This window comes from Aotus nancymaae, unplaced genomic scaffold (genome assembly GCF_030222135.1).
Source record: "Aotus nancymaae isolate 86718 unplaced genomic scaffold, 86718_ANA_hifiasm-v0.15.2.pri h1tg000077l, whole genome shotgun sequence".
Taxonomy (NCBI): domain Eukaryota; kingdom Metazoa; phylum Chordata; class Mammalia; order Primates; family Aotidae; genus Aotus; species Aotus nancymaae.
In genome coordinates, this window is record NW_026988492.1 from 10,243,192 (window position 1) to 11,396,624 (window position 1,153,433).

The following is a 1,153,433-nucleotide window of genomic DNA, read 5'->3' on the forward strand; positions in this document are numbered from 1 at the left end:
CTAAAACCTATTGTTTCACCAAATCTCTGACCGGAACTGCCAACCAGGAGCCGAAGGACTAAGTTTGGCCCCCTTTCCTTTCTCTTGCCCTCCCTCTGGTGGGCAGTGTCCAGGATGGGCTGCTAAAGAGAATTCCAACGGCTTCCACCTTCCATCAATTACGCCAATTAGCCTTTGGAATGGAGAAAGACTGGCTGTGGGCCTCCTCTTTCCGGATGCCTAGGGGTGCCACACCCACATTTTGGTCTGAACAGAAAGCATCCAAATGATGACCAGGCACAGTGGCTCATGCCTGTAATCCCAGCACTTTGGGAGGCCGAGGCGGGTGGATCACGAGGTCAAAAGATCGAGACCATCCTGGTCAACATGGTGAAACCCCGTCTCTACTAATACAAAAAATTAGCTGGGCACAGTGGCGCGTGCCTGTAATCCCAGCTACTCAGGAGGCTGAGGCAGGAGAATTGCCTGAACCCAGGAAGCGGAGATTGCGGTGAGCCGAGATCGCGCCATTGCGCTCCAGCCTGGGTATCAAGAGCGAAACTCCGTCTCAAAAAAAAAAAAAAAAAAGAAAAAAGAAAAAAGAAAAATTAGCCAGGCGTGCTGGTGTGTGCCTGTAGTTCCAGCTACTCAGGAAGCTGAGGTGCAAGAATCCCTTGAGCCTGGAGGGCAGAGGTTGCAGTGAGCTGAGACTGTGCCACTGCACTCCAGCCTGGCTACAGGGTGAGACCCTGTTAAAAAAAAAAAAAAAAAATCCAAATGAGAGCTCATATTAAATATTCTTGTTCATGGCTTCAGAAAGGAATAGACCTAATTTGTAATGGGGTTCATATATTCCTAAAGAGTATCAATAAAATGTTATAAACAGTAGGGTTCCTGTTGGCGAAATAGTAAACTTCTGCTTCATAATAATATTTTATTTTTTGAGATGGAGTCTGGCTCTGTCGCCCAGGCTGGAGCACAGTGGTTCAGTCTTGGCCCACTGCAACCTCTGCCTCACAGGTTCAAGCAATTCTCATGCCTCAGCCTCTCAAGCAGCTGAGATTATAGGCTCGTGCCATCACACCAGGCTAATTTTTGTATATTTAGTAGAGGCGGTCTTTCACCATGTTGCCCAGGTTGGTCTCAAACTCCTCAAGTGATCCACCTGCCTTGGCCTCCCAAAGTGCTGGGATTACAGACATGAGCCACTGCACTCAGCCCATAAGAATATTTTAATTTAAATAATGTTTTTTACATTTTAAAAGCTTCTTCTGTTGCCCAGGCTGGAGTGCGCTGGCATGAACACAACTCACTGCAGCTTTGACCTCCTGGGATCAAGTGATCCTCCCACCTGAGCCTCCTGAATAGCTGGGACCACAGGCATTGGCCACCACACCTAATTTTTAAATTTTTTTTATAGAGATAGAGTCCCATTATGTTTACCAGGCTTCTGGAACTCGTGGGCTCAAGTGGTCTTCCTGCCTGGGCCTGCCAAAGTGCTGAGATTACAGGCATAAGCCACCGCACCTGGCCTTAAATGTCTTCACATCTATTATCTCATTTGATTCTCACAACAGTCCAGCAAGATAGGGAAGGTGCTGTTACAACTCAGAGGCCCAGTAGAAGCCCAGGACACAGGTTTTCTAAATCTTAGCTACGTGCCTTTTGCACTTCTTCGTCCAGATAGCCTAATACACTTAAGATACCTAAGATAGTAACTTACAGCAGTTCTTAAAAACAGTTCCCAATTTTGGAACATCACAATTATATCTGTCCCAGGAAGAGTTAAATTGGCACTCAAAGACCACAATAATTAACACATAGTTAAGTGTTGTTATTATTAAAAACCCAAATTAAGAGGTAGTATAGTGTTATCTTTTTTTTTTTTTTTTTTTGATACACAGTCTGGCTCTGTTGCCCCAGCTGGAGTGCCACACTTGGACACGGCTCACTGCAGCCTTGAACTCCTGGGCTCAAGCCATACTCCTGCCTCACAGCCTCCCGAGTAGCTGGGACTACAGGCGCATGCCAGCATGCCCAGTTAACTTTTTGTTTGTAGAGGCGGGTCTTCCTATGTTGCCCATGCTGGTCTCAAACTCTTGGACTCAAGCGATCCTCCCACGTCAGCCTCCCAAAGGACTGGGATTACAGGCATGAGCCACTGCACCCAGTCTAGTATAGCGCTGTGAATAAAAGAATGGACTCTGAAGCCAAATCCCCTGGGCTTGAATCCTTGCTTCACCATCCACCTATCTCATTATGTTGTGAGTAAATACCTAGCAGGTGGCAGTTAATTTGATAGCTCTAGTACTTAGACACATAAAGAATAATTTGCCCTAAGTTATGAGGTAAATGATGGAGTTGGATTGTAATCTTGATTCTTACGTCTTATTACCTCTTATAGAAATATTGCCTCTCTAGATTATTTTTCCATAATTCTTAAAATGTGTTTTCCTTCCTTTTCCTTCTCCTTTCATGGCCACATTTTACTCTCTTTTATTAAACTGAAAACCTTTTTCATAATCAACATTTACAAAAATTTCTAGTGCAAAAATTATAACTCAAATGTCCTCAGCTGTTAGGTACTTCGTTTATGCTATGCATGCACATTTGCACGTGTAAGTTGTTTTGTGCTGTAAATTGTTTTTCCCTTCTGGACATAGCTCACTAGCGGTGAGCTACTTGAACCTTGAATTTCCATTCATTTCTTGTTAATTTACTTAATAGTATCTCGCACTGGATACAGCTGTAACCAGTGGGTTATTCAGTAAATTACCAACTGACTGGCAGTCCCTCCTTGTGTTTTATTCTATGTTTCTTTTCTTGATTATTAGCTGACTTGTTTGGTGAGGGGCTGTCAAGAACATGCAAATTTCACAGCCGTATAAAAATTACCTCGTCAACGTCTTTCCTTGAATTGAAGCAGAGGATTTAGTTGTAGATTTGGTTTGGCACCTTCCACTCTAAGGAAGATGTAAAAACTAAGGCGCAGGTACTCCGGCTGCGGGGAGTTTTTGCCCCCGCTACCCTGTCCCCCATAAAGAAACAGGACCTCAGGTGGTGGGCGGGCGTGGGAGGAGAAGGGGTGTCTTTAAGTCTACAGGGGGGAGTGTAGCAAGAAAGAAGGAAAAGGTAAGCGGACTCTACAGCTTCTAGGTTTTGTTCCCTTTTTTTTCCCTCTGGACGGTGGTACGGTGGTAGCAGCTCATCAGACACAATAGCTGGCAGTCCCCCACCGAAGTGAGGATAAAAATGACCCTCAACAGCACCAGCAGGAGCACTGAGGAGGGGAGGGGAGTGTGTACGGAAGGGGGCGAGGATGAGAGTGACAAGGTGACAAATGTTGCCGCCGACCGCGAGCAACTCCCCTCCAGCCCCGCGAGGCTTGGAGTCGGGGAGCCACCTCCCCGGAGCGGGGCGGGGTGGGAAGGGGAGGCCGAGGGGGCGGCGGCCTTCACCCGGGGGCGGGGCAGAGGGCGGAGGGAAGCTTGATTTATCGGCCTCTGATTGGCTCCAGTTCTCTCATCGCGTCTCCCGATTGGGCAATTTGCAGCGGGAGATGTTGTGAGGCGCGGCGGGGCGGAGCGAGCTGTCCGGGGTCTGTGACAAGGCCCGGGAGCCGGGTGGGGAGGGCGGCGGTTGTACCGCGGCTTCGGAGCCTCTGTGACCTGGAGTGTGGCGGACAGAGAAGCGCAGCCGCCTCTCCACAGTTCCGTTAGCCGCGCCAAATTTGCTCAGCCGTTCTGCAGAATTTATACAAGGGAAAGAACCGAAAGAGCAACGTTTCGCTAACTCCCCCCCTTCCCACCGCGGGAAGAGATTTTGCTGTGGGGCGTGAGGGGACACTCCCTTATCTGGAAGTCCCACGTCTCGTCACAGCTTCATTGCCTTCCCGCTGTTAAAAAAGGGGTGGGAGCACAATTCACCAAGCCCTGTCCCGCGGTCTAGGACCTTTGATCCCTCGAGTTTGCAGATATCGCTGTTCTAGGCTTGTCCCCCTCTCCACCCCTGACGCCGGCCACCAGGTCTCCCTTCCGCGGGAGCAAGCCCATCCTTGGCCGCTGCCGCTCAGCGCTCGGGAGTCTGCAGGGGCGGGGAGGGTTGTGTGTGCCTGGTTTTGGGGTGCTGGGGAGGGGCGAGGGCTTGTAGGTCCCGCGACGCACGGGGAGGGGGCAGGCGGGCACCCCCCTCCAGCCCCCGGCTAATCCCTCTTCTCCAGTGTCGGTTCCCCGGGCCCGTGTTATTCAAGACAGAAAATATTCAGCCCCAGAGCCTCCCCTGGGGAGGGGAGGGGAAGGAGGTGGAGTGGGAGGAGGTGGATCCAGGGAGGAAGAAGCGAGAAATCCGCCCCCGGGAAACAGCTCCGTGCGGTCGCGGAGCGAGGCGCTTCTGTCACTTGGCGTTCGCGGGCGCCGGAGCGGGGCCCCGGCCCGGCCCGGCGAGGCGAGGGGAGAGTCCGGCGGCCGCCGCCCCGCCCCACGCCCTCCCGCGGCGGCCGAGAGCCCGGGGCCGGCCGGGGCAGGTCGTGGCGGTGCCTGGGAGCGGCCGGCCGGGGGCGGCGGCCTCGGAGCGCGGCGGCGGCGGCGGCGGCGGGCAGCGCGGGATCGTCCTCCTGCGGGGTCCGACTCGCGCTGGGCGGGCGGGGCGCGCTGTCCTGGAGCCGGCCAGCCCCGTGCGGATCCACTCGTCCCGCTTCCTCTGGTGCGTGTCTGGTTTCTGTTCCGTCTCAGCCGGGAGGGCGCCGCGCTCGCGGGCCGTGGAGAGCCCGGCTTGCCGCGGGCTTCCTCCCTTCCCGCCACCTCAGGCCACCCGGCCCGGCGCTGGCTCGGGGCCGGAGGGAGCCCGCGGCGGGCGCCCGGCGGGGGCGGAGGGGCGCGCCAGCGTGTGCAGAGCGAGGGCGGGCGGCGGGGCGGAGGAAAGGGCACAAAGGCCGGCGGCGGGCGCTGGGGTCCGGCCGGCCGGCCGACCGGCCGTGGAGGAGGGGCGCCCGGGGCCGCTCATGAATATTAACCGAGCCTGCGGCCTAGCGCGTCCCGGCCGGGCCCGGCGCCCGGACCGCGTCCCCGCTCCAGCTCGCCGCCGCGCCTCGGCCGCCCGGCCCGAGAGGGCGGGAAGGGTAAGGCCCCCTGTTTTGTCTCGTCCCGGGACTCCCCGCACCTTTGAGAAAGTCCTTATTGGGGCCGCTCTACCCGGGAGCTCCCGGTCCCCGACCCGCCTCAGGAAGGGGCGGGGGAATCGTGGGGAGGTGGGTGGTGGTTTGCTTTTTCCTCGTTTTTTTCCCCCTAGGTGGCCACAGGGCAAACGGTGTCGAGTTGTAGTTGGGGAAGCAGCCGCGACTTCAGAGTTGCTCGGGTGTAGCTCCGGAATCATGCCCCGGAGCGGGAGCGGCGCCCGCGTCGCGCCCGCGTCCCACCCGCGGCCGCGCACGCCTCCCCGGCCGTCCCCTGCCGTCCCCACCCAGCCCCGCCGCGGGCCAAGGAAAACAGCCGCCTCCTCGGGGACGCCGGCCGGGGCGGAGGGGTGGAGGGGCGGCGCCCGAGTCACCCGGAGACGCCGTCGAGCCCACGCCGGCCCCAGCCAGGCTGGCTTTGTGCTTGCGTTTTTGGGGAGCGGAGAGGAGCGAGGAGGGGGCTCGAAAAGTGATCCCATTTCAGCCTGTTGGGGGAGAAAACTTCCCCGAAGTGTCCCTGTCTGGGTGATGCAGAAAGGAGCATATACACCCCTCTGCTCTGCCCAGGAAAGACATGAATTAAAATGCACTTGAATGGGGAACGTTTTTTCTTGAAGGCTGCAGAACAGCCAGGTGTGTTTGACGCAACCGCTGGGCATTTCTGAGGTTTCTCGTTTTTAACGCCCCCTCGGATTTATAGGCTTTTTGTTTGTTTGTTTACTGTAATTTTTTGTTTGTTTCGCACGGGAGGAAACGCGAATTTGGTGTGGACATGTGGGCTGGACAGTGATAGGCGCCTGGAGAAAGTTCATGACCTTTAACTTCTCCTTTTTCTAGGATCTCTTTGGGAGCTGACACTCGAGCCTTCACGACCCATTCGGATTTTTCCAGGACTCAGGAGTGGCACTGGGAAGCAGGGGACCGCTTTCTGCCATCGGCCTCGACACTGGTTGCTAAGAAGACCTGTCGCCTTTGTTTTTAAGTCTCCAGAAATGGAAGAAGAAGGCGAAGTCAGTTGAAGTCACGAGAAATCAGCGAGGCATTTGAAGGCGCTTCCGGAAAACCTTCATTCCCTGGCACGTTGTCTGTGTCACCAGCCCTGCCCCTCCTCTGAGCCCTGCTGCAGAATTCTTCTCCTTCGGGTGTGTGGTGGCATTTCCCCCCACCTCCAATGTGGACTCCAAAGGATTTGTCCCTTCTTTGTCATTTGAAATGAAATGATGGCCACGCGTCGGACTGGTCTGCCTGAGGGAGATAGTGACAAGCTCAAGGCTTGCGAGGTAAGCGCGGAGCCAGCGTCCCTGGCCGGCAGGGCGGTGGCCTGTGTCTTCAGCGTACTGCAAGTTGGGGGTCACTGGCCACCGGGCCTCACCAGGGCTTTGAGCTGGTTGGTGGGAGCGCCCCAGCTTAGCCAGTAGCGAGGTGAAGCCAGGCCTCGTCTGTTTCCAGACCCCGTGATTCTTTTGCAAGAACATGTCCCACATTTTGGAATGTCCTCATCTTGGTCACCCTTTCTCAGAACCAGGAATTCTCCCATCTCTGTGGCTGTGGATACTACAGGCCTGAGAATGGGCACCTCTGTATCCGTTTTCTTTCAGCCTCCTTCCAAGATATTTGGAGTAGAGCTGGTTGGGGGTGGCTTTGAGCGTTTTGTGTGTCTGTGTCCAGGATTTGCCCTCCCAGGTGCAGAGAGGGCAGCTAGTATGGTTTTGCACCTGGAACTTTGTCTTCTTTGGTACTGACGTGGGAGGCGGGGCCGGGCTGCTATTGCTGCAGATCTCTACTTTGGGTAGAAAAAGAAGTGTATTTCCGTGAACAGCTGAAGCACAGCCTTGGAAAACGACCTTAAAGAGTCTTAATTCCCACTCCCTGAAAAATCTTTACTGTTCTCTCATTTATACCCTCCTTTCACTGCTCTGAAGTTCTGTGAGCTGCTCTGGGGTGTCAGGTGGGTTGCATTGCTGGTTAGGGTAGCATCTACCATCTTTCCAAGGGCCCAGAGATTTTACTTCACCCTTCTGAAAGTTTTTGAGCAGGCAGGACAGAAATCATAGAAAATACATTGATTTATGACATCCATATCTCCTGTTGCCTGTCCCCTTTTTTTTTTCTTCCTTGTGTTTGGAGATTGAAGTATTTGGAGTTTACCTCTATTATGAATATACTGTTTATTATTGGCAGTTTCTGTAATTTGTTCTTTAAATGGACTGCATATTGTTATCCTTTAAATTTTACTTTTGATATGCCTATGTTTTCATTGAAGGGTTGAGGATTTCTTTAGACAATAACATACCCAAATGCACCCTCATTCACTATCTCATTTTCTTTTGCACCGCGTGTTAAATTTTACCTTTCCAGCCCTTGAAACAAAGTCTGGCCTTAAGTGTGTGAGTTTTGGCATTTTAGTAAAAATGAATCAGAAGTTAAATTTTGGTTCATAAAGCATGCAGCGAAACTTGCTTCATGCAGCTTACTTCATGCTGAATTAGAAAGTTTATGCAGAAAACGCTGTGAGGTACAGTGTGCTATTACTGTACAATTTATTGGGCAGAACTATAGGTTTACATTTAGAATCAGTGTTTTACTTTTTGACATCTGTAAACACCTGCTTGCAGGGAAAAGCATGATTTAAGTAGAGCACCACAATCCTCTGATCACGGTAAACCATAATAACTCCTTTTGGAAGGCCTACCTGCAACCTGGTGATTGCTTAATGTGTATTGCAGTTACATAATAATACGTATTGTGGTCCTGAAGCCTTATTTGTCATTGTCTTGTGAATACTTTAATTAGCATTGTATTTGCATTCTATTTGCAAGAACTAATGTTATTTGATTTTTTTTTTTTTTTAGTCATTTAAGAGATGCCCTGAAACCAAGAATTTAGACATATCTTGTCCTTGGCTAGCAAGCAGTGTTTCCAGTTTGTTGCACACTTGGCTTTTATTAACAATGACAGTTATGTATTTTTTAACGGCTGTGAAATTTGTTTTCATTTGGACCTTACTGCTGGCGTGAATATATTGTTTCTAGTTTGGGAATGAAGAAAACACAGTATCATCGGTGTTTCGCTCATGTGAAATATATACACAATACTTAGGTTTGGTATTAAACTACAGTATTATTTGACTTTCTAAAGAATAGGTATTTTGCTTAGATTCTATGTGGAAGTGGAAATAAAGGGTCTACATACTGTCCTCATAAAACGTTTTAAAAACTCAGGGTTGGTAATGAAGAGAACTTGTGTACTTATTGCCTGTGTTTAGTTGTGACATGTTTTTATCGCTGATTTATGCTTCTGATACACATTAAATCTTGTGAATATTTTTTAGTAATAGAGAGTTGCCAGTGAAATACTTTGGGTTGATATTTAGGTTTTTGAAGACTGCACTTAATTTTTGTCCTCAATTTTATTAGAAGCACTACATTCTACAGTGGTACTATTATTCTTTAAAAAATTTTTAGAATCGATAATGTGTTTGAATAATACATTTATTATTGCGTTTTTAACAAAGAGATGAGCATTCATGTCTTAATAGTAATGCTGTCAGTCAAGAAAACCTAACTTTGTAAGACAGAAGATATCAATGTAGTGAATTAATAGTAGTCTCCGTTTCATGCTTTATCTAATTAGCCAACTCCACTATCTCTGATTAAGGCCTTGTGCTTTGTTGAAAAACAGTCAGAGATTTCTTGATCATCTGAAGCATTACAATTTAATTGTGTTGATATATGTATACATTTAGGCCTCCCCACCCCAGGATATATGGGAAGGTTCAAAACAAACAGTTCTCTTCAAATAAGATATTAGGACAGTTCAGTAGAATATGTCTTGGCATTATACACTTAGGGATGGTCCAGATTGTAGTCACACGAATTAATGTACTTTATACATCTCAAGGTGTATTTTTAAAACTTGATTTCACTCAGTCTGAACCTCTTAAGTGATTTTTGGGGAGTGTGTGTGTGTTTGTCGTCTATGAAGTCCTCTGACACCAGTATCCTTGAGAACTTTGGTCACAAAAATCACTTTATATAGATTCTTCTGTTGAATCCTCTGTGATATTATCACCCCTTTTCATATCATCCATATAGCTTCATCTTTTAAGGTTTAACTTTTTTTTTAGCCAAAGAAGAGGAAACTTTCCCTCAGCTTTCTAAATCAATGATTTTTTCCCCCATTTCTATAATTTATTTCACTTTTTATCTGTAGTCCATACTATTGTCCAGTAATAGGATTTTTGACCCTTTCACTGTTTACTATTAAACTTTTTACTAATGCAAATGAACTTATTTTTGTTTTGCTTCTTCACCTGGGCTAAGATTATCCATAATTGAAATGTATTATGCTGATGAAATACACTTGTTGGTTGATTTTGGAATAGTGTAAACAATATGATAAGACGTTTTTCTGGGTACAAGTTTGTATGAATCCATGCATTGATTCTTCCTTCTGGAATGCTGGACAGTTTGCTTTTGCTTTTATCCCAGACTCCCTGGTTCCATCTTGGGCTCTCCCTTTTCTCCTCCCTTCCTTTCTATCTTCTTTTCCATCTGCCTCTTTTGTAGGGTTTTTGTTCTTCTTCTTGTCCCATTGTTGGTTTTATCCAGAGCCGAGCTCTTTCCATTCCTTTATTCTCTTTTTCACTCCCTGGGTTTTATTTTGCACTCTCCTGTGTGCTGGTGACTCCCTATCTACACCTCTGTCTCATGCTTTATGGTTGACCTCTAGACCTTTTCAGCCAGTTGCCTATTTACCGAACATTTTAGGGGGATATTCCCCAGGCATTGCAAACTCATCAGATTTCACCCCTACCACTGACCTTCCCTCTTCCTGTGCACCTTCTTTCAGTGAGTAGCCCTACCATCTATTTATTGGTCCAAGTGAAAAACTAGGTCAGTATCCTTGACTCTTGTGACTCATCATTCCTCATATGCAAAGTCTTGTGGAGTCCACATTCCCAATACCCACTGCTCCCACCTGAGTTCACATCATCACTGCCTCTCTGATGAACCACAGAAATAGACTCCCTGTGGAGCATCCCAATAACCTAGCCTTGTCCTCCTACACAGCTCTTTCCTACCATAATCAGAATGATCTTCCTGATGGGCAGATCACTTGAGGTCAGGAGTTCTAGAACAGCCTGAGCAACATGGTGAAACCCTGTCTCTACTAAAAATACAAAGATTAGCTGGGTGTGGTGGTGCACGCCTGTAGTCCCAGCTGTTTGTGAGGCTAAGGTATGAGAATCCTTGAACTCAAGAGGCAGAGGTTGCAGTGAGCTGAAATCGGGCTACTGCACTCCAGTTGATCATTCTATTACCTCCTGTAAGACAGTTTTCTGTCTTCCTATCTCCTCTGAAATAACGGTAATTTGGCCCCACCCTTCTGTCTCACCTGTTACTTCTTTTTGTTCTTCCTAGATTGAACTCCCTTCAGGCCCTTTCTTTCACCCTTCCCTCCACTCTCCCCTGCTCCTCCTTCCTCCACTCCATGGCTGATTTTTACTCATAATTCTGGTCTTTTCTTCAATACTCTTTCCTTAGGAAAGCCTTCCCTGACCCTGCAAGACTGTTTGAGTTGCCCCTAGTGTATTCTCTCAAAACACCCTGTGCTTTCAGGAATACCAGTTAGAAGTTTATCTATGTCTCCTTTGGATTGCAGTCCCCATAAGAGCAGGGACCATGTTTGTTTCTACAGTGACTGACACATAGTAAGTGTTGAGTGATTTTTTTTGAATGAATAAATGAATATACAGGAAAGGCTTTACATTTTATTCAGTGTTCATTTAGATTCCAGGACATTATACTCTCTTAATTATCTTCCTACCTCGTTGTCACCTCCTTTTGTCTCTTTGAAGTTTCCTCAACATCCTGATCTGCTAAACCTTCCTGCACCTCAAGGCTCGGTTAACCCTCTTTTCTTCTCCCAATACTGTTTCATGGTTTTAAATATGTATATGCAGGTAATTGACACACACACACCCACTTATAAAGATACATATTTCTTTATGTGTACATCTACTGCTGACCTGCCTCCCTCTCTCTCAAATTCAAATTTCTATATCCAACTGACCTGACTGCCTAGAATCTCCATTTGGATAGTAAATAGGTATATCTAAAATCACAGTCCTGACTCTGCCTCCATTCCCCTAGTCCACCTTCCCAAGTCTGCTGCTTCCAGTCTTCCTCAATCTTAAGTAGTAGCAATCCCACCCTTCCAGGCCAGGCATCTTGGAGTGATGTTTGATGTCTCTCTTTTTTCTCATACATGACATGTGGATTCGGTTGACTGATTTCTCCACTTCAGTCCTTGCCAGCCTGAAGTCTGTTCTCCACACAGTAATCAGGACAGTTTATAAATCAAATTATGTCATTCCTTTGCTCAAATTCCTCAAATGGCTTCTCCTTTCTCTGAAGGCCAAAGTTCTTGCAGTGACCTGCAAAGGCCTGTAGAATTGGTCTTACCCCCTTCCTGAGCGCACCTCCTGTGCCTCTTCCCTCCTCACTCTGTGCTAACCATTTCTGGTCTCTTGCTTTTCTGCGTGCACAAAAACATGGGAGTCCCCAGAGCCTTCCCACTCACTGAACCCTCCTCTTAGAACACTCTTCCCTACCCCGTCTCTGCACAGCTTGCTTCCTTGGCTCCTTCGGGCTTTTGCTTAGAGGTCACCTTCTGAGTGAAGCTTTGCCAACCACTCCCTTAATTGAATGCCCCTCCCCTGCTCCCTCTGCCATACTCTGCCTTCCTTCTTTGCTTTATCTCTCTGTCACTTAGTCTCCACCTGGCATGCCTATGCATTAGATTTTGCTTGTTTATTTGAAACAGGTAATATATCTAGAATGCAGGCGTTAAGAGTGCAGTTTGTCTGTTTTGTTCACATTGTATTTCTTGTGCCTAGAAGAGTGCCTACCACATAATAGGTTCTCAATAAATTTTTTTTTGAATGAATAAATGAAGACTTAGAAAAATTCCAAAATGTTACTGAGCTTGCATTTGGACATGTAGTATGTGAATTCTTAGTTTATTTTCTTTTTGAGACAGAGCATTGCTTTGCTGCCCATGCTGGAGTGCAGTGGCGCAATCTCGGCTCACTATAACCTCTGCCTCCCAAGATCAAGCAATTCTCCTGCCTCATCCTCCTGAATAGTTGGGATTACAGGCATGCACTGGCATGCCTGGTTAATTTTTGTATTTTTAGTAGAGATGGGGTTTCGCCGTGTTGCCCAGGCTGATCTTGAACTCCTGATGGCAAAGTGATCTGCCCACCTTGGCCTCCCAAAGTGCTGGAATTACAGGTGTGAGCCACTGCGCTCGGCTGAATACTTATTTCACTTTATACAAAATATGTACAGTGTGAAGTATGTTCTTCCTTAGACTTCCTGCCCACCTTAAATTCCATTCCATTTCTGCTGTTAAAATTTTTGGTGCCTTTTTTCTTTGTACCTTTTTTACCTTTGGGAAACTGGTAACCAAGTAACAGTAACCAAGACAATGTGTAGTACAAATGTATGAAACAATTTCCACTAAGAGATGAGATCATAATAATTAAGACTAGCAAAAGCGCAATCAGACTGGTCGATAAGAGAAAATAAAAAGATCATCTGTCTGTCTGGATGACGTTTTATTTCTTCAAATGGCTAGTATATCAGTGTTTCTTATTACATGTTTTTATTTTTTCATGTCCTAAATATTTCATAACCAGTCACAAACATTGACTGTGACAAAATGTTAACAGTTGTTAATTCTGAATGATGAGGATATGAGGATTATATTATTTTTACATTTTCTCTTTTTTATTAACAAAACAACAAAAGAATACTATATAGACTTTAAAAATAGGTACAATGTTATCAGTCTTGTGTGAAAATTTGATTATAGAAAACCTACACTGCTTAAAACAATACTTAAAAAGCATATACACTGTTCAAAACAATACTTAACAATTTTTGAAAAGCATGTTTCTTCATTGGAGGCATAGGATTCATTCTAGGCTAATGATAGTACGGTATAACTCTGTTATTTAATTTTAATTGTGTGTTTCTTTATATATTTGAATTTGTGTCAGAATACTGTTCCATGCTAAAAGCTTTATGCTGCAAGTTAGGGTTAAAGGTAAAAACTGTTAGACTTGAGAAGGGTGGCAGTAGCAGCAGCAGGTATCATTAAGTGGCGTTTCAGCAGAAGCCTGGATTTGAATGTATCGAGGGGCCTATCTCTAGATAAGAGCCATCAGCAAAGTGAGTACCCAGATCTGAAGAATTTCTCCATAAATTGTTAGTGTTCCTTTGCATTCATTTCTTCCAAGTTAAGCATTTTATGAAGTTTGTTGTGCCTTGATGTTCTTCATTTCTTTAGTTGCTACCAGGTCAAGTAATCTAGCACAAAAATAAGACTCAGTTTCTTTTGTTCTTTGCTTTGTGAAGTGTCCTGCCATCTTATTATAGTTAACAATATGCTGATTTAAGTATGGGCAATGCTAGCGTTGATAAGATGCACAGATGCTGTTATTCAATGCAACTATTTTCTGTTACAGAAAGACCATATGGTAGGCACTTGTTTTTCTGTCTGGTTGATGTGATTAGATTACTAAAACGAAAGGTTATTGGACTTAAAAATTGTCCTACTATTTTATCTAATTTTAATTGACTGTAAGTAATTAAATGTGTTAAAACATTATAAGCCTTCCATATATTCTCTGGTTTGAGGTAGAAAGATATCTAATGCAAAAAACTCAGTTTTGGATTGCTTTCACCAAAATAGTTTTATAGTTTAAGTTGCCATATTCTCATAAAATTGAGTATTATGCAAATATTTTATTTCACAATATAATCTGGATAAGGGGATTTTGTGCTTCTCAAATAATCTGAAAGACAAATGGATATACTGTACTATAGGGTTAAGAAACCTGATGTGGGGCGGGCATGGTGGTTCACGCCTGTTATCCCAGCATTTTGGGAGGTTGAGGTGGGAGGAGTGCTTGAGCCCAGGAGTTCGAGACCAGCCTGGACAAAATAGGGAGACCCCTACCTCTTAAAAAGAAAAAGAAAAAAAGAAATTTGATGTGATGGAAATGTTTTCTAAGTCCTCTTATTTCTAGGTATCCATTTAATGTGCAAGAATTTCCACTGTGTAGATTTGTGAATAAAAGAATAGATTGAGAATCCAAATTTGATATTTCTGAATATTCATCTATTTTGGGGAAAGTAGACAGATCAGAAGAAACTGTTTATTGTTGTAAAAAAAAAAAAAAAAACAGGGAAGTTAAACACTTTATTTACTTTTCCCTGGTAACTAGCTACTGTTGAGTTTTCTAGTTGATAGAAAACTCATATTTTTTGATTCAGAATTGGTTACCTACTGCCTTTCCCCCTGTTGCTTATCTCTGTTCTGAAGAAAGCTCTGGCATAGTCAGGAGTAGTGCTTTGTATGCAGAACTGTTTATAATCCCACAACTTCTTTGCCCTTCATACAACCTAAGGAAGACACTCTCTTGACTTCTATTTTTTTGTTCATTGCACTAATCATTAATATATTGAGAAGACATATTCTTAAAAGTATATGTCCTGATTTTCTTCTTACAATGTAGAGTGTCCTCAAATATCAGTAGATACAAAACTGGATTTATGATTATATTTAGACATTTCTTCTGGATATGGCATAGCTAGTATGATCTTGGGGATTAATAGGCACCATTTTTCTTTTTAACCTTGAGTTATTTATACGTCTGTAATACCTAGTATTTTCCTAGTAAATACAGATTGTATATTTAAAAGAACTTGTATAAACCTGATCAGTGAGACCTACTTTCTTCTCTGGGTTCTGCATATTGACTTCTGGAAACATTATATGCTAGTTGATGTGAGGGGAAGGAAAGGCTCTGGGCATCCCGTTTAAATCAGATTGTTACTCAAATCTTTTTAGGAAATTGTTTACTGTTTTTTATTTTATTTAATCGTATATCATAGACACCCTTCTCTGTCCATAGATTGTCTAAACAGCCCCCTGAATCCAGGGGGTTGCACATCCGTGGATTTAACTAACTGTGGATGAAAAATATTTGGGCAAAAAAATTCTGTCTGTGCTGAGCAAGTACAGACTTCTTGTTCCTGTCATTATTTCCTAAACTACAGCGTAACAACCATTTATGTGGTATTCACATTGTGTTAGGTATTGTAAGTAATTTAGAGATGATCTACTGCAGGATGTGTGTTAGGTGATATGCAAATATTACTTCATTTTATATTAGGAATGTGAGCATGCATGGTTTTTGGTATCTACAGGAGATCTTGGAACCAATCTCCCATGGATATTGAAGGACCACAGTATAGATCTTCTACTATTTTGTGGCAACATAGCTCCAGTCTCTGCCTGTCTATACATGGTCTTCTCTACTGCTTGCCCAAGTCTCCCTTTGCCTGTCTTTTGTAAGGTCTTATGTCATTGGATTTAGGTAATTCTCAAGATCCTTAACTTGACCAGGCATGGTGTCTCATGTCTGTAATGCCAGCACTTTGGGGAGCTGAGGCAGGCAGATAACTTGAGGTCCGGAGTTTGAGACGATCTTGGTCAACATGGCAAAACCATATCTCTGCTAAAAATACAAAACATTAGCCGGGTGTGCTGGTGTGTGTGTAATTCCAGCTACTTGGGAGCCTGAGGCATGATAATTGCTTGAATCCAAGTGTTGGAGGTTGCAGTGAGCCCAGACGGAGCCACTGCACTCCAGCCTGGGTGATGGAGTGAAACTCTGTCTCAAAAAAAAAAAAAGAGTCAAAGTCCATAACTTAATTACATCTGCAAAGAGGCTTTTTCTTTTTTTCTTTTTCTTTTTTTTTTTTTTGATATGGAGTTTCACTTTTGTTGCCCAGGCTGGAGTGCAATGGCACGATCTTGGCTCATGGCAATCTTCACTTCCCGGGTTCAAGTGATTATCCTGCCTCAGCCTCTCGAGTAGCTGGGACTACAGGCATGTGCCACCACAGCTGGCTAATTTTGTATTTTTTAGTAGAGACGGAATTTCTCCATGTTGATCAGGCTGGTCTTGAACTCCCAACCCCAGGTGATCCGCCCGCCTCTGTATTCCAGAGTGCTGGGATTACAGGTGTGAGCCATTGAGCCCGGCCCTCTTTATTAAAATAAGGCCACACCCATACGTTCTAGGTGGACATACCCTTTTAGGGGGATTACTGTTCAAACCTTGACACTAGGGTTTCTTCTGTTTGGTCACATGCTCAGGTGTTTCTCTTTGCCCCTTTCCACCTGCTGATGCTATGCACAACGTACAGATGTTTTTAGTGATTTGCCTCTACTCATGTCTGTTTTGGGGTTTGTAGGGATGCCTTTATACCTAGTTTTGTTGTAAATACTGCCCACTTGTTTTTATCATTGCTGTTGGCTTGCTATCAGGCTGCACTATCTTTTTTTTGAGGGGAGAAGGGAATTCAGGGAGATTGCCATGTTGATTCTTAAATAAGGAAAAGATAGATAGTTATGTGAATATTATCCTTCATGTGAAACTGGTTTTCTCTCTTTTTTTTTTTTTTTGTTTGAGACAGAATCTTGCTCTGTTGCCCAGGCTGGAGTACAGTGGCACGATCTCGGCTCACTGCAACCTCTGCCTCCTGGGTTCAAGTGATTCTCCTGCCTCAGCTTCCTGAGTAGCTGGGATTACAGGCACGTACCACCATGTCTGGCTAATTTTTGTATTTTGATTAGAGATGGGGTTTTACCATGTTGGTGAGGCTGGTCTTGAACTCCTGACCTCGTGATCTGCCCACCTTAGCCTCCCAAAGTACTGAGATTACAGGCATGAGCCACCGTACTCGGTGGTGTACTGTTTTTCTAAAGGATTTTACAGATGAAGATGTTCCCATGTGGGGAGTAAAGATAGGAAAAGTAGACTATATTTAGGAATGATTTATAAAAGCTTGATTATAGTTGGGCCTTTAGTCTCTGAGTATTTTTTTTTTTTTTTTGTCTTTTTTGGTATGAACTTTTGTTTAGTGGTTCTTGACTAATAAGGTTTACCAGGCATACCTGGGAACTTTTGAAAGTCAGATGCCTGAAACCCTTCCTTTCCTTCTATAATTTGTTAGCATCTTATGGGATGGAATAGTATCAGTTGTTAGGTATGCAGTGAGTTTTCTAGAAGCCCAAGTGCTCCAAATACTTTATTTCTTTCCTTTGTTTTTTTTGAGATGGAGTCTCTCTCTGTCACCTAGGCTGGAGTGCAGTGGCGCAGTCTTGGCACACTGCAACCTCTGCCTCTCGGGTTCAAGCAATTAACCTGCCTCAGCCTCCAAGTAGCTGGGACTATAGGCACCTGCCACCGTGCTCAGCTGTTTTTGTATATTTAGTAGGGACGGGGTTTTGTCATGTTGGCCAGGCTGTTCTCGAACTCCTGACCTCAGATGAACCACCAGCCTTGACCTCCCAAAGTGCTGGGATTACAGGCAGGAATCACTGCACCCAGCACCAACTACTTGTTTTGTGAGACTGAGGAAGGAAGCAACTCATATTTTGCATACAACTGGTGACAATGACCCTTTTGTTCCCAAGATAAAAGTTAATTGTAAAATGATTCAGATTTGATCTAGTGCCAGACTTTCCTGTTATATTTAGAAGTATCCTTCCACATTTATTAACGAATTCAACAGATATTTATTGAGCTCCTTCTAAGTGCCAGACACTGAGGGTACGGCAGTATAAAAATAGAGACATAGTCTGACTCCTACCTTCATGGATATACATGGGCAATGGGAAGTACAGACAATTGATCAAGTACTTATAGTACAGTTACAATAAATAGGATTTCAGGAGAAGAGTAAGGAGCTATGAAAACATATAGCAGGCCAACCTCTTGTAGGGATCAGAGAAGGCAACCTGTTGTAGAGATCAGATAAAGCCTTTCTGGGAAGATTGTGCCTGAGCTAACTCAGGAAGGAGTTAACTAGGTATAAAGCAGAGAAGAATGTTGTGGCAGAGGGAACAACTTTAGTTTCTGAATATGCTACAGCTAGGGGGAATATCTAGTATCTTACTAGGTACTCTATATCTAGAGATGCTACATATAGTATATCAAGAATATGTATATCTAGAGATATTGGATATTCTCCCTAGCTGTAGCATATTTAGCTACAAGACCAGGAAGGGAAAAATACAGAAGGAGCAACAGCCTTTATTGAGTATTTTCAATGTACTCAAGTTAGTTTTCATAGAACAACTCTTGTTTTTACCTGTATTTCATCAGTTTCTATACTGTCTACATTACATTATTACAGTAACACAAATAGACATAAATAAATTTGTGCAAAAATACAACTGACTGTGTTAAGCGTGAATGTCACTTGTTGGGAGCAGAAATGAGTGTCTAGACTATCTTCCCAGACATAAGAGTTGAGCTTGCAGTGCTGTTGGATTCGGTTTGGTAGTATTTTGTGGAGGATTTTTGTGTCTGTGTGCATCAGGAATATTGGTCTGTAGGGTTTTGTTGTTGTGTCCTTGTCTGGATTGGTTTTTGTTTTTGTTTTTTAGAGAGAAAGTTTTGCTCTGTCACCCACCCTCGACCTGCTGACCTCAAGCAATCGTTCTGCCTAGTCTTCTGAGTAGCTGGGACTACAGGCATGCACCGCCACGCCTGTCTAATTTTTAAATTCTTTTTTTGTAGAGATGGGGTCTCACTGTGTTGCCCGAGCTGGTATTGAATTCCTGAGCTCAAGTGATCCTGTCGTCAGCCTCCCAGAGTGCTGAGATTACAGGCATGAGACGTTGTACCTGGCCCTTTTTCCAGTTTTGGTACCAGGGTGATACTGGCCTCATAGAATGGGATAGGAAGAATTCCTTTTCCCTTGATTTCTTAGAACAGTTTCAGGAGGATTGTTATTAGTTCTTTTTAGTTCTTTGCATGTTTGATAGAATTTGGCTGTGAATCCATGTGGTCTTGGGCTTTTCTTTGTTGGGAGTTTTTTTTTTTTTTAATTACTGATTGAGCCTTGCTACTTGTTATTGGTGTGTTCAGGTTTTCTGTTTCTTCTTGGTTCAATCTTGAGTGGTTATATGCTTCTAGGAATTTATCCATTTCCTCTAGGTTTTCTAGTTTGTGAGCATAATTTGCTGTTCATAATAGTCTGTGATGATCTTTTGTATTTCTGTGGTATCAGTTGTAATGCCTCGTTTTTCATATCTGATTTTGTTTATTTGGGTCTTCTCTCTTCTCTTCTTTGTTACAACCTCTATGGAAAACAGTGTGGAGATTTCTCAAAGAAGTAAAACTAGAAGGCCTGGCATGGTGGCTCACGCCTATAATCCCAGCACTGTGGGAGGCTGAGGCGGGTGGATCCCCTGACGTTGGGAGTTCTAGACCAGCCTGACCAACATGGAGAAACTCTGTCTCTACTAAAAATACAAAATTAGCCGGGCGTGGTGGCCATGCTTGCAATCCCATTTACTCAGGGGGCTGTGGCAGGAGAATTGCTTGAATCCTGGAGGCAGAGGTTGCAGTGAGCTGAGATGGTGCCACTGCATTCCAACTTGGGTGACAAGGCGAGACTCTGTCTCAGGAGAAAAAAAAAAAGTAAAAATAGAACTACCTGGAAATCTATTCAAAGGAAAAGAAATCATTTATCAGAAAGATATCTGCTCTTGTATGTTTGTTGCAGCACTATTCACAGTCGCAAAGATAGGGAATCAACCTAAGTGTCCATCAGTGGAGGAACAGATAAAGACAGTGTGGTATATTTGGAATGGAAGACTTCATGGACTACTATTCGGCCATAAGAAAGAATGAAATAATGTCTTTTGAAGCAATATGGATGGAAGTGGAGGACATTATCTTTTTTCCCCCACCTAACCAGTGTGCTAAGACATTATCTTAAATGAAACAAGCTAAGCACAGAAAGTTGAGTATTACATGCTCTTATTCATAAATGGGTGCTAAAAATGTGTACATGTGGTTGTAGAGAGTGGAAGGATAGGCAATGGAGACTCAGAAGGATGACAGAGTGAGAGGGGGTAAATGATGAGAAATTAATTAATGGGTAGAGTGTGTGTTATTCAGGTGATAAATATACTAAAAGCCAACTTGACCACTACATAATCTATGCAAATAAAAAAATTACATATGATACCCCATACATTTATACAAATAATAATAATAATAATAGAGTTGAGCTTGCCATGGGATCAGCCAGTATTCAAGAACTAGCCAGGGAATCAAGAATTTTGGTTGGTCTGGCAAATTAGGCAAAGTTCAATTAAGCCAGCATCTATGGTAATTACAGTTGTGTGAATTTGTGAGGCCATTGAGGGAGAGAAGAGGGTGAAAGGCCAGAACCTGAGGGAACACCACCAATTAAGGGACAGACAGAGGCAGACAAACCAGCCAGTGATTTCAAGATGAGCTAGTTAAAAACAAGCTTTTTCAGTAGCCTCAGTTTTCAGATTTTGAGGACTTTGAATTTGATCTTTATATTTAGCCTTTGCCAAGCTTCCAGCAGCAGCATTGTTTAACCTAGCTTCTCTCAAACTTATTTTGCTATTGAAGACTTTATTCATTTAACTGTAATTTATATTCTGCATCCTATAAAACAAGTAGGAGCATACTTTGGGAAGCACTGCTGTATGTAGGAAGAAAGGAGCAACAGAAGGAATTTAGGCAGGGTAGTCATATGATTAGCTTTTGGTTTAAAAGATGCTTTTGTTAGTCCTGCACAGACAAGATTCCAGAGAGGAGTGACAGGATGTTTGGGAGACCAACTAGAAGCCCTGTGATAATCCAGGAGAAAGTTGATGGGGGTCTGAATTTAGGCAGTGCCAATGGAATGGAAAAAGGACAGTTCAGTGTATGTTTTAGGAGAAGTGACAGAGTTTGGTAGCTGAATATGAGAGGTAAGGAAGAAGTCTAAGATCACTGATTTCTGTTTGGGTAACTAGGGGGATGAGTTGTGCAGCCACTATGCAGATTAAGAGATACAGGAGGTAGTGCAGGTTTGGAGGGAAGGTGATGAATTCAGTTTTGGACATGTAGTATGAAGGTATATGTGCTTAGCAAGAGTTTAGTCATGCAGATTTGGAGCTTGGGAGAAAGGGTGGCATTGAAGAGGGGTTTAGAAGTAATTCATAGTTAAAATCATGGGTTGAGGCGATGACATCACCTATGGAAGTGTAAGAAATTAGAGGGAGGTCAGGGATAGAATTCTGATTTAGAATTTATCTAAAGGGGTGATAACCTTAAAACTATTAATCATTTATTAGATATCTGTTAGACACTGTTTTAAGCATGTTACAGATGTTATTTAATATTAAAAACTTTTTGAAGGTATGTGTTACTGTCTCCATTTTACAGATGAATAATTTGAAGCTCAAAGGATAAGCCTTTAGCCTCCTTGGTCATACATCTGTCTTACTAAGATCTAGGCTTTTCTCGTTTTTTTTTTGTTTTGTTTTTATTTTCTGATCTAGACTTTTCTCACACTGCTCCATTGCCTTTTGCAAAGAAGTAATAGTTAAATAGTAAGAGAACAAAGAGAGTGGAACTGTGGTACCCAGGATAACAGACATTGAAGGAGTTGTTAGTTGTGTGAGGCGCTACTGAGAGGTTAAGAAAGGACCGAATACCCTTTCGTACCCTTGGGATTGAGTCAGTATGAGTGTCATTGAGGATAGCGCAGCCTTGTGTTGGAATTTGTTTGCTGTGGACCGGAGCCAGCATGGTTGATTTATTTATATACCACCTCCCCACGTTGTGTTTTCATGGAATAAATAAAGATGCCCAGAAAAGAAGGAAAAAGCAATAACCTTTTAAAAATTAAATTATGTTGAGTGGCGGAGAGAGATCCAAGATGGCTGACCACTAGCAGCTCGGGCTCGTAGTTCCCAGTGAAAGCGCAGAGAACGAGAGGACGCCACACTTTCAGACGAATATTTGTTGCTCACGGACCAGGAGATTCCCAGCAGAGGAGCTCCACGGGTCGCCAGGGCGACTCTTGCGGCCGGCACGGCGGTTTTGCTGGTGCCTTAGCGCGCCAGTTTTTGGTGCAGAGTCCGGAGATTCCTGGACAGAAAAGCACCATCAATCTTAACACCGCTATTTTGGCCGGCGCGGTGGACTGCTCAGATTTCGGCTCTGGGAATCAACAAGTTGGACGTCTGCTCAGAGACCTAGTTAGAAAGTCGGTAATTACAAAGACAACAGACGGATAAATATATAATGAAGGGAAGAAATCAGCGTAAAAAGGCAGAGAATACTCAAAATCAGAATGCCTCTCCCTCTACAGGGGATCGCAATTCCTCATCAGTAACAGAACAAGGCTTAATAGATTACGAGTGTGTTCCAATAACAGAAGCAGGCTTCAAAACGTGGGTGATAAGAAACTTCTGTGAATTAAAAGAACTTGTTCTAACCCAATGCAAAGAAACTAAGAACCTTGAAAAAAGGTTTGACGAAATGTTAACGAGAATGGACAATTTAGAGAGGAATATAAGTGAATTGATGGAGCTGAAAAACACAACACGAGAACTTCACGAGGTATGCACAAGTTTAAACAGTCGAATTGATCAAGTAGAAGAAAGGATATCAGAAGTCGAGGACCAGCTCAGTGAAATGAAACGAGAAGACAAGATTGGAGAAAAAAGGATAAAAAGGAATGAGCAAAGTCTCCAGGAAATATGGGACTATGTGAAAAGACCTAATTTACGATTGCTAGGTGTACCTGAATGTGATGAAGAGAATGAATCCAAGTTGGAAAATACTCTTCAGGATATCATTCAGGAAAACTTTCCCAACCTGGCAAGGCAGGGTAATATTCAACTCCAGGTAATACAGAGAACACCACAAAGATATTCTTCAAGAAGACCAACCCCAAGGCACATAATTGCCAGATTTATTAGGGTTGAAATGAAGGAGAAAATACTAAGGGCAGCCAGAGAGAAAGGTCAGGTTACCCATAAAGGGAAACCTATCAGACTTATAGCAGATCTCTCAGCAGAAACCCTACAAGCCAGAAAAGAGTGGGGACCAATATTTAACATCCTTAAAGAAAAGAACTTTCAACCCAGAATTTCCTATCCAGCCAAACTAAGCTTTATAATCGAAGGAAAAATTAAATCCTTTGCGAACAAACAAGTACTTAGAGAGTTCACCACCACCAGGCCTGCTTTACAAGAGCTTCTGAAAGAAGCACTATACATATAAAGGAACAACCAATATCAGCCTTTCCAAAAATATATCAAAAAGAAAAGAACATTAACACAACGAAAAATTTACACTAACTAATGGGCAAAACAGCCAGCTAGCATCAAATGCCAGTATTAAAATTATATATATTCTAATCGGATAAAAAGCCAAAACCCATTGGTATGCTGCATCCAGACCCATCTCACATGCAACGATACACAAAGACTCAAAACAAAGAGGAGGAAGATTTATCAACCAATCAGAGAGTAAAAATAAACAAATAAATAAAAAGCAGGAGATGCAACTCTCGCCTCTGATAAAGTAGACTTTAAAGCAACAAAGAGCAAAAGAGGCAAAGAAGGACATTACATAATGGCAAAAGGATCAACGTAACAAGAAGAGCTAACGATTCTATAGATCAACGAGACAGAAAATTAACAAGGACATCCAGGACTTGAACTCAGACCCGGAACAAGTAAACTTAATAAACATTTATAGAACTCTCCACTTCAAATACATAAAACATACATTACCACCTCACACCTATTCCAAAAGTGATGACATAATTGGAAGTAAATCACTCCTCAGTAATCGCATAGCATTTCATAGGTTTAAGTGAAATATTGGTTGGCTGCTCATTTGTTATTTTCTTCCCTTTTTCCTTCCTGTTTACATCAAGTATAATTATTGGTATAAAAGAGGTTTTCAATACCGATTACTAAACTGCATTCTAGCCTGGGCAAGAAAGCAATACTCCCATTCTCTCTCTCTCTTTCTCTTCCTTTTTCCTCCTCTTCTTTATTCTTTTTCTTTCTTTAAAAAAAAAAAATTATGTTAAATACTGAATAAGAATTTATGAAAACTTTCCTTCATGATCAGATAATTTAAATGTACTGGTGGGAAGAACCTTTGGGAAGATGATGTCGTTCTGCCAGTTAGCTACTGCTGCTTAGACAGGAAAGGGAGGGGAAGATCTTACTTGTGGACCACATCACTGCAGAGCTCTGGTAACCCGCTGCTGTGCTGACAAAAGCTGAGTCAGAGAAGAGATGCAGACTGCGCTATAGGCAGTCATGGCCCAGTTCAGGATTTTAGACTGCATGATCAACCACAATTGGAGTTTGTTGTGCAATCTGTATTGTGCATGGAGTGGTCAGGTTTGTTTCATAAATGTGTATGTATATATTTGCTTTTTAATTCAAAACTTCTATGATGTATAAAGTGAAAGTAAATCAGGATATGAAAACACTGTCTTCCTGTAAGAGTAGGAAAGTAATCTTTTAGACTTTTTTTTTTGTCGAAATACTTGTTTAATCTGATAAATCTAATGATCTGAATTTAAAAGAATTAAGTTAATTCTTAATGGCACAGATGAAACTATTTGTAGAGCTTTTAAGTGGTGGAGGAGGGGAAGCTAGAATGAATTACTTAAAACTAGCAAAAATTAAAGCAATATAATTGTAACATAGGTAAATGTTACGTATTTTTGAAGGCATTTGACATTGTATTTATAAGAAGGTAGGCAAGATTTTGGAATGAGTTGCTTTTTAGTTAGTTTTCAGTTTTAGTGAAATATGGTTCTTGAGTTCTTTCACAGTGGGATCAAATGGAAGTACTTTTAAAAACTTTTTCTATTACTAGATAGTTTGTTTAGAAAATGGTTATTTTGCAGTAAAGAAAATGTGCTACAATAGCCATCATCTGCTTTTGAGTGTTCTTCCCTAAGAAGCAAAAACTCTTATTTTTCCCCTTTATCCCTCGATCAACATTGTTATTATCAGGTTGTTATTAGCAGATTGTTGCTGTTAATCGTAAATGATATTGTACATATTCAGCATAATGGCTTCTTTTACAGAATAGAAAGAAACCTGGTTGACAGCTTTTGTTCCAGTTATGAATGAATCTTTAAAAACTATGAATTATTTACCTCATAAGTTATTCATCACTTTGTGGGTATTTGTTTTTCTTATTAGAAACAAGTTATTTAATATTGTTTGAAATTTAAAAGGAAAAGAGTTGAAAATGTTATTGAATGCGATGAGTGATAAATAAAGCACACTGACCATGCTTGCCCCAGCCCCACCATTTCTCAGTTCTTCCATAGCTGTGATGTGAGCTTCTTTGTTTATGATGTGGAATTAGTTCCCAGTGGGACTTCAGTACTTTTCTTTATGTCCCGTCTTCTCCATTCTGGAATGGTGAGAAAATATTTTCATAGTTTAGGCTGGGCATAATAGACTAATGTATCAGAGAAATCAGGGATGGAGAAGGTCATTTAGTCTCTGTTTGTTTTAGCATAAGATTGATCCCTCAATGCACTTTCTAATTCTGTCCCTAATGGATTTACATTACCGTAAAAAATATGGATTTTGAATGGCTACTAAGAGAATAAAAGAAGATAGATACTGCAATTATCTTAACATGTAAAATTCATAATATCGGAAGCCTAACAAAGCTGAGATTTAAAATTTTTTATTGTTTAGTAACTAGTCTGCAGCTATTACTAAACTCACTAGTTAGTCTCATCATCAGAAAACTTTCTACTTTGAGGTTGAGACCTTTTTAAGACTTCTTCATTTTGAGTAATTCCAAAGGAATTATATTTGAGTTGCAATAGAATCTAGATGTTCATTAATGCAGTAAGCCAGCGATGGCAAGTGCTTTTAGATGTGCCTTGGCCTGGGGTTTTGCTAGGATTGTTGTTGCTCCAATCCTTGTGGTTTAGGTCTGATAATTGGCAATTTAGTTGCTAATGTCTATGAGAAGAAGAGTTTGTAGGCCAGGCATTATGACTCATGCCTATAATACCAGCACCCTGAAAGGATCACTTGAGCCTAGGAGTTCGAGACCAGCCTGGCCAATGTGGAGAAACCCTGTCTCTACCAAAAATAGAAAAATTACCTCTGGGCGTGGTGGCTCACACCTGTAATCCTAGCACTTTGGGAGGCCAAGGTGGGCGAATTGCTTGAGCCCAGGAGTTCGAGACCAGCCTGGCTAACGTGGAGAAACCCTGTCTCTACCAAAAATAGAAAAATTACCTCTGGGCGTGGTGGCTCACACCTGTAATCCTAGCACTTTGGGAGGCCAAGGTGGGTGAATTGCTTGAGCTCAGGAGTTCGAGACCAGCCTGGGCAACATGGCAGAAACCCTATCTCTATTAAAAATACAAAAAAAAAATTAGCCAGGCTTGGTGGTGTGCACCTAATAATCCCAGCTGCTTGAGAGGCTGAGGCATGAGAATCGCTTGAACCTGGGAAGCAGAGGTTGCAGTGAACTGAGATTGTGCCACTGCACTCCCACCTGGGCAATGGAGCAAGACTCTGTCTCAAAAAAAAAACCAAAAAGTCAGGCATCGTTGTGCACCTGTATAGTCCTAGCTACTTGGGAGGCTGAGATGGGAGGATCACCTGAGCCTGGGATGTTGAGGTTGCAGTGAGCTGAGATCAGGACACTGCACTGCAGCCTCGGCCACAGAGTGAGACCCTGTCTCAAAAAAAAAAAAAAAAAAAAAGCTTGTAGAACTTAGCATAAAGTTAAAAATGGCATATGGCAACATCTCCTGTGGTTGCTGTGCCACCACTTAAAAGTATTCGGTGAAGGTCACAAAATCAGTGCTTTGGGGGCCAGGCAGTTGAAGAGTACAGAAAGTGAGTGGATCACAGTCAGGTGTTAGACAATAGAGGCTAGTGGAGACTATGGATAACTAGAGATTCAGTTTTAGGAGATTGCTGTCATTTTGTACCCACTGTTGTCAGATCGTTTAGTTTCCAAGAGAAGCTGAAAATTTGGATTTTTATGTGAACTTGTCCTGATTTTTAATGTTGATGACTAATTCAAGATTTTCAAAATAGTGAGATTTTAACAAAATACATCTCCTGGCCAGATGTGGCTTAGGTATCTAGTGCGTAACTTCTTGTTTGTAGGAAGACTTAGGGCAGCACTTGGTTTCTTTGAGTTTCACTGTTGAAGCTAAGCAGTGATCAAGGATGCCCCTGGACACCCTTGGAAAGCTTATGGTATAGGACAGAAGAAGCATAGGTGAAAGAAAAGAAGTCACAGAAAATTGGGAGGCCTAGGCGGGTGGATCACGAGGTCAAGAGATCGAGACCATCCTGGTCAACATGGTGAAACCCCGTCTCTACTAAAAATACAAAAAATTAGCTGGGCATGGTGGCACGTGCCTGTAATCCCAGCTACTCAGGAGGCTGAGGCAGGAGAATTGCCTCAACCCAGGAGGCGGAGGTTGCGGTGAGCCGAGATCGCGCCATTGACTCCAGCCTGGGTAACAAGAGCGAAACTCCGTCTCAAAAAAAAAGAAGTCACAGAAAAAGCAGGATGAGGAAGGAGACAGAACAACTGAAGGAGATAGACCAAAGAAATGATATCATGGTAAGTGGGAGAGTGTACCCATCATGTCTCTCAGGTGGCATATTGAGAATTCTGCAGGGTTACTTTACTTATTAAATATTCCCACTGTTTTAGGGAGGCAGTATAGTGTTACAGTTCAAAGTGCAGAGTTTAGTGCCCAAGAACTGAATTCAAGGCCTGGAGCTGTTTCTGGCTCTCTGTCAATGGTATGGCTTGAGTGTTACTTGCCTTCTCCCCTCTGATAGTATCTACATCAGGGATTGTCGTGAAGATTAAAATGAGATAACCTGGATATAGCATTTAACGTAGTGCTGGGATGCTGAGTGCCTAATACATTGCTTATAATTATTATTAATATATTCTAGGTTGGTATAGGTGATGTTATATGAGGTTTATATAAAAACTAAAGAGATGATAGTAAAAGTTCCATTACTGTAATTTTCAACATTAAAATGCATGGTCACTTGTAAAAACTGGAAGATATAAATTAAAATTGGTTTACATAATTAAATCCTTCAAATTCAACTCCTGTTAATATGGTGATACTGTCATTTTTTCCTCCAGTGTGTCTAGTTTGTGTGTGTAAGTTGGAATCATATTACGTACATTTTTCCATTTTAGGACATCATTTTTAATGCCTATATAATATGAGTGTATAGTACAGTGTATAATATTATATACTGTAATATAAACTATTATGTGTGTTTATATACTTAAACCATTTATTCGTTGAATACTTAAATTGCTTCCAGTGTCTTACTGTTATAACATATGGTGACTATCTTTGTGTTTTAAACTGTTTCCTGTTTAGGATTATTTTTATAGGATATAAAAGTCTTAGAAGTGAAATTATTGGGTCATAGTGATATTATTTTTAGGACATAATTTTAATAACAGCCTGGGCAGTATAGCGAGACCTCATCTTTACAAAAAAAATTAGCTGAGTATAGTGGTGCACAGCCATAGTTCCAGATATTTGGGAGGCTAGGTGGGATAATTGCTTGAGCCTGGGAAGTGAAAGTTTCATTGAGCTGAGATCGTGCCACTGCACTCTAGCCTGGGCGACAGAGCAAGACCTTGTCTCAAAAAACCACTTAAAAAAATACATTTCTGTGTTCAGAAGATCTTAGAGAGGTGATTGTTCTTGGGCTTCTTGACAGATGAGTGAATTAAATAAAGTTATAGATTACAACACTGGTTAAGTATTGTAATCTATACCACCATTAAGAATGGAGGTATTTTCTCCCTCCCACCCCCACCCACCTAAGTGTTGTGATACATTTCAAATGTTCCAATCAGTATTTAGAAATAGAGGTTGAATGTTTGGTAATACTAGAGCCAGATACGAGAAGTTGTACGTTAAGGTTTCATATCTATGACATATCCCATCCTTCAAGTCCAATGACAGCTGTTATTACATAGCCATATACTTAGGGAACTCAAAAGGAATACGGGGGAGCATCAAGCATGGGAGATCCTGGTATTATCACTTCTGTAGATACTTGTATACAGCCTGTGGTCTATTTTCAGGCCAGCATCCAATATGATCCTTTTAAACATCCTTAGAACATGAATATAGTGTTCTACCAGAGCCCACCAAAGGCTGTCCATATTACTTAGCATAAAAGCCAAGGGCCTTAAGAGATTTCGTTCCCTCCTCTCATTATCTCCAGTACCCTCTTTCCACTTACTTCTCAAACTCTAGTCATTCTTCTCTAACCACACTGGCCTCCTTTGCTGTTCATCTCAGGGCCTTTGTACTCATCGTTCCCACTTCCTGAAATGCCTTCATTTCAGATCTCTGCACAGCATGCTGCTTTGCTTTTGTTTTGTTTCATTGAGACAGATTCTTGCTCTTGTCACCAGGCTGGAGTGCAGTGGCACCCTCTGACTCCCTGGTTCAAGCGATTCTTCTGCCTCTGCCTCCCAAGTAGCTGGGATTATGGGCATGTGCCACCATAGCCAGCTAATTTTTGTGTTTTTAGTAGAGACAGGTTTCACCATGTTGGCCAGGATGGTCTCAATATCCTGACCTCATGGTCAGCCCACCTCGGCCTCCCAGAATGCTGGGATTACAGGCATGAGCCACTGTACCCTGCCTGCTTTGCTTTGTTTAGGGTTTTATTCACCTGTTCCCTTCTCAGAGAAATGTTCTGTTCCAATTCGTTTTAAGATGTTACAAAGGGAAAAAATAACCATGCCATTAAAGAAGGCACTTTTTTTTTTCTTTGAAAGAAGGTTGTAAAATGGTTGGAAATTCTTGTTATTTAATGGAAATCTCAGTTTGTATAAGTCCATTTCAGGAAAGAAGAGCTGGAGGAATTCTGGATTGGATCCTTCAAACTGGAAACAACAAGGAGATAGGCACACCAAAGAGGCCCCAAGTGTAGTGAGGTTCCCTCTCCCCCTGGGGAAACCAAATGGAAGAGGGAAAGAGAGGCTGCCTGGAGCATTTTTTAAAAAAGTTTTATTGCTTTCTCCCTGAAGCTCCTTCCTGTTCTCCCTCACCCCCTCCTTTTTGTTAAGAAACAGTTGGTAGCCTAGGTCTCTGTTCCTCAGAGCTGTTAAAATCAGCAGCTGCTTCTAACACTAGTAGAAGGAGGCTTTATGTTGACAAGCTAGGAAATTGGAAGTAGGTCTTTTGACATGTTGGTACCTTAAATTCTTGGTACTTTAAGTGTGGCTTATGAACCAACCAGTAGTATCTACACTCCTGGAAGCTCCTATGAAATGCAGACATTCAGGTCTCACTCTAGACTTTAGGGAATCAGAATTTGCATTTTAACAAGACCCTCAGGTGATTCTCCCGCACATTAAAGTTCTGCCTTTAATGACCAAAAGAGAGTTAAAGGTTATTTTTGAGAGGTGCTTAATTTGTTTTTCTTTAAAAATTACTTTACATTGTATCATCCTTTTAAAAATTAAGACAAATGCAAAGTATTTTGTGTTACCCCTTACCATATTATGTAAATAATTATGTAGAAAAATTCTAAGTGGCTAAATCCCACCTCTCTCATTTTTGCAACCACTGGATAAGATCCCAAATTAATTTTTATTATTTTAATCAGCTAGGGAGCCTGAAAATTGGACTTCAGGTTAAGATCCCCTAGGGTTTTTGCCTTGCTTAGGTATAATACTTTAAATTGACTTTTTTCCTGGCTTGACCTCCAGGCCAGCCCTCTGTAGCGTTGTGGCATTGTGGGTGTGCTTTGTGAGTGTTCTCTCTGCACATGCTTGCTGCGCACTTCCAGACTCATGGCCTTGTGTGGGAGACATCAGCTGGAAGTGGCACAGGGAAACCTTGCTAGTGGGCAGGATGCATATGGGATGAGCAGAGACACTAATATGTGTGGGGACACAACTGGCATTGTCAAAATGCACAGATGGCTGGTTTTCCACAGGTGGAGTTTGCAGGTGAGAGCAAGGGGATGTGAATTAAGGCACAGAAGCCTATTAACAATCGTTAGGAGAAATCCAGCCAGACCGCTTTTATATTTCACCAGCAGTATTTGAGAACCATTGATCTAAGCGTCATAATTGTAGCTGTCACAACTATTGGCCTTAAGCAGGGGAGGAAAAAAAATACAACCACCTCTCTCTGCCCATCACAGCAAGCCTCTAAAATGATGAAAAATGCCATAGGAACTTTAGTGGAATATTTTGTGAGTGATGAAGAATAGGTAATATTTAGTGAGTACTTAACTATGTGTCAGACTATTTAACAACTCTGCAGAGATGCTATGAATATCACATTCCTATTTTACAGATGAAGAAGCTGATAAACAAGGGCTTAACACTCTTGTCAGGGCCACACAGCTAAGAAGCTGCAGAGCCGGACTCAAGCCCAGGGAGTGGGACTCCAAAGCCTGGGCACTTAATGTCTTCTCTTTACCAAAGTATATAATGTAGTGTTCTAGTCATCAGCTTTTAAAACTAGTAATTCTCAAGATATTTCAGACATCTAGAGTAAATAATAAAATTATATGGATATAATATGCAAATATGTGTATAAATTGTTTATCTCCCTCCCATTCCCAATTGCTGGCCAATTTAGGGAGAAGTGGAGAGAGGTAGACTGAAAAAGAGATAATGGGAGCCAGAAAGGGAAGAAAAGATGAGAGGAATGTCTGGAATGATAGTAGTGAAGAGCTAAAGGTTGAAGAGCAAAGCTAAGGTAGGAAAACACTTTCAAAGGGCAAATCAGGTTTTGCAGTAACTACTAGTGGCTGTGAGTTTTAGATGCCTTTTGTAGTGTTTATTAGTTGATGTTCTTCCTCTGCTCTGTTACTGAATGAAACCTTTAGTATGCTGATATATATGTACAAATATATTGTGAGTTGGTGAATGTGTTATGTAAGCAATATAATTATAAACATTGAGCAATATAATTATAAACATTGAATTCTACGTGAGCAGAATTCAGTGTTGAAATTTGGAAAAAGTGGAATCATTATTGTCCTTTAACAATACCTGTAATTGCTTTTAGCTGGAAAGTGGTTATGTTTAGATTGTAAGCAATTTACTTTAATTCTGGTTCACATTGATGGTTAATAGCAAGCCAGCTGCTTCTGGATCTGTAACTTAGAAGACCTATTAGGTACTTGGCCAGAATACCCTAGTAGGGTGTTCTGCCTGAGAGCTCTGGTTGATGGGTGAAATCTGGTTTAAACGAACAAGAAAGGGAAAATGGAAATCTTTGAAGGAAAAGGAAGAATTTAAAGGAACGGTCTAAATGGTATGTGGGTGAATGGATGGCAGACCTATTTGTCTTGGCTTCTTGATGACAGTTGGACTTAATTGCAAAGAGAAAAGCACTTGAAAGTGCTACCTCCTCCCCAGCTTTGGGGAAAACAGTTTGCTTGAGAGAAGAGGCACCTACTCACTAGTCTCTTCGCTGCTGCTTGGTTGTGTGACTGAGCAAGTCTGTTAATGCTCTGGATTTTAGTTTTCCTATGTTGTAAACTGATTAGATGATTTCCTGGGCTTCTTAATTCCAGTTGTAACAAAAAGTGATTCTTAGAACAGCAGGATATATTTTTACATTGTACTGTATATTTTAGAAATAAATTTTTAATGCCTGTGTTGTACCATGTTTAATTCATGATTGATGGGGAAAGTTTCTAGTGCAGGATCTCATTCATGGTGACTTTCAATTTAGAGGATGAATGGGAAAATCCTTCATTTAATACAAACTATACAATAGGTCCATTAAAGAATGTAGTACTTAACTCTTTCTTTCTTTCTTTTCTTTCTTTTCATTCTTTTTTTGACAGGAGTCTTGCTTTGTCACCCAGGCTGGTGACAATCACATTGCACCAAGATGGTGCAATGGCACAATCTTGGCTCACTGCAGCCTCCGCCTCCCGGGTTCAAGCGATTCTTCCACCTCAGCCTCCCAAGTAGCTGGGATTACAGGCATGTGCCACCACACCCAGCTAACTTTTGTATTTTTGTAGAGATGGGGTTTCACCATGTTGGCTAGGCTGGTGCTCTGTCACCCACGCTCGATTGCAGTGGTGCGATCTGGGCTCACTGCAACCTCTGCCTCCCAGGATCAAGTAATCCCTCTGCCTCTCAGGGATTACAGGTGTATGCCACCATGCCTGGCTAATTTTTTGTATTTTTTCAGCAGAGACAGGGTTTCACCGTGTTGGCCAGGGTGGTTTTGAACTCCTGACCTCAAGTGATCCACCCACTTTGGCCTCCCAAAGTGCTGGGATTAGAGAGGCATGAGCCACTGCGCCCAGCCATCCCATCAGGTTTTAAAATAGAAATTATAAATTTCTGTACAAAATATATAAAAAAAGCATCCTTTAAATTGATGGCCCATTTAGGGAGTAGTGGAGAAAATGTGAACTGAAAGGGAATGATGGGAACTGGGAGAAAAAGAAAAGATGGGATAGGAAAGTGGGAGAGGGAACATACTAGACCAAAAGGTGTCTCTTTATTTTCTTTCTTGCTTTCTTTCTCTTTGTCTCTTTTTGCTGCTGAAATGTATCCCTTTATTTGTCATGTTGTCCTCATACCCCTCAGCCCTTCATACAGACCCCCTTTACAAAGCCATTTCACCTGTTTCTCAGCAGCTAATACCTCCAACGGCTCTGTTCCTATGGATGGTTTCCCTTGGCTTAATGAGTTTTGCCCCATCTGGGACATCATTCTTACCTTTCCCAGGGGTGGGTGAGAGCCAGTGAAGGGCCACCCCTAGGAAATGTTTTGTTACCCATCTCTATAGATTCTGGATCGGGCCTCTGGATGCCATCCTGATTTTGATACTCATTCCTGCATTTCACCTTGACTTTGAATGTTAAATGCTGCTTCCTGGCCTTTGCTGTTCTCTGATCCTAACATCCTCACTAGTCCTTAAGAAGCCCAGACCTGTAGCATTATCTTCTGTCAGTGCTGGCCAGAGGAGGACAGAGAGCTGGCACTGCCTCCATCAGCACATTCAGTGTTGCTGTGAACATAGAGTATCCTGCGAGCCCTCCCAAAGGTTGCTGTTAGCTGGTTAGTTTTCCTATGTGACGTGTAGCACATAGACCTGTTGTAGCAGGCCCGATTCTCTGAGCCTTCAGATCTCTTCTGCCACGGTCTGTCATAGCAGTTCTGGCATCTCTACTTCATTTATTGTGGGCTATCACTTTTTCCAAATTTCCTTGAGCCATCCTAGTAGTATATTAGAGCCACTACTGAGCCCTTGCCTCCACGTTAATCCTGTGTTAGGTCACAGTGCCTCATTTCAACCTTCAGCCAGCGTTACATTCTACCCGCTTTAACACCCTTAGAAGCACTCCGCAGGCATGCTCTCTCTTACACCAGTGTGTTAGCCAGCTCCTGCAGCCCTTTGGGGATATTATCCCTTTAGTTTTTTTCTCATTTTGGTCTTGTTTCTCAGCTTTATTAGGTGAGACAAGATCAGCTTTAGTGTAGTGCTAATTTTGCCCCACTACAGAGGTGCAGTACCCTTCTGAGTACTTAACCGACTGCCCCTGAGTGGTGAGGTTTTTCCCACTCATTGGCGAAAATGGGCTCTCTTCCTCGTCCTGTGTGAGTTTCAGGGATTGCGCCTGTAACTTTTTCAGGAGATTCTTTTCACTCATCAGTGTTCAGCTGAAGACTGGGGTTGGGGAGGACCTCTGCAGATTCTCAGAGCTTCCTGTCTCTCTGGGCCACTTTCTTCTCCAGGACTCTGTGCTGTGAACTTGAGCCGCCCTGCCTGGTTCCCCTGCCCTGTGCCAAGGCCCTGAAACTTTCTGTGTAGTAAGCTAAGGCACCCATAGGGCCCACTGTTTGCGTCCTCTTTCTGAGGGATCACTGTCCTTTGTGGCCTGATGTGTCCAATTCCTGGAAACCATTGTCTGGCTTTTTAGTTGTTTTTGGTGGTAAAGCATGTCAGTTCAGTTATGTATTTCTGAGTAATAGATTACCCTTAAAACTTAGTGACTAAAACAATATTTATTATCATCTCAGTTTCTCTGGAGTGTCAGGAGTCCAGGTGTGGCTTACCTGGGTCCTCTGGCTCAAGGTGTCTTTCGAGGCTGTCATCACGGCATCAGCCAGAACTGCAGTCATCTTGAGACTTGCCTGGGGAAGGGTCTGCTTCCAGGCTCACTCATGGGGTTGCCAGTGGGATTTAGCTCCCTGCAGGCGCTTGCACTGAGGGCCTCAGTTCTTAAGCTGGCTGTTGGCCAAGGCTGCCCTCAGTTTCTTGACACGTAGGTCTCTCCAGAGGGCAGCTAACTATAGGGGAGCTGGCTTCATAAGAAGAAATGATGGAAGAGAGCCAGAGAGAGTGCAGACGAGACAGGTCAGTCCTTAGTAACCTAATCTTGAAAGTGACACCCATCACATTTGCCAAATTCTATTTATTTATTTATTTTTTTGACAGAGTCTCACTCCGTCACCCAGGCTGGAATGCAGTGGGGTGATCTCAGCTCACTGCAACCTCTGCCTCCCAGGTTTAAGTGATTCTTGCCCCTCAGCCTCTGGAATAGCTGGAATTACAGGTGCACGCCACCACGCCTGGCTAATTTTTGTATTTTTAGTAGAGATGAGGTTTTGCCACATTGGCAAGGCTGGTCTTGAATCATGACTTCAAGTGATCCACCTGCCCTGGCCTCCCAAAATGCTGGGATTACAGGTGTGAGTCACCACACCCAGCCTCAATTCTAATCACTAGAAGCAAATCACTAGATCTAGCCCATACTCAAGGGTAGGGGATGACATATAGCACAAATATTGCAAGGTGGGTATCATGGTTTTCTTCTTTTTTTCTATCACTGTGATTGATGATAATCCATTTAGGAATTGGGAGATAATGTTCAGGGAGTTTATTTATTTTGCTGAAACTGAGTTTTGCTCCGTCACCTAGGCTGCAGTGCAGTGGCGCCATCTCAGCTCACTGCAACCTTCATCTCTTGGGTTCAAGTGATTTTCCTGCCCCAGCCTCCCGAGTAGCTGGGATTATAGGTGCCTGACAGCTCGCACAGCGTATTTTTGTATTTTTAGTAGATTTGGGGTTTCACCATGTTGGCCAGGCTGGTCTCAGTTTCCAGGCTCAGGAGATCCACACACCTCTGCCTCCCAAAGTGCTGGGATTACAGTAGGCATGAGCCACCGTGCCTGGCCATGGTTCATTTATTTTCTAGGAGGACTTAGAGGATTCAGCGTAAAGTAGTATGCAGCTGTGATGTATTATAGTGAAAGAATACAAAAGCAAAGCGAAAAGGTTTATGGGACAAAGTTCAGAGGAAACTACCCACAAGCTTCTAAGAGTCCTTTTTCAGTGGAGCCACACAGGATATGCTTAATTTTCCAGCAGGAGGTTGTTAAAATATGTGTGAAATGTTGCCTACCAGGGAAGCTCATTCAAGACAAGATGTTTATTGGGGCGAGGTCACATAGGTACCTTCTGTCTAGCACATATCAACATTGTAGACTCCCAGAGGGAAAGGAAATGTTCGGCATAAACCACATTGTTTGCACAGTCTAGGCACGGGGAGCCACTATTATCATTAAGGAATGATGGGAACCCTCTTGAAATTCAGGTTGCCAAACACCAACAGAGGGCTGCCTCGCAAACTGGCCTTTCTAAGGATAGCAGTCAGGCCTCCTGTGTTAATTCTTTCTTGTACAATAGGGAATGGAAATTTATGTTAAGCTTACCACAAACAATAGTGACCAGTCAAGATATTTTGTTAAATTTGATGATTTTGGGCCTGAGCATAAGAGGGTATGGGTGGGTTGAATGGTACTTCCGGGGGCCTAGAGATCAAAGGAATGTAATTTGGGCAGTAATCCTAACATTTAGATCTTAGCTTGGTGTTACATTGTATACTTGTGGTGAATTTAGAAAAAAATAGAGGTTTCAGTGAGCCATTGGTGTATATCTTAAGCACCTGATTTTGTCGTGACCACTCTGCTGGGTATAGGCTATAAAATGGAATATATGTATGTCTGTGTTCCTGAAGATTGTAGTCTAGTGGAGGAGACACATTAATGAACACAGAAATAAAAATATAATTACAAAAATAAAACTCTTTTACAGGAAAATAAAACACTCATTTTTTACTCAATATGTTTTTTTTTTTTTTTTTTTCACATACTTGCTTTACGGTAGTAAAGCCCCTAAGATGAGACAGAGCTTGGATAGTGAGCTTTGAGGCAGCCGGGAGATTTGTGTGGCAGGAGCCAGTGAATGGGAGAGAGGGTTGAGGGAATTAGGTTAGAGTCAATCCCTCTGCAATAGAAGGTTTTAGATTTCCTTCCCAGTGTGATGGGAATTCTACTGTTGATTTTTTAGCATGACAATGACCATCAGATTCATGTTTGTTTTTGTAAATGTTTTAAATGGAAATAAGCAGGACATAAAATGCATAAATCATAAATACATAGCTTGGTGAATTTTGCACCATGAACATGCCTGTGTCATTGGCCACCCAGATATAGAGCATGAACAGCACTTCAGAAGCCTCTGTTATGCCCTTGGCAGTCATTATTTTCTCCTTCAAAGATCATCCCTCTCCAGACTTCATCACCATATACTGGTTTTGCCTGTTTGAACTTTCCTATGAACATTATCATACTGTATGCACCCTTTTGTGTCTGACTTTTTCCACTCAGCATTATCTTTGAAATGTATCCATGTTGTTGCATTAGCTGTAAATTGTCTAAAAATTTATTTATGGTAGTTTATTGTATGAATAAACAATAGTTTATCCAGTCTACTCTTTTTCTTTTTTTTTTTTTTCTTTGAGACAGAGTTTCACTCTTGTTGCCCAGGCTTGAGTGCAGTGACGCCATCTCTGCACACTGCAACTTATACCTCCTGAGTTCAAGTGACTTTCCTGCCTCAGCCTCCTGAGTAGCTGGGATTACAGACACCTGCCACCACACTCAGCTAATTTTTGTATTTTTAGTAGAGATGGGGTTTTACTATGTTGGCCAGGCTAGTCTTGAACTCCTGACCTCAGGTGATCTGCCCGTCTCGGCCTCGCAAAGTGCTGGGATTATAGGCATGAACCACGGCACCTGGCCTATCCATTCTACTCTTAATGGACCTTTAGGTTGTTTCTAACTTTTGGCTGTTACAGTTTCCAAAATATAGGGCTGATTTATAAGAAAACAGACTCCTAGAAATGGTTTCTTCTTGTGAAAATTAAAATCACTTAAGCTAATTTTGTATTAAATATTTTATATAATTTAGTGAGAAGAATTGTACCAACTTTCCCCCCATAGTCTGCATTCTTTCCATGGATGTTTTCATTCACTGTGTGCCTGTAGGTATCATATCATAGACTGACTGATGATTCCCAAACCTCAGATCACTCTCCTGAGCTTAGATTCATTTGTTTAACTACTGAATATCTTCACTGGCACCTTACAGGTGCTTTAGGCCCATATCACAGACTAAACTTATGTCCTTCACTACCAACACCATTCCTCTCCATCTACTAGACTTCAGTAATAACAACAATATCAACAATATTTTTTGTGTTTTTCTCTGCTCACTGCAGCCTCTGCCTCTTGGGTTCAAACGATTCTCCTGCCTCAGCTTCCCAAGTAGCTGGAACTACAGGCACACCTCACCATGCCTGGCTAATTTTTGTATTTTTGGTAGAGATGGGGTTTCGCCGTGTTGATCAGGCTGGTCTTGAACTCCCGACCTCAGGTGATCTGCGTGCCTCAGCCTCTAAAAGTGCTGGGATTGCAGATGTGATATTGTTGGGAACAATATTCTCTGTAATATTTTGTTCAGAACAGTATTCTCAACAAAAATCTGAGAATTTGTTTGGTCTAGCAAGCTAGTATTTAAAGATGTGCCCTGTGGCATCGAATGGAGCCATGAACACCTGCACTATTAGTAAAGCGGTATTACTGCCCTTCTTGTAACAGAGAATTCCATTCTGTCTGTTGAGGCTGATCTGGGCGATTCATGTTTCTTATTTCTAGCTTATACATTTTTAGTAAAATTTATGGTATATTGGATTTTTATTTTTTGTGAGTATTGTATGCACTTTTATAATGTTTTAAGATTCTCTTTGTATAATATATAGCGTATATATTTATGCTTAAAAATCATACCAGTTTGCCCTAGTAAATGGCTTTGGAGGTTTCTAATTGTTCAATCTTTGCTGGTATTATTGGGCTTCTCTGGTATTGTTGGGTCATTTCTGTGTTTTAGCCAATTAAAGCATTCTGTGTAAAAATACTGCTTATTAAAATAATCCATTTTATAATGTTTCCAGAAATACCTTATGTTGAAAGGCAGTTGTATTTATAGGACATAAATTATGAAGTGATTAAAACAATTTATTACTTTCCTCCAGGGTTTTTAAATAGTAAGTTCCACCAATGCCTCTAAAATGTATCTAAAATACTTTTTGATATTTAATCATAACTTTTCATGAACAAGAGATAAAACAAATACCTTCTACATTCAGGATTTTTTACTTTGCTGGTTTTTTGAAATAAGACACCATTCAGTTTGACCTCAGCGATGTATTTGAAAGAGCATGAGTGAAGTTGGACGGCAGCCTCATTGCTCCATCTCTAAGTCTTGTCTTTCCCCAGGGAACCGTGGATGCTCTTAGCTCAGCTTCATGCCATTTGCCTTTGCTGGATCCAACAACTCAAAGCTGGACCAACTTAATGTTTCCACCTAAAGTCAGGGTACATACCAGTGCTCACACTAATCAGAATGTAAGAGAGTTTGACCCTCCTACCCAGAAAGGCTTGTTATCTCCTCTCTAAGATGTGGGTTCCACCACCCCAGCCAATAACCTCTCAATTTTTGTGTATTTTAAGCTTCCTTTCCAGTCCCCAGAGATTTCGCCTTAGTTTCTACTACTTTATTTTAAGACATTCCTGTTAACCCCAATTTATAATTTTATATGGGAGCTGTGTTCTGAACACCAATGACACTATGTACTTTTGTAATTTAATCTTAAAGAAGCTGATGACTATGTTGTATCTACTTTTCTATCTGAGGTGTGTGTGTGTGTATTTTTTTTTTTTTGGAGATGGAGTCTCCCTCTGTTGCCCAGGCTGGAGTGCTGTAGTGCAGCGGCACAATCTTGGCTCACTGCAACCTCTGACTCTTGGGTTTAAATTATTTTCCCGCCTCAGCTGGAACTACAAACACATGCCACCACGCTTGGCTAATTTTTGTATTTTTAGTAGAGACAGGGTTTTGCCATGTTGACCAGGCTTGTCTCGAACTCCCAACCTCAGGTTATCCGCCTGCCTTGGCCTCCCAAAGTGCTGGGATTACAGAAGTGAGCCACCACATCCAGCATGCTTTTCTGTTATTTATATTATGGGGTACTTAGAATAGCATGTTACATGCAAAGATGTCTAGCCTTACCAGTAATGAAAGAATCAAAAAATTTGTAAGAACGATTTTCATCTTTAACATATTTGCAAAGATGGAAAAATACCCAGTGTTGGCTGGAATATGGATATAGCAGTCTCATGCTGTCAGTGGATTTGGTTCCCTGGTTTTTCTGGATGACACTTTAAAATACTGTATTTAAATCTCAAAAAGTAAATATTTGAGCCAGCAGCTCCATTCTTAGGAATTTATCCTAATGTAATTCTCAGTGGTTTTTCATAGACACTGGTCTGCAAGACAGTTGTAACTGTAGTAATAATAGTAGTAGTAATGTAGCAATACCGTGTAGATTTTAGACATTTATAAAATATTGAATAAAAAGAAATAGGTTAGAAGACGATTTTTTTGAAGTGTGTGTGTGTACGTGTACATATATTTATTTTTGAGACAAGTTCTTAGTCTGACATCCAGGCTAGAGTGCTAGATCACGACAGTACTCACTGCAGCCTCAACCTTCTGGGCTCAGATGATCCTTGCACCTTAGCCTCCTGGGTAGCTGGGACTACAAGTGCGTACCATTATGCTGGACTTATTTTTTGTATTTATCATAGAGATGGGGTTTTGCCATATTGCCCAGGCTGGTCTTGAACTCCTGGGCTCAGGCGATCCGCCCACCTTGGCCTCCCAAAGTATTGGAATTATAGGTGTGAGCCACCATGTCCAGCCGGTGTGTATGTATGAAAAAGTCTGGAAGAATATGTATATGTCTCAAAGTATTGACATAATTTTCTCTAGAGGGGGAATGACAAGTTAAATTATTTCCTTTTTGCTTAAATTTATTTTCTGGTTTATCCTTAATGAACATACTTTATGTGTTTCATAAATATAAATTAGAAAAAAAAAAGAATATGTTACCCATTAGCTATTATCTTCATATTGTTAAAACAATTTGTTAGTGGTGTGGTGGAAAAGTTCCAAGATCAGAAGACTGGAAACTTAGGTTCTAGTCCAGAGCTGTGTCACTAATTAGCTATGAGGCCATCAGCGAGTCTTTCAGGGCATCAGTGACTATATTTGTAAAATAAAGTGGCTGAACTAGATCTATGATTTTAAAAATTCTTATCAGACTGTTAGTGTTTCCAAGGAATTAGCAGAGTAGGTTTCAGTACAGACTTCCCCCAACAGAGCAGCTCTGTATACAGTATTGAATATTTATATATTGAGGTTCTGTTCAAAGCCGTCTTTCAGCAAAAGGTCTCATAGATTTGGAGTGGGAGGAAGGGAAAGAAAAAGAAAACCCCATCTGTGAGATTCAGTAACTCTAGGTATGTTTGAGGCTACTCTCTTTAAGCTTCTTTCTTCCTATTTCTGGGGCATGGGTTCTTTTAGGACAGAGCTTAACTCCTGTATCATGATGCCCTAGCTCTCCTGGAAATAGCAGACTATGACAGTTTGCCTTCATTGAGAACTAATGAGTAAATGAATGATTCGTGTCTCATATGAGAGTGCCTTCACCCTAGCTGATACATAAAGACCCAGTATTTTTGCACATGTGAAAAACCATTTCAGCATCTTCTATGAGTTATTTCCCCATGCAGTCTTGGCCCATTGGAGCAGTTACTCTTAATGGTCTGTTCTGCTTTAATTTGGATCCTAATCAATAGTTTGGTCACCAATATTTGTGTAACATTTGGCAAATCACTTAACCTCTTGGAGTGTCAGTGTTCTGTTCTATAAAATGGTGAATGACCAAATTGAATTTTTTGTTTTTTGAGACAGAGTCTTGGTCTGTCATCCAGGCTGGAGTGCTGTGGTGCGATCTCAACTCACTTCAACCTCCACCTCCCTTGGTTCAAGGAATTCTCCTGCCTCAACCTTCCAAATAGCGAGTAGGTGGGATTATAGATGCTCGCCACCACAACCAGCTAATTTTTGTATTTTTAGTTGAGACGGGGTTTTGCCATATTGACCAGGCTGGCCTCGAACTTCTAAACCTCAAGTGATCCACCCGCCTAGGCTTCCCAAAGGGCTAGGATTACAGGCGTGAGCCACCACACCTGGGTGCCAAATTGAACTCTATAATCTCTAAGTTTTCTTCTAGCTGTGAAATTCTGTGAAATTACTTAGTCTCGCAGCTGTTGCCAATGAAAATGAGTCCATCATTAACATTGGTTGCTGATGATAGTATTACGGATGACTCAAAATTAACTTATAAAAACTTAGTAATACATACATTTAATAAGATGAGTCTCTGATAATCATAGTCAAGCTAATCATAGTTCTTCAAAATAGTGAAACCACATGACAGTGTCTGACCGTCTGTCTGTACCTATATTTTCGTAGCCTGTATACATGCTTGGTATTGCTTATATCTGCTCAGAGGGGACTGCATTATTTCATTGGTAGCTAGCATGAACTGAAATTTAAGCTTGATTTTTAAGTTGGTGATTCCTGTCTACCCTAAGGAAAGGGAGGTAATTGTTTTTAAACATAAAAATGCAATCTGTTCCTTGATTCAGAGTAAACAAGATATTATTCATTTCATAAAGTAAGTAGCTTTGAAAATATATTATTTGATAAGACTTCTTTACAAGAAAACATATGTAAAAAAATAGACATGTCTGTATTTGAGTTTGTCTGTTTCTCTGTTGCTGTCTAGTTGTTGTGAAATGTGCTATATGCGCTCACTGCCTTAAATGAGAAAAATAGAGAAGTAAGGAAACAGGAGCAATTCCCCAACAAAATTTTAAAGTCTCCATTTTCTGTTATCCTTGTTTTATGTAAACTTTGCTCATTTCATATAAATTTTGTTCATTTTTGAGGTCCTACTTTCTGTCAGGTTTTGTGTGTTGGGCACTAAAGTAAGACTTGGGCCTCTTGTCACTAAGCTGCTCTGTGATTAAAAAGATAGATGTATGAACAAGCAATGATAATACTGTCAGTAAGGGCACGCTCTACAGTAGAGGGCCTGGGAAACTGCCCCCCAACCTCCCGCCTTTTTTTTTTTTTCTTTGAGACAGGGTCTCTCTCTCTCACCCAGACCTCATGGGCTCAAGAGATCCTCCTGCCTCATCCTCCTGAGTAGCTTGAACCACAGGCATGCATCACCACGCCTGGCTAAATTTTGTATTTTTTGTAGAGATGGGGTTTCACCATGTTTGCCCAGGTTGGTATCAGGATGCTCTTGCTCTCCTGGAAATAGCAGGTGAACCTCTGGGCTCAAACCATTGCCTGCCTCAGCCTTCCAAAGTGCTGGGGTTATGGATGTGAGTCATCTCACCTGGCTCAGAAACTGCTTTTAAGTATTGAAGTACACTGATTGGGAAGTTGTGCTGTAAGGCACTTTGGCAATGAGAAAGGAATAGTTTATTCAGTTAATACACAGAAAAAATGTGAAAACAGTCACAACTCTTCTGCAGGGATGTGCCACCCAATATTGCAACTGGATGTGAAAGGTAACAACTGTTTGTGTGCGTGTTCATTATAGGAAATCCATGAATTGTTTAGGAAAAAATTTAAACCGCTCCTAATTCCAAAGAGTGTGTATGTGTGATTAAAATAATTTTGATCATATTGTGGCGTTCTATGTCTTATATTTTTGCTTAACATTGTATTTGGGGCATTTTCTCATACCATTGAAAAATGTTGACAATCGTGACTTTAGGAGCTATATCATAATTTACTTACTATTCCTTTTTGTTGCTGTCAGACATTAGCATAGTTTCCAGTTTGAGTTAATTTACTTTTATTTATTTATTTATTTTGAAATGGAGTCTCACTCTGTCACCCAGGCTGAAGGGTGTGGTGCCATCATGGCTTACTGCAGCCTTGTCCTCCTAGGCTCAAGGGATCCTCCTGCCTTAGCCTTCCGTATAGCTTGGACCACGGATGCATGCTACTATGCCTGGCTGGTTTTTTAATTTTTTTGTAGAGACAAGGCCTCACCATGTTAGGCTGGTTTCAACTCCTGGGCTAAAGCAGTCCTCTTGCATCGGCCTCCCAAAGTGCTGGGATTATAGATGTGAATCACCACGTCTGGCCTAAATAGTTTCCAATTTGTGTTATTATACCTTGGAATAAATAGCTTGTAATATGACTTTTTGCCATTGTGTCTTCTTTCATTATTTACTTGCATAACAAGTATAAAATTGAACTTTCTTAATATATTGCCATGTAGGTTTACAAGAAGAATGTACTTCCAGTATAAGTATATGTGAATTCCCATTTGATTCCATCTTCTTTAACACTGTGGTACTATGTTTTTCTTGATTTGTTTTAGTGTAATATCTTTCCTTCAGTGTCCTCTGCTTACTGAAAATAGTGGGTGGGTTAACTAAACTGGAGTGCAGTGATATGATCTTGGTTCACTGCAACCTCCACTTCTCAGGTTCAAGCGATTCTCCTGGCTCAGCCTCCTGAGTAGCTGGGATTACAGGCGTCTGCCACCATGCCTGACAAATTTTTGTTTTTTTAGTAGAGTCAGGGTTTCACCAGGTTGGCCAGGCTGATCTTGAACTCCTGACCTCAAGTGATCTGCCCACCTTAGCCTCCCAAAGTGCTGGGATTACAGGTGTGAGCCACCGTACCTGGCCAAGAAGACAATTCTATCAATAAAGTATCATATTTAGAAAAGAAAGAGGTTTGTTTGTTGCTCTGAATGATGATTTCATTGCATCTTTATGATTGGTAGATGCTCTTTGGCAGGTTAACAAAGTTAGGAATGTAAATAAAATCATGATCTCTGATTTTGGTAAACATGCTTAAAAGTTAACCAACTATAAATGCTTAATAGAGCTTAGTTAGGCTTTGAGAGTAGGGGCCAAATGATTGTGCCACTATAAACTGCGAATATCTATACTGACCGGATGCTCTGTTGTTGTTTTGGGCCTATACCAAGGGTGACTGATTGCTACTAAACTCTTTTGAATATATATTTAGCAAATTATTTCTTTTCATTATTTGGCTTTCTTTCTGCCTTTAGAAAGTTGCATGGTTACTAAAATATAGGAAAACAAGCAGAAATTTGAATACTTACTACTATAGTACTGCTACATGGTTTGTTGAGGAAGAAATACATGAATGGCCAAAATTACATTTTTAGACCACAATACCCCCAATTTTAAATATATTGATTTATTCTACTGTGTTTCTTTACAAAAAAATAAACGAAAGTTTATATAAATCAAATTTAAATGATTATGGTAATCTGAATATCAGTCATTATTTGTTAAAAACCCATTCCTAGGCCAGGCACGGTGGCTCATGCCTGTAATCCCAGCACTTTGGGAGGCTGAGGGGGGCAGATCACCTGAGGTCAGGAGTTTGAGACCAGCCTGGCTAATGTGGTAAAACCCCGTCTCTACTAAAAATATAAAAATTAGCTGGGCAAGGTAGCGGGCACCTGTAATCCAAGCTATTTAGAAGGCTGAGGCAGGAGAATTGCTTGAATCCAGGAGGCGGAGGTTGCAGTTAACTGAGATCATGCCACTGCACTCCAGCCTGGGCCTGAGAGAGTAAGACCCTGTCTTAAAAAACAAAATAATTAAAAAAAAATACCCATTCCTACTTGGCTCATATGTTCAGCAGTCAAATTGATAACTCCTGGAAAGTTTTGTTTTTGACATGAATTTTTGTTTCAGCAAGATCTAAGTTATTTAAGGTTCATTTAAAAAGAAAATGCTTGAAGTATACATTTCTCTGAGCCTCATTTTAAAAAATGCAGATACTGTATATGCCTCTCAAAGTTGTAATAATAGTTAAATGTGGCAGTTGTCAGTTAAATTTTGGGGATAATTTATCCTCATTTAATTATGGTTAATATTTGAAGAGTGTTTGGGTATAGTGTTGTATCTTCAAGTTTTTTTATTTTTTCTGAGGCAGGGTCTCAGTCTGTTCTGCAGGCTGGAGTGCAGTGGCACGATCTTGGCTGACTACCACCTCTGCCTCCTTTGTTCTAGTGATTCTTGTGCCTCAGTCTCCTGAGTTCCTGGGTTGACAGGCACGCGTCACAATGCCCAGCTAATTTTTGTATTTTCAATAGAGATGGTTTCGCCACGTTGGCCAGCCTGGTCTTGAACTCCTGACCTGAAGCAATCTGCTCACCTCGGCCTCCCAAAGTCCTGAGATTACGGGTATGAGCCACCACACCTGGCCTAGCCTTTTGGTTTTTTTGGAAACCATCCTGCAGTGTATGTAGCATATACAAATTATATTTTTATTTTGTTTTTCTTTAAAACAGAAGCCATAACTGTTTCTGAAAAATGAGAAGTAGATGATTTTTAATTTTCCTGAGGAGAGCACTGAGGGGGTACAATTGAAACTTTGCAGATAAAATATTGAGTGAGGTCTGTGCATGTCCAAAGGGAAGGTGGTTTCCTAACCATGTGCCCCTCTAGGTGTAAAGGCTGACAGGGATAGAGTATGGTAGTGGCTGCCTATGGACATAGCCTAGATCAGATTTCTGAGTTATTTCTTTGCAATTTATTTATATTAGCAAGCCATCTTCTGGCATTATACTATAAAGACATACCCTAGGCTGAGGTAGGAGTATCGCTTGGACTTGGGAGGTGGAGGTTACAGTGAGCCAAGGTCACGTCACTGCACTTCAGTCTGAGTGACAGAGCAAGACTGTCTCAAAAAAATAAAATAAGGAAAAAATAAAATTGCCTTTGAAAATAAAGCAAATCAAAGAGAGAGAGAGAGACAGAGAAAAGTGCTATCCAGGTAAAAATTAAATTAAAAACCAGAACCCTGAATAGAGAAAATGCCCGTGATTCAAAAATAATCCATACATGAAACCATACAGAAACAGCAGAAAGGACTCATATCAACAGTCAGTTTATGAAACCCAGCTATATGGTATATGGTATTATCATAAATGAATGTCCAAGTAAATAATTAACTCGAACATTGAGAGTTACATTTAAAAAAATTAAGCCCAAATGTTTAATTAGAAGTATTATGGACTAATGGCATTTAGATTGTTCAGCTTCATGTGAGAGTATTACAGTTTCGATAGTCATCATCTTTTATCTTGTGAGTGTTCAATACCCACTGAAAACCAGAATTACTTTTTGGAAAAAAACATCTAGGTACATCTAGATATTGAACATCAAAGCATTTCCCATTATTGTCAACCTCTATTGGCAAAAAAAGAGAAAGAAATCTTTAAAATTGGAAAGAAACTCCATAACCAAGCTGCTTGTGAAGTTTTCAAGCATACATAGCATGTAAAAAACTTTATTCAAGAGTCTTCTATCTCAGTTGAAATTTGAACAACCCTTTAGTTTACAACATCACATTTTCACATGTTGAAAAAATTTGCAGAGAAATGCCCTGTCAAAGAACCCTAGTATGTGAGGAATAATTTATAGTAAGATTGATCTCTGTGGCATTAGGACTATGGATAGAGTAATTTAAAGATAAGCAATGTTTAAATGTTGAAAAACGTATTATTATTCCCTTCCTATTTATGGCATATAGAGGAAAGCATGGGCTAGCTCCATCACTCACTACTAGCTGTATATTTTTGACAAATTAATCACTGTAAGCCTGTTTTTCCATCATACTTGTGATATCTGCAAAGATATGCTAAAAGTTTTATGGATATTCAAGTTGTTTTTCCCTTCAGACAAAACGATATTTTATATATTGTTTTCCCAAATGTCTCAAAAGTGATATCACAATACGTTTTTGAAATAAGCTTTTATGTATCTGTGACCCCTGTGATTTTTTTTAAGTGTTTAAATAGTGCATGTACTATGTGCATGGTACTGTTGTAATCACTTTACAAACTCATTTAATCTTCATAACAAGAATATGAAGTACATTGTCATTGTCATCCACATGTTAAAGACAAGGAACCTAGGTACAGATTGTTAAGGAACTTGCTCATGAGCCACAACTTAAGAAATCAAGAATCCAGGCCCAGGCAGTCTAGGTCCAGAGTCCATGTCCTTCCCCTGGAGCACGCCATCTTCTGGTGTTACAAAAGAAAAAACGAGCCAGTTAACAATCATACTTTACTAGTTCCAACAGTTTAACTCCATACAAGAAGAAAAAGTCATGTGGCTGCACACATTCAAATCCTGTCTTATATTTTCTCAACCAATGACACCATGAAAAGGTGTTGCGTCACCATGAAACTGGCCCTAAAGTAAGGAACAAAATTTTACTCTAAGTAACTGGTATTACTGATACTGATGGTAAGATTGAAAAAAAAGAGACAAAATGCTTTCCAAGAGTCCAAAGGAGTTAGGCTTATAATCTTAGATACATGATAGAATCAGTATCAGTATCTTTTAAGAGGAACATAATATAAAATGCTTTCTTGTATTTTATTATGAATGAGTCCTGGAATATACTAGGACCCTGTTCTACTTAAAAGATAGCTTAGGACTTATATATTGTTTATATGTGCACTCTTTTGTAATTCTCTTGCATTTACTTTTGTGACAGCCCTCTCTCTCTCATCTCTGGTGAACATTCAGACTTTGTACTTTTTATCTGTAGAAACCAGATATAACGTATCTATCTAAATAACATTTTTATTTAAATATAACTTACTAATATAAGATCCATCCATTGTAAGTATACATTGCAATGGTTTTTAGCAAATTTATGCAGTTGTGAAACTTTCATCACAGTCTTTTGGAATGTTTCCGTTGTTCCAGTTTGGAATGCCGGTTTGCATTCCCTCATGTGAGGTTTTTATCACCTTTATTTGGTTTATGATTAGTGATTTTCCCTTACATTCTCTCTCACCCTTTGAGTTTGCTTTGTCTAGTTATTATATCTAATTTTTATGGAATTAGTTTTTATCCTTTATTTTGGTTTCTTTTAACCTTGAGTTATTATTCAATCAAATGACCTTGTTATGAAGCCTTATAAGGGAGTCAAATGACAGTTCTTAGTCTACAGGAATGTAACTGCTATTATTCCAGTCATGTCTTGGCTTCTTGCACTCTGATGTTACATGAATTCGCGCTCACATTAGGGAAATAACGTGTGTAGAGGGATATGTATTAGGGGTTTTCTTAGATGGAGAAATCCGTGACTGTTGGCTCCTTTACTGTGTGTGTCTATAGCTTGCCCTTGTTATAAGATCTAACAGATCAGCAGTAATGTGGGTGAGTAGAAGGAGTGAAGAGGGCACATAGTATATTTCTTTTCATCTTCTCTTTCTGTGAAGGCCCGTAGAAATATTACCCTTTAGGAGACTAGAGGAGCTTTAATGTGATGTTCTGGATGGGTGGAATGATTTAGACAACTGAGCTCTGTCACATTAAGAAATCTTAATTAGTTTGCAGAGAGCAAAAAAGAAACTGCCTACTCTGCACCCCATCTTCTGTTTATGTAAAGAGCCCAGTAAAACAGGACGTAGCAGGCTCAGTTTAGAAATGTGAAGCATGAAACCATGATCCAAAAGGGTTACCTATATGATTATAAAAAAAAAAAAAAACTTGGATAAATTTGGGAGCTGTGAGGCCAAGTCACAATAATATACTAGAAATAAATTTGATACTGTATAGTTTTTAAAGTGTTCAAATATGAATCCTACAGCAAAGGAAATTATAAAACATAATAAATTAGATCAAAAAGCTGTTAGGGGAAAGAGTTTATGTAGATTATGAAATAAAAGATGATGAAAAACAATTTAACATAGACAAAATATTTTAGCATTGAATTCAGGAGACCATTATTTTAATTCTTATTGTGATGTAAACCAGCCTACAATCTTCGATAAATCATTTAGCAAATCTGGATCTTGTGTAAAGGAATCACTTATTTAGATTAAATCTTAAAAGATTATTTTGTGCTCTAAAACTATATAATGGGATGGCAACTAAGCACATGAAAAGATATTCATTATCATTTGCCATAAGGGAAGTACAAATTAGGATCACAATGAGATATCACTATACACTTGTCACAATGGCTAAAACAAACAATAGTGGCAATACCAAGTCCTGTCAAGGGTGTGGAGAAATTGATCACTTACATACTGCTGGTGGGCATGTAAAATGGTACAACCAGTCAGGAAAACAGTTGGGCAGTTTCTTATAAAACTAAACAAGCAGTTATCATATGCTGTAATCTGAATGTCCTCCTGAAATTCATATGTTGACACCCAGACCCTCAAGGTGATGGTTTTAGGAGGATAGAGCCTTGGGAGATTATTAGGTTTTGAGGGTGGAGCGCTATGAATGGAATTCATGCTTCCATAAAAGAAGCCCCAGGAAGCTACCTTGCCCTTCTACCATGTGAGCAAGAGTGTGCTGCCTATTTAGGAAATAGGCCCTCACTGAACACTGAATCTGCTGGTGCCTTGATCCTGGACTTCCCGGCCTCTAGAACCATGACAAATAAATGTCAGTTGTTTATAAGCAACCCAGCCTATGGTATTTTGTTATAGCAGTCCAAATGTACTAAGATGAAATGTGACCTAACAATAGCACTCTTGGACATTTATTCCAGGGAAATGTAAACTGTGTTCATACAAGAACCTGTACATGAATGGTCATAGTATATTTATTCATAATAACCAAAAACTTGAAACAACTGAGGTGTCTTTTAACAGATAAATGGTTAAACAAAATGTGGTACATCCGTTCTATGGAATACAACTCAGCAGTAAAAAGGAATGCACTGTGGATACATGCAACAACCTGAGTGAATCTCCAGAGAATTATTCTAAGTGAAAAAAAGCCAATCCCAAATGGTTACTGACTGTATGATTCTATTTGCATAACATTCTTGAAACGACAAAATGATGGAAATATAGAACAAACTAATTTGGGAGACTGAGGCAGGAGGATAACATCAGTCCAGGAGTTTGAGGCCAACCTGGACAACACAGTGAGACCCTGTCTCTACAAGAAAAATAAGCAACAACCCTTAAAACAAACCAGGCATGATGGTGATGCATGCCTGCCGTCCTAGTTACTTGGGAGGCTGAGGTGAGAGGAATGCTTGATACTGGAGATTGAGGCTGCAGTGAGCGGGATTACACCACTGCACTCCAGCCTGGGCCACAGAGCGAGTCTCTGTCTCAAACAAACCCAGGAACAAAAAGAAAAACAGATTAGTGGTTGCCAAGGGTTGGGGCCCAAGTAGGAGGGAGAGAGTAGGTGTAGGTATAGTTATGAAAGGGCAACAAGAGAGATCCTTGTGGGGATGGAACAGTTCTGTATCTTGACTAGTGTGGTGGATGTATACACTTCTGTAATATTATAACCCTGCATCGAACTAAACACACAAGGAGTACAAGTAAAACTGGAGAAATATGAATAAGATGAGTGGATTGTATGTGTGTCAGTAACCTGGTTATGATATGTACTGTAGTTTTCTAAGAAGTTAACTGTTGAAGGAAACTGCATAAAGATTACATAGGATCCCTCTTTTTTTTTTTTTTTTTTTTTTTTTTGGTGGAGAATGAGGTCTCACTACGTTGCCCAGGCTGGTCTCGAACTCCTGGGCTCAAGTTGTCCTCCCACCTCTGCCTCCCTAAGTGATGGGATTACAGTCATAAGCCACCATGCCTGGCTATGTAATATTTTTTAAAACTGTCTGTGAATCTATAATTGTCTCAAAATAAGAAGCTTAATTACAAAAAGAACTAAAAATTTAATGACTATTTTATTCATCCACGTATCTACTCTGGAAAAAGGTTGGGTAAAAAGTAGGTCCTCAATACATACTCACTTACTGAATGAATGAAGAAGGAGTGTGTCAGCGAGCCAGATCAAGATCTGCATGTGCCCAGTGAACTCTAATTTGGATCTCAAAAGGAGGATCCAGTCATTATTTACAGCTTAACTGGACTATTGGGGTAATTAAGCCTAGGATAACTGTTACCTTACAAACGCTACCTAATCATATGCTTGCTTTTGCAGTCACTTAGGACTTAGCTTGAGTATCCCTTGTTATGCTCCCCTAAATCCTAGAAGTGGGGGATAAACTACAATGGATTTATGGTACATTCGTTTCAAATACACATAGTCTCTATTGATGACTTCAGAGACTCTGTTCACACAAATAGCCAAAAATAGGGAGGAAAAAGCTGTTCATCCAAGATCCAGTTTTTTCTTATTTCTTACTTACACTATTGATTGCTAACCCAGTTTTTTCCAGTGCTCCATTATTTGCTTTGATGCATCTTTCCAGTTGCATTTTACACACAAGTATGTTAAAGTATTGTGAGATACTGTGATTTAAAGAGCTATCAGAAAAAATAGATTTGAAGACAATGGTGCTTGCAGAGAAAGAATGAGGAGTTAATATTTATTAAATGATTATGTACTCAGCCCTTCACATGCATTTCACATTTAATACACATTCATTCTTTGGGAGAAGTGCTTTTATTCTTAATTTAATATGAGAAAACTGAGGCTTCGAGAGGTTAAATAATTGTCTGCTATACTACAACTAGCAAATAGCAGAGCTGGAATTAGTGCCTGATTCAGCTGACTCCAAATCTCCAAATCCTAGGTTCTTTTTTTCAAATTATGTTTATAGATGTAGGGAGTACAAGTGCAGTTTTGTTACATGGGTATATTGTGTAGTGGTGAAGTCTGGGTTTTTAGTGTAACCATCACCTGAATAGTGAACACTGTACATTTTCAACCTTATCCCCTTCCATCCTCCCCACTTTTGGAGTTTCCAGTATCTATTATTTCCCTCTGTATGTCCATGTGTACCCATTGTTTAACTCCCACTTGTAAGCGAGCATGCTAGCCTGTGTTCTGAACTGCAATGCTAAACTGAAAATTAAAATACTGGGTCATATAAAAAAAGAGAGAATCACATTCCTATCCCAGTCCTCAGCAGCATGCAATATACCTTTTTAACAAACCTGCACATGTACACCCTGAACCTACAATAAAAGTTGGAAAAAAAGAGAATCAAAATAGAATCTTGTGTTCTTGAAGAATGATAGGAGATAGGAAACAATGATTAATAAATTATTTTTTACAATGTTAAATTCTAGAATCATTTTTACTTTTTATGGTTTTTTTTTTTTTTGAGATGGAGTCTCTTGCTGTGTTGCCCAGGCTGGAGTATAGTGGCACCATCTCGGCTCACTGCAGCCTCCATCCCCCGGGTTCCAGTGATTCTCCTGCCTCAGCCTCCCAAGTAGCTGGGATTACAGGAATGTGCCACTGTGCTCAGCTAATTTTTGTGTTTTTAATAGAGACAGGCTTTCACCATGCTGGCCAGGCTGATACTGAACTCCTGGCCTCAAGTGATCCACCCGCCTCAGGCTCCCAAAGTGCTGAGATTACAGGCATAAGCTACTGCACCCAGCCTACTTTTTATATTTATATTTTCTGTATACAAAAAGATATATATATATCCTTTTGTATATCATATTGACTTTATATGATATATTAAAATGAACCCTAAGAACTCCCCACAGATTTTAACTTATAAATTATCCATGCTGTTGGAGTAATATGTGTGTTTTTCCCAGATCTCAGCCCCATGCTTCCTCATTCACACACTTCTATGCCCCCAGGATAACCACTTTCTTGAGTTTCATGATAAGCATCCTGTTGCCGCTTCTTTTGTTTAAATATCTTTATTGAGGTCTGTTTGATATATAATCAACTGAACATGTGTAAACTGTAGAGTTTGGTAAGTTTATACACAAGTATGCACCAGTGAAAACACCACAGTCAAGGTTAATTATTCACCATCCTCCACGTTTCCTCATGCCCCTTTGTAATAATCTCCATCCTTACATCCACCCAGAGCAACTGCTAATCTGGTTTCAGTCAGTATAGACTAGTTTTTGGAATTTTTCTAGGATTTATATAAATGAAACATACAGTATATACTCCTCCTCCTCTTCCTCCTCCTCTTCTTTGGTCTGGGTTCTTTAACTCAGCATAATTAACATATTGCTATGTATATCAATAGTTGATTTCATTTTATTGCTAAGTAGCATTCTATTGTTTGCCGTGTCATGGTTTAGTTATCCATTCATCTGTTATTGAAACATTTCAGTTGTTTTCCAGTTTGTGGCTATAACAAAGTTGCTATGCACATTTATGTACAAGTCTTTATATTGACATGTGCTTTCAATTTCTCTAGGAATAGAATAGCTGTGTCATATGGTAGGTGTATGTTTAACTTAAGAAACTGTCAGCCTGTTTTCCAAAGTGTACCATTTTACATTCCCACTACCAGTGTCTGATAGTTCTAGTTGCTTCACATCCTGGCCAATACTTAGTATGGTTAATCTTTATATAGCACTTCTGTTATGTGTGTAGTGGTATTTTGTTGTGGTTTTAGTTTGCATTTCCATTATTGAATTTTGAGAGTTCTTTATATATTCCAGATACAAGTTCTTTATCAGATACACAATTTTGCAAATACATTCTACTATGGCTTGCCTTTTCATTTTCATCAAAGAGTGTGTGTGTATACGTGTGTGTGTATGTATATACTTTTCATAATATATACAAATATATTTTGAGACAGGGTCTCATTCTGTAACCCAGGCTGGAGTGCAGTGGTGTGATCACGGCTCACTGTAGCTTCAACTTCCTGGGCTGAGGTGCTTCTCATGCCTTAGCCTCCTGAGTAGCAGGGACTACAGGCATGCACTACAGGCATGCACCACCACACCTGGTTAATTTTTTTTTTTTTTTTTGAGACAGAGTCTGACTCTGTTGCCTAGGCTAGAGTACAGTAGCATGATCTTGGCTCACTGCAACCTCTGCCTCTCTGGTTCAAATGATTCTCCTGCTTCAGCCTCCCGAGTAACTGGGATTACAGGCACAGGCTACCACACCTGGCTATTCTTTGTATTTTTAGTAGAGACGGGGTTTCACCATGTGGACCAGACTAGTCTTGAACTCCTGACCTTAGATGACCCTCCTGCCTCAGCCTCCCAAAGGAGGGGATTACAGGCATGAGCCACTGTGCCTGGCTACCTGACTAATTTTTAAATTTTGTGTAGAGACAGGGTCTCCCTGTGTTGCCCAGGCAGGTCTCAAACTCCTGGCTGAGATCCTCCTGCCTCAGCCTCTCAAAGTGCTGAGATTACAGGTGTGAACCACCATGACTGGCCAGGAATTGTCTTTCAAAGAGCAGAGGGTCTTAATTTTGATGAAGTTTCATTTATCTCTTTTTAAAAAAATTCATATGTTCTTCCAATGAATATTTTGTTGTTGTTAATGGATTATGCTCCTTAGGGTTATATCTAAGAAATCTTAACCTAAGTTCATAAAGATTTTCCCATTTTTTTTCCAGAAGTTTTGTAGTTTTAAGTGGTACATTTAGGTCTATGATCATTTATTTTATTGTTTTCAGACAGAGTCGCTCTGCATCCAGGCTGGAGTGTGTGGTGCAATCTTGGCTCACTGCAACCTCCACCTTCGGGGTTCAAGAGATTCCCCTGCCTCAGCCTTCCAACTAGCTGGGATTATAGGCATGTGCCATCATACCCAGCTAATTTTTGTGTTTTCAGTAGAGACAAAGTTTCACCATGTTGGCCAGACTGGTCTGGAACTCCTGTCCTCAAGTGATCCACCTGCTTTGGCCTCCCAAAGTGCTGGGATTACAGGCGTGAGCCACTGCGCCCAGCCTAGGTGTATGATCATTTGAGTTAATTTTTGTTTGTGATATGAGTTATGGATCAAAGTTCATTTCTTTTCTTGCACACAGATAGCCAGTTGTTCCAGGGTGATTTGTGTTTACAAGTATTTATATTATACTTGTACAATATTGGCATGGGCTCATGTTTCTTTTCGGTAAATACCTAGGGGTAGAATGGCAACATCATGTGGTTGTGTGTCTATAGCAGGACTCTATATTCTGTTCTGTGAATCTGTGTGTCTTGATGCCAATACTGTACTGTGTTGACTACTGTAGCTTTATAAGCCTTAAAGATTTGCAGTCTAAGTATACCAACTTTGTTCTTTTTTGAAGTTTTGGGTACTTTAGGTTCTTTGCATTATAAAGTGAATTTTAGAAATATCATAGCAGCTTCCACACAAAAATCTCCTTGGATTTTGATGGGGATTGCACTGGATTTATAGATCAATTTGGGGAGAGTTAACATTGTAACAGTACTGAGTCTTCTAAATCATGAACATGGTATATCTCTCCATTTATTTATTCTTTAATATCTCTTAATGTTTTGGAGTTTCAGTTTATAGATCTTACAAATCTTGGAAGATTTATACCTAAATATTTTATAGTTTTGAAATAAATGATAATAAAATTTTATTTTAATATAAATGCTAATTATAAATGGTAATAAAATTTTTATTTTAATATAAATGGTATTTTAAAAAATTTTAAATTTCCAGTTGCTTATTGCTAGTATGTAGAAATACTGTTGATTTGGTTTTTTTTTTTTTTTTTTTGGTATTCTGTATATTACTTTCATTAACATTCTATTTAGTAGAACTCAATCATATGGCGCGGCTACTGCAAGTTTGGCTGGGCAGTGTTGCTACCTAGCTATCTTTTCACCTTTATATGAAGCAAATTGTTGTGGCAGAGTGGATAGACTCACTGGTGGAAGATAATAAGAAATGAAATAGAAGCAAGACTATTCACATATTTGCAATTCAAAAAGTTGACCTTTCAAAAATGCCGGGATTAACTTGGAGTTGTAATTTAAAACAAAATTTTAGCAGCTATGCAGACATGTTAAGTTTAAGATACCTGTCAGGTTGGAAGAGGTTTGGGCTTGAAATACAATTTTGGGAGTCATTTGCATATAGATGGTGTTTAATGCAGGAAATGGAATGAAATCACCAAAGACAGAGTATAGCTAGAGAAGTCCGTAGACTGAGCCCTGGGTACTTCCAGGTTCAGAAACTTAGCAGATGAAAACAAAGGAGCCTGAGACAAAGTCACCTGTGAGTTGGAAGAAAAATAAGTGTGAGAAGTCAAGTGGAGAAAATTCTTCAAGGAGGAAGTAACCCCTGTGCCAATAAGGCGCACATAAGATGAAAACTGAGAATTGATCATTCAGTTTAAAATGTGGAAGTCATAGGTGACCTTGACAAGAGCAGTTTCTGGGAGTTAGGCAGATAAAAGCCTGATTTAAAAGGATTTTGGAGAAATAGAAGGAAAAGAATTGGAAACATCAAGTACAGATAACTTTTAAGTGTTAAGGAGTTTTGTTCCAAAGAGAAGCAGACAAACGAGATGATAGCTGGAGAGAGCTGTGTGTGATCAAGAGAAGATTTAGGCCAGGTGCAATGGCTCACACCTATAATCCCCTGCCACTTTGGGAGTCTGAGGCAGGAGGGTCACTTGAGTGCAGGAGCTCAAGACCAGCCTGAGGAACATAGTGAGACCTCATCTCTACAAAAATAAAATAAAATAAAATAAAATAAAATTAGCTTGATGACATTCACCTGTAGTCCAGCCTACTTGGGAGGGTAAGGTGGGAGTGCCTTCTGAGCCCGGGTGGTCCAGTCTGCAATGAACCACGATCATGCCACTGCACTCCAGCCCAGGCCACAGAGCAAGACCCTGTCTCAAAAAAAAGAAAAAAAGGATTATGTTAAGATTAAAGAAATTACAAAATACGTGTATGCAGATGGGAATGCTATATAAGTAAAGAGAGAATAGGTGATGCAAAAGAGAGAGGGGAGAATTGTTGGACCTCTATCTTTGAATAATAAGAGGGAATGGGATCTAGTCTCAACTGCTGGGACCTTGGGAGAATGGAGAGCTCATCTATCATAGCAGAAGGGAAGGTAGGGGAACATGGACACGGTTGCAGGTTGGTGGGGTGGATATGGGAAGTGATTCAGTTCTCATTTTATTGCTCCTGTTTTCTTAGTGTAATAGAAAGCAGGACTATCTGCTGCAGGTGAGGATGGGGGAAAAGGGATGAAATAGTCATCTAGGATGAATGACTGGAGAGAAATGTGTTACCATTGACTGACAACACTAATGGCTTTCTTGAGGTTAGTGGTCATGAACTTAGAATATAGCTTTGTTTTTGTTTTTCTCCACCCATGTTCCCCTGCATAGGTGCAGGAAGCCCAGAGTAGGCAGGATTGATTTATCCAGGGTTAGGTTTTGTCAGGCAGCTTTGAGGAAGTGGGAGAAGGCAAAGGAGTTGAATTGAAGCTGGCTTAAGAGGCAAGTGAGAACATGGAGTGATGAGGGACAGGGAATGGGTGGCTGGGTCAGCTCCAGATTGAAGAATTGCAAGGGTTGGGGAATGAGAGGGAATGAACTAAATAGTGAACTAATAGGTGGTGGTTCTAGGTAGGATTCTTGATTTGGGCTTGTTAAGGGGGTCTCAGTCATGACCAGGTGAAAGCTGAGAGTGGAAGAGAGGAGGTCAAAGAACAGGAAGACCAGGGTATCAGAAGGGTTATCTGTGTGGATACTGAATTTGTGCTCAGAACCTGAAGACCTTTTCTATCATTTTCTAATGTCCTTTGTTGCTGTTGGACTATCTGATAAGGTTTAGGTTTCTTTCTTGTTAAGAGTTTTATGTCTCTTTCATGCATTCTGTTTCTTAGTCCATAGTGCTCTTTAAAACTTCTTCGGTATTATCTTTCATTCCTTCTATTGCATTTCTAATTTTAGCAATTATATATCTATTTAGAGAGTTTTTTGTTGCTTCTGGCTGATTATGGCATTATTTTCTAGAAAAATATTTTAGTTTTTGATAATTGCATGCTTTGTTATAATACAGATAATTTATGCATCAGAAAATAGTTCATATTGGCACTCAGGTATTAAAACATTTTTACATAGAATTTTTTCTAGGTGAGGAAGTATATTGTGTTATGTAGTTAACTTTTAAATATTTTTTCACTTTAGGTCTCAAAAAGTAAAGATGGAAAAGAACAAAGTGAAACTGTATCACTGTCCGAAGATGAAACATTCTCCTGGCCAGGTCCCAAAACAGTTATGTTGAAAAGAACATCTCAAGGCTTTGGTTTTACATTAAGACATTTTATTGTTTATCCCCCCGAGTCTGCAATTCAGTTTTCGTATAAGGTAAGAGAAATAGTTACAGCAACTTGAGGCCATTCTTACTTCCTTCTTGTCTTTCTCTTACCCCTCCCTCTGACCTTTCTTTTCTATCTTAAAAGAATTAAGCGTTACATTTGCATTTTTATTATATTATTTTTCTTCGTTTAGGTATTTTTCCACTATCAAGAACAGAACAGAAACTTGAGTCTTCTCTGAAAGATCATAGTGATTCTAAACTCCAAATCTATATTTTTTAAAGACTCCTAATTTCAGACTTTATTCTACATTTTCTAATATGTAACCGTTTACTATCTAGAAATATAGTGAGTTTTCTGGGCTTACTATGCAGAGGAAATGGATCAATCACTAAAATATTCCAAGAGTTTTAGTGGAATTAGGACAATATATAACGTTCAGATATGTTATATGATATCATGTTAGAATTTAAAAACACAGCTTCTCATCAGAATGAATTACATTGACAGGCTTCAGTGGACAGTAACACAAACTGAAAAGGGCAGCCTGAAATATAAAATTATAAAGTGCAGTTGACACACTGAGTACTTGCTCTGTATTCCTTACCATTCATTATGAGCATTTCTTACTTTATCCACACCAGAATCCTGTGGAGCATGTGGTATTATTAGCCCCATATACCAGATATGGAAACTGATCTGAGTCATAAAACAGATAAGTAGTTGATCTGGGATTTGAACTTGACCAATATGCATGTGCTGAACAATAGTTAATTATACACAATAATATAATGGAAATGATGATATTCAGAAGAGTTATGAGATCCTGGCCAGGCCACTTCTTTTGACCTCTAGATTTCCATTTTCATTTGCAGGAACTGAAGTAGGGGATTAGAAAGTGTTTTCTAATTCTAAATCCCAAACTGTCTTTTAAAAAGTAGTGTCTGTATTTGTATCTAGGGACCACAGTTTTAAATTATATTTTTGTTAAGTGTGTCTTCCTAGTAATTTCTTACAAGATATGCTTTTTTGAAATACTGAATAGCTTTTTTATTTTTTTAAATTAATTTTTTTATATTTTTGGTTATTTGAACACTGAGATAACAGGAAACAACTGAATAGCTTTTAAGGATTGTAAAGAATTGCTACCTTTGGAGTGAAATTTGTCTGTTTGGATTTTCTGAAATGTGTATAAAACAACTGGACTAGATAAGAATCGATTTGATATTAAGAAGTCTCAAATAGTGTTACTTGTGCATTAGGTCACATATGAGAACACTGGATAATTACATTAGGATCGCATATTTTTTGTCTTTGTTTTGTTTTGAATAAGAGCTTTGGGTCATGATGAACATATAGGTAGTACAATTTTTTTTTTTTTTTGAGACGGAGTTTCGCTCTTGTTACCCAGGCTGGAGTGCAATGGCGCGATCTTGGCTCACCGCAACCTCTGCCTCCTGGGTTCAGGCAATTCTCCTGCCTCAGCCTCCTGAGTAGCTGGGATTACAGGCACGCACCACCGTGCCCAGCTAATTTTTTGTATGTTTAGTAGAGACGGGGTTTCACCCTGTTGACCAGGATGGTCTCGATCTCTTGACCTCGTGATCCACCCACCTCAGCCTCCCAAAGTGCTGGGATTACAGGCGTGAGCCACTGCGCCCGGCCTCAATTTTTTATAAGATAATTTTACCAAACTTATGTAAATATATGTGATTTTTATTGGAAAATATTTCTAGAAATTTTAGTAGCATATACGGTAAATCCTCACTTAACATTGTCAATAGATTTTTGGAAACTGCAACTTTAAGTGAAACAGATTTAAGTGATAACTGATATTACATTGGCTAGAGTTTACTGGGCATATTTCTGGTCATAAAAATATCACCGAACTTGTAAATAAAAACCAAAACACTTCCAGTGTTAAATATTGAAATAAATGTGAGGGGTTCATACGCTTAAGAAAGAGTTATAAGAAGTCTAGAATTGAGGGTGGCTGGAGCCTTTCCCGGCAGCTCATGCAGCTCAGGGCATGAGGTGGGATCTAACCCTGGACAGGATGCTGTACATCCTGTGTATAGGATGCACACACACAGCCACCCCCATTCAGACCGGGACAATGTGGACACACCTGTGCATCAAAAAGGCACAGCTTTGGGATGTGAGAGAGAACCATAGTACCTGGAGAAAACCCACACAGACAGGGGGAGGAATTAATTTTTCTTGTGAATGTTACAACAAAAGAACTTCAAATGAAATGATGTTATTCCAGGACATGCTTACAGTTGTTGATAGCATGGTCATTGGAGTCAAAAGAGCCTGGGTTTAAGCTCCATTTCTGCCTCCTATTAGATCTGTGACCTTGCGTAAGTCAACTAACAGACCTTCTTCACAGGTTGTATGATGATTGAATGATACAGTACTTGTAACATATTTAGCTTAGAAATTGACACTGTAGTTGCTCAATAAATTTTAGTTATTAATGCTATTAATACAAATGTTCTTGCAAACAGGGATCTGTCTTGTAAATTTTACATGGAAAATATATATTGGAATCTTTTCTATTTTAATTATGAAACTTTGTCAATTTACTTCAAAGGAATTAAAAATTTTAATATTTTCTAGCTTTTAGAAAATGTGTAATTAATATAACAGTGTCCTTATTTTGTCACATATCTGGCAACCTCAGTCTCAGAACAGATCTTAAAATCAGAAGAAGGAAAAAAAAAACATTTGGCCAGCCAAAGTAAATGTCAAAAAATTATGTAATAAATTATCAGCCCTTCACCCAATGTCTGTTTTTCTTTCTAAGATACATGGTAGCTCAGTATGGTAGAGACTCAGCAAATATTTGAAAAAAATGTATTTTTATACTAGCTTTTTTTGTTTTGTTTTGAGATGGGGTCTTGCTCTGTTGCCCAGGCTGGAGTGCAGTGGTATGATCTCGGCTCACTGTAACCTCTGCCTCCCAGGTTCAAGCAGTTCTTCTGCCTCAGCCTCCTGAGTAGTTTGGATTACAGGCGCATGCCACCATACCTGGCGTGCATATATATATATAATTTATTTTTTTTGAGATGGAGTCTTGCTGTGTCACCCAGGCTGGAATGCAGTGGCGCACTCTTGGCTCACCACAACCTCTGCCTCCCAGGTTCAAGCGATTCTCCTGCCTCAGCCTCCTCCTGAGTAGCTGGTATTACAGGCACAAGGCACCATGCCCAGCTAATTTTTGTATTTTTAGTAGAGATGGGGTTTCACTGTGTTGGTAAGGTTGGTCTCAAACTCCTGACCTCACGATCTGCCCACCTCGGCCTCCCAGAGTGCTAGGATTACAGATGTGAGCCACCATGCCCAGCAATTTTTGTATTTTTAGTAGAGATTGGGTTTCACCATGTTGGTCAGACTGGTCTCGAACCTTTGACCTCATGATCCGCCTGCCTTGGCCTCCCTAAGTGCTGGGATTACAGGCGTGAACCACCATGCCCGGCCTTTCTAGTTTTTAAACATTTCTTTTCTAATTTCCCAGCTAGAGGTAGATAACATGGCAGCAAGACAGCATGGTAACAGTGAAAGAGACCAAGTAGATAAACAAATTTCAAAATTGAATACAAGAACTTAAATATGTAGCAATTTGGGATGAGTCCACTTATATAGACAGCTCTGGGTCCTGTAATATCTCTAAAGGCACATTTAAGTATAGTACAGTAAGTGATGACCTGGCCTTTGCATCTGTCCAGTTGCCTATTTGACAATTTCACTTGGATATCTCTATTAGAACTCTCACACTCAAACGCCAGAAACTGAACTCCTGATGCCCTACCCTAAATTGGCTTCACCCACAGCTTTCTTATCTCTGTTTGTAAAAACTGTTATTTTTCCAGTAAAAGACACTTCCTATACTGTTACTGAAGATGGGCTATAAGTTTGCTTTTGAGCTTGCCAGTGGCTATAGAAGAGTATATGATCAATTAAGGATACTGTTAGTGAGATTGTAATTGCCACAATTTGGGGAGGTCAGTTTGAATTAAATTGAATCTTGCTGTGATTAACAAGAGTTTATAAATGTGTATTCATAAATGAATATATATATTGTTTTTATTTGTAGGATGAAGAAAATGGAAACAGAGGAGGTATGCTATAAACATTTTAATTTGTCTCTGAATCTTTGTCTACCCATTTCTTTCTGTTCTTTAAGTGATATTAAATGAGATATAATTTTTCGTGTTCAAATATATAATAGTTTTTAGGTGTGAGAGGCATAGAATTAAATGTATTTTACTGTAGACTTCAAAGTTTTATGAATTCCATTGTCTCATCTTAATTTGAACATGTAATAATTTTATTATTAATTCTATTATGTTTTGAGAAATATGTCATGATAATTCCAAGGAGAGTACTTAAGATTTTTATTTCAATTAGTAATCTTTCTAAATGAGGTGATTATTTTAATAAAGAATGCTATGTGTTTTTATCAATTAGGTTTATTGACTCCAATATTGAAAAGAGGATTTGGGTTATTCTTGTAGTTAATGTTATTGTTGATTTAAACATTATTTAATGAACTTAAAAGGATAATCAAGCTGAAGATAAATTATTTCTTAATAACTGGTTTTAAATCAACTTTAATGAGTTAAAATTCACACTCAACAAAATGCACCTATTAAAAACTTATTTCTAGATAATTTTAGAAACAAAGTTGCAAAAATAGTACAGAAAATTTTCATGTGTCTTTTATTTAACTTTCTCTAGTGTTAGAAACTTGTAATACCATGGTACAATCAACCAAACTAAGCGATTAGCATTGGTACAATACTGCTATTTAAACTACAGACTTTTATTTGGATGTTACCAGTTTTTCCACTAGTATCCTGTTCTCTTCCAGAATCCCATGTTGTATTCACTTGTCATGTCCCTTCAGTCTTTCCTTGTATTTTATGACTAGTACTGATCAGTTTTTTGTTTTGTTTTGTTTTGTTTTTTTTGAGATGGAGTCTCTTTCTGTCACCCAGGCTGGAGTCCAGTGGCGCAGTCTCGGCTCACTGCAACCTCTGCTTCCCGGGTTCAAGTGATTCTCCTGCCTCAGCCTTCTGAGTAGCTGGGATGACAGGCACCCACCGCCATGCCTGGCTAATTTTTTGTATTTTTAGTAGAAACAGGGTTTCACCGTGTTAGCCAGGATGGTCTCAATCTCCTGATTTCGTGATCCGCCCGCTTTTGCTTCTCAAAGTGCTGGAATAACAGGCATGAGCCACTGCGCCTGGCCTGATCAGTTATTTTATAGAATGTCCTTCATTTTCAGTTTATCTGACTGTTCTCATCATTAGTTAAAGGTCATGCATGTTTAACAAGAATACCACATTTTCATCTATTTTAAGTGTACAGTTTGGTAAGTTTTGATGAATGTATAACCTGTGAAATCGCTATCCCAATTAAGATGTGATATCTAAAACAACTTTTCCATCATTCCATAAAGTTCCCTTATTTTTTTTATTCTGCTGTCTTTAGATAGTCACTAATCTGATTTTTATCACTAATAGGCCAGTTTTGCCTCATCTAGATTTTTCTTTTAATAAATGAAATAATATAGCATGTACTCTTTTGTGTCTTTTGCCAGGCATAATATTCTCAACCTTCACTGTATTATATGTATGAGTACTGATAGTACTACTTTTTTTTCCTTTATATGAGTATACTACAAATTGTTTACCCACTCAACTTGTTGATGGACTTTTGTAATAACCATTTCAGGTCTTGAAAAGGTTATGGGTTAAAATGTGAAGGAAATGGCTTTTCTTTTTTTTTAAGCACTATCAAAAGTAATCAGAGGGTATAGGGCCAGGCAGCACTCTTCATAGTTGTCACTGGTACAAGATGAACCACTCCTGCATCACCATCTGTCATGCACCAGGGTTCAGGATGAATTCCAAATGTTACTTGGCATGGGTTAGAAATAAGCCTTAGTGGGGAAAGGGAAAACTCACAAAGCTGGCATCAGCAAGAGAGAAGAGGGTGGAGGTCCTTCATCTTCCTGTTGTCCTGAAGGCTGATGTGCTGATGCCTGGACAACCTACTGGACACACAGCATCTAGAATTCATGCCTCTTATGGGGGGGAAATATACTTCTAATAAATGTAGAAAGACATCATTATAAAACTTCATGCACATCATTATGTGTCTGACATAGCTCGCTGAAGTGAATGGATTTAGTTTTGTGCTTTGGCTAGGGAGAGTAAATTTGAACATTTATAAGGGAAAACTAGAAGATCTATTACAGGTTACATTCATGCTTTAGGTCCTATACTATTGAAGATGGGCTATAAGTTTGCTTTTAGGCTTGCCAGTGGCCATAGAAAAGATGAGAATATGATCAGGTAAGGTATCCTAAACTGTTTTTTAGGAATATTATTCCTAAAGAACAACATTCTGTTTGCACTGAGGTCTAAGACAGGTTTCTCCCCTGGAAAACAAAGAGTGATACAGCAGATAATATTTTCAAGACCATTTCTTCCTATGGCTGTTTTTAAAGTGGTTCCTCAATGTAAGCCAACTACAAAACCTTAAGGTCTCATTCAGCTTAAAGTGCTTCTCAGCTGGGCATGATATTGCTCTCTGGAGGGTATATGGTAATGTATCCTCTTTATACACATCTTTATCACAATTGGGAGAGGGGGAGTGTGTATTGTCATCTTGTGGATAGAGGCCAGAAGTGCTCTTGAAACAGTGCACAGGGCAGCCCCCCACAGCAAAGAATTATCTGGGTCAGGCACGGTGGCTCACTCCTGTAACCCCAGCACTTTGGAAGACTAAGGCGGGCAGGTGACTTGAGGTCAGGAGTTTGAGACTAGCCTGGCCAACATGGTGAAACCTCATCTGTACTAAAAATACAAAAATTAGCCAGGCATAGGGACACACATTTGTAATCCCAGCTACTTGGGAGGCTGAGGCAGGAGAATCTCTTGAACCCGGGAGGTGGAGGTTGCAATGAGTCAAGAACGCACCACTGCACTCCTGACAGAGCAAGACTCTGTCTGAAAATAATAATAATTATTATTGTTATTTGGCCCCAAATAGTAATAGTGCAAGAGTGAGAAACCCTGGTTTAAAGTGATGGACACCAAAGCATTGTGTTCCAAGTGTCTAGGTCCCCATGAGTCTGGCTTGATCCAGTGACAACATCCAAACCGTTTAGAAGAATGAATATTCAAGGCTGCATATCTGGTGATCTTTTGTGATTATTATCCCTTACAACTGAACTTGAGATCTGAATTGAGTTACTGCTGTAGTTTGAGGTTAAATTATCTGGTTGCTCTACTGGCATGTATGATGTTGATTAAGGGATAATCCTAAGTAAGGAAAGTTACATTGTAAGAAAATAGAGAGTCAGTATAATAACTAGAGGATAAAATGGCTAAAAGAAAAGGTTCATAAAGAATGTAAATACAGTCATCCCTTGATATACACGGGATTGGTTCCAGGACCGCCTGCATATATGCTAATCTCCACACACTCATGTCCTGTAGTAGACCCAATGGAATCCATGTATTGGAAACACAGATTTTGCATCCTTGTGTTACTGTGAATATCGTATTTTTACTGAAAAAAATCCACAGACCTATAGAGTTCAAACCCATTGTTCAAGGGACAAATGTAGTTGAAATGTAGTAAAAGTTTACTATCAGAGGTCTAACAGATTGAGGGAGAAAATAATTATAAGCAAAGTTAACAAAAAGGTAAATCAAAGTTAGTTAAAAGACTAATAAGAGATTTTTTAAAACCACATAACTAAGGCTTTAAAATGAGAGAAACAGATATTCAAGTACCTTACCTCTTCTGAAGCAAAGTTCAGCGAAGCTGCATATTAATTAAGATCCAGAAGATCTATAGTTTTTCTTCCTAAGCAAAGAAGAGTATGAAAAGGTATGAGAGTATTTGGAGAAAGTGATTTACAATATAATTGTAATATATTTGCAAAAACTGCTTGATTTTGGGGAGTAGGTTGGGAGACTGGTGGAAATCAGCATATGACTGAGAACTTAATCTCATATTTCAGGCAACATAATATATATTTTTATCTTCTTTAAACCTCAGTCTAACCCTGTGAGGTATGAGATAATATTCCTATTTTGTAGATGAGGGAACTGAGGCTGAGAAATAGCTTGCCTACAGTCAAACAACTAGTAAGTGATAGTAACTGGATTTCCACATCAGTGTCTTAAATCTTACGTCCATCTTATAACTGCCATCTTACTTCCATTGTCATTGTTTTAAGTCTCTTTCCTCGTTTCTTTAATTTTATTTTAAAAATAATTCTGGCTTAAAAAAGGGTGTGACCTATATAGTGTGAAGATTAGTAGATAAATTAAAATAAATGAAAATAAAAATAGGGTATATTTAGTATGTTATGCAATCAATTCTGTGAATTCTGCATTGACAAAAGACAAGGAGATCCCAAGTTTAGAGGCTGTGAACACTTTGCAGGAGCAACCATCACTTGTTACTCAGTTTTAGTATTTGGCCAGCAGTGAACTTGCAAAGCTTAATGAGGTTATGGAGTCTTAGTGCCCTATGTACTTTGATTGCACCTTTGCTTTCTAAGTGTGAGTTTCTTTTTGGCATCCCAATTGATAGTTGGGGTCACAGGCTATTTCACAAAGGCCTGCTTAGCCCTCAGTATAATAGTCATGATACCATTTCAGATAACCTGATCATCAATTACACCATATTGTATGTGAAAAAAATTTCTTCTAACTTCTAGACAATTATTTACAAGTCAGTTTTTAGAATGCAACCTATTCAGAGATAAACTATAAATAATTTAGTATTTTAATTCAATGGAATGTTACAATTTTTATCTTACTGTCTCATTTGCTTTGAAAACTTATTTTTGAGCATGTTGAGATCATGAAATCCTTTTATGTAGAATTTTGTGTTAGTTTAATAGAATTGGAGCTTCCAGTGTAATGATCAGAGTCAAAGCCTAGAATCACTGTAGAGAAAATAATTGCCAGGATTTTATTCAAACTCCTAAGAGATGCTGTTGTAATGCCAAAATTCTGTTAAACAGCTGAACGATTTTGGTCTTCTTTCCTTTTGACAATTTAGTGAAATCTCTTTTGCCACTTAATTTTCTTGTTTCTTTCTTAGCAACCAAGAAGTACTGAGCCATTTAATTTTCTGATTATTTTTCTTACCCATTGTTTGCATTTTGTTATGTTTCTCATATTCTTTATGTGTGCACTCTCTTATATTTTAGAAGTATTTTTTCTTGTTGGTTAGTTTTCTGTACTATGATGCAGATTTTTTATAAGTAAAAGGTTATTTAAGTAGAATAATTTTTTTTGGTGGTAATAGTTGCTTGTGGATAATGAATACCTTGCTGACATCTGTATTCCCTTAAATCTCTGGAGAATATAATAATTCATAATATATATATTTATAAAGATAATGAATATAACAATATAATTATATATAATATATAATTATATAATTATAATATAAATAATATATTTAAAATTATGACTATAAATAAAATTAGAAATGAGATATATATTCCTGTAGGTAAAAAAATAAAAACAAAAATAATTAAAAAAAAGAATAGTAGGAGGTGGCAACCAGCTTCAGTGTGTCTTTCGGCAGCCCGGACTGGTCAGATGGCCTTGAGAGAAGGGTGGTCTCGGGATGCCATCTAAAGTTGGTGGCAGCAGTCAGAGCCCTGGCTCCAGCACAGGGGCCTGAGCAGAATATCAGATACTTAGCTTCCTATGGTATACTGATGAGTAGCCCTCTTCCACTCATACATCAATTTTGATTAAGGAGATATGTGCAGGAACTTTCTTCACAATTGCTGCACCATTAATAAACCAAAGGAAATATTCAGAGAGGAGGATTTTAGGCTATTCAGTGCAGGAAATGTATGATGTTATATTGGAAATGAAGGATTACAAGCATTTCATTCCTTGGTGCAAAAAAAATCAGATATAATATGAAAGAGATCTGGATATTGTAAAAACACAATTAGAAATTGAGTTTCCACCAGTTTTGGAGTGATACTCAGCAGTAACCTTGGTGAAACCTCATTTGGTAAAGGCCTCCTGTACTAATTCAAGCATGGTTCATGATCTACGACTTTGGGTGGGGTATCAGAAGCATGTTTGGAATTGCTTTCAAAATGTAGCAGTGTTACTAACCTCCATGGATCTCTTTTTTGAATTATTTGAGAAGCATTAACCAATTTTTTTTTTTTATTTTGAGAGAGGGTGTTGCTCTGTCACCCAGGCTGGAGTGTAGTGGCATGATGATAACTTACTGTAGCCTCAAATTTGTGAGCTCAAGCGATCCTCCTGCCTTAGCTTCTTAAGTAGCTGGGACTACAGGTGTGCCCCACTGCCTCCCAGAATGATTTTTAACTATATTGACCATTTAAATGATTTGAGTTTCTCTGGTTGTTAGGTAAACATACTAATTATGTTTTTATCAACTCTTTTTTTTTTTTTTTTTTTTGAGACGGAGTTTTGCTCTTGTTACCCAGACTGGAGTGCAATGGCGCGATCTCGGCTTACCGCAACCTCCGCCTCCTGGGTTCAGGCAATTCTCCTGCCTCAGCCTCCTGAGTAGCTGGGATTACAGGCACACGCCACCACGCCCAGCTAATTTTTTGTATTTTTAGTAGAAATGGGGTTTCACCATGTTGACCAGGATGGTCTCGATCTCTTGACCTCGTGATCCACCTGCCTTGGCCTCCCAAAGTGCTGGGTATGAGCATTATTGTATGTGTACTTTTGTATACATATGTACTCATTTCTAAAGGGCATGTATATCTGGGCATTGCTAAGTCATGGGTATGCATATGGGTACATTTAGTAGATGCTGCTAAACAGTTTTCTGAGGGGACTGTGCCCATTTACATGCTCTCCCAACAGTGTATGAGAGTTCCACTTGCTCCATCTCTCACTGACACTTGGTATTGTCAGTCTTTGTAATTTTAGTCATTTCAGTGGATGTATAGTGGTGTGGACTATGACTTTAATTTGGATTTCCTGAAGACCAGTGACGTTGATTACCTTTTATTTGAATTTTACCTGTTAGTTCTTTTTTAATTATTAACTTGTAGGCATTCTTTAAATATTGTGGATGTGTACTTTGTTAGTGATATATGATTAGCAGGTAATTCAACCTATGACTTGCCATTCAGTTTCTTATTAGTAATTTTTATAAAGGGAGGTCTCTAATTTTAATATCATCTGAATTATCAGTCTTTTCTTTTATGGTTAATACTTTATGAGTTCTATTTAAGAATTATTTTTACGACTCCATGGTCATATCCTTCTGTGTTATCTTCAAGATGCATTATTCACAAGCCTAAAATTCCTAAAATTCACCTAAAATTGATTATTTTTGCATCTGGTATGGGCTCAAGATGAATTTTTTTCCTATATGGATATTTATTTGACCCACACTGTTTTGTCTAAAGTCCATACTTTCTTTATAGCTCTGTAATACCACCTTGATCATAAAGTATATATGTGTGTTTCTAGACTTGCTTCTATTCCAGGGATTGGCCCATGGCTCATTTTTGTACAGCCTCCAAGCTAAGAATAGATCTATTTTTTTATAGGGCTGTTAAAAAAAGAAGAATATGCGACAGAGATTTTATGTGTCCTACAAAGCCTAAAATATTTACTGTCTGGCTCTTTAAAGAAAAAGTTTGCCAACCTTTGTTCTATTCCATTGATCACTTTCTTTACACAAAGACAACACTATCCTAACTAATGTGGCTTTATAATAAGTGTTACTGTTATTGGGTAGAATAAGTCTTCCAGTTTTGCTTTTCAAGATTGGCTTGACTATTTTTCTCCATTTGCAGTATCATCTAAGTTTTAGAATCAAATTTTCAGTTTCTATACCCACAAGAAAAAATTCTGCTGGAATTTTGTTTGGTTTTATATTCTTTATAATATTGGAATATTTGAAATACTGAATCTTTTGATCTATGAAAGTGGTGTGTCTCTCTCACGAATGAGTGTTGAATTGGTCTGCATCTTTTGGCATAATCCTTTGATTTTTCTTCCTTAATCTCTTTATGTGGTAGATCATGTTGGTACAGTTTTCAAATGTGAAACCATCCCTGCATTACTGGACTAAACCAAGCTTGTTGACAGTATGTGATGCTTTTTATATATCACCAGATTTTGTTTTCTGTTTTATTTAGAATTTTTGCATCTCTGCTCAAGGATTGCCTTCCCCTAAAGGTGGGCCTTGGTTTTTTTGATAATTGGTGTTGAGTAGCAGACATCAAGATGGAAGCAGATACTAAGACAGGATGAGATATGCAGAGACTTATTGGGGGCAATGCCTGTAAAGGATAAAGATGAGAGCAAGAGAGGACAGGGGAAAGCTTCAGACCATGAGACAGGTCTGACCCCTGTGAAAGAAAAGAGAAAAGGAAGGAATTAGTAGGAAGGGCCCCATACTGCAGCACAGATCTAAGAAAGCCTCTGCCAGGCCAGTGAAGAGCCCCCAGGCAAACACTTGTCTTTTAGAAGAATCCTGCTTTGGGCCAGAATGGGGAAATGTGGCCTCTGTGTGGACATGGTGATGGATCTAAAGGGTGGCAGCTGGGGCTGTCAGTCACAGTCTTCCCTGCGGCAGGTTCTTCTGAAGGAAATCGGAACAGCACACTTCCATGCTTGACATGGTTGGGCTTTTTCTTTTCACCCCTGCTCACAGGCTGTATTCTTTTGGGGACCCCCAAGTGAAAACATGGTGTTTCCTAGAGCTCTTTTCCTTGGCTGGCCTTGAAGTTTCAATTTTTTTTTTTAAATCTCCCCAGCCTTTTGAGATTGATGGAAGCTCTGTGCAGCTGCTCAGTCTGTCTTTCCTATTACTCGGGAACAGGAAACGCCTCAGTTATGCAAAGCACTGGACTCACCTCTCTGGACTTCTATTGGGAAGCTTGTCCCATTAAGCCATCTCTGCCTTGGTTGCTTTCTGGTACCTTCACACAAATATGATTCTACATCGTCTAGCTTTTCTGGTTGTTGTTCATGGGTGGAAGAGTTAATTCTGTAACCAGCTAGTTCACCATAGGTAGATTTAGAAATTTTCACCTGTGTATTTAATGTAATTAATTATGTATTTATTGTTTAATCTTTACTTTTATTTTGAACTTTCTGTTGGTTCAGACATATTTTTCTCTTTTCTGAGATTAAAAAATATTTTCTCTTCTATACTTTCTACTTGAAAGATTAAATGACATTATTATGCTTCTTTTAGTGGTTATTCTAGAAATAATATGCAAGCTCACCAAAGTCTAATGCTACTTAAAATTTGGTTCTACTCTTATGCAATATACAGACCTTAGAACATGTTAACTCCATTATCGTCTTCCTACCTACATGTTGCTTTTTTTATTTTTATTTTTTAAGAGATGGGGTCTTACTATGTTGCCCATGCTGATCTTGAACTCCTGGCCTCAGGCTGTCCTTAGGCACTACCCAGAGCCTCAGTCTCCTGAGTAGTTAGGATTATAGGTATGAGCCACTGTACCTGGCTCCAACATGTTACTTATATGTTTGCGATGCACTTCTCTTTCCTTTTCCCCCTGAAATATCTGTGTTTTGCCCTCATTTTTGAAAGATATTTTTGCTGAGTATGCAATTACTCAATAATATTGAAGATAATATTTCATTCTTACTCCATCTCCCGTAGCTACTAAATTCTCTAGTTTTTATTTTTCTTCTTTTGTCTTTCTGGTCTGCATTCTAGATAATTTCTTCCAATATATCTTCAGTAAATTTCTTTTTAGTTAAGTTTTAAAGTTTGGTTCTTAGAAGTTTTTTAGGGTACTGCAGCAAATATGTTTGATCATTTCTTACAGTTTTTCACCTGTACTGCTTTTAGGTTTATCTTTTTATTTCTTCAGACATGGTAAGCAGAATTCTTTTATAATCAGTGTCTGGTCATTCTTTTATCAGGAGTCTTTGTGAGTCTGTTTTTCTTGTTTTCTCAGGTAGCTTTAGCTTAGAATATTGTTTTCCATGAATTTTTTAACTATTTTGTGTTTCTTGACCTTCAAAAATTATTACTTGGGGATTCTTTGAGCTCTAAGATGAAAAATCTCTTCTCCAAGTTGATTGGTGTTTGCTTTTCTAGGAACAGACTGTTACCTGAGTTAGCCTACAAATCCATGTCCATGTCAGTTTAGACTGTAGCCACTTCTTAGAACTGTCTTTTCTCTTCCTTCTTTTTTTTTTCTCCTACTTTGCTCAGCCCCCAAGGTAGCCTCTGGGTTGGTGGGGCATTATTTGTAGTTACTCTTCCTCTTAAGTGTGGGAGAATCCCTGACAGATTTGTAACTAGGCTTGGGCTTTTTTTTCTGATTGCTGGGTAGAAAAGTTCTTAAAATGGATGCTCATGTTCAGTGGCCTGGGCATATATTGTTTCACTGGTATCATTAGTATTTTGGGATGTAATTTTCTAGCAGCTAGGCTGTACATGTATATATACTATGGTTCAGATATAAATTACCCATCTCTTTATATTAGCCCAGTTAGCTAGTACACTGATAAGTCATTAGATAATTTGCTGCCCATGTATTTGTCCTATTAAGATGTAGTTATAATTACCAAGTTATTTGTAGTTTGCTATTATGGGTAATATTTCCCAATGTAAAATGTATAAACTCACTTATATACATGTATACACACATACACATATGCATAAATACACACAAAAGTAATAATAAGTGATTCTGTATGTTGCTAGTAACAAGGTAACTTCAAAATATTTATTTTGTTCTTCTCTAGTGGATAGGTGGGAAAATACAGGAAAGGGGATCTCCAGGGTTGTCTTTTGACTAACTAGGACATGGTTAAAACACTTGGGAACCTCAGATATAAAGGGCTGTGATGGCAAGAATATAAATATATATAATTTTTGACTTTTTTTTTTTTTTTTTTAAATGAGACAGAGTTTCGCTCTTGTTGCCCAGGAGGATGCAGTGCAATGACTCAATTTCAGCTCACTACAGCCTCTGCCTCCTGGGTTCAAACAATTCTCCTGCCTCAGCCTCCTGAGTAGCTGGGATTACAGGTGCCTGCCACCACGCACAGCTAATTTTTGTACTTTTAGTAGAGACAGGGTTTCACCATGTTGGCCAAGCTGATCTCTAATTCCTGACCTCAGGTGATGCACCACTTTGGCCTCCCAAAGTGCTGGGATTACAGGTGTGAGCCACTGCACCTGGCTGACCTATGATATGTATTTTTTAAAAAAGATTGACTTTGCTTGAAAGAGACTTGCTTGAGGAGGAAGTGATAAGCGCTTTCAAATGTTTGAAAGGATATTTTGTACAAGATGAAGTAGATTGATGTTTCACAATTTTTAAAAGCTATAGATAGACATTTTCCCTAATTCTCTACTGGAAAATTCCTACTCATATTTTGGAGACAATCTGAGTGATTGTTCATGCTATGTGGTAAACAAGTAGGAAATTTCTTCCTCCTGACATACCTGTTCTAGGGAGGTGGTGGCAGCAGCACGAACCTAATGAAGGCAAATAGAGAAACGACAGGCAAAGACTGAATATTAGAATATGCAGGCTGGGTGTGGTGGCTCAGGCCCTTGATCCCAGCACTTTGGGAGGTCGAGGTGTGTGGATCACCTGAGGTCAGGAGTTGAGGCTAGCATAGCCAACATGGTGAAACCCCGCCTCTACTAAAAATACAAAAATTAGCTGGGCGTGGTGGCGCATGCCTGTAGTCCCAGCTACTTGGGAGGCTGAAGCAGGAAAACCCCTTGAAACCAAGAGGCGGAGGTTGCAGTGAGCCAAGATTGTTCCACTGCACTCCAGTCTGGTGGACAGAGTGAGACTCTGTCTGAAGGAAAAAAGAAAGAATATGCAAAATAAACTTTCCTTATATACTTAGACTTTTAAGTATTTTTATGGAAAAGAATATTTTTTATGTATTACTTTCAGAGTAAAGATAATTAAGGATAGAAATTGTCTTTCATTGCTGAGGTTTTAATGCCTAGTAAGTACCTAGTACATATAGTAGGAGCTCAGATGTTTGCTGAGTAAATGTGTTGAATTAAGGGAGGTGCACTGGGGTCTTTCTGATGACCACCATCTTGATTTGGCACAAGCTTCTAAAATGACTACTCCCAAAGCTGCAAAATTTAGTATGTTAGATCTAACCTCTGCTGTTGAAGAAGAAAAGCATATTTCCGACTGCCCTCCTACTTTTCTTTGGTCTTTTCCCATCAACCTCTAACACAAAGTGCCAGTGACACTCTTGATTTAGAAATCAGTTTCCCATAGCTGCTATGTGTGTAAGCTAGAACAGTAATAACAAAAAAAAATGGTAATCTTGGATTTATGTAACCACTTGGACTTCCTCTTTATAAAATAAACTGGTAAAATAAGGGGGTCAAGTTAGATGAAAGATTTTAAAAAAAAAACAAAAAACCCTTTTATTTGAAGTCCCTGGAAACCTTGCTTATAGTGATCTAAAGTGCAAGGAATTCAATTGGATTAAAGAAGCATTGTCAGAAATTCCATTTCTAGGAATAGATTTTAAGAGTTTGAAAGTTAATTTGGCAGCCAAGAAAATAAATGAAGTTTTAAAAATAAAGTGAAATTTAGGATTTCAGAGAACTAATTGGAGATGCTGAACAGATAGGGCTATACAGGTAAAAACAAGAAGAAAAGTACATGACAAAGTATTAATGCTCTCCAGAATATTAATTTCTCCTCTGGAAAGAACTTCTTTATAGAAATGTTGTTCTAGAGGTAACTCTGTAATTAGGTGATTTTGAGCTTTTTTTTCCTAAATTTTTAAATTTATAATTGACAAGTATACATATTTATGAGATACAGTGTGATATTTTAATGCATGTATACATTGTATAATGATCAAGTCATTGTATAATGGTTTCTTTTTATTATTAAAAAAATTTTTTTAGAGATGATTTCTCACTATGTTGCTTAGGCTGGTCTTGAACTCCTGAGCTCAAGAGATTCGCCCACCTTGGCCTCCCAAAGTGCTAGGATTACAGGACTGAGCTACCATGCTAAGCCATTTTTTTTTTTTCTGTAAATATAGGCTCTCATTCCGTCTCCCAGGCTGGAATACAGTGGCTCAATCTCAGCTCACTGCAATCTCCACCTCAGCCTCTGGAATAGCTGGGACCACAGGCATGCACCACCATGCTTGACTAATTTTTATAATTTTTGTAGAGACAGGGTTTTGCCATGTTGCGTAGGGTGGCTTTGAACTCCTGGGCTCCTGGCTCTGCCTCCAAAGTGCTAGGATTACAGGTGTGAGCCACCACACCGGGCCAAGTTGATTTTATAGAGGTTGAGCTGTCTTTTTTAAAGCTGCTCCATAACTTAAGACCTTAATCATAGACATCCCCTAGTTGGGTAGTTCCATTTTCCTTCCTGATTGCTCTCCAGCTAGTTAGCCTACATTGAAAGTACATGATCCATAATTTAGTAAAGACTTAATTATAATATTTATAGTCCCTGTTTTTGATGTTTAACATATAATTTTTCATGTTTGCTATGAAAACAGAACAGAAATATTTACATGTAAATGTCAAATACATTAAATCAAGAAATATAATTTCTGTTTATTCCCTTAGCAAACATCTGTTGAGTCTGTCCTGTGAGCCACCCACTAAACTAATTGCTGGGAAGCAGTGTGGCCTCTAACCTCACTTCTTTCGGATAACTGTGCACATGTCACCTTTTAGAGAGGACATCCCTGACTACTTCAGAAAAACAGCCCTCCCTTTTCCTCTTCCTTTCTTTCTCACTCTGCTTATTGTTCTCCATGGCACTTACCACCATTTCTCATATTTCTTCTTGAGCATTTTTCTCCCTCATTTGGAATGTAGAGCAGAGACTTTATTCTCTTACTTTGTTTCTTAAAGCCCAGAACAGTTCCTGGCATATATACATCTAATGAATATATATGTATAGAACACAGACTCTGATTCCTTGTGCCATGATCCTGCAACAACTGCATATGCCTTTATGTAATTATTTTATACTTATACCTTCCGCCAGACTAGGAACTACCTTTTTTTTTTTTTCCCCCTGAGACGGAGCCCCTCGTTCTGTCACTCAGTTTGGAGCATAGCAGCACAGTCTTGACTCACTGGAGCTTCTGCCTCCTGGGTTCAAGTGATTATCCTGCCTGAGCCTCCTGAGTAGCTGGGACTACAGGCATGCACCACCACACCCTGCTAATTTTTATGTTTTTTAAGTAGAGATCAAGTTTCACCATGTTGGCCAGACTGGTCTTGATCTCCTGACCACAAGTGATCCACCCACCTCAGCCTCCCAAAGTGCTGGGATTACAGGTGTGAGCCTCTGCACCTGGCCAGAACTTCTTGAAGTGAGAGTTTTAACCACCAGGCAAGGGGATCTCAGGTGGGGTATCCATTGGGTTGTTGACAGATGAATAGCATTTTATCAGGAGGAAGGAAAAACGGCATTCTAGAACAGATTTCAGAGGTATTTAGAAGTTACATTTGCCCAGATTTGGTGGAAGGATTTGAGGATGGGAGTGTATGTCTCCAGTTAAAGATGCGTTTGGAGCATTATGCTTAGCTTTTCTGGCTTGAGTGACTGGTTAGATGGAGGTGTCATTAAATGAAGTATTGAAGGATATCCAAGTGAAATATCTCTCCTTCCTCTGGAGAAATGAGTTTAGTTTGGGATAAGTTGTATTTCTGATGCCTGTAGAGAGTTCACTATCTGGTTGAAAACTTGTGTCTGGAGTTCTTAAGTAAGAGGTAAGGGGTTGAAAATAGATTTGACAGTCATCATTTTATATGTTATAATTAAGTCTTAAGCATAAATGAAACCATACACAGAGAGCATAAAGACATGTAGAATGAAGATGGGACTCTAAGAAATGGTCAGAGAAAGAAGAATCAGGAAATCTGAGAATAAATAGTGGAAAGGTCTGAGGACAACCAGGAATAGTTGGTAATTTGCTTATTAGGAGGTGATAATTTTAAGTGGGGCAGGGAGTGGAAAACTTGTCCTTTGTCATAGAGAATTCATGAGGATTTGGACTAAAGGAATACAGTTGGACTGGACCTGACAAATGGCAGATTGGTAAAGTTACTGAGAACAGTTTCAGTGCAGTTTACGGAAGGGAGGAGGAAGACAAATAGGAGTGGGTTGGAACATAAACATTAGAGCATCGAAGTGTGACAAGGTCAGGGTAGGGTAGTTGGTGAGTTTGCCCCGCAGGAGGTATTTGTTAATTTCTAAGAAACCCTGAATTAGAGGCAACTGAAGGTGAGTATAGACTACGTTTGTAAGAAGTGTGAAAAACAAAGGGATAGAGATGAAGCTATGTGGAAGGGTGGAGAGAACTTTTGTTGTTTTAAGTTTGGGAATCTTTTGTATATCCATGAGATTTGGAGAGAAGACTAGGTATTGTCCCACATGAAGTTTTACATGTGAGAAGGGATAATTAGGGGGGCAAGGTCCTGAAGGAGGCTGATGACTAAATCCCTACTTGAAATAGGACCAAGGAAATGAGGACAGGCAAAGAAAAAAAAGTTGAGGATACAGCAGTTGAGTGAACTGGGAGGCAAGGTTATCCAACTAGTGTGAGGAAATCAGCATGGAACAGCAAGTTAAAGAGGGTATTGTGGCCGCGTGTGATGACTCATGCCTTTTATCCCAGCACTTTGAGTGGGAGGCCGAGGCAGGAGGATCCCTGGAAGTCAGTTTGGGATCAGCCTGGTCAACATAGCAAGACCTTGTCTCTGTAAAAAAAAAATAAAAAAGAAGGTTACTAGAAGTTTGAAACAGCAACCTTGAGGGAGCAGGAATTAAAATGCAAGCAAGAGACTTTTCTGAGCACTGTCAAGAACTGAACTGAACTTGGAAATTGTAAATCAGTGGTTGTTATGCAGTTTTATTCAGCTGTAGTAGCAGGCCAAGAACAAGAATAGAGCAGGTGTATTTTGGAATTCTCCATAGTTAGAGATTGGCAAACCAAATGCTTTGAAAGGTTAAGGGGAAAGGAAGTTGAGGGTGCTTTTGAATTTTGTTGAAATACTGATCCATGGGTAATCTTAATAGGAAAGAAAGAAGTTTTTGTTCCAATTTTAGTACATGTGTTGCTGGAGCAAGCATGAAAGTAATTTCTGGAGGGAGACTGATAATTTACAAGAATGGAGAAGGCTAAAGGGAATGGAAGGTCTTGATAAAGTCAAGCGAGGTTAATTAGTTAAAGGATTGAGAGGTGATAAAGTCAGATAGAAAGATAGTTGGTTAGAGCACCATAACAAATTTTTCTGAGTTTGCAGACAAATTAAATTCTAGCATAACAGGAATAATAGGGCTATGAATCTAGATGTGATAATATTGTTTGTGAACTGCGTGACATGTTAGGGCAAAAAACCCAATGCTACGTGAACTTCAAATACTTCGGAAGGCATATACCAGGATTCTTTGTTCATTGTAGGATAATCAACGCCTGGCACATTTGTGAGAGCCCGGTAAATATTTGTTGAATTAATAACACCTATCCAGTCTTTCTTGCCTGAATAGTTCATAATGCCAGAAAATTTTGATTCACGTCTGACACCTAGTGGTATTGTACTTAAACTGCTATTGAGTGGCAGCATTTTCCTTGAACGATTTGAGGGAAATAGTACAGATTAGTTGTAGCATAATTGCTTTGTTCCTGAAACAACTCTTCAAGTTGGTTTTGGGAATTTTTATTATTGACATTTTCCAGGGCTCTAATTTTAATTAGCAAACATTTATTGAACATCTACTATATGCCGGGCACTGTTCTGTGTGCTGGAGATTTTCATGTACTATATGTTCTTGTGCATATATGAACTCATTGAACTTGAATATATGGGTAGAGCATTTGCATTGGGAATGGGCTACTTGTTAAGAAACTTAATTTAGGATTATATTGTGATTTTTACATCTGAAACTTTTCTAAATTTATTTCATAGCCTTTGGGGCTATCATTTCTGTCATGATATACTGCTTTGTATTAATGTTAAGTAGGTATAAGGAAGATGAAAATAGAGTGGGTTTGTCAGCTTACGCTAGAAATAACATTGTGCAGAATGGTACACGCTGTGAAGAACTATTGAAGGAGTTTGTTGTCTTTCCTTGAAGAAAATGTAAAGTTCTTATCTGTTAGTGGTGTATATGGATGTATTTAAAGTATCTATGAATGAATTGATATGATTATCTGGGATTTCCATTAAAATGTTTTAAAGTGGGTAGGTTTCGATGAAACAAGATTGACAGATTTTTAATAATTATTTAAGCTGCATTCATGGGGCTTTATTGACCTCTCTACTTTTGTGTATGCTGGACATTTCTACAGTAAAATCTTTTAAAAACTAGAGGGGTGTGGGTTGAAAGAAAGGTTAGCATGATTCAGTTAGAACATGGTTTGCTTTTTTATATTAAACAGATTTTCTTATTTCATTTTTTTCTATTATTACTTGAAGATCAGGAAGTGTAGAAAGATAGTATGTTTTTATTAATAATACATATAATGTGATTGAGACCTGACAGGTGACATTCTACTGACAGTATCCAGAGATTATTGGAATTTGGGCTTGGGAGCTCATAGTAATTGCTGGATCTGCAGATTGGAGACTTGGAGATATAATTTTAAAGTGCTAGCTATCACTCTGCAAGTGAGAGCATTTTGAGTGAGAACTTGGGGAACACCTCGATTTAATAAGTTGGCACATCTTTCTTAGTGATTCTCTGCTTACCAAAAAAAAACACAAAAAACACTAACTAAAAAAGGACTAATAATCTGCCATAGCAGTCTTCTTAAATTGGATTCTGCTTAATGACTTATATAGGATGTGTTTATCATATGATACATATGGATTTTTAATGTTGGACATTTGTGTCTCTGTTAGACTCTTAGAAAAAGTATATGATACCAGTAAACCATGTCCCCAAAATAAAAGTTAGAAGCCTGTTGTCAAAATAAGAAATAATAGTTATGAAATATTTTAGGCATACAAAATATAGGAAAAAAATGTTACTTTCAAATGCTTGCCACCCATCTTTGGCAAGTGACATAAATGACTGCAAATATAATAAGGCCCTTTTGTGCCACTCCTTTCCTCTTCCCTTCCCCTAGAGGTAATTACTAGCCTAAATTTGGTGTATATTACTCCTTATTTTTTTTTTTTCTTAATAGCTCCACAGTTCCTCAATAAATTCTTCTACATGGTGTTTTTTCTGTGGCAGTCTGTTCTCCATCAAAGAGAAATGAAGATCCCTTTTTATCCCTCAGACATAACTTTGCTATGGATTTCAATGTAGATTGGAGTTTCAATTATTTTTTATCTGAAAAATAGATACTAATTTCAATATGCTGTTCATTTCCCTTAAATAACTGATGCTTGATGCCTTCATATTCTATTATGTGACATACCTCTTCAGCTTTCCACCTTTGTGGAGGATACACTTCTTCCAAGGCTTATCTGACTTTCAGATTGGAGCACAGTCTCATGTCAATGGCCTTTTGTTGCATAGGGATAGAGATTTTTCTTTGGCAACAAAGAAACCAATGGAAAAAAATACTGTTTTTTGAAATAAGTGCCATAAAAGCAGAGATGTGGTTCAATTAAAAAAATTTTCCAGTAGCAAGTTTGAGAATTCGGAGAGAGAAGAAACAAAACAAAAGCTCAATCTCGGTGATAACCATTATTTTCTTTCTTTCTTTTATATTATTTTTAAAGCCTATAGCACATGGTATTCCCAGGCAGTCTCCCATCCAAGTATTAACCAGCCCCAGTCCTGCTAAACTTCTGACATTAGACAAGATTGGGCATGTTTAAGGGGGTATGGCCATAGACGATAGCCATTATTTTCTATTGCTTTGCTCTTGATTACAATGTGGGGTAGGTTTTCTTTGTATAAAGTACATATGTTTCCAGTCTGTTAAGAAATATGTTTCTCTTGTCCTCAGAACTGTAGGATTATTTTCACCTATTATGATCTATTTTTCTATGATCTTCATTAAAGAGTTCTTTTTGTAATTGGCATAGTTCAAATTTTGTTGCTTCTTAAAAGTAATTATTTCCTTTAGTCTTTTTTTTGTATGCTTAATATTTTTAAATTTTGAATAATTTAGATGCTGCAAATGATTTTAGCATTTTCCACAGAAGGTCACTAGAGATTTAACTCATCCTTTTTGACTGACAAAGCCCCCAGGCCTATAGATGTAGCACTTTGGTTTTAGACACAATCTCTTTGAAGACAGGTGTATAGTTTGTGTCAGAGTTATTGGAAATTTTTTTACTATAATCTCTTATTACCTTTTTACTTTCTTTTCTTTCAAGTTTTCCACCCCACCCGCTCCCTGGCAGTATTCCTTGACTTCCCTATGACAGTTGAGGTGTTTGTTTGTTTGTTTGTTTGTTTTGAGATGTAGTTTTGTTCTTGTTGCCCAGGCAGGGGTATCATGGCGCAATCTCGGCTCACTGCAACCTCTGCTTACTGGGTTCAAGCAATTCTCCTGACTCAGCCTCTCGAGTAGCTGGGATTACCAGCATGTGCCACCATGCCTGCATAATTTTGTATTTTTAGTAGAGATGGGTTCCTCCATGCTGGACAGGCAGGTCTCGAACTCCTGACCTCAGGTGATCCACCCATCTCAGTCTCCCAAAGTGCTGGGATAACAGGTGTGAGCCACTACGTCCAGCTGACAGTTGAGTTTTATGGGTATCCTTTCAGCCAGTGTTTATTGCTCACTTGCGATGTGACGGGCTCTGTGTACCCAAGATCATCTCTGATCTGTTTGTAAACTTGAAAAGTTTATAATCAGGACTATCATAATAATAAGTAATACTTATATAATATCTAGCACATGCAGGTATTTATTAAGTGCTTTACTGGATTGTCTTTTTTTTTTTTTTTTTTTTTGAGATGGAGTTTCGCTCTTGTTACCCAGGCTGGAGTGCAATGGCGCGATCTCGGCTCACCGCAACCTCCGCCTCCTGGGTTCAGGCAATTCTCCTGCCTCAGCCTCCTGAGTAGCTGGGATTACAGGCACGTGCCACCGTGCCCAGCTAATTTTTTGTATTTTTAGTAGAGACGGGGTTTCACCATGTTGACCAGGATGGTCTCGATCTCTTGACCTCGTGATCCACCCGTGTCAGCCTCCCAAAGTGCTGGGATTACAAGCGTGAGCCACAGCGCCCGGCCTGGATTGTCTTTTTTAATCCTCACAACAACCTTTCCAGGTAGGAATAATTATTATCATTCCAATTTTTTCAGATCAGTAAACTGGGGGCACATAGAAATCCTTTGTCTAAAATCACTTGGATATAGGGTTATCATATGAAATACAGAATGCTCAATTAAACTTGAATTTCAGATAGACCACTACTATTTTTTAGTTTAAATATATATCAAATATTGTAAAATCTGATGACCCCACTTGGAAAATGAGTGGTAGAGCTGGGATTTAAAACCACGTAATATGGTTATTGGGCCAAAGGTCTTAACTGTTGCATTATAATGAATACAGAGAATAAGAATCATATCCACCTGGACATTCAGTATTTAGATGGCAGCTACTATCTATATATAATTAATTTTTTTACTCGAGTTATTTTTCCCCCAGCTGATCGTATTTACTTCATTGTAGACGTATGTGCATTCTTTCTGATTTCAAGTGTAATATTCAAGTTCAGGTAAATTTATATGTGCTTTGTATGTCTTCTTAAGTCAGTAATAATTATATATTAACTAATATAAAATGGGATTTTTTCTGAACGTGGTTACTTGAGCCATTCTCATCCATGTAATATAATTGTCTTTTTACCTTTTTTTCTGCAAATATAGGAAGATTTAACTATATATGTGCCAAAAACCCACACTTTTCTTTTGATAAAGTTAAGGAAATGATATTTGAATAAGGTATTTAACAGTTCTTTGAACATGTCCCATGTATTCTCAAAAAATTGAGAAGTTATAAAATGCAGATGTGGAACTGAAAGCAACTTTTACTAAGAATTGCCAAGGAAGCCATCTGGGTCTGCTAAGTAATCATACAGGAAAGTAAGGAGTCATTTTTCCTGGAGAATTAACACAACTTGGGATCAGGCTTTTAGTTCTGCATATCTAGAAATTTACTTAACAGAAAATAAAGACCTAAGAGGGCTTGTGAATAATGACACACATTTTAAATGTGATACTTTTGATTTCCAGTTCTGGCAGAATTGTGGAGTACATATCTGAAAAAGAAGATGCTCTTAAAAATTTATGAGTCAAGTGTTTAACTGAAGACATAGAGCCAAGGTGTTTAGAAACTGAAGAAAAATGTGCTTCTTAGTGAAATCTCCTTATATTTAAGGGATACTTATGGGAAATGTTTTTCTCTGTCTAGGAGGAATTGGATGGTACCTAGGTAGCAAGTCGGATTTTTGGAGAAAGTTCAGAAAGGAAAGGGAGCAAGAATTAAAAGTGCAACTCTCAGCAGATGTAACAGTGCTTGCTATAGGATTGGACTCTATTTTAATGTTCCATCTTCATATGTTTTCAGGCATAGTGTATTGAAATACTTGTCAGTGGCAAAGTATGTCTGACTTTACAATGGCAGTCATTTCAAAATTAGTATTTCTTTTATAGAATTAACACCACATTATTTTGGACCACCTCTATTCTGTGTAAGTGAAATTTTCTATCAGAATTTTCAGAAGTCACCACATTGCTACCCAGCCAACTTTTTATTATTTTGTAGAATTCATTAATAGTCATTTACATTTTGTTTTTTTTAAATATGATATAATCACCTTTGAGACACAGTGGAGTAGAAGACATTAATAGGAAAAATGTCTCTTCTCTTTTATTACATAAATCTTTCCATGAAAGCAGTGACTTGATGCAACAAAACTTACTAAGCCTTTAGATCTCTAGCCAAGAAGATACATGTTTTTCTTTAATGCCAACTGTTGTAAATATTAGACTGACCTAACCCGATCGCCAACTTCATTGGAATTCAGCATTTGCATTTTAAGTGATCTGAATTGATAAGAAAGTATTTTTCCTTTTAAATTAATTGTAAGTGGACTGTCTATTTGAATACAGTAAAGCCTGAGAAATGAATCACTTTCAGTTACTTGTGAGGTGGCATGGAATTGTCACACATGAATTCAGACTTGGGTTCAAATCCCTATGCTGCCTTTTAGCAAGTTACTGAGTCTCTTTTTCCTCTTCAGTCAAATAGCAATTTTAGGATCATAATGCCCATCTTGAGGGCTTGTGTAAGTTTAAACTAAACAAGAAATATATTAACTCATTGAATAATTATTTGTTGAATGCCTGCTCTGTGTTGTGGTATTAATGAACATGACAAAAATTCCTGCTCTTTATGTTAGTGAGAGAGACACAACAAACATGTAAGAAAATAAAAATGTAATTTTTGGTAGTGAGTTGTAAGTTTTATGAAGAAAAATAAAGCCTAGCACACATAGAAAATTTCAAGTGGCAAAGGAAGGGATTTGAATCCATGTCTACTAGCTTCTAAAACAAGCAATTTTTACTTTGCCCCATTGCCTTTGATATCTAGTCATTCATTGCTTCAGAGGTCTTCTTTCAGAATAAATAGCTAAGTATTTAAGGGGAGCTACTCATAGATGTTCCTTTATTAAGTAACTTCTTTTGAGCCATCTTGGTGCATACTCTGGTAACAATTCAGTTTTATATGGCAGTGATTATGAATTCTTTATATTTGACACTCAATCATTTTCTGCCCAGTATTGCTGTTTAACAAGTAGTATCTTGTTACTCAACACATGTATATGACTTTTTTCTCAGTTACATTCTTCTTTAAGGGTCAGGACTGTGTCTTCTACTTCAGTGATTCTCAAACTTCAGTGTGCATCACAATCACCTCAGAGTTTCTCATTCAGGAGATCTAGGGTGGGGTCCACAAATTTGCATTTCTGACATATTCCCAGGTGATACTGATGCTGCTGGTCTGGGGACCACACTTTGAGAACTACCGTGTACTTCCTTCTTCCCTAACAATACTTATCATGCTATTTATCACTTAGCTTAAATGTCCTCTCATCTGTCAATCTGTCGTTGACTTCTATTTCACTGATACGGCTAGTTGTTCTCAAAATTTAATGTGTATTAGGATCACCTGGGAAAGTTGTTGACAAAGCAGATTTCTGGTCAGACTCCGTTATCCATTTTTAGCAAGCACCTTAGATGTTAATGCCAATGATCCATGGAAAACAGCTTGTGAAATTCTGACTTACAGGATTGATCATGCTCTCCTCATTGCCATGACTGTATGTTGTATTTGTCTCTGATTGTTTTTTATACTATACTGTCATTTGTCTGTATGTCTTTCTCCTCCTACCAGAGTCCCTGAAGGGAAAAGAATATGTCTTATTCATTGTTACATTCTAATGCTTAGCACAATGCAGTATTAAAAAGCAGTAGAGGCCGGGCGCAGTGGTTCATACCTGTAATCCCAGCACTCTGGGAGGCTGAGGTGGGTGGATCATTAGGTCAGGACTTCGAGACCAGCCTGGCCAATATAGTGAAACCCTTCTCTACTAAAAACATACAAAAATTAGTGGGCGTGGTGGTGTGCGCCTGTAGTCCCAGCTACTCAGGAGGCTGAGGCAGGAGAATTGCTTGAACCCAGGAGGCAGAGGTTGCAGTGAGTTGAGATTGCACCGTTGCACTCCAGCCTGGGTGACAGAGTGAGACTTCATCTCAGAAAAAAATAGCAGTATGAGTACCACCTGTATAATCAGCTTTGACACTTGTTAGCTGTGTGACCTTGGAGACTTTATTTAATCTCTCTCAGCCTCAGTTTCCTCTTTTATGAATGGTAGTAGCAGTACTTACTTGCTATGGAAATTAGCTCTGAGATATGTACGGCATTTAGTGTGGCAGTTGACATATGGAATGTAGCCAGTAAATGGAAACCATTACAGTGTTATGGTTGTCATTATGTTTTGGAGGAAGCAAAATAAATGAATTAATGAAAACCCCTACATTACAATTTTAGCATCCAAATTCAGGGTATGTATTTAATACTTCATTAAAAATCTTTGCTTAATTGTCTCAAATGATATTTTATATTTTGGTATTTTAGTGAAGTATTGCGAAGTAAAATTATGCTTTGGGCTTCTTCTCTGTAACAGGAAAACAAAGAAACCGCTTGGAACCAATGGATACCATATTTGTTAAACAAGTTAAAGAAGGAGGACCTGCTTTTGAAGCTGGATTATGTACAGGTGCTAATATTCTTCTTTAAACAATACCTTTTAATTTCTTTTTCACTTTATTCCATATTTTGTGTGCGATATTTTTTCCTTTTCTATCTTTCTATGTGCTTCTTCCTTTCCTTCACATCTGTTGTTACTAATTTTGAGACCTAATTATGTTTCTTGATGCCTATATGGTTGGGTTTGAACAGAAATAACAATATAAATTGATACACTGTGAGCGCTTTTAATTACCACACAGATAATAGACTCTTGGAGGCTCTTTTAAGGAACATATTTTGCATGCATTGAATTTTGACAAAGGATTACAAAGTAGCAAAATGTTGAAGGTATTTATTTGATATAAGTGAAATAATCTTCTTGGATTTCCAAGTTCTAGAAATGCCTGATCTGCCAGAATTCAGTTAATTAATTTGCTGCACAAAATGTGGCTTACATCTGCAGTAAGCCTGGCTTCATCTGAAGGTGTCAGTATATGTGGTCTAATTGCCTGGATATAGTAGCTGTTTGTTCTGAAATGTTTTATGATTTTTGATTTTAATAAAACACTCTAAAATACTTTTTTCTTTTGTTTTTTAAACATTAATTTAAAATGCAAATAACTGGAAAACTATCTTTCACTGCCTTTTAAATAAAATGCTATATTTTCATCTACAAATATTAGAAAGTAGTAGACATCATTGCTAAGATTTATAGGGATGTACTGTTAATGTATTACCACCTTAGCTATTTTTTTATTATACTTTAAGCCTAATTTAAGTATCATTAATATGTATAATATGTATATTAGTGTGCATATGGAATTTCTTTACAAAGAATGTATCATCTGTCATCTTTTAAGCCTCACATGATTGAGGAGCTGAAGTGGACATATACTGTGATAAGCATACAAAAAGTACATTGTTCCCTATTTTCTTCTTTCCTCTGTCCTTTCCATCGTTCTTTGTCTCTGTCTTTTCCTTTCTACTCTGAGTTTTTCTGAGTAATCCAATGTCCTTTTCCTTAGTCAAAAGCATGCATCTACCCATTTTTAAGTTTTATAGTACAGACTAATCAATAAACCAAATAGATTTGGGAGACTACAAGGAATCAGCTGGACTAAAGTTAGAGGATACTGGGGAAATAAAGACAATCACTATTTTAAGCCTGTTGAATAATGTTCTCTATTAGAAATGACAGGGTGGGCCCGGGCGTGGTAGTACACACCTGTAATCTCAGCACTTTGGGAGGCCGAAGCTGGTGGATCACTTGAGGTCAGGAGTTCGAGACCAGCCTGGCCAACATGGTGAAACCCCGTCTCTACTAAAAATACAAAAATTATCCAGTCATGGTAGTGGGTGCCTGTAATCCCAGCTACTTGGGAGACTGAGGCAGGAGAATTGCTTGAAGCAGAGGGGCAGAGGTTGCAGTAAGCTGAAATTGTGCCACTGCACTCCAGCCTGGGCAACAAGAGTGAGACTCCTTCTCAAAAAAAAAAAAAAGAGAAAGAAATGACAGGGTAAGTGGAAGAATAATTAGTTCTGCAACTCAGGAAACAGCTGATGTGCCATAAGTAGTATAGCTCTGGTGACTATACCTTTTGAAATTTCTAAATTCAGTAATGACTGGAACTCTTACTTAGAACATGGCTAGTTTCACAAAAAGCTGGATATATTAAATTGTATTTACTTTCATAAAAGGTACTTTAAAATAATAAGCTAGGATATTCATATGTTATAATAAATATACTAATAATTATGTCACAATTCTCTATTTTATTATTTTAATATATACCACATTAAAAATAAGGACATTATTCAATAAATATTTCAAAAGTGTTCAAAAGTGACTTTCTGCAGGACTTCTCATGTGTTTTTTTTACTCCTCTTTGAAGGTGACCGAATTATAAAAGTCAATGGAGAAAGTGTTATTGGCAAAACCTATTCCCAAGTAATTGCTTTAATTCAGAACAGGTAAGAGTCTTACAGTGTTAATTTTGGCCAGAGATGGGTTTTAAAAATCAACAAAACACATAGATATAATACAGTATTCTATTCTTGTAAGAAATTGTGCTGACAAGGAGATGTGGAACTTTCCCGTAGATATAATGCATTTGAGAGTTGCCAAGGACCAGCTATCTGAGAAGAGCTTAGTTGGTGGCTTTGGTTTGGCAGATGTATCGGATTTATGATTAAAGTCATTTAGAGGCTGAGAGGCACACATTTTAGATTTACTGAGTTTCTCACTTTTATTTGAAGTGAGAAATAAATTTATTTATTTATAGAGTGACTATCCATGAGACCTCAAAAATCATTTAGTCCTACTCTCTTTCACCCACGTAACTGGAAAACTTTTCCAAATTACAAATAAAGAAGTTAGAAACCAAAGAGGTTATTACTATATTGAATTTCTGTCAAGGCTAGGCCATGGATCTGAGCCCAATCAGGTCATCACTCTGTTGTAAGAGGTTCTTAGATTCAAATACAGGAACTTTGGGATGATCTAATGGTTTCTGTTGGCTAAACTCACCTGTTTGTAATTCAATTGCAGTTCTTCATTTTCTGAAGTTTTTTTTATCAAGCTCTTCTAACCATATCTAGATCAGCTCATTCTGTAATCTAAATTATTTACAGTAATGCGCTAATACATTGTCATTTCTTACAATTAAATGACATGATCGTGATTAATTGATCTCAGAGTGTTTTCTTTAATGTTTTAATATTTAATGGGATTCTAACAGAAAACAACTCTTGAATATTGCCTCTTATGTTGATAATGAATGTAAAGCTTCTCCAAGGGATAACAGATCTACCAAATTTTTTTTGCTCAAAATAATTTAGATCATGATAAACACAACAATGTGTTTTAAATACACGATATGTTTTGTCAGCCCATAACTTAAAAGATTTTTATTGTATTTGTTAATATCTCTGCTTTAAAAACCAACTTAATCATTGTTTTCTTCAAAATCTACGTTCTTCTATTACTGGTACAGTTCATCTTTCAGAGTAATAACACTTCAACCACTAAAATCAATTTGAATAGATAAATATGTATTCATGATCTTATTTCCATTAAAAAAAATTGTGTTTCTTCTATCTGCAGCTGGTAGTAGATAGGTAATGCAGCACAAAGCCCTTGAGATTCTGCAGTGTATTAATGTAAACATATGTCCTTGCAGGCTGGGTGCAGTGGCTTATGCCTGTAATCCCAGCACTTTGGAAAGCTGAGGTGGGCAGATCACTTTAGCCCAGGAGTTTGATACCAGCCTGGGCAACATGGTGAAACCCTGTCTCTGCAAAAAATTAGCTGGGTGTGGTGGTGTGTGCCTGTTGTCCCTGCTACTTAGCAGGCTGAGATGGGAGGATCACCTGAGCCCAGGAGGTCAATCAAATGAGCCTTGATAGAGCCACTACACTCTAGCCTGGGTGACAGAGCAAGACCCTGTCTCAAAACAAAAACAACAAGAAAACAAACGTGTCCTTGTAGAAGAGTTTATCTCAGTGTTAGTATGTATTTTCTACCAACTCTAAATATTGAAATAAAAATACCTACATATTTTACTAGTTAAATTTATTTGAACCTGTGGCTCTCGTGGGTTTATCATAAACTGAGCTATGAAGCTAAACATAATGATTCAAATCTGTCAAAAAGAAACACCAGTAGAGTATTCTGGTTTTTGTTGTTGTTGTTTGATTGTTTCTTAATCTCTTGATTGCATTGGGGGGGAATCTATCTGATACTGTTAGATTAGCTGTTGAAGCACTTGGTGGAGATAGTAGCACTGCCTTTGCCCTGTCTATATGTAACTCCAGATCACGGGATTCAGTTTTGTTTACCCCTTTGAACTTTCTAAACCTAGAGAAGTTACTTAACAGGAAATTTATAGAACCAAAATAAAATAAGATTTTGAACTCTGCCTGTAAAGACACTAAAAGTAAATCATAGAGAAGAAAGCAAATAGTTGAAATGTTATATAGTTATTAAAAGTGAGTCATCTCAGTAATTGTGATGGTAAAGCGATTTCCTTCGCTTCTGAGGCCAAGGGGGAATATTGCAAAATTAAGATGTTTAATATTACTTGGCAGGGTGCAGTGGCTCATGCCTGTAATCCCAGCACTTTGGGAGGCTGAGGTGGGCAGATCACTTGAGGTCAGGAGTTTGAAACCAGCCTGGCCTATGTGGTGAGCCCCCATCTCTACTAAAAATACAAAAATTTGGCCAGGCGTGGTGGCTCACACCTGTAATCCCAGCACTTTGGGAGGCTGAGATGTGCAGATCATCTAAGGTCGGGAGTTCCAGACCAGCCTGACAACATGGAGAAACCCCATCTCTAAAAATAAAAAATTAGCCAGGCGTGTTGGCGTATGCCTCTAATTCCAGCTACTTGGGAGGCTGAGGCAGGAAAATCGCTTGAATCCAGGAGGCAGTTTGAGGTGAGCCGAGATCATGCCATTGCAGTCCAGCCTAGGCAACAAGAGTGAAACTCTGTCTTAAAAAAAAAAATACAAAAATTCATTGGGTGTCGTGGTACATGCCTTTAGTCCCACTCCTCAGGAAGCTGAGGCATGAGAATTGCTTGAACCCAGTAGGCAAAGGTTGTAGTGAGCCGAGATTGCACCACTGCACTGCAGCCTGGGTGACAGAGTGAGACTGTCTCTGTCTGTCTCTCTGCCTCTCTCTCTCTCTTTATATATATATGTATATATATACGTATATATATATATACGTATATATATATTTGAGGGTTCTTTGATGTTAATGAATTTTTAACTTGATGGACAGAATATATGACAACAATCTATAATTTGTTTTGTGACTTGAATAAAACAATAAATTATATCCTGATATTAAGAGTTTTGTCCTAGGACTATTTAATATAAGCAACATACTTTATATTTCTAAATTAGAAACATGTTATAAAGAAGACTTTACTGATTATGAATAGCACAAACATGGCAGGGGTCCTACATAGTTAACTTGTGTATACAAAGGTGACTTGTTTTCATTCTAATGATTTGGTTTTAAAACTAAAGATATAAGAATACCAAAAATAAACCTTTAAACAATTTAAAAATGCATCGAAGTTAACTGTTTTTCCTTTAAATCTCTTTAATACATTTCTGCCTCCCCTAAAATAGTATATATATTCAATTTCAGTGATACAACATTGGAACTTAGTGTTATGCCAAAAGATGAAGACATTCTCCAAGTGGTAAGTTTTATTTATTCAAATATGAGTTGTTTTACAGTTATGAATGCTAGGAAAATATTTTTGAGATGGAAGTATTAAAGATTGAATAAAGAAAAAAGATTCTAGGATTTAAAAACCCTCTGGTTCCTTTTACAGAATCTAAAATTCTCTGCATTTTACAAAAACTCGACCAAAAATACTGTTGTCAAGTTTTTGCAATTAAGTGACATGGAAATGTTTTGTTGATTCCACAGTGAACTCTTAATGTTGTCATTTAGAATGAGATTCCTAGAGTTTGTCCTCGTGTTGCTTTCTAGTTAATCCCTAGACCAGAGGCGGAGTGCAACTCTGATCTCTGCCTTTGGTCCAAGGATTAACTAGAAAGCAACACTAGGACATTAGAATCTGTTTTTTTCCTTCTCACTATGAACAGAAAAAAAAATTTTTTTTTAATACGAGGACAAATTTTATGATTGCCTTTTTCTAATTTTCCAGTAAATATTACGCCAAGCAGTATTGTATCAATTCATTCCTAAAATGTTCACAATGAGTGGAGTCCACAACTTAAGAGGAAAATATGTTAAAATCTTGAAATGAAACTTGAAAAGTTTAGCATTTAGTCTAAAATACTTTTCCGATTTATATAAAGAAATAAATTAAATGGAATGCTTAACTCCTTTATTACGCTTAAGTATTGCCAAAAGTGAGATGATAAAAATATAAATTTCATTCAAGAGAATAATACTTTCTTTCAGCTGATTTTTCAGTTCACTAGAATAAAATAGAAAACCTTTTAAACACACTGACAACTAACAGTTAGATCTAGGAAATGGCAGTGGCCACTGAAGTATTTTTTTAAATTCTTTTTGGTGAATAATTGGGTTTTTTTTCTTACTACTTATAGCTAAATTCAAGAAAAGCAGGGAGCTTATGAACTCTTTGTGGTGGTAGTGGAAATGGTGTAGTATTGTTCTTCATTTGTAAGGCTATAGTTTGGACTTAACAAAGGCCCTGAATAATCAGTAAACATTTTTTACAAAAAAATAAAATCACTAAAGCTGATTCTAATGAATCATCTTATTCACTGACATGTAAAACTGTAATTAAGTGAAACCCATGGGGATTTCACATAAGTTTTCAAGGCATGTTGATTTTATTTAGGAATGTTTTATTACTGATAACAGATTGCCCTTCTGAAGAACACAGTTTAGTTGGAGTTGGGAGGCTCAGGAAGGAAGGTACAGCTAGGTGCAGTAATTTTCCTAGACATGCATAAGTGGTTGTAGAGTTCCTACCCTGATAATTCAGCATAGTGATCATGTAGCAGATGTAATCACAGATACCAATGGCTCTGAAAATCACTAGAAATAAATAGGGAATTCTCCTCTAGTGCTCTTATAATAGGGAATTCTTCTGTAGTGCTCTTATACAGAAGATGATGTATAATAGTAGTGAAGGATTAACCTGGCTTCCTCCTTGCAATCTGAAGACTTGAAGGCAGAATCAACTTCTGCAAGTGAACTGTTTTCTGATGTTCAGTAGACCCTTTCCTTGCCAAGGTGAAGGCACTGGTTGGATGGCTCTTAGAACAGTGTTTGTTTCACAGAATGGCTGGCAAGGAAGCAGTTAAATGCAGAATCACCATCATACTGATTGATGAAGAGCAGCAAATCACTTGATGCAATGGAAGGAGTAATTTTGTAATGATATGATTAATGGAAAAACAGATTACTTAAAGAAAAATTAGGTTTTTTTCTGTTATTCATGTTCTTGAATAGTCTGTCTTGTTATATTTTATTTAAGTAAATCTAAAGTAAAATATAAAGTGTCCCAAAGACAGAAGAACCAGTTCAGTAAAATAACATGAGCATACAGATCTTCAAGACTCAGCAGTAAAGAGTTCTGGTATACTGTAACATAAAATTTATTTTTAAAACATGGTATTTGAATTACTTTAATCATAAGAAATTTAAAAGCATATGCCTTTAATCATAAAAGAAAGCTCTACTTTTAAACCTATCCTTAATTCACATTTGAATGTATTATAATTCATTAAGAATTCAAAGGAATATATAATTCTCTGTTTCTAACATATATTCCAGAGTTAAAATGTTCTTTAAGGCACCTTCAGAAGTATATATGCACATCTTAAATCTATTCAAAAGATACGCTTTTAAGAATGTATTTGTCCCCATGAGGCTGAATATTTATTTTGTAAAGAAAAGCAATGGATAGTATGAACATTTTTACAGCCACCGTAAAAATCATTTACCCATGGAAACACCTGTTGTGGTTTCTATATGTTTACCTGGGCAACAGGATTGGGTAGTGCATGGAGGTTTTTTTTTCCTCTCTTGAAGTGATAGACAGACCAAATTATTTTATAAAGTGCTCTGCTCACCTTTGAGAGGTGACCTAGAAAATTTAATTTGGTTTACCCATGCCCAGAGTTGTTTGAAAAAGAAAAAAAATATTTAATTTGGTATAAAACTTGACTGATGTAAAGACAGGTATATAATGATAGATTTCATAATTCATGGATAACAATGATAGAATGTTGAAAACCATGAAGTTAAAATTAAGAATAATTCATTTATGTTTTTAAACTAGTGCTAGTAATAGTAATCCTGTGCTTGGCAGCCTCATTTTTTAAACAAGCATATATTTTCTAGTTTAACAATAAGAATAGTATTACATTCATTTTAATCATTTGGACAGTATTTTGTTGTAATATTTTAGACTGTAGTATCTTAAGCAGGTTCATATTTATTGCATAATAAAAAAGTTTTTTATTTCATTTTCAAAAACCAAAATGATTTTGTTTCTCCATTAAACGTTATCTGTGCATGAATGAAATAGCCACACCCATGCAGTCATCTAACAATGATGCTGACTCTCTTGGTCTGTTTGGGCTGCTGTAACAAAATACCTTGGAGTGGATGGCTTATAAACAGAGAAATTTATTTCTCACATTCTTGAGGCTGGGAAGTCCAACCTCAAGTTCAGGTGTATTTGGTGACTAGTGAGGGCCCATTTTCTCATAGATAGTACCTTTCACTGTGTCTTCATTTGGTGGAAGGGCTGACACAGCTCTCTGTGGCCTTTTTTTATAAGGACACTAATATCATGCATGAGGTCCACCCTCATGACCTAATCATCTCCCAGAGGCCCCATCTCTTAACTCATTCACATTGGTGATTAGGTTTCAACATATGAATTAGGGGAGGGGAACACACAAACATTCAGACCACAGCACTGACCAGAGAGAATACTTCCCTGAGTGAAATAGTGATAGGAGAACTAGATCAGGGCATTCTTCCTGGTTCCTCACCCAAGATATTTTGTTAAGCATTTGGCTCCATTGACTCAAAAATTAAATTTTAAGTTAATTGGCTTTTATAACTCTGGAGATTCTTGGATATGTCTAATATTTGACTAGGACATTTTAAGCATACTTTGTGCTGTTCAGGGTTAAATAACGTGTGTGGTATAAGGAAGAAAGCAGATGGTATAAGGATTTGAACTCAGGCAGGTTTGAGATGGTGCCACAGTCCTCTACTGCCATTGAGTAGAGATGAATTGTTTAGGTAGCTTACCATAAGTCACCCTGCCAGTTGGTGTAGCTGTTATTCTAACCTGAAGCTCTGGATTCTGAGTCCAGCGTTCTTTTTTGCTGCTCTATGGATATGTGATATAAGTTGAAAAATGTAATTTAAACTAAGTTTTTCTTGAGGTTTATTAGAGTTACTTTTAAAATAAGCATTTGATATATTCTGTAATCAGTATAATACCCTATTTAAGATTAAGTAGCCATTTGTCAAGTGTACGTCTAGGTGGTCCTGCCTAGAGTAAGGGAAGCAAGAGTAGGAATTCTTGAGGGTACTTTCACATTTTGCAGGTTAGCAGCAGTTACTTTATTTTTTTAAATGTATTTTTAAATAATTACAAGAATAGTATTTGCTGGTTGAAATAATTTGAAATAATGCAGAAAGGTATAATAAAAAGAAAGTCCTCCATCTACACCATCCTTTTCTCCCATTCCCTATGCTGGCATGATTGGCATTTACCAGCAAACATGAAGTTATTCTTGCTTTTATCATAGGTAATGGCATTAAATTAATAAATTAACCTGTTAAAGATGAATTGAAAGGCAAGAATTTTAATGTTACCTCATTATTCTTCAGGTTTTTTTTTTCCTTGTTTTGCTTACCATTTAATAGACAGTATCATAGGTATGGTCATAGTGATTTTGATGTGACTATATAAAAAATGAACTAGAAGATTATTTTAGGATTATTTAGTTACTATTAGGCACTGTACATGTAATCAAGATCCAGGCTGTTAATATTAAGTTGTATTTAATATGTCCTTTAGAGTTCTAATTCCAAAGGAAGAATTCTTTGGATCTTCTTTCTTATTTTCTTCCTCTTTCTCCTTCCTTTTTGAGAGCTTTTTGTATCCAATAGGCAAAACAGGGTTGCTGCTATTCTGTTTTCATTAGGGAAGGCTTCAGTTTTAAAATACAAGTTATTAAACTCCTGTAAGGTGTAATACGTAAGTACAAGGGTAAAGAAAGCTCAAGAAGGAATGTAAAGTGGTGTACAAAAGGGCTGAATGGAGAAAATAGCTAAAAATGTTTTGTCATATTCTGTTGAATTCACAAGAGCTAGTCAATTGGGAAAAATATAAGTGTTGTCTAATTCCATCAAAACATCTTCATATGTTGTAAAGTATCCATTTGGGCTTAAAACATAACTAAAATTCAAAATTGTTAATACTGAACATGTAATTCTTATGACATTGGTTTCAAAAATATTCCTCCCCAAATTTGAATAAAGAAGATATCTTTAAAATGTTAGTTCCAGCTGAGCTCAGTGGCTCACGCCTGTAATCCCAATACTTTGGGAGTCCGAAGCAGGTGGATCACTTGAGGTCAGAAGTTCGAGACCAACCTGGCCAACCTAGTGGAGCCATCTCCACTAAAAATACAAAAGTTAGCTGGGCATGGTGGCACATACCTGTAATCCCAGCTACTCAGGAGGCTGAGGCAGGAGAATCACTTGAACCCAGGAGGCACAGGTTTCGGTGAGCCAAGATTGCACCACAGCACTCCAGCCTGGGCAACAAAACAAGACTTCGTCTCAAAAAAAAAAAAAGTTCTAAAACAGCACTTCCTTCCCAGGCAGATCTTCTAATTATGTTAAAACCTCTGGGGAAAAAAAATGGGTTCCCTGGCAAATAAGTTTGTACTTTTGAGTTTCACAATGCACATTTTGTCAAAAATGTTCTTGAATGAATTCATATTTTATTATCTCAACCATGTCTGCTTAGATTAGATAATAGTACTGCATGTGTGAGATATTCCATTGAGTCAGTTCACTGTTAATGCATGCATATGTATGGATTTAAGGACCCCTTGCGATAACCCAGAAGTGGGGACCTGCGACTGTAACGTAGACTACTTAGCATTTAGAATTACTATACAGGAATATTAGAGATGTCTGAAGTATGTAAAATATTTTCTCAGGTTTTGATAGTTCCAGTCATAGACTTCTATAACTAAAAGATGATATTGTTTCTCAAATTTGAATAAAGGAGTTATCTTTAAAATATTAGTTCTAGAATAGCATTTCCCAAGTAGATATTCCAATTATGTTAAGACCTCTGGAAAAAATGACCTCTATGGTGAATAAATTTATACTTTCCCTTTGAATTTCACAAAGTACATTAATGTAGTAGTGATTTTGAGAAGTCAGGAAGTTTGCCAAGTGACCCTACGTCGTCAACCATGGGGACCTCCTCTCCCCCATCCTCCTCTTCAGATGATATATAATAAAAGTACACAAGGATGCTGTGGGATATGCTGTACCAGACAGTTCAGTATTCTTTCATTTAGACACACTTTTCCTATTGCAAAAAAGTATTCGTATGGATTATAATCAGCATGGAAAAGATAGGCTTGGTGTGTCAATGCACATACTCAAAATGCATATTTGGATTAACTGGATTCCTGCCATAAAAATATTATGTAGACATGTTTTCCTTTATATGCCTAGCTTTAGTTTCTCACTGCACTCTAGTCTGTGTTCTGTAATATTTGTCATAGGTTAACAAGAATTACTCTGGAAGTAATATTTTTATGTTTATTCAGTATTTTTGCAAACTAATAAAATAGTACAAAAGGCACATTGTTGAAAGATCTTAATTTTTGAGTAAAACTTAATGAAATTCATTTCACCCCGCCCTGAATCTTAGTGTAAAGGCAGCTGCAGTCAGCTGACAGCTTGTGGTTATGTTCTGATTTACTGGGGAAGGAGGAGGTTGTACTATTTTAAATGCATAATAGAGCATTCGTTTCGTCATCTGGAAGCAGAGATGGAAGAAGCTCAGGAGAAATGAGAGGCATCACTGTTGCTCTTGTGGAGGGAAGCTTTGTAGCATGTTATCAGACAGCAGTGCATATTGAAGAAAATATGTTAGGAATGCATGTCACCAGATGTATTTTGCTTTCAAGAATGGTAGACACATCAACCAAGAACCAGATAAAAGCCTGAGAAAATGATGTTCAGAAGAATACTGGAGTTATTCTTTATGCTTCACTGCCCTTTACCTCTCTTGGTACCTTCCAGAGAAACAAGTATAGATGTATTTTTAGCTTGCCGTTTCCAGCATCAATATGACAACATGATTTTGTCTTTATATCAGTAAGCAGCTTCTATGTTTTCCTATTTTCTGCTAGCTACAATTTACAAAGGATGTCACAGCACTGGTAAGAAATACACAGTAGCCATTTCCTTGCTTTTTAAATCATGTTTTGTAGAGATTTGTAATAAGCCAATCTATTAAAACTGTTGAGTTTGCTTAGAGAAATCCCTCTATAGTGTGAATCTTACTAATTTGCAGAATGTGTTTGTGATAGATGGCTTTCCATCTTTTTTATTTTTATGTTTGGTTTTCTTTTGTATCCTTTGCATAACTGATGTTACAGCATAATATTTATCTGCATCAGTATTTTTATTTTTAAGTATCTCACCATCTTCTTTTCCCTACTACTTTGCTGTTAACGTTTGTGGGGCTGCATTTGAGCTTTGCAAGCTGTCGAATGCAAAGACAGAATATGATGATAGTTTTGAGTTAAGCTTGTTTTGATTAGGGGAAGATGTGTTACCACACCTGTCTCATATAGTGCACATAGTCCCTGTGTTGCACTGATGAGCTCTGTTTTGTAAAGTCTCTGTAGTTAATTTCTGTTATACTTAAGCCTTTAAAGAATTGCTGAATAATTTTACAAATAATTGATAAAAAACAACGAGAGCTGCATGACTGTCTGTTAGTAATAGAGAAATGTCTCCTTAAATAAGTAAGAGAGACCAAATAAATTTGTACAGTATACTTTTCATTAGCTTAAAATAAAAATATAAATTATATACAGAAACATGAATTACCTTTTCATATTTTTGTGCCTTTAATATATGTACTTTATTTCTTAAACTTGCATATTCTCTAACTTTAAATGTTAAAATACTTAGCATGGCTGCTGAGGGGCTTAATTTGTCAAAATGATTATTCTGAGGGACTCTAATGGCTAATTGACAAGATGCTTCAAATAAATTAGATTTAATTTATGATAGTATTTAAAATACATTAAAGATTTTTAATATTTTCAGCTTTTCTCTGGCAAAATATGTGCATCTTCTTTTGCTGGGATTTATTTGGCAGCCATTTAACCTGTCGACTGCTGAAAAATCAGAATGCTTGAATGGGAGAATTTTAGAAGCAATATGGGTACATCTAATTAGCTGGGTGGAAATTTGATGAGTGTCACATGTTTTGAGCAAAGAGGTGATTGTAGTTTGTATGTGTTGCAAATTCTACAATTTATTTGATTTCTGAGAGACTAGCAGTTTCTAGATTTGTAGAGTAGCCTTATGTTGTGTTTGCATGCATGCTATAGTGAATGTCACTCAGGAACGAGGTAGGGCATAGTCAGATAAAATAGTGAACTGCAAAAATGGAAATTATTCTTTTTATGAATTTCCAGTGACACCGTTCTCTCATTTCTATACAGGCATATTCTCAAGATGCCTACCTGAAAGGCAACGAAGCTTATAGCGGCAATGCCCGCAATATACCTGAACCTCCACCAATCTGCTATCCCTGGCTGCCATCTGCCCCATCAGCCATGGCACAGCCAGTTGAAATATCTCCTCCTGACTCATCATTGAGCAAACAGCAAACCAGTACACCAGTACTGACACAACCTGGCAGGGCCTATAAAATGGAAATACAAGTGCCTCCATCACCAACAGATGTTGCAAAATCAAACACAGCAGTGTGTGTTTGCAATGAAAGTGTAAGGACTGTCATTGTGCCTTCTGAGAAGGTTGTAGATTTGTTATCCAATAGAAACAACCATACAGGTCCTTCACATAGAACTGAAGAAGTGAGGTATGGCATGAATGAGCAGACCTCTTTAAAAACATTGTCAAGAACCACATCACCACCATTATCAATTCCCACCGCTCATATAATTCATCAGACTGCAGGCTCCAGATCATTGGAACCTTCTGGAATTTTACTTAAATCTGGAAATTACAGTGGACATTCTGATGGAATCTCAAGCAGCAGATCTCAAGCTGTGGAGTCTCCCTCTGTAGCTGTTAATCACTATTCACCAAATTCCCATCAGCACATAGACTGGAAAAACTATAAAACCTACAAAGAGTATATTGATAACAGACGATTGCACATAGGTTGTCGGACAATACAAGAAAGATTAGATAGTTTAAGAGCAGCATCTCAAAGCACGACGGATTATAACCAGGTTGTCCCCAGCCGCACTACTTTGCAGGGACGACGTCGAAGCACCTCTCATGATAGAGTGCCCCAGTCTGTCCAGATACGGCAACGCAGTGTGTCCCAAGAAAGACTGGAAGATTCTGTACTAATGAAGTATTGTCCAAGAAGTGCATCTCAGGGAGCACTGACGTCTCCATCTGTTAGTTTTAGTAATCATAGAACTCGTTCATGGGATTATATTGAGGGACAAGATGAAACCATAGAAAATGTCAATTCTGGAACTCCAATACCTGATTCAAATGGAGAGCGAAAACAGACTTACAAGTGGAGTGGGTTTACTGAACAGGATGATAGACGAGGTATTTATGAAAGACCTAAGCCACAAGAAATTCACAAATCTTTTCGAGGTTCCAATTTTACTGTGGCTCCAAGTGTTGTTAATTCTGATAACAGGCGTATGAGTGGTAGAGGAGTGGGATCTGTGTCGCAGTTTAAAAAAGTTCCACCAGATCTAAAGACGCTGCAGTCAAACAGAAATTTTCAGACTACTTGTGGAATGTCACTGCCTCGGGGTATTTCACAAGACAGGTCACCTCTTGTGAAAGTCCGAAGTAATTCTCAGAAAGCTCCTCCGACACATGTCACAAAACCATCATTTAGCCAGAAATCATTTGTTTCTATCAAAGACCAAAGACCAGTAAATCACTTGCATCAGAACAGTCTGCTGAATCAGCAGACATGGGTAAGGACTGACAGCACCCCCGATGAGCAAGTGGAGACTGGGAAATCCCCCTCTTTATCTGGAGCCTCTGCGAAGCCTGCCCCTCAGTCGAGTGAAAACGCTGGTACTTCAGATTTAGAACTACCTGTCAGTCAAAGGAATCAAGATTTAAGTTTACAAGAGGCTGAAATTGAGCAATCAGATACTTTAGATAATAAAGAAGCTGTCATCCTAAGGGAAAAACCTCCATCTGGACGCCAGACACCGCAGCCTTTAAGGCATCAGTCTTACATCTTGGCAGTAAATGACCAGGAGACCGGGTCAGACACTACCTGCTGGCTGCCCAATGATGCACGTCGAGAGGTCCACATAAAAAGAATGGAGGAAAGAAAAGCCTCCAGTACCAGTCCACCTGGCGATTCCTTGGCTTCCATCCCATTCATAGGTGAGCTCATTTAGAGTCATTGGCTAATACGTCAAATGTATAAGAAATCTTTCCAAAAAAGTATGATTTCTAGTTCAGTAGGCGCAGAAATCTTCCACTGTGATTTTAAAATGTTTTTAGTGAATTTCATAAGCTGTGCTTCAACCAGAGCTTTTTACCCTCCTTAAAAGTTTTCTTTTGGGAGGCTGAGGCAGGTGAATTACCTGAGGTCAGGAGTTCAAGACCAGCCTAACCAACATGGAGAAACCCTGTCTCTATTAAAAATGCAAAATTAGCTGGGTATGGTGGTGCATGCCTGTAATCCCAGCTACTCAGGAGGCTGAGGGAGGAGAATCGCTTTAACCTGGGAGGCAGAGGTTGTGGTGAGCCGAGTTTGCGCCATTGCACTCCAGTCTGGGAAACAAGAGTGAAACTCCATCTCAAAAAAAAAAAAAAAGTTATTTCTAGCACCAATTTTTCTTAAAAAACAAAACAAAACAAAACAAAAAGAGCCCTATGTATCTAGTACCCATTTCAGATTTTTATTTTGATGAAACAAAATCTTGAGATTTAGGAAATCGGCAAAGCAAAGTGTACCTAATTGTTGATTCGTGTGAATCAAAAACCAAGTGGAACAGTTTTGTTAATTAGTTATCAACCTTTCATTTAAACGGTGTCTTTTACTTTCTAAAGCATATTTCTTTGTAAATTTAATGTGTACCGAGAGAAAAGGCCTCTTTGTTATCAAGTTCATTTGCCATAGTATAAATCCTGGAATGGATTTGGAGAAGTTACTTAAATTCTAAGTGTGTGCCACAGTCACTGGCACCTGTCCTGTTGAGTATTCTGTCTGCTCCTTCCCACCCCAGATCTGTTCTCCATACAGCAGCCAGTGTGATGTTTTAAAAATGTCAGTTAGATCACACCACTCCTCTGTGCAGAACCCTCTGTTTTCTTCCTATCCATCTTATCCAAAATGGCCTGCAAAATCCTCCCATGGTCTGAAAGGCCCTCCAGGGCCTGCCTCACAGCTCCCTGTCTGATGGGGTCAGAGAGGTCCTACTTTGTCATCTCCTATGACGATCTTTCATGTCCATTCCATCTGAAGCTTCCCCAGCCTCCTTGCTGCCCTGGAACATGGCAGGCGTGCCTTGCTACAGGGACAGGTGCTGCTGATTTCCAACCCTGGATTCTGTAGATAGTCACAAGCCTCTTTCTTCCTCATGACATTTGGGTCTCTGCTCAGAGATCTTATCCAAGCTGCATTTGTGACTCACCTATCTAAAACAAGTATTCCACACACAGAAGGTGACATTCTCTTCCCCTTAAGCTTTTTTATTTATCTTCATATTACTGTTTCTACTTGACATTTTCTTTTTGTTGTTACATGTTGCTCAGTAGAACTAAAACTACTTGAGAGCAGATATTTTAAATCTTTAGTTCACTTTTGTGTCCCTAGTGTCTCAAACGCTGCCTGGCTTGAAGAATGCACTTAGTAATAAGCATTTGTTGAGATAATGGCTGAAAGACAATTTTGAAATGCTGGTTAAATGTATAGCAAAACAACAAGATAGTTCTCATCATAATTACTATGCAGCTCTAAAACATCATCTGCTAACAGGTGATGACATATGTCTTTAGTATTATCTTCATTTTATAAGTGAGAAATTTAAGGTATACAGAGGTTAAATGACCTCTAAAATCGCACAGTTAGTGACAGAGACAGGGTCTCTAGGTTTGCCTAATTCAGCCTCATCTTAGAACAGAGCTCTGGAGGGCGCCATTTATATGGAATGCCTGTGAAAGGGCGCCCCCTGGAGGCACGCGATGCAGGGGCTTTTTTATTTCGTTTTTTTGCCATCAACCGAGGCCCATGCTTCTATTTCCCCTGGTGCCCCATAGGTTTATGAAAAGAGTTCTCCAGTATTTTATAATATAATATACTTCTCTCTGAGTACTCGTTGAGTTTTTCTTTTTTTAGGGGAACATTTTTAAAGCTACTGAGGACTAACATTTTTAAAGCTATCAGTTCTTTTTTTTTTTTTTTTTGAGACGGAGTTGGCCAGCCTGGAGTGCAGTGGCATGATCTCAGCTTACTGCAACCTCCGCCTCCCAGGTTCAAGTGATTTTTCTGCCTCAGCTTCCCGAACAGCTGGGACTACAGGCACCACACCTGGCTTTTTTTTTTTTTTTCCCCCCTACATGGCATCTCTGTTGCCCAGGCTGGAGTGCAGTGGCGCGACCTTGGTTCAGTGCAACCTCCACCCCCCAGGTTCAAGCAATTCTCCTGCCTCAGCCTCTGGTATAGCTGGGATTACAAGCATTCACCACCGTCCCTGGCTAATTTTTGCATTTTTAGTAGAGACAGAGTTTCACCATGTTGGCCAGGCCAGTCTCAAACTCTTGATCTCAACTGATCCTCCCGCCTTGGCCTCCCAAAGTGCTGGGATTACAGGCGTGAGCCACCGTGCCTAGCCTGTGAGTCTTTGTTTTGCTTTCTTCATCCTCAGATACTTTTTATTCACGTGGTAGAAAAGATGGCCATTGGTAACAACTCAACAGTTAACTGATTGCTACAGTTTTTGTTCTCCAAGGAAAAGAAGAGAAAGTCCATAGTTTTCTCACTGTCAATGTATTGAATCCTGGAGATACTATTAATACAAGAGGCCCTGACTGCATGCTTCTCACCCATTGGCCAGTCTCTGTGGATTGAGAGGGATGGTTGGTTGGTCAGGCCTAGATCATGCCTGCCCACAGGAGGGTCAGCCACTCCAGTGAATCCCATTGAACCTCTGGGATAGACAGGCATAGACACACTCTCTGTAGTTATGTTGCAGAACACGAAGAGGAACAAATAGGATGAGAACATCCTAAAGCGAAAATGTTTGTCAGTTTACGAGATAAAAAAGTTATAAATCACTGTTTCATCTTGCTTTTATTTGATCATTTTAGTAATAGGTTGTCACAAGTTTTTTTTTACATTTTCATTAGGCTTTTGTATTTCTTCAATGAGTTGTCTTGTCATGTGTTTTGTTCTCTTTCCGCTGTGATTTTAGTGGTCCTTACTTACAAGAGCTCTTCATATATGAGGGCTTCCCTTCTTTCCTGCTCTGATATCTGAAAAATGATTATGTAACAGTTATGTGTGAAGTTTTGCAATATAACTGCTTAATTTTTGTACATGTCCACATTTTTCTTGATTTTGAAATCTTTGAGGTGTTTTTCTAAAATATTGATGAGCAATAAACATAATGAAAGCTTCCTATTCAGATATGAATAATCAATAGAAACATAATTTGGAATATTCTCCATTTGGAAAAAATCCAGATTGAATAATGGAGTAGATATTATCTGTGAGGTTAGTTATTTACTTTTGGAAAACATTGTTTTCCAAAGCAAAATTTTTGGACATATAGGCCTGAATTTTTTTATGAAACAATAACCACATTGAATTTTGATGTGTAGCAACTTTGGTGTCCTTCATTCATTCTTTTTATTATAAAGAGCTATGGCACTATGGGTCTTTTAGTGAAAAATGTAAATTAAGACCTTTTTTTTTTTTTTGAGACAGAGTCTTGCTCTGTCATCCAGGCTGGAGTGCAGTGGCACTGTCTAGGCTCACTGCAACTCCGCCTCCTGGGTTCAAGTGATTCTCCTGCCTCATTAGTAGCTGGGACTACAGGTGCATGCCACCATGCCCAGCTAATTTTTGTATTTTTAGTAGAGACAGGGTTTCGCCATGTTGGCCAGGGTGGTCTCAAACTCCTGACCTCAGGTGATTTGCTAGTCTCGGCCTCCCAAAATGCTGAGATCACAGGTGTGAGCCACTGTGCCTGGCTAAGACCTTATTTCTAAAGTCAGTTCTTTGATTATGTAATTTTATTTGACGTGAATGTTTATGCCACTTGATAATAACAAGTCTGTTGCCCTAGTAGTTCATAAGTATGTTTTGAATGCATTATTTAATGTCTTAATATTACATGCCTAGGATAAAGATGATTGGTTATTTTCATGTGATAGAATATATTTTATTTAAAAATTTTGAAGTCATTTGAAAGTGTGACACCATGATGCTTTTGAATATATTTGTATATGAGATAAAAAATTTTGGTTTTTCCTTTGGTCAGCTAACTAATATTTATTTTTCTACATTGGAAAATAAGCTGGAATTATTGTTTTTACATAATCTGCACATTGGTAATAATTAAAGTGTATGTGAAAATTAGAGTTTTTGAATTTGAATTATTCCTAACAAAACACAGTAATTTTAAACCAGTAGAAAAGTTTTTGTTTTCAAAGGGAATAAAGAATTAGATTGGTATAGTCTCTAAATATGAGGTGATATAATTATGTTTACTTTAAATGTATGTTTGCTTTTCCTTTTCTCCCTTTAACATACCAGTAAAAGGCATTTAGTATAGTATCTATCCTTCCACCTGTTTTTACAGACATATCTGAAACTGATTATTTTAATCTAATGTGTTTCAGAAATTTTCTCCAAAATATAGTAAGTCAGAAGAGATTGAATGAATACCACCAGGAAATCCAGGGATACAAAATTTGAAAATTGTATTTAATGCTTTGCGATAATGCTTAATCTTTGCACAATTTGGATTTCACTCTCTGGTATTTTACATATTAAAATGTTTTCAGTTACTTTTGCAAGGCATAAAATGATTCTCTTCAAAGATTTCTACCAGTATAATTAAAGATTTATTAATATTGCATGAGCCAGATACTTTCTGAAGAATACAGTATTTTCCCGTTCACATCAGTATTCATTGATCTGTAACAGAATTATGGATCAGCAGATTCTGTAAGATCAGCCTCCTTTATATCATGTATCATTTGAACAAACTTTGTTAAACATGCTAATTTAAATATCAAAATCAGTTTTAAACACGAGTTTTAGTGGAATTAAGTTTTTATCCTCATTGAATTTTTAAAACTTCAGTTATCTTGCTTTTGGAAAAAGAATTACTGCATTCTTACATGATAGTAAACTGTCATATACTTCAAAATGTCTTATTTTGCTAAAATGTAAAGAGAAAGTTGTTAAGAACAGAAAATGAGCTCAAGATAGTTAGAATTTACTGATATTGGCCATAAAATGGAAATGTTGTATTTTTGTAATATTATCAGTCCTCTTGATTAAAATCCTGATAACTGATATGGTATAGCATTCTTAGATGGTCAAAATTAAAATAGCTGGACCTTTTAAATCAAGGAATTAAAATCCTGGTCTGTCATTGTAGTATATTCTTTAATGGGTTTTATTCTGGGGGCATTTAATTTTAAGGATTATGGTTCCAGCATCCTATCGAATTACATTTCTTGGCCTCAAGTATTGGAATTTAAATCACTAATGTTTTTATAAGAGTCAGAATTTTGTACAAATAGCCCCAGAAACTTATTTTGGAAGCTATAGACTAGACTTTGTCTTTCTACAAAAAATGAGATACACTTGTGTGGGGAGAAGGGGAGATACAGTTTTAGGAATTAATGCCTTGAAAACTGAGCCTTAACCAGTCACCTTGCTTAGTTTCCTGAAGTGATAATCTGTGATACATTTAAAATTTGAAAAGTAATTCTTTCAGGGTGGTATGTTATTGCTCTGGTATGATAGGTTTAGGCTTGAAGTACCTATAAACGTGAGTACCTTGACTAGCAGTTAGTGAAGGCATTAATTGGTTGGTAAAGCAAGTTACTTAATTTTTTATACCGTACTCTCAGAATTATTTAGAATTACTAGAGTAATAACTGTAAATCAATTTTTAACAGACTGAATAGGTCATTTAGTGATGCTTTGGTGGTGAAGTGTTACAATTTTTATCAGACCCTTTTAATGATTATTGACTATGAGTTCTATTATTAATAACAATTCGGTCATTGAATATTCTACTGATTTTCTTTTTTTCTTACAGATGAACCAACTAGCCCTAGCATTGATCATGATATTGCACATATCCCTGCTTCTGCTGTTATATCAGCCTCTACCTCTCAAGTCCCCTCCATAGCAACAGTTCCTCCCAGCCTCACAACTTCAGCTCCCTTAATTCGCCGTCAACTCTCACATGACCACGGTATGTCTAAAGGGTGGTTTTGTAAACCGTATCTCATACTGTTTCCACTTAGAATAGTATGATAAACTGATCTTTCCACCATTGAAAGAATTTGGGAACCACTTGTAAATGTCTAAATACCGGATTTTGTTTAATTTCAGAGTCCGTTAGCCCACCTAGCCTGGATGCTCAGCCCACCTCAAAGACAGAAAGATCAAAATCATATGATGAGGGTCTGGATGATTACAGAGAAGATGCAAAATTGTAAGTCTTGGGTGTATTATTTTAAATATTTGTATGTGGGTGGATGTTTAGCATGACCTTAACATTTAAGTACTGAATTTAATGTCTTATGTTTTCTAACTTTGACATTAGAAATGCAAATTAAAAAATAAAGTTGTTACATGGTTACATTAAATTGAATTTAAATCAATAACATACAAACACGGTAGAAAAATATGTTAAATATTCTTACCTTTAAGACCTACAGCCATTCAGTACTAAGACATAATATTACTGTTTTCTTTTGTGTAATTCTAGAACTATTCTATACATAATCATGTATACACAACTTAAATATGCATATGTATGTATTCTAATTATTTTACAAATGACATTGATCTTAGCGATCCTTAAATGTACATAATCCTGCCTCATGCTGTTTCATGATTTTTGAATTTTCCATTGAATAGCTTATTACCATCATATACTTAACCAATATTCTATATCTATATTAATAGACGTTTATATTGATAGAATCTGATGCTATCACAATACTTCATTGACTATGTTTATACGTAGTTCAGTTAGCACATGTGCGAATAAATATAAAACAGGATTCTTACATCAAGGGGTATGTGTATTATTTATTTTTAAAATTTATTATTTTTTGAGACAGAGTTTTGCTCTTGTTACTCAGGCCAGAGTGCAGTGGCGTGATCTTGGCTCACTGCAACCTTGGCCTCCCAAATAGCTAGGATTACAGACATGCACCACCATACCTGGCTAATTTTGTGTTTTTAGTAGAGACAGGGTTTCACCATGTTGGTCAGACTGGTCTTGAACTCCTGACTCAGGTGATCTACGTGCCTCAGCCTCCCAAAGTGCTGGGATTATAGGCATGAGCCACCATGCCCAGCCATATTTTTTATTTTAATATCTATTCTTAATTGCTCTCCGTAAAAATTATACCAACTCACATTCCCACCAACAGTACACGAAAGTCTTTGCTATTATACTCTAACAGTGTATTGTTTAGCATATTATAATGGCATATTGCATTTTTAATTTGACACTTTCTTATCAGTTGAACACTATGTTCTATATTTAAGATATATTTTTTGTGAACTGGTGTTTTATATTTTTTGGCCATTTCCTATGGATTCTTCTGACTTCTGCATCCTTTTTATATAAAGGAAGCTAACATTTTTCTGTGATGTGTTGCAAGTCTTTCCTAATTCAGTATTTTTCATTTTTTTAAACCATGCAAAAATATTTAAATTTTTTCTGTGGCTATATTTAGGAAATATTTTTGTAGCCTTTGAATTTTGAGTTGTATCGAAAAATTCTGTCATTTCTCCAGAATTATAACAAAATTAGAGAAGTAAACACATTTTGTTTTTTTTATACTTATAACTTTGACTTAACTGGAATTGATTTATTCTAATTAGTGAGCTAGAGAGACAACTTTATATTCTGATATCTCTGTTGTCCCAAAAGCACCTGTTGAATGTCATCCTTTGCCACTGTTACATCATCTTTATTATATACTAAGTAGTACATATTTAATTTTATTTTGGGGCTCTATTCTGTTCAGTTGATTTATCTGTGTATTAATGTACACCAGGTTCTATTGTGGTAGTTTTATATTGTCTTTCTTATCTGATAAGGCTATTGTCCATCATTAATTTAGTTTTCAGAATTCTCCTGGCTATTTTTATTTTGGTATTTGAACCTTAAAATCAGACTTTCTAGTTCTTAAATTCTCATGTACATTTTCATTGACACAATGATTAATTTATAAATTGACATCTTTATGATATTGAACTTTGTGTCAAATAACTGTTTGTCTTTTTGGTTATCTTTGCATACAATATTCTGAGGGTTCCATTTGGTTTTTGTTTGTATTCCAATAAAATTAGTTCTTTCTGGAGCAGCTACTTGAGGGAGGTTTGTGTGAAGCTAGCAGGGCCTATATCCAGGCTAGCAGGAATTTTCCTAAAGGTACAGGTTGATTTGTGAGCTGTTTTGGCCTTTACTTCTTCCTCACTATATCAAAAACTGCCTACACCAACTACACACTGTTTCCTGCAAAGATGGCAGGAGTATGTTTCCTCATTCTTCTCTGATACTCCATGGTAATAAACGAGGCTCCTGTTACCAGCTTTAGCATGCTATTTTCCATTGTTCCAAACAAGGATGGTTGGTTTCACTCTCTCAGAAATTAGTGTACCGCACTTTTCACATCTGCAAGTAATGGTGTCCTCTTCTTTCTTCCTGTATCCATTGTTTACTTCACTGCCATTAGCCACCCTTTTTTGTATAGCATAGTTCAGAGTTATAGAGCCTCCCGATACGGTTCAAGATTGAGTTTGCATATCTGTTTGATTACATTGTTGTTGGGGAGGTGGTTTCTGAGAGAACAGTGACATCTTTGGTAACATCTTCTAAGTTTCTTAAATGAATTTTGAGTTTCAAAAAATGTATTGTTCCTTAAAAAAAGTTAAATTATTTTTGACTAATTAACATGAACCTGTCTCTTGAAGCACTAAGCCTTTCTGTGGCAACAGTTGTCCTCCTTTTTGAAAGCAATCAGAATGTGGGTTGAGCACAAGAGTGAGGGGCCAGGACTGTCCCTGACTGCGCCCTTCCTGCCACATTTCTAGTTCAGGGTATCCGCCAGCAGGATGAGTGAAGATGATAGGGGGTGTCTCCCTGAAGCTGGCTGCTGATGGCAACTGCTTACTGATCATAATTAACATCATGGAAATCCTTAATATAGCATTGCAGCTATGGTTAACTAATAATATAAAACCCAGTATAAGAAAATCCCACACTTGAAGCAGAAATAATTTTAATTACCAGATCAATTAAGAAAGTTTTAAATATTGAGTGGAAAGTTTAAGAATTTATATAATTAGCTTTTTTTCACTTCCATTGAATAATGGACATTTAACATAGTAATGAAATGTCAGATTATTATGGAAAGATTAATGGTAATATTAAAATTATTCTTACATCTTTAAGATTTTTTTTGTACTTATTGAAAATATTTTTTTCCCAACAGGTCCTTTAAACATGTATCTAGTCTGAAAGGAATCAAGGTTGGTATTAGAGTGTTTCTACTTACCTTAGTTTATCTCTTCATAGAGAAGTACTTTTATCCAGTAGACATTTAATAAATATTAAAAACTTTTATTCTGTAAGTATTGAGTGCATTTGGAAAATATTACGTATAACATGTTCTAATTTCTAAACATATTCTTCAAGTATTTAATACTCGATACACCTTGTGCTGATTTTTCTGACTTTAATCAGTTAAAGGCCAGAAATGCAACTACCCACAGTCCTTTTTGTATTCTGTTTTATGTTTTTCTATCCCGGAAATTATTTCGTGCCTTCCTCCCTACATCCCTCACCGCAGCCCACCCCGTCCTCTCTCTTCTTCCCTTCCCTTCTACCTCATTGAAAACATAGAAACTATTAGATAGGAATTTCCTTATTTACTATCTCCAAAAATATCAGTTTCCTGCTTTTTCAACCTCCACCTTCCAGGTTCAAGCAATTCTCATGCCTCAGCTTCCCAAGTAGCTGGGATTACAGGGACCCACCATGCCTGGCTTAAGTTTTGTATTTTTAGTAGAGATGAGGTTTTGCCATTTTGGCCACGTTGGTCTTGAACTCCTGACCTCAGGTGATCCGCCTACCTCGGCCTCCCAAAATGCTGGGATTACAGGTGTGAGCCACCATGACCAACCAGTCTCTTGCCTTTATACCTACACTTTCTGCCTTCCTTTGGATTCTCTTGCCTCTCACTTTCTCAGTGCACTTCTGCACAGTCACCATTTTTCCAGTGACTCGTCAGTGTTGTATGCAGCCATGTTCTATTTCCTACATTAAATAGAAACCTCCCTGGAATCCACATCCCCCTTTATTTACTACTTCTTTTCACAGCAGAACTCCTGGAAAAAAACTATAGTTTCTGCTTCTCAGCCTACACACATCAGAACGGCACTGCCATTAAGGTTCTGAAACTAATGGTTAACTTTGGTTTTTACTTACTTGAACCCTTGGTGATATTCAACACAATTTCTGGCTCCCTTCCTGAAACACTTTATTCTGCTGGCTTCCATCTTGCCACACTTTCCTGCTCTTCCTTCTGACTTGAAGACTGCTTCTCCATCCCCTTTACAGGCTCTTCTGCTCTGCCTAATATCTAAATGTTGGAAGGCCCAGAGCTTACTCTGACCCTTCTTTACCCCATTTCCTCAATGATCTTAGGCAGAGGTCTCCCAAAGTTTACATGGCTATCCTTGACCTCCTTCCTGGACTACAGCTCATGTTAGCTGCTGCTATCGTTTGGATGTTTAATCAGCAACTCAAGGTTTACGTGACAGTTAGACCCCAGTTACCCCCAGACCTCATTATCATTTAGTTTTTCCCATCTCAGTAAGTTCCCTTCCATTCACCTTCTTGATGAAGCCAGTTATCTCAGAACTAGCCTTGTTTCTTCTTTTTCACTCTCCCTTTATCAATTCCAGACTACCTGAATCTTCCTGTCTTCACCTATGCTGCTTTAATCCAGCTGCCATCATCTCCCACCTGGATTCCTGTAGTTGCAGCCCTTCTCATGTTTGTCCCTTTAGAATCCACTGTCGACAGGGTACTGAGAGTGAGCTTTGAACTGGTGTACCAGTTACTCCCCCGATTCATCACTTAATGCCTCTTTCACGCTTCCTACCACGGCCTAAAAGACCCTTAATGGTCTAGAATTAGCTGTTTGTTGATCACATTAATCAGTGAACAGTGAAAGTGATAATGATATACAGTCATTAACTAAACATTCTCCCAAACTTCTCTTCTCTCTGACCTTTCATGGCTGGCTCATTTGTCCTCCAGATTTCAGCAAAATATTTCTTCAGAGAAGCCATGCCACAGCATCACCAGTTTATAGCTGCTTCTCAGCCATTCGTTATTGCATCTTGCTGTTTTCATTCTTCAAATGACAAAAATCACCAACCATTTTCTCATTTTTCACTAAAATGTGAACTCATGAGAACAGGAAAATTATAGCATTTGTTATTTCTAATGGTTTAAAAAAATTCATTCAGATGATTTAAAAAATGATATTTCACGTTTTTTAAATGAGACAAAATTTTTAAGAATATAAAGTTACGATTTTTCAGCAATAGTCCTTCACTTGAAACATTAGAGTTTCCACAAAGCAGTTTCAATGTGTAAATATTTATAAAGGAAAATGCTGATATTGTACTGTTTCTTGGTCTATTTTGTAGATCCCAGACAGCCAAAAGTCATCAGAAGACTCTGGGTCCAGAAAAGATTCTTCCTCAGAGGTCTTCAGCGATGCTGCCAAGGAAGGGTGGCTCCATTTCCGACCCCTTGTCACTGATAAGGGCAAGGTAGTGTGTTTTCTAAGCCACTCTGAATGTCAGAAATGCAGGCCCTGACAAATAAACCATGAAGCTTGTATATATATAAAATGGCACCATATCCACATTAAAGAGTGAAAAAATCATTTATAAATATATTTTTCTACATAAAGAAATATTCCTTGAAAAAATTTTAATTATTGCTTTAATACTTTTAGTCCTGTGTATCAGTACATGTAGAATATATTGTCTTATGTTTTGGCAGTGTAAGAAAGAAAAGTATTTAAGAAGGAACTCTTGCTTTTCTTATTCATTAGCCATGGGCTATCCCAGAGTAGTCCTTTAGGAAGTGGCAATTCAGTTTCAAATTTTTATGTCTCTCTTCTCAGTTTTTTATTTTAAATTGCTTGTATAACTTTGTTTTGTTTTTAAAATACTGAGTTAAATACAAAAATAACAATATATGCATCAAGTAGATTGCAATAGAAAAAAACTTTGCCATAAAAGTGTTCTATAATATTTGAAAAGCTAGCATGTAAGAACATTTTAATCCTGTCAAAAGAGTTTAAAATTTTTAAGAAAACTCACTTTGGATGTGGATATTGTTGCTTAACCATATAAAGTTGATGAACTCTGTTAATTTGTGATTTATACAGTTGTTTGAGAACTTCTGCAGTGTTTATCATTTGTGTGCTCTAAGACTTAAGTCTTTCACTCAAAAGGTTTTTTGGACTGATTTTAAATTTTCTGTTCCCTTACTGTTTTAATATATTTTGGTACATTTATTTTCTTTGAATTGCTTTGTTTATTTTGCCTTCCAAAGTAAAGTTGGGATTTTACTGTCCTTGACTTCAATATTGCCTAACTCGGTTTACGCTCCACAATTTTTATCCTTCCTCTCCTCACAAATATGTAGTCATGTAAATCAGCCACCTGCTACCCTAGGTATATGTAAGTGCAGAGGAAAGGTGTTGCTTAATGTGCTTGCCCTGTCACAAAGATTTAGGCAAATATTGACTATTCATGAACTGTTGCATGTTTTCTAGCGAGTTGGTGGAAGTATTCGGCCATGGAAACAGATGTACGTTGTCCTTCGGGGTCATTCACTTTACTTGTATAAAGATAAAAGAGAGCAGACGACTCCATCTGAGGAAGAGCAGCCCATCAGTGTTAATGCTTGCTTGATAGACATCTCTTACAGTGAGACTAAGAGGAAAAATGTGTTTCGACTCACCACATCCGACTGTGAATGCCTGTTTCAGGCTGAAGACCGAGATGATATGTTATCTTGGATCAAGACGATCCAGGAGAGCAGCAACCTAAACGAAGAGGTGGGTGTTCAAAGGAATGCTGGAGAAATCTGACCCTTTCACAACACTTTCTTAAACAGATTGAAGGAATGTGATATATCATTTTTATAAAAAATTAGTATATGCGATTTTCATTTGAAACAGTTCATGAAAAGGAAAACTTAAACGTACCTATTTTATATTAACATATTGGAAAATTACTATCACTGAACTAGAAAGATAGGTTATTCATATATTCTGCATACCTTCTCAGAAGCAATGAACTACACACAGGATACCTACATTCCTAGTCCTGGTCCTTTGTGACCAAGTTATTGCAGGTCCGTTTCTGTTTTTCAAGGACAGGATTGTCGTAGGGCTTAAGTTACAGTAAAAATGTTTATCAGTATAAACAACTATATAAATGCAAAGTGATACTGGTGATTTTTGTTAATGGAATTGTACAGTCAAGAATATGATATAGCCTACTGTCATACAATAGTTAGTTTCTAAGAAAACTTGCATTTTCAAAAATCATGTTATAAACCAGCTTTGCTTTTTCATGCAGAAGAGTGTTTAGGGATTTGAGAGTTTCCCACTTATGATCAAGGTATTTTTACAGTAGGAATTTCAATAGTAAAGATAGTTTTTAAAGAATATATAACTTTAAAGAATATATAACTATAAACTTTATTAAGCAAATCTAGTAATGATGAAGTCAGCATTTGCTCAAGTATTTTCTTGTTTTTCTTCACTGTGTTCTCACTTTTCATGTACATTATTATAACCAAAAAAGGGGCACAAAGTTCTCTTATAGTACCCCGGAATGCCTATATTAAATGTAAACTTATGTAAATTATGTTCTAATTTGGTCATTTCCATTGTATCCAATTCAAAGTATTAAAATGTACACTATAGGAAAAGTGTGCTTTTTTCCCCTGGTAGTTTACAGTCTGCTTTATTTGTGGTTAACACCAGATCTTTATTAGTGCAACTTATGTTGTACAACTACCCTTTATAAAGAGAGCATCAGACCTGAATTTTTGCAAAATAAACAGGGAGAATAAGAACTTAGATGGTGATTACAGCTTAAATAATAGTTCAGAGGAGATCAGTGTAACAGGCACCTACTATGTGTCAGGCATTCTCTCCGGCAGTAGACTGTCATTGTTAAAACTCCTTCAGATGACTTGTTCTGTGACACATACATGGCAGTTTTTAGGATTGAATGAAATAATGCATATGAGGAATGCCTGCCAGGTAATAATACTTAATATGAGCTATTATCACCATCTAATCTTAAGACACAGGTAAACAGTATTTTTCCCAGTTTTGTAGATGAGAAAACAATAATTCACTGAGCACATAAGCATATGGCAGATACTATTTTAAACATTTTACATGTATTAATCTCAGCAACCATATGAATGTGTCCTATTATCACCACCACAATTCTACAAACAAGGAAACTGTGGCAAGGAGAGACTAAGTAATTTCCCTAAGGTCATATAGTGACTTAAGTGTCACATTTAACTCCAGACAATCTTATTCTAGATCTTAATTGTACAGTCTCTCAGCTGGTAAATTATTAGTCTATTTAACTTCAAGATCTTTTTAAATTCAAGATTACTTTACTTCTGTATTTAAAGATAGTATTCTTTGTAAACTATTATCATTCACTATAATCAAAATGAGGCAAGTTAAAAAAATTGAGAACCGAAGTCAGTATCAATGTATAATTGGAATGAATAGAAAAAAGGCATCACATTATGGTTAACTCTGGATTTACCATATAGCATTTTATACAAGCTAACTCGCAGAGCTTAAAAAAACAAGCAAATTTTGAGCTTTTCTCGTTTGATACTCTAACTGCCACTTGTGATACTAGCTGATACTTGGTTTTACTGTCTTTACAAAGTCGCCACTAACAAATTCTGGCAATCTCTTTCCATCTTTTATCCTCCTATATTATTTTTATTTTTTAAAAAAATCAATTACATGTACATTTTTAAAATGCTTATCATTGTTTCTAGTATTAGAGAAAAACTGGCTGCTTCCTAGTCATTGATTTTAAATGAACAGATCAATTCAATAAGTATTGAACACTTGTTACTTGCTGGTACTGTCCTAGGTAGTGCATGGATACAGAAAAGAAACAAAACCCTTTGGCAATGTTGGGAGGCACTTGGAACATTTGTCACATGGTGATGTTGAATAGAAGCTTTGAAACAGCTCCACTGAGAACAGATGATAGTGATGTTTATGTTGAATAAGCAAAGCAGTACAATAGAAAGCCTCAAAAAAGTAGGGATCACTTATTTATGTTTAGAATTGATTTTCTAATTTTACTTTATTTATTCTATAGGACACTGGAGTCACTAACAGGGATCTAATTAGTCGAAGAATAAAAGAATATAATAGTCTGATGAGGTGAGAATCCCACCTTACCTACAGTTTATTTGGAAATTAAATCAGTATAGTCATCCCCCCTTATTTGCAAGGATACATTCCAAGACCCCCAGTGGATGCTTGAAACCATAGTACCAAATGCTATATACACTTATATTTTTTTCCCTTATAGTAATGGGCGAATAGTGTATCCAGTGTGGATACTCTAGACGAAAGCATGATTCTCATTCTGGGCGGGACTGCATGAAATTCAAAGATTTTGAATTGTTTATTCCAAGAATTTTCCAGTTAATATTTTCAGACCATGGTTGACCACGGGTAGCTGAAACCGCAGATAAAGGGGAATTACTGTAATTGTTAAGAAATGTCATTTCCTTCAACAGCAAAGCAGAACAGTTGCCAAAAACACCTCGCCAGAGTCTCAGCATCAGGCAAACTTTGCTTGGTGCTAAATCGGAGCCAAAGACTCAGAGCCCACACTCTCCGAAGGAAGAGTCGGAAAGGAAACTTCTTAGCAAAGGTATTGATGTTAGCTTTCTAACAAATAAATAGGATGATTAAAAATTGGCATAGTAGAGGTACATTTAAGTTTTCTGTGTCATTTCTACTCACCCGGGCCCCATGTTAACTAGCTCAAAGATCATGATAGGCGTGGTCTGGGCTCATTGGGCCTTCCCTTTGTGAGGCCCAAGATACCAGTTTCATTGTAAAGACAAAATGAAGGAAAATACAAACAGTACTTAAATCAGAGACATTACAAATTTAAATGACTTGGAGGATTCAGGTCCTATCATTTTGAAATAAAACTATTTTTCCCTTTGTTGACGTCTCACTATAAAGATGACACACTCATTTTTATTTATTTATTTATTTTTTGCTGTTTTAAAGAAAATTGTAGCACACATTATAAAAGAATGAAGAAGTTATACGAAAGAGAACATAATATTTTTGGTTAATTTAGGATGTATTATTTATATTACAGGACTTGGAATTATCTAAACATTGATAGAGTGTTTTTAAAGTCCTGATTTAAACACTTGTTTTCATTTTATATGTTGTTTTATTTTGGATGGCAATCGGAAGATGATACCAGTCCCCCAAAAGACAAAGGTACATGGAGAAAAGGCATTCCAGGTATCATGAGAAAGACATTTGAGAAAAAGCCAACTGCTACAGGAACGTTCGGTGTCCGACTAGATGACTGCCCACCAGCTCATACGAATCGGGTAGGAGACACCAACCCACCGGATTTCCTAAAGTCATTACTTTGGTTGTGATTACAGTGGAATCTGAGTATACAGTCTTTCAGACAGCAGAGACTGTCAATCTATTTTTTTCCTCTTTATAACAGACCTTAGTTTCCATAAGTGTTTCTGGCCTGTAAGTGTGTGTTGCAATCTCATCTGTAATACTTCTTTTCTAATGTATTGACTCTGAAATTGAATAATTAGTCAACCATTAGGAATGTGTCTGAAATGATCGGTAAGAATTCATCTTCAAATTGTGTTTCTGCTTTTAGCATCTTAGAACAAGGACCTGATTAAGAAAGTATAATAAATGTAAATGTGTCTGCATATATTTAAAACATCCATGCTAGGATTCATATCATGAATTGATTGATGTTACTCTTTCCTCCTCTTTTCTTGACTGTCTCTTTATTCAGCTGAATGGTTTCCACATTCTCCTTACCTGTTCTTTTTTTTAGAGTGTTATCTCTCTGGGGGTCCTCCTCTTTCTATCTCAGTCTATTCATTCTCTTCTTACTGTCTCAAATATCTCTTAGAGGTTTTATCTATTCCCAGATCTGTAATGTCTGTATTCTGTATATTGCATAACAGCAATTTATGTGTTTCCTTTTAGATGAAAGGAGCATTTTAGCTGTGATATACAACTACTAAACATTTGTGCTGCATTAAATAAAATGTTTATTTCTTGTTTTGCAGTATATTCCGTTAATAGTTGACATATGTTGCAAATTAGTTGAAGAAAGAGGTCTTGAATATACAGGTATTTATAGAGTTCCTGGAAATAATGCAGCCATATCAAGTATGCAAGAAGAGCTCAACAAGGGAATGGCTGATATTGATATACAAGATGATGTAAGTTTGCTTATTTTTATTTGAATAACAGATTTTTTGCCCTTTGGTGGTACTGACTACAAAAATACTGTATTTCTATTTTGTACACCTAGAAATGGCGAGATTTGAATGTGATAAGCAGTTTACTGAAATCCTTCTTCAGAAAACTCCCTGAGCCTCTCTTCACAAATGGTGAGTTAAATCCCGTGAAAGATACCAGATGAAATGCTTCAACTTACAATTATTAGAAAATCATAGAATATTAAATTGAACCAGGAAAAAATGTCTTGGTCAAAGGAGACAGGAGGTTTTGTTTAGCTCTCCCTCATATATTAAAAACATAAGAGTTGTTTAGGTTCAGTAAAATATGTATTACCTTGTTCAGACATGTTTGCAGCCAAAGTAATATTATCGTTTCCAGTCAGAAGTCTTCCACATAAGGTGCAATAAGTAGAAAAATGTTTTTTCAGTCAAGCGAAATATTTAAATGCCATGTAAGATGCTTTACTAGATATTGTTGGAGGGTTGGGGAGGAATGGACAGGCTGTGTAAATATAGGGTGGTTCCTGCAGGGAACTTAATTTTAGAAATTTACATCTCAAAGACTTATTTAGAAATTTTTCGCACGTTGTGGTTTAAAATTGAGCCTTAAAGGGAAACAATTCATCTAAGCAATTTAAGATAAATTTGTTATGTCATTCTTGTTTTCAGATAAATATGCTGATTTTATTGAAGCCAATCGTAAAGAAGATCCTCTAGATCGTCTGAAAACATTAAAAAGACTAGTAGGTATTATTTTATATTTTGGGGATACAACTAATATTCAGTCTCTAAATCCATCGTGAAAATAATATGTTTCAGATTCACGATTTGCCCGAACATCATTACGAAACACTTAAGTTCCTTTCAGCTCATCTGAAGACAGTGGCAGAAAATTCAGAAAAAAATAAGGTATGTAAAACGCATATTGAAGAAATGTACTTTTAGTGGCTTTAGTTTAAAAGATTTACTTCATGCTAGATAGTTAACAAAAGGTGTATAATTGAGCATCAAACTGGGTAAGTCCTTCTTAAGATTGCTCTTAAAATACTTCTTTTATGGTTATCCAGTAAGAAAAATGAAAAAGAAATTTTACTTCTGATTTTTTAGCTGTATATTAGTATTTAGAAGAGGTAACATTGCATATGCTGCAACAGTCAAAAGGGAATATAGACATGAACAGATAAGTCATTTTCTTCCCTTTTAACACCACATTATTTTTGTCAAACAGAACAAAAATATATTCTTTATATTGTCTAATATTCAGTTCACATTCAGTTTTTCTATTAGAGACAGGAAATTGGCCAGACTGGTCTCAAACTTCTGGGCTCAAGCAATCCGCCTGCCTCCCAAAGTGCTGGGATTATAGGCATGAGCCACCGCACCTGCCCCATTCAGTTTTTCTTGATTGTAAAAGTGTCTCTATTTGCTTAAGTCAATATCCACACAAGGTCTACACATGTGTAGACCAAATACACATGGTATTTGGTTGATAGGTAATAGTCTTAGTTTTTTGATGATTATTGCCTAAGTCTTTTACATCATCAGGGATTGTAAAATGATGACTTTGTAACTCAAGACCATTACTTCCTAAAGTCATTTTAATTTCTGGAGAAGAAAATTGAAACACCACAAGCTCAAGAATACTGCTGACGTTCTTTTCTGAGTGATTTTTTCCTTAAAGTAGAGAAAGATTCATTCAGATCAGTTTAGTGGCTGTGCACATTCTGGAAGACAGTTGTTCACAGTTTTAGTAAGGGTGGATTATGAGAACAGTGTCAACTTCTATTACCTGCAAATCAGGAAGCTTATAGCAAGGTTACAGAACTTCCTTTAGATGCTCAATATTCTTCCTAGTGATAGGGCTACAAAATGGCTAGAAAAAAAAGAGGAAAGAAATGGTAGCCTAGACTGTTTGCAGAAGTTCATATAGTAGGAGCCAAAGAGTTCAGTATAATTTCAGCTGAAACAGTCTCTAATTTCAGTTTTTCCTAAAATCTATTACATCAGTCATTCCTCAGTTATGATGAATGTTAGTAAGAGTTACTGAGAAAAGAGTGTTTGATGGTCTAGTTCATTTTGAAGTATTTTATGGAACATCTTTCAATAAAAATAGAATTTATGAATAAACTATTTTACCAGTTTTATATAGGAACCAGCTAAAACTGTATACTCACATAACATATATACATATAAATATTAATGCATGTTATCATTAGTCTAAAAACATTCATAGACAAGAATGTAGTAGAAATTTTACATAAGGCCTTTGAGATGGTAGACTTATGTTTTCTGAGCCACCAACACCAGCATAGATTTAAGAGTAAGATGAGTACATGTTCTAGAGGGAGACCAGAAACATTTCTGTGTGCCCAGTTTTAAGTATACCTTTGCCACACATTGTTTCTTTTTACCAAGCCAACTTCTAGAAGAATTCTGACTTCAACACAATTTCTCCTTATTCCTCTGCCGTGGCGTCATTATGTATGTGCTATGCTAGTTAACATGTAGGTGTGCAGCAATTGCTTCCCCTTTTTTTCCAGTTTGGCTTTTTAAGTTCAGTGGTGATTTTTACCCGCTGGTATGTTATTAGGGTTGATTACAGTTATTTTAAAGACACTATAAGATTTAACGAAGGAAAACAAAAGATCCATCCCTTTGATAATTTTATAATTAAACAAGGAATACAGAATATGGAAATTAGTGTATAAACAGAGAAGTATACAATAGTGAGACATTCAGATCAAAGCAAACCTAACCAAAGAGTTTCACAAGATTGGTTTCAAGTAAAAATTGGTGAAAAATAGTATTTCCAAACATTGGGTTTTGACACATTAGTGATTTTGGTGTACTAGAGGGAAAATCTGGAACCTTTGATGTATCTTGAAGCACTTCTTTTACTTTTCATTTCTCAAGGGAAGAGTTTCTCTCTCTCTCTCTTTTTTTTAAGACAGGGTCTCACTCTGTCACCCAGGCTGCACCCTCAACCTGTTGGATTCAACGAATCCTCCCCCTCAGCCTCCTGAGTAGCTGGGACTATATGCACACACCATCATGCCTGGCCAACTTTTTACATTTTCAGTAGACGTCAGGTCTCACTATGTTGGCCAGGCTGGTCTTGAACTCCTAGGCTCAATCCACCTGACTCAGCCCCCCAACGTGCTGGGATTACAGGTGTGCCTATAATCTTTTGCAAGTTTTTTTCCTTTGACTGTAACATTTTTATCAGTTAATCCAGCTTTGGTAATACTCGTTTTGAACCAAATCAGTTGTTTTCAATCAAAGACTTCTTGGGAAAAAATGAATGCTAATTATGCATCACATATTACCATTAATGCAGGAAAAAAAAGTTTTGTACACATTTGCTTTGAAAATTTTACTAGGCCACCCACTTACGGTGGCTCACACTTGGGATCCTAGCACTTTGGGAAGCTGAGGCTGGAGAACTGCTTAAGGCCAGGATTTCAAGACCAGCCTTGGCAACATAGTAAGGTCCTGTCTTTACAAAAAAATTTTTAAAAACTTAGCCAGGCGTGGTGATGCACACCTGTAGTCCCAGCTACTCAGGAGGCTGAGGCAAAAGGATTGCTTGAGCTCAAGAGGTCGAGAGTGCAGTAAGCTATGATCATGCCACTGCACTCCAGCCTGGGTGCCAGTGTGAGACCCTGTATCAAAAAATTTAAAAAATTTTAAAAAACCTTGCTAGAAAGCATTATTTTTTTAATCTACATCAAAGCCAGTTTTCTGTTTATTTTATCAAAAATCTTACAATGGGAATTTCAGCCTATTTCCTTTAGAAAAATTCTGATATATCCCAATATCATCCTTTCTTTCAGATGGAACCAAGAAACTTAGCAATAGTGTTTGGTCCAACCCTTGTTCGAACATCAGAAGATAACATGACCCACATGGTCACCCACATGCCTGACCAGTACAAGATTGTAGAAACACTCATCCAGCATGTAAGTTCATGCTTCATCTCTGTAAGAAAACTCATTTTTAAGGGCAGCCACTGTTTGGTCAGATAGAATTGGTTCTAATATTTTTCCCTAAGAAAACTACCTTTTGTCTATGCCATCCTCCAAGCTCTAGATATATTTAAAGTCTTGTTTAATTTCTCTTCTCACCCTTTTTAAATTTTAGCATGACTGGTTTTTCACAGAAGAAGGTGCTGAAGAGCCTCTTGTAAGTATTGTCTGTCAGCATTTGTACTGTTTCCTTTGGGACTCTAGATCCTGGCGCACCAACAATGTCAACTTCCTGCTTTGTATGCCATTGTCCGCTTTGCACCCCGGAAGCAGGTCTCTAGCTCAGTTTCTGATCTAATGAATATACAAGTATGGTGCTTATTTTGCAGTTAATTATGCGTAAATAATGTAAAAACATTAAGCATAGGTGCTTTACTCAGTAATGTGTCTTTTACTAAATATTGTTTAAATTTTAAAGAAAGTATCTTTGAAGAGATGATGAAGAGATCTTTGTTTATTAACCATAGACAACAGTGCAGGAGGAAAGCACGGTAGACTCCCAGCCAGTGCCAAACATAGATCATTTACTCACCAACATTGGAAGGACAGGAGTCTCCCCAGGAGATGTATCAGGTAACTCTTGCCTGGGCAGTCTTGACCTCTAGGCTGAAAGCTACATTCTTACAATATGAAAGAGCAAATCAGTCATAGTGAATTGTTACTTATGATTTTTTTCTTTTTCTCTTCCTTTTACTAATAAAAAACCTTAATCTTCCTTTTCCTATTGATCTTAATTATCTTCCAGTGACTCTAATGCCATTGGCAATGCATGCAGTTGTAATGCTTGTCAGAATGGAAATATAAGGGAAATGAGCATGCAAACCACTGTTTTGTTCTTTTTTTTTTTTAATTCACAGTTTCCATGTAATAGTCATCACAAGGTAAAACAGATATATGCTACTGAATATGTGGTTGCTGTGATGGCAGAAAGTATGATCTAGGCTGTATATGTAGTTCTTGAGCCAGGGGTTCTGTTTACAAGCTGCAAGTTAAATCTGTTGAACTGGTAATGGGCACCATTTTCATAAATACAGTGTATTATCTGTCACAGTAAAAGCCAACCTATTTGACATTTATATTCTTCTGTTTCCTATTGCCACCCTAATGCTTGGTTAACTATTAGCTCTTCTAGGCTCTTTTGATGAAAACTTTCTCCTGCCAAACTGTTGCACTAATCTAGCATGTTGTTTTACACAATGTTCTCCCTTTGTCTCTAGTTCTTGTTTTAGTCCTAAAGGGTTTTTTCAGCTCTTACTGACACAGGCAAATCTATACTGATGTTGAACAGGCGAAGTGGGAGGAGTCTATCACACGGTAATGTCACTAGTGGATTCTGTGATGTCCCTGATGGACAGCTGGAACTGTAGGAAGAAGGAGGATTGTTGTCCACACTGTAGCTGCCTTGTCTGCAGAAACCCCCGATTCTTGTAAATGCAAACATAGTTGATCTGTGGTGTAAAGTTTCTCTTAAGATTATTGTAAACAGATCAATACTACTTTCTTAAAAGTTTTTCTGCTGTTTCTTGTTATTTCTGAAGCAGACCCTGAGGAGAAATAGCATGGTATGGTCTACCAGTTCTTAAAGTCATAAAGCATTTAGCCATGTGTTAAAAGGGGCGTGGCATGGGGCTCAGCTCATTAATTCTGAAAATCAATTTCCCTAAAGTTGAAAGATGAAACGTCAAAATTGGTATTATCCTGAATCTTGCTAGCCCCTTCCTACCCTCTTTATAATTGTATAATCTGAGTTTTTGCCAGACAGTAAAATTATGGTCTCCATTTTTCCATTTCCATAATAGCATTTGTTAATAGATAATTGCAAAACTGGTAGCAATTTAACCAAACTAGTCAAAAGGATCCCTGACTGCACTGCTATGGAACTGGGGTCTGAAGCACAAAGATAAACATTATTTAATATAAAACCAAAGTGACCTGGAAGCAGGATTATCCTAATGCCTCTTTTGCATCCATACCCATACAGCATACTGCTTAGAAAATTTAAGTCTGACAAAAATCAACGTAAACACACCAGTATGAGTGTCTCTATTGTATCTAGGGCGGCCAACATTCTTAAAAGTCCTACATTGTGTATCAGTTTCAGATACAGGATGTGGTACATAAAAAAAACATTCTTACACTGTCCCGAAGCTTCTTTATTGCTAGATTTACTATTTAGAGAATCTAATAAACACGAGTATTTCTGTTTTTGTTTAGTACAGGGCTCCTTTGCCATTTCTATCAATCATTGAGCTGGTTCTGCCTACAATTCACAGCATCCTTTCATGGCGGTGGCTTTCTGTGGTGCAGCTTGCATCTTTGTGAGCTCTGACTATCCACTGTGTTCTATTGTTTTGAGTTTTGCTTTCATATTTTGTTCTGTGCCTGTCTTTCCATAAGTTTTGCATTGTTTGTGGAAAGCAGTAAAGATTGACTAATACTGACCATGTTTTATTTAATTTTTCACAGATTCAGCTACTAGTGACTCAACAAAATCTAAGGTACACTGTTTCATACAATTTGAAATGTTTTAGGGGGGAATTGTTTTTTGGCTGATTGTTATGGTTGATATCCAAAAGTGTTCCTGTGTCTCAAAAAATTAATTCCTGAAACAATATATGATAGAAAAATACTGGATTTCGAGTGGAAATACGAATTCAGAAGTTCTTATTCTTCTCATTGTGCAGGTTAGCATAATACAAAGAACCAGGCCATTCTTTAATGTGAAAATTGGGTCCTAACATATACAGAAGTGAATAACTGAAAAAGAAGCTTCCCTGCTCCTTCTCTTCTCCTTCTCCAATAATTATCAGCACTCAGCCAATTCTGTTTCCTCTGCAAGCCACCTGCTTCCCTCCCTCAAGGACCATCTTTACACAAATCCCAAACATAACATCTGTAAATATTTCAGAAGTGTTATGCATTTTTATAGACAGTATAGTCTTGCCTTTTCAGCAAAATCACTAATTTTGTTTTTAGAATATTTTTACACAATCTGTTTCCTCCATTACACAACTTTTTGTGGGAAGTTTATAGTTCTTAGAGAGTTTTTTGTCAAATCAGTGTATCTAAATTTTGCTTTGTTGAGCCAGTAGCAACTAGAATTGTCAGTATTTAAAACTTTGTTATATTTTGTAACAAGATAGGAATATCACATATGTTTAAATAATAATTCTACAAAAATATTTTATCATGTCTCTATTACTTGTGATGTTCATCTTTTTGCTCAGCTTTTTATCTTGAAAATGTTAAACCTACGGAAAACCTGCTAAAGCACCCAAACCCTTTACCCTAGATTAATCAGTTGTAAATTCTGGTGTGGCTGTGTGTGTTATATATGCAAACAAACACACACTTTTTTTCTGAATCATTTGAGATTACTTGTAGAGATAACCCTACTCCTAAATACTAAAGCATGTAAGAGAACTGGGGCACTGTCCTATATAATTGCGGTGTAATTATCATTCTCAGGAAACTAAGGTAAGTACAACACGTTATCATCTAATGTGCAGTTTTATACAAATTGTCCCAGTAATATTCTTTACTTATACAGAAGGCAGTCGGGGATCATTCTTTACATTTCATTGTCAAATCTCTTTAGACTTCTTTAATCTAGAAGAGTTTCCTAAACTCTATTGCTAGCAGAGAAGATTTTAAATCAGAAAGACCTGTTTGAAATCCCTGCTTTTCCTGTCTCTAGATGCATTTTTCTTAACCTGTTACTACAATAGCCTTTTCATCTTAACCATAGTGGTGTTATACCACGCCTGAAATATAATGGATATCCCAGTAGTATAACTACTTACAACGCTTTCTGTAGAAAAGTAATTTGCTCCAACACATACATGATCATAAAGACAGCATAATATACTGCTTCTCACCACGGAATTGAGATGTTTAAAAGTGAATCACTTGCTCGTCCCGGCAAGCTAGAGAGGATGAACATCAAGGTCTCCCAATTCAGAGCCCATTCACATTATCCCCTACAGTTTTCAGTAGAATGTGGAAAAATGTAAATAACCATTAGAAATGTGTGAATAATTAAATCCTTTAAAAACAAAGTTCTATTAATCTGTAATTTCATTTTGGTGCATTCTTTTTGATTGATAGAACAGCAGCCTAAATTTTTACTTTAAGACTTTAAATAGAGCAATTTTAACTTGTCTAAGATTTTTAGGCAATGGAGAAATATACTTTCTGCTTCTCTTACTCACATACCTCCTGCTTGTCTTAGTGTGTAGTAAACCAGCAGTTATTTAGGAACAAATTAATAGATACAATCAAGAACCTATTATATCTAGGTGCAGTGGCTCATGCCTATAATCCTGGCACTTTGGGAGGCTGAGGTGGGAGGATAACTTGAGACTAAGTTCTAGATCAGCCTGGGCAGCATGGTGAAACTACATCTTTTAAAAAAAACAAACAAAAAGAAACTTTTAAAAATAACCTATTATACATAACAAGTAGCTTTCCCACTAACAGTACACTGAAGTGTTTCTGTGGTAACGATTTAATTGTACTTATGTTATTTGATCCTTTCTCCTACCTTCCTGAGATAGGAGTCTCACTCTGCCACCCAGGCTGGACTGCAGTGGTACCCTCATGGCTCGCCGCAGCCTTTACTTCCCCAAGCTCAGGTGATTCTCTGACCTTGGCCTTCCAGGTAGCCAAGACCACAGGCATGCACCACCACAGCGAGTTAATTTTTTATAGAGACAGGGCTTCACCATGGTGCCCAGCTGGTCTCAGACTTCTGGGCTCGAGCATTCTGCCCACCTCAGCCTCCCAAAAAGTGCTGGGATTACAGGCATGAGCCACCACACCTGGCATATTTTTTGAATGTTCTAATTCCGTTGTTACCTTGAGATAAATGAAGATATTACCAACCTGATTTACTTAAGGCAGATCCTTGAAGATCCAGCCTGAACTAATGGAACAACCAGACTTCCCTTATCTCAATGAGCTTATCTGATTACAGATACCACAGATATAGATACTGTTATTATTAGAAAATTGAAGGCAGTCATAAAAATTTAATAACCTATATCAGAATATGATGTTTGACCATGTCACAATATTGTTTAACCTATCTCTTCCCAGTGTTCCAAGTGAAGAATGCCTGAGCACTGTGGAAGGAGGTCAGGTGTTTGGGGGGATATTGATAGGAATTGGCACTAAGAACACACTAATTTCCCTGAAAGGCAGATGTGTATGACCCGTGGATTGGCAGCTAAATTCCACCAGGCAAGAAACTGGACTTATTAAATAAAAATTTGTCTTTGGTATAAGGTTAAAAAAAAAAAGCTAAATTGCATTGTTGATGCTTTCAGAGCTTTAGTAGCTGTAATTTGATAAATATTTTGGAGACAAGCTTGTCAGAAAATGAACTCAGCTGCGTTCTTATGCTCAGAGTCTCTCTTCTCTTTGCTTCCCAGGGTTCTTGGGGATCTGGAAAGGATCAGTATAGCAGGGAACTGCTTGTGTCCTCCATCTTTGCAGCTGCTAGTCGCAAGAGGAAGAAGCCAAAAGAAAAAGCACAGCCTAGCAGCTCAGAAGACGAACTGGACAATGTATTTTTTAAGAAGGAAAGTGTGGAACAGTGTCACAATGATACTAAAGAAGAGTCCAAAAAAGAAAGTGAGACACTGGGCAGAAAACAGAGGATCATCACTGCCAAAGAAACAGGCACTAAGAAAGACCCCAGCACAACAAAAAATGAAAAGGTATCACTCGGAAAAGAGAGCACGCCTTCCGAGGAACCCTCAACACCACACAACTCAAAACATAACAAGTCACCAACTCTTAGCTGTCGCTTTGCCATCCTAAAAGAGAGCCCCAGATCACTTCTGGCACAGAAGTCCTCCCACCTTGAAGAGACAGGCTCTGACTCTGGCACTTTGCTCAGCACATCTTCCCAGGCCTCCCTGGCAAGGTTTTCCATGAAGAAATCAACCAGTCCAGAAACTAAACATAGTGAGTTTTTGGCCAACATCAGCACCATCACCTCAGATTATTCCACCACATCATCTGCTACATACTTGACTAGCCTGGACTCCAGTCGACTGAGCCCTGAGGTACAATCCGTGGCAGAGAGCAGGGGGGACGAGGCAGACGACGAGAGAAGTGAACTGATCAGCGAAGGGCGGCCTGTGGAAACCGACAGTGAGAGCGAGTTTCCCGTTTTCCCCACTGCTTTGACTTCAGAGAGGCTCTTCCGAGGAAAACTGCAAGAAGTGACTAAGAGCAGCCGAAGAAATTCTGAAGGAAGTGAAGTAAGTTGCACCGAGGGAAGTTTAACATCAAGTTTAGATAGCCGGAGACAGCTCTTCAGTTCCCATAAACTCATTGAATGTGATACGCTCTCCAGGAAAAAATCAGCTAGATTCAAGTCAGATAGTGGAAGTCTAGGAGATGCCAAGAATGAGAAAGAAGCACCTTCCATAACTAAAGTGTTTGATGTTATGAAAAAAGGAAAGTCAACTGGGAGTTTACTGACACCAACCAGAGGTGAATCCGAAAAGCAGGAGCCCACATGGAAAACGAAAATAGCAGATCGGTTAAAACTGAGACCCAGAGCCCCTGCAGATGACATGTTTGGAGTAGGGAGTCACAAAGCAAATGCCGAGACAGCTAAAAGGAAAAGCATCCGGCGCAGACATACGCTAGGAGGGCACAGAGATGCTACTGAAATCAACATTTTGAGTTTTTGGAAAGTGCATGAGCAGAGTGCGGAGAGAGAATCTGAACTTTCAGCTGTGAACCGGTTAAAACCAAAATGCTCAGCCCAGGACCTTTCCATCTCAGACTGGCTGGCCAGGGAACGCCTACGCACCAGTACCTCTGACCTTAGCAGAGGAGAAAGCGGAGATCCCCAGACAGAGAACCCTAGCACACGAGAAATAGCCACGACCGACACACCTTTGTCTTTTCACTCCGACATAGGTAGTTCTTCCAGCACCTTGGCTTCAACAAACAGGCCCCTTCTTTCCATACCACCGCAGTCACCTGACCAAATAAATGGAGAAAGCTTCCAGAACGTGAGCAAAAATGCGAATTCTGCAGCAAATGCCCAACCTCATAAACTGTCTGAAACCCCAGGCAATAAAGCACAGTTTCATCCCTGTCTTTAAACTGGGGGGTATGTCCACTCTAGCAAGTAAAAAGCCACTGTTACACGTTCCAGTAACTATGTCAATATTTTCTTGTACCAGAATTGTTATTATTCAGCCTTCATTTGGGCTGGTTTCATCATTTTGCACTGTGAAATAGCTTTACAGTGCATTACTACAGCCAGAAGAACACATATATATATATATATATTTAAAAATATATCGGATAGTTGTATACAAATGAGCAAGGTATTTGTTGCAACTTGCTACATAGCATATACCCAAAAATCACTGAAGAAAATCGCTGGCATTAGTGTGCAGCAAATTTGTTCTTTAGGTTTCATCACTAACAAAAGTGCCTCATCATAAAAATACATTTGGTTTTTAGGGTGCCATATTGTTAAAATTAGATAACTTACATTGAAGAAATGAATGCATTTTATCTGTAACAAATTTCATTACGTTTACCAGTTTTAACACAGGTGGATACAGAACTTCCATTCTTTAGTCATTCCAGGTGGATCTGAGTTTTATATTCAAACTTTTAATACAGTTTTTGAGTTTTGTGTGACTTGAATTTTTAATCTTTCTGTAAAATACGTAACTTAAATGAACATATTAAATGTGTATCTTTTCTTCAGATACCAGATTTGATATAAATGTTGTAACATAGGTGTGTAGATAGTGGATCCTGGATGGAACTGGCTTCTTTATCAAGAAGAATATAATTCTGCATGAGGACTTACTGAATCCAAACCTGTGTCATGCCTGTGTGCATACCCAATTAAACACTGGAAATAAAAATTGTTTTGGTGAATCTTGTATGGCTTGAAACTTATTCTGATATATTTTTAGATGTCATCCATTTATAACTACCTTACGTGATTAATTGGTCCTAACTTTAAAAAGGTACCTACTGTATTTATACATTTCATCTCCTCCTCTTTTTTGCTATTGTGGGCAGATACTCTTACAAATTTACATTAGCCTAACCTCACTCTTGTAGATCAATCGTATTTAACTCTTCTAGGTAAAGTAATGTATGTTAATGACCTTTTTGTGAGTGAAACAAACATAAGTTTGGGAGTCAGTCCAACTCTATACTTCTTCTTAGATATGTGAACTTGAACACATTATTTAACGTCTCTGAATTTGTTTTCTCATATAAACAGTGACCACCTAGTATAAGGGTGATTAGTAGATTTAAATGAGATACTGTTCCCCATACAGTACCTGCCACACACTAGTTTCAAAATAGATCAAAGCTGTGGTTGGAAGTAACGGTTACAAAAAAATCTCAGACCATTAAGGCTGAGGAGGACCTTAACAGTCATCAAATCCAGAGACTCTCAACTGTCAAACCTGTTAATTTTTTCTCAAAAGTATTTTGAAATTTCCCCTTTGTCATCATAAAATGAAATTCCTAACATACTTGAACGTAACTTTATATCCAGTATGATATAGACTATAATTCCCTATTACAGTAGAAAAATGAAAGTGATTTAGAATAAATTTTTCAAAATGCGAATGCTCAGGTACAACTACATCATGAAAATAATATAATGGAACAGTCAGTTGTTTGCACCAATATATAGAATCACTAACAATGTAGTAACTACACATGGAGATGATACCATGAATAATTTGCTGCTGGTGATGAAATTTTACCAACAGTCATGCCCTGCTTTTAAAGTTTTGTTCAAAACAACACACACTTTCCTTAGTTTACATGAAGGGGAATTCTTGGAAAAGTCAGTGTATTATTAAAACTGTCAAAAACACTTCACTTACATGTTTTAAAAGTTACTTTCAAGGCTCAAATAGTTTTCTATTATTTGTTGTTGCTCCTAAGTTTATTTTCTATTTTTTTTTTTTCTTTCAAGACCGAGTCTCACTCTCACTCTATTTCCCAGGCTGGAGTGCAGTGGCATGGTCATCACAGTTCACTGCAGAGCTGGTACTACAGGCACGTGCCACCATGCTCGCCTAACTTTTTGTATTTTTTTGTACTTTAAGAAATGGGCTTTCACCATGTTGCCCACGCTCATCTTAAACTCCCAGGCTCAAGCAATCTGCCCACCCTGGCCTCCCAAAGTACTGGGATTACCAGCATGAGCTACCATGCCCAGCCTTTCTTTGGACTTAATTTGCTGGACATTTTTTTTTTTTTAAAACTTCTTGAGACGATTGCTTAGAAAATTGATTTTTAGTTGTTTTCTAAAATCTGCATTTTAAGGCTATATGCTGTGTTTATTATTATTCATTTTAAAACATTTTTTAGTTTCCATTCTGATTTTTTCAAACTGTGAGTTGAGGAATGTGTTGCTTAATTTCCAAACATTTAAAAACTTTCTAGTTATATTGACTCCAACATATTAAATTATCATTAAACATACATTTGAATTTGAGACATCCATTTTGACCCAGTATATGGTCAATTTTGAGAAATAATTACATGTCTACTTGAATATGTATTCTATCCTTATTGGATGCATTTTGGTTTATTAGGTCAAGTTTAATTACATTTTACAGATGTGTCATTATAGATTTCTTACCTGGCTCTTACCAGTTTCTGAGAAGTGGTAGAATATTATGCTATGAATGTTGATTTGTGTATCTTGTGTCAGTGTTTATTTTGAAGTTAGCTTACTTAAGTGAACATAAATTTGGAATTGTTAGGTCTTTGTGGTAAATTGACCCTTCTATCATTATGAAATGTCCTTCATAATCTCTACCAAAGCTTTTTGCCTTACAGTTATTTTATACAATATAGCTATATCAGTTACTTTTGGTTAGTATTTGCATAATACATCTTTTTCATCCATTTTAATCCTATTTTTCTCATAGCAGTATATCGATTTTCTTTAAACATAGTCTTTTAATTGGAATATGTAACCCAATTACATTTAATGTAATTATTTATGTATTTGGATTTACATCTACATCTTAACCATTTTTTGTTTCTCCATGACCAGGGCATTTTATGTACCTTTTTGTTTCTTGCCTCTTTTAGATTAATATTTCTATTATACTATTTCCCCTGTCTGTTAGCATACTTATGTGTTCTTTTAGTGACATCCTTGTCAGTCTAATTTAAATTGGATTCCAATTTTTTTGAGTGTGTTTTTTGTAGAGACCAGGTTTTGCCATGTTGCCCATGCTGGTCTCAAATGCCTCGGCTCAAGCCATTAGCCTGCCTTGGCCTCCCAAAGTGCTGGGATTACAGGTGTGAGCCACTGCACCGACCTGGCACATTTTCAGCTTTACCAGGTCTGGTCAAATTAATCTCCAGAGTTCACCAGCAGTGTATGAGGCTTCTCATCTCTTCACTTCCTCAAGGACACTAGGTACTGTCAGTGTTTAAAATTTTTGTTTTTAAGACAAAGCCGATGGGTATGAGATGATTTTTCACTGATGTGTATTTCCTGCATTACTAGGCAAGATACCATGTGTCATATGTTCGTTGGCTATTCTGGTTTCCGATTCTGAATCATGTTAATTTTTTTGTTTGTTTTTGGAGACACAGTCTTGCTCTGTCGCCAGGCTGGAGTGAAGTGGCATGATCTCAGATCACTGCAACTTTCACCTCTCGGATTCAAGTGGTTCTGCCTCAGTCTCCCAAAGAGCTGGGATTACAGCCGCATGCCATCACACCTGCGTAATTTCTGGTATTTTTAGTAGAGACGACCCCGTCTCACCATGTTGCCCAGGCTGGTCTTGAACTTCTGAGCTCAGGCAGTCCACCCCGCTCAGCCTCCCTAAGTGCTGGGATTATAGGTGTGAGCCACCGCGTCCAGCTCCGTGAACCTTTGGCCATATTCCTGTTGTCTTTTTCTCACAGATCTTTACAAGATCTGGATACTAATCTTAATTTCAAATTCCCTCTTTCAGTCTATGCTTTTTAAACTTTGTTTCAGATGTTTCTTTGCATAGTTTTAAATTTCATTTATCCAGATCAGCTTTTATATGTGTATTTTGACAACCACTAAAAAAATACTTCCCTAGCCATAGACATATGGTATATACTTTTTTTTCTAGTTAAAAAAAAAAAAAGTTGGTTTTCGTGTGCTGGGATTTATTTTGTGACTGATATTAGGTAGAATGGCAGCATTATCTTTTCCTGTGGTCGTTTTTGATGAGCTTTTTGCCACAAAATGTCAGATCCCTGAATTCCTATGCAAGATAATCAAATGTCCCTACTTGCCATTTCATGGTAGAAAGGTTAAACTGTACAACACCAACTGGGCTGCTTTAGCTGACTGATTTGTGCAACAGAGAACAGTAGGAGCCAGTTGTAACACAGGCATCTCAGCTGGCTGCCCAGGAAGGAAGGAAGGAGGGGCGCTGTACTAGGGGAAGCGCATCTGTTACACGGACCTCCCAGCATCCCTGCTATCCCTATGAGAGCTGGAACAGCATCTTAGCAGAGCAGAAGGAAATACAAAGCAGAAGGAAGCTTAGTTTTGTCCAGCCAAGAAGGTTGAGACAGTATAAGATGTAATCAAAGCTTCCAATGAAGCAGTTACAAAAGGAAAATATTGGGAATTGGAGAGAAAGATTTATCGATTGTCAAATTCATTGACCGTGGGATCCTGAGAATGACACAAAACAGATGTCTTGAAAGCTTTACTTTCTGAGAGTAGAATGAAGATGGCAGTTGTAAAAATCTACCAACAGAACAAAACAAAAAACTAGGTGCTCATATATGACATTGTCCGAATTTCACCTAGTCAGCATTAGATTTTAAGGTATGGATAAGCTTCCCCAGAAAGTGGAAACACTGTACCTCAGTTTTTGCTTATTTTGCTTTTTGAGACAGGGTCTCTGGCACCAGGCTGGAGCACAGTGGTCTCTGTACCACTCAGGCTTTCTCATCTGAACCATACAACACAGAAAATGATTTGAGAAGCTATTCTCAAAATTCTTCCAAGGATGGATGGTACCTATCCAGTACATTAGATTTGCAGAAGAAGAGTTAATTCATTACACATACCAGTGTCTTGGGATCATCACACACATGTTTAAGCAAAAGCATTTTACGGCACATTCTTCACCAAGGCAGTAAGAAAGGCAGTAGATGTAACAGTAGTTATCTGGGATTCTGAGTGCTGGCAGGCTAACTTCAGATCCTAGCTCTGACACTTAGACGTAGTAGTATCCATCAAGGATTGAATATGTCAGGGATAATAAAGTACCTGATATGCAGTAACTGCTATGCATGTCAATTATCCACAAGAATGTAAACCCTACAAGGGTGGAGGTCTTTGTTTGGTTTACTGTTGTATTCCAAATGCCTAGAACAATAGAAGGAAGAGAGCTGGCACATTGAAAATATTTGTTGAATAAATAGGGATTTTGTTGAAAGCCTAGACTAAGAAAAAGAATTACATGGTTAAGAGCAAGGCCACTGTTTAATTTATTGTCTAACACCGGACACTTGAGAATAAAGGACCTTGATCCATGTGGTATTGGTTTTTGTGTGTAATAGGAAGTGGAGATCTATACGTTTTATCCCCTGTGGTCCCAATACCCTGTACTGAAAGTACCTTGCTTCCCCACTGGTGTGCAAGGCCAGCTCTGCCATGTCACTTCCCATATGTGTGGGACTGTGTGGAGCTCACTGTTCCATTGGCCGGTTCTAGTCCATTGGTCCTAATACACACCTTATAAACCTTGATAGGAAAGCTTCCCTGACTGTTGCTTCTTATCCAGGCCATTGTGGGTCCTATGAGCTTCCACATGAATTTATTTTATATCTCAGTATGATGTTGTCTTTACTTTTTATTGGGAAGATTATTCTGTTTAATTTCTTAAGTTGAATGCTTAAGCTGAGTATCAATTATTAAAGATTATACATTTCCTTGTAAATGATATACTCTGTGTCAAACAAGATTTAATGCTAAGTATTTTAATATTTCCTATCATGATTGTCTTGACACCTGGGTTGTTTAGAAGTATGTTTTAAATTTTCCAGAGATACAGAATTTTTCTAGATTTTCTCTTGTAGTTTTCTAAACTGCATTGTGGTAGAGTATATGGTCTATGATTTGAAATTTGTTGAGGCTAGTAAGTTCTAACTAATGTTATATGTGTGTTTCAGAAAGATCTGTACTCTCCAGTTGAAAGGCACACACCACTGAGTACATGTCATTGTGATTTCAAATCCATACCTAATCTGATGGGTCAAAATCCATCTCATTTTGGGGAGTCTATCACTTACTGCCCCAGGATGGATGATGAATTTGTCACTTTCTCCTGGTTGGTCTTTTTAAATTAGTCTTACAAACTATGTCATTTAATTTCCCGCAATAATTAGTTATTTCCATTGATAGTACTTACTGATCTGTTTTCATCATCTGTTGAATAGCATTTTTGGTTTTATTTTTTCCTGTGACCCCTTTTTGGTGACATGTTTTTCATTCTTACTTTTAGATTGATTTTTCCTTCACTTTTCATTTCCTCCCTACCTAATTTCTATCCTTTTAGTGCATACCCTAGGAAATTTAATATGCGTACCAAACAAATTTAATCAATAACTGTACCTTTCTCACAAGCAACACAAAGATCTAAGCCTACTTTAAGTCCAGTCATCTTCTCCCAACTTACATACTATCATTGTTGTTTTATACAGTCAATGCCAATAGTTAGATTTAGTTACATTTTTCCCATTTTCAGTAATCACTGTTCCTTCTTGAACTGCAGACCTACCTTCTAGGATAATGTTCCTTCTGCCTAAATTGTGTGTTTCAGAAGTTTTAGTGAGAGTCATTAGGGATAAACATTGTCAGCTTTGGTTTATCTTTAAATGTAATTATTTTGCTTTCACATTGAAAGATTATTTTGCTGGATACACAAATAATTAGACAGCAATCTTTTTCCCTCAACATTTTAGAGATATTAGTCCCTTTTTCTGGGCTTCTGGTGTTGCTGTTATGAATCAGTTTTCAAACTAGGTCTGCGTATTTTTATTCTCAGACTGTTTTAAGACTGTTTCTTTGTCTTGGGTGTTCTGAGGCTTTGCTGCAATTGTGTCTAGATGTGGGTTTCTTTTTATTATTCTGCTTAGGATCGTTTGGCTTGCTGAAGCTGAGGATTGCTATCTTTCGTCAATTCTGTAAAATGTCTCAGTTACTTTTAACATTGGCTCTTCCCCTTTTGCTCTGTTATCTCCTTTAGGAGCTCCTCCTGTTAAACATATGCTTAATGAAATTACTCTATCCTCCACATTTTTTACCTTATTGGTTATATTTTACTTCTCATTTTTTCTCTGTGCTGCATTCTGGGTCAGTTCTTCAAACTATTTTCCAAGTTACTTTTTTACTTTCAGCTATGTCTAGTCTGTAGTCTAATCTGTTCAGTGAGTTTTAAATTTCACTTCTGTCTCACTTCTAGAAGTTCTATTTAGCTGTTTTTTAAAACAGCCTAGTCAATTTTGAGATCTCTTTTGCTTGCATCATATTTTATACTCTTTTATTTCTGTAAAATATAAACACATTTTATAAGAATCACAGGACCAGACTGCCTGAGTCCAGATCTAGATAGACCTTGCCATTTACAAAGTGGGTGCGTTTGGACAAGCCACCCAACTTACATGTTAGTTTTCCTCGTATGTAAAATGAGAGAAATAATAATCATCCTCTCGGTTATCTTTTCTGTTATTTTATGTTTGGATCCAATAGCTATCATACCTTTAGTTTTAGCAGGTGTGATTCTTTAATTGGATATTTCTACTGCCTGGTGCCTAAGGTGATCTGTTTTCTAGTATGGTAAAGCATGTGTTCACGGTTTATACAAATCAGGGTACTAGACTTATTTTATCATTATCATCTTTGAGCCAGAAGAGTAAACATTTGTCATGATATACATAGTTCAATATACCCCAATGGTATTTTCTGTATCTTTGAGAATACCCCAAGAGTGCTTTTTAAAGACTAAAGGGGGGAAGAATCATACAATCATATTGCTAAGTGCATATTTACGAAGTGACTTTGCAAGTCAGCATCAGATTCCTAGTAGCTCAGAGTCACACAGGAGTCTCAGGAAGGTTTTCTTAGAGGATTTCTTACCTTAATCTGAGAATAAAAGTCTATTGGTAAGTAAAACTGAGACCCGCTGTGAAGCCAGGTGACTTTATAATATTACACTCCTCTGTGGCTAACCTCAGATACCAAGAAATCAAAAACCATTAACCTGGGCAATAAGCCTTGACATTTTTAGACTATATTGTTTTAGCAAAAAAAAAAAAATCTTTATTTCATATTTCGAGCAGCCAGAGAGCCTTGCATTTCTGATTTATCATTCTCTCTCCCCGTTTTGGCCAAAGTGACGGACTTGAGAAAGCCTATTAAAGCTTTCCTTAGGCTATATTGACTTTCTTGTAACATTCCACATTTTTCCTTCTCATGAATTCTTAGGAGAAATACCCAATTATTCCCTTCCTACTTTCCATGAGAGAGCTCTTCTGGAAAGCTACATATGGCCCCACAGGACGCTTGGGCTGCGGGATAATGAGGGGAGCCACAGCTTTGATTACAGACCCTCGTGGTACCTGGTGGTTCATTATTATTGATTAGCAGACACTTCCCATCCCCGCCCTGAGAAAACATCATTCGAACAGAGTGATTTATCCTCAGTGGAAGAAGTAATGAGTAAAATAATCTTATGCTTGGAGATTTCTCATGGAGAGAAAACAGAACAAAAACTTAAATCAGGTAGTTAACCATAAAAGCAGAAATGTGACTTTTTCTTGTTTAAAAGAGTGCCGTATTATATTTCTAGTATTGATAGCATTTTAAATGTTGGAAAATAGTCATCATCCCATCCCTCCAGCCTATCAAGCAAAACTCAAGTCTTTAGAGTGTAGCTTTAGCATTTCTTTCTTCCTTGGGTTTCCTCCCCAGCTGAAAAGGGGCTGAAAACTGAAGCTCACCCCGATGTCCTTTCTTATGTAACCGTGTCCCGGAATTTTGTTATGCTCATGCCCTCCAGCTGCAGCTCCTGATAGCTTTTTCCAGCCCGCCCTCACCTAATTATTTTCATCTCATGTGGTCTTAGTGAACTGATTGCTTGCCTGTGGCCATAATGAGAAGACAGTGTTCAAGGCAAGCAAAAAGATGTCATATAAAAATCCAGATTTTTTAAAAACAGGAAGGTCTAGCAGCGCTAATCCCAGTACAGGGTGATCATCCCTTAGAGAGTGCATGTGTGCTCCCCAGTTTTCTCAGCCCCACCACCTGCCTGGACCCGCTGCACAACAGTATTGCAATCACTGCTTTAAGCCCCAAATTACTACCCTCGCTCCTGGCATGAATGAGATGTCCTTGAATTAGAAATACAACAACACTTTGGACTCTCTATCCTGCATCAATACATTCTACCCAATTCTATGTCTCTACCCAAACCAGTGACTCATCAGGGATAAGAAAGAATAGGAAAGGACAATTGAGAAGCAGTTCTCCTTTGGACATATGCATTTCCCTATTGCCAAACTGCCTGCCTCCACCACTTCCTGTGTAACAGCTAGCATTAACTGAGCACATACTGTGTGCCAGGCCCTGTCCCAAGTGTTTGATATGCATCAATACACGAGGTCTCACAACTGCCCAGTAAAACCGATTGTGACGCAGAGTCCTGGTTATTTCCCAGTACTGCTTCTTGGAGACCACACTTCTCAGCCTCTTTCGCAGCTAGGTGTGGCCATGGGACTGAGTTCGTGCCTACAGTCTAGAAGAAGTGGTTTATGTAAACTCCAGCCTCTGCCTGCACATGCAGGGGGCACGGGCTTCTACGTGTTTTCCTCTTTCCACAGACTGGACACAGTCCGGCTTCCACATCCCCTTGAAACGCAGGAATTTCAAAATGAGAGCCTTGCACGGTGGATCCCAAGTAGATGACACCGTGGGCCGCCTATCTCTGGGCTGCTTGGAGATGAAAAATCACCTTCTCTCGTTTCAGCCGTTATTACGTCAGGTTTTCTGTCATTCACATCTAAACCTAGCCCCAGCTGACACAGAAGTATAATATCCCTGTCTTATGATGAAGAAACTCAGGCATAGAGAGAAATTCAGCCATTTGTCCAAGGTTAGCCCAGGCCAATTTTAGGAATGGCAAATCTGAGATCTCCACCTAGATCAGATCCCGCCCCCACCCCCAGCATGTCCTAATGGCTAGTGATGGTGTTAGAATGTGTCAGACTGACTCTAGTGGTTCCAGTGTTCGTTCTGATAACCCAGAATTCTAGAACTTGTAAAAATTTGAGAGATTTCTACCACTTCATAATATACTAAGAACACAAAAGTAAATGGGAACATCAGGTTAGTATTATGTATTTGAGTAAAATCTAGTCCACCTGAGGATTTTATATTTTATTTTGTTTTTGAGACAGTCTCACTCTGTCACCCAGGCTGGAGTTCAGTGGCGTGATCTTGACTCACTGCAACCTCCACCTCCTGGGTTCCAGCTATTCTCATGCTTCAGTCTCCCGAGTAGCTGGGATTACAGGTGTGTACCACCACACCCAGCTAATTTTTTCTATTCTTAGCAGAGAGGGGGTTTCACTATGTTGACCAAGCTGGTCTCAAACTCCTGGCCTCAAGTGATCCGCCCACCTTGGCCTCCCAAAGTGCTGGGATTACAGGCTGAGCCACCCCCCCTGTCCTACTTGATGATTTTAGATGATGTTGTATTATTTATGTCACTTAGAAATAAGATTTTTCTGTTTTTTTTCCATGTCCCAAGTTTACAAAAAGAAATAAAGCTTTTCTAAAACAACAGAATTCACTAGGTGAAGTACATCAAAAATAGAACACATAGAAGTCTGTTTAAATGTGTTTATCTTCTCTTACACATGTAATTTAAACATGCTTTTAATTGCTAACTCGGCCATTTTCATAAGCAATCTCAGTTTCTCACAGGAAAATGAAGCTCAGAGTAAGGGCTGTGAGAAACAAAACTCCCTCAAGGAAAGATGCTTTGATTTCTTTAAATTTATTTCATTTTCTGCTACCAAAAGTCATTTCTGAGAGAGGCAAAATACTTATTTGCAATGAGTCAAGCTGAACATAATACACAGCCCAATTCCTACTTGAAATTCAAATAAAAAAGATTCTTTTCTTAAAACATCTATCAGGTCTGCAAAGATTCCGCTGCCACATTCTAGGATGATTCCAGCACTGGCTTTGCCGATGTTGCCCGCATTCTTCCTTCCCTCAGCCTCTGTTGCCTTTCTGGAGGTTCTTGGCTTCAGGAAGCCTCTCACACACCGCGGCCACTCTCCCTGACTTCAGAGCTAGGTTGCCACCGTCACATCACTCACAATGTCACTGTCTCCTCAGCACCTTCTCCTATCCCTGATGATCTCTCCCTCCTTTTCCTTGTTCCAGGCAACAATGCTACCTCCAATCAGGTGCCATTTTCCAGCCCTGTTTCCCACTGGGGAAGCCCTGAGCAGAGGTCTTGGGAGAAAGAAGCTGATTGGGTCACTTCACTTCCTCAAAGCCATGCTCAAGTCTTTTCTAATGCTGCGGCAGGAAGACAGCCTAGCAGAAAGCCATTTTTCCTCCCTGGGGCAGCCTTCCCACAGAGGCTGGCACTGAGGGGTGAAAGGAGCCAGAGCCTCAGGCAGGCCTGGAGCTGACTCCTGGGTATGGAACTCTCAGCTGGGCCACGTGCCACCTAGGTCCATCTGAGGGGACTGTGCTCTCCTTCCCAGATCAAGCTGCTGTCACCACCTCAGGGGGCACCAGAAGTGGGGTGGCATTTTCTCTCGAAGCAAAGGGGGCCGTTAAAGCCCAGGCGTGGTAGATGGTATGGCTGCACACAGGATGGGGGTGTTTGGTGGAAGCAGTTTAGCCCTTTAGACTACGGTGTGACTGCCCTTGAGACAGAAATTGAGCTAATTTTTCAAAACCTTGGTCTCCAGTTAAACCAAAAATGTAAAGATCTTGTCCATTTTTCTCAATGCCTCTACCTTGCCAGAAACACCTGACATTGCCATGGCAGAAGAATATGGGAAATGTGCCCGGCTGCCTGGTCAGTGACTGACACAATGGAATCTAGAAATGTCCCCCCAGCATCGCCCATGGGCAAGCAGCATGCTTCAATGCTGCAGAAAGTGGAGGTGGAAGGAAGGGGTGGAAAAGTGAGGCTTCGGACCAATGGGCGGCAAGTCACCCCACTCAGCTGGTTAGGCTTCGGGTGGGGTCACCACCTTGTCAGCCTCTGCCACCTGTCTTCTGCACAGCCACAAATCAGAGTTAGGAACCCCCTCCGCTTTCTTTTTATATTTTATATTTTAAGCTCTGCCACCTGAGCTTCTGCACAGCCACAAATCAGAGTTAGGAACCCCCTCCACTTTCTTTTTATATTTTATTTCATTCTTTCATTTATTTAGAGACAGGGTCTTGCTCTGTCGTGCAGGCTGGAGTGCAGTGTCATGATCATGGCTCACTACAGCCTCAACCTCCCAGTCTCAAGTAATCCTCCTGCCTTAGCCTCCTGAGTAACTGGAACTATAGGTACACACCACCACGCCTGGCCACCAATAAAAACATTTTTTTGTAGAGACAGGGTCTCTCTATGTTGCCCAGTCTGGTCTCAAGCTCCTGGGTTCCAGCAGTCCTCCTGCCTGGGCCTCCCAAAATGCTGGGATTACAGGTGTGAGCCACTACACCTGGCCCCTTTCAGCTCTTTCTGAGCTTCCACCTCCCTTTCACCACTCCCCTCACTGCTTCCAAAACGCTTTCAAAACACATTTTTCTGCTTAAAATCCACTAATACTTTCCTTTTGCCTACAAAGCAAGTTACTAACTTGGTTGCCTAGCATGGAAAGCCCTTCTTATTTTAGTTCTAACTACTCCTACGCCAAGGCTCGCTGCCCTCTAGCCTGATGACATGTGTCCTTGGCTTGCCTTAAAGTGGGCCCTCTTTCTCTGCACTTCCAGCTGCCCTGAACATTCGCACCAGCAGCACCGTGACTGTGTGTCCATTTGCTGCCTTTCCTGCTGGATTTTCAGACCCTTGGACAGGGGTGGAATGTTATCCACACTGCTGGCTAGGGAGGCACACAGGAGATCTGGTGGCACTGCCGGCTTTGTGCCCTCACAGCAGGTGAGCAGCGGGGGAGACCACACTCTCTACGGCACGGCACGGCACACAGGGCCAGCGCCACCTCCAGGGAAGAGGGCCAGAGTGACAGGGCCTGGTTGAGCTGGAGCAAATCTTTAGGCAAAGCTCCTCCAACACACAGTAGGCCCACTCCTGCACCCCGCTGGCAGCTCCCCAGAGTCCTGGTGACCAGATGGCTTGCCATCCTCGGGGATCCCTCCTCTGCCTGCCAGCTCCTTTCCTCTTCTCCCTGCCCATCAAGCTTCTGCTCAGTGACAGCTCCTCCGGGAGGCTTTCCTTCCTGCCCAGAGCACCACTTCTCTACCTCAAGGTGCCAGCATTTCTCATGCCCTTTCTTCTTGGAAGACGGGGGAGGTAGGTGAGAGATGTCAAGACCCCAGGTCACTCCTTCTAGGTGACAGTCTTGCTTTTCCAGGAATAGGGTCTCTGAGAAGTCATGAGTGCATCAGAAAGGATCTCCAATGGGGCCCTTACAGCATCGGGATGTGGCGTGTTCTTTTTGAAGCAAGAGCCCTGGATTCTCTCGAGAACAAAGCTGAGGGTACCTCAGACCTGGCCCTGGGCCTCAAAGCTGCCAGGGATGGAGCAGCACCAGGTGTGTCTGTCTCTCCCTCCCTTTCTCTCTCCCTCTCTCCTACCCCCACCCCACCCCCCAGAGGTTCTTCAGCTTCTCTGGGGACACCTGCCTTCTTCCTCTCCCTTCCTTCTGGTCCCTTCCTAACTGCAGCCAGCTCCAGGCCAACTAGGGGCCTAACTACCAGGTTTGAATGAAACTGAGTTTATCAACTTAGCTGGCAGCCTCTGTCCCCAGCAGCCAACAGAGGCCAGGACAGCAGAGCACAGCTGGAGATCCACCTGTGCGGGTCCCTCTGGGGCTGCCCGACCATCAGGGGTTGCACTGTGGGCAGGGCTTCAATGAGACTTCAAGGACAATGCAAACATTGAAGAGTTTTTAGTTCTTACAGACCCTGGGACTGGGGGGTACTTGGCACACTTGGAGGTTGCATGCACACACACACATGCACCCACACACACATGCATACACACAGAGGCCAGGGGGCACAGACAGGGAAAGAGGCCCCCTTATCTGAGCAGGGCCTTTGTTGTGTCCAGGGGATTTTTCCAAACAGGTTTCCCATGGGGATCTTTTCTTGGTGGGTTTAAGGCAGGCAGGCATAACTTCTAGAAGACCACACTGCGACCTCACAAGCAGGGAGCCCCACCTGCTACAGGGGGAGGGGAGAGGCGCCTCCAAGTTCTTATCTCTGGCCACCAGCTGGAGCCATTTGGGTGAGGCGGAGTTCTTACTGGAAACCCCGTCAGGGCAACCGAGCTCTGCTCCTGGTAGATGAAAGGTAAACTTACATTAAAAACTGGATGCTGAGCCCACATAAAATTAGAAGCACTCCCTGTACTCCCGTTTCTAAATGCTGCCTTCAGCTTCTGCCCTACTGCTGAGGGAGTATTCTTGGGTCAGCTGCCCCTCAGCCCCCAGCTGTACAGGACTCTGAAGGGTGGGTCTCAGAGCCCCAAGTTGGTGAGGGTGGCCGTGGAGGCTCTTGCCCCTGGTCCCTTTGGGGCTTGCACTCTTTTTTTTTTTTTTTTTCCCCCTCCTGAGACAGTCAGAGTCTTGGTCTGTCACCCAGGCTGGAGTGCAGTGGCGTCGTCTTGGCTCACTGCAACCTCCGCCTTCTGGGTTCAAGTGAGTTTCCTGCCTCAGCCCCCAAGTAAATGGGACTACAGGCGTGTGCCACCATGCCTGGCTAATCTTTGTATTTTTAGTAGAGACAGGGTTTTACCATGTTGGCCAGGCTGGTCTCGATGTCTTGACCTCATGATCCACCCGCCTTGGCCTCCCAAAGTGCTGGGATTACAGATGTGAGCCACAACACCCAGCCCCGCACTCCTTTTATCTTGTTTTAAATGTTTTTGAGACAAATCTCCACTCACTGCAACCTCTGCCTCCCAGGTTCAAGCAATTCTCCTGCGTCAGCCTTCCCAGTAACTGGGATTACAGGTACCCACTGCCATGCTCAGCTAATTTTTGTATTTTTAGTAGAGATGGGGTTTTGCCATGTTAACTAAGCTGGCTTTGAAGACCTGGTCTCAGGTGATTTACCCACGTCACCTTCCCAAAGTGCTGGGATTACAGGCACGAGCCACCTTGCCCAGCCAATGCTCCTTTTCTTAATCTCACCCATGCTGATCCTCTGGGGGTGCAGTCGACTTCCTGCCGATACCCTGACCCCTATGCCTGCAAGAGGGCTGCAGCCTGGCAGACATGGCGAGCTCTCTGCTGCAGAACTAATCAAAGCCTCCATGGCAGCCCTGTTCTTCAGAGTGTCCTCACAGCGATCCCAGGAAGACCTCCTTCCCACAGCTACTCTCACCCCTCTCCTCCTGCTTCCCAAACAATGAATCAACACATCTGGGGACATCAGGTCTTCGGCCTGGAGATAAGCACATGTGCATCACGGTCCCAGGCCAAGAGGAGGCAGCAGGTTGGACTCTGCAAAGTAAGATGACCTGGTATGCCAGTGTGGCTGGGAACCTGACTTTGGCAGGGCTCAAGACAATGGTACAACTGGACGTATACATACCATATGTCTACATATAGAAAAGTTACACATCAAGCTGACGTACTGCTAAACAAAATCTATCCTATGCGTCTGCCTGGATAAGTCTATTTTCATAAATTCCATCAACATCCTACCATAAACAGCCATCCCTTGGAAACCTCTCCAGCCTAGGAGTCTGTACTCCAGAGCTCTCTACCATATAGACATTAGACCTAGGGTGGAAAGCCCTTGCAGTCCCAGAGGGCAGGTTTGGGGCATTTGAGCAGAGTTCCAGGGCCCCTGCACGTGGAACATGGCCAGTATAAGTGGACAGGCGTCTGGACCACGTGTCTGTCCTCACACTCGGAGCGTGTGTGCTTACAATGGCCATGCTCCACGTGCGGGGACCCTCTTGCAGGTATCGGGCCCTGAAGATGCCTCATCTGTAGGGGCAGTGCCACCTGAGCAGGGCCCTGTGGAGCCCTCTGAAGTAGAGGCCTGGGCCCTTCTTGCTTAAATCTCAGGGCAGTTCTTTTTGCTGTCGGGTTTTAATAATCTAGGCCAGGATCTAATACTAAAAATAACAAACATTACTGAGCACATTTTAAGCTCTTTGCACATGTGACCTGATTTAGTCTCAAAACGATTTCATGAGACAGACTATGATTTATATCCCTTCTAGAGAGGGAGGAATCTTAGGAACAGAGAGTTTAAAAAAGTACCCAAGGCCTGGAAGCTGGTAGGTGGCATAACCATGTTATATCCAGGCAGCCTGTCACTGGAGCTCTGTTTTTTTTTTGAGACAGAGTCTCACTCTGTCACCCAGGCTGGATGGAGTGCAGTGGCGTGATCTCAGCTCACTGCAACCTCTGTCTCCCAGGTTCAAGTGATTCTCTGCCTCAGCCTCCCGAAAAGCTGGGACGACATGCACCCACCACACCCAGCTAATTTTTGTATTATTAGTAGAGATGGGGTTTTACCATATTGGCCAGGCTGGTCTCAAACTCTGCCTGCCTCGGCCTCCCAAAGTGCTGGGATTACAGGCATGAGCCACCGTGCCTGGCCCGGAGCTCTGTTCTTAACCACTATAGTATATACTGCTTTGTCAGTGTACCATATTAATAACTATGCCTAATCGATGTCATTAATCACATTAAGAGAAAAAAGGGGAAAAATCCGGTGGTCATCTCAATAGATATGGAAAAAGCATTTAATAAGATTTCATATTCATAAGGTGGAAGAAAAAACTAAGCAAATTGAGAATATAATCTGATAATAGAAGATAATCTTATGAAGATTATTTTAACATGGAACCTATAGCAAACTTTAAGCTTAACGCTATACATTAAGTATAAAGGTAACGGTAATGCCACCATTACCTGAAATGATACCAAAACCAGAAAAAGATATAAGAAAACTACAGACCATTACTCATGGACTTACACCCTCAAGAGTCCAACAAAATAATACAAATTAAATCAAGCAATGTATATAAAAAGAGTTACATGCCATGATCAAGTGAGGTTTATCCCAAACAATGCAAGGTGGGTTTAACATTTAAAAAAAAATCCATATAATTTACTGTATTAACAGATTAAAAGAGAAAAACCACAAGACAACTTTTCAAGGGATGTCTATTGAAAAGTTATTTGGAAGAATCCAAATTCTTGAAGGCTATTGAAAGCTGTAAACCCCTGAGAGCAGAAACAAAAAAAGGGGTAACTGCTAATGCCAATTCTATGTAGGAGAAAAGAGACAAGATACAGAGCATCAATACCGGGGACAAGAGAGGCCGTGCCGGTGCGCGTCCTACAGGTGTTAAAAGGAAATAAGGAAATAGTACGAGCACCTTTATGCCAATCAACTGGACAACTTAAGGGAAATGAAAATATTCCTTGAAAAATACTCTACTAAAGATTACTCAACAGGCCAGGCTCAGTGGCTCACATCTGTAATCCCAGCACCCTGGGAGGCCAAGGCGGGTAGATCACCTGAGGTCAGGAGTTTTAGACAAGGCTGGCCAACACGGTGAAACTTGTCTCTACTAAAAATACAAAAATTAGCCAGGTGTGGTGGTGCACGTCTGTAATCCCAACTACTTGGGAGGCTGAGGCAGAAGCATTGGTTAAACCCAGGAGGCAGAGTTTACAGTGAGCTGAGATGCGCCACTGCACTCCAACCTGGGCAACGGAGAGAGACTCTGTCTCAAACAAAACAAAACAAAACATTACTCAAGAAGTGGATAACCTGAATAGCCCTGAATCTATATAGAAATTGAAGCTGTAGTTTAAAACCATTAAACAAAGAAAAGTCTAGGTTCAGATAGTTTCACTGGTGAATTCTACAAAACATTTAAGAATATAATAAAACCATTTGATCCACGTTACTTCCAGAGTTTCCAGAAAACGGAAAAAGTAGGGATACTTCCCAGTGCATTCTAGAGGCCACTATTACCCTGAAATGATACCGAAACCAGAAAAACATATAGTAACAATACAACAGACCATTCCTCATGAACTTTTACCCCCAAGTGTCCAACAAAATAGCAAATTGAATCAAGCAACATATATATATATACATACATATATATATACACACACACATATAAATATAAATAATTATATGCCATGTTCAAGTGGGGTTTATCCCAAAAAATGCAAGGTGGGTTTAACATAAAAAAATTAATATAATTTACCGTATTAACAAATTAAAAGAGAAAAACCATATAATCATTTCAAGAGATATTAAAAAGTTATTTGGAAGAATCCAACATCCATTCCTGTAAAATATCTCAGCAAACTAGAAATACAAGGGAACATCTTCAACCTGATAAAGAACATTATGAAAAAACTTACAGCCAACATCATATTTAACGGTGAAAGACTGAATACCTTCTCCCTTAGATCAAGAACAAGAGAGGAATGTTCACTTGTACCACTTCTACTTTCCAGCGTACTGACGACTCTAGTCATTGCAATGAGATAAGAGGAAAAACACCATCCAGATTGGAAAGGAAGAGGTAAGAAGAGTCTTTATCCGAAAACATGCTTGACTGTGTAGAAAATCAAATGCATCTACAAAATGCTATTAGAACTAATAAATGTAATCAGCAAGGTTGCAGGATAAAAAGTTGATATGCAAACATAGATTGTATTTTTTTTTTTTTATTTTGAGATGGAGTCTCGCTCTGTCACCACCAGGCTGGAGTGCAGTGGTGTGATCACGGCTCACTGCCACCTCTGCCTCAAGTGATTCTTTGGCTTCAGCCTCCCAAGTAGCTGGGACTACAGACGCACACCACCACACCGAGCTAATTTTTGTATTTTTAGTAGAGGCAGGTTTCACCATATCGGCCAGGATGGTCTTGATCTCTTGACCTCATGATTCGTCCACCTCGGCCTCCCAAAGTGCTGGGATTGCAGGTGTGAGCTTTTTATTTTTTTTGAGACTGTGTCTCGCTCTATTGCCCTGGCTGGAGTGCAGTGGTGCAATCTTGGCTTACTTCAATCTCTGCCTTCCAGGTTCCAGCGATTCTCCTGCCTCAGCCTCTCAAGTAGTTGGGAGTACAAATGCACACCACCATGCCCGGCTAATTTTTGTACTTTTAGTACAGACAGGGTTTCGCCATGTTTGCCAGGCTGGTCTCAAATTCCTGACCTCAAATGGTCTGCCCGCCTCAGCCACCCAAAGTGCTGGGATTGCAGGCGTGAGCCACTGTGCCCAGCCATAGATTGTATTTCTAAATACAATTAGAAATTAGTTGAACTTTTAGAAATACCACTTATAACAGCATCAGTGCATATGAAATACTTAGGGATAAATCTGATGAAAAATATGAAAGTCCTATACACTAAAAACTATAAAAATATTGCTAAGAGAAATGAAGGAGGATCTAAATAGATGGAGAGACAAACATCTTGTTTATGAGTCAAAAGACCTAATAGGTTAAGATATCAGCTCACCCCAAACTGATCTACAGATTCAACAGAATCCCGATAAAAATTCCAGCACACTTTATCATATAAACTGACAAATTAAAAATTCATATTGAAATTCAAAAGACCTAGAATTGCCAAAACAACTTTTATTACAAAGCTACAGGAAACAAGAGTAAGTCACTGATGTAATGCTAGACAAACAGAGCAATGGGGCAGAAAGAAATCCAGAAATAGAACCACAGATATATCTTCAATTGATTTGACAAAGACCAAAGGCAATTCTATGGAGAAAAGACAGTCGTTTCAACAAACAATCCTGAAACAATTGGATATCTACACGCAAAAAATGGACTTTCATTCATACGTCACACCGTATTAAAAAAAATGCAGAATTGATCATAGACCTAAATGTAAAACTTAAACCTACAAATCTTACAGAAGAAAACATAGGCATAATTATTTTTGATCAAGAATTAATCATTTATTATCTCAAAAACACAATGTCTAAAAGAAAGAATTGATAAATTGAACTCGATTAAAATTAAAACTTTTATCTTTCAAAAGACAACATTAAAAGAACGGAGGGCTGGGCGTGGTGGCACATGCCTGTAATCTCAGCACTTTGGGAGGCTAAGGCAGGAGGATCATTTGAGTCCAGGAGTTCAAGACCAGCCTGGCCAACATGACAAAACCCTGTCTCCACTAAAAATATAAAAATTAGCTGGGTGTAGTGATGCATACCTGTATTTCCAAATAGGAGGTTGAGGTACAAGAATTAATTGAACCCAGGAGGTAGAGGTTGCAGTGAGTTGAGATTGTACCACTGCCTCCAGCATGGGCAACAAAGCAAGACTGGGTCTCAAAAAAGAAAAAAAAAATGGAAAAGACAAGCTACAGACTGGGAGAAAATGTTTTCAAAGCTTATATCTGATATAAAAAAATGAACATATATAAATAAGTTTTACAACTCAATAAAATAACAGCAGTGACTTTACAGACCCCTTACCGAAGAAAATACGTGGATGGCAAATGAGCACCAGAGAGAGGCTCTGATCATTAGTAATTTAGGAAATTTGAAAATCAAAGTGACATTGAATCACTAAACACTTACTCTAGAATGGCTAAGATTCAAAGAGACTGACCATATCAAGTGTTGATGAAGTCATAGAGGAACAGGAAATCTCAGACTGACGATGGGAACGTAAAACGTATTTAATCCAACAACTTTGGAAAGTAGTCTGGTAGCTCCTCAAAATACTAAACAGAGTTCCCATGTGATCCAGACATGTCATACCTAAGTATTTGCCCAAGAGGAGTGAAAGCATATGACCATGCAAAGACTTCTCCACAAATGTTCGTGGTACCTTTGTCGTAACCCAAACCCTGAAATAATCCATGTTTATCAACAGGTAAGTGGATAAACAAACTATGGTATGTCTCTTCAATGAACTACTACTTAGCCATAAAAAGAAATGAACTATTTATATAACATGGATGAATTTGAAAATAATTAAAATGAAAGAAGACAAAAAGTAAATACAGGGTCTAATATTCCAGTATTTAAAAATCGGGAACACTCTAACTCGCCCACAGTGACAAAAAGCAGGTCAGTGTTTGGGAAAGGGGGTACGGGAAGGGGGATTAGAAGGGAACATGAGAGAAATCTTGGAAGTGAAGAGTATGTTTGCAAGCTTTATTGTCATGATACTTTTGTGGGTGTCAAAACTTATGAAATCATACCCTATACATGTGTGCAGTTTATTGTATATCAATGTTATTCAATGTAGTAAGCAAAGTTTAAGATGCCTCTGCAGTGATCCCACCTACTGGTAGTAACAGCCTTGAGTAACCCTCTCTTCCTGAGAAACTTGTTTCTAATCAAAACGTTACCTTGATGTTAAGGGGATCACAGTTCCAAGTTTCTAACTTCCCTCTTGCTAGCTCACTCTATGCCCTGCTGGCTTTGATGATGCCAGTTGCTATATTGGGGAGGTCCACGGGGAAAGGAACTGAAGATGGCCTGTGGTCAACAGCCCACAAGGAACAAAACCCCTACCATCAACCACCTGAGCTTGGAAGCAGATCCTACCCCAGTCTAGATTCCAGGAGAGACCCCAGTTCCAACTAAAACCTTTTTTGGCAGATTTTTAAAGCAGGTAACACTGCTAAGCTTATATGGATTCCTAAGCAACATAAACTGTGTTGTTTAAAGCCACTAAGTTTGCAGTAATTTGTTTCACAGCAATAGATAACCAATATAATTTTTTTTAAAAGGAAACAAGCAAGGAACAAAATCAAAAACCTACAGTGAGCACCCACACAGCTACCGGAGGAGCTAAAATTAAATGCTGATGATACTGAATGCTTGCAAGTGAAGTAATTTGAAGTCTCATACACTGGAGTATAAACTGGTGCTGCCTTTTTGGAAAATTCTATGGTTTGGCAATTCCTCTCCTAATGATAGATCCAGCAAAAATGCAACCATATATGCACCAAAAATATATACAATAACGTTCAAAGAGTTAGTAATAGTGCCAAACTAGAAGCAAGCCCAGGTCTTATTAGCAATAAAATAGATTAATGATGATATCGTCATACAATGAAATGCTGTACAACAATGGGAAATAAGCTATGGATAAAACCAACACGTTAGACGTTGATCTCAGAACCATAATTAGGCGAAATAAGCAAAACACAAAAACACAATTAAGGTAGAAAACAAATCTAACTAATATATGGTTATAGAGTCACTAGCAAGGAAATCACATTACTTGTGAAGTCTCTCAAAGGAGGCATGGGGGTTTTGGTAACTTTCTATTTCTTGATGAGTGTGGGAGGAACACCAGATGTGTACTTTGTAAAAACCGAGTTGTAAACTTCTATGTATGTTATACTTTACAGAAACTGGACTGAAAAACTGATTCATATAAAAAACAACATACCTCATAGCTGTGTGGGATTTTAGAATTTACAAGGCACCTGGCATCCAGGCACTGCACTTTTATCTATGTTGCACTTTATAGACAATGGACTGAGAAAAAGATTTCTCACAGTTCTGGAAACTAAAAATCCAAAATCAAGACACTGAGGCTCGTGCTGGCAGATTTCTTGTCTGGTGAGGGCCCACTTCCTGGTTCATACATGTCTGTCTTCTCCCTGTGTCCTCACATGGTGGAGGGGGTAAGGGAATGCTCAGTATCACGTTCATAAAGGCTAGCTAATCCCACACCTGAGGGCTCCTCCCTCATGACCTAATTACCCCTAAGGGTCCCATGTCCTAGAACCATCACACTGAGAGTTTGGATTTCAACCTAAGAAGTTGAGGGAGACACAAACATTTAGTCCACAGCAAATGTCATTCTTTAGAAACAGGTAAACAACCTAAAAGGTGTATTTGCACATGAGAAAACTGACATGGATGTTTGGGATCTGGGATACTCCCAAGATAGTCCTTCTAATCAGAGTAATCACTGAGTATTTTTTTTAATCAAAAAATACAACTAAATCGGTCATATGAAAGCCTGTCTTCACAGTAACTCATCATCTGGGTCACCTTGGAATTAGTAATCCTGATCCTGTTAAGCAGAGCAAATGATGGGGAGGCTGTCCTCGTAGGGCTCTGAGTGAAAGAGACCTAAACACCCAACAAATAAGGTGTGGAATTAAGGCAGAGCCGCTCAGCCTGGGCACACCTGATGCCCTGAGCCAGATCATTCCTTGCTGTGGGAGTGGGGGGCTGTCCTGCAGCCCCTCTGGGCTCTATGGACTACATGTTGGTAGCACACCATCACCCCAGCTGTGAGAACCAAAAACATCGTAGACACTGTTGAAATGTCCCCCACGGGTGATGGTGGGGGCAAAATCACATCAGGTTAAGGACCTCTGAGGTACAGCTGTGGTCTCTGGAAGATGGAGGTGTCAGTTCTGCAGGGGAAATCAACAGAGGCCACAGAGAACTCAGAGCACATCTGAAATGACAAAACCCCAGGCCAGGGCCTTCACATGGTGCCAGCGTCACATGGAGTTTGAATTCCCACAAGATTCTACTTTGGATCTTCCCTCTCACACTTGGAATTCCACCACTGGACACTTGGCCCTTTGGTTAAGTTGCTGTCATCTTCCTATTGCCCTAACATGCTTGGAAGGGAGTACCAGTTTTCTAGTGTCTCAGTTTATCATTTCACTTCTCCTGAAGATAGAAACGATGGAAGGCACAGAGTTGTGAAAAGAGACCCCAAGCTGAGGACAAATGCCACCTGCCTCTCATTTTCATCTGGGGTTACAGCTGCATATGGTTGGTACGTTGTACATTTAAAATTTAACTGGCAAATAATATATATATTCATGGGACACATAGTGATGGCTTTATATATATAAGGTATAGTGATCAGATCTGGGTTAATTTATCCATCATCTTAAACATTTCTCATTTGTGTTAGGAGCGTTCAATATCCTCCTTCTGGCCATGTGCAGTAGCTCACACATGTAATCCCAGCGCTCTGGGAGGCCTAGGTGGGCGGATCACAAGGTCAGAAGTTCCAGGTCAGCATGATCAACATGGCGAACCGTCATCTCTACTAAAAATACAAAAATTAGCTGGGTATGGTGGCGGGTGCCTATAATCCCAGCTACTGAGGAGGCGGAGCAGGACAATCACTTGAACCCAGGCGGCAGAGGTTGCAGTGAGCCGAGATCACACCATTGTACTCCAGCCTGGGTGACAGAGTGGGACTCCATCTCGGGGTGGGGAGAGGGGAGGTGATCCTCCTTCTAGCTATTTGATGCTATGTAACATAGCTGCAGCAAAAACTGAGATAAGGAAAATTGAGAAAGTCAACGAGGTGCTGAAGTTCCACATGACCACCAGATGGCAGCAGGTGACCAATCTTTTCCTGAGATGCCGCAGCCTCTTAAAGGAGCCTTCAACCTCAAGTCTTAAAGAGTGTTAAATGTGGATGGCGTGAACACTAAGAACCACATGCCCCCATGCCTCCTCCTCCAGCCTGCATCCCACGGAAGAATGTGAACCTTCCTGAGTTTTTGGCAGGTCCTGCCTTGGGCTCCTCTGTGTGTAATACAGACATTGATTCCTGTACTTATTAATAATTTACTGACCCTCACTGCCTACTTCATCCTCCACCAAAGTCTGTGAAGTAGGGCGTACTCATAGCGGGCACTCTGAGATCCAGGTTTTCTGGCGTGAACAGTGTGTGAGTGGAGATCGGAAGGATAAGGAGGAGGTGAGGTGAACATTCCAGGCACAGGAAACAGCCTGTGGCTTGGGCTTGAGGAGCAGAACAAAGAACATGGTGGCTGGGCCAGAGGGAGCCACAGGGCAGGTGGATGAGATGCCCACTGAAAGACAGGGAGAACCCAGATTCATTCCGTGGGGCAGAGTTGCTGCGCTTGCCCTTGGGAGTGTCTCCCTTGAGGGATTTTACACAGAAGGGGCAGAAGGAGGTCATGGCTCCTTTCTCTGGAGTTACTCAGCGAGAAGGCACTCTTTGCAGGATGGGAAAGGTATGTCAGGCCTAGCAGGGCATCTTCCACGGTGCGATGATCATTTACATAGATCATTTATGCACAACATTCTTCAATCTCATAAATGATCTAGTTATTCCTGAACGTTTTCTTCCCTGACTCCATTTCCAGGTGAGTTAACCAACTGTTTGAGAGTCAAACACACCTTTTTGGCTTAGCTTCCTGGAGCTGTTGTCAGGTGAGAAAAGCACTTCTCCGAGAGAAGGAGAGACCTCCTTTTCTGGTGCAGAGGAGACCAGGGATGTGACGAGGCAGCGGAGGCCCCGGACTCAGACCCTGGTGTGTGTGGTCAGATGAGCGCAAAACCACAAAGGGGAGAACACTCGGGAGAGGAGACCGAACAGGTCAAAGACAAACTCTGCCTTCCTTACAGAGTTAAGAAATCTTAGCTCTCTGATGTGGTTTAGCTGTGTCCCCAATGCTGGAGGTGGGCCTGGCAGGGGGAGGTGACTGGGTCACGGGAGTAGTTTCTAATGACTCAGCACCACCCCCCAGTGCTGTCTCATGATAGAATTCTCACGAGATTTGGTTGTTTAAAAGCGGGTAGCACCTCCCGCTTTGCTGTCTCTTCTTCCTGCTCCAGCCATATATGACCTGCCTGCTTCCCCCTTGCCTTCCCTGAGGCCTCTCCAGCCGTGCCTCCGGTACAGCCTGTGGAACTGTGAGGCAATTAAACCTTTTCTTTGTACACCACCCAGTTTCAGGTACTTCTATCAATTTGAGAATGGACTAATACAGTCTCTAATCCATCTGCAATCCTCAATCTGTCTAGTGTACTATCTCAGATCCAATCTCTTTAAGGAGAGGTCCTGAACATAATTTTTAACATATTGATTTGATCAAAGTGTGATCAAATCAACATGCTGCAGAGAAGGACATAATGTGTTCTGCAGACAGGATGGCTCGACTGTCACCTCCCAACATTGGGGATCGTCTGTGTTCGTGTTGCCTGCAGAGGTGTGTTGACTGGTAAGGATGCAAGGTTGGTCCCTACTGCCCTTCATCCATAGAAAGGGGCTTTCATCTCATTTGTTCCATATAAAATACTTGTAAGTAAAGGCTTTAAATAAAGCCAAAGACAAGGAATAAAAACGTGTCCCAGGTATTGAGCTACAGAGATGTAGGTGACACTAGATGTAATCATTTCATGGTCATTCAAGTACCAGGAGAAGTAGGAGAAGCAGGAGGTGAAGACCAGGCAGGCATACAAAACAGAGAGACCGAGAAAGGACCGGGGGTGCTGAAGCAGCGCAAGCAGCCTGTCTAAATGCCGATGGGCAGGATCACCTGTCGGTGTCGGGGAGGAACTCACTCAAAGTGCAAAACCTCTGAGCAGGGAGGGACACACGAGGGCTACTGGAGAGGAGAGGAGACCTCCTGGTTTTGGCCTGGGGCTGCCTATGTTTTTAACCTGATAGGCAGGGAACTTCCACGCCCCCCTCCTGGTCTTGTCTTGCAAGGCTGAAGGCTGGGACGGGCTCTCTCCTGCCCAGGGTTCCTCTCCTGGGACCGTGAGTATTGGTTTCTTCACTCTCCTTGCAGAGTCACAGCCCTACAGGGTCGTAGGGTGTCCCCTATCGCTGTGCTGACATGTAGGATCCGAGCAGTAAAGAGACAGGACACAGAAGGGCTGGAAAAGAGCAGCGGGGCTCGGGGGCCCCCACCACCTATGAGCGGAGACAAGCGAGGCCCCAAACATCCAGGAGTGTCTATATTTATTGGGTACCAGCTAGAGGGAAGGGTAGTGAGTGAGGTCATCTTAAGGACAGTGATAGGGTCAAGACAATCACGTGGACTCACCTCACCTACCCTATCACCGTCCTTAAGATAGGGTCAAGACAATCACGTGGACCCTATCACTTAAGACATGGGTCCTTAAGACGTGGTCCACTGTCCATGTCATAAGGATCCATATCTTAAGTGCTAGGGTCAAGACAATCACGTGGACCCACATCTTAAGGTCCACTGTCCCTAAGACATAGGTCCATGTGATTGTCTTGACCCTATCACTGTCCTTAAGATGGGCTCCACCTATCTTAAGGGGTCCACCCCCATTAGGTCACCGAGGCTAGGAGGTGGGTCGTGCACAGTGAAGAGTGCAGTGTGCGCTATCTCTTAACTAGGGGCGGGCTACTTCTAAGGAATTCTATAGGAGGATTCTCGAGTCAACATAGTAGCAGAGCTGACCAGGTCCACAGCCACCTGCTGGCAGCTTCCAGTGATTTCTATAGGAGGATGCTCTGAGCAGCACAGTATCTAGAGAGCTGACAAGTTGTACAGTCATCAAGGCGTGATTATACTAGGGGGGTTTTAAGCCCTAAGAGGCTTCGGGATTGCTGGTCTGAGGGCAGCCTTCCACAAGAACTGGACGCAATGTACTACAGCTCCTTCTTCAGGAGGAGGGGCTCTTGCTCCAAGCCTGCCACACGGCGAGTATCTTTACAATACTGAACGCTGCCGCCTGGGCCGTGTTCTTGTCCTGGTATAACTATTTCCTTAAATCGTGCTCTGCACCGTGTCTGCTCTAGACGTTCCTCCGACTATAGGCAAGATATGCTTATATATGTATAACTGTTTATCCCTTGTATCATGTCTGCTGTATGCATTCCTCCAACTGTCATCTAAGATATAATTGTATATGTGTGTGTGTGTGTATACATATACATATATGTATATATATATAGGAAGATAACCGAGTAGTAGGATATTCTTCAGGCACTAATTCTATAAACTAATATATGATTACATATAAAGGAAATAACTGAGTAATAACACTATAAACTAAGATATTCTTCAGGCACTAATTGTGCCGAGGATCTGCTTAGCTCTTCTTCCCCTGTGCCCAAATGGGGGGTTACCCACACTCCTGCCCTATCCTCAGATCCCAAATCACAGCTGCGTGAGCCACCCTCCTTTAATCTCTCTCCTTCAAGGAGTGGCTCTGTGTTTCAGATTTTTGGCTTTCGCTATTGACACTATGTCCAATAGAAACCGGATGAACATTTGAAAAACATCACTAAAATGATATACACCATTAATAGGACCTCTGTAACAAATACGCATGAGATGTCTCATTCAGCCAAGTATTAGGAACTATTTTTGGGACTTCTAGAATTTCCAGAGGCGAAGGAAAGGGCTACGTCTGTACTTTCTTGAAATCTAATCCCTACTCTGAGTTCAAGGGCACTTGTATACACATTAGCTCCTGGCAAACAAAACAAGCTCCAAGCAGTTTGGAAGTTATCGAAACACAAAGCCAAACTCTAAAATGCCCAAGTGACTCTATCTAGAGGACGAAAATTAAGTCCATACATTTCAACTGTTTCTTTTAAAAACAGTTGAAAGGTTTTAAACAAATCCAGAAGTGGTGGCTGAGCCATACTTTTTCAAATGTAGATCTGTAGTTGGTAACAGTCACCTTTATTTTTATTATACTTTAAGTTCTAAGGGTACATGTGCAGAACGTGCAGGTTACATAGGTATACACGTGCCATGGTGATTTCCTGCACTCATCAACCCGTCATCTACATTAGGTATTTCTCCCAATGCTATCCCTCCCCTAATCCCCCTACTCCCCGACAGCTCTGGTGTGTGATGTTCCCCTCCCTGTGTCCATGTGTTCTCATTGTTCAACTCCCACTTACAAGTGAGAACATGCAGAGTCACCTTTATTTTTAAGAAACAGCATCTTCTCACTATCCTGGGGCTCCACCTTCTGGTGCGACACTGTGGTTCTCAGCCTTGGCTTCCCATTACGATCACCTGGGGGTATTCTAAAAGCCTCCCCTTGTTGAGGCCACACCTCTGAGCACCTGAATGAGAATCTACGGGCAGGACTCCGGTAGCAACATTTTGAAAGCCTTTTCGGGGATTGCAGTGTGCAGCTGGGCTTGAGAACCTGGAACACCAGCTGAGCCTATCCCCAGCACAGAGCCTGGCTTTCTTGGATTCCTCCTTGCAGGGGTGTACCCCACTAGTCACCACCTGTTCCCGCGGTTTCCATGTTCAGATCAGAAAGGAGATGTTGTTTGTGGCAGGATAGGGCCCTGGTTCTAAGTCCGAGGTACCAAGCTCCTCTTGCTAAGCCCAGGGCATCAGCACGCTCCCCTGACACAGCCATGCCCATTCATCTTTCCAAGATGTTCTCTTCTTCCCTACTGCCAATTGCTTAGAGATTGGGTTCCTTTCATGGTGTTTTTTTTGTGTGTGTGTGTGTGTGTGTTTGAGATGGAGTCTTGCTCTATCACTCAGGCTGGAATGTAGTGGCACAATCTTGGCTCACTGCAACCTCCACCTTGCTGGTTCAAGCAAGTCTCCTGCCTCAGCCTCCCAAGTAGCTGGGACTACAGGAATGCACCACCACACCCGGAAAACTTTAGTATTTTTTAGTAGAGATGGGGTTTTGCCACATTGGGTAGGCTGGTCTTGAACTTCTGACCTCAGATGATCCACCTGCCTTGGCCGCCCAAAGTGCTAGGATTACAGGCATGAGCCACTTCACCTGGCCTTTTCCTGGTTAATCAGTTGCTCTTCCAGGCATGAATGAAAAGCACATAAATCATAATACCAGTGTGAGCTTCCTGAAAATTCCCTGGGAGTGGCAGGTCACTGAGGTATCCCCCACCCCCCGGCTCTCCATGTGTCCCTAAGGGCTGCTCTCGCACGGGGAAGGGTCACTGGGCTGGGTACTTTGGAGGCTCCCTGTTGGAACCTTATATCCTCAGCGTTAGTCCAGATCCAACGGCAAGTCCCCTGTTCACTATTCTGTGCTGGTGGTTCTGAGTCACAGCAGTGCGGCCCTTGAGAGGGAGTTTTGGGTATTTGTGGGGAGTTTTCTAGTTGTCCCAATATTGGAGGCAAAACTGGCATTTAGTGTGTAGGGGTCAGGAATGCTGATTTAGGATGTCCTACAGTGAGCTGCTCAGGAAAAACTGTCCCCCATCCCCAGCACGACCTGGCCACGTCCCACTGGACATCTGCATAAGGGAAAACCTGCTTATAATTATCTGAGGTTTTTTTTTTTTTTTGAGACAGAATCTCGCTCTGTCTCCCAGGCTGGAGTGCAATGGCACAATCTCAGCTCACTGCAACCTCTGCCTCCCAGGTTCAAGCCATTCTTCTGCCTCAGCCTCCTGAATAGCTGAGACTACAGGTGTGTGCCACCAGGCCTGGCTAATTTTTTTTAATTTTTAGTAGAGATGGTATTTCATGTGTTAGCCAGGATGGTCTCAATCTCCCAACCTCATCATCCGCCCACCTCAGCCTCCTGAAGTGCTGGGATTACCCGCGTGTGCCACTGCACGCTGCCTAGAGGCCAATTTTATTTTACATTAAAGCCTTTTGCAGCCTAAAAATGTGCAATGAAAGTTTTCAGGAACATATAAAGTGAGGGAGAAACATTCTGCTTTGTTCAAAGATTTAAACAGAGAGCCATTTGCTATTTGGGAAAAGTCACATTACCAGCCCAGTTCACAGTACTGGAGTACCCGGTACCACTCATTTCTGAATGTGTTACTGAATTCTGCCGATGGCTGCGTGCAGGGTATGGATATACAATTTTGTTATAGTATCACTAGGGCATTGCATTTTATTTTTGAAACTAGGTGAGTAGGTAGGAGATGTCATAATGAATTTCATCTTGTACAAAATATTTGTGATTAAAAGGGGGCTTGGATCCACTGGAATTGAGACTTTTATCCTTGAGTTTCAAAGGCTCACTCTGAGAAGCTGAGATGCCTACTCACAAGTCCCTGCTGCGAAGCCGAACTTTGAGAAAACCCTTTTAGGAAGCTCTTGGGGGCCGCTTACTCCAGGTTTCCAGCAGCTCAAGTTCCCCAAGGCACCAGTGGGAGGCGCACGGTGAGGCCTCGCGGGGCGTGACCAGAGGGTGGGGTGTGGCTTAGATGGGGCAGGAAGAGGCATTGCTTGGAGGGGCGTGGCAAGGCTTGGGTGGGGCGTGACCAGAAGAGTGAGGCGTGGCTTAGCTGGGGCAGCAGGAAGAGGCATTGTGAGGGGCGTGGCAAGGCCGGGAGGAGGCGGGGCCCGATATGGGTAGGACCTAGGCTGGTCTTGGCTTGTCTGTGGTTTGGCCTTTCTAGCAGGTGAAGCCATTTTTCTGCAGTCCCAGCCCAGGGCCCTAGAGTTGTAGTTAACCACCTGGTGCTTAGGGGAAGAGGAGTCACGATCCCAGGTTCCAATCCAGATTCACCTCCTTTCCAACAGTAATACTAGATGAGGACGTTAGCCCTCTGAGTGGAGGGCACCTCTACCTATGCATCTTTTAAAAGTGAGGCAACCAAAATTTGCAATCGAATAATTCTATAAATGGATAATTTTCTGCATTGTGCTTGTTTGATCCAGGAATGAACCCTCCACCCCACCCCCCCACAGCCTTACAGCCACCTTCTTTCAAAGGGGCAAGCTGAGCAGCCCCCAAGGCAAGCAGAATGGCCGAGTGCCCAGAGGTGCATCCTGCACTTGTCCCCGCTTCCTTGTTCTTAGCATTCTACAGTGAAGCGGGGAGGGAAAAATGACAGGAGCTTTTTCAGTGTTTGTGAGGATTAAAAGGCAATAGATGCAAAACACCTTAGCATTATATGTAGCCCATAATAAGTCACAGATGGCAGTTATTGTTGATGTGTTCACAAAGATTAAGGACCACCCCATAGGTTGGACAATTAAAATAGTAAGCATTTTGTGCAAATCGAAGGCACGCACTGTAAGCTCTCCTGCCTTCTGGGCAGGGAGTGGTGAGCATAACTTAACCTTTCCGGTTCCACCAGGGTGAATATTTGCTTTTAAGGTGGGCACCTGACTTGGAGCTAGATGGGAATGCACCCTGGGAGGGTCTGGAATTCTCTTCTCAGAGGTGCTTTTGGGGTCACTTTATTCATTTGGACATTACCTCCTTAGGAGCATAGATCGAGGAATGAGTGGTTGCCTGGTGCCAGGGGTATATTTCCCTGGACAATGTCACCTGGCTGTTTTTGCAGAATTACCTTTTGAATTTTCAGCTGAAGCAGTTGTCATTTTGTTACTTCCTCCAAAAAATTTCCTGGTTGCTTCGAAATGCCTTTGTATTTACCGAGCCTTGGAGGCAGGAGGATGTTAGCTAGAGTTACAAGGTCGGGGATTCGGGAAGAGGCCAGGGTTACCTTTGAATTTGGCCTGGGTGGGGTAGGGAAGTGGCCAGACCTGCTCTCAGCTCTCAGCACCCAGTGGATGTGTCCTCCTTACCCCATGGGTCTTGCTCCTGGCACTCAAGCCCAGGAATGAGCATCATCTGGGGAATCTGGGTTGGGGTGACCTGGGAGCACATTCTCCCAAGACTGCAAATGTAACTTCACAAAAGGAACCACAATTCTGAGCCATGATTCCCAGGGCCTGGGCTTTTCTCCATCTGTGTAAATGTCTATTTTACTTCGGAAAACAATCTAGCCACAAGTATCATTAAAAGAAAACCAGCTTCTTTAAAAATGCTGTAACACTGTTAGAAGTTCTGTATTATACCCGTCAGCGCCAGGTGCCACCACTTCCGTGAAGCACGAGACAGGCCTGCTGCTCTGCACGTTTGTAGCCAACTGCCTGGACTGCTTGCCGTCCCGCGCCTGTGTCAACTGTGACTTGATCTCCCCGATATGCGTGCCACGTTTTCCACAACTAGACTGATGCAGTGTCCCAGTGGGCCCCGCAGCAGTAATAATCATCATCCTCATTAACTTTTGTTGTGTTTTTGAGATGGAGTCTCACTTGTTGCCCAGGCTGGAGAGCAGCGGCGTAATCTCAGCTCACTGCAACCTCCGCCTCCCAGGTTCAAGCAATTCTCCTGCCTCAGCCTCCTCAGTTAGCTGAGATTACAGGTGTGCGCCACCATGTTTGGCTAATTTTTTTAATACTTTTAGTAGAGACGAGTTTCACCATGTTGGCCAGGCTGGTCTCAAACTCCTGACCTCAGATCCACCCCCCTTGGCCTCCCAAAGCACTGGGATTACAGGCATGAGCCACTGCGCCCGGCCCTCATTAACTTTTGAGTGCTCCGTATGTTAGGCTCTGTCTTCAGAATTCTGTAAACATCGTATTTAATCCGCCCAATGATCCTTTTTAGTAGGTTCTGTTATTCTCTGTGAACAGGTGGAGAAGCCAAAACAAGGTGGCACAACCAGAAAGCAGCACTAATGCCATGGCCACATGCCCTCCCCATCCCACCCTATGTGCAGAAAACGCTCAGTGAGGGCTGGATGTGTAGACTGATAGATTGCTGAATGAAACTAAGAGGCTGCATGGTTTATTTCTAAGAATCTTTTTAGATGAAGGGATGAATTGAATGGTGAGCTTAAAAGACAGGTGGGTGTGATGATGCATGCTGATAATCCCAGCAACTCCAGAGGCCGAGGCAAGAGGATAGCTTGAGCCCCGGAGTTTGAGGCTGCAGTGGGGTGTGGTTGTACCACTGCACTCCAGCCTGGGGGACAGAGCAAGACCTTGTGTCTTAAAAGCGGGGAGGTGGGGAAGAGAGAGAGAGGCTATTTTGAGAGTGTCTGTTAAATGTAGTTTAACAAAATCTGAAAACCCAAGAGCTCAGCACATCCTACCCAACATCATCCACTGTAGATATTAAAAGAACCAAGGTGCTTTTGTGATTTTTGTTTCAGTTTCTTTCCAATGTGGTCTTGAGGTTTCCCTGTCGAGAGTGGCCATAAGCTGAGAGAACCCCTCTTTAGGGAAGCGCTGACGGGGTGGGGTGTAGCTAGGCTTGTATGTGCTGGTCAGGTAAGGCACAGCGAGGAGATGAAACCAAAATGCATGAAACAGAAGAAACGTCTTACTTACAGATTCCGGAGAAGGTAGGGGGTCCTGTAGGAGCCACAGGAGGTCTGGAGGTAGCAGAGCTCAACCAGCAGGTTGCGAGCCAGTAAGCGCCAGCACGCTTCCGAGGCTATGCTTTTATCAGGGTCTAGGGGCGTTACCCCTTGGGCTTTCCCTTGGAGGTTGTGGATTGGTTAGTTTCAAGAAAACACGTGAGCAGGGGAAACTTATTAACACGACTCTGGTGTTACTCATAAGGTTTTACCGCGGGCCCGCAGCTGTGGGACATGTTGGGTTTTCGGTCGATGAGATGAGGAAGGAGCCTGTGCTGTATTTTTCAAACAACCACACAGGGAGGGGAGGTTTTAATGAGGCCAGAGAGGTTGGGGTGCAACAGGGTTTCAAACAACTTAGGTCAGGCCTAAAAATGGGGACTGAGGTAGCAGCTATGTTGCACTAATTTAGACAGGCATCTTCTGGGTCTGTGCTGTAATAGGAAGTCTTTGCACACCTGACTTTGGTTTCTCCAATCCTGCTAGTTTCTCCTCCAGTTTTCTGAAGAGGCACGCAGCACTGGGCCAGATCTGAGGGCAGTGGATGGATCTATGTGGAGTCTTCCCTTATCTGGTGAATATGTTCCATCCTTCATGACATTGGCTGAAATTACCATCACCTCTGGGACCTTGCCAGAGCTCTGGGAAGTCGGAAGCTACACTGAAAAAGTGAGCCCACTATCTGATCTTTTGCTGCTTATAAAGAATTTTCAGCTTGTCCATAAATAAAAGCAAATAAATTGGCACGAAGTAGCTAGCTATGAGATATATTTATATATAAACAAATAGAATGTCATGAAGATGATTATAGGACATGATTGAAATGTTGGACACTCAATACTTTCCTAAGTGCTATCTGAAACACGTGACTGCCATTAACATCATGAGCAGAGATATGAATATTTCTGGTGAAGGCATCCTGAAATAACTAAGCCTGAAACTCAGGACACTGAACAGTTGAGTTCCAGGAATATTTGCTTTTTACATTAAATCACCAAATGAAACATTTTGGAGGTGAAAAATGCTACTAGTTTCCTGAGCTTGTTCCTGTGGTTAATTCATAATGCTGGTGTTATTTTCACTAAGTTTCCTTATTTTTATTTATTTATTTTTTTTGAGACAGGGTCTTGGTCTGTCACCCGGGCTGGAGTGCAGTGGTGTGATCATAGCTCATTGCAGCCTCTACCTCCCAGGCTCAAGCCATCCTCCCACCTCAGCCTCCTGAGTAACTGGGACTACAGGGACACAACACCATGCCTACCTAATTTAAATTTTTTTTTTTTTTGGTAGAGATGGGGTCTCACTCTATTGCCCAGGCTGGTCTGGAACTCCTGGCCTCAAAAGTGATCCTCCTGCCTCAGCTTTCCAAAGTGCTAAGATTACACACATGAGACACTGTGCCTTGCTTCTTCCCATTTTAAAAAATGAAAATATATGGTGTAATGTTAGCATATTTCCTTCTAGGCCAACAGTATATTTTTAGGTTAAGGACTCAAAAAAAAAAAAAGAGCCAAGTGATAAAGACATTTTATTTCCACTTTAATTCTACTGGATTTTTTTTTTAAAAAAGAGACAGAAAATAATAAGAGCCCCTCCAGGAACTGAGGGTAGAAACTCTGTATCCAGGATTGCTTTCTGTCATCCATACCTTGATAAGCCACAGAGAAGAGAGGGAGAGAGCCAAGAGGTCACATCCAAGGCACCACACTTGCAATTAATTTATTAGGAACTCATCATTAGTCACCCCAGAGCTTGCAGAAAAGTAGTGTCCTCTGAGTGGATGTGCTTACATCCCCCAAAGCGGAAAAACATTTAACTCGGTAACAGTAACATTTTCTTCTCTGACTAGGAAGTAGTTACAGTGACAAGGTACAAAAAATAAGCATGCAGCCCTTTATTTAGTTTTGCAAAGTCTCTGCTTATAGTTCTGTATATTACATGACTGTGTTATACAAATACATTTATTTACAAAAACACTCTAGCTGTGCAAACTTGTTGCTTTTTAAAAATGTATGGATATGTCCATTTCTGCCCGTCCCGATATATACTTTTAAAGCATGCATAAAAATTAACTTTGGTGTGGGAAAACTACTCTATGTGCTGTCACATACAGTATTTTAATGTCTATTTATATTTATATATTTACAAAAGCTTTTCGGTTTACAGAACCGTACAGAAGTGTACATTTTAAAATCCACAATGCAATAGCGTGGCTTACCAGGTCTCAGAAAACAAAAGAAGGGGTTAGATACTGCAAAGAAAACAACTAGAGAATCTCAACATGTTAAGAAAGAAAGAAAAAGAAAGGAAGGAAGAAAGAAAGAAAAGAAGCAAGCAAAGAAAACTAGCTTGCTCGGGCTAGCAAATCATTATACATACTTTTCATGGCAGTGCAATAGGTTTGATAAATTGCCTTCTACACACGCCTGTCTGTAGGGCTTGCATGGAAGTTCATTGGTTTTATAGTCTAGCACACTACTTTCAAATGTACAATGCTACAGTATCAAAATGTTTTGGCAAAAAAGATCTTGAAAGGAACCATGAAGTTTTGACAAAAATAGAAATCTGTAATAAAGCTAAATAACACTAAAATAAAAGGAAATATTATAGTATCTGTTTTACAATTTGTATAGTCACACTTGTGTAGTTCTCTGTTCACTTCTAGTCTCCGTAATGAAAAATAGTTTTATACAAAACATACTAAAATTCTGGAATCATACATGTTTTATATGCTTAAGACAATTCTTCTGTCTCACACGCACCTTTCTCTCCCACCGCAACCTCGTTTTGTAACACATGCTTACCGCATTTTATAGGTATTGAGTATAGACAGTGAACACTATAGCAACTAGGTAAAAACAAAACAAACGAGCTTTGCTGAAATCTATTTATCCAGTATTTAGCACATACTTAGCGTTAAGCCTCAAACGATACAGCAATATGTTACATTCTCTTGTGAAAACAGTTGTTGTAGACTGTTACTTTATTTTTTCAATGTAACTCCGACTTGTGCCTAATAGGATTTGACCTTTAAGAGGTTTCTTTTGCTGTGGATGGGGTGGCTTTGCTTGAACTTCCGTTCTGTGCCTTGTAGCTGGTGAGGCTGGGAGCATGGATGGTCCTGGTGCCCTTGGCACCATGAGTCAGTGAGACGGAGGAGGCGGGGGAAGGAGGGGAGGAGGAGAATGACAAAGGAGGGGGTGCTCGGCCGTTTTGACTCTGCAGTGAGAATGAAAGATGATGACCTTTACCTGTGTGAGTGAGGCTCTGAAACTTCAAAGAGCCATTAGAGACAGAAGGGATGAGGGAGGCTGAGTGAGCAGGTGGTCCTGTTTGGGGGCTGAGAGGGTTAGAAGCAATCGATGGTTTAGTAGCAGGCGGATTAGGGAGGTTAGAGCTGTCACCACTAGAAGAGGGCAGAGAACTGCTTTTCCCAGAGCTGGGAGAAAGGGCTGGAATCTTAGAAGCAGGTAAGGAGGGGGAAGTAGGCTTAAAGTCCCCACCAGATTTCTTAGCACTTCCATTAGCCTGCAAATAAAGATGGCAGGAGACATTTTGTCAGAAAGGTGGTCACATGATCAACCCACAGGGCCTGGCAACACAGCCCTTCTGAGAACAATTCAATCAAAGAAAACCAACCAAACACGATTCAAGGCCTGAGCTAAGTCTTGCTGTGCTCTACTGGACCTGGTAGAAACCCCCCACGTACATAGCAAAGGATGGACAGAAAAGGAGGAAAGGAAGATCGCATTTGTAAGAGGAGTCCCATCATTCCAGCGCTACCGTTCCCCATGTGCCAGGTGGGCCATGCGTCTGGATAATTACTGGGGTGGGGGTCGGGCCTTGTGACGGAGCGTTAATGTGCTTCTAACGCAATACAGTCAACACAGACGTTAGTAGTGGTGACGTTAAGGACAGTTCAACCACAGGTTGGTTTGTCTCTGCTTCCCGAGGTGTTCTGATGAAACACTACATTCACCAAAGAAAAGCCACCTGGTCTGGCACCGTGTGTTAAGAGTTAAAATTTTGGAGTTTGGAGTCACAAAGTAAAAGATGTTTTATTGCAAGCATGCAAAAGCGTGGTGAAAAAGTTTAACAAAGGCTTTTCCAGACTTTCTTCATGCCCCCAGATCCAGGATGTCTATGTAAACCGTTATCTTACAAAGCACAATATTTGGTATAAACTAAGTCAGTGACTTGCTTCTTAACTGAAACAGCGTCCATCCAAAATTGGGTTTAAGGTAAAACTACCTGACGATATTGGCGGGGATCCTGCAGTTTGGACTGCTTGCCGGGTTTGTCCAGGGTTCCAGGTCTGTTCTTGGCACTCATGGGGACGGGCATCCTGCTCGTCTGTGGGGCCCCGCTGGAGCCCTGTGGGAAGGACCAGCGAGAGGGGGAAGAGAAGGAGAAGCACGTGAGTAGGTCATCCGTGAGGCTGCCCCACTATGTGCAGAAAAGCTCAAGGTGAGAAGCCACAGCCCTACATGCAGGACAGATCTAGGAGACACCAACTGGGGTTAATCAGAAGAATCAAACAGAATCAACTGCTCACTACTGATCAAACGAATTTTAATGTGAGTATCAGAGCAATCATTTCAACAGCACATGGCTGACCCAGCAGCCTCGTGTTTACCCAACACCAGTCAGCAACAGAGGCAAAAACAGAATCGATTAGCTGTTAGACACCTAGTTGTTGTTGTTTTGAAGGTGAGGGAGAAAGTATGAAAGAAGGGTTTCATGGTGAACAGACAAAAAAAGCCACCTGAAAGAAAGCAATTAAGTCACAAGACACCTTTTGCTAATGGTGATTATGGCAGATTTAAGAAAGCAGCTGGGTCTTTTCATTTTCCAGCAGACCAAGATACCTTACGTGAAGCTGAAGGTATCGACGTAGGGGGCTCTAGGGCAGTGGGGACTTCATCCGGAACTAGCAAGGGTCGGGGAGAGGCCTCTTGCACTATGTGGGATGAACTTGCAACAGAATCTCTGTTGGAAGAACATGAGGTGTCAACTAGGGCTTTGGGGCTCATTTCACTGATTGTATTTTCGAGCTGTTTAATGGTCTGCTCCAGGCTGTCCAGCGTTCTGTAGGTATTTTTTCTAATTTCATCAGTTCTTGAAATCTGAGATGTACTCTCAGTGCTGGGCTGCTCTGGCCTCCTCACCACGTTTTTAGGGGTGTCTTCAGGTTGAGAACTAGTGATTTCAAAGCGCTTGGCTTCTTTGTGCTGTTTCAGGGTGCCGTCCTCTTCCTCTTCTTCATAGACTACCACTTGCAAAGTCTTCTTCCCTGTTTTAGTTCCAGTGCGAATGGCTTGAGTGAGAGCGGCGAGTTGCTTCTTAGGGAATTTGAATTTAAACTTTTTCTTGGGGCTTTCAAACTGGTCATCAGTCACGTCGTCACTCTTGCACTCTGAATTTGGAGAATCCGCATAGCTGAACTTGTTCAGCTCTGTTCTGTTCATATCCTGTCCTCCTGGGATTCTGGTCTCTGTTGCCAGGGAGCGTGGTCTCTGTTCCACCTGTTGCCCTGTTCCAAGATTGCCTGGGCCAACCTTCTTAGGAGACATCTGGGAACTGTTATTATTCTGGACTACAGAGTCTCCATTTTCCTCCTCTTCCTCCTCCTCTATCTTTTCTTCCATCATCATTCTCTCTAATTCCTCATCACATTCCTCAAAGATAGTTGAAAGTCTCTTATATGCAGACCGGATGTCCATGGGCTCATCAAAAATGATGATTACTGGTTTCTTGTCCAGGCACACGACTGGCTCCTCATTGTCAGTCCCTTCTTGTGGAGGGGTCATCTCTTTTCTGGCATCGATATTAACCGTCTGTATGTCTTCTCCCTTTTGGCTAACGATATCATGCACCTCCCCACTGGAAAGAACCTGGACAGTGGTTTTGGTAATCATGAAGGCAATATTGTCAGTGGCTGCATTTTCTTCGGTGGGAGAACTTGGACTTGATTCTCCGTCCTCATGAGGGTTCAGGTTAGCATGCCTTGGCCCCTTGAGTCTTAGAACAGCTTGGCCAAAATCTGTCATGATAACCTCTTGATCTTCTGTTTTAAAATCATGCCCACTCAATTCTGTTAATCTAGTGGGAGAGGAAATGTGACAGGCATCTGTAATTTGCTTTTCCACCTCCTTTGTCTTTCCATAATTCAGCTTCTGGTTCTCGGTGTCAGGTATAGAGTACTGCAGTCCTGAGACTTTAGACCCTTTGTTTATTTCATCTTCTAATGAACTAATGCCAGAGAAACTGAAATTGACCTTAGGCACGCTTTTCTGGGAATAGTTTCTACTGTCTCTGAGTAAACTTGTATTGGATATGGAGTTTTCCTTCATTATGATCTCAGTTTTATATTCTGATGTTCTTGATGCATCAGAAATACTATTCTCCATTCCTCTTTCCCACTTAGGAAGGTCACTAGGTCTTAGAGCCCCTGTGGTAACCTGAGAGGGAGAATGGAGGAGGGAAACCACACACATTAATCAGCAATGGATCTGCAGGTAATTAATGTGCATGGTATCGGCTGGAACACAGATCTGCTGAACTCACCTTTCGGAATTCCATTTGGGGGCCATTTTCATATTCAACATCAGATTTCCGTACATCTTCATGGAAAAATTCCAAATTCTGGTAGAATAGCGTAGGACATGTTACTCCACAAAACCATATCCCCCCAAAAAAGTTGGATTATAACTAAATCGTTCCTTTAATTACATTTCCAAGACATGCGGGCCACGCATATTTGTTACACACCAATCCAAAACCTAGAGCTGTTTACCTTGGATTGCTTTGTTCTCCAACTGCCAAAAATGCCCTGTGTTTGCACAAGATGAAAATCTCAATTAGCAAAATATTTCAAGCATTTAAAATTTTGTGGGGGAGCAGCGAAGAGAACAAAGGGACAGAGTCACTACTAACACGTCCTCTTTTCAACCTCAGATTGTCAGCTTAGCAGAATCTAAAACCTGAAGGATTATGAAAAAAGTATGATGTAGGGGCTGGCAGAAAGTTTCGATTCGAATCCAGATCTGCCACTAAACTGTGTTAGTTTAGATAAGACACTGTACTTCTCTGGCCTCAGTTTTTTTGCCTATAAACTTAGGAACCAGCCCAGGAGTTTAGTTTCTCTTACAGCTAGTCCTCTCTCTGCTTCCGTCATGAAGATTGTCCTATAAAGACATCTCCTTTGGTTGGGTTTGGCATTTTGGGATGAGAAACATCATTTTCCCCGATCAAATGACAGACTGAAATGTCCTTGCAGTTTGTACTGTGGGTGTCAAAGTATCAAAATCACTTTCACGCTCCTCGTGGCCAAGATGACCAAGTCCAAATTCATATTGATCATGCTGTTACAATATAACCTAAACATTCACAAAGCAGGTATTCGAGGTTAAATTGGTGATGGTAACATCACGACTCAGCTTTCATTCTCTATATTTTCCAGTGTAGAGTGAAGATACATTTCTCAGGGTCTCGCCAAGATTCAGGACTGAAGGACCCAGTGGTGAGGACCCACGTATTCAAAGTGCTTCATTTGGAAGCCTGGCCTTTCCCAGGGTGTATCAGTAGCCTCAGGCCCTGACATAACACTAACACTAGTGACACCTTGTCCTTTCCAAGGCACTGCTGCCCTTTCTTCTTGCTGAGGTGGTGGTTTACAGCAGGACGGAGCACAATTCCCATGAAGGTTGTTTGATTAAAGCAATGTCAACACAAAGCAGGAATACCTGGACCCAGCCAAAGTCAACCCAGAGCAACCCTATGACCTTGGTTAAGAATGGAAAGACTGTTCATACACACCCAAGAAATGACACACAAACAACGCAGTCAGTATTAATCACTTGGAAATACTGTGCAAAATACAAGGTACAGGAGCCTCTAGATACCGCCTGTTTTACTTCTGCTTGCTCCCCAGGAAGGCCCCAGACAAGTGCAATGATTCAGCTGCTACAGTGGAACCACATGACTTCTTTCATGGGATTTTAAATTTAATATATGATACAATGACTATGTCAAGTGAAAGGGCTTAAGAAAAATAAATGAGCTTCCTGTAATCCCAGCTACTGGGGAGGCTGAGGCGGGAGGATTGCTTGAGTCCAGGAGTTTGAGACCTGCCTGGGCAACACAGCAAAGACTCTATCACATACACACAAAAATAAAAAATAAAAATAGGCTGTGTGCAGTGGCTCACGCCTGTAATTCCAGCACTTTGGGAGGCCAAGGAGGGTGGATTACTTGAGATCAGAAATTCGGGACCAGCCTGGTCAACATGGTGAAACCCCATCTCTACTGAAAATACAAAAATTAGCTGGGCATGGTGGTGAGTGCCTATAATCCCAGCTATGTGGGAGGCTGAGGCAGGAGAATCGCTTTAACATGGGAGGCAGAAGTTGCAGTGAGCTGAGATGGTGCCACTGCCCTTCAGCCTCCAGAGCGACAGAACAAGAGCAAGACTCTGTCTAAAAATATATATGAGTAAAAATAAAAAAAAAATTAAAAATAAGGTTTCAGCCTAAGGTTGCAACTCCAAATATGGAGTCAGCATATCATGCTAGGACCTGAATGAGAACTTGCCCACTAAATCACGGATAGAATTGGCTTGTGATCTAAAGACACATGCGTGGCTGATGTTCCGGGGGTCCTTTTACTAGGATTTAGGGCTGGTGTCTGTTCTGGTTGGTCATGGCCCGTGCCATTCCCATCATTAAATATTTTAGGCCAAGTGTAGTGGCTGACGCCTGTAATCCCAGCACTTTGGGAGGCCGAGGCAGGAGTATCATGAAGTCAGGAGTTTGAGACCAGCCTGACCAACACGGTGAAATCCTGTCTCTACCAGCCACTCAGGAGGCTGATGCAGGAGAATCACTTGAACCCAGGAGGCGGAGGTTGCAGTGAGCTGAGATCGTACCACTGCACTCCAGCCTGAGTGACAGAGCGAGACTCGGTCTCAAAAAAAAATTTTTTTCAAAAGTCCCCTCTGTAATATATGTATTTTAAAATTGAGTAGTAGCACAAATGCTCCAATAGAAAGTCACTAGGATAAAAATGTGAAGTTTGGGTTTCACATGATCTTTTTATCACTGGGCTAGAAAAAACTGAATGTATTAAAGCAAGTGCATGAACTTGGTCATAATTGTCATGTAAACTCACAATGATTTCTTAGTCTCAGATGGTCAAGACTCTGTGTGAAAGGTAATTACATCTCTTTAACATGTATTTACAGGCCCTGAGATGTGGATTACAAAGACAATCGGAAAAGCACTCAATAGACATGAACAATAAACCAAAACGAGAGACAGGGTTACAGGAAATTGCATACAAGTGAAGAACTAGGCTGGAGTTCCAGTGAAGACAGGAGAAAAAATGCTTAAGAAAACATCTGATTTATGGAAAGGTAAATCCATAGCCCTGGAAGAGGTTAATCAGGACCAAAAATTGGGGATAAGAGAAGTCTGATACTCGTGGTCATTCTGAAGTAGTCATTCATCTACTGAGATTAATTATCCAGAATAAGCACCTGTGACTAAACCTAGTGTTGGGCACTCAGTAAAGACCTGCTTATTAGCCGATGGAGTCTCGATTGAGATAAATGAAACCAATGGGATATGACTATCTAATTATGGGGCAAGAAATCTCATGCTACTTTTTAGCCAATTAGAAATGTGCGATGGCTCATGCTTGTAATCTCAGCAGTTTGGGAGGCCGAGGCCGGCAATCACCTGAGGTCAGGAATTTAAAACCAGCCTGGCCAACAAGGTAAAACCCCATTTCTACTAAAATTACAAAAAAAATGAGCCAGATGTGGTGGCACACGCCTGTAGTCCCAGCTACTCGGGAGGCAAAGGCATGAGAACTGCTTGATCTTGGGAGGTGGAGGTCGCAGTGAACTGTGATCACACCACTGCACTCCAGCCTGGGTAACAGAGTGAGACTCAGTCTCAATTAAAAAAGTAAAGAAAAATTCTACAATGAGACAGTCACGGTCTCCAGAGGGATCTTTGAGAAATTTTAAGTTCTCAGTCAGTGTTCTAGACAGAAATGGTCACATTAGCCCAAGTATAACATGCTACACTAGGTCTTCCATGAGTTGGTTTCAATAAGCCCTCATAAAGAAATTCCATATACTGAAAAAAAGAATATATTTCCAACATGGTTTCATGGGTTCAGTTCAAAGTAGGTTTTCTTTCTTTCTTTTTTTAAATAGAGACAGGTCTCACTATATTGTCCAGGCTGGTCTTGAACTCCTGGCCTCATGTGATTTTCCCATCTTGGCCTCTCGAAGTGCTAGGATTACAGGTGTGAGCCACCGCGCCTAGCCAGGTTTTCTTCATGAGAAAGATTTACCAACAATAACCCCCCTTGTTATAGAGCGAGATTCTCTTCTCCCTATTAATGGTGTCATATGTCAGTTTATGTGGCAGAGAGTTTATACAAGGACGCCACTGTGGCTATGAGCCAGGGTTGGCCTCTTTGGCAAGGCCTCTCAGCTGTGAGCTGTGAGCCCAAAACTATGTCTCTTGAATGGTTGTGTTAGAATAGCCTTTCAATTTTGTGATACTACATCTACCTCCTTGAGCTGTCATACGTGGACCGAGGTACCCACCTGGAGCAGCTATTCTGGGCTATCTTGCATCTGATTTGTTAGACTTTATTTAAGGGAAGCTAGAATCTTTGAATTCTGAAAGATAAGTCCCTGGAGAAAAATGTTAGGACTTGAATTGGTCATTGCAAGCTTTTTATCCTGAAATTGAGATGGAGGCTTAATTCAAATAAGATGTCTCTATATTTAAAAATCATAAATGCTCTAGATGCAACTTAAAGTTTCACTTCAAACATTCAGGCGAGGGCCATTTCCCAGAGTGCTTCTACAACGTCAGCAGACTTTGTTTCAGAGCCTGGACATCTGTTTTGAAGCCACACATATATTTTAACACTAAAACTATACTGAACTTACTGTTTTGGAAGGTACACTTTAAAAATGGATAATACTTGGCAAAAATTCTATTTGGCATCCTTGGACGTTTGTGCAAATACACATTGGTATGTTTCCATGAGGTTACACCTGTGCATGGTGGCAGACACTCTACCATGCATTTACTTCCCCAAATCAAAGGTTTTTACCAATATATATATTTTTTGACACAGACTTTCACTTTTATTGCCCAGGCTGGAGTGCCGTAGAGCTATCTCGGCTCACTGCAACCTCTGCCTCGTGGGTTCAAGTGATTCTCCTGCCTCAGCCTCCCAAGTAATGGACCACCACACCAGGGTAGGCTCATTTTTCATACTTAAAGTAGAGAGGGGGTTTCACCATGTTGGAGGCTGGTCTTAAACTCCTGACCTCAGGTTATCCACCTGCCTGGACCTCCCAAAATGCTGGGATTACAGGGGTGAGCCACCACATTCGGCTGGTTTTTTACCTATTTTTAACATAGATAGTTGTTTTTCTTTTTTGCTCAAAGGAAGTTACGAATTAGAAACACTCCTAAATACTTGGTTGCAGTTTCCATATATTTCTATTTAGAGTTGTTCTAGAAAGTCCTGAAAGGTGTATACTTCTTAATTTGGAAAGACAGTGTCTAAATTCTGTATCTGCTATTGTATGCTGTGGGCTGGCACACAGTGTTTGCTCTGAAAACCTGAGCAAGAGATCTCTGATTGTAACCTATGCCTGTGTCTCCAATAGTTAAAAATAGAGAGAGAAAAAAGACAGAGGGGACAAAGGTCGAGTACAAGAGCCGTGTTAGTGTCAGAGCAAGGAAGGAAGGAGTGACCAACGGTGTGGCAAAAGTGCAGTTGCCACGTTACCTTCTTCTCCTTGGGTGGCACTGTGGCGCCCGACCTAGTGTCTTTAACGTGATTGTCAGCCCGGGATGGCTCAGCATGACTGTTTGAATTTACATCCATAAAGGAACACTTCTGGAATGCCTAAGGAATTAAAATACTGAGGTTAACGGTGATCCAAGTGTGCTAAGATAATGGAAGAAAACAGGCAGGGAACAACCAGAGGCATGGGACTCCAGCCCGGGTCCTGCACGCAGGTTTAGGCCAGGGAGGCTGCACCCTGAAATCCTGCTCCCCATGTGCTCTCATGTCAGCAAAGCTGGCTTGAAGGCTGAGCCCAGGGCAAAGACTGCCTTCCTTCCCTCTTTTCTTTCTTTCTTTTTTTATTTTTAGACAGAGTTTCACTCTGTCACCAGGCTGGAGTGCAGTGGTGCGATCTTGGCTCACTGCAACCTCTGCCTCCTGGGTTCAAGTGATTCTCCTGCCTCAGCCTCCCAAGTAGCTGGGACTACAGGCGCCCGCCATCATGCCTGGCTAATTTTTTGTATTTTCAGTAGAGTCGGGGTTTCACCATGTTAGCAGGATGCTCTAGATCTCCTGACCTTGTGATTCGCCTGCCTCGGCCTCCCAAAGTGCTGGGATTACAGGCGTTAGGCACTGCACCCGGCCGGCTGCCTTCCTTTCGGGGAATGTCAAGGTAAAGCAGACACTGCTACCTTTTCCGCCTATCTGTGGTGAACCTAAGTGGTACTTAGGAGGGCTTCTTGCTATAAGCTTTTAAAAATGCTCAATAGGTAAATAAAACAAAAATCTCTTTTTTCTTCCTCATTTTTAAAATGATCTTTATTGAAATTAGAGGAAAAAAGCTCACAGGACGTTTTAAACCTTTGAGTCTTACAATAGAAGTACTCTTTACCAATCCACTCTCTGAAACAGTAACAGGTACTACTGTGCTCTGACGTGTTCTGAGGCTCATTTAGAATAAAGTGATGCTTTTAAGCAACGATGTCATTCTGAGTGGCCTAGGAGCTGCCTGAACCCTAGAGATTTCACTCTGAAAACTAATTATAAGAGCCAACAGTTGGCTCTTGTGAACATAAGTCAGGGAGGCCAGTTGTCAGACAAAGAGAGAAAGTGTAGACACAGCATGTGTCTATGGGACTAAAAAGGAAGCAGCCATGTGGGCAATGTCCAGATGACACGATCATGAGAGAAGGAGAGACGGGCGACTCAGGGACCAGAGCCTATGGACGTGAGTGGTTCTCAACCAGGCTGTAGCTCACCCAGGTTAAAAAAAATACTGCTGTTCAGACCCCACTCAGAGAATACACACATCAGAATCTCTGAGACGTAGGAATTTTTTTTTTTTCTAACTCCCAAAGTAAATCTAATGTGCAGGTGGGATTAAAAACCACTTGCTTGCTAATTTATTTATTTATTTGAGGCAGAGTCTTGCCCTGTCACCCAGGCAGGAGTGCAGTGGTGAGATCTCAGCTCACTGCAAGCTCTGCCTCCTGGGTTCAAGAAATTCTCCTGTCTCAGCCTCCTGGGTAGCTGAGATGACAGGCATCCACCACCACGCCTGGCTGACTTTTTTTTTTTGTATTTTTAGTAGAGATGAGGTTTCACTGTGCTGGCCAGGCTGGTCTCAAACTGCTGACCTCAAGCGATCCTCCTGCCTAGGCCTCACAAAATGCTGAGATTGCAGGTGTGAGCCACTGCGCCTGGGCAAAGACCACATATTTAAATGAATCATCCTAAATAATTGCCTAGTGTTTTCTTTATGTCAAATGTCATTTGGAGATATCTCTGCAGGTAGAAAGAATAATGCACGTGCTCCTTCAGTAAACATTCCAGCAATGGGCCTAAAATCTGAAGGTGGCTGATGAGGGGCTTTCTCTGGCCTTTTTTTCCATGACTGCTTGCTCCCATGTCTCTGCTGCACCTGGCCTCCTTGCTGTTCCTCAGTCACTCCAGTACTGGCTTGCCCTGGATGTGTTTGCTTTATCCGCTTACTTAGAGCACTGCTTACAAATGCCTATTGCCATTTTCTTTAGGATATTAGGCCTTCTATTTCAGAGCCTGTGTTTTCTTCTGATGCCTGGCGATGTGGAGCACAGGAAGTGGTTCTACAACTGTCTTTAGAAGAGCCACAGCTGCTCCTTGTCCTGCCTTGAGAAGGTGCAGAAACAAGGGAATCACTTGTGGCCACTGGCCACTGACCGACTTGCTGATGTAGGAGGCTGGGTTTTCATCCCAGCCAGAGGGCCAGTAGGGTTTGGTTAAGTTGCGGTTAGAGCACTTCATTCACTATTCTTTTTTTTTTTTTTGAGACAGAGTTTTGCTCTTGTTGCCCAGACTGGAGTGTAGCAGCACGATCTCGGCTCACTGCAACCTCTGCCTCTTGGGTTCAAGCGATTCTCCTCTCTCAGCCTCCCGAGTAGCTGGGATTATAGGCACCCACCATCATATCTGGCTAATTTTTGTATTTTTAGTAGAGACGAGGTTTCACCATGTTGGCCAGGCTGGTCTCGAACTCCTGACCTCAGGTGATCTACCCGCCTCAGCCTCTCGCAGTGCTGGGATTACAGGTGTGAGCCACTGTGCCAGGCCACCACTATTATTATCTAACCACCAAGAATATGGCAAGAAGCTAGATATGCCAATGTTTGTAAAGTGGTCAAAGAGAGCATCAGGTATTTAGACTTCAATGGAGAAAACTGTCCCTTAGTGGTGAGCTGTAAGTGGCTGCAACACATTTAGTATTTGTCTTAGAGAGGTGTAAAAATTTATCCACAAGCCTAAAAGATACCAGCTTTATAAATCTGTGGTTCCTATGAAGATTATCCAAGCCTTCTAAAAACCTGCAAGTAGCCTGATTGGTTGTGGGGATGTCCCAGGCTAGTGTGAGTTTTAGTGAGGCGTGAAAGGGCTCACACATGTGACTAATCAACCAGCAGTTCTGTTTTCCCTGCAAAATCCAGGCAGCTCAATTTTGGCAGTTATTACCATGGAAACCAGAGTAGAACGAGTACAGTGAAAATAATGTGGATTGAAAGTTCTCCCTACTCCAAAGAAAAAGGAAAATTTACAGGTTGGCACAAAGCCATTGGTATGTTGGTAAAAAGGTAACACATTTTCCAGCCACAAGGTGCTGGTGTTCCAACTATTTGATCGACAGAAAAATCCTATGAGATGCACGAGTCAAATAAAATACTCTCCACACAGTTTGTTCTAGGAATTGTGTCCATGTCTCTGATGAGACAAGGTCTCAGGACACAGACCTGGGGTAGAGTCACATCCATGATGGGAATATGGGATCAGTTTTGGGCACGGCCTTGACACCCCATTCTTCATCCTATGACTGGACTATGTCGTAGTTAAAAAATAAATATCTAAAACCAATACAGTATCATTTCTCAAATAGACCAAGGAAAATGGAAAACAAATTAATTCAGTTTTTCAGAATATCTGAAAAGATGACATTGATCTTGAACAGGGACCTGGTATGGACCATAGGAGGCCAGTCATTGGCCTTGAGTCCATGATCCAAGGTCAGTGGTTCTAAGTGGTAAAGCCAAGGAATGAAACCCACCTACAGTGTGCTTCGGTCTGTCCTTATCCACACAGGACAGTGGCTGGTATTTCTAATCCTTATCTTACTTGCTTTTGAAAGGAAGCAGAGTCTCTTAAGATGGAAAGAGAGGAAAGTCAATCCTACCAGCCAGGGTTAGGACAGCGTTTGTGAAGTGGTCATTCCTTGCACATCTCACAGGCATCCTGAGAGCCTTGTTCAGCGCCATCTTGGGAAAGCAGAGGCCAAGGCCAGAAGACACAGCTTCTGTGGTCCCAGTCCATGCGCGTCCCTGGCCCTGTCACTAACAAACCTGAGAGTGCCATTGCTGGAGAGACCCAGGCGGGAGGCAGGGAGCCAACGTCAATCACCTCATCCACATACCTGGAGTTCTGCCATGATTTTTTCTCCTTCTTCTTCTTCTTCCTCCTCATCCTTTGAGGAGGAGGTAGTGACAGGGGGTGGGGATGAGGTCCAGGCTGAAGCGGGCTCCTCTGCTGGACATTTTGTGGCTCTGGTCTGTGGGTTCAGTCCCGCATCTTCACTGCTTGCCTATGGGAGATTGAAACCACAGATACTGGCTTAATATCGCCTAAGTGCTAGCAAAAAAGCAACAGATCGCATGGTCCCTCACTGCCTCAAACACTGGCTTCCTAGATCTTAGCTGAAAAGATAGCTGAAAGGCTATTTTATCCCTTTTCATTTAGTTTGGGTTTTTATTTGCGTAAGTTGTCCTTTTGGTGAATGAATTAAATAATTATTGTGACTCCTCAACATCCAGTGTCTTTGATATGGTTTGGCTGTGACCCCACCCAAATTTCATCCTGAATTGTAGCTCCCATAATTCCCACATGTCACTGGAGGGACCAGGTGGAAGGCAATTGAATCATAGGGGCAGACCTTTCCCGTGCTGTTCAGCAGTAGAGAATAAGTCTCACGATATCTGATGGTTTTATAAAGCGGAGTTCCCTGGCATGCACTCTCTCTTGCCCACTGCCATGTAAGAAATCCCTCCGGTCTTCCTTCATCTTCCGCCATGATTGTGAGGCCTCCCCAGCCATGTGGAACTAAGTGTGAGTCAGTTAAACCTCTTTTCTTTATTAACTACCTGGTCTCAGGCATGTCTTTATTAGCACCATGAGAACAGACTAATAGAGTCCTCACGAAGGGCCCGCCCATACTCCAACACCTTGGAAATTGTGTTTTACATTTAACATGAAAGCTAACACTTGGCTTGTTGAACATCTTTCTATATAGACTCCCACACCGGTGTCGGCTCACTGCAGTTACCTTTGGAAGACAATCTTTCTTTTGCTTCTCCCTTCTACCCCCATTTCCAATCTTAGGATGCCCACATGGGAAATAGCTTGTGATTTCCATTTCACATTGTTGCAGGTAAAAGTCAAATAAGGATAAAATTCCTTCATGGTCTGGGTCTAGTCCAATCACTCTGGCTGCCATTTTCCCATCTGTGGTGCTTCCTGGGGATCTGGTATGGCCGAGTTGCTACTTCTCTGCCTCGCTACTTTTTATGTTCTAACAGAGAGAACCTTGTCTAAGGGTGTCATCTGAACCCAGAGGCCAGGTTACCAGGGCTTGGCCTATCAGACCTTAGTGGTGATGTTCTCCTTTCTGCCGGTGTAGATCACATCGCCTGACCTCGTGGTGGTGAGCCCCGATCCTGGCAGGTAACTTCGCCGAGGAGGTGGGGGAGGAGGAGGGGGCGACTTTCCCCCCAGCTTTTCCAAGTCCCGTTCTGAATTTGGAGAATCTTCTGGAAAACAGTGCACCATCACAAGAATAATCTTTTTTTAAAGAAAACATCTAGAAAATCTGGTATATTGCTATAGCCTAATGCAATCTGATTTAAAAATTTTCTGTTCTCTCCACAGAGCGAGGATTAAGTGTATACATGTATAAACCCTGAAGACTGACCGGATTTAAATCCCAAAAAGACCCTACACAAGTTCTAAACCTCTCTCCATCTCAGTTTCTCATCTGTTAAATGGGTATTACATATCCTTTCCTTTAGGGTGTCATGAGGATTGAATGACTCATATGGTGAGCTTGCCTTAGTGTAAATGCTATGTAAAGTATTACCTATTATTAATATTATTAAATAGCATTCTTGTTATGCAAAAAAGTTGAGTATTACTTGGAGAGATAAAAAAAAATTGGAGCCCAAAGGCAAATCCATAGCCCCCTGCTGGGCCTCCAAAGCCTTCATCCCTCAGTCTGAAAAAATAGTGTCAGCAAGAGGGGTTTCTGCTGAAGGTCAATGTTAGAGTAGAACTGGCCTAGGGAGGGCCAGAGAAAAAATGAGATGCAAATGAGAACAAAGAACAAAGTTGGAGAGGAAGTGGATTTGATTTTTTTAATTAAAATTTTTAAATTTTTAAAATTTTTTAGGTAGGGTCTCACTGTCACCCACTCTGGAGTGCAGTGGTGTGATCACAGCTCACTGAAGCCTCAACCTCCTGGGCTCAGGTGATCCTCCCCCCTTAGCCTCCCTAGTAGCTGGCACTACAGGTATACGCCACAAAACCTAGCTCATTTTCTTTTTTTTTTTTTTTTTTTGTAGAGATGAGGTTTTGCCATGTTGCACAGGCTAGTCTTGAACTCCTGGGATCAAGCAATCTGTCTGCCTCGGCCTCCCAAAGTGCTGGGATTATAGGTGTGAGCCACTGCACCTGGCCTTTTGTTTTGTTTTGTTTTGAGACAGGGTATTGCTCTTTCACTCAGGCTGAAGTGCAGTGGCGCCATCACAGCTCACCTCAGCCTCAAACTCCTGGGCACAAGCGATCTTCCTGCCTCAGCTCGGAGTAGCTGAAACTGAAGGCGTGCACCACCATGCCCTGGTGATTCTTTAACTTTTGTAAAGATGGGGTCTCACTATGTTGCCCAGGCTGCTCTCGAAGTCCTGGCCTCAAGTGATTCCTCCTGTGTTGGCCTCCCAAAGCCCTGGGATTACAGATGTGAGCCACCATGCCCGGCCTTTATCAATTTTTGATGGCTATCCATCTTCCTCCATTATCCAAGCAGTCAGAAAATTCACACAAGGGGAAATAAAAATGGTATTTAAAACTCTACGCTTAGAAGTTTGCCTCATTAATAAACAAAAATACATTAAAAATGATAATTCTATGACAATTAAAATGATGGAAACCAATGTTCACAAGTCACGGACGCTACCCATACGCATTTCTGGTAGCCTGTCCATCACTGGACTCTTTCTGAGACCAAGTCAGAGATGCGTTAAAAAACAAAAAAACAGGCCGGGCTTGGCTCACGCCTGTAATCCCAGCACTTTGGGAGGCCGAGGCGGATGGATCACCTGAGGTCAGGAGTTCGAGACCAACCTGAACAACATGGAGAAACCCTGTCTCTACTAAAAAATACAAAATTAGCTGGGCGTGGTGGCGCATGCCTATAATCCCAGCTACTCAAGAGGCTGAGGCAAGAGAGTCACTTGAACCTAGGAGGCGGAGGTTTCAGTGAGCTGAGATCTCACTATTGCACTGCAGCTTGGGCAACAAGAGCAAAACTCCATCTTAAAAAAAAAAAAAAGGAAAAGAAAAAACAAGAACATTTTTACTAAGTAAAAATATCTTGGGGAGTAATTTTAAAAATACTTTATGCAAATTTTAAAAATCGGATAGAATCAAGAGCCAAATGAGGTAAGTGAACAGAATGTAATATGTTTTTGTTGTTCAGTCATGAGAATTTTGTTCTGCAATATATGAGACCCATATAAAACATCAAAGGACTCTATAACAAAATTAATAATGGGACAGAGAGAGCAGAATTAGGCAACATATAAATGTGATGAGCTAGTGGGGCGTGGTGACTCACACCTGTAATCCCAGCACTTTGAGAGGCCAAGGCGGGTGGATCACCTGAGGTCAGGAGTTCGAGACCAGCTGGCCAACATGGTGAACGAAACCCTGTCTCTGCTAAAGATACAAAAATTAGCTAGGCATGGTGGTGGCACCTGTAATGCTAGCTACTTGGGAGGCTGAGGCAGGAGAATTCCTTGAACCCAGGAGGCGGAGGTTGCAGTGAGCTGAGATCATGCCACTGAACTCCAACCTGGGTGACAGCAAAAGATTCAGTCTCAAAAAAAAAAAAAAAAAAGGGATGAGCTAGGGCATTTTCTCCATCAGAAATTCTCCATGGGGACTGTGGGAGAAAAGTGACTTTTGTGTGGCCCTGGCCAGGGCCCTAGACAGACCTGACACAGCTGGCAGGTGGGGAAAGGCGTAAGAAAAGCCTCTTAGCACAGACTGAGGGGGAGGGCTGCAGTGAGTGGAGCTTTAGGGGATGAAATGGATGAAAACCAGGGAAGACACAAGTGGAGTTGGTCCTCTGCATCCATGGGTTCCACATCTGTAGATTCAACCAACTGCAGATGGATAATATTAAAAAAAAATTCCCTCCACATTCCAAAAAATAAAACTTGAATTTGCCTTGAGCCAAGTACTATGTTGAAGCCACACAAATGAAGTAATGTGCAGGTATTGTATTAGGTATCATAAGTAATGCAGAGATAATTTAAAGTATATGGAGGCAGATAGCAGAATCACACAGCGGAAGCATGCTGGTCCCATAAAGTATACGGGAGCATGTGAGTAGGTTACATGCAAATACTGTGCCATTTTATACCAGGAACTGGAACATCCTCAGATATTGGTATCCAAGGGGAGAGCTGGAATCAGTCTCCCATGGACATCAAGGTATGACTATACAGTGGTTATAAATGGAATCTACTTTCGTGTTTCCTGACATGCAAACCAAGATGGGGATTCCTTTTCAAATTAGTTTCAGTTGCTGGATAAGGTACTGTGGAATGTGACACTGCTGAGACATTAGGCTGCAAGTAAAATAACACCCGGGTCCATAATTTTAAGACAGAATAAGACGCATGGCTTGTAACACATGGGCTATTTAATAGGTTGAGATTCTTAGAGGTTATATTATTATTGACATATTGACATTTAACTTCCATAGTTGAATTGGTTAAATACATATTCTAAGAATTTTGATTAAAAATGCAATTTTGCCTTATGATCTAATATCCCCTGGGAGCTATAAAAGCTACCATTTTCTTTCTGCAAGCATACAAAAAGCTCTCATCTTAAATGCAGGCCTAATATTTTTCCAGCTTATGCTGTGAAGTATCACAAATGCATAGAAAATGCAAGTGCTAGGAATTTAAATTTTCCTTTACTGGCCATTATTCTAGAATCCTAACACAGAACTCAGCTTCTCTACTGTGGCTAGGAATAAAGATGTAGCAGTGGAATCAGGTGTGGCTCAAGCCTGTAATCCTAGCTACTCTGGAAGCTGAGGCAGGAGGATCTCTTGAGGTGAGAAGTTTGAGACCAGCCAGGGCAACATAGTGAGAGACCTGTCTCCAAAAAATTTTTAAAACAATTAGACACGTGCAGTGGTGTGCACTTCTATAGCATTAGCTACTTCTTGGGAGGCTGAGGTGGGAGGATTGCTTGAGCCCAGTAGCTGGAGGTTATAGTGAGCTATGATCATACCACTACACTCCAGCCTGGGTGGCAAAGCAAGACCCCATTTCAAAAAAAAAAAAAAAAGAAAGAGATAATAGTAAAGACCTAAAGAGCACCAGAGGATCTGCTCTTCCAAGTTTTACATTTTGTATGATTTGTAAGAACCGAGACACTGGTTCTGTTGATGAGCACATGCTGTGGTGGACGGCGCCATATTTGTCCAAGGCCACGCACCTCCATGTGTACCTGCTGTGGGACTGGACCTTACCTGAAAGTTCTAGCTTGTCCACTGGGGCATCTCCTCTTGGCAGTGGGCCCGTGGCTGGCGGCATCTCCAGATTTGGTATTGACTTCATGATATTGGCCTGAGCTTCTTCTAGAAGCTTCTCAAACTCTTTCCCATTATAGTGGTCCAGATTTTGCCTTTTTTCCTCCCATTTCTTTTCTGCTTTCTGGAGGAAGATGGCAGGTAAAGAAAGTTACATGGACACAGAGAGAGGAACAACACACACTGGGGTCTCTCAGAGGGTTGGATGGTGGGAGGAGGGAGAGGATCAGGAAAAATAACTAATGGGTACTGGGCTTAATAGCTGGGTGATAAAATAATCCTCACAACAAACCCACGTGACACAAGTTTACTTATGTAGCGAACCTGTACTTGTACCATTGAACTGAAAAGTTTTTTAAAAAAGAGGGAAAAGCTAATGAATAGTTCAGAGATTTCATGTTGGGGTGAGGAAGGGACATGGCGTAATTCAAGTGTTGGTGCAATAATGTTGTGGTTTCTGTGCTGAGGGACATTTTTGCACATCAGACAAATTTTGCCAAGTCCAGGCCACCCAACCTTCTGCTGTCTGCTACACCATCTATCCTTATGCAGGCTGCCACTTAAGACCAAGTGCGATTCATTCACAGAGAAGCAAGCTTGGATATCCAAATGCATTCATTAAATTATTACTGAGCACTGACTGTATACTTCTTACCAACATTAAACAAAAAGGGACACAGAAGATGCCTTTGAAAGTATTTTTTCTACCTCCAAGATTTAGTTCTTTTGGAGGAAGGGTCTCAATCTGTCATCCAAGCTGCAGTGCAGTGGCATCATCATAGCTCACTGCAGCCTCCAACACTTGGGCTCTAGCAATCCTCCTGCTTCAGCCTCCAGAGTAACTAGAACTACATGTGTGAGCCACCACACCTGGCTGTTTTTTTTTTTTTTAAAGTAGCAATGGGGTTTGTTATGGTTGCCCAGGCTGGTCTTGAACAATTTGCCTCAAGGAATCCTTCTGCCTTGAGTGATCATGTCTCACTCGATTAAAAAAAAAAAAATTTAGGCTGGGCATGATGGCTCATGCCTATAATCGAAAGTGCTGGGATTATAGGCATGAACCACCGTGCCCAGCCTAAACTTTTTTTTTAAATTGAATTTTCATTGTAGAAGAGATGCTCAAGCAAGCAAACAAAACCCACAACACTAAGAACAAAAATCCTGTGTCTTAGTACCACGTCTATCAAAGAATTGCTATATGCCCTTCTGGGTCACACTGTCTTACTTATGAGGGAGGAGTTATTTTTTGGACGACCTATAAGCTCCTTGAAGTTCCACAACAGAGAGATACACATAAAATGCATTTTAAAACATCTGTACACTTTTTAAAAGAACATTTTTCCTGTGTTTTTGAGCTAGCACATCAATAATTCCAAGAGGGCAGAGTGGAAATTTACACCAAGATGAGTGGAACCCTATAACGTAAGAATTGGCAATGATCACTGAATCAACATTTGGTAACTTTGAGGTCCAGTGAGATGAAGATTTAATTTGCCCAAATTTTGTTACATATAAATAACAGCCACCGCCTCCACCACCCTAACCCTCTATTTTTTCTTCCTAACATTTATTACCACCTGGCATATGCTTTTTTTCTGTCCCTTCCTACAAGTAGGTAAGTTTCTTAGGGCAGAGACTCTGTCTCTTCTGTTTACCACCTTTCCTCTGAGCCTACAAGGGCCTGGCACATAAGGAGCCCAGTAATCTCTGTTGAATGAATAAAGCTCATCCCATTCATCTGTGGCAGAACTCGCAGAAAAACCCAAGCCTCTATACCTGTGGATCAGGGCATTTTCAGAGATGACTCATGTCTCCTCTCAAAGCGTAAAATACACACATCACAATGATAACCATGCCCACCAGGTTCTCAACAGAGATTTGTTAAGTAAGAGTGCCATCATACTGATATCCTTTCAATATTGAGAGGTCTAAAGTGACAAGACCTCTTAAGTGACAGATCTGCCAGTTCTCAGGAGGAAACATCTTTTCCTCCCCTGCCCTACTAGACACTGGGAATAGAATCACACTCCATCAATCACATTTCCATACCCTTGTGATACGCATTATTAAAATAGCTGACTCTGATGAGGGGCACAGCCAGGGCCCCTGGGACAGAGAGAAACCACCTGGTGTTCAGAGCCCCCGAGACCGTGACCATGGCCACGGCAGTTTTGCCAGGTGGTCTCAATATACCCAACCTGAGCTCTCCACTGATGACTTTCAGTAGAGGCAGGAGGGTTAGGACAAGGTTGCTGGGGATAAAGCAAATGAGTGGAGGAAAAGTTATGAGGCAAGAAGAAAGAGAGAAGTAGAAAAGTACCAGCCCTCGATAAAAAGAATATTTAAAAACATAGTATGTCATTTGATCTTACGTTTTTCTTAATGAAGTAATTAATTTTTTTAAAGACAAGGTCTCACTCTGTCACCCAGGCTAGAGTGCAGTGGTATGATCTTGGCTCACTGAAGGCTTGACCTCCCCGGGCTCAGGTGATCCACCTACCTCAACCCCCCGGAGTAGCTGAGGCTATAGGTATGCACCACCACGCCCAGCTAATTTTTGTATATTTTTTTGTAGAGCTGGGGTTTTTCCATGTGGCCTAGGTTAGTCTTGAACTCCTGCTCAAGTGATCCACCTGCCTCAGCCTCCCAAAGTGCTGGGATTACAGGCGTGAGCCACCAAACGTGGCCTCATGTCATTTGATCTTAAGACCTAGTTTTCTCTTTTCATTAGACTGCTCTACTGTTCATTCTTAGATGACTATAATAACAGCTCATCCAGCTCTCTTAATCCTGGACCCCACACCTCAATCAATTCTGTGTGTTGTTTCTAGATTAATTTCCATGAGATGCCATTTAAAAAACATCATGAATTAAAGCTGCATAATTTCTCTGATACCTACCAAATAAAGTCCAAACATCATGGATGGGTTTCCAAGCTCTCAGGTCAGTTTCCAGCCCATTTCCCCAGGCTTAGGTCCTCTTTCTTGTTCCACTTAGACAGGCTTAGCCATGGTTCCAGACTTTGAACCAGCATTTTTGTATCCTAAGATGCCCTCACCACCTTCCCCTGCTCATCAGGTTCCACTTATGGTCTAGATGAGTGGCAAACCCTCCTCGGGCTGCCTTCACCGCAGTGGAGTGCTTGAAGCCGGCTTGTGCTGGCCCCGGAGAGCTGATGGTCACATTTCTTCCCAACTTCAGCAGCAGCGGTGTCATGTCATAACTTGAAATCAGCCATGGTTGTGATATTTACACCATGGAAATTGGCAAATGCCACAAATAGAGCCACCCCCACCACAACCCTACCAGAGAGCTGGTTGTTAAACATTTACCAGCACACCCTTGCCTCACTTTCCTACAGGCTGAGCGTCTCACCTTTCTCTGAAACCAGATGACCCATCTCTTAACTTGGCCACTGAATCCCAATTCCACTTCAAAAAATCTATCTCTGATCCATACACGATTATATCATCATCTGGCCTATAAACGCTTTGAGGGAAAGGCCCCTGTGTCAGACTCCTTTATGGGGTTATGAGAAATGGAAATAGAACTCTACCTCGATAGACACTGCCCTGTTCTTGGCACTCGCGCTGTGGATTTCTTCAATGAACAAGCTCTGCATGGCAGACCCATTCATGGGTGTCTGTGGGGACTGAGGAGCCTGCGACGTCTGCAGGGTGGAGGTTGCTTCTGGGGGGACAGCTGGGGGGCTGGCTGCATGAGGCAAGTTCTGGGCAGGGTTCAGCAGGGCCACAGAGTGCTGGGAGGGCTGGATGACCACCGGGGAGCTCTGCGCGTGGTGAACTGTCATGCCAGACAAGGGCACCACTTCCGACTTTGCATCGCCAGGGGCTCCTGAGCAGTGAGGGGGCTGGCCGGAGGTGTGGGCTGCCTCCTCCTGGCTCTTCAGGACTTCTGCAGCTGTGGCCTTTTCCATAGCCAGGTACTGTGCGGCTTGGGCTGCGTCCGTGCCTTTCAGGAGCCCATCAGTGACATGTCTAGGAAAAACCATGCACAGCAGCATTAACCCTCGTGCCACTTTACCATTGTGTTACACTTGCAGGCTATGCCATCCCAAAGACGGTGAGAGTCACACATCCCAACGCCCAGAGTAGCAGCCTAGGGACATCTATGAAAATATCCCTTTCCGCAGGTGCTGTTGTGCTGAGACCCTTGCAACTCCATCAGTGTTTGGGGGGTGGGTAGAAAACGGACATGAGTCTGCCAGCACCCTCTCTAACTCCTCCACCCGATTCTGGCCTGTGCAGTCCTCAAATATGCTTAGTTCTAAGCCAAACGTTTCCTTAATCCCACCTCCTGTCACTGCCAAGCATCTTGGGCGGGCAGCCCGCATTCTAATGCCTTCTGTTTGCTCTTCTGTATCTCAACCTGTTGCTAACTGGCTTCCCCACCTGGATTCAAACGAGTCTTGCCTCAAGGTCAACAGTGACTCCACATCCAACAGTTGTGTTTACTCCTCAACTTCCTCTGGTTTTGGGAGTCATGTGAAGCCATATGTCCCTCCCCACCCATGATGTAGTGGAAAAGACAGGGTGTTCGCTGTCAGATCTGTGTTTGATGATCAGTTTTTTCATGTTTTATATAATGTGGAGAACATCACCTCTTTAAACCTCAGATACTTTTGCATAACATGCAATGGTGAAGATGGGGATGATGATGATGAGAATGATTTCCTCGGGGCCTGTTGTTTTAGGGTTAACATTAACATTGTAGTTAGGTGTGAGAATGCCAAACATGGTACTTGACCTCTAATTTTTAATTACTCCCTCATCCCCTTTTTATTATATTGCTTTTTTCTATTTGAAAAAAGACATTGCATTCTATAACTCTTCTGCTACTCACTTCTTTTTTTCTTTTTGCCGTTTATTTTTCTACCCCAATTCCTTAGATTCTTAAAGATCCCCAGGGATTTGTTCTCTCCTTTCCCTGTCATTCTACATTAACCATCTCCTCCATTTTCTTTTCTTTCAAGAGACTGGGCCCCGCTCTATTGCCCAGGCTGGAGTGCAGTGGCTCGGTCACAGCCCACTGTAGCCTCAAACTCTTAGGCTCAAGAGATCACCTGCCTTGGCCTCCCAAGTAGCTGAGACTACAGGCGCACACCACCCTCCCTGGCTAATTTTTAAAATAATTTGCTGTAGAGCTGGGGTCTTGCTCTGTCACCCAGGCTGGAGTACAGTGGTGTGATCATAGCTCACTGCAGCCTTGAACTCCTGGGCTCAAGTGATCCTCCCATCTCGGCCTCCTGAGTAGCTGGGATTGCCAGCATGTGCCACTGTATCCAGTGATCCTTCCCATTTTCAATACTCATCTCCATGAAGGTGACTTCCAGTTCTAAATCAGTCTTTCCTTCCTCCCTCCACATAGGCAGAGAGCCCCTCTGACTCTGTCTCCTAAACTCTAGTCCACTATTGTAAGTGCCGAGTGGGCATCTGTGTTTGGGTGCCCTTCCAACACCTCACATGAAACATGTACCACATACTTCCACGTCTTTCCAAGCCCCTAAGTCTGCTCTGATCTGTGACTGTGGCTGTGACCTGCTTTCCCTTTCCTACCTAGACAAGAGGACACATGCATGTCCCTGAGGCATGCATAATGATGACCTTCTTCCGTGAGTCTTCCACAGTGACAAGTACAGCACATTATGAACAAAAGATACAAAGACAAAATTAATTATATTAAGGCTTGTGATGGGTAGCCTAATGGTGCTAAATTTCTTTTTTTAAAAAATGTTTTATTTATTATTTATTTATTTTTTGAGACGGAGTCTCAATCTGTTGCCCAGGTTGGAGTACAGTGAGGCAATCTCAGCTCACTGCAACCTCTGCTTCCCAGGTTCAAGCGTTTCTCCTGCCTCAGCTCCCAAGTAGCTGGGATTACAGGCGCCCACCACTGTGCTCGGCTAATTTTTGTATTTTTAGTAGAGATGGGGTTTCACCATGCTGGCCATGCTGGTCTCGAACTCCTGACCTCAGGTGATTTGCCTACCTTGGCCTCCTAAAGTGCTGGGATTACAGGCATGAGCCACCATGCCTGGTCTATTTTTTATTTTTAAAGTTGCTTTACTAGCTTTATGTATCACTCTCACCACTATTTATGGAACAAAGAGTCATATAACATTTTCAAAACACACAATCTAATCTTCTTTTAGCACTTGTACTCACTGAAGACAAGGCATATGCTGGTCTTCGTCACTCTATGCTGGCTGTAAAAATATTAATACCTTTTCATGGTTTTTCAGGGAAGAGAAAGAAGAATGGGCAGTTACACCTGCCTGTTCACTATCTATTCTTGCTTACCACAAATAGATCATGTGTTTTTAGGTAAGAACTCAATGAAGAATTCTTTTGACAGATTTTTATCCTACTGGAAGAAGGCATTCATTTTGGCAACTTAAAATGTGTGAACCCACAAGAAAATGTAATACAAGTACAATTTCTTCCTGTATACAGTTAGATATGGACTCTGCATGAGGAGGCATTTAAAAAAAATCAGAATTCCTCTGGCATCCTGGAACTTATGGAAGCGACTATATAGCTGTGTTGGAATGTTATCATCTTAAAAGGGGCCATTTCTTGAAGTTATTCACTACTAGAAAAATCTAACTTGCTCCTTATGGTTAATAATTTGTCTTGAAGTTAAGTGCACACAACAGATTTCTTTTATACATCTGATCCAATGATTACAGTTAGCAATTAAAATCTCACAAGTAAGTTTTTTGTAGGTGACTTCGGTTTGTGACCTGCTCTCAAATCTGGTCCCAGATCTGAAGGGTAAACTCCTTGCAATTTCCTAGTTCTGTTAAAGAACTGAAGACTCAGGGCTGCCACTGTTGGGAAGTGGTTTATTTTTGGTCACTGTCTATAGTGTCTGTTTCCCGTGCAAGACAGCAAGTCACAGAAGGCAGGGGTCCCGTCTGTCTTGTTCATTACGGTATTTCTAATACACAGCACCAGGGCTGGCACAGAGAGGATGTCTAAATATTACCAATTGCCTGGCTTTGGAACAAGCACCAATAAAAACTCTGGAGTCAAACTGTCAGTTCATATCCCAGCTCCACCTCTGACATGCAGCGAATATCCTAAAACCTCAGATTCTACCTATAGAATATGAAAAACAGGTCTGCCCTATAGGGCTTTCTATGAAGTCTGAAGGAGCAAATAAATGCAGAGTGTTGAGTTCAGTGCCTGACACATGGAAAGAGTTCACAGGGGAAGTTATTGTTACTATCATGTTGAGAAGAAAGACATCTAACTTTAACCCAAATACAGAGCATATAATAGTATGAGATGCTATTTACAAAGGGACTTTCTTTCTTTCTTTCTTTCTTTTGAGACAAAGTCTCTCTCTATCTCCCAGGCTGGAGTGCAGTGGTACGACCTCAGCTCACTGCAGCCTCCACCTCTTGTGTTCAAGTGATTCTCCTGCCTCAGCTTCCCAAGCAGCTGGGATTACAGGTGCGCCACTGCCTGTAATTCCTGTGGGAATTCACTATGTTGGCCAGGCTGGTCTTGAACTTCTGACCTCAACTGATCCAACTGCATTGGCCTCCCACAGTGCTGGGATTACAGGCATGAACCACTATGCCTGGCCCATGAAGGCGCTTTTGACAACACAAATTTTGCATGCATATGTGTTTTCAGTGAGTGTGGAGTTCTGGAATTCTCTTTTCAATGAAAGTCCTGGATTTCTTTTGGTTTTTCCTCCACTGTGACCTCTTTGATGAGCAGGTTTATCCTTAGTAAGGGAGCCTGGCCCAGGCCACTCAAAAGGCTTTGTTTCTCTTTTCTAGGTGGGACCAACAATCTCACAGAAACTCCTTCAGCAGTTCATTTAAGAAAGACTGTTTATTTCTATTCAATTTCTTTGAACTGAAGCCATCTAAGCCCCTGAAGTGAAGGAGGCTAATAAACTATTTCAGTCCATTTTTTAACTTCGAAATGTTATTTTAAAAAATCCACCTTCAAATGATTTTTTTTTTTTTTTTTTTTTTTTTTTTTTTTTTGAGATGAAGTCTTGCTCTGTTACCCAGGCCGGAGTGCAGTGGCATGATCTCGGCTCACCACAACCTCCGCCTTCTGAGTTCAAGCAATTTTCCTGGCTTAGCCTCCTGAGTAGCTGGGATTACAGGTGCACTCCACTGCACCCGGCTACTTTATTTGTATTTTTAGTAGAGACAGGGTTTCACCATGTTGGTCAGGCTGGTCTTGAACTCGACCTCAGATGATCCACCCGCCTCAGCCTGCCAAAGTGCTAGGATCGCGCCACTGTGCCCAGCCGATTTTTTTTTTTTTTTTTTTTTTCTTTAAGAATGGAGTCTTTCTCTTTTGCCCAGGCTGGAGTGTAGTGGCTCAATCATAGCTCACTGCAGCCTCATACTCCTGGGCTCAAGGAATCCTCCTGCCTCTACCTCCTGAGTGGCCACCATGCCTGGCCTTTCAGATGATTTTAAAACAATGCTTACTGTGTCTATTAATTTGTAAACCCTAGGATGAGCTCCACCTAGCCAGCCTGTGTTGAAGAATCAGAACCTCAAGCCATGTTGCAATAAAAGTTCCAGGGTGAGGAGGACTTGTGGCTTTTCCTCAGGACACTGGAGATTGCATCACAACAAGGAGGACAGGTCCTGGGAGCATGGTGGAAGCCTGAAGTCCAAACCCTCCACTCTCACTTTCCCAGTGCGCCCCTCCACAGGCCACCCCCAGCACAATAAGGGCCCAGTCACCTCCGCAGCATGGTCAGGACGTCTGTCATGCTGCGCACACGCTTCAGGAGACTGTCCAGCTTGTGTGGCTCTTCCTTCAGAAACCGCACGGCCTCCACTTCTATGCGCAGGATTGCTCGCATCTTGTTTTGCAAGGTTGGAAATTCTCCTGCAGGCCCAAACCAGCAGGTGAATTCGAGGAGAAAAAGCCAGAACAACAACCCTCATCCCATGCTCTGATGCTGGACAGAGAGATGCCGAGTTCACAAGCCACAGGGCGGCTCACATATCTCCAGGTGGCAGTGGCTTAAGAGCACAGAAGAACACTGGACAAAGTCACCTTGGGTAAGGGCAAAGGCTCCTCTAGGCCTGTTTCCTGTCTGTGTATTTGGGATAAAGCCAATTGATGCTTAGGGTTACTATTACTTTTTCATTTGATGGATTGAAGAGGTCTTACTCTGTCATTCAGGCTGGAGTGCGGTGGCGTGATCAGAGCTCACTGGAGCCGCAAACACCTGGGCTCAAGCGATCCTCCTGCCCCAGCCTCCTGGATAGCTGGGATGATTTAGGTGCTGCACTCCACCATGCCTAGCTAATTAACTTTTTTTTTTTGAGATGGAGTCTTGCTCTGTCACCCAGGCTGGAGTGCAGTGGCACAATCTTGGCTTACTGTCACCTCTGTCTCCTGGGTTCAAGAAATTCTCCTGCCTCAGCTTCCTGAATAGCTGAGACTACAGGTGTGTGCTACTATGCCCAGCTAATTTTTGTGGAATTACAGGCATAAGCCACTGCACCTGGCAAAAAAAATCTTTTTATCTTTTTTTAGGGATGGGGCATTGTTATGTTGCCTCGGCTGGTCTTGAACTCCTGGCCTCAGGCAATTCTCCTGCCTTGACCTCCCAAAGTGCTAGGATTGCAGGTGTGAGCCACCATGCCTGGCTATAGGTTTTTTGTTTATTTTTCGGTTCTTTTTTTTTTTTTGGAGACAGGGTCTCACTCTGTCACCCAGGCTGCCAGGCCGGAGTGCAGTGGTGCAATAATGGCTCACCACAGCCTTGCCCTCCCAGGCTCAAGAGATCCTACCACTTCAGTCTCCTGAGTAGCTGGGACCACAGGCATGCACCACTATGCCCAGCTAACTTTTCTATTTTTCTTTTGTAGAGATGGGGGGTCCCTCCACGTTGCCTAGGCTGGTCTCGAACTCCTGGGCTCAAGTGATCCTCCCTCCTCGTGTTTCTGATCAGTTTGGCACAAGCGTCCCGGTGCACTGTAAGAGCCTCGCAAATAGAAACTGTTACTAGAATCATTTAGTGTGAAATCTTTTAACACCCACTATCTTATCACCTCCAAGAAGATGGAGATGTTTGCCTACTTTGTGCTGTGAGGTATCCCAAGTGTCCAGAACAATACCTGGCATGCGAAGGTGTTTAGTAAATACTTACATGAATGAATCCTTCTCTATGTGACACACTTTTAAACACCCCAGGAAAGGCAGTTCAGACTCCTCGCCCCCAGCAGAAAGCTTACCTTTCAGGGTAGCTACAGCCTCTCCCACCTGACGCAGGAGGAAAGCCCCATCTTCCACATCTTTCAGAGTAACTGCTCGGCTGGCTGATGTGGAGTCCTTCTTCAAGTCTTCAACAAAGTCTTCCAGCTCACTGCGGGGAGCAAGGACACCAGCACGTACGGGTGAACGTGAGGCCTCACAGAGGAAGTGCAGGGGCCAAGTGCCCATCTCAGCCTCTGATTCTGTACAGCGCCCCTGCCCCTCCCCTGCCTTTCACGTGGAGGGGCAGGCGCTCATCTTGGCACAGTGGCTTGATGTGGGGCAGGTACAAGGAGGGTTTTCCAGGGAATCTTCCACGTTGGCCCAAGGGACGATTGTGCCTGGCTAACAGAGGACTCAGTCTTTATATTCAGTGGACAGATAGGTGGGGTGGGGGAAGGAGAGAGGGAGAGAATGAGAGAAATAGAAAGAGAGAGAGAGAGAGAAATAGACCGACCTGCGGTGCAGCAAAACGAGCAGCCCACATTGGTTAATATCAGGTTTCTCGCCTTTGGCATTTGACATTTTGGGGCCGCGTAGTTCTTTGTTGGGGTGTGGGAACCCGTGCATGGTAGGATCTTTAGCAGCACCCTTGGCTTTCATCAACTAGATGCCAGTAGCAACCTTACCTACCCCAACTTGTGACAAACCAGAATGTCTCCAGACCCAGACTGTCCAATGTCCCTGGGGAACGGGGAGCAAAGTTGCCCCTGAATGAGAACCTCTGATTTACACTGACTGTCCCATCAACAAGGATGAACTTTCTTCTCCAAGCTTCCAAGAGAAGAATGACTGCAGAAAATAAAAATGACGACAGATGTGGTGTCTGTGGATAGAGGGGGATGCTAGCTCCAAGAGAGGAGCTCGAGGTCTCACCCTTGAGAAAACAACCATCTCCTTGCGCGCATTATTAACCCCATCCTAAACACCTATAAATCTACCAAGAGAAAATCTCTCAAGGAAACAAGGAAAAAGAACTTTCGGAAATGCAAACCACTAGGGGGCAGTAACTGAACAGCGATTCCACCTCCTGGAGCCCGGAGTGCGCAGCCAGCAGCAGCAAGAGAAAAAGAAATGCATGGTGTCATCTGCAAACAGATGGCCCTCAAAGGCCCCTTCCACTTAGGTGGGCAAGTGGATGGAGCTCTGGATCACATGGCAGCTGCGGGAGGGGTTCAGGCAGGATGCCACATGTGTTCAACAGGATCTCAGGGAAGGCGACAAATTCCTCCCCTGCAAGAAGTGGGATGGAATTTTTGGTGCTGTCTTTCATTCTGCTATGAAAAATCAACCAACATTGCTTGTGGCCATTTCAGATGAAATGATGCTACTTCAGGACCAGAGGGGGAAAGCCTCATCTGCCCACTGTCCACGTGTGTGAACTATGGAAAGGGGTCCAGTGTCCTGTGAGCACACCATGGGAAACTTCCTACAGCTAATGCATTCTTGACACGAAGAGATTGTGCTACCCCACGGAAGGGCTCTAAATATGGTAACTTCACGTGGAAAACTTCTTTTCCATTGCATAACCAAACAGAATGACTTCCCTGCATTGACCGGACACAGTGTCCAGTCCTGCAAAGCTTTGCTGGAAGAGCTAAGACCCAAATATTATCCTGGTTCCACTAACAACCAACATGTCTGTCGGTGTGTAATTAATACTTCAAGAAGCTGTCATCTGACTCAAAGTCAGTCAACCTAGAATTCTGTTGTAATCTCTTCTACACAATATGCTTCTTGGATTTAATAACCCTGCACACAGAGACTCTTAAATGTCACAGCTTTATGGAATGTACAGAAATGTATATTGACACAACTGTATACAACCACGCCACCTCTATGCAAATGTTTATGATATCTACCTTAGATAAAACATTACAAATGAAATTTGTTAATTCAAACATGTAAAAGAGACATGGGGCTAAAATGAATGCCAGAAATACATTTTTAACATGGTAATCAATAAGGCTTTTGAAATATCAACTACACTCCACAGAATGTCAAATTGTCACAGATGACAGTTGATAGTATTCTATTTGTTTAAATTGCTTTTCATCCTAGCTTTGTTAAAAAGAAGTGCATAGTTTGTTGGAATATATTTCCCCTGACTATTAGTAGAAGACCAATTATTATTTTCATGTAGAAATTATCTAGACCCCATTTCTTTTCATAGTTTTATTTTTTGCAGACAGAGTCTCTCTCTGTCACCCAGGCTGGAGTGCAGTGGCCTGATCTTAGCTCACTGCAACCTCCATCTCTCTGGATCAAGTGATTCTCTTGCCTCAGCCTCCTGAATAGTTGGGATTATAGGCGTCCACCACCATGCCTGGCCAATTTTTGTATTTTCTGTAGAGATGGGGTTTTGCCATGTTGGCCAGGCTGGTCTCGAACTTCTGACCTCAAGTTATCCACCCACCTCAGCCTCCCAAAATGTTGAGATTATAGGCGTGAACCACCGTGCCTATAATCTCAGCCCATCTCTTCATAGTTTTAGACCCAAATTTCATCTCTCTGTCTTCTGAATGGCTCACCAGTAATTCAACCTAACATGCTCCACAAGAAGACTTATATTCTAGTGCCTGGAAGAAGAAGAAGGAGCAAGAGGAGGAGGAAAAGGAGAATGAGGAGGGAGAGGGGAAGGAGAGAGAGATGTCGCTGTTCTGATATTCCAGAGTTGAAATTTCTGGCTTTTTAAAAATAAGCTCTTTTTAAATATCAATACACAACGGATGTGAAGTTTGGGGTAACTGCGATAATTTAGTACATATAATCTGTACAGATCAAATCAATGTACTTGGGATATCTGTCACCTTAAATATTTGTCTTTTCTTCATGCTGGAAACATTCTAGTTCTTCTCTTGTAGCTATTTCCACTGTCTTTTATAATCTGCTCTCTTGCCATTCAGATCTATTCATCCCATCAGTTAACCTACTTTATATCTTATAGAAGGAAAATGTACACTACTATTATTGAAAGGATAATGTACATAGATATGTTTAACCTTTTTTGAGACAGGGTTTTGCTCTGTGACCCAGGCTGAGGTGCAGTGGTGCAATCATGCAGTCTTCACCTGTCAGGCTGAAGCAATCCTCCTACCTCAGTCTCCCAAGTAGCTGGGACCACAAGTGTGTGCCACCATGCCTGGCTAGGGTTTATTTTTATTTTTAATTTTTATTTTGTAGACATGAGGTCTCCCTATGTTTCTATGTTGCCCAGGCTGGTCTTGAATTCCTGGGCTCAAGCAGTCTTCCCACCCCAGCCTCCCAAAGTGCTGGGGTTATAGGCATGAGCCACTGCACCTAGCCAAAAGGATATATATTTCAAAAGGTGTTTTAAAGAAGATTACAGGCACACATCACCATGGCCGGCTAATTTTTTTGTATTTTTAAAAGAGTCAGGGTTTCACCATGTTGGCCAGGCTAGTCTTGAACTCCTGACCTCAGGTGATCCGCCCACCTCGGCCTCCCAAAGTGCTGGGATTACAGGCGTGAGCTACTGTGCCCAGCCAGGATATGTATTTTAAAGAAGCTTTAAAGAAGAATCTGGAGACCTAGTTTTAGATAATTGGGCTGTCACAAAAACATTTCAGACAAATAACAGCCGTACCCACTCATGGTGGGTGATTAGCTCTGTCTATAAATGTGTGAACTAAGTCGAATTTTGGAAGCTATTTTGAGATGTGGATGAACAGCGGCCTAATTTAATTTATTAGGAAAATAATAACTCAAATTGATGTTTTTTCCCTCTAGACTGCTGAAAGGGACACTCTAATTTTAATCAAACACACTGAGTTGGCATCCAGGATGATACGAGCCACAGCTCCAACAGGAGAGAGGTGATAGAACTAACACTTTCCATTATGGAAGCCTCTGCTCATGTCACAAGAAGAGTTCACAAACTGCTCCCTTATAATCCCAATTTGAGAGATTTAAGTTTTCCAAGAAACAAGAGAATTATCAACACTGGAGAAAGCCCTCAAAATTGCTATTCATTATACTAAAAGGTGAGATAGTTCTATGATAAATCTTCATTGCATCACAAAACATACAATTACCATAAAAGATGTGGGACGGGGGAGTAATAAAATTCTGCTCACTTCAATAGTAGGACTTGATAGATGCTTTCAATAAGAACCTTAAATAACATTCGTAACAGCCAAGGAAGCATCTTTCATTCTGGGTCAGATACACTTTACATTTAAATTCTTCTTTTGTGATTTTAACTACGGTTGATTAATAGGAAGATAATTTTAGTGCTGTGTTATTTTGGCCATTAGTTTTAATTTACTGAGATGCAATATAGGCTTCCCATTTTTCACTGGGTTTTGCCATTTATTCCTTTTAATTTTGTGTGTTGCTGAGCCCTGGAGGAGAGTATAAAGCTGCAACTCTCTCTCTCTCTATTTTTTTAAAAGACAGGATCTCACTTTGTTACCTAGACTGGTCTCAAACTCCTGGACTCAAGCAATCCTCCCGCCTCAGCCTCCCGAGTAACTGGGACTACAGGTGTAAATGACCATGACCAGCAATGCTGCAACGTTTAAAGAAACTCAGTCACCTGAGGACCCCTGAATTTCCTGGGCCTCCATGGACAAGTGCTGAAGTGTCCACGTTTACCAGCATCAGCAGAACTCTAATTTATACACAGTAGGTGCTTAATAATGAGAGGGCAAGACCACCAACAGGGAAGAACCTCCTTCTCAGCAAGGATAGTTTTCCTTTGCAGGTGAAACAGCTCAACATGCAAGTGGCTGGCACTCACCGCAACTTCTTGACGATCTTCTCTTCCTCATGAAGATACTTCTGTCTCTCTTGCTCCACGAGAACGCGCTGTCGCTGCACGGGATCCTCCAGTCTCTTCATCGTTTCCATGACTTTGCCACTGATTTCCAGCTCAGCCTTCTTCATCATCGCCCTCAGCAGCTCCTGGTTCTGCAGCTGTGAACAGAAAAAAGTCAATCTCAGTGGGCTCTGCCTGCCTGACATCGAGGTGGCTGAATGCCTTGAAGTCTTCGGAGCGCTTTGGGTAGACAGTCCTGCAGCTGAATCTTTACTTATTTCGATGAGAAAGGAAAGGGAGCAAAGATTGTACATAATATTGCTTCTTCACCAACATCTGAGTTTTAGCAGCCAACTGACAGCCAGATTTTGCCTGCAAGACAAAGGATCCTTTTTCTACTCTGGTCAGTGCATCATGGACAACAGGTATAAGCTCTCATTGACATATCTTTACGGGGAGCAGCACAGGGCACCTGCTTTGGAGCCAAGAAGACTTTGGGTCAAATCCTGTACTCTCTCCCTGGCCCACTGTGAGACTTTGGGCCCATTATATAGACTCCCTTGGTCTTCGTTTTCTTACTTCTAAGGATGGGGAATCTACTTTCCTTGGCCATTCTTGAGGGTTACATGAAACATCACTTGGTATAGAATGGGAACTCAACACGTGGTGATTTGGCTATGAAATACATCAGTATCAGTTCATAGAAGGTCCATGTCCTTCTCATTCATATGGTTCCATGTACCAAGTACCACGAAATCACAGACCCTTAAAACACAGGACTTTGATGTTGGCAATGATAATGATTCTATGAGCCCAGGGCTCTTGGCAATTCATGAATTTCTCTAGATTGGCGGTAGGCTACCTGTATAGAGAAGCTCACAATTTCCGTACAGTTCCCAGAACATTCTTGATTCTCATCCCAGAGAATATAGGAGGTGGGAGCTTTATTCAGGCTTCACAGGAGTCTAGTTGAATACTTGAGTCCCTGGAGCTGGACAGTTTTCTAACAGCAAATCCATCAAGTGAATTCACTCAATCAGCCTTCATAACACTAACTATATTATGACTAGTGTATTATCCCTGAAGTTCCCCTGAAATATCATTTAACACGTTTCAATGCTTTCCTTTGTTTTCTGGCTTCATGGACTGGTTTACAACAAACATAAATCATCTCATAGGGGTGATGATGCCTTTGTCAACTGTCCATTATCCATGTAAATTGAGGGGAAATGCAATCTGACCATGTCACTGCCTGCTTAAAACCACATCATGCCTCCTGTTTTCCCTGAATGAAGATAAAACATTTCAACACAGGCCACAAGCAGAACCACCATTAAGTCCCAATATCAGCACTGCATGGTGATGAACTGGCCTGCGGGGAGAGACTGCCTGGGTTCAATTTCCAGTTTCACCACTTAATACATGTGTGACCATGGGCGTGTCTATCCAAAAACCTCTGTGTCTCTCCAAAAAAGGGGTAATAATATCTCATAGCTGGTAGGTTGGTCATGGAGACTCAGTGAGACAATAACATAAAGTGTCTGGCACCAATCTAGACCTCAGTATAAACCAGCCATTGCGATCAGGTAGCATGAACTAGCGGGTGGAGCCTGCGGTTTTCTCTGGGAGGGAACCACATAGAAATGTGCCACTTTTGGTTACTTTCTCTATAGGACTTATGATCATGCTCTCACACCACTTTTGCCAATGTCTTTTTATTGTGGTCTTAAAAACTGCAGTCAGTCACTATTTTGCTACAAGGTACCATTTTTTTTTTTTTTGAGAAGGAGTTTCGCTCTTGTTGCCCAGGCTGGAGTGCAATGGCGTGATCTTGGCTCACCGCAACCTCCGCCTCTTGGGTTCAAGCAATTCTTCTGCCTCAGCCTCCCATTTATAGGCATGTGCCACCATGCCTGGCTAATTTTGTATTTTTAGTGGAGACGGGGTTTCTCCATGTTGGTCAGGCTGGTCTGGAACTCCTGACCTCAGGTGATCTGCCTGCCTCTGCCTCACAAAATGCTGGGATTACAGGCATGAACCACCGTGCCTGGCCAAAAAGCACCATTTTTAGAGACAGTGCACAGGGAACAACATCCTCCCAAGTTCTCTCTGGTGACAGCCTATCCTCCAGGCCCTGGGCAGTCTGATCCCTTCCCTTGTGGCTAATCTCCTTCCCTGCATGTACCCAGAACTCTGCTCCAGCCATACAACATCATTTCAGTTCTTCTTAGGGACCAGAGGACCAGGGACCAAGCTCCAAGCTCTTTTTTTTTTTTTGAGACAAAGTCTCACTCTGTCACCCAGGCTGGAGTGCAGTGGCATGATCGCTGCTCACTGCAACCTCCACCAGAATCCTTTTTGGCAGGCCTTTGCACCTGCTCTTCCCTCCACCTTGTTAATTTCTGCATTTTACAGAGTCTCTGTGACAGTATGTCTGGCATTAGCAGAAAACTCAAAATACAGCTATTGAATGAATGAACTGAATGAATCAGTAACATTGATAAGAATGGGCAACAATGAAGAATCTAAAATTCTTCTCTAAATGGTTGAAATCTGTTGTGACCCATGGGCTCAGATACACGTTGGGATCAGCTCTCCCCGTGCCTTGTCTTGCTCTCACTGCAGGGATGTGTCAAGGGCTACAGGTCAGCACTGTTCACATAGGTCAATTAACCACACACAGCAACAGTACATGCTATCAAGATGGTACGCTCAACTTCAGTCCTTGTGTCCAGTCCCACAGAGCTCCTGCCTTTGAAGGGGAGGGGAAGTGAGTGATGACAGGTGTGTGAAGGAAAATGAGTAGATAATTAAATGGGTCTAAGAGTTACCAATGCCTGGGTTCCAACTGAGAGATTCTCATTTCACTGGTGTGGAGGTACTGTCTGGTTGCTAGAAATTTTTTAAACTCCTCAGATGATTCTGATTTGCAACCAAGGATGATTTCATGGACTAAGAAAAGGGCTTTTGAATAGACAGATGATGTCGCTATGCCATGGGCTATGGGGCACCTAACCCTCCTGCCCAAATCCTAAAACAAGCTTACATAAAGCTGGGGTCTGGTTAGATAGTGGAGATTAACAATGGATATCATGCTAGAAATCATTGCAGGAATATTTAAAATTCATAAAATTGAAAGGTGGGAAAAGTGATGCTCTGAGAAGTCAAAAGGACATGTTGAGGGTCTGCTTGGCAATTACAGGGCACAGTTAGGACTCGAACCAGGTCTCTGAATTCAACTCATCAATTTCCCCACCACCCCAAGTTGTTCTTCTATCAAGGCCGGGAGCATGCCATTTTGTTCACAGCTACAAGCACAGTTTCTGGCACATGGTAGGTACCCGACATATACAGTTGACATTGAACAACACAGGTTAGAACAACATTGAACAACAACTGCATGCATGGGTCCACTTATACGTAGATTTCCTGCCTCTTCTGCCACCACTGAGACAGCAAGACCAACCTCTTCTCTTCCTCAGTCTATTCAGTGAGAAAACGATGAGGATGAAGACCTTTATGATGATCCACTTCCACTTAATGAATAGTAAATATATTTTCCCTTCTTTATGATTTTTTTAAATAACATGTTCTTCAATTTACTTTACTGTCACAATACAGTGTATATTTGACATAGCATGCATGTGAAAAAAAAATACAGTATAAAATACATATAACATACAAAATATTGTTAATCAACTGTTTATATTATTGGTCAGGCTTCCACTCAACAGTAGGCTATTGGTAGTTAAGTTTTGGGGAACCTAAAGTTATGAATTTTTGACTGTGTGAAGGGTCAGCTGTATTTGCTGACCCCAATGTTGTTCAAGGGGCATTGTATTTGCTCTATGAATAAATTGAAATAAAACATTTCTGAGAAGGATAAGAACATATTGGAAGAATATAACTGGGCATAATGTTTAAATGCAACTAGACTTATTCCACTAGAAGAGAAGGAGAGGGAAAGGCTCTGTTTCAATTCTAGGCTTTATTAGCCTCCTGTCTAGAAAGAGGGGCTTTACAGGATCCTGCTGAGGGTACTTCCCTCTTCCACTAAAGAGGGGAGCTGTCATAACTCACCAGCTGGCACGTGGGCAATGAGGAGTGAGTCATGAAGGAGCGAGGTCTGCACAGGTTCTCCGTCCGCTTTCCCAGTTCCTCTACCCTCCCTGCCTGGTGTTCTTGCTACTGAGCACAGTGTAAAAAAAGTGCTAAAGATAGAATGTGGATCAACATCTTTCTCAAAATGCTTCAAGCAAATTAGTTATTGGAAGCTCAAATTATTAAGTTGGTTTTTGTTTAAGAGGTGCTATCTGCATTTAATAGTTAAAATCAGCTGTTTTGAGGCAGTTTAAAAACAATAAAACATATCCATCTTAAGTGCAGAGCTCAATGAGTTTTCACAAATGTATACACTGATGTAACTACTGCTGAAAAGACAGTTAAATATTTTATCACCCTAAAAAATTCCTTTGAGACCTTTTGCAATCAATCCCTACCCCTCAGCCCAAAGAAACTACCTGTCTGCTGTCATTATAGATGAGTTCTCTGTGTTCTAGAACATTATAAAAATGAAGTTATACAATATGTGTTTGTTTGTGTCCAGCTTCTTTCGTTGAGAATACTGTCTTCTGAGATCCAGCCCTGTTGCTGAGTTTTCCAGTGATTCATCCTTTTTATTGCCGAGTGGTATTTCATTGTACAAATGGATACGCCAAAATTTTCCTATTTGTGTACATTGACTTGATTCTTGTGATCTTGCTCAAGTCACTTATTTCTAGTAGCATGTTTTGTAGATTCCATTTAATGTTACATGTATACAATCATGTCATTTGTGAGTAAAGCCAACTAGACATTTTCCTTTTCCATTTGCATGCCTCTGTTTCTTTCTCTAGCCTTACTGAGCTTGCTGGGATCTTCAGTACAGTGTGAAACAGACATGAGAGTAGGTTTCTTGGCCTTGTTCCTGCTTTTATGGGGAGTGTGTTTAGTGTTTCACCATTAACTGTGTTTTCTGCAGGGCATTCACAAATGTTGTTTATCAGGGTAAGGAAGATTCCTTCTACTTCTAGAGTGCTGTTTTTTTCATTGATGTCTAATTTTGTCACATGCTTTTTCTGCATTTATTGAAATGATATGATTTTTTTCTGTTCATAAGGTCAAATACATTGATTTTTTTCATATTAAAACAATCTTGCATTCCTGGAATAAAACCCCAGGAAAATGTATTATCCTTTTTATATATTGCTGGATTCAGTTACTAATGTTTTGTTAAGGATTTGTTACATGTATTTTCATGAGGGATATTGGTTTGTGGTTTTTTTTTTCCTCATAATATCTTTGTCTGGTTTTGCTCTTAGGGTAATGCTGGCTTCATAAAATAAGTTAGGAAGTACTCTCTGTTTTCTAAAAGAGTTTCTTCCTTCCAATACTTTAAAAACGTCATTTTGTTGTCTTCTGAATTGCCTTTTATTTCTGATGAGAAGTTGGAATTAATTCTTAATTATTATTCCCTGTATGTAATGGGGTTTCTCTCCACCCCCAGCTGCTTTGAAGATTTTTCCAGTTATCCCCAGTTTTCAGCAATTTGATTACCATGTGCTTTGGCATAGTTTCCATTGTGCTTACCATTCTAGGGGTTCATTGAACTTTTTTGGTCTGTGGATTTACAGCTTTCATCAATTTGGAAAAACTTCTGTCATTACCTTTTCGAATATGTTTCTGTTTCCACTTGATCTTTTATTAATATTGTCTCACTGGTCACATTTTATTCATTTGCTTTAGTTTCTTGTCTCTGTATATACTTCAGTTTGGACAGTTTCATTGCTTTTTTCAGGTTGACTGACATTTTGTTTGGGCAGTGATTAATCTTCTGTTAAGCACATTCAGATACTGTTTTCCAGCTCTTGAAAGCTCCACTTGGATATTTTTTATATCTTCCATTTCTTGCCTCATTATGTTTACGTTTTCCTTTAAATCCTTGACAATAATTATAATAGCTGTTTTGAAGTCCTTGCTACTGATTTCATTATCGCTGCCATTTCTGGTTGGTTTCTCTTGAGAAATTTTTCTTAAGGTTATTGATCACAGTTTTCAGCATAATCACATGTCTAGTAATTTTTGAGTGGATGTTGGGCATGGAGCTTTGAATTTTGCTGTTTTCCTTTACAGATTTTGGCCTTTCTCTGGCAGACAGTCCAGTTACTCGTGGATCCACTTTGTCCTTTAAAGGCTTATTTATAAGCTCTTAGGTTGAATCTAGGGTAGTCTTTACTCTGGGGCTAATTTAGTCCTAAGACTGAGGCATAGTCTTTTTCCCATCTCTACTAAATGCCCAGGTGCTCAGCAAGGCCTCTTTACTTTTGCTTTTCAAAACCTGCACATCTCCCAGGCCTGTGTGAACTTCAGGAACTTCTGACTTACAGCCCCTCAACTTGGTTTTGCCTGGTTTAGCGGTTGCTTTCATACTGTACATGCTTGGCTTAAGATTCAATAACAGACCCATTTGTTGATGTAGTTCTTTCACTGCAGAGCTTTCTTGTATTTGGTACTCCGGTCCACCAATTCTAGCTGTGTCAGCTCTCTAAACTTTGGTCTTATCTCCTCAACTCACTGTCAGTGCCATGCTTGGGTTCTTCCTTCCTGTACCAAGATCTGAAAAGTGCCTCTAGGCAGAAAACTGGGTCAATTGTAGATTTGTTTCCATTCTCCTAAGGATCACGGTCTTGTGTTGTCTAATTTCTGAAAATACTTGTTTCATACATTTGCTTATTTTTCAGTTTTGTAGTTGTCAACAGTAGGAGGGCAAGTAGAGTTGTATTATTCCTTATAGCTGGAAACAAAATTTATCGAAAATGCCTTGACATTTTTAAAGCACTCTTAGACAGAAATAATGCTGTTTGTCATTAAAATTTTAATTAGACCAAATAAGTTATCCAAATCACTTCATGGAGAAACTAGAAAACTGCCTAAACCTGATTCTACCCACATGAAAACAGACCTATGTCTCACATACTCAATTTTGATTTCTTAGGTAAAATCTAAGAGTATCAGTCTTGTCAACAATGGCTAATGTAATTGGACCGATTTTGCTGTGTAGCAGTGACATGGAGCAGTGGTTATACCACAAATCAGGAAGTTTCAGGAGGAAAGCCAGATCTCAGAATGACTCCCGATCCTACCTGGATGCATTCCTTCAGGCTTCACGGAAAAAGACGAGGGATGTCTGCTCACAGCTCTATAACCCATGTCATTGGGGTCCTGTCTCCCCACCTTAGACAGCTTCTTGTTGTCCAAAGATCTGACTGGAGCTTAGTACATTGTAAGCAGCCTAAATGTCAAGCCCTGTACTAGTTCTGTTTATTATTTCTGCTTGGCAGGGGAAACAGGTCTGTTGCACATGGGAAACTCCAATGTGCTTTTCTCAGGGATACACATTCCCATGACTATTGCTATGTATGTCAGAAGATAAATGAGACCCTGGAACATTTCCACGAGGCACTATCTTATAAAAAGACACATTAAGGAAACTGTGTTGAATTTTATCATTTTAAATACAAGGGCTCTATGCACTGCCATGTTTATTTTTTATATTGATATTTTACCTCCTCCTTCTCCTGGGAAGAGATTGTAAATCCTCAGGAGTCCTAAAAATGTAACACTAAATTCAGAACAACCCAATTTTTTTTTTTTTTAATTTATCAGGAAGAAGAATAAAGAGATTGGATCCTAGGAAAAAATGGTGGGGATTAAAGAAATAGGAGGTCTCCATCCTCTCTTTAGGCCAAATCTTATCCGACCTCCACAGAACCTGTACCATCTCTTCCAGAAGTTTTTCTCTCTTCTCTGCCACCCACAGGCACAGGCAGAAGTGCAGCCACTTCTGTAGACACAGAATGACTTTGGTAAAATCCAAGTACTGTGGCATTTTGAGAAAAAGATGTTCATTATTTAGAAAAAGTGGGCTTATTTTTTTTCCCCAAAATCACACCAGGAAAGGTAACAGGCAAACATAATCATCACTGGAGGAAAACATCCATTAGGTACAAAACCTTGACAAAACCCTTTCCCATTGTTGCTAACTAATTACAGACCCAACTGTTATTTGGGAATGGGAATATCACAGTATAAAGGTTCCATATAGCTTTTGTACCAATTGTAGCTAGCAGAGAACATAACAGATTAGCCACTGGGAATGAGGTGTATTGTTTGAAGTCGGAGCTTTAAGTCATTTGCAATACTTAGCTATTTCAACATTTCCAGGAGGTGTCTTCATGGTGACTAAGCATTCATATTACCCAAGAGCAGTCGTTTTTACCCTGGAACATTCTAGAGTCACCAGTGTCTAGTCTCCAGTCCATGCCAGTGAAGTCAGACTCTGGTAGTGAGCCCGGGCCTGGAGATTTTTGTTAAGGGTTTCAGGTTATTCTAATGAGTAGCCAGGTTTGAGAGCCACTCTTGGACTGATAACTCCTGTGAAATTGGAGAGCAGAAGATAACACGAACAGGCTTTTACTGGTTTCTTTGATCTGCTTAGATTCCCTTTGTCCCATTGAAATCTACCCACCCCACTGTCTCTGCAACAAATTTCTATTCCTGAGAATAATCCATCAATTTTGAAAATGAAATGCTCAAATAGGATATGCTCTACAGTCTAGGATTTTCCAATGATTTAATTATCTAATTACTGGAGCTGGCTGCCAAGCACAAATGGTTTTATTCAGTTTCACTATTTTATAACACAGTTCAAAGAACATTTGAATTTCTAATTCAATTTTTCTTCTTTTGAGACTAGTCTGGTGTTTCGCATATCTCTAATGATAGCTCCATTATTGGACTTATAACTGCTCTGGGGTTGCAGTTCATTTTTGGTATATAATAATGCATATGTTGAAGGAGAATTGATGCCAAGATAGCTTAATTATTTTAAACTGTTTTTGTCTTAAATAGACTCCCCTGATTGAAAAGACAGAAGTGTGAGGGGGAGGAAAGCTGAATGGGATCTTTACAAAGACAGAGGCAGAAACAGTAACAGCCAGGTTAGGAAACACTGCTTTATTTTTCCCTGAGAGTCTGCGCTTCAGAACTGCACAGCCTCCTAGGCTCAAAAGCACATTTGCTCGCTGTGCCTTATTCCCAGAAAGCCAGAAAAGTTGAGTAGTTCTGGAACAATAAAGAAACTTGTGTGGTTAACACAGCATTCCTAGACCTTGACCAAAGACCTTCTCTGTTTAAGAAAACCACTCTTTTTCACAAAGCTGCATAGTTTCAAGGGTTGCGAGGACAGACATGTTGTGGGAGATCCCTCCCAGCCGGCTAGAGGACCAAACTACACCAGCCACTGACTGGGTGTTGCTACAGCTGTAAACATCACAGCCTTGGCATGAAATTCACCTCTAATGCCTGTGAAATTCCCAGGGGAAGTGTGGCATTTATGCTAAAGCAATTCCATCGCCGTCCCCAAGCCAACAAATGCTCACTTTTGAGAGCAGTTAGCTACTTCCATACAAATGATATGTATGTTTTTCTTATAGGGGTGCAATGAGGAGTTGACAATTTCCAAATGGCCAGCAGATGGTGCCAAAAGGCAGGAGCAGTGGGAAGAGGGGCTTAACCCCCGGGAGTCCCAGCTAAGAAGGAACATGGGAGAGACAGGCCTCCTCTGAACTGCAACTGTGTCCTTTGGCCTAGAGTGTACTCAGTAATTGGTTTTTAATAACTTTCCAACATTTTAAAATAGCAGCAATTCATATAAAACCTGTATCTGCAAATTCACTTGAAATATGACACCTCTAGAAACAATGGTGACTAATTCTATCAGGTTAAGAGCCAGTTGGAACTGAGTGGCAACTATCCTTTAAAGGGGCCAATTTACTATGGTCTCTCCTCCGCTTCACTTGCTGTTACTGCCTGGACACTGAAGGCATGTGACTTTGTCACCCCCTGACACGACCCAGCCCAACCTGTACACTTCACTTCATTGCCATGTGTCTTTAAAATTGCAAAGCGAGGAAAAGCGAATGCAAAGGACGGGTCCATCACAGATGATGCAATTTGATAGGAGATTCAAATGAATTTGCATTGGATGTCCAAGGTGCCTGGGATGTTGCCTAAGAGACAGAGTAGCTCTTGGAGATCTGAGCACTCACTATTCTAGCAACACTCATAATCCATGCTGGGGCCTCGGGTCTCTGAAACCAGCTGCCTTTCTGTGTGTTCTCTGGTAGGCAGAAGGCAAGGGGAAATTGTTTTCTTAGCCTTCATTAGGTGGTTAAACAACAGGGGGCTTGTGTCATCGCTGTGCTGAAGAACTTTGACTGGAAGCCTTTTTCCTATTAGAGGAAAGGGCTCAGGAGGTTGCATCCCGTGGCTGCTCCAAGATCCTGGATATATTTTTCTTCCTCTTCTCTCTTCTCTCTCCTCCTCCTTTTTCTTCTTCTTCTTTTTTTTTGACATCGTCTCAGTCTATTTCCCAGGCTGGAGTGCAGCAGTGCTATCTGGGCTCACTGCAACCTCCGCCTCCCATGTTCAAGTGATTCTGGTGTCTCAGCCTTCTCAGTAGCTGGGACTACAGATGCACACAACCATGCCTGGTTAATTTTTGTATTTTTAGTAGAAATGGGGTTTCACCATGTTGACCAGGCTGGTCTTGAAGTCCTGACCTCAAATGATCCACCTGCCTCAGCGTCCCAAAGTGCTGAGATTACAGGCGTGAGCCACAGCACCTGGACCTATCTTCTAGCAATATTTGCATTATGAGCTTCTGGAAGTCAGGGAGGATGCCTGCATAGAGCCCAGGTCAGTGCCATATCCTCCATGCCCAACATACCATCCAGGGCAGGGACGTGGGAGGAGGTGCACAGAGCAAATGTGTGGTCTCATGCAGGGATGCCCACCTCTACCTCCTTATTACCAGGACCAGGAGACAGCTTATTCTGCTTTGGCAGATTTATGGGATTTATTGACCAAGATTCGTGACCTGAAGGGTCATTTACACTGATTCCCATAGAGTTCATATATTCCTTAACAATGGAACAGAGCAAGGGAAGGATGGCCACAGTATCCCAATGAAATGCAGATGTTTTTCTTAACAAATCACCATGGTGGCTTTTTTTCCTTATGAATTCATCTTCTATTCTAAACTCATAGTTCTAAATACATCACAGATCCTTGCAAAAAAAAAAAAAAAGAAAAAGCTTGGCTGACTATCCACCTTTGTGGCTGTTCGGTGTGGAGGAGGATGGAGCCTACAAGCTGTCAGAAGGCAGCCTTCACTGGCTGCCGGCGCACTCCCCGGGGCCCCTCTCCTTTCGGCTCTTCTCCAAAAGGAGATGCCCAAGAGTCTCTTCCTGCGTAAAAGCACGCGCAGCTTAAAGAAGTGGTTACAAATTGACTGTAGTTGCAGCGGAAGGCTCTAGACCTGGGCTGTGTGTGTGAGAGGAAGCTATGCTCTTAGGGTTCTACATTTTCTAGGTCTTCGTGGAGCCCCTAGGAAAGAGAAGGTAGGAAGAGCCCAGGGCAACGGAGACAGAGGCCGCCATGCATGAGGAATACCTGGAGCTGCCGCATCTGCTGGAGCTGGAGCCTGAGTTCCGCCACGCTCCGCCTCATCTCAAGCAGACTCATGTGGATGGCCGAGGTGCCCGCAGGTGGAGGCTGGCTGGGAGGCACCGTGGACTCCAGGGCACTGAGCGTCTTCCCACCAGACACATGGGGAGTTCCTATGAGAAGAGTGCAGCACAGAACTCAGAGGCCGCAAAGGAAAGTCTAAGCTATACGTCCCATCCCAATACAGATAGCTGGTAACTCTAAAAAGGCCCATCTCTCATTACAAAAAGTATGCATATATATATCAATCATGTAGTGTTACAGTATGCAGTGTGCAAAAATCATATTCCAGAAGTTTAGTAAGAAACTGCCATAGGAAGGCAGGCCACAGAGCTGCCTATGCCCCTATCTATCTATTGATGGATTGATCTATCAATTGATCAATCTTGTTTATGTTTTTTTAAATTTTTTAAAATTTTCTTAACCTCTGGAAGAAGAGCTTGTTTAAACACACAGGTGTGCACAGAGAAAAGCTCAGAAGTGTATAAAACGAAAGTGTTAAAGGTATCTCCTCCTGTGGTATCCCGATATAAGGGTTTATTTTAAACTAATTTTTATTTATTTACTTATTTATTTTTTTTGAGAACAAGGTTTCACTGTATTACCCAGGCAGGTCTCGAACTCCTGGGCTCAAACTATCCTCCTGCCTCTGCCTCCCTAAGAGTTAGGAATACAGGCGTGAGCCATTGCACTCGGTCACTTTTTTGTATTTTTAAAATCTGCATACTGAATATCTGCAATATTATAATAGAAGAAAATAATTTTAAAATTATGAGACCTAATATAGAGTGCTTTTGTGACTATTTCCTGCGTGGCAAATGTAACCTAAGGACATGCAACTTATTTCTGGGCAGAGATTCGGCCAATCACCAAGGCGAAACTAGTAAGAACTGGGTACTGTCCCGAATTCCTTCAGATTTCCAAAATCAAAAGAAGGAGGGCGTCTGCACATAACTCCTTTGGTAAGAAAAAAAGGCTAGATTCTAGAAAGGACAATGTGATTCTATGGAACAGGTGCCCAGAGTAAAGGCTGGATCTACGTTATTAATAAACTCTCCCACCCCAGTTCCCTTTCCTGTAAATAGTCAAGTGGAAGCTTTGTTACAGGCCAAGCTGGCCTTGCAGGACAGAGCACTGCTGGCCACTTGCAGACCCTGGAGTGGTTATAGCATTGTGGTAGCCTGTTTTTCTATCCGGCCTCAGCCATTTCAGGAACTTTTCCCTCCCCAGCACACACAGCTCAGCCAGGCCTCAGTGGAGCTCAAAGTGGTGTGCTCATGAGCCAGGGAGTTCCCTGCAACTGTCCTCTTTCTTGCTTGGCCTTGGCAACACTGATGCTGCTGGTACCCCATGCTCTTCATCCTTGAGTGACCATCCGAATAGGGCCAGTCTCCAGCCCCTCTAATGGTCCCGTTGGGGAGGAAGCAGAGGAGCAGGCCAGAAGGCATTTTAAAGGGCTGACAATGGAGCTCCAGGAGACTGATGGCAAGCTTTTTGTTTTCTTTCCTTCCTTCCTTCCTTTCCTTCCTCTCCCTCCGTTCTTCCCTTCCCTCCCCTCCCCTCCCCTCCCTTCCTTACAATGGAGTCTCCTTCTTTCTCTCCTAGGCTGGAGTGCAGTGGTACTATCTCGGCCACCTGTCTCAGCCTCCCTAGTAGCTGGGACTACAGGTGTGCACCACCACACCCAGCTAATTCTGTATTTTTAGTAGAGACAGGGTTTCACCATGTTGGCCAGGCTAGTCTCGAACTCCTGACCTCAGGTGATCCTCCCGCCTTGGCCTCCCAAAGTGCTGGGATTATAGGCGTGAGCCACAGTGCCTGGTCATGTTATGTTTCTAAGCATAAATGGTCACTGATATCATCACCAGTCATGGCTCTGACCCAACTTTTGGCAGTTCCTCCACCCTCAAATCAAAATCATTCTCAAAAGAGCAAGCTTCGCCATCTCTGCCATTGTTCAAAAGGATTTTCTCCAACTGTGAAAGTACCAAGCAAAACATGCAAAACAAGTCTGGTAACATTTCCAATGACAGCTGCATGTTAGAATTAACAGTGCCTTCGAACGTCAGTGATTCTCACCACACTCCATTGGAAGTTTCCTTATAGAATCAGTCAAATTACTTTATCATCACTCCCTATACAGAGAGGCATAGGCACATGTGGGTGTGTGTGCAAACACGTGTGCGTGCACACACACTCACAACATGCCACATCATTTCTGATCACAAGGTATTTCTCCAACAAAGATGACACTGTGCTACCTTCTGTTTGCTACTGAGAACTGTTCTGCTAATTCCTCAGCCAAGGGAAGTCACGCATTCTTACTTTACCTCTTTCTCCTGAGAGCCCCAAAGTCCCTCCTTCCCCTCAAACTTTTATTCCACGGAGGGAAGGCTGAAGACGGGGTACCAGCTGTTTCTGAATTCTGATAACTGGTTTGAGAAAATATCTTTCACAACCCAATTTTTTTTTTTTTTTTTTGAGACACAGTTTCACTCTGTCACTCAGGCTTGAGTGCAGTGGTGCAATCCTCTAAGCCTCAACCTCCCTGGGTTCTGGTGATCCTCCTACCTCAGCCTCCCAAAGCTGGGACTATGGACACATGCCACCACTCCTGGCTAATTTGTTTGTATTTTTTGTAGAGACAGGGTTTTGCCATGTTTCCCAGGCTAGTCTTGAACTCCTGGCTTCAAGCGATCCTCCTGCCTCAACCTCCTAGAGTTCTGGGATTACAGGCATAGGCCACCACGCCCAGCCAACAACCAAATTTCTTTATGGAATCTACACTCATTTAAAAAATATCTTCACATGCACATCCTCTTAATCCACTATATTTAGTTCAGGTAATAGCTCCATCATTCCCTGAAATGACTCTTCATGTTCATTTCAGCGATCTTCTAGTTGTCAACCGCATGGACCCCCTCCTGGGCTGACATGACTTTGATTCAATGTGGAACTGAGCTTTGTCAGCCACTTCTTTTCTCTTCAGTCACTTTGAAACTTTCCTTCATCTTCTTCTCTCTCTGCTGCTCCGTCTTGGTCACTCTCTTCTAACTCCTTCCTCTGCTAACCTTTTCAGTCCTGCTGTGTTGTGTCCCTGGGCCTGCTTCTCTTCTTGGTGGACATGGGGGGGTCACTTCTGCTACCACCACCTGCCAGAGTCTCCCGCGTCCTCATCTGCAGCACACAATTATCTTCAGATCCACATGCCAATGCCCTCACCTCACTACTGAACTTCTCCGTTAGCAAGTCAAATTCATGATCTCTGCTTGTCTTCCCAAAAACACCTTTCTGTCTCTATGGGCCTAATTTTATTTTATTATATATATATTTTTTATTTCAACAGCTTTTGAGGTAGAAGCAGTTTTTGGTTACACGGATGAATTGTACAGTGGTGAAGTCTGAGATTTTACTGCACCCATCACCCGAGTAGTGTACCTTGTACCCCGTTTGTAGTCTTCTATCCCTCACCCCCTCCTGCCCTGCCTGCTTCTGAGTCTCCAATGTGCATTATAATATGGGCCTAATTTTAGCCAATGACATCAGCATCTACTCAAGTATCAGCCAGTCAGGCTGTCTTTTTTTTTTTTTTTTTTGAGACAAAGTCTTGCTCTGTCACTTAGGCTGGAGTGCAGTAATCTCGGCTCACTGCAGCCTTGACTTCTCAGTCTCAAGCAATCCTCCCACCTCAGCCTCCCAAGTATGTGGAACTACACACATGTACCACCACGCCCATGTTTTGTAGAGACGGGGTCTTGCAATGTTGTCAGGACTGGTCTCAAACTCCTGGCCTCAAGCAACCCTCCCACCTCAGCCTTCCAAGGTCCTCTGATTATAGGCATGAGCCACCATGCCTGGCCTGGCTGTCACTCTTACTAGCCGTGTAGTTTTGGATAACTAATCTAACCTCCCTGAGTTTCTGTTTCCTTTCAAGTAAAATATAGGTAAAATATGGGTAATGATATCTTCCTTATAGGGTTTTTTGTGTTAAATGATCTAATGCACAGTATAAAACCCATGGCATGCCTTTGAGATGGGAGGTTTCTTCTGTTCTCTTTCCACAGTAAACTACACATTCCTAAAGTAACCAGAAAGTCGGGTTTCCTTTACCCTCAGCCAAATGAGTTCCTTGACTTCTATATAATTCCGTTTACTTGTGTACAGAACAGGGATAATACTTGTCTTGTAGCTTACTTCCTAGGATTCTGGAAGAATTATTGTATTTTGTCCACTATACAAGGCTGCTATGGCAACGAAGCCCCTGTGGACAGTCTCTCGCCCTGATACGTTAGAGTAAGAAAGTCCAAACCCAGAAGAGACGTGGGGAGTGAGTCCACGGGCATGTTGCCAGCGGCGCTGCAAATCAGCCCAGCCATTCAGAAGAGGAAACCAGCAGTATGTCACCGGTGCCACTGAACTGTCCCTTTGAACTCACTGATTCCACTTTGGGAAATGTATCTGAGGAAATGACACTGGCTCCTTTCTCCACATTTCAAAAGAAATTGACAAGATTTTTTAGAACAAAGAAATGAAACAACCTATATATCTTTAAAGGGACTGAGGCATCTTAACATAAAAGAAGGAGTTAAAATGACAGGCACGAGGACTATGATGATGTGTGTCACGTGTATTGGCCTGTGTTCAGTTTACTCCTCTGGAACGTGAGGATAAAAATTGTACCTTTCCCTGGACGCTGGCGGTCAGGGGTTCATGAGTGAATGCATGAAAAGTGCACAGGAAGCACTCACTACATATTTATTATTATTCTCTAAAAAGCAAGAAGAAAAAAAGGAAAAAAATAGCACATACATATTGATTAGAGCAGTGCGCTCCCATATGAAGCATTTCTAGAAGGGATTACAGAAGGATGGAGGGTTTTAGTATGTAGTAGTTTCCTTTTTTCTCCCTAAGTTTACAATAAATTTAAAAAAATGAATGAATTAAGTATCTCCAAAACAAACTGGCAATTGCTCCGAAGACAAGTTTAGCAATTTCCGTGAAACAATTCTCTGGCTTCGGCCAAGGTCACTGATTGATTTCTAAGCAAAACAACAAATCCCGTCAGGATCAGGAATGCTGGCAGAGCGGCCCTGTTGGCCTGGTAGCCAAACTGTGCTTGGCCAGAGGAGAACCGCGACCAACAGCGCCCTAAACTTAAGTCCCAAATTCTGTCTACTCTACCACGCTGCACAAAACCAGTACACGTGGCTTCCCTAAATTTGGGGTTTCACCCAACTTGCCATATGCTTTCTGTGTAATTTAGTATCTGAATGTGTTCCTGCTAAGGATTTCTATTTCTAACCCGATGGGAGGGAAGACCTCATCTTCTTGCAGAGGCCTGGCTTGAGACTGCAGGATGAAACATTCATTGCAAAGACCTGGATACTAGTGAACGCCACTACTAATGCAACTGAGTTCTCTTTTTGGGGAATGCTGGCATTTAAAAAGCAGGCCTGATCATCTGTCATGAGATTAAAAAGATAAAATAAAAAGCAGGCCCTAGACCAAGTAGTTCTTCTTCTCCCACCTGGACACTGGTCATTCCTTATTGCTACTGTCCCTTCTCATCCAACCCCATATTGCAGCTGGGCTGATGTCCTTCCCCAGTGTACAACCTTCTGAGGGCTGCACTTTGCACTTAGAACAATTTGAAATTCCCTTGCCTGGCCACCCCTTCTTTCCCCTAAGTCCTCTTCACCCTTCAGGGCTTAGTTTGTGTCACTTCCTCCAGGGAATGTCCTCAGTATAGGCTAGTCCTATTGGTAAAATATTTATCCCGCAATTTTAAACACTCAACACACATAAAACTACTTGTCCCATTTCCCTCTTCCTCGTTGAATTCCAAGTTCTAAGTAGGCCACCCTGTGTCTGCAAGATGCCCATTGTATGGCCATGTCAATGAACAAATGAGTATGTGAGTGAATGAATGAAAACTGAAGGGAGAAGACAGTGCTTTGCCCCCAAAGTAATGAATAAATATGGAATTTTGGCATTAGCAGGAAAGCTGTGGGCATGCAAGGAGTTATCCAGGAATCCTCTGACATCATACCAAATAAGTGACTTTGGGAAATGTTAAACATTTCTGAGACCAGCCAGGGCTCATCCCAGGAAGCCCACAGGCCTCCTACAGCTCCAAAAACACTTACCTGCACTATCTGTGTGGTTCCTGTTGGCTGTGGTTTTCATCATTTTCTCGCTGAATAAAAGAAAAAGAGAGTCAGCTATGCAGTTTCCAAAATGCCTTTTTTTTTTTTTTTTAAAAAAAAGCCCATTCCATTCACTATTTGAAGCAATCGGCAGTGATGGGATTAAGCAATGAAGGTCTTTTAGCATCAGCATCACAATTGGCCCCGATGGAAAAGGCTTCCCAGGTGTGCACCTGACACTAAGGGTGGAATGCAGCCAGGCTCACTCGTGACTTTCAGATGATGGCGACGTGGACACGCAAGGCTGGTGGTTGCAGGCACTGCACGGTGAGTGGTCCATGAAGCCACATGCACTGGGAAGCCCCTTTACCTTCTTGGGCCAAAGTGTTACCTTCGACCAAGAATTACCAGAAGGAGGAAAAAAAAAACCAAAAAAAAAAAAAATAATGCCCATGATTCATAGAGATGTGAATATTTTCAGCCTTGAAATGATTACAAGGAAACAGATTTGAATGAATGAATTATCTTAATGATTAAAAGAGAAACAGATTGAATTATTTTTTTCATTGGCTTTCTTCTTTTTTACCTAGATGCATCTTTGCTATAACTTGTAATGGGCCCTTTAAAAAGCGCAGACTGAACAAGGCCAGTTAAACTGGCAATCTGTTTCTCCATGGCTTGCATCCTCTCTCTGGAAAACAAGAGAATTGTTTGTTAAAGCTCTATTGACTTTCAGACCGGTTTGTCCAGGTGAATGAACCACCTGAGGGTTATAAAAGGTACCATCTAGAAGGCCATGGAAGTTCACCCAGCCTGGCTCAGGAACATGGAGAACCTGCACATCCCCAGCTGAGGTCAAGATTCGTGATCACTGTTCTGTATCAAGCCAGTGACTTCCCTAAAAAGATACGGCATGGACCAACGGGGGCCTCTGGGAAAAATGAAAACCCCATCTCCCTCAGAAGCACTCCTGTTTGCGCAGCCTATGTTTTTGAGTCTTTCTGCCCCACTTTATTTCACCATGCACAACAGGGCTGTTCCCTAGCACTGGTGGCGTCCCAGGCCAGGTCTCGCTTAGCTGTGCACATTTCTATGCCATATACCGCAGCTGGAAGGCTGCTGAGTGGTTTTGGTGTAAATGGTGGAGATGTTTGCTGTGTGGATAGTAACACTTGTGTCACAGCTGAAGGGCAACGCAAACACATCTCTTCTTTAGACCATGGAGAAATATGACTGAAACCTGGCTGGGCGTGGTGGTTCACCCTGTGATCTCAGCACTTTGGGAAGCCAAGGTGGGCGGATCACCTGAGGTCAGGAGTTTGAGATCAGTGTGGTCAACATGGTAAAACTCTCTCTCTACTACCAACATCACGCCACTGAATGATAGACTGGGTAACAGAGTGAGACTCTGTCTCAAAAAAAAAAACAAAAAAACCAACAAACAAAAAAAAGAAACGCATGTATTTGAAGGTAGATTATGTTGGATCTAATGCCATAGGAACTTCGGCCTGGAGGCTTTCACAGAATCACACAGGAAAACGAATATCCCTAACAGCTTGCTCGTCTGAAGATGTGAATGGAAGATTTCCCAATGATTTCCTGTGTACAGATACTGTTCCTCTCTCTTCAGGGTTCTCTGATGCTTCTTTACAGTTTAACTGGCATTCGAAAAAGGCTTACAATTCTAGACCTCAGACAATGGATGTTTCACTGAACTATTGCCATTGTTTTCAACACATTGTTAAAAACAACAGCACAACTAAGTGAAGAGAGGAGTCCTATTCACCTGAGTGAATTCAGTCATGCATACTTGGTAGTTTAAAACAGGAAAAGGAGAGAGGGAAGAATTTAAATGGCATGGGCATCACCCGTGCTGATATCCCTCATGAGTGAGCATCCTCGAAGGAGCCTGAGATAAGAGAGGGGACCTCACTCCTCACTGTGGGTCTCAGTCTCACAGGCCTCTGGGTATGTGAGTGATGGGGATTCCTGTGCTGCAAATAGTATTTTCTTACACTATTAAATACAAGCTGGCAAATTTATCTGATACTTAGTAAAAAAAGTAATGATGGTCTGTCTGGCTGGGCATGGTGGCTCATGCCTATAATCTTAGCACTTTGGGAGGCCAAGGTGGGTGGATTGCCTGAGGTCAGGAGTTCAAGACCAGCCTGGCCATCATGGTGAAACCCCGTCTCTACTAAAAATACAAAAATTAGCTGGGCATGGTGGTGTATGCCTGTAATCCCAGCTACTTGGGAGGCTGAGGGAGGAGAATCGCCAGAACCTAGGAGGTGGAGGCTGCAGTGAGCCAAGATTGTGCCACCGCACTCCAGCCTGGGTGACAATATGAGACTTGGTCTCAAAAAAAAAAAAAAAAGTAATGACGGTCTGTTCTTTCACTACAAAAAGCCAACTGATTTAGTTGGGCTCTTTTTGAGAGATGGTGCATCTGTATCCTGAACTTTATGACAATCAAGATGATATTCAAGGGTAATTTGGCCAACTCAAGCATTGCGGCCTTGAGTTTTGCCTTTGGAATGTAACTCTCAGCACTGTATGTAACACTGATCTTAATTTTGTAATTGCAAGCTTCTGATGTCAGGACTCCGTGCATTTTCTTTAGTTTAAAACTGATGGTCTGTCACAATACCGAGTTTCTTGTGTGTAAGTCATGCAGTCTGGATAGTTAAAGGTTGCAAATCCACCAGAGGAAAAAAAAAACCCAAACAATTTAAGTATTTATAGTATGATCTCTCTGCTGTAATAGAGTGGAAAGAAGAGATCTCAAATTGTGAGAAAGAAATAGAAGAAATCTCAAATCTCAAATGGAAACGTATCTCCACGGAGTGATTTGCAAATGTTTCCAGGTACACCAGTTGATGCTAAACCTCTCAGCCATACAGCATTTCAGTCATACCTTGCTGTCCTCTTTGCCATAAAACAGTCCACATATCAAAGAAAAAAATTGTAAGAAATTCAAATAAGGAAAGCAGGTTAGTAAATATCCATTGGAAATCTTAACGTGATTGGCCCAAGTCACAATGGTATGGCAGAAGAAATGGAGGTGGTGGTTGCTCACTCTTCCTGGCACATGGGAGACACAGACTTGCACATTCACATCTTGAGATATGAATGATTTCCTCAGGAGAATGCTCAGTCCCAGGTGAAAGTTGCCCAGTGCCTCATCCATCCCACAGGGACTCTATCCACAGTGGTGCTGGAATAAAATGAATGACCCTAAGAACAGAGTTGCATTCAGAGCTACCTTGAGATGCACTAGTTTACTGCTCTCCTTCAATCCCAGGCAAATGCAAAGGATATTTCTTTAAGAATAAAAAAGGTAACGGCATTTTTAGAGTCTAGACAGCTTTGGTAAGGAAGTGGCTTAAAGGGTTCTGTACAGCTGGAGTGTGGGATAGGAAGGCATGATGACAACCTTAGTACATGCAGAAGACAGTAATATTAAGAGATGCAAGAAATAGGTAGGCCTCTTTTTTTTTTTTTGAGATGGAGTCTCACTCTGTTGCCCAAGCTGGAGTGCAGTGGCACAATCTCAGCTCACTGCAACTTCCACCTCATGGGCTCAAGCTATTCTGTCTCAGCCTCCTAAGTGGCTGGGACTACAGGTATGCACCACCATGCCCAGCTAATTTTTTTTGTATTTTTAGTAGAGATGGGGTTTCACCACGTTGTCCAGGATGGTCTTGATCTCTTGACCTTGTGATCCACCTGCCTCAGCCTCCCAAAGTTCTGGGATTACAGGCATAAGCCACCACGCCCCGCTGGTAGGTCTCATTTATGTTGAGACTAAATTAGATTCTGCTAAGAGAGAAATGGCAGAGGGGAGTCCTGGGCTTCCATTGCTGGCCACAAGAACAATGCTGGTTAGAGCTAGGTCAGCCTTCTTTCTCCTCCCAGGCTGGTCAACAGATTTCATTATGCTGTCCAACAAAGGAGAGCAACAGCATTAAAAATCAAAACAGGCTGGATGCAGTGACTCACATTCATAATTGGAGCAATTTGGGAGGCCAAGTTGGTAGATCACTAAAGGTCAGGAGTTCAAGACCAGCCTGGCCAACATGGTGAAACCCCATCACTGCTAAAAATACAAAAATTAGCTAGGTGTGGTAGCAGACACCCATAATCCCAGATACTCAGGAGGCTGAGGCAGGAGAATCACTTGAACTGGGGAGGCAGAAGTTGCAGTGAGCGGAGGTTGTCCCACTGCACTCCAGCCTGGGCAACAGTAAGACTTTGTCTCAAAAAAAAAAGGAAACAAAGCACCTGAATCATTCTGGATAAAGAAAAGAACATTTGTCCTCCACTGATTCATCCTCAAGGTTAGAACTGTAGAATGTTACAACACAGACCACGTTATCTGCATGTGGGAGTCCATGGGGCTGCAGACACACCGTTGGCATATTCCTTGGCTCAGTGAGTATTCAGCTTCTACCCTGGGTTCCCACCAGATAACAGTTTTAGGATGTAGAGAGAGACAACCCCCAACAACATCCTATTCTTTAGGGCTGATATTGACAGAGTTGCAGAACTGCCTGGGATAAGAGTTTGGATGCTTTTAGAACAAAAGGTCTATATCCACTCCAGCTACCCACATGCTTGGCTCTCCTGTTTGTATCTGTGAGGAAGGGAGTGAAAGCTCCCTTAGTGGCCTCTTTCAGGGGATGTCACCTGCAAGGCCACCTGGAAAAAGACAATGCATCAGAGATACTGAGTCAGGTGGCTTCTCATCTGACATCCCCCTGGAGAGTTCAGATGCTTGACAGCAGAGGAGGGCAGTTCTCGCCACGGTGGGAGCAGGCAGTACACAGAGCACCGAATACATGTGTATGCTCTATTGTCTTGGCCAAAGCCACTTCACAAAAATGCAATTCTTTTGACACATGGTAATGAGAAAACATTTTCCCTCCTATTTAATCGTCAAAATGTATCTGGTTTCAGGATTCATTTTTGGGACATTATCTGATTTATAAATTCATAAATAAGATTGTCTTTCCATTTTATGGTTGGTAATCTGGAAACAATTTTATGGTTTAACTAAATTACAGCAACTGGAAACTTATGCAGCCTTCTCCCATGATGAAATGTTAGGAAGTGTGTTTTAATGTTGAAAGGGAAGAATGCAAAGTGCAATGGAAGAAGGGAAATGAACACAACCCTGTCATTTTATTGCAGTGGCAATTTTGCATGATCATCATCAGAGTATTAAAGACCCTCAGGCTCATTCTTGCCAATATCGCTTGGTTTAAAGTATGACAGGACTGATACAATTACTGTTGAAAAGATGACTTAAAAATGATTTCATAAACCATTTTATATCATTCCACAAACCATGTTTATGTGATTAGTGTATATGGTTAACTAGTCATTTAATGTCTTAAGTCAGCCTGGCTGAATGAGTCTTCTCATGATCCAAACATAACATTAATAAAAAAGCGCAAGTCAAATTGAGGGAAGTGCTGTTTCCAGGGTTTAAAGTCCAACTACTCTAAACAACTTTACTGCAAGCTTCCTGTCTGTCTGTGAAGCTGAAGCAAAACTCATACTGTGTTGGTCTGTTCTCTCTGTCTTTGGAACACAGGGAAAGCAATAAAATTCTGTGTTTAGGGGATGATTTTTAGCCAATGACTCCATTTATAGAACTTTTTTTTTTAGACAGGGTCTCATTCTGTTCCCAGCTCACGACAGCCTCAACTCACCAATCTCAAGAGATTCTTTTACCTCAGTCCCCCAAGTACCTGGGATCACAGACATGCACCACCACACCTGGCTAGTTCTTCTGTATTTTTTGTAGAGATGGGGTTTTGCCATGTTGCCCAGGCTGGTCTTAATCTCCTGGACTCAAGCGATCAGCCTTCCTCGGCCTCCCAAAGTGTTGGAATTATAGGTGTAAGCCACCATGCCTGGCCTATTTATATAACTTTTTGATTCAAGTTTCACCTTCTTTTTTTTTTTTTGACTAGGGACTTTGTACTGACTGAGGCTTCACTAAGCCTGAATTAAGTCCTATTGTCTACCTAAGTAAATGAACAGCTATTAAGAAACAAGTCAATAGCATAACACGCATGAGGTTGGCGATTTCCCTATTAGGAATCCCAAAGAATTTGTTCTTAAATATCCAGAAGACATATAAGAGGAGGTGGCTGAAACCAGCTAGCTGAGCTGATATGATCAGCCCTTAGTCTGAAGCATTAACCTTCCTAACCAGTTAGGGGATGGTTTTTAGCCAGTGACTCCATTTATAGAACTATTTCTTTTTTTTTTTTTTGAGACAGGGTCTCATTCTGCTCCCAGGCTGGAGTACAGTGAGCATGATCACAGCTCACTGTGGCCTCAATCCACTATAGTCAGTAACGACGACCGTATTCTGGCCTTCTGAGAGTCCCTCCTAGGTGGTTCCTCCATTTGCTTCTAGTCCTAAATTTTGCATTGTTTTTCTTTGTATTCCTGCTCATTCCCTCTCATCTCTCTCCCCTGACAAAGTGCAGCATGGTCAATGAGTCAATCGACAAATACTTTTGAGCCTTTAATATGTGCTAGGTAACATGCAAGCCCCCGTGGACACGGCAGAGGCACAGCATCACCTTTCTCAGGCAGTGCCTTTTTTTCACAATGTCAATTTCTTTTTTTTCTGGGAGAAATCTATCTGAACCAAACTCTTTAGTCTTGGCAGTGCCGAAGGCATTTTCCAGAATGCAATAGTGAACAGGTTTAAAGCGAGGCTATGCCCTTGTTTGTTCATGCCCTGACTCTTTGGTATGAGGAAAAAAAAAAACCCAAAGTAATTAAAGATTCTGTTTGCAGATGAGTTCAACAAAACAATGGAATTCAAATTGAATCTGTGGTAAAGCTTCAAATGTGACTCTGAGCAATGAACTTTCTATTTCTGCCTGATGTTAACCTATTGGTAGAAAAGCTGTGTAACTAAAGACATTGTTCTCCAGACTCCCAATACATTTAACTTCTCATTGAGGCGTTTAGGTCTACTGGGGAGACATTGGTGTAGCTGGTGGTCAGCTATGCCATTTCTTCTCCTTGGGCCCTATGCTCATGGCATGAGCAAGAAGACTGGGTATGTTCTGTCTCCTCTAAAAAGCACTTTAATCTTGTGTTCTGTCTAATGTCTCAGCATCTTCCTTGCTTTGGAATTACTATTTCTTTTGAGACAGAGTCTCACTCTGTCACCCAGGCTGGAGTGCAGTGGTGTGACCTCGGCTCACTGCAACCTCTGCCTCCTGGGTTCACGTGATTCTCCTGCCTCAGCCTCTCGAGTAGCTAGGACTAGAGGCACCTGCCACTACCCCTGGCTAATTTTTTGCCTTTTTAGTAGAGACGGGGTCTCACCGTCTTAGCCAGGATGGTCTTGATCTCCTGACCCTGTGATCCACCCGCCTCAGCTTCCCAAAGTACTGGGATTACAGGCATGAGCCACCGTACCCGGCTGGAATTCTTGAGTATCTCATCCCTTAATTCCCTACCATTATCCAGGAAATCCCTTTCCATCCCTGGATGACTTGAGCATGGAACTGTATTCCCATCTACCACATCCCAGCTGCTATCCTTCGTAGCTTCAACGTCCATACTTACAAACCCTACAGAAATTTGGCACCATAGAGCCTCAAAATCTTCACAGCCAGCCTCTGACCTTGAATTCTAACTCCAAATGGTGTAATCATGATCTGAAACTCCAAGACCCCCTCTAAGTATAGCAATGTTTCGTTGTCTTCAGTTCTCTTATTCATACAAACCATTTCTTTATCTGCAGCCTGGCCTTACTTTCTCCACCTTCGATACTGTCTGGAGAGTCTCTGGTCATTTCTCCTGCCTCTTACCCAGGTTGGACCCCGGATACTTTCAACATTATCCTGACTGGACCCCATTGCATCTGGGCTCTTTTTCAGCCTTGCTATTCCCATGCTACATGGACATTGCTTTCTGAATGACAGACAAGGGCAATAAAGGAGAAGAAAAGGCCCCCTGTGCCCTTTGATTTCTTCCTATGTCCTCTCCTTCTGGTAATCTTCAAGGAGACAGAATTGGGGGAGATTTTCTTATTAGGCACTTTTCCCAAGTCAGGAAAGAGACTGTAACCCAACAAGAGGGGTTCATCTAAATGTTCTGCATTTAACTTATGAAGCATGAAGACAGACAATTTAAGAATACCTGTAAAAATACAGGCAAAAATTCCTCCATTTACAAGGATCTGCAGGAAAAAGCTATTTCTAATCTTTCTTCATAAATTCACTGAAGGGTTGAGAGAATGAAAATTGACAATGAGATGTGAAGAGGGAATGCTGTGGAGATGGTGATATTCTCTCTAATAAACAGTTCTTCACATATGCCTAGGGATGTTGTTTATTTTCTTCAAGGCCTCCGGAGACAATTGATTATCATGGCAATTTCAGTTCACTTCCACCATCAGTTTGTGTGTGAGCACCATGATGGGCGCTGAGGGTCAGTGATGATGATGCCTTTCTTCCTGATCCCAGGCTGCTGATGATTTGGCTTGGGTGGGCACGGTGGCTACAGCCCAGCCAGGACTCTGTGTGGTTCCTCTGTGCTCAGTGCTATCAATAAGGTGCCCTGGATGATAGAGACAGAGCAATAGGCTGGGGAAGAACAAGTCCTCATTATGTCAGAGTGGCAGAGGGTTGACCTGGCCAGGGCTTCAGGGGCAGGGAATAGCATCATTTATCCTCCACACAAGGACACTTCAGAAAATGGACAGGGGAGCCACTGGTCATTGCAAGTATTGTATAAGGACAACAGGGATACCCTGGAGCTGTCCCGGTCCAGCTCAGAAGGGCATTCTCCCCACTCATGCATCATCTTAGGAACTCTCCCTCTGACTCTGAGTGTGATGGGAGCCATGGGGAGGTCTGAGCTGAGGTTGGACATGAAAGGTCTCATGTTTTAATAGGGTCCCTCTGGCCCCTCTACTGAGAACAGACTGACGATGAGCAGGGACTGAGTGGGGAGACTTCTTGGGAGGCCACTGTAGTAAGTCAGGTAAGAGGTGGAGGTGGCTTATCTCAGCAGGTAGCTATGAACTTGAGAGCAATGGCTGGAGCCAAGAAACCTCCAAATACAGATCTAACTGTTCTCTGGGTCTGGGTGTCCAAATGCAGAGTTGGGGAGACAGGAATCAAGCTGACACCAAGGCTTTTGACCTGAGTGACTGGATGAATGAAGCTGCCATTACCTGATAGGAAGAAGACAGGACTTTATTTTGGGCATGCTGCATTCAAGTTCATTAACAGACATCCATGGGGAGATACAAATCTCTACTCAGAAGTCACTTAACATCTCTCTCTGAGTCTCTCCGCTTCCTTAACCATCAAACTGGGCAAACAACTGCCTTCCCTGTCCCAAAGGCTATCATCCTACAGAGACATTGAAATGAGGGGAATGAGAAAAATGTGCAGGGAAGCACATTATAACCTGTAAACCACTGTGGATGTGTAAGCCTTCATGATATCCCTTTAAATTTGTTCATTCAACAAATATTTCTTGGGTCAGGCACAGTTCAAGATGCTGGGGATATAGTGGTAAAAGCACAGGGCCTGCCCTCAGGGAACTTACATTTGGGGCATGGGAGATTGCAGGGGAGTATTGCAACTTCAAGTGTCATGGCCAGGAAAGGCCTCCCTGAGTTGACAAAACCTTGAGGTTGGAGAGGAGCCAGTCAGGTAGTCATTTGCTGGAAGAATGCACAAGGCAGAAGAAAGATCAAAGGCAAATTCTCCAAGGTCAGAAAGTCCCGGACAAGGTCAATGACAGGAAGTGAGGGAACATGGAGTTGAGTTCTTGGCAGGTCATGGAAAAGGCTGAACGAACCCTTACTCTTTAGAGAAAACAGTCTCAGAAGGCTCCCACCCCTTGTTAAGCAGGGGTACCCATTCTCTCACACCCACTACCCACAGAAATCCAGCCTCACTTAGAATTCTGGAATTATATAAGTTTCTGGTTGGAAGGGATTCATGTGAACCCCATAGTTCTTCCCATTCTGGGTCTGTGATCTTGACTGAAGCAATTAAAAAAAAAAAAAAAGGCTGGCAGATCCAGCTAGGAGGGCCAAGCTCAGTCCCGCCCAGGCCTGGTGTTCTCCACATGTACAATTGGTTTCCGAGGTTCCAGCAGCGCTCTGCCCAGCACAGCAAATGCGCTTGGGGAAAGCTCCAGGCAGGCTTTCATCTAATTCACAATTCACTCTCTGTGTAGGCCGTTCTGGTTGGAACCAGTAAACAGTCCCAAGTCAGGAATAAGGACACAACCGCCCTCAGATTCGAAGGGCTGGCACAACTACATGGCTTCATGGTTTTATGTCAATGAGACATTTATTCATAGAAAACTTTCCAGTACACAAAGTGATCTAATAGTGATTTTCATTAAATTGCACAGAACTCAGCCCTCTGTCAGGCAGTGGCTCACACTTGTAATCCCCAAATTTTGGGAGACTGAGGTGGGAGGCTTGCTTAAATTCAGGAGCTCGAGGCTACAGTGAGCTATGATTGCACCACTGCGCTCCAGCCTTGGTGACAGAGCAAGAACCTGTCTCTAAAATAATAATACATTAAAAAATAAAAATAGGTCGGGAGCAGTGGCTCACACCTGTAATTCTAGCACTTTAGGAGGCCGAGAAGGGCGGATCACTTGAAGTCAGGAGTTCGAAACCAGCCTGGCCAACATGGTGAAACCCTGTCTCTACTAAAAATACAACAACAACAAAAAATTAGCTGGGCATGGTGGTGGGCACCCATAATCCTAGCTACTTGGGAGGCTAAGGCATGAGAATTGCTTGAACCCGGGACGTGGAGGTTACAGTGAGCTGATGATATCATGCCACTACACTCTAGCCTGGGCAACAGAGTGAGACTCTACCTCAAGAAAAAAAAAAAAGAAAAAAATATATAAAAATAAAAAATTGCATGGAGTAGATTATCATCCCCTTATAAAAGACACTGAGGCTTAGCCAGGCGGGGCCTTTCCTAGGGAAACAGAGCAAATTAGCTTGCAGGCCTCTCGGATCCAGGGCTCTCTGGCACTGAGCTGCCTCCCTTAGTGACTCACATCTGGGGTGAGGCACTTCACTTCCTGCTGGGTCTCTGCTGGGTGACTAGAACCGCCACTCCCCAGGGCAAGCCTACACCCTGCTCTATGATATCACCTGTTTTGCATTTTCTTTCTCTTCCCTGAGGGTAAACTGGAACATTCATGTTCTGGATGTGACATCTCATTTTTTTGCACAGGTATAAACGGGTAGGAATAGCAGTTGGTTCATGTTATGGGCTACCTGAACACGGCCGGCTAATTTACCTTCAAATGAGAGATGGTGTCAGAAGCTGTGGAGAGATGTTCTCTTCAACGGATCTCACGGTGACTGTGGAAATAAACCCCCCTAATCCTGCCTGCTTTAGGGCTGTAAATCTTAGGGTGGACACAAAGGAAATAAAATAATGACTCTTAGGGAAAAGAAGGAAAACATTTGCTATACTTGGTCTCTCTAGTCGATTTCTTTTTTGTTTTGTCGTCTTAGTTATTTGTGTTTACAATGACAACATTTTAGAGGAGCCATGGGGTGGTCTGAGCTGAGGTTGGACACGAAAGGTCTCATGTTTTAACAGGGTCACTCTGGCCTCCCCACTGAGAACAGGCGGAAGGTGGGCAGGGACTGAGTGGGGAGACCTCCTGGGAGACCACTGTGGCAAATCAGGTGAGACATGGAGGTGGCTTGGCCCAGCTGGTGGCTCTGAGGTCAAGAGCAATGGCTGGAGCTGCCATCATGGCAGCATGATAGCAAAATGTCATTTAACTAGACTAGCTCCAGTCCTTGGACCCTCAGGTAGTCTCCTTGCTGTTTCCCCTTCTGTAAAGCCAGGTATTAGGACACAGTATTCTCTAAGGTCTTTTTAGCTTTGAGGATGGACAAAGAACAAGTTGGCCCTGCATGAGTATAATGGGCAACACAGACTTTTTTTTTTTTTGGAGACAGGCTCTCACTCTGTTACCCAGGCTGGAGTATAGTCATGCAATCATAGCTCACTGCAGCCTCCAACTCCTGGGCTCAAGTAATCCTTCCACCTCAGCCTCCCTAGCACCTGGGACTACAGGCAGACCACCACATCTGGATAATTAAAAAAATTTTTTTTGTAGAGATGGGATCTCACTATGTTGCCCAGGCTGGTCTCGAACGCCTGGGCTCAAGTCACCCTCCCGCCTCAGCCTCCTAAAGTGCTGGAATTATAGGCATGAGCTACTGTGCTCAGTTCAATACAGCCTTTTTAAGATCTGCGATTTTGAAAGTTATAATTCATGCTTAGACCCAGCTATATTTTTTGAATCACTTCGTTTCTGAAAAATGAAGTCCAGACTTCAAATAAGGACAAGTGTAATCTCCATGTTTTCCGCCAGACAGAAGGACAACTAAATCCTAGGAGAGGCTACACTGTGTGGCCTGTGCATCAGCAGAATCTAGGATTATGAGCTCCTGGGCTATTTTGACGACTCCATCTTTAGGTTGGGTGGAAACCCCACGACTCTGCATTAAGTAGATTTTGCCATATTTTAAGGAGGCTGACTCTGAACCTAAGCGATTCCACTTCTCTTTGAAGTTCTAGTTGGCAAAGGAAGGAGTTATCTGAATCTCACAGTATTTAGGTTTTTCTGGCTTAGTTTCTGGTTTCAGACTTAAGGCTTCTGATTGACAGCACACCGTGAATATTCAAAGGAGATACAGAGGCACATTTTAATTTGATCTAATTAGTGACAGATGATGGCTTTTCCTTTTGAGAGACTGATTTGTTTAAAGTAGCACACAGACCTTGTGGCTGCCATTCCACTGGTATTTTTGACAGACTATCCCTGGTGTAAGCATAGAGCTAGCTTCATAAATTTGTTAGTTGGTCAAGTATGTTTATTAAACAACTGTTGCCTGAACTCAGCAGTCTAAGGAATAACTAGCAAATATCACTTAACCATGAAATTCAATTCCTGTGAATGAAATAACAATTCAATTGATCAGCACTTGATTTCTGAGACTGGCAAAAACATCATATCAAGATGTCATTTATATAGGTGCCATGATGGTAAAAGTATAGGAGATTTTGGATAAAGACTAGTTGGCCTTTCCCAAATGACATCTTTTCATTTCATTATATACATGCCCTAAATCCTAGACCATCTCGATGTTCTTGTGAAGGCTCTCAGACCCACGTAACTTTGGGAAAATGTTCCCTTTTCTGAATTCATAGCGATTACAGTCTGTATCACTTCTTTGGAATTAATTATGTACAAGCAGACCCCAAATTATGGCAGGCTTGTCACTGAAAAGTTTACTTGTACTTTCATTCTTTAGAACTTGGAATAAATGGTGGTTGGATTTCCAGCTGGCCCATGGAGGCCTCTTTAACCTACAATGTATTATTAGTCCTATCGTTGTTTCTCATTGTTTTCAAGGAAAACGTGTCCTGACTTCCAAGCTGGACTTTGGGAAGCTGGGAAGAGCTCTTTCTCTGGAGCTCAAGCCTCTGCGGGAGGCATGTGACTTTGCATGTTCCCCCCTACCCCGCCCCCCCGGCTTACAAGGAGATGTTGTCACTCTCAGGAAGACAAGAAGAGCATCCCTGGGCATTACCAAAGCCCAAAGAAGTATCAAGAGTGAAATTCTGTGGTTGTGTTTGTTTCTCAAAAACAGGTATTCAGCAGGCATCTGTAACTCGGAAGCTTCCTGTACTTAACTGTGACAAAGCTGATATGTTTATATTAAGCTTTTAATATTTTATGACTGTCTTCATGGTTTATGTTCCTGGTGCACGGGAACCACATCTAAGTTTCTTTATGTGCAGCAAATCATCCAGTCCACAGCTAAGCACATAAGAGCAGCTCAATAAACATTTATTGATCCATAATTACAGCTACATGAAAAAGCAATTCAGACAAGAGCTGAATCAGTCAGGCACTGTTAGGCATCAAAACGGATAACCTAATGATTTGAAGCATACCTGGTTTAGCTGCCTTTATCTCCAGTCTTATAGCTCAGAGGCAGTTTTAAAAGGATGCCCTGAACCCAGCTTGTCTTTTTGCCCCTGAACCTAAGCAGATGTGCAACCCTGGCTCCTTTCCTGAAATGAACTTAAAAGCAGCTTTGATACTCTAAACATTCCGATTTGGATCTGTAAGCCCAGCTAATTCTACTCTGTGTTCACATTTAGTTTAATTTTCCCACGCTCACTCCCTTTATGTGTTTTCTGATATTATATTCAAAAACGTCTCTCCCTGCTTCTTCGGGCAGCTCCTCATCCTGGCCAACTCCGTGTATTTACATTCCTGTTTAGTAGCACTTAGAGTGCTTTGCTCCAACTAGAAACTCTCGACCACTTGGTATATCCCAGGCTGACCTGTATAACACACTGACCTGTAACGAGTCATTGCATCCAACAGGGTAGACACATTATTATCTCTATGTCACAGATGAGCAAATGGAGGCAGTGCAAGATTCAATATTTGTCAAAGGCTCCAGCTGCTAGCAAGTGTTAGAACTGGGATTTGAACCCAGGTAGTCTGGCTTGGAAGTTCACTACAAGTTACTGCTTTTGAACAATTGGTTGGTGAGCAGATTGACTGATCCGAAGGTAGTCATAGCAAGTTCTATCAATAATGAGTTGCTTTACCAAGAGGAAGAGGGCAGAATGGAGGTAATAACTGTCCTGATCCTTGCCTTACGAATGTTACAATTTACATTGCTTGAACATGGGGTATTCTTTCATTTCTCTATTTTATTGAAAGTAGAAAAAGTTCAAATTTCCTTTAGAGCAACATTTCTAATCTGGGGCATTTCGCCTCCCTGGGCAGGCCATTATAATATGTAGAGATGTCTTTGATGACTCTGGCTAGGGCAGGACTGGTGGTGGGTATTTGCTACTGGCATCTAGTGGGTAAAGGCTACAGGTGCTGCTAAACATCTGCTCTGGTTTGGATACGGTTTGTTTGTCCCCACTAAAACTCATGTTGAAATGTGATACCCCATGTGGCAATGTTGGGAGGTGGGGTCTAGTGGAAGGTGTTTGGGTTATGGGGGCAGATTCCTCAAGAAGGGCCTCATGCCGTTCTCAAGTGAGTAATTTCTCACTCTCACTCTTGAGAGACTGGACTTATTCTCACGGTAATGAATTCCTTCCCCCGAGAATGGGTTGCTATGAAACCAGACCCCCCTCAGGTTTCTCCCTCTTTGCATGGGTCCACTTCTCCCTTGACCTTCTCTGCCATGCTGTGATGCAGCACAAAAGCCCTTGCCAGAAGCTAGGGCCGTGCCCTAGAACTTCTCAGCCTCTAGAACCATGAGCTAAATAAGCCTCTTCTCTTTACAAAGTAACCGGTCTGAGGCATTTTTTTCTAGCAACACAGAATGGACTAAGACAACATCCTACAATGCACAGAACAGACCCTACAGCAAATTATCAGGCCCAAAATGTCAACAGTGCAGAGGTTAAGAAACCCTGCTTTACCGAGATGCTAAGTCCAACTACTTAGGATATCTCTGATGTAGCTCACTTTTTACCACACCAGCAAGAAAGGAGAACAATTAATCCTTCTTTTCCCATCATTCAAACTGACTGTCCTCTAGGAGGATAAAACGATTTAGAAAATCTTCAAAGATCTTCCAGTCACAGTGAACATTTTTCAATGACATAAATCCGAATTTAGACTTTCATTTGATCAACTGTTTAACCAAGGATTCATCTCATCCCTAAATATTACCAACACGGTAACACTGAATCCTAATAAGATGAGAAAGTGATGTGAAATGATTAAAAGCAGACACAAGCTGCCAGCTGCCATGTGGGCTTCCTCCAGTACACAGAAGGTTCTGCCCTCTAAGTCTACCAAGCTCAAACATCACAACAAAACTCAAGTTGCTTGTTTTTTCTGTATATATAGGTGCCCAGCTGGGGCAAAATTTTTCTTCCTAGTGTAACTCTATACTAATTTGTTGCATTTAACTGCTCTACCTACAGAATAGTGTAAAAATACAATCTAATTTCAAGTTTACTGTGTCCTGAAAAGTCAATTTGGAGGAATCTGCTATACATTTTGAAGGCAAGTTAGTTACTTTGCAATGAGCACTCTTGAATTTTGAGTGTTATTTCACTAAGATCTTTTACATTACAATATATGATCCGAACTACAAATAGAAAATAGCAAAACATAAATGTCCCAGAATTTTACAATCCTTAAGGGCTGTTTTATGTGCCATGAATAGAAATAATGATGCTGTTTAATGAAGTAATTTTACAACCTAGAGAAGACAGAGCCTCAGACACTAAGCCATTTGTCACACATGGGCTCCTTGGACAGTCTCTCCTAGTCACTAGGACTATTCTCTACTTGCAGTCCTAGCTGAATGGAAGTCACTTGGGTAAAGCCACTTTATTACTCAAGATTGCTTTCTTTTCTACAAGCTCAGACACTAGAATGGCTGTTCTGAAAGTCATAGCAGCTAGTCAAAGCATCTGTCACTGTACCCCAAAGTCCCTGGTATTCCTGGGTGGAGACCTCTACCATCATGTGAATGTTATACCATAGACATCGTGTTCTCCAGATAGTCTAGATGCAATTTATTATTACTAGATGCTCATGGAAGCATCTTTAAAAAGAAAGAGATGCCAAATTCATTAGCACAAGGTACGTGACTATATATGACTCAAGATTCAATTACTTAGTCTTGAGCAAGCTATTTTCAAGTCAATAGAGCTGTTACCAAATCATATTCCTTCAAAAAAGCTACCATTGGATGTCTTCTAAGTATGAATGTGGAAGGAAGAATTTTTCCCTCTGATTTCTGACATCCCGCAGTTATCTGGGCTATTACATTGAAGTGCTCTTCAGAACAGCATTGGAACCCAGCGGTGCCAACAGAAAGCACAGCCACTGATTTCTCAGCTTCCCTCCTGTGTTTCTGCAGCTTCACATCTTCGATGTAAAATGTCATTTGAGAGTCTCATATAAAAAACACTCTCAGATTTATTTGCTTTTTAATATTATGAAATTGCAACAGAAATTGGATTGGTTCTTTATAGGACCCTGTGCTCATAAAGTTAAGCTTTAAAGCTTAACTTGAAAACTCTTTAACAATACTTACACAGATTAAGTATTTCTAAATAACATCATGGTATTGATGAGACAATGGACTATAATTTTGTGCTTCAGTAATTGTTTCTGATGTTCCTGTTTTTAACATTTTTCTTTGACATAGTACTCAGATGCATTAAAAAGAAAAATCTGTCAAGAATGTTGTCCTCTTTCTTCCCTATTTCTGCATAATTGTGCTAATATACTAGCTAGGGCAGTTATACTTAAAATGGCATGTATATATTTAGCAGCATAATTATGCAAATTTTACTGTGTTTATGATTGTAAATATCCTTTAGGAGCAGTTACTTAGCATCCAGCCCTGAAACAATTTTTGAAGAATTCTGGTTAAAATGTTCAGAATTCACTCCTGAATTAACTGCTCTGCCATATGAAAGTATGGCTTATAACTCTTATTTGCAAGGCAGAATAGTGCACAGTGGTGAACAGTATGGAATATTTAGGATTTGTTAATAGACCTGGACATTTTATGCCACTTACTGGCTTTGTGGCCTCAGGCAAGTTACTTAACCTCTCTGAGCCTCAGTTTCTTATCTGTAAAATGGAGATGATGATAGTACATGCCTCACTGGGTTGTCATAATGATTACATCTTATAATATATAGAAATCACTTCACATGGTGCTTGGCTCACAAAAGACTCTCAGTGAATGATAGGTGCCATTCATCTCCTTCATATACATTTCCCAGGAATACTACACGTCAGCCTAATTACCAAGATACGTAAAAGAGTTCAGGGCCAGATTCTGAGCCGTCCTTGGAGGAGGAAGTATGGCATGAGCTCCACCCTTGTCACTTTGTCCCATGTAAGAAACAATGGGGGAAGCATATGGGAGTGCTAAGGGCAAAAGTTCCAGACTCAAGTTCTTTTGACTGGAGAAGTATTTTTTACCTTTGACATGCACCTGGGTGGAGTTAGTGGGGAGTGTTTATGTCTTTCTGCAATACTGATTCTAAACGTAGACAGAGTGAGTGTGTGTACGTGTCTGCATGGGTGTATGTGTAGGTGTGTCTGTCTCGTGTGTGGCATGTGTGTCTCTGTGTGTGTCTCTTTGTGTGTCCATGTGGTATATGTGTGTCTTTGTGTGTCTATGTGTCTATGTGCAGGTCTCTAGGAAAAGAGAATCTAACCAGCCCACATATACCCAAGCACTCCAATTCCAGCCTCTGGAGATAAGCTGATTAACAGGTGAGGAGTCACCTTGGCAAGTTGTATGAGATAAAATTCTTCCTCTGCTATTTCACATTATGGAGAATGAAAAATGTGAACATGTAAAATTACATTCATAATTATAATCATATGTCAGAATACAGTGGTTACAATGACAGTGTATTTTAGGTGAATATGCATCTATTTAGTCAGTTTTTCTCATATTTATTAATCTGGAGATACAATAATTTGTATTTTCTAAAAAGGTTTTCTAATATGTAAAAGTGAAATCCAAATAATTTTCCGAAATTTTATAAAATGGAAGTCTCTGAGGTTGGCAGATCTTTTTTAAAAAAAGGAGTGGAGGCCCTAAAAGAATAGCTATAGTACCAAAAGCTAAAATCCTTCAAGACTTTGAGCCCATACAGAGAAGGTGCCACAGGTCAGCAGAGGGTTTCTTTGTTTATTCTCTCCGTAACTAAATCTCTTGATAAGTGAGGCTCAAGGACGCACATTAAGTTGTGTATGTGTGGTAATTACATGGCTGACACTGAGCTAGGTTCTGGGAAGAAGGCAGACACCATCGTTGGCCAAAAATTTTGGTAATTTCAGCACTACTCCCCAAAGAATATTAAATCTAAACTATTCTGTTTTCATGCAAATTCAGGTTTTTATCATCCAAGAATTAGGGTGGAAACAGTTCAATATGAGCATGGCAAAATCAAGCTCCTGATCCTCTTCTGTCTAAGACTGGTCAGTGTGGAAGGCAGGGGGATGATGGGGAGGATGGATTCTGGCTCTCAGCATTATATGCAGGAGATGGGTTATTTTTATTGTTTCCTGAACTAAATTCTTATTCCCCTAAGTCCCATCCCCTCAGTGACACACCATTTCCCAACCAGCACCTCACAGCCCACCACAGGGGACAGGTGTGTTATCCTTTTATCCTTTCTGTGAAGTACAGAGCACAGGCTTCCAAGCCTTATGACACATCTTGGTAGATTCCTCTCCAGTTGTCACACTGGTCTGTTCCAATGAACCACTGTGAGTGTTTATCCTATACAACTTAGCTGTCTGTGGTGATGGGAAGAGTCCCTTTCTTCAATGCTTAGAATTTCACTTCATGAGGACTTCGGAAGGAGAGAATGAATACAATTTTCCAATCCCTATTTTTTCTTAGACCTGCATCATCAGACCAGTCATTGTTGTTATTGTAGCTATACAAGAGAGTTAGAACTTGTTGTTTCATTAATGATCCCAAAACTTTCATGTTCATTCTCTTTCCATCTCCTGAAATCTTTCTGCTATGATATTCCCTGTAACTGAACAAATAAGAAGGGACAGCCCTTTCATAATAAAACTGTGCTAAAGAGGACTTCAGGGCCTTCTGACTTGTGTGTGAAAACGGTAAGGTAGACAGGTCACATTTCATTCACAATTTTGGCCTTCTTTTTACATGGTATGTAACAGTAAATAATATTAATTTTTTTTAGTGAGAAGCAGTGGTTCTAATAAGGTATTGAATAACTGAATATCTGAACATCTTATTTTTCATACCCCTTGATTCATATATAACAATAGGTAGCAGCATGCTTAACCTCTTTTGGACTCAATTTCTTTGGCTAGATTTTTATGATTATTATGTTGATTTCTTTCAATCAATTCAGGCTAGAGAAATTCTCTTTATCAAAATTAGCTTTTCTATTACTATATGAACTTTGGTTCTCAAGATAGAGTAGGAAGCTTCTGAATTGGTAAATTATAAAACATATCTATTTAAAAAGAAACTCAAATCCCCAGAGTCTTTCACTAGAAAAATTTTGCTGATTTCAGCACCACTCCTAGATGAATATTAAATCTAAGCCATTCTATTTTCATGCAAATTCAGACGTTATCATCCCAGAAAACAGACACATTCTTTCCACTTCCCACAACCAGATGAGAAAATAAAATTGTATTCCACAAGGAAAAACACAACCTGCCATTTCCAACAGTGAAAACTGAAACCACTCACTGCTTATTTTTAGCAGTAGCAGATCAATTATTATGACCTCTTGATCTTTTCATCTGGCTTCTGCTAACGACAATTTTCTTCCAAATTATTCAGATTTATATAAATGACAATGCTGTTAGATCCATGCTCCAGAGGCACAAGGGGCTGATTACTATTGTTGGTGCACCTGTCTTCTTGAACATGGCTTAATGGCTGTAACCCCCTGCCAATTTAGAAACTCTGCAGACAACGGTGACTTTGACACCCCTCTGTGACTCCTGCAGCAGTCACAGGGCATGCTGCAGAGACGGGTGCTCAGACATTTATTCTGTTGGATCGACCCCTGTAGAGCAGCCCACAGTGACACATGGGCCCAGGTACCACCCTCAATCACCCTCATCGCACCTTACCTGGTCTCTCTGTCTTTGGGTATTGTTGCCGTGCTGTAAGCAAAAACTTGCTTCTCTACTAGAGGAGGGCCGAGGTCCACAAGGCTGGATAATCCTGGAGCGCTCCGTGGCTTTTCTATATACACCAAGGTGCCTGGTTCCTTCTTAAAGGCCTGGCGGCTCGGGGAGACCCGGTCTGGCTGCATGGTGTGAGGGGGCCCGTGGGCGTTATAGTGAGCGTGCATGTCAATCATCCTCAGGTCACTGACTCTGTGAGGAGAAGCAGGGGGTGTTTTGGAACCCAGTGTAGGCAAATGGCTGTCTGGATATTTCCTTGATTTCTGTCTGTACAGTGATTGCTCCATATGCATTTCCGCTTGCATTGAGGGGTTACAATAAGCACTCGCTGACCGGATGGCAGTGCGGTGATATGCAATGATGTGGTCAGGGACATCCAGTGGGTGTACACCATGGGACGAGGCTATGCTCATCCGTCCCTCATGATAAAGGTAAGGATCAGCATAGAAACCCTCATTTCTGTACATTGCAATGTTTTTGCCACTCATGTCTTCATCCGGCTTGACATCTCTTCTTTCTAAAATGGCGCTTGGGCTTGGAGAGATGGGTCTGGAGACTGGTAGGCTGGAGATTCTGTCCCTGGGGATGGTGGCATTGCCAGGAACAACTATGGAGCGGGTGCCCCCATAAGGAATTCTGGATGGGGAGGGGGGCATGGAATGGGGCACTGGAGTAGACGGTGGGGAATTTGGAATTGCATGGGGCGGATGAGCAGTAGATCCAGGACGAGAGGCCCCAGGGCCATCTCCTCTTGCATAAACAAATTCCCTCTGCATCTGAAAAGAAAACAAGGGATTAGAAAGTTTACTTTGATACTCATGTTTTAAGAGAAGTCTCAGTGTATAACCATGTGACTTCCCTGCAAAATGTCTACACCCTCATCCTGGAACCTGTGAATATGTTTCCTTACATGGCAAAAGAGACTTTGCAGATGGGGTAAAGTTAAGGATGGTGAGATGGGAGATCTTTATCCTGGTGGACACAAGGCAATCACAAGAGTCTTTATACGTGGAGGAGGGAGGCAGGGGAATCAGCTCCAGGGGAGAACTATAATGATGGAAGTAGCGTTAGAAGAGTTTGGAAGGTGCTATGAGGAGGGACCATGTGCCAAGGAATGCAGGCAGCTGCTAGAAGCTGGAAAAGGTGAGGCAATGGATCCCTCTCTGGCGCCTCCAGAGGGAGAGTGACCCTGCTGACACATTGATATTGATGTGCAAAATCCACTTGGGACTTCTGATCTCCATAAAGTTAAGATGATACATCTATGGTGTTTTAAGCCACTAAATGTAGGGTACCATGTTACAGCAAGCACAGAAAATAAATACACCTGATGAAGAGTGCAATTTTGTGGGGTTTCAGGAAAAATTAGTGTGGTGATTTAAATTTTACTGTCACAGCTTCTTAGAGATGCTGCTTAATAAATGCAGGTCTAGTGTTTCAATAGTGCTAACATTGTGTTTTCTAAAACTTGTCCTGAGCACAGTTTTCCACTGTTAGCCCTGAAAAATAGTAACCATGTTTCCCATCTTTCCAAGTGGATACAATCTAGGGAGATGAGCAGGGGAAAGGAGACCCACGCAGGAAAAACTGGAAGGGAAGTTTCGTTCATTCACCAACTCCTCCTTTGAGCCTATGAGAAATCAGCATGGAGAGGCTGGAAAGAAATAATTAAGCATAAGGAGTGCAATGACTGTGGAGCCTCGAAGAACATGGCTTTAAACTGTGTGGGTTGACTTATACATAGATATCCTTCCTCCTCTGCCACTCCTGAGAGAACAAGGCCAACCTCTTCTCTTCTCTCTCCTTACCTATTCAACATGAAGTTGATAAGGCTGAAGACCCTTATGATGATCCACTTCTACTTAATAAATAGGAAACAGAATTTTTCTTCCTTGTGGTTTACTTGAGAACATTTGGTATTTTCCAGCTAACTTTATTGTATGACTACAGTATATGTTATATATAACATACAAACTATGTGTTAATTGACTGTTCATATCATCTGTAAGTGTTATGATCAACAGTAGGCTGTGAGTAGTTAAGTTTGTGGGGAGGTAAAAGTTCTGCACAGATTTTTATTATTATTATTATTATTATTATTATTTTGGAGATGGAGTCTCGCTCTGTCTCCCAGACTGGAGTGCAGTGGCTTGATCTTGGCTCACTGCAATCTCTGCCTCTTGGGCTCAAGCGATTCTCCTACTTCAGCCTCCTGAGTAGCTGGGATTAAAGACATACGCCACCATGCCCAGCTAATTTTTGTATTTTTAGTAGAGATGGGGTTTCATTATGTTGGCCAGGCTAGTCTCGAACTCCTGAGCTCAGGTAATCTGCAGGTCTTAGCCTCCCACCGTGCTGGGATTACAGGTGTGAGGCACTGCACTGACCCCTACACAGATTTTTTCTTTTACTGTGTGTGTCACATGGGGGTGGGGGTTAGCATCCCTAACTCCCAACTTGTTCAACAGTCAACGGTAATTTGCAACTACCATACTGTGTTTAGCAAGGGAGTAGAATAAAAAACACAAGCTAATTCAAGATATGCTGATCTGATACATTTTTGTTTTGGTCAAGGTGCAACAGGGAAATGCTCACTGAGATTCTCCAAATAACTGAGGGAAGGACAGACAGGCCCCACCCATTCTTCAAGTTCCATTGGTGAGGTCACAGGAGCCCACAATCCCTATCCTGTCTTCCAGGAGATGTGACAAACAAGAAGGGTATAAATGGTTGGAGGGTGGGTGAGGTAGGGACCTGAGGAAGGAAGTGGGGGCTCGAATGGCAAGAACCAAGATGAGCAGCCAAGAGATGCTATGATGTGGGTGATGCAGAAGAGAGTAGGGATAGTAGAGGCACCAGGAGAAGGCTGAAAATGAAACAGAGCCTAATGCACAGGATACAAACTAACTGCTTCTTTACCATAAAAATTCACTGCACGTAGTAAACAGTATTTACCAAGCACTTGCTGAGTGCCTGGCATTATTCTAGGATACACTTCTAAACAAGGTCCCAAGTTCCATGGAAAACCCCAAGCGCCATGAAGAGGGCACCTTCTTTCTTATACCTAGATATCATAAATGAGAATGCAGGAACAACCAGTAGGACTCCCACGGCTTCCTTATCTTGTTCCTGGACTGATTCAGCAGTGTAGAATCCCTGCCCTGTGAGTTTTACATAGACAAGTGGATTGCATAATTAAAGTAACCAATGAGAAGTGCAAATAAGGTGCAAATATGTAGCAACAAAGTGGAGCCCTTTTTGAATATATGACCTGGACGCAGCTGAATTGGCCTCTTGGCTCCTATAGGGGCTGATGATTTCTGGGGCCCCTGGAGTATGCAGGCTTCTCCCTCATAATTCCGATTTTATCTCCACTTCTTCCCCACTCCCCTTCCAAGACACACAAACAGAGCTCCCACCATGATAGGCTAATCTGTTCTCCCTTCTCTAAACCTAACTTATGATATCCTGATGCTGTCCTCACCCCAGGGTCTCTCTCCCCATGTCCTAGTTGCTGTGGATCCATACCTAGGTTCGAGGTCAGGTTCCAGGTACCTCTGCTCTGCACAGTCCTTGCCCTGACGCTCCAGCCCATGATGTCCTCCCTGCTCATTGGACACCCACATGACTCAGGTACTCAGTGCCTTAGACCAGAAGGGCCAGTCCCAAGGTCACTCTGTGATAATACACCTGATTGATGCTCATTCCAGGGAGGCAGGGGCAACCACGTGACACAGGTTTTCCAGGAGAGCAACACAGATCCTCTATCATACCTCTTCCACTCTGCCTTCACAATGCAGGGCTCAATAAAAAAGTATGGCTCAGCAGGAAGCAGCACAGGGCTTCACAGGTCATAAAACACAGGAGGGACTGGCTCAGAGAGCAGCGGATATCTGAGCAAATTCCCCACATAATCAGATCACACAGTGCAATAATCAACCAAAACAAACATCAGGATAAATTCATCACATTGACTCAAACATGCCACTGTGTATAAAGCATTACACAGTGTCCATGGCAAATCACATACAACAAATGGTAGGTACTGCTGTCATTACTGTTATTAACTCCAGAAAAATATTTAAAGTATCTAGAACTGTCTGGGCACAGTGGCTCAGGCCTGTAATCCCAGCACTTTGGGAGGCCAACGCAGGCAGATCACTTGAGGTCAGGAGTTCTAAACCAGCCTGGCAAACACGGCAAAGCCCCATCTCCACTAAAAATACAAAAATTAGCTGGGCGTGGTGATGCGTGCCTATAATCCCAGCTACTCAGGAGGCTGAGGCAGGAGAATTGTTTGAACTCGGAAGGTGGACATTGCAGTGAGCCGAGATCATACTACTGCACTCCAGCCTGGGTGACAATCAGTCAATCAATCTAGTATCTAGAACCCTCTTGGTACGAACAGTAGTCCTAACTAGCTCAGTCACTACTCCCTGTTCTCTTTTCCTTCCTTAGTCGCCTTCAGAATACATCTTGACCTGGGGGTCTGTGACCCCAATTAACCAGCAGAAACTTTCCTCTTTTTGGCAAGAGTGTAAAAAGGGACATTAAGATTCTAGAGGCTGGGTACAGTAGCCCACGCCTATAATACCAACACTTTCGGAGGCTGAGGTGGGCAGATCATTTGAGGCCAGGAGTTCGAGGCCAACCTGGGCAACTTGGTGAAACCCCATATCTATAAAACATACAAAAATTAGCCAGGTGTGGTGCATGCCCCTGTAGTCCCAGCTACGCAGGAGGCTGAGGCACAAGAATCACTTGAGCCTGGGAGGCGGAGCTTGCAGTGAGCCAAGATTGCACCACTATACTCCAACCTGGGTGACACAGCAAGACTCTTTGTCTCAAATAAAACAAAACAAAATAAAATGAAATATTCCAGGGAGTATAGAACTGGCTAGAAAAATAAAGAATATAAGTAAAAAGAAAATGTGAAATTTATTTAAATTCATAAAGTTGAGCACATTTCTTTGAAAACAGCAAAGGTGTTTACATAGGTATTTTAAACATGCTTGGTGACATGCAAAAAAATGGTTAGAGATAGGGTAACCTTTGAAATGAAACATTTAGAAATCTAATTAGAAAAAAATCTCATTAGATTTTCTAGTGGTATGTGTAGATGAGATTAGAACGAAATATAACAATTAACTTAAAATAATTCTGATACATTGTGTTGGGCATTCATGTGGGAAATGCCAGTGATGGTCATAATATTTGAACAGCTAAATCCAGTATGGCATGGACACCAACCAACCAGAATGGGATCTCAGCCAGTGAGGAAGGATGCTTGCCATGAACTCAGCATCCTGGATCTGGAGCTAATCCTGTGTATCTTCTCTGCCCTGTCCACTTCAAAATAATATTGCCATCAGCCAAAAGCGTCACCGAAAGAATCACTGTCAACCTGAGTTATCCACGGTGGCGCTGAATGCAAACATTCAGTTATGACAGAATTGGTAATCTGAGGTCGAATGTCTCTATCAACACAGGTGACTTAAGACATCGGAAGCCTTGGAAGAATTCTTACGTTGGTTTGCCAAGCTATGACTGACTTTTCAAGACTGAGTTTTAAAAAGAACCAGGATCACTTATTTCATCGTTGGCTCTAAATAGAGCCCAAGAAGAAAAATGACACAACAATCCCAATATACAGTGGGAAAATTTGTTTTAAAACCACAAATAGAATGAACGCTTAAGATCCCACAATTTGGGAATTCTACAGTAGAAGACAGGGACCAACCAAAGGCAACTCGCTCTTAGGATGTGGTAGAAGGTAAGAGGACATCACCAGAAGGATGTTTTCAAGTCTTTAGCGTGATCTCTCAAGGTCACACTTGCAATAAAAAGTAGAATTTAGAGGCTCCAGAATCTGATAGTCTGAAGCAGCATGATGGTTAAGACTGCACAATCCACCCAGCCTTTGATGCAGGCGTTATTTCTAAGGAGAGATCTTCCTAGAATCTGTCACCCACACACATTTATTTTGTTTTGGTTTTTAACTGTTATTTGGCTAATAAGAAAAGATATGGCATTAAATACTTACCGGGTTTCTCCTGCACGGGTACTCAAAGTCAGACCCTGTAGGAGAAAATTATACTAAACCTATAAAGAAAATAAATAAGCAACACACACACACACACACACACGAGTTGCCATTCACACTGATATATCCCAGTCCCTTATTCTACCACCAATCTCTCTCATTCTATTAATCTTATCATATCTTTTCTCTTAAAACAACTAGCTATGTTGTATCATTGATGCTTTTTTCCCCAGAGAATTTCAACACTAATGTCGTAATATAAGCTTTAAACAATTTCATTTTATAGCAAGAAAGAGATGACCGACACACAAAAATAAAGGTTCTTCTAACACCTTATCTGAATACAATTCAGATACCTATTTGCCTGCACCTAAGCCCAGACACAGAGTATGTTCATTCACTGCACTGGATATAATGGCAATGTAAGAACAAGACTGTTCTACTTCATTCATCTGCTTGGTTAGGCATTGTCTTTTCTTCTTTCTATTACTGCCCAAATCTCTATTGTCTCTGGGTGATTTGAGTCCTTCCAGTCTTAGAAACAGGGTAGTTTCTTCAAGAGCCTCATCATGATAGCCGAGGCTGAGAGGCTGGCGTCCCTGCCCACACACTGCACACGGATCAAAATGCTGTTCACCCCGTACTTCTGAAACATCAGAAAATATCTGGGGCCATTTCAAATTAAGATCTGAAGTCTGAATTAGAAATCCTTACATAGAGCTATATTTTATTTCCCAAAAGTACCATAAGTCAAATCGAATATCACTCATTCAGAAGTTTCTTGAAGGTAAGATAAGAAAAAAAATCTTAAAATTGTTTCCAGAAAAAAAACCCTCCTACAAAAAATATTTGTTTAAAATCATCTTGGGAAACTGCCTCATGTAATTATGTCTCTCTGTGGAGCATATATATATATTGCTTGCGGAAAAGGAATATTATGTACAGTTTATTGTATTTGAAACTCCACCCTTCCAAGTCAAGAATTTGTAAACATACCACTCAATCTGACCACACAATGAAGTAAGCAGAGCAAACTGAAAAGGAATTTTATGAGACTCTTTTAACCTTAAAGAATTAAAGCCACTTACTTTTTCTTAAGGAAATCACCTGTATAACTAACGCCGTGAGTAAGCACATTCGCTCAGATCCCGATTACATGATTCCTTTGTTTGCTGGCTTCATCTAAATCCTTGGTTCCACACTTGAATATTTTAGACAACTTCCGCTTCAGAGACAAAATCATCACAAAAGACACTGAGATCCTAAAATGTTTCTCAGCTCGAGTGTTCACAACCAACAAAGACCATTTAGTATTACTCAGTTTTCGGAGAGAAGCTGACAGTGGCATGGATAAAAAGTAACCCTCCCTGTGATAAGTCAATTTCTCCTCCCCTTGGAAATTAGTCACTGAATAACCTCAGCCTACATCCAACCACAGGCTACCGCATGGGTGACTCAGTCCTTCAACAATTGCTTACAGGGAAGACACCAATGGAGAAATTCTAAGCGGCCAAGGTAAATGGGTTAACAGCAAAGGAAATATTACAAAATATATTTCACCTAAGGCAAACAGGATCATTAAGAAGGGCAAACAGCCAGCCACTGAGAAATGAAACTATCAGAAAACCCAACATGCTCACTAATCCAGAGGAACCAACTTTCAGATTGGTTTTCTGTTGACTTAAAGGTGCTACTGCAAAAACCTAGACCAGCACCCAACATCCATTCTGCTGCCAGACTTCTGAAGTCTGGGGATTGGCAGCTGAAGGAAACATGAGCCTCTTCTCCTAGTTTATAATACCGGAGGGAAAACACGAGGGAGATAGGAGGCTGTCTACTAATTAACCAGCTCAGTTTTACCAAGCTGAACTTTGGGTAGCAGCCATTAATCAGTCCTACGCAGCGCCGGGCAAGCAACTGCAATCATCCTGGAAAATACATGTGAAATGAGAAGGAAAGATAGAGAGGGCAAACCACAGCTGTGCAGAGGGGATTCCAGAAAGGAAACCAGAGCACTTCTGCCCCACCCTAAACAAGATGAAGGACGAGAAGGGTAGGCGATCCCCAGAGACCTCCGTGTACAAGTGCTGTGAGCACAGCCGGTCTCTTCCAGGGAAACAGGTACAAGAAGCTGCGTGTCCACAACACGAAGCGACTCGTGCAGCTCTCAGCGGAGGACAGGCATTCGTGCATTGCTAGCAAAAGGTAAGGGAGAAAGGAAGCATCCCCTTCGCTGGCAGGCAGGCTCTGATCACCATCATGCTTACTGAGCCCTTGGGGACTGAGTGGAACCGAAAGCTAACCAAGTGGGAATACGGTGACAAGAAACTCCTCACGCTGGGCTGGAAGCCCCACTGGCTTCACGCCACACCCAACTACCACGCTCTGGGCAGCCTGTGCATTTTTAAAACATTTTCAGGCTTTTAGAGGTTGTTCTTGCTGACCAAAAGAATTCCATGACGTCTTTCAAGTTCAAATCCAGTCCTCTGCAGGCTTTCTAAAAAAACCCTTTACTGCCATCAAATCACTTTGTGGTTATTAAAGAAGGGGGCAAATGGAGCACGTGACACTGCCACCCTCCTAAGATGTCTCAATAGAAACAATATTTGGATGAAGTGGTTGTAACAGATGCCACCCAATAGGTCGGAAAACAGTAGAAGGGACGTGGAAGCTCTTGTTTTGATTTTTAACCTGATCAGCAAAGGTTTGTTATTTCTCACCAGAGTATGGGAGGCACACACTATTAGCTTCTGATGAATCTGGTATACATTAGGCAGGTCTTGTGACTTTGGTCAAACACATACTTTCCAGGAAGGGGGATGGAGGGGTGGTCTCCCTTGTCTGATTAGGCTATGCTGCCGCCCCAACACATCCCCCAAAGACCCTGTTTTATGGCATGAGGCGTGCTAACAGACATGGCTCTTATAATTCTGCTTTACCTGCTTATTATGTGCCAGGTTGCTTGTTCCAGTGACTGTATGTGAAGGGTCTGGAGCCAGGCTGTCCCCCAGGAAACAGCAGTGAACTTTCTCTGTCTCTCTGCTGCTTGGCTAAGCAAAGCATGCCATGTTCAACGTGTTATCCCATATCCGCTATGGGCCAGGTGCTGTGGCTCATGCCTGTAATCCTAGCACTTTGGGAGGTGGAAGCAGGAAGATCCCCTGAGCCCAGGAGTTTGAGACAAACTTGGGCAACATAGGGAGGCCCTGTCTGTATAAAAAATAAAAACTTAGCTGGGCATGGTGGTGCATGCCTGTGTTCCCGGCTACCTGGGAGGCTGAGTTGGGAGGATCACTTGAGCCTGGAAGGCTGAGAGGCTTCAGTGAGCCAAGATCACACTGCTACGCTCCGGCCTGGGTGACAGAGTGAGACTCTGTCTCAAAAAAAAAAAAAAAAAAAAAAAAAAGAAAGAAAGAAAGAAAAAAGACAAAGAAAAAGCAACAAAACAAAAAAAAAACCACAAGAAACCCTATCTGTTAAGCTAGAGAGAGGTAGCTTCTGTTGACCCTGTTACAGTGAGAGTCGGTGGGTTCAATGCGAGAAGAGATCTGGTTTACCTCTCCCTTCCTTTCCTTCCTGCCAGGTTCACAGCAATTTCCTTTCACTTTCAAAATGCTCCAGGGCACTGTCTGTGCGTGCACGGATGGATTTGTCATTACCAGAGCAGTAATTCACTGTCAGGAGTTTGAAAGTCAGCCCAATCCTGCGGTGAATCAGGATGAGTTAAATGCTCTCTAGCAAGCGCAGAGCTCACCCAAGCGAGAGGAGGAGTTCAATCTCCAAAGGCCCCAGAGTACCCGCTAATGAACCAGACAAGCCAATTTCCTAAACAATATCCTGGTGCCATATAGGACCCAGTGGCTTCATCTCAGTGGAAGGCACACTCTCCAGAAAAGGGCTCGTTCAGGGTAACTCACCACAAGAGTTTGGTTTAGTATGAGTGTGTGCAACCACTAACATCCCCACACTCTGATCTGATTACTTCACCAGATCCCTCTCCGCCTGCTCTACCTTGGGACATTACAGCCATCCCTACATTTCCCAGCAGCGTATAAAGTGTCTCTTCATTTTCCCTCTTCCTTTTGTTAACTAGGCCTATAAGCAAAGTGGAAGCAGCCAGGCGCAGTGGCTCACGCCTGTATTCCCAGCGCTTTGGGAGGCTGAGGTGGGTGGATCACGAGGTCAAGAGATCAAGACCATCCTGGCCAACATGATGAAACTCTGTCTCTACTGAAAATACAAAAATTAGCTGGGCTTGGTGGTGTACTCCTGTAGTCTCAGCTACTCGGGAGGCTGAGGCAGGAGAATCTCTTGAACCCGGGTGGTGGAGGTTGCAGTGAGCCAAGATCACACCACTGTCCTCCAGCCTGGCAACAGAGTGAGACTCAGTCTAAAATAAATAAATAAATAAATAAAAGTGGAAGCAATGTATTTTTTCTGAGTCAGTGTTAAGAATGGACATGCTAGGAAATATTCAGCATTACCTCAACAGGAAATAACTTTTATGCTCTGATAAGGCCAATAGTATTGTGACACATATTCTTATCTTCCCTTTCATATTCATTTCTTCACTGGCTTTTACAAAATTGCATTTGCTCAAAGAAAATCTAAACTGTGCCTATAGATATGAAGATGATATTAGGAAGGAAAGGGATTATTACATTGAAAAAATTTCAAATTCATCTTGTTTGGATTGGTAAAATTGGAAAGATAGTCATTTGTAAGATTTTAGTTAGCCTATTGTTTCATTTGATTGTAAATGGAATGTCTCCCGGACATAAGGCAGACAGACTGCCGCCAAAATTATTTAATTCCCAGGAAAGAGATGGTCCAGTCAGTGGTGAGCTTATGGCTATATTTAAGATGAGCGTTATTTCTATAAATCTTTTGACACAGGAACTCTACTGAGCCCTCCAGTGGCCAGACCTGGCTGACCAGTCCTGGGCCCAACAGTGATTAAAGATCTCAATCTGGAACACAATAAAGAAGTAATGTTAAATAAATCATTTCGCTTCCAAGCCACAATCAATAACTGTGCAGAACTGTAGGATGGATAAAAGAAAAATGTCCTTCTCACTGACACTCAGTCTTCTGCTGGGCTACTCCCGTGTTCTCCAGGCCAAGGACAACCTCCTTTTGTACCTAAAATAGTTACAGTTTATAAAATGATATCATCTTTACACCACTTGCAACAGATGGTACAAATAACTCCCTCTCTTGACTTATCTCCATCTCTGCACGTCCACCCATTTCCTGGACGGACCTTGTTCTTTTATGCACAGCTCCCTTTCTGTGTTTTCTAGATTTGATGCCAGTAAGTTATCTATGGCACCCAACTACAATGTTTTAGTGCCTTTTTCTCTTTATGACAGTTCTTGAAACTCCTATTTAACTTGTCAACCACATGTTGCCATATAGGATATATTGTTTTATTTGCTTGTAACATTTCATATTCTAACAAGGGATTTTAAATCCTTGTGCTCACCTTACACAAACACTCCGATAATCACACAGCAGTTTGCAGTTTACAAAGGGCTCTGAATTGTGACATTTCACGGGCTCCAGAACTCAGTGAAAGATATAGGACAGGTGTTCCTATCCTCATGTGAATGGCTGGCAAACAGAAGTACAGGGAGTTAAGAACCTCACCCAGCTTCCATAGCTGCTAAGCAATGAAGCAGCAAGAACACCAGCTCCCTTGGTTGTTTGAGTGTGACCTGCTGTGCACTCCAGGACACTGCGAGCTACTCTGCAAGGAACAATGGTCTTCATGGCTTCCCACGCAGGATCACTAGGGATTTCTTATTCGATTTCTGGCCTTGGTGTGAAACATGAACAAGTCTGTCTGAGAAGTACCTCACTCACTTCATTCACAGGTCCAGATTTTCACAGCGAAGGAGAAGAATCACTGGGCCTCTCACTGGATTTTAGATCTAATGATCTAGAGCTTCTCTTGAGCCTCTACTTGTAAGAGCCTCTCTTATAATTAGGTTTTATCTATTTGCCTTGAAATGAGTAAGTTATGTAATTAGTTATATATTAGTTATATTTAACCAATAGACATATCAGTAAATATGCTTATGTATATTATACTTATATATACCTATCTATATATCACTCAGCACTATATAGATATCACCATATCATATCAGTTATATATATGTATGCACAGACACATGCACAAGGTCATCATCAGTCACAGACACCAGATTACTTATGAAATAAAATATCTGAGTCTTATCTGATTTAAATCCCTTATCATTATAACCCTAATTCCATTATGGGGTGACATTTCCAGGACCACGCCCCTCAGAGATGCATGCACTGCCCACGGAGGCACAGGGTCTCTATCACTGCCCTCTACGCCTTTCATTGGAGAAACTGACCAAATTGATTATATTGTGAACAAAAACAGCTAGGTAGAGCATTATATAACTTTAGGACAATTGCAACAATGTGAGAATTAAAATGTATATATATTTTAGTTTGATGATATGACATACCTAAATTTACATAATGAGGCGATGTTGATCTATGTAGAATTTTAGGCTTTAAGGCCGGGTGCAGTGGCTCATGCCTGTAATGCCAGCATGTTGGGAGGCCGAGGTGGGCGGATAACCTGAGGCCAGGAGTGCAAGACCAGCCTGGCCAACGTGGTGAAACCCCATTTCTACTAAAAATACAAATACTAGCTGGGCATGTTGGTGTGCACCTGTAATCCCAGCTACTCAGGAGGCTAAGACAGGAGAATTGTTTGAATCCAGGAGGCAGAGGCTACAGTGAGCCAAGATCACATCACTGCACTCTAGCCTGGTCAACAGAGCAAGACCCCATCTCAAAAAAAAAAAAAAAGAATTTTATGCTATACGACTGCAGTTTAAATGATAGATACAAAAACAGCTAGGTAGAGCATTATATGACTTTGGGATGATTATAACAATGTATGAATTAAAATGTATATATATTTTGTTTGATGATATGATATACCTAAACTTGAACAATGGGTCGATGTTGATATATGTAGAACTGTATGCTACACAATTGCAGTTTAAAGGAGAGATGGTTTTCAGAGCCCATGAGAGAAAATGGTGGTAAACACATTGGGGAATGGCAGATGCCAACCATATGGTCATTTATTCGTGATCTGTCAATGTCTTCTCACAATGGAGCTACTCAAATACCAGGATGTCTGTTTTTATAATAACTCCTTTCCCATGGCCTCACATGGTCTCAGCTTCTTACTACCAATTGCTCCCTAGTAGGTTTAACCCCTTCAGGCCTGCCTCAGGTCTCCCTCCACCACCTCTCCTTCTTTGATCACCGCTTTTCCGAAACCAACTCTGTGCACCTGGGTCACCATCTTAGCTCTTCTACAGGAAGCACATTCCGTGGCTCGCATTCTGCTGTTTTCACATCGATCTCAGTAGGATATGTGTAGGTTATATTACCAAGCAAAAGAAAAAAACATACAGCACAAGGTGAGCTATGTCTGTGGAGCCAATTTTAAAGGGAATGTTATGAATGACTTCTGCTGAAAGGTGTTTTAGTTGTGCCATTATTTTGATCCTCAGCTGAACAACATCAGCCCATGTGTCAAGAGAAGAAAGGATTGTGTGAGGGAACAGTCCCGGAGGATAATACCAAAAGACAATAATTCACAAATCTGCCAGGTTCAATTTTTCCTCAACATAAACATGAAAAAACAATGATCGGGACCCAGATCAAAACAGCCCTCATGCCATTTCTTCCTGGGTTCAGAGGAGCTGCCTGCTCCGCTGTGAATGGCAACTTTCAGAAATAAAAGGAGTTCCATGGGTATCCTAGGTATACTGAGTGTGTGAGTTGGGGAAATTCTCACGTGTAAGATGAGTTGATGCCATTTGTTACACAATTTTATAGGCTTATGAATGAAAAATTTATACTTTATCAGTTTTCATTAGTTATGAAAAATATTGAAGAGGTTCCAGGTTTATAAATTAAATGAGTATACCTTTAAAAACCCATCTGCTTTCCTCGGGTTTAGTTGGAGACTGTGGCAGAGAACACGACAGCACCTGCTAGTTTTGGGGCCAGGCCAGTGGCTCTGAAAGCCCCCAGATGTGTTTCTCCACAGTCTGCACAGCAGGGTGATGGGGGAAGAACACTAAATAGGGAATCCTGGAACCTGCATTCTGGTCCAGGTGTTAACATTGCTTTCTTTCTTTCTTTTTCTTTCTTTCTTTCTTTCTTTCTCTTTCTTTCTCTTTCTTTCTTTCCTTCCTTCCTTCCTTTCTTTCTTTTTCCTTTTTTTACTTTTAAAGAGACAAGGTCTTATTCTGTTGCTCAATTTGTAGTGCAGTGGTGTGATCACAGCTCACTGCAGCCTTGAACTCCTAGGTTCAAGTGATCCTCCCATCTCAGCCTCTTGAATAGGTGGGATTACAGGTGCACATTACCATGCCCAGCTAATTAAAAAAATTTTTTTGTAGAGATGAGATCTCACTACATTTCCCAGGCTGGCCTTAAACTCCTAGCCTCAAGCAATCTTCCTGCCTAGGCCTCTTAGACTGCTAGGATTATAGGCGTCAACCGTCCCACCTGGCCAACATCCCTTTCTTTATCTGTAAATAAGAAGTCTCATGTAGACTTTCTCTAAGGCCCATTCCAATGATGAGATTCTGTGGATTCATATATTCACTGAGTAGCTACCTATAGACAAACCCCAGGGTCAAGGCCGATGAGGGAAAAGGGATCTGTAAGACACGATTTCTACCTTTGAAGAACTTATATTCTAGTAGAAAAACTAAGGCATGTACCTGAACATTAAAATATGACAAAGCAAGAATAACTTCACCAAGTGTCAGATGAGTACAACAGACAAATACTTTGGTAGTTCCTGGAAGAATGAGAGTCTTATGATCGGGGTGGCTGAGGAACACCTTTCTGAAGAGGTGAGAATGGGTTCATGAATGATGAGTAGAATTTCAGCAAGTAAGAAAGAGGTCTCTTTCTTAGGTATTCCAGGCAGGAACTAAGGCATGGTCAAGGACAAGGGGTATGAAAGTCTGGGGGCCCTGGAGGAATGGCTAGACTACTGACCCAACCAGTGAGTTACTCTTGGACAGTGGCTCTCCAACTCTCAGACGGTGGGCATCAGAATCACCTGGAGAGTTTGTTAAATCAGATTACTGGGTCTCATATCCACTGTGTCTGATTCAGAAGGTCTGGGGTGGTGCTGAGGAATCTGTATTTCTAACAAGTCCCCAGGTGATGCTGACCTGCTGGTCCAGGGTGTACTCTTTGATCTCTATTCTACTGTGAGCTTGGTTAAGTCCTTTGGGTAACAATCATAATCATCAAGAATTTCTCTATTATAAATATTGTCAACTAAATCCACCAGGAGAAAATGGAAATAGGGAAGGAAATGATTATTTTGGGAGACCTCCTATTTACTAATGCTTTCCAAAACTACCTCATTTAATTCTCATCTCATTCCCATCAGATACGTTATAATTCCCATTTCACAGATGAACAAACTGGGGCTCAGAGACTTCAATAACAGGGCCAGGATCTATGAAGTGCTAGAATAATCTTGCATTTTAGTGTTAAGAAATCAGCGTGGAGGTCTGACCTTTGAATCCTCTTCAAAGGAGGGCGGTGATTCAAGAACCTTTGAAAATGAGTATTATTTTTGTCCAAAATCAGATCCATCTCTCTTGAGTATCGCAAAAGTCACAAGAGAAGGGTAAAATAGATCAAGCCATGTTCACATTATCTACAAATGTGGGGAGTGAAAAAAACTTCCTCCAAATAATGACTCTAGGGTACCCACGAGCCCCACAAGACAGCAGCTCCATTTCAAAGAAATACCTTTGTGTTTTCGGTTCAAATAGCAAGTCAGCCAGCCAGCCAGCCAGGGAACATGGCTTGGAAATCTGAGATGGTCAGCAAAACCACTGCTTCTCCTTATTTGGATAAATAACAGCCTCAAAGACAACCAGTTTGGGAACTGTGCATGCCCTGAGGCTGGGCTTGGCAGCCATCTCTGCACACGCCCTGCCATGCCTTTAGCTGCACCAACAGCTGAAGGAGTTTAGCCAAATATTGACCAATCTCTTCTTCCCCACCAGGTTCTGATACTGACATGTGCCTCCTCTTCAGAGACACAATCTGCTTCCCTGTGTCCTAACAACAAACTGCCAGGTGGGCCTTTGAGCACCTCTACGTTTAAGTCAAGCCTGTACTCCTGACACTGAGTAGCTCATGAGACAGAACAGACAGCAAGCCATTAAGTCATGCTCTATATAATGAAGTGCCCACATAGGGTAAGGGGTACACACTGTCCAGCTGCTCTTCTTACCCATTGCCTCCAGGAATAAAAGACTTCTCTGCCGCACAGGATGTAAGGCAAGTGAAGAAAATGCTTTGTAATCTATGGAGCACTTTTCAAAGTTCATGATTAGGGCTGAGCACAGAGTGGCTCACATCTGTAGACCTAGCACTTTGGGAGGCCAAGGCGGGAGGATGGCTTGAAGCCAGGAGTTTGAGACCAGCCTGAGCAACATAGCAAGGACCTGTCTCTGCAAAAATAAAAATTTAAAAATTAGCCAGGCATGGTGGTGCATGCCTGTATCCTGGGTATTCAAAAGGCTGAGGTGGGAGGATGGCTTGAGCCCAGGAGTTCAAGGTTGCAGTGAGCTATGATTACATCACTGCACTCCAGCCTGGAGGACAGAGTAAGATCTGTCTCAAAAACAAAAGTTCCTGATTAGCACCAACAGCTTTCAACTCACCTCAAAGAGGAACAAGCTCCAAGCTGAACCAAAGGTAGCTTATCTTCTTCCCCCAATGCCCATCCCAACCTTCCCCAGCTCTTTTTTTTTTTTTCCATTATCTTTACTTTTCTGAATAGCAACATTAGGGCAACATTTCTCCCAGAGAGGACAGTAAGATAAATGACAATAAATGGAAGGGATTTCTTAAAATTAGGGCAGCAAGACACTGGTGTCATTTCAAAGACTTCTCTTCCAATGCACTGAAGTACACGAATTAGTTCCCAATTTTTTTTTTTTTTTGGTGGCTCAAGCCTATAATCTCAGCACTTCTGGAGGCCCAGGCTGGTGGATCACTTGAGGAATTTGAGACCAGCCTGGTCAGCATGGCGAAACCTCGTCTCTACAAAAAATACAAAAATTAGCTGGGTTTGGTAGGGGGCCACCTGTAATCCCAGCTCCTTGGGAGACTGAGGTAGGAGAATCACTTGAACCTGGGAGGTGGAGGTTGGAGTGAGCCAAGGTGGCACCATTGCACTCCAGCCTGGGTGACAGAGCAAGACTCTGTCTCAAAAAAAAAAAAAGGGTTTAATCCTCCTCATCAATCAGTACTCATCCACACCATCATCGCGAGGAATGCAGTGAGGTGTGGTGGAGCGAGCACCGGATTATGACTCTAAAGGCCTGGTTTCTCACCACAAGGAGTCTCTTCTTGGCTCTGGTCTCATAATAGTGACTGTAGTCCTGACACTGAAATTCTCTGAGCGCCTGATTCAGCTACTTAGTTGGTTTAGGAAAACCTTCTTGCACTTTCTCTTCTAGTGCTGTGAATACCTAATGAGTTCCATCACTGTTGTATCACTATGCACACATGATTACTAATATCATCAGCAAACATTCAGGGGCTCACTCAGTGAGCTGTGAGGCACAAGAAAATGAATAAAACAAAAAATACTCACTTGAATATATTCACAGGAGAATGAAAAGAATGACACATTCTTTTTTGAGGTACAAGAACTGGCAAAAGAATGAAGACTCTGGATGTAGCCAATGTAAGAAAATTCTACTGTATGATATTCCAAAGATACCATCTTTGAGAAAAATGATCCAGGCTGGACGTGATGGCTCATGCCTGTAGTCCCAGCACTTTGGGAGGCCAAGGCTAGTGCATTGCTTGAGCTCAGGAGTTCTTGACCAACCTGGGCAATGTGGTAAAACCCCATTTCTACAAAAAATACAAAATTTAGCCTGGTGGGGTGGCATATACCTTTAGTCCCAGCAACTTGGGAGACTAAGGTGGGAGGATCACTTGTGCCCGGGAGGCGGAGGTTGCAGTGAGCCAAGATTGCACCACTGTACTCCAGCCTGGGTGACAGACAGAGGGAGATTCGTCTCAAAAAACAAAAAAGTACTTTTTCTCATTCCCATTTCCAAATTAATTGCTCATTCTGAACCCAAATCAGGCTACATAAAAGACTTCTGATTCATTTGATTCATTTAATAGTGGTACAACAACAAATAGACTCACATTTCAATTATTTATAATCACTGTGAGATGGGTGATTACCCACATCTCAGCACTGGATCATTCCTGTCTTACCACCTGGGGAACATTTCTTTTGTGAATGGAAAGAGAATCCGTGTCATTACTTGTCTATGGCCAGGATGCAAGTTTTGGTTGGTGAAGAGGAAGCTGAACTAATTAGCTCAAGATGCGTGTTTAGAGGCTCTCGGGATTTTGACTATATTATCCTTTCTAGTCCTGCCCCACATTTATATTAAAAATAGGAATCTGGGTGCCTTAGCATGGTTCTTGATAGAAAAACATTTATTTTGTAATAATGCTTAAAATTAATTTTTGACACAGCAAAAATTGGGAATTTAATGCAAATGTAGAGACGTTTTGTTATTGCACATATCTGCCGAGACAGCTTTGCACATATACTCACTGTATCTATATTTAAAATTATATTTGGGTAGTTTTTATATTAAGATACTCCATGTATATGAGTGTGTATCTGTCGATAAAAATTCTGTGCCAAAATTAAAAATATCAAAATTCCACATCTGACTCATTTTTATGTTCTAGTCTCAAGTGATACTGAATAGAAACTTATTAGCATTTCAGTAAATTTCTTCAGATCATTGTTACGAATAATAAAAATACAGAAACATTTTAAAACAACATATTTCAGTCTTAAAATGGTCAGATTAACATAATTATAGCTGGAGGTTGCCAACAGTGCCATATTTCTCATTTTCATGAAAATGCAGAGGTTCTCTCAGATTGCAAGCTAATAGGCTCCTTGGTCTAAATATATACAGTAAAATCTGCAGCAAATTTCTGAAGCATTAAGGTCTGAACCCTGCAGATATCTGGTAAGTAAATTGTGTTGCAGTGGAGCAGATTTTTTTTTTTTTTTTTTTTTTGCAGTTACACAGCTGCTAGAAAATATATTTTTTGATTTGCTTTTAAAGGCAAGGAAAAATGGTATACACTTTGTGGATATCCATCCATGATGTATCCATCACGATCCCCCAGTCCCTACTGCAAGGGGTCAGCCATCTACAGAATGTTCTATTCTGGTCCTCCTTCCTTGTAAGTGAGTGCAAGGACTGGCACTGGATGCTCATTCTAGATGACGCTATCAGACCCTGACCACCAATCCTATGCATCAGAGGTGCTACATTTCACGAAAATCACACATCGAAGTTTAAGCACCCTATACATCAGGCCCCTGCAATTTCTGAATTGCCCCATTGTTGGCATTGGTATGATTGCTTATTGTTGTGTTTTTCTTTGATGACTCTTCCTACTCTATCAAGGGTATATGAAAAGAAACTGGTTCAAAGAGTGAAATCAGAACAAGGCAAAGCATGATCTTTGATGTCACAAGAAAAGAAAAAAAGGAAAGAAGTCAAGTACATGTGTCGATCAACCAACTGAGTCAAACATACTTTCTGTGTTTCAGGAATATGGAGTGAGTTAGGGCCACCTGCACAATGGAAAGAGGTCCTCGAGCTTAAATGACAAGCTGGGTAGTCACACCTTTTATCTGGAGGGACCTTAAATAAGTAAATCTGCTAAAGAAACGAGTTAATGAGTAGCTCCTCTTTTGTGCCAAATAGTAAGATGCTGACAGTCTTGAGAACTATTAGAGAAGAATTAGATTTCATCTGGACATCAAAATGGTTCATTTTTTGCCAATTGCATGCTTTTAAATGAAGTTTTACCCTGTCCCTTCCTTGAAACCTCAATTTGTGCTTCACCTTAAAGCCTTGGTTTTTAAACTTCACGCATTAACAAGATACCATCATCACTTCAGCTATATGTTTATACTGTCTGTTCTAGTAATCGTTTAATAATTTTCTTTAAGTCAGTTTTAAATTGACTTTTTTCTTCTTAGTTGTGACTTAAGGAGTTAATGAATATTAACTCTGAAGTTCTTTGTGCTACCTGTCTTTCCAACATTCACTCAAAACAACATCATATAATTATTACCATTTACAAACTGTTTTTCTAGGTGCCACCTAAAATCACTGGTTCCAAGTAATGAACAACTTTGAAAGTAATGTGAGGAGTCATACATTAACATTTCACATAGCATAACTGCAGGAGCTATTTACCACAGCAAAGAGGCTGTTTTTTAAAATAATGCCATAATACTGTACAACCTTGTTGAGCCAATATTGCTTTATTCAAAGTATCTCATAATTTGAAGCAGATGCTATTTTTCAGTTGACATGATGGCCTATTCTCCTTCCATAAGAAATACTGGGTAATCTAAATCTGGTTAGTTTAAAATCCATTTATTTTTAGTCCAGCCTCATGTATTTCCAATTAATCAGCCCTGGCCTTACTACAGGATTTCTGATTCTCTTTTAGTAAGATAATCCAGAAGAGAGAGAGAGAGTTGTTCTGCTTTCTAGAAGGTAAGTGAAAGCTGGCTACTAGACTCAGCTACCACAAAAGATGGCTAAGAGAAGTCAAATAGACAGTGTTTTTCTAAATCAATCAAGACGACAAACCTCATAAGATCCAGATCGGGTGAGAACAAAAGCAGAAAACAGGCTAAATGGCACTGCATATAGACAAGGGTCTGGTCTTGGGGATGGTGACTTGAGATCCAGCCCTATTTTTGTCACTGCTTTATTTTGTGATCTTGACCCCATCTCTCCAACCACTCCAGGCCTCCTGAGTCTCAAGTTACAGGGAAACGGGTTACAAAAGATGATGCCTATGACCCTCTTTCTATTTCTAAAACCCTATGACTCGAAATAAGTTAGGCCTTTTTCTTTCTTTTTTTCATTTTTGTTCTGACATAGTAGGTGTATATATTTATGGGTTACATGGGATATTTTGATACAGGCATGCAATGTGTAACAATCACATCAGGATAAATGGGGTGTCCATCACCTCAAGCATTTATCCTTTGTGTTGCAAACATTCCAATTACACTTGTAGTTATTTAAAAATGTACAATTAAATTATTTTTCACTATAGTCACTCTGTTGTGCTAGCAAATATCAGGCCTCATTCATTCTTTCTAAATGATTTTTCTGTACCCATTAACTATCTTTAAAAAAAAATTATTATTAATTTCAGGGCTGTTTCTTGAGGGAGCACCAGTGAGGCAGGTCAGGTTCGTTTTCTCAATTAAAAATCTGCAGTAGCCAGCTCTAGTTCCTTAAAAGTGGACAGAGTATCTATGAGTCCTGCAAATCACATGCAAGCAGAGATCACCTACCCCACGAGAAAAAGTAGGACAGAGAGAAAATGTGCTAACAGTAGCCAAAATGTATCTTGAAAACACTTCTTTTTTTTTTTTTTCCAAAAAAAAAAAAGATTAGCATGTTCTTCTGCCTACCCCCAATTTATATAAAAGTAACACATGCTCATTTGAGAAATTTTGGAAAAAGCATCAAGAGAAGAATGATCCCCTGGAAGCCTTCTATGGGGTAGGATCTTGGACCTAGGGAGCTTAGACTGATGTGGTAGAGAACAGCCTAGTATGATCTGGGATGCCTTGCTGGGGAGCCACAAGGAACACAAAAGCAAAACCCCAGCAACTGAACATGTAGGTACAAGGGGTGCAACTTGAAAACGCAAAGACATAGACTCCCAGTCAAAGGCAATTTCTGCCAACATCTATACTTATAAGAGCAAAGAAAAGGGATGTAGCTTGGATATCAAACGGCAGAAGGATGTGGCAAAAACCTCTCAAGTGCGCTTCAGGCGGCAGCGGCTCAGAACTCTTCGGGAGCTCACCCTAGTACCTGCTGGGGAGAAGGACGGTTCTGCTCCAATCAACTTTGAGTTGTGTTGCTTGTGTAGCCAATCCTGGATTTTATGCTGAACTGGAGCTGGAAGCCTTGATCCTGAAGCCTGTGTTGCGAGCAGCTGCATCCCCTGTTGATGCTGTTAGCAGTAATTACTTTGCATCACAAATCACCAGGATATTTTTGCTGCTGTGTTGATGTCTCAGTCTTCAGGAGGAGGTGGGAAGAGCAATGTTGAAGGTGAAGTTCAGGCTCAACCCTCCACCTTCAGCCTTAACATTCTTCCCATCCCCCTCCTGAGAGCCCTGCCGCAGCCTGAAGGGACAGTGGGCAGGCAGTTAGCTGGTCTCCATTCAAAGACACTTTCTGGCTTCCAAATCAGCTCCCTGCTCTGTCCTATGGAAACATTTTTTAATGACCACACAGCCCATGTAGCAAAGAAAAAAGCAGGAAAGGTCTGTGTAGTAAAGAGGAAAGAGTCATTTATCCAAAGTGCTTTTCTCCATCTCTACACTATCTGATGTTCACTGTTTTCATTTCACTCTGAGTAAGTTGTAACCAGGTCCCTGGATAAACAACCAGTGTGATACTAGGTTTTGGATGCTACAGATCTAAAATAAAAGAAAATTCCAGAAAAGTACAAAATAGTTTATCCTGAAGCCACATAAACATGACTTATTTATTATTATTTTCAAGATAAGTCATCTATATTTGATTCAGACCTGAAGCTCTCAGCTACTAGGGAGGCTCTGCTGTCCAGGACTTAAAAAGGAAGACAATCAGCCTGGATTTAAATCCCAGCTCTGCTACTTACTAGTGTGTGATCTTGCTCTCTGAGCCTTGGGTTTCCAATCTTAAAATGGGCATAATAGTACCTATTCCATAGGGTTATTATGATGATTAAATACAATAATAGATATTATGTAAACCACATTGGATAACTTCTCATGTATATTAACTCATCTATAAACTGGGATAAAGATATCCACAGAAATATGAATAAGCACATTCATGAACACATGTACTTTTGAAAGGAAACAGACTGATTTAAAAGAACATTGCTCTTATTAACGTCCTTTAAAAGAAATCAATGCAAAATATTGTGACTGAACTATTGCAAGAGTTGACAGAATAATTATCTCAAGTAAACATGATTTCTATCACAGACTTTTTCAGGCCATCATTAAACCTGATATAACAGGCTTGTTATATCAAGTTTGTTATTTAAAAACTGTAGAAGTTTTTAATGTGATTCATACAGATTAAATTGCTATTTCTTTAAAATTTTTTCAAGACCAGGATAAAAGCTATTTTTATTTAAAAATTTAAAGTGATTTTCAAAAGATAAAAACAGCAAATAATTTTTCCCTGGAATGTTAAAGGACACATATGATTTCCCCTCCTCATCTGTACCATGCCTTCAAATTATCGACTTTGCCTCAGAAACTGAATGCAAGTCAACATCTTCGTGAAAACACTGAAAACTGTCACAGAGCACATAAATCAACAAGACCTGTAAAAGCAAACTATGTTGGCACTTTAAATCCTTTTCCAAATTATAAGGTTAACCAGAAACTAGACCACAAGATTTATAGATTGAAGACAGCTCAGTTTAATTGAAGTGGATTTTAACAAAACAGAATGATGTCAATGACAAATAGAGGTTTTCTTCTAAGCAGTGTGCAAGAAGTTAAAATAAAACCTAAAATTGCATTTCTCTATTGCATTGAACTTGAATACAGAAGACAAGTTAATGAAAGATAAATGTGCCAGAGCATGACAAAAATACTCTAAAGAAAATGTCTTATCATAAAGGCACAGTTCTTACCTTACATTGTTGGTGAGCTTTTCTTTTCTAGAAGAAACTTTCTAGACTTGCAGAGACCTCGGAACCACCCCTCTCTCCAATGCTTTCAGCCTTGCCTGTCTTCATGGTGACTAAATGCAAGGCTTGGGTTTTTTACAGAAGGAAGCTTTTAGTCAAAATATGTGGTTTAAAGGAGCAGTATCCACTCTTGTTAAAACTATTTCACGGACATTCAGAGGTTTTGTTTCTACTCTATGAAAGTTAATTCTGAGTAGGAAGGCATTTTTCCTGTCCCGGAAATCAGCATAACTAAAACCAATGCTGAGCTAACGAGAAATGTTTCTTCCATGTGTTCTGTCTGGCAGAAACTGCAAGCCATATCAAGGAAACACGTGATGTTTATAAATACAATATGGCTCATGTTGTCATAACCTCTCAATGACAAAAAATAAAAAAAATAGTATAAGGAAAAGTAAGCAGCCATGCAGCAGGAAAGATGAGATTTGTATCACTTGGAAGCTGCATATCAGATGTGCATATATTACCTTTCCTTGCTTCTTAAAAAATAAGACTTTATAACTGGAAGCAGAGAAGGAACAAGAAAATATCTACCATGTTCTGGATAGCCACTGTATTCAAATGTGCTTGCCTAGCTAATCATTTCCATAAGAGTCCTTCCTTATCATCATAACAGACATCTTTTTGCCTTCCAGAAAAGCACAATATAAAAAATATATCATTAGGTATATCACTCATAAATGAGTTTCATAGTGTTAACTCCAGTGAATTATAGAACACAGGCAAGGATATCACCTAACCTGAACTAATGTGAAAAGTTTTAGATGTCTATATCATTATTGATGATTGAGTTAATTGATTATTGTCTGTATCATTACTGCTTTTTGCCAACGTATCTCTTGCATGAGAACGTAGACGAGATGAAGGATCTGACTCACAATGTCTGAGTGAGTGACTCAGTAAACACTTACAGTAATGAAGTTAACTGTTCTAAAATCATCACCCTCACATTATAAGTTTAGAGATATTTGACATACTATCAACTCAATCTAAAAGCAAGGGGTCAGGCACAGTGGCTCATGCCTATAATCCCAACACTTTGGAAGTTCATGGAGAAAGGATCACCGGAGTCTAAGAATTCAAAGCCAGCCTGGGCAACAGAGGAAGACCCTGTCTCTACAAAGAATTTAGAAAATAAGCCAAGTATGGTGGTGTGTGCCTGTAGTTCCAGCTAATCGGGAGCTGAGGCAGAAGGCTAACTTGAGCCAGGGAGGTCGAGGCTGCAGTGAGCTATGATCATGCCACTGCACTCCAGCCTGGGTGACAGAGCAAGACCCTGTCTTCAAAATAAAAAAAAAAAAAGTAAAATAAAAGAAAAGCAAGATTTGTTCTAGTGAATTATAAACACAGCAAAACCAGATCTATCTTATTTAGATTTGTTATCTAGGGATTTAGCTTACTTTCTCCCACAGGTGGATTTAACTCCTGAAAAATCCACTCCCGCCAATACACACACAAAACGTTAGATAAGTGCATGTTTCTGATGAACACGCACTTTTAATCTGACAAAGCAGATTTTTTTCTTTATTGTCATTCTTAAACTTCAGGGTTATTAACTTCTATTTAATTATACTGACGGACTGAGGCAAGGCAGACATTCTTTTTTTTTGTTTTGAGACAGAGTCTTACTCTGTCACCAGGCTGGAGTGCAGTGGCATGATCTCGGCTCACTGCAACCTCCTCCTCCCAGGTTCAAGTGATTGTCTTGCCTCACCCTCCCATGTTGTTGGGACTACAGGCGTGCACCACCACACCCAGTTAATTTTTGCATTTTTAGTAGAGACAGGGTTTTACCATATTGGTCAGGATGGTCTTGATCTCTTGACCTCATGATCCACCTGCCTCAGCCTCTGAGAGTGCTGGGATTACAGGCATGAGCAAGGCAAACATTTTCATTTCTCATTTGGGTCAGTGGCCAATACTGGGATAAATCAGGTAATGTGCTATAAACCTCAAACGTGTACATTTACAAATCATTATATTGATCTTAGTAGATAAGGCACTAACTGAAAGTTTGTGATAGAAAAGGGCTGAAGTAAGTATCATTTTCTATCTAGGTATTTAATGAGAAACTACTCAGGGCAGGGCATTGTCCGTGAGAGCCACAGGGAGCATAAAGATGAATGAAATGGAGACCCTGCCCCGGAGAAGCTTAGCGCTGAAAAAGACACTTAAGACGTGTGCATCAATAACTCAACGCAGGCAGGAAAAGGGGAGTGCACAAAGAGAGCAGGGCAGGGTGGTGATGTTCTATGGAAGTTTCGAGAAGGGACAGTGAGTGGCGAGGTTTAGAAAGAGAAGAGTGAGAGAGGCTTGATGAAAAGAGTAGTTTCTGGGTTAGGTCTTCAGGAATGTGTGGCTCCTGGACATGTGGAGATGACTCATGGACACGCTGATGAAGACAGTGGCGGGAAAGTATGGGAGTGACCACAGGCGTGATTACAAAGGCCAACACTAGAGTTGGTCTGCCTGGCTCTAAATTCAACTCCACTTCTCTTTAGCTGGGTGGCTTTGAGCAAGTTCACTGACCTCTCTAAGCCTCAGCTTCCAGCTCTGAAACAGGAGGACAGTAAGAATCCCTCTCCCAGTGTATAGCTGTGAAAATCAAATGAAGTAAATACAAGCAAACTGCTCAGTATGGTGAAGGTCCATCAGAAGTGTTATTATTGTAACCACTGTCATTGCATGAGGGAAAGGGATATTACCGCTGGGTCAAGAACTCTAACTAGATAAAGAAAGTCAGCTAAGAGTGTTTTCTGAAACTTCCATTTTTGTGGGATCCTTTTGTTTCAATGGGATGACTTGATACTCCCTGAATCCCAAACCTTCTTCTCAACCAGAACACTGCCCGGTGGAAAAAAGGGATCTGAGTTCAGTGGCCACTGCAGATACAGGTACCAAACAGGCAATTCACTCCTTTTTCTTTTCTTTCTTTTTAATGGGTATCTTTTCAGTGTGCTCAGAAGAGGAGAGAATGAAGCAAAATTAAATATAAAAAGATACCATGAAATAGATACGTAATGAAATTAAGAAATGAAACAAACGTTAATAAAGGATATTTTATGTGTTCTAAAGTCTTAGTAGGAACATCATTTCAAAACTTGCAAAACTTAAATGGAAATCTCAGGGAAGGGAGGCTGTGAGCTGTGTATAAAGAAGCAGAAAGAAGTAAGTTCAAATCCAGTGTCTGACATTGATCAGATGTGTGAGCTTGGGAAAGACCTCTTTGGCTTCAGTTTTATCACCTGTGAAAATGAAGCCAGCATACCCCCTTTGCAGAGTTACCGACTAATTTAAATAATATGTAAAGTACTTAACACATTGCCTACTCTGCAGACACAAAAAGGTTTGCTATCTTCTATCTAGAACAACCATGGTAGAGAATGAATACTATTTATATCCTGATAGATTGCACAAAGAAATTAATAGAGTTCCCATACATTTTTACGGTTTTACAGAAAAAAGAAGTCAAAGTGGAATGTGTAACAAAAGGAAGATGAAAGTAGGAAAATTAAAAAGAGAGTCCAGGAATGAAGCCAACACACAAAACACACGCCACAAATGCCTGCACTCTTGCTGTGGGTGGGCCACAAATTTAATTCTAAGCTTTAGAGTAGCAACACAAAGAGGGAAAATGATCACTTACAAGATTCAAAGTGTCCATATGATAAAAATAAACCAGGAGAAGCACAACTATTTCTGGTGAGGAGAACAGAGAGATATTTTTACAGTGGGTCCTCATTAATGATAGAAAATGAGTAACACAGCGTTTGTAGGACCATCGGTAGGGGATTCAGTAAATCCTGTTTAACAAGGGTTTACTCTGCACTCACCAAGGGTTAAGATGCCATGACTGGCTTTAGGAGGGATGTGAAGATGACTGAGCATATAATATGGCTTTTGCCTCTGAATAATGTACAGTCTTTTGTATGAGATGGACACATAGATAAATGATTATAACACAAAACGAATATGCCACATGCCCTTAAAAGGGAAAGATGAATTCTGACACAGCATTAGCGAAAGGTTTCCTGGAGTAGGTAGTCTTTTATTTGGGATCTAAAAGCAAGTTTTTATTATTTTGTAAAAGATTTTATTATGGGCCAAGCACAGTGGCTCCTATGTGTAACCCTAGCACTTTAGAGGGCTAGGGTGGGCAGATCACCTGAGGTCAGGAGTTTGAGACCAGCCTGGCCAACATGGCAAAACCCCATCTCTACTAAAAAATGCAAAAATCAGCCAGGAGTGGTGGTGCGCTCCTGTAATCCCAGCTACTTGGGAGGCTGAGGAAGAAGAATTGCTTGAAACTGGGAGGCATAGGTTGCAGTGAGCTGAGTTCGTGCCACTGCACTCCAGCCTGGGCAACAGAGTGAGACTCTGTCTCAAAAATATAAAAGAAAGAAAAGAAACATTTTATTATAGAAATTTTAAAACACAAAAAAGTAGAGAAAACAATAAAAGGCACCTCCATCAGGCAGCTGACGTTTTTCAACATTTTACCTATTTTGTTTCTTGGTTTGCTGCAGTATTTTAAAGCAAGATCCATTTGCCATGTCATTTAACCTGTAAATACTTTGGTATGTTCCATCTTTTAAAACATATCCACCAACCTATTATTATGCCAGCTATCCCTTAATATCTCCTGATTCGTAACATGTGTTCAAATTTCCCAAATAGTTTTAAAGATATCTTTTACAGTTGCTTTGTTCTATCCAAAATTGGAACACGGTGCACAGGCCACATTCTGTTATTATAGTACAGTAGGCCCCGAGAAACCTAACCACACTCCCTCCCACACTTTCTCATGCCAGCAATTTGCTGAAGAAATTGGACAATTGTCCTGGAATATGTTAGATGGGTAGAAATTTTGAAAGGCAGGTATGGGGCCGGGCGCTGTGGCTCACGCCTGTAATCCCAGCACTTTGGGAGGCTGAGGCAGGTGGATCACAAGGTCAGGAGATCAAGACCATCCTGGTAAACACGGTGAAACCCTGTCTCTACCAAAAGTACAAAAAAAATTAGCTGGGCATGGTGGCATGCGCCTGTAGTCCCAGCTACTCAGGAGGCTGAGGCAGGAGAATTGCATGAACCTGGGAGGCGGAGGTTGCAGTGAGCTGAGCTTGCGCCACTGCACTCCAGCATGGGCAACAGAGTGAGAGTCTGTCTGAAAACAAAAAAAAGGCAGATACTTAGAGAAGGAGAATGAATTTGAGACACTTGGAAAAAGAGAACGGGAGAATGAGCTGTGGGAAGTAAGAACTGTTAGGTGGCTCAGTAGAGAAATAATGAAGGCTTTAATTTCAGCAGCCATGGTGTCTTGGCTTAAATCTCAGCTCTGCTACTCTCTGGCTGTGTGACTTTGGGAAAACTCTTAACATAAGGAGCTGTTGCATCATCTGTAAATAGGGGGGCTTATACCAAGACCTGCCTCAAAATTTTATCTTGAGGATTAAATAAATAATTAAAATTACTGGCTGGGTGTGTTGGCCCACGCCTTTAACCCCAGCATTTTGGGAGGCTCAGACAGGTGGATCACTTGAGGTCAGGAGTTCAAGACCAGCCTGGCCAACATGGTGAAACTTCATTTCTACTAAAAAATACAAAAATTAGCCAGGTGTAGTGCACATGCCTGTAATCCTAGCTACTCAGGAGGCTGAGGTGGGAGAATGGCTTGAATCCAGGAGGCAGAGGTTACAATGAGCTGAGATTGTGCCACTGCACTCCAGGCTGGGTGACAGAGTGAGACTCCCTCTCAAAAAAAAAAAAAAAAACTCCCACAAAAGTGCTTAATAAGTGCTCAAATAAGTTAGCTATTGTAAGAATATTGGTACAGGCAGTGGCAGGAAGGTCATCTGTAAGAGGCCTTGCAGAGTGGAGTGATGAGCTCTGGTGACCAGCTGGATGCATGGAAAAACAAGGGTCAGGCAGGAGAAGAATCACTGATAATTCAGTGTTACATCCCTCCTCCCACATTCTCCAAAATATGCATGGCACACACACACATGCACGCACGCTTGTGCACACACACACACATCCCATCATAGCCCCTCCATTCTTCAAAAGGTAATCAAGAAAGATAAATAAAGTGGAAAAAAGATTAGGAATTCTTTCTTCAACAGAGTGCATTGGAAACTGTGGAAATAATCTCCATGTGAAGACACTTAGAAGTTGAACAGTTGGGTTTTGAATTCTAGAGATGGCAGAGCTCAGGATACGGTTTCAGTGGTCATCTACATTGATGTAATAGTCAAACAAGTGTTAAGATAAGAATCACAAGTGCAAAGGTTCAGATAAAAAAGAGCATATTTAACAAAACAAAACAAATAAAACCAAAACTAGAGAAGCCTGCTTGAACACAGGCAAGAGGAAGAAGAGCTAGGGAATGAAGGAGGCTGAGGTGCCTGTGAACGCAGACAAGGAATTTAGACACAGCAGTGCCATGGAGACCAATGATTTCTAAGGACACTGTTCATTGGTGTCGAACACAAAGCTCAATAGAAGAGGACTGGGAGGCAGCAATTACTTTGGGTATTAGGGAATAATTTAAGAGGCAGGGCCAATCTGGCAATTTTCCATATACAAGTAAAAATCAGACAGGCAAGAGAAATTAAAGGAAGCAGAGGAGAGGGAGAGTGTTAAACGATCAGAGCCGAGCATCTTGGAAAGCTGTCTTACAGCACAGAAGAAGGTGGAGAAGCCCCCACGCTGTGAAAAAGCCACCAGTTTTGGTGAATAGCAAGTCACCCTCAAAGCAGGACAATTGTCCAATTCCTTCAACGAACTGCTGGTATGGAAAAAAGTGTACTTTTTGAGAGTCATGAAATGGAATGGTTCCATCTTCGAGTTGTACATTTGTGAATTTGAAACGCTGTGAGTACATATATAAATTTTGCAAAAGGGCCTGTTCCATATGGTGAGCTCAGTCCCTTGGGAACTGAATTATCAAAGCTCCTATGTGATGTAAGGAAACAAAAGCCATGCAATTAAATTAGATCAGGGTGGTGGGTAGAGAAACAGGAGCCAGGTGTGCTGAGTTCCACCCGAGAACCACGGGTCTCCTTAGAGCAGCCTCAAAAATGCTCAGCTAGATGCTAGATGAAAATCTAGATACACATTTTCCCCACCACGCGTTCATTCCATGCACACCTTGAGGCCTAGTCTAGCACACTTTCTAAGTGACACATTTCCAATCATAAAGCCACTCTGGGAAGACTGATTGTTTTAGATGGAGAGTTTTACCTTGTCTTTTCTTTCAAAGGCAAGCTATCACATTCATTGCTTAAGAAAAGTCTCAGAAGCCCCTGAGAAGTTCCAGTGTGACTGCTGCTGCCCCTCTGTTCGTTCCAACTGATGTTTTTCATGACATGCATGTTTACTGGTCATAAGCAGGCAGCTGGGAGGTCTGTCCCAGGCTGTCTCCAGAGGCTGGGGAGTGAGGTCTAATGACATCAGGGGCAGGACTGCAGTGACTGACTCATGTGAGTAGTTAGCATCGAATTCCTTCATGGCCACGCTCACATTGCAAACATATGGGAGGATGGAGCTTCCTAACCCCACCGTGCAGTGTGGTTTAGTCTACAACAATTGATCCTTGCTCTGTTCTCTATTTCTGCTCTCCACCATCAGCAGCAGGTTGTGCAGCTGGGCTCCAGAGGCAGGGCTCAGCAAAGCTTCCTGCCCTTTCATGGCAATGCAACCACATTCATCAAGAAAGGAAAAAGAATTCCAACCTGCAGAGCCAAAAGGTGAGGCAGCTGAATTCCATGCCTTTTAGTGTCTGCAATCTGTGAATAGGAACCAAGCTGCAAGCTGCAGGCATGATCACACCTAGCTGGGTTTGAAACCGCTTCCCATTTCTCATTTCTAAGTAATCGGGATTGAAACATAAAAGCTTTTCTGTTGGTTAAACGGTGAACCTTTATTGTCCCTTCATTTGGGGACAATGGTTGAGTTTCTGACACACACAAAATGAGTGTTTAAAGTAGTCTCTGGGTAACCCAGAAAAAATGATCAGCAGGGTTTCATCTTCAAGTAAAAACAGAACCAGTCTGCAGAAACCCGTAACACGTGTTCTGCATTCTGATCAGCTTTGCTCATATGGTCAATATTTGATTCTCTCAGTCCTCACTGCTGGTCCTTATGTAGGTACCAGACTGCTGGAGGGTTAAAATAGGGGTCCTTCCAGCCACAAACAAGATTCTCAGAGGCGATTCTGGGGAAGCTGTGTGGAAATGGCTCTATGTCACAGGAACAGAACTCTCAGCACCACGGAACTCCAGTGTGAAGGCTAGACATAGCAAAAACAGATATTCAAGGAGCAAAGACATTGATGAATGTCTCCGCAAAAGAGAATAAGAAAGTAATAAAAGGCAAATGGTGCTGTAATATTTAGTCCATGCTTCACGATTGGCATGACTCAATCTGTCTCCATGTGGCTCTGATTTACATATAAAGTGTAACCAGCGAAATAAACCTTAAAATCCTAGAATTTCTGAAGTAGCGACACAGCTTTCAATTCAAGTCACACATCATTTCTGACATAAAAATAACAGCAGTTGAGTACGTGAGAGGCCTTTTCCTCCAGAAGTGTAGGCTCTGATCCCACAATGTCATCACTCATATTCCAGTCCAGAATGACACAGACCTTCTCCCAGCACTTCCGGCTAGATCTCCTGGCCTCTTTTATGGTTCTAAATTTACCCCATATAGAAAGCAGAATGGTGGTCCCCTAAGGATATCTGCATCCTAGCCCCCCAAACCTACATCAAGTTACATGGAAAAGGGAGAGTAAAGGTTGCTGACCAGCTGAACTTGAAAGAGAAAGATTTTTTCTGGAGTATCAGGTAGGCTCAAAGTCCTTAAAGTGTCTTTAAAAGTTGGCTGGGTGTGGTGGCCCACGGCTGTAATCCCAGCATTTTGGGAGGCCGAGGCAGGCAGATCATGAGGTCAAGAAATTGAGACCATCTTGGCCAACATGGTGAAATCCCGTCTTTACTAAAAATTCAAAAGTTAGCTAGGTGTGGTGGTGCGCATGTCTAGTCCCAGCTATTTGGGAGGCTGAGGCAAGAGAATCCTTGAACCCAGGAAGCGGAGGTTGCAGTGAGTCGAGATTGCGCCACTGCACTCCAGCCTGGAGACAGAGTGAGACTCTGTCTCAAAACAAACAAACCGAAAACCAGTGGATGCGGGAGGGTTAGAGATGTGACCACGGAAACAGGGTCAGAGGGAAGCTATCTTGCTGGGTTTGAGGATGGAAGAAGAGGACAGCAAACCAAGAAATGTCAGTGGCCTCTAGAAGCTGGGGAAAAAAAGAAGATTCTCTCTAGGGCCTCCAGAAAAGAATGCACACCTGCTGGTAACCCCTTATGTCAGATCAGTGAGACTTACGTCAGCCCACAGACCCTAGAACTCTAAGAGAGTAAACCTGTGTTGTTTTAAGCCACTGAATTTGTCATAATTTATCACAACAGCAACAGGAAACTAATATGTGCTATCAGGAGCAGAGACAGCCTCACTCAGAAGCAAAACTGCAACTCCAGGACAGAACAGTGCCTGGGTTTCTTTAGCAATAAAAGGTAATCATTTATCTTTTTCTAGTTAAACTTAAGCATCCAGCCAAGTGCTAATCTGTAGAAAAGATGAGAAAAAAATGGCACAGTGTCTTCTAAATGTGTGTGTGTGTGTGTGTGTGTGTGTGTGTGTGTGTGTAGGGGTGTACAGCTGAGAAGCTAATCGTTTTACCTCCCATTTTTGCTACAGAGGAATGTAGCATTATTTTTAGAAACTCAATCCCTTTCTAGTGGACCAGCATTAATGTGATCTTAAATCTGCTTTTTCATTTTCTCCTTTTCCTTCAAAACATCCCTGCACGCTTTGAATGTTCAGATAATCTCCCGAGACAATCTAAATCTAGAGAATTTTAGCTCCCAAATCATGCAGATTTTTGTATTATGCGCTCAACATGGTTCACAGAATATCTGAAAATATTTAAGACAGCACAACAACAGAATTCTTCCAGCGTAGCTCCTGAATTAGAAGGTGAGAAATTGAATGTTAGGACTTGGAAGAGCTAATGTAAGAACATGAATAGATTTTCCATGCAATTGTGCACCTTGTCGTTTGCCTGATTGTATGTTAGGTTGGCTTTAATTGGAAGAAAAAAATTCGAGAGATCGTCTGACCCAGTCAATGTATTATGGACCAGGGACCCTTTTATAGGAAGATTTTCAGAATTTTAAAGTGAGGACATAACTCCATGCTTAAAGATAAATTAGGATGTGTTGAGCCTTATTTTAATCCTTTTGCCCTACATAATCAGGAAATCTTCTCTACCAAGAACAAATAACGATCCCCTAAGTGAGATGAGTGTGCAGCATCCCCCAAAACTTGGTTGTAGAGTATGATTACATCAGGAGTACAAGCAAGAGGAATGATGCATTGACCCACTGAATAAAATTCGAAACAGGACAGAAACACTTACCCTCATGTCTCCGTTCATCGTTTTTGGTGTGTGATTAAACGCATGTGCGGGATCCTTGTTGTACACTTTGAGGAGTGATCTGTCTTGAATGTTCCTGGAATCAAAAACATCAATAACTATGGCAGATGAAAGAAGCTTGACTTTGGCCATTTCCTTAGCCTGCCCTTTGAGATCAGGTAAAAAACATGAACAGACAATCCAAAGGCTATCTACAATACTCCAGTCAAAAGTTATAGGACCATAAAATAGGTAATTATAAATAAGGAAAAGAAGAAGAAAAATGACTTCAGCTTTTCTCTCCTTTTCTCATTCCTCAGGAAAGTGTTATTCCTCCAGTATGGCTCCCCACCCATAAATACTGGGTAGCATGAACTTTCTTTCAAGATTCCAAATATGGAAAGCTAACACTTAAAAAAAACAAAACAGTAAAGTTCCAATATTTACAATACATTAAAAGAGATTTGGTTAATATTTAAATATTTAATTGTTTACTTTTCTCAAACACCTGGTTTGCTTCTTATCTAATGAATGCACATGAAAGAATTTTTTTTTTGCCTTCAAACACTTTCGGCAAGGGAAAGAAAAGGTCTCTTCAGTCCAGAAAAAAAAGAAAAAACAAAACAGTACCACAAAGATCTAAACTAATATATTTACCATGCCTTTTTTCCTTCCACAGTGGATTAGAAAATAGTTTTTCTATATACAAATCGAATTGCTGGATGTGAAGAAATAGCAGCAGATAAATTCTTTTTTCTCTGACCCCAGCTCTTAGAGCCAAAAGATACCATAGCAAAAGACAGGGTCAGAGCCTACCGTGAAATTATTGAAGAGCACATGAATGTCTACGAAGTCCTTCTCTCTCCATGTTCAGCTTTCATTACCAGAAGGGCCACCCAAGGCCCTGTTGGCTCTGCCTACACTGCGATCCCTTCCAACGCCGGCTCGGCTAGCTCAGAGAAATGTGTGCAGGAGGATGAATTCCTCTCCTCCAGGTGCAGCCTCATTTAGTGGGCTGACCCAATCACTGGAATTACTGGCTTGTGTTTTTGTTTTAACTGAAGTGGAGGATTCTTGGACTAGTCTTGTTTCTCTCCTTTAAATACCCGCCAGTAATTGCTTTGAAGCAATGACTAGCCCAAGCTTGCACGGTTGCTCCAGTAGCTTGTTAGAAGTCAGCTTCAGGGGGAGCCAGCAGCCCCTGTTATTAAAGGGGGCTGGGTTAACATGAAGGGGAGACTCACAGAGGTAAGGATGTGGGGATTCGCTAAAACAGCTCACCATTGGGCCAGAGAAAGAAGTCACAGGTGAGGATGTGAAAAAATAGAAAACCTCATGGGAGCCAGGGAAACGGCTGTGATTCTGGAGGTATTTAAAATGCATGAGGTTGGTTTATCATGACTTTAGAAACATATACATTCGAGATGAACCAACAGTAAAGGCCTGGATTGGATTTACTGTGGCAACATTTACAACGCAATATTCTGACCTGAACTCTCAGTAGCATTTCCCTAAGGAAAATATGAGGAACCTAACGCAATGATGAAACAGGCAACTTTAGCAAATATGCTCACACTTCAGAAACACTGAAGGATGTGCAATGAAATTTGTCTCTGAATTTAGAAGATTAAAGTCATTGTCATCAGTTGAAATCTACATGACACTTTTTTTTTGTCTTATATAATGCTGGTGGTGAAAATTTCTTCTACCATTCAAATAAAATATAATCGAGGCATTTTATGCATAAAATCAAAGAAATAGAATAATTCTTCGGAAATGACATGCATGTGCGCACATAGCATAAACATTATTGTCATCACCAAATAAAAACACTGTCTTCATTTGAACATTTTTAGGTTCATTTTTTATAATTAAATCAAAGTAACTGAAAAGTAAAATTACAGGCAAATTTATGAATCAGTGATTTTTCCAGTTAAATATGTTAAATGAGAGTTTTTTAAAAACATTAGGCTATAGGGCTGGGTGCAGTGGTTCACGCTTGTAATCCCAGCACTCTGGGAGGCCAAAGCGGGCAGATCACTTGAGGTCAGGAGTTCAAGACCAGCCTGGCCAACACAGTGAAACCCCACCTCTGCTAAAAATATAAAAATTAGCCAGGCATGGTGGTGCACACCTGTAGTCCTACTCAGGAGGCTGAGGCACAAGAATTGCTTGAACCCAGGAGGTATGACTGCAGTGAGCTGAGATCAGGCCACTGCCCTCCAACCTGGGTGACAGAGGGAGATTTAGTTTCAAAAAAAAAAAAAACATCAGGCTATCAGTACTACAACTTATGGATCAACAAGATCATGACTTTCACAAATGTCAACATATTGACTGAGAATTATTAGGGTTTAAAGTGATCGTCTCTTCTCTCAAGTGCTGGTTTCATTTATTCTATCAACTAGATTTCCATTAAGGATGATCATGACCTTTTCCTCCTAGTCTTCCCTTTCATTTCTCTTATTTTGTGACTACTTCTCGACTTTCCCAAATAACACAAAAAAGAAGTGAAAGTAGCCATACTTTGAAGTTTGGGAAAGGCTATAGAAAATGGTGCCTTATTGTAATATAAAAATCCTTGCATAGGCTGCAAGACAGTAAGGCTCAATTATTCATAATAACCTCGTCAGCCTTGAGCTCCATAATCAACTGTGGCTTCCCTAAGTTGCATGTTTACTTGCTATTACTGTGTCCTTCAATTCCTCTAATTGCAAATGCAGAAATATAAGATGATTGTTGTAACTGGCAGCTCCGTGTAAAAACACTACATGGGATTATATTACTACAAACATAGTCTTTAACTATAATGTGATTATTTCATGTTTCAAGTTTACACTTTGTGAATGCAAAAAATTTCTTTTGGTGACAGCTTGATTAATAATTTAGTTCAAAAACAAACATGAATTTTCGGATACTCATGAATATTTAAACACATCTTTAAAAAGCTGTAAGGTTGTGCAACAGATGTAGCATCTACACCTTGGGGCATGTGTCAAGCTTTGAAAGCTCTAAATTACTCATACACCTGGGCATATGCCTAAATATGTCATTTGTGATCTTTGGTAGATAAAGATCGGTTTACATTTATTATGCACTAGAGGCATATTTTTAAAAAGTGGTACCCATTGATTCCATGATGAAGAAACAGGGAAACTTGCCATCCCCCAGCGTGTGGACCCAGAAACCCCAAGTCCTGCCCCCAATGATTTGGTGAGGAAATATTCAAAGGGATCCAAAAGTTCTTGACCACGAAATGTGAACAGCCATGTTTGGCACAGCCATGTTTGGGGCAGAGCTTGGTACTTAGGTGGCTGTGTGCTCTTGAATAAGTCCCTCAGCTTTTATGCATCTGAGTTTCTGGTTCCATAAAATGAAATGGCTGGATTAGCCACCAAATAATCTGTGGAGTTCTAAAATGATTAGAGGCCATACTAGCAACTGCTTGCTTGTGTTTATCTAAGTCCTGTTTTCTAGGTTGTTTGGTTGGGACAGATCAAATGAGTTCTTTCTGCTGTATACATGACACCAAAATGACAATAAAGATGCTTTTGAGTGGGGTGTGGTGTCTCATGCCGTAATCCCAACCGTTTGGAAATCCGAGACTACAGGATTGCTTGAACTCAGGAGTTCCAGACCAGCCTGGGCAACATAGGGGGATTCTGTCTCTACAAAAGATTAAAAAATTAGCCAGATGTAGTGGCATGTGCTGGTAGTCCCAGCTACTCAGAAGGCAGAGGTGGGAGGATCATTTGAGCCCAGAAGGTTGAGGCTGCACTGAGCCATGATCATGCCACTAAGGTCCATGCTGGGTGACAGAGCAAAACCCTGTCTTCAAAAAAAAGAGAGATGAGGCCAGGCATGGTGGCTCACGCCTGTAATCCCAGCACTTTGGGAGGCCAAGGTGGGTGGATCACCTGAGGTCACGAGTTTGAGACCAGCCTGACTGACATGGGGAAACTCCTTCTCTACTAAAAATACAAAAAAAATTAGCTGGGTATAGTGGTGGGTTCCTGTAATCCCAGCTACTTGGGAGGCTGAGGCAGGAGAATCGCTTGAACCTGGGAGGCGGAGGTTGCAGTGAGCCAAGACCGCAACATTGCACTCCAGCCTGGGTGACCAAATGGAAAAAGAGAGAGAGAGAGAAAGAGAGAGAGAGAAAGAGAGAGCTGCTTTTGTTCCTAAACTATTCCCAATACCATTAATAGCAGGAGTCTCTTTAGCTTAATTTTGGAGGATATTCAACTGTGACCTCTGGAGAAAGCCCACCTGGAAAGTAAGATCTTCGGGTAAAGGATAACTATTTAAGAAATGAATAGAAAATAAGGATGCTTCTCAGTCTTTTTTCTTGTGGAAAATAATTCACAGTCTACAGTTTTTATTCTAACTTGTTATATGTAAATAATGACCCAGTGGGATCACTACCTAAAACATCCAGAGCGTCTGTCTACGGAGGAAAGAACACTTGAGAGGGAATTGGGAAAGCTCTAATATGAAGTATTGCCTTCAACCCTTATGACCTTGATCAGGTCTCTCCACCACCTTTTTGGGCCTTAGTTTCCCTAACTCTTAGATAAAATGGTGGACTGAATCATTTCTAGTGTTCTTTTCAGATGTAGCATTCAAAAATCTGTGGGGGAGGAGTTTGTCCTCATTTTTATAAACTATACCTTGTAAATGAATTGTAGAAAACCAGATAGTGAAATCATCTGACTGGATGAAATAAGCCTACCAATCAGGATAATGAATCTGCTTTCTTCACTACAATATAGAGAAATTAGAATTTTGTTCAAACTCTGTGAAAGTGATAAGATGGGAAAAAAATCCACTCTAAATTCAATATAGTGGGTAAAAAACCAAACAAACCCCAAAACAAAGAAACAAACAAAAAAAACTCTAATGCAATATGGCAGGCAAAAAATGATGTCACAACTTACCTTACATCATTTAATTCATAATAGACATTTCTGCTTTCATCTTTGATGTAAATGGCAACACTGGGCGACTCCAGCATTTTCATGGTGAGCTGCTGTGGAAAGGCACTTACAAAGAGAGCACGGATTGTGTCTGCACTTGTGATTTCATTCGGCATCCTGAGCTGCTTGGTTTCATCTCCATACTGGAGATAGAGAACCCCTGCACACAAAGGAAACAGTTACCAGTCATAGGTCAAGACTTACGGGACACACAGCACAAGCTGAGCCACTTCTTTCCTGCTGCACTTAGGAACGTCCAGGACAAGCTTGGAAAGCATGAAACAAGAGATCTTGGTTTGGAATTTCTAAGGAATGTACTGTCTGGTTATTGCGTAAGTACCCACTTTCATTCTTTGAAGTCCAAGCAGGTGTTAAAGAGCCTGATTTTCAACTATTTTAAATTCAAGGGCTGGGTGCAATGGCTCGTGTCTGCAATCCCAGTGCTTTGGGAGGCCATGGCAAGAGGATCGCTTGAGGCCAACGGTTCAAGACTGGCCTGGGCAATATAGTGAGATCCCATGTCTTTGAAAAATTTTTTTAAAAATTAGCTGGGTGTGGTAGCACATGCCGTAGTCCCAGCTACTCAGGAGGCTGAGGTGGGAAGAACACTCAAGACTAGGAGTTGGAGGCTGCAGTGAGCTATGATTGCACCACTGTACTCCAGCCTGAGTAACAGAGTGAGACCCTGACTCAAAAACAAACAAAGAAAAATTCAAAAAGCTAACCTCTGGTGGCCTAAAGCAAAAGACAATACTTAGCCAGGTGTGGTGACTCATGCCTGTAATCCCAGCACTTTGGGAGACTAAGGCAGGCAGATCACTTAAGATCAAGAGTTTGAGACCAGCCTGGCCAACATGATGAAACACTATCTCTATTAAAAATACAAAAATTAGCCGGGCGTGGTGGTGGGTGCCTGTAATCCCACCACTTGGTGGTGGGCTACTTGGGAGGCTGAGGTAAGAGAACTGCTTGAACCTGGAAGGCAGAGGTTGCAGTGAGCCAAGATTATGCTACTGCACTCCAGCCTGGGTGACAGAGTAAGACTCTGTCTCAAAAAAAAGAAAAGGGAATACTTAATTCCCTGGAAAGGTATATTTAGAAACCTGACCTCACAGAGTGATTTTTTTTCATTAACTAGGAATACAATCATTATAGTCCTGGGTAAGCTATACAGCTTAAATCTTTCTAGTCCATTCAGAAACAGTTTCAGTGGAAATGCGACAAGATTTCTGTGGTTCTAATACATATTTATTGAATGTTTATATCATGCTAAACTATCTATAAGAAAAGAATCCAGCACCTCAATGTTTCAGAAATAAAATGGAAGAAGAACAGGATCCCAGAGTTCCCAGGGAGTATGTGGCCCCAGTGCACCCTACCTCCTAGCCCTCATCCCCCTGTGGAGAGCAGTGCTGTCCCACATTGATTCTGGGCTTGGCTGCGTGACTTGCTTTGGCAAATGGGATATTAGTAAGTATGATGCAAAAGGAAAGCTTGATATGTGTTTATATCCTGGAGTTTGTCCTCTTGGTGAGCTTGGTCATGGGATGTTCCCTTTTAGAAGTCAGCTTCTGAGGAGTCCAACCTAGCCAAACGGGGAGGTCACATGCTGAGGAACCAACCCATCTAAGGGCCCATTCTACAGCTGGAACCACTGAGGTTATGTGGATGAGCCATCTTGGGAGTGGACTCCCCAGCCCCAGGTGAGCTACCCCAGCTGATGCCAACGGAAATGAGATGCTCCCTCCAAGCAGTGTCTAAATTGCAGAATCATATGCAAATAAATGACTGTCATGTGAAGTCACCATACTTAGGGTGATTAGTTACTCAGAAACGGATAACTGAAACAGGATATCTACAATCCTGACACTGAATTTCAGTCTTGCTTTTTGTGGGACTCTACCGGGATGAACTACTACCACTGGAGTAAGCTTTGGCAAGAGAAACTCAAACGAGACAACACTGACTTCCGGTTCAACATGGCAGCTCAGGTAATACATTTGTCTCCGCTTCCTCCAGAAATGCCATTACAGTGACAAGAAGGGAGAACAAAGCATACATCAAAGAAGTAAGGGAATGAGGGAGGAAGTAGACAAGAGGAAGCTGATACCTAAACCTTCAAGAGAATAACTCAACGTACAACACGCAGAGCCAGGGCAGCTCAGGAGATGGGGCTCCCGACCCTTCTGAAGGAAGAAACGCAGAGCGAGTTGAACGCATGGTGCCGGATGGAACTTTATTTTAAAATGGTGTAGCACAGGGCTCCCTAGGCTTCAGGCCACAAACCAGTACCTGTCCTTGCCTTGTTAGGAACCAGGCCACATAACAGGAGGCGAGTGATGGGTGAGCGAGGGATTCTTCATCTGTATTTACAGCCGCTCCCCACTGCCTGAGCGCCGCCTCCAGTCAGATCAGCGGCAGCCGTAAGACTCTCACAGGGGTGTGAACCCTATTGTGAACTGCGCATGTGCGGGATCTAGGTTGCGCGCTCCTTATGAGAATCCCATGCCTGACGACCTGTCAGTGTCACTCATCACCACCAGATGGAACTGACTAGTTGCGGGAAAACAAGCTCAGGGCTCCCACGGCTTCTACATTATGGTGAGTTGTCTAATTATGCCATTATATATTACAAAGCAGTAATAATAGAAATAAAGTACATGCTAAATCTAATGTGTTTGAATCATCATGAAATCATCTCCCCGCAACCCTGTACGTGGAAAAATTGTCTTCCACAAAACCGGTCCCTGGTGCCAAAAGGGTTGGGGACCAGTGATGTAGCAAATGTCCATCTCTCTTCTGAAGTCCACTCAGCCAAGTAGCCACACATCACATCCACAGAAGATGGAAGAGCCCACACGAGACACACTGGATTCGGGCTGATCAGGCATAGGGGAGGGGGCTGATGTGCCCTCCAACCAAATGCTGGAAAAGGGGCTAGCACCTTAGTCAGGATACTGGAGGGTCTGCTCTAGGAATGCTGACCGACCCATAAGAAGAGACAGACTTGTGTGTGTATGTGACAGACAGGGTCTTGCTCTGTCGCCCAGGCTGGAGTGCAGTGACATGATCAGGGCTCACTACAGCCCCAACCTCATGGATTCAAGTGATCCTCTCGCCCCAGACCCCCGAGTAGCTGGGGCCATAGGAGTGCATCACTATACCCAGCTAACTTTTTTGTATTTTGTTTTAGAGATGGGGTTTTGCCATGTTGCCTAGGCTGGTCTTCAATTCCTAGCTCAAGCAATCTAACCACCTTGGACTCCCAAAGTGCTGGGATGACAGGCATGAGCCACTGCACCTGCCCTGACAAACAGAGTTTTGAGGGTCATATTCAGCTTCTGTCTGGTCACCCCATAGTGAAGCAGCCGGACCCATGTATAAAACTTCCCGATATTACAACCATGCCTCATTCATGCATTAGCAGACTCCCAAGATTTCACAAATATTTTTATAAAAGCTTCTAACACAAATGAAAACACTCAAAGAAGCAGGAAGAAGAAACTCAGAAGAGACCAAACAGTCCAGTAAAAGGGGGAGTGTTTGGAGGATAAGACCAGATTCTGGGAACCATGAAAGCAGAATTAAAAAATTCAGTGAAGAAGAAAAAGTTGATGCAATCTGAGAAAGTGGAGCCAAACAAACAAACAAACAAACAAACAAACAAAAAAGGACTGAGAGATGAGAAAAGAGAGAAGAGCAATATGAAAAATATAATGATGTCAGAGCACCAAGATCCCCAGTAATGAAGAGTTGGGTAAAAGAGATCAGAAAAAAACAGAGTTTTCCAAAACAATATTATAAGAATGTTCTTTTTTCCCTGTAAACTGAAGGACATGAGATCGCAGATTGTAAAACTTCATGAAATGCTCAACACACAGATTTGTCACTGAGACATTCCAGAAGACAGGAGGAAAACAGAAATCCCAAAAGCTCCCAGAACAGGTAAAACATCACATAGGAAGGATCAGTTACCAGAAAGCCATTAGCTTTCTCAGCAGCAACTTCAGAAACCAAGAGATAATGGAGCAATGCCTTTGAAAACCTAGAGATAAATATTTTTGATCTAGGTCTAAACCTACCCAAACCATCAGTCAGGTCTCTATGAAAGTTGGTTTCTCAGTGAAGCATTCCGTGGTCCCCTTGGCTAGAATTTTAGTATTCATTCTCCCTACTATTTCATACTTTCATTTTTGCTTTATATCTCTTAGCATTTTCTACTATATGTTATAATTCATATCTTAATTCATGATATTGCTTATGCTTATGATCAGTTTCTCTTGCTAACATGTAAGTTTCATGAGCTCAGAGATTTTTTAATTTTTATTTTTAAAGAGATGGGGTCTTGCTCCGTCACCCAGGCTGGAGTGCAGTGGTGTGATCATAGCTCACTGCAGCCTCAAACTCTTGGCCTCAAGCAATCTTCCTGAGTAGCTGGGGCTAAGGGATTTTTTTTTTTTTAAGTTTTTTGTTGTTTGCAACTGTATGCTTAGTACCTATTAGACTACAAGTCATGAAGTAGTTTCTCAATAAATATTTGCTGAATGAATGAATGATTTATTAGCCATTGAAAAGGAATGTCTCATTTGTGGGTCTATCCGAGTTTTGTTAGATGATGTAACCAGCCTAGTAACCTTGCCCCTGGTTTGTGTCCACAGTAGAAATACATTCTGAAATGGCTGTTTCCTTGACTAGAGCAGTCCTTTCATGTCAGGCATAAGAGTTCCATGTCCCCTCTCCACCTGTGTTGACCCTCAGCTTTTTCAGGGAACTAGTTTTCCAGAATCTCCATGCTGTTACACATTTCTCAGAATGCAGAGAATACCTTTTAAGCCTGTCTGATCACAGATCATGCAATGTTTTGGCCCCAAGTGGGAGGTGTGGTGATGTCCCATGTGTTTGCTATGCTATATCAAAAGCCAAAACCACTCTTGAGGTCCATGACCCAGCCATGCCTGGGCGAGGTCACTGCAGGAAGTCCACTAATGGCCTCCCTACAGTTAAGTATCGCAGCTTGGCTCCCCCAGATGGTCTGGTTTTCATCCCCACATCTGCATTCTGTACATGCGTGTGCTTGAAATAGAATTTGTATGCTCTGGAGTAGGAAAAAAGTGGGCCTAAACTATAGTTACCTCAGGGTCTGGCTGGTGCAGCTGCCAGCTGGGTGCACGAGTCCAGTCACAGAACGTGACAAGCCAAAGAGGATGGGAAAGATGCCTCTGCCAACAGAATGGTCTTTTCACGCTTGACTTTTACACGGTTTACTTTCTCAGTCCAGGAAAGGTATTTAGAAATGCTTAGACTCAGAAGGAATTCTCTTAATATCCGACGGCGTTTTATTGGCATGGTGATGAAGAAAACCCACATGGTTTCTAGAGATTCTGCGTGCTTTGGCACGGCTTCCCTCACTCCAAGTTAGTGCTGGCTGCTTCAGATTCCCAGAGTTTGTCCCAGGGACTCTGCATCCCAAACTCCCTTTTGAAGAAGAAGGGATGAGGATGAGAGAAATGCATTTATAGATGCCTGCTGTATATCAGAAACAGTGTGTATGTATTTCATCTCATCAGCATAGTATCTCTTGTCAGATGGATACTATGACCCCATTTCACAGATAAGGAAATAAAAACTCAGAAGGTCCAAGCAATCTGCCTAAAAGTTACAACTCATCACTAAACTATATATCCACTTCTGCCAAATTCATAGACGCCATGCTCTCTCTAGAAGCATCGCTCCTGAAATCCTGCATTTAGCTCTGTCCATCTCCTACAAGTATCCTTTCAGGGCGACCTGAGCTGTTGTCACACTTTTAGACTGACCATCTGCTTGAAGATGTTGACGTGTGCTGGGTGCAGCTCAGAAAAAAGATTCTCGTCTTTACCTTAACTGAAAGGAATGCCATCACAGGATTAGAATCGATCCACATGCTGGGTGGGGGTGTGGGGAGGGAGGGGGAGGCGCTGAGCTCTGAAAGCTGCGCCAGAGTGAGTGTCGACATGAACCTTGCAATGCTCAGTATCCTCCTGAGAAACCTGAACACTGAAGTGTTCTTTCACCTCCATGGCTTTGCAAAGGCAACGTGGATTTTAACCAAGATCTCTTACTCACATTTTACAAAAAGCAGGGTGCCGTTGGCAGGTCACACTTGTGCCCACACATCTTCATTATCTTTTTCATCTCAGAATCAGTTCCAGAATGTGGGACATCTTCTAAAATATCTTTATCTTAACATGGTATCCAAGGATATTCACCATGTGACCTCAACTCCTCTTCTTGCCTTATTTTTCCAAAGCGTCCCACTTTGCTGGGGTACCACAGGGAGCCTGGACCTCTTACGGTGCACATTCATCCCACACGCCACGCCACGGGCTTCTCACTACCTCTTTGCTTCACATGCACATCAAGACCTCTGAACAATCTTCCTCCATTGCTACTCCATCATTTCTTCATTAAGAATGAAGGAATTAATTTACCTCACCTATGTGCTCATATTGTGTTTAGTTGAGATTCCAAGTATGGCTTTTTTTTTTTTTTTTTTTTGAGATGGAATCTTGCTCTGTTGCCCAGGCTGGAGTGCAATGGTATGATCTTAGCTCACTGCAACCTCACGCCTCCTAAGTTCAAGCATCTCTCCTGCCTCAGCCTCCTGAGCAGCTGGGACTGAAAGTATGTGCCACCATGCCCAGCTGATTTTTGTATTTTTTCAGTAGAGACGGATTTTCACTAAGTTCGAGACTGGTCTTGAACTCCTGACCTCAGGTGATCCACCTGCCTCGGCCTCCAAAACTGCTGGGATTACAGGTGTGAGTCACCATGCCAGGCTGCAAGCATGGCTTTTAATCCTCCACTATGGTTCATTGTATACAGTTTCCCTCATCAGACGGTAAGATACAGTACAGAGTTAGGGACCTAGTAGACACTCAGATACCTTTAGTTGAAACACATTAAATTATCCCTGTATTGTGGCCAAGTTAATATGATGTATGCTTGCCTTCTGGAATAGCAATACCATTTTCTCTGAAGGGCATCTTCTGCAGGCAGGTGATGGTGACAATTCCAAATAAACTAAATGCCTTAGTTTCTCCACATCCATGTTGGGATTATGCAGATCACCATCTGCAATACCAATGGCAAATGGCTAATGCCTTAAATATGTAAATGACTCTTACAGCATTTTCTAATGGGAAATAAGTTTTCACCTTAAGAAAAACATTAAAATTAAAATAACAAGGTAAATTTTTACCCCCATGACATTGGCAAAGGTTGATACAATAAATGGTGCTGACAAGGGATGGGTAAATGGGTACTCCCACGTATCACTGTTGGCAAAGTAAGCTGATACCATTTCTCTGAAAGGCCATTTGTCAATGTATCAAAAGCCCCCAAAATGCACACATGGTTTGAGGTGGTAATTCAACTTTCACACATTTAGGCACAATGACATCCTTACCAAGGCGCTCCATGATGTATCATTTGTGGGATAATATAGGGCGAGGGAGAATGTCCAACAATAGGGAATTGATTTAATAAGTAGCTCATTTAATAAATCAATTCACTGGAACACTCAACAGTTACTAAAAGGAATTGTAAGAGAATACAGCAATGAGAAAAAACTATATTTTATTTTATTTTATTTTTTTGAGACAGAGTCTTGCTCTGTCCACCCGGCTGGAGTGCAGCGGCAAAATCTTGGCTCACTGCAACCTCTGACTCCAAGGTTCAAGCTATTCTCCTGCCTCAGCCTCCTAAGGAGCTGGTATTACAGGTGTGCACCACCATGCACGGCTAATTTTTTGTATTTTTTTTTTTTTTTTTTTTTTTTAAAGATGGGGTTTCTCCATGTTGGTCAAGCTGGTCTTGAACTCCTGACCTTAGGTGATCCGCCCACCTCGGCCTCCCAAAGTGCTGGGATTACAGGATTGAGCCACCGTGCTCGGCAAAAAACTATATTTTATTAAGTGACAAAGCATATTATAAAACAGAACTAGATTTATAGAAATCAATTAATCACCTTGAGGACAGTGATGGACTCCATGTTTTGTGAGGCCTGAAGCTTACACAATTTTGAGGGGCCTCTTTAAGAATAAGAATACAACATTTAAAACATAAACTTAGGTATGAAAGTGGATATTTATATTTAGAGGGGCCCGAACCTTGGTTTCATTAGGTTCACAGTGAACCTACCTACCTCCCTGATGACTATACACCAGAGTGTTAAGAGTGGTAAGTTCATTCAGATTTCCTTAAGATTTTCCATATCTTCTTTCTAAAATAAGCATGTTTTGATTTGATAATCTTCAAAGGCAACTTCCACACTAAAATCTAAAACTTCCGTCTAAAAAATAGCTAAACAGACAGGCCAGTTAGGAATCCTACTCAGTTAACTGGGTAATTTTTGAAGCCAGAGGAGATAAGCCAAGGGCTGCTCACATAAAACTTTCAGTGTAGTTGGCAGAATGTACATTGGCATCTGAAACGGGGAAGACATTGATATTTAAGGTAGGCAAAAGATTCCAGTATAGTTAACATAATAGTATATCCTTAAGAGACTGTATTCAAGACTCTTACGATTTAAAACTAAAAAGAGGGTGGGCGTGGTGGCTCACCCCTGCAATTCCAGCATTGGGGAGGCTGAGGCAGGCAGATCACGAGGTCAGGAGATCGAGACCATCCTGGCCAACATGATGAAGCCCTGTCTCTACTAAAAATATAAAAATTAGCTTGGCGTGGTGGTACGTGCCTGTAATCCCAGCTACTCGGGAGGCTGAGGCACAAGAATTGCTTGAACTCAGGAGGTGGAGGTTGCAGTGAGCCAAGATTGTGCCACTGCACTCCAACCTGGTGACTGAGTGATACTCTTTCTCAAAAAACAAAAACAAAAACAACAAAAACCCACCACCACTACCACCACCAACAACCACAAAACAAAAACAGAAAGAATATAATGTACTTAGAGGTACCCTAGAGGCACCTGTAGAAATGACTTCATTCATTCATTCACTAGACAAGTTCCCATCTTGTGCCAGGTCTATGCCAGGAACTGGTGGGTACAAAAGCAATCAAAAGAGTCTCAATCTCTTTCTTCTTGGAGGTGTTTTCTGGTCTCCCTCTGTGTTCTAACCCCTGCAGTGGTTCCATAAATGGCACTATCCTTCAGAAGTTAGCAACGCATACCTGACACCAGCTGACATTTTGTTTCAAACACAGCAGCGGTTTGAACAAGGGTGTGTGTGTTCCTCAAATGGCTCTAGGATACCTTCTGATATCAGTAACTTCTCAAATCCCTGAGAGAACACTCCCGCTGCTAAGTCCCTTCCTATAGGATAGCTTTTCAAGTAGGTGACAAAGCAGAATGATGAAAGTTGCCTTGTGAGGAACAAAAAGATAATAGAAAATTCATTCTCTGCAGAAAGCCTGGATTTAAAAAAAAATTTTTGGAATAACTTTACTCTTGGATTTCACTGTTTTTATCTTGAATTGGGTAAACACCAAATTTTTGCTGCATTCAAGAAGGATCTATCAGTCATTTTCTTATTTTACTTAGTGACCTGATACTTGAAGACAATGTAATACTTTGCCAGTCTCTAAATGAATCTTTATGAAGGACTGAGAAATTCCAGGCAATAGTAATGTTAAGCTAAATCCCAATTTTGAATGTGCTTTAGGCCAAGTGCAGTGGCTCATTCCTGTAATCCCAAAACTTTTGGAGACTAAGGTGGGCGGATCACTTGAGGTTAGGAATTCGAGACCAGCCTGGGCAACATGGTGAAACCCCGTCTCTACTAAAAATACAAAAATTATCTGGGCATAGTGGTGTGTGCCGGTAATCCCAGCTACTTGGGAAGCTGAGGCAGGGGAATCACTTGAACCTGGGAGGCAGCACCTGCAGTGAGCTGAGATCATGCCACTGCACTTCAACCTAGGTGACAAACTAAGACTCTAACTAAAAAAAAAGTGCTTTAAAGACTCATAAGTGTGGGCAACCTATGTTAGCACCCTGAAGGAACATGTTAAAAGGCAGATCTATAGGAAGTAATATGTGATAGAGCCTTGTCCCCCATAACCACCTGACAGATGGCAGTCACTGGGCAGAATTCTGGTAGGAGGCACTCATTCTCAACAGAAAGCCTTGGGGCTTACCCCTTTAACTTTGTTTTGTTTTAGACAAATTGGTGCAATTGGAATTCAAGTGAAATGATAACATCATTGAAATAAGCATCCCAAGGCATTTATCGTAAAAATGGCTGGAAGAATTTGATTGATGACTTCTGGAATTCAGACTGTGTGAAAGATGCTGATTTCTAGTGCTGTGATCCTGATCATCCCAAATAGGTCTTCTTGTCCCTTTGCATGGATATTTAGAAACTTGTCCATGAAGAAGCTATATGCAAAGTTACAACAGAACTTGTAGCCACATCAGTTGAGTCTTCATTTTCATCTCAAAGGTCACTCAACAATTAAAGGAGAAAATATTATAAGAAAATGCTGTTAACATGATTCTAATTATGACTATGCTACAACTGTAACTGAATTCTCTCTTACACTTAAAGTGAGCTGTGGTTTAAATCAAATATTGTAATATCAATTCATGTTATAAGGCTAGTATAAACCTGGATATTAGACAAAGAGAATTGTATGGTTTTGCTGTGTCCCCACCCAAATCTCATCTTGAATTGTCACTCCCCTAATTCCCATGTGTTATGGGAGGGACCTGGTGGGAGGTAATGAATCATGGGGGTGAGTCTTTACTATGCTGTTCTTGTGATAGTGAATAAGTCTCATGAGATGATGGTTTTATAAAAGAGAGTTCCCCTACACAAGCTCTCTCTTTGCCTGCCACCATGTAAGACGTAACTTTGCTCCTCATTTGCCATTCGCCATGATTGTGAGGCCTCCCCGGCCATGTGGAACTGTGAGTCCATTAAACCTTTTTTCTTTATAAATTACCCCATCTAGGATGTGTCTTTATTAACAGCATGAGAATAGACAAATATATAGAAAAAGAAGGGATTTTACATTCAAATGCAAAGCCCTAAATAAAATATTAGTAAAGCAAATATAGCAATATATGAACAAATACATCAAGATCCAAAATAATTTCTCAGGAATGTAAGGATGGTTTAACATTAGACAGTCTAGTCCTAACATTGTCTGAAATAAAAATAAATAAAAGAACACACTCATCTTAACAGAGTCAGCTAAATGTTAAGAAAAATCCAAGACACATTCATAATTTTTTTAAAAACCAGTAATTTAAGAATTAAAAAGAATGTTCCTAACTGCTCAGCAAAAACCTCAAACAAGTATCACGCTTAATGATGAAATGTTAGAAGCATTGTTTTAAAATTTGGAGTTTCTGCTGTCACTGTATCTGAAGAACTTCCTAGCACAGTTAACATAAGAAAAAGAAATAAAGGGCATACGTATTAAAAAGAGATAACCAAAATGATACTGTTTATAGATGATACAATAATGTAAGGACACCTGTAGATACACTATTAGAACTATTCAGAATGACTGAATGATATAGGATCAATACCTAGGATCGACAGCAACCTGAAATACTGGAAAAAATAGAGAATACTGTTTAATAAAAATATGCCACTTATGGCCAGGTGCGGTGGCTCATGTCCCTAATCCCAGCACTATGGGAGGCCGAGGTGGGTGGATCACTTGAGGTCAGGAGTTTGAGACCAGCCTAACCAACATGGTGAAACTCCGTCTCTCCTAAAAATACAAAAATTAGCCAGGTGTGGTGGCACATGCCTATAGTCCCAGCTACTTGAGAGGCTGAGGCAGGAAAACTGCTTAAACCCAGAAGGTGTGAGGTTGCAGTGAGCTGAGATCACAACATCGCACTCCAACCTGGGTAACAGAGCAAGACTGTCTTAAAAAAACAAACCAAACAAAAACAACAAAAGAACCCCACAATAATGAGAGGGGGTACTTGCTCCGCCAGATTCCAGCACTATTAATACAGTGTGGCTTGGCACAGGGATAGGACAAATAGGAGTACACAGCGAAACAGAGAGCCTAGACAAAGACACAGGCTTTGTGAGAGCTTGATATATGACAGAAGTGGTCATACAAACCCGGGGAAATGACGATTCAATAAATAGTGTCAGGAAAATTGATTTTCCAAATGGAAAAAGTAAAAAATACATCCCTTTCTTACACCGTAAGTAAAGTCAATTCCTGATGGACCAAAGACATACATGTGAGAAGCTCAACTCTGAAACTTCACATAAACAAAAAACTGAAAATGCCACATGGTGGTGTCTCCCAGCGTATTGGTACAGGGAAGGATTTTAAAAAGAAACAAAAATCATAAACTATACTGGAAAATGTTGCCTAATTAGACTACAATGAAATGAGCATTTTGAACTACAAAAGACATTGTAAACAAAGTAATGAAGACAAACCACAGTCAGAGAGAAGATGTTTACAATTCACATGCTCTACCAAGGTTAGCGTTCAGAATAATTAAAGAACCTTTACAAAGCAATAAGAAAGTGGACAATAATGAATATCCAAAAACGGATATAAATAGGCAATTCAATGGGAAGGAAACTCCAGTGGCCAATACATTAGTAATTATGGACATAAAAATGAAAAAAGTGACATTCTATTTTATCCCCATCACAAAGGCAAAAGTCAGAAAATCTATTAGCCTCAAGTACTGGTGAAGACGTGAGAAAATAGAACCTGTTACTCATTGCTGGTGAGAGTGTAAATTTGCATAATCACTACAAAACACCTGATAAAGTTGAAGAGGTGTCTCCCATGCCTAGCTGTCTTTTACGCTGACCATCACAGAGAAATCTCATATGTGGGCACTTTTTCCACGGTGCTCATTGTAGCACCATTTGTCATCTGCTTGTTCTCAGTGGTTTATTTGTACAATGGAACAGTAAACAGCAGTAACAAATTATAACTAGAACTATCTGTATCAACATGGATAAATCTCAAAAACAATGCTGAGTGAACACAGAAACTTACAAAAGGATATGTGGAGTATGATCCTACTTATGTAAAGCTTTATAACACACAAAACAATAATACACATTGTGAGTACAGTAGAAGCCCAAAATTTGAATAGCAGTTACACCCTCCAACTCCAGCACGTGGTTAGCTCTGGGAAAGGATGGGGAAAGAAAGTACATGGGGTTTTACCATATTTTACTTTTATAGCGTAAAAGGGCTCAAGCATTTACAGAAACATGTTTTTCTTTTTAAAACGTGACAAAGGTGACTCCTCAAGGACCTAGAAATAGAAATTCCATTTCATCCAGCAATCTCATTACTGGGCATATAGGGTATATACCCAAAGGATTATAAATCCTTCTATTATAAAGACGCATGCACACGAATGTTCATTGCAGCACTGTTTACAATAGCAAAGACTTGGAACCAACCCAAATGCCCATCAATGATAGACTGGCCAAGGAAAATGTGGCACATATACACCATGGAATACTATGCAGCCATCAAAAATGATGAGTTTGTGTCCTTTGTAGGGACATGGATGAATCTGGAAACCATCATTCTCAGCAAACTGACACAAGAACAGAAAATCAAACACTGCATGTTCTCATGCATAGGTGGGTGTTGAACATCGAGAACACATGGACACAGGGAGGGGAGCATCACACACTGGGGTCTGTTGAGGGGGTAGGAGAGGGACAGCAAGGGGGTGGGGAGTTGGGGAGAGATAACATGGGAAGTAATGCCAGATATAGGTCATGGGGGGAAGAAGGCAGCAAATCACCTTGCCATGTATGTACCTATGCAACAATCCTGCATGATCTGCACATGTACCCCAGAATCTATAGTACAATAAAAAAAATAAAAATAAAAAATAATAAAAAGAACAGTAACAAAACAAAACAAAAAATAAATAAACAAATCTGACAAAACCCTATGTAGCACTTGCTATGTGCCAACCACTGATCCAAACTCCTCCACATATTAATTCATTTAACCTTCTCTATGAGGTCATTACTATTATCCCCATTTCACAGACGAGGAACACTGAGGCAAAGAGATGTAAGTCGTGTGACTTACCCAGCTAATCATCATTACCACTGTGCCATTCTGCTTCTCAGACATTCAACAGACACTAACATCTGTTTATTGTATTATGTTTTCTGTATTTTCTCCATTCGAAAAATCACTATAAAAGTGACAAAAGAGAGCTGTCTTAATGGTTCCCCTTCCACAGAGCCCTCAGATCTGACTCAGGAGGCCAAATCTGGATGTAGTTATGGGACTTTGGAAGTTTCCCTTAGCTTGTGATGAGTGGTTGTAGAAATTTTATTATAAAGCAAAGAGCAAAGGTCATAAAGAACGGGATAGAGATTTTCTTTCTTTTTTTTTTTTTTTTTTGAGATGGGTCTCGCTCTATTGCCACCCAGGCTGGAGTGCAGTGGTGTGATCTTGGCTCACTGTAACCTCCACCTCCTAGGTTCAAGCAATTATCCCACCTCAGCCTCCCAAGTAGCTGGGATTACAGGCATGCATCACCACGCCCAGCTAATTTTTATATTTTTAGTAGAGACAGGGTTTCAGCATGTTGGCCAAGATAGTCTCAAACTCTTGACCTTAGGTGATCCACCTGCCTCAGCCTCCCAAAGTGCTGGGATTACAGAGGTGAGCCACCATGTCCAGCAGAGATTTTCTTGAAGGTAAGAACAAAAATGTAAAAGTTCAGTAATAGTAGCCCCAGGAAAAAAAAAAATTGGCCTTTTAGGGATATGAAACAGTTTCTAATGCATGTTTTCAAAGCATCAAAAAGACTTTGAATATAATTTCTTTTTTTTAAAAAAGGTTATAAACACTGCTCCCTAGGAGATTTATACTTCCTGCATTTTCTTCAATCACAGTGATTAGCAGATTTAGGCGCAGAGATTATGGACTTTAGTGAGAAACTGCCTGAGTGAATCTAAAATTTTTCTTGGGTGCTAAAGTATTAGTATTTTACATGATGATAACCAGTAGTTATTAAAGAGGAGTGAATATATCTTTAAAAAAGTTTTCAGCATGAAATGCTAATTTTTATATAATTTACAAGTAGATAAGCAAAGCGTCAATGTGAAGTATATGAATTTTATTGTTCAACATTTATTTTCTACTATTAGGAAAAAATTGTTCTGCTTAAAAAGGTACAACCTGTTTGGTCCTCGAGTAGGAGGAGAAAGACACTGGAGATGTATCAACTCGATTAGCTTTTCCACTCTGGTAAACCAAAGTCAGGATCCCAGGAATTTCCAGGGAAAACTACTTTGTAAGTGAAAAGAACAGTGTTGGCTGGGCGAAGTGGCTCACACCAGTATTCCCAGAACTTTGGGAGGCTGAGTAGGGAGAAGGATCCTTTGAAGCCAGAAATTTAAGGCAGGCCTGAATAATATGGTGAGATCGTCTCTACAAAAAGTAAAAAAATCAGCCGGGTGTGGTGGCAGATGCCTATAGTCCCAGCTACTAGGGAGGCTGCAGTGAGCTATGACTGTACCACTGCACTACAGCCTGGGTGACAGAGCAACACTGTGTCTCAGAAAAGAAAAAAGAAAAGAAAGGAAAAGAAAAGAAAAAAAAACAAGCAAAAAAAAAAAAAAACAAAAAAAACGTGGTGCTTCTTTATACTTTTACTCCGTTTATGTTAATTATAAGAAAGAAAAATCAAGCCATTCTTTGACAACAAATGTAAACAAGTGTTAGCAGACCTGTGCCTGTGGGATTCCATTTCATAGGATGAGCACCCGACTTTTTCAAGCTCATTTTTAAAAATAGTAAATGTGGGATGCTTAGATTCCATAAAGTCTTATCCTTGGGTACCACTTCTTCCCACCTCTTCCCTTTTCTCACTCCCATTCGTAGACTTTACACCACCGTCTCCTTCCTCTCCACTGAGTCTCAATGCCCAGCCCTCCACGGGGGTTCCCTGTCCCAGCAATTCTAGTCTGCATCAGTCTATGCTCTCAGGGGAATATTTTAGGGGAACAATTCCCATCATTCTATGAATGACTGGTCTTTGTGTGTGCCTGAGCCTCCTTGCAAAGTGGAAAGGAGCTGGAGGGAGGATGGAGAGGAGGGAAGACGACTTGCTGCAGGCTTGGATGTCGGGGGGGGACCCTTCCTGATCCAGCCCACAACTGTGAGTCCTCAGAGTTAGGGGTGCATTCATTCATGTGGCCCTTAAATATGAGTGCCTCAATCAAAAGGTAACACTGGTCACAGGCAGCTATGGAGAGAGATTTGGGAACACTCAAATTTCACTCCTTCCTTTTTCGTTCCCCCAATCTACTGAAGGAGTGAACAGAGTTGGAAATATGGCCAGTCAGGGAGGGTGAGGCAGACTCTTAGCAGCTGTTCCTCTTCTGGGCAGATTTTTCTCAGCTTCTTCTTAGGTATCTGAGGGGGAGGCTCAGATTTTTTCCCCCAGTGGGTGGGGAGAAAGACTGTGTGGGCAGTTTGAGGAAATTCATATCACGCTGGCCTTCATTTTGGAGCTCTTAAAAAAAAAAAGACAGGCTGTATCTCTTACGTGACCTGAAAACATAAAGGAATCTAATCCATCCATTGCCAGCTCTTTTAGGAATGATCAGCTTCCCCAAATCCTCGTGAGTTGATTTGATGGAAGTACAGGGATTAGGGGTGTTAAGTCCCGAACGAATAAAGGTCAATCTGTGGAATGGAGGAGGAGTCTGGGAAGGAAGTCCCTATGCCCCCATCCTTGCCCAACATTGGCGTATGCACCCCTTATACTGAGGGGTGACAAAGAGCTCCGTTTGCAGGGCACGTGGAGGGAAACTGCCCATGCAGTTTAGGAAAATCACTCGCGTGGGCCTGAGCCTCCTTGCAAAGTAGAAGGGAGATGGAGGGAGGATGAGGAGGAGGGAAGGTGGCTTGCTGCAGGCTGGGATAGGGGGACCCTTCCTGATCACATGATCCAGCCCACAACTGTGAAGGCTCAGAGAAGTCTAAAATCAAATCTGGTGTCCTTGGTCATCATGAAGGTATATTTGTCAAAGTATGAGGATAGAACACATTTTATCTTAACAGTTTGTTAGCTTGATTTATACTTTTAACAATATTTAGACGTGGGGTATACAAGCCTCTGGATTGTTGCCCCAGGCAGGCTTGTGTGTGATGCAGAAAGACAAGGGTGTTTCCCAAGCGTCAGCATCAAAGCCAGGAACAGAACCTTCTCCGCCTGTTGGCACTCACGTTATTGTGCTGTCCACTCCATCCACAGGTTATGTTACTTTTATTTCTTAGGTCATGCTATGGAGGTGGATACCTGAACACCCTCTAATTCTGCAGGGATTTGACTGCTTTATTTTTGTTTTTTTTTTTGTTAGTAGCAAAAACTGAGTCATGCTGAGCTGCTTCTACATCGGTGAACAACGTTTGTTACCATTTAAGCTCTAAGGTTTTCCTGTTACTGTCCCGTGCCAATTATGTTGTTATTTGTTCGCTCTCTGGTTCCTACTGAAAGTTTTCATTAGGTTTTCCTAGGGCTGTTAGAAAAGTTCCTTCCCCTGTGACAGGGACAGCTGCCCTGGCGACACTCTCAGGCAAATCCAGCCTGACTATAGCCTGAAGCTAGCAGCTAGCCGGATCATCCCTTCCTTCTGAGGCTGGTTCCTGGCTCTCTGCCCACTCCCCTCCCTGGGTCTCCCTGCTGTTCCCAGCACAGCTCCTCCCATGTCCTCAGACCCACGCCAGAGGGTGTGGATCTGCTGGCAGCCTTGTCTGTGTCTTCTGCCTTTATACGCCCTGCCCCTGTGGGAGAACTGGAATGTCCTTCTCTCGGCCCTGGCCAGAGCAACAAAGGGGTTCCTGAGGGAGCTACTGCTTCTGAGGGTCCAGAGAGACGGCAGTGAAAACAGCTCAGTTCTCTAAGGCTGGGGACAGACTCTCAGATCACAGTTTTGTGTGCCAGTGTGCAAGAGTGTGTGAGCGTCAAGCAAAGACGGAAGCGGGTTGAAACGATCTGTTGGCCTCGTGTTTGGATCTGGGTTGTTTGGTGGCATGTGTTCTGATAGGGAAGAGGGTTTTTACAAAGTGTTTGCAAGGCTCATCTAATGTTGGAAGGTGTATCTTTTTATGCTTTTTTTTTCTGGCCCCAAGAGCAAGTGGGAGAAAAGAGTCACTGCTAGTGGAAGTGCAGGTGCGTGGAGGGTAACAAGAGATCAGGTGGCCAGGTGTGGGGCCTCACACAAGCACTTTGGGAGACTGAGGTGGGCAGATCACCTGAGGTCAGGAGTTCGAGACCAGCCTGGCCAACATGGCAAAACCCTGTCTCTACTAAAACTACAAAAATTAGCTGGGGTGTAGTGGTGGGTGCCTATAATCCCAACTACTCAGGAGGCTGAGGTAGGAGAATCACTTGGACCTGGGAGGTGGCGGTTGTATTAGCCGAGACTGCACCACTGCACTCCAGCCTGGGCAACAACAGCAAGACTCTGACTGAAAAAACAAAGAGCTCAGCCTACCATGCTGTCCCAAACTGCCTGGCCTCCAACCATGCAGGGACTTTAAGAGCAGCTGTCTCTGGGAGCACTCGTTCCCATGACTTAAATCTCTAAGGCTGGCCTTCACAAACCTAACTTTTCAACCCACCCTTAAAAAACCCCAGAAGACTTTTTGGTCGTGCCTTTACCTTTCGTTCTCTGTTACCTTCCGAAGAGGCATTTAGGAGACATCACATCTGCCTACTTCCTCCTCGCCATTTTCGTTTGAAGTTCTGGCGCTAGCCTTTTATGAGTCGCTTCTGTTCTCAACCACACGATCACACAATAAAGAACAAATGTCTGAGGGTGGCGAAAGCATGCAGGGTCCCGTTTGAACAGCTCTGAGAGTGGTGGGTGGGGCGAGACCGCAAAGACAAGGTGCCCGTCCTTGGACGGGTCCATGTCCCCCGATATTCCCATCACTGCCTGTAAAATACAAGTCCTCCTTCCGGATTCACCACCAATCACCTTTCTCTCTTCATTAGTACAGAGGTAGAAGCCCCCCAAATGCCTCATTACCAAAACAACAATTGTTGGCATTCCAACTTAACTTAAAGCACTTGGAAAAAAGCAATCAATCCTGTAGGTACCACTCCCAATCTCTTTTGTTACCTAAGGAAATTATCAAGCAAAGTCATCCGTACTGGGCTACCCCCGATCATAACATGCATTGAACAAGTTGAGCACCTACCCCGGGTGGAAGGAATCTGCTTCCCTTATAGGCATCTGTGCATTCTGTCAGCTTTACCTTCTATAATAGCAATTCAGCTCAAATATAAACATTATGCTTATATAACAAGCACAACAAAAGGAAGAATAATAGTCTGTGTCCCTTTTCCACAGGACAAGATAATTCAACCTACGCGGCGTGCTTATGCAAGGAGGAACTAAAGCAAAGCAGACTGAACTATTATCTTCATCCTTAAATAAATCCTTTAGGAATAGAGAGCTGTTGATGAAACTTAGGACTGTTTTAGATTTACAGAGCAACAGTATTGCCTCAAACTTAACACTTAAACAAAATGGGCATGGTGAAAGATGGATTTCATTTACTCCAGAAATATTTATTGAGTACCACCATGTACCACAGTCCTCTAAAACAGGGGTTACAATGGGAAGCTCAGCAATCATAGCTTCTATTGATGTAGATAGAAAATAAGCTCATAAACAAGTAAGGGTAGAGAGTGCCAAGTAAAGGACAAAACAGGGCGTGGGGAATAGAGAGCAGCGGGGTGGAAGTGGGCGGCTTGCTATTTTATTCATAGTAGTTGCACATCCTGCTGATGTGAAGATACTTGGAAGAAGTGTGGAAGCGAGCCTTGTAGATATCTGGGGGAAGGAGGCAAAGGGAAAAGCAAGTTTTCTTGAGATGAAAGCATGCTGGATGTGTTCCAGAAACAGCAGAGAGCTACTGCGTTTGGAGGGAAACGAGTGAGATGAGAAACGGAACGAGATGAGGTTAGAAAGGTGGCAAGTGGTCAGATGGTGGAGGCCCTTGTACTCTTGATTGAGCTGGAAGTCAATAGAGGATTTTGAGCAGAGGCATGACAAGATGAGATCAATGGTTAGGGCTGCTCTGTTAAGAATTAACTACGGGGCTGGGCATGGTGACTCACGCCTGTAATCCCAGCACTTTGAGAGGCCAAGGCAGGTGGGTCACCTGAGGTCAGCAGTTTGAGAGCAGCCTGACCAATACGGTGAAACCTCATCTCTACTAAAAATACAACAATTAGCTGGGCCTATATTCCCAGCTACTTGGGAGGCTGAGATAGGAGAATCACTTGAACTCGGGAGGCAGAGGGTGCAGTGAGCTAAGATCATGCCACTGCACTCCAGCCTGGATGACAGAACGAGACTCTATCTCAAAAATAATTAACTACAAGGGACAAGGACTAAAATCAAGAGACTACAGGAAGTTGGGGCAACAATTCAGGAAAGTGATTGTGGTGGGTTGGACCTGAGTGCAGGGTTAGATAGAGATGGTGAGAAGTGGCTGGATTTGTGCATACATATTAGAAGAAGAGTGAATGAGACTTCCCATCAGATTAGATATGAAATGAGATCAAAAGATGAGTCAATATACAAAGGGTGTTGTTGTGAGTAACTAGCACAACAGGGTTAAAATTCATTGAGATGGGGAAGACTCTGGGAGGAGACAGTTTTATTGGAGGAACTAAGAAGTTCATTTTTGGACTTGTTGACGTTGAGATGTCATGCAGACAATCTGAACTATCAATCTGGATTTCAGAGGACACATCCAGGCTGGAGGGGTCATCATCCTATAGCTGACATTTGGTACTATGGGGCTAGATCCATGCACACTGATGGCATGAATTGGAGAAGCAATGAGGTCTAGGGCAGAAGCCAATGTCTATGGGTGAGAAAATGAGATGCAATCAACAAAGGAGACCCAGGAGGACCAGCCAGTGAGGTCATAAGAAAGCTGAGAGGAAGAGGTGTCCAGGAAGCCAAGAGAGGCTTTGTCTTAAGGATGGAAAGCGGTCTAGCATGTGACATATTGGCAGTCAAGAGAAACAAGCGCTGGTTAACTCCTGGAGTCATCTGTGACCTGGACCCGAGTTCTGTGGCGTGCTGGGATTGAAAGCATCAGTGGATGGGTCCAAGAGAAATGATAGAACAAGAACTGGAAATAGTGCTTTTAGATAATCCCTTTCTAGTCATCTTGTCAACATAGGCCAGTAGCCTATGTGGCATTAAAGCTGAAATATCAGGTCATTCAGTCTCGAAACAGTCCCAAATGACTGCTGAAGACTGACAAACAAGTCAGATGAGACATGGCTCAAATGCCACCAGTAATAAGAGAAATATTTTTAGAAGATTCAGATTTCTTCTCTTCTCTTCTCTTTTTTTTTTAACCAAACATTTTTGTAGTATTTCTTACAATCTTAATGGAAAATTATAACAAACATAAAAATTGCACAGGATCTTTCTTTCAGAATTCTGCAAACACAAACAACTTTTGGTTACAGTGATGAGTCTGGCAGCACAGCTAGGGCTGGTCCTCTGCAGACGTTACTAAGCCACTCTCAGCAATGATTGCTCTAGTTTTATAAGGCATGTTTGGTGTACAAGTTGGATGTTACCTCTGTGACCTCTGCGGTATGCTTGGCTGGAATCAAAAGCATCAATTTCCATTAGCGATTTCCTACTGATCATATCTATTCTTCAAAATCCAAAGAATAACTAAAAGTTTTCAATGTTTACAACAAGACCCAAGGAAACATACTTGTGCTCATTTAGATGAGAGGCATGACACAAATGAAAAAAAGAAAAAAGTCACATTGGAGTTTTAATTTTCCATTGTTTTCTTTCTCTCTGCCAGAGTAGGCGGGCCTCAGATTCCTTAGTGATACTTGCAAATACAATAGTAAAGGGTGTCTCAATTTAAGAAAATGTATATATGTGCATATGTATGTCTATGTACACATACACACGCATACACAGACACACACTTTCTCATAATAGATAAACCAGAGAGTAATATTAATATATGAAAGAATTCACCAAGTATATCCTGTAAATAGCAATCAGGATGAAAATGCATTTAAAATCACAATTGTAAATTAATGAACCAAAAGTCTTGGGAATGTAAGTACAATAAAAGGGACAAACCAATAAATGTAAAGCTGAAATATAGCGATCCATTAATCATTTTTTTAAAACCTCAAATCTCAAGTATCGTAAAATTAGTATACCTTCCCTGCAATTGCAAAACACTTGTATATCTGTCCTATTCTGTCTGCTTGAGAGCTAGGCTGACTTCTCTTTGAATCCTTGTGTGTCAATGAGTATTAAGTAGGGACTCAGTCACACACAGCAGTAAACTTAAAAAAAAATTGTCCATCTGAATGGTAAAATACTGATCATGTGAAGAGCAATTGCACTGTCAGGATCAAATTTATTAATTAAAATGAGTTCCCATTTAAACACTATAGTTGGAATTTCAGCCCTAATCTGACATACACGGTACATTCTGGTATCTTTGCTGACTGCAGTTCTATGGATATTGTTTTTAATACGTGGTAATGCTCTTACATGGTGAACTGAGGGGAAAAAAAGAATATAACGCTGAGTCCTGTGTATGCCAGGAGGCATTTAGTACGCCTTATTCACAAGCGAGAAAAAGAAGACACGCACGAAGGACTGTGAGAAACAGATTATTTTAGGTACTTTGGGGGAAAAATGAGTTACAATTTGCCCATAAAGAATGGAGAGAACAGAAATGTAGCTTTGATGCTGAAAAACAAAATGCAAGGGTGATCCGGTTTCTAATTCCTGTGCCCCAGCTGCTGTTCTTGATGACCTCGGTCAAATCGTTTAATTCTCTCAATTTCTTCATATAAAAGTGCTATTAACCTGCAGTTCCCCAAATACTATCCAATCAATGCTGGCTACTTGATTTTCACTAAATTTAAGGGATAGAGTCTTATAAAAGTGGTAGAGGACACCTCCAAACTGTAAAATCAAAGTTCTCCTTTCAGCACAGAACAATACATAAGTAAATGTCATTGTAAATGGGTATCATTACTGTGAAAACCCTGAGCCTCATTACCCACCTGGTGAGCAATACAGGAGCAGGACACACCTGGAACCCACAGACATGGGGTGTAGTCAAGATTTGCAGAAAAATGTGTGTTACCTTGGGCAAGGTAGCTCTTTGTTTTCAGAACACTTTTATTGAGCAAAATAATGTATATTAAATTGCAAAAATGCCCATCAATCAAGGAGTGAATAAAGAAATTGTGGTATAGGCTGGGCATGGTGGCTCATGCTTGTAATCCCAGCACTTTGGGATGTGGAGGCGGGCGGATCACCTGAGGTCAGGAGTTTGAGACCAGCCTGGCCAACATGGTGAAACCCTATCTCTACAAAATACAAAATTAGCTGGGCATGGTGGCAGGCGCCTGTAATCCCATCTACTCGAGAGAGTGAGGCAGGAGAATTGCTTGAACCTGGGAGGCAGAGGTTGTGATGAGCCAAGATCACACCACTGCACTCTAGCCTGGGTGACAGAATGGGACCCTGTCTCAAAAAAATTTTTTGTCTTTCTTTTTTATTTTTTACTCTATTTATTATTTAATTAATTTTTATGTATTTATTATTTTTTAACTTATTATTTATTATATATATGATGGAATATGACTCAGTCATAAAAAGAAACAAATTAATGACATTTGCTGCAAGCTGGATTGCATTAGATACTATTATCGTAAGTGAAAACCACACATTGTATACTCTCACTCGTAAGTGGGAGCTGAGCTATGAGGACGCAAAGGCATAAGAATGATACAATGGAGTCTGGGGACTCAGGGGAAAGGGTGGGAGGGGGTAAAAGAACAAAAGACTATAAATTGGGTTCAGTGTAAACTGCTCAGGTAATGGGGGCACCAAAATCTCACAAGTCTCCACTAAAGAACTTACTCACGTAACCAAATACCACTTGTTCTCCCAAAACCTATGAGAATAAAAATTTTTTAAAGACTGAATACATCTAAAGTATACAATTTGATAAGTTTTGATATATGGATATACTTATGAAGCGATCACCAAAACAAACATAATGAACATCTGTATCATCCTAAAATGTTCCTGTGGGCCATGTGTAATCCCACCATCCAGCCCCTGAGCAACTACTGATGTGCTTTCTGTCACTATAAATTAATTTGCATTTCCTGGAATTTTGAAGAAATGAAATCGTAAGTATGAAATCATAAGTATCTACTCTTTTGGTCGGGCTTCTTTCATTCTGCATCATTATCTTGAGATACAGCTAGACAGTTGCTTATCTCAAGAGTACATTAAATGATGCAATGTAAACTCAATCAAATAAAATAGTAATACTTAACATAAGCATGAAAGTAACGTGGTGGCAGGGTGCTTGGTTCTGGAAAAAGTAGAAGCCCCTTTGGAATCTGAGCCAATCTTTATAGGTGTAGGAGCAAGAAAAAAAACTGTCCCCCTGTGATTCTTACTTCCAAGGATTAAATAAGATTGTATATGTAAAAGTGCTTCAAAAGTCCGATATAAATGACCCTATCATCCACTCCAGTTCATTAACTAATGCAACACATATTTATTGAGCATCTGCTATGTGCAGGCACCATACTAGGGGCTTATAGAACAGCAGTGAACAAAACAAGATAACTGCTGTCATGGACCTCCGATGCTGGTTAGCGAGAGACAGGCCATATGTTAATTTAAAAATGAGCATATACTACGTCAGGTGGCGATTAGACTTCTATAGGGAAATAAGGCAGGTTAGGGATAAAGTTAACAGGAAAGGAAAGGATATTTCAGAGATCATGGCCAGAGAGCCCTTCTTCAGATAAGATGGAGTTTGAATAAAGATTGAACGAAGGAGAAGCCACTCTCCCACAGACGTCTAGGAGAAGAACATATCAGGCAAAAAAGAACAGAAAGTACAGAGGCTTTGAGGTTGTTTGCAATAAACTAGGCTCTTAAAGGAGCTGCCAAAGTGTCAGGAATTGGAGCAGAGAGGTGAAGGGAGGGGAGGGGGCGGTAGATGAGCTTGTACCTCTTATTCTGAATGAAATGATGGGCCATGCGGTATATTGAAGGGAAGAAAGGTGTGATGTGACTTAGGAGTTAGTTGGAACAACTACTTGGGTTGCCCTATGGAGACTGCTGGTACTTGACTTTCACTAAATCAAGGGGTGAGCCAGTTAGGTGGCTGCTGTACAAGTCCTAGCAAGAGGTGGTGGTGGATTCGGAGTAGAGGATATAAGAAGCGGTCAGGTTCTACATACATTCGGAGGTGGGCTGATAGCTCATGATTTATTTTCCCACGCTGCTTTTATGAAATGCTTAACAACCACAATACCCCCAATTTATGAAGTGTTTACTATGGTTCAGGCACTATACCGAACAATTAACTAATTTACTCCTCACAATTCTATGAAGTAGGCCCTATTTTTACATCCATTTACTGATGAGGAAACTGAGGCATAGAGTAGTTGACTGATTTGACCAGTATCACACAATGGCAGATGATGGGCTGGGACATGATCCCAGGCAGTCTGGCTTGAGTCTATGCTGTTAACCACATGCTATATGACCTCTCAAAATTAACATACAAATAATGTTTTGCTCAAGGCAAACGTAGGCCAATAAAAAAAATGAGAAATATATTTTAATGGCCATTCATTTAAAACTAAGGTCTTAAAAAGATTCAGAAACCTCTTTTTTTTTGGTTAAGAACATGATAAACCTGAATCAAGGACCAGAGGGGAAAAAAAAAAAAAAAAAAAGAACAGAAAAAAGACTTTTCATGGGTCCACCTGGATAAGGTGGGGCTACTGGGCCATTCTTCATGACTATAGTCATGAAGTAACAGTCATAGTAATAGTGACTGCTGCTAAGGACTGCCATCAAGGTAACTCTTTGGAAAACACTGACTCTAAAATAGAATTGGACATGAACACTTTAGAGTATTATGACCATATCAGCCTTCCTTCAAGGTCACTCAGGAAACACTGACTCTAAAATGGAATTGGACATGAACACTTTAGAATATTATGGCCACGTCTGCCTTCCTTTTGATGAGTTCCTCTTGATACTTTCCTTTTGGTTTCACCCTGGTAAAAGAATAGCAATTGGCTGGGTGTGGTGGCTCATGCCCTATAATTCTAAGATTTTAGGAGGCTGAGGTTAGGGGGGATCACTTGAATCCAGGAGTTTGAAGCTTCAGTGAGCTATGACTCTACTATTGCACTGTAGCCTGGGCAACAGAGTGAGACCTCATCTCACACACACACACACACACACACACACACACAAAAAAAAAAAAAAAAAAAAGCTATCTTCACTTTATCAAGGGCACAAAATAAATAGTCTCCTGTTTTATGATAGCTGATGATAAAATATTATCATCAGTGAGATAACAGGACATCTTTCTGTTCAGAACGTTTCTATTCAGCCAATCTTCCTCTCGAACTTCTTAGGAAACGTGTCAGGATTTTACCGACGACAAAATTGAGGTCTAGAAAGGATAAGCGATTTGCCAAGGGTCTCTGGCTTATTCCGTGACAGAGCTGCGATGGTAGTTCTGGGATCAGAATGTTCCTGATGTTTTTATAGAAGGCTGTGAGCTCACCCAGTGACAGGTGCTTTTGTTGTTTCATCAGATGAAACTTTTATGAAAGCGCTGGGCAAAATCATTCTGAAGTCTTGACACAAAGGAGTGGCAATCGTACGTTTTTAGAGTTTGAGGCTACATTTTGCTTAATGCTCTATTTGGGTTTACTTCAATGCTTCCTGCCAATTGCTGAAATCTGTACACATTATGGAAAATAGGATTGTTCAATAAAACACCTGATTATAATTCTAACTTCAGAAGGCAACACATTTCAAATCTTTTTTCTGTTATATTCTCTATAGTCATCTTAAGTACAACAGATGAGGCATAAAATCTTTTTTGAGTTAGTAAACAGAAGCTTTTGCTGCACAATGTTTCAGGTAAGATAAAAGTACTCCCTCTTTTCAATTGTATAAACTGGAGAGCTTTAGCTAAAATAAGGAGAAAAAGACTGATAGTCCATAGGGGAATGTTCAGGTTTCTCTTATTCAAACCTGTCAACGAACAGGTGTGACAAAGCCCTAGCATCCTTTTCTAGGACCCATTAGCAATGTGTATGTCCATCCTGCATGGGGTGTGTGTGTGTGTTTGTGTGTGTGTCTGTCTGTGTGTGAATGTACCTTTGCATATTTAGAATTCAAGATCATTTTAGCATCAGGAGAAACAGAAACAAGATTTACATATGGGATATCAAGAGAGCTGTGGTTTTCTTTAATCTTCAAAATACAACTTTTTATTTTCTCACCCATGCAGAATAATATCAAAAATTTCATTTCTATGCTCATAGCTTGATTAAGAAAACACCAAATCTGAATGTGAATTGATGCTCATCATTCTTCTAGGTAGCACAACTCATTGAATGACAGGCTCCTGGGACACGTGGCTTCACAGTGACTTTTTGGAGCTAATGTGAAAGGAAAGGACAGATGGAAACGCTTTCTATTTTGCAATCAGTTTTGTCCATAGTTCAGAAATCAAAAGGGAAGATATGAAAGCTTTCTGTTGTGCCCATAGTTTGGAGATGATTTTATATTTCATTCTATAAAAGGCAAAACTACTTCACCTTTGAAACATTGCAGCATTCTTTTTAGAAAATGCATTTATTTCTGTATTCATTACGCCCAGGAGGGGACAGTGAGGTTAAAAGAACACATGCTTGGCAGTTAGACAGCCCTGGGTTCAAATGCTGACTTTGCCACTTGTTGCTCTAGCCTGTACACTATTCATCCCCTGTTTGACCTTTGTTTTTCATCAATAAAGAGAGAAGAAAGCTACTTCCTTTCAGAATCATGATAGAGACTGTGATGTTAGCAGGTTTCCAGGCGCATAGCAGATGCTCAGTAAATGATGCCTCATATCAAAATAGCATCAGTAGGTTAGATGCCATTCTACCTTTCAATCATAGAAATGTTTCAAGTGTATGGGAATCGGTCTCCTTCTAGAAAATAGGAGGAGGACTTTTAGGATACTTTCATTCTGACCACCCTATCTGGTCTTTTATTGTTTCTGCTTGGTATTTTTATTTTGTCTTACTTTTAACCTCCTTACATGATTTATTATTATTTAAGTTTTCAAAAAACATGTTTACTAATTTATTTTCTCACCATTACTTCTTACATTTCACTTTTTCCTTCTAGGTTTATTGTCCTTCTTAGTGAAGTATATGTATTTTTAACTTTTTATTTTGAAAAAATTAGAATAAGAAAGTTGCAAAGAAGTGTATAGGGAGGTCACGGACACTCTTCGTTCTCCCTCCCCCGATGATATAACTATAGGGCAATAACAAAACCAGGTCACTGGGATTGCTGCAACCCACGGAGCTCACTCAGGTTGGTATACGTACACGTGTATTTGTATGTATGTGTGAATTTGTTATTGAGTTAATTTTGTGTTGCTCTACACAATTTTATCACATGTACAGCTGTGTGTTACTACTACCACAATTAAGATCATTGCACCATCATAACTAGGCCCCCAAGTGCCACCCCTCTGTATTCAAACTCCTCTTACCCACCCATATCCCCAATCCCTGGCATCCACTAATCTGTTCCCCATCTCTATAATTCTATCTCAACAGTGTTTTGTATCAATGGAATGGTATCGTATGTAACCTTTAGAGACTGGCTTTTGTTTCCCCACACTGAGCATAAATCCTTTGAGGTACATCCAAGCCATTGTGTATCGACAGTTGGTCCCTTGTTGAGGAGCAGTATTCCATGGTATGGATGTATTGTAGTTTATTTACCCAACAGAGGACAGACATTTGGGTAGTTTCCAGCTTTTGACTCTTAAAAACAAAGCTGCTAGGAATATTCATGTACAAGTTTCTGGGTAAATACAGTTTTCATTTGTCTGAGATAAATGCAAAGACTGCAGGTACTGGGTCCTATGGCAAGTCCATTTTTAGTCTTAAAAGGAACTGTAGGGCTGGGCGCAGGGGCTCATGCCTGTAATCTCAGTACTTTGAGAGGCCGAGGAGGGAGACTCCTTGCTTGAGCCCAGGGTTTGGGACCAGCATGGGCAACACAGTAAAACCCTGTCTCTACAATAAATACAAAAAATTAGCTGGGCATGGTGGCATGCGCCTTTAGCCTCAGCTAGTCAGGAAGCTGAGGTGGGAGGATCACACAAGCCTGGGAGATCAAGCCTGCAGTGGAGCTGTGATTATGCCACTGCACTCCAACCTGGGCAACAGAGTGAGATCCTGTCTCAAAAAATAAAAAAGTAATAAAAGGAACTGTAAAATTACTTTCTAGAGTGGCTATGCCATCTTACATTCCCACCAGCAATGTATAAGTGATCCAGTTTCTCTGAATCTCTGCCTGCATTAGCTGTTATCTCTATTTTTTTATTTTAAGTATATTGATATGTGTGTGGTGATATCTCATTGTGGTTTTAATTATTTTTCTTTTTTAAAATTTATTCTTTGACATGAAGTTTCACTCTTGTTGCCCAGGCTGGAGTGCAATGGCACTATCTCAGCTCACTGCAAACTATGCCTCCCAGGTTCAAGTGATTCTCCTGCCTCAGCCTCTAAGTAGCTGGGATTACAGGCATGTGCCACCACACCCAGCTATTTTGTATTTTTAGTAGCGATGGGGTTTCTCCATGTTGGTCAGGCTGGTCTCAAACTCTCGACCTCAGGTGATCCACCCGCCTCAGCCTCCCAAAGTGCTGGGATTACAGGCCTGAGCGACTGTGCCTGTCTTAATTTCATTTTTCTAAAGGCTAATGATGTTGACCAACTTTTCATGTGCTTATTTACCACCTGTACATCCTCTTTAGTGAAATGTCTTTCTGTAATTTGTCCAATTTCTAATTGGATTGTTTGATTTTTTTTTACTATTGAATTTTAAGAGTTCTTTATATATTCTAGATACTGGTCTTCATCAGATGTGGTTTGCAAATATTTCCTCTCAGTCGTGGCCTGTCTGTTCATTCTCTTAAGAAAGGCTTTTTAAAATGAGATCCAGGCTGGGTGTGGTCGCTCACACCTGTAATCCCAGCACTTTGGGAGGCCAAGGTGGGCAGATTACCTGCGGTCAGGAGTTTGAGACCAGCCTGGCCAACATGGTGAAACCCTGTCACTACTAAAAATACAAAAATTAGTCAGGCGTGGTGGCACATGTCTGTAATATCAGCTACTTGGGAGGCTGAGACAGGAGAATTGCTCGAACCTGGGAGGTGGAGCTTGCAGTGAACCGACATTCTAGCTTGGGCAACAGAGTGAAATCCTGTCTCAAAATAATAATAATTATTATAAAATAAAATCAGATTATCAACTTTTCCTTTTATGGGTCATGTTTCTTCTGTCATGTCTAAGAAATCTTCACAATGCCCCAGTTCCCGAATAATATCTTCTGGGTTTTATTTATCTAAAAGTTTTATAGTTTTCCATTTTACATTTAAGTTCATGATCTATTTTGAGTATTTTTTAATTAAGTGTGAGACTCAGGTTGAAGTTTTTTTGGGGGACTATGGATATCCCATTGCTTCAGTACCACATGCTAAAAAGGCTATCTTTCCTCCACTGACTTGCTTTTGCAATTTTGTAATAGATCATGTGGGTGTATTAGGGTAGGTCTATATTCTGGGTTCTTTTTTCTATTTCATTGATCTATGTGTCTGCCAATACTACACAGTCCTGATTACTGTAGCTCTACAAGAAGCCCAAAAATTGGGTGGACTAATTTCTCCCACTTCATTTTTCTTTGTCAAAATAGTTTTAGCTATTCAAACTCCTTTGCTTTTTTATACAAACTTTAGAATAAGCTTGTTTATGTTTACAAAAAAACTTGCTGTGGATTTTACAGGAATATTTTTAAAACTATAGACTTTTTAGGGGAGAACTGATATTATTTGGCTGAATTTTCCTATCCGTGAACACAGTATGTCTCTTCGGTTATTAGGTCTTTGACTTCTTTCATCAGCATATTATAATTTTCAACATACAGATCATATACATGTTTTATTTATACCTAAGTATTTCATTTTCTCTGGAGCAACTGCAAATGGTACTGTGTTTTTTATTTTGGCTTCCATTTGCTCATTGTTAGTATTTAGAAATGCAATAGATTTTGTATGTTGGTCTTGAATCCTGTGACCCTGCTGAACTCACTTATTACTTCTAGGAGAGTTTTGCTTTGGTACGTCCATTGGGATTTCCTATGTAGATAATGCCATCTGCAAACAGAGACCATTTTATTTCTTATTTTCCAAACTACACACCTTTTATTTCTTTTTCCTGCCTATTGCAGTGGCTAGCATGTCCAGAATTATGCTAAGAGTGGTAAGGTTAGATGCTGTTGGTTCCTAGTCTTAGAGAGAAAGTATGATGCTAGCTGTAGGTTTCTGGTAGATGCTCTTTATGAAGTGAGAAAATTCACCTCTATTCCTAGTTTGCTGGGAGTTTTGTGTTTTTAATCATGAATTGTTGGATTTTATTATTTTTTAACTGTCAATTGACATGATCATATGATTTTCCTTCTTCAGCCCGTTGATATGGTGGATTACTTTATAAATTCTCAAATCCTGAGCCAGCCGTGCATACCTGGAATACATCTCACTTGGTTGTATTTTTACGCATTGATGAATCTGATTTGCTTATATTGTATTAAGGATTTTTGTGTAAAATACATATAGTACTAGTACTTTCACTGAGTCTGTGAATGGTAAGTGCTCCTAATCTTATTTATCTGAAAATGGCATCTTTTTGCCCTCACTTTCAAATAAATAATTTTGCTGGATTAAAGAAAATATTGGTTGGTGGCAACTTTTTCCCTTTGGATTTTGAAGATATTGCTCTTGCTTTCTGACTTCTTGGCTTATAAAAGCATGCTGTTGTTTTCTTTGTAAGTAACCTGTCATTTCTCTCCAGCTGCTTTTAAAAATTTTCTTTTGATCTTTGATGTTTTGCAGTTTCTCCAAAGTGGGCCCGTGTGTGTGTGTGTGTGTGTGTGTGTGTTTCTTGCTTGGAATTTTGTGTTATTTTTAAATCTTGAGCCTCAGGTTTGTCTTCAATTCTAGAAAAAATTTCATCTATTCTCTCATCCTTTATTAGTCTTTCCCCAGTTTTTTTCTAGCCTTGGCTTCCAGAATTCCTCTTAGACACAGTGGCCGTGGTTGCATTCTCATTCTCTAAATTGGCCTTTCACGTTTTCTCTCCTCAGATTGTGAGATTTCCTCATATTTATATTCCAGTTGAGCATTTCTCTCTTCAGCTGAATACTCTGGACTAGGGAGTTCAACGATCCTGATTATTTTTATGTTAATGTATAGGCTTGGTGTGATTGTCTCTAGTATTGTTCACAAATATTCTAGGTCCATTGTTGGATTGCACTTCCTTGTTCCCTTTGGAGGTAAGCATGCCTCTGTGACTTCTTTTAACCAAACCATCACTTTTTGCAGGAGCTTTAAGAGCCAAGATTTGCATACTCTCTTTGTCCTGCTTCTGTGACATGTTGAGATGGGACTCATCAGCATGGGACCCTGGGTGGCTATGACAGGCAGGAGCTCTTGCCAAGCTGCACTGGGTAAGCAACTTAAGCAAGAAATAAACAGTGGTTTTGATAAGTGCCACTGAGATTTGGGAACTGTTATTGCAGCTTTGCATAGCCCATCCTGACTGATACACTGTGGGAAGTCCCCAGAATGCAGGCAGTATGAGTACAGGCTTCATCCCTGCACACGGTTCCTGTCTAGGGTTTTTGTTTGTCCCAGATAATTTTTTTTTCTGCCCCAATTCTTATGTCAGAGGCAAACCTCTTTGCTACTTTCCTGTGATTAGAGTTCTATGTACCCATCTTTAAAAAATAAATGATCAGCTATTTGAACTTTTAGGCTATTTATGCAGGGGTGATTAGTCCATCTTTCTTTCATTTTCCTGTTGCTATGAAAGTAGCAAAGTCCTAGCTCAAAGGTTTGGTACCCACCTCTGAAATATCCATGTTCATGGTTATTTCCACTTTTATATTCTTTACTTCTGGAATCTGGAGATCACCTTTCCTTTCTTCAAACTTGCCACGTATTATTTTTTTTTGTTATTATTATATTTCATCCTGGGTCTCTGTGTTTGTGGTAACAAGGGGTACAGTTAGCATCTAAGATCCCTCATGCTGCTACATTGCTAGAAAACTTCTGATAATCATTCTTCCCTGTTAGCATACTTTCTATATTTTTTGGACTCTTTCTGAAGCATTATCCACATTCAACCTCATATTAACTCCCTCCATGCTGGAATATCTCAGTCACATTCTTAGATCTGAGGGACCCAGGAATTGAAAGACAGAATTGAAAAGGACAATGCATCATAGAATGGCCATTAGAATTTAGAGATGGTGCCTAAGATAACCTAAAATGTCAATCAATGACATGTTACCAATGAGAATAAAGACTACTAGAATTCAGCCGACCAATCTAATATGTTAATTATTATAAAATAACTTATAAACTTAGCAAATGAAACACGATGTGAAAGGACAATGATAGAGCATTTTTCTGAACTGGGAAAGAGGTTTGAGTTAACATCATATGTAAAAAGAGTAAGTTAAAATGACTACATCACAAATGAGAAATGTCTTGATTTTAAGCATTATGGTGTAAATGTTTCTAAATGAAATTCATAATGTCCTGTCTTAGAATGTAATAGACATTAAGAAAAAAACCTCAGGTCATCACTATGACCATCGGCTAATTTATATAGTACTTACTATATACCAGGCAGTGTATCAATGACATGACCCATATGATCTCACTTGCTGTGTACAATTACAGTTGACCCTTGAACAATATGGTTTGAGCTGTGTGGATCCACTTGTACTGTTACAGTAGGCAGCTAGCCAGGCATGAGCAGGGCAGGAGAGGGCTCCCTCCAATCCCACCAGAAATGTCAGGCAACCATCAGGTGATGGTCAGGTGGTTTCGCAGCCAGTGCCAGGGAAAGGCAGTTTCCCTACTTGAAATTGGTAATGCAGCTCAGGAATTGGGCCAGTAGACTTGGGCAAGCACATTAAGAGACAAAATGGTGGAGCATGACTTTCTGGGAGCCTGCCACTGGAAAAGGGAAGAATGCCTCAGGTGAGCATGCATACAACTCCAGTAAACACTGCACATGCTCACCGCTTAGGTGTTAGCAGATCACCGTGCATGTGAGCGGTCCACTCAGAGGAAAGAATCATGGAAAAAGGGACACAAGACCCCAGAAGTATGCCAACATATAAAACCCCAAATCCAAAGTTAAATGCCGCACTTGACCTCCAAGGTGCCTGCTTGGGTCTCTTCCAAGTGTGCTTTCCTTTCTTTCCTGCTCTAAAGCTTTTTAGCAAACTTCCACTCCTGCTCTGAACTTGCCTTAGTTTCTTTTTCTGCCTCAGGCCCCTCAGCCGAATCGTTTTTTCTGAGGAGGCAAGAATTAAGACTGCTGCAGAAGCATACATATTTGCCGGCCATAAGTCAGATATCTGCCATTCTTAATAATATGTGGATTTCCTTTTGCTTCTGCTACCCGTGAGACAGCAAGGTCAACCCCTCCTCCTCTTGTTCAGCTTTATTCAGTGTGAAGATGATGGGGATGAGGACCTTTATCATGACCCACTTCCACTAAATAAATAGTAAACATAGTTTTTCTTGTGATTGTCTATCATTTTTTCTGTAGCTTACTTTATAGTAAGAATACAGTGTAGAATACATAGAACATATGAAATATGTGTTCCTTGACTGCTTCTGTTATTGGCAAGCCTTCTGCTCAATAGTGGGCTATTAGTAGTTAAGTTTTTGGGGGGTCAGAAGCTATATGTGAATTTCCAGCTGCATGGGGGGTCAGTGCCCCTAATCCCTGTGTTGTTCAAGGGTCAACTACACTCTATGAGGCAGGTATTTAGAGAAGGGGACCCGAGATTGATTAACTTGCCCAACGTCACAAACAAGGTAAATAATGAACCCAGATGAGGTGACCCTGATTACTGGCTGCTTCTGGGTTTACTCAGCGCCTTCTTTATTGGGGGTGGAGCTGGGGGAGCAGCTATCGCTGCAGGTATGGATGGCATGAGATAGGGTGGAATAACCACTGTAGAGAGAAATGCACCCCTGTGGCTCCAGCTTCACTGCTGGAAGTTCAAGGGATCACTACATGGTTATTAGTAGAAGCTTATTATCATAGTTACTGCCCTTACAAGAGATCTCCCTTTTCAAACTGTCAATTTCTAGTCATCCCTCAAAACTCAAATCAAATACTACTTTTTATTAAAAATTCTTCAAGTTATCCAAATGGGAATTTTTTTCTCTTTTTTACTTTTTCGTACATTGTAGCGGTTGAGTGTGTAGATTCTACAGACAGGTTGCTTGGGTTCCAATCTTGGCTTTGCTGGTGGGTGTATTAGATACTGCTGAGCATAGAGTGAGTGCTTATCAAACGTTAGCTCCTATGGTGATGTTTGCATCATACCCTGAGTTAAGAGTATTTTACATCTTTGCCTTCTCCATTAGAACACAAGCTCCTGAATGGCAGAAACCAACCATACTCTATTTCAAAGCATCTACAGAAACCAGACTCTTTTCCCTATTCACTCTGCGAACACTCCCATATTCCTGGATTATTGCAAGACTCCTAACTGGTCTCCCAGCTCCTGTCCACACTGCCTTTAGTCTGTTCCAAACCTAGTAGCCAGAATAGTCTTTAAATCTGAAGAGGCACCACTGATCCTAACTCTGCAATGTAGTATGCATTCTCTTTCCAATGTGGCCAGTGGAGCCAGAGTCTTTGTTTTGGAAAAGCCACACAATATTTGGCCCATTACCTCTCTGACCTCATATTCCAATCACAGTAGCCTTTTTGCAGTTCCTTGAATGCTCCAGCCATGTTCTTTCTCAGAGTTTTTGCACTGGCTTTTCCTCCGCCTGGAACTCTTCCCCCAGATACCTGCATGGTTTACATTTTCACATGCTCCAGGTCATGGTTCGAAGCCTCCCTTCTCAGTGAGCCTCCCCCTGTCCGTCCTTCATAAAAATTACAACTCTCCCATCTTCATTTCTTTAGCACTCCCCAAATCCCTTCTCCTGCTTTATTTTTCTCCATAGCACTTATACAATCAACTATATATTTTATTTCTTTATCAGCTGCCTCCTCCAACAGAACAAACGCTCCAGAAGATCAGAGGTTTGTGGTTCTTTTAGGAACTTAAGAGTGCCTGGTAGGTACTTGGTGAGCATTTCTTAAAAGAATGATTTTCTTTCTTCTCAGCTAATAAAGCACCATGGACATTGCTGGCATTAGTATGTATTTTTAATTGAACTTTTGCTCTTAAGATGGCTCCTATTGGCTGGGTGTGGTGGCTCATGCCTGTAATTCTAGAAGTTTTGGAGGCTGAGGTAGACGACCACTTGAGGCCAGGAGTTTCAGACCAGCCTGGGCTGCATAGTGAGATCCCCTGCCTCTCCAAAATAAAAAAAAAAAAAAATAGCCAAGTGTGATTGATAGTACATACCTGTGCACCAGTTACTTGAGAGGCTGAAGTGGGAGGATCACTTGAGCCCAGGAGTTTGAGCCGCAGAACTATGACTGCACCACTGCACTCCAGCCTGGGTGACAGGGCAAGACTCTATCTCTTAAAACAAGGCTCCTACACGATGGGGTTCCTTTTATTAAGGCAAATGAAAGCACAAGGACGTGCCTAGCCCTAGAATCAAGAAAGGCCGGTTACTGAATCGAAGCATAGAGCATCTTGTCCCAGGGGAACTTTCTTTTCCAGGGACAAAGTCAGGTGCACTGGCCTTAAGCATTGGTCCTCTGCCTTATTCACATCACGAACAATATCAACATCTGGTTGCTAAACTGACCATGGTTGGAGCCAGAGTGTCTCTGGGCAGGACAAGGGCAGGACATTGGTGTGGGAAATCATTGAACGAAGTCACCTGGTATGTGTGTGCAGAGTGGCATGAAGTCATAAGAAAAGATCACTATCCAAGATCCGAGCACCAGGGCAGAGGTCAGGTGTTGAGTCTCTGCACACTTCTAAGGGTGTCCAGCTGGGGGATGAGGTGGCAGATGAAGTGATTCAGAGATGAGGTAGGCATCAAAAGTAGGAATGGCAAAGAAGAGAGGGAGAGAGAGACCTGGGTCAGGAGGAGGGCTCCAAAATACCTGTGAGGTGCAGGCTAGTCACCTGTGCTGGGATTCAATCCTCTAGTTTCAGGACATGATCCAGGCCACACGTTGGCATTTCCTCCCTGCGGGGGCCTCTATCTTTCCTGCCAAAGTAAAATGATAACTTTCTCTTCCCCACTGGGGACTGATTCACATGCCCTTATGTGGTGATGGTGGTCACTGAAATAACAATCTCATTCTTTCTGAGGGCACGTCTCACCCTCAATCAGTGGTCCCTTGACCTGCAGCAACTGTGTCACCTGGAACTTGTGAGAGAAGCAAATTCTGAGGTCCCACCCTAGATCTGAATCAGAAACGCAGGAGTCAGGGCTGGAAACCTGCGCTTTAACAAGTCTCCTTCTAAAGTTTGAGAATCACCGTTCTATTAAAGAAGTGTGGGAAACTAGAATGCAGCAGGTGAGGAGACAGAGACTGGCCGCAGGGGTGCTATTAATATTTTCCCCAGCAGAGGGCTCTCTGATAGGCAGAGATCTAGATGTGGGTATGGGAAACTGGGATTTCCGGGGTGAATCCAGGCAGAGAGTAGCAAAGACGTAGGTTCTGGGGAGAGACTGCTGGAACAGCCAGGAGTCCGGGGTGACTGGGTGTAATCAGAACTTCATCTGGAAGTCTATGATTTATGGATATTTTAAAGTCAGTCCTTACATAGTTACCATGTGTCTTTAGTTATACTGAAAATTCCTTAAATACAAGAACCAGATTTTATATATTTTTTAAATAACTCATCATGGCACCTTTAGCAGTGCCAGAAACAGAATCGATTCTTAATAAAAACATGAATGGAAGAAAAAGAAAACTGAGAGTGGGCAAAACTTGGGGCAGAAAGAGAGGGGAAAACAAATAATTTATTTTCATCATGTTTCACTTTATATTACAGGGGGATGCTTAGCCAGAGATGTCTGAAAGCCAATTAACACCTTAGCAAATTCTGCAAATGAAAAGTTGGTGGGAATATCATTTTTAATGACATTAATCAACTTTTGAGAAGCCAAACTCAGCAGGCTGAAAATAGGAGCTTTGCTTGATAGGATGCAGTGAAACCAGTTAGATGTCAAACAACTTCCGTTTGCTCAGTTTGAGGATGGGGCCTGAGACTTGCCGAAAGTGGCCATGCAAATGGAGTCTATATGCAAATATGCAAAAAGGTTTTAAACTTTCCCCTTGCAATGCTAAGAAACCCAGTTGATGTGCTGAAATAAAAACAAATTAAAGGGAATGGAAAGCTTGACAAATATAATTTTAATGTCTAGAAGAAAGACACACAATATGTTTGTGACAACTTGCATAAGCCTGACATTCCCCACAAAGGGGACAGGAAGTGAGAAGAGGAAGACAGGAGTCCCTACACTCATTTGTTCAGGCTGCCACAATTAAGTTCCATGGGGCTGTGCTAGGGGCTTAAACAGCAGAGACCGATTTTGATCTAGGTGTCAGCTGTGTGGGTTCCCTCTGAAGCCTCTCTCCCTGGCTTGTAGATAGCGCTCTTTTTCTCACATCTTCACATGGTCTTCTCTCTATATACATCTATATCCAAATTTGTTCTTGTACAAACACCAGTCATATCAGATGAAGACCTACCCTTATGACCTCATTTTAACATAACAAGCTTTCTAAAGATCCCACCTCCAAATAGTCACATGCGGAAGTATGAGGAGTTAGGACTTCAACACATGAATCTGGGAGAGGGTAGGCACAATTACTCCCATAACAGCCCCTAAGAGAGTGGCTCAAACTCACAAGAAACCAAGTGCCTAGGGGCTCTCGCCTGCTGTCATGCTCGAAGGCAGCTTTCCTGGATGGAAAGTCCGGCTCCTCCCTGCTCCAGACAGAACCTCATCTCCAGACAGGGGCCTGCATAGTCTCAAATCCATACCACAGAGCTAACTTGCAAAATCCGGATGGCAACAGACCAGGACCTTTCACCAACTGCTTCGCCTAAGAAGACATAATCTACCCTCCAGCCATGAAGAACGTGTGCCTTCCCGTGTTCCTCTACTGAGCTGGAAATATGAGAAACTGCCCCAAATCTCAGTTTTTGGACATCAGCAGGCAGCCTTCTGGAGGCCACTGCTAGGATGAGAACACCAAGGATGAAGTTCTACTTGGGTGTGTGCCATAAAACTGGCTTGCACCTTAATTTTATTTCTAACCTTTCATAGACTGTATTTAAAAGCTGGTGCTAAAAATGTGGGGGAACTCGTATCGAGTTAAAAAAAAACCCTAAAGGATCATATTGGAAAATTAGCTTTTAAAAAACAAATTAACTCATCCAGAAACTTTTAATTAAAAAAAATATATGTGTAATAAATTTTGCATTTACCGAAACAGCAAGGCGTGATAAACAGATTTTAGACAGAGTTTTCACGGCAAAGGAAAACAAAAGAGACTGAGAAACAAAATCTTTTCCCTCATACATAGTTCAGGCAACATTTCCTAATGTCTCATCTCTTGTTTCAACCAAAGCATTGCAGAACATCTAAAAGTACAGCGTCTGAATCCATAAACTCCCAGTCTCATTCCCAGGGGAAGCGTGGAGTAGTAGCTGGTATTATTGGAACATATTAAAAATGGTGGAATTTTGTCACTGTGGGAGAAATGACTTTTCCAGCTCTCTTTTGCCATTCAAGTTTTCAACAATGACCTGCCCTCAAATATTCCTCTTCAGCTGAAGTTACCCACTCTGCTAAGACAACTGATAGCCAAGGACCAACCACCTGAGGGCTAATTATCAAGACTGTATCACCTTTTGCAAATTAGATCCCTGGAAATCTATAGATTCCAAGTTATGGCCTTCTTACTGCAGGACTTCCTAGTCTGTTGTTGGATTTTGAAGTTTTATGGTAAAGATGTAGCCATATGAAAAACACTTCAGAAAACAACTGTGAAATAGACCTGCTTACTAGATAATCAGATGCCAAGAACATTAAGATATAAGAGTTGTTGGATGCTAATGCCTTAAACCCTTTTTTTTCTAATGAACTGGTATAAGCCTTGTTTTAAATAATGCAATCCACTTAACTCCTTGCATTTCTTCTTTTGCCTTATTTTCTAATATTAACTGGAATTATAGCAATTACCTTTATCTTAATTTTTCTGGAACACATATTGTACCCAACTGCTACTTGTTTTAATTCTTATTTTAATGGTTCTTTAATGTTTTTATTGGTTTCGATAAAGCCAGATCAAATCTAATTTGGATTTAGAAAGCTACAAATAATAGACAAAACTTGCCTACTTTCTTCTTTGTTGTCTTTGAAACTTGATGGAGGGTTCTTTTTTGAATTAGAATATTTTTTACATTAGGAAAGAAAGGTTAGCTAGGTGTCTGGGTTAGGATGGGATATCAGAGTTATAGCAGAGAGAGAATGGAATAATTGACTCTAACTTATGCGAAGATTGATTTTCTGAAATGGTTTTGGAAATGTTACCTTTCCAGTTACTTAGCCCTATAGCTCCATCTCCAGCATTGAAAAGTCTTAGGTTAACTTTATAAAAAGGTAACCTATACTTCAGGTTTAGCAACAGCCTGACTGCAAAGGAAGAAACAGACACAGGAGAACCCAGGCCGGGCGCAATGGCTCATGCCTGTAATCCAGCTGGGAGGTCAGGGTGGGTGGATCACCCAAGGTCAGGAGCTTGAGACCAGCCTGGTGAACATGGTGAAACCTCATCTCTACTAAAAATACAGAAATTAGCCGGGCATGGTGGTGAGCGCCTGTAATCCCAGCTACTTGGGAGGCTGAGGCACAAGAATCGCTTGAATCCTGGAGGCGGAGGTTGCAGTGAGTCGAGATGGCACCACTGCAGTCCAGCTTGAGTGACAAGAGTGAAACTCTGTCTCAAAAAAAAAAAAAAAAAAAAAAAAAAAAAACCAGTAAGTACCTAAATCTTCTCTAAGACCCCTCTCACTGCTAAGGTTATCTCCTCATAGTACCTGATCACCGAAAGACCCTGTAAATAATGGTGCTTCACTGAGGGTTCGTACCCTCGGCATCCAGCGTATCTTCACTGAGGGTTCATGCCCTTGGCATTCAGCGTATCTTCACTGAGGGTTCATACCCTTGGCATTCAGCGTATCTTCACTGAGGGTTCATACCCTTGGCATTCAGCGTATCTTCTTGTCACTTAGTCCATGCTTTCCCTACCCATGCCCCATCTGCAAGATAATCCTAGAAGATTTTTATTTTTATTTTTATTTTTTTGGTAAAGGACATAGAATCTCTCAGGTCCATATTAACTAAATTACTTCAAAGTTTGAGAAATCTAGAGTTTCAACCCAGGAATTTTAATCTCAAAACATTCCTAAAGCTATCTAACTTTGTTTTTTAAAGTAAGCACAAATTGCATCACGAATCCACATGATCTTTTACAAGAACATTCTTTCTTATGGGTGAATTGGGAGCCAAGTGAGTAAACTTGGACAAATGCTGCTTTTTTTCAGCAAACCTCGTATATGAAAATCCTAGTCGATAAAGGACAAATAAGGAAGATGCTTGTATCACAAAAGCACGTTTCACTACACTGAGGACATTTTTGACACATTCCTTATGGTGGTTAATTCTCAGCCCCAAATCCATGTTTTATTTAAAGACTGATTCGGTTTTTAAAAAATTACCTCTCAGGACATTCATTACTTTAAGTGTGAGAAAACTAAGAGATAATGTTTTGGCAAATTAAGGTACTGTAAAGACTGCTGCTGAGTGTAAAGGACATTTCCTCATCACCCTTCCTCCCTCCCTCCCTTCTTCCTTCCTTCCCTCCTTCCTCCCCTCCCCCTTCTTTCCTTCCTTCCTTCTTTCCTCCCTTCCTTCCCCCGTCCCTTCTTTTCCCTTCTCTTTCCTTCCCTTTCCTCCTTTTACCTTCTCCCTCCTTTGCTCCTTCTCTCCCTCTCTCCCTCCTTCCTTCCTTCCTTTCCTTTCTCCCTCTCTTTTTTCCTTTGAAATTTCCCCATAACCCTCCCTCCCTCCCTCCCTTCCTTCTTTCCCTCCCTCCTTCCCTCCCTCCCTTCCTTCCTTCTTTCCCTCCCTCCTTCCCTCCCTCCCTCCTTCCTTCCTTCTTTCCCTCCCTCCTTCCCTCCCTCCCTCCTTCCTTCCTTCTTTCCCTCCCTCCTTCCCTCCCTCCCTCCTTCCTTCCTTCTTTCCCTCCCTCCTTCCCTCCCTCCCTCCTTCCTTCCTTCTTTCCCTCCCTCCTTCCCTCCCTCCCTCCTTCCTTCTTTCCCTCCCTCCTTCCCTCCCTCCCTCCTTCCTTCCTTCTTTCCCTCCCTCCTTCCCTCCCTCCCTCCTTCCTTCCTTCTTTCCCTCCCTCCTTCCCTCCCTCCTGTCTTTTTTTTTCCATACTACTGGTCTATTTAATCTTTATTATGTGTATGGGTTTTATTTTATTGTATTTTTTTTAACAGTTTAATATCAGCTCACTTTTCAAATAAAATCTTACATGAAATTGCAATATTTATAATATAGAACCTCAATGTTCTCTAGAACATAGTTTGAAGACCACACTTCCAGCTCACTGCTAAGCCTCTAGAAGTCATCAACCTATACCCGCCAGCACTTGTCCTATTTCCTGAAACACACGGAACAGGCAGCATGACAATATCTACAAATGTAGTAAGTTAGGCCCCTGTGCAGTCAGAGGTCAGTTGCAGAGAACTGAACGGGTTCAGCCAGTTAAAAAAATGGATTTATTAAATGTCTTGCAGAATCACTGGGCTGAATCTTCACAGTAAAACTGGGTGACTACAGCCCTGCTTTGCTAAAGAGGAAGCTTCTTTAAACTCTGGTCAGGTGTGATTCCAAAGCCATGCTGCCTCAACTGGAAGCTGCCAGCGCTGCTGTGGAGTTGGGCCTCACCTGCATTTCAGTGCTAGAGAGACGGATGCCTGCCCCAGCAGGCTCAACCTGATCGAGCCCTAAGACCTTAGCAAACGATGCTGAAAAACAGCAACAACAACAAACCCAAGCCTCACAACTGCCTTGCTTCTCACCTTCCAGAACCCAGCACGTGGGATATTCCAGAAAGATGCTGCTCTCCAGCCTCAGCAGTAGCAGAAGCTGCCCTAGGAAGAGACTGGTATAGGTGATTCCAGCCAGATGCCCTATCCACCCACTGCCAGCGACTGAGGCCAGGGCGCTGGTTCTGATGCTAGAGAGAATGCTCTGGCATTTTCTATGCTAGCAGCCTAAGGACCTGACCACGAACCTATTGACCTGCTATGAAACTCTCTTCCGCAGTTTTGTTTTTATAGTATTACCTTTCAGTCACTACAAGGTCTTCGGAAAACACATTTCATAAATGTTTCACTTACTCTACAGAGCAGTATTTCTTTTCATTTGTTTAAAATTTATTTATCTTTTGGGCCAGGTGCAGTGGCCCAGGCTTGTCATCCCAGCATTTTAGGAGACCAGTGTGAGAGGATCACTGGAGGCCAGGAATTTGAGAGCAGCCTGGACAACACAGTGAGACCCTCATTTCTAAAATAAATTAAAAATAGAAAGATTATCTGGGCATGGTGACGTGGACCTGTAGTCCCAGCTACTCAGGAGGATAAGGTGGGAGGATCGCTTGAGTCAGGGAATTCAAGGCTACAGTGAACTATGTTTGTGCCACTGTACTCCAGCCTGGGCAACAGAGCAAGACCCTGTCTTTAAATAAATAAATAAAATCGATTTATTTTTGAATATTGAAGAAATAACTGTTCACATTCAGACAGTCTCACATTAGTCTTACAGTCGCTGCCTCCTCTTTGTTTTCATCTTTAGAAATAGACAATTTCTTAATTCCTTTGCCCTGACCTCCTACTCAGCCTCGCATGTACACAGGATGGAAGATTCTGGCAATTATGAGCCTTCTTTTCCTTAAAGGAATGAATGATAAGCATCTAAGTTAATCAAGTTGAAATAAAAGAACAGCCACATTGATACTCAATAATTCGCCCCCGGGGGAACTTCCCCCTAACCAGTCTAAAATCCTCCTATGCCACGTAAGGTTGTTTTCGCTTTTTAAGTCTGAGTGTTTAAGAGGCAGTTTGTTAAGGAAATGGGAACACCGCTGGCTGCTGGGCTGGTCAGTGAGGTCTCTTTTCTAAAGCTGTGCATTCAGAATATGGTCAACAAAGGAATCTGTCTGCATCAAGAAGCTGCTGCTGTTGTTCCTGTTTTCACATGAGTTTTATTTTCAAATTCCTGAGGGCTCACAGAAGACTGGGAACGTCTTGTGGCTACCCTTTCCCCGAAGGCTGACTACGCAGCGGCCAGACACCAGCCCCCGTCCGTGGTCACATGCCAGATCATTTCTAAGACAGCACCATGATTAAAAAGAAACTACTCCATCATTAAGACTCCAGACCCAATATCAGCAGGACAATTTTTCATGGAAATTATTTCTACAACCAAATTCTACTGGAAGGCGGTTTTCACTTTATTTTTTAGGCTTCCTTTCTCCTGGTCTTCTCCATTTTCACTGAAGAAAGAATAAAGGAGAAGGGGCATCAATTCCGCTGAAAAGAATTGCAGCGGGGCTCTGGATGAGAGGAAAGGCCAGGGAAACCACCACTCCGGGGCAGTAAAGATTTAGACACATAGGCTGTTGGAATCTGGTGATGGGATAAGTCAGCGCTGCTGAATCCATCAATTTCTTTCTTTACCTTTCCGCTTTGTAAATCCCTAGGCTCTCAGCCTCAGAAGCGATTTGTGTGTTGCTGTCATTGGCTCTGCCTGAAGTCAAAATGCTTCTCCCGAATGAGAAGTAGACGCCTTGCATCCAGCACAGCACCCAAGGAGACCATCACACAGACACCAATGATGTATAAGATGGTCCAAAACACAGCTACTGTTCCCCATTCTCTCTCTTGCACGTCTGCTAACTGCATCTGTGAAATGCACCATGCTCAGCCTTCCTGCATTTCTCCCAGTTTCCAAATACACTGAAACAATAGAAATGAGGAATCATTCGAGTGGAGAAACTAAGAGGCAGGCAGGTTTATCTCCAGGCACAGGCAGCCTGAAGTGAGGGAAGGTTTCCTCTCGCCGCAGGAGCCGGAGTGGTGTGAGGATTCCATCTTGTCCTGGCTCCACCCTCAAGGTGCCCAGTCCTCCCCTTTCTGTGCTGCCTGAGCTGGGGAAGGACTCCAGTGACAAATGGTGGCACCATGTAGAGTGCAGGCCGGGGGAGCTGGGCTTTCCTCACTCTCCTTACTCCAGGCTCTGTGGCTGGGGGCTGGCAGTAACAGTATCTGACACTCCTGGGGTGACATGAGGGGCTGGCACTGGGGTGGGGTCAGCAAGACACATACTTTCAGTGCAAAATTTGAGGGTCTCCCAAAAGCTCAGTGATCATGATAAAGTTTTTGTGCAATAATTTAAAAAAATCAAAATTAATGCAATAACCCCTGACAAAACAAACAGAGACTTCCCACGTAATCCAGCAATCATGTTCCTTGGTATCTACCCAGAGGAGTTGCAAGGTATGTTCACACAAATACCTGCATGTGAATGTTTATAGAGCATTATTTATAATTGCCAAGACTTGGAAGCAACTACAATATCCTTCAGAAGGTGAATAGACAAATAAGCTGTAGTATATCTGGACTACAGAATATTATTCAGGCTGGGCGTGGTAGCTCACACCTGTAATTCCAGCACTTTGGGAGGCTGAGGTGGGCAGACTGCTTAAGCCCAGGAGTTCGAGACTAACCTGGGCATAAGACCAAACCCCATAGGTACAAAAAATTAGCCAGGCATGGCGGTGCATGTCTGCAGTCCCAGCTATTCAGGAAGCTGAGGTGGGAGAATCACCTATGCTTGAAATTGAGGCTGTAGTGAGTTGGGACTGCACCACTGCGCTCCAGCCTGGGTGACAGAAGAAGACCCTGTCTCAAAACACAATACAACACAATGCAATAAAACAACAACAACAAAACCCTCCGATTATTGAGATGTGAAAAAGAAATGAGCTACCCAACCATAAAAAGATACGGAGAAAATGTAAATGCAAATTATTAAGTGAAAGAAGTCAATCTGAAAAGGCTACACGCTGTGGGATTCCAACTATAAGACATTCTGTAAAAGGCAAAACTATGGAGACAGGGAAAAGACGAGTGGCTGGTGAGTGATTAGCCAGGAGGAAGAGATGAATAGGCAGAGCACAGAGGATTTTTAGGGCAAGTGAAACATTCTGTATAATACCATAATGGTGGCTACACATCCTGACCTTCGTCCAAATCCATAGAATGTACAACACCAAGGGTGAACCCCAGTGTAAACTACGGACTCTGGGTGATATCAATGTGTCGGTCTCATTTCATTGACCGTAACACATGTACCACTCCGGTGGGAGATGCTGATCATGGGGGAGGCTGTGCGTGCGTGGAGGCCAAGGTGTGTGCGAAACGTCTGTACTTTCTGCTCAATCTTGTTACAAACCTAAAAACTTGCTCTTAAAAAATAAAATGATTTAAAAAAACCCATGATGAACAAACCATCAACATTTTAAATAAAGGCAAGATCAACAGGGCTTCATGGGAGAACTTAAAACTCTGTGGACTGAGATACAGTGACAATGTACAGATCCCAAAAGACACCCGGGGCTTCCAGATGGCATCAACAGCAAGTTTTTAGGGGGTCACAGCTCAAAGTACACGGTCTGCATCTCTGAGGCCCCATGGAGTTGCAGCTGTGCTTCTGGGCCACCCAGGTGCTGGGAGACACCCCTGCACATGGCCGGGGCTGTCTGGGGAACACTGTTTATCCCAGGAGCCTGTGCGTCTGTGTGTTAAATAAGGCCAGGCAGGCGGGAGTTTCCCAAAGACTAACGCTGAGCAAGGCCCCTGGGAGGGAGACTGTATTTGCACTTGCTGTGACTCACATTTTCCTCTTTATTTCCCATCCAGGCTCAACTGGATTACGCCATCAGGGCCAGGTGCGGCTGGAGGGACATTCCCCAATCGGCCACAAAGAGGCGGTCAAGGGCAACATCAGCCCAGCTGGCCCAGTGCCAGCCTCATTTTCTGGAACCAGAGCTTCCCTTCGCTTTGGCAAGAAACTTCTCATTTCTCTCCTCTCCTCTTACCATGTTCCTTTGTTTCTATCCAGGAGTAGTGAAAAATTACAGGCCCAAAAGCCCCTCACAGGGAGGGCAGAATAAACAGGTGAGATGCATTTCTCAGCCTGCTGTGACAGCACACGGGCACTCTACAGCAAAGGATGCCGAGTAAAACGGGGCGATTTGCAGAAGACGGCCATCCCCGTGCGAAAACACCGCCACCCTCAGCCATTCTTTGGGCAAGCCGGCCCCAGTTCCTGCAGCCTCTCTGCCCCAAGGCTTGGTTCCGGAACCCAGCAAGTCTCAACCTGCACTGCCAACTTCTTGGCTGCAAAGGAAATTCCTGCCTTTACGACAAAAGATCCATTATCCAACAGAATCAAAGATCCCCAGGTATGGGGAAAGGTGGATAGGCATTTATTCTTATCTTTGTTTTGGTTTGCAGGGCAGAGGTTATCTTTACAGAGACCCGAGCTTCACTCATTTCCTCCAAAGCACAAAGGAGAAATCCCACTCCTTGTCTGGCTCCTGACTCAGTGCGAGTGGAGTTAAGAAAACACAAGTTTCAGGCCAAGCGTGCTGGCTCATGCCTATAATCCCAGCATTTTGTGAGGTCAAGGTGGGAGGATTACTTGAGTCCAAGAGTTCCAGACCAGTCTGGGCAACATAGTGAGACCCCAACTCTACAAAAAATAAAAAATTAGCTAGGCATTGGGGTGCATGCCTGTAATCCCATCTACTTGGAAGGCTGAGGTGGGAGGATCCCTAGAACCTGGGAAGTCGAGGCTGTAGTAAGTCATGATCACGCCAATGCACTCCAGCCTGGGTGACAGAGCAAAACTCTGTCTCAAAAAGAAAAGAAACCACAAATTTCTTGAATCCAGATAGAAAGCTCCATCCTGGTGATGGTGTGGAAGGCTGTGCCATCTTGACGCTACCTTGGCCCACAATGCTCCTTGGTGTGTCCCTTCCCTGCGTGTCCATGGGAAGTGGAGCCCTGGACTTCCCACTGCTGCCATTTAATTAACTGTGTGAGCTCAAACAAGCAAACACACACATCAACAAAAAGCACATTGTCTGTGGTCTTCTCTCATTTATAAAATGAAGATTCTAGATTACTAACCTAAGGTCAAGTACACAAAATTTAATGTTAGCTATTAATATTGATAATACAAATAATAACGAAGTTGTGGTTTTTGTTGAGGACAGCTAGGACAATGTCTGAATCCAGTCTGCTTGGGTCATCATCTGTAGCAAACGAAATAAAATCAGGGTCCCTTCTCTCACAGCTATCTTCTTTCTTCTTCCAACAAGGCATTTGCTCAGTTTTACATGGCAGAGTTCAGCTGTCTTTTGCACGTGCCAGACTCTGAAGGCTTTTGCATGTTGACCCTTTTCCTGTCCCCTCTTAGCCCCAAGCCCATCTGTCTACAAACACAAGTACTCAAATCAGAACCTTAACATGGCAGTGAAGCATAAGCAATATCTGCCCAGTTGACACAGAGGTCTAAATCTTCATGACTTGTCCATTTCATTAAAGGGCCAAAAAAAGAAATTAAAAAAGTAAAGCAAGATAGAAAGTGAAATTTCAGTACAAAAAAGGGGAATGATACATGGAAAAAATATAAAAAGAATCCTTCTGCCTTTCAGAAAAGCCGTGCACTCCACACGCCAAGCCCCTCTATCCTTCGATGCGGCAGTGGGAACAGCCTCGGGTTTGTGGTTCTTATGAACAGTTATGGAGGTGCTGGCCACATTGTCCCTTTTTGTCCTGGGGCCACTTAATCTACTCCACTGGACTGCCAGACAGGTGGAGCGGGGCTGGTGGAAACCCACATCACTGGGTAGAAATGCCAGCTGCCCTGGCTTCTGGGATTGGAGAGGAGGTTTGCAAGGTGAGAAGAGGATCATTCTGCAGCCAGTTCTTTGCTATCTCCTATAGAGCAGTGGTCCCCAACTTTTTTGGTACCAGGGACCGGTTTTGCGAAAGACAATTTTTCCACAGATGGCAGGTAGAGGGATGGTTTCAGGATGAAACTGTTCCTTCTCGAATTATCAGGCATTAGTTAGATTCTCACAAGGAGCATGCGACCTAGATCCATCACACGTGCAGTTCATGATAGAGTTCAGCTCCTCTGAGAAGCTGATGCCACAGCTGATCTGACAGGAGGCAGAGTTTAGGCGGAAATGCTCACTCACCCTCCGCTCACCTCCTGCTGTGCAGTCCAGTTCCTAACAGGCCACCGACTGGTACAGGTCCATAGCCTGGGGACTGGAGACTCCTGCTGTATAGCATAACGAATATAGGCAAAATACTACCAGCCTCTTGTCTTGAATTGCTAATCCCAACCACTTCTGAATGTGCCCAGCCTCAAAGCCAGCTTGCACTTGACCTGATTACCCAGCAGGCAAATCCTCAATGCTTGATATTAAACCAATGAAGTTTCCCAGAACTAGGGTATTTGCAAATCAAGAGCAAATTCATGTTGAAATCAAGGGTGTAGGCTCAGAAGTATAACAAGAGACACATTCAGTAAGAAAGGGGCATCAGAAACTGCTTTCTAAAGCTTACCCAGAGATCGTTCTTTCGTCTGGTTGGTTGACCTCACCACGGGAAGGCTGGCGCGAGTCCGGCTGCCCCTGGAAAAAGGGGTCGGAGTGTCCCCCTCAGACATGGCTTCCAAAGAATCAGCAGATGTCTCTGATAAATGCTCGACCGGGTCACCCAGACTGGGTGGTTGAGGACTGTGAGACAGTTTGGGGCTCCTTGTCTGCAAAAGACATTTTAAAGAAAGTAGGAAAATAGACTATTATTAATTGTGTTAAAATATGTCCAATGTCCTCTGTTAATCTAGAAAAATAACATGGCTGGGGGAAAAGACCCTGTGGGTTAAAGCATCGGTTGTGAAAATTTCCCCGCAAAAACAGTATTGTCCTTAAGTTTTCCTATTTAATTAATTAATTAAGACAGGGTCTTACTCTGTCCTCCAGGCTGGAATGCAGTGTTGTGATTTGACTCACTGCAACCTCTGCCTCCCAGGTTCAAGTGATTCTCCTGCCTCAGCCTCCCAAGTAGCTGGGATTATAGTTGCGTGCCACCACGCCAAGCTAACTTTCATTTTTTTAGTAGAGATGGGGTTTCACCACCTTGGCCAGGCTGGTCTTGAACTCCTAACCTCAGGTGATCTGCCTGCCTCTGCCTTCCAAAGTGCTGGGATTACAGGCCTGAGCCACCCGGCCTGGCTACAAAGGAGATATTTATATCACAATTGAATTTTTATTTGAGGCAGAAATCCCATAAGTAAGATTATGTCTAACTTTTGTTATGACTTACCTTGCCAATCAGCAGAAAGTATCTATAACAACTTAAATCTACACAAAACATATAATTGAATTTCTCTCTTAGCTGTGTATCCTGTAATGGCAGGGATTGAATGTGTAAAATGCCCAAAATCTATTAGTCGGTAATATTCCTTGAACAGGTTGAACACTGTGGGAGATTCAGAAAAGCAGAAAATATGTTGGCTGATGTCAAAGTTTCTAGACTAATTGGTGAAATTAATGAAGTCCAAGAAATTACAAAATGTTGTAAAGAAAAAGAATACATACAAAAGATACATATTAAACAAAATGTATTGATTACATCTGTGTGAATAAATTATTAAATTTAAAAGATAGTTTATAATTAAGTGTAAACTACGAACTGTGTGTCATCCATTTATCTTTTGCCAAACACCTATTGAGCACCTGCTGTCTTCCAGGCACTACACTAGGCACAGGGAATAGAATGATGTACAAAACAGACACAGCTCCTGCCTTCATGGTGCTTACAATCTAGAAGGGGAATGGACATGAAAGACAAATTAGAGGTGCAATAAGAGCATGCAACCTAGATCAGAGGTGAAGAGGGTATATACGTGTGGAGAGTCAAAAGTACATAAACTTTGATCTCAAGGAAAAGAAAACCTGGGGGTTTGGGGGCAGGGTAACCCAGCGGGTAGGTATGAAGAGAAAGAAAGACATTCCAGGTGCAGGGAACAGCCTGTGCAAAGTCCTCTGGGTGGAACGAAGTGGTATGCACTGGAAGCCTGTTCAGGCAGAGACCAGATCGCACACGGTCTTGGAGTCGTAGTGGGAATTCTCAATTTGATTCTAAGGTAATGAGACACAGGGACAGGGGAGGGTAATGGAGGCAGGATGCGATACATGGTTTAGAAGATCGCTCAGGCTGTGTGGAGATTGAAGATTATACGTGTGGAAGGGCAGAGAAAGAGAGCAGTAGAACTAGGAGATTAGGCCGAATGAATGCATTATCTCAACCTTCGCATCCTCCACCCCTGACTTGCATGTCACAATTCCAGGCACCTTCTGGGAGGCAAACAGACCTGAATCAATCAGGCAGATGAGTAATCAATTACTCTGATGTCTCAGGTGCTAAAAGGCTGGCATGGGATACAGGCATTCTCTATATCCCAAGAGCTGAGTTTTTTTGGTTTGTTTGCATTGCTTAATTTCCTTTAAATCTTCCTAAGGCTGCAGATGCATTCTGAAGTTAAGCACCAAGGCACTCATCTCTCAAGGTAAGTCCAGCTTCCTGGGGTATGACCTGTGCAGTCATGCAGTGTATCACGCTTGAAAGGGGTTGTGCTTGGTTTCATGCTCTGCTGTGGCTGTCCTGAATTCTTAATTATTATTATGTTTGAGATGGAGTCTGCCTCTGTCACCCAGGCTGGAGTGCAGTGATGTGCTCTAGGCTCACTGCAACCTCTGCCTCCCGAGTTCAGGCAATTCTGCCTCAGCCTCCTGAGTAGCTCGGATTACAGGCACCTGCCACCACTCCCGGCTAATTTTTATATTTTTAGTAGAGATGGGGTTTCACCATGTTGACCAGGCTGGTCTCAAACTCCTGACTTCAAGTGATCCACCCACCTCGGCCTCCCAAAGTCCTAGGATTACAAAGTGTGAACCGCTGCACCCGGCCTTCTTAATGATTTTTGAACAAGGTACTCTGACAATTCTGTAGCCAGTCCTGCCTCCAGGTTTGGCTATAGATTTCTTTCAGGGATGCCCGAAGTATGCCTGATACTCTAGCAGTACCCTTTGAGGATTGGAAGAGCAGCTTCTTGCTAAAAGCAAAAGACGACCCCTCTCAACAGCACTGCTGCATTACCTAGACAATCACACCTTCCTATATGCCTCTCAGGACCTTCCCACAGAGGAAAACAGGAATTAGGTCAGTACCTTCCACCCTGTGTTTCTTAAGGGATGTGTCTTCAAGCAGATTACTGGGTATTCCACAGGAAACTCAGCTCAGCTCACACACCAATATCATGACCAGAACAGCCAAATTGTCTCCTTTGGTTAGTTTTTCTGTGCAAGTCTCCAGAGTGGCGTATTCCCAGATTTATTTTTTTACAAAGTCTGCTTCTGTTATGGGGATCTGGCTTTGATATACATTACAAGTATTTGACCAGAAAAATTATGCCTAAATCACTGCCCAGTTCACCCAGATTTAGACAAATTCATGTGGTCCTCAGTGAAGGATCTTCCTCCTTACTGTGCTAAACAGACTATCAAGGTATGATGTCCTCATCCCTGACTCTCTCTCTCTCTTTTCTTTCTTTCTTTTTTTTCTTTTTTAAAAAGAAGATATATTCAGTTTAGCAAGTCTGGCCAAGAAATAATATTACTTTAAGCAACACGGCTACATTTACAACCTCTGCTGTTTGGTCATCTTTGTAGCTCATGGCAGAAACGATACATTTGATGAGTTGTCATTTTCCATTGCAGAAGGCAATAATCCTTGAAGAAAATCAAAATCAAATCTCTATTTCTTGTTCAGGGTCATCGTGGTGGTAGATAAGTAGAAAAATCAGAGATGCAGGGCTATATGCCCCCCGCTTCCTATACATAGCTATTTAGTTCCAAATGTAAACTTTTTTTTTTGTTATTCACGTTCTCACTGCAAACGATCGCTGCATATTAGCAATCTCCTCACACGCAGTAGTCTCCCCTCTGATGCCAGCTTGCTGCTGATACATCATTTAGTTCAGACAAAAGACAATGGAAATTGCTGACATTTGTGCCAAATACCCTGTGATCTGATATATCGAAAAAAAAAAAACCAAAGTCAAAATAGCATTTTGGAACAGGATTTCTGTACTCAGCACAGTGCAAGGCACCAGGGGTAAAAGTGCACCAGGGATAAAAGTTGTTGAGCTCATCAAGCATATACGGTCTATATGAGGGGGCAAAAGATAAGATATATGCAACAGATGAACAGGAAGAAGGAAGAGGCACATCATCCTGAGTGCAGAAGGGGTTTGGGACAGTAACTGCTGAGTTTAAAGGGGCATCGGGGGAGGAGGAAGAGTGTAGGTGAGGGAGGTGCAAGGGTTGCTCTGAACTGAGCAATAAAGTGTAGGGCCACCCACTCCAAGCCTGGTCTTTCCTGATTGGACTAAGCAGTAGTCACCTGATCTTAGCTGGATCAATCAAATTCTTGCCCCTGGAAATGTCTTTCCTGATTGAATCAAGAAGTAGTCACCTGATCTTAGCTGGCCCAATAATTCTCTCCCCTGTAAATTTAGATCTGGGACAGAGGATCTATTAGTCAATGTCCCTGGAGGACTTGAAACAACTTAATTTTCAACTTGAAGCTGTGGCTAAAATGGGCAGGGAAAGTGAAACAGAAAAAAATGCAGAGAAAACAAATAAAGTAGATCTGTATTAAAAAAACAGAGATGTGGGCTGGGTGCAGTGGCTCACCTCAGGTAATCTGCCTGCCTCAGTCTCCCAAAGTACAGTGGCTCACGCCTGTAATCCCAGCACTTTGGGAGGCAGAGGCAGGCAGATCACCTGAGGTTGGGAGTTCGAGACCAGCCTGACCAATGTGGAGAAACCCCATCTCTACTAGAAATACAAAATTAGCCGGGTGTGGTGGCCTGTAATCCCAGCTACTTGGGAGGCTGAGGCAGGAGAATCACTTGTACCCAAGAGATGGAGGTTGCGGTGAGCCGAGATCGTGCCATTGCACTCCAACCTGGGCAACAAGAGCGAAACTCAGCCTCAAAAAAAAAAAAAAAAAAAAAAAGGAAAGAAAGAAAGAAAAAAAAACGTGCGACCTCCCTGATCTTCAATGGGAGACCATGAAGGATAAAATAGCAGCCATCTGGGTCTCCTGAACTTCCCACTTTCTGTTTCCAGTACACTGTGGGCCCCTTCCAATGAATTTCTTCGATTAATTCAACTTTATTCTTGCATTAGTTTTGGATAACTCTGTGCCTTGCAAGCAAACCATAACTGACCAACACCAATTCTAATGGTTCCTCCTGGCTAAGCTGCTATGATGCTCTCATATTCATATTAGTAAGAACCATGGAGAAAGCTAAACTCTCTGGAGCTTATTTCCATGATAATAGTTCCCATTATTTTATAGATTAATATTTATAAAAAAAATTCCCCCAAATTTATGAGGGGTTACAATACAGAGATGTTGATTTTATGTTGCAAAGTAAGAGGCATTCAATAAATCTTATTCTCTGTGGTATGATTTTTTTTACCGTAAGAAAGATACTTTAATATCAAAAAAAAGGGAAGCAGTATACTCACGGAATTTCAGGTTTGATCTAATGAAAAAGTATTTACGTTGGAGTTATTGTTCTCATTTTGCCTCCGGTGAAAACTCTTCTCAGTCATGCACAGCCTACAGCTTGGTGTTTGAAGCTGCTAACCTAAGCTGCTGAGTGGAGAGCTACCCCTAACTGAGGAGGAAGCAGGAGATGGTGGGAATGCTCTCTGAGCCACCTGAGCAGGACTCAAAGGCCCATAAGACTTTGGATTTTCCTCCTTACTCCATGGAGATCCGTGACACCAATATCCCTCTGTTTCCATCACAACCTTGTAAAGATTTCCCCAAATCATTAGGCAACCCCAAACCTGAAAACCCAAATGGTAAGCCCTTTGGGGTCATTCAGGAAGGGGGTGGTCTGTATAATCAAGCTACCTGAATTCCACTGGTCCTTTCTATTCTTCTCTTCTTCAAAGTGGACTCTCTATCACCAAGACACATGCTGGTGTAACCAGCTCAATGAAGCTCTCTCTCTTCTGCATCTGTGATTGACTCTAGAAATATTCTCTTCCTAATGAAAGGATAAGGGAAGAAATAAAGGACCCAACATAGCATATAACCTGCTGCTCTGAACCAGGTAACTGTCATGTGGTAATCTTATTTAACCTTCCCTGTAACCTCATACTACTGACTACCACTGAGAAAAGAGACTAAGTAACTTGCCCTGAAATTCTACCAAATGAATAGGGCTGAGATTACGTGTGGCCATTCCAGAGTTGACACCGGTGGTAAGATTGTTTGGTTGGTCATTCATTCAGTCAGTCAGTCTTAGACAGGGTCTCTGTTGCCCAGGTTGGAGTGCAGTGGTGAGATCATGGCTCACTGCAGCCTTGATCTCCTAGGCTCAAGCGATCCTTCCACCTCAGCCTCCTGAGTAGATGAGACTACAAGTGTGTGCCATCATGCCCAGCTAATTTTTAAAATTTTTTGTAGACAAGGTCTCACTATGTTGCCCAGGCTGCTCTCAAACTCCTAAGCTTAAGCGATCCTTTCACCTTAGCCTCCCAAAGTGCTAGGATTATAGGTGTGAGCCACTGCACCCCACCTAAATATTTATTTAACCAGGAGTCTGGGAATGCTAGTTCTAGTTCAGTTTCTGCCAAAAACCGGTCAATGTGTAACTTCCCTGAATCACAGCTCTCTCATCTGTGAAGCCAGAGGTTGAGCTAGCTGGTGTCTCAGATCCCTTGCGGGACCAAAACTTTTTAACTCTAAGTACAGATCACACAAGAAGAAAAGATCATGTCACCTAGGAAAAAAAAAGTTTACTGAGATTTCCTCCAAATTATTTATCCTATAGCATCTGCTCCATAGAAATACGTAGCTAGGTAGTGCTAAGATCTAGTTTTCTGCATTTACGTCCTTAAGTGTGTGCAACATAGTTGAACAGCATTAATTTTTAAAAACCAGCCATGATTTCATTTTAACATCATGAATAAATATTTGCTGAAATGTTCACCAAGTGCACTGTTTTGTGAGGGGGATCAGATTTATTCGCAGCCCTTGCAATGCTATTGGATTTGGAGATAACACCAAAGAGAAAAGGCAGTTAGAGTTAGCGGCATTGATGATGTATTTTTCATTCCCATTTTCAGGCCCCTTAAACCCTAAATTGAAATTCGAGGTTCAGAAAATGAACCTGCAAATGTAGCTTTACATAATATGTTAATTGCCAGGAACACTGGGGTGTCTGGTTAGCCAAGGTATTCACTTTGCTTCAGATTACGTTCTATTGTGAAAGGAAAAAATCAACATCGCCTTGATGAAGTTTTCCTTCATCCTAATTAATGCCCGATTTGCCACAGGGAATCTGAAAATACAATGAAGTTTTCCACATGCAAATGTACTTGGAATGACTCATTCCTAGCACTCATTAAATGACGAACTTAATTTAATCGTGACATTCAGACACTTTAGCCCCATTTCTTTCGCTTGTGAAACTTTCAACTCAAACTTAGTCAAAATTCTGATTTCAGTTGAAGAGAACATTCTAATTGCTAGGTACTCTTATTAAAAATTCAAGGAACAAAACATTAAGTTAACGAATAAATCATCCATGGAGTTTAGGTTATCTCTACCATTCCTGTTCCACAGTATTCCAAAGGAAAATTAACAAACTGTCACTATGGAAGTTCAACACTTCTAAGTTTCCTTACATAGTCCTTTCTACAAGCCACAGTGCAGTCACCCTTTTCCCATTCTCTGGCCCCTTTCTAGTTTCCAGTCTTTACTGTCCATGCTGAGTTGGGGACTAAGGGTGGGAAGGAAGACGGGGAGCTCCATCAGGTACACCTGGCTTCCACCTTACCTCCCATCCTTACATAAACCCATCCCCAGTGGCAGCCTCAGCTGACGTCCTCTTCCTTCAAGCGGCCACCCGCCGTTCTCTGGGGAGTCCTGTGACCAACAGCCAGGTGTATATTTAGAACAGCGAGCCCTGGGATCAGGTGCAGTGGCTCGCAACTGTAATCCCAGCACTTTGGGAGGCCTAGGAAGGTGGATTGCTTGAGCCTAGGAGTTCAAGACCAGCATGGGCAACATAGTGAGACTCTATCTTTACAAAAAAAAAAAAAATAGCCAGGCGTGATGGTGCACACCTCTAGTTCCAGCTACTGGGGAGGCTGAGGCAGGAGGATGGCTTGAGCACAGGAGGCTGAGGCTGTAGTGAGCTATGATGACACCAGTGGACATCAGTTTGAAAGAAAGAATAAGACTTCTGTCTCTAAAAAATAATAGAAGAATATAAAATTTAAAAAAATAATAGCAGGCCTTGGCTATGCATGGCTTCTTGAAAACTTCCCACAGCTTCTGTGGCTTATGGACAGAAAAGCAAAATCTGAGTCAATATCTCCCCAGTACCGTTCTTGCAATGATGATCACTCTGGGGAATAGACTGAGACACCCATGATTCTAAAATACGACAAGTGGATGTGAGAAGTGCAACACAAAGGGAGAAGAGCACTGTAGTTAGTTTTATTGTGATCTTGCAATTTTGGGGTGGGCCTGGCATTAAAGACTCAGAGAAATGGTGGCAGAGGAGAATAAATTAGCTGCTTTTGTTTTTAACAGAAACCTTGGGTGCAGGCAGTAGAGGGTCCTGCTGTTAATGTACAGTACAATATATACACACACAAAATCGAGTGTTTAGTGGACACCTGGATACTGCATATGAGCAGTCTGTGGATTCGTGCCAGGCTTACTAGTAACCAGGAACTTCTGGTCCTTACAATAAATAGATCGATATTCACTAACCCCGTTTTAATGCCAACTTCCAACTGTGCATATCTGAGATTCTCATGTCTCTCCTACTTTAAGTTGAGCTCTGCAAATTAATATTTCTCTTCCCTGACTTGGACAAAGGGGAAGCATTTTTTCTAGGATTTATTTTGATGAATTATTCCTGATACACTCAGTTTATATCCTGTTTCTTTAAGGCTAATATTTCAACACTTTTCTCCCTTTTCCATCCAAAGCGTACCCAGACATCATTCATGATTTTCACCTGTGAAAACAGAATGGCATTTGTTCTGGATGGAAATCAGATGATTCAGCAGCTGGGCAAAGTACAAGTGCACCTTTTGTTTCAACATTTTCCTTCTGTGTGTGTATTACTTCATTATCAGATGGAAAGATGAAAGGGCAGTGATGCCCAGTACCCACTGCCCATGGGCGGCTCATCTAGAGCCAGCCACAGTCATCCCTGCACCGAGGCATCCACTGTGTAGAGCAAAATGAGCCAGGCAGGACCCCTTTACCAACCCACTGTCACCCTGCAAAGCCCCCTACCCTCCTACAGCTGCAAACAAATAAATGACAAGGACACCTCTGTGCAGAAAAGGATGCTTCCTTATTGTTTAAAGAAGCACCACACTATGCAAGAACTCTCCATAGTGTATTATGTGTGTCAGATTCATCTCCTGAGGCATCATTAATTTACCTTGTCCATGCGGTTGTCAGAAACAAACAAACAATTTATGAAACTTCTGCTCCTAGCCATCACCTCCTGGGAAACTGTCAAGCCTTTGGTTCTAAGGTCCTCCCACAGGGAAGGGTTGTTAATGGTATCTCCATACTACAGAGGCCACTCTGAAGACTCTCTCCCTAAATTGGTGTTAAAAGGTAAAGGTATTTGGAAAAGGAATCTGGACTTGCCTCCAGAAGGGGAAAGGAGGAAGTTTCCAACTGGGTAGGAAGAGGGGAGTGGACGACTTCCCAGAACCAAGAAGAGGGTGGCAGTTTTGCTGTCAGTGGTGGTGCTGGTGCTCTTGAAATTGGGAAGACCTGTATTCGATTTGCAAGAAGTAACCCACAACTGGGAGGATGGATGTGTGACATGCTTAGAGTGGCTGAAACCAGCTGCTCACACTTAGGATACTTGGCAAAGCTCCCCATAAACCTGGCTGCAAACAGGCTGCATGGAAGGCAAGTCTCTATGAGTCCCAGGAGACTCAGAGGCCTTGGCCTGGTTTCATTGGACTGGACAAGCTCCCCATGATTTCCTTATGACTCCAAGTGAGGGGACGATGCTTCCTCTTAATATGATGAGAATGAATTTCTCAATAATTGCTGGATAGATTAGTTTGATTTGGGAAAATTAAGAAAAGTGGTAGTTTAGTTCTTGTACTGGAGTGTCAGGAAGCAAATCTGTACATATTACATCTTTAATAGAATAAATAAATCAAGAAACAATTTGGAAAGCTGGTTAACAAATTACAATGTATGTGTACTCTAGACCGCTACTACATTCATAATAAAGGTGTTTTAAAGGAGTTTTTGGGCATAATTTAGTAAATGAACACAATGTAGCCAAATATCAGCGCTAGGTTTCTTTTGATGGTAGCGTTACGAACAGCATACTTTCTTTTCTTAATAATTTCACCTTTTGTTTTAAATTTAGATTATTTTAGTGTGCAAGTTTTTTACATGGGTATAATGCAAAATGCTGAGGCTTAGGGGACAACTGATCCTGTCCCTGAGGTAGCAAGCATGACATGGATCCCACAGTCCCATAGATTGTTCTTCTCTTGTGTATTCTGTATGATTGGATTCTAGGTTTAAGAATTTGTCCTTAGAGATGGCCCCCAAAATCAGAACACAAATGCACAGGGAAAACGTGGGAAGGGAAATACATTTTCATTTTCATGCCATGCAATATTTGGCAAGAATCCAGAATCGCAAGAACTTCCAAATCTACAAAAAGATACAGTTAAGAAAGAAGCACCAAAGCCATTAAATCAGTTTCAGACACGCAGATTGCACTCCATCTTTTAAAGAGACAGACTTCCACATCTGTAGTTCTGATACCATTACAGTAATTTAATCTAAAGGCTCTTAAAATTTGATTCCAGGTAAATTTGTAATTTTAGCAATTTTCTATGATCTCCCCAGATATTTTCTACCTTTCATCCTCTTCATAGTTTGTAGATGATACAGTATTCTTTTTTTTCCCTTGAAAGGTTTGGTTCTGCCTAGAAAAGCTACTAAACCTGTTGCCTTGCAGAGGAGACAGGAGTTCTTATCAGATCAGAGGCAGAGTGGCCTTCTCAACTCCAGGATTAGACATCAACCTGCCACGTGCCTGCCTCCTGGCTTACCTGTAACATGATATGGACTCTATTGAAATACCACCTCGAATTGGCTGCTCTCTGACTCCTCCCCAAAGACAGAATGAGATAACAGCTATTTAAAGAAAATAAAGCCTAGCTCTGCCATAGTCTCCATTTAGCATCCTTCTACCAAGTTAGAAAATTAGATCATCAAAAGTTCCAAGTCTGATCTTTACCCCTTTCAGAAACACATTCATGCAATTTTTATTTAGTGATATGTTCCTCTTTTCATTTTGCCAATACAAAATGAAAAGCCTTGGCTAGGTGTGGTGGCTTACATCTATACTCCCACTTTGAGAGGCTGAGGAAGGAGGGTAAATGAGGCCAGGAGTTTGAGACCAGCCTGGACAACGTAGTGAGATCCCATCTCTATAAAAAACAAACATGAACATTAGCCAGGAGTGGTGGCGTACACCTGTAGTGGGAGGATCCCTTGAACCTGGCAGTTCGAGGCTGCAGTGAGCTATGATCATGGCACTGTACTCCAGCCCGGGTAACACAGGGAGATCCTGTGTCTAAGAAAACAAAAGCCAGATGAAGAATACTGCTGTTTACCTGTTAGTCCTGCCTACTATGCTGACCAACATATCTTTTATAAAGGCATGAATGATGTTTCCTTTAGAATTTAAAATAAAGAAAATGATTTTGCTTCCTGAAGGATTAGTATGACCGTGTCATATATCGAGAATTATGTGATGTATGTATGTCAGGAAGCTTGAAACTAAGTTTAATGTCCAAGCTAATCATAGGACCTACATTTGAAAATTTGCTTCCTCTTCTTATGAGATTTTGCCTTTTGATTTTCAGTGTATCTACCTTAGAGTAGATGCTTTTTATTGCAAGTTGCCTTGAATAAAGCAGTTAACTTATTCTTTCTCTCCTTTCTCTCTGAAACAAGAAAAGTAATGCCTTATAAATAAGCAAAAAGTTGGACAGGCTCTGGCTCCCGAAGTCCTCGTTGGCTGAGTTCTGAGCAAGGCTGCAGATGCTTTTGTAATTCAGAGAGTCAGGAATTCACTTTAAAAGGCTATAGGATAAAAGGTGTCTGTGTGGGGATTGCTGTTATTACACTGATAAAAGGAAAAGAACCTGCTTGTAGCCTTTGAAATTTCGAGTAAAATACAACCAGCACAACATGGTGCTAACTACATACCTTAGAAGTCCTCCTTAACAAAAGCCATTCTTAAGCTCACCTCTGCAACCTAGGCTTCAGCGCTTTATGGAGAGGATGTGGGATCCCAAGCCACAGGATGCTGCCCCTAAAGCTTAATTGCATTGCTGCCAAACTAAAGAGGCTTTCCTTGATAGCAAAGACCCTCACCCTCAGTGAGAGTCTGGGCTGTGCCACGGGAGATCTTACGATGTCCTCACCACCCCACACTGGAGAAGGCCACAGGGAGCTGGACCAGAGGGACTCTTATGGGTTCCTGGGGTGACCAAGGCTCAGAGCTTATGGACAGAGCCTTAGATCCTCCCCATACATCCTGGGAACAGAGTTCCCTGTTAATTTCAAACCTATTTCCCATCCCCACAGCCCAAAACAATCACCACCACCACCTGCCCAATTTCACTGGAATGATTTTGAAATGAAAAAAAACAAACACCTTGTGAAAGTTCTAACTAGCTTTCTGCGCCAAAGATTCTGAACTTCCAGTCCTGCTATAGGAAAGAATATCAGTGTTTGAAGAGCTAGACAGAGGACAAAATTTATCATAAAAGGACTTACTGTTTTTATCAGGTTATTTTATGAAAGGCAGACTCCCATCCTGCCATGAACTCATGATGCAATGCTGTATGAAACCTTTCTGAACCTCAGTTCTCTCTTTCATAAAATAATCAGAATACCTAATTGACAAAGTAAGGAGTAACTGGAAAAACATTGCATGGGACAGCAATTGGTAAATCATAAAAGACGCCAAGCATTTAGCTATCCTTAGGTAGTAAGCTGGTATTACTCTCAGCAGAGTGATTCTAGGTGGCTCAGCTCCCTACTGTACTCAGGAAGTCCCACGGCCTGTGGGACCCCTTGTGAGAGGAGAAGTGTACAAACAACCGTCTAATGGATCCACCATGCCTTTCTTGGTCTTGTGAGATAGGTAAATAGTTACATCCAATTTCAAAACAAAACTTGACATGTGCACAGGATCTGAGAGTTACTCATTTACTAAAGGGGAAGAAAAACATCTTCAATTTCCAACCTTAACCTTCATCCTATTCCATCTCCAAAAAACAGCATTATAATTTAACTTGCTTATAAATGCCAAAAAATGCACTTCAAGAAAATGCTCAGATTTTCAATTATTTGCTGATATGAAAAAAAAGAAAAGAAAAGAAAAGGAATCAGTCCTAAAGATTGATTTGTTTCAAGCAGAATTAAAAAAGAAAAGCGGGAGGGGATCCCAAACTCTGTACTACTTATGATGGGAAAATCCCACTGGGCTATGTTAAATCTATATCCTGAAAGTAGGAAGAATGGTTAACGGCAGGGTGTGAAGTCACAGGGAAGAGTTCACTATGCCCTTCTTCTCCCTTTCTGCATTTTTATTTAGCATAGAGTACGTGTGCAAGGAAATCATAAAGATGCCTCTACTTTGCATGAATTATAGGAATGTGAAAATGACTCACATTTTCATGGAAAGAAATTAAGGATAAATGCCCATCAGAATTGGGATGTTACGGGATACGACAATTCTCTTTAGTATCTAAACTTGAACTTTTATGTTTATTTGCTTGGGTAGGAACTGTCTAGATTCAGCTTGCTACACTAAAAAGAGATCACTGAGACTGATTATTAAGAAGGGGAAGGTAAGGAGATAAGCATGGTCACTGATGACAGACCAAAGGGAAAGAGATCACCTTTGTACAAAAGCCAGATGGGTGAACGTTTCCTAAGCACAGCCATTACTTAGCTGTGTGACCTTGGGCAAGTTACTTAACTTCTCTGGGCCTCAGTCACCTCATCTGTAAAATGGGGATCATAGTATACCTACCCCACAGGGTTGCTGTGAGAAGTTAATGCCTGTAAGGCACTTAGAACAGTGCCTGGTGCATATAAGTTCCATAGAAATGTGTTTATTTGCATTGTGATCATTATTAAAATGTCTATAAGTAAAATGATCTGGACCCAACATGGAATACATTGGAACTGGGCAAAGCAGGGTGACAGAGTTTTGGGATTGTCTGAATGATGCAGGCTTCTGTTTTACTGCCATGAGCATTCTGCCTGAGCAAGCTGGCAAGGACGGGATCTCTGCATAGAGATGCTCGCTTTTCAAACAAGTATTCAAAGATCTCCAGCTTGCTGTTGCATTACTGCTGATTCCACAATCCAATCTGTGGAGAGCAAATTAAATATTTCAAAGCAAGCATGCAATTAGTGTTCATTTTAATATTGACTCTCATACTTTTTAGAAATGCACATATTTCAGAATGCTGCAAGCAGTTGGCGCTGATAGTTTTGAATCAGGGATTGGGGTAAACAGCAAAAAGGGCAGGCATCTGGTTTAGTCACCGACACTGATTAGAAGGCCACTTGCAGGTGAGGAAAAGAGGTGCAGGATGAGGGTGCAACTCAATGCAGAAAAAGAACAGGTAGGGTACTAACTCGCTGAGACGATTCAATTTTCATCAAGTACCTTTGAATGTCAAGTTCTGCCTGAAGAGAGATCAGCATGCCCTTCAAAGCCTGTGGACCAGGAGAAAACAAGAAAAAAAATAGAAAAGAAAAGGGGTGAAAACATGGAAGAGAAAAAGAATAGGTTGACCAAATGGACCACCTATTTATTCATGATGAAAATGTAGCACAGTTAACTCTTCTACCCCCAAAAGAAAGAAAAATGATCACAGTTGTATTTGACATCCTTATATTGTATAAAGACGTGTTGAAGCCTTAACTAGCAATGGGTTTGCCCCCAAAATATCCTGCCATAGGTACTTCTGGATTCACCTTGTATCATTGGAGAATGTGTTGTGTTGACGCACTGTCCCTGAGGTTGTCCCAGAGCTTCAGAGGACTTACTAGAACCTGTCCCACCCAAATGAAATACCTTTCTTGGCCAGAATGCAGTCTAGTGGTGATGACCCAGGCTGCCATCTTGATTGTCACTGGCCCCAGGATCACTGGCCACTGGGTTGCACTACAAGAGCAGGCCTGAGAGTACCATGCAGGATGACACACCCAAGGTAAATACATACAGGAACAGAAGATCCGCACTGTTTAATTCAGGGCACGAATTCTAATATTCATACCTGGTGAATCGTGGAGTGTACAGTCAGTTTACAATGCTTGCTTACTATGCCAGTATTTAAATATTTTAATTCTCATTGATCCCACTGACTTTTTTTTTTTTTTCTGAGTCAAGAGTCTCGCTCTGTCGCCCAGGCTGGAGTGCAGTGGCACAATCTTGGCTCAGTGCACCCTCTACTTCCTGAGTTAAAGTGATTCTTCTGCCTCAGCCTCCCGAGTAGGTGGGATTACAGGCGTCTACCACCACACCTGGCTAATTTTTGTATATTTAGTAGAGATGGGGTTTCACCATGTTGGCCAGGCTGATCTCAAACCCCTGACCTCAAGTGATCTGCCTGCTTCGGCCTCCCAGAGTGCTGGAATTACAGTTGTGAGCCACTGCATCTCACTTATTTTTGAGCAACTTAACTTAAAACAAAACGAAACAAAACAAAAAACATGGCAGTGAAATATTTCTTGTGCCTTAAAAAATGAAAATTTCTATAATCCTCATGCAAGGAGAGTGACTTCCTGTTTCAAAATCAGCCAGTGGGGTGTCATAGCTGCATATCTTACTGCATATGCATATAGATATATCCATATAGGCTATTAACATATAGGAGCCTCTGAGTACCATCATAACTGAATTATATAATATCCATGATCCATATCACCATTGTGCATAGATTACATATATGTGTGTATATTATTTAGAACTTAGTCCTACTCATATCAGACATAAACATTCACTAGAAGAGAAAGAACATTTGAACACCGATGGCTATACTCAAAAGCCAAAAAGCCAAATGACAGGTCTCCAGACAAAAATCAAGATGCACATAGGGATTAAAAAAAAATAAGTAAAAGAACTTGAAGAGATCTTTAAGAGAAAAAGGGAGTGACACCATTAGGAAAACGATTAGCTGAAGTGACCTCATAAAAAGCCTTTTCTAGGTGAATACAGTCTCACTATAAAGGTGAGGGTTGCTTAGGGCCCTCTGATTCTCTGCTCTGAAGTTTATAGCCTTCATCAACTGTGAAAGAAATACCCTGGAGTAGACCACAAATAATAAAGTCCTGCAGGTGCATGGTAAATAAAAGTGTGAGGTAAAAACAGGATGATAGATTTGAAGAGCTGCTACGCACAGAATAAAGGAAAAAAGAAAGCACAGGAAATCACAGAGCATTTCCATTATAAGATGATGGGTAACGCGGGCTGGGGACAGAGGACCAGGACAGCCACAGCCCTGTGGAGAAATGAAAGGGGGTCCTGGAAGAGACCAGAGACCCAGTGAGGCTTCCAGGAAGAATAAAAAGACCTCAACCACTCTCTGCTAGGTGACCCTCATCAGAGTAACTTAGAACAAAGAAAATCAAATACCTGGAGAAAAGAGGCAAGGGAAGTCACTACAGTCATTGCTTTAGGCAAATATCATCCGAAAGTCAAGAATTTAGGGGAGGCCAGGTGAGGTGGTTCACTCCTGTAATCCCAGCACTTTGGGAGGCTGAGACGAGAAGATTGCTTGAGGCCAGCAGTTCGAGACCAGCCTGGGCAACATAGGGAGACCCTCACTACCACAAAAAAATGAAAGAAAAAAATTAGCTGGGCATGGTGGCAAGTGCTTGTAGTCCCAGCTACTCAGGAGGCTGAGGTGGGAGTATCACTTGAGCTCAGGAGGTCAAGACTGTGGTGAGTAGAGTGAGCTATGATCATACCACTGAACTCCAGCCTGGGCAACAGAGAGAAATCCTGTCTTGCAAAAAAAGAAAGAAACAAAGTAGGGGCAAGAGAAACACACAGTTGCTCAAAGTCTCCAAACTTTGGAGCAAATCCCGACTCTACCTGTTGTATTTTTTTTCCTGCCTTTGCTAACTGAGGTCACAGAAACCTAGAAGCTGAAAGACTCTCCCAGCCTCAGAGCAGGAAAGGCCCCGGGGTGCTGGAGAGGCAGGAAGCCCTTCTCAGAAGATGCAATGGAAGAAGCTCATGGACTTGAGGCAGCAGAATCCTGTGATCACAGATACGTTTTCTCAGGAGAACAAAATGAAGCTCACCGAGCACTGTTTTTCACTTCTTAGTAGGTTCCATCTGTGTGGAAAAGGTTTTGAGCCCTACAAGTTTTGAGCCCAACAGTAAGAGAAATAAAAATGAAAACTGGTTTTTATTAGGCCTCTCACATATACCTGCTAAATCAAGTGTGTAGAATTGAGAAGCCTGATTTATGGCTTTGACTATAAAATAGAAAATTGTTCTTAAAAAATAAGAGTGGGTGGTCAGGCATGGTGGCTTACACCTTCCCAGCACTTTGGGGAGGCCGAGGCAGGTGGATCGCCTGAGCTCAGGAGCTCAAGATCAACCTGGCCAACAAGGTGAAACCCCGTCTCTACTAAAAATACAAAAATTAGCTGGACACGGTGGTGGGCACCTGTAATTCCAGCTACTCGGGAGGCTGAAGAAGGAGACTGGCTTGAATCCAGGAGGTGGAGGTTGCAGGGACCTGAGACCGCACCACTGCACTCCAGCCTAGGCAATGAGAGCAAAACTGCCTCAAAAAAAAAAAAAAAAAAAAAAAAAGAGTGGGTGAGATCTGAGATGAGTATTTTCACTTTTTAATGATAATTGGTAGTTTATCACATATAAAGAGGTTAGATCAAGATTAAAAGAATGGGCCAGGTGCGGTGGCCCATTCCTGTAATCCTAGCACTTTGGGAGGCTGAGGTGGGCAGATTGCTTGAAGCCAGGAGTGCAAGACCAGCTTGGGCAACACAGTGAGATCCCATCTCTACAAAAAATACAAAAATTAGCTGGGCATAGTGGCATGTGCCTGAAGTCTTAGCAACTTGGGAGGCTAAGGTGGGAGGATTGCTTGAGCCCGGGACGTAGAGGTTGCAGTGAACTGAGATTGTGCCACTGCACTCCAGCCCCGGGCAACAGAGTGAGACTCTACTTCCAAGAAAAAAACAAATTATTAAAGGAAAGTTACTGAGGAAACGGGAAGACTCGACTGCCTCAAAGAATGGCAAAAATAATAATACTGTAAAAATTAAACAGAAGAGCATTTATTGTCTCAAAAACTCCTAATAAATTCATTGGCTATCATAAGAAAATGGCAAAAATAAACTTCAGACATTGCTGTCATACTGAATGGCATTTGAGATCTCTTTGAAAGGCTGAAAGTACCAACTACTTTGGAGGCTGAGGTGGGAGGATTACCCAAGTCTGGGGAGGTTGAGGCTCAGTGACCTATGATTAAGCCACTACACTCTAGCCCTGGTGACAGTGTGAGACCCTGTCTAAAAAATAAAATAAGATAAATAAGAACAAAAATGGCATGTGCTTGTGGCATGTGGTTTCTTTCCTTTGAGTCTATATGCCTAGAAAAACGTAGGAGAAGGATATACACCAAAATATTAACACAGGTATTCTATGTGGGTCATGAGACTGTAAATAATTCTCCTACTCTTAATCTATTTCTAACATTCCTAGAGTATCCATGATTACTTTTGCAATAAAAAACTCTTAAACTCACCTAAGATTTAGCATTATTTGTGCTTGCTTTTCTGATTTGTTTCTACCTGCAAAAAAAACCCCACTTAGCATTGAATATGATATAAATAGCTATTGATGAATTTGAAACAACAGGAGAAAAACTGATTTGATTTGAGAATTTTTTTAATGGGACGAACAATAAAATCATATCTACATGCGTGCTCCTCATCTGGCCATCATTTTGTTTCCTCACGTTGATTACATATCAGTTGCACCACAAGGGGGTGCCCTGAACCTAGCAAGTACGATACAGTCTCCGGCATAATCAAGGGAAGCCGCTGAAATCCCAAATTCAGGAGGAAACAAGACACAGGTCAAGCGATTGCTTTTGGTGAATCTTCATCCTCTCCAAACGCCTCCCAGAGCCCCTGGCTCAAACTCACTTGGGCTGAATATAACCAGTCTGTGAAAAAACTGTAACGGGCTGACTGCTTGCATAGTTAAAGCCCATGATAGAAGGGAAAGAGTTGATTGCTGCAAGTCTGGCAGATTTCATAAAGTTACCACTGAAGGATAAAAAGTTAGTAGCCCCTGTGTCAAAAAACTAAAGAATATGACAAGACCTTTGGTTGGGTCTTAGGGAAATATCCCAAGTTAAGGAAATAGTCTTAAAAGTAATTCTGTCCTGGCCACGCACGGTGGTTCACACCTGTAATCCCAGTACTTTGGAAGGCCAATGTGGGCCAGGAGTTCAAGACCAGCCTGGCCAACATGGTGAAACCCCATCTCCACCAAAAATGTAAAAAATTAGCCGGGTGTGGTGGCATGTGCCTGTAATCCCAGCTCCTTGGGAAGCTGAGGCACAAGAATCATTTGAACTCGGGAGACAGAGGTTGCAGTGAACCCAGATGGTGCCACTGCATGCTAGCCTGGGTGACAGTGACACTTCATCTAAAAAAAAAAAAGTAATTTTATCCTAAAGATACACAGTCTATCAGTAACCAGGGGAGCAAAGTAGTTTCTCATTATTTGGGGTTAAAAAAATAGTTACGCAATTTAGAAATCTAATTGTAATATAATTCCTTTTCTAACTGTTTAAAATAAATTTAAAGATAGAATAAAATTATGTAGCCTTGTGAGATTTTGTAAGTCATGCTAAGATTTATAGTTGATATAACAATAATAAAATATAAGGTCTCAGAGACTTTAAAGGGTAAATAAACTAAAAAGCAGCAACATTTAACAAAAAAGAATTCAGGGAAGATATCTCAAGAGCTTCTAATTCTAAGAATTTCTAATTTCCTAAGAAATCCTAGGATTCTAAGGAATCCTATAGTGAATATAGGATACTGGTTGACATTATAACTTCCAGAAAGAGAAAAACTGGGCTTAAGCCTCATTTTCACCACTTTCTATCTGTGAGACTTTGGTCATATTACCTTAAGCATGTTTCATGTAGTTTCCTCATTCAAGACATAGTAATAACAATGTTTATATTATACTTTGTTGTATGAAATAACTTGAGAAAAATGCTAAAGCCAACATCTGACACACAGTAATACAGATTTATGAGCAATTTGAAATAATTAATATTCTCATGTAAATGAAAGATAAGCCAGGCCTCACGCCTACAATCCCAGCAATTTGGGAGGCTGAGACAGGCAGATCACTTAATTAAGGTCAGGAGTTGGAGACCAGCCTGGCCAATATGATGAGACCTCGTCTTTACTAAAAACACACAAAAAATATTCTGGGCATTGTAGTGCACACCGATCGTCCCAGCTACTCAGTAGGCGGGGGCACGAGGATCACTCGAACCCAGGAGGTGGAGGGTGCAGTGAGCCAAGATCACACCACTGCACTCCAGCCTGGGCGACAGAGAGAGACGCTATCTCAAAAAAAAAAAACTATTAGAATGAACAAACACATTGGCTAACTATTTACAGAATGACTGTGAACTTATTCCCAGATCTCAGGTACTATGTCAGGCCAATGGATATGTCTAAACTCCTGTGTGCTCCAGTTCTCATGGGTCAAAGTAAGGAGACTGATTTATAAAAAACAAAACAAGCATACTTCGTGTGTGTATGTATATATATACATGTATATGTACACATTCCATATGTGTATGTATATATGTATATACACATACAATGGAGTATATATATAATTGTGTATGTATATATGTGTATATGTACGTATATATACACATATACACATATATACATACACACATAAAGTATACTTGTTTGGTTTACTTGTGTGTGTGTGTGTGTGTGTATGTATATATATATACTCATACACATACATACAATGGAGTGCTGGCTTTCAAAGTAGTGAGTTTGAAGGGTGACAAGATTATTTGTATGACCTTGCCATTGCATACAAAAAACAACAACAACAACAAAAACAAATTGCAAAGCAAACCTGTCATTCACAAGGTGAATATTCAGCCAGTTTTCACTAGGACCAACCACTGCGTATGGCCCCTGCCCTGACTGGATAACCCATGCCACAGCACAGTCATTCATCTTCAATTTTGTGTCTCAATATCCACCCTTCCTACTTTGATATGAGACTAAAGTGATGCAACAGATTCATGAGAACTTTGAAATAGTTAATATTCTCATACAAATGCAACACTGTAAGATGAACAAACACATTGGTTAGCTATAGGAGGACCAGGTATCTCATTCACAGATCTCAGAGTTCTTCCCTAAGCCTCTACATTCCTAGATAACAAAGAGTGAAATGGAAGTATCCCCGCCCAGTGTTGTACAAAGCGCCTGTTGTGAACTCCGGTCATCTCTGCAAGGGTGACAGATATTCTCAGAACGCCCCAACCAAGTGCAGCCCACGGACATCAGGATGACCAATTCCTCGAGAACTCTTGCTTATTTTTGCCTCCATAACATTTAAAACCCCTAGACACACTAGATACTTGACTCATTTGCTCACTTCTCATCTGTCTCCATCCCCTTGCACCCACACATTGAAATGTAATGATCACAAAGGCATGAATATCTTCTTCCACATCCATGCTGAGAATCACAAAGGCACGAATGTCTTCGTATCCACATCCATCACTTACAGAATGAACGAATGATAGGCTCGAAGAAGGCATTGGTTCCAGGGAGGCTTGGCTTTGTGCAGCTTGCTTGATGTGGGGGCTTACCCCCTGACAGTAGAAGTTCAGGTGCGTGGCCCAGGCAGCGGTGCCTACAGCCTCAAGCAAGCCTGCACACTCCGCAGGCCCGGATCAGGCCCAGTGCTCACGGGGCCTCACCGGCCAACCTGCTGGGACTCACTTCCAGACACGAATCACACTCCCGCCAAGAGCATTCCAATCTATCACCCCGACCCCCTATGCGTTATTGCTTCTTGGCCGCTCTCACACCTTGAAAGGAGGAAAATACTCATCCTGTATGGAATTTCTGTTTGGCAGAGTTTCCCTTCACAATTTTCACTAAAACACCCCTTCCTTGGAACACGAAACTAAAGTTAAACAAAAATACTCAGAACCCCCCAAGAAAAAAAACAGCTCCCAAACCTCTGGTTTCTATTTCCCTCTCATTATTACAAAGGCTTTGTATTGTAAGACATTCTATCCTGGCTTCAATAGCTGCCTGCGGGTGTGATGCTGCGGGGGAATTAAGCTTTGTGCTGGGATGGCAGGTGCCAGTGAAGCCTTGCCCAGGCCCTAGTCCGAAGGGGCCTTGCTTTAGGAGTGGCCTTCTCAAGCTTGGGCCTGGCCAAAGGTAAGAATTTTAATAGGGAGAAGAGATGGGATAAGACGTAGGATGATTTAGTGAAGCTAGTCCAGAATGCACTTCTGATTCCCCCTTTTCTTCCAGAGAAAACAGGCCCAGAGTGTAGAAACTCACAGATTCTGACCAGCCTGCCTCTGAAGGAGGGTGATTCATACCACTCCAGGCACAGGCGGCAGCGGAGTGATGCTTCTGAGTGTCTTGTCTTCCTCTACCTACAGTGGGCAGGGGCTGGCCTTCACACAATGTCTACCTTGAAAGTTTCCATAATGGCTGGCAGGGGTACCTATGGGGCACCTTATCTTGCTACACTATGAGGGAGAGGTAAGGCTCAATGATCTGGAGAGCACTGGGCCGAGAGTCTAAGGCCAAGTTCCAGCCCAGGCCCTGCCTCAAACTCAATGTAACTTAGGCATTTATCTCAATTTCCTTATGCATTAAAATGAAGACTTGGATTAAACCTTTATGGCAAGTCTTAGCTTTAGGTTACTTTACACACAGATGGCCTCTGTTTTAGTCTGTATTGTATTGCCATAACAGAATACCACAGCCTGGGTAATTTATAAAGAAAAGAAATTCATTCCTCATGGATCTAGATGCTAGAAGTCCAATATCAAGCTGTCAGCATCTGGCGAGGGCCTTCTTGCTGTGCCATCCCATGGTTGATGGTGGAAGGGCAAGGCAGCATGTGTGTGAGTGAGAGAGGAGGGGCCGAAACTCTTTTCTTAGGAACCCACTTCCAAGAAACAGAATTAATTCACTCCTGTGGGTTGTGCCTCACGATCTAGTCATCTCTTATAGTCCCATCTCTCATCACTATTGCATTGGGGATTAAGTCTCCAACACATGAACTTTGGGGGACACATTCAAACCACAGCAACCTCCTAACATCCTTGGCCACACTAGAGGTTTCCCCCACAAGGTCATTATCAAGGAAGGCCTAGACTAACGGGCAAGAGCTCTAAGTGCTTTTTGCAAAGCTCTAAATGCCCATGGGAAGGATCTGCACTCAGAAGGACCTGAGTTCAAGATGTAGCTTCAGCACTCATTACAGTTTTACTTTGAATAAATTACTTAACCCAGCATCAGGCTTTTTACTGGGGCAATTAAACCATGAACGCTCACTTTCTGCACCTGCGGAATGGCAATAATCATCCCACCTACTTCACAATGGTCACCAGGAAGCACAAATGAAGTAAACTGGTTGAAAGCACTGTTAACTGTAAAGCTCTAAAAATAATAAAACGATGCTGTTATTATGAAGGATAAGAAACTTAAGTTGTGCACAAAAGAAAGAGACCCTACAATGTTTTGCTGCCAAAGAATGAGGACTTGCTATGCCCATCTCAGGCTGATCGGCTGTGGGGACAGAAGACCTACAACACTTTGCTTCAGTTTGCAAGTGCCATGGACTGAACGTTAGTGCCCCGAGCCCCAAATTTACATGCTAAAGCCCTAACCTTCAATGTGATGGTGTTTGGAAGTGGGACTTTTGGGGTGTGATTTGATCACAAGAGTGGAACCCTTGTGATGGGATTAGTGTCCTTTTTGTGTGTGTGAGAGAGAGTCTCACTCTGTAGCCCAGGCTGGAGTGCAGTGGCATAATCTTGGCTCACTGCACCCTCCGTCTCCTGGGTCCCAGTACAAGCAATTCTCTTGCCTCAGCCTCCCAAGTAGCTGGGATTACAGGTGCATGACACCATGCCCAGCTAATTTTTTTATTTTTTATTTTGAGTAAAAATAGGGTTTCACCATGTTGGCTAGGCTGGTCTTGAACTCCTGACCTCATGATCCACCTGCCTTGGCCTCCCAAAATGTTGGGATTACAGCCGTGAGCCACCGTACCCAGGCTAATGTCCTTTTAAAAAGAGTCATGAGACAGATGTTTTCTCTCTGCCATGTGAGGATACAGCCAGAAAACAGTGGTCTACAAACTAGGAAGAGGGTTTTCACCAGAACCTGATCATCCTGGCACCCTGCTCTTGGACATCTAGACTCCAGAACTATGAGAAATAAATTCCTGTCATTTAAGCCCCCAAGTCTATTGTATTTGTTGCAGCAGCTGAAACTAAGATAATAAGCCACTGAAGACAATGTGGCAGATGTTAGCATCTGCATCCCCAGCTGGGGACCTGGCTGTGAGACTTGCTATCCTGAGGTGTTGAGGCCCACCTGTTTACAGAACTGCAACTTCCTCTGACTGCAAGCTCCAGGAACTGAGCTCAGCCAACCTACCTGCCCTCACCAGTCTATGTCACCTGAGACAGCTCAATGCTGAACTCTGGCCTCATCTTCAAGCTTCTGACCTATTAACCTCTGGAGACAGCCAAAAATAACTTAGGGGCTAAAAATTATTCTGTGAAAACTGATGAGCTTTATGGAGAGAAAAATGCTTTCTTGTACAAATGATATGGACAGCAGGCAGGGAAATACTGGGTAGGAGAGAGCGGTTCTCTGGCAGAAGCCTCACCCTTAAGTCTGGAAACCCATGGCCCTAAATGGGAACAGGCATTCCTGTGTCTGTGCCCAAATGTTGTCTTTTTTGGTCTGCCATGCCTCCCTATCCTGTACCCATATAAACCCCAAATCTCAGGCTCCACAAGCAGAAGAGTGGTGCAACAGAGGAGAGAAGAGAAGGAACATCTGAACATTGAGAGGAGTTTGGCTAGGAATGGTCAGAGAGGAGACTGGATCCAGGATGGCTGAACTCCAGGGGAAGATCGCCTTCCCACTCCATCTCCTCTCCAGCTCCCCCTCCATCCTTCTGAGAGTCACCTTGATCTGGCAATAAAATCCCCACATTTACCATGCTTCAATTTGTCTGTGTGACGTGATTCTTTCTGGATGCAGGACAAAGGCCCAGATACCAAGAGGGCACTGAGCTAGTTAGCACTTAAGCTGTCTGTGGATGGCAGAGCTAACAGAGCATGGTAACACACCCACCGCAGCTTTGGGAGTTGCAGGCACCCACCCCTAGATGCTACTATGGGGCCAGATTCCAAAAGCACTTGCCTGCGTTCCCGCACGTGCCCATCTGCGTGCTTCCCTTCCTGCAAGGGGTTTGAGTGCTTGGCAGCCAGACCGACAAGCCACACCTGTCTCACATCCTGTGAGGGAGGTCAGGGAACTCTGCCATTTTGCAAACACTATTCTTGACAGTTCCATTTCAGGTCTAGTAGCTATCCTATAAGAGAGTGCTACCTACCATTTCTCAAATTTGAAGATGAGTTGATGTTACTTAAACAGACCAGGAACATGGGCCATCATCAATTGGCAGCTCGTATGTTCAGTCATCATCATAATAAACATAACCAAACTGAGGACAAATTATTACTTTTAACATTGCATTTGAGAAAGACAATCCGTTGAGAAACAATCAGAAAACCCAGCCACAGCCCTACAGCATGATTTTGAAGTCACTGGAGCAGAGTTCATACACTCTGCCAGCTGGAGGAACATTACTGATTGCCATTTTTCATATCCAGTCACATTTTTTGTTCATAAAATAAGATTTTGATCTTTGGAAATCAGAAGATTGACTTCTAGGAGTTCTTAAAGAAGTGTAATGCTCATTCCTCTAATTACAATGAATTAACATAGAATGTATGCTCATAACAATTCAACTCTAAACAGACTGCTGATTGCCTGGAAAAATCAAGAGCAAAAGTTGAAAACATAGTCTCTGAGTACACAAACAGCCTCTGGCCCTACGCTGAAAAACTGAGTTGCATCAAGAGAGGGAGAGAAAATAGCCCCTCAGCAAAATTAAAAATCTTACAGCTCTTTTTTATCATCATAAATATGGAACTTTGGGATCTGGTGTACAACTGTAGTTCATGAATGATCAGCAGGGCACTGAGTGGAGTCATTAAAAGGCTTTCAGAAAACATTTAAGAAGATTACCAAGTGCTCTGCCAGGAGAAGGGCAAAAAAAAAAAAAAAAAAAAAGTTATTGTGGAGCTTCCTGGAACCCCCCTCCTGTTGGATCATCAAAGAAATAAGATGAAAATATGCAATGGAATAAATCTAATGAGAAATATGTTTGAAAGAGAAAGGAAAACAGAGATTGTAACAAACAAAATATAGTGCTGTGGTAAACGTGGTTTTTGCCATAATGAGGTCCAAATGGGTATTAGGGTGACACTGTTATTTCACAGCCATTTTCATCTGGGACACCTGCCTAAGTGGCTCTATCTCCTGTCCTTTGCAAAAGAGGAAACCGCACCACCTATATGAGTGCCCCTGGCTTGCCTGAGCACATCCAGGACAGAACATCTCTATCCCAGCTTTCACCTAGAAGTCCCAGGAGGCTGCTGTGGGTCTGGAGCTGATGTAGAGGGATGTGGGGTCATTCTAGGGTTCTTGGGAGGCCTCAGCACTCCTTTTGCTCTCTAGCACTGCCTTGGGAAGCCCCTGAGGAATTGACCTGACACCCTCCTCCGCATCTACCTGCAAACCCCTATAAAGCCAGATTTCCTCTGTTGCCTTGCACTTTAAGGCATGGGGGTTTAGGATAAAGTTGAGAAGGTCACTCATATTTTCAGATTATTTTCTTCATGGTAGTTCAACTCTTAGGGACATCTGGCAAGGAATCCCTTTCTTTTTGACACTGCTTTCCCCAGCCCCTATCATAATTTGCCAAGTATTATGATGTATCACGATGCCCTCCCACTTCCTTTATAAAGCTAATAAATCCCACTTGCATATCATCAAGAAACAGTGCCTTTGCCTCTGGGAACAGTAACTCACTCTTTCAAGGCAAGATTGCTGAGCAGGAATAACCTTGGCTGAGTTGTTCTAAAATCCAGAGCAGAGAGCGGAGTCTAAACAGATGGAACATTTGATTGGTTGACATAAAAAAAATTATACTTTTTAATGGAAGGTTGGTGCTTTGGCCACCATAATCTATAATAGGCAGATGAGCAAGCCCATTTATGAGAAGGGCAAAGCAAGGTTTTTAAGTTTCCACCTAAAGTATATATACATACTTCGCAATTAGTTGCACATCAGTGCAAGTATATTACATAATTCATGACTATTCTATGTGAAACACCTGAAAGAAGATTGGCTTCCAATGAACGCTTTAAAAGATTAACTCAGACAGCAAACCTACCTCCCCATTCACAGTGCAGTTCTTGAGTCAGCTGAAAAGACTAATAGTGAAAACTTAGTCCAATGCTTAGCGTTACTGTGAGTTCATTTGCTGACCTCTTTTCCACTCTAGCAGAGCCTGCAACATGGCAGAAGGCAAAGGCAAGCTTCACTTGGGAGTGAAGAGTGCCACGCTGATGGCCAACACTCACTGTTGAAAGATGAGGAAAAATAGCCCAGCCAGAAAAGTGATCCTGTGTGAGGTGTCTCTGGTGGGTCCCCTGTGTGTTACCAGACACTGGCATATGTGGAGCCCTGCCCTGCCCATCATCCATAGGACAGTGTCAGACCTGTGAACAGGCAGGGTGGTGGCTTCTGGATAGACTATGGAGGGTGAAGAGTGACATTAGGGGAACCAGGACCCATCTTATTCCAGGAACCTGCTAGCCACACCCCGCAAATCCACAGTTGCTTGATAAGCTACGCAGGGACTGTGGACTTCATTATTAAAAGTTCAAACATGGCTCAGAGAAACCCAACAGCAGCCCCATCAGATAGGTCAATTTACTCCTACTAAGTCTGGAACCCTTTCTGAGGAGAGATTTTGCTAAGATGAAGGAAATGGGGCCCATAAATGAAAAAACGGGTGCAAAAGGAAATTATTTCTTGCTTCATTTTTTTCATGAGTTCTGCCTCAACCCAAGGTGAAGAAAGGTCCTGTATTCTCCCTGGCTCTCCAGCTCTCCTTCTTCTACAAGACTCTGACCCCTCCATTGCACAGTGGGTAGCAGGATTCAGCACGTCACACAGCTAAATCCACCCACACTGGGGAATGACTAAAGGAGGACATGCACGAACAATGACTTTGGATGTGCCATAAAGTGCATGGTCATGACCACTGCCAGGATCTCTAGAAAAGAAAAAAGCCCAGGGCAGGGAAGAAGATACAGACTCTTAGAGGGGAAGAGAGAAAGCCAGATAGAAATTTTGGAAAAGTTAGATTCCAAAAATTGATTTACAAGATGCATAATCACTGGCCAGGCATGGTGGCTCATGCCTGTAATCCCAAAACTTTGGGAGGCCGAGGTGGGCAGATCACTTGAGGTCAGGAGTTTGAGACCAACCTGGCCAACATGCAGAAACTCCATCTCTACTAAAAATACAAAAATTAGCTGGGCGTATGGTCACATGCCTGTAACTCCAGCTACTCGGGAGGCTGAGGCATGAGAATTGCTTGAACACAGGAGGCGGAGGTTGCAGTGAGCTGAGATTGCATCACTTGCACTCCAGCCTGGGTGAGAGAATGAGACTCTGTCTCAGAAAAAAAAAAAAAAAAAAAGATGCATAATCACTTTTTCAAAAAACCACAGTTGAAATACATGACCCATTAGGTATGCTCCACCATGAACATGACCCTTGCAATTAAGATCTTATCAGTTAGCCCTTTTTTCTCACCCATCATTTCCTCACACTGTGTATTTCTTGTCAGCTCACTCCCATGAATGCAAGCGGGAAGTTTAGGATCAATCTGTTTCATGAAGTTTCTCTTGAGACTTACTTGTAGACTTCAAATGATAGGCATATCCTATTTCAAAGTCCATTACTAATGGGTAAAAACAGTTTACTGCATTCCTTTAGATATGTTAAAAATTAAATAACAGAAGCAGAATCTTCTTGATTCTTCTCCAAATGGAGAGTTTTTCTTAATTACTGATGTTCTATGGCTTGGGTAGTCTGAACGGATCATGAAAACATATCAAAAGCAAGTCATCAACACAAGGACCTTTCAAAATGCACACAGCCAAAAGAGGTTATCTACGATAGTGTCCCAGAACTAGAACACAATAAAAATTATCTTAACATACAATCAAAGTCATGTCAAGTAACTTTTCTTTGAGTAGTTCATGATCTAAACCAGACCGCCTCCCTTCCTCCTAATTTTGTAAAAGCTACCCCATGTCTGCTCCTGGAATTACACGAATCACAAGAATGTTCTCCTTCAATGTTGATGCTGTAATTGTTTGGGAGCCAGGTCACTGTTTTAAAACCAGGAAGCATCTGCAGCATAGAATAATATAACATTGCTTTCAGCTTCTGAGGCTTCTATGCCTAGAGCCAAAAGGTAATGATTTCCCTCAAAAATGTTTTCTTCTCCTTCTTTAAAAAAATGATTTGGGGGACGGGGCCAAACAAAAGCAATTTATACCACCTTACCCGGGGGTGAAGAGTCACCACACCTTACCCAGGGATGAAGAGTGACCACACCTTACCCAGGGATGAAGAGTAACCACACATCATGGCTGCTTTTAATGGTCTCATTTTCTTTTACCTGTCTTTCCCTCTAGGACCAGGATTCTATTCCTGCCCCAACTCCACCTCCAACCAACAACATTCCTCCAAAGGCCTACTCTTCAGCTCACTGGGTTAAAGGCATTCTAAGTACACAGGCTTTTCATTACTGCTTAGATTTCTTTTCTGCTGACCATGATTTTACATGAACTTGCCAACAATCTCTACTCCAGAGAGATATTCCTTACTTTTTAAGAAGAAAAATCGTTTCTAAGCTTTATTTCTCCACGAAGCTCTCATAATCTAATGCATCCAGAAAGTGACTCATTTTCCTTAATGGCTTTCAGTTTTTGGCATGCAGTTTCAGTCCCACCAGCACCCCACAGCCTCCGGTTATAGGAAGCTCCACCAGACTGGCCAGGCAAAGGAAGGTGTTTTGTGAAGGGCACAGGCTTGGAAACAGGCTGTTCTAGATGTACCGTCTGCCAAATAACTTAGCCTGAGTGAACCTCAGTCTTCTTGTCTGTAAGATGGGAAAACCACCCTGTAGTATATACAGAGCTGTGGTCAGGAATAAATGAAATAACTTCAGTGTCTGGTGTATAGCTGGTGCTCAACAAATACCATCGCTTTGCTCATTCTCACTCAAAAATCTTGCCAGAGGACACGCGGATGTTAGGGAATCAAAGCCAGAGGGATTGTCTCTATATTACACGTTGGTTCATTCTGGTAGTCATGTTTTTTTTCTTTCAGATGACCAGGTTACATGTTCTTCACAAACAAAATCAGTAAGTTAACACGCATCCATTAACACTCAACTCAATGTAATCTTCTACAAAAAATACGAGATCTTAGATCTCTCTCTCTCTCTTTTTTTTTTTTTTTTTTTTGAGACACAGCCTTATTCTGTTGCCCCGGCTGGGAGTCAGTGGCAGAACATGATCATAGCTTACTGCAGCCTTGAATTCCTGGGCTCAGGTGATCCCATTTCAGCCTCCCAACTAACTGAAACTATAGGCAAATTTTTTTAACCTTTTGTAGAAAAATGGGAATCTCACTATGTTGCCCAGGCTGGTCTTAAACTCCTGGTCTCAAATGATCTTCCTACCTTGGCCTCCCAAAGCTCTGGGATTATAGTCAGGATCCACTGTGCCTAGCCCCCAGCTCTTTTTGAATGCTTGAGTCTACCCCGGGGAGTAGTAACTTTTTCATAACACTATCCAGTCTTTGCTGGGGCCCTAAATGTCTCTGAAAGAAAATCCCCAAAGATTCACCTACTTGGGGGATGGGTGTGAAAATTCAGCCTGCTTATTCTTGAGCTCCATTATCTATAAGATTTTACGGAACATGCAGTGGTGGGCTTGCCTGATATGTGTACATTTCTTCTTTTTCCCCAAGATTTTGCTAACTTTCCATTTTTAAACAAATTAAAAATCTTCCCTTTATCTTTAGGTAAATTTTACCAAAATCACAAAATAATTTTTAGAATTAAATTTAGAATTTTATTTCCTAATGGATTACATATTAGGACTTATTTTCATTTATAATTTATCCTCAATGAAATTTTCACCATTTAATATATAGTTGTAAAATTAGTAGAGTCTATAATGTGAGTATTGGAATGAACTAGAATAACATCTATTTTGGAAGTAAATTTACTGGTAATCCTTGTAGGATAAGAAATTTATTTATTTTTATTTATTTATTTATTTTTGTGGCAGGGTCTCACTCTGTTACCCAGGCTAGAGTGCAGTGGTGGGATCTTGGCTCACAGCAACCTCCGTCTCCCAGGTTCAAGTGATTCTCCTGTCTCAGCCTCCCGAGTAACTGGGATTACAGGTTTGTGCCACTATGTCTGGCTAATTTTGTATTTTTAGTAATGGGGTTTCACCAAGTTGGCCAGGCTGGTCTCGAACTCCTGCTCTCAAGTGATCTACCCGCCTCAGCCTCCCAAAGTGCTGGGATTACAGGTGTGAGCCACTGCGCCCGGCCAGATGAGAATAATTGTATCTTAAGTTCATATGATTAGTAATTATCTTTCACTTATATAGCAATTTTCTCAAGTCAAGGAATATATGCAGATAACATGCATATGAATATGCATATGAATGACATGTATTCCATTAATTCACCTTAAAACTCAAAGGATGGTAACCATGTGTGGTGATGGATGGATTTATTAATTTGATTGTGGTAACCATTTCACACTGTATTTGTATATAAAATTGTCATGTCATACACCTTAAATACGTGAAGTTTTTGTCAATTATACTCAACAAAGGTTGGGGGGAAAAAACCTCAAAGCGTTTCTTCACGAAACTGACATGGAATTTGTTGTATCTTTTAACATATGTTTGCATTGCTTTTGTGGTTTTAATTAGTACTCCCTCTTTTATCCTAGTATATTTTTTCATTCTCTCTCCCTGTCATGGGAGACATTCATACTTTCATGCCAACAGAGTAATCCCCAGCTATGAAAACAAAATATTAAAAAAATAAAAATTGTGATGTAAGCCTTCTGGCTTTTTCCATGGGCATAATCCCAACAATTAATCTCCTACTCACCTAGAGCCAAGCGTAGTCAAAGCTGGCACGTATGTATACACAAATAACCAAGCTTCCATTTTTTCTCTTTCTCTGAGAAACGTGAGGGAAGTGTGGAGGAAGGAAAGTACTCCAGGACAAGAGGATGTAAAAAACATCTCAATGGCTCCCTCCAGTCCCACTTCCCAGACCTCTGAGTGTTTATCTAGTGGAGGGTTTGAGAGTTTGGTGAGAAAGATCACGCGCTGCATCCTTCAGAATATAAACCCACACCTCAAGCTTAGAGGCCTGAAAACGTCCATGAAAAACACACTTTTCATGCTGCTGGGTAGAGGGCTATCATTTCAAGAAAGCATACATCCCTCACCAAGTGGTTGCGACCTTTATCTTTTGGCTTTTTTTTCATGACCCCTGCACCTGTCTAAACTTGAAGTGAGAAAGCTATGAGGTATCAAGACTAGTGAGTGATTAATCACTGTCATTTATTTCTATGTCACTTATGTGGACTGCTCTTATATGCCTTAACAATCGCTAAGCCAACATTCGGTTGTTAACAATAGTAACAATTTAACTAGGAAGTATCTTCAGATTCTAAAATGGCTTTATTGAGACATCATCAGATGGACAAAAGTAGTATTTGCATATTATCTTGATTAAAATCAATAAAACCTGGCCCGGTTGTGGTGGCGCATGCCTGTAGTCCCAACACTTTGGGAGGCTGAGGTGGGAGGATCATTTGAGGTCAGGAGTTCGAGACCAGCCTAGCCAACATGGCAAAACCCCCTCTCTACTAAAATGCAAAAATTAGCTGGGTGTGGTGGTGCATGCCTATGTGCCTGTGGACCCAGATACTTCAGAGGCTGCGGCATGAGAATTGCTTGAACACAGGAGGCAGAGGTTTCAGTGAGCCGAGATCGCGCCACTGCACTTCAGCCTGGATGACAAAGCAAGACTCCGTCTCAAAAAAAAAAGCCAATAGTGAGCCGGGCGTGGTGGTCATCCCTTAATCCCAGCACTTTGGGAGGCTGAGGCAGGCAGATCACTTGAGGTTGGTGAACCTGGGAGGCAGAAGATGCCATGAGCCGAGATTGTGCCATTATACTCCAGCCTGGGCAATGAGTGAAACTCAGTCTCAAAAAAAAAAAAAAAAAAAAGCTAATGAAACCCAAATGTCCATTGACAGATGAACGAATAAAGAAAATGTGTAGACAGACAATGGAATATTATTCAGCCTTAAAAAGGAAGAAAACTCTGAAACATGCTACAAGATACATGAACCTTGAGGATGTTGTGCTAAATGAAATAATCCAGCCACAGAAAACTCCAAACACTTTTAGTAGGTATATGATTTTAGCTACATGAGTTGTCTCGAACAGTCAAACTCACAGAGACAGAAAGTTGAATGGTGGTTGCTAGGAGCTGGGGGGGTGGGGGACTGGGGGCTGGGAGGATGGAGAGCTGTTGGTGAATGGATACCGAGTTTCAATTTTACAAGATGAAAACATTCTGGAGATTGGCTGCATATCAATGTGAATATACTTAACGCCATTGAACTGTACACTTTAAAATGGTTAAGATGGTAATCTTACATTAAGTGTATTTTACTACAATTTAAAAAATTGTAAAATTGCTGATAGTCAAATAAAGGAAATGAGAGGGGAAAAAATCAACCACGACCCCTGCCTCCAAAAAAAACACCACCAACTACCAGCCTAGGTTTCTCTACAAAATATCTAAGTATATAAGAAAAGCTCAAATGGCAAATTATTCTTAGCCTCCCATTTGTGTGGCAGAGGCCATTCCTTGTCACTTTAGTCACAGTTAAGTCTTATCGTAACAACCCTCTTCAAAGAGTACTGGATCTGCACTCAGTCAAGTCTCACTGAAGATCTTAGGTTCATTCATTTATCCTAGTGGTCCTTTTAGTGTTTCCATAATATTTTGATTCCTTGAGATCTTAAACTATGCTCTTACCTCAAATGTTGGGCTATGTATGGATACCCTTTGGATAGGCTCACAGAAGTAGGCTACAATCTCTTCTGTCACCCTTTTTATTTGGAAAGACTCCTATGCGTAGATAAATATTGCCGTATTCCTCTGAAGTGGGCAGCTCGGTGCTTCACGCGGAGGGGAACTCAAGCCAAGCACTACAGCTGTCCCCAAGTGCCATCTGCCGTGGCTTCTACCAGCCCCTCTTTGTGTGTGAGGAGGAAAATGAAGTTCATTTTCAATGCTAACTGTCGGTGAAGAAATCACTATGCTTGGTGCCTTGAATGAGTTGGATTGAAGAAAGGTTTTTCATATTTGAAGCCAAGACAACAGAATATATATCCCTTTTGTCACACACCCATATTGCTTCTCTGACCGGGGTGTGGAACTGATGAGTGCCTATGCCTGTTTGTTCAAACGAACAGAAACAACCAAATTGCCCATTCAGTTGATGATGGATTAACCACCTGGATGGTTGATACTGGATTCTCTGAGATAGTCTGCAGAGTTGATTCTGAGATAAGAATAGTTCTTAATTGTATCAACTAACTGAATCCACAGTCTGTTTTAACTCAAGATCCAAGACACATTCCTACCATTAAACATATGGAAGACAGATAGAAAGAAATCTCATTTATTTTCTCTCCATATAAATAGGAAGGTCTCTCTCTTGAACGATAACATGCACAAATAAGGAGATTTTTGAGCAGGGGCCATTCTCTGACTATGTTTAAGTACAGATCTGTTTAAAATTAAAACTTACATTCCTGTTATTAAAAGCTCATCCTCTTTTAGAAAATACCCAATCAGTTCGGGGGGGAAAAAAATCCTTCACCGTGCACATTATTAACTCATGGAAGGCTTTAGGTTTCCACATTCCCCAATAATAAGGTCAGAACTGACTCTTGGAATCTACCCCAAAACCTCAACTTCCTGGTCTGCAAGATTTACCTCGGAGAATAAATAGGTCTCAACTGTTGCCAAAGCAAAGACATTTATATGAAATCAGTCAGATCAGGGCAACTCATAACTCTATTTGATGTGCCACATTCTAAAAAACAAAGCACAAGCAATACTAACAGTTTTCTGTCTGATTGTCTACAAATGTGTGTGTGAGTAGGTACAGTAGATTTATTGAATGCTGTCCCAGAAGTGAGATTTCCAGATAAGACATTTAAAAATATCCTTCTAGATGCTATTTTTTAACATTATCTTATTTATTTTAAATTTCATTTATATTCAATCTTCTTAGGCTTATTATAACGGCAACACTAATTCTTTTTGGATGATACAATGTCATCAGGAACACTAATTCTGGTGTTAATCGAGAAAATGGAAACAAAGAGGCCCCTTCATTCTGTAGCCTCAAAACAGTGAACTGAGCAGCCAGTTTTGCAAATCTTCCCCCTGTACGACCCATAACTAAAAATATAGTCACTCAAACATAGTAGAATTGGAGAAGGAAAAACAGCTCAATGGAATGAAACAGAGTTCAGAAACAGACTCAAACACATGCAGAAATTTGGATCTCACAGAATGGCATTTCAAATCGACAAGGGAAAGTTTAATTATTCAGTTCGTGGTAGTGGTACTGTTGTTTAGCCACTTGGAAAAAGAAAGAAACCTAGATCTCTGTCAAACTCTTTGACTCAAAATGAACTTTAGAAGGATCAAATATTACAGCCTATGGAAGCTAAACTCTGACAGCACTCCTATAAAACACAAACAATGTTTAATATGTAACATTAGGACAGGGAGGGTCCTTCTAAAAATACAATTCCAAAGGCAGAAATAGGAAAGGAAGGATTTCTGAATTTGATTGTATGAAAAATTTAAATTTTTAGGGGAAAAAATACATGCAAACAAACTTTAAAAACTGGAGAAATGCTTGCATCAAGTGTGATAGAAAGTTAATTCCTTAATTTATGAAGTGGTCTTGCAAATCAATACCCCAAAAAACCTCATCATCCAATTAAAAATGGGTAAAAATGCAAACTGGAACTTTTCATACAAACACAGAATTGACTAATACAGGAAAATATACTGTAACATCAATGGTTATAAAAATATAAATCAAAACAATGAGCTTTTTTTTTACTAATTGGGTGAGTAAAACATTAAAAAAGTTAATATACAGGATAGCAACTATCATCTAGCATTCTTATATGCTACAGACTATTATATACATATCCAAAAGTGTCTAACTTTTCTGGTAAGATTTGTAAACATTATGAACAATCAATTCCATTCTTAGAAATTTACCATGTGGAAAAAAATACCCAGATATATGAACAGACCATCCAGGGCAGCTTTGCCTTCCTAAGAAATTGGACAAAGATGGAAATGCAAGAGTTGCAGATAGAGAAAGATGGAAACTAGGAAAAATTATCATTTAAATTAGCATAGAGGACTGATTTAATAAATTATAATTCATATGATGGTAAACAATGTAATCATTAAAAACTGAGTCAGTCGGGTGCGGTGGCTCATGCCTGTAATCCTAGCACTTTGGGAGGCCAAGGCCAGCAGATCACCTGAGGTCAGGAGTTCGAGACCAGCCTGGCCAACATGGTGAAATTCCATCTCTACTAAAAACACAAAATTAGCCAGGTGTGGTAGCGTGTGCCCGTAATCCCAGCTACTGGGGAGGCTGAAGCAGGAGAATCACTCGAACATGGGAGGTGGAGGTTGCAGTGAGCTGAAATAGTGCCACTGCTGGGTGGTGACAGAGTGAGACTCCCATCTTAAAAAACAAAAAACTAAAACTAAAACAAAGAAACAAGAAACTGAGTTGTATCTGCAGGAGCTAATGGATCTCACAGGGTGGCATTTCAAATCGACACGGGAAAAGGTTAATTATTCAGTTCATGGTAGTGGTACTGTTGAGCTAATGTGGAATATCTTGAAGATGCATCACTGAGTGGAAAAGCAATGTACAGAGTAACTGTACATTATTATAACTTACGTAAATGTTCACATGAGCCATGCATCCATCTACTGGGATATGCATATGCCATTTTAGGAAAGGATCTAGCAAAACGTGAGTAACAACGGTTAATTTTAGAAAGGGAGATTGAGAATTGAAGGCAGAAGCTTTTAACTTTGTGATCGTGTACACAGCTTAATGTATGATTTGAAGACTTTCCCATGTACATATATTACATTTAATTTTGAATTTTTAATTAAAAAATTAGTCCTGTTTCTGCTGTCGGCTGCCATTTTCTCTGTTGCCAGAGTCTTCTACTAAACTGGACAAACATGTAAGGTATGTCTCTTAGATTTAAAAGCTCAGGCTTAAATGGCAATGATTTGTTTCTCAACTATCTTGTTCCCACATCTGAATTGATGTTTGTGGCTGCTGCTCTCTGTGACCACAGCCTTGTGTGTATTTGTACACAGAGCTCCCCAGCTACTAGGATGTCTACAGTGTACTGTGCTTCTAAAACAAGCTGACTGGATGCAGAGGCCACAGTGCTATGTCTTCAAGCATGAATTCATGCTAGCAAGAACAGTCTGGGAGACTTCCTTGAGGTTTAATTGTTTGTCCAAGATCCATATATCAGCTCTCTTTTCAAACAACATCGATTATTATAAAGGATGATACTTTAGGAACACGTGATGATATTCCAAGTCTATGTGATTATCTTTTTTTTCAGAGTTCCAGAATTTGGAATCTGAAAGGAATCTTTGAAACCACCCAGTTCAACTCCTACATTTAAGAGACTGGAACTAATAAAAGTTCAATGTCTTGTCTAAGGCTATCAGTTAGCAATTGGCAAAGCCAGTGGGAAATTCTGGATCTCCTTAATACCAGTTTCATGCTCTTTGCTCTAAAAGCTATACTGAAGAAATCTAAATTACAACCTTGGTTCATTAAAGTAAGTAGTAAAGGAGTCTTTGGCTATGACACAGAGTATAAAAAGAAATACACTTTATTTCCCTGAATCAACTTCATAAAATTTTCCAAGCAATGTTGGGCTCAGATAGAGGAGATACTATACTTAGCTACAAGTGGAAGTGATGAAATGAACATCAAATCTCCGCTGAAAAGAAAAGCAAAAGGAGAATTCAACTCCAGACAGAGATGCACAAATCATCCAATTTAAATAAAAACAATTTACGAGGTCTTTTTGTTTTTTTTCTTAAGACCAGAAGAGAAGGAATCATCTTGGCTTGACAGTCTTCTAACTGACCTCCTGATTTCCACCCCAATGAAGGGTTTAATACAGACTTTGCCTATATGCAGAAGACGTGGAAAAGGGAATTCTATTATATATCACTGTGGAATGCTTCTAGAAAGAGAGAATATTACAAGAGTTCACTCGCAAGCCGGACACTGAGTTCAGTGTCAGCCCAGGGAGAATGCATTTCTTGGTTTTCCTTTTATACCGTGGTGGTTATTTTGACAGGAGAAGTAAAGGATAACAAGCAGATCTAATCCATATGGACCTGGCAACCTACCGAGCACAGCACGGTATCTACAGGGAAGGAAAGCAAAGCAATCAGAGAGAAAGAATTCGCATTTCTTAGAATTACATGACAGAGAACTATCTGCACATAACATGTGTCAGACACATTTACAAGCATGCACGTGCTCACACACATTCAAAGAATATTCCCACCCGCTAGAAAGCTGGATCGAGTGCTGAGGCATTTCTGCTTACTTGAAAATAATTTCCAAGTTAACTTTATGATGCCTTATGAGGTTGATAACTCAGAAGAAAAGAGCATTCTATTAAACGCAGGGCAGTCAACTACACATGGTAAGTGTTTAGATGGTTCTTTTTGTGGCAGTTTAAAGCAGAAGAAAACTCTCAGGAGTAAATTTCACAATGAATTGCTCTGCTTGGGCCAGGGGAGGCTTGTCTGGCTTTAGTCCTGTGATGGATGCTACAGAGGAGGGAGGGAAGAGATGCTGGTGGAGGGAACTGAAGGAAAATTAATCGGCTGAATTAGTCTGTTTTCACCCTGCTGATAAAGACATACCCAAGACTGGGTAATTTATAAAGAAAAAGAGGTTTAACAGACTCAGTTCCACATGGCTGGAGAGGCCTCACAATCATGGTGGAGGGTGAAAGACATGTTTTACATGACAGTGGGAAAGAGAGAATGAGAGCCAAGTGAATGGGTTAACCCTTTGTCAATCATCAGATCTTATGAGACTTATTCACTACCACGAGGACTGTATGAGAGAAACTGCCCTCATGATTCAATTATCTCCCACTGGGTTCTTCCTGCAACACATGGGAATTGTGGGAGCTACAATTCAAGATGAGATTTGGGTGGGGACACAGTCAAACCATGTCACTGACAGAAGGCAGAAATTGTGGCAGTATCAGATTCACACCCCTCCAAAGGAAAAGGGCCAAATCAGAGAGCTTTCAGTCCAGCCATTCTCCTACCCAATCCCAAATGGCCAGGAGATCAAGCCAGTGGATGGTTAGACACCCTTTTCCTTCCCCATGGAACCACACAGCCTGCAGCAGGTCTTCCTTCCTGACATCACAACACTCTAAATCTTTGGAATTCGTTGTATTTGCTAACCCACTCTCAATAATGAACTTGTTATTCTGACCAGCAAGGAAGAAGGGGAGAGAAGACAGAGTCAAAGGAAAGGGGAGAATCTGTTTTGGGAGACAGACTAACATTGGCTTTGGGGAGATACTAAAGTTCTTCATTGTAAAAGATGTCTCCCCATAATCATGGTCCCTAAGTGCAATTAAATGGTGGAAAATACTAAAAATCTCAGAGAGGCCTGGGTGCAACACTGGCCCAGAGCCTTCTTAATGTGCTATCCTCATTGACTTAACCAACCTCTGCAGCCCTTAATTTCCTCTCTTGTAAAACAGTGATAATGATCCCTAATAGAGAGTTGTGAAATTAAATGTGGAAGCATGTACAGCACCTGCCCTAGTTCCTGGCTCACAGTAGATATTCAACAAACACCAAGTTCTGACTATCACCTCACCTTTGGGGTTACTGGTTTGTGAACCTAGTAATTCAATAGGTCCATCCATGTAATATTGAGGCTGAGCTTCAAACATGTTACTTTGATAATAAGAAAATAAATTCTTTACAAGAGGTGACATGGGATTTCCTTCCACTTAGAAATATAATTTTGTTTATATTGAAATTAGGTAATAAATAATGAACTATTAATGAAGAGCTAATGAATGGCCCAAAATTGGGTGACAATGCCTAAAACGGAAATACATGTATACATTCAATGACTGAATTGTAATGATTACAACCCAATAGAAACATATTTTCTATGCTACTAAAGAGATATCCAAAAACGGATGTGTTAAAAAGAAAAGAGGTTAATTAGAGACAAGGAAGATAGTGCGAAGTGGGGAGATCATTTGTGCTGCTATGTACACCAGACACCTATCAGGTTCTTTACATGTAGTATTTTATTCAATCCACATATTAACACTGAGAACTTCAGTTTTACAGATCAGGAAATGAAGCTTCAAAAACTTGCTTTAAAAAGCTGGTTCATGCATAAACCAGGATTTCATTGTAAGTCACTTTGACTATAAATTTTCCTTCTGCATGTAAATGGAATTTATTTCTGAAATGAATCTTAGTTTATATTTTTCATATAACCTTCTATAAGATAGCTTCAACATGATTCTGTTCAGATGAAATTATTCTTTCTTAAGAGTTATCCATGAGAATCAATTCTGCCTAGATTCCCTGGCCACAAGAAAAGAACTAAAGGAGATAAACTTAAAATGTCTCAAATTGACAATATTTTAAATGAACATGTATTGCTTCTAGAATGAGGAAAAGGCAAGTAAGTTTACATTATGTGGAAAGAAAACCTATTTCAAACACGTTTTAGGTCAGACACAGACATTTCTTGAGCATCAAGGTCAAAATTGTAAAAGATGCTCAACTTTTTAAAAAGTTGACAGCCGTCTCTCTCTGAAGGATTAAATTCAGTTCAGCTTGAATGCGTGAATAATTTTATGGGGTGCTTTCTGACATGTGCACATGCTATAGGACTTAGAGAGTATCTGTAAGTCGCTCAGAAGCAAGGGGCAGCCAATGTCATTTTTTTTCAGGCCACTTACATATCAACCTCCAGGATTGGGGGTTTAGGGTTAAGAGGGTCGCTTAAAATTCTGATCCCCATAATGAGATGTCAGGAAGCTGCACTTCAGACACCAGATAACGCACATGCATAGATATAGGTACGGGTTCAACCTTAAGACTCAGAAAAGGACAGCTGTCTCCGGCCTCTTTAGGATGACCTGAATAACCTAGAATAAACCTCTGCATCGGCAGAACCTAGAAATTCATCCACACCAGGACATAAACTACTCAGAACTTCTGGTGACAAAAAGATTCAAGGGGAATCGAGTGAGGGCGGTGGGACATTGAGACTCATGCTGCGTTGTCATTTGTTGGCTGCTTTCTAGTTGACAGATTCCAGTTAAATTTAGAAAGCATTTTGAGAGATGACAATGCCCCCATGTACTGCTGAAACTGGCAAAACGACTAGGAAAAGGCAAATATAAAAACGTTTAAGTCTGCAGATTAAGAAAATGCTATCTGTCATGTTCTCATGGAGGGCGATGTGCATGGGCAGACCAACCCAACATAAGTCGTAGCTCACAGAAGAGAGAACGGAGGCATGGCATCAATTTCCCAGACCCCTTTCAGAGCTACGATGAGACACTACTTCATACTCATACGGATGGGGTGTGATATGTATGTAATCATAGTTTTGATTTGCATTTCCCTAACGGCTAGTGATGTTGATCATGTTTTCACGTGCTTAATGGATATTGGTACATCTTTGGAGCAATGTCTATTCAAGCCCTAGATTTATTTTTAAATTGGGTTTTAAAACTCATTCTAGTTAAATTGCAGGAGTTTAACTAAATATCTTCTGAATATAAACCCCTTATCAGGTGTATGATTTACAAACATTTAATCTCGCACTGTGAGTTGCCTTTTCACACTATTAGTGTCCTTTGATGCATAAAAGTTTTAAATTTTGATGAGGTCCAATTCATCTATTTTTTCTTTTGTCACCTGTGTTTCTTTGTCATATCTATAAAATCACTGGCAAATTCAATGTCATGAAACTCGTCCCCTGCATTTTCTTCCAAGCATTTTATAGTTTTAGCTCTTATATTTAGATGTTTGATCCATTTTGAATTAATTTTTGTATATGGCATAAGGTAAGCATCCAGCTTCATTTTTTTGGAATGTGGATATCCAGTTTTCCCAGTATCATTTGTTAAAAAGATTTTTCTTTCCCAATGGAATGATCTTGGCACTGTTGTTGAAAATTATTTGAGTTTTAATTTTTTAAAAACCATATTCTAAGCAGACAACTCCGTTAAGCTCATAATAGAGTCTGCACTCCTTCTTGAAAAAAAATCTCCCCAGGCCATTATATCATTTATATTAAAGAATAGATAGCTCAGGAAATATCTGTGGTCCTTCTACCATGGGTTCTGGGATAATAAACACAGACGCAATGCTTAACAGGATGGAATCACAGTGTTCAGGTTCATGTCGTGAAGGGCAAGACACACGCAGACATCCACACTTCAGAGCTAAGATACTGAGTGCAAGACGAGGAGTTTGCATACCTTCTAAGGGAAAACATCAACACTCTACAATGCTTGTGTGGTAGAAAAGGTATTTCTCAAGTGTAACTGTTAAGCACAGTTAGCAAAGGGCAAAACTAAAAAATAGGAAAAACTGTGAATTTGTGCCATCTGCCATACATGCCCTTTGTGCTCTTTTTCTTGCTAGACAAATCTCCTTTATGATGGATGCCCCCATAAATGCACCCATTTATTTATTTATTTATTTATGTATTTACTTTGGAGACGGAGTTTCGAGTTTCATTCATTTCACCCAGGCTGGAGTGCAATGGCCCGGCCTCAGGTCATGCAACCTCCGCCTCCTGGGTTCAAGAGATTCTGCTGCCTCATCCTACCAAGTAGCTGGGATTACAGGCACCTGCCACCATGCCTGGTTAGTTTTTCATATTTTTAGTAGAGGTGGGGTTTCACCATGATGGCTAGGCTGGTCTCGAACTCCTGACCTCAAGTGCTTTGCCTGCCTTGGCCTCCCAAAGTGCTGGGATTACAGGCGTGAGCCACTGCACCCGGCCTGAGCCATTGCACACCCAGCCTAAGCCACCGTGCTCAGCCAAAATACACCCATTTAGAGTGCACAATCTGTGGTGGCTCATGCCTATAATCCCAACACCTTGGAAGATCCAGATAGGAGGACTGCTTGAGTCCAGGAGTTTGAGATCAGCCTGGGCAACATTAGGAGACCTCTTATCTCTACAAAAAAATTTTAAAAGTAGCTGGATGTGGTGGCACATGCCTGTAGTCCCAGCTACTTGGGAGGCTGAAGCTGGAGGATTCCCTGAGCCCAGGAGTCAGAGGTTGCAGTGAGCTATAATTTTGCCACTGCACTCCAGCCTGGGTAACAGAGCAAGACCCTGTCTTTAAAAAATAAAGTACATAATCTATTGATTTTTAGCATATTCACAGGCTTGTGCCATCATGGCAGATCATTTTAGAACATTTTTATCATCCCACAATAAAATTCCATATCCATTAGCCAGGCGTGGTGGTGCCTACATGTAATCCCAGCTACTAGGGAGGCTGAGGCAGGAGAACTGCTTGAAGCCATGAGGCGGAAGTTGCACTGAGGTGAGATCACACCACTGCTCTCCCAGCCTGGGCAACAGAGTGAGACTACATCCCAAAAAGCCAACCAATCAACCAACCAACCAAACAAACAAAGTTGCATACCCATCAGCAGTTATTTCCCATCTCCTCCTAACCTTCCCAGCTCTAGACAACCACCAGTATAGTTTCTGTATCTTTATGGATTTGCTTACTTGGGACATTTCATATAAATGGAATCATATAACAGGTGGTCCTCTGGCTGGCTTCTTTCCCATAGCATAATATTTTTAGGATTACTGATGTTGTAGCACGTATTAGTATCATTGTTTGGATAGATCACATTGTGTGTATCAGTTCATCAGTTGACGGACATCTGGGTTGTTTCCACTTTTTGGCGATTATAAGGGTGATGTTCTAAACATTCATGTATGAGTTTTTGTGTGGATTCCACTTGCATTTAAAAAGAGGATGCTTACAGAGGAAGTTCTTTGATTCAAATGACACAGATTTCCAGCAGTACAACTTCAACAGTATGAAAAAGATTGGGAAATACATCTTAGTGATATTGCAGCCTCCACAAATCATTCTATAAATGACAACCTTCTAAGCTTGCAACCTTCTGTGCTGTAATTCTTTCAACATCCATCATTCATTCTACAGATATTATGACTATGTGCCAAGCTCTGTTGGAAGTAGAGTTACAATGGTGAGTGAGAAGCGTAGACATGGTCCAGTCACAGAGCTGAGAGGCACCGAGAAGACTGTTAGGTGAGCAAATACAGAAAGAATTTACAAACACTACTGTAAGGGACTTAGACGTAAGGATTTGTAAGTCCTTATTATAAGGACTTAAATGGTAGTTAGAAGAGAGCTGAAGGCATAGTTGTGGTAGGAAGAGGAAAATGCCAGTTAAAATTTCTTCTTTCCTTCTTTCTTTTCTTTTCTTCCTCCCTCCGTCTTTCCTTCCTTCATCTTTTTTTCTTAAGACACAGGGGCTCACTATGTTGCCCATTTAGATCTGAACTCCTGGGCTTAAGTGATCCTCCTGCCTTGGCCTCCCAAGTAGCTGGGATTATAGGCATGCTTCACCATGCCCAACTCCCTGTGAAAACTTCCTTGCAAAAGACTAAGTCCTTCAAAAACAAATGCAAATCTTGATGCATAGTTGAAAGAGACAAAGGGGCTCATCTTCATTTTCTACTTTGAGTTCAAACTCAAATATTCTATAAATGCCTAACATGTATTTATCCTCCAACCACAATTGCTCATACATTTAAAGATCTCTTAGAAGGAGACACACACCCTCCCCAACTCATTTATCTCCATATTTAGTAATAGTCATACTATCTTCTTTTAAATCTATTCCAAATTGATGCAAGGCAAATCCTTCATTCAGTTAAGACTTTATCCTCTTAGTTTGTCAGCAAATGAAATATAGAATACCTGACATCCATGTGCTTTTAGGAAGTCTTTGCATACTTAACATTAATAACTTATCTCTCAACATTTTTCCACACTGAATTCAACTTTTGTTTGGCCTGGAAGCCTTATTTTCCCCAACCTTTTAACCATCTTGAAGGCTTTTTCAAGGTCTCTAATCATTCTTTTACTTGCATTGCTCAGATCAGATCCCTGCTCGACTAAGCCTAAGACCCTGAGCTTGAAACAATGTGCTTTGTTACTTCATCTTGTAGGCTGGCCTATTGATTTTTAGCTTTATACTTACAAGATATTCTCTTATTTTTACTTAAAGCGTAGTTGGTCTAGAAAGAACCAATTTACAGGGCTCAGAAAGAAATCCATTTGATACCACTTTTACCTCACTACCTGAGTGATGGGATCTCATAGCCAAATACTGGCATCCTGTGATGTACCCAGGTAACAAATCTGCACATGTACACCCTGAATCTCAAATAAAAATTGAAATTATGAAAAAGATACACTTTTGGGAATAAATGCCACTCCCACATAAACTCAGCATGTAGGCCTTCTAGGCATGCATTCATCATCATATTCCTTTTCCATAAAACAGTAAGTATCCTGTGGTGGCTCACACCTGTAATCCCAGCAACTTGGGAGGCTGAGGTGAGCAGATCACTTGAGATCAGGAGTTCGAGACCAGCCTGGCCAACAGGGTGAGACCCTGTCTATACTAAAAATACAAAAATTAGCCGAGTGTGGTGGCAGTACTTATGATCCCAGCTACTAGGGAGGAGGTTCAGGCAGGAGAATTGCTTGAACCTGGGAGGTGGAGGCTGCAGTGAGCCAAGATTGCGGCACTGCACTCCAGCCTGGGTGACAGAGTAAGACTCCATCTGAAAAAAAAAACCATACACACACACACACGCACAAACCCAGTATGTCCTCTCTGCCCTGCCCTTCTGTCTTTCACATTACCTTCTACTACATTATTTCTGACTGTGCCTCTAAATAATCATAATCATTTTGACCTCTGATCCTAAATTCTTCCTTCCCTCCTACCCCTGCCACCAATCTGGCCATTTTCTGAGTTTCCTGTCATCTTGCAAATTATGGAACATGTTGAATGAGCACTGGGTATGTTACTGGTCACTACAGAACATTTCTTAATATGACCCTCTTTACCCAGTCTACTATAACCATTTAATTCTTAATTAAATACACTTTACATGTATTCTAATGAGGTAGTCCCTCCAAGAGCTCAATAGTAAAAAATTATTTCTTTGTGGTCCCACAGGTGTGACTTACGGATACACATTAGCAACCTTCCTAAAATCAATCTAGGTCACATCTTTCACTTTTCCTCCATCTACTCTGTCACCGAGAGAGAATGCATTAGTCTGACAGGAGTTGCTCTTTTTAAAACCACATTGCTAATACCTGCTACCTTCTGGCTTGTAACACATTTCCAAATTGATGTTGTGATGATACCTGCTACCCCCACCCATCCCAAATTTTCTTCTAGGTCATAAAAGCTTTCAGATTTGTCATTTCAAGGCCATTCTTCACCCCATGTTACATACAAATGACATCTCAGTTTTTCTAGTTCTATATTCTCTCTATGCTGGTGTTCCATGAGGCAATTATTCTAAAGAAATATTTCAGTACCCCTGATAGACAGGACATGGGAGTCTACAGACTGCCTTGGCCTCCTAAAGTGCTGGGATTTACAGGCGTGAGCCACTGCACCCCGCCGTTTCTACTTATTCTTAAGCAGTCACACTTCTGAACCCATAGGTAAATTATACATTAGAGAAGTTAAGCAAGTTCTAAGTCAAGAACAGAGATTTTCTTGCCCTAATTTCCCCTTATTTCCTGTATTGTAAGCAACCCCATAAGACAGTGCTGGCTTTGTGTATTTTCCTAGCCTCTTTCCATGATGATTTCTTTGCTAATGGCCACTTCTCCAAACCTGCTCAAGTTTCCAATGGCAGTCTACTAAGAACCAATGGTAACTGTTCTTTATTTAGTGCCTACATTAGGAGGCAGGGAGGCACAGTGCCAAGCATATTCCATGATCATATTTCAATGTGAGTAAACCGGATAAGATGGGTATTTTTATTCCTAACACATAGGAACATCTAGTTTCAGAGTAGTTAAATAACTTCTGATTTAGTAAAATGCAGGGCTATTCACACTCAACTTCCCATGGACATGCTCCATCAGAGGGTACACTGTGTGTCACTGTCCATTAGGTCTGTAAAGGATGGATCACGCAATGAGTGATGCCCTAATATTTGAAGACAATTTATTTTTCTCCTTTGGCTCTGAAGAAAGGGAAATTTATACATGGTTTTACCCTAGAAAATAGTTTGTATTACTTAAGTGTAAGCAAATAATTCTTATTTTCCACTGAGCAGCAAGTATATTGCATATATTTATACTATGTATAATACAGTATACATATTTATACTTCTATTTAAAAATTTATAAACTTATTTATATTTGCACCATTTATATGCTATGTATATAAATAGCATATGTTTATACTATTTATATACCACGTGTACTATTTATATACTATGTACATATACTATTTATATACTATCTATAAATATATACCATTATATACTAAATATATAGCATATACTATATACTATTTATATAATATGTATATAAACAGTATATATTTATACCATATGTAATATAGTGTAAATGTAATATGGTATAAATCATGACAATGCTACAAGTGAACCCTATAAAGTTATGTTGTCAGTTATGAAAACTGGGAAGACACATGCTGAAGGACACTGATTCCGTATATTGTGTTGCAAATTCATTTCACAAACTGGGATCCCAGCATAACGGTAATATGTATGGTGTTCAGCTCAGTGCATAGAATCAAGCTAGGACAAGCTATGGACAGAAAAGTAAATGTATCTCAACAAGTAAGAGATAAAATTTATATTAATTATGTTGTTTGTGAGGACATTTTGTGGTTATAAAAAAGAGAGGAGGGAAAGTACCCAGTCTTGAAAACTTGAAAATACAACAACAATATATCAATTACTTATTCCTAGTAAATAAAAAATAAATACATCATCATCTCTGTTAATAAAGTTGTTTTTAGGGCATCATCTATGTTAATAAAGTTGTTTGTAGGTTGGGGGCTAGGGGAGGGATAGCAGGGAGTGGGGGATAGGGGAGTGACAGCATTAGGAGAAATACCTAATGTAGATGATGGGGTGATAGATGCAGTAAACCACCATGGCACATGAATACCTATGTAACAAACCTGCACGTTCTGCACATGTACCCCAGAACTTAAATTAAAAAAAAAAACTTGGACACGCACAAAAAAATTTAGAAAAATATTCTGCAAACCTCTGGAAAAAAAAATAAAGGTATTTTTAAACTGACCCAATTGTCCTATAGAGCTGATGTTTATGGTTTCTTTTGAAAAATCATAAAAACGGATTTTCCCAGTCTTAAAACTTGAGATGGTTACATTTGTCTTATCTGAGTTCTTTCCTCAGGAAACCAATCATTAGGCCTCCAGATAGCATCAAGAAACTGAAACTTACCAGATCACTGCATCTGAACAATATGTCAGACTCGTCACCCATCATGATGCCTCACTGATCCCCTGCTTCCTGTTGACCAACTCCTCTTCCTTACTTCTCCCTGATTTCTGTTTTCCCATGCACAGTTACATTTCTTCTCTGCTACATAAACCCCTAATTTTAGTCAGACAGGGAGATGGATTTGAGACTTATCTCCCACCGCCTTGACTGCAGCACCTGGATAGCCTTCTTCCCTGGCAATACTTGCTTTCTCAGTGATTGGCTTTCTGTGCAGTGAGCAGCAGGACCTAGACCAAATCCCTAGTATTTCATAACAGTTTCACTGCTAAGTAGTTTAGTCTGGGTCCCAATCAGGAAGTTACAAGGTCAGACACAGAGATGACATGAACATTTAGCCTCTGGAATAGGGTGCAGCAGAACTGCATGTAGGAGGTGAAGAACATGAGAACCAGAATCCTGGGCGAGAAGAAAATGGGTTAATGATTAGTTCTATTTCTCTAGAACTAGAGTTTGAATCCTGGCTCTGCCATTTCTTAGCTGTGATCACAGGCAGGCTACTTAAATCCTCTGTGCCTCCATTTTCTTGTCAGTAAAATGGAAATAAAGATAAAACTAGTGGCTCACTAATCTCAGCACTTTGGGAGGCCAAGGTGAGAGGATCCCTTGGGTCCAGAAGTTTGAGACCAGCTGGGGCAACATAGGGAGACCTCATATCTACAAAAGTACAAAAATTAGCCAGGCATGGTGTTGTGTACCTGTAGTCTCACCTACTTGGGAAGCTTACGTGGGAGGATCGCTTCAGCCCAGGAGTTTGAGGCTGTAGTGAGCTATGATTGTTTCACTGCAGTCTAGCCTGGGCAACAGAACAAGACCCTGTCTCAAAAACAAACAAACAAACAAAAAAACCACATATCTTGGAAAGTACTAAAGAGACGTTAATACATGTTAGGCACATAGGACTCAATGAGAAATTACCTAAATTTACACTTCCAGGCGACTTTACATCAACTAATAAAACAGTAAAAACACATTAAAGTCAAATAGGTAGCCATGTTTTAGGAGACACTCTTAAACATTTCACTTAGATAATATAACTGGTCTGAGTATCACAGGGGTGGTAGCTCACTGTACCTATATTTCTGAAACATCTGTATTTGGCATCTCACCTTGTTTCTGAAGGCAGTACTTATGAAATGGCTTTCCAAAACACTGACAATACCCAAACTATCTCTCAACAAAGGCTAAGCGATACCAATTTAGAAGGCTGCAGCCAGCTTGAATCCATTCTAATATAAATCAATGAGCTTGCATTTTACATCTTGTCTTTTGAAAACAAACTCAAATGTTTTATGCTGTCTTTTGAAAACACTAAGAAGCAATAACTAAACAAAAGGAAAACCAAAAGGTATGCATAAAACACTCCCAACGTAGACAAAATTCACCACCTTTCTCTGCTCAATAAGCATCATTTACAAATCATAAGTAATTTCATATCCTTTTTCCCCTAATTATCATTAAAATGCCACTCTATCTCCAGCTGTAGCTTTCCTATATGTAAGGGTTTTGAGGGCCAGAATTAATTTATATAATTGTGAAAATATCCAAAAGCAACTGAGGTCTCCATTTTTCACTGGAAAAACAGGAATACCACAAACTTTCGTGGACAGACCAGTTGAGAAAATGAAAAAAAAAAGAATAGAATATTCATTTTATTTCCCAGATAATACATGACTGACTAAATGAAAGGCATGACATTTAATAGCAGCAATATTCACATCTCTTTGTTTTGGATAACCATGCCTTTCACACCTTTAGAGTCATGAAATGTTAAAGCATGCTGGAAAAAACGAATTATACAACTACAACAGCTATTTTATAAAAGTGCTTTTGTCATTTATTTTCCAACTAGGCCACCACAAATATTTGTTTCATGAGCTAAAACAAATATTCTGCCATTAAGGTTTTTTTTTTTTTTGAGATGGAGTTTCGCTCTTGTTACCCAGGCTGGAGTGCAATGGCGCGATCTCGGCTCACCGCAACCTCCGCCTCCTGAGTTCAGGCAATTCTCCTGCCTCAGCCTCCTGAGTAGCTGGGATTACAGACACGCGCCACCATGCCCAGCTAATTTTTTGTATTTTTAGTAGAGACGGGGTTTCACCATGTTGACCAGGATGGTCTCAATCTCTTGACCTCGTGATCCACCCGCCACGGCCTCCCAAAGTGCTGGGATTACAGCCATTAACGTTTTTTTTAAAAAAAGCAAGTTTTTTTTCCATTCTTCCAGTGTGGGGGGGTCAAGGAAGCAACTGGAATTTTTGTGATTTAAGTCTTTTTTTTTCTATAAGGTGTTAATTTCAACATCCTGGGTGAAATGAGCGACCCTAGGAGAAATGATGATTAAAATGGTAGCCTATGCAAACTTTACAATTTATCTAACAGTGTCAATAGAGGTACTTTAGTAATAAGGCAAGAGCTTGATAAAAAACACAACAAAGGGCCGGGCGCGGTGGCTCACGCCTGTAATCCCAGCACTTTGGGAGGTCGACGCGGGTGGATCACAAGGTCAAAAGATCGAGACCATCCTGGTCAACATGGTGAAACCCCGTCTCTACTAAAAATACAGAAAATTAGCCGGGCATGGTGGCGCGTGCCTGTAATCCCAGCTACTCAGGAGGCTGAGGCAGGAGAATTGCCTGAACCCAGGAGGCGGAGGTTGCGGTGAGCCGAGATCGCGCCATTGCACTCCAGCCTGGGTATCAAGAGCGAAACTCCGTCTCAAAACAACAACAACAACAACAACAACAACAACAAACACACAACAAAGTAAAAACTGGATATGAAGTAAAGTTCCTTGACTTTCCCAAATGTTCAAGGCCTTTATAGCGGTGCTTTCTTCCTGGAGGATGCTGAAACGGAAACATCACTCTAACCAGGCCTTGGCGGGGCAGGTCCCGTTAACTGGCATACCTAAAACTTAAGACAGCTGCTGCGGCTCGCTTCAGTGTTATTCACAACATTATAAATAATGTAACTCTCTAAATTACTAAATTTCCCTTACAAAGTCATTGAAGTATTCATTTAGAGAGAGGAGCTTCCCGCTGAGTTATGAAATTGAACTGAGGAGAGAAAATGGCAAATTACGTCTTCATTTTCTTCCCCTTATTGTCCCTCTGAGATGCATGTACATTCTGTACATGTCCATACAGACCCACATGCAAAGCAAAACTTCCACCACGTTACCTACCATTCTGTTTTTCCACACTCTGCATTAAGAGCATAATTTTCTCTAATCTCATAGCCAGACGAGACAAATCAGTGAATTATAGGATCAACTGGCCACTTGTAATTAGTCTTGTCTGAGAGGTTTAAGACAATCTATCCAGACGGTGGTGCAAAAGGCAGTTGAAAAGGGGCTGGTGGAAGAGCTGGCTTAACCATCTGAGACCTTGCCTGCAAGCTCTGTGCTCTCTCTGGACCCCTCAGTGCAGAGTCATATGATAATTCTACTTTTATTTTTTTCTGAGGAACTGCCCCACTGTTTTCCACGGCAGCTGTCCCCTTTCTCTGCAGCTTTTAAGATGTTCTTAGCTGACTAATGAGAAGGAGAAAATGGAGAATTGTCCATCTTCCTGCCATGAAATCAATTAATGACAACTGCTACTGAGTTGAAGGGCTGGGACCGAGATGACCTTCTCACTCTCATTCTTAAATGCCCACTCAGGGGCGATACACACCCTTTTTTCTCGTCTCATCTTGCTTCCACAATTCCCCTTAAACATTCTGAATTTCAGCCAGGCGCAGTGGCTCACACCTGTAATCCCAGCAGTTTGGGAGGCTGAGGCAGGTGGATCATGAGGTCAGGAGATGGAGACCATCCTGGCCAACATGGTGAAACCCAGTCTCTACTAAAAATACAAAAAAAGTAGCTGGGCGTGGTGGTGCATGCCTGTAGTCCCAGCTACTCAGGAGGCTGAGGCAGGAGAATTGCTTGAATCTAGGAGGTGAAGATTGCAGTGAGCTGAGATCGCGCCACTGCACTCCAGCCTGGGCGACAGTGAGACGCTGTCTCAAAAAAAAAAAATACTGAATTTCTCCATAATGCCAGGAACTGACACCTGCAGAGCACTGAGCTGGCACAGCCTGCTTGAGTTTCCCTCCTTGAAATCAAAGAGCTGAGTTCCAAACCCAAAAGGAGAGAACATCCCCGGTATAAACCACCACCGTCAAAGAACTTTCAAATCACTGTCCCACACTTCTGTAACTAGGAAATGTTGAAGGAATGAAGACTCAGAAACCCGAGCTTCCATGTAAATAAAGCCCCATTTCTAAGTGGCTATGGATTCTTCTTTGAGAAGTGGAAGTGAGAGTTTCTAGGATTACTGAAAGTAGAGAAGGTGGCAACTGACCAGCACTTTGAGAGTCACCTGCTTACACCTTTTTCAACTCTTTTTTCTACTCCAGTTCTTCACTGCCAGTATCTAGGAGGCCAAGTTCATGGGCAACCCAAGAAGGCCAGGCTTGTCTAAACCGTTGCTGAATAGGAGCAAGTTTGAGCATTGTTAGGGAAACATGATAATCTCAGTCTCCTATCCAAGAAATTAGCACAACAGCAGTACAAGTTTGCAAGACTTAACAAGACCAGCCCACAGACAAGTTATTAACATCACCTTTTTTAAACAAAACAAAACAGGGTCTAAGAGATAATACAAAGATTCCTGAAAGAGCAAAACTACAAAATAACTGATAAGCCATAGTCTAGGGAGAAAAATCCAAGTCCTTACTAACACTCTCGCGCTGGGTCAATTTATCCATACTTTCTTTGTTGCTGTGTTTTGTTTGTCTGTTTGTCTGAGATGGAGTCTTGCTGTATTGCCAAGGCTGGAGTGCAGTGACATGATCTTCACTCACTGCAACTCAGAATTCTGAGTTCAAGCAATTCTCCTGCCTTAGCCTCCCCAGTAGCTAGGATTACAGGCAAGTGCCACCACATCCGGCTAATTTGTATATTATTAGCACAGATGGGGTTTCGCCATGTTGGCCCGGCTGGTCTGGAACTCCTGACCTAAAGAGATCTGCCCACCTTGGCCTCCCAAAGGGCTGGGATTACAGGCATGAGCCACAGCGCCCAGCCTGTTGCTGTTGCTTTTTTTGGCAAGGTCTCACTCTGTTGTCCAGGCTGGAGTGCAGTGGTGTCATCATGGCTCAATGCAGTCTCGACCTCCTGGGCTCAAGCAATCCTTCTGTCTCAGCCTTCCTGGTAGCACTACAGGCACATGCTACCATGTTTAACTAATTTACAAATTTTTTTTCGTAGAGACCAGGTCTTGGTATCTTGCCCAGGCTGGTCTCAAACTTGTAGCCTTAAGCAGTCCTCCCACCTTGGCCGCCCAAAGTGTTGGGATTACAGGTGTATTTACAGTGGTTCCTTAGCCTAAGATCTTATGCTTACCTTTATAACATTTTATTATTATAATTATTATTCTTCCTTTGGTTTTTAGAAACAACCCATCATTAATTAACTAGGGTACATTAACTCTCAGGTACTAAGAAGAAATATGAAAAAAACACCCTAAGCTAGTCAAACACACACACACAAAGGAAAACTCTGCCACTGTCTTCAAATTCCATTTGAATCTGGGGCAATCTTATTGGTATACAAATTTTTCTTCCAGTGAAAAAGATTCAATCAATACCTTTTTTTCTTCCTACCCAGCTGGTTTTTACAATGACATTACAAAGCAGATGGAATGCTAGTAACCAGAAGCCAGAGGGTTGATTAGACTGTTTGCAAACTGCTTTTCACGAATAAAGAGCTACTACTGAGCAGTAAAGGTCACTCAAAATGAATTGTATTCAATAAAGAACATGAGTAGGAACACCAGGCCTTGCTACTGACTCCTAGAAAAATCTCTGGAAAAGGAGAATGGATCCCCGTCAGGGATGTCTCATGGCATGGGAGGACTCACTCAAATGAACTCTAGTTTGCCTGATTTGGTTAGCCACTGACACATGCAAAAATATCCCGTGCATACATATAAATTAAATAGATGCATAGGTCATCAGTGTTTAACAACATACTCCTGGGCCAGGAGAAGTCCAGGCCCTTGAAGAAACAAAAGGGCTGAAGTCAGGTATGCAAATAAAAAGAAAGAAGACTGGGAGGTTGAAGTGAGAGAATCACTTCAGGCCAGGAGTTCAAGACCAACCCTGGCAACATAGCAAGACCCATCTCTACAAAAACTTTTTTTTTCTAATAAGCTGGGCATGGTGGTTCATGCCTATAGTGGGTTGTGTCCACCCTTTGCCTATTTTTTTTTTTTTGAGATGAAGTCTTGCTCTCTATTGCCTAGGCTGGAGTGCAGTGGTATGATCTTGGCTCACAGAGGCACTGAGGGATATTTTGGACGTGCACCACCACGCCTCAGCCTCCTGAGTAGCTGGGATTACAGAAATGTACCACCATGTCCAGCTAATTTTTGTATTTTTAGTAGAGATGTGGTTTCACCATGTTGGCCAAGCTGGTCTCAAACTCCTGACCTCAAGTGATCCACCCACCTTGGCCTCCCATAGTGCTGGGATTACAGTGTGAGCCACAGCACCCAGCCTATCCCTTGGCTATGGTGAATACCGCTGCTATGAACATGGATGTACAAATACCTCAAGTCCCCGCTTTCAATTCTTTTGGGTACAGACTGACAAGTGGGCATGCAGGGTCATAGGATAATTCTATTTTTATTTTTTTTCTGAAGAACCGCCCCACTGTTTTCCACGGCAGCTGCCCCCTTTCTCTGCAGCTTTTAAGATGCTCTTAGGTGACTAATGAGAATGAGAAAATGGAGAATTTTCCATCGTCCTGCCATGAAATCAATGAATGGCAACCACTACTATAAGCTGTTCTGTTTTTACACAGTAAAAATGGTAGTGTTTTCTCAGCACCAGGAAGAGCTGATTATTCTGATAAACGGATGGGTGCTGTGGTGCTATGAACACTACCCCAAGGAATTATTTATAGTTTGATATGGGGCCTCCTGAAGATAATACTCTAACCAAAAAGGAATAGAAAGTGCACACCAGGATTAGGAGAAATTTAAATGAACTTTATGCTTTTGAGTCACACTTAAAAAACAGCACTCCCAGCCCAACATCTAAATTCCTAATTGTTCACAACAGACTGCGGAGAAAGTAATCAGCACCAAGCACACAAGTTATATTTGCGATTAGCCATTCTATGCCTGATTTGTGGCTTTCGGGTGGATGGGTACCAATTTATTTTTCCTCTACAGATCTCCATGCATGAAGTGTAATTAGAAATTCGTTTGCATTTTCTGTGGTATAGAATCAAAAACATAACCTTCTTGGAGACTTGGAATAGGATGCTTTCCTTGTCCTTTACTTTTACTTCAAAATAAAAATTTAATAGATGCCAAATAGCATTTCATGTCATACATATAATTCCGCTGATTCTACCCACAAGATTCTTGTAGTATCACTGCTTTTACCTGCTGAAACAACCAGTTATGAGATGATAGTAACTGCAAAAAATTTCGGGAGTTTTATATGCTTAATAAAGCCACCTTTGGGTTTTTGTCACAGTATTGTATCATTAATATGGGTTTTAGTTATCTCACAGAAACATTTTACCCAAAATGTACAGTTAACAAAGGTGGATACATGAACTTTCTTGCAGGTAAATTAATTCCAATAAACGTCAAGAGACTTAAAGTGCTTTGGCAAAGATGTGTGGATTTAATGTTGGCTTGTTAAAACTACAGCTCTGAATTCAAGCAGGGCCACATACCGCCACTGAAAGCTTCTTTTAAGGGCTAGTTTTTGGGGTCTTTCATAAATGCATTGCTAACACGCACCCCTGGAATGGTCTTCAAGGCCTCAGCCAGCTGTGCAATTCTCGTATTATCCACCAGGGTGCGCTCTAGCCCCCGGGCCTCTTCTACCTCTTGTTCCACGTGCATGTGGCCTTGGCCTCTCCTAATTCCCCCAACTATGCAAGCTGTATAGATTCTTTTTCTTCCTTCTCGCCTATGTCAAATTCATTTATTCGGTGTAATCATATTTTCCTTGCTGGTCACAGACAGTACATAAATTTTTTCCTGTGTCTCTAGTCTCCCTTTAGACTCTCCTTTCCAAAGTCCCTCCACCCCACTTTTTTTTTTTTTTGAGACGGCGTCTCGCTCTGTTCCCAGGCTGGAGTGCAGTGGCATGATTTCAGCTCACTGCAACCTCTGTTTCCTGGGTTCAAGGGATTCTCATCCCTCAGCTTCCCGAGTAGCTGAGATTGGACATGAACCACCACGCCCAGCTAATTTTTGTATTTTTAGTACAGAAGGGGTTTTGCCATGTTGGCCAGGCTGGTCTCAAACTCCTGACCTCAGGTGATCCATCCGCCTTGGCCTTCCAAAGTGTTGGGATTACAGGCATGAGCTACTGTGCCCGGCCCCAAAGCTCTTCTTCAGCTTCCCCTCCTAGATACTCTCTGGGAAGCTCTTCTCTGCTGTCTCTACCTCCTGTGCCCGGCCCCAAAGCTCTTCTTCAGCTTCCCCTCCTAGATACTCTCTGGGAAGCTCTTCTCTGCTGTCTCTACCTCCTGTGCTGTCCCCCTGAGCTCATCTACTCCCATAACTACTGCTGCCCCTCTACCTGCAGCTCCCAAACTGTGCACCCAGGTGTCCTGGGTGGGATGCCATAGCAAACTCACAGAGGCACTGAGGGATGTTTTAACTTTTTTGAGGGAAACACAGCAATACTTGTTAAACATGGTGCAAACTACTCGCTTCAGGTAGTTCACATTTTCAACATTAGATCATCTGCATTCTTTTTGATGATGTCATCTTTGCAAAGTGAGGTATTCAGAGGCAGCTGAGAATAAAATGCAAGTATTGCAGAAAAATCAAAGTGGAACAGAAAATGGTGTCCAATCTGGTTCCATAGTCTGGGGAGTTGTGCTGTGTCCAACAGGTGCACACATCCCACTGGTAAGTGTAGAAGGCAGAGTCCTCCAGAGAAGAGAGGAGGAGGTGTGTGTATACATCAGAGAAAAAACCAGAGAGAGAGATTGATTTTAAGGAATTGGCTCATGTGATTGTGGAGGCTGGCAAATCCACAATCTGCTGGGAAGGTCAGTAAGATGGAGACCCCAAGGCAGAATTGATGCTGCAGCTCAAGTTCAAGGATGGTCTAGAGGCAGAATTCCCTCATCCTCATGGAAACCTCAATCTGTTTTCTCTAGCGGCCTTTAACTCATTGAATGAGGCCTGCCACAGTATAGAAGATAATCTGCTTTACTCAAAGTCAGTCAGTCAGTCTATCTATCTAACTATCCAACCATCCATCCATCCATCTATCATCTATCTATCCATGTATCTATTTTATATTTATCATCTATTTATCCATCTATCTATCCATATAACTCTCTCTCTCTCCATCTATTATCTATCTATTCATCTATTAACTATCATCTCTATATCCATTCATCTATTATCTATCAATCAATCAATCATCTATCAACCTACCTATCTAATCTATCTCTCCATCTAATTATTTAGAGACAAGTTCTATTATGTTGCCCAGGCTGGTCTCAAACTCCTGGCCTCAAGTGATCCTCCTGCCTTCACCTCCCAAAGTGCTGGGATTGCAGGCATGGGCCAACTGCACCCAGCTAAAGTTGACTGACTTAAGTGTTAATTTCATCTAACAAACAAACCTTCAGAACAATATCCAGTCTGGGGTCTGACCAACTATCTAGGCCCCATGCCCTACACAAGTTGATACATAAAACCAGCCATCACCTAAAAATGAACAAATACATCTTTTCTTTTGAATTGATGTGATTCTATTTTCCATCGACCTCTAAATTGTTAGATCATAAATACTTATTAAGTTCTTTGGACTTTACTACTTAATACATTGAGCTGTTAGATGTTTCTTTTGGTCTACAGGAATGCCATGGACAGAGAAAGCCTAAGAACCTTTAACATGTACACTGATGGCTGCAGCCCAGATTGTAGTCTGGAGTTTCAGACATGCATATTCTACATGCATGCCAATATACATGTATATTCTAAAGAGGAGAATTCCCAGTTTTCCTACCTCAGAGGTTCCAAACTAAATTTCTTAGATCTTTAACCAAACTTATTATCAACTTGATTTCTAGCAATGTATTGTCCTCACCTCCCCTTGTCATCATTGCCAACCCCGTCATGACACTCCCTTGAAGGTCTGGGTAATGGCTTTCACCTATGTCATATTTAACTATAAAAATAAAATTAAGCTAGGTGTGGTGGTTCATACCTGTAGTCTCAGCTACTCAGGAGGCTGAGGTGGGAGGATTGCTTGAGTCCAGGAATTCGACACCAGCCTGGGCAACATAGCAAGACCTTTAACTTCTATCACATCTTCCTATCTAGAGAAAGCAGCTGTGATGGGGGGTATCCAGCCTGGTAAGAAATGAGGATTTGTGGCTGGGCATGGTGGCTTATGCCTATAATCCCAGCACTTTGGGAGGCTAAGGTAGGTGGATCACCTGAGGTCAGGAGTTCGAGATCAGCATGGTTAACATGGTGAAACCCCCAGTCTCTACTAAAAATAAAAAAAATCAGCTGGGTGTGGTGGCAGACACCTGTAATCCCAGCTACTCAGAAGGCTCAGACGGGAGAATCACTTGAACCCAGGAGGTAGAAATTGCAGTGACCTGAGATCACGCCACTGAACTCCAGCCTGGGCTACAGGGCAAGACTTCATCTCAAAAAAAAAAAAGGGAAATTCCCTTTGATTTAGAAGCAGCAGCCATTAACATGGCCTCTAATAAGACATTTCACAGGCAGAAATTTTATTAAAATGGGCTTTAAAATGTCTACACCCTCTGCAATAATAAACTTGTACCAGCCTTTGTCCCAGGGACGAGCCCAGCCTCACCCACACAGCTGAGTCTGTGAGTGGCCTAAAACACAAGTGTAACATGTGACCTTACAAAGCAAAAGCCAAAGGCAGAAACGTTAGGAAAAAATGTTCCATCATATCTGTTTTCCCCGAGAGCATATACACCTCACAGTACAAGATCTGAGGCCGAGGCAGGTGGATCACTTGAGGTCAGGAGTTTGAGACCAGCCTGACCAACATGGGGAAAACCTGTCTCTACTAAAAATACAAAATGTAGCCCGATATGGTGGTGGGTACCTGTAATCCCAGTTACTCGGGAGGCTGAGGCAGGAGAATCACTTGAACCCAGAAAGCGGAGGTTGCATTGAGCTGAGATCGTGCCATTGCACTCCAACCTGGGTAACAAGAGTGAAACTCCATCTCAAAAAAAAAAAGTCTAAAAATAAATGGCGACTCAGAGAACATTGGCAAAATATTTGGTTAATACTAAAAACTAGGAAGTATTACAATTTGAATGTATTCATCTAACAGAAAACCAAATCCATGCTAGGGTTTAGAATAAAGACAACAAAAACAAATGAACACAAAATTGGACAAGAAATCTGATATAGAAACACATTCGACAAAAGAATAGCACAGTCCAATGTATTTCTAGATTTCTGTGAAAGCACTTTCTTAGTTTATTGTCTTCACCCAATGTATACATTTTTGGACAAGAAACTAGGTGAAAAATCTATAGGCTGATATACATTGCAGTATTTTTTGGTATATGAATTTCCCCACCTGGCCGACGTTTATAATAATTTATAATTCCGGTCTTTTCTAGACTACACAATCTCACCAGCACCCCCAGACACTCAGTGTAAACATAACCTGATTTTTTCCAACACTTTTACTAAAAATAAAAAGACCACACACTGAGCATCTCTCAGTATCCTCACAACCATCCAAACAGGCAGTTTCCTTTAAATTCGTTCCATTCAAAGCCTTCAGAAAATTAGCCTTTCCCCACAGAACACCATAAAACGCTGGAGCCAGAAGAGATGTACAGCTTCTAATCTCTGGCTCGGGAATATATTATTATTATTATTTTAAATTTTAGCTGCAAAGCCTCCCTCCTGATAGATACAAGTGGTGACACCTTGGATGAAGGACAGGGGACAGAAGGAGGGTGGGGTATTCTGTAGTCTCAGCCCCCATTCGGCTAGAACACAGAGTCACCAAAGTGTCTGTATCTGTGGACGAGGACAATGAAACACATTCTACAACCATTTTCTTGTTCCTAGTAGGGGTGTGTCAGGAACTGATTGAGTCCACTCGGCGCAGACATGGATTACTGGGGAACAAGTCAACTCTATGAAGCAGAATAAATCCAGGGGCATTCAGAATGCCAACAATATAATATTTTGAAATGGTGAAGTTTATGGCCAAATCCATTGCCCTCAAGAGGTTGAAAACTCATCCTGGTTTGTCCAGGACTTTCCCAGTTTTAAAACTGAGTCTCACATCCAAGGAACTCCTTCAATGCCTGCAAACTGGGACAGGACAGTTAGATAACACCATCCCTCTGCCCTTAAACACACATATGACACTATAAAATAGTTCTTGCTGCCAACGATCTCACTTTGAAGGGACTCAGTCACAGTAATTTAACAACTGACGAACAGCTCGGACTACAGAATACCTGTTGGAGTACACAAGTTACCTGAAGCAGGTGACGGGAACCTGGTGTTTCACACATCATCAGGATACATATTGAACACATCAAAGACCAGTGGCCTGTGCTCTAGGCTGGGCTCCAGAATGCATCCCTTGGGTAGAAATGGATGCCTACAGTGTTTGAAGTAGCATTTTTAGCCTAGCAGGGAACTACCCTTTATAACCAATTATACCGGTTGTCTTTGAAAAGCTCCTTGGATTCCCCCACTATTAGATAAAATAAAGATAAACTTTCATCCAGTTACTGATAAAATGATCCAAAGTTAAAGTCATCACAGAAAACCAAAATGTAGGAGGTTTAAACTGATACTAACTTCACTGTTCATATTTAAAAAATATTTAATTCCTGTTCTGGCAACAAAGTTATGAGGATATTGCATGTGTTGTTGTTTTTTCTTGTTTTGTTTTGAAACAAGGTCTTGCTCTCTTGCCCAGGCTGGCACGCAGTGGCCATGAGCGATCACAGCTCATGGCAGCCTGGACCTCAATCCTTCTGCCTGAAGCCATCCTCCTGCCTCAGCCTCCCAAAGTCACGACTCCTGGCCTAGATACTGCATTTGAAAGCACCCTAAGGCTCAAAACCTGGCAGCAGGAGCTCTGGGTGATGGGCTATGTCAACAAGTAACCTTCTAAAGGAGGCTTCGTGGGCACAGGACCGAGTCTTTGCACTTCAAAAACACAAAATTTCTGTGTGTGCAATCAGTCAAAGCCCTGCTTCCTTCCTTGCGAACGGCGCCAATGGTCAGTAGGCAGGGAAGTGTACGGTGTCCTTAGAGGGGCTCCCCTGCTGAAGCAGGAGATCTGGCAAGGACAGGGCAAAATTCTTATATATAGCGCTGTTCTGTAAAATTTGGGCTCCGTTTTACCTTTGAAAAAATTCACTCTAGGCCCCTAGTTCCACCTTCCTTTTCTTTTGGATATAGCAGAATTGACTTTCTGCAGTTATTTTGAACATCAGAAGCTGAGACAACTGAATGTGTTTCTGTGCCATCTTGCATCCACTTCTCTTCGGAAGCTTCCTACATATTACTCCACATCTTTTCCATGCTCTGTCCTCTGTTTCAACCTTCCAGGGATGGTCCTGGGTATCAGTGGGTCCCACAGAGTCTGAACCAAGATGAGATGGAAAGCCACCCAAAAGACACGAGTAGGTTCTCAGGTGAACAATGGGTTTATCTTGTGGATCACAGACACCATTAGATTTCACAGCTGAACCTCCATCAGTAACCATGGAAATTAGTTAGAGCTGTAGGGGGTCTTATAGAAACATAGGGCAAATCACAGCCCCCCCAGCCCCGGCCTGTTTTCTGGAGACATAACATACGTGAGCACATGCATACATGTGTGCATACACACACACAGACACCATGCATGCATACATGCATGAATATCCTCCCTCATTTAGGAAACTGCTGAAGTGCTACCTTGGATAGATTACACAGCTTAGCTGAGCTGAGGCATTATTTTTCTGATAAATGATCCTTCCCTGCCCCTATCTAAGTCTTTTGCATGCTGTCAAGATGCTTACATTTTAGGCAGAATTCTTACTATGGACTAACGGGGCTGGTCCTTCAAAGACACGTAACTGGTTCTACTTATTGTATAATATGTAAACACAGATACAGTAGGCATTGGATAGGAGTTAACAAGGCAATAGGATTTATTTTTTAATGAAGGTACAGAATAACAGGTATTTTTGAAACTCTCTTGTTAAGGATTAAGTCATCTTTCAAGGGTAAGTAAGGTTGACTTCATCATTCAAGAAGAATGCTCATCAAAACCATGCAGTCCTACAAACCAAGAATCAGCTCTAAGATCCAATCACAGTCTGTAATTTTTTGGTGTTGGATGGAAAAAACATTCATTCAAAGGATCACCTCTCTCAAGGTGGTTTCACCAGCTAACTTTCTGCAATCTATCAACAGTCAAAATAAACACATTTCTGCATGTGGTATCCCAAAAAAGCAAAACAGTCATTATCTAAAACCAGCCTCCTCTGCAGGAGGGCATCCTGCGTGAAAATACACAAGAGTTTCCTACAAACTTTATACAGAAAAGCTCCATCTGGCGCTAACCCCGGGCAGTTTTACCAACACAGCCCATTAATATTTCCGTAGTCACATCCCTTTGCTCTTAATTAGACTGTTGATGGGTCCTGTGCTCTGCTAATGGGCCCTTCTGAACATAGCCAAGCTGCTCACTCGAAATAAGAACATTTAATCACCAGGCTGCTCTCCTCAAGCCTACCAGTAAGAGCACTTTGTCATGTGTTCACGTCAGGGCTTGTGAACAAATACAAATACAACTTCACTCTTATCTCTGTTGGCATTGAGGGCTCCTGTCACTGTCCTCAGAGAGACAGAGAGGAGGGTACCCACCCGGGCTCCCTACAAATCAATAACTGAGCTGCAAAATACATCCCGCTCCACACGGCTCATTTGCATTCACCAGTTAACTGGAAGAGACTGCAGGGAGGAGAGAGAAGGATGCCGTCAGTGATGCTAAATTTCCCCTCACGTCTTATTAAATAAAGTATCTTTCATGAACTTCCATACCTGAGGTGCTTAATGGTAGTATATTCTTAAACATCTATTATTTATTTATTTCTGAGACAGAGAATTGCTCATTGAGTCCTATGTGCTTGGCATGTATGAACGCCTCTCCAATACCTCTTAAGATATGTAGGGTTTTGTTTGAGACAAGGACTTGCTCTGTCACCTAGGCTGGAGTGCAGTGGCACAATCAAGGCTCCCTGCAGCCCAGACCCCCTCAGGCTCAAGTGATCCTCCCACCTCGGCTTCCCAAGTAGCTGGGACCACATGTGTGTACCACCACACCCAGCTAATTTTTCAATTTTTCTGTAGAGATGGGGTTCCACTATATTGCCCAGGCTGGTCTTGAACTCCTGGACTCAAGCAATCCTCTCTCTCATCCTCCCAGAATGTTGGGATTGCAGGCATGAGCTGCCATGCCCAGCTTTCGTTTTTTTTTCTTTTCTTTTCTTTTCTTTTTGAGACACAGTCTTCTCTGTCGCCCAGGCTGGAGCTCAGTGGTACAATCTCAGCTGACTGCAACCTTTGCCTCCCGGGTTTAAGCAATTCTCCTGCCTCAGCCTCCTGAGCAGCTGGCATTACAGGCATGCACCACCATGCCCAGCAATTTTTTTTAGTAGAGAAGGGATTTCACCATCTTGGCAAGGCTGGTCTGAAGCTCCTGACCTCAGGTGATTCTCCTGCCTTGGTGCTGGGATTACAGGCATGAGCCGCTGTGCCCGGCCCTAGCCTTCATTTTTTTTATCTCTTAAATCTATGATATAAACTTCCACTTTAACCTTCCTGCAGTGGAAAAACACATGCAGGCTTCCGGCTATGTCTGTGTATATCTGTTTTTCCTGAATGACTTTGGGCTGGTCCCCCTTAGCTGGGTTCTTCTCCTTCCTGCCCTTGTGCTGAAAGGCTCGGGGAGATAGCAGGCATCTCAGGCGTGAGTGCCACCTCCTCTGGAGAAGAAAGCCCAGATCCTGCAAACAAACTGTGACGACATCATCTGCTTCTCCTCGGGTCACCTTATATATCCAGAGAATCTAACACCGGCACAGGGAGGAAAATAAAATTCCACCACAAGGAAAGTCCACCTTGTAGGGCAGAGAACATCTCATCAATGAGCCATAGGGTTTGTGAATCTTGCGAAGAAGCCAGCTGCACTCCTGCCCTCTCAGTCCTGCTGAACAAAGCCCAGGTGCCACCTGTCAAGTCTTTCTCTTTTCAAGCCTACAGGAAGCCCCTTCCTATTCTAACAGCACTCGTTTTTTACCCCTAAAGGATACAAAGGAGACTTTTTTTTCCTAAAAGACTCCCCCCACATATGACAAAAAGTTCCCATAGGGCCCTGACCCTCGTGAGATACAAGAAACGTCAGCTCAAGTGTAGAGGCCACTGCAGTGCTGCCCAGCATGGGACCAGTCCTCAGGGTTGGAATGTGATTACCTCCAAAAATAAGTAGAAAAGTTGCATGGAACTGCAGCTATCGGCTAAGAAAAAGCAATGTGGTCACATCATTGATTCGCCCAGAAACAGGCTCAGTCATTACTCCTTGATCCTTTTCCTCCGTTATTACCACATCCCTAGCAAATATTCAAGAGCACACAATGGGTAGCCAAGCATCGCTGATTCCTTCAACCAACACTTACCACTTGACTCCTGTGACCAGTCAAGGTGTGCAGCTCAGAGACAAGCCCAGCGAGGACCCGTTCACAGCCCTCAAGATACTTAGACCACAGCAGAGTAGCTGGCAAAAGAAAGGTCCTTTGCTTAACCCTCCAAATATCAACCAGTCTCAACTGTTCTCCAAGGTGTCACAGGACACAGGCTGGACCTCACACATGTCCGATCCTGAGGTTGCATGACATACGCAGAACACAAAGCCCTTAGATCACCTCCTAGGGCCTGGGGTCCACTCTTAGGAGTTCTGGCATTGGGAAAAAACAGCAGCTTTTGACTTCAGGGAGACCCCTGGTGGACATTTAAATTAACAGTAACTGACATTAAAATACTTGGCAATTTTTTTTTATGAGACAGGGTCTCACTGTGTTGCCCAGGCTGAAGTGCAATGATGCAATCTTGCCTCACTGCAGCCTCAGTCACTTCAAGCTCAGGTGATCCTCCAACCTCAGCCTCCCAAGTAGCTAGGACTACAGGTGTATACCACCACACCTGGCTAATTGTTGCATTTTTTTTTGTACAGATGGGTTTTCACCAAGTTGCCCAGGCTGGTCTGTAACTCCTGGGCTCAAGCGATTCTCCTGCCTCAGCTTCCTAAAGTGCAGGGATTATAGGCATGAGCCATCATGCTCAGCCTATATTCAATTATATGTGCCCTGCCTTAGAAAAGGGACTGAGTTTTGTGGGCACACCTGGAACAAGGTCCCTGAACTCCGTGGAAAGCCACTGGGTTCTGTTGATCTTACTTAAAAATATAGAGGCTAATGATGGGGGAGTGAGGCCTAATTTGTGATTTCAAACTTTAAAATATATAACTTTTGTTTCCTGAAAACTGAGAAATTTTTACTAAAACTTGGCAAGAAAATGAAAACTCTGGGGTTCTACCCTAGGCGGCTCTCCCATTTTTAACTCATCTTTGTTCTTAGGGCGTTAGTCATACAGAGTCACGGTCATTCATCTTTCCCTAGCAGGGTAGCCTTAGGCATGTTACTCCACCAGCTTCAGTTTCCTTCTCTGCAAACTGCAGATAACAGCGCTCACCTCATCAGGTTGTTGTGAAGATGAAATGAATTACACGCATAAAGAATTTACAGCACTACCTGGTGCCTGGTAAAAGCAAAATGAATGTTGGTGGCTGTTCTTGTTTCGTGGAGTTGTTGGACAGCCATTTGTTTGGTAGATTAATAAAACACATTTCCAGGATATTAAAAAGACTTCTCCTGTTTAGTATCCAATTTAGAAGAACTAGGGGGGAGTCAAGAAAAAAGCAGAGAAACAACGTTGCCAAAACTTAAGAGGTGATAGCACCAACACATGTGAAACTATTTAGAACGTGAGCTCTTTGCCAGACTTTTCCTTTGGGAAAGCGTTTAAAAAAGAAAGACCAGTTATTCACATTTTACAGGTGCAAATAACAATTGTTGCACTGCTCATAAAGTTTAAGGACAATAGGTTATATCCTAAGAAGCCCCTCTTTGTGGGTAGCAGAGTGATATAGAGAAATTCCTTGCATCAGGGTGGAAATCAACCAGAGAAGAGCCACCCTGTGCTGAGTGCAGGCAAGATAGTTCACCTGCATTATCTGCTTTCATTGTCTCCTTTGAGGAGATGGACATTATCCTCATCTTGTAGATGAAGCAGGAAACCAGAGGTTACTTAATTTGACTCCGGATCACATACTATGTAGTAAATCTTGATTCACACTCAGGTCAGCTGGACTCAAGACTACGATGGTTTTGTAAATTTATACCAATGTTGAAGAAATTGTGTTCAGTGGGTGCTGGGATGTAAAGGGGTATAATGCAGAGGGTTCCACAGTCCATATGACAGGGGAACGCTGAGTAAAAATAAAGGTTAACTGGGTTTTCTTCATTGCTGGTCTTTTCAGAGACTTCAGCATATAAACGTAAACTGTGATCCCACAGTAGATAGAGTGTGCAACATTCGTCAGAACATGAAAGCCCGTGTGTGTGTGTGTGTGTGTGTGTGTGTGTGTGAGAGAGAGAGAGAGAGAGCCTATTTATCACAGTCTACTGGTCTAAAGAATACAGTTTGGAAAACCCCAACCTCCAACCATATCACATCCGTCATCACACTGATAGCATACTCTTTACCCTGGAACTGGATTTCATTGTTTTTCTTCACTCACTCACACTTTCCCTGTTTTGTTTAGTTTTTTTTAAGACTCTGTTGCCCAGGCTGCAGTGCAGTGGTGTGAGCTCAGCTCACCGCAACCTCTGCCTCCTGGGTTCAAGCGATCCTCTGGCCTCAGCCACCTGAGTAGCTGGGATTACAGGCATGAGCCACCATGCCTAGCTAGTTTTTGTATTTTTAGTAGAGACAGCGTTTCACCATGTTGGCCAGGCTGTTCTCGAACTCCTGATCTCAATTATCTACCCACCTCTGACTCCCAAAGTGCCAGGATTACAGGCGTGAGCCACGGTGTCTAGCCACTACTGGCATTCATTCATTCATCCATTCATTTATTCCAACAAATAGGTTATGTCAGACATTGTGTCAAGTGCAAGGGACACAGTAAATGAAGGGGTCGCGGACATCAGCTGACACTTATCAGATGCAACCAAGAACTTATTTCAGAGCCATGCTTTTTAGAGAGAATAACAAGGGAGATTAAAGAAGATTTTGTGGATGTTTATGATGAATATGCACAGGCTTTTCTGGCTGAATTCAATGGCTTTGTTCCTTTCAAGAGAACAAAAGACAAAGCTCAGGGCCCATGTTTGAATTAAACCCTAAGAAATCTGATGACCTGTCTTGTTCTCCGTTCAGTGGACCTTGCCTTGTTCTAAAAGGGCAGGGGGGATTGCCTGCAATTTTGAACCTGGCCTTCGTCCAGTTGTCCAGACCACCCTATTACTGTTTAACTGCAGTCCATTATATTACCTCCAATTCCTTTGATTCCTTTCCAATCCAAATTCCCCCTTCCTGGGGTAACTGTTGACGCTCTAGCCAGCATATTATCTAACAGCATATGGAATTTGGAATGGTATATCCTTACGAGGGCTGCACACATTCCTTTTCCAGGTTCCACTCTGAAACACATGTGCTATCAGTTAGCACAGGAGGCTGAAAAGGGACAAAGCGAAGGAAATGATGGGAAGAGCTGAAAGCAAGGCTCCTTCCACGGCTTAGCAATGGAGTGGGTACCAGGGTACCTACTCAACAATTTTTACATGTAAGAACAAATAAGATAAAATTGGTTTACTGTACTCAATTATCTTAGGCTATATTTTTCTTTTATAATTTTAAACATAATCAGTCCATTCAATGTGGCTCCAGAAATCAAAAGCTTTCTATGGCTCAGGCAGACACCCCGCGACTCACGCAGTGACCTAGCATTCCTTTGTTTCTCTCTATCGCAAAGCACTCAGCAGTTCTTTTAGCAGCTATGCGGGAGTTTTGCCTCCCCAATGAACGGCATGCCTGCTCTAGCAAACTGGGTGGAGATGTACACCATTCCTTTTCCTTTTTTTTTTTTTTTTGAGACAAGGTCTCACTCTGTCACCAAGACTGGAGTGCAGTGGCACAATCACAGCTTACTACAGCCTCGACTTCTTATGCTCAAGCAATCCTCCAGCCTCAGCCTCCCAAGTAGCTGGACTACAGGCATGTGCCACTATGCCTGGCTCATTTTCTTTTTTTGGTAGAAATGGGATCTTATTATGTTGCCCAGGCTGGTCTCAAACACCTGGATTCAAGTGATCCTCCCACCTTGGCCTCTGGGCCAAGTGCTGGGATTATAAGCATGAGCCACCATGCCTAGCCAATCATTATGTCTTGATGGGAAGAAGGAGGTGAAAGGCCAAGCTGTGTGTACCTGAAGGCTCTTCCCACAGCACCAAACACTTAGCCAGCTCTGCTGGTGGGAAGCTTGACACAGGAAATAACACCAGTGACAGCCACATCTTTCAGTGATTAATACTCTATCAGTATCAGTCCTTTTCTGCTCATGAACACAAGCTTTATAACACAAGAGCTCTTGAGAGGGTGCTCAACCCAGAGCTAAGAGAAAAGGAGAAATCATATTCGCAAGTCAGTCAAGATATCCAAACAGAGACTTGCCAAGAACTTTCAAGAATCTAAAAGCTGATTCAGTATTTTGGAAGAAATACATCTATTTTCAGAAGGCAGGACCTGAAGGAACCTTCTGTGATAGAGGAATAAAGTAAACTAAGACCTTTAGGAGAAATACTGGCATGAATGTTGTTGCACACTAATTAAACAGCTACAGTCTAAACACTGGGAGAACAGTAGAAATCAGAGTATAAGCAGCTTTGCTAACTCGAGCCCGGCAGATAGCCGTCAATTTCTTGCCGTATGAATGAACAACAGTTAAGAAGATTGTAAACTGCAAGTGATCAAGAGGTGAGGACTCTCCAAATATATGACAAGAGGAAGAGCAGACAGATACTAAGACAGTTACATCAGCGAGAACAGAAACATCACATTCCAAACTGTGGAAGACACAGTGTCCCTTTGAAGGATACCAACAGAGAACAGGCAGTGAAAGGGGACACTTGGCTTCAGGGCTACTGACTAAAGCGGAGTTATTTTTGTCACTTGGAAGATGCTGCTGCTGTTGAAAGTATCATTTCTCATGCACATACGTGATGTGTATCCAACCTTCCCTGACACTTTCTATGGTTTCAGAGAATAACTCCTGCTCAAGACACATAGCTGCCTGCAAGTCACTCAAACTTACCAAGTGGCCAGGGAGCCAGCTTCAGCTTTAAAAGCCTTGCTTAAGCACCTGGAGCTGTAAAGAGAATTCACAAGTGCAGGACTTCTCATCGTTCTGTGATACTGCTCAGGAGCCCCTACTGCTGGTAAGAGTAGCCTGTAGGGCTTCTTATAGTGGTGTCTAGGTTTGAGGCAAAACGACAAACCACTTGAAGTCCTAAAGATTCCCCAAGTGTCCAGTGCCACTGAGTGCTGTGTAATATTAGAAACAGACAGTCCAGAACCATGTACAAAGGTGTGAATTGTTGGTGATGTGGGAAAGACAGAACTTGCAGCTGTCTTCTATGACGACTAGTTTCCAAGTTGGTTGCTGTGGGTATGAACAACAGAAGGGACATTTTGTTAAAATGTTCTCCTTGACAACATTTGTTAATACCTGAAGAGTGATCAAATAGCAGGTATATCTTTTGATAAAACAAAAAAATATATATTTTTCTTGGACATTTACCAGTGGTAAGAAAATGTTAATAAGAGATTAAATCAACCGGAATTTGAATATAACTCTCTCTTCTTTTTTAACTCTGGCATCAATGGTAAGACCATTGGTACCACAGAGACTCAATCCCAGCATGGTTTCCTTCTTCGGCCATTTTCTCTCCTTACTCTATTTCCTCTCCAGGGTGATCTCTTTCTCTTTCCTAATGAGATGTTGAAGACTTCTAAACATGTTCTTCCAGGCCAAGGTCTCTGCTGAGCCTCAGAACTGTATTTCCAGCTGCTTAATGGATGACCCCCAAGCTCCACAAAGATGACATACCCATACAGAACTATGGTTCCATTTAACCTCCAATTAACCCCACCTGCTCCTCATGCTAGAATGACATCACCATTCATCCAAGTAGATGTTGTAATGTAATACTACATGTAAGACATAACAGTTACAGAAACCTAACATAGCTAACTAACTCCATCTTGCTTCTAACCTCTCGAGCTGACTGCCTTTCCTCATTCCCATATATAAGCCAAGCTGACCATGGGAGGAATGTAGTTTACAGTTTAAAGCAAGGATGATAACAGTCTCTTCCCCAAACTAACCAGCGAGGAAGTAAAAAGTGCATAGACACAAGTAACAACATCATATTCAACATTAATAGGAGCACTATGCCCCGACCAAGGATAAAGAAGTTACATAAACCTCTCGGACTCCTGCTATTGCTCAGATGTCCGTGGTCATCTGTCACCTGAACCCTCTCCTTGTTCCCCCTTCCCAAACATAAAAAGAGATTCACGTCTTTTAAGATGGTTCTTTAGGACACCACTTCACCATCTTCTTGGTTTGCTGGCTTTCCAAATAAAGTCATTTTCCTTACCCCAACTCCTTGTCTCTTGCCTTATTGGCTGTTGTGCGGTGAGCAGTATGAGCTTGCAGCTTGGCTACAGTATCTCCCCAATTTTGCGCTCTCCTCTCCATCACCAATTTTTCTGCTTTCACATTTAATTTTATGTTATAAACACATGTCATACTAAATACGTTCCAGTTGAGGCTCAAAGAACTTTATAACAGCTTCATCATCTTTTGGCCTGCATCATCAAGGACCTTCTAACCAGGCTCCCTCACCTCCCATCTGCTCTTCACATGGCAGTCAAAGTAGCTTTGTCAAAAAATGCAATCTTGGGACTGGGCATGGTGGCTCATGCCTGTAATCCCAGCACTTTTGGAGGCCGAGGTGGGTGGATCATCTGAGGTCAGGAGTTCTAGACCAGCCCGACCAACATGGAGAAACCCCGTCTCTACTAAAAATATAAAAATTAACTGGGCATGGTGGCAGGAACCTGTAATCCCAGCTACTCAGGAGGCTGAGGCAGGAGAATTACTTGAACCCAAGAGATGGAGGTTGTGGTGAGCCGAGATCACACCATTGCACTCCAGTCTAGGCAACAAGAGTGACACTCTGTCGCAAAAAAAAAAAAAAAAAATTGCAATCTCATCACAGTACACCTGGACTCTAAAGTTTGGATACTCCCCATTTTTCATACTCCTTAGCATAACCCATAAGGACATTCATTTCTGGCCAGTCATCTGCCCTTTGTGACTCAGCTCTCTTCCCAGGTCCTGCGCAGCCACCCTAAACTATGCATCTGCCCTTGTGGAATCTATAAAAGTTTGCACTTGCTTTTCTTTCTGCTTGAGCCCAGGAGCTATGAATGCCCTACGCAGTCCAACCTAGGTAATAATGAGACACTGTCTCTATTTAAATTTTTTTAAGTAAAAAAATGTTTAAAAAATCAAAAAATTTTTAAATAAAGCCCCAAGTGGATCTAAAACAAAATGCCAAAACATATTATGTAGTTGGTTCAACAGAATGAAGGACAGTTACAAGACTTTCTTAACTACTATGGTCAGGCAAAAAAAAAAAAAAAAAAAAAAAAAAAAAAATACAACCTAATATGGAATTAGAAATGATGAAGCAATGACAAACTGAAACACTTTTCCATGCCCAAACAAAAAATGTGGAGGAATCACACAGCTGTAGTCTTAGCAGCTGTTGAGTCAACCAACTTGGGTAAGTAGGCGTGGAAATCAGAGAATGCTGATTTATGCTAATTTACTTATATTTGGTCTGAATACTCTCTATTTTGCACTTCTAAAACTCCTGTCAGCATCATTTCTGGTTCTACCCATTTTCAGAAAGTTTCATAAAGCATTTCTTTCCAATGGTCTTTTCTCTGCTTTTTCAGATTATGATGAAAAAGAATATGAAGATGCAACTGAAACTGTAGGTCACGTTGAGAAAACCCCACGTGTGCAAACTTGAATCCCATTAAGTGAAACAGGAGTGTTAGATGCTCTAATACAAAGACGGCCAACACATGACCTTGAATTCAAGGACTCAGGGATTTGGAAGGCAGACTCACAGCCAGCAGCCTTTGATGTCCAACAGGAACTTCAAATGTATCCCGTCCAAAACCAACTTGAGTTTGTTCCTCAAGCTTAATCACACCTCAGAACCCATCCCCGATCTCAGCAAATGACATCAGGAATCTTCCAGTTGCTGAGGATGCAAACCTTGTTTCTAATCATCCTTGACTCCCTGCTTTTCTTCACAGTCCTTCCCAATCAGACTTGTAGCAAATCCCATCAACTCTGTGAACTGGGATCTGATTACTTCTCACCTCTCACGGCCACCACCCTAGTCATGGCCCGTTGTCACTAGGTTCTGCAGGAGCCTCCTCATGGGTCTGCCCACTTCCAGTCTTGCCCCTATCCCCCTGCAGACTGCTTTAACCAAGTATGTAAGTCTTTAAAACCCTCCAATAGAGACCAGGTGCCGTGGCTTATGCTTGTAATCCTAGCACTTTGGGAGGTCAAGGCAGGAGGATTGCTTGAGGACAGAAGATGGAGACCAGCCTGAGCAACACAGTGAAATCCTGTCTAAAAAAATTTAAAAATTAACTGGGCTTGGTGGTGTGCACCTGTAGTCCCAGTTACTATGAAGGCTGAGATGGGAGGATCTCTGGAGCCCAGGAGCTTGAGGCTGCAGTGAGCTATGATCGAGCCACTGCACTCCAGCCTGGGTGACAGAGCAAGATCCCACTTCCAGAAAAATAAAAAGCCAATAATTTACCCTCTTACTCAAAGTAAAAATTCAAGTCTTTACCACAGCCTACAAGATCCTATATGACCTTGACCTTGACTGACTATGTCCCACCCCCAGTTCACCCCCATATGGTCCCTCAGTCCCATCTAGCCATCCTACCTCCCCACCTAAGGCCTTGGTCTTAACTGTCTTGCCTTATTTCCTCTGCCTGCTGGGCTCCACCACCAGACAGACATCCACGTGGCCACCCGCTCCCTCACTGCTCCCTAGTGTCTGCTCAAATTGTCCTTTCATCCGGAAGGCCTTTTCTTTACAGCATCCCATGTCAATTCCCCTTACACTGTCTTATTTTTTTCCTAGTGCTTATACCCTATGTCATTATTTATTTGTCTTGTCACCTGCCTCTTTTCCCTGAAATGCTGGCACTAAGAAGGCAGGAACTTTGTTTGTTCCCTGTTCTTCCAGATGTCTATAGCAGTGCTTAATATGCCCTTACGAAATATAATAAATAAAAGAGGAGCACAACATGGGCATAGAAAACGTAATGTCAAATTAAAGGTACTTCACTCATAAAAGAGCAACACATTTGGGAGTGTATAGAGATGTACCTGACAGCAATAAGGCATGCCCTGAGAATGGCTCCATGGTCAAGAAGAATGTTCGCTCAGAGTTCTGAGCTAAGGAATCCAGGAGTGGCCAACCCAGGGATTCACTCCTTATCCATGAAGGACATTCCAACCCTTGGCCTGTCTCTTGAAACGCAGGCCATACAGGGGATCAAGGCCTTTTGTTTTGGGTTAAATGGAGTTTACTAGGTGTAGGGTGCTAAGTGAAAATGCTATATAAGCTGTATGCTTTTTACAAATGGCAGTGGTTCTCCTGTGCAACCTGCCACCACACCATCCCTGTATGTAAGTTCTCCTGATAAACCCTATGTCTCCTTTGCTGTCTCTGGGTCTTTTCTTTGGTCTTTTCTCACAGACTCAGTGCCATCCCTACTGGAGTCAGTAGGGGTCCAGCACTACAGGTAGTGACTCTTCATGCTACAAAATAATCATTTGTCTTCCTTGAAAGTGTCTATTAAACAATAAGTTTTTCCCTCATTGGAGTCTGTTCTAAAAACTCAATTCTCATGCAACTGTAAGAATAGTGAGTGCAGTAAGTGATACCTATCTGCTTATTCATCCAACAGACATCACACAGTGACCTGGGTACACAGTAAGGACCGGCTCATCCTTGCCTGTCCTCAAGGAGCTCACTGTATTACATTCAGGAAGATAAAGTATGACTTTGAAACGTTGAATATGGATATTGTATGATTCCACCTATACAAGACTCTGGAAAAGGCGATTGCCAGGGATCGTGGGGAAGGGAGGGAAGAACAGGTAAAGCACAGAAGATTTTTAGGGTAAACTACTCTGTATGATACAGTAATGGCAGAGACATGTCAGTATACAGTTTTACAAATCCATAGAATAGCCAACACGAAGAGTAAAGCCTAATGTCAGCTATTGACTTTGGGTGAAAATGACGTGCTAATGTGGGTTCTTTTATTGTAACAGTGATCTGAAAGACCAAAATAGATGCCCCTTTATCAACTAAGATGTACCTTAAAGTTACAGAACCGAGTTACCTGCAGGGTGAGGATTCATGGCCTAGCTGGCATGGTACATGTCTAAATTCCTATGGTTAAACTTCCTAACGATAAGACCTATCAACTCTGATTTTCGACCTATACTACCACAGCTCTACTTGGACAGAGGACTGGCCTTACAAATATTCTTTTCTCCTGAGCAACTGTGGACAGTAACTCAGTTTCAGCAGCTTACAGAGGCTGCACGCAAACCATCTTTGTTTCCTACAGTTCACCTTTAAACATAAATAGCCAAATTCCACCTAATTTAGATGCTAAAACTTTGTCCCAAGTGAACATGGGATGTTTGTTACATATACGTTCATCCATTATATATATGCATGACTCCCCTCATAAATAATGTACAGCTCTTCTCCCAAACCTGCTGAATGTGTTGCTACTGGCCCTGTAAGGCATAAAACCCAACCTGTCCTTCCCCTCTTTGAAGAGAGAACACCTGCAGTCCACACTGGAGATTTTCTTCCTGGCTTGCAAACAGATATCACCAACAAAGCATCTTTTCTAGTATTTAGCCATCCTGGTGGTCTTTTGGATGACATAACAAATGCACCACTATGGTCAGGGATATTGACAGTGGGGAGGCTTGCATGTTGAGCAGAAGGGGTAAATGGGAATTATCTGTACCTTCCACTTAATTTTGCAATGAACCTAAATCTACTTTGTTTTGTTTTTGAGATGGAGTTGTGCTCTGTCACCCAGGCTGGAGTGCAGTGGTGTGATCCTGGCTCACTGCAAATCTGTCTCCCAGGTTCAAGCAATTCTCCTACCTCAGCCTCCTGGGTAGCTGGGACTACGGTGCACACCATCATGCCCAGCTAATTTTTGTATTTTTATTAGAGATGGGGTTTCACCATGATCATCAGGCTGGTCTTGAACTCCTGACCTCAGGTAATCCACCCACCTCAGCATCCCAAAGTGCTGGGATTGCAGGCATGAGCCACTGCACCTGGCCAACCTGTTCTAAAAAGTACAGTCTGCTTATAAGAAAAGATTAATTGTGGAACTTCTGTTGCCTTTTTTAAAAAAATAAAAATAAATATTTTTGCAAAGTCCTTCTTGGAATCCAGAAAAGGGAAAACTACTCTCAGCTGGAGTGATCTGGGGACGAAGCTACAGGGTCAGCAGGTGGAGATGGCTGCGTTTGGGAATGGTGAGGAGGGAAGACCTGTTAGGGAATGGAAGTTAGAAGGCGTGTGGGGCACTGAGCATGATGCTGCATGTGGCACTGTGGTGACACGGAGAAGGTTGCAAAAAAATTGCAATTTTCCAGATATTCAAAACCTTCGGCTTGAAGTCACTGCTTTATAGTCAACTTATATTTGAAAAGAGATGTGAAAGATTATCATCCTTAATAGCAAATGCTTCGGATAATGTTCCAGGCATTTTAAGGCCTTTTTTGGTGTTTTCAACACCTCAGTATTTAGTGCATGATGAAATGTCACTGATATAGAAATAATGACCTGGGTCTAACTTGAAAATGCCAAGACCAAAGAGAAATGTCAGAGCAGAGGACACTTATCCGCCCCAGCTGCACTGAATTTTACTGTCTGAGATCGCCAGGCTGAAAAGTAGCATTAGAAATGCAGATGCAGGAGGAGGACCAAGATTGCTGAAAGGGAGCTTCTCTGGAGTGTGGCTCCCACCGAGTGAGACACAGAACAAGAGCGATATCTGTGTCTCTGAGCAAGGTACCGGGTTTGTTCCAAAGGGACTGACAGAACAGTGGGATTAACCCAAAAAAAGGAGGCGAAAGCAGGCCAAAGGGGGCGAGCCGAGGCAAGGCGGGGCACTGCCCCACCTGGAAAGTGCATCTGGCACGGAGGATGGGAGGCGTCACCTCCTTGGTACTCTGAATCAGATTCAGCACTTCACTCTGAGACTTTGGCAGCACACAGCCCAGGAAAACGCCACCTGGCTGAGAACTGCCCCAAGTTGCAGACCTGGGAAATAGCCCAGGCCAGCAGCCCCAGCCAGACCGGAGCCTTGTCAGAGCAGACCAGGGCAGAGACTTGGTCTTACACCAAGAAAGCTTTGGAGAAGGAACTGCCCATCCCACAGAAGGGAGAGTTGAAAGTGGGGAGGGGGACATGCCCAGACAGGCCCCACCCCCAGAAGATCAAGCAACCAGAATCCCTCTCCCGGGAGAGTTTCGCAGTTAACACATCAGATGGAGCTCCATACGGGAGCAGTGGGCATGACAGAGGGAAAGAAGCCGGCCATTGGGAAGGCGGGTCTAATCCCACCGGCATAAGTGGAAACCTGGTGAAGAATAAACAGCAGCCTGGCCCAGACCGAGGCAGCCCAGCAGTGCCTCCACAGGCAGACAACAGACAGACTATCTCAAGCAGCACACTGACACCTGAGTTAAACATAAAAGCCTCATACAGGAGAAATAACCCCAACTTTAACAGAAAAGACATCCACTCAAAGATGCCACCCGAAATCACCAACTTCAAAGATCATAGGTAGATAAAGCCAAGAAGATGGGAAGAAACCAGTGCAAAATGGACAAAAACATCAAAGTCCAGAATGCCTCTCCTCCCAGAGAGATCACAGAGACTCACCAGCAAGGGAACTAAACAGGTCAGAAAATGATTTTGACGAGCTGATAGAAGCAGGGTTCAGAAGATGGGTAATAACAGACTTCTCTGAGCTAAAAGAACATTAGTTCTAACCCAATGAAAGAAACTAAGAACCTTGAAAAAAGATTAGATGAAATGCTAACTAGAATAACCAGCCTAGAGAAGAACATAAACGACTTGATGGAGCTGAAAAACACAGCATGAGAACTTTGTGAAGCATCCACAAGTTTCAATAGCTGAATGGATCAAGCAGAAGAAAGGATATCAGAGATTGAAGACCAACTCAACGAAATAAAAAGAAGGCAAGAAAAGAGAAAAAAGAGTGAAAAGAAATGAACAAAGGCTCCAAGAAATATGGGATTATGTGAAAAGAGTTAATCTATGCTTGATCGGTGTACCTGAATGTGATGGGGAAAATGAATCCAAGCTGCAAAACACTCTTCAGGATATTATCCAGGAGAACTTCGCCAACCTAGCAAAGCAGGCCAACATTCAAATACAGGAAATACAGAGAACCCCACAAAGATACTCCTCAAGAAGAGCAACCCCGAAGCACATAATCGTCAGATTCACCAGGGTTGAAATGAAGGAAAAAATGCTAAGGGAAGCCAGAGAGAAAGGTCAGGTCACCCACAAAGGGAAGCACATCAGACTCACAGTGAATCTCTTGGCAGAAACCCTACAACCCAGAAGACAGTGGGGGCAAATATTCGACATCCTTAAAGAAAAGAACTTTCAACCCAGAATCTCATATCTAGCCAAACTAAGCTTCGTAAGTGAAGGAGGAATAAAATCCTTTATGGACAAGCAATTACTGAGAGATTTTCTTGCTACCAGACCTGCCTTACAAGAGCTCCTCAAGGAAGCACTAAACACAGAAAAAAACATCCAGTGCCAGCCACTGCAAAAACAAACAAAATGGTCAAGACCAATGATGCAATGAGTAAACTGCATTGACCATTGGGCAAAACAAACAACCAGTAACAAAAGGGCAGGATCGAATCCACACATAACAATATTAACATTAAATGTAAATGGTCTGAATACCCCAATCAAAACATAGACTGGCAAACCAGGTAAAAAGTCAAGACCCATTGGTGTGCTATATTCAGGAGACCCATTTCACATGCAAAGACACACATAGACTCAAAAAAAAAGGATGGAAGAAGATCTACCAAGCAAATGGAGAGCAAAAAAAAAAAAAAAAAAAAAAAGCAAGGGTTGCAATTCTAGTCTCTGATAAAATAGACTTTAAACCAATAAAGATCAAAAGAGACAAAGAAGTCCATTACATAATGGTGAAAGGATCAATACAGCAAGAAGAGCTAACTATCCTAAACATATATGCACCCAATATAGGAGCACCCAGATACATAAAGCAAGTTCTTAATGACCTACAAAGAGACTTAGACTCCCGCATAGTAACAGTGGGAGACTTTAACACTCCACTGTCACTATTAGACAGATCAACAAGACAGAAAATCAGCAAGAATATCCAGGACTTGAATGCAGAACTGGAACAAGTGGACCTAATAGACTCTACAGAACTCTCCACCTGAAAGCCACAGAATATACATTCTTCTCAGCACCATATTGCACTTACTCTAAAAGTGACCACATAATTGGAAGTAAATCACTCCTCAGCAAATGCAAAAGAATGGAAATCATAACAAACAGTCTCTCAAACCACAGTGCAATCAAATTACATCTCAGGATTAAGAAACTAACTCAAAACCGCAAAACCTCATGGAAACTGAACAACTGGCTCCTGAATGTCGACTGGATAAATAATGAAATGAAGGCAGAAATAAAGATGTTCTTTGAAACCAATGAGAACAAGGACACAGCATACCAGAATCTCTGGGACACATTCAAAGCAGTGTCTAGAGGGAAATTTATAGCAATAAATGCCCACATGAGAAGCAAGGAAAGATCTAAAATCAACACCCTATCATCAAAATTGAAAGAGCTAGACGAGCAAGATCAAAAAAACTCAAAAGTTAGCAGAAGACAAGAAATAAGTAAGATTAGAGAAGAAATGAAGGAGATAGAGACACAAAAACCCCTTTAAAATCAATAAATCCAGGAGCTGGTTTTTTGAAAAGATCAACAAAATAGACAGACTGCTAGCCAGACTAATAAAAAAGAAAAGAGAGAAGAATCAAACAGATGCAATAAAAAACGATAAAGGAGATATCATCACTGATCCCAAAGAAACACAAACTACCATCAGAGATTACTACAAACAACTCTATGCACATAAACCAGTAAACCTAGAAGAAATGGATAAATTCCTGGACACTTGCACCATCCCAAGACAAAACCAGGAAGAAGTTGAAACCTTGAATAGACCAATAACAAGGGATGAAGTTGAGGCAGCAATTAATAGCCTATCAACCAAAAGAAGCCCAGGTCCAGATGGGTTCACAGCCGAATACTACCAGACATACAAAGAGGAGCTGGTACTATTCTTCCTGACACTATTTCAAACAGTACAAAAAGAGGAAATCCTTCCCAACTCATTTTATGAGACCAACATCATTCTGACACCAAAACTCGGCAGATATTCAACAAAAAAAGAAACCTTCAGGCCAATATCCATGATGAACATAGATGTAAAGATCTTCAATAAAATACTGTCAAACCAATTGCAACAGCACATCAAAAAGCTTATCCATCATGATCAAGTGGGCTTCATCCCGGGGATGCAAGGCTGGTTCAACATATGCAAGTCTATAAACGTAATCCACCACATAAATAGAACCAAAGACAAAAACCACATGATTATCTCAATAGATGCAGAGAAGGTCTTTGACAAAATTCAACAGCCCTTTGTGCTAAAAACTCTCAATAAACCAGGTATCAATGGAATGTATCACAAATAATAAAAGCTATTTATGACAAACTCACTGCCAATATCATACTGAATGGGCCAAAACTGGAAGCATTTCTTTGAAATCTGGCACTAGACAAGGATGCCCTTTCTCATTACTCTTATTCAATATAATATTGGAAGTTTTAGCCAGAGCAATCAGGCAAGAAAAAGAAATAAAGGGTATTCAATTAGGAAAAGAGGAAGTCAAATTGTGTCTATTTGCAGACGACATGATTGTATATTTAGAAGACCCCATCGTCTCAGCCCAAAATCTCCTGAAACTGATAAGCAACTTCAGCAAAGTCTCAGGATACAAAATCAATGTGCAGAAATCACAAGCATTCCTATACACCAGTAACAGACAAATAGAGAGCCAAATGAAGAACGAACTCCCATTCACAATTGCTTCAAGGAGAATAAAATACCTAGGAATACAACTAACAAAGGATGTAAAGGACCTCTTTAAGGAGAACTACAAAACACTGCTCAAGGAAATAACAGAGGACACAAACAGATGGAGAAAAATTCCATGCTCATGGTTAGGAAGAATCAATATCATGAAAATGGCCATACTGCCCAAAGTAATTTATAGATTTAACGCTATCCCCATCCAACTACAAGTGACCTTCTTCATAGAACTAGAAAAACCACTTTAAACTTCATATGGAACCAAAAAAGAGCTTGCATAGCCAAGACAATCCTAAGCAAAAAGAACAAAGCTGGCAGCAACGCATTGCCAGACTTCAAGCTATACTATAAGGCAATAGTAATCAAAACAGCATGGTGCTGGTATCAAAACAGAGACATAGACCAATGGAACAGAACAGAGGCCTCCAGAGCAGCACCACACATCTACAACCATCTAATCTTTGACAAACACGACAAAAACAAGCAATGGGGAAAGGATTCCTTATTTAATAAATGCTGTTGGGAAAATTGCCTAGCTATGTGCAGAAAGCAGAAACTGGACCCCTTCCTGACACCTTACACTAAGATTAACTCCAGATGAATTAAGGACTTAAATATAAGACCTAACACTATAAAAACCCTAGAAGAAAACCCAGGCAAAACCATCCAGGACACAGGAAAAGGCAAGGCCTTCATGACTAAAACACCAAAAGTAATGGCAATAAAAGCCAAAATAGACAAATTGGATCTAATTAAACTTCAGAGCTTCTGTACAGCAAAAGAAACAATCATTAGAGTGAACTGGCAACCAACAGAATGGGAAAAAATTTTTGCAATCTACCCATCTGACAAATGGCTAATATCCAGAATCTACAAAGAACTAAAACAGATTTACAAGAAATAAACAAACAAACCCATCCAAAAGTGGGTGAAGGATATGAACAGACACAAAAGAAGACATATATGAGGCCAACAAACATATGAAAAAATGCTCATCATCGCTAGTCATTAGAGAAATGCAAATCAAAATCACATTGAGATACCATCTCATGCCAGTTAGAATGGCGATCATTAAAAAATCTGGAGACAACAGATGCTGGAGAGGATGTGGAGAAATAGGAACATTTTTACACTGTTGGTGGGAGTATAAATTCCCATTTTCCCAACAGTGGAAGACAGTGTGGCGATTCGTCAAGGATCTAGAAATAGCAATTACATTTGACCCAGCAATCCCGTTACTGGGTATATACCCAAAGGACTACAAATCGTTGTATTATAAAGACACATGCACACACATGTTCACTGCAGCACTGTTAACAATAGCAAAGACCTGGAACCAACCCAAATGCCCATCAGTGATAGACTGGACAAAGAAAATGTGGCACATAAACACCATGGAATACTATGCAGCCATAAATAAACGATGAGCTCGTGTCCTTTGTAGGGACATGGATGAATCTGGAAACCATCATTCTCAGCAAACTGACACAAGAACAGAAAATCAAACACCACATGTTCTCACTCATAGGCGGGTGTTGAACAATGAGAACATGTGGACACAGAGAGGGGAGCATCACACGCCAGGGTCCATTGGGGGAGGCTAGGGGAGGGATAGTGGGAGGGAGGGTGGGGAGGGATAGCGTGGGGAGAAATGTCAGGTATAGGTGATGGGGGGATGGAGGCAGCAAACCACCTTGCCATGAATGTACCTATGCAACAATCTTGCATGATCTGCACATGTACCCCAGAATCTAAAGCACAATTTTAAAAACTGCAGATGTGGCCAGGCACGGTGGCTCACACCTATAATCCCAGCACTTTGGGAGGCCAAGGCAGGTGGATCACTTGAGGTCAGGAGTTTGAGACTAGCCTGGTCAAAATGGTGAAATGCTGTCTCTACTAAAAATATAAAAATTAGCTGGGCGTGGTGGCTGGTGCCTGTAATCCCAGCTATTCGGGAGGCTGAGGCATGAGAATTGCTTGAACCCAGGAGGCAGAGGTTCAGTGAGCCAGGACTGTACCACTGCACTCCAGCCTGGGTGACAGAGTGAGACCCTGTCTCAATAAATAGATAAACAAACAGGCAAGTTCACTTGAGGTGAGGAGTTTGAGACCAGCCTGGCCAACATGGTGAAACCTCATCCCTACTAAAAATACAAAATTAGCCGGGTGTGGTGGTGCATGCCTCTAGTCCCAGCTACTCAGGAGTCTGAGGCAGGAGAATCACTTGAACCCGGGAGGGCGAGGCTGCAGTGAGCTGAGATCATGCCACTGCACTGCAGCCTGGGTGACAGAGCGAGACTCCATCTCAAAAAACATTAAAAAAAAAATGAAAGAATGCAGATGCCACCCAAAATGCATGGAAAAGCCCAAGGGAACCACGCACAAAATACAGAGAGAGGGGCCTTCATAGTTGAAACAGAGGCAGGATATATTTACACTACTCTTAATCAAAGATGACCCTGCCAAAGATAAGAACAGAAGAAATCCCTGGAACACATGTGACAAGCACATCAAGGGGTGTGGAAGAGGAGGACAACGCACCAAAAGATCTGAACAGACAGGTGGCCGTGTGGTCACTTTTCTAATAACTAGCACTTAACTTAAACAAAAATAATTCTTCCAAAAGGAAACTGACCAAGTAGTGCTCTCTTCGCACTATGGGACACGGATTCATTCTGTTATCAGTTTGAAAGGTTTTGAATCCAAAATTCGTAACTGATGCTGTCTTACAAACATTTCTCTAGGAGTCTCTGCAGATGCTCAGTGAGGAAGGTGAGTAAATGGTAGAGCATCTCTCTGTACGTAGCCTTGGCATTAGTGTTTGAGCTAAAGGTTGGTGACTACTCCCTGTGGCCACAGATAAATCATAAGAAGATCTGAAGCACTGGTGAAGCTCTACCTCTTGCATCTGGAATTGAACAAGCAGTAAAGAATCTAGGAGAAAGTTCTTACTGGATTTGGAGCTTGTACAGGTTCTGGGGGTTTAAAAGGAAGGAGAACAGAGCAGTTTGGTCGGAGAAAGAAGTTTAAGTGTGAAGAAGGTACCACACGAGTTAAATTGCATGAGTTCACAGGGCAGGTTGAACCCACAGAGGAAGCACCAGGGCTGTAGGTATCACTCCAGCACCCACAGGCTTGATAAAATTGTAGTTCACTCATAAGGGTAAAAGTGACTACTGAAAAGGAAAAAGCTAGGCTGAGTGCAGTGGCTCACGCCTATAATCCTGGTACTTTGGGAGGCCAAGGTGAGATCACTTGAACTCAGGAGTTTGAGACCAGCCTGAGCAACACAAGGAGACTGTGTCTCTACAAAAAAATTAAAAAATTGGTCAGGTGTGGTGGCACATGCCTATAGTCTCAGGTGCTTGGGAGGCTGAGATGAGAGGATTGAGCCAGGGAGGTCAAGGCTGCAGTGAACTGCAATCACAGCCTGGGCCACAGAGCAAGACCCTGTTTCCAGAAAAAAAGGAAAAAACTCACATGTCAAAGGCACTTATGTTGCCATAAGAAAGCCACAGGAGTGTGTGATATTTGGTGTAATTTGATGGACAGGTTCTATATGGACAAAGAGTTGAGGGAATTTTAGAGAGAGAGAGTGATTTAAGTCAGGTCAAGCCTACAGTTGGGTGTTAGGCTCAAAATAATCTAAAGAACCTGGATTTTAGAGCCTGGCCCCCAAATCCAGCCATGAGCAATTGTAGAAACTCGGTCAACTTCTCTAAAAGCCAGTAACATGGCTTCATCATTTTCCATTTTGAAGAGTCAGATGGCATTAGCGTTATTATGTATATTATTTACAATTTGTAACATTTTTGCAACTCTGTGCTAGGTGTTTTAAGGTCATTATCGCTAATATTCATTCTGACCCTGCTGGGACTCCTAGAAGCCAGAATTCAGGACAGTTACCAAGGCCATACAGTAGAAAGTTGCAGAGAAGAGTGCCAAACTCAGTACATTAATTCCTGAGCCCAAGCTCTGTCCATTCTGACAAGTTGCCCAATACATGAATTCCCTCCCTGATCTTCTCCCAGCTTCTTTTCCTGTGGGATATGCTCTTATTGTTTCTTTTCTTTGCTTTCTTCTTTTGAGATGGAGTCTTCCTCTGTAGCCCAGGCTGGGGTGCAGTGGTGCGATCTTGGCTCACTGCAGCCTCCGCCTTCTGGATTCAAGGGATTCTCTTGCCTCAGGCCCCTCAGTAGCTGAGACTACAGGCATGCACCATCATGCCCGGCTGACTTTTGTATATCTAGTAGAGACGGAGTTTTGCCATGTTGGCCAGGCTGGTCTCAGACTCCTGACCTCAGGTGATCCACCCACCGTGGCCTCCCAAAGTGCTGGGATTACAGGTGTGAGACCCTGTGCCTGGCCCACTCTTCCTATTTCTAACACTCTGATTAAGTATGAGCCTTTAACTTTTATTATCCTCTGTCTTAAGACAAGAACTAATGAGGCTGTCCATGCCAGCAATTCTCACACTCATCCGATCCAAGTCCTCTTTTTATATCCTGAGATATAATTAATTAAAAACTTGCCTAGTCACATACATTTTAAAAAAATCAATACAATGTCCTATTACACGAAGGAGAAAAAAGAAAGAAAAATTTCTAAACAAACAAGGTATTTTTCAATATACAAATGCTCGGGTATAATGACAGCAGATGATACCTCTAAGTAGAATCAATGTGAATTCAATAGTTATACATGCAGACTGATATAAGCGGAGACATTACTGTATAGTAAAGTTCTCAACAAAACACAGAACAATTTCCTCTCTATTGAAAAGGTAATTGCATTCCTGAAAAAGTTAGCATATATTTAAGGTGCTTTATGTTTATATATAAAATATTTTCAGAGTCTAGTAATATAAACACTTTTTCACCCCCAAAATGTCAGGCTGATGTTCTAAAGTCATGGCCTCACATGACAATTCTTCACAGCATGAGACTATCCTATGCCTTGCAAAGTATCTAGCATCCCTGGCCTTTGTCCTATTTCATGTACATTTCACTCTTTTCCCCTACTAGCTTCTCTCCCTTAAGATTCTCGATATGAGTGCCTATTCAGACATCTGCTTCTTTTAACAGGCAGTCATTTAAAGACTCCAGTTTCTTTCTTTTCTTTTCTTTTCTTTCTTTGTTTTTTTTTTTTTTTTTTTGACAGTCTTGCTCTGTTACCCAGGGTGGAATGCAGGGGCACAATCTCAGCTCACTGCAACCTCCACCTCCAAGAATCAAACAATTCTCCTGCCTCAGCCTCCTGAGTAGCTGGAATTACAGGCATGCACCACTACGCCTAGCTAATTTTTTTATTTTTAGTAGAGACAGAGTTTTACCATCTTGCCCAGGCTGATCTTGAACTCCTGACCTCAAGTGATCCGCCTGCCTTGGCCTCCCAAAGTGCTGGGATTATAGGCATGAGACACCAGGCCCAGCCTAAAGATTTCAGTTTTCTTTATGATCACTGAGATGGGGACTGAGTAACTGGTACTTTCACTGTCTGTCCATCAAAGGGCATCTGTTTGATGTGTGTTGATGCTATGTCCATTAGGCAAATGAATAATAGTCACTTATGTCACACTGAGGAGGAAACAGATCACTGAGTATGCATTTAGTCAACACAAACGTAGTCAGTGGATCTGTTTCCTTAACAGAACATGGCCCTGCTGCACTGTAAACTTCAACCAACTGCTCCAGTTATTGTAACAAACAAAAGTAGCCCCGTAAATTTTCACGATATGCCATAGTGGGTGGTCCTTTTGCCTGGTTTCAGCTGTAGACAGATATTCTTCCTTACTTTAAATGTTTCTCCCCACGCTTGTTTTATTCCTAGACAGCTAACAAGACTTCAATATCAAATTCTTTAGCATTTTGAAAATCCCAGTGTATTATAGTCTCATGTCCTTCTATGATTGTATCAAGTAAGTGAGAGTTGGAACAGTCAGCATTTGACATCCTCCTAACCTGTAGCTGCCACTTACTTGGTCCTGAAGATCACAGCTGATAAGATTATAAAACTATACACGCTTAGAGTGCTTATTTTTAGATGGTAGCAATTTCTTTTTTTTGCACATAATCTGTATTTAGACCCAATTAGCAAGCTTTCTCTCTCTCCTTCTTCAAGAAGGCCAAACACCACCCAGTGAGGGTATACAAAAAATGAAAGAAAGGAAAACTACCAAAAGTGACCTGAAGTAACAAATCCAAGATTTTAAAAAAGGAAAAGGGTCTCCATGTTTTTAACACTCAGAATGGTCATAGGAAAATGATACATGTTGGGTTACATTTTCTATGTTTGAGTAATTACAAGATAACCTCCCTCTAAGTCAGCAAGAGGAATCTCAGCTTTTAATGTAATTTATTCATTAGTTGCTCAATAGATATCCAGGGAGTCTCTGCTTTATACAAGGTTCTGTGCATTGTGCAATGCCAGAACTCCCAACTCAGGTGCACTGGAATCACCTGGAGGCCCCCTCGTTAAAATGTGGATACTGCCGGGCATAGTGATTCAGTCCTGTAATCCCAGCTCTTTGGGAGGCCTAGGTAGGAGGACTGCTTGAGACCAGAAGTTTGAGACCAGCCTGGACAACACAGAGAGACCTCTCTACAAAAAACTTAAAAATTAACTAGGCATGATGGTGTGTGCCTGTAAGACTAACTACTCACGAGGCTGAGGGGAGAGGATCGCTTGAGCCTAGGAGGTCAAGGCTGTAGTGAGCAATGATTGTGCCACTGCACACCAGCCTGGGCAACAGAGCGAGCCCCTGTCTCCAAAAAGAAAAAAGAAAAAAAAAACCTGAATTCGGATCCCACATATCTCAGACGGGGGGTGACAGCCTGCTTTGTGAGCAAGTTCCCAGGTGATGCCCTTACTGCTGGCCGGCAGAGGATATTTTGAGTACTACAGCACATTAGGGCATAAAATAACTAAACATGGACCCTGCCTTCAAAGAACTTAAAATTTGCCTAAGGAGATACATTTTTCCCAAATCAGACAGAAGAGCTACGTGCTATAAGAGTGATATGACAGGTCAAGGAATTAATTACTCCGGGCTCGGGAGTGGTCGCATGTCTGGTATGAAGACGGTGGCATTTAGGTTAATTTCTTAGTGAAGGAAAGATTGGTAGCAATAGGGAGGTGCAGAAGGAACAGGATGCCTGGCAGAGGGACCAGTGTCAACAAAGACCCTTCGCCCTCAGGTGAAGAGGGAGAAGTTCCACTGGGAGGGAACGCCTTTTGGAGGCGTGAATAAAATGGTGAAACAGGGTGCTGACAAATTGGTCTCAGAAGAGCTGGGAAGCACCCAGACACAAGTCAAGAAGCCTAGAAGTGAGCTCTATGACAACTGTCCTCAGAGCAGTGGGAGAAATAAATGAAAAGGCGGAGGAAAAGAAATAGAGGCTGAAAGACCAGTGAAGAGGCTCCTGAAATAGTCTAGAAGAAATAAATCCTAAAATAGACACAGTCATAAATCTTTGGTAAGAAACGGAAATGCTGAACTATTTATATCTGAGCTTCTTATATTGGATCTTACTTGAATAATGACCCATCTTTTCCTCATTGGACAAGCAGTTACAAGCATTTCTTTAAGGGTTAGAGAAAAATGGATATATCAATTAAAAGTTATAAGATGATGTTCTTGGAATGCTCACTCCTGGATTATGTTAGAAATAACTAAAAGATTCTGTAATTATTTTAAGATACTTAAGATATAAGTTCTCTATTAACAAATAGTGTCCTACCTAACACAAAATAGTCAGTCATTTTCCATTCTCAGAAGAGGAGGTCTTAGCTTCACTGACCATATGTCCTCTTACTTCAATGCTCAGTACTGTCTTGGTTTTAGGTCAGCCCAGAAGACATATATTTCCAGTATTTCCAGAGAAAAGCATCTGGTTTTGAAATGCAGTGAGAGGGGCTGCCTCCAAAATAGTGGTTTACAGAGTGGGAGAATGCAAGGTGCTCCACAGTAGAAAATACTGTAATTTTAAATTCTCCAATTCCCAGATTAGCAGGCAGAGTATGTGTGATGTGACACCCTGGCAATGTGGACAGTGTCCGAATTGCACTTGTCTTTCAGGTCTTAAGAGTTTCAGACCGCTGACTCCTTTCCTGTCCCCGTAGGAGAAATCGGAAGTCCCTGAAGTATACAGAAGACTAAACAGAGATCTTAAAGTTTCCATGTTCCTTTCTAATCCTAATTAAATGAAAACTCTTCTAAGGAATAAGCCTGCTCTGAAGTGGTCGGTCGAAGTGTACAGTGCAGCAGAACCATGTTCTGTTAAGGAAACAGATCCACTGACTACATTTGTGTGTACTAAATGCATACACGGTGGTCTGTTTCCTCCCCAGTGTGAAAGCAGGTAACTGCCATTAACTTGCCTAACGGAAGTGGCATCCACACAAATCAAACACATGCCCCTCGATGGACAGACAGGGAGGGTGCCAGTTGTTCAATCCCTGTCTTGATGATTATAAAGAAACTGGAGTCTTTAAACCATTGCCTGTTAAAAGAAGTAGATGTCTGAGTAGGCAATCACATCAAGAATTTAAACTGTGAGAAGCTAGTAGGGGAAGAGAGTGAAATGTACACGAAATGGGACAAAAGTGCCTGGACCAAGCAGGCAAAGGTGGAGCCCCAAGGTGGCCAGTCTACTCCATGTGGAAAGGAACTATTTCAAAGACATCGGTGGTAGCTCTTCATGCCAGGACACCAGCAAGCTGGCAAAACAGATCTTCCAAGGGTTTCTGCACTCCAGGTGTGAGCTTCATTAACAGGCACTCAGAGCTGAGAAACCTCATGTCAGCTGTGGCAGGTGAACAGCCAGAGGAGAGAAGCTATTACTTTAAGACACTGTGGATAATGCAGTCTATCTCAAGAACAGGCAACAAGGGGCTTCAGATGCTGAAGCACAGACACAAGACATCCTGGAACTCCAAGTCCAAAGGGGCATGCTCAGGGCAGAGAGCAACAATGAACGCTTTTAAGCTGAGTCACTCTCAGCCTGATGGCTGCCAAGCCCAATAGCCATCCCTGGTTACAAGCTAGAGGAAAAGCCCCTGAGCATATCTGTTGTTCTGGGTGTAGAATGAAAAATGCTAAATGCCAGGTGCTTTCCTCTAGAGTGGAAGGGACAGGGGCGGGGCAGTGCCTGCAGAGGCAGCAAGGTCAATTTGGTTATTGCCACTAAAATCCACTCCCTGGACAGGCACAGTAGCTCACACCTGTAATCCCAGCACTTTGGGAGGCCGAGGCTGGCGGATCACTTGAGGTTAGGAGTTCAAGAACAGCCTGGCCAATGTGGTGAAATCTTGTCTCTACGAAAAAAAAAAAAAAAAAAAAAAAAAAAAAATTAGCCGGGCACGGTGATGTGTGCCTATAATCCCAGCTACTCGGGAGGGTGAGGCAAGAGAACTGCTTGAACCTGGGAGGCAGAGGTTGCAGTGAGCCGAGATCACCCCACTGTGCTCCAGCCTGTGTGACAGAGGAAAACTGTCTAAAAAACAAAACCAAAACAAAAAAATCTTCCTGAGTGTGCATTTTGGGTGCATTTTGAAGTGCAGCTTGCAGCAGGTAGAAGTTGCGCTTCTGGTTCACAGAGTGCTGCAACTACAGTAGCAGATGTCTGTAAATTTCTAGATAGACTCAAATCATATTGCAGACCACCTTTCTTCTTTTTTTTTTTCCGAATCCAAGCATGTGCTCAGTATTCCCTCTCCACTCACCATGAAGAACTTCAAGAAGCACCTACACTTTGCAGTGCCTCCCACTCAGACTGCAATATCCTAAGTGTTCACCTTCACTCATTGGGAACTTTTTATTTTTATTCTTGAGACAAAGTCTCACTCTGTCACCCAGGCTGGAGTGCAGCGGCGCAATCCTTGCCCATTGCAACCTCTGCCTCCCAGGTTCAAGCGATTCCCCTACTTTAGCCTCTAGAGTAGCTGGGATTACAGGGGCGTGCCACTGCGCCCGGCTAATTTAATTTTTTAATTTTTTATTTTTAGTAGAGATGGGGTTCCACCATGTTGGTCAGGAAGGATGGTCTCAACCTCCTGACCTCACAATTCGCCCACCTTGGCCTCCCAAAGTGCTGGGATTACAGGCACGAGCCACTGTGCCCAGCCCAGTGGGAACTCTTGAAACAGTGAAACAGCCCACTTCAACCATGACTCAGCAGTTTTTCCTTATCATGAAAGCAGCAGAGCAATGGGTTTCTCTATTTTTAGAGCTAATACATTAGCTCTCAGTGTAATTCCATAGTAGATATGAAGTGCAACAAAAAAGTGTGGGGCAAATTCTGTCACATTTTTCAGAGGGTAACAGGAGATGTTTAACTCCTGATGAAACATAAGAACCCTCATGGCCTCCCCACCCTTCTCTTTAACCTGTTCATGGTTATGCAGAATAAACCCCTAATACTTCTGTGAGGCAAATGGCCTTCCTGTAGAGGCAGAATCATAAGAATTTTTAAGGAAGCTTGTTTGAGCAGCCTGAGTTTCCAGGGAAGAAGAATGGGTATATGGACTAGAAAAATACAGTGGCTAATTCTGAGCTCCAAGTTTCTTGGTCCAAATTGGTCTATTTCAGTTCCTGGGTCGATCGTTTGGAGTTTTCCATCAGTTAAACAATGTCCACAGTAAACTGCCATGACCACTTAACTCCAAACTACATCCACTTAATCCTTTGGGGTTCCTTTTTATTCATAATAATCCAGAAAACTTTTGTATTGTCTGTGTTTTATTTCCTCAATCCTATCTCCTTTAATTCTCCAATGAGTCTTTCCTGATTAGAAAAGCCAAAAAACTCATCCAAGTATCTCTGTTGAAGACCTGGACAAAGTATTTCAAGTATTATTGAATTTTTAAGTCACTAAACAAAAATCCTCCAATGTTGTTTCATTTTATTTCAGGGTATAGATTTTCTATGCAACTGCAAGGATAGGGGCCACCTATTTATCATGCTTTATTTACAGACCCATGTGTATATGGGAGAATTTAACATATGCAAAATGAACCCAAACTTTTTAGTGTTAGACTTTCAGGAGTCCCTGTATTTAAAATAATAGCTGTTGATATAAAAAATCTACAAGAGAAATGCAATCCTTAGTAGGATTTTTTTTTCCTCCAAATTGGAGTAGAAAAACAAGATGAAATGGGTGAATGCTGTTTGTCGACCCTATGGTGGTATGGAGAAATGGTGCAGTGTGACCAAAAGCATACTGCTGATAAAAGCCCTCTACCGAACAGGACACAAGCTAAAAGTTTCTGTCCCCATAGACCACCTTATGGGGGTTCTCACACTCCAAAGAGGAGTGGGAGAGGTTGAAGTGAAATGACTGAGGGAAGTTTTTTTTTGAGATGGAGTTTCACTCTTGTTGCGCAGGCTGGAGTTCAATGGCACAATCTCGGCTCACTACAACCTCCACCTCCCCGCTTCAAGCGATTCTCCCGCCTCAGCTTCCTGAGTAGCTGGGATTACAGGCACCCACTACCACACTTGGCTAATTTTTTGTATTTTTGGTAGAGACAGGGTTTCATCATGTTGTCCAGGCTGGTCTTGAACTCCTGACCTCAGGTGATCCACCCGACTCAGCTTCCCAAAGTTCTGAGATTACAGGCACGAGCCACTGCACCCGGCTGATGGAGTGAAATTTTCTAAGATAATAGTTGATCACATCCCAGAGGGGACTGGGCTCTAGGATAGCCCATGTGTATGTGGGAAGAAAAGATATTTTGGGTCTTCTTGTCCACAAGACAACCTCAGTGATCTCTTCCTATCCCAACAACCTCTGCCTATTTCAACAACCATTGTGGTCAACAAGGAGGAAGCATTCCAAAACTTGTTTACACCGAACAATTCAAATATAGATGATGGATGGAAAACCACCTTTGAAAAGAAGGCACAATTCCCACTGGATTTATTTCAATCTCCCCCACCCCCAACAATAAAAGGTCTTAAGAGAGACATCATGGCCAGGTGCAGTGGCTCATGTCTGTAATCCTAGCACTTTGGGAGGCCGAGGTGGGTAGATCACCTGAGGTCAGGAGTTTGAGCAGTCCAGCCAACATGATGAAACCCTGTCTCTCTAAAAATACAAAAATTAGCTGGGCATGGTGGTAGGTACCTGAAATCTCAGCTACTCAGGAGGCTGAGGCAGGAGAATCGCTTGAACCTGGGGTTGGAGGTTGCAGTGAGATCACACCACTGCACTCCAGCCTGGGCAACAGAGTGAGACTCCATAAGAGAGACATCTGTTTATATTATGCTTTGTTGAAACTCTCTTCCTGTTGCATTATGGTGATAAGTGAAAGTCAGCAAAAAAGAAATGACTTTTTTTTGAACTTATACAACCTCATTTGAGAGATGAATGACAGGTAATGTTTGCAGGTACAATTTTCAGTATACTTTGGGGGTACTTGTGGTCTTTTCCAAATCCCTAAAATCCATTGATAGAAACTGTGATTAAAATCAGATTTTAAGAGTTACTCTTAATATTTTTGATGTAAGTAAGAAGCTTTTTCTGAGGGAGCACATTTCGCATTAATCCTCACTCTTAAGCAGAGCCCACTGCTCATTGATGATTTGGGAGTTCTACTCCCACTCTCTCTTTCCTCCAATTTCTGCCTCCACCCTGGGGGATTCAAGGCCCTTAGGACAAGGCTTGGCACCTCTGCCTCCAGGTTCTTTGGCCTCCTTATCTCCCAGGACTCTTGCCTGCTTTCTGTACATGAACCGCCATCCCTTGGAGCTAGTGTCACTCAGAACTGTTGCTCTACATCTGAAATCTTCAACTCTATTCTCTTTGCTTTTGCTCAAAACCCGTTGGTTCCAACAATCCCCGAATATTTGACCATCCATATCTTCTTTCAGCCTACTTCTAAAGAGACTTGGTGCCATAATCTAGCACTTGCCCATACTTTTCTCAAAGGCTTAAGCTCCTCTGACCACTTACCCTCCCTCCTACCATCCCCCCAAGGCCCAATCTCAATTGCAGGGGGTCCCAGCCTCCTTTCCTGTTCCCACACTGGGCTGCTGGTCATTGCTGAGACTATCTACCAGTGGTTCCTGTCATTGGCAGGGCCCTAGTGACAATGCTTCTCAACATTCCCTCTCCTTCCCACACGGAAACTCCCTCAAGCCTGTCCCTTCTCTTCCAGTCTCCTTCCTCATCAACTTCTTCTCCCATTTTCAGTAAATGATCTTTGTTGGGAAAATCGAAGGCAAGCAGTAAACCTTCTCCAACCTCCCCCTCCTCCTCCTCCCCCACTGAAGACAATTCAGCCCCAACTCCTGTCTTCCATCATTGACAGTGGAAAAAATATTTCCGTCCATCCCTCCTCCTCCGCCTTCTCCTTCTCTTTCCTCTATTAAAAGCAAATCTACCCACCAACTTTTTCCATGCCTTCAGGGTCCCTCCTCTCAGGCCCCGTTAGTGCCCACACATCTTACAACTTTCACTGGTTAACTCTCCCTTTCACAGTCCAGCACGCAGAAGGAGCATCTACATTCCACTTCCCCTTCCTCACCTCTCAATCAGCCACCACCCCAGTGCCCAGGCCCTCCACTGAAGCAGCTCTTCCCAAGGTTTCAGAGTCTCCTGGTTGCTGAATACAACAGCAATGCAATACCTTCATCTGAATGGCTTTGTGTTTTTATTTTATTTATAATATTAAATGGAAACATGTTTATAAACTTGGCATAGGTTGAGGCAGGTAAGAGCCAGTAGAGAAAAAAGGGTAAAAAGTATAGAAAAAAGTATATGGGCCTGCCCAGGCACACAGTAGGGAAGTAATATATGGTAGCTGTATAAATTACAGGGCATCGAGAAGCAGCTTTTCATAAGATGGAACTCAAACCCTTCTCATTGGACTTGCCTAAGATGCAAATTTGGTCATGTCACCTCCCTAATTGCCTTATTAGTTGCTTCCCAGTGTCTACAGGATTAAGTCCAAACTTCTTAACCAGGTACTGCATTGATTCGGCCCCATCTGTCTCATGTCTAAGCATGTCCCCTACACACGCTGTGCTCATTAAACTCTGCACAGGATACACCATGATCTCTTTGCTTCCAAGGGACTCTTCTGTGACTGGCAAACTCTAACTCATTCTTCAAGCCTCAGCCCTCCCTGATCTAAGTTGCCTCTTACCCTTTTGTTCCCTCCAGTGTTCTCATGCCCCATTTCTCGGGTCCCCTGAAGGCTCTGTCCCTTCAATGAGCATTCACATCCTATATAGCAATTCCATGCCATGTCTCCCACTAAGGCTTGAGGACAAGTTAATGGAACTGACCACACTTGCAGTTCTATTGCCTGGCATGTGGGTGCTCTCCAATAAGCATTTGCTGAAGGAATGGTGAACAAGAGAAGGATTCAGATAAAATGTTCTATAATACAGCTAGCCTTGTATGGACTACACTAAATAGTAGAAGAGAAAGCTACATGGAGATCTAGCCCTGGAAGCTAAATTCACCAAAATCATATAACTCAGTTTACCAATCTGTAAAATAGGAAAATACTTGGTGAGATACTTTGACATTTCCAAATGAAAATGATACACAGGAAGAAAAGCAATAATAATACACATAATCCAACTTCCATCACAATAACTTTCAAATAAACGAGTAAGTAGAAAAAGGCATTAGGGAGTAGGCTTCTAAGTAGAGTGTCTACTACGTCATTAAAAACAATGCTGTGGTACTTTACTGATGAAAATAATTTCCAAGACTGGCTATATTTCAACTGGCAGGATTATATTCTGCCAGCTCAGTTCCTCTGCAGGCTTTTAGTTGACCTGAGATGCCCTTTCCAACTTCTGTGTCTCCCTGGTGGCCACTAAAGGCCAGAGTGAACAATTTAAAAAGAAAAACAAAAAACCCTCCTCGTGTTATTAAATGAGATATGTCTCACCCATTTGAATTCTAAGCAGTTTGGAGAATTGAATGGTTTTATTTCATCAGTTCTCAGCTAGTACAATTTGAAGCAGTTCATAGGTCCCAAAAAGAGGTAATGAATTTGATAGACAGCAGAGGTCAGTTGTCTCATTCAGTTAAATTATGAGCAAAGCAAGTATTCTTTACAAACGTTAAGCCACTGCTACTAACAGGCTAAAAAAAATCCTATTAACTAATTTCTTTGATTTCAACAAAATTCATTTTCATACTCACAGCAGGAAGTGATAGAACTGAGACTATAAGTATGAAAGAACATCGCATTTTTTATAATGAGCTTGGGGGAAAAACATAAAAGAGAAACAAGCTTCTCTCAGAGAAAAATGCCTTTAATTGCATCTCCAGTAGTTTGTGATTATTTCCTGTAATTAAAAACTTGATTTGTCGGCCTAAGTTTTTTCAAAGATGAATGTGGCTGTTTTTGACTCACACAGGCTCTCACTGACCCAGGCATCCTGATTCAAAACAAGTGAGATGGCTGGGCACCGTGGCTCAAGGCTAGAACCCTAGCACTTTGGGAGGCCAAGGTGGGTGGATCACTTGAGGTCAGGAGTTCAAGACCAGCCTGACCAATATGGTGAACTCTTGTCTCTACTAGAAATACAAAAAGTTAGCCAGGCGTGTGGCATGCATCTGTAATCCAAGTTACTTGGGAGGCTGAGGCAGGAGAACTGCTTGAACCAGGGAGGTGGAGGTTGCAGTGAGCTAAGATCACACCACTGCATTCCAGCCTGGGCAACAGAGCTAGACTTTCTCAAAACAAAACAAAACAAAACTAAAAACAAGGGAGGACAGTTTCTGAGAGATCAAGGCAGGATGTTATCAAGTCCAAATCCATAAACATGAACTGAGGAATTTTGTATTATTTGGTTAAATCAAACATAATTAGAATGCTCCATCTCATGACAGAATCCCCCATCTCATGACTGAAAGTGAAATAAATAGGCTGACCAGGCAGCCTTTCCAATTAGCACCAGTAGAAAAGGCGAGAGGGCATGCGTGTTTCGGTTTGTCAATTGTTTAACTTCCTGTAGGGGACAGAATGCTTTGGTGAGAAACTACAGAATAGAATCTTAGCACCAAGAATTTGGAGTAAAACAAAGCTACCCAGAATTACGATTTTTACCATTCCTTCAGAAAATGCATAAATGTCTCTGGAAGACTTCTGAAATCTTTTAAAGCCAGAATCAGCAAAGGGTGAAGAGAATATTAAGGGGATAACGTCCTTGAAACTTTCTGCCTCATTTCCCATCAAATTAAATCTATAATAATACCTCCCATTGAATTTTCCTTTCTAAATTGAAATTTCTCAAAGTAAAGTCCTGGTCTCGCACATTTAAGGAGTGATTCTTTATATATATATATATAAACAGAATATATATATATATATTTGTAAAACTAAACAAATATCCTAACCTGTATTAATGAGGAAGGGTAAACTTTATTCTGAATTAATTTTTAAAATCTATGAAGTTAAGAAGTTGATGACTACATTTAAGATCTCTTAAAATGCATAGAATATTTTAGTTGTGAAAAATAAAGTTATACAAAGAACTCTTAAAATTCAATTTTTAAAAAACCAATTTAAAAAATGGGCAAAAGATCTGAACAACCACCTCACCAAGGAACACAAACAGATGTATATAAGCATATGAAAAGATATGCAATTCTACACCTAGAAAAACCTACACTCTGCCAAAAATCTCCTTGACCTGATAAACAACTTCAGTAAGTTTCAGAACATGAAATCAACATACAAAAATCAGTAGCATTTCTATATACCAACAACATTCAAGCTGAGAGCCAAATGAAGAATGTAATTTCGTTTACAATAGCCACATACACACAAAATAATAAAATGGGCAGAAATATTAATATATATGATCAAGGAGGTAAAAGATCTCTGTAAGGAGAACTATACAACACTGCTCAAAGAAATTATAGACAACACAAGCAAATAGAAAAATATTTCATGCTCATGGATTGGAAGAATCAATATTATTAAAATGTCCACACTGTCCAAAGCAATCTGCAGATTTAATGCTATTCCTATCAAATTGTCAATATCAGTTTTCACAGAATTAGAAAAAACTATTGTAAAATTCATACAGAACCACAAAAGAGCCCACATAGCCAAAGTAATCTTAAACAAAAAGAAAAAACATATTACCTGACTTCAAACTATACTACAGGGCTACAGTAACCAAAACGGCATGGTGCTGGTACAAAAATAGACACATAGACCAATGGGACAGAATAAGAAATAAACCCAGAAATAAAGCCACACACCACACAGCTACAACCAACTGATCTTCAACAAAGTCAACAAAAATAAGCCATAGGGAAAGGACTCCCTGTTGGGGAAACTGGCTAGCCATATGCAGAGAAATGAAACTGGACCTCTGCCTATCACCATATACAAAAATTACCTCAAGATGGATTAAAGACTTAAACATAAGCCCTCACACTATAAAAATCCTAGAAGAAAACCTAGGAAATGCCCCTTTGGACATTGGCCTAGGCAAATAATTTATGACTAAGTCTTCAAAAGCAATTGCAACAATGACAAAAATTGACAAGTAGGACCTAATTAAACTGAAGAGCTTCTGCACAGCAAAAGAAACTATCAACAGGCTAAAGAGACAGAATGAGAGAAAATATTTGCAAACTATGCATCTGACAAGGACTAGTGTCCAGCATCTGTAAGGAACTTAATTCAACAGGAATAAAACTACCCCATTTAAAAAGTAGGCAAAGGATGTGAACAGACACTTCTCAAAGGAAGACATACAGATGGTCAACAAGCATATGAAAAAAAGCTAATCATCACCGATCATTAAGTGCAAATCAAAACCACAATGAGAAACCATCTCACACCGGTCAGAATGGTTATGACTAAAAAGCCAAAAGGTAACATGTTGGCGAAGTTGTGGAAAAAAGGGAACTTCATATACTGTTGGTAGGATTGCAAATTAGTTCAGTCCCTGTGGAAAGCATTTTGGAGATTTCACAAAGAACTAAAAACAGAATTACCATTTGACCCAGCAATCTCATTATTGGGTATATACCCAAAGGTAAATAAATCTTTCTACCAAAATACGCCTGCACTTGTAAGTTTACTGCAACACTATCCACAAACACATAGAATCCAGCAAAGACATGGAATCAACCTAGGGGCCCATCAGTGGTGGACTGGATAGAGAAGATGTGTTACATGTACACCATGGAATACTATGCAATCATTTTTAAAAAACCAAAATTGTGTCCTTTGCAGCAACATGGATGCAGCTGAAGGCCATTATCCTAAGTGAATTAACACAGAAATAAAACCAAGTATCATATGTTATCACTTATAAGTAGGAGCTAATAAACACATGGACATAAATATGGGAACAACAGACACTGAGGACTCCAAGGGGGAAGAGTAGGAGGGAGGGGAACAAGGACTGAAAAGCTTCCTATTGAGTGCCGTGTTCACTATCTGGGTGGCAGGTTTTATAGAAGCTCAAACCTCAGCATCCACAGTATACCCTTGTAACAAATCTTCACACGTACCCGCTGAATCGCAAATTAAAATTTTTTTGAAAAAAGAAAAGATGCTCGGCCAGGCACAGCGGCTCATCCTTGTAATCCCAGCACTTTGGGAGGCCAAGGGGGCGGATCTCCAGGTCAAGAGATCGAGACCAACCTGGCAAACATGCCGAAACCTTGTCTTTACTAAAAATACAAAATTTAGCCAGGTGCAGTGGCACTTGCCTGTAGTCCCAGCTACTCAGGAGGCTGAGGCAGGATAATCGCTTGAACCTGGGAGGGGGCGGTTGCAGTGAGCCAAGATCGTGCCACTGCACTCCAGCCTGGGTAACAGGGCAAGACTCCATCTCAGGAAAAAAAAAAAAAAAAGAAAAGAAGAGAAAAGATACTCAACATTATTTGTTATTAGGGAATTGCAAGTTAAAACAACGTGATACTACTACACACTATTAGAATGACTAAAATCCAATAAATGACAATATCAAATGCTGATCAGGATACAGAGCAACAGGAACTCTGATTCATTGATGACAGAAATGCAAAAATGGTACAGCAACTTTAGAAGACAATTCATCAGTTTCTTTTCTTTTTTCTAATTTTTTTTTTTTTTTTGAGATGGAGTCTCGCTTTGTCGCTCTGGCTGAAATGCAGCAGCATGACATTGGCTCACTGCAACCTCCGACTCCTGTGTTCAAGCAATTCTCATGCCTTGGCCTCCCGAGTAGCTAGGACTACAGGCATGCACCACAATACCTGGCTAATTTTTGTATTTTTAGTAGAGATGGGGTTTTGCCATGTTGAGCAGGCTGGTCTTGAACTCCTGACCTCAAGTGATCCGCTCACCTTGGCCTCCCAAAGTGCTGAGATTACAGGTATAAGCCACCATCCGAGCCAGTTTGTCAGTTTCTTATGAAGCAATAGAAAGACATTAAGCAACAAAAAGATATGAACAAATCTTAAATGCATATTGCCAAGTGAAAGAAGCCAGTCTGAAAAGGTTACATATTGTACAATTCAAATTATATGACATTCTGGAAAAGGCAAAAGAAAGAAGGAAATATAGATATGTGTCTGTGTATGGTTTAGTACACACACATATATTTCTTTGCTCTGTCAGTAAAAGGCCCTAAAAGAAGCAATGCCTCAGTAGCAAAGAATCCATCTTGGTTGAGAACTCCTTAGAGAGATGGCTGATTCTAGGATTGTGGCAGGGAATGTAGAAGATGAGCCTGGAGTATCTTCAAGTGCCATACAGTAAAGAAGAGCTACAAAAACAACAAAAAACAACCCACAAACCACACAGAAGAGGGTATAGCAAAGGAACACAGGGGTCAATTGAAAGGGCTTTCAGTGGCCAATGTTGGACCAATGTCAGGAACAACATTAATCAAGTAATACTGGATTCAAACCCAAAGTGAAAATAAATATCGATGAGTCTATACTGTTATAAACAAATGACTGAATAAACAAACACGGGGAAGACACAAATTTCTCATGCAGAGGAATTCCAAATAATTTACGTAGATTCTCCACCCTGAAGGAGAGGGGACACAGCACATTCCTTAAGGGTGGGTAGCATGTAGTGACTTCCTTCAAAAGAAGACAGTGTAAAAAAGAGGTGGGGGTGTGTGTGACCTAACAGTGGAGAAACCTGACAAATGCTCCTCACCCTGGTGATCAAAGTTGATATTTATAGCAATAAATCATGTTGATTATTAGTATTCTTTCTGGAAAAAAATTTTTTTGTAGAGGTGAGGTCTCACTATGTTGCCCAGGCTGGTCTTGAATGCTTGGCCTCAAGAGATCCTTCTGCCTCAGCCTCCCAAAGTACTGGGATCACAGGCATGAGCCACCATGCTTGGCCAGATTACTGGTAATCTTGATATGATATCATGATATAATGAGAATGGCTTTTTATTTCTGTGATCTTCCTCCTGAAAACATATTAACCCTAGTCTACTCATGACAAAAACACCAGACAAGTCTCAATTGAGGGAGATTCTACAAAACCACCTCACCAGTACTCTTCCAAATTGTCAAGGTCATTAAAAACAAGGAGACTCTGAGAAGCTGTCATAGCCAAGAAGAGCCTAAGGAACCGATCTCACCAAGCGATCTAACTGTATCACAAATGCCTGAGACAATCTCACTGAGGGTGAGTGTAAGTGGAAGGGTGGTGGGGAGAAGATGCTGACCTAATTAATGTTGGAAACAAACCATGTCTGTAAGACAAAAGACAAAAGAAACCGTCGAAAAACACTGCACTCTAGTTGATAAAGTTCTTTCACACAGGGCATGGGTTAATAATTCCGAGGCTGTTGCTCGCATATACTGAAATGGAATGATTACTTACTTTACAGATAGGTAAAAACTATGGCAATAAAAATAAATATAAACTTTAGATAATAACAACGTGTCAATATTGGTTCATTAATCCTAACAAACAAACGTATCATACTGGTGTAAGATGCTAATGCTAGGGTAAGCTGCAGATACTCTGTGTGGCAGCTCTGTGCTATCTTTATGATTTTTCTGTATATCTCAAATTGTTCTAAAATAAAAACTTTATTTTAAATACACATCAAAGTTTAGAAAATCACATTATTTTCTACCACATATTGCCTATCAGCAGTCTAACAAAACATACTGATTTGAAATTAACTATGAACATACACATCTTTGGAATAATGACCTTCACATGTGCTGATATTGTGCTATTTGAATATAAACCCAACTTTCTCTAGAGTATTTGATACCTTTGTTTTCTTAAGTAGAGAAATGTCAATCTTAAGTTGAAGAAGTTGAATTAGGTTTATTCTTTTATGGGAATATTTTATTTACCTGTGGGGAAAAGGTCATTTTCAACCTAGAATCTAGGCATATTCAAATTAGTGGTGAAATTCAGCAGCTTTTCATTTTACATTATAGCACCCTTTCACCTTCCTTCACTTATATAATTCACCTGCCTGTGCTCCAGATTATTTCCAAACTCTTAGAAAAGCAAAAATGTTTGTTACAGATTTGCAAACAGGCTTCAAGTCTTTTGTCCTTAAAGTATGGACCCCTATTCCTTGCCAACTCTGGTGAGTCAAGGTGTTCATTCCATTTAGAATTCATTAGTATGAATGACATGAAACTGCAGATATTTTACTGTTTTTGACATACGTAATCGCCAGTATCCTATGGTTATCCTAAAAGACATCAGCCTTTCTTTTCTAGAGAGGCATCAATGATTAATCTAAGGATAAAGGAAGAACGTCAACTTCTACCACACCTATCTTCACGGGCCCAAGCGTGCCATCCCATTAAAAAGGAGAAAGGGCCTATATGTTCGTTTTATTTCAGAGTTATTTCTTCAGCAAGATGAGCCTTCACTGAGTCCTGCGCACCATGAATTTTCAAATCGGTTTTTAAGAAAATCAAACATTAAACTTAGAGAAGCCCTTTAGAACATCTTAGTTGCAACTATCAGATCAACTTGTGCCCTCTTAATGACTCTATTTTTTCTGTCTACTTGCAATGTTATTTTGACTTTTTTTTAAACCATACTAACATATCTAGGATGTATTTTTCTCCTGTCACTGCAATAAGAAGTAAAAAGCTTTAACTCAAGTTAATTGGTAAATCTGTTTTTCTGTTTTGCATGTATTACCTTTCAGTTTTATAAGTTTCCATATAAATCCCAGATTCCTAATGAGAAGCTCTAATTTCATTACACTTTTTAATTGCAATAAAATAAATATTTAATAGCCATTTATATTTCACACGCACAATTCATAACCCTTTGGTTTATAGTATCATTCTCATAGACTCTTCTGCAAAAACCCTTCAGTACCTTTCACAAACACTTCATTTTCTAGGGAAAATTTTCCACAATCTCATTAATTAGTAATACCTCCTAGTTACATGATAATATCTTTACTTGAGCAAAACTGTGGGTTTTATAATGATGTATTAAAGACAGTTATGATTGAGTCAAATACATCAATGCTAACAGACTTTGAAGTCAAGGATGCTACTGGACTCTTGGATTATGCAAAGAACACAATAGGCTCTGCAAATCTTTAAAAAAAAAAAACAACAGATACAAGCAACCCAAAGAAGCAAGCAAAAGAATGAGGAATCCCTGCCCTGCTTCATCCTCAATTGTCCCCATTAATCTGAGTAAAAAAGTAATCTGAGCTGGGTGCGGCAACCCATGCCTGTAATCCCAGCACTTTGGGAGGCCAAGGCAGGTGGATCACCTGAGGTCAGGAGTTCGAGACTATCCTGGACAACTCTGTCTCTACTGAAAATACAAAAATTAGCCAGGCGTGGTGGTCCGTGACTGTAATCCCAGCTACTCGGGAGGCTGAGGCATGAGAATCGCTTGAGCCTGGGAGGTGGAGGTTGCAGTGAGCTGAGATAGAGCCACTGCACTCCAGCATGGGCAACAGAGTGAGACTCCGTTCCAAAACAAACAAACAACAATGAAAAAGTAATCTGAGTACATCAACAGCAGATTCAAATTACTCAGTATTCACAGTTAGCAACTTTAACTCATTTCTTATTTAAAACAAGGAAGTGGTGGCCACTGGAAGGAGGTAAATTTCTCTCTAACATGACACTGTAGAGCACATTAGTGGTAACACCCAATTCATTCTGCAAGGGGTATCTCGCTGTTGGTATTAGCAGACCCAAAAACCATTGTGCTTTGGTTCAATGCTGGTTTTCTAGAACATACCTCATGGCTTGAGCCAGCATCAGCGATTTACATTAGCCGACCAATACCTATGTGTGATGCAGCTAAGACCAATTTTGACTCCTGATGTGCCAGACCGCGTATTTGAGAAAACAAAAACAAAAACACTTCATTTACCTGCGGTGGTAAATTCTTGAAGGCAGGGATTAAGCAGTGTAGTTTTTCTGTTGATCGTGGGATACTTTGTAGATTATATGCTTAGTTAACACTTCTTGATGGAGATGGTGTCAGTTATGACATGCTAAATACCCAATTGGGACTTCCTATAACTGGATGAGATAAATAATAGATTCCAGTTGTCTATCTCATATTTAAATTGACATCTCTGATATAAGTGAGATAGAAGAATTACGATTATTCCCAAAGGTGTTATGACAAGGCAATATTACATTTACTGCTTGAAGACAGCCTCTCAGTTTGGAGTTTGCTGAACAGTTACAAAGGGATCAGACAGTTGAAGTGGGATGAATTTTCAGTTTTTAGAGGATATGAAAGAAATTAAAAAGTTATATTACTTGACGACTTGAAAACAAGCTCATGAAATGTTGACAAATTTAGAAGGTCAGAGTGTTTCAAAACATCCCATTTTTGTCTAAAAATATCTATGCATCGATAAAATACTGAACATTATAAACAAAAGTGGTAAGAGGGATTGCTTCTTGGGAATGGGACTCTGAAGGGCTATTTGTCGTACTTTTCCAAATTTTTAAATCCAGAATAAATAAAATGTTAAAAACCTGCGTTGATGCCACTTCCCAAAACCCAATGATGTATACCCTAACAAAAATGAATCTTGGGATTTAGAACAATTACCTTTAAAATTTCAGTATTCTGCCCAAGCAGACATAACACAGGAATTGCTTCCATTTATGGTGAAAAATGACAAAGTCAGCATAGATTTCTTGCAGAAGGCCAAGCAGCTGCTGAAACAACTTACATTTCCATGCAAGGAAGGCTGAAGATGTCTATAACTCAAGAAAGAGTTTGCATGTTCCTCTTAGTGATCAGAAACTCAAATGCAGATGAGGTCTGTAGCACTACCTCATCTTGAACCTGCTTATTAATCTCTAATTACATAACCAAAACACTCACTATTACTTTGCAAGATTTTAAATCCCTTGATGCTATGATGCCATTAACTTGTAACTTGAGGCACAGTTGGGAACTTTGGCTGAGGGTACTGGCAGGCCCTTCTAGCCTGAGTCACCTTGCTAAGAACTTAAAATGTGTGCAGGACACAGCACTCATTGTGTATTCTTCGCTCTCCGTAAGATCTAGATCATTAACTCTGTGCCAATTTCCTCTGCAGACACTAGTTTAAATAAAGTGTCTCAAATAGAAATGCAATTTAGAGATAATAAGATGAGAGTAAGTTTTACAAAGACAGAATATAGGTTTCCCAATGTGCTTTTTAGATCATTTTGTGTGGCTTTTCTTGATCCAGGGACTGTGGCACAGACTTTTAAAAATTTGGTTCAACTAGACACCAGCAAATGCTAAGAAGTCCTCTTTCTTAATGCACACAGAGAATCTGTCCCCACTGCTACGGTACAGGAAGTCCTAACAAGACGGACAGTTGAACACAAATACCAAGTATACCAAATGTTAATTTTGATTGCTACATGCTTTCTGCTAACTTATAGGACTTCAGAGGTTTAAATTACAATATCTTCCATGTTATTCAAGATAACAGTTCCAAGTTTGCCCATCCAACTTGCAGCCCACAGGTCGCATTGGCCCAGGACAGTTTGAATGTAGTCCACCACAAATTTGTAAACTTTCTTAAAACATTATGAAATTTTCGGCCAGGCGCGGTGACTCATGTCTGTAATCCCAGCACTTTGGGAGGCCAAGGTGGGTGGATCACCTGAGGCCAGGAGTTGAAGACCAGCCTGGCCAATATGGTGAAATCTCATCTCTACTAAAAAAATACCAAAACTAGCCAGGCATTGTGGCATGTGCCTGTAATCCCAGTTACTTGGGAGGCTGAGGCAGCAGAACTGCTTGAACCCAGAGGTGAAGGCTGCAATGAGCTGAGATAACGTCACTGCACTCCCAGCCTGGGCAACAGATCGAGACTCATCTCAAAAAAAAAACAAAAAATTACAAGACTTTTTTGCGATTTTTTTTTTTTTTAGTTCATCAGCTATCCTGAGTGTTATGCATTTTATGTGGGGCCCAAGACAATTCTTCTTCTTCCAATGTGGCTCAAGGAAGCCAAAAGATTGGATACCCCTGAGTTATACACTTAAAAACAACTGCATAGTACCTGCAGAATAAAACTCTATTTTATTTTACTTGCAAAGTAAGAGGTACAAGTGATATATGTCTAGAAGGGCTTAAATTGGACATCCTAAGAGATAAATTTCATAATCTTCTAAAGAACATCATTTAATTGTAAGCGTCTTGATCTATGTAAATAACTTCTCTCACGAATGCCTCACTTTCTTAGAATACTCTGTCTCTCTAAAGTCCTTCTCATCACTTCCCTAAACTTGTTAAAATGCGCCGTATAAAAATACTTTTGTTCTTGCTATTACCCAGCAGAAAAATGTAGACAATTATCTGGCCTTCCTGTTTACTCTACTTGCTGATGGATATAACTAATCAAACCTGGTAAATGCAAAGAGGTGTCTAAGAACAAACTCGGCGTTCTGGTCCTGCACCACTGTGGACGAGGTTGTCCTATGCCCCCATCTTCTTGTCTGCCCATTCCTCTTGGTCATCGCATCTACTCTTTGGTTTCAAATAAGCTACATGCATGTGAGTCTCAAATCACTCCCTCTAGCTTCCTTCTCTCTCCTAGACCTTAACCTATGTTGTTCAACTGCCTAATGACAGTCAAGTGTCCCATATAACCCCAAACACAGCAGCCAACACCAAACGCTTTATTTCCACCTCTCAAACTGCTCCGTCATCTTGTGAAAGACACTGTCATCTACTCTGATGTCTTTGCTAGCAACTGAGGAATCACCTCCCCTTTCTCCTTCTTTCCTCTCTTCCATTCAACAAGTCCCGTTGGTTCCAGGACTGGGAATCCTTAACACACCTTGACCCCATCTTCTTCTCTCTATCCTCCTTGTCTCTCTCTTTATCCAATCAGGCTCTCTTAATCGCTTACAGATTAATCTTCTACCAATTGTCCCTGCCGGCTCTCTTACCATTGTCTCCCCAACCTCAAATTCCCATCCCATCTCCACCCCACAGACAGCAGCCTTTCTAAAAGCAAGTCTGGTTATGTTGCTCTGCATCTAACACCCCTTCCTGTTTCCCTTAACATAAACTCTAGGCTCTGATATGGCCGCCTGATTCTGCTCACCTTCCCTCCACTCCCTTCCAACCACGCCCTGAAGTCTGACACATCCTGTTACACCTGTGCTCAGGTGCCATGAACTTTGTTGATTTCCACTAAAGATCCCCATGCTGCTTTCTCTCCGGAGGCTTTGCATGTGTTCCTCTGTGTGCCTGGAAACCCAGTCCTTGCCTACTTCCTTGTCTGTCTAACTCATCTTTCAAGGATCCATGTAGATATTTCTTCCTCATGGAAAAGTTTTCTGACCCCACAAGTGTGGGTTAAGAGGCACTTCTATGTATTCTCTTGTCACCAGCTTCTTCTTTTATCACAGAACTTATCACACGCTATTTTATTGAACCACCTCTTTATTTGCAGTCCCCACCAGACAGCACACATCAGGTTGCCTGTCTCTTTCATTCCTTCTGTCTCCTCAGTGACTAACATCATGCCCAGAACAGCAGAGTTGGCATCCAAACATTCACTGACTAGATGAATGAGACTCAATACAAGGGACCTGCCACCTACCTAGTGCCCACATTGTGCGTGCCACTGGCCAGATGCTTTGAATAGATTATCCCTTATCCACACAATCTGCAAGCTCTGTATTATTTTTGGACATTTCACAGATGAAGGTCAGTGGGATTACATAGCCTTCTCTAAGTCACACAGCTCATGAGTGAATTCAAAAACCGGTCTGTGTAACTTCAAAATTTCTGCTTATCTCACCCCAAACAGTGCCTCTCCCTGGTCTGCACACAATGGTCCAAGTTCTAGATTTCCGGCCTCACAGAGTAACTCTCATCCATCTTCTACCTGACAGTCTTTCAGAAATGAAGACTTTCCAGAAGCCAGTGGTCAGCCTGACCCTTTACATCCCCACAAGTGGCTGAAACGTTCTTCTCCATGGCCTGCTCCAAAGTGGGTCATGCAGGCCCTGCCACTCCTCACTACTTTCACACACAGCCTAAGAGGTGGCGTCACCACGCTCCACAGCATCTCACCCATGACCGCGTCCTCAAGCTGCACAGACTGTGCATCCATCCTCAAAGGACAAAAGGCATAACGACCTGCTGTCCAAAAGTATCACAAAGAGAAGCCAGCAAGCACTGCTTTCTATCATAGGGGAGAAGTCCCCTGGCTGATGGTTGGCAGTACTGCCACTGTCTTTTGGCTGTCAGAGGGTAAGTCAGAGATAGGACTCAGGAACACCTACTGTATTAGTCCATTCTCACACTGCCATAAGGACATACCTGAGACTGGGTAATTTATAAAGGAAAGATGTGTAATTGACTTGCAGTTCCGCAGGGCTGCGGAGGCCTCAGGAAACTTAGGATCATGGCTGACGGGGAAGCAAACACGTCCTCCTTCACATTGCGGCAGCAAGGAGAAGAATGAGTGCCCAGCGAAAGAGAAAGCCTCTTATAAAACCATTGGCTCTCATGAGAACTCACTCACTATTATGAAAATAGCACAGGGAAAACCACCAGGAAGATTCAATTACCTCCCACCAGGTCCCTCCCATGACACATGGGGATTATGGGAACTACCATTCAAGATGAGATTTGGGTGGGGACACAGCCAAACCATATCACCTGCATAGCAGGTGGCCTTCTGTCTCCCCATTCCTGGGCTATCCCAGGGCAGCATGTCCCCCACTGCACTCACAAGGCTTCCTTCTAGGAAGCCTCTAAGAAGACCCGCTACCCACCTGCTTGCTCCACTTAGAGTGGGAACCACACCAGGATCAACCTCAGAAACATCTGAAAAGTTGGAAGTAAATTCAGCAATCTAGCAAAAGCAGTCCTCTGCAACTGGGGAATCCAGGTTGGGCGCTGCCACGACCTACATTTGAAAAGCCGCCACTTTCCAATCAGGCCAGAGTTAAAGCATAATTTCAACAAAGCAAGAATTTCCAAGATATAAAATTAGGGACATGATTCTAAGAGGATAAAATATTTTAAAATTAGTTTAAAAACTTTTGAAAAATTTAAGGCCAGGCATAGCAGCTCATATCTATAATCATAGAGGTTTGGAAGGCCGAGATGGGAGGATCATTTGAGGTCAGGAATTTGAGAACAGCTTGGGCAACATAGGGAGACCCTTCTCTACAATTTTTTTTTTTTAATTAGCTGGACTTGGTGGCATTTGCCAGCAGTTACAGCTACTTGGGAGGCTGAGGTGGGAGGATAACTTGAACCTAGAACTTAAAGGTTACAGGGGCTATGATTGTGCCACTGCACTCCAGCCTGGATGACAGAGCAAAAAATCCTCTCTCTTAAAAAAATTTTTTTAAAATTAAAACCCAGATTTCCTCAGGATTCTTATTAGCAGCTATCTAAGGAATAGCAAGGGATGCTCTCAAACCAGGCAGAACAAGATGGAATTATAAGTCATTTTGTCTTTTGCATTTCTGAAAAGACTTTCATTTTTCAAAGGACATCAAAGCTGAAATGCCTTATAAATCCCTTTGTGTTTCTACGTTCTGTTCTATGGCATCGGTTAGATGGATGATCAGCAAATGGCATCAAACTCCATTTGTACCCTTATTAGAATAATAACATGTAAAATGATATGAAATGAAACAGCACTGATTCCAGTGACCTTGTAGCCCAATTCAATTACCATTTCACTAAATAATGACAAAACAGACCTCAAGCTGCTGAATTTATGAATTAAATTCAACTTCTCTTCTACATTCTGAGCAGGACTGAGGAGAAAGAGAAATGGTCAGTGAGAACTGGGGAGGAGTTTCCTTCCCTCTGCTATTCCTTGTAACATCGCCAAGTCCACTGGAGGGAGGGTTATGGAAAGACAGTTTAGAAAGGAATATCAAAGAAGCCCAGAAGGGAGAAGGGATGGCCAGGGCCCTTGCTATAGTTTTCTCCTGCAGATGAGACACTGCTTTGGAAAATTTTATCATTAACCAAACTGCACTGATGCTAAAGTCAATACAGCCAAGTATTAGGTTGGAGCAAAAGTAACTGCAGCGTGTGCCATTATTTTTAAACAGCAAGCACCGCAATTACTTTTGCACCAACCTAACAGCATCAGTCTTGCCTGCATCTTAAGCAAAGGCTTAATGAGTAAAAAGTATACTTGAAACTACTAAATTATTATACGGTCATCTTCATTACTAGTAGATTCTGTATTTGTAAATATGCCCATTGCCTAAAATCTGTTTGTGACCCTCAAATTAATACTCCCAGAATGTTCACAGTCATCACGGACATGGCAGAACAGTGGACAATTGGAGTTGCCCAAGAAGCACGTTCCCAGGTGGAGTCTAAGCAAACAACACTCTGCCTTCCGTACTGTAAAGAAGTGCCCTTTCCACAGTCTTTTTAGTGCCCTATGTTTTGGATTTTCGTGTCTTTGTACATGTGTGTAGCTGCGTGCATGTGTGTGAGAGTGTGTGTGAGTGATTTCACTATTTAAAATGGCCCCAGCCAGGTGCAGTGGCTCATGCCTGTAATCCCAGGATTTTGGGAGGCCAAGGCAAGATAATATTTGGGGGCCAGGAGTTCAAGACCGGCATGGGATATACTACTCACGTTCATTAGGGAATGAAGACCTCAAAAACATAGTGAGATCCTGCCTCTACAAAAAAAATAAATAAAATTTAAAAATCAGCTGGGCATGGTGGTGTGTGCCTGGGTCCCAGATACTTGGGAGGCTGAGACGGGAAGATCACTTGAGCCCAGGTGTTTGAGGCTGCAGTGAGTTGTGACTGTGTTGCTGCACTCCAGCCTGGGCAAGAGAGCGAGACCCTGCATTAAAATTTTTTTTCTTTAAATAAAAAAAATTAAAATAATTTTTTAAAAAAGAAATAATATAGCCCTTAAAGTATGGTATGGAAGTACTGGCTGGCATTCCTAAGCTCAATGATGTGCCTTACAAAAAAAAATGTGCATTAGATAAGCTTAATTCAATGCTAGCGAATCAATAATATATATTTTAAAAGGTGTCTTCAAACAAAAATACACATAAAACAAGGATTTGTGTTGATTGGTTGATAAAAATGTAATCAAAGGCTCACAGGAACCTAACACTGTACTTCACCTAAAAAATTCAGTATTCACTAATAAGTTCAGGACTCACTAAGGCAGTATTTAGGGCAACTTTATAGAACATAAATACTCTGAATAACAAGAACCGATTGTATTTTCAAACTGCAGTAAAAATGCCATAAGTATGTAAAAAAGGGCTTGTAGGAAAACGACAAAGTACATTTAGCTGTAGCAGGTTCATCTTTTTTACTGTTTTACAGATGTGAGAACCTGACAATTTCTGACCACTGGACTTAGACTGGAGAACATAGCCAGCTAGTACTTATGCTGTCTTCTCTATATTGTGAGGTTTATTAGAAATCAGTTAATTATTATAATTGACTCCTAAATATAATATATATTTTTACCTTAAGAAAAAAGAGGTATGGCCAGGCATCCCAGCACCTTGGGAGGCCAGGCAAGTGGATTACTCCAGGTCAGGAGCTGGAGAGCAGCCTGGCCAACATGGTGAAACCTAATCTCGACTAAAAATACAAAAATTAGCCAGGATGTGGTGACACCCACCTGCAATCCCAACTACCTGGGAGGCTGAGGCAGGAGAATCACTTGAACCCAAGAGGCGGAGGTTGCAGTGAGCTGAGATCGCTCCAAATGAGGATTTTAGAGGTGTGCTACTACTCACGTTCATCTGGGAGTTAAGACTTCAAATCTAGTCTTACCTATTATTCTGCAAGTGAAGACTTGTACATGCCCACAATGCAAAGCTGATCTTTACCCAAAGCGATATGAAACAGTAGCCACTGCTTTAACTCAGGGACAATGCAGTGATTCTGTCTAAGGTACATTGCCAATGCTCTCCAAGGCCTGCTTTTTTTTTTTTTTTTTTTTTTTTACAGAAAGCTAAATTTCAACAACCAAACTGTTAGAATAAAAAGGAACAGAGCCTTTTAAATATAGAAAAGCAAAAGTTATTTAACACGGAGTGTACACTTTTATAATGTTTTACTCTCATTTCATTTGGGCACTACTTTGTTAAATCAATTTTCAAGTTTTAAAAGTAAGCAGGGCTGGGCGCGGTGGCTCACGCCTATAATCCCAGCACTTTGGGAGGCTGAGGCGGGTGGATCACGAGGTCACAAGATCGAGACCATCCTGGTCAACATGGTGAAACCCCGTCTCTACTAAAAATACAAAAAATTAGCTGGGCATGGTGGCACGTGCCTGTAATCCCAGCTACTCAGGAGGCTGAGGCAGGAGAACTGCCTGAACCCAGGAGGCGGAGGTTGTGGTGAGCCTAGATCGCGCCATTGCACTCCAGCCTGGGTAACAAGAGCGAAACTCCTTCTCAAAAAAAAAAAAAAAAAAAAAGTAAGCAATGGTTATATTTATTTATTTATTTATTTAGTTTTTGAGACAGAGTCTCACTCTGTTGCCCAGGCTGGAGTACAGTGGTGCAATCTCACCTCACTGCAAACTCTACCTCCTGGGTTCAAGCAATTCTCATGCCTCAGCTTCCTGAGTAGTTAGGATTACAGGCACATGCCACCACACCTGGCTAATTTTTGTATTTTTAGTAGAGACAGGATTTCAGCATGTTGGCCCCGCTGGTCTTGAACTCCTGACATCAGGTGATCTGCCCACCTCGGTCTCCCAAAGTGCCAGGATTACAGGTGTGAGCCATCATACCCGGCCAGCAATGATATTATCTTCTTACTAACGACTCTCAGAAAGCATTCATTATTCTCTATAATTATCCAATAATTTTGGACCCATCTGAAAATAAGCATCAGTCACTTTTCAGTTCATACATATGTGCTGTTAGTCATTAATCTGGTAATATGTGAAATGTAAATCACTGCCTTATTATTTACTGGATAGGGGTGTTTTTTGGTTTGAGGTATGTGTCTAATTCATTGGTACTGTATCAGAAAATTCCCTGCACCAAACATCTGCTCTGGTTGGACTAAGATCCTACATTTTTAAATTTGGGACTATTGCTCTCAACTTGAGGGAGGCAAGATGTCCCCAGTCCTCCAATCTATACAACAATAACTTGGACTTTTTTTTTTTTTTTTTTGAGATGGAGTCTTGCTCTGTTGCCCAGGCTGGAGTGCAGTGGCACGATCTTGGCTTACTGCAACCTCTGTGCTTCTCCAGCCTCAGCCTCTCAAATAGCTGGGATACAGGCACGTGCCACCACACCGGCTGATTTTTGTATTTTTAGAAGAGATGGGGTTTTACCATGTTGGCCAGACTGGTCTTGAACTCCTGACCTCAGGTGATCCATCCACCTCAGCCTCCCAAAGTGCCGGGATTACAGGTGCGAGACACTGTGCCTGCCAGTAACTTGGACTTCTAATTAAAGATGTGATGTGGGTCAGTTGTGCATAGAGGGAAGCAAAGAGCTTCTTATGTGACACCTTCACTGGACTGGGACAGATTCTGCCATGTCATTTACCTTGAGTATTCCAAAAGGAAGAACATAAAAATAATAATGTAATGAAAGTAGCAAGGGTATATTTAACCTCAAAGAAGCTCATTAATACTCAGCGTGAACTCTCTGAGAATATGTCTAGAGAAAAGGGAATAAAGGAAAGAGGAGTACTTAATCTATGCTTATTGTTCAAACATGCTTCTCTGTTCACACTTCGCAAATGTTAATAAAAGTCTGATCTCTTGATAGTAACTACAGGGAAATTTATCAGCCTCTAAACATAATTCTTCCCTTTTTTCTCTCCTGAGTCTCCAATGAGTTGGGCAAAATGAAGAGCCATCTCATTCATTCAGAAAATGCCATCTTTTCTCTCTCTCATATATGTAGTGTTGCTAAAATAACTCATAGAGAATTAACTAGTCTTCAATTTTCTTCTTCTTAAAGGCTTCTGTCCATAAATAGTCAACGCATCAACTGTCCAAGGGGCAGAAGGGCATAGATGTTACGCAATGGGAGTCCCCTGACATTCTGCTAGCTGTCTAAGACTTCTTTCTCAGACTGCAGGGACCAGAGAAAGAACTGGGGTGGATGTTATTCCACCTTTGCTCTTTTCATTAAGACTTTTCAAAGAAGACTTTATTCTAACATGCATTTAGAAGAAAAAGAAATGAAGAATTCTTCCTTCAGGCGAATAACTCTTAAGGGGAAAACACCCTTCAATAAGATTTATTTCACAGGGATTATTGAGGAGGGCGTGAAAACTGAACTCTGTTGAAATTCCAAGATACTTGTTAATGCCACCTTGAAAGAAGTAAGTAAAGAATTTTGAAGACAGTTATTAAATAAATCCATGACTATTTGAATAGCTATCTCAATTTGGCTGGAATGTGGCTAGAATGTGAGTTACGTACATTCAGTTTGAGTAGAATGTGGCTTTGACAGTGAGTCAACCTTAGTATTTTATTCCCAACAATGACGGAGTGGCTTGGTGACTGTAAAGCTCCCTAGAGTAGCTTTTGGAACTCATACTCTCTTTTCAACAACAGATTGCTCAATTGAGAAATTTTAGAATTGAATGAAAACTCAGGCATTATTTAGTTATTTATGCAACTTGAATACTTTTTCCAAATAAGATGGCCAAGGCCAAAAAAATTAAGTGGAAAAAAAGTCACACATCGAGTTAGAGAGTAGAGCGAGGCTAGATCCAAGCCCTCCTGGCTACTGTCTGGAGTTCTTATTACTAACCTGGATCTGCAGTGAGCGTCACTGACATCCCCAAGTAATGACTTCCCTAGTAATCCCCCTTATCTAATTTTACTGCCTAAACACATTGCCATCTGCTACAGGAATGGAATCCTAATCATGCAGAGAGAGGGAAAAGGAAGCATGAGGAAACTTTTAATATCATTGCTAGGCTTCAAGTAGAGAGATGTCAGGTTCTCTCCCGAGTCCACCCTTTCCACTCAACTTCCCACTCTCATGAGTGTCCCCATGGGCTTTGGTCTCTCTGTGCCTCTTGTAACCAACCTAAAATGGAGATGCACAAACACGGCAATGAGGGCTATCTTATATTGTATAAGGCTAGGTCATACTTTTGAATAAAACAATTTTTATATGAAGAGGCTGGGGTCAAGAAACATAGAGAGTTAGAATGGGGTGTGACAAGGTCAAAGTTTGTGAGAAGGCCTGTGTGTGTACAATTTCATTATTCTTATTTTTTTTTTTAGACAGGGTCTTACTCTGTCACCCAGGCTGGAGTGCAGTGGCACGACCTCAGCTCACTGCAGCCTCAACCTCCCCAGGCTCAGGTGATCCTTCCACCTCTGCCTCCCCAGTACCTGAGACTACAAGTGCATGCCACCACACCTGGCTAATTGTTATATTTTTCGTAGAGATGGGGTTTTGCCATATTTCTCAGGCTGGTCTTGAACTCCTGGGCTCAAGCAATCCACCTGCCTCTGCCTCCTAAAGTGCTAGAATTACAGGTGTGAGCCACATTGCCCAGACTATTCCCACCTTTATTCCTTTAGTAAAGAATAAGTATTAACTAATGAATTGGTTATAGTCTGAATTGAAATTAGCACTTAGGATCTGGAATCTCAATCAAGATTTAGATAGCATGTTGGTTATATTGTGAGGTTTTTTCAGTATCTATAACCATGAAATTTCATGCCTAGGGAGGTGATTACTAAGCTCAATATTACTGAGTTTCTTACTCAAAAACTGTGTTGATATTTTTTCTTTCATAATGACATATTTTATGTCAATCAAAATAGAAAATAAGCCCCAAATTGAATGACATTTAGAAAAAGAACTTTGATGCCAAATTGGAAAAGAAAACTTCAGAAGCACTTTGAAAATAGAGCCAAACTACCAATTAAAGGAAAAATTACAGACAAATTAAGAATATGCTTTTTCCAATGACACTGAACCTCAGTCATTTTCTCCATAATGATTTGAAAACCCTGTAATTCTCATAGAATTCTGGCAGTCTCACCCATTTCCCCTCAGCAGAATAAATAGTGAAGTACATAGTAAGTTTTGTAGTTTAAAAAATATTGCTTTACGATGGAGGTGGGAAGGGGCACATGCCAGGGTTACTCCCAAGTATCATCAAAAGAAAGAAATCTGGCTGGGTGCAGTGGCTCACACCTATAATCCCAGTACTTTGGGAGGCCAAGGTGGGTGGATCACTTGAGGTCAGGTGTTCAAGACCAGTCTGGGCAACATGGTGAAACCCCTTCTACTAAAAAAATACTAAAATCAGCTGGGTATGGTGGCAGGTGCCTGTAATCCCAGTTACTCAGGAGGCTGAGGAAGGTGAATCTCTTTAATCTGGGAGGTACAGGTTGCATTGAGCTGAGATCATACCACTGCACTCCATCCTGGGCAACAGGGAGGAAGAAATAAAGAAAGAAAGAAAGAGAGAGAGGGAGGGAGGGAGGAAAAGAAAGGAAGAAAGGAACAAAGGAAGGAAGGAAGGAAGAAAGAAAGGAAGGAAGAAAGAAAGAAAGAAAGAAATCTAAGCTACTCTTCACAATGCAATAGTTTAATCCATTGTCTTTATTTTTCAAGCTTGCTAATTTTCAAAAGATGAAAGTAAGAAAGATGGATGTATTCATGTGATTTAGTGACTGTGGACTTTGTGCATATAAATCGCTTTGATGATGATGGAGGGATGGGTTGTAAATATTTTATCTAACAGCCCATGAGAGCGGCTTTATGGAAACCCAGTAAGTGGGGGAACATTCGCCACCTATGACCAAGCTCATGTGAGTGTCCCAGAGCTGGATGAGACAGTGCTGAGGGACCAAGCTGACTCTTCACATCAACTACAATCTTGAGTTTGAGTCTAGAATAATTGTGCAGAATGGGAAAGGTTTACTAAGATAGATGATTAAAATAAACTATTCTCCTTTGAAAAATCAAAGAATGTATTCAGGATTTTCAATTTCTAACACCTTCCTTCTACAGTTAGGGAAACAGACCAGCCTTGGGTGGACTGAGAGCCAGAATTCAGCAGTCTGAGGTCTAACACTTACTGCCTACTCTGTGGCAGGGGGCGACTCTTCCTTACCTGTGTTGATCTGGGTGTAGGGCTGCTGCAGATGATGGTAGTGGGAAGAGACTGGAGGCATTCTCATGGTCTTTTTCAATCACAGAATTGGAACTTGAATACTGTATATAGTATGGGGCCCTGATCTTTGATTTCTTGACACCCTGCTACTCCTAAAAATGGCCCTTGATAAATATCTGCATTGTTTGAATATTTCCTAGAACTTCTTGAGGTAACCAAACCTGTTTTATGATGAAGGGTTGCAAGAACAAAAACCAATGACTCACTGTCCTAGAACAACATTTCTTGAAGAGAAAAACCAACCCCACTCATTTTGCCTTCAGTGTGATAAGCCCAGAGGGAGAGGGTGCTTGGATTCAAATTTTAGCCTTCATGTTTCTGCCAAAGTATAATTTGCTCTATGTTTTTTGATGAATGTTTAAAGCAATCTTTTTGTTTTTTAAGTCAGTGAATCACTCTGTTTTCCAGGCTGGAGGACAGTGGCATGGTCATGGTTCACTGCAGCCTCAAACTCCTGGGCTCAAGCCATTCTTCTACCTCAGCCTCCCCAGTAGCTAGGACTACAAGTGTGGGCCAACAGGCCGCCTCACATTTTTCACTGTTTTGTAGAGAAGAGGTCTGTTCCGTTGCCCAGGGTGGTCTCAAACTCCAGGCCTCCAGTGATCCTCTCACCTTGGTCTCCCAAAGTGTTGAGATTACAGGCGTGAGCCACCCCACCAGGGCACAATCCTTTTTAAAATAGACAAATCTTGGCAGGAGCTTAGCAAATCAATTAATTGGCAGGGAGAAAATATAGTAAAGTTTTACACCATTCACCCCCCAATTTAAAAGGATTTCAAATATAACAGGTCACTGACATATTGCTCATGAAAACTACTAGTTTGCCTATTTTTCATGAAAGGTCAATATAGGCAACCTGACCTTTGTAGCCAAATGAACTAGAGAGTGATGGCTTGCTCCGACTCCTTTCCCATTCACCGACAGCTTTCTGTGTGCATTTTTTAAATAGCGCCTGTCCACGTGATGTTAGTTTATGTGTACATAAGATGAACTAACTGTTGGAGACTGGAGCTTCAGGGCAGGGAAACAGAGTTAAAGGGCCAGTTACCACTGCCAATTACAGGGTAATCAGAAGGCACACTATCTCTTTAATTAAATGTAAGATAATGGGAAGTGAAATCTGATTTATGAAAATTCAACCCACACCCAAATTTCAATATTCCATTTGTTGAGCACTCTTAGGCGAGCCATGCAGCAGTGTGAGTAGAATGTGAAGTCGTCTCTAGGCCAACTCATAGCAACTACCACGCCTAGGTGAAAAGAAAACAGGCTTGTTTTGACTGGTGCTTTCTCTTTCTGAAGCATAATCATAATCACTGGTATTAAGCATTACCTACAAAATACAAAATTAATTGGACTCTCTAAAAAAGTCTATTTTGCCTTATCAGCAGTCTGTCATTTTTAGGATCGACTCAAATATCCCTTCTTGGGGCCATGCATGGTGGCTCATGCCTGTAATCCCAGCTGTTTGGGAGGCCAAGAAGGGAAAATCACTGGAGGCCAGGAGTTCAGGACCAGTTTGGGCAACACAGCAAGATCCCATCTCTATAGATATAGATATAGATACAGATAGACAGCTCTTTCTGTTTGTAACTTTTTCTAGGTTCCCTTACCCTGGGGGAACTCTTTCTTCTTCTGGGTTTCTATAAGACCTTACCCATATTCCCAATAGAATATTTATTCCGTTTGTATTATGTATGCCAGTCTCTGCCAACGGACTCGTTGAGAGACCACAAGTGGTCTTTATTAATCTTCATATCCCCAGCAGCTATGTGAATTCCTGGCTCTTAGGAATAGATGCCTAATAAAATTAATTATACTTACGGAGAAGAGGAAAGTCACAAATCTGTGAATAATTCAACCTCATTATTATAAAAACAGACAAACTTCTACTCCAAACTCCTCGCTTCCAATTATGCCTGGCAACATGATCACCATACCATCCTGGCAGGTGTTTGTGGATGCCTGCCATCTAGTCATAGGGGAAGATACGGGTGAGTGGCACGTGGTTGAATGTAATGGTATCAGAGAAGGAGAAACGAAGTATTTGGACAACCGATAAAAAATGATCAGTCTTTAGGCTGGGCGCAGTGGTTCATGCCTGTAATCCCAGCACTTTGGGAGCCCGGGGCGAGTGGATCACCTGAGGTCAGGAGTTCAAGACCAGCCTGGTCAACATGGTGAAATCCTGTCTCTACTAAAAATATAAAATTAGCGGGTGTGGTGGTGGATGTCTGTAGTCCCAGTTACTTGGGAGGCTGAGGCAGGAGAATGCTTGAACTCAGGAGGTGAAGGTTGCAGAGAACTGAGATCATGCCACCGCAGTCCAGCCTGGGCAACAGACCAAGTCTCCGTCTCAAAAAACAAACAAACAAAAAAGATCAGCCTTTGCAGATACACAAACTTGGAGTTGATTACACAGTGGCCTTTAGTGTTCTGTATAAAACAAAGCATGTTTCTGCCCTTTTCTCTTTGGAATTTTATTTCTTTCCCCTTCCTTTTTTCTAAAGGGAAATCTAGAGTGTCGTTCTTTCATTTCTCCCTGAATTTACTTACTCAGACTTCACTGACTCCTCATTCCATCTTTACCCTCTGTCAGCTCCCCTTGCTAAACATCCCTTATCTCTTCTTACTACTCGCAACCCTTGCAACTATTTCTTTTCATGTTTTATTCCCTCCAAGTTTAAATATACGTGAAGATGAAACCTTGCCCATCTCGCTGACCCTTGCACATCAACCATCTAGCATAATGACCAGTTCAAAACAGATACTCTGTTTTTTTCACCGGGGGAAGAAAAAAAGAAGAAGAAGAAGAGAGAAATTGTCCACATGAAGATGGGAGAGACAGACATTAAGAGAGGAAAAAGGCAGCTGTGGCCGGCTGCTCAGTGCCCCTTCACCCTTGACTCTTCCAACTCTGAGTTGCACCAAGAATGAAGAGCCTTTGTTCAGATATTGTCTGGGGATACAGAAAAAGCTAAGAAAGCAAGCTGAGAGGAAGGAGGAATATTTCTGTATGGCGCAGTACATTTTGTTGTGGGATTAAGGTATATGAGCTAAGATGAGGATGAAAGTCACAGTGTTGTCAGTTATAAATGATGTTAAAATATTCTCCAAAGGACTACATACATACATGGTGGCATTATGAAGACGATTGTTATTTGACCCAAATGAAATGTTTGTGGATCTGAAACCATGTGATAGACCAATTTAAGCATCATCTATGGTCGAAAGAATGAAGCTCTCAAGTCCAGATAAACATGAAGGCCATGGTTAAAAGTCTTTAAAAAAGCTGGGCAGAGTGCCTCATGCCTGTCATCTCAGCACTCATCACTTTGGGTGGCCAAGGTGGGTGACTGCTTGAGCCCAGGAGTTTGAGACCAGCCTGGGTAACATGGTAAAACCTGGTCTCCTTAAAACAACAATACCACCCAAAACAACAACAATTTAGCCGGGTGTGGTGGGTGGTGGCACACACTTGTAGTCTCACTACTCAGGAGGTTGAGGAGGGAGGATCATCTGAGATCGGGAAGTCAAGGCTGCAGTGAGCTGTGATTGTGCCATTGTACTCTAGCCAGGGGAACAGAGTGAGATCCTGTCTTAAAATAGAAAAAGAAAGCAAAGCAAAGCAAGCAAGAAAGAAAGGAAAAGAAGAAAAGGAAAGGAAAGAGAGAGAGAAAGAAAGAAAGAAAGAAAAAAGAAAGAAAGAAAGAAAGATGGAGACTACCACAAAAGTAAGTTCAAGTTAAATTAATTTAAGAAAAACATTGGTGGTAATAAATGCCCTGTCAGATCATTCTGGTTCTTTACAAATCCCTTTCATTGTTTTTTCAGCACAAGTTCGTATCCCAGCTATCTTCTAAAACAAATCTTTGAAGGAAAAGAAGGAAACATGTTATCACTCACAGTTCAATGGTTTCCTGGAATGTTCTGGGCAGCTCTGTTTGTGTGTGTGTGTTTTCTTTACTTTTTCCTCTTCTTTTTTTTTAAACTGTAAAGCTGGTCTTACTAGTCTGACACGTTATCACAGACTTCCCCTTTCATCTGCTTACACAACTGTGTCGACCCGACAAAATCTGAGCCCGTCTGCTTTTGTTTCATCTTGTCCATCCCCTTCCCAAATTACCATTTTGGTATGTGTTCCCTGGCAGCTCCTTCTTTTTTTTTTTTTTTCAGACGGAGTTTTGCTCTTGTTACCCAGGCTGGAGTGCAATGGCGCGATCTCGGCTCACCGCAACCTCCGCCTCCTGGGTTCAGGCAATTCTCCTGCCTCAGCCTCCTGAGTAGCTGGGATTACAGGCACGCGCCAACGTGCCCAGATAATTTTTTGTATTTTTAATAGAGACGGGGTTTCACCGTGTTGACCAGGATGGTCTCGATCTCTTGACCTTGTGATCCACCCGCCTTGGCCTCCCAAAGTGCTGGGATTAGCTCCTTCTTAAATGCATCTTTTTGTCTGCATTGTCTGCATGTCTCTGCATGTCTCAAACATATAGCAAAAACATGAAAAGACTGAACTTCCAGCACTCTGAACACAGTTTTGACCTTTATTTAATAATATTTCTACCAAGCTGCTTGCACCAGAACACAGAAAGAAAAATCCCACTGTACTCATTGCAGGGACTGAGAGTGTGTGATTGGGCTGGGCACAGTGGCTCACACCTGTAATCCCAGCACTTTGGGAGGCTGAGGTAGGCGGATCACCTGAGGTTAGGAATTCGATACCAGCCTGGCCAACATGGTGAAACTCCTTCTCTACTAAAAATACAAAAATTAGCTTGTTGTAGTGGCACGCGCTTGTAATCCCAGCTACTCGGGAGGCTGAGGCAGGAAAATCACTTGAACCCGGGAGGCAGGGGTTGCAGTGAGCCAAGATTGCACCACTGCTCTCCAGCCTTGGTGACAGAGTGAGACTCTGTCTCAAAAAAAGAAAAGCGTGTATGATTGATAGAGTATCTATAATCATCCTACAAAACTTAGATACCCCTCCCAAACCTTTTCAATCAACAAAAAAAAATTATATTCATAATAAAAATGTTAGAGGCATCTCATAACGTGAAATAGAGACACAACTCCACTCAACTGGGTAAAGTTAGTCAGAAACAATGCTGGTCTTAGAAGGAAACAGACCCTCACACCTAAAAAATAAAATGCTTAGTGGTTAAACTCCCAGAATGCATATGGGAGACAAACAGCTAATATATCTTTGGCTGGAAAACAAGGCAATGAGAAGTTAAAATGTCCTTTGGAGAGTCAAAATGAGACAGAGATGGCAGACACTCAAGAACCCAGTGTTCCTTCTGCGAGACACTAAAGACGCCATTCATGCCATTCCGTCCTGGGGATGAAACCCAGGCAGATGATAACACAACAACGTGGTGTTGCAAAAGTTTCCTGCAAGATCTAAGCACAAGGGAATGACCCACGCGTTTATTTCCAAGCCTTCCCCCAGCCCCCATGAAACAGCATGGAATTCTGCACATTTTCAATTCTAAGCCACCTCCATACAGACGCTTCCTTCAGCTACCAACAAAGACTAGCAGTAATCATTATTAAGGAAGGGAGTACAGCTGGAAAGTTCATGCATAGTTGCTAATCTTCTACACAGAGAAAGGAGAGGATGAACCCCTGCAGGCAATGCACACTCTCAGATATTAGCCCAAGTCTGGAACAGAAAAGCAGGAAAACTGGAATGAACAACCTCAGAGACAGCACAAAGTGTGCATGAGACACACAGAAGTCTTCCTCTGAGGGGGATTGTTAGAAGTGAGTGGACTTTGGCCCTGATTTTTGATACTAAAATGACTTACAATACTTTCTTTCTTTTTTTTTTTAGACAGGGCTCGCTCTGTCACCCAAACTGGAGTGCAGTGCTGTGACTGTGGCTCACTGCAGCCTTCACCTCCAAGGTTCACATGATCCTCCCACCTCAGCCTCCCAAGTACTTGGCATTCCAGGTGTGAGCCGCCACTGTGCCCAGCTAATATTTTTTGTATTTTTAGTAGAGACGAGGTTTTGCCATGTTGGCCAGGTTGCCTTATAATATTTTTATAAGGCATTTTATCTTTAAAGAAACCTCAGATGGAACTTCCAATTTACCTAGCCCCTTAAATTGGGACTGCCACAAATATTGACACTTAAAGACAATGTCTTAAAGACAGACAATCATCAAGCCTCTAAAACACCAATAGCCTCTCTACTTAATTGGTAACATGTGCCAATGTTTGATTGTTTAGACTCCTAGGACTTGATCAGCCACTATTTCACCTTGAAGTCCTTGTGTGGTCTGTGGACATGTGGATGACATCTGAACACAACCCTTCACAGACTTCCAGGCCTCAGATAAATCCCCTTTAGCTTTCTCTTCCATAACAACCCAATTCTTTTCTATTCCTTTTATCATTTTTGTTGGTTTTTCCTTTCTGAATCCTTGGGGTAACTAAGCTGTGATATGGATCTGATACATTACAATGATTCCTGCAGGTCTAACTTTCTTTTCATACACACAAAGGCATTGAGAAGGGTTTTCCGTGAAATTGAGTCCTTGTATGTATAATACTGGATTCTGAAAGGTCAAACCATTCCGTCTACTGTGTCTTGGCTCAGTTGCTGTGAAGAACTCAGGTAGCTAAATTTAGATTTTTCCCATGGCTTAGCTCAGGCAAATGTCCTTCCCATGCAAAATGGATGGTGGCAGGACCTCCAACTCTTTGCAGTCATCAGTGACCCTGCGCCTGTCCTCAGAGTCCTGGTTTCAGTAGCCCACTCCCCAGTCACCCACCTTCTTTTTCCCCTGCCCCAGAGGATCCCCCAGATCCCTCATGGAGGGTTCCAGTGTCGAAACCATCAAAGCCTGGGAGAGAAGCAGACACCAAGTCCTAAATACAGAACTAGAACTCAGAACCCATTTCCAACAGAACTAGAACTCAGAACCCATTTCCAATCTAAACATTGGAAAAATTAGAGTACAAAAGGTCAGCTCAGTACCAGATTAAATGCACTTTTTTTTTTTTGAGACAGAGTCTTGCTCTATTACCCAGGCTGGAGTGCAGTGGTGCAATCTTGGCTCACTGCAACATCCACCTCCCAGGTTCAAGCAATTCAACTGCCCCAGCCTCCCGAGTAGCTGGGATTACAGGAGCCCACCATGATGCCTGGCTAATTTTTGTATTTTTAGTAGAGATGGGGTTTCACCATGTTGACCAGGCTGCTCTCAAACTCCTGACCCCAAGTAATCCAGCTGCCTCAGCCTCCCATAGTACTGGGATTATAGGCATGAGCCACCGCACCTGGCCTGAATGCACTTCTATGGGACAATTTGGAAGGTAGGGGTGTAATTCCACACAACCAGCTTAGAAGACAAACTTTTACAGCAACAAGCCATCATTTGGAGAAGGACGTATGTATAATGGTAAAGAGGTATTAATACATGAGGTACATGTGACATTGAGAATCATCACCTAGAATTGACATTCAATATTTACTTCACATAGCTCTGTACCTGGGTCTCTTTTGTAAACTGGCATTTTGCTCCCCTCTTCCAATACTATGAACCCATTATTATGTAATTTCCTCATGACGGTCCTATAAACTAGATAAAGAACAAACATCTCTATTTACAGACAGAACAGGGGAAATAAGATTAAAAATATAACTTTCTAGTGTTTAACAAATTCTGTCAAGTCTAGACAAAAGGTATGCAGTCTAGATGAAGCTGTTAGTGGGCTATTTTCTATCTCAAAATTGTCTTTCTCCTTTTTTTTTTTTTTTTTTTAAAGAGATGGTCTCACTCTGTTGCACAGGCTGGAGTACAGTGGTGCAATTATAGCTTACTGCAGCCTTGAATTCCTGGGCTCAAGTGATCCTTCCGCCTCAGCCTCCCAAGTAGCTGGGATGTGCCAGCACACCTGGCTTTTCATTTTTATTTATTTTTATTTTTTGTAGAGATGAGGTCTCACTATGTTGCCCAGGCTGGTCTCAAACTCCTGGACTCAATCGATCCTCCTGACTCGGCCTCCCAAAGTGTTAGGATCACAGGCATGAGCCACCATGCCTGGCCTCAGAATTGTCTTTTTAAATATGCCTGTGCTTTTCATAGTAGCTACTATACAATTCAAATGTTGATTATGGCACATTTGATCATAACTGACTCACATACTTTGCGTCCCTCCTAGCCCAGGATCTTCCTAAACCACTTTTACAGAGCCTTTTTAAGGAACACACATTAAAACATGCTTCCTGAAGCAGAGCTGCTGACTCCGGGGTCCCCTTCCTCATCCTTCAAAGAGCTTTGACTCTCAACTTTGTGTTTTGAGCTAACACAACACACAGAAAATCCAAGCTCATGACTCTACAATAAGAGTGCTTCGATTTAAATAATCTTTCCTTCCTAATTTAGGCCCTCACAGTGAAAACTTATACCTTTATGTTTACTTTACAGGGCAGGAAAAACAGGCACAAGGAAAGTCCCTCCATTTCCTACTAGGGACAGGTCTGCAGGACTGAATTTTAAGCCATGGGGAAATTGCAAAGGGAGACACCTGAGCTCTTTTGAGCAATTGTGCCAAAATACAGCAGATGGAATGGTTTGGCCTTGCAGAATTCAGTTTCACAGGAGAAAGAAGAATCTCAACTCTGGCGGTGGGGAGGAAGGAAGTGCAGGTTTTTTGGCTTTTCTTTCACATCCATCCCTTTCTCTATGAGGTAGAGAATGGCTGAGAGGAGTGATCCCTACAGGACACTGTCACCTTCAAGGATGCTCAGGCTTCCCGAGGGAAGGTACAGAGGAATCATGGAGTTCAGTTCCAGGCTCCGGGAGTTTCCAGAAGAGACACCTGAAGGGGGCTCGCTTTCAGCATCAATTTTTTTTTTTTTTTTTAGACACAGGGTTTTGGTCTGTTGCCCTGGCTGGAGTCCAGCGTTGCAATCATAGCTGATTGCAGCCACAACCTCCAGGGCTTAAGCAATCCTCCCACCCTAGCCTCCGGAGTAGTGGCAACTGCAGGCACACACCACCACAGCCAGTGACTTTTGTTGTTGTTTTTGTAAAGACAGGGTCTCACTATGTTGCACAGGCTGGTCTTGCACTCCTGGTCCCAAGCAACCCTCCCATCTTGGCCTCCCAAAGTGCTGAAATTTCAGGTGTGACCCACCACATCTGGCGAGCAAGGAGCATTTTGACAAAGCACTTATCAGGGTAATTCCAAGTAATCTCTGGCAAACATGGTTTCGGTTAGGAAAGACCACAAGAAACCACCCACGCCTATTTTGTAAAAATCTGGTTTGGAAATAATAAAGTTTTCAAAGACAGCTAGCTAAAGAAAAACTGAGAATGTATTTATTAATGTTTTGTAATTGATTGGGTCAAAGCAGTATGTAGGGTCTGATTTTCTCTCTAGTGTCTGGTATATAGGTAGACCAGAGTGAAATAAAATGTAATGATTACCAAAAAAAAAAAATCACGCTACTGTAACACGATTTTACATAAAGACTATACATACTGTAACAATGTAAATAATGATTTCCTGGGGGGCGGAATCTGTGCTCCCCTTTCCTATTTGAGTAAACATGCTCACAAATAGACACAAAGGCAGACCCCTCCCTCCCTCTAGTTTTTCTAACATACCAGAGCCCCCTGCAAACACAGAGGCCCTCGATGCTGATTTTCCTGGAATCTCATCACAGTTGGACAGGGCAGAAGCAGCTTAACCTCTCTCCATGTGCCTCTCTGGAACCAGACAGTGGCTCATCTTCCAAGAGCTGCCCCTGAGTCCTGGGCTTTGAAGGACAAATAGCTTGCTGAAAAAAGTGACCACCTTCATGATGACACCAGGTCAACAGGCAGCTATGGGCTAAGATGTAAGCCCCTGAGTGACAGGGACTGCTTCTGTGTGCTGTCTGCATGCACATGGGTTTGCTCTAGTATAAAGGCTTAGGCTGGTAGGAAGGCTTAGGTGCAATAGATTCTACTTTTCATTTATGAGCCCTGATTCTCAGGGTGTACCTGTTACAAATTTGCTTTCTCACATTCACCTCTCACTTCCTCTAACTACTAGCCTCAGATTTTCGAAGCCAGTGAGGATTTCAAGTATCCTGTCCCATTCGTGCGTGTGTGTGTGTATCTATGCATTTGAGGTTCAGACAACATAGTCATCAAGTGTAATATTCTCTTACCTACAATCACTTTTTCTCCATCCAGAATCTGGCATATAACACTTGTAATATAGTCCTCATCAGAGTGGAGTTTTTTGAGGGGACAGGGTCTCATTCTGTCACCCAGGCTGGAGTGCAGTGGTATAATCATGGTTCACTGCAGCCTCGACCTCTTGGGCTCAAGCGATTCTCCCACCTCAGCCTCCCAAGTAGCTGGGATTACAGGTATGCGCCACCATGCCTGGCTGAAGTTTTTAAAAGAGCAATGTACAAGCACTATACATATGTACCTGGGAGGAACCCCTCTCTGCTTCTATGTGCCTCCTTTGTGGCCCACTGAAGGAAGAGAAAGGAGTTAGGAGGCAGAACCTAACTCAGGTTTGGGTTTAACAGAAAATAAAACACTAGGGCCTAGGGGAATCTTCAGGATGGGTACCCAAGTTGCTGGGACTGCTATGTTATTGTACCTTCTCACTGTCCCTCTGCACTTTCTCAAGCAGGGTCATGCACTCCAGGCAGGAATCTGTTCTCAGGAAGCCTCAATCCCAGTTACGGATCTTTGGCTAAGTACTTGCACACTCCTGGATCAGTCACCTGAGCTTCCCGGCCTCAGTGTCCTCGTCTGCCATTTAGGGAAGGCTGGATACATCTTTCAGCTTCTGTTCTTTGATTCCCTGAGGTTGACTTTGATCTGAGTTTGTTTTGATTCTCAGATCAAGACTCAAAAGACTACACTAGGTGGTAACGCAACTAGAAAAGGGTCTTGGGATAAGATGAGGGAATCAGGAACCCATTTTGATCAAGGATCTAAGAGGAGGATCAGGGAATCAGGAACCCATTTTGATCAAGGATCTAAGAAAGAAAATGAGAAAGGGAAAGGGCCCCACATCTGATCTGGGCTCCCCGCAGATGTCTTGTTAACACGTGTGGGCCTCAGGGGAACTCAGAGCATGGTTCCAACCCTCCCTCCACCCCCCATGCCGCTCCATCCTTTCTCAGGAATAACCTTGGCACTTCTTGCCAACCACTTCTCCAGTAAATACCCTTCTTTCCATTCCCTCAATACAACGAAGTTTTTTAAAAAGACGTTAGAAAACCAGGTAGAAACTGAAGAGCATCTCTGAACAGAATATGCTTCAACAATATTAAGGGCAGAACTGAAGTCTCCATGTAGAAGTCATTACACTGCCTTTTCCCATTAGGCCACCAATACCATGGCCATGGGTTTGCTTACCTCACTCTATTCACGCTACCTTTGACAACAATTGTTTTCCTGACTATTTTGTTCCATGTATTTATATGTCCCCAAACCCCTTTGCTCCGCTCAGTCCAAAATACCTTCGTGGTCTTTCCAACCCTCTGAGCCTTTCTTCTCTCCTCCATATAAATGACTAGCATCTGTTTTCACCGACTTATGACCTTATGATGTGTCTCACTCTGTTGTTATTCTCCATTGACCGAATGTTCCACATCTTGGCCTGCATTTCTTTGGCTGCTGGCTCAGTATCACCTCACCACAAAGACGTCTGAATGAAACATGCTGGGTCACAAAATCAACCTCCAAGACTGAGTTAGCAGTGGTACGGTCGAAACCAAAACAAGGCAAAGCCGACAGACAGACTCACACATACACACACACACACACTCTCACACACACACACACACACAGCAAATCCCCCTACCGCAAATAGTTTCACTAAAACGTAAAACCAGAGTTGGTTCTGTTCCTTCAGGAAACTCACATTTCCCGTCTATTCTATTTCTACTTCAAATGTGGGGACTGTGCTCTTTTTTCCTAAGGTTTCTTTTCAGGACATCCTAATTCAGGCAGTGGGAAGCCAGAGACACGGAAGGAAACATCAGCTACAAAGCCTTGTCACCTGCACTCATTCCGGGGCTAGGGATTTTCATTCTTGAGAGTTTTCTTTTTATTTTCTATGGGTTTCAGTGAAGTCTGTTCTTTGCTTCCATAGTCCCAAAACGTTTTCCTCATGGGAAAGATGGCTGGTTAACTTCTCAAGCACTAGGAAGAGCTGAAGTCTCTACTGTCTACACTCCAAGGATTGCCACTGTGGGCTCCAAGCCAGATCAACAATGCCTGTGTGCAGAGTTGTAGTCAGGCAGGAACAAGACAGGACACGCAAGACCTCATCTGCACTTCGCAAAGGGATACACACCAGCCCCTCAGGTAACTGCGCATGCTTTAAGAAACTCCTAAGCAAAGTACCGAGACAGAATCGGAGGGAGAAGTGAGGAGAAAAGCAGCTTTTTTTTTTTTTTTTTTTTTTTTGGGTCACCTGAGCTTGAGTGATTCGGCAGCACTTGGCTTTCTAACCTCTGCGGCATTTCCAAGTCTGATCCCACACACTCATTATTTCACAGTCCAGCAAGGTAAGATGAACTGATTACACCATACCTAGAAACATGCTGTGGAATCAAAGAAAAATGCTTCCTGCCTTTGTACAGAAAATTAAGAGATTTTTCAAAGTGAAGAAAAGCATTTTAATTATAATTAAACAAGGTTTAACTGCTGCGGGCGATCATTCTCTGCTTGAGAAGCATAATTTCACTTAAAAGAAACCAGGTTGGCCCCCGGCCCTCTCTGGCTTATACTCAGCAAGAAATGGCTGGGAACAGCTCACTCTTGGGTGAGCTGTCCAGGTAGTTAGAAACATACCACACAGCAGTTTAGGGACCCCAGGGAGGGCAGGGAACCCCCAGAATCAGGCCACTCCTGTACCTTGCTCCTGTCTGCTGCTTGGAAGGGACCCCCACAGCAGAAACACGTGATGCCTCCTTTCTTCCTTGTTCCTTGTACAGGAGGGCAGACGTGGGTCTTCATGTCCAGATGTGGCATGGGACGTCAGCCAGACTGTTAATGTTCTGAAAGCAGTTGAGTGCTAAGCCCACGGGTGGCGGGACCTGCCCACTCCACGACCAGCTCGCCCATTCTCCCAGCAAGCAGGCCTGACGCACTTCTGACAGCCACTCAGGATTTGAAGTGTGATTCACAGCTAGAAAATACCGGTTTTTCATTACTATGCAAATGCAACCTGGGTGGGGTTTAGGTAAATCCGGATGTGGACACCAAAAACAAGGGCAAGAATGGGTGTCTTTTCCATAGATCTCACTGGGCCAAATGGGTTCCACCCATGTGGCAGTCATTAAAGAAAATTAAAGGCCAGGTGCAGTGGCTCATGCCCGTAATCCCAGCACTTTGGGAGGCCAAGGTGGGAGGATCACTTGAGGTCAGGAGTTTGAGATCAGCCTGGCCAGCACAGTAAAACTTCATCTCTACTAAAAAAACACAAAAATTAGCTAGGTGTGGTGGTGGGCTCCTGTAATTCCAGCTATTTGGGAGGCTGAGGCAGGAGAATCACTTGAACGTGGGAGGCAGAGGTTGCTGTGAGCCAAGAATGTGCCATTGCACTCCAGCCTGAGTGACAGAGTAAGACTCTGTCTAAAAAAACAAAATATGAGTTGAACAGAGTAGGACGGAGGCATTAATAGTTACCCAGTATCCACTGGGCAGTTAATGTTCACATACAGCCTAAGATTAGAGACAGGTCTTTACTTAATTTATATCAAAATATATTTATCGTGTCATTCCCCCCATGTGGCAAAGCACAAATTGCCAATTATCTCAACACCAGTGTTTGGTCAAACTGTTTCATCCAGAAAGGCAATGCAGTCATGTGAATATGCTTCATTTGTGGCCATATCAGCCTTAAAAGCACACCAGGTTGCAGTTTCTAGAACAGCAGCATAAAGAAAGGCGAGGCTGTAACAGGCAAGTGCTTAGGACCCCCCTGAGGACATCCCCCCACTTCCTTACAGCTCCCTCCCTGCCTGACTGTTCTCAACACATGGCCTCTGAAGAACGTGTCCTGCTGGGCAAGAGTCACTGCAAGTCAGAAACTTGTATTCTAGGCTGACTCTGACACTCACAAGGTGTGAGACCAACCCACATCCCAGCACTTCTCTGAGGCTGTTTTCTCACCTGTAAAGTGAGAACGTGGCATTCCCATCATTTTCACAAATGACCCCAAGTTGAACAATGCCCAGTGTTAAGGGCATCAGTGAGACTCACAACATCTCCACATCTTTGTTCAGCTAATTTTTGCTGGGTGCATTCTGAGTGACTGACCTGAGCCAGGAGAGGGGAGAAGCTTATAGGTCAGCATCTTGCAGTATAATCAATGATTTCTTTCTTTTCAATTGAGAGAAGATGAAAAAGCAAAGATTATGTAAATGGTCATGTAATTGAGGTAACCCAAACTCAGGATGACACATGCATCCTGTTCCACACAATTACAGAGACATATATCCTTTTTTTATGGTCAAGAGGAAACATTTTATTTTATTTTTATTTTTGAGACGGAGTCTTGCTCTGTCCCCCAGGCTGGAGTGCAGTGGTGCGATCATGGCTTACTGCAGCTTCAACCTCCTGGGCTCAGGTTATCCTCCCATATCAACCCTGTGAGCAGCTGGGACTACAGGTGAGTGCCACCATGCCCGGATAATTTTTTTTTTTGAGACAGAGTCCCACTCTGTTGCCCAAGCTGGAGTGCAGTGGTGCAATCTCAGCTCACTTCAACCTCCACCTCCAAGGTTTAAAATATTCTTCTACCTCAGCCTCCAGAGTAGCTGGGATTAACGTGCGTGCCAACACACCAGGCAAAGGAGGAAATGTTTTAGTAACCAAGTGGACACTTAACATGTTGAAATCTAGTAAACAAACAAACAATCAAACAAGAACAGAAATAACAGCATTTGGCTTTTGAGTTAATGACAAGAACACTAGGCATAGGACCCTGGATGAGCAAATCACAGATCTTCAAGCTTCTATAAGTGGCCTGGATTGGGGGTCTCTGCGGTGAGCTACATGGAGTCCTGGGGTTCCATAGTGCTCCTCTGAGACAGCCACAGAGATAGGAGGACAGCTGAATTAGGAGTCCCCACTACCCCACTGAAAGGGGGCTTCCATGAAAAATAGTGCTTGCACAAAAGCTACATCTCTTCTATCACTCTTCTGCTTAAAATCCTCAGCACTATATTAAGATTAAAATCCTGATTGCAGTTTACTAAGCCTCTGGCCACCTCTCCCAGGGCACCTGGGTCCTTCAGCAGACAAGCCTCTTCATTCCTCTGGGTCTCAGCATTTGCTGTGTGCACCTCTTCCCAAAAAACTCTTGCCCACTCATTGCCTGGCTGTTTGCAAGATTGGCTCCTTCCCATGTAATCCTATTTCTTTTTTAAAAAAATTATTTGTAGAGACGGGGGTCTCACTATGTTACCCAGGCTGGTCTCGAACTCCTGGGCTCAATCAATTTTCCTGCCTCAGCTTCCCAAAGTGCTGGGATTACAAGCATGAGCCACCGAACCTGGCCATCCTCTTTACTTCCCTCATGGCCAGTATCTCCATCTAAAATTATCAGTGTATCTGTTTTCTCCTCTCCCTTACCCCCATTACATTCTGAGATCTATGCAGGCAGTGACTGTCTGTCAGTTTTGCCTCTCACTGTCATTCCAGAGACTAGGGCAAGACCTGTTCAAACTAGACTCAATCTGCCGAGTAAATGAATGAATGGATGGTGGTTGTTTCTTATTTCCAAATCTGTTGATCACATGTAGCTGTCCCAACTTCGTGCTAATCAGAATTATCTTTTTTTGTTTTTTTTGGACACAGCATCTTGCTGTTGCCCAGCCTGTGGTGCAGTGGCGCAATCCGAGCTCTTTGCAGGCTCAGCCTCCCGGGCTCAAGCAATCCTTTGACCTCAGCCTCTAGAGTAGCTAGGACCACAGGTGTGTGCCAGCATGCCTGGCTAATTTTTAAAAAAATTTTTTGTAGAGACAGGCTATCATAATGTTGCCTAGGTTGGTCTTGCACTCCTGGGCTCAAGCGATCCTCCCTCATGGGCCTCGCAAAGTGCTGGAATTCCATGTGTGAGCCACCTCACCAGCTCAAAATGATCTGATTCTTACACTTAATCATTCAAATAGCACACTTTCATATACTTAATCATCAAAACTATAATCTGAGGCCTTTTTGTGGGTTGGTGAAGAGCCACTGGCTATGAACTTGTTTGCCTTTAACTAAGTAATCTTGAACCAGACAATTCCTTCAGCTTCAGATTCCTTCTCCATAGAACTAGGATGATTCTTGGAGCAGCTCCCACCATGAACAACCTATGAAAGTTTAAGACATTCACTAGACAGAAACTGATCCTTTCTCACAAAATGTTTTGTGAGATGTCTCCATTACTGTTGCCACCATGTCCTGAACATCTACTACATGCCAGGTGCTGGGTTAAGTACTGCTCACACACTGGCCTGAACATCTACTACATGCCAGGTGCTGGGTTAAGTACTTCTCACACACTGTCCTGAACATCTACTACATGCCAGGTGCTGGGTTAAGTACTGCTCACACACTGGCCTGAACATCTACTACATGCCAGGTGCTGGGTTAAGTACTTCTCACACACTGTCCTGAACATCTACTACATGCCAGATGCTGGGTTAAGTACTTCTTACACACTGTCTCTGATCTGCAAACCACCAGGAATTCTTAGGCCCGCCACCCTCCCCCCTTTTTTTTTTTTTGGTTATAGATGCAGAAGCTTACTTGGACCAAGTGACTTGCCCAAGACCACACAAATAGTAAGTGGTAGAACCAGTTCTCAAACCTAAATCTGTCCAAAAACAAAATTCCTCCAACCTCCCCACAGCGCCCCTAGGAAAGGGACTATAGAAAGATTAGATTAGGGTCCCTGTTTACAACAGGAGTTAGGCAGGTAAGGGAGGCAGGTCTAGGATGGAGAGTGGGAGCCCCATCTTAACAGAGCAGCTGTTACTTAGCTCTAGTGGAAGTTGTAACAAAGGAATCAGAACTCCGTGTTTCCTGATCATCTGATTTTTAAAATCAGGATGTAAGACATTTTTTACATGAAAACTCCATTGTCCGGGCCTTTCTGGAGAACCTGGCCACAGGCCAGGCACTCTGATTGGGTTTTTCTTTTGTTTTTTTTTTGAAACAGGGTCTCTTTCTATCTCCTAGGCTAGAGTGCAGTGGCACAATCACAGCTTACCGCAGCCTTGACCTCCCAAGCTCAAGCGATCCTTCCATCTTAGCCTCCCGCAGAGCTGGGACTATAGGCATTTGCCACTACATCAGGCTATTTTATTTTATTTTATTTTACTGAGACAGAGTCTCACTCTGTTGCCCAGGCAGGAGTGTAGTGATGCGATCTCGGCTCACTGCAGCCTCCACCTCCTGGGTTCAAGTCATTCTCATGCCTCAGTCCCTCAAGTAGCTCAGATTACAAGGGTGCACCACCATATCCAGATAATTTTTGTATTTTTACTAGAGACGAGTTTCATTATGTTGCCCAGGCTGGTCTTGAACCCCCAATCTCAGGTGATCCACCCACCTCAGCCTCCCAAAATGCTGCAATTACAGGCGTGAGCCATAGCACCTGGCCTACTTTTTCAAATTTTTTATTGAGACAGGGTCTGTCTATGTTGCTCAGGCTGGTCTCAGATTCCTGTTCTCCAGCAATCGGCCCTCCTAGCCTCTTTAAGTGCTGAGATTACAGATGTGAGCCGCTGCACCTGACCTGATCTATTCTTATTCTGGCCTGTATCAATCATTGACCAATGAACGTTGCCAAATGTGTCTGGGCGCAGTGGCCGGCACTTTCAGAGGCCAAGGCAGGAGGATCATGAGGTCAGGAGTTCAAGACCAGCCTGACTCTACTAAAAATACCAAAAACAAACAAAAAATCAACCGGGTGTGGTGGCTGGCACCTGTAGTCCCAGCTACTTGGGAGGCTGAGGCAGGAGAATCACTTGAACCTGGGAGATGGAGGTTGCATTGAACCAAGATCGCACCACTGCACTCCAGCCTGGGTGACAGAGCGAGACTCCATCTTAAAAAAAAAAAAACAGAAAGAAAGAAAGTTGCCAAATGTGTCCCTGTCCCTTCAACTCCAGTAAGCACTTTTGCAAACAGACGTAAAATTGTTGCCAATGCACATTGTGTGTGTTTGGGGGTCGCTGTGCAAAATGCGTGGGCAGCACCCTTTTGTGAACTAAGTTCTATGAACCACACCAAGTATTCTTTCTCTGGGCTGAATTCCAAGGGTCTGTTCACAGAGTACAGGTTTGTGAAGGAAGGGATTTGATCTGTGTATGCAGCTTTCTTCTTATAATGCCAGGAAGAAGGTTGCTTAACAAATGCTTTTGACATTCCTGACAAGTAATCTCCAGGCTTGACTTCAGGGGTGAGTTAAACCTCTGCCTCCCCACGCCTTTTAGAGTATTGCTAACAAGCAGCAAAAGTGACGTTCTTCCACTCCACCCTTTGGTGCACCACTGAGATGGCAAAAAGGTAGGAGGTACAGAGGAGAACTTCAGGCCGCGGAGGCTGGAAGGAAATCAGTCATTCCCGGCACGATTGTGATTGTAGTACTTGGAAAGCCAACCAGTAAAATGAGCCACCGTTTTCACAGCGCACACCTTAGGGATCGCGGAAACATGCCGTAGGCTTGCTTGAGTCAGAATAGCTGGGTTCAAATCTCCACTCGTGTTGCCTGAAGAATCAACTTTCTAGGCTGGTCTCAGCCTTGGTTTCCGTATTTATAAGTATCTCTCTGTAGGGTTTTTTTTTTTTTTTTTTGGAAGAACTATATTTGAAATAATTTTTGTAAAAGTTTCTGATATATAGTAAGTAAGAATATTTGTGGGGATTCTAAGGCTTATTTGCAGTGATTTGAGTACATACGGGAAATATTTTTATTGTACTGTCTTGGCATGCACAAAGACATTTGAGATTTGGATGTATATGTCTTAAAAAGCCAGTGGTCTTTTATATTTGCAGGAAGAAAATGTTGTATTTACCCTGTAATACAGGAAACTTGGCCCATTTTTCTAATGATATAGAAAAAGCTCAATTAGGCTTCAACAGGACCTAGCACCACCCCAAGGCTACAGTAATTATATTCTCTTTAATAAAAATTGCATAGATTATAGCTTTCTCTTGATTTGCCCAGTACAGCCTCAATTCTACCCTCTTTTCTCTAAGTAGAGTTGTTTCTTACTATTTTTCAGATTAACCAACTAATGTCAGACATACGTTTCTTCACCAAACACCGCATTAGGAAACATTTATTTTACATTTGTTTCCTTTTGCAAATATTCAGCTAGTTGCAGAACTGAGCTATTTTATAAAGTAAAGAAAATATATCCAGGGAAAACATAAGGGTTCAAGAATAGCTTTTGAGAAGGCGAAAGGAAGAGAAGTCTAATTACAGTGAAGATAGGTACTGATTTGTGCTAAGAGAATGTATACATCAGACCCACTCCATTTGTGGTTTTAATGCATTCCGTGCATCTGAATTAAACAGGAGCTACAGTTTGAAATAATGTCTAAAGCTTTCCTCAGTGATTTGGGAGTATAAAAAGTGGTGTTTCTTTTTTTTCAAAAGACATCCCTCTGGCAGTATGCCTTCTATTCTTGCCTTGCCCTCTCTCTCTCTCTCTCTCTCTACATATATATATATATACACACACACACACACATACATACATATATGTATATAAAAACTCTCATAGTCTTTTCAAATCTAAATAGTTTGTACATTAAAACAGTTTTTTTTTTCATTAGGAAACTGAATCATAACATACAGTTACAAACAATCTGAAAACCGAAACACCTTTTATCTAAAGTGAACCATCAGCAAATTAGAAAGAGGTAAGCTTTAGATATAAAGGACATTTTTGTATAAAGTGTATGTTTTATACAATGTGTAAAAAGATGCCCTGACCTACAATGAATTTACTTCTTTTGTTGATAATTCCAGGCAACTTAAAAATATTTAAACCAAACACTTGATGCTTAGGACACAAAATAGCATTTGTTTAGAAAGGTGAGGTCCTGGCTGGGCGCAGTGGCTCATGCCTGTAATCCCAGCACATTGGGAGGCCCAGGTGGATGGATCACGAGGTCAGGAGTTCCAGATCAGCCTGGCCAAGATGATGAAACCCAATCTCTACTAAAAACACAAAAATTAGCCAGGTGTGGTGGTGGGTACCTGTAATCCCAGCTATTCAGGAGCCTGAGGCAGAGAATTGCTTGAACCCGAGAGGCAGAGGTTGCAGTGAGCGGAGATTATGCCATTGCACTCCAGCCTAGGCAAGAAAGACTCCGTCTCAAAAAAAAAAAAAAAAAAAAAGAAAGGTGAGGGGTCCTATCTGGGATTCCTCTTGCCTATGGAAGATGCCACTGGAAATGAGACTACTAATGCCCCCCAGAAGTGACTGATCCTATAAAGGAGAAGGAAGAAAAAAACTGCTTCCTTCTTCAAGGGTAAACCACATCAATGCACAAATGTGTTCCTGCGTGGGTGAGTGAGATGAAGGGACCACCTCAGCCTATGTAGAAACTGCTGGCCTCCCTTGAAAGGAACACAGGCCACATTCCAGGGCAACCACATCTGTTTTAAACTAATTTTTAAATGTTAAAGTATTATATGCATATAAAGAAAATATAAATGGTAGCAAGGTACAGACGTTAAGAATAAAAGCTTCTGTCCTCACTAGCCTTCTAGTCTCTCCCTCTGATTTATCGGACATCATTCTAGAAATTTTTAATGTCTAGACAAGTACACAGAAAATACACATGGCTTTTTATACAAATAGGATTCACCCTTTTTAAAACAAATGGTAGGCTGAGTGCAGTAGCTCACGCCTGTAATCCCAACACCTGGGGAGGCCGAGGCGAGAGGATTGCTTGAAACCAGGAGTTTGAGACCAGCCTGGGCAACACAGTGAGACCCCATCTCTATAAAGAAATATAAAAAATTAAAACAAAAATAAAATAATACCTGGGTGATGAAATAATCTGTACAACAAACCCCCATGACACAAGTTTATGTATGTTAACAAACCCTGCACATATACACTTGAACTTAAAATAAAAGTTAAAAAAGTTCCACAATGAAAGGGGCATTTGAAAAAGAAGAAGAAAAAAAGAAAATAAGGGTCAGAGAGGCTATGAGACTAACCCAAAAGCCATACTGTTGGTTAAATAAGCATGATCATGCATTTAATGAATAATACATGGTGTGTGTGTGAGTGTGTGTGTGTGAGATAGAGTCTTGCTCTGTCACCTAGTCTGGAGTGCAGTGGTGTGATTTCTGTTCACTGCAGCCTCCGCCTTCTGGATTCAAGCGATTCTGCTTCAGCCTCCTAAGTAGCTGGAATTACAGATGCGCACCACCATGTGCAGTTAATTTTTGTATTTTTAGTAGAGATGGAAAGTTTCACCATGTTGGCCAGGCTGGTCTCGAACTCCTGGCCTCAAGTGATCCACCCACCTCAGCTTCCAAGGCGGGATTACAGACATGTAATCTGGGCTTACAGATGTGAGGCACCAAGTCCAACGTAAATTTTAAATAGTTATATGTTCATGGTTAACAGTTTAAAAAAGCAAGAACCAAAATAATCACTAATTGTTAAAAAAAAATTGTTAAATAATTATATATAAATCATAAGTATGTATTTATATTACATAACTTATTTATTTAAATATACTTATTATTTAAATACATTTATTATATATAAATATATATTATATATAATAATATACTTATTTAAATATACTTATTATTTATATATACTTATTATTTATATATACTTATATTTATATATAAGTATATATATATTTAGATATATATACTTATTATTTAAATAATAAGTAATTGTTAAAAAATAATATAAATGGGATCATACTAACTACACCGCTCTGCAGCTTGTTTAGTAAATACAACTTGGTTATGTGTCCCTACCCACATGCCAAGTATATTTCACACACTGGCATCGCTCTAGTGAGTATTATCTGAATGTACCATAATATCCCCTGCAACATTCAGATTGACAGGATCAACTGAGTGTTTTTGAGAAAAAAAATATGGGCAATACCTTCCAAAACTAGCAATCCAACTTGAGGTCTAGAAATTTGTCCTTCAGATGCATTGCCACATGCACAGGTACAAAGATGGTCCCTGCAGGGCTGTTCACAACAGGGAGAGAAAAGAAGCAATCTAAACAGCAATTAAAAGGGGTCAAGTTCATCTACGATGGGGCCACTTTATAATGGCTCTGAAGAGAGAATAGTTTTAAATCGGAGTCTGTGTTCTTCTGACCGTCATAAACACACACACTCCACAAGGGAGAAACTAAAAACTGGCCTTTGTGAGGCGCTTAGCTGGAGCTGCTTTCTTCAGCAGTCTTAAAACTTATCATGAAAAACGATACAAATAATAATACAGTTAAAGATGAAGGGAGCCCATGCAACCCTTCTTTGTGCAAAATTCAAAGAGACAATAAAAAACAAAATGGCCCCTCCAAAACACAGGCCAAAGGATGGCTGCAGCACATGGATCAGCCTTACCACCAATGACTGCTATGAAAATGAGATCTGGCCGGGCGCAGTGGCTGACACCTTTAATCTAAGCTTTTGGGGAGGCTAAAGTGGGAGAACCGCTGGAGCCCAGGAGTTTGAGACCAGCCTGGGCAACAAAGTGAGACCTGGACTCTATTTAAAAATAAAAAAAATAAAAAATTGCTGATGTGGTGATACACACCTGTAGTCCCAGTTACTTAGGAGGCTCAGGCAGGAGGACTGCTTGAGGTTGAGGCTGCAGTGGGCCATGACTGCACCACTGCACTCCAGCCTGAGTGATAGAGACCCTGTCTCAAAAAAGAAAGAAAGAAAGAGAGAGAGAGGGAGGAAGGAAGGAAGGAAGGAAAGAAGTGGGAGGGAGAGAGGGAGGGAGTGAGGGAAGGAAGGAAGGAAGGAAGGAAGGAAGGAGGAAGGGAGGGAGAATCGCTTGAACCCGGGAAGTGGAGGTTGCAGTGAGCCAAGATCGCCCCACTGCACTCCAGCCTGGGTGACAGAGTGAGATTCCATCTCAAAACAAAAACAAAAACAAAAGAGAATAAAGAAAGAAAAGAAGGGAGCCCAATTAATGCCCAAGGATGAAAATCCACTTCCTATTCTACCTGCTGATCCCTTCTGTGGCCAGACATCTGAAGAGAAAAAGCAAAGCAAGGTTATCTGGGATGACACCATTTTTCAGGATGACTTTCTCTGAAATCAAGAGATTTTAGAAACTACACCTTCAAAACTGGATTGTTTCTGATCAAGCCAAATTAATAAATAGCGATGAAAAGGGCCTCAGCTATAAAGAGCTTCTAGAAATCCCTCCCACCCGGGAGAACTGTCTGCTCTCTATCTTTCCAGGAGCCAACTGAGAAGAACTTCTAGTTACATTTTCTGAACTGGGAGCTTCCAGTGGCCTTCTTTCTGAAGAAATCATTACTGTGAAAATGCCAAAAATGTCATTAAAAGAGAATAATATAATACTTATAACTAATTCCTTCGCCAAGAGGTGTTGGAAATTCAGATGTTTCATTTTGTTTGGAATAGGAACAGAACTTCATATGCTCTCCAGTGGAAAGCCTGCGCTATGGGCAAGTAATGAAGGCAGGATGCGAATCCAGGCAGTGGACTTCTTCAGGCCCTGCCCGCAGCCTCTGTGATTTAACAAGCCCTTGCTAAAACCCACTAGATGCAAAGCTCTGCTCGATGCAATCAATACTTATTGATAAAAGATAATCTCTGAACACTATAACAATTACGTGTAATAAAAAGCCTCATTGGCCTTCTAAAACAGGATCTATCTATCTATCTATCTCTCTATCTATCTATCTATCTATCTATCTATATCTACACACACATATAAATTCATTCATATATATTCATATATACAAATATTCTACACATTCATGGGGTATGTGTGTGTGTGTGTATATATATATTTTTTTTAAAAATAAAATGTATCTTTTGTAGCAACATGGTTGGAGCTGGAGGCCCTTATCCTAAGTGAACTAGCTCAGAAAAAAAAAACCCCAAATACTCCATATTCTCACTTATTAAGTGGGAGTTAAACAAGTGGTATATATGAACATAAAGATGGAAATAACAGACCCTTGGAAACTCCAAAAGAAGGGAGGGTGGGAAGAGTGTGAGGGTTGAAAAATTACCTATGGGGGTATGATGTTCACTATTCGAATAATGGTAACTAGAAGCCCAATCCATAGCAATCGGCAGCATACCCTCTAAGAAACATGTGCATATACCCTCTAAATCTAAAGTTACATAAAATACAATTTAGGAAAAACTTCATCAGTGACTCAAAACCTATTTGGAATTTTGGTACCATGTTTGAGTTCACAACTCTTTCCTAGCCTAAAATTGCAGCTTTGTGATTCATATTTGGAACTAAAACTTTGAATGAAATAAATATTTGCTTCCAAATGCAACAGTAAAAAAATTGTCAAGTGGGACCTAATTAAACTGAAGAGCTTCTGCGCGCCCGAAGAAACCATCAACAGAGCAAACAACCTACAGAATGGGAGGGAACATTCACAGAGAATGCATCCAACCGAGGTCTAATATCCAGAATCTGTAAGGACCTTCAATCAACAAGCAAAAAACAACCCCATTAAAAAGTGGACAGAAGGCATAAACGGATGCTTCTGAAAAGAAGACATACAAGAAGCCAGCAAACATGAAAAGAAAGCTCAACATCAGTGATCATCAGAGATATGCAAATCAAAACCACAATGAGATACCATCTCACACCGGTCAGGATGGCTATTGTTAAAAAGTCAAAAAATAACATGCTAGGGAGGCTGTGGAGAAAAGGTTGTGCTTATACATTGTTGGGGGGAGTAAAATTAGTTCAGCCACTGTGGAAAGCAGTGTGGCAATTTCTCAAAGAACTTAAAACAGAACTACCATGTGACTCAGTGATGCCCTTATTGGGTATATACCCAAAGGATTAAGACACACACAGTTATATGTTCATCACCGTGCTATCCACAAAGACATGGAATCAACCTAGGTGCCCATCAGTGGTGGCCTGGATAAAGAAAATGAAGCACATATACACCACGGAATTCTATAGAGCCATGAAAAAGAATGAAATCATTTCTTTTGCAGCAACATGGACGGAGCTGAAGACCATGTTCTCACTTGTAAGTGAGAACATGTGGCATTTGGTTTTCTATGTCTGCATTAATTTGCCTATGAAATTAGGGGCTAAACATGGAGCACACACGGATGGAAACATGGGAACAGTATACACTGGGGACTACTACAGTGGGGACGCAGGGGTGCACAGGTTGAAAAACTGCCTATTGGGTGCTACGCTCATTATCTGGGTCCAGTATACCCATGCAACGATCCTGTACATGTACCTCCTATATCTAAAAACAAAAGCAGAAATTTAAAATAAATAACTAAATATTTGCTTTTTTCCTTATAGATCTGCCCTTGGGATATGATAACCCAACCTTTTCCCAGTGTCCCCAGATAGTGCTTGGAATGAGAGTCCTCAATGAAGCCTAATTCATGGGACCACAGACATCATCTGTCACAGAATGAGTTCAGCCTCAGCAGCTCAGATGCCGAAACCCCTCTAGAATCCCCCTTGATGAGCCTACTCAATACTCCACTAAGAGCCTTCTCCCAGGAGTGTGGGAGCTGAATAGTCTGACATGGAAAAATTGGAAAAGTTGTTAGGAAAACCCTGGAACGAAGAGAGTATTTTCCCTGGCTAGAAACACTGCAGCTGAAAATAGCACAATGAAAAACATATTTGTCTCTTACATACAAGGGATGTAAAATATAATTATGGGCTATGTTTCTGTCTGGGACAGAGGCAAGGAAGGAGGTGCCAATGTCTAGAATACAGAAGGAATAAAGGACAGTGTCTTCAACTCCTAGGTTCCTTCTGCACCCTGTAGCGACCACAGCCCCTTGGTGACTTGGGTTCTCACTCAGAAAATACCTGTAATGTCAAACTCTGACTCTACTTGTATGGCCAAGAAAAATTTCAGGCAGGTAAACTATAAAATTTTAAGTCTGTGCAGTACTTGAGCTCTTATCAGTAGGTACCAGTAAAAAGGAACTTAATATCACTTCTAGAGCCTGTCTAGAAAAAAAGTGGCAAAACCATAATTAATGTAAAAATATAAATATCTGGCTCCTTTGACATACTTAACATTTTGTATTTTAATTACTTTACAGAATAATTGCTACTGCTGGGAGTTATTTCAATAACACATTCATTTTTTTTTATGCCTCCTAAAGTGAGAAAAAGTACAGGCAGTATAGGACAGTTGATTATGTTGTATTTTCCAGTATCTCTCTGAGCCACAGTTTCTTCATCTGTAAAGTGGAAATAAAGATTGCTAGCTGAGGCCGGGCGCAGTGGCTCATGCCTGTAATCCCAGCACTTTGGGAGGCCAAGGTGGGTGGATCACTTGAGCCCAGGAGTCTGAGGCCAGCCTGGGCATCATGGTGAAGCCCTATTTCTACCAAAAATACAAAAAATTAGCCAGGCATGGTGGCATGTGCCAGTAGTCGGGAGGCTGAAGTAGAAGGATTGCTTGAGCTGGGGAGGTGGAGGTTGCAGTAAGCTAAGATCACGCCACTGCACTTCAGCCTAGGCGAGAGAGACCCTGTCTCAAAAAAAAAAAAAAAAAAAAAAAAGACTGCTATTCTTACTTGACTTCTAGCCATTACTTGCAATGATAAGAGGAAGTAAAGAATATAAAAACACTTTTTTTTTTTGAGACAGTTTCACTCTTGTTGCCCAAACTAGAGTTCGAGATGGAGTTTCACTCTTGTTGCCCAGGCTGGAGTGCAATGGCGTGATCTTGATTCACTGCAACCTCCGCCTCCTGGGTTCAAGAGATTCTCCTGCCTCAGCCTCCTGAGCGCATGCTCCACCATGCCTGGCTAATTTTATACTTTTAGTATAGATGGGGTTTCTCCATGTTGGTCAGGCTGGTGGTCGAACTCCCAACCTCAGGTAATCCACCTGCCTCAGCCTCCCAAAGTGCTTGGATTACAGGCATGAGCCACCTGTCTATAAAAACACTTCATAAACATCCAATGCCATTTCAATGGTAAGTAAAAACAATCCCTAACGTTTAGAACACAAATGCTTAGAACTGTGCTATTGTGTTTTGTAATTTAATCCTTACAACACAGCTGCTGGCATCCCATTTTATGGACATGATGACTGAGGCCTAAGGACATGAATTTACTTTCCCCAGGTATTTATACAGCCACTAAGTGGTGAAGCCAGAACTCAAACGCTCAGGTCTTCTGATGTTGGAGACATAGTTCTTTGTCATTCACTGTTTTGCAATAACTGTGGTAACAATTTAATATGAATGTGAGCTCTGGCATTAATCCACATTATCTAACTGCAAAATTTCAGGGGGTCTCATTCTCACACGAGGCAGTTTTTGAAACATTTTGAAAGCCTGTCCACTTGCTCCTAAGGAGTTTTACTTTCAAAAGTCCAAATTCCCATTTCACAGGTACCTTTCAGTGATTCTGAACTCTGTGTTTTAACCTCCCACACCGCCAGGCACTATGTAGAAGAAACAATAAGCTTTCTTTGTGTTCTTTTTAAGCTTGGTAGACCTAACTACCCACAGGGCAACTGATACCTCTGAACTAACCCCTTTCAGCTAACCCGCAGATCCACAGCCACATCCAATGATTGCTATCACCTCCAAATGGCTGGCAAGACTGTTTGCTTACCCTCACTAGCAGCTGAAGCAAACAAAAAAAAACCTCATACTCCCAAGTGACCAGGATTTTCTTTCAAACCATGCTTTAAAAACTACCTTTATCACCCACACCCCACCTTCCCGCAAGAAGTCTTTGTCTTCTTGGAATTTAGAAGTCAAGCTTCCCTAAAACTTAAAAACTGTAATGTCTCTAACAGGATTTTTTTTTTCTGGTCTCGGAAAAATGCCTCGGTGAGAAAAGCATACAGATACATACTTTTAAAAAAGTGCAATGTTCATAAACCTGATTCAACGACTATTTCTGCAATATTCCATGGATTTTATTTTCGGCATTTTCACAACGTGAAAATACAAAAGTCTCAATTTCAGGTCTGTCTTAAGAGTAAAAGAACACACACATACACACACACACACACACACAACATCTGGGAATAAATAACAAATACATAGAGCATCTCAATTTTCATATTGCCCATCTAACCCTTATCATCTGCAGCATTTTTATAGCAGTATTCACAGGGCACAATCAGCAGAATGCACAATGCATCACTTGTTTTCAGCTCTATTCAAAAATCTCAGTTCATTCAATATAAAAAAAAAAAAGCCCCTAAAAACAGCCCTTAAGCACGAACATTGCTATGGGAAAGCTGGGCTTATTGATTCAGTTCTTCCTGCCAAGAGAACAATGCCGAGAAACAGAGCGAAATGTTTCCAAGTAATTTTTGGCAAAAACTTGGAAGAAGAAAACCCCGCATATTTACCTGTACCCAGAGCTCCACAGGTGAGGCGGCAGTTAAAGCAGAAAATCTGATTCTTCTGGAAGTTTTTGTCTCCAATAGACTCCAGGGTCTTCCTTCCGAGCTGTCAGGTAAAACCCCCTTCCATGTCTGTGCTGTTTTCTTTTGCAGTTTTTCCCAGTGAAACTCTCGTCATTTGCATAAAACCTACTTGTAGCCTATAGGACTTTTTGAGTAGCTACTTGTTAAATCGGCTGTCTTGACATGCTCTTTCAAGCATGACATCATAAATCTCCATGGAAACCCTAACCCCACCTGCCGACATGCCAACATTACCTGTCAGGCCGAGACTTAAACAATCGTCTGAAATTGTTCATTAATGAAACCTTTTTAGGGGCTTTGGATCTCTGCACAGTGTAATTTGTGCTGTTGGCAGAAACTTAGCCGGGAACGATGGCTTCATTTTCAAAGCCTGAGCTGTTTTGCAGAAAACAATGATCAAAATTATAGGCATTCGTTAATCTGCCCCTCCCTGTCTAACAATGCACTTAATTGGTGGAAGAAAAACCTACAGCAGCCATGTGTATCTCTCTCTGCAGGATAAAGTTACCTTGAAAACGCAGGTCTTGAAAAACCTTCAACTGATACTTCTAAGGCTTTTCCACTCTGCACTCCACCAGCCCCCTTCCTACTTTTTACCAGCAAAACTTGCAAAACAGGTTCCCTGCCAGAGTGTGTATGTGTGTGTGCATTTCTCCTTGGCTTCTGTGGCTGCAGAGGTGGTAGGAAAAGGTGTGGAGAATTTTTTAACTCTTTCCTAACATATCCACTTATTTTGCATGTCTATCCTAGTGTATGTAACTTACCAGAATTACACTGAAATCTATTCTCGGCTTTGGGAAATGGCGTAGGCTCTAAGATAGTCAATATCTGAGTCCAGCCCTCTTTCTTCTCACCTCTAAATTCACTGCAGACACATTTCTCACTCCCTAAGTCTAAGACTGCTGACCTCCAGGCACCAGAAAATTTGAATAGGACTCAGTTCAAACCCATAGGAGTTTATCATAATGTTATCAAGTCTCTGTCATATGCCACAGTACAAAGTTCTTCACTGGGACTGAGCAGGGAGCTGAATGAAGTTACACACTCAGAATGAGCTGAGAAGCACTTTAAGGCAGCCTCGAGCAAGGTGGGACACTGCGGAGTTTTGGAAACAGCAGTAGCTGAATGAGCAGTCTTCTGTAACTTGCCACAGATCCCACTGCAAACTGCAACAAGTTCAGTGCATCCGTCTTCAAAGGTCAGAGGGCAGACATTAACCTCTACACCTTGCTGGGTGCACCCAGCTATTTACAGAAAGAGCAATCATAGGTTAAAAAAAAAACAAAAACCTCAGAATGACTCTTTGCATAGCAGGGAATTGTAAATGTTTTGGATCCTCTCCTCGAATGATTCTGCAAGCTTTGCATCGCCATAGTTCAGTCAACAGATGGGACATTACCTTTGAAGGGAACCAAGAATTACCCTGGTTTAATATTGCAGCCAGAGTTGGAGCACTCCTCGGAGGCAAGACTACTGTCAGAGATTCAATTAATGCCTCTGTGAGATAAAAATGCATTCAGATGCAGCCCGGGCTTGGGCTTTACCCAGTGGGGCAGAAACATAACGTGAAACAAACAAAATCCAGATATAACCAGATCTAGGCTTGATTCAGTCAAATCTGAAGATGGGACGGAGGCACTATTCAATTACAGTTATTCCTCAAAGTTCCATTAGAGAGAAGAGCAGTGCAAGTTGATTCAGCAGTCAGAGTGGTTGTAAATTATGCCAGATCTTCCCTTTGGGTTATTTAGGAAATTACAGTATCTCAGTTTTTGCTTATTGAATTCAGGCTTGGAAAAGAGAGAAGATTCAGATTGTAAAGGCAAATGGAGATAGTCACAGAAATAATTCAGATGGCAAAGCAACTCCATGAACAGTTTCATCGGTAGGCAGGCAGAGGTAAACACAAGAGAAGAACTGATAACCAGCAATGACATTATTATGATGATGTAGAGGTCTTGAACAACTTGGAGCTGGGAAACTGTCTGGCAACACGTGAGAGCTGGGCAGAAATGCCAAGACTTGATTAGAAGTGACCAGTCCAGTGATGATTTTTCCTACCATCCCCAAATGAGAAAAATACCTCGCTAAGCCTTAATGACATTGTGATTTGCCCGATGGCAACCTTAGGATCACATTAATCAAGTCAGAGCCCAATAAATGAATGTAGATGAGTTATTTTTATTTCTAAATTTAGCAACATCATAGGTACCTATGATTGACTCGGAGAGCAAATAAAATTCTCTGTCTTGAATTCACTTCAATAAACCTGTTTTATAACAGAGGTATAAAAAGGGCCAGAAGCAGTGGCTCATGCCTGTAATCCTAGCACTCTGGGAGGCTGAGATGGGAGAATCATTTGAGACCAGGAGTTCGAGACCAGCCTGGGTAAAATAGCAATACCCTATCTCCACAAACAATGCCAAAATCAGCCTGGCTTGCTGCTGTGTGCCTCTAGTCCAAGCTACTCAGATCGTTGAGGTGGGAGGAATGCCTGAGACCAGAAGTTTGAGGCTACAGTGAGCCATGTTTGCACTACTGCATTTATGGCTTGAATTTTTGTTTCTTAAGAAACATGAGCCAGGTGCGGTGGTTCACACCTGTAATCCCGGCACTTTGCCAGGCCGAGGCGGGCGGATCACCTGAGGTCAGGAGTTCAAAACCAGACTGACCAACATGGTGAAACCCCCATCTCTACTAAATACTAAAAAAATTAGCTGGGCGTGGTGGCACGTGCCTGTAATCCAGCTACCTGGGAGGCTGAGGAAGGAGAATTGCTTGAACCTGGGAGGCGGAGGTTCCAGTGAGCCGAGATTGCACCACTGCACTCCAGCCTGCTCAACAAGAGCAAAACTGTCTCAAAAAAAACAAAACAAAAAAAAGAAGAAAAGAAACATGAATTGGAAGTTGTCAGGTAGAAGAGGAATACTTGCTTTGAAGAGAAATACCAAATTCTTTTTACCATTGAAATAACCAACTGTTATCTCATTGAAGCCTCACAGCAATAGTATGATGTAAGAACACTCATTATTCCCATTTTACAAATGGAAATATTGAGCCTTAGAGAGGTTAGGTAATTTCAGTAAGTTTACCAGGCTACTATGTGTTGGCCTGGTAAACTTGAACTCAGCCTGAACTCAGGCTGACCCAAGATTTAAACCCAAAACACCTGTGCTTAACTACCAGGCACTGATACTCCTGATTTAATAAAATTGCTTATAATTGGGATACTAAGATCCTAAGTAAATGAAGCCAAGCTGAAAGGATTTATTTAGTAGCTGAGTCTGAAAGTGTATACTGGATTGTAAAGGGTCAACTCAGACCTTCTGCAGATCCTCCGGGATACCAGGTTAACAGATGGTACCAGGGTCTGGGGTAGTTCAGACAGAAACATCAGCACACCAGCCGCCTTGGAGAAGGAGTAAGTATTTAGCTGCAGGCTCTTTTTAGTCCCAGTAGGACTGCACAGAACAGAGTTAATGCATTGCAACTCAGGGCTTAGCCCTCAAAACCCCAGGGCAAACAGATCTTTAGGACGTAGATAAAGCTAATGAAATAGCGACTCTTAAGAAGTATCTGCAATCTGAAGTTCTGGTCTAAAGAAAAACTGTCAAACATGAAAAAGATAGAAAAACCCAGATACACATTTTTTTAAGTCAAGACCACACTGTAAGTTCCACCGAAAGATAAGAATGCTTGGATCCTTTAATGAAACAATGGCCCCCAACTGTGGCAGTTCTCTAATGCTAAACCCTTGAACTTTGGCTCTGTGTTTGATTGTAGTTGTTACCTGTTTTTAGAAATTATCCATTCACATTTTGGCAACTGTTGCTATGGTGCAGAGGGGGATGGTTAATTTCATGTTTCAACTTGTCCAGTTTGTGATGCCCAGTTGTTGGGTCAAACACAAGTCTAGGTGTTGTTATAAAGGTATTTTTAAGATGTGATTAGCATTTAAATCAGTAGACTTTGAGTAACGCAGACTGCCCACCATAATGTGAGTAGACTTCATTTAACTAGGTGAAGACCTTAAGAGCAAAGACTGAGGTACCCCAAAGAAAAAGGAATTCTGCTACTGGTTCTGATATTCTGAAGAACTGTCATTAATACAGCGGATACCTCCAACACGTATTGTCTAGTCTTGTTTTCTGGCATAGAGTCCAGTCCTATTCTATCTCCAGCTGTTTAACAGTCATTTTCACTTGGAGTAACCACTGTCATTTCAGATACAGCTTGTCAAGCCCTAAACTAAAGCAATTGTTTAGTATTTACATAGCATGAGACATATTTAAGAGAGAAGAAGAATACACATACAGTACTTTTTGTCAAATTAAGATGGAGGAATAAAGTCCATCAGTTGTAATACTAAATGTTAATGGACAGACTTTTCCATTAAAAAAAGGTTAACGAATTTGGCTAAAAAAGAAAAACCAAGTTATTTATATGTAGTTTCTTTTTCTTTCTTTCCTCTTTTTTTTTTTTTTTTTTGAAACAGAGTCTTGCTCTGTCACCCAGGCTGGAGTGCAGTGGCATAATCTCGGCTCACTGCAACCTCTGCCTCCTGGGTTCAAGCAATTCTCCTGCCTCAACCTCTGAGTAGCTGTAATTATAGGCATGTGCCACCACACCCAGCTAATTTCTGTATTTTTAGTAGAGACAGGGTTTCACCATATTAGCCAGGCTGATCTCGAACTCCTGACCCCAGGTGATCCACCCGCCTCAGTCTCCCAAATTGCTGTGATTGCAGGCGTGAGGCACTGTGCCCAACCAATATGTGTGTGTAGTTTCTAATAAACATCCTCATTACAGGTTGCGTATCTGTTATCCAAAATGCTTGCAATAACAGACTTCAGGTTTCAGATTTTTTTGGATTTTAGAACATTTGTATTATATGCCTACCAGTTGAGCATCCCTAATCAAAAAATCCCTAATCCAAAAATCCAAAATCCAAGAGGCTTCCATGAGCACCACCTTTAAGTGTCATGTTGGTGCTCAAAAAGTTTCAGATTTGGAAACATTTCATTTTGGATTTTCAATTTAGGGATACTCAACCTGTATTAATACAGAAATATTTAAAATAAATGATAAGATGTACTTGACAGATGCAAACAAATGTAAATCGAGAGTGATAATATTAAAAAAAATAAAAGTTAACAGACACCAAACAGAACGAAGAGGTCATCTGATAATGCTCAAGACATAATTTCTAAGGAAGGTAGGATCATCATAACTAAGAACCTGTGAAGCAGAAATTCTTAGGAATGCAGGAAAATCAAGATAAAAATACAATTAAATGGGAGACTTCATTATACTTTGCTTAGAAGTGAACAACCTTAAAAATAAAGACTGAGAAGAAATGAATAATACAATCAACAAACCCAACATATATATGTGTACATGTATATGCATAGAATACAGAATAAATAATTGTCCAGGAATATCTATGCAATTCTTATAAACACTGTGTGTTTTATTCTAAGAAAAACTTTTTAAACTAGTCTTTAAGCGAAATTTAAAAGTAAGAATTTTACAGACTGCATTCTCTGATCACATCTAACAAAATTATAAATGAATAATGATAACCTCAGCTACTTGGAAATCAAATATTCCTGGGTAACCCCACACTCAGATCACACCCAAAAGTTTGTACTCTTTCCACTAAAGAGACATCTCTTTGACAGTGCATGCTATGGTTTAGATATTTGTCCCCTCCAAATCTCATGTTGAAATTTAAGCCCAACGTTGAAGGGACCTAACGGGAGGTGTTTGAGTTATGGGGGCTGGTGGATCCCTCATGAATGGCATGAATGCTGTCCCTTGGGGGTGAGTTCCCACTTTATTAGTTCCCATGAGAACTGGCTGTTAAAAGAGCACGGCACCTCCTCAACACCCTTGCATCCTCTCATACAATGTGATCTCTGCAAACACAGGCTCCCCTCTTGGTCATGAGTGGAAGCCTCCTGAGGCCCTCACCAAATGCAGATGCCCAATCTTGAACTTTCCAACCCTCAGAATCATAAGCCAAATAAACCTTTCTTCTTTATAAATCACCCAGCCTTGGGTATTTTTAACAGCAACATAAGTGGACTAACAGAGGGCAGATGTTGGGTTCGATATTTTTTATTGTTATTTATTTTATAGAGACAGGGTCTTGCTCTGTCACCCAGGCTGGAGTTGGTGGGATGATCATGATTCACTGCAGCCTTGACCTCCCAGGCTCAAATGATCCTCCCATCCATCTCAGTGTCCTAAGTATCTAGGACCATAGGTGTACACCACTATGCCTGGCTAATTTATATATGTGTGTGTTTTTGTAGAGACAAGATGCCTGGCTAATTTATATATACGTGTTTTTTTTGTAGAGACAAGGTTTTGCCATGTTGCCCAGGCTGGTCTCAAACTCCTGAGCTCAAGCAATCCACCTGTCTCAGCCTTCTAAAATGCTGGGATTACAGGGATGAGCCACAATGCCCGGCCTTGTACTTTTTATAGAATGCTCAATGTCAACCTCAAAATGTAGATCCATAATAAATAAGCATTTGAATGAATTAATCCAAGAACATACCTGCAGGAAGAATGAATAAATGGCAAAGACTCAAGTTTGATAAGAAAAGATAGGAAGGACAATTTGAAAATTTGCAATACGAGTTCTCCATCTATGCACTGGACTTAATCACACTGATCTGTTTTAGATCCCTCAACACTGAAAATTTCCATCTAATTTTGCAGCAATTTCCTCTAGCTTTTGCTGATTACCACTTTCCAGGTGTCTCCTGACACTGCCTAGCTAGACTTTGGTTCTTGCCTTTCCATACTTCCCCACCTACCCCTGGGCACTCCTTAGCGGGTGTTCTAGTAGAATCATGTTTTGATTTCTTGTAGAGCTTTTCTTAATATAGCACTGTTCTCAAGATACGTTCTCTTGCTCTTCCACATCACTAATTAAAATGAAAGCTAATGCTGAGGTTGGTGGCACCAATTAAACATGGATCAAAAGTGATGTGTTATGAATGATCCCTATTTAGGATGCTCTTTTTCTGCATCCTGGGTGATTAATGTCAACTGTAAATCAATTTTGCAAGTAAAACTTCAACCCCTGAATTTAGTCTTTTCAATTATTCAGTCTCTGCTGCAAGATGTCCTACTATGTAATGGTCCAAATCTTCTGAGATGTACTTCAATGACCTTTGAGTCACAATTCAAAATATCAGTCCTTGGCCAGGTGCAGTGACTCATGCTGTAATCCTAGAACTTTGGGAGGCCAGGGCAGGTGAATTCACTTGAGGTCAGGAGTTCGAGACCAACCTGGCCAACATGGTGAATGAAACCCCATCTCTACTAAAAATACAAAAATTAGCCAGGCATGGTGGCATGTGCCTGTAGTTCCAGCTACTCGGGAAGCTGAGGCAGAGGAATCACTTAAATCCTGGAGGCGGAGGTTGCAGTGAGCTGAGATCACACCACTGCACTCCAGCCTGGGTGACAGAGTGAGATGCCATCTCAAAAATAAATAAACAAATAAAAAGTAAAATATAAATCAGTCCTCCAGGAATCACATTCAGGCTAGCTCCTTCATCTCATCCCTTGAGGAACATCATCTGTCTTAGATATTAGACTCTTCTTTCTGTTCATTTTTTAAAAACTTTGGTTTTTCATTACACCCAACTTTAAATGACGATTGTCTCTGGTCACTGACCACATCCTGATTTTCCTTAGACATATCTAAGATTATCTGGAATTTCTATGAGGACAAGAGTTTTTTTTTTTTTTTTTTTGAGAAGAAGTCTCACTCTGTCACCTAAACTGGAGTGCAGTGGCGTGATCTTGGCTCACTGCAACCTCTGCCTACTTGGTTCAAGCAATTCTCCTGCTTCAGCCTTCCAAGAAGCTGAAACTATAGGCGCACACCACCATGCCCCGCTAATTTTTGTATTTTTAGTAGAGAAGGGGTTTCACCATGTTGGCCAGGCTGGTCTTGAACTCCTGACCTTCTGATCTGCCCACCTCGGCCTCCCAAAGTGCTGGGATTACAGGCCACCATGCCCAGCCAAGAGATGTTTTTATACTGATTCAATCTTGTCATATTCTTTGCTCCCGGGCCTCTAGTATTCCATTAAACACACGCTCATACATGCAATAATATAAATTCTCCAGATATGACTCGTGATTGTGTTATGAACACTATACTTCTTTCATGTGCAGTGGTTGCTCTGAAAATGTTTAACATTTTCTCAATTTTCACTTGCTGCATACTCACCACTAAATATGCAACTGCTTCTTTTCTCTCTCTCTCTCTCTATTTCTTTCTTTCTTTCTTTTTGAGACCGAGTCTCACTCTGTTACCCAGGCTGGAGTGCAGAGGCGCAATCACTGCTCAGCTCACTGCAGCCTTGACCTCCTGGGCTTGGATGATCCTCCCAACTCAGCCTCCTGAGTAGCTGGAACTACAGCTACACCACTGCTTCTTTAGTGCCAAAATCCTTTTCTTCTTCAAATTGTTAAAGGCAGATCCAACCAGGACGCTGGCACTTCCTCCATTTTAGGATGAGCGCTAAATCTCATTCACACCTACTGACACTAGGCAGACTGGTCTCCAGTCCAGTCCTTCTTTTCCTTAGCATTTCAGAACATCTTTCTGTTCCATCCCCCATCAGAGAGGTGGTCTCACCTAGAAGTTAAGAGCAAGGCCCCCACAGAAAGATAATTGGATATAAATACCGGTGCTGCCACTTACTGGCTGGGTCCCCTTGGACAACCTGAACTGCTTTGTGCCTCTGTTTCCCATTCTGTTAACTACAGTTAATAGTAGTGCCTACCCCACGCCTGTAATCCCAGCAGTTTGGGAGGCCAAGGTGGGTGGATCACTTGAGGTCAGGAGTTCAAGACCAGCCTGGGCAACATGGTGAAACCTTGTCTCTACTAAAAATACAAAAGTTATGCAGGCATGGCTCGGGCACCTGTAATCCCAGCTACTTGGGAGGCTGAGGCAGAAGTGCTTGAACCCAGGAGGTGGAGACTGCAGTGAGCCAAGATTGTGCCACTGCACTCCAGCCTGGATGGCAGAGCAAAACTTCGCCTCCAAAAAAACAAAAAACAAAACAAATAGTAGTGTCTACTCCACAGAGTTGTAGAGGGGATGGACTATTAGGCATCCCTAATCTGAAAATTCAAAATCCGAACAGCTCCAAAATCTGAGACTTTGAGTATACCACTGTGACACTCAAAGGTCATGTTCATTGGAGAATTTCGGATTTCAGATTTTCAAATTAGAGATACTCAACCAGTAAGTATAAAATGCAGATATTTCAAAATCCACCCCCAAAATTTGAAATCTGAAATATGTCTGGTCCCGAGCATTTCAGATAAAGGATACTCAACCTGTAATATGTGTAAAGAGAAACAGCGCCACAATGTTAGCTGATGGCAATAATATGTTCCTCTTATGGTCTTTTCCACTTTTTCACCATTATTAATAGTTGTTGAAAAAATAGTGCTAAAAAATACTGCGCATGTTACCGGCTTTCTCTGTGTTCTTGACAGTCTGAGGAAGGGTGTTTCTTCCCTCTTCCTATTGTGGCTTATTTATTTATTTGTTTTTATTTACATATGTTTTTGGGGAATAGGTGGTATTTGGTTACTTGAGTAAGTTCTTTAATGGTGATTTGCGAGATTTTGGTGCTATTATTATCTGCTCTGCACACAGTATATTAGATTTCTTAATTGTCAAAAAAAAATTATGTCCTTTTTTCCCAAAATTTTAGGTAAGAAACTGCTCTAAAGCCGGGTGCTGTGGCTCATGCCTGTAATTCCGACACTTTGGGAGGCCGAGGCGGGCGGATCACAAGATCAGGTGTTTGAGACCAGCCCGGCCAACGTGGTGAAACCTCATCTCTACTACAAAAATTAGCTAGGCATGGTGATGTTTGACTGTAATGCCAGCTACTCTGGAGGCTAAGGCAGGAGAATCGCTTGAACCTGGGAGGCGGAGGTTGCAGTGAGCCAAGATAGCGCCATTACACTCCAGCCTGGGTGACAGTGCAAGACTCCATCTCAAAAAAAAAAAAATTAATAAAAAAATAAAAAAAATACGGTGGCTCATGCCTGTAATCCCAGCACTTTGGGAGGCCGAGGCAGGTGGATCACCTGAGGTCAGGAGTTTGAGACCAGCCTGGCCAACATGGAGAAACCCCGTCTCTACTAAAAATACAAAAAAATTAGCCAGGCGTGGTGGCGCCTGCCTGTAATCCCAGCTACTAGGGAGGCTGAGGCAGGAGAATCGCTTGAACCTGGGAGGCAGAGGTTGTGGTGAGCCGAGATAGCGCCACTATACTCCAGCCTGGGCACCAAGAGTGAAACTTTGCCTTTTTTTAAAAAAAAAAAAACTTGCTTTCACTTTACGGACTCGCCCTGAATTCTTTCTTGTGGGAGATTTATGAACCCTCTCTTGGGGTCTGGATCAGGATCCCTTTCCTGTTAACAGCAAAATGAAAATGTGTACATAGATTCATGCATTAAAATTTCTCCCCTTTTGGAGGGTCAGCTTGGAATATGAAAGAAGCAGAAAGACAGAGTGTGACTTGTTCATTCCGTATTACCCAGAGAAGAGAAAGCTGGCCAGCCAGGGCAGAATTAGCAGTATGTAACAGCAGATCAGAGCTTGAGGGCACCAAAATACATTCATTACTCCTTTCAACCTTCATTACAGTTAGGATGCCCTTGTAATTGTTTTAACCAAAGCCACCATTATTATAGCAATAGCAATAGTTATGACACCAGAAAATAAGAAGAGTAACAATAATCACTGACATATTTTTGACAGGTCAATTTCTGTATTTCTCAGCAAAATTAATACTTTTTTTTTTTTAGAGACAGGGTCTCATTCTTGGGTTTCAGTGATTTCCTACCTCAGCCTCCTGAGTAGCTGGGACTACAGGTGTATGCCACCATACCCAGCTAATTTTTAAAAATTTTTTTGTAGAGGTGGGGTCTCACTGTTACCCAGGCTAGTCTCAAGCTCCTGGCTTCAAGCGATCCTCTTGCCTTGCCCTCCCAAAGTGCTGGGATTACAGGCATGAGCCACTGTGCCCAGCTCCTTTTTAAAATTATCAAAGAATTAATCATTAGCCCATTTTACAGCAACCAGGATTCTTGTTCTTTTCTCCTCTTCTGGGTTTACTGACTGTTGGAATTGTGAACAAAAAGCAAACATGAAGTCCAGAGAGCACGTTTTATATTTTAAGCCACTCAGATAATGATTCCCTAGAAGACAAGGTTGAACGTAGGAAAGAATATGAGATTGAGAATAAACTATAGATTTCAATTATTTAGGCCGATGCCAATGTCCGTTTCCATGGGTAATCAAAAGCTGAGTGAGTTAGACATAATTTTTACACCTAACTGGGAAGATAGGAGACTTAAAACACTGCACTTGCCTCCCTTGTGTGGAAATCAGTATCAGCCTGTCTTCCTTCCCGCCCCCACCCATCACACATATGGCTAAGTGCTTTCTGCTTCCTTCCCTACATTCTCCATACTCAAAGGTCAACCTGATAACACGCCAGTGAGGTCGGTAGAGGAGGCCTCATATCTCCTGTGACCCCAAGCCTGCTCTATCTGCTAAAAGTAATTGCACACAGCCAAGACACAAAAACATCCCTAGCTACAGTTGGGTGATGTCTATGTGGCTGTCAAAATAGCCAGAGGAAACAAGTGAAGACAGAAAGCTAGCACAAAGCAAGGCGTGTAGAAGGAGCACATCTGTGATTAAAAAGAAAAAATGCCAGGCACAGTGGTTCATGCCTGTAATTCCAATACTTTGGGAGGCAGAGGCAGGAGGATCACTTGAGGCCAGGAGTTCAAGATCAGCCTGGTCCATGGAGCGAGACCCCATCTCTACTAAAAATAAAAAAATTAGCCAGGCATGGTGGTGCGTGTCTGTAGTCCCAGCTACTCAGGAGGCTGAGGTGAGAGGATCTTGAGTGCAGGAATTCTACGCTGCAGTGAGCTATGATCCCACTACTGCACTCTGGCCTGGGGAATAAAGGAAAAACCCATCTGAAAAAAAAAAAAAGAAGAAGAGCAGATACAAAACCCTAATATAAACTTTTGAAAGAAAAGGAGTTACCACAAGTCATCTATGTCTCTAAGATCTATTTTACCCTGAAAATAAATTTATGTATTTGTGTATTCATTCACTCATTCACAGTGCTAAGCACTCTGTGCTTTCAGGGTACACAGTAGCTGGGGCCATGCTTTCCTCAGTAAAGTAATACCCTTTCATTGCCTGTACTTCAGATGTGTTTGTGGTTGAACATGGGAATACTCTTCTGGGGAACTGCATACTCTCTAGGCCCTTCCTCTCTGGCCTGGCCTCCTGTTCTCTTGCTGTATTGGCAAAGAAGACCGAGCTTGCGGGCAGAAGTTTTCTACACCCAGCATCCTCCTCCCAAGCGCCCAAAGAGATCCAGAACAACTAAATAGTATGCGCAGTCCCTTGAATTATCCTTTGCCTTTTACGCTGAAAGTCAGTTTGCTTTCCTTGATGTTCATTAAAGAATGAGCTACACAAGGAGAAATGAGAGCATATTTGTACCTGGTCTCTCAGCCTCTCTTGGTGACCCATGATTGCGGAGGCGTGATGCGGGTATTTCTGCTTCAGATGTTCTAGGAACGCTTCTCTCTTCCGATCCATCTCAGATGTTTGCATTCCCAGTATTTCCTTGGAACTTCGGGCCCCCCCTAGGGTATGTCTCCTTGGGATATTGCGGGAAGACTTGGAAACTGAACCACGACTGTTTCCATTAGAAAGGCGTTCCTTGGTTCTGCGGCATTCTGCATCTTCTGGCGATGTTACATGCAGATTGCCTTTGCCTTGTTCTGAAAGACAAAAAAATTCAGTTCACAATTAATGGTTTCACACTAGAAATCTCATTTGCAGAACACCATGAGGGTTTGCGGCAGTTGTTAATGTATGAATGTTAACTTTGCAAATCTTTTTTCTTTTTCTTTTTCTGCTTTGCAGCAGGAAGGGGAGAAAATCCACAATCAAAGAAATATGAAAAATCATACTTTAGAAATAAAGATGTTCGCTGGGCATTGTGGCTCCTGCCTGTAATCCCAGCACTTTGGGAGGCTAAGGCAGGAGGATCCCTTGAGCCCAGGAGTTCTAGACCAGTCTGGGTAACATGGTGGACCCCTATCTCTACAAAAAATTAAAATTAGCCAGGTGTAGTGGTGCATGCCTGTGGTCCCAGCTTCTCAGGAGGCTGAAGAAAGATGACTGCTTAAGCCTAGGAGGTCGAGGCTGTAGTGAGTTATGATCGTGCCACTGCATTCCAGCCTGAGTAGGTGACAGTTGTGAGACCCTGTCTCAAAACATAATAACAAGAAAACCCACAAGAACACTTGTTTAGGTTACTTGCATGCAGGCAATTGGGTTACTCCTTACCCTTGTCTGTAATTACAGAAAGACTTAACTCCAGTGACTCTGATTATTTCTGTATTTTTAATAACAGTTTCATTCTGTTAACAGGATTGTTATGTAAGCTCAATAGGGTTTCTGAAACATTTGCTTCATCACCAAGAACAAAAATAGCTATCACCCTGTACATAAGTAATCATTGACACATGTGAACCATTTGAAAATTCTGTTTTCTTATATTGGCATAAACCAAGCAAGCATAAGAATATCATCAGAAGTAACAATCGAGGGCTTATAAAGTAAAGGCTTAGATGAATTTCACTTAAGTGGACTTTACCTAAAACTCACAGTGAAAAGGAAGAGCAATGGTACATCCTAACAGCCTGGACCTTAGACCTCCTGCCTTCTGAGCTGACTTTTAAGGGACAAGTTGGTTTCTGCTAAGAACAGATCAACTAAGCCATGCAATGTCAATCCTGACAGTGAGTAGCATGTATAGGGAATCTCCATTCATCCTCAATGGATGGGAGATGGGGTAACAGGTTTGAATATTCCAGCTAGCTGAGAAAAGAGAGTTACTTTTTAAAACAATGAATAGATTAGGGAGAAAAAGTAAAACATTCAGAAGTGCTTCAGGAGTTAGGCTCTCTTCATGAAGTCAGGCTCTTCACGGAGAACAGTTCTTACCATACAGTATTGCTGATAGAGGCAGAATAATGTTTCCTTCTCATTGAATTCCCTGGAAAAAGTACTAGGCTGGATCTCAGGAATTTTGGCTTTTATCCGACATTTAGAACAAACAATGTGACCTCTCCCAGTCTCATTTTCTTCGTGAATAAAATGAAGATGACTGAACTAACATTAGGTATGCAAAGAGCCATCTACCTCTAAATCTTTTAAAACTATTCTAATTGTTTTTTAAAATAAGTTTCCAATAACGGCGTATTTGTCAATTGTTTATCTTTACAAATAAAGTGCAGAAAAATAGAGATTCAATATTTGAGAGTTCTGCTCATTTGAATCCCAGATAAACAGAGAACCAAACCTTCACGCTAGTTTTGCAAAGCAACAGGTATTGAGAGTTTAGGCAAAAACCAGTTTCCTGAAAGCAATGCCAACACTCTTTCCCTTGTCTTTGCCTAGAAAAATCTGGGTATAGAACTCTAGTAATAGATGCCCCTTGGTTGGGCAGAGAAAATATTTTAATCTCAGGCTGGTTTTCCTGTTCCAGTCTTCTAACCCTTGATGTGTGTTCTGGGAGTAATTTTTCTTGTTTACCCTTCAATTCTCATTACATTGCTAATTATAGCATCTCCATCAGACACTGATGGGGAATGGGAGGAAAAGCAAAGCCAAATTAGTCAATTCTTGTAGTTTTCATTAGTTTCAGCAGTAAGTTTAAAAGGAGAAGAAGATGGAGCTGTTGGTTTCAAAGATATTGGGGGCTATACTGTCATTTCGTTTATTTAGGTCACCTTTCTAACTTTTAGACTCACATCATGGCTACCTTTTAAATGATCTCTTTCTTGATAATATAGAAACAACAGGATCTGTTGAGCAAAGCTAGATGCAGAAAATGCTGCCTCAGGTTGATAAATACCTGTGCAATCTGAAGAGGTTTAGCTTTATCTTTTGAGTGTGTTGTGCATGTGTTTCATATCAGCCAGAACTGTTGTATACTTGATATAACACTTGTGCCTTTTTTTTTTTTTTGAGACAGGGTCTTGCTTTGTCACCCAGGCTGGAGTGCAGTAGCTCGATCATGGCTCACTGCAGCCTTGACCTCCTGGGCCCAAGCAATCCTCTTGCCTCAGCCTCCTGACTAGCTGGAACCACAGATGAGTGCCACCATACCTGGCTAATTTATTTTATCTTTATTTATTTTATTTTTTCTTTTTTGACACAGAGTGTCACTCCATCACTCAGGTTGGAGTGCAGTGGTGCGATCTCAGCTCACTACAACCTCCACCTCCTGAGTTCAAGTGATTCTTGTGCCTCAGCCTTCCTAGTAGCTGGAATTACAGGCACGTGCCACCACGCTTGGTTAATTTTTGTATTTTTAGTAGAGATGGAGTTTCACCATGTTGGCCAGGCTGGTCTCGAACTCCTGACCTCAAATGATTCACCTGCCTCAGCCTCCCAAAGTGCCGGGATTACAAGCATGAGCCATCACACCCAGGAACACTGTTGATTTTTAAGCGGAGTTTGAAGATTAGTTTTGACATTATCAAGGAACCATATTTTAAGTTATCCAGGACAGGTAGATTAATTAACAGGATTGAGCCTCTGAAAAAGTGGTTTCTTATGCATGCATAACACACATCCATCCACATACACATATGCAGCAATACCGATAAACATCCACGCATGTCCAATCCCAGCAACAGGGAAGAAAGTCGCATTCTGCCTTACTACGCCGCATAGGCTCATATGATCTATCGTTTCATCCAAAGATCATCGGAAGAGGTCTAGACAGCCAGGATGCTAAACCCTCAGAGACGATACTTTCTTTTTTGACATGAGATGGGAAGGGACCTGGAAGGGGAGAGTTGTGGGGGTCAGAGCCAATCTTCTGTCCACATTAATCTCTGAGCAGCCCTGATTTACTGGACTAAACTCAACAAACCCCCGTTTTTTTCCCAGCACTTTTCGCAGGGAAAGTCACATCAACCTCATATTGCTTTTCCGTTTTTTCTCTTTCTTGTGGATTTTTCTAAAATGTCTCCAGTTGCTTAACAAGGATTGATGTGATTTGGAGGAAAGGTACAAACAGCAACAACCATTAGCGAGGCTGGAAGGCTCAATGGAGCCACTTGGCAAACACTGGATTGCCTTCAGAGCTCTCACCTTCCTTTGGTCTTCATTTCCACCCAATGCCCAATGCTCTAGCATCCTGCCTGCCTCCCCTCCTACCTCGAGGCACCTGCTCCACTGTCAGCAGCACTCAGAGCCACCCAACGCCACCTTCCACACAAAGCCACTTTACCCCATCCGTCATCTCAGCCTGTTCCTCCACAAGGCTGAGCTCTCGGAAGCTGTCAGGTCCTACACCTGAGGGAAAAGCAACAGCTCTACCACTCCAGCAATGTGGGGAGAAAGGGGTCTTTTCAGCGGAGAAAAACTAAGAAGGATTACAAACAAGAGAGGGAGCAGGCAGAGGACATTTAGTCACAATTCCACAGCCATGTGGTCAGAGATCCGAGCCTGGCCAACTCCTCATTATCCACATGAATAGAGAAAAGCTCAAGTGTGGATTATCCAAGCCATCAAAACAGAAATACAATTCGATTTCTTGTTTGGAATGCACTTTGGTGTTAACATTTAAATATGGGTGTGTCTAGCTGTTCGCTATTCTGGGAATCCTTGTCAAACAAAATAATGAAGCTGTAGCATGAAGGGAAGGCTTGGGCTTGCTGAAAAGCAGCCCTGTTTCCCCTTCCTGCCCCTCCCAGCCTCTGCAGGGCCCAGGGCAACTCCTCCTGGGAGCTCATTTCAAGCAGGGCAAAGAGCAACAGAAGAGCTTAAAGCCGAGAAAACTCCTGGAAGGTTCCCTGGAGAAGTGAAGACAAGGCAGGCAGAAGTGCTACAGAGACACTCTTCAGGGATCCATGGGGCTCCCAGGCTAGGATCTGGCATTCTGGAAAGAGAACGTGGGAAGTAGGGGCTGGGGCAGACACCAAACACGCGGAGGCTCATGGACGATGGGGCGTCCTCAAGGAGAAAGCCGCACTGCAAGTCCCTCAGGCAGGCGACTGCAGGCGCCGCCTCGGCCAGCTTCTTCGCCTCAACTCTGGTTACTCCGGCTGGGTCAGCTGACCTGCAGCCAGGGATTTGCGACCTTGCATCACCCAGCCATTCCACACCTGCTCCAGAGCCAGCAGCAATGCTGACAGTTTCCCTGAGATTGTATTCCTGGGTCAAGATTAGGTAGGCCGCAGACTCCTCGGGGAAAGTGTCCCTCTCTTCTTTCTAGTGGCTTCTGGTTTGTTGTCTCCTTCTGGATTGTGCTGGAAAGCTAAGCTCTCTCGTCACAGGGAACATCATGGGAAGTTGCTCTTCAGTCTGGTTGTACCGTGGCAGAGACAGCCCTATATGTTCAGCCAGAATCCTCTCCTGCTACACACAGGAAGACCGCATTTTCCATCCAGCTCCATCTCACTGGGGCCTTGTACTAATTCCAGGCAATGCACTGTGGGCAGAACTCACGTGGGCCGCCTTCGGTGGGGGCCCCTGGACCTCCTGAATAACCTTTCATGTTCTCTCTTTACTCTGTCCAGTTGAATACAAAGGATCCAGCAGAGCCCTCGAAGGCCCTGGGGGATGGCATAGTGACAGGGCAGGAGGAACTTCAGTGGCCACCCAGGAAATCCACCTGGCCACGGAAATCACACCATGGTGTGTATGAGTGAGCAACCAACCTTGATCATGCAAAGCCACCAATATTAGAGGGTGGTTACAACAATTAGCCTATCAGATCAATACACATAATCGGTTAGTGGGCCGCATGCTCCTACAGCATCCCTCAGTTTTCCAGCTCCCTTGTTTTTCTTTGTTTTTAGAAACAGGGTCTTGCTCTGCCACCTAGGCTAGAATGCAGTGATGTGATCAGGGCTCACTGCAGCCTCAAACTCCTGGGCTCAAGTGATCCTCCTGCCTCAGAACCTGGAGTGGCTGGGACTACAAGTTCACACCACCATGCATGGCTACTTAAAAAAAATTTTTTTTTGTAGAGATGGGGTCTTACTACATTGCCCAGACTGGTCTAGAACTCCTGGCCTCAAGTGATCCTCCTGCCTCAGCATTCCAAAGTGATGGGGTTAGCTCCCTTGGGACTTTCATAAAGATAATCACCATATACACGAATCAGCACAGAAATTACAGCTAAAACCAGGTCATTCTATTCCTCCATAGTACCTTAAAATTTCGTCAATGATGAAGAGGATATCTGGCATAGATCTTAGACAAAATAGAGACAGGACCTCTTTTTCCCAGAAAAGCATTCTGTGTCAAGCATTGATTGATTGATTCATTCATTCATACAAATATTTATTGACTGCCTGCTTCTACACCAAAAGGAGTCAGGAGATAGAGTGGTGAAATAGATCAGGACAGACATAATTCCCTCATAGAGGAGTCCACATTTGAAATAGACGGGCTGACCACAGACAAATAATACATACTCTAAATGTCACGTAGTGATAAGTACTTTGAAGAATGAAATGGGGTAAGGGTACAGAGACTGAAGGGGCTGCTTTAGAGGAGGCTTCCGCATGTCTGTGATTCCCCAGGCTTGCACTCGGTGGGAGGCTGCCAATCAGAGGGTGGGGAAGGCAAGCAGGTGGCCAGATAGCACTTCACTTGCATAGAGGTTTCAAGACCTTGGAGACCAGAGCAAAAGCACACATGTCAGGACTGCTGTGGACAGAGTCATCCAAGGAATTCCTGTCCCCCAGCATCACACTGAAGAGCCCATGGCCTTCAAAGGGAATATGATACAGTTAGAGTCAGGTTCCACTAATAATTATTGAGGCCTACTCTGCAAAGCACACCGTGCGCTACACTTTCCCATTGTTATTTACCTGGTAGCCGGGCTATTCAGCCGTGGAAGCTTCATTGATTAGAGCTATTCTTAGGGTGATCATATGCCCCACCTTTGCCAAAACAGCTCTGCGTTACAACTGGTGTCCCAGTAAAATTATTTGTAGGGTTCCCTTTCACTCTCAAAAGGATCTCATTTGGACAATAAGTTACATGATCACCCCAGGGAGCCTTATCTATAGTAGGATAATAAACTCAAAGTCCCGAAGTGGTACAATTAGCCTTCCATTCAACGAATGTTTATTGAGTGCCTTCTACTGTGCCTGGTGCTCTGCTAGAGGCTGGAAATGCAAACTGTGAATAAATAAGACATAGTCCTTGCTGTGGAATATCACATTGTAATTGGGTAAAGCAGATACACAGGCAGACACAAGAGAGAGTGCAATGATAGAAATGGACGTTATGGGTGACGTCAGCGTCAGAGATGCTGCTCTCCCTTGCGGTACTGGTGCTCACCAGGAGAACTAAAAATGAAGCCACGCTTCTCTCCAGCATCATATTCACCCAGGACTGAACAGGATTTAAAAAATCTAACTTGGATTTTTATTCCACATTTGCCATTTTTCCAGCCCTTCCTTCCCATCTCCCTGATCTCTGGATGCTGGAGTGCCCCGGGGTGGTGGGGGGACATCGTTTGGACTTTTTCGTCTGCACAGATTCAATCCTAGGGGATCTCTCAGTTATCAGTCTTCCTTCAGCTCTAGTCATCAATATCCAAATTGCAATCAACATCTCCACTTGGATGCCTGATAAACTTCTCAATCCTAATCTAGCAAAAGATTTTCTGCTCCTCAGACCCCCTAACTATAAACACCCTCTCATCTATTCTCCGTAAATGCTCCTCTACTTAGGCAAATGGCAACTCCATTCTCCCAGCTTCTCACACCAAAATGTTGGAAGTCATCTCTGACTCCGCTTTTCCTCTTACATCCACATTGAATCCTTTAGCAATTGCTTTTGTCTTGTCTCTTCTCTTTTCTCTGTCTTTTCTTCCTCCCTCCCTCCCTCCCTTCCTTCTTTCTTTCCTCCCTCCCTCCCTTTCTCCTTTCCTCTCTTTCTCTCTTTCTTTCAGAAGCTTACACTGTTACCCAAGCTGGAGTGCAGTGGTGCAATCACGGTTAACTGCAGTTTCAACTTCCTGGCTCAAGTGATCCTCCTGCCTCAGCCTCCCAAGTAGCTGGAACTACAGGCATGTGCCACTATGCCTGGCTAATTTTTAAACACTTTTTCTAGAAATGGGGTCTCACTATGCTGCTCAGGCTAGAGCAAATGCTTTTGGTGTTACCTTCAGCATGCATTTAGATTCTGCTTGCGTATCACCACCTGCTAATCACCACCTGGTCCAAGCTAGCCCTGGTTCCTGCCTCCTTGACTGCAGAGGCCTCCTAAAGGCCTCCCTGCCCTTCTCCCAACCCCACTTGGGTTGTGCTTAATACAGCACCCAGTATTACGCCTTTAAAAAGACAGATTCCTATTTGTCTTTTTATAGGCTGCAGTGAGCTATGATTACACCACTGCACTCCAGTCTGGGTGACAAGTGACAACCTATCTCTAAAAAAAAATGACCAGTACCACCTCCTTCAAAACAAAAGCTCTAGTCCTTAGATGGTTTCATAGGCCCTAGGTGATCTGGCCTGGGATTACTTCTCAACCTGTTTCCCTGTCATTCGTCTCCCATGTTCTCACTGTTCTTTGAATACATTAGATTATTGCTATTACGTATCTCATCTTTGCTCAAATATCACCTCAGTGAAGCTCTTTCTAATAATCCTACTTACAGTTTCACCTCTCCACCCCCCATTTCCTATTCCTTTTCCTGCTTTATTTTTCCCCACAACATTATTTCCCTCAAATAGGGTTGCCAGATAAAGTACAGGATTGCCCAGTTAAATTTGCATTTCACATAAATAATAGAGACGTATTTTTAGCATAAGTATATCCTAAACATGGCATGGAATATACTTATACCAAAAAAAAATTCACTGTACCTGAAATTCAAATTTAGCTGGGCATCCTGTATTTTCATTTGCTAAATCCAGCAACCCTGCCATCTAACATGCTATAGATTTTATTTATTTGTTCCTTGTCTGTCTCTACCATCCCCCAAGCCCCTGAAACTTGGTCCTTAGACTGTAAGTTCAATGAAGGCAAGTATTTTTAGTCTGCTTTGTTCACTGCTGGATGTCCGCCAGCTAGAGCAGTGATGCTTACATAACAGATGCTCAACATTCACTGAGTGAATGAATGAATGAGCAAAGAAGCACACTGTCTCAGACTGACCATCCTAGCCTCTGAAGCCTCTGAATTGCTGTGATTGTTGGAAAGTCTTTTCTTTCCTTTCCTCCTTCCCTCCTTCCCCTCCTTCCCACCTTCCTTCCTTCTGATGGAGTCTCCCTCTGTCACCCAGGCTGCAGGGCAATGGCACGATCTTGGCTCACTGCAACCTCCACCTCCCAGGTTCAAGCAATTCTCCTGCCTCAGCCTCTGGAGTAGCTGGGACTATAGGAATGTGCCACTATGCCCGGCTAATTTTTTATATTTTCAGTAGAGATGGGGTTTCACCGTGTTAGCCAGGATGGTCTCAATCTCCTGACCTGGTGATATGCCCTTCTTGGCCTCTTCCAAAATGCTGGGATTACAGGTGTGAGCCACCACGCCCGGCTGGAAAGTCATTTCTTAAATGGATCCCTTTCTAACGGCCCCTGTAGAATCTGGGTCATTTCTTTCAGGACGGGCCCAGGGGTTGAATTCCTGCAGTAGGATCCTGTAGTCGCAAATGTGGGGGCTTGCGGGGGTCGGGGTGGGGATGAGCTAGCCTGATCTCCCCCTGGATGCCACTGACCCTGGCAGCCTCGAGGAGAGTGCCGTGCTTTAGAAGCACGAACGCAGACACCTCAACAGATGACTGTTCCGGCTCAGGGATTCTCCAGCCATTACCAAACTTCAAGTTTTCTGCATTGCACTGGGGGATTTCTATCTCTTGTCATTGTCTGTTCTCCCGTCTGGCTCAGTTTTGCATTTTCAGCGTGGATGAGTCATGTGTTACTTCCGTTTCACATTTTCATAAAACACACACCTTTTCCCCTGTGCATACTCCCCACTCCCACGCACAGCCCTGCACCCCGCACGTCTTTTTGTTGTGTACTGGCCCCTGCATGAACCTGAGGAAGGGCGGGGCGGGTGGTCCAGGGCTGTGCGTTTATGAACATGCTGCCTATAGCATCCCATAGGACCAGCTCCTGGCATCACAGGCGTCAGATGCCAGAGAGCAGGGACCTCCTCTGGCCACCCAATCACTCTTCGAAATTTCTTTGGAACAACATAAGCTTCTGGAAATTCCCTACGGAAAAGACAAGTCTATTATAAACATAATTAAAAGGAAACCGCCTGGAGAAAATTGACCAGAATTGTCCAACCCCCAAGTTTTGAATTAAAACCTAAAAGAAGATCTAGAGTTCTGTCTATCACCCAGCTGCTCAAGCCCTCCCCAGCTGCTCGGATCTGTAAAATAAAACATGCCTGGTTTCTGCGATTTAACTCTGAAACTTTGCAGCCAGCATGCATCTGCCACATGGAATCCCCCAACCAATGAATGGAAGCTGCCGTCCTAGAGACAGTTTCACAAAAACAGCTCCTTTCTCCCATGGCTGGATCCCGGGGGAAATGATTAAAAGCTGCTTAGTGATTTATGTGTCATTGCTTAGAGATACAGCGCATACTGATGGCTCACTGTGCTACAAATGTGACATCACCCCACCACTTCTCTTGCTGTTTAAGAAAATCATGCCAGAGATAAAGTCAAGCCTAAGAAATCACAGTTCGCTATTCTCTACTCGCCACCCCGCGAAATCGCCTCTTTTTTTTTTTTTTTTTTTTCCTTTGCCGGGTCCCAGGGCTGCAGTTTATAAAAAGCAGCAAGCTGCAAGGGGCACGCGTCCCCGTAACTCCATCTTTGAATGGGTCTGTTACTTACTGTGCATCTGTCTGCTGTCTGCTGAGTAAGGAAGGCAGGGCTCACATTTCTGGCTTTCATTTTCTTCCATTGTCTCTGTCTGCCGCACAAGCTCCTCGCTCTCTGGAAACTTCAGAGCGCAGTTCTAAAAGCTCCCAGAAAGCGCCTGGGAGGGGACCCGGGGCTGGGGAGGAGGGGACGGTGCGAAACCCCACCCCAAACTATTTTCCACTCCGGTGCAAAGTCTCCCTCGCCCGAGAAAACTGCATTCCAGCGCCGGGCCTCCTGGATCTCCCCCTGGCCCTGGCCCTCCGTCCCTGGGTCTGTCCGTCTGCCCGTCCGCAGGCGCGTTCCCTGGGGACTGGGGGCTGGGCTCTGCCCGGACAGGGCCCCGCGTTGCGATGCGGGGGGAGAGGCCCCAACAGGTGACGGCCTCTCCTACCCGCGACTCAGCCTGCCTGGTTCCACCGCTGCAAATCACCCAGGCTCTGCAGCCGAGGAAGGAAAACATTTCACACATGATTAAGGCCGGGAGCCTTTGCTGGGAGCCACTGCCCTGGTCTCTTTAATCTCGGAGGGAGAATGAGCCTCCCAAATGGGGTGATCCACATATTAAGAAACAGCAACCTGTTGAACCTCCCAAATTTCAGTGAACTCCCTTCGAAACAAAAATCCCAAACAATTTGAAAGAGAATACATGCTGAGTGTGGTAAGCAAGTACTTTCTAGCACTAACTTTTTAGGGTCCATTAACATCTATGAAGAGGTAGAGTGTCATTTCCACACAGTCGATTTCAATCACTTAATCTGGACTTTTTTAAAAAAGGTTTCTACTTACTTGCCTCACTTTCTCAGAGTCCTCCCTCCCCCAACACACACACACACACACACACACTCTCTCTCTCTCTCTCTCTCACCCCTTGATCACAAATCTCAAAGGTAAACTAGTAAAGTCAACCTTCTGAAGCTCTCCCAGTCAACAACTTCAAAACAGTGAAGAAAGACAGTGAAAATGCATTTCTTCAGATGGGCAGAGTTACAGCCAACATACTTCTCCTTTTAAACCACCTACAAATATTTATTTTGTTCTTTACCCAGTCCTTGAAAAACTGGCAGATTTCCCAGAGAGTGAAAATAGGAGGCATGATGTCCGCAAAAAAAAAAAAAAAAAAGAAAAGAAAAAAACAAGATGGGAAAATAATCTAGGCAACGTTAGCCCTGCGACGTCAGATACTCAGAGTAACACAGTAGCTGGGAGGAAGAGTACAATATTGTAACCTGTAGTAGCCCCATCATTGCAGGGGTGAAAAAGGACAATGGTTGGTCTGGTGACCATACCTTGCCCCAGTTTACAGGGCATTCCAGCAAGGTTTGAGATTGATTTAGATCAAGAATGTGTGCAGAACAATGGCCGGCCTATGTTCCAGATTATGACCCGGAGTGACCTGTGTGTTTCGGCAGTGGGGGTGACGTATTTTGGCTATTTAAGACATAAGGAGGTAGAAGCACCTAGCAGACAAAGGATGTGGACCGAAAGGAAAGGAGACAGACCAGGAAGTGAGTTATGCTCACATCAGAGGGGAAGAAGAGAGCCCCTCAATTCCTAACTGGATTTTTCTTGAAATCCAAGATGCAGTGAATCTCCTTGGCAGCCTGAATAGAGCCAGTGGGGTTTGCAGGGCAGATAACTTAAGGTCTCTAGGACTTTGCAACAGGATTACCTGGCAATCTTGCTTTAAAGAGGAACCAATCTTACACAGTTTCTGTCCCGATGGCCCCTGGGCAAAGGCCAGATGAATCTAGTTTTAACCTTACTGTTTCCTTAGGTGCAAAATGTTCATGAAGGAGGGCCCCCCTGTGTTCAGCGTTTCAGCTCCAGATCATCCTCATTCTTGTCTACTGTTGTGTGTTTGCCTTTGAAGTACTAAGGCCAGGAAGAGTGGGGAGGAGGGCAGGAGAAAGAGGAGAGAGAGAAAGAGAGAAAGGAGAGAGGAGAGAGAGAGAGAGAGAAAACACTGTAGCAGCAGAGGCAGCAGCCCAAATCAGGCGTCCTCAGCCTTGACTTCTGACCCCAGCCCACTTGCTTTGGGGTGCAGAGAGCCCACCCTTAGCGGCCCCTACCTGTCATTTGATGTAGCTCACAGAGGCAAGAACCCCAGGATGAAGGAGGCAGCACAGGGCTGCCATGGGAGTTGGCAGTCACAAACAGCACCCTGCCCCCTGGCCCTCCCCGCTCGCTCAACCCAGGCAGAAAAGATCCATTGGCAGATACTGATTATGATTTCCTGGGGGCTGTTTGGAAAGTGTCAGAGCAGTCTTTCAGGCCTCTGTTTACCCCTAGATGGACAAAAATAGGGGAATGTCTCCCAACAGGTCTGAATGACCATTTTCCAGGCAGCCTAAGGAAACCTCTTGGTCATCAGCTGACCTTGCGTTCCAGCTGCCAGGACCCTCCCCTCCCCCATATGGGCCAAGCCAACTGCTGTCTCTGCTGATATTCCAGGAAGCAAAAGTCTCTGTGACATGCACAAGAGAAAAAGGCATTAGGGGAAAGAGAACATAAATGATTAAGGACCATGAAATCCAGACATGTATTTACAGTAAAATATGTTCTTTTGAAGATCAAAATTTCTGACTATTCTCCACGGAGAGGCTTCTATTGGATTACGTACTGGCCTTTCCTTCCACCTTAATAAGAGGAACTAAAAGCAGTTTGAGAAGGCACTCTATTTGCTATTGCACCGACTACTCCATATCTTTCTCCAAAGCATGGAGACTTTCCTAACAAGTTAGCAATGATTGTCAGTTTCTCTGGAAAACAGTAGCTGTATTCTGCAATCTTATAAACTTGCTAATTCTGATCTTCATGAAAATATTCTTATTGTCACCGCTGTTACTGTGGAGATGTTCTTCTTTCTGGAAGAAACACTATTTGAACTAGAAGTAGATGTATTTCTTTCTGGCTTAATTTAATTTCTGGGCTTAAAAATCGCTATTACAATGCGATCTGCCTACTGCTATACTTTGAAATTTGCTGCGAAAGGCATAAGGAAAGCAGGAAGAACTTGAAATCTGATTTTCCTCCGGTCATATAGAGAACTAGAATAATAATACCAGGAGGCTAAGTTTTCAACTCGATTTCTGTTCACAGGGAAAGATGCAAGACCATTTCTTGGTTAGTGTTTCCACATGTTGCAATTCATGACTCGAAATGAGCTACCACATAAAACAAGTGTCATTTAAAAGGAAAGACAAGTGAGGAGATGAAAGAGTGCTATATGTGAAGACAAATGGTGATCTGCAGTCATAGCTAACTTGTTACACAACTGGACCATTATCGACGTTGATAACGCAACATAAATGGCATCCACCATGAATAGAATTAATCATAAACGTCGTAAACAATTGCATATGATTTCTCAGCAGGCCAATTTAATTACAGGGTTGTGGAAAGCATGTCAACTTCCTTTATGTAAGTTTTTCTTTTCTTTCTTTTTTTTTTGAGACCAAGTTTTGCTCTTGTCGCCCAGGCTGGAGTGCAATGGCGCAATCTCGGTTCACTGCAACCTCCACCTCCCGGGTTCAAGTGATTCTCCTGCTTCAGCCTCCCGAGTAGCTGGGATTACAGGCACCCACCACCATGCCTGGCTCATTTTTTTTTTTTTTTGTATTTTTAATAGAGTTGGGATTTCACCACATTGGCCAGGCTGATCTCAAACTCCTGACCCGAAGTGATCTGCCTGCCTCAGCCACCCAAAGTGCCGGGATTACAGATGTGAGCCACCGCACCCGGCCTATGCAAGTTTTTCAAGGGCGAAATAATTGCAAGAACCAAGAGTAAGTGGAATTGCCCTGATACATATTTAATTTTTTTTCATTTTAAATGCTATTAAGAACGAGATAGTTGCAAATGACTTGACATCAGGACACAAAAGAAATAATTAATGCTTGCTGAAGTCCTTAAAATGTACTTCGCAAAGGCATTCATAACTGTGAGAGCCAAACAAAAGAAAATAAAGTAAAAAACAAAGAAGTCAACGAAAGCGTTTCAACCAGAGGCCTCATGTTTGATGTGTTTCACATTAACTGTTTCTAAAAGACAGGCTGCTATGGTATGGTGCCGTGTAAGTCAGAAATAAGGGATTTTTAACAACTGGGATAACATTTGCTTAAGTGGATGATCTGGCGCATGTGAAATGTAGGATCTGCAATCCTAGTTTTGACAGCAATGTGTCAGGTGGTTAGGGTGACTTTATACTTAAGGATAAACCAGACATTTGTGAGAGGGAAAGGAGACTCTATTAATAATTACAACTGGACAGTAAGAAACCACGACTGTCCCTGGCAAACCAGCACAGATGGCCACCTATGTGTGATCCCAGGATAAGCCCTCTGGGCGCCTTAGCTTTCCAAATGTGAACGGAACATAATAATGCTGTTTGAGTTTCCCAAAAAAGACCCTATAAAAGAATCTTAACAATAATTAATCTTAAACAATAATTAAAGCAAAGTTGTGAGCCTCACAAGAACTGTATTACAAGCCTCATTCACAATTTCACAAATTCCACATTAGAATTTCCCCTTCCGTGTTAAGAGCAACCATTTCACCAGGTAACCATTTACATCTCCAGCATGCTCTCCAGAGGGTAACCAATCTTCCCTTCTTTGAAGTCCTTAAAATTCCTGTGGCTCCAAGGAGATCCTGTTAGACAATAAGTGAGGTGTCCAGGGCCCCTCCCCACCCCCGGCACTCAAGTCTCCCTATCAAATGTCTTAGAACTCTCCTCCTGCCCCTCCACACAAATTCCTCATGTGGTCATATAATGTGAAACTACACATAGATCCAGTGTGCTAATACTTTAAGCATATTTGCTTTCTTTTTAAGAGAATCCATTGATGTTGGTTTTTATCAGGGTTTCTTTTATCTATTTTCATTTGGAAGATAGATGCTGGGCAGGCATCTGCCCGTCTGCACAGCACTGTGGCCAGAGCTACCATCTGTATATCATCTTGAAAGCCCCACTCAGCTCTGCCCTCTGGTCACTGCAGACAGTCTGGATTCCAGGTGGCAATTTGTAAGTGAAAATTGTAACGTGTATCTGCTCACCCCTTTTATCCCAGAGGGAGCTAAACCGTGGCACATTTCACAGAGTTCCTGGAGCTCCAGGGTGGAATCCATGAGGATATGAGAGCTTGCAGATACAAACACTTGGTTTGCTACCTCGCGTTACCCACAGTGCCCCATTATCAACACTTTCAATAGAGTATTTGTTGGAAAGAGACTCGACTGACTTATTTTCTGCCCTTGAACTTCTCCCCCTGCCCTTCTCTCCAAACGGCAGTGACCTGTGGTGGCGGGGGTGGGAGGGGTGGGGGAACAGGAAGGAAGGGGAACCAATCAAATCGCCGAAACTGGAATCATGTAGTAAACTTCTCCCTGCCGCTCCCACCAACATCCCCCCGCCTTGCTGATGAGCAAACTGACTCCCGGAGCATTCGTGAATGTCCAGGTCTCATCTCTCCCATCTCTCTCGTCTCAGGGTTCAGCCTTTGCTCTGTTATTCTCGATGAATACCTTAGGATCTTGTATCCTCTTTTTTCACTACTAAAGTCCAAGGCAATTGTCCTAGGTGACCCTCAATCATTGTTATTATTATTATTTTGTGAGATAAAAATGAAGAATGAAATGAGAATTGGGAAGATGAGATATATATATGTGTGTGTGTATATGTGTGTGTGTGTGTGTGTGTGTATATATATATATAATTTTTATTATTTATTTTGAGACAAGGTCTTACTCTACCACGCAGGCTGGATTGTAGTGGTATGATCATGGCTCACTGCTTCAACCCCTTTGACTCAATCAATCCTCTAGCCTCAGCCTCCCAAGTAACTGGGACTACAGACACACTCCACCATGCCTGGCTAATTTTATGTTTTTTGTAGACACTAGGTCTCACTATGTTACCCAGGCTGGTCTCGAACTCCTGGGCTCAAATAATCCTCCTATCCTGGTTTCTCAAAGTGCTGAGATTACTGTCCTGAGCCACTGCACCCTGCCTGGTATGCCTGTTTTCTGAAAGTCCTCTTCTTTCAACTAGAGAATTGGGTCTGGTATTATTTGGGGGGCATTGCTGTAAGAGCCCTAAGGCATCATGCAGTTTGGCCATAGATATTTATCAAAGTCTCCCTGGAACTGAGTGCCTGCTCTAGTCGCTGAGACCTCAAGTTTGTATGCTAAGACTGTGATGCCAGGGACCTCCCTGGGGGCAGGGCTTCCTGGAGGAGGAGGCCAAAGCTGGAAACTACCCTCAGAGCTGGTGCAGAGGAGGTGTGGAGCCGCTCAGATAGGGGAACGCACCTGTGCGGGGAGCTTGGGTGCAAGGGTCGACTGGGAGCATGGCCTTTGGGCAGGGGTGCCCATGAAGGCTTCGGGGCAGTGGTGCAGCCCGGGGTGGAGGCAGGGTGGAGGCTCAGAGAGCAGCACCCTGGAGGTCACCCTGATGCAGGAGAAGGAGAAGCCTATGACTGGAGTCTTGGAGTCCTGGCGGGGATTGTCTGTGCCCAGGGAGTTTCCTGACCCTCTCTCCCCGGAGCTTCGCTCTCCTCTGCCCCACCTTCGGAATTCAGAGCTCCTCACCTTCCCTCCCAGGGCCAGTGAAACAAGCGAATTGCCTTGATCGCTTTGATCATCTCTACTAGCTTCTCTGCGAAATAAACACTGAAATTGACTTGGTGTCAGCAATGCCAACTAGTTCTGTTTTGTTTTTCTTCCCTTTTCATCAGTTCTCAGCCTCTGGTTGAAGGATGGCCACAGGCTTTAAGAAAAACAGAGACACAGATGCCACAGAATGAAAGGCACAGTGCAAATGCATTCGCCTTTCCATGTCACCTGGGGAAGCTGACGGTCCTGCAGCCACACCTGGAGCTGAGGGGGGTCACCCAGCACTCGGGGCTGTGCCGCCTGCGCGCAGACTGCGCTCCCTCTGGGGTCTCAGAACATCAGAAAAAGTTGGGAATGGGGTGGTGGCTGAAAGGATCAAAGGATTGGGGGTGATCAGGAGGTTGGGGGCGCTCAGGAGAGGTGTCTGGAGACTCAGAGGGCTCAAAGTAGCCCCCTCCCCACTCCCTCGCCCTGAGCGACACCTCCAACTTCTTCAAATGCCTCACCCTTGAGTCTGTAGAATTCTTGAAAGCCGGTCACGTGCTTCAGCAGTTAAGTATTTTTACAGTGATTTTATTTTTCTCTCCCCACCCCAGTCCACAGAATTTAAGGCGGGGCGGAAGCGGAGGCAGGGTAGGGTGGGGTGGGGACTTCTGCTCCTTGCAGATGGAAAAAGCAGTTTTAATACAGAAGGACTGATTTCTGGAGCCAAGTGGTAGAGGCGGCACTGGAATGCGGGAGGTTAGAGGAAGCCTCCAGGATTTTCAAAGCACTGATGGCTCAGCTTCTCTGCCCTACCCAAGTGGATTTGTAGTTTGTCCCCAGGGCTGCTAGAGCTTAACATTCTTCATTTCCCAGATGACATTGTTTTGCTTTGTAAACACCCCCTTTTGCAAACTTTATAATCTCTGAACTGAACAATATTGAGTGGGATAAAATATTTAATGACTGGTTGGGCCAGGGTTTCTATAACTATATTATGAACCTAATTTGTGTAATGCTTGAGTTCATGAAAGTGAAAAGGGTTCAATGATTTCTTTTTCGAGACGGAGTTTTGCTCTGTCACCCAGAATGGAGTGCAGTCAGGGGATCTTGGCTCACTGCAACTTCCGTCTCCTGGGTTCAAGCAATTCTCCTGCCTCAGCCTCCTGAGTAGCTGGGACTACAGGCACGTGCCACCATGTTCGACTAATTTTTGTATTTTGGTAGAGATGGGGTTTCGCCATGTTGGCCAGGCTGGTCTCGAACTCCTAACCTCAGGTGATCCACCCTCCTCGGCCTCCCAAAGTGCTGGGATTACAGGTGTGAGCCATGGCACCGAGCTGGTACAATGACTTTTAAAATCGTTTCTGCCTGCTCCCACTGCCACCTCTCATCACACATACCTTCGCCTGACATGCTCATCACCAGGACGGATGCATACCTGTATGGAGCGTGGGTCACAGGACCTGATGATATTCTCAGGCCTGCTCTGCTCACAGGCCCCTTCTGTGAAAGGCAGCTGGGAATGCTTCCTTTTGTCACCCCCAAGCCTGACTGGTATAGTCAGCAGGCTCAGCTGGAAGAGCTCAGAGGTTCCCTGGGCTCGACAACGGACTAAGTGATCCAGTCACATTTCCCCTCTTCTCCTTTACAGAATTTAAATATGAAATGTATAGCAAAGGTATACAGGTGGGGTGACCAACCATCCCAGTTTGCCCAGGACTTTGGGTGTTGCCCGGTTGTGGAAATTTTGGTGCTAAAACTGGAAAAGTCCCAGGAAAACTGAGTTGAGTCGATCACCCCAGATGCAGGCAGTAGGTCAGGCGAAAGCTGAGATGCACAAAGACAGCAAGCACAGCCAGGTGGTGCAGTGGCACAGTGGCTCAGTGGCATGGTGGCCCAGTGGCATGTGCCTGTAGTCTTAGCTACTCAGAGGCTGAGGCAGGAGGATCACTTTAGCCCAAAAATTTGAGACCAGCCCAGGCAACACAGAGGGACCTCGTCTTTAAAAAAAAAATTCCGAAAAGTAGCCAAAAGCCCAGGAGTTTGAGAGTGCAGTGAGCTATGATAGCTCCATTGCACTCTAGCCTAGGAAACAGAGTGAGGCCTCATCACTTAAAAAAAAATAATAATTTAAAAATAATTTTAAAAAGTCACAGCAAGCAAATGCCATGAGGCAGCACAAACCAAAGAGAGAAAAAAGGAGAAAGAGAGAGGTCAGAAGAGCAGGCTGTGTGGCAGCAGGAGGCAGAAAAGGAAGCAGGATTGGAGACGCTGAAGGCTGGGCGGGGCTGCATGGCAGGAAGAACAGACTCCTGTGGGTTTCCCGGAGTTGCTGTCAGCCTGATGCCACTACTGTTATATCCTAAAGGTTATCCTAAAAAATATATATATAAATATAACCGGCCAGGCGCGGTGGCTCACACCTGTAATTCCAGCACTTCTGGAGGCTAAGGCAGGCGGATCATGAAGTCAGGAGATCGAGACAATTTTGGCCAACACGGTGAAACCCCGTCTCTACTAAAATACAAAAAATTGGCCAGGTGTGGTGGCACTCGCCTGTAGTCCCAGCTACTCGGGAGGCTAAGGCAGGAATCGCTTGAACCCAGGTGGTGGAGGTTGCAATAAGCCAAGATCGCACCACTCCACTCCAGAATGGCGACAGAGCAAGACTCTGTGTCATATAAAATATGTGTGTGTGTGTGTGTGTGTGTGTGTGTGTATTAAAAATTAATCTAAATGTTGCTCTGGAGGCTTGGGAAAGCCATTTCCTGTTTTTCCTTTTTTCTAAATATAAATAATAAAGCAAGGTGATTAAGTTATTAGGTCTATTTCTTGTCACCTGGGCCGGTCATAATCTATGAAAATCAGGACATTCAAGTGGACAGTTTACAGAATCACTTATGGAGTAAAATAAATAAAAAACATAGTTTGGTTCATCTTTAAAAACAGACACACACACACACAGCTTTGTCTTATCTTTTCAAAGGTTTCAGTTCCAGAGTTAAAAACTGCCATTGGTTGCATATGAAACAGTGAACTACAGGCTGAATTTGGGGAAAGAATGAAACCTGATGAAAAGGAAACGGTAAAAATTACTTCGTTTCACAAACTTCAACAATTTCTCTTCAGCTGCATGTCTGTCCCCGCCACAATTCATGTTTGAAACTTAATCCCTAATGCGTGGCAGTGTGGAAAGGGGGGGTCTTTAATAGGTGATTGGGTCAAATTGTTACCATTTATATTAGTATTCACTTTACACTGGCTTGCTTAAAATATTAAGCTTTTTCCCATCTATATTAGTGTTTAATTCTGGGTTTGAAAAAACAGTTATATATTTTCTTACATCCTGTATAGTAAATATATAACTGTTAGAAATGTAAAATGTTTTATTTCATTCTTTTCTATTTTGAGAAAGGGTCTTGCTCTGTCACTCAGGCTGCGGTGCAGTGGTGCAATTGTAGCTCACTGCAGCTCCAGAGTCCTGGGCTCAGGGGATCCTCCCAACTCAGTCTCCTGAGTTTCTGGACTACAGGTGCACATCACCATGTCTGGCTAATCTACAGTTTTTTTTGTAGAAACATGGTCTCACTACATTGCCCAAGCTGGTCTTGAATTCCTGGTCTCGAGTGACCTTTCCACCTCAGCCTCCCACGGTGCTACGATGGCAGGCATGAGCCACCATACCTGGCTTGTTCATGTAGCACTGAAGATTGCCTCCTAAGACTTAGTGGTTTAGAGAATACTGCTTTAGGACAAAGATTATCAATTCATCCAACTTGTCATTCACTCACACCTTCATTTGTTCAAAAAATTACCAAGCCCTAATTTGCCAGTGGTGGAGGCCTAAGATGCTGAAATTAATGAGAGAAGCCAGAGATTTGTGAACATTTATTGCACTTTCTTTGCTTACATGTGAACCTCTCTCATAAGATTTATGAGGTTGCCAAGGAGTAAGGCTAGCTTTATTGCCTCTGAATCCCCAGCTCCTATCCAGCCCTAGGCACACATGTCTTGCTCTGTCACCCAGGCTGGAGTGCAGTGGCACGATCTCTGCTCACTGCAACCTCTGCCTCCCGGGTTCAAGCGATTCTCCAGCCTCAGCCTCTTGAGTAGCTGGGATTCCAGGCATGCACCACCACACCTGGCTAATTTTTGTGTTTTTAGTACAGACGGGGTTTCGTCATGTTGGCCAGGGTGGTCTCAAACTCCTGACCTCAGGTGATCCACCCACCTTGGCCTCCTAAAGTTCTGGGATTACTGGCATGACCCACTGTGCCCAGAGTGTATCCCAAACATTTCCATTCCATGTTGAGGTCAGAATTCAATTAATGAAACCCTGAACACCCAAAGAGAATTAGCTGAAGAATTCTCTGCCATTGAGAAGTGGGGAAGAGAAGGGCAGGAAGCCTCAGGAATCTGATAGAAATATCACCCACTGATAATGGGACACTTTAAAACAATGCAGATTCATAACATGTTTCGAATAATGGGATTCGGTCATGTAGGGGTTACCTGGTTTACCAAGGGGAACACTCATAAGCAACACAGCACAAAGATGCATAAGTTTGGATATTCACTCAACAAGCTCACAGACCAATTCAGAGCACCTTCAGGACCCCAGCAGGGATGAGATAGGAAAGATGATGGAATGATGGTGGACGTGGCTGGACAAGTATCCGTCTCATGCATTCAGTGCACCAGGACAGGCGCCAGGCCTATGCATTTCGTGCACAAAAAGCTTGAACTGTGTCCGGCAAGCACCATGGAGTTATGAACAAGATAAAAGCAGACTAGTGACATGATCAGATTTGCGTTTGAGATAAATCTGTGTGGAGAATGGATTTGAGAGAAGCAGGAAAAGAGATTACAATAAAGTTTCTGTTATAGTCATTCAGGAAAAGAGATGTGAGATTTGAAACTATGGGAATTATAAAGATAAAAAGAGAGCAAAGATTTGAGAAATACTCAGGAAGTGAAACTGGCCGGAGATAGAAATTAATTGAATGTAGGGTAGCAGAATTTGGGAGATGGCCTCCAGACTGCGGACAAAATCAGGTTATGTTTCAACGTTAGGCCTCAGTTATTTTCACCGATTGAGTCTGGTTGGTACCACCACAAATAGGCCCAACCCAACTATTTCCAAAACAAGTTCACTGGTCTAATATGTTTCTGTTAGTAGTTTATTTCAATGTCAGCAAGTCAGCATTGCACGTTCTAGAAACAGGGACAAAAATTCAACATTCTGCCAACACCATCTTTTTTTTATAAGTCAGAAATGGCTCCAGGCACATCACATGACATTAATTTTGTACTATATGCAATTCTGATTGATTACTGGGTGCCGAATTATAAATAGTTGTCAAAAAGTCTAATGACCATCGATCAAAAAAGATGCTGAAACCCTGTGCGTATAAGTTACAAGGGAAAAAGGTGGCAGGGATATTAGTTTAACTAAAAGGGCATTGGATATGCAGGTCCCCTCACAGTTCTAAAATTTCTGCCTGTGCCCAGCTGTGTGTTCAGTTTGCTTTGGGTACAATTTCTAGAACTCTGTGCAAACTCCTCAGTTTAACTCCAAATCATAGTGAAGGATGTCAGGTGTTACGCTTAGCACCTGGCACAGTGCCTGGCATATAGTAGGCACTCCAGAAATATTTGTTGGGTAAATGAGTGTAAATTAAGGCAACCAGCTCTGGGCAGATTCACTCCCCAGGGTTGAAGACAGATTTTCCCTTATTAGCCCAGGAGCCCCATAAAATAGCTGCAGGCTACAGAGGAGCAGCAAAGCATCTGCACCTCAGCCCTGTCTCTATGCACCACTCAGGCTGGCTTTGGGGCTTAGACACGCCTGGACCTTCACCTTTCTATATATTTTGTTATTACTTCACTTACTACAAGAGTTAGTGCAATGGAGAAGTCCAAGGAGATGTACCGGTCTCCAGTAGGAACGCAAGCCCCTCTTCAGTCATTTGGCCACTAGAGGGCGAGAGAGTCAAAAGGCTGCATCTGAACGTCAGCCTTGCCCTCATCAAGGTGTAAACTTTTTCCTGAATTTCCAATGAAAGCATCCTCGGATTTCTTCTCGCTAATCATCCTGGATACTTGGTTCAGCAAGAATCATGAATCATAGTAAGATTTTACCCCCAAGCGATTGGAAACATCCACCTTTGGCAATACTTCTTTTTTTCCTAATAAAAGTTTAAAAATGAAAACAGGAATCAGGAAAATTTCCCAAGATTAATTACCGCTTTGAGCTTCCTCCTATGCAATTGGCTGGAAGCTGTGAGGCCCCAGGGTGCTCCTTCAGCAGCCGGGCAGTGTGACCAGAGGCACTGCGCGGTGGGTGGGATTGCCAGGGAAAGTACAGGATGCCTAATTAATTCAAATCTCAGGTAACAATGAAGTCTTTAACGTAAGTATTCTCCAATCTGCTAGGGCAATGTGTGTGTGTGTGTGTGTGTGTGTGTGTGTGTGTGTGTGTGTGTGTGTGTGTGTGTGTTCTGAGACAGGGTCTTACTCTGTCACCCCGGCTGGAATGCAGCTGGAATGCAGTGGTACAATCATACCTTGCTGCAGCCTTGAACTCCTGGGCTCAAGCAATCCTCCCGTCTCAGCCTCCCAGTAGCTGGAACTACAGGTGCACACCACCATGCCTGGCTAATTATTAAAATAAAAAAATCTGTAGGCATGGAATCTTGCTGTGCTGCCCCAGAATAGTCTCAAACTCCTGGCCTCAAGCGATATTCCTGCCTCAGCCTCCCAACATGCTGGGATTACAGGAGTGAGCCACTCTGCCTGGGCCAATACATACCTTTTTTTTTTTTTTTTTTTTGAGAGGAGTCTTGCTCGGTCACCCAGGTTGCAGTTCAGTGGCACCATCTCGGCTCACTCCACCTCCTGGGTTAAAATAATTCTCCTGCTTTAGCCTCCTGAGTAGCTGGGATGACAGGCATACACCACCTAATTTTTGTATATTTAGTAGAGGAGGTGTTTTGCTATGTTGGCCAGGCTGGTCTGGAATGCCTGACCTCAGGTGGTCTGCCCGCCTTGGCCTCCCACAGTGCTGGGATTACAGGCATGAGCCACCGCACCCAGTCAATACAAATTACATATTTTTTAAATGATATAATCAGCAAAACCCTAGTTCTTTATAAAAACCAAGAAAAACCGAAGCTAAACCTTTCCTAAGTTCCCTTTCTTAGCACATTTCATCTTCGTGGCTCTCCCCTGAGCCACTTCCTTTCCTGCCTGATTAAGAACAATTCTCATGCAGCAACTCGCTGTCATCAGATTTTTCCATGTTCTGACTTTCCTGGAGCACTTTCACACATCATCTTAGTGGTTCTGTTGCCCTTTGATTCCAACCTCCCTCTGTTCTTTTCTGGAGGTAGAAGTCCTAAAACAGAAACGCTTATCCCCAATCCCAACAATTAATGCCCAAAGAACCTTTGAGACAGGGCAGTTTAATGGCTGCCTCGTCCACAAAAGCCATGTTTCCTGGGCTCCTTGTCTTGGGCAACCTGCAGAGTCAGCGCCATCCTTGAAGGATGATTTGGGCTTCATTTTGCCGGATCAAGGCTAAATATTCCTGAGCCATCTGCCTAATGGTTTGCTCAGGCAGGGTCTGGAGTAAGAAGACACGACACCTTGAAGCTGGAAATACAGGGAGCTTAATAAAGGGCACTGCAGTGTTACCATGGGAATGGACAGGGTTTTGAACATACTTCCAGGGATGCTGCATTCCAGGGACTCTTGCATCTCCTAGGCCTGAAGGAGCAAGAGGAGAAAGCATCTTCTCCAGCCTAGAGAGAGAGTCAAGGGAAGCCTGCCTGGAGGAGTCTGCCTTCCCTAGAGGAACATAGCCCACCCAGAGTGACCTGGCAGGAAGGGGACCAGGCAAGGAGGAAGACAGCCTCATTCTCCTCTTGGTCTCCAGAACACAGAAGGATCATGGAGGGATAAGATTGGGGAATTGCTATCCACATACAGAGGAAGAACGGTCACACAGAATAGAAATAAAGACAGAGGCTGGACATGGTGGCTCATGCCTGTAATCCCAGCACTTTGGGAGGCCGAGACTAGAGGATCACCTGAGGTCAGGAGTTTGAGACCAGCTTGGGTAACATACTCAGACTCTCTTCCTTACAAAAAAAAAAAATTAGCTGCGTGTGATGGTGCATGCCTATAGTCCCAGCTACCGGGGAGGCTGAGGCAGGAGGATTGCTTGAGCCTGGCTGAGATGGGAAGATCATGGGATGTGATCATGTCATTGCACTTCAGTCTGGGTGACACATCAAGACTCCGTCACCAAAAAAAAAACCCCAAAACAAGGAAAGCAGGCTGCCTGTGCTAAGGACAAAGTGAGCTGTAGACACACCTGGTTTGGGAGTTCAGCAGAATTAAAATAAAGGCCAGAGATCACGTGTTGTGGCAAGTGTCTGTAGTCCGAGTGACTTGGGAGGCTAAGGCAGGAGGATCGCTTGAGGCCAGGAGTTTGAGGCCAGCCTGGGCAACATAGCAAGGGAAGGAAGGAGAGAAGGAAGGAAGGAGAGAAAGAAGGAATGGAGAAAAGAAAGAAGGGAGGAAGGGAGGGAGGGAAAGAAGAAGGGAGGGAATCAAAATGAAGGCCAAGATTGGTGGGAAAGGTTTCACAGACAGTTTGGCAAATTATTTTTAGGCTCCTTAGAGATGATTTTTTTTTTTCTTTTAAGATAGTCTCACTCTCTCACCCAGGCTGGAGTGCAGAGGTGCAATCTTGGCTCACTGCAACCTCTACCTCCCTGGTTCAAGCGATTCTTGTGCCTCAGCCTCCTGAGTAGCTGGGATTACAGGTGTATGCCACCACACCGGCTAATTTTTGTATTTTTAGTAAAGATGGGGTTTCATCATATTGGCCAGGCTGGTCTCAGACTCCTGACCACAGGTGATCCACCCACCTAGGCCTTCCAAAGTGCTGGGATTACAAGTGTGAGCCACCGCGCCCAGCCTATTTTAAATTATTTCCAAATGAAGAAACCAAAGTACACGTACATGCACATTACTGCTTGTGTGTGAGTGTGTGTGTGTGTGTGAAGAAAAAGCTGAAGATGAAGATCATAACAACAACAACAAAATCCTTGAGTACTGTGATCTACTCTAACATGTCAAATGTTGAGAATTGAAGACCTTCCTCATCTACTGTTGACACAGATGGAGTTATCTGGATTCGCACAGTGCTGCATGTGACAGCTCATTTATTTCCCCAAGAAGAAACAATTTAGATCATCGTTCATGTTCAGGTTAGATAGCAACAATTTAGAGAGTTCCCCCTTGTAGATAAAGGAAGACAAGTATTATCTGACCTGACTGTGGGGAAGATGAAGAAACATCTAACACTGTGTTTATAACTGAGCAGGACAGATGGCCAGAGATAGGACAGCAAAGACCCCATTGTCTACACAGGGCTACATTTGGATCAGGGAGGAACGCTTTGCCAAGTAGCTATTGAAATTGAATATATAATATCTGGTATAATATCTTACATCAGACGGTCGCTTTATAGCAGATTTTCTCTCCAGATAAGTCAGGAGGACTCCTATAAGAGAGAGTTATAAGATTTATTTGAGACAAGTGCAAAGTTACTTAAGGGATCTTTAAGAAGCCAGAGCATTTTAGCCGCAAATACCGTAAGCTTAGGTTAGGTGTGCTGGCTCATGCCTGTAATCCCAGCGCTTTAGGAGGGGGAGGCCGAGGTGGGAAGATCACTTAAGCCCAGGAGTTTAAGGCCAGCCTGGACAACATAGCAAGACCCCGTCTCTCAAAAAAAAAATTAAAATTAACTAGGCATGGTGGCATATACCCATAGTCCCAGTTACTCAGGAGGCTGAGATAGGAAGATTGCTTGAGCCCAGGAGTTTAAGAGCAGCCTGGGCAACACAGCAAGACTCTGTCTCTACAAAAAAAATTTAGAAATTAACTGGGCGTGGTGGCACATGCCTGTAGTCCCAGTTACTCAGAGGCTGAGGCAGGAAGATCGCTTTAGCCCAGGAGTTCAAGGCCACGGTGAACTATGATTGCACCACTGCATTCCACGCTGGGTGACAGAGCAAGACCCTGTCTCAAAATCTGAAATAAAAACACACAAAATAACATAAGCTTCCCAAGGTCTTGCTGTAAGCATCACCCCAGCCATTGCAAATGTCACCTCTGGTCACATACGCAAAGTGAATTAACTGGGTCCTGTGTGTTTCTCCAGCCTTTTAGGGACCTCAAGAGTCCTGGTCTGAACATGACCTCTAACTGAAGTTGGAGGCCATCTCCTGGCCCCATGCCATCTGTCCCAAATGTGCTTCTCTTAGAAGCCTGGGCCATGAAGAAGTGGGATGTGAAGCACGTAACTGTGTGGGGATGGCACTGGAAAGGTCACAATGATTGCTCTTATGGGGTCCAGAGAAAACCACCCCCTAAACGTGATACCTTGGCGTTGAGAAAACAGCAGAAGCAGGAAGGTCTCTTTCACCTTCCCCTTTCCCTTCCCCGCTGAAGCAGGTGGCAAGACCCTCATGTGAGAGGTGTCCTCCCTCCACACGGAAGAACGGAGCATCCTCGTCTCTGACGACACAGGGACAGAGAGAAAAATCTGAACAAACAGGCCTCACTGAGTGCTCAAGTTTTTACCATTAGATCACTTCCTTTCAACTGCTAATCATACTTCTACGTGGCTGTCCTGCTCTTCCTCAGACTTAGGTGTAAACATACACACCTTTCTTTGGGTCTTCCTTTCTGAAGGCTCTCGTGTCAACCCAAACTTACATTAACTAAATCTGTGCTGGGAGCAGTAGCTCATGCCTGTAACCCTAACCCTTTGGGAAGCCAAGGAGGGTGAATCACTTGAAATCAGGAGTTGCAGACCAACACGGCAAAACCCCGTCTCTACTAAAAATACAAAAATTAGCTGGGCACGGTAGTGAGTGCCTGTAATCCCAGCTACTAGAGAGGCTGAGGCATGAGAATTGCCTGAATCTGGGAGGCAGAGGTTGTGGTGAGCTGAGATTGCACTATTGCACTCCAGCCTGGGAAACAGAGCAAAACTCTATATATAAAAAAAAAATTTTGTGCTTTTCTCTTGCTAATAGGTCCTTTGTTACACACGTCTCAACCATGAAGCTGGCAATGGAATCTTTTCCCCATCACAGTTTTAGTGCCTCCATTCTTGATCCTCTTCTGGCTTGCTTTTGCAAACATTTTTATTTTTTTAAAAATTTTTAACTTTGGGGGGTACCGAATAGGTATATATATTTGTGGGGTACATGACATGCTTTGATACAGGCGTGCCGTGCGAAATAATCACATCATAGAGAAGGGGGCATCCGTCCCCTCAAGCATTTATCTCTTGTATTACAAACAATGCAGTTACACAAATGTACAATCAAGTTATTGTTGACTTTAGTCACCCTATTGTACCATCAAATAGTATGTCTGATTTCTGCAGGAATTTCAAAACCTTATATAACTCTCCTGAATGGAGAACTTTCCTATCGTGCCCGTTAAATGTTTCTTATTCCTGACTAGATTAATAGTCAGGAATGCAGGTCTTTAAATCACATTAAATAGAGTAAAACTGTGTTATGAAAAAATTAGACTCTGTGGTACAAGGTGCCTGATCTTTTATTTTGTATATTTTTGAGACAGAACCCAAGAGGTGGAGGTTGCAGTGAGCTGAGATTGTTGTGCCATTGCACTCCAGCCTGGACAACAGAGTGAGACGCTGTCTCCAAAAAAAAAAAAAAAGTAAATTTGTATACTTTTCTCTTGCTAATAAGTCGTTTGTTACACGTCTCAACCATGAAGCTAGCAATGAAATCTTTTCCCCGCTACAGAGGGGAAAAGAACAGAATATATCTCACTGCATCATCCAGGATGGAGTGCAGTGCCACAATCTCAGTTCCTGGCAGGCTTCACCTTCTGGGCTCAAGCCATCCTCCTACCTTAGCCTCCCAAGTAGCCGGTACCATAGGTACACACCACCTTGCCCAGCTCATTTCTGTATTTTGTATACAGATGGGGTTGCACCTTGTTACCCAGGCTGGTCTTGAACTCCTGGGCTTAAACGATCTGCCAACCTCAGCCTCCCAAAGTGCTGAGATTACAAGCGTGAGCCACTGTGCCCAGCCTCTGATCATTTTTTAAGCATGACAAACCCATGTCCTGGTTATCCCTTTATCCTCATGGAATCATCTGCTCTTCGGAGCATGTAACTGATATGGATTACACATTTTCTTCTTATAGATTCTATCCATATGGCAGCTAATTGGAGAGTTCTGGCTGGCATTTCCTGGAGTAGGTGCCAAAGGATGGAAAGGTGTTAAGAAAATAACTGGTCAGCAGCCTGCTTCCCTTAAACAGGATATCCTCCGTGGCTTGTTCTAATTCTGGAATTCCTAGATAGCACTGGGTTCTCCCAGGACATATGGGGGAATCTGTGGGTAGGAGAAATTTTTGGACTCCTTGTGTTTGTCAACCGGGGCAATCCTGCTATGGGAAAGCCCTAACTTCTAAAGCCCGCGGGAGTTTAGGGCTGCTGACCATTCTACCATGAGGCAAGCTCTGAGTCGAGGAAGGCTCAGGTTCAGTCCCTAATACACAATAAGCTGCTTGGGGAAGTTGAGGGTTTGAAGTAAGGATGAGAAATGGCTACAGCATAGAACCTGTATGTACAATCTCCTCCTGCTTCCTGCTTTACTATTTCTGGGCATTGGGGTGCAAAACATGTTCCCCCAAGCTAGGGTAACATGCAGGTCACTAGCTTTGACTTTCCCCAGTCTTTCTGTTTAAGATCCAGCCATAAAGGAATTCTCCAACTGACCTCTCCTGAAAATAGTCCATAAGATCCCTAAGTGTCAAGTATCTTGCCTTATACCCAGAGGAGAGGAATGCCACAAAGAGAGGTCAAGAAGAATCTGAACAAACAGGCCTTGCTAAGTTCCCCCCAGTTTATTACCATTAGATCACACCCTTTGTGTCCAATCATACTTTTTTTTTTTTTTTTAATAGAGACAGAGTCTCACTCTGTCACCCAGGCTGGAGTGCAGTGGTATGATCGTAGGTCATGGCAGCCTTGAACTCCTGGGCTCAATCAATCTTCCTGTAACAGCCTCCCTAGTATCTCAGACTATAGTCATGCACCACTATATCCAGCTAATTTCAAAACTTTTCATTTTGCAGAGATGGGGTCTCACTAGGCTGTCCAGGCTGGCCTCAAACTCCTGGGCTCAAGCAATCCTTTCACTTTGGCCTCCCAAAGTGTTAGGATTACAGGAATGAGCCACTGCATTCAGCCTCCAATCATGCTTGTTCAAGACTGTCCCTGGCTGTGATCCTCTACCCCTGAGAACTCCCAGAGGCAGGACAGAAAGTATTGAAAAACTCATTAGTATTATGGCTTCTTTTTAGGAGGCTTCACTTTTCCTTGAGGTTTGGAGGTGGGATGAAGGGGTCAATTAATTCAAGACATAAGTCACTTAAAACACTACAAATAAACATGCTTACAACAAACACAGATATTATGGTGTTGGATGAAATTATTGCCTTCTTTTCTTTTTTTCAAGACAGAGTCTCTCTCTGTTGCCCAGGCTGAAGTGCAGTGGTACAATCTCAGCTCACTGCAACCTCCACCTACCTGGCTTCAGCGATTCTCCTGCCTCAGCCTCCTGAGTAGATGGGATTACAGGCTGCCACCACGCCTAGCTAATTTTTATATTTTTGGTAGAGATGGGGTTTTGTCATGTTGGCCGGGCTGGTCTTGAACTCCTGACCTCAAGTGATCTGTCCACCTTGGCCTTCCAAAGTGCTGGTATGACAGGCATCACCCACCGTGCCCAGCCTATTGCTTTATTTTCTAAGATAAAATACTGGAGTTCAAAGAAATGGCATGCGGAGGCCCACCCGCTCAGGACTGCATGCTGAATCTCCAAGGGCACTGGTTTTCTTTTCTCTGCTGATAGTTATGATGCTTTATGGCCAAGTGGAAATGAATTAAAAGTACAGAACACATTAATGAGTGAAGAGAGAAAGAGAAGTATAGAGCAGTGACATTTTTTTGGAAGCTGGACTCTCTGGCCTGAGAAAGGAAATAAATGACCTGGAGGCAGTGAGGAGGGAGAAATTCTGAGCAGATTAATCGCCATTAGCTCAGTCAGCCACAAAGGTTATGTGAGCAAATACAAAAGAGAAAAGGATGAGAGAAAGGGGGCAGCGGACTCAGGATGCTGTGACAAGCGACATGACAGGGAGCTCGTGTTAGGAAAAACTGAGTCAAAGATGGGGTCTATAACCGGGGTCTACAACCAGGGTCTACAATCGGGGTTTTCTGTGACTGTTTATGAACAGATCCGAGGGACAATGGTCAGGATGGCAGACCAGGGCTGCGTGGAGAGTCTCAAAGGCAGATCAATAAAACCACCGTAAAAATGGGGCACCATTGGAGGAGGATTTGAGCAGAAGACATGATGCCGAAAAGCATAGCCTGAGTCACAGAGTGTACATTTGAGGAAACTGAATAAAATAAACTGCGGGGGAAGGGAGTGAAAAACATTATTATTATTATTATTGAGACAAAGTCTCACTCTGTCACTCAGGTTGGAGTGCAGTGGCACCATCTCGGCTCCCTACAGGCTCTGCTTCCAGGGTTCAAGAGATTCTCATGCCTCAGCCTCTGGGGCAGTTGGGATTACAGGCACCTGCCACCATGCCCAGCTAATTTTTGTATTTTTAGGAGATACGGGGTTTCACCATGTTGGTCAGGCTGGTCTCAAACTCCTGACCTAAGGAGATCTGCCTGCCTCAGCCTCCCAAAGTGCTGGGATTATAGGCATGAACCACTGTATCCGGCCAGATTAAACATGTATAGATGGGAGACATAACAAAGATCCACCCTCTAAGTAATAGGTATCACTGAAGAAAACCAAGTAACTGGAAGAGGAAAAGGTATAATTATATCCGAAGATAATTCAAGAAGCTTTACTGCAGTAAAAGACATGCATTGAATTACACTGAAATACAGGCTAAGAAAAAAAATGGGTACAGGTCAAATCGTAAGTGAGAAAAAGTCAATTCTGGAAGGCAGTGGATAATAGACACAAAGTCTTTAGAGCTGTAAAGTATGACTCAAGAATTTTATGCTCAACGCTGTCATCCAAGTATAAAGCCAGAGGATTTTCAAATTTAAATGCTCAGGAAAATAGTTCCCATGAGCCCTTTTGAGGAAATATGGAAGAGCAAACCCTAGTCATCCAACAGAAAATTGAAAAAGTCAGGGCGAAAGGGCTGCTGTGAGGACTGACCCGCTTAGTGCTAAAACTAAAAATAAGGCAACCATAGGAGTGATGATTTCAGAACTTAAGTTTTAAGAGCAGTGACCATTTAAAAATAATACTGCTAACATGAGTTGGGAATGGAAGGGAAGGGAAGACAGAAATTAGAGTAAATATGTTGATTTTCCTCATTTTTCAAATGGAGAGTTGTTTTTTTTTTGTTTTTTTTTTTAAATACAGTCTTGCTCTGTCTCCAGGCTGAAGTACAGTGGTGGGATCTCCACTCACTGCAACCTCTGCCTCCCAGGTTCAAATGATTCTCCTGTCTCAGCCTCAGAGTAGCTGAGATTGCAGGTGCCTGCCACCACACTTGGTGAATTTTGGCATTTTTAGTAGAGACGGGTTTTTATCATGTTGGCCAGGCTGGTCTCACCAGTGATCCATCTCCCGTGGCCTCCCAAAGTGCTGGGATTATAGGCATAAGCCACCATACCTGGCCAAGAGTCGATTCTTTAAAGCTGGTGAATCAGGTAATAGGAGAATGATTTAGTAGGTTTTGATTTTAAAAATCATGGGTACGGATTAATTAAAATAAATTAAAAGTAATAAAATAACAGATAGTTACGACAAAGGAAGAGTTTGAGGACTTGCAAGGAGATGCTGAAGCAAACGTCTTAAAAGAGATTCTCATTAAGCCTTGAGCAGCCGAACTGCGGAACTGAGGGGCGTCCTTGGATGTGCTGGTAACTTACCCCCACTGGAATTCCTTATCCTGCAGGTTACCTGTGGGTTTTACTACGTATGTAGTGGAAGCGTAAAGACTTCCACAACAGCGACAGTTGGGTAAATGGTGATTCTGAGAGTTCTTCCGTTAGAAAGAATTTCCCCTTCTAGCTGAGAGATTAGAGAAGAGCAGAGACTAATAAGAGGAGTCTCTTCTTAAGGGTGTCCTGTTTCATTTCAGAAAGAACTTTTATTGATTAAAATTAATTCAGCCTATGCATCTCTCTTTTTACTTATGAAACATATAGTTTATAAATGTCTAGTATATTTATATACTAATGTTATATGTCTAGTATATTTATATACCAATGTTATAGTATATATTAGATACTATATGTAATGAGATATGTGTGTGTGTGTATATATATATATATATCTTTTTCTGAGATAATATGGTTTTCTGTCCCTGTACCAACCAAGAGCAGAATTCTCCAGCATGCCTGTGATTTCCAAGTATAAAAACCTTGTCTGGTTTGAATTACCACCTATGGGGCCAGATTCAAAAATCTGGCAGAAAGGAGAACTAGAAAAAGGGACAATCCTATGCTCCTGGTTTTGAATTGAACACTGCCAGTCTTGCAGCCGGCTTTCCTGCTTCTCCTAGCCCTGCTCTGTTGACCAGTGGCCTCCCCATGGGCTGGAATCCTGCTGCTGGACAGCAGTCAGTGCATTGAAAGTTTCTAGAGGCAAAAATGGGGCTCAGGCTTCATGGGAAATCCTCCATAACATATACTTGAGGACTGTGTGCTGTGCAGATGCTTAGTCTGTGTGGGTGATGGTCTGAAGGTGCTCCACAAATGATAGCTTATTTGCATTAGAAAAAAGTTTTGGGCTTTCATAAACATCTCTTTATGAAAAGGATTTGCTGGGTATATTTTAAAAAAAGATACCATCTAAAATGAACATCTGTTACAACAGCTGTTCTTAAAAGCAGATTAAGGTACAACTGCCACATAAAAAGTGAAAAAGGGGAAATATCTTCCCATTTTACTCTGATGAAATTTAAAACCCCTCCCTTTTATTACCCAGCGATTCTGCTGGGATTCAGCCCATTTCAAGTCCCACAAATGAAAAACCACTTCTGTTAGAAACCATACCTACACATTCCACCTACCCTGGAAAACCTAAGCTTTAAAAACAACACACATCCCTAAGTCTCCACTCACTGGCTCTGTTGAAAGCTAAAGTGTTTGTCATTAAAAGTAAACACAAGAATAACCAAGAGGCAGCTGTCCTATTATAGATGGTGCTGTCCAAAGTGTGAGTGTCACTCAGAAAGGGATAATTGTCCTTTGGGAGGGCCCAGGGGAGATATGTTTTTGTAACGATGGTGAAGAATGCAGACATTGTGTTCTATAAGAAATATATCTGAGGGAATTGGGGATATTTAGTTTGCAGAAGAGAAGACTTGAAGAGACATGTCAGTTGTCTTAATATATTTGAAAGGCTGTCATGAAGTATATGGAATAGATTCCTTCTGCGTTGCTATGAGGTACAGAACCATTCCACAAGGTAGATTAATTTTGATTCACTTTTAGGAAAGATTCAGTCTAATCAGATTTAGTGGGAAAAAATGGTTGATTCCTAAAATAAAGAGGGAGTTCCCCGCTGCTAAGAATAACTGCGCAGAGGCTAGTTGAGGATTGCTCAGGAATGGTGTGAAGGGATTTCTCATACTGGAATGCATGAGGACAAGCAAAGGATCCATTTTTACATTCTATTATTCATCCTTAGTTATAAAGTGTTTTGTATAATTTTCAAAATGTAGTGAATAATGATTTGGGGGAATTATTTTTAGGACACAGAGTGATTTAGCCCCACTGTCTTTTTTTCATTATTCTCTTTTCTGAAGGTGAATGAGAAGCTGATGACTAACAGAAAGAGGGGAAGGACAATCAGAGGAAAAGGGGTAGAAGGAGAATCTGTAGCTTTCCATTATTTCCTCTTTCTTGGAAATTTGGCTATATTTGAATAGTTCTATGAAATGTGTCTTAATCCGTTTTGTGTTGCTATAAATGAATACATGAAACTGTGTAATTTATAGAGAAAAGAGGTTCATTTAGCTCATCATTCTGCAGGCTGGGAAGTTCAAGGGTATGACCCTGGCTTCTGGCGAGGACTTCTGTGCTGCGTCATACATGGTAAAGAAAGGTCAAAGGTGAAGCAGACGTGTGTGAAGAGAGAACCTGGGGGGTGCCCCAGCTTTATAGCAACCCACTCTTGTGGGCACTAATTCAGTCCTTTCAGAACAAGAATTCATTCAGTACCACAGGAATGGCACTAAGCCTTTCATGAGGGATCCCATATCTATGACTTAAACACTTCTCACTATATCCCATCTCCTAACACAGCCATACTGGGGATCAAATTTTAACATGCATTTTGGTAGGGACAAATAAATCATGCTCAAACCATAGCCCCTTGCATAACTAGAGTGTATTTGTATCAAAGATCAACTCATTCTTGCAAACCACCTACTAAAATCCCTCTCCAAACATGTTTACCAGAAACACTGCAATTTTAGTACAAAATGATATAGTCCTGCTTTCACTTATTCTATTCTCTTCATGGAAGTTCTCATATCCTCAAGTATGTCTGAACTTACCCATAACTGATTAATACACTACATTAAGAGAAATATAAGTCATGTTTACATATTAACTTTAAAGAACATATATTCTTACTCTTAGCTCACTCCCAGGAAAAGGACCAAACATAAATACAATCCATGCAAAGAGCCTCATTGACTCAAATCACTTTATAACAAAACAAAATGAAAACAAACAAACAAAGCCATCATAATCTTCTTGGAGAACACAGTCAGCTTTCTTTCTCTCTCTCTCTTTCTTTCTTCCTTTCTCTCTTTCTTTCTTTCCTTTTTTTTTTGAGATGGAGTCTTGCTCTGTTGCCCAGGCTGGAGCACAGAGGTGCAATCTGGGCTCACTGCAGCCTTTGCCCTGGGTTCAAGCGATACTCCTGCCTCAGCCTTCCAAGTAGCTGGAATTACAGGTGAATGCCACCATGCTGGGTTAATCTTTGCATTTGTAGGAGAGGTGGGGTTTCACTATATTGGCCAGGCTGGTCTCAACCTCCTGGCCTCAAGTGATCTGCCAGCCTCGACCTCCCAAAGTTCTGGAATTACAGGTGTGAGCCACTGCACACAGCCAACACAGTCATTGTTGAAGATGGATTAAAAAATATAGAACTATGAATTCAGTGCATCACTAAACATAAAATAAGAAAAAAGATACAAAGGTACCCCTTTGATGGACAAGCACATTTGTGGTCCTTTCACTGGATCCCACTGGTGCTCATCTAAATTCCACAATTCTCCCAAAGCCCACTTAAAATTCCCCATTCTATGGGAAATATGAAAAAGTACATGCATGCTCCACCTGAATGCTCTGTAGGTACTCCAAAACCTGTGTACCCAGAACTGAACTTCTGTCCTTAAAACCTGGTCCTCAGCGTTATGTGGTTCCACAAAATGTTATTAAAACAAAAATCAAAGAGATCCTTGACATTCAGTTTCTCTCTCTGAAAAAGGAATTAATGACTAAATTTCATCTAATCTATCTCCTAAGTACCATTTGAATCCATCATATTACCACCAACCTGGACAAAACTAACATCTCCTTTCTCCTGGAAAATTACATTATGTCCCTTAATTATTTTTGCAGGTACATTCTAGTTCCCTTCTAGAACTGAAATAATCTGAATGACAAAACTGATCAAGCTAATCTCCTTTAACTGCTTCCTACTACCCTTAGGAAGTTCCAAACTCCTTATCATGGCCTCAAAGCCTGGCATCATCCAGTCATGCATTACCTCCCTAGCTCTTCTTCCTATCACTTTTCTCCCTTGACCTGGAGACTCAAGTCAGGTTGACATTGTCTCCTGTCTCTCCAAAGAAGAGGGCATGCTCTTTCTCACCTCAGAACCTTTCTATAGGTGATTCATCCTCCCCTCTCTCGCTTCATCTAGCCAGGTCCTACTTCTCTCTAGGTCTCAACTCCATATCCTCTAGGAAGTATCCCAATACCTGCACCTGCCAGATTAGATTCCTTTCTGAGATATTTCCACAGCTCTTTACATCTCTCTTTTGTAACCCACATCATATCTTAACTCTATTTTCCAAACTAAATGAGAAATTCCAAGATAGCAGGGACCATGTCTGCCTGACTCACTAGTGTATCCCAGGTACCTAGTACCTAACGTGTGCTCACATAGTTGTTGCATGAATGAATGAATAACATGTGCTGTCTACATCATAGATTCATAAACTTTACTATGTATAGGAATCATCTGGGAAGCCAATTTAGCCGATTCATGATCAGTATCCAGACTCTACCTTTTCAACAACAATAGGGGATGAATTTTGACTCACACTCTTCTTGACTCACACTTTGGAAAGCAATACTCCAGGATACACAGAGCAAGGGAGAGAAGCACAACTGAGGTTAAAGAGACAAAGGGGAGCAAAATGTGATAAGCTAAATAACAATAGAGACTTACATAACTGTTAAAACAACACAACTACAGAAAATCTGAAGGACTAAATAACAGATTGTCAAGTTAATTCCTCAGACAATGATACATATATTCAAAACATTTGGAAGGAAAAGCACTTGATATAGCTGGAGGTCTGGGGAGTCACTGAAATAGGAAAATAAGTTTAAACTTGAGTTGAAGGATGGGTAAGGTTGGGAAGGAGAAGAGGAAAGGAAATGCTATTACAGAGAGATGAGAATGAGTACATGAGTTCAGAGGAAGGAAAGTGTAGAGCTAGAAATCCAGCATTTTGCCAATATGGTGAAACCTAGTCTCTACTAAAAATACAAAAATTAGCCGGGTATGGTGGTATGCACCTGTAATCCCAGCTACTCAGGAGGCTGAGGCAGGAGAATCGCTTGAACTCAGGAGCCGGAGGTTGCAGTGAGCCAAGATTGCTCCACTGCACTCCAGCCTGGGTGAAAGAGCGAGACTCTGTCTCTGAAAAACAAACAAACAAAAAAGCTTCAGAAGTTAAAATGTTGGGGATACAGCTGGAAAGATAGGGAAGGACCTGACTGTAGGTCCTCAAAGTTAATGAAGGTGAGCAGAATAAGCCACCTTAAAAGAGGCCACTTTGGCATAAGCATTATTCTGAGTTGAAGGCAACTGAGAAACAGAAGATACAGAAGGAACTTTCTGTTACCCCCATTTCTGCCTAAAAGCAAGGGATAAATTTCATACCAGGAAGAGGAGATAACTCTTACCACTGAAGATTGTAATAACTCGAGTCTGCATAATAAAACTAATTAAATAATCCATATCTTCCATTAGTTTCCTCCATATACTTACTTTCCTCCAATTTGTTGCACTTAGAAGCTGTATTAGTCTGTTCTTGCACTACCATAAAAAATTCCTGGGCCAGTCATGATGGCTCATGCCTGTAATCCGACAACTTTGGGAAGCCAAGGTTGGTGGATCATCTGAGTTCAGGAGTTCAAGACCAGCCTGGCCAACATGGTAAAACCCTATCTCTACTAAAAATACAAAGAATTAGCCAGATGTGGTGGCCCACACCTGTAGTCCCAGCTACTTGGGAGGCTAAGGCTTAGGAATCACTTGAACCTGGGAGGTGGAGGTTGCAGTGAGCCAAGAACACTCCAGTGCACTCCGGCCTGGGCAACAGAGTGAGACCTCATCTCAAAAAAACAAAACAAACAGACAAAAAAAAAAAAAAAGAAAAAAAAGAAAGAAAGGAAAAAAAAGAAATTCCTGAGACTGGCAGTTTAAAGAGAAAAGAGGTTTCATTGGTTCATGATTTTGTAGGCTGTACAGGCAGCATGGCTGGGAAGGTTTCAGGAAACTTACAATCATAGCAGAAGGCAGAGGGGAAGCAGGCACATCTTCACATAGCCAGGGTAGGAGGAAGATGGGGGGAGGTGCCACACACTTTTAAATAATCAGATCTCACAAGAAGTCTATCATGAGACAGCACTGTGGGGGGACAGTGCTAAATCATTAAAAACCACCCCCATGATCCAATCACCTCCCATCAGACTCTACCTCCAATATTAGGGATTAAAACTGAACATGAGATTTGGGTGGGGACACAGATCCAAACCATATCAGAAGCCCAAACGTCTTTTATTTTGTCTTGTCACTTATCCACAATTTATTGCCCTTTGTTAAAATGGTATATAAGCATCAATGCCTAAGTACTTTTTGAAGGTTTTTACTTTTTTTTTATGTGAGGCCCTCTGCATACATGGGAGATAAACGCTTTCTCATGTTAATTGTCTTTTATCAGTTTAATTCACAGACCCTGGCCACTGAATCTAAAAGGGTAAAGAAGTTTTTTCCTCCCCTACATTAAGCAAATGAATGATAGGAAGAAATGTCCAAAAGTGACATCTGACTTATGATTTAAATAAATAACTAAACTTTGGGATACTTAAAAGAAAATACTCTGTTTTTCCTAATAGGTCCCATTTCCTGAAACGTTAAAAAAATTCTCCATAACATAGTCTTCCTGTATGCTGTAAAAATATAGAACAAAAAGACTTAGGCTAAAGAAAAAGGTGAAATGTGTATCATATCACAGAGCCACTTAGTTTTAAGATCATGGGTTCTGAGAAACTTCAAAGGAAATGAAACGACTGAAATGTAATTCTAACTTTGAACTCAGTTAACATAAGAAGAGTCCCTTTTCCCCCTTTACTTATTTTATGTCTGCTTTGATGGGCAGTGAAAAGGAATCTACTGGCTAAAATTAAAATGGTACGATCTAATACACGGTGACTGGCTGTTATCAAAGGTGGTGGAGAACAGGTGCAAGAAGTCACAAAGGAAAATTCCAGAATGTCACCCTGAGCAAATCCCGTCACAGCACCTCAGAAGACCTGGCTTTATGTTCCGGTTTCACCACACTTAAGCCAGATGGATGTATCCCAACTCAACTGCAGATTCCTCATCATGAAATGGGGATAGGATTCCTTGCCATCTTTACAAGGTTGTGAGAATTCGATGTGAAAGCATTTATAAACTGTAAGTCACTTTCTACAAATAAAGCACTATTAAATTCCATCAACAGATAAAACAATAAACAGCTCTAAAAAAGATTTTTCTTGTTTTCTTTTTCCTAAATCCCTATGCAAGTGACATTCAAGTAAACATTCATTGTGGTACATGATGTCAGAGATAATGGTAAAACAATGCTAAATGACATACTCTCATATGCACACTTATCTTTTTGTCTGGCCTTACTTCATTTGCTCTCCTCAGAATAAACATCTTCAACTCTAGCTGTACATCGGTGTTACTCTCTAAAGGCTAAATACTATAGGAGTTTATATCTGGTATTTAGGAAAAGTGCCAGACCTGGTGCTATCTGTACATACATTAGATAAAGGCTCCAGCAAACAGATGCTCCTTCTTGCAATCAGCCAAGAACTTCTAATATTCTGACAACTTGTTAATCAACCAACATATGGTATCACTTTAGTAAACACAACACTCAGATTTTGCTTTTTACAGGGCATTTTCTGAGAGATGTAATGGTCCTGACTCATCAGCACTATTCACTGGAAATCAAGTGAAGCTAGCCTCCCCCACCACCTTCAATTTGTCTAATTACTTGGGGAAAAATAAATATAGGCATTGATTAGAATTTTGTGTACTTTTTTCTGAGTTGAGATTTTTAAACTGCCATCTTGGTAGACATTTTAAAAAGTAGTAGAATATCTTTATTATACACATTTACACACATCACAGGTCAAAAAATGTCTGTAGTTCTACCATTTGATCCAGCAATCCCACTACTGGGCATCTACCCAGAGGAAAAGAAATTATTATATGAAAAAGATGCCTGCATGTGCATGTGCATAGCAACACAGTTCACAACTGCAAAAACATAGAACCAGCCTAAATGTTCACTGATCAATGAGTAAAGAAATTTACACACACACACACACACACACACACACACCATAGAATACTATTCAGCCACAAAAAGGAATGAAATAATAGCAATCACAGCTACCTGGCTGGAATTGGAGACCATTATTCTAAGTGAAGTAACTCAGGAATGGAAAATCAAACCTAAGCTAAGCTATAAGGATGCAAAGGCATAAGAATGATACAATAGACTTTGGGGACTCAAGGAAAGGATGGAAGTGGGGGAAGGATAAGACTACATATTGGGCTGGTGGTAGTGGTTCACACCTGTAATCCCAGCAGTTTGGGAGGCTGAGATAGGCAGATCACCTGAGGTCAGGAGTTTGAGACCAGGCTGGCCAACATGGTGAGAATGTCTCTACTAAAAATACACACAGGAAAAAAATTTAGCCAGGCGTGGAGGTGCACACCTGTAATCCCAGCTACTCGGAAGGCTGAGGCAGGAGAATCACTTGAGTCAAGATCACACCACTGCACTCCAGCCTAGGCAACAGAATGAGACTCTAACTCAATTAAAAAAAGAAAAGACCACACATTGGGCACACTGTACACTGTTCCAGTGATGAGTACACCAAAATCTCACAAATCATCTCTGAAGAACTTGATTCATGTAAGCAACCACCACCTGCTCCCCCAAAACCTATTGAAATAAATAAATAAAATTTAAAAAACAGTCTGTAGTTCTTCAATTAGTTTCCTAAGAGCTGCCATAACAAAGTAATACAAACTGAGTGGCTTAACACAAGAGACATTTATTTTCTTATAGATCTGGAGGCTAGAAGTTTGAAAGGAAGTTGTTGGGAGCGTCATGCTCCCTCTGAAGCCTCTAGGTGGGGATCCTTCCTTGCCACTTTCAGTTTTTGGTAGCCCAAGGCTTCTTGGTTAACAGCAGTACAACTCCAATCTCTACCTCATTTCCACATGGCCATCTTTCCTCTGTGTTTGTCTGTGCCTAAGTTTTCCTCTTATCATAAGAACACCAGTCACATTAGAGTGGGGCCCACCAAACTCTAATATGACTTCATATTAACCTGATTACATCTACTTCCAAAGAGGGTCACATTCACACGTAGCAGAGTTTAGGACTTCAATATACCCATCTGAGGGACTCAATACAACCTATAAACATTCCAGATAGCACAAATTTGATCCTGTGGGATAATCTTATAAGACATCAATGAGCCTTTTCTCCAATACTATTATTTATTTTCTTTTTTATTATTTTTAGAGATGGGGTCTTACTGTGTTGTCCAGGCTAGTTTCAAACTCCTGGGCTCAAACAATCCTCCCAACTTGGCCTCCCAAAACGCTCGGATTACAGACATGAGCCATTGTGCCTGGCCTCTCCAATACTATTACTACAGGTAATTGTCTTTCTGGGGCCCCTTTAAAGGGCTCAGCTGGCCACTGCAAACATAAAAACCCTTCTTTATACATCTTCCTTCCTTCTCTGAAATCTTTTCTCGGCTGAGCATGGTGGCTCATGCTTGCAATCCCCGGCACTTTGGGAGGCTGAGGCATGCAGATCTCGTGAGCTCAGGAGTTTGAGACTAGACTTGACAACATGGCCGGACCCCATCTCTACAAAAATTACAAAAATGATCTAAGTGTGGTGGTGTGAATCTCTGGCCCCAGCTACTCAGGAGGCTGACATAGAAGGACCACCTGAGTCCAGGAAGTTGAGGCTGCAGTGAGCCACAATCATGCCACTTCACTACAGCCTGGGCCACCAAGGGAGCCTTGGTCTCAAAAAAGGAAATATTTTTTCACCATCTCCCATTTTGTTCTTTTTATTTTCTCAATATTCTCTTCTCCTAGGTCCCCTTTTGATTTCACATTATGGCTCCTGATTCTTTCTTTATTACGCCTTAAATATGTCTCCACTTTTACCCTCCAGCTCCACCTGACTAGGCAGCAGCTCGGCTTGCCAGCTAGTCCCAGCTGAGATGGGATTCTCAGCTCCACCGCCAATGCACCAAGTTGTGCCAGCCCCTCTAAGGAGTGTAAAATCCAGCTACTTCCTAGGAAGGGTGAGTCAGCCAGGCCGTAATCAGCTGATGGACAGGGAGAGAAGGGGGCAAGGCACAGGTCAGGTGTCTCCCCAACAATCACACACCTTGGGGGTTAATCTAATGGTGGCTTGACTAATAGCATCCTCATAATCATTCAAACTCTTCTCCTAAATTTTAGCAACGATGTTCACACCTGACATTTCCAAAAAAATCCTCTATTTCCTGTGCTATAATAACTGCAAAAGCATCTCTTTTATAAGATGTGAAAAAGTTATGTCTATTGGTGAGGAAAATGTTCCCCTCAAAATGTTATGCCTATATTAAAGATGAAGATTATGAAATAAACAAAGAGTTGGTGTGAACTCACAATTCTGACTAACAGTCTGAGCCTGTCGGGAAAATGTCACCAAGATGACCCCATGGGTCCCTTTACATGGTAGGCGTGAAGTCCCTCTCCCTTGGGCTTTCATCCCTGTGCCCCGCTCCACTGAAACCCCTTTGGTCAAGGTAGGACTGTTCTCCTCTTGACAAATCCTGTGATAGTCAACTCTTAGTTCTGATTCGACATGACCTTTCTCAGCAGCGTGGACCACTGATCACTTTATTCCTCCTGAAGCACTTTCTGCACTTGGTTTCTGGGGCACTGCCTCCTCCTGGTTCTACTTATCATTCAGTGTCCTTTGATCAATCCGCCACCTTTCCTTTGAGCTCCAGACTGGCCCGCCTGTCTCTGTGACATTTCCACTTCAGTCTCCAACAGGCTTCTCAAATTTAACATGCCCAGAATCAAACTCCTAACTGACCCCTTCCACCTCCTCCCCTTTCAATCCTGCTCTTCTTCCAGTGTGCCCTACCTTGGTACAATGGCACCCCCATTCACAAGATTGCCTAGGCCCTAAATAACTTTTTTTTTCCTTACACTCCCATATCCAGTTTAGACAGTAAGACCTTTTGACTCTACCTTAAAAATATACCCCCAATCTCTCTCCTCTCCATCTCCACTGCTCCCACTTTGTCAGAGTCACCATCTCCTCACACCTAAACGATTAGAATAGCCTGCTAGCCCATCTCCCTGTGAAGAAGTTTATAGAGACTCTTTTTCTAGACATTATGGCAAATCATTAATAGCGTCACTCTAATTTACTCATTCATGTGTGTACGTGTGTATGTGTGTGTTTGAGTGGGTTTACACTTGTCTTTTCTACAGGAATCCCCTGAGACTGTATGCCCTCTCACCTTTAAAAATTAAATTTAGTGAATTAATGAAAGTAATACACTGTGTATAGGTTCTATGAGTGGAGACTTGGATTTCACCTTGGGGCAGAGAATGGGTTTTTTAATCCTAGAAATATAAACAAGGGAAAGATGAAAATCTGCCAAAATGACGCCTGAATTCAGATAGTTCAGACTGAGATATCCAGGGGTCTGACTATGTAACTTGAATATTTTTAGCAGAGCTGGCTGGGACTGGGAATGACATATTCTGATGGAAATTGCTTCTTTGGGGGCCATGAGGCAAGACCACCCACCTCTCCTGTTATGAGGATGCTGCTCCTATAAGAAGAAAATAGAATTCTCACTTTTCAATCTCCTGGAAGAATCCTCTTCTGGGATAGGAAATGTGGTTTTAAGTACAGCTTTAGACTCGTTTGTGTTTGTGTGCGTATGTGTGTGTGTTCACAGCATGCACATATCTGCATACAGTTTGAATGGGAGGGATGCCTTCCTCTCCCCTAGGGTCTAGTGTGGTTGGTGGAGACGCGAAGATGTGCAGAGATACCTGGGACACACCTTTTGGTGAAGGACAAGATGCCCAGGTGACAAGGCAGCAAGCCAAGAGCTAGACAGACATAGAAGGGCCTGCATTTGTGGTCTCTGAGCCATACTGGGCAGGGGTAGTAATGATAACTCACACTCCATGTCCTATTGTCATTCCATACAACTTCCAGAAAAGCTTGTCTCCATGCACAGTGAAACCCTGGTCTTACCCCTGCTGAGACTTGAGCCCCTTCTCCAGAGGTCCGGAGGCAGTAGACTTGACAGTGTCATTACAGAGATCAACTGGAATTAGAGATGGTGCATTTCCACATGGAGGAGAACATGACAGGTGCCACAAGGCACATGTTTCTGAGGGTACAAGACAGCCCCATGGGACATTTAGAAATGCCTGAAGGGCACAAGGAAAGTGATAAGCTTATGGCAAAGAGATGCAGCTTGAACTTTGCAATTTAGACATTTAAAAGGCAACTGACTTTTTTTTTTTGAAGTCACAGGCTTCGGAGGAAAAAGATTTGGGTTACTCAAACTAATACTAATACTCTTATTAAAAAGGTAGCTGATAACTGTTAAGCATTTCCTATGGACCTATTTTAAGCATTTGAAGATCTAGAATTATCTAGGAACAATTCCAGTTTTAGAATCAGTTTCTGCTTTATCTATCAAATATTTTAATGTGTAAATTTGAACCATCTTTTAGGTAGAGGATTGAACCGGATGATCTCTTTAAAAGTGGAAGTCTTAGCTTCTGTAACTATTATGATATCATCTAAGTAGTCTTGGTAACTTTAGGGCACAGGTCCCCAATCTTTTTCACACCAGTTTGTGGGAGAGAATTTTTTTATGACAAGGGTCAGGAGGTGGTTTTTGGATGTTTCAAGTGCATTACATTTATTGTACATTTTGTTTCTATTATTATTACATTGAAATATATAATGAAAGATTATACAACTCACCATCATGTAGAATCAGTGGGAGCCCTGAGCTTGTTTTACTGAAACTAGATGGTCCCATTTGGGGGTGATGGGAGACAGTGACAGATCATCAGCCATTAGATATTCATAAGAGGCACACAACCTAGATCCCTCATATACACAGTTAACAATAGGTCTCATGCTCCTATGAGAATCTAATACTGATCTGACAGGAGGCCCAGGTCAGGAGGTAATGCAGGTGATGGGGAGCGGCTCTAAATACAGATGAAGCTTCACTCACTGACCTGCCACTCACCCCTGCTGTGCAGCCTGATTCCTAACAGGCCGTGAACTAGTACCAGTCCATGGCCAGGGGGTTGGGGACCCCTGCTTTAGAGTATTATGCTTCTGAGAATTGTCTTGTTAATAACTTCATTGAAACATAATTCTGGGTACAAAACAAGGGAACAATTCACAGTTCACTTAAGAATGAGCCAGAGGGGCAAGAGCAGATCTGAACTATCAAATCAAAGGGAGAAAACAGAGGTGAAAAGCAGATCCTAAACACCTGTAAAAACAAAAAAAATAGAGTGCCCGGGTCTGAACTTGTTCACAGGCAAGGAAATATGAACAATGCTGATATCTTTGGTCAACTGCATCCTTCAGACCTTTAATAGGTTATTTCAGGGTTGGTACTAGTGATAGCCAACACCTGTAAAGTCTTACTATGTGCTAAGCATGTTTAACCACTGGACAAATGTTAACTCATTTAAACTCACAGTGGTTCAGTAAAATAGGTGCTATTACTGTCTCAATTCTGCAGTTAGAAAAGGGAGGCACAGAGAGGCTAAGCAACTTTTCCAAGGTAACTCAGCTAGGATGCACTGGGGTCAGGACTCGAGCCCAGAGAATTTGGCTCTGGTTTTTGTGCTCTTAGGCACTACACAAACTGCTTTTTAAAATTGTTACTGAGATGCTTTCTCCCTTCAGAAACCCAGAACAGCCTCTCTTGTCTCTATGAATTTGGACATGAAAGAATATCCTCTCGGCATAGCGGTCCCTCCAGGAGTGACAAATTATTTGACAGCGTTTCCTGTAAATCTCTTCTCCTTTTCCACCACTACGGGGCAAGATAGAACAAGCCCATAGCTCCCATTTAAATGGTTACTGTCTCAACAGAAACCAAGAATGTCAAGTCTATTCTCTTCTTTTCTGTACTACCCTGTGTGAATTATACTCTCGGTATAATGGCCAATGGTTTTGGGCTTAATTTTTGGTTTCATCACATATCAACTGTATGATCTCTGTCGAGCCATTTACCAGGTCTAAGCCTCAGTTCCCTCTTTGTTTAAATGGGGATAATAATAGTCCCAGCCTCAGAGGATGTTGTGGGGATGACATCGACACAATGCATGTAAACTCCTCTCCACAGTTTCTAGCTTGCAGGAAGGTTTCAGTAACTTCTAGCTTTTGGCTATGATTTTGATTATGGTGGTCAATCATCATTATTATTGGAGGAAAAACAATATTAACTTGAAAAAACATTTGTCGTAACTTGGAAATTGAACATTTTTCATTTTTTAAATTTTAGGTGTTTCCAATGCTTTTTATTAGAATCATTTATTTTAAAAATTTCGTGAAGACTTTGTAAGTATCTGGACTAGTGGAGTCCCTTCTAGGCATGCTGTATTCCCTATTTGTGAGAGCTTTTCAATAAAAATGTTTCCTGTTGCTTTTCTTACCAGAGCCATATATGTTGCTATTAAAAATTCACTGTAAACTGATGATGAAAACAACGATGATCATGATGACAATGTCAGCACAAACCCATTTGCTTTGAGCACTCACATTTCAGGAGTACCTAATTTGGCTGAAGGTAATTCTGATTACGTCTCTGAGTGAATGAAGTGCTTGATGTTTTCTTTGCTCTTGGCAGATTGATCCTACCAATCTAAGCTTTTAGCTGTCCCCAGTGGGTTGGTACGGCTCAGCTTACTGATGTCATTCAGAGAAAAGAGAGTGTTTAGAAAACAACATTGGAATTCGCTTATTCACTCGGCATTACTGGGCAGTACACTTCCCTGAACAGAACAGGCCCATCTGGGCGTGCGTTCAATGGGATGTCACAGCCAGAGCATCCACAAGATATGGGTCCCCTTCACCCATAAGGCAGTTCCAGGGAGGATATGTCACAGCTACACGCAGTATTAGTTTGTGGGTTTCTAACTTTCGACGCGTGAATAATTTTCTTCAAGTTTATAGGGCACTTATTTAGATTTGGAAACCTCTAGTCATGTCAAAATAGAAATGAATGGCAGCAACTTAAATCTTTTGCTCTATAAGCAGGAGAGGTAGTGGAGATATAAAGAGAGTCAGAAGTAGTGAGGGTCTTTTGACCATCCTGTCCATTCACTACTGCCTCTGTCCTCTCCATACCACTGACTTTGGACTTATTTACTGTGCACCCGTCCTCGGCCTTGGTACAGGGAAAGCTGTCAAAGAGCCTCCCCTGGGAATGTCTCCAGACACTGCAATCCTGCAAAACCCACTGACTCAATATTTCACAGCCAGGAAAACAACGAAGTTCCCAAACGAGGCAAATTTCACACAATGAGTCTGGGAACAGATTGGAGAGTTTCTCTGTTTCCTTTAAAAAAACAAACAACAGAGATACTTGAAAAAGACTCATTCATCAAATACAAAGGCCAGCTTCCCCTGGGAATCCCACCTTCTTCTCCTTTCAGGAACGAGTCTATTTATTTCCCTGTTCTGAAGCCCCAACTTGCCACCCAGCACAGAGCAACCAATGCTGCAAAATATTGAATGTAGAATAAAGTCTTTTCAACACCGCTGTATTTAGGACAGAAACAAACTAACATTGGAAAATGTTACTCTTAATTTAATTTGGGTTTTTGTATAAAGCACGGATGTATGTAGATAATCACAACCAATAGTCTCTTTACTAGCATAAAATCTACATTTTCCATGGTTAGCAGAGAGCTGCACTTGTATAACACATTCAACTGTTATCAGATATAGCCTGTTTATGAAAAAATATCCTTTAAAGCTTTTTGAATACTAATAAATTATCTTCCAAAATAGTAATTTAGAGAGCTTGGGTTTTTTTTAATGTTTTTTTTGTTTGTTTGTTTACTGTTTTATGAGTGTGGACTATTTTATGTCCCATAAATTGCTCTGGGTCGGAGGCACTTTATATAGGTTGCCATGGAAACCAGATGATGACCCAGACTGGAAGAGGAGCTCATGTTTGTCTAAGAGAAGATCCCTTTTCCCTGGAAGGGTTCTGGCAACCTAGGATGCCTGCGGGCTGTGCAGACCCTGGCACAGCAAACCCGGGACAAGTTAAATACTTCATAAAATTTGATGGACTTCCTGATTGAATACAACCATGTTTTCCAGATCCACACTTCATTCATTCATTCATCATGGATTTTTAATTCATTGGATAACTATTATGTATTCAGTTATGTCAGAGAACAAAACGAGTTCCCCATCCTCGCAGAGTTAGCCTTCTGGTGGTGCAGACAATGTTAAACAATGAGTAGTCAATGCAGTGAGGGAAGATACAGCAGAATATATGCTAGACACTGATGGCGGTGTTATTCAGGGGGGTGCAGGGGACGGTGACTGGGGGTAAGAAAGCCTTCGAGACTAGAGGGAATGAGAGTTGAGTGATGGAGCATGGATCAGGAAGAACAGGCACAGGCCAAACCACTGAGGCCTCATAAACTTTTATGCCAAATGTGATGAGAAGCAATGTACATTTACTGACATCCTTACAGTTCTGAGCTTTCACGCTCTGGGCATTTTAAAGATAGTAGATAAATAATAAATGAAGATCAACATTGGGCACAGCACAAAAATTTGACACGTAGAAGACTTTTGAAAATGTTGCTGTATCTCATGCTTCTGAAGGGTTAACTATGCTCATTATATCAACTGTGCTTCCTGCCTGGTTCTCCAGGCCCCACTGGCTGGCAGCTGGAGTCCTGTGAATTATGCACTTGAATGACCCCGTGCTCTGCCAGAACCTAGATGGTGTGCTTGGCAAGCACACCTGAGAGTGGACTTAAACACACCTTCAGAGCCACTGCTTGATGATCCAGATGAAAAACGGCCTCTTTAGATTATGGAGTTTCCTTTGCTTAATAAGAGAAAAATAATTTCTCTAGGCAGTAAGAGGAGAGGTGCTCTGTTATGCAGGACAGCCTTTGAGGCTAATGTGTGTGAACACTGATAATGTCAGACAGTGGCCGGAGAGAATCAAGGCTGGCTTCAGTGAACAGAGGAAACAGGGACAGCCTGTCTTCTGCTTTTGGGGAGTGTCAGGAAATCCTTTGATACATTGGCCAGTCTGCTCTTTCTTTCCACCTCACTTTATCATACAGAAAAGGACCTAATTTTTAAATAATCAGCCATTCACTTGGTCACGTTTCTTTTAAGAAAAATGTAGGTGTCCCATGTAGGGAGAGAATGGTCCACACCCCCACTGTTTAACAAAAGGTCTCCATAGCACAGAGGAAATGTCCTGCTATGTTTCAGCTTCTGCTTAAGAGTTTTCTTTGGAAAGAGGCCATGCTGTAGTCAAACTCAGGACTGAATCCCAGTTCATCTATCTTCTAGTTGTGCATGCTTGGGCAAGTTATTACTTTCATGCAGCCTAAGTTTTCTTGTCTGAAAAAAAAAATTCCCTCCTTATAAGTAAGCTTTAGGACTAAAAATTATATACCTATACTTCTATGACCTGACATCTAGTAGGCACTTAACTGATGGTCATAATTTTTATCATTGTGATTAATAATTCAAATCTTATAATTTTTAGGTCCTTGTGTCACATACCCCTAGCAATCTTCAGGATTCAAGTTCAATAATATCTGGAGAGTGAAGAATCTGCCAGAATTAGAATCCTTGTGCTCTACATATTAACAGAGGTCATGGTTCATATGTTGGAAACTTAACTCCCAATGCCAATAGTGTTGGGTGATGGAGCCTAGTGGGAGATGTTTTCAGGAGGGCTCTGCTCTCCTGAATGGTTTAATGTTATCTCGAATTGGGTTTGTTATAAAAGTGAATTTGGCCCCCATCTTGAGCTTTCTTGGGCTCACTTGTTCCTTCCACCATTGGATGACACAATACAAAGGTCCTCACCAGATGCCAACCCCTTGATCTTGAACTTCCCATCCTCCAGAATCATGAGCCAATAAATTTCTCTGTGGAATACTGTTACAGGAGCACAAAACAGGCTAAGACATGCATATAGTGTTCTAAATGATCACTAGAAAACACTGGGTTTGTGTGAGGGAGATGGCAGTGTCAGTGAGGACAGAGTTTTGTTGATGACTATAAACATAATAATGGAAGGCTGGTGAGATCTTCACAGTTGTCCAAGTTGGGCAAAGATAAAAAAATACTCAGCTCTCAGAAGTGAGAGCGCCTGGGTCTGTCCCTCTACAAGGTAATCACCCCTTGACTGACACAGAGAGACAAGAGGCCTTTCCATCTTGGGCTCAATTTTGCACACATTGTAGAGAACTGCAGGAAAAATGAAGACATCCTGAGTTTGGGCTCTTACCAACAAATGATTTCACCAATGCCATGGCACTACTGAATCCTATAATACTCTGAAAGGACAAATATAGGGCATCGGTTTGTTTCGTATTTTTGTAACATCTAAAGTAACACACACACACACACACGCATGTGCACGCACACTAAATCTTTCTAATATTTCTAAGTAAGTGTTATTTTGTTATTCAGTGCCTTTTATCAGGAAGATGAAAGGAATTTGTAAACGCAAAGACATCCTGAAACAAAGACTAGAGAAGTCTAAGCAGAAAGGAATCTTACCAGTTGACTGTCATTCAATATCTTTTTTAAAAAGTAAATGTGTTTTCTGTTTTTTAATCATTTAAGAAATGTATTTTCCTTTTAAAAAGATTATGTGAAACCCAAAGCTATATGCTTAACTTTTAACTTGTTCACTATCATCCCTTTCCAAAACAGCTTTCTTCTCCAGCTCTCAGTACCTGAAATGTGTTTCTTTTAATCCAAATTATTCTTTTATTTAAAAAATTAATTTATTTTTTGTCAATACATAATATCTGTAGATAGTTTTGTAGTACATGTGATAATCTGATACAGCCATATAATCAAATCAGGGTAATTGGGATGTCCATCACTTGAAATGTTTATGTTTTCTATATGCTAGGAATGTCTCAATTATTCCCTTCTAGCTTTTTTTTTTTTTTGAGACTGAGTCAGGCTGGAATTGCAGTGGTGTGATCTCAGCTCACTGCAACCTCTGCTTCCCAGGCTCAAGTGATTCTCGTAACTCAGCCTTCCAAGTAGCTGGGATTACAGGTGTGCACCATCGCGCCTCGCTAATTTCTGTATTTTTAGTAGAGATGGGGTTTCACCTTGCTGGCCAGGCTTGTCTCCAACTCCTGACCTCAAGTGATCTGCCTACTTTGGCTTCCCAAAGTGCTGGGATTATGGGAGTGAGCCATAGTGCCTGGCCCCTATTTTGAAATATACAATTGATTAATGTTGACTATAGTCACTCTACTGATCTATTGAACAACAGATCATATTTTTTTAATCTAAGTGTATATTTGTATCCATTAACAACCAAAGTTATTCTTAACATAAACTTCAATGCATTTCTTTTTAAACTAGTTTCCGTCAGTCACAGGAAATGCCTTTCTAGGATGTGCAGTCACGCAGAAACAATCTCACAGGTGATTTCTTTATCAAGGTGATTCCTTTAACAAGGAAGGAGGAAATGAGGGTGGTGTTTTTCTTTTTAAACTAACCACTCAGTTTTATTAAAAAGTATCCTTGAAATTTTACAAACGATTTGTCCAAATGTCTAAAAAGTCCTTTGAAGCTGCAGAAAAATGACTTTCAAAAAATACGTTTTTAATCCTTTCCTCTCTGACTCATAAAATCGGAGGTCGGGAGGGGGACGGTGCGTGGAAGAAGAAAGGCAGCTGAGCCTGCAGTACCAAGGGTGTGTCTTGAGTCTTGCATTTTATAAACTGTCTTATCACCTCGACCTCTGACAAAAGCCAGCCATAGTTCACCCGAAGGTAAATCAAATGCCTGAAGAACTCTCTTGCTAATGGTTCGGCAAACTGCCTTTTTTTCTGCTGTAACTAGGAGACTGGATAGTTTGAGCTCAGTGTTGAAAACATGAAGTGGTTTCATTTATTTAATTTTTCCAGCTATGGCCTTCAACCATGCTCTGTCAAATACCATTTTCCTGTTCCTTAATGATACCTGAGCAAGATCCTATAAACTACTGATCACTTGCAGTTATAAAAAGTCTAGGCCAGGCCGGGCGCGGTGGCTCAAGCCTGTAATCCCAGCACTTTGGGAGGCCGAGGCGGGTGGATCACGAGGTCAAGAGATCGAGACCATCCTGGTCAACATGGTGAAACCCCGTCTCTACTAATACAAAAAATTAGCTGGGCATGGTAGCGCGTGCCTGTAATCCCAGCTACCCAGGAGGCTGAGGCAGGAGAATTGCCTGAACCCAGGAGGCGGAGGTTGCGGTGAGCCGAGATCGCGCCACTGCACTCCAGTAACGAGAGCGAAACTCCGTCTCAAAAAAAAAAAAAAAAAAAAGTCTAGGCCAGTTTAAAACTCAAATTTCATATCCAACTTCAATCTTATCTCTTTCTTTTCTCTGGTGCAGGCTGGGCGATGACTCAAGGGATACCCCATGGGTACAGAAAATGTTCTGCTTCTGGGTACCTTCACCTCCACCTCCATCCAAAATCTTGCTCCTTGGTGGGTTTGGGTCAGTGAGGAGGGATTAGGTGAATTCTCTCTGGGGGTTTAGGTTTTCCAAATTTTGTATTTTGTACTAACACTGATACATTCTTAGCATCTCTTGTGGGACAGGCATCCAAATGTGGATCTTAGGTGCCAGGCCAGAGTGTGCACAGTTCCTGGAGGTGAGAGGTCAGGCTCCTGTTCAACTTCTGCCATTCCCAGCAGTACTCTTTCACCCTTATACACACCAGTGGATCCTCTGAGAAGCTTGGGAGCCTTGTTGGCTGGTGGAGAACTCTCAAGACGGCACCGGCCTGTCTGTGGTCTACGTGGGAATCGCCGCCATCCTTGCCATTCCCTGCAGTGTAAGTACAGTGGCCACTTCTCTCCGCTTTCTTCTGCCATTTTTCTTTTATTCCCTTTTCCCAGGTTAACAAAGCTCAGGAAGTGAACTGTTGGTTTGCTCCTTAAGCAGACATCCACCCAGCCAAAGAGGTCCCAGTCTTCCACTCTTGCCAGCACTCACTCTTCTCTTCAATGCAATGTTCTTTTGGCTTCGAGAACGGGAAGGTACCCTTCCTGCCCCCAGAGGAGAGTATTCCCTGTCACGATGAGCATGGCATCCACTGAGTGGTCCCAAATAGTCCAGAAATATTATTCTCTCTTCTTCTTTTCCTCTTGGGGCACAAGTGGTTCTGACAGCACAGCCTTTCCCCCTAGAATCCCTGAGGGAGGTGTCTGCTCCCAATTGCTGGGGGTCATCTTAATTATGTGGGATACACAAACCTCTGTGTTCTCACATTTCACCCCTACTTGCCCATTCCAAGGCAACAGAAAACAGGTCCATTTAATATTCTTTTCTATTACTATCCAAACGTCTCCTGAAACTCACAGCCATCAAACCACAAGCTTTTTCAGACTGACCAACGCATTCATTCATTTAACAAATATTTATTGAGTGCCCACTCTACACCAAGAACTATTCCAGGCACTAGAGATGTGGCAGTAACCAGGATAGATGGGGTTACCTCTTTCAGACAGCTTACACTCTATTGGAGGTGAACTCTTGAAACAGGTGCATCAGTAAGATGATTTTCGATTGGGCTACCAAGATGGCAAAATAGGGTGTGGTAGAGGATGCTTGTAGGAGAGAGGATGTCACTTAAGATTGGTGGCTGGAGAAGGCTTACCTGAAAGTGTGATCCTTGAACTGAACCTAAGTGATTCCCAGGCAGGGCAAGTACAAAGGCCCTGGGGTGGGAGCCTGTTTGTCTTGTTTAAGGAATTGAAAGATAAACAACTGGGTGGTTTTCCTATTCTCATCTTAGAAGTTCAATCTCCCAAGATGTTGTCCCCTGTCCTTAACTTGCTCTAGGCCTGTACAGGAGATGAAGAGTTCTACTGTGCATTCCATTGCTAGTCCACTCTACATGTGGTAGCCACTGCAGCTGTCTCTTTAGATTTAGAGATTTATTTTTTATTTAATTAAACTAAGTGATTAATTTTAGAGGCAAGGTCTCACTATGTTGCCCCAGCTGTACCTGAACTTCTGGACAACATAGTGAGTGATTCTTCTGCTTCAGGCCCCTGAGCAGCTGAGACTACAGGTGCCACTGTGTCTTCATTAGACTTAGAAATTTTAGACAGGAGGGAGCCCTTTTCACCCATCTGTTTGGGTCACGTGCCTGGGAGGGTCTTTATTAGAAGGCTATTGTAGTTCTGGCCAAATTGCCGCCATGTAAACATCGGCCACCAGGCAACAGAAGAATGAAGCTGAAAGGCTTTCTGTGCCTGATATCTTCCTAATGTGGTTTACAGATGAATTCACTTGTATACATAAAATATGTGTACTACACTTTAAAGCATCATACAAATAACAGTATGTTATTGTAAGGCTTACTTACGAAAGTATGGATAATGAATGGAAAAGAAATAAGCTTCAAGAAAATTCTAGGTTGCCATTTCTCCAGTTGGTTTATTACTTTAAAATAAGGGAAACTCATTGGAAAATTGTCTATTTTGTAAAATAAAATCACCTTCATAACTTTCATACCTGAAATGGCATATTTCTTAATGGCAATTAAGAAATATGAATGAAGAGATGGAATTTTAGAGTTGAGAGACTTCTTGAGACCATTAATGACAATATTCTCTCTTACAGATGAGACAACAGAAGTGCAAAAAGGTTAAGCGGCATTCCAAAGGCACAGAGCATTTGTAATTGTCAGAACTGAACTGGAATCCAAATCTCTTTACTAGCAGTCTACTAGACTTGCCACTACGTTACAGTACCTCTAAAAAGTGTTACTTGATATACATTATGTCAAAGGCCAGTGCCAACTGTGTTCTCAGCACAATTAGATGAGAGGTATGGTAGGCAGCCTCCAAGAGGGTCCCCAGTGATCCCTGCTTCCTGACATTCCCCTTCTACATTGTTTCAGAGTTGGTCTGTATGACCAATAGAATATAACAGAAGTGATTGTTTTTATGTCATTTCCAATAGGGTTGTAAAAGACTGTGGCTGCCATATTGGTGTTTTTCTCTTGGAACATGTCCTCAGGGGAAAGCCAGCTGCTTTGTCATGAGATTGCTCAGGCAGCCTTTGGAAAGGCCCACATGAAAAGGAAGTGAGATACTCAAGCAACAGCCAGCAAGAAACTGAGTCTTGCCCACAATCACATAAGAGAGCTTGGAAGCAGATCTTTTAGCCTCACACACCTATAGCCCTAGCCAAGAGCTTGACTGCAATTTCACAAGAGATCCTGAGCTTGAACCACCCAGCTAGGCTGCCCCCAGATTCCTAACATGCAGAAACTGTGAGATAATAAAAATTTACAATTCACGTTGCTATTCGGGAGGGCAATTGTTTGTGCAGAACAGATAACTAATACAGGCATTGTGCTTTAATTCCTTGAAATCATCCTAGGTACCATGTGATGGGCTGCATTACTTAGTGACAATGCTACCTTCTCACTCCTTGCACAGGGGAGAGACAGGCACCTGCTTGCTCCGGGACCTGCCTGAGCTCAGGCTCTGCCACAGGGATGAAGAAGCTGGAGAATGTTTCTGCCAAATGCTAACAACGCCTCCTCAAGGACAATTCATGGAGGGTGTAAGCCTGTGCTCAACTTCCCTTGGCAAAACTGCGACAAAGGCATGGCAGCAGTTTGATGTTCACAGAGAAGAGTGAATACAAAGCAGGGCTTTAGGCAGACTTCCTTTAAACATGAACAATCTCCTGCTGCTGTCTTATGGGTTCGGAGGATGGGAAATTTCCAGAAGCTGCTCTTTCCCTGCCCTGTTACAAGTTTATTCTGGAGTCTGTAGAAAGAATTCTTGAAAGAGACAATGGATAAAATTCAGAGGGAAGGGTCCTGACTTTAGATGGAGGAAAAATTACATTCTTATCTTCACTAACTTTTTTATTTTTTTGAGATGGAGTCTCTCACTGTTGCCCAGGCTGGAGTACAGTGCCACTATCTCGGATCACTGCAACCTCCACCTCCTGGATTTGAGTGATTCTCCTGCCTCAGCCTCCCAAGTAGCAGGGATTACAGGTGACCACCACCATGCCCGGCTAATTTTTGTATCTTTAGTAGAGATGGGGTTTCACCATGTTGACCAGGCTGGTCTTGAGCTCCCGACCTCAGGTGATCCTCCCGCCTCGGCCTCACAAAGTCCTGGGATTACAGGTGTGAGCCACAGTGCCTGGCCTCTAACTTTTAACTGAAATTTAGCTTTCCCTTCTTTTATGAATTTAGCTAGTAAGCCACAGTAATATTAGCAGAGCCTTTCACTTTGTCACCGAAAGAATCTCAGATATTTCGTAGCATATTACAGTTGTTTCAGATGACTTGAAATATTGAATGTACTCATCAGTACTTCAAAATTGTGGTAGTTATTACACCTGCTATATTTAATGTGTTAATAAAGAGAAGTGTGTGTGTGTGTGTAGACAGAATATGTAGATATATATCTTGCTAATTTTATTGTTAGTATTTTAGGAACTGTATTTCAATATAATTTATTTCCTTCCTAAAAAAAGAAAGAAAGAAAGAATTCTTGAAGATACCTTTGAACTCAAATTAGGTGTTTTCTTAACCAGTTCCAGTGCTGTGGACACTTTAAAATACTTGCAGTTTAGGGAGTGGGATTTATTTGTGCTTGTGTACTTTATGTCTAAAAAGCATCATTGAGTACTCAGATATACCTCCCTTGTTTTTCTGCTAGAATGCATCTATTTCCTTCTTCATTGTTAAGTTTGAGCTCATCAGATTTATAAGCTTGTCTAAAGTGATTCTATCTAGCGTGTATCATTTGTTAAGCATCTACTTTGAGCCATTATGCTTCATTCAGAAGAGCTGAGCTTGGGTCTACATTCCTCTTGTCTCTGTGGGTGCGCTTCCTAGCTCCCAACATTGATTCTCAAAGAGAAGGGAAATTCAAGGCTTTAGCAGTGGAGGTTTAATCAATGTCACCAAATAATGCCACTGCCTGAGAGGCAGGGGTGCTAAGGAAGGGGTTGAATAATGGTAATAACGTCAACTCAACCTGGACTTGAACTTCTTTACTGTGATTTTGAGTATTGTGTTCTATCTTCTCAACACTCCTGTGTGGAACGTAAAACAAAACAAAACAAAAATCCATGATCCATTGTCACAGAGCTGGAGACACAGGACAGAAAAGTCTTGTGTGTGTTAATAGAGGATTTCAGGAGGTAGAGCCCAGTGTTCACAGAGTCAGAGGTGAAGGTTGGACCATATCACCCAAAAGCCATGACTAATGAGGAGATTACAGGGGATGCTGAAAGACTCTCTTGCTGTTCTGTCTCTCCTTCCCACAATGCCTGAAACCCACCATTACCATGAATGCCTGTGCCTTAGAGTTGCTGTCTTTTGAAATGTGCATGGTCTTAGAAGTGTTAACTTGCTCTCTGTTCTTAATATTTTATGGTGAAGGAGTTTACCAGGACATGTTTCCTCAAGGCTGTGAGAGCATAAGAGTTCAATGGAATAGAAGGAGATAAGACCAAGCTAAATTTAAACCACGTGACTTCTGAATATAGCTATTTCTTTAGGGAGGTAGGGCTGCTCACTCACTCCTTACAAGGACTTGATGTCTGAAGTGAGGTTATTTGCTTTTTGGAAATTTTACAGGTAGGAAACTAAAAGTTAAGCATTCCCAGAAAGTACAAATAGAAAAGCTGAATTTTCAAATAAGAAATTTATAGACTTGTAGGAGCCTAGTCATTAATGCTATTAAATTCAAACGCTTTGGGGAATACCACTTCGGTATTTCAATTTTAGCCATAGCAAAGTCAGGAAGTGCAAAAGTTGAAGTTCTCAGGGCAAGAGTAATTCATCCCTGTTACACATTTTTGACAGAATCCTTACAAGTCCTAGAAATTTGTGTCTCTAATATACTCAATTTATTTAGCTCCTTTTGCAAAAGAGCACGGCAGAGTTAGCTCCTTCTGGGCGATTTGGTCACATTTTCAGCCTCATTATAGGACTCTTGGCATTTAGTTTGAAAGGCTGAGAGGAAAATCCATTTGTAGAACTTCTTTAGAGAGATAGGAGCCAAAACAGAACAGGGAAACTATTGTTTTACTGTTCTCTATGGAAACGCAGCATTCAAGTTTGAAGTAACAAGGTTGCTTTCCAATTGAAAATTGAAATTAAGAAAAGAATACCACTTATATAGCATCCCAAACTTGAAATACTTACGGATAAATTTCACAAAAGATGTGTACTATATGTACATCGACAGTATCAAAGGTGGCTTACAAAAGTTAAAGAAGTCCTAAATAAATGGAGAGATATATGCCACATTTTTAAGTTGGAAAAAATATTGCTAAGGTATCATTTTTGCCTAAATTAGTGTATGCCTATAAACATTCCAGAAGGCTTTATTTAGTAGAAATTGACAAGATATTATTAAGTGCTTGTTAAATGATATTAAAATGCTTGTTAGATGGGGAGAAACTAGAATAGTCAAAACTATTGAAAAAATTTTGAAAAGGAAGAGCAAAGTCAGAAAACGAACACTAACTGATGTCATGCCTTATACATTTACAGTAATCTAGACAGTATGAAATTAATAGAGAAAAAATGGGCAAATAGATCAATGGGACAAACTAGAAAATCCAGAAAGGACAAAGGCAATTCTATGGGGAAAAATAAGCTTTTCAACAAGTGGTTCTGGAACAACTAGATATCAAGGACGGAAACATACTTCAGTGGGTATCTTGCACCAGATGAAAATTCTAACACTATATACATCATAGACCTAAATGTAAAACCTAAAACTACAAAATTATTAAAACAAATTCCAGGTATATTTTCATACACTCATTTTTCTTGAGTGAATCCTAAGAGTGGAATTGCTGAATCATACGTGTTTAAGTTTTTAAGAAACTACCAAACTGTTGTGCAATGTATCCTATTTTATATATTTTTTTAAAATAATTGACAATCTTTATTATCAAGAAACTTTAGTAGTACAGTAGGTTTTTGTTCTGCTTTGTTGTTTGTTTCTTGAGAAGAGACTCACTCTTGTTGCCTAGGCTGGAGTGCAGTGGCAAGATCGCCACTCACTGCAGCCTCCGCCTCCTGGGTTCAAGCTATTCTCCTGCCTCAGCCTCCCAAGTAGCTGGGATTACAGGTGCCTGCCACTACACCTGGCTAATTTTTGTATTTTAGTAGAGATGGGGCTTCATCATGTTGGTCAGGCTGGTCTCAAACTCCTGACCTCAGGTGATCTGCCCACCTCGGCCTCCCAAAGTGCTGGGATTACAGGTGTGAGACACCACGCTTGGCTAGTAGTAGGTTTTTTAAAAGAATGTTGGTTTTAGAATACACTAAGAGGACGCTCTGTGACAGGACATATACAAATAAGGATAAGTAAAATATTAAATATTGTCTAAATTAAAACACCATAACTGAAATTGCTAATTATAGTATTTGTGTCTTGGTAGACATAACTATAGTTCCCCTTCATGAAATTCACCCCCACCTTCTCATGAAGACTATGAAGTTTCACCACAATTTCAGTTATTTAATTTACAATAATCAACACTGAGGTTTTTGTGCTGAAGTATGCACTGTTATGGAAAGCACAAAATCCTATTTACAGGGATTTATAGTTTTCTTTAAAATGTATCTCAAGCATCTTTTAAAGCGCAGCTACAAAAAGGCTGTATCCTTAATGAAAAAGGCTTCTTTCTGAAAGAAGTATGAGGTAGCTATCCAATACTGCAGGAATGGTTACATAACTAACTGAAGGCGCCAGCAGCACTCTGCTAACTCTGCTTTAGTGTAGAAACCTCCTCACTGGTCCTCTACTAGCCAGACATATACTCCATTGCTTTGGATACAAGACTTTCATCTTTTTCTGGCGTTTGTCTGTCAGAAATAACCTGATAATCACTAGTAGAAGTTTTGCATGCTGTAGCAATAGGTCTCACGGTAGAAATTCTAGGAGTACTTCCAGGTTGTGCTGGTGTACCTAGAGTTTTGATTGTTGGTGTAAAGGCTAAAGATGGAGATGATAAAGCAATCTGTCACTGCTTTCCATAACACTTTTGTCAACACGTAGTTTTATACCAGTCATGATGGATTCTCCAAAAATCCTCCCATCTTTGCTTAAGGCTTTCCAAGCCTGCAGTTTAGATTGATAATGGATATGCACCCAATTTCCTGTGTTAGACATCACATGTTTTAAGATATTCCCATACAGTGCAAATTGTAATAATATGTAGGAAGCAGATACTTGAGGAAACCCAAACACAGTCACCAAAGTGTCAATGAGGTGTCTTCTGAAGTCAAAGAATCTCCCTGAGTAAAAAAAGGATCCAACTGGGCAGGAAATAATGTTGTCTTTCATGGCTGACTGATATTTACTGGACTAAACATACTTTGCCATGTTCTAGGAGTAGATATAACTCCAACAAGAGGACTCTGCATTACTGAAACGTTTGTCTGTCTTCTTGAAGTTAAAGGTGTTGATCCAAGTCCTGGGCTAGAAATGTCATCATAAATACTTCTAACTGGTGGAGTGCCACTTTTATCTCTATGAGCTGGTACAACTGGTTGTGGTGGTAACCCACCTGCAAGTAAAGGTGATCTTATTTCCATTACTCCTATTGAAGGGCCACTAATTGATCATGGTTGTGGAGTCACTGGAGCTGGCAAATCTCCCATTAAAAATCCAGGTAAGAAATGGGCATTAACTCCTGACTTTGGAGACGTGGGTGAGCTTAGCACCATTGGTTCAGACCCTAACAAGGGTGCCTGGGGCTCCACGGCAAAGGCTGCCATTGTGTCGATGACTCCTATTTAGCAATAGCATAGGAGAGTACCAGTTGCTCTACTTCCTCACCAACACTTGGTATAGTTATGATCTCATTAATTTGCATTCCCTTAATAAACAATTTTGTTGAACATTTTTTGTATGCTAATTTGCCATCCTTGTATTTTTGTTCATATATATCTGTACAAATCCCTGGTGTACTAGGAGAAAACAGGGGAGAAAATCTCTGTGACCTTTGGGTCACATTTCCTAGATATAATACCAAAACCTAAATCCATAAAAGAACAAATTGATTTCATCAAAATGTAAAACGTTTGCTCTCCAAAAGACACTGTTAAGAGAACAAGAAGACAAGCCAGAGACTGGGGAAAAATCTTTGTAAAACACACATCTGATAAAGGACTTGTATCCAGAATATGAAATGAGCTTTCAAATTTCAACAATAAGAAAACAACCCAATAAAGAAGTATACAAAGGATTTGTATGGATACATCTGAGACAAGATAAAAGAATGGCAAATTAACACACAAAAAATGTTCAACATAATTCTTCATTAAGGGCATGCAAATTAATGTAGCTCTTAGAATGGCTAGAATTAAAAAGACTAATCATAGCAAAAGTTGGTGAGGAAGTAGAACAACTGGTACTTTCATATACTATTGCTAGGAATGTGAAATGGACAAGCACTTTGGACAACAGTTTGATAGTTTCTTAAAACCTTAGATACTTACCATATGATTCCACTCCTAGTTTTTACTCAAGAAAAATGAGTGTTTAAAAGTAAACTTGATATGTGCTTTAATCAGGTTTGGTAGTACATGCAGACACAGAAATGACTGTTGTAAAGGAAGTTGTTTTACTCACAGTTCGCTAGCAGTGGGAGGCATGGCACACAAAGAAGCCACGTAAGTCAGCACTAGATCAGTCCTGAGTAAAGAGAGCCAGGGAAAACACGGGCCTTTATGTGGTTTCTGCAGGAAGGAATGTGTGAGGCAGGATAAGGAGGCTAAAGGAGTTTAGGACTGGCTAGTTTGAATAGTTTCAGCTGGCTCCAGGGTGTAGCGATTGCCCCTAGTTTTCAAGTACTCAACCCTGGGGTGATTAGGACAGATGGATAGTGGCCCAGAGTGTAAGAGGAAGTGGGAGATTCTGGGCTCTGGAGATTGGCTAGTTTACATAGAAAAGTGATGCTGGCGGGTGAGTCTTGTTACCTTTAGGAACTGACTTACCCTGGGAGAGGTAATGTCTCTAAGATCAGCAAGGTTTCAAATGTCGAAATATCAGAAACACATGATTAATACAGAATCCTATCTCCATATAAAAACTTTATGAGAATGTTCATATTTGCTTTATCTGCACTAGCCCCAAACTAGAAACAACCCAAATATACGTCAACAGTTAAATGGACAAACAGATCATGGTATAGCCAAACAATAAGCTACTACTCAACAAGAAAAAGAAATGACTTATTGATGCATGTAAAAATGTAGACGAATCTGAAAATAATTATGCTGGTTGAAAGTGGGAGACAAAAACGGAGTATGTACAATACCATTTACTCTAGAAAAGCAAGCTTATTTCTAGTGACAGAACCCAGATCAGTGATGGCCTGGTGATGAGGTATGATGGAGAAAAACATTAAAAATGGGTGATGGATATGTCATGATTTTGATTGTGGTAATAGTTTCATGGTATATACATATGTCGTCTTGTCAAATAGGACAATTTAAATGTGTACAGTTACTAAAGGTAAGCTATTTCAAACAATTGCTTTTCAAAGGAATATTTTACATCCCAGTCTCTGAAGTTATCTAATCAGAATAGAGAAAACTCTTAGCTGAACTTCAGGTCACAGAGTGGCCCAAATGATTCCCAGAGATAGTTGCAAACCCAACATTTTTTTTTTTTTTCCCTAAGACAGAGTCTTGGTGTGTTGCCCAGACTGGAAGTAGTGCAATCTCGGCTCACTGCAACTTCTGCCTCCCAGGTTTAGGCAATTCTATCTGCCTCAGCCTCCCGAATAGCTGGGATTACAGGCACCCGACACCAAGCCTGGCTAATTTTTGTATTTTTTAGTAGAGACGTGATTTCACCATGTTGGCCAAGCTGGTCTTGAACTCCTGACCTCAGGTGGTCCATTTACCTTGGCCTCCCAAAGTGCTAGGATTATAGGCGTGAGTCACTGCGCCCAGCCCCTAACATCTTTTGAGAAGCAAATTGGACTCAAAATTAGTAATCTTGGGTCTTGGTTCCAGCTCTGCCATTGATTTGCTGTGTCATTTTAGGCAAATCATTCAATTCCTCCAGACCTCAGTTTTCTTGTGTAGAATGTGAATATGTGGAACTTAGATGTCTGTACGTACTTGTCATTTCTGAACTGTGGATCCAGCACCTCTAACTAGGCTTCTGTGGATCTATCCAAGTTGCCAAGCTCAGAGTTTCAGATAACCCCAATCCTATCTCCAATTACTGACAGCCACTTGTCAAGGGCAAAAAGGAAGTCTAGGAAAGGAGGAAGGAGCAGGTTAACAGGAGTTGTTTGGGACTGCACTAAGTGTTTTTAAAAAATTATTGTGGTAAAATACATATACCATAACATTTGTCATCTTAATCATTTTTTTTTTGAGATGGAGTTTTGCTCTTGTTGCCCAGACTGTGCAGTGGTGCAATCTTGGCTCACCACAACCTCTGTCTCCTGTGTTCAAGTGGTTCTCCTGCCTCAGCCTCCCGAGTAGCTGGGATTACAGGCATGAGCCACCACGCTCAGCTAATTTTGTATTTTTAGTAGAGATGGGTTTCTCCATGTTAGTCAGGCTGGTCTCAAATTCCCGACCTCAGGTGATCCGCCTGCTTCAGCCTCACAAAGTGCAGGGATTACAGGCGTGAGCCACTGTGCCCGGCCACCATCTCAGTCATTCTTAAGTGTACAGTGCAGTGGCATTAAGCACTTTCACACTGATCTGCAACTATGGCCATCACCCATCTCCAGAACTCTTTTTATCTTGCAACACTGGAACTCTGTATGCATTAAACACTCACTCCCCATTCCCTTTTCCCCAGGCCCCTGGCTACCACCCCTCTACTTGCTTCTTTATTTTTTTTTGAGATGGAGTCTCACTCTGTTGCCCAGACTGGACTGCAGTGGTGGAATATCAGCTCACTGCAACATCTGCCTCCAAGGTTAAAGGAATTCTACTGCCTCAGCCTCCTGAGTAGTTGGGACTGCAGGCGCACAGAACCACACCCAGCTAATTTTTGTATTTTTAGTAAAGATGGGATTTCACTATGTTGGCCAGGATGATCTTGAACTCCTGATCTCAGGGGATCCCCTTGCCTCGGCCTCCCAAAGTGCTGGGATTAAAGGCGTGAGTCACTGCGCCCGGCCTCACCCCTGTACTTTCTATCTCTATAAATCTGACTACCCCAGGTACTTCATGTAAGCAACATCACACAAAGTACTAAGTGCTTTTATATTATCTTATTTGATCCTTCCAATAAGTCAGGAAGTAGGAATTATCCTCTTCATTTTTATTTTCTTTTAGACAGAGTCTCACTCTGTCAGCCAGGCTGGAATGCAGTAGCACGATCACAGCTCACTGCAGCCTCAAAATCCTATGTTCAAGCGATCCTCATACCTCACAGGTGCTCTTTTGTATTTTTTGTGGAGACAAAGTCTTACTATGTTGCCAGGTTGGTCTTGAACTCCTGGGTTCAAGTGATCCTCCTGCCTCAGCCGTCCAAAGTGCTGAGATTACACGCATAAGTCTGGGGGGAATTATCTTTTTAAATAATGCCAAAAAGATGAACAATTAAGTCTTTGCAGCAAGCTGTGTGTCATACAACTGAGAAGTAACCAGCCCAGCAGTGACACATAAGTCAGCTGCTTCCAAAGCCCTGAAACTTCCTGCAATTCAATAACAACGCATTTAATGAGAAGGTAGTGATCTAGTAAAGAGACAACAGAAGTTTGAGAACAATATACAGGTCAGTGGAATTCATTCAACTCTCAGCCTTGACTGGATTATAACAGACTACTTAAAACCTTAGTGGCTCACTCTCCTGCTCTCTATAAATTATGTGTATGCGTACGTTATTAAGAATGAAGTTACACAAGGTACCTTCTCAAAACCAAGGTGAAATAAAAATGAGTTAGATCAAATGCGTAAAGCTCCCAGTGCCTTCTGAAAGACATATGGTACCGTGTAACCACAGAACATGTTTTTATTACATCCAATGTTTAGAGTTAAATGTCTCTCGAAAGCACAGAATAAGATTCCAGACAGACATAACCACAAGTGGTGTTCTTACCCTCAAAAGTATAAACTAACCCTTCCCGGCTGCTGTCTCAGCTGTTGGTGAATCCTAGGGTGTAGGAATTTGCAACCCTTAATGTTATATGAAGTGATATTTGCGTCCAAGACCAGCTGTAGCCAATCAACCCAGGGGCAAAACAGCCCCACAGTCACACTTCATGCTAAAAAGGATAGAGGTCCTGTGATGGGCAAACCAACCTAAGGCATGAATTTGACAGTAGGCTCTAACGTTGGAGAACAGGGGATTTGCACCCAGCAGGCACCGGTCTGAATAGGTTCTTCTTGTAGATATTCTAGGATTTTGTTGCATACATGGCTGTTATTACGTTTATTCTTAATTTCGGAATGAGTGGATTTTGTTGCTCTTCTATACTAGTCATTTGAGACTTACATATTCCTTATTAAAGCAAGTATTCCATAATATCTAGGAGCAGACTGTTTTTAGTAAGAAAAAAAATTCAACCTTAGACTTTTTCCTTTATAGTGAAATATTTAGTGTTGCATTTAAAACGAAAAAGCACAATCTTTCTTTACAAAGAGTTTTTTTAAGGAAATAGAAAGTACGAGATAGTAAAGTTTATTTAAGTGTTAGACAATGGACAGAAAAGATGTAATATGTTCTGCCTTATTTAGTCCAAAGAGAGCATTACTGGACATAAAGGGGGATTTAGAAATCTCACAGAAGTAACATCATCTCTGCTTTGCCAAGACCATCATCACTTAAAGCCGCTGCCTCTTTCTGTGTACTTTATGCATAAAGAGAGAAAAATGCTATTTCACAAAATAAGAATATTTTGTAATTCATTAACTTTCAGTTTGGACACATAACAAATATTTTACATACTGATTCGCATGGAAAGGTTTTTAAAAGGCTAAGTACTTAGCCAGTAAATGAGAAGGAAAGGAAATGGAGATGAAACAGGCGCTCATTCTGTATCTGTGGATATTTACTACAATAAGAACATTTTATTTTTATAGCACGTTGCTACCATTTGCAATCTGGGCATTTACAGCAAATGTAGACTAGTCAAACCAGAGTTTAAAATACATAAAACCACATCAGGAAAAAATCATACGCTCGTTGCATGAACACTGAATGCTGAGCAAGAGAAAAAGAGAGGTTATTGCCCATATATAAGAACCAACGCATTCCTAAGATAGCAGAGGCTAAAAAGAAGGAGAGAGTCATGGAGAGAGGGAGGGAGGAGGGAGGGAGAAGGAAAGAGAGGGAGGGAGAGGAGGGGAAGGGAAGAAGGAAAACTAGAATGTTAGGTCTGACCTATGGTCACAAAACTACTCTGGTTAACAGCAAGGAACTTACCTTTGGTTATTCAAACATGAAACTTAAATGATTGGGAAGAGTATGGATAGAGCATAGATAGGATTTGGAATTAGATGAAATTCATATCATAGATTTGCCACTAACCAGCTGTGTGATCTTGGGTAAACCACTCATCCTTCTGGCCCTCAGTTCTCTAACCTGTATAATGAGGGGATTGGTAAAATCCTCCTCCTAAGTCTGTGTAGCTGTAAAAGACTGTGATTCTCTAATAAAGTAACACAAACAGCCAGTGGTGCATCTAGCGAGGGACCTTCCATGTTAACAGTCAGCAAAGTTCAGGGAGGGATTTCAGCAGGCAGGAAGGCGGACATACTCTTCCTTGAGCTAAGACAGCATTCTCTCTCCAGAGAGACCTCAAGTCCTTCTGAATTCTTATGAATCAACTCGGAAGCACACATACCTAAACCACATTAACTCCTACAGCACTGTGTACATCCCTCCATGCTGGGGCTGGAACATCCTTCTTACAGTGCCTGTCATAGAACCTTGAACCATGCCCAATGCATGTTGGATACTCAATGAATAAACTCCAGAAAAACCTCTCTTCTGGTCAGCTTCTATGCTTGCCCAGCTTAAGTGCACATGGGTTAGTTTCTTAGTCTCGTAATGCCTCAGTCTCCTTAGCCTTAATCATGGCAGTTGCTAACTCTAAATGTTTAAAATAAAGATTCAATGAGATAAAATATGTGAAATTCAGTCCAAGCAGCCCAAACTATGAAATCAAGTACGTGATGACTGGCTTTAATAAGTGCTTCCTCAACCCTCTACAACCAAAAAGTAAATGAACAGCAGGAGAAGAGCACATTCCTGTACTTAATTTGCAGCAATTGGCTCAGATGCGACTCCCGCCTCTGACTCCACTACCCCTCCCTGCTCAGCTCCCGGCACACCTGGTCTTTGTTCCTCCAGCTTTGTCTCCCAGGACAGGAGTCAGATTTTAGCTTCTCTAGCTCCCTAAATCTCACTCTCAGGCTTATCTTACTCCTGGCCACTTTGGATAACATGCCCTTCCATTTCAGGTGTGAACTGGAATTTTCAAGGATGACAGCCAGGAGCATGTTGCCTCAGTAACCCCGAGGAAGGATAACTAACCCTCTTCAGTTCCAGTGATCGAGGCTGTCAGAAGAAAATCATGCTCTTTATTGAACTTCAGCTCTATCGGATTATTCAGCTGCTGACAATGAAGGCACACAGAGCTAGAGATGGCGGGAGGAGGGGAGATTCCTAATGAAGACTTCTGGGATCCAGGATGCAGCCATGCCTGATCCTGAGGTGTCCCTGGCGATTTTACTGCATATCCAATTGATTATCTTTAACCTCCAACCCAAGCTAATTTGTTTTTATTTCTGGCCTGATGAGTGAGATCTCTAATACTTAAACTCTATCAGGACAATTGAAAGAATAGAAGGGAAGGAGGGAATGATAGGCTTGGAAATCTGGACGCCTCCAGAAAGGCTTCAAAACAAACCCTTCTGCTCCTGCAGACCTCATCTGGTCTGGCCTACACAGTGAGACAGAATCAGACCAATCTCTAGAGGTATGAAGGTAAGATAATTATTCTCTTAAGAAGATTTTCAATGATGGCTCTCTTTTCAAATACGAACACATTGGTTGGCAAGGTCTTACTACCTTCTAACAAGCTGTGCGCAGTGGCTCATTCCTGTAATCCCAACACTTTGAGAGGCCAAGGCGGGCAGATCACGAGGTCAGGAGTTAGCGACCAGGCTAACATGATGAAACACCATCTCTACTAAAAATACAAAACTAGCCAGGTGTGGTGGTGGGCACCTGTAATCCCAGCTATTTGGGAGGCTGAGGCAGGAGAATCACTTGAACCCAGGAGGCAGAGGTTGCAGTGAGCCAAGATCGCGGCATTGTACTCCAGCCTGGGCAGCAAAAGTTAAGCTCTGTCTCAAAAAAGAAAAGAAAAGAAAGAAAAATACAGAATATCTTTTAGTTCTGTTTTAAGCTTTATTGTTTTTCCTTTCACATCTGGTACAATATTATATCATTTTATTGTCTTCTGGTTCTTATTGCTTGTGTTTTTTTCAATTTGATATGTAATAGTTGTACATATTTTGGGGGTACTGTGATATTTTGACATATATAAAATGTGTAATGATTAAATCAGGGTAACTAGGATATGCATCATCTCAAATATTTATTTTTGTGTTGGGAACATCACAAATATTTCTTCTAGCTATTTTGAAATATAAATTATTTACCATAATCTGTCTCCTGTTCTATTGAGTACTAGACCGTACCCCTTCTAGCTAACTGTATTTTTGTACCCCTTAACTACTCTTCATCCTTCTCCCATTTTTAGTTTTATTTAAAATAAAAATTTGTCTACAGTTTTTCTTTCTTACCTCTAGAAAATTCAGATGCACACACACAACATCCAGCGCCTATTTATAAACAAGCTGCCTCTAATTTATTACATGGCAAAAAATAGGGCTGGGCATGGGGGCTCACGCCTGTAATCCCAACACTTTGGGAGGCTGAGGCGAGTGAGGTCCCCTGACTCCCTTGAGGTCAGGAGTTCAAGACTAGCCTTGTCAACATGGGTGAAACCTATCTCTACTAAAAGTACAAAAAACATTAGCTGGGCATGGTGGCAAACACCTGTAATTCTAGCTACTAGGGAGGCTGAGGCAGGAGAATCACTAAATCTAGGAGGCAGAGGTTATAGTGAGCAGAGATCGTAACACTGCACTCCAGCCTGGGTGACAGAATAAGACTCTGCCTTAAAGAAAAATACTGTTCTTGAGGAGGAATAAAATTGTTGTTAATATTATACTCTTTAATAAACTGTCAGTTCTATCAAATCATTCATATCATATTTCTGTAAAATTCAGAAAACTTTAACTATGTTTCCATAGTGAATGAGATGGCAGGCAGTAAGCAGGGGCCAGGCCAACACCAAGATTCTCACCTCAACACAGAACAAGGTAATCTGTTGTCAACAAAAAGTAAAAAACTCAAAGAATTTTCCATATCATTTAAAGATATGTAACATGGATTAAGATCTGAGGATCAGGAATGAATATTTTATAGAAACAGAAACATACATTCAGATTGAAAAATAATATACATCTATCTTTCCCCAAAACAATTAAAGATGTATGTTAGTCCATTTTGCATTGCTATAAAGGAGGACTTGAGTCTGGGTAATTTGTAAAAAGCAGAGGGTTTATTTGGGTCACGGTTCTGCAAGCTGTACAAGCATGGCATCAGTATCTGTGCAGCTTCTGGTGGGGCCTCAGGGAGCTTACAGTCATGGTGGAAGGCACAGGGGAAGCTGGCATATCACATGACAAGAGAGGGAGCAAGAGGAGAGTGAGGAGGCAGTGTCAGCCTCCCTAAACAACCACGTCTCACAGGAACTTACAGCAAGAACCCAACTCACTCATTACCATGGGGATAATGCTGAACCATTCGTGAGGGATCTGCCCTCATGACCCAAACACCTCTCACCAGGCCCCACCTCCAACGTTGGGGATTACATTTCAACATGAAATTTGAGGGGACAAACATTCAAACCATATCAATAAATAAAATGGAAAAAACCACTAAGCTTAACTTTAGTTTTTTGCTCCTTTTTAGCTTTACAGAAGTGTATCTTTATATTTACATGTAAAAGATGAGCATTAGAAGTAGCAATTCTTCTACATAATACTACATAAGTGTTCTATAAAACTCAGTTCAATTTGTGCAAGAAAAATTTTAAATCCATTCATAGTAATGAATGCTGTAGTTAAGAATGCAAAATAGTTTCAGTAATTTAAAACCAAGAAAGAAAAAAAAAAAGTCTCTTTTAGGGATAAATATCCATATATGGCTTTTATTCAAAGGCAACTTCTTTTTAGAAAATAGGAGAAAAAAAGCCTTTTGTCTCTTGTGGATTTACACGCTCAAAAATGACCATACTCAAAACAATTTCTAACCTTCTATTTTAAAAGGCAGTGGTTTGGTAATACATGCATTAAGTGTAATAGCTTTCATTTTGAATCTTCTTTTTTTTTTATTTTATTTTTTGAGATAGAGTCTCACTCTGTTGCCCAGGCTGGAGTGCAATGGTGCAATCTCGGCTCACTGCAACCTCTGCCTCCCGGGTTCAAGCATTTCTCCTGCCTCAGCCTCCCGAGTAGCTGGGACTACAGGCGTGCACTACCATACCCAGCTAATTTTTTGTATTTTTAGTAGAGACAAGGTTTCACTGTGTTAGCCAGGATGGTCTCAATCTCCTGACCTTGTGATCCACCCACCTCAGTCTCCCAAAGTGCTGAGATTATAGGCGTGAGCCACCATGAATCCTCTAAAGTACATAATTGAAAATGTGAATATAGGTATAGAGTAGAAAGTTCATTTTTTCTTTGTTTGTTTTGTTTTGAGACAGTCTCACTTTGTTGCTCAGGCTGGAGTGCAGTGGTGCAATCTTGGCTCACTGCAACCTCTGCCTCCCAGGTTCAAGCGATTCTCCTGCCTCAGCCTCCCGAGTAGCTGGTATCACAATGACTATATGATTTTACTCAGCATGCATTTCTGACATTGTGGCTATTTTACCACAATTTAGACACAGCGCATCTGTTAGACAATCTACTCTCTAAAACTCAGATGTATTAACTGGCCTCTTCAAAGAATTCTTAGAGTGGTGCTTTCAAGGTTAGGAGAGGCTCTCTAAGCATTGACAATACAGATCACTTTAAAGAGTTTTCCTTTTCCTACGAAACAAAATGTGTTTAGGGAAATAAAGACAATCTACTCTTCACTATCCCTCATCCCCACTGAACTGCAAAAATAAAAATATTACATTTTCAAACTGTCAAAAGAAAATACGGACTTCTTAGATGTCTGCAAAGAAAACATGGTAGAAAAGAGCAAGGTGTTCTGTTTTTATCAACCAGCAGAAGCGATTACCCAAACCATTTCAGAATCAGAGAGAAAGGGTAATTAAAACTGCAAATCCTGGGCCCTCACCAAATCATTCAAATTTTGAATTGGAATCAGAATCTCTGGGAACTTTTTTTTAAAAAAACAAAACAAAACAAAACATGTTCCCTAAATGATTCTTAGGAACACTGAAATGTGCAAGTCACAGAGCATGATGTTGAAGATATGAGCAATGCTCAAATCCCTCCGGATGCACCAAATATTTTCCAAGACACTTTCTCTTTGACTCTCTTTCTCTCCTGTTCTGTGACTGCTTTCTCTCTCCATTTTTGGGAGGTGGGTCATTTTTGGGAGAGGGACATTTGGGAGGTGGAAAAGTGGATTGTCCTCGCCTCTCTCCTTCCATCAGCACAGGAGACAAAGGTTGAGCCTATTGTATTCTCCTCGGACAATTTTTTTTTTGAGACAGCGTCTCTCTCTGTTGCCTCGGCTGGTGTGTAGTGGTGTGATCACTCCTTGCTGCAGTCCTGACCTTCTGGGCTCAAGTGATCCTCCCATCTCTGTGTCCTGAGTAGCTGAGACTACAAGTATGTTCTACCATACCTAGCTAATGTTAGTATTTTTTGTAGAGCTGGGGTTTCACCATGCTGCCCAGGCTGGCTTGTTGGACATTTCCATCAGGGTCTTAACAAATGCCTGATGATCATTAGATTGTGTCCAATTAAAGACTCAGTTTCTCTACAGATCAAGTTGATGACTCTGGTGCACCTGAATTCTCTTCTGGATAACAAATAGTAAAAAGAACTTTATCAAGGGACTATTTCTGTATATATTTCATATAACTTAAAAACTTAGGATGGGCAACTTCTGAAGTTTCTTCAGGTGACCAAATGCTTGGAGGGAAGCTAAAATATACAAAGAAAAGCATGCAGAGAGATTATTATGTAACCCTTTTGTATGTTTCCTGAGCAAATATGATAAATTCAGTATGAAATGGTCGATCCTTACTGCAAGTAGGTTCTTTTTTTCCCTTTTATCAGGTACATGTGAAATTTCTTACAAAGCTGAAATTATTTGGCTGGTTACTCAATGTGATGATTAATATTGAGTGTCAACTTGATTGGATTGAAGGATGCACAGTATTGTTCCTGGGTTTGTCTGAGAGGGTGTTGCCAAAGGAGATTAACATTTGAGTCAGTGGACTGGGAGAGGCAGAGCCACCTCAGTCTGGGTGGGCTCCATCTAATCAGCTGCCGGCGTGGCTAGAATAAAGCAGGCAGAAGAAGGACTTGACTGTTGAGTCTTCTGGCCTTCATCTTCTTCTCCCGTGCTGGATGCTTCCTGCCCTCAAACATCAGACTCCAAGTTCTTCAGCTTTTGGACTCTTGGACTTAACACCAGTGGTTTGCCAGGGACTCTCGGGCCTTCAGCCACAGACTGAAGGCTGCACTGTCGGCTTCCCTACTTGGGAGGTTTTGAGACTGGGACTGGCTTTCCTGCTCCTCAGCCTGCAGACATCCTATTGTGGGACTTCACCTTGTGATCATGTGAGTCAATACTCCTTAATGAACTCCCCTTCATATATACTTCTATCCTATCAGTTCTGTCCCTCTAGAGAACCTTGATCCACTTAGTAAACACTTATTTTCTGGCTTCGCCTTTCTCGAAGTTTGTTTATGTGATTCTTTGATAACAATTAACTGCCAGACTAGCTCTCATTTGTGGTCCATACACACAGGTGCACACAATGTTTAGTTATAATTTAAGCTTCTGACTAATCTCCAATAATCAACACCTGGATGTGTTTGTGAGCAAAGCCTCAAGGTCAGAGTGAAACAGACAGTAAGGAACATAACAAGTTGTCCTTGACCAGATTGCTTAAAATTGTTACCCTGATTTTTGAGCAATTCAAGACCTGTTTGTGTGACTGTGGGAAATGGGTCAGAGGTATTAACAAGTATGAACCACAGAGGAGGAGTCTTAGAATAAGAGCCAGCCCCTTTCAAGGAAGACTTTGTTTGCAATCTTCTCTCTGTGCAACTCCAAAATAGGACCTCTAAGAATTTCAATCTCATACGAAATCAAATTCCAAACTGTTCTTTGATCTACAGTGAAAACCCAAATAAGATGATAATCATTAACTCAAATAAATTCACTGTTTACAAAACCATTGTGACCATTTGGCAGTTGTAAATAACCCTTTGTCTAGGATTGGCAAAATGGGCAGAGAAGCAGGATATATAAATTATCAAGAATGTGAGGGGAAGGAGAAAGGTGGGGCTAACAAGAGAAAAGCAGAGATACTGAGTAACTCGGAGAACAATAAAAGGCAGGCTAGGGGGACTTAAGGACAGAGCCAGCATAAAACACCTAAAAATAGCAGAACCATAGGAAATTGTCCTAAAGATGTTTGATCTGTCATTGTACTCCAGATCCTGCCATTTCAAGTTTAGATCTATAAAAAGGCATGTTTTAAAAATGCATCATCTCCTTCCTATCTGTTAAGCAAAGGTACTGATTGCGCATCCTGCTTCAAGCCGGTGGTCCTTATAGCAGGATTCTCTATTTTCTTACTTTAAAAAATCAGTCACATGTTAGATTGCTTTCCCTCTGGGAATTTGCCAGAATCACAAAATTAAGTCAATAATAGTTACCCCTCCTGCCTTTGCAATCAACCATGAGAGCATGAGGGCAAAGCAGATGTGTGTGCCTTATAAACACATTTTAAAACATGCATCCCTTCTTCTCTTAGCAGAGTTCACTCTACATTAATTTTTGCTCAGTATCTGCTCTTCTATTTCCCTCTGCCCTTTGCTCTGCAAGATATCTTAATATTCTTTTGCTTAGTTTCCAAATGTTAATCAGCGAAAAGCTTCTGAATTGCTAATGTGTCTTAGATAATTTAAAATGAGAATCAAACTTTGAAAAGGTGGCTCCTCACTGAATATTGAAAAATGCTTTTAAGATTGGAATGAATGTGTGAATAAACACAAAATCCTTGTAAGAAAACTTTTTGATCGACTTAATTATATTTATCCTATTTATTACTGGGGGTTCTTTTTCCTCTCACTTTTCTATCTAGATTATGTAGATTTATGTCTAGTCTAGTACTGCAGATAATAAACATGCACATTAATTTTTACAGAGACGAGTTACAGACTTGACCCTAAATCCTCTGAGAAGTCCATGATTCACTGAGTGTCTGCCATGCCCACAACTCCCTTCTGATGAAACTGATGGATCTCTAGGTCAGATGCCTGGCACCATATGATCCTGTTGTCCTGGTCAGAGCTGTCTTTTTAATCAGGAATGAGCTCCCAATCAAAATGTTTGCTGCTAGCAGAGGGGGAGGCCAGATATGTTAATAAGGCTGCCCTGTCTCAGTGGTGACCAGTAAAACGAATCACGCCCTCGTTCTTAGTGTGACCGAATATGGGATACACTGGGAAAATTAGCTGTTTACTAAGTTACAGCAGCACAAATAAGTAGAAGCAGAAACAGAAAGTTGCTTAGCCCCAAAATGGTGGGACACAGGTTTAGAAGAAATGGATACTAGGCCAGGCATGGCGGCTCATGCCTGTAATCCTGGCACTTTGGGAGGCTGCCGAGGTCAGAGAATCACCTAGGTCAGGAGTTCAAGAGCAGCCCAGCCAACATGGTGAAACCCTGTCTCTACTAGAAACACAAAAATTAGCTGGGCGTGGTGGCACATGCATGTAATCCCAGCTACTCAGGAGACTGAGGCAGGAGAATCACTTGAACCTGAAAGGCGGAGGTTGCAGTGAGCCCAGATCGTGCCACTGCACTCCAGCCTGGGCAACAGAGCGAGACTCCGTCTCAAAAAAGAAGAAATGGATACTGCTTGCTGAGGGCGTAACAACTTGAGTGGATCACTGCAGCTGTGGTGTCCAGAGGATGTCTGGAAGTACAGCTGCATCCTGAGTGGCTTTCCTGTTCCATGATATTTCTATGCAGAAATGGAGACATGTCCCTCCTTTTTTCTCTATTTAACTTTAAACTTTCTTCAACTAAGGTAAACTACACATCTCTCTGCTCCTTGTAACCTTGAAGAATCTACCTGAGAGGACCAGTAAATTGCTCACTGCTATTTGGCCTCTCTGCCCTTCTGCTTTTTAAGGGCCTAACAAAACAATTTCAGCATGGTATGGATTAATGTTTTTTCCCCCTGCTGTGGATTATTGCAGTCTTGGTCTCTGACACTGGTAATAAATTCCTTTCCTCTTCCTGATATATCTTCCTGTCTTTTAGTATCAAGAATAGTACTCAGATTTTGTCTTTCAGTCACTTTTTGTATTAAAACTACAGGGACAACAGTGATGTTTCTCTTGGTCACATGACACCAAGGGCGGCCAGGCTGGTTTATCCTTCTCAAATTCTCGACAGTGTTCAAGGGTGACAGCAACTCTCTTTCCTCTTGTCTTTCTAAAAATAGTTCTTAGCATCTTCTATCTTTATCCTTTTTTAAATTAAAAGTTTATTTTTTATCGATTCAAGGGGTGGAAGTACAGTTTTGTTACATGGATATATTGCATAGTGGTGAAGTCTGAAATGTTAGTGCACTCATCACTCAAATAGTGTGCATTGGACCCAACAGGTCCATCTTCCTTCTTTCTCCAGCTATTCTGCATCCAATTGGGTTTCTCTTTTCATCTTTCTGGACACAGGGAAACCATCCTATCTACATCATGACACTGCCTTGGCACTATCTTACCTGTAGTAAGATCATGCTTAAGAATGGTGAATCACATAATTTAACAAAAAGCAGAGTCACCAATGGTTAGACCAGGAACACATCATGTAGGCCCCTCAATTTATAAACGTAAATTGATACTTGATCCATTGACCGGAAAACTTTTAGGCATGTTTGGAACAACCTGAGTATGCAAATGCACTTTTTTCAATTGTAGATTTTATGAAATCCAAATACACATCAGGTATTTTTGATGAAAATCTAATGCCTGAGTTGAACTGTGCTGTAAGTATAAAATGCACACTGGAATTTGAAAACTTAATTGAAAGAAAAAAATAAAAAATCTCATTAACATTAAAAAATATTGATTATATGCTAAACTAATATTTTGGATATATTGCTGTCTTTCTCTATTTGGGCTGCTATAGTGAAATTCCATAGACTGGGTAGCTTATAAACAACAAATATTTACAATGTGGTAATATACTGAGGCTGAAAAATAAAATATAAAAAACACAAAACAAACCAAAAACACTAAAATAAACCCAATAGAAATATATGTCTCACAGTTCTGGAGGTTGGGAAGTCCACGATCAAGGTGCTAGTAGGTGTTCACATACGACCTGGTTGGTTTCAGGCTGCCAGTTCTGACCAGGCTTATCTACGGGTTGTGATTCCAACGTGAATTTAATTGTTTACGATTTCAAAGCCTTTGCAGTGCTGTTTACGTCTGTCCTGCATGTGCACCTTTCTGTGTCCAGTGTGACCCTTGTCCAGTGGCCATTCCCATAGTTCGGTTCTCAAGGACTGATGCATGCTGCTCAGGGTCAGAACTATGCACATGCAATTTGAGGATGGGCCCAGGACTTCATACACAACTTTAAGTGATTGCCTTCCTAAGCTCCTCCTTTTCTGCAATATCTCTGCAGCATGGTCCTTTTTCATTCCCTGAGGCTTTCAAAGAATCTGAAACTTCATTTATTCTGCTGCTGTGGCATACTTCTTGTGATTACCACTGGGTCCAAGTGGTAGAAAAACAGAGAAAGAGAAAGAAAATGAAACTATCAGGTACTTGCCCCAGATTCTTGGAAGCACAGTTCCTTTGACAGAAGGATTGGAGAGAAAAGTTCTCCTTCTTCAAAGAACAGAGAAAAGGAAAGAAGAGAGAAATGGGGGTTTTCTAGTTTTTCTCTGAGCACCAAGAGATACCTTTTTGCTCTTTGAGCCAGAAATAAGGGGATTCTCCTTAGGGTGTCTGTTGGCACCAATGCCCTTTTGAGCTTAGTTTGGGAGACACTGGAGGAAACAAAGTAAACTCATTGTCATTTCGATGGTAGTTTGAATTCTATTCTTCCACCCCAGAAGGCTTTTCAGTCTTCAAAAAGTTGTTTCAAGCATTCTGTCCAGGTTTTTCAGTTGCATTCAATGGGAGAGACACGGTGACTTTAGTCTTATCCAAAACATGGCGTGTACCATTATTATTATTTAATATTGTTTTAGACATTGTGGACAATGCAATAAGACGTGACACAGAAATAAGATATAATCATTGGAAAGGAGACAATAGGATCACTATTTGCAAATTATAATAAGCGTTAACATTTAGCAACTACTAAAGTTGTGCGAAGTAAGACTTTTAGATAATTTATATACAGCAGCCCCTCTTATGTGCAATTTTGCTTTCCAACATTTTAATTAACCTCAGTTCAAAAATATTAAATGGGAAATTCCAGAAATAAACAATTCCTAAGTTTTAAAGTGCATGCCATTCTGAGTGGTGTGATGAAATCTCATGCAGTCCTGCTTCATTCGCCCAGAACAAGGATCATCCCTTTGTCCAGAGGATCTATGCTGTCTAAGCTACCCACCCACAGTCACTTAGGAGCCATCTGGGTTATCATATTGACTGTCGTGGTATAGGTGTCATAGTCTTTGGGTTCAAGTAATCTTTATTTTACTTCATACTGGCCCCAAAGGGCAAGAAAAGTGATGCTGACAATTTGGATATGCCAAAAAGAAGCCATAAAGTGATTCTTTTAAGTGAGAAGGTGAAAGTTCTCAGTGTGATAAGGAAAAAAAAATGTATGCTGAGGTTGCCAAGATCTATGGGAAGAAAAAATTTACTCACAAAATTGTGAACAGTATATTGTTATATTTGCTTGATTAATTACTAGGTATTATTAGTTACTAACTGTGCCAAATTTAAAAATTAAACTTTATCATAGCTATAAAAACATAGTATAGGATAAAACAGTATATATAGGGCTTGGTACTGTCTGTGGTTTCAGGCATTCACTGGGGGTCTTAGAATGTATTCCCCATGGATAAGTGGGGACTACTGTGTCCATTAACTCAGATGATCTTCATAATAAACCTATAAGATGGAAATTATTATGATCATCTCCATTTTACAGATAGGAAAGAATTAAGACCAAAATAAATTATGTAAGTTGTTCAAGATCACATAGTCAACTCATGGAAGATCCAGTATATTAGGCTAGGTAGACTGTCAAACTTGTGCCCTTACTCAAAGATGACCAATTGAAAAAATTATTGAAAAGAATAACAATGAAGCGGGCAAACCCTAACAAATACTGAGATATAATAGAAAGGTATAATAATTAGAATCTTTTGGCACTGATACAGAAAGATGTGTAGATGATTGAGACAACATAGATAATTTCAAAACAGAATCTATATATGAGAAATCAATATATACTCAAAAAATACCACACACCAATATGGAAAAAAGTAAATTGTTTTGGAATAATCATTTAGCTAGTTATAAAAGAGTATGTATAGTTACATGGTATAGCATATACCTAAATTCCAAATATATATATTAAAAATGGGAACATTTAATAAACTAGACAAGTAGAAGTAAATATTATTGTATCTCTAAAGGATTTCCTAAGCTTAAAAGTGATAACAGCAATCAATATATTTTGTTGTTTAAAAAAATACAAATAATTATACAGAAAACTAAAATAAAATGAAAAAACCAGAACTTTTTGGAAAAAATGTTCACACAAATATGACAAAGTTTTACTGTTATTAATACAGTGATCACATCAATTTTAAGAAAACGTTCAGACCCTAAAGGACATAAATATATTTCTTTCCTTATTAAAAATGAGATATGAAAAAAACTCACATTTTAAAGAGCACATTGAAGCTACATCATGATGACACATATTAGCTTTAACAAGTAGTAAAATCTCATGACACTGAAGCCATTTGATATAAAACTGTAAAATGGTTAAAAAACAAAACAAAAAGGTTTTAGACACTGCATTCAGGATGTGTGTGAAGATTCTTAAAAATGTAATTACAATTTTCATCAGTAACATTTCTGAGACTGTATCTCAAAAAATTAATTCTGGATATGGGGAAGTGGCTCATTGGAGTGTTTTTTTCTTCCTTTGGTTAATAAATGAAAGAAAACTAAATTTAAAACCACAGGAAATTAGCTAAGTCAATTATGGAATATCTGTTTTATGGAAAACTGTATCATCAATAAAATTTGTCTATAAATAGCTTACAATAGCATAAAAACATTTAATTTAATGAAAAAAGTCTAATTATATACATAATAATTACAAGTACATGAAAAAATATACAGGCCAGCCCAGTGGCTCGCACCTACAATCACAGCATTTTAAGAGGCCGAAACAGTAGATGACTTGAAGACGACCAGTCATTTCACTATGTTCTGGTGTCTCTCTCTCTCTCGTTTTTTTTTTTTTTTAAGCAGTCTTTATATTTTATAGTCCCATTATCACAGTAAGAATAGTGTGACTTATAAAAGATAAGCATTAAATAAATAAATGTTCACTTAATGAAAATTCATCCTCTCAAAAATCCCTAGTTTTACAAATTTTATAATCTCGACTAGAACTTTAAAAATTCCACCCTCCTCCCCTGCCTCTTTAGAAATCAAGATTTCTGAACATAATTTGTCCATTTCTTGATGACTCAGAAGTATCTCTGCAAGCATCAATTACTCATTATGTTTGAAGATTCCAGAAACTATAGCACAAATATGCATAGACCTCCAGAGCATACAGAGATGCGTATATTCTTTGTCCCTATGCAGAATGGATCCATATGGCTATTTTGGAAATAATTCCTTTGCTTCCTTTTATCTCCTCCTTAGAGTGGACCCTTCACTCTAGTTTATTCCTACTCACATGCTGAAACTCATACTCTAATACCCCTCTTCATTTGCAAAATATTCACTTCTCTGGGAAGAATAATTCAAATGTCAAATATGTTAAAATTGTCTCCAAACGATCTAAACCAAATAGCTATTGAAGAAGAAGCTGGAGAGAAGTCCTGTTTCCTGTTTTCAGCATGAAAGTTGTAATAATACCTACACGGAATGCCCAGAGACAGTTTTTACTTACTTCTTATGTCTGTCTAAATTTTGGATAGATGAGATTTCAAATTGCAGCCTCTATGGAAGTAAGGTGTCACTTAGAACCTATCTGATACACGGAGAAACCACAGCTCAGAAAACTTCACAGCAGAGCTGGGACTACAGTCCCTGTCTCCTGCTTCTTGCCAGTCCTTTCTGCCTTCAGGCCTAGGTCTGTGCTGTTTCCTCTATCTTGAATGTCCTGCCCTTTGCTCACCTTGCCATCTCCTCTCCTCGCTGCATGGAAGGATATGTCAGGTGTCAGCTCTCTCCTCTCCTCTAGCTCTGTCCTCCTTAAAAGCCTGTGATCACACTGGAATAACATTCAAGCCCTTTTGGCTGGCATGTCTCCTCCCCATTATCCATTTTATTTCTGCCTTCCTGAGCACTTTAGACAGAGGACTTGGAACCTGCAAACTCAGCCCCACCCAGTCCCCACGCCAATCCCACCGGAGGCAATCAGAGGCAGAACTGGCAGAGGGTGAGTGATTCTTGCTGAAAGCTTGATATTTACAAGAGCTAAAATTCACTGGTTTAAAGTCTTCCCCCCACTTCCACTCGTTTTGTTCACGAAACAGAACATCTGCCTCATCTTCCTGATTTTCCCTCCGGATCCCTTGCTGAGACGGGGACCATCACTTGCTTGGCAGCCTGCTACTGAGAATCTCCATCCTCCTCCTCTTGGAGGAAAGAGAAGGGAATGTGTGGATTGTTTTATTGTATGTTATTATTACCACTTTACAGATGAAGAAACAGGGGTTTAGAGAAGTTAAATTACTTATCGGAGGTCACAGAATGTAGAAGCTGCCTGTCAGAAAAGGAATTTTTCCTATCTATAGAAATTTGACTACCAAACTTGCTCCAAGCTTAGGGTACTACCTTCAAGCACAACTTACTGAATTTATCATCCCACTGCCTACACTTCCTTGTTTTCAAACCTAACCTATCACATTTGCCCGCTTGGTCTAGATAAAAATTAATGCCTCGGCTGAGCATGGTGGCTCACACCTGTAATCCCAGCACTTTGGGAGGCTGAAGCCAGAGGATTGCTTGAAATTAGGAGTTTGAGATCAGCTTGGGCAACACAGTGAGATCCTATCTCTACAAAATATAAAAAAAAGTGAGCTAGGTGTGGTGGCTTGTGCCGATAGTCCCAGCTACTTGGGAGGCTAAGATAGGAGGACTGCTTGAGCCCAGGGTTTCGAGGCTGCAGTGAGCTCTGACCATGCTGATGCACTCCAGTTTGGACAACAGAGTGAGATTTTGCCTCTAAAAAAATAAATTAATGCCCAGTACTTCCATGGACACTATGGATACAGTAAAGTAGACATCTGACTACCTACTGTGAAGGTCAGCGCAACTACAAGGTTCTGCTTTTGCCCTCATTACCTAGCACCAGATAACTTGCCTTTTGTGCAGGCAACCTGCTGAGGTTTCAAACATATCTTATGCTTTTGCCCAAGCTGGAAGCCAGCACTTTCTACCTTAATTTTAATTATTATCCTGTGCTTGGCTTCAGCCAAATGGAACTAATTGCTCTTCCACCTGCATCGCTATGTTTTTCTGTCTCCTTGCCTTTTTATGTTTGCTCTGCTAAAATGCCCTTAACAATGCACCAACAGCCACTTCTCCTCCCCTAGCCATCCCAAATCTCTGCACATGTAACTCCCTTTATCTTTAAGGTCTGGTGCATATACCTTAATCTCCATGAAGCCCTTCCTTAAACACACTTCTCTTCCAGCTAGAAGCAAGTGATGTCTATTTCACCTCCCAGAGTACTGTATTTGTACTTCTCCTGGGGCACTTCCCCAGAATTCAAAGGCAAACATCATATTGTACAAATCAGCTGTGTCAGCAAGAGTCATAAAAGAATGTTGTTTTTGCCTGTCATTGTTCTTCTAAGCCTGATCCGAGGGGTTAGTTAGCCCTTTCTCTTGCTCCTGATGAAAAACACTATTTTCTGACCACTCCTAGTTAAGAAAAAGTTCTGTTTTCACAGTAGATTACAAAACACAGTCTGAATTCAGAAATTAGGATGTCCAGCCCAATATTCATTAGCACGTGAATCATCACTCAAAGCTAACACTTCATTTTACAGCCATGGCTGCCCACAGGCAAACTGATGTCTTCAATATAAAGAATATATTTGGCTGTCTCATATCTATTCTCCTTCACTCACTAACTGCTGTTCTGATCAACTTCCATCCCCAGGGTTGATGTAAGAGATAAGAGAAACAGTCACAACTTTTTTTTTTTTTTTTTTTTTTTTTTTTTTTAAGACAGAGTCTCGCTGTCTCCCAGGCTGGAGTGCAGTAGTGCAATCTTGGCTCACTGCAACCTCTGCCTCCCAGGCTCAAGCAGTTCTTCTGCCTCACCCTCCCCAGTAGCTGGGATTACAGGTGCACTCAACCATGCTTGGCTAATTTTTGTATTTGTAATAGAGACAGTTTCACGTTGTCCAGGTTGGTCTTGAACTCTTGACCTCAAGTGATCCTCCTGCCTTGGCCTCCCAAAATGCTAGGATTACAGCGTGAGCCACTGTGCCTGGCCAAGATCTTTTTTGACTAATAGAGTCATGACAGCTTAACCAATATTGAACAGTGATCCTTTCTCTAAGATTACTTTTGTGGGTTCTTCAGAGATTCTCCTACTCCTTCTTTCTTGTTAACTCAGACAAGCAATCTGAATTCAGCTGGTTGCTTCTTTCTCAGCCCCTAGGGATCTAGGCTCCACTTAAAGTTTTTCTCTCCTTAGGTTCCATTTTTTTTTCTCTCAGTGGCCATATTAGATGCATCCTCATTCTTCTAAGAAATAAGCTCCTGCTGGTTGATTTCAACCCAGCAACAACTTTCCTTTGCTCTTGCCATCTGAATAACTAGCCAGTTAGGGTGTAACTTCCTCCAGATTTCTCAGGTTTGAGTCATGAATCCACGTCTACCCTCTTCCAGCTCCAGGAGGTATGTGTCAAGTTCTCAAAATGGTACTGTTGAAGTCAGTCTTCCTAGCATTTAGGTGAGGTGGCAGACAGCCCCCCAGCCTCATCCGGTGTCTTTTTAAAAACAGAAATTCTCCTCATGAAATCCTCTCTTAACCTTCACTCTTGGGGACCACATATCCTCTTTATGCTGAAAAATGTTTCACTATAGAACCCATTCTTGATATTCTGTTGGAAATTGGCACCTTGATCTGGTACCTCACTTTGGAATTTCATATCTGTCAGAACTGGGAGCCTCAGTAGGAAATCCAATTTAACATCCTAGTGCACAGCTAGAAAACAGTTTACAGAGAACCTGCTCCTTTAGAAGACTGAGTACTGCCTGAGGGCAGAGACAACGTTCAATTCATCTCATATTCCTCGTACCCTCTAAAATTGAGCATGTTCCCTCATAGGCAATACGTAGCTATGGCTCTCCAAAATGGACACACTTGGTCTTTTGTTTTCTTCTAGAAACTAACATTCAGGACCAACCACAGAGCTATTTTTACACACCTTATTAACTCCAACTCAAAATTATTAGGATGTGACAGACTGCTCTGTGTTCATCAAATCCTGTTTTCTTTTCGTCTTTCAGCCATCTGCGTTACATTTTCCAGCCTCCCTTTCAGTTAGGTGGGACTGTCTGAGTTCCAGCCAATGGGATGAAGGCAGAAGTGAAGTACATCACTGTCAGGTCTGGACCCAGAAGACCTCCTGGGCAGTCCTCCGTGATTTTCTACCATTGGTGGACTGCAGGCAGAGAAGGTGGGGCCCTAGAAATAGCAAAGCTGCACGTTCTAATTAGCTTGGGACGCTGAAAAAGTGCACGAAGCAGAGCCTCATACTGTATTCATCTGCCCATCATTGAACTATGCTGTGAGTAATAACCATACCTTTATGTGAGAAGCCACTGAAATGTGCATCTTGTTTATCATGGTTATGCCCACTAACACAGAGGGCTAGATTCTTACAATATACCTCTAAAATCAAGCTAAGGAAATTCTTTGAGGAACTTTTTATTAACTCCCTGCAGAACATGCTAAAAGTGTATTTCCTCAGCTTCCAGGTACACGATCTATTCTTTTCTAAGACAGTTCCCATGCCCCCACCTAAAATGCATTTCATTATTCTTTTTAGAATAAATGATTTCGTTTTTAGTTCAAAGAAACATAGAACAATTATTTCCTTCGTTTAATCATTTTCTCAGGCCTGTAGGCAAAGAATTCATTTTTAATTAGAAAATTGTTATGGGGTATAAAGGTGTACAGTGGGCATAATTATGGAATGCTAACTTACAGACTTGGTCTCTTTTCCAAAGGGCTGCAGTTCAGGATGTGGCAGGCTGTATTTTTGGAGTAGGAGAAAGATAAGTTCATTCAACCATGCATATTAAATTATAAGACTTGGAATCACTATTTTTGTGAAAATGTGTTCTCCATACTGTGTTCGTTCTGACATTCTTTTCGGATTTTCACCATAACAGTTCCATTTGGCCTTTAAATAAGACAGGATGGGTAAATGTTGTTGGTGAAAGATGTGAAGCTCCAAGGTTGAATTTGAACATCTTTGCTTCAGCGTTCCCAGGTTAAAAATACCGCAAAAGAAGCACCACGTAATCGAAGAACGGCAGTTATTATGGATGAATGTAAAATCCTAGGTCTGAAGAGTTTAAAATGGTCTTCAAATCCACCTTGGATCTCAGTATGTTAACGCTATTTTTTAATAAAATATAAGGAAGTGGTTCCATATCTTCAACAATAATGTTTCAATATTCAATAACACTGAACTGTAATAATTCTTTAAATCATTCATGTAGTAACCTAAAGATATGTATTTTTATTCTTCTGTGAGGAAGAACTGTAATTACTATCTCACCAAACTTGGCAATCTTTAAATTTTTGTCTTTTCAGTATATCAAGGAAAGATAGAGGCTTGTGGTCATAGATTAAAAGGCATCAGTTTAAAGTCATGTCTACCAACTGGCCTTTGCAATCTAGGGGTAACCATAAGATAGCCAGAGATTTTATACAGAAGTTGATGGAAAAGTTAATGATGGTGATGAATTATATGGTACTGAATGCATATTCCACTCACCGTAAATTTAATAGTTATTGAGAACTTACTATATGGTAGTCACGAGGTGTAAGAAAAGGTAATTCCAATTGGCATTATTCTGATTTTTATGAGCAGATGAATGATACATCTATTTGGGATAGTTCCTGGATATTTATTTCTTGACATTTTTCAATTCTTAAAGAGGAATGCAGGAACTCCACAGTACTCTATCAATTCCATATTCCAGGCACACATTTGCTAGACGTTCATTTTACACTTGGAGTTGGATACTACCATCATCATTAACTGCTCTGATATGGATTATGCAAAGGATTCACTGATGCACACAAGATGCTACAGGACATGAAACTTCATAACTGCCTTAAAATAGCCTATAATCTAGTTCCAGGAAAATAATAAAACATGGCTTTCCCAATGCATACCAGTTATGCATGTGTTTATGTAGGAAACCAGTGATGCTCAAAGTATAGAATATATTTGAAGTAGTAGCATTTCAAATAACCCAATAGCTCAGAAGTCTGAGGTTGCAGTGAGCTATGACTGCACCACTGCACTCCAGCCTGGGAGACAGAGTGAGACCCTGTCTCTAAATTAATAATAATAATAATTAACCCAATAGCCTAATCTAGGAAGTTTTCATTGAAAGGTTGAGTTAGAACTTGTACACTGAAGGGGGAAGGGATGTGAATAAAAATATTTTTCTGTGAGAGATGGCAGAAGCAAGTGGTCAGCAAGTTTCTGAAGAATCTGGAGATATTAAGGATGGAGGGCCTTATCAGGAAAGGAGGAAGGGAGCACAGGAAGTCAAAGGTAATATGGGACAGAGGATGTTGGCAAAGACACATGGAGCCTGTGATCATGAATCTGGCCCTTGATCATGAGAGACACATCAAACCTAAGATCATAATTTTTTTTTTTTTTTTTTTGACGAAGTCTTACTCTGTTGCCAGGCTGGAGTGCAGTGGCTCGATCTTGGCTCACTGCAACCTCCGACTCCCTGTTTCAAGTGATTCTCCTACCTCAGGCTCCCGAGTAGCTGGGACTACAGGCATGCACCACCATGCCCAGCTAATTTTTGTATTTTTAGTAGAGACAGTGTTTTATCATATTGGCCAGGATGGTCTCAATCTCTTGACCTTATGATCTGCCTGCCTCAGCCTGCCAAAGTGCTGGGATTACGGGCATGAGCCACCATGCTTGGCAAGATCATGAATCTTAATCAAAACAATAATAAGCCAATGGAATGGCATAAAAAGAGTAAAGACAAAATAGCTCTGTGAAAAACTGAGAACTGGATGGTCCATCTGGGCAGGAGAAAAGGGAATTCAAACCAAGTTTCTAGGGAGGGGTAAGAGGAAATTATAAAGTAACTGAAATACATTAGTTGAAATGATCAGATACAGAGATATAGAACAAGAGATAACAGAATCATATGGTAGGGAGGTGTCATACAGTAGTAGAGTCATATGATAGGCTGTTTAAAATCAAGAACAACTGTGAGAGTGGCAAGAGTCCTATCGATTACGAAGTATAACAGTTTCAGAGTTAAACATTAATGATTATATCCTTTAAAGATATTTGAAGTATTTATTGAATATATTTTCATACTCACTTATGCCACTTAAAAGTATGAAGTCTACAATACACCAGTGACCAAATGAGACCCACAAGTGCCCTTTCAAACATTAATGCTAAGATCTTAGGGAGTAAGCATTAACTCCTACCCCTGATTTCAACAATTTACCAATTCTAATGATGTTATTTATTTGACACCTTTGAGTAGATATAATAAATAACAGGTAATGACTATAAGTGTTTCATCCTGGCTCTCCTCTAATCCATATAATGACTCTATTACACTTGCAGCAAGGCACATAATTGAAAGTATAAATTAAAAGACAAGATAACAAAAACCTTCGGGTAGAACTATCTGCATCAGCATTTTCTGTACATAGTAAGAGGTTAGTTCCCTTCTCCCTAGCTTGATATGGCCCACCTCCAGCATTTACTTCATCCCATATGACTTCAGGGGAGAAAGGACTGCTACCTTATACAAAAAGGGAAAATATTTCTTTGTCAGAGAAATGCACTCCGACTAAACTTTAGCTGAAGTAGGGTTAATTCTGATTCTCTTGAAAAGAGGTAAGCGGCCTTTAACAGGGCCACTGAGGGCCTTGGCTATGAGAGCTTAGGTAATAACACCACAAGTGCAATGTACTTTAGCTAAGAATTATTAATGCCAGTTTATGAAGGTAGAAAATGAAACTATTCATTCTTATTTATCTCAGGTCTTTGGTTCTGCCTGCTACCGGTTCAAGCTTGATAAACTCTGAACTTGGAGCTCGTCTTAATGGGTGGTAGAAGACTGTGCTCCATTTCTCCTGGGACTTCATGCTCATTAGTCACAGACGCCAATTAAAAGCTTTGTTAGAGAACCAGAGGAATGTGCCGCAGCACATGTAGAGGCCCGGAAGCCCCTTTCACTTCTAACATGGATGAATGAGTCCCCATGGCATGCGAAGCTGCACATCAATAGGTCGTGTGCATCAGCAGACGGGATCAACAAAGGCAGCGCAAAAATGTTGAAGTCAGCACTTTCTGGAGCCAGCCCTATTCATTCCAACTGATAAGGATTTAAACATTTTCATTAGCTTTGCTGATCCCAGTCATTTAAAATGACAAACACGTTATCATTATTTTTAAAGCAAGTTACATAATCTAGGGTGCAACCCAGGCTGGATAATTTTCTAGAAATGATTATTGACCCTTGCATCCTCCTCCTGCAACCATGAGGGGTCAAGTTGAGGTTAATGTTCTGGCAAACCCCTTAGGATCCAGACTAACAACTGTTTTGGAAGAGATTATTGCCATTGTAAACCACTGAAGAGGGCCTGAGATGATAATTCTTAATTATGAAAATAAAAAGATTCAGTGTCTCAGCTCTCATCATGAAACTAAGACAGATTCCACTTCAATCCAAACAGAGAATAAAATTCAGCAAATAATGGATTTTTAAAAATAATTTGTATTAGATAATTAATCTAAAATAATTTAGTGAGGCTTCAGAAATAACTTTGGGTATCAAGTGTGAAAAGAACATTTGCAACATGTTTATTTTTTTTGTATGTGTGTGAATTCTTTGTTTTTATTTTAACTGTGTCTTACTGCTGACTTATTACTAACTTGTTGCTTTTAAAGAGAATTTTAGGGCAAAATATTTCAAAATTACAGGATGTCCAAGGGAAGTAATAAAAACTTCCAATAGTGGGTATTGTGAAATATGTCATGTTTAGATAATATTTGATAACTTACATTCTTTTTAACTATTTTATTTGCTAATGTACTCTTTGACATGTCATAAAATTATGTGGACAATGAGATATGAGAAATATTAATAGCAGAGAAAAAGTTGAATAGAGTCCCCTTCATATTTGTAAAGCTGCTGGGGTCCTATGGTGAGTGGTAGAAAGAACTGGAGTGGACTGTGAAAAGCTTGGACTACTCTGATACTCAGAATTTGATTATAAAGCTGTACACAGGCTATAAAAAGATTTGTCAGAAACATGTCTCAAGGCAGTAGAAAAATCGGAGGATTCCATGGATAGAAAGGGCTTTGGATTTTTATTATAACCTTTAAAAAGTCTCTTCTAGTCTCTCAATAAGGAAAAGCAAAAGACGTTTGCACAATTTCAGAAAACACCCTGTGTTCCTCTGCAATATACTCCCTGAAATTTTTTTCAATGTAGGATATAAACCCTCCCTAACCCATCCCATGTTTTCTCAACACACCAGGCTATGGCTGTATTTATTGCAGAAGTTCAAAGGAACACAACTCCCCAAAGGTTTTATAGTAAGACACTCAGGGTTACATTAGTTTAATAATTTTCAAGCTGGTTTTTGGACAGTCTACATTTGGACAGAAGCTAGCAGGAAACTTTTGCATGGAGAATATGATTAGTTTTAGGTCAAAAGGTCAAAATAGAACTTCTTGTTCTGCCTTTTTTTCCTTAAAAAAAACCTGAGAACTTTCCTACTATAAACACTTAGAAATAACTGACAAAAAGACATTTTTTTCAAGTGCTCTATTGGGCTTGCAAAAGGAGAGAGAGAAAGAGCAAAAAAAGTACCTTTTCAAGTGCTTTATTGGGCTTGCAGAAAGAGAGACTAAGGTGTAAGGTACAGAGATCTAAGAGCAGTGTGGTAAGATACAAACTGATGTTGATCTTCATTAAGGGGACTTAATGGGTCTCAGTGACCTAGAAGCTTAAGTTTAGATTCTTATGTAGTGGACATAAGGGGATAGTGAAAGTGTCCAAATAAATGGGCATAGTAATGATATGTCTGTTTCTATCTAGATGCCAAGTGAAGGAAAGAGACTCACTCAGAATTTATAACCAGGGCTATGTGGGTGGTTCAGGAATAAATGAAATAAGAAATTAGCCTAAGGATTCACTTAGGGCATGAATCAAAAACAAATGCAAAATGTCTCTGAAGGGCTAGCTTTATCCGGTCTGGGTACATATTTGTATACAGTATTCCCCACTGAAGATGAGCTCATAATCCCAAATTACAAATTACATGAAGAAACACTCTGCCATGAGAAGAATTGCATCACCAAAAACAATAAATATGTGACTCTGGATCCTAAGGACTTTGGATAAATAAAGAAAAGAACAGATTATTTAACATGTTTTAAGTGACTAAGACTAAAGTGCATATATACTATATGAAAAGAAAAATATGGTATTAAAACAATATAACATCTAGAAATAAAAACTATAGCAACTGAATGAAAAACTCAATGAACAGGTGAAACAGCTGTTCAGACAAAGTTGAAAACATAATTAATGGTCTGAAAGACAGGTTTAAGGAAACAATTTAGAATGCAATTACATAAGAGGATAAGTATAAAGTTAAGAAATAGGATGCAATGAACAAAAAATTCAACATGTTTAATATAAATTTCTGAAAGAGAATAGAATTATGAATTGACAGTGTTTAATGATACATGCCTGTACATTTCCTAGAATTCATTAAATATATGATTACTCTGGGATAAGGAGAAATAAAGATTACCACAATGATCCACATTGTAGCAGAAACTGCAGAACACAGAGACAAAAGAGATCTTAAAAGCAGACAGAGAGAAAACATAAGTTAGCTACCAAGATATAACAAGTAGACAAGAGTAGACTCCTCAGAAACAAAAATAAATGATAGTTATCAGCGAAATATCTCCAAAAGGATGAGGGAAAATAACTACCAATCTAGAAGAATATGTCCAACTAAATTAATTTCTGACTATGGAGGATATTTGTCATTCATATCCTTGAAAATGAAAAACTGTTTCTTTGGAAAAAATAAACCTAATGGACTAAATTCTCACAAGACTGATTTAAAAAGAGAGAGAAAGGGAAATCAGAAATGACTATTTGTATTAGTATGAAAAAAATGACGTGATCACAGAGAAGGTAGAGATTTTTAAAAAGAAAATATCAAAAACAACTTTACATCAATACATTTGAAGATCTAGCCAAAATCATCAATTCATTATTAATGTAGCTTACAATTACACGAGAAGCAATACAAAGTCTGAATTAACCAATAATAAGAGGAAGTGAATCAAGTCAAAGTCTATTCATATACACACACAAATTCACAAGTCATAGGATTCTTTCAGACAAATATTTACCAGCTTTCTTTCTTTTTTTTTGTTTTTGTTTTTGTTTTTGAGACAGAGTCTTGCTCTGTCACCCAGGCTGGAATGCAGTAGCACAATCTCAGCTCACTGCAACCTCCACCTCCCGGGTTCAAGTGGTTCTCCTGCCTCAGCCTCCCAAGTAGCTGGGACTACAAGTACATGCCACCACTGCTGGATAATTTTTCTATTTTTAGTAGAATGGGGTTTCACAATAGTGGCCAGGCTTGTCTCGAACTCCTGACCTCATGATCTGCCTGCTGCGGCCTCCCAAAGTGTTGGGATTACAGGCATGAGCCACTGCACCCAGCCAACAAATCTTTACCAACTTTCTAAGGAGAAGTAAATCTAATGTAAAAACTGTCCCATAGAATAGAATAAACCAGATAATCTTTCCTAACTCATTTTATAAGGTAGGATAAAGTTAATATAAAATGTGTAAGAAAAATCATAAGTCAGTCTCATTTATGTATATAAAAATTCTAAGAAAATATTGCAAACTAAATTTAGAATGGATATTAAAAAAAACTGTGATCAAGTAGTTTTTTTCCCAGAAGAGAAGAATGATTTAATTTTAGAAAATTTATTAATATAATTTACCAATTAATGCATTAAAAGATAAAAAACAAATTCATCTCAATAAATACAGAAAATATTTGATAACATTAAAAACACTTTTTTGATAAGAACTTTGAGCAAACAAGGAATAGAGGGAAGCTATTTAAGATAGCATATGCTAGAATCCCAAGAGAATACCACACTTAATGGCTCAGGTCAGAGGTGTCCCTTTTTAAATCTGGGACAAGACAGGATGCCTGTTATCAACATTTCTATTCAACATTGGACAAGAGGTCCTACTCATAATATCAAGAAGAGAAAAAGAAATAATACAAATATATAAATATTACTAAAGGATGAACAGAGATGCCATTATTTGCATATAATGATTGATTTAAAATAAAAAATAATTTACAAACTTCTAAAACAAGTAAACTGTCCAGCATAGTTGGAAACATGATAAACTAATAAATGGTACTGGGACAATTGCTTATTCATACTAAAAGAGATAAAAATCAGGACAATACATGCCATCATACAGAAATACAAATCCTAAAGATCTCATTTAGAGAAAGTAAAACTTTTAAAATAAAGTATAGAAAAATAATTATTACATCATATGGAGAAATGTTTCTTAAGATTCTCCAAAGTATTTTTTATCCACAAAATAAAATATTGATAGATTTAATTATACTAAAACTTTAAACTTCTGTATGATAAAAGATAGCATAAATAAAGTGGGGGAAAAGTCATTGACCGGGAGGTAGATATTAATTATCTATAAGGGGGAAGTCATATATTTCCCCCTTAAAAATTATTTCCCAGAATACTAATATATAATACAGTTCTCAATGGAAGCCTCAATAACATTATACAAATATACTCAGCTTCACCAGTAATCAGAAAGTCCTTACATCCAAGAGATTAGCAAAAAAGAATGTCTGATAATTCCAAGTATCGGAAAAGATATGGGGAAATAAATGCGAAACCAGTGGATCTTAACCCTAATTGTATGTTAGAGTCACCTGGAGAGCTTTACACAACTGCCATTTTCAAGTCTCCAGAGATTCTGATTTAATTGGTCTGGGGTGAGACTTAAACACTGGTAATTTTAAAAAGCTCCTTGGGTGATTGTCATCTGCAACTAGAGTTCAGAACTACTGATCAATAATCAAGTAAACCAGTACAGTTTGCAAAGCGATTTAATAATATCTAGTAAAGCAAAGATATGTGTCTCCTATGATCAACTTCTAGGAAATTTCCCTCAAGAAATTCTAGCCCATGAGTAAAAGATATGTACAAGGAACACTGCAGCATGGTTGTAATGGTAAAACTGCAGGGACAACCCACATTTCCCTCAGCAGAAAAATGGATAAATCGATCTTGGATTATTTATACAACATGATACTATCCTGCAATTACAATAAGTGGACCTATGTCTCAATTTAAATACGTGCCCAAAATAATGTTGAATGTAAACAAAGTTACATAAGAATATGAACACTATGTATTTCAAAATTTAGAAACAGTAGTATAACCACAAATAGACACAACCACATACAGACATGAATATGCCTGTTATAACACACAGCACACACACACACACACACACACACACACGCATGCATATACACACGGTAAAAATGCCAAGATACCAAAATGCATGTGGGAAAGTTATACAGCAATTTTAGGACAATAATTATCTTGGAAAGGAGGGGGAAGAGAAAAGAGCAGTACTTTCGCTGTATTTATAATAAGCTTCCTTTTATTTTACAAGTTATCTGAACTAATATATACAAAATAACATAAATTTTTGGTGGTGAGTTTGCAGATGACTTATTTTTTGTATGTTTGAGATAATTTACATTAAAATATTTAAAAATCAAAAGAGCAATGTGATTGCTTCATTACTTTTTAATTATTATAAAAATATTTTTAAAATATAAAAACAAAAAAGTAAACATAAAAAGCATTAGATTTGGAGGCTAGAAGCTAGAATTCTCATTCTAGCTCTGCAGCTAATTAGCAACGTTTTGTACATAATTTTGTTACATTGGCTTCAGTTTTCTTATTTGTAAAGAGGAATCAGACAAGAGGATCCCAAATCCATTCTAGTTTCAATGTGTGTGAATCTACAATTGTGAGAGGATAGTATTTCTGAATTTGGTTTTTCTCTCTTGTTGGATACCACCTTCAAAGCATATAACCACCTGGTAGCAGTACATTTGTTCTCCAATGTAATCATGGACTATTCCTGATATATTTAGTATTTGAACACATCATCACAGCACTATTCATAGTAGCAAGGACATGGAATCAACCTAGGTGCCCATTAATGGTGGATTGGATAAAGAAAATGTGGTACCTATACTATGCAGCCATAAAAAAGAATGAAAGCATGTCCTCTGTAGCAACATAGATGCAGCTGGAGGCCATTATCCTAAGCAAATTAATGCAGGAACAGAAAACCAAATGTCACATGTTCTCACTTGTAAGTGGGAGCTAAATCTTGTGTACGCATGGACATAAAGACAGGAACAAGAGACACTAAGGACTCCAAAAGAATGGGGGGAAGGGCTGAAGAACTTCCTATTGGGCATTATGGTCACACCTGGGTGATGGGATCAACAGAAGTACAAACCTCAGCACCATATAATATACCCATGTAACAAATCTGCACATTTACCCTATGAATCTAAAATAAAAATTGAAATTAAAAAATAATTTAAAAAATTGAACACAAAGCAACAAGATAATCACGTTATGTACTTATACGTATGTCTGTGTCTAACACACCCACCCCATACCTCTTAGTGATGCCCCAAGAGATATTCAGTAAATAATCATTGAATATGTAAGAAATGTGGCAAATTAGCCTAAAAATGCTCCCAATAACCAAGGTTAGAAACAATATAAAAACAAAGAAATGTGTTACTAACCCCAACTGACTTCCCTTCCCATATTTACAAACTTATTTCTGTATTCACTTGTTAATTATTTAATATGCCTTTCATGCTGAAAAGTCATCTACAAATCAGCTAACCTCTATTTGTTGTATATGATAAAATTTTCATAGATGTTATAGTAAATTTTACTTAAAACATGTTTTATGACAGCAAAACATTTAACATCTCCCTCCTCCTTTCTGGCAATTTGAAAGACTTCATTCTATCTTCTAAGTGTCTTATTTGCTCCCAGTGAAAATCTAGTTCAACACAAACAACTAAAACGCAATTATTCACTACGGTTCTATTTTCTCCCAAGAATATCAACGCTTTAAGCTAAAAAGGCTTAATTATCCCCATAACTCTGCAGAAACTGAAGCCCAGAAAAGCATGGCATGGGTGAAGTTCTACATTACATAGAGGTTAACACAGAGGAAAGACAACTGAAATCAATTTCCAACACATGTAGCAAAAACTCACTGCTGAAGTACCAATGTCTATTTCCACTCCACCCCCACCCCGGGCTGCTACCTATTCTAGGCTACCTGTTTTCTCCTAGAAATGCTATCCATGAAGCATTTCTATATTTCCTCATATCCAAGAAGGAATGTGCCAGGTAGGACAACTCAAAGTTTTCATGGCTCCCTTTTTAAGTGTGGAGTGCCAAGATCACCATAGCTGATGGGTAGCTAGTCAGCACTCATAAAAGGGGCTGTAAGCACAACATTATGCCCCATAGCAAGAAGCATGAATCCTTAAACATAGCTACACCAGAAAGCAAGTAATCCCTTTGAAAGCAACAACTGTTCTGTATGGCAAAAACCAGGCTCTCATTTTATTTCATTTCTCAGCATTCTCAGATTCCCCTCCCCATCTCCCAGGGGTGGGTTTGTGGCCATCTAAGATTATAGCATTGCCACAGATGCTCTCAAAAGTGGGACACCGATTCCCATTGTTCACAGTGGGACTATACCCTTGGACTACATCTAGTTACTACACAACATGTAGGGGAAATTTAAAGGCTGTCTATAGATCTGAAATAATACACTTTCCTAAGTGAAAATAACAGATGGCCTGGTAGATAATGATCTTTAACTGAAGGGCTAAACAGTAACAAGGCCAGTTCCAGGAGCACTTGGCTATGGCAACGGATGATGAGTTGGAATCATGTTTCTTGGAGGATGAGGCAGACAGCATCTAAAGAATAGGGGAAGCTGGAGGAAGAATGCAACACCCTATTTCATTTTACTCACCCTACTTCCACTCCATGGAAGTGGGTTTCACCCACTGTCTTTCTCCTACAGACCTGCTGGTCTGTAGAGAGCCTTGGCACAGGTGATGGCTTTGGTGACGTAGGAGACCTGGGATGTGTAGGAAGCACAGGTCACTTTTATGTTCATTCTTGCCCAGACACTGGCCAGACAGCACACTGAAGCAGCCATCTCTTCCCTAAAGTGACCGCTGGGAGAGGTAGCATGACCCCTCCAATAGCAAACTATAACAATTTATGGCTACTACGTAAGGATGAGAGAGTGGAGGGATGGGTCGATGTTAGGAGCTTCAAAGGGAGCAGGACATTCTGGCCCCTTCTGGAAAACCTCTCTGGTTACTTGTGTACCCTTTAACCATATGCAGCTAAATCAGTCCCACAGCTCTGGATTCCTGGAGTTCTGAGGAGGCTTTGGCACACACACAGCTGTAGTTCAACTTAATATTGCCACCAAAGATACTAGCAGTTTGACATATTTTTATGTTTCAATGCCCTTTTGCTACAGAGTTTTTTTTTTTTTTTTTTTTTTTAACACATTTGCAATATGAGTTTATGGCAGTTTCAAAAGGGGTTCACAAGAGTTATTTTTTTAGCCAAGTTTACTCTGTAGATTTACAGATCCTTCGGCAAATCTACCTGGATGTTCCAGAGAAGTCGACAGAAGTTGAAATCAAGTGGTTTGCTTGCTAGGGCAGCAATGCTCTTTTCAGAAGAGACTTTCCTTGTTCATTTTCCAATTTAAAGTATAGTTTATATTACTGGAGGAAATGAGGCAAAAGATATTCACGTGAAATGTTAATGAAATCAAATGATTCTCAACATAAAAACATAAACATTACTATGAATACTGCCTGCTACCTGCTAGTGCTGAACAGTGCTCAGAGCAGAAAACTCAGTATCTCATCTTGTAAGTAATCCATGGGTTGGCAAATCATTTTACTCATATTTATAGTCCAACTGATAACTTCACTGAGATTATAATATGCAAAAAAGGCTGATTAGGGGATTAGGAAGGAAGAAAAGAGAAAAAAACAAAGACAGAGTACTTACTTGCAGTGATATTTTAAAAGCAATCCTGAATTTCAAATTAGGCTTTTTTGCTCAAAAAGAAAGACTGATCTAGTTCTAATCCCTGGGTCCTCAGGGTATGCTCCGTTACTCAACAGGACAAATCTTTGAGAAATCTTCCTTTTATATTTATTTCTTCAAATGTCCATGCTTTACAAGAAGTAGTAAAAACAAAGCTGCCCTTAAAAAAAACAAAAAAGAAAAAAAGCAAATCCAGGATGTAAGTAACAAAAGAAAAATAAATCCTCTCCAAAGCTAACTCTAATTCAGAGTGTAACTGTCTCTGCTATCTCCGTTTGAAGGCGTCCTCTGTATTCCTGGTGACATTTCTCATCACTCAGCCCAGTGCTGTTTTACAGCAACGTGAGGATGTTTGAAGAGAAATGAACTCATTCTCTGAAGTCCCTTGTAGTAAAGGAAAACAGATGGAGGGTTTCCTGCTGAGGACTCCCTACCGAGGCACAAATTCGAGGGGGTGTGGAATTGACTTGTTAAGGCGCTCAGTTTTCTAGGCTCAGCAGAATCCGCTCAGCAATGAGCCCACATGCGCTGCCTCTGCGCTACAGAGAACTGTCATCCTGCGATCACAGCAGCAAGTGGAGGAGGCAGCTCAACAGCATTTTAGGGTCCTGTTTGTCATCATCCCTATTTGAACCACATCTTACCTCCAGGACTAGAGAAATGGACGTAAGGACATTTTGCTAGATTCAGTCTTGTTTCCTACGGATTTCTTTCGTTTTTTTTTTTTTTAACTTTTATTTAAGGCTCAGGGGTACATGCGCAGGTTTGTTATAGAGGTAAATTCACGTCAGGGTTTGGTACACAGATTATTTTGTCACGTGGATACTAAGCACAGTACCTGACAGTTATTTTTCTTGCTCTCCTTTCTCCCACCCTCCTTCCCTTCTTGGCTTTTCACATTCATTTCCCAGGTTTCTTATCTGATACAAGCAGTTTCCAGTTCTATGCATTTCGTGAGTGCATTCCGAAAGATTAATTTAAACTGTTATCAGCATTTTCTTTCTCCTACCACTCCTCTTCCATATGAAAGTACACTTTTCAGGGCAGCACATTTCCAAATGTGTTATGAAGACACTGCTTTGCGCAGGAATATTAAATTACACATATGAAGAAAGCAGGACTCTGTATAAGCTGCTCACAGCGGCAGATTGAGACCCTTTAGTTTAAAAACAAAACCAGAAATAGTGAATAGCCCAAAACTCACTTTTTTGTTTTTATTTTTGAGACAGGATCTCACTCTGTTGCCTCACCTCCTGGGCTCAAGTGATCTTCCCACCTCAGCGTCCTGAATAGCTGGGACTACAGGCACATGCCACCACATCCAGCTAATTTTTGTGGGTTTTGTAGAGATGGGGCATCACCTCCTGGGCTCAAGCGATCCTCCCATGGTGGCCCTCCAAAGTGGTGGGATTACAGGCATGAGCTACTGTGCTCAGCCCCAAAACTCACCTTTAAAAGCACTATTTGGGCTGGGCGCAGTGGCTTATGCCTATAATCACAGTACTTTGGGAGGCCAAGGTGGGTGGATCACCTGAGATTGGGAGTTCGAAACCAGTCTGACCAACATGGAGAAACCCTGTCTCTACTAAAAATACAAAATTAGCTGGGCATAGTGGCACATGCCTGTAATCCCAACTACTTGGGAGGCTGAGGCAGGAGAATCTCTTGAACCTGGGAGGTGGAGGTTGCAGTGAGCCAAGATCGCACCATTGCACTCTAGCCTGGGCAACAAGAGCAAAACTCCACCTCAAAAAATAAAAATAAAAAAGCATGATTTGGAGTTATTTCCATCCTTATTACCAAGAATAAGGATATTCCTGCTCATCAAAGGAGGTTTTCTCCTGTAATCTAACAAAGCAGTAACCATGTATTAATTTCAGTTATCCTCACAGTTTAACTCCATAACTATCTTTCATATTACAAAATGTGTTAAACATTCTTCTAAAAAAAGTACCACACAATCTTTCTTTCCATGTGTGTTGGTGCAAGAATTAATTTTTGTGGAGTAAAAGTTTCCATAAGCCCAGGTGAGTGACAGAGTGAGAAATTAAGAGAGGTAGAGTAATTCGGAAGAAGATGCATAAATTGTGTGTGTGGAGCTATGGCCAATCCATATGGGTGGTAAGGATGAAAAAGACTTTTATAAACTTCATAAAAAAATTTAAGGATCCATAAACTATGGCCCATGGGCCAAATTAGGCCCATTGCCTATATCTGTAAATAAAGTTTTATTGGAACATGTAAAAATTGAATAATTCCCCTGTAAAGGGACAGATAGCAAATATTTTAGGCTTTTCAGACCATGCTGTCTCTGTTGTCATATCACCTCTAACTGCTTTCCTGACACAACAGCAGACCTGCACACTTATGAGAGACTGCATGAGCTGTACAGCCCAAAATATTTACTATCTGTCCATTTACAGAGAAAGTTTTCAGACTTCTCCTCTGTATGATAGAGGGTCACCAGATAACTCCTGAATTTTTTGGCCTTTTTTTCTGAGCTGTGCAGTCAGAGGTGTATCACTGTAATTGTATTCATAGATAATTCTGATCACTCAATGTCCTCCCACTACTCCTGGGGCAAGTGTGATAAGTGGGCTTCTTGCGGGCCTGGGATGGGGGTAGAACTCCCAAGATCCCAGAGGGCAAGATGGATCAGACGAGGTAGGAGTGTTGTCGGATAACACAGTCAGAGAAAGAATCCAGACACTGTCAAGGAGGGAAGTCAGAGAAGCAGGGCTGAGGGTGAGGACTGGGAAGCACAGTGAAGCCATAAGGGGAGGTTGAAATAACAGATTGGTTACAAGTTAGTAAATGGAGTATGATATGGGCTGAAGCAGGCTGGTAGGACTAAGACCTTGAGCCAAAATAAGAATGAGGCCACCTTCTTCTAGTGGCCCAGTAGAAAGATGACTGTATCCTGATTTGTTTCCTGAACTGTTCCAGTGTTAAAACTGAAGGCCCTGCATCCAGGGACCTGCCCAGTTTCAAGGAATCCAGATGGTCGGCCATCTTACCTGGTGGCACCATGCAAAAAGCATAGAAGTCAAGTTTTCCTAGTACTTAGCACCTTCCATCCTTAGAGAACTTAAATGAGAAGCAGGAAGCTCTTCTTAGAGCTACAAGGGGCACTGGGGGCTACTGCAGAAAGACGGGGGTCTCTTCTCTCAGTGAGTAAGTGATCTCACTGTGAGAACTCACAATATGGGAACAGGAAGTGAACAGCCTTACAATAACCCATAAACAAGTGGGAGATCCTGTGTATTACTGGACAGTTTTTTGTCTGGCCTTCTTACCCCAACACCAGCCCGCATTTTTTTCCAGAATAGCTGACCTGTGTGATTTGGTGACTGCCAGTTGCCTTGAACTCTCTGCTTTAATTTTCCCAAACTCCATAGCCATCCCAAATGATGCTTCATTTTTTGGTTCAATTTCTTTTATCCAAATAATGAATGCAGATCCAACTTTCCATGAATGTACCTAATTTTTAAAATGCACCTCTCTGCCAGTAACTCAGCTCATCAACAAATATTTCTTGAGCTCCTGCTGTATGTAGGTGCTGTGCTGGGATTGGGGTAAAGCACTGAGCCAGGTAGGCAAGGCCTCCGGCCTCATGGACAGGAAAGAGAAACACACAAACTTATACACAGGCTAAGTTCAGATTGTGATAAATGTTTGATGAGAAATAAGCAAAGTGATAAGATGTAGAAAAACTGGGCTGAGGTGGGGATTCTCTCTTAGGTGGGATGATCAGAGAGAACCTTCCTGAAAAGGTAGCATTTTAGCTGCATGCTGGAAGCTGAGAAGGAACCAGCTGTGCAGTGAGCTAGGAAAGCTCAAAATCAAAGACAGAGGTAAGAAGGAATCTGGTATGTTCTGAAAAGGACACTGGTGTGGTGTAGTGAGCAAGTGGGGAAGCATCAGAGATAGGCAAACACCAGATGGTGTGAGATTCTTGTCAAGATTGATGAGGAGGTCTGGATTTTTTCCAAGGGTAAGGCAAAACTATGGAAATAATCTAAGCAGGGAAATGTGTGTGAACTGACTTGTGTATTTCAAAGGATTTCTCCAGAATTGCTGTTGAGAATGGACTGGCGGGAAGAAAGAGTGGGAATGAGTGAGAAGGTTCACTTGTTAATTTCTTGTGTCTGTTCACTTGAGGGAAATTAGAGGGCAGGGACCTCGTTTTCCTGGGTCAGCACTGTATCCCCATCTTCCAGCACACATCTGGTGTAGAGAAATACGCACATGATTCTGTCAGCTGTCTGTTGAGTGCTGTGTACAGAAAGTACTCAGCTGGCTGCAGCAGGGTGGGTCTGTAAGTGAGAAGAGAACCAATTGCTCTGCAAAAAGTTATCACTTGGTTAGACACAGTAGATAGACTCGGTCAGCATTTTTTTGCAGCTCCTTCTGGAGTGCTTCCTTCATGGTAGAGCCTGGACAGCTAAAAAGGACATTCCTCAGACTCCCTTCCAGCAAGGCCCTGCCTTCCAGTCTTCCAGAGTCTCACAGACATAAACTTTGTGCTGATTCAAGTGAGGAAGAGGGATAGTACAGGATGAATCCATGTTGATCCCTTTGCAGGTGCAGATTATCAGGCCACCATGGCTTTGAGGCCAACAGGTGGGGCCAGCTTCATGGGCAGTGACCAGAGCAGTCACACAGGACTCCATGATTAGAAGGGCCCCATGCTTGGTTTAATGCTCTGTTGCTGCTGACCTGGGTCTTAATAGTTTTGAACATGGGGTCTGCATTTTCATTTTGCACTGGCCACATGAATACGTAGCTGGTCCTGCTAACAGTTCTGGTATTAGCTTCTTTATTTTGGAGAGAGCGAAGTTATGTGTTTCCAAAAGCCGGGAAGCATGGCAGTAGCTTCCAGTTCCCTGGATAATGCATCAGGTGGTGAGATACAAGAGTCAACAGCTGGGACAGTGGCTTCCTGGTCCTCATCTTCCTGGTCACAACAGAGGGCACAGTCCCCCAGCAGCGAGCTCTGCTCAGTGATTTCATTTTAGGAAGCCACTTTTGGAATCCCAGCCTAGATCCTGATCTTCCAGCCTTTCCAGTGACTTTGTGAGCAAAATTCCTTTTCTGTTTAAAATAGAGTGGATGCTGTCATCTTCTACAACAGTCGTCCCTAATTAAAGACACTCTTGCAGGGACAAACTGGCTTCCTTAGAAAGCTTTTCTACTGCTTTGTCATCAGATTTGGTGGTGTTGAGGTGGTAGAATTTAGCAGCACTTTTGAGATTCCATGTTCTGGACATGCTCCTTATTAAGTAAAGAGCCTGAGCTGATGCTTACCAGGGATGGACTTGGGCATGTTAGTTGTAACCTTAAACTGTAAAGATCCTTTTTTAGAAAACAGGTAAACTGACTGTAATGTTACCCTTTAACATCGACAAATACAGAGATTTGCATTCATTCTTATTATTGATTAGTAGATATTAAGTATTGATTGTCTTCTATATACCAGATATTGTGCTAGATTTTGGAGACACAATAGTAAACATAAAAGAAAAACACAGGGACGATCCAAGATGGCCGAATAGGAACAGCTCCGGAGTGCAGTTCCCAGCGAGAACATAGAGGGTGAGTGATCACCACATTTCCAAATGATTTTTTATTGCCCACAGACCAGGAGAGTCCCTGGGCAGAAAACCACCACAAGTCTCCAGCATAGCTGTTTCAGCTGGTGCAGCAGGTCTCCGCACAAAAGCTCACACAAATCTGGGCAGCCATTTCAAGGGGCACCTGGAATGCCTGGGAGACACAGTCACCCATTCAACTGAGAAAAAGGGGGCTGAAACAGGGAGCCAGGTGATCTGGCTCAGCAGGTCCTATCCCTACAAAGACCAGTAATCTGAAATGCTCTGGATTGAGAGTTTCACAGCAAGCACAGCTGGACCCAGGATGGTCCAGCTCTGTGGGGGGAAGGGCATCCACCATTACTAAGGCAATCCATTATTACCGAGGCAGTCTGCCATTACAGAGACAGTCTGCCATTACTGAGGCAGACCGCCATTACTGAGGCAGTTCTAACTATACCCCTATAAATAAAACTGCAAGGAAGTTCACACAGCAGCTTGGCAGAGCTCACAGCAGCTCAGCAACACCTCTGCTGGCAGACTGAGTAGGCTACCTCCTCACTGGGCAGGGCATCTCTGAAAAAAGGCAGCAGCATGACAGAAACTTATAAATAAAGCCCCACCTTCCCAGGACAGAGCACCTGGGAGAAAAAGGCAGTTATGAGTTCTGCTGCAGCAGACTTAAATGTACCTACCTGCCCAGCAGCTTTTAACAGAACAACTGAGCTCACAGTTCAGAACTTGAGCTCCTATAAGGGACAGACTGTTACCTCAAGCAGCTCCCTGACCCCCATATATCCAAAGAGACACCTCATAAAAGAGAGCTCAGGCTGACATCTGGCGGGTATCCTTCTAGGACAAATAGAAGAACAAACTGGCAGCAACCCTTACTGTTCCGCGGCCAACACAGGTGATCCCAGGCAAGCAGGGTCTGGAGTGGACCTCCAGCAGTCCTACAGCAGAGGGGCCTGACTGTTAGAAGGAAAACTAAAAAACAGAAAGAAATAACATCATCATCAATAAATCAGAGACCCAATCTGAAAGTCACCAACTACAAAGACCACAGGTAGATAAATCCACAAATATGGGAAGAAACCAGTGCAAAAAGGATGAAAACACCCAAAACCAGATGCCTCTCCTCCTCCAAGGGATCACAACTCCTCACCAGCAAGGGAACAAGGCTGGATGGAGAATGAGTCTGATAAATTGACAGAAACAGGCTTCAGAAAGTGGGTAGTAACAAACTTCTCTGAGCTAAAAGAACATAGTCTAACCCAATACAAAGAAATTAAGAACATTGAAAAATGGTTTGACGAAATGCTAACGGGAATAAACAGCTTAGAAAGAATATAAATGAACTGCTGGAGCTGAAAAACACAACACGAGAACTTTGTAAAGCATATGCAAGTTTCAATAGCCAAATCGACCAAGCAGAAGAAAGGATATCAGAGATTGAAGATCAACTCAATGAAATAAAATAAGAAGGCAAGATTAGAGAAAAAAGTGAAAAGAAATGAACAGAGCCTCCAAGAAATACGGGATTATGTGAAAAGACCTAATCTACATTTGACAGGTGTACCTGAATATGAAGGAGAGAATGAATCCAAGCTGGAAAACACTCTTCAGGATATTATTCAGAAGAACTTCCCCAACCTAGCAAGGCAGGCCAATATTCAAGTCCAGGAAATGCAGAGAAAACCACAAAGATATTCCTCAAGAAGAGCAACCCCAAGGCACATAATCGCCAGACTTACCAGGTTGAAATGAAGGAAAAAGTGCTAAGGTGCAGCCAGAGAGAAAGGTTGGGTCACCCACAAAGGGAAGCCCATCAGACTCACAGCAGATCTCTCAGCAGAAACCTTACAAGCCAGAAGAGAGTGGGGGCCAATATTCAACATCCTTAAAGAAAAGAACTTTCAACCTCGAATTTTATATCCAGCCAAACTAAGCTTCATAAGCAAAGGAGAAATAAAATCCTTTACAAACAAGCAATTGCTTAGAGATTTTGTCACCACCAGGCCTGCCTTACAAGAGCTCCTGAAAGAAGCACTAAACATAGAAAGGAACAACCAGTACCAGCCACTCCAAAATGTACCAAATGATAAAGAGCATAGACACAATGAAGAAACTGCATCAACAAATGGGCAAAACAACCAGCTAGCATCAAAATGGCAGATCAAATTCACACATAACAATATTAACCTTAAATGTAAATGGACTAAATGCCCCAATCAAAAGACACAGACTGGCAAATTGGATAAAAAGTCAAGACCCATCGGTGTGCTGTATCCAGGAAATCCATCTCACGTGGAAGGACACACATAGCCTCAAAATAAAGGGATGGAGGAAGATTTACCAAGCAAATGGAGAGCAAAAACAAGCAGGAGTTGCAATCCTAGTCTCTGATAAAATAGACTTTAAACCAACAAAGATCAAAAGAGACAAAGAAGGGCATTACATAATGGTCAAATGATCAATGCAACAAGAAGAGCTAATGATCCTAAATATATATGCACCCAATATAGGAGCACCCAGATACATAAAGTAAGTACTTAATGACCTACAAAGAGATTTAGACTTCCACACAATAATAGTGGGAGACTTTAACACTCCACTGTCAATAACAGACAGATCAACGAGACAGAAAATTAACAAGGATATCCAGGACTTGAACTCAGATCTGGACCAAGCAAACCTAATAGACATTTACAGAACTCTCCACCCCAAATCCATAAAATATACATTCTTCTCAGCACCACATCACACCTACTCTAAAATTGACCACATAATTGGAAGTAAACCATTCCTCAGCAAATGCAAAAGAACGGAAATCATAACAAACAGTCTCTCAGACCACAGTACAATCAAATCAGAACCCAGGATTAAGAAACTAACTCAAAACTGCACAACTTCATGGAAACTGAACAACTGGCTCTTCAATGTTGACTGGATAAACAATGAAATGAAGGCAGAAATAAAGATATTCTTCAAAACCAATGAGAATGAAGACACAATGTACCCAAATCTCTGGAACATATTTAAAGCAGTGTTTAGAGGACAATTTATAGCAATAATTGACCACATGAGAAGCAAGGAAAGATCTAAAATTGACACCCTATCATCAAAATTAAAAGAGCTAGAGGAGCAAAATCAAAAAAACTCAAAAGCTAGCAGAAGAAAAGAAATAACTAAGATCAGAGCAGTACTGAAGGAGATAGAGACACAAAGAAACCTTCAAAAAATTAATAAATCCAGGAGCTGATTTTTCGAAAAGATCAACAAAATAGACCACTAGCCAGATTAATAAAAAAGAAAAGAGAGAAGAATCAAATAGATGCAATAAAAAATGATAAAGGGGATATCACCACAGATTCCACAGAAATACAAACTACCATCAAAGATTACTACAAACAACTCTATGCACATAAACCAGTAAACCTAGAAGAAATGGATAAATTTCTGGATACTTGCACTCTCCCAAGACTAAATCAGGAAGAAGTTGAAACCCTGAATAGACCAATAACAAGGGCTGAAGTTGAGGCAGCAATTAATAGCTTACCAACCAAAAAAAGCCCAGGTTCAGATGGGTTCACAGCGGAATTCTACTAGACATACAAAGAGGAGTTGGTACCACTCCTTCTGAAACTATTCCAAACAATTCAAAAAGAAGGAATCCTTCCCAAATCATTTTATGAGACCAACAACATCCTGATACCAAAACCCGGCAGAGACTCAACAAGAAAAGAAAACTTCAGGCCAATATCCATGATGAACATAGATGCAAAAATCTTAAATAAAATACTGGCAAACCGATTGCAATAGCACATCAAAAAGCTTATCCATCACGATCAAGTAGGCTTCATCCCAGGGATGCAAAGCTGGTTCAATATACACAAGTCTGTAAATATAATTCACCACATAAACAGAACCAAAAACAAAAACCACATGATTATCTCAATAGATGCAGAGAAGGTCTTCGACAAAATTCAACAGCTCTTTATGCTAAAAAACCTCAATAAACTAGGTATTGACAGAACGTGTCTCAAAATAATAAAAGCTATTTATGACAAACCCACAGCCAATATCATACAGAATGGGCAAAAACTAGAAGCATTCCCTTTGAAATCTGGCACTAGACAAGGATGCCCTCTCTCACCACTCCTATTCAATATAGTATTGGAAGTTCTAGCCAGAGCAATCAGGCAAGAAAAAGAAATAAAGGGCATTTGATTAGAAAATGAGGAAATCAAATTGTCTCTATTTGCAGACGACATGATTATATGTTTAGAAGACCCCATCATCTCATCCCAAAATCTCCTAAAACTGATAAGCAACTTCAGCAAATTCTCAGGATACAAAATCAATGTGGAGAAATCACAAGCATTCCTATACACCAGTAACAGACTTAAAGAGAGCCAAATCAAGAACGAACTACCATTCACAATTGCTACAAAGAGAATAAAATACCTAGGAATATAACTAACAAAGGATGTAAAGGACCTCTTCAAGGAGAACCATAAACCACTGCTCAAGGAAATTAGAGAGGACACAAATAGATGGAAAAACATTCCATGCTTATGGTAGGAAGAATCAATATTGTGAAAATGGCCATACTGCCCAAAGTAATTTATAGATTCAATGTTATCCCCATCAAGCTACCTATGACCCTCTTCACAGAACTGGGAAAAACCACCTTAAACTTCATATGGAACCAAAGAGAGCCTACATAGCCAAGTCAATTCTAAGCAAAAAGAACAAAACTGGAGGCATCATGCTACCTGACTTCAAACTATGCTGCAAGGCTACAGTAATCAAAACAGCATGGTACTGGTACCAAAACAGACATATAGACCAATGGAACAGAACAGAGGCCTCGGAGGCAACACCACACATCTACAACCATCTGATCTTTGACAAAACTGACAAAAACAAGCAATGGGGAAAAGATTCACTGTTCAATAAATGCTGTTGGGAAAACTGGCTAGCCATGTGCAGAAAGCAGAAACAGGACCCCTTCCTGACACCTTACACTAAAATTAACTCCAGATGGATTAAAGACTTAAACATAAGACCTAACACTATAAAAATCCTAGAAGAAAACCTAGGCAAAACCATTCAGGACATAGGCATAGGTAAGGATTTCATGACTGAAACACCAAAAGCATTGGCAACAAAAGCCAAAATAGACAAATGGGATCTAATTAAACTCCAGACCTTCTGCACAGCAAAAGAAACAATCATTAGAGTGAGCTGGCAATCAACAGAATGGGAAAATTTTTTGCAATCTACCCAACTGACAAATGGCTAATATCCAGAATCTACCAAGAAATAAAACAGATTTACAAGAAAAAACAAACTCAGTCAAAAGTGGGCGAAGGATATGAATAGACACTTTTCAAATGAATACATATATGATGCCAATAAACATATGAAAAAATGCTTATCATCACATTAGATGAAATGCATATCAAAACCACATTGAGATACCACCTCACTCCAGGTAGAATGGTGATCATTAAAAAATCTGGAGACAACAGATGCTGGAGAGGATGTGGAGAAATAGGAACACTTTTACACTGTTGGTGGGAGTGTAAATTAGTTCAACCATTGTGGAAAACAGTGTGGCAATTCCTCAAGGACCTAGAAATAGAAATTCCATTTGACCCAGCAATCCCATTACTAGGTATATATCCAAAAGATTATAAATCGTTCTGTTATAAAGACACATGCACATGTATGTTCATCAAGGCACTCTTTACAATAGCAAAGACCTGGAACCAACCCAAATGCCCATCAATGATAGACTGGACAAGGAAAACGTGGCACATATACACCACAGAATACTATGCAGCCATAAAAAACGATGACTTCGTGTCCTCTGTAGGGACATAGATGAATCGGGAAACCATCATTCTCAGCAAACTGACACAAGAACAGAAAATGAAAAAATGCGTGTTCTCCCTCATAGGCGGGTGTCAAACAGTGAGAACACATGGACACAGGGAGGGGAGCATCACACACTGAGGTCTGTGTTGGGGGCTAGGGGAGGGACAGTGGAGGGTAGGGAGTTGGGGAGGGATAACATGGGGAGAAATGCCAGATACAGGTGATGGGGATGGAGGCAGCAAACTACATTGCCATGTATGTACCTATGCAACAATCCTGCATGTTCTGCACGTGTACCCCAGAACCTAAAGTGCAAGAAAATAAATAAAAAACAATAGGTAAACTGTTATTTCCCACTGGTGGATCTGGATGTCTGCAGTCTCAGTTGAATGCCTGTGCTACAGGTAGAATGTGATCAAGCTGTGTGTCCAGGTCTAGAAGTTATCCCTGGCTACTGTAACAGGTTGTCACAAACTGGGTGCCTTAAAACAGTAGGAATTTGCTCTCTCACAGTTCTGGAGTTCACAAGTCTGGAATCAGGGTGTGGCATGGTAGGTTCCTCCTGGAGGCTGGAGAGAGAATCCGTTCTGTGCTCCTCTCTTGCTTCTGGGGGTTACCAGCAGGCCTTGGCTTTTCACACTCCAATCCTTGCCTCCTCTGTTTTCACATAGCATTATCATGTGTCTCTGTGTGACTCCTCTTCTTATAAGAACACCAGTCATTGAAGTTAAGGCCAACCCTAATTTAATATGATATTATTTTAACTTAATTATATCTGCAAGGCTCAATTTCCAAATAAAGTCACATTATGAACTCCTGGATGGACATAAATTTTTCAGGACACTATTCAATCCACCACACCAGGCTATACATTTAAGCCTATGAAATAAAACAAAGCCATCCTGTTCATACAGAAATAAAACATCTTGGCCTCATGACTGTCTGTTCCCAGGTTGTTGAACCAACCCACTACAGACGTGTGACGTTAGAAGGACTGAGAAGTAACCTTAATTTTGTGGAAGAAAATAAAGCTAGTTGCAGTTTCTTTTATCTTTAAACATGCCCTACTATTCATGACACCCCTACATATGTAGTGACGTTTTACTTTCTTCCAATGCTTTTGTTTGCAGAAAATCTGAAAGTTACAGGAAAATGTCTGTAATTAACTCAAATTAAGCCATCTTGATGGGGTGTGGTGTCTCACACATGTAATCTCAGTACTTTGGGAGTCCAAGGCAGGAGGATCACGTGAGCCCAGGAGTTAGAAACCAGCCTGGCTAACATAGTGAGATCTTATCTCTATAAAGAATTTAAAAAATTAGCTGAGTACATGCCTGTGGTGCCAGCTACAGGAGAGGCTGAATAAGGAGGATCTCTGAAGTCCAGGAGTTTGAGGCTGCTGCTGCAGTGAACTGTGTTCACACCACTGCATTCAAGCCTGACAGGCAAGATCCTGTCTCAAAACACACACACACAAAACCTAAAAAACTAAGCCATCTACAAACCCCGTCATCTAAATTTTTGCTGCAGAAATACACCCCTCTGATTTTTTTCTGCCTGCAGACATGTCAATAGGACTATCAGCAACGGACAAGCATTTATGCAGAGGAGAAAAAGGTCAGTCAAGTTGTTCAAATGAATGTGGCTTCACTTATCCACAGTGAGGAGTTTTTCTATTTCACAAATCAAAAAACAATTTAAGCTATTTTAGATCTTTTTTTTCTAGTTCAATGAGATCTAATTCCTTAAAGCTGAATAAGCAAGGATTTTTCCCCCAAAATGAATACCTAAAATGCCACTACAAAATATAGCCTTAGGATGGATATATCTTTTTTTATGGGCACAGAAGAGAAGATTGCATTATTCAACTAGACAAAAAGCCATTCCATCAGAATTCTTGTGTCATGTTTCAGTGTACATATCTTGCCATGGGAGAATTACCTTTATTAGGCAGCACCGAAGCTATTTCTTCCCTTTTTATTCCATTAATTAAACTATAACACAATCAGTTGGGTTACCCATAGCCAATCTTTGGAAGATTAATACAGGATATTATTCTTTTGCTCATATTTGGCTTCTGCATGGTAATGAGACAGCAATAAAGTTTATGTTCCCATAACGTGTAAGAATTGTATTTTGTACCAAATCGCTAACATCAAATTTAACTAGTGGTATAAACAAACCACACAACACAATCATTCTTGGCATACATTAATGTGTCACTGAAAATATTAATACAATGCCCACTGTAGCTAAAATCTGAGTATTTAAGTTATAAGAATGCATAAAGAAAACAATTACTAAAAGTGTCATGTCTGAAAAATAACTTAAAAATAGATTTTGGTGGCTGGGTATCAAATTATCTCAGTTCTAATATGCACTTTGAAGAAACTAAAATTTGCTTTGCTCTAACCTATTTTTTCTCCACATAACTTAAAATCCAAATTTACAATGCGGAAACATTATTGGCATAGTGAGCACTTAAAACTTATGCTGTTTTGCCATTGGGGAATATTTCACATTAATTAATGAGTTATTTCTCAGAGGGCTGTTCAACAAAGGTTTCTAATCCATTTGCTTTAGGTAGAGAAATTAAGACAAATACATTTTGGGTTTTATTTTTTTTAAGGCCCACAGAAGGAATCAGAGCCAGGAAGACAGGAAAGAAATTATCGGGCAGGATTTTGCATAAATGTGTCTTAATCTAAATATATTTTTCTTCTGTAGCCACATAACTGCAACATTTCATTTCACCATTCAAGGGATGCCAAATACTTTACATATGTTTATTGTTTAATCATAACAATCATTAATAGTGCACATTACAGTGCACACAGGCTCCTTTGAAAAATGAATCTGCATTTTTTCAACTATTTTTGGCTCCCCACGAGCACTGAATAAAGTGAAAGAATACACTAATTTTAATAATACTTCTCTCATATAGATAAGAGAGAACTCTTAAGATCTGTGCTGATACTTTTGCTGTAATTGATACATATAGGCAACTAGTCGGTCCTCAGATGAAGACAGAGATGAACTAATTTACCAACATGAAAAGTGAATTAGGAACCACAATTTTCTTATACAAACTCAAGTAACTGAGATGGTTTCAAGGTCTAATTCTCAACTACAGTTATGCCAGAGCCACTTTGCATTTGATGGGTTTGTAAACAGTTATCAATAAAAAACAACGTCAACTAGGCATAATGGTTTGCCTCAGTCCCAGCTACTCAGGAACCTGAGGTGGGAGAAACCCTTGCACCCAAGAGGTCAAGGCTGCATTGAGCAGGGATCATGCCACTGCACTTCTGTTTGGGCAAGAGAAAGAGAGAGAGAGAGAGAGAGAGAGAGAGAGAGAGAGAGAGAGAGAGAGACACGCCTCAAACAACAACAAACAAACCATGATATCAACAACAACCTAACAGAATTTTTATTTGTTTTGATGGATTCCAAATCCATCTCAAACCAAATCCTTTATGACTGTCTTGGATCACGTTGACAGCTACTGAGTTCTTCCTATATTTTTTATATCCCCCAAATACTGACTTCTTATTTCTGGTTATTTTTACATTTATTCTGGGACTTACCTTTTGTTTTACCATTCTTCCTTTTACTTTCAGCATTTTTTCCTCTTTTTCAACACTTTTCAATTTCGCTTGAATGTCCATCTGGATTTCTATTGATATCAGATCCCCATGAACTTACTTCCTACCCCACCCTCCAGTTTCCATCTGTTCATTTTTCCCCTGGTTTTCTCCAGCGTAGTTAATCCATATAGAGAATTATTGACAGAAGGTAGGAGCCATACAAAGATCATAAAGCTGTGGCTCAATGTAAACGTTGCTCAGTAATCTATCTTGAAAACAATTTAATCAAAAAAGGAGACCAGAGTTCAACTGAAAAGTTAATAAACTCAATTAACTATATAAAACAAGATAGTCATCCCAATTGAAAAAAAAGGCAACTGGGAACACAGACAAAAGAGTTAGCATCTTTCCATCTGCGACATTAAATAATGTAGGCACCCATAATGGCACTGTTTGTTTGTTGTTACTCATAGTGCTGATCCATCCCTCTGATCATTAGTGAAAGGAGTGACAAATAAAGTGAAATTCAAACATATCCAGTTTTGGCCGGGCACAGCAGCTCACGCCTGTAATCCCAACACTTTAGGTGACTGAGGCAGTGGATCACTTGAGATTAGGAGTTTGAGACCAGCCTGGCCAACATGGGGAAATCCTGTCTCTACTAAAAATACAGAATTAGCTGGGTGTGGTGGAGCATGCCTGTAATTCCAGCTACTTGGCAGGCTGGGGCAGAAGAACCGCTTGAACTCGGGAGGTGGAGGTTGCAGTGAGCCGATATTATGCCACTGCACTCCAGCCTCGGCAACAGAGTGAGACATCGTCTCAAAAAAAAAAAAAACCAAAAAACAAAAAACTCAGTTTTGAGAGCATGTTCATTCCTCCTGTCTCCCCCATCATTTATTATTTATTATGTTGACTAGATTTCCATCTACTTTCCAATCGAGGGGACATATTTAGATCTTGGCATGCTTGAATCAACTTATCAAGTATTATTTGGTGACATAATAATAATAGCTGCTTCTTGAAACTTCAGATATATTACATCAATTGCATTCTCTTCATCCATTAATTTCATCATTCCATAAAAAAGCCATTGAATTAGTAAAAGATGACTCCTGATCTTCATTCTTCTAATCTTTAGTTGACTTCAAGGTTTCTTTTCTCCTGCTATTCATTTAACTATTTCACAAAGGACTCAAGCCACACTTTCTGGACAGTAAATTCCCACATGTATATTCTGAATATGTTTTAAAACTGAAAGTACCACATTTAAAAATTTTCCATCCAGCTGTTATTTACTATCCAACCTCCTTATGTCTTCTCAATTTTAAGAAACCCTCAGTCATTGAATTCGAGTTAATAACATGGTCATCAGGCATTCTTATCTGTTTTTGCTACCGAAATATTTTTGGCTATGAAGTGATCCTAGTGTTTCTGCCTCTGCCTCGGGAGAGGTTAGTATTTTTCTGAAAATGTGTGATTTTCTTCCTTTATAAACAATTCCTGTGGTTACACAGTTGCTCACACCTAGTAGATAAAATAAAATAGCCTTCCTTAGAATGAGAGGTCAAATCTAATAAGTCTTCTGGAACTTTCTTGGCTACTTCTTCCCTCATCCCTGCTTTGACCTCTGCTGCCTGTTGTGTGCTTGTAGACCCTCTTCCAGATGAACCCCTAAACCTACCCTTACTGGGCAACCCCATCCCACCACCAACTATGTCACAGAGTAATATGATCAACCATTAATATTTCATTTATTTTTTTTCTGCTTCACTTTCTAGTTCTATAACTACGAAAGTGACTTAAAGGTGATAACCCAAACAGTACTTTGTTAGCACTGTTCTTCCCCTTTGCAGCACTAAGCAACACTTCCATCCCTTGTGTGAGTACAAGGGTCTGGTAAAAGATTCTGATAGTGTTGTTAAAAATTTTTAGAAGATACAACATAGCCAGACATTCACTTCCAAGATGGATAATTTAAGACTTGGTGATGTTCTCAAACCAAGACATACGTGTGGCCAACAAGCATATGAAAAAATGCTCAAAATCACTAATCATTAGAGAAACGCAAATCAAAATCACAATGAGATACCATCTCACACCAGTCAGAATGGCTATGATTAAAAAGTCAAAAAGTAACAGCTGCTAGTAAGGTTGCAGAGAAAAGGGAATGCTTAAACACTGCAGATGGGGATGTAAATTAATTTAGCCACTGTAGAAAGCAGTTTTCAGATTTCTTAAAGAATTCAAAACAGATCTACCATTTGAGCTAGCAACTCCATTACTGGGTATATACTCAAAGGAGTATAAATCATTCTACCATATACGTGCACACCTATGTTCATCACAGCACTATTCACAATAGCAAAGACATGGAATCAATCTAGATGCTCATCAGAACTGGATGAAGAAATGTAATATGTATACCCCATGGAATACTATGCAGCCATAAAAAGTGAGATAATGTTGTTTGCAGCAACATGGATGCAACTAGAGGTAACTATCCTAAGTGAATTAATGCAGGAACAGAAAACCAAATACTGCATGTTCTCACTTATAAGTGGGAGCCAAACACTGAGTGCACATGGACAAAAACAAGGGAACAACAGACATCGGCACCTACTTGAGGGTGGAGGCTGGGAGGAGGGTGAGGACTGAAAAAGCACTTATTGGATACTATGCTCATTACCTGGATGACAAAACAATCTGCACACCAAACCCCCATGATATGCAATTTAGCCATGTAACAGATCTGCATATGTACCCTGAACCTAAAAGTTGGAAAGAAAAAGCAAAACCAACCAACCAAACAACAACAACATCAGCAAAAGAACCGGTGATGAAGTAGCTGGTGGGGATTTTCCAAAGGACAGGCATTTAGTCCTGTCCTTTATATTTAGGCAGAAAAATTATGTAAATAGATGAGACAGCTGAGATTCATTCTGCTGAGCATCTGGTATAGAATGCATGACAATAGCAAGGTGGGATAAGATGGGATACTCAATGACCTCCTGATTCCTGGTGTGTCATTCAGCTGTAGGTAACTGAGATTCCAACTCCCATCTTTGAGGCATAAACACACAAGGGTTTTATTCTGTCATGTAAATGAAGTCAACTCAGGCAGTTAGAGCTTGAACGGGAAATTCATATAATTAGGGACCAAGTCCCCAATAGGCTTTATAATCTAGTTACCTACAGCTGGCTTCCAGCCTCCAAGTTGCCTTATGGTTCAAAATGGCTACTGGAGCACCATCCATTTACTCTACATTCGAGGCAGGAGGAAGGAGAATAGGAAGAAGATGTTCTTACTCCTTCTTTTGAAAGATTTTTTCCTGAAGTCCTGTAGAAATGATCACTTACCACCATGTGACTATCTATAGACTAACCAATGAGATCACTGTAGAAATGATCTCATTGGTTAGTCTATAGATAGTCACATGGCAGAACCTAATTGCCAGAGAGGTTGAGAAATGCAATCTTTTTCTAGATGCCATTGTCCCAGCCAAGCATCAGGGTCCTGTTACCAAGGAGGCAATGGTAGACAATGAACTGCCTCTTCCACCCTTGTGTCCTGGAAGTGGTTACACAGAGCATGCCGCATACACTGCCACCATCTGATATGTGGTGGGGTATTGTCAAAACAGCTACTCAAATTCCCATTCCATCACAAGATTGCCTGTGCTTAGGACACAAATTCCCATTCCATCACAAGATGCCCTGTGCTTAGACACAAATTCTCAGTCCATCATGAGATTTCCTGTCTCCAATTTCCTAGTAACTTCTACTTTACACAAAACAGCTACACAAATTCCCATTCCATCACCAGATTCCCTCTCTCCAACTTCCTAATCACTTCTACTCTTCTTTTAGGCCTCACTGCCTTACCACTCCCTGGGAAGGCATTCCCTGCCTTGATCAAGGCCCTCTTTCCACACCGTATAGCCCAAGTGCCTTTCCTCCCCCAGGGCTCCAACCAGGGAAAGTTTCCACATGTGTGCATGCCTTCTGTGGATTGATGGTTGCAATGGCTTCCATTCTAGGCTGAAAGCCCCAGGAAGGCAGGAACCTGGTCTTTTGATTTGTTTCTTCACCATTGCATCCTAGAAGAGTACCTGGAACATACTTGGTATTTAATAAAGATTTGCTGAGAAATGAATGCAACTATTCTGCTCAGGAGCAATGCAACCTCGCAGAGGACCAAGGGAGACAGCAGAACTGCAGTCCCTGCAGACCATGGAGATCAGTGGGCCTGGAATAAGAAGAATCTCAGTTCTAGATGAGAACAGATACCACCAGTTTCCTGGGCAGGAGAAATTAGAAGCTTATTCATGCCTGGCCCAGCTCACTGCTGTTAGGGGCATTTCACCCTAGCCTATGAGATGGGCTGAAGGAGAGACATTAAAAAGCTGCTACCTTTGATACATGAATTATCTCCCAGTGCATCCTGGGCTCTACCTGCCCTTCCCTCTCTTGCACCCACTCATCTGGCTGAACCTCATGGTTGAGTCTTTATATTTTTGCTGTCTACCAGACTTGTGATCTTTGCAACTTGATGCTTTGTGTTGTTCAGGTGTTCCCTGAATCAATTTTTCCAGGATGCTTGAGTTTTCTCCTTACCTTTTTTTGCCTCTATGAGCCACCAGAATTTCAATCTGGACCCAAACCTAGGACTTCATAGGTGTATTCTTGAGTTGGCATGCATCTTTATGTTTATATAACTATAAAATATGCATCATCATCATCTTGCAGTAGGATGTTTCATCATTTTCACCATTTTCTGTGGTATCCTCACCAAACTCCAAGTAGAAAATTACTCAGAATCTAAACAGAGAGGAATGTGTTTGAAGGAAACCACCTTGATTATTCCAGGTAAAACCAGATGAACAGCAACCTTAATCAAATGTTGCTTTGCCAACTTTTAAAAAGCATCCTTCATCATTTTTCTGAGTACAGATAACATTTTAAAACCATACTTTATTTTTTAGTTTTAGGTCCATAGCAAAATTGAGCAGAAGATCCAGAAAGTCACCATCTACTTTCTGTCCCTACATTTGTACAGCCTCCTCTACTGTCAGTATCTGGATCACAGTGAGTATATTTCTTACAAGCTGCCATTGGCACATCATTTTCACCCAAAGTCCATAGGGTGCTCTCTTGGCATTGTACATACTATAAGTTTTGACAAATGTATGATTACCTGTACCCCCGATTATAGTATCATGCAAAGTATTTTCACTGACCTGAAAATCCTCTGTGCTCCACCTATTCATCCTTCCTACCTCTCAGCACCTGACAACCACTGATCTTTTTCAACTATCTCCCCAGTTGCCTTTTCAAGAATGTCGTATAGAGACATATATCATATATTTGGAATCAAATTGGCTTCTTTCTCTTCATAATATGCATTTAAGATTCTTTCATATCTTGAAAAAGATTTCAAGGCTTGATATAGCTCATGGGTTTTTAGTGCTGAGTGATGGTTCATTGTCTGGATATACCATGGTTTATTTATCTATTCCCTTACTGGAGGACATCATTGTTGCTTCCAAGTTTTGACAATCATGAATAAAACTTCTTTAAACAACTGTGTACAGGTTTTTATGTGGACAGAAGTTTTCAACTTCTTTGGGTAAATACCAAGAAGCATGATTGTTGGATTACATGGTAAGAGTATGCTTAGTTTTGTAAGAAACTGCCAAATGGCTTTCAAAGTTGATATACCATTTTGCATTCCCACCAGCAATGAATGAATCCCCACAATGTGTGGGGATTATGGGAACTACAATTCAAGACAAGATTTGGGTGGGGAAACATTCAAACGTATCACCCATTGTATTGCCTTTGTTCCTTCCTCAAAGATCAGTTGAATATGTTTGTGTTGGTCTATTTTGGGGGGGCAAATAATTTATTCTTTTGGCTGACCTATTTATCTATTAAATCACTAATACCACACTATCCTGATTACTTTAAAGTAAGTCTTGAAGTTGGGGAATGTCAGTCCTTTGTCTTTGTTCTTCTCCTTCAAGATGGTGTTGGCTATTCCATATCCTTGTCAGCATTTGGTGCTGTCAGTGTTCTGGATTTTGGCCATTCTAATGAGTGTGTAGTGGTATCTCATCATTTTAATTTGCATTTATCTAATGAAAAGTAAAGCATCTTTTCATATGCTTATTTGCTATCTGTATATATTCTTCAGGGACATATCTGTCAAGTTATTTGGCCCATTTTTAAGTTGGGTTGTCTTATTGTTGTTGAGTTTTAAGAGTTCTTTGCATATTTTATGTAATAGTCCTTTTTTAGATGTGTCTTTTACAAATGTTTTCTCCCAGTTTTTGGCTTGTCTTCTCATTCTCTTGACATTGTCCTTCAGACAGCAGAAATTTTTGATGTAGGCTGGCTTATAAATTATTTCTTTCATGGATTGTGGCTTTTTTTGTTGTATCTAATAAGTCATTACCATATCCAAGATCATCTAAGTTTTCTTCTGTGCCATCTTTTGGAAGCTTTATTGTTTTGCATTTATATTTAGGCCTACAATCCATTTTGAGTTAGTTTTTATGAAGGGTGTGAGTCTGTGTCTAGATTCTTTTTCTTTTCTTTTTTTTTTTTTTTTTTTTTGTATGTGTTGTCTGGTTGTTCCAGTACCCTATTTTTGAAAACACTTTCTTTCTCATTGTATTAGTCTGTTCTCACATTGCTAATAAAGACATACTCAAGACTGGGTAATTTACAAAGGAAAGAGGATTAACTGCTTCACAGTTTCACATGGCTGGGGAGACCTCACAATAATGGCAGAAGGTGAATGAGGAGCAACATCACATCTCACATAGGAGCAGGCAAGAGAGCTTGTGCAGGGGAACTTCTATTTATGAAACCATCAGATCTCATGAGACTTAATCACCGCCCTGAGTACAGTATGGAAAAAAACCCACCCCCATGATACAATTACCATGTGTTGTGGGATTATCGGAACTACAATTCAAGATGAGATTTGGGTGGGGACACAGCCAAACATATCACCTATTGTATTGCTTTTGCTCCTTCCTCAAAGATCAATTGAATGTTTGTGTTGGTCTATTTTTGGAGGGCATGGAATTTATTCTTTTGGCTGAACCGTTTATTCATTCACCAATACTATATTCTCTCTTTTTTTTTTTTTTTTTTTTAGTGTTGGGGGATGCAGGGTGTGGGTCCTCACAAGTGAGGGGAGGGATTAGGGTACTGGATCCTGAGGTCTCCAAAAGAGGGGTGTGGGAGACACACCCCAGGATTCCCATCCCTTGCCATTGACATCTTGCATAGCCCCCTCCCCTTGAGCTTGGGTGGGACTTGTGACTTGCTTCTAGCCAGTGGACTGTGGGAAAAATGAAGGGACTTTCAGAAGTAACTGAGGTCCCAAACTGGTTGATTTTGAGTTCATCTAAAGGGAGATTGTCCTAGGTAGGCCTTAAAGAGAAGAGTTGGGTCCCACCTGAAGGCAGAAACTGTGAGTGGTATTATAATGCCACAGTTTTACTGTACCTTTTCTTTTTTTTTTTTTTTGCTTTACCACCTGTTTCTGATCATTTTTTTTTTTTTTTGAAAGAAAGAAAGAAAGAAAAAGAATAAAGAAGAGGAGGAAAAAGGAAGAGAAAGAGAGAGAGAGAATGGGAGTATTGCTTTCTTACCCAGGCTAGAATGAAGTTTAGTAATGGGTATTGAAAACCTCTTTTATACCTATAATTATACTTGATGTAAACAGGAAGGAATAAGGGAAGAAAATAACAAACGAGCAGCCAACCAATATTTCATTTAAACCTATGAAATGCTATGCTATTACCGAGGAGTGATTTACTTCCAATTATGTAGTCACTTATGGAATAGGTGTGAGGTGGTAATGTATGTTTTATGTATTTGAAGTGGAGAGTTCTATAAATGTTTATTAAGTTTACTTGTTCCGGGTCTGAGTTCAAGTCCTGGATGTCCTTGTTAATTTTCTGTCTCGTTGATCTATAAAATCGTTAGCTCTTCTTGTTACATTGATCCTTTTGCCATTATGTAATGTCCTTCTTTGCCTCTTTTGCTCTTTGTTGCTTTAAAGTCTACTTTATCAGAGGCGAGAATTGCATCTCCTGCTTTTTATTTGTTTATTTTTACTCTCTGATTGGTTGATAAATCTTCCTCCTTCTCTTTGTTTTGAGTCTTTGTGTATCGTTGCATGTGAGATGGGTCTGGATGCAGCATACCAATGGGTTTTGGCTTTTTATCCAATTAGAATATACATAACTTTAATACTGGCATTTGATGCTAGCTGGCTGTTTTGCCCATTAGTTAGTGTAAATTTTTCGTTGTGTTAATGTTCTTTTCTTTTTGATATATTTTTGGAAAGGCTGATATTGGTTGTTCCTTTATATGTATAGTGCTTCTTTCAGAAGCTCTTGTAAAGCAGGCCTGGTGGTGGTGAACTCTCTAAGTACTTGTTTGTTCACAAAGGATTTAATTTTTCCTTCGATTATAAAGCTTAGTTTGGCTGGATAGGAAATTCTGGGTTGAAAGTTCTTTTCTTTAAGGATGTTAAATATTGGTCCCCACTCTTTTCTGGCTTGTAGGGTTTCTGCTGACAGATCTGCTGTAAGTCTGATAGGTTTCCCTTTATGGGTAACCTGACCTTTCTCTCTGGCTGCCCTTAGTATTTTCTCCTTCATTTCAACCCTAATAAATCTGGCGATTATGTGTCTTGGGGTTGGTCTTCTTGAAGAATATCTTTGTGGTGTTCTCTGTATTACCTGGAGTTGAATATTACCCTGCCTTGCCAGGTTGGGAAAGTTTTCCTGAATGATATCCTGAAGAGTATTTTCCAACTTGGATTCATTCTCTTCATCACATTCAGGTACACCTATCAAACGTAAATTAGGTCTTTCCACATAGTCCCATATTTCCTGGAGACTTTGCTCATTCCTTTTCATCCTTTTTTCTCCAATCTTGTCTTCTCATTTCATTTCACTGAGCTGGTTCTCGACTTCTGATATCCTTTCTTCTACTTGATCAATTCGACTGTTTAAACTTGTGCATGCTTCGTGAAGTTCTCGTGTTGTGTTTTTCAGCTCCATCAATTCACTTATATTCCTCTCTAAATTGTCCATTCTCATTAACATTTCGTCAAACCTTTTTTCAAGGTCTTAGTTTCTTTGCATTGGGTTAGAACAAGTTCTTTTAATTCACAGAAGTTTCTTATCACCCACGTTTTGAAACCTGCTTCTGTTATTGGAACACACTCGTTCTCCATTAAGCCTTGTTCCGTTACTGATGAGGAATTGCGATCCCCTGTAGAGGGAGAGGCATTCTGATTTTGAGTATTCTCTGCCTTTTTATGCTGATTTCTTCCCTTCATTATATATTTATCCGTCTGTTGTCTTTGTAATTACCGACTTTCTAACTAGGTCTCTGAGCAGATGTCCAACTTGTTGATTCCCAGCGCCAAAATCTGAGCAGTCCACTGCGCCAGCCAAAATAGCGGTGTTAAGATTGATGGTGCTTTTCTGCCTGGGAATCTCTGGACTCTGCACCAAAAACTGGCGTGCTAAGGCACCAGCAAAACCGCCGCGCCGGCCACAAGAGTCTCCCTGGCGACCCGTGGGGCTCCTCTGCTGGGAATCTCCTGGTCCGTGAGCAACAAATATTCGTCTGAAAGTGTGGCGTCCTCTCGTTCTCTGCGCTTTCACTGGGAGCTAGGAGCCCGAGCTGCTAGTGATCGGCCATCTTGGATCTCTCTCTCTCTATTCTCTTGATTACTGTTGCTTTAAAGTAAGTCTTGAAGTCGAGGAATGTCAGTCCTCTGACTTTGCTCTTCTTCTTCAATATGATGTTGGCTATTCTGGGTCATTTGCCTCTTCATATAAATGTTAGAATCAGTTTGTTGATATTCATGAAATAACTTTCAGGGATTTATATTAGAATTTCATTGAATCTATAGATCAAGTTGAGAAGAAATGACATCTTAACAATATTCAATCTTTCTATCCATGAACATATAATATATTTCTATTTATTTAGTAGTTCTTTAATTTCTTTCATCAGAATCTTGAATTTTCTTCATATAGATCTTGTACATATTTTGTTAGTTTTATACTTAAATATTTAACTATTTTAGTTTTTTTGTGCTAATGAAAATGGTGTGGTGTTTTTACTTTAAAGTCTCAATTGTTTGTTGCTGGTATATAGGAAAACAACTGACTTTTGTATATTAACATTTTATCCTACAACCTTGTTGTAATTGCTTCATCATTCCAGGCCTATTTTTTTTTTATTTTTTATTTTTTTGGTTGTTTCAGATTTTCTACATAGATAATCATGTAATCTGTGACCAAAAACAGTTTTATCAGGTCTCCATATGCAAGCCTGGAGCCTGAAAGTCTGAAGTCCTGCTTGCCTCTGCTAATGTCTCCCACCCCCTGCCTGCGTTTGCCATTGTCCCTGATCCCCTGGTGGCAGACCTTCCCAGGACAAGCCCCTCACCCAACCCTGCCATCTTAATGTTCTTATGATAATGTAAATACCTCTCACCCAACCCTGCCATTGTAACTGAACTTATGGTCATGTATACTCCCTTTCCCCTACCCCACACCACTGAAACTGAACTTACTCTGCAACACCCCCGCCCGGCAAGAAACTACTCAAACCTGTAAAAGCAACTCCTATTCCACTGCCCTTTGCTAATGCCCTTTTCAGCCTTAGCCCACCTGCACCCAGGTGAATAAACAGCCATGTTAGTCACACAAAGCCTGTTTGGAAGGTTTCTTCATTCAACGTGCAGCGTTTTTCAACAAGTTTTATTTTTTCCTTCTCAATTTTTACACCTTGGAATATTTTTTTAAATTGAGATGTAATTCACATAACATAAAGCTGAGCCTTTAAAAATGTACAATTTAGCGGTTTTTAGTATAGTCACAGAATTGTGCAATTATCACCACTATGTAATTCTGGACTATTTTCATAACCTCCCAAAGAAATGCCATATTAATTAATTATTTTTAATTCCCCACTCACTGGATATGTCACATTTTACACCAAAAATCCAACAGCCAAGATAAATAAACTACTGTTATAAAATTTAAAAATGTGAAAAGCAAAAACAGAACCAAAACACATGAAAAACATAAGATGACTAATTTCCAAGTGAAAATGCTAGGCTAAACATAATGAAATTATTACGTTACAGGCAAAATGACCTAATGATTTCAATTTCATATAGTCCAATCTAACATTTGCATCAGTATATTTAAATCACTTAATTTCTTCAGAATACCTTGATGAGAAGAGCTTTCAGTCTGATTCATTATTAGCTCCCAAGCACAGCAATAATAATGTGCAAACAAAATATGAATAAATGAAAATTGCAAACATTAAAAACTCACATTCAAATCCTTGATGTAAGCATCCACCAGGGCTGTCACATCCTCCCAGGAATGAATGCCCTTGCTGCTTTCTAAGCATGCCCAGAAAGGGAATCCAAATACTTAAAAATAAATTTTACAACTTTTTTTACATTATTTAAATGTCTTAGATAATTTTATGAATAATTTAGAATCATAAAACTCCACTAATAACCATTAGAGAAAAAAATGGAACTTGTGCCAATACCATGTACCCACTGCTAACAATCCTCTCAGATGTCCCATCAGCTGGGTTTCTGCAAGAATATATGCTATTAACGCAAGGGTGCTTTTTTTTTTTTTTAATCAAGCTGTGACTATATTTTGACCTTGACTGTTGTTGTGATTTGACTGCAAAAATTGCAGTTTGTTGTTTTAGCTCTTTTTAGCAATAGTAATGTGGAATTTTTTTTTTTTTTTTTTTAAATAAAAAACAGCACCATAAAAAGCAACTTAAAGGCTGTTTGTTAGCAGGGCCACAAAGTGGCCACAACATTTCTGATGCAAAACATTTATTTCAGGTTCCTTGGACATATTTTTCCTATTTATTTTTAGGGCATATTTTTAGGACATATTATTTCTATTCATTTTTTAAATAAAATTTTTCCATTTTATTTTTATTTCTATTTATTTTCCAATATAGTAATAGGAATATATAGCAGAATTTTTATTTTCCTAGCTCATTTTCTCAGGAAAATGTAAAACAAACAAACAAAAAATCCAATTTCTCTAAAGCTGAGTGAAAAGGAAGAAAGTAGAGAAGCAAAATACCTGAGATAATTAAGATCTAAATAATAAGACCTGCAGCCATACTAGAAATATATTGTATAGTATGAGAATTGATTTCCTTGCAAAATAGTTTGAAAAGGGAAAAGTTAATAGTATTTCTTGCCTTGAAGGCAACTCTCTAAACTGGGCCAGGACACAAACTAAATGACAGCCTTGCTAAGAGCAATGTTCACTTTATGTACTAAGTGCTTGTCTTACATAAGACGCAGCGTGAGAAGCACTCCATTTACCACGAACCTCGCAGATCAGCAGATAGACTAGGGAAGGGGCACGTTATGATAGGGTGATGGTTAGTTATGTTGATTTTACTGTCGCTCTTCAGTGATAATTTTCATGCCCAATGTCATGAATGTATTTGAATGTATATTACAAGTGCATTACTGCAGTCTCCTGGGCTTCGCACCAAGTCACAGAGCATCCTCTTTGGGAACTGTAGACACCCAATGGGTCACTGTCTGCAGGGAAGCCTTTTATTCTTCATGAAACAGATGTGAAACGGCTGGGCTCAGACTTTACTGACCACGTAGAGTAACATCTTCAAGCTTGTTACCGACCTAACTAACTATCATAATAGCAGCCTCAGACCCTTGTTTCTAGGTGGAGTGATGAGGAAAAAAAAAAAAAAAAAAAAAAAAAAACCCTAAAAGATTTGTTTTGCTATAGTGAAGACAGGAGAGGGAGAGGAGGAAGAGGATAAATAAAGGAAAGGGCTGTCCTAGGAATGCAGCTGCAATCACCTCTTATCAGGTGGAATATTGTTGCCAGGCAGATAAAAGATGAGGAAATCAAATCAAGCCTCCCTTTCCTGGCAGGTAAAATGAGGCAGCATTTCAGGTGGGAATCATCTTCACAGTGGCAGAACTAGTAAACGATCTACCCCTGCAGTGTATATGAAAAGGGCCTTCCCATCTTCCTCCTGGGAGTGGGGAAGTAGATTTGCCCAAACAAGAGTGGGACTCCTGACAAGATTAGAGAGGGAGGCTGAAGGCTTTTCTTGCTGCTGTTTTTTCTACAGTGGTTGAGTAAGCAGACCAAAGTAGGTGCAGTATGGTCTTAAACTTGAACCCTTCTAAGATGGACACAGGCAAATTTAAGTCCTCCAATAGGCATTCTTTCTCTGTGTGTCTGTCTTTCTCTCTCTCTCTCTCTCTCTCTCTCTCTCACACACACACACACACACACACACACACACACACACACACACACACACAATCAGAGAGGAGGGTTACAGGCTGCTCTCTTTGAGCTAGTCAAATAGTCTGGGGTCTGAGCAGACTGACAGCCTATGAAATTTACCTTAAATCCATTCCCCATCTCCCCCCAGAGCTCAGAAATTCTAGTCCCAGAGCTACCAGAAAGTGGCTTGCATGGATCCTGCCCCACAGAGTGTACTGAGGCCATAGCTTCTGGCCTCTGGTCTCCAGATACAGCTGGATAGACCCTTCTCCACTCACAGAACAGAGCAATCCATTTAGAGCCCCAGCAGGCTTTTAGTCTCCCCAAAGTCCTGGTTTCTTCTCTATTTGGGGTTTTGCAAGCTTGAGTTCCATATTTCAGACACTGCTTTCTCTGTACTTTGTATTTTAAAGCCACTCTGTTTTTCCTCTAAGTTTAGGATGGGCAAAACAGTTGCATCCCCTCCACAGTTAGGTGTGAATCTCAGCTCACACCTAACTGTGTAAGCAGCAGGTGTCTGGAATGTCTCCCGGAGTCCCACACCTCCTAGGGCCCTCTCAGCTTCTCTGTTTTCATAAGATCCCACGTGCTCCTCCTTTGCCTCAGAAAACCAAAGTTTACCAGGGCCATAACCCACATGCTCACAAGCACTGCTTTATTTTCTGTGGATTAACTGGCCTATTTCTGGGTCACCTCTGCCAAAGATCAGTGGCAGCTCCAGGGCATGCAAACAGAAGAGGAGGCGTGTTGCTCCGGAATACCAAGATCTGCGGTCTATAGTTCAGGAAGTTTCCCTAGAGGAATGCAGGTACCTCCCCAATGGTGCTAGGGCTGTTCCTGCCTATGAAAAGTGACCTGGCCTTGGCACAATTCCGCCTGAAGAAAAGGAGACCACCTGCTGAGAAAATTATCTGCATAAATAACAATTTCACGAGAGCTTTCCTTGCAGATGGTCCTGATTTGGAAGAGGTATGCAGACAGTCTTTGAAATATGACTTCTGTTTTTTAGGCCACTTGGAATTCTTCACAAGTCTCCTCATCACTGTGACAATTTATTGCCCTGAAATCATTAGCTGCCTCTGAAACCTAGTTCTTTTTTTCTTAATTTCTTATTATTTAAAAAATAATAAGACTCTTCTTTTCTTTTCTTTACCCCCTCCTCTCTCACTTTCTTTCCAGAGATGGGGTCTCATCCTGTTGCCCAGGCTGGAATGCAGTGTGACTACAGCCTCGACCTCCTAGGCTCAAGCAATCCTCCCTCCTCAGCCTCCTGAGTAGCTGGGACTACAGGCATGCACCACCACACTTGGCTCATGGTTTTCGTGTTTTTAGAGACATGGTCTCACTATATTGTTTAGACTAGTCTTAAACTCCCAGCCTCAAGGGATCCTCCTGCCTCAGCCTGCTGAGTAACTGAGATTACAGGCATAAACCACTGAGTCCAGCCAGGATGCTAATCTCTGAATCTATTTTTTCCTTTATCCCTTTGAAAGATAACTAGTCATCAGATCCTATAATTTTTCCTCCTCCTATTGTCACCATTCTAATCTAGGTTATATTACTCCATGACTGGCCTATTACATTGTAATAGTGTTGCTGCTTTCCCCAGTCTTTCTTGCATATGATTGCCATGTTAATGCTTTTAACACAATCCCCACTGTCTTTCCATGCACAAATGCCTTCAATGGCCCACCATTGCCTGTATACAATGTATTGTACTGTGGGTTACTCAGCTGATTACCTTAATTTTTATTTCTGTCCAATAGATATTTATTGAGCACCTGCAGGTATTTATTGAGTACATACATCATCCTTGGCTCTAGAAAGCAATGAATAAGCCCAACCCATTTCTTTCTTGCCTTTTAGAGAAGAGGGGTTGATAGGAAAAATAAGTGCTCAGAAAGAGAAACTACGAAAGCATGTAATGAGAGGAGTCATGGGAGGCAGAAGTGACATTTCAGCTGAGGTCTGAGGGTGAATAATGATGAATTACCGAAGGGCAGGTGAGGGACACAGCACTTGCAAAGGGCCTGCGGTGCAAAAGAGTTTGCTGCAGGTGTGGAGGGAGACAGAGGGAGATGGGGAAGCACACAGGGGATAAAGGTGGGGAAGTCAGCAGAGGCCAGACCCTGCAGAGCCTGGTAGGATGTGCTCAGGAATTTGACTTTATTACAAAAGCAATGGGAAACCGTAGCAGGTCTGAAGCAGAGGAATGCAACAATTTATTGTGTTTCATAAAGATCATCCCAGCTGCAGCATGAAGGAGGTTTGCACAAGAGGCTACTGGGTGACCAAACAGAAGGAGGAGTGCAGATAAGAGGTGGTGGCACTCTGGACCAGGCTAGTACCACTGAAGTCCGCAGAAAAGGAGAACACACATGGATTCAAGAGAGAATGAGAGTGATCAGTCGTGGGGGATCAGCACTGGAGGGAAGTGACGAAGAGGGAGATTAAGGATAATGTCTAAGTTTTAGCACAAACAATTGAGGACCATGATCATCTTTAAGGAGTTAGGAACCCAGAAAGAGAAGCAGGCATGGATGTGGAGGTTGATCTGAGTTTAGATTAGTTTAGTTTCATTTTGTTTTCGAGACAGAATCTTACTCTGTCACCCAGACTGGAGTACAGTGGTGCAATCACAGCTCACTGCAGCCTTGAACTCCTGGTCTCAAGCGAGCTTCCTGCCTCCACCTCTCAAGTAGCTGGAGCTACAGGTGCATACCACCATGCTCATGCCTAGCTAATTAATTTTTTTTTTTTTTTTGTAGAGACAGGGTCTCATTATGTTGCCCAGATGGGTCTCAAACTCTTGACCTCAAGCAGTCCCACCACCTTGGTCTCCCAAAGTGCTGGAATAATTATTGGCATGAACTACCATGCCAGGTGCAAGTTCAGTTTTGGACATTCTAATCAAAACTGGATGCCTCTAAAGTATAACAGTTACATAGGTCAGTCTGGAGTTCAGAAGAGGGGCCAATGTGAGAAGTAAATTTGAGAGTCATGGCATATATGGCAGTTGAGATCATAGGAGTGATAGAGTTTGTCCAGGGAGAACTTGTAGAAAAAGAAGAGAGAGTGGCCTGGGCCCATGACTCAAGGAATGGCATCGTGGAAAGGTTGAGTAGAGAAGAAAGAACTTGAGTCTGAGAAAATAAAGCCAGTATAGGGGGAGGAAGGCTGGAGATGGTGGTTTCTGGAAATTAAGGGAAGAAGGTATGTTCCGTGGGGCAGGGTGTCACAGTATTGAATGCAGTAAGCTATGGACTATCAAGTCCTTATGAAGGTATAGAGGTCATTAAAACCATTAAAAAGATTCTTAGTTCAGGGCCAAGTGCAGTGGCTCACACATGTAATCCCAGCACTTTGGGAGGCTGAGGTGAGAGGATGGCAGCAGTCTAGGAGTTTGAGACCAGCCTGGGCAACACAGTGAGACCTTGACTTTATAAAAAAAATAACTGGGCATGGTGACACATGCCTGTACTCCCAGCTACTTGGGAGGCTGAGGTGGGAGGATGACTTGAGCCTGGGAAGTTGAGGCTGCAGTGAGCCGAGATCATGCTACTGCATTCCAGCTTTGGCAACAGAGGGAGACCTTGTCTTAAAAAAAGTCCTAGCTCATATTTCATTTTGGGGTGCCTCTACATCTGATTAATTTTAACACACACACACATATATATACACAAACGTATATACATGTAATATACATACACAGTAAAACTCACTTTGTCCTATAGAGTTCTACGGATTCTGACAAATACAAAGAGTTGGATATCTACTATCACAGTCATGATACGAAACAGTTCCATCACCCCCACAGTTTACCATGCTATCCCATAGTAGTTCAGTCTTCTGTCCCCACTTCTGAAAACCAATGATTCGTTTTCCATTCCTAGGTTTTTTTTTCCCCCATAATGTCATAAATGAAATCATATGGTATATAATAGTCTTTTTTTTTTTTTTTGAGACGGAGTTTCGCTCTTGTTACCCAGGCTGGAGTGCAATGGCGCAATCTCGGCTCAATGCAACCTCCGCCTCCTGGGTTCAGGCAATTCTCCTGCCTCAGCCTCCTGAGTAGCTGGGATTACAGGCACGCACCACCGTGCCCAGCTAATTTTTTTGTATTTTTAGTAGAGACAGGGTTTCACCATGTTGACCAGGATGGTCTCGATCTCTTGACCTCGTGATCCACCCGCCTCGGCCTCCCAAAGTGCTGGGATTACAGGCGTGAGCCACCGCGCCCGGCCTTATAATAGTCTTTTAAGCCAGGTTTCTGCCACTTAGCAAGATACATTTAAGAATCATTCAAGCTATCACGAGTCAACAGTTCATTCCTTTCTATTGTCGAGTAGTATTCTATGGTGTAAACAGACTGTAATTGTGTGCCCATTTATAGCTTGAGGGACAGGTTAGTTATTTTCAGTTTTTGTTGATTACAAATAGAGCTGTTAGAAACATTTGCATGCAGGTTTTGTCTGAACATTAGGCTATTTCTCTCAGCAGTGGGATTGCTCGGTTATAAGGCATGGCTATGTTTAGCTTTATAATCCTTAGTATCTTGAAAATGATAGTAGTTTGGTGAGGCGGTAGGGTCAAAACAGGAATGGAGAGGGTTAAGAAGAAAGAGGGAAGTGAGGAGGTATATACAGTCAGTGAAAGCAATGCTTTAATTTCAGCTGATATGGAGAATTTCAGCTGACACAGGGAAGCAGGGATGTGGTTGGAGGTGGCATGAGGTTTCGGGAGGGAAGGGCTGTCAGAGATAAAAGATACTTGAGCATGTTTAATGATGAAGGGAAGGAGGAAGCAGACAGAGAGGTTGAAGATAAGGGAAAGAGAAGGACACAGGGAGGAAGGAGATAGTGAGGTTTCTGGTAGGGTGGGAGGAACTGGCTTTTGATAAAAAGGTAGCTCTTCCATGTTAATGAGAGGGCACAAATGCAGTGAGCCTTTCCAAGCCCTAGTCTACCTTCCTATGATCTCTTAGCGGATGGCAGAAGACAAGTTCAGCCCTTTCAAACTAACTGCCTGCAAACACTCTTGGCCCCAAACAGACTGTCTCATGATGACACCATGTTCACACTGTTATTTAAGAGCCAGTGGACGTTTGGAGTTTTGAGGGTGTCAGTAGAGTGACTTTGCCTGCCCGGCAGTGGTGAAGCATTTGCTAAGGAAAAACAGCAAAGCTCCAAGTTCAGCGGATTGTTACAATTTATCCTCAGAGGTATGTTTTATCCTAGTTTCTACAAAAACCCTCTTATGATATCACAATTGGATCCCAATATCACAGTTAGCACCCAGATCACCAGGACCTGGGTAGGTACAGGACGTGGGGACAAGTGGCATGGTCACGAAAGTTCCCTCACTGTGTACAGTTTGGCAATTTGTTAACTTTCTTGATAACATAAACACATTTCCTTGCTAGAGATCTTGACATTGACCCCCTATAATTAGAAGCAGTGGGGACTTTTCCTCTGACTCATTAATGAGTAAAACAGGCTAGAATTTTTCTCCCTATATTCCATCTCTTAAAAAGAAAATGGTATCCACCATAATGCCAGAATAAGCAAAACAGCAGTTGTATTAGCCAAAATGATGAGGATGCCAGTCAGTGGGTACATTTTAAGACCTTCAGGGAAATACCTGAAATGACTTCAGCTGATCACTCAGATTCCGTAAAACCTCATTTTGTTACGTAGGAGAGCAATTTGTGAGGCAGGACTGATAATAACACAGTCAGTTGCTGGATATCAGATTTAACACCTTAAAAACTCATAAGAACCCATAAATGTTTTGTGGAACAGTTCTTTTCAGAAGTACTTATTGCGGTAATCTCATCTTAATAGATCTGAAAATGCTACAGGTTTTAAGTCAGAAAACATACTTTCTTATTTTTGGAAAAGGCTTTGAGACCCTCATAAGTGTAATATAGTCGGGGAAGAACTTTGCAGATGGTGAGCTGGGCTGTGAATCCAGACATAATCTACAAAGGTGACTAGTGTTGCAATAACATTGGCTATTGCTTTTCTTTCTCAGGCACAATGTTATTTATTGGAAGGCTGCCATAGTATACATAAGATTGCTGTCCTTTTGAGAAATTCCTTCTAGACTACTTAGCACCATTGATACCAGAGTTAAGATTGTGAAGTTGTTGCTTGATTTCGACTCATTTGCAGACTTTTACAGAGAAGTTGGTCTATGCTGGGGAATGGGGATCCACTGTGGATTAAAGATCGTTTCTCTTCTTCAAAATGCTCACAGTCCCTCCCCACAAATGCTCTTTGAGAAAAACTGGAAAGCAGAGATTATAATCCACTGTGATTTGTGTCCTTGGGAGCACAGAAAGGAAAGATTAGCTCTGTTTGGAAAGTCTAGAGAAGGCGTGTTTAAGAAAGCTTTGGCTGGGTTCAATGGCTCATGCCTATAATCTCAGCACTTTGGGAGCCTGAGGTGGGAGGACTGCTTGAGACTAGGAGTTTGAGACCAGTCTGGGTAATATGGCAAGACCCTATCTATTAAAAAAAAAAAAATTAAGCAGGATATGGGGGTGCTTGTCTGTAGCCCAAGCTACTGGGGAGGCTGAGGCAGAAGGATTCTGTGAATCCAGGAGTTCAAGGCTGCAGTGAGCCATGATCATGCCACTGCACTCCAGCCTGGGCAACAGAGTGAGACCCTGTCTCAAAAGAAAAAAAAATAAAAAGAAAGCAAGCTTCTGTGACTACTAAATTCCAGCAAATGACCAAGATCTCCCAGATTTAGAAGGCAAAGGAGAGCAAGACAATTAGAGTGGTTAAGATGTGTTAAAACACAGAGCCTGGGGGACACCGGTTTGGGAATGTTCCTTGAGCCTGGGCAGAGGAGAGCCACATGTCTCCAGGCATCTCTGACTTCCCAAAGTCATTAGATTCTTCTGCATGGAAAAAAAAATCATTCTCTACCTAACCCTTAGAGTTTACCGTATGTAATAGAGTTGTAAGACCACTGTGAGATGTGGAATGGGAATGGCCCAGCAAGCCCAGAGAAAGGACGACTTCATTTGGGCTTTCTTATCTGCAAGGGTTGGTCCATTAACTTGGTTTGGGAAGCTGGTAGACGCCCTGCTCTATTTACTTTTCATCATGGGAAGCCCTGGGAGGCCGAAACAGCTCCGATCTGGCATAAAGAGAAAATCCATGACATGCTCTTACTAAATCCATGACACATTCTTTCTAACACTGCTGCAGGCAGGAAGCATACACATTCCCTAACTCTTTGACTGGAATATGTTAATGTGAAAAGAGTGCTGAAGTCTGTCACTGTGAGCAAGAAGACTGCCATGATGGAATAAGCCCCACGTCACATTGCAGTCATATGCTTTGCTTCATGGCCTAGACTGTACACATGGCCTTCGCAAATGGCATTGAATGGATGTTCAGGATCAGGGATTCTGTCTGCACACATAGAATAAAGTGAGGCTAACGATGAGGGTTGAGTCTGTGGCCTTTTGCCATTCATTTATTTATCAGTTCACTGAAGCATTTATTATGTTGGCCAAGCACTATGTGAGCAGAGAAAAAACCTGGGACAAAAGATAGGAGAACCACAATAATAAACCCTAAAGTATTTGGGCCTTTCCAGTTAAGAATTTTTAAAAGTACATAAAATTTATCATTAAAATAATTTCTTAGTAAACCAGTGACACCATAAATACAGTTGCAGAAGAAAGCTTAAATTATGTCAGGCAGTTTTCATGAACTCTCACTTCAGAAGCACCTTCAGAAGAACGCAAAGACAATACATTAAAAACAGATCATTCTTAAAGATGTGTCAAAGTAGTTTCTAAAAAAAAAAAAAATTGCCATTAGGCCAGGATTTAACTTGATCCTAGTTAACGTAAATCTTTCCAAGTAATAAAACTACTGTCTTAAAATTTATTCTGAGTCCAACTAAATCACACTGATTTTTTTCTTCCATTCTAAGTCATAGTTGGGTTAGAGATTTTCCTACTAAGCAGCTTTCATTTAAGGATTAGTAGACTTGCTGAATTTGGATACCATAAATTCATACATGAGTCTTCTGCCCAGAGCCTTACTGGACAATGGGAGAATCAGGATGACCTAAGGCCATGCCAGCTGCAGGACTGTTACAACCTCCCTGTACCAGCTGGAAATCTGTGTTACTTAATCAAATGAGCATCACAGTTCCCCCAGAACAAATGGAACAAACGGAAGAAATGGAAGAAACAGGCAGGCAGCGGTGGAACTGCTGGGTCAAGGTTACCCCATGAGTCCCTCACAGGAAACCAGGAGCAAAGATCAGACTGTATCTTTTTTTTTTTTTTTTTTTTGAGATGGAGTCTTGCTCTGTTGCCTAGGCGGGAGTGCAGTGGTGCCATCTCAGCTCACTGCAACCTCCACCTCCCGAGTTCAAGTGATTCTCCTGCCTCAGCCTCCCGAGTAGCTGGGACTATAGGCATGTGCCACCACACCTGGTTAATTTCACATTTTTAGTAGTGATGGGGTTTCTGTATGTTGATTGGGCTGGTCTCAAACTCCCAACCTCAGGTGATCTGCCCGCTTCAGTCTCCCAAAGTGCTGGGATTTCAGGCGTGAGCCACCGTGCCCGGCCCAGACTGTGTCTATTTTAATGGTTATAATGATTTCCCTCCCACTCCTTGTGATAAGAAACTTCTCTTTTTATTGCTAATTTTGATGTGTTCAAGCTTGAGATGGCATTTCTCCATCATTCTCTCTTCTTTCCTTCATTAACATTTGGCAAATCTATTACATTTGAAAAAGCATACTCTCCATTAAACAGCCAAGTTATGACATTTATGGAACATTAGCCAGAAAATATGAAACTAAAACTTTCTTCCAAGTTCACTTAGACTGCACCCTTGATAAGATTCAGAATTCTTACAATAATAACAACAACAAAATCAACCTGGAAGAATTCCTTATTTAAAGTCTTATACACATGGAAACTTTCAAAGGGGATGTAAGAGGCCAACAATCATTCACATGTCTTTGTGGACATTAAAATATTCTGGCTAATGTCAATCTGATAATGAATGCGTGCCTGTACTCTCAAACATGAGGGAGGCTACTCCAGTTTGAAATATTGTCAAAAGCAAAAGGAATGCTTCATCTGCTCAACTGCCGGAGGCAGAGCTGACCCTAGATAAAAGTCTCCCTTTGTTGAGGTTCCTTTTCAAAGTCACTTCCACCCTATTTTTAGTAATCTCCTTTTAAAATCTTCCCCTATTTACAATCAAAACCAGGCACCATGTCACATAGAATCTCACCTGCTCATGCGTGGTGCTCCAATTTCTAAATAGGAGACTGAGGGGCATCAGCCAGGGGTTTGTGTGGGGGTGACGATGGGTGTATAGTGAGGCAAGGAGGAACAGTCAGGAGATATGTCTTAAAGTGACTAACAAACACATTTTTTGTTTTTTGAAACAGGGTCTCGCTCTGTTGCCCAGACCGGAGTGCAGTGGCATAATCTTGGCTCACCACAGCCTCAACCTCCTGAGCTTGAGTGATCTTCCCACCTCAGCCTCCCAAGTAGCTTAGACAACAGGCACATGCAATCACGCCCAGCTAATTTTTGTATTGATTGTAGAGATGCGATTTTGCCATGTTGTGTAGGCTGATCTCAAACTCCTAGGCTCAAGTGATCTGCCTGCCTTGGACTCCCAACGTGCTGGAACTATAAGTGTGAGCTACCATGCCTCCCAGCCAGCAAACACTTTCTTTCTTTAAACTGAAATTGTATGTATATATCTGTGGAATGGGGTGAAGAGGCTGATGGAGATTCATGGTCCAGGGTGCTAAAGACTTTCCAGGCTCCTCCTGGGCACCACGATTAACAGAGAAGCAGGGCAGACACAGTGCCCACAATGGGGTCCATTGTTGGTGGCCGTGGCTAGACGTCTTACCCTATCAATAGGACTTTTGACTTGCACTGAAGACCAGAAGGCAAGACAAACAGTCTTGACTGGGTTTCACGTCTCCCAAACAATTCTCAATTTATTCATTTCACCAGGTCATCCCTAATGAATTGAGTGGAATGATTCAGAGGACTGCCAAGTTGGTCTATCATTTCAGTGACCCTTTTTTCTCCCCTCAAATGTTATCAGTTTATGAGATTCCAAAGTCTGAGAACCACTGAACTGTCATCATCTATATCTTGCTTAAAAGTAAACTCTGCCATTTACATCTTTGCAATACACGCTGTCAGAGGAGATAGTAGTAAAAATAGTCCTACCTATTTTGGTGAGAAGCTTGTCGGCAGTGAATCTGAGTCAGATGCGGCAAAGGAAGGCAGAGGGGCTTTGCTTGCACGCCTCTCTCCATTACTTTTTGCTCCTTACCTAGTCTGACACCTTGGATCACTTCCTCCCTTTGGAAATGTTCCCTCAGTTCATTGCCATAGCACCACAGCAGCCTGATTTTCCTCCTTTTCTCTGCATGGCTTTTTGGGGCTTCCCATGTAGGGTCTATTTCCCTTGCCAGTCTCTTTTAAAAAAAAAAAGCTATTCTTTAGGTTTCTGTACTCAGTCTTCTTCTCTTTTTCATTAAATACTCTCCCTGCAAATCTCATTCATTTTCGTGGCTCTCATTACTATCTATATACCCACTACTTACTTGGCTTAAATGAGATAATACATAAAAAGCACTTCCTGTCAGGCACATAGGAAGGGCACATTATCTAATTCAACAAGTATTTCTTGCGTGCTTATATGTACCAGGCACCAGTCTGGCTACCAGGATATAGATGTAAACAAAATTCATAAAAATCCCTGCCCACATAGAGCTTACATTCTAATAGGTGGAATATCATGAACAATATAAGTGAAAGTAAGTAAAATAAATATATAGTAGGTTAGATAATGCAACCTGTGCTATGTCAAAATATAACACAGAGAAGGTAGAGAGGAAGAGCTTGGGTAGAAAGCATTTTTCATTTATAATTGGGTGGCCAGGAGAGTCTTACTGCAAAGACGACATTTTGAGCAAAGAACTTGAAGGATATGGGGAGTGAAATGTGCAGGTATCTGGAGAAACAGTGTTACAGACTGGAGAAAGAGCAAGTGCAAAGACCTCAACAGCTCTCTATAACATTATCTTAGCTCTTAGGTTTCTCTCCTGAAGTCTAGCTCCTCATTAGACATCTTCAGATGTTCCAGGACGCCTGAAATGCAACAGGCCGTCAAATGAACTGATCATTTACCTGCTTCACCTGCTATTCCCTGATGGTCCCTGGCTTGGTCAATTGCATCATCATGCACACATTCATTACACAAGGCAGAAATCCGGGAGGCACCCTCAATTCCTCCTCTCCTCTAACTAGTTAATTGCAAGTTCTTAATGTAATAATTTTAGATTTTCATTTTGCTTTCAATTTCACTCAATCCCTTCACCTATTAGGTCACCATAATCCAATTAACATTCAATGGAATATTTAGAGATGTGTGTCAAAGTACTCCAAAATGTAAAGTGCTATTTCTCTATTGCAAAGAAGTACCAGATAAGAATGTGGAGATTAATTCTTTGCCAGGATATATGTATGCGTATCTATGTAGACCCACAGGTTACCCTAAACCTTAAGCCACAAGGCTAGCCAGCAATTATTGAGCACTTCCTCTTATTTAATTGCATTTTTTGTGAAACCAATACTTTTACCAAGAGATGAAATAAATTGCTGGAGGTTATGCAAATAGTGAGCAGTAGGGTCTGGATTTGAACTCGATGACACCCATGCACCAGCAATGTCCTCTGGGCCATGGTGCCCACATTGACCAAGAACCCACTATTAGAAAGAGACACCATGATAGTCATCTGTGACACCAAGGACAGCAGCAGCAGAGTGTCCCCGAGAAGGCCCCTTAGCTCCTCCTTGTTTCCCATCCTTCTCCTCTAAAAAAAACTTGATTTCGGTACCTCACATGTGCCTCAAATTCATATAAGATGAAAAATTACAAAAAGGCAGCAAAGGTGCCAAATAGCAAACACTTTAAAAATGTTGATGCCCAAAGGATATGAACAACCACTTCTCAAAAAAAGACATATATGCTGCAAGAAACATATGAAAACGTGCTCAACATCACTGATCAATGCAAATCAGAACAACAATGAGATACCATCTCACACCAGTCTAAATGGCCATTATTAAAAAGTCAAGAAACAACAGATGCTGGCGAGGTTGCAGAGAAATAGGAGTGCTTTTACACTGTGGGTGGGAATATAAATTAGTTCAACCATTGTGGAAGACAGTGTAGCAATTGCCCAAAGATTTAGAAATGGAATACCATTTGACCCAGCAATCCCGTTACTGGGTGTATACCCAGAGAAATATAAATCATCGTATTATAAAGATACATGCACACATATGTTCATTGCAGCACTATTCACAATAGCGAAGATGTAGAATCAACCCAAATACCCATCAGTGATAGACTAGATAAAGAAAATGTGGTCCATATACATTATGGAACACTATGCAGCCATAAAAAGGAAGAAGAGCATGTCCTTTGCAGGGACATGGATGAAGGTGGAAGCCATTATTCTCAGCAAACTAACACAGGAAGAGAAAACCACACACTTCATGCTCTTACTTATGAGTAGAAGCTGAATATGAGAACACGTGAACACAGGGAGAGGAACATTATATGCTGGGGCCTGTCGGGGTGGGAGGTGGGGGGAGAGCATTAGTGAAAACAGCTAGTAGGTGCTGGGCTTAATACCTAGGTGACGGGTTGATGGGTGCAGCAAACCACCATGGCACGTGTTTACCTATGTAACAAACCTGCACATCCTGCACATGTACCCTGGAATATTAAAAAATAAAATAAAATAAAAAATAAAAAAAGGAAGAAAAACAAATGATGTCCAAAGAGAATGAGAATGTAGGCCCAGCTGGCATCCTGGGGAAGAGGCACAATGAATTCCTCTGGGGTGAAGTTACCTGCAGCCATCAGTCATTTCTAACCAGAGGCTGAATTAACAGAGGGGACAGAGCACTATTGCCTTGAGCAGCAGAAAGCTGCTTTTTGTCTTCCTTTACAATCTCCAGCAACGTGAATGCCACATCGAGTCCCATCTGAACTGGCTAGCAGATCTGCCAATATTACGCTTCAGCCGACTTGATCCTGTGGGGTCAAAGAAGCACTTCTGGGGCCAGGTGGGCAAGGTTGCAGCTTCTACAAGAAGTGACACTAGTATTAACTAGCTTCCAACTCATTGTAAAAACCTGCCTTAGTTTTCATGCTCTGTCCTTTTAGACCAAACTTGTCCAACCCTCAGTCCACAGGCTATATGTGGCCCAGGATGGCTCTGAATGCAGCCCAACACAGATTCATAAATTTTCTTCAAACATTATGAGATTCTTTTGCTGTTTTTCTGTCCCCCCCATCAGCTATCATTAGTGTTAGTGTATTTCATGTCTGGCCCAAGACAATTCTTTTCCCGTGTGGCCCAGGGAAGCCAAAAGATTGGACACTTTTGTTTTAGACTGTGGAGACCATTTTAGGGGCCCAGGTTAAAAGCAAGGCAGGAAGCTGAAAGCAGCCAATGTAACAGGAAGAGGAAGGAATGAGTAGGAAGAGGCTCCATCAGGAGACGAACGGCCGGCGTGAGTCAGGCTCTCTTGGGATCCCAGCAGGTGCTATCCCAGGGTCAGGTCAAATGTCCATGCCCACCTCTCTCATCCAGCATTCACTCATATCCCCCACAGAGAAAAACAGAAATTCTGCCTTGGTAGCCCAGTGCAGCTCTCCCATCGGGTGTCCTGATGAGACATTCCTGCAGGCTTGACATTAGCGTAGCTGTTTAAGACATCTCTATTCACAAAATCAGTCTTGGCTTCCTGGCATAGTTTCTTCAGCCTTTATAAATAGCAAGTAAACAATCAGAAGAAATGATTTGGGGCACCAAATATCCTACTGGAGGCTTATTTGTTTGTACCCTTGTCTCTCTGTAAATTGAAACCATGGTGTAAAAATCACAGCACTGTCAAACATGCAGGCGAAAAGATTTTCAGCTCATCTACAACACAGCCCTTCCACCAGACTCTCAAATAAATCAGCTTCATTTTCAGCTACAATGTAAAACCCTCAGAAATATGTAGAAAGCTTCACAACAGGTTTGCATGACATGCTAACTCACATCATTCATTCCCCTAAACATTGTCATATTGATACAAAACCGTAATAAACTCGGTAATTCCTGCCCTACTTGTTTAACAATAATTTTGATAAGTGTTAAGATAGTTAATCATTGTGCTTTCAATGTGAAAAAAACACTTGCTAAACTATTAATATTGTACAAGTAGAATGCTTGAAAGAACAAGCTATTTCTTAAAGACACTTTACATACCCAAATGCATATGTTAAGTTGATGTCCTGTTTAGAAATAATTTTTATTTACACATTAAGTCAAATATACTTATTAGCATAATTTAAATCACTGTGCAAAGTTGGAAGAAATTAAAATGTTGCTTCTTTTAGAGTCTTAAAATGGAGACAGACTTTTCTTCCTATTATGGTTAATTAGTGAGGCTTTATTGTAATAATAAACCACAGGGGAAGTTTCTAGTTTCATGGGTGGTTGATGCTGATTCTAATCAGGATTGGTGACCTAATGGCTGAGAAAAGATTGGCTGTTTCCGGAAGGATCCATTAATGACTTAAGAAAACAGATGTGCCACTGAACAATGCTAGTTATGCCAAGGACAGAGTGTCCCTTTTTCTTGTTCCATCCTCTTAAATAAAACCAAGGACAAACACTGACCCGGGAATGCCGTGTAAACAACCAAACAGCTTACAGTCGGTATTGTCAGTCTTTGAAAGGGCCTGCTCAGCCAGCAGCCATCTCTGATAGAAGGGACCTGATTGCATCCCCCACCATGCTAAGATGTCACCATATCCAACACAACTATGAGAAACCTTAAACAGAAACGAGAAAGGAAAGGAAGGTCTTGGAAATCTGGGTGTTTTAATGAGGGATCCTTTGGTTGTAAGAACTCACTAATGCCGATTTAAACAGAACAAGGATTTGAAGGATGTGGGCGCATTGCCCAAAGGACACAGGTAGGAAGAACAGAAGGGCCACAGAAGGCCTGTCAGTCTTTCATTTGTCTCTGTTTCTCTCATCTGTTTCTCTGTGTCTCTTTATTTCTCCCTGTAAGCCATCTTTCTCTGATTATGCACTGGGCCAGTCTTGGATGTGCCAGGATATTGTGGTTTAAGGGCCAACAACAACTCCTAGTGTCTCTCAGATCCAATTCTAAATTTTCAGAAGAAACTGTTACACCAGTATTTCAATTCGGTCGTGCACGGCCTTGGGGATGCAAATTTTGCTACAGTGCCATGTCTGTGAGTGACAGGGATACAGACGTGTGCTTTGCCATCCTCTCAAAAATTATCACAACCATCATCGGGGTGGCCCTCCCTTTTGCAAATGAGCCATTTTCTGGGAACAGAAAATGTTGCATTATGGAATGGGTAATGTCTTATGCAAGATCAGGAAGCATGTTTCAGAATTTCAAAGAAATGGGACTATCAGATACCTTACTTGTGTTTAAATTGGACCATCATATTTCCTTTTTATGGCAATACAATACCATTCACGGGTGGATGGCATTATCCCATTTATTTTCTAAGGGAAATGGAGACTTTCGTTCTGCTTATAGAAAGACAGTGTACCAGGAGAGTTTACTGGCATGGACAGAAAGTACCTAACCCTAACTCTGGCGTTCAGAATTGGCTCATGGCCCTATCATAGCTTCATATGGCCCTCCATGGGGGCATAGGTGACCACTGTTCTTTCATTCCCCTGATACTGAGCCTCTACTGTAAACCTCAGTTACACATCAAAGAATATCTCCACTGCTCTCTATTTCAGTGTTTGTTTTCTTTATTCATGCCTCTTTCATAGTTGTCTTTTCCCATAACACCTGCACATTGTGGATACTTGATGAAGCTTTTTGTGAATCAATCTAGTAATGGAGGGGTGAAGTGCGTTAACACAGGTCTCCCGTGTGCTCCACATGCAAGAATAGCCTGAAATGCCGCAGCACCGATCACTATCTCATGAAACAAGAATGCTGCCAAAAGAAATTTAGAAATCGGTGAGCCGTGGCGCCCCTTCATTGTATAAGAGAAGTTCAGAGAGATGAATGGTCACACAGTTGCTTGAAGGAATGCCAAGATTTGGGCCCAGGTATTTTCCCACACATCAGCATTGCTGGTGAACACACAATGGGATAATAATTTTCACTCAAGAGAAAAGAGTGCCATATAAAGCTAATGGATTTGGCCTTTGCTGGGAAGAAATCCTAGAAAGCTGCCTGTCTACGTTGGGGATATAAAGTGAAAACAACTCGCCTCTCAGTCGCATGTCCCTCCTCCAGGTGCCTGACCCCTCAGGGTACCAGGGCACTGCTCCACAGGGGCTTTACACTCTGTAATCCTGGCCAGTCCTCCAAATCCCAAGGCCCAGTTCAATCCAAATCCCAAGGCCCAGTTCAAATCCTTGGGTGAAATCCCTCCCTGAATAATGATTCTTCTCTTAACTTCTATAGTACTTCACACCTGACTCTCCTTTAAATAGTGTTTTTGTTACTAGTTTTAAAATAGAAGTTTTACAGACAACTTACAGAATGGGAGAAAAATTTTGCAATCTACCCATCTGACAGAGGTCTAATATCCAGCATCTATAAGTAACTTAAATAAATTTACAAGAAAAAAACAACCCCATTAAAAAGTGGACAAAGGACAGGAACAGACATTTCTCAAAAGAAGACATAACATGTAGCAAACAAAGATATGAAAAAAGCTCATCATCACTGCTCATTAGAGAAATGCAAATCAAAACCACAGTGAGATACCATCTCACACCAGTTAGAATGGCTATTACTAAAAAGTCGAGAAACAAGAGATGCTGGCGAGGTTGTGGAGAAAAAGGAACACTTTTACTACTGTTGGTGGGAGTATAAATTAGTTCAAACATTTTGGAAGATGATATGACAATTCCTCAAAGCCCTAAGAGGCAGAAATATTATTTAATCGAGCAATTCCATTACTAGTTATATATCTAGAGGAATATAGATAATTCTTTCACAAAGATACATGCATGTTTATGTTCATTGCTGCACCATTCACAACAGCAAAGACATGAAATCAACCCAAATGCTCATCAGTGATAGACTGGATAAAGAAAATATGGTATGTATACACCATAGAATACTATGTAGCCATAAAAAGGAATGATATCATGTCCTTTACAAGGACACAGATGGAGCTCCAGAAGCTACTATCCTCAGCAAACTAACACAGGAACAAAAAATAAAATACCACAAGTTCTCACTTATAAGTGGGAGCTGAATGATGAGAACACATGGTAGGTAACGACACACACTGGGGTCTGTTAGAGGGTGGGGAGTGGGAGGAGGGAGAGCATCAGGAAGAATAGCTAATGTATGTGGGACTTAATACCTGGCTGATGGGATGATCTGTGCAATCACCATGGCACACCTTTTCCTACGTAACAAACCTGCACATCCTGAACATGTACTCCTGAACTTAAAATAAAAGTTGGAAATAGGCCAGGTACAGTGGCTCATGCCTGTAATCCCAGCACTTTGGGAAGCTGAGGCAAGTGGATTATCTGAGGTCAGGAGTTCAAGACCAGCCTGACCAACATGGTAAAACCCCAACTGTACTGAAAATACAAAAAACAGCCAGGTGTGGTAGTACGTGCCTGTAATCCCAGCTACTTGGGAGGCTGAGGCAGGAGAAGCCCTTGAACCCAGGAGGCGGAGTTGCAGAGAGCCAAGATCATGCCATTGTACTCCAGTCTGGGTAATAGAGTGAGACTCCATCTCAAAAAAAAAAAAAAAAAAAAAAGTTGAGAATAAAAAAATTAGTAGTTTTACCTTCTTAGATCTAAAGTATAACAGCCTCTTTCTCTTTTAAAAATCTCTGAACTCATAAGAATATATGCCTCTGTACTCCTTTTCTAGAATTCTTTCAGCATAAAAAGGAGAACAGTCTTTTATTTTTATTGGATTGGTTAGGACAGAGCACAGCATGGACTTTGGAGACAGAGAATCCTGACTGTGGGTTGCAACTCTGGCAGTTTTGAGACCTTGAGGTAAGGCCTTACCTTTTCCAAGCTGTGGTTTCCTCATCATAAATGGGTTGTTGTGCAATTGAAAGAGAATCTGTGTGCATGGAAGTGAATGTGATTCCTAGAATCAAAGAGAGGCAGGAGCAGGGCATCTTCCTGCTCCTTATGAGAGCAGAAGAGAGGGTTCACTTACCACCATCCCGAGGTTCTCAGACTCTACATGCCAGAAACAAAAGGATTAGATAGCTGCGCTCCAGGGAGAGGCACAGACCACAAACACCCAGGATAAACATCTTTTCTTCATGGCCACAGTGCAAAGATGTCTGTTTATGTCCCAAAAAACCACACCGCCATGTTATGGGGCCCTGTGCCTCCCTCTACTCTGTTTGATACCAGTAAGTTTTTCAAGCAGTAGACACCGAGCATCTGGTATTAAACATGGCAAAAAGGCTCTGTATCAATAGATCAGGCAGCAGGAAAACAACCCATGGCCTGGTGTGACTTACGGGTTGGCCGTCCTAGTTTGTGAGTGACTGAAAGCAGCCCAGTATCTGCCTTGAGTCTCAATGAAACCAATATACAGATGAGGCCCCACTAGCTGTTCATCAGGCCTTCAGAGGCTCTACTTCCCACAAGAGATTCCTCTTGCAAAATGGCTCCAGATGCCTAGAATAACAGAAGAATTTTCAGGCTTCTGCTACAGGTTAGATTATCTTCAGTAATGACTTCTCAGAATTTGAAAAAAAAAATTAAAGTTCGTTGATAAGCACACTAAAAAATAGATTAAGGTGGGGCGCTGTGGCTTATACCTGTAATTCTAGCACTTTGGGAGGTCAAGGTGGGTGGATTGCTTGAGGTCATGAGTCCCCCATTCTATCTTCAGTGCTCACTTTATTTTTCTTCTACTTTCTAACGATGGGCAATAATGCCTCTTCAGGGTCACTGCTATAGGCACAGTTCATGTTTTTTTGTCATCTGGTGAGTGATGGCATTTAGTTAAGCATTCAACACAGTGCAAATATACTCTTCATCTGGGTGAATCCATACTGGGCTGGACGTAACCTTTCACTCACCGCTTGGCATCACAGACCACTGAAGCAGAAACGTAACTTCCCAAATCACATACTTCAAAATGACAAATCATTAAACATAGTGTCTACTTAATAAAATATTAAGTTGTAAAGAAAGATTTTTTTAAAAAAATATTATCCCTATTCTCTTCTTTTTTTGATTTCAATAAGCAATTAAGGCTGATATCTGGAAACATGTTGAGATTACTTAAGAACAAGTGGAAAGAGGAAAGCTAACATTAGAATGTCCAAAGTGAAGCACATTAATTTCAGCTGGATAAAGTTGTAAATGTATAAATGAGACACTATGTACAAAGGCACTTTTCAAACCATATTTTTCCCAATGAAGTTTTCATAAACAAACAAAACTTGCAATAATTTGTTCACTTCAAAAGTACTCAGAGAAGAGGGTTACATAATTATCTGCATAGTTTTTAGAATTTCCAGCTGTTTATAGGGATAATTAAAAAAGAAGCAAGCTTCATATTATCTTCAGTAATTGGGAATTATCTATTAAGGGAAGTTCTCATCATTCCCTTGATAATATCACAATGTTCCCTTTAATTGGTCTCATTAGATATGCCAACAGATAATTTGTTTAGTAGATATACTATCTACTTTTGTAAATATTCAAAAAATGATAATTGTAGAAATAACCTTAAAAATATTAACAAGGCTACAATGTCACCCAACCAAGCTGAATACTCATTGCATCCTACAGAGACAAGCTTTCAGTGATCTATAAACATGTTCTGAATATAAAACAATGATCACCTAGAATTCTATTTTCTACTGTCCATTTGCATATTGTTCTCTAGTTTTTCCCCTTTTTTACAACCTTTCCTTTGACTGATAATGTGCAAGTGAAAGTGAATTGAAAATACTTTTAGCAAAAACTGAACAAATTAGCATTAATGTTTCTTCTTTCACCTCCTCACAATGGAAAAATAGGTTATAACTATTTTTGTTTTTTTTCAAGAAGCAAAATATGGTTATAAAACACACTTCCCTAAAATGTATTTGGCTTAATTATTATTTTTTTTTATTGTATTTTAGGTTTTGGGGTACATGTAAAGAACATGCAAGATTGTTGCATAGGTACACACGTGGCAGTGTGATTTGCTGCCTTCCTCCCCTTCACCTATATCTGGCATTTCTCCCCATGATACCTCTCCCCAGCTCCTCACCCCCTGCTGTCCCCTCCCCTATTTCCCCCCAACAGACCCCAGTGTGTAGTGCTCCCTTCCCTGGGCAAAAAACTGCACCTTCCAGTCTTTCCCTGTGGAGGGAAAGAGTTGGATTTTGTTTCAAATATTCCAACTTTTCTGAGGGTTTCCTAAGGAACTGGCTTCTGTCTCACCTGTCTCAGAATGCTGATGGGACCCAGACATATTCTACATGCCTGGGGGCTACTGAGAACAAAGGAGATGGTTGAAACTAGTATGAACTTTCCACAGCCCCTTCTCCTAGCCCAGTACAGAATCTGCAGAAAAAATTCCAGCTCCCACCTCCTTGAGGAGGGAAAGAGTTGGAGTGCATAGTCAACTTCCGACCTCTCTGGGTGCCATCTGAGGGACTGGTTTCTATGTCACTTGTCTTGAAGCACTAATGAGATCTGGTGTACTCTGGACACCTGTGTGCCACTAAGAACAAAGATGGCAGTTTGGAGTATCACAAAGGTTTGAGAGGCCAACAGAAGCTTTAGCTGGGTTGATGTCATGCTAGGGTCTTCTCCTCTAACAATCTTGTCCATGAAGACTGGGTGAAGTGGTAGTTTTTTCTACTTTGTAGATACCAACACAGAGTCAAGGAAAATGAAGAAACAGAAACATGATCCAAATAAAGAAACAAGATAGGATTCCAGAAACCAATTCTAATGAAACAGAGACATATTAATTACCTGACAAAGAATTCAAAATAACTGTCAACAAAATGCTCAGTGAGCTCAGTAGAACAGTGCATGAACAAAGTGAGAATTTCAATAATGATATAAAAAATTAAGGAAAAATTGAACAGAAATCTTGGAGCTGAAGAGTACAATAACTGAACTAAAAAATTCATTAGGTTAGTGTTTGACAGCAGAGAAGAGCAAGCAGAAAAATCAGTAAACTCAAAGGCAAGTCATCTGAAATTATCCAGTCAAGTACACACTATGTACATTATGAAGGTTTCAGACAAAGATGAAGGAGAAAGGACCAGAAAGCTTATTCAAAGAATAATGGTTGAAAGCTTCTCATATGTGAGGAAGTAAATGGCATCCAGATCCAGGAAATCCAAAGGACTCCCAATAAGATAAATCCAAATAAATATACAAAAAGGCACATTATAATCAAATGGTCAAAAGTCAAAGAAAAAGAATTTTGAAAGCAGCAAGATAAAAGAAACTTGTCACATACAATGGAGCTTTGAGAAGATTTTCAATGGGTTTTTCAGCAAAATACTTGCAATTCAGAAGGAAGTGGGATGATATATTCAAAGTGCTGAAAGAAAAAATGCAGCCAACTAAGAAGATTAATTTGGCAAAACTGTTCTTCAAAAACGTAGAAGAAATAAAGACTTTTTAGGACATACAGAAGCTGAGGGAGTTTATCACCACTTACCTGCCTTACAAGAAATACTAAAGAGTTCTCCAATTCCCACAAAGGACACTAAACAGCAACACAGTATCATAAGAAAGTATAAAAATCACTGGTAAAGGTAAATATATAGTCGAATACAGAATACTGTATTACTGTAACATTGTGGTTAAATCATTTTATTTGAAATATGAAAGTTAAAATACAAAAAGTATAAAAATTACTATAACTAAAAATATGTTAATGAATACACAATATAAATAGATATAAATTGTGGTATCAATAACACAAATTGTGAGGGGAGAAGCAGTAAAAGAGTAGAGGTCTAACGTATGATTGAAGTAAGCTTGCTATCAGCTTAAAACAAACTGTTAGAATTTTAAATATTTTATGTAAACCTCGTGGTAACCACAAAGAAATACCTACAGAAGTTGCACACAAGAAAAGTAAGAACCAAAATATATCAATTTTCAAAAAATAAACGAAACACAAGAAAGACAGTAACAGAGGAAAAGAGGGACAAAGAAACCATAAAACAAACAGAAAATGATTGCCGAAATGGCAATAGTAACAGAACAACCAGACAGAAAGTCTACAAAGATACAGCAACATTATACAAAGATAAAGCAACATTATACAATAAATGGACCAAACACTTATACAGAACAATAGCAGCAGAATATTCATGCTTCTCTAGTACAAATAAAATATTCTCCAAGAGAGATCACATGTTAGATCACAAAACAAAGGTCAATATCTTTGGTTTTTTTTAAACACGGTTTCACTCTGTCACCAAGGCTGTGACAAGGTTGTGACATCCTTGTGACACCAAAGATGGGGAGTGCCATTATAGCTCACTATAAATTTAAACTCCTGGGTTCAAATAATCCTCCTGCCTCAGCCTCCCAAGTAGCTAGGACTACAGGCTTGCATCACCATGCCCATCTCATTAATTATTATTATTATTTTTGTAGAAACAAGGTCTTGCTATGTTGCCCAGGCTAGTATTGAACTACTGGCCTCAAGTAATCCTTCCATCTTGGCCACCCAAGGCAGTAGGATTGCAGGTATGATCCACTGTGTTTGGCCAATTCTTAATAAATTTAGGAAGACTGAAACAATGTCAAATGTCTTTTCCAAACATAATGAAATGAAACTAGAAATCAACAGCAAAATTTAAAAATTCACAAATATGTAGAAATTAAACTACACATTTTTGAACAACCAGTGAGTCAAAGAAAAAACCAGAAGGGAAATCAGAAAATATCTTGCAAACAACAAAAATGAAAATACAATACACCAAAACGAGGGAATGCAGCAAAAGCAGTGCTAAGAGAAGTTTGTAGGGATAAATGCCTACATTAGGAAAGAAGAAACTAAGTCTAAAGTTAGCAGAAGGAAGGAAATAAAGATTAGAGCAGAAATAAATAGAATAGAAAACAGCAAAACAATAGAAAAAATTAATGAAATTAAGAGTTAGCTTTTCAAAACAAAAATTGACACACCTTTATCTAGACTAAGAGAAAAAGAAGACTCAAATAAAGACAATCAGAAATAGAAAGAGGAGACATTACTTACACCTAATGCCATGTCACAGGAAAAAGGGATCATAAGAGACCACTATGAACAGATTATAAGAGACTACGGTATGCCAAAAAATTGGATAACTTAGATGAAATGGATATATTCTTAGAAACATACAACTTACCAAGACTGGTCATGAAGAAATACAAAACTGGAATAGACATAACTAGTAAGGGAATTGAATTAGCAATCAAAAGCCTCCTAACAAAAACTCAGGACCAGATGGCTTCACTGGTGAATTCAACCAAACATTTAAAAAACAATTAATTCCGGCCGGGCGCGGTGGCTTACGCCTATAATCCCAGCACTTTGGGAGGTCAAGAGATCGAGACCATCCTGGTCAACATGGTGAAACCCCGTCTCTACTAAAAATGCAAAAATTAGCTGGGCATGGTGGCGCACGCCTGTAGTCCCAACTACTCGGGAGGTTGAAGCAGGAGAATTGCTTGAACCCAGGAGACGGAGGTTGCGGTGAGCCGAGATCGCGCCATTGCACTCCAGTCTGGGTAACAAGAGTGAAACTCCGTCTCAAAAAAAAAAAAAAAAAAAAAGCAATTAATTCCAACCCCCTGAAACACTTCCAAAAAACTGAATAAGTGGGAACATTTCCAAACTCATTTTATGAGACCAGCATTATCTTCATACCAAAGCCAGATAAGAACACTACAAGAAAAGAAAATTGCAGGCCCATATTACTGATTAACATAGATAACCCCCAACAAAATACTAGCGAACTGAATTCAGCACCACACTAAAGGATCACATATCATGACCAAGTAAGATTTATCCCTAGAGTGCAAGGATGGCGGAGCATATAAAAATAGAGTAATGTGATACACCACATTAACAGAATGAAAGCTAAAAAATCACATGCTCATCTCAATATATGCAGAAAATGTAATTTTAAAATTCAAACCTTCATGATCAAAACTCTCAGCAAACTAGAAATAGAGGGAAATTACCTTAACATAATAAAGACTATATTTGACAAGTTTATGGCTAACATCATACTCAATTGTGAAAACCTGAAGACTTTTCTTCTAAGATCAAGAAAAAGACGAGAATGATCTACTCTTACTACTTCTATTAGATAAAGTGATGGAAGTTCTAGCCAGAGCAATTAGGCAAGAAAAAAACGCATCTAGATTAAAAAAAAAGGAAAATGTAAAATTAATTATCCTCATCTGCAGATGACATGACCTTATTTTCATCTGCAAATGACATGACCTATATTTTCAGAAAAAAGAACAAAGCTGGAGGCATCGCACTTCCTAATTTCAAAATATATTATAAATCTACAGTAATTAAAACAGAATGGTGTTGGTATAAAGACAGACATATAGACCAATGGTCCAGAACTGAGAGCCCAGAAATGAACCCACGCATACACAATTAGATGATCTTCAACAAAGGCATTACCAAGATACACAATGAGGAAGGGACCATCTCTTCAATGAATGGTGTTAGCAAAATTAGATAGCCACATGCAAAAGAATGAAATTGGACCTTTAACTTATGCTGTACAATATATCAACTCAGATGAATTAAGAATTAAAACATAAGACCTGAAACTATAAATTTCCTAAAAGAAAACAGTGGGAAAGCTTCATGACATTGGCCTCAGCAATGATTTCATGGAAATGACAACAAAATCACAAGTAATAAAAATGAAAATAGACAGGTGGGACTACATCAAAATAAAAGGCTCTGTACAGCAAAGGAGGCTATTAACAGAGTGAAAAGGTAACCTGTGAAATGGGAGAAAATATTTGTGAACCCTGTATAGCTGCTAAGGGGTTAATTTCCAAAATGTGCAAGGAACTCCTACAGTTTAATAGAAAACAAAACAATAACTAAAAAACCTAATATTCTGATTTAAAATGGGCTAAGAATTTGAATAGACATGACTTTGAAGAAGACATACAAATGTCCAATAAGTATATTAAAATATTAAAAGACGACCAGCATCACCAATCATCAGGGACGTTCCAATCAAAACCAGAATGAGATATCACCTGTGATGTGCCACGACACGGATGGCACATTATGGAGGACATTATGCTAAGTGAAATAAGGCAATCACAGAAAGAAGATTGCCATATGATTTCACTTATATGAGATATCTAAAATAGTCAAACTCGTAAAAACAGAGTAAAATTGTGGCTGCTTGGGATTGAGGGGAGAGAGAAATGGTGAGTTACTATACAATGAGTGTAACATTTCAGTTACACAAGATGAATGAATTTTAGAGGTCTGCTGTACATGTTCTGTCGATAGTTAATAAATTGTATTGTACACTTAAACACCTGTTAAGAGGCTAGATCATGATATCTTGCCACAATACATTTTATTTATTTTTATTTTTATGACACAGAATCTTGCTCTGTCACCCAGGCTGGAGTCCAGGTGGCTGGTACATGGTCAAACTGGAACCAATAAATAACATTTTTGGCTTTTGGCTTTCCCCCCACATCCTATGATAATATAATGCTAGACCTCAGGTTAGATATTCTTAATATAGTTCTTTCTTTTTTCCTTCTCCACCTAGAGCCGAGGGTGAGTCAAGACAATTTTTCCAAGGTCTCCCTCTGAAAGGCAGGTACATGTTTTCTTCATCTGATGCTGTCACTACTGGTTTTGTCTGTTTCTTTGTTTTATTGAGATGAGGCCTCACTCTGTCACCCAGGCTGAAGTGCAGTGGCATGATCTTGGCTCACTGCAACCTCCATCTCCCAGGTTTAAGAGATCCTCCCATCTCAGACTCCCAAGTAGCTGGGACTACAAGCACATGCCACCATACTCAACTAATTGTGTTACCACTATTCTTTGGACTGAGGATTTTCTTACTGTCAGTGAATGTGTCTTTTAAATTTCTCTAGACAACAGAGGATTGAGAGAGACCACTAAAGCAAATGATGGCTCCCACTTTGACTGAGTCCTTTGCATTGAAGATTTTTTTGTTGTTCTTGCCTCAGAGGAATTTCTTTACTTTCTGCCAGAGCAACCAGGCATGACAAAAGATATTTGGGTATTTTTATTTAATGCAGTGTTTTTAGCTTTAGCCTTCTGCAAGGGCATTCTCTGAACATCTATTACATACAGCTCCTGTTATTATTTGTTGATGATTCTTCTATTTATAGCTATTCAAAAAATTTTGTGAAATAACTTTAATAAGTAGGGCACAAATAGATTTGAGATTTTCCCAGTGTGTTGTATTTAAATATTCAAGATGCTGCTTCACAAATCTCTAAGAATGTAAATAGAAGTTTTATCAGAAAAAAAAATGACTTTACTTTGTGCCAGAAATTGAAGTGGCAAATAAGCCCTCACCTTCTTAGAAAGAAGTTCATCATCAAAACCAGAAAATTCCACTCTCAAGGAGAGAGGAAGGACAGACACTCAAATACCAACAAACCATATAAAATAATTATGTGATGCAAACCTGAAATTACAAGTAAGAATGGAAGGATGCTGAATGCCTCTAAATGGCTCCCCATGGCTGAGTCTTTCTTCTTAAAGTGGAGTAGGGGTCCCCTCAGCAATCTGTGAGAGATATTTGTGAATACTTGAAGCTATAAATTAAACATGGTAGGAAACATTTTGTTTTCGATGGTAATTCAGTTAAACATGGTCTAATATTAAATTAAACAAGATACTATAGGCTAGATTATAAGACTTCCATCATTTTAAATATAAAACATTTCTAAGAAAATTCTCTTTCTCTTTATTTTTTTGAGACAAGGTCTCACTCTGTTGCCCAGGCTGAAGTGCAGTGGCACAATCTCAGCTCACTGCAGCCTCGACTTCCTGGAATCAAGCGATCCTCCCACCTCAGCTTCCCAAGTAGCTGAGAGTACAAGTGCATGCCACCAAGCCTGGCATTGTTTTTCTTTTTTGTAGAGACAGGGTTTTGCCATGTTCTCAAACTCCTGAGCTTAAGCAATCTGCTTTTGGCTTCTCAAAATGCTAGGATTACAGGCATGAGTCACCATGCCCAGCCTCTAAAAAAATTAATCTTTGGAGTATAGTCATGTGCCGTATAACAAAATTTTAGTTAAGGATAATTCACATATACAATGGAAGTCCTATTAGATTATAATACTGTATTTTCCTGTACCTTTTCTATATTTAGATGCACAGATAAGTACAGTCTACGATGTTTGCATGACGACGAAATTGCCTAACGACGTTTTTTTGTAACATATGCTTGTCATTAAGTAATGTATGACTGTACTTGTTTGCAACTACAGAAGGGCCATGCATGCATTTGTTTTTGTTGGGAGGAAATGCTTAGAATACCCTGGCCTGGAGTTTTAAAAGAAAGTTCTTAGGTTAGTGCACACAAGCCTTAATACTCTGGTCTTATCTTTGCTCCTACTCTGAACCTCGAATCTTGGAATACCCCAGGGTCCTGGGCTACTTTCTCTCCTCGGAGATGGGACACATTTCCTTTTCTATCCTCCCCCATCTCCCTAGGTGTTCATCCAATCCCATGGCTTTAAATACACTTACATACTGGTGATACACTTACTTATATCTGTAGCTTCTGTCCTGTCCTGATCTCTAGACCCATATGTTCAACTTCCTTTCTGGTATCGCCTCCTGAATGCTTATTATTGTACCACATTAATATCATAAAGAAAACTTCTGATTTTCTCAATTCCTGAAACTTGCTCCTTCCCTGCTTCTCATTACTCTCCATCACTTTGCCTTAATTTTTGTTGTAGAGCCCACAGTTAAGCCCCGTGGAACCACAGCCTTCATCTTCCATGGCCTTCGTCTTGGTTAGATCCTAGAATAATGCCTGACACTCAGGCTAATAAATGTTCACTGAAGGAAGAAAAAAAAATGAACACACTTTTTTTTTCTCTTGAAATTATTTCAATCTCTTCTTCTCTCCAGGTTTCCCTCACCAGCCACATGGAGTGTGGCAAAATCCTTTGCCATTTCCTAAATGCAACCAACATAGTCTATTATGATGCTTCCTTTCTCATTCTACCTGGTGAACTCATTACCTGGGGGAAATGGCCTGTTCTTCTGTGTATTCATGTCATTTTGTATATAAATCTATTCAGAAAATTCCATTTAGATATCCAGATAACCTGGTTATTTCTATCATTATATAATACTTTTCAGGGCAAGATCAATGTTTTACTTGTTTTTAACTTTCCAGTATTTAGCACAATGGGAGACACATAGTAGATGGTTAAATAGGTTTCTTTCTTTCTTTTTCTTTCTCTTTCTCTTTCTTTCTTTCCTTCCTTCCTTCCTTCCTTCCTTCCTTCCTTCCTTCCTTCCTTCCTTTCTTTCTTTCTTTCTTTCTTTCGAGTGGGTAAAGGCACACCAAAACAAAAACAAAAACAAAAACGTATTGTAATATTTGAACCTAATTGCCAGGTTCAAATATTAAAATATTGGCTCAAGGAAAGTCTAACTCATGTATATCCTACGTATATTGAAAATGGAACTACTTAAGTTTATTAACTCCAAACTAATGAATATGTTAAAAATGTAATATACCTGCATAATACTATATATATATATTCACAATGTGTATGATAAGTTGTCGGATACAAGCATAATATTCTATAGTCTGAATAATTGTGTTTAAACCATGAACTTCTGTTAAAATGTGATATACCAAGAAATACAAAATATAACAAAAGATATCTGTGTTCCTGACAGATATATTTAACCAATGTTTATGATATATAAGAAGGGATTCTTTGCTTAGTTATGATTTCCTCTAGGTTATTTTAGTAATGGAATTGTATATTTTGGAAACTTAGAGAACAAAATTACCCTGAACTCAGTTGAATTTTTTCCTGTTACAAAACAAGGGGAGGCAGACTTTGTGGTGTGCCTTAAAACTCTAAGGCTAATTAACTCAAGAAACCATAATAGTTAACTTGCTATAGCATCGTCATCAAGAAGAAGGCTCTTCTGTCTAGATTTTCAGGTTCTCAAATGCCTCTCCTACCCATATGTAGCCATGAGCTAGGAAGGTTGGTATTATGTGACTATATAAGAGATGGGTAATCTGATAGGCAGATCGATAGGTAGAGAAGCTCGTGATACTTTGATCCTAAATAGCCAACATTAATAAAAGTACTCTTAACAATGTATATAGCATATAATAATATGAGAAAATAATTTACTTGCTTGGGAGATATAGCCCCAAATAACAAGGTAATCACATACTCATTCACCTATTCTAATTCTGGTTATTTTTCAAATGGCCAAGTTCTGATTGCTTAAATGAATGCAATATAATAAAAGTATTTTAAATATAAGATGACTCATTAGACTTAGAAACTAAAAGCTGGAAGCAATATATGCACCAAGAAATGAGTACGAGGAAATTAAATGAAAAGTAGTTTAGGTAGCAAAATACTGTATTGGAGCTGGCTAAAACTCTCATTTGTGATTCTATATAATCTCTTAAATTCTTTACAAAGAAATATTTCATTAAGACATTAAAGTTTGGAAGGTACTTAATAGTACAGATTTTAGGAAAATAGTTACAAAAGTAGAGCTTGTTACTTTAGTTTCCACTCTAGTTAAAGCAGAAACAAAATCATTTTATAATTTTTAATGTTATTGACATAAGAAATGTTTCTTTATCGGATCCATTAGAGATAAGCCACCAAAACCAAACCCATATCTTATAAACATAATAAGAGATACTGCTCACATGTTCTCAGGATTAAAGGAGCCCTGATTATAACTTAGTTATATAGATAAAAATCCCATAAAGAATCAGCACAACCATTGCCTGTTCAATGCTCACTCTTCTTGGAGTACACAAGTAGCAACAGAAAACAGGAGTGCAGGTAACAGACTACAAGAGACACAACATATCAGAGGTTAATAAGAAGTCATGCCAATTGGCTTAGGTAAAGAGTTCATGACCAAAAACCCAAAAGCCAGTGCAACAAACACAAAGATAAATAAATGGGACCTAATTAAACTAAAAAGCTTCTGCACAGCAAAGGAAATAATCAGCAAAGCAAACAGACAACACACAGAGTAGGAGAAAATTTTTGCAGACTCTGTATTTGAAAAAGGACTAATATCCAGAATCTACAAGGAACTCAAACAAATCAGCAAGAACAAAACAAATAATCCCATCAAAAAGTGGGCGAAGAATATAAATAGACAATTCTCAAAAGAAGATGTACAAATAGCCAACAAACATGAAAAATGCTCAATATCACTAATTATCAGCAAAATGCAAATCAAAATCACAATGAGATACCACCTTACTCCTGCAAGAATGGCCATAATTTAAAAATAAAGAAATAACAGATGTTGTCATGGATATGGTTAAAAGGGAACACTTTGACACTCCTTGTGGGAATATAAACTAGTATAACCATTATGGAAAACATAGAGATTCCTTAAATAAGGAAACATGTTCATAGTGGAATCTCTATGGTAAACATAGAAATTCAAGTAACTAAAAGAAAAACTACTATTTGCTCTAACAATCTTATTACTGGGTATCTACCCAGAGGAAAAGAAGTCATTATATGAAAAAGACACTTGTACATGCATGTTTATAGCAGCACAATTCACAACTGCAAAAATACAGAACCAGCCTAAATGCCCATCAACCAACGAGTAGATAAAGAAAATAATAAATATATTCATCCTGGATTACTACTCAGCCATAAAAAAGGAACGAAATAATGTCATTCGCCGCAACCTGGATGGAGTTGGAGATCATTATTTTAAGTGAAGTAACTCAGGAATGGAAAATCAAACATCATATGTTCTCACTTATAAGCAGGAGATAAGTTATGAGAATGCAAAGGCATAAGAATGATATAATGGACTTTGGGGACTTGGGGGGAAGGGTATGAGTGGGGTGAGGGATAAAAGATCACACATTGGGTACAGTGTACATTCCTCAGGTGATGGGTGTACCAAAATCTCAGAAATCACCACTAAAGAACTTTTCCATGCAACCAAAATTAGTGAAATAAAAAAAAAAAAAAAAAGAAGAAGAGGAAGCAGCCATGTCAAGAAGTGGACATTTGAAGGGAAATATGGAGGTGTTCTTGCAATTTTTGCTTTTTTCTGTTTATGATATATATAAAGCATTGAGTTAGAAGACATTAGTTCAAACCAGTGTACCTCTAGTCTTGATTAAAACAAGTAACTCTGGCTTTTTCCTTATATATTTTAAAAGAGATAATTTAGGTGATCTTTATAGGTTTCTATGCCACTGTAAAATTCTGAGACTGTTAATTCTCTTGTCCACAGTGAGTCATGCTTCTCTAATGCAGTGCATTTACTTTTTGATCACACTTGTGAGTTATTGATCTCTCTACTCTAAGTGGGCTATGCCAGGTTAACTAAAACAGATTAGCTCAGAGGAAACCCCAGATTAACTTTTAAGAGGTGACTTAATACTCCTTTTCTGACATGTTGAATTTTAACAGAAGAAAATAAAGCATGGTAAAAAAAATTGCTTATATTTCTCACTTTTCATTCATTACTAGGTGGGATAATTTATTCATTTATTTTATTTTATTTTTTTTGAGACAGAGTCTCACTCTGTCACCCAGGCTGGGGTGCAGTGGTGCAATCTTAGCTCACTGCAACTTCTGCCTCCAAGGCTCCAACAATTTTTCTGCCACAGCCTCCCAGGTAGCTGGGATTACAGGTGCTTGCCACTATGCCTGGCTTATTTTTGTAGAGGCGGGGTTCACCATGTTGGCCAGGCTGATCTCAAACTCCTGACCTCACGTGATCCACCCACCTTGTCCTCCCAAAGTGCTGGAATTACAGGCATGAGATACCTCGCCCAGCCTGGGAGAAAATTTTTAAAAATATTAGTCAAGAGTAATTTTCCATATTCACACAGTCATAGCTCATACTATATTTAACTAGAGAAAAATTGCCATTAAATACTCTTAAGTACATTAAGTATGTTTTTAGTTTTCATTTGTACATTATCTGTTCAAAGTATGCTATGCAAATTGTAGCAAAAGGATAGGGAGAAACGTAATGGCCCATATAGATGTGTAATGCATGGATATGGACTAACTGATCTCAGTAATGAGCCAAAACTATGAATTTAATAACTGTGTGCATAAGTTGCCACTGCTCTGTTGAATACATACTGTACCCTTGACCTCTGATCTTCTCAACAAAGGAGTGGAATTGGTCCTAAAGGCAGTCAGTTAAAGAAAGGCACATGGACACAGGGAAGGGAACATCACACACCGGGGCCTGCCAGGGGGTGGGGGGAATAGGGGAGGGGTGCAGAGGGTGGGGGATTGGGGAGGGATAACATTAGGAGAAATACCTAATGTAGATGATGGGGGAATGGATGCAGCAAACCACCATGGCATGTGTATACCTATGTAATAAACCTGCACAATCTGCACATGTAACCCAGAACTTAAAGTATAATTTTTTAAAAAAAGAAAGGCACATAATCAATATAAATACATTGCTGCTTCTGGAAAGTACTAGAAAAAGTATAAGTCTTACCAATGGATGATACCCACTGACTTCTGTTATCAGCTTGCTCCTTTTTATTAGGAAAAAGCCATACACTGAGTGCACCTTTTAGAGACATTGCCTATCGACAGCCATGACTGTCTTCAGGCTACTTCACTGTGCATGGGTCTAAGATCGCTGCAGTCATCAGCAGGGTCCAGAAAAAATTTGAGTGCCACTAGCAAGGGGAAAAACTTTTTGTTCTCCAGTTATTAACATTTTTGACTTGCAGAGGTGGACAATATTGAGCTCCAGGTATCTAAAGGTGATCTCAATCAACACGTACTATAGGAAAGAAGATGCATGTAAGGTTACTCCTTAAACATAAAGAATAAGGCAACATATGCAACCAATCAGGGGCTGATAATCGAATTTTTCTGGTGTGGGTACATGCATGGTATTTGCAATGCAGTAAGACTTTATCCTCTACAGAAATTGTAGGTATGTAAATAGAGACTCCTTTGTGCTTGACTTAAGAGTATTCATGCAGCACATGAGCTCTTGAGAACACTGGACACACATTAAGTCATTAATCCTCACCACTACTTCTCCCCATAAACCACATATTATTATTCTTTAATGGTTGACGAAATTCAGTCCAGAAGGATAATTGCCTTGCTCAAGGCCACAGAGGGAGCCTGTGTCAGAAGAGAATTAGACTTGAGTGATTTTTGGCCTGAAGGCTTGTACTAGGACCACCAGGTCATGTGAGATGGAAGAGCCTTTCTTGAACTGTATGCAGTATGTGTGTGTGTGTGTGCACGCGTGCGCGTGCGTGTGTATGCATGTGTGTGTACACACTCATGTCTGCAGAGATAAGTATACATATTGGAACAGCAAGGCCCTATAGCCAATGTATGCTTTAATTTATTTCAATATTAGAATAGCATTTACAGTTTTGTGTTACATTTAACTCTGAAATTTGTTCTTATCCTTTTCCATTTCTTTGTTTTGTTTAAGATACAGCAATCCTGGGCAATAAATAAAAATGCTGAAAACAGAAGAGCTTATTCTGAATTACAGAGTGTCACCAGAAAGATTTTTTAGGAGCTAGCTAACCAATCACAAAGTGTTAACTCACTTTATTAACTTCTTTGATGAGTGAATTGCTTTCTGTGTAGAAAGGTGCTCTAGCATCACGGTGAAATGTGCAAGTACAGGGCTCAAAACCACTGGAATTAGAATTCTGGCTCTATTTATTGTCTGCATGATCTCGGGAAAGGAACACAAACTCTCTGATACAGTTCGGCTTTATGTCCCCATCCAAATCTTCTGTCAGACTGTAAGCCCCATGTGTCAGGGAAGGCGCCTGAGGGGAGGTGATTGAATTATGGAGGCAGATTTCCCCCTTGCTGTTCTTGTGTGAGTGAGTGAGTGAGTGAGTGAGTGAGTGAGTTCTCATGAGACTGACGGTTTAAAAGTGTGGCAGCTCCTTCTCACTCTCTCTTTCTCTCCTGCTTCACTGTGGTAAGATGCGTTCGCTTCCCCTTCGCCTTCCACCATGATTGTTTTCTTGAGGCCTCCCCAGCCACGCAGAACTATGAGTCAATTAAATCTCTTTTCTTTATAAATTACCCAGTCTCAGGTAATTCTTTATAGCAGTGTGAGAATGGACTAATACACCCTCTGTCTCAGTTTCCTCATCAGCAAAATAGGAATAATAAAAGGATTATGTCAGAGGACTTTTGTGAGGACTATATGAGTCAATGTATTTGTAAGTGCTTAGAAGTGTTCGGGCCACACAGGAAGAATCCAACAGAGATTAGGTATCATCATCATCATCATCATTATCGTCATTACAAATATATGAGATGGAAGCTATTTTTTCAAACCAAGTTTGCAGTCAGTATTTATGTCCTCTTTTAAAAAGTATTTTTCCTTACAACAGTTAAAAGGTAAACATTAAATAAATAAATAAATAAATAAATAAGTAAGTAAGTAAAATCAGGACAAAACAATTTAGGGGCAGGGGAACCAGAAAGTCCAGAAAGAAATGTCATATTCTCAGATATTGGCTCATAGCCTCATCCTGAATAAAATTGTTGACATATATCTTCATATACAGTTCAACATTCACTTTTCATTTGGTGGGTTTGTATCATAAAGGAAGCTTTCTATAGGTAAACATGAGTTTCAAGGCTGTTGTAATAAGAATGATTGATTGCCAGGTTCTTCTGTTCTAGGGGTCAATTCAGATCACTGGTTCAGAATGAAAGCATACCAGTATCACACTGATATGGTTACTCTCATCATGAAACACAGGTATGTGGTACCATCAGATTAGACCAGGCAATGATAAACACATTAGGTAAATGAAGCACATAGATATATTGATTATATACAGAAAATAACACCATGTGCTTTGGTCCCAAAATAATCAGAATTTTAAAAGCTTCTTGGAAATTAAAAATATGATGATGATCAAAGTTAGACAGTAGAAGAGTTGGAATATGAGATTAAAAAAATCTCCTAGAAAAACTCAACAGATAAAAGCTAAAAAATATAAGGGAAAGATGAGTATCAGAAAAACTGATGTAGTAGATTCAAGAGCCAACTCCTAGGAGGTCAATAAAGAGAGAACTAGAGCAAATACAGAGAAAGAAATTATCAAAGAATTGATAGGAAAGAATACCCAGAATTGAAGGCCATTATACCTCAAACTGAAAGAGCCCATCAAGCCAAAATGAATGAATAAAACTCCTAAACTTTTAAATATTTCAGTGAAATTTTAGAACATCAAGGATAAAGAAAGAGATTCTTAAAGCTTCAAGAGAAAGAGAAAACATTGCCTACAAAGGAAACTGTTAATCTTTGAAGAACATAGGACTTCTCATCAACGCTTCTAGATTCCAAAAGACAGTGGGGAAAGGCCTTTAACATTATGAGGAAAAATATTATTTTTGCTCTAAAAGTCTATGCCCGTCCAAACTGTCAACGAAATGTAAAAATATAATAAAGATATTTTTGGACATGTAAACATTTAAAAAGTTTACCTGTCATGTAGTTTTCCTTAAGCTTCTTGAGAATGTGCTTAGCAAAATAAGAAAGGAAAGTAAGAGATACATGTTCTGGTGTTCTAGAAATCAGGCAGGAAAGAGCAGGGCAGAAGGACTGAGGGATGCAGAGAAAAGCATCTGGAAAAAAAGGGGGGTTCTACGAATATGACCATGACCATACAGTTCTTTGGAGAATAGAGACGCTGAGGATAGAAAACTAAAGAATTTAGGGAAAATGACTTAGCATACTTTTCAGCCTTGAAATAAAAAGATTTATGAGGTCAGATTAGTTACATACTTTACTGATTTTCAGCTTTAAGAATTATCCTATAGATAGATGATGGAAACTTGATTATGATAACCAAACAACTATTATCAGTATTTTAATACCCAAATAAAAGTACAGAAGAGAAAATTTAAGAAGTGGAGAGGGGAGTATGGAAAAGAGGTAAAAGGAAGAGTCACTACAGTAATCTAAGAAATATACTAAATGGTAGACAAACTTAAAAAAAAGTTTATAGATGTGCCAGGGTGCCCTCATTTAACAAACTACACAAGGGAGAAATAAAGTCTGACACATGATAAGCTGCATCGAGATTAAGCTAAACCTTGTGGACCAAATGTAATGAACATTCTAATGAACTAACACTAGAATCTCAGTGAGGATGGCAAAAAACACCACATCAATTCAACATAAATCTCAGATGGTGTGGCTACTATTGGATTTCTTGATCTCATGACAACCATGTTCCACGAAAGCCTAATGCAACATAGCTATCTTAGAGAGAGACTCATAGTCTGATTTGCCAACTATTAAATGTTTCTACTGGTACTACACGATACAATGTATTGGATAAAAAAATACTGATTAAAGAATAAAAACAAGTATAAATGATTATGACATCTTTCAAAAATAAGCCAGTTTTGCTGTCAATATCAAAATGTCTTGTGGTAGAATGGTTTCTTTTCCTCTCAGAGAAATACAAAGAAAATACCACCTCATTATTTTAAATTTTACCCCTAGTTTATTTATTTTTTAACAAAAATATGCCTTATTTATATTGATTTTGGACTTTGATACTCATTCTTGGTTTTAAATGACTTTTAACTAATCCCAACCCAAATCTGTTATCAAAGAAAACTATTTTCACCCACTAAGTCTATTCAAAAATGTTCTCATAGGTTGCCATGAAAAGGTCAGCATTTTGAATAAATCTTTGGAATAAGCATTGAGCCTCAGATTGTTTGTTTATAAAAGGATATACTTTGTATAGATGTTTGGACACCCTTTAGGTTGAGGTAGTTGGCATTCCTTTTTCTACGAATTTTTCAGATTTTTACACATATTCTAACATGAAAGAAAGTTTTCCTTTTATACAGGCAAAATTCATTCTATTCAGCCACTCTGTCAATACTTCTATGGTCTTTTAGTGTTGATTACATGTACCTTTCATGAGGCATTTTGGTCTCAGTTTTTTGTACAAGCATGTCATTGATCACAGTGGACAAAACAATAATAAAACTAAGGAAAAATTAAAATTTTCTAGACAGATAATTACCCTTTAGTACAGGGCACAAAAATGTATCATTGCATATTTGTTTGACATAGTTTTTAATAGAGAAGAGGTCAGGTTTAAAATTATAAAATAGACTTTTTATAAAATAAAAACTTCCTTCCAGTTATAAGAATGAGAATATTAAAACAATTTTTTATCTTACTATAAAATCACACGGCCAAATATTACATTTGTAGTAGAGAACTCAAACTCTATTAAAATAAGTATTATAAATGCTGCTTAGTGATTTAATATGTAGTTCTTGGTATAATGGGGGAAATTACTATTATATTTTTAGCTGTGATTTCATTGCCCTCTGTGATTATATAAGTTAAAATAACAGATAGCTTTAGTTACCACATTTCTCAATTCCTGGGCAAATATCCATCAATACTCTTGCTAGGTGAAACATTCCAACATTCGCCTGAGAAGGCTAATTTAAATGCTCCAGGTAACAACGCTAGCAGAAATTTTTATCATGCTTTTCAAGGAACCATACGTTAGACTAGCATTTCAGATACAATTGATTTTTAAAAGAGACTGTAAACAGTTAAGCATGCAACAATTTCATTGCTGGTTAATGATGAGGTTTTAGAACATTTTTCTTCTTTTTTTTGTTTCTATTCATATAAATGGTAAGAAACTTTGAATATGATTGGATTATGAAAGACTACAAAACACGATCAAGAATAAAATCTGTTATTCTGGAAGACAAGTGAAAACAATCCATGTTTCTTATCTCATTCCTTAATTAATGATAGAAAGTTCTATCACCTGCATCTTCCTAATTACTGGTTATTTCTAGCAACACACTCCAGGATTTTAGAAAATTTCACATTCAATCAAATGGATAAGTTTTGAAGCCATGAAATTCTCATTCATTGAAGTTACCGGGCAGTATTGTCAAGCAGGAAGTTTCTAAGCAAACACTCACAAAAGCAGTGGATTTCAAACATTACCTTTGTGCGTAGCAGCCTTCCGCTGGGCAGGAGTTGCCGCTGTTTGCACCTGCTGCTGTTTGACCAAATTTCCTTCACTCCCAGTTCTCAAAATCTTCTCACCTAAGCTGATTTTTTTCTGTTTGCTGTTCAAATCATCCCGCTTAGCTGATGGCAGTTTAGAAGCTGCGTTAGAGAAGAAAGGTCTAGCCAAGCGAGAGGGTTTGGACATTTTAAATGGCAGAAAAAACAACAAGAAAAAAAAACACCCACAAACTCCAGAATGTTACCTGCTGGGACAGCAGATTCTAAAAAATCCTTTGGGCTTCACTTTTCAACGGACACAGTTACAGTATGAAGTGCAGCTGGACGGAAAGTGCTGGGCTCCCACTTGGATCTCTTTTAAACACAAGGCGTCAGGCAACCCCGTAGCCCATTTACGGGACCTGTGGAATGTAAATCTGTGTATCTAAGATGCCGGTGACAGTTTTGCAGTGGTAAATGCTCCAATTCAGAGCAGACAGCAGATGCTGCATTAGGCAATATGAAACACACACACACACACACACACACACACACACGCACTATACTCCCTTGCATACGGAGACTACACATCAGACAGCCTAGAAATGGAAAAAGAATGTAAATATTACCCCACCCACTCAGGTACAATACATAAAAATGAGCCAGATGTGTGGTTTGTATTATTAAGTGCATACCACGTTCAGTTTCCAGGCATTAGTTCAAGCAAATATTTCCTTGCTTTAGCACATTCCTATAGTATATTCCAAGAGGTGGCCATGTAACGAATGCCCACCTTACATAATTACTTCTCCTGTTGTTTATAGAACAGGCACAGCACCATGACAAAGTAAGAAAGCAGCAGGATATAATTTCCATACCTCTTCGGGCTGCCATAGGGTACGGACTAGTTGATAAAGAGGGCAATTGTGTGTCTGTGTGGTGTGTTGTGGGATGTGTATATATGTGTGTATGTGCCTATGTGTGTGTGTCAGAGAGAGAGTTGGGGGAAGAGATATAAATTATTTTACCTTTTAAAGAGTTTGGAGTTTATTCTAACAGACGAATACTTGTACTAAGCGTGCTTTACAAAAAACAACAGTCATGATGTAAAAATCAAGTGTGTTCAAGGGGGTCATATTTTTCAAGGCTGAAAACATTCCTTCCACCAATTGAACACGAAGCCCATACCAGAAGCATACAACCTCTCCCCCACTAAGGATAACCATTTTCCCTCTTAGTTTCCCATGTCAGTGATTTTTATGACTTGAGGTTAAGCTGTTTCCAACCTCAATTATGCTGTGTTCCCTTGGGGAGAGTCTACACAAACTCTCTATGAACTATAAAAAGGTTCTTGGAAGATGTGGTCATATAACTCCACTCCAAGTGTAAATACCGTGCTATTCCCCATTTACAGTTGATAAATGTGAAGCTACTTAGCACTTTATCAGACACAGTTATGTGCTGGAAAGAGTACAAATTTTGGAATCAATGGGAACAGGAGTTACCTCTAAATTCTAAATGTGGGCCCAGCCCAGGGCAAGTTACCTTCTCTGGCTTTTCATTATTAAAATTGGGATAATTTTTGCCACATAGAGTTACTACAAAGAGCAACTGAAATGACAAATCTGCACCTTGTCGGGCACATGGTAGCACTCAATAAATACTTTCCGTAGCCCGTTTTTCCAAAAATTCAGTTTTAATGATTCCTAACAGGTCTAGCATAGCCTTATAAAAAATGTCAGTTACAAGATCAACTCTTCACTCAGACCACAGAGTCCATAGTAGGATCACACTCATAACCTCAGCCCTATAAACTGGGAGGAATAAATGTGAGAGTAAACCCTTAATATTATGAGACGCATCCTGCAAATGTAATGAACCACCACATTTGCAAATACTGCTATATCCTAAAATCCACCCCATTAAATTTAGTAAAGCATAACTACGAAATTTAAGTGAGCCTTTTACTCTTAATAATTCTGTCCAAATAAGAAAGTCCATGCTTTCATTTCTCCAAATTATCTTTATGTCTGCTCGAGAACTATTGCTTTCTCAGGCTTCTTCGGGTTTCTTCATTTCCCTCATCATATTAGCAGTCGTCTTTCTTTTCAGGAAAAGACTTCACAAAGAAACTAACTTTGGCTACTTCATAGGCTGTCAATTGAGGAGCATTACAGTTGTGCAGGGATGTAGGAGGCAGGTACCAGCCAGGACTCTCCACTCACTAGCCAAGTGGCCACTCCAGAGACCAGGCTCACATTTTAGATTCATGCCTCAGAATAATGACTGACAGCAACATAGCTTGGACCCTGGTGGATACAAATCACATGACTCCGAGGGCTGTGGCACCTGGCAAAGGACTTTAGTCTGGAAAGCTGGCTGGAAGGATCAGTGCCAGGAAAGAAGTGTGACTGCATCTTGACACCATTTGAAACAGGTGGTTTACCCATGCAGTGTGGATAGAAGCATTTCAGAGGAAAAGAATGACGTTTCATTACAGCACACTTTCCTTTTCTGGGAGAGCCAGTATAATTAGACTAATTTTACAAAGAGAGGGGGAAAAAAATCAAAGTGATTATGCTATAGGCCACTTGTAGAGTTGAAATTATATTAGGTTCTCCAAAAAAACAGAGCCAATGGGAGTTGTGTATATATATGATACTGTGATGATATATATATGGATATGTCCATACATACATATGTGTATATATTCATTTGTATGCATATACAAATGTCCTTTGACTTACAATGGGGGCAGGTCCTGATAAACCCATTGAAGGTTGAAAATAGGGTACGTCAAAAATGCATTGAATATACCTAGCATGCCAAACATTACAGCTTAGCCGATTCTGCTTTAAACCTGCCCAGAACACTTAAAGTAGCCTATAGTTGGGCAAACCGTCTTCCTACAGAAAACAATGTAGAGTTTCTGTCGTTTACCCTCACGATTGTGTGGCTGACTGGGGGTGGCTCACTACTGCTGCCCAGCATATAGAGGGAGCAGTGTATTGTATATTACTAGCCTGGAATAGATCACAATTCAAAATTCAAAGGATAGTTTCTACTGAATGCATATTCTTTTCCCACCATTGTAAAGTCAAAAAATTCTAAGTTGAACTATCATAAGTTGGGGACTGTGTGTATATCAACAGAATAAATACATATGTATGATATAGATGTCTGCACTGCTGGGGTGCGGGTGGAGTGGAGGGTGGCCAGGGCAGCTTTCTTTAGGCCACAGTGGTTTTTCCAAACCTGAAAGACAACAGAATCAGCTGGGGAGCCTCTTAAAAAAATCAACATTTCTGGACTCCATCTCAGGCCCAATGAATTAGAATTTCTGGAAAAAGCTCAAGAGAGGGTCCCAGAATTTTTAAAAGCAATTCTTGGCTAGGCGCAGTGGCTCATGCCTGTCATCCCAGCACTTTGGGAGGCCGAGGTGGGTGGATCACTTGAGGTTAGGAGTTCGAGACCATTCTAGTCAACATGTTGAAACCTTGTTTCTACTAAAAACACAAAATTTAGCCGGGGCATGGTGGCACATGCCTATAGTCCCAGGAGGCTGAGGTAGGAAGATCACCTGAGCCCAGGAGGCGGAGGTCATGCTACTGCACTCCAGCCTGGGTGACAGAGTGAGATCCTGACTTAAAAAAAAAAAAAGCAATTCTCAGGTGATTGTCATGCTCAGAGGGCTTTGGAAACAGCTGCTTGTCTGAGCCACTGGAAGCCATCTCCCTTCCCTGTGCCCGTGCTAGCAGCTACTGGATCCGACTTTCCTAGGCTGTCCTCCCAGGTGCTACTGCATCTTAGGGGGATAGGTCACTTGCAGGTCTGCTTGCTCATATTTGCTTCTTCCATTTTGTAGGGACTGCCTGCCATCAACAGGTTATGTCCCTTTATGGGGGCACTGGGGAACCTGCCTGAGAGCACCAAGCTCATTTCACTTGTCACCTAATCAGAGTTCCAGTGACCATGCTTGGTTTGAGCTGGAATACTTGGGGTAAATGTATCCCCTGACACTCAAGAAGCAGACTTCACATGTTTGCACCCAAACTCATGCATCTGTTTAAATAAGGCTGGTTCATCCACAAGGTCAATATTTTAAAGTCCATTGAAGAGCACCATGTGGTTTATTATTCTTTTTCTCCATTCACTGGAAGTTTCCTGGAATGCTTTGTCATTTTAGTGTATATCAAACCCTCAGGCCATCTTAAAGGCTGAACACAGGGGCCGAGATCAACAACGCATGGCATATTTTAAACCGAGAAAAGAAGAGAAAGTTGATACAGAAACATTTCCTCGGTCATGCAGTTTCAAGCCTGCACAACAGAAAACCGTTATAAAAATAAAAGGTGGAAATAAAGAAGACAGGTTTTATTAATTTTTTTCTACTCTTACCTCATTCCTAACAAAGGATGTGAGTTGGCTTGCAAAATACATACACTACTAAGATAAGATTCGTGTGACATTAAAATAAGAAATGAATAATCATGGAGTCTGGAGGAAAAGAAATTTGGCTGTGAGCTTCCTAGCACCAAAGCAAAAACGGAAAGAGAAGAGTTTGTAGAGTCTATGTTATTTTTATCATTAGTTTGATTCCAAAAATGAGAAAGTAGCCATTGGATCACAAAGATTTTGTTTGAATTGTGAGTGATCTCAGAGTAAGAGACCAGTTTCTAGAGAACAAAACTTGTCTCCCTCTTGGAGTAATACACACCTATAAAGCTTATTCCGGGAACGCTGCTTTAATCTGGAATAGACAATGTCTCTCCTATGATCAGCAAGCATCTTGCCCATCTACTCGAGTGTAAGACTTCCAGACTGAGACAATTCATCAGTGATCAGGTTTGCTCTGAGATTTACTTTGAATTTGTGGGTTTTATTCCTTTTTCCTTTTTATTTTTGTTTTTGAGACAGAGTACCGCTCTATTGCCCAGGCCAGAGCGCAGTGGCACGATCTCAGCTCACTGCAACCTCTGCCTCCTGGGTTCAAGTGATTCTCATGCCTCATCCTCCTGAGTAGTTGGGATTATGGGCACCTGCCACCATGCCTGGCTTTTTATTTTTATTTATTTTTATTTTTGTATTTTAGTAGAGATGGGATTTCACCATGTTGGCCAGACTAGTCTTGAACTCCTGACCTCAGATGATCCTCCTGCCTCGGCGTCCCAAAGTGCTGGGATTATAGGCTGAGCCACTACCCCCAGCCTGGATTTCATTCCTATGTGTGATGCCTTCTGGGCTAGTATCTCCCCACAATGACCTAATCCTAGCAGGAATCAACACACTGAACCTTGACATTTGCCTTTTCCTTAAGACTTTGTAACAAGCCCCCTGCATGTGTTGGTGACAGCCTCTGCTTTCCAGGGCCCTAAGGATCTTCTCCCTGAGCCTCATGATTTCACGGTCAGCACCTATGGAATTGGCCTGATCATCCTTTGGCCTGTTCAGAAAGGATGGGACTGGAAGTTTTCTTCCTACTCTAAAATTCCAAGTGCTTTCCAACCCTGTTGATTTGGTTTGGATGTGTGTCCAAGTCTCAACCTCCAATGTTGATGGTGGGCCTAGTGGAGCTGTTTGGGTGATGGGGGTGAATCCTTCACGAATGGCTTGTTGCTGTCCTCGTGGTAAGGAGTGCATTCTCACTCTATTAGTTCACTTTATTAGTCCACGTGAAATCTGTTTGTCTAAAAGAGTTGGGGGCCTCCCCTCTCTCTTGCTCCCTTTCTTGGCATGTCACTTGCTGGTTCCCATTCACCTTCCGCCATGATTACAGCCTGTAGAACCATGAGCCAAATAAACGTCTTTTCTTTATAAATTACCCAGTCTTGAATATTTCTTTATAGCCATGCAAATGGACAAATACAGCTGTCTATTCCAAATCCAGCTACCATCACTTTTCAGCATGAGAACATCTTCTTGAACTATCTTCAGTGATATTACTATTAAATGATTCATTGTACTTTTGGGCCTCCCTGACCCGCTCCCCACATCTATCTCTGGTTTTGTGACTGGATGCTTCCAGACCTGTCCGGAAATCCTTTCTGTTGAAGTCAGCCCTCACCAAAGAGAGAGACCATTACGGTATTTCAAATACGGAGCTTGAGTAAGTGAACTAGCTCTTCTGATGAACCAAAGCTTCTGGATTCTGCTTTTGTAACTGCCTGAGCTGCCTGACTTAGGGATGTTCTTTGGGTGCCCCAGTGAAGGAGGTGGCTCTTGGGGCGCTCCTCCCTGGGTCTGGTTCAAGGCCACGGCCTGTAGTAACCCTGTTCTTGGCTGGCCTTCACCTGGGCTCTAATGAGAAGCTCTACCTACTAATGTATACTTGTCTTCTGGCAGGATTTGACACCAGTGGCTACCCATGCATGACTGTTCCTTCCATCCACAGCTGGGGGCTGGCTCTGAGGATCTCCCGTGCATTCCTGGTTCAGCAATTCCTAGCTTCGAACTGCCTCACATCTCTCTGAGTCTGTTCTGTTTTCCAAATCCCAAAGGCAGAGCCAACTTTGCTTTTTTGGCAGCACATGAAATCTCCATATTTACTAGTTCTTTCTTGTAGCTAACCTAAATTCCTCCCATGGGCTTTAAACAAACTTTTCCTTGCAGTTTTGAACATGGAAACAGATCATCTGTAAGGGAATACCCTCCTTCATTTCTTCATAATCCTTAAGAAGAACCTCACGTTACAAGAGTTCTGAGCAATGTCTACCTGGGCTTTTCACCATGAGCTGGTGATACTAACCAGCCCTGACCACCTTTCCAGGAAACTACACTCCACCTCAGTAGCTGGGGTGATTAGTGTCTTCCTAGTGTATCAGCACGTTGGTGTTGCAAATATGGAATGTTTTTTTCCAAAGTTCTATCTGCTTTCCAATCTGTAAGATGTGAGCAAATATTTTGGTGATAATTTATATCCAACTGAGGGTGTAAAGGCATAGGTACTCCAAGACAAAAAATTGCCTCCCAAGAAGGAAATGCTACAGGCTGTGGTAGGGCCCTGGCTCTCCTTGAGACAGTGATGATCATTAAGAACAATTGCTAACACTTATTGTGCACTTACTATATGCCCAACACTGTCCTAAGTCATTCATCCTTCATGGTGACCCTACGAGGTAGACTCCATTATTATCTCCATTTCACAGATGAGCAAACTGAAACTCTTAGAGGCCCAGAAACTCACTCAAGATCTCACAGATACTAAGTACAGGAGCAGGAATTAAACTCAGTCAGTCTGGCCCTAGAATTTGCCCTCTTCTCAACAAAGCAAAAAGTCTGGCTGCCATCCACATGCACAGTGTGTGTGAACACAGAATAGCTGTTTAGTTACAGCAGTGACCTGGGAAGAGTGCCTCTGTCATCTTGGATGCTGTGTGCCAGACCTCAAAGTGCACTGCACTTGGGTGGCTGCAAGAGTCCCCAGAGAGGATGTGTGCATGAGCGTCGTGTCATGGGAATCCAGCAGCTCTGATCTGGGAGAACAACATCCTGCGTTGAAGAGCAGATGGAAAGGCAGCAGCCTGGAGGATGTGAGCAGAACAGCTTCCTGTGTGCAACCAGCAAGCCTCCAAAAAGGTTAGCAAGGAAACATGCTCCAGGATGTCTGCGTCTTCTCCTGAGGTGTAACGTGCCTGAGCACGGTGTCTGCTGGGCTTCTTGAACTTTCGCCTTTGCCCTGCCTCCTGATCTTGCTTTCTGACCAGATGTCAAGACAAACAACTTGGTAAGCTTTGTCCAACTCCGACTCCAACTCCTCCTCCCCTTCCCTCCCTCCCTCCCCTCCCCTCCCCTTTCTCCTCTTCCTCCTCCTACTCTTCGTCCTCTCCTTCTCCTTCTCCTTCTTCGACAGGGTCTCACTCTATTACCCAGGCTGGAGTGCAGTAGTGTGATCGCAGCTCACCACAGCCTCAATCTCCTGTGCTCAGGTGATCCTCCTGCCTCAGCCTCTTGAGTAGCTGGGACCACAGGCATGTGCCACCATGCCTGGCTAATGTGTGTGTGTGTGTGTGAGTGTATGTGTGTTTTTGTAGAGTTGGGGTTTCACCGTGTTGCCTAGGCTGATCTCGAACTCCTGGGCTCATCTGCCTTGGTGTCCTAAAGTGCTGGGATTACAGGCGTGAGCCACTGCACCTGGCCAGTTTTGTCTGACTTCTAAGCTCACCCTGCCAGAAGACCCCCACTTGTTATGTAACCCAGGAGAAATCACTTCACTTCTCAGGGCCAAATCACCTTAAAAAAAGTATTGTGGCAACTACCCAGTTTATATCACAGGGTTCTTCCAACAATCAAGTGGGATAATGAATACAAAACACTTTGACAATTGTAAGAAAGCATATGAATTAAAGGTAATAATTTTATTGGTTATAAAATACCCATGTCCTGCTTCATCCTGGCTTAATCCCAGTTTTTCTACTTTTTCCTGCCTTAAGATTGACTTGATATCCTAGCAGAATATTTTATAGCAAACTTGCTGTAATGGGCCAAACAGTAAATATTTTCAGCTTTTTGAACTGTAGGGCCTCTGTTCAACTATTCAACTTCACCACTGGAGCGTGAAAACTGTCACAGAAAAAATGCCAATGAATGGGCAAGGCTGTGTTCCAATAAAGTTTTATTTGTAAAAACAGGTGGCTGAACAAATTGACTAGTATTTTGTTGACATCTGTTCAGCCAATTAAAACCATTTGTGAATGCTACTATTCTGATTCCCGTCTCCTTGACCAATACCTGCCCTATGGATTTTTTGCTTTCCTTTGTGTGTAGATGGGTGAACTCTGCTATGGCTCCAAACCTAGATGTGAACAATTTCTTAAATTTATTTCAATCTATTATTTGGACATTATATTACATTGACAGACTTGAGGTAAGTGTCATGATGATCTCCAAGAACAGCCAATATTGATTCTAACTTAATTATAAAACATAGTGGGGACAAGCACAAGGTCTACCTCTTTGGCTACTTGGAGTATATCCTGCTTTGCCATTTTACACTGACAGTTACTTTATATAGGTGGCCATATGTAGGGAGGCATGGTGTGAGTGCTTGGATAACTGAATTTGCGGTCTGCATTTATTCTCTAAAATGTTCATGCTTCCTAAATTCAAGACAAAGCCTTGTAAGTTCAGATTCCTCAATTTTCTAGTCAAGTGCTAAAGAAAGATTTCTTGATTTACCAACTCTAATTTCTAAGAACCCTTTAAAAAGCATTTTTTATGATTTCAGTAAAAGTTGCTTTATACCATGATGTCACCCATCTGTGCTTCTATATTGTAAAAGAATCTTAAAATTATTTAGGACATGCTTCATTATGTTATAAAATTGTCAGTGCCAAGAGGAACTTTTTTGGGTTTTTATTGCAAAACACTCCCTTACATACAAGGCTAAGCGACTTATCTGAACCAACAGTGGATTTAGAAGCAGTTTGAAAAGTTGTACAAAAATGTGTTAGACAGCCAGGCTGTGATGGGGGCTGGAGTTTTGTAGTCACAGTTTTTCCATGTGCCATTTTAAGAGTTATCTTGGCTCTCAGTGCAAGTTAAAATTTTATACTTGAGAGTAGAATCCTGAAGTAAAAATAAGCTATTTCTTAATAGGGTGGTCTCCAGTGATATTACTGAAAGTGTAATTTAAAGCATTAAAGCACAGCAACCTAAAAACACTGGGTAACTTAGAAGTTATTCTTATGACTTATTAGTAATATTAGTAATATGCATTCAGATGTATCCATGAGGTTTTAAATACTTGTGAGTCTAATGGGCATGACCTCTTACTTTAAAATGCAAGTTAGGCAGTGATGGAGTTCCCTCCCTCTCTTTAAAAGATCCCAGTGAGACTTACATAGTTCTGAGGAGAAAAACAACCAGATAAAACTCATGAAGAGGCCGGGCACAGTGGCTCATGCCTGCAATACCAGCACTTTGGAAGGGGGATCACTTGGGCCCAGGAGTTGGAGAACGGCCTGGGCAACATAGTGAGATCCCATTTCTACAAAAAAATACAAAACGTATTCCCAAGTAGTAGTCCCAGTTACTTGGGAGGCTGAGGTGGGAGGAACGCTTGAACCCAGGAGGCCGAGGTTGCAGTGAGCCATGAATGCACCACTGCACTCCAATCTGGATGACAAAGCGAGACTCCATCTCAAAAACAAAACAAAACAACAAAACAAAACTATGAAGACTTAAAGGAGTTAAGTAACACTACAATGATTATTTGGCAATCAAATGAGCTTATTAATTATTTGACTGTAACTTGTAAGAGTGATGGGTTTCATTTGTATAATTTCAAGTTTTCTTCCTCAACTTCTTAGTTATTATAAAGCGTCCAACATATTGGATTTTCCAGGTCACTAAAAGCCAAATACTAAAAAAAGAAGAGGTTATTTCATGAATTGTAGGCACTTGTGGAAACGTAGGATGACATGTAGTTCAACACACATCTGCTATTTTTCTGAGCTACCTATAGAAATCCTTTGTCGTTTCCAAGGCTCTGCTTTAACGGCAGTGGGAGGTATGAGAAATCATGAGCAAAGCTGAATAAACCTAAGAATGTGCTTAGCTTCTAGGACAATTCTACATATTAATTAACTTTTGATGAAGGATGAGGACAAAGTAAGTCCATTAAACATTTCAAAAATCATGTGATCATCAGCAAAGGAAACACAAATGTTTTTAAATGTGTTTAAAGATTCCATTTCCATTTTCCCTCTTCACTCAAACCACATAAATTTTACACATAAGTGATAAGGAAATCAGACACAGGCACACAAATAGTGCAATTAAGAAATGGCTTTTTGAAGGTGAAATTGCACAGCTTAAAAATTATTTAAGGCCAAGAAACATATAAAAAGATGCTCAGCAGCTGGCATAGAGGCTCATGCCTGTAATTCCAGCACTTTGGGAGGCCAAGGTGGGCAGATCATTTGACTCCAGGAGTTTGAGATAAGCCTGGGCAACATGGTAAAACCCTGTTTCTATGAAAAATATAAAACTTTGCTGGATGTGGTGGTGTGTGCTGTGGTTCCAGCTACTTGCCAGGCTGAGGTGGAATGATCACTTTAGCCTGGGAGATGAAGGCTGCAGTGAGCAGTAATTGTGCCACGGCACTCCAGCCTGGGAGACACAGCAAGACCTTGTCTCTAAATAAATGAATAAATGCTCAACATCACTAATCATTAGAGAACTGCAACTCAAAAGCACGATGAGGATCCATTCATGAGAATGGATATCATGGAAAAAAAAAATAACAAAAAACAAAGACAATAGAAAATAAGTGTTGGTTAGGATGTGAAAAAGTTGGAACCCTTGCGCACTGTTGGTGGGAATATAAAATGGGATACTGGCTGTGGAAAATGGAAAGGTAGTTCCTCAAAGAATTAAACTTAGAATTACCATAAGATCCAGCAATTCCGTTTGCTGGGATATACCCAAAAGAAATGAAAGCACAGATTCAAACAGATATTTGTACAGCCATGCTCGTAGTGGTATTATTAACAAGATCTAAAAGGAAGAAACAACCTTAGTGTCCATGGATATATGAACAAACAAAGATAGATGGATAAGCAAAATGTGGCATATACACAATAGAATATTCTTCAGCCTTAAAAAGGAAGGAAAGTCTGACATGAGCTACAATGTAGATGAAGCTTGAGGACATTATACTATGTGAAAAAAGCCAGTCACCAAGGGACAAATACTGTATGATCCTATTTATGTGAGGTTCCTATAGTTACCAAATTCATACAGACATAAATTAGAATGGTGGCTGTCAGGTACTAGGGAAGGGAGAAATGGGGAGGTCGTGTTTAATGGGTACAGAGTTTCAGTTGAGGAAGATGAAAAAGTGTCAGAGACAGACGGTGAGTATGGTTGCACAACTGTATTAGTCCATTTTCACACTGCTACAAAGAACTGCCCGAATCTGGGTAATTTATAAAGGAAAGAGGTTTAATTGACTCACAGTTGCACATGGATGAGGAGGCCTCAGGAACTTACAATCATGGTAGAAGGCAAAGGGGAAGCCAGGCACTTCTCACGTGGTAGCAGGAGAGACAGAGCAAAGGGGGAAGTGCCACTTTTAAACCATTAAATCTCATGAGAACTCCCTCATTATCATGAAAACATCATGCAGGAAATCACCCCCATGATCCAATCACCTCCCATCAGGTCCCTCCCTTGACACGTGGGGATTAAAATTTGAGATGAAATTTGGATGAGGACACAGAGTGAAACCGTATTAACAACAATGTGAACAGACATGACGTCACAGAACTGCACACTTAAAAATGCTCAAAATGGGCCGGGCGCAGTGGCTCATGCCTGTAATCCCAGCACTTTGGGAGGCCGAGGCAGGTGGATCACGAGGTCAAGAGATCGAGACCATCCTGGTCAACATGGTGAAACCGTGTCTCTACTAAAACTACAAAAAATTAGCCGGGCATGGTGGCGGGTGCCTGTAATCCCAGCTACTCAGGAGGCTGAGGCAGGAGAATTGCCTGAACCCAGGAGGCGGAGGTTGCGGTGAGCCGAGATCGCACCATTGCACTCCAGCCTGGGTAACAAGAGCGAAACTCTGTCTCAAAAAAAAAAAAAAAAATGCTCAAAATGATAAATTTTATGTTATGCCTATTTTGTCACAATGATAAATTATTTGAATTCATATTTTCATGTAGTTGGTGTTTGGACTTCTTATGAAATGAGGGCTAGACAATGGTCCACTGTCTCTCTCTCTAGCTTTCTGTAGCCTGGACAATGACCAGACGCAAGCTGTGCTTTCACAAGGTAGGTTTAAGAAGATGGCCAGAGTTACTTTGTACCCAGAAGAGGGACGTGGTTTTCTCTCTGAGGCCTAACCATGGCTGCCCGGCAGATCCACCATGTTCCCTTGCATTGTCACACAGCCACACTGCAACACAGAGATGATATAATATGCCCGTGTAAGGGAACTTAAAACCTCTCTCTCTCCACTTCAATGAAGACAAATGCAAATGACCACTCTATGCATCATGGACAAGGCTAGAGATCAAATGGTCTCATAAAGACTCTGAGAATATCTTTTAAGAACTTGTCTTCTGGCTCCTTGGTTCTCTGGACCTGGCTTTAAATTTTTCTTGGAGATCACTTCTTTCTTGAGAGGTGCAGTAAATCCTTCTTAAAATAGGGGGGAAATTTCCTCCGGTTGGCTTCAGAATCCCTGCTAGCAAATCCTCTGCCTTTCCAAAATACGGTCAGAATTACATTACAGAGGGTCCTGAACTAGAGTGTTCCATATTTTCTAAATGAGTAAATAAAGATCCACTGAGCACCCTGCACTTGTTTTTATGAGCAAAAAGCAGCTCACATCAGTCCCTGAATACTCCTTAGAGTAGATGAAAGAAGAATTTATGGTGTGATGTGTGAGAATAGTCTATACTTCTCATATCTCTGTAGGCTCACGTTCACAAAACAAGGCAATGCAGATATTTATGTAGAAAAATAAAGCAGTATCTATTTTAAGAGAGGTTTGATGTTCCTCCTCCTTTTAGACAGCTGTAATTTACAAAACCCTATGAGGCCGTTAAGGTCTGTTTTTGAGATAATGTGCATCTTTAATCGAAAGTAGGATTATTCAGAAAACATTATTTTCTCCCTAAAAAAAAATCATAGACAAAACATTTATCCACTTACTGGCAGCTAGGAAAACTGTGAAATATAAGTTTATTTTTCATTATATTCTAATGTTATTGCACAGCCCTTGGCTCCCTGTATTTCTTCCCACTTCCTGGACATGTCTTTTATGTCCTCAGGAGATCCCTAATTCTAACCCATTGAAAGTCTGCTTTCTGGAAATAATTGCCAGGGGATATTTATAACTTAGAAAGTTTTTCAGGTTAAAGCAAGAAGTTCATTTCACAATGATGCATTTTAAAATATTCAACGTAACACTTTTTTAGGGAAGCAGAAAACTATTAGTATAGCACAAATAATACTCATTTAGATTTTTCTATACTCTTCAGATGACTTTGGTATAAACAATTTAAAATACAGCGAACATAAAAAGGATACGTGCTAAAATGTAAAGATAAAAACAATACAAAGAATGCACTTGTACCCATTACCAAGCTTTAGCAATAATACGTTTCCCTTTGAAATCTTCTAAGTACCTCCAGTTGGTCACATGCTCCTCAGATCCTGATGGGACAGCTTTCTGGGATTTAATTTTAATGAGTCTCTTATTTTCTTTCATAGTTTTACAAATATGTATATATCACTAATCAATATATTGTTTAGTTTTGCTTTTGAAAAAGTCTACATAAATGTCCTCAAGTAAGTTGTATTTTTTCTTCTGTGAGTTTTTTAGGCTCGGCATTATGTTTTTTGAGATTTACGTATGTATGTATCTGATATGCTGTAATTAATTCATTTTCACTTTTTATGGTGGTGCATGGCACGAATATATTACAAGGAACAAATATATTACATTGTATAGCTGATAAACATTTGTTTTTAGTGTTCATATTTTTCCTCATGGATAATCAATTGATCAGTCATCCCATACCATAACCTACCCTTTTCCATAGATCTGAAATCTCAACTTTGTCATTCCATTTTTGTGGGAGTCTTTTCTTGGTTCCCTAATGTTTTGTTTGTCTACTTTTCTATCTCTATGCTTTGCTGTCTTAATGATTTAGAGCTAGATAATAATAAAATAGCAACTATATATTTACATTTATGATATGGCAGCCACTGTCCCAAGAACTTTTCACATATTAATTTATTTATTCCACATCATTACCTTGCAAAGTGGGCACTATTATTATATAGATGAAGAAATTGAACTCAAAGAAATGGATTGCAGATACCTAAGCAAGATTTGAAATGTAGACGATCTACTCATCCAGGTTGTGCTATTACACATTGTGCAAATCTGACTTATTATAAATCATGATTTCAGATTGGGCAATAGGTCTTATTTAGGAGTATCCTGGGTATTCTTAGTCATTTGCTCTTATATACAAATGTTATAAACATCTTGTTATGTTCCATGCAAAACAAAAACTACTAAAAATTTCATTGATACTTCATTAAGTCTGTAAATAAATTTACACTATCGAGTTTTCCCATCCATTAACGCAGTATTTTTCTTCCATTTGTTTAGGTATTCAATAATGTGTTTTTATCATGTTTTATAATATTCTACACATTGTATATCTTTTGTTTAATATAGTCCTAGATATATTGTTTCAGCAACTGTAGATGGCATCATTTTAAAGTTGCATTTTCTGTTTGTTGGTATATGAGGAAACATGACTTTAAATAGTTTTGACTTGTTTCTGGCAATGATGGAATAAAAGGAACCAGAATTACCCCTCCTCTTTAAACAGCCAGGAAAACAGACAAAGTATATGAAACAATGGTTTTCAGACATTGCGCAATATATAGCACAGGACAGTGACTGCTAAGAGAATAAAAACAAATGTGGTAAGCCCAGTGAATGTCTCAGGTTACTGTCTGAAGAGTTTCCAGGTCATAGTGCGGGGAAGGGACATCCAAATGGAGCTCATCAGTCTCTCTGAATGGAGGAAATAGAATTCCCAGTTCAGAGAGGCAAAGGCATAATTTTCAGTCAGAGGAGGTGCTGCACAGAGCTATGAAGATATATGGAATATTTTCTCTGATAACAACAGAATAAAATTAAAAATCAGTAACAGGAAGATATTTTTTAAAGCCCCAAATATTTGGAAGTTAACCAACCAACATCTAAATAATCTATGGATTAAAAATGAAGAAAGAAAAATTATAAAATATTTTGAACTGAATGATAATTAGAATGACATAAAAATCTGAGTGATGTTACTAAAGCCTGCTTAAAGGTAATGTTATAGCATTATATGATATTATATACCTTATACCATAAGTGATTATGCTAGAAAATAAGAAAGTCTCAAGTAATAATCTAAGCATCCACCTTGAAAAACATCAGTCTAAAATAAGCAGAAGGAGAAAAGTAAAAAAGAACAAAAAAATCCATGAAATAGATGATAGAAAGCAATGGAAAAAAAATCAATGGAACCAAAATCTAGTTCTGGAAAAGAACTAATAAAATGTATAAGACTCAAGCCAGTCTAACTGAGAAAAAAAAGTAGAATCACACAGATCACCAATATCAGGAACGAAACAGAGGATCTAATCATTGAAATAAACTATCATGAATAGCTTTATACCAATAAATTTGACAACATAGATGAAGTTTAGAAATTGTTTTAAGGATAGAAACTACCAGAGCTCAATCAAGAAGATATAGGTAATAGTCCTATATCTATAAAAAATTGAATTGGTGATTAAAAATCTAACCAAGATGAAAACTCCAGGCTGAGATGGCTTTATTGGTAAATTTTACTAAACATTTAAGAATAATACAACACAAATTTATTTATATTCTTTCACAACACAGAAGCAGGGGAATACTTTCTAAAAGTCTGAGGCCAGAATTATCATGATACTAAGATCAGAAAATGATATTATAAGAAAATAAAACTACAGATTAAAAGTTATCATGAACATACCTGTAAAAGTCTCTAAGAAAATATTAGCAACTTGAAACTAGCAATATATAGAAAGGATAATACATGATGACCAAGTAGGATATATCCCAGAAATGTAAAGTTGCTCTAACATTTGAAAAAGGTTGAGAAAAAAGACAATATATTTGCCCATATTATTTCTATTCAGCATTTTACTGATGGCTTTCACTGGTACAATAAAGCAAGAAAAGGAAATAAAATGCATTCCAATTAGAAAGAAAAAGATAAAACTATTGTTATCTATAGATAACATGATTGTCTATACAGAAAATCCATAATAATCTACCATAAAGCTATTAGGACCAGTAAGTTTAGTAAAATCACAGGAGATGAGGCAAATATATAAGACTAATTGCATCTCTGTATTTTAGTAAAGAATAATTGGGAATTAAAATTCAAAATTATCATTTAGAATAGTACCAAAAAAGTGAACTACTTAGAGATAAGTTTAATAAGATATGTGCCAGAGTTGTACACTAGAAACTCCAAAACTTTGCTGAGGGAAATTAAGAAAGACACAAATAAACGGCGAGATATACCATGTTCATGAATTGGAAAACTACCACTGTTTTGCTTTTAATTGTTCCCCAATTCATCTGTAGATTCATTATAATCCCAATTAAGATTTTAGCTAGATTTTATGTAGAAAATAGCAAACTGATTCTAAAATTTATATAAAAATGTAAAAACCTCAAATAGCCAAAAGAATTTTGAAAAGAAAGAACAAAAGTGGAAGATCTAACTCTTCATAATTTCAAATCTTATACAGCTACAGTTGGCAAGAATGTATGTTTAGAATAAGATGAGATATATAGATCAATGGGCCACAATAGAAATTCCAGATATAGAACCACACATATGTGTTCAATTGAATTTTGAAGAGGGTACCAAGGATATTTTATGAGGAAAATGATAATCTTTAAAATAAATCACACTAGAATATTTGCATATTCATAGGCAAAACATGAGCCTCAATGCTTATCTCAGACCAAACACAAGCATCTACTCCAAATAGATTATAGACCTAAATGTAGGACCTAAAAAGATTCAAACTTTTAGAAGAAAACATAGGAGAATATTTTGTGACTTTAGGTTACACTGAGATTTCTTAGAAAACAAAAAATGTGAACTATAAAATAATAAATTATTACATTACACAATTAAAAACATTAGCTCTTCAAAAGTTAAATGTAAGGAAATGCATAAGAAATAGATTGAGACATATTTTCCAAAATATATATCTGATAACAGACTTGCATCTACAATATGTTAAGAGTTCTTAAAAATCAATGTGGTAAGACAAACTGATTAGAGATGGGTAAAATATTTGAAAAGTCAATTCACCAAGGAAGATTTACAGATTACAAATATGAACATGAAAAGATGCTCAACATCATTAGTTATGAAGGATATGCAAATGAAAACATTATTAGAATGGCTGAAATTAAAAATACCAAATTATGGTAAGAATGTGGAACAAATGAAATTCTCATACATTGCTGGTAGCAATGCAAAATGATACAACCACCATTTAAACAAGTTAGAAGTTTCTTATAAAATTTTATATGTATTTATTTATGATCCATCAATTCTACTTCTAGGTTTTTACTCAAGAAAAATTAAAATTTATGTCCACATGCAGAATTACTCAAATATTCATCATTGGTATATTTATAAAGCCTCAAACCCTTCCCTTATCAAAGTGTGAGAATTCCAGTTTCTTCACGTTTGACTATACTTGGTATTAAAAGTTAACTTTGAGCTTGATCCTACATGAAAGAATTTTACCAAATTGCCAATTCTAATAATATATGGATTCATCGGAATTTTTCAGATAGATAAACAGTAAATAATGGCAGTTTTGTTTCTTTCTAATCTTTATGCTTCTTATTCTTGTCTTACTGTGATGGCTAGGCTCACTAGTAGAATATTGAAAAGAAATGATAGCAGTTGAGTCTAGTTCTTGACTATAAATACAATTCCCTCAATATTTCACCATTGGCTCTAATATTTGCTGTAGGTTTTTTATACATATACTTTTTTTCAGATTAAGTATATATCCTTGAGTTCCTGACTGTTAAGTTTTGACCATGAGTAATTGCTGACTTTTAACATATAGCTTTGTTTTATATTTGAATCTTTTGGGATAGTCATAATTTCCTACATGTCTTTCCATGGCTTGATAGCTTTGATTTTTATCACTGAATAATATTCCCTTTTAGGATGGCACTACAGTTAATTCATTCACTTACTGAAGGACATCTTGGCTTCTTCCAAATTTTGACAATCATGAAAAAAAAAAAAACCTGCTATAAACATTTATGTGTGGGTGTTTGTGTAGACACAAGTTTTCAACTAATTTGGATAAATACCCAGGAATGGAATTGCTGGATTTTATGGTAAGTCGATGTTTAACTTGGTAAGGAATTGCCAAACTCTTCAAAAGTGACTGGACCATTTTATGTCCTCTTCAGCAATGAATGAGAGTTCCTCTTACTACTCCACATTCTTATTAGCATTTGTTTTGTCAGATTTTTAAAAATTTATTATTTTAGGTATTCTAATTGGTGGGTAATAGTATCTTGTTTTAATATGTAATTTTATAATGACATATAATATTGTGAATCATTTCACATGCATATTTCCCATCTGTATATCTTCTTCGGTTAGATGTCTGTTCAGGTCTTTTGTTTATTTTTAAATTGAGTTGTATGGTTTTTTAAACTGTTGAGTTTTAAGTGTTCTTTGTATATTTTGCATATGTGTTTTGCAAATATTTCTTCCAGCGTGTGGTTCATCTGTTCATTCTATTGACAGTGTCTTTCATAGAGCAGAAGTTTTAATCTTAATAAAGTCCAATTTGTCAGTTTTTTTCTTTAATAGTTCTTGCTTTTGTGTTGTATATTTTATAATTTCAATCTTTTAAGATTAAATCTTAAATGATTAAAATATTTTCTCCTATGTTAACTTTTAGAAATGTTATAGTTTTGGATTTTACATTTAGGTGTAGGATCTTTTCTGAGTTAATTTTTGTGAACATATCAGGACTGTGTCTAGATTCTTTTTTTTTTTTTTTTTTTTTTTTTTTTTGTATATTGATGTCCGGATGTTGAAAAGTTTAATCTTTCCCCATTGAATTGTCTTGTTCCTTTGTCAAAGATCATTTGACTATATTTGTGTGGGTAAATTTCTGGACTGTTCATTCTGTTCCACTGTCTGTCTATTCTTTTACAAATACCTCACTGTCTTGATTAGTACAGCTTTATAGTAAGTCCTGCAGTTGGATAGTATCAGTTCTCTAGCTTTATTCTTCTCCTTCTGTATTGTGTTGACTATTTGGGTTTTTTGCCTTTCACATAAACTTTAGATCAGTTTGTTAATATCCACAAAATAATTTGCAGGGATTCTGATTGGGATTACATTGAATTTGTAGATCAAATTGGAAATAACTGTTATTCTGACAACATGGAGTCTTCCTGTCCATGAACATGTATGTCTCTTCATTTATTTGTAACTTCTTTGATTTCTTTTTGAGTTTTCAGTTTTTCATATAAAGATCATGTGTATATTTAGTTAGATTTATACCTAAGGTGTTGATTTTTTTTGGTGCTAATGTAAATGTTGTGTTTTTACTTACCAGTTTCAATTGTTGATTGCTGGTATACAGACAAACATTTGGCTTTTGTATATCAACCGCGTATTCTGTAATCTTGCTATATTTGCTTATTAGTTTTAATATTTTTGTTATTGTTGGTTCTTTGGGATTTTCTATATACATAGGTGATTCTTTTAAAAATAATTTCAACTTCTCTATTGAAATTTTGTATCTCTTGTGCAATTACTAGTCATATGTTCTTTTAATTCTTTATACATTTTTCCCTTGAATTCTTTAAACATAGTTTCAGTAGTTGTGTTGATGTCTTTGCTAAATTTAACAACCCGGCTGACTCTGTAAGTTAGCTTCATTGACTACTATTTTTCCTGAGTATAGGTTGCAGGGTAGACTTTCCTGTTTCTTTGCATAATTTGTACATTTTGTTGAAAACTAACATGTTAGATCATAAAATATAGCATTCCTACATTTCCCCCCAAGGTTTTTTTTTTTTCTTTTTCAAGAAACTTGCTAGGAATTAATCTATGGAGTCTGTCTCCTCTGCTTTATGTAGCTACTTACTTGTTTGCTCAGTCCTTGTATTCTTATATTTTTCAGCCTGGCTTCTTAGGGATCATCCTTGTGTCTTCTCAGTGGTCAACCAATGATTGGGCAGGGATTATACTCAAACGCCTCAAGTGGTAAGGCTTCCACTGTCTGTGTGTGTGTATATGTGTATTGGGGAACGTGTTCAAACTTCGAGCATTTTCATCTCTGCTTTGACTTGGACTTTTCTCAGGTCTATGTCTGGTCTTCCTGGAGGGCATTCATGTTTCCTAACCAGCTGTGGCGCTGTGAAGCGTATCCAGCCCTTTCTTCCAGGATCTCCTTGTTAAGTTTCTTGCTTGACCACCGCTCACCCAAATGAGACCATAACCTCAAGCTTAAGAGTAGTAGATTTTACTCATTCATTTCTTACCAAGTTTGCTACTTTTACTGACAATGCTACTTAGTATGTTTTTCACTTTTCATTCCAAATCAAATCAGTCCCTTCTGACAGTTAAGCTGCTGATTTTCACAGCCAGACTTCCTCTTGTAAAACTACAGCATCAACCATTCTTCTGCTGATGGCTAGTTGATGGGGGTAACCCCAGGAAGGAAAGCACAGACTCTACTATTCTTACCCAAAGGTCTAGAAGTTTCTCATAAATAAATGCTTCATAATTATTGTTTGCCTTTGGTTGATTGCCAGGACACTGATATGGTTATTTTTCACAATTTTTTCTGGTGTTTACAAGATTTGGGGGGAAAGAATTTACTGACTTTCATGGCTACTTTAAGATTTTCTCTTTGACATTCTTGTTATGCAGTTTCACAGTAACATATCTTGATGTGGATTTATTTTTATTCAATCTTGCTTTGAATTTTTGGGGTCCTTGAATCTGAGAATTGTTTTGTTTTCTTATTCCTGGAAAATTCTTAGCCATTATTGTACCTTTTCGTTTTTTCCTTTGAGAGTTAATTGTTTTACTTTTTAGGTCATCTTGATTGAGGTATAATCCATTCGCCTTTCAAATTTTATGATGCTCTGATTTTCTATGATTTCCTAGTCTAGGAGTTAACAAACTGTCATCCAAGGGCCAAATTTAGTGTGCTGCCATTGTAGAAATAAAATCTTATTAGAATGTAGCCAGGCTCATTTATTTAAATTATTACCCATGGCTGCTTTTGCACTGCAATGGCAGAGTTGAGTATTTCCAAGGCTCTATGGCCCCTAAGCCTAAAACATTTACCATCGGATATTTCACAGAAGTCTGCCCTCCCCCGCTTCCCTAAACCTTCAGTCTGAAATGTGTTCTATCTTTCCCACTATATTTTCTTTATCCTCAAACACTTCTTTCACAATAACCCCCACTTTGTCTTTTTAAATGGCATTTTAAATCATTAAAAGCTCTTTCAGTTCACAAATCCTCTCTTCAGCTAGTCTAATCCAATGATTAATGCAGTTCCTACTTTCCATTATCATTTCACTGTTTAATGCTATGTAACTCTACTATACTTGCTATATGCTTTTACCTCCTTGAACATATTACGGATCAAACTTACATATTATGGATCTGATAACTCCTATGTCTGAAATTCTCTACTCTGGTTTCTCTTGGCTTTTGCTAATCGTTCTCACTTTTTTGTGTTTGGTGACTTTTTGTTTGGGAGCACATTTTCCTTAGAAACTTGATTTTTGGCCGGACGCAGTGGCTCGCGTCTATAATCCCAGCACTCTGGGAGGTCAAGGCAGGTGGATCACCTGAGGTCAGCAGTTCGAGATCAGCGTGACCAACATGGAAAACCCTCATCTCTACTAAAAATACAAAATTAGCCGGGCATGGTGGCGCATGCCTGTAATCCCAGCTATTCAGGAGGCTGAGGCAGAAGAATCGCTTGAACACAAGAGGTAGAGGTTGCGTGAGCTGAGATTACGCCATTGCACTTCAGCCTGGGCAACAAGAGCAAAACTCCATCTCAAAAGGGGGAAAAAAAAAAAGCAACTTTTTTTTTTTTTTTTTTTTTTTAATATGAAGCTTGGGTTTAAGCTGCATTCTTCCAGAAAGAATTTACATTTCTTCTGTAAAGCAGAAAGAAGCTGGGATACTAACAAACAACTTGAGGCCACTTTAAACTCACATGTTACCTTTTTGGGGGTCTACAAAGGTAACATGGTAGGGTTGTAGTTAGACATTTTGAAGGAATACATTTTTTAATGTATGCTGTTCCATGTTGATCTTTAGGCTTTGTTTTTTATCCCCTGGTGAGACCACTGCAACCCAGGTCTGGGTCACAAGCCAAAGATAAACTCCCCAGGGTAAGTGGCTGTGCTTCTGTGGAACTGCGCTTTCATATAATTTCTGGACTTCACAGAAGTTCTACTTTTACAACAGTGCAGTTATACATATAAAATTAAATTTTTAACTTTTATCCAGCTTTTTAGATATGTTGTATTAGGAGGTGTTTCTCTTAAAGTTTAGTATACTGTATTGTTTAAATGGTAACTTCTAGTCTGAATTTAAGCTAATATGTTACTTTTTCAGGTTTATTTGCATTTAACATTGATTCTTAATCGTGAATAAAAAGATTATATTTTAATTAAGGTTGACATCTGTGTGGAACTAGAGGAATTATATTGGGGAAGGATTTTTTTATAGTCCCCTTACACTGAAGTGGAAGGCTCTCTACTTCATGCATCAAAAATATGATTTCTGCCCGGGCACGGTGGCTCATGTCCGCAATCCCAGCACTTTAGGAGGCCGAGGCAGGAGGAATGCTTGAGGTCAGGAGTTCCAGACCAGTCTGGGCAACAAAGCAAGACCCTGTCTCTACAGAAAAGTTAACAGTCATCCGGGTGTGGTGGCACACACTTGTAGTCCCAGCTACTTGAAAGCCTAAGGTGGGAGGATCACTTGAGCCCCAGAGTTCAAGGCTGTAGTGGCCTATGACTGTGCCACTGCACTCCAGCCTGGGTAATGGAGTGAGATCTTGTTTCAAAACAAAAATCTAAAAAACTAAAAAATAAATAAATAAACTAACCAACCAAGCAAACTATTCGTGATTTCATTCAGTAAACATTTATTGTGACCTACTATGGGTCAGCTTATAATGCTACCTGCAAAAGAAGATTCAAGCAAATGAAGGCATAGTTTTATACTGTATTAACCATAATATTTAGCATCTCCTGAGGGCTAACTGCATGTTTTGTTATAATGCTTGCCAGTTTTAGTGCTTTATATATTTTATCATGTTCAGTCATTAAAGTAAAGGTATGAGATAGGTACTTTAGTTACTATGCTTATCTTTACATGAGGAAACTGAGGTAGAAAGAGGTTAAATAACTAGGTAAGGTAAATAGCAAATAAGTAATGAACCTAAGATCCAAACCCTTGCAGCCTGACTCTAGAGCACACGTCCTTTATTACTAGTTACAATATTAGGCTATACGACAATATACTACTCTATACAATATTACTAAACATAAGAAGCTTAGCTTGGATTCTTTAAACATAATTTTAATAGTTGTGTTGACATCTATGCTAAGTCTAACATCCTGGCTGACTCTGTAAGTTAGTTTCATTGAACATCATTTTTCTCTGAATATAGGCTGCAGGGTAATTTTCCAGTTAATTTGTATACTTTGTACCGAAGGTGTTTGAGTATAATCTTTGCCCATTTGTTGGTTGACCACTGGGCTGAGAAGACACAGGGATGACCCCTAGGAAGCCAGGCTGAAAATATAAATGCAAGAATACAAGAACTGAACAAAGAAATAAGTAGCTACACAAAGCAGAGGAAAACTGCATTCTTTAAAACAGGAAGATAACAGACACAATATATAGAAAGAAAGGATGTTTGATAAATGTTACTATAGCAGCCTAGAGGAGAACGTAACCAGAAGGTCTGGTTAGATCACCAGGGAAACTTCAGAGAACACCCTGCAACTTTAGCTGTGCTTAACACCTACCTCAATTATGCTTGCTGAGATACATAAATTAAGATGTCAAATGGAACCTTATTTTCCTCTTCCAGTAAATTGTTTAGCTCATTAAATGGCAGGCTAAGAAACAAACTGAACATACTGGGAAGTTTAAACCTTTATTTTTATTTTTTTTGAAGAATCAAGAAAGCATATCTTGTTTTTTGACCCCATGCAAAGAAGAAAAGAACACTTCCTAGAACACTTTGAAGTTACTTTATGGCCTTAGGACTAGGTTCTGGTCTAAAAAATGGGAGTGGACCTTGTGTTTCTATTTTTTGTTTTTGGTCAGAGTTTCATTCTGTGGCCGAAGCTGGAGTACAGTGGCATGATCTCGGCTCACTGTAACCTCTGCCTCCTGGGTTCAAACAATTCTCCTGGCTCAGCCTCCCGAGTAACTGGGACTACAGGCACCCGCCACTATGCCTGGCTAAGTTTGTATTTATAGTAGAGACAGGGTTTTATCATGTTGGCCAGGCTGGTCTCGAACTCCTGACCTCAGGTGATCCACCTGCCTCAGCCTCCCAAAGTGCTAGGATTACGGGCGTGAGCCACAGTGTCTGGCCTTACGTTGCATTTCTAGATCTGGCCATAAACCTCCCTAACAATCATATAAAATCTTTCTCTTCTATTAAGACTGGATGGCTGCAACATGGAAGAAATGATTTAAGAGAAACCCCAAGAACAGCCACCTCATTCTTATGGAAGGATCACATCGACAATAAACCTTTATTGTTTTAAGCTACTGATATTTTGAGGTTCCTTGTTAAAAAGTTAATTTTAATTACCAATGAATAAAACAGATACACATGTACACTAAGCAATCTCATTGTACAGCCCTTTATAGGAAGTGATTCGGAAGAATCAGGAAAGCATTATTGTAGTCCTCAACATTTCATTTCTTTTTGCCATTTACTTTGTTGTTTTTATCAGTTTCCAAGAGTGGCATGATTGTATCAGTGACAGCCAACAGAAAACAATACTTTGTTTAGGACAATTTTGATAACTACATGCTACTTTAGGACGAACATTTACTGTACCAAGAATATTACTATAATATTTTTGACAAAGATATTGTATGAATTTTTCTATGTGCTTTATTCTGTTTAATTCTCCAAACAATATGAAAGGGTATGACTATTAGCCTTTAACAGCAATTCAGTGTAGTTTTAATGCTGCTTAGAAAAACTCTCAGTTCTCAAAATGACTTTCAAACTCCTAGAAAAATATAGTACATTTTTCATGTGTGAAGATATAACTTGGCCAAATTTCAAAAACACTAATTTTTTCTAAAGTTTTAAGAATCTTTCCTAAGATACTAAAAAAAATGTTTTCCATCAGACTTGAAATTTCTAGCTAAAGCTCATGAGTTAGATGCTGTATTGATCTAATATATCATTAAGTGGCAAAATGGTACAATTTATCATGTCCACATGGCATTATGGGAAATTCTCTCTACTTCTCTGGGTCCTTATACGCACTTTCTCATTTTTTCACATAACAGACTAATGACAGAGGAGCTCTCATTTCAGTCTTTTGTTTCCAACAAGTAAATGCATGTAAACAAGCAATTATTTTTGAAGTAGTGTACTTTCTCCTACACTGTTTAAAGCAGTGATTTGTTTATATCAAATTGTAAACTCTCTTTTCTGCCTATAAGACAAATTACCTTATGCATGAATATGAGAACACATAGTTTCTCCATGGTAGCTAGCAAAAACATCTTTCCTGCCAGAGCATATTAAATAGATTATTAAAGTCCATTAACTTTAAGTGCATGCAAGTACCCTTTATTTAAGAAACACATTTCTACAGATGCTATTTATCCAAAATCAAAATGGCCTTTTCTGGGTAGCTAGGAGACAAAAAGTCATAACCTTATATGAAACAGGAAAAACAAATAAACAGACTCGATTTACATTAAAATGATGTCATTAAGCTCTGCAGAATGTGTTGGTATCTCACCTACTGCCTGTAAAGAAAGTATAACAAATGACATTGTATACATGTTAATTTTGCTGTTCCACACTTTGGTGGAAGGAGTAATGTTGAATATTCTCAGACAGCGACACATCCCATAGTTAAGAGCATCGTCTAAGGTGCTGACTCTCAGCATCACTGTGAGCACACACATCTTTCCTTCTACCATTGGTTTTCTCTCCTCAGCTTCTTCCATACCCTAACCTTCTTCCTCATATGGCGGCACTTCCTGTAGCCCATGGCCAAGTTTCCCTTCTCTCACCACTCTCCAGAACTGGCTTCCCATTCTTTGACTCAGGTGTAAGATTTATTTGGATTCTTATCCAGTCTATGTAACTCCTAACTTACCTGAAACCTGGTCCTGAACAGAGCAGGACATTTCGGAGTCACATTAAAGATAAGTGGAGACTGTGCCCACACACAACAGAGCCACTCAAGTAACAAGATGGCACAGAGCTTTCAATGAAATGCATTCGATTCTGTTATTCACACTAATTATGATCTATAACATTGACATGGACACTGAATTAGCAAATACTGAATCATGGCTCCTAGAGGAAATACAGGGCTTGGTTGCTATGAGCCTTTGGTTTTTGTCCACTGATTAATGCATAACCTTGTTTTACGTGTGTTTCTGCTTAAAGGCACCTTATCAATATATAATTAATATATATTGATGTATATTGAAATAACATACATATTCTATATATATATTTTGATTGATTAACATTGAATCATGGCCAAAAGCACTATAACTCATGCCCAAACAAAGCTTATCTAACAAGCATATTTTTTCTCTGTAAGGCACATCTTAGCCTTCTTGTGCTTAGATACTCTGGACAGTACTTCAGTACATTGCTTATGGGGTCATTTTTAAACAGTGAAATCACCACCGAACATGCAAAAGGCATAAAAATGCAAAAAATATGGCACTAAATAGATCATGAAAGGGACACTTGTTTATAAGGTACTTTCAGTGAGTCAAATTTATTATCACTCTGTGCTTATCAGCAAAAGTACCATGAGTACTGATTTGAAGATTATAAATACATTTTAGTGAGTATTAGAATTTGCAGATACAGAATCCACAAGTAATGAGGGTCAACTGTATTTAAATCATAAAAATGATATGAATTAGAATGTTATTTATGATCCCCCCAAAATAGTTCTATTTTTAAAAAAGGTGTATTTTCTACCAACAGAGGCATGAAATCAGTAATAGCTTAATCCAACCAAAGTTTAAATTTTTGTTAAAGCTGTGTTTTTTAAAAAAAAAAAACCTTGGCTACTTCTAAGTTACAGTTCACTATAATAGGCATTATATTCCAGCTTCCTCTGAAAGTTCTGCCTTCATAAAAGTCCCCAGACTCCAGGATTCCAACAACTAACACAAACTTCAGTATTGTGTTTAGGGGAAATCCCTCATTCAAAGGCACAAGGGAGAATTTTACCCACTAGCCTTGAAGGAAGAGACTACTATCTTATAATCAGACACCCTGCTTTTCTGTGACTGGGGAATGCCTTTCCTACTGCCTCTCTTTATCCTGCTTAGTAGTTCTATGCAAAATGACACTCACTGAGATTTTGCTTCTTGGCTCAGTTTTAGCAGGATCAAGGAAGCCCCAGGCTGTGGCTAGCGAGGATGGGCTTAGAGGTCTTGGAGAATTGCAAGAATGACTTGGGCTTCAAATTGTGAGGTTGGACGTGAAGCCAAGATCCTAGGTTTACCTGGCTTGGTTTTTCTCTTTAGGAATTATATTGTGACCCGTTTCAATGGGAGTTTAAAATCACCATTTTGGAGGCATTTGTGATGTTGAATCCTGAAATATTCTCAGAAAGTCAACATAATCTTTTTCATGAAGACTCACAGCAGAGCTGCAACCAGCACCACCTGTCTACAGATATACCTTAGGTCTGCTTTAGATCGTAAAATGGAAATAAGCTTTCAAAGTGTTTTTCAAGTTGCCTCTGGGTTCTGTTAAATGTAGAAAGGTTTCTTTCTTTCCTTTTTTTTTTTTTCTTGGTCAAATGAAATGTCACTGTCATTTCCTTCTGAAGGTGAAATCATGCCATTGGATACTTGGGGAAGGAAAACCCACATGAAACATCTACCCAGATGTTATGGGAGAAATGCTGGTTTAGAAAAGCCTTTGTTCTATGGTGGAAGCTGCCACGGTTGTTCCATCACATCAATTTTTACTTACACCATTTAATAAATAAAAACACACTGACTGTCAACCCATGAGAACAACCCTATACCAATTACTGAAGAACAGAACTGCTTCAGTGAGAGGTGAAGAAGGGCAAAGCATCATGAAATGAATTTTAAATTTCTTAAGTCAAGGTGCTCAGTTGAGAGTTCCATTTCCCTTGTAATTGATTTCTTTTGTTTCAAGAGAAACTCACAACTTGTTTGAATCTGGTTTTTGTGATGTTAACATGGAGGCAGGAGTACTTGCCAGTAATCTGCAGCTTTAGCGTGTTAAGAGGCTCTTTCTCTGCTTTGTTAAGGACAATTTTATTTATTTAATTTTAAGGCAAGATCTCTTTCTGTCACCCAGGCTGGAATGCAGTGGCACGATCATAGCTCACGGTAGCCTTGGACTTCTGGGCTCAAGTGATCCTTCTACCTCAGCTGCCTGAGTAGCTGGGACTCCAGGCATGCATCACAACGCCTGGTGAATTTTCAAATTTTTTTTTATAAAGATGGGGTCTTGCTATGTTGTTCAGGCAGGCCTCAAACTCCTGGCCTCAAGTGATTCTCCTGCCTCAGCCTCCTATAGGCGTAAGCCACTGTGCCGGCTGAAGACAATTTCTTAGATGGAAATACCTATCTGATGTTCTGGAGATCCCATAGGTAATGCTACACATGAAATACTACACTCACAGGCTCTGGTATTCTTCTCTACCTGACTCACTAGCTGTGTGACCTTAGCCCAAGTGCCTTAGTCTGCTAAAGGTCATGTATCAATTGCAGACGGAAATCATACTAGATTGTTGCAAGGTCTTAAGGAGAGATTGGACTTATAGATGCTAGGTATACTGTCTTCAAAAAGTAGTTGCTGTAGATTTATTGTTTCTGCATCCTAATCTCATCTTTTGGTCATTCTGCACTTCCTTTGCTTTCCTTCCATGACCAGCTGGTGTCCCCATACCAGAAAGGGGGTATTCGGGTGACAGATGCCTCGCATCCTGTCCAGGGCTAGAAAAACCTTCAGGCCCCGGAGAGGAAAAGAAGTTAGCAGAATGCAAGTGTCTTTATTCTAACTCCACTGGTTTTAAAGTTTCCTTTTTTTTTTTCTTCCAGCAAATGTGTTTTCTTCCTCTCATGGAACCGAGAACATATGTGATCCCTGGCAGATGATTTTTGCAACTCTTAAAGTCAGGATTGGAGAAGGCTGACTCACAATTTCTTACACTGCACGTGTGAAATCTTTCAAGAAAACTTGAAGGGGGGAAAGATCTACAGTATTTTGGATGATGTTTTCAATTGCTATGAAATCGGTAAAAAAAAAAATCGATCAGTTATTTGCTTCTGTTTCTGACTTTTAAAACCCTTTTTATTTTAAAACAGCAGGAAGAGATGGGTTGAACAAAAGGTGGTATCACTGAGAACAGAAAGAAGGTTCCATTTGTAGAGCATCGTAGTTTCCCAGTCATCTTAGTCATTTGATCTTGTGGCATCTCTGTGACTCAGGCTTTATCTATGACAAGAGCACAAGCTCTGAGGGATACAGAGCCATTGAGACTTTATTGACTGTAATCATTGCCTTTTTTTTTTTTTTTTTTTTTTTTTTTTGCATTTTACCCTGTCATTTTTTTTAAAGGTTCATACAGTTCAGGTTTTATTAAACGTAAAGTCACCTAAAGAATGGGAAATTAGAACATGATTCCTGTTAAAATAATACATTTGAGAAAATGTTTTAATCTTAACTATCACTGTAATTGATCAAGCATGCAACAGACATTCTTTTATAAGATATCCAGTCCCTAATTTCCAAAATGCCAGATCAAAGGCCTTAGCTATGCAATATATTTTATGAGTATCAGTGATTAAGTCTGCCTGCCTATGGCCAACCACAAGGACAGAGACCCCATACAGATACACAGTCAGCTCAGACAAAGTAAGTCTTAATCACAGAATAAGTCTTTGAGAGCAAAACTCCCAAGCTCAGAAAGCAAAAGAGTTCTAACAACTCCTGCAACAGAGACTAGAAAAAGTGTCAGGAGCCAGAAATATTAACTACAGGCTAAGTGGTGGTCATTTCCACTTCCTTCCAGAGCTCGGTTCAAATCCTGACCTTACCACTTAGTGACTGTGTGATCTTGAGCTAAGCACTTCAACTTTGCAGGGTCCTGTTTCCCTGTGTATAAGTGGTGATACCAACACATCATCCCCGTGCATGGCTGTGAGATGAAAAGATATCACACACACTGCACAGCATGTGGCATGCAGCAGACATCGAATAAATAGTAACTATTGTTTGGTAGCATTGTGATTATGTACAATCCTGGGTTTGCAATATCGTCAGTGCTAAAATTTGAAACACATTTATTCTTTATATTCTAGCAAACTAGTTCCAAGTCTGGTTTTCAGATACATTATCTAGTTTGGGCTTTAAAAATCCCTGTAGATGTTCTGCTCTGCTTATCAAAGGTTCTCTTAATGCTTACCCTAGGGTAAGTAAATTACACAGGATTCTGTTCTGCTTGCTATTATTCTTCCATGTGGTAGTGGGTCAACTCCTTTACTTCCTATTTCCTCCTACCACATTCTATACCCAAAAAAGGTGCCAGTTAAGTTTTAGCCCTCCTTTAAAAATGAATTTCCATCTTTATTTTATTCTTTAAAATGACTTAAAGTGGTTGCAAGTTCTTTTAGTGCCCTCCAATCCCAATTCAGGCAACAAAACAGTCACAGGAGAGAATGATTAGTGCTTTTGCCAGGGTCGCCTCCCACGGATGACTTTGTAATGAACTATGCATCCATAAAAGGTTGACTCTTTGATCTCTTGCTGCTTGTACAACGCTAAAGCACAAGGCATTCCAGGGCAAACCACACAAAGAGAGAGGAACACAGGTTATTTATGGTAGTCCACTGACCCTAAGTTTAGCCTAGCTCTTTAAAGATTCAAATACACACATCATATTGACTGCCAGCTCTGCTCCCTCGTGTTACAGCAGCGTCTAATGGGGCGGTAGCGTAGGAATGTCTGATCCCTGGCTTCTCCCTGGGGTGAGAAAGGTAGCTGGTTTGGCAGAGACAGTCACAACAGTATTTATAGAGACAGCAGAAAATAGAATCCATATGCTTACAAAGGAAAGTCAGAGTAAATCACCGGGAGCTAAGAAGACTCCTGAACTCCCTTTCTGAGGCCTGTTTGGCTTCTGGCACAGACTAAACAGGACCCACCTACCAGATTTCTAGCTGCACAGAATCCAGCACCCACACGCCCTCCTTCATCTGATGGTGTTCTACTAACAGTGTCACTTTACAGAAGGAGGGGAAACAGCCTCTTTGGTTGCTTGAATTCAGAAGCTATTTTGCAAGCTTTCTACCATCACTCAGGGAACTTTTGCCATCACTCAGTGAACTTCCTGTTTCAGAGCTGGTGCAAACATTCTGACATTCAGGAAGCTAAGTTCAATGCTTCCTGACAATGATTCTCTGACCATGATGGCTAAGGCCTTCCATCCCTCTGTGATGTGGCTCAGTGCTGAATTATACAGCTCACTAAACCAAAAACCAAGTTGAATGAAGATGGTATTGAGACAAGATTGATCATTTATCTCTCTATTTATCTGTCTGTCTGTCTGTCTGTCTATCTATCTATCTGTCTATCTATCTAATTCCCTACCTTCCTTTGGATCCAATATCAAAATTTTACATCTTGCAGTCAGAATGTTGAGGTCTGTATGAAAACTTTTGTAATGGGAGAAAATGCAAAATGTTAATAGCTTTTGTTAGCATAAAATATTGAACTAGTGGATTTACGAGCAGAATTTAGGCTGAATGAATACGATAAAGTTGGGGATTGAGTCATCTCACCATTTCAGACACTTAAGGCCATTTAGGCTGATTTGGGCAAAGCAAAGGGATCGCAATGAAACTGGAAAATTAATTTTAGTCCTTTTATGGGATCCTGACTTTGATCAGAATGATATAATTGGGCAGGCCCAAAAGGGACTCTTATTTCTGATTCATTCTATTCCCTCCATAGACGCAGACAGTCATCAGGTATCTACACAGTTCCCTATATCCTTTGCCAAAAAGTTCATGTTCTCTGAGCATTTTCATATTCTTTAGTCATTATCATGGCTTTGAGCCAGAGTCTGAGCACAAAGACAGGCATATAAATGGATCAATACACGGTCTGAAAAATAACACATAAGCCACTAACCCTGTCTGCAAGACCAAAGGAAGAATGGCTAAAAAATAAAGGAGCTGCATATCAGAATGAAAACCTGTGGGAAGATTGCAGGGTTCATTTGGACATTTTGTTCCACTGGGCTCAGAGAGGGAATGAACAGAAGCCAAGTTTTATAGATAGGACTTTACCTCATAATTCATTTACTGCCAACATGATGATGCTCATTTTACGATTTAATAAAAAGATAAACGTTACCTAAAAAGAAAGTGAGGAGGAGGAGGAGGACTCCACGGAGAAGTAATGCAGTCTTTCAGGGGTGAGTCCCAGGGGCTCTGGTTGTGGTTCCGCTCTGTCTCCAGGACACAGTGCAATCGGCCACAAATTTAGGACCCCAGAATCTCCATCTGTAAAATACAAGTCATACGGAATTGCTCCCACTTTAACTGCTAACTGAGTAATTAAAAACGCATGTGGATAAAAAAAAAAAGGAAGGAAAAACAAAAAATGATATACAGCCTGGCTCAGGATGCTTTGTAATTACACAAAGGGCTTTAGAGTTATCCAAAGTTTGAGTTCAAGTTAACGTCAGTTTTCCAGTATTTTCCCCAAAACATATAATCGGACACTACGAAGGAAAGTAAACACATTCGACTAAGTCAACCATGAAAATAAGAGTTGGCTTAGGTAGTCAGAGGCAGAAGGAAGTGAAGAGGGGCCAGTTGAGAATGAGAGAGGCTGAATGAAAAGCTGAAGCATTGCAAACTCGCCTCTCTGATCCCTTTGTTAGGGAGTGACATGCAGCTGCCGTGGCTATGTCGCTCCAAGAGCCTGATGTACAGAGATGCCTGGTGCCCTCAGCCACACCAAACAAGACATGGGCATAGTCATGGGAGTAAGGACAGGTAGGAGAGGCTGGGCCACTGGTGAGCATGAATTGCCCAACATAAAGATTTCTGTCTAAAGAGAATTTCTGAAGCCTGAAGACTTCAAAACTGTGGACAAGGCTGAGAGGCACCTCTTCTGTGGAGCAATGTTTTGGGATTTGGGGACCCAGGAAAATGGACTTGACATTGCAACCCTCCCCTGCACTTGGTAGATTTCTATGCTGCAGGAAACTGCGGTGATTTAGTTGATGCTAGAAAACTGGGTGCTCACAGAATAAGGCGACTGGTTACAACAGTATTTTTCCCAATCGAAATTTGTTTCTATAAACTCCTCTTAGGATCCTGAGAAACATATTTTAAGGAGAAGGAAAATGATGGATTAAAGTATGGAAAAAGGTCATCGAACACACTTATGTCACAAACACATTATTGAGTTTTGACCATCATTTAGTAGCCAGGTTATTAAAATGTGAACTATGTCCCCATTAAAATATATTGTAAACATTCTGTTGGGTTTTTGCCCTGAAATGCCCATGCTGTTAAACTTTTAAAATATTGGCTATATCCATACAATTTAAATTATTTGTTGTGCTGAGTTCAATTAGTTATGAACTAATTAACTTTAAGTTTCTTTTTCAAGCTCTTTTGGGCATTAAAGTGGTCCACTGGAATGGTATAACCCAGGAGAGATGAGCGGCCTAGATGTCAGGTGAGGTCTGGGTTTCTGGGGAAGCTATTTGATCTCTGGGCTGCTTCTTTACCAACAATATAAAGCTATAAGTTCTTGATGAGTAGAGAATAGTGGCCCACCTCTGCTAATCTATATCAGAGGTTCTAGTGTTCATTCTGTGACCACTTCATCATAAAACTTTGTACAAATTCTTACCTACTCTGAGTTCTTCTTTTGTTTAATACTTAGGACAACATTTTCTTCACTCACCACACTGAGTTCCACTGGCCACTGAATGACATCAAAACTGTGAAGTATTGAAAACTGAAAATCACTACAATGTACCAACTACCCGGCACTTTAACAAGGCACCATACTAGGTCTATTGCTGTCACTTTTAATAACAACAAATCTCTAGGAAGCTAGAAGTGATCTCACACATTACTATGAAGGAAAGCGACTTTCTAGATTTAAAATAATATTCCTAGTGAGTAGTGGACTCAGGATTTGAACCCAGGTCAGTCTGACTTCAAAGTCTGGGATCCTTCCACTTACATAAACCAGTGACCAGGTCAAGGAGTGATTATTTTACCCAATAACATAAACATAGCTGTTTGATTGCTTCAAATTATTATTGGAATAATGGTAATAATAATCAATTGCCTGAATGTCTCTGTAGTGAAGTTCTCTAGGGTCAAATCTGGTGAATTTGAATTAACTAGGGGAGGTAACTAGCTTACACTGAGTGCCAAGCATTGTTCCCCATACCTTATCTCATGCTATCCTCAGGACAGCCCTACCAGCTGGGCACTGTTAGCCTGATCTTGCAGATAAACAAGTTGACGCTCTTAAAGGTTAGATACATTGTCCAAAATCACATTCTAAGTGGCAGAGTCTGATTCCCAAATCCCAGTCAGCCTAACTCCATAGCCCATTCTCTCCATGGCTACTCTCTTTCTGTGTATGCAACAGTTTTCAATTCTATGTGAATAAGTTTACTGTTTGGGACAGAAAGTTCTAAGCTGCTCCCGCTATCCCTCTCTTTTCCTTGAGTCCCATTGTGCAATATTCCCACTTTGGTCCTCCAGGACACCAAACAAGGCTTCTGGTCACCCCTGGTTCCACAGTTCACAGCCCTTCCTTCCCACTGGATTGGCCCAGTTCTATCCCTGTTCCAAACATTTGTATTCATCTTTTCTGCTCTTCTTCTCCGAAATCTTTGTCTCAATGACTATAGTTTTGCTCTCTTCTTTCCCCTTTCTGAACGTGAGAGAGAAGAAGAAAAGAGCACTCTAAGAAAGTTATATATAAGAAGGCAGACAATTTGTGCATGCACAGTGTAGGTACTGCAACAGGACATGAAAATATATCTTGAATTATTTGCTGGTCACTGGATCTTGTTGAGAAGAAATTAGCAATAATAATCCATTGCTTGGATCTCTCTGTAGTAAGCAAAATTCTCTAAAATCTAATCTGGAGAATTCAGACTCATTGGGGGATGTAATTGAAAAGTGTATTAGAATATAGTTCCAAATATAGTTTTATTATTCTTATACAAATAGAGTAATTCCAGTTATACTACGAAAAATGGCCAAGTAGAAGTTCTTAAGGGATTTTGTTACAACGAATGAATAAGAACTCTTGCCATCAGTCTGTGGTTGTTAGAACAAAAAGATGAGTATATCAAGACACTTGGCTTCACCTGAAAATTCTTGTCTTTGAACAAAATAAAAAGGCCTCGGCCGGGTGCAGTGGCTCATGCCTGTAATCTCAGCACTTTGGGAGGCCGAGGCGGGTGGATCATGAGGTCAGGAGTTCGAGACCAGCTTGGTCAACATAGTGAAACTCTGTCTCTACTAAAATACAAGAATTAGCCAGGCATGGTAGGGTGTGCCTGTAATCCCAGCTACTCAGGAGGCTGAGGCAGGAGAATTGCTTGAACTCGGGAGGTGGAGTTGCAGTGAGCTGAGATTGCACCACTGCACTCCAGCCTGGGCAACAGATTGAGACTCCATCTCAAAAGAAAAAATAAATAAAAATAAAAACAAATATATAAATTATAAAATAATTAAAAGGCCTCTGAAATATTTTGGATATTGCTACCCAGTTTGCAAGATTTTGGATGAGAGGATTTATTTAGTAAATATAAATTTCAAATCAGTTGAACTCCAAATTACTTAAAAATTAAAATACTTTGGAAATAACAGGAATAGGAATAGGACACCGAGTCTGAATGAACAAAATTTTCCTGTTTGACTGCTGCAAATTACTCCAGTAACAGAATTATAGAAATCATTCTGTGATTCAAAATGCACGTGAAATCATCAGCGTTACCCTGCGACAGCACAGTATTTGTGAGAAAAGCAATTGTGAAACTCGCCTCTTTTTGCAACAGACTTTCTCTCACTGGTCCCCTGGCAACCGGTCAGATTTTCTCATTTGAGAATTTCAACCTGGTGCCATACAGTAGATACAAATGCAAGAAAGTAAGGTGCAATTTCAGCAAATGTGAAACAGTTGATGATATTCAGAGTTAAAGAAATACTATTTGAAGGACATGATTAGACAATTCTCAAAAGAAGATATACAAATGGCCAAAAAACATTTTAAAAAATGCTCAACATCACTAATTATCAGTGAAATGCAAACTAAAACCACAATGAAATACCACCTTACTCCTGCAAGAATGGCTATAATTAAGAAATAAAAAATAATGAAGTTGGTGTGGATGTGGTAAAAGGGAACATTTTTACACTGCTGGTGGCAATGGAAACTAGTACAACCACTATGGAAAACGGTGGGCAGATTCCCTAAAGTACTAAAAGTAGATCTACCATTCAATCCAGCAATCCTACTACTAGGTATCTTCCCAAAAGGAAAAAAGACATTTGCACATGCATGTTTATAGCAGCACAATTCACAATTGCAAAGATGTGGAACCAACCGAAGTGCCCGTCAACTAGTGAGTGGATTAAGAAAATGTGGTATATATACACCATGCAATACTATTCAGCCATAAACAAGAACAAAATAATGGTATTTGCAGCAACTTGGATGGAGTTGGAGACCATTATTCCAAGTGAAGTAACTCAGGAATGGAAAACCAAATAGTATACGCTCTCACTTATAACTTGGGAGCTAAGCTATGAGGATGCAAAGGCATAAGAATGATACAGTGAACTTTGGGGACTCAGGGGAAAGGGTGTGAGGGGGCTGAGGGATAAAAGACTACACAATGGGTACAGTGTTCACTGCTTGAGTGACAGGTGCACCAAAATCTCAGAAATCACTGCTAACAAACTTACCCATGTAACCAAAAACTACCTGTACCCCCAAAACTATTGAGATAAAATAAAAAAATACTATTTGAAGGACATAAAAGAGAGGGGTTTGGGTTAATTTTGTCCTTATCAAATAATGCAATTAATTGCTAGTTATTGCTGGTTTAACGTGAAGAAGGGCAACATCTGAAGTTGGATGGAGCAGAGGTCCCCATCAGAACTCTGGGTGGGCCCACTGGAAGTGTGAGGAGGGTTGGAATAGCAGGAGCAATTCCTGCAAAGAAGGAAAGAGGCAAGGTCTCTGGATTGTTCTAAAGGTGCCTCTGTGGTGAGAGGTGGTGTCAATCTGAGTAAAGCGTGTGACCTGAGACTTGGAGCTGACCCAGGCCCAGACCTGGACAACCCATGCCTGAGCCCTCTGGAGAGGAGACTAAGAATGAATTGGAAAGAGCCATGAGTGACTGTGGCCCCGATTAGAAGTTGCTAGTTACCAGCAGTAAGGAGGGATAGGCGGTAAGAGCATCGAGGGCAATCACCATAAATCTGCCCATCTCGCCTCCTTCTGAGGTTCTTCACCTTCCTGAGAATATACCCACAGCCCCAAGAGACCCATGAGATTGTTCACCACAGCCTGCATCAGCTTCCTGCCTCTTTTTCTCTTTCCAGCCTCATCTCCTATCACATCCCCCATAGGGACCCAGTGCCCAAGTCACGGCTGAACTACTGGCGGCTGCTTATTCAACTACGTTCTCTCGTAACTCCAGGCTGTTGTTTGTGACTCCCTCTGTCTGGAATGTCCAGTATCTGCCTGAAACGTCACCTACACAGCCTGCAAGATACCAGAGCAGCACCCTTTCTTCTGTGAAAACCATGGCAAACTCCTCCTTGCTAAAGTACGGCACGAAGTAGTGGCCGAGTGTGCGCTCTGGATGGGACAGCCAGGGCATGAGCTTAGACATTCGCCTCGCTCAGGCAAACTTCTGTTTCTCACTGTCAAGGACTTTCTCTGGTGCAAACACAGCCTCCATCCTATTCTTTCGAATCTTCCTATTCAAATCACCACGTTCTGTATCAGTTACCCTCTCAAAGATTCTGTTTCCTCATCTGTAAAAATGGGAATTATAATGATGGTGATAAAAATACACACATGCCATTTAGTTATCTTAATAAAATAAATATCTGTGAACCATATAGTAAACTCTCTGGTATACAACAAGGGCTCAATAAATGTTAAGAATCTTTTAATATATCTCATATAACGTATCTTACGTCACTAAAATACTTGTTTGTTTTTTATCTTCTCCACTAGAATCTGAACTCTTCTGGGAGGACCTGTGCCTTACTCATTTTGTGTTTCTCACATCAGAAATAACATTTGTCGTATAGTTTGATCATTCATTCAATAAGAACTCATCGAATGGCTCCTCTTTGACAGACATTATGCATACAAAGCATGGCAGATGTATGAATGAATGGGGTCAGGAAAATAGTATATAAGTAACTCCAATTATTACATAAAGACCATGGCTACATTTTGTAAGATGAGTCATATTAGTTAAATTATAAATAGAGCAACATTTCAATTAAAATATACTCACATTGGCAATAAAAGCAGCTCTGTGTGTGTGTGTGTGTGTGTGTGTGTGTGTGTGTGTGTGTATACTTTGCAGTCTGGCCCCATTCTACGATATCTTTATTGTTAAGGTTTTAATTCAACAAAATCAAACCTCAATGTACTAAAGAACTCTAAGAGATTATCTAGTCTTTCTCTAAAACTCCAGGCAACGGAGGCCACACATTTTCCCCCAGATAACCAATTTCCAGAATGCTGTTTCTCTTTCCTGCCTCTCACTTGCCCTCAGTGCCCATTTGAACACATGGGAGGCCCATGGAGGGTGAGTAGTGCTCCACCTCGTGAATCCCCAATTTGTAGACAAGGCATGGGGTCTGACAGCCGGAGGAAGTTGTGTACTTGACAGTGTTTTCTCATGGTTGTCAATCTTTCCACCATGTTTGATACAGTTAAAAAGCCTGTTGGATTTCCATGACTATTCAAATCGTCACTTGAACCTCAGGATACCGCATGGCACAGAAATGACATCATACCTACAAGATGCACGTCGTGTTCCTCAACGCCCGACGTAATTGTATTAGTCCGTTCTCACGCTGCTGCAAGAACATATGCGAGACTGAGTAATTTATAAAGGGAAGTCCAGCAGGTCTGGAGAAGCCTTAGGAAACACAATTGCGCAGAAGGGGAAGCAAACCCGTCCTTCTTCACGTGGAAGCAGCAAGAAGAAGTGCCGAGCAAAATGAGGAAAATCTCCTTATAAACCACCAGATCTCGTGAGAACTCACTCACCATTACTGGGACAGCATGAGGGTGATTCCCTCGATGATTCAATTACCTTCCACTGTTCCCTCCTACAACGTGTGGGGATTATGGAAACTACAGTTCAAGATGAGATTTGGGAGGGGCACAGCCAAACCATACCGCTAATTATACAAAGGTATACTTTACTGAGGTGGATTTTAAAGGTATACAATGCTAGAAATTATGATAATATATGAAGCATGCTTCCAACACTTTTATGAGCTTTACAGTAATCTTTTTTTACTTGTTTGTTAGATAGGGTCTTACTCTTATCACCCAGGCTGGACTGCAGTGGTGCAATCATAGTTCACTGCAAGCTCAAATTCCTGGGCTCAAGCCAACCTCTTGCCTTAGCCTCCTAAAGTGCTGGAATCACGCGGGAGGGATCACTATAGTAATAACAAGTCAATAGCGGCACAGGAACTTTTTATTAGTTCTGATGCATTTCCCCCTCTATAATGAATATTGTGGGGAGCGTCTACCTTTCAAAACTCCTTTGCGTTATTGGGAAATTCTCTGCCATGTCAGCAAACCTACCCCCTCATCCCTTAATCTAAGTGGAAAGGGTAAGACCCTTCTCAGATACTTCCCTTCCCCTTCCCCATCCCTGCACCATCCCTGGCTGCCAGTGTCCAGGTGGGTGATGTGGACTCGACTCTAAACCCTGAGAGAAGGACTCAAGATGATGAGAAGGTAGAAGCAGCAGTGGCAGCAGTGTGGGAGTGACTTGTGGCAGGAGAGGGCAGTGGTGGTGCCCTGGCCACATTGCTCCTGCTCCTTGGTAGTGACCATCTGGTGCTGCCAGGGTCCAGTGCTGCCTGCAGCTACTCACAGGGTCAGTGAGTTCTCCGTCTCCTATCCCAGGTCCCGATTCTTACAAGGAGGCACCGTCCCTGGGCCAGACACACAGGTTTCACCCTGTTCTTCTGAATCTTCCTAATTCAAATAAACCAACAGACTAAACAAAGCAACCACTACAAATATACATACAACCATGCAACCCACTTTATTCGCATCCTCATGTTAAAAGCCAATGCAGCTATTTTCTTATAAATTGTTTAACAGTGTGCAGAAGAAAAGCAGAAAAAAACTATATACAGCGATTTTTAGTGATCGTTATTCTCAGAAACAATAATAGAAAGCTATCCCAATGATAGAAATCTAGTCTGCATATTTGAATACATATCTAAATATACTGTCTGTTACGCTGTAATTTTTACAATGCCTTCTTTCTCTCTTGAAATATTTCTAAATAAAGAACCATAGTCAAACATTAAATCTGGGATGCACACTCACTTTGAATTGTTTTTAAATCAGTAACCACGCTCAATTAGCATCATGCTTCTGCTTTTGCTCACAGAATCGAAGTATTTTCAGTGCAATGCAAAGGCCCTCTGCTTATGAGGATTCTCTACTGAGCCATACAATCAGTGAGACCTTTTGTAAGTGCCCAGTTCCTCCAGCTAATTCTCCCTGTTGTTCAGAATGAAGTTCAGAACAGAGTGTCATGGAAACTGAATTGGCCTTTTTAACTGTATTGAACATGGTGGAAAGATTGGTGAACATGAGAAAACATCAGAAGATTTATCTAAGTACAGAGCTTCCTCTGGCTGTTGCCCCGTGCCTTGTCTGCAAATTGCAGGATTACCCCAGGTTGGGAACTGCTTGCCCTCCATTGGTCTCCCATGTATTCAAATTAGCATTGAGAGCAAAGGAGAGGCAGGAAGGAGAAACTGGGTCCTGTAAATTGATTCTCTGGGGGAAATGCATGGCCACCGATGCCTGAAGATCTGGATGCAGACCAATCTCTTGGGGTTCTTTTCTGCATTGAGGTTTGATTTTATTGAGTTAAAATCTTAACAATAAAGATATTTGAGGATGGGGGCAGACTGCAAAGTATGTAAAAGTCAGGAAGGAGATCACAAAGAAATAAAGGCACCAGGCAAAGGATATTGGTTTGAAGACTTTGCTAAGGTGAAGTCTCTTTTTTTTTCTTTTTCTTCTTCTTTTTAAACGTATAAATGGATTTACTCATGTTTGAAAGCAACGGAAAAAGAGCCAAAAGGAGGGTAAAATTGAAAATAGTTGAGAGGACCTTCCTGGGGAGTTGGTATAAATGGGATCCAGAGAACGGGCAGATAGATTGGTTTTAGAAAAAAAAAAAGAAAGAAAAGAAAAAAGAAAGAAAGGAAGAAAAGAAGGAAGGAAAGGAAGGAAGGAAAAAAGAAAGAAAAAAAAGAAAGAAAGAAAGAAAAAAGAAAAGAAAGAAAGAAAAAAGAAAAGAAAAGAAAAGAAAGAGATCAGGCAAGCCCCCTTCTCCACATCTCCTGGCTTCAGGGAGCCATGAACAAAAGCAGTCAATGTCCCCTGGAGAAATCACTCCAGGTATGGGCATGGCTGTGCGCTTCTTCCAACCTCCGCCATTCCCTACACCTCCTATAGAACTGAACTGGCACTGGGAGGGAGAAACAAGTAAGAAAAGGAAGCGAAGACCCAGAAATAGGTTCTCTGAATGAATATACAGGGCTGCTGACGCCTGAAGGCTTTAATTCCCTCCACGGACAGAAGGCCACCAAAATGCTGTCAGTCAAAGGCCCAGGTCAGTTACATCTCTCTACCTAGAATTAGATGTAAAGTATATGTTCGAATTCCAAGGAATAAAATGACTTGTCATGGTAGAGAGGGTTTCACATAGAAAATATTATCCTGAAGCTTTCCAGCTTGAGCTTCTTCCTATAGCTACCTACCACAAATTATTTTTGCAATAAAAATAAGCTCCCAGAACAAACTAATTACATGGGAGAACAACTTACATTTCACTGCAGTTTCCACAATATTTATTTTTCCCATCAAATATGAGTTAGCCAAAGTAATTAGGAGAAATGATTAGCAAAGCTCTTTACTGAATACAGACTCAAGCAACTTAAAAAAGTAAAGTATTTCTTTTCAACGGTGGCTTTAAATTCTATTTTCTTTTAAGCAGTAATCAATTTTCCCTTCAAGGATACCCTTTTGGGGGACATGTGGTAGTCTGAGAGAATGTAACCCTTCTCCTGAAAAGAATACTAAGTTCGTTCATCCTTCTTTCACAGTAGAACTTTCTGCAAGTTGGTAGGGATCATGAAATGTGGCTGCTACTTCCTTAAAGAACACTAAAAGCACAACCTGCTGAAACCCCAGTACAGATCATTCGTAGGAGAGACTTGGGAATCACCTTTGAGAAAGGTTAGACCATGCAGCTGTGCTGTTTTTCAATTCTCAAGTCACCCTGGGCTTCTAAGAAGTAACAGTGAGTTTTGAAGGCATTGTATCTCCTCTTTACACCTTTACCTTTTAAAATACCGGGGCTGCTCAGGAATAAATAAGAATAAAAACCATGTGACTGAAATCACATTTTCCCCTGTGAGCTAGTTAAGTTTTGTTGGAAATTCCACAATATAAGCATAAACTAGCATTTCTCTTCATTCTTTTGAACTGTGGGAATTCAGGCTTATAGAAAAATCTACAAAAAACAACAATAAAGATCAAAGTTAAAGTTCATTTTTACAAAAGCCTGCTTTTTAATATATTAAAATTTTATAATTTTATACATAAATTGAGATATGAATGGATTACTATTAGTTCCTATTATTTCATGGTTGTTTTATGACTTAAGATCTTCATGGAAACTGCAGTTTTCAAGGGCTTCAGTATGGCAGTTAGCATTTTCAAGTGAACCAGTGGACTTTTTCTCTTACCACTCCTTCAGCAAACATTTACCGTAGGTCTGCAGTGTGCCAGGCACTGTGACGGGTGTTGGGTACACAGTGAAAAAGAAAATAGCGGCCTGGTTTCTGCTTTTGTGCTTGTTGTCTAGAGAAGAAAAACCCACCTCCAGGAATCACCGGCCCAGTGCTCTCCTTTCTGCATAGAGAAATTGTCTCCTTCCTATATCATAAATCCATTTTGCTCTTATGGTCCCCAAATGCTACACCTTCCCCATCAATCCGAGGCAAGAAGGAGCGGAAGCACAATGACAATAACTTGATTTTAATGGTTCCTGCTTCCTGAACAGCATAAAGGCAAGATCCTCTCTGAATATCTTTGAAATGACTGCATTTGCTTTGTTTAAGGGCAGGAAGGGCTGAATACCGCTCTCGGTGCTTCTAGGCATATTCAGAGGCTAGAAGTGGGCAAAAAAGGGAGGCAGGGGAGTTGCTTCTCTATGAAACAAGACACAGGCCTCTTTGCTATGGGCTAGCACCAGCATTTCAATCCCAGTTTGAATTTGCAAAGCGTGTTTTCATCATCTGTGACATTCATCACGGCACCCCGCTGAGATGGACCATTCCATGACTTCCATTTTACTCAGGAGAAATAAGAAACAAGAGGTGAAGTGACTTTCCCAAAGTCAATCATAGACGGGGGACCAGGATTCAGAGTTTGCAAATCCCTGTCCTGTGCTGAGCGTGTTCAACCATACGTTTAACCTTGCCAAAACATAAGCGTTCTATTTTTGCTGTTTAATTAATTAGAATCAAGACACATCAGGCAGGCAGGCGGCACCTGGTTCATAACACAGTGGTGTTACTTTATTGCTGTTTCAATCTAAAAACGTAATGTGCTTCCAAACTTCTCAACGCTTTCATGAGACGGTCCCTGGATTGCCACTTCCACCTGTCTCTATTCTCACGTATCTTATATTTGCAAAATTGCCCTGAGAAAACATTACTTGGGAAATGATGAAAAACCCAGTAGAAAAGAAAAAAAAATGCTCTCTTAATAATGAGGAAGCCATTTACCCTAATTTTGTTATATATAGACACCACACACGCACACACGCACGCACGCATGCACACAGCAGGCCATAATCGGCTGTAATGGAATTGATAAAGTAGAAAATTTGCTTGAGGGTTTTTTACCCCAAATCCTGCAATTATGAATATGTCAAGTTTCCGGAGCAGTGGTTTTTCCAGGAAGGATTCTGTCATGTTTCCTTTTGCCATTTACCAATTTGATCAGTTTTTTTTTTTTCCCTAAAATCTAAGAGCAGCATTCTAAGTACTCCAGAGCATAGGGGACTTGCTCTTCTGTTTTTCTGTAGGATTTTCCAGGGACCATGATCTCCCCAATGACCAGAGCCACCCCTGCACCCCTAGTTCCCAGGGTAATGCTTGGCACATGGCAAGCACCGAACGAAAATGAATCTGAGTGTGAATCTGTTCTCTGGTATTACCATGCGCTTTTGCGTTCTTTTAAATTTTAATAATGTGGATTAGAGGCAACACTTTAAAAGACATGGAAAAGCAAGTTTTTTTATTTTTTATTTTACAGCTCAGGGCAAGGGTATTACATAATTGTAAATAACGCATTCCTATTTCGGATCTTGAAACCAGTGAAAAACAGCCATTTGAGACAAGAAGATAATGACACGCTCCCAGTAAAACCAAATACTGTATTGGTTATGAAGAGAAAATCCAACCTACGCTTAACAATACTTCCAGATTTACTAGAAGTTTCTACAGTTTTAAAGTCTGAAATGTTGCCTTAGGGTTTTAATGAAGCTCCGGTTTGAGGACAGAAAAGGTTGTGTGGTTTGGATTTGACTTTGGTCAAGACTGAAATCGTTCGTGGGCACAGCTTCATACTGCCCCCTGGTGGGGTGATGCTGAACTATGCTCAGAAACCTTCCATCAACCTTAGGGTCAATCCCAGACATGATCTTGGCTTTCACAGCAACACCTTCAAGAAAGGCTACTGAGTCTAAAGTTAAAATCCTCCTTGATTTTCTGTCCCATTTCTCCAAAGCTTGACCTGGTTATAGAAAGAAAGGACAACTGCTTAAAAGGGGATGTTAGGACTCCATCCGGAGAACCCAACAACCACGACAGTCCCATGGATAAGGTGGTGCTGGGCTGTGAGACTGTCCTGGGACCTAAAATCAGCACAGAGGAGGTTTCCTCTACACCAGATGTCCCTGGTCCTCAGCTACTGAACCCCCATCCCTCAAACTCCCAAATATCCACACCACAACCCAAGCGTAATATGGCAACTAAAAGATCACTGAGGCCATGTTCGGCTTGAATAGTCATCAACTTGTGACTCAGAAACCAAGAAAAGCTTGTCCATGTGAGGGTTTTTCTAAACCTGGTCAAGAACACCGCACAGTCATGACCAGGTTAGACCAAAGACAGTTTATCACTTGCATTCTCCTCTTTCCCTCTGGGGATCCACAGGTCTGCTCATGAGCTAGAGTAGTTGGGAAGCCTTGGCACTTGCTACTGTCACCTGTATCAGGAGAAGCGGGAAGACCTGCAACCTCAGGACAGTTTCTCTGTTCTCCTGAAAGTTTAGGGCCCTCAGCTGAGATTTAGGCACAAAAAAGAGTGAGACTCCATCTCCAAAAAATAAAAAAATAAAAGGAAGCTATCAGAATCCCTTCATTCATGGGGAGAAGTGACTGCAAGGACTCTTAAATGACATATAAGCAACGAAGAATGAAGTAAAGCTGGCGCTGTATCACTTATTCCACTGTCCCGCAGTGTTGGTTCAGTTGATCCGGCTGGTTAAGAGAGTTTGGCCTTTCTTACTCCTGCCACCCTCACCCTCCATTTTTGTCCCTTCTAGAGTTGCAAACTCAGCGGAGGAGGATAAATAGTGTGACTCTGGCACAACCCAGCAACTCTCCTGATGCATTTATCAGAGCCAACAGGGATGCCAGCTTGACAGGGGTAGGGGCCCTGTGTCAGCTCAGGTCTTGTCTCTCATATCCTGACCTCAAAGGTTCCTCCTAGACCATTGGCTGGGATACGTTCCTTCTTATCCCACCACGAGGGCTTCCCAAAAAAAAACGATGGCCCTGTTTTGGCCTTTCTTGGTTGCCAAATAAACATATCTCATGTAGAATACTTCTTATCCTGGTGGGTTTTCAACCTCAAGTCAGGACATGAGCATATTCAAAGTGATTCCTTTCCCCTGCATTGCCTTTGCCAGCCCCCATCCCTCTCCTGTTACTCTTGGGTCTCATTCTTGACTTTGAAAAGATGGCAATGGGGTAGGCAGGGATTGCATCTCCTTCTGGCTGCATCACATGAAACACTGATATCTTTGCTAGTAGTTTGAGCCTCACCATTTGTATTTCTTGGCTGGTCTCTGAGCTGCATTAGTTTTTTAGCTTCTTCACTTAGTGAGCTTTTGCTTTTTGAATGGACTTCTGAATACATATTTGCCAAAGTAATTTCCACGATGAATTAGCAATAAAAAGAAGACTTATAAATATAAATGGGTAGCAAAACCCAAAGTTCTCTAGTTGTTTCAGTTTTGTAGTCTGGGGAATATTTTTTTTATTTATTTTTTTAGTTGCATTTTAGGTTTTGGGGTACATGCGAAGAACATGCAAGATTGTTGCATAGGTGTATACATGGCAATGTAGTTTGCTGCCTTCCTCCCCATCATCTATATCTGGCATTTCTCCCCATGTTATCCCTCCCCAACTCTCCACCCCCCACTGTCCCTCCCCTAGTTCCCCCCGACAGACCCCAGTCTGTGATGCTCCCCTCCCTGTGTCCATGTGTTCTCATTGTTCAACACCCACCTATGAGTGATAACATTTGGTGTTTGATTTTCTGTTTGTGTCAGTTTGCTGAGAATGATGGTTTCCAGGTTCATCTATGTCCCTACAAAGGACATGAACTCATCATTTTTTATGGCTGCATAGTCTTCCATTGTGTGTATGTGCCACATTTTCCCTGTCCAATATTCTTTTATGTTGCTGCAGAGTCGGAAAAGTAATTTCCATAAAAATGGGTTTTGGGGAGTCATCAGGCAATCATGTCATAATATTAATGGATAGCAAGACAATTTATGTTCTCTACTTTCCACCATGAAAAGCTGACCTACTCACAGGCTTATAATGAGCAGGCTTGCTATATTTAATGGGATAAAGTACTCAGCCTAGTAGTCAAGTTCTCTTAAAAGATATCCAACCAGCTACTTCCTATCATGAATCCCCCCCGTCCCCATCAGAGTATTCTCCTCTCTGATGCTGGGATATAAGGTGTTTATTACCAACTTAAAGTGCGTGCGCATGTTATCGCCTTCCCCAGAATACATTCCCCTGTCTGCTTCATGTAACTATATCATATATCATGGTTGTGACATACTGATAAATACGTGAAATGTGGATAGATAAGTTCTAGATATAGGAATACCTAGAAGTAGAACCTATGTAGATATCTGAATGTATGAACATGTATCTAGAACCTATCCCATTTTATAGTCCAGTTCAAATCCAGGGTGGTGTAGAGATTACTCCCTTTTGTGACCCATGGCACTGAATATATTACAGGTAGAATAACCACAGCACTGAATATATTACATGCAGGTACAGGATCCATGACCTCACTGCTTTATCCATCCATTTATTTTCTAATTAGAGAACAAGCGCCTTCAGGATCTTGGCTTGTACGTTTGTATTCCCACTAACCACTTAACTCAGGGCTATGCATATCTGAGTGCTTAGCCAGCAGATGATGGACTACATGAAAAAAGAACAGAGAAGCCAATGTAAACAGGATGGCAGGAAAACAGTGTCTCAGCACAAAACTGAACAATGATGTGTACGGGGCTAAAAGCCGTTCAAGTGGCTATATGGGAGCCGGGTTGAGCTGCATTTTGCTGTAGACCCAGAGACTGGGTTTGCAAAGCACAGGTTTTAGCAGAGATTAGGAAAGTACCCGATTAGTTTGATGATCCAATCATCACGGATGCAGAACTTGACAATCCTGGCTCTAAACATTATTTAAGCAGAAGGGCGCTATTTCCCACTTGGCTTTGCATGTGTAGCCAAAGTCACTTGTAACCCTTTATTTTCCAAGGGCAGGTTCCAAGTTGTATTGTCACTTTATCTCACTTGCCTGCAATTCCCTCACTCATAAAATGAGGGATTTGGGATATTGGATTGTTCTCTGAGGTTCTTTCTACCTCTAGAACTCTATATTCTCACAACCTACTTTCTTCCTCCATAGTCCTTTCCTCCTTTTCTGGCTGTCAGTCCCTGAGACGGTCAGTCAATGTATTTTTTAATTAGGACTCTTTGTAAAGATGTCATAGAGCAGCAATTTAAAAATAAAGCACAGTTCCTTAAGTTTCTATTTGCTTATGACTCTGTGCTCTTCCTATAACAATGTAACATTTTTGCAAAGCTAGTGTCACTTTAAACAGATATGCCTACTTTGAAAAAATATCAGAAAAAAACAAAGTACATGCTTTCCTAAAATACATCTTAGGAAATCTTTCTCTCCCAGCATCCAAAGACATGACTAATCATTAGACGAGTGAAGGAGCACCCACAGAAACTGAATTAGGAGAAGGGTATGGATTCTTTTGATTATGAATAAAAATCCACCTCATTTGAAAAAGATTATTAACATCAATGATTTAATAGTGAAGGATACTATTTTGCTGGAAAGAGATAAAAATGATTTTTAAGGCCTTCATGAAAAGAAGTAGAAAAGGGAAAGATTTAAGCAGAACTGACAAATAGAAAGATGAAAATCCAATCCCTTAATTTGTGTGCAGTTTTTTCTAGCACTTGCTTGGTAGGGATATATGTTGTATGATGTACCTTTGAGGTTAGAAGAGAATACATTTAATCAAACAGTTCTCTTCCCCTCTCTGCCTTGTTTACAACCAATGAATTAACCCCAATAAAGGTACTTTTGCAACACACCCAACTCCTTAGCATTCATAAACTTCATCAAATATGACATCATAAAAAAGGGGACATAGGATCAACTCTCTCCCACAGCTTGTACCCATGTCCCCCAAGTGGGATGTGTGAGGGAATTACTGCTTTTAGGTGTCTTATTTGTGGTAGTCCTGACCGAGGCACCTGTCATTCATTTCTTGATTTAATCCTTGCTAAAGTCTTAACAGGTAAGAATGGTCACCCTTTGTTTTGACTAGGAAAGAGGCTTAAAAATGTGACACAATGTGCAGTTACTTGTATGTGCAGCAGAATTAGCCTTCCATGATCCTTAACTCGGTTTTCTCAGGTCTGTAGGACAAAGAGGATGTAAATTACTTGTTAAGTAACTTATAGTTATTTGAAGGTAGTTCTGACATCAAATTTCTTTCTATGATACCACATAGTCTTCTTAAATAAAAATCCCTAATTAAAAGTAATGAGGGTACAGGAACTGCTACCCCAAAATATGGCATCTTGGAATATTGAGTATTTTAATACAAAGGAAATTAAGAAAACCACAGAAGCAGAATGGTCTCTCTGATCTTCTGTCTTAAAGAATCTTGGCCAGGTACGGTAACTCATGCCTATAATCCCAGCACTTTGGGAAGCCGAGACGGGCAGATCGTGAGGTCAGGAGATTGAGACCATTCTGGCCAACATGGTGAAACTCCGTCTCTACTAAAAATACCAAAATTAGCTGGGCCTGGTGGCATGTGCCTGTAATTCCAGCTACTCGGGAGGCTGAGGCCCTAGAATCCCTTGAACCAGGGAGTGAGAGATTGCAGTGAGCTGAGATTACGCTGCTGCACTCCATCCTGGCGACACTGCAAGATTCCATTAAAAAAAAAAAAAACTCTCATGTGACAGGTGACCTGCCCCCTATTCAGAGGGAAGGAATGTTACAGAAAGGCTAGAAGAATCTGAACACACAGGCCTTGCTAAGTTCTCCCAGTTTATCACAATGAGATCATACCCTTTTGTCCAATCACACCCCTCTCCAACCACTGGAAGTGATGTCCAGTCACCTCCATGACTATGCACTTCTTTATCGAAGCTAGCATAAAAAATACACAGTTTTATACATGTTGGGGTATCCATTTCTCTATGAAGCATCCTGCGTCACATAAAACTTACATTAAATATATTTGTGTGCTTTTTCTTTGTTCGTCTGTCTTCTATTATAGAAGCCTCCTCCATGTACCTAGGATGAGTGAGGAAAAGACATCTCTCCTCCTCCACAGTGGTGACTGTTGCTTATTTCTGCAAAGCTGAGGTACAATATGTTTTGTTGTTGTAATCTGAAGTTTCTGTTCCAACTGTTAAAGTTGTGCTTCATATAACTTAGATTATGCTGATTTTTCCAGAAAAGTCAATGAAACAGAAAAGTGTTCAGAAATTAAGATAAAAATTAATGAAAATTGTGCTTTTAATTAATCACATCAGCAAATCGGTGTTTTATATCAAGGTATTACGTAATGAGATTCTAAATCATGTTGCCAAGAATTTCTGTGTAAAACATTTCCATATGGTAAGAGTCTGTAAAATTTTATAACACATTCACAAATCATTGTGACAAGGAACACTGGTGTTAATTTCTTAAAAGTCAATGTCATTTTCCCAATATCGTTTTCTAATTTTATTTTATTGTGCCTTGAAACCTGAAAAACAAACCACATGCTTTCTTAGAAAATCAAAAACAGATACATAACTATTAATGTAAGTAAACAGGCTGAGACTGTATAGTTCTCACATACTTAGGATGTATCTTAATACATTTTAAAACCTAAAATGGAGCCTATATTTTGACACTCATTTTATTTCTCTTGTGCTACTTCACATGGTTTGTATGCATTTTGCATATTTATTTGTTTGTTTGGTCTTTGCTCCAACTACAAAGGAAGATGGTTCAAAAATACAGAAATTCTCCAGTTATTCCAAGCAGAAAGAGATACAAATCATATAATTCAATGATTAAAGAAGTGTTGAAAGGGTGGGAGGAGAACAAATGTAAATTTGATACTAGTTTTAAGAGGGTCAGGAAATTTCAGACACCCCAGGAAACTATTAGTTATAATTATAGTTTTGTGAATCTTTGAAACCAGTCATTATAGGGATGCCTTAAAGTGCTAAAAAAAATTTCCACATCTGCTAAAGCCCAGACACCTGCCCATGGAGCAACAATCTGGCTTCTGCCTGTCTTCCAAATTTTGTGAGAATGCTTCTCATTGGCAGAAACTAATCTGGAGCCCTCCTGGCAGAGGATTCTAGAAAATGGAGTTCTCAGGCTTCTAGCCCCCGCGACAGATGGCAAGGGAGTGGGTACTGCTGGACAGCCTACAGATAATTTGTTGAAGGTTCTGAATAGGAAGGATCCATGCTGCCTTTTAAAAAAATAAAGAAAACACTTTTAAATATTCACAGTTTAAATTTCCATCATGGTAAATATTGACAGAGAAAACCCACATAAACAAAATCTCTCTTTGGCATCCTCAAAACATTTTAAGAATATAAAGTATCCTATGACTTAAAAGTTTGCAAACCACCTTTAAAATATTTTCAGGATACCTGTGAGAGGTTTTGTGAACAGTTAAACGTGTTTATTTATTAATTAATTCACTTAAAAAAACAGTAAGATGAGCGGAGTTGGGGAGATGTTGGTCAAAGGATACAAACTTGCAGCTAGATAGGAATATGTTTAAGGGATCTATTGCATAATGTGGTGGTTATAGTTAATAACAATATACCGAATTCTTAAAAATTGCTAAGAGAGTAGATTTTAAGGATTCTTCACACACATATACATACACACACATGCACACACGAATGTGAAATAATACATACATTAATTTGATGTAGCCATTTCATGAGGTATACTTTTTTCAAAACAAGTTGTACATAATAAACATGTATAAATTTTGTCAATTAAAATAAATAAGTAAAATCATTACACATGAACATAAACACCATATTTTTAAATAAAAAATGGTGGCCTTTAAAAAAAAAAAAACAGAAGGGTGGCTTTTTTATTATTTTTTTTTTACTTTTTTGGAAATCTTTTTAACATCTGGCATAACAGATGATGCCTTCACTCTGTGCTCATGAAGAAATGAGCAATGCAAATAACTTTTAAGTATTATTGTGGAAATAGTCTGGTCTGTGAAGTCCCCCTGAAAATTTCTCAAGGACACTCAGGGTGCCTAGACCACACTTGGCTAACCGCTGTATTTATACATACCTAGTTTAGCTGTATTATTTGTTATGACTGTACTGCTCAGTTCCCCCAGTTTATCACTATTAGATCATGTCCCTCTGTCCAATCATACTTGTCCATTACTATCCACTTCTTTAGCAAAGCTAGCATAAAAAATACACAGTTTTTTTAGCCTCATATCTGATGCCTGACAGATTCACAGAAGATATTTGTTGAATGAATTAAGGAGTAAAAAGAAATTACATTCTTGTATTGTACACCGCACAATGGTATAGGCAACAGTCTGTAGATATTTTCAAAGGAAGTCTTTCTGTCACATTCATTCTCAGTCCTCGTAATTTTGCTGCAGAAAGACAGGGATGGGCACATGAGGCCACATTTGTGAAGTGACATAGAGTTGGCTTTCTGTATCCACAGGTTCCACATCTGTGGACTCAACCAACTGTGGATCAAAAAATATTCAGAAAAAGAAACAACAGAAATAGCAGTATAGTCATAAGAAATAATACATCGAAACCAATACAGTGTAATAACCATTTACATAGCATTCATATTGCATTAGATATTATGAGAGATGATTTAAAGTATACAGGAGGACATGCATAGGTTGTATGCAAATACTACATAATTTTATATCAGACACTTGAGCATCTGTGGATTATGGTATTTGCTGGGGGGGTCCTGGAACCAATCCCCCACTGAAACTGAGGGACAACTGTAATTTGATTCAGGCCAGCCTAAGACAAAATTGCAAACAGGATGATGTTTGTGTTCACTGCCTCTAACCCATGGTCTTAGAGTCAGAGAACCCTGACTAGAGGGATCTGAAAAGTCACTGTCCCTGTAATGTCTCTGATGCACAGTTTTATGAATCCCTGCTTTTCAAACTGGACAACACGTATCCCTGAGGTACTCTTGGTAGAGTGAGGAATATTCAAAGCTATGGAATGACCCTGGGATATCAACTTTACTCAAAGGCTTTGGGAATAGCAATACATTAAAAAGTATATCAGAACAAAGATAAATTCTGAAATGCATTATAAATTGTGTTATTAGTCTCAGTTCTTCCCCTCTTTCCACCATGGGACTTGCAAGGCAGTAGAATAGTCAAAGCACAATTTCTGCATCCATTGATTTGGAGTTTAGCCATGTGATGTGCTTTGGACAATAGAAGGGGGCAGAAGTGACAGTGGCCACCTTCTCTCCTAAGGCTTTATGACTTTATGAGAAGAAAGGAAGTCACTGGACCAAACAGAATATGGAAACATGCAGCAGACTTGAACCCAACCTCAACCTGGAGCCAAGGAAACCCAAAGAACCAAGAAAACCACATACTTGTTTTAGCCATTGAGATTTTGACTTTGGTTGTTATACATGGAACATTGACTAACATAGACATCAGTACCTAGCAGTGGAGTGCCTCTGTAGTGCTTCTACTATGCAGCATTGATGATGAGATCGGATGACAGGAAGTGAGGAAACCATTATAGGAGAATGGAAAAAATAGGGACCTGTGCTATGTAATTGGCAAGCCATTTGGTAAGTCTGTCCTCTGCGGTAACTCAGAACATGGAAAAATATTCATAATAACTTGTGGTGTCAGGTGAGAAGTTTTTGAGGCAAAAGATTGACAGAATGAGCTAGTTCACTTGGCAAAGTATTACAAGAGTCAGATGAACTCCTAAAAGACCAGTGTGCAAATAGAAGAGAGTCCAGAAATTCTAGAGCATGTAGAGTTGACAAATCAAAGTGTTTTTTATTAAATCAAAGATGCCATAAAGACACTGCATCAGGAAAAGATCTACTACAGGGCACTATCGTTAATAGACAACCTCAGGACAAACATGAAATCGAGACCTTGGTATTAATACCCTTTTTAAGACGGCTGAAAGAATTAAACTGGCTCTAAGAGAAGGTTTTAGCTGGAAAAGTGCCTCTATACAGATTGAGGGTATGGTCTCCCAGAAGTCTGTTCAGCTCAAAGGACTTCTTTTAGTCTATAAAGAGCCATGTCCCAAAAGAATGCTGGTTGTGACTTTGGCACGTGGAACTGACTGGCATCAAATACATGGAAAACACTGAAAGCTTTTTTTTTTTTTTAATTATACTTTATGTTCTAGGATACATGTGCTGAATGTGCAGGTTTGTTAGATATACATGTGCCATGGTGGTTTGTGTACCCATCAACCCATCATCTAGGTTTTAAGTCCCACATGCATTAGGTATTTGTCCTAATGCTCTTCCTCCCCTTGCCTCTCACCCCACTACAGGACCCATTGTGTGATGTTTCCCTCCCTGTATCCATGTGTTCTCATTGTTTAACTCCCACTTATGAGTGAGAACATGCAATGTTTGGTTTTCTGTGCCAGGGTTAATTTACTGAGAATGATGGTTTCCAGCTTCATCCATGTCCCTGCAAAGGACATTAACTCATTCTTTTTTATGGCTGCACAGTATTCCATGGTGTATATGTGCCACATTTTCTTCAGACAGTCTATCATTAATGGGTATTTGGATTGGTTCCAAGTCTTTGCTATTGTAAATAGTGCTGCAATAAACATACACGTGCATGTGTCTTTATACCATTTGACCCAGCAATCCCATTACTGGGTATATACCCAAAGGATTATAAATCAAAGCTTTTGAGATAATTATATTGGCAAACATACTGCCAGCTTTAATTGAAAACTGTGACTGTTTGGCTGTAAGTCAACAGTATACAGGCAGGAATAGACAGAGATAACTTCTCAGTCAGCAGAAAGAACATATTCGGCACTACCCTCTTAAGTTGCAGCCAGGGAAGAGGATGGAAAATGAAGCTTCACCTGCAGGGTGGAGTGAAGAGCCATGGAAAACAGTGTAGTGCGAGCCGCTTTCTGAGGATCAGAACTAGGTATAATCAAGCAACATTCCCTTACCTATGCCCTGGCAACCTTTGCCCAGTGGATTTTGGAACGGCAGTGGACTAGTGACCGCTATGTACCTCCTAGTCTTAACCTTTCCAAATGGGAGTGTTTTGGGTTTCTAAAAAATGTAATCTCTTCCTCTTCCACTATTATTGTTAGGTACACAGTGGTGGGTGCGCGGGCACTAGGCATGAACAGGTAACTTGTTTTTTTAGTGTAAAAGCCTCATATCATGAAGAGCAACATCTGGACCTGATGTCAATCATGAGATTCAGGATTTGGACCCTGTTCTTGGGATAAGATGAAACTTTTTAGAATCTTAGCATGGAGGTGAATGTATTCTACATGCAGGTCACTATGTAAATGATTGCAGTCAAGAGAAAAGGCCATGGTTGACTGGTGATCTGGTTTAGATTTGTGTCCTTGCCCAAATCTCATGTTAAACTGTAATTCCCAATGTTGAAGGAGTGGCCTGCGGGGGAGATAACTGGATCATGGGGCTGCAGTTCTCATGAATGGCTTAGCACCATCCTCTCTCCCCTTGGTACTGTATAATGAGCGAATTCTCATGAGATCTGGTTGCTTCAAAGTGTGTACCACCTTCTCTCTCTCTCTTCCTCCTGCTCCGGTCACGTAAGACGTGCCTGCTTCTCCTTCACCTACCACCATGGTTGTAAGTTTCTTGAGGCTTCTCCAGAAGCAGAAGCCACTATATTTCCTGTATAGCCTGCAGAATCATGAGACAATTAAACCTCTTTTCTTTATAAATCACCAAGTTTCAAGTCTCAGGTGTTTCCTTACAGCAGCACAAGAATGAACTAATACAATTAGATTACTTGTCTCGGTTTTTACTTCCTCTCCTATAAGACTTTGCAGTATAGTAAAGCAAGCTGAATATGCATTCCATCCCACTGAATTTGGGCTTAGCTATATGATGTACTTCAACCAACAGAAGGAGGATAGAGGTGACAGCTGCCTTAATAGGACTGCCTGTTTCTGCTTGTTTTTTTTTTTTGCTCTGATCTGCCATGCACAGAACATGCCCATGGTCACTGCTTGTCTTAGGAGATTGAGAACACCTTTGCAAGCAGACCTGAACCTAACCCAGCCTAGATCAAGGCCAGGTAATTCCAGCCAAGTCCACATAGACATGGTCAACCTACAGACCCATGAGTGAGAAAAATAAACAGAGTATCATAAGCCCTGAGATCTTTGAGGTTGTTTGCTACAAAGAAAAAACAGGCTGGGTGCAGTGGCTCACACCTTTAATCCCAGCACTTTGGGAAATCAAGGTAGGTGAATCACCTGAGGTCAGGAGTTTGAGACCAGCCTAGCCAACATGGTGAAACACTGTCTCTACTAAAAATACAAAAAGTTAGCCGAGTGTGGTGTGGTGTGGTGTGGTGTCGGACACCTGTAATCCCAGCTACTCGGGAGGCTGAGGCAGGAGAATCCCTTGAACTTGGGAGGTGGAGTTTTCAGTGAGCCGAGATTGCTCCATTGCACTCCAGTCCCCAGCCTAGGCGATAAAAGCAAAACCTTGTCTCAAAAATAAATAAATAAATAAATAAATAAAAAGAAAAAGAGCAATACAGACAGATACAAAGTTTCCACTATTTTTAAAGATAAAAGACAAGACTTTAAGGAAACCTCACATCGGTTTTGGGTCTCTTGAGAATATACTTTCTGACTTTAGAGGCCACTAGTCATGTCCACTGTTGTCCACGGAATCATTTGAAAAACACAATGTTTAGTGAAGAGCCAGATTAGAGTTAGGTAAACTGGATACTAATGCTGGTGCCACTACTGATCATTAACCGTATGACTTTGAGGCCACTGCAAAGATTCCTTGATACCCAGTTTCTTTACCAATTGTAACTTGTTCTCTTACCTCATAGGGTTCACAGGATTATTGAAAGTAAAGGAAATGAAATAATGGTTTTGAAAACAATTTGAAAATAGTACTGTGCTATGTCACTAGAGGCATTATTATTATTATTACAGGGTCACTACAAGATTTCCTTCAGCTTCTGCTAGAATTATTGCAGGCACATGGCTCACCAGTACTAGAGCAGCCAGTTCCATTCTCACCTTTTGAGAGGCTCCTTTTCCTCTCTACCTCTCAACTCTGCAGTGCTAGGCAATGTTTAGCATACCATCATTTTCTTTGGTTTGGCCCCATTAAAATTTTATCTGTTCCAGCTTTCTAAGACCCCAGTGAATTCAGCTGTTCTAATTTTCCCGCGACAGAAGCAGCTGAAAATGTTACTGATATATTTGCATTTTAACTGAGACTTTCATGAGCAAACCTAAGAAATGACTAATAGCGAAAAGTCATGGTCCAAGCACAGCTCTATTCTGTGTTAGGAGGCCCATAAAAGTCTTGTCAGTGTACAGATTGTCCACAAACAGGGCTGGTCTTGATGTGTGTAAAGAAAGTTATATATTTCCAGGGGGGAAATAGAGCCTATTCAGGCTGAATAACAAGCTCCTTTGTTCTGACCATAAAAAATTAATGTTGTAATCCTTGCAGAAAGTAAAGGAAATGCATTTTAAGCCTATTAACTTATTATGTGCTCTGAAAATGACCCTCACCTGCTTATAATTATGACAAAGGCTTACAGAGTCAAAATTAACCTTTGAATTAAAGGTCACCAGTAGCTTCTTTATGTTAAAAATACAGAAACTTCCCAATCTGCCTACATTGAACAAAGACTGTGAGATAATGTTTTAGTTGATTAAATCTAGTGGATGTTTTCTAAAGAGGTAAACTGTGAATATAACTCTGAAATGAGTTTTGTTGAAACTTTAAAGCAGCTATTTTGGGAAAATATCTTCTAAAATGAAGATGTATCTAAAGTACTATAATTTCAAATGAATACGTAAATGAATCAAAATTTCCTTACAATTTCAGAAAGTACCAAAATAAATTCTATATAGATATCATTGATAAATATCTTCAACAGCTTCAAATCATTGCTACCTGAGTAAGCAGAAATGTTCTGTCTTTGTAAAGGCTCAACTAACACCCAAACAAAGTTTATCTCTACTTTGGTGTAAATACAGTTTTATTTTTAAACTTTAAGCAACGGTCAACAACTGACCACACAGCTAAAGTTACCTGATGGACATGCTGCCTAACGTTGAGAAGTCAAATGAACTCCATAGATTTCAGAGTTAAAATAGCAAAGATAACTACAGTCAAGACCCAAAAAGGCATTAACCATAAGGACAAAAGAACTGGAGGAGATAACTGCAGTTGAGAAGTTTTAACAGATATTAGATGAGGGAAAGGGAATGCAAGATGATACCAGATTGAGCTGAGCGGAATTGTGGCCCAAGTCATAGCATGCCGTCAAGGAGAGGCTGATTTGCTGGTAGAATCAATGACCACAAATCTCTCAGAAACACCAGGTACCAGGAACATGAGGGGTTTAGAAGGCAAATGAGGCCAAAGCGGGAGCTGGTGGAAAGAGTAGTTGGTTTCTCTGATGCCTTATAACAAAGCTGTCTTTCTCCTTCTCTCATCCACTCAGCTCAACACATCCTTTCCACACAACACCCAAGGAACACTCTCTGGGTGATCTGAGGTCTCAAGACACCAGGCACCGTGACTGTCAGATAGAGTCGGGCTGAAGCAGGGGCTGAGTGTAACCCTACATGTCAAAGGCTGGACTACTCAGACACCTTCCTTAGTCCTGCTTCCAGAATGCTGGCAGCAAGTTAAGTTGGATGTTTTTGCTCTGGGAAAACTTGAGACCTCAGGAAAACAGTCTCCAGATAATGACATCTGCCATTTGTTTGATCAGTCACCCTATCTCCTGATATTGAAACCTGTCAGCACACTCAGCTTCTCCCACCATGACCTCAGTTAAGGACGTTTGAGATTGCCCCATTCTCAGGACAGGCAGGCAAGGTCATTAGACATGGAGTAAAGTCTCCTGCCTGAAAGGGCCAGACCAAAATGAACACCTGAAAGAAAGGATCATATAGGAAAATGAGAAAATGTGAAGGACCAAGGAAAATTTGAAATAGATACATTCCTATCATCAGAGAGGAAGGGAAAAAATATATGGTATTTGTGAAATGAACAGAGGATGCTGTAAAAGAGAAACAATCAGTGATAAATACTTTTTGAAAAAATAAAATAAAAACAGCCTATCATCAAGCTGGATGATAAAGCTTAAAAAATCTTCCAGAAAGCAGAGCAAAAGATATGAGAAATAAGAAAAATGAGAAAAAAAAAAGAAAAGGAAAAGAAAATCAGTTGAAATCAGCAAAGGAAGGTCCCAGTTTGAGAGCTTTGCATCTACAAATAGGTGAATTCATGGATTCAGAAGGGAGAGAAAGAAGGGAGTAATCTTGCAATCTGGCTTCCACAGCACACTATCAATTGGCAGAAGGCAGGAGAAGCCTGTGAGAGAGGCAGGAAAGAGAGAGACAAGCACACCTCAGGCACACCTCACCGGTCAAAGGACAGGCAAGGGGGCTCCAAGTCCCTCTTGGGAAAACAACAACAGAAAAATTTGTTTTGTGTGATTTTCTGTATCTAATGCCATTTTATTAGGCATTATTATTATATAATAAAACAGTTTTTAAAAGTATCTTAAGTCAGAAAAAAAAAGAATGGCAAAAACGAAACTTTATTACAACATATATTTCCCTTAAGAAAGGCATGAAGAAGAAATTAAGGGGACATGAAAAGTGGTGTTGTTTGTGCTTGGAGAATCCAATGCTTCTCCACCTTAAAATATAAATTCCCCTAGATCAGGAAGGAGCATAGCAGGATTTGAGCATCAGATCTGCCACCCACTGGGACTGGCTATGTCAACTTGGGCAGGTCAAGTCACCTCTTTGGGATGCTGTGTTTGCACCTGCAACGGGACTTCTATGGTTCCACTTAAATGGCAAGACTTTAAGTCTAAGGAATGTTAATTCCTCTTCTTCTATTTTCAGTGGCTCAAAGTGATTTTATATAACAGCAATTTAATCAAGACCTACTGTCATTCATTTGAGACTTGTCTTTGAGGAGAAGACACAGGTGAGTCTCAGTTGAATTGTTCTTTACCTGACGATCCAGGTATCTGGGAACATGAGGCTCATCCACCACCCATGTGCCCAGCTTACTTTGCTTCCCAGGTGACATGCAAGTAGAAATAATTCAAAGAAAGAACATTAGGACTACTCTCCCTTCCATAACTGACAGAGCTACCAGAGAGAACCTGGCAGGTAGAACATGTTGGTTAGCCCAGTGGCCTCTTAGGAGAACTTAAAAACCTTTGCTAAGGAAGAATTTAAACGACTTATTGACGTACAAGAAAACTTCAACTTCTATTTGTAGTTATTTTGTCTTTAGTTTGCACTTTCTATGTATGTTTTAAAATTCATGTCACATACTAGTACATATTTGTAGTGTAGTTCATGCACATTACATATATAATGTTTATGTATAGGATATTTTATATGTAAAGTTTAAATATTAATTGGCAATATTTGGAGTCCATTAATTCTACAACCAGTCCATTAACTTTCTGTGATGTTGTGCTTTCAAAGCAAACCCAGAAACTGACAGGAAAGGGCCATGGTCATATGAAAGCCTAGCATGAATTCAACATAAAATATTCACTGCACTTGAGGAATTCCACTCTAATTTAGCCTAATTTATCAGAAAAACTTCAAGCCAGTATCAGAAAAGACACCCACCCATTTTCCCTGTTTCCTAGTCACAGAAATAATTAGGTCTCTGATCAGAAGAAAAAACAATCAGCAAAAAACCTGGGAACTTTTAGGAGCTTCTTCCTTCCTTGAGGAGGTCAGGTTGAAGGTTCAAGGGGTGAGTGGAAGCTTTAGCTCTTTCAAGATAAACACAGAACTTGGAGAGTTTGCAGAATCTTGAAAAAGTCTCTGAATATTAAGCTTGGGTCTCATATTGAAGAAGTTTCCATTCCTCATCTGAAATCACCATAATGATGATCATTGCCATTTTATGAGCAGAATGTGTCACCCAACTCCCTTACCAGTGCTGGAACAAACAGTCACGTTTAAAGAAAATGTTTTATAAATGGAGAGTGGAAGAGAAACTCAGTGGGAGTACTGTGATAATGGAATTCTCTACAATTACTAGGAGCCGCAAATTTTCCTGGAGGATAAGAAATAGGGGACGTTATTTTTAAGGAGTAGCTTGTGTACATCTAATGACCCCAGACGAGGTCTCAAAGGTAGTAACTGCTCCTGAAACTCTCTTTCAAATTAGAGGGCTGCTGAGTGAGCAATCTGAGCTGCTCCTCCTGGTCTATTTGGTCTCTTCCAAATTACCTGGCATCTGCATTAATTTAAAAGGGAAACATTATTGGGAGCAGCTATTAATACAGAAAATAACATTAACTTTAAATTGTGGCCTCAGAGAGCTGGGCAATGAAATCTTTTACAGGTGCTCATTAATTTTTCATTTTATATAATACTGGTGAGGGCTTTAAAACATAAAAATAGAGTGGATTTTCTTTTCCAACTGTTTTGCATTTTTGAAAGCTGGGATACCCTAGTAAGTATCCATAAGTCCCAATCCTTCTTTTTTCTTGTTACTTTCCCCTTTCTTATTCCTGGCTCTCAGACATGAAAGTGTGACAGAAAGAACATCAGATGAATTCAGCAAAGAATTCACTCTCATCTAACTCTGTCACTTATTAGCTGTGTAGCCTCAGGCAAGCCACCTAACCTCTCTGAAGTTTAGTTTCTTCATCTATAACATGAAGGTAATGATATTTGCCCTCCCTTCCTCTCTAAGCAGGAAAATGAAAGTGTTTTATAAACTTTGGAATTATAAATTTATGACATTCTAAGAAACTAAGCATGAAAGATGGCACTTAATTCATTAAGGAAGTTTGACAAAGTTTGAAATGACTTCAAGATGTGCTTCACTTCCTACGACCAAATCAAAATACTTTTCAAATTTGGGGTCACAAATCATCCTTATGGGACCAAGAAGAATCTAATTCTAGAGACATAATTTTTTCAAGGATACTCATCGTTCCATTTAGATGTAAAACATACATGAAAAAGATCTCCGTCAGCAGAAAGGCTCACAGACTAAAAGTCATAATCATCTTTAACTTTTCGTGATTATTCTGCTGAGAAAAAAAGCAGTGTCCTATGGGGTTTTATTAGCTCTTTGACTGCAAATGACTCTGCTCCTCTGCTCCTTTAGAGCAAGTCAAATGCACATGCAGAGTCCTTATTTAAGCAAAGTATATTTCATCTTAAAGCATCAGAGTTTTCCCTTGACCTGGTCAATGTGAGATAGCATTGTCTTTAGTAGGACTTTATAGGAAATCTGTGCACCTTTCCTCCCACCTGCCTATCAGCAGGCATTTGAGAATCCAGAATGTCTTTGAAGACTGAAGCCTTTAGACTTTTTCCATCCAAATTTCCTCCACATCTTCATTTTTGTTAATCTGTCCTAATAATTATTTTTCCTCCGGTCTCTGCTGTACCTAGAAGAGTGTAGAGACTATAGAAGGTACATATTAAATGTGTACTTGTTGAGTATTGAGTAATATTATCTTGTGTACAAAATATTACGTGAGTCTGAGTCAAGAGGGAGAATTTTGGCATAGGTGTGTATGTGTCATCTGCCTATAAATAGAAGTTGTGCCTGTGGGTACACATTATCATATTTTAATATGCTTAAGTTGCTATGAACAAGTTAACAGTTGCAGTTTATTTGAGAATAGACCATTTATAACCTTGTAGAGGAAGAACGTGTCCAGATAAGCTTCTGCTCAGTAAATTCCCATGGCTTAGGAATGGGAAGAGGAGCAGTCTGGATGATGAAGAGACCTTTTCTGGTCCCAGTTTTGCAACAAGCTGCTTGGGTGACTGGATAAATTGCTTTATCTCCTTAAGAAGCAACTTGATTCTTCATCAGAAAGTGAGAGGATAAAATCCGTTGATCTGTGGGATACTATTTAGTTCTGACATTAAGCAATCCTTTACCAAAAAGTAAGAGGATAAAATCTGTTGTTCTGTGGGTTCTATTTAGTTTTCACATTGAGCTGGGAGTCTCTGAACTCATTCTGGATCTGTGGATGATAAGTCAAAAGACAGGCAAAGAGTGCTAACAAGAGCAGTCCCTACACAGACTAGTGAGTTCCTAGCCCTGACAAGTCGTCAAGAAAAATGGTGCAATGGATCAAAAAGAGAACTGGGCATGGAACTGTAACAAGCACCGTGGAACTGCCTCTATTTCTAGGTAAATAATTCATGTCCCATGGGCTGCATTGTAACATTTTCAAGTAGACAGAAAGCAGAAAGAATAGTCATCCCTTACTCCAGGAACACAAATGTGATATGGAGGAGGTGTGTTGTTCTGTGGTTGTAGGTACCTGTGAGGCTCCGAGTATAATCAGTGGTATCTCAAAGTTAGAACATGTGACCTTCACATTCTCTCCCACCAACAGCATGTGACATGGGAAGTCACTTCCACCCTGGTAAGTGGTTTGAAAGTGATCTGAGCTCCTCTTTTTGAGATCCTTTGACTCACTCATACAAGGAAGTTAAGGAAGAGGGGCAGTCTGGACTGATGAAGAGAGATTTTCTAGCCCTAGTTTTGCAAGGAGCTGCTTGGGTGACTGGATAAATTGCTTTATCTCCTTAAGATGCAACTTGATTTTTCAGCAAAATGTGAGAAGATAAAATCCATTGATCTGTGGGGTCCTGTTCAGTTCTGACATTGAGCAATTCTTCATCAAAAAGTGTACCCAAGGAAGTTAAGGAAGCATTGGTCCATGCATTTTAATCAGAACCAAGGAAGTGTTTTATTATTTACCTTTTATTTTCAAAGAAAGTTTTGGTGTTTCTAATTTGGTTTCGGGGTTAGGAAGTAAAATTTGGAAGAAGCTCCTGCTGGGACAGCAGGTTGAAATCTTAATTTCAGATACTAGCTTTTTTTACAACGTGTCCTGCCTGCCCGCCAGCCAAGCGTTTCCCTGAAACGAGATCTCACTTCCAGTCAGAAAGGAGTGCGGGGAGCCAGACGAGAGAGCCGCGGAGCAGTAAAATCAGCTGGCAAAGAAAGTTTGAGGGGCCAACTTCTCTTGATAAAAATAGTATCTGCCTCTGGGGCCAGTGACTTCCACGGTGTTTCTAAATTGAAAATGCACATTTTCCATCTACAAAGTAGGGACACTGGCATGCCATCTCCTCAGCTCTTTTCCTTCTGTGTGTATCAGCTGTGTAAATCACTGACCCAGGAAAGGCAATGTGTCTGCAATGTGCATTGAGTAATTAAACTAAAACTCTGAAATCAACTGCTAAAGACAAAGAAATAGCACAGCTACACCCAGGGCTCATGAAGAAGAGCCACACATATTCTACGTTTGCATTATGGCAAAAGAGCAGATGCCTATCTATGGGAGGGAAGGATATTCATGACGCTCATGAGGCTTATGAGCATTCTTTCAAATTTTAAAGTGGGGAGAAAGGTAACTTATACGGAGTTCCCACTTCATGGCAGGCATCATACTTGGCATTTCACAGAGTAGTAGCAGCAGTAGCAGTGGTCGCAATCATGACAATAAATGAATGGTACACACATTTTTCAGCATATAATATGAGTTGAGCAGGGTCAACTTTTTCATTGTTATTATTATTTATAGAGACAAGGTGTCACTATATTGCCCAGACTGGTCTCAAATTCCTGGGCACATGTGATCCTCCCATCCTGGCCTCCCAAAATGCTGGGATTACAGCTGTGAGCCACTGTGCTGTGTCCAGCCTTAATTTTATGTACATGTTATCTAACTTCATCCTTATAAACCCTTTTAAATTAATAACTGCATTTGTAGAAGAAAACAATTGATGTTCAGAGAGGCTAGCTATTTGCCCATTATCACACAGTTGATAAAGGAAGGAACCAAGATTAAACTCTGACATGAGCTAATATAAAGTCCAGGCCCCTGGTCTCTTGAGGTTATGTATTTTATAGTCATTAGCATCCTCATTCTAAAGACAAACTGAAATGTGAAGAATGCTGTAATTTCTCCAATGTCACCATCCTAGGAGTTGTTGGGCATAGACTTCAAACCGAGTTTCTCACAATGCATGCTTTCACTCCTCTGCCCAATAGTAAAACCGCTTTCATGCAGCATGCTTAGTAATGAGGTGCCTTAAAGCTAAGAGCTAGTCCTCTACATCTGTGTTTTTCAGTCTGGGGTAGATGTACAATCAACACAAATGTGTCTTTCTTTTGGTCAAAGAGTAAACCCAAATTGTATTTCAAAGTAGTCACATCCTTTTTCATTTTCAATGTTTTAAAAATTGTTCATGTATTTGGGGGCTATTTGGTTAACATCTGATTCTAGGATTGTTCCAGAGAATTGAACATGCAAGACTGGTGGGAATGCTGCTTCATTTCCTTCTAGAGGTAAAATGAGAGGGTTTTCTTTTTTCAAGTCATTTTTTTTTTTCCTTGACCGGAAGTGGTCCTACAGGAAAAAAACTGCTGACAGACATGTGAGAGCTGATGTGAGAGAAGCAAAGAGGCATTCAACATGAACCATAGTTGCTCATCATTACGTCTGATTGCCAGTGATAAGAAATAACCTTTGCAGAAGTGAACAGGTGCTTGTTTGAAGTATATTCAAAGCCTTATGAATTTGCAAACTGGTCTTCCATGATGTGGGCAAATAATGTCTTTTCTCTGCACAAATACATGTATTTGTTCCCTAATGTATGATGCTGTTTTAAAGAATTTCTGTACAATCCTCTGGGAAGTTGGGAACCATTTCAGGAATGGATGGTAATCTATCTTTGGGTTTTAGATTCAGGTAGACCTGATTCTGAATCCCAGCTCTACCACTTACAAATAGCATGACTTTGGGGACATTACTTAATCTTTCTAGTCTGTTGCCTAATCTGTGAAACAGGTTGTTTTTAAAAATTAAATGCGATAATATATGCAAGGCAGAATAAGTTCACAATAAATGTTAGCTACAATTATAACAATCAGGTTGAAATTCTTTAATAATTTTCTTTTCCCTCTTTAGAGCTATATTTTCCCTCCTGCACTTAATTCTCTGTATCTAAATAACAAGGATGCAGAAAAAGCTTTAAATTCTTCAGTATTAGCTTATAAAGTGATATCACAGTTTTAAAGGGAAAGATAAAAGATCAAAGACAGCCTTTCAAATGGAACCTTTTCTTATTTTAAATTTTACTTTAAGTTCCAGGTTTGTTACATAAGTATTAGTGTGCCGTGGTGGTTTTCTGCACCTGTTGATCTGTCCTCTAAGTTCCCTCCCCTCACACCCATCCCCCAACAGACCCTGGTGTGTGCTGTTCCACTCCCGGTGTCCGTGTGTTCTCATTGTTCAACTCCCACTTATGAGTGAGTTTGGTTTTCTGTTCCTGTGTTAGTTTGTTGAGGATGATGGCTTCCAGGTTCATCCATGTCCCTGCAAAGGACATGATCTCATTCCTTCTTATGGCTCCATAGTATTCCATGGTGTGTATGTACTACATTTTCTTTATCCAGTCTATCATTGATAAGTATTTAGGTTGGTTCCACGTCTTTGCTATTGTAAATAGTGCTGCAATAAACATATGTATGCATGTGTCTTTGGGTTCGTTTGAATGAAACCTTTTCAATTCAAGCCAAATCTTTTTTTTCCAGATTATTGAGGTATAATAAAATATATATACACACACACACACACATATATATACATATATATATTTATATATATATGTATAGTAAATGAGAACATGCAGTGTTTGATTTTCTCTTCCTCTATTACTTTGCTGAGGGTGATGGCTTTCAGCTTCATCCATGTCCCTGGAAAGGACATTATCTCATTTCTTTTTATGACTGCATAGTATTCAGTAGTGTGTATGTACCACATTTTCTTTAACCAATTATTACTTTAGAGAGACAGCTACCGACTGCCTGACCATCACCCGATGTGGGGGTGGGGCAGGGGTGGGACCTCCTCTGCTCTGTTCATGTCTGCCTCATTACCCAATTCCACTTCTTGGTATGTATGTAAGAGAGATAAAAGATACGCCCACATGAAAACTTGTACACAAATATTCATAACATTATTATTCATAATAGTGAAATAGGAGAAGTAATTCAAATGTCCATCAACCAATAAATAGATAAGTGAAATACAGTATATCTTTACTAATGAGATAGTATTTGGCAACAAAAAGGAATTAAATATTGGTACTTGCTACATGAGGGATGAAACCTGAAAACGTGATGCTAAATTAAAGATGTCAATTATAAAAGACCACCCATTGTATAGTTCTCTTTTTATGAAATATCCAAAAGGGGCAAACATAAAGAGACAAAAAGTAGATTAGTCATCGTCTAGGGCTAGGGGTTGGCTGGTAATGGGACGTAACTGCTAATGGATGCAGAATTTCTTTTGAGAAGGATGGAAATTAATTCTGATGTTGGTTTCACAACTCTGTGGACAGAGTAAATACCACCGCATTGTACACTTTAAATGGGTGAATAGTATGCTATGTGAATTATGCCTCAATAAAGCTGTCAAAAATAACAACAAAAGGAAGACAGTGCTGGGTGCTTTCCATAAGTCAAGTTACATAAAACCAGTCTACATGAGCCAAGAAATAAAAAGAAATGAGCTATAACTCTTGCAGAGCCTTCCCTATCAAGCATATACCCATCAACTTCATTCATTGTTAAACAGTTTCTTGCTATTCTTTTCTATAAATGCATCATCATGTATTGAACTATGTTCCTCAACATGCACACTTAGAATGTTTTAAGCCTTGCATTGATGCAATATACTTATATATGCACATACATATGAATTTGTAAACACACATACATATACATACACACACACACACACACACACACATACTTTGGTATTCTTTTGGGATTATCACTTTGTGAGTATATACATAGGACAGGTTATTGGCAGGGACATTAACAGAGTCAAATTCAGGTTGATAGGTGCAGCAAACCACCATGACACATGTATACCTATGTAACAAACTTGCACGTTCTGCACATGTATCCCAGAACTTAAAGTAAAATTTAAAAAGGCATGTTACACACACACACACACACACACACACACACACAAATTTAATATATTATTCTGTGAGTTGCTTGAGAAACTGTAAAACTTACCTAACTAATGTCTAAGTGCTTAAGCAATTAGAGGACCAAATTATATATTATCAAATAAAATGTAAACATTCATCTCTAAACCATATCAGTAAGAAGGTTAAATGTGCCTTTTGTAATTCAGAATTTTTCTGTGAATGAAAAAAGTTGAAAATTAAATAAATTCATTGTTTATTGTATGCCTTTCAAAAAATTAGTGTCAAATTGTCCCCCAAAGCTGCTCCAATTTTCACTTCCACCAGCACTGTAGGATGCCTATTTCCCCATAACTTTGGCAATACTACCTAGAATTCTCATATGTGATATTGAATATACTTCTGCTTTAAATATGATTTCCTCAGGAAGTCAAGTATCATTGCATTTATGTATTGGCCATTTGTATTTCTTTTTCTGTGGACTTCTGGCACTTCTATTGATTTTTCTATTAAAAATAAACCTAAAGAAATTCACACTTTTCCTGAAGATACATGTATTACAAATATGTCTCCTTTTGTTGTTTTTATTAAAATATAACTTGCCATGTAATTTTCTAAAACCGTGTACTGTCTTCTTATTCATTTCTGCTGTCTTCCTATTTTCTTTTGTTTGTTTATAGCTGTCTTTCTACCTTTTGAACTGGACTCTTAGTTCCCTTGTTTTCTTTCATTTAATTTCGATGGGTGAAGCATTAAAGACTATGTGTTTAGTCACGCGTCATGGTTTTATGATGATTAGTTTCTACCTGTTCTGCCATTTGTTTTCATTTTTCTTTAAGGAGTTAAAAGAGGGGGTCTTCTATATTTCCAAGTGGCTTTTCTTTTAAAACCTAGTAATTCTTTATTAATATTGATTCCATGAAATCAAAATTTTGTGATAGCACCAGATTAGCCACTTTTCCAATATGTATTTAAAATAAAAGAGTCATGTGTCAAACCAAATACTCCACATTTTTTGAAGCAAGACATGTCCTACATACTGCAGAAAATAAAAACAAAACTGGTTAATAATATTCATTTAAATACCTGCCCAGAGAATTAATTACATAATCACGCAGTCACTTCATAAGTTTCTTGCTACATTATTACTTTCTTCAGGATAAATGGTTACAGAGGCCTTCACCAGTCTAAATCATAAAACTATAATCTCCAGTCTTCTTCATCTCCTTTGGAAGACTAAAGAAGGTCTATGGAAGAATGGAGCTTAGGAAAACAAGCATTTACTGTATGCCAGTGGGAATGAGAGCATCGCTTTTGTTCTCATGCTTCAAACATCTGCCTCACAGAAAGAATGAAGGCTACAAACAGCAAGTCAGGGCAGCAGAAGGGCACCTTCTGTCAGCTGATGGCAATCAGGTAGTTTGATGGCTACTGCTTGAGAGAGCACTTGTGGGTCTTACTGGCGGCAGCCCACCCTGGTGGGTTGGTGTGTAGATACTGCCCTTCCTTTTCCCATGTGCTCTTCTATGAAACTTTCTCCAAACACTGCTCTCTTACAGACTTCAAAGTCCCATTACCCCACACACCCATCTTTTAGATTTATCTCAATTCCACGAACAATGCTTATAGCCTTTGTTCAGTCTCTTCAGATCCTCCCCAAAGGTAGTGCCCATGGAAGCCTGTTGTCTATCAGTCAGCATGGATCTCAGGAGAAAATGGGAATGTGGAGCTCTTATTCAAAAATTAAGAATCTCCAGATAGAGACAACATTAAACCAGGCACAGGGCCCTTCTAAGCACAGGGCTTGGTGAGACTGCACAGCCCAAACACTCATAAAGCCAGATCTGCCACCAGGGATGTGCCCAGCAGCTCCACTGACAACCAGTGTCCTAGGAGCAATGTTGGCAATATGGGCTAAGACATGCCATAGTGTCATGGTTAGAAAGAATCATGGCTGTCAAAGTCAAGCCATTAAACCAGTGTCAGTTATAGGGACACTATTTTACCCACTCTTGCTGAAAGTGAGTGAGCATCTTTTAAAGATATTAGGGTAACAGGATGGCAAACTCTGCAGAGACCCTGTGAGTACAGAGTAGGTGTTTCTTTCCCCAGTATCCTTAGCCTCAAACACTAGAAACTGGGCCCTATATAACTCCAGGTCACCATGGAAGGCAGCATTCCCACTTCCTCTGTGTTGAAGACGTGTGGCTGTGGGCTATTTAAAAAATCTGTTTACTGCTATGCTTTTGCCCTTTTTCTTCATTTCCTGCATCCTTGCAGACCTAAGATAAGCACCTCGAGATGGGAATATTTTGTTTCTGATGCAATTGCTTTCAAAAGTAACAGACTTCCAGTTGCTTAAAACATCGTGATGTGATCTCTAGCTCCTTCCACACACAGCTGTAGAGTGATGCCCAGGTCCAGGCTCTAAGGTGGAAACCAGCTGGAAACAGGGAAATGCACCCAAAGTACAAGGTTCTCTATCTACAATGACTAAACTACCTTCTACTCTGCTGCTGTTGACTGCCCTAGGAACAAGAGGCCTCACAGGGCATTTGCCAATGAGACCTCACTCAGTTAGTTATGAGACATATGGTTGGTTATCAGCCCTTAGGATCTGCAGGTCACGCTTTCCCAGAGGACACATGCAGAGGCCCTCCCGATGCAGCATGATGTTCGTCCAAGCTGCCAAGCACAGCTTTAAGCTCTTTTTGAAAGGACATTCTAAAATTATACATGTGTGTGTGTTTGTGTATTTTTATTTTTGCTAATTCAGGCTGTACTTGTTCTCCAGTTGGTCCTAATCACAGAAATGCATTTTATAACATTTAAAATGCTGCAAAACCACAGTGAGAGTTTGTGTGACTATATTTTCCCCTTTAAGTGCAGCTGGGGGGAAGGGATAAAGCCATTTTTGTTTGTTTTCTTCTAATAGAAGTCATCCTTCTATAATCAGCCTTAAGATAAAGTTCATATTCTTTCTGTCTCTTAGAATTCAGCTATTGTGGGTGGTAACGTGGCTGAGTGGTCTAAGGCGCTGGATTAAGAATTCAACTGTTATGTAGTGTTCCACCATAAAAACCCTACAAGAAAGCTTAGGCAATACCATTCCGGACATAGGCATGGGCAAAGACTTTATGACTAAAACACCAAAAGCAATGGCAACAATAGCCAAAATTTACAAATGGGATCTAATTAAACTAAAGAGCTTCTGCACAGCAAAAGAAACTATTATCAGAGTGAACAGGCAACTACAAAATGGGAAAAAAATTTGCAATCTATCCATCTGACAAAAGGCTAATATCCAGAATCTACAAATAACTTAAAGAAATTTACAAGAAAAAAACAACCCCATCAAAAAGTCGGCAAAAGATATAAACAGACACTTCTCAAAAGAAAACATTTATGCGGCCAACAAACGTATGAAAAAAAGCTCATCATCACTGGTCATTAGAGAAATGCAAGTCAAAACCACAATGAGATACCATATCATGCCAGTTAGATTGGTGATCATTAAAAAGTCAGAAGACAACAGATGCTGGAGAGGATGTGGAAAAATAGGAATGCTTTTACACTGTTGGTGGGAGTTTAAATTAGTTCAACCATTGTGGAAGACAGTGTGGCAATTCTTGAAGGATCTAGAACCAGAAATACCATTTGACCCAGCAATTCCATTACTGGGTATGTACCCAAAGAATTATAAATCATTCTACTATAAAGATACACACACGTATGTTTATTGCAGCACTATTCACAATAGCAAAGACTTGGAACCAACCCAAATGCCCATCAACGATAGACTGGATAAAGAAAATGTGGCAAATGTACACCATGGAATACTATGCAGCTGTAAAAACAGATGAGTTCATGTCCTTTGCAGGGACATAGTTTAGGCTGGAAACCATCATTCTCAGCAAACTAACACAGGAACAGAAAACCAAACACCATGCGTTCTCACTCATAAGTGGGAGTTGAACAATGAAAACACAAGGACACAGGGAGGGGAACAGCACACACTGGGGCTTATCAGGGGGTGGAATCTAGGGGACGGTAGTATTGGAAGAAATACCTAATGTAGATGACGAGTTGATGGGTGCAGCAAACCACCATGGCACGTGTATACCTACGTAGCAAACCTACAATTATTTTTGTAGGTTGAAAATAGGTCAAATATTGTATGTTTCACTATGGTTCAGCCTAATACTTGAATTAAGAAGATCACGACCTGGTTCCTGAAAATCTTTTCTTTTTTCCTTTAGGGATTTTACATTCTAGTAACATTCTACTTGTAAAATATCCAGTACAAATAACGCAAGATCTGGCCTGGTGTCCACCTCCCTGAATGCTGTGCCTGACAACAGGGAACTAGCTGAAGTGAAGTTGGTCCTGTTCCATTCTAAAAATTATAAAATTTTAGCTTCGAGTCAGTTATCTTTTTCCATACAGAAGTGGAAACAGACACAGACAGCAAGTAGTATAATCTGGACTAGAATTTTCAATCCAATTAACTCCCCAACCAGTCCTGTGTGGGCAAAATATGTTTTTAAGGCATAGACGGAATCAGAATATTTTATATGTACTCCTTGGGTGGGGTAGGGGACAGGTTATTCAATTTGTCACTAGTTTTCTAAGTATAATCAGATTTGAGACACAGTACATAATATCTTTCATTCAAAGTTTCTTGAAGTTCATCAGAGCTATAAATAGTGACGTAGACCCAGAGAAGTCCCTTTTTTTTGTTGTTGTTAACATACGTACAAAATATGTTATTATGGAAAATTTCCAATACAGGAAGGCAATAATAACAAGATAGACAAATTGGTGATGATAAAAGTAATGAGAGGGTACCATGTTTGAGTGAATATCTGTTCTAGTGATTAAGCACTCAGAGCATTCAATGAAGAAGGTACTTTGTAAACCCCCATTTTATAGATGTAGAAACTGAGGCTATGTGAGGTTATGTCCTTGATCAGACAGGTAACAAGGGACAAAGCAATATTCTAATCCAGGCTCTTTAACTCTAGGGCCTACATTCTTCACTCCTCTACATGAGAATAATGCCTAGTAATTCCATTGGTCAGAATCAGCCTGCAAGGCCAGACAGCCAGGGCAACACATTTGTAATGGGTTGAATTGAGTGTCCCCAAAATTCTTATGTTTAAGGCCTAATTAGCTCCAGTGTCTTAGAATATAACTGTATTTGGAGAAATGGTCTTTATAGAGGTCATCAAGATAAAATGGGATCATTAGTGTGAACTATAATCTTAATACAACTGGTATCTTTATAAGAAGGGGAAATCTGGACCCAGAAAAAGATAGAGGGAAGACAAAGTGAAGAGACAGAGAGAGAAGACAAGCATCTGCAAACTAAGGAGAGAGGCCTGGAATAGATCCCTCACAGCCCTCAGAAGGATTCAAGCTAACCCACACCTGATTTTGTACTCCAGCCTCTAGAACTGTGAGATGATAAATTTCTGTTTAAGCCACTCACTCTGCCATGCTTTGCTACGGCAACATTATGGAACTCATACGCCATCTTAGCTCAGCTGCTGCCAGAAAGAACAGTTTTCCTAGGCTTAATTGGCTCTGTTTAATTTGATTTATTACATTAAAAAATAAAGCTTAAGGATTATTTTAAAGATAGTTTATAAGTATAACAACACATGGGAAAATGTATCTTTACCAGCCTACCTATGGCACACATGGAGAGCACCCAGAGACCCCTCTGAATACAGGACTCGCAAAATAATTTTTCTACAATTATAGAGGCTGTCATTAAATTCATGGCTCTCCAATCATTTTATTTAGAAATGATTTTAGGTCTCTGCTTCAACCTGCTCCCCACGCTTAGCACCGCTGGCCAATGGCTTTAAAAAATGTTTCTTGGTGCCATTTCAAATATTATTTTTGGATAATAAGGTCCTCAAAAGGGCACATGAAATATAATAAATATACTCATTTACATCTGGATACAACTGCAAGAAAGCAACATAAAAAGTAAAAGACAGGATGATTGTTAGGTTACAGCTGGAGGAAAGGCAAGAAGATAAATAAACTGGAAATGTATTAACATGATATTTTATGGAAATTACATTTTTATGGGGCCCTACAGAAGTCCTTTGTGACCTATGAGAATTCCTACCTTTAAAGTGTTTTATGGAATTCCACAGAATGGTTTCCAATACAAATTCTAAAATTCTCTGGAGGCTTTATGAAAATCTTATAATTTATAATCCATAAAAATATAATTTGAACATTCTCAATGCAGGATAATTTCATATTTTAGTGACTTTGAGATCTGAAGGCTAACAAGATATCTCTTTTAAGTATTTATGTTTTAAATTATCCGCCCTTAGATATAGTCGCTCAAATCCATAGCTGTCAGCTCCTATTTTGTTATTGTAAACTAAACAATGTAAGAATGATTACATGCAATATGAGATAAACTATTAAGCAGCTAGCCACATTCATGTGTTTTTGTTTTTCTTTAATGGATTATTTTGAACTTATTTAGGGCATGAAGACCTAATGAACCCATTAGAGTGTGTCCAACTGGGTTGAGTATTTGTATTGCTTTGTTTAAATTTGTTAAGTAAAATATTGATTTCATTTATTTATTGATCCTGGCTATCCAGGGCATTATTTAATTATAAAGCATGGTAGGATCAGAAGAAGCAGAGATATTGCATTCAGCTATTTTCTTTTCTACACAAATATTCTTCTATTTCTGGAATAAAATAAGTGATCTCCAACTTTGTTGAAAAAAAAACATAGCCGGGCATGGTGGCTCATGCCTATAATCCCAGAACTTTGGGAGGCCAAGGTGGGTGGATCACCTGAGGTCGGGAGTTCGAGACCAGCCTGACCAACATGGAGAAACCCTGTCTCTACTAAAGATACAAAATTAGTCGGGCATGGTGGTGCATGCCTGTAATCCCAGCTACTTGGGAGGCTGAGCAGGAGAATCTCTTGAACCCGGGAGGCAGAGGTTGCAGTGCGCTGACATCAAGCCATTGCATTCTAGCTTGGGCAACAAGAGCAAAACTGCATCTCACAAAAAGAAAAGAAAAAGAAAAGAAAGTAAGAAAATGTAATCTTTCAGTTAACCAAAGCCAATATCTATAGGAGGAAAAAGAAAAAAAGGCTTTCTGTTTTCTTCAAATTGCAAGCAAGGCCTGAGAAAGAAGGTATTTTAGATTATAGGTGTGAATGAATACCAGAAAAAGAAATGTGAGTAAGTTTGATGGGGTCCAGGGCATTGTACCTCAAAATATGGTACCTTGGCATTTGAGAAAACAGCAGATGCAGGAAGGTGTTTCTGACATGCCTTCTACCCTTCTCTGCTGCAGCAAGCTACGAAAGAATTCTATGACCTTCCTTTCTGAAGCAGGTCAAATGACCTTCATTCCAGAGCGATTCTCTGCATATCCAGAGAAAAGAAACATCCCCATTCTCAAAGACACAGAGATGCCAAGAAGAATGTGAACAAACAGGGCTTTCTAAGCTCCTCCCAAGTTTATGACCATAGATCCTCACTGCTTTGTCCAATCATACTTCCCTATGAATTGTGTCCACTCTTCATCAAATTTAGCACAAAAATACACAAGATTCCCTTTTTCTTTGGGTCTTCATTTTGGAAGTCTCCTATATCATGTAAAACTTATATTAAATAAATAAATGTGTGTGCTTTTCTCTTGTTTATCTGTCATTTATAAATTTATGTATTTATTTATTTTTTAAGAGACAGGGTCTCACTCTGTTACCTAGGCTGAAGTGCAGCAGCACTCATTGCAACCTTGAACTCCTGGGCTCAAGCGATCCTCCTGCCTCAGCCTCCAGAGTACCTGGGACTAAGGGCATGCTCCTCTGTGGCTGGCTCATTTTTAAACTGAGATAGTTCCTTGCTGTGTTGCCAAGGCTGGTGTCAAACTCCTAGCCTCAAACAATCCTCCTGCCTCAGTCTCCTAAAGTGCTGGGATAACAGGCATGAGCCGCTGTGCCCAGTCTATCTATCTTTTATTATAGAGGCCTCAGCCATGAACCAGGCAATGGTTAAGAAAAGAAATCTTTTCCTCCCCTCCACTGTGTTGATCTAGAGTCCCCAAATATGTGGAACTATTCAGCACATAGGTCACAGCATATGGAGCAGACATCTACTGTGCCTTACCAGACCTTTTCCTTCTTTCCATGATGAAATCCCTTTTTATCTAGAGATCCAGCCCAGCAGACAATTTCAGGCCCATGTTGAGAGAGAGGCTGGCACAGAGCACATCTTCCCAGCTCCAGTAGTGGATGAGACACCCCACCAGGTCACTGAGAGCCTTCCTCTCGTTCCCTACTAGCCCCTGAAAGAAGTATGGTGACAACCTGTGCATGAAACAGCTCAGGAAAAGCCTGTCTGCAAGAATAAAACTGATGCCCAAAGTACAGCAGAGATGAAAGACGGCAAGAGATAAAAAGAGCTTCCAACGGCAAATCAGCTTTCCCATGGCATGAGAGTCCGTAAATTCCCCATTTTGCCTAAACTCGCCTGGCTTAAGTTTTTCATCTTGCAACAGAGACAATCAACTGACAATCTCTCACTCTCTCTTTCTCTCATTTCCCAGAAAATTTAGAAAACGTTGCTTTAAAAGCATGAATTGTTCACAGGGGAAAAGTCACGTTGTTCTCAACAAACTCATATTAAACGTGCATTCAATTTCAGTATACAAAGAATCCTTACTTTTTGCACTGTCTCTTAAATTTGTTCCCTGCTTTCATTGCACTTACTGTGAGCCTAGTCCACGCTTTTCACTATTTTTCACCTGTATCATTTTTACCCACCTATAAAGCACTGCTAAAATTCGTGTACTCCCTCACAAAGACATTGAAGCCTGCCACTTATCTATATGCTTGCCCCAATTTTTTGGTATGGCATTCAAAATCATCTTTCAACCCACTCTTCCTCCCAGCCACCTGCCCCAGCCTGCTACAGCACCCTACGTTTGCGCTGGATTTGACCTCTCACCATTCTTCAAAAGGGCCATGTGCTTGTCTGCTTTAGCCAAGCACTTATCTTGGAATAGGCAGGACCTTCCCTCTCTTTTGCATCTCTTAATTATGCTCGTCCTTAAAAGTCTACTTTAATTCTGTGGAGATTTCAACAGTCCCACTACAGGGAATTAATGGCTCTCTTATCTAGACTCCCAAAGTATTTATTTTTCTGCTTCTTTATGTGAGGTTAGCTGCAAATATTCTCTTTCTCTCAGGGAATGGAATGTTATTTCATTTATTTGTTGAACAGGAAATATTTAGCATATCTTATATGTGGGGCGCTGAGGACACAGCAGTCAGCCACCTTCTGCTGAAGATTTGTTGGGGTTTTTTTTTTTTTGGTGGGGGTTGCAAATTAATTATACAACTAAGAATATAACTCAACTGTGATGATAGAGATACAGACAAGAAAAGCAAAGAGTGTTCAAAGGCATATGACTGGATGGGGAGGAGGGAGGAGAAAGGAAAAGTGGGTTGGGATTATTTGTTTGTTTCCGAGATGGAGTCTCGGAGTGTTACTCAGACTGGAGTGCGGTGGCTCAATCTTGGCTCACTGCAACCTCCACCTCCCAGGTTCAAGCGATTCTCCTGCCTCAGCCTCACAAGTAGCTGGGACTAGAGGCACAGACCACCACCCCCAGCTAATTTTTGTATTTTTTGGTAGAGATTGGTTTTCACCCTGTTGGTCAGGCTAGTCTCGAACTCCTGACCTCAGGTGATCTGCCAGCCTTGGCCTTCCAAAGTGCTGGGATTACAAGCATGAGCCACCACGTCCAGCCTTATTTGTTTTTTGAGAAAATAACATTTAAGGTAAGAACCTAAAGGATGGCCAGGAGTTAGCTAGGTGAAATCTGGGTGAAAAGTTGTCCAGGTAGAAGACACAGATACATAAAGACTATGAGGCAGGAAAGGACAGGGCTTATTGGAGGAAATGACTGACAGCAAGTGACACAGGAGAGCAGGGCTGCTAGAAGCGGCATTCAGGGACACGAGGGCCAGCACACACGGGACTCTGAAAAGCATGAGGCGGATCTGGTTGTCCTGCTTAGAGCAGTTGGGACCATTGAAGAGTTCTCAATGGGGCAGCAGCAGAAAATTCCATTTGGAAGGACAGACTGATGTTCAAAGGAAGGGGAATGGCAGGGGGAGCCTGGTGAGAAGCCAGTAGGGTGGTGTAGGCCCGAGCCATGGGTGGTAACTAGAAAGAAATGAAGTGGGATGATAGAGTTTAGATGTGTGTGCCCTCCAGCTCTCATGGTGAAACGTAGTCCCCCGTGTCGGAGGTGGAGCCTGGTGGGAGGTATTTGGGGATGGGATTGGATCCTCCATGAATATCTTGGTGCTATCCTTGTGGTAATGAGTAAGTTATATGAGTTCATGGGAGAGCTGCTTGTTTAAAAAGCTTGGCCCGTCCCCAGCACTCTCTTGCTCCCACTCTTGCCACGAGATGCACTGGCTCCCATTCGCCTTCTGCCATGGCTGGAATCTTCCTGAGGTCTTTGCCAGATGCAGATGCTGGCACTGTGCTTCTCATACAGCCTGCAGAACCGTGGCCAAATACATCTCTTTTCTCTACAAATTACCAGCCTCAGGAACCCCTTCAGAGAAATGCAAAAACAGACCAATACAGGGAATGTCTTTGCAGTAGAGTCAACAGGATTTGGTAGCTGACAGAAGGGGGTTAGAAGGCAGTATCAAACTCACTGCTGCAGATACATTTTTTTTAATGCAGTGAGGTAATTAGCCCACTGCCTTGAACGTGATATGTCTTCAATTACGTTTGCTGAATGAAACTAATGTTCCTATAAGTCACCAAGGACAGCCAGCAATTCGTATGATATATAATAATGCTAAAATAAGTGTGTGTATGTGTGTGTGCACATGTGTGTACTGTTTACTTTCTAGGTCTTAAATTTGGGGTGAGAGGTAAGAACACAAAGCTATCCTGAAAGACTGCTTTCTCTCTTAACCCTGATTTTTACTTTTTAAATTCAGTATCATAAAGGAAGATTAAAAGAAGGCCATTAGAGAGTGTTCATAAGTTGCAGCTCCCTTATGGACTAACCTAAGAAAAGGACTCTGAGAGTTATTTGTCTTCACTGAGCCTGTGCTTTTGCCTAGAGGTTTGGAAAATATTTCCATAGTAACTTACAATGACTGCTCTTTGTTGTCAACGTAGTTAATCATGTCTCTGCTCAGCTAGAAAGGGGTTCACTCTTTCACAGTTTCTTCCCAATTCATTATATACCATATCAAATCTAAAGACTGCAGGCCTCTGATTGTTTCTGTCCATTTCACTGTGCATCCGAAAGTAGAACTTGCCTTCATCTTTCAGATTGCTGCGATAAAATGAACTGAAAGGGAATGAGGAATACAGATTCTTAACAACTCGGCTCAACAACAGAAATAATGGCTGATCAATTTAAGAGGATTATAGTTAAGCTCCCTTTTAGCAAAAAAGTCAAATATATGATAAAATCTCCAAGCAATTATAATACCCAGTTAACTTGCTGTTTGATGGTCTCTCAAATGCCTTAATCTCCTCCCACATCATCATCCACAGCCTTCCCATTGGGCAGATGACCTAGCAGCTACAGACTAATGGAAACAGCACAGTCCCATCCTGTATTTGATTTCTTTAAGGTTGGAGAAACTGCAAATGTCTGCTCCATAGAAGAACAGAACCCAAGGCAACATAAAGGTGAGATGGAAGCTTTTTGATGGATAAAAGGAGCAAAGGGTCATTCATAGCTGGGCCAATGCTCCATGCTTCCCAAGTTAGATTGCTTCTTCTTGAAGGGAGGCTACTCCCTTGGAAATATCACCCCCGTATTGTAGAGGAATAAAGTGATAATGACATGTATTTGCTGAAGCCCTACTATGGGCATGCATTACACTTTATGGGTTCTCTCATTTGTTCTGCATAGTATTATTCTTGTGAATGGAAGGCAGCTATCAGCTAAGGACTTGGACTCTGGAGCCAGTCACTTGGGTCTGAATTCACGCTTTGCTGCTTACCCGCTCTGTGACCTTTTGTGTTCTGTAAAAGAGGAATAATAATGTCCCCTACTTCAATCAGGTGGTTGTATTGATTAAGTGGATTAATGTACATAAGGCACAACAAAAACCTGGACACAGTAAGCCCTAGATAACTTGTTATTATTGCCATTATTATTATCTTCATTTTACAAATGGATAAACTGTACTAAGTAACTTAATATAGATACCACATTAATAAGTGGCAAAGTGAAGGTTCAAACTCAGCAATTTTTTGTTTCAAAGTATATGTTCTATTATTTTTTCTCCCCCTTAAAACATGATTCAAATCCAAGCCATTGCATTTACTAGCCTTGAGACCGTGGGCCAGTTGTTAACTCAGCCCTTCTGAGACTCAGTTTTCTTATCTGCATACTGAGGAATAAAACTGACCTTGTAAGTTTGCTCTGAGAATTAAAGTGACATGTCAAGTTCCCAGCATAGACAGGTAATCTACATGTTAGTTTCACTTCCCTATTTTTTTTCCTCCTTCTCTTCCTCCCTCCCTCCTTCCTTCTTTCCTGACTGCTTTTGTGCCTTCCTTCCTTCCCTTCCTTCCTTTCATTCATTTCTTTTTCTGAGACAGGATCTTTTTCTGGTGTCCAGGCTGAAGTGCAGTGGCATGATCATGGCTCACTGCAGCATCAGCGTCCTAGGCTCAAATGATCCTCCCACTTTAGCCTCCCAAATAGCTGGGAAGACAGATGTGTATTACCACACCTGGTGATTTTTGTATTTGTTTGTAGAGATGGGATCTTGCTATGTTGTCAAGGCTGGTCTTGAACCCCTGGGCTCAAAAGATCCACCCACCTTGGCCTCCCAAAGTGCTGAGATTACAGGCACGAGCCACTGTGCCTGGCCCCCTTCCCCTTTCATTGAGGCTTTAGTGTCAGTGGCCAGGACTCATAATTTTTCTGCCTGCTATGTGCATCTGCTTTAATCTTTCCACCTATTGATTTACTAGAAAAAGGAAGCTCAGATTGTTTTAAATACAAACAAAGCAGCCACCTGGAAATGGCATACCATGATCTTGCTCAATGGATATGGAAAACAACAAACCCTTCAAGAGTTGACATCTTACCACACAAATGCATGTTCATCTGGCCTTTGGATAAAATAGATTTAAACTAAGGGAGTGCTGTCTCATGGCAAGAGAAGAGTTTCACTGAGAAACTCTAGGAACTGTAAGATGTATACCATTTTCAAAATTATTGGAAAAAAGGTAAAACCTCCTGGAAATAAGGCTGGATCTGGGGCTGACAAACCTCCAGTAATTCAGAGGTCAGCTGTGGATTTTCTTTATTAACACTTGATATAACTGACTATGGGTCAATTAATCCATTAATCAATAACAATAATATTATCTAACATTTATTATGCACTTATTTTGTGCCAGATATGCTAAGTGTTGGATGTGAATTATCTCATTTGATCTGCACAATAGCCACATAAAGTAGAAACTATTATTATTTATATTTTATGCATGAAGAAATCTAAGTTGCCAAAACTCATTTGGTTAGTTGAGTTGGGTATAGAAAGATGCCTAGTGTTTCCCCTTAATGGTTCTTTCCTTCCTGGCAACATGGGAAGACTACACTATCCATATCTGGGTAGTTGGGTGAAGTCATGTACTTTTCTAGACAATGAAACACAGATGGAAATAATAGGTGATATCTCTAGGCATTCAAAAGCTAATATATCCATTTTATATGAACTTTCCCCCTTTTCTTGATATGTTGAGAGCCATATATTGAGATAATGTCTTAAGCTGAAAGGACCCTGGATTCCTGAGCCACTGAATGGAAGAGAATCATTATTGACTTGCATCAGTTTTTACAAAAGAACAAATTACAATATATGAAACCACTGATATTTCAAGATTGATTTTTTCGTGAAGCATAAGCTAATACAATCCTAACTAAAACACTGTTAGAACATTGGGCTGACTCCAAAGCCCAAACTCTTAACCATTATGTGAGACCTTCTGGATAATTTACTTCTTTTTTTACAAAATCCTCAGTTCTAAAGTTAGTCCTTTAAAAAATATGCAAGATAGCACTGAGTAGAATTCTAGAAGTTCTCAACTGTCTTCTCTCAGGAAGTAGACAAGAAGTGACATTATTAGAACTCGTACAAAATTCCTGAATTTGGTGTTCTTCTTCACTTTTGTGAATGAACACAGTCCAAGTGGTACAGAGGTGTTACTGACATTCAGCAGCATGTTTCTACACCATCTGAGCTAAGACCTCATGCTTGAATTGATCACTTGTCATAATAAAAGAACTGAAATGAAAATACCCATTTGTATCTCAATCCATGGGTAGTGATAGCAATACTGACAGCTTACATCTACAGAATACTTTGTAGTTTACATGTATGTTGACATATATCTCATTTATTCCTCATAACAATACTGAAATAGGCAAGTTCACTGTTACTATTCTGATTTGACAGATTAGGATGTTGAGGCTCAAGAAGGTGAAAGAATTCTAGATTGTAGAACTAAAGCTGAGACTCAGATTTTCCCAATCTTGTTCCTAAATGGAGAAAATGGCCAGAAAGAGTATTGAAAGGACTTGTTAATAATGTTATGATAGAAAAACCCTTGAGTGTTCATTCAGGTACTTAGAATTGCCAGTTTGAAGCATTCAGAGGTAATTTCTCTTGGCAGTGTATCTTATTATAGCCTCCCATGGTTTCAAAAACAGATTGCAATCTGGCTTCTTTTTACAGATTCCTACCTTTGTGAGACACCCGCTGAGCATACAAAGGTGAAGGGAAGACAGCAAAGTCCAGAGCACAGGAAGCAATGGTTATTGCAGAAATATAAAATAAAAGGACAGAAACACTTCCAACTCAGAACATGTGTGGTTCTGTGGGCCAGGACAAATGAAGTCTCCCGAAGAAGGCAAAGATACCATGTAGAATAAATGCTGCAATCCCAGATGATATTATCTCAAAACACCCCCAATCTTCCATTAGAGTTAGTCTCTGGTTATTGCAGAATTTGGTAGAGCAAATTGTTAAGTAACAATTCTCAATGATAATCCCCATATGCAAGCCATTCCCCAGGGGAAACATCAGCCTTTCAGGAAGGCGTCTGAATTCTTCTAATCCTTTAAGCTGCACTGATTAAATGTACATCTTAGTCCACACAATGGATCTCTGGAGTCCTAAGAAAGTGAACACAACTTATATGTTTACTTTGGTCCCAGCCTATATCATATAGAAAAAAATGAAAAGTTAGCTTTGCGGTTCTCAGAGGAATATTTTAAATAGTAAGAGATAAGATGAATGATACTAGGTAGGAATCAGAACAGTCACAATTTTCCATTTGGAATGCTATTGCCACATAAACATGCAGAGGGGATTTGACATATAAGGATACCCTCGTCTATGGGTCTTACAGAAAGCAGACTAAAAACATCATGGCATTTGGATGCAGACAGAACTGAGCTTCCTTCCTTCTTTCTTTCTTTTTCTCTCTTCTTCCTTCCTTCCCTCCCTCCCTCTCTTCCTTCCTTTTTTCCTTTCTTCCCTTTTTCCTTCCTTCCTTCCTTCCTTCCTCCCTCTCCCTCTCTCTTTCCCTCTCTCTCTCACACACACACACACACACACACACACACACACACACCAGGGTCTTGCTTTGTCATCCAGGCTGGAGTGCAGCAGTACAATCACGGCTCATTGCAGCCTCCACCTCCCAGGCTCAAGCGATTAAGCCTCTCACATAGCTAGAACTACAGTTGTGCACTACCATGCTGGAATAATTTTTGTATTTTTTATAAAGAAAGCATTTTGCCATATTGCCCAGGCTAGTCTCAAACTCCTGGGCTCAAGCCATCTGCCCACCTCAGCCTCCTAAAGTTTTGGGATGATAGGGGTCAGCCTCTGAGCTGAAACCTTGATTCCACATGGCCTTGGCCCAATCATTTTACTTTTCTGAGCTTTAATTTTCTCAAAATTAAGATGAGGACATTACTAGCAACCCTGGAGTTCCTAGGAGGAGCTGTGCTTCCTCTTACCCTTCAGCCTTGTTCTTATTATTTTCTTTCATCTGAAAACTTCCTCCTGCTTGTCTGGCTGCCCACTTATTGCTTACATCTCAGCTTAGATGTTCTTGCTTCATCTAAGAAAGCCACTCTATCTCCCCAGGATCACACCAGCACTTTTAGAATTCCTGTTCTCACAGTACTGCCTTTCATACTGAATGATAATGTCCTGTTGTTTGCTCATCTCTTATACTAGATCATAATTCTATTAAGAGAAGGACAGTGTTTCTCATCATGGACACTCCAGCACCAGTGCAGTGACTGGCACCACACAATAAATATTTATGAAATGATTAATTCTTTGTTTCATTCATTCACTCACAAAGTATTTATGCCTATGGTATGCTAACCCTCATTCTAGAATAGACCCTGAAAATACAACAGTAAAGAAAACAGAAACAATCTGAGCCTAGAGAAATAGATAATAAACGAGTAAGTAAAATACAAAGTTTTACAGATGGTGATAAACTGTCTCTAATGTTATCCCAAATCCATCCCCACTCCCATGCCTTTCCATAGTCTTGGGTCCAAGGTCAGTCCCATCAGAGATTCTAACCCCATCTCGTTTTTACCTACACATCTATAACCTGAAATTCATCTATGCATGAATGCACACATGCATGAACAATAGAATTATTTCGTGTATTATTTGAGATAATGCCAGGAAAGCCCTGGAACAGGCCTGGCCCAATTACATGCTCAATAGTGGTTTATTTTTTCCCCCCGTATCCCTGTCTGTGATTGAGTCTTATGTTTTTTAAAATCTCAGTGGATTAGAAATGAGGAGATTACATTCCAAGGAAAAAAATAAAAAATAAATGATGCAATTGAAAGCTAACACCATGAAAACACATAGAAAATGTGTTGAAATTTGCCAAGATTTAGCATTTGAACTTTTTTTAAGCTGCTGTCTTTCCATGTATTAACCCACAGAATTGTACAGCACTTCAGTGTAATGATTACCAAGGAAATGCTAGTAATTTTATAGGGAAGAAATCCCCAAACTTTATAGGCAGAGGCTGGATAATTGCTATGATTATAACTACATCACCACTACTATCATGGTGGGTCAACATGGTGGTGTAGGGTCATTCAGGGTTGTGGAATTGGAGGGGTCTTGGTTGTTCACATTTCTGCTCTTTCACTTACTGTCCCTGAATGATTGCAATTTCCCAATGCTTCTCATTTGATTTATTAGTCTACACTTGGGAAGATAAAATCATCTACCTCACAGGACTTTTATAAGCATACAATGAGTTAATGAATGTAAAGACCTTAGAAGAATTCCTGACATAAAGGAAGTACTCAGTAAGTGTTAGCTGCTATTATTGTGATTCAAGATTTTAATGCCAGTTCACATTTACTTCATAATACATCTGACTATAGTTCAGCAAACAAACTAATTTAATTATAAAGTTCTAATTTTATCTCAACATTTCTCAGTTACTTTATATGTACAAAACTGAGTACCTTTCAACTTTTTAAAAGAAAACATTTCATTCTCAGTACTTGCATTATCATGATCATAAATGACTTTTAGTATAGTTGCTTTTAAACACACCAGGCAGTCTTTTCTTTAATATCACAAAAATTAAATCTTAAAAAAAAAGTTAAAAAAAAAGAAAAACTGTCCCTGTCTTTTTTTTTAGCAAATAAAATTTATGACTACAATTTCTTCCGGGTATCTGGATTTAATGCATTTGTAATGTTATTCTGTACAAATATAAGTAATCATTGTCAGGGAAACGAATTTTCACCATGCATATGTCACACAATCATGTGTATTTCTACAAATTAAATAACATAACTTTGAGAAGTAACAAACAACTGAAACTGTAAATATATGTAAATCAACTAAAGAATAATCAGGCTTACAAAATCTCATTGGAGTTTCCCAGAAAACAACTGTCTTCTTTCACGGCTTATTTGCTTTTGTACATGAAGTTATCTTGTTTTTTTTTTTTTTTTTTTTTTGAGACGGAGTCTCGCTCTTGTTACCCAGGCTGGAGTGCAATGGCGCGATCTCGGCTCACCGCAACCTCCGCCTCCTGGGTTCAGGCAATTCTCCTGCCTCAGCCTCCTGAGTAGCTGGGATTACAGGCACGCGCCACCGTGCCCAGCTAATTTTTTTGTATTAGTAGAGACGGGGTTTCACAATGTTGACCAGGATGGTCTCGATCTCTTGACCTCGTGATCCACCCGCCTCGGCCTCCCAAAGTGCTGGGATTACAGGCTTGAGCCACCGCGCCCGGCCGAAGTTATCTTGTTTTGCTAGAATTCCCCAGGTATTTTCTTTCAGGGTTTCACACAGTTTGTGAAATTGACAAATACCTTAATTTTCAAAAGATTTACTTAAGAAGACTTCATGAGAGTATCATATGAATCAGTCCAAGTATCCTTAAAAGGTGAAAGATCAGTAAGGAATCTTCTCTGATTCCTCCAGTTATCTGTCTCACTTTCCTTTTTTTCTTTTCAGAGTACCTTCTATTATTTATTTAGGTACCTTTCATATCTGTGCTACCAAATTGTGAGTTTTTTGAGGGCTGACAGCTTAGTAGATTACTTTGTATAAAAAAGTTACAGAAGTGAGTACATTTTATAGATAGGTAAGTCATGGAGCCCTATTAGGGGTAGTGACTAAGCTGGAATTAAACCTGCTGGAATAACTGGGTTTTAAATGTTGCTTTTTTTCATTTATTTATTCATTTATTCGTCTAGTCTTTTATTCATTTATTGATCCAATGCACTGAATGTCTACCATGCGCCATATAATATTCTAGGCATGTGGGATACATTTGTAAACAACATAAAGCAAAAAGCAAAACCAAACAAAACTAAAAACCTTGCCTTCATGGAGCTTACCTTCTAGTGGAGGGAAAATGACAATAATGCATACACAGCAGATAAGCTTTTTTGATACAGAAACTCAAATTTTTTCCCCTCAAAATCACAGTGTAACTAAAAACACAACATCTATTATCTATTTAAAGTTTCACAGAAAAACCTCACTAAATCTAGCATCATTCCAAGGTACGTAGTTAACAAAGTGGCAGTTACTGGCAATATCTGAGGAGTGGGTGAGGCATTGAACATGACCTTCAACCTAACCTAAATTTGAAACCCTGGCGAACAGATGCTCAAAGTAATCTTCTTCATATTGTTTTATTTAACAAACTATTAGTCAGGCACTGCTCCAACTGCTTTGAATACACATTATTACAACAACCCTATGTGGTAGGTACTACAGTATCCCCTGTCCGTAGCTGAAGAGACTGAAGCACAGAGAAGTTCAGTATTTTGCCTATAGTCACACAGCTGGCAAGAGCTGGGATTTGAACCAGAATCTATGCCTTTATCTACTAACAGAACCCAGGTTTCCACTGTGCCAGAAATAAACACTCAGTCCAAACAACCTCATGAAAGCAAATTGGTAATATCTAATATGATTTTGTATATAAGAAGTGTGTAAGAACTCAGATAACATGTCAGATTAGGTGGAAGACATGTGTCTGAGCCTAGGTTGCAACTAAGTAAATGACCAACATTGGAAGGACCTGAGTTTAACAGTTAAGAAAAATGTCAAATTGTCTCTATTTGCAGATGACATGATTGTATATCTAAAAGACCCCATCATCTCAGCCCAAAATCTCCTGAAACTGATAAGCAACTTCAGTAAAGTCTCAGGATACAAAATCAATGTGCAAAAATCACAAGCACTCCTATGCAACAATAACAGACTTAAAGAGAGCCAAATCAAGAACGAACTGCCATTCACAATTGCTACAAAGAGAATAAAATACCCAGGAATACAACTAACAAGGAACGTAAAGGACCTCTTCAAGGAGAACCACAAACCACTGCTCAACGAAATAAGAGAGGACACAAACAGATGGAGAAACATTCCATGTTCATGGTTAGGAAGAATCAGTATCGTGAAAATAGCCATACTGCCCAAAGTAATTTACAGATTCAACACTATCCCCATCAAGCTACCAATGACCTTCTTCACAGAACTGGAAAAAACCATCTTAAACTTCATATGGAACCAAAAGAGAGCCTGTATAGCCAAGTCAATTCTAAGCAAAAAGAACAAAGCAGGAGGCATCACACTACCGGACTTCAAACTATACTACAAGTCTACAGTAATCAAAAGAGCATGGTACTGGTACCAAAACAGAGATATAGACCAATGGAACAGAACAGAGGCCTCGGAGGCAACACAGCATATCTACAACCATCCAATCTTTGACAAATCTGATAAAAACAAACAGTGGGGAAAGGATTCCCTGTTTAATAAATGGTGTTGGGAAAACTGGCTAGCCATGTGGAGAAAGCAGAAACTGGACCCCTTCCTGACACCTTACACTAAAATTAACTCCAGATGGATTAAAAACTTAAACATAAGACCTAACACCATAAAAACCCTGGAAGAAAATCTAGGCAAAACCATTCAGGACATAGGCGTAGGCAAGGACTTCATGACCAAAACACCAAAAGCACTGGCAACAATAGCCAAAATAGACAAATGGGACCTAATCAAACTCCACAGCTTCTGCACGGCAAAAGAAACAGTCATTAGAGTGAATTGGCAACCAACAGAACGGGAAAAAATTTTTGCAGTTTACCCATCTGACAAAGGGCTGATATCCAGAATTTACAAAGAACTAAAACAGATTTACAAGAAAAAAACAAACAAGCCCATTCAAAAGTGGGCAAAGGATATGAACAGACACTTTACAAAAGAAGATATACATGAGGCCAACAAACATGAAAAAATGCTCATCATCACTGGTCATTAGAGAAATGCAAATCAAAACTACATTGAGATACCATCTCACACCAGTTAGAATGACGATCATTAAAAAATCTGGAGACAACAGATGCTGGAGAGGATGTGGAGAAATAGGAACACTTACACTGTTGGTGGGAGTGTAAATTAGTTCAACCATTGTGGAAGACAGTGTGGTGATTCCTCAAGGACCTGGAAATAGAAATTCCATTTGACCCAGCAATCCCATTACTGGGTATATACCCAAAGGATTATAAATCGTTCTATTATAAGGACACATGCACACGAATGTTCATTGCAGCACAGTTTACAATAGCAAAGACCTGGAACCAACCTAAATGCCCATCGATGATAGACTGGACAGGAAAAATGTGGCACATATACACCATGGAATAGTATGCAGCCATCAAAAATGATGAGTTCGCGTCCTTTGTAGGGACATGGATGAACCTGGAAACCATCATTCTCAGCAAACTGACACAAGAACAGAAAATCAAACACCGCATGTTCTCACTCATAGGCGGGTGTTGAACAATGAGAACACACGGACACAGGGAGGGGAGCACTACACACTGGGGTCTGTTGGGGGGAAATAGGGGAGGGACAGCAGGGGGTGGGGAGGTAGGGAGAGATAGCATGGGGAGGAATGCCAGATATAGGTGAAGGGGAGGAATGCAGGAAATCACACTGCCACGTGTGTACCTATGCAACAATTTTGCATGTTCTTCACATGTACCCCAAAACCTAAAATACAATTGAAAAAAAAAAAGCCAAAAAAAATAAAAAAGATCTTCTTCTTGGTCAGGGGATGGCAGATGATGGGAGCAAGTAATTTCTCTTTATTTAGATGTTTGTTTTTAATTTTTCTCCTAATTGTCACCATTTATGATGCCCTATATGTACTTATCTTGTTCGTGGGCTATATCCCTGCACTAGAATATAAGCTTTAGGCAAGCAAAACTTTTGTCCATTTGGTTTCCATCTGTGTCTCAATGGGAGCAGTGCCTGAAACACAGTAAGGCAATCAATCAATATTTATTGAAATAATTTAATTATAATTTCATAATTTTAACACTACTGCAGTTTGCTCCCATGATGTCACCACCTACTAATATCTCTTGTTGAAATAAGAAAAGAGGAGAGGAAGGATTATGAAATGCAAAGAAGATACTTCTGCTGCTTTGAGTAATTAGGCAAAAAGCTTTGGTATGAGATGAAATGTATAGGACTGGCTAAAAGAAAAACCTGGGGTATTTGTCTATGGATTGCACATAATGTGATTACTCCAACTGCAGTTCATAGAAATGAAAAATTAGCTAATGAGATCAATACTTACTGCTGAAACTCATAATCCTGGTTTTGGCCAGCTAAAACAAGGTTCTTCAGAAGCTTTTTATTTAACTACACTTTTTCTTCCAGTCATAAATACATTTTATTAGAGATGAATGAATTCATTCACATATTACGAACATTCAATCCTTGCATAGGGTATTAGTCTGTTCTCATGCTGCTAATAAAGACATGCCTGAGACTGGGTAATTTATAAAGGAAAAAGGTTGAACTGACTCACAGTTCAGTGTGGCTGGGGAGGCCTCAGGAAGCTTACAATCATGGCAGAAGGGGAAGCAAACACTTTTTTCACATGGCAGCAGCAAGGAGACGTGCCAAGCAAAAGGGGGAAAAACTCCTTATAAAACCATCAGATCTTATGAGAATTCACTATCACAAGAGCGGCAGCATAGGGGCAACCACCCCTATAATTCAATTACTTCCCACTGGGTCCTTCCCATTACACGTGGGGATTATAGGAACAACAATTCAAGATGAGATTTGGGTGGGGATACAGCCAAACCATGCCATATAATATTTGAATTCTTACTGGGAAAAAAAAAAAAAACAGTCTCTCTAAAGTTCTTCCTAACCCCATTTCTTCAAACTTGAATATTAACAAAATGTTTTAACTATCAGAAAGATGTGTTATTATGGGCTCTTGAAGGATCTTGATGTTGGCTGTTACATGATGATAATATTGTCCTGCAGGTAAACATAACAATAGTAATGATGATGTTTTTTAAATGATGAAAATGACACTTAGCAGTGATCATTTCTACAAAGTGCCTGACTGTTTTTTAATTTATCTGGAAGGTAAAGACATGAATTACATTTGCTTGAAAATTTCCTGTTATGAGTAAGGGAATTTAAACTCTACAATGGCTGTGTATGGGTAAAATATGAATTAAAAACAAATACATATATAATTAAACACACATATCTGAGCCTCCGAACTAAATCAGGAAGCCCTGATGAGACTCAGTCGGTTGCTTTCTATATATTTTTTTCATTTTTCCTGTATGCCAAATAGCTCCTTTATTTTATTTTAAACAGAAGAGACACTGGTGGCACACAGCCTGCATGAGTTTTCTTTAGGCAGAAGCCTGTAGAGAAGTCTAGAAAACTGCCCAGAAGAAGGGTCAGCCATGTTTCATAAACTGGGTATGGCAAAAATGCATTCTTCGTGGTTTATAACTAGTAGGTTGATGAAAAAGTAATTGTGATTTTTGTCATTAATAGATACAGATTTTTCAATTACCTTTTCACCAACCTAATGCTATTGACATGAAACTTTAGTAACCACTAGAGTAAGTTCTACAGTCAAATAGTCTCAGGATGTAAAATTCAGGTTTTAAAGTTACCTAGAACTGAAAATAGATAGAAGAATATATAAAGCCCTTACACAGTTGTAATTAGCCTTTATATCCCAGAATAGACTTTTTACTTCTTTCTTGTTATAATAGCCCTGTCACACCTCTGTCATATTTTTGTATGGAATCCTGCTTTAAAATAGTAACTATTACTATTAGAAATGAAGTAGAGGAGAATCATTTCCAATTTCCAGCAAATGCACCACTTATTTTATATTAAGCAACATTTGATTTAAAAAATCTCCCCTGCATAATAAAAGAATTTTAATAGCACCTTGGAGTTCCCTGAGATGAGTTTTTTTGAAGTAAAATTTACATTGCACAGATCTTAAATGTAAAATGTGTTGAGTTCTGATAAATGTGTACACTCCTGTAACCGCCACTACGATTGAAACAGAACAGTCCCATCATTCCAGAAAACTCCCTTATGTCCCTGTGCAATCAATTCCCACCTCCTTCCATAAGCAGCCATTGCTCTGATTTCTATCACCATAAATTAGTTTTCTCTCTTTTTGAACATCATATTAATGGAATAATACAGTATTTAGCATGTGTCTGCCTTCTTTTGCTTAATGAGTTTAGATTCATCCACGTGGTTGCAGGTATTGATATTTGCCTCTTTTATTGCTGTGTTGTGTTCCATTTTATGAACATATCACAATTTGTTTATCCACTCTCCTGATGATGAAAATTTCATTATTTCCATTCTGATATTATGAATAAAGCTACTATGAGTATTCCTGTAGAGAGAGAGAGGTGTTCTCTCTCTCTCTCTCTCTGTGTGTCTGTGTGTGTGTGTGTATGTGTGTATCTGTGTGTAGTGTGTGTAATGTTGTCAAATACTTAGAAGTGGATTTACTGGGTGATAAAGGAGATATATATTTAATTATTATTTTTTAAGATGGTATCTTGCTCTGTTGCCCAGACTGGAGTACAATGGTGTGATCTTGGCTCATGGCAACCTTCACCTCCCAGGTTCTAGGTATTCTCCTGCCTTAGCCTCCAGAGCAGCTGGGATTACAGGCATGCATCATCACATCCAGCTAATTTTTATATTGTTAGTAGAGACAGGGTTGTCACCAAGTTGGCCAGGCTGGTCTTGAACTCTCAATCTCAGGTGATCCACCTACCATGGCATCCCAAAGCGCTGGGATTACAGGCATGAGCCACCGCCCCTGGCTTGTTTAACTTTAGAAGAAACTGCCAAATTCTTTTTGCACGTGTACCTGTACCACCAATGCATGATGGTTCCAGCTTCTTAACATTCTCACCCATAGTTGGTGTTATTAATCTTCTAAAGTTTAACCATTCTAGTTAGTGTGAAATGATGACATGTTGTGACTTATTTAGCATTTCCCTGATATCCAATGATGTTGACCACTTTTGTACATGTTTATCATTATTTGTATATCTTTGGTGAAATCGGTGCTCAAGTATTTTTTCAACTGTTCAATTGGATGGTTTGTGTCTTTTTGTTGTTGCTTTTAGAGCTTATTACATATTCTGGTATCGTTATTCATTTCTTTTTTTAAGATAGGGTCTCACTCTTTTGCCCAGGCTGGAGTGCACTGGTGCCTTCTTGGCTCACTGCAGCCTCTGCCTCTGAGGTTCGAGTGATTCTCCTGCCTCAGGCACACAAGTAGGTGGGATTACAGATGTGTGTCACCACACCCAGCTAATTTTTGTAATTTTAGTAGATGGGGTTTTGCCATGTTTCCCAGGCTGATCTTGAACTCCTGAGCTCAAGCAATCTGCCTACCTCCACCTCCCAAAGTGCTGGGATTGCAGGTAAGAGCCACCGTGCCAGGCATACTTATTCATTTCTTAATGCCCATTATCTTTTGATGAGGATTTCTCAATTTTGGTAAAGTCCAATTTGTCATTTTTTTCTTTTACATTTAAAGCTTTTGGTATCTTTTCTTTTCTTTTTTTTTTTTTTGAGACACAGTCTTGCTTTATTGCCAGGCTAGAGTACAGTGGCACGATCTTCACTCACTGCAACCTCCGCCTCCCAGGTTCAAGCGATTCTCCTGCCTCAGCCTCCCAAGTAAATGAGACTACAGGCTAATTTTTTGTATTTTAGTAGAGACAGGGTTTTACCATGTTGGCTAGGATGGTCTTGATCTCCTGACCTCATGATCCTCCCACCTCAGCCTCCCAAAGTGCTGGGATTACAGGCGTAAGCCACCACGCCCCACCTGGTATCTTTTCTTAAAAAAAGAAAAAATTGTTGCTTAGCCAAGGTAGTAAGGAGATTGACCTATATTTGCTTCTAGATATTTTATAGTTTTAGCTTTTATTTCCAGGTTCACCTAATATTAATTTGTATGTGAGGGATGAGTTAGGTGGCCAAGTTTAGTTTTTCATTGTGTATCCAGTTTTTCCTACATCATATGTAGATAGGACTTTCTTTCCTTATTGAATTGCCTTGGCACCTTGGCAAAAAAATCAATTCACCTTACATGTATCCATTCTCTCCATTCTCTGGCTATCCTTACTGTACTACCCAATGGTTCTTTTTGGTTCTATTTCTATTTGGTTCTTTTTGAAAGTTTTCATTTCTCTTCTGGTATTCCTCATTGTTCACTCATTATCACCACCTTGTACATTATATTCTTAAATATATTTATAGAAGCTATTTAAAAGTCTTTGTCTGCTAGTCTCCAAATCCATGGCATCTCATTATCTGTTTCTATTCAATTTTTTATCTTGATTCTTGGTCACATTTGTTTCTTCACGTCTAGTATCTTAATTATATACTGACATAATTTCCATATTATTTCCACGTTATTATATGCAATTGCAGCATAATTATATATAATATATATTGAGTTATATGTTATTCATATTATTAATCACATAGCAAATTACATATTATAGAGGCTTAGATTCTGTTTTCTTCCTCTGTGCAGTATAGATCTTTGTTCTAGCAGGCAGTTGAATTATTGGCTGACTGTCCTGACATTGTGGAAGATTTTTTCATTTGGTTAGGGCAAGTGTGTTTCACTTTTACATTCATTTTTTTTTTATGAATTTTTAGTCTTGGGATATAGAATTGATTCCTAAGGTTTGTCTTTATGACGTTTCAATGGAAATGTTTTATGTTTACCAAGCCCCTCTAATATGACTAAATTTAAATTCTAAACTCTCTCTTATGTGCCATGCAGTATTTGAACTACTGAACCTTTTAAATCATTCACCTGTCACGTTTTGCTGGGCTCCTTAGATTCTCCATGTATGTTCAGGAATCAGCTACAAATTTGAGGGGATTTCAGATGCAAATATGTGTGTTCTGTGTTCTGTGGTTGCCTCCCTATGAGATGTTCTCCCTCAATTTCCAGTCACTGTGATAAGTCAAACCAGTATGAATGCAGACATATTTAAGTTCTCATCACCCAGTGGTGCCCAGACAAGGGAGTAGCCTTATGGAAAAAGCAGAATAAATGTTGGTGTGATTCAATGTGGTGTCATTATCCAGGGTCGAACCTCCTCTAGTTTCTGCCTGCTTTTGGTCACTCTGTAGTGACTATGAGTAATTGTTGTTCATATTTTGCTAAGAGTTATACTTGTTATTATATTACATGATTTGTTCAATCCAATCTACTTCACCATTCATGAACCCAGAAGTCTTCCATGTTTGTTTGTAATAAAATAATGTTTCCCCGTTTATAAATATATTGAAAACTCTGTAGAATAATATTTAAAAAATTTAAAATATAGTATGAAAAACAAAAATTACCCATAATTTCACTATCTAAACAACCATGGTTAAAAATTTGAAGTCTCTGCCTCCAAACCTTTACCCGTACCTAGTGCAGTAACAGCCTACGCTTTACTTCTAGCAAGGCTGTAGGCACTGGAACCATTTTTCTTTTTCCTTTTTTTTTTTTTTAATTGCATTTTAGGTTTTGGGGTACATGTGAAAAACATGCAAGATTGTTGCATAGGTGCATACGTGGCAGTGTGATTTGCTGCCTTCCTCCCCTTCACCTATATGTGGCATTTCTCCCCATGCTATCTCTTCCCAACTCCCCACCCCCCGCTGTCCCCCCCACTCCCCCCCAGACCCCAGTGTATAGTGCTCCCCTCCCTGTGTCCATGTGTTCTCATTGTTCAACACCCATCTATGAGTGAGGACATGCAATGTTTGATTTTGTGTTCTTGTGTCAGTTTGCTGAGAATGATGGTTTCCAGATTCATCCATGTCCCTACAAAGGACGTGAACTCATCGTTTTTGATGGCTGCATAATATTCCATGGTGTATATGTGCCACATTTTCCCTGTCCAGTCTATCATCAATGGGCATTTGGGTTGGTTCCAGGTCTTTGCTATTGTAAACTGTGCTGCAATGCGATCATTAAAAAATCTGGAGACAGCAGATGCTGGAGAGGATGTGGAGAAATAGGAACACTTTTACACTGTTGGTGGGAGTGTAAATTAGTTCAACCATTGTGGAAGACAGTGTGGCGATTCCTCAAGGACCTAAAAATAGAAATTCTATTTGACCCAGCAATCCCATTACTGGGTATATATCCAAAGGATTATAAATCGTTCTACTATAAGGACACACAGAACCATTTTTCTATGCGGGCACCTGCAGGCAGTGCTGCTCTACCAAGAAACCTGGAAGAAGGTTCAGAAGCATTCGATTTTGATTGTTTCATTTAGTTTGGCACAGTCATAAACAGAAATAGAAAGAAGAAATTGAAATGTTATGACAGTGGTCAGAAAGAGTTTATAATACAGATATTTACACATTGATTATTTCTCCTTTGACAATGGGTTATTTAGAAGTGTGTTGTTTAATTTCCAACTAGTGGAGTGAATTTTCAAAGATATTTCTGTAATTTTTTATTAAATAATTCCCTTGTCACAAACTATACATTGTATGATGGAATCCTTTTAAATTTGCTGAGACTTGTTGTATCTTGTCCAAAATATGGCCTATCTTAGTAAAAGTTCCAGTCTCATACACACTTACAAAGAATGTATATTCTGTTTTGGGAAGAATGTTTTATATATGTTCTTAGGTCAATGTAGTTGAAGTCTTGTTTAAGTCTTTTATACACTTGATGATTCTCTACTTGTTGTATTAATAATTAAGTAACAATTGCTGAAATTTGTCTTTTGTTTTGTTTTTTGAGAAGGAGTCTTGTTCTTGTTGCTCAGGCTGGAGTGCGTGATCTCAGCTCACTACAACCTCCACCTCCTAGGTTCAAGAGATTCTCCTGCCTCAGCCTCCCAAGCAGCTGAGATTACAGATGTCTGCCACCATGCCCAGCTAAGTTTTATACTTTTAGTAGAGACGGGGTTTTGCCATGTTGGCCAGGCTGGTCTCGAACTCCTGACCTCAGGTGATCCGCCTGCCTTGACCTCCCAAAGTGCTGAGATTAAGGTGTGAGTCACCGCTCCCAGCCAACTGCTGAAATTTTTAATTTTAAGTGTGAGTTTCTGCTTCATGTATTTTAAGCTCTGTTATTAGGTGCATATAACAAATATGTAGGATCGTTATATCCTCTTGATGATTGATCCAGTTATCATTAAAAAATAAACCTCTTATCCTTAGTGATATTCTTTCTCCTAAAATCTACTGCATCTGATATTTAATGTGGCTTGTTTGTATTTAATATAGTTTATATTTAATATTATATGTTTAATAAACAGTAAACATGAATATTTAATAAACAGTTTATATTTAATTTAAATAGCTACTTGTCCAAAATAGGGCCTATCTTAGTAAAAGTTCCAGTTCCATATGCACTTACAGAGAATGTATATTCTGGTTTTGGGAAGAATGTTTTATATACGTTCCTTAGGTCAGTTTAGTTGAAGTCTTGTTTAAGTCTTCTACATACTTGATGATTCTCTGTCTACTTGTCTTATCAATAATTAACAACTGTTGAAATTTCTAATTATAATTGTAAGTTTCTGCTTCATGTATTTTGAAGCTCTGTTATGTATATAAACATGTGGGATTGTTTTATCCTCTTGATCACTGATCCATTTATCATTACAATAAATTGTATTTTATTTTTATATAAATATAAAAATAGTGTTTTATGTTTATCCTGTGATATTCTTTTCCTAAAATCTACTGCAACTGATATTTAACATAGCGATACAGTTTTCTTTTGAATAGTGTTAGCATGGTAGATCTTTTCCTATCTTTTTACTTGTAATATGTTTGTATCTTTACATTTAAAGTATGTACCACACATGTGTGTGCCTCCCAGCATAGGGATTGCTGATTCTAACACTCTTTGCTTTTTATCTGGGATGTCAAACTGTTTACATTTAATGTGATTTAAAAAATAAATTTTTGGGTTTAAATCTAACCTCTTGCTATTTTTTTTTCTATTTGTTTTACCTGCTTTTTGCTCCTTTTTTACCTTCTGACTTCTTTCAGATTTCTATTTTGTTATTACATTATATGTATTTGTTGGCTTATTAACTGTATTTATTTTTAAGTGGTGATATTAGAGCTTATAGTATTTAACTTAGTATAACCTAACTTCCATGTCTTTTCTAATACACGTATGCTTCCCTTTACTTTCTTGATTATACGGATATAGTTATAACAGCTGTTTTAATGTCCTAATGCACTATCTTCTGTGTTATTTTTGGATTGTTTTAAATGTATTTTTTTTCATTACAGGTCATATTTCCCTGCTTTGTTCCATACCTGTTAATTTTTATTGAATGTCATACATTGTGAAGTTTACCTTGTTGAATACTGAATATACTTATGCGTATACAGTCATCTCTTGGTATCCGAGGAGGATTGGTTCCAGAACTCTCCCATGGATACCAAAATCTGAGGATGCTCAAGTTCTGTATATAAAATAATGTAGTATTTGCATATAACCTATGCACATCCTTACTTTTTACTCGAAATCATCTCTAGATTACTTATAAAACCTAATACAATGTAAATACCATGAAAATAGTTGTTATGCTACATTGTATATAAATAGTTGTATGCTGAAGTAATACGAAATTTTAAAATTTGTATCTCTTTTGTATTGCTGTACTTCTGTTTTTATTTTAAATTTTTGAACTGTAGTTGGTTGAAACCACGGATGCAGAACCCACAGACATAGAGGTCTGACTGCATGTACATACTTATGTATGTATGAGCTTTGTTCTGGGACATATTTAGTTACTTGGAAACAGTTTGATTACACCAAGGCTTGCATTTAAGATTAGTTAACTGGACTACAGCAGACTTTATTCTAGAGCTGGTTGTTTTTCCTGATTTTTCCTGGCTCAATACTTGTCAAAGCACTCTATCTGATTCCCTATATATTATGACATGTTCCTATTTTGCCTGGTGGGAATACCGGCTATTCCAAGTCTTGCGTGAGCTCTGAGGAAAGTTCTGCTTGGTCTTTCGAGTGGTTCATTCTCCAACTTCAAGAAGTTTCCCAACATATAGGTGCTGATTACACTTAGCAGAAGACGGGAGGGGCGTTGGCTGGATCTCCAGTGCTCCCTTCCCATGCACCACTTTCTTTACTAACACCACGCCCTGTGAACTCTGGACACTTGGCCTGCCCTAAACTCTTGACTTCGTCTTCTTAGCTCAGCGATTCCTCTTGGTTTTGACTAGGTGCCCTCTCCTTGTGTTAAAGTCTGGAAACCACTTCAGGAAATAAACTACAACAATCACAGGATTCATCTATTTGTTTCTCCTCTCTCAGGCATCCCTGTCCTATATTGCTTCCTGCCCGATGTCTGAAAATCATTATTTCATATATTTTCACCAGGTTATTAGTTGTTTCCATTGAGAAGGTAAACCTGGGCCCTGTGACTCCAATTTGGACTGAAGCAGAAATTCCCATTTACTTATAATGATGCCAAATTAAACAAGGTGATATGGGGAAAAAATAAGTAGACTAACGGGCTGTTCCATGGAGCCTCCTCTCAGCCACCTTTTATGATCTGGCTTCTTTTCCTTTCTTCTTTTTTTGAAAGCAATATATACAACATGGGATAGTGGGGCTGGGGAAGGTGCAGATTCTGGTGAACAGAATTGGGCAGTACTGCCTGTTGTATATGGTGACAGAGGACAGAATCTGGAAGGAGGACAAGTAAAAGCTGGGCCAACCACAGGGAATTTGTGGGCTTGGTTCTAGGAATGAGTCTCAGGTAAACCAGAAGGCTGTGTGGTCAGTGTGCCACCAAGCAGCCAGGTATGGGAACATTTGTTTGTGTCCCCATTCTACTCTCCAACCCAGTGGGTTTTGAACACAATTTTTTAGTCGTAGTAGTTATGATCCTCCCTCACTTCTAAACAGCTCCATACCTATAATTACATCATATGTAACCTAGGTCACATAAGACCACTTGAAAGAAAGAGTCAGGCCAGGTATGGTGGCCCATGCCTGTAATCCCAGCACGTTGGGAGGCTGAGGCATGCAGATCACTTGAGGTCAGGAGATTGAGACTAGCCTGGCTAACACAGAAAAACACTGTCTCTATTAAAAATACAAAAATTAGCCAGTCATGATGGCAGGTGCCTGTGGTCCTAGCTACTCAAGTGACTGAGGAAGGAGAATTGCTTGAACGCAGGAGTTGAAGGTTGCAGGGAGCCAAGATGACCACTGCACTTCAGTCTGGATGAGAAAGAGAGTCTGTCTCAAAAAAAAAAAAAAAAAAAAAAGAATGACAGGAGACTTCAACTGTATTTGTATTATTATAGCACTAAACAACATGAGTGCTTTCTGTGTGTATTAGTTTCTTGGGGCTGCCATAACAAATTATCACAAACTGTGTTGCTTAAAACAACAAATGTATTCTCTCACAGTTCTGGAGTCCTAAAGTCTGAAATCCAGGTGTCAGCAGGGTCATGCTCCCTCTCAAAGCTCCAGGGGAGAATCCTCTCTTGCTTCTTCCCAGGTGCTGGTTGTTGCTCGTAATTCCTGGTGTTCCTTGGCCTTGAGGGTGTCACTCCAATCTCAGCCTCTAGCATCACACAGCCTTCTTCTCTGTGTGTATTCTCTGTGTCTTTGTGTCTGAATCTCCCTTTGCTTCCTTTCATAAAGACACCAGTGACTGAACTTAGAGCCCATCCTAATCCAGTACGACTTTATCACAACAGGATTACATTTGCAAGACCCTAAATGAGGTCACATTCACAAGTACTGGGGCTGGAACCTAGATATATCTTTTAGGGGGACACAATATAACCCATTACAGGAAGTATGTCAAATACCCTTCTTTAACCCTCAATTCTACACTCCACCTTTCTCTATAGTTCTCTCAGTCCCTGGAGGCTGATGTTTATGAGCGACATCATGGGCCCCCATGACCTCTGGCTTCTAGCTGTACTTGGTGAATGAGGACCCCAGGATCTGACTGCAATAACTGAGAAGACTGAAGCCAGATAATTTACTGACCCGCTTCCCTCCTGAGGGGTGACTCCCAGCGTTGCCGTGTGCCTTGACAGAAGGTCCTCAGGTTGCCTGCTGTATTTTTACTCTGTTTCCTGGTTCCAGAAAATTCTTACTCTTGCCCTTTGGGGATATAGCGTGTGTCTGGTTAGGTCCTGCAATCTACCTTGCAGTCTCTTGTAATCAGGAGCTTTATTAATAAACCATCGAGAATTATCATAATGTGCATGTGGCATCTTTTTTCCATTGGGACCCTGACATTTATGCACCATTAGGTGGGCTTGAAAAGCGATTTTAAAAGTGTTTTAAACTCATCTCATAGCACCAGCTGCAAAAGAAAGTGGGTTTTTTGGTTGTTGTTTGTTTGTCTTTTTTACCTGACTCCGAGTTTGTTGCTAATATACTTTGGTTTGAGAGATCCAATCATCTAGTTCATAGAGTTTTAGATTACACTGCGTATTAAATTGAGAATTTCAGGTGAAATCAGAGCTGATAAACGTTGGGTGAGTACAGGCAAAAATACATTTCTTTAAAAAAGATGTTTTCCGGCAGCTTTTCTAAATGCTTAGACGTGTTTTTTCCCAGTGATCTGAGGTTGGCAGAAATCTGGTATTTGGATAAACATGTCCGTTTTTATTGACTTGAAGTCAGTTTAATAATTACAAATTAGCCCAAGGTCTTTAAGTGCTTCCTTATTCCTATTTGCCTTTCTCAGCTTTAGGACTGGCCAAGAATTCCACACATGGGAGGTGCCATCACTTTCCTATGCTTTTCACTCATTTCTTTATAGAACATAGACCGTACTTATCTTAATTAGAAATGCAACCAATGTAGTGGAGGTAAATATGAATAGCTCATAGATTTTTGGAGTCATCAATCCCACCCTCTGGTCAGTATCCATGACAGATTTTATCCATGGAGGCTAGATAAATTTATTTGCATTTTTTAAATGTTTTATGCTAGATAACTTAAAACAATATACTTTAAAGACCACTTAATATATTTTTTATTTCTTCTAAAAAATAAAAGACACAGGATACATGTGCAGAACGTGCAGGTTTGTTACATAGGTATACATGTGCCATGGGGTTTGCTGCACCTATTGCCCCATCCTCTAAGTTCCCTCCCCTCACCCACCACGCCCCAACAGGCCCTGGTGTGTGGTGTTCCCCAATCTGTGTCCATGTGTTAAGGTTCAACTCCACGTAGGAGTGAGAACATGTGGTGTTTGGTTTTCTGTTTCTGTGTGAGTTTGCTGAGGATGATGGCTTCCAGCTTCATCCATGTCCATGGCAAGGACATGATCTCATTCCTTTTAATGGCTGCACAGTATTCCATGGTGAATATGTACCACATTTTCTTTATCCAGTCTATCATTGATGGGCATTTGGGTTGGTTCCATGTCTTTGCTATTGTAAACAGTGCTGTAGTAAACATAGGCAGCATGTGTCTTTATAGCAGAATGATTTATAATTCTCTGAGTACATACCCAATAATGAGATTGTTGGGTCAAATAGTATTTCTGGTTCTAGATCCTTGAGGAATTGCCATACTATCTCCCACAATGGTTGAACTAATTTATATTCCCACCAACAGTGTAAAAGTGTTCCTATTTCTCTGAAGCCTCACCAGCATCTGTTGTTTTCTGACTTTTTAATAATGACCGTTCTGACTGGTATGAGATGGTATCTCATTGTGGTTTTGATTTGCATTTCTCCGATGATCAGTGATGTTGAGCTTTTTTTCATATGTTTGTTGGCCATGTAAATGTCTTCTTTTGAGAAGTGTCTGTTCATATCCTTTGCCCACTTTTTTGATGGGATTTTTTTTTTCTTTTAAATATGTTTAAGTTCCTTGTAAATTAGACTTTCGCCAGATGAGTGATTGCAAACATTTCCTCCCATTCTGTAGGTAGCCTGTTTACTCTGATGATAGTTTCTTTTGCTGTGCAGAAGCTCTTTAGGTTAATTAGATCTTACTTGTCAACTTTGGCTTTTCTCGCAATTAATAAAAAACCATGAATTTTCAGAACTGAAAAAAGAAAACCAAACCAAAAACATAGTGACCATGAAAATGAAGTGCAATGATTTTACAATAGAAGAAATAAAGGCTTGGAGAGGCAGGAGCCCTGCTCTAAGAACAGTGGCTGGTTACCCAGCCAGGAGCACATGCTGGGTCTCTGGAGTCCTAGTCCAAAGCAGAGCAGTCATCTTAGAAACTAATTCACCCTTCCGGTAGAGATGACATTGTCCTCTGAAGCTTTTCAAAAATATTATTTATTCTGAAACTCTATTCATTTATCTCTTCAATTCTTCCTGCAGAATGTGATTAGACAACTTGCAGGGAAGCTGCAAAGCTGGGATACATGTGAACAGGTCCTCACTCCACAATGTCTAGCAGATAATATGCTGATTTTATTATATGAGTAGTAAAACTGCCAAAATAATAGCAATCAGAAGCAGTGTTGCAATGCTAAAGCAAAGTCTCTGGAGCTCTTATGCTATTATAAACTGCCTGTAGTTCTAGCTAATTAACTAATTGTTAATAGTAGTTCTTATGGTATTTAATTTACCTGTCATAGCAACAACCTAAAAACAAGCATAGTCCTTTAAAATGGCTCCAATTTGACCTTCATATTTATCAATTCTTCTAAACAACTTTATTCTTATTTATTTTTGCTTCATTATTATCCCAAGTATGAATTTCAGGCCAGGACACTTTAAAGAAGCTCACACAGTTGTGCAACCAGGTCTTTTATATATGCCAACCAGAAAGTAATGATTAATATAATCTATTTGGCTACTTTGAAAAGAGATAACACCTCAGGACTTCAGAACTCATGTTTTTTTAATGTAAAAACAAATATTAAATGTCAACGGTATGGAGTAAGAAGATACTAAAATATTACTACCTAAAAATCATAAAGAAAATTCTCCATGAGAATAGGATTTAACAGCCTCTGGGAGAGTTTATATGTTAAATTTTTGTCAGTTATTCAACACTCCCACATACACATTGCTTCAAAGTTGTGTATTAGGCCCCCGAAGTTGATGATACATTATATTGCTCAAGTGGCTATGAGCAGTGAATGTTTTCACAAATCTCTAAAGTTGCACTTTTTTTTAAAGACAGGAGGAATCTGGCTCAATTTGTATATTTTGCTGGGCACATATGGGACCATCAAGAAATAGTTGATGAATCAATGAAAATTGTATCAAATAAGCAAGAGCTAAGCTATTTTCATCAATTACATTTTTGGACCCTACAGGCAACAGTCCTGGCTTTTCTCACAAGCTGTGATGAATATCACCCACTTTCTCCACCAGACACCTTCTTTGTCTTTCTCTACTTCATCTGTGTCCCAGGAGGTCAACTTCAGGGCTGCACCAAGGACTCACTTGCCCCTCAGCTTCTGGTTACTTTCAGCCAAGAGGAGGCACCAGCAGAGATGGAGGGTGGAGGAGGGAGAAGCCCAGGTGTGCATTCTGCTCCCTCCCTGAAGGGCTGCTGTGTTTGTTTTATTTACCAACTGCCACAGCCCTTGCTAGCTGGGTCCTCTCTGGAATCTGGTAGCTGGCCCCTTTTTTGTCCCTTTAGACAGAGGGGTAGTGACAGCTCTTACATCCTCCAGCCCTGGAGGACTGCATTATCCTTTACTGCCCAATCCTTTGCAAATAGTCCCTTTAGTAAATGCTCCTTAATTTCTCAGCTTGAATGAACCATCTGCTTCCTGCTGGGACTCTTACTGATACACAAAAGTTCTAAGAAACTGCATATCTGCCATATATTAAAGTAAAATACAAGAAGATGAAGCTAACTCTATCCATGAGAAAGGAAAGTGCGGCTCGTTTGTTATAAGTGAGCTGACACTTTCAGGTCAATCTGATGAGGTTTCCTATAGCTGACCAGGGATGATCCATCCCCGTATCATGATCATGTGAAGGTTTTGTGTCAGGCACTGGAGGGTGCAGGAATATTATTAGACATAACTCCTGCTTCAAGGAGTTTCCAGTCTAGTTGGTGGATAAAGCTCACACTATGACCAGCAAGACATGGTGTACGTAAATGCTAGACGGGATGGCTTTGACACAGTGACTCTTCTTTCTCCAGGTCGATTTAGGTACAAGAGTGAAGGGCAAGGGCATAGGTGAGTGGAAGACACACCAAACTGCCTAGCTTCTAGATTCAAATCTTGGCTTTGCTGTTTCCTGATTATGCAACCAAGGACAAGGCACTCTTTCCCTCTGGGGCTCAGTTTGTTCATCTATGAAATGGACATGCTAATGGTGATACCTACCACTCAGTATTGTTGTAGGAATTACACAAAAACATCCATGTAATGAATTTAACATAACATTTGACCCTCTAGGAAGAACTCAATAAATGCTAGTTATTATTATAAGATGTGGTAGAAGCAGGCAGGGTGAGTTAGCTTGCTGCCGAGAAAAAGCAACCATAGAAAACTATAGAAAAGCATTTAATAGAATATTCTGTGCTACATTTGATATGATAATGATAATGATAATGATAATGATGCTTCCACCAGAATTAAGATGTGCATGTATTCTTTATTTGCAAAAAAAGACAATGAACTAGAGCTTCTGTATAATTGAGTGGATCTTCAGAAGACCTAGGAGAGGCATACATGTGAGGAAGGACAGGCTCAATACCAAGGGCCATCTAAGGTGAAACATACAACAATGTCACGTGACTGTTGAAGTCAAGAAATCCAGGCCTCACCCTCAGGAGCCCATGTTCACACTGAGTTAACTTATGTGAATCAGACAGAGCTGGAGTGCAATGAAGGAAAAGGCAGAATGTCCACAAATGTCTAACTCCTTCCGGACAAATCACAGATACACTGGGAAAAAAATCTATTTCACTGAATCTGATTTCTGTGCAAATTGTAAATAACTCAATTCTCATATTGTCCTTTCCAAGAAAGATGCAGAAATTGTAATTTCTGAAAGGCCCTGCCAATTATCTTGCTAGTATATTTGTGTGCATCTTGATTGTAAGATGCAAACCAGTTTTAGAAACATTCAAATCTGAAAAAATGCCTCCTGTCAAGTTGCGAGCAATATTGCAGGATGTAGAACAAATGTGGACACAGCTCTTACCACCACCCTTCATGAGGACTTCCAACCATTTTTTAGCTTGCATATTTAGATAATAACTACATAAGGTAACAGAAACAGATGCTATAGAAGTTTGACATTTTTCTGTATATATATTTAAAGATCCTGGAGTTGATTTTTAAATCCCTTATTTCAGGAACATAAATAATAAGAAAAAAAACCAAATAACTCCATTTAAAAGTGGGCAAAGGATATAAACAAACACTTCTGAAAAGAAGACATACTAGCAACAAAGAAACACACAAAAAAAATGCTCAACATCGGTCATCAACAGAACAATGCAAATTAAAACCACAATGAGATATCATCTCACACCAGTCAGAATGGCTATCAGTAAAAAGTCAAAGTCAAAAAAACAACATATGCTGGCAAAGTTGTAGAAAAAGGGGAATGCTTATACACTATTGGTGGGAATATAAATTAGTTCAGCCCCTGTGGAAATCTCCTCACCATATTTTAATTTCCAATGTAGAATTGAAGAAAACAAAATGTGGAGCCATATTGCCTGTGTTCAGGTTCTTTCTACTTATGTGAACCCTTGACCTATAAGTGTCTCAGTTTCCTCATCTGTAAAATGCAGGTAATAACGGTATCTACCTCATAAGGTTGTTGGGAGCATGACACGTAGTAAGTTCTATGTGAGTGTATGAGTGTGATTCCTAGCTCATTGACTGTTTCCATCTTCAACGACTTTAAGTTTCAGGAGAACAAGGACCTCGTCATGTCCTGTTCAATACTCCATCCCCAAGCCCTAGAGAAATGTCTTGCATACAGTAGGTGGTCAATAACTACTTATTAAATACATGACCATATACCTTTATATGAACAAATAAATGAACAAATCATCATTGCTAATTGCATAATAAACAATTCATTATGCAATTGGCAAAGAGAAAGGTCTACCATGACACTGAAAACTAAGATCCACTGCAACTTCTGGGAAGCTGCTTTCTCAGGTAACTGTTTGAAAAGCAGTATTTTCCACTAGAATATGTGATTCGCTTCCAAAGAAAGCTGAAACAATGTTTCCTCCACCAGTCAATCTGGAACATGGCCCTACCAAGCCTAAAATGCTCTCAGGGGACCCTGTGCTGCTCGAAGGAGCTGCCAGATGTGGCTTGCTTGTGAAATACACAAACGCAACGTCTCAAAGAGGGACTGAAATGCTTGATGATTACCCAAAAACCAGCCAAACCCACAGAGGTAGACAGCTTAGCCATTGTTTCTTTTAAGCTATGTTTTTTAACAGATAGCAAGATACCCTGCCAGAAGCCTCTGTTACTGGTTTGCTGGGTGGATGAGTTACTGCATCTGGCCTGAAGTTTAACAGCACAAGTCCTTCAGTGATTGAATTAGGCAAGCTTATGATTAACCATTTTTTCCATTTAAATAGCTGTTTTATATGTGTATTTCCTCCCAACTCTTATGTTCAATGTGACATTTGGTTTACTGCACACTAGTTTCAGAAGTAAGCCTGAAAAAGAATTTAACTGTCTCCGGAGGCCTGAGTAGCACATCTGTTTATATGTGAATCTGCTGCAGAACCCCCAACACGGAAACCAGGTGACATTCAGGGAACTCAAAGCAAGAAAACATTCAGAAGCATCTATTCTGGGAAAGGACAGAGGGTTTATAAATCCCAAACTGAAAATATATAACCAAAAGCCTAATGCATCACCATTTTATTTTCCTTAAGATTCTACTTTCATGAACTCACGTAATCACTTTCAATCACACATGAACATCTCACAGCATGGCATCCTTCTCTTACAGTAAAATGAAATTTAATTTTGATCCTTCAAAATCTACCTCTAATTTACTGTTAGATTTAGGTGGCACTAATTCTCATAATATTTTCATGTTACACTTCAAATATAATAATGATCAGTAGTATTGGAAGAGGAAAACCTTAATGTAAAGAAAACATTTGGCTACACACACACACACACACACACACACACACACACACACACACACACCCTATGGCTTGCTAGGGTAAGCCAGATGAGAGAAAATGGAACTACTGCTGGAACAGAAATAACTTAACACTAAAAATTTTCAGGCAGTTAAAATAAGTAGGCTAGACCAGGCACTTTGGGATCTCAGCACAGCAATTTATAAATATGATCCCAGCACTTTGAAAGGCTGGGCAGGAGGACTGCATGGGATCAGAAGTTCAAGACCAGCCTGGGCAAGATGGCAAAACCCTGTCTCTACAAAAACATACAAAAATTAGCCGGGCATGGTGGTACGTGCCTGTGGTCCCAGTTACTCAGAAAGCTGAGGTGGGATCTTTGCTTGAGCCTGGGAAGTTGAGGCTGCAGTGAGTCAAGATCATGCAACTGCACTCCAGCCTGGGCAAAAAAGTGAAACCGTATCTCAGAAAAGCAATAAATAAATAAATAAACAGATAAATAGGATAGACTGCTGTCTCAAATAACTTTCTCTCAACACAGAGGAAGAGAGATGAAGACTGAAGGAAAGAAAAGAGGGAGGAAGAAAGGAGGGAGGAAGGGAGGCAGGCAGGTAACGATTTTCTAGGCACTTTAATAGACAGCATTCTCTATCTTTCTTAGCATGGTCATTATTTTCATATGAGATGTGTATTCATCCTGTTTCAAAGACAAGAAACTCAAATATTAGACTTTTCTTGACTTCTGATGCCTCTTTTCATATGCAGAGAAATTAAGTGGCTACGCTCCTGTTTCTGTTTTTTTGTTTTGTTTTCTTCGTTTTTTGTTTTGTTTTTATTTTTTCTCAGCCCCTCCACCCATCCCACTCCTGGTGGGAGAACTGACTCAATCTAACTGAGGAACAGGGAGGAGATACTGAGCCTGTGTCATGCCCCTTCTTCCTTCTTTTTCCTGAGGACCACTGCTCCTGAGCTGATCTTGACAGCTGCTTCGCCAGGTGCAGTCTCTGCCCCGATATGAGGAGGTCTGCCTGGATCTAGGACCATAGCGATGTGGTGTGCGTAAACAGGCACATTCTGAAATCCAGCATGTGAAAGTTTATTGGCTCTCATACATAAGCCAGATTCTCTTTGACTCAGGATATAGGTGCTGTTTTGACACCCATTTGCTTTACTACTTTGCCTCAATTCTCAGCTGATCAAACTCCTGCAGAAAAGAGGAGTATTATTTTATTGGGCCTCTTTGGGTCCCAGACCTTAAGCTTGTACAAATTCATTTACTTGCCTAGGGCCACAGAGCTGGAAAAAGACAGGGACCAGAAATGAATCTAGTCTGTCTATACTCACTCAGGGTGTGTTCCACTTCTTCCCTCCATGATTACAAAAGGTCAACATCTCATTCTCATTCTGAGATGGCAAGTTCTGAAGGACAATTAAGGGCTTAGGGGAAACTGGTGCCTCTGCCTTTGAAATATGGAACACAGCACAAAAGTGAACTTAGTTAAGCTGCAATTCACTCAGGCAAGTCTTTCAAAAGCTTGGAAATGTACTAAATGAGATAGAGCTCCGGGGGGAGAAACCATTTCTTTGCCTTTTTTAGCTTTTAGTGGTCACCTGTATTTTGTGGCTTGCAACCCCTTCCTCCTTCTTCCCACACATCTCTCCATCTCTGCTTGTGTCACTTCATCACCCTATCCTGTGTGTAGTCAAATCTCCTTCTGCCCCCTCCTACAAGGATACCTGTGATCACATTTGGGACAGACCCAGATAACCCAGGACCATCTCCCCATCCCAAAACCCTTCATTTAAACACAGCTGTAAAGTTCCCTTTGCCATATAAGGATGTAGATGTCTTTGCGGGGGGCATTATCCAGCCTACCACAGTGTGACTTTCTCACCATTCAGAGCACAGAGTTCTTATTGTAAAAAGTCTTTCTTGGGACACGTGTACACTCAGGTTTACAGCAGCACAATTCACAACTGCAAAAATATGGAGTCAGTCTAAATGCCCATCAACCAATGAGTAGATAAAGAAAACCTGGTATATATACTCCATGGAATACTGCCCAGCCATAACAAGGAATAAAATAACGGCATTCACAGCAACCTGGATGGAAATGGAGACTATTATTCTAAGTGGAGTAACTCAGGAATGGAAAACCAAACATTGGATGTTCTTACTCATAAACGGGAGATAAGCTATAAGGACACGAAGATCTAAGAATAATACAACGGACTCTGGGGACTTGGGGAGAAGGTTGGGAGTGGGCTGAGGGATAAAAGACTACACATTGGGTACAGTGTCCACTGCTTGGGTGACAGGTGCACCAAAATCTCAGACATCACCACTGAAGAACTTATCCATGTAACAAAACACCACTTGCTCCCCCAAAACTATTAAAATAAAAGAAAAAGTCTTTCTTGGTTTACCTTACAGTCTGCATCAAAACTAGGTTTTGTTTTGTTTTTAAGTATTATGTCACCCTTTCCTTTATTTGTAGTCTAGTTCTGACTAGGTTTTTCTTTACCTTATTTCAGGCTGGCATGCTCCTTGGCAATATTTTCCATCATTAAAAGCATCCCCCCCCAAAATCTTCAAGATCTGCCGAATTCTGATGTTCTCCACTCTTGAGTCAAAGACATTAAAAAGGAAAGTGTTTTTCTATACTCACTATACTTCTGACACCAAATGTGAGGATTTTCCCCACCAAGGCATTCTCCCATCCTCTGTAGGCACCAACTGGGTGTCTTACAATTTAGTTTCATTCAAACACTAACTACCTGAGTTATCACAGACCCCACAGGTTACGGGCTCAGTCCCCCACGACTTTTCCCACTTCAGACACCAATTCCAAGGAGAGGGTCCTCAGGTCACTCAGACTTAGGTCTGACTTGATTACCAAATGAGGACAACCCCCTCCTCGGGTTAGATAATTTACTGTAACAGCTCTCAGAACTCAGGGAAACACTTTACTTACATCTACTGGTTTATTATGAAAGATAGTGTAAAGGACACAAATGAACACTCAGATGAGGAGGCATGGAGGTGAAGGTATGAGAGCTGGTGCAGAGATTTTATGCCCTCTCTGGGGATGCCACCTTTCGGGTACTTCCATGTGTTCACCAACTTGGAAGCTCTCTGAACCCCTTCATTTAGGGTTTTTTTTACAGAGGTTGCATTACACAGGCATGATTGATTAAATTGTTGCCATTGGTGATTGAACTCCATCTCCTGCCCCTCTGGGTGGGGGGCTGAAAGCTCCAACACTCTCATCACATGGTTGGTTCCTCTGGCAATCCCAACTCCCATCCTGAAACTATCTAGGAGCCCTCAACCACCAATCATCCATTAGCATACAAAGAGACACATTTATCACCACTAGGATTCCAAGGGTCTTAGAAGCTCTTATGTCAGGAACAAGAGATGAAGACCAAATGTATATTTTTTATTATGTCACAGGTCCACACAGTCACAACCTGGCAAACAGCACTGTTTTGCTAATAATGTTAGGAGTAGCTAACTATGAACCAAGTTCATGGGGCTTCTGTTCTGAAAAGGCAACGGGCATTTACCTGCAACCAAACAGCCAGGAGGGTGTACCTGCTCATCCCTGAACACCCTCCCAGAAGAAACTCACTGGCCTGCACAGAGAATAATGTGCTTAGCCCCCATCTCAAAGTATCACACATTTTGAACAGAGGCTATTTGAACCTTCTACTGATTGGATTCCCATTTCCCTGGCAAAACTTAAGAAATATTTGGCAAAGATTAAGAAATATGGCCTTGCTCTTGCCATAAAATATCAGTACAAGAGCAGATAGGCAATACTACACCAACCATGAGAGAAGAAAGCAACAACAATGTGCTCGAATCTTAAGCTAAATTATTCAAGTAGATGAAGTCAGGAAACACAAGTGCTTTCTCTGATGGAATCTGCTCATTGGATCAGAAAATAGGACTTCAAGTAGCTCACAGTTGTCTGTTTTGAGCTCCAGCTGCAGCAAAGTAGTGTTCTGTTTCTCTGACCCAATCCCTAAGAGAAATCATTCATTTTCTATTGGGTAGAGAAATCCCAATGCATGCACTTCACCAGAGACAAATTTGCCAGTTGTTGAAATGGTCCTATATAAAGAAAGTGATGCTTTGACTTTAAAACAGACAAAAGTTTAATATAAGCTGTGTATTAGTCCATTTTCACACCGTTATGAAGAAATACCTGAGACTGGGTAATTTATCAAGAAAGAGGTTTAATGGACTCACAGTTCCACATGGCTGGGGAAGCTTCACAATCTTGGCAGAAGGCAAAGAAGGAACAAAGGCATGTCTTACATGGTGGCAGGCAAGTGAGCTTGTGCAAGGGAACTGCTCCTTATAAAATCATGAGACTTATTCACTATCACAAGAAGAGCATTGAAAAACCCTCCCCCATGATTCAATTACCTCTCACTGAGTCTCTTCCATTATATATGAGGATTACGAGAACTATACAGTTCAAGATGAGATTTGGGTGGGGACACAGCCAAACCATATCAGCTGAAACCAGGTTCCCATCACAGGAGAACTCTGCCCATTAGAGCCGTTAGTGGACTGACTGGGCCATTTTGAGATACTGAAGTCCCTATCACCGACTGTTCAAAAGGAGGTCAGACAACTACATCTGAGGGTGGCAGAGGGGTTTTAAGTGATAAAGAGAGAGATGAAAGAGAGGATTAGCCTTAATGTCTTCAAAGACTCTTGTGAGCTTGGTATTAAATCATTCTAAGACAAGTCTAATGTGATCTGATGACTCATCCCAAGTCATTAAACTGAAAGACCTCAAAGAGACCAGTGAATTCTGTGTCGACCCAAAAAGCTCAGGTTGCCTTCAAAACAAAATTTTCAGTCCAGAAATAGAATATACTTTAGTCAGTCTAGCAAGTCAGATACCTTCCCAAAAGAAAGGACAGATCGGCTAAAAGCAGATGACCAGAGACTAAAACAAAAGTGCCCGACGTCTGCCTCTGAAGCTGGATCTCCAGGGTCCCAAATGAAACCCTACAAAGGGCATCATCCCTCTCCCTTCACCTGAGCCCTCCTTAAGGTGTTCTGGGCAGAAAAAAAGCTGAGAGTCACTGTGTTGCAGAAACAGCGTCAAAGCTGAGGACCTTCGGTCCTTGAGTAGCTGGGTGTGGAGCACAGGATCAGTGACTTCAGAGTCCACATGCCAAAACCTCTTTAAGTCACTCATCCTGGAATCTTCTCTTGGAGGACTGACTCTTGGATTGGTGCTTCTTGGAAGCCTTCTCTTTATGGATCGTGCCCTGTAAAAATTGTGTCTGAGATGTCAACAAGCTCAAGTGAGTGCTCTGTCCTGGAGAAAGCCAGGAATGTAGGAACTAGGTGGCCAGTGAGAAAGGTGGCATGGGGCAAAATTTTGCAGTCTTTCTAGTTAAAGAGGCTCCTCTAGATTCAGGTCAGTTCTCTTCAGCTAGCACCAAAAGAATAGGGTTTGGAACCAAAGCCTTGGGTTAATGAACATCGTCATCTGCTCTCAGAGCATAAGACAGTGCCTGTGTGAATGAATATTTGTTGAATGAATAAATGAATGAATGAATGAATCAGTAAATGAGTCTGTATAGCCATCAATTCTTAGGGCTTTAGAGGGGAATAGCTATTTAGTTGGGGGGATGATTGCAGACAAGAGAAATAAACAACCTAAAAAAAATAATGACCCTAGCTTCAAATATGCACGGCTAACATTTGGCATTTGTCACCTTCCTTATTAGAGACTCTCAGATTTCTCTACAATGAGATAAGCCTTCACCCAGACAGACCCAAACCGATGACAATAGACACTGAATGTGGGGCAAGAAGTTGGGAGATGGGGGTCATTTCCATTTCTTTCAACTTTCACAGACCCACCAACGAGTCATCTGTATCTACAACCAATGCCTGTCGACGTGACCCCGATAGAGCCTGTGTTCTCTTTCTTCATTCATCAGAGACCTGGCTTCCCCATGTGGACCTGGCTTCTTGTATGTGGAGATTTCTAATTAGGCTTAGAGGCTCGGCTCTGATGCTGTAGCAGCCCTGCAGGAGCAAAGACAACTGTCCTGGCATGTGCTCTCAGCAAAGTTGCTCTCTGGATATTTGCTGGGGAGGGAAAGGGGGTGCCATTATTGTCACTGAGTAACATATATATATATATATTTTTTAATTCTTAAAGATCACAATATTGCCACTATCTACGGGTATTAAATTATTCATGGTCCATCCAGTGCCGGGTAAATGCTGGACTTCGCTGTGTTTGTCTTAGCAGGAGCTGGTAGCAGCCTGATGCTTGCAGCAGGCCTATGACAGCACAAGCATCCATAGTAGCCTTCCTGCTGAAGCTGTCATGGGAATGGTGACATTCCCAAGGGGTCTCAGTTGTGACCCAGCACTGGAACAGACCTCACGCAAAGGTTATCAAGGCTAAAAACAGCTTCCCAAGAGGACAGGTCAGGCATCAGTTCTGCTTCATTCTCAGAACAAGATCCATTTGCGACTAGTGGTTTCAACATTTATTTTTCATGTGGAGATGAGCCAGTTTCTCATTAGCCTCTTGTTTTGTTTATTTTGTTTTGTTTTGTTTTTCTGTAAGAACTGTGGGATAAAGGCAGGGCACAGTGGCTCATGCCTGCTATCCCAGCACTTTGGGAGGCCAAGACAGGAAGATCACTTGATTGAGGCCAGGAGTTTGAGACCAACCTGGGCAATGAAGCAAGACCCTATGTCTTTAAAAAAAAAAAAAAAAAAAAGTCCTAGCTACTCTGGAGGCTGACATGGGAGGATCGCTTGAGACCAGAACTTTGAGGTTGCAGTGAGCCATGATTGCACCACTGCACTTCAGCCTGGGTGACAGAGAAAGATCCTTTCTCTTAAAAAAAAAAATGTGGGATAAAAAATGTCTTGCAATTGTAAACATGAATCCTATTTAAATGCATCTAAGCTAAAACTGGTCTAGTTCATTACATATATCTGTCTATAAGAACATATACAATATATCTCACAAACCCAAAAGCAGAGTACTCAAGTGATCAAATCTCTCTAAAGGGAAGACAGAGAGTCACAGGCCCTTCACAGCTTTAGGCACTGAGATTGGTTCCTCATCTTTCCTTGCTGGTCATATTTAGCACATAGGATGTGCTGTGGGGGCGAGAAACAGACATCATTTGTCAGTGACAGCTGTCTGGACAGCTGGGGAGAGCCCTGTGTTACCTTCTTGGAACTCTCTGGCTGGCTCTTTTGCGTTGACCTTTCATATTGCCTGAAGCACATTAACTCTGGGAAATAACATCTCCAAACTAAAACTCTAGTCACTTTTCACTCACACAGTCAGAGTTTTTGCTCCAGATCTCCAATCTGTGATTGCATCTCACCGCCTCTTCCTCTATGGCTGCTGCTCCCACATCAGTCCAGAATCTCTACTTCTTTCTTCCATTGCCCCCTTTTCACAAGACTCTAGGCTTACTTCCAAGTATTCACAGAACAGGCAATCTGAGAATTTCAGAGTGAGAAATAAGAACCCTGAGTATCCCCTTGTCTCAGATTCCTACTGCCCTAGTCTAGAAGCTCTCTGGACTGAAATGAGAGTGTTTCCTTTTGAGTGAGAAACCATGGTTCTGGAAATTGCAATTCAGCAAGACTTCCATTCTGAATATGGTCTCAGTGAAGGTCTGTGTGCAATGCTGTCTTCATCTGAGTTTTCCTCTACCATTTCTTGTTTAATTGGTCATGATAGCCACCATGTGTCATTAACACACTAAAACAAAGTGGAAGCATAATTAAAAAATTGTTAAAACATTAAAATGTTGAGTCCAACTGATATGCATATGTTATATTCTATAAGAAGAAAAGAAAGGAAGGGAAGGGGAGGGGAGGGGAGGGAGGGAGGGAGGGAAGGAGGCCAAGGTAGGAGAGTCACTTGACACCAGGGGTTTGAGACCAGCCTGTGCAACACAGCAAGACCCTCCATCTCTACAGAAATTTTTAAAAATTAGCCAGGTGTAGTGATGTGCTCCTGTAATCCTAGCTACTCAGGAGACTGAGGGAGGGAGGGAAGGAGGGACAAAGGGAAGAAGGAAGAAAGGAAGGAAGGAAGGATGGAAGGAAGGAAGGGAGGGAGGGAGGGAGGGAGGGAGGGAGGGAGGGAGGGAAGGAAGGAAGGAAGGAGGGAGGAAAGCAAGAAAGAAGACAAAGAAAACTAAGCCAAACATTTTTAATAAAATTTATCTGGGTGTCAGCATATGTAGGCTACATGAGTAAGAAACCCTCTAATCACAACTTTCAGTAACCTTTACAAGGAAATACTTTCATATTTAGCATCTGAAAGGAACTAGGTATTTATTCTAATCTAGCACCACCAGAGCATTAAATAAACATACAAGCAACTACAATTCAGTGAGATCCACATTACCTCTAGTTGAATAAGATATAACATGGTGTGAATATACCAGGAAAGAAGAGATACCTTGCTCAAAGTGGGACTGCGTAGGAGGAACCGATTGAGCCTGGCTGTGAAGGATGAGGAAGATTTGCTCAGAGCCAGAAAAAGAGAGACAAAGTATGAACAATAAAGGGTGCAAATCCAAATGTGGCCTTAAGTTACCTTCTCAAAGCCACAGTTGAAATGAGGTTAGAGAATTTTATAGATGCATCTGTGTCTGTTACTATAAAGCTAGACAACTGAAAGTTCAGCTCACCCATACTGGACATCAGTCAATCTAGAAGGCTGCTTTCAGTTTAATTTTTTCCTTGGAATAGAGCAAGTAGACAATCTGACAGTATTAACCTAGACTGTGGCATATGCAACCGGAGGCTGAATATTTTAAAGTGACAGATAGAATATTGATAACTGGAAGCCAAGAAAGTGTCTAAAAGCCCATCCTTGGCACTCAGAGTCTTCTGCCTTGCCCTAGGCATTCTTTACCTGCCATTATACCATGGCTTTTAAAAGAATTTCCATGTCGTAAATCTTCTGCTTCTCTCTTCCTCCAAATTAACCAATGATAGGACCTTCTCCTTGACAGAGAAAGCAGATGCTGTCTATTGGCTGGCCTTGAACTTTCCACAGGCAGTTCTACAAAGGTACTTCTCTCTGTCCAAACCTTTCTTCTAGGTCTGGTCATCGGCTCTGCCTTCCCATCAATTTTGCTCCTTTCTCTGCCCTAGGTTGCTATTCCATCTCTAGAAGCACCTTCCCAATAGCTAATTTTAAAGGAAACCCTTTGTTTTAGAATAGCTACAGATGTCCAGAAAAGTTGCAAGAATAGTACAGATAATTTCTATATACTCTCATCCATCTTGCCCTAGCATGCACTTGTACCTTGGTACATCACCTTGATGCATCTGCCCAAATTAAGGAACCAATGTTGGCAGAATACTGTGAACTAATCACCAGATTTTATTTGGATTTCATCAGTTTTCCCCTCATTTCCTTTCTCTATTCCTAATAGCATTTTACCATATCCAAATCTCTACAATATTAAAACAGTAACAATAACAAAAAGCCTGTATGGAACATCCATGACTTCCCCTCCCCCATCCCTCATTGATAAACTCTTGTCTTTCCTTCTACATCTCAGCTCATGGCAATCACTACAACTGCCTTTGCTAAAGATCCAATTATTTCTAAATTCAAGGACCTCTTCTTTTTTCTTAGCTCCATGACCTCTCTGTAGCATTGACCACTTGCCCTGATTCTGAGCAATTTCATGTTTGTAACTTTCAACCTCCCTTTGATCTGTTTTTCTGACTTCCTTGCCCATTTCTTCCTTTCTTTCCTCCTTTCTTTCCATTCTTCCATCTTCTCTTCTTTCTTTTCTCATTTCTTGTGGGGTTCTCTTTATTCTGTCACAAGTTGGGTCCATAATTTCTTTTCTTCTCACTCTAGGCATTCTTGCAGAGATCTTATGATTGTGCCACTACACTCCAGCCTGGGAAACAGAATGAGATCCTATCTTAAAAAAAATATTATAAATCAATGTCAAGAAAAAGGTGGAAGTATGCATGTTGGTGACTGACCTCAGATGTGGCCAGTCACACCCCCATGCAGCCCTCTCTGTAAGCTGCACTCTGCCTGTAATGGTGAGTTCCTTCCACCTGGAAGAGTCTTCCTCTGCCTGGAATAATAAACAAGTCCCATTCATCCTTCGAATCTTAGCTTCTGTGTCCTATCTTGGACAGTCTTACTTGGCCCCCAGGCTAGGATGAGTTTCCTCTCCTCTCTCTTAGCACAGCAGGGTAAGGCTGGGTCCCCTTCTCCCAAGGGCAGGGCATGCCTCTGTGTTTCTGCAACATCCCTAGCACCTAGGAGCCTGCTGGCTCCAGGGAGAATCCAGGTACATGCTGGTTATGTGGATAAAGGGCTGAATGAATGAATAAGATCAGTCAACCGCACCTTGACTGTGTGAAGACAACAGGCAGAAGGAGCAGGAAGCAGTTCCCTGCTCTCCCCCAACCCCCAAGGAGACTCCCCCGTGGGACTGTCCACCTCCCCAATGTGTAAAGACAGAATGAGAAAAGGGAGAGCTCAAGTCATATTTTTATTAGCCTATTTGGAGAATCCGACTGATGTTTTTTCTCTCTTAGAGTACATGCCAATCAAGAGGGCCAGTGCTATTTTAGAACCAGGCATTTCGCTGGCAGCCTGTCTGGTGCCCCAACAACCCAGGATATCTGTAGCCTTTGGGCACCCCGCACTTACCCCTCCATTTTAGCCCCAGTCCTCTAATTCAATCACTCTTATGACACTCTTCTCACTCCCCCTCGCTTTCATCCCCAAATAACCCACAGACCCCCATGCACGTTAATAAGGCAAGTTGTGGGGTACAGACATAAGCCAAAAAAAGGGAGAGCCTCTTTTTCCTTTTTTTTTTTAAGGAACAGAAAAGCACTAATTAAAAAAAAAACAAAAACAGAAACCAAAAACAGCACAGCAAACTATGATAGCCTTCTTTGTCAACATAAACTCATGTACTTCATAGGCTGTCTGTTCTCTGGAATTGATTCAGAATGACAACTTCTTTATCACTGACCCAGAGAATCCCCAGAACTGCCTGTGCCCTGCAGTCTGGGAAGCTAATGCAGCCCCTGGGGGAATTCTGCTCAGTCAAAGGAAGGTCTCCATTAAGACTTTGGCTGGCTGTCACACATCGTTCTAAACTCACAGGCTGTCTTAGTAAAGGACGGTTACCAGCAGGGTAACCTTTGTTCCTAAGGATAAATGAAGGAAAATAACACGGTTTTTCACCTGCTAGAGAAGCTGTGTTGGGTGCTACGAAGACAACTCAGAAGAGAAACTGACATTCTGAGAAAAACATTAGTGACAGACTAGCCAAAGCAGGCCCAGACTGTGGCACTGCATTTACAAAGGACAGTGAAGTAAAGCTGAGACGGACAGCATCGTGGTCCCTCCTGTGGCCAATGCCTAAACGCTTGCTCACCATTTCCTCCCACTCTTATTCTGGTTCTCAAATTCTTTTCATTGGAATGTGTGTTTGATTCTTTCAATCTCATTGAAAGGCAAATGATTATTTTATTTCACACTGTCTTAAAATTTTACCTGTGAAACACAGACACAGAAACATGGAATACCATGCAGCCATCAAAAAGATTAAAATCATATCTTTTGCAATAGCATGGATGGAGCTTGAGGCCATTATTTTAAGTGAACTAACTCAGAAACAGAAAATCAAATACTGCATGTTCTTACTTGTAAGGGGGCACTAAACAATGGGTACACATGGACAAAAGTAATAACAGACACTGGGGACTCCAAAAGGGGAAAACTAGGAGAGGGCTGAGAATTGAAAACGCACCTCTTGGATACCATGTTCACTATTCAGGTGAGGGTACACTAAAAGCCCAGACTTTACCACTACACAAGATACTCACATAACAAACACACATGTGTAAACGGAACCAAAAATTTTTTTAATGTTTAAAGAAAAAATAAACAAATGGAGTCCAAGATAAAAACATTTACCTTTGAGCCTCCCAATTGTTCTTTTGCTCCTGCCAGACTTTTAATGGACTATATTAAATGCTCATTTAAATCCAAGTAGACAGCAGCTCTAGAAGGCTCAGAATTGGAGGCCTAATCCACTGAAAACCTTCATCTCAATGTCAATTTAGGTCAACGTGTTATTTCCCTCAAGGAAAATTGCACTTAAAGTTCTCCTCAAAACTGGAGAGCCAGGAGACTTTATTTTTGTTATTGGATGACAGCATCCAGGAGCCAGTAAATGGAAGAGGAAGAGAAGGGGTGCATGTCAATGAACTACACCTCCTAGTAAGCTAAGCAGCTGTCTCCTATGCTGATGCCAGAGGCCTGTAGTGGAGGGTATGCTTTCTACTCATCCTGTTATTGTTCATCATTGCCTGAAATAATCAATGCTATCACACTCAACTCATACCATCAAAGAGCCATGGTGTTCTTGACAAGGAACTCTCATCTCACCTGTCCACTGATTACAAAGCACTGCTCACACAGAAGGAAGAGTTGAAGGCATCACACGTCCTCAGCCATGGGAATGGAACAATAATAAATGTCATGTCTAGACATTCACCCTTGAATAAAGACAAGGCCAGCTGCATCAAATCCTTTGCTCAACCATTGGGTGATGCCAGTCCAGTTTTGCCACATGCATAATAAATACATTTTCCTTCTTCAAACTTGATTTATGTATTTTTAATTTGGGGATAGGGTAAGAAAAGAGAATGGTTTGTCAGAGAAATAAAATGCTTTCAACACACATGTGCACATGTGCACACACACACACACACACATAAAAACATGTCCTTCATATAGCATCTATTCTCATATGTGATGGTAAGGTGAGAAGGGTGAATTGCTTGCATTTCAAAGATGAAAGGCTTGAAGCTGTCAATGATGAAAATATTTCTTATTCGAAGCCCCTAATGGGTATGGGTGGAGAACTGAGGTTGTTTTGGGTGGCATCCTATTATCTCAAAGGGATAAAGGGCCTGAAGCAGACAGAAAATAAGGTCAGTCCTAGTGCCTTGCAGACAGTGACACGGCTTTGGAAATAAATAATAAATACCTCTCAATTTGGGGCCCAATGATTTGAATACTAGCTTTGCACTTAGCAGAGACATGGTCTGGGACCAGTTACTTTTTCTAACTTTAATATTTTAGCCTTTAAAGTTGGGACAGTGATACCTACATCCTAGAATACTTATACAGATGAAATGAAATAATACATGGAAGAACTTGACTTGACATCTGGCACACTGTAGACATTAAGTGTGGGTTAGGGACTAACTGAGCTAGGGATGGGGGATATCCGGTCATTCATATCCCTGCAATTCCAGGTTATGGCCCTCACTGACTCTACTCCTGAATGGGTGCGGATCAGTAGATCCCAGAAGGAGCCTTGAAGCCCACTATTTTCAAACCCATCAGGTGGCTCCATCAGGTTTGAACATTTTGCTGCTAAGACTGGACCCCGGGGTTTGATTTCCGTCTCGGCCAACTTGTATATGTGATTCAGGCCAGACATCACCACCAAAACTCAGCCCTCAGGCCTGCGGCTGTTTACAACAGTGGTATGCATGAACCAGCTTACATCTAATGCCCTGCTAAAAGAAAACAGCCCCAGGCTGTCTTGATCTTCCTTGATATTTGTCACATCTTGGGTTTCCTTACCCAGAATTTAATTTTCTGGCTCAGAGTATTTCATTTCTTTTTACTTAACTGGGAGTCCTGTTCTTAGGGCAAGTCTTTCCTAGATTAGGGAAAATCACTTGCCTTTGCCTGGCAAACCGTGGCAGCTGCAGCCAGGGATGCAGCTGGACCTGCTGCACACAGTCTAGTCAGGGCCATGCAGAGGTTTCCTGGCAGTCCTCCTGTTCTTCTCTTCCTATTGAGAAATTCCTGCTTTTCCCTGCTTCTTCAGAAGGCCATTTTACTTGAGATTTTGAAATAACTTGTCTACTTCTTCTCTTAGCTTTCTTTTCTATATGACTTCCATTTTCTTTTTTAAAAATAATTTCTACTTTTGTTTTAGATTCAGGAGGTACACATTTAGGTTTATTACATGAGTATATTGCATGATGCTGAGGCTTGGAATATGAGTGATCTTATCACCCAGAGTGAACATACTATCCAAGTTTTTCTTTATTTCTCATTTTATTTATTTGTATTAGTTTTTAAATTTTTTATTTCCATAGGTTCTTGGGAGCAGGCAGTGTTTGATTACATAAGTTATTTAGTGGTGACTTGTGAGATTTTGGTGCACCCATCACCTGAGCAGTATACACTGCACCCAATTTGTTGCCTTTTATCCCTCATCCTCTTCCCACCATTTCGCCCTGAGTCTCCAGCCCACTGTGTCATTCTTATGCCTTTGCATCCTCATAGCTTAGTCCCCACTTATGAGTGAGAACATGTGATGTTTTGTTTTCCATTCCTGAGTTACTTCGCTTAGAATAATAGTCTCCAATCTCATCCATATATTTTATATATATATATGTAACATATATATTATATATGGATGATATATATAACATATATATGGATGAGATTGGATATATATGATATATATATCACATATATATCAAACAAAAGTTGATATATATATCTAAACAAAAGTTGAAATTATAAAAAAAGAAAATGGAAGTCATATAGAAAAAAATAGTAAGGGAAAAAGTAGACAAACTATTTCAAAATCTCAAGTAAAACAGCCTTCTGAAGAAGCAGGAATTCATTATCTGATTACCCAATATATATTATATATCATATATGCTCAAATGCTCATCAACCAATGAGTGGATAAAGTAACTATGATCTATCTATCTATCTATATATATATATGATCGTTATATATGTATCAAGTCATTTTGATATATACATGACAATTTATGGAAATTGAAGAACACATAGCAAAGATACTTGCACATGTATATTTATGGCAGCACAATTTGCAACTGCAAAAATGTAGAACCAACCCAAATGCCCATCAATCAATGAGTGGATAAAGTAACTATTTTTTATATATATATATATGATATATCATATATGTATCACATATATATTATATATAGAGATATATGTATATATCTATATATGTATCATACTTTATCCACTCATTGATTGATGAGTGGATAAAGTTACCTATGATATATATATGATATATCACGTATATATGACATGTGATATATATGTGATATACATATCACATATATATCACATATATATTATATAGATATAGATATAGATATATTATCTATATATATATATGTATCATACTTTATCCACCAATTGATTGATGGGCATTTGGATTGGTTCCACATTTTTGCAATTGCAAATTGTGCTGCTATAAACATGCATGTGTAAGTATCTTTTTTGTATAATGACTTCTTTTTCTCAAGGTAGATACCCAGCAGTGGGATTGCTGAATCAAATGGTAGTTCTACTTTTAGTTCTTTAAGGAATCTCCACGCTGTACCAGCAGTGTAGAAGTGTTCCCTGTTCACTGCATTCATGCCAACATCTACCATTTTTTGAATTTTGATTATGGCCATTCTTGCAGGTGTAAGGTTGATATTGCATTGTCAGTATGGAGACATTGAAAATGATAACACTGAAGAGACTAGACATCACTCAGGGGAGATGTTCTGCTGGCCTGTGAGTTCAGCTGAGACCTCAGGGCTGGGATGGAGAATTATTAGAAAAGAAGCCATGACTCAAAGGCAGCCGCCCAGAGAGAGTTCCAAGAGAAAGAAGACAGTCAAGGGTTGTATCTGGGCTTGCAAACACCTAAGGGGTGAGCCAAGGAAGAGGAGTCAGTGAAGAAGCAGAGAAAGAACAGTCCAAGAGGTGGGAAGAACATGAGAAGAGAGTGATGCCAACACCAATTGGGAGTTGAGAGCACCAGTTCCGAAGGGAAAAGTATTAGCCTGGAAATTGGAGGACACACAGCTAAGAGGATGAAATCCAAATTACAGAAAAGATTTGAGAAAAACAGTATATCCATAGAGTCTTCCATCCAAATTCCTTAGCATCAGATACCACTATGTGATCCAGTCCTGACTACCTTCCCTTCACACTGCTTGTGCTATTGTCACTGCCTTAGCTCTAGCCACACGGGCTCTTGTAATTAAACTTGTCTCCCTGCCATCTGTCTTCACCTTAGCTCTTTCCTCTGCCTGGAATTCTCTTCTCCCCAGGTATTCTTATGGTCATTTGCTCACATTGCAAATGCAAACTCTTCAGAGATTCATTATCTGATTACCCAATATGGCTTCGTTACCAGGCCCCTGTCTCAAGCAAAGAAGAATTCTTTTCTTTTTCACACTTTGATGCTGTGTTTTTCCTTTACTCTTGACTGTTAACTCCACAAGAAGAGAGTTATTCCCTGTTCATTGCTTTTTCCACACAGGGGAAGACTAGAAGAGGAGCAGGCACATAGCCCTTCTGAGGGTTAATTTTATGTAAATTTGACTGGATTAAGGGATGCCCAGGTAGCTGGTAAAACACTTCTAAATGTGTCTATGACGGTGTTTCAGAAGACATTGATGTTTGAGTTAGTAGGCTGAGCAAAGATCACCCTCACCTTTGTGGGCACTGTCCCATCCACGGAGGGCCCAAATAGAACAAAAAAGCTGAGAAAGGGCATATCACTCTCTCTGTGTGTCAGCTAGGACATCCATCTTCTCCTGCCCTTGGATATCAGCACTCCAGGAACTTGGGCTGTCGGACCCAGACCAGGACCATTGGCTCTCCTGGTTATCAGACCTTCTGACTCAGACCGAATTACACCACTGGTTTTCCTGGTCCTCCAGTGTGCAGATGGCAGATCATAGGACTTCTCCACCTTCATAATTTTATGAACCATATCCCATACTAAATCTCTCTCTTGCTGTTTCTCTCCCTGTCTTCCCCTCTTCTTTCTCTCTCTCTCTATATATGTCACACACACACAAACACACACACACATATATAAATCATATGGGTTCTGTTTCTCTATCGAACCCTGACTAATACAGTCCTCAAAAAATATATGCTGAAGAAAGAAGGAAAGAGGTAAAGATAAAAGAAAAGAAGGAGAAGCAATGCAGCCTATTTGTTGAATAACTCAAGCAAAGCAGCAGTCCAATAAAGGTCTTTGGGCCATTTGCTCTAATACACATGGGAGAATGGTGTGCAGTTTTCAGGTCAATTATTTATATATAGAGATCCATAAATAACTGTATGCTGCCTCAGACAGCTTCATATACACTGGTGCCCTCAATCCCTCAGTGTATAAATATTTCAGTCATTGAGAAAGGTAGTTTTGCTTCTTATAAATATTTTCTCTATAATAAAATTTATCCCTATTAAATTGCATGCATTCTCAAAAAAGGTATGTATAAAATGTAAGGGAACACAGTCATGGTGGCACTGGTCTCTATGATTATTAATTTCACAGAAATTTAGCCAGGATGGGGGGATTTTACATCAGTCTGACAGTAAGACTTTTCTTCTCTATTATGTGCACATACCTATAAGAGTTCCAGCAATAATAACTGCAATTTTGCTTGTCTTGCCCTACAAATTGCTCTCACACACCCAGGCTCCTTATCCCACACCAATCATAAAACCAAATGCACGTTGGAGATTTAGTCTTAGAGATATTTAACTTTCTTAAGTAGTTTATGCAGAACTATTTTCCTAGACACAATTCTCCAAAAAATTGCAAACTGGGGAGTTTGTGAAATATTTTTGGTAACAAAGTCTACTTTGCACAAACAGAAATAAAAACTAATCATAATTTTGGCTTTATCCCAAATAAAAAACTAAAATCACACATAATAATCAAAAACCCTAACCATCTACAAAATAAAATTTGTTTCTCTACTTCTCACGTGCTGTTTAAGTACATTCCATTTCACATTTGGTTATTCTAAGAAATTAGTGAGTAATAAAGAGATTAGAAACATGAGATTATGAGACAAGTCTTGAGTATGTGTTTGGGGTATATGTGTATGTGTTTGTGTGTATGTGTGTTTGTATGTGTGTGCGTGTGTATGCTTCCAATGTTCATGTCCCTTCCAAAATTTATGTTGAAACTTAATCCCCAATGCAACAATATTAAGTGATGCAACTCTTAATCACCTTTAAGAGGTGACTAGCCCATAAGGGTCTGCCCTCATGGGTATGATTAGTCCTTTATTAAGGGGCTATAGGGAATTAGCTGGGCCATTTTGCCCTTCCATCCTCCATCATGTGAAAAACCAGCAACAAGACAGCCATCTTGGAAGCAGAGATGGGGGCCCTCAGCAGTCACTCAACCTACCAGCACCTTGATCTTAGACTTTCAAACCTCCAGAACTGTGAGAAAATACATTTCTGTTCTTTATAAATTACCTTCTGTCAGGCTATTTCTCAGGTATTTTCTCATAACAGCACAAATGACTAAGACAGTGCTTGTGTGCACACACTTCCTACCAAAGCCATCTCAGTCTTAGACTTCTGGGAGAATGGTTCATATCTGTTGTTCAATGATTCAAAGCTGTTGGGGGATGGTAATGATACTACTATTTAGTCAATGAGATAGTCCTTAAATCTTCTCTTTTTCCATTAAAGAATGGGCTCTTTCCAGCTGTGGGTGCAAACTATAATCCCTCTCCCTAACTTTTATTTGTTCTCAGAAGTCTGTGGCATAGCATCCTGTGAGGCCCCTTTCAGAGGCAATGCAGTGCAACTGAAGTAGTTTCCCTGAGGATCATGTAGCCCCGGGTCCTCCCTCCCCACCTCCTTTAGCTCTATGACATTGGGAAAATGACTGGACCTTATTGAAGACCTGCTGTCATTATCTGTAAAGCGTAAACCATACGCTAAACATCTGGAAAAAAGGCCAGTTGATGACTGAACTCCTTCATCTCCAGGTTCCTCGGCTGTGGGTGTGGGGCAGGACATGCCACCGGGCACACAAAGGGCTGGTTCCTGCGTGTGGAGACTTGCAGAGACAAGCTCCCAAGACTCGCTGCTCATACCCTCTGGGCCCACTCAAGAGTTAGTACATGTAGTCCAGGGTCCTGGGAAGATTTCCCATACTGCACCTAAGAACTCTCTCTGCAGAAAAAAAAATAAATAAATAACATCCCCTTCCCTGACTTTAGTTTCAGATGGCAGGCTACATACTGACACATTAGGTATAACTACACACCTGGCAATATTGTAAGTGATTATTCTGCCAAAATAAAAAGAAAAATCCCAATTCAATGGGAACTCTCCTCCTGAAAACAAATACACTCTCAGCAATAGACTCCATCGTGATGGTGGACAGAAAAAAAAAAAAACACACACAGAAGATTTAGAATTAGAGGACTAGGGTCCAAGTGGTGCATTTCTTACCAACTGGGTGACTACGGGCAAGTTATTTCTGAGTCTTTTTTCATCTATAAAATAAGAATAAAAATTTTTGACCCTCACAGAGCTGTTTGAAAGATTAAATTGTCAATAAGATCACGTAGATGTGGTGACATTACTGCTGCTCACCAATATTTTATTTTCTCATTTCCTTCTGGGCCACAAGATTGGACCTGTGCCCTCCATGAAGTCAGATGTAGCCACATGACTTGCTTGGGCCAATGAAATTTGAGCAGAAGGAGCTTGTGTCACTTCCAGCCAGAAGTATTCAAGAACCAATGCACAGTTTTCCTGCTTTCTTTCCCTTGCTGCCTTGATTCTAATAGCTCACCATGAAGTGGAAGTGTCTAAAGCAAAAGTGGCCCCAACTGATGTTCTAAAATCTGCTGCTGGCCTTGCATGAATACAGCATAAACCTTTGTTGGGTTAAACCAAAAATATTTTGGAAGTTGTAAATACCGTAAAATGTAGCCTATCCTGAAAAATATGTGTTAGCAAAGCTTTGTCAAATATAATAAGTTCTATAAGTGTTAATTATTGCTATGCAGGTATCTGTTAAGATTATGTTACATACATGTAACAGAAGACTGCAGCTAAAACAGCTCAGTCTCATCATTTCATTGCTATCATCAATGTGTACGGAGCATTCACTGTGTTTCTGGTATTATTTCAGGCAATGCATATGCAATACTTCCTTTCTGATGTGAAAACATCTTAAATACCAATTGCCTTTACATCTGGCATGCCCTTTGAAAATATAATAATGGCTCATCATCAAACTGCAGACTCATACAAAAGAAGTCATTTGATTTGTAGATCTCCTTTAGGTTACTGTTTGCCAGGGATAGAGAAGAGCTATACAAAAATATTTCAGAATATTCAGAAACATTCTACTTCAAGAACTACATCGTAATGAATTAGTATATGCTAACACAGAAATTCTAAACTTTAAGCAAATTAGTTTGCCAGCTCTTGATAATCTGAAGATATATGGCTGACAACGTACGAAATCGTTCTTTTCCATTTAATATAAGGGAAGCTATCCCAGTTTCCAAGTGCCAGGGCTAGAAAGTGATGAAGTGCAGGAAATACTACCCCAAAATACGGTGTCGTGGAAATTGAGAAAGCTAAAGAAGCAAGAAAGTCACTCTCTGACCTTCTCCCGCCTTGCTGTGTGAGAGAGGGCCATAAAAGAATTTTCTGACCTACTTCCCCTAAAAGCAGTTCATAAGATCCTCCTGTTATAGGTGCCCTGTCCTATACCTGGAGGAAAGGAATGAGGATACAGATACACTTGGGGAACTCTGAAGAAACACGCCTTACCAAGCTCCCCATTTATGACCATTACATCTTACCCCTTTTTGTCCAATCATCATTCTCCATGACTGTCCACTCTTCATCAAATCTAGGCATAAAAATATAGTGTCTCCTATTTCTTTGGGTCTTTGTTTCTGAAGCCTCCTGTGTCACGTAAGACTTTGGTTAGATAAATGTGTTGTGCTTTTCTGTTGTTAATTTGTCTTTGTTCTAGAGGTTTCAGCCATAAACCTTGAGATAGGTGAGAAAAATATATCACTCTTTCTCCCTTACAAAAGACTTTTTAGAAGCTTTTAAAAGTATCTATTACAGAATCACCAATATTTGATCAAAACTACTAAGTTCACTGTAGGTAAGTTTTAAAGAAATACCAAACATGGAATTGATTTTATAAATTAATATAAATCATAAAAACCTAAAGGGATGAGGTGGGATTTCCTTATCTTCATTCCCATTTCTGTTATTTGTGTGAGCTAATGACAATAGACACTTCTTAGTAAGGAACTGGGGGTCCTAATTTTCCTACAAACATAGATTCTTTTAAAACAGTGCAAAGGAGATAAAAAGTATTGACTGAAAGTGGCCCCCATTTCCAATGCTGCACCTTGCTTTAGGATCCTGCCTATCACTAAGAATCCCCTTTCCCGCCCCTCAAAGCTTTCTCTTTCTGGTATGACTTTAGTCTTTGCCTCAGTTGTTCTGCTAACAATCTTCCTCCAATATCCTCCCATCTATGGGCCACGTGGACCCTAAGATGAACTGCACTCATAGATCCTTTTTGTCAAATCAATGGGGCCGTTCAGCCACCATATTGACTCCAGCTCTGTTGCACGTTTCTTTTCTCCTGGCTTAACTTGATTGCACATCAACACCCTGTCACATGTCATTCCCATAAAAATTAAATTGTATGAACACTTGTGCAATATTATTGGACTAACTAGTATGAGCTCTTTTAACGCACAGCTTTGCCTGCCATCTGATGCTGTCACTAAAGTACTGCTATGAATTGGTTCTGGAGCTCAGTGTGACACCTACTCCCTCCTTATACTTATGCATAAATTCATCACACGCAAAGAATGCATCCCAGACAAGAAGCTTCACCTGAGCCCTCCGGAGGGTGAGATACTTTGAATAGTGTTTCCAGGAGTGGGGATGGGTTTGTGGCCCATCCAATCAGACTTCTTGCTCCATGTCCATGAGATTAGAGGCTTGCATTGCTACTTAGCTGAGGGTTCGTTTGTTGTTCTCCTCAATGTGCTCATGTGTTCTTAACACTTAGCTCCCACTTACAAGTGAGAACGTGTAGTATTTGGTTTTCTGTTCCTGCCTTAGTTTACTAAGGACAATGGCCTCCAGCTCCATCCATTTTCCTGCAAGGAACATAATCTCATTCTTTTTTATGGCTTCAGAGTATTCCATGGTAAAAATACAACTCTTTCAATGGCCATATGTCAGAGGGCTGCTGACCAGCACCCAGAGAACTGAGACAAGAACTGCTAGACCCATGAGCAGGGGAACCAAATATTGCATGTTCCCTCCAAGCTCATTGTAGAAGCTCTGTATTATTTGCCTGAAGCTTTACTTTCATGCTCAAATTTGTAATCTGGATTCATATCCAAGTATGCTAGGTTTTAAATATTTCTTTTCTTTTCTTTCTTATTCTTTCTTTCTTTTGAGATAGAGTCTTCACCTAGGCTGAAGTGCAGTGGTATGATTTCGGCTCACTTCAGTCTCTGCCTCCTGGGTTCAAGCAACTCTCCTGGCTCAGCCTCCTAGTAACTGGAACTACAGGAATACTCTACCTCACCCAACTAATTTTCTTTCATATTTTTAGGGAGATGAGGTTTCACCATGTTGGCCCACTGGTCTTGAACTCCTGACCCCAAGTGATCCGCCCACCTCAGCCTCCCAAAGTGCTGGGATTATAGGAATGAGCCACCATGCCTGGCCAAATATTTCAGTTCTTAGCTGATTAATGATATGGTACTATTAGAAAAACAAGATTCCATAATACATTCAGTCCTAAGTCACAAATTAAGTTTCGGAGATGGATGTCTGATTTCCAACATAAGTTAGATTTGCCAAATTTTACACATTTTCTTATGGTTGTGTTCTTGGCCACAGGCATTTTTTTCCTATTATATCAGTATATTTTATTTTCTGAGGAACAATACCTAAGATTTGTCAAACTTGAAGCCAGTTAATGTACAAGACTGTATTACCATAGAATGTTTAAAAGTTCTCTATATCAAGAAACAACATAAAAATGGTTAAGACATAGGTGCTGACATTGAACTTTCTTGGTCAAATCTTGGCTTCCTTCTTTACTAACAAGGAAATCTTGAGCAAGTTATCTAACCTCTGTTAACCTAAATTTTCTCAGCTAAATAATAATTATAATTACTTTGAGGTTTGTAGCAAATATTCACTTATGGAAAGTAATCCACGTAAAGTTTTTATGTCTGACATAAAGTTAATGCTTATTATTATGTTTATAATAAAAATATTAGAACAAGATAGGTCAAAATCAAGTGAGCAAATGTTTAGTAAATAAAAATAATTATTAACAGTCATAATAGTTTTGATAATTTGACCACCTACTATATGCACTTTTGCAAACATTATTTTACTTAATCCCTACTGAAGCTTTAGGATATGTGTTATTATTAATTCATTTTGCAGGTGAGTAGTGGATAGTCAAGAAGCTTTATAACTTACCCTAGTCCGTGACAACTGGACATGATACAGGTGGAATTTAAATCAAGTCTTTCTTTAACTGAAGTCTATGTCTCACCCTCCACTAAACTGCCTTTCCACCTCCTATATACAAAGTCCTTTGACGGTGCCTTAGAGGTAACCCAGATGAACACGTCATCTCTCCTGCCTTCGAGGAGCTTCCACTTCCAAGGGCAATAGATCACAATTTTACAAGACATACTAATATAAGTTTTATGAGTGCATATTGTATATGAAAATTATGAATAATATACTTTTTGTGAAAGTTCTTGTATAAATATCCAATGATCATCTATATCAATATTGAATGTTCTGTGATATTGGAACAATTTTTATTTTTAAGACTGTCTCATATATCATATCTCTGTTTCTTGGCTGATAAACACCAGAAAATCTCTTACAAATATCCAAAATATTCCCTGAAAGCAGCAACGTCCACACTGGGAGCCACTGCAGTTGTGGATTGTAAAATCAACTTAGTTGGTGGTAATCAGAAAGAAAAGAAGGGGCCAGGCATGGTAGCTGATGCCTGCAGTTCCAGTACTTTGGGAGGCTGAGGTAGACAGATCACCTGAGGTCAAAAGTTCAAGACCACCCTGGCTAACATGGCAAAACCCTATCTCTACCAAAAATACAAAAAGTAGCTGGGTATGGTGGTGGGCACCTGTAATCCTAGCTACTCAGGAGGCTGAGGCAGGAGAATCACTTGAACCCATGAGGGGAGGTTGCAGTGAGCCAAGATCATGCCACTGCACTCCAGTCTGGGCGACAGAACAAGACTCCACTGTCTTAAAAAAAAGTAAAAAGAAAAAAAAAGAAATGAAGGGAGGGAGGAAGAAAGAGAGAGGAAGAGAAAAAGAGAGACAGAATAGAGGGAAGGAGGGAAGTAAAAAATAAGTAAAACAAAGAAAGAAGACTGGAATAAATCAAAGTAAAAATATTAAATTATATTTTACCTACTAAGTATAAGAATTGTTTTAAGAGATTTCATCGTGTGTAGCATTTGTTTTACACACACAAACACACACATACACATTTACATATGTCTCTCAGTCAAAAACATTAGACTGTGGTCCTCTGAGCTTTCCAGAGGTCTGGCTATAGACCACATTGTCCCTTTCATTCAAAGATTCTGTGCAGTATCAGGAGATAAGTTGTTCAGCAGAGGATTTAAGGGCAGTGCTCATTTCATATATTTAAACTGCTCCAGCGGGGAAAAGAGCTGACAGAGTTATGGTCAATTAAAAAGTTACAGTTCCAGAGTTAAGGTCTGGATATAGAATACTTTCTCTCTCTCTCTCTCCCTTGACTTATATTTCTTCTCTTCTATTTCAGAAATAGATTTGAAGATTCAAGTAAGACACACAAAAAGATGCTCCAACTTCATTAGCAATCAGAAAAATGCAAATTAAAACCACAATGAGATACTATTTCACACCCACCAGATTGGCAGACGTTAAAAATTCTCACAATATCAACTACTGACTATAATGTGAGACAACAAGAGCTCTCGTGCAGAAATATAGATCAGTATAAACACTTTGGACATCAATTTGGCATCATCCAGTTAAGTTAGCATGTGCCCCATCATCCAGCAGTTTTCTAGGTCTATGCTTTAGAAAAACACTTGCACAGGTGCAAACATTATGAATAAGATGGCATGAACAACGCTATTCTATGGGCATTGATTATAGAGGAAATAAATCAGTCAGCCAACCCTTGAAACAGCTCTAAGTCCAGAAAAAACAGAATGAATAAATAAGTTATGAAATGGTTGTATAATAGAATAAAAGCAGTGGAAAGTAATCAAGCATAGCTATATGCATCAACATGGTTTAGCCCATGGGCATAATGTTGACTTTATGATATCAACAGTTTAGCCTGTAAAAGGAAGGAAATTCTAACATGCTGTAACAGATGAATCTTGAGGACATTATGCTAAATGAAATAAGCTAGGCACAAAAAGACAAATACCGTATGATTCCACTGAAATGTATATACAGTAGTCAAATTCATAGAGAAAGTAGAATGATGGCTGTCAGGGATTTGGGCAGAGGGGAAAATTGGTACTTGTTTAAGTTTTAGTTTCGTAAGGTAAAAAAGTTGTGGAGATTAGTTGCACAACAATGTGAATATATTTAACAATATGGAACTGTTCACTTAAAAATGGTAAAGTCTTCCCTCCCACCCCGCCGCTAGCCTGGTCAGTGGTCAGCAAATTGGACGAGGATCCGACAGGAGTGTAAATGTGAGATACAATGTCTTGATTGTACCTGTTTGTGGTTTAGCTTTGTATTTAAACAAAGAAATAAACTTGAAAATTATTTGTCATCATAAAAATAAAGCAAAAATTAAAATATTTATTGCCAGGCAAAAAAAAAAAAAAAAATGGTTAAGATGGTAAATTTTATGTGCATTTTGATGCAATAAAACACCTAAAAATTTTTTAAAAGAAAGTTTTAGAAGAATACACAAAGTATAATGAGATTTTTAAAAGGTCTCAAACATCTTCAAACTTACCATGTAATTTTTGGAGATATAATTGTTTGTGGTAAAGCTATAAATAAAATGTAAGGTGATTTTGTGAAATAAGAAATGGTACATGACATCTTCAAGGTTGATAGTTGTGTGCTAATCATTCAATTGAGTCTTAGTACAGTCTGATGGTTGTAGATGTATAATATAAATACAAATATATAATTATATTTACGTGTATACATATATGTGTGTGTATGTGTGTGTGTGTGTATAATCTCATAAACATGGAAACTTTTTCTAAAGCCAAAATTCGTGATCTGAATGTCAGAACTGAGATCAGTTTGATGGAGTATACAGAACTGAGTTCCAGGTTAGAAAGTCATTCTGTTCACAATGAAGTACCTGATCTCCTGGTTAGAATCAGAATTTATGTGCAGCTTGTCCAATAAAATATGAGTAGCCACTGTTTTCTTAGACTCCCTTAGCAACAGCTAAGCACCAGCATCAGGGAAAACAGCCATACCACAGATGCTCTCGCACTTTCTCTCCTAACAGTCACTATTAGCCTAAACCAAAATAGAATTCTACTTGTAAGAAAAGGGAAATTGGGGATTCAGGAGAGAGTTTTTTTTTTTAAATTAAAAAATTGTTTACTATCAAATGAAATGTAATGCCACATCAGATTATTTTAAGAAAATTTTTATAATATACTATAGACATTTCAGTCCTTTTTTATATTTAAGAAGATTTATATTTTATGTAAATCACTTTTTTATATTTTGGTTCCATATGCAACAAGAAAAAAATGGTTACCCTGATATCATTTGGTATTCAATGAAGGTTGAAGAGAAGGTAAGGGCTCTTAGCCACTGCTTAGGTTTTATAATCCTCAGCTCCATGTAGCTCCCAGGGGCCTATATAAGAACACATTAAATACAGAAAGGATTGTGATTCACCACATGTTCCCTGGCTCCACAGCAGGTCAAATCCATGGATGTTGGCAGCTCCCAGTCTCAGCCCTGGCCACCATCAGAGAAATTCATCAGCTGAAGCCCAAAGTCCATCGTTTCTCCAATACCAGTAAGCACTAACAAAGCCAGGGAATAGTTCAGACTAAAGCCAAGAGCAGAGAGACAGGGCAAAGGGCATGCAAAGGGAAAAGTCAAACCAAGATGTGGCATTGAGACAATTCCAATGATGCCAGACCACTTGGGCTGCTGGTGCAATTGGAGCTACAGATAGATTCTATTTCGATATATAAAATTAGAATGAAGGAAGTTGATGAAGAGCCCAAGATCACATGCCCAACTTGGTGAGCTGACAAGGGCATTTCCAATCTGTGGTATCTGTGAATAGACAGCAGTATTGCTTACATAAAAATTGTATTTCTACAAAAGAAGTGCTTAAAATATATCTTGATAAACAAATTTAACTACATGAATGCTTGGGGAGCTTCATATACTTGCCTTCCAAAAATTTATCACTTGTTTCCAAAAAGTCTTTTAACAAAATGCAGGAATGTCTCTTTATAGTATTAGATTTACCACAAGTGTTTCCACTAAAATAGAGAAGCCAGCCAAACATCTAAAAGCAGCAAAATTCTTAAGTGTCCTCTTAGAGTTTCTAACCTCTAGAATTGAGACCACCACCCACCCTTAATTAAAGGTTCATTGTAAGAAGTCTATTTTCACTTGCCTCAACTTTGTAAAAAAGAAGCCAGCTCTTAGCAAACCTCAAAAATTTAAAAATATAACTGATAATGGAAAACATCTCAACTTTAAAGACATTTGTGCAGAGAAAGCAAGTGTCATCCAAGTTTGGCTACACAAGACTTCTTAAGAGGTTAACCCAATCTTCAGGATGCCTCCTTCAAAATAACTGGCTGCAGCCACGAACATGAGGTGTTTCTTTCTTTTCTTTTTTTTAAAATGATTATACAGTCCATATATCATCACACATTACCCAACTGTATGGTAGGCCAAAGATAATAAGAGGTCAAAATCAAATCAGATATGACCTGCCAAAGAGTGAAATAGCACTGCACTGTGGTGGTCACCAGAAAGATCTCTATCAACTGCCTGAAGCTAAGACATTATAATCAGTTGATGACTTCATAGGGGTGAAAAGAGGGTGGAAGAAGGAAAAGACTACAAATAAAGCAAGAACTCCTAACAGCGTGTGGAGGGTGAATGCCAATGAAGTGTGACAAATTCATGCAGAAGTGCTTTATACTTGCTGAAACAAAACCTAAAGATGCATTCACTATAAATTTAATTGTGTGGATCATGACTAAAAAAATTAACAAAAATAGCAAAAGATAAATTAGAAAATGGACAAAAATAGTCCTATAACTAGAATAAGAAAATATGGAGCTGTTTGTCTTTGATTATTATTATTTTACTTTTCAAAGAGACTTCAATGGCATGTTATGTTTTCTGCACTGTAAGTCAGCCAGGAAGAATGAGGACCCCGTTTGCTTTACAACAAGGTTGTGGTTTGTTGATGACGGCATTACTTATTTTAAGTTGTGGGTTTATTTTTTTTTTCAGTTCTATCAAAATTCTTAACTGAAACATCTTTCCTTTTGTTTGTAGTGTAGAACAAATGACCCTCTTAAATTTGTGAATTTTGAATAAAATTTAAAAATAAGCTATCATTATTAAAAGACATTTAACACAATAAATGAGCTACACTGTGCAAATTGTCCATGAGATTTCTCTTCCCTGGAGCAAATGACAGCTGATACTTAATGCATGCCATTAATAACTTTTAATTCAAAGGCTGATTTCTGTGACTTAAGAGGCCAAGGTTCGCCAGCAGAGTCCTAGTCCTGAGGCAAGCAGACACGGAGCATATTATGAAAGGTGACTCACTGGCTATACCAGATGTACCACAAATCTCAACAAGGCTTCTGAAGAACGTCAACAGGGACAAGAAACAGCCTTCCAGTTTACTGTACTGATAAATTTCCCTACGTTTAAAGAAACCAGATGAAAGGAAAATCTCACAAAAGATATTTGTTTGAAATGTTACCTATATTCTCAAAATGAATCTCTTTACATATTATTGTCTGACATGTAATGTTTCAAAGAGAATTTTCAAACTGAACAGATATTAAAACATTTCATAATGATTTTCCCTTCTTCAAATTTTGATTAATAGTTTGTTGAAATGTAAGACAGTTACTTTCCAAAGATTCAATAGGAAAAAGATAAAAATACCTATTATAAAATATAAAATATATAGTATCTGTTATTTTAATTTTTATCACCAGGGCTAAATTCATAAATATATATGTATGTATTAGTTGTAAATTTGAGAGAAAAACTGACATGTACTTAGATAAAACTTGAAAACACTTCACACTAATAACCTTCAGAGATTTATAAGTCAACAAAATATGAGTAGTTGATAATGTAACCAGTGGTTGTATAAACACCACAAAATATTTATCTTCACTAAGTACAGAAGCATATATTTTACGTTGGCGATTTCTGTGGTTTTTCATTTTTTAAACCAAACAGAAATTCAGAGAGAAACAAATTTTTAAACTAAGAAGTACAAAAATAAATAGTTATGAAACCAGAACACTAAAAAAGTAATGTATCAGAGAAAATTAACATCAGGGGTTTAGGGAGAAAAAAATCAATTATTTCTAAGCAGTGGACAACAAAAAGCACAACAATGTAATTGAGAGTAGAAAGACTCATGAGGTGAGGCCCATGATTACCTTAGAATTCTGCCTGGGGACAATTTCCCAATTGCAGCACAAGCAAAACACAGCAGTTCTGCTGATCTGAGGAGGCAAAGATCAGGGTATGAGGTTGCTGCAGCTGTTAAAACCTAAATGGCTGTGTGCTGAAGGCAAGAGAGCTGCCAGAGTGTGGGGAAAATGGATTCAAAGGTTTAAACATGTGTGGTCCACAAGTCCATTGCTCAGGGTTGATCTGTGCATGTGCAGAGTGATACACAAGGCCAGCCAAAGGGCTGCTGCTGCTGCTACTGTACTGAGAGCTAGGCAGAGATACTGAGATCAAACAGTGCTGGGAGACTGGATTTCCGGCTCAATCAGATTGGAAAGGCCTCAATACCGCCCCATTATATAATATTGACACTGCTGAGACACCAGAAAGGCTACGCATTAGGAGAAAGAACCGTAACTTAAAGGGAGGCAAGTTCAAATAGCACAATTCATCAAGATCCACAGGAGAGACAGAGTTTGGAGATTTTTCAATTTGAAGAGCTTAGGCTTCCCACAATTCTGATCTAATAAATTGTAAAAAACTTAATACAGGTTCAAGGTGATGCTTAAGAAATAAAACTTCCTGTAAAATTAATATCCTTTAAAGAAGGAAAACAAAATACAGTTTATATAACATATCATCTACAATTTTCAATATATAATCAGAATTTGCTGTGTGTATGAAGAAACATAACAGTCAAGAGAAAAAATAGTCAGTAGAAACAGACTGTCAAACAACATGTATGCTAGAATTACCAAAGACTTCACAGCAATTTTTATAAATATATTCAAGAACGTAAGGAAAAGATGGTCATAATAAGTCAACAGTGGAGTAATATCAGAAGATAAAAGGAAATTGTATGTATATGTATGAAAGTTCTGGAAGTGAATAGTTCAATGAGCAAATTAAAAAATTACTATATGAAAGGCTCACAACCTATTAATGATGGAAGAAAAAAACGGGCTAATGAACTTGAAGAAATAGTTGTAGAATTTACACAATTGGAAGAACAAAGTACAAAAAGACTGAAATAAAACATGAACTGAGTTTCAGGGACCTGGGGAACAATATTAAATAGTCTAATATATGTGTAATTAGAATAACAGAGGGAGAAGAGAACGAGGAAGGGCAGAAAAAATGTTTAAAGAAATAATAGGCTGAATGCAGTGGCTCATGCCTGTAATCCCAGTACTTTGGGAGGCTGAGGCAGGTGGATAACTTGAGGTCAGGATCACTTGAGGTCAGCCTGGTCAACATGGCAAAACCCTGTCTCTACCAAAAGAATACAAAAGTTAGCTGGGCATAATGGCAGATGCCTGTAATCCCAACTACTTGGGAAGCTGATGCATGAGAATAGCTTGAATATGGGAGGCAGAGGTTGTAGTGAGCAGAGATTGGGCCACTGCACTCCAGCCTGGACAACAGAGTGAGACCCTGTCTCAAAAAAAAAAAAAAAAAAAAAAAAAAAAGAATGAAAGAAAAGAAATAAAAAATAACCAAATATTTTCCAAATTTGATTTAAAAACACTGACAAACAGATCTAAAGAGCTCAGCATATCCCCAGAAAGAGAAACACAAAGAAAACCACACTTAGGTAGACTGTAGCAAAAATCAAAGAAAAAGACAAGATCTTGCAAATAACCAGCGAAAAAGACATATAGGAGAATAATCATACAAATTATGGTAGACTTCTCAACAGAAAAAAGAGAGGCCAGAGAACAATGAATAGTGTGGGCAAAAATCCCCTTGTGAACCAGAGTTCTATATACACTAAAAATAAACTTCAAAAACAAGTGTAAAATACATACATTTTTAAGATAAGTAAAAGCTATGAGAATGTATTTACAGCAGACCTAAGAAATTACTTTAGGCTGAAGGGAAATGACATTAAACAAAACTCAGAGCTTGTATAAAATGATGGCAACTCATTTCTATCCTGGAGGAATGCATAACAATAAAAATGAAAAATAGGTAAGTGTAAAAGATTATTTATTTTTTCATGTTATAATTTCTTTCAAAGAAAGCTGCCTATCTAAAGTAAAAAAAATACAATTGTAAGGTTAAATTAATAATTTATATAGAAGTGAAAAAATGAAACAACAGTTCAAAGTACTGAGAGGGATAGTTACATGAAATTGTACTGTTGTAAGACAAATTTGTGAAGTGAAAAGACTGATATGACAAATTTGTGAAGTGAAAAGAGTAAACAGAAATAAGAAAATAATAAAGACCAGAGATCAATGAAAATAGGGAACTAACAAATCCAAAGTTTTAAAAAGATTGTTAAAAAATAATAAACTTCTAGTAAGATTAATTATGAAAACAGAGAGAAAATGTAAGTCTGAGTAGAAAGAGGGAAGTGAGAGGAATTGTGAAGTGGTATAATAGCGAAACTAGGAAAACACTGATAAATTAAAGATCCATATTGTGTGTTCTTGAGCAACCACTAAAAATAATAAAGCAAATAATTTTAAAAACCAAGAAAAGAAATAAAATAGAAAATTAAAAGTTTTCAATTAACTTTTAAAAAGACAGTAAGTCAGTTGTAGTGGCTCAAAGCTGTAATCCCAGCACTTTGGGAGGCCAAGGGAGGATGATCACTTGAGTCCAGGAGTTCAGGATTAGTCTGGGACATAGTGAGACCTCATTTCTACAAAACAAAAATTTTTTTGATGAGCCGGGCATGGTAGTTCACACCTGTGGTCCAAGCTACTTGGGAGGATGAGGTAGAAGGATTGCTTCAGCCTGGGAGGTCAAGGCTGCAGTGAGCTGAGATTGCACCACTGAATTCCAGCCTAGGCAACAGGGTGAGACCCTCTCTCTCAACAAAGAAAATAAGAAGACAGAAAAGAAACATTAAAAGAATAAATGAAAAAAAAATAGCCAGATGTATCTTAAACATAACATCAATTGGTACATTAAATGTAAACAGACTGAACAATTCAATTAAAAGGCAGAGATTATCTGACTGCATTTAAAAGTAAGATCCAGCTATGTAATGCACTTTATAAACTAGAAATATACATTTTAATTTAATCTGCAAACGTACTGAAAGTAAAAGTGTTGGGAAGATTTCCGTGGGAACAGTCAAGATAAGAAAGTTGATGAAGCTATTATAATACCAAAATGGTCTTCAAGGCAAATGGTATTAGCTGAGTTAAAGGAACACATTGCATAATGGTAAAAAGGAAATTTATCAGAAAGACATAGCAATTCTAAATGCATATGCACTAATAACAGAACTCCAAAATATATAAGCTAAAACTGACAAAATCATAGAAAAAAAACAGATATCAAATTTGGAGGGTTTTATTATTGCTCTTTTAGTAGTTAGTAGATGATCAGATGATCAAGGAGGCAAAAAATCAGTTAGAGTGCAGAAGATCTGAAAAACACTATTCACCCATTTAACCTAATTGACATTTACAGATTGCCATATTTAATAACCTCATAATACATATTTGTTTCAATGGCACATCAACTGCTCATCAATATAGACTATATGCCAAAGTGTATAATACATTCAAAAAATTTCAAAAGTTTGAAAACTGACAGAATATGTGAACTTATCAGAGTAAAGTTAAATTAGAAATTGGTAACAGTAAGATATCTTTAAAAATCTCAAATGTTTCAAAATTAACCAACACACTTAAATTATTCATGGATTCAAAAAGGAGTCAAAGACAAACGAGAAAACCTTTCAAAATAAATAATTTTACATATCAAAATATACAAAAGGCAGATGAAGCAGTGCTTAGAAGAAACTTTATAACTTTAAATGACAAAATTAAGAAAGAGAAAGATTAAAAATCTGTTATCAAGTGTCTAGTTTAAGAATTTAGAAAAAGAAGACTGAATTAATCCCAAAGTGAACAGAAATAAGAAAATGCCAAAGAGATCAATAAAAATAGAGAATTAACAAATCAGAAGTTTATTTTTAAAAAGTTCGTTAAAAATAATAAACTCCCTATAAGAATAATTATAGACCATGGAATATTATGCAGCCATTAAAAAGGAGGAGTTCACATCCTTCGTAGGGACATGGATGAACCTGGAAAACATCATTCTCAGCAAACTGACACAAGAACACAAAATCAAACACCACATGTTCTCACTCATAGGCGGATGTTGAACAAGGAGAACACATGGACACAGGGAGGGGAGCACTATACACGGGGGTCTGTTGGAGGGGAGGGGGGATAGTGGGGGGGTGGGGAGTTGGGGAGGGATAGCATGGGGAGAAATGCCAGATATAGGTGAAGGGGAGGGAGGCAGCAAATCATACTGCCACGTGTGCACCTGTGCAACAACCTTGCATGTTATTCATATGTACCCCAAAACCTAAAATGCAATAAAAAAAAAAGAATAATTATAGAAATAGATTAGAATCTATAATCAAAAACCTTCCCATTAAGAAAACTAAAGTTTTCCAGATGATCTCATTTTTATATATATCTCATTTGATATTTATAATATATAATATTTATAATATCAAATATTTTTAAAAAATCAATCTTACATAAACTCTTTTAGGAATTAGAGGATTAAAAAATGCTTCTACACTCATTTTCTAAGGCCAGCATTTACCTAAAACCTGCTAAAGATATGACATTGTTTTCTGTTTACAGAGGACAAGATTATCTATGAAGAAAATCCTAAGAAATATACTAAAAATGAATAATAGAATTTAGCAATGTTGAATAATGTAACAAAATCAATGCACAAAAATTAACTGCATTTCTGAACAAAACATAGGGGGAAAATCCTTTTGACTCTATGGTACATTAATGATGCCTAGGAGAAAACACAATACTAAACAAAACACTAGCCATAAAAGAAAACTTGATAAAATAGACTTCAATAAAATTAAAAGTATTTTCTTGCTCTTCAAATACTACTTTAGGAAAATACAAATGCAAACCATTTGTCTTTTTTGAATTGAATCATTTAAAGATACAAATACTTCTCTAAGCAAGCTGGGATAAAGTATTTGCAAAACACGTAACTGACAAAGAGCTCACATCTAGAATGCATAAAGAACGCTTACAAATCTGTAATGTAAAGACAATCTGACGAATGGGGAAAAGATGAGAACAGACATTAGACACAATAAGGTATGTAAGTGGATAATAACAAGGGTGTTCGGCATCATTAGTGATCAGGAAATGCAAGTTAAAATCACAGTGAGGTGCCCATAAGCATTAAAATGCCCATAATAAAAATCAGTGACAATGCCAACCACTGATGAAGAGCAAGTGAAATTCTCATGCATTTCAGGTAGGAGTACAAAATGGTCCCATCACTTTAGAAAACAATTTGGCAAGTTTTTGGTAAAGCTATACATGCTATGAGCCAAAAGTATTCACCTAAAAGTAATGAAAACATTTATGGACACCAAAACCTATGCTGAAAATCCAGCGTAGCTTTAATTACAATAGCTTCAACCTGCAAACTACCCAGGTGTTCAGAAAACTGTGCTACATTCTTAAAACTGAATACTACTGAGCAATGAAAAGGAAAAAATGATTGATACTTGTCATAAATGGATAGCTCTCACAACATAAGGCAGAGTAAAAGAAGACAGACACGCCAAATATGTCTTCAATGATTCCAATTGTATAATGCTCTAAAATAGGGAAGATTAATCGCTAGTGCTAAATGTCAGATCAGTTGGTTGCTAGGGGTGGGAAGGGGTAGCAATTGACCAATACTTTGCAAGAGAGAACTTTCTGGATGAAGGAAATGTTCTATGCTTTGATTTGGGTGTTGGTCACATGAGCCTACACATTTGGCAAAACTCATTAAATTGTACATTTTAAATGGGTACATTTACTTTATGTAAGTTATACATCAATAAAGTTCATTAAAAATTTTCCAAGAACAGACTAATTTACAATTAGCAGAATTACCCGCAAAAAACAGTTTTACACAAAAGTTACTTAAAACCATTTATTTTACTTTTAAAAATACTAAGTAGTCCCCTCAGTCTCATCTGTCCCTTTGCACATTTACCTGGGTTTTCTATAACCAAATCCTAAGAAAAAGGCTGACAGGATGTTAAATGTGAAACAACATACAAAATATTGTCCCTAAATTTCAAAATCCAGATAGTTGATTTCAGATGCATTATTACGTGTATATCTATTTAAGAGTAGTCTATCTCATTCACTTCTCCCTAGAAAGAGACAAAAACAGACTGATGTTGATTAAATGGAGAGAGGGAAAAAGCAATTCGAGCCGATGTCTATCCTGATTTCAGTCTTGATATCCTTTTTGGTGGTTACTGAATGAGGTCAAATTGGTGTTACGCTCACGTTCTTAAATCTAGTCCCAAGGTTTAATGTCAGACAGGTGTTAGCCCGGTAAAATGAGTCACAGAGGTAGTTTAGTAAGCTGTTCTTTGCACACAGTGTGGACATCCTATGTTAAGACAGGTGGAAATGTTTGCAAAGCTACACAAAAACAATTGCAAACTTGACTGTATTCTGTTTTGCAAATGTAAAATTCTGCTAAAAATATGACAGAGGTTGTGTATTGTTCTCTATTATCAGAGAATAATCTTGCCAATCAAAGAAATCCTAAGTAAAAATTTATGAGACTTACAGAAAATCACAAAGGTAACTATTTCATAAGAGATATATAATAAGCATGGGCCAGTAGCTGGATAAATTGTATTTTAGGTTCTTCAAAAGGAAATAAAGTCTCAGTTTTGGTGAAACTTTCCAGTTGTTTTAAAATTACAGGTTCTCTGCAGGTGGAGGTTGCAGTGAGCCGAGATCATGTCACTGCACTCCAGCCTGGGCAACAGAGTGAGACCCTGTCAAATAAATACATAAATAAATAAATTTATTTAAGGTTCTTTCAAAGGGTAATCATATCTGGATTGTCATGAAAGCCCAACAAGTTAGATTTTTATTTAAAAGAAACTAAGAGTGTATGGTATAAAAGAGATAACTAAAAACGAGCATTTTATAGCTTGATTACAGTCAGTATAAAAAAACTCAAGGCTAGTATGTGTTCACAAATATAATTTTGTTTTTCTTATGTTACTGTGAATATTGACCCCTCAGGACAGAGATGTGAAAAGCCTTACATTCACATTAGACAGGTTCTAACTTAGCCTAATGCTCACCTACAGCTTTCTTTCTCTTTCTTTCTTTCTTTTCTTTATTTCTTTTTCCCCTTTCCCCCTTTCTTTCTTCCTTCCTCCCTCCCTCCCTTGCTTTACAACTCTTTGCTATAAGAACATTAATCATGGAAACACTTCAAAGGCTGTGATTTACAGATTAAAAACCAACAGCCCACTGTGCCCCAGCATTGACACAATCTATTTTTTTGCATCCATGCCTTGTCTTAAACTTAAATCAATTATATAATGCTTTAAATTTAAAAGAAAAAGACTCTGGCACACTTTATTGGCTATAATAATCAATACTGTTAGCTACTATTATCCTTTACTTCTTATAATTTGGGAAACTGAGGTTCAGAGGAACTAAATGATGTTCCAAAGGTAAGAAAGCCAGAAAATGGCAGTGCCAACTCTAAAACCTCGGATTCCTGACTCTTACTCTGTTTCCCAATTAAGTAGAGCCAGAAATATTTTAATGGTAAATATTAAATTAAGAGGGGCCTCAAATCCCTTCAAAATTATATTATTTGATGGGCTTACAGAATAAGGTATGGGAAAATGTATTCTCTACTGGTTATAGCAGTTGGAGAATTTGACTCCAAAATTCAAAGTGACCAACATTTTATCTGTAAATTACTTCAAAAGTTAACAAAAATCAACAAGGTCCATAGTTCCTAGTTCCTTAATAACTACGAATTTGTTATCAAATGACATTTATAGGGAAAATACTTTTAAAATATAAAATAGTCATAATCACCCAGTCTAATAGAGGCTATGTTAATAACAGAAGATGTGTCTTTTAAGAGAATGCACACATGCAAAATCAACCTCACCCTGAAGCTGGTGCTTCTATTCAACTGTCATTGATTTAAGTCAGTTGTTGGGTTTTCAGGGGTTGAATGCTCAGCCTCAGAGATCATGCCCAACTTCTCTCTGTACTACACCCTACCGAGCACATTAAAAATGAAATACATTGACCAAAGCCCAGTAGGTTCCTCTGCCTGATACCCTAATCTGAAAGAGCATTCTGGACTCTGACTGATATGGTTATTTCTGCAATCACTTTTCCTAAGCATGCTTAACACAGAGCTTTTGTCTTTCAGAAAGTGCTTTGACTAAAAAGCAACTGACTAGTAGGGTCCGCCATATGTGGATACTAGAGACAATCCTTTTGAATGAACATGAGACACTAGACAGTCAAAGGAAAGTGTTTCAGAACAATATTGTTTTCTGAACCAAATATGAAGACACCCATGTTAACATCCACAGAATTAGCAATCAGAGGAACACTTGGCTGCTGGAAATCAGAAAAGGTCACTACAGTGTCAGCTTTTTTCCTAAAATTATCTGTGAAGGACAGGAGCTAACATCAGAAGAATGATTTGTCTACTAACCCTACAGCCACCCTTGGCACTGAAGTCATCATTCACACAAACACACCCAGACCTGAATAGGAAATACGTGTAAGTACATTTCAAAGAGCCAGCATTACTTCATGACTATGAAGTGGTGATGGGAAATAACTCTTTCTTGTGGGCACCTTTGGCACCACACATAACCCACTAAACATGGTTACAACAATTGTTCCTGTTTCAATGATTTGAAAGACAGCTCAATTTGGAATTGATTGTATTCATGGGTTAGCTAGGCACACAGCTTCAAAGAAAAATGCAGCACAAAGATATTTGTGAATATAAGCAGGGGTGAGAAGTCTATTTCCATCGTTTCCCCATTGATCTGTCATCAATTGGACTCAGTCACTAGTTGACTGCTATGTATCCCTGGCTCAACAGTGTGTGGCTCTGTTCTGATCAGTTCCACAAATATTTATCAAGCACCTCCTAAATCCTAAGCACAGGGCTACATGCTGAAGATACAAAGATGAATGAGAGACTTTTCCTGGATTTATGGAGGTCATCCATGGACTTAGGGAGATCAAGTCTACAAAGAGAGAAGAGCATTTGTCTAATTTGCTCCCTATGTGGCTTCCTTCTGAGACTCTCCCAGATGAAGTCCTTTATCTTCAAATCTACTTGCCATCAGTGTCCCCATTTAGAGATTCCAGCTTCAGGGCTTTAATGGGGAGATGTTGGTCAAAGAGTACAAAGTTTCAGTGCTGTAGGATACATAAGTTCTAGCGATCTAATGTACAGCATGAGGACTATACTCAATACTGTATTGTATACTTTAAATCTGCCAAGTCAGTAGATCTTAAGTGTTCTCACCACACATACACAGTAACTATATGAGGAGATAAGTGTGTTAATTAGATTTAGTGTGATAATCATTTCACTGTGTATATATCAAAACATCACATTGTTCACCTTATACACATTTTATTTACAAATTAAAATTTTAATAGTATATTGTGAACTACAAAACTCAAAGAACATGCTGTTTATTCTGTTTCTTTGGCTTCAGGAAACAGAAATATTTCCTCCCAAAATAGCAATTTAAACCACCAGGGGAGAAGAGTGTAGCAAGACTAGAGATATGGGAGAAGAGGAAAGGTGGCAGAGATGACCCTCCCCATACAATTGTGTTTTAAGTTAAACTTTCAGTGAGTTGAGGATGGGGTGCTGGAATTAATGGGTAACTGATTACTGGCAACTGGGAATTAGCGGGTGCCAGACGCTCTTCTGTTTCCAAGAACAGGAAACTAGTAAGCAAGTTGCTGGGGACAAACCTGAAGCTTGCAGTGAAGGGCAAATCTGCAGGAATAATTCCTCTAATTCTACCACGTGTTAGTGCTCATGGTAGGATAATTAGAGAAGCAAATGGAAAAGCAAGAGATTATGTATTATAGTGGCTGAATTTCATTCTTCCCTGGATAATGGTCTGACCAAGAGAGAGGCCTCCCTACCTTGGAAAATAATTTCACTCCTGAGACTATTGAATTGATAGTGAATTACAGGCTAAATTAGCTTAAGAGATGAAGATGACATGAAATAAGGCTGTAGCTTGCTCTGAGAAGGGACGTGTCAGCAATCACTAGACTGACAGTATACTTCCCTGGCCTGTTGATGGCATTTTCAGGGTTAGATTTCTCTGGACATCCACAGAACATACTTTCAGGCTTTAGAGTAATCAAGAATGGATAAGAAAAGTTGTTACCCCCATCATTTGACATCAGGGAAATGCAACTAAATAAAACAAAACAAAAAATGGGATATCACCATATTCCTATTAGAATGGCCAAAATCCAAGTCACCAGCCACACCAAACACTGGTGGGGAGGTGGAGCAATAGGAACTCTCATTCATTGCTGGGGGGAATGCAAAATGGATCAGCCACTATGGAAGAAGGTTGCATGGTTTCTTATATACAATTGTATGGGAAGATACACTTCCCATGCTATCCAGCAATCACATTCCTTGGCATTTACCCAAAGGAGTTGAAAACCTAATGGTCACACAAAAAACCTACACAGATGTTTATAACAGCTTTATTTATAATTGCCAAAACTTGAAAACAAGCAAGATGTCTTTGAATAGGGGAATGGATCAACTGTGGTACATCCAGACAATAGGATACTGGCCGATACTCAAAATAAATGAGGTATTACATCATGAAAATAGACTGAGGAAACTTAAATGTGCATTACTAAGTGAAAGAAGCCAATCTGAGACATACAATTTGATTCCAACTATATGACATTCTGGAAAAGGCGGAACTATGGAGAAAGTAAAAAGATCAGTTGTTGTCAGGTGTTAGTGGGGAGAGATGAAGGATTAGGTGGAGCACGAGGATTTTTAGGGCAGTAAGCCTGTTCTGTATGATGCTGTAAGAGTGGCTACATGTCGCTATACATTTATTCCAATCAACAGAATGTACAACAACCAAGGGCAAAGCCTAAGATATACTCTGGGTGAGAATGATGTGTCAATGTAGGTTCATTGACTTTTTGAGTTTAACAAAGGCATCACTTTGGTGGAGAACGTGATAATGGGAGAGGTTATGCATGTTTCAAGACAACGGTATATGGGAAGCCTCTGTGCCTTCTACCCAATTTTGCTATGAACCTAAAGCTGCTCTAAAAAAAATAAAGTCTATTTTTTAACAATGTGTACTGACATTTTCTTTTGTCCACAGCAACCAACTCTGAGGTGTGAAGATTTTTTTGAATTTCTTTTTAAGCAAGAGGCAAAAAATAGCTCACTTGCATCCCACCTTTTATTCTACACATTTAAATGCGGAAAGCTAGAATCTGAGAGATTATGTAGTCTCAAGCCTTTCCTTTATGTTATTTTCCTAAGGTAAAGAGTGAGTTAGGACATTGGCTCTAGAACACAATTCTTAAGTTTCAGGCCAGTGTATTATCATAACTTCACTTGGTTCAAAGATGTAATTTCAGTAAAGCATAATATTGTTTGATTGACTCTTTAAATGACCATAAAAACTTAAAGAATATATCTATCCCTATCTTTAATCCTTTGAATTGTTTTTAATAAACGGTGCATGAAGTTAAAATAGCTATCACTGAAATGCAAAACATTCTAGGTAAAAGAGAGACATAACTTATCTCTCTAGTGACATCCATCCCAAAGATGTAGTCTCCCACCACAATGAATAGTTGCTCTGTCTCATCTGTCCCCAAGTTTTTATGATCTATTTTTTAATTAATCTGTTAATTATAACATTAGCCACCTTTTCCATTTTTTAACTTATTTTTATGAGGAATCACAGAAATATTTTTCAATCTCTATGACACCTTGCCAAGAGCAGGGTTTACAAACACACTTGAACCCTAAGTAATGCAGGAGACATTCCTGTACTTAATATTTAGCATGAGAAACGTTGCTGAGAGTAACTCCCAGAAGATGGACTATTGGCTGCCTTGAATGATGAATACAGATTAAAGTTCAAGTTTTCTTTCTTTTTAAATATTGTGGTGATTTGTTTCCTAATTGCCATTCAATCCATCAGTCAATAGATACAAATAAATTAGTACAGTGGACACAAATGATTCCCAGATGCTATTTCAAACAAAATAAAACAAACATAATTCAAATATCAGGGAGTATAAAACTGTGCTTCCCAATCGCCATTCTGTAGACATATCAGCCTCTCTGTCTAGTTCCCCTTCAAAGCCTTCCTCTCTCTTGTTGATGGGATCTGCTTTAGAAAGTGTCTATGCAGTCCCTTTTAGGCAGTGATATATCTTGTTTTCATGCAACTATTGATTAACATTGATCATCTAAACTGCCACACTTTGACACTGAGGGCATCTTCACACAGTAACAATGTCTTCTGTATATAGACTCAGATTTGTGACTTGCCACCCTCATCTGTGCAGTGAGGTGTATATGAGAATGTGAATGTTATAGTGTATTTGGTATAGATTATTTTATAGAAATAAAACCTCAAAATTGTGGGAGGTTTGTATGTGTTTTTATGGTTTTTGAATGTATCCAAAACTTTAAATTTGACAATGCCAAAAGTTATAACTCCTTTAAGACAAGAAACACTCTGTTTTGCAGGACTGGAAACCATATTTTTACCATAATGAAAGAGGTAAACAGCACAAGTTCATGATGTCCTCACACCTGTGACATGATATTGGTGGGCAGGTGGGCTTGGGCATCAGACATCAGAACATAAGCCAGGACCAGACAAGATGGAGTTGACCGGAAGTGACCTGGCCTTAAGGGTATATGGGGGAATCAGGACAGCTGTATGTGGGTGCACCATGCCAGGTTATAATGCTACAGGAAGTTGCCACTCCTCATCCAATTAGAAAGGTAGGCATGGAGCAACACATCCAAGCTGCCCTCTTCATTCAATGAGTCAGACCATTTGATTAGGTTATAAAGTAGATATAATTCCCCACTCACATATAGCAATTCTGAAGTGTAACGGACAAAATCTTATCAAAGTCAAGCATTTTATCGCTCTGGCATTAGTCTTACATAATGCAATTTTATCGATTAGGTTTTTGAAGTGTTTCTTGATTGTAGCGAATCCCTTTTCAGCTATTTGGCAAAATTAAAGTGATTTACAAAATAGGAGGAGACATATATTTTGCTGCTTGTCATTAATTCCCCAAACCACTGAGGCTGCAAAGAAGCATAAATATTTAAAAAGTGCTCAGGATAGTTTAATTCTGTCATTGGTAATTTATTAATTTACAAGAGACAGACGACTGAGATGTATTCTAGCAATCACTAATTGTTTTTAGATTATTCACTAATATATTCATTTCATAATTGTAAGTGAAAGAATGCATATTAATGTTCAAAGCTATGGCTCTTTTTGCATAATTTAACTAATTTCAATGGTTAAAAACTTAATTAAGTAGATTCAAAGTAAAATCGGCTTCAGTAGCAAATGTGTTTACCTTTCATCAAAACAGACAGTTGTTTCACACCATAGTGAACTACTAGAACCGTGGCTTCAGCAATTTTTTTGACCCAATCCAGACCTCCAGTGCTCCACTCCTCTGGTATCCTCACATCCCCTCAGTCTAGTATACGTCACAGGGTTCATCATTAGAATCACACCATTGCATATAGCTTACCTCTGTGGCTAGCCCTTTCTACATTGCATTCACCTGCTGAGAACTCCACCCTGGTTAAATCTGACTCTCCAGGTTCTCTGCACCAGGCAAGCAGTGGAATGCAGCTGAAAAGTACACATACAGCTGCTGTCTCAAACTAAACCTGTGACCCTTGAACTGTCCATCAATTCTACATTTCCCCATCCATTTACTCATTCATTTTTGTTGTTGCTGTTGTTTTCTTCTTTTAATTTTTTTGGGCACATGGTAAGAGTATGTATTTATGGACTACAAGAGATATTTTGATACAAGCATGCCATGCATAATAATCACATCAGGGTAAATAGAGTGCCATCCCTTAAGCATGTATCCTTTTCGTTTCAAGCAATCCAGCAATACTCTTTTAGTTATTTTTCAATAAACAATTAAATTATCTTTTACTATAGTCACTCTGTTTTGTTATAAATATATTTTGTACCCATTAACCATCCCCACTTCCTTTCCTCTCCCAACCACCCTTCCCAGCCTATGGTTACCATCCTTCTACTCCATATCCATGAGTTCAACTGTTTTAATTTTTAGCTCCACAGATAACTGAGAACAGGCGATGTTTTTCTTTCTGTGCCTGGCTCATTGACTTAACATAAAGAACTCCGCTTCTATCCATGTTGTTGCAAATGACAACATCTCATTTTTTTTATGGCTGAATTATATTCCATTGTGTATATATGTACCACTTTTTCTTTATCAATTAGCCTGTTGATGGACACATAGGTTGCTTCCAAATCTTGGCTATTGTGAATAGTGCTGCAATAAACTCATTCATTTTTCCTGATATGTATTTCATACTACACTCACTTCTCAAACCTCTAATCTCTCCTTCCTATGCCTTCTCTCATCTGAAGCCCTTGCTTCCTATTTCCCTGAGAAAACAGAAGCAGTCAGAAGAGAATGTCCTCCAGCGCCCACCACCAGAAGCATTCACCTATCTGGAAATGGTCCATGTATTCAAACCTTCCTTTCTGTTATGTGGAGAAATTGGCCATGCTGTCACCCAAATTAAATCATTCATTGCACACACAACCCTTTCTTCCTCACCCAAGGGGATTGCTCCATCAGTTCTTCCTTCCTTCTCCTATGTTATCATTTTCCTCTATTATTGGATCATTTCCAAGAGCATACAAATATGCTACTCTTTTTCCCATCTTTAAAAAATAAAACTTTCTTTCCCCCACCTCCTACTTCAGCTAACTCCCTGATTCTTTACTCTCATTTGTACAGAAACTCATTGAAAGAATGGTCTTAGAAGGACAAGTTCCAATCTCTCTTTTCCCATTCTCTCTTGAATCCACTCCAGCCAAGACATCACCCTGTTGGACTACCGATTCAGCTTTAGTAAAGCCACCAAAGACCCAACTTGCTAAATCCAATGGTCAGTTCTCAGTTTTCATTTGTTTGATGTGTCTGCAACATTTGATATGTTTAATCACCCCTTCTTCCTTAATATGCTAGACTTGGCTTTCCGAATCCCTCACTCTGCTTATTCTCCTTCTGTCTCAGAGTAGCTCATTCTCTTCTCTGGTTCTTCCTCATATCCTTGACCTTGAAATGCTTCTTGAACTCTGTCTTAAGAGTATTTCTCATCTGTAGCAACAGTCTCTAAGTCAGAGGTACTTAACCTACATCGCAGGTTAAGACAAAGATAAGAAACATTTGGGAGGTTTTTAAAAATGCCAAAGCCTGAGATCCCTCACAGACCAATTGCAGAAGAATTTCTAAGGGTGAAGGTGGGTCTCAGTTGAGAATCATTACCTTAAATTATCTCATCCAGCCTTGGAGCTTCGAATGCCATCTAAGAGCTGATAACCTCAAATGTATGTCTCATCACAGATCTTGCCCAGACTTGCATATCCAACTGCCCACATGATTTCTACAGGTGGATGTCTAATAAATACTTCAAACTTCAGATATACCAATTCTACATGTTCTAAACTTGTTTTTACAGTCTTCTCCACGCCAGTAAATGACGACTCCATCCTACAGTCGTTCAAGCCAAAAACTTTGGATTCAACCCCATCTTTTCTCTCATACCCCAAATCCAATCTGGAAGAAAATCCTGTCATTTCTACCTCCTCCAAAACAGTTTGAGAACCTGTCACTGCTCAACACCTCTGCTAAGACCATCCTACTCCGAACCCCACCACTTTTCCCTAGACAGATGCACCTCCTGCTCCTTACTTCTTCATCACCCATATATTATTCACTCAGCAAGGCTTTCTCTGACTTCGCTACTTAAAATAGCACCCTCTCCTCATCAGTGCATGCCTTATCCTCATGCCTGGCTTTATTTTATTCCAATGCATTTATCACAATCTGACACACCATATCTTTCACTTATTTGTGTATTAATTCTGCTTCTCTCTTAAAATACAAGCTCAAGAGAGCTTCCCATCTGAAATAGAACCTCGAACATAAGCCGAGTAGATGCTCAGTAAATATTTACCGAATGAATGACTGAATTTTCTATATCCTAGCAAACAAATCCCTCTGGAAACAAAATCATTTAAATAAGTCAAGAGACAAATAATATAATCATTTTAAGCAAAATGGGAGAGCTGACCCAAACTGCTATCAGAATGCCACTTTTTTATACTGTCCCCTGGCTTGACAGAACAAATTTTTTTAAAAATCCATTTTGGTGCCTAAGTATGCCTCTCCAAAGAAAGTGCTCTGTGTGAGAAGCATGTTATTTCAATATAAATCATGTCTGGATTTTGTCTTGCCATGATCTGACTCAATGTCTCGCACTGTTCAGAGCCAAACTGTCTCATAAGTCGGTCTTTTTGTTTTAGAGCCTCCCTGCCAAGAAAAAAATCAGAGGGCATTTATGCCTCTTTTCTGTGACAATACGCATCTGTGTTACCTGGTAACTTCTCTGCACTGGCTGTTGGTTCAGCTGAACTGTGTGCCCCAGGCAATCCTGCTTCTGTGGTTCCTCTGTGGGAGCTTGACAAGAAAGAGTGGAAAACCAGTGCCTGCATGTGGTGCAAATCAACATTTTCGCTGTGTCCATGAAACCCTCTGTCCCAAACATTGGCATCACAATACGAATTTTTACTACCTGTGCGTATTGGGTATATGACAAAACAGATGCTAGCCAACTAAGAAGACAGATTTTAAAAGCCTATTTTATATGCAAGTGTCAATTGATAGCTAATGTTAAAGCTTTTGAGAGTGAACATTTATTCAGAAGCTATCAAAGAGAATTGGCTTCCTGATTTTTAAAGACACACTTTGTGCATATCTGACAGGCAAAGTTATATGGCCCACAGAAACCTATAAATATTATCCTAGGGAAACTGGAATTACTTAAGGCAAAAATACATTAACCAAGGCAGAAACACTGTTAATACAAACACGCCAATTATGAAGTTGTCTCACTCACCCACTACAGGTATTCGACGTTTCTTGCCATGGACAGAGTTTTGCTCGTGGGTGGTGGACAGCATTAAACCGAGGGCCCAAAGAAACAGTCCTAGAAATGTTAAAAATAATAAATAGACTTTCACATATTAGGACATATGAAAAAAGAAATTTCTCCTGCAGATGTGAAACCCTGTATAAAATAAAATGGACAATCAAACAGGATGTAGTAATATGGTTGTGCTTATAAGGTCCTCTGGTCTAATGCCTGTGAGAAGACAGTTAATGAGCTCTCAGCCTGACAGGTGAGTATATCTCATTAAAGTCTTAGAAACTTCAGTATCACTTAAAAAGAACAATTGGACCAGCAATCCATTCATTAGCCAAAGAAAATGCAGCTAGTGACACATGAGTCTGAAACTATAGCACCTGTGTGCTTAAAGGGACCCTAGAGATGATCCTATCACACTAATATCACAGTTACAGGTTTAAAAATATTTTAAAGGTTAAAAAGAAGTTGGCAGCATCAAACCACTTAATGGCAGAGCGAGTCTAACTTCCAGTTTGAGAGACACGTAAGTCAATGTCCTCTCTGCTGCACTATGACACCCCTCACCCTAAACCTAACTCTTCACAACTCACCCTTTTATTGTTGTCATCAAATACAGTTGTAGAATTTCATGACAGTCTCAGCCCTAAGCATATATGGCTTTAAATCTAACCATTTCTTTTCTATTGGAAGAAATGTAAAACTTTCATAGTCAAGAAAAAAAGCACTGAATTATAGATTCCAATTCAACTGCTACAAGATGGCTTTTCAAAGAAGAAGAATTTATGAGAAAGAAAGGCAAGCAACGTGGGACACTGGGATAGAATTATAATAGATGTGTGTATGCCCCATGTTTGTGGAAGAGTGCCATCCCAGCAAAACTGACCCTGAAGCATAATTGTAAAGCAAGCTTTATATCCACTACTGTACCATATAAATCTGGAGGTGCATTTTCATGGGGAAAACTTCTTAGAACAAGGTGAAACAGTGGTTAGAGACCAACCACTCTTTTCTTGGGTATCCTGGAATCCAACCAGCCAAGCTTGTCAAGGGTTATATTCCACACCTATAAAATTATATTTTCCTAAAGAAAAGAACTTTCAACCCAGAATTTCATATCCAGCCAAAAAAAAAAATTATATCTTCCCAATGCAATAGCTTCTCTGTTCTTAGCTACCTGCCTTCTATCACACTCCTAGTCCCTTGCTCCCTGCTTCTATAAAGAGGGATCTTAGAACAGTTTTCTCTTTCTTTCTGATATAGTTTAGATATTTGTCCCCTCCAAATCTCATGTTAAAATATGATCTCCAATGTTGAAACTGGAGCCTGGTGGGAGGTGTTTGGGTCATAGAAGGTCATCCCTCATAAATGGCTTGGTGCCCTCCTTGCAGTAATAAGTGAGTTCTTGCTTTGAGTTCACACGAGATCTGCTTCTTTGAAAACAGTGTGGCACACTGTTTCTTCCATCTTGCTCCCACTCTTGCCATGTGATATACCAGCTCCTCCTTTGCGTTCCATCATGATTGGAAGTTTCCTTGACCTCACCAGAAGCTGAGCAGATACTGGCACCATGCTTGCACAGCCTGACAAACTGTGAGCACAATAAACTTCCTTATAAATTACTCAGCCTCGGGTATTCCTTTATAGCAACACAGAACAGACAAACATGCTTTCTGTCTGATTATTTGTAATAGTGACTGGTAGATATGCCAAAGATAAAATCAAGATGCTTTAGTGAAGATTGGTAGTTAATTCTGGCTGCACATTAGAATCAACTGGAGAGCTTTCAAAAAAAATTTGGACTCCACTCCTAGATTAACTGGTCTAGAGCAGGGTTCCAGCATCAGGTGGTTTAAAAAAGATCTCCAAATGATTATACATATATACACACACACACACACACATATGTGTGTGTATATATGTATATATATGTATATATATACACACATGTATATGTATATAATTTATATATATAATATGTATATTACATATATACATGTATATGTGTATATATATAATTATATATATATATAAAAGATCTCCAAATTATATATATATATTAATCTAGAACAATGCTATAATCATGATTATAGCATTGTTCTAGATTAAGGAGATATGAGCAAAGATTATGGAATCATGAAGGGTATGAATTGAATTATGAAATAATAGCATTTTATAGGTCGAAGGTACCTTAGAGAGTTTAGGGGCTATAATTTGCTATAGCAGTGAGAAACTGAGGCCTAGTAATGTTAAGTCAGTAAGGTCTCAGAGCTAGCTGGTGGCAGAGCCAGCATTCTTGTCACTTGACCTTGTGAACAAACTAAATAGTAAGGCGTTATCCCATGACATCTGAAAGAGAGAAAGAGACTTTAGAATAGAAATAAAAGAAAGTGACAGCTTTGCTCAGAAAATATAAAACATATGGTATTCAAGAGGTGAACACCATGCCACCATTCAAAGAGGGATTATTAGACAACTCCGTGATAACTCACAGCAGATCAGTAGGAGCTGTGGGCTGGAAGTGTGATAGCTAACCATGAGAGGTGAATGTCAGGATAAGAACAAAACATGACTTGGTTAGTGTCAAACAGAATCCAGGTTTGGGTGAACTACAAAAATGATACCATAAAATATGTCATACGTTCTTCCTATGTAAGCAAGGGATACATTAGATACATTTGCCTCCTGTGTAAGCAAAGGATACGTTAGATTCTTACCATGTGCTTGGCACAGGCAAATGCTCAGTTCATGACACATGCTGCTTCATTTCACTGATGCCACAATGCAGAATCCGTCTGAATTGGGCTTTACAGGTCCATAAATCCAAATGCTTTATTGTCATGCTACGTGTGTACTGATATTTTCCTGACTTACAATGGAAAAACATTGAAATGTACTCTGCACTTACCTAAAGTGAAAGTGAAGAGCACCTTTTTCAATTCTGAGCATTGAAAGATAGACAGCAAGTCAGAGAGAGAGAGAGAGACAGAGAGAGAGAGAAACAGACAGACAGACAATTTGTAGGGCCAGAAAAACAACAGCAATGGGCCTCTCCTTGTTTTCCTTTCAACCGAACTTACAGAGGATGAAATCAGTAACAGAAGAGCTGATGATGTCTTGTCTTGGCCCTGGCAAACTCTAACATTGCTTAGATCCATTCACCTAACTATAGCTCATTAACCTATCTTAAAATTGGGAGTAAAATATTTGATTTATGAGTAAGGCAGGAAGCAGCATGTTCAACGGCATATAGTAATGCTTCATCTAGCATATTCATGAAAGAGGTAGCATACATAAATTCATTTGAAGATAAATCACATCCTTTAAGAGTCATCTTTCAGAAAAATATTTTAATTGAATTATTGGTAAAGAATATTAATCCTAATATCCTTTTTAAAGAATATACCAAACATAATTTGATTTTGTTTTTGAGAAGATGGAATTAAGAGAATGAATAACAATGTTCTTACGAGTTGTGAAGCTCTGGAAAAATATTAAGGTATGGAAAGTCCCTAGGTTTAATGATCCCAGATTATAGTATTTATATTGTGTTGATTTGATCCCTGTTTCTGGTATCAGAAAATCCTGCTCCTAACTTGGTTTGTATTTTTTACATAACTTCTGGCCAGTGAGAGATTCTATATTTGTAATTGAATAAAATGCATGGGCTTTTTAACAGACTTTCATCTTTTCTTTCATTTCAGGCTGTTTGATTGCTTATTCTGGGTTTGTTTCATTCAGAAAATACTGAAAACCTGACCTCTAAATGGGTGAGCTGCCAGTGTTACATGCTTCTCAGGGTGAATACTGAATGTCAATTAATGAAAAACTGGGAAGAAAAATTGAAAATATATCTCTACTTCTATTCTAAAAATTCAGTGTAAATAAATGTATAAAAACTGTCTGCTGAGTTACTGTTATTAGAAATTAAACCCTCACTTTAATTAGCTTGCTTTTCCAAAATGTTATATTTTCATAAACCTTGCATTGCAAACCCTGGAAGTAAGGTCGGTGAGCTCGTAAAAGTGCTTAGACTACCAATCAAGGCAAAGCAGCTTTACAAATAAAGAAGCAGGGAAAAAACAATTAATTAACTTGCTAATTGTTTTCCTTAATGTGAACACCAGCTAGTGGAGATATATTCCTGGTGGTAAATGAAGCTCTCTGCAGTCCTGGCAAGGTTTGTGTGACACAATCTTGCAGCAGGCAGAGGCAGGGGGTCCTCAAGATGCGAACACAGCATGGTTAACCCCCTCAGTTTTTTTTTCTTTCTAGAAGCTGTGAGTGAACTTGTTCTCCTAAAAGTTGAGAATGAGACTCAGTGGCAATGCTTAAACTTCTTTCACATTCTATCTCTCCTAAGTCTTTCAAAGTCTATTGGTCCCACCCCGATTGATTCTATGAGAGCTTCTTCCTTCCATCTATTCCCATGACACCTTTACCTTTGCCAAGGGGATGAGGTTTACTTTTCTATACTTGTCTTACCTTTCCCAGACCCCCTAGTCTCACTCTGCTAACAATTTCTGGCCACAAATAGGTGCAGCATCTCTTCTGAATCAAATCTGGGAAGCTGAGTGGTTTTCTTTCCCCAAATGGAAAAATGCATCATATTAAGATTCAGAAACATAGAGGTCACTTGACCTTCTCAGGATAACTGAACAAAAATGGAGAAGAATGGGCTTCTGCTGGCAGAAAGGAATTTGCAAGTGCTTGGAGACATGATTCAGGACTCACTGTTATTAATCCCTGGTCCTGGCATGTAGGTGACACTCAGTGCATGCTGTTTTTAACGGCAAATTTAAAATGACATGTTGGTGATGCTGCTATTATTATTCTTGATGCTATGAGCAAATGGTTTTTGACTGCTACTGAGTTTTCATAGCAGCTCTTGAATCTGCAACAACCTGAGGTTAGGGTTAGAGGCTTGCAGAGACATCAGTACTGAAGGAGTAGTAATCAGTGTGTCGTTCAAATCCACATACTTAGAAAGTCAAGGTGGATCGTAATTGACCAATTTCGGGGGTGACAGGGGCAGATATTCAACACCTAGAGCTTGGCAAAACTACAATGATAGTAATCTAGTGACTAGAAAAGGATGTCATACTATAGATGAAAACTCCAACCAGTTAAGACAAATGATCTTTCCAGGAAAAAAAATGCTGGGATTGTTTCACATTCATTCCTATGAGTTTCCTCTAAGATACAGAAAATGATACATACACACACACACACACACACACACTCACACACACACACACACATATACACACAAACCCCTAGGTTCAAATTCCAGCTCCTTCTCTTCCTATCAATATTTGCAGCCATGTGACCTTAGTCACATAATTAATTTCACGTATCCTTGGCTTCCTCAAATATACCACGGGGATAAGAACTACTTCAGAGGACAGTTACGTAAACATAGCTGGCATAAACCCAATTGACTTAGGGTGCTGATGACATGGCAGAGAAGCCTGGTTAAGAGCTTTGATTTTGTAACCAGACTGACTAAGGGTAAATCTCAGCCTATTGCTACCAGTTGAGCAAGTTCCTTAATTTATATGTGTTTCAGGATTCCCATTTATGAAATTCAGATATTAATATTACCTACCTTGCTGAGTTGTTATGAGAATTACATGATTTAATGTATGTAAAACTCACCTCCCTGCCTAGCACAAAATAAACTGTAAATAAGGTAAGTGAGCCCTGGCCAGAGATGGGTTAAGTCTTCATGACCCTGGCTGATGTCACCATTCCTTATGGTTGCCTTATCAATTTCCTGGTGCTTCTTGAAATGCATGTGTTTGCTGAAAGTAGAGAGTGGGGATTGATTATGGCTTGACTCAATATGGCCTTTGTTGAGATGCCTAGAGGCTAAGAAGATCTAGAATATGAAAATCCAGAATTTAAAACTCAAACCCCAGGAAATCAGTGTTTATGGCTAAGCAGTGAGCAGGAAAATCAGAGATGTTTCTGCCTCCAGATACATTTTCACCTCTGGATATAGTCAGCCTCTATTCCCTCGGTGGCTTCACTTTGGAGGTGTGAAAATCCACACGTGTTCCTGCATAGAGAGTAAGTAACCAGAAAGAATGCTAGGGACAATCCAGCCTGGGTAGATTTTACCTACTTTTTAACAGGTAGATAGCTACACTGTGACTTCAAAATCTATGCTACTTATACAAAAAGCTACATTTCATGTTCATATATTATGCTACAAATGTATGTACCCTGAACTGAAAATACATTTATGAAAATTTGGGCTTAGCATTGCCTAGACAAAATCTGTGTTTTGACAAAATTATGTATTACAGTTTACGTACGCTGGTTATATTTAAGGGAGAATTCCTTCCTCAGGGTACACTCAGATGTCAACAAGATATTAACTAAATATTGTCTACAAATATTTGTATGGAAGTAAGACAAATACCTAGGAACTTACTGAGAACAGTGTCCATGAAAACATTTGACAGGCTCACAAATAATGAAACTGATCATGCGGAATTCTTGGCGGCAGTGTTACTTGTCTTCCCAGTGTGGCAACCATAACTCATACTCTTTCTTCTCTCCCCCTCAGGAAACCACTTCAGAAGGTGAGTTGGTGAGAGTGACATCATGGCGCTAAACTTATCTGCATTACAACTATAAGTTGTTTGCAAACGTCAGGACTTTATTTCTAGTAGCAATAAGTTATCTACCTCACGACCGATTGAGACATGTCCATTTATAAATAATGTGGTTTAGAAGTCCCATCTGGTCTGATCCTTTCCACTTGTAGCCAATAAAAGAGATGCTCAGACAGCATAAATAAATTATTTGAGGTCACACAGCTAGCAAGCAGCAGCATTGCCACCCACTTGAAACCAAGTCTGTTGACTTGAATCCAGTGTTCCTTTTACACAACACATCACATTTCTTTCTGCAGAGACCCAATATGTCATTCAAGTGAGTAACAATTTAGTAGTGCTGGATGTGACTCACTTTTCCTCCAAGACATATACCATCTTCCCACTGGGAAGAGTCATCTATTTTCCATACAGCTGCTAGACCATTTTTAAACAGGTAGACAGCTACACTGTTAATTCAAAATATATACTACTCATGCAAAAAACCTATATTTCATGATCACACATTACCCTTCAAATGTACATACCCTGGACTGAAAACACATTTATAAAAAAATTGGGCTTAGCAGTGCTTAGACAAAATTTGCGTTTTTACAAAATTATTTATTATAGCAGAGAATCTTTAATTCCAATGACAGGACTGCCTGAAGCAATGTTTAATATTCATTCACTTTTATTCAGGCAGAAAACTGACATCAGAACAGACCTATTTTTATAAAAGACACTCTAGTTTTTCCAAAGGCAAGTTACTTTTTCAAGTATTTAAAAATATGCACGAAAGTATAGCCTCAACTTGTGATATCAAGTGATAACTTTTTATTAGCTACTATATCCAATAAAGGGATTTTGAAAATGTTGTGGTAATGCAGCAGGCCTGAGAGTCAGGAGACTCCGCTAACAAGAAGGATAGACAGCTCTCAGGCCCTGCCATGTATCCTAGAGGTGGGTCACAAGAGAAATGAAGAGACTTCCTCCTGAGTGAACTGACAGCCATTTATTTGCTCAATATGCAGGCTGCAGATGTTGGAAAATGTCAGCCTTCAGAAGGAACAAGGAAATAACCACTGCATCTTGACCCAGGCTGACTGCCAGGAGAGTCATGATTTGGTAACAGATGGATGAAAAAAAACATCCCCACACAAAAAGCTGCACAGACAAGGACAGATTCTGGCAAATCTCTTTGCCTGTCTTTCTTAGAGCCCCAGGCACAATGCGAGCAGTGAATTGAGTGTCACTGTACCCTTGGGTCAGGGCAATCTTTGCCCAGGCTCTGTGCAGCCTATTTACTGGTCTGTCTTTGAATCCTTTATACCAGGCCTGGCTTAACTGAGCAGCTGTATATCCGGGCTGCTTTCCCAGCAGCAAAGAAAAGCATGTGGTTAGGAGCTATGCTACGGGTTGAGAAGGGGTAAAAAGCAACACAAAAACAAACAAGCCTGAACTATCAGGACATGAAGAACCACATGGAAGTGTGTCCTGAGATCGCACCAAGGACAAGAGCTCTATAATGCCAAGCTCACTTGTGTTGTCTCTGCTGTGGCAAGAGGGCTTCTGGGTCTACAGAATGCAAAGGTCTGAAAACAGTGCTGCCAAGCTAGAAGAGTAGCTGATGAACAGGGGGACAAGGGAGAGAGGCATCAGAGGAGCTCTGATGGTACCTTCCCTCCGAAACAGGGGTAGGGCTCATGGTGGGATGGGACCTTCCCAGCAGGGGAAGTTAAGCCTGGGAAAAGGATGCAGCCACCCTGCAGAAATCAGCAAGATTAAGGACCTCCTCTTGACCATCCTGGCTCCCGTAAAAGAGGGGATTCCTTGCTCTTTCATACAATAAAGTGTGGTACACTAACAGGAAATATCACAGCTTAGGAAACAGAGAAACTTGCTAAAATACACCATTTTATTTTACTAAATTTTCACCCACTTTTATTAGAGTGTTTTTGAATCAGTACAGTAGAATCATCTAGACCTAGTGGGGGAGTTCTCCCTCAGGCTTCATCAACCTGAAGCAACTATAATGACAGCAGTTCAACAAATAAGTAACTTTCATTGAGATGAGAAGGTTTAATATCTTCAGCACAGCAATATTTCTCCCTGACATCACATATCATATAATGCAGCTACAAGTAGAATCCTAGAGGGTTGTGTTTTTGCTTTGGTACAGTAGAGGTTATTTTATTATTGGAACTGTGTGAAATAATTTGATGTTTGCATGGAAGAATGAGTCTTCAGGAATATAAAATTATGAGAAAAATGAATAGAGCCTATGTGTGTTTGAAGCTGAGGCGGTTGTTGATTTGCCTTACGAGCTATAAAACTTTATTATAAAGTTTCTTTAATCAGACCAGCTCAAGAGCAAACAAATCAATAGAGAATCCAAAGATTTGAGTATCTATGGAAAACTGACATGTGACAAAAATGGTATTTTAATTTATAGGAGAAAGGATGGCTTATTTAGTCCTTTCTCCCTTTGTTAAAATTTATTTAATTAAAATGTAATAAAGTTTAATAAATTTTACTGTCACCATTGACTAGCTATTTCAAGGGAAGGAAATTGAACTTCATCCTAAATAAATTCCCGATAAATTAAAATTTTAATATTAAAAATTTTTAAACTAGAGTTCTTAAGTAAAAGAACTTAAGAATCTCTAAAGCTATAAAAACAAAAGGCAGTTTGGATTATAAAAGGAAGTTTAAGAAAAATGTTTAGAATGTTAAATGATTCCACAAATAATGTCAAAAGACAAATGACAGACTGGAAAAAAATATTTGCAAACCACATGAAGGATTGAGAGTTAAATTCTAGAATACATAAATTGGTAAGAAAAAATAGAAATAAATGGAAAAATGGGCAAGGAATATGATTTAATTCTCAAAATGCAATTCACAGAAGAGAGGTTAAATGATAAATAAATTGAAACATGCTCAACTTCCCATCAACGGGAAGTCTGGGAAATGGATATTAAAGGTACAATGAGATGCCATATTTCATCCATTTGATCAGCATTAATTACAAAGAATTCTAATAACCTGTGCTGACCAGGACAAAGGAAAAATTTATCTCACATGCTGCTGATGGGAAGGTGGATATTGTAGCTCTTGATATGAAGGGATGTCAATCCTATCTTGTTGATGAGAAAAAGCAAGTTATAAATCAATACACTGTGGTGGTTAATTTTATGGGTCAACTTTGCCAGCCTGTGGTTTCCAGATATTTGTTCAAACGTCAGTCTCAATGTTGCTGTGAATGTATTTTTAGAATTGATTTTCATTTAAATAAATAGATTTTTTAATAAAGTGGATTACCCTTGATAATGTGGGTGGGCTTCATCCAATCAGTCAAAGTTCTTAAGTTCTTAAGGGAAAAAGGCTGAGATTCCCCAGAAACAGAAGGAATTCTACCTCCAGACTGCTGTCAGATTCATGACTGCAGCTCTTCCCTTGGCCTCCAGCCTGCCAGCCTACTCTGCACATTTTGGACTTGACAGCCCCCATAGTCATGCCAGTCAATTTCTTAAAATACATCATGTTCTCTCTCTAAATATCTACGTACAGTCTATTGCTTCTGTTTTTCCGGAGAACCCTGACTAATACATGCATATAATATTTCCAGTGCTATAGACAAACAAAAGTCCTATGCGTGTGTATTTATATTTGTATAGGTCTGTACAAATATGGAAAAAATTCAGGAAGAATTTGTCCCAAGCTAAAAATACTGTGTGTGTTCATATGTGTGTCTCTGTGTGTGTGTTTGTGTGTGTGTGTGTACTGAGGAAGGGGATAATGAAAAAAAAATCTAGAGTAAATTAGAAATATTATAAAAGAAAGTACAATAAAATTACAAGTATAGAAAAACTACATAAAAATAAAGACATAAATACACCAAATTTTAAAGGGATCAATTGAGACAAGATGCTGAAGGGTCTTTCATACCAGGCTAAAGAATATTAACTTATCCTGTGCAAAATGGACAGTTACAAAAGATGTAAGATACAGAAGAACAATTTTAAGAGATTTTTGTCAAGATAAGCTCATTTCAGGGAACAATAAGAGCTACTGTTTAGAAGCCTGGGCATTGACATCAAGTGTATCTGTGCTCAAATCCCAGCTCTACCACTTATTTGATTGTGACCTTGTATCTAAGTTTCAGTTGCCTTCTCCATAAAGTAGGAATAATAATAATGCCTACTTTATAAGGTGGTTGTGAGTACTCAATAATCATGTATAGAAAGCTCTTAATATACTATATGCAGGCACAAGGTAAAACATTGCATTTATTCCTACTGTCATTTTATTGTTATTAAAGACAAGAGGCAGTGAGATTACTAAAGGACTACTGAGAGTCAGAGAAAAATGTGCAGAGCAGTTAAGTAGCTGGCATAGTTCAGTATGACCAGAACGTAGCACAAGGAAAGCAGTGTGTGTATGTGCACATGTGCTTAGAGGGAAGAGGTCATGGCAGTAGAAATGATAAAGGGGAGAATCTCACAGTTAAAATCTACAAGATTACTTCAATATCAAGGGTGGCTCTGAAGTTTCTGGTTTACATAGTGTCTAAGTCCATTTGTGATGCTCTAACAGAATAGCACAAACTAAGTAACTTATTAGGAACAGAAATTTATTTATCTCAGTTCTGGAGGCTGGCAAGTCTAAATCAAGGTGTCAGCATCTGGTGTCTGGTGAGGGCCTTCTTGCTGCTTCCTCACATGGAAGAAGAGATGGAAAGGCAAGAGAAGATGAACTGTATCCTCACATAGCAGAAGAGCAAAAGAGCAAAAGATCAAGCCAGCCTGAATGCTGCGTGAGGCCTCTTTTGAAAGGTCCTTAATCTCATTAAATATGGAAAAGCCCACATAGCATAATCAGCTCTTAAAAGTTTTACCTCTTAATACTGTTACAATGGAATCACTGAATTTTGGAGGAGACACATTCAAAGCAGCAGGTAGTGATGCCACTAATGGAGGAGGAGCAATTCTGGGAGCGGAATTAAGATTCGGAGTTTGGTTTGGGATGTAACAATTGTTAATATGCACTGAATGCTTATCTCTTACTACTCTCATAACGACTCTATGAAATTGTTGCAATTAATTCCCCATTTCACAGATGAGGAAACTGAAGAACAGTGACATGAATCAATATGTCCAGAATCGCAGAGGTAACAGGGTCAAAATGACTGGAATGAGGTTATAAATAGATGAAGAAAATTTCAGAATGAAAGCTAATGTCAAAGGTATTAACAGTCACCACAAATCTGGAAATGTAACACTGAAAAGAGATGTTGAATCTACTAATTTGGAGATAACCTCATCCTTGTTAAGGTCTGACTTAAATGGCTTTAAGAGCAAAGAATACAGAAGAAGAAATGGTAAATATTATTTTTTTCGAGGAACGCAGCCTTGAAGGAAAGAAGAAAAGCAAAGCAGTTAGAATATCTTGCCTCTGCTTGAACCTCTACAAAACTTTCTTACTTCTCTCAGAACAAAATAAAATCCTTACCTTGGCCTACAAGGTCCTATGTGATCTGGCCCCCACCTACCATTTTGATTTCATTGCCCACCACTCCCCCCATTGGGAATTTTGTTCTCCAGTAATTTAACATTGAATGTTTACAATCTGAACTTCTTGTCTACTAATTTCTATTACTGGCTTCAATCTGTTTGGATAAAGTATGAGTAATTACAAAATTTCCCCATATCTTAAACTATAATCTGAAAATATAACTCCTGAGAGACCTGTGGCTCCAAAGAGAGAGATAAACACTATCATTTGTCAACAACAAAATGTGTTTGGTCAACATTAGTTATGGATATTTGTGAATCATCTCAAATACTCAAGTGTCTCAGTATGAACAACTTTCATTGATCTCTCTCTCTCTCTCTCTGCCTAATTTTTGACCTCTAATTCTTTATTTTAAAATTTAACTTAGAAATTAACAATAAACATATTTATAATCTATGCACTGAAAGTACACTGAAACAGAGGTTCATGTTTATTCATATTTTTCTTTAATTCCTGGGCAAAACACAGCTTGTTATGGGTTAAAAGAAGTTAGGCAAAGATAAACTAGGTATAAAATGCCAACCAACTATTTGGGAACCACTGAACATATTAGGCTGCTCTGAATTCACCTAAATGCATCTCAGTACCCAGATTCAGATGTGTAGTCTAACATGTTAATCCTATTCATAATGAATGCAGAGGTTTCATCTCCACAACATTGACCAGTTAAGAACTAAAGTCTATGACTGGTCCCAGATTTCTACTTGTTTTAGGTATCTATTGCTGTCATAACAAATTGTCACAAATTTAGCAGCTTTTAAAAACACAATTTGTTATCTCATAGTTCTGTAGGTCAGAAGTCTTGGTGGCTCAATTGTTTTCTCTGCTCTGAGGCTCACAAGAAGGAAATCCACGTATCAGCTGGCCTGGAGGCTCTGGAGAAAGAATCCGTTTCCAGGTTCATTCCTGCTGTGGAAAGAATTTAGCTTCTTGTAGTTGCAGGTCTGAGGTCCCAATTCCTTGCTGATGGCCAGTGGGGAGCTTCTCTCAGACTCTTAAAGCCACCTGCATCCTCATCCTGTTGGCCCCTCCATCATGGAGCCAACAACGTTGAGTCAAGTATGTCTGAAGCTTTGAATTTCTCTGACTTTCTTTTCTGCCACATCTCTCTAACTCAAGTTGGAGAAAGTTCACCACTTTCAAAAGTTCATAGGATTAGATTGGGTCCACAAAGAGAATCCAGGATAATCCCTCCATTTTAAGGCACATGACCATAATTACATCTGCAAAATCCTCTCTACCATGTAATGTCACATATTCACTGCTTCCAGGAGTCAGGGCATGGATATCTTTGGAGTTCATTCTGCCTATCTCACTGCTTATAGCTCAGAAAACCACTACCATAAAGCCACAGTGTTTGTGCATTTTATCATTCAATCTAAGTTAACTTGAAATTTTATCAAGTCTGCCTTTCTTGATGCAGATCTCCTGCCTGGGTTACTAGACAGGATACAAGCTACCAGGAACTCTCAAGAGTCAGGATCTGGCCAGGTACAGTGGCTCAAATCTGTACTCCCAGCACTTTGGGAGGCTAGGGTGTGCAGACTGCTTGAACCCAGGAGTTTGAGAACAGCCTGGGCAACATGGTGAAACTCCATCTCTACAAAAATTAGCCAGTCATGGTGGTGTGTGCTTGTAGTTTCAGTTACTCAGGAGGCTGAGGTGGGAGGATCACTGGAGCCTGGGAGGTGGAGGCTGCAGTGAGCTATGATCCTCCACAGCACTCCAACCTATGTGACAGAGTGGGACTCCATCTCAAAAATGATCAAGCTCGGTGGGGGGAAGGGCGCCCACCATTGCGAAGGCAGGTCTAATCTCACCTGTGTAAACAAAAGCCAAAGGAAGCCTACACAGCAGCCAGGTTGAGTCCAAGGCAGCCCAACAGCACCTCTGCAGGCAGACAAGAGACAGACTGCCTCCTCAAGCGGCTCCCTGACCCCTGAATAACCAAAAAAAGTTCTCATAAAGGAGAGCTCTGGCTGACACCTGGCAGGTATCCTTCTGGGACAAAGCAACCAGAGGAAAGATCAAGCAGCAATCCTCCCTCCTCCACAGTCCCCGCAGGTGATTCCCAGGCAAGCAAGGTCTGGAGTGGACCTCCAGCAGTCCTACAGCAGAGGGGTTGACTGTTAGAAAGAAAACTAAAAAAAAAGGAAAAAGAAGAAGAAAGAAATAGCTTCAACATTAACAGAAAGGACATCCACTCATAGACCCCATCCAAAATCACCAACTTCAAAGATCAAAGGTAGATAAATCGATGAAGATGGGAAAAAACAAATGCAAAAAGGACGAAATCATCAAGAACAGAATGCCTCTCCTCCTCCAAGGGATCACAACTCTTCACCAGCAAGGGAACAAAACAGGATGGAGAAAGTTTGACAAATTGACAGAAGGAGGCTTCAGAAAGTGGGTAATTACAAATTTCTCTGAGCTAAAGGAACATGTTCTAATCCAATGCAAAGAAACTAAAAACCTTGAAAAGGTTACACAAAATGCTAACTAGAATAACCATCTTAGAGAAAAACATAAATGACTTGACGGAGCTGAAAAACACAGCACGAGAACTTCACGAAGCATACACAAGTCTCAATAACCAAAGCAATCGAGCAGAAGAAAGGATATCAGAGATTGAAGATCAACTCAATGAAATAAAATGAGAAGGCAAGATTGGAGAAAAAAGAGTGAAAAGAAATGAACAAAGCCTTCTCCAAGAAATATGGGATTAGATGAAAAGATAAAATTTACACTTGATTGATGTACCTGAATATGATGGGGAGAATGAATCCAAGGTGTAAAACACTCTTCAGGATATTACACAGGAGAACTTCCCCAATCCAGCAAGGCAGGCCAACATTCAAATCCAGGAAATACAGAGGACACCACAAAGACACTCCTGAACAAGAGCAACCCCAAGGCACATAACTGTCAGATTCAGCAGGGTTGAAATAAAGGGAAAAAATGCTAAGGGAAGCCAGAAAGAAAGGTTGGGTCACCCACAAAGGGAAGCCCATCAGACTCACAGTGGATCTCTTGGCATAAACCCTACAAGCCAGAAGAGAGTGAGGGCCAATATTCAACATCCTTAAAGAAAAGAACTTTCAACCCAGAATTTCATATCCAGCCAAACTAAGCTTCAAAAGTGAAGGAGAAATAAAATCCTTTACAGACAAGCAAATGCTGAGAGATTTCATTGCCACCAGACCTGCCTTACAAGAGCTCCTGAAGGAAGCACTAAACATGGAAAGGCACAACCAGTACCAGCCACACAAAAATGTACCAAATGGTAAAGACCAATGATGCAATGAAGAAACTGCATCAACTAATGGGCAAAACAACCAGCCAGTAAAAAAATGGCAGGATCAAATTCACACATAACCATATTAAAGTTAAATGTAAATGCCTAAATGCCCCAATCAAAAGACACAGACTAGCAAGCTGGATAAAAAGTCAAGACTCATTGGTGTGCTGTGTTCAGGAGATCCATCTTACATGCAAAGACATACATAGACTCAAAATAAAAGGATGGAAAAAGATTTACCAAGCAAATGGAAAGCAAAAAAAAAAAAAAAAAAAAAAGCAGGGGTCGCAATCCTAGTTTCTGATAAAACAGACTTTAAGCCAAGAAAGATCAAAAGAGACAAAGAAGGGATTACATTATGGTAAAAGGATCAATGTAACTAGAAGAGCTAATTATCCTAAATATATACACACCCAATACAGGAGCACCCAGATATATAAAAGTTCTTAATGACCTAAAAAGAGACTTAAGACTCCTGCACAATAATATTAACACTCCACTGTCAATATTAGACAGATCAACAAGACAGAAAATCACCAAGGATATCAAAAACTTGAATGCAGATCCAGACTAAGCAGACCTAATAGACATCTACAGAACTCTCAATTCCAAATCCACAGAATATACATTCTTCTCAGCACCATGTCACACTTAGTCTAAAAGTGACCACATAATTGGAAGTAAATCACTCCTCAGCAAACGCAAAATAATGGAAATCATAATAAACAGTCTCTCAGACCACAGTGCAATCAAATAAGAACTCAGGATTAAGAAACTCACTCAAAACCATATAACTACATGGAAACTAAGTAACTTGCTCCTGAATGATGACTGGAAAAACAATGAAATGAAGGCAAAATTAAAGATGTTCTTCAAAACCAATGAGAACAAAGACATAACATACCAGAATCTATGGGACACATTTAAAACAGTGTCTAGAGGGAAATTTATAGCAATAAATGCCCACATAAGAAGTGAGGAAAGATTTAAAATTGACACCTATCATCAAAATTGAAAGAGCTAGAGTAGCAAGATCAAAAAAAAAAAAAAAATTCAAAAGCTAGCAGAAGATAAGAAATAACTAAGATCAGAGCAGAATTGAAGGAGTTCGATACACAAAAACCCTTCAAGAAATCAATGAATCCAGGAGCTGGTTTTTTGAAAAGATCAACAAAATAGACAGACTGCTACCCAGACTAATAAAAAAGAAAAGAGAGAAGAATCAAATAAATGAAATAAAAAACGATAAAGAGGATATCACCACTGATTCCACAGAAATAAAAACTACCATCAGAGATTACTACAAACAACTCTATGCACATAAACCAGTAAACCTGGAAGAAATGGATAAATTCCTGGACACTTGCACCCTCCCAAGACTAAACCAGGAAGAAGTCAAAGCCCTGAATAGACCAATAGCAAGGGCTGAAGTTGAGGCAACAATTAATAATCTACTAACAAAAATATGTCCAGATCCAGATGGGTTCACAACTGAATTATACCAGACGCACAAAGAGGAGCTGGTACCATTCCTTCTGAAACTATTCCAAACAAAACAAAAAGAGGGAATCCTCCCTAACTCATTTTATGAGACCAACATCATCCTGATATCAAAATCTGGAAGAGACACAACTCAAAAAGAAAACTTCAGGCCAATATCCATGATGAATACAGATGCAAAAATCTTCAATAAAATACTGGCAAACCAATTGCAATGGCACATCAAAAAGCTTATCCATTATGATCAAGTAGACTTCATTCCAGGGATGCAAGTCTGGTTCAACATACTCAAATCGATAAATGTAATAACAAAAACCACATGATTATTTCAACAGATGCAGAGAAGGCCCTCCACAAAATTCAACAGCGCTTTATGCTAAAAATCCTCAATAAACAAGGTGCCATTGGAACATATCTCAAAATAATAAAAGCTAGTTACAACAAACCCACAGCCAATATCATATTGAACAGGCAAAAGCTGGAAGCATTCCCTTTGAAAACTGGCACAAGACAAGGATGCCTTCTCTCACCACTCCTATTCAATATAGTATTGGAAGTTAGAGACAGAGCAATCAGGCAAGAAAAAGAAATAAAAGGGATTCAATTAGAAAAAGAGGAAGTCAAACTGTCTCTATCTGCAGATGACATGATTGTATATTTAGAAGACACCATCGTCTCAGCCCAAAATCTCTTTAAGCTGATAAGCAACTTCAGCAAAGTCTCAGGATACAAAATCAATGTGCAGAAATCACAAGCACTCCTATACACCAATAACAGACTTAAAGAGAGCCAAATCATGAGCAAACTCCCATTCACAGTTGCCACAAAGGGAATAAAATACCTAGGAATACAACTAACAAAGGATATAAAGGACCTCTTCAAGGAGAACTATGAACCACTATTCAAGGAAATAAGAGAGTACACAAACAGATGAATAAACATTTCATGCTCATAGTTAGGAAGAATCAATATTGTGAAAATGGCCATAATGCCCAAAGTAATTTATAGATTCAATGCTATCTTCATCAAGCTACCATTGCCCTTCTTCACAGAACCGGGAAAAACCCACTTTAAACTTCACATAGAACCAAAAGAGAGCCCACATAGCCAAGACAATCCTAAGCAAAAAGAACAAAGCTGGAGGCATCACACTACCTGACTTCAAACTATACTACAAGGCTACAGTAATCAAAACAGCACGGTACTGGTCCCAAAACAGAGATATAGACCAATGGAACAGAACAGAGGCCTCAGAGGCAATGCCACACATCTACAACCATCTGATCTTTAACAAATCTGACAAAAACAAGCAATGGGGAAAGGATTCCCTGTTGAATAAATGATATTCGGAAAACTGGCTAGGCACATGCAGAAATCTGAAACTGGACCCCTTCTGGACACTTTACACTAAAATTAGCTCCAAATGGATTAAACATTTAAACATAAGACCTAACATCATAAAAACCCTAGAAGAAAATTTAGGCAAAACCATTCAAGACATAGGCATAGGCAAGGACTTCATGGCTAAAACACCAAAAGCAATGGCAACAAAAGCCAAAATTGACAAATGGGATCTAATTAAACTCCAGAGTTTCTGTACAGCAAAAGAAACAATCATTAGAGTGAACTGGCAACCAACAGAAGGGGTAAAATTTTTGCAATCTACCCATCTAACAAAGGGTTAATATCCAGAATCTATGAAGAACTAAAGTAGATTTACTAGGGAAAAACAAACCCATTCAAAAGTGGGCAAAGGATATGAACAGATACTTTTCAAAAGAAGACATTTATGAGTCCAACAAACATATGATACAATGCTCATCATCACTGGTCATTAGAGAAATGCAAATCAAAACCACACTGAGATACCACCTCACTCCAGGTAGAATGGTGATCAGTAAAAAATCTGGAGACAACAGATGCTGGAGAGAATGTGGAGAAATAGGAACACTTTTACACTGATGGTCGGAGTGTAAATCAGTTCAACCATTGTGGCAGACAGTGTGGCAATTCCTCAAGGATCTAGAAATACAAATTCCATTTGACCCAGCAATCCTATTACTGGGTATATACCCAAAGGATTCTAAATCGTTCTAGTATGAGGACTCATACACGTGTATGTTCAGTGTGGCACTGTTTACAATAACAAAGACCTAGAACCAACCCAAATGCCCATCAATAATAGACTGGACAAAGAAAATGTGACACATATACACCATGGAATACTATGCAACCATAAAAAATGATGAGTTTGTGTCCTTTGTAGGGACATGGATGAATCTGGAAACCATCATTCTCAGTAAACTGACACAAGAACAGAAAACCAAACACTGCATGTTCTCACTCATAGGCAGGTGTTGAACAATGAGAACACATGGGCACAAGGAGGAGAGCATCACACACTGGGGTCTTTTGGGGGATGGGGGGCTAGGGGAGGGACCCCGGGGCGGGGGGAGGTTAGGGAAGGATAACACTGGGAGAAATGCCTGATGTAGCTGACAGGGTGATGGAGACAGCAAACCACCATGGCATGTGTCTACCTATGCAACAATCCTGTAAGATCTGCACATGTACCCCAGAACTAAAGAACAATTTAAAAAAAGGAAGGAAGGAAGGAAGGAAGGAAGGAAGGAAGGAAGGAAAAAGAGAAAAGATGAGAAAGGAAAGAGTAAAAAAGAAAAGAGTCAGAATCTCTGTATAACACAGGGATGAAGAGCTCTTTCCCAGAAAAAAAAAAATACACAAGAACATTTTGTAAAAATTTAATGCTTCTTAACTTTTATTTTGCCCATAGCAGGGTAAAAGCAAATCTTAATAATAGTTAACATTGTTTTTATTATTAGCTCTACAACTATTCCTTTATTAATGGGGCAGTAATGTATTTAGTTTTTTTAAATTGTATATATGTTTATACATAAAGGAAGAAAGAAATGACTTAGGATAACAATTCCTAACTCCAAAACTCTGTTTTTTAATCCATTTATTTTTTAAATATGGTCTGACATGTAAACATTCCATTACAATGTATAATATTGTCATTAAATGATACACCTTTCACAGGTGGCAAGGGACTCTTGCCAGCTTTGATGGGAGTTACATAATGGAGATCATACTACACAGAAGACCAAAGTGAAATGGAATAGTTTCCAAGTAGGTTAGAAGCAAGGAGTAATGATGTTAAATCATCACCTAGGAAACCAGAGGTATACATTTGTAAAGATTTTGCCATTAAGGTCAGTTAGAGTTTAGTGTCAAGATTAAAAAAGTGTGCATTTACCTCAGCTGCAACAAGGAAGAGAAAGTCACAAAGAATAGCACAAAAAGGCAAGGAGAGCCCTGCCCAGAGCTGTGAGGCCCAATCCTGTAGCTGTTCCCTGCTCTGAGAGGAACCCATGGAAGTCAGCACATAGGAGGGGCAGGGCTGCTTGGATACATCAATATTCCTGCTCACCCTCAGCCCTCCCATACATAGACAAGTCACTATGTCAGCATTGGGGCTGCAAATGCCATTACTCAAATGAGCATATGACAAGGAGTGCATATGCCTTTGAAAATCTGTACTATATTTGAATACCAAAAAGCAAGTCTTAAAGGTGACTCTGAGTAATTGTTTTTGTATTGTCTGCCAAGAATAAAAAAAAAAAAGAATCACAGCAAAGTCATTTTAGACACTTGAGTCTAAACACAGTGATACTTTTATGGAGCTAATAAACTCATCTCTTAAAATGCTGTAAGTTTTTAGACTTAGAAATTTTGCTGAAAGCGTATGACCTTTTCTAAAGTACACATTGATTTGTTCTTTGTATAGAAACCTATGCCATGGCCAAAAGCAACCAAGTTCATATTTAAGTATGAAATACTGAAGAGCAACTGTTTACATGTGGACAAATCTCATATATCCCTACAGTCATAGTAGACAGCGGTAATCCCTTGGGTGCCCCTAAAGCAAGGAATGCTTCCAGACATGTGATTAATAGAAGGTTGTGCCATTATTTTGCAAGATATGACACTAAATATTTTTTTACTTCACCCTAGATTAAATAAATCAACCAATCAACAATGACAATTCCATCCAAGTTACCATTATCATTACATATAGAGAGTTTAGTGCCTAATGTTGGAAGTGGTAGGTTGTAGCAATTCTCAATAAAAGTCAATGTCAAAGGGCAAAGAGATCCCAGAAGCACTTAACATTAAAGCTGGAAAGGATGTTAGAGATTCTGTAGTCCAGAGGTTCCCAATCCACAGGCTTTAACTCCATAATGAAGAAACCACCAATCTACAAATGCAACGATTATCATGTTATACATACACATATGTATACACACACATATATATACACACATATATACAAATACATATACATATATGGGTTCACACACACATTACATTTGAAATAATATATTGAAATCGTTTGTGTTTCTCCTTTCCAAGATGGTAGACGGGGTCTTTGTACTCCACCGGCTTAGAATAAGTTTAAATTTCTTCCTGGATTTTAATTTCTGAAACTCTAAACCCCTTAAGTTATGAAGGAGGAAAGACAAGTGGTAGCTTTAAATCTAAGCAAGGAAGACTTTGAGATTGTACAACAGACTGGAAGAGCAACAGAATCATAAGATGGAGAGTTTTCTAGTATGTCTCTTAAGTCTTAGCAGGTGACACCTACCACCAGGTCTTTCAGACTTGAAAGGTACCATGCCCAGAGAACCAGCAGATGAGGACACTGTAAAAGGACCAAGTGGTTAGGGACAGTGAGTATTTCAGTGGTAACCAGTGAGGGCTGAAGACTGGAGGACTGATAGGGAACTCCAATAATGACTGAAATTAGATTTATTGTTATACTAACAGAATCATTTTTTATGATATTCAGAGTCAGATTCAAATTTTTTTAAAAAAAAAAAAAACAAGAATTCAAGCAACGATACTGATATCTGCTACAGACATGTACATACAACTACTCTAACGGTGTGTGTGTGCACCTGTGTGTGTGTTTGTGTGTACATATACGTGCTGTTGTGGTCAAAGGAAATATAATTGAAAAAAGTTCTAAGCTCATAGTTCTTTAGGTATCATCAATTTTTCAATCAATGAACACTAAAATTACAACCGTCATCGTGCTGAGTTCCTTACGCTGATACTGAAAAGATGACATAGCAAAGCACATTCCCATGCTAAACTGAAAATCACTGCTCTTCCCTATCCAGCTCATTTTTCAGGAGAAGAAACTGAGACCTGGCAGGATTGACTCAGAGCCCAGAGAAGAGCCAAGAAAAGAAGCAGACCTGGCCTTGGCTCGCATTCCTTGAGTGGTCACAGTTGTCCCTTCCTACTCCTCTTTCCTGTTGTATTCTAGAGAAATTACCCTGTAGCACAGCCTTGTTCTTCCTCCCCTTCCATATCTGATCCTCTTGGCCTGTCTCCTATTTGCTGTCTCCTACTTGAGGTCTCTGGCTCACCCCTCTTTTTTTTTAAACCAGAGTGAAATATTTAAATGTTTTTGACATAAAACTTAATAAAATGGTATTTTCACCATTTTTAACCTTTAAATCAGAAGGAATTTTAACCATATGTAGTTTCTTCTATGCATATATACATAAATATGAACATAGATACATACATAAATCTAAGTTGCTATCTTCTAATATATTATAGCTGATTCTTTGTAAAGTTCTCAAGAAAAGATTCCGCACTCCTCTAAAGGTAGAGAGATGTCACTCCATTCATAGAAATTCTTAGAGGCAATGTGTTTTCCTAACTAGCTGTGCATCAGAAACATGTGAACCATTTATTATAAAATACAAATCCCTGGGCCCCAGCCCTAGACCTTCTGATTTAATACCTTTAAGGTTGACCTGTCTTTCTCCAGATGATTGTGATATAGAGACAGGCTTGAGGACCTCATTTGTAAGGCACAAGGACATGAACACATTTACAGAGGTGTTTTAATTACAGCTAGAGATTCACATTATTAACGACAGAGCTCTGCTTTCAGAAAACGCTTTTCTTAATTGACCATTTTATTCTCACTCTTTCCTACCTATGGTCTCCTATTTAGTCCTGTCCTTTTTCCCTCTAATAAACAAAGTGAACTTATCAGCACTATTTGACAAGATGCTCAGAAGAGGCGACAAAGAAGTCCCTCATCGCCTGAGGAATAAGATATACTGACCTCCGAAGTCCATCGCAAGTCAATATTGTATGGGGAGTGATATGGTTTGGATTTACATCTTTATCCAAATTTCATATAAAATTATAATCCCCACTATTGGAGGAGGGGCCTGATGGGAGGTGACTGGATCATGGGGGTGAATTTCCCCCTTGCTGTTTTCATGAGAATGAGTTGAGTTCTCAAGAGATCTGGTTGTTTAAAAGTGTGTAGCACATTCCCCTTCACTCTCTTTTTCCTTTTCTGTCAAATTAAGATGTACCTGCTTCCCCTTCACCTTCTGCCACGATTGTTAGTTTCCTGAAGCCTCCCCAGCCATGTTTCCTGTAAAGCCTGCAGAACTGTGACTCGATTAAACCTCTATTATTCATATATTACTCAGTCTCAGGTAGTTCTTCATAGCAATGTGAGAATGCACTAATTCAGGGAGTTTCTCTTTCTGAGATTTGTTAACTTATTAATTGAAAGTACTACAAAATCCTGTATAAATTTTATTCAGTGAACATTTGTTGAAAGGCTACTATGTTTGATATACTCTAGCTGGTACTGGGTCCACAAAGGTGTGTCAATCTTTGTCTCTTCATGAAGATCACAGTTGAGTAGTGCAGAGGAAAATCATCCTCTGTTTGTATTTCTGCATCTGGTTTTTTCCCTACAGTGGAAGTTGTCAGGTGGCATTCTTTGAAATTCTCATTAAAATAGCGTTGGGAGGAAATAAAAGAATTGAGGCCATGATTACTCTTTTCTGTGCTATTCTGGGAGACTAAAAAATGAAAATGAGGAGCAGGTAGCACTTCAAACAAAATTACCTTAGCCTCTAATGGCCAGCCCAGCTCTTAGCTAGGATTAATTTGATCTAGAGGATGTTAACCATGGAGTGAGCCATTCTGTTTCCTTCAGAGGTTGCTGAATGATCCTGTATGCCAGATCAGTAAGGCACCTGTGGGTTGTTCTTTTTAATTAAAAGCTCTTTAATGGGATGGACTCTCAGGCCTTTGTCGTAAAGGCTAGAATTTGGTCCACCTCATTTTCCAAAGTCTAATTTGTAAATTGTGTTTAAAAATAGCCTCCTGGTTTGAACACACAATAAAAAGATCCATGGCAGTCTCTGAAGGATGGATTTATAGACTATTCAGGTTAGAAAGTAAGCAAGATTGCAATGCGTCTGTCGTATGCATAAATGTTTATAAGTACCTGGAAATTAGCAGAGAACTCTTAGGAGGACAGAGGAAGGCCAGTCAAAGACTGTCACCCTGGGAGAACATGGGCCATCATAGCCGAGATTAAGTTAGAACAGAAAGTCTTCTATCAATTCTAGGGAATGAGACGGAAAGTAGACAGAGAGCTGAAAGGTTCAGGAAATCCCCTGAGAGTAACTCTTAAGCAGAGAGTGAGATGTGAAGCTCAGCTGCATTTAGGAGGATGTTATCCTGATACCAACTTTGAGAATATTCCTGAGGAGGATTGATGGAGGAACACTCTATCACTCTAGTGCCACTCCAGGTGATTTTAGAGCCACTGCCTCACATCCCATTTATTTCAACACAGATCTAGGGTCCTTGCACCAAGGAGAGGATGAGCAAAGAACTCTCCTTGAGGCAGAGGATGAGAAAAGAACTTCTCACAAGAACTAGCAGCTACTGAAGCTCTGCTACATCTAAACGTGGATGGATGATGATTGCATATGTAAATAAAAACTGGTTCCCAGAAAATACAGCCCAAACTTCCAGCATATTTCCAACATTAGTCCCTATTTTTAGATTGGAGATTTATATATTTTAAGGCTTCCATTGGTAAAATGTTATAAATAATAGCAAAATCGACTTCATTTATTCAGTTGTTCTACCAATATTTATGGCAAGCTATGAAGAATTGTATCACCAACAATATTTAGTTCCTTTTTGTCTTATTTCCCCATTTTTTCATCTAACATATACTTTTTGAGCACTTTCTTTGTGGTAGAACTGTGCAAGGCTCTGGGGATACAGAAAATAGACATAATTTCTGCACTACTAGAACTAATAATTTAGTGAAAGAGGAACACAATAAGTTAATAACTCAAAGCAATATGTAATTACAAACCATGACATATATTTTATTAGAAAGATGAGGTAAATAGTGCTGCGGCCACAATCGCAATATTTTATTTCTTGTAACAACAAAGGTGTATTTATTGTTCACAGAAAGTCCACTATGGAGCCATGTGACTCTCCAGGGCATGCAGTAACTGTCCTCCAAGTGACAATTCGATAGATATATAAGAGGTAAAATCAAGAGAAGTTGGAGATGTTTAGAAATGCAGGATGAGAGACAGGGAAGTGTTGAGAATGACCCCTGATGTGTTTACCCACATGGATAATGGTGTCATTCACAAAAATATAAAATGCCAGAAGAGACGTGTGATTTGGGCAGACAGTGTGTGTTTTATGTGTGTTGCAGGAGATTTCTGAGTTCAGTTTTAGAGATACTGATTTTGAGATTCCTTTAAAGATTTTGACATTCAAACAGAGATGCTGGGTGGGCATTTGGGGTTGAGAAGTGATATCTAACTAGAGACACCGAAGTTGGAAGTGATGGGAAAATAACAGGAAACTGAAGGCAGAGGCATAGATGGAACTTCCTGCAAAGAGGGTACAAAGTGATGAAAAGAGAACCTAGAATCAAGCCTTGAGGGACTCCAACACTGACGAGCATATCCTGCAGAGGATATTGACAAAGGAACAAAAGAGATATTGAAAACCAGAAGAATGTGGTATTTTGAAATTCAGAAGCTAAATTCTTACAAAGATAAGTGGTGAACATAATCAAATGCTGCCAAAGTGATAAGTAAAATGAAAACTGGACTTGTATTTTGAATATGACAACACAGGTCATGAGTAACTCAGCAAGGACTATTTGAGTGATAGAGGGGTGAGAATTTGTGTCTTCAGTAGGCTGAAGGACAGTAAGAGTTAAGGCGATTTAAAGATGGTGGATTAAAATAGACTTTTAGGCACTTCTCAAACCCCACAAAAATGAAAAAAAAAAAAAGGAATAAACTTACAAAAAGATAAAAAGAGACGATAGAAACCCCTGGCAAATATAGAAAGCTAGATTCTAATCTGGTGGGAAAAAGTGTCAACACAGTGATATCTCAGAATATACCAGAAGGCTCAAGAAACTGTGACACTTGGTTCCTTTATAATGGGAAGGAACACTGGGTTCCTTTATAAGTATAAAAATATTGGTTAAAAATATTTAAAAAGCAGTTAAATCTTCATTTATCCATTTTCATACCTTGTACCTATACAGCTGCCCTTCCCCATGCCAACATAAAATGGACTATTAATTCTCTACAAAGGTTAAAACAGAGGATCTCTAGCTTGGCATACCCCAGACACCACTAAAAATAAGGTACCATGTCGAATAATGGAGAATTAAATCAAAAGTTATTTATCAAATGTTAAGACCCTCATGCCCTCTTCCTTGATGTATATTGTATTTTAACCAAGTTTGTATGGTTAGAAAGTGACTGGTTGAATTTTCTTTTAGAAATCTGACCAGACCAAGAAAAAAGAACCAGAGAAACTTACAAAGGTTTTCACCAAGGGAACAGGTTAACCATTATCACCCTACCTACACAGAAGAACATAGTCAACAAAGATCTTTTCCCAGTATCCTCCTTTGCTATGATCCCTTGCTGGGTATCACCATTGGCCAAGCCCAGTTGAAATTAGCCTTTCCAGGTAGAGAGCAGAATGAGGAAGGACAGAGTGGATCTGAAGGAACCAATGGAATAGGTCCTCCTCAAAGGTTAATATCTTAAAGAGGGCCAAGCAGTAGATGTGCACGTGTGGCAACTTGCTGAAAACACTTAGGAGAACACAATCAGACAGGAAGGCAGAGAGGAATAGGGATTGATTTTTAAGTCATCTCTGTTGAGACTATTTTAGGATAAAAATCATTTATTAGCCCTGGGAGTTGGAAAAAGGTGTAAGATATTAGAAACAAATAACTGTCTTGTTTGTAGAACCTGTTTTGGGGGAATATTTAGAGTTGATCTACTAAATTACTTAAGATATTACTGTTTTACTCTATTTGCTTGCTACAATTTTTAATAAAAGAATATCTTAATGCCCATAGTATGATTCTACCACACATAATAAAAAGTTTACACGGTAAGATAGACTAAGTCAAAACCATTCAAATTTCAAACCATGTCTCTTTGACCAGTAAAGTTGAAACATTCACACTGATAATACTTGAGAGTTGATTCCACTTCACAACTAACTCTGAGTGGTCTCATGTCAATTGTGTACGTACTGGAAGTCTTTCATAACTTCTGCCCAGTGACATTTGCCTTTAGAAATACTCTCAAAACCAAGATAAATTTTTAGTTGGTTCTTTGTCAGAAACAAACATTTCTTGAAATATTCCAAGTGCCTACCACTTAATTCCTTCCATATCAGTGTTCAAACTTAGAATTGTTGTGACAGGTGCATGCTTGCCTGCAGTATATCTGAAGATTCTGATCATTGTATTTTTCTGAAGTCCATTTTGGAAACTCTTCTGCTTGGATAATAGATTATTTTTATCCTAAAACAGTCTCAACAGAGATGATGTAATGTTTAATTCCTTCTTGAGTCCAAAACTCGCTTATATCATCATGTTAAGTCTCTAACATTTCATTCAGCACTACATAATTAAAAGTTGGTTGCATAGTGTGGTACTTAAGAACACAAGTTTTGAAGTGGTTCAATTCAGGATTTAAATTTCATCCCTATTTACTGATAAAGTGAGTGGTGGAAGGCAAATTTTTTCTTAGCCTCTTAAGTTTGTGATGAAGGTTTAATCAGAGAATATGTGTGTAGCAGAATGATTATCTTGTCTACCCAGCACTCACTCCATATCACCACCACCTGTTTTGAGGACTGCCTTTTTTTCTTATTTATCTGTGTAATGACTGTGGTTGGTCCCAAGGTGAACATCCAACCCACGCTCAGCCAATTATTGTTGTTTCCGGGAATTTGGAGAGCCATCTAGTGATCTTCTTAAACTGAGAATATTTGAAATCAGAAGTTTTTGGCAGAACCATTTTTTCCCCTATCCTGTAGATTGGAAAACAGAAAACTGGTCTGCAGTAAGAGGAAATAAAGGCAGATATACAGAGATAAAGAAAGAAAGTCCTAGGCCAGGCGTGGTGGCTCACATCTGTAATCCTAGCACTTTGGGAGGCCAAGGCAGGAGGATCATCTGAGGTCAGGAGTTCGAGACCAGCCTGGCCAACATGGCAAAACTCTGTCTCTACTAAAAATACAAAAATTATCCAGGTGTGGTGGTACATGACTGTGATCCCAGCTACTTGAGGCTGAGGCAGGAGAATAGCTTGAACCTAGAAGGTGGAGTTTGCAGTGAGCCGAGATGGTGCCACTGTACTCCAGACTGGACGACAGAGCGCGAGTCCATCTCAAAAAAAAAAAAAAAAAAAAAAGAGAGAGAAAAAGAAAAAAAGAAAGAAAAGAAAAGAAAAAGAAAGTCCCAATGGTGTGTGCGTCCCCTTAGGGCAGGGTACCTAAGTTACCCTTTGTATTCTATCCTTGTATTCTGTGAGATACCTCAATACTATGATAATAAATTATCCATTAAGGTTTAATCAATGTAAGCTTTTTTTTTTTCAAGTAAGAATTATACTACCTATTGGGACAAAATAAACAGAAGCTATTGTTTTTGAATCAGCTGTTGGGTTTTCTTTTACAGATTCCCAGAAGAAAATGAAAAAAATATAATAGGAATAGAATATTAGATCTGTCTTTACCATGAACAGCATACATGAAAAGGTAAGCATCAGTTCAATCATTCCCATATATAATGTCTTTTGCATAAATGTCTTTTGGGTGCTTTATAGCATGCATTAACAATTTTGGTGCATTAAATAAATAATATTTATGTGCATCAAGGACTGTGTACCACTTCCCTGCCACCCAGCAATGACAGTTACTCAGGCCTTCCTGTTTCTTGAACAGGACAAGTTCATTCCTATCTCAGGGCCTTTACAGTTTTTTTTTTTTTCTTTCTGGAATGGTCTTCCCTCCAGCTTTTACATCACAGGCTTCTGTCACCATTCAGGTTTACATACAACCTTATGGAAACATCACTTTTTCATAGAAATCACCAAACAGTCCTAAATTTATCACAAAGCACTAATAGTAATAAAAGTCACATATGTAGTGCTTACCATATGCTGATTACTGCTTTAAAATTCTATACCCATCTACTTATTTAATCTTCCTATCAACTTTATGAAGTATATACCATTACCAATCCTACATTATACCTGAGGAAATGAAAATACAGGCAGGTTAAGCAAAATTGCCCACAGACCTGTAGCTAGAAGCTGTCAGCCTGAAATTTGAATCCAGGTAGTCTGGCTTCAGAATTCATGCTCTTGACCACTATGCTATAGGTTTTCTTGACATATAAGATGGGAAAAATGCAACCACCAATAGAGTAATATGAAGAAATTTAATCATTATCAGTTCTCTTAACTCTGCCTATCTTAGAAATTCAAATATTTATATTGTCTTAATGATTATCACTGTTTCCACGAGTTTCTTTATAGCGTGAAGATGACCTGTAAAGACTTAGGAATTAGGGAGAATGCACTGTAACTTACCATAAACACACCTATATCAACTAAAATATATTCAAAATATAGTAAGTTAGTGAAAGCTTTCATTCGTAGAAATCCAATCATTTTTTCCTACATATTTTAAGCTCATGTAAAAGGATCACTAATTCCTCTTTAAATCACATTCTATAACTTTAAGAAAAAGATAGACATCCATATTAAGATGAAGAATGGTTAGTGGTGTTATATTCACCCTTTTCCACCTTCTCATTGAAATACTCACAATAACACTAAAAGAAAGATATAATTGGCCAGGCGGTGGCTCATGCCTGTAATCCCAACACTTATGGAGGCCAAGGTGGATCACCTGAGGTCAGAAGTTCAAGACCAGCCTGGCCAACATGGTGAAACTCTGTCTCTACTAAAACACAAAAATTAGCTGGGCATGGTTGCAGGCCTCTGTAATCCCAGTTATTTGGGAGGAGGAGGCAGGAGAATCACTTAAACCTGGGAGGTAGAGGTTGCAGCGAGCTGAAATTGCACCATTGCACTCCAGCCTCAGTGACAAAAGCAAAACTCAAAAGAAAGAAGAAAGAGAGAAAGAAAGAGAGAGAAGAAAAAAGAAAAAAAGATATAATTACAGGAGCACTGGAAATAAGGAATACTGGTTCATAGCACACCAGATATACCAACCAAGCATGGACAGAACTTAAGGAGAGGACATTAGGCAATTTCCACCACTGCCCAGGGAGCAGAGAAAGTTTAAGAACTCCCTCTGGTCAAAACGAGAAGATCCATCAACTAATACAGGAGCTGTGTTCTGCAACAGCTGGGGCCCCTTTACCACCTATTTCCACCAATTAAAAGTATGCTCTTCTTTTCTGTACTCATTTGGACATACACATTTTCAATAAAACTCTCTGATTAGGGTGGAGGATTTGTGATGGAGCATCATTTTTGGGCTACAAAGACAGAATTGTGGTGGGACATCAATCCTGGGATACAAAATCTATTGTAAGATGAGAAGGAGAAGGAAGAGTTGTGGAAACCATCAGAGATGGAGAGGTGATAGCTTTTCTTGTACTACTTTTGGAAAGAGATGATCTATAGGATGCTTCTGAGGAGCTAAAATAAATTCCTCTTCACACAGAGAGATGATGGGAGAACAGAAGATCCTTCCTCACTGCAGCACAGCCATGCTATATGTAAATGACCACCAGACTCAGGAAATAGAAAAGAATCTGTATTAAATAACCCAGGCTGCTGCCTGAGAGAGAAATTCTAACAGTGACCAGGTGAAGAGTTAGAGACACTCAGGAGATTTTGCTTGCCCTGTATATCAGCAAAAGCAGATCTAAAGAGTGACCTTCTCACTAAAGAAGAGAAACAGGAAAAAAATCAGTCCGGTAGAAAATATTCTGCCACCCAAAGAGAAATGTCATGTTCAAGATGAAGAAAAACTACATGCCTCAAAAACGGTCTACCACAAGATTCACAAGAAGATTGTCAGCAATATCAGTTTTGTCGTCTCAAAATTTAATCTGCCCATGAAACAAGAAAAGAAAGATAGCAAGAAATTAATCAGAAGCTGTCTGAGACAAAGGAAGAGAAGAGAACGGAACTAGATAAAATAAGAGAAGATAACTAGGCATGTATTGGAGAATTTAAAATCTGCATATGAAATTCTAAAAGAAAAAGAATTGAAAATGTGGAAAAATCAATAGAATGTGTGGAAAAGAATTAGATACTTTTCCAGAATACAGAGGAAAAGAATGGAGCTGAACATAGAAATAAAGAACATGACAAATATGAAAGGGAAAAAGTCCTATATTTATGTATAATTCATAGCCTGGCAGATGCAAGAATAGCAGATAATAGATTTCTGAAACAAAAATCAAACTCATAATAAGATACAATACTTGTGAATTTAAGAAAGTCCTAAGTCAACAATATATCTGATAATCATGTATTAAAAAAAAAAAAAGATGTCTTACGAAGTCCATTAAAAAGAATCTTAACCAGCTGGGTGCACTGGTTCACATCTGTAATCCCAGCACTTTGGGAAGCTGAGGCAGGTGGATTATTTGAGGTCAGGAGTTCGAAACCAACCTGGACAATGTGGTGAAAGTCTATCTCTACTAAAAATACATAAATTACCAGGAGTGGTGGTGGGCGCCTGTAATCCTAGCTACTTGGGAGGCTGAGGCAGGAGAATTGCTTGAGCCTGGAAGGCAGAGGTTGCATTGAGCAGAGATCGTGCAATTGCACTCCAGCCTGGGCAACAGAGTGAAACTCTGTCTCAAAAAATATAAAACAAATTTGAAAAAAATAAAATAAAAATCTTAACAACTGAAATGGAATGAAATAAAAAACAGGAAAACAAGTTGTCAATAAACATATAAATCTGTTATCTCCCTAGCAATGAAAGAAAATATCTTGAAAGGTGTCATTTTTCATCTTTTATATTGATTTAAAATTTTAAACTCATTTTTCTCTATTTTGGGATGTTTGCAACAAAATGTATACTGTATTCTCATATATCAGTAATGGGAAATCATTACACATCTACTTAAAGGCAACCTGATGTCATTTTTCCAAAGTCTTAAGCCTTTTAATCCTGTAACTACACTTCTAGGAATTTAGCTTAAGTAAATAGAGAAGCACACAAAGATGTATGTATAATAATATTAATCATGGTCTTAATAGTAAAAAGAGAAACAATCTCCACAAGCCCAAAAATCATTAATCAAATTATAATGTGTCTCAGTTGCAGACGTGGAAAAGAGGCATTTGGATTCATCCAGGTCTTAGGTTTGTTGCACAGATGCAGCAGAAAGACAATAGGATGACAGGACTGCTGGCAGAGTTTTTTTAGGAGTGGGTCATGGAGGCTAAGCAAAGTGGGAGAAATTCACGAAAATAGTTGCCTTATATACAGGGAGAACATCTAGAAGATAACAGCCTGTGTGATTAAGTGGTTGAGGAACCAATATATTAAAACCAGAAGCACCAGAATCCTTCCCTCCCTCCCTCTCTCCTTCCCTCTTCCTTTTCTTTCCTTTCTTCCTTCCTTCTTTCCTATCTTCCTTTCCTCCCTCTCTCCCTCCTTCCTTCTTTCCTTCCTTCCTTCCCTCCCTCCCTCCCTCTCTCCTTTCTTCCTTCCACAAAACAGGGTTTCACTCTGTCACCCAGGCAGGGGTACAGTGACACAATCACACCTCATTGACCTCCCAGGCTCAACCAATTCTCCCACCTCACTCTCCTGAGTAGCTGAGATCACAGGTGTGTGCTACCATACCTGGCTAATTTTTTTAAAATTTTTTCTTTGTGGAAACGGCAGTCTTGTTACATTGCCAAGGCTGGTCTTGAACGCCTGTGTTCAAGCAATCCTCCCACCTTAGCTTCCCAAAGTGCTGGGATTACAGGCATGAGCCACTGAGCCTGGCCTAAAATGTGCATTATTCTAATGATGGATACACTAAAAACCAAGAATTCACTGCTGTGCAATATATCCATTTAATTAAATTGCCCTTGTACCTTTTGCATTTATACAAATTAAAAAAAAATCAGTTCTGGAGGCTAGAAGTCCAAGATGAAGGTATTCGCAGAGGAGATTTCTTCTGAGGCCTCCCTCCTTGGTTCATGCAGGGCTGTCTGCTCCCTGTGTCTTCATATGATCCTCCCTCTGTGTGTGTGTTTTTATTTCCTCTTATTATAAGAATACCAGTCATATTGGAATAGAGCTCCAGGAGACAAATGAAGACATAAAATCCAATAAACTATGTTTATAAACTACCTGTAACAATAAACTATGAAATAAAACTGATGGCAATAAAACAAGAAAAGTAGGTTTTTAAAAGAACAGTTTTGACATATTCAAAATAAAAAATATATATTTAAAAATAAATAGGTATAGACTGATAGGTTCTATCACTTATCTAATAGAAATTCCAGAGTCTAGGGAAAGGCTACTAAAGCAACATTCAAAGAGTAGTAGGTAAGAATTTCCAAGAATTATAGAAATATATTGAATGAAAAGGGACCCTAATGACCCCGTTTTAACATAAGTAACCTCTTTAAACACCCTGTTTCTAACTACAGTCACATTCTTAGGGCACTAAGGGTTAGGACTTCAACATATAAATTTCGGTGGGGACACAATCCATCCCATAACAGGAGATGCTAGGAGGAGCTTAGAAAACAACAAAAACTAGGGGGAACAGAGGGAGTATAGCAAATGAAATATTCATAAAGGAAGGAGAAATGACTTCTCATGGCAGTGTGGTATGATGAGACATCAATTTCACTTCCAAGTTGGCTATATTTGAAATGGGATTAAAAAATCATATTCTTAATGGTGAATGAGGTGAGGCTAGAAGATAAAAGGAATATTTACTAAAGATGTTAAAGGTATAGCAGAAAGAAATTTCAGCCAAAATGCTATAGTGAATTTATATTTTTTCATACTCCCACTGCTCTAAACATATACCAATATGATCAAATAGAAAAACAACACAGCCAGGCTTTTAAAGAAATAAATATCACCACTTGGATGAGGAAAAGAGCAGAAACATCAATGTCTCAGGTAACAGCCCTGCTGGGTGCTAATGAGGATGCTAGCAGGTGCTGGAGGGGTTACCTCCTGGGAATAAAAATGCCCCAAGGATTGAGGAGGGTTCCCCCTTCTCAGAGAAGCTAAAAAAAAAAAATCACTCCATTTTTGAGAAGTTTATCAATGAGCTTCACTTTACTTTTCAGCCTTCATATTCTTTTTTCTACTATGAGAATCTGGTCTGGTTTCTCTTTTTTTTCTTTTTCTAAAGAATGAGAATTTTTTAAAATATATATTTCATTGAGGTTTAGGTTTTGGGGTACATGTGACGAACATGCAAGATTGTTGCATAGATACATACATGGTAATGTGGTTTGCTGCCTTCCTCCCCATCACCTATATCTCGCATTTCTCCCCATGTTATCCCTCCCCAATACCCCACCCCCTGCTGTCCCTCCCCTAGTTCCCCGCAACAGACCCTAGTGTGTGATGCTCCTCTCCCTGTGTCCATGTGTTCTCATTGTTCAATACCTGCCTATGAGTGAGAACATGTGGTGTTTGATTTTCTGTTCTTGTGTCAGTTTGCTGAGAAAGATGGTTTCCAGTTTCATCCATGTCCCTACAAAGGACACAAACTCATCGTTTTTTATGGCTGCATAGTATTCCATGGTGTATATGTGCCACATTTTCCCTTTCCAGACTATCATGGATGGGCATTTGGGTTGATTCCAGGTCTTTGCTATTGTAAATAGTGCTGCAATGAACATTCGTGTGCATGTGTCCTTATAACAGAATGCTTTATAATCCTTTGGATATGTACTGGACACAAACAGATGGAGAAACATTCCATGTTCATGGTTAGGAAGAATCAATATCATGAAAATGGCCATACTGCCCAAAGTAATTTATAGATTCAATGCTATCCCCATCAAGCTACCAATGACCTTCTTCACAGAACTGGAAAAAAACCACCTTAAACTTCATATGGAACCAAAAGAGAGCCCGCACAGCCAAGTCAATTCTAAGCAAAAAGAACAAAGCTAGAGGCATCGCACCACCTGACTTCAAACTATACTACAAGGCTACAGTAATCTAAACAGCATAGTACTGGTACCAAAACAGAGATATACACCAATAGAACAGAACAGAGGCCTCGGAGGCAATGCCACACATCTACAACAATCTGATCTTTGACAAATCTCACAAAAACAAGTAATGGGGAAAGGATTCCCTGTTTAATAAATGGTGTTGGGAAAACTGGCTAGCCATGTGCAGAAATCTGAAACTGGACCCCTTCCTGACACCTTACACTAAAATTAACTCCAGGTGGATTAAAGACTTAAACATAAGACCTAACACCATAAAAACCCTAGAAGAAAACCTAGGCAAAACTATGCAGGACATAGGCATAGGCAAGGACTTCATGACTAAAACACCAAAAGCATTGGCAACAAAAGCCAAAATAGACAAATGGGACCTAATTAAATTCCAGAGCTTCTGCACAACAAAAGAAACAATCATTAGAGTGAATCAGCAGCCAACAGAATGGGAAAAAATTTTTGCAATCTACCCATCTGACAAAGGGCTAATATCCAGAATCTACAAAGAATTAAAACAGATTTACAAGCGAAAAACAAAAGTGGCCCTTCAAAAGTGGGCGAAGGATATGAACAGACACTTTACAAAAGGCATATATGAGGCCAAGAACCATATGAAAAAATGCTCGTCATCACTGGTCATTAGAGAAATGCAAATCAAAACCACATTGAGATACCATCTCACACCAGTTAGAATGGTGATCATTAAAAAATCTGGAGACAACAGATGCTGGAGAGAATGTGGAGAAATAGGAACACTTTTACACTGTCAGTGGGAGTGTAAATTAGTTCAACCATTGTGGAAAACAGTGTGGCAATTCCTCAAGGACCTGGAAATAGAAATTCCCTTTGACCCAGCAATCCCATTACTGGTCTGGTTTCTTAATTTCTCCTCTTCAAAGTCTTACTTCACTTGGCTTCCTGAATGACACTCCTTCCTAGTTCTCCTCTAGTTCACTGATTTCTCCTTCTCCATCTCTCTTAGATCTTCTTCATATCTCTCACCTCTAGTCTAGGCATAACTCAGAACCTGATCCTCAGAACTGTTTATTTTCTTGTCTTAGTACGTTCTCTCCCTTCATCACTTCATTCAGTCTTACGACCCAATTACCCCATGTTCCAACTTCCCAGCTAGACATCTTTCCCAAATGCCAGAGCAGTATATGTTCAACTTCCTACTCCACATCTCCACTTGGATATTTAGTAGTCATTTCAAATGACTGTTTACAAAATACTGATTTGAATATTTATTCAAATTCATTTTATGACTATATCTGAATGCTGAATTCTTGCTCTCTGCTCCCACCTGCCACCCCTCCATGGCACAAATCTTCTGCAGTCTTCACTGTCTTAGTAGATGGCAACGAATCCTTCAGAACACAATTATTGGAGTTGCGTTGATTCTTCTATCACATCCCACATGCAATCGATTTAGTTTTATCTTCAAATTCCTTCTCATCACCTCCATTGCTTCTACCTTACCTGACACTTTCTTCATTCCAGCCATACTGCCCCTTTGCCTTTCCAATGAAGACTTCTCTCATAATTTTTATGAGATAACACTAGCCTCAAACTACTACTCCTCATTTCTTTTATTTTTCTCCATAGTACTAAACCATCTTCTTACATATGATATGTTTATTTTTTATTGTCTCTCTTCCACTAGAATGTCAGCTCATGAGGGAAAGGACTTTGTTTTATTTACAGCTAAACCTCTAAGACTTAGAATAATGCCTAGAACATACTGATAACTCAATAAATATTATAAAATTAATGAATAACCCTGATGTTAGGTGCTGCATTGTTATTTGAAGTAGTTGCCTGGTAAGAAAGTAAGCATGAATATATGGAGGGAAAGCTTTGTGTCTAGGAATTAAGCCAAAGTGGAACTGCAATATCCCCAATTTACCATAGATCACAAAGCTCAAAACATGATGACAAGATTTGGTTCTAAACTAGGAGCCCAGGGGTGAGCAGATAGAAAAGACAAAACAAAATAAAAAGCACTCAAAATGAGACTATGAATCTAAATTTCAAAACACAAATATAAGACTAATCCTAACAAAGACAACCAAAAACATCAAAAACAGGAACATAAATTCTCCAGACTTGGAATTTAATTTATTTTATGAAACAGTCAAAACAAACTTTAAAGGGAGATAAATGAAGACATAAAATCCATATAAACTATGTTTATAAACCACCCATAACAATAAACTATGAAACAAAACTGATGGCAATAAAACAAGAAAAGTAGATTTTTTAAAGATCTGTTTTGACATATTAGAAATAATATATATATATATATTTCAAAATAAAAAGGCACAGACTAAGAGGTTATATCACTTATCTAATAGAAATTCTAGAATCTAGGGAAAGGTTGCTAAGGCAACATTTGAAAAGTCATAGGTAAGAATTTCCAAGAATTATGGAAAGATATGGAAGGAAAACAGACCCTAAGTACCAAAAAAGTTAAATAAAAATAAATGCAAAACTAGAGACAGAAGTATTGAAATTGTAAACAAGAAAATGAAGAAAAAAGAGAGACTATTAAGATGTGAAGTGTGATGTTAGACGATTTTTTCATCAGCAACTACAGCAATCAGGAAATAGCAGAGTAATATATCTAAATGCTAAGGAAAGATGACTGTTTACTTAGAATTTTTTTTTTTTTTTGAAATGGACTCTCACTCTGTCATCCAGGCTGGAATGCAGTGGTATAATCTCAGCTCACTGCAATCTCTGCCTCCTGGGTTCAAGCAATTCTCCTGCCTCAGCCTCCTGAGTAGCTGGAATTACAGACATGTACCATCTCACCCAGCTAATTTTTGTATTTTTAGTAGAGACAGGTTTTACTATGTTGGCCAGGCTGGTCCCAAACTCCTGACCTCAGGTGATCCACTCACCTTGGCCTCCCAAAGTGCTGGGATGACAGGCGTGAGCCCCCGAGCCCAGCCTACTTAGAATTTTATACCCATTTAAATTATCATTAAAGAGTAAAATCAAAATACAAAGTCAGAAATTAAAACAAAGCCAAACAGAACCAATAACTATTTTGGTGGCAGTTTTTTCGCCCTGTGGCTTGCCACTCACAGAGTCTTCCAGATCTGGACAGTGGTAGTTTGCTCTGAAACTGGAACCTTTCTAACCACAGCAATAGATGCCACTGGTGCCTATTCTGTGATATGATACACTGAGTAAAAGTTCAGTTTAGAAACAACTCTTCTTCCTTCCCAATGGTTTGATCAGCCATTTAAAACCTTGTACCACAACCCCTTGTACTTAAACCAGCTACGTTGATTTTGCTTCTGCAGTGAACTCTGATCAATATAATTGATAATTTTGCTGATGAAATTCAGATGTCAGGATGGATGTTGGAAATACTTCAGTCTCTTGAAAAGAATTCAGTGTAGTCTTTCTGGATACCAATTTCTAGATTCATACCATTCCTGAATTCTAGAATGTAAAGTTCAAACAACAAAGCTTAAGAAACCATTGCTTTAGGTCCAAGGGATTATGAAATTATTCTGGCACATGCCATAAATAAAATTACAAGGTTTCCAGATGCAGAAGAATTTGTTATCTAAGAATATATATTTTAAATTCTAATATTTTTAGCTCAAATTATTTTAATACTCCTCCTTTTTTCTTGGTTACAACAAGGTTTCATCCAAGAAATATTTTCTACTACTTTTTAATAATGTCATTTTCTACCACTATAAATGTCATTTCTACTACTAGAACTTTAAAAATAATTTAATATTTTACCAACAATTGATTTCTTGTAACTTTCTGATGTGTCTCTAGGCTCTTCATAAATACCCCTATGCAGCCACTTACCTGGGAGCTCAGTTAAACAGAAATTATAAAAGTAATCTGAGGCTGTTTCTCTCATCTCTCTGCCCCCGGTTATTTTATTTTATTTTGTTTGGAATTTAGTTGCTTGCTTTTCAGTGTGAAGACAAATAATAATTAGTAATATTTTTCAACTTTTGAAAACATCATATTCCAATTAATACAGACTCATTTCTACCCTCAGTATATTAGCCTCCTTGGGCTACTATAACAAAATACTGCAGACTAGTTTGCTTATAAAGAATAGCTATTTGCTTCTCACAGCGTTGGAGGACAGGACGTCCAAGGTCAAGGTGCCAGAAAATTAGATATCTGGTGAGGACCAACTTTTCGCTCATAGTGAGCACCTTCTCATAATGGAAAGGCCAAGAGCTCCCTTGGGTCTCTTCTATAAGGGCCCTAATCTCATTCACAAGAAGTCCACCCTTGTGACCTAATCACTTCTCAAAGGCTCCACCTCTCAATAACAGCATCTTGGAAGCTGGGATTTCTTTCTTTCTTTCTTCTTTCTTTCTCTCTCTCTCTCTCTCTCTCACTGCAACCTCCACCTCCTGAGCTCAAGCGATTCTCCTGCCATAGCCTTCTGAGTAGCTGGGATTACAGGTGTGTACCACCATGCCTGGATAATTTTTTATATTTTCAGTAGAGATGGGGTTTCACCATTTTGTCCAAGCTGGTCTCAACTCCTGATCTCAAGTAATCTACCCACTTTAGCCTCCTGAAGTGCTGAGATTACAGGTGTGAACCAACTTGCCTGACCAGAAGCAAAGATTTCTTTCTAACCTTCTCATCTCTGGCCCTTCATTCTCCCACAAGGCTAACCATAGAAACTAGAATTCCTCTTCTCCAAGGCATGTCATAGAAACCAGAACCCCTTTTTCCAAAGCCAGCCATAAAATCTAAAAGTATCATTTCAAATTCCTCTCCCCCAACATTCCTGTGTAAAAACTGGCCACAAAGAAATTATCTGACCAATCTTGCTTGATTATATGTCATAACAACCTCATTCCAAGGAGGGGGTCTCTACCCTATGCCCAAGAAGAAGGAAAGGTACACAAAGAATCTAGACAGACAGGCCTTGCTGGGAATCCCACTAAGTCCATTAGCATTAGATCAGATGCTTTTTGTCAAAATGTATTTCTACATAGTTGTGCATACTTTGTTGAACCTAAACATAAAAATGGAGAGATTCTCCCTTTATCTTTGGGTCTTCATTCTGAAAGCTCCCATGTCATATAAAACTATAATCAAATACATTTATATGCCTTTTTTCCTGTTAATCTGCCTTTTGTCAGTCAATTTTCAGCAAACTTTCAGAAGGTGAAGGAAAAGCTTTCTCTTGGTTCCTAAAATACCAGGAACTAGTCTTTACCTCCTGTCTGTGTGCATAGAACTACTTGAATAAATGAATCTCCTTCAGTGTGAGAGAGAAGAAGTTTATTAGAAAACCATGGAGAGAGATCTAAATAAGGTCAGAGGGCATCCATGCCAGTTGCTTATGTTTTAAAACAAAAACAAAAACAAAAACCTAGTCTTTTATTTCTAAATAGAAAAAAAATCTCTATATATTTAAGAGAGAAAAGAGAAAATTAAGAATAATAAAAATAACAATAGGCATTGAAGGAAACATAATTCAAGAAATAGAAGGAATTTTTTAAAAGTTCTAATGAGTATCTTCTATGTGATTATCACATCAATAAAACAAGAGCAGACTATAATAAAATAATCATTAGAAACAAGATGAGGTATTAGTCAAAAAGCAATTGTATTTTCTTTTCTATAAATAATTTTGAGAGGTGAAAAACCAATGACATTTACAATATATAGTAAAAACATACAGACAAAAAAAGTAAAAAAAACAAGTCATGGAGATTAATTATAAGGATCAATATTGTTCAAAAAATTAGAAGCATTCAAAAAAAGATAGAACATAAAAAATAGAAGGGAAGTGAGAAATAATCAAAATTATAATGGAAAAAAATCCACACACTAAATAAATGTTACAGCCTTCCAAAGCGTACCTAATAGACTGTAAAAATTGCCCTATGCACTTAGACACATCCTCATGACATTTCAGAAGAAAATCTTAAAGCTTTTAGAGAGAAAATCAAGTGACCTAAAGAGACAAAAATCTGTTAGCACTTGACTAACATCAGCAAACCGAATATTAGAAATAATGAGGCAATGCCTTCAGAGTTCCAGGAAAAGTTATTTTGAACCCAGAACTTTGTCTCCAGCCATACTCAAAGTGAAATGTAAAAGAAAGAAATTAAGCCATGTTCAAACAAGGATTGGAAAACATAAAATGAGAAATGAAACTAAGAAAGTGATTAAAAGAATCGTGGGCTTAGGTCAATAGGTAGTAAACAGAAAACACTAGCATGACTATAAAATACACCTAGAAAGTAACCTATAGGCCCAAAGAAAATGTCTTCAAATGTAACAAACTAGACCCTAGAAATTAGTAAATACATGCAATTGTTCTTACATGAATTTAAAATGCTGCTGTATTGAGGATGTAATTGACATAAAATGTTGATCATGTAAAAGCCACGCTCTGCTGACTGAGGCTGGGGTTGTTCAGTGACAGTGGTAAAGGGATGAAGGTTGAGGTAGTTAGGTAACTGTCCTCAATGAAAAATAGCTAAATTAATTGAGAACTCACTGTGAGCCAGGCCTTTGCTAGGTACTTTAAATGGATTCTCCTATTTAATCATCGTAACAGCCTTATAAAATAGGCGTTGTAACTATCCCCTTTATATCTAGACTCTAGATATAGTGGAGTCTAGATATAAAGCCTAAGGTTGATGAATTAAGAAAAATCAATTGAAGTATTGATAAGGTTTGGCTCTGTCCCCACCTAAATCTTATCTTGAATTCCCACATGTTGTGGTAGGGACCCAGTGGGAGGTAACTGAATCATGGGGCAGGTCTTTCCCTGCTGTTCTCCTGATAGTGAATAACTCTCGCAAAATCAGGTGGTTTTAAAAAAAAGAGAGAGTTCCTGCACAAGGTCTCTTCTCTTGTCTGCCCCCATGTGAGACATGCCTTTGGCCTTCTGCCATGATTGTGAGGCCTCCCAGCCACGGGAACTCTAAGTCCATTAAACCTCTTTCTTTTGTAAATTGCCAAGTCTTTATCAGCAGCATGAAAACTCACTAATACAAGTATATGGCTAGAGCTGTGATATTGTGATAAAATAATATATAAAAAAAAGAAATATATATTTGATCTCTGCCCCTAGTCCCTGGGATACAATTCCTAAAGCCCTTGCAATCTGTGGAGTAATGAGTCTTCTTTTGCATTATAACAAAGTGACTCATAGCTGGGAGCACCAAGGTAGCTTCAGGATGGGGAGGTGGTTGCCAGAGGAAACAACCATGTTATTAGAGGGTTGAAACTTTCAGCCCTACTCCTGGGCTTCAGATGAGAAGACAGGGCTGAATGATCACCAATGGCCAATGATGTCATCAAACATGCTTACGTAATGAAGTCTCCATAAAAACCAGAAAGTACAGGGCTCAGAGAGCTTCCCAATTGGTGAAAACATGGAAGTTCTGGGAGGGTGGTGTGCCCAGAGAGGGCATGAGATTTCTGCACCCTTCCCCCATACCTTGCCCTATGCACCTCTTCATCTAATCTGTATCTTTTATAATCTTTACAATAAACCAGTAATTGTGTTTCCTTGAGTTGTGTGAGCCATCCCAGAAATTAATCAAACCTAAAGAACTGTCATGGTAACCTGCTTTATTGCTTGTTAGGCAGAGGTCAGTCTTGTGAGACTGGGCTCTCACCCTGTGAGATCTGGCAGTATCTCCAGGTAGATAGCACCAGAGATGAATGGAATTATAGGATGTCCATTTGGTGTCCACTAGAGAACTGTCCACTGGGAAAAATCTCCACACATCTGGTCACAGAAGTGTTTTGTGTTGAGTGGTGCGTGAGGGTAGAAAAAACGCTTTGCTTTTTCCTATCTCTCAATAGAGTTATAAAATCAATCATTAGTAAGAATAAAATCTGCTTTAGAAGTGAAAGAAATAGTACAAGTATGCTAAATTCCACATCTTTCATATCAAGGAATCAATATATACTCTTTAAGGTTGATAGCTCAAAAGGTAGACGTTTATACACATCACCTGGGTATCATTATAAATAAAATCACAAGAAGAACTAAGACCAGAAATGGGAGCTCAAGATATGGTTAGGGAAGGAGATATTTATTTATGTATTATCATCTCCATACTATTCAAATTTTATTATTAACATTCATATTACATTCCTAATAAAATTATTCAAATGTACAAGTTGGAAGCTGTAGTACCACTGAGCAATACTGTTGGCATGCAAATACCAAGGAAATCCCTGTTGGACGCTGTATCCCAGATGTATGTCTTCTTTTGAAAAATGTCTATTCAAGTTATTTGCCCATTTTTTAATGGGCTATTGAGTTGTTTGAATTCCTTATGTATTTTGGATACTAACCCCTTTTCAGATGTATGGTTTGTTTGCCAATATTTTCTCCCAATCCATAAGCTATTTCTTTACTCTTGAGGTTTGTTTGTTTGTTTGTTTTGATTTTCCATTTTTTTTTCTATGTAAAAGCTTTTCAGTTTGATGTAATCCCATTTACCTATATTTTCTTTCGCTGCCTGTACTTTGGGGTTCATATCCACAAAATCATTGTCCAGATCAATTTCCCCTATGTTTTCTTCCAGTGGTTTTAGCATTTCAGGTCTTAAACTCTTTAATTCATTTTGAGTTGATTTTTGCATATAGCACAAGGTAAGAGTCTAATTTCTGCTCCTTGGCAAGGGTGGGATGGGGAACCTGGTAATTAATTATTCAGGAGTCAGTAGAGAAGACAAGTTCCTGAAGTGAGTGTCAACTCAGCTCAGGGCTCTGCAAGATGGTGCTTCCTGCCCACCCATTCCTTTCCTTTACTGCAAATGCTGTGTCATACTCAATTACCTGTGGGCATTTGAAGAGACTTCTAGCCTTAGCATGAAATCTGCAGTTTCTCATCTGTTTTGTACTTTCTCTGGTCATTAAGCATGTGTGTGTGTGTGTGTGTGTGTGTGCACGTGCCCACGCACATATATCTCTATCACCTCTCTGTTATCTTTTATTTATCTTCTATTATTCATCATTTTATTAATTGTCTATCTACCTACCTACCTACTATTTCTCATTCTCTATCAATTATCTATCATCTATCTCCCTATCATCACTGTCTCCCTTTCTCTCTCTTTCTTTCACGCCATACATACCTGCAAGGGAGGAAACTGTGTGTTGTTCATCAACGATTGGAACTAGGAGCTGAGAAAGGCAGTTTAGATAGAGAGAAGGCTCTTAAACAGATAGAGAATGGCCAAACACACAAATTCTGCTATCAAATTCTTCTCAGAGAGCCCTGGACATGGTCATCTTTTATCAAGCCTGTTTCATTTTGATTACATGCCATTTTAAGCAGCCATGTAATTATTATGCAGGACAACCGACTCAAGATAGACTTCACTGTCAGTGAAGGACTGTGTTTATGCTCCAGCACAAAATAGGTGAAACATTCTATCTCCAAACAGATTTGGCTGCAGAGAACTCTTCTTTTGAAGGGAGCAAACAGAACTGCTTTTCTGAGAAGATCTATAAAATGATAATTTACCTTACCAAAAAAAGGGCTATTTTATGGAAGATTGCAACTATTGAATCATTCTGTTGTTAAATCAATTACTGCATCTAATTAGCTTCCAGTAACACTTGGAGTAGAGAAAATGTTGTTGGCAAAATAGTACACATTTGGCAGCCCCGACGTTTAAACATTAGCAGCCATTCAGAAACAAACAGAGGCAACTTAGTATAACAGAGAATTCTTTGATCTAATTACTTCCGCTAGTAAACCCTACCATTTTTCTTCCCACTGATTTATTTAGTTTCACAGCCTGAGCTCAATTAATTTGTTTACTGAGGTCACGTACATTCATATCTTCACTATAAATATTTTGAAATGCCTAACAACTATGCAAGTCATTGTTAACCCGTTGCTATCCAAAATTACCACATGTACAAAAAAGATTACATACATAATACTGGGTACACAGAAGGCAGTCGGTAGAGGATTGTTTAAATAATATGATCTAATTGGATCATATCAAATGACCGTGATGATTGATAACAGTTTGGAAAAAGAGAATATGTTTAGACTACACAATGAATAAACATAAAACACTTGGATTAAATGGCAAACCATGCAAAAAATTGTAAATGTGCAAATAATTAAATCTTTTTAATAAAAAGGAGCAAATATATCATACCTAAATCTTACTGAAATTCCAGATCACTGTGAAGGGATTTTGTTTCTGCAGTTTTCTCCTTTTGTGTATTTGAATTATAAAAGTTTTCACCAGAGCAGTGTCAGTATTTTTCCTGTGGAAACAATACTTGCAAAGAGGACTAACAGAGCTGAGAGTTTACCCTTCCTCTAGGTTTTCTGGGCCATCAATTGGTTAGGTGTGTAGTCTGTGATTGGAGTCTCTAGTAATTATCCAGGTAACAGGAGAATTAGATGATAAAGGAATAGATGCAATAATTGTTTTCATAACTCAGCTGAATTCATCCTAATCCTCCACACTTTGTTTTGCAGAATCAGAATTTTCCTATAGCCACTGTATCTGAAAATGCTCCTTGCAGCAAAGTAATATGATATTCAACCTTAGCTGTGGTTCCTGCCAAACTGAATAGCTTTATATTGCCTTACTTCTTTATCTGGCATTCTTAAGCAGAAGTACTCAGGAAAAAGGATTTTGCATTTATTAATGTGTGTTATAGGACAGAAGAAAAAGGAGAGTATCTTTTTTCCTGTTTAATCTGGGGCATTTTATTTACTTCCAATTTGCTATACCTTAATTACTCAACAAAACCCCTACAGAAACTGTGAGATAGATATGTAAAGTATTTAACAAAAAGGCAGAAAAAATCCTCTATTTTAAGAAAAAGCCTCATTCCAAGAGTGGCCTGGCATGGTTGCTATGCACTCAATTTCTAATAACTATATGCACCTAGATTCAAATCCCAACCTGTCACTCCCTGCCGCCCCCAACAATCTGTAGAAAGAGATGTAATAATACAGCATATCTTAGAGAGTTGGTGAGAAAAGCAAATATGTACTAATGAGAAGTAAATGTAAAGCTCAGAGCACTGGAGGCCAACTGCTTTTAAGCAACTCATACATAACTGTTGTTAACTCAAAATATTTAGCTTTTAGAACACAGCTTACTCTTTCCCTTAGATAAAAAGTTCTAAGTGGTAAGAATTCCATGTTAGGCTACCATAGCCAATTTTACTCATAATGATGATAGCCTAGCATCCATGCTGTTATAAAAACAAACTATCAATTTAATAGGATCACCAGCCATGACCTCCTAGAGTGTCTTAAACAACTCCCATGGCCACCTTCTCAAAGCAGACTGTGCTTCCTTCTAGAGCCTTCAGAAGTTTAGAGAGCAGGGAGTCCCTACTCTACCTGCCATTGCTTTATCAGAGAATGTCTTCCTGACCACCCAAACTAGAACTCTGTGCCTTTCTCCTGGAGACACTGGCACAGTTAGGTGTGGTTTTATACCACCAGGAATCAAGAAGGTTTCTGTGTTTTGGGGAGACTTTCAGAGTTTGGCATAGCTCCAAACTAAACAAGGGCTCTGAGCCAGACTTGGGAACACCCTGTTCCTTGAGCAGTTTATTATCATCTTTGTGCACAGGGTTTAAAACATTGCAGAAAATCAATAAATATTAATTAGCTTAAAATTATAAAAGGCTCTTCACAATCTGGCTCCAATCTCCACAACATGCTGTACTCATTATCTCTGTGACTTCACCAGTCATCTTCCTTTGGCCTGAAATATGTTCCTTCCCATTCTCTCCCTGGGCAGTCATCCTTTAAGACTACCTAGAGGCCACCTCCCCCCAGGGGAAGTCACCCTCTCTGATGTGACACCCACAGCCCCCTTCACCTGGCTTTGTTCTGTCATTGTGGCTTTGCATGCACCGTTACTCTGCAATTTCAGGCTTTCGTGCACACAGGAATCATCTGGGCGGCTTGTGAGCAGAGATTACTGAACTTCACCCTCAAAAACTTAGTCAATAGGCAGAGGAGGAATTCAAGAATCTGCTCTAATGTTAACAAGCTCCCCAGATGGTTCTGCTGGAAGGGAAGCTGCAGTGTGAGAAACACAAGGCATCCAGGCAAAGACACATCGTACTGACTCCTCTGTTCCCACTACTCACTACAGTGCCCAAGGCATAGTAGATGTGCAATAAATGTTTGCTATTAAAAAGAAGGAAGCATTAAAAGTGGGTATTCATCTATCCACAAACAAATGTTTACTGAGTATATACTAATTATATAAGTTCCTTATCAAAATGAAAGAGATCAAAATCCAATAAGTAATATGTGGACAGGCGCAATAAATCAATGGAAACAAAGGTACCTAAGATTTTAGTATCAGCCTGCCACAGAGCCAGTGAGAACGAGTTTGTCAGTGAGAATTCCTTAGGCCAATGGTTTTCAACTTTGTCTTCACATTGAATGACTGGAATCAGCTTTAAAAACACTGATGCCTTCACTCCCCATTCCCAGAGTTTCTGAATTTGTTTTGGATGAATCATGTGTGGTGGGATGTTTAAAAGCCCTACAGGTGATTCTGATGTGAAGTCAGGGTTGAGAATCACTGTAGGCTTACCCTGCACCTGTCCTACTTAATTCTGCCTCACTTTCCTGAATTTGTATAATAATCTCCCTCTTCACCTCTCACCAGATTCTAAGTATTTGAAAGTCAGAGACTAAGTCATATTTACCTTTTATTTGTCTATAGTGCCCATGACAAGAGCCTATATAAAAGGGCAGTAAATTTTTATGGAATGAATGCGTGAAGACATCACTATAGGACACCTGACTCTCAACAACTCTAAGTTAGTTGGACCAGAGAAACAGTTCATGAAGCTGTGACCCACAGCATGAAACAGAACACTTTATATTGAGAGTTTATAGAATGGTAACCGAGAATATGATAGCCCTTGGAGCATATGAGTAGTCGAAGAAGAGCTTTAAAGTTACAACAGACTGAACACAGAAGAAAAGCAACTACACACCACAGGACACTCCTTATGTTCCCAGCATGGAAAAACAGCGTGGCCATCCACTGCTTGAACTCTATCCACAGCTTGAATCTGGAGGTCAGCACCATGGACAAGAGCATCTCAGAGGAGGAATCATAAACCAGGCACCAAAGGAAATGCAGGGAGATGCTGACAGTGATTTCAAATCACCAGTCAAGTCTGTTTTCTTTTATTGAACTCCTGGCTGGGCTCAAGTGATTCTACCCTCTCAGCCTCCTGAGTGGCTATGACTGCAGGCACATGCTACCACACCCAGCTTACTTCTAAGAACAAAGATCAAGTTCTTTGTGGTAAGACCTTTGAACTACAATAAAGGCTCATTTGCTATTGAAATGTCAAATCTAACATAAATGATAAAATGCTATTGTTTTCTAAACCTGTTATAAAATTCCTAATCTTTTTAAAAAACATTTTTTATTATTGCTTTAGAAAACAGTCATATGAACTACTTAAACTTTTTTTTTTTTTTAAGTATACCCAGAGGGTGTAACTGAAAAAAAATATTTCAAATATAACTAGGGCAATATAAAAGTATGTTAAATCTAGATAGACTCAACTCACTCTTGCATCACAAAATTAGGGCTCAGGTTACAGTTAGGTGCAGCGGCTGAGGTTAATATGCTAGCATACTAGCCACCCCAGGAGGCAAGGAGATGGTAACTAGTAATTTTTGATCTCTGTCTGTTTACCAGAATCTGGGCTGGGGATTTCTCAGCAATCTCATTTAATCTGCATCACACTCCTCCCCACCACCCCAGGTTGATACTGCTAACCCCATTTTGCTCATAAAAACACTGAGTGTCAGAAAGAATGAGTGACTTGTGAGAGGTCATCCAATTCCTAAGGAACAAAGTCAGCATTGGATCTCAGTCTGCATTTTTACCACCCTGCTATTTTAATCTGTGGCAAGTTGAATATTTCTCTTATCTATCATTTCCTAAATGCTTAGCAATCCAGAATAACACTTAGATTATTCAGAACTAAACTGTAGTTTATGTAAATCAATTTGATTTAAATCAAAATGGAAACTATCTCATCATCAAATAACCAGTTCTGCTAAGTGTAATTATTGGAAGGCAAGAGCCTTATATGTGGTTTAATAACCAAAATCAATTTGAAATACAGCCTCATTAAAGCCAGTTAGCTTTTCTATTGGTGAGATATTTATCACTATTATTTACATGTGTATTCATCAATATAAATTAATTAGCATGCAAACATGAGTGTAACTTTTAAGAATTTAAACCATTTAAAGAGGATGAAAAGATAAGGAAAAGCTGACATTTTAATGTAAAAAAAAGATAATGCAAGAAAGTATGTTCTGAGTTAACATCTAAGAGATAACGAGCATTCATTTTTCTCCCACCAAAAAGCATAGGATTACACTTTATGTGTTATGTGATGATATATTATGAATTGAGAAAGAAAATTAGATTAAAAGAAAAGATGCAGACATTTTGTAATACCACTAATAGGGTTTGCAGACTGTGAATGTCAGAGACAAATAGAAACAAAAGATGCGTGCAGGAATTGGAAACTTGACTCAAGGACCTGAGTCAGTCACTGATAAATTTCATGCATTTTGCTGAATTCTGAGACCAACGCATGTGGAGCACATGTTCCCGATAAACATCTTAAACACTGCAAAAAAGTGGTAAACAGATAATGTACCTTATAAATGGAGCCCTATTAAGGGAAGATCACTATATAATACATTGTCCAAATCAGGACATTTATGAGAGTGAAAAGGATGCCACTAGTAAATATGCCAGGACAATGGGTGTAATCTGGAGTTGTCTCAGGAAGATTAGAGAATATGTCACTCTAATAGATGGTAAATGCCCTACACACCACAGGACCTTCAGTTAACCTTCAGTTTAAAGCTCTCTACATTTTATTTTTCACGTGCCTTCCTACACCTGTTTTCTCCTTTACATATCTGTATTTTTTTTAGCCTTTACATATTGTCCCTCCTCTTTTTATTTCTTTATATATTTTTTGAGACAGGGTTCTTACTCCTCTTTACTCCTGTCACTCAGTCTGGAGTACAGTGGCACAATCTCGGCTCAGTGCAACCTCTACCACCCCCAGATCAAGTGATTCTCCCACCTCAGCCTCCCAAGTAGCTGAGACCACAGGTGTACACCAATATGCTGGGCTAATTTTCTGTACTTTTCATAGAGATGGGGTTTCATTATGTTGCCCAGGCTGCTGTTGAACCCTGGGCTCAAGTTATCCACCTGCCTTGGCCTCCCAAAGTGCTGGGATTGCACAAATTCCCACACACTCTGATATGTGTGTGTTCAAGATAATCTATTAAAAAACAAGTTTATGTCTTGTTTCTGCTACTATAATAGATCTCAAAAAAAAAAAAGGCAAAATCATCTGTCCTTTTCCTAGGTAGCACAGTCCCTTGAGTTCTGAGTTTAGGGCTTCCAGAAGTTTTAGGTTCATGAATTGAAAACAGAAATTGCCAGAAACCTGAAAAGCCAGCCCTATGCAGGCTTCGGGGTCTGTTACAAGCTAAAGAGATGAGTTAAGGTGGGTCTTTCCTGACAGGAAAGGGATGGAGACTATGGTTTTGAGTTTAGACAGTGAAAATGGTGGGGACTGAATAAGGAGACAAGTGGTAAATGTATAAAGCTGTGGTGTCTGCGCCCACTTTTACTTATTGTCTAGGAGATATGATGGGATGGTCTGAGAAGCTGGAGCCTGAATACAAGAAGCAGGGCCCTCGGGATACCTGGAAGATGATGGTCATATTCTATGCAGTGGAAGAAGTACCTCCTTTGGTGGCATAGGCCTCAAAGGTTCGGACAACATGCATCTCAGCAGTGACCCTAAAGAGTTGGAGGCCCTCTCCTAATTTTTCTGAACTGCAGAACACCATGAAACTCAAGTCACCCTCAGGTAAGCAGACCTCCCATTATGACTGATGTTGGGTGTCAGAGGTAAAACTTAACAGGCAAAAGCTGAGATTTTTTATTACATAGAGAAATGTAAAGCAATGCAATGTTTTTGTATGTGTTGTGGAGCAAAGTCATGCCAACTGTATGTGTATGTGTGGATGGGTAGATGGAGGAGCATGGCTGAAAGGAATCCAGGAAACTGGCTATTAAAAGGAGGGCCAAGTGGGAAGGCCCCTGCTTCCTTCTGCTTCTCAAGGTTTTCTTCATCATTTGTGTTTGACCCTTGGAAGATGGCCCAGGAAGAAGAGTTACTTCCATGCCTCTCTTAGAAAACACAAACCAGTGCTCTCTCTGATTTGTAGTTTGCATGCATTCTTTTGAGTTGGCCAGTCCAGTTTGCTATAGACTGTGTCATCCGAACATGGAGCTTTATTCTTGTGCTGTATTCCTGTGAGTGACCATGTCCAAATCAGTGCTTAGGAATCATCATGAGTCTGTTGGGCAGGTTTGCGCTGCAAAAGAAGTTGACTGGAACTGACAATTAAAACATGACTTTTTCCATTTCTAATAAGTGATAATTTCAGTGATGATACACACAGGTAAACACATTGCTTGCAATAAATAGGCTCCCTATTCACTTTATTTCCACTAAACACACACACACACACACACACACACACACACGCACACACAGCTGCAAGAAAATTAAGCCCATGAAGATATTTTATTAGTGGAAAGTCACAGCTGACTTAACTTTCACAAGTTGGGCAATGTTTAGTTCCTTCTGCAACTTTATCTCACCCACACCACATAAGCACACAGTGAAGCATGAAACCTAAATATGCAAATGAAATATCTCTTGTACAAAGGGGACACATTCTTACAGTGATGATTTTGCCATTTTTGCTCTGCATCTTTAAAATTACTTCCAGCAGCATCATATTCTTACCCATCTCTCTTCTACCTGAGTGCCATCCATACTCCAAACAAACACTGGGCGTAAAGGGAGTATTTCATGCTAATAAGAAAGTCAAGGCAGCAAAGGAACAGCAGGAAAGCTCTGAGATCCCACTCTCTTTAGCCCCACCCTGTACCATCTGCCCTGTACTGCCGATCATCCCCGGGCTTGATGCCTTTGCAAATAACATTCACACCCTTTAAGGCAATCTCCTCACTTTCTCTCACAACCCACATTTATTACCTCCCTAAAACTCACCTCCTCCAAAAAACGTTTCTGGTTTAATTGTCCCATTAACTGTTTTAATATGTGAGTATTCAGTGAACAATAGAATATTTTGCCCTCAAGGATATACAGCTTTAAAAGTGAGATGGAGCACAGTTAATGTTAATTAGACAGAGGTTGAATGACAGTTATCATAGCAAGTGGATTCGTGTTAGGCTGGTAATCATAGAGTAGAACTGTATTGCATGGCATTAAACAAAACTGTTGGAATTTTAAAAGAGTTCTGTAAACCACAGAACTAGTAGACACAGTTTAATATGTGAATCTCTGTGAGATAAGGGATATGAAACAGAAGACTGTTGAACTAGGAGTCAGGAAACAGGATTTACTCAAAATTTTATGCCTAGATGTTTGCATAGTTTTCTATACAATTAAAATGTAGACTCTTGAACAATGAGCTTTGTGGTCCTCCCCTCAACACACATGTACTCCACATAATAAAAAGTTGGATAATTTGTACATATACCAGGTAATCTGTATTTGTGAACATATATTTACATGTATGACTAGGGCCCAGAATCAGTTTTAGTGGTTTTAAAAAGAAATAGGCACTATCATAAATTTATAGATCTTTGGAGCTTAGAGAATTGTTTAGTCAAGAAATTTTATTTTACAGGTAGAGAAACTGATATCAGGATGGCTTATTCAAGAGCATAGCACCTGAGCATGACGCAGGTGGCACTGAATTCAGGCTCTGCTATTTCTCCCAAGGCTCCATATGGCATATAAAGGGAAATCTGGTTCAAAAATTCAATATTATGACATAAAAAGTTTCAAACCACCGAGACAAATTGGCATGTACAATGGCATGATAAAGGTATTAGGTAAGACATATTTTTTTGTGTCTATGGGCAAAACTTTTTGCTTGATGATTTTCTTACAGGGGCTAAGTGTTTGCATACTATTTTAAGATCTATATTTTTTAGGGTTGCATTCAGCTGACTGTATCTGGCGATCCCCAAGTTAATGAGAATTACATTTATTTTTCTGTCACCTAAAGAAGTCCAGGAACAGCGGGGCCGAGGCTGGTGTGGAGCTCACTGGTATCAGCAGTCCACGTCATTTCTCACTGCTCCACATCTTTCCCTTACTACATTTGGGTTCAAGGTTGATCCTAGAACTCCATCTATCTCCCCTGAATTCACAAGGAGAAGAGGCAGAGAAAGGGCACAATCCTCTCTTTAGAGAAGACCTCTGGGAGGTCCCAAATAACAGTTCCGCTTACATTGCCTTAGCTAGAACCTAGTCATGTGGCCCCATCTGACTGCATGGGACCTGGACAATCCAGACTTTTATCATGGTGGCCATGTGTCCTGCTGAAATAGAGATTCTGCTCCCAAGAAAGAGTCTATATGAGGTGCAACCAGCATCCTTTTCCACAGAAAGTCTGCTCAACAATTCCTCAATTGCTTTCTTAATCAATTTAAAGATTGCTTTAATATCATGCAAATAATCCACACTTTAAAATGGAAGACTATAAAATTTCTATGAATAAAGTAATATGAACCAGCATAATGACAATCATTTTAAACACATTATGTATATAAGGAAGATTTTATTAAGATGTGATCATTATGAGCTCACATCTTGGTTTTGTTGAGACTAATAGCCGCCAAATAATCCCAGAGCTCTCAGAAAATTCCTCACAGGGCACGGAAATAGTCATCAGGTCCTGACATTTGTCAAGAGAGCTTACAGAGCTGCGATTTCTTCAAGAGTGTGGCTGGCCCTTTCCCCTGACCCTTTCCACTTCCTTAAGCCTTGCCAAAGGACAAATTATTGCCAAGGCAACCAAGGCCCTTCACGCTCCCCTGCTGATTCTGGTCGCCTGTGCTGTGATCAAACAAGCAGTAAGGAGCAAGAAGGTCCCCTGGGGCAGATGGGAGTGGGTTTTTCCTTCTGTCACTGAATGCCTGGAGTCCTGGTTTCTATGTCCAAATCACAGAGGCAAAGATTGCTGACTCTTCCTTTATATTCCTTCCTTATGCTGGGGCTACTATCAACAGGGAATCTGGAAAATATGAGTTACTCCAAATTTAGGTTTTAAATAAATGCAAAATATTTTTCACTTTGGGTCTAATTAGTCCCTTTTAGCCCTTCCCAGTTAGTTGTTCATATGTCCTATCTGTGGATGTGTGTATGTGTGTGTGTGTATATATGTAGCCAGGCTCCCATTCTGGCTTTATATATATGAAGTATATACATATATGCATATATATATTTTATATATATAAAGTTTTGCCCATAGACACAAAAAAACATCTTACCTAATACTGTTATGATGCCATTGTACATGGCAATTTGTCTTGATGGTTTGAAACTTTATGTGTGTATATGTGTCTGTATACACACACACACACATATATATGCATATATGTGGTTCACTTGAACACTTCTCCTGGGCTCAAGTGATCCTTCTGTCTCAGCCTCCCAAGCTGCTGGGATTAGTGGAGCATGCCTCCACATCCAGCTAATTTTTAAATTTTTGTGGAGACAGAGTCTAGCTATGCTGTCCAGACTGTTCTTGAACCCCTGACCTCAAGCAATCCTCCTGCCTCAACCTGCCAAAGTGTTGGGATTACAAGCATAAGCCACCACATCTGGCCCTATGTTTCATATACAAAACCTGCATTACTATCATCCAAAAACTCTCTGTCTTACCATCTCAGAATTAGACTAGTACTATTTCAACATTATAACCAAAGTCATTGAAATGTTTTTTTCTCTTAACAACTTGTTCCCTTCTTTCCATTATTCCTACCTCCAATGTCCTGTCTGTTGATATTTAAGAGATCTTAGATAACCTTCTGTCTTCTTCACAGTCAATTACAAAAGTGACTATGATCTTTTGGATTTCTGACAGCTCCTTTTATCCTCAAGTTTACTTTTTATTCCTCAAGTTACCTAGAGTCTGGGATCTCTCTTATCTCATTTGGAAAAAGTGAGTACTTTAGAAAAGACAGGTCCTCAAGTATATCCCAACTCAAACATTCCACGATTTTATGATAGGATTACCAAATAACAATGTCACACAATGCAAGTGAACTTCTCTTGCAATGTTTCAATAAGAACTACAGTCATTTAAAAATAATTTGACAATTCTTCTGGATGGATTCCTCTGAAGAAGAAATCATTTGTATGCATCATCCTGTCTTATCATACTTTCACAGCTGCCAATGAGAGGCAATTCACTATGCCATTTTGAGAGAGTTGGTGAAATTAAAAGTGATACAGTCTCCAGGTAAGTACCAATTAAAATTATTTCAAATCATTTAAAATGACTATTACATAATACTCTTAGAGTATGGCTTTTGGAAAAACAACACTTTTTCTTTTTACAAGGGGAAAGGAATCATCTTACTTTCCCACTATGCAGGATTATCTGATGTCAAGTACTTCTGCAATACATATTCTGCACTGCTCATTGTTATTTCAAGTTCTTGGCAGCAGGGATAGCAGTATATGCTGCAGCCTGAGAACAGCACAGTCATCCTTTTTTCTACTTCCCTCTTTGCCTTGCTTTTTTCCCAGAATCTCTATGCGCCCTGCTCTATTGCATAAAGAATAGTGCCCAATGGGCGATTTCCACCATTCTCCTTCTGACTACACCTCTCAAGTTATGATAAACAATGCAGAAATGTCAATCTCCAACCACTTGTCCAGTTGCCCTTCCAATTATAATGATAAAATGCAGTATATTCTAGAGCTCCCTTAAGTGATTTAGATTTCTCACACCATCATTCTTCACTCTTCAGTTCTGCCACATGGAGTTGGACAAAGGAGAAGTGTGTTTTAGATACAGTATTATCAAAAAGTGAACTCTTGACCTCTAATGATTCACCCTCCTCAGCCTCCTAAAGTGCTGGGATTACAGGCGTGAACCACCGCGCCCTACCAGGAGTTAGAATCCAGACTGGCCAACATGGTGAAACCCCATCTCTACTAAAAATACAAAAATTAGCCAGGCATGGTGGCAGGTGCCTGTAATTCCAGCTACTTGGGAGGCTGAGGCAGGAGAATTACTTGAACTCCGGGAGGTAGAGGTTGCAGTGAGCTGAGATTGTGCCATTGCACTCCAGCCTGGGCAATAGAGGCAACTTCATCTCAAACAAACAAACAAACAAAGAAAGTGAGCACAGGAAACTGCTTATCCTAAAGATCAAAGTAACATTTGCAAAAAAGAAAAAATTGTAACCTAGTACTTTTTTGTGTGTATTCAAAATGTCACTCAATACTTTTCACAGGAGACCTTTACAGCTCAAGGCAATGCAAATGCTGGTTCCCAGGAAATAACTTTCTTCAAGTTTTGCTTAAGGGACATAGCTTAACTTTAAATATGGCACCCTACAGGAAAGAAAGGGCGTTCCTAAAAGAATTCATTAACTTTTATTAATTTCAGTGTAACTTAACTTCCAGTGAAGACAGTACCTCCCTGTAAGTAGTTCTCTGAAGAAAAGGACTATTTGGTAAACTGCAGCAAGCTTGGAGAATTTAAACTTTGCCCTGCTTATGCAGCAAAAACATTTTCTAAACACTTAAATGATTGATTCCACTAAAGACTTACAAATGAAATTTCTTATTTCAGATTTTTAAAATTACCTTGGGACAATAACATTTAAAATGCACTCAAACTCACTATACATGAAATATGTGAATTTATATTTTCTTTGCATTGTGGAGATAAATAATGTAGCCATCTAAGAATATTTTAAATTATTAACATTTCCCATCCACTGGTTTTATGTAGAGTAACAGGACCTTGGTTTTAAATGATGTAATCTTAAGTAACTTTATTCATATTTTCATGTGTAAAAGTAAGAGCTTGGGACCACAAAATCTCTAATGCTCTGTCTAGCTGTAAGATGTTATGAACTGATAAAAAAAAACTTTGCCTCAATTTTAAGTCCTTCATTTTTGGTGCTGTTATCACAACAAGATAATAATAATAGTAATAACGTTATAGATTTATAAAACTTTTCTTGAGGCACTTTCAAATCCATGATCTCATCTACTCATTGGAAAGATTTAGTTAGAGAGAATCTTCATATTTTCATTTGCATGCTTTCCCTGACAAGTGCTAAGCCTGGGGAATTTATCAGAGTCACAAAATCCTGACCTGGAAAGATCACTTAATTGATACCTTTTTGCAGCCTTCAACAAAACCAAAGATCAGAAAAACACTGGATCCTTTACACTTCATCCTGTGCTTCTTGATTAAATCAGACTCTAAGTGATTTTTTTTTTAACTACTAAACAATTTAAAATAACAGGACTAAAGAACAATGCATATCCCTGCAAGAATAGAAAAATGTCAGGCCACATGTAATGGTTTATTTCAGAGTAAAATCTTACAGAAGAAACCTAAGTGAATAAAAGCATAGGAAAATTTCAAACATGAGAAGACTTAATTTGAAACAGAGGATTGTCAGTGGCTCATCCTATGAAAAACTGGAATGTTTCTTCCATGTAAATTTTTTTAAAGTTTTCATATAACTTACTCATTTAATAGTTACACTGAGTACCTTTTTGGGTCATCCCCAGTGACTTGCTGTCCAGTTAGGGATACAGAGTGAACAATCATGGAAAATGGTTCACATATATTGAGAAGCTAGCATGCTCTTGGCTGTGCTAAGTGCTTGATGTACAATTAAGGCAGACCCGAGATCACTCAGCCAGAAAATAGGAGTACCTGTATTCCAACATTGATCTGTCCATGTGGAATCTGTGCTATTAAGTGTCTCACATTGTAGGAGTAAGCTGGAGCCCCTGCCCTCAAGGAGATCACCCAGATATGGGAGCAGGATGATCCCCTCATTCCTTCCATAAGTCCAATGCTTGCCTTTAAATTGTTGATTTTTGTCAACTATTCCTATTGGCATCCCCCTCCCCACCCTTCAAAATAAAACACCGGCTCAGCAGCCATCTCTCCCAGAGATGATTCTTTTTGAAGCTCTTTTTAAAAAGTGCCAACTAATGACCTGGTAATTGTTTTATGTCTTTTTAAGTGAATTTTGAAGTCACAAAAAAAGTCATGGAAATACTACTGTGAAAGCTTTGTTGGAATTTATGACTTCCTGGGAGAACTGCATCAACCTGAATTGACAGCTGAGGTGTCAGCATTAAGTAAATGCTGGGGGCTGGGCATCAAGGAGAAATGTTCACACAGTTACTACTTGATTAAAAATAATACAGTGCTGATAAGGACATAATGAAACAGGTGCTAACTAGGAGAGTGTGAATTGATACAACTTTCTAGAAAACTATCTGCATGCGGTCTAGAAAGATGTTTAAGCTCTTGGACCCAGTTATTCCACTTCTTAACTAGAACCTATTCGAGGCATAGACTTAGGTATTTGGACCAACATGTATTTAAACATGTGTTCATTAGCCCTTAATAATAATATCACAATAATGAAAATACTTTATAAACATGCAGGAATATAAAAATAATTAAATACATTATGGCATATAAATTACATAGTGGAATTTATAGCCATTTTATAAATACTTTCCAAATATTTTGATTAATATGGGAAAATTTTTACTATAAAATTTTAAGTGAGAAAAACAGGATCAAATCATTATATACATAAAGATCTTATTTAAAGATAGATAATTACAGAGAGAAAGAAAGGGATAGGACAGGAAAAGGTTTAATGCATAAAAAGGACTATAATGAAACAAAACCAAAATAACAAAAAGTATTTATATTCAAGAGAGTATGATCTTGGATTAAACAATGATTTCTTAGATATGATATCAAAAGTACCAGGAGCAAAAGAAAAATAGAGTGAATATCATCAAAATTTTGTGCTTCAAAGGACACCATCAAGAAAGCGAAAACAAACAGAATTAGAGATTTTTGCAAATCATGTACCTTATAAGAGAACTGTGTATAGAATACATAAATAATTATTACAACAATATAAAGACAAATAACCCAATTTTTTTTAATGGGCAAAAGAGCTGATAGTTCTCCAAAGAAGACACACAAATGGCCAATAGGCTCAAGATGTTCAACATGATGACCATCAGGGAAAAGCAAACCTGCACAAGGAGACAGCACTTCACATTCACTGGAATGCTATTATCAAAAAGTCAGATAATAACAGGTACTAGAGAGGATTTAGAGACACTGAAACCCTCTATGCTGCTGATGAAAATGTAACATGGTGTAGCCTCTCTGGAAAACAGTCAGGCAGTCCTCAATGGTTAAACATAGAGTTACCATAGACCCAGCAATTCCTTTCCTATGTTTACACCCAAGAGAAAAATATAGGTCCACACAAAAAGTTGCACATGAATGTTCATAACAGTATTATTCACAGCCAAAAAGTGGAAACAATCCATGAAGAAACCTTGAAAACATTATGCTAAGTGAAGGCAGCCAACCACACACACACACACACACACACACACACACCACATACTGCATGATTCTATCTATAAAAAATAACTAGAATAGACAAATCTACAGTGAAAGAAAATAAATGAATGGTTAACTAGTGCTGGAGTGTAAAATTAATGGGAGGCAGTGTTGGGGGTCACAGCCAGTGGGCACAGGGTTTCTCTTTGGGGTGATGAAAATGGTCTAAGGTCGATGGCAGTGATGGTTGCAGAACTCTGGGAATTCACCAAAAACCACTGAATTGTGTACTTTAAATGAGTGACTTGTATGTAATGTGAATTCTATAGCTTTTCTTTTTCTTTTTTTCTTTTTTTTTGAGACGGAGTTTCGCTCGTTACCCAGGCTGGAGTGCAATGGTGCGATCTCGGCTCACCGCAACCTCCGCCTCCTGGGTTCAGGCAATTCTCCTGCTTCAGCCTCTTCAGTAGCTGGGATTACAGGCATGTGCCACCATGCCCAGCTAATTGTTTGTATTTTTAGTAGAGACGGGGTTTCACCATGTTGACCAGGATGGTCTCGATCTCTTGACCTCGTGATCCACCCGCCTCCGCCTCCCAAAGAGCTAGCTTTTTAAATAAAAAAACACCAAGGAAATAACAATAATTAGTTTCATTATTTCATTTATTAACCCTATTCCATGTTCCTACTATAGCCTGTGGCAAACACAATGAAAGATACTAAATAAAGTAAATCCTTTGTTTTTAAGGAGTTCACATGAATTAACACTAACTCATGCTAGGGACACTAACTCATGCTAGAAGTAATCTAATTACAGATTATGCAGAAAGAAACAACCAGCACCAGCCACTGCAAAAACATACCAAATTGTAAAGACCATCCACAGTATGAAGAAACTGCATCAACTAACGGGCAAAACAACCAGATAGCATCAAAATGGTAGGATCAAATTCACACATAACAATATTATCTCATAGCTTTAGAAAAAGCATGGAAAATGTATTATCATTTCTTACTCCATTGTCTTTTTTAAGAAATCATAAGTGACCTCATCACTTAAGTATCTACTAAATCAGATCTGTATTTCCAATTGTCTTATGGAAACATCCGCCTGGGTTTCCCATAATATCTCAAACTTAAGTGGGTTTTTTGCTGTTTTTGTTTTGAGATAGGGTCTTGCTTTGTCACCCAGGCTGTAGTGCAGTGGTGCAAACACAGCTCACCGCAGCCTTAACCTTCTGGGCTCAAGTGATTCCCACCTCAGCCCCCCAAGCAGCTGGGACTGTATGTGTGCACTACCATGTCAAGTTTAAGCTTTAAATAACATTTTCATCCTCCATTCCTCCCCATTATTGCCATACCAAATGCACAACTCTTCTGGTTTTCACATCTCGGAAAGTGTATTGCACAGCATCCTCTCAGAAAGTAGGTTTAGAAACCTCAGAATCCCCTGAGTCTGCTCACTTCCCTGTGTCCCAGTCCAGGCCATCACCAGGGTCTTATAATTTCATGACTTGAGTGTCTCTAGCATTCATGTTCCAGTCTCACACTGCCATCGCCCTGGTTCACGCCTTCACCATCTCTTACTTGGGATAGTACAGCCATTTTCCAAGTTGTGCCTCTAATTCCATCCTTTCTCATCCTCACATTGCAGTAAGGGTTAGCTGTCCTTCCTGTTTTAAACTACATTTTTAAAAAGTTTAAAATGCACTTGAATACAGAAAATCCTGTAACTACAAATAAACATATCTTAATATAATGTAACTTTTACTGTGGTTTTATTTTCTGTTTAGAAACGAAGCATTTTGGCCTAAACTAAGTTCCCCCTTTTTCCTTCTCCAGTCCCACTCCCACTCCCTTCTTTCTTGCCTCAAAAAATTGGGATGCATAGTTCTAGTCCATATACTACATATATATTATATACCCATATACACTATAGTATATAGAGTTTTCACAACTCTGACTTCACAGTTCAAACATGTCCTTGAGAAAGAAGGAAATTAAATACAGAAAAGAATGATGAATAAAGAATGTTATAAAAACAAATGCAAGTAAAAGCATGAATACACTAGGAATGAACATATCTTAATATAATGTAACTTTTACTGTAATTTTATTTTCTATTTAGAAATGGATCATTTTGGCCAAAACTGAGTTCCCCCTTATACACACACACACACACACACACACACACACACACACACACACAATATCCATATATATACTATATATCCATATACCATATACTATATATATCCATATACTCTATATAGTCCATATACTTTGTATATACTATATACATATATGTATAGATATCTACAAATATATATATATATATATGTATATACTATATAGCCGTTCATATATATACAGATAGACAGATAGGGTAGGTAGCCAGAAAGAGGGGAGGTAGGTAGGTAGATAGACAGATAGATGAAAGGATGGATAAATGCTCGAATTACGATGGAGATACGTTGATAAACTTAACACAAGTTGAAAATGTCATAAGTCAGCAACACATTTTACACACCTAACTTACGGAACATCCTAGCTTAGCCTAGCCTAACTTAAAAGTACTCAGAACATTTACATTGGCCATTTGGGAAAATCATCTAACATAAAGCCAATTTTATAATAAAGTGTTGAATATCTCATGTAATTTACTGAATACTGTACTGAAAGTGAGAAACAGAATGGTTGTATGAGTCCTTGAACTATGGGTTCTACTGAATATATATTGCTTTCACATCACTGTCAAGTTGAAAAATCGTAAGTCAAACCATTGTTGAGTTGGAGACCATCTGTACATGCAGATATATGTGTGCGGATATCCAATACATTGTTATTAGAGATTCCTTGGCATTAGATTTTTTTATACTATTGTAAATGACCTTTAAAATTTATTTTTAATTGTTGCCATTACATATTACATAAATATGGTTAGGTTTTATATATTGAATTTCATTTTAGTGAGCTTGTTAACTTCTTACTGATTTATAAATTATCTATGAAAGGTTTTTGCTTTTTACAAGGGATGTTTAAAGCATTTAGTTACTGTGATTACTTACTTGTTTAATTACTGTCATCTTACTTTTTGTTTTGAATTTACTTTTTTTCTTACCTCACTTCTGTTGAATTACTCATTTTCCTTATTCCTTTTCATTTTATCTGCAATATTTTATTTTTCTGCCAAATTATGCATTCCACTTCTTTTCTCATAATACCTACCCTTAAAGTTTCACATGGCATCTTAATTTTAGTGAGTCTAGATTTAATTAGTATCTTTAATGTTTTACCAAGTAACCCAAGGACTCAATTCTCTCCCCCTCCCAACCCAAGTCCCTTGTTATCACTGTTTTGTGTCTTTTTTCTTAAATATCCATTGTAAGATGTTTTAATATTGCTTTCACTTGCATGTGTTTTTTTTTATAACTTTCTTATTTCATAATTCTTTTCTGTATTTAATTTTCTTTTTTCTCAAGGACACTTTTAAACTGCGAAGTCAGAGTTGTAAATACTCATACTTTTTAACTCATAGTTTGTCATTGTTTATTCTTTTATTTTATCCTGGGTATAGTATTCTATACCGACAATTATTTTCCTCTGTACCTTGAAGACATTTCACTGTCTTATGTCATGTCCTATTGCAGATGCCAAGTGTATTATCTAACAGCCCTTCCTTGTTAGGTATTTGTCTTCCCCTCTGTAAGGTTATAAAATTTTCTTTAGGCTGTTTCACAGTTGTAGGTCTTTGGTGAGTTTATATTTTTATTTCGTTATGTACTTATTATACTCAGGAACCAATGTGGAACCACTTGAGTTTTGCAATACTCTCACCATTTGCACTTTGAATATTGCTTCTTTCTCATCTTTTATTTTCTCTTCTGACAGTTTTATTAGACATATGTTGAGTTTTCTTAATGTAGCCTCCATTTTTTCTTAGCTTCTCCTAAATCTTCCATCTCTACCTTTTTGTACTGAATTCTCCATCATTTCCTCAGACTAATATTCCAGTTCACCCCTTTTTACTGTTCGATCTATTGCTCAACCCATTCACTTTTTATTTAAATGACTGCAGTTCTAATTTTAGAAAGCCTCTTGTTATTTTCAAATGCTCTTATACAGTTTCATAAGAGCACTTGAAAAATGCTCTTATAAAAATATTTTATACAAGACTCCTATGATTATCTTCTTTCCTTTGGCTCTTTGAACATCCTAAATGTCCTTGAATTGATGTTTCTGATTATTCTATAATTTCTAGTTCTTGGAACCTACATTCTACCATTTGTTGGGCCTAATTCTCTGTGTTATTTCATTACTCACAGGTCTTACACTTTTTTTAGTGTGACTTCACCTTCAGTGGGGATTATTTTCTATTCAAGTTCTCTTAGAAAGAGTACCAATGTGATGATTGTAGATGTCTCTGCCAGAGGCCTCCTCATTTCTCCTATTCCAAGACATTTTTCATGTTAATTTCTCAATACTGGGTTCCCTATCATATAGATAGTGTAAATCCAGACCTCACATCTGCAGTGGCAATAGCCTGGAGTTCTAATTTCTCTTTGGTGATCTTTTTCCGATGGCACCAGAGATATGGCAAGTTTGTCATCAATTCTCCGAGCCAGTGCGCAGTTGCTGTTCCCTTTTTAATTGATGAGGCAGCCGTTTCTAACTCCTGGCTTGGTGCATGTAGCTCAGATCTAAGAGTACAGCCTGAACTGCCTTCCCATGGGCTTAGAACTCCAATTGTTAGCAGTTGGAGACTACATCTTTATTGCTTTCTCACATGGTCCATTTAAATGTCAGTTCCTGCTCACTGCCCTTCCTGAGTTCCCTCCGCATTCCTGACAGCTGAGGATTTCCATTTCTTGATTCTGAACCTGGAGTAGTTATTTACATTTTTATATTTTTTGACATGGCTCTGTGCTGAAGTAAAAGCCTGGGAAGTTGTTTTATATCAGCTCACTCAGTCACATTCATTCTATCCTTCTAAACAAAAATAAGGTCACATTGCCTTCAATGGGTTCCCATTTACTTGAAGAATAAAAACCATCTCTCCATCTGGCTATTTTATAAACTTCATATTCAAGTAGAATTCTGGCTCCTCAACTTGACCTGTAGCTACACCTTTAATCCCCCCGCCTCACACTATAACCATAACGGCCCAAGCCTCATTCCTGAACATTCTATGTAACATCACAACTCCACATCTTTGTTTCAAGAAACTTAGGGGTAGATTCTAGGTCCTATTTCTGTTTATAATAATGATTTTCTGTGACTTTCATCTAAGATCTGCGAGTTCTCCATTTCAGAAAGTGCAAAATGAAGACAGCACAGTCAACTACATAATCCAGGTCACTAATCCACTAAACAAAAGCCATATAGGAGAGTAAAGACGTCCGTTCAAAAAGCCAGAAAGGCCCTGTGCGGACAGGAGCAGCTGACCCAGCTGAAACGAATCGTTGAGTTTCACATCAACGCCACAGTCCTGCATAGACAGCATCTTGAAGTTCATTAAATCCTCAGAGCTTAGCTCCCTGCTCTACAGCAACATTTGCTCTGCCCTCTTTAGCAAGAGCAGCCTGCTGAGGAGATAGCTGTTATATTTTGTGTGCTCCATTAGAGCAAGGAAATATAGTTCAGTTTGCCCAAACAAATCCTAGCTGCTAATGGGCCAAGATATTGTGAATGCAGAGTTAGAATTGCTGGGACAACAGAGAACTGAAGGGGGTGGGGGGTGGGAAGCACCTTAGAAACCAAAGAAACTGCATTTGTAAGCTTCATTTTATACCACGTAGCAAGTGAATCAATAACTTGAAAATGTACAGTGAAGGCAAAAAGGAGTTGATTGCAATCTTCAAAGAATCGGCAAAAGGAAAAAGTAGGAGTGCAAATTAAACTCATTCAAAAGCGTCAGGACAGTTGGTTCAAACCTAAGAAGAATCAACTAGGCTAGCAAAAAATCATTATTCCCAGAAGAGATGACAGAGGAAAGTAATAGAATACGAAATGTAAATACAAAAAAAGAAACCACCCAGATGTTTTGAGAATTTTTTTCACAGCATAATTCATGAGAATGCAAAATGGTATCCTTAGCAACACAGATGAATGTAAAAATGGAAGATCATCACCAAGGTAAAGGCAGGTGTAGTCATTAAGACAAGATCTGAAGACATGAAAAATGACTTACTGAATCTCTAGTTTTACGCTATTATCCAAAAGCAAAGCCAATTTAATGTAAAAAAAAATATCATTCACATTTCATCATTCATTTCTTATTTATTTTTCAGTTTGGATTTGTTAATCCATCACTTTTAATTTGCACTTAAATATGCATCCTTTTAACCTATGAGATTATCATGCCATAATGAAATAAACTCAGCAATGACAGAACATTCTTCTCAATGAATCTTTCTCTTTCCACATGCACAGAGGTGCAAGTGCATGTGTACAGGCACATGTCCTTAGATAGTGAATATCTAAGGAATCCCCAAGATGGGAGTATTATCTGATTAGATGATATCTTTTATCTGAATCAACAGAAATTGTATAGTTTGATGACATCCAATTTATACATATTTTTCTTTTATAGTTAGAGCTTTCTATATCCTAAGAACTTTTTTTTTTTAATTTTTAAGTTCAGGCGTACACATTCAGGTTTGTTACATAAGTAGACTTGTGTCATGGGGGTTTGTTGAACAAATTATTTTATCACCCAGTTATTGAGCCCAGTATCCATTTGTTATTTTCCCGATCCTCTCCCTCCTCCCAGTCTCCACCCTCCAGGCCCTAGTCTGTTGTTTACCTCTACGTGTCCAGGTTCCCTCATCATTAGCTGCCACTTATAAGTAAGAACATATGGTATTGGGCTTTCTTCTCCCTTGTTAGTTTGCTAAGGATAATGGCCTCCAGCTCCATCCATGACCCTATTCATTTAAAAAATGAAAGAGTTTATCTAAGTGTAAGTCCAACATTTATTCACATGTCCCAAAATTTCTGGTTGCTAGGTATTACGTTATCTTAATGCAAAACATCTGAGTGGCTCCTAGACCATACTCATACAAAGAGGAGAAATTTAAAACCTTTGAAAGCTGTAACTCAGCTTCCTATCACACTCACCTCTACACAAAGCAAGCTAAGTGACAAGGGGCAGCTTTTGGTAGCACATCAGCAGCATATAATTACAAACTTCCCTGAAGTATCCTGGCAGTTAAGTCATATGTCAATAGTTTCACACTATCTGTCCTCCTAATAAAGGTGAAGAACCAACATTGAAGAAAAAAGAAGTGCTGGGTTGAAAACATGATCCAGATGGAGGCCTAACAGAACAGCAAAAACAAAAATCTATGTTTTGTCCATACACCTACATTTTGTCTGTACTTACATCTATATGATAATGTATACAAAATATTATTTTAGGTCTATATTTTTTCATATTTATATCATACATCTATGAAGCTATGTAAAATTATTTTGATTTTATATAAACACATATATATTTATATGAATCTGCATCAATGTCTTTGTCATTACATGTGTGTGTGTATGTGTGTGCATGTAAACAAAAACCCACCAGGTAAAATCAAAGCATTCTCATGGTAGTTTCATCAAAATGTGATCTGAGATGTGTTTCTTCCACACATCAATGAGATGCAACAAAAAAAGAGCTAGGCATTAAAGGGTTACTTAATAGATATCCTACATACAATGAGAAAACAATCTTTCACTGATTTAAAATTGAGAAAAAGTAAATCATAAACAAAGACAGGTGTCATAGGTCTGGTCCCCCAAGGAAACAGATTCTGAGATCAAAATGCATCTGCATGTTGTTCACTGGGGAGTGCCTTGGGAGCAGGACTCTTATGGGGCACAAGGGCAGCAGATAGGGCAAAGGGAGAAATTGACTCCAATTCAGCTTCACAGGAAACTTCAGCTGACCTAATAAGAAGTGATGGGGCTGAGACGGCCTTTCAGAGATGTCCCAGATTGAGGCATGGGGGCTGGGCCCTGGCACCCTGCCTTGAGCAGTGATAGGACGTGGGCTGCCCTGGTGTGGGGCATAACCTCTTCTGGGAGGGCAATGCTCAGGGATGGACTCAGCCATGAGCCATCAGGAGGGGACATGCTCAGCAGCTGGGGAAATATGGTTCTCAGGACTAAAGGGGGCATGAGCTGGGGCACCAGAGTATCACTACAAGAGATTCATGAATCCATCTTATTGTTTGAGAAGGCTACTACTTATTACCCCAAAATTATAAATCCACTCTTCTATGAAATATCCCTTCTTAACTTTGTGATTTTTCCTTTTAACAATCTGACTTCTTAGGGCAGTGAGTCAATTGTAATCCAGCTTTTCCATATGAAAAAGTGCCCTTGATCACCTTGTAGAGAAATCTGATGGAAATACAATGTTTGCACACTTCGTAGAAAGAGAGTGGGCTCCAGTTCCTGTATCTATAACACAGGAATAATAATAATGGCACCTACTTTATGGGGTGTGCAGAATAAATTAAATTATCCATGCAAAGGTCTTCGAACAGGGCCCGTCACACAGTTAGCTTTTACCAACATTATTATTTTTGGAAAACTCTGTGAGCTCAATACGGCTTCATGGTTACTATGCTTATTGAGAATCTGCTCCACAAACCACTTCAAGGGGCAGAGTCAGGAGCCAGCCCAGTGTCCCAACACTTTAGGTTCCAGTGATGTCTCACCTCTTTTTAAGTGATAGCCCAATGAATTCATACTACCTTTGGTTAACTTTTATGTCACTGATTTAAAAAATAAAGTCTATTCTCCGTACTTGATTAGTAGATATGGCTTCAAAAGATGGTTGACATTTGAAGGGCAGAAAGGATAGCTTTAGGTCAACTATTCTAAAATCAAAACCCTGATAGGTGTCAGACGTCCTCCAACCTTTAATCATTCATATGCATTGATTCTATGCCAAAGATTAAGTCAGTCAGACACCTGAGTGTACAATTTGCAGAGAGGTCAATAAATTAGATAGATTGCCAGGAAACAGCTCCATGTAAAGGCAGATAAACTATGGCTGCTTTATTGGAATGTTCATGTGGCCATGCTGGACTACTGGAACAATATTTCCCAACTAAATGATTATGTAGGTAAAGATTCCTTAGCCCTTCAGTCACTCTTTCATCATGTGCTGGAACACCCACTGCAGGTGTTCCCTGGCCAACTTCTCAGCCTTGCAGTGAGAGTGACCACTCACTTAGTGACTGTCCTCAGCTTTCATGAAAGGGCCTCAGTCTTTCCCATATCTTACCCGATTGTACATGCTCATGGATCTGCCCTTCATCTGAAACCTAGCACATCTACACCCCAGGTTCTGTCATCAGCTAGGACCCTCGACTCTCCACTCTATAGTCTCTCAAGTTCTGATAAGAAAACTATTTCCAAGAAGGTCCTGAATGACATTGGATCATTCAGTCTTTACAGTTGGGGGCTTTTGCTCTATTTAGAAGAACTTTAGGGAATACATGAAAACTGTAAAGAAGACATCTAGATTTTTATATTTATGTCCATATGTATATTCTTCTAAGAGACAGCTTAATAGTTTTAATCAGGTTGTCAAAAAGCTTTGTCCTGACCTGTTCTGTGTGATGGGTAACACGTGGCTGAACCCATGCCTGAGTTTATATCTAGTTCTATCACTATTACCTGTGTAACCTTGGGCAAGTTACTTACTTTGAGAGGTCTCAAGTTCCTAATCTGTAACAGGGGGATGATAATAGTATTTACATCTGGAGTCTCTGTGCAGCGTAAACAAGACAATCTCAGATATCTCAGTATATTCAGTTCTCAGTTTATATTTGTCATTATTCTTCTTATTAAAGGATTCTCTATTCCAAAAATGTTCAGAAACGCTGCTGTGGATATTCTCAAACTCTTGTATGGAGTCAGACTAGTAGACCATCAGGGAGTTTTGATTTGGACCATGTTTGTTTGTTTGTTTAATTACACCACATTATGCCATTGACCTTCATCAAGGGAAGACACAAGAGCCCAACTGGTATCTACTTTTGTATCTATCCATCATCATGAGGGCCCCTGGAAGAAACATCTCTGCAAGGACACAGAGCAGCTACTCAGGCAGGGCTCATTAGTATTATTACTCACAGAGCCCAGGCACTTGAAGACCAATGGTGTGACCACTGAGAAGCTCGGCACCATCTCAGGTCCAGCTCCAGCGAAAGCACAAGACTATAGTGTATGCATTTCACAGTGTTAAACCCACCTCTAGTTTCCTAATTTTGTCACCCATGTTTGCTCCTTGGCTTTTGCTCCCTCAGTCGTTTATTTAATCCTATTGTCATTTACCTGGTTTTATGAACCACCTCAAATCCATTGAGGAAAAAAGTCATCATACACACAAACAGAGAAACAAATTCATACAGTGTGAATTGGTGTCTTATTTCCTATTATGCTATTTACTGTTTTACGGCAGTTCTCACTCCTGTTTAAGTGAATTTTGAACTTCCATTGTCATGAAAATATGAGAGGCAAGGGGTGCGAGATTGGTGGGCTCTGAGCAGATGAAAAAGCAATCAAGAGCTTTCTAAGATACCCGGTGGTGACAGTTTCCAAAACAAACAAAATTGTTCCCAGAAAAATATTATACTGGCAAGGAAAAATAAATCACTTTAAAATTAATCTTGTTCACATCCTAGAAAGGCATTTCTTGAAGGGCTAACATATTCTCAATTCTTACTCTGATAGAATGCTACCCTCTTTGCTGCCTTTCTGAACATAAGTATTTTTTATATTTTAAATCTAACATTCCAAAGAGAGTGGTCCTTGGGATTTTCCATTTCAGAAGAGAATGGCAGCTGCTGGGTTTCCTTTAATAGAACAGAACAGAATTTCTATTTCATACATAAGCCCAGTGGGCTTGTGTACAAGAGTGAGTCTTGATAGGTCCAATACAAATTATAGAGGAAGTTTCTTGGATTCCCTCAAAACATCAGAAATTAATTAGTAGGTCTAATGCCTTAGAAGAATATGCAAAGGGTAGCTGTATTTTCTCACATCCAAATCCTGTGTTGGTAAAAGCATTTTCCTATCTTCACACTTTCTGCAGAGTGACAGCCTGCTCTGCAATGTCCAAAAAATCAGAGGGAAATAGAAACAAATAGGCTGAATAATTGTAACATGCATAGCAATTACAATAGAAACAACTCACATCTGTGTTGTACTTCACAGTTTGTGAAGTGCTTTCATAAACAGTATGTTACATGATCCTAATAAAAACTCTGATTTCAAAGCCTACACTCCTTTACTGATTTATAAGGTTGTTAGGAGTCTAATAGTTTCCCCTTCAAAATGTATATGTTGAAATCCTAACCCCCAGGACCTCAAAACATGACCTTCTTTGGAGAGAGGGCATTTACAGAAGTTATTAGGGTTGGGCCTCAATACAATATGACTGATGCCTTTGTTAAAAAAACAAACAAACAAACTTGGAGACAGCCACACACAGGAGAAGATGAAGGCAGACCAGGGTGATGCATCTGCAAGCCAAGGAACACCAAAAATTCACCAGTAACCACCAGAAGCTGAGAGACATGACACAGATTCTCTCTCACAGTCCTCAGAGGAAATTGACCTTGCCAACATCTCAATCTTGAATTTCTAGCCTCCAGAAATGTGAGACAATAGTTTTTTGTTGTTGTTTAAGCCACTCTGTTTGTGGTACTTTGTCATGCAGTCCAAGAAAACTAATACAAAGGCTCTTTGCAATCTGCTCTTTTCTCTCTGGCACCATCTCTCAACCTTCCTTCCAATGGACTCTACACTCGAGCCAAACTGAACATGCTAGACAGGAGACTGTCTGCAAAGAATCTGCTAGATGTTGTTAGGATTTAAGCACTAGAAGTGCAGCGCCTTGCCCGTCAGAGATCATTGCACATTTCAGAATATTTTGGGGGACATAATCTTTCCTTTCTTTTCTAGTTTCATGAGACATATAACAGTCAATGGAGCCCTGCACTCACTCCACCATTAACTTGCCTGATTGATTCATAGAAAAAAGAACTACTACACTCAAGAGGTAGTCTACATCTTTATCTCCAACAATTTGGGATACATCTTCTTTAAAAATTACCCTCAAGTCACATAAATAACTCAGAGGGCCAATTGCCCAACCCTGAGCCAATGCTGATGGTGACGGGTAGAAGTAGTGATGGAGGAGGACACAGACGTAACTCCTATAAAAAGTCCTTTCTGCTTCAGTGAGGACAGATTTGCTGGGATCATTTTTACAAAAATAATGCACCTTGAAGAAGATTTAAAATGGACAGAAATTCTGTGGTATTTCTTGCCAAGGGTAAGCTCTGTGCCTTCCTCTTGAGCTTGTATGGATGCTATGACCATCTCACTGATAGAATGCAAAATGCTGATTCATAGGCCAGGCCTTGAGAGACTGGCAACTTCCTCTTCCTAATATTTTTCCTCTACAACCTGATGGACTGTCTTGCACAGCTCACTCCAGAGACTATTGTTTGTATAGAAGAGGCAAAATAAGGAATAAAGAATTTCTTTTATGAGCACCCCATTGAACTTGTGACTAAAAAAAATAGATTATCAACCTCTTGGAATGCTATAGGTGGCAGTGACCCTAAAGATCTTCCGGTCTGTTGTTCCTCCAAGTTTAAATCTCCTTCTAGGGTTCAAGAGAACTGGTGGATACAGAAGCTCAGAGTCTCTTCTGCATGAATGACGTATACCTTAACTTGATAGAATGGAATAACATGGTTTGGTTGTGTGTCCCCACCCAAATCTCACATTGAATTGTGATTCCTAATGTTTGGGGAGGGACCTGGTGGGTGGTGATTGGATCACAGGGCCAGATTTCCACCTTGTTGTTTCATGATAGTGAGTTCTCATGATAGCTGGTGGTTTAAAAGGGTGTGTCACTTCCCCTTTTGCTCTCTCTCCTGTTGCCCTGTGAAGACGTGCTTGCCTCCTCTGCACCTTCCGCCATGCTTGTAAGTTTCCTGAGGCCTCCCCAGCCATACTTCCTGTGCAGCCTGTGGAACTGTGAGTCAGTCAAACCTCTTTGCTTCATAAATTACCCAGTCTCAGGTAGTTCTTTATAGCAGTGTGAGAAATGGACTAATATACAGAACCATGAGCTTTGGAGGCAAGTGTACTTTGAAATAAGACATAATGACTGTGTGGCCTTGAGCAAGTTGTTTAATTTCTCATAAATTCAGTCACCTTCTTTCTGAAATAGAGAGTTAAAATGTCTTATCTTCAGGGTAGTTGTGAGTAGCAAACTGCTGCTGACTCCAGTGTCACAAGGTATACAAGTGTTCAATAAGTACACCCTCTCACCATTCAGGCCTGAACACACCCTTGTGTCCACTCAGAACCTTCATCAGGAAAGGCGATATAGCTGGAATATTTCAGACCCATATGACAATATGGACAATCTCTGTATTAAAATATACATTTTACAGCTTTGAGAGGGCAAAGCAGGAAGATCACTTGAGGCCAGGAGTTCGAGACTAGCCTGAGCAACATAATAAGAACCTGTCTTTACAAAAAAATCAAGAAACAATTAGCTGGATGTGGCAGCACTGCCTTTAGTCACATCTACTTGGGTGGCTGAGGTGGGAGGATCACTTGGGCCCAGGAGATTGAGGCTGCAGTGAGCTATGATTACACCACTGTACTCCAGCCTGGATGACAAAGTGAGACCTTGTCTCTAAATATTTATGTATGCATGTATACATACATCTATCTTAAAAAGCACCAAAATCATGTACCTAAAGTGCTCTGTTCCTTCAAAGAAGGGATCCTGTGTAAGGCCCTAGTGGGTAGAGCTGCTTTGTACTCCTGTGAAAATTTGAAGGTCCAGACCCTGGACCTGCTCTACCCTCCAGGATATCAAAGGACGTAAGAGACAAACAAAGCAGCCAGGCACAGTGGCTCATGCCTGTAATCCCAGCAGTTTGGGAGGCCGAGATGGGCGGAACACCTGAGGAGTTCAAGACCATCCTGGCTGACATGGCAAAACTCTGTCTCTACTAAAAAATACAAAAGTTAACCAGGCGTGGTGGTGCATGCCTGTAATCCCAGCTACTCAGGAGGCTGAGGCAGGAGAATCGCTGGAACCCAGGAGGCAGAGGCTGCAGTGAGCCCAGATCACGCCACTGAACTCCAGCCTGGGCGACAGAGCGAGACTTTGTCTCAATTTAAATAAAAATTTAAAAAAAGGGCAGCCTCTTTTATGTTATTATCTCCATTTTATAAATGGGGAAACTGAGGTTTAGAGAGGTGAAGTGACTGAGACAAGGTCATGTAGAGGGTCAGGGGCAGGACTCTCAGACCCCAGACATCCTGGCTTTTCCTTGGGAACCAGAACTAAAATCTTTGCATGGCATGTAAGAAGATATAGAACATTTTATATTCCAGATTTCCTTAGGAAACTACACAGATTGAGATGGAGCAGGGACTCATCTTAGGGGCCTGCCAGGGCCCCCAAGGATAGAAATAAAGAAAAAATTTCGAGTTCCTTCAAGGGAAATTTCAGGCACTTAGCTAGCCTTGAAAAGTAAACGAACAATTTGATAAAACAAACAAGATATTAATAGTAGTCTCCCAAGCAAGTCAGAGTCACAAGTTGTTTTGGTTCTCTACAGAAACTAAAAGACAGCATGTTAACATTATCTTCTTGAGTTGTTTTATAGAAATCCGGACCCCTAGAAGATGAAAAATGCCAACCGCTGTCATGTAGACCTCAGAAAACGGGGCACTGTGGGCTGAACTCCAACCACCACTCTTTGTTCTACATTACTTCCTGATGGGCCTGAAGAGATTCATGCCTATAGGCCAAACCTGAACATTTCTTTCTGCTGACCCCAAGTTTTTAGCAAACAATCTCTGAATCTACCTATGAGCTTTAAGTCCCTGCTTCAAGATATCCAGCCTTTTGGACCAAATCAATTTATAACCTCCATGTAATGATTTATGATTTTGCCTGTAACTTCTACTTTCCTGAAACATACACCTGCCTTTTAAAGCCCTTGCTTGTAAGCCATTGAGAAGTTAAGGTCTTAAGTGTTAGCAGCCCATTTTCTTTGCTTGGTGCCCTGAAATCATGCCTCACTTTCTCTTGCGGCAAATCCTCGTGTCCGTGTGGCTTTTTCTGTGCACTGGGTAAGTGGACCCAAGTTCAATTTGGTAACAAGGTAAGCACCAGGGGTGGAAGCTGAGACCTCTGGGAGAACTAGTGAGGCATAAAGAAGGGAATTTGTTTCTTCAGTAAGGGAGGCAGGGAGACCAAAAGAGAATGAAGTAGAGATAAGGAGACATCAAAGGGAAGTCCTTTTTTGAGTAATCTCTCTCCATAGCCCCCAAATTGTCAATGAAAGTTACTAAAATCAGAAAATGTTATTAATGTGGCTGTTCTTACAGGCTCTAGTTGAGAAAGAGGTGGTATTCTGTGGCCAGGCTGAAGCAGGCTGAAGCTGTCACACCTACTCAGGAGCACTGAGGCTGAGGATCCCATGAGGAAGAAAGCCCCAGGGCTTCCCAGCTCTCCTACAGAGGACTTTGGGGCATCACAAGCTGGAAACTGAGTCAGGCCCAATGTAATCAGCTATTCAAAGAGTAAGTAGCTCACCTGACATCTCTGTTACAAGTGGTAAAATCAAGTGATAGCCAAGTGCCTTTTAACAATCAGATAAAAGATGTATCTTTATATATTTATCATCAAAAGAAACATGCATATACATGTTAAGATCATGAGACACTTTTAGAGATCTCACGCTTTCAGGTTAAGGTGATCAATTACACATTTATTTAATTGACTTCATATAGGTTAGGTTCATTCTACCTTGAGCAAAGCATGCATTCCCCATTTATTTCAGGAAATATAAAAGTTCGTTCTGAAATCTGACATAATGAATGCCAAAGCCTGTATTATCTATGAAATGATTCACAGTTGTTAACAAATATCAAATCCTCCCTAAAATAAATAACTGCAATTTTGTCAGCTAAATGAAAACATTAACAACAGCTTTCTCTGCTTTTGTAAGCAAAAGCCTAAGGGAAAAACATGTTTTTCTTTAGTCAAAACTTGAGCTTTGCTTACTCCCCTGTGATTGGAAATAGGTAGAGAACAAGATGGGTCAGTTTCCTTACGAATCAACTTATCTCACAAGCCAAGTTATTACATAAAAGATTTTTACCACCCCTCCCCCACCGATGTCCATTTCATAAGCGTTAGGATATTCCCCAAAACATGTAAACACTCCATGATTAGTGGTATCAGTGAAATCAGCAAGAGGTAAGCATTTCAGAACTGGACATGAACTAGCATCCACTTAAAAAGCAGCTCATCAACAGGTGGGAAGACACGATACATTTCTTTCTGCACTATGGTCTAGAAAGAAATGGCTTAAAGGCAAGTTGGAAAGCGAAGTTTAAGAAGGTCTCAAATTCTATGGTCTAACGTTATTAAAGGGTATTTTTAAAACTGAAGACTATTTAGAAGTGCAATAGTTTCCTCTTAACAAGCATCTGGGTACTTTTAAAAGCAATGATTTTACATTAATGGTCAAAATGCCTTTGATGAATGACTATTAAAATTAATTTCACCTCATTTGAACCGTGGGGAGAAAAGGTCAAAATGAAATTATCTCCTTGACTTTTAAGAGCCCTTACTGGCAGAGCCCAAATTACCTCCATCAGCTTTGAGCCCACAGCTAGGCGTGTGCTTTGTGCTTGCCTGTGGCTGGCCTGTGTGGTAGGTCAGGAGGCGGCTGCAGCAACATTTCCGGCAGCAGGGGAGCAAGAACCCAGGTCTAGACAGCAGGCGTGCTTCCGCATGGACATTTTATATGCAAAAATTTGCATGGTTAGCAACTATCAGTGTGTTTCAGGCAGCGGATTGACAGCCAAGACGTTGTTTTTCTTGCCAAGAATGTGCTCAATAGAAGTATGTTTAATTGTACTACATTTTCATTGAATGGTTAGACTTTTCCTGGAAGTAATGCAAACTGTCCAGGAAGCAAACAGGACCAGAACTGGAAGATAAGGAGGGAAAAGTAAAGACAGGCATGAACAGGAATGTGCCTTCTTGGCTCACACAGACATTTAACCTTTAGCCAGGAAGCCATCAGTGACATGGAATTATCATGCCCAAGGCAAAAGCACAGAACACACTGAGCATGTGCTATCTGGGCATGGTATAGGGATCTCCTCTTGTGGGCTGCCATGCCATGGGTAGAAATGGGTTCTCTGGATCCTCCCCACTCACTGTGTGGTCCTCCTTGTGACCACAGTGAGACAACTGAGCAGTTAGAAATCTCATCCTGACAGAAGAGCATGCACAGGAATGGGAATGGAACGCACACATTCCTAATCAATACAAGAGAAACATGCACAAATCTTCATTCGTTTCTTCTGTGACATGATGTGGAGCATAAAAGACTTGCCTACTTACTGTCATCCCTTCTCCCACATGGGAAGTGATAATGTTTCCTGGACAATTGCACAACCCACTGGTGTGACAAACTGTAAGGCACTGTAAAAAATGGCTAAAGAAAACCCATTGGCGCCATTTACACATAACACTGACTCAGAGAAGAAAAGCAAACAAATTTCAGAGAAATGCAATTCTATAGAATGGAGCAGTTGTAAGGCCATAGAAGCTTAGAGTTTTTACCCACATTCTTACTCTAAAACAAAAAGAGTAAGAAGAGGGTAATATTTTAATAGTAACGACATTCAAGTTAGATCCATGCAAAAAGACTAATATATGGAAAGCTTACTATAAGATAACTAAATTAACCATATTTACTCATGGTTCAAAACAACATATTCCTTACTTTGTGAAAGGATTCACTGTAGTTCTCCTTGTAATTCTCCTTAAATAGCAGTCTTCTGTAGATATCCAAAGCATAGCATGGCTCTGAAAGCATGATTTACACGTGAATATTTTGGAACGGGTATGGCAGAAAGTGAAAAGGTTTGCCCATTTCCTGACCCCACTGGCTGGGTTAAATGTTTGTTTTGTCCTCCAGTGTCCTGGCTCACAAAGATATCATAAAATGATCACCCTAATGAGAGACTTCCTATTTAATTCATTTCTAGGATACTTAACAGCTTTTACAGATGAAAGTCATGACCATTGCCATAGATATCAATATTTTTCCAAGACAAAATATGGTATGGATGTAGCTCAAATTGCAAATCAAAGGAAACTCTTGCAATGGGTTTCCTAAGTATAAAATGGGAAATATAAATTATTCTGGGTTAGTCTTCCTTGACGGTGTCTAGGTAACAGAGAAAAAATCAGTTCTTATGTGGTGGAAATATAAAACAGTAATCCTGATGTTGGCTGTGATATTCCTAACTCCCAGTAAAATTCTCACCATTGGGATCTAGATGCACCTAGCAGTTGCCTTGTAAATGGAACTACTAAAAAGATATTTTTCAATATGTTACTTCCTGGGAGGCAATTGACAGAAATTACTATGGTATATATCACATGAACACAAATGCACAATAAAATTACTTTTTAATTTTTCTTTCATTTTCTTTTATACAAATGTGGTACTTAAACTATAAAACAATGTTCACAAAATAATTGAAGAAATTAGAGAACTGATTGGACATTTGATGTTAATGAATTTTTAAGGTGTGATATTAGTACTGTGATTTTATTAACATCAAAGGATCCTTATCCTCTAGTGATGTATTTCTAAGTATTTAGGAACAAAATAACATAATGCCTGGCTTTTTTTTTTTTTTTTTTTTTTTTTTCCAAAATAACTCATCATGATGAGGCAAGAGGGAGGTGAGTGGGAATTTAGATGAAATATGACTGGCCATACATTGTTAATTGTTGAGGCTGGATGAGGTGTACACACAGGCTTATTATATTCTTCTCTCTAGTTTTGTATAGGTTTGAAATTTTTCATTATACAAACTTTTTTAAACCAATATTCAAAGATCCAACAATTATTATGACCAGAAATTATATGATTATTAAGAATGTCTATAGCAACAAACCAAATTAACAGAATTCTTGAAAGACAGCTATTTATAGATATCAAAATAGTCCTTTTTTCCCTCTCATTTTACTTGGTAATACAATGAGGATAACCACTTATTCTTTAAAAGGGAATTATTTGCCCAGGTGTGGTGGCTCATGCCTGTAATCCCAGCACTTTGAGAGGCCAAGGCAGGAGATCACTTGAGGCTAGAAGTTCGAGACCACCCTGGGCAACATGGAAAATCCCTGACTCTACAAAAAAGACTATAAAAATTAGCTAGGCTTGGTGGCACATGCCTGTAGTTCCAGCTACTGGGAGGTGCTGAGGCAGGAGAATGGCTTGAGCCCAGGAGGTCGATGCTGCAGTGAGCCAAGATCACGCTACTGAACTCCAGCCTGGGTGATAGAGGAAGAACCTGTATCCGATTTTTTTTTTAAAGGGAGCTATTTTCACCAAATGAAATTTCTACATGGTATTTACTACAAATATCACCTATGACCATACACTAACAGCTTAGTAAGTGTTGGAGAAATAGTACTTATGATAGCTTCCATACTTGTAGCCAAAGTTGGCCATTTCTCAGTAATGGACCTCAGGGTCAGTGCAGTTATGAGTGTTTAAAATATCAAGTACGATCTGAAAAGCTGAAAAAAGCTCTACCTTACCAATCACATTGTATTTGATAGCATTTACTGAGTTGCTAGAATGGGCTACGTACCTTGCCAAGGCTTCACTCACTTCACCTCACTTAATCCTCATTAATACCCTGTGACATGGATTCCATTATCATCCCATTGTGCAGAAGAAAATTCCAAGTCTCAAGAAATTTATGTCAATTTACCAGGCATCTTTCAGGTGGTATAAGGCTAAACTAGGATAAGAGCCTAAGAATATTTGATTTTAGAGCCTGTATTCATGGCGGATTCTGCATGATATATCTAGAGAAAAAGGAAATGCTTACAAATGGCAGAGTTTTGTTCTCATATAATCAGTGTACTGTACAATATCTGGTTACTCACACAGTAGTCTTTTTCAGAAATCAAAATGCGAGAGTTGAATCACGAAAGATTAAAAATAAATGTCCCCAACATTGTTAAGAATCACCAGCCCCTAATACTGATGCCTTAACTAGATCTACTGCAGTAAAGCTACAAAAAAAAAAAAAGGAAGTTATTCCTCTTTTCACTTATAAATCTATTTCACAATTGGGGAAAGGGAAATAGAAAAGACAAAGTTTTCTCATTTGGTCTCAAGTTTTATTAAGAATTATAGAGATGCAAAAGGAGCTTTGCCTTTTATCAGCAAATGCCAGTTCATTAACCCTCTCTCGCTGTAAAGAAATATATCAACAATTGTCTCTTTTGACCTGAACTCATCTCTTTAAGGTCGCCGAGTTCTACGGCCATCTGAAGCCTCAAGTAAAAGAACCTGGATAATAGTAATAACATGTCACTGGGTTTCATCTAAAATGTGCCATTGAGCGTTTCAACCATGAAAGAGCATAACGTGGGTGCTTTTTGTTATGTCCTTATTGGGGTCTTCCTGTCTCTGTCCTACCCCTACAGATAGAGCTGGCTGACAAGTGCTGCCCACAGTAATTAGCCATGGTAATGAGTATTGTCAGGAAGCTGCTGTCTCCAAAATGTGCATATGTAATCACTCTCTACAATGCATATCAAAGTCCCAGCAGAAAGCAAATCATTTGCCATCTGACCTTCCATTAATTAATTAAAGCCCCACATGGGGGCAGAGGAAGGTGGAAACAAAGGATAATGTCACAGTGGATACTTCACAGCAGAACTAGAGGATCCCTACCAAGCCTTTGCTGGAAACCTTATGTCTAAACTTTGGGCATTTGGAGAATGGCACTGGACAGGAATTTAAAACCCTGAGCTCCAGCTCTACCTTTAGCCCCAAGAGGCCGAGTGACCTTGGGCAACACATTTCCTCCACTGAGAACTCCTTGGTGAACAAAGGCCTATGAATTCCATGATGGTTTTCCCAGCACAGAAATTGCATGTTTCTCCCATTGGGCTATCAACAAATTGCAATGAAGAGAATCTTAATTTTTCTCAAATAACCAATTATGGTTTTTTTTTTTTCTTTCCTTTCCAGAAACAGTGTCTTGTCCTGTTGCTCCGGCTAGAGTGCAGTGGTGCAGTCATAGCCCACTGCAGCCTCAAACTTCCCAGGCCAAGCAATTCTCCCAACTCAGCCATCAAAGTAGCTGGAACTACAGGTGTGTGCTACTGCGCCTGGGTCATTTTTTCATTTTCATTTTGTAGAGATAGGGTGTCGTTTTGTTGTCCAGGCTGGTCTGGAACTCCAGGCCTCAAGTGATCCTCCTACCCGAATCTCTCAAAACCCTGGGATTACAGGTGTGAGACACCATGCCTAGCCCCAAAATCAATTATGTTTAACAGAGGACTTACCAGTGAAGAAAACACTAAACACAGGATAACAACCTTTTCACAAATCTCTGCCCTAAAAATATATACTCCAAAAGGAATTACAGTGGGTTAACATTTTTACAATTGTTTGTTTTACCAATTGGGTTAGAAAAGAAATATCAGAAAGAAAGGCTGTTTTTTATACAATATGCATATAGCACATTGAATTAGAAATTTGGGCAGTGTGGCAGATTTTTGTTTTGTTTGTTTTGTCTTGTCGCAACTCCCAGTAATACTCCTCCAGTGGCATGCTCCCTTTCATCCCATAGCCTCCGAGTAGGCTGCAACGTTTATCCAGAACATTACCTCCATCCCCTCCTTCCAATTTAGCATCTACTCTACCTTAATGATCAGTTTTCTATGACCCCTTCTTGATCCTAGAGGCTGGATTTGGCAAGGTCCTGAAGAACCCTGTGTTTACCAATATCTATACCTGTAGAATTGCAACAACCTGCTTCCCGCTCCTGGATCACAGATGACATTGTCAGGGATGCTTCTGTACTGACAGAACCTTCTGTCTAAACTTTGGGCATTTGGAGAATGGCACTGGATGGGAATTTAAAACCCTGAGCTCTAGCTCTAACTTTAGCCCAAAGAGGCTGAGTGACCTTGGGCAACACACTTCCTCCATTGAGAACTCCTTAGTGAACAAAGGCCTATGAGTACTGTCAGGAAGCTGCTCTGTACCAGCATCCCCAATACCTAGCCTCATACCAGCCATAGCAGGTAACCAGTATTTATTGAAAGTCAAATGACATAAATCTCTTAGAATCTCATATATTCTAATTCTATTGTCTGAAGAGAAGATTTTTGGATTTATCACATACTATATTTAAACCACCCCAGAGCATCAATGTGATCAGTGAACATTTGGAAATATGAGCTAATTCAGAAAGAGGAGGAAGTTGATTTATTCCACAATATTTTTAAAAAGTATTAAAATTGCATTTTTACTATCTTTTGTGGAATTCCTTATAATGCAAAAAAAATGACTCAAAGATGGACTTTAAATTTTAAAATGTTGCTCAGAAGAAAAATACCATGTTATTAAACTTTAACATTTTTTTAAATGTCCATAAAACAGAAAACATGATTTCCATTTCTCATTGTCATACTCAGCCTCCTCTACAGAAGACCTGTGAGCAGGACACAAAGATAGCTGTCACGATCATTAAAGGTTAAGCTCTGATGACTGGAAAACACTTTCGCTAGACGAGTTCAGACTTCTGAGCAGCACAAGCAAAGTGTAATCCTCCGTGGTCAGGTATGGTGTCATTCCTGTGTGCTATCTGGGTTCCCTGAGCCTGGTGAGTTTAGCTCCTCTTTTAGTCTTTGCTTTACTCTGGCTAAAGAATTTTCAACCCTTCATTAGGAAGCAAGGCTGTGAAAACTCTGCCACAGCCTACGCTTAATTATTACAGGAACTCACTTCCTAGTCTCCATCTTTGCAGCATGTAACAAAGTTGGATTTAGGATGGTTACATGTCACTGTTGTAACTAATGTTTTCTGGCTACTTCTGAATAGATTTTAAAGTTTTGGGAGAGGTAGAAATGGTATTTGTGGTTACCACCATAGCCAGAAAAGTCAAGACAATAAAATAATGCCATGTCTAAACTGTCAGGATTTGTAGTCATAGAGACATGACTATGAGCCATCAAAACTGATTTATTTGGTCAAATTGATTTAATCACAAGTCTCATTCACTCTCCTTTCCTCATGCTACCTGGAATGTTCTCCTCCGCATCCTCCCATCACCCCTAACTCTGCCCCTTATCCTTATTATCCACCTCCCTGTCCTCAAGGCCTAAGTCAAGCATTATTTATCCCTTCCTAGACTCTTTCAGACAGATGGAATTTTCTTCTCCTCTGAAGTCCTATAAGAACATCCCCTGTAACTCTGTTTGCTCAATTATTTGTTAATTCAACACTTTTACAGAAGACCAACTGCCCCAGACGATTCTCACTACTCGCTTTGTAATTTTATGTAGATACTTGTTTTAATTTCCTTTACCAGAAAGAAAACTTTTTGAGGGCAACTTTTATGTCTGATTTATTTTTGTATTCTACAAAACATTTTTGGTGTGAATACTGTTAGTTGTCTGCCCACACTGGTTTCCTCCTTTTTCTTCATTCTACCAGAATTCTGATGCTGTTTATGTATCCCGGTCACCCATGTATATCTCAATAAGTTCTCTATATGGTTTCATGTTCTTTTTTCTTTCTTCTTTGCTCTTTTCTCTTCACTTCCTTTACTCCAGCTCCTTTTCCTTCCTTGTGTCTTTTAATTTATTTAACAAATTACAATATATATTTCTGAGTGCTAAGGATATAAAAAATGACATTATTGATGAATCCTTGGTTAAAATTTTGTTTTTCTTTTTTGAGACAGTCTCACTCTGTCACCCAGGCTGGATTGCAGTGGCATGATCTCAACCACTGCAACCTCTGCCTCCTGGGTTCAAGCTCCTAAAATCCATCAAAGCCCAACCTTTCCATGAGGAAGCTATTGTAGGTATGTATGTGTGCATGCATATATATGCATATATACATGGTTTTAATTTAAATTCAAAGTAATATAAAATAAATAAACACTTCAAGACAGTCCTTCTCCACAAAGTTCCCAGAGTCTAATGGGGGACTCAAGCATGTTCCTAATTACAAAACTGATTGTCAAGTGCCATAGCAGAGATGTGTGGATGCTGAGGCACACGGGTAGAGGGTACCTGATTCTGCAGGTGAAGGAAGAGGACAGCCTCACAGAGCAGGTTACTCTGGAGTTGATTCCTAAAGGATGAGTTAGTCAAATAAATAAATGAAGGAGGAATTCTTCAAGCAAAGGGTCTGGGGTGCTATGACACATCTGGGAACTTCTGGGTGTAGCTGGAGGATAGGGCTGCTTAGCACGTGATTATGCTGGAGAGTGACAGAAGAGGAGCTTGGAGAGGTGGCATTCAAGTCACAAAGGGCCTTTCATATCACAGTAGCCAGTTGTTACTTTATTTTAAAGATGATAAGAAGGATTTTAAGAAGGAAAATAGATTTTCAAGTTAGAAATATCACTCTGGTAGCAGTTGGAAGAGCAGCCTGAAAGGAAGTAAGCCCAGTGGTAGCAAAATTGTTCAAAAGGGGATTTTATGTTTGGAGTTTTTTTTAAAAAAAAAAATAGTTCAGGCAAGAAAAAATGAAGGCAGTGGGATTCACATAAGGGAACAGATTTGTGAGTTAAGAAACTGGGTTTTCAAAGTATAGTCACAGACCAAACTACCAAAAAATAACTACAGCTACGTTCATTTACAAAGGAATATACAAGATTTAAAAATGAAAATTGTGACATTGTAGAATTAAAATGTGAGGGCAGAATAAGAGAGTAGAGTTTTTACATGTGATCAAAATTAAGACACTGTCAACTTGAAATAGACAGTTGTAACTCTAAGACTAGAGATGTAATCTCATAGTAAACACAAAGGTAACTACAAAGCAAAACATATACTAAATGCACAAAAGATAAAAGGAAAGAAATCAAAGCATTTTACTATAGAAAATCATCCAATCACAAAGGAAGGCAGGAAGTAAAAAACAAAAGACCTACAAAACCTACATACACACACACACATACACACACACAGAGAGAGAGAGAGAGAGAGAGAGAGAGAGAGAGAGAACAATTAGCAAAATGGCAGCGGTAAGTCTTTACCTATCAGTGATTACCTTGAGTAGAAATGGATTAGATTCTCCAGTCAAAAGACAGAGTGACAGAGTAGATAAATAAACAGGATCCAACTAAATGCTGCCTATAAGAGACCGACTTTAGCTTTAAGGACACACAGGTTCAAAGTGAAGATATTAAAAATAATTCCAAACAAAAAATACTCCATGCAAAGAGAACACTGGTGGCTATATTTATAATAGACAAAAAAGATTTTAGGTCAAAAAGTTGCCATAAGAAACAAAGAGGGTCACTATTAAATGATAAAGGAGTCAATTCATCAAGAAAGGATTTAACAACTATAAACATACATGAATCCAACCCCAGCTCACCTAAATATATCAAGGAAATATTACCAGATCTGAAGAGAGAAATAGCAATACAATAATAGTAGGGGACTTCAATACCCTATTAGAGTATAAAAACTACAGAAAAAAAAAAACCCTGAGAATTTTTTTTTTTAAATAAATTTGACAAACTCTTAATCAGTCTAAGAAAAAAGAGAGAAGAATTAAATAAATAAAATCACAAATGAATGTGGAGTGGTGAAGCTGCCATCCTGACTAACTCCAGACAAAGAGGAAATGGAGAAAGAAAAGTAGGAGCTTGCATTTTTGTAGAAGGAAGAGAAATAATGACTTTCTGTTCTAAGAATTTAAAAGCCAGGCAAATGAATGGATGCTTTAAAAATAAGAAGCATCCTAAGGAACTATTATAAACAACTACCTGTCAAAAAAAATGGATAACTTAGAAGAAATAGATAAATTCTTAGGAACACACAATCTACCATGATTGAATCAGGAAGAAAGAAAAAGCCAGACCAAATCAATAACAGAAAGAGATTAAAGTAATTAAAAACCTCCCAACAGCAACAAAACCATGACAAAGAGCTTCATGGCTGAATTCTACAAAACACCCAAAGAAAATGAATCCCAATCCATCTAACTCACTTCAAAAAACAAAAGAAGGAATATTTCCAAACTTAATTTATGAGGCCAGCATTACTCTGATACCAAAGCTAGATAAAAACACCTAAAGAGAAAACTGTAAGTCAATATCTCTTATAAATATCAATGCAAAAATCCTCAATAAAATATCAGCAAATTCAATTCAACTACATGTTGAAAGTATTATACATCGTGAGTCAGCAGGGTTCATCCCTATGATGCAAGGTTGGTTTAACATAGACAAGTAAATCAATATAATATATGACATCAACAGGAGGAGAAATAAACATAATCATCTAAATCAACCTTGTCCAACCTGGCCAACATGGTAAAATGCATCTCTACTAAAAATACAAAAATTAGAAAGGTGTGGTAACTCATGCATGTAGTCCCATCTACTTGGGAGACTGAGGCAGGAGAATCACTTGAGCCTGAGAGGCAGAGGTTGTGGTAAGCTGAGATTACACCACTGCACTCCAGCCTGGGTGACAGCATGAGACTCTGTCTCAAAATACATAAATACATTAATTAAATTAAATAAATAATAAAGTTGCAGCATGCAAAATCAACATACAAAAATTAGTTGTAATTTTACACCAATAACAACCTACCTGAAAAAGAAATATGGAAAACTATCCTACTTATAATAGCATCAAAATGAATAAAATTAGGCATAAATTTAACCAAGGACGTAAAAGATCTATACACTGAAAACTATGAAATGACTAATAAAAGAAACTGAAGATACACATAAATTGAAAGATGTTTCGTATTCATTAATTGAAAGAATATCATTAAAATGTACATACTACCCTTAGCAATATACAGACTCAAGGCAATCACTCTCAAAGTGCCAATGGCATTCTTCATGGAAATAAAAAAATTTTTTTTAATTCATATAGAACTACAAAAAAACCCAAACACCAATCTTGCAAAAGAAAAACAAAGTTTGGGGTATCACACTTCTTGATTTAAAATTATCACAAAGCTATAGTAATTGAAACAGTGTGGTACTGCCATAAAAACAGACATACAGATCAATGGAACAGAATACAGAGCCTAGAACTAAACCGGCGCATATACAGTCAGCAAATTTTAGAGAAGAGCAGCAAGAAGGCACTATGAGGAAAAGACAGTCTCTTCAATAAATAGTGCTGAGAAAACTGAATATCTATATACAAAAGAATAACATTGGATCTCATCTTACACTATACACAAAAATCAACTCAAAATGAATCAAAGACCTATTGTGCAATCTAAAGCCATAGACCTCTCAGAAGAAAATACATGGGAAAAGCTCCTTAACACTGGCCTCAGTAATGTTGTTTGGGATATGGCAACAACAGCAAAAGTAAACAAGTAGGACTGCTTCAAACTAAGTTTCTGCACAGCAAAGGAGATAATCAACAAGTAGGACTGCTTCAAACTAAGAGTTTCTGCACAGCAAAGGAGATAATCAACAAGTAGGACTGCTTCAAACTAAGAGTTTCTGCACAGCAAAGGAGATAATCAACAAGTTGAAGAGGTTGCTTCCAGATTGGTACAACATATTTTAGAACCATGTCGAAATAAGAGGTTAATATCCAGAATACATAAGGAACTCGCAGTTATAAAACAGGCAAGGACCTGGATAGCTATTTTCCCAAAGACGACATAAAAATGGCCAAAAGGGATGTGAAAAGGTGCTCAACATCACTAATTATCAGAGAAATGCAAAGTAAAACCACGATGAGCTATCACCCCACACTTGTTAGGATGGTTATTATCAAAAAAAACAAAACAAACAAAAAATAATGAAGAGATAACAAATATTGGCCAGGGTGTGGAGAAAAGGGAAAACTTATACATTGATTTTAGGAATAGGAACGTAAATTGGTGCAGCTATTATGGAAAACAGCTTAGAGTTTCCTCAAAAAATTAAAAATAGAACTTCTAAATGACCCAATAATCCCTTTTCTGAGTATATACCCAAAGAAAATGAAATCAGCACCTCATAAAGATATTTGCACCCCCACGTCCATTGCAGCATTACTCAACAACAGCCAAGGTATGGAAACAACCTACGTGTCTGTCTATAAATGAATGGTTAAGAAAATCTGGTGTCCTGGCACAGTGGCTCAAATCTGTAAACCCAGCACTTTGGGAGGTTCAGGTGGGTGGATCACCCGTGGTCAGGAGTTCAAGACCAGCCTGCCTAACATGGTGAATCCTCGTCTTCACTAAAAATACAAAAATTAGCTGAGCATGGTGGCAAGCACCTGTAATCCCAGCTACTTGGGAGGCTGAAGCAGGAGAATCATTTGAACCTGGAAGGTGGAGGTTGCAGTGAGCCAAGATGGCACCATTGCATTCTAGCCTGGTTAACAAGAGTAAAACCCCATCCCCACCATTCCCCCACCACAAAAAGAAAATCTGGCATATCTCTAGGATGGAATATTATTTAACCTTAAGGAAGGAGATCTTGCTGTTTGCAACTTTAAGGAAGGAGATCTCACCTTTTGCAACAACAACATGGATGTTGTGACATGCCATTTGCAGCAACATGCAAGTAGAGGATATCACGCTAAATAAGTCAGACACAGGGACAAGTGATGTCACTTATATACAAAATCTAAAAACAAAACAAATAAAAGGTGACTAAACAGGAAATGCGATATGTGGGTCAAAGAGTACAAAGTTGCAGTTATGTAGGATAAATAAGTCTAAAGATCTGTCATGTACAGTATGAAGCCTATAGTTAATAATATCATAATTCATACTGGAAATTTGCTGAGAGAGTAGATTTTAGGTGCCTTAACAAAAAGGACGTAGAGACCATGGATGTGTTAATTTGTGTGACTGCAGTAACCATTTTACTATGTACAAGTGTATCAAAACAGCATGTTGTCTACCTTAAATATATACAATAAAAACAAAACAAAAACTTGGTTGTATAAATGAGGATCACAACTTCGTATTTTTCCTATCACATGTTGCTTAAATGCCAGGGATACGTGTGAGAAATGCATCATTAAGTGACTGTGCCCTATGAACATCATAGGGTGTATTTACACAACTTTAGATGGTATAGCCTGCTACACAGCTAGGCTATATGGCATGGCCTATTGCACCTAGATTACAAACCTGCACTGCCTGTTACTGTACTAAATATGTTAGACAATTGTAACACGATGGTGAGTATTTGTATATCTAAACATATATAAACATAGAAAAGGTACAGCAAAAATACAGTATTATAATCTCATGGGAACACTGTCATATATGCAGTTCATTGTTGACTGAAATGTTATTGTGTGTGTGTGTGTGTGTTACTATTTATTTGAAACAGTTACTATTCACATCAATGTGCATTAAGTGAATATCTCGAGTGAAAGGAAAAGCCATTGAAAATGCTAGAAAGCAAGTATGTATAAGAGGATGTATTACAATATTAATATTCAATACACAGTAGAATTTTTAAAGGACAGGGTAAACATAAAATAACAGTGTTGACAATTACTCAATACCAAGAGTTCATTGTAGAACTTGTGGTCAATTTAATGTCCCATTAAGTATCTATCAGTCACCTGGCCTTGACCAAAAACATTCACACTGAGTGAGCTTTATGTGATAATGTCTGAATAAGCAATCTGGAAGCTATTTATAATAGCCAGCTTAAAGAGGTTTCTGTCCAGCTGGAGTGGTGAAGCTGCCATCCTGACTCCAGACAAAGAGAGGAGATGGAGAAAGAAAAGGAGAAGCTTGCATTTTTGCAGAAGGAAGAGAAATAATGACTTTTTGTCCTAAGAACTTAAAATCCAGGCAAATGTGATTTTCTGACCTGCCTCTGTAAGCTCGAGGAGTCCTGGGTAGTGTTTACTCATTCTAGCCATCTTTGAGTCCGCTATTATAGCTACAGTACATTAGCTCTGACCAAGGGGAAAGACAAGAATTACAGAAACTCATCATATCTTTCTGGTCCAAAACCAGAAAGCAGCCATATAGCAGGAAAGTTATCTTATAAAAACATTGAATGAAAATGTCTTCTACAAGCAGACATAAATATTAATGGCAGCACTGTTCAGAATGTTAAAAAGCTGAGATCCAAGCTTATCAACTGGAGAATGAATAAGTAAATAGTTGTATAGTCATATAATGAAATATCATTCAACAGCTAAATGAATGAGTTTGAGCCTCACAGGTAGGGGAGACTGAATCTACAGACTGTGGTCAGACCATATACAAAAATGGTACATTGACCCATGACCTGCAGCAACCTGCCCAGGAAACCAATCCTTTTATTGCCAAAAAGCAAAGAAGCCAGCCTACTTTATGTCAGACTTGCAGGAAGCCACATTGCTATCTCTAGCGACAAGCCAGGAAGCTAAACAATGACCTCTATAGCGATTGGCCCCAAATAGCCAGGGCTTGATTACTGACCTACAGCTTCCCTAATTTTTGTCCCTGCTTCCAGCTTATCACCAGAGAAAACCAAAGCCTAACCGATCACATAAGACGCCCCACTTCTAGCTACCCTGCCTCCAGATTCCCCACACCAATGGCCTCCAATCAGGGGTTACCTGTTGTCTTCCCTGTTATCCACCATGAAGCTGTAATGTTTAACTTGACAATAGCAATGCAATACCTGAAGCAAATATAGCAAAAATGCTAAATTTTGACAAAGCTGGATCATGGGCATATGCATATGCCTGTTATATTTCTCTATATTTTTCTATGTGTTAAAATCTTTAATGATACTTTAAAATGATAAGGTAACTATTCAAATTGTGAAATAAAAATGGTTTTTATCCAGCAACTGCTGGGTCTACCTGCCACAAAAATATCTGTAGTGGGCCAGCACAGTGGCTCACGCATGTAATCCCAGCATTTTGGGAGGCTGAGGCAGATGGATCACGAGTTCAGGAGTTTGAGACCAGCCTGACCAACATGGTGAAACCCCATCTCTACTAAAACTACAAAAATTAGCCAGGCATGGTGGCACACACCTATAATCCCAGCTACTCAGGAGGCTGAGGCAGGAGATTCACTTGAACCCGAGAGGCGGAGGTTGCAGTGAGCCTAGATGGTATCACTGTACTCCAGCCTGGGCAACAGAGCGACACTCCATCTCAAAAAAAAAAAAAAAAAATCTGTTAAGACTGGCAGTCAGTGACTTTTTAAAGTGGTAAACAGAAAGCATTTTCTTTCACTTGACTTCCTTTCCATCCCCACAAAGATAGCAAGAAATTGAGTCTTTTTATTCTTTCTTGGCTTTATTATTTTCTTATAGTGAATATGTGAGTGTACACACACGTGACCTTACCACCACTCCTCCTGAACTTTCATGCATCTTTATTTTTTTAAGACATTGCTTTTTTCTAAATATAATATGAAAATAAATAATTCGAACTCTAAGCTGTTGGATCTTTAAAATATATTGAGCCATAAGGGAATGTGAGTATGGGATCTAAGACACATAAGCAGGCAACTGTCATCTAAGCAGCTCTAACCTTTGTTTCTATGATTATGGATTAGCCTTTTCCCTTTCTTACAGTGTCTAGTAAAATGCTGTGAATGACTAAAGGGTTCCAGGGAAGACCCCTTCCCTCTTAACTGCTGATCTTCATTACAGATTAACCTTCCTCTTTCCTCTAACACGCAAAGACTTCATGACTATTACATTGTCTAAAATGGAATGTTACATATACTCTTTTAAATGGAAAGGAAAAGAAAACAAGCTGTATGGAAAAGAAAACAAACTATAACTAATTAAACTGTTATAATACATAAATCAGCCTTGTATAGAAAACCTGCTAATCCTACTAAGTTTCTTTGTTTTCTGTCCTATATAAGCAAGACCTTAACTTTTAACTTCAGAGCACTGACCTCATTTCTCTGGAGTTTGTGTTTCCCAGGTGGCTATTCCCAGCTTTTCACTGAAATAAACTCTTAAAATTGAATTCTGATCCTTTTGATTATTTCAGGGTGACAATAAGAATGATATGTTCATGGGAGAAAATTTGGAAAACACAGGCTATGCTTAAAGAAAGAAAAAGTACCCACAGTCAGCCAGGCCCTGTGGCTCATGCCTGTAGTCCCATCACTTTGGGAGGCTGAAGCAGGTCACTCGAGGCCAGGAGTTAGAGACCAGCCTGGTCAACATGGCAAAACCCCATCTCTACTAAAACATACAAAAATTAACCAGGTGTGGTGATGCACTCCTGTAATCCCAGCTACTCAGGAGGCTGAGGCACAAGAATTGTTTGAACCCAGGAGGTAGAGGTTGCAGTGAGCTGAGATCACACCACTGCACTCCAGCCTGGGTGACAGAGTGAGACTGTCTAAAAACAAAACAAAACCAAAAAAACAGTACCCACAGCCAATAAAACTCAGTACACATAGTAGAAATTCCAATGCATTTTTTTCTAGTAATTTTATCTATACATTTAAAAATATTATAGATTTTATTAATTTTAGATTTCATTAATATTTATATTATTATTTTATTGAGATTCTAGCCTTAGGTAACATCTATAGCCAAATATGCTCCTTATGGTTTATACAACTGTTACCTGAAAGCATAGCTTGACATAGGAGAATATTATGAATAAATGTATGAGATAAATGTGTGAATAAAGCAATAATGAATTAGGCATAGGAATGTCATTATCTTCACATCATAGACGAAAAATTGTAATTATATATATATATTTCCAATAGTTCTCCAAAGTTCATTTATTTAGCATTGACTATACTACTTTAAAAGGAATTAAGTTATAAATTACACTGTTACTGGTGTCCTTTGGGGAAGAATCTTTAGGGATCAGATTCATTCTTTGGTTTACTGTCAGAGGCTATTGTAACAAGGAAACATAGTCTGGAATCAAGTTCAGAGGAAACCAGGTGATCATCTTCAATAGTCTCTCTTAAGAATCTGGGCAGTGATCCAATGTAATTCCTCTACTTAATATTTGATTCTTTTTCTGAACATGACCTGCCCTACAATTTTAAAAGAAATTATTAGAGTTCTTTATGTGACTCCATGAAAGTCATTTTAATTCAATGTAACTTTCATAACATTATCTGATATGTCTGTGGGATAATTATGTTTTATGGTTATAGAAGTTATAATGTATAAAATAGAAAAAAGGCACTGACCACTGGGAAAAAAGTCTATGATGGAAATGTCTTGCAGCACAAATCAGTTACATCAAAGGTAGAAAATCCGTATTTGTCCCACTTTAATGCAATACTCTGGACAACGAATTTAATTACCCAGAAGCCTCACGTTATGTGGAATGCTAGTATGACCTAAAATGTATAGTCCATCATAACTGATGTTTCATATCTTGAGTCAACTCAATTATTTAGTCAATTTAGCCAAAAGGATAATTAATGTTGGCCATTAATTTTGTATAAGATTTTAATCAACTCTCACATTCTACAACAGAGGTGTGTGGTTTGGGAACGGAGGAATGACAAAGGTCCAGGCACAGTGCTGACCTCTTTTCTCAGTGCCAGCTGCACACTGGCACCTGGGTGCCTTAAGAGACTCCTCCAACTTACGGTAACTGAAACTGAATGCATTGTCTCTCCCTCAAAACCCTCCTGCCTTCTAATATCAATGAATAGCATTGCCATCCTTAGTTTCCCAAACAATAAAACATGCCCCCTTCTCAATTCCTCCTCTAAGTCTTGTTGTTCTGATTTCCCATCTCCCAACCTATTAATCAATCAAGAAAGCCCATTGATGCTACTCATAAATGTCCCTCAAATCTGAACCTCCTCTTCTCCCTTCCACTCTCACTGTCTCTCCCCACAGGGTTAAGACAGTTCCTGGTCATCTGTGAGCTAAGGGCAGCAGCTTTTAATTGACTCACTGCCTGAGACTGTGTTTATAAAAATGCATCTGATCATGTGCACCTTCTCCTTAGACATGTCTGTAAACTCCCCACTGCTGCTTGGCATGATGCACCAAGATCTTCATCATCAACTTCACCTTCTCCAGGAAGCTCACCCTTTACATTCATGGGGTGTAGGCAAGAATAGAAATGGAGGCCCAAATAGCCTATGTATGATGATTAAAACTTACAAAGCAAGCTTTCTATCTTAACAAATGCAACTGCTTAAAGAACTTAGAGACCAGGGGTGACTTTAGAATTCTTGGGCCCCTCAGAGTCCCACATGGGAAACAGCAGCCGAACAAGAGCAGGCTCTGGGCCCCAGCATGCACCCTTTTCTTCTACACCTGGTTTTCCTCCATGAACAGTCTTGTGGACAGCCTGGGGACATCCCTGGCTGATGTTAGAGCTGAAAAGCACCTCCCTGCAAATAGCCACCCCTTGGCCCCACTTCGGGCTTGGAGATGCTCACATCTACCATGCATTTCCATCCTCAAGAGAACTGTCAGTAGAGGAGGTCTGCACAGACCTGGGCAGTGGGTCACCCCTCCAGGGCATTGTAGGGCTCCAAGCACCTGGATCATAAGGTACTCTAGGTTGTCAGGTCTCTTTGGCCCCACAGGCCTCTTGCCACAGTGACACCCTCTAAAGTGCAAGACCCAGAAGAGGGATACCTGTCTCTCAAGGTTAAGGGCAGGACTGCCTCCAGCACAACTCACACACCAGCAACATATAACACCTGATGGTTTCTGGAACATGCTAGTCCTTTTACCTCTTCTTGTCTGGACAAACTGTATATGAAGTGTTTTCACTGGGAAAGTGAGACACATCTTTGTTGTCTACTTTGTTAATTTTTTTAAATTGTACTTTAGGTTCTGGGGTACATGTGCAGATCATGCAAGATTGTTGCACAGGTACATACATGGCAAGGTGGTTTGCTGCCTCCATTCCCCCATCACCTATATCTGGTATCTGGTATTTCTCTACATGTTATCCCTCCCCACCCTCCCCACATCCTGCTCTCCCTTCCCTAGCCCCCACAACAGACCCCAGTGTGTGATGCTTCCCTCCCTGTGTCCACGTGTTCTCACTGTTCAACATGTTCTCATTGTTCTCTATGAGTGAGAACATGTGGTGTTTGATTTTCTGTTCTTGTGTCAGTTTGCTGAGAATGATGGTTTCCAGATTCATCCTACAAAGGACATGAACTCATCATTTTCTATGGCTGTGTAGTATTCTATGGTATATATGTGCCACATTTTCTTTATCCAGTCCATCACTGATGGACATTTGGGTTGGTTCCAAGTCTTTGCTATTGTAAACAGTGCCGCAATGAACATACATGTGCATGTGTCTTTATAATAGAACAATTTATAATCCTTTGTTCATTTCATTTTTTTAACACTCATCGTCCTTTCCCTAGTGGACTTGAATTGTTTTTTCCTTTCCTTCGAATCTCCTGAGCCTACAAAAATGCTTGGTACACAATACTCTTGATAACAGTTTGATGAATGAAGATAATCATTAATGAATCAGTCAATCATATCCCTCTCTCCAGCCCATCCCTGTTTTTCTCTTCCTCAGTGTCCATTCTCATTATTGAATTTCTAAATCCATCAGGGTTCCAAAAAAATAAAATAAAACCCCACTCCATAAACGAGAATGCAACAGGCTCTTTACAGGAGGGCAGGGAAGGAAGAAAAACCAGAAACACTAAATTAGGGCATTGATTCAAAAGTATGAGGAAAACACAAGGTGTGTCTCCTTGTTTGTGTATACTATACTTGATCTTAGCCAAAAGACCAAGATGTGATCCTCTGTATATAATGAAAGTTTGAGGCAGCTGCCTGTATGTCACAACACACGCCTTTTTTTTTTTTTTTTTTTTTTTTTGAGACAGAATGTTGTTCTGTCAGCCAGGCTGGAGTGCAGTGTAACAGGATCACGACTCACTGCAACCCCCATCTCCCAGCCTCCCGAGTAGTTGGGATTATAGGCATGTGCCACCATGCCTGGCTAATTTTTGTATTTTTAGTAGAGACAGGGTTTTACTACGTTGGCCAGGTTGGTCTTGAACCCCTGACTTGAGGTAATCCACCTGCCTCGGCCGCCCAAAGTGCTGGGATTACAGGCATGAGCCACCACGCTTGGCTCACATGCTTCTTAATTATCCCATAGGATTAATTCTAGAGTGGGTCAGAGTGGAAAGATTGCTGGCATTTTCCTTTTAATTGTCTCAGCAATATCCCTAATAGTTTGCAGAGTGTTCATTCCTAAACGAACAGCATAGCATCACATAATACAGAGATGTGTGGCCTTCCACCCACAGTATCACATTTCTGAATTTATAAACTGGGAGTGTGTGATCACAGTACCTTCCTACCAAACTCAGAAGTCAATACAATCCAAGTGCTGAGAACAATGCCTGGTGCTCCTAATAGTAGCTGACCTTTGTTTGTTGTTGTTTCATACTTTCTTTTCATCCTCCTCCATTTTTTTATTACTATTCTTATTATTTCCTTTCCATTTCAATGACATTAATTTTCAGGTACATTTTTAATATTGGCCACCATTTCATGATTTAAAGTAGAATAACCATGAATGTTATAGCATATCAGGTCATTAAAACTACCACCAGCAGATCTAATGCACATAAACTATTTTTATAATTCATGTTGTACTGACCAAGGATGGTGGATGTTTCTGCTGTCCGCTGAGGCAGAGGCTCCAAGTGTCACGAGCATAAATACCTTACTATTTGCTTTGCCAGCCAGCTCTGAAATTACACAATTTAGATTATTTTTAAGTTTGGTATATTTTACTTTTCTTAAATTTCACACATCAAATGAGATTCTGCTAATATTTACTAACATTTAAATCACACTTTAAAAATTCACATAATCTAAAATGCATAAAATATGATGGGCTTGTGTATTTTTAGATTCTTTCTTAAATGTTCAACACTTGAGCTACGCTGCCAAGCTTTACATTATAGAAGTTAAAAAGACAAATTGCAAAGAAAGGGAGAGCGTGTAGAAGAAGACAGAAGACGATTGTGGCAGAGGTGGGCTAGCTGTTGACCGCAGCAGTATTCTTGTCCCCATGGGGACACTGCTGGACTCTGGTCTCAGCTTCTTTGCATGTGACCAATTGCTGGCTGAGTCAATTTCTGTGATATGTGCCACATCCAAGCCTGACCCTTAAACTCACGGGATCCCTCATGGTCTTTCCTCTTCCAAGGTAATGGTGAAAGTCTAGCATCCAAAATGGCAAACCCACAAGATGACAGAAACCGAAACCTCCAAATCATTGCCTGGAGGGGCATCGCCCACTAGTAAGAGGAACATAGTATGTACCTGACTAGTTAACTTTTATTGTGCCTTAGCATTTAAAAGTTTATCTGTTGTATAGTGGCCAGGGTTACTATACCTAATATAAACATCACAAAATAGCATCAAGACATACCACTATGCTTGATACACAAATGAATGGCTTGGATCGAAATAATGTTTTCAGGGAGCAAAATAATGTTTTGAGCAGCAAAAACATATATTTTCCCAAGTCTGCATTACCGATGCTAATATTAACATTTTACTGGCTTTTCCTAAATCCAAACCTGTGGCTTTTGGTTCAAAGGCATGCCATATGAGAAAATGGTTTAAAAGCATGCTACACAAGGAAGAAAAACAACTAGGTTTTAATATTCACTGCAGAGGCTCTACAAATTGGGTAATCTGTATTAGAAGAGAGCTTTATTCAACATGAACTATGAAGAAGGCAAAGCCATGTCTTTGGAAACTATCCCTGAAGTAGATCTAACAATGGCATATGCACCATGTCATAATCATTCTTGGTGGCATCACTGCAATAATATTTGAGCTCCTACAATGTACACTTCTTTACAATTTCCAAGCTCTTGAGGACTTCTATCAAGTTGATGAAAAGAGAAAAGGGCTGATCACAGAAACAAAGAGTGTTGTTGGGTTGATAACATGCTAATTTATGTTGTCACATTAAGGGAGTGCCTCAGACTTGGACAGCAGTTCCATGGATGTGTGGCACCAATACTGGAAGCCATAAATATGATCCTTAATTCCATCAGACTCCCCACTTGAGTTCCACAACATTGGAAAAAGAGATTGGAGAGCCACTGGAGATGAAAGGTCAATCCATACACAGAAGCTACTCCTGTGTTCCATTACTTTGGGGGAAATTAGAAAGATCTGTGCATCACAGAGATGCTAGAAAACGTACATTGACTCAGTGACGAATGAGAGGAAAATGACAATCACTCTCCCAGAAAACCCACTGGACACTAACTTTTTAGACTGATGCTATAGTATAATCACTCTTACAGGGTCTTCTTCATCCTCAGGTGCCAATGTAGCAACATTGTGATACTGCTTTTGAAACAGTGTGTCATCAACTCTTGTCTTTTTCCCTTCCAACACCACAATTGAACTCACTGAACTTTACCTAACAGTGAGTAATTGGTAGAAATTGAGCTATCCTGAAAGGATATTTTAAGCAATCATAGACAACATGTAATGGAACTAAAGGAAACTACACTAAAGCCTAAACAACAGAGATAGCAAGCATCACGATTTATCCAGTGTGCAACCACTTGAGGAATGGGGCTTGCACATTTTAGGACAGCATCTGGTGTAGAGGACATAGTAACAACCAAGTAGGGGAAGGTTTGGAGCAGTGAGAAAGATGGCCATGTGTTGCCCAAACATCATTAACAAAACTGGAAGCCACACATCAGTTTCCTCATGCATGATGTTAGAATGGTTCTCCCGGCCTCCAAAGGGTTTCTAGTCTTCTTTCTTTACATACTTGCCCCATTCTACATGGAGAAGGATAGAGAGGAAGTGAAACATTGCTTGATTACCAGTTAATTAGGTCTGACTACTCACTTTGGTCCCTGAAGATGTAAATGCCTATAATTAATTCTGAGTTAAAAGGGAACTGCGTCTCCATAGCATACACTGATTGCCTATGTCAAAGCCAAATGTGCTCTAGGGTTCTGAATAGAGCCTCTTGGCCTCTCAGGTCATTAAGGCAAAATCTGTGAGAAAGCTGGAATGAAAGAAGGATGTAGTACCAATCAATCCTACTCCTCTGATAAAACACATTTTCTGTCTCACCTACTTGGTCTCCATTGACCTAAGTACTCACTAGACTTGAAATTCTGTGAGGAAGGGAGCATGCAGTTCCACTGAACATGTCACTGCAAAGTTATAACTGAGACAGTGAAAGAGATCTGACCTAACCAACTCCATCTTGCTTCTAACCTCTGAGGTGTCCTTGTTCGTTCCTAGGCATAGGCTGAACTCTCTCTGGGGAGGAACTTAGTTTATAGTTCATAATTTAGAACAAAGATGATAACAGCCCTTTCCCAAAATAAACCCACCTCTTGCCTGGGGACTAGGCTGTCTTTATAGGACTAACAAATTAGTCAAAAGATTAGAAATTATGGTTTAGGAGTCATGCAACCAGAGGCTACAAGATTCTGACCCTGTCCCATTCCCCCACCCCACAAATTGCTCCTGAAGATAATGTCACTGTTGTAAAGCCTAAGACCAGTGCATGAGATATTTTGCAGACCCTGGATGTGATGGATCAGCGGACATCACTCATACTGATAAACTGGCTCATGTGATCCTATGGCCCCCACCCAGGAACCGCCTCATTACAAGATTGCTTCGACTCTCTCTGATTTCCTCTCCCACCTGACCAACCAGCACTCCTGACTCACTGGCTGCCCCCTACCCATCAAACTGTCCTTAAAACTCTAATCCCAGAATGCTCAGAAAGACTGACCTAAGTAACAATAAAACCTGGTCTCTCACACAGCCAGCTCTACATGGATTACTCTTTCTCTATTGCAATTCCATCTTGATAAACGGTCTTTGTCTAGGCAGCAGATAAGGTGAACCCATGGGCAGTTACATCACTGTTCAGTGCAGGACTCCCAGTCCTTAGCAGTATGGATAGCAGAGCATAGAAGTGAATGCTCACTACACTCTCTGGCCTGGTTCTGGGAGGTTGCTCCCTATAAACCTGGGCAGCTCCAGAAGACCCAGACAAACCAACATCATCCTTGGCTCCAAGCACTCCCATGAGGAAAGTTCAGCCTGAGTGCCTATGGGCAAGTCAATAATCCTTGAACCCATCTCAGGACTGTACTAAATGGTAAAGAGACAAGTCTAGGTCTTTTCTCAACCCCTCATCTCTTGTGATACTGATCATAGTAAAGCCCAACTAACTGACACAAGAACAGAAAACCAAACGCTGCATGTTCTCACTCTTAAGTGGGTGTTGAACAATGAGAACACATGCACACAGGGAGGGAAACATCATACACTGGGGTCTGTTGGGGGTTGGGGGTTAGGGGAGGGATAGCGGTGGGGGGATATTGGGGAGGGATAACATTAGGAGAAATACCTAATGCCGGTGATGGGGGGATGGAGGCAGCAAACCACCATGGCACATTTACACCTATGTAACAAACCTATAAGACCTGCACAGGTACCCCAGAACTTAGAGTAAAATTTTAAAATAAAATAAAAATATTGAACCCATTTTTTCCCCTATGTCTTTAAAATGGCAACTTAGACTTTACTTATTGAAGAGTTCACAAATCTACCTTTGTTCCTGAATGGTAAAATTAAGGGTTAGGTATATTTTAGTAGATAAGAATAGTCCAAGAAATTTCACTAACAGATTTCACAAACATTTACTTAGCATTTAATATGTACCTGGCACCATGCCAAGGGCCAGGAGCACAATAATGAACAAAGCCAGACAGGATCCTCCAATATTCCAACCAACATTCTGACGGTTCTCAAATCGTTTTTTCTCTCCACAGCAAGAATCCTTGCTCAAGTTTCCTCCCAGTTGTTCCAGAGCTTCCAAAGTCACTGTGTCCAGCATTGGGGGTGAATATGCAACGGTCATCATTCCTGCCCCAGCTCTGACCATAGAAGAGATCATGTTCCTGCCCCGCTGTTCCACCTCTTTCATTCCTGTCCCAGCTCTGACCATAGAAGAGATCATGTTCCTGCCGCACTGTTCCACTTCTTCACTGTTACCTCCCCAAGGGAAAAGCTGAAAATCTTATTGGCCAGCTCTTGCAGCATTCACTGGGCTACATTTTAAGAATAGGTGGGATTACTCTTCACTGGAGACAGAATGGGACTCCACTCACTTTCTAACCAAGAGGTAACTTCTCCCAGGTCTTGCTCCTCCAGATACACTTGGGCAAGGCCTGGCCCTGAGGGCAACCAGCCATCCCACTCCTTCTGGTCTCCTGAAGTAGAAGACCCAGCATGTGCTGCCCATATTCAGTCATTTCAAATTGACGGGGAAAGGAGAAAGCCCTGCTTGGATTCACAGGCTTACACCCTGTGCTTTGGGCTTGCATGGGGGCATAGGATGCTCACTTGATTATTCCTAAAGCAGGTTTTTATGTCTTATTGGAGTTTTTCCTTCTGCATACACATCTGTATTAGGAAATTATGGAGAGGAGAAAGGCACTAAAATCCTGCCCCCATGCAAATGCTTCACCAGTGAATGGCACCTCCCAGCAGCCCAACTTGAGGATTCACAGCCTCTTCCTTCTCCCATATCCACAGTCAATTACTTCACCCTCCAAATTATTTCCTGGTAGAATTTAAATATGTCCTTTTGCTTTTTATTTCATTTTTTAAAAAATGAGATGCGGTCTCACTATGTTGCCCAGGCTGGTCTCAAACTCCTAGGCTCAAGCAATCCTCCCACCTCAGCCTCCCATAGTGCTGAGAGTACAGGCAAGAGCCACTGCGCCTGACCTATTAAATATGCTCTTCTTATCTCTTTCTCCTTAGTTGGGGCTCTGGAATACTACAAACAAGAGCCTCAGCGCCATTCCTCAGACCAGCCACCTCTAATTCTTTCTCCACACTGGTGTCTACATGCAAAGCTGATCATCTCATTCTCTTTTGAGATATCCTTCTGTTACCCCAGAACTTTCAGAGTAAAGCCCAACTTAGTCCTCATGGGTCACGCCTCCTCCCACCATCAGCTATAATTCTCATGATTCGCTTCATACATACGAAGTCCTCAGCCATTGCACTCACAGCCTTCTTTGTCCATCTCTTTTTGAACATTATTTCTGACCACTCCCTTCTACCACTCATTCTAATAATTCACTCTTTCTCTGTGTCCCCATAGCACTATGAATATTCCTGCATCACCCAGCTAATCTAAAAGGTCCTTCAGAGGTAGGACTCTGTGTCTATCTCTGAATCCCTTTTACTCAGCACAGGACAGGTAATAGATGAATGTTTATTAAATAAATGACTCAACAGAGGTAACAGTAAGAATGACGACATGTTCCAGTCAGGAATGGTGATTCACGCCTGTCATCTCGGCAGTTTGGGAGGCCAAGGCAGGCAGATCACTTGAGGTCAAGAGTTTGAGATGACCAGCCTGGCCAATGAAGTGAAACCCTGTCTCCATTAAAAGTACAAAAGTCAGCCGGGCATGATGGCACTCGCCTGTAATCCCTGCTACTTGGGAGGCTGAGGCACAAGAATCACTTGAATCCAGGACGCAGAAATTGCAGTGAGCTGAGATCATGCCACTGCACTCCAGGCTGGGTGAAAGTGAGACTGTCTCAAAAGGAAAAAAAAAAAAGAAAGAAAGAAAGAATGACATGTTCCTGTTCCCAGATAATCAACTAACTTGAGAACACAGTGATAACAGCTCTGGCGTCAAATGACATTTGTAAACTAAATATTTGTTGAATGAATATCCAGTTAACGTTAGATCTGAAAAATAAATTAATGTTATTTCCTGTTAGGTGGTACCTAGAATGAAATAATATAATGACAAAGTTGGGGACACTATATTAACTGTATGTTTTGACATCGAGACTATTGCCATAAATAAAAGCTATTCTTTAAATATTACAAAAACAAAAATCAATTTTTGCTGTATCTACCACGCCACTAGTGACAGCTGTAGGGCACAAAACCACACTTGATTTAGAAGCCATAAAAATCTCCTGGGGAAGTACTGAGTTTTCTTTTAGAACACAAGAGTTTCAATTTGTCATCGGACACAAACCTCCTAGAGGAGAATATTGAAATCACTGCTAATTAAGAGATTCAGCTACTCTCTACCTTCTTATTCTTATTAGCCACAGTTTTGTCTGCAAATCACCTTCAAGTTCTGCCTTACTGTGATAATTCAAAAAATTTGAAATTACTGAGTAACCCTGATAAGACTGGAAATGTGAAAGTAGCAAACAATCTCTTACCTGATTGCCCCAGCCAGAACTTCCAATACCATATTGAATAGGAGTGGTGAGAGAGGGCATCCTTGTCTTGTCCTAGTTTTCAAAGGGAATGCTTCCAGCTTTTGCCCATTCAGTATGATATTGGCTATGGGTTTATCATAAATAGCTCTTATTATTTTGAGATCTATTCCATCTATACCTAGTTTATTGAGAGTTTTTAACATAAGGGGATGTTGAATTTTATCAAAGGCCTCTTCTGCATCTGTTGAGATAATCATGTCATTTTTGTCTTTGGTTCTGTTTATGTAATGGATTACATTCATTCATTTGCGTATGTTGAACTAGCCTTGCATCCCAGGGATGGAGCCAACTTGATTGTAGTAGATAAGTTTTTTGATATGCTGGATTCAGTTTGCCAATATTTTCTTGAGGATTTCATATCGATGTTTATCTGGGATATTGATCTGAAGTTATCTTTTTTTGTGTATGTCTTCCCGGTTCTGGTATCAGGATAACGTTGGCTTCATAAAATAAGTTAGGGAGGACTCCCTCCTTTTCAATTATTTGGAGTAATTTCAGAAGGAATCGTATCAGCTCCCCTTTGTGTTTCTGGTAGAATTCAGCTGTCAATCCATCTGGTCCTGGGCTTTTATTGTTGTTGTTGGTAGACTATTAATTACTGCCTCAATTTCACAACTTGTTACTGGTCTATTCAAGGATTTGACTTCTTCCTGGTTTAGTCTTGGGAGGGTGTATGTGTCCAGGAATTTATCCATTTCTTCTAGAATTTCTAGTTTATTTGCACAGAGGTGGTTACAGTATTCTCTGATGGTAGTTTGTGTTTCAGTGGGGTTAGTGGTGATATCCCCTTTATCATTTTTTATTGTGTGTATTTGATTCTTCTCTCTTTTCTTCTTTATCAGTCTAGCTAGCAGCATATCTATTTTGTTGTTGTTGTTGTTTTCCAAAAAACCAGCTAATTAACAAAAGTATTCAGGACTTAAACTCAGCTCTGGATCAGGTGGACCTAGTAGACATCTGCAGAACTCTCTACCCCAAATCAACAGAATATACATTCTTCTCAGTGCCACATGACAATTATTCTAAAATCAACCACATCATTGGAAGTATAACACATCTCAGCAAATGCAGAAGAACTGAAATCATAACAAACAGTCTCTCTAAGATCACAGTGCAATCAAATTAGAACTCAGGATTAAGAAACTTACTTAAAACCATACAATTACATGGAAATCAAACAACTTGCTCCTGAATGACCCCTGGGTAAACAATGAAATTAAGGTAGCAATCAAGAAGTTTTTGGAAACCAAGGACGAAAAAGAGACAATGTACCAGAATCTCTGGGACACAGCTAACACAGTGTTAAGAGAGAAATTTATAGCACTAAATGCCCACATCAGAAAGCTAGAAAGATCTCAAATCAACACCCTAGCATTACAATTAAAAGAGCCAGAGAGGCAAGAGCAAAATAAACTAAAAGCTAGCAGAAGACAAGAAACAACAGATCAGGGTTTTGTTTGTGTGTTTGTTTGTTTGTGAGATGGAGGTCACACTAGGTTGCCTAGGTTGGGCTTGAACTACTGCGCTCAAGTGATCTTCCCACCTCAGCCTCCTGAGTAACTGAGACTATGGGCATGCATTATCATGTCTGGATAATTTTTTAGTTTTATTTTAATTTTTTTGTAGAGATGGGATCTCACTGTGTTGCCCAGGCTAGTCTCAAACTCCTGGCATCAAGTGATCCTCCTACCTCAATCTCCCTGTAGCTGCAACTACAGGCCTGCACCACCATGCCGAGCTGTTGCCCAGCTAACATTTCTAAAACATCACCATTAAAGATTTAATGACTGAATTTGGGACTAGATCACCCTGGAAAGTGGATACTTGTTAAACTGTCTGAACTTTTCTTTTTTTCACTGACTGGTAAACCATCTCAACGTAAGTATATGCTGATACTTGTTATTTTCTTATTTTTTGCAGAGACAGGGTCTCACTATGTTGCTCAGGCTGGTCTCAAACTCCTGGGCTCAAGTAGTCTCCCCACCTGGGCCTCCCAGAGTGCTGGGATTATAGGCATGAGCTACCACAACCAACTTGTTCTTACTATTAACCTTTTTGATTCATTTTTAAATTTTAATTCCTTATATTGCTTTCCGATTTTTATCTTACTGCTATTCTTCTTACTATTGGCAAAATAACACTTTGAACACTGAAACAGATGTGCTACTGTGACTGCTGGAATTCAACTTCTGCACACTGTCCATTCCAACTCCTCCTGCTTTGCTTATCCCTGAAACTTTCTATCTCAGTGCACACTGATGCAACCTTAGGCTGTCACAAACTTAATTAACTTAACTATCAGTCCCACTAAGATGGTGTGAAAGCATGAGGGAAAAGCCTGATTCAATAAGCACTGAAGTGAAAACAGGAACTTCCATTTGCCGCAGACATGCGCTGCAGTAGTCATCCCAGCCAGCACTCTCATCCACATACCCTTCGTGCCTAGCGTGAAAGGGAGCCCAACCCACCGGGAGCAAACAGTGCTCTTAGCAAGTACTTGCTGGCAAGTATAATGCACTTTCAGCTCTTCACACTTTTGGTTTGATTTGTGTATGCTCACCAACCTGCATGTACCAACTCTGTGTGAGGGTCTAGGCACTGAGTTAATACTTCCCTAAACCCAAGAAAAGATGAGAATCTCAAAATAAAGTAAAATTAGCTAGTCCTCTACCTACAGTGTATATACAACATTAAATATAAAGAAAAAATGAACTAATTGGGGATATGGTGTCAAGTCAGAGGAAATTATTCTTCTTCCATTTACTTCAAGTAACACTGGAAAATAATGCATTCTTCATACACATGATGTAGGTGTGGCTATATAAGCAAATTGAAACTTTTAAAACATGCATAGGCACAACTTTTGGAGGGCAATTCCACAGATGGGGACTGGAGGCTCACAGAAGTTAAGCACTTGTTCAAAGTCTGGTAGCCAGAAAGCAGAAGTGTTACGAATCAGTTCAAAGTCTGTCAGACATCATTCTCATCTCACTATACCATTATCTTATCATAGAGAGTGTTACCGTTGTTCCTGTTGTTGCCTTCTACAGAATAAAGCTACTTACTCTGAAGTCAGGCATTCAGAGAAACTGTAACATTCAAAGTTAAATACTAATGTACCTCAACCTAATAAAAACCATCTATAAAAGAAACCTACAGTAATCATCATACTTAAGGGTGAAAGGCAGAAACTGGACCCCTTCCTGACACCTTACACTAAAATTAACTCCAGATGGATTAAAGACTTAAACATAAGACCTAACACCATAAAAACCCTAGAAGAAAACCTAGGCAAAACCATTCAAGACATAGGCATAGGCAAGGACTTCATGACTAAAACACCAAAAGCATTGACAACAAAAGCCAAAATACACAAATGGGATCTAATTAAACTCCAGAGCTTCTGTACAGCAAAAGAAACAATCATTGGAGTGAAACTGGCAACCAAGAGAATGGGAAAAAATTTTCACAATCTACCCATCTGACAAAGGGTTAATATCCAGAATCTACAAAGAACTAAAACAGATTTACAAGAAACAAACAAACAAACCCACTCAAAAGTGGGCAAAGGATATGAACAGACACTTTTCAAAAGAAGACATATATGATGCCAACAAACATATGAAAAAATGCTCATCGTCACTGGTCATTAGAGAAATGCAAATCAAAACCACACTGAGATACCATCTCACATCAGTTAGAATGGTGATCATTAAAAAATCTGGAGACAACAGATGTTGGAGAGGATGTGGAGAAATAGGAACACTTTTATGCTGTTTGTGGGAGTGTAAATTAGTTCAATCATTGTGGAAGACAGTGTGGCGATTCCTCAAGGTCCTAGAAATAGAAATTCCATTTGACCCAGCAATCCCATTACTGGGTATATAGCCAAAGGATTATAAATCGTTCTGTTATAAAGACACATGCACACGTATGTTCACTGCAGCACTGTTTACCATAGCAAAGACCTGGAATCAACCCAAATGCCCATCCATGATAGACTGGACAAGGGAAATTTGGCACATATACACCATGGAATACTATGCAGCCATAAAAAATGATGAGTTTGTGTCCTTTGTAGGAAGATGGATGAACCTGGAAACCATCATTCTCAGCAAACTGACACAAGAACAGAAAATCAAACACCGCATGTTCTCACTCATAGGCAGGTGTTGAACAGTGAGAACAGATCGACACAGGGAGGGGAGCATCACACACTGGGGTCTGTTGGGGGGAACTAGGGGAGGGACAGCAGAGGGTAGGGAGGTTGGGGAGGGATAACATGGGGAGAAATGCCAGATATAGGTGACAGAGGGATGGAGACAGCAAACCACATTGCCATGTGTGTACCTATGCAATTATCCTGCATGTTCTGCACATGTACCCCAGAACCTACAATGCAATAAAATATATATATACATTTTAAAAATGGTAAAGGACTGAAAGCTTTTCATCTAAGATCAGAACAAGGCAAAAATGCCCACTTTTCCGTTTCTATTCAACACAGTACTGGAAGTCCTCACCAGAGCAGATAGTCAAGAAAAAGAAATCAAAGGTACAAAGGTATACAAATTGGAAAGGAAAAAGTAAAATTATCTCTATTCATATATGATATGCTTTTATATTAAAAAAATCCTAATTATTTTACAAAAAAATCTTAGAACTAAGAAATGAATTTAACCAAGTAATAGCATACAAAGTCACAAAAACCACTTGCATTTTTATATACTAAAAATTAACAATCTGTGAAGGAAATAAGAAAATTACTACTACCATAGCATCAAAAAGAATAAAATACTTAGGAATTAATATAACCAAGAAGGTTAAAGACATACAATAGAAACTATAAAACATTTCTGAAACAAACTAAAGAAGACATAAATAAATGGAAAGATTTTCCATGTTCATGGATTGAAAAACCTATTAAGATGTCAGTACTACCCAAAGCAATCTACAGATTAAATGCAATCCCTATTAAACTTCCAATGACTTTTGTTTTTATAAATAAAAAAACACATCCCAGGTGGATCATCTGAAGTCAGAAGTTTGAGATCAGCCTGGTCAACATGGTGAAATCCCATCTCTCCTACTAATACAAAAATTATCCAGGTGTGGTAACACACACCCATTATCCCAAATACTTGGGAGGCTGAGGCAGGAGAATCACTTGAACCCAGGAAGCGTAGGTTGCAGTGAGCCAAGATCATGCCATTGCACTCCAGCCTGGGTGACAAGAGCAAAATTCTGTCTCAGATTTAAAAAAAAAAAAAAGAGAGAGAGAGAGAAGAAAAAGAAAATCAAGAAGAGAAAAGAAAACCCTGCCCCAAAATTCGTGTGGAATCTCAAGGAACCCCAATTAGCTGAAACAATTCTAAAAAATGCCAAAGCTAGAAGACTCACACTTGCTGATTTCACAACTGGCTACAAAGCTACAGTAAATTGAAACAGTGTGGTATTGGCAAAGACATACAGACCAATGGAATACAACAGAGTCCAGAAATAAACCCTTGCATGTATGGTCAAATGATTTTCAATAAGGGTGCAAAGACTATTCTGTGGGGAAGAGATAATTTTTTAAAACAAATGGTGTTGGGAAATTTTGATATTCACATGCAAAAGAATGAAATTGGATCCTTATCTAACACTATATACAAAAATTAACTTCAAATAAATCAAAGACCTAAATGTGATAACTATAACTGTAAAACTCTTAAAAGAAAACATGAGGCAAAAGCTTCACACCATTTGGTTGGCAATAATTTTTTGTATACAATAACACCAAAGGGACAGGCCACAGAAAAATAGGCAAATTGGATTCCATAAAAATTTTAAAACTGTGTGCATCAAAAGGCACTATCAATGGAGTAAAAAGACAACCTACAGAATGAGGGAAAATATTTGTAAATCATGTCTATTTACAGGATTAATATCCAGGCTATATAGAGGAATCCTGAAACACAACAACAAAAAGCCAACAATCTAATTCAAAAATGGGCAAAGGACTTGAATAGGCATTTTTCCAGATAAGAAATGGCTAATAAGCACATGAAAACATGCTTAGGCCGGGCATGGTGGCTCATGCCTGTAATCCCAGCACTTTGGGAGGCCAAGGCGGGTGGATCAGCTGAGGTCAGGGGTTCAAGACCAGACCAGCCAACATGGTGAAACCCCATCCCTACTAAAAAATAGAAAAATTAGCCAGCCATAGTGGCATGTGACTTTAATCCCAGCTACTCAGGAGGCTGTGGCAGGAGAATCGCTTGAACCGGGGAGGTGGAGGTTACAGTGAACTGAGATCACACCACTGCAACTCCAGCCTGGGTGACAAAGTGAAACACTGTCTCATAAAAATAAATAGAGTAAAAAAATTTTTAAAAGGTTTAACATTGCTAATTATTAGAGAAATGTAAGTCAAAACTACAATGAGACACCACCTCACACCCATAAGGATGGCTGCTATAATTTTTTTAATTAAGAACAAAATATAAAAAATAACAGTTGTTAGTGGGGATGTAGAAAAATTAGAATCTTTGTGCAATGCTGGTGGGAGTGAAAATGGTACGGTCACTGTGGAAAACACTATGGTGATTCCTCAAGAAATTAAAAATAATATTACTGTGTGATCCAGCAATTTTCCTTCTAAATATATACCCAGAACAATTGAAAGTATGATCTCAAACAGATATTTGTACACATATGTTCACAGAAGCATTAACCACAATAAGTAAAGTGTGGAAGCAACCCACGCATTCGTCAGCAGAGGAATGAATAAGCAAAACGTGGTCTATACAAACCATGGAACATTATTCAGCCTTAAAAAGAAAGAAAATTCTGACACGTGCTACAACATGGATGGACCTTGGAAACATCATGCTAAATAAAACAAGTCAGGCACAGAAAGACAAATGCTGCGTGATTCCACTTATAAGAGGCACTTACAGAAATAGAAATCATAGAGACACAGGGTATTGTTTAATGGGTACAGCATTTTGACTTTGCAAGACAAAAAATGTATGTGGGACGAATGGTGGTGATGGTTGCAAAACTTAATGCCACTGAATTGAAGACTTAAAAATGGTTATTACACTAAATGATGTTATGTTATACATATTTTACCACAATAAGAAATTGGAAAAAATAGGTTAAAAATTAAACACTAGTAACTTTAAAATAGCTATTTTTGAAAGGAGTGCTATATATTTTAAAATGATTAAATCCTAAGGGTTCAAACATATCCTAATATTTCATAAAAATATCATTCCTTTATGCTTACATTCGAAGTAAAAAAGCATCATTTCAAAATAAACACAAACATTACACCTATGTTTGGAGAAATGGAGAAAGTACAATATTGCATGAATTTGAAAATTACAACAGTTCTTAATTCTGAGTTAATAAAAATAAAAATGAGTGTCATGTGGTTATTTTCATTGTTTTTGAAAAGACTGTTTTATTTGGGCATGAAACTCATCTTTAGTAGCCCCAAAGTTGTTTTTTAAAATATGAATAACAATTCCTATTTATTTTTAGGTTTTCCTTTTGTTTTTATAAACCTTATACTTTTTAAAAATAGGCCTCAGGCTGGGTATGATGGCTCACACCTATAATCCCAGCACTTTGGAAGGCTGAAATGGGAGGATTACTGGAGCTCAGGAGTTCGACCAGCCTGGGCAACATAGTGAGATCTCAGCTCTACTAATAAAAAGTCAAAATTAGCCAAGTGTGGTGGTGCACGTCTGTGGCCCAGCTACTTGGGAGGCTGAAGCAAGAGGATCGTTTGATCCTGGGAGTTTGAAGCTGCAATGAGCTATGATCATGCCACTGCATTCCAGCCTAGATGACAGAGTGAAACCCCTGTCTCCAAAAAAAATTTAAATCAAAAAATAAAAATAAAATAGGGGTTAGAACCAAAGACATTGGTTACTATGTGATATTGCACATAAATATACGTAAGCAATTAGAAAGTAAAGTATCAGTGCAATAAAGTACTGGTTCAAACCTTGCACATCAGGCATAGATGCTTACTTGAGGTTAACAGGATTCTTCTCGTAATTACTGGCTCGCACCAGTTCATCAGGCTCTCAGTGATACACAGCACAGTCAAACTTCTTATTTTGACGATTGACATTTCTACTTTTTCCTTCTACTCCGCAATAACCTATTAAATCTTCTCCCTCTAGGTTTGTGTTCTGTTTCTCCTCTCTTTTCATTCCTCTTTTGTTTTTGCTTTGCATTCACAGAGTTATAAGTATTTTGCTCCTTACTCGAGGCCACAAGGGAGAAAAGATCATTAACATTCATCTCTACATTGCACATTCTATATACTCTTAATTGTATTACAGAAGTATTGAATTTTAGCAATATTAGAGAATTTTATGATCACTGAAGGTGAAAGAGGTTAACAGACTTGGACAAGATTATTATGTCTGCGTGGAGGCTGAGTTGGGACTAAACCAGGTCTCTTAATTCCCTGGATATGGCCAAAGATCTATGGTGAGGACTGTCATATATATTAGAAATGTTTTTCCTCTTCCTACAGATTCATGTTCCAAGGATTCCTTTAGGATTTTGATTTCTCTTAGTAAGCTCCAAAGATCTAAGTCATCTTCTCTTCCACACTTTTTGTTCCATTTGCTCTCCAGCTCAGGAAAGAACCTGGGCCACAGCTGGAGGCAGCTGGGCCTGGAAGCGTCCGCTGGGGGTGCCACAGCTGTAGATCCCTGGATCGTGAGTGTCAGTCCTGACAACTACACAGTCTGTGATTCGTCTGTGTATTTGTATAATGAAGATGAAATTCGGTTTGTATTTAATTATTGTTTTGATCATTTGAATTCCTTTTCCTTTGATTTTATTCTTCCTCTTAATGCAGCAATTAAACACCACTGATTAAGGCTCACAAATGGAAAAAATTAGCAAGGCTCATTAAAAAAAAGAAAAGTTGTAGGAAATGGTACAATGACCCTATCAGTTTCTTCTCTCAGGTGATGACCAGAGATTAAGGAAGCAGGTGTAGGGCAGAAAAGGAGCATTTAGAAATCTATCCAGCCAGCCGAGTGTCAGGATTCAAGGGCCCCAAGGACAAGCTGGGCAGCAGAAGCAGGAGGTGCACACTTCATCCTCAAGACATGGGACATTAAAGATGAAAGGGATAGAGAGAGTGGGAGAAGCTCTGAAGGGAGCAGCTTAGGCATCCGCTGCCCTAGACCTGAATGGAGCACCGCTAAAGGCTGTCAGGATCAGAAGATCCAACAATATTCACCAAAGACCACAAGAATAAAGAAGGGATTTTCTGCCACTTCGACTATGTGGGAAAAATGCCAGGGAGGCTCCTGGGCAGAGCCTGTAAAACTGAGTTCTAGTAAAGCTTCAGTCTAAAGACACTCCTTATGTGGGTCACATGGTGCCAGGAGGGGCACTGAACAGTCGTCCTGATTTCTTTTAGGACAGAGATGAATCATGGATGAGATCCTTTAGTCTTTGAAGTTCAGGGAAATATCCTCTTCCTTTCCTCTCTTTTTTGATGTGATTGTCTCTGATGCACCCAAGCGTTGCCTTCCCTGTGTTATTCATACATTTGTTTAACAACGTATGAATGTTTAACAAACATTGAGTGTCTCTTAACAGGCACTGTACCACATTCTGAGGATTCTGAGACAAAAGCACTAGTTGCTACCAGGTGCTCACAGCTCAGCAGGGCAGATACCCAGAAAAGTCAATCATTAAATAGTTTACAGGGGGAATCAGGGAAGGGTTAACTCCAGCCCAACAGGGAGGAGGGGACATTTGGCACGTAGTTAAGGGAGAATCCATAAATGAGAGTATTTTTGAGCTGGGTCTTGCAAGAAAGTAGGAATTTGTCAGGAGGACTAGGAGGGTTAGAATAATCAAGATCGTAAAGCAAAGTTGAAAGTGAGAGTCAAAGTTTTAAGATCTGTGTATTCTTTAAGTTCTAAAAATAGATGTTTAAAAATCACAGGAGATGTGTGGTTCTTCAAAAGTTCTTTGATAAACTGTTGAGATTAGTTTGGATTTTAGACAAAATGTTATTTTTAATCATTAAAACAGATTAATTTGCTTATTATCAAATAGACCCCCATTTTGTTCTCCAGCACTCATCTAGAAACTAGAAGTCTGAATAACTCTTGCTTCAATTGGCAAGATTCCTGTTCCCAAATGTTTTGAGAACATATTATAAAAAGTTGAGTCAACCCAATTGCACGCAGCCTGCAAAGCTTCAAATTAAATTCCTAGCTTGCATCCTAAATCTTATAAAACTACTCAGTTACAGCGTCAACTAAGAAACAGGTAGGTAGCTATTTGACTTCAGATTGACTGTGTTCACAAGCAAATGCATAGATGAAGCAATCAAACAGATACAGCATCATACAGTGCAAAGCTCTCAGATTATTTCCATCAACAACTAGAAGCTTAATGGTCATGCTTCTTGAGATACAAATGGTCTCCTAACCCTTGTACTGAGGATGTCATCTTTTCTTTCTATAAGGCTTTAAGCGATGATGGTGAATATTCTGCTTATAACCAGTGCCACTGGTCTTAGCTAGTTTTCCCTCTATTTGTGTTTGACAGCTCCATTACTGGCACCACTAATTTGTCAAATCTGAAATCTTTTTGCAGCTAGGCACAGAATGCTTTCTATACAACGACTTGAGCTCCCATGAAAAATAAGAAGCATGAAACTGAAGAACCAATGTGCAGAGCATCTATCGCTAATTTCAAAAACCTATGATCTCAAATCCACCAAATGCTATTTGTGTGAACTTGGGGTAGGTACTTAACTTCTTTGTGCCTCAGCTTCCTTCTGGGTAAACTGGGAGTGATAATTTTTCACAAGGTTCTTGCAGGGCTTAAATGTGATAAATTGTAGTATGTGTAGCTTAGCACAGCACTGCCCTGTGGAAGGTGCTAGGTAATACCTATTCACTTTGGTTTCTGATAGAATTTTTTTAAACCAACAATCTAAAGTCACTGAATAAAACACAATGCTTAGGATTTAATAAAAATATCATTCCTTTATGCTTACATTAATAACATGTCATAACTAATGCTTTTGATACAAGAGTTTTTAAAAAGCATCATTTCAAAATAAACAGAGTCAAACATGATACCTGAGGGAAATGGAAAAAGTGCAATATTGCATGAATTGGAAAATTATAACAGTTTTTAATTCTGAGTTAATGAAAATAAAAATGAATGTCATATGTGGTTATTTTAATTGGAGTCTATATGAATGTGTTTAAAATAGTTCAATTTTCAGAAACAATTCCTCAGCATCCAACTAACATTTGGATCAAAGTACATTCCCCCACCACACACAATTTGAAGCAATAAAATCGACCTACTTTTGGAGCTCACGAATAATTTGTTCAATGACTTCCACTCTTTTTAAGAGTGTTGCTTAAGCCCATATCTAAAAGTAAGTAAAATGTAAATGTCTTAGGAACCAAAACAAAGAGAGACAAAGTTAATAGTATCTTAATTCATTAAATTGCGCCTTCCACGTAATACAATACTTCCAACTCGCTAATTAGTGAAATTCCCAGATTCTGGGAATGGATAAAAATGTTCACATTGAAATTCAGTTTCTTTACGAAAATTATTTATCATGTACTACAGAATAATGAAGAACTTTAGAAACTGACATTCAATTGGCTGTACCAAGAGTTCACAAATACCCAGCAATGACCCCATCTTCCCTCTAACCTGAGGGTGAATTGCTCATGATGCGAGATAAGGAATCTGCCACTGAAAGCAAACAAATAATCATACAGTACACCTAATTTTTGCCTATAAAAATAATTTTCCAGAGAGTTGACTTTTAAAGCCAGTCAACAATAAAAGATGTCTGCTAATTTTCTCTCATCTCACTGTTTTTAAAACCTAAGCCTGAACACCTTCTCTCCCAGGTTACGCTGCTTGTAATTAGTCATAAATATCTTCAAGACAGATAATCTCACGACAAACCCCTGGAGATGGCTTAAAATATAGTAAAGGAAACCAAGAAGAAAAGGTTTTTTATTCACATTTTTCTCCAACCAGATTTGCTAAATGAAGGAAATTATTTTGATTTTCAAGACCCCTAGCCACAATCACAAATTAGTTTGGTCAATCACAGTAAAATGGGATGAAATTTCTTTTCTTTTTTTTTAATCCTGAAAGTAAGTTCAAGGGGACTAGGGAAGATCTGGAGAAATGACATCTTAAACAAAAAGATGTTTTAGCTCCTGTAAGGACCTCATGACACATAATGTAGGGAAGTGAAAACTAGAAGACACATTTTCTGCATACGTTTAAAAATGCTTCAGCACCTATGATCCTCACTGATTTAAATTATTAAAATACATAATTGAATAAACTTCCTAGACAACAAATTTGTCCTGGTGGGACACCTCACACGACATTGTAGAAAATTCTCGCCAGGCACAGTAGCCCATGCTTGTAATCCCAACACTTTGGGAGGCCAAGGCAGGTGGATAACTTGAGCTCAGGAGTTTGAGACCAACCTGGGAAACACAGCAAAACTCCATCTCTGCTAAAAATACAAAAATTAGCCCAACAAGGTGGAACACACCTGTAATCCCAGCTACTCAGGAGGCTGAGGCATGAGAATTGCTTCAACCCAGGAGGCAGAGGTTGCAGTGAGGCGAGATCGCCACTGCATTCCATCCTGGCTGATAGAGTGAGGCTCTGTCTCAAAAAAAAAGAGGAGAGGAGAGGAGTGGGGAGGGGAGGGGAAAGGAGGGGAGGAGAAAAAAGTTCTCTCATGGCCAGCACATCATGAGTAGAAAATTCAAGGCGCATGCCTGGTGATGAACTACTAAAATTTATATTTTTCCTAGCTAGAAAGTACTTAACCATATTAATGACAACATAAAACAGGACTAACACTTCATTCTGCCGAGATGCTGCTATTAGAAACCTCCTGCATTTGTGCCACCACTACACAGTCACAGGCCCTCATTCATTCAAGCTCTTCAATTAATCATTTATTTATTGGACAAGTGTATATTGAGCCAGGGTCCTGGGCACTGGGGAGTTAACAGAGAATATGATTTGGGTGCCTACCATCAAGTGGCATTCATTCTGTCTAGGGATGGAGACAGAGGCCTAAAGGAGCAAATATAACATGCATTAATAATACAACAAAAGGAAGGACTATCGATGTGAGAACACAAAGGAGAGTCACCAAGCCCTCCATAGGGGACATCACAAAAGCCAAACTGTGAAGAGAGGGTGAAGGGAGGTAAGAAAAAGGCTGTCTCTAGGCAGTTGAAACAGACACATCAGAAAGAATGGCATATTCTTGAATTCTTAAGACTGCAGGACTATTAGTTAGGATTCAGTAGAGAGAGGATTCAACGGAAGAGTTGAAGCAGAAGAGGTAAGCTTGGGTTACATTTTGAAGGGTTGCATATTCCATGCCAAAATGTTTAGACATTTATTAAGGGCAATGCAGAGAAATGGAAGGGTATTAAGCAGGAGAATGACATGATCAGATTTTCATTTTAGAAAGCTGACAGTTTGGATGTTGAATTGGATAGAATTAAGAGCAGATATCTGGAAAGTAGTTTAAGAAAGGATTGCAATGGCCTAAGCAGTAGATGGTGATGGCCAGAAGCTGTGGGGGTGGAGATGGACAGAATGAAACAGAATCAAGATATATGAAGGTCAAAAAAAGAAAAGAAAGGAAAGGAATGGAAAGGAGAAGAAAAGAAGAAAAAGGAAAAGGAAAGAAACAAAACACAGGAGACAAAGTAAATTTGTGGAGACGGTTGATTAATGTGTTTAGTTGACAACAGGTTGAGTCTGAAGTCAGTATTACCTTATGTACAATCAGCACACAGCAGTGAGATAATAAGAGATAACTTGTCTGGACCTCATGAGCTAGGATGAGGTGTCTCTAAAGTTGGAAAACATCTGGATGCAAATTATTACTCAAGCCCAAGAAGCAACAGAAAGCACAGATAGAAACTGTAGAATTCAGGGGAAAAAGATCAAAAGACTAAACATTAAGAGACACCAACATTTTAGAAATAGGTAAAGATGGCAGAGAACATAGGGAGACGGAGAAAGAGAGGTGGGGGAATCTAAAAGAGTAAGTGTGAAGGAAGCCAGGGACAAATATTTCAAGAAGGCAGCAGTGGTTAAAATCGGTACATGCTGCCAAGTTGTCAATTGAAATACAGGCAGAAAAGCACAGCAGATTTCACAGAAAGGAGATGGATGGCAAATGACTTGGGGACCTTGGTAGTATAAATGCTTGATTGGATTGAATCAGGAAGTGCCTTCGTGGTGAGGAATTGGAGTCAGTAGTGTGAAGAACATTTTTATGAACACAAATTCTTTACTTCTGGAAATATACACCAGTAACAACAATAACATTAGATGTGGTATAACAGCAGGTGACGACAAGCCCCAGGATGCAGCCAGGGGTGGATGGTGGCAGATATGGAAGAAGTCAAGAGATCAAAAGCTGGAGTGTTGGGTTGATCATTTCTTCAGATACTGAAGTTACCGTAGACTTGGGGTAAAGGAGAGACAGGAGCCAGAGAGCAAAACCCTTACTACATGAAGAACAGAAGTCAGAAGACAGTGCTGACAGTGATGGAGTAGTGGGTTTTAGAAACAGGCAGCATGAACCTCACAAGAGCATGGATAAGAGGAAGAAGAGATGTTATTTGTAAAAGGCACAACAGAAGGGTCTCCACCCCATCTCCTGACTCTAAGAATGCAGATTGTAGGCAAATAAACAAATCCATACTTCCTTCCCTCCCTCCCTCCCTCCCTCCTTCCCTCCTTCCTTCCTTCCTGAAGCATTTCTTGAGTGCCGGCTAGTGCTAGGTCTGTGCTAGATGCTAAGAAGATTCTTGGTAAACAGATCACATGGGCTTCCTGCTCTCATAGAACCTACAGTCGGAAGGCTGCTGGAAAAGTAAAATTCTTGAATTCTTTAGCTGGAGGAAGTTAAGACCCAGGGATAAAAAGCTACTGAAGAGGAGGATGAAGGAAAAGACTTTTGTTCTCTTTGGTGTTTGTAAAGGGCATAAAATATCAGGGAAGTCTGAACCATGAAAGGAAGGTAAGTATGGGTTAGTCTTCTCTTCATCAGCTTGTAGACAAAAGCAGATGCATACTATTTTATTGATTGCCCACTGCACTTGCACCCAGTGCTGATGAACTTCTTGCCAGACCTGTCTCCCATCCATCTACAAGGCTGTGACTTATCATTTACTTTACCATGGGCTCCATGAGTACTTCCACACTTGTCGGTCTTGTTTTCCAAGGCTACAAATTATCAGTGGGCCCAGCATGGTTACAAATAGCCTTCACAAGCTTCGCTGGTAAAGAAAATATATCATTTCTCTTTCCCTTTCAATGTGCTGTAATATATATACAGCTAAAACTCCTCAGACGGTTCATTAGCTTTCTCACTTGGGTGAGAGTTTCTCAGCAGGACATACGGAACCACCATATATTGAAGTCTATTGCCAATTTTTCCATGATAATCAGTAACACGAGAAAACAACCAATTTCCAAAGATGCCCAATTTATGCTAGGAAGTACAGAAACACAAGCCAGATAAACTGAGCAACTTGATGCAATCTTATTACGTTAGCACAAACATTCTGTCCAGAATAACTAGAGTGTCATATAATGTGCTTCCAAATAATGGAACTCAAACTTTTATCCTATTATTAGTTTATTTGTAAAATGTTTATTGAGCACCTACTATGTGCCAAGTAATATTGTAAGCACTGGGAATACATCAACACGGAGAAAATAATTTTTAAATTCCTCATGTTTTGTTGGCAAGAAAAGACAAAAAAGAGACATTGAGTTCTAAAAGGGCATCCCCTCCTGCCTCAGTCTTTGAAGGCTGTGATGGTTAACATTTTATATGTCAATATGACTGGCCCATAGTCCCCAGATACACAGTCAAACATTATTCTGGAAGTTTCCGTGAAGGTATTTTTTGGATGATCCTAATATTTAAATCAATGGACTTTGAATAAAGAAGATTGCCCTCCATAACGTAGCTCGGCCTCCGCCACTCAGTTAAAGGCCTTAGTAGACCCAAGTCTGACCTCCCTCAAGCAAGAATTCTGCCAGCAGACAGCTGGCCTTCAACTTGAACTACAACATTGGTTCTTCCCTTTATCTCCAGCTCACAGGTCCAAAATCACAGGAATCTGGACTTTTCAGCCTCCATAATCATGTGAGCCAATTATTTAAAATAAATCTCTTGACATGCAAGTACATCCTATTGGTTCTGTTTCCCTGCAAAACCCTGACTAACACAGGATAAATGCTTTTAACAACTGAGGTTTATGGAAAATTACCCAGTCCCAGCATAACCTTCCATAATCATTTCCATCATGCCTTTTCTATGTACTTCCCAGGGCTGCCTTTGGAGGGACTGGTTATGCCTACTTCTCCCAAAACACCCTTTATGATACACTTGGGATGCGACCCTGCCTGGCTTAACAGTGATCAGTGAAACGTGCCCTTTGGAAGCCCCAACTTTATCACCTTCCACTGACACCTCCTCAATTTCCCTTCCCCTAGTGTGCTCTGAGGAATCAGGCAGTGCAGCTGGCTCTAGAGGTAACCTACATACCTTCCTAGAAGAAAATTTTGACCTTTAGACCTGAGTAACACCGATTTGGATACTCTTCTGGGGTCACACAAATGTTAAAAGCAGCAGGAAAGTACCCAGGAGGAAATGGCATTCAGTTCTGTCCCAGGGCCAACAGGCTACCTTCTAGCTCACGTGCTTGCTAACTGAAGGCTACAGACACCAGTAAGGCTGTCCCCTATCTTTTTTTTTTTTTATTTTTGAGACGGAGTCTCACTCTTGTTACCCAGGCTGGAGTGCAATGGCGCGATCTCGGCTCACTGCAACCTCCGCCTCCTGGGTTCAGGCAATTCTCCTGCCTCAGCCTCCTGAGTAGCTGGGATTACAGGCACGCGCCACCGTGCCCAGCTAATTTTTTTGTATTAGTAGAGACGGGGTTTCACAATGTTGACCAGGATGGTCTCGATCTCTTGACCTCGTGATCCACCCGCCTCGGCCTCCCAAAGTGCTGGGATTACAGGCTTGAGCCACCGCGCCCGGCCGGCTGTCCCCTATCTTTAAAGCCTCTAATTCCAATGTTGCCATCTTCCTAGAGGATTTGGCCTTGATCCAGGCACCTCTAGCATTTCTACATGGTTTCATCTTTGCAGAGTCTTCCCCTCTGCAAGGGATGCGTTCTTCCACTTTTCTACTAGAAAACTATCTATCCTTCCAGCCTTGCCAAATGTTAGCATTTTTCTGAAGTCTTTCCTGACCTCCATCAGGAAAAATTAAAGACTCCCTCTCCTGTGTTCTCAGAGACATTTCTTTTTTTTTTTCTGAAAATTAAAACAACACTCAAAAACACGGTTCTATCAACCAAGTATCCAATAAAAGTTGTTCTGGAAAGCTAGTACAACTATGAGATAGTGCAAATTTTACTAGTTACATTTTATTATGCTTTCTATAACCAGTCTTTATAAATGCAATTTACAAATAAAAGTTTATAAAATCTTGCACAGTCAGTGAGGTGGCTGCTGGTCATTTCTCTCAACATAGCAGGGTGTGAGCTCCATAATTATAATTGTTGTATCCTAACTACCCTCATTTCCTCTATACTTCAGATCCTTCATCCCTTAGAGCAAATGTAATTGTACGATTCAAGCAGCTATCAATTCATTTCAGTGGAATGTCTTAATAAAAATGTCCCCTCTTGCTGGAAATTTTTAGAAGTAACACATGTGAAATCCATTTAAATGCCAGAGAATTTTTTCTCCCTCAGGTTGATTTTAGTACCTATCACACGCTCAGCTTAGAGGTGATTTGCAAAACAAATAAGAAAACCAGGCTAATCATAGAAATAGGTGTTGGATGGAATTACCAATCAGACTGTGGTAAGAACTACTATAAACATGGATTTTTTTTTTTTCAAAATTCATCTATCACCTGGGGCCCATCAGGAGGCAAGTTTCAATTCTGTATGAAGTTCAACTTTCTGGTTTCCTATACAGGCCACATTCAAACATACCATAAAGATGATGCCAAAATCATCTTGCAGAAATACCCAGCAATCTGTGATTTTCTCCCCTACCTCACACTGCTCCAGTGGTGCTAGTTTTGGCTTTGATCCCGAGCAATCCAATCCATCACTTTCAACTCTTCTGCAGAGGCAGGAACAGGTTTGAAGAGCTTCTGCATATTCTGCTCTCTTCTAGCAGTTGGCACAGCAGAGGGACTGCCCCTTGTACACATGGTCAAGAATCAGATCCCCACCCTGGGTCCCCATACTCCCAAACCTTCTTGATATATGATGATCATGGCCAACCCAAGGGGAAGTTCTCAGTCCCCACTGTAGCTGGCTGTTCATCAATGTTTGATAGAGTCAACCCTTGATATTATTTGGATATTTGTCCCTACCCAAATCTAATGCTGAATTGTAATTCCTAATGTTGGAGTTGGGGCTTCGTGGAAGGTGTTTGTATCATGGGGGTGGATTCTTCATGAATGGCTTGGGCCATCCCCTTGGAGACAAGTGAGCTCTTACTCTGAGTTCACATGGGATCTGGTTGTTTAAAAAGTGTGTGGCCAAAAAACCCTTCAAAAAAATCAATAAACCCAGGAGCTGGTTTTTAAAAAAGAACAACAAAATAGACTGCTAGCCAGATTAATAAAACAGAAAAGAGAGAAGAATCAAATAGATGCAATAAAAAATTATAAAGGGGATGTCACCACCGATTCCACAGAAATACAAACTACCATCAGAGATTACCACAAACAACTCTATGCTTATAAACCAGAAAAACTGGAAGAAATGGATAAATTCCTGGGCACTTGCACCCTCCCAAGACTAAACCAGGAAGAAGTTGAAACCCTGAATAGACCAATAACAAGGGCTGAAGTTGAGGCAGCAATTGATAGCCTACCAACCAAAAAAAGCCCAGGTTCAGATGGGTTCACAGCTGAATTCTACCAGACATACAAAGAGGAGCTGGTACCACTCCTTCTGAAACTATTCCAAACAATCCAAAAACAGGGAATCCTTTCCAAATCATTTTATGAGACCAACATCATCCTGATACCAAAACCCGGCAGAGATTCAACAAGAAAAGAAAACTTCAGGCCAATATCCATAATGAACATAGATGCAAAAATCTTCAATAAAATACTGGCAAACCAACTGCAACAGCACATCAAAAAGCTTATCCATCACAATCAACTAGGCTTCATTCCAGGGATGCAAGGCTGGTTCAACATATGCAAGTCTATAAATGTAATCCATTGCATAAACAGAACCAAAGAGAAAACCCACATGATTATTTCAATAGATACAGAGAAGGCCTTTGACAAAATTGAACAGCCCTTTATGCTAAAAACACTAAATAAACTAGGTATCAATGGAACCTATCTCAAAATAATAAAAGCTATTTATGGCAAACCCACAGCCAATATCATACTGAATGGGCAAAAACTGGAAGCATTCCCTTTGAAATCAGGCACTATACAAAGATGCCCTCTTTCACCACTCCTGTTCAACATAGTATTGGAATTTCTAGCCAGAGCAATCAGGCAAGAAAAAGAAATAAAGGGTATTCAATTAGGAAAGGAGGAAGTCAAATTGTCTCTATTTGCAGATGACATGACTGTGTATTTAGAAGACGCCATCATCTCAGCCCAAAATCTCCTGAAACTGATAAGCAACTTCAGCAAAGTCTCAGGATACAAAATTGATGTGCAGAAATCACAAGCATTCCTATACACCAATAACAGACAAACAGAGAGCAAAATCAAGAGTGAACTCCCATTTACAATTGCTACAAAAAGAATAAAATACCTAGGAATACAACCAACAAAGGATATAAAGGACCTCTTCAAGAAGAACTACAAACCACTGCTCAAGGAAATAAGAGAGGACACAAACAGATGGAAAAACATTCCATGCTCATGGTTAGGAAGAATCAATATCGTGAAAATGGCCACACTGCCCAAAGTAATTTATAGAGTCAATGCTAACCCCATTAAGCTACTTATGACCCTCTTCACAAAACTGGAAAAAACCATCTTAAACTTCATATGGAATCAAAAGAGAGCCTGCATAGCCAAGACAATCCTAAGCAAAAAGAACAAAGCCGAAGGCATCACACTACCTGACTTCAAACTATACTACAAGACTACAGTAATCAAAACAGCATGGTACTGGTACCAAAACAGAGATATAGATCAATGGAGCAGAACAGAGGCCTCAGAGGCAATGCCACACATCTAAAACCATCTGATCTTTGACAAACCTGACAAAAACAAGCAATGGGGGAAAGTATTCCCTGTTTAATAAATAGTGTTGGGAAAACTGGCTAGCCATGTGCAGAAAGCAGAAACTGGACCCCTTCCTGATACCTTACACTAAAATTAACTCCAGATAGATTAAAGACTTAAACATAAGACCTAACACCATAAAAACCCCAGAAGAAAACCTAGGCAAAACCATTCAGGACATAGACATAAGCGAGGACTTTATGACTAAAATACCAAAAGTATTGGCAACAAAAGCCAAAATAGACAAATGGGACCTAATTAAACTCCAGAGCTTCTCTGCAACAAAAGAAACAATCATTAGAGTGAATCAGCAGCCAACAGAATGGGAAAAAAATTTTGCAATCTATCCATCTGAGAAAGGGCTAATATCCAGAATCTATAAAGAACTAAAACAGATTTACAAGAAAAAAGCAAACAAACCCATTCAAAAGTGGGCAAAGGATATGAACAGACATTTTTCAAAAGAAGACATATATGATGCCAACAAACATATGAAAAAATGCTCATCATCACTGGTCATTAGAGAAATGCAAATCAAAATCACATTGAGATACCATCTCATGCCAGTTAGAATGGTGATCACTAAAAAATCTGGAGACAACAGATGCTGGAGAGGATGTGGAGAAATAGGAACACTTTTACACTGTTGGTGGGAGTGTAAATTAGTTCAACCATTGTGGAAGACAGTGTGGTGATTCCTCAAGGACCTAGAAAAAGAAATTCCATTTGATCCAACAATCCCATTACTGGGTATATATCCAAAGGATTATAAATCATTCTATTTTAAAGACACATGCACACGTATGTTCATTGTGGCACTGTTTACAATAGCAAAGACCTGGAACTGACCCAAATGCCCACTGATGACAGACTGGACAAGGAAATTGTGTCACATATACACCATGGAATACTATGCAGCCATAAAAAAATGATGAACTTGTGTCCTTTGCAGGGATATGGATGAATCTGGAAACCATCATTCTCAGCAAACTGAACAAGAACAGAAAATCAAACACCACATGTTCTCACTCATAGGTGGGTGTTGAACAATGAGAACACATGGACACAGGGAGGGGAGCATCACACACTGGGGTCTGTTGTGGGCAAACAGGGGAGGGACAGCAGGGGGTAGGGAGGTTGGGGAAGGATAACATGTGGAGAAATGCCAGATATAGGTGATGGGAAGGCAGCAAACCACATTGCCACGTATGTACCTATGCAACAATCCTGCATATTCTGCACATATATATATATATATGTACATGTAAAATTTATAACATTAAAAAAAGTATGTGGCCCCTCCCCCTTCACTCTGTCTCTCACTTCTGCTTTCACCATGTGATGTGCCTGCTTCTACTTTGCCTTCTGCCATGATGGAAGCTCCCTGAGCCTTCCCCAGAAGCTGAGCAGCTACCAGTACCATGCTTTCTACACAGCCTGCAGAAAGGTGAGCCAATTGAACCTCCTTTCTTTATAATTACCCAGTCCCACATAATTCTTTATAGCAATGCAAGAGTGGCCTAACACAACCCTTTTCTCCTGAAAACAGTCACGTCTATGGTCTCCAAGATGCCACACTCTTCTAGTGTTCTGTTCAGTGGCAGCCCCCTCCAGACATCTACCCCTCACACTTCTCCCTATCAGTAGATGGCACAGGACTTACTGACTCACACAAAAACCTTACATGCAATTTTTGATGTTTATCATGTCCTGAAACCCCACAGCAACTCCACCAGCAACTCCCATCAGCTTGATCTCCAGCTCCATGATGACTTCCTGGAACCATCGCTCAGTCCAAGTCCCATTGCCTCTTACCTGGGGCCAACTGCATTAGCCCCAGTTGGCTTGCCTGCCCCTAAGGTCAGTTGTCTAGAGCAGTTAGTGGTGGTTGTAAAGAATAAATCAAATTACATCATCCACCTGCTCAGAATCACCTAAAGACTCCTGATTTCCTCTGCATGGACTCCATGTCCCCAGATGGCCTCATGTCCAAAACTTAGTTCATTCTTGTGCCATTTCAAGGTCACTTCTTAGCGTTGCTCTTCCTATCCACAGTAGAGCTCTATTCCCTGTGCCTACATCCCTAGCCCCTATTCTGCTTTGTCACCTAGTTTATTTGTTTGATGTTTGTCTCTCCCACTAAATTTAAGCAGAGGGAGGCATGAACTTTTACCAACTCATATACCACTGACCCCCACCCTGGGAGTGGCTGTCAGCTCAGGCCACCTAGAGCTGGCTCTGCATGTATGGCCTACGTGCTTACTCCTGAAGTGACCTACTGATGCCATCTCTGAGAGGCTGAAAGGGGGGTTGGTGAAATAAGCCCTGAATGTGCTTTATTTGTTCAATGAACTACTTGCAGGCTCTTTATTTCCCTTGCCTTGGTCTGAAGGATAGAATGGGCATGAAATTAGTCATAATCACTCCAAATGCAAATGGCCAATTCCAAAAAGCACAAGCAGAAAGAAAAGAAGGAATAGAGAGAAGAAAGGAGGGAAGAGAGGCAGGGAAGGAGGAGGAAGCCATCTTCCAGTGACTTGAGGCATGGCTGGATCCAGGATATTTAAAGAACGTTGTCAGAGTATGTATCTCTCTCACCCCTCACCTCACTTTTTCCTCTTTACGAAGACTGTGTTATCTCTTCCTATAGATACACTTCCTTCATGCAGCAAGAGAATAACTTTTGCCAATACAGAATTATATTAATTAGTTAATGCAGTAGAAAGAAGCTTCTTTCTCTTAGCAGCCTTAAATTCATCCCAGGAAGACACAGATTGTGGCTATGTGTACCACTTGACCAATTACTGGACAGCTAAACCACAGAAAAGGTAAGAAACCCATACCTAAAAGAGCAAACTAACATCTGATGGATGTCTGCTTTATCCCACACAAAAAATAAGAAGATTTTTTGTTTTTGTTTTTAAATCTCAACCTGCATACAATCTTTAGGTCTAGAAGAAAACTTCTGGATGGCAACAAGGATGAGATGGGGACCTATGAGACAGACCTGGATGGAACTTTTACATTCAAAAATCAAAACAAGGCTAGATATAATGGCTCATGCCTGTAACCCCATCACTTTGGGAGGCCAAGATGGATTGTTTGAGCTCAGGGGTTTGAGACCACCTTGCAATATAGCAAGACCCCATCTTCACAAATATTTAAAAAATAGGTGGGTGTGTTGGTGCATACCTGTAGACCCAGCTACTTGTGAGGCTGAGGCTGAGGCTGGAGGATCGCTTAAGCCCAGGAGGCTGAGACTGCAGTGAGTTGTGATTGCATCACTGCACTCCAGCCTAGGCAACACAACGCCCTGTCTCAAAAACTAAAATAATCTAACATAACCTACACATACACATAACCTACACCAAGAAGCCCTAAAACCAATCTCATAAGACTACTGTGGAAAATAAGTAAAAATGAACAAATCAAACTCAAAAGTGAATTATAAGAATGAAAATGTCAACATACCTATTTCTCTACCAGCACTTCCTCTTTTGTGGTCATCTAGAATTATGATATTAAATGCCATTTATCCACTGATGAATCTCATATCATTTCTCCAGGCTGACCTCTCCCCTGAACTTCAGATTAGTGTATCTAATTTCCTACGTCAGCTCCACTTACATGCTCAAGAGGCATCTCAAATTTAAGATGTATAAAATGGAACCCCCACCCCCGCCACCACCTTCACCAAATCTCATCCCCTGTCAGTCTACTCCAACTTCGAAGGTAGCAACTCGATTTTAGTTTCCAGGCAGATATCTTTGAACTTATCCGTAACCCTTCTTTCTTTTACCTGGCATCTAATGCTTCAGCCAATCACGTTGGCTCTGCTTCAGAATATATCTAGAGCTGAACTCTCAGCACTTCTCCACTACTCCCACCTGGTGTAATCACCAGCATGGCTCACTGGAATCACAAGCTGAGATCCACAGGATCTCACAGGAGCCTCCTACCAGGTCTCCCTGCCTCTACTCTGGCCTCTACAGTCAATTCCTAATCCAGCAGCCAGAGTGATCTTGTAACAACAAATGCAAGGTCATGCCATGCCTCTGCTCCTACCTCTTCCATGCATTCCCATCTCATGTAGAAAAAAGTGAAAGCCAGAAAGCCCTGCTGGACCTTTTCCCCGGACCTCATCCCTTGTCCCTCTCTGCCGTCACTTCTTACCCTCCCTCACTTGTTCTGATCAGGTCGCACTGACACCCTCGTTATTCCACATACACAACTGACGTGCACCCACTAGAGGTTTTTGCAACACAGTTTCTTCCACCTGGAATGCTCTCTTTCCTGTATGTTTATCGTAAAAAATAACTGTGTAAATTTAAGGGTACAAGTGCAATTTTGTTACGTGCTTATGGTGCACGGTGGTCAAATCTTGGCTTTTAGTGTATCCATTACCCAAATAATGTGCATTGTACCCATTAAGTCGTTTCTCTTCACTCACCTCTTTCAAGTCTCCAAAGTCTGTCATTCCATACTTTATGTCCACGTGTACACACAGTTTAGCTCCCGCTTCTAAATGAGAACATGGGCCGTTTGACTTTATATTTCTGAATTGTTTCACTTAAGAAAGACCTCTAGTTTCATCCATGTTGCTGCAAAAGACATAATTTAATTCCTTTTTATGGTGGAATAGTATTTCATTATGCATATATATCGTATTTTATTTATCTAATCATTCTTTACCTTCTTAGTTTAAAAGCGACCCATGCGTCCCATTCAGCAGTTCTTCTCTTCTTCCCCTACTTTATTTTTCTCTAGGGAACACCCCTCTATCTGATGTACAAATGTTTTATTTATTTGTATGCGTATTCCCTATTCCTTCCTGTATAATATAACTTCCATGGGAGTAGGGACTTTTTTGCCTGCTTTGTTCACTACTATATCCTCAGGGCCTGAAACAGTGCCTGGCACATAGTAGGTGCTTGATAAATATGTGTTGAATTAATCAATTACCTATCCATAAATTCTTTCTGCCCAAGAAAACAAAAAAAATGATGGTTTAAAAGAAAATCATCTGCCTCCTCACTCCTCACCATTCTCTCTTGCATTTAAAGAAATAGAAAAAAAACCATTTCTAAACATATCTACTTTTTGAACCTAACATGAAAAAATAATGTGTTAAACAAGAACTGGTTGAAAAAGATATAAGAAAATGAAATATGTAGCAACAAATAAAATTAGCAGGCATGCAGAGAGTCAATTAATAATTGTACAGAATAAACTTGAGAAGCACTTTCAGAGTAAAGGCCAAATAAATGACATTGTGAAAAATACACGTAAGGCAATGACATATTTAAATGCCAAACCTTAGAGAGAAAACTGCCCAATGCAAGAACAAATGAGTCAATGAGAGGCAATAATCAGAGATATGAGAGGATAAAACATTCCAGACTCAAATGTTTACCAACAGGAAATGAATGAATAAATTGAGATACGTTCTTTAGAGGGGAAAAACATATGTTTGGGCCTACTGAAGGAAAGGGTAGAGGTTGGGAAGAGGGAGGGGATCAGGAAAAGAACTACTGGGTACTAGACTTAGTACCTGGGTGATGAAATAACCTGTTCAGCAAATCGCCATGACACGAGTTCACCTGTATAACAAGCCTACACATGTACCCCTGAACTTAAAAAAAAAGCGAAAGAAATGCACCAAGTTCTCTCAATAGAAAATTTATCATGATAAAAATGAATAAACCATGTCTAAATGCAACAATATAGATTACTCACAGAAACAATGTTGCAGAAGTTGACAGGCGCAGAGACCACATAGAGTAAAACACTATTTTTTTAAAAATCCAAAAAATAATAAAATCAAACAAAATATTGTTTAGAAATTAAGTATATGATAAAAAGTTTAAAACTTGGCCAGGCACAGCGGCTCATGCCTATAATCCCAGGCATAATCACCTGAGTTCAAGACCAGCCTGGTCAACATGGCGAAACCCCATTTCTACTAAAAATACAAAAAATTAACTGGGCATGTTGGCATGCACCTGTAATCCTAGTATATTAGGAGGCTGAGGCAGGAAATTTGCTTGAACCCGGGAAGCGGAGGTTGCAGTGAGCCAAGATCGTGCCACTGCACTCCAGCCTGGGCCACAGAGTGAGACTCTGTCTTTAAAAAAAAAAAAAAAAAGTGGGGATTAAAACTAAATTCAAAGGCAATGACAACTTCTAAAGTAAGAATAGTGCTTTCCAATAAAAGGAAGGCAAGGGGAGGACGGGAAAGAAAACACAAGTGCAGAGATTAGTCAAGGTAAGAGACTATTAAGTTAGGCAGTGATGTTCTCATTAAATTGGGTTTCTACTAAGTTGGAAGTTTCCGATGAAGTTGGCATTACAATAATAAAGAACTATTTTTATAATTTACATGCCTATTTCAATATTTTTTATTAAATGTTACATGATAACACATGAAAGAAAAAAATGTGTTTATCTTTATTATAATGAGTAGTCAGGAATATACAGATATACTAAAAAATATTTAAAGTACAGTAAACCGCCAAGTAACAAAGAACAATTTATAAAAGATAAAATGCAACTAGAAAACATGCAAGGACAGAGATTCAGTCTTTCTTACAACCAAAATGATAACTGAAGCAGTAAGTTACTGAAAATTAACACATTTTTTAAAATTTAGTGTCAGGAATTATACAGTTAAGTACAGACACTTAAAATCCTGTAAGTGCCATATACTAGAATTCAGGTGGCCCTCTGTATCTGGCAGGTTCTATATCCACAGATTCAACCAATCACAGATAGAAAATATTCAGAAAAAAAAACAATAAAACAATAAAAATAATACAAGTTTTAAAACCAACACAGTATAACAACTATTTACATAGCATTTACATTGTATTAGGTATTATAAGTAATCTAGAGATGATTTAAAATAAACAAGAGAATATACCTAGGTTATATGCAAATACTATGCCATTTTATATAAGACTCTAGCATCCACAAATTTTGGTATCTTCAGAGTCCTATAAACAATTCCCTGCAGATACCAAAGATGATTGTACCATTGGAAAGTGATTTGTTAAAGAATTTCTAAAGTATTAAATTTTAAGTTTTAAAAATATTCTTACATTTTGGCAGGGCATGGTGGCTTACACCTGTAATCCCAGCATTTTGGAAGGTCCAGGAGGGAGGATCACTTGAGGTCAGGAGTTCAAGACTGGCCTGGCCAACATGGTGAAAATCCATCTCTACTAAAAATACAAAAATTAGCCCCGTGTGGTGGCTGGCATCTGTAGTCCCAGCTACTCCAGAAGCTGAGGCATGAGAATCACTTGAACCTGGGAGGTGAATGGTGCAGTAAGCCAAGATCACGCCACTGCACTCCAGCCTGGGCAACAGAGTGAGACTCTGTTTCAAACAAAAGCAAAAACATATATTATATGTTTATTCAGAATTGTGAGAAGTGATATAAATGTTCAACAATATAAAATACATTAAGTAAATCATCATGTCTCTCTCCAAATATATTGTAAAGGCATTAAAGCCGATCATTTTGAAGATTATATAAGAAAAAAGAGCAATGTTAAAGTTCTTGTTTTCAATCTAGCATGTAAAAAGCTTGCATTTCATTTGTGAGATAGAGCAAAAGTAAGGTTTAGATAAAAATTTATGGGACTGAATGCACATATTAGGAAAAAAAGAAAGATGAAAACCCAATTAACTATCCACCTTAGGAAACTAGAAAAAGAGCAAATTAAATCAAACATAAGTAGAGGAAACAAAACAAAAATTAGGAGAGTAATCGATGAAATTGCAAACAGGAGATCAACAGAGAAAATCAATGAAACCAAAAGCTGGTTCTTTGTAAAGATCAATAAAATTGGTAAGCCTGTAGCCAGCCAAAAAAGAGAGAGAACACAAATTACTAATACCACACACCCTCCTGTATACTATAAATCATCACTAGGTCACTTATAATACCTAATATGATATAAATGCTATGTAAATAGTTGTTATACTGTATTGATTTTTACATTTCTATTTTTTACTGTTGTATTGGTTTTTATTTTTATAAAAAGGCTGGTTCAATAAAATGACCAAAATCTAGAACTCCAACAACAACAAATGCTAGCAATCATTGGAGTAACAGGAACTCTCGTTGGTGGGAATGTAGTCATTTTGGAAGATACTTTGGCAATTTCTTATAAAACAAAACATATCCTAACTATATGATCCAGCAATCATGCCCCTTAGTATTTATCAAAAGGAAATAAAAGCTCACGTTCACACAAAAACCTGCACCCAGATGTTTACAGCAGTTTTATTCATAATTGCCAAGCCTTGGAAACAACCACATGTCCTTCAGTAGGCAGATGAATAAACTGTGGTATATCCAGACAATGGAATATTATTCACCACTAAAAAGAAATGAGCTATGAAGCTATGAAAAGATATGGAGGAACCTTACCTGCATATGAGTAGATAAAATAAGCCAATCTGAAGAGGCTATGTACTGCTGGATTCAAACTATACAACATTCTGAAACAAAAGGCAAAACTATTGAGACAGTAAAAAGGTCACTTGGGTGGGGAGTGGGGGAAGGGATGAAGAGATGGAGCATGGAGAATTTTTAGGGTAGTGAAGCTGTTCTGTTTAGTACCACAAATGGCAGATTCAAGACTTACTGGAATGTTACAGTAATAAAGGCAGTATGGTATTGGCCAAACAGTAGGCAAATAGATTAATAAAAAAGACTAGCATCACCTGATATTTGACAAATAAGAAAAGGAAATAAAGGAAATATAATGAAGAAAAGAGTATTTTCAACAAATGGTACTGAAACAACTGGACATCTACACGCAAAAAAAAGGATGATAATTGGGAGGCTGAGCTTGTCTTAGGGCAGGGAGGATATGAGAAATCTCTGTATAATTCCACTCAGTTTAGCTGTGCACTGAAAACCACTCTTAAAATGTCTATTTTTGAAAAGCAATGTTAATAAATTTAAATGAAAAAAATACAATGATTTATGTGCATCATAACAATTATTATTTGAGATGGAGTCTCCCTCTGTCACCCAGGCTGGAGTGCAGTGGTGTGATCTCAGCTCACTGCAAACTCCGCCTCCCAGGTTCAAGTGATTCTCTTGTCTCAGCCTAGATGTGTGCCACCAAACCCAGATAATTTTTATATTTTTAGTAGAGATAGGGTTTCACCATGTTTGTCAGGCTGGTCACGAACTCCTGACCCCTCAGGTGATCCACCCACCTCAGCCTCCTAAAATGCTGAGATTATAGGCATGGGCCACCACACTGGGTTTAACAATTATATTTTTAAAAAGAGACCTATACAAACAGCATGGAATTAAATACCCTAACGTTATAATAGTAGTTTTGAGATACTGGTAAGCTTACAACCAATTCTTTACTTTTCTATATATGCCAAGATTTTCACATGTGAATTACATTTCCTTTGTAATTGAATACAGTTAGTAAGAAAATGCAAAACTAATGCTCAAATACTAGGCTTACTTTTTACAAACAATTTGGTTTTACTCTCCCCCAAATCCTAGAAAGTTGATTCAGGTTAGTACTAAAGAAAAGCAAGCACTAAGAAAACCATAAAAAGATGAATTTAAAACCCCATAAGAACTTAGAAAGATTTAAAGTTAAATTCAATTGGAATGGCAGGAGAAATATTTCCTTAAAATTATATAAAAGGATAATGGGAAGAAAAAATTTACAAACACCATAAAACACTATTTTCTTTCCATACAGAATAGTTCCTTGAGTAAGGAAAGAAAAGAACACAGAATCATAAAGCATAGTTTTTAAATTAAGAAATCACATCAATTTCAACTTGATTTTTAGGTATAGACAACATTTTTAAGAGGGCACAAAGGTAGAAGTTCCTTTTTTTTGAGTGAGAAAAGAAAAGAACACAAAATCATAAAGTATAGTTTTCAAATTAAGAAATTACATCAACTTGCGTTTGATTTTTAAGGTATAGACAACATTTTAAACAAGAGGGCACAAAGGTGGAAGTTGGTATACATATCTATTAGCAGACAGCTGCTTATAATTTTGGTCTAGAATTGGAACACTACTATTCTTGGAAAAACCAATTGTGCTCAATTTGTAACAGATGTAACCAAGTGTTTATTACAGTAAAATGCTAGTTTCCAGAAGTCAAAAGTTCAATGAATAAACAAGCCATGCATGTAAGCAAAATGATATGTGTTGTTCCGAGCCAAAGAATTCACTCTAATCAGTAGTGGACATTAATTATTCCATTAAGTACAGTGTTCTGTATTTTATTCTACTTGGAAGAAAGGGGGCAAGTAGCTCATTTTCTGTGTTATATTTAATTATGTCATATTATCATAAATCTGATACATGAATGCAATCACAATGTTACCCTTAGGAAAATAACTAAAATTTCACATGAATCAGCGTTCACCCACATAACAGTCTGTAAAGGGCGGGGGTGTAGGGGGTATAATTTAAGATCTAGGTTGTGGTTTCTGTGTAGGCCTTAAACAATAACATCAAATCATGCCAGTCTTCCTGCTGAAACTTCCTCCTATGGGCATTCTAACTGGTGACCCTGTCTCTGTAGTTCCCACTTAAACTTTTCTCACAGACAACTCTTAGAGCAAACCTCCAGAAAGAATCTGAATCAGTCACACTGTTTTATTAAAATCTTCAGTTTCTAGGTCCTGCTCCACAGAATGGGCTGAGCCAACTGTACCAGGGTGCTGAAGGCAGGATGGCAAGATTTCAAATGTGGTTTAGAAGGAAAGAAAACTGCTAAAAACAGAGAAGTGATATAGTTGAAGACATAAAAGGAAAGAGAACCCATGACATAGGCAGGCCAGAGGGGAGGCACCTTGTAAGAAAGACTGTCATCAAGTTTGGGGTGTAGGGAGGCTCACTCTGTGTAGAACTGAGGTAGAACCAATGGTTTCAAGCAACTGGCAGACTTGGACCGGGAGGGCTTAAGAGAAAGTCAGAGTTACGGACCAGAGATACAAGTCCTCCTGCAAGTGGGACAATATGAAAGCCAAGTCATCAGATACACATGGCTTGCCTTCCTGCTATATCAGTTAACTCAATGACAAGTAATTAAAGCATAAATCATATTAAAATAATTACACACCTATTATGGATGGAAATTTAAAAATGTACATGAAGTTTTAAGTTGAAACAGAAGGGCTCAAAGAGATTTTGATAGACTTTGTGGAACCATTTAGGGCTAGTCACCCAAATTATAGGATTAAGCCTTCATTCTCTTGCCTTTAGGGATATTTAGGGGTAAATTCTGAGAGAATTTGATAAATCATCCAGTCTGGCAATCAAAATCTTGGCCATCTTTTAAAATTATCCTCCACTATTGATAAATCTAACACCATTGTAAAAAAAAAAAATACCTTGGACAGTTTTTTTAAAAAAAGATAAAAGATAGGCAATGCATGATTTAAAAGTTAAGCATAAGAAATACAGAATATTGTTAATTAGACGGAATTTAAAATTCATAGAAGGAAAAATTAAAATTAATAACACAATGAAAAATAGATACAGAAATAGCACTGAAAGTTAAACATTTAGATGATAGAAATTTTTACCATTTTGAAAAGAAAAAGCACATAGGAATTATCAAATCTTGTTAAAAATATACATATATGAGAAGCCAAGTGTAGGCTTATCGAGGTGCTATAGTTGATCTGTGTCCCTGCCCAAATCTCATGCCTAATTGTAATCCTCAGTGCTGGCGGTGGGCCGGGTGGAGGCGATTGGATCATGGGGGTAGATTTCTTATGAATGGTCCAGCACAATCCCCTTGGTGTCATTCTCCTGATAGTGAATGAGTTCTCAGTAGATCTGGTCATTTTAAAGTGTGTCACATCTCTCTGCTTGCTTTCTCTTGCCCTGCTCTTTCCACATAAGATACCTGCTCACCTTATGTCTTCTGCCATGACTGGAAGTTTCATGGGGCCTCCCCAAAAGCAGAAGCTGCCATACTTCCTGTACAGCTTACAGAGCTATGAGCCAATAAACCTCTTTTCTTTATAAATTACCAGTCTCAGGTACTTTTTGTAGCAATGTGAGAATGCCCTAACACACAATGTATTTATGTCACATATGGATTTCAACATTTAAAAAAAAAATCAGCAAACAGCAAACCTAGTATGTATAATCACAAGGTTTTCTTAGCAATGCCCTGTTTAAAAATGGTAAAATTTCTCTTTCTGCTCATTTTGTGATAGCTTTGAAAAACACAGAAGAATTATATACTTTATGTAACATGAAATACTTGCAATTAGAGATGACTCATGAACCAGTCTTAACTATTAAGAAACTAAAGATGAAGCAGTAAATGTGTAAAAATGAATCTGAACAGCAAAAAGTGATAACCCAAGATGCATGCACTAAGACTCACTTGCGTTTTTCTTACAAGAGACCACCATGCCATCATTATTATTCTATTTTTAAATTTTTATAAAAATCTCTAAGGTGACTTTTTTTCATTTTCCCAGGGCACAGTGGCTAAGCAACAGATAATTAAGTAATCAGAGAAGGAATGGAAATATTGCTGGGAACAAGTGCACTAATGGAAACTGGAAGGAGCAGCTCACAGTGACAAGAAGAGTTAGAGAAGCTCTAACAAGCCAGATACGATCATCCCAAAAGCACAGGAGAGTAGGGCCAGTCAGTGCAGAAAGAGATTAAAAGCATCAATACCCATGAGGAAGGGGCATGCTATAGGAGAGTCAGGCAGGCTAAACTGGTCAGGGCAATGGGCTCCTCAATATCCACGTGGTCCCAAATTCTAATTATAGTTCATCACTTTCTGCTAGCCAGTGACTGGTCAAAGAATGGATGTGACCAAGCCTGGCCAATGAGCTGTGTGATGAAACCTATTGAAGGGCTGTCTGTTGACCCTCAGGAAAGGCTTCAGCTATAGTTTGCCAGGGCCAACACTCAGGATATGGCAGAATCAAGGGAGGGACAGAGGAACAGCTAGACCCAGGGTTCGAGACCTGAAGCCTACACCTCAGGAACTGGAACATGAGAATTATATCGTCTCCTTGCTGAAGCCAGTCTGAAGTGGGATTTCTGTGATGTGCAGTCCAAAGCTTCTTACTGTACAGACTAAGCCCACATCCTGACTTAGCACTATATGATCCGGAGCAAGGTACTTAACTTCTTTGAGCCTCAGTTTCCTCATTGGTAAGAGTTTTCTCACTGGTAATTGTGGGGATTTAATAAAATAACAGAGATAAAACATATCCCATCTTTTCTGTTACTTCAAAAGATGGCATAACTTAAAAACCAGGAGAGAACACAGACTATATTTAAGAAGCTAAATATATCTGGAAAATATTTGTATCCAACATCATTTGAATTTACAAATAATAAAAGATAAAGGCAAGATTTTGTTTTCTTTAACAGGACACTGAGTGTTTACCCTAATTGAAGAGCTCATGTTAGACTTAATGGAAAACTACTAAAACCATTCCTTTCATATGTATTTTTAAAGTTTTTAATTTTTAAAATTATGGCAAATACACAAAAAATTCACCATCTTAACTATTTTTAACTGTACGGTTCAATGGCTTCAAGTAAATTTATATTGTTGTGTTCCCATCACCCCCACCCATTCACAGAACTCTTTTCATCTTGCAAGACTGAATTGCAAAACTAAAACTCATTATACACATTAAACACATTCAACAATAACTCCACATTTCCCCTTCCCCTAACCTCAGCGAACCACCATTCTACTTTCATTTTGATTTTAACTACTCTAAGTACCTCATATAGTTGGATTTATGCAGTATTTGTCTTTTTGTGCCTGGCTGATTTGACTTTGCATAAGTTTGTCAAGGTTCATTCATGTTGTAGTATACGTCAGAATTTTCTTCCTTTTTAAGACTGAATAATATTCCATTGTGTGTCTATGTCACATTTCGTTTACCCATGTATTCATCAATGGGACACTTGAATTGCAATAGAGAAATATTATTAAAAGCAAGAAAAATAGGAAATATGGATAGGAACAAGAAAATGATAAATTATAGGAAACTCTGTGTACTTGATTTATTGGAAAAGTGGAATTTCAAACATTTTAGTAGAAGCACTCACTCTCTGTGCTTTAGGCATTTGGGTTAATTTCCTTTAAACTCCAAATAAGTGTGCTATGTTAATTTATTTCATTGTCTTAGAAGACAAATAGTATTATTCCTAAATGAGAGAAATTTTCTTAGAAAAACTTTCTGGAAAATTTTAAGAACTTATTTATATTCAAGGTAACCATACTCAGAGACTATCTTTAATTCCCTGTATTAGTTTAGATTGGTTTATGTCACCAAGAACATGGGTTATTTGTTTACTTAACACTTTATAAGCACTGAAAAGGAATACCACCAGCAGTGAAAGCAATTGTTGAAGTTTATGGTATTTTTTTAAAAGGAAAAAATGTTGTTAGTATTTATAACAGTAACCCTGACTTCAACAAATTATAATGTTTTAACTGTTATTTTACCCATACACTGTGTGATGCATGGCGTCCATCAGAGTCAGTCAGGTGAAAGGTGACAGCATCAATACACTAAATTAAAATAATACTGGGAGAGCAGGAAGACCTAAACCACTTTCCAAAATATACCCAGCGGTTGCTCTTCTTGTGCAGACATGTCAAGATGGGATGAAGGAGTGGCTTCTCACTGTGAGTAGCAATATGAAGTTCCTAGAGTCACTTTGGAAGTTACATCCGATTTTTCAAGGGCTCACAGTCAGGGAAACTGGCTAATTTCCCAGATGTTTTATAAAGTTCTCACATGTCGTATTCTAAAAATGATTCTTTAATGGGCTTTAAGAAACAGGATTGAAGACTACAAAAGCCTCTACAAAATTGGGTAGGTAGAAGCTATTACGAATGCCATGAATCCAAGAAGATCCTTAAGGTTTTTAATAAGTTACAAAGGTGTCACTGGAATTCATGCCTTTTCATTTTAATTTTCTAAGCAAAACTAAGACTTAGATTTTTCATCCTTTAGGGAACAAAAGCCACTTCCTTAGGGGTGACCTGTGAACATTAGTGGAATAATTCTAGGCTTAAAGTAGTTAATATACTTACACTGAATTTTTATCGACAAAATTTAGGAGGCGTTTTTTCCTATCCCACGACAGAGTATTCTTATAGTAGTTCCATGATATAGGGATTCTAATATCTTTTTTTGTTTAATTATAAATTGAAAGCAGAGAGAGGTGAAGTGCTTGGTGCATGTAATAAACAAAATGGAGAGGAAGTAACCAATTGTTGGATTCCTGTGACCTCTACTTTCATCTTTGGGGAAGTCCTTTTTATAAGGCTGTACCTCCCAGCCCCATCATGTTCCGCCTCTTTTGCCACCCATTCCCAAACCTCCATTCATTCTATCAATCTATTCAGCTCTGCCCCAAATGTCCAGCTCAATACTAATGTCCACAAAGAGCTTTCTTTTAAAAGCCCTCAATACTCTCTTTAATCAGTGTTTTAGTCAACATTTCTCCAGGATTTAGATATGGCCTTGTTATTACTCAACACTTAGTAAAAGTTTTAAATGAAATTTGTCAAGTGACTCACATAGTTTTACAATTTAGATGTTATTGGAAAGTTTAAAACCAAATACTATGACACTGCCCTACCCCTCTCTCTCCAACTCCCCATTCTTCAGTCCTGGAGGCAAATACCTATTTCTAAAATAATTTATTGAGATGGAAACCACATAACATAAAATTAACCATTTTTAAGTATACAATTCAGTGGCATTTAGTACATTCACAACTTTGTGCAACAGCCATCTCTAGGTAGTTGCAAAATATTTTCAACACACTAAATTAAAATCCCCTACCTATTTAGCAGTTATACCCCCACGTCTCCCCAGGCCCTAGCAACCACAAATCTTCCTTGGATCTGTAAGATTAAACTATTCTAAACATTTCATGTAAATGTAATCATATTCTAGATAGGCTTTTATGTCAGCTTCTTTTTCTACTTTTTTTTGAGAAGGGGGTCTCACTTTGTCACCCAGGCTAGAGTCCAGTGGCACAATCCTGTCTCACTGCAGTCTTGACCTCCTGGGCTCAAGTGATCCTCCCATCTCAGTGTCCTTAGTAGCGAGGACTATAGGTGTGTGCCGCCACAGCTAGCTAATTTTTGTATTTTTTGTAGAGACTGCATCTCACTATATTGCCCAGTCTGGTCTTGAATGCCTGGGCTCAAGTGTTCCGCCCTCCTTGGCCTCTCAAAGTGTTGGGATTACAGGCATGAGCCACAGCATCTGGCCTCTGCTTCTTCCAATTACCATGTCTTGGGGCTTCATCATATTGCAGCATGTATCAGTGCTTCACTTATTTTTATGGCTCAATAATACTCCATTGTTTGCATATACCACATTTGTTTAGTCATTCATCTATTGATGGATATTTGGACTGTTTCCACCTTTTAGTCATTGCGAATAGAGCTGCTGTGAACAGCAATATATATATATATAAATTATATATATACATGTATATATATATAAATTATATATATAAAAATTATATATACACAATTATATATAAAAATTATATATATACATGTATATATATAAATTATATATATACAATTATATATAAAAATTATATATATACATGTACATATATAAAAATTATATACATACATGTATATATATAAAAATTATATATATACATGTATATATATAAAAATTATATATATACATGTATATATATTTTTTTATGTATATATATGTCTGAATATCTGTTTTCAATTATTTGGGGTATATACATAGAAGTGAAATTGCAGAGTCAGATGGTAACACTATGTTTAAGGATGCTTTCTGAGGAATAGTCAAACACAAACAGGTTTTTTGTGCACATTTTATCTAACTCAGTGATATTGCTTGAAAGGAAGTCTTTAATTATGTTTGCATTTTTCAGTTTCTTTCCTTTCTCTTTCTCTGTGTCTCTCTCCAAGTTGTATGGCGTCAAATACACTTCTGTAGATGTTCCAAAACTATGTACTAGTTATTTCATCTAAATAAACCTTGAGATTACTATAAGAAAATACTGTAAAGAACTTGGGCCTTTTTAACAAAGAAAAACTCTATTGTTTATCTTTTCTCACCAAACAGATCTCTGTAAAAGTTTTTTTTTGTTGTTTGTTTTTAGTTTTTCCTTGCTTTCCATCTTTGCAAATTTATTCCATATCACAATGGTCTTAATTTTTATCCACCCACATCCTCTTCTTCCCTGATAAAGGATTTATCAGCAACTAAAATATAATGCAACTTTTAAACTATTTTAAGCGTGTGAGGAATAACAAAGCAAACAAAAAGATTTAAACATGGAAAAAAACTTGGAACACATCTTTCATTATACAATATTTACCACTGACACAAAATTTGCTTAATAAACAAATGGTTCTTTGGAATATTTCTCCTATTCTATAGACCACATGTAAATGTTTCCAAAAAGAAAAAAGGAGAAATAAAACTGTTCTTAAAAGTACTGAGATTTTTAATAGATGAAGAACCATTTCAGAGGCAGTCACTTATTTTGACTACTGTGGCCCCAATTTCTATTGATGACATACAAGGTAAAACGAGAAGAAACTTACCTATTAGGTTGGTCCAAAAGTAATTGCCGTTTTTGCCATGGGTTTTGTAACTGGCAAAAACTGCAATTACTTTTGCACCAACTTAGTAGATTCCACACCTAGTGAATCATAAGTTAAGTAAGCTAAAATGGAAGCAAGGAGGATTTAGGTGAACCAGTAGGAAAGGCTGCTCATTTTGACAGTAAAATATGATTCAAGAAAATTAGGAAATTGATATGAAAATGTATTTTAGAAAGATACATCTATTTTAAAGGGATGTATGTATAATCTTTTGTGATCATTGCTATGAGGATCCGAGTCTCATTGTTAGATGAACTAAACTTGTCCTGAACAAGTGGTTTGTTTTCTGATTTTAGTAAAAATGAATGTCACTGATGGTGCTTTCATCTTTATTTTGGCTCAGAGTTCAAGTTTTAGGCTCACATTGCCAAGGGTATAGGATTTCTAGCACACATTTTATATTCTAATTTCATCTTAGGTTTATTGTTTTTCTTATCCCTATTTCTACTGTCATTGAATACATCTTTATTGCCTGGACTTAAATTCTATTAGGAATAAGAACATTCAGAAATCAATCTCCTGAACTATCCCACCTGCTACTGGACTTTCAATTTCAGAACTCCCAATCTTAGGGAATGTATTTTTAGCAATGTATAATTATTCAATGTTGGGATGACCTTAGGGTGACCCATATTATTATTCTGGAGGATATGGGCAAAACTCACCATGTGAGCAAAACTCCTACCTCACAGTGTGATTGCAATGCATAAATTAGACAATCCAGGTAGAGTTTAGCATGCTGCCTGGACTATAGTATGTGCTCAGTAATTAGCTTTTATTAACAATTGTATTTTAATAAGTCCCCCTATGAGCTTAATTTAGAGCAAAAAAAAATCTAAAAATGGAATTCAACCTATTTCATTTAAAAATACATGAGCACAAGGGGCAACAAAGTAGTTCCCAATACCAAGAAGCATTTTCAGTTCACAGAAACCTAGAGGTGACAAAAAGGTGAAGAAGTAAAGATAGTAAAGCAGGTAACTCTTTCAAAGAGACAGGCTGGGAAGACAAGGAGCGAAGTAAGGCAGGGGTTTCATCTTGAAGGAGAATGTAGTTTTTGTGTGGTTAGTTGCTTGTTTAACATGGATTTCTGTGCATTGTCTTAAAATAAGTGAAATATAAATATAGACTATGACAGGCATAGGAGAGTGACAAGTATAAATAAGCCTTGTATATAGAAGTTTAAGACATGAGAAAAATGACAAATTAGGATCCAAAAGAACAACAGATGATGGCAAAGAAAAAACACCATGTAAATTGGGGTCTACTTTATAAAGCAATAATTCAAAACCTCCTTGTCTAGAAAGAAGTCTTTAATCAGTAAAGCCGCATAAGTGTTTCTTTGTTATGTGCATACAAATATATTGTAATATACACAATAGAGGCTGACCTAAAAAGCTGCCCCTAGTAAGGTGGCCCAGTCATTCCATTGATTTATATCATAAAATCATGCCCAGTCTTCTGTGTGTTCAATCCAGGCTGGAGATGGGGAAGGGAGGGAGCCTCCAGAGGGAGAAGTTGGTTGTAAATATGATACTTAGAAAGATCCAATCACTTTAATTTTATTCAAGGAAAGACAAAGCAGGTTCACACTGTAAATGCAGGTAGGTATGACTGTATACAGGAAATTTATGTCTTAATTAATACTTGGTGATCTAAAACTTTTACATATTACATTTATTTAGCCTAAAGGATTCCTAGCACACACATACACACACGCATACAAACTATGCTGATGAGCTTACATATTTAGAAGTAGTACAAAAGGCAGGCGTAAGAAACCAATGCAAAGAGAATTCAATGATCCAAATTAAGGCCTGTACTGTAAATCAGAGCTTGGTTTTAGATAGATTTAAATAAAGCTATTGTTCATTTATTTCATAAAAAGAAACTTTCCAGAAGCCCTAAGCATAGTTTTGTTTCATTTTGTGTGTACAACGTCTATTATGTTCATATATTTTAATGACATATCCTCATCTAATGGAAGTATGTACATAAATCTCTTGCTTACAGCATTAGTTGGAATGCTTCCCCAAAAGCTTATTTAAGGAATAAAAAGAATAATATTGCCTTTCAAGATTGAAACATGCTATTTGTATCCTTTGTGCCTCCATTTCTGCTTTCTCATCACTGTGAAGGCAAAAATATAACCATTAACTTGCAAATTGGTGCAATGCGTTTCCCTTTAAAAGAAAACCATTTCTTTTTTTAAAGATCATGGCTTTTAAAGGTCATTTTAGTGAACTGAGTAATGACATTTATCTTTTAAATAAAATGTTATAAAAGTTAAAGTGTCATGTAAGCTTTGCTTTTCTTTCACGGGCAAGATTAATTTTTAAAATATGAGTAATGTGATTACTTCCTTTAGAATCAGTTCCACCTAATATTTAAGAATATAATATTTGTAGATGAGAAAACAAATCTATCATTTTAACAGCAGAATTCTCAAATTTACATGTTAGTCATCACTTCATGCTCATTTTAAATCTCTCTAGTATATATTTGAAACTTTACATGGTGAATCATAAAAGAAATGTAAAATCTTACAGCTACATAAAAGAGACTCTAAAATTGATACAGCTTTTACCATGAGGTCTCATCATACTCAATAGTAAAAAGGTAATAAGCCAAAATCAGTTTTATTTACATCACATATTCTAATGGAATCTCAAGCTCCTCAGAAACAAATTACTGACAATCTAATATGTATAACAAGATCCACAGTCCTTTCATCAATGTTTTCACTTCTTTACTTCCTTCATTGGCTTAACAAGTGTTGGACTAAAAACCAAATTGATAAAAATGAAAAGATTTTGTCTCTTCCATCCCCCTAGAGGGAAAGGTAATCATGCAAATAACAGTTGCAATGAAATAAAATAGCCAAGTCAATACACAGAGCTGTGGCAGCCCAGGAGAAGCTCACCATGGGGTATGAGGAGGCTAAAGTAACTCCATCTTGGATGCTAATCCGCCATTTTGACTTCAGATTAACCCCAATCCCAGGAGTGCCTTTGAGATTTCTATTTTATTTACTGTCCCTTTTCTAAACCAGGACAATCTCAACGTTATTGTCATAAAGACATACTTATCATAAATCCTGCCCTTAGGCAAATTATAGGCTATGAGGCACATAGCATTCTTGTCTTCCCATGAAGGGTCAACTTTAATTGTCCTGCACATTCCCTCTAGAACTAAAGTACATTTACTCTTTTTCTATGCTATATAAGCTCTGGGTCCAGGGGTACTGGAGTGAAGCTCTACCTGTCTTATGGCTGCCCAAGACCATGCTTCTGCCCATGAGTTCCCTAATAAACCAGCCTCTACTTACAAACTGGATTTGTTTGCCCTACTCTTTGGTTTTTCAGCTCCTTTTGTATTTGGGGTCTGCTTTGCATATATGGCCTTTTCACAAAACAGAAGAATGACCTCAAGACTTCTTGGAACAGTCACAAAGACATCACAAAGGGAGAACAGGAGAAAAACTTTGTAGTCATTTTTAGTGCAGAGGTCAAGTGAGCAGGGAACAGAAGAAGGAGAATATTTCAGGCCAGGAGACCAGCAGGTAAAAAGGCAGGAGTCTTGAGGCAGCACAGCATATTCAGGAAAGTCCAAGTTGTGATTGATGGATTGATTGAGGAAGGACTCTACCAAAGTCATAACGTCATCCTGCCTGCAGGATCAGACAGAAGTTGTCCTCTGCAGAGATTTGCCCAAGTTCTCATCCTTGCCTGGCTTCTTCTCCCTGCCATACTACATTCCCCTACTTCCCATGAGTCCCTCCTGAGAGCAATTTCTTCATAAATTACTTGTCTGTAAAACCTCCTCTTAGGGTTTGATTTTTGTAGAATCTGCCCTAAGACAATGGTTAGTAAGCAAGTTATTGCAATAGTTGCAGCTGAAACATCATGAATGCTTCAGCAATGTAATAACAAAGAGGATAGCAGAGAAGGGGAAATATGTATTTAGGAGGTTGGTTTTAGCAACTGATCACTGACTGGATATGGAGAAAAGGTATAAGTCTAGGGTATGTTCAGATATTGGACTTAGACAACTAACTGGCATCAATCCCTGAGCCAGGAAATATAGAGGCAGAGAAGTTCAGGTGGAGTGAAAAGACTGATAATTTCAGATTTGCACATATTAAGGATGAGGTGCCCATGAAACAGCTGGATGGGGTACCTAAAATAAAAGTATATATGCATGTTTGAATTCAGAAGAAAGTTCTGAGCTAAAGAGATTTGAAATAGGTTTAAAATCAAAGTTATTAATGAAATTGCTAGAGGTAGAAATAGGTGATTATGAAGCATTAATTTTGCTGGGGTATAGAGTAATCTAAACTGACTCTTTTTTTTTTTAGAATGTCTTCAACTCTAGAATTATATCACATATTTTGGGATAAATTAAAGTCAAATTTATTAGAGATACAAAAAGTTTTAATGGGTGGTCTTATGTAAAGGTAGCAAATAATGATAATAGTATCACCATTCAAATCAACATAGGCTCCTAAGACACAAAGAAATAAAACTAAACTTTAGAGATTGACTATATTAGAGCATAACTTCTACATTAACTGGAAACAAAATGCATAGAGTGGTCAACACAATTGCAATCATTATTCCAAAGAAGCTGGTAAACACCAAAAGGACCATGAGAATGTTTCCTAACATGCATTTTTAGAGAACGGTATTTGGACCTACCTTTTGGTCCACGATAGTCTGCCTAGGTAGAAACTGAACTAATTTATTGGAAGTATAAAAACAAAATCTCTGATGATAAAATAAAACTGAAGTGTTTAGTGACTAGGAGCTGAAAGCAATAGCTCTTGATATTGGCCTTATGGTCTTAGAAATAAAGAAATAACTCAGTATGATAGTCAGCAGCAAAAAGTCAAGTGAAAACAGTATTACTAGACCAAAATCTACTCTGAATGGGCCTGAAAAAATCCTGGCTACTGAGCACATACAATAGATTCAAACAGTTCTACTTAGTGATTCTCTAATCATTTGTAATCTGTGCTGCTATTTTCTAATACCTTAGTTCATGATTTGAAATGTTGATCTGGCATTCTACACCTTCACCCCCTGAGCCTGCAAGCTGCATTACACATTAACAACTCCACTCCCTTGGCTGCTTTGGGTATACCAGAAGCAATTCTGTACTCATAAGAGGCAATTAAAACTGAAAAGAGGTAATATGAAATTATTCTAAAAATACTTAAGAGCAATAAGAAACATGGCAGAGTAAATTTATTCCTGCATTATTTGACTGGTATTTATAGCTATTAATAATTAGATAACAGTGACATGTACAACTTTATCCTGTATTAAAAAGTAGAACTCATGACATGATAACACTTGATCTTTCCCGTAAACAAAGAGGTTCAAAGGCCCTATGAAAATAAAACTCAGCTGCCCCTGACATTTGTAATGAATATTAATTTGGCTTAAATTATTTGTCGAAAGCTTCAAAGAAAAGTGCCCTTGAAATAAAGTACGTTCAAAATAGATACCTGGTAAGTTACAATTAAATTACAACACGATCATCTAAAATGTGTCCACAAATACTGAATTTCACATCTGCCTCCTATCTTGTCTTTACTGAGTTGACTGCACTGCTCTCCAATAACTTAGAGTTTGTGAAGATGTTCATTGACTTGGCTTATAATGGTATCAAGTCAATGAACATTTTTGGCTTGCTGTTGACTATCATACTGAGCTTATTTCTCCATTTCTAAAACCATCTCCCAGTCTTGGCAAACTCTAAGTTATTGGTGAGGGGAACGCAGGTGAAGGGAGCACAGGGGTAGGGATGTAAGAGAGATGCTTATGTTCCACTTTCCACTCAACCTGAGAGAAGCAAACTTCTACCATAATTTTCTGTCACCTCTCTGCCAGGTATTGTTGATACCCTGTACAGTTCAGCCCTTGACTTTCAGAGGGGTAATGCCTGGAAACTACATTTCTTCCTTGCCTGCAGGTTCACTGGAAGAGTCCACCACTGAGAACATCTCACATGAGATTTGGAAGGTCAAAGTCATTCTCTGGCAATGTCTGCAGACAGGCAACAGAAGTTGACTTTGAACTCTAGACTTTGGCATCCTCCTGTGACTCACTTAGGGAATGTGTTTCTCTGCGATTCCCACACTTCAGATTTCCTGAAAGTGATACCAGGCTTGGCTTCCTATCCTCCAAGGGTTGTGTGAGTCTCTAATTCCTGGAGTTAAACTTCTCCCTACTGAGACACCTTAATTCGCTTGTTTCTCTCACTCATCTTCCCCAGGAGAGGAAGGTGGTTGATTGATCTGTTGAAGCTTGACTTTGGACCATCCTTTCCTAGTGAACAGGGTTACTTTGTCCTTCACTTTCTGCGATGACACCCAGAAGGTTCTCCTTTTTGTTCTCTTGTAGTAAGCACATCTATGCATGTCCCCAAACCTTCTATAGTAATTTCCTATTGCTGCTGTAAGAAATCACATACTTAGTGGCTCAAAACAACACAAATTTACTATGTTAGAGTTCTATAGGTTAGAAATCTCAGTGCACTAATACCACACTGTCTGCCAAGAGACTCTAGTTTCTTGCCTGTTCCATTTCCTGGAGGCCTCTCAAATTCCTTGGCCTGTGGATCACTTTGACCTGTGCTTCCATCATCACATCTTCTGTGACCCTCTTGCCTGCATCTTGTAAGGACCCTTGTGATTATATTAGCCCACCTGGATAATCAAGGTGATGACTGATCATCCCCATCTCAAGATCCTTAATATAATCCCATCTGCAAAGTCTGTTTTGCTTTGGGAGGTAAAATAGTAACAGCTTTTAGGATGTGCACATCTGGGGTTGAGGGGACATCATTCCACCTACCATGTCTTCTTTCTGCAACCAGCCTGCCAGCCTCATCCATATTCAAGCAAATGGTATTGGGGTTGGCCTAGAAGATCTGCTGCCTCTCTCCCTCTGTAAGCACACCTGAGCTTGTGGTGCTCACATCTAGATAAAGAGTAGGAGTCAACAGTCTCACTTTTGATGAAGCCTAAAGGAAATATTTTAATGTAGATTTTACAAGGATGTGCACAGAAGATTCCACAAAGCAAAATCACCCTTTAATATTTTCTATCCGGCTAGCAATCTTGCTTCATTGCTTTGTTTTATTGATCAGACCCTAGAGAATAAGAGCGATAGATGGAGACCCAGTTCCCTATACTCACTGTACCCACTCCAAAGGCATTTGATGAACTACCTGGAGATTCTTTTGTAATGACATTTGTTTCTAATGTATCTCTTCAACAATTCAGATTTTGGTTAAACAAATTTTTCAAAATCAAGGCACAGCTATATAAATCTATATTTGAGTAAAAGTTCAACACAACTTGAACTGTCTGCAAAATACAATGAATTTTCCAAAAATACTCTCAACACTCGACACCAAATAGAACACTCACTATTTTTCAACTTTGTCTCAGAATAGAACAAAATGCCTTGTGAACTGCTTATCACTGAGGGTCCTCTGTTTCTCACATTGGATGAACAAGTATGCACTATATTCTTCCCATTTTTACAGTTTCTTGAGCCAATACAATCTTCATTATCTACAAAGTCATCTTCAAGACATTCATAACTGAAGATTTAAATCAATATCAGATGTAGAAGTGTCCTTGGTGACTACAGAGCAACTGTGTGAAAGAGTATAATACCTGCCAGAGTGGGAGCTTCCCCATCTGTTGAACTGAGAACAGTATTATTTGATTAGAGTACACCTAAGGAATAATGGAAAATTTAAAATAATGTGATGGTAAAGCCAGAAATTACACTGGCCTGAATTGTAATGCAGCTCAGGGGCTCCTCGGCCTAGGAGAAGTGCAGCCTGCATAAGGTGGCAGAAGGCCCATCCCACACCTGCCACTCTACTTTCTCAGTTATTCTCTCAGCCATCTATTCATTCATTCATGTTCTTCAGTCATTCATTCATTCACTTTGCATCTGTTATCCATCTAACACTAGAATATGAAAATAAGTAACACACAGTTTCTACCTTTAATTGTTCACTCTCAACCAGAGAAGAAAATCAAATAATTAACTCTTATGTAATAGGGTAGTACGACATAACAGAGTTGTGCTGAGAGCAAGAGAAACAGTCAGCAATGCTGCCCAAAGAACTCCCAGCTAGTAATAGCACAGCGCAATGGCTAAGCTTGCAGACTGTGGACCCTGACTGTCTGTGACCTTGGGCGAGTTACTTCATCTCTCTAGGCTTTGTACCTCTAAGTTAAACAGGAAAATGAGAACACATTAGGTGCAATAAGGACCACACAGGCATAGTAAAAAGGCATAGTTGAGCATAATTAATCCCATATAATTGTTTATTAAATAAATGCCTTTAGAGTTTTGTAGTACAGGTTCATATCTGAGGAAGGCTTTGAAAAATAGGTAACCATTTTTCCATTAGGAAATAAGGAGGGGCATTCCAAATGAAAGGAAGTTTCTATTTCTTTACTTTCTTTCTTTTCTTATTTTTTTTTGGAGACAGGCTATTGCTCTGTCACCCAGGCTAAAGTACAGTGGCACGCTCTCCGCATGCTGCAGCCTCAACATCCTGGGCTCAAGGAATCTTCCCACCTTAGCATCCGGAGTAGCTGGGACCACAGGTGTGCACCACTACACCACCTGGCTAATTTTTTAAAAAAGTATTTTGTAAAAACAGGGTCTTGCTATGTTGCCCAGGCTAGTCTTGAACTCCTGGACTCAAGTGATCCACCCGCGGTGGCCTCCCAAAGTGCTAAGATTACAGGTGTGAGCCACTGCACCCAGCTAGAAGATTTTATTTCTTGGAGAATTTTCCCCCAATACTACCATAGCTGAATACCTGAGAGGAGATAGCCAAAGTGTCATGTGGCCGCAGGCTTGTGGGGCAACATTTGGTCAAAACATCTGAAGGGTAAGCCACGAACACCTTAACAGAAAACTTTATACTTTTCCAGAGCTTCAGAAAGAGCCAATACATCTGTTTCTAGAATCACCCAACTACCTAGAGGAGGATCCACACTGTCCTTTTCCTCTAGTCTAGGAATAGCCACCTTCCTCTTGGAATTCTTGCAAGTCCTGGCAATTTGAACTTCAAAACAAAGCTGTAGTCTGTCTGCTTCTCATTACTTTGCCTTCAACTCTCCACCTCTGCTCTTCACCCATTTAATCCATTCTCCATGAACTAGTAAGAGTTATCTTCTTAATCCATAAATCTTTTTTGCATTAGTCCCCCTTTTAAAACTCCTCATGCCATCCTTAGAATAAATCTGCACTCCTCTTGGAGGGGTTAGGGCCCCGCCTAGCTCTTCCACTGCATTCCTCACCGTCTTCTGGTCATTCATGGTGCTCCAACCAGAGTGACTTTCTGGAAGGACTGCCTCAAGGCCTGTGCGTATCACGCCTCTTCTACTTGGCATCTTCCCCTCGCTCTTCCTGTCCTTTAAAGCTCAGCTTGGGGAAGAGTGAGGGCCAGAGGAAAGAGCACTCAAAAGGAAGCCAGGACACTGAGGCTCCCTCGTTGGCTTTCCCACCTCAGGCTCGGTGAGCCGGGATGTCACCCAGTGCTTGTGAGTCTCAGGGCATCCACTGGTAAAACTGGGGGATTGAACCAGACAAATGTATTCTCCTGCTTCTTCTGGCTCCCCTCCTTCTGCTGCTGTTCAGTAAACTTATGATAGGGTTAATCTATAAGCCCACCCAAATCTCATCTTGAATAGTAGCTCCCATAATTCCCACATGTTGCGGGAGGGACCTGGGAGGAGATAACTGAATTGTGGGGGTGGTTTCCCCGTACCGTTCTCATGGTGGTGAATAAGGTAAGTCTTACGAGATCCGATGGTTTTATAAGGGGAAATCCCTTTCACTTGGCTCTTATTCTCTCTTGTCTGATGCCATGTAAGAAGTTCCTTTCATCTTCCACCATGATTCTGAGGCCTCCCCAGCCATGTCAAACTGTGAGTCCATTAAACCTCTCTTTCTTTATAAATTGCCCAATCTCAGGTATGTCTTTATCAGCAGCATGAAAATGGACTAATACACCCTGCTTTTCTCCCTTCCTTCCCTCTATGACCAGTTTTCTAAAAAGCATTTTTTTAATCCGTCATTCAATTCCATTTCTCTCTTTCCTCCACTTTTAGTCTCAAAAATATAAAAAACCGGAATGGAAAGAGCAGAAATAGTGAATGACAGTTCCTTAAGAAAAACCTGAAACCAAAATAAGATAGATGAATCCAGACAAAGGCGTTTTATTTTTTGCCTTTAAAAAATATTTATTTTAGAGATTTAAGAGGTACAAGTGAAGTTTTCTTACAAGGATATATAGTGTAGTGATAAACACCCATCTCCCAAGTAGTGAACATTGTACCTAATGGGCAATTTTTCAACCCTTACTCCCTCCCACTCTGTCACCTTTTGGAGTCTCCAGTGTCCACTGTTCCACCTTGTATGTGTCCATCATTTAGCTCCCACTTATAAGTGTAGTATTTGACTTTCTGTTTCTGGGTGATTTCATTTAGGCAATGGTCTCCAGTTCTTCAGAAAAAGACATTGTAAAAGTGAAAACACACTGCTCTGAGGATAATGACATGGGCCTATCACCAGACTTCCAGGCTGCAGGTAGCCTGGTTCTATCTACTTTCTCCTTCCCATAATTTCCCTTCCTCCTGCTCTATGTGCTCCCCCAGCACTGGCCTTCCATCCCTTCTTCCTAAAGCAGGGCTTTGGGGGATGTTATTCCCACCACCAGAACACCAGAGCAAACCCCATATTATATGCTATCACAGTACCAGGAATCTTTCCTTCATCATACAAATTATAGCTGTAATTTTATATTTAGTTTGTAATTACTAAATTGTGTCTTCCTACCCCTTTAACCTATATGTTGTCATAGGACAGGAGTCAGGTCTATTTAAACTTATTGGTAATAAGTTTACTTCTTATTAGCAGGTGATCAACAAATACTCTGAATATGTGTATAAAAAGAACAGAACATATTCTTCACATAGGATATACCCAAAAACAGGTGCCCAGCCTGATGTCCATGTGGCAGCCAAGAATCCTTGGTCATCTATAGAATCTATTTAGGGTTTTCCTCCCCTCTTCCATACTGCTGACTGGAACTCACTATCAGCATCAGACTCTCTTCTCTTCCCTTCACCTTACATGTCCCCAGAGTGCCTGGAACAGCAGTGTTAAGCATGAAAAATAGAAGGAGAGAAGTCACTTTTATCCTGATACCCAAACCAGACAAAAATATCACCAGAAAATTACAGACCATTATTTTTTATGAATATAAACAAAAATTCTCAAAAAGCCCAGCAACATATAAACAGGATTGTACAGCATAACCAAGTGGAATTTACCCCAAGAATGCAAGGTTGGTTTAGTATCCAAATTAATATATAATATTAATAGAATAAATGATAAAAACCAAATGATCATCTTAATGGACACAGAAAAAGCATTTCAAAAAATCCAATACCATTTCATAATAAAAAACACTCAACAAAGTAGGAAGAGAAAGAGAACTTCCTCAACCTGACAAAGTGTATCTGTGAAAAACCTACAGCTAACATTATACTTAATGGTGAAACACTGGGTGCTTTTACTTCTAAGCTCTGGAACGAGACATGTCCACCTACGCTACTTCTGTTTAACATTGTATTACAGGATCTAGCCAGGACAATTAGGCAAAAAAGAGAGGGAGAAAAACACATCTAGATTAGAAAGAAAGACATAAAACTTTCTATTCACAGATGACATGATCATGTATAGAGAAAATCCTTTAAAAATCTACCAAAAAGTTATTAAAACAATAAAATTGTTCATTCAGCAAGGTTTCAGAGCATAAGACCAATATACAAAAGTCAATTGCATTTTCATATACTAGCAATGAATAATTCAAAAATCAAATTAAGCAAACAATTCCATTTACAATAGCATCTAAAACACTTAAAAATAAATTTAACAAAATAAATGCAAAATGTATACTATTAAAACTATGCAACACTGTTGAAAAAAATTTATAAAGACCTTAATAAATGAAAAGTCATCCTGTGCTAATGTATCAAAAGAATTGATATTGTTAAGATGATATTACTTCCCAAATTGATCTATAGACTCAACACCATTCCTACCAAAACCCCAGCTGGCTTTTTTTTTTTTTTTACATAAATTGATAAGCAGACTCTAAAATGTATGTGGAAACTTAAGTACTGAGACAGCCAAAACAATTTTAAAAAATAAGAACATAGCTGAATAACTCAACAATTTCCAATTTAAAAACTCATTTCAAAGCTACAGTATCCAAGACAAGGGAGTACTGGCATAAAAGTGAACATACGACTCAATGAAATAACATTAAGACTCTAGAAATAAACCTTCACATTTACGGTCAATTGATTTCAACAAAGGTGTCAAGACAATTTGACTACTTTTCACAAATGTTACTGGGACAACTGAATACCCACATGCATAAAAATAAAGTTGGACTCCTTCCTCACACCATATAAAAATATCTTTACTTAAATTGTAGACAAATTAAGAAAGAGCTAAATTATAAAACTCCTGGAAGAAAACACAGGAATAAATCTTAATAAATCTGCATTTCTTGCACGAGTGACAAAAGAAAAAATACAATTGTACTTCATCAAAATATTAAAACTTCTGTGCTGCAAAATTAGCCATCAGGAAAGTGAAAAGAAAACCTACAGGAAGAGAGAAAATATTCGCAAGGGACTTGTATCTAAAATAAAGAAAACTTACAACTCAATAATGAAAGGACAAATAACCTAATTTTAAAGTGGACAAAGAATTTGAATAGACATTTCTCCAAAGAAGATCTGTAAATGTCCAATAAGCACATGAAAAGATGCCCAACATCATTAGTCATTAGGAAAATGCAAATCAAAACCACAAGATACCACTTCAAATCCATAAAGATGACTATACTCAAAAAAACAGATAAGTATTGGCAAGGATGTGAAGAAAACGAAACCCTCATATTGCTGGCAAAAATGTAAAATAATGCAGCTGCTCTGGAAACCAGTTTGACAGTTCCTTAAAATGCTAAACATAGTTATCATCTCACCCTGTAACTCCACTACTAGGTGTCTACCCAGGAGAAATAAAGACATATACGCATACAATGATAGGTATTTTAGTCTTCATAGCAGCATTATTCATCATAGCCAAAAATTGGAAGCAACCTAGATGCCCATCAACTGATAAATGGATAATAAAATGTGATATATCCATACAATGAATTATTATTTGGCAATAGAAAGAAAGGAATTATTGGCACAGGCTACAATACAGATGAACATTTAAAACATTATGTGGAGTGAAAGAAGCCAATCACAAAAGGACAAATACTGTTATGATTCCATCTATATGGAGTGTCCCAAATCAGCAAATCCATAGAAACAGAAAGTAGATGAGCAGTTTTCCATGGCTGACAGTCTGGAAGGTAAGAAGAGAACCACAATTAATGGATAGGGGAGTTTCTTTCAGGGGAGATAAAAACGTTCTAAAATTAGATAGTGGTGATAGTTGCATGACCTTATGAATATGTTTTAAAAAATGGAACTATACTCTTTAAATGGATGAATTTTATTCTATGTGAATTATATCTCAACAAACCTGTTTTTTAAAAAGAGAAGGAAGGAAGGAAAGCAAAAAGACACCCTGAGGTCACATTTCTCCTTATGCACCATTGAGCTCACCAGCTCACCACCCTCAGTGTCCTCACATCTCCCATCTCCACTCTCCAAAGTCCTAATTCTCCCAATAAAGACCCCAGCCTGGGAGTCTTCCACAGGGAAATCCTCACAATAATCTCACTCAATCTGGACTTTCTCTCTGAAATATATATATGCATATATGTGTATGTTTGTGTGTGTGCATAATACATAGTACAAACACACACATCTATGTATATACATACATATATACATATACATATATAATATTGTATATATCACACCAGTTCTCTGAAATTTGTATTTCCAAAGACCCACCCTGATCTTCTATTCCAAGGATCAGCAAATGAAGATCCACAAACCCAACCTAACTCTCAACCTGCTTTTTTTTTTTGGTATTTCTCTTTGGCAATACCAAAACAAAAATACAGTTTTTTCATTTTCAAAGGGCTTCTTTTTAAAATTAAAAAAGAGTATGTGGCAAAAACCAGTGTGGACTACAAAGTCCAAAGTATGTTTGCTCTCTGGGACTTTATAGAACAAGTTTACTGACCCCCTAATCTATACCTTTTGTTTTCTCTACATTTACCAAGAAGAAGAGAGCAGAAGGATGAGAAAGAACAAGAAGCAAACATACCCTTTCTTTTACATCATTGTTAGCGATGAAAACAGTGCGTTACGGGCACCAGGTTGTACATATTCACGAGAGCCAATTGTTAAATTTTTAAGAGTTTTGCAACCCAGTTGATGTCATGTTGTAATTGGCCACAGCAGAAATATTTACAAGACAGAAATTGGCAAACAGTACAAATCAGGGCTTTTTCCCCCTGCAGAGAGCCAGCAAATCTCTAAATAAAAACCTTCAGAAAATCCTGTCATCTTTGTACTTTTCAGAAATCAGAAAGCAGGGAAGAAACTTACAATCAGATTTTTGGTTCATAGGGAGTTTGCAGGTGGGATGCTGTGGCATAAAGCTAGAGGTGGATCAGGAAGTACGTAGGACAACGTCCTGGTCTTGCAAAGAAAAAAGACCAAAGACTCTCACAGTGACTGATCCTCCCACCACCACTCCCACACTGTACCTTCTTTGCTGGGACATCTGCTCTATGCATATGGGTGACCGCCAGGAGGGTCTCCACTCCCGATCTCTGGAGACTGCTGGGAAGGAGAAGTGCCCAGCCCACTCACCAGGACTATAGCAGGTGAAAACAAGTTCTTGGCATTAGCCAGGGCATGGAGGGAAGATTTTTTAATCACCACTAGAGGGAGGGCTGGTCACACTTTGCATCAAGGAGCCCAAGGGACCAGAATGCAGAGGGAGAAGAAAGACAACCAGAGAAGGAATGATCACTGCTTTGCCTCTTCTGCAAAGGTGTATTAGATGCCAGTGTCTAACGGGTGACATTGAGAAAACTGAGATGAGAATTCACAGTGAGTTTCCAACAAGCAAAGCATCCTCATCTTGTGCAGAATGGGTCTCTGCAGAGGCCTCAGGGTAGGAGACAAGGAGAGGACCTCAGAAACCACAAGTGACATTGATGGATACAGAAACGCTGAGATGTGTCTTACAGGAGTTTCAAGTTTCAATATGCACGTATGTAACATTGGTTATATATCTTATTTATTTACATTTTATTAACTTAATAGTATTTATAATTTTTTAAAGGTGGCAAATAAGTGGATTCAATCTTGTCTATTCAGTAGAATGATTATATAGAGTATATTTTATATATGTATTATACACATACAAAATACAATGTGTGTGTGTGTGTGTGTGTGTGTGTGTGTGTGTGTGTTCTCTTGTTCTGTTAAATAAACTACCAAGGAGTCAAGGGAGAGATTACTTACAAAAATGCCAACCTGAATCTTCATGGTGTAATATGATGGCAATTTACTAATTACAAACTAAGACTCATTTTCCCATATGAAAAGGCAAACTATAGTATTATTTTTGAATGCTCAGCCATGAATTAAACACGTTTTCCCCAAGGCAGCTGGAAACCTATATTCCACATATAATGTTGTTTCTATTAGAAAGTATTTCCCAACAACCTACTTATAAAGAACGTTCAGAGCAAAATGTGTTTATGAACTAGGCAAAAGAAAAACTATGTACCCCAGTTGTTTAGAAACTCCCTCCCTCTTTCGTTTCACTGTATGATTATATCTGGAGTCCATATTTCTCCACCCACCCCAAGCGCTCTGTTCTCGTCTCTTCTCTTCTCTCCCTCTCCCCTAAAGAGTTGTTCTGTCTGCATCTCTTTTACAGTTACAAGAAAATGAATTTCTCATAGATATGCTGCACTTCAAGGTTGCTGGCCTCGTTTCTGCTGCTGTAGTAATTTTTCCTGGCTCCAGAAAAGCCAGTCTAAACTAATGAAAATTGGACAAGGTCACGGAGCATGCTAAGAAAAGACCTGGTAACCTACAAGTACTAAACCCAAGGCTCTCTTTCTATTTCTAGTGTGAAAAATGGGCACAACGTGATATTTTTCTCTGGTAAAGCAAAACCATTGGAAACACTTGGGACCGAAGGCACTATTTGTGGAGTTAACTTCTAAAATTTGACTGCTTTGAGCTAGTAGGAATTACGATCTGTATAGTTTAGTATGCTAATTTATACAGAAATGTAATAAGGTACTAAACTTTAACACATACACACAATATCTGCTCACAATGTCCTGGTAAAGCTGTAAAAACACCCTATCAACCCAGCCAACAGGGTTTTTAAACAGCTACAGACTATTATTAAGCAATTAAGGAGTGTTTATTTAGGCTATTTATATAGGCTATTCCTAGCCCTAGGGAGGGCTTTACAGGGGTCATTTTATTTGATTTTATTTTTTCATGTAATGCTTCATTGGTTAATTGATATGACCTCACAACTCCTCCAGCTAAACTTTGTTGGTTCAGGAGGCCATCAGTGAGAACTGTCATGTTAAGACCAGCAAGAGGCAAACCCAACAGTGAGAGACAGGAGAGTTGGAAAAACCAACACAGGTGGCTAACCCATTTGAAGAGGACTTGTGTGGATATCATGATAGAATGTGGCTCTCTCACCCTGAGGATGAAATGTACAACTGCAACCTTCCAGCACCCCCAAGACAGAAAGTATTTCACAGAGAGGATTACTCCGTATCTTGGAAAGATAACTGCATTTATTTCCTACTTATCTCCAGCAGCAGATGTAAACAGCCATTGGGACTTCTTCAAAGTCATTTCTAAAAATAGTATTAAGGATTCTAGAAGAGTTCTGCCTCTGACCACAATTCTGGCCAAAAGAGGGACTGAAATGCCAGGAGAGGTGAGAAGACACCATAATAATAATGTCTTATATTAAATAAGCATGTACCCAATGCCAGGCACTATGCTAAACACTCAGTGTGCATGGTGTCATGTAATCATAACAAGACCCTATGATATAGGTACTATTTTATTCCCATTTATTTATTCAACAAATATTTACGGACTACCCTTTATGTGGCAAGCATTGTCCTCGCCACTAGGGATTCAGAAATGAGCAAAACGAAAAAAAAAAAAAAATCTTCCTTTATGAAGCTTACCTTCTGGTAAGGGAGAGAAACAACAGATACAAAAGACGTGAGTCAAATACATGGAATTTCTTATAACCACAAGAGCTAAAAAAGAAATTAACGCTCTGGCTCAACCTTAGGACTTCCTTTTTAAGAAAAAGAAAAAAAAGAGAAATTAATGCAAAAAAGGATAGAAAGTTAGAGGGGTGTACTTTAAAACAGGGTAGCCAAGAAAGACCTTATTGAAAAGATGAACCTGAGAAAATATTTGAAGGAAGTGGAGGAGTCAAACAGGTATCTGGAGAAGTTCCAAGTTACTTAGATGACAGCAAGTGTGATGTGTGATGGGAACAGGAAGATGGCAGTGTGGGGGAAGCATGTGATTAAAGAGGAAATTTGGACAGAAATCAGAAGGTCAGAGCAGGTAGGTAGTGTAGAATGTTATAGTTAATTATAAGAGCTTTTTTTTTTTTTAACTATGAGAGAAATGAGAAGATATTATAAAACTTAAGCAGAGGAGTCACATTGTCTGCCTTATGTGTTAGTAGTACTGCTCTGTCTGTGTACAGAATCTAGACTTTGGGGGCGGAACAAGGATGGAAGCAGAGAGAGGCGAGGAAGTCGCCGGAATAATTCAGGGAAATGATGGCAGCTTGGTCTCGGCTGCTAGCAAGGGACATGGTGATAACTGGTCAGATTTGGATTATATAATGAAGGCCTAGCTGCAGGATTTATTAATAAGTTGAATGCTTTCTGTGAGAGGATGACTCTGAGGTTTTTGGCCCAAGCAGTCACAAAAAATGGGGCTGCCGCTTACTGAGAGAAGGAATGAGAGAAGTGGGAATCAGGCATATTAGGGTCACATCTATCCAGAAAGTAATGTTAGCAAAGGAAACAGTACTTCAGAGTTAGAATCTTTAGAAGGATGTGACTCTCATGATTAAGATTCCAGTTCTATCTAAGTGACATATACTTCACTCGATCATTCTTTTATTCATTCATTCATTTTCATTCATTCCTTTACTCAACAAATTTTTATCATGTCCACCGTGTGCCAAACAGTGTGCTCTTAGATGTGTCGTGATCAAGAAATACTTGGTTCCTTCCCTTCTAAAATGTATGACCTGGGAGAAAAGCAATTAACAAATGCTTATGCAAATACCTCTATATCTGTATATAGGTATTAAGCTATAAAACAGAATACAAAATTATTAATAAAGAAAGGGACAGCTGGGCACAGTGGCTCATGACTGAAATCCCAGCATTTTGGGAGGCCAAGGTAGGAGGATCACTTGAGCCCAAGAGTTCAAGGCTGCAGTGAGCTATGCTTGCACCACTGCACTCCAGCCTGGGTGACAAAGGGAGACCCAGTCTCTAAAATAAAAGAAAAGGGAAGTATTGGACAACTTCAATAACTTGCCCATAAGTGCATAGCTGTGGAGATACAGGGTTGGAACTTAACACAGGTGCCTCCTTCCAGAGCCCACATGCTCACTTTATGGAGCGATCCGATGCCAGCACCATCCGATGGAGAAGAGAGCACAAGCGGTCAAAGGGAACACCAGTGCCACCCAGGAAGTCCTGACCATGGCTGTGACATGATCACTACAGAACATTTTTGGGCCCAAGTTCCCTCATCTTTAGGATGGACCAGATGATCTCTGCAGCCCCTTCTGGATCTGGAACCATGATTTTTGATGTACATTGGTGTCCACATGTAGGAAAGAAGATGTTGAGAACACCCAGTCCAAGCTTCACTGACTTCACAGCTCTGCCTAGGACCAGACCCCTGTCTGAGGCTGAGAGCCACAGGACCCCATCCAAGTCCTTTGCTGCTCTGTCCTCAGAAGGACCTGATCTGGCAGCAGGAGTAGTGAAAGTAGGGGGTAGGCATGGGAGACCCCTCTCAGAGATGGGGGCAAGGGGAGGGTGTGAGCTGGAGAGAATGAGAGAGAAGACAAATTCAAGGATAGCAGATTCGGCCAGGCACGGTAGCTCATGCCTATAATCTCAGCACTTTTGGAGTCTGTGGCAGGAGCCGTGTCTACAAAAAGTAGCCAGTCATGGTGGTACACACCTGTAGCCCAAGCTACTTGGGAGGGTAAGGTCGAAGGATTGCTTGAGTCCAGGAGGTGGAGGCTGTAGTATGTAGAGATTACACCACTGCACTCCAGCCTGGATGATAGAGCAAGACCCTGTCTCAAAAAGAAAAAAAAAAAAAAACAAAGGATAGCAGATCCATTAGACAGCCCCTGGGTTAAGGTATCCTGAGTGTGGGATTTTCTCTCAAGCCTACAATGGGCAACATAAGGGACTGACATTTGAATGTGACCCTGGGAAATGTAGACCCTTCACTATTTTGGCTCTAGTTTTCCAATCTGCAAAACAAGGCTAGATATTTTCTAAACTCGGTAATCTATGACCCCACACTCCTATAACCTCAGCATTTCTTTCCCTTAACTAAATTTCCAAAATAAACTTGTCTCCTAGAGTGTACTTCTTGCCAAATTTGCAAGACTCCTTCAAATAGTCATTTGATGTAACCATGCAATTCTGGAAATAATCCAAATCAAATATCTACAACAGAAGAAACATCTCAATGTTTGGTTAAAGAATTCCAAAGTTTAGCTACCATTTTTAGCATTTCTTTACATTTACTTGTACAAAATAAATTTCAAGCCACCATAAATTATCCACAATCAGAATACTCTTCCTAGAATGCTGATGTCTTAAAAATATATGCAAGATACTCAATAATGGAAAATATACTATTTTTCTCCTATTCACTAATTATACATTTCTTGCCAGTGTTGGTATACTAAATTAATGACATTAACTATGGAACACAAAGCCCAAAACGAAGCAATGCTCTACATCAACATATTTTGATTTTCAATGCCTAATTTAAAAGTTCAATGCCCATTTCGTAAGTAGAGAAAATAAGGTACACAAAAATTCTACAAATGGCCCCAAATCACATAGCCCTGAGACGTTTCCAAAAACTAAAACCAATATTATTGCCTATAAACTCTTCACTCAAATTACTGAGTTATAATTATCATTGATAAACACTGAAAAAGCAGTGCAAAGTAAGTAGTTTTGTTGTATACACTTTTTTTTGTTTGTTTTTGTTTTTGCTGTTTTGTTTGAGACAGGGTCTGATTTTGTCACCCAGTGTGGAGAGCAGTGGCACAGTCTCAGCTCACTGCAGCCTCAAACTCCTGGGCTCAAGCAATCCTCCCACTTCAGCCTGCCAAGTAGCTGGGACCACAGGTGTGCACCATCTCACCAGCTAATTTTTGTGTGTGTGTATTTTTAGTAGAGATGAGTTTCCCCATGTTGCCTAGGCTGGTCTTAAACTCCAGAGCTCAAGGGATCCACCCACCTCGGCATCCCATAGCGCTAGGATTACAGGAGTGAGCTGCTGTACCAGCCTTGTTGTACACTTAGAAAAGGGGGTTCAGTTTTCTGAAATAATAAAACTAAATTTGGCAGGGGGTCGGGGGGGTGGAATCCTCATTACCCACCTTGGAATTTATTACCTTCTACCTTAGTGCCATAGTGACTTGGGCTCAATTGATAAAACCAAAGAAAGTCTTGCATATATGTGTTTAAGCTTCACTAGTAAAATCAATATATACATATTTTAATCAAGTTTAAATTAAGTATGTTTAAAGTACAAGGTACAAATTCATACATTTGTAGCAAAATATTATTAGATACACGAAGGAATTCTTATGGTGATCCTAAAGTATTTCTCACCCACCGGCCTCACTACTTAAGACACATTCCAGTCATCGTATTATCAACAGCACATGAGCAGGGCATTATGATCTCTTCACGGCATGTTAACAGAGACTCTGGTCTAAAAATGGTGTTCAGAGATGCACGTATTTCAGAGAGAATTGAGATGGGTGTTGATAATTTCCATTGCATGAACATGGAAAACAAACACTTGTTTAAGAATACATACTTTCGAATGTTCATGAACCTTATTTCCTCTTCCCTTCTCCAATTCCCTTTATTTCATTCTCTTCTTTACATGCTCCCCTAGCACGATAGCTTTCATTAGGATACTTTTAACTATGCATAATTCATCCATTCATTTATTCATTTAACAGTACTTGCTGATGACCTACTATGTGCAGGTGCAGTGGTGGCCTCTGGGAATCAAAGACAAATAACAGAATCCTGCCTTCAAGGAGGATACCATGTAGCAAATATCGGACCACACACTTAATGAGCTGGGAGTGTGAGTCATTGTGGTTAAAACCAGGTAGCACCTGATATCAGGCCACACACTTAATGAGCTGGGAGTGTGATTCATTGTGGTTAAAGCCAGGTAGCACCTGCCCTTCCCTGTAGAACAAGCATTTTCTCCACCTTCTTTCCAAACCATTTCTAGCACAGACTGTAAGCTCCCAGAGTGCCGAGACCACACAGGAATCATCTCTGTTGCACGTGCATCTAACACAACGCCTGGCACATACATAGTTGGGCCCCATAAAGTGTTTTGAGGGGTTAGAGTGAAATGACCGGGATGCATTACAAATGACTTTTGTCTTCAACTCAATGCTATCAGTTTTTAATTAACTATCCCCCTCTCTCTCCAAAGTGTGGCCTTGGTATCAGAAGCTAAGTGGGATTTCCATTTTCTAAGCACAGAAAGTCCTACTCTCGGAGAACATGCCTTCGCCACTTTCCTAGGATCATTTCATCAAATTTAATATCAAATTCCTGAGAGCTCTCCCCAGGTGAGAACAGGGTGAGTGAGTTGGCCCGCGCCGTCCTCGCCTGCCCTCTGCAGGGCTCTGACCCTAAAGCGAGCGCAGCAGATTCCACTAAGTTTTTTCTCTTATTACAAGTAGGGCCAGTTAAAGAAGAAAACCTCCTTGGGAGAATCCCATTAGGAAAGAGAGAGCCCAAAAGAGCTGAACATGCCCCCGAAAAGAAGTGAGCAGAATGTCGGGGGTCTCGAGGGTCTCTTTTGAACACACTGCGTCTCGCCCACCCTCGCAGCAACTCAGGACAGTCCGGGGACTCGGAGGACCAGCGGCGGCGCGGGGAGAGCGGCGGGCGGGGAGCGCAGCCAGCCGGGAGGCCAGCCGCTGCGGGGGTCACCCTGCTCCCGGGTGCTGTCGCCCTCCGCGAAGCCTCCCGATGACAAGAATTAATGACCAGGTTCCAAAGGCGCCTGACATCAACTGTGGCGACCCGAAGTGTCACATTCGCCTCCTCCCTCGACCTCTATTGCCTCCGTAGAGGTTGGAGCGTCTCAGAAGACCCAAACCTCCCACTCCGAACCCCCAGTTCCAAACTCCCCGGGGTCCCCACCCTCCATCCTGTCTCGGGACGGGTTCTCTCTCCTCTTTCCCCGTCTTCCAGACCTCAGGAAGAGCAATGCCCTCTTCGCACCCCCGAGTTAGAAACCAGTCAACATCCTAGTCGCGACCATATAAGCCCCCGGCTCGCCACTCCAGGGGGGCACCCCAAGGTCACCAAGATAGGTGTGACTGCCTCCACCTTCACTCTCCCCACATCCCTCCCTTTTTGAGATCCCCGGGGTCCGGTTCCTCTCCAGTCCCTCCTTCCAGTTGGGAGTCTCCCCCTTTTGGCACCCCCACCACTGCACCGGGACCCCTCCCGGCCTGGCCCTCCTGGGGGGGTCCTTGCCCTCTCCGGAAACGCTCACTTGCTCTCCCGCGCGAGCCTCCCTCATAAGTCTCCCCTCTGTTTCCTTAGCCAAGGAGGGGAGATGTGCCTCCCACTCGCGCTGGGGGAGCGCCGGGGCAACCGACGCAAACTTCTGCTGCACTTACTTCGGGCCGAGGCTGCCGCCCCCTCGCCTCTCCTCGCTCTTCCACTGGCAGCTGCTCCGCGACGACCTGGAGCCACCGCGCTCGCATGCCCCACACCAGCGCAGCTGTGAAATGCGCAAGAGGGGGAAGGGGTCTCTCCTGGGCGAGCGTGTCCGGGGCCTTGTCCCGCCGCTGCTCCCGGCTGCCAGACGAGCGGTGGCCGCTTCCAGCAGCCCCGGGATGCTGCGCACAGCGCTGCGCGCCCTGCTCCTCCGCCGGGTCGTTTCTGTCCGACTTGCAGTTTCAGGGCATGTCAGGACTGCAGCACCCTCTCCGTTCTCCCCCGGAAACGACTTTCAATTCACCTGGAGGCTTTCGAGGCTCCCTCTCGGGCGGGCAGCGTGACAGCGGGTGCAGAGGAGGGGGAGGAGCGCGGCGGCGGCGGCCCGAGTGCGCCTCCCGCTTGCTGGGCGAGGAGCGCGCAGCCCTCTTCAGCCGCTCTCCTCTGGACTGCAGTCCTGACGTCACCCCCACCACCCCCCACCCCGCGGAGGAGCGGCGCGGAGGGTGGGGTGCAGGGAGGGAGAACGCGCGAGTGTGAGCGGGAGTGTAAGCGCGTGCGTGTGCAGGCGCGCGTGTGCCCCGCAGGGCTGGGGACGGATGGGAACCGCGCAGCTGGATCCTATGAGGAGCCAGAGCCAGAGCTCCCGGCAAACGCACGCCGAGGGGCTGCCGTGAACAGCCGGGGGCGCTCGCATTCAGGTCGGGGAGGGGATAGGAGGGAAGCAGAGTTCGGAGGCGACCACAGAAAAGGGAAGAAGGCGGTACGGGCAGTGGGAGAGTGGGAGATGGCCACTCTCCCCAAAGTTGGAGGCTGTACAGGATGCCTTTTAAAAGCTGCGCTAGAGGTTTAGGGGGAAGAGTGGGGTAGACGGTGTGGGAGAGTTGGTTTCCACTCTCCTGTAGGAAGGAGTTCGACTTGGGGAAGAAGAGCTCAGAGTCCTCTCAACCTCCACCCCCGCGGCAGGCTCCCCGCAAGGCACCCAACTTTGGTATGCCAAGGGCGCCTCTCCTCTACTCGGAGCAAACCTCCAGCCCGGGGCCCCTGTTTACTAAGTTGCTGCAAAGAGATCAAAGGAGCCAGCTTTTCCCACCTGACTTTCCTCCCTGCATGAACCTCCCCCACAAGTTGAGTTAAAGCACCCGGAGCAAGCGAAAGGGCTCAAGGCTGAGGCTGGAATCAAGATGCAAGAGGCCCCGCCCTTGGGTCCTGGATCTGAGGTCAGTCATAGGGGTGACAACTCCAAGTAGAGTTCCTTGAGCTCCTCAGTGAGGCTACATTTTGAGTTTTGCCATTCTCCGGGGGCCCTTACACTAGAAAGCGATTCACGTTGTCATCCAACTTCACTGGTTCTCTGAAATTGTGTTGGGGGCCAAAAATAGAAGGAAGGTTCTGCGAAAGCGCCAAAGGAAGGTTCTTTGGGTGGTGCTGGGATGGCTAGAGGTTGTTCCTGGAGCATTTGTCCCTTAGCAGAGACCCAGCCATCCTTGAGGCTGAATGCCTGGTTCCGTGCGCCTTCTGCGCATCCCTCTCCGCGGCCCAGTGCACAACCCGAAGCTGCCCGCCCGCCGCCTCCCGGCTAGAGCAGAATGTGCAATGCGCCCCAGCCCGCGCCAGATCCGCTGTCAGCAATGAGGCGTCAGGCGCGCTCTGCAGTGATCTCCAGTGCAGCGAGCAATTCTGCCCCCGTCAAGTGGCAACGGTTTTTAATTGCAAGCTTCTTGCTTCCTGAATCCAGGCACTGTTTACTCGCCAAGATGACTTTTTATTCATTAAAATATTTTTAATGGAAAGAGTAGAGAGTGGGAAGTGGGAAAGGGGTAAAATTATTCCCAATCCACAAACACTTTTTTACAACTTTTTAAAAGTTACTGAAGTAGGATCAGACCTGGATGAAGCAGCAGAAAGTTGCATTACACTCTTGATTCTCAAATGGAAGCTTAACAAAATAGAAGCAAGCCCGAGATCCTAGCCTACTGTTTTAGGTTTAATAATCTAAAACATTCTCACATCTGAAAATTCCAATTCTAGCTAATTAAACAAAATTATGGATATCCTTAACTATGCATTAGATTTCACGAATAAATAGTATAATTAAAATAAGTAAAGTACTGCCCAGCATGCTCCTAATTAGATCAAAGGAGTATTAGAGAAGGGTGTAGATGCGTCACCCAGAGGGCTTCTTGCAACCATAATTAGCCTATTTTTTAACCTGCAAATGTGGAAGCACCCTGACATCATGAAAGAATTACATAACTAGTTCCTAGCTCTGCGTCTTTCAAAAAGCAGCAATTTTTCAGTAGGAATCACTGTTCCTGAAAATGCTAATTCAGATTAATAGTGAGGGAATAGGCAAGTCATTGACAAATTTAAGGCATGATTTGAAAACAAAATTGTCAAGGGGCAGCTACGCTGGTACACATGAACCATCTTTGTTGGGTCACAGTTTTCCTTCCAAGGGTTCGATGCAGCAAATAAGTAACGCTGTATTAGCAGGTATCAGCCTGGCTGCCTTGTCATGTAAGTAATGCTTATTTGATGTGGCAAGCCTAAGCGCTTCTTCCCTATTTCCCACTGCATTCTGTCCACAACTCTACAACTATTTTGACATTCTGATGTGATTGGTTGATGGCATGACTGCCTTCCTTCTCAACTTATAAGCTCCTCCAAGGGTAGGAATTTTGTTTTTCTTTCCTTAGGACCCAGTGCAGTGCCTGGTGTAAACAGCAGGCATTTAATAAATATATGTTGACTGAACTGTTTATTTAAAGAGTATAAAATAACTACTTTTTTTTTCTTGAGATGGAGTCTCACCTTGTCACCAGGCTGGAGTGCAGTGGCACAATCCGGGCTCACTGCAACCTCCAATTCCCTGGTTTAAGAGATTCTCCTGCCTCAGCCTCCAGAGTACCTGGGATTACGTGCAAGTGCCACCACACCTGGCTAATTTTTGTATTTTTAGTAGAAAAAGAGTTGACCAGGATGGTCTTAATCTCTTGACCTCGTGATCCACCCCCCTTGGCCTCCCAAAGTGCTAGGAATGCAGGCATAAGCCACCGCACCGCACCAAAACAACTACATTTTAGTATTTAAGCTGAACCCTATGGCATATATGTGAAACAATATGTGTATTACATACACATATGTACACATACATACACGTGCATATGTGTATATATATGAAATGGAAAAGATGGAAAGAAGAAGAAAAGATAAAAAGAGAGGAAAGAAAAGGAGAGGAAAAAGCAAACTCTGAAAACAATAACTACCAGTGGCTAAACAGTGACTCAATCTGAGTGAGGATTTTAACTGTTCATAGAAACATCATTTGCTGCCCTTAAGCTGTGAGATTTCTTTCACATTGGTCTATTAACATATGCATGTTTTAAAAAGTTTGAGGTTTGGACCTCAGAAGCACTGGCCAAAGTGCATTACAAATATTTCCCATCGCTTAGGAAGCAGCACATCGCTTAAGTTGGATAGAGGCATGTGTTGCTGATGAGTTCAGAAACACTGTTAGCTCAACGTGCCCTGGACTTTACCCTAATCAGTGCGAAGAGAGTCAGAGTCCAGCCACTGCAATTATAGCCCAACAGGCCAAAGGCCAACGTCTGTGACTATGCTCCCAAACATAAGCCGCCTATGGCCAGGTACTTCAATTATCAAGCACAATAAAGGGAAAAGGTGGAAAATAAGACACGCACACACACACGCATGCACACACGCACACACGCACGCACATGCACACACACGCACACACACGCACACACACACGTGCACACACACACGTCAGTTCTTAGCTATAGAGCCAGAATATCATGTTTACAAGGAAGAAATAGCTCTGTTGGGAGACAAAAAGACGGGTGTTGGAATGGGAAGAGAACTGCTGTAATATTGCAGTGGCTTTTCATCACATACTCCATAGCCATTAAACTTCTAAGCCAAACTCTCAAGCAAATACATGCTGGCAAAACTATGGCAAATCATAATTCCGTCCTTCTAGAAGCTATCTCCACAGCAAAACAAGCTCCCCCTAGCCTGGAGGCAGCTTCTCTTTTGCTATAACACAAAAGCAAATTTTAAAAAGACAAGAATAAGAATAAAAATTAATTATTTCTCATAGGACTTATCTTCCTGTATGCCCCTAAAAACCAGTTCGCACCTATCTTGTACATATTTATAGCATAACTGTATATGCATATTTGCATATATAGATATACATGTATGCATATATATGTATATAGACAGATACACACATATATATACACCACTTATATTGCCAAAATTACTTTAATAAATTTATTCAATTTATTATCTAAGTATGTTTCTAGAGTAACATTTAAAGGAAGCTAAAATAGTTCATCATAAAGAAAACATGATCAAAATATTTTAAACTCTTGTTTCAGAGCATAGTAAATTTGGAATAAAACACTGGTATTTGCCTGCAACTTCTCTCAGGACTTGGGTTGGCTCTTAATATTTTATGCTTCATGATATATTAATAGCTTTGTATTTGAACTGCTTGTGTAGTGCCCTCTAATATGATAGAGTTAACCCCGAAGACAAAAATCTAAGTGGCCAATTTATTTTTCAGGAGTCGTAAACTGATAAAAAGGCCTAAACTGATAAACTCAATAAATTCAAATTTCAAAAATATCATAACCAAGACAAGTAATTGACATTATACATCTATATATTTGTACTCCCAAGGTGGTGCCAAGTTAAATTTCATACTAAAATGTTAATGAAGAAGCATTTAGATAACCAGCTATTTTGTGGATAATGACAGATTAGCAATAATTTTGTGATGAAAGTTGGACTTGGCTGCCATATTTAAAAATAATGACATTTTACTTACACATATGTTTATATGTGGTAATTGTACTTCATCATAGATTTCTGAATGAAATTTACAATAGACCATTCCCTGAATCTATTGTGATTTATGGAACACTCTTCCTAAGTGGACTACAGTGACATCAAAGAACATCTCTGTGACATTATCAAACCTAATGAACAATAGTAAAAGGACAATTCATTGTTTCCAGTTCAAGTTTTAAGAAGGGCTTCCTTAAAGGGTAGATCATCACGTGTTTTTATAAGGGATACTTCTATATGTAGATTTGCTTATCTGTGAAAACACTACCAATAGTTGCAAAGTTTTCATTTTTCCCACTACTAGGTCAAGAAAATTTCTAGCCAAGAGAATGGATTTTAAAAGTCTGTATCTATCAGACTCGGTCTCTCCACTTGAAGAGCCCACAATCCAGTACTCTTCCTCTTTTCCCTCCTTTTTTGTGAACTCCCTATCGGTTGTGCTCTGGGACCGTGGAATGTGACCTAGACCTGAGCAGGCAGGGAGAACTGAATTTATGGTAACCAATTGGAATTCCTCTAAAGCTTTCAGGAAGTATTTTTAGATGGGTTTAGTTACAGTACTTTAATTCTCCTTGACTTCTATGGAGCAACTTCAACTAAGTCTAAAAGAACACTTGCTTTTATCCTTCAGTCCTTCATAAACACTTATTTAACTCAATTTTATGCCTAGTCTCTTTCCACTTTTGCATAGTAGCTTTTTTTTTTCATTTAGATTGTCTAATTCCGGCAATTAGAATTTAGGCACCTCTGGGCACCTACGTGTTTATAAAACATTATGTACACTTACTGCACTCTATAAATAATAATAACAGTAATCACCCTCTATAAAAAATTAGACATATTCAGCCAGTCTAGTATGCTGATCTGCTTTAGTGCTTTATAATTATCTCATGAAACCTATGGTAAAATGGGCACTACATTATACAATCTTCCCAAAATATCTTACTATATATTCTATAGGCTATAAAGAGATGCACCTGCAGTTTCTTCCCACCTACCTCTGAGATACAGAAATGGCAGGATGATACTTAAGTTGTATTCACGTTGCAAACTATTCAAAGTAATCTTTTCAGTCTTTTCCATCTAAAGCCAGCCAGCATTAAGTATGGTTAAGATATCTTTGTCCAGGAGGAGTAACTTGAACAACAAGATGAGAATGTATAATTTGCCACCACATAAAGGACAGCTTGCAAATTATAGACTGCAACATTTAGATAACGAACCACTTTATGGATGAACACAGATTTATCACACAAAATGTAGGGCATAGGGGCACTTATGTAAGCTTTGCCCAGCGGTAACTACCAATGGCCACTCTTGTAAACTGGCTGAGTTTTCATTGTCTGATTAAACAGCAATCAGAAAAGAGCCTTGACTTTGCTGGAAAAACGGTGAACTGCCTCTCACTTTGAAACAGAGAAAAGAGCAAAGCCATTCCTGAAAATGCAGAAAAAAAAAAAAAAGAAAGAAAACCTCTTGGTTTGTGCTAAGCAGTGCTACTGATCTCTTCCTGCAACAAAGGTGCCAGGTTGAAGTAATTAAGTTAGTACTGCAGCTGAAATCATTGAGCAGACAGGTTACACACCCAAAATACCCATGCCGTCTGAGAATATGTAGTGTGGAAAGAGCGGTACTACATAAAATTGAAAATCTCACACCATTTCACTCCCTCTAAAGAGGGAGCTCCCTGGCTTCCCTGCTTTTGGCCTGGGGTTTTGCTTCTGATGCAGTCATGTTATTTTAATGTGCCAGAACAGAAACCTTGGCCAGAGACTTAGGCAGTCAAAAAAATTCCAGTGTCTTAAGCTGTATTTTTATCCTTCTGAATTAATTGAATATAGCACGAAATAGTAAAAATGCCTCTGACACTGCTGCAGAAGCACCTAAGGCAGAGTTCTCAGAAAAAACTGCCACAGAGCTGCAATGTTGGCAGAGGCGCTGAGTCCGCGCTCGGCAATCCTGACTCTCCTGCTTCTCTCTGGCAGAACAAAAATCCATCGATTTGTACAGCACATGGAGTTTACCTTGGAGCAAGTTATTATTTGAAACATTATCCAAACCACCAACATAATCATTAGGTATGTATGTCTTCACTTGCAGTTGCTTTAAGAAAAAAAAAAAAAAAAGAGGCGTCTTGACTTAATCCTCAGATTTGTGTGTGAAAGACCATGGCAAATGAGAAATGCAAGGCAAAATGCCCTCCAGGAAGATCCCATTACAATGATGAAAGGAGAAGTGTACAGAGCTGCAACTGTTCTCCAGCAACTATTTCTGAACTTTTAAGTGATTTATCTTCTTAAAGAACCATCGGAAGACATGTACTATTCATGGCTGGGCAGGAAAAAAATATATTTCAAAGGAGAACTAGTTACACATGTGGTATGGGTGGGTTAAGGTAGGACAGGGTATCTTCTAGCTTGAGTTTAAACTTGCATCCCAGGGGTCTATTGATAAGAGCGATGTATCCGTCAAAATCAGTGCAACAAACAAAAATTACTCTGGGTATCTTTCGAAAGCAGTAATATGCTGTCAGGAATTAGGTGCTCACAAAATCATTGCGGGATCTAGAGGAAAATGTTCTGACCTGAGTCTCCAGAAATGACATGCAAAAAATACAGAGCTGAACTCCAAGGCCAGCCACAGCTTTCGAGGCTGCCTCTGGAGCTCTGAGTTCCAAATCGTGCTACATCTTTGCTGAGCTGCTGCAGGTGCTCCTGGACCTCCAGAAAGCAGGAGATTGCCAGTGCAGAGCAACCGTAATTCATGCAGCCTTCCTTGCCAGCACAATCAGTCAAAGCTGGCAGGAAGATGAGTCTCGCCTCACTTCTGCCATCCAATTCATGTGTCTGGCTGGTGAGCCCGGCCTGGAATCTAGAACCTTAGATAAAGAAGCCTTGGGAAATAGAGTTTGAGCTTTTCCAACTTCTCCTGTTTGGGGAATGGAATGGAGATCAAGGGAGTCAATGAAGAGCAGCAACCAGCAGTGTCCAAGAAAGTCTTACGCAGGCATCACCCCATTCCCAGAAAGGAGGAGTTCAATGATGCTGGGCTGTAGCAGGGAAGGAGTCATTATGAGAACAATAAATGTCTATCACTCCGATGATCCTCTTACCCCAGTTGCTTTGTGTCAGGGTCCCAAAATACTATTCCAGTAAGATGGAGAGTCACTGCATAAAACCCCTAGTCACTAAGCAAACAAAGCAACCGTGCTGTGAGTCTCAATAATGGTGTGTAGATTCCTGAGGGAGAGAATCTTCCTCCCAAGAAAACTCAGCAGACAGAGCAGACTAGAAGGACCGTTGAAAAGAGGCAGCACTAGCAATATCTCTGTTGTCCACAGGGCAGATCTGATACAGTAGACCAGCTAAGCGGAGGAGCACCATTCCTGGAAGATGGCACCAATGCCAGCAGCGACTGCAGTTAGGAGGGAACTCTTCCCAGTTTTCAGTCCCCAGGACTAGACAGGGAACCAGAGAAGCGGCAGCCACAAGCTGCACAAGGCAGTTGAGAGAACCTTACATGAGGGAACCTCTGCAGAGGTTCACAAGTAATTGGGATATAGTTGAGGACGGGGTGCTAAACAGCCAAGTGTAATCGTGGCCAGTTAGGACAACAAGCCAAACTGAGAGTGACAATCCAGGCTTTGCTCACTTACTGCAGCAGTGCAGGCAAGAGGCAAAAAGTGCCCCACAGAAGGGCTCCGGGCAAGCATCAGGAGGATCTGCGCAGACTAAGGGAGATCATCTCACTAAGGAGTCCTGAGCAAAAGCCTCCTGCCTTTTTATGAAAGCATGGGTGGGAAGAAAGGAGGTCAGGAAGGGATAGGAGTGGAGAAAAGTGCCCGAGTCACCCCCTCCCTCTTCCAACAGGAGGTCTCTTTCAAATTCAGAGAAAAGAGCAAAGCCATTCCTGAAAACACAGTAAAAAAAAAAAAAAAATACCTCTACGTGTGTGCTAAGCTTCACTACTGATCTCTTCTTGCAACACAGCTAAGTAGAGGAGCACTTCAGTGAAGGAGAAAGCAAATGAGCATGGTGGACCCTAGGGCCATGAGTCTTTGACTGCAACTCCCTTCAGAAAACTGCAATGCACTCGATGTGCTCCAGGTCTGGGAAGGGGAGGGCAGCTTCCCCCCATGAGTCCTGCCAGGCAAAGCTTTTGTGAATGTCTACAGCCAGACCTGAACGATCATGCAGGTGATTCTGGCCTGGAGCTGGACTCCTCAAGGGGTGGCAAAGAGTGCTGCTATGATTTGAATGTTTGTGTCCCTCCAAAATTCATGTTGAAACTTAATCTCCTAAGCAATAGTGTTAAAAAGCAGGGCTTTTAGGAGGTGATTAGGTCATGGAAGCGCTCACCTAATGCCCATTACGAAAGAGCTTGAAGGAGCCTACTGGACACTTTTTGCTCTCTTTCACGTGAGGACACAGCAACAAGGCACGATCTTCGAAGCCAAGAACAAGCCTTCACCAGATGCTGAACCTGCTGGTGCCTTGATCTCCTCGATCTTGGACTTCCTAGCCTCCAGAACCCTTATAAACTATCCAGACTAAGGTATTTTGTTACAGCAGCAGAAACAGACTATGATAAATGCTCTTTAGGTGAAGGATTAACGCTCTGTAATGGAGTGTGAGTACAGAATTATATAAATACTACACTGTGTACCGATTGTCCCCAACTTATTATGGTTCAACTTTAGATTTTTTTGACTTTACAGTGATGCAAAAGTGATACACATTCAGTAGAAACTATACTTTGAGTACTCATACAACCATCTGTTTTTCCCTTTCAGTATTCAATTACATGAGATATTCAACACTTTATCATAAAATAGGCTTTGTGTTAGATGATTTCACACAACTGCAGGCTAATGTAAGTTTTCTGAACATGCTTAAGGTTGGCTGGGCTTAGCTATGATTTTTGGTAAGCTGGGTGTATAAAATGCATTTTCCACTTATGAGATTTTCAACTTATGATGGATTTTCCCAATTGTAACTGTATTGTAAGTCAGGGGGCATCTGTACATATGTGTATGTGTACGTTTGTGTGTGTCTCTGTGTGTGTATTCCTATTAAATCCCTGTTCTTGTGGTGGCCTAAAGAAACAGATTGTGTATTTTTAAGCTATACCCACATAAAGCTATATTAAAAAGTATTCTCTTAGAAATTCAAGACACCTATGAAGAAATGTGCTTTTGCTTCAAAGCTTGCTTGCTTATTTGCTCCACATGACTGCCAATAATGCCTTAAATTATAACAGCAATGTTAACAATGCCCTTTGATGTCTGAAGTTTTTTCCTGGGACTTCTGAAACCTTTAAAAAGGAAAAAAAAAATAGCCCAGGAAACCAGGTAAAGGAAAACCCCTCAGAACCAAGCACTGGCTCTTCCAGAAAGACTTCCAACGAGGTGGTTCATGTTTGCACGTGTGATAATCACAGGTAGTCTGTCTCTCTATTTTCTTTATGACTCCCTGGGAACCAATGCAGAGTGGGAAAAGAAAAATAGAGTATTTCTCCTTAGGCTTTTTATAAAGTCATCCCTTGGGTTATTTTTCTGTATTTTGGTTCGGTTATTTCCCCTTAGGTTATTTTTCTGTATTTTGTCTTCCTGATGATGACCTACACACACGTTTTTGGAAATCTTTTTCCAGTGAGTCTGAGGGATATGGAAATGGGCATGGGCATACTTTCTGGATTAAAACACAGGCTTTTCTTGTCTTGAGGACTAACAAAAGGATTCCTATACTTACAAGGTAGGAAGTTTATTTTAAAATGCAGATCATGTCCTATAATTTTATGTTTTATGCTAGTTATTTGGCCTATATGGGAAGTGCATCATGTTTCTGGTTGCTCAGTATTTTTGAACACTTTTAATTTTGGGTAAGTTCTACCTTGTCAACATTTTTAAAAGTCTCACTTGCTCAACCTCTTTTGCAGCAGAGCATAGGCAGGTAACTTGGTGCCAGCAGTCTGCTTTATCCACAGGCGACTGGAAGACAGGAAGGCAGAAATGGAAGTATACTGTTGTAAGATTCTCTTACAATATGTGTCACGGTAAAACATCACTGGAAGTTAAAGTTAAGTTAAGCAGATATACTAAAGATAAGTTAAAGATGTATACTATAGTAAGTTAGGTATATTAAATGTCCCCAAGCAATTGCTAAAGTAACAAAAATCATATCTAATAAGCCAATAGAGAAGATAAAATGAAACTATAAAAATATTATATGAAACTATAAAATATAAATATGAAACTATAAAAATATTAATTGAAAGAATGCAGAAAACAGAACAAAGGACAGATAAAACAAACAAGATGGTATGTTTACATCTAACCATGTAATGAATCACATGAAATTAAAGAGTTTAAATAGCCTAATTAAAAGAGATTTCAGATTCACTGAAAATGCAAGACAACTATAAGCTGCCTACAGGAAACACATTTATTTTTATAATTTCAACTTTTATTTTAGATTCAGGGGGTACATGTAGAGGTTTGTTCAACCTAATAGGTTTTTCCTTTTAGGACAAGCAATAATGGTAAGAAAAAGTCTTTGCTAGGGAAATCAGTGCTACCAAGAGAAGTGGTTGAAGCCAAGTTGAGTTGTAACCCAAGAGTACAATATATCTCTCCTTCTATTTAGATCTCTTAAAATTGATCTCAGCATGGTTTATAATTTTCAAAGTACATGTCTTACCTATTGCTTGTCATATTTATCCAAAAATATTTCACAATTTTGGTGTTGTTGTAAATGATATTTTATTTCAATTTCTAGTAATTGCTAGTAATTAAACACACTGGTTTTTTTTTTTTTTTTTGAGACAGCATCTCTCACTGCTACCTGGTCTGGAGTGCAATGGCACGATCTCAATCTTAGCTCACTGCAACCTCTGGCTCCCGATTCACACGATTCTCCTGCCTCAGCCTCCACAGTAGCTAGGACTACAGGCATACACCACCACGCCTGGCTAATGTTTTGTATTTTTAGTAGAGACGGGGTTTCACTATGTTGGTCAGACTGGTCCTGAACTCTTGACCTTGTGATCTGCCCTCCTGGGCCTCTCAAAGTGCTGGGATTACAGGCATGAGTCACCATGCCCAGCCAGCTTGTCTTTTGATTTTGTATCCTGCAAGTTTCCTAAACTCACTTACTAGTTCTAGTAATTTTTTTATACTTCCCTCAGATTTTCCCTATAGGTAATCAGGTTATCTGTGACTAAAAATCATCTTTACTTCTTCCTTTCTAAACTTAATGCATTTTTTATCCTTGTCTGGTTTCACTGGCTAGAAACTCTGAATGATGATGAATAGACATGGAGAGAATAGGCATTCTTGCCTTATTTTTTTTAATGTTGGGGGAAGGCATTTAGTCCTTCATCATTAAGTATAAAGTCAGCCATAGACTTTTCCTGTATGCCATTTATCAAGTTGAGAAAAAAATTAATCAGGAATGGATATTGAATTTGGTCAAACGCTTTTTGGGAGTATATTGAGAATTATCTGATTTTTTTAGTTTGTTAAATATGATAGATTGTGTTGATAAATTTCTAAATGGTAAACCAACCCTGCCTAAGAAAATCATGAATTGGCCATAACATATTTCTAAAATATACATTGTTGAATTTAACTTATTAAAGTTTGGTTAAGAATTTTGCATTTATGTTCATGAAGGATATTGCTCAGTTTTCTATTTTTGTAATATATTTGTTGGGCTTGGGCATAAGAGTAACACTGTCTACACAGAATGAGCTGGAGAAGAATGCTACATGCTTCAGCTTCTGGAAGAGTTTGTGCAGAATTGGTATTATTTCTTCCTTAAATTTTTGGTAAAAATTACCAATGAAGTCAAGAAGGTTTGGAGTTTTTACTGTGCATTCAATTAGTTTGATAAATATAGGGCTATTCAGGCTATCTATTTCTTCTTAGAGAGCTTTACTGGTTTGTGTCCTCCAAGGGATTTATTCATTTTCTTAAAGTTGTCAACTTTATTGGCATAAAGCTCTTTATAATATGGCTTTATTACCCATTTAATATCTGTAGAATCTGTAGTTATGTTACCTCTTTTTTTTTGATATTGGTAATTTGTGTCTTTTTTATTCCTGATAAATATGGATATATGTTTATCAAATTCATCAATCTTTTCAAAGAATCAAATTTTAATCTATTATTTCATTTCCCACTCTAATATTTGTCCTATTTACTACTTATTTAAAGTTTAATTTACTCTTCTTTCTACTTAAGGTGGAAGTTGAGGTCTGTGATTTAAGACCTTTCTTATTTATCTAATAATATAGACATTTAGTGCTATAAATAGTCCTCTAATTACTGCTTCAGTGGTATCCCACAATTTTTTATATTATGTGTTCTCATTCCAGTTTAGTACAACATATCTTCTCATTTCGTTTTGATCTCATAAACAGCCCATGAGTTAAACATTGTTGTATAGTTTCCAGATACTCAGGAATTTTTGACAAAACTTCCTGTTATGAATTTCTAATTTAATTCTATTGTGGTCAGAGAACTTGAGATTTTACAAAACATGATCTATTTTGATGAATGTTTCATGAGCATTTGAAAGAAATACATATTCTGCTACTCTTGAATACAGTATCATATAAATGTTAATGAGGTAAGTTACTTTATGGTATTGTTCAAATTTTATATATCCTTACTGATAATCTACTTGTTCTGTCAGTTACATTCAACTCTATCACTACATCTGTGGATTTCTCGATTTTTTCTGGCAGTTCTATTAGTTTTTGCTTCATGTATTTTGAAGCCCTTTTATAAGTACACAGAAATTAAGTTTTTATGTCCTGATAATTTGAGATTGTTATCATTATAGAATAATCTTATATTTTCAGCTTACTATACTTTTCTGTGAAGTCTTCTTTATCTGATATTAGCATTTCCACTCCAGTTTTTTTCTTTTTTTGAGATGGAGTCTCACTCTGTCACTCAGGCTGGAGTGCAAGAGCATGATCTCGGCTCACTGCAAGCATTCTCCTGCCTTAGGCTGCTGAGTAGCTGGGACTACAGGTGTGTGCCACCATGCTCAGCTAATTGTTTGTATGTTTAGTACAAACAACAGGATTTCACCATGTTGGCCAGGATGATCTCGATCTCCTGACCTCATGACCTGCCCGCCTCAGCCTGCCAAAGTGCTGGGATTACAAGCATGAGCCACTGCTCCTGGCCTCCAGTTTTCTTTAGAATAGTATTAACATGGTACATAGCTTTTTATCCTTTTATTTGTAACCTGTTTGTGTCTATATATTTAAAATGTGTTTCTTAATGTGGTACACAGACACCGCGGAATATTTTGCATCAATATGGATGCAACTAGAGGCTACTATCCTAAACAAATTAATCCTCACGAACAAAAAACCAAATACTGTATGTTCTCACTTATAAATGGGAGGTAAATATTGAGTACTCATGGACATAAAGGTAGCAACAATAGATACCAGGGACTAATAGAGAAGAGAGGGAGGGACGGGAGCATGGGATGAAGATCTAATCGTTGGATACTATGCTCACTATATGGGTGATGGGATCATTCGTATCCTAAACATCAGCATCATGCAATACACCTGTGCTTGTACCTCCTGAATCTACAATAAAAGTTGAAATTATAAAAAGTAAATGAAATATATTTATTGTAGGCAGCTTATAGATGAGTTTTGCATTTCCAGCCAATCTGAAAGCTGTCTTTTAATGAGGATATTAAAACTTTTTAATTATATGTGATTAATTATATGTTTAGATTCAAATATACCATATGGCTATTTATTTCATCTGTCCTTTTTCTCCTTCTTTTCCTGCATCCTTTCAATTAATTGAATATTTTGTAGCTCCATTTTATCTTCTCTATTGGCTTATTAGATATGATTTTTGTTACTTTAGCAATTGCTTGGGGATATTTAATATTCATATTTAACTTACTGTACTGTACATTTTTGACTTATCTATAGTATATCTGTTTAACCTTAACTTTAAGTGATGTTAACCATGACACGTATTGTAAGAGAACCTTACCACAGTATACTTCCATTTCTGCCTTCCTGTCTTTTGTGCTATCATGGGCATATATTTTATTTCTGCATATTTTAAACTCCACAATATATTATTATTTTTTCTGTAAATAGTCAATTATCCTTTACAGATATTTAAATAAACAGGAAAGAAAAAGAAAAAGTACTTTTATTCTTACACATGTTACTATTCCCAGTAATTTTTTTTTTCTTTATTGAGACAAACTCTCACTCTGTCACCCAGAGGTGGTGCAGTGGTGAGCTCTTGGCTCACTGCAACCTCTGCCTCCTGGGCTCAGGAGCTTCTCTCGTTTCAGCCTCTCAAGTAGCTGCTGGGACTACAGGTGTGTGCCACCATGCCTGGTTAATTGTTTTTTATTTGTAATTTTTTTTAAGAGAGATGAGGTCTCACTGTATTGCCCAGGCTGGTCTCAAACTTCTGGGCTTAAGCAATCCTCCTGTCTTGGCCTCCCAAAGTGCTTGGATCACAGGTGTGATCCACTGTGCCCAGCCTTCAGTACTTTTTATTCTTTATGTGCATTTCATCTGTATTTTTATTATGTCTGAAGGTCTCCTTTAGCATTTCTCATAGTGTATCTCTAGCGGTGATTAATTCTCGCAGCTTTTGTATGTCTAAAAATGTATTTATTTCAAGTTTCTATTTAAAAGTTGTTTTCATTGAGTATAGAATTCTTGAATTTAGTTTTTCTTGATAGCATTTTTTGAGTATTTGAGAAATGTTCTACTGTCTTCTAACTTGCATTACTTCTCCTGAGAAATATGATGTAATTCTTATCTTTATTACTCTCTACTTAACATGTCTTTTATTCTCTGGCTTCTTTTGAGATAGCCTCTTTTTTACAGTTTAGAGAATTTGACTATGATGTGCTTTGGTGTAGTTGTCTTCATGTCTTTTGTGTTTGGAGTTCATTGATCATCTTGCATCTGTTAGGTTTTAGTCTTTATAAAATTTGATACAAATTCAGCCATCACTTCTTCAAATATTTTTGTCTTATCCTCTTATTTCTTCTGTAGACTTCAATAAAAATTATTCCACGTCTCAGTGATTCCCCTCTTTTTCTACATTTTTTGTCTTTTTCTGTTTTTCATTGCATAGTTTAGTTTACTAGTTATATCTTCTGCAATGTCTAATCTGCCAATAATTCTATTTAGTGAATTTTTAAAAATCTCCAAGTATAGCTATTATCTCTAGAAATATGATTTGGATTCTTGTTATGTCATATATCTACTTAACTTGCTTGATCTTTCCTCTAGGTTTTGGAGCATCTGGCATACAGTTATAATAACTGCCTTTATACCTTTGTCTTCTAACATCTCTTTAAGTTCGGGGTTCATTTTGATTGACTGAGCTTTTGAATATAAGTCATATTTTTCTGCTTCTTTGCATACCTGTTAGTTTTTTATTGGATGCCAGACATTAATAATTTTATCTTGTTGGGTACTGGATATTGTCATATTTCTCTAAGTCTCCTTGTACTTTGTTCTCAGATGCAATTAGTTATTGTGGAACCGCTTGATTTTTTTGGATCTGGCTTTCCTGATTTGTTAGGCAGGTCCAGAGTAATCCCAAGTTTAAGCCTAATTATTTTCTTTTTCTCAGGCAAGATCCTTTGAGTGTTCAACCCAATGCCTTCAGAATTTAGCAGTTTTCCATTTCAGCTGGTGGCCACAGGCACTTTTTCAGACTCTGTGTGAACACCAGCTACTGTTTATGCTAATCTTTCTATAAGGCTCTTTCTCCTGACACAGGGAGTTTTCTCACATGCAATGTGTTGATTAGCACTCTTCAGAATATTTGAAAAGTACTGCCTGGAGATTTCTGGCATTCTCTCTCATGCAGGATTCTCCCCTGTTCTTGAAATTTTAGCAGACTTTGCATCCCCAGATTCCTAGCTGCATCACTTCAGTTAAAGACTTCTGGGCTCTCTCTGGGTTTTTCTTCCATGAGTAAACCCAGAAAATGCATCATAAGCAATCAACTGACGCAAGCATAACAGTCACCTCATTTGTTTCCCATTTCTCAAGGGATATTATTCTTTTTTGGCTTATACCAATGTTTTAAAAACCATTGTTTAATACATTATTTCAAATATTTTAGTTGTTTCTGTCAGGAAAATGCAGCGCCTGTTATTCTATCCTGACAAGAAGCAGAAGTCTCAGGTTGAAGTCTATGAGATAGTACATGCTAACTTAAGACACCTTTGAAAAGTTCTCTTGACCCCTTCTAGGAATATCTAAGAGATGTCTCGCATGCCTCCTCCACCATTATCTGTACTTCTCCACCAGGGACTTAGTCTCACATGTGGCAATCCTAATCAAAATCTCAAAGAAATTTTGGTAGATATCAACAAAGTGATTCAATGATTTGTGCAGAAAGGCAAAGAGAAGAGCCATAAGAACTTTGAACAAACAGAACAAAGTTGGACAAACAAATCCTAACAATGACAATCCTGGTGAGGTTGCCAAGCAACTGGAACTCTCATTTACTGCTGGTGAAATGCAAAATGATACAGCCACCTTCAAAACCAGTTTGTCTCACCCAGGCACTAATACCTGAACGCTGAGCGTGAGCCCATGAAGATGAACCCTTTAACTAAGGTGAAGATGATCAATGAGCTGAATGAACGAGAGGTCCAGCTTGGGGTGGCCGATAAGGTGTCTTGGCACTTTGAGTACAAGGACAGTGCCTGGATCTTCCTGGGAGGGATTCCTTGTGAACTAACTGAAGGGGACATCATCTGTGTGTTCTCACAATATGGGGAGATTGTTAACATTAATCTCATGCGGGACAAGAAGACTGGGAAATCCAAAGGATTCTGTTTCCTCTGCTATGAAAACCAGAGGAGTACAATTCTGGCCTTTGACAATTTTAATGGGATCAAGATCAAAGGAAGAACTATCCGAGTAGATCATGTGTCTAACTATAGGGCTCCTAAGGACTCAGAAGAAATGGATGATGTGACCAGAGAGCTCCAGGAGAAGGGCTGTGGGGTTCGTACCCCCTCACCAAGTTTGTCTGAGAGCTCTGAAGATGAAAAACCAACAAAAAAGCACAAAAAAGACAAAAAGAAAAGAAAGAAAGAAAAAGAGAAAACTGATTGGGAGGTACAGGCAGAGCAACCATCCTCTTCATCACACAGAAGCAAGACAGTAAAGGGAAAGGATGACCCTGGCCCTAAGAAGCACAGCAGCAAGAACTTGGAGAGAGCTCAGAAGTCAGAGCCCAGGGAGGGGCGGAAGCTCCCCAGGACTGCTACTCTGGTGCAGCAGAGGACCTAGAGAGGGAGCTGAAGAAGGGGAAACCCAAGCACGAGCACAAGTCCTCAAGTAGGAGGGAGGTAAGAGAAGAAAAGACCAGGGATAGGGACAGAGGACGGAGTTCAGACACACATACTAGCCAGCACAATGGGCATTGCGAAGGGCGTGGTCATAGAAGTAGAAGTAGGAACCAAGATAAATCCCGTAGGCATAAAAGGTCCCAGTGCTCCTGGGAGCGGGAGTCTTCCAATCCCAGTGACCGTAGGCATCACTGAAAACTGTTCGGCTGCTCAGTAGATTTGGAAATAATTATGTTTTTTAAATGTAGTCAAATTCAGTTGAGTTGTTACTATTTTTGCATCTAAAACTTCTGGGGCTGCATTCTTTGAATCCCTTAAGTATTAGAGTCATTGAGAGGGCTGCAGTTTCAACAGCTAGATATCCTGGATATTCTTCGTACCATCTATTGTTCTTGTACCAGCGTGTGTATCTTGAACTTTGGTTCATAAATATGGCTCTTGAACCCACAGACCCCAGTTGGAAATGGAATTTTCAAGAAAGGGAAAATATCAGATGATTCTAGAATTCTAGTCTTTGTGTTAGATGTTTAGAGCCCAGCATTGTGGGACCTTTCCAGTTACTAGGTTTGGACAACTTGATATGAATGAATGGGATAGGATTTTTAAGATTAGCCAGCTCCATGCCCAAACCCTACTGTTTAAAATAATTTTTAATATCTTTTCTTTTACATTAAAACTTTTTTGTTTGATATGCCTCTTTTCACATTTTTCCTTGCAACGTATTTACTATCAATTTGTATTGAAGTGAAATTCACATAATATAAAGTCAACCATTTTAAAGGGAACAATTCAGTGGTATTTGGTACTGAACATCGACAGTGTTGTGTAACCATCACCTTTGTCTACTTCCAAACCATTTTTTATCCCAAAATGAAACCCTGTACCAATTAAACAAGAACTCCCCATTTCCTCCCTCCTCCCTGTCCCTAGCAACCACCAGTTGACTTCCTGTTTATGGGTTTGCCTATTCTGAACATTTCATATAAATGGAATTATACAACTGTGGGAAAAAAAAGAAAACCAGTTTGTCTGTTTCTTACAAATTTAAATAATTATACATTTACCATATGACCTAGCAATTTCATTCTCGGGGATGCGATTAAAATGAAAACTTACTTTTATACAGATATCAGTATGCCAGTATTTATGGTAGTTGTATTCATAATCACCAAAAACTGGAACCAAGCCATATGTTCTTCAACAGGGGAATAGATGAGCAACCAGTGATACCTTCAGGTAACGGACTACTATTCAATGACAACAAAAAAAGAATGAACTGTTGACATATAAACTAGAATGGATGCATCTCAAATGCATTATGCCAAGTGAAAGTAACTAGACACAAAAAAGTAAATTATTTCATTTGTGTGATATTCTGGAAGAGCAAAACCTTAGGGACAATAAAAATAGTAGTAGTTGACAGTGATTAGGACTTGGAGGAGAAGTTGAAAACACGAGGGTATTTGGAGGGATGATGACACTATTTTATTTCTTGACTGTAGTGATGGTTTGTGACCCTACATTTGCCAAAATTATAAACCAAAAAAAGTGACCCTACTGTATGTAAATCAAAAAATAGAATTTAAAAATCTATATACTGAGTATTGAAACACCCACCACTTTTCCATGACTCAGCTCCAAGATGCAGGCAACTAGGCATATTCCCCAAGGCTAGAGACTGGAAAATTCTTCTCTTGAGATATAAAAAGATTGAGTGGAGGATGAGGGCAAGATTTGCATATACTGACATTTAAGAAAATTCTCCTGAAACAGCTGGGCCTTTGCTATGAAACTCACATGAATTCCTTGTAGATATGTCCTGACTGTACACACATATTTCAAATAGTGTCTTAGTACAAACTGTCATCCTGTAAGTCATAGGCACTTGAGGAAAGTTTTTAACATGAAAAACAAAAAACCAATACAAACATAAAAAGGAATAAAATTCAGTAAAAATGAGATGATGCACAAAGTTGAAAAAAAATTAAAGACCTTTATATTATTGAAGAGCTAAGAGAATATATTGACAATAAAAAAGACACAATTAAGAAATCCTGTTATTTAGAGTAGAAAAAATAAAAAATATCAGAAGGGTTGGAAAAGAAATTGCAGAATATGTCCTAGAAAGTGGAACTGAAGAAAAATAGATAGAAAACAGGAAAGAAAAATTTTGGAAAGTTATATGATGAATTTGAAATCCTGCATTCAAATAGTAAGTCAAACAGAAAAAGAGAAGAAGAAAACAGAGGAGAAGAGATTTAGCTGATAAAAAATACAAAATAATTTCTTTAACTGAAATAATGAATCCAGCAAAATAAGGAAGGACCCAACTGAAATGTGCCAGTATGATTTTTTAAAACACCAAAAATAGATAAATTAAAAAATAAGATCCAAAAAGTTTGCAGAGAGAAAGCCTGGTTGCATGTAAAGAATGAAGAATCAGAATGACATTATACTTCTTGTCTAAGACATTGGAAGCCAAAAGACAGTGGAGCTGTGCCTTCACGTATTCATGGATATGGATTCATATTCAGCTAACCTGTCTAAAATATAAAGGTAATTAAAGATGACATTTTTAGACATTCAAAGTCTCAAAAGTATTACTTGACAATCCCCATGCATTGTTTCTCAGGAAGCTGCTGAATTATGTGATGTAAAAAATAAGAGTCAAGAAAAACACCAACAGTAAATCTAAGATGTAGGGCATCTCATACAAGAGTGAAACTACAGGGAGTCTCAGTGCACCATCTTTGCAATAGGCCAGATCAAACCATCCAGATTGTAAGAGAAGGATAGGAAGATAAAATAAATGTCTCTGGGGGAATCAAATTGGAAATAATAGATTACCTGCTATGTTTTATCATGTGGAAAATGGTGCCAAATATAATCACAGATTTTATAGTTCTTTGACAAGTTTGAGAAAAATTTGTGACGGCAAATATTGTTTAATACTTATCAATAAAAATGAAGCAAATGAACACCAAGGAAAACAGTTTCCTTATTTAAAAAAATACAACCATAAAATAAGATTTCACTCAGCAGCAAATAATAACTTCATAGCCATAAAAATGTAACACTGGGCCAGCCACAGTGACTCACACCTGTAATCCCAGCACTTTGGGAGGCCAAGGAGATGAATCACCTGAGGTCAGGAGTTTGAGACCAGCCTGACCAACATGGAGAAACTTTATCTCTACTAAAAATACAAAAAAAAAAAAAAAAAAAAAAATTAGCCGGTTGTGGTGGTGCATGCCTGTAATCTAAGCTACTCAGGAGGCTGCGGTAGGAGATTCACTTTAACCTGGGAGGGGGTTTGTGGTGAGCTCAGATTGCGCCATTGCACTGCAGCCTGGGCAACAAGAGCAAAACTCAGTCTCAAAAAACAAACAAACAAAAAATATAAATTGATTATTGATTTTATTTAAAATATATTATGTAAGTATATAGAAAGGATGAAGGAAGGAGGGCATGGAAGGGTGGGATAGTCTCATAAGAGTTGCAAATACTCCTCTTTCATACCAGGTACTCAGCAATGCCTAAAATGGGAAAAAATCAAAATGAAAGTAGTATTTAAAATTGTGTAGACGATTATCAGAAGTAACTAAAAGAAATGAAGAGGTTGCTTCTGAGATGTCCAACTGAGGGATCAGGGAGTGCTATTCTTTCTTATGTGTTCTAATTAAAACAAAAAACTCAATGCATGCTTTACTTTGATAAAATTATAATTTAGAAAATTTAATTGCAATCGCCTATTGTGAGACCGTCAGAGTGGAAGTCTGTAGAATAATATTTTTGGAAAAACGGGAAGCTGTTTTCTGTTTTTCACATCTGCCTAGGCATGGAGCTAGCCCTGCTAGTTTCTAGGGAAGAAAAGAAGTACAGTATGATTCTTAAGTTTCAGACTTTTTCTTATAATGTCATTTTCTTTAAAATAAGCAATGGTATAAGAACGCCTATGTTTTAAAGTTTTCATTTTAACTCTATTTTCTTTTTTGTGGTCTTTTCAAATAGAATTATTTTTCTGCCAACATCAATAGTCACCTGGCACTTTAATGCCAGTGTAGTTCTCTGCCCTAGACAGCTGATGACCAGCCTATATAATAAGATTGGACCTGACATTATGAAATTGACATAACTAAATGTCAACATAGACAGGAAAATGTGGAATCAGATTTTAGTAGCATCAGCCTTTAGGCTGTCCAAGAAAAAATTGTACTTTCTGAAAAGGTCCCAGAATGACATCTCAGAGGCTGAAGTCCTATTCCAAGGTTTGTGAGACTTCAGTGGTGAAATGCTTGGTACTTGGTCATGTGGTAAATTGTATAGACTCTAGAGAGACTTCTCAAAGAACTCCAGGACTGGTTTAAAATACCTCACATCCCTGAGGGTTTGACTAATAAAATATAAACATGCCTCTGAAGGTCTCCAAGTACCTTGGAGACAAATTAATTGTGACTTGTATGACGTTTGTTGGCTCAGACATCTATGAATTTCTATCTTATTAGGCACTTTAAGAACACAGAAAATACGGGTATTTTAGGGTAGTTTATCACAGGTGAGTCAGGTAAAAAAAATTACACTAAATTTTACTTGTAAAATGCATATAGGTAAATTTAAAAAAAAAACAGATAATTAATCTACGATTTCAAAATTCACTGTGATTTGTTATATAGATAGCCTCTTATTTTGTCCAAGTTTTTTTCCTCTAAATTTCAGCTTTCTTTTTTCTGGTCTTCTGAATTAATTTTTTTTTCATTTTATTTTTTTCCCCAAAGCTATTTGGAAGACATATATTTTATTTCTAGTCTTCGAGTAGTTGTCCTTAAAATTTTAATACGTTTAAATGTAAAAAAAAATACAACAATCTAACATTAATCAGTATCTTTATGTGCCTCCTGAATAATATAAGGACTTAAGATGCTTAAAAACAATCACTCATCTCAAATATTACACACCCTTGTTATCTAGCCTTTTACTTTTATAGTGTTTCTGTTCTTTTCTTCTTCTTTTTTTAAATTATGCTTTAAGTTCTGGGATATATGTGCAGAGCATGCAGGTTTATTACATAGTTATACACATGCCATGGTGGTTTGCTGCACCCATCAACCTGTCATCTACATTAGCTATTTCTCCTAATGCTATCCCTCCCTCAGCTTCCCAACCCCTGACAGGCCCCAGTGTGTGATGTTCCCCTCCCTGTGTCCATGTGTTCTCATTGTACAACTCCCACTGATGAGTGAGAACATGCGGTGTTTGGTTATCTGTTCCTGTGTTAGTTTGCTGAGAATGATAGTTTCCAGCTTCATCCATGTCCCCGCAAAGGACACAAACTCATCCTTTTTTATTGCTGCATAGTATTCCATGGTGTACATGTGCCACATTTTCTTTATCCATTCTATCATTGATGGGCATTTGGGTTGGTTTCAAGTCTTCGCTATTGTGAATAGTGCTGCAATAAACATACATGTGCATGTGTCTTTATATAGAATGATTTATAATTTTTTGGGTATATACCCAGTAATGGGATTGCTGTGTCTAATGGTATAAAGACATTTTAGGCCAATATCCCTGATGAACATCTATGTGAAAATCTTCAATAAAATACTCATAAACTGAATCCAGCAACACATCAAGAACCTTATCTACCACAATCAAGTGGACTTCATCCCTGGGATGCAAGGCTGGTTCAACATATGCAAATCAGTAAATGTAATCCATCGCATAAACAGAACCCAATTACAAAAACCACATAATTATCTCAATAGATACAGAAAATGATTTTGATAAAATTCAGTATCCCTTCGTGCTAAAACCTCTCAATGAACTGTTACTGATGGAATGTATCTCAAAATAATAAGCTATTTATGACAAACCCACAGCCAATATCATACTGAATGGGGAAAAGCTGGAAGCATTCCCCTTGAAAACCAGCATAAGACAAAAATGCCCTCTCTCACCACTACTATTCAACATAGTACTGAAAGTTTTGGCCAGGACAATTAGGGAAGAGAAAGAAGGGGTGTTCAAATAGGAAGGAAGTCAAATTGTCTGTTTGCAGATGACATGATTGTGTATTTAGAAAACCCCATCATCTCAGCCTAAAGTCTCCTTAAGCTGATAAGCAACTTCAGCGAAGTCTAAGGTTACAAAATCAATGTGCAGAAATTACAAGCATTCCTGTACACCAATAATAGACAGCCAAATCATGAGTGAACTCCCACTCACAATTGCTACAAAGAGAATAAAGGACCTAAGAATACAACTTACAAGGGACCTCAGTTTCAGAACTTGTTATTGGTCTATTCAGGGATTCAACACTTTCCTGGTTTAGGCTTGAGAGTGTGTATGTGTCTGGGAATTTGTCCATTTCTTCTAAATTTTCTAGTTTATTTGTGTAGAGGTATTTACAGTATTCTCTTATGGTAGTTTGTATTTCTGTGGGATTAGTGGTAATATCCTCTTTATCATTTTATCAGTGTCTATTTGATTATTCTCTCTTTTCTTCTTTATTAATCTGCCTAGCAGTATATCTATTTTGTTAATCTTTTCAAAAAACCAGCCCTTGGATTGACCGATTTTTTTTGAAGGGTTTTTCATGTGATTTTTTTTAAAGATTTTTCATGTCTCTATCTCCTTCAGTTTGCTCTGATCTTAGCTATTTATTGTCTTCTGCTAGCTTTTGAATTTGTTTGCTTTTGCTTCTCTAGTTCTTTCAATTGTGATGTTAGGGTGTTGATTTTAGATCTTTCCTGCTTTCTCCTGTGGGCATTTAGTGCTATAAATTTCCCTCTAAACACTGCTTTAGCTGTGTCCCAGAGATTCTGGTATATTGTTTCTTTATTTTCATTGGTTTCAAAGAACTTATATCTGCCTTCATTTTGTTATTTACTCAGTAGTCATTCAGGAGCAGGTTGTTTGGTTTCCATGTAGTTGTGCAGTTTTGAATGAGTTTCTTAATTCTGAGTTCTAATTTGATTACACTGTGGTATGAGAAACTGTTAAGATCCATTATTTTGCATTTGCTGAGGAGTGTTTTACTTCCAATTATGTGGTCAATTTTAGAATAAGTGCAATGTGGTGCTGAGAAGAATGTATATTCTGCTGATTTGGGGTGAAGAGTTCTGTAGATGTATACCAGGTCAGCTTGGTTCAGAGCTGAGTTTAAGTCCTGGATATCCTTGTTAATTTTCTGTCTTGTTGATCTGTCTAATATTGACAGTGGGGTTTTAAAAAGTCTCTCACTATTATTGTGTGGGAGTCTAAGTCTCTTTGTAGGTCTCTAAGAACTTGCTTTATGAATCTGGGTGCTCCTGTACTGAGTGCGTATATATTTAGGATAGTTAGCTCTTCTTGTTGCATTAATCCCTTTACCATTATGTAATGCCCTTCTTTGTCTTTTTTGATCTTGGTTCGTTTAAAGTCTGCTTCATCAGAGACTAAGATTGCAAACCCTGCTTTTTTCTTTTCTTTCCATTTGCTTGGTAAATATTCCCCCATCCCTTTATTTTGAGCCTATGTGAGTCTTTGCACATGAGATGGGTCTCCTGAATGCAGCACACTGATGCATCTTGACTCTTCATCCAATTTGCCAGTCTGTGCCTTTTAATTGGGGCATTTAGCTCATTTACATTTAAGGTTAGTATTGTTATGTGTGAACTTGATCCTGTCGTTTTGATGCTAGCCAGTTATTTTGCCCATTAGTTGATGCAGTTTCATCATAGTGTCGATGATCTTCCCAATTTGGTATGTTTTTGCAGTGGTTGGTACCAGATTTTCCTTTCCATATTTAGTGCTTCCTTCAGGAGTTTTTGTAAGGCAGGCCTGGTGGGGACAAAATCTCTCAGCATTTGCTTGTCTGTAAAGGATTTTATTTCTCCTTCACTTATGAAGCTTAGTTTGGTTGGATATGAAATTCTGGGTTGAAAATTTCTTTAAGAATGGCTTGTAGGGTTTCTGCAGAGAGATCTGCTGTTAGTCTGATGGGTCTCCCTCTGTGGATAACCTGACCTTTCTCTCTGGCAGCCTTTAACTTTTTTTCCTTCATTTCAACCTTGATGAATCTGATGATTATATGTCTTGGGATTGTTCTTCTCAAGTTGTATCTTTGTGGTGTTGTCTATTTCCGAATTTGAATGTTGGCCTATCTTGCTAGGTTGGGGAATTCCTCCTGGATAATATCCTGAAGAGTGTTTTCTAACTTGGTTTCATTATCCTTGTCACTTTCAGATACATCAATCAAATGTAGGTTTGGTCTTTTCACATAGTCCCATATTTCTTGGAGGCTTTGTTCGTTCCTTTTCATTCTTTTTTCCCTAATTTTGTCTTCACACTTTACTTCATTAAGTTGATCTTCATTCTCTAATACCCTTTCCTCCACTTAATCAATTCAGCTATTGATACTTGTGTATGCTTCACAAAGTTCTTGTGCTGTGTATTTTAGCTCCATCAGGTCATTTATGTTCTTCTGTAAACTGGTTATTCTAGTTAGCAATCCATCTAACCTTTTTTCAAGGTTCTTATCTTCCTTGCATTGGGTTAGAACATGCTCCTTTAGCTTGGAGGAGTTTGTTATTATCCACTTTCTACTTCTGTCAATTTGTCAAATTCATTCTCTGTCCAGTTTTCTCTGTTCCCTTGTTGGCAAAGAGTTATAATCCTTTGGAGAAGAGGCATTCTGGTTTTTGGAATTTTCAGCTTTTTTGCACTGGGTTTTCCTCATCTTTGTGGATTTATCTACCTTTGGTCTATGATGTTGGTGACCTTCAAATGGGCTTTCTGTGTGGACATCCTTTTTGTTGATGTTGATGGTATTCCATTCTGTTTGTTAGTTTTCCTTCTAACAGTCAGGCTCCTCTGCTGCAGGTCTGCTGAAGTTTGCCGGAGGTCCACTCCAGACCCTATTTGCCTGGGTATCACCAGCAGAGGCTGCAGAACAGCAAAAATTGCTGCCTGTTTCTTCCTCTGGAAGCTTCATCCCAGAGAGGCACCCACCAGATGCCAGCCAAGGCTGTCCTGTATGAGTTGTCTATCGACCCTTGCTGGGAGGTATCTCTCAGTCAGGAGGCACACGGTTTAGGGACCCACTTGAGGAGGCAGTCTGTTCCTATCAAAGCTCAAGCACTGTGCTGGAGATCTGCTGCTCTCTTCAGAGCTGGCTGGCAGGAACATTTAAGTCTGCTGAAGCTGTGCCCATAGCTGTCCCTTCCCCTAGGTGCTCTGTCCCAGGGAGATTGGAGTTTTATCTATAAGCCCCTGACTGGAACCGCTGCCTTCCTTTCAGAGATTCACTGCCCAGAGAGGAGAAATCTAGACTGGCAGTCTGGCTACAGCTGCTTTGGTGGGCTCTACCCAGTTCAAACTTCCTGGCTGCTTTGTGAGGGGAAATCCACCTAATCAAGCCTCAGTAATGGTGGACTCCCCACCCCCCACCAAGCTCAAGCCTCCCAGGTTGACTTCAGCCTGCTGTGCTGGCAGCGTGAACTTCAAGCCAGTGGATGTTAGCTTGCCGGGTTCTGTGGGGGTGGGATCCACTGAGCTAAAACACTTTGCTCGCTGGCTTCAACCCCCTTTCCAGGGGAGTGAATGGTTCTGTCTTGCTGGTGTTCCAGGCACCACTGGGGTATGAAAAAAACTCTTGCAGCTAGCTTGGTGTCTTCCCAAACAGCTGCCCAGTTTTGTGCTTGAATCCCAGGGCCCTGGTGTTGTATGCACCCTAGGGAATCTCCTGGTCTGTGGGTTGAGAAGACATGGGAAAAGTGTAGTATTTGGGTCGAAATGCACCATTCCTCACAGCTCAGTGTCTCACAGTTTCCTTCGGCTAGGGGAGGGAGTTCCCTGACCCTTGAGCTCCCGGGGTGAGGAGATGCCCCACCCTGCTTTGGTTCACCTTCTGTGGGCTGCACTCACTGTCTAACCAGTCCCAGTGAGATGAGCTGGGTACCTCAGTTGGAAATGCAGAAATCACCCACCTTCTGTGTTGATCTCACTGGGAGCTGCAGACGGGACCTGTTCCTATTCTGCCATCTTGCCAACCTGGCATTTCTTTTATTTTCATATGTTACTTATTTATGTGGGTAAACCTGCCACCCAACCAAACATAAGAATTGCTATCACCAACAATGCTATCTATGAACACCTTTCTTATTCCATCACATACTATTTAGTCTCATACTCAAAGGTGACAACTACCTTGACTTTGTAGTCATTTTCTCACATATATTTGTGTGCCTAAAAAAGTGTACTATGTAGATTTGTGTATTTTTAGACTTTATAAAAAGTTTCCTAGGTAGTCCTCTAGAATGAAAATGTTTTCATTTGACCTTATGTCATTAAGAGTCATCTATTATTTTTTCACTGCTGTGTAGTATTTCATTGTATGGCCATTTTTTGATTTACTTATCAAGTCTCCTGGCAATGAGCATTTGATTTAGGGCAGATGTGGAGATGGGCATTCAGATCTCCCCTCAACAAAGAGCTTGTTTCAAGGAGCCAAGTTAGCAGACATCCTTTAGTGGCTGCAGGATTCCTGTGGAGGTCATGGTCTCTCCCAGCTACCACCAAACAACAGCTGAGCACCACAGGAGCACTTGAGTCAGGCTCTTTCTGTCCACAGCAGATCTCCTCTGGGGTCCTCATTAGACTTGTAGAGACTTTCTGTGAGCTGCACTGCAGTCTGAGGATCTTCTTACCCAATATTTTCTTCCTCTCTCTTTTAATAGGTATCATCAGACCTGCATCACAGTCTGAAGTCTCTCCCTGTCTACTCCTGAGACCCCTCCCTTTTATCCTTCGTGAGCATTTCCCCCCTTGCACTTCTGATTCAGTCATAGTGTCTCCTGCCCAGAGGACCCAAATAAATAGGGTTAGATATTTTTCTAGGACAACACTACTGCTGTGAACATTCTGGTGGGCAAGATACATCTCCGTGTGCAAGAGTGGAATTGCTGAGCTGCAGTGTGTATAGATTTAACTTTCCAAAATGCTAAATAATCTTTCAAAGTTTTTTACCAAGTTGAATATCTATCAGCAATGTATAAGGATTCTGCTAAGATACTACAACACTTGGTGTTGTCAGGTTTTTTGTAATATTTGCCAACTGGGCATGGTGGCTCATACTGTAATCTTAGCACTTTGGGAGGCCAAAATGAAAGGATTACTTGAGCCCAGGAGTTTAAGACCAGTCTGGGCAGCATAGGGAGACCTTGTTTCTACAAAAAATATTTTAAAATTAGCCAGGTGTGGTGATGTGTGTCTGTGGTCCCAGCTACTCTTGAGGCTCAGCGGGGAGGATCGCTTGAGCCCAGGAGGTTGAGGCTGCAGTGAGCTATGAATTTGCAACTGCATTCCAGCCTAGGTGATGAAGCAAAGACCTTGTCTCAAAAAAAAATGTAAATATAAAACTAAATATTTGCCAATTAATTAATGTAAAATGATATCTCATTGTGATCTTGACTTACATTTCTTCTTTACTGAGCTTGGGCATATCTTTTATGTCTATTGACTATATGTGTTTATTTTACTGTGAAATGTCTATTCATGTTCAGATACATACATACACACACACATGTATCTATATTTCGGTCATGTGTATTGCAAATAACCTCTCTCATTTTATAGCTAATTATTTTATTTCACTTAAAATGCCTTTTGATAAAATATGTTACTAATTTTAATGTGATTGAATTTATAGTCTTTTAAAATATTATTAGTACTTTGTCTAAATCACCTTTTCATACCACAATAAATATGTTCATCTATATTTTCTTCAAATATATGTTTAAGGTTTTTATTAAAAAAGAAAAACTTGTTTAGGAAAGGATTCATTTTGATCTTTTTTTCCCAATAAAATAGATGATTTTTTGACTGAAATATCAAGGAGTTGCCATTGTCCAAGTCATAACAGCCAAGCTCATGTGTGCAAAGGCAATAGCAACTATGCTATGACTTCCATCTGGTAGCTGTTGCAATTTACCATTGATTATAAAAAATTGTTTGTGTTAACCCTGTCTTTCATTTTCTATATTTTGATGCTGTGATATCTGGACCCTCACTGACTCAAGGGAGACTGCCTCTCCGAGGATTAGGCAATTCCTAGAGATAGTAAGCAACTTATTTTGTTTATTTATTTTGTTTGAGTTACAAACTCTTTTCAATGGAAGTCATTCTCCTGATCTTCTGGTGTTACCATAACTAAATAACAATAAAACCTATTTTTCAAAACAGTATTTTAAATCTAGAGATGTTAAAATGTAAAAAAAAAAAAAAATAGAATGTAGTACTTAGATTACTATACTTAGATTAATGTGCTTAGATTAATATACAGAATTTTTGAAAGATTTTAAAAATTTGCATCAATTAGAAAAACAGTTCTACAATTAATATCTTTCCAGTATTGTTCATATCTGTTTTGAATATCAAAGTTAAACTGCCCTCACAGAATGAATTTGGGAGCATTGTCTTCCCCTGCCCCCACCCCATATATCTGGGAGAGTTAATAAAAGATTGGAATGATTTGCTCCTTAAAAGTTTGCTAGAGCTTACCTGTAAAACTGATCCTGAAAACATTTTTAGCTATTACTTTATTTAATACTCAGGTACGGTAAGTTATATATTCTAATAATTTTGCTACTTCATCTAAGTTTTCAAAACATATTAGAAAAACATGTTGACAGCGTTCTTTTTTCTATCTTTGCTGCATTTGTACTTATGTCTCTTTTTCATTAATAATATTTGTTATTTGTGTTTTCTCTCTTTTTCTTTAACATTCTTGGGAGATTTGTCTATTTTTACATTATTTTCAACCAATCTATATTTGCCCTTTTTGATCTTCTCCACTGTATATTTTTCCTTTTCATTGATTTCTGTTCCTATTTTTATCGTGCCATCTTTTATCTTATTGTCTAGCTTTGTAAATTGGATATTGCATTGGTTTCCAACCTTTTCTTTTTCTAATATACACGTTTTGGATATAAATTTCCCTTGAAGTATTTCTTTGTATTCTACAAGTTTCACCATACAATGTTTTTATTATCATTTGGTTTTTAGTATTTTAAATTTTCATTTTGATTTATCTTTATGAATTATCTAATTTCCAAGTGCATTGAAATTTTTAAAAATTATTGTTTTATTGTCTAAATTTTGATTTAATTGAGTTGTGGTCAGAGAATGTAGTCTGTATGATAACTGCTTCTTGAAATTTCTTAAGACTTGCTTTATATCCTAGTATGTAATCAACTTGTAAATGTACGTTGGAGAATAACTTATATTCTTTAATTGCAATTCATATTGCCTATTAATTAAGCTTGCTAATTGTTTCGTTCACATTTTCTATATTTGCTGTTATTCTTGATGTATAAATAATGAGAAAGTTATGTTGAAATTTCTTACCCTGAGGTTGTATATGTCAATTTATTCTTGTGGTTCTACTAATTTTTTTCATATATTTTTGGCCTGATATACCAGGTGTATATATAACTGTTATAATTTTTAATGCATATATTTACCTATCTCTCAAATAATACACTGGGTTTTTTAAATTTCCAACTGCTGCCAACCCATCCCCAGCTTAGATTCGATTTTTGTTCAATCTTTTAACTCAATATTGTCTACTGTCAACCTCACAAATCAGACATTATCATTTTACATTAGTACTATCAATATAGATTAGATCTTATATTTATTATTTTATTTATATGCCATTTTTTCTTACAGCTCAGATCTTCTTTTGAATATTTTTCTCCTTACACTTGAAAAACACTTTTTGGAAATTCGGTAAGTGAGCATACGTTGCTGGTAAACCCTTTCAGTTTTATCATACAGAAAATACCTTCTTCATGTTTGTAAAAGATAGTTTTGCTACAGATGCAATTCTTGGGTTCTTTTGTTTTTTGTTTTCTTTTGTTGTGTTATATTTTGACACAGACTCATTCTGTCACCCAGGCTGGAGTGCAGTGGCATGACACAGCTCACAGCAACCTCTGCCTCCCGGGTTCAAACAAGTCTCCTCCCTCAACCTCACAAGTGGCCGGAATTTCAAGTGGGCATCACCCTGCTAGTTAATTTTTGTATTTTTAGTAGAGATGGGGGTCTCATCATGTTAACTAGGCTGGTCTCAAACTCCTGGCCTCAAGTGATCCACCCGCTTTGGCCTTCCAAAGTGCTGGGATTACAGGTGTGAGCCAACAAGCCAGCATAATTTTTGTTTTATATTTCTGTCTATACTTCGAAGATTTTAATATTCTACCATCTTCAGCCTCCATTACTGCTGTTGAAACTCAGCTTTCAATGTAATCATTACTTCTTCTTGGGTAAATTGCCTTCCCCTGCCCCCACCTCCCATCTTTGGCTGTTCTTAACTACTTCTTTTTATTTTCTGTGTTCTATAGTTTCACTGAGATAATTCTAATTGTGGATTTCTTTTTATTTACCTAGATAGACATTTGTTGGTCTTTTGAATTGGAGAGATGTATTTTTCAACAATCAAAGAAAATTCTCAGACATTTTACCCTCTCTCTTTTATATTTTGACCTGTTTCTCTAATCTGGAGTCCTCATAATTCTCTTTTCAGCTGTGTTTATTTAGCTGTTTAGCCATACCATTAACTTTTCCATTTAAATCATTACTTCTTTTATTTCTAGAAGTTGAAGTTGATACTTGTCAAATTTGCCTTACTCACTTAAAAAATAACTTCTATTTTTTAAAATATATTAAACCTAGTTGTTTTATTTATTGCCTTCTATACTTCTTCATGGGTCCAGTTCCATGTTCGTTATTCCTAACTCCCATTCATATTGGTTTATCTTTGTATGTTCAGGTTTTTTTTTAAAAGGGCTTACAGTTGTAGGAACTCTCTTTTAAGGGAGTAGGAGGGCTGGATGGAGGGTGCATTGCTCTAGGAAGCGTCTGTCTTTACTTCTGAGGTCATATAAGGCAACGTCTAACCAGGGCCTCATTTATCTTGGGATTGCATACATGACACAAATAGTGCACAAACAAAGCCTAAACCCCTTGTCATGGCTGGTGACCTGGAAATATTGGGGGAGACTCTTTTTCACTCCCACCCAAAATGGAAGTTAAGACAGTTTTCTCTCCTGAGTCTTCTGGACTTATTTTCTTCTTATTCATCCTTTTTCTTATATATTAGCATGTCCGAACTCTCTTTTATGAAAAGCTCTAAGAATGAAGCTCAAAAAATTATTCTCAGATACTGCAGCAATTTCAGCAATCCCATACACACCTCAGACTGGTTTTCTCACTTTGTGCTTCACGGAGTGGTCCCAGGAATTTTCTTGACTCTCCAATTACACAAATTTTTAAAAAACATATTTCTGGGCTGGGTGTGGTAGCTCACCCCTGTAATCCCAGCACTTTGGGGAGGCTGAGGCAGCAGATCACGAGGTCAGAATTTCAAGACCAGCCTGACCAACATGGTGAAACCCCATTTCTACTAAAAATACAAAAAGTTAGCTGGGCGTGGTGGCAGGCACCTGTAATCCCAGCTACTTGGGAGGCTAAGGCAGGAGAATCATTTGAACCCAGGAGTCGGAGGTTGCAGTGAACCAAGATCACGCCACTGCACTCCAGCCTGGGAAACAGAGTGAGACTCCAACTCAAAAAGAAAAAGAAAAAGCATATTTCTGGACATGGTGACACATCCTGTAATCCCAGCACTTTGGGAGGCTGAGGCAGGCAGATCACTTGAGGTCAGGACTTTGAGACCAGCCTCGCCAACATGGTGAAACCCCGTCTCTACTAAAAATACAAAAATTATCTGGGCATGGTGGCAGGCACCTGTAATCCTAGCTACATGAGAGGCTGAGGCAGAACAATAGCTTGAACCTGGGAGGCAGAGGTTATAGTGAGCCAAGATCATGACACTATACTGCAACCTGGGTGACAGAGCGAGACTCCATCAAAAAGAAAGAAAGAAAAGAAAAGAAAAAGCATATTTCTCCTGGTAGTTTTAGATGACTTGTTGTTGTGGGATTTTGACGTATCTAGTCCTACATATTACTCTATATATTTTTGACACAAAATTAGAGAGTTTTACACATACACCCCTGTAGTAGAGTGGGCAATTAAATTCAGATACCATAAACTGGTCATATTCTTCTAGCTTGCATATAATTAGCATTCATATTGCTTTTTTAAGTGACTTAGGTTTAAGCTTACCATCCTAAGTCTGGCCTCTTGCAGAGTTGAACCAGCACTCTCCACCACCATTCTCAATCTGCAGGGCAGAGGCCCTGGCCTAGCTCTGATGATGTCAGGTGTCCATCCTCAGTCCAATCAGCCAGGTCCTGGGAGTGTCCTGCAGTGTGGGTGTCACAGTCTGGCTTCTGCAGATGCTGAGATTGTGTTTGGGTGCAGGGTGTTTATAAGAAATCAACACCCGCAGAAGAGAGGGAAAGGAAGTAGAACTGGGTGAGGGGTGAAGTTGAACTGCCATGCAGGCCAAAGACTCAGCCATCCCTCAGAGTTGTCCCCATGTGGGTCTCTGTGCCCTGAATGATCTGCCACTAGATGCAGGTTGCCATGCAAAGGGCGTGCCCTGAGGGAAGGGATGTGCTACAGCTAAGGCAGCCCCTGAAGGAGCTGAGAGCACTCCCAGCAGCTGAGGTAACAAGTCCCCCTAAGTGAGACTCAGATGCTCATTCCTGGGCCCTCCATGTGCACCTCATAGCACTGACCTCAGAGTGTTGTTAAGAAGAAAATAAAATGGGTCAGAAAATGTGAGATACGGTCCATGAAAAGGACTCACTAAATGCTGCCTTCTGCTGACATCCTTTCTCTCATGGCTGCCATTGATGTTAATTTCACATGATCTCACCAGAAGACAGATGTTTGTGAGCATTTTTTTTTTTGAGATAGGCTGGAGTGCAGTTGCACAATCTCAGCTCACTGCAACCTCCACTTTCCTGGTTCAAGCAATTCTCGTGCCTCAGCCTCCCAAGTAGCTGGGACTACAGGCACCTGCCACCACAGCTGGCTAATTTTTGTACTTTTAGTAGAGATAGGGTTTCATCATGGTAGCCAGGCTGGTTCTTGAACTCCAGACCCCAAGTGATCCCTGACCATCTTGGTCTCCCAAAGTGCTGGGATTACAGGTGTGAGCCACCATGCCCAGTCAGGAAGACAGATGTTAGGTGCAGAGAAGCTATATGGTGTGGCTCATCCAGGCCCTGAACCCCACTGGCATGGGTCATCCTCTGCTCAGTCACTTCAGCATCTGAGGGAGGGTACCATGTATGCACCTGTATTTGGAGGGTGGTTATGGTCTACACATTTTGTAGCTATATGCTGCCGATTTGCAAGTCTGGTTCATTATTCCTCAGCCATTGCAATGAAGCAATTTTCTGCTTTTGCAGCATCAATAATAATTATTTAGGCAAGCCTAGAGTTCTGATGTCCAATTTAGCAGAAGAAAAGTCTGTCTTAGCTCTCAGAAAGAGACCAATTTGCCTTCTGTATTTGTTCTCTTTAGACCTCCAGCAGATTGGGTGGTTCCCACCCACACTGGGGGCAGATCTTTGCAACCTAGCCCACTCAGACTCATGCACTAATCTATGGAAAAGTCCTCACAGACACAACCAAAATAATACCTGCTAGGTATTCCTTAACCCAGTCAAGTTGACACCTAAATTAAGTCCACAAGTTTACCCCTTTTCAACTTGGCACCAATATGCATCTCCTTAAACCACAATTTCCAAGACAAAAACAAGTTAATGGTTCTGCCTGATATGATGCAACTATCCTTCATACAGTTGAAAACACACTAATCCCTTCTCCAGAATATGGCTTTCGTTATTTCGATAATAGGGATTTTAATCTTTCAGGACTGTGATTTTAGACATTAAAGATTTCAGATGTTAGGAATTTTTAAACTTTACGGATTTAATCTTTAGGGATTTTGCTCTTTTGAGATTTCAACATTCAGGATTATGGCATTTGGGATTGTGTCTTTTGGAATTATATGTTTTAGGATTATGATCAGCACTGGTCTACGCAAGAGACAAGGCCAGGCTGGGCTGTGCATGGGACAAGACACTGGCAGGTCTGAGACAGGTCCAGGCTAAACAGAAGGATGGGGACTACTATGAATGGGGCATATCTGAGGCCCAGTCCTGAGTAAAGACCCACAGCAACTTCCCCGGACAAGGTGCAATGCGAGTTGTTACTTCCTCAGAGTCAGAAGGTCAGGAAGGGAGACCAGGTCTGAAGCAAGCTCCAAGAAAAGCTTAAGTCAGTTGAAGGCTTGGAGCAATTGACACTTTAGTAGGCTTCCCTGGTCAGTCCTACCCCTAGGGCTCATCCTTTGAAATCTTAAAGGAACTAGGCCTATTAAGGTAGGATCTGATCCACCATGAAGAGCACTGCATCCATTTCATCTGGAAGCCTTTAGTGACTGGGTCACACGCCAATTTCAACACAAGAAGACCAGAGTGAAAGATGCACTATATCCATTACAAACTGTGTCAATATCCTCTGATATGTCTCACCAGGTTCTTTCTCCTCTAGGGCCAAACTTTCTAGGATTATACCAAAGATACCCATGACTAAGCATTGATAGGTCATCAATGTCACCTTGTAAGCCTCAGATGGAGACTTGATGGAGAATGTCACTGACCAATGTCACTCATTATGTGAGAGTGGAAAAAAAATCCAATTGTAATTCACTCAATGAATATGTACTGAGTTCTAGGCACCATGCTAGACTCTTGTTACAAATTTAAATAAGATTCAAACCCTGCCTGGGGGAACCCAAAGTGAAGAGGTGAGACTGGGTTGTCACAGAACAGAAAGCAAAAGGAATGGAAGGGCATGATGACAACGGGAAGTGAAGGGATTGAGTGCTGCCTCCCATCTCCCATGCCTTCCCACATTCCACCTCTTCCCGTCACACAAAAACAGAGCATCAGAAAGAGTCCCTCATGCCTTTCTTGAAACTGCTTAGGTAGAAAGTAAGTTGAATACACAACAAAAATAAACCCAGTGGCTTTCTGTACAACAGAAGTCCTGTCATAGTCCAATTGGCCCAGGGAGACAAGACTAGGAAGGGGAGAGCCATGAAGCTAGGATCCTGCTGGGGCAGAACAAAAGCGGAATTCCTGGTGCTTACAATATTCAGAGCAGGAAATAGGATGCCTGAGCAGGAAATGGCAGTGGAATGAAGTTGGCCATGAACCTATTGTCAAGGAGTCTGGACCAAATTTGGTGGGTAATAGACAGCTGTTAGGATTAATCGCTTTCAAATGTCATTGAGACAGGAGTGTAGTGTACTAATTCAAGATGAAAGATTGAAGAGATGAAGACTAAACACACCGTCCCCATGAATTCTTCCACAGCTCCAACCCAAAGTGGCTGACTCTGGCCCCAGAACTACAGCTACTGAAAGATCCTCCCAATCCAGTGATTCTCCCTGCCACTGTCTAGCCAAGGTGGTCATCTCAAACTCCTGAGGGGGGTTCTTGGTTGGATTTCTTGGAGGATCCCCTCTGAGGTAACCTGAGTCCCCCCAAGTTCCATCTACTTTAAAGAAGTCTGCCCCTGCTGAGTACCCTCTGTTCCCTGGTGCCCAAACCTGGAAACTGAAGATTCTCTTTCCCTAGCTTGTTCCTTCCACACTGGTCTCAAAATAAACTCATAGAACAAATTTACTCTTGAAGGATTTACTAGTGTCTCTATAGGGAAGAGGGGATTTAAAAAATCGTAAGCTGGAGTAGTTATGAGCTCAGGGAATCCCACAGTGTCCTCATAGTCAACACACCTGAGCTGTAGTTCCTGACTACCATTCCTAATATCTGGGAACTTCAGAAAAATCTCCCAAGTTTCCAAGAATTGACATTTCAAGTATCCCTTTTCCTCTGATTCCAGGAGCAGTGAGAAATTACCTTCTGTTCTCACAGCCCTGGTCTCAAAACCCCTAATCTAGCTCTGGCCCTGCCTACTTAGCCCATTTTCGGCTCTAGTGGGGTTTCTGCCCTCTCATTTCCCTCTCACATTTTTATTTTTCTTCTCTTTCATTTCCTACAACCCCAACTAAAGTTCTTCCCAACAAAAAGTAGTTTCTGTGACACAGGCAGTTCCCAACACACCCCGTAGGTGACTCCAGTATGCCACCAGTAATAAGAGGCTTACTTGATCTTTTGACCAAGAAGTCTTCACCTCAGGAAATTTCAAATAAATATCAAGCTTTTCTTGCTTTTTTGCTTTGCTCTGTTCTAAGATCATGGAACAAATCTGAACTTTGAGACCAGCCTCTTACAAAAGCAAACTGTCATGGAAGGGCAAAAGACCTTGAAAAACCTGCAAGGGTCTTCAGAAAGAAGAATGAAGATGTGACAACTTAAAATTATGCTATTATTATTTCTGCTTTGAAATAGCATACTTTGAGTCAGCATACTACCGATAAGCTCTTAAAAGCATGTTTATTGCCTAGCGGGGTAATGCTCTTACAATGTTCTAATGTGCAGCACCACATTGCACTCAGAGGAATAGGATTAGCTGTGGCTAAACAGGATGACAAGTCTTTATCATTTGCAGAGGAAAGAATTTCCTTTGAGTTACAATTCTGGAAATAGAGCCAACTTACTCTTAATGGCTTCTCAGTTTAAATGAGATGATGTGTTTCTGAGCAGTTGAGTAAAACAAGGAACCAGTGTCAGACCAAAGCACCTTAAAGTAGAAACAAGTCTAAATTATTCAATAAGGGTTTGATCTTTCATTTCTTGGATTTCAATAACCCCACTGGAACCTCACTGGGACATTCTATGTCCTAGATTAGAACTTTTAAAATATACTTAAAAGACACTGTTACTGAAATATCCACCTAATAAATTATTCTCACTTATAAGTATAGTGGGCATATATCTTAGACTTTACTGGGACAGTCCCAATTTAAGTTTATTTTATTCTTTCCTATAAAGGCAGCACGTTCAATGTTTAACCAAATTTGATTCCATATTTTTCAATTTAGAGCTTAGAAAACATCTATGGCTGGACCACCTGTTTTGATTTTAAGTATAAAATAAGGGCGCCATGAGCTCTCACAAGATGTTGTCGTGATATTCTACTACATTTATAATACTCAAGAATCTCAGCTAATTTAACTTAGATTCACAAAAATCATTGGAATGTAAAAGCATTTCTAAGGCAATGTAATTTATCCTTCTCTTCTAGGTAGACAGTCACACCCGAATCGTCCCAGACTAATGAGAATTAATCCTGCTTCTAAAGACATTCAGAAAATTAGATCAACAAGCCTCTTTCATTGCACCTTTCCTTTCTGAATACACAGTCAACATGTTCTATGAATAGATGAGAAAGAAAGTCAAGTTCTAAATCTGGTTGTCCCATATTTGTAGTAAAGATGGTTTGCCCTGTAATTAGCTGGAGTTAGGGTGTTAGGGTCTGAAATCTGTTTACTTTTTTCTAAACCATTCTGAAAATCCATTAACCATTAACAAAGTTGTCACCCCGTAAAAGACCTTGCTATGTCCCTTTACTATAATTTCTCTTTCTAGTCTCTTTCTCTGTAGCCTCAAGGGTACCCGTTGCTGCTGTATCACCCAAGGGCTCTCTGGAACTCTCCATACCCAGTAAATAAGCTCCCTGGTAACATTCACTTAGTCACTGAACGCTTGCTCCATCACCTTCGTTAACTGAAATCCACCTCTAGTCTAAAGGATACTGCTTTCCCACAGCCCTAGCCATCGGAGACTGCATATCTCCCACAGTCCCATGGAAGACTGTACATGGAGACCCCAGCATTGTTCTGGGGTCAAGAGGTAGAGGTGGTATTATTTCTCTACTTTTGTGTAAAAATGCCCACCTTTTAATGCTCATGCCATACTACTCTTTCTAGGACACTTTCTCCCTCTTCTTGAGGTTTATTTCTGAGGTCTTACCTCTTTAACTCATTAATTACATCCAGCTCCCATCCCTCCTCTCTCCCAAGTCTTGACATATTGTTCCTTGTTAATGTGGGTGGCCTCCCAGCACCTCATCACCAATGACATCCACCTCTAGCCCTTTTCAGCCATCTGTTAGCATGGCCACGTCATGGATCTTTGGGTTGTATTTGTGCCTCTGATGTCTTCAGCTCAAATTTTTTGCTCTCTGACCTAAGTTGCTTTTCTTCCAAGGTCTTTCACGACCTTGAGTTATTATCTGAAGTAAGTCCTCACCAGCTTTCTCAATTTTTTTCTGTACCCAGGACTTTTGCTGTGAATGTTCAGAGAACTCCAACCCTGGACCTATAACAATACACTTTCTCCAGTCTCATCCCCAGATACATGAGCTTCCAGAACTGCAGCTTGGCACCGTTTCAAAGCTACTATCTTCAGTTCCAGCTGTGCCCTCTGTCTTACCACAAGGAAAGCCTTTGGCTTATTACTGGCCAGCCCCCAGTCATCTCAGAACAACCGTATTCTCTCCACATCTTCCCACCATTCTCCTCTTTCATTCCCTCCACTTCAGTAGACCCACTTGTCTCTTGCTGTTTGGAGAAAATTGAGTCTATCTGATAGGGCTTTTCTCAAATTTTCTCCTTCTCTTTATAAATTACAGATTTTCTTGCACCCATCCTTGCCTTGTGTCCTCTAATCCCAGGCAGTGAGCTACAGTCCACAGTCCTTCTCTCCACCTGTGCTCCTGACCTTATCCTTTCTGTCAGTTTCAGGGCCCTGAGCCCTCAGCCATCTTCAATTACTCTTTGTTCCCTAGAGACAAAGCCTATACTTCCTATCATAACTTATTCCAATGTCATTTCTTTTCACTGTTATCCACTCCTCTATGCTCTAGAACTGCATGGAGCAATTTGGTATCTACTAACCGTGTGTGGCTTTTTAATTTAAATTTATAAAAATTAAATAAAAATTCAGTTACTAGTTGTACTAGCCACTTTGAATTTTTTTAATTTATTTTAATTATTATGGGTACATAATTGTTGTACATATTTATGGGGTACATGTGACATTTTGATATAGGCATATAATGTGTAATAATCACATCAGAGTAATTAGGGTATCCATCACTTCTAACAATCATGATTTCTTTGTGTAAGGAACATTCTAATTTCACTCTATTTTTAAGTAAAAAATAAATTATTGTTGATTGTAGTTTCCTGTTGTGCTACCAGATACTAGACCTTATTTATTCTAACTATATTTTTACACTAATTAACCATCTCACTTTGCCTCTCCCTCTCTGCTACCCTTTCCAGCCTCTGGTAATCATCATTCTATTCTCTATCTCCATAAATTCAATCATTTTAATTTTCAGTTTGCACATGAATGAGAACATACGATATTTATCTTTCTGTGCCTGGCTTATTTCACTTAATATAATAACCTCTAGGTCCATCTGTAGTAGTCTGTTCTCACGCGGCTATAAAGAACTGTCTGGGACTGGGTAATTTACAAAGGAAAGAGGTTTAATTGACTCATAGTTCTGCATGGCTTGGGAAGCCTCAGGAAACTTATAATCATGGTGGAAGGGGAAGCAGGTGCATCTTACATGGTGGCAGGTGAGAGAGAGCATGTGTGAGAGTGCAGGAAAAACTACCACTTATAAAACCATCAGCTCTCCTGAGAACTTATTTACTATCATGAGAACAGCATGAAGGGAACTGCCCCTGTAATGTAATCACTTCCCACCAGGTCTGTCCCTAAACACCCGGGAATTACAATTCAAGATGAGATTTGGGTGGGGACACAAAGCCAGACCACAACACCATCCATGTTGTTACAAATGACAAGACCTTATTCCTTTTTGTGGCTGAATAATATTCCACTGTGTATATGTATCACATTTTCTTTATCCATTTAACCATTTTTTTCTTTTTTTGTGTGAGACAGGGTCTTATATGCTATTACCCAGGCTGGAGTGCAGTGGCATGAACATGGTTCACTGCAGCCTTGACCTTCTGAGCTCAAGCTGCCCTCCCACCTCAGTCTCCAGAGTAACTGGGACTACAAGTGCACAACACCACAACTGGCTGAATTTTTAATTTTTTGTGAAGATGGGGTCTTGTCATGTTGCCCAGGCTGGTCTCAAACTCCTGGGTTCAAGCCATGCTCCTGCCTTGGCCTCCCAAAGTGCTGGGATTATAGTATGAGCCACTTCACTCAGCCAATTTAGCCATTTTTAAAGTGCCCTATGGTCACATGTGGCAAATGCCTAGTGTATTAGATGCACAGACGTAAAACATTTCCATCATTGAGGAAAGTTCTTATGGACAGCAGCACTGCTTCCCTTACTGAAAATCTTGCTCCTCCCTAAAAAAGGGCCAACATTTCTTGTGTCTTGAGATCACTGGATAACGAGATGTAATGCCTGTCCCTAGATCATAGCATTCAGTCTGGCCTCATATGTGTGTCATTATGTAGGAATCCACTTCCTGAAGCAACTTTTGGTATTGTTGCAAACAAACACTGAAGTCCTTAACATCAATATTTACCTTTATATTGTAATTAGTGTGCACTTCAAGTGGCAGTCGGTATAATGTTAAGATACCCATGTATTTTTCTCTCCAGTAAAGGACTAGGATGATGCACAGATAGGAGATGAAACATTCTACTTTCAAGGAGGACCTTTTGATCCTGTCATCCCAGTCTTTCCAACTCCCCATATAACCAAAAATTAAATGATCATCATAGGTAAAGCAGTCATCTTACCTTTAAGCTTATTACAGATTCTCCTTAGAATACCATTTTTTTAATTATTTAAAAGAATTTACAACATAAGTCCTAATTATCTTTGTTGAAACATTTTAGCACATCCAGATAATGAAACTGTCATGCAGCAGAGAGAATACTTGGATTTTCAATGACAACGTGATGGTAGGAAAAGTTCAACAGACATTGCAATGAGAAAGAGTTAAAAAGTGATTTTTTGTTTCAATTCTCAATATCCCCTTAGATAAGGTCTTTGCTGTGTGGTTTGATTATTTCATTTAAGGTGAATTCTTAGAAGATCAGGAATAGCAACATTGAAATATAAATATAAAGCACATTCCAAACCCAAATATCAAGGTTGTAGTCATCGCTGATCATTTTGAACACACTCTGTTAAATATCAGCACTAGGGTGGGAGATGAGAGACTCGGCTCTGCCCTCAGCTCGCTGTGACCAAGCAGTTAGCTTTATTCAGCTCTTGGGCCTCAGTCTCACTACGTGTGAAGCAACAGAATTGCAGCAGATTCTCTTCAAGCTCCCTCTCCATTCTCAAAGCAATGATGTTGCTGGGTTGCAGGTGGGAAGGAGCATTCTTAAATACAACCAATATTTTCTTAATTGTATGTAAGGAGCCAAAGTAAACCCAACAATGTGTTCTCCCTGCAAGATAGCGGCCACTTAATTCTTTGTGCCTGGAAATTCTCAGGTCTTCATCACTTGCAATTGGAGAAGTACATATGGGTGCAATGAATCTATAAGAAAAATTGGTAGAGATGGGAAGTGGAGGGTGCAGGAAGGGAAGGTTGTAGGAGAAGAGAAGTCACAGGCTAGAGCGGCCTCATTAAGACAAGTGGCCATTCCCTACTGTCTTCAAATAAGAGATGTTTCCTTTCATCAGCACACGATTTTCTTCCTTCACCTTGGTTTGTCATTTGTACGAACTGTTGTATTCAGGCACCTTTCCAGCAGAAAATGCTCTTAAAAGATTACAACTATGCAAATATTATTTGTAAATGCAATTTCAAGAATATTTAGTTGTTTTAATGCCTCTTCCAAGAGTATATGCAGAAGCTTGGATATTCTCAAAAGTTGCACTTTGGATGTTTGAGGCAAGAAAGGTGGATGTGAAATGCCGCTTTGGTTTACTTTTTTTTTTTCAGTATTATGGTGATAAATGAATGGAGAAAATTACACACTCAGGTGGAGGAAAGAGTATTTTTCTTCTGCAATATGAAACTTCTAATTATTTTAAATGTGTGACTTGGTCAACTTAAAACCAGGTCACCTCAAAGTAAAATAAAAAGAAATGAAAATTGATGACGCAATGGTTCAGTGATAAAAACTTTAAAGTTATTACAAGTAGAGTATAAAAACCTTTCTAATCTAAGTAGTGCAACTTCTGCGATATGTGTGTGTATTCATGTGTTCAGTTGAAATATCATGGTACAGATTATTTTCTTTGAAGGCAAAAATAAACGTTAATTTTAATGTGATTTATAGATAGGTGCATTATTTAAAGAGCTAGACATTTATTGAAGGAATAATTATATACAAACTTCACTCATCAACACCACACACTTCAGTTTTCTCTTCTCTAAATAAAAATAAACAAAGAAAACTGTTTTGCTCTAAGATGATTCTGAGTTAACACCCTAAAGCAAATCTAGCTTTCTAAGCAAATTGGTGAATCTACACATTTAGGTGGCCTCTGTATTTTACTAGCCTCTGTGAGGATTCCAAGACCCGAACAGGAAAAGATGGCATGTCTACCTTTTTAAGTTACCACATGTACAGAGATATCAAAAAGAAAAATGTATAAACTACTAGATATCTATTAATACTGCCTTGATTTAGATAAATTACACTGCATACTACAGCAGTTCGAAAGAATAAGATGATCTGGTAGGAATAAATATATAATTAAATTTAAAAATGTGCAGGTGTATACTAATACTCTTCTTGGCGAATATACCAATAAATTACTCTATATACATGTATATGTATGTGTGTGTGTGTTTGTGTGTGTGTGTGTATGATGTAAAACTAATGCTAAGAGCTATCACTGGAGGGGGAAGTAAGAATAAGGGAAAGTCTCATTTCCTATGTATTTTTATGATATAATTTTTTCTATGTCCATGTATTATTTTTATTATCAGGATAAATATTAAATGTTTTTAAATAAATGTCATCAGGGACTCTTTGAGACAGACACGGCAGCCTGACCTACAGGACTCATTTCTTCCCTCTCCTACTTTCCCACTGAGACAAGATGACTCTACAGGAGGATCAACTCCATGACTCTGCTCTAAGCCAGGGCACAATGCCAGCATATACACGAGGACTGGGGAGTTCTCTGGAAGGGGTGTGTGTGCGTGTGTGTGTGTGTGTGCATGTATGAAAGCAGCAGGGGGTGTGGCGAGAAGTGGGTGATGAACCTACCTGCCAACTCACTGTTGTCTTGCTCTGAAGGGAGAGCCTGACAATAAAGCCAGTGCAATCAACTGAATGTCTGTATCTTCTCGATATTCATATATTGGAATTCTGACCTCAATGTGATGGTATTAAAGGTTGGTCCTTTGGGAGGTGAATCGGGCTTGGGGGTAGAGCCCTCATGAATGGGATTAGTGCCCTTATAAAAGGGAACCCAAAGTTCTCTATCTGCCACGTGAGAATACAATGAGAAGTCGACAGTTTGCAACCAAAGAGAGCCTTCACCAGCACCCAACCATGCTGACACCCTGACCTCATACATCTGCCCTCCAGGACTACGCGAAATACATTTCTTGAATTAAAACCACCCAGTCTATGGTACTTTGTCATGGCTGCCCAAACTAAGACAGCCAGCCACAAAATCATCAAGTATTTCTCCCCTTCCCTTCCCTTCCACAACCTCATTAATGTGGGATAGGACAAACCCAGAAAAGATAAAGTCAAGTCCTGAGCCTCAGTCTCAGGAAGGAACTCAGAAAAAGTTTCAATTAAAGCTTAATTTACAAAATATTAGTTTATCAAATGAAATGTGGTGAAGCATTCTATGTATTCACAAGATATGTAGATAGAGCAGGAAAAACTACCGACGTTACTACTCTATATGCCGAAGATTTCCATCTAAACTGATTTTGGAATGCCAGGGATCATGTGTGAGCAAAAGTGAAATTCCTGAGCTGTGTTCTCTTTTTTATCCCTAAGATGACAATAAGAGTGATAAAAGCAGATCATTTACACCTTTGCTCAACCTGCTGCCTGGATCTGAAAGGAGGAACCAGGGCAGCCTGGGAGTTCAGAGAACCAAAGGGTTAAGGGACTCAGAAAAGTTCTATTCACTATCCAGTACCCAGGTATTTAAATATTTTCATATCGGGCATGGCAAGACCTCTGCATGTCAGCTGACTCTCAGATCCATAAGTGGGCATTCTGCAGTTGGAGTTCATGAAATTTGCCCATGACCTGTTTATACCTAGTCTGTTATATGGAACTCATAGAAAATAATCTCATTCTGGCTATGGATTTCCCCTCTCTGCCCAGGTGCTTCTGCGACAATCACCATCCATGTGGTTATACTGAATGTTCTTTGTCATCGTATTTTATTCAATATTCCTTCTAGCCAAGGAACTCACTTTATATTAAAAATAAATGAGGCAATGGGCTCACTGTTATAAGATTTATGGATCTTACCATGTATTCCAATACCTTATACAATGCTGGATGATCCACTGAAGACTCACTTATGCATCTGCTGAAAGATAACACTCAGTGATACTGGGGCAGTCCTACATGATGGTGCCAACTCCCTGAAGATTAAATAGGAGCATCTGGGAATCAAAGTAGTGAAGTAGGAGTGGCTTCTTTTATGATTATATGTAAGTTTTCACTTGAAAACATTTTGCTCCCCATTCCCACGTATTTGACCTCTGCTGGCTTAAGCATCTTATATTCCAATGCGGGGCCACTTCCACATAAGACACAACAATGGTTTCACTGAACTAAAAGTCGAGTTGGCCACCTGGCCACTTTGAAGTTTTCATGTTACTGAATTGATAGACAAAGAAGAGGTTTACTGCTCTAGCTTGGGGGATGAACCTTGATTATCAAGCAGAAATAGGGTTACTGGGGCATATCAAGGATAGGAAGGAGTATTTATAATTCAGAGAATTCCCTGGGGTGTCTCCTAGAATTTCTACTTCCAATAGAAAAGATGAATGGAAAACCCATAGCAACCCAATACAGGCAAAACCAGGAAGGACACAGGCACTTAGAAAGAAGGCTTGGGTCAGTCTAATAGACATAGAACTCTTACCACTGGGTTGCTAACTGAGAGCAAATTGATCCATACAATTGGTAGTGAACAAAGGAAATTATAAATACCGACTGTGTTTTTATGACCTGTTGCAGGACTGAGGGCTATCAAAATAGCTGTACATATTTTTCTCCTTGCTTTGTACAAATATAGTTGTATGTATTAACCAATTTTATATTTTCTCTTCTCCTCTCTTCATTCTATTTTTGTGAGGTGATGGTTAACTGTAATTTAATTTTGGGTTATAGGATAGTAACATAGGTTTATTACTGAACTAGGGAAAAGAATTATCATCATCAGGGATGGATACGGCTTTTGATGGAATTAGGTTCTTTTCTTCGGGCAGGAGGGAGTGTATTTTATTTGTATGAGGCAGAGTTGCATAATGTTGGTAGGAATACATTGTTGCCATTGTGGGTGTCTGGAAGACTTCCTATGCATAAAACTTGCTTATGAATACTGAGTAGTGAAAAGTTTAGACTGTGAGAGATAACTGGTTTGACTGTCTCAACTCCTAGTTCATTCCATTTTTCTACGTGAAGATACTAGAAAGCTAAAAACTATATTTTGCAGACTCTTGCTGTTAGGATTCTGGATGTAAACTTAGTTCTGCTTTTTGCATGAGCTGGATGTAAAATTAGACTCATTGTACATGAGCTTTTTTAAAGGCAGAAGGGAGGAATACACCATCTCTCTGCAACTGTATGGACCCACAAGAAAACTCTAATGGGGGAGAAGGTTTGCAGTGGGCAAACTTTATAATCCACGGTCTAGTCACCAGTTCCATGGATATGGATGGTGGCCCCAGCTCTGGTAGCAGTGGCAGCAGTAACCGCCTAATCTTGGAGTCACATCAACAACAGTTAAAACTGAAGTCAAAGTTCCAACAGAATAAAACCTGTCTTCCACACCTCTAGCATGTATAATTATTTTATTGACAACTTATGTCTACGTTGAATCATTTTATGTTTAGAAAACCTAGAGTACTTTGTATTTCCTAGATTAAAGCCCAGCTGATACATAACTCTAGAGAAACACTTGTACATGTACTCACTGGAACACTGTAATAACTCCAAAACAACAATTACTTACCTGTCTAGCAATTGGGGAATGGCTGAATACATTATGATATGTTCGTACTATGGGATGCTACAGTTCAAGCAAATAAAGTAAATCTATGCATACTGACATGAAAAAGAGTAACTCCAAGGCATATTGATCAGTTTTTAAGAAAGGATGTTATATAATAATTTAAGCCACAATAAACTATTTATTATAAATATTGCATTTACCAATAAAATTGGGTGTATATGTCATGCATCATCATATATTTGCAAAGATACATACCAAATTTATGACAGTAATACCTTCTTTGGAAGGCACAGGCATTGTAGGTGTAATAAAAGAAGACTTCAGGTATATGTAGACGGATTGTTCGATCCTTCTACATATTTCCTGGTTATTAAGCTGTGCAAATCTGCTATGCCTAATTTTTTATAGTTAGAATATATTCCTGTATTACTTGATGATTAAAAATAAATACTTACTTTAGTAAGAATTTATTATGGTTTTGAAGAGTAAAACAATTATATACATTTTTAAATGAAAGTTTATAATATTTTCTAAAAATAACCTGGAGCTACTTAAGTAAAATCTAAGAAGAGATTGGGGAAAGAGGGATGTAAAACATACTAATTTTGTAGCGTCTTTGGGAAGGAGAGGGAGACAGCATGGGGTGAGTAAGTAGATATTATTTTGTTCTTTAGAATGTCACAGAAATATGAGTTCAAATATTTCGTTAATTTAAAGATAACCAGGTAAAGAATGGAAATTGGACATGTAACTTTCAAATCACTAGAAGAAAAGTATCAAAGAAAACTTTGATAAGACAGCAAGGGAGCAAAAGAAGCTAGAATACTGCATTTCATCTACTTTTAAGGGAAAAAAAAAACTAGAATACATAGTAGAGATAATTTTCCAGGAAAATGTAGACTCAAGAGCATAGCAGATTTATACAGCATAGTAACCAAGAAAAAAGACAAAAATGTTAAAAATCATGAGGAAAAGGAAAAAAAGACAATAGACCCTCATGGTTTAGGAGCAATGTCTCTCTATTCATTGAAGGTTTAATTAAAGCCGATGTTATCTGTGCAGTTATAGTACACAGAAAAATTGGAATGCTCTCCAGTTAATTTTATGAGGTTACCACTACCTTAAAGTTAAAAATGAACAAGAACATCATAATAGATGTAAACAAATAAAGACCAATAGTTTATAAATATAGTTGTAAAATCCTACCAAAACATTATCACATTAAACCCAATGCTATATAAATGCCAAAGAAGAATTACTTCCAAGAATCTATGAATGAGTCAACTTTAAGAAATCTACGTATTTAATTACTCAACTGTTTACGGAAAGTCATATAAATGTCTTATAATTGCCACAATGATATTTGATAAAATTCAATATCCATGATATTCTTAGCAAACTAAAAAATAAAGGATATTTTCATACTGTGATAAAGATTATCTATTAAAAATAAATAGTACATATCAGAGCTAACAGGAAAACACGACTGGCATTCCCACTAGAGCCCGGATTAAGACAAGAATATCAGCTTTTAAAACTAATTACCATGATCTGATCGTTACACATTATGAATTAAAACAGGACTATGTATCCTATAAATATGTACGATTATTATACATCAATTAAAAATTAGATTTAAAAAAACTATACATTATTCTAAAATTGCTAGAAATAAGAAAAGAAATAAGGCACAAACTTGCAAAATGAAGAGATAAAACTAAAATTATTTGCAGATATATGATTTAGTGCTAAGAAAAATACAAGAGCAAGAACTAAAACTATAATAGAACTAATGAAAGGTCAGAGTAGTTGAGTGCCAAAGGTACAAAACAAACCCATAAATGTCAATAGGTTTTTCATGTGACAGCAAAAACAAAAAGCCTCAAATGGAAAAAAAGGACCCATTTGCAATAATAAAAATATTATAAAATACCTAAGAGTGAAACGTACAAAACTTGTGTGGAAGAAACAACACTGAAGAATATCTTTTAAAATCTTGACTAAATAGAGATATGTTAGATATTACTGGAAGGGAAAATTTAATCTTGAAAATATTAAATTCTCTCTCAAATTAGCCTATAAATTAACTTTAAGCACTTAATTGCTTCCTGCTTTAAAAATTATTTTGAAGCAATCACATATAGAAAAGTTGATGTATAATCAAAGACCAGTTTTTTTGTGAATTATTTGAGAGTCAATTGCTTCCTGTTTCCCCATCATCTAAAAATTTAGTGTATATTTCTTCAGAGAAGGATGGTCTACATACTGGCAATACAATTATGATCAGGAAATTCATATGGATATATTACTACCATCTAATCATCAAACCACACATTCAAGTTTCACCAATTGTCTCAATAATATTTTATAGCTGCTGTGTGTGGTGGCTCACACTTGTAACCCCAAAACTTTGGGCTAAGGCAGGCAGATCACTGGAGCCCAGGAGTTTGAGACCAGCCCAGGGCAATGTGGGGAAACCCTGTTTCTACAAAAAATACAAAAATTAGCCAGGTGTAGTAGCACATGCCTGTAGTCCTAGCTACTTGGGAGGCTAAGGCAGGAGGATCATTTGAGCCTGGGGGGTAGAGGTTGCAGTGAGCTGAGATTGCACCACTGCACTCCAGCCTGGGCAACAGAATGAGACCCTGACTCAAAAAACAAAATTACAGCAAAAATATTCAGCTCAGAATGCATGGCATTTCCTTATAGTATCTCCTTAGTCTCCTTCAGTCTTTAACATTTCCTTAGTTTTCCCATGACTTCATGATCTTGATCCTTTTGAAGACTATTGGCCAGTTGTTTTGTACAGTGTTCCTTAACACTGGACTTGTCTGATGCTTCCTTATGACCAAATTTTTTCTTTCTTTCTTTCTTTTTTTTTTTTTTTTTTTTTTGAGATGGAGTTTCGCTCTTGTTACCCAGGAGGCTGGAGTGCAATGGCGCGATCTTGGCTCACTGCAACCTCCACCTCCTGGATTCAAGCAATTCTCCCGCCTCAGCCTCCCGAGTAGCTGTGACTATAGGCGCACGCCACCATGCCCAGCTAATTTTTGTATTTTTAGTAGAGATGGGGTTTCACCTTGTTGACCAGGATGGTCTCGATCTCTTGACTCGTGATCCACCCGCCTTGGCCTCCCAAAGTGCTGGGTTTATAGGCGTGAGCCACCACGCCCGGCCAGGACCAAATTTAAGTAATGCATCTTTGGCAGGAATATAATAGACCTGATGCCATGTTCTTCTGATTTTGTCCACTGGGGCATCCCTGCTTTGTGGAAAATCTCCAGGCCCTACTCAAGCTTCAACATGCAATACCAAGCAATAGCTCGGCAATGGTTCCCTCTTCCCCCTATTCGGGATCTGACACTCCACTCCAGACTTCCCCTCCACGTAAACACGTCCTTAGCCTGCTCTGTCTTTGATGTGCCCTGGCAGGAGTCCATAAATGGAATGCAATCTCAATCATAACTCCAAACAAAATCTTTTTAGAACTGTAAAAAAGAAAAACGCTAAAAATTCTACTTGAAGAACAACTTGAGATCTACCAAAATATGTTTGAAAAAAGAAGACTAAAAAGACATATATTGCACCATATTGTAAAACCACAGAAATTAAAACAGTTTGCATCTGACTCAGGAATTGACAAATCCATGAAATAAAAAACAGCATAAAGAAGCAGATTGAAGAAGATCATGGCATTTACAGTCAGCATAGAAATAAGTTAGCTAAACATTATTTAACTAACTTATTTAATTAATTTGGAGAAAAGCATTAATGAGCATTCTGTATTATAATTCACACAAAAGTTTTAAGTGTAAAAAACTAAAATCATAAAGTAATATTGATTCATATTATTAAAATTCTGGGCTGGGAAATACCTTGCTGGATATAGCAAAAGGAAAACAAAAAGATCAAAAAATTAGAATATCCATAAATATTCTGTAATAAAACAAAGATAGTTCCAGTTCTCCACATTCCTTCACATGTATAATGAAGGCCCTGGAAAGATGATTTTGAAGATCATTTCAAGCTCTAAAATGATATTCTCCATGTTTTATACATAGGATTTTATTTAAATTGGATCCATACCTGTGTCATATCTTTCATATAATGTAAGTTTTAAAACCGCAATCAATTTTACACCAACCTAACATTTGAAAGCAAGATTTCTATTTCATTTATTTCATGTGCCTTTTACATAGTTATACAAGCTGTGATCATTGTTGTGGGTTGAACTGTGTCCTCCAAAAAGCTTTGTTGAAGTCCTAGGTCCAGTACTGAAGTGTTTGGGTTTTTATTTTTTATTTTTTCAGATTTTGGAATATTTGTATATACATAATAATATATTTTGGGAATGAAACCCAAGTCTTAACAAAAAATTCATTTATGTTTCATGCACACCTTATATACATAGGCTGTAGGTAATTTCATGCAATATTTTAAGTAATTTTGTGCATGAAACAAAATTTGTGTGCATCGAATCATTAGAAAGCAAAACTGTTACTATTTCAGTCACCCAAGGTGGACAATCTGTCGTTGTCATCACCAACATCCTGACTGTTAATTTGTATGCCACAGATAAGCAATCATTTTCTTACCCTTATTCACACGTAACAGAGAAACACATGACACACTATTAATACAGTAAATAAATAATGTGTTCGAGGTAGCTAAGCGGCACAGTAGCATCATCAGAATACCTGCATCAGCTGTTTGACAACAGCAACAGACTTTTAGTCTCCACCTATAATGCTGTGTTGTGATTAAAACGTTACCGTACACTGTATTTTTCTTAAGAAAAACAAAAACATCACAAGAAATTGAGGAACCAGGAAGTGAGTCATCTAGGAATGAGGAGGCATTCTACTGAGTGGCTTTTAAAAACATTACCTCCAGAGTCATCTGCCTCCTTGACAAGGGTTTTTGTTTTCGAAATTGCTCTTTGATTTTATAAACTGGTGTGATTTCTTGTCCTGTTATGAATACATGCTGCTCTAGTCCTTTAATAAGCCCATTATACATTTTCACCCTGTGGTCTATAGGCACTTTTCCTACAGTGTTAACATCATCATCTTCATCATCACTATTGTCACTGTCACCCTGATTCAAAACCATTTTGGCTATTTCACCACTGTTCAATAAATGAAGACCTGGAGACTCATTATGGATGATAAAAACTTCTTCAATACCCACTTCTCCCAGCTTACTAACAGACTCTGAAGGTATATGTTTTGCATCTGTAAGGGGCTATATCGTCATTTTCCTCACCTAGCATAAATCATCATCTTGCTCATCGTCATCACTTAACACAGTTGCAGGACAGAGCTTGTTCCAGGTGTGCACAACTGTGTCTTTAGTCATTGTGTTCCAAGTATGGGCAACAACATACACGGCATCTTTCATGCTAAGCTTCTTTCGAAAGCTTCCTACCATCCACGCATCTGTTCACTACTGCTAGCATGCTTCTCAAAAAGGTGTTTTAACATTTACTCCTCATTGATCTAAGAACACCCCAGTCACATGGCTGAGTTAATAAAGTCACATTTGGGGAAAAGTACACGGCATAAACATTATTTTTTATGAGAATTTCAGCTGAAGGATGAGCAGAACAGTTGTCAAGAATAAGAAAATCTTGCAGTCACCGTCTGGTCTAGCTTCCCTGTGGTGAGCATGCGTCACTGGCACACTCTGATTGGTGAAACCAATCAGAAAAGATGTCGCTGGCGACCCTTGCCTTTTGTTAGTATAATAATGTACTGGTAAGAAAATCACTAATTCACTGCTTGAAAGGAGCAAGGACGCAAGCGGTTTTCTATTACAGCAAATTTACACTTATGTGTGCTTGCTGCATTAGCACATTCTAGCACAGTTATTCCGTCCTTGGCATCCTTAATTCTGTAAGGACTCTTTCATTGCCTGTAGTCAGTGTCTTTCTGGGGTAATAACACAAAAACAGTGATGTTTCATCAGCATTATAGACTTGTTCTGGCATCAGATTTTCATCAATGATGACTTTGGCAAATTCATCAATGAATTTCTCTGTTGCTTTGTGACAACCAGATGCTCTATCACCACAAATCTTTAACAATTTAATGCTGTGTCTTCTCTTAAATTTCTGCTACCAGCCTGTTGGATATTTATAGTTTCCTTCAATTTTCAGTTGATGATAGATCTTTGCTTGTTTTATGATCAGCATACCATTAAGAGGTGTGCATTTGCTGCAATGCTGATGGATCCTCCTTTTCAATACACAATCAAAATCTTCACTTTCAGTTTCATGCAGTATTTTTTTTATTAATGTCCATTCATCACTTTCAGCACAGAACTGCAAGAGTTTATCTTTGTTTCCTCAGGTCATTTATGGTCATCTTTTTTCCCTTGGGAGCACTGAATAAAATGTGTGTCATGTGCCTGCATTTTAACTGCACCTTGTCGCATGAAGTCGAGTGCACAATGTAATTTTCCACTTGTGGTGTCACATCAGCACTGAAAAAGTTTCAAATTTTGGAGCTTTTCGGATTCTGCATTTTCAGATTAGGGACATTCAACCTTCACTGTGAATATGGCCTTTTTTGGAACTAGAATCTTTGCAGATGTAACCAAGTGAAGAGTTTATACTAAATCACGGTGGGCTGGACATCAATGACTGTTGTCCTTCTAAGGAGAGAGTGATCTGAACACATAAAGACACAGGGAGAAGGCTATGTGAAGATGGAGGCAGACACTGGAGTGATGAAGCCACAAGTCAAGGATTGCTGGGAGTTATCGGCAGCTGAGAAGAGGGGCAAGGAGGGATTCTTCCCTGGAGCCTTCAGGGGGAAAATAGTTCTGACATCTTAATTTCAGACTTCTAGCCTCCAAAACAATAAGACTATAGATTTTGGTTGTTTTAAGCCACACAGTTTTTGGTACTTTGTTATGGCAGGTCTGGGAAACTAATACTATCACCTAAGTAGTGTTATTTCATTTCTACAGGTAGTCTTACAGAGAACCATGACTTAGAACATTTGTGTTTACTCATTAATATTTTGGGTGATGAAACTCAACCATTGCCTATTCCCAAGTACATTCTCTGCAATTCTCAAATATGGAAAGTATTGGTTCCCTTCCTTTTTATGAGAAATAAGACTCATCAGCCTTGTAGCACCACTATTTTTCAACTGTTTGTCTCATCCTTTAGAAAGCATCTCACTCAGCACCTGCAATCAGTACTCCATCTCAAACTCAGTAAAAGCCAGTCCCAGCCTAATGCCAGAATCTCCTGTTTTCTCCAGGTTCAATTGCTCTCCTAGAAATGTGACCCTGAAGTAGTTTTCTCACTTTACCAGGTGAAATGCTACCTATGAGATATGTTATAACCTCCAAGGTTTGCTGTGTCTGCACATACTCATTTGAATTATAATCTGCTTTAAAGAAAGCTGTAATATTTTTAGACGTAATCATTAAAGCCAAGAAAGAATTGGTATTTGTGTTCGGGAGATTATATATTCATACACTTTTTGTAAGTCTGACATCATGTCATTAGATCTATCTTTTCTCTAATACTTCTTCTATGTGTTATTATTTTAAATGCAGTTCTATTTTATTATTGCTTTTTATTCCCTATTCCACTTGCCAGTGATTCTTCTAAAAATACATCACATATTACTACAATTTTCCACAACAGAAAGAATATTGCTTTACCCCACAATGGATTCACTCCCAAATGGATTACTGTTCATTTTATGTCACCCTTAGTGAACTAAAACTCTTACTATTAAATTTTATTAATTATATATTATGGTAAAGTAGCTACTAACAAAGGTATTTTAAATGAGTATTTATATGCAGAGATTTATTATAATTACCCAAGCCTAGAAAAAGGAACAAGAAGAGTTTCACTCGCAAATTGCAAAATGACAGTCTACGAGCTGAAGAGGACTTACTAATGTGCTCTGTTAGGCATGCAGAAGGGTTTTTATTTTTGTTTATTTATTTATTTATTTGAGACAGTCTTTCTCTTTTGCCCAGCCCGGTGTGCAGTGGTGTGATCTCGCCTCACTGCAACCTTCATCCTTTGTGTTCAAGTGATTCTCCTGCCTCAGCCTCCTGAGGAGCTGGGACTACAGGTGCATGCCACCATGCCTCAGTAATTTCTGTATTTTAAGTAGAGATGGGGTTTCACCATGTTGGCCAGGCTGGTCTCGAACTCCTGAAATCAAGTGATCCACTCACCTTGGCCTCTCAAAGTGCTGGGATTACAGGCATAAGCCCCAGTGCCCAGCCACAGAATGATTTTAAAACAGAATATGGAATAGTTTCAACATTTAAAAGTTAGGAGATTTTACCAAAATAAATTCTTATTTCTGTCATTCGGGAAAAATTCAGAAAAGACTATTCTGGGCCCACATTCCTGCATGGCAGCAGTTGGCTAGAGCTGGGTAAGAGCAGCACCCTTTGGAATGAGGCATACGCTCGCCCATTCACCACAGTCCCACCACTCGCTACTGTCTGGCCCAGAACACCTCATCTACTTATGTTACCTGTCTCATTTCTACAGGCATTGGAGTTGGAGACCATTAGTATAGTGGACTACAAAGTCATTTCACTTTACTTCCCTCTCTGTAAATTATCTTTTTTGCTTAGTCCATTACAATGCTCTTAAAATATCAAGGAGGGAAGAAAAAGAGACAGAATGAAATTGAGAGACAAGGAGAGAGTTCAGATTGCAGACTATTCTTAGAAACCATCTTAATGCATTGTGTGGCAGTACCCAAGAGAGAGAGATTGATGGAACCAGAATTCTCCAGCCTCCTCCCAACAGAGAGGTCAAGTAATTTGCCTCAGGTAACGCAGCTAGCTGCACAGCCCCGCTTGTGATTAAATGTATGATCTTCTATATTCTGCAATGTGATAGACTAGGGAGACTAAACCACCCTCCTACTGAAAACAACCAAAATTGTTCAGTAAGAGAATGACCATAATAGTCATAGCAGCTAATGGGTATGTAGTAGTTATTTTGGGCTAGGTACGCAGCTCTTACAATCTATGGGATGCATGCAGGTAAAGACTCATAGAGCATTGAAGTAATATAACACCATGGCTGAATTATGGGTTTGAGTTTACAATTAGACTTAGAAGACCCAAATAGCCTTTAATCAAATACTCTGTTTACTTAGTGTTATAGAAGGATACCAGATACATCAGGTGAAGCATCATTGTCTCACTGACTGACCCAGCATGAGGCCAAATACACAATTCTCCCACCTGCTTACCCACATGCTAAGCCGCAGAGACAACAGGCAAGGTGTGTGGGTCACCTTGACACACAGAAGCCACAGCCTCCATATGTAATCAATCTTTTAAACCCCTCTAGTTATGGGGACTCATGTGCTGTGTGCCAGCTAACACCTCCCATGATGCAAGTGTTGACTGTCACACAACAAACAGGTAGACACTCCCTTCCCTGCTTATCTGAGTTCCACTGGTTTCTGCAGGCCTGCATCAACCCAAGCCTGATATAACTCTTTACTCACAGGTAACTTGTCCAAATGCCAAGGTGCCAAACCCTGGCCATTGCTGCTTCCATTTTGAAGGTCATACAAGGTCAAGGAGTAAGAGACCGAACCTGGAACCCGCCTAAGGTAACAAGAGAGACTAACAGGAGCCCTTACTGGAAGCCAGGACCCTAGAGAGATACACAGGCAGGGTAAAGGCAAAGTGGAAATAAACTTGCCCTGCAGAAGGGAAGCTGGTTGTATCAATCTTGGTCCTGAGTGAAAGGAGAAAAAATTTCTTCTTATAATTCCTAACTGCAAGCCCACCAATAAAGGTTGGTAGCTCTCATTCACACTACTGGACAGCAATAGTGTATCAGGATGGCTGTGACTCCAGATAGCGTCCTAAGGTCATTGCATCGTGCAGGAGAAAGGTAAAGATAATGACTAATTTCATTCATTCATGCATTCACTCATTTTCATTCATTCAGTCATTCATTTATTTATTGAGAAAGGGTCTCACTCTGTCACCTAGGCTGGAGTGCAGTGGCGCAATCTCGGCTCACCACAACTTCTGTCTCCCAAGGTTCAAGCGATTCCCCTGCCTCAGCCTCCCAAGTAGCTGGGATTACAGACATGTGCCACCACGCCTGACTAATTTTTGTATTTTTACTAGAGATGGGGTTTCACCATGTTAGACAGAGTGATCTCAAACTCCTGACCTCAGGTAATCTGTCTACCTCAGCCTCCCAAAATGCTGGGATTGTAGGCACAAACCACTGCACCCAGCTGATAATGACTAATTTTAGACTTTATTAAATATAGTATATTTCTAGAATAACCATAAGTAGACCATTTAATTTTCACAGTAGTATTCCAGAGGAAGGCAAGAGAAAAATGGAAAAACCAAGAGTTTTACAAATAGAAAATCCAAAACAAGATGGCAGGTATAAGCCCAAATGTATCAAAAGTTATAATAAAAAATGGACTGCACTCTACACTTAGACACAAAGATTATTGGGCTGGATTAACAAAAATCCAGTGACATTATATGTGTAAGAACACTTTAAAAAAGAACCACTAAAATTTTTTAAAGGGAAATTGTATACCAAGCAAATAACCAAAGAAAAACTGGTATTCATTCCTTTCTTTCTCCCTTCTTCTCTTCTTTCTATTACTTCTTTGTCTTTAAGGAAGTTGTCCCACGAGAGTGGAGGGGGAGAAAATCAAATGCGGTAAAATCCTGACAATTTGGAGATCTGGGTGAAGGAGATATTAGAGCATGTGTATTCCTTATAAACTTTTTTTGCAAGCTTGAAATTATTCTACTCTAAAAGAGAGGCGGGAGTGGATATAATTACTACATTCATATAAAAAAGAAGTGTTTAACATAGAAAACGTTACGAGTTGTACAAAGTCCCTTAATAAATATGAGGAAGAAATGATTAAATTCAACATAACAGAACCTCAAAATGAAGAGAAAATTGATAGAACTATAAGTTGACAGATCCACCCCTTGTAGTGACACATTTTAAATCTCTGTCATTTATGGATCTGGCAAAGAAAAACATCCAGAAAGGATAAAATATTAAAGCAATACAATTAACAAGCTTGATCTAATGAACATAAAGTATTGCCCGCACTAACTAGATAATACATGTTAATTTCAAGCACAGAAAAAAACATAAATTAAAAAGCACCAGTCACATATTGGGACATAAATTTTCAACACATTTCAGAGAATACATATCACACAGACCACATTCTCTGACTAAAATGCAATTAAATTAGAATTAAAAGCAAAAAGATAGGAAAACTAGAAATTAGAAAAATCCCAATTCAACACAATTTACCACTCAAATAAGCATAATACAATGAATGTATAAATATGTAGAACTGATTGATAGTAGGTGGGTGCAGTGGCTCATGGCTGTAATCCCAACACTTTGGGAGGCTAAGGTGGGGAGATCACTTAAGGTCAAGAGTTCAAGACCACCCTGGCCAACATGGCGAAACCCCATCTCTACTAAAAATGCAAAAAATTAGCCAGGTATGGTGATGTGCATCTGTAGTCCTTGATACTCAGGAGGTTGAGGCAGGAAGACCACTTAAACTCAGGAAGTAGAGGTCGTAGCGAGCCAAGATCATGCCACTGCACTCTAGCCTGGGTGAAAGAGGGATACTCTGTCTCAAGTAAAGAAAATAATTAAAAAACTGAATGATAATAATTTAATGATCCTCATGATTTAGTTGAGGAAACCATGGAACAAACCCAACCAGCCATTACTCCTTTTATTTTATTTCCATAGTTTTTGAGGTACAGGTGGTTTTTGATTACATGGATAAGTTATTTAGTGGCAATTTCTGAGATTTTGGTGCACACATCACGTGAGCAGTGCACACTGTACCCAGTATCAAGCCACCATTACTTTTACTTGTTAAATTTCCACTTGTCAATTTTTCTTTTTTTTTTTTTTTTTAAATATGGAACGCTTCACTAATTTGTGTGTCATCCTTGCCCAGGGGCCATGCTAATCTTCTCTGTATCGTTCCAATTTTAGTATATGTGCTGCCGAAGCGAGTGCTTTTTTTTTTTAAGATGGGGTTTCACGATGACGGCCAGGCTGGTCTTGAACTCCTGACCTCAGGTGATCCACCCATCTCGGCCTCCCGAAGTGCTAGGATTACAGGCATGAGCCATCGCGCCCGGCCTCACTTGTCAATTTTTCAAATTTTCTTCTGCTTTCAGTTTCTTTTGTTATTGATTTCTGATTTCATTTCCTCAAAGTCAGAGAATATACTTTGTATGATTTTATGCCTTTTAAGTCTCCTGAGGCATGTTTTATATCCTGACATATCGTTTATCCTGGAAAATGTTCCCTCTGCATTTGAAATGAATGTATATTTTGATGATTTGGGGTGGAGTATTCTATAGATGTCTGCCGTATCTACTTGGCTCAAGTCTTCTATTTCCTTCTTAATCTACTGCCGAGCTGTTCTGCCCATTATTAAAAGTGAGGTCTCCAACTATTATATTTATATTGTCTATTTCTCCTTTGAATGCACCTAGTTTTTGTTTCATGTTTTTTGTGCTCTGTTGTTAGATACATGTATGTTTTCAGTTCTTGTATCTTCCTGATGAATTGACTGCTTTATTATTATAAACGCTTCCTCTTCGTCTCTAGCAACAATCTGTCTATGTTAGAGCTGCTCTAGCTCTCTTTTGGTTACTGTTTGCATAGCATAGCTTTTTTCTTCCTTTTATCTGTAAACTATTTGTTTCTTTCAATAAAAATCATTTTTCTTTGTAGACTGCATATCCTCGGATTATATGTTTTAAATCTATTCTGCCAATCTCTACCTTTTGATTGAAGTGTTTCATTTATAGTCAGGGTAATTATTGATAAAGTATAATTTATGTCTGCTCTTTTGCCTTTTTAGTCTACATTTTTAAATATATTTTTTCTTTTTTTGTACCTCCATTACTGTCTTTTGTTTTAAATTTACATTTTCTAGTATGACATTTTAATTCCCTGTTGTTTATTTTACTTATATTTTCAGTTATCTTCTTAGGGTTACTCTGGGGATTACAATTAACATATTAACTTAAAAAATAATCTAGTTCTTAGAAAAAAGGAAATTCTGACACACTATTGGTGGGAATATAAACTAGTACAGCCATTAGGGTACACAAAATAGAAAATCCTTTAAAAATTAAAAATAGCACTCATTACTGTGATTTAGCAATGTTTCTATGGTGTATGTATATTTCAAAAGGAAATAAAATCGGTATGTTGGAGAGACATCAGCACTCCCATGTTTATCGCAGTAAACTCCCATGTTTATCCAGAATGGCCAAGATATGAAACCAGCCTGAATGTTCATCAGCAGATGAATAAATTTTAAAAATGTGGTATATATACACAAATGTAATACTATTCAACCATAAAAAAGAGTGAAATCCTGTCATTTGTGACAACATGGATGAAGCAGAGGACATTATGTTAAGTGAAATAAGCTAGGCACAGAAAGACAAATACCACCTGATCTCATTCATATGTGGAATTAAAAAAGTTGATCCCATAGAAGTTGAGAGTATAGTCGTGATTACCAAAGTATATAGATGGGAAGGGGCAGGAAAGGATGCAGAGATGTTGGTCAACAGGTACAAAATTAGTTAGATGTGAGGAATAAGTTCTGAGGTTCTATTGCACAGTAGGAGGACTATAGTAAATAATGTATTATATATTTCAAAATTGCTAGAAAAGAGGATTTTGAATGTTCATATCGCAAAGAAATGATCAATGTTTAAGGTGATGGGTATGCTTATTACCCTGATTCAATTATTACAGAATATATACATGTATCAAAACATCGCATAGTATCCATAAGTATATACAATTATTATGTCAGTCAAAATAAAAAAACTTTAAAAAATCTACTTCTGATTAACACCAACTTAATTTTCAAAATATAAAAAAACTTTTCTTCTGTATATCTCTATTTCCTCCCCTTCTTTTGTGCTACTATTGTCAATTACATTTTTATACATCACAAGTTCTTGAATACCTTCATAATTATTGCTTTATATAGTTGTCTTTTTAAATCATGTAAGTGTAGAGAAGAGGTACAAACAAAAGCACATTGATATTCATTGGGTTCAGTGGCTCATGCCTTTAATTCCAGCACTTTGGGAGGCTGAGGCAAGCAGATCACTTGAAGCCAGGAGTTTGAGACCAGCCTGACCAATGTGGCGAAACCCTGTTTCTACTAAAAATACAAAAAAAAAAATATCTGAGCATGGTGTTGCTCGCATGTAGTTTTAGCTACTCGGGAGGCTAAGGCATGAGAATTGCTTGAACCCAGTAGGTGGAGGTTGCAGTGTGCTGAGTCCATGCCACTGCACTCCAGTGTGGGTGACAGAGCAAGACTATGTCTCAAAAAAAAAAAGTACATCGATAAGTACATTGATATTGCCTTTTATATTTACATATTTAGTTACCTTTATTGGTATTATTCATATGGATTTGAGTTTGTCTAGTGTTTTTTTTATTTCATCCTGAGTTTGTATTTTTTGAGGGCAGGTATAGTAGGGATGAATTCTCTCATTCGTATCTAAAACATCTCAATTTCTGCTTACTTTTTGAAGGATGGTGTTTCTTGATATAAATTTCTTGGTGGACAATTTTTTTCTTTTAGCACTTGAATGTCATTCTACTGCCATCTGGTTTCCATGATTTATGATAAAAACTCAACTATTAATGTTATTGGGGATCATATGTGCTGAGTCAAGTTTCTCTTGCTGCTTTTAAGATTATCTGACTTTCAACTCTGAAGTGCCTAGGTTTTGACCTCAGACTTTATCCAGCTTGGAATTTGTTAAGCCTCTTATATATACAGACGAATGTTTTTCATTAAATTTGGAAGTTTCCTGCCATTATTTTGTAAAATATTCTTTCTGCTTTCTTGGTCTTTCTCCTCTCCTGAAACACTGATTGTGAATTACGCATATATTAGTATTCTAGTGACTCCAGATGAATTCTGAAACTTTTTTATTTTTTAATTTTCTGTTTCTCAGACTAGAAAATTTCAAGTGACTTCTTTTTAGGTTCACTTTTAACAGCTCAAATTTTCTGCTGAAATACTTTAATATCTTCTCACATTTCAACTTGACAATTTCTATTTTATAATTTTTATCTTTTTATTACACTTTATCTTCACCAAAAGGCTGAGAAGGCAATTATCTTTTTATTGATATGATCTAATTGGTGACACAGCATTCTCATTCTTTCCTTGAATTCTTTAAACATTATTTTATTAACTCTTTGAACATGTTTATAATAACTGATTTAAAGTCTTTGTATAGTATATCTAACATCTGGGCTTCCTCAGTGACAGTTTCTATTGATTGTTTTTCTTTCCTTGTATATAAACCATACTTTTCTGTTTTTGTTTTATAATTTTTGCTGAAAATTAGACATTTCAAATGATAACATGTAGCAATCCCGGAAATCAAATCACCCCTCTTTCTGTATGAGTTTGTCATTGTTGCAGATTATTGCTGTTGCTCTTCATGTTTGCTTAGCAACTTTCTGGACAAATTCTGTAAAGGCTGTATTCTTTTTTGTGTGCAGCCCTGAAGTCTCTGCTGAGTATGCTAATGATTGAACAGAGATTCCTTAAATTCCTTGAACCAACAAGCCTCCCAGCCTTTGCCAAGGAACTCTGGGTATGCACTACAATGTGCCTTTTATGCTGCATCAATATAAAAATCTGCCTTAGACTTCACTTTCTATTTGCACAGAGCTTCAAAGTAAACCAGAAGTGAGAGATGAAAGTCTTCCTGGATCTTTCCTGAGTTTGTACACAGCCCTTCACTGGCGTATAGTCTCCTAGGTTCCCAGGAATAGGCAAGAGCTTTCCAAGGTGCCATGTAGGTAACTTATTCCCATGTTTTGGTTCTTTTCATTTACGTCTTTTGATTAACCTCCTGCGTGTCCCAACTTGTATCCCCACCTTGTTTGACATCACCTTGTTGTGATGTCAAACAATCTTGACACTGTTTTTGATAAACACCCTGAGGATAAGCAAAAGCGACATCTGAGTTAGGTCAAATAGAGACAGATCCTCAAAGTGGAGCTTTTCTCAGGAACAGCCACATAGGTCAAATAGTAACAATTTTCTGGGGCTGGAGCTTTTGGAGCAGCTCCAAATCTATTCTCTCCTTCTCCCTAGTAGCTGTGAGGCTGCTGGTTTTTACAGTTACCATGGTTACAAGACTGTTAGTTTTCATAGCTTCTGTGGAGCAGGTGGGAAGAAGACAGAGCAAGTTAAAATGTCCCAAAGCTCACTGTTTTTACTGATATTACACTGTTTTTCTTGAATAGATATGCCCTCAGATTGTTGTAAACCTTTGGTTAATTTTCAGAGTTTTAAAATCGTTTATTTTTCTCCACTTTTGTTAACGTTCTTACTGCTTTTACGTAGAAATGGATTTTTTTGGAGGTTCTTACTCTGCCATCCCAGATGTGCTTCTGCCATTTATTTTTAATTGGCATTCCACCTTATTGATTTACAGGAGTTTCTATTTAACATTTTGATTGATTCTGGATACAAATCATTGGTTACATATATGCTTTGTGAGTATCTTCTCCCAGTTTGTGTCTTGCTTTTCACTCTGTCAGAATCTAATCTCGTATTTCAGTGCTCAGTTGAATAATTTTGTCATGAAGAGAAGGATTAAACACTTGGGTTCACCTGCCAGGTAGTCAAGAGTATCTATTGACTGCAGTAGAAAGGGCTGTGAAGTGGGAATTCATGATCATTATCATGAATTTTGCCTATACTGTCATGCAGTATAAGCAAAATTCCTTACATCATGTTATTCTAGCTGTATGTTTTGTGACTTGATGATTTTCAATCATTGTTTTAAAAGCTATGCTGTATTCAATAGTAACAGAGATACTATGGTTTGCTGGAGATTTAGATAATTTCCAATTGTTTATGCTAAGAAACAATGCTAGAATATCTTTGCATATTGGTTTCTAGATTTATTGTAAATATTTCTGAAGATTTGAATCTGAGAAATGAAATGCATGACCCAAATGACATAAACTTTCTATTATTTCTATAGAGTGGCCAATTGCCTTCCAGAAAGGCTACATCACGCTATACTTTCACCTGGAGTTTAAAGAAATGTGTTTTGCTGCATCTTCACCAAAAAATTGAGATAAACATTCTAATTTGGAGAGTTGAATGGCAAAAGTCTATTTAAAGGCTCTAGTTTGTATTTCTTTGATCACTTGTGAGATTGGTAATCTTTTCATTTGTCCATTTTTACCTTCTTTTCCATGAATTGTTTATATCCTCCAGCTATTTTATCTTGCTGATTTGTCTTTGCTTGTTAAAGATATTATAAGCTAGACACGGTGGCTCACGCCTGTAATACCAGTACTTTGGGAGGTTGATATATGAGGATCACTTGAGGCAAGGAGTTCAAGGTTACAGAGAGCTATGATTGTGCCATTGTATCCCAGCCTGGGCAACAGAATGAGATTCTGTCTCTAAATAATTTTAAATATTTTTCTCAATCTTATTGTTCATATTTTAATTCTTTTATATTAATTTTAAAAGTGATTTAATTATATAGTTCTAGAATCTTTGTCTTGTTTAAAAAGGCCTATTTCAACTTGAAGTTATAAAAATGCTTTCCTACATTTCCTTCTAATAATTTTATAATTTTGTTTCATAATGTTGTTTTCTCATTTTTATAGAGTGACAAATTACCCTCCCAAGGGTTTTAGTCTTTTCTTAAATCCCTCTTTTATAAACATATAAGAGCTTTATAGTGACTCTAGTGCTCTATAACAACTTCTCTGTTTTTTCAAATGTGTGGGAAATCGTCTGGTAATCATTTACTAAGTTGTCCACTCTTTATCTCAGATTTGAAAGGCTGCTTGTGACAAAACTAACTCCCTGAGGTTGCAAGAGTTTGCCTCGGGCCTCCTTGGGTCTCACTGATCACAATGTCTATTTCTGAGCTGCTGCCTTGCTGTTTTATTTACTATAGCTTTATGGTATGTTTTCCTACCTGGCTGAGAAGCCCCAACCCTTTTTGTGTTCTTTTTCATAAATGTCTTTGTTACTATTGTGCATGTGCCTCTTTCATGTGATCTTTAGAGTAAACTTCAGGATTCTAACAAAAATTCTGATGAGATTTTGATTAGGGTTTTATTTAATTTATCAGCAACTTTAAGACAGATTTAGTGTTCTAATAATGTTAGATATTCCCATCCAAGACACACACACACACACACACACACACACACACACACTTTATGTTCTGTAGGTATTTTTAGTTTTATTAATACAGTTACAATGTTTCTTCCTTTTTTTTTTTTTATGGAGTCCCTCTCTGTCACCCAGGCTGGAGTATAGTGGCATGATCTCACCTCACTGTAACCTCTGCTTCCCAGGTTCAAGTAATTCTCATGCCTCCTGAGTATTTGAGATTATAGGCACCCACCACCATGCCCAGCTAATTTTGCATTTTTAGTAGAAACAGGTTTCACCATGTTGGCCAGGCTGGTCTCGAACTCCTAACCTCACAAGATCTGCTTGCTTTAGCCTCCCAAAGTGCTGGGATTATAGGCATGAGCCATCACGCCCAGCCTAGTTCTAACATTTCTTATTAGGTCTTTTAGGGATGAGTTGCTAATTGCAAATGGCATTATTTTATTCATTACATTCTCTAACTGGGAATCATAGATGCCATCAATATTGTATGTCCTTATTCCCTACCATATTCATTAATTTTCTTTTAAGTCACAATAGTTTTCCAAATTAATTACCTGATTATTTTTCTTGATTTATTTGAACCTCCATAAAACATTACATGCTAACAGTGATAGTGGTAATCTTTGTCTTTTTACCAATTATAGTAGAGATAGCTCTTAACTGTTTCATCCTCAGATTTATTGTGGGATTTAAGGGAGTTCTCTTCTACTTTTAGTTTATAAACAATGTTTTAGATGATTGTCTCAATTGAAGATTGAATTGGCATTTTTTCATTTGCTAATGTAGTAAATTTGATTAATAGGAATTGTAATGTTGAACCACCTTTTTATTCATGAAATGAAACCCATTTTTTGGTCATGCATTTTTAATATACCACTGGATTTGATTTATTAATATTTAATTTGTGTACTTGCATTTATATTCTCAAATTGGATTATAATTTTTCTTTGAGTGTCATTCTTGTCCTCAGGGATATGCTAGCTCTATAGAATAAACAAAGAAGGCTCTACTTTTCTGATATTCTTCAACAGTTTATAATAATTATCTGTTCTTATACGTTTTATAGAACTCATTCATAAACTGGTCCTGTTTTCTTTGGGAGAAAATGTTGATAGTTAACTACTTTCCATCATCTACTATAGCTAATGATTTAAACAAATTCTATAACTCTTTCTAAGTTATGTTTTAAGACTATCATTCCTTTCATCTGGATTTTTTTTTTTTTTTTTTTTTTTTTTTTTTTTTTTTTGAGACGGAGTTCCGCTCATTACCCAGGCTGGAGTGCAATGGCGCGATCTCAGCTCACCGCAACCTCTGCCTCCTGGGTTCAGGCAATTCTCCTGCCTCAGCCTCCTGAGTAGCTGGGATTACAGGCATGCGCCACCATGCCCAGCTAAATTTTTGTATTAGTAGAGACGGGGTTTCACCATGTTGACCAGGATGGTCTCGATCTCTTGACCTCGTGATCCGCCCGCCTCGGCCTCCCAAAGTGCTGGGATCACAGGCTTGAGCCACCACGCCCGGCCTCAACTGGATTTTTAAACTTTGAGTGCCTCCAAGGAGAAAGAGAGATCAGAAAAGAAACAAACAAACCTAAACGTTTCAAACAAATAAGCTGAAGAATATTTCTTGGGATTAAAGATAACATTGTTTCTTTCTCCTTCATAATAGAAATAATCTCAGTTCAGATGAATACTTAGAGGAGCTATGATTCAAACGAATTTCTCTATTAAGAAACAGAAAGCAGTAACAGCCAGTTTCAAATGTGTCTTAACACTAAATTGTGTTTAAATTGCCATAAGCCCATTTATACTCATTATACAGTTTCTTAAATTTTAGATTAAAAAAATCATTCAACAATACAAAAACAATAAAACAAACAAACAAAAAGGTGCTTGAACTTAGGTGCATGTCTTGAGTTTCCTGATAAAATGATGATCACTGCTTTAGAGATGTGGACCTGTCAATGATATCATGAGATCCAAAAACATGCAGTTAATATAACTTATTCTAGAGCTGCCACAGTGTCATCAGAAAGAACCTGTGTTGACTGTGGTTGTTTCCACAGCGGCCCCTGTAATGTCCATCCACTCTCTCCCTGTTGCGTGGATGAACACCAACTAAACCACTCAAGCTAATCTCGTCTACTTTGCTGCTGAAATTTGTTCCAGTCACCCGGACCTAAGCAAATCATCCCACTGCATCTTTCTGTAACCTTTATGAGGTTGCACTGTTGGAATTCTGCTCTGGTTTTTAATTACTATATTCTTGTCCCTGTACCTCCAGAGTTCCAGATAACTTTTTTTTTTTTTTTTCAAGGCAGGGTCTCACTCTATCACCCAGGCTGGAGTGCAGTGGCATTATCTTGGCTCACTACAATCTCTACCTTCCCGGCTCAAGCAATTATCGTGCCACAGCCTCCTGAGTAGCTGGGATTATAGGTGTGCACCATCACGCCCAGCTAATTTTGTGTATTTTTAACAGAGACGGGGTTTTGCCATGTTGCCCAGGCTGGTCTTGAACTCCTGAGCTCAGTCAATCCATCTGCCTCAGCCTCCCAAAGTACTAGGATTACAGGTATCAGCCACCATGCCCAGCACAAACAACTTTTTAGTAGCCCCATCAGTGGACTACAGCATGGGTTTTACAGGGATCTCTTCTACTTCTTCGGGAAAGGACATGACAAAGACACTAATCTCCTGTTTTATTAGTTTTCACACCACTATAAAGAACTGCCTGAGATTGAGTAATTTATAAAAGAAAGAAAAAAAGCCTGAATTGACTCACAGTTCTGCATGGCTAGAGAGGTCTCAGGAAACTTACAATCATCATGGAAGGGGAAGCAAACACTTCCTTTTTCACAAGGCAGCAGGAGAGAAAGAACATGCAGGGGAAATGTCAGACGCTTGTAAAACCATCAGATCTTGTTAGAATTCACTATTACAAGAACAGCATAAGGGAAACCGTCCCATAATCCAATCACTTCCCTCCCTAAATACATGGGGAGTACAAGGATTACAATTCAAGATGAGACTTGGGTGAGGAAACAGAGCCAAGCCGTATCACCTGTGCTCGGGCACGGGCTTTAGAAGCAACAGCTCAAGTTAAAGAATAGAAGCATCTATCTGGTTTCTGACATTGTCTAGATAAGACAGAAACTTTAATCTGTGCTTTTAGAGATGGGAGTCAGAGATTCTAAATGACGCTTAAAGTATATCCAAGATAAAGTGCATTTTCCTGGAAGAGGGTCTATTGCTTTTGTTAGATTCTCCAAGAGACAAGGAATTAAAATGCTTAAGAACTTTGGTATTACAGCCCATCATCCTTGAATTCAGGGAAAACTACACAGACAGTAATCAAAGGCTCACAAGAATCAGGAGAGCAGAGGCAGGTTTGTACTGCTGGTAAGAGATGGGTTGTAAATAAGTCTCAGCAGGTATGGCAGTGGTCCTCAGTCTTGGCTATGCTTCAGAACTTCCTGGAGAATTTACAAAAACTCTGTGCTGAGAAAAATGCCTAGATGAGTTGAATGAGACCCACATTGGTATCTGGGTTGGTGATGGTTTTGTTTGTTTGTTTGGTGTGTGTGTGTGTGTGTGTGTGTGTGTGTGTGAGACTTAAGGACTGTCATCAAGAGAACCTTAACCAGATTCACCCAGAGAGCTTGTTTCCCACCTTCGGTTCTGCAGTTCCAGAACAGATCAGCTCATAACTCCTCAAGACAAACATTCTCTTCCCTCCAAGTAGATAGGATCAGACAATTTATATCTCTAAAAAAATTACTTTGGGGAATAATGACTTGGGGTGGAATTAAAATTCGGTGTTTACTCGCAGACAACAATGTTGTACCTGCTCTGGATTTGTGGGATAACATTAGAAGCATGCTTGAGAATAATCTTGAATGATGTTTACTAAGCACTGGGATATTTCCTGCTGAATAAACATCCTCATCATCATGTTGAAGCTTAACTAATATTTTGAATACCCAGGACTTTTTCCTGTTCCCCAAGAGTTTCTTTTTCTTTTGTCTTGTTAATTTTTTCTTGTTTATTTTTCTAATTTTATCCCAAATGTTTTGCCACTTCATTTCATCCCCTTACTTCTAGTCATAACCCCTTCTATTATAACTATCTCTACAAATTACTCATATAAGCAAATTATTTCAGGAAGAATTCATTTAGAAAAGCATTTATTTTTAAGATTGCCATTCTCTTTGCAGCATATAAAAATTATTGTAATTAAGAGTAGGCATTATTTAATTTTGATTAGCGACCCAAAAAGTAATCTGCAGAAATGCAAAATATCCAAAATCAGGACAAAGTCTGAAATGCAAGTCATGTTAGCAATATACTATGGTAAAATATTTAAAAGAGGTTTATTATCTAGCTATTTTTAGCCTTTATCTTAATTATTTAAAAACCTATTTTTCAAAGCATTAAATAATGTTTCTTGCAGACTCTCCTTTGGTTTCAAACGTAAATAGGCCTTAACTCCTCTTGCAGATAACAAAAGCTTGAAATTAACTGCTCCCATTTCCACACTCATTCCAACTTTCCTTCTGGCTTCCCAGTATATATCTTAAGTTCCTGATCTTTCTTCCAAACTCTGCCAACTAGATTCTGCATTTGTTTTATTTTTATTTTTAATTATCCTTTTCCCAGGGTATAAGGATTCTTTATTTTTTTAAAGGAAGGAATATCAAACAAGACAAGCTTTATGGTGGAAAGTATATCAAACACTGGAATTTAGTACAGGAATTTGTCTGCCAGTTACTGATGGGCAATTTAAGAACTGAATGACAGTCAGATGGCTTATTGTGACAGGTCTAGAAAGCCTGTGAACCCTCATTTCCAGAGTGAGTCTTTAGTCTTGAGGCTCTGGATGCTTGAGGAACTACAGCAGCCCTCTCTCAGAGCTGTCCTCACCACCATGGAAATAGATCAGCAGAAAATCACAGACTTAGGAGCACAGAGCCCTGGTGCAAATCCCCTCTCTGCCACTTAATGCTTTGTGATCTCCATACAGGTCACAATTTCTGTGAAGCTCAGTTTCTTATCTGCAAAATGTGATTCCTCATATTGAATCCTAAGGATGTTATAAAAGATGAAGGTCATGCACATACAATCTATGGCTAGTGAGTGGCATTCAATAAACAGAAGTGATCACATTCCCAGAGTCTACATCACAGAATTTTCTTTCAGCAAATAAAAACTGACTCAAATACCTTTGAGAACACTTGTTTTATGTAATTACATTTCCTAATATTTTATAAATCAATAGCTGATATTTATTGAATATCTCCATGATACCAGGGCTGCCTGGGTCCTTAATCCAAGCTCTTCCAAGTATTCACGGTGTGACATGAGCAAATCACTTAATTCTTTGTGCCTTTTCCACATCTGTAAAATGGGTGTAATAATAGTACCTACGTCACAGGGACTGAGGAAAGAGTAGTGAAGAACACAGACCCAGACTTGCTGGTCATGAGTTTCATGGGTAATAAAACCAAGAGGCATACTTCCTTTCTCTTCAATTGTTTCAGAAATAATCACAATAAGCCCCACGAGTCCAGAATATCACACAGTAAATTACTCCTTTTAGACAATAAAAGGCCAGATGTACTCAATGCTAACTATAGTAATCATTTATATATTAATTAAATTAATCTTCACAATAATCCTATGATGTAGGGACATTTAAGAAACGGGATCTCACTATCTTGCACAATCTGGTCTCAAACTCTAGGCCTCAAGTGATCCTTCTGCCTCAGTCTCTCAAAATGCTGGAATTACAGCCATGAACCTCCGTGCCTAGTCTATGGATACTATTATTACTGTTGTTTTACAGATAAGTAAAACAAGGCATCAGGAGTTAAGCGATTTGCTCTCAGCATACTGCGAATACACGCAGAGTTTGGACTACGGACCCAGGCACGTGCTCTCCCTCTTAGCCTTTGTTCTGCATGACAGGTGGAGTGATGCCGGGAGTCAGCCTCATCTTCTTGGCCTTCAGATCATGTGGGATGTGAAGGCATGCTTTGCCAGGTGCCCCAGACACAGTTGGGACAAATGTCCATGGGTTCTTGGAGAAATAGGACTGAGACAAATAATTGCTATCAGTTAAGATCTAAAACTCTCCAACAAGGCGGGAAAGGTAGGCAGAGAGTTCCTCTACTACTCCTTGCGAAAGGTTTCATGTGTAAAAAACACTCACTCTGAGATGTACCAGTTTGTTCCAAAAGCTTATATTACCTTTCTTGGGAGATGGACTTTATTAACAAAGAATAGGCTAAATGAATGTTTTTTTACTGGGGATATTACAAAAAGGGTTGGGCACGGTACTCACACCTGTAGTCCTAGCACTTTGGGAGGCCAAGGCAGGAGGATCACTTGGCCCTAGGAATTTAAGACCAGTCTGGGCAACACAGAGAGACCCCATCTCTACCAAAAAAAAAAAAAAAAAATTGAAAGAATTAGCCAGGCATGGTGGTGCACATCTGTAGTCTCAACTGCTCAGGAGGCTGAGGCAGAAGGATCGCTTGAGTCCAGGAGGTCAAGGCTGCAGTGAACTACAATCACACCACTGAACTCCAGCCTAAGTGACAGAGAGAAACTCTGTCTTCAAATAGATATATATTTCATATACATATGAAAGTAGCAGGGGCTCTTCACTGTGAATTTAATACACAAATTTTTTTCTCTGCAGTTGAGGGATTGGGGGTTTGGACTGAAAGATCATACAAGAAAGAATACATGATCTCTATCCAAGGAACCTAGCAATAACCCCAAGAAGAATGGCTGTGAAGAGAGGACCACCACCCACACCTTCGGTCACACAAGGTCCCTGTCTTGACTGTCACACCCATGGCCACCTCCATACAGATGGCACCCATTCTATAATGTAATACTGCTGCCCTGGCCATTGATGGCTGATCCCCAACGACACAAAGCTTTCAAGGCTGATCAGCAGTTCTCCTGGGGGCCTGGCAGAAAGCTTTGCCAGGAAGAAAGCTCCACATGAAACAGCAATTGATAAGCCCAATGGGATTCCCTTTCTTAGAGAGTTTGTACGTGGCACATACATAGAAAATTAGAGTAGGCAATGCAAAAGTGAAAACGGAGACACACAGAGAAACCAGAACATAGAGAGGAGTTAGCTATTATCTAGAAGAGCAGATAAAAAAGACAGACTGTGGCTGAGATGCCCTAACCAAGGAGCACCCAAGCTATGATCTCCAAGTTGGGGTTCACAAAATGATCCCTTGTGGGATTAGAAGAAAATATCATAACTCCTATTTACATTGACTTTTTAATCTCATTGCTTTTATATTATTTGTGTACATTTAATGTGTGTGTGTGTGTGTGTGTGTGTGTGTGTGTGTGTGAAGGAGCATGCTCAATGTTTTTCGCTGTTGGAATACAGGATCAAAACCCATTTGGAGGCATCTGCAGAAATGCATAGAAAGCAGTAGCCCCTCGTTTGTGCAGAGCCAGCCATTACAATGGTGTTGCATCCTGAAAATGTTCCTGGCCATCTCGGGGCCCAGGGCTGGAGCTGCTAAGAAAGTGCTGTACCCTCTTCCCTCCCTACATGCACTTAATGTCAAAGCCCCACAAACGAGGTATCCAAGTATGTTTCTGGAAATAGCCCAACCAATGCAGTTGAAGGGTGACCAATTCCTTTTTTCTTTTCTTTTTGAGACAGGGTCTTACGCTGTCACCCAGGCTGTGATGCAGTGGCACCATCTCAGCTCACTGCAACCTCTACCTCCTGGGTTTGAGGGATTCTCCTGCCTCAGCCTCCCAAGTAGCTGGGATTACAAACATGTGCCAGAATGCCCAGCTAATTTTTATATTTATATTAGAGATGGGGTTTTGCCACATTAGCCAGGCTGGTCTCGAAACCCTGACCTCAGGTGATCCACCTGCCTCAGCCTCCCAAAGTGCTAGGATTACAGGTGTGAGCCACCACGCCTGGCCGTGGCGACCAATTCTGATCTATCCTGTCACAAGGGCAACAGCGAAGTAATTTGAGAGGCTAAGGAAAGGGGAGATAGGAGACACAAACCTCAAAGGAAAACCCGAATGCCCACAGGGAGACTGTGTGTGCTGCACTTGAACCCTATCAGGTAAAGCAGGAGTTTGGAATTGAGGCTAGCATTCCATTGACCTGCATTAAAAACCTCATCATTTCTGTGCTTCACTGTCTTTTGCGTATTTGCCTCTGAAGTGGTTGAGTATTTTAAATGTGAACTTCTAGGGAGTTACACAGTTGAGCTCCCTGGGGACTATTTATCTTAAACATTTAAGAAACACTAGAAGGGGAAAAACAAAAACTAATCAAACTTTCATAGATTTTCATTAAATTTCCTAGCTATTATATAAGTCTAGTAACTGGAATTTTTTTTTTTTCGATAGAGTAAAACTGTAATAAAGAAATGACGGGCCGGGCGCGGTGGCTCACGCCTGTAATTCCAGCACTTTGGGAGGCCGAGGCGGGTGGATCACGAGGTCAAGAGATCGAGACCATCCTGGTCAACATGGTGAAACCCCGTCTCTACTAAAAATACAAAAAATTAGCTGGGCACGGTGGCGCGTGCCTGTAATCCCAGCTACTCAGGAGGCTGAGGCAGGAGAATCGCCTGAACCCAGGAGGCTGAGGCTGCAGTGAGCCGAGATCGCGCCATTGCACTCCAGCCTGGGTAACAAGAGCAAAACTCCGTCTCAAAAATAAAATAAAATAAAATAAAATAAAAAGAAATGACAAGAAATCCTCTAAGAAACAAAAATAGAGGAAATTTCCAAGCCAAAATATTGAAAGAATTTTAATGATTTTATTCAACATAGTGGGCAAAAATAAAATAACTGCAAATATAAACTAATGAATGGTATTTTACTTCTATTATCCTCTAGATTCCATGATTATTACTGCTGCTGGGAGAATTCATTGGCTTAGGAGAATAGATCAATGGATGATTAGCCATGCTTTCCATATGAGTTTACATGTGAAAACTTAGCTATGTTTCCTCATAACATTTTTTTCTTGCAAAAGAAAAAAATATTGTTGTAAATAACTCTAGCAATATTCTTTGGTCTATGGAGAACATCTGTCTGTAGATTCCACTTGTCTCAACTATAAAAAATGCGTTGAGATTATATTGTTATTATTACTATTATAGGATTCAGGATACCTTTGCTCCAAAACTCTCATCCAAACTCAAAAGGTTTGGTCAGGTTGCTGCCAAATACCGCTCAGTTGTTTGTGTGTCCAATCCCATTCAACAAGGCTGTGTTTGTTCTAGGCACAATTCTTGGCCTTTGCAACAAACACAAAACAAAATTAATCATGGTCTCTGGGCTGAAGGAGCTTGCACTCTGGCAGGGAAGATACAACATTCACGTAAATAACTGTAACACAAGATCAAATGTACTATAGGCTGCAAACACGGCATAAATAAAATGTGGATGTTGGAAAAGGCATGCTCACTTCCAGTGGGGGCATCTGGAGATTTACAGGTAGTAAAGGATAGGTCTGATTTAGGTAGCCAAAGAGGGTGGAGAGGGGAAGTGGGAAGAGGAGGGGAACAGAAAAAAGTGGGTACGTAGGAGGAGACTTAAAAGAATCACACCTTTCAAGACTGGGAATGGAAAAACGTGGAGTCCAGTTAGGGAAAAGTGAGTGATAGGCTACAGATCACTCCAAGGGAATCAGAGACAAGTAAAGGAGTGAGTAAACACAGAGAGATGGGCTGATTGGTTAAAAGGCTCTGATTAAAACTGAGCTTCTTTTGCCCGATGCCTATTTTCTTCTTCCAGCTTTGTTTGACCCCACGCCACTGTAGTGCACTCATAAGATGCTGGTTTTGTCTGTTTACCTGACTCTCTTCTTGGTCCTAGAGCAGGTCCCTGAGGGCAGGGCTGGTGTCATTTTCCTCGTTGTAGTCACAAAACCTGACATAGAACTTGGCACAGAAATGCCTGTAGAATGAATGAATGCCATGCTTTTGGAACCAACCTCTGTATAGTAGGTGTCTGTTTGTGGTCAAGATTTTACCACTGGTGATGATGATGTCTAAGTGATTAACTAAGGAGTATAAACAGGACAGCAACTCAGCAACTGGGTCAGAGTCTACCTCAGCTCCTTCCTCCGTCTGACCACTGTGTGCAGGTGCTTACCTGACCAACATGCATTACCCTCCCTTGTAAAATAATCATAGTAGTAGAGTCACCTTGTGGTAGGCACAGGGGATTGGTTCCAGTACCCCCTGAGACTCCACAATCTGTAGATGCTCAAGTCCCTGATATAAAATCGCTTTATTTTTGCATATAACCCTTGCACATCCTCCTGTATAATTTAAATCATCTCTAGATTGCTTATAATACCTAATCCAATGTAAGTGCTATGTAAATAGTTGTTAAATTGTATTGCTTAGTGAATAATAATGAGGGGGAAAAAGTCTGTACTTGTTCAATACAGATGCAACCATCCTTTTTTTCTTCTATCAAATATTTTTGATCAGCAGCTGGTTGAACCCACTAATGCAGAACCCAAGGAGGGCTGATAGTCCTCAGCTGTGAGGGTTGCTGTGAGAATTAAATGAGCTAATGTATGCTAGACCCTTAGCACATTACCTGGGATGTAGTAAGTGCTGCATTTGTATAAGTTCTATTATTATTTAACATTAAACACAGGTTGTCAATGACACCTGGGAGGCTGCTCAAGATCTCAGCATGACACTGACTTCATGTTCAAAGCACAGGGCTGGGTAATAATTCTCTGCTTTATTTTGGAATCTAAAATCATACCAACAGGATTCTCTTTCTGGTGGGTATATTTTTAATTTTTTTTTTGTTTGGGCATAACAGAAATACAGGAGAATGCAAAAACACTCAAATATGCAGTGGAATGTATGATTACATAACAAATTTGCTTAAAATATTGTTCCCTCCTCTGAAGCTCCCATTATCTCTCTAGTGGAAATTATCTCTCTCTCTCTACAGGAAACTGTCACCCTGATTCTTACAGCAGTCCTATTCTAGTTCTGTTAGATTTTCTTTATAGTTTTATCACCTCTAAGGTATGATTTATTCTGGTTTTCGATTTTATATCAATGAAAAATATGCTGTACACATTCTTTTGTGCCTTGCTTTTTTTTGATCCATATTGTGTTTGTAAAATTCTTCCAAAAAAAAGACTCTGGTTTATCCTTTTTTATTGTAAGAATTTCAATGTGCTAATATGTGCTAACGTATGTACAATTTATTCATTCACTTAATGTTGATGGCCACTTTAGTTGAAGAATATTTGGTTCACTTCTCATTTAAGAATCACATCAAAATTCTGCTTGAAACATTCTTATAGATATCTTCTGGTACAAAAATGCTTCCTTTCTCTAAGGATATAACCAATAGAGAGATTGTTATATCGTAAGATATGAGTAGCTCCAATTTTATTAGATAATGCAAACTGTTTTCCAAACTGAATATACTAATTTCTATGCCTACAGCAGTATATGAGAGAGCTCATTACTCCATGTCCCAGCTAACATGTGTTATGAATTTTTTTTTTTTTTTTTTTTTTTGCCAATCAGGGATCTCAATATAATTTTGCTTGTATTTCCTGATTATTAATGATGTTGACCATCTTTGCATATTCTTATTGGTTGTTTGGATTTTCTTTTTGTGAAGTGCTTGTTCAAGGGTTTTGCTCATTTTTCAATTGGGTTATCTTTTTCTAATTAGTCTATGGATACAAGATCTTCGTTAATCATATGTTGCAAATATCTCTTTCTGTGGCTTGTATTTTCACAATCTTTCTGGTGTCTTTTTATGAGTTTACTTAAGTTCAATGTAGTTACAATCCTTTGTTTTTATATATTTTGAAACCCTGGCCAATTTCATAAAGATAGCTACAATTATGAACATAACTTTTTTTTTTTCTTTTCACATTTAGGTTTAAAACCCACTTGCAGGAAGGGGTTGAGTTTTATCCTTTTCTTGGTTTGCTCAAGCCAGTTCTGAGGCTATTTTTGGGACAACTCATTGATAATTGAGTACAAGGACATATGAAAACACACTTCTCATAGATAAGATTTTATAAACAAAAATTATTGGATACAGTTTCTAGTCATTCTGGTTTTTAAATATATATACATGTATATGTATATAATATTTATATTATATTTATATATGTTGTTTATATATAGAGAGTGTGTGTATGTGTAAGAATCCAACTGACCAAGAACTCTAAGCAGCAGCATAACAGTACAGTTGACCCAAGATTCTTCTTGTCTGACACTAGATTTCAAAATGATGCTGTTTAAGTGTGCCAATCTGCCTAGTTCTTGAATTCCTCAGAAAATGCATGCTGCATTATAGTTGATTTTCAAGAGAGATATCTGTGCAAGGTGAGCAGTCATTAAATGCAGCTTTGGAATAATTGGCCTTCCTCCATTGTTCAGTTCATAATAGCTGCAATAGCTCATACTGCTAAAATAGATCCAATTATGTAGAACAATATTAAAGAAACAGCAAGCACTTCCTCAGCTAGCATACCTTGCCTAAAAAGTAAGCAAGGAAATTTTTTCTTTCCATCTATGACTATACATAAATTAAAGTTCCAATAAAATACATAAACCCAGAAATAAAAATACACCAAAAACCCCTAACTTAGCACAGGTTTACATAATACTAAAAACTACAAAAGTTAAAATATAATGGGAGAATGTAAGGCTATAAAAAGTAGGTTTGATTGGTCTTATTAATCCTAGAACTTTGGCACAGTATTTATCACCATATAAATTTATATTTCAGAAAAAAAGTGTAGTACATAATTATATACATATATCTAATACAAATGCATAAAATTTTTAATAAAAACCGATGAACAAATTAAATTAGTATATTTGATGTATATTTCATCTCCTGTCAAATACATATTATCTGAGATAAGGCTGATCAAAATGTAGTAAATGTTAGCATTAACATACTTTGTAAATTAATTATTTCGAAGTAAGGCAAGCAAGTTTCTTTTTCCCATTTGCTCAATTTTAGAATTGAGGACTTCAAGGACTTCAAACCCTTTGAGGACTTCTAAAGGTTTTGACCACTGGTGGTGATTGGGAAACACATGGGTGATAAAGTGATTCCCTTCTATTTATCCTCTATTCCCCTGCAGACTGTAGAAAGAAAGGTCAGGTCTGCACATAGATGTGACTAGAGTCTTGAACCCAAAAGGCTAAAGTAAGAGTCCTCACATCTTATGAGGTCTGAAACTAAAACTTCCTGGGGCCTTTTTTTCGGGGAAGAAGCTAATAACTGTCCCCTTACAGGAATGAATAAATGATGAATTAAGCTAATGTAAGTAAAAGTGATAATTTCTTTTCCCTTTATAGGCCTTTCAAAGTTTTGTCAAATGGGGGAAGCCAGTTACTTTGACAAAGCCAGCAACCACTTGGCAGGTTTAAGTTGAAAATTAACATACCAGTAAATATTCTACAAATCCCGTTAACAGTGATTGTCAAATAGAGGGTTCCTTGAGTTAATTACATGCAACATCTTCAACAAGTATGCACAGATGGCAATTTGTAGTCAATTGGAATCTCAGATCAAACTATTTTAGCATCAAAATGTGACTTATTATGAATTAATCTTCTTAGTTGGCATTTTCTTCCTTGTAGAAATATCTGCTTATGAGTTATCTGATCACTCATATGCTCTAAAAATCAAAGAGTACTTTTTGCAACTACCAATACAAAATAGGCTAGCTTGTGCCATAAAAGGTATTGCTTTAGTCATGAAGTTCATAATATGGGAAAAATTATAATATAAATTATGTTGTCAAGTAATATGTTTCATGTCATTACTCTGTTTTATGTAATAACAGAAACAAAATGAAACTAATAGTTTTGGAGGGCAGTTCTCACGGGAGTTCGGAATTCTGGTTTGTATCACTTCTGAGTGTATCAGTTTTTGTTTACTGGAAAATGGAAAACCACCAGACTACTTCGAGGGGATATCATTAAGAAAGAGTGGGAGAGGGGAACATCATACACTGGGGCTTTTCGGGGGGGACAAGAGGAGAGATTGCATTAGGAGAAATACTTAATGTAGATGACGGGTTGATGGGTACAGCAAACCACCATGGCACATGTATACCTATGTAACCAACCTGCACATTCTGCACATGTATCCCAGAACTTGTGTAATTTTTTTAAAAAAGTAAAATTTTTAAAAAAATACAAAAATTAGCCAGGTGTGGTGGCACGCACCTGTAGTCCCAGCTACTCGGGAGGCTGAGACGGAAGAATCGCTTGAACCCAGGAGGCAGAGGTTGCAGCGAGCCGAGACTGTGCCACTGCACTCCAGCCTGGCGACAGAGCAAGACTCTGTCTCAAAAAAAAAAAAAAAAAAGAGCAAGTTGGAATAGAGGAGAGAAGTGCAACAAAGGGATTAACGTCAAGCTGACTTGGGTTTGAATTCCAGCTCTCCACTCACCAGTTCAACGATGGCATTGAATTTAAACTGTGCAGACCTTAATTTCTTCCTCTGTAAGAAGGAGTTTATATCTGCATCATAGGACTATTATGAAGAGTAGGTAAAACAATCTGTGTCTTAGCATTTTCTCACATATAGGAGGTGATTAACAATGTGAATCTCTTTTTCCCTCTTCTAAACCCTCTCCCTTTCCACATAAATAAATATAGACACCATACCTAGATTATTTGAACTCTTTGCCAGGTACTATCCTAAATATTTTACAAATAGTAACTTATTTTTCATAACAACCTGTGAAAAGTGCTGTTTTAATCTCTCCTTATAGATGAAGAAACTGAGGCATGAAGAGTTAGCAACATGCCCAGTGGACACAGCAGGTAAATGGTGGGCTGGGTTCAAGCTCTGGGCATCTGCTTTGCACGTAAGTCTTATGTCTGCTTTCACAGCAACAAAAGAAAAAGCTCAGGCTGAGTGCAGTGGCTCACACCTGTAATCCCAACTCTTTGAGAGGCCACAGCAGAAGGATTGTTTGAGGCCAGGGGTTCAAGCCTGCAGTGAGTTAGCCTGGCAACATAGCAATATCCTGTCTCTAGAAAAAAATTATTTTAATTATCTGGGCATGGTGACTTATACCTATAGTCTCAGCTTCTAGGGAAGCTGATGTAAGAGCACTTGAGCCTAGGAGCTCAAGGCTGCAGTGAGCTATGATTGTACCACTGCACTGTAGCCTGGGCAACAAAATGAGATTCTGTCTCTATTTTAACAAGTTTAATAGCATTCTTTGTTATCAGAATTTCATTGCCAATGGTGAAATATAAAAGATATCAAAGGGATGTTCATAAACAAAAATATTATTTAAAATAATATTAAATGTGTCAGAAAATCACGTACCTTAGGAAATAAACGGGGCCGTGGGAGAAGATGAAGTATGGAGATGAGAGGAGGGGACATCGTGGTGACAAAGGGTGAGTCCGTGCCAGGGCAGCAGAGAAGAAATGCCAAGGCCAAGTCGGGACATCATTTACCAGACTCTTCACCATCAAAACTCTGCTGCTTCCCAACCTTCCCCCAAGCGCAGTGTGGTTACAGCCATGCTTGCCCAGCCCGTGGAAAGCAGCACCATTGCTACCGGCTGCCAACCATTACTGCTTCTCCTGAGTCATGAATGTCTTCAAGAGCTATGTTTCCAGAGGTTCATTAATTGACTTACACTGTATTGGGAAAACAAAACTGGAGAGTTTTGCAGTGCACGCTCTGCTGAGCATCCTGATCCCCCTCCAGGACGAGGGGCTTTCCCCCAGTTGCTTTATAATTTGGCTGCCAGAAGGCACTTGGCTGTCAGTCACCTTCAGGAACTGCCTCAGCTGAAGAGCCACCATGCACATGGTCATGCTCCTTCCCCAGGGCAGACCAACCCAATGACTGGTCCGCACCGATGTCTAAAGACACAGCCCCCTGGCTAACTGGGACAATACTGAAGGACTATCCCAGCATCAGAGCTTCCGACGGGGTCGGCTAAGGCCTTTGCCGAGACTGCATCTCAGCCCGGCCTCTCCACTGCCCAACCTGCTGCTTTTCCTTCCATAGGTGTCGATCCCAAGTTCATTAAAAAGCATCCTACAAATTAATTTCCATCTCAGAGTCAGCTCTCCAGGAAACTCAATTTGCAACCAATTCCCATTATATGTTTGTGTGTGTGTATGTGTGTGTGTGTGTATTGATTTGCCTAGTAATTCCAAGTCCCAGTAATTTTCACTTCAGCAGATTTCTAGTCTTTCCCTGCCACACAGGCTGAGTGTGGTGGCAACTGATTAACTTGGCCATGCAGAAATGACAGCAGAAGCAGGCTTAGACTCAGGTCACACTTTGTAGCCCTCACTGATAATAGTATTTAATGGATCTCTCATAAGACTTCTCCCTCGAAAGCACAAACATGGCTCCATAGTCAAGACTCTCTCTGGGCTGGAGATTTCCCTGAAAGCTAAAAACTTCTTAAAATATTTTCACTGGAAAGAAGACTAGTATTATTCCTGAACTATTATAAGAAAAGACTTAGAAAGAAATTCATTTTTTCTTTCAAATACATTGGCTTTGTTTGCTTGCTTACTTGCTAGATTTGTTAGGTTTTGTTTTAGATGGCAAAGTGCAACATACTTTATCTTTGAAAGACAGCTGATGAAATTTCAGGCCTGCAGTGCACATTTCTGTGAGTTCAGTGATGAAACAGTGTGCTATTTTAAGAAGTGATTAAAAGCAGGTCTTTTTTTTTAGACCTGAAATTTAATCGAGATTTTCTCTTTCTTTTGTCAATTGTTCTCTGACGAGCAAATTCATTTCCAAGTACATTAGGTTGAATGAGATTCCAAGAGGCCCATGAATATCCTCTTCGAGATTCCATCTCAACAAAGGGGACAGTGTACTCTTCCAGATCAAAGGGGCTTCTTCAGAGGTTACACGTCACAAGCCTGCTGGTAACACCGGAAGCTTGGGCAGGGTCTTCTAAGGAAGCTGGCGAGAGGCCATACCCCAGAATTTAAGCCTAAGAAATCCTAATTTGCTTCCCACCTCTAAAGAGGTGAAAGACACACGATCTCCTTTTAGATGCAAATTGTTGATCTGTAGACAACAGAGCCTTCCTAAACTGTCTTGTCACCTTTTGCATTTGGAAACTTGTAATATAAAAAAAGCACTTATGAAAGCTGACCAGGGTGCCTGTTTTGGAGCAGGCTTGGCTGACATGAAAGGGCCCTGGATTAATTGGAATAGCTCCTAAGAATGACATAACAGGGTGTGGAAAAGCTATAAGGACAGGAAATGCTCCAAGGACACGAAATGCTGTTCTTTTAAAACAAACGTAATGCAATAGGTTGCAACATAAACAAATGGCTTTCTTGTTCAATAGGTCTAAAGAGATCAGCTCACACAAACTGACCTTAAGACTGATTCTAGGATGCTATAATGTAGCATTTTCCCATTTTTTTAAAAAAGGTATTTACTGGCCTGGGTGCGGTGGCTCACGCCTGTAATCCCAGCACTTTGGGAGGCTGAGGTGGATGGATCACATAAGGTCAGGAGTTTCAGACCAGCCTGGCCAACATGGTGAAACCCCGTCTCTACTAAAAATAAAATAATAAAATACAATAAATAGCTAGGCGTGGTGGCAGGCACCTACAATCTCAGCTACTCAGGAGGCTGACGCAGGAGAATCGCTTGAACCTGGGAGGCAGAGGTTGCAGTAAGCCGAGATCGGGCCACTGCATTCCAGCCTGAGCTGTAGAGCGAGACTTTGTCTCAAAAAAAAAAAAAAAAAGTGTATACTGTAGATTTACTCTGGAAAAAAAAAAACAAAATACAAAAAACTTTGATGTGCCAAATTTTGTGAAAAAATAAATAAGAGGACGATTATTCAGTTTTTACCAGGCTCCTGCATTTGGTGAGGGAAGGGATGGAGGCCACAAGATTTTTTCTCTGGCTGCTGAGAGTGCCATCAAGAAGGGGGAATGGGGGAGCTGGTGCACATTACATGTGCCAGGCTGTTGGGAGGTAGCCTAGGGCTAACCACGTGCATATCCATACAAACTTGCCTAAACATAGCAGAGAGACTCCACAATTTCATTTCATAGGCTTGACCCCGCAAAACCCTGACTACAGGGATTAGAATTTTCAGGACCGCTTTGGTAGAAGATTCCACATCAGAAAAGCTTCCACTTGTCTCTTTCTTTCCAGCATTTCTGTCCAGCATTTCCCAAAGGGTAGTCTGTTAAAAGGTACTACTCAATAGAATTTTCCATGGTCAAGTATATTTGAAAAACAATGGGTTTAAGGAAAGCACAGATCTCTTGTGGCAGAGGGCTTCAGATCCTATAACACACAAACACGTGCTGTCACTCTTCCAGTGAGAACAGACACGGTCTCCCAGAGTCATTTCACCATTTAACTTCTGTTTTGAGGCTAACAACTTGTGGAATAATGTCCCAAGGAATATATTTTGGGGTAACCTTATCATTTGGGAAAATATTATTTTAAAAATCTTAGCCAGGTACGGTGGTTCACGCTTGCAATCCCAGCATTTTGGGAGGCTGAAGCAGGTGGATCGTTTGTGTCTAGGAGTTCAAGACCAGCCTGGGCAACATGACAAAACTCCGTCTCTTTAAAAAAAAAAAAAAAAAAAAAGTAGGAAAGAAAAAAGAAACATGACAAATGACAAAACTCCATCTCTTAAAAAAAAAGTAAGAAAGAAAAAAGGGAAAAAAAGAAAAAGAAAGAAAGTTTATAATTGCTTTCTAAATTGCTCATTTTGTACCCATATTTTAAAATTCTTGGCTTATACATTCATCTATGTATTCTTTTATTTGATAGCATTGTGGGAAATATTAAAGAATTCAATTCATTTACTGTGAATGCTGACTCTTAACCCAGCTTTTTGAAAAATATAATTTTGGGGTTTCTGGAAATTTCAATACAAGGTTTCAAACAGATAATAGGCAGTATTCACCCAGTGTTAAGGCTTTGACTCAGCACCCCTTTAGACAGCAAATGAGTTAATTCTTAGGAACATGCCATCCAGTGATGGAAAGGAATGCCCACATCGCTTGCTCGCTTGCGAGAGCATACTCTATTTGATGAAGCCTCTTGTGATCTTCAGCCTCTGATCATGCCTATCAATCCCCACAGCCAACTTTGATGCCCTGCTGAAGGAAGAGCTAAGCTGCTTTTACTTGAAAGGATCAGAAACAATTAAAAAATCGAACGAGGTACTACCAACACAGGAGGAAGGCGTGCACGAAGAAGTGAAATACCAGGAACATGCATTAATCACCCTACAGAGCTGACAAGACTCTCCCTGAATCCACAAGATAAAACAGAAATATAATCTTAAACAAGAAAACAGCCAGAGTCTAGAAATTACTTGGCTAATCTCTGTGCTGGAGTTACAGGTGCAAGCCACCACACCTGGCACAAATGGAATTTTAATTCAAGAATCAGCGAGAATATTTTTTTCCAAGGAGGACTCAAGTTTTTCGCTGCCAAATTGTGCTGTCCTCGTAAGGGCTGAAAATTGTTGTTAGGGTTTCCTAAAAGACTGAAGATATGGTATAGAGATGAGCAGCAAATAGTATAACAGAGCGTATTTGTGATAGCTTGTCCCTGAATTGCAAATTGGGTAATGAAAATTGCTCATGCAGGCATCAGTGTGAAAAGCTCAGCCTAAGATATCAGGTAAAGGATCTTAGACTGGGTGCAATAGCTTATGCCTGTAATCCTAACACTTTGGGAGACCAACACAGGAGGACTGCTTGAAGCCAGGAGTTCAAGATCAGCTTATGTAACAAACAAAGCACCCCCACCCTATCTCTATAAAAGATTTGTTAAAATTAGCCAGATGTGGTGGCATGTACCTGTAGTCTCATTTACTCAAGAGGCTGAGATGAAAGAATCGGAGGAGCCCAGGAGTTCAAAGTTTCAGTGGGCTGTGATCACCACTGCACTCCAGCCTGGGCGATAGAGCAAGAACCTGTCTCTTAAAAAAGGATCTTGGCTCTGGACACCCAAAGAGACATGGCAGAAAGATAAATTCTGAGCAGTGCGTACAAGTCACGTTGTCTTTGTTTCTGTAATCTCCCATCCTCACGAATTAAGCATTACAATCAGACTCTTGCCTAGAGCACATTTAACTACAAGAGGAGAACTCTGCTTAGTTCCTGCTGCCATAGAGTTTCTTGTATTTTTTTTTACCCTTAAGGCAGATGGGGTATTGAATTGGGGAAAAAAAAAAAAGAATATAAGCTTCACACTAAATTCCAATTTTTGTCCTCAGGGCCTCTCTTTTTATACAGAAGCATAAGGGTTGTGTTAGATTTGAGTGAGGATCACTTTCCTGCAGTGGAACATTTAATCCCTAGCTGTTTGCGTATTTCACCATCTACTTGTTGGACAATACATTTCTGTGACTATAAAATAGTCTGTCCCCTTGGGACACCAGTTGTTTTCAGATGGGAAGATTTCACCTTCATTTCAGCAGGGAACTGGAAGAAATGTCATTTTCTTGTGGTCTGTTTAACAATGTGACATCTTGTTTTGCATTGGCCTTCGGCTCCAAACCATCCCACCCTCCTTAAAATCATTCACTCTTGAAGATACTGCCTTAGATCTTTTTCTTTACTTTGTCATATAGGTTGTGGATAATGATGCTGGAATGTTGTCAAATTCCTTCTAGGAATAATATACTGGTTTTTGAAAAGGTTTCAGTCCTAACCCAAAGATCCTGTACAATGAAGCAGCGGCTCTCTGCAAAGCTCACTCGCCCCTGCAGGAAGACTATGCCTCTCTGGAAAGCAGCTACTCTGGTTTAATCAGGAATAAGCTTGATGATAGAAGAATAGAACTGAAGTTGACACATTCTCATTAGAGTGGCTGAAACAAAAGCACATATGGATCTTTCCGAATCATTGAACACACACTGCTTGATAAATTATATTCTCATTTTCAGAAGCTGTGTCTCAGAATACTTTCGCAGGTAATAGCTGTCCAAGCTCTGCGTGACTACTTTTCACCACCCGTAAATGGATTCGATGGGCCCCTGGGAAGGGATCAGGAAAAGTTAACTTTAAGCTACCGACAAGTTTGTCTTTGACCAGGCTTAGCTAAGTGAATCCCAGCCCTATACCTCAAGACACCTGGGAACTTTTTCAGAGCTACGTAGCTCTCCATCAATGAATAGGAATTCAATTGTCATGGTAAGAGTTGGACTGGCATTAATCTCTTTCTAGAAATGATGCATCTTTGACTCTATTCTCTGTGAGCTGTTGGAGATGACATCATTCTCCCTCAGCATTTGAATTGGGTAAGGAAAGTGTCCTTAGAGATGACAGGGGGCAGGTCAGATTCAGAAAGGCCACCTCCACCAATGAACACCTCTGTGCTGTGTGACAGAAGCTCAAGGTCGTTTCTAGCTCTTTCCAAATCTCAGCAAGAGTCTGGGTTCATCACTCAGTCTTAGTTGCTACAAGAGAAACCCATTCTGAAGGACTGAAGCAGAAAAAGCAGATGCTAAAAGCACATTGCGTAACTCCCTAAATTGACCAGCAAGACCAGAGAAAATCAGGCCTAGAAATATGTGTGAGCTCCTCCAATGCTACCACTACCTCTCTCCCCAGCTCTGCACACAAGCCTGGCCACTGGAACCACTGCCCTTGGACACCACCAGGCACCTCGGAAACTGAGGCTGCCCTGCTGCTCAGCGTCACTCACTTCTAAATCTAAGGTCCAGGAACAACACGTGACTGGCCAAGCAAAGTCGTGTTCTCACACTTTGCTGGTGGAGATGGGGGTGGGGACAAGTATCCGGCCTTTTTCTCTTTGCTTCTTTTGGAAGCAAAGCAGGTGAGTTCAGATGCTCAACAAAATCAGTGCCTCCCCCGACCACCACCAAAAAATAAAAGGGATGAAAGAAGGAAAGGAGGAGGAATCGGGTCAAATGTTCATCACAGAACCTCTCAATAATTCTGGCAAAATGGAGCATAGACCATTTTCCATGTAAAAGAAGACACTGCCCTCTCTCTATTCCCTGCAACCCTCTCAAATTCTCCTTTGCCCTTACTAGGCAAAAACACACTTTTTAAAAACCTACTGATAATTCTGCCACAGAGCTAAGCCTACTCCTCTAACTCCCCAGGAAATAACTGCTCTGAAACCTTAGCCAGCTTTCTCTGCCATAATGAACTTTTATGTGGCCCTTTTCTGAAATAAAGGTCATTTTAAAATTTAAAAAAAAATCTGAACTGTTCAAAAGAAGAAAAAAAAGCCAAGCTATTTGTGATTTTTGAAGAGCAATAATAAAGCAACCTCAATTTTTTGTCCACGTGAAAAAATGTTCTCATTTTTCTGAACAGACCTTATTTTTGTTTCAGACATATTTTGAAAGTTACTACCTGGATAATCTTGTACAGACTGTATAATCTCTCAGAGCCTTGGGGCAGTGAAGTCTGTTAATGTGATTGGCACCCAATAAGCACTCACAGAATGGTACTAGAATTATTTACTACCATTATTTCTTCACAATGTCCTCTCACGGAGAGGTAGAAAGGGGTTAGTGAAAAATGCATGGGCTTAGTTGAAAAATAAATATTGTCCAGTTCAATTTGTGCCTAAAGAATATTTCTATTACCCCAAACACTTTTTTGAATGGTTTCCTGTCTCTACCTTAAATATCTCCCTATACAAAGGAGGTTCAAGGGGTTTATGAGAATATACACTATTTACTATTTATTTGTCACATAAATAATTGGGATTTGAAAATTCAAGTCAATGAATTAGAATTTATTAATTCCTATTATACTTTATACTAATTCCTATTATACTTCATATTAATTTCTATTGTACTTTAATAATTATCAATTTAATAGCATTCATTACTGCAAGGTTCTAGGTGGTTCTGTGTTACTACACCACCCACAAATCACTGCAATTCCCCAACATAGCCTACTTGGATCTGCAGGATCTTACATAGGAAAGCCCACCAGAACCTATCAATAGATAATGCCACATTGCAATCATGCAGTTCTGCAGCAGACAGCAAATTAAAGTGCATCCCGAACCTCACTGAAAAGTCTATTTCTAAAGCACTGATGAATCTACCTTTGGTAAAAAATGGAGTGAAGGAAAGTGCCCATCAATTTAAAAAAGAGGATTGTGTAAGCACATTGGGAAAAACAGAATGCAAAGAACATTGTTTTAAAAAAATGGGATTTTGAAACATGAAATTGATGTCAAACTAGGGATAAGAAGTAATATAGAAATCAGGGATGTATTTGAAGTGGGTATGAGTCAAGAAGCTTCAAGTCTGTTAGTCATTGTCAATACATCTGTTGTCAGTAACCATATAATTAGAAGGTGTTTATTTGGAGGAAAGTTGATAGCACACTTTCTAGTGCAGGTATTAAACTGGTACCACCTGAGCACACCGCCCAATCTTAGCATTACTAGATAGCAAGTGTAACCAGTTACTGTATGCCTAGGATAGGATGTACCACCTGTGAAGTCATCTTGTCTTAAAAGTTCAACCTAAACCTAATCATTTTTCTATACCAAAATTTCAGTTACAGGAAATATGGAAGAGAGAATAACAAGTTAGTTGACACCATGAGGAACCAATTGGCCAAGTTCAGAATGTGACACTTTCTATAGAAACAACCCAGTTTCTCTTATAAACTAATGGCATAAATAAGAGGGGAGAATGGTGTGTAGTTATAAGAATAAAAAGACCTAACATATTAATTAAATACAGTATGTGGACCTGGTGTAAAAACTGATTTAAAAAAAACACCAAGTGTAACAAGAGGTTTTTGAGATAATCTGAGAAATTCTAATGTAGTCAGGGTTTAAATGAAACTAAAGAAATTATTGTTGATTTTATTACCTGTGACAATGGCATGGTGAGTTATGCTTCTTTAAGAAATAATGGAAAATAGACCTTATTTGTTAGAAATGCATACTAAAGTGTTAGGTGTAAAATAACACAGCCTAAGATTTGCTTTAAAATATAGTAGCAAGAAAAAAGCGTAGAAAGAACGAAGCATGATTAGCGAAATGTTGATCCTTGCCAAAGTCAGATAAATATAGGTTAATGTACTATGCTATTTTTGACTATTTGAAAATTTCCATTTTTGAACCTGTATAATTCCCTCATGATGAATGTACTCATTACATTCTGGAGACTTTACTAGAAAATACACTGGCCCCAGAAAAAATAGACTGGTTTTGTTATCAACGTGCTATGATAAATCGGCAGCAATGATTTAATCAGATGCTATGTGGAAAGATGTATCCTTGAAAGGCGGATATTTCCAATACTATTTGTCCCAGTATTATCCCTGAACACCAGTGAAACATCAGACTCGGCTCTAGCACTCAGTTTAACATGTTAAATGCTTAAAAGCATTCGAAATGCTAAGAAGAAAAAGTAACTTCTGTCAAGAGATAGGAATACCTGCATCAGCCAGGCAGAGCTCATGCAAAGGAAAAGATCTGGACACATTTCCAAATCACTTCTTCATAGTAAGGACACAGAATGGTCAAGTCCAGGATACTGGGGGACCATGTCTTCAACAAGGAGCATTACTTCATGGGGCAAACCAGCCCCAGTATGCTGCCAGCAGAGAAGGATGTCCCATTTTACATAGCTAAACGGAGGCTACTTTGGACAAAGATAAAATGATGTGTCGACATTTCCAAAAAGTCAATGAACACAGGAATAAGATGTATGTATGCCTTAAGTGATCTCAGTGGCTGCTTTATGTACACAGTGGTGTCATTGTTGGCGATGACCTACATAAATGCTCCCAAGGTCATTTTTACTATCTTTAGGGCTACTATTGACTAATCAGTTCAACAATGTAAGCCCCCTTTGTTTGAGGTTAAATTTTGCTTTTAATTTTACACATTTAGGGAGTACAGTGTAGATTTTGTTACATGGGTGTACTGTGTAGTGGTGCAGTCTAGGCTTTCAGTGTAACTGTCACCCAAAGAGTGTACATTGTACCCAATAGGTGATTTCTCATCCCTCATCCTGCCCCTGTCTTTCCACCCTTCTGAGTCTCCAATGTCTATTTTTCCAATCTCTATGTCCATGTGTACGATTTACCTCCCACTTACAGGTGAGAGCATGCAGAATTTGACTTCCTGTTTGAGTTATTTCACTTAAGATAATGCCCTACCAAAGGGCTCTGTTTTAGGCATAGTTATAACAATCCATATATATATAAGCCAGTATTAGGACCTCCTATAACTGGAAGTCCAGAGTTGGCAGACCTTAAATTTTAGCACAGAGAAAGCAAATGCCACCATCCACAACGCAAGCCACATTAGAAAATTCAAGTTATCAAAGAGTGACTTGATATCATGTAGAATGTCTAACCTAATATCTTGTAACTATTGGGGACACAATGATTATTTTTAGAATAAAGAAATTTTTAATTTTTCATTAGGAATTTTGTTCTTAATGGCACATCCCAGTCTTATTCCTACTTCCCCTGGCAGATACCAATCACCCTAAATTTTGTCTCAATCAGCCAAGCAATCCTATAAAAAGTATCGGGGTCATAATCATCTTTTTGATTGCCAAGATCTCCTGAGTATTAGACTCAAGTACTATCTAAGTTCAGAGAGATTTGGAAACAATGAAAGATTAAGCACATATTCGTGTAAGGAATTTACAAGGCCTCTCCCCCAAAAATCTGAAAAGCATCACACCTTGTCAAATTGTAACAGTATTGGCCTTGGATTTGAATTGTTACCCTACAATGAAACATTTCAAAACCACATCTTCATTAAACTGCTGTGGACGTTTATTGGTGACATCTGTCACTTGGAAACTTTCCCTTAATAAAATTTATTGTAAACAAGTTACAAAGGTTATTGCTTCAGGACATCTGGCATATAAAAATGGCCCCTTTGGAAAGAACTGGATGTTAAAGTGTTTTTGCTATACCTGTGCTTTATACAAGTTTTGCTAGAGTGAAAGAAGTTTTCTCTCTATTTAAACGAAGTCAGCTATATCCAGCTCATGGGTCACAAATGATTCACTGGAGAACAAACTATGCCTCTGAAAAGCAGTTGAATATTCTGACACAGCTTTCACAGAACAACCAACAACCTCATTTGAAGTAACTTCCTTAGTCTGTTCCAATAAGAATAATTGTATTGGATCTGTGCTCCCTGCTCTAAAGAGGGCAAACCCATTTACTGCTACAGAAAAGTCTCTTGGATGGATCTAACCTCTTTGCTTTGCGGGTTCCGATGCTGCTGAGTGAGCCAATGATATTTCGAGTTGCTGCCAGTTTGGACACAGTTGGGCAGAACTCTGTAGAGTGCTTTTTTCTTCAACAACTCAATCATGACTGCATAAACAGCATCAGTATCAGAGACATGGAGCAGTAACTCGGCTTGACAGCACTGAACTAATGAACATCCATCACTGGATTGTTCACACATCTTTCACAATTGAATATCTGACTTTAAAAGGAACTGTCATACAGTTGTTAGCATTTCAGTAGCATTCATCTGCAGCAATCTGTAGTGTTTATCTGTAGTTTAAATGCAAAAAGAAAAGAAAAATTAATCTTTCATGCAAGGCTGCTTCTGGAACAAAATTAATAATGGCTGCACTGTGCAGAATGATTCTCTCAGGTTGCGTAGGCTAAATCGGACTAATTTATTTTTTTGCAGTAATGGCTTAAAAAATTGCAGAAGAAACACGCAGAAAAAACGCTCTGAACATGATACCAGTATACAACCTATTTACCAATCTCTTTTAGAGAATGCCCACCAAGATTATTCTTGGCTCAATGATGTGTTTGCTTTCCCTCATAAATCTAATACTCTTTTTTCGGATTCATCCATTTTCATTTTTGGTGAATTCTAATTGGCTCCCACTGAGGCTTGGCAACCTCCAAACTGATCATATGCCAGTTTAATTGACTCTAGGGATATTTAACAAATTGTTTACTATTTCACTGTGCACTGAAGGATAGCAGTAACTATTCTTTTTTCCGTCATAACCATTGGGGCCATTATGACAGCCCTGTAAATGTTTTATTTTGTGGCATAATTTTCTGTGCTGGGAAAATAACAAGACTTCACCACCTCCATCTCCCCTATGATTGAAACTATGATGAGTTCAAAGATTGACTCAAGCTAATACATGAAAAAATAATGATTGCTAGCCTGTCAATTTGTAGAGTGATTTGTAACTCAATTCCTTATAATGCCGGACACCTACAAAGATGTATTGCAGTGAAATCATTGTGTGATAATTCATTCCATCCTTCCAAGATGAGCTTTTAATCAGCTAAGAAAGTGTAATTGACCTATTCATCAGGTGTGTTTAATGAATGAGTTTTAAATAACACAGGATCATAGAAAACATCTTTGAAATCTTTGAATACAAGCTTTGTTTCTTTAAAAACAAATCCATTAGAGAAAAAAAATGCACTTCATCACATTGTTTATAGACTACAAAGATTTGACTTCCTGGTAATAATTCATAAAGCAATGAAATGAAAATATGCAAATTTTCAAGAAGCATTCAACATAAGAGGCTTTTCTTGTTTAGAAAAGTTGTCTCTCTAATCCCTTCAATTCACCGAGTTAACACTGAGTTTCGAAAGCTACTCTGTGTTGTGGAGTAAAATTGTGAGTTACAGCTCTGAATTTGGGCAAACACACAAGCTGGAGGGACAGATTGGGGAACCGCATGCAACCATCAGCAGAGCCCTCTCCTCAAATGAGAATATGCCATAGTCAGAGATAGGAAGATATTTCTTCTGCTGACGTATGGGCAATAAAGAGTCCTATGACCATGACATTGTGAAGGACTCCAAACACCAAATGGCAGAAGGTGCACAGAGTTGTTACAAATTTCATAATCGAATCTGCCTTCCTCAAATGAGAGTTTAGAATTATAAAGCTACTTGGCCATCCAGTTGGCATGAAAGCACATTGCTGGAACCACTGATTCATTTCTGGACTTCTTTTTTTCTTTGGCAGCACTTGTGTTTTAGCTATTCCAGCTGCAGACCACAGTTCTACCATTCACTGTGTTCATTCTGCTGGAGACCTGGCTGGACCCAGCATCCCACGCTTGCTGGAACACATCAATTTCGGAGCCAGCTGCTCTAACATTTGGCAACATTAGGATCCATGGAATAGCCCCTAGAGTATCTGCAGTTGCTCTACCCACATTAGTACCTGTAAAAATAAGTTACTGAGCACCAACTATATGCCTAGCACTATTTTAGAAACTTATGATGCATTAAGGAACAGACAGACAAGGATCCTGAAGGTGTCTGACTTCGAGTCAAAATCCTATATGTGCTCTTTCAAGACAGACCTTAGCCAATCACAAAGACTTCACCTGATAGGTCTCATAAGGACTGAGGGGGAGGAGTGGCCCTCCCTTCCCTAGAGTTGGTGCACAGCCAAAGCATTGCATCCTCTGAAGGAAGCTGGACATGCTCTTACAGATACTCATTTTCCTAGCCTAGGTGACTGCAGCTGGAGGCCTGCTTACCTATCAGAAAGAAGATGGGAGGGCTTGGCTGAGACACTGTTCAGACACCTCTGCTAGGACCTCCTTATGGGTGTGGAGCAAGAGCAGGGGCTTAAAACTAAAGACACTTTTCTCCACTATGACTCAGTTCTCAGTACTTTTTCCCACTTCTAACCCTTCCCTGCCTCCTCCAATACCTCACTCCATAAAACAGCAGGAGCCTTTTGTTCAGTGAGTGTCCCTTCAGCAATGAGACATTTTCTTGTGAGAAACATTCCTAGAAAAAAAAGTGGAACAATGGGAAGCCAGCACCTTCTTTCTCTTATTGGGCTCTTGCTTGTACTGTTGCAATAAGTAAAGGCCTTATTGTGTGGGTAACCCCCCATATAGGTACCAAGGGAGGAGAGCTAAGCAGAATCCTGGCACAGTTAAGGCCTGAAGAATATCTGTTTATAGTATCACTACTCAGTTATTTCCTTTTATATAATCATCTATATATAATCATATGTTAGTTCATAGTAAGAGTGCCTAAAGAATATCTTACCACTCAGTTATTTCCCTATATCTATAGAACTATATCTTAGTTCATAGTCGGAGGAATGTTTAGAGCAGACACAATACAGAGCATGATTTAAGGGAAAAACAGTTATACCAGGACAAGAGTCCATGGCCCAGGTGGCAGTGTTGAGTATTGTAAAGATACCCGCTATATGGCAGGCTTGGGACAAGAGCCACTCCTCCTGATAAAGGAGTTGTAGGAGCCCTCGAGCATCCGAGGGCTCAAAACCCCTCCGGATAATCGCACCTTGGTGACTGTGAACCTTATCAGCTCTTGCTGTGCTCACTCCAAAAGCTTTCTCCTATAGAACTCATTGGTAGCTGCCAGCAGGTGGCGGTAGACCCTGACAGCTCTGTCACTGCTGTGGGACTGAAGCATCCTCCTATAAATCTTCTTAGAAGTAGCATTCCCATAGATAGAGGTATTGCACACTGCACCCTCTTCACTGCACATGGCCCACCTCCATATCTCAGTGACCTAATGGGGGTGGACTCCTTACTGCACATGGCCCACTTCCTTGCCTCAATGACCTAATGGGAATGGACCCCTTGCTGTGCACTGTCTACCTCCCAGCCTAGGTGACCTAATGGGGGTGGACCCCTTGTTTTATTGCTCACGACCTATTACTATCCTTAAAGATGACTTCACTTACTATCCTACCCCCTAACCTATACACAATAAATATAGACGTTTCTGGACATTCGAGCCCTCGTCTGTCTCTGCTTATAGTTGGCACGGCCGCCCTGAGCCCAGCTGCATTTTCCTTGTACTTCTGTGTCCTGTCTCTTTATTTCTCAGATCCTGCACCTCAGCACAGCATAAGGGACACCCCACAACCCTGTGGGCCCCTTAGTCCTACATTATTGTTTGGTCCATTGTCCAAATTAATCACTTTGACATCTAGCAGTTTTCAAATAGGTACCTGCCCTTGAGAAGCTTTCATTCTAGATTACTCTCCGACTTGGGCTAAGCATTAAAGATTGTTCAAAAGTAAACATAAAAAAGGTAGCATGTTAATTTGTTATTAGTAATTAGAAACACAACTTAAGTTGTAATTTCAGAACCAGTAGTCAGGGAGGGTAGAAACACAAAATGCCCAAGGTTATAGGATCAGGTAAGCATTTTCTGAAAAGTCTTAGTAGTCATGAGACATTATTACAGGGCATACATCTGGGAGTGATGGGTTCTCTTGCAAAGAGAGGCAGCTGGTTATGTGATTAGTGTTGGTTTTGCCTGCCCACATTTTTTCTTACTGAAACTGCCCTTCTCCATCAGTGGGTACCAGACTTAGGTAAATTCAAGGTTAGGGGCACAGTCTTCCAGACTGCTACATCTACCCAAAACTCTTGACACCAACTGCAAGGAAAATATCAAGCTTCAAAGTCTAAGGAAACAGTCCTCACAAGCCTGGCCTCAATGCAGGCACCAATTGAGATTTTGGGGTCCCCCACCACCTTCACTTCAGACCAGCTGGCAAATTCAGGGGTTTCTATGATCACCCTTAGGCTTGATAATCTGCTAGAACAACTCAAAGAACTCAGGCAAACACTATACTTATGATTACAGTTTCATTATAGCAAAAGAAAACAAATTAGAAGCAGAGGCACATAGGATGAGTTCTAGGATGATTTCAAATATAAAGTTTTCATCATCATCAAGGATTTCTTACTCTCCCATTATCAAAATGTAATAAAACACTTTCAGTACTGCCAACCAGGAAAACTCACCCAAACTTTAGTGTCCAGAGTTACATAATCATGACTTAATCATCGACCACATAGTTGAACTCAATTTCCAGTGCCCCTTTTTGTCTCTCTGAAGGTCAGGCTGATGGTCCATGGGCCAAAGGCTCAATTTTGTAATCACACAGTTAGTCTTCCTGGAATGGCCATCCCACCACCTTGAGTCACCTCATTAGCATAAACCATCAGGTTTAGGTCTGAGGGTCCACCATGAATAGCAAAGACACTCCCATCACTCTGGAGGTTCTTAAGCTTTAGGGGTTTCCTCCCAGGAGCTAGGACAAAGGTCTGCAATCTCTCAAGATCAAGTTAATATTTTATTATTCAATAGGGTTTCCAATCACCACCTGACTTAAGTTGGTCAATTGGAACATAACATTCAATGATTGCTTCAAGGTTGAGTACATCACAAGCTCAACCATGAGATGTCCCCCAAGGCTCTGCCACCAGAGCTATCAAGTAAACTTTTCTTTTTACATTGGTGCTGTGACTTTGAGAAAATTGTGTGTGTGTGTTTGAGACAGAGAGAGAGAGAGACATCTCTTGAGTCTCTGAATTTAGCCATGTGAACAAGAAGTCTCCTTCTAGACTTTTCAGTTACAAGAGCTGATAGATTCCTTTTTTTAGAGGGGGTTTTTATTTTAGCTTGTCCAGTTTCTGTCACTTGCAATCAAAAGAGCCTTGTCAAATACCTGCAGGACTCTTGTGAGTACAGAAATGGAACTGAAGGATAGATACAAACAACCTTCAACAGCACGATGTGGCCCATGACCTTTCTTGCCTTCTAAAAGTCTTCTAAAGTACCACACAGCTGTTTTCACTGTAAGTTAATCAAGGAATTAAAACGATGTGTACTCCACAAGAAAGTCATGACATTGACTTGGTACTTTAAAAATAACATAAAGTAAACCAGGAAAAAATATTGTGATTGTGATTTAAATCCCTATGCACCCCACAACCATTCACTCAAAGCAAAAGGAGTAATCCTATCAGTAAGCTTTATTCATGGGAACATTGAATAAGCTGAATGGAAGGTTCCTGTCATTAAAAACCAGCTTTAGAATTGTAGTTCTAACCCTTCGTGGGACCACCCCTTGTTATAAACACGTGTAATACATTCAATATCACATCCATGTATATAAAAATACTTTAAAGTACTAACGTTTACAAATGATTTAATTTTTAAATACGTTGTTATCATTTTGCATTATCTATATTATAACTTGCTCTGGCTCACATGCATTCTGATAAAATTTCTTGAGATAGAAGTGCATGGTAGCACAGGCAGGGAGTTGGGGTTGGGCAAAAGCCACAGCAGAACTCACTAATGCCTCAGCCCACGGGGCGTTTTACTTACATAAACATCACCTGTCACAGGTAGTAACTCAGAATAGAAATCACATGGAACTGTTCGGGTAGAGAAAATAAATCTGTAGAGACCTCGGTAGAATATCCTCTTTCCATAAATGCCATAATAGCAGAAACTATCTCTCCTATTTGCTTTTTACTGTGTTTCTGCAAAAACAGTGTCAGAAACATGTGCATGCAGTCTGGAAGAAGAGAGATTTTTGAAAAAATTGTTTTCAATAATCTGATGATTCCCATGCTTTTAGTTTTGAGACAAGCATTGTTATTACCACTAACCATATTTAAAGTTGGTCTATGACTAAATCTGGGCTGCTTTGTTTATTAAGGAATACAATCAAGTTTATATATTTATAACTTGATATTTCATTCTCACAGAAGCAACGTAGTATATGCACAAAAGCTGCCTTCTCTTGGCATGAACGCTATCATAACAGTTCTAAGGTCAACATCTAAAAATTTTAAGTTTTAGGTGGCAGGTGTCTGAAATAAGTTTCTTTACTCAACAAAAATAAGCCTTTTGAAGTCTTCTGACCTAGTTTTAAAGCATTTTCCTCTCAGACTTAAAGGTCCTATTATGCCTCGAAATGTTCCAACAGATCGCTGTATTCTATTAGCCTCCTCAGATCCCCTCCAACATCCTTGCCTCTCAGCACACTCTGCTATGACTAAGTGAGAACCGAACACTTGTTCTGGACGTGTTGGGCTCCCCCGATGGGCAGTCACCCACAGTTTCTGACGTCTCCTACCATTTGAGACTTGGCTGAAGCGCCAGACTTGTAGGGCACAGATAATGCAACCCAGAAATATGGGGAGTTTAAATTCCCAGCCGGTCCTGTGCTTTCAAGAATTGATCCAAAACAGAAGCTTGGAGGAAAAAAGAGAATTTGGATTCTAAAAGCAATGCCCCAGGCTGGGTCACTGAGAGACACTTACCTGATTTGGAAGGGAGAAGGAAGGCAGTGATCATTTCGAGATTTAGAAGGTGGAAGTAAGACGTGGCCATGTTGTAACTGACTCCTGTTGCTGAAGGGGCAATTCACCACATTAGCCAGACGCAGCGGGTGGGCCTGCAATTGATCTACCTTCCCAGTTAGCCTTCAGCTTGTCTGACTCCTGCGCCAAGTGTACGCGTTTAGCTCTGCGAGGAAGAGCTCCAGTTTGCATGGGACCACCCTCTTCATAAGAGGGACAGGCAACAAAAATGGCTGCAGCTTCAGTCCACCCTCAAGGGCTCACAGCCTGCTCATGATCTTCCCTTTCAGATCGCCTGCCCAGTGGACTTGAAGCTCCAGCATTAGTTATGGAGACAGCTTTTTGAAGACGATTTTACCAACTCCCACAACTGCATAAGCCAATTCCCTGTGACAAATCCCTGTGTAGAATCTTTCTATTGGTTCTGCTTCTCTGGTTAAACCGTAACTGATACACCTGAGCTAACCTTTACTAATAGGAAACAAGAGAAGGCAGAGGGGGAGACATGAATCCCTCCTCTTTGCCCTTGCCCAAAGACTGCTCCAATGCATAGTGCCTCACTGCAGCCCAGACAGGGAAGTGCCGAGTGGGCACACCTGTGAGTGGCCTGGGCAGCTTCTTACTCACCATGAAGAGGTAGGAGCATGACCGTGCATCTTGCATTGATTTTCATCTTTCCTTTCTTCTCTTCGCTTCTTCTCATCCTTGCTTCTCTAGGTCTAAACATACCATATAAAGCATGAACCTTTCTTTAGTTCTCCCTCAGAATATTTTCTGTGCTAAGAAAATTGGAACAGCGTGTGACAGGTGCACTAAAATCTTAGACTTCACCATTATACAACTCATCCATGTAATTAAAAACCACTTGTACCCCAAAAGCTGTTGAAATACAAAATATATAATTGGAATAGGAATATGGTTCTACAAAGCAGACCTGCAGGACAGAATTTAGGGGTCACATTGCCCATTCATCTGAACCACCTCCTTTTACCTTTTAGCCTGCTCTTTTCCAATTGAGATTTAATGCTGGTCTCTTTTCAGATTCTCTGTATTTTTCACAAGAGAACTCATCTATTTTTGTGGCTTTAAAGAGTATTCTTCTGCTGATGATTCTAAAGTCTTATCTCTAGCCCAGTCATTTCTCCTGGGCTGCAGATTTATGTATCCAACTGTCTTCAGAAGCAAACACTTCAAGCACAACACATCCTGGCCTATATTCATCTCCACCCCACACCCAGTCATTCCTGGTATTCCCTATCTCAACAGAACCTAGAGTCATTCTTGATTCCCCATCACCTTCACCTTTCACATTCATTCAGACATCAAGTCCTAGCTGTTCTTCCTCATAAATATATCTCAAAACACCATTTTTCTCTATCCTAACTGCTACTACCTTGATTAATCCTATTAACCCATCATCCATTCTTGCCCAAAATCATGCCATGGTCCCTTAATTTGCTTTATTTTTTCTAATCTTTCTGCTCTCAAATCCTTTCTCTGTGCTACAGCCAGAGTTTCTGAACTGCAAACCTAATCATTATGAGGTTTAAAACCAATCAGTCTCTCCCAGTGCTTTTAGGATAGAAGCCAGTCTCCTTAACAGGTCTAATCAGATCCTGATCTGGTCCTGCTTAGCTCACAGCCATTATCATCTTCACCTTCGATTACAGCCCTAATAAAACTTCCAGTGCCTTAAAGGTATCTTGCACTCTCTCCTCTGGGTCTTCACACAGGAAGTTCCCTTTACCAAGAAACCTTTTCTACCTTTCCCAGCTCCATCCTTCAAGTCTCAAATTTGGCCTCACTTTCTCCCAGAAGCCCTCTGGAGTCTCCTAGAGCAGAGGCGAGGTGATCCATTGCTCCTTGCTCTTTTTATTCTGTTACACTTATCACTCATTACTGTAATAGCTTGTTTAATTGTTGTTTCCCCCTCTAGACTGTATAACTTGTTTGTCTCGCTTACTGCTATATGCCTAATACAGAATACATGGTCTGGAATGTAGGAGACATTCCATACATATCTGATGAATAAATGACCATTATTTTAAAGAGACAGAATGGTTCCCAGGCAGGGATAATTTCTCCATAATATTATTAAATGTATAGACATGTCTAAATATAGAATGCATCAATCATTAAAGGAGCTATACAGTTTGGAAACATAAGACAAGGTGAGTTGAGGTAAATGCCACAGTGCTTATCCAAGCATGCTCAGAAATGAAGGCACATTCACTAATGGACTTCAAACACTATGGTCCCATCAGTAAGAACATCCCACTTAAGAAATAGACATACCCAGCTCTTTCAGCCAGATGTCATTAACTTCCCATTTTCTAATTCCATAGCCATGTAGTAATTTTGCAATTATTATTTGGTTTCCCATGTAAGTCTGTTTACAGAGAGAACAATATGCAAATTTGGAGTATATCAGGTCTCTGCAATGGTCATTTCTCATGGGGAATTAACAAACTGCCTGTGGATTATGGTGTACACTCATTATGAACCAATGATAAGTGGCTCTCATCCACTATTTGTTCTCTGGACACTTCAACCACTCTTATTTTGCTTCTTAGGTTCAGTGGCCACAGGTTGTGGAAGCAAGCCCTGGATGCCCACAACAAAGGGTAGAAGGAGTGTGACCTTGGCAGGGACCATGCCCAATAATTGCCAAGACCTGTCAATTCTTTTTAGCCCTCAGTGGCTTTCTAGCTAGTTCAATATTCTTTGCCAAAGAACCATAACTCACATGCAGGATGCTTTCATAACATCAGTCTCTGGTAGATGGAGAGAGTTATCTTAGAATGTACTCACCAACTTGAATGATATCTAAGGTATACTGACCAAAATAACAGAAATAAAAGGTTTCTAAAAGCATTCAAAAAAAGTGGCCAAGTCAATCAAAGTCACTAGAAATATAGGCTCTTGGATATGATGCTACAGAGTAAAGCTTTAGGTATATTTTTAAAATCACAGTAATTTCAAGCCAGCAGTAGTGTGTTAAAAATATCGCAGCAGTGGAGAACCTGGAGCTGTGGTTCACACCTCTAATCCCAGTGCTTTAGGAGGCCAAGGAAGGAGGATCATTTGAGGCCAGGAGTTTGAGACCAGCCTGGGCAACATAGCAAGACCTCATCTCTATAAGAAGAAGGAAGAAATAAATAAAATTTTTAAAAATTATGGCAATGGGAGTTTATACTTAAAGAGAATAGATGGCTTTCCTTTGTTGGTAGAATAAAAAAGCAGCAGGAAACTCCAAGGGCCTCTTATTCATTCACTATGGATGGTGAACAATAGTTTGACAAGTAGAAAAACAGTTTAAAAGGTTTCTATATATTTAAGGAAAAGCCTGATGATGGTTTATAATTTCAATTTTTGTAAAATGAATGAAATTACCAACATCAATTTAGTAAAGTACTAATGCAAGTAACACAAGTAAAAATTGTACAATTGATGTAGGCATCTTGTAGAAATATATGTGTTATACCTCACATACACTCCAGCAGCATATAAAATTGGTAGCAATTAATGCTCTGTTTCATACAGGAAAGTACAACTCCTCATTTAGATCTTTGTCCTTTACAACCAAAAAGGACACAAGATAATTGGAAACACTCTTGGAACTGCACTACTTATGAATTTTTCTGAGAGTGGGTGTTAGTCTGTGGCCTTGTTTCTGTTCTCATATCAGAGAAGAGAGTCCAGTTTAAATTAATGCAAAGTACAAGCATGTTTAGCATTAGCTTATACCTTTCATTTCCCCAGTGACTCAAGCAAAACATGAGTTTTCTTTAATTAAAATATGCATAGGGAATGCTAATGAAAACTTTGGTAAGGCTATAATACTTTTTGAAAACAAAGGTAATCACACACTGAAGAAGAAAAAAGAGAAGGAGAAGGAAAGAAAGAAGAAAAGAAGACCTAATCAAAAAGAGAAGTTAAAATGACTTTCATCAATTTCTTGTCATTTAGCATACTGACAACTTAGTAGCTTACGTTTTTATGAAGAGAAGAAAGTGGAAGTAAAGATGTTTTACGTGTCAATAAAAACGTAAGTGAAGATTGTGTTACAGGAATTCACCTGTAAGAAAGCGAGCAAAATGTGTCAGCATTTAGTTAATATGTGAGTTGTGAGGTGGAAGCTCACTTTGTTAATGTAAGTGAGGTGAACAAGATTGCAAATCTCATTTATTTTCTTTTGTAATGTATTATCTTTTGCAATCTTTTTTTTTAACCTCCCATCTTAGCCTGTTTGGGTTGCTATAACAAAATGCCTGAGACTGGGTAATTAATCAATAATAGAAATGTGTTTCTTACAGTTCTGGAGACTAGGAAGTCCAAGATCAAGGCACTAGCAAGTTTGGTGTCTGGTGAGGGCCTGATCTCTGCTCCCAAGATGATGCCTTGAGTGCTGCATCCTCTAGAAGAAACACCGTGTCCTCACATGGCAGAAGGGACAGAAGAACAAAGTTTGTAGCTCTTTCCTACAATGTAGCTAGTTTCCTCCAGCCCTTTTAAAAGGTTGTTAGTACTATTCCTGAGGGCTCTGCCCTCATAACTTAATTACCTCCTAATGGACCCACCTCTTAATAGTATCACAATGGTGACTAAATTTCAACATGTGAATTTTGGAGGGGGCACAGTCAAACCATAGCATCTCCTAATTCTCAATCTTCATTTAATTCCTTAGACAAGCCTTGAAGCCACTGGTCTTTTCTTCAGTATGCTAGATACTGTCAGGTAACTATTCTCTACTGAACACATCTGGACCCCCTGCCAACTCTGCTTGCCTGAATATAGAATGAGTGGCACCCATGAAAAACTTGGGGGATGTTAGAGATGGAAGGAAATGTATTATCCAACTTTCATTTTCAAAATACAGAAAAAACAGGAGCCTAGAAAGAAGAGCCAGGTTGCCCATTGTTAGGTAGTTGCTTAGCAGCCAAGCTGGGGTGGAAACTCAGGGTTCCTAACTCCCAGGTCCAGTGCTTCCTCCAGCACGTAGGCTTCCCCTATCCCTCACAGAGTATCATGGGAATGACACTGGACCAGTATGTTGATCCCTGGACTTGAGATTAGCATTTGCCACTCATCAGATGCGTGACTTGAGGCAAATACAGAGGCCTTGGTGAGCCAATTTTCCAACCTTTGAAACAAGTGGTTGAACTCTCTAGAGAGAAGTGAACTCTCTAGGTTCACTTCTACTTCTACTTTAATCTGAAATGATGGTTATCCTCCAGCTAAGGAGAAGCACCTATTTCCATTTTTAAAGTTTATCTCCATTTAAAAGTGTGTATTTTATTTTTAAATAAAAAGACAAGGTCTTATTGTGCTGCCTGGGCTGGTTTTGAAAGTGTTGGCAGAGTTGGTTTCTTCTGAGGCCACTCTCTTCAGCTTGTAGATAGCTGTCTTCTCCCTGGGTCTTCGTGTGGTTTTTCTTCTGTAACTATGTCCAGATTTTCTCTTCTTATAAAGACATCAATCGTATTGGATTAGGGCCCATCCATAAGACCTTATTTTAAATTAATTATCTCCTTAAAGACTCTGTTTCTAAATACAGTCCACATTCTGAGGTCCTGTGAGTTAGGACATCAGCATATGAATTCTTAGGGAAGATAATTCATCCGTAACAGAAACCATGTGGTAATATTTCTTCCTTGATAGTTTCTTTTTTGAGAAACTATGTATTTCTTCCTGTTGGGAATAAGTGCTTATCTTCTATTGACACAGGGAAGAATCAGCATTCAGACAAAAGGTTTTGCAGCAAGGCCTTTACTTTCTGCAGAAAGGGCACTGCTCGCCAGCAGTCTTGCCATGAGAGTGCACTGAACAAAGAGCAGGCATATTTATGTCTAACACATCTGGCCCTATTGCTGTGTCCTGATTCCATTGTCTGGAACTGGACCTCACATTCTAGGCTATACCCGACTCGCTAACAATTTAAAACTTTCCTAAAGAGGTAAGGCAGAGGAGAACAAAAGAAAAGAGGAAGTGGCTTAAGGAATGCCGAGACAGGCAAAAATACTTCCAAATAAGAAAAGAGGAACAAGCTATGACCTAAGGCTTGCCAGGGCTTACCCAGGAGTATCAGGGCAGATATCTAGGCTAAAATGTAAGAACTAAGAACACCAAATACATTAATTTTTTTATCTTAGCTAGCAGATGTAACAAAGGCCTTTGAGTAGATTAACTTAGAGAAAGAGACTACTATCTATTCTTAATAGGATAAAAGAATTTAAAGAGGAACCTTTATTTCACTTTTTACACTTCCTTTTCCCTTCAATGGAATATTTTTAGCCCCTTTGAGATCCCCTTTATGAAGACTAAGAACATGGACCTCTCTTTGAAAGCCATAGCATTGGCAGCTGTGATTTCAGTTTAGGTGAAGGTGACCTTATATGGGCAGTTGTAAATAATCTCTGGAAAACAGTGGCATTCCAGGGTTTCCTTGGCACTTCAAGTCTGTTGCAGACTTGGGGACCCCTGTGTAGTCCAGGGACCCTATCTTGGCCCAGAATTAGGTACTCTGGGAGGACTCCCTGAGGTAGGGGATGGTGTCCTAGTGTCTGACTAGATTCAGATGCATCCTTTGATAATAAAATCTGCCTTTGGTTGGTGTGGCAGGGAACATGAGTCATTGATGAACAGCAACAGTGAAAACAGTCATGTAACTCTGTAAACAAAAGCTATACAGACCTAATTTTAGTTTCATTAAAAGGGAGATAGGCTGGGTGCAATGGCTCACATGTATAATCCAATTTTGGAAGGTCAAGCTGGAGGATCACTGGATGCCAGGAGTTGGAGGCTACAGTGAGCTCTAATTGCACCACTGCAATTTAGCCTGGGTAATAGAGGGAGATCCTGTCTCTTAGAAACAAAACATGCCCAAACTCTGAAAAATAAATTTCTGTAGCATTTTGTTATGGCCACCCTTGCAAACTAATATAGTAGTTCCCTTTTTGTTTTAGAAATGATCTTCTTTTTATAAAAGTAACACGGCTGGGCACAGTGGCTCTCACCTGTAATCCCAGCACTTTGGGAGGCCAAGGCAGGTGGATCACGAGGTCAAGAGATCGAGAACATCCTGGTCAACATGGTGAAACCCTGTCTCTACTAAAAATACAAAAACTTAGCTGGGTGTGGTGGCATGTGCCTGTAAACCCAGCTACTCAGGAGGCTGAGACAGGAGAATTGCTTGAACCTGGGAGGCAGAGGTGTCAGGGAGCCAAGATTGTGCCACTGTACTCCAGTCTGGTGACAGAGCAAGACTCTGTCTCAAGAAAAAAAAAAAAAAGTAACACATCTTCCAGATTTTCCAATGGATGGACTAGAAGCTGAATGGGTGCAGTGCCCTTCCATATTGATGACACTTTGCATAGTACCTAATATGCAACAGATGTCAAAAAAGTATTTGACTGACTACAGGAAAAATTTAAACTACAAATGAGTATTAATAAAAAATACAAATAACAGGTAATCCTATTTTACTGACCAATGATAGCCACTATTTTCACACAGTATCGTTTTTCTCAGCCATTAAATAATCTTTAAAAAACATGCTTTGTAACACCTAAATGAAATTTTAATGAAAGACAAACCATAATTTGTATCCATTTCCTTACTATTAGGTCTTTAAATTGTTTCAATTTTTTGTCAATATAAAAAAGATCATAAAAGAAATCTTTGTAAACATATCATCGTGTCCTGTTTCCTCAGAACAAATTTTTAGAAGTATAATTGTTAAGTCAAATGTATGCACAATATTAAAGTGTTAATATACATGTCAAATTTTTATTCTGGAAGGTTTTACCAATTTATACTTCTCTGTCAGTGTGTTTAGAGTCTAGTTTCCAATAATAATAATCATCACAATACTAATATTAACAGAGCATTTGCTATATGCCAGATGATACATTAAGCATTTTATAAGCATTATTTCACTTAATCCCCTCAAAAAGACTGTGAGGTGGTTACTAATATAATCTGCATTTTACAGCTGAGGACAATAGTCTTAGAGAAATGAAATAGCATGCTCAAAGAGGAGAAGCTAAGAAGCAAAGCCAGTCTTTCTGACTCTAGTAACTTTCTGGTATTTTCACTAATCCGGGATGTTATTGTTTCTCACATATTTGCTGATTTGATAGGCAAAAATGGATAGATTGCTCTAATTTGTATTTCCTGGTTAATCAATTAGTTTGAACCCATTTTCCTATGTTTATTGGCCATTTTGGTAGAATGCTTTCTTTGAATTGTCTTTCTCTATCTGCTAGGTATTTAGGAACTCCCTTGTGTGTGACTTGCTTCTTTCCTCTTGCTACTTTCAGCATCCTCTTTTTCTCTTTGATCTTTGACATTGTAACTACAGTATGTCTTGCAGTAGTCTTATTTGGATTAAATGTGATGGGCAACTTTTGACCTTACTATACCTGAATATTTATACCTTTCTCCAGGTTTGAAAAGTTTGCTGCTGTTATTTTTTTTAATAAACTTTCTATCCTTTATCTTTCTCTACTCCATCTTGAACACCAATGTCTCATAGATTTGCTCTTTTGATGTTAACCCATAAATCTCATAAGTTTTCTTCATTTTTTACCCTTTTTTCTTTTTTCTCTTCTGATTGTATATTTTCAAAAAGCCTGTCTTTGAGTTCAGATTCTTTCTTCTACTTGATCAATTCTGTTATTGATGATCTCTATTGCATTTTTCATTTTGTTTATTGTATTTTTTAGCTCTAGAATTTGTTGGATTGATTTAAAAATTGTTATTCTTTCAGTCATTCTGCTAAATTTCTTGTTCTGATCACTCGTAGTTTTCTCATTTCATTGAATTTTTCTTGTATTTTCTTGAAGTTCATTGAGTGTCTTTAAAATAGCTATTTTGAATACCTTTTCAGATAATTTATATATCTTCATTCATCTCTTTGGGGTTAGTTATTGGCACTTTATTTTGTCTATTTGATAATGCCATGTTCACTGATTGTTCTTGATGTTATGGTCATACAGCAATGTCTATGCATTGAAGAAGTAGGTACTTATTCCAGTTTTCATGGTCTGGCTTTATCTTGGACTGTTCTTCAGCTGTAAGCCTGTCTAGAAATTCTAAGCAGGTCATTTATTGTGGTCCCTAAGCTTGTGACTGCCACAGCCATTGCAGTGTTAGGGGACATTGTAAGCCTAGGATTACTGCAGCCAGTCTGAAATCCCTTGACTGCTGAGGCTGGTGCAGCATCAAGCTGAATTCTAAGCCCACAGCCACAGAGGCCTCCACAGCCACTGTATTTTATCAATGGTGATGTAGGCCAAACTCAAGTCCATTTCACAGGAATATGAATTCCTGTGCGGTGCCTGGATGGGTGTAGAGGTTCAGTCTTCAACACTAGCCTGGAGTGAGGGGCTGAGAGATTCTGCCTGGCACTGGGTTTTACTTTGGCAGGCTCAGTATTGTGGTCCAAGGAAAAGTCCTATGTTTACTTCCTTCTCTTTCTGTCAAACAAATGGTATCTCTCTCCACACTGTGCTGCCTAGAGTTGGGGGAGAAGTGATATGGGTACTGTAAAACTATCCTTCCTACCTTCTTCAATGTGTCTTTTTGTATTATTATACTATAACCAGATACTGTGATTTTCACCTAGTTTCCTTAGCTCTTGTGAAGGTTTTTGTTGCATGTGAATAGTTGATTCAAGATGATGTTTCTGTGGGTGGATGATCACTACAGAGTCATTTCTACCCTCTTGACCCACTCCTATCTGTCTCTGTTCTTTATCCTTTCTGCTACTGAAGTGAAACAGCACAACAACTAAATATAAAAGCTTTCATCTGTTCATGATGCTTGTGAAGACTCCCAGAAACCAAGGTTTGGCACAGGTCTCACTAAGATTTGGAACCAACACTGTCAATTACTCATTCTAGCCAAACATTCAGTATAGCCTCATCATGTCTTAAGCAATACACACTTGTAGAAAACCCACCCAGCTGCTAATTTTGTGAAGCATTCTTTTCCTTCAGTAGCATTGTAAACCATTTCAGTTGGGCAAGTCTCTTAATATTTTATTAAGTCCAATTATTTTGCTGTTAGCAAATCTTGACATTTTCCCCTGAAGCTGCAGAAAGAAAGAAAAAGAGAAAAATGGAGCAATAAATACTTCCTTTGTCTAACTTTTACCTTTATATAATCAGTAAAGTTAGAAGCATTATGGCACCAAAGCTCTAAGAACGGAGTTCTGAGTAAGGATGTACAATTTTTCTGGTGGTGGGGACAGGGAGAAAGCAGAAAAAAGAGGACCTGTTTTTGTGCTGTAAACCAGCTTTTATTTATGCAGAAACATTTACCTTGGAGATAGGCTTAATGTGTAGGATGGATAATTATATGTTGAAGACTTTAATTTAGGTTAAGAGAAGCCACAAATTCGTGCCAGACACATGAAACATTGACACAGCTCTGTGCTGTTGGGTTCACAATGCCCATGGTATCAGGCTGATTCAAGGTTAAATTGATTAAGTATAGATCACAATGACAAAGAGATACAATTAAACAAAGGCTTGAGTCTGGAGAGTAATTAAAAGACTCCTCCTTATTCAGTAGTTTAAGCTCCAAATTTAGAATCAGAACATGGGAGGCCAAGCGCAGTGGCTCATGTCTGTAATCTCAGCATTTTGAGAAGTTGAGATGGGAGGATCACTTGAAACCAGGAGTTAGAAACCAACCTGGGTAACATTGTAAGACTCCATCTCTACAAAAAAAAAAAAAATTAAAATTACCATGTGAGGTGGTGCACACCTGCAATCTCAGCTATTTTGGAGGCTGAGGTGGGAGGATCACTTGAGCCCAGGAGTAAGAGGCTGCAGTGTGCTGGAGTCACATCACTGCACTCCAGCCTGGGTGACAGAGCAAGACACTGTCTCAAAAACAAACAAACAAAAGGATATGGGGAAACTCTATAGCTCACCTGAAAACTGCTTTATGTTTTTGTTTGTTTTTGTTTTTGTGCTAATTTAAGAGAAAGGGAACATTTCTCTCCTTGAGATCCTGTTGTTTGACGCCCAGTTCAGAGGATGTGCACATTAGGACATGTTGATCCTTTAATAATTAAGAGCTGTGTCCAGATTTTTGACCTCCAGCCCTATTCAGCTTATCAGCAGTTACACTCAGCAGTGACTGTGGGAAAACCAAGCCAAAGAGAGTTAAACTGTTTAGACAGCAGCATTAGTGCTGACCGTGAATTCCCCAGTGGCAGCATCCTTGCCTGCTTATAAGCTTCATTTACAAGAACCAGGCTGCCCATAAAGCACATGCATGGGAGTTACTCTGTTGTGTCAGGCTGGGAACTTTAGTTTAGATCACTCTGTAACTACTAAGAAATCATACAAAAATTTAAGTTGAAGCTGCTTTAATCAAATTCCAAGGGAAGGATCATTAATATGCTGCTGTAAGTAAAAGAATATGTAGTTAGTCTCTTTGAAAGGCTTTATAACAACAAGAAAAAGAATGCCAATTAGGATGACCTTAAAGCAGCTCGTATTCATCATTAATGACTCCAAAAGAGAACTTGCAGAAATACATTGCTGACAGAATGCATACCTTCAAAAGTACAGAAATTCTCATCCTGTTTGCCGACTTGCAGGGCAGGAGAGGAATCTCTACCTACCACATGCCATCAGGGTCTGGGTGCCCCTGTGCTTCTGGTTTTCTTAACAAAAGCTCAGGGAGCCACATGGCTGCAGAGAAACTTAAATATGGAGAAGCAAAATCCCTGTTCAGCCTGGCTCTGGGGTTGACCTGAATAAATCCAGAGAACCACTTCATTTTCCCTAAAGGGATAAAGGGACACCTGCTCAGACACTAGCTGAGTGCTATCGTCCACAAATACAATGTTTTATTGAAGATCATGAACACAGGTAGAAAATGTTATCCATACCTCCTTTTCTAGACAACAGATATGGCATAATTAGAATTCTAAAATGAGATCAATCTAATGAACACATTCAAAAGATCAACCCATTCAAATCCTTCTCCAAAGAAAGGTTACTATGTCACAGATTAGTATTAATTTTATCCAGCAAATAATTTGTCAGGAAACATTATTTTCAAAAGCACAATTGATTTTTGTTATCAGCTCTCTTTCACTTGAAAAAAAAAAAACTTCATATTTTAAAACAAATCCAAATAAAACATGTTTTCCTTCCAAAGACAGAACAACTACAGGTTTGAATAAATTGTTCTATAATTGCTTGGAAATTACAAATATATCTGAGTTTAACTAGGGTAATCTTTATATAAAATTATATCAAGTATGAATACTGTGACTAAATTCTAATTACTGAGAAAAGGTAATTACATGCAAAACAAATAGAGCTAATTAAAATCATTAGCAGAACTTGCGATCAATCCTTCAAATCCGATTTGGCCATCCAGAAGTCTAAGAGTGTCCAAAAGAGGGGAGATGGGTATTAATTAAAAAGATACCTCTGAGAATGCCAGAGATTGACAAAGGGGTGACAATTACCATGAACAATATTTGCAAAAAGGGAAATTAGGGATAATGGTATCAGTTGCTAAGATGCTAGTTTCCAAAACATCCTGAGCAAGGCCAGACATTTCCTGATGGTTCTTAAAGATGCTTTTAGCAAATTTTATCTATTTATAGCTTCTGATTGCCACAACACCAACCAAGTGGCTGAGACAAGGGAATATGATCTAAAATAGTGTTGCACTATTTCCTTTACTCAGAGGAAATGGGTTTTAGTCTTCAAAATCAGCTCCTCAGCTACTGTCTCTTATTGACCCTTCCCTAGTCAACTTGAGATACCCCTCCACCCAGAGGGAGAAACCTTTGCTCAAGGTGCATTGATTTGCATTTTCAGCACTTCAACATAAGCCACTTTTCATTGTTTGTTTTAAAAGGAAATGCTCTGAAGAGAGCACATGAAATACAAATAAACACTCAAAAGGAGTAAGCACTGAGAAGCAGGGCATAGAGTAGGTCAATTGTGATAAACCACAGGAAGAGCGGGAAAAAATTGAAATAAAGATGAAACAAAATAATAGCTGCACATACAAAAATTCATCTTAGGTAAAGAAAAAGCATCTGGGCAGTTGCCAGTCCCCCAGACAGATAGAGATTTACTGTAAATAAAGAACCAGTCAGCAAGGAGATAATAAAAGTAGAAAGCTACAAAGTTCATTAAGAAAACTTGATTGTATCTATTTCACAGACATAAGGGAAATTCTTTAAAATACGAATATAACTTACTGGAATAATGTCAGAATAGGGCTAAAAGAGAGTCAAAAATTTCACAATGTCCCAATGCTTAAAAGACCAGCATAATTGCAGTATCAGTGGAAACCACATGGAAAGCCAGAACTTTTATCCCTTCCAAGTTGTAAGCTGAGCTACCCACTTGGGTGTAGGTAGGTAAACAGGGATTGTGAGCTGCTGCCTCCACCAGGCAGTAACAAGACAATGCTCCCCTCTCCCTGCCAGAGTGGTGTCAGAATCTGCCAGCAAAACAGAATTAAGATCCAGTCTCCTAGTACACTATGAAAATGTCCAGATTTCAATCAAAAACCACTCATCACACCAAAAAGCAAAAATATCTCAAACCGAATGCAAAAAGACAATCAATAGATACAAACATCAAGTGACAGAGTTGTTGGGATAATATAAAAAGTATTTTAAAGCAGGCATGATAAAAATGTTTCAAAGAACAATTAAAAACACACTTAAAACAAATAAAAAGCAGAAAGGTTTAACAAGAAATATAGAAAGTCTCAGCAAAGAACTAGAATATATAAAGAAGAACCAAATGGAAAATTTAGAAGTGAGAAACATAATAATTGAAATTTTAAAAACCTGGTAGATGTACTCAACAGCAGAATGAAGAAAACAGAGGGAAGAATTAGTTATCTGAAAGACACAATTACAAAAGTTTCTTAGTCTAAACAACAAAGGAAAAAAAAGACTCAGGGCCCTGTAGGGTCATAAGAAAATATCTATATTCATGTCATCAGAATCCAAGGAAAAAAAAGGAAAAGAAGATAGGGCTAAAGAGTGCTTAACCAAAAAATGGCTGAAAACTTCCCAAATCTGGAAGAATATGTAAACCTACAAATTTGAGAACTTGAGTCAGTCAATCTTAAATAGGACAAACTCAAAGAAATCCATGCCAAAACATATCATAATTAAAGTTCTAAAAACTAAAGACAGAAAAATCTTAAAAACACCCAAGAAAAATGACACTTTACCTATATGAAAAAAATAATTCAAATGACAAAAATTTCTCATCGAACACCATGGAAGCCTGATGGAGGCAACACATTTTTCAAGTGCTGAAAGAAAAGAATTGGCAACCCAGAATCTTATGTCCAGTGAAAATATGCCTTTGGAATAAAGAGGAAATCAAGACTCTTATACTAACAAAAATAAAGAAAATTTGTCATCAATAAACCTATCCTGAAAGGATGGATAATGAAAATTCCCTAAACAGAAAAGAAATGATAAAAGAAGAAAAAATTTATATCAATAAGCAAGAACAAAAGTATAGTTGATCCTTATTATTTACAGATTCTGTATTTGTGAATCTTTCTATTCACTGAATTTTATTTGTAACCATCAAATTAATATGCACTTTCATAGTCATTCACAAACATGTGCAGAATGGTAGAAAGTCTGAGTCTTCCAATATGTTTCAAGCTGAGCTTGAACATGGCTGTCACCTTTTGTTTCAGCTCATATAAACAAGTGCCTTTTTCATAGTCTATCTAATGCTATGTTATTTGCATTTTGTTACATTTTGTTGGTGAATGCACTGTTTAAAATGATCCCCAGTGTAGTGCTGAAATGCTGTCTAGTGTTTCTAAGTGCAAGAAAGCTGTGATGTGCCTTATGGAGAAACTATATATATTAGATAAGCTTTATTCAGGCATGACTTACATGCTGTTGGCCATAAATTCAATGTTAATTGAATTTAAAGGTATCTTTAAATAGAAACATGTATGAAACAAGGTTATGTATTGATCAGTTGATAATAATATTACCTGAGGCACCCAGGAATCTAAGCTTGTATTTCCCCTAGGAGTAATGGTTTAGTATTTGCTAATTCAGAGAGACTTTGTAGAATATAACTACTACAATAATGACAATGAATTGCATATAAAAAAGGGGGATGAAGGAAGGGAAAGAAGGTAAGATTTCTATACTTCACTTGAACCAGTAAATAATAATACCAGTATACAATGATAAATTATGTATATATAATGTAATACAACAGAGCAACCACTAAACAAGATTTACAAATAGATACACTCAAAAACACCATGTAGAAACATCCAAATAGAATTATTAAAAACTGTTTGAATAACCCACAGGAAAAAGAAAACAGAGAAATGAAAAACAGAGACAACAAACAGTAAACAGCAAATGTCAGTCTTAATCCCTAACACAGAAATAATTATATTAAATGTAAATGGTGTAAATATATCAGTTAAAGAACAGAGATTATCAGAGTAAATTAACATGACCCAATTGTTTGCTGTCTATAAGAAACTCACTTCAAGTATAAAATATAGGCAGGTTACCAGAAAGAGAGGTGAATGTTATATAGTGATAAAAGGGTCAATTCACCAAGAGGACACAGCAGTCCTAAATGTGTATGCATCAAACAACAGTGCAGCAAAATGTGTGAAGCAAAAATTAACAGAACTAAAAACATAAATAGACAAATTCACATTATACTTGGAGATTTCAAAACCCTACTCTCAACAACTAATAGAACAACTAGAAAAAAAATCAGTAAAGCTATGAAAAAATTCAACAACATCATCAACTAACATGATCTAATGAACATTTACAGAATATTCAAACAGCAGCAGAATGCTTTTTCAAGTTCTTATGAAAGATATACCAAGATAGACAAAATATTGAACCACAAAACAAACCTCAAAACATCTAAAAGAATTGAACTTTTACAGAGTGTTTTCTCTGATCACAATTAAATCTAACTAGAAATCAATAACATAAAGACAATAGGAAAATTTCCAACAATTGGAAACTAAACAACATACTTCTAAATAATCCATGGGTCAAAGAGGGAGGCTCAAAGGGAATTTTAAAAATATATTGTGCTTAATGAAAATGTTTAATGTATTAAATTTGTAGGACATAGCTAAAGAAATGATGCAGAAGAAATTTGCAGTATTAAATATATACATCAGACCAAGAAGAAAAGTCTCAAATCAATAAATCAAACTCCTACCTCAAGAACCCAGACAAAGAAGGGCAAAATATAAATCCAAAGCAAGCAGAAGGAAGAAAATATGATGACAGCATAAATCAGTGAATTTAAAACAGAACAACAAAAGAGAAAATTGATGAAACAAAGAGCTGGTCTTTTGAGAAGACTGATAAAATTGATAAAATCTAGCAAGACTGAGAAAGGAAAAAGAGAGAAGACACAAATTACCAATTTTTATAGGAATGGAACGTGGGCTATCACTATAGACCTATATACAATAAAATGGATACTATGAATTTTACACACATACATTTAACAGCTCAGAAGAAATGATCTACTTCCTTGAATAAAGTTCAACCAATAAGATATAGATAAATTTGAATAGCCCTATACATAACATTGATGAGATTTTATTCATAATTTTAAGCCATATATAACATTGATGAGATTTCATTCATAATTTTAAGCCTCCAAAAAAGAAATCTCCAGGCCCAGAAGTCTTCACTGGAGAAATTCTGCCCAGCTTTTAAAGAAGGAGTAAGACCAATTCTATGCAATCTCTTCTGGAAAATAGAAGAGGCATTAAAACTTCCCAATTTATTTATGAAGCTGGTATTACCCTAATACCATTCCAAAGACAGTACAAGCAATTAAAACTACAGAAAAATATTCTTCATGAATATGGATACAATAATCCATAACAAAAATATTAGCAAAGAGAATTAAGCAATATAAAAAGAATTAGACACCATGACCAAGTGGTGTTTAGTCAAGAAATGCAAGGCTGTTTCAACATTTAAAATCAATCTATATATTCTTTGGGATTTTGGGGGGGATTGTTTGTTTGTTTGTTTTGAGATGGAGCCTCATTCTGTCACTGAGGCTAGAGTCCAGTGGTGCAATGTCGGTTCACTACAACTTCCACCTCCTAGGTTCAAGCAATTCTTCTGCCTCAGCCCTTCAAGTAGCTGAGATTACAGGTGCCTGGCACCATGCCTGGTTAATTTTTATATCTGTAGTAGAGATGGGGTTTCATCCTGTTGGCCAGGCTGGTCTCAAACTCCTGACCTCAAGTGATCCTCCTGCCCCAGCCCCCCAAAGTGCTGGGATTACAGGCGTGAGCCACTGCATCTAGCCATCAATCTATATATTCTACCATAATAACAGACTAAAGAAAAAAACCATGTGGTTATATTAATTGATGAAGAAAAATCATTTGACTAAATTTCATACCCCTGTATGATAAAAGCTCTCAGAAAACTAGGAATAGAAGAGAACCTATAAAGAGCATCTAAAAAACCTTGGAGCTAACACGCTTAATGGTAAAAGACCGAATACTTTCCTGAGATTGGAAAAAGGTAAAGATGTTCACTCTCACCAATCTTATTCAACAGAGTGCTAGGAGTTTTAGTCAGTGCAATAAACAAGACAAGGGGGAAAAAATAAAGACACAAATGGATCAGAATGGAAGAAATAAAACTGTCCCTATTTGCACATGACATTATTTCTACACAGAAAATCAAAGGAATCTACAAAAAAATACTGCTAGAACTAGGCTGGTAATCACAGAACTTTAGGAGGCTCAGGCAGGCAGATCATTTGATGCCAGGAGTTCAAGACCAGCCCTGGCCAATATGGTCAAACCCTGTCTCTACTAAAAATACAAAAATTAGGTGGGAGTGGTAGCACATGCCTGTAGCTCCAGCTAATTAGGAATCTGAGGTACGAGAATCACTTGAGCTGGAAGGCAGAGGTTGCCTTGAGCTGAGATCACACCACTGCACTCCAGCCCCCCAAAAAAGTGACAAGGAGAACAAAATAAAAATATAAATACAACATTCACGATTGCTCAAAAAATTAATTACTTGGGTGAAAATGTAACAAAATGTGTATGGGACTCACAGTATAAAAACTATATGACACTATCTGATTAAAGAAATCAAAGATCTTAACAAATAGAAAGCTAATTCTGAATTCATGGATTAGAAGACTCAGCATGGTAATGATGTCAGTTTCCCCCCAAATTGATATACTTGTTTAACACAATTCCTATCCCAGTGACATTTTTTGCAAAAAGACAAAATTATGCCAAAATTTATATAGAAAATCAAACAAACTAGAATAGTTTTAAACAAACTATTCTATAGAAACTATTTATATAGAAAACTAAACAAACTATTTATATAGAAAATCAAACAAACTAAAATAGATTTAAAAAATCAAACGATTTTTTAAAAGAATAATAAAAGATTTTAAAACATAATACACAGCTACAATAGATAAAACTGTGTGGTACTGGTAAAGGAAAAGACACATAATGGAAAAGAATAGAGAACCCAAATATACCCACACAAATATGCCCAACTAATTTTTGACAGTGGTGCAAGCACAATTCAATAGAGAAAAAGTTAGCCTTTTCAACAAATGGTGCTGGGGCAATTGGACATCTACAGGCAAAAATAATAAACCTCAATCTGTCTCACACTATACAAAATTAATTAAATTAACATGTGCAAAAATTAACTAAAAATATATCAAACCTTAAAAGTAAAATGTAAAACTATACAACATTTGGATAAAACATAGAAGAAATTCTTAGGGTTCTAGAAAAGGAGTTCTTAGACTTGACATCTAAAGCATGATCCACAATGTAAAATGGATACATTTGACTTCATAAAAATTTAAAACTTTTGTTCTGTGAAAGACCCTACTAAGAAGATGAACAAATGAGCTAAAGAAAGGGGAATATCTGCAACCACATATTTGTAAGCCACATATTTGACAAAGCAACTAGTATCTAGACCATATAGAGAACTCTCAAAACTCAACAGTAAAAAGCAAACAATTCAATTAGAACATAAGCAAAGGACATGAAGACACATTTTACCAAAAAAGACATGAAGATGACAAATATACATTTGAAAAAATATTCAACATCATTAGCCATTAGAGAAATGCTGACCATATAATGAAGTAATTCTATACACATATCAGAATGGCTAAAATAAGAAATAATGATAACACCAAATGCTGCCAAGAAAGTTGAGAAACTGGGTAACTTCTACCTTGCTAGTGGGAATGTAAAATGGCACAGCCATTCTGGAAAAGTTTGGCAGTTTCTTTAAAAACTAAACATTTAACTACCATAGTAATCACATTCCTGGGTATTTATCCCAGAGAAATGAAGACTATATTCACACCAAAACCTATACACAAATGTTTATAATAGTTTTATTTGTAATAGTCAAAAACCAGAAATGAGTGAATGGTTAAACAAGCTATTGTACAATCCATACTGTAATAATATAAAAAATGAATTTATTTGTGATGGGGTCTCACTCTGCCACTCAGGCTGCAGTGCAGTGGTGCAATCATAGCTCACCACAGCCTCCAACTCCTAGCCTCAAGCAATCCTCCTGGCCTCAAGCAACCATCCTGCCTCAGCCTCTCTAGTAGCTGGGACTATAGGGCATGTCACCACTCCGCAACAAGAAGAGCTAACTATTCTAAATATATATATATGCACCCAATACAGGAGCACCCAGATTCATAAAGCAAGTTCTTAATGACCTACAAAGAGACTTAGACTCCCACACAGTAATATTGGGAGACTTGAACACTCCACTGTCAATATTAGACTGATCAAAGAGACAGAAAATTAACAAGGATATCCAGGACTTGAATTCAGATCTGGACCAAGCAAGCCTAATAGACATCTACAGAACTCTCCACCCCAAATCCACAGAATATAGGCTAGAAATGCAGTATTAATACATAGAACAACCTGGATGAATCTCTAGAAAATTATGCTGAGTGAAAAAAAGACAATCTCAAAAGATGACAGACTGAATGATTCCATTATAGAACATTCTTGAAATGAAAAAATTATAGGAAACGAAAAATGGATTAGTTGTTGCCAGTTGTTAAGAAGGGGGTTGGCAGGAAAGAAATGGGTAATATGAGAGATCCTAGTGATAATGGAATGTTCTGTATCTTGAGGGTATCAGTGTCAATATCCTATTGTGATAAGATGTTATCATTGGGTGAAACTGGATAAAGAGTCCATGGGGTCCCTCTATTATTTCTTACAACTGCATATGAATCTGTAGTCACTTCAAAATCAAAATTTTAATCATAAAAAAAAACTCTTAACCTATTGTTCCCTCATAGGAAAAAAAAGCCAGAATGAATCAATGCAGTTCATTTCAATGAAAGAAACATTAAGATGAATTTTACTATAATGTAAAACATTTTCAATATTCCTGACCAGATTTTAAAAATTGTTCAGGACAACAGAATTTTAGTCATCAAAGCACTTTCAGGAATACCCTAGAGCATCTATCTTACCTACTGTCTATTTCCAGACTTGGCATATAGTTGGTGTGTTCAATTATATTTGTTAGCCTTTATTAGTAAATTGATTGGTTTTTGTACTATAAATTGAACTTAGCACTTCAAAAGCACAGTGAACTTTAATTATTTCTGCTTATGTGATTTTAAGTGAAATAGTGGATTTATTCCTGGTCACTGTGAGCATCAGTTGGATGCCAAGAGTTTAGTGAGAAGGAAGAAAAAAACCAGCCATATACTTCACCTGAGAGGTGAGACTGTTCAGATGTATTGGAGTTAATGGCCATGATGATCAAAAAGAAGGAGAAGACACGTCCAAAGCTGGGCAGAGAATAGAAGAGACTTCACAGAAGGGAAGTTATATGAAGCAACAGATGGAAATAGAATTATAAAGTTCAGTCCTAGGCAAAAAAAAAAAAAAAAAAAGGTAAAGATTTTCTTCGATGACTTCATTCAACAGGCATTTACTGGCTACCTGCTAGATGTAAGGAAGGCATTTATTGAATACACCCACTAGATGCAAGGAAGACACTCAGGAATTTCAAAGATACGAAATGGGAACTCCTTTCCTGTGAGAGTTTTATAGCCTAGCAGGAATGACAGAAATATAAAAACAGAGGCCTGCAATCATGGCACTTTAGGAGGCCAAGGTAGGAGGAGTGCTTTAGCCCAGGAGTTCAAAACCAGCCTGGGCAACAATATGAGATCCTATCTCTACAAAAAAAAATTAAAAAATAAGCCAGGAATGGTGGTGAACACCTATAGTCCTAGATACTTGGGAGGCTGACATGGGAGGATCGCTTGAGTCCAAGAGGTCAAGGCTGCAGTCAGCTATGATCATGCCACTGTCCTCCAACCTGGGCAACAGAGGAAGACCTGGTCTCAAAATCAAACAGAAACAGAAAATAAAGACAGCAAATGCCACAGCAAGATGTAATTGACGCCAACACCAATGGGAACATAAGCAGAATGTCCTGGAAGCTCAGGTAATAGCTGCCTCTCATCAGTAGCAGCCCAGCCCCTGTAGATTATCTGCTTCTTCCCCAGGATCCCACTCCGGAACCCGACTAGTTCTTCCTCAACACCATTTAAACTTGGAATTCTTTTCTCTGCTGGGTTAATCAGATAAATCTGTGCCAATTAAGGTGTTAATCTCGGATTCTGGCTTATTCTGTGATTCTTTCAGCTAACTTAATTCATAGAAAGAGGTAGATGAAAGCTTCAATCACCTCAATAGCTACATCAGAGGAAGGAAGAGAAAGAGCAGAGTGTTTAAGACTTACAGAGGGAGTGGGAACTCTAGACGGCCCTAAAATTGCACCACAGAGAGGGCTGCACCCAAAGCGACCTGTCAGATTGTGATTCCAGCGAAGAGGACCTTACCTCTGAGAGGAAAGTTCTCGGTAAAGTCCAATTTGCTAGTAGAGACCTTGAATTTAATATTGTGATTGCACAAATATTATTAAATCAACTCTAGCTACAAACCAGAACATTTTCATTTGTCAATAGCTTGATCTGTTTGTATAATGTGACTCATTAATCTTTTTCCCTGAACTAATCTTAGGTTGCAAAATAATTCCATCTCCCGGATTCCAGTCCAATCTTCAAGCTATAACTAGATTTCTAAAGATTTCCTTTACTGTAATGAACTCTTTCTTTGCTGACGTCACCTGCTACATAAGCAGCAAGATCAATATGAAATAATGACTTGGATTTATAGCATATCTGAAAATAACACATAGGGCAAGGACAATTGTTGAACAATAAGGTATGCCAGCCTTGTTCACATCCATTATTTTATTTAATTTCTATGATATCTGATGATATGTGCATTATATCCCCACTTAAGAGTTAAATAAAGAGAAATTCAGAGAGGTTAAGTGACTTGCTAAAGGTCACACAGCTAGCAAGTGGTGAAACCAGGGTTTAAATTCAGGTCTGTCTGACATCAGAACTTACATGTATTCCTTTACATCCCATTCCACATGCAATTTAAAGCCAGAAGAACTAAATAAGAATCTGTCATTTCCACTAAAGATAAAACTGGAATAAATGACTCAAGTTTCAAAAGTTGGAAAGCTTTCCCTAAATAATAATGCCTATGAGACACAGGATACATAACCACAGGATGTCTTTGGGAAATTAGAATAGATTAGAAAGCTGTAAGGAAATTTTCATCATGAGATCGGCCTAAAAGCAGAGATTGGATTAAAGCAACATGCTTCTAAAGTTCAAGTCTGATACCTACCTTTCCACCTCTGTCTGCTATTGTAAGACTCTGTAAAGTCATCAAGCTGGCACTCTCTAAAATGAACTTCCACATGTTCCCAATGGTGCCAATTAATCTAAACCTAAGGAATTGCAGTGAACAGTAGCAGCAGCAGATCCTGAAAACTCAGACAGGCTGAAGTCACCGAATTTCCTCATCCTTTTGCAGTGAAAAGACAAATACTAACAAAAATCACTGTCAGTACTCACTACTGGGGCAAGGAGATTGACCGTCCAGGCCTTCTGACAACTCTTAACCACTCTCAATTTTTTAAAAAGATGCCAATAAATGAGTAATAGCCTGGTTTTTGTCCATGTCCCGATTTTCTGCATGCACCATTCATTGCTGCTCTCATGCTCATTCCATTAGTTTAGGCATCAAATCATAAATGTAACTGAGATGGTATTTTGCTGTAGGTTCAGTAACATGCTACCACAACTCCTTAGTTTTAAACTATATATCATTCTCACCAATAAGAGAGGATAATAAGGCTTAATAGCAAAAGCCATATGCCTGAAACCACAATTTGTCTCTTTCCTTACCACATAGGAGCAGATGGCCCAGGCCTACTAGGATGATTCAAACTTAATACATGATTCTGAGTCATTTCCTTAGACATTTCCTCAGATGAGCAGAGGGGGATCTAGCTTGAACCGAAACTGTAGCCAGCTTAAGATTCAGGCATTCTGGTGGTATCTAGAAGTCCTCAATGGGACCCTAGAAGTCTATTTATGCATGGAACCAAGACAGAAGAGACTGGAAATCAGGTACACAAGCTTGGTTCAAGGTCAAGGCCTCAAGCACATTGGCCAACTGGAGAGTAAGAAGGACGTTGAGCATAACACTAAGCCCATCCAGCCACTCAATCCCACGCAGACAAGAGTGTGTTTAGAGCCCAAGGCAGCATTGCTCTGGCCAGATAAGAGTATTACACGATGTTTGGGTACAAGGGGAAAGATTCTCCCGACTTTGGTAGAGAATACAACATCTTCTGCAGCATCAGTGATGCAGCAGGTAGAGAGTCCATGTGGCTTGACTAAAGGGCCCCCTGACTCTGTGCTGGGCACTTTCTTAGTGCCATGGTGGGCATCAAAGAATAGTGTAGCAGGTCACCATGAGAGAGGCTTAGCAGGAGAGGGAGAGATATCAGGCTCTGCAAGGACCCCAAGAGGACTCTGCTTGAAAATCCACCAAGATTCTCCTGAAGGTTTCCTAAGATATTTGAGAAGGACATCAAAGAGAGATATCAGGGATCCTACAAGAGTTTGGGTGTGCAGAGGAGAGACATATCACTGACTACTGTTACCATCACTTTGATTTAAGCATTTAGGTGACCTAGGAAATCTAGGTTACAACCTGCTGTGTTGACAGCTGAGATAATGGAAGGATACAACTGTGGCCAAACCTTGGAGAAAGGCCAGGCATGGGGCTCACACCTATAATCCCGGTACTTTGGGAGGCTGAGAGGCAGGAGAATTGCTTGAGTCCAGGAGTTCAAGACCAGCCTGGGCCACATAATGAGACTCTGTCTCTACAAAAAGTCTAAAAAGTACCCAGCTTTTGTGGCAAGTGCCTGTAGTTCCAACTACTTGGAAGGCTGAGGCAGGAGGATTACTTGAGCCCAGGAGATCAAGGCAGCAGTAAGCCATGATTGTGCTCCAGCCTGGGTGACAGAGTGAGATCCCATCCCCCACCACTCCCTGCCCCCAGAAAAGAAAAGCCATGGAGAAAGAGGAAGCTGTGTGATCAGCTATGAGTTCAAGAATAACTATTGACCTCAACTTGAGATAGTACAATTAAACTGTTTATTGCGCTTTTCCCTAGTTTATTAAAATAGCATTTTGCAACTGCAAGTTAGAAGCTCTGCTGGTTTCAAATCCAACAGTTTCACATATTTTTGACCGAAATGCCAAATTCTTTTTCAAAACACTTTATGGATCATCTACCTTTTTATTGCCATTCCAAAAAAGTCACCAATATTAATGGTGCAATATTTGGTGTGTACATTTCATTTCTCATAAACATCTTAGGTAGAATGGATCTAAGCAGATCTCATTATTTTTTTATCAAATTCTATACTTCCCTCTACAGTTTCTACTTCAGTAAATGACATTCCTATACATTGATAACAATTAAAATGTTAATTCCAGATGGAATATCTATCTTCCTTTGAATTAAAATACAGCTATAAATTAAATGAAAATACAGGAAAACTCAATGTTACAAAGGTAACATAATATTTCTTCAAAAATTAATCTCTAGGCCAGGCACGTGGCTCATGCCTGTAATCCCAGCACTTTGGGAGGCCGAGGCAGATGGATCATCTAAGGTCAGGAGTTCAAGACCAGCTTGGCCAACATGGTGAAACCCCATTTCTACTAAAATTACAAAAATTGGCCAGGCATGGTGGAATATGCCTGCAATCTCAGCTACTACGGAGGCTGAGGTAGGAGAATTGCTTGAACTCGGGAGACAGAGGTTGCAGTGAGCCGAGATCATGCCACTGAACTCCAGCCTGGGCAACAGAGCGAGACTCCATCTCAAAAAAAAAAACCTCTAACTTCAATGAAGTTCCAATCAAAATTTAACCAATATCTTGATGAAATTTGACAAGCCAATTTTAAAATTAAAATGGAAGAGGAAATGTGAGTAAATCAAGATAATCTTAGGAAAAAAATGAGGGAAGACTTGCCCTACTAGACAGCGAAACTATACTGAAGAGGTCCAGGCATGGTGACTCATGACTGTAATCCCAGCACTTTGCAAGCCTGAGGTAGGAGGATTGCTTCAGCCCAGGAGTTCAGGGCTGCAGTGAGCTATGGTCAGGCCATTGCATACCAGCCTGAGCAGCCGAGTGAGACCCTATCTCTAAAAAAAGTTAGAATCCTTAAATCAGTGGGGTAGAGGCTCAAAAATAAAGAAGTAAAGCCCAGAAATAGATCCATACATATGGATGATGGAGACATTTTAGGTTGGTGAAAAAGGGTGGACTGAATCTTCAGTAGATAGTACTGGTGCAGCTGGCTATCCTTTTTTAAAAGATAAACTTACATGTAACTATTTACCCAATTGATAGAAATCAATGAATTCCAGATGGATTAAAGATCTAACTGTGAAATACAAAGCTGTACAACATAGATGAAACTCAAAAACATTAAGTGAAAGAAGTCAGTTACAAAAGACCACATATGACTCCATTTATATGGTATATTCGGAACAAGCAAAAATAAGAAACAAAAATTAGATTGGTGGTTGCATGGTAGGTTGGGGAAGGTCACAGTGTTGAGGTAAAATGTCAAGTTTCTGCAAATGGGTAAGAGGGTTCTTTGAGGATCAATGAAAATGTACTAAAATTGATCATGGTGATGGCTGCACAATTCTAAGAATATACTAAAAATCATTGAATGGTACACTTCAAATCAATGAATTGTGTGACATATGACTTACACTTCAATAAAGCTATTAAAGGATATATAAAGCTAAAAAATTCAAAAATATAAGAGAATGTATTTACTACCTTGTACTACAAAATGCATTCACAGACCCAAAAAATGTGTTAATAAATATTACTTCATGAAACTTTGAAAACTATACAAGAAGGGACCTTATCCAAAAGTTAAAAATCAAACAACAAACTAGAAAAAATGTTAGCAACATATACAAAAGAAAAATAATTGATATATGGACGTACACTCACACATGTACAAACATATGTATAAAAGAAACTGTAAGTCAATAAGAAACAGACAACCTAATAGAAATTGGCAATAGCTATGAATGGGACATTAAGGTTTAAAAATTATTCGATCTCATTATTAAAATATGGCTGGGAGCGGTGGCTCACGTCTGTAATCCCCATACCTTGGGAGGCTGAGGCAGGAGGATTGCTTTAGTTCAGGAGCTCAAGGCATGGTGGTGCACATCTCTGGTCCCAGCTACTTGGGAAGCTGAGGAGAAGGATTGCTTGAACATGGGAGGTAAAGTTGCAGTGAGTTGTGTTTGCATCACTGCACTCCATCCTGGTAGACAAAGTGAGACCCCATCTCAAATAATAATAATAATAATTTAAAATACAACTTAAAACATTTCTTTTACCCATCAAATTAGCAAAAATTATTTTAGACTGATATTATCGTATTGGCAAGAGTGTCTAAAAAATGAGCATTCTCCTGCATTGTTGTTGAAATGTGAATTATTTGTAATACTTGTTGGAAGACAATTGTACAGTTATCCATTAAAGCTTCATTTGTGCATACTGTTTGCTCCAGCAATTTCACTCCAGTTATTTGTTCCTGAGACATATTCATACATGCACATAGGAGCATGTAAAGAATTTTAACTGGGACCAGGTGGAGTGGCTCATGCCTGTAACCCCAGCACTCTGGGAGGCTGAGGTGGGCAGATCACTATGTCAAGAGATCGAGACCATCCTGGCCAATAGAGTGAAGCCTCATCTCTACTAAAAATACAAAAATTAGTTAGCCATGGAGGCACGTGCCTGTAGTCCCAGCTACTTGGGAGGCTAAGGCAGGAGAATTGCTTGAACCCAAGGAGGCAGAGGTTGCAGTGAGCTGAGATCGTGACACTGCACCCCAGAGTGAGACTGTGTCTCAAAACAAAAAAAAAAAAAAAGAATTTTATCTGGAGTATTACTTATGAAAGTGAACATTATAAAATATTTTTAATGCCCTAATTTAGAATGCAGTTAAATCATGGAATATCTATGCACAAGAGCTTCAAAGGATGGGGTAGATCTGTGTTTACTGACATAGGAATTAATAGCAGTGGTTATCTGTTTGTTTTTGAAGAGATTGGTGGTATCAATAATTTTTCTATATCTGTGTAGTTTTTTTTACCAGCAAATTTTATATAACTTGTATCATCAAAAATAAATGAAAACAAGAATATACAAAATGCTAGTAAGGAACATTTTTGATAAAATTATCAAAACCACACTTTGCATTGGTGTCAAGCAGAGATGAGCAACTGTTTTAAAGAAGACCAATTTAGTTAAAATAACAGTGTTTAAGGAGCCTGTGATCTTGCTTCTTTAGAATTTACCTTGTGGGGGAAAAAAAAACCACACACGTGTATATACACACACACACACACACACACACACAAAGTGTGGCCATAAGAATATCTATTCCAGAATGTTTTAATTTAAAAACAAATACAAAATAAGGGCTCATATGTGAGGGGTGGGTATATAAATTATTACAGGTATATTGAATAAAATTATCTATAACCATCGAAAAGATGATGAAGACTTACATTTTTGACCTGGAAAATGTCTTACAACATGTAGTCTAGTGAATAAATCAGGTAAGAGAATAGCATGTGTATTAGTCAAGGTTCCCTAGAGGGACAGGACTAATAAGACAGATGTATATATGAAGGGGAGTTTATTAAGAAGTATTGACTCACATGATCACAAGGTGAAGCCCCACAATAGGCCATCTGCAAGCTGAGGAGCAAGGGAGCTTCAAAAGTAGGGAAGCCAATGGTACAGCCTGCAGTCTGTGGCCTAAGATCCGAGAGTCCCTGGCAAACCGCTGGTGTAAGTCCAAGAGTCCAAATGCTGAAGAACTTAAGAGTTCAATGTTCCAAGGCAGGAAATATCCAGCATGGGAGAAGGATGAATGCTGGAAGACTCAGCAAGTCAAGTTCTTCCAACTTCTGCCTGCTTTATTCTGGCCACACCAGCAGCTGATTAGATGGTACCCACCCAGATTGAGGGTGGTTCTGCCTCTCCCAGTCCACTGACTCAAATGTTAATCTCCTTTGGCAACACTCTCTCAGACACACCGAGGAACAATACTTTGCATCCTTCAATCCAATCGAGTTAACACTCAATATTTACCAACACAGCATGTATACTTTGATCCTATTTACTTTAAAAAATGATTTCCATATTTTTGTGAACTTACATACATAGAAAGGTATCACAAGGGATGTTTAATAAAATGTTGATATGGTCATTGATATAATAAAAATAATTTATTTAAATTCTCATTAAAAATTTAATTTGTATTAAGATGATATTATATAATATATAATAATTATTTCATTTGATTCTCATTCTGTAACTTGAGAACTATCATTCTCTTCAATGTTTTAAATAAGAAATTAAAGATTAAAAATGTACAAAGATTGAACAGCTAGTAAAAGATTAAAATCTGTCTCATTCTGAAGCCTCTGGTTTTAACTACCACCTATTCTAGTTCTCTATCATTTTCTTATAAACAGTTAACATAAATACCTCATTGGTTCATGGTAATTTCGAGGCTTCTAAGCCTAATGGTTGCAGAATACAAGGGAGTTACCAAGAACAAACCATACACAAGGGAAGATCGTGAAGACTTTTGCCTTTCTAAAGCATGAGACCTCTTTAGAAAGAAGCCAACTGAAAATAGAGCCCTTGGCCTTTTCTTATTCCTGGCAGACTCTGTTTCCACCAAGGCCTGGGGAGAGTCTAACAGTCTGCTTTGAAAAGCAATTCGGACAGGGCTGTATATGTAACACACAAATACACAAATACACACACACACACAGAGGCATCTTTTATGGTCTTTTTGTGACCTCCCTCTTTCTACCCTTTAAAAAAAATTCACAAAATTCATAATTACTATTTTTTTCCTTTTTTTTTTCTGTGTGTGTAGAGGGGATGTAGGTCAATGATTATCACCAAAGACTGGGAAAACTGAAGATCTACCCTCTTAGCAAATTTCAAGTATACCATACAGTATTATTAACTATGTATACGTATAGAAAGCCATCAAGTTGTACATCTTAATTGTCAATTAAACTTCAATAAAGATGGGGAGGGGGTAAGAATCTTTGAACCTATTTAAGAATTGCTTAAAATATTTTTTAAGTGTGTCATATGTCTTCAACAGATATTAAGAAGAATGTATTTAAGGGTCTACTTAAAACTTTTAGTTGTAATTTAACATAATTTGAATACCTATAATGATGTATTTTGGGGGTCTACTTAAAACAATTCAAATTGTAATTTAAGACAATCCTAATAAACATATTGCCCGTCTACCCTTGTACTATTGGACGAGTAACTGGAAATTGACTGGAGTTTCTGTCACTAGGATGTATCCTATGGATAGAGGATGATGAGACTAATAAAATGTCTCGTTTAAAAGATCACTGGGCCCGGGGTTGTTGCTCATACTTGTAATCCCAGCACTTTGGGAGGCTGAGGCAGACAGATCACCTGAGGTGAGAAGTTTGAGATCAGCCTGGCCAACATGGTGATACCCCGTCTCTGCTAAAAATACAAAAAATAAAATAAAATAAAAGATAGCCAGGTAGGTTGGCAAGTGCCTGTAATCTCAGCTACTCGAGAGACTGAGGCAGGAGAATCACTTGAACCTAGGAGGTAGAGGCTTCAGTGAGCTGAAATCAAGCCACTGCACTCCAGTGTGGGCAACTTTGGGAGGCCAAGGCGGGCAGTTCACGAGGTCAAGAGATGGAGACCATCCTGGCCAACACAGTGAAACCCCATCTTTATGAAAACACAAAAATTAGCTGGGTATGGTGGTGCATGCCTGTATTCCCAGCTACTTGGGAGGCTGAGGCAGGAGAATTGCTTAAACCTGGGAGGTAGAAGTTGCAGGGAGCCAAGATCGTGTCACTGCACTCCAGCCTGGCACCTGGTGACAGAGCAAGACTCTGTCTCAAAAAAAAAAACACAAAAAACACTAGAAATCAAATGCAGTTATTTCTCATTACCTAGTTTTCTTTTCTGCAATAATATTTTAGGAGTAACAAAAACCACCCCACAAGAAAACACCTTGCCTTGAGTAATTGTTGAGACAATGAACACTCCACAGTCCACAATGTAGGGCACGGTGGGCACCTGCATACTCCTGCAGAGTGAGCATGTTTCAGAGCCTTCAAAAGCCTTCTGGAAAAGCCCCAGGTTCTGAAATTGCCCTCAAGCAGTGATGAGAAGCCTCCAGCCTAATGATTTGTTTTAATGCTCATGACCACGTTGTCAATTAGTGTTATTATCTGCCTTGGAGAGATGGGAAAAGAGAGGCTTGGGAAATCAGGGTAGCCCAATTTCTAGTATCAGAAACCTTCTCATTTAACTGATGGTGGAACAGGTACCTACCTTAGCTTTGATACGACTCACGTACTGATGGATGTGCCACTAGCAGGGTCTGGCAGTTGTTGGAGGATAATGGTTGATTGGATTTGCCTTGCAGGTAGAAAACAGTCTCTTTAAGCCTGGAGGGAAAGCAGATGGTGGGAGAATGGATGGGGATAGTGTGAGTGGAGTCTGTCATTTTCCAAATGCCTGCTGCCAAGAAAAGAAAGGCAGCTGATGAAAATCATGTGTTTCAAAGTAAGGAGACTGGGAAATACTTCTTTTGTTTTGCAATAGGGAAAAAAAAAATCTCTTTTTCAGAAAGAATATAATACCAAGAGACACTATATAATAAGCCACATTGTATAGTTAAGTAGCATAGAAGGTCAGTAAAAGACAAAAGAAACAAGATTTGCAAATGTTTTACTCAGCAACAAAAGTTATTCAAGGCCTGGCCTGGTGGCTTACATTTGTAGTCCCAGCACTTTGGAAGGCTGAGGTGGGAGGATCACTTGATCCCAGTAGTTTGGCACCAGCCTGGGAAACATAGAGAGATGCTGTATCTTCAAAAGGAAAAAACAAACAAACAAACAAACAAAAAAACAAAAAAACTAGCCAGATGTGGTGGGGCATGCCTGTGGTCCCAGCTACTGGGAAGGCTGGAGTGGGAAGACCGCTTGAGTCTGGAAGGTCAAGGCTACTGTGAGCCATGAGTGTGCCACTACACTCCAGCCTTGGCAACAGAGCAAGACCTGTCTCAAAAAAAATAAAAAGTTATTCAAAGCCACAGCATTATAATAAGATATTGCAGTGCATGCTGCTATGTAGGATTCTGAAATTTTAACAAAAAGAAAAACATCATGAAGTCTATCAAAATAGTAAGAGAGGAAAAGAAAAAGACTTCATGATATTGACACTCAGACCTCTGCAAACAAAGGACCCCAGTGAGCATGATCCCACAATGAAGCTCAAAGTTGACAAGTACAACCATCTTCACAGTACCCTAATCAGTTTTTCAGTCCCCTAATCTTGATCATGAGTAGACATGCAAGAGCTACCAAAAGTGTGAGGAAACCTACATGAAAGATAAAGGTGAGAACAAACAGAAAAAAAGCAACTAGGAGGAAATTGAAACAATGCAAGGATAAGAATACTTAGAAAACAAAAACTGTAACTCGTATATTCAGAGGCACAAGAAAAGATAATGAATTAATGAAGCAAGAACAGAATCTACCAAAAAGGAGCATAAAAAGTGTTCTTTTCTTTAAGCTAACATAAAGATTAGAAAAAACAAAAAACAGGAGAAAATCTAAAGAGAAGAACAACCAGAGAAATCAGAAAATTAGAACACAAGTCCAAGAAGTCCAACATCAAAATTATAGGATTGTCAGAAAAAACAAGAAAACAGGAGGTAAGATTATCAGCAACATTTCTTAGAACTAAAAGATATCAGCTCCTACTCTGAAAGGTTCATTAAGTACCCAGCACAGTGGAAGAAAATAGACTCACCCAAGGGTACATCAGTTCAGAATACTGCCAAAAATAATTTTTAAGACGTTTCTGCAAGTTAGAAAGAGAGAGGGAGAAGAAGCCACATGGAAAGCAGTAGGATTCAGAATGGCTTTGTACCTCTTAACACCAGCCCTGGAATCCAGAAGACCATGGAGCAGTGCCTTCCCAATTATGAAGAAAAATTACTTCCAACTTAGAATTCAACACCCAGCCATAAATTGCAGGGTAGGTAGAATTAAAACACTTTTAGAAATGTAAGGTCTCAAAAGATGTGCTTTTCATGCACACTTTCTCAGGAAGCTATTGAAAATGTCCTGTATTGGTCCATTTTTCACGCTGCTAATAAAGACATACCTGAAACTGGGAAGAAAAAGAGGTTTAATTGGACTTATAGTTCCACATGGCTGGGGAAGGCTAAGAATCACGGCGGGAGTTGAAAGGCACTTCTTACATGGCAGCCACAAGAGAAAAATTAGGAAGAAGAAAAAGCGGAAACCCCTGATAAACCCATCAGATCTCATGAGACATGTTCACTACCACAAGACTAGCACAGGCCCCCGTGATTCAATTACCTCCCTCTGGGTCTCTGGGAGATACAATTCAAGCTGAAATTTAGTTGGGGACACAGCCAAAGCATATCATTCTGCCCCTGATTTCTCTAAATCTCATGTCCTCACATTTCAAAACCTATCATGCCTTTCCAAAAGTTCCCCAAAGTTTTAACTCATTTCAGTCAAAAGTCCACAGTCCAAAGTCTCATCTGAGACAAGGCAAGTCCCTTCTACCTATGAGCCTATAAAATTGAAAGCAAGCTAATTACTTCCTAGATACAATGGGATACAGGTAGTGGGTAAATACAGCCATTTCAAGTGGGAGAAACTGGCCAAAACAAAGGGGTAATGGGGCCCATGCATATCCAAAATCCAGCATGGCAGTCAAATTTTAAAGCTCCAAAATGATATCCTTTGAATCAAGGTCTCACATCCAGGTCATGCTGATGCAAAAGGTGGGTTCCCATGGTCTTGGACAGCTCTGCAGCTATGGCTTTGCAGGGTACAGCCTCCCTCCTGGCTGCTTTCACAAGCTGGCATTGAGTGTCTGTGGCTTTTCCAGGCACAGGGTGCAAGTTGTCAGTGGATCTACCATTCTGGGGTCTGGAGGACAGTGACCCTCTTCTCAGAGCTCCACTAGGGGGTACCTCAGTACGGCCTCTTTGTGGAGGCTCTGACCCCACATTTCCCTTCTGCACTGCCCTAGCAGAGGTTCTCCATGGGGGCCCCACCCCTGCAGCAAACTTTTGCCTGGGCATCTAGGCATTTCCATATATCTTCTGAACTCTAGGCGGAAGACCTCAATTCTTAACTTCTGTGCACCTGTAGGCTCAACATCATGTGGAAGCTGCCAAGGCTTGGAGCTTCCACCCTCTGAAGCCACAGTCCGAGCTGTACATTGGCCCCTTTCAGCCATGGCTGGAGCAGCTGGAACACAGGACACCAAGTCCCTAGGCAGCATACATCACGAGGACCTGGGCCCAGTCCACAAAACAGTTTTTTCTTCCTGGGCCATTGGGCCTGTGATGGGAGGGACGACATGAAAGTCTCTGACATGGCCTGGAGACATTTTCCCATGGTCTTGGAGGTTAACATTAGACTCTCTGCAATTTATACAAATTTCTGTAGCCATCTTGAATTTCTCCCCAGAAAATGCATTTTTTCTTTTCTATTACATAGTCAGGTTGCAAATTTTCCAAACTTTTATGCTCTGCTTCCCTTATAAAACTGAATGCTTTTAAAAGAACTCAATTCATCTCTTAAATGCTTTGCTACCTAGAAGTTTTTTCTGCTGATACCCTAAATTATCTCTCTCAAGTGCAAAGTTCCACAAATCTCTAGGGCAGGGGCAAAATATCACCAGTCTCTTTGCTAAAACATAGCATGAGTCACCTTTACTCCAATTCCCAACAAGTTCCTCATCTCCATCTGAGACTACCTCAGCCTGGGACTTACTGTCCATATCACTATCAGCATTTTGTGCAAAGTCATTCAACAAGTCTCTAGAAAGTTCCAAACTTTCCCACATTTTCCTGTCTTCTTCTGAGCCTTCCAAACTGTTCCAACCTTTGCCTCTTAATGCAGTCACTTCCACATTTTTGGGTATCTTTTCAGCAATGCCCCACTCTATGGTACCAATTTAATGTATTAGTTCATTTTCATGCTGCTGAGAAAGACATACCCAAGACTGCGGAGAAAAAGAGATTTAATTGGACTTACAATTCCACATGGCTGGTGAGTCCTCAGAATCATGGCAGGAGGCAAAAGGTACTTCTTACATATCAGTGGCAAGAGAAAAATGAGGAAGAAACAAAAACGGAAACCCCGGATAAACCCATCAGATTTTGTGAGACTTATTCACTATCACAAGAACAGCATGGGAAAGACCGACCTCTATGATTCAATTACCTCCCCCTGGGTCTCTCCCATAACACATGGGAATTCTGGGAGATACAAATCAGTTAAGATTTGGGCGGGGACACAGCCAAACCATATCATGCCCTCACCAGAGTGAGGGAGTAAACTAAGAATATGTAGGCTACAGGAAAGAGGAGATTCACACCAGGAGAGAGAAAAAAAGAGAATTTTCAAGATGATGGTGAAGGGAGTTCCCTAGTGATAACAGAACACCCACCAAGCAGAGAGAATGAATGAAATAGTGTGATTTGGGTGGCTGGCATGAAGGAGCTATCATTCTGATTCCCTCTGCTACTATAACAACATTCAACCTAGATGAAACTCCTAGAGGATATTCTCTAATTTTAAGAAAAAAGAGCTATAAAAAGGGTTTAAAAGAAAAGTTTCAGAAAGTTCAACAAGGCCTGGAACAAAAGTAATTCAAAGATATCCAGCCAGCCTAGAGGGAAGAAGAAAAGTCTCTAGAGGCAGTTTCTCAAAAAAAAATGCAAATGGAAAATGATAGATATCCTATTGTGAATAGCTTTGTGTAATATTGTACTAAAAACAGCCATTAGAAAAGATAGAAATACTTAAAAATAGGTATAAAGAAAACTAAGCAAATAAAAAAAGGCATTATTAACTTCAAGAAAAACATAAAGGAAGGAAAGAAAAATGACCATAGTATACTACAGTACTCAGTTATAAAAAATATTACAATGACAACAATACTGATTTAACCAAAATTGTAATTGGACTATTTTGGGAAAATGAGAAAAAGGAAGCAAAATGATAGCAGTCTAGGAAGCCAGTTCTGTTTTCTACAATAAGAATTAGATAGACAATGTCTAGAATGGACAAATCAAAAGACAGCAATATATGTGTAGTGTTTAGAACTTTTGAGATGTTGAATGCCAAAAGGAAGTTAAAGAGTTGGAAGTGGTTGCCCTTTGGAGAAGAGACCTGTGAGAAGGAAGAAGGGGTGAGTCAGGAGACTGATGAATTTTGTAATAGATCTTTTATTACCATTTTGACTTTTTAAACTACATGCATATACAGTTTTTTCATTTAAAATGTAATTTAAAAAATTAAAGAAAAATAAGATAGCCAGGTGCAGTGGCTCATGCCTATAATCCCAGCACTTTGGGAGGGTGAGGCAGGTGGATCACTTAAGCCCAGGAGTTCGAGACCAGCCGGGGCAAGATGGTGAAACCCTGTCTCTACAAAAAATTACCAAAAGGTTAACCAGGCATGGTGGTGCATGCCTGTGATCCCAACAACTTGGGAGGCTGGGAGATTGCCTGAGCCAGGGATCACACCACTGCAGCTCAGCCCAGGTGAGCTGTTTCAAATAATAATAATAATAAGACCCTGTTTCAAATAATAATAATAAGCTGGAACTCCAATATATACCTCCAGTATAAACAGGTAGGCTCTCAGGTGATTAACTTGAATATTAAAAAGAGGCCTGGTATTATTTGAACCCCTGGCTGGGGATTCAGGTTACAGGATACAGATTATACTGGAATAGCCCACTGTCTTCACCTTAATGCTTTCTCTTTAACTCCTGTAATGCTTCCATCCTTTTGAATTGTCTGAATAGCCAGTGATCTAATCTGCAAGTTCCACACTTTCATCTACAGGTATAACAAGATCTGTTACTTGCTCACATTATTTCTCTGAATCACAATAGTACAGGTGATAATTACCCTCTCCTTGGGAATAAGAAGCTACTATTCATTATGTATGTGTCCTTCACTGCCTTAAATAATCAAAGGCTCTCTCAATGGTGTAGTACTTTACAGTTTTCATTGTGCTCTTTTATGATTTTATTTGATCCTGCAAGAAAAGGCCAGGCAGGAGCACAGAGAGTTGAAGTGACTTCCTTAAGTTCACTCAGCCCCATAACAGCAAGCCACAGGTAGGGGCATCCTTAAGGTCACTCAGCCCCGTAACAGCAAGCCACAAGTAGGGGCATCGCTGGTGACTCTCTCTCCACCTACCATGCTGTGCAGCAGGCTGTTTTTCAAATTTCCTAAAGTCCCCATTTGTTTAATAGCTCCAGTTGCTGGCAGCTGAACAACCAGATGGTGGGAAAAAAGAAAAAGGGATGTGTGTAAATTTACTTCTCGAAACTCTGGCCACAGTGCCCAGAGCCAGCCTTAGAACAAGTTGCCCTTTACCCAGATCAAACTCAGAAACTGTCATGCAAACATCCCAAATTGGGGGTCTTAGGACTTTTCCACCTTCATGAGTCTCTTTTAAAATTGGAAATACCCCTGAGAAATGGCGTACCTTAACACTTATCCATTGATGCCTTAGGCAGGTTTGGTTGACAGCCAGCTAAAAATAAGCCTGAGATATTGGAAGACATTTAAGGAAGAAAGAAACAGGCACTGGTTTATCCTAATTCAAAACTGTTCCCAGAGTTAACCCTGGCCATCGTAGCCAGGATTTTTTTTTAAAGTTTCCTTTGGCAAGAATGCCATAAGATACCGACTTTCATTTTGCCTACCTGTGGATGTCTAGTGATGGGAAAAGTGGCAACCACCAGAACGCTACAAATCCCCCACTAAGTCCAGGTCACTAGGAAATATTCTAGATAGACTAGCATTATAATCTTAACGGTTTATTATGCATCCATTTAAAAACAGTTGGACATTTCATCTTGTTCATCAGGAACAAGATTTTTTCCCTATTTTTAGCAAAAATTACGAGCTGGGCACGTGCAGCCTTTGCCAAGCAGAATATGATTTCTCAAGGCTCTTCAGTATGTGGGAGCCTGACAAAAGGCTCAGAGAAAGGCAGAGTCACAAACAAGCTGTGATGATCACTCCGAGGTAGCCAACCAATGTGTCCAACTCAACTATGGATCCCCAACTCATTTTTAGTACTCTACTTTTGTTTATTTTTAATGACTAGTGCAGATAAATTTAAATTCATGGCCTGTTATGACCCATTAGTGCTAGCTCTATGTATAATGAGTAGCAAAGTCTATGCAGCTTTAAATATAGAGGAAAGAATAATTGTATGATATCTCAATCAAGGTTGCTGCTCTCCTTCACATATTTTAAAGTCATAACACACAGAGGTTACAAAACTGCCGTTACGGAAAACCTTGCATTCAGAGCTGTTGAAGCCCGTTTGCAGCTGAGTGTTTACTAAATCAAGCACTAAAAACTAGATTTACACGGGTTGTTCGAAGCTGAAAGCCAGCTGCAGCTGCCATTAGAGCAATTCAATTTCTTTTTTATAAAGCACAAGTAAGGCTCAATTTACTAAAGTTTTATTTCCTTTTTATGCATCCCATATGCTAGGAGAAAAAATTAAGTTTATGAGATTAAAAATGAGTTTTATGCTAACTGTTTACAAAGTTTCAGCTGCCTGCATTTGCAAGCCCTCAAACCCACCAACTTCAGCTTCTGGCTTTTTTTTTTTTTTTTTTTCTTTTCCTTCCAACGAAAGGAGGTCTTTGTGCTTGCAAAAGGAAATCACCCGGCCCCCTTCTCTGCTTCCCTCTAGCTCTAGCTTCTTGTTTCACATCATGCAATTTTATGACAGTTGAGGCAAACAGATAAGTTCCTTCCTGATGCCAAAATCTTCAGAGAAGGTTCTTGTATGGGTAATAGCTTTTTTAAAGGATTCTTTTTTACCCTCCATTCCCTGTGTCTGGATTTAACTAGTCTGGTGATGTTTTTCACTTCTATGATCAACTCTTAAAAGGCATTATAGCTTTCACTTGATAGAAAGAAACAACTAGATAACAAGCAAACTGTTGTTGACTTTCAAGAATAGTAGATTTTGTCACCTAATTACAAACCATAGTAGATTTTTTAAAAGATGAAAGTTGAATTTGCTTGCTCCAAAATTAATGAGCACAATTAAGTGTATGTATATAATTCAGAAGACCTCAAGATATCCATTATTAGTTGATTTCACCATGTAAATTCTTCCTCCCTCTGAAATACTTTGGCCGTTCTTAGGATTAAAATTCCTCCAGTTCAGACTAAGCTGTCGGAGAACGTGTCATTTCATGTTACTTTAAGATGCATTCTGCAAAAAAGGCAGGGTAGAAAAAGATGATAAAATCTTCTAGATATTAGGCCAGATAAATCATCTAAAAGACTAACATAATGTATACACTTATTGACTCTAACTCCTCCTGCCTCTACCTGACTACTATAAGGTTGAGTTTTAAAACTTCCCAGTAGAAGTAAAGGACATTCTAGAACCTTAAAGTATGTGATTGGGAAAAGGAAAGAGAAAAAACATATCAATATGTCAACAATGCAGATGATAGCTGGCAAGGACCGTGTGAAAACACATTATTTTGCCAGTTAGAGGAACTAAGGTATGTCCAAGCATGTTACAGAGAGTTTCTCAGAGGTTTTCCAGTTGAACAGAGCTCACAGTCAGCTCCAACACTAAGATTCCTGAGCAAAGAGGAAAAATGAAGACCATGTCCCCAGCATTGCCCTAGAGGGGAAAGAGATGACATGAACCAACTTAAGGCAGAGATACTAACTAAGGGTCAGGAGGCTTGAATTCCCTGGAGGTATGAAGCTCTGTTATACTTCAGATAATCTCATCCCAACAGGCAATTCTTGGCAAACAGGATGGTTTGCACCATGAACACTGAAAAGTATGTAGATCCCATGGAAATGAACAATCCCTAGAAAGAAAGTTGAAAGGTGCTTACTGAGCACCGATCAATGTCAAAGACCTACTGCAGTAAAGCCTGCAGCCTACGGCAGCAAAGACCAAGCACTGCAGAGATTATCTTGGGGCACTTGATCTGATATGCTTCCAGCAGCAAAGGGGAACACCTGGGACCCTGACAGGAGAGGGAGGTGCCTGAGGCTGGGATTCCCCTGGTTTTATAGTAAGAAGTTTAGAGCATAGATCACTCTTTGCTGAGATGTTGTCACCCACACTGCATAAATTATACCCCTTCAAACTGTTATAGCTTAGAAAATGAGTCATACCAATGAACCATGGACTACACCACTGATTCAGAATCCTCACCCTTCAGCTAGAGGAGACAAGATGCACACTCATAAAACAAACGTAAACATGATTAAGTCCCAATTGGTAAGGTGCTACCCACAATTCAACAAAAACAAGGGAAGACAGAGGAACCCATGTGTATAGAAGCAGTCAGAGAAGGTCTGCGCAAGAGATGGGCCTTGAAGAATATATAATATGTAGATGGAAGACAAAAAGTATTTCAGGTGTACAGAGGGCTATGAGTAATGGCATTTGAAGCAGGCAGGAAAATGAGCTGTGTGTAGAGGGGAGAACGGTAAGGAGGCCAGTTAGAGCAAAGGGCTAGGAGAGCTGCAGAAGATAACATTGGAATGAGATATTGGACTCAGGATTTGGGGATTACCAACAACAAACTTTGGAGCAATTACAATCCATTCAAGGTTGTGAAAAGAAAAATGACGTAAGAAATGCACCATCTCAGAGACCGATCTGGCACTGGGTGGTGGGATAGAGCGGAAGGGAATGAAGTAAGGTTACTGAAGAGGCAGCAAGGATTCAGGCATGAGGTTATGAAGCACAAGCAAGATATTGGAAGCCTCTGGGAGAGAGAGAGACGTTGGGCATTTGCTCTCTGCACTCACTTCCTCACCCTACACCATGTCCCTGCAGTGTTCAGTAGCAGCTGTGTTCCTCTGGAAACTGGTGGGTAGACCCGGCTCCATTGATCAGCTTTCTCTGGACTGGCAACCCAGAGCATCACCCATCCTTTTTGTCCTTTCAAGACTAGGAGTGGTAACAGCATCCCAATAATTTAATACCTGGGAGCCTCCTCATCTCTTCCTGGTTTTCTGAAACATGGGTCTGTGTCTTTTTGGAATGAGCCATCTGTGTCTTTGCAGACCCAGACTGATAAAAACACCAAAAACATTTTGAAAGAAAAGTAAAGTTATTGATTGGACTGAAAGAAAAAAAAGAATGTTGATGAGTATAGTTTTGAGCACAGGAAATTAGAAAACAGAACATGGAAATATAATGTCTTGGTTAGGAGTAGACTCTATTAATACAAGGACATTGCCTGAGATGAATTTGTATCCTCCAGTTAGTAGCCATGTGACGTGATTTGGGGACTGTTGCTTTAACATTTCTAGGCTGAGTTCCTTCAACTATAAAACAAGAATAATAATTGTTTTAAGGTTTAAATGAGTTAATCCATATAAAGTACCAGGTTCAGTTTACATGCTTTATGTTCTTCTATGATTATTAAAATAATAATTAGATATTGTATTAATTTCAACTATCTCATCATTTAAGTGAGTTCTTTCCCAATAGACCCCTCATCTTTTTCAAAAACTTATTTCCATGTGGAAAATACTGATTATAAACTCAGGCTTGTGTACTTTTAGCTTAATAGTGACTGTAAAATATTTAAGTGGAAATTTCCAGAAAACATTTGAAAATAAATACTGGCATTCAGGTAAGAGGAAATTACTAAGTTATAGATAGATCTAAAGTAGCCTGTATGAAAGGAAGATATGAAACTTTGAAAACAGATGACCTTTGCAAAGGGGAAAATGCATCAAAAGAAGAACAGAGTTCTAAGAAATAAGCACTGGAGAAACACACAGTGAGTGGGTGGGAGGAAGATGAGAAGCGAGAAAAAGAAAAAAGAAGCAAAAGTGCTGGACCTTGTGGTATTACAGAAAATAAAGGAGCAAGAAACAATAGAAATGACACATGCCTTTGAACTTCACAGAGAGGTTATTTGGGCCTTCAAGAGAAGACGCTTGAAGAAATGGAGGGAGTAGAAGGGAGAAACAGGTATTTTTTAAAAACTAGAGAAAGCAGGTACAGTCAAGACTAGGTCACTCTACAGTTTTTCCCAAGATGAGTAGACATGGGCGAGAGAAAGGAATTAAAAGAGAAAAACTGAAGATTCTAGAGAAAGAAACAAGTAAGATAGCAAGATGCCTCTGGGAAAACATAAGAGGCTAAGACTAGAAATCAAATTAGAATTTATTTGGAAATTAGAAATCAAAATTCCATGTATTTGCACAGTTTTCCTACCCTCATTGTTTCTTTTCATTTATAACAAAGCTAGCTATTAAGATTTTAATTATTATGGTCCAGCTGTGAATTTGAGCTCATTTAAAAACAGAAACAAAAACATGGCAACCTATACTTGTTCACTTCACAATAACATTGTAGTTAAAAACATGGTCTCTAGGTAAGACTGGATGAGGTTATAATCTTAACTTTGTCACTAGCTACATGCTCTTGGGAAAATTATCTTTTTTTAATATCTAAATTTCCACATCTCTCAAATGGAGATATTAATAGTACAGACTTCATTGGGCCACTAAGAAATAAATTGCTTAGAACAGGGTCTGACTTATAGTATGAATTCAAAAACTTTAGTTATGATTACTCACATATATCTACCTTGTACAATAACTATATCTTAATCCTTTCTCTTCAAGGCAATACTTTGATTTCTTTCAACTCAAAGAGAACATTATTATAGGAAAATTCCTTAATAAACATGCCCCTTGATAATGTAAATTCGGATATAATGCAATTGGACATAGGAACTCTCTTTTTCTGTGCTTGACCCCATTTTTCAAATGAGGCAGAGCAAGCAAGTTCTCATTTTCTGGAGAGGAGACACATGAGATACAGAAGAGGGCAAGACACAGTGGAAAGACTGCAGGCAACCCTGTTTTAGGAAGTTGGAAAATGAAGGAAGTATGTTCACATCCCCTCTAATCTCTCAGCCCAATCTCCCTGCCTTAGGCTGAAAAAATGGGCACCAAGTTACCAAGGGATTTCTAAAATCCCTACCACTGCCCTGAAAATCCATCCAAACACAAGAGCCAGAATCATCCTCATTGACATTTAACCAGTTACTAAACACAATGGCCACCAAGGAGTACCAACTCGTATCTGAAAGTATTAAATAGTGTAGTTAGACCCAGAACTCCTGGTTAACCAGCCACGAAGCCTCATCTCATTATTTCATTTATCTTTAAATAATATGGACCTCATATTTACTCTATTAAAATTGTTAGACTCTCATCTATCATGTTACATTAGGATTTTCCTATACTTCAGTTGTCTTCAAAAAATTGTTCTTGGTAAATAGCCTCTTAAACTGGTTATTATTTCTGTCTCCCCCAGCTGAGCTCTAATTTTCTTGAGAGCAGGGTTCATCTTTATCAAGCTGTTTTTGAAAAAATCTCCCACAATGCCCAGCATAATACAGTAAGAAAATACATACCATGGCAATACAAGAAGGGGATTCAAGAATACAGTAGTAGCTTTATCTACTACTACATAATCTCCATCAGCCCCTCCCCACTCAAACAAATTATGTACTTAATCCTCCTTTTTATAGGAATTCTGGAGCAACTTCTGAGTTGGTGCTAAATAAAGATTGCCGAAAATTTCTTATTTAACCAGCATGATAGATCCTTTATTTTATGTCCCTTGAATGTATCTCTAGTTCCCGTCTATGGAGCATAAAGGTTAAGGTATCTTCTGTAGATAATTCAGATGGATAAGGGTCCCAGAAAGAAAGGGGCAGAGATCTTGAGGACTAATATAGTTGAACTACAGAGAGTTAAATGCTGATGGGACATGGTGGCTCACGCTGTAATTCCAACACTGCGGGAGGCCAAGGTGATAGGATCATTAAGCCCAGAAGTGGGAGACCAGTCTGGGCAACACAGTGAGACCCTGTCTCTATTTTTTTAAAAAAGAAAAAAAAAAAGAAAAGGGGCCAGGCACAGTGGCTCACACCTGTAATCCCAGCACTTTGGGAGGCCGAGGCGGGTGGATCACGAGGTCAAGAGATCGAGACCATCCTGGTCAACATGGTGAAACCCCGTCTCTACTAAAAATACAAAAAATTAGCTGGGCATGGTGGCGCGTGTCTGTAATCCCAGCTACTCAGGAGGCTGAGGCAGGAGAATTGCCTGAACCCAGGAGGCAGAGGTTGCGGTGAGCCGAGATCGCGCCATTGCACTCCAGCCTGGGTAACAAGAGCGAAACTCCGTCTCAAAAAAAAAAAAAAAAAAAAAAGAATTAAATGCTATCTTGTTAGCTATCTGCTAAGTGTTATTGAGTAATATTCTAAATAGATAAAATTGAAAACAGCTACCTGGCCAACTCCTTTGAGCTGGGAGCATAAAAATCCAAATCACATCCACTCCTCTGTTTGAGTCCCCATAGGATGCTACACGACTCCTCTTTCTTTCTTTCTTCTGGAAAGGTACTTCCCAGTCTTTTTTGGACAATCAAAGGCTTTTAAAGTTCAGACAGCTGCCAATGTTTGTTACAGCTGCTTAACCGCCAACAATGGAGCAGAACCTCTACCCAGGTACTGCTCCATCAGAATGCAATGACTGCCTTCCACCCACCCTAGCTTATGTCACCTTGGGTTACCATATTTCATTTCTCTCACCCACCAATCTCTTCTGCTAGAAGTGGGTGGATAATGGCAGGAGATTCCTCCTTTGCAGTATCTTTTACCAATACTAATATAACATCTCTGCTATCTTCATTTTTCTTACTTTTTTCAGAATTGATTCTGCCCAGAATGTAAACACCAAACAGGATAATTAGTAAAGAGTTCATGGTTTTAATCACCTTTGAACTTACTCGTTGAATAAAATACTCTACTTGATTATTCACTGAACATCCAGGTGCTGGTTTTAGCTTCAAGGAGTTTACAACATACTTGGGGAAACTTAGAAGGAACTAGATGATAGCATGGCAATGCTATAGTAGATGTGTTCACAGAGAAAAAAATGTTAAGGCTTTCGAAAAAAGGTAGCATCTGAGCTGAATTGTGAAGCCATGCAAGCAGAAGCAGTGGGGAGGATGTTCACAGAGGGAGCAGCCAGCACACCAAGGCAGGAAGGAGCACAGCACATCTGAGGAGCAACTAGCCTGGCTGGAATGTGGAGTCAAAGGGAGGGACTGGCTAACCACCATGTTGGCGAGGATGAAAAAGGTCATGCAAAAGAACTCACAGCTCCTTGGCAAAGGATCTCACGCAAGATTTTCATTTTCTTTTTTTCTTTCTTTTTTGACACACAGTCTCACTCTGTCACCCAGGCTGGAATGCAGTGGTGCAATCAATTGTACCTTACTGCTCACTGCAGCCTCAACTTTAAGTTTGAGTGATCCTCCGCCTCAGCCCCACAAGTAGCTAGGACTACAGACTTGCACTACCACACCTGGCTAATGTTTTTCTTTTCTTTTCTTTTCTTTTTTTTTTTTTTTAAATAGAGACAAGGGTCTCACTATGTGGCCAGACTGGTCTCAAACTCCTGGCCTCAAGTAATCCCCCTGCCTCTGCCTCTGCCTCTGCCTCTGCCTTCCAAAGTTCTGATATTACAGGAATGAGCCATGACACCCAGCCTCATGAAAGATTTTTAAACTGACCTTACGAGCTCTTCAATTTAGAAAGTTAACTCCAGAAAAGAGAATGATATTGAGAAGTGAATAACTCAAGGCTGGGAAAAGAAATTAAAAGGCTATTGTAATAAGACATACAAAAAATGACAATAAGAATCTTGACTAAGGATATAGTACTGGGGATAGAAAGAGGTGCTTTTAAGAACTAATAGAAATAGTGTCGAAGTACCATAATGACTGAGAAGATGTAGGGCTCAATAAATGAGGACATCACTGATGATTCATAAGTTTCTGGCTTAAACAATCAGATAAATAGTGATACTACTCCCTGACGCAGGGACTATGAAGAACTCAGGAAGAGTTTAGTTGTTAGATGCATTGACTTTGAGGTTTCCCTGGGACTACTGAGAAAAAATGTCCAGTACATAATTATAGACACAGGTCTTGAGTTCAAGAAGGAATTTAGGGTCTGCCACAGTGGCTCATGCCTGTAATCCCAGTACCTTGGACAAGGTAAGAGAATCTTTTTTTTTTTAATTTTTTTAAAATTTTTTCTGGGTGCATAGTAGGTATATATATTTATGGGGTACGTGAGATATTTGATACAGGCATGCAATGTGAAATAAGCACACCGTGAAGAATAACCCTATCTATCCCCTCAAGCATTTGTCCTTTGGGTCACAAACAACCCAATTACATTCTTTATTTTTAAATATACGATTAAGTTATTATTGAGGAGGATCATCTGAGCCCAGGATTTTGAGACCAGCCTGGATAACACAGGGAGACCCTGTATCTACAAAAAAGAAACAAAATTAGCTGGGCCTGGTGGCACCTACCTGCGGTCCCAGCTACTTGGGGAGCTGAGGTGGGAGGATCACTTGGGCCTCAGAGGTTGAGGCTGAAGTGCACGACACTGAACTCCAGCCTGCCTGATAAAGAGTCTGTCTCAAAAAAGAAAAAAAGTAAGAGTTTAGTACTAGAGATGTAAATTTGGGAGCCATTAGCATCTTGGAAGAAGCTAAAGCCATGATTGTTAATAAGTTCATTCAACGAGCCTGTGGCTAATGAGATGAAGATGGGAAACCAAGGCCACCTGAATATGAGCCAGGCCCTAGCATTAGCTGATGTCTAGACTCTGCATTAAAAATACACCCAGAAAAAAGGAAAGCCCTGCTCCCTCATATTCTCTAAGAGACTTTACTTACTGTTCTGTAGTCTCTGTGCATTTTTGAAGTTCATTTTGGAATTTTCAAAATTTGAAAATTCAAAATTTGAAAAATGGAAGACTCAATTTTTCAAATTTTGAATTATCCTAACGAGCTATGAATGAGATGGGGACAGGAAGGGGACAGGCAGGTCACTGATACCAAACACGGCTGGGGACTGAAGGTTTTGGAAAAGCCTCATTTGCTCAATGGAGTGGTTATACTGAAATAGGGTCCTGGGCATAACAGATGCAATACTGACACAGCCTCAGCCCCAACCCAGAAGCTATTATTAGGCATCTTGGTACTTCCTACTTCCAAAAGTTAGTCATCACGATATATTAGTAAAATATTTTAATATTAAGAAATGAAGGAAACATGTATGGTCTGGAATGAGCATTTTAAGGTAAATGAAAAGTTCATCTCCTGCAATTCTTCAGACGCCCATGTCGTTACACCTTCTCTCAGTGTCTTTTGAATATTAAACGCAGTCACTTACCCTGTTTTGATTAATATCAGGTCTTGCTGGGGACTGCTGATCATTATCATCCTGATTCTCAGGACTCGGAAACTGCTCTTTTCTCTCACCTTCCAGAATGTTCTGTTCACTGAACAAGTTACTTGACTATGCAGGCAGTATCTGTTCTGTACTAATCAGGACTCTTTGGGTTCTAAGTGACAGAAACTCAACTCCAACTAGCTGAGGTAAAAGGGGAAATGTGCTGGTTCCAAAAAGCACGGCTCAGACATGTTCCCTCCTCTGTCTCTGCCTGTTTCTGCTCTCGGCTGTCATCTCATTTTCTGGATGGATTTTCTCCATAAAGCAGGAAGCAGCACCACAATTCACATCTCCTAAGTTTGACACCAGAGAATATCTCAGACTTCTCACCAGAACTAATTTCAAAACGACTCATGGAATTCTCTGATTGGCCCAGCCTAGGAAACACCTCTACCCCTCAATTCACACATTCTGTCCAGGAAAAAAAATGGTATTTCTTTAAACAAAAAAAAAAAAAAAAAAAAGGTGGGGGTGCAAAATAACAGACACCATTCTGTTGTAGCAGAATTCCTCCTCCATTATCTTGTTCCCCCACTGATCTTCCTGGGTATCATATATTAGGGAAGCTCTTCCTCTTTTAGACTCTATTGCCTTTTTACCCTGCTCAATTATTCCTTAAAGGTTTTGTCTGCTCGCTGCTGACACTCTTCAATCCTCTAGACTTTAGATCAGCTTTAGATGCCATTGCTTCCAGGAACCACACGTGAAGATTTGTCTTCAGCTTATCCAGTGAAACCACAGAAGAAATGGAGAAGGTCAGAGTTCCAACAAACAGGATCATCAAGAAGAGAGGATATTTTCTCTGCTGGGTTCATAAGATAGTTTTGCAATCCTACCAAGCAGAGAGGCTGGTGAATTCAAAGAAGACAAATCTATCTATCTTTGTGCTAATTCTGATTATGGGGAAAAAAAAAAAAACCTATTTAGAGACATATGGCAATTTAAGAAAGCAGGAAACCAAAGAACCTGGCATTCTTGGAACAACAAATAAAAAACTCCTTAAAAGTTAACAAGGCAAAGATGAATGTGGATTCTAACACGTGAAGTTAGCAGTATTTCATGATTTGGCTCTGCTGGAAGTTATTATACCAGAACAGAGCCAAAATGGAAACTTGCTTTGATCTACAGTTCCCAATTAAAGAAATCTAAAATTAGACACAGTGTAATCTGGTTACAGAGTATTTCTAATGGACCACTGAGCAGATTAGTGATTCAGTTTTGTTCTTTAAATATAGGAAGACAGACTAATGACTGGCTAGAAGACAGATTTAGAGAATATGACTACACCCGAGACCACTTACTAAGGTTACATTTGAATACAATTAAGTTGGAAAATGCATTATTCATTTTAGTCTACTAAATATTTGATTGCCTTTTCTTTCTTATATCTTTTGAAAGAATACGCTTCAATTATAATTTTTTATCATTTTAGTTTGCTTGGTTACGTGACCTCTATTAGAAGAAATAAAATAAGTAAAAAACTTTTTATAATTTATTTTCTAATATTTAACCTTCTACCAATAAAGAAATATTAATTCAAAAGCTAAATGTATAATATATAATGGTTATGATTCGCTTTACTTAGTTCAATCCTTTTAAATTGGAAACTGTTAAACTTTAACATTGTTTTTCAGAATAAGAAATCATATCTCACGTCTGTTACCACTAGGTGGCTCAAATGGCTAAAACACCAGTTCATTATATGAGCAGATCAAAACCTTACATATTTAAAAATTTATCTCTTTCTACAGTTCCATATACTTTAGTTTTCTGCAAACTTTTGTATTATTCATAGATTATCACTATAATACTACACATGGCAAACAATTATGTAGATCATCAACACATACGCCATTTTATGAATGAGAGAGGATTAATGGATGCAATTAGTGAGTTATGTTACATTTTATCATAAACATGAAATGATAAATCAAAATTTTATCAGCTGACTGAGAACAACGTATTCAACAGGGTCTAAAGAACCAGAGTCACGGGTTATATTTCATTTAATGTATTCAGGCATTTCTAGAGATTACCGGCTTTATTTTCTGGCAGTTGTGGTTATTTATGTCTCTTCTCTATGGCAATCTCGCCATGTGGCTCTATAGTAAGTGTCTTGCAGCCAGAGCTCCATCTCTCTGTGGTCCAGGGACTTTGAAAATCAAAGTAATCTTCCTTAGAGTAAGTTTTGAAATGCAGGACTCTCCAGATACTGTGTCCATCACATTAGCTGGCTGGAAGCTCTATACAAATAAAACAAAGCAGAAAATGATTGTTGTCTTCCCAATTTAAACAAGCATCTTATAATTCTGTTTGACTATTCAAGATAGAAAGCACCAAGGAGCGGAAAGAAGGAGACATCCTTTCAAGCTGGAAAGGAAAGTATTAAGCCTACAGATTCTGTCAAAAAAGGAAAACACGATGGCAACCTTGGACTAAGAGAGGCTTGTGTGTTTTCTAACCAAGGAGAATCAATATACATTCCCCTTATTCTGAAGGTATTTTTGTTGCTGTTGTTCTCTATACTTTCTTAGTTCTGTACCAACACAAGCTCTGCCCTTGTTAAAGTTGGGAACCAATGAAATAAAATATTAAAGAAAATTTCTTTCAAAGTGATAATTTTTTTTAAGAGACATGATCTCACCTTGTCACCCAGGCTGGAGTGCAGTGGCGCCATCACAGCTCACTGCAGCCTGGAGCTCCTAGGCTCAAGCCATCCTCCTGCTTCAGCCTCCCAAAGCTCTGGGATTACACATGTAAGCCACCATACCTGGCCCTCAAGGTAAAGATTTTATCTTTGATTATCTGTCTTTGTAATCCCAAACAACTGAATTTTTCACCATAAAAGTTATTTAGTTGCCTATATCCTGGGGGAGAAGAAAAATATATAGAAAAAGTTTCAGGGAGGATTTTCCCAAATCTTATAACAGACAAGTGGCATTCTCCCCCTAATTTTTATCCTCTGTAGAGGTATTTTAAAAATATTTTCCTTGGCCATTTATTATTTGTTATTTGGAAGTACATTTAGGAATCTTGAGTCTGGCTTTAAAGAAAATTATTGATTCTCCCTCAGGGAGCTATAATTCAGTTTCAGCTGCAGTAACAGCAGGTCCTGATATTTTTATATTCATATTCAAGCATCTGACATTTGGGTTTTATTTGAATATAGAGCTGTAAATATAACATGAACCAGTTATCACATAGCTCTTGAATACTGAGATCTAATTAGTTCTTTCCAAGCATAATAACTATACTCTATCAAAGTTCTAGTTAGCTTTTGAGAAAGAAATATTATCTTCCCTTACTGTGGCCATGAATAGTTTCCACTGAGTGAGGAAAAAAAAAAAACTCGAACAATAAAAGAGAATTAATAGCTCACATGACTGAATGCTAGAAGTAAGGTTAGTTTCAGGAATGGTTCAGTTCAATTGCTCAACAGTGTCATCAGAGACCAGGTTTACTTCGACATCTGTCTGCCCTTGGCAACGTCATCTTCAATCCGAGCAATCCTGTATTGGCTGTCCACAACTGCCTGGTCTCTGCCTCCATTCATATTTAAGGATAGAGAAAGAAGCTGTTTTCCCAGTTTTTCTAAAGCAGAGGACACTTCTTTCCCAGAAATTTCTCAGCAAACATGATCTGCAGGCTCACTACCCACCCTGGATGCAATAACTCTGATCAGGGAATGGTTGTCCGTCATTGGTATAGGCTCCACCTGGGTACATGCCCCATCTCAGTAGCCAGAAACAGAATCAGCTGCCCCCAGCAATTGGGCTGTATAAAGGAGGTTGGGATACCCCTGTAAGAAGGAGAGTTGCTCCTATAGGAGGGAAGGGGAGAAGATATCAGTTAGGGGTGGGGGTGGCTACTAATATATACATACATACACATGACTACAGACGGGAAACACTAAAATCAAACTGCCTGATTTTGAACCCAAGTTCTACCACTTATTAGCTACATGATCAGGGGCAAGGTACTTGACCTCTCTCGTCAAGTAACAAGTGGGCCAATGATTTGCTGAATTGCTTGTATCATAGGGTTGGTTTTTTTTCCTCTAAAATCCGAGATATTTAGTCAAGCATTATTACACTCTTTCTTTGTGTGAGGCATGTGAAAAGAATTGGAGAGAACACAAAAGTGAACAAAATGATGTTCTACTTTGAAAGAGCAAGCAATTCAGGAGAGGAAATTAGAGCCCAGAGACAGTGGCAACAGACAGATGGGATAAGTTACATAAAAAGATATGTTTCCTAAAATGACATTTTTCCTAATTAAATATTCTTTAATAGCAAGCACATCATGTAGTATTTATTACATCCAAATGAAGTTGACAGAAACTTCTGGAGAGTCATTCATTAATGACAAATGACAATAATTATTTTTTTTTCTAAGATGGAGTCTTCTGTCACCCATCGCTGGTGGCACGATCTCAGCTTATTGCAACCTCCGCCTCCTGGGTTCAAGCAATTCTCCTGGCTTAGCCTCCCAAGTAGCTGAGATTACAGGCATATGCCACCACATCCAGCTAATTTTTGTATTTTTGGTAGAGATGGGGTTTCACCACATTGGCCAGGCTGGTCTTGAACTCCTGAGCTTGTCATCCACTTGCCTCGACCTCCCAAAGTGCTGGGATTACAGGCATGAGCCACTGTGCCAGGCTGACATTAATAATTAATAATCAGAACAACAAAACCACCAAAATATAAATAACAGAGGAATGGTAACCAATTAAATTTCAACTATAAAGTGTGTAAAATATAATGTTGTCCTCCTACATATCTATTAGAATGGCCAAATTCCAGATGCAGATCATAGGAAACTACATTCATTACTGGTGAAGTGCAAAACAGTACAGCCACTTGGGAGGCAGTCTGGCAGTTTCTTATAAAACTAAACATACTCTTACCATGCAATCTTACTCTTTGAAATTTACCCAAAGGAGTTGAAAACATGTCTCCACAAAACCTACACATGGATTTTTGTTTGTTTTTGAGACAGGGTTGTACTCTGTTACTCCATCACCCAGGCTGGAGTGCAGTGGTGCCACCATGGCTCACTGCAGCCTTGACCTTCCCGGTTCAGGTGATTCTCCCACTCAGCCTCCTAAGTAGCTGGAACTAGAGGCACACACCACCACACCCAGCCAATTAAAATAGAATTATTTGTAGAGACTAGATTTTGCCAAGTGGCCTAGGCTGGTATAAAACTTCTGGACTCAAGTGATCCCCTCGCCTTGGCTTCCCAAAGTGTTGGGATTACAGGCGTGAGCCACTGCACCTGGCCCACATGGATGTTTATAGCAGCTTTATTCATAATTGCTAAAAAAAAAAAAACTTGGAAGCAACCAAGAGATCCTTCAGTAGGTGAATGAATAAATGAACTGTGATACATTTAGACACTGGGATATTATTCAGTGCTAAAAAGAAATGAGCTATCAAGCCATGAAAATACATGAAGAAATTTTAAATGCACAGTACTAAGTGAAAGAAGCCAATCTGAAAAGGCTAAAAAACAAAAAATGTTTAGTTTTATAAGAGTAGTTGAATATGCATACTGCACGATTCCAACTATATGGCATTCTGGAAAAGGCAAAACTGTGGATACAGTGAAAAAAAAAAAAAGTGAATGCCAGAGGTTGGGGGCAAGGGATGATTAAGTGGAACACAGAAAATTTTTAGGGCAGTGAAATTACTCTGTTGATAGTACAATGGTGGATATAGTACAATGGTGGATATACATCATTATGCATTTGTCTAAGTCCATAGTATGTACAACAAGAGTGAACCCTAATGTAAACTATGGACTTTAAATGATAATGACATGTCAGTGTAGGTTCATCAAGTAACAAATATGGCGCTCTGGTGGGAGGTGTTGATAGTGGGTAGCCATGCACGTGGTGGGTGGCAGAAATATATGGGATATCTCCATTTCTTCCATTCAACTGTGCTGTGAACCTCAAACTACTGTTAAACTAAAATTCTAAAATGTGAGTGTGTGTGTGTGAGAGAGAGAGAGAGAGCACGAGAGAGAGAGAGAGATGCTATCAACTCTCTAATATTTGAAATAATATAGAGAAGCAGAGGTGAGTGCTATCCAAAAATCATTGCAATTTTCCTTGGAAGTCTTTTGTGCTTACAGTGTAGAGTATAAGAACTTGGTATTCTATGACCTGTTACCAGATCACAAAATGAACCTCACTGTGAAAACTAGGAAGTTGTCATTTCCCAGCCCACACCCTGCGTTAGTTCTTTCCTGGGTAGAAGTAGAAAGCTTTCCCTTGTTCGAAATAGAGTTCATTCTCTTGGAGTAAAGTAGTTAAAATTTTGCTTTTCCAAGACTTTTAATGAGTAAACAGTATGTCAACAAAGTATAATAACTCCATAACTACCACCCTTAGAGGGCGCTATGGTGCCTTCTGTGCCACCCAAAAAGTAGTTAAAATTTTGCTTTTCCAAGACTTTTAATGAGTAAACAGTATGTCAACAAAGTATAATAATTCGATAATTACCACCCTTAGAGAGAGCTATGGTGCCTTCTGTGCCACGCAAATCAACTTCTCCCTCATCACAGCACGGCGGAACCACATAGCTTGCTGGGACAGCTTTCTTACCAAGTCTCAGTCCCCAGAATTTTGAACACCCTACTTTTTACATGGTTTTCCTTACTGTTAAAAGAAAATAATCACAGCAAGATAATAATTCTATAAAACCAAAAGAACCTAACCAAACTGATACTAGATAGAAGGTATGCATTGTCTTTGCTTCAAAAAAAAAAAAGACCATCACTGTATGTATTTATAGCTACTGGTAACACCTTCATATTCCTTTCAAATGCAATGGTGGATTCCAAACACCCTACCCCAAAGTATGGCACCTTGACATACTGAATATTTCAAGCTGAAGGAATTTGAGAGAACAGCAGAAACAGGAAGTTCTCTCTGACCTTCACGTCCTCCCCTGAAGCAGGATGTAAGAATCTCTTGTGAAAGGTACCCACCCTAGACCCAGAAAAAAAGGAATAACCTCATCTCTGAAGACACGGGGTCGCAGAAGAATTTGAACAAATAGATTTACTAGGTTCCCCCAAGTTTATTACCATTAGATCATACCCTTTTTTCCCCACTCATATTTCTTTACGACTGTCCATTCTTGATCAAACCAGCTATAAAAAAACACTCAAGGTTGGCTGGGTCCAGTGGTGCGCACCTATCTATAATCTCAGCTCTTTGGGAGGCCAAGGCAGGAGGATCACTTGAGGCCAGGATTCCAAGACTAGCCTGGGCAATACTGCAAGACCGCATTCCAAATAAAATTTTTTAAATATTTTTTTAAAAACATTTGAGTTTAATTGTGTCTTTGGATGTTGATTTCCCTATGAAGGTTCCTGTGTCACATAAAACTTATATTAAATACATTTGTATGCTTTTCTTTTGTTAATCTGACTTTTGTTACAGGGGCCTCAGCCATGAACATAGGATGGGTAAGAAAAAGATAGTTTTCCCTTCCTATAGAATAAATAAAATTCCAAGGTTGGGAGGGAGAGGAAATGCTATTGAGCACCGGAAGTCTTTAGAATGGAATTGTAGCAATGGAGCTAAGAGACTTTTCTGTCAGGCTGTGTGATCCTGGGGGACAGAGCCCTGTCTTTTCTTGTTCATGTCTGATATGGTATGGGTCTGTGTCCACACCCAAATCTCATGTCAAATTGTAATTCCCAGTGCTGGAGGTGGGGCCTGGTGGGAGGTGACTGGATCATGGGGGTGGATCTTTCATAAATAGTTTAGCACCATCCCGTTGGTGCTGTTCTTGGGCGAGAGTTCTCATGAGATCTGTTGTTTAAAGCATGTAACACCTCGCCCCCCACTCCCTGCTTCTGCTCCTACCATATGAGAGGTCTTGCTCCCCCTTTACCTTCTGTCATGATTGTAAGTTTCCTGAGGGTCCCCCCAGGTGCCGAGCAGATGCCAGCATTATGCTTCCTGTATAGTCTGCAAAACTGTGAGCAAATTAAACTTCTTTTCTTAATCAATTACCCAGTCTCAGGTATTTCCTTATAGCAATGTGAGAAAGACCTAATACCATGTCCTTGCTTCACTGTGTGCTGCAGGTTATTACCCACATAAATCTATGCTGAGTCGATTTGACTTTTTCCAGAATGTTTGTAAACTAACTCATATTTAATGTAAATAAGAAAACAATGACATGAAAAATAAAAACTGTAAGACAGAGGTGGGGACTGAGAAAGATGATAACTAAAATGTTATCTCAAGAGGAAAAGGAAGTGGCTGGTCAGGGCTTCCTTAGAGTGAGAACAACAACTTGTACTGGAACTCATTTTCATCCCTAAAAGAAAAATCCACAGTACTGCAGGAATGACAGAGCTGGAAAAGGCTGTTCAGATCCTCTTGAGTCAACCCTCTTATTTTACAGTTGAAAATAGAATTTCATAGCTGGAAGTAACATGCCTACGTTCTCTTAGCCAATGAGAGATGAAAGCAAGACAACGAATTATTTTATCCTCACCTCACTGTGGGTCTCAACTGCTCCATGTGGTGGTGGCCACTTCATGGGTCCCAGCATCCGGAATAGACTTGGCTTGGCAGCAGAGAAGTTTTCTTGAAAAACCAAGCCCCACCTCAGAGTTCATGTCAAAACCACTGGATTACTTCCAGGGTGAAGGTTGCTGGGTCTCTGAGCAGCATCAGTGAGAAATAAGGAGCTGGTTGTGGTTACTGCCATTTGCATTTTGCCCAGACACATGGATATGGGAGACTTCCATCCCAGTCCAGAGCCCCTGCCAAGGACAGGCCATATGGGCACCCAGTTCCTCAAAATGCTTCCAATAGGTCTTTCAATGATTCATGGCCCCAGTTTCCAAGAGATCTAGATGACTAGAAACACTTTGGTGATGTCATGCAAGTCAAATCAGGAGTTAGCACAAGGAGAGATGTTTCATGCAAATGTAAAATCCCAGAATCCCAGAGTATGGTAGGCATGGCCATCAGCAGAAATCAGCAATCCTATCACACTGCCTAGTCAGGTGGCTTTCTCATGTGCTCCTTCAAATGTGCATGTCAAACACCTACAAACAGATAAGTTGTACAGTAACTTCAACCCACAAGATGGTTATTGTTTAATGGACGCTAAAGCAAATAAATAACTGCCTACTGTTTCCATTCATGTATTCAATCACCTATTCAACACTGCATTAATTAGATCTTTATCAGCTGGGCACAGTGGCTCATGCCTGTAATCCCAGTGCTTTCGGAGGCTGAGGCAGGAGGATCGCTTAAGGTCAGGAGTTTGAGATAAGCCTTGGGCAACACAGACTTCAACTCTACAGAAAATATTTAAAAATTAACTGGGCATGGTGGTGTGGACCTGTAGTCCTAGCTACTCAGGAAGCTGAAGCAGGAGGATTGCTTGAGCTGTGGAGTGCGAGGCTGCAGTGAGCTATGCTTGCACCACTGCACTCCAGTCTGGGTGACATAGCAAGATCGTGGCTCTTAAAAAGAAAAAAGATATTTATTAAGTGACTCACATTACAGGCACTGGGCTTGAAGATGGGTGCAAAAATGAATAAGAAACAATTCTTCCCTCATGGAGTTCCAATTCCTGGCAGGGTAATAGAGAAGAGAAACAAATTATTAGGATGCAATGAGGAAAGTGCTCTAGTGGAGGAGCATGGATCAAGGGAGAACAGAGGAGTGAGGGAATCCTCTCTGATGTGTGTGGGTGTTCATTCAATTAGAGTTCTCATGCCAAAGACTCACTAGTGGCTCATTTCATAAACTTACAGCCACACAATTTTCTCTCTTCAATGGCAAAAACCTCCAACAACATTAACTCCAAATTTCCCCAGTTGGTACTTCGTACACTTGTAGAATAAAATCTTGCCTCTCCCTCCCTCATCATTGTCACCTTTAACCTATCAAGGCCCTTAGTTTATCTTGTTAGCTATAAGAAAATGCCCTTGCAAATTAGCAAGATTGCACATTACAGTCGGAACTAAATAGATTTGAAATACTTAAAGTTCAACTCTTCTATAATTAACAAGAGGAGCTTTTAAAAATTGTAATCTGGCCGGGCGCAGTGGCTCACACCTGTGATCCCAGCACTTTGAGAGGCCGAGGCAAGCGGATCATGAGGTCAGGAGTTCGAGACCAACCTGGCCAAGATGGTGAAACCCTGTCTCTACTAAAAAAAAAAAAATTAGTGAGGTGTGGTGGCATGCACCTTTAGTCCCAGCTACTCGGGAGGCTGAGGCAGAAGGATCACCTGAACCCAGGTGGAGGCTGCAGTGAGCCAAGATCACACCACTGCACTCCAGCCTGGGCAACAGAGTGAGACTCCATCTCAAAAAAAAATGTCATCTATATATTTTTTCAAGTTAGGGAATTTTAGAACAAAGGGGGAACTTAGAGGTAACTTGGACCAACTTCTCTGTTTTTAGACAAAGAAACTGAAACCTATACTAACTGAATGCAATAACCAAGCTCATAAAAATAGTACTAGAAGATAATTACTAACCAAATTATTGTAATCACTGACAGAAATCACAGTCACTACCTCTTAGTCACTGAAGATTTTAGACCCAACTCACTGTCTCTCTTCAATACTATTCCTGCCATAATTCTTGGGCATTTTGATACCAAAGGTATCAAAACACAGGTGATATGAACATAGGTGGTATGTTCAATGCATTAGCTTGCCAATGTTTTACTTTTCACCAACAAGGATCTTGTACTCCATCTCCCCACAGCCACCTACCTCCATGGTCATACCCTGGTCCCTGTCATTACCAACAAATGCATCCCATTCAAATCCCCAGTTTCCAGCATCCCACTCTCCTACCACCAGCTCACACCCTCTTCCACCCTAACTCTAACAGTGTTTGACCCTACTGGCTTCTCATTTTTAATTTCCATTTTCCCTGCTAACATTCTGACCTCTTGGCATACTCAGCTCAAAGTAATGCTTACGAGTAACATCATAAGCAGACACCCTCAATTTCAACTTCACTCTCCTTTAGTCAGAACTACCTGACAAAAATCCAGCCTTGGGGTCAGGTGCAGTGGCTCAGACTTAAAATTCCAGCAACTTTGAGAGGCTGAGGTGGGAGGATCGCTTGAGATCAAGAGCTCAAAATCAGCCTGGGCAATATAGCAAGACCCTGTCTCTACAAAAACAAATACAAAACTTAGCTGGACATGGCAGTGCACAACTGTGGTCCCAGTGACTCAAAAGGCTGAGGCAGGAGGCTCGCTTGAGCCCAGGAATTTGAGGCTTCAGTGAGCTATAATTCCACCACTGACTCCAGTCTGGGTAAGAGCAAGACTCTGTCTCTAAATAAATAAATGAATAATTCCAGCCTGAGTCAAATCTGCTTTCTGTACTCACTCATTTCCTGCACCTGTGTATCTAAATATGGTTACAAAAGAGCACAAAGATGCTGACAGGTATCTCTTTAAAATCATGACCATGGCTGGGCACGGTGGCTCACAACTGTAATCCTAGCATTTTGGGAAGCCGAGGCAGTCAGGTCACAAGGTCAAGAGATCGAGACCATCCTGGCCAACATGGTGAAACCCCGTCTCTACTAAAAATACAAAAATTAGCTGGGCATGGTGGTGTGTGCCTGTAGTCCCAGATACTTGGGTGACTGAGGCAGGAGAAGCACTTGAACCCGGGAGGCAGAGATTGCAGGGAGCTGAGATCGTGCCACTGCACTCCACCCTGATGACAGAACAAGTCTCCATCTCAAAAAAAAAAAGAAAAGAAAATAATTATGACCACAAACAACAGGCTGACCCTAAGTAGTGTCACCCGCCATTCTTTGAGAACATTCACCAAGTCCATTCTCCTAAAGAACTATTTCACATCTTCTTTCTTCTCAAACCTCCCAAATCCTTTCCTCTCTTTAAGATTTGCTAATTGCTTCTTATTTCAATGAGAAATAAGAAAATCCCTATCAATAAATTTACTTTTTGTACGTATAGTCATATACCTTGTTTTCCTTTTTATGACAATAAACCTTGTCCTTGTGCATTAGAACCTACTCCTTCTTGCCTACTAAACAATGTCAGTTCTGCAATATAACCTCTTTCTCCTGCATCAACTTTCTCTCTGCACTGAGTCATTTCCATGAGCATTTACACATCTTAAAATATTACTATCGACCCCACACTCCCTCCTGGTAAGGCCCCATTTCTCTGCTCTTGTCAAAGTCACCTATGACCTCCCCACTGCCCAATCCAATGAACGATTTTCATTTCTCCTTTTATATATCAGCAGGATTTGACCATCCTTATTTCTTGTCCTTTGCTTGACTGTCCTTTGCTTCTTGAAATATTTATTCTCTTAGTTTCTGGACAACACACTCTTGCTCTTCTTCATCTCTGACTACTCTGCCTCAGCATCTCCGATGGATGCTGTTCTTCTTGCCAAGTTTTAAATATAATTCCTAGGGTTTGGTTCTCAGACCTCTTCTCTATCTACCATTCCTTTGATAATCTTGGTCTATTGGCTTTTTGGGAGACTAGAATATGCCACCCCAAAATATGCCTCTCAAAGGACTGTTGAGCTGAAGACAATTAAGGAGAAGCAGTTGCAGGAAAGTGCTCTGCCCTCCTTCAATTTACCTAAAAGCAAGACATAGATTTATAAATACTAAAGATACCCAGTCCCCACATCCCCTTCTGCCAGAGAGAACAAAGGCTGACCAGTGGAGACAATTTTAGACCCTTCTGGGCCTGGAGATGGTACAAGCGAAATCTACATTAACAAGTTTTACTCACCAGCATTTATCTGATGGTCATTTGCCTTCCTATAAATTGCCACCCATAGAGAGTTAAAGACCTTTTCCTGTGTCTCTTGTCACATCCCCAAAAATGCACTGTTCTTTGTTCAAGATTCTATATGAAGCTCAAATTCAAAGCCACCTTTTTGAGAATTACTCATTCCTTGGGTATCTCCTGTGAATATATGAAATAAACATGTTAATAAATTTCTGTTTGTATTTCTCTTGTTAATCCATCTCTTGTTACAAGGATCCATTCCAACTGAGAATTTATGAGCTGCTGGGAGTGTTAGTGCTGACAGCTTTTAGCTGAGTTCCTCTGCAGGAATTGCCTGTAACTAAAAAGAGCCACCTTGCCCAGTGTCTTAGCTCAACCCAGTGACTGGTCAATATGAAAACATCAATGCCTGGCCCCTTGGCAACCACTTTGATGGATGACCAAGCTTCAGAGCTTCTCCTAGTATTGCAGGATCTGTGAAGGCCCCTATTGCATCTGCATTCCATTCCCTCCGCTACTGGTGATACTGAGAGTACATTCCTGTAAACCACCTACACTCAAATCTTCTCAAAAAACTTAATCTGCAACCTGGGGATGAGGGGAGGGTGAGGTAAATCTTGAAAATAAATAGGGAGAGAGGGTGGCATCCTGTGAGTGGCAGGATGGAGAAGAGCAAGGTCAGGGGTCTTGCCAAGAATCACATGCTCTAAGGTTCCCTTTTCACCCCAGAACACATAGAATTCTGAGGTTGTACTCATTGTAGAACTAATACTGTTAATATGCTTTAAGAAAAGAAAGGGAAAAAATTAGCCTTTCTGCCCCAAGATCTTGTAGACGTTTTCACTTTTATGGTGAATCCTTAACAAAAGCTGAACAGGCACTGTAATTACAGTTGACCCTTGAATAACTTGGGTTTGAACTGAGTAGGTCCACTTATACGTGAATTTTCTTCCTCCTCTTCCACCCCTAAGACAGCAAGACCAACACCTCCTTTTCCTTCCTCCTCCCAGCCTGCTTAACATGAAGACAAGGAGGATGAAGGCTATTATGATGATCTACTTCCACTTAATAAACAGTAAATATATTCTCTCATTCTTATGATTTTCTGAATAACATTATCTTTTATCTAGCTTACTTTATTGTAAAAATATAGTATATAATACATGTAACATACAAAATATGTGTTAATTGATTGTTGATGTTATTGTCAAGCCTTCCAGACAACAGTAAGCAAGTCGTAATTAAGTTGTGGAGGAGTCAAAGGTTATAATGAAGACCTCGAAATATAAGAACACTAGAATAAAGTCTTGGAAAAACCATTCTGGACATGGACCTTGGGAAATAATTAATAACAAAGCCCTCAAAACCAATTGCAACAAAAACAATCATTGACAAGTGGGACCTAATTAAACTAAAGAGCTTCTACACAGCAAAAGAAACTATCAACAGAGTAAACAGACAACTCACAGAACGGGAGAAAATATTCATAAACTATGCATCTGAAAAACATCTAATACCTGGAATCTATAAGGAACTTAAGCAATTCAGCAAGCAAAAAATAACACCATTTTAAAAAAAATGGGCAGAGGACATGAACAGACACTTCTCAAAAGAAGGCATACAAATGGCCAATAAACATGAAAAAATGTGTATCATCACTAATCATCAGAACCATGCAAATTAAAACCACAGTGAGATACCATCTCATACCAGAATGGCTATTATTAAAAGTCAAAATGCAACAGATGTTTGATGAGGCTGTGGAGAAAAGGGAATGCTTATAGACTGTTGGTGGGAATGAACATTAGTTCAGCAACTCAACAATGTCAGCTCGAAAGCAGTTGAGAGATTTCTCAAAGAACTTAGAACTACCATTTGGCACAGTAATTCCATTACTGGGTATACATCCAAAAGAAAATAAATCATTCTACCAAAAAGACACACACTTGCTTATTCATCACAGCACTATTCACAATAGCAAAAAAAAAAAAAAAAAAACTGAATAAACCCAGGTGTCCATCAACAGTGGACTGGATAAAGAAAGTACAGTACATATACACCATAGAATTCTATGCAGCTATAAAAAAGAATGAAATTATGTCCATTGCAGCAACACAGATGCAGCTGGAGGCTATTATCCTAAACAAATTAACACAGGGACAGAAAACCAAATACCACATGTTCTCACTTACAAGTGAGAGCTAAGCATCGGGTGCTCATGGACATAAGGACGGCAACAATAGCTGGAGCTCACTAGACATGGGAAGGAAGGAAGATGGCAAGGATTGAAAATCTGTGGGTTGATCGGGCATGGTGGCTCATGCTTGTAATCCCAGCACTTTGGGAGACCAAGGCAGGCAGATTGCTTGCGCTCAGGAGTTCAAAACCAGCCTAGGTAACACAGCGAAACCCTGTCTCTGTAAAAAATACAAAAATTACTCAGATGTGGTGTTGTACACCTGTAGTCCCAGCTGCCCAGGAGCTGAGACAGGAGACTTACTTGAACCTGCAGTTGAGGCTGCAGTGAGCCAAGATCATGCCACTGCACTCCAGCCTGGGAAACAGAGTGAGATCCTGTTTCAAAAAAAAAAAAGAAAGAAAGAAAGAAAAAGAAAAGAAAAAAATAAATGAAAAAACATAAATAAAAAAGGAAGGAAGGAAGAAAGAAAGGGAGGGAGGAAAAGGGAGGAAAGGAGGGAAAAACTGTTGGGTACTATTCTCAAGTCCTGGGTGACAGGATCATTCATACTCCAAACCTCAGCATCACACAATATACCCAGGTAACAAATTTGCACTTCTACCCCTGTATTGAAAATAAAAAATGGAAAAAGAAAAAAAAGGATATACATGGACTTTTCACCATGCAGGTAGTCAGCATCCCAAACCCCAATCTGTTCAAAGATCAACTGTATATTATTGTCAAAGTCTTCTTCAGATTATCCTAGCAAGGACCTCTCTCCCAGATGTTACAAAAAAAACCTGGGACAATACCATTCCCCTCCCCAAAACTGGGAAGGAACAGAGAGATTTAAAAAATGACTTCAACAAGTCCAATTTGGTGAGTAGAAGAGTTTATTAGGACTTACATACAGAGCACTCCTAGATGACAGCAGGATAGCTCTAGAGATGTGCACCGCCTTACATCTCTCAACTGCGTTTTTTTTTTTTTTTTTTTTTTTTTTTTTTTGAGAGAGTCTCGCTCTGTCTCCAGGCTGGAGTGCAGTGGCACGATCTCGGCTCACTGCAACCTCTGCCTCCCGGCTTCAGGCAATTATCCTGCCTCAGCCTCAATTTTTGTATTTTTTTTAGTAGAGATGGGGTTTCACTATGTTGGCCAGGAAGGTCTTGATCTCTTAACCTTGTGATCCGCCCGCCTCAGTCTCCCAAAGTGCTGGGATTACAGGCATGAGTCATCACACCCAGCCTCAACTGCTTTTAAGATAATTTTCTGGCTGTTTGCCCACTGTGTTTCGGTGATGTGACTGTTTTTCTTGGTAGGTTCTCAGATACCCTCAGTTTGGGTCTCAGCTACAGCTGCTTCTCAGCTGGGCAGCATGGCCTTAGCTCACCATCTGGCCTTCAAGGTTCAAGCAGCCAATATAAGTCCTTAAGTAACCTGGTGGGGAACCTAGCATGCTAAACCAGAAGTTCCTGCGGGAGAAATACACTTCCTTCGCCAGGCTTGGCCTTGTGACTTTCTTGCCCAATGAAACATGAGTGAAAGTGACATGTGCCACTTAAGAAAAGTTTTAAGGGCTATTGTGGTTCCACTTTCTCTCTTTTAAACGCTTTACTAAATTGGTAATATTCCAGATAGGGACTGCTCCTTTAGCCTGCATTCTGGAGTGACGTATTGAAACTGACTCTCAAAGATCATGTCATGTGAATGAGAAATAACCCTTTGTTCTAAGCCACTGAGGTTTTGCAATTATTTGCTGCTTCAGTATACTTTAGCCTCAGCATACTAATACAGTCACCTAGAGCAGAGGTCAGTAAATTCTGGAAAGGGCCAGAAAGTAAACATTTAAGGATTTGCAGGCCATATGGGTCTGTCACAACTACTCAACTCTGCCACTGAAGTGCAAAAGCACTGGGAAATAATATGTAGAGGAGTGGGCATGGCTATGTTTCAATAAAACTTTATTTGCAAAAACAAGCAGCAGACTAGTTTCGTACCACAGGCTGTAGTTAGCCAGTCCCTGATGCGGATTCTGGCTGCTTGCTAAAAACTCTACAGGCAATTCCCTAAATCCGTATCTTTGCTAATTTCACCCACCCAGTATTATTTCTCTAAGTTTTGTAATAAAGATGACAGAGAATGAACTGTGTTATATAAGTTTGTAGAGCCTATTTATTTAAGTAAGCCTTGAATGGACAAAAAAGCACAGGATGGCAAATTTAATATTTCTTGATGGAAAGAAGAAAAAAAACTAGAAATGATATCTCCAGTTGCACACCCTTCAAAAGCAATTGAGGAGACATGGAGGAATAGAATCAGGGAGAAAAGACAAAAGGCTGAATTAGAAAGGGGTGAAAAGAAGAGAAATGGAAACATGAAGAGAAATAATCCATCTGTGAGAGAAAATTGAATGAAGCTGGAATTCCTGTATCTGGCTGTTATCAGCACCAAGGCCAGATAGCATGCTCGTTCCTCTACTGCCACCCTCAGTTCTCTCAGGATCCTGGCTCTGCTGTTGGCAGTTTGCACTGATGGTTTAAATGGCCCAGGTTGCAACTCCAAGGAGTATTTTGGCCATTTTTTTATTTTACCTACATCTTGCTGAAATCCATGGAGGTTCAAGAATGATAGGACTTGAATAAATGATTTTGAATGGCGGAGGCAGAGGACAAATCAAAGATTAAGAATAAACTGAGGCGAAGGTTAGTGTTGGGAGTGAGGAGACACAGAGCAGAGGTGGGGATTCAGGGAACAAGGAGTTTGGAGAGCATCTATTTGTGTCAGCTATGAAGTTGAATTTGCATGCAGCTGTACAATTTCACAAAAGTGGTAAAGTCAATCAACAGATATTAATTATGACTGGGATCTGGAGGTGTACAATGCAAGCAAAATTACAGAACAAACAGCTCTGGGAGACCTGGGCCTGGCTGTGGACTCCTACATTTTATCACACTTTGTCTTGGAACCGGGGTAATAAGATCACAGAAATATAATTTTTTTTGCCTATTCGTGAAATCCACTCTATCACTGTGTTATGGTTATATGTTCAAGAGTCCATCTACACTGAAAGCAGTTTGAAGCAAAAATAAGTCTTTTTCATCCTTCTAAACTCAGTACTCATTAAAGTAGCTTCCTAAGAGTGAACACTCAGTGAATTCAGGTTACATTGTTTCTTTTCAATGGTAAAAATAAAAACTTTCAAAATGTGGGAAAATGTCAATTCATGAGAGTGAAAATCAAGAACCCTGGAAACTCTCAGAGCTTGCCATCTATTTTCCATGCCTCCACTCTAAAGCTATCCTTTATCTCCATTCATTTTCTGAATTCCTGTACTCATCAATAGAGTTCAAAGCAAATGGTCAAGGCTTTGCTCTAATCACTGCAGTTATGAGGTGCATTGAGTTTGACAGGAACCTCGGGCTGAGATTCAGACTGCAGCCACTATAAGTCTTTTCCAGTTGATGTGTTGCCTGAGAGGAGACAGACTGAATAGGCAATATCCACTGTCACCCTCCTGTGACATCTTTTCTGGGCAAATCAGCCCTGGTCCAGCAGTGGAAGATAGAGCATGCGCTCTCTAGATGTCAATTATGCTATACAACATCTAAGCCATTCAGAAGATGAAATCCTTTTGCTTCTGAAAATAAGACTGTACATATTAGTAGGGACTAAGTTGTCAAGGTAATAGAAAGAAAACAAAAACTAAAATAATCAAGTGGAACAGTTTGGTTCAAGAAACAGCTACACCAGGCCAGAAATGGTGGCTCATGACTATAATTCCAGCACTTTGGGAGGCTGAGGTGGGAGGATCACTTGAGTCCAGGAGTTTGAGACCATTCTGGGCAATATAGGGAGACCCTATCACTACAAAGGATTAAAAAATTAGCCAGGCAGAGTGACAATGTGCCTGTAATCACAACTACTTGGGAGGCTGAGAAGGAAGGATTGCTTGAGCTAGGGAGGTTGAGGCTGCAGTGAGCCATGATGGTGCCACTGCACTCCAGCCTGGGTGACAGAGCAAGGACCACCTTTCTGACCCTCTCTCCCACACTCCCAAGGTTGGCCACATGTCCCCTCTCTGTCCACATTGACCTCATCATATTGTATTAAACAGATTCATTGACCCCTCTGACTCCTGCACCATCCTGTGAATTCCTTCAGGGCAGGAACCATTTCTTAGTTGCCTCTGTCACTTCAACTCAAGCGCCTACTACAACTCAAGCACCTACTAGATTCCCATCAAGTGTTTGTAAATGAATTAGTCATCCACTGATTGTTTGTGAGTCAGATAAATCAAAAAGCAAAATAGCCCCACAGGCTTTTCCACTGTCGTGGGCTGTGGAGGTCCTATGCACATCTCAGACATTGAGGAAGGAAAGTCAGAAAGGCCACAACAATGCAGCCATGGACACTGATTTTCCTTCTGTCTTCATACTCCTGGGGTGTCCCTTGGAGTTCCTGAGCCACCTTACAGTAGTTTGGGACCACAGGAAGAGCCATTTGGAGATTGCTGGTATGCTAGCTTGCTTCAAGGTCACAGTGAGCTTGAAACAGACTTCCTATAATTCTGTTGACTCAAAGAATAGTTATTGTATGATCTGTATACCTAGAGATCCTTTAGCCATTGAAAGGCACAGAAACATTCTGGTATAGCCATAGGATGTGAATTATTTGGTCAATTCTGATTATTTTTTCTCAAGACAACACTTGCTTCAAACCCCATTTGTGGTGACCTTTCAGAAGGGTCTCGGCATACGGGCATTACTCACAGCACATTAGTCCCCTCTTATCCACAGGGAATATGTCCCAAGACTCCCTGTGGATGCCTCAAACCCTAGATAGAACAGAATCCTATATATACTATGTTTTTTAAATACATACATCTCTATGATAGTTTAACTTATAAACTAGGCACAGTAAGGGATTAGCAACATAGCCAATATACTATGCAAGCTTTGGGGTCATTAAGTAAAATAAGGGTGACAAATACAAGCAATGTGACAACAGAACAGTTGACATGATAATAAACCAGACTGCTACTAAGTGACCAAAGGGATCCACTGGACTGAGAGATGAGTCACACTCTGAGCAGGATAAAGTGGGATGACGTAACATTTCATCATGCTACTCAGAATGGCGTGGCATTTAAAAATGATGAGGTTAAAATTAATCCACCCCCCCAAAAAAAAAGAAAAATAATTAATACATCAAGAATTATAACTTATCCCAATATTTGGCCTCATATCTGAAACAGAGTCGGGTATTTGGCTTTAAGATAACTTGTTTTCCAAATCTTTTTGCTGACACCTATATACAATAAAAGCAAGCAATTTCTGATTCTATATAATAACTGAGAGAAGCAAGAAAAACTGTTATTTGATATAATGAACTCAAGACATTAAATTTTGAAACATAATTTATTATATTCAAAAGAAATGATGAGGCTGGGCACAGTGGCTCATGCCTATAATCCCAGCACTTTGAGAGGCCAAGGTGAGCAGATCATAAGGTCAAGAGATCAAAACTATCCTGGCCAATATGGTGAAACCCCGTCTCTATTAAAAATACAAAAATTAGCTGGGTGTGGTGGTGTGTGCCTGCAATCTTAGCTATTCAGGAGGCTGAGGCAGAAGAATTGCTTGAATCCAGGAAGTGAAGGTTACAGTGAGCCAAGATTGAGCCACTGCACTCCAGCCTGGCAACAGAGCAAGACTCCGTCCAAAAAAAAAAAAAAAGAGATGAATTGCTTAGTTCTAAAGTTTTTCCATTTAATATTTTCAGACTGTAGTTGACCAAGGTGACTGAAACCACAGAAAGCAAAAACACAAATATGCCAGGACTACTGTATTCTTGCTTTCTCTCTCTACCAAATCAATAGATGTGAACTGACGTCCATGTGCATTCTCTTACATAAGAGTTAACCAGGTTTTCAGATTTCTAGAACATTGGTACAAATAACAGCATATTATTTCAAAGGGAGCAAAATGAAAATACACATGTGTAAGTATAGATATAGTCATTGAGTATTCACTTAAGTCATAATTATTTTTTTAAAAAAAGATAAAATCAGATTCAGGTTGCAAGCCCTTGGTACTCCATTAAGCTACATGTCCACTTAGAAAGAACAAGAGGTCCCCAATTTCTATGCTTACCGGAAGACAGAGGTCCTCTTTCCTTGCCTAACGCAGCCATGGCTCGTGGTCCCAAGAAGCATCTGAAGCGGGTGGCAGCTCCAAAGCATTGGATGCTGGATAAACTGACTGGTGTGTTTGCTCCTCGTCTATCCACCGGTCCTCACAAGTTGAGAGAGTGTCTCCCCTTCATCATTTTCCTAAGGAACAGACTTAAGTATGCCCTGACAGGACATGAAGTAAAGAAGATTTGCATGCAGTGGTTCATTAAGATCGATGGCAAGTTCCGAACTGATATAACCTACCCTGCTCGTTTCATGGATGTCATCAGCATTGACAAGACAGGAGAGAATTTCCGTCTGATCTATGACACCAAGGGTCGCTTTGCTGTACATCGTATTACACCTGAGGAGGCCAAGTACAAATTGTGCAAAGTACAAAAAAATCTTTGTGGGCACAAAAGGAATCCCTCATCTGGTGACTCATGATGCTCGCACCATCTGCTACCCTGATCCCCTCATCAAGGTGAATGATACCATTCAGATTGATTTGAAGACTGGCAAGATTACTGATTTCATCAAGTTTGACACTGGTAACCTGTGTATGGTGACTGGGGGTGCTAACCTGGGAAGAATTGGTGTGATTACCAACAGAGAGAGGCACCCTGGATCTTTCGATGTGGTTCACGTGAAAGATGCCAATGGCAACAGCTTTGCCACTCGACTTTCCAATATTTTTGTTATTGGCAAGGGCAACAAACCGTGGATTTCTCTTCCCCGAGGAAAGGGTATCCGCCTCACCATTGCTGAAGAGAGAGACAAAAGACTGGCAGTCAAACAGAGCAGTGGGTGAAATGGTCCCTGGGTGATGTGTTAGATCTTCATGCGTAATTAAAAATTATATGGCATGATTAATTAAAAAAAAAAAAAGAAAGAAAGAACAAGAGGCATTACTTTCAATGGGTTAATTACTTTCAATGGGTAGAATGTTCATGACAACATTATCAAAATTCCAGCACCATTTACACTCTTTCTTGTTTTGTTTTAAAGATGTATTTTTCACAGGGAAGACACACACAGCATTGATTATCATTTTTCTAATTCAGTCATCAGTTTGTTTATCTTTTGGCTGAGAGAGAAATAGGTCAGTAGTTAATATGCTGAAATCTGAAGTGTATCACATGCTGTTGTGCAAACAGTTGAAAGAGTACTACCTGTTGAAAGAGTAAAAACATTTTCACTCAAGAGTAAGTTGCTTTCCTCAAAATTACAGTTAAATGCAGTCAAAAGCACAATATTCATTTTAAAGTGAACATATTATATGTTTATAAAGTAAACATTTATATTTCACTCTGTGATTGTTTGGTTCTATTACTGTTTAAGTCATTTCTAAGCCAAGACTCTCATCAGATAGCCAAGCTTGCAGAGTCAAGTAAATGGACTTCTTTTTCTGCCAATGAGGGAGTTATTTAATGCTCTACAGGGAAAACTTGAAATTGTTCCTGCTATAAAACAAAATGTAGTAAAGGCCAGGTGCAGTGGCTCATGCCTGTAATTCCAGCACTTGGGAGGCCAAGGCAGGTGGACCACAAAGTCAGGAGTTTGAGACCAGCCTGGTCAACATAGTGAAACCCTTCTCTACTAAAAATAAAACAAAATGTAATAAGGTAACAGGTCTACAGTGGCCAAAAATGATGAAGAAACTTCAACCAGAAAGGCTGATAATGATGAAGAAACTTCAACTAGAAAGAATGAGCTGATAATGCTAGACAGCTCTATGGGGATTTATTCATCTTTGCAAACAAAAGTCTACAATCTTAGTGACCACATGAGTAACAATTAAGGCCTGGAGTCTTTCTGAGGAAAAGGAGAAGCAGCTGAGTCTCCTGAATCAAGAAAGGTGCCCTAAAGGTTTTCCTCTCTGCAAAGGGTATACTGAACACTGCTATCCAAAAGAGGGAAAGAGGCCAGGCACGATGACTCATGTCTGTAATCCCAGAACTTTGGGAGGCCGAGATGGGTGGATCACTTGAGGCCAGGAGTTTGAGACTAGCCTGTGCAACATGACTAAACCCCATCTCTAGTAAAAATACAAAAATTAGCCAGTCTCATAATCCAGTCTCAAAAATAAATAAACAAATAAAGAAAAGAGGTATAAACTACTATATTCAATTGTCTGGAGATGTCTAAGCCAAAAACCTAATAACAACAAAAAGTGTTGCCAAGCTGGTAATATTCTTGGTAGAAGGAAATTAAAATCTGTTCTGGAGAGAGAGATCCAAGATGGCTGACCACTAGCAGCTCGGGATTGTAGCTCCCAGTGAAAGTGCAGAGAATGAGAGGACGCCACACTTTCAGACAAATTTTTGTTGCTCACGGACCAGGAGATTCCCAGCGGAGGAGCCCCACAGGTTGCCAGCGCGACTCTTGTGGCCGGCGTGGTGGTTTTGCTGGTGCCTCAGCGCAGCAGTTCTTGGTGCAGAGTGAGTGGGACTGGGTCCCCTTTTGGCCGATTCCCGGGCAGAAAAGCACCATCAATCTTAACACCGCTGTTTTGGCCAGCACAGTGGATTGCTCAGATTTCGGCGCTGGGAATCAACAAGTTGGACGTCCACTCAGAAACCTAATTTGAAAGTGAGAAATCACAAAGACGATAGGTGGATAAATTTACAATGATGGGAAGAAACCAGCGTAAAAAGGCTGAGAATACTCAAAATCAGAATGCCTCTCCCTCTACAGGGGATCACAGTTCCTCATCAGCAACGGAACAAGCCCTGGTGGAGAACGAGTGCATTCCATTAACAGAAGTAGGCTTCAGAAGGTGGATGATAAGAAACTTCTGTGAATTAAAAGAACTTGTTCTAACCCAATGCAAAGAAACTAAGAACTTTGAAAAAAGGTTTGACGAAATGCTAACGAGAATAGACAATTTGGAGAGGAATATAGGTGAATTAATGGAGCTGAAAAACACAACAGGAGAACTTCACAAAGTATGCATAAGTTTTAACAGTCGAATTGATCAAGCAGAAGAAAGGATCTCAGAGTTCGAAGACCAATTTAACGAAATAAAACGAGAAGTCAAGATTAGAGAAAAAAGGATAAAAAAGAATGAGCAAAGTCTCCAGGAAATATGGGATTATGTGAAAAGACCTAATCTACATTTGATAGGTGTACCTGAATGTGACGAAGAGAATGAATCCAAGTTGGAAAATACTCTTCAGGAGATTATTGAGGAAAACTTTCCCAACCTAGTAAGACAGGACAATATTCAACTCCAGGTAATACAGAGAACACCACAAAGATATTCCTCAAGAAGACCAACACCAAGGCATATAATCGTCAGATTCATTAGGGTTGAAATGAAGGAGAAAATACTAAGAGCAGCCAGAGAGAAAGGTCAGGTTACCCACAAAGGGAAGCCTATCAGACTTACAGCAGATCTCTCAGCAGAAACCCTACAAGCCAGAAAAGAGTGGGGGCCAATATTCAACATCCTTAAAGAAAAGAACTTTCAACCCAGAATTTCATATCCAGCCAAACTGAGCTTCACAAGCGAAGGAAAAATAAAATCTTTTGCAAACAAGCAAGTACTTAGGGATTTCACCATCACCAGGCCTGCTTTGCAGAAGCTTCTGAAAGAAGCACTATACATATAAAGGAGCAACCAGTATCAGCCTTTCCAAAAATATATCCAGCTAGCATCAAATGTCAGTATTAAACTCATATATATTATTAACTGGATAAAAAGCCAAAACCCATCGGTACGCTGTATCCAGACCCATCTCACATGCAATGAAACACAAAGACTCAAAACAAAGGGACAGAGGAAGATTTACCAACCAAACGGAGAGCAAACATAAATAAATAAATAAAAAGAAGGAGTTGCAATTCTCACCTCTGATAAAATAGACTTTAAAGCAACAAAGATCAAAAGAGGCAAAGAAGGACATTACATAATGGTAAAAGGATCAATGCAACAAGAAGAGCTAACGATCCTATATATACATGTACCCAATACAGGAGCACCCAGATACATAAGACAAGTTCTTAATGACTTATAAAGACACTTAGCCTCCCACACAATAATAGTGGGAGACTGTAACATCACATTGTCAATATTAGACTGATCAACGAGATTGAAAATTAACAAGGATATCCAGGACTTGAACTCAGACCCGGAACAAGTAAACTTAATAAACATTTATAGAACTCTCCACTTCAAATACACAAAACACACATTCTTATCAGTACCATATCACACCTATTCCAAAAGTGACTACATAATTGGAAGTAAATCACTCCTCAATAATTGCATAGCATTTTATAGGTTTAAATGAAATATTGGTTGGCTGCTTGTTTGTTATTTTCTTCCCTTATTCCTTCCTGTCTCTATTGTTAAGCACAATTATTGGCATAAAAGCGGTTTTCAATTCCCATTTTTAGACTGCATTCTAGCCTGGGCAATAAAGCAATACTCCCGTTCTCTCTCCCTCTTTCTCTTCCTTTTTCTTCCTCTTCTTCATTCTTTTTTTTCTTTCTCTCTCTTTCTTCCTTTTTTTCTTCAAAAAAAAATCTCACATTTGTTTATAAAAAGATATAATATTTAGCGTTGATTATAAGGGTTTCTCATTTAATCCTCACAACAACCCTATGAGCTTGCTTGCTAGCTAATGGGAAAAAAAAAAGAAATAATACAAAGATTCCTTATATTCACATCCGCTTTCCCTCAATGGTAAAAAAAAAAAAAAAAAAGAAAAAGAAAAAAAAATCTGTTCTGGAGATTGTACAAGATTCCCGCCCAAAAACTCACTTAAGTTCACCTTTCAAAATCTACAAATAAACAAGGAAACTGTAATGAAATTGATCTATACAACACATGACAGCAAGAACTCAGGTAACAGAATTATCAGAGATCTTTTAAAAAGTATGTTTAAATTAAGATAAAAGAAAAATTGGATACCTGTAAAACTAATGACACTATAAAAAATGGATAAAACTATTTGATTAAAGACTAATAAGGACTAAAAAGACTAAAAAGAATTCAAAAGGAAAAATTGAATTTATGTAAGTGAAAAATGTAGTCATTGAAACTAATGCTCAATGGAATTGTTAAAGAGAATATTAATATTAGACACAGCTGAATATTAATAAGAGGTAAATTAAATCTAAGGAAATTGCACAGAAGGCAAGATAGAGAATCAAAGTAAAAAACAACATGAAAAAGAAGCTAAGAAAAGTGGAAAAGAGAAGGAGAAGGTCTAAAGTAGTTCTAATATGAGTTTTAGAAAGAAAGTAGAAAAAAATCAGGAAAAAATTTCAAAGAGACAATATCTTAAGTTTTCTCAGAAATGGTAATAACTGAACTCTCTTAGTTTCAAGAAGAAAAGCCCAAACAGGATTAGCAAACATTTTCCCATTCCCAGCATAGGAAAGTTGCATTCAATAAGCTGTGCTACAATAATTGGTTATTCTTTTGGAAAAATAAAATAAAACGAGATCCCTATCCCACACAGTTTTCAAAATTCAACTGCAGGTAGGTTAAAAGCTAAATGAAGAAAACAAAACATTTAGAAAAATATTAGAAAATAGCTTTATAATCTCATGGTATAAAAAACTTTATAAAACAGAAAAATGTTCAAATAATTAAGGAATGTTTTGTTAATTAAAAAATAGCTTTTTTTTTTTAAAGACAGGTTGCACTCCCAGGGTCAAGGGATCTTCCCACCACAGCCTCCCCAGTAACTGGGGCTACAGGTGGGTACCACCATGCCTGGTTAACTTTTTTGTATTTTTTGTAAAGATGAGATCTTGCTATGTTGCCCAGGCTGGTCTTGAACTATTGGGCTCAAACAATCCACCCACCTCGGCCTCCCAGAGTTCTGGGATTACAAGTGTGAGCCACCATGGCCAGCCTAAAAGATAGCATTTAAAAATCAAAAGATAAGCCACAGATTGGGAGAAAAAAGATTCATGACCAAATATTATAAAGAACTTCTATAAATCCTTAATAATGTAAGCAACCTAAGAAATAAGTAAAAAAGATAAAATTCTCAGAACACAAAACCTAAATGGCCAGTAAGTATATAAAAAGATGTTCAACCTCAGTTACAACAAGGGAAATTCCTAATAAAACAATAAGATATTCTAGTTACACTCAGCAGATTGGAAAAAATAAAAAATTCTGATGATAAATTTTAGTGAGAGAGGCAGCAAGGGAACACTGCTAGTGGAGCCTATAAATAGGTATTAATACAATCACTTTAGAGAACAATTTGGCCACATCTAATGAAGACGGGTGTACCCTATAACCCAGCAATCCTATTGCTACATATATATTCCTAAAGAAAGTATTGTCTAAGAAGATATGGATAATTGTAAAATAATATTTAATATCATATTTTTAAAACTAAAAAAATTTGAAATAATCAATCAATATAAGAATGGCTGAAAGATATTCTGATTTACTCACTCAATGAATAACAACCATGGGTGAACGTGAATAGAGCTAGATCTGTCAACATGGATAAATCTAAAAAACAAAAATAAACAAATTTTTGTTGCTAAACAAAAATTAAATTGCTAAACAAAAATAAAAGTGTTTTTGAACGTTTTAAGAAGGGATAGGTATCTTATGATACAATTTATATAAAAATTAAAGCTGGAGAGAGGCTTGGCACAGTGGCACACACCTGTAATCCCAGACTTTGAGCGGCTGAAGAGGGCAAATCACTTGAGATCTGGCGTTTGACGCTAGCCTGGCCAATGTGGTGAAACTTTGCCTCTACTAAAAATACAAAAATTAGCCAGGCATGGTGGAGCATGCTTGTAATCCCAGCTACTCAAAGGCTGAGGCAGGAGAATCACTTGAACTCAGGAGGCAGAGGTTGCAGTGAGCCAAGATCATGCCATTGCACTTCAGCCTGGGCGAAAGAGCAAGACTCTGTCTCAAAAACAAAACAAAAAAAGGAATGGCTGAAAATTTTTTGGATTTATTCACCTAATAAATAACAACCATCAGTGAAAATGAATAAAACAGAACCAGATCTGCCAACATGGGTATCTAAAAAACATATTACTAAACAGCAATAAAAGTGTTCTGAACTTTTCAAAAGTAGGGATATGTATAGTATGATAAAATTTATATAAAAATTAAAACATGCCAAAGATAGCATAATTTTTAAGGTCATATATTTATGTATATATATATTATATATATATATTATACGTATATATACACAGAGACAGTAAAAGTATAAAAACTGGAGAGAAAAGGAGGGTGGGAAGTAGGTTTCACAAGGGACTTCAATTATGGTTGTAATAATCTTATATCAGATGATCAGTGCAGTAGGTATTCATAATACTATCATCTATACTTTTTAATGTATCTATAATATGTCATAATGTTGAAAACTCAAAAATATGCAATATCTTTAAATACCTACATTCTTTTTTGTTTTAATGAGATACATACATGCTATGGTGAACCATGAGCACATCCCAATACCCATGTTCCTTAACATGAAACTTTAAAACAGTTTCTAAATTGTGCTGAAGAATAGGCTGGTATACATGTCTGGGCCTGGTGAAGATCTTAGGAACAGAGAAGATACATCTGTAACTTCTTGGGTTATTGGTAAATGAACCATTTCTAACTTTAAATCATTTGATATTGAAGAAATATATGTTATAAAAAAATGAGATCATGTCTTTTGCAAGCACATGGATGGAGCTGGAGGCCATTATCCTTAGCAAACTAATGCAGGAGCAGAAAAACAAATACCACATCTTTTCATTCATAAGTGGGAGCTAAATATGAGAACTCATGCACACAAAGAGAGTAACAACAGACACTGAGCCCTATGTGAGGGTGGAGGATGGGAGGAGAGAAGGGATCAGAAAAAGTAAGTATTGGGTACTAGGCCTAATACCTGGGCAACAAAATAATCTGTACAACAAACCTCTATGATATGAGTTTACCTATATAACAAACCTGCATATGTACCCTTGTCAGATACAGTGATGGAGTGAGTTCCTCTTCAAAGGTTTAACTTTTAACTTCCTTATTCTTTGTTCTCAAGATAAACTTCCTTGTCCCTTCTCCTAAGCTATCTGCTCTGCTGTGAACTGTTCCTCCCTGAGCCAAAACAGGTTTTCCATGACAAACCTATCTGCCTTTGTCATGCCCTGACATGCCCAAATATGTCTTGTACCACTAGGTTTCTCTTCTAACTCAACTTCCTGGCCATAAGTTGTAAGATTATAAATCTACCCAACCCCAACATTACTCATCCTCCTCTCCACTTCAGCCTTCAAAGCTTTCATTTTACTTCCTTATTTAGAAAAGTTTAAGTTTTAGCCAATCAAGATCAGCTTAGAGTGTGCAGCCCAACTCCAGCAAGTAGGGGAAGGACACAGAAACAAGAACTGCATTAGGAATAAAAACCCCTTCCCTCCTTTGTTTGGTGTGCTCTCACAGCAGCCAGAGGTGCAAACAGCACCCTTCTGCAGAAGCACATTTGTCTTGCTGAGAAATCCTTTGAGTGCTCATTTTCTTTGCAACTCAGAGTCCTTGTTTCTAACACCCTGAGACTAAAATAAAATACTTACTTATATTAAGAAAATATCTGGGTTTATGCATTTAGATTACTTAAATTTTCCCAGTCCCCACCCTGCAATGGTAAAATAGAAATTGAACATTTTAAATGAATTTACTCAAGAACCTATGAAGGCTTCTCCCACAGACAAGGGGAACACATTTCCACTTAAAACAGTTATTAAGCACACTATGTAATGTATTTATGTATGTAAATATTTTCTCTTTTCATCTTAAAAAGCATTTCAAATAGCTGAATCTATACAGTAAATATAATGAATTCACTTTCTTGGGGTAAGACAAAGAATTTAGAAAATCATCACCCACAAGAACTTTACAAAATAATTTACAAAACCCTTCATCCAAAGATGACAGGTGCATGTTTTCCAAATACAGAATATCAAGATATTTAAACAGCTCACGCTAGAAATATATGGGTAGCAAATCACATCGGCATCTGAATCATATCCATGAGCTCATTTATATTTGTCCTAGCATTCTCCAGTCACTAACAGAGTCAGGACTAATCTTTCTTGATGGTCATTTTGCATTCCTAAAATACATTTAAAAAACCACAATTGTGCAATTTCACAGCAACCTCATAGTCCCATATTAGTAATTTTCTTTGCATGGCCTCTCTCCATAGTTTTTAAGCAATTTGCTTATAAACTTCATGAAGAAATGTTGCCAAATGCCTGACAAATGTTATCAGGATCATGTCTGGAAATGACCCTATTCAAAGTATAATTGGACACTTATTAAATCAGCTATTGTTAATAACAGAAGTTTTAGATGCTACTTATTTTGAACAGTCTCACTGTGGTCAGACCAATGCTGCATAGACTAGAATTAAAACCTTTTATTTCCATGAAGTCTTAGGAGCCCAGGAAGTTTTCTGATGAACTCGCTTGAAGTTTGGGAGTCTTCAGAAAGTAAATAACAGCAAAGCCTGTTTCAAGTCAAGTGGGACAGTAGGGGTCATACCAGAGGGAACAGAGCCCAGGGAGAAGTCAACTGTCATGGTGGCTTCAGGGTCACTAAATCCAATCTATTTGAGATCATTACTGAGTAGAAGAGCTTTCCGGTTTTGCTTTTGTAACAGGTACGTAAGAAAGAAGTTAGCAGCCCTAGAGTCAGTCAACTTCTTAGTGACTGGGGTCACATCAATCAAATATGACCAATGCTTGAAGGTGCTCTAGAGGCTTAGCCAGCACTCTCATTTCACAAAGGACAGAATGTCATTCCAGGGAGGCCATGTGACCTGCCCAATTAAAGTAAAATCATAAAGCAATCAGCAAGCGTGCTGATAGCAGTAACAGGCTCTACTGGGCTTCTCACTCCCCATCCCCACCCTGGCCCTGACATGATGTGGTGTGACCATGAGAAGCATCTCACCTGCAGGCTGCAACAGCCAAATGACAGATGCCCAAACTGGAAACAGTGACCATGGAAACGTTTCTAAATATACACCTGGAGGAGGCATTGCAATTCTTTGATTAAAGAGGTTGGTTAAGAAAAGTATCTGTCTGGCCGGGCGCGGTGGCTCACACCTATAATCCCAGCACTTTGGGAGGCCAAGGTGGGTGGATCACGAGGTCAAGAGATCGAGACCATCCTGGTCAACATGGTGAAACCCCGTCTCTACTAAAAATGCAAAAATTAGCTGGGCATGGTGGCGTTCGCCTGTAGTCCCAGCTACTCGGGAGGCTGAGGCAGGAGAATTGCTTGAACCCAGGAGGCGGAGGTTGCAGTGAGCCGAGATTGCACCATTGCACTGCAGCCTAGGTAACAAGAGTGAAACTCTGTCAAAAAAAAAAAAAGAAAGAAAGAAAACAAAAGTATCTGTCTACACAGGCTTAGAGAGGTAAACAACATCAGTTTTTTTCCCATTTGGAGATATGAAATGAGAGCCTGGAAAAGAGGTAGCATTCCTTGGCCAGGCATGGTGGTTCATGCCTGTAATCCCAGCACTTTGGGAGGCCGAGGCAGGTGGATCATTTGAGGGCAGGAGTTCAAAACCAGCTTGGCCAACATGGTGAAACCCCATGTCTACTAAAAATACAAAAATTAGCCAGGTGTACTGGTACACATCTGTAATCCCAGCTACTCAGGAGGTTTAGGCAGGAGAATCATTTAAACTCAGGAGGCGGAGACTGCAGTGAGCTGAGATCATGCAATTGCACTCCAGCCTGGGAAACAACGCAAGAGTCCGTCTCACCAAAAAAAAAAAAAAAAAAAAAAAAAAAAAGTAGCATCCTTTTTAATGTTAGATGGACCCTGCATCTTGAGTGGAAGAAAGCACCATCCTTCAAAGGCTGGGGCTTGGGCTCAGAGATGACAGTGGGCTGAAGGCAAATATGGATTGACCCTGCATTCCTCTGACCACACACTGGGGAGACACGAAGTCCGTGGGAAGTGCCCTCCTACACAGACAGGATCGATCTCAGTCATGGCGCACCCCTCCTGGGCGGCTTCCTTTGCCCCAGTGCCATCAAATCTGACTCCGAACTGCCAAATTCACCCAGTTTCAATCCCCTCCACTTTTCTGCCATTCTTCACTGACAGCTTCTCGGAAGATGGCTTATTCTC

The 1,153,433-nt window shown here is 40.0% G+C and overlaps 2 protein-coding genes, 1 long non-coding RNA gene, 1 other non-coding gene and 4 pseudogenes across 21 annotated transcripts; 4 read left to right on the top strand and 4 right to left on the bottom strand.

The window, feature by feature from the left end:
- Nucleotides 1-4,364: 4,364 nt before the first annotated feature.
- Nucleotides 4,365-132,297, top strand: ARHGAP21 (Rho GTPase activating protein 21). 11 transcript variants are annotated; one of them, XR_010339548.1, is made up of 27 exons: nt 5,031-5,095; nt 5,987-6,429; nt 59,335-59,514; nt 63,565-63,589; nt 87,660-87,752; nt 89,617-89,695; nt 92,883-92,937; nt 99,656-99,685; nt 100,985-102,881; nt 108,785-108,943; nt 109,084-109,186; nt 112,209-112,245; nt 114,436-114,561; nt 115,578-115,862; nt 118,186-118,250; nt 118,613-118,749; nt 119,313-119,455; nt 120,173-120,328; nt 120,421-120,499; nt 121,019-121,092; nt 121,169-121,258; nt 124,183-124,308; nt 124,490-124,531; nt 124,842-124,947; nt 125,663-125,936; nt 126,841-126,872; nt 129,807-132,297. XR_010339548.1 is itself a non-coding variant. In XM_021665426.2 (26 exons), exons 2-26 carry the CDS (start codon nt 6,367-6,369, stop codon nt 131,499-131,501), a joined length of 5,877 nt encoding a protein of 1,958 aa, XP_021521101.1. In that variant the 5' UTR covers nt 4,365-4,680; nt 5,987-6,366; the 3' UTR covers nt 131,502-132,297. The 11 variants fall into 11 exon arrangements, 9 of the variants coding, with proteins under 9 accessions (XP_021521101.1, XP_064224664.1, XP_012305561.1 ...); XR_010339547.1 differs by lacking the exon at nt 5,031-5,095 and adding an exon at nt 5,522-5,782; XM_021665426.2 differs by lacking the exons at nt 5,031-5,095; nt 125,663-125,936 and adding an exon at nt 4,365-4,680.
- Nucleotides 68,751-69,883, top strand: LOC110567522 (coenzyme Q-binding protein COQ10 homolog B, mitochondrial-like; annotated as a pseudogene).
- A 34,714-nt stretch (nt 132,298-167,011) lies between the features above and the next one.
- KIAA1217 (KIAA1217 ortholog) lies at nt 167,012-974,725 on the bottom strand. 8 transcript variants are annotated; one of them, XM_064368599.1, is made up of 23 exons: nt 653,797-654,025; nt 488,855-489,138; nt 343,878-343,958; nt 329,610-329,808; nt 279,676-279,874; nt 274,742-274,835; nt 240,246-241,078; nt 220,114-220,218; nt 219,528-219,577; nt 213,328-213,494; nt 201,757-201,932; nt 196,976-197,106; nt 195,470-195,617; nt 190,280-190,721; nt 186,664-186,847; nt 182,487-182,650; nt 181,261-181,428; nt 177,327-177,446; nt 172,297-172,332; nt 172,068-172,145; nt 170,369-171,961; nt 169,752-169,874; nt 167,012-169,028 (listed from the first exon to the last, which is right to left on the bottom strand). In XM_064368599.1, exons 1-23 carry the CDS (start codon nt 654,005-654,007, stop codon nt 168,531-168,533), a joined length of 6,084 nt encoding a protein of 2,027 aa, XP_064224669.1. In that variant the 5' UTR covers nt 654,008-654,025; the 3' UTR covers nt 167,012-168,530. The 8 variants fall into 8 exon arrangements, with proteins under 8 accessions (XP_064224669.1, XP_012305558.2, XP_021521248.2 ...); XM_012450135.2 differs by lacking the exons at nt 172,297-172,332; nt 343,878-343,958; nt 653,797-654,025 and adding an exon at nt 499,254-499,483; XM_021665573.2 differs by lacking the exons at nt 172,297-172,332; nt 220,114-220,218; nt 343,878-343,958; nt 653,797-654,025 and adding an exon at nt 499,254-499,484 and having other exon boundaries at nt 182,487-182,647.
- On the bottom strand, nt 550,115-550,714 carry LOC105715725 (nucleoporin NUP35-like; annotated as a pseudogene).
- A 17,063-nt stretch (nt 974,726-991,788) lies between the features above and the next one.
- On the top strand, nt 991,789-992,741 carry LOC105715755 (RNA-binding motif protein, X-linked 2-like; annotated as a pseudogene).
- Nucleotides 992,742-1,034,560: 41,819 nt separating this feature from the next.
- LOC135271413 (U6 spliceosomal RNA) lies at nt 1,034,561-1,034,667 on the bottom strand. Its single transcript, XR_010339558.1, has one exon. It is a non-coding gene; the product is annotated as a U6 spliceosomal RNA (small nuclear RNA).
- Nucleotides 1,034,668-1,129,674: 95,007 nt separating this feature from the next.
- On the bottom strand, nt 1,129,675-1,134,062 carry LOC110567186 (uncharacterized). Its single transcript, XR_002477643.2, has 3 exons — nt 1,133,943-1,134,062; nt 1,130,687-1,130,760; nt 1,129,675-1,130,227 (listed from the first exon to the last, which is right to left on the bottom strand). It is a non-coding gene; the product is annotated as an uncharacterized LOC110567186 (long non-coding RNA).
- Nucleotides 1,134,063-1,142,306: 8,244 nt separating this feature from the next.
- Nucleotides 1,142,307-1,143,114, top strand: LOC105715722 (small ribosomal subunit protein eS4, X isoform-like; annotated as a pseudogene).
- The last annotated feature ends 10,319 nt before the right edge of the window (nt 1,143,115-1,153,433 follow it).

Coding starts and splice junctions, on each gene's coding strand:
- ARHGAP21 (XM_021665426.2), top strand. CDS start 6,367: ATGATGGCCACGCGTCGGACTGGTCTGCCTGAGGGAGATAGTGACAAG. Junction 115,863..118,185: donor GCAGCAACCTAAACGAAGAG/GTGGGTGTTCAA, acceptor TTTATTCTATAG/GACACTGGAGTCACTAACAG. Junction 119,456..120,172: donor CACCAGCTCATACGAATCGG/GTAGGAGACACC, acceptor CTTGTTTTGCAG/TATATTCCGTTAATAGTTGA.
- KIAA1217 (XM_064368599.1), bottom strand. CDS start 654,007: ATGTCCAAACCCTCTCGCTTGGCTAGACCTTTCTTCTCTAACGCAGCT. Junction 177,447..181,260: donor AAATCATGGCAGAACTCCAG/GTATGTGGATGA, acceptor TTAATTCCTTAG/GCATTCCAGAAGTGTTCCTT. Junction 172,333..177,326: donor TGCCACCCAAGGAGAAGAAG/GTAACGTGGCAA, acceptor GTGCAAACACAG/GGCATTTTTGGCAGTTGGAG.